A 1,153,433-nucleotide genomic window follows, 5' to 3' on the forward strand; every position below is an offset into this window, starting at 1 on the left:
TGAGTTTCTCAGTTTCTCAGTTTCTCAGTTTCTCAGTTTCTTAGTTTCTTAGTTTCTTAGTTTCTTAGTTTCTTAGTTTCTCATTTTCTTATTTTCTTAGTTTCCTAGTTTCTTAGTTTGTCAGTTTCTTAGTTTCTTAGATTCTTAGATTCTTAGTTTCTTAGTTTCTTAGTTTCTTAGATTCTTAGTTTCTTAGTTTCTTAGTTTCTTAGTTTCTTAGTGTCTTAGATTCTTAGTTTCTTAGTTTCTTAGTTTCTTAGTTTCTTAGTTTCTTAGTTTCTTAGTTTCTTAGTTTCTTAGTTTCTGAGTTTCTCAGTTTCTCAGTTTCTCAGTTTCTCAGTTTCTTAGTTTCTTAGTTTCTTAGTTTCTTAGTTTCTTATTTTCTTAGTTTCTTAGTTTCTTAGTTTCTTAGTTTCTTAGTTTCTTAGTTTCTTAGTTTCTTAGTTTCTTAGTTTCTTAGATTCTTAGTTTCTTAGTTTCTTAGTTTCTTAGTTTCTTAGTTTCTTAGTTTCTTAGTTTCTCATTTTCTTATTTTCTTAGTTTCCTAGTTTCTTAGTTTCTTAGTTTCTTAGTTTCTTAGTTTCTTAGTTTCTTAGTTTCTTAGTTTCTTAGTTTCCTAGTTTCTTAGTTTCTTAGTTTCTTAGTTTCTTAGTTTCTTAGTTTCTTAGTTTCTTAGTTTCTTAGTTTCTTAGTTTCTTAGTTTCTTAGTTTCTCATTTTCTTATTTTCTTAGTTTCCTAGTTTCTTAGTTTGTCAGTTTCTTAGTTTCTTAGATTCTTAGATTCTTAGTTTCTTAGTTTCTTAGTTTCTTAGATTCTTAGTTTCTTAGTTTGTCAGTTTCTTAGTTTGTTTAGTTTCTTAGTTTGTCAGTTTGTCAGTTTCTTAGTTTCTTAGTTTCTTAGTTTCTTGGTTTCTTGGTTTCTTGGTTCCTTGGTTCCTTGGTTTCTTGGTTTCTTGGTTTCTTGGTTTCTTGGTTTCATGGTTTCTTAGTTTCTTGGTTTCTTGGTTTCTTGGTTTCTTGGTTTCTTGGTTCCTTGGTTTCTTGGTTTCTTGGTTACTTGGTTTCTTGGTTTCTTGGTTTCCTGGATTCTTAGTTTCTTAGTTTCTTGATTTCTTGGTTTCTTAGTTTGTCAGTTTCTTAGTTTCTTAGTTTCTCAGTTTCTTAGTTTCTTAGTTTCTTAGTTTCTTAGTTTCTTAGTTTCTTAGTTTCTTAGTTTCTTAGTTTCTTAGTGTCTTAGATTCTTAGTTTCTTAGTTTCTTAGTTTCTTAGTTTCTTAGTTTCTTAGTTTCTTAGTTTCTTAGTTTCTTAGTTTCTTAGTTTCTCAGTTTCTCAGTTTCTCAGTTTCTCAGTTTCTCAGTTTCTCAGTTTCTCAGTTTCTCAGTTTCTCAGTTTCTTAGTTTCTTAGTTTCTTAGTTTCTTAGTTTCTTAGTTTCTTAGTTTCTTAGTTTCTTAGTTTCTTAGTTTCTTAGTTTCTTAGTTTCTTATTTTCTTATTTTCTTATTTTCTTATTTTCTTATTTTCTTAGTTTCTTAGTTTCTTAGATTCTTAGATTCTTAGTTTCTTAGTTTCTTAGTTTCTTAGTTTCTTAGTTTCTTAGTTTCTTAGTTTCTTAGTTTCTTAGTTTCTTAGTTTCTTAGTTTCTTAGTTTCTTAGTTTCTTAGTTTCTTAGTTTCTTAGTTTCTTAGTTTCTTAGTTTCTTAGATTCTTAGTTTCTTAGTTTCTTAGATTCTTAGTTTCTTAGATTCTTATTTTCTTAGTTTCTTAGTTTCTTAGTTTCTTAGTTTCTTAGGTTCTTAGTTTCTTAGTTTCATAGTTTCTTAGATTCTTAGTTTCTTAGTTTCTTAGTTTCCTAGTTTCCTAGTTTCATAGTTTCCTAGTTTCCTAGTTTCCTAGTTAACTAGTTTCATAGTTTCTTAGTTTCTTAGTTTCTTAGTTTCTTAATTTCTTAGTTTCTTAGTTTCTTAGTTTCCTAGTTTACTAGTTTCCTAGTTTCCTAGTTTCCTAGTTTCCTAGTTTCATAGTTTCCTAGTTTCCTAGTTTCTTAGTTAACTAGTTTCCTAGTTTCTTAGTTTCTTAGTTTCTTAGTTTCTTAGTTTCTCAGTTTCTTAGTTTCTTAGTTTCTTAGTTTCTTAGTTTCTTAGTTTCTTAGTTTCTTAGTTTCTTAGTTTCTTAGTTTCTTAGTTTCTTAGTTTCTTAGTTTCTTAGTTTCTTAGTTTCTTAGTTTCTTAGTTTCTTACCTTCTTAGTTTCTTAGTTTCTTAGTTTCTTAGTTTCCTAGTTTCTTAGTTTCTTAGTTTCTTAGTTTCTTAGTTTCTTAGTTTCTTAGTTTCTTACTTTCTTAGTTTCTTAGTTTCTTAGTTTCTTAGTTTCCTAGTTTCCTAGTTTCCTAGTTTCTTACTTTCTTACTTTCTTAGTTTCTTACTTTCTTGGTTTCTTACTTTCTTAGTTTCTTAGTTTCTTACTTTCTTATTTTCTTAGTTTCTTAGTTTCTTAGTTTCTTAGTGTCTTAGTTTCTTAGTTTCTTCGTTTCTTAGTTTCTTAGTTTCTTAGTTTCTTAGTTTCTTAGTTTCTTAGTTTCTTAGTTTCTTAGTTTCTTAGTTTCTTGGATTCTTGGTTTCTTAGTTTGTCAGTTTCTTATTTTCTTAGTTGCTTAGTTTCTTCATTTCTTAGTTTGTTAGTTTCTTAGTTTCTTAGTTTCTTAGTTTCTTAGTTTCTTAGTTTCTTAGTTTCTTAGTTTCTTAGTTTCTTAGTTTCTTAGTTTCTTAGTTTCTTAGTTTCTTAGTTTCTTAGTTTCTTAGTTTCTTAGTTTCTTAGTTTCTTAGTTTCTTAGTTTCTTAGTTTCTTAGATTCTTATTGTCTTATTGTCTTAGTTTATTAGTTTCTTAGTTTCTTATTGTCTTATTTGTCTTAGTTTCTTAGTTTCTTAGTTTCTTAGTTTCTTAGTTTCTTAGTTTCTTAGTTTCTTAGTTTCTTAGTTTCTTAGTTCTTACTTTCTTAATTTCTTAGTTTCTTAGTTTCTTAGTTTCCTAGTTTCCTAGTTTCTTACTTTCTTAGTTTCTTACTTTCTTGGTTTCTTACTTTCTTAGTTTCTTAGTTTCTTACTTTCTTACTTTCTTAGTTTCTTAGTTTCTTAGTTTCTTAGTGTCTTAGTTTCTTAGTTTCTTCGTTTCTTAGTTTCTTAGTTTCTTAGTTTCTTAGTTTGTCAGTTTCATAGTTTCTTAGTTTCTTAGTTTCTTAGTTTCTTAGTTTCTTAGTTTCTTAGTTTCTTAGTTTCTTGGATTCGTGGTTTCTTAGTTTGTCAGTTTCTTATTTTCTTAGTTTCTTAGTTTCTTCATTTCTTAGTGTCTTAGTTTCTTAGTTTCTTAGTTTCTTAGTTTCTTAGTTTCTTAGTTTCTTAGTTTCTTAGTTTCTTGGTTTCTTGGTTTCTTGGTTTCTTAGTTTCTTAGTTTCTTAGTTTCTTAGTTTCTTAGTTTCTTAGTGTCTTAGTTTCTTAGTTTCTTAGTTTCTTAGTTTCTTAGTTTCTTAGTTTCTTAGTTTCTTAGTTTCTTAGTTTCTTAGTTTCTTAGTTTCTTAGTTTCTTAGTTTCTTAGTTTCTTAGTTTCTTAGTTTCTTAGTTTCTTAGTTTCTTAGTTTCTTAGTTTCTTAGTTTCTTAGTTTCTTAGTTTCTTAGTTTCTTAGTTTCTTATTTTTTTAGTTTCTTGGTTTCTTAGTTTCTTAGTTTCTTAGTTTCTTAGTTTCTTAGTTTCTTAGTTTCTTAGTTTCTTAGTTTCTTAGTTTCTTGGTTTCTTGGTTTCTTAGTTTCTTAGTTTCTTCGTTTCTTAGTTTCTTAGTTTCTTAGTTTCTTAGTTTCTTAGTTTCTTAGTTTCTTAGGTTCTTAGTTTCTTAGTTTCATAGTTTCTTAGATTCTTAGTTTCTTAGTTTCTTAATTTCTTAGTTTCTTAGTTTCTTAGTTTCCTAGTTTCCTAGTTTCCTAGTTTCCTAGTTTCCTAGTTTCCTAGTTTCATAGTATCCTAGTTTCCTAGTTTCCTAGTTAACTAGTTTCCTAGTTTCTTAGTTTCCTAGTTTCTTAGTTTCTTAGTTTCTTGGTTTCTTAGTTTCTTAGTTTCTTAGTTTCTTAGTTTCTTAGTTTCTTAGTTTCTTAGGTTCTTAGTTTCTTAGTTTCATAGTTTCTTAGATTCTTAGTTTCTTAGTTTCTTAATTTCTTAGCTTCCTAGTTTCCTAGTTTCCTAGTTTCCTAGTTTCATAGTATCCTAGTTTCCTAGTTTCCTAGTTAACTAGTTTCCTAGTTTCTTAGTTTCCTAGTTTCTTAGTTTCTTAGTTTCTTAGTTTCTCAGTTTCTTAGTTTCTTAGTTTCTTAGTTTCTTAGTTTCTTAGTTTCTTACATTCTTAGTTTCTTACTTTCTTAGTTTCTTAGTTTCTTAGTTTCTTAGTTTCTTAGTTTCTTAGTTTCGTAGTTTCTTAGTTTCTTAGTTTCTTAGTTTCTTAGTTACTTAGTTTCCTAGTTTCTTAGTTTCTTAGTTTCTTAGTTTCTTAGTTTCTTAGTTTGTCAGTTTCATAGTTTCTTAGTTTCTTCGTTTCTTAGTTTCTTAGTTTCTTAGTTTCTTAGTTTCTTAGTTTCTTAGTTTCTTAGTTTCTTAGGTTCTTAGTTTCTTAGTTTCGTAGTTTCTTAGATTCGTAGTTTCTTAGTTTCTTAATTTCTTAGATTCTTAGTTTCTTAGTTTCCTAGTTTCCTAGTTTCCTAGTTTCCTAGTTTCCTAGTTTCCTAGTTTCATAGTATCCTAGTTTCCTAGTTTCCTAGTTAACTAGTTTCCTAGTTTCTTAGTTTCCTAGTTTCTTAGTTTCTTAGTTTCTCAGTTTCTCAGTTTCTCAGTTTCTTAGTTTCTTAGTTTCTTACTTTCTTAGTTTCTTAGTTTCTTAGTTTCTAAGTTTCTTAGTTTCTTAGTTTCTTAGTTTCTTAGTTTCTTAGTTTCTTAGTTTCTTAGTTTCTAAGTTTCTTAGTTTCTTAGTTTCTTAGTTTCTTAGTTTCTTAGTTTCTTATTTTCTTAGTTTCTTAGTTTCTTAGTTTCTTAGTTTCTTAGTTTCTTAGTTTCTTAGTTTCTTAGTTTCTTAGATTCTTAGTTTCTTAGTTTCTTAGTTTCTCATTTTCTTATTTTCTTAGTTTCCTAGTTTCTTAGTTTCTTAGTTTCTTAGTTTCTTAGTTTCTTAGTTTCTTAGTTTCTTAGTTCTTAGTTTCTTAGTTTCTTAGTTTCTTAGTTTCTTAGTTTCATAGTTTCTTAGTTTCTTAGTTTCCTAGTTTCTTAGTTTCTTAGTTCCTTAGTTTCTTAGTTTCTTAGTTTCTTAGTTTCTTAGTTTCTTAGTTTCTTAGTTTCTTAGTTTCTTAGTTTCTTAGTTTCTTAGTTTCTTAGTTTCTCATTTTCTTATTTTCTTAGTTTCCTAGTTTCTTAGTTTGTCAGTTTCTTAGTTTCTTAGATTCTTAGATTCTTAGTTTCTTAGTTTCTTAGTTTCTTAGATTCTTAGTTTCTTAGTTTGTCAGTTTCTTAGTTTGTTTAGTTTCGTAGTTTGTCAGTTTGTCAGTTTCTTAGTTTCTTAGTTTCTTGGTTTCTTGGTTTCTTGGTTCCTTGGTTCCTTGGTTTCTTGGTTTCTTGGTTTCTTGGTTTCTTGGTTTCTTGGTTTCATGGTTTCTTAGTTTCTTGGTTTCTTGGTTTCTTGGTTTCTTGGTTTCTTGGTTCCTTGGTTTCTTGGTTTCTTGGTTACTTGGTTTCTTGGTTTCTTGGTTTCCTGGATTCTTAGTTTCTTAGTTTCTTGATTTCTTGGTTTCTTAGTTTGTCAGTTTCTTAGTTTCTTAGTTTCTCAGTTTCTTAGTTTCTTAGTTTCTTAGTTTCTTAGTTTCTTAGTTTCTTAGTTTCTTAGTTTCTTAGTGTCTTAGATTCTTAGTTTCTTAGTTTCTGAGTTTCTCAGTTTCTCAGTTTCTCAGTTTCTCAGTTTCTCAGTTTCTCAGTTTCTCAGTTTCTCAGTTTCTCAGTTTCTCAGTTTCTCAGTTTCTTAGTTTCTTAGTTTCTTAGTTTCTTAGTTTCTTAGTTTCTTGGATTCTTGGTTTCTTAGTTTGTCAGTTTCTTATTTTCTTAGTTTCTTAGTTTCTTCATTTCTTAGTTTGTTAGTTTGTTAGTTTCTTAGTTTCTTAGTTTCTTAGTTTCTTAGTTTCTTAGTTTCTTAGTTTCTTAGTTTCTTAGTTTCTTAGTTTCTTAGTTTCTTAGTTTCTTAGTTTCTTAGTTTCTTAGTTTCTTAGTTTCTTAGTTTCTTAGTTTCTTAGTTTCTTAGTTTCTTAGTTTCTTAGTTTCTTAGTTTCTTAGTTTCTTAGTTTCTTAGTTTCTTAGTTTCTTAGTATCTTAGTTTCTTAGTTTCTTAGTTTCTTAGTTTCTTAGTTTCTTAGTTTCTTAGTTTCTTAGTTTCTTAGTTTCTTATTGTCTTAGTTTCTTAGTTTCTTATTGTCTTAGTTTCTTAGTTTCTTAGTTTCTTAGTTTCTTAGTTTCTTAGTTTCTTAGTTTCTTAGTTTCCTAGTTTCTTAGTTTCTTAGTTTCTTAGTTTCTTAGTTTCTTAGTTTCTTAGTTTCTTAGTTTCTTAGTTTCTTACTTTCTTAGTTTCTTAGTTTCCTAGTTTCCCAGTTTCTTACTTTCTTAGTTTCTTACTTTCTTGGTTTCTTACTTTCTTAGTTTCTTCGTTTCTTACTTTCTTACTTTCTTAGTTTCTTAGTTTCTTAGTTTCTTAGTTTCTTAGTTTCTTAGTTTCTTAGTTTCTTAGTTTCTTAGTTTCTTAGTTTCTTAGTTTCTTAGTTTCTTAGTTTCTTAGTTTCTTAGTTTCTTAGTTTCTTAGTTTCTTAGTTTCTTAGTTTCTTAGTTTCTTAGTTTCTTAGTTTCTTAGTTTCTTAGTTTCTTAGTTTCTTAGTTACTTAGTTTCTTAGTTTCTTAGTTTCTTAGTTTCTTAGTTTCTTAGTTTCTTAGTTTCTTAGTTTCTTAGTTTCTTAGTTTCTTAGTTTGTTGGTTACTTGGTATCTTGGTTTCTTAGTTTCTAAGTTTCTTGGTTTCTTGATTTCTTGGTTTCTTGGTTTCTTGGTTTCTTGGTTTATTGGTTTCTTAGTTTGTTGGTTTCTTAGTTTCTTGGTTTCTTGGCTTCTTGGTTTCTTGGTTTCTTGGTTTCTTGGTTTCTTGGTATCTTAGTTTCTTGGTTTCTTAGTTTGTCAGTTTGTCAGTTTGTCAGTTTGTCAGGTTGTCAGTTTGTCAGTTTGTCAGTTCGTTAGTTCCTTAGTTCGTTAGTTCGTTAGTTCGTTAGATCTTTAGTTCGTTAGTTCGTTAGTTCGTTAGTTCGTTAGTTCGTTAGTTAGTTTGGTTGTTTGGTTGTTTGGTTGTTTGGTTTGTTTGGTTGTTTGGTTGTTTGGTTGTTTGGTTGTTTGGTTGTTTGGTTGTTTGGTTGTTTGGTTGTTTGGTTGTTTGGTTGTTTGGTTGGTTGGTTGTTTGATTGATTTGTTTGGTTGTTTGATTGGATTGCTTGTTTCTTTCGTTGTTTGGTTGTTTGGTTGTTTCGTTGTTTGTTTGTTTATTTGTCTTTTTGGTTGGTTGTTTGATTGATTTGTTTGGTTGTTTGATTGGATTGTTTGTTTCTTTGTTTGTTTGGTTGATTGGTTGTTTGATTGGTTTGTTTGTTTGTTTCTTTGGTTGGTTGGTTGGTTTGTCGGTTTCTCGGTTTGTCGGTTTGTCGGTTTGTCGGTTTGTCGGTTTGTCGGTTTGTCAGTTCCTTAATTTCTTAATTTCTCAGTTTTTTAGTTTTTCAGTTTCTTAGTTTCTTAGTTTCTTAGTTTCTTAGTTTCTTAGTTTCTTAGTTTCTTAGTTTCTTAGTTTCTTAGTTTCTTAGTTTCTTAGTTTCTTAGTTTCTTAGTTTCTTAGTTTCTTAGTTTCTTAGTTTCTTAGTTTCTTAGCTTCTTAGCTTCTTAGCTTCTTAGCTTCTTAGTTTCTTAGTTTCTTAGTTTCTTAGTTTCTTAGTTTCTTAGTTTCTTAGTTTCTTAGTTTCTTAGTTTCTTAGTTTCCTAGTTTCTTAGTTTCTTAGTTTCTTAGTTTCTTAGTTTCTTAGTTTCTTAGTTTCTTAGTTTCTTAGTTTCTTAGTTTCTTAGTTTCCTAGTTTCCTAGTTTCTTAGTTTCTTAGTTTCTTAGTTTCTTAGTTTCTTAGTTTCTTAGTTTCTTAGTTTCTTAGTTTCTTAGTTTCTTAGTTTCTTAGTTTCTTAGTTTCTTAGTTTCTTAGTTTCTTAGTTTCTTAGTTTCTTAGTTTCTTAGTTTCTTAGTTTCTTAGTTTCTTAGTTTGTTGGTTACTTGGTTTCTTGGTTTCTTAGTTTCTAAGTTTCTTGGTTTCTTGATTTCTTGGTTTCTTGGTTTCTTAGTTTCTTAGCTTCTTAGCTTCTTAGCTTCTTAGCTTCTTAGTTTCTTAGTTTCTTAGTTTCTTAGTTTCTTAGTTTCTTAGTTTCTTAGTTTCTTAGTTTCTTAGTTTCTTAGTTTCTTAGTTTCCTAGTTTCTTAGTTTCTTAGTTTCTTAGTTTCTTAGTTTCTTAGTTTCTTAGTTTCTTAGTTTCTTAGTTTCTTAGTTTCTTAGTTTCTTAGTTTCTTAGTTTCTTAGTTTCTTACTTTCTTAGTTTCTTAGTTTCTTAGTTTCTTAGTTTCTTAGTTTCTTAGTTTCTTAGTTTCTTAGTTTCTTAGTTTCTTAGTTTCTTAGTTTCTTAGTTTCTTAGTTTCTTAGTTTCTTAGTTTCTTAGTTTCTTAGTTTCTTAGTTTCTTAGTTTCGTAGTTTCTTAGTTTGTTGGTTACTTGGTTTCTTGGTTTCTTAGTTTCTAAGTTTCTTGGTTTCTTGATTTCTTGGTTTCTTGGTTTCTTGGTTCCTTCGTTTATTGGTTTCTTAGTTTGTTTGTTTCTTAGTTTCTTGGTTTCTTGGTTTCTTGGTTTCTTGGTTTCTTGGTTTCTTGGTTTCTTGGTTTCTTAGTTTCTTAGTTTCTTAGTTTCTTAGTTTCTTAGCTTCTTAGCTTCTTAGCTTCTTAGTTTCTTAGTTTCTTAGTTTCTTAGTTTCTTAGTTTCTTAGTTTCTTAGTTTCTTAGTTTCTTAGTTTCTTAGTTTCTTAGTTTCCTAGTTTCTTAGTTTCTTAGTTTCTTAGTTTCTTAGTTTCTTAGTTTCTTAGTTTCTTAGTTTCTTAGTTTCTTAGTTTCTTAGTTTCTTTGTTTCTTAGTTTCTTAGTTTCTTAGTTTCTTAGTTTCTTAGTTTCTTAGTTTCTTAGTTTCTTAGTTTCTTAGTTTCTTAGTTTCTTAGTTTCTTAGTTTCTTAGTTTCTTAGTTTCTTAGCTTCTTAGCTTCTTAGCTTCTTAGCTTCTTAGCTTCTTAGCTTCTTAGTTTCTTAGTTTCTTAGTTTCTTAGTTTCTTAGTTTCTTAGTTTCTTAGTTTCTCTTAGTTTCTTAGTTTCTTAGTTTCTTAGTTTCTTAGTTTCTTAGTTTCTTAGTTTCTTAGTTTCTTAGTTTCTTAGTTTCTTAGTTTCTTAGTTTCTTAGTTTCTTAGTTTCTTAGTTTCTTAGTTTCTTAGTTTCTTAGTTTCTTAGTTTCTTAGTTTCTTAGTTTCTTAGTTTCTTAGTTTCTTAGTTTCTTAGTTTCTTAGTTTCTTAGTTTCTTAGTTTCTTAGTTTCTTAGTTTCTTAGTTTCTTAGTTTCTTAGTTTCTTAGTTTCTTAGTTTCTCGGTTTCTTAGTTTCTTGGTTTCTTGGTTTCTTGGTTTCTTGGTTTCTTAGTTTCTTAGTTTCTTAGTTTCTTAGTTTCTTAGTTTCTTAGTTTCTTAGTTTCTTAGTTTCTTAGTTTCTTAGTTTCTTAGTTTCTTAGTTTCTTAGTTTCTTAGTTTCTTAGTTTCTTAGTTTCTTAGTTTCTTAGTTTCTTAGTTTCTTAGTTTCTTAGTTTCTTAGTTTCTTAGTTTCTTAGTTTCTTAGTTTCTTAGTTTCTTAGTTTCTTAGTTTCTTAGTTTCTTAGTTTCTTAGTTTCTTAGTTTCTCAGTTTCTTAGTTTGTTGGTTTCTTAGTTTCTCGGTTTCTCGGTTTCTTGGTTTCTTGGTTTCTTAGTTTCTTAGTTTCTTAGTTTCTTAGTTTCTTAGTTTCTTAGTTTCTTAGTTTCTTAGTTTCTTAGTTTCTTAGTTTCTTAGTTTCTTAGTTTCTTAGTTTCTTAGTTTCTTAGTTTCTTAGTTTCTTAGTTTCTTAGTTTCTTAGTTTCTTAGTTTCTTAGTTTCTTAGTTTCTTAGTTTCTTAGTTTCTTAGTTTCTTAGTTTCTTAGTTTCTTAGTTTCTTAGTTTCTTAGTTTCTTAGTTTCTCAGTTTCTTAGTTTCTTAGTTTCTTAGTTTCTTAGTTTCTTAGTTTCTTAGTTTGTTGGTTTCTTAGTTTCTTGGTTTCTTGGCTTCTTGGTTTCTTGGTTTCTTGGTTTCTTGGTTTCTTGGTATCTTAGTTTCTTGGTTTCTTAGTTTGTCAGTTTGTCAGTTTGTCAGTTTGTCAGGTTGTCAGTTTGTCAGTTTGTCAGTTCGTTAGTTCCTTAGTTCGTTAGTTCGTTAGTTCGTTAGATCTCTAGTTCGTTAGTTCGTTAGTTCGTTAGTTCGTTAATTCGTTAGTTAGTTTGGTTGTTTGGTTGTTTGGTTGTTTGGTTTGTTTGGTTGTTTGGTTGTTTGGTTGTTTGGTTGTTTGGTTGTTTGGTTGTTTGGTTGTTTGGTTGTTTGGTTGTTTGGTTGTTTGGTTGTTTGGTTGTTTGGTTGTTTGGTTGTTTGGTTGTTATTGATTTGTTTGGTTGTTTGATTGGATTGCTTGTTTCTTTCGTTGTTTGGTTGTTTGGTTGTTTCGTTGTTTGTTTGTTTATTTGTCTTTTTGGTTGGTTGTTTGATTGATTTGTTTGGTTGTTTGATTGGATTGTTTGTTTCTTTGTTTGTTTGGTTGTTTGGTTGTTTGATTGGTTTGTTTGTTTGTTTCTTTGGTTGGTTGGTTGGTTTGTCGGTTTCTCGGTTTGTCGGTTTGTCGGTTTGTCGGTTTGTCGGTTTGTCGGTTTGTCAGTTCCTTAATTTCTTAATTTCTCAGTTTTTTAGTTTTTCAGTTTCTTAGTTTCTCAGTTTCTTAGTTTCTCAGTTTCTTAGTTTGTTGGTTTCTTAGTTTCTCGGTTTCTTGGTTTCTTGGTTTCTTGGTTTCTTAGTTTCTTAGTTTCTTAGTTTCTTAGTTTCTTAGCTTCTTAGTTTCTTAGTTTCTTAGTTTCTTAGTTTCTTAGTTTCTTAGTTTCTTAGTTTCTTAGTTTCTTAGTTTCTTAGTTTCTCAGTTTCTTAGTTTGTTGGTTTCTTAGTTTCTCGGTTTCTCGGTTTCTCGGTTTCTTAGTTTCTTAGTTTCTTAGTTTCTTAGTTTCTTAGTTTCTTAGTTTCTTAGTTTCTTAGTTTCTTAGTTTCTTAGTTTCTTAGTTTCTTAGTTTCTTAGTTTCTTAGTTTCTTAGCTTCTTAGCTTCTTAGCTTCTTAGCTTCTTAGCTTCTTAGCTTCTTAGCTTCTTAGTTTCTTAGTTTCTTAGTTTCTTAGTTTCTTAGTTTCTTAGTTTCTTAGTTTCTTAGTTTCTTAGTTTCCTAGTTTCTTAGTTTCTTAGTTTCTTAGTTTCTTAGTTTCTTAGTTTCTTAGTTTCTTAGTTTCTTAGTTTCCTAGTTTCTTAGTTTCTTAGTTTCTTAGTTTCTTAGTTTCTTAGTTTCTTAGTTTCTTAGTTTCTTAGTTTCTTAGTTTCTTAGTTTCTTAGTTTCTTAGTTTCTTAGTTTCTTAGTTTCTTAGTTTCTTAGTTTCTTAGTTTCTTAGTTTCTTAGTTTCTTAGTTTCTTAGTTTCTTAGTTTCTTAGTTTCTTAGTTTCTTAGTTTCTTAGTTTCTTAGTTTCTTAGTTTCTTAGTTTCTTAGTTTCTTAGTTTCTTAGTTTCTTAGTTTCTTAGTTTCTTAGATTCTTAGTTTCTTAGTTTGTCAGTTTCTTAGTTTGTTTAGTTTCTTAGTTTGTCAGTTTGTCAGTTTCTTAGTTTCTTAGTTTCTTAGTTTCTTGGTTTCTTGGTTTCTTGGTTTCTTGGTTTCTTGGTTTCTTAGTTTCTTGGTTTCTTAGTTTGTCAGTTTGTCAGTTTGTCAGTTTGTCAGGTTGTCAGTTTGTCAGTTTGTCAGTTCGTTAGTTCCTTAGTTCGTTAGTTCGTTAGTTCGTTAGATCTTTAGTTCGTTAGTTCGTTAGTTCGTTAGTTAGTTTGGTTGTTTGGTTGTTTGGTTGTTTGGTTGTTTGGTTGTTTGGTTGTTTGGTTGTTTGGTTGTTTGGTTGTTTGGTTGTTTGGTTGTTTGGTTGTTTGGTTGTTTGGTTGTTTGGTTGTTTGGTTGGTTGGTTGTTTGATTGATTTGTTTGGTTGTTTGATTGGATTGCTTGTTTCTTTCGTTGTTTGGTTGTTTGGTTGTTTCGTTGTTTGTTTGTTTATTTGTCTTTTTGGTTGGTTGTTTGATTGATTTGTTTGGTTGTTTGATTGGATTGTTTGTTTCTTTGTTTGTTTGGTTGATTGGTTGTTTGATTGGTTTGTTTGTTTGTTTCTTTGGTTGGTTGGTTGGTTTGTCGGTTTCTCGGTTTGTCGGTTTGTCGGTTTGTCGGTTTGTCGGTTTGTCGGTTTGTCAGTTCCTTAATTTCTTAATTTCTCAGTTTTTTAGTTTTTCAGTTTCTTAGTTTCTCAGTTTCTTAGTTTCTCAGTTTCTTAGTTTGTTGGTTTCTTAGTTTCTCGGTTTCTTGGATTCTTGGTTTCTTGGTTTCTTAGTTTCTTAGTTTCTTAGTTTCTTAGTTTCTTAGTTTCTTAGTTTCTTAGTTTCTTAGTTTCTTAGTTTCTTAGTTTCTTAGTTTCTTAGTTTCTTAGTTTCTTAGTTTCTTAGTTTCTTAGTTTCTTAGTTTCTTAGTTTCTTAGTTTCTTAGTTTCTTAGTTTCTTAGTTTCTTAGTTTCTTAGTTTCTTAGTTTCTTAGTTTCTTAGTTTCTTAGTTTCTTAGTTTCTTAGTTTCTTAGTTTCTTAGTTTCTTAGTTTCTTAGTTTCTTAGTTTCTTAGTTTCTTAGTTTCTTAGTTTCTTAGTTTCTTAGTTTCTTAGTTTCTTAGTTTCTTAGTTTCTTAGTTTCTTAGTTTCTTAGTTTCTTAGTTTCTTAGTTTCTTAGTTTCTTAGTTTCTTAGTTTCTTAGTTTCTTAGTTTCTTAGTTTCTTAGTTTCTTAGTTTCTTAGTTTCTTAGTTTCTTAGTTTCTTAGTTTCTTAGTTTCTTAGTTTCTTAGTTTCTTAGTTTCTTAGTTTCTTAGTTTCTTAGTTTCTTAGTTTCTTAGTTTCTTAGTTTCTTAGTTTCTTAGTTTCTTAGTTTCTTAGTTTCTTAGTTTCTTAGTTTCTTAGTTTCTTAGTTTCTTAGTTTCTTAGTTTCTTAGTTTCTTAGTTTCTTAGTTTCTTAGTTTCTTAGTTTCTTAGTTTCTTAGTTTCTTAGTTTCTTAGTTTCTTAGTTTCTTAGTTTCTTAGTTTCTTAGTTTCTTAGTTTCTTAGTTTCTTAGTTTCTTAGTTTCTTAGTTTCTTAGTTTCTTAGTTTCTTAGTTTCTTAGTTTCTTAGTTTCTTAGTTTCTTAGTTTCTTAGTTTCTTAGTTTCTTAGTTTCTTAGTTTCTTAGTTTCTTAGTTTCTTAGTTTCTTAGTTTCTTAGTTTCTTAGTTTCTTAGTTTCTTAGTTTCTTAGTTTCTTAGTTTCTTAGTTTCTTAGTTTCTTAGTTTCTTAGTTTCTTAGTTTCTTAGTTTCTTAGTTTCTTAGTTTCTTTGTTTCTTTGTTTCTTAGTTTCTTAGTTTCTTAGTTTCTTAGTTTCTTAGTTTCTTAGTTTCTTAGTTTCTTAGTTTCTTAGTTTCTTAGTTTCTTAGTTTCTTAGTTTCTTAGTTTCTTAGTTTCTTAGTTTCTTAGTTTCTTAGTTTCTTAGTTTCTTAGTTTCTTAGTTTCTTAGTTTCTTAGTTTCTTAGTTTCTTAGTTTCTTAGTTTCTTAGTTTCTTAGTTTCTTAGTTTCTTAGTTTCTTAGTTTCTTAGTTTCTTAGTTTCTTAGTTTCTTAGTTTCTTAGTTTCTTAGTTTCTTAGTTTCTTAGTTTCTTAGTTTCTTAGTTTCTTAGTTTCTTAGTTTCTTAGTTTCTTAGTTTCTTAGTTTCTCAGTTTCTTAGTTTGTTGGTTTCTTAGTTTCTCGGTTTCTCGGTTTCTTGGTTTCTTGGTTTCTTAGTTTCTTAGTTTCTTAGTTTCTTAGTTTCTTAGTTTCTTAGTTTCTTAGCTTCTTAGCTTCTTAGTTTCTTAGTTTCTTAGTTTCTTAGTTTCTTAGTTTCTTAGTTTCTTAGTTTCTTAGTTTCTTAGTTTCCTAGTTTCTTAGTTTCTTAGTTTCTTAGTTTCTTAGTTTCTTAGTTTCTTAGTTTCTTAGTTTCTTAGTTTCTTAGTTTCTTAGTTTCTTAGTTTCTTAGTTTCTTAGTTTCTTAGTTTCTTAGTTTCTTAGTTTCTTAGTTTCTTAGTTTCTTAGTTTCTTAGTTTCTTAGTTTCTTAGTTTCTTAGTTTCTTAGTTTCTTAGTTTCTTAGTTTCTTAGTTTCTTAGTTTCTTAGTTTCTTAGTTTCTTAGTTTCTTAGTTTCTTAGTTTCTTAGTTTCTTAGTTTCTTAGTTTCTTAGTTTCTTAGTTTCTTAGTTTCTTAGTTTCTTAGTTTCTTAGTTTCTTAGTTTCTTAGTTTCTTAGTTTCTTAGTTTCTTAGTTTCGTAGTTTCTTAGTTTGTTGGTTACTTGGTTTCTTGGTTTCTTAGTTTCTAAGTTTCTTGGTTTCTTGATTTCTTGGTTTCTTGGTTTCTTGGTTCCTTCGTTTATTGGTTTCTTAGTTTGTTGGTTTCTTAGTTTCTTGGTTTCTTGGTTTCTTGGTTTCTTGGTTTCTTGGTTTCTTGGTTTCTTAGTTTCTTGGTTTCTTGGTTTCTTAGTTTGTCAGTTTGTCAGTTTGTCAGTTTGTCAGGTTGTCAGTTTGTCAGTTTGTCAGTTTGTCAGTTCGTTAGTTCCTTAGTTCGTTAGTTCGTTAGTTCGTTAGATCTTTAGTTCGTTAGTTCGTTAGATCGTTAGTTCGTTAGTTAGTTAGTTAGTTTGGTTGTTTGGTTGTTTGGTTGTTTGGTTGTTTGGTTGTTTGGTTGTTTGGTTGTTTGGTTGTTTGGTTGTTTGGTTGTTTGGTTGTTTGGTTGTTTGGTTGTTTGGTTGTTTGGTTGATTTGTTTGGTTGTTTGATTGGATTGCTTGTTTCTTTCGTTGTTTGGTTGTTTCGTTGTTTGTTTAATTGTTTGTTTGCTTATTTGTCTTTTTGATTGGTTGTTTGATTGATTTGTTTGGTTGTTTGATTGGATTGCTTGTTTCTTTCGTTGTTTGGTTGTTTGGTTGTTTCGTTGTTTGTTTGTTTATTTGTCTTTTTGGTTGGTTGTTTGATTGATTTGTTTGGTTGTTTGATTGGATTGTTTGTTTCTTTGTTTGTTTGGTTGATTGGTTGTTTGATTGGTTTGTTTGTTTGTTTCTTTGGTTGGTTTGTTGGTTTGTCGGTTTCTCGGTTTGTCGGTTTGTCGGTTTGTCGGTTTGTCAGTTCCTTAATTTCTTAATTTCTTAGCTTCTTAGTTTCTCAGTTTCTTAGTTTTTCAGTTTCTTAGTTTCTCAGTTTCTTAGTTTGTTGGTTTCTTATTTTCTCGGTTTCTTGGTTTCTTGGTTTCTTGGTTTCTTGGTTTCTTAGTTTCTTAGTTTCTTCGTTTCTTAGTTTCTTAACTTCTTAGTTTCTTTGATTCTTAGTTTGTCAGTTTCTTAGTTTCTTAGTTTCTTAGTTTCTTAGTTTCTTAGTTTCTTACTTTCTTAATTTCTTACTTTCTTACTTTCTTAGTTTCTTAGTTTCTTACTTTCTTACTTTCTTACTTTCTTACTTTCTTACTTTCTTACTTTCTTAGTTTCTTAGTTTCTTAGTTTCTTAGTTACTTAGTTTCTTAGTTTCTTAGTTTCTTAGTTTCTTAGTTTCTTAATTTCTTGGTTTCTTGGTTTCTTGGTTTCTTGGTTTCTGAGTTTGTCGGTTTGGTTGGTTTGGTTGGTTTGGTTGGTTTGGTTGGTTTGGTTGGTTTGGTTGGTTTGGTTGGTTTGGTTGGTTTGGTTGGTTTGGTTGGTTTGGTTGGTTTGGTTGGTTTGGTTGGTTTGGTTGGTTTGGTTGGTTTGGTTGGTTTGGTTGGTTTGGTTGGTTTGGTTGGTTTGGTTGGTTTGGTTGGTTTGTTTGGTTTGTTTGGTTTGTTTGGTTTGGTTGTTTTGGTTGGTTTGGTTGGTTTGGTTGGTTTGGTTGGTTTGGTTGGTTTGGTTGGTTTGGTTGGTTTGGTTGGTTTGGTTGGTTTGGTTGGTTTGGTTGGTTTGGTTGGTTTGGTTGGTTTGGTTGGTTTGGTTGGTTTGGTTGGTTTGGTTGGTTTGGTTGGTTTGGTTGGTTTGGTTGGTTTGGTTGGTTTGGTTGGTTTGGTTGGTTTGGTTGGTTTGGTTGGTTTGGTTGGTTTGGTTGGTTTGGTTGGTTTGGTTGGTTTGGTTGGTTTGGTTGGTTTGGTTGGTTTGGTTGGTTTGGTTGGTTTGGTTGGTTTGGTTGGTTTGGTTGGTTTGGTTGGTTTGGTTGGTTTGGTTGTTTGGTTGTTTGTTTATTTGTTTGTTTGTTTGTTTGTTTGTTTATTTGTCTGTTTGGTTGGTTGGTTGTTTGTTTCTTTGTTTGTTTGGTTGATTGGTTGTTTGATTGGTTTGTTTGTTTGTTTCTTTGGTTGGTTGGTTGGTTTGTTGTTTGATTGGTATGTTTGTTTGTTAGTTTGTTTGTTTGTTATTTTGTTTGTTAGTTTGTTAGTTTGTTAGTTTGTTAGTTTGTTAGTTTGTTGGTTTGTTGGTTTGTTGGTTTGTTGGTTTGTTGATTTGTTGGTTTGTTGGTTTGTTGGTTTGTTGGTTTGTTGGTTTGTTGGTTTGTTGGTTTGTTGGTTTGTTGGTTTGTTGGTTTGTTGGTTTGTTGGTTTGTTGGTTTGTTGGTTTGTTGGTTTGTTGGTTTGTTGGTTTGTTGGTTTGTTGGTTTGTTGGTTTGTTGGTTTGTTGGTTTGTTGGTTTGTTGGTTTGTTGGTTTGTTGGTTTGTTGGTTTGTTGGTTTGTTGGTTTGTTGGTTTGTTGGTTTGTTGGTTTGTTGGTTTGTTGGTTTGTTGGTTTGTTGGTTTGTTGGTTTGTTGGTTTGTTGGTTTGTTGGTTTGTTGGTTTGTTGGTTTGTTGGTTTGTTGGTTTGTTGGTTTGTTGGTTTGTTGGTTTGTTGGTTTGTTGGTTTGTTGGTTTGTTGGTTTGTTGGTTTGTTGGTTTGTTGGTTTGTTGGTTTGTTGGTTTGTTGGTTTGTTGGTTTGTTGGTTTGTTGGTTTGTTGGTTTTTTGGTTTGTTGGTTTGTTGGTTTTTTGGTTTGTTGGTTTGTTGGTTTGTTGGTTTGTTGGTTTGTTGGTTTGTTGGTTTTTTGGTTTGTTGGTTTGTTGGTTTTTTGGTTTGTTGGTTTGTTGGTTTGTTGGTTTGTTGGTTTGTTGGTTTGTTGGTTTGTTGGTTTGATAGTTTGTTTGTTTGTTGTTTGTTTGTTTGGTTTGTTGGTTGGTTGGTTGGTTGGTTGGTTGGTTGGTTGGTTGTTTGATTGGTTTGTTTGTTTGGTAGTTTGTTTGTTAAATGGTATTATCTAGGGGTGTGTAACTGTTCTATAAATACGAGATAGAGCCACCGGCGTTTTCTATAACGAATGAAAATGAAATTCAATTCAAATACAAATACATTCATACTGTGTAAGCAGATGGGGAATTACACACGAATTAATATTTAAACAACTACTATTACTACGGCAGCGAGTACAGTGACCAATTAACAATACGTATATATTATACTTTACATAATCATATAAATGATAATATACACAAGAATTTACTACCTCTGCTGTGTATTAACCTGAGAATAAAGAACTTGGAAATGAAGAATCTGAAAATCCTAATTAAAAAGGGTTAGTGTTTTCAGATTATTCTTCAAAATGAATGGACACAGGTCGAGATTTGTACTATAAACTCATGTTTTCATCCCATTTTGCCGGTAACTGTATCCTCTACCTTTATCACCTTGCTATGGGGTCAAGCCCTTTAATATTTGTTGCTATCCCTGCATTTTGCGTATGCAGGCGACAATGTCTTATCTTACAAAAAAAACAAAATCCCAATTCGAGATTCGTACTATTAACCGTATCCGGTTACTATACTATAAACTGTATCCGTCTCAAATTGTCGGTAACTGTGTCTTCTACTTTTATCACTTCGCTAGGCAGTCTAGACTCATAAGCAGTTTTCCACTATGTTGATTGGCGTTGTACGTACCTTGCTTACAGGATCAAGATTTCGCTATAAGGGACGCCACTGTTGCTGAACTAGTTGCACATGTTGATAATTAATGTTTTAGGTACAATTTTATAATATAAGTCTTTAACCGCAAGATAAAAATTGATGACGATCAGAATATCGATCATTTTTGTCGATGAAAGTCAGACGACATTGTACCCATCTACCTGTAACGAATAATGCTGGAAAAGATGCTGATTAAAGTAAACTTACTCGATAATTATAAATTGTCGATAAAATAGGAAACATTAATTATCAACATGTGCAACTAGTCCAGCAACAGTGGCGTCCCTTGTAGAGAAATCTTGATGCTGTAAGCAAGGTACGTCCAACGCCAATCAACATAGCGGAAAAATACTTATGGGTCTAGACTCCCTAGCGAGATGATAAAAGTAGAAGACACAGTTACCGACAATTCGAGACGGATACATGGTTTTGTAGTACGAATCTTGAATTGGGATTTTATTTTTCTTTGTAAGAGAAGCCACGGTTGACGGGTAACGGGTAACGGGCAACGGGGTAACGGATGACCGGTAACGGGTAACGGTGGAACGGAGGGACGGATAACGGATGACGGGTAACGGGTAACGGTGGAACGGAGGAACGGATAACGGATGACAGGTAACGGCAAACGGGTCACATAAAAAATAGGAATCTAATAGAACTTATTTTTAGCATCAGTCTATGTAAAGTTATATTGAAGTTTTTGAACGAAACAGAATTATTGCGTTCTACAGTTGTAAATACTGAAGTATAATTATATTTAAATAACCGACAATTATTTCAGAGACATTTGTACCTCGACTTAAGTAACATATACATATCTATCCTTTTTAAAAACCTGCTCTAGAGAGAGGTGTTGCAAAGTATTTTTTTCTATTTTTCCTCATAAGAGTTCGACTGCAACAGACACAAAAAATATACATTAACTAATTATTTACAGGCAATAAGAAAAGAACACGTACCCAGAAGTAAGAGGAGTATTAAAGAAGCAGCGAGAAGTACTACGTTTGAGTAAAAATTCTTTAGGTGGTGTATATCTTAGCTCGGCTGTCTTATGAGTAACAAGATTACTTAAATTTTCAGGATTGACAAAATTTGCCCAATAATCTGAAGGGATTTTCAACAGATTTTCAACTACCCGTAAAAATTTCAATATTTGTTAATTTCCACTTAAAGCATTTTGTCTTATTAGGGATCTTACCGTAACTTGATTTCTGGTTTCTGTGAACAAAGAAGAAGCTGGCGATAGGTTTTGGCAACTATAACCCACTAGTATGGGTCCAAAAACTTTGGCCAGATTTCTTATAGGCATTTTACATTCAGGACTGCCTGATACTCTTTGTAAGTGTAACGTTAAGAAAGCGAGAGTATCTCTGTTAAGCTGTGGTAATTCTGAAATCGCCTGATATAAAGCCGCATCGGCATCCTGTTTATCGCTAATAGTAGTGGCGCGAACAAAGTCCGCCCATAATCTTACAGTAATTAATGGTTCCCGTAAACACCTGGTGATAAGAGATAGTAATAAATGCTTTGCCTTATATTTGTTAGCTTCAAATTTGTATACCTGAGAAAATCTTTAAGGGTAGAGCATATGGTAGTTATATCAACCTCAGAAAGTTTGGGAGCACCTTTTCTCTTCAGGAACTTTTCTTTCAGACATTTTACTTCTGTTGCACCACCATTTACCCTATACAACCCTGGTTCACTCATTCCTCTTAATTCCACTTCATTGATGCAATGAACAACCAATGATGGTACCATTGGTAGAATCATAGGTGTATAATCTGCTATAGTTCCCCGATAAATATAGTAATGCTCACAGTATTATTTGTTATTATACAGGGTGTCTCAAAAATGTCTCGCATTACGGAAATGTGGGGTAGCTGAGATCGTGCCAATCTGCGGCAGTTCGTACGCAGTACGTGTTGTTAACGATACGAACTTTGAACGCGTCGCATTAAAAAATCGGCTATTTTCGGGGCCATACATATTAATCCAGGAAAGTTCGTCCGCAGATATTATTGATATGCGATCAATGTTTAGTGATAATGCAGTGAAAGTGATCGTTGGAATAGCCTGCCTGGAAACATCCTTCTGTTCGTCACCGTCGGATACAGATCAGCTATGCAGTTCATCATACATTGTACGAGGTCGATTTACAACTAAATGGGTGAGTTTCTCATTGATATTCTTCATATTTCTCTAACGAACATATCCCTTACGACCTTCAACGCGATTATTATTTATTAAATTAGCTTTGCGAATCGTTCGTTAAATTGTGTTCGGACTCGGAATTATTTAAATTAAAATTTAATAAATTAACATTTACGAACTTTGTTAATCTTCACTTGCATAAAAATTACATATGGCACACATGAGGTGTCATGCACACCGGAAAATTAAAACGACTGTCATACTTATTATTTCAGGTCCGAAAAATTAGTAAATATTCTTCAGACATTCTGAAATAAGGATGAACAGCGTTTTCCATAAAATTATCACTGCCACGTGGTAAAAAAAAATATCGAAAGTTCATGCTCCGAGACTTGTTCATTGATTTGAACGCGGCTCAGAGTCCCCCTTCAGCTGTCAAACTCAGTGGTAGAAGCACATGGCACTCGATCGACCGACCACGTTGTGTTTCGCGCCATTACGTCTCATTGGTCGGTGTTTTTCATTAATAACTCGTAAACAAAGCCGCAGATTGGATTTTCGCAAAGGAAAAAGTTACTTAGAATGATCTCAGCTAACCCACATTTCCGTAATGCGAGACATTTTTGGAACACCCTGTATATATATATATATTTTTGTCTTACTCTTTTCTAATCATAAATGATGTTATTATGGTGCGCTCATTGATAATTAATTGATAGGAATTTAATTGTTTCCCTTATACTTCTATATTAATTTACGACATCGTTGCTTCATCGTTGCAAACGTAAAGCAATGATGGGAGACGTGGAAATCTATTGATACAAGCGCGCGCGCGGACGCTCCGATGCGCCACGAATACAGTTACTACGATACGGCACTCGAGCTCCGCGGAGCGGAAGGAAATCGAACCGTTGCGCCGCGTCGCGATTAGTATCGAAAGTCGCGTCAGTATAGAAAGATGTTATTACAAAATGAAAGATACATAAAAATAAGTATTAAATTTAAGATGTTGTGAACCGGCATTTTCCAACGCCTAAAAAGAATGCTATCACTGTAAAGCTTATGAATTGATTAACCTTATAAATATACCCATCTGCAAGAAAAAATGTATAAAATTATTGCTATATATGACCCGTCACTAATTATACAATTAGTAGAAATGACTGCTTATCTGTCCATAAAAATAATTACACTATTTCGTGTTTTTGTAGCACATGTTTCGGAAATACTATTTCCACCATTTAAATATTCGTGCCAAGTAATATTCAGCACTCGTAGTAGAAATGAAATATACAGGCTAGTCGCTTCTTGCTAACGTGCCTATTTTTCATGAACTATCGATAATGCTGATCGCGACATGAAATTGCAAGGGAGCTCTAGAGCCCTGCAAAGCTGAGACGGGAAAGACCATAAGATGCTCCTAAGTCTGTGTTTACGGTTAGAAAAATTTACCGATAAAATACCCTCTGGAAATTATTATGCCGACTGTAACTTACCGTCGCAGTCACATCTATCAGTTTATGTGTCTTACTACTGATGGCACCACCAATTTAAAAAGCACAGCGGAAGTGATACATTTCCTAATACGATCAAGGCCTAAAAAGAATGCTATCACTGTAAAACTTATGAATTGATTAACCTTATAAATATACCCATCTGCAAGAAAAAATGTATAAAATTATTGCTATATATGACCCGTCACTAATTATACAATTAGTAGAAATGACTGCTTATCTGTCCATAAAAATAATTACACTATTTCGTGTTTTTGTAGCACATGTTTCGGAAATACTATTTCCACCATTTAAATATTCGTGCCAAGTAATATTCAGCACTCGTAGTAGAAATGAAATATACAGGCTAGTCGCTTCTTGCTAACGTGCCTATTTTTCATGAACTATCGATAATGCTGATCGCGACATGAAATTGCAAGGGAGCTCTAGAGCCCTGCAAAGCTGAGACGGGAAAGACCATAAGATGCTCCTAAGTCTGTGTTTACGGTTAGAAAAATTTACCGATAAAATACCCTCTGGAAATTATTATGCCGACTGTAACTTACCGTCGCAGTCACATCTATCAGTTTATGTGTCTTACTACTGATGGCACCACCAATTTAAAAAGCACAGCGGAAGTGATACATTTCCTAATACGATCAAGGCCTAAAAAGAATGCTATCACTGTAAAACTTATGAATTGATTAACCTTATAAATATACCCATCTGCAAGAAAAAATGTATAAAATTATTACTATATATGAACCGTCACAAATTATACAATTAGTAGAAACGACTGCTTATCTGTCCATAAAAATAATTACACTATTTCGTGTTTTTGTAGCCCATGTTTCGTAAATACTATTTCCACCATTTAAATATTCACGCCAAATAATATTCAGCACTCGTAGTAGAAATGAAATATACAGGCTAGTCGCTTCTTGCTAACGTGCCTATTTTTCATGAACTATCGGTAATGCTGATCGCGACATGAAATTGCAAGGGGGCTCTAGAGCCCTGCAAAGCTGAGACAGGAAAGACCATAAGATGCAATGTCTGTACGGATCCTAAATCTGTGTCCTAAGTCTATGTCTACGGTTAGAAAAATTTACCGATAAAATACCCTCTGGAAATTATTATACCAGCTGTAAATTACCGTCGCAGTCGCATCTATCAGTTTATGTGTCTTACTACTGATGGCACCACCAATGCAAAAAGCACAGCGGAAGTGATACATTTCCTAATTACATATTTTATTCTTCCGATGTTTTCCAGTTTCCGAATCTTGAAATTTTTCTCCTAATACTTGTTTAAATTTCGGTAAGTAACATTAGAATTAATTAATTATTTATAATTCAGTTTGTAGTTGAAAATTTATATAATTGTAATTGTGTGATATCTTGCGATGATTGTAAAATCGGATTGGCGTATTGTTAAGACGATCACATTGGAATTGTATATTTCCAGTGTTGATTGCGAATATCTAATTAATTGTTAATGATAAGTTCTAAAATTTTTTATTTTTTTTAATGTTGTTTATTTTCATCAGCGTTAAAATATTTATTCACATCTTATTGAATCGTAGCTTCTGGTAGTGGTTTATCGTCGGAATATGCAAATTATACATATATAGGTTAGTCTACTACACCATTACTAGTTAAATACCTATGGAATAAATCATTCTTATTGCCACAGTAGCAATTCATGATAAACTTAACGGCACGTATCTTTTTAAATGCGACGACAACAATAAACGTGACACTTAACTTTTACGACAGTATGTATTCGCTCGTATTTCGACAGATTCTCTATATTTTTCAATCGTAAGTGATAACGTTACAATTGTAATCTAAATACTTCATTGTGCTGTTAATATTGATGATATGGGTATACTTTAATCTTCAAAACTTTTAGAAATAATAAGAAAGATCAATATAATCCGTAAGCTGTATAAATGAAACAAATGACTTTTCTTTTATTTAACAGGGGTTCACATGAATAACTTCAATTTTGAGATAGAAATAATTGTAATGGAAGAAGAGTATTTTCTTAAAATGTCGATTGTGACTTTTTCTATTGCTTGGCCTCGTTGAATTAATGATGAATTAAATTCTTCAAGAATATTGTAAAGAAAAGTTATACAATGTTTAAGCATCTTAAGTATACTAGTTCTATCAGATCCTAATGATTCGGAGACAGGTCTCCGTCAGGACAGAATTCAGTCCGTTCGACACGCGCAGGTATCAGCAACGCAATCAGGAATCCGAGGGTGCATCGTCCACTCTGACCGGTTTTCAAGAGGGCTCTCATACCATTGCATTAACGGTAGAAACCAGACGCGCTTTAATGGCAAAACGCTAAATATACGAACATGCTGAGTGGCGCTTGCTCATGCAAGGTTATGTGGTGTGTAATTACATGCTGGTCGATAATGCGTTCTGTAAACAGAACGGATAGGATTAGTCACCAAAACAAAAGAATTTAACGAAAGCGGCAAACATTACCTTTCACGCAACATGGTCAGAATTGTCATGGAATTCTTTCATCTAGCACCGAAAAACATCATTACCATCTGCACTCATTTTTCTACGAGACACTGTAATGTTACCAAATACGACGTCGAAGAATCGATTTCTATCCCTTGAAAGAATTAACTTGTTTTTATCATCCCCTTAAATTATACTGCTTATTGGTATTTCTCGACTCGATTAAAGGTATTTATTAACACTAAACCTACCGAACTTTAAAAGTGAGTAACATGCGTAACCTCGTATAAACAACAATACTGCATTTATTTAGACTTTTCCCTATTGTTATTACAACGTATGACGGAATTAAGGAATTTATTTAATCGTTTCTTACAAAAGAGTGCACAATGTCAGCAATTTTAAAACAGAAAATATGAAACCGGTCATTTTGTCCGACACGGTAAGTTTGGCATTGAATGAAATAAAACACTGGTATGGATGGTACTGGTTAAAGATCCTCTTTGCACAAATCATTCACTTTATTCGTAATTACAGAATTCCGTAAGGTTTCCGTTGAATGACTAAATCATTCGTGAATACTCGTCTCCACTTTATTATTTATAACACATTCTTTCTGTTATCACAGTCGATGCTACGAAATAGAAATACAGATTGCTTATCACGTGTCCGACAATAAATACACAGAAATCCCGTAAGAAAGATCGTCTTTAGATGCTAAAAACGAGCACCCACGATGGCATCCGTAGTCGCTTGTCTGTGAAATACATCTGAACTGTCAAATACACGTTCTAGCGGGAAAGGGAGCGGGGGGTACGAGGGACAAGACGGTGGTCGCAAAGTTTGAGCACGCGTTTCGAACTGTGGTATACATATTAAAAGCCGATACTCTCGATGTCTCGGTGTAACGAAGACCCATAGCGATCACGCGTGCTACTTCAGTCGGAACAGGGTCAAACGGCGTGCAAATAGGCTTCCGTTTATAGGCTTGTTTCACGGGAGTCCGGATCGCGACGAATTTTCGCAACGCAATCTTGTCTACCATTACGTCGATCGGAGATTTCTTTTGATATCTGTTGAGAATCTGTGTTCATTCTAAACACAATAATTAACACACTCGGTGACATAAATTTCTATTCTGTCGGAAGAGACGCAAACATAACCTTGACATAAGCTTGTCGGTCGGTAAATCGATCTATTAGAAACGATGGCTTGTCAAAACATGTTCACACATTGAAACGTCCGTTTACAAAAGCAGATACAGCGCAACGTTTCGGGTTACAGAAATCTCGTAAACTAGAAAACGATTCTAACCAAGCAAAGGAAAGTCGTGGAAGTCTTACAATTAGTTTCGAAAAGCATTCGTCAACGGATCGACCGCCGCGCGTCACTCGCGCACGAATGAGACAAGCGTGACGGTCAAACGTGTCAAATAACAATTGCAATATGCAAAGGAAACTATGCGGATGCTTATTCGTGACGGGAATCATCTTTGTCGGAGTACTCGATGATTGTGGGCGCCAATGCGTTAATGTAGCCGGTGGTATACGATCGTCGCTTCGCACATTGTTCGACTCTTCTGCTCGCAACTTGTCTATGTATACGTATATCATATTGGACCATTAACAGATATGACGACGAACTTGTCAGAGAAGGCACGCTGGCGTGCACGAATTGTCGATGACTCTTTGACAGGACTTGTCGAAATCGCGCGAATAATTCGCTTCGTTTTCATTTCAGCTGGAAGAGCTCCGACACGAGTCATTTTCGTCGAATAGTAGATTAGCTCTTTCAGAGAGAAATGAAGTACGTAGCTTCTTCGCGGAGGAATAAAGTAGCTCTTTTCTGGAGTAAGTTAAGTACCCATTTAGCGAGAAATAGAATGGAGTAGCTTTCGTTTGGAGGGTGAAAATGGTACTTTCGTGGAGGAATCAAGAGGAACAGTGTAATAGTAGCCTTAGTAAAATACGTAATCATAAATTGAAGCTTCTTTTGCGGACTCGTTGTCGGTTAGGGACTTAGGATCTGAGAGGGAATATAATTTAGAGGAAATTATCTACTGTCACGATTCTTTTTCGCTGAATTTAATTTTCTAGTAGGCACACTCGACTTATTGTTACAGAATTAATGTTACTTTATACAGAGTTCTTACACACGCCGCTATAGTGTGAACAGTAAATAATCCAGAAACATGTTTGGAATAGTCTTCGCTGGCCGACGGTCTCGCAAAGCATCACGAATAATACGTATTTGCAAATGTTAATTTTGAACACCGCATATATAGGTATATGTACATACAATAAAGTTTATATATGGACGTTGTAATAATATTAAATGATACTTGTTCTTCGTTGAATGGCTTCTATGTTACTTCGAAGAGGTCAGCCGATAATGGACGGATCTTCTCGGTTTCGATTGACGTTGCACAATGCGCATCTTTAAAATGTTCTTTTATAAAAATTTTAAGTATCCTGCTAACGTTCATGTTACACGGTACACGATTCAGCGCAGTATCTTCTCCATTGTCCATCCTTTCTTGTATCATTGCAAACACAAAATTCTGTATCGTTTCGAGTATCGTGCTCACGGATCGGGATAGCTATTATCATGTGACGAGAGAATTTTATATTTTTTTTTCTTTTTAAACTCATGTTGTTTCATATCGTTACTTATATTTCCCTCGAGGTTATAAAAGAAGCGCATAAAATATTGTTGGCTGCAATATTTTAGCAGTGTTTCAACGGAATTGTCGTCGCTAAGTTTGAAATTTCGAACTTCGATTGCATTAAATGTTCTCAACAATTGAAACATTCTCCGAACGGATTGTCAAGTAATTATTCTCGAATCGTCATTATAAAATACTTTCTTGTCACGGAAGCTTATCTAGTACCACGAAGCTATTGTATTACGCAATTATGAATCGCGGTTCTTTGTACAAATTTAAAATTCACTCTGCTATAGTAACTGTAACGGATCTGTGAAATATTATATTAATTATATAATATTATATAACATAATATAATATTCTACTGAATATTTTTCCCAGTTACAAATGAAGCAAAATAATTATTAACTTTGACGAATCCGAAAATTTCTAATATTAACTTATTGAGTATAGACGTTATCCTGTCCTTTAAAATTAGAACAGAATTCTAATCTCTTGTCATCAATATTTAAGCATTAAAGTAAATTTAGCCACACACGATAAACATCAATTTTCTTTCCCTTCTAAGAAATCATTGCAATCGAAAAATTTCTAATCGCAGCAACTGCGATGAAAATGGTACGTCAAAGGGTTAAACGCTTGCTGCACACAATTTAGAAATAGAAGGGAACATTACAGAAACATCTGCGTGAACAATGCACACCGACGAGTCAAACGTGACTTACACTTGGTGACGAGAACAACATCAACAAATACAGTGAATCCTCGGTTACACAGACATTGTCCGATGTCTTATTTATTATCCGAACACGTTCCACATACGCGAACAGGTTCAATCAGAGCGATTCGCAACAAATGAATTGTACAAATCGGTAAAAATTTAGGGTGGCATCGAAACTAACTAACTATCCTATCATCCGAAAATTCGCTATCCTTCGTTTTACTCGAATAATCAAGGTTCTACCGTAGATTGAACTTCCTGAATATTTCAAGGCTCGCAGCACTGCACTGGTTGCAAATTAACCCTTTGAGGACGAAAGCTGACATATTGACGACAGCAGGATCGTGTATCTTATTTCAGACGTTGTTCGATCCTGTACATAACAAAAACTGTTATGTTAACACTTACGTTAACAATAACGATACGTTGTTAATTTTTCCCACTATTTAAGTCATCGATGCATAATCCAGTTCTCCGAGGGAAATAATCGTAGCACTTTGAAAGATCCTCGTCCGCAAAGGGTTAAACAAACATAGAGTTAGATAAGGAGCCGCAGCCGCGCGGTCACGGTAGTTCAGGCCGAATCCGTGAAACCAGTTTCAAGAAACGATGGAGAGTGGCCGCGAACGAGGAGAGGCCGCTGCAGGTAATATGTATGTATACTATGTAGTTGTATAGGCACGTTCTCGGTCCGATCTGTAAAGAAGCAGTCCAGGATGGTGTCCGACAGGGTCCCCGGCTAGGAATCTAGTCTCTACGATTACGTTGAAGCGAAGTAATCCTCTGGTCTGAACTATGGTTAATTGCACTTTGTACTCGAAGCGACGCGGAATGCTCGCGTGTCGGCGAACGGTCGTCCAGGGTTTGGGTTTCGGGGCAAGAGCCGGTTCTCGCCTCGTTTGTTTACGATCTATTGCACACGGTAGGACGATCGATCGATCGATCGACGGGGTAGACACTGGGGGAGGGAAGGAGGCGCAGCCATCAAGAGCGACGAGGAGCGGCCACGAGCGGCGGTCGCTTCCTTCCGGTCGCGTTTCGACTGGCATCGACTGATTCCGAGTTCCTGTTCCTGGTGGCCGGCACAGGGCGCCGATCCTGAACGGGTCGGACGGCCGCTTTGGAACCGGGAGACGGCACTCAGAAGCTGCCACACTCGCGTAACACGCGATTCCCCAGCGGCAACGGCGGACGGAAGTTGTTGATTACCTGGAACCAAGAGTACAGTTGCCGGAATTAGGAAACCGGGCCGTGATTCCGCCGATTTGAAATTCACTCGAGACCGTCACGCCACCGCTAAAAATAACGAAGACGAAACAACGACCGGACACGGGCGGGCCGACGGGCCGGCGACCCGCGACAGCATCGTGTCCCCGATCGCGAATCATGCGACCTGTCCCGCGACCACGATGGAGATTAATCGAACCGAGGTGTCCGATAAGTGGCCGGCTCCGGCTTAATCGATTTTCGAGAGTCATATTTCGTTCACAGCTACGGATAGCGGTTGTAAATTCTGCGTTGCTCCGGAAAAATATCGTCGAGATTGTGCATTGAACTTGGATAACTTTTTCGATTGCCATCTCATTGGAGTCGAATTTATCGACTTTGCTTGTTTTTTTCTTTTGGATAGTTTAAAATAGCGCACGTTTTTGCACGTTGTTTCTTTGTAAAATTAATTGCGTAAACGTGAAATAGAAATTGTTACGTTTATATGACATTCGGATCGTTATGGCCCGTAACGCAAAAGCGTCAGCAAAATTTCTAAAAGTAAATCAATGAATATCGATTACCAAGGACTTAGTAATCTGTACCTTATGTAGGTCATATTTTACAAGTAGGTAATATTCTGCAGGCTTGCGATTTTATTTCAACCCTTTCAATGTTTAGTTCGTGCGTGGTACGAACGAGAGCGGCAACACTTAAGTAATAAGGTCCGAATGGCATTTATATAATACGAGTGTAATATAAAGTCATAAAAATAATATATGAGGTAGATATTTCTTCTGTTATACCGTTCCAGTTTAGCCAGCACCGAGAGGGTAAAGGAAAAGCGATCCAAGAAGCTGCCGTAAATGGAATGTTAGAAATAAATACGTTGCATAATTTTTATAATTTAAAATTACTAATTAGTGAAATTACTAATATAATGAACGTATTACAGGTAGTTTTTTGCACGATAGCGTATTTAAATCTCCACAGTGTGAGACTGACGGTTTTAAAACGAAGAGATTCAAGAATTTCATTAACGAAACCTTGCCGCAGTGATCGAAGCAAGAAAGAAGGCGGTACAACGAAGATCATAACGCGTGTGCGGTAGTCTCAGTGACCTTGATCAGCCTACTATAGATTCCAGTATAGCATGGAAGAGATGACGAATTCACTTACCACTCCATGATTCTCGTGGCAGGGACACTCCTCCCCGCGAGGGAACTTCCGGAGGTTGCGGAAAATATTGAGCTGGTGATGGGACACCTCGATGCACTTCTTAAAGAGGATCCAGGTGACGCTCTCGTTGCAGGGTGGCGTGGTTAACGAGCCCAGATACGTCCAGTAGCCGTTGTCATCTGTACGCGTGCGAACAAAGCGGCTGATAATTTTTGCAACAAATCTCGCCGGTCAATTTGACCGAGAGGCAAGATACTCGTGACAATAAATTATGGAAGGCGAACGACGGAAAGCGAAATCGCGTGACGGGCTAACGAGCTTCTTGCCTTGGGCACGTGCAAGCCGGCCGCTAATTTATTAACGAGGGAGAGCGAGGAGAAAAATTATATAACTTCATCAATCTAATGCACTGGAATATGGTTATTTCTTCTCCATCGAAAATCTAAGCAATCCTCCAGTTGAAAACCGAATGTTACGTCCACTTGGAAGATATCGCGTGGCTTTCATCGTTCCGATATTTTCGAACCGTTAAACAACGATGCAACAACGTACAGACTCTCGCTAAAATATTTTTGAAAACGTCTTTCAAAGCGGAATAATTTTTAAAAAATCCAGCAAACCAATTGCTATTTTTGCGAAAATTTGGTTAAACATTGCCTAGTAAATTACTAGTTTCTCTAACGTATGAAAATTCGAAGTCATTGAATATCTTAACAAGCGACCGTATTTGTGACTGGAGAAAAACGACGTGTCACAATTTTAAAAAAGTCAAAGTTTTCATATGTGCCCATAATTATGAAAGTGGTCTAAGTCATATATTTCTTGTTTCGAGATATTTAATGAATCGCATTTGAATAAATTAAAAAATATTTTTACATTATGCGACATTTTAATTTATAATTTTATTTATTATAGATATGAAATTTTGTGTGAATTTCATAGGAAAATGTTGTTTTTAAAGCTTGAATTGACTTAGACCATTTTCAAAATTAACTGAATGTCCTATAATTGACTTAAAGTAATAAAAAATTGTGATTTTTATTTGAGCCGTTTATTTTGAAAGTGGTGTAAGTCCAACGTCATCGAAAGAAATTGTAAGTGGCGTTGCGTGGGGTATTTAGACAATACAAGCTCAGATTCGGCATTTTGAATTTCTTTAAAAAAAAAAACTTATACCACTTTCAAAATAAATAAAATAAATAATCATTTTTAAAAAGTAATCCATTTTTATCATAATTTCGAGTTTTTAAGATTTTTAAAATGTTCCTGAAAAACTGGAGGGATGTATGGTAGTAAACACATAAGATCTTTATGTTTTTCTTCCGTTACTGGTCTAGTGGTGTTGTATAATGGAAGTAATTGAATATTTTCGTATATTTTTGGTCTTCCTCTTTTAGGTGAAAGATCCAAAACTTGGAATTCAGAATCATCTAAAGAAGTCTTATAAAACATTTGATAAGGTTCATTTTTCAAGAATCTCATCCATTGAATTTTTAGCTAAAAGACAGATTCGCCCGCGGTATTTTTTACTCTCCTTGTTATTGATTTCTCAAGTGATTTCGTTGAAATAAAATCCGGCTGCGGTATTTTCAAGTTATGTTTATATAATTTCTTTAAATTGTTGACTTAGACCACTTTCATAATTAACACTAAATGAATTCCGTATAACGTTGTAATTACAACTACTGTCTAAAGTTTCATTTTTGACGATATCGTAAAAATTACATTGAATAAATTTAGTTTAAAATCATGTCGTGTGAAATAAGTGATAAATTCATTTTTTTTTAAATTTTGACTTAGATCACTTTCATAATTATGGGCACATATTAATTCAGCTATCGAGTATGGGATTCGCGACTTCATCGAAACAGAAATTATGAAAACAAATTCGATTGGCTCGAACAAATAATGTAATTTAAGACGCTACTAATACGAGGAATTAGTAACCAATACTTTAATGCAACAATATCTAGGAAGTGAAATCGTGCGACACACCGGCGTTTCTCATTGCAATCACAGATATTTCAGCCAAAATGATTTTTGCATAAATTCTTCCTAATTGACGCTCAGCTTGAGAACAAAAATGGAAGAGGAAGTACGATTATTCTATATACATATACGATGATATACTTTACTTCATTAAATTCGAAATTATATTTCAGTTTCAGTGCATGCACGAGAGCCTGTATCACAAAGAAAACGAACAATTTTCTTTCAACAATCGAGTGGTAAACGAGATTAAAGATTGATTTATAGTTCTGGAACGACATTTCGTGTGTTAAGGGGTTAAATTCGATTAGTATGCCTAACGTGTGCACAGGATGATAAGAGGTCGATGCAAAGTGGAGTTAAAAATAATCGTATAAGTGGGAATAAATGTTTCAACTACTGAAACGTTACTGTCTCCGTGAGAATCTTTCCTCCCTGATTTCTGATTCGTTCGTGTGCCAACAATCGTAAACAAGGTGGTACCGGCGCATAAAAAATTCAAGGATCGCGATCGGATATGTCGATGCAAATTTAAACATGTTTTTGACAAATGGATCGTTCGAATCAGAGAAATGAAAATAGCTCGATAGTTTCTCTGCACGATTATGTACTGCTCAATGGTGATGCACAAAGGGACTGTTCAATCAGCAGGGAATATATGTATCTAATCGAAGCGGTGATGGACAAGAAAATACCCGAATGACATTTCGATGGCACTTACCTGGAAGGAGTTTACCAGGATCGATGTACTCAGCAATTTCTACGACTTCGTCCTTGTGGGACACGTACGGTAGCAGACGCGCTATCTTATCCATTTCCTGATGCGTCTTGCCAACCTGCAACCGAAAGTGTGCAACGAAATTATTAAAGATATAATAATACGGTTAATACAAAATATTACGTTTACTAATAATACGATTTTTGTTATTAAATATATCCAATTTTGTGCCGAAGTTTCGATCCTTCTATTCAAATTTATACGTCGAGGGCCGAACACCAACCCCAAAAATTCCCACAATATCAAAGTCATTTAATCAATAAAACCGAAACTAGAAAGCTAAAATTTATCATGCAAGATATATTAGTTTAATTATCTTGAATTCTACAAATCCTAGTGACATTCGGTTTGTTCCATACATTACAATAAAAATGAATTTCAAAATCTAGTTAAAAATTAGTATCACCCACATATATGGTGTCCCAAAATTATGGCAAATGAGAGGGAAATGAGAGATTCCTAGGATCATTTGAAGTAACTTTTTCCTTAGCGAAAATGCGATCTGACGTTTCGTTTACGAGTTATTAACGAAAAACAGTGACCAATGAGAGGCGAGCTCGGCTGGCGCAAAGCGGCCGAGCCAATCGGCGGAACTGGGCTTCGATCGCTCGTTCGCTCAGCCGCTCATTGGCTCGGCCGCCTAGCGCCAGCTAATCTCGCCTCTCAATGGTCACTGTTTTTCGTTAATAACTCGTAAACGAAGCCACGGATTGCATTTTCGCAAAGGAAAAAGTTTCTTCAAATGACCTCGGCAATCCCACATTTCCCGGAAATACCATAATTTTGGGATAGCCTGTATAACCGAAGCGGCACTCAACGCGTCAACGAAGTCAATTTTTTACTATTTTATTTGACTCAAAAGATTGTTGTTCTAATTGACGTTTGAAAGTGACAACTAGACTGCAGTCTTGCGATTTTTATGCAAATTCATATTTTCATTAATCATTTTCTGAGTATCTAAAGAAGAGCAAAATTTGTATCATCTACTAGAAAATTTCTTATTGCGTACATTGAGAATAACTATGTAAATAATTTTCATCAATATGTACGTTTTCTGCGTAAGAACTTCAGTCCAGTGATAACTTTTGTATTTGCTTCCTAAATAAAAAAAAAAAAAAAATCCTTTTGCGAGGATTAGAAATGAATCTTTACGTACTAAATAATTTATAATGCCACGTTTAACTGAAAACGCAGCAAACCGAAACATAATTTTGCACTTTCTACATTCGTTGAATCGGTAAATGAGAGAAAATGTTGCACGGACAAGGCGAAATGTTAGAAATAACCATAAGGCTGTCGCCTCTCTGTACTGCTTTTTAAGACGATGCTGTCATGCAGACCGTATCGTAAACAGTGGAACGACTTTCGCGGAGGGAATCGAGTAAGGTAGGTCCGTGCGAATAGTCGGCATCGGCTGGAATTAATGACCCCTCTGCTATCAAATGATCGTCCAATGCACATCATTCATCGGGAAATGCGTATGGAATATAATTTGTCAGGGCTGTTGACATTGTTGATGCATACGTTCCCCGCAGGTGTTCAACTCTCGAAAGTACTTTATACAATTTTGAAATACCTCATAAATTGCCGGCTTCCTCATAGCGTTGTCTTTCGACACACACAAGACAAAGAATTTTTTTACTCATTTCAAGAATCATTACATTCTTTTCATATTGTAGAATTTCCTTCAGATATTATGTAACTATTGCACAAGCAATACAAAGCGAGATTTAATTAGCAAAACCTAACCAATTTTGCTTGGCAAGGATTTTAAGGGGCTGCGATTGAAATTTACTTTATTCAATAATTAATCGCACGACTCGTATAACGACACGGAAACTGTAAAGAAGGAATATCAAATTTTTGAACATTATAGTCCAGCAACAATTAATTATCAGGGACATGTAACTTTTATACAGAAAATTGACCAGCAGCAGGACATTATACCTTGTTTTATACTTTATCTTTTTCATTAGATTTTATATCGATTTTATCACCGAGATTTCCCTTGCATTCGATCGCATCGTTCGATCTTTCATCATAAATTAAAATTGGTTTTTCCATTTTGTGTCGTTTGCCGCGGAAACTTCTCGATTAAAAGAAGAATCATCCGGTACGTTCCATCCACATTTAATGAACTATCGATGCAATGCAATAGCATCATCGCGTTATCAACGACTGGACGATTACGTCTCAGGAAAATGACAATGCGACAAGGAATAACGCAATCGTTCGATTCGATCACTCCAAATTCGGCGGAGACCGCTTGTGCCCCTATCGACGTTATGGACACGCTCGATTGTGCAACGTTGTTTTCCGAATTGCATCGCATTATTGCATTATGCACTACAATGCCGTCGCCGGCTGCATTTACTTCCGACTCGAGTGGGCTAGACTTTTAAGTCCAGCGTTGCGAAGCTTGAGAACCGATTGCGCAATCTCACACTGTTGACTTCGTAATGACTGGACATTAAAAAGCTGAATTCTGCAGAGGGTCGTGCGAAACGGAAACAATCAACACGAAATCATTCAATACAGTTCTTTTTTTCCCGGCGTTGTCCACGCGATCCGACAATCCTTATGTTCAGCGGTACTTCATTTTGATCAGGATTGCGTGTGCATCGTTAATTATATCTGATGTTTCCTATGTGTGAAACACTCTTACAACAGTTGCATTCATCACTTCGATGGAATATTTTCCGTTGGGAATAGCTATCCGAAAATTTTCCGTCGCATAGTGTAGCATGTACATTCAGCCCGCAAAAGTGTTCGTACATGATGACTTGAATTTTTTTTAGATGATACGGAGACCAGTTTGCTAAACGATGGCTACAAAGCTTTTTTTAAATTTTGTTATTGCTTGGAATGAAAAGAAAAAATTGAAAACCCCCGTTTTTTAACCTTTTTATCTGAGCCTATAACGAAAATTGAAAAAATGCCTTTTGTAGACCTCGGTAACTTATATGCGTGCTGAAAACTTGATCGCTTAACTCAGAGTCGAGCTATAGGCGTCGAATAATTTCAAAAACTGCAGATTTCTTACAGTTTTTGGTCGAAATCGTGATAAAACTGTGATTTTTGTGATCTTTAATTTGTTGTAACTCATAACAACGTGAACCGATTTCGATAAAATTTTTAACATACATACAGGGTGTCCCAGGTTTTAATGTTCAAACTTTGTCAGTGTATTTTATGGCACAAAGTAAGAAAAAAATGTTATGTAAACATAGATCATATAGAGCTTTATTAAGAAGTTATAACAAAAATTCAGAATAGGAATAGTAATCAACTAAAAAAAAAAAATAAAAAAATAAAAAAAATCTTCGATCGATGTCAATCATGTATTATCAACAACGGTAGGCATTTCGAAATGTGTTAATAAACACACGGCATGTGCTGATCTATTCAAGCCAATGCTCGCAGTAACAGCAAGTTTATTACTATTCGTATACTGAATTTTTGTTACAACTTCTTAATAAAGCTCTGTATGACCTATGTTTACATAACATTTTTTACTTACTTTGTGCCATAGAATACACTGACAAAGTTTGAACATTAAAACCTGGGACACCCTGTATAAGTTACCGAGATCTACGAAAGACATTTTTTAAATTTTCGTTATAGGCTCAGATATAAAAGTTAAAAAACGGGAGATTTTTATTTTTTTGTTATTCCAAGTAATAGCAAAATTAAAAAAAAAATCATTTCAGTCATCGTCTAGTAGACTAGGCCCTCTATCATCTAAAAACAATTCGAGTCATATAGTTCAGTTTTAAAATAGTTATCATATTTTGAAAGATATACGAACACTTTTGTGAGCCACTGTATTTAGTTGTAAATAGGGAATGATATAGTGCCACTATTTACTACAATTTCACAAAAAATAATGCATAGGATAAAAAATTTACGAATAAATTTTTCAATGTATATAAATATTGTGCGCGCGTCTACACCATTTGATTTTAATACATATTTTCTTTTGTAATTATTTATCGAAATGATTTGGTTTGGTGCTTCTATTTTTCTCACGTTTCTCTAAATTTAGTTTAACCACTTGCCGTACCATTTTCTTCATAGTTACAATAATTAGAAGTTTTTCGATTGCAATAATTTTTAAGAAGAGAAAAGCTTATTTATATACATTGTGTGTCCACATTTACTTAAGTATTTAAATACTGATGACAAGAAATCAGAATTTTATCCAGACTGAAGAGAACGGAGTAGCAATCGTATACATTATTATATGTATATTACATATATATATTGCATATACGTTATTATATTGGGTTGGCAACTAAGTAATTGCTGATTTGTTCAATGAAATAAAAAATTTCTTTTTTACTTGGAATGAAGTTTAATCTGTAATGTATTTTCCATTTTGTTCGATGACCTTTTGTCATATCCCTGACAACTTGAAAATTCCACGCTCGTAGAAAGTCTGATCCTTTTCGGCCAAAAACTGAGTTAAGTGAGATTTTACAGCGTCATCATCATTAAAAGTTTTACCACGAAGGGAGTTGTCCAGGGATCGAAATAAGTGATAATCCGATGGCGCGAGATCAGGGCTATATGGTGGGTGTAACATCAATTCCCAACCAATATCCATCAATTTTTGCCGAGTGGACAAAGACGTGTGCGGTCTAGCATTGTCCTGGTGGAAAATGACACCTTTACGATTGACCAATTCTGGTCGCTTTTCCTTGACCGCTGCATTTAATTTGTCCAGTTGCTAACATTCACGGATAATAAAAAATAACATAATAATAATAATAATAATAATAATAATTTTATAATATAACATTTACGGATATCATAAAAATGGGAGTGAGAGACATCTATAACTGAAATCGACAATTACTTAGTTGCCAACCCAATATATTATATATATAATAACAGGTTATTATTAGAAATCTCCGTCACGTCTCAGACTCGTCAAAGTATGGCAATGAGTTAATTAAGCACGGTTAGAAATTCTTGTAGGCACGCGAATCGGCAGCTAATTCCTTTTGCATTATAAACAAAAAACTTTGTTGGTTTTGATGGCATCGAAGCAATCATTGGGATTCTCTGAGAAATATAATAAATATCTATATGTATTGTTTGAAATATAACGTACTTCAACGAGGTATTTGTAATTCTTTACACACCTTTATTTTTTAAAGTTTGACATAAGAGGGAAATGGTGTCGTAGAAACTCTTTACTATTGACCAGTTAACTGTGTTTGACGAGTGTACTCACGGAGAAGTGGCAGTATTTTGTGTCACGACGTGTGTACTCGTCGTGTGTAAAAAGTAGCGACCATTGGCTATTTAAATTGTAATTTTAATGAGATCAAAGACATATTCTCAAATTTCAAGATGTTCAGAATATTTTGAGGCCAATCCTACAGGAAGGTGTTTACATTGTCATAAAAATAAGGTTAGGGAAGAACCACGATATTGGTGTTCGATGTGCAATGTGCCATTATGTATTATTCCTCGCTTTGCCGAATACCACTCCATAGCAGCAATTTGAATTTTTAACTTTTATAAGTATTTGATTTTTCCTCCGTTTTTCGTTTATTATGTATGCAGTGTATATGTATAACTCTTTGCACTCGAGTGGTGATTCTGAGACACCACTAAAATTTGATATATCACGTTCTAAGATAAATTTCATATCAAAGAAGCTTAGATTTAAAAAATTGTTAAAAGTGTAACTGTTGTGCGAGTCACAATACAGAATTTCATGTGCATAAAATGCACTTTGTCATATAAAATGAATATGATATAAGTCAGAAAAATTATTTTAGATTTACGATTAAAATAGCTTCGAGTGCAAAGTGTGGAGGTTAACACTGTTCGACAAAATCAAACTTTTTTTCTGGGTTCCTATAGCCACTATGAAATTCTTGTAGAGCTTCACTCCCTGACCAAGAATCCGAAAACCGAATTGCTCCATCACCCTCAGTTTTTTAAATAAACGAACTTTTGTAAAAATCCAAAATTTTTTACAAAAATGAGGTATTGCATGAAAAGTAAAAACGTTAGAAAGTTCTAATTGGTGTTAAAAGATAGAGGAGAGTTTCCCGAATATAGTGGCATGCAATTTATTAATTATTTTTGGTCCTAAATAGTAATAAATTGATGTCAAAGTTTAAAAAAGTGTCAACGTGCGCAGTTTCTCCGTAATATTTTTGTATTTTTACGAAAAGTTTTTTGTTCGGCACGAAAACTCTACCTAAGATCGGATTCTGTAGACATTTTTGAAGAAGAAACGGCCCAGTAAAAGTGTCGGAACGATGTACATTTCGAATAGATCGAGAAAATGTTCGACGGCAACATGTACACGACATTTTGCCGCCATGAGCTTCGCTGCTCGCTTCTCTCTGTCCGACAGGGCCGAAGCTACGCGTAATCAACACCGATGGAGGGATCCAATGGGGCACCCACTTTTCGTAAATAATATTTGAATTTTTTTTAGTACTTCAATGTTTTGTTTTTTTTAAATATATTTCTGTGGATAATAATCACCAAACTGTGATATATTTCACACAAAAAAATCACACCAGAGTATTTAGAGTTGACAACGAAAGTATTCTAACACTAGTATAATTTTGACTTCTACGACATATAACTAAATAAATATTTAAATATATATTTAACGATATGTTTCAAGAAGTTTAACGTTTTGAAAATGATTATTTATTCATGATCGTATTATCGTTGTAATTGAAATGATAACTGTATACATGATATACTTGTAATTCGAACAAATTCAGAATAAAATGAATATTTTTGTTCATTATTTTTCTTTTATTATTTCTTCATTTGAAAATTAATAATCTTACTTCTATATTCCTAAAACCATGTTTTTCGTACTTTTTAATTTATGATTCACAGTTTGGTGATTATTATCCATAAAAATATGTAAAAGAAGACAGCACATTGAAGTACTAAAAAAAATGGCACGTCCCACACGCCAAGTGGATGCCCCATTGGATCCCTCCATGGGTGTTGATTACCCATAGCTTCGGCCCTGTCGGACAGGGAGAAGCGAGCAGCGAAGCACATGGCGGTAAAACATCGTGTACATGTTGCCGACGAACATTTTCTCGACCTACTCAAAATGTACATTGTTCTGACACTTCTATCAGGCCGTTCCTTCTTCAGAAATGTCTACAGAATCCGATCCTGGGTAGAGTTTTCGTGCCGAACAAAGAACTTTTCGTAAAAATACAAAAATATAGCGGAGAAACTGCGCACGTCGACACTTTTTTAAACTTTGACATCAATTTATTGCTATTTAGGACCAAAAACAATTAATAAATTGCATGCCACTATATTCGGGAAACTCTCCTCTATCTTTTAACACCAATTAGAACTTTCTAACGTTTTTACTTTTCATGCAATACCTCATTTTTGTCGAAAATTTTGGGTTTTTACAAAAGTTAGTTTATTTAAAAAACTGAGGATGATGGAGCAATTCGGTTTTCGGATTCTTGTTCAGGGAGTGAAACTCTACAAAAATTTCATAGTGGCTATAGGAACTCAAAAATCGTGTCGGACAGTGTAAGTGAATAAGTAAATATATTAGTAATAAAACAAAACCGTCTTTTTGATCCAATGTTTTAACATTTTAACAGCGACGCTTACTCTGTGTTCGACGAGTATACTCGTCGTCGCTTGATTCTCGCGACACATAGGTGGCGTTCTAAAAAAGAGGCGCCACATATAAATTGGTTAAGAAATTATAACCCTTCACGAGTGACCCGAACAAAAGAAAAGACGTTGGGGTATTATTCAGTATTTTCCAGAGTATTTTCCATACATTCAACTCTCTCGTAAAGCTAAAATCGTACGTATTCCACAACAAGATTTCTTAAATCGATTTTTTTTCCAGTTCTCTAGATCAAACACTAGATCAAATCTCTAGATCAAATACCGTGCAAAAATGATTCTCGCGAGAGGGAATTCATTGAAGCGTCTGCGTAGGCCGACGACAAGAAGAGACCGGAAGAGCATGATTCGATCTCGCGTGAGCATGATTTCCTCCGTTCGTCCTCGGCGTTCTCGATATCAAAAGCGGCAACAGTGAATTTCACCTCGTCTTTACAAGACCTCGGATAATGATTCGTGTTCTCGGCGGGGCTTATGTAACCATGCTATCAACCGATGATGGAACGAGCGAACGGCGTCACACACTGTTACGGATTCTGCTTACGGAGCTTACACCAGCTTATGTAAAAGCTTTGTGCGTCTATAAATATGCGGGCATTGGTATGCTGCACCCGTAGAAAGGGCATAAACAGCATGTAAATGAATTAGACTATCGGGAAGCCCGCCACAAGCCTACCTATTGTCACGAGCGGAGAAACTGTCAATGCCAACGGTCAAGTTGATTGTTTCGTAATCTTGATAGATTGACCGCGAGACACTTGTATAATGCCAATGTCAATGCCGCAGCCAGAGTTTGATGATCGAATTCAAAGTTCATTGTCTAAGCTACAATTCGAATTCAGAGTTCAATGGGTTAAGTCGAATGTGAATTCAGTTTATTCGACGCATTCGAAGTCGGATCCAACGCAGAATCGTTCCATTCAAAATTCAATGGCAGAATACGAATTTCGATTCGATGTTCTCTTATTTAAATTTATAGGTATCTCTCAACATTTGATTTACAGAGCATTAGAAACCAGGTATTTTATATTACTTTATCAAAGGAACAATAATATACTCGGATTTTCGACTATATCTATTGCAATATTTATCCCGAGTAACAAATTTATTGGATAAATTTGAATCGAATTGAATAAATAAAAATAAATTGAATAAATCAAATAGAATAAATGCAGTGGTCTAGGTGCATTTACTTGCATCATTTCTCTCGCTAATTTTTGAATATCATATCAGACAGATCATCGGAATGTAAGCATTAAATTGTCATTTGTAACGATACCAGTGCTATTTTTGCTTACGGAAGGTTATTCTTATTTCTTTCTGAGCGTGAGCTCAAGTTTCCCAGCAAAAGGGCTTAAGGAAACTAAAGAAAAAGAAAAGTTACAATGAAGACGTTGATAAAGAGAGTGTAGCACAGTGGATGCCAAAATGTGAAAAAACTGAGATCAATTTGACGCGTGAGCGCTGTATAATTAGAGTTCTAAGAGTGATTAATAAAATAAACATAAGCATTAAAACGGGCATAATAACTTAGAAGAGTGAGAAAGCAGTTTAGCAGACCTATCACGGAGTAATCCGAGTGCCCTTGAAAAATGCAACTGTGTCCTTTCTTATGCAATATTTCTCTTTTTTTACTTTTCTATGTCCGTCATTTATGTGATTAATTTGTCTGACCTGACATTATTACATCCATTACTTAGTCTCACAGCAGTTCAGTATCGTGATTTAGCAAACAAGAGATATAAAATCATCACGGAGCTAGCCGAGTTTACTTTATTTATGATCACGAATTCAATGATCTTGAATTCAAAATACAACGATTAAAATTGAGTGCAGAGATTAATGTTCAACTTCGAATTGAATTTCACGAGCGGAACGAAATGCTCGAATCTGAAATCATATTACGCAGAGAGCGAACCGAGAAAATAATCTCAACGAGTTACAATTAACTGTAACAGTACTTCGTCGGCGCGCTTATAGGTTAATTATAGCACGGCTTGATTCTAAGTATTAGCTGCCAGTGATTCAACTACCTCTTACGATGTAATTCGCTTTCCGAGTCTCTCTGGAAAGATGGTTATCGATGGAAAGATAATGCGGCGGCGAGCAATCTGCCGCTTGAAATTCGACCTGTTCGAGCAGCGTGGAAAAACGCGTGACTAACGTGCCATTGAAACCGAACTAGGCGAACCGGGAGAAAAAAATCTGTGATCCAGGAAACGGCAGCAGGTAATGGAATGATTACTGACCTTCAGAAAGACGCCCAGAACCGCGAGGCCATCTGGCGCTTTCGCTGCTTTGGCGAACGTGTTGTACTTGCTGGTGTTCCAATGCACTAGATGCAACTGCAACATAGAATACGAAAAGATGTTTTATAATTGGATTACCATTTTCATGGAAATTATCGCGTCATCGATCATTATACTCGAGTTTTCAGATCTATAGAATACAGTTGTATAAGATGAATAATGTTTACTCGCTTAAGCAATTTCCACCGTTGATCAGGAAAATATTTCCTTTCATTGTTTAGATTAATAAATAATTACTACACCACAGGTTCGTACACACTTATGAGTCATAGGTAAACTGCGAATTTGTATGCAAATTAAAATTGATCTACGCAGCAGGCGGATTTCGAACAGAAATTGGTTTTCTTAATCATTTCGATACGTTGACAACAATGCGACAGTGCTTTTCAATTCTTGTAATTTTTTCACTATTTTGTGGTTTTATAAATTACGACATTTCCAGGTTTTATTAAAATACGTTAACAATTAATGATGCCTCGTCTTTATTTGCGAATGCATCTAAATTACAAAAATGCGATTTTAATTTGCGAGAATCATAGAAAATTTAACCGTCAGATAGGGTCGGTTAAATTGTTAAATAAACTTCTTGTTTATTTTAACAATATCCTAAAACTCGCGATCGCAATTTTGGTTTGATTACGGATTATTGAAACTATTGATGATCGAGAAGATGTTTTGTCGAGAAGATCATCAGAAAGACCACAAAGGATAATGTTGACGGAGAATCTGTCCAAACTTTAGAATCAAAGAACGCATTTACATTACGCAATATTTTTCTGTACATATTCATGCAAAACTTCAAATATCTCGAAACAAAGAATACATAACCTACGCCACTCCCATAATTACCAGCACGCTGAATGAGCTTTTTAGTATTTGAAATAAATTTTCCTTTGATTCTGGTTATGGCAGCATGATGAAAAAAATGAGTGCAGTAATTACTCCCTAATTCGCGCTTAGATTGCGCACAAAAATGGACAATTTGGGAAGAGGAGATACGATTATACGTGCCTTGCGTCACGTTTTTATAATTATTGACAATCGGTAATTATAAAAACGAGCCGCGAGGCACGAATAATCCTCTTCCAAAATTGTCCATTTCGGTTTCCAAGCTGAGGGACAATTGGAGAGAATTCACTGTATTTACAATACATACATATTTATCGTAACCTTTTCCTCTACTAAAAAGTCTCTGCTATAATAGAGATAATACTCAACGCTAACATTAAGAAATCTCATCGGTATTTCTCTTTAATACTTTGTCACTCCTCTCAAACCTCCTCTCTTGCATCAGACAAGACAATAGCCGTTGGTAACAAACGTAATGAACGCTGATGATTGGTAACTACATTGCAGCGATCTATTCATCGAAGGCGTGATGCGATCGAAAAGAAAGCTTATTGTTCTACGGATAGCGAAGTCGGTCGTCTAACAGGTTGCTCAAACAGTCCCGCGTGAGAGATGTTTCGCAAGCTACACTCGCGATTAGCGAGCGTCACAGGTAAAACAAACTAAATAAACCGACGACGCGCGACGATCGACCGCGCTGAAAGCGCGACAAGCTCGCGTGAAACGTACACCAGCGGACAAAATTATTCTTGGACGAAATGTATCCAACGTTATCCATACACAAACCTTACCCTCTAAATGAAATCTGAATAACAAAATGTTTATAGTTAAAAAATGTCTTTTAATATGCTTATCGTGTTTGCACAGCAACCGTGGCGCGTGTTGAAGTATGAAGTTCTCTTAAGTTATTCTACCAGCATAATTCTGACTGTGTTTTTTAATGAATTGTAAGGAGTCGATAGTTCTCGTGCTTAATCGCTGACAAACGTTGCTTCATATCATATGGAACCTTTTGACTTAAAATTTTCTCTTTCATTGTCCCACTTTCATTGTTCCAAGTTTCTCTTTCATTGAATCCACTGTTTTCTCGCGAATAAATTGGCATCGGACAGGTTAGAGACTTACAGTATAGTAAAAGTTTGCAAATTAAATTATTTGATGGTCGTACGAGATGTATTATTAGTAATTGATAGAGTTTCGACATTTGTGTAATATAAAACAAACAGCTACGTAACGGGAATTAACAAATACGCCTTTGTTTCACATTTTGTAGACGGAAGTATAATGGATGTTAATTATTCTCTTTTACAACACTGCTAAATACTATCGTACATTGTCTTTGTTACCAAAATATATATCCTTGTCAAGAATATAATGCTCTTTAATGTTAAATAAATTCGATCTTACGATCGAATTATGTGATTCCTCAGGTCATCTGAAGTAATTTTTTCCTTAGCGGAAATGCAATCCGCGGCATTGTTTACGAGTTATTAATGAAAAAGGTTGACCAATGAGAGATCAGCACGGCTGGCGCAAGGCGGCCAAGCCAACGAGTGGACGACGCCCAGTTCCGTTGACTGGCTCGGCCGCCTCGCGCCAGCTGATCTCGCCTCTCATTGGTCACGGTTCTTCGTTAATAACTCGTAAACAAAACGGCAGATTACATTTGCACATTCTCTCTCTCTCTTTCTCTCTCCCTCTCTCCCTCTCTCTCTCTCTCTCTCTCTCTCTCTCTCTATATATATATATATATATATATATATATATATATATATATATATATATATATAAGTACACCCTATATATACAGGGTGTCTCATTAACTTTGTTACAAAGCGATATTTCCATTATCGTTAATGATACGCGGAAATGCTTGAGGAACAAATTGTTTGGTTCGAAAGGACGCATGTTGTGGTGGAAATCATTTTTTTGTGAAGGTCATATTTTTTGAGATTTCAAGGTCGTCGATGTTTTTTCAAATAGGATTACATATTTCTATCATTATATCATGATAGCTAAGATCAAGACGAATCTAATAACCTATAATACCATGACCTTCATGTGACCTTGGGTACGAAAATTAAAGAAACGCATAATGAAATAACTACAACAGGGAAATCAAGAATGAAAAATTTATTGTAATAAATGTTCAAAATTATTTCCATTGACTTCAAGACATTTATTAATTCGATTATGAAAACTTTGACAGAGCTCCATACTCCATACCAAAACGTTATACCAAAAAGCGTGACGTCTACCGAAAGGAACATAACATAAACATGCTGGCATTTGGTATCAATAAACGTGTTGGTGATACTAAATTGTGAAAGTCATGGGGCAATAAAGATCACATGAAGGTCATGTTATTATAGGTTATTAGATTCCTCTTAATCTTAGGTATCATAATATAATAATAGAAATAATATATATACATACATAAACACACACACACACACACACACACACACACACACACACACACACACACACACATATATATATATATATATATATATATATATATATATAGAGAGAGAGAGAGAGAGAGAGAGAAAGAAAGAGAGAGTTTATTATTAATAATAGAGTTTATCATTACTAATTAGAAGAAGTAGGAAGATCGCGTAACTACATTCGTTGCCAAGCTTCGTCCCGTTAACAGTCTCCACGGTTATCTTTTTATAATTTATGATTTGTTCGATGTAAAATGATGCTATCCGAGAAAAGTCATAAATTCGATTAACGTAACTTAAACAACGGTGGCTGGTAGCGAACGCGATAACGTGGCACTCTATGGTCGTCTAACTACATTCGAAACGTGATAGTAATTGAGCAAGTTGAAGCAGTTCTGAAGGTACCGTTCATCATATCTTCTAATGGTAGTCGGCTAACGTTAATGTAGGATATTACAATGTGTTTACCGTACTTGAGCCACGAGTATTACTTGAGCAGTCGCTTCGAAAAGGTATGTTCATCACGCGACGCGAAAGAGTTTTCTCAAGTTTTCTCTGATTTATGCACGAATTCGGAGTGCATTCCAAGCGCAGCGAGCAGCGAGAGATAAACGTGCGTGGAAATTGTATGTGAACTGTGGACAGTCGACGGATTCCAACGCAATTATTCCATGTATCGTTTCGTCCATATTTATAATCGGTTGAAGAGAAGAAAACGTGGAAGCAGCAACGCCGAGTGACTTCTTTCTACGTCGCGATTTCCTTCGAAAATCGAAGAACCGAAAAGTTGGCAGATTTTGTTGCGAAATCTCGATTTGAATATGCTTCTTGTAGTTAGAGTGCAGATACTTATGCGTTCACATAGCATCTGCAGATTTTTGAAATGTAAGAGAACGTAGAAATTGCCAAGGTCAAGATTATCATCTTTCAAACTTTTCCAGTTTTTGGAGAACGACGTACGAGAATGAGATTTTGCTGAAAGATCGACGATCTATTTATATTTAATCGATAGCAAGAACACGTTTAGTTCGTTGTTTCGGTATTCCGATTTCCCTGAATGTTCGGGGTTCGGAATAGTTTGGTTATTTTGGGTTGCTATTTGAAAAATGTTCCCATATTGTAAGTTCCAATATGAACGGGTATAAGAGAAATGTTGAGATAAACATTTTTATTTGGCTAGATTTAGTGAAATTGAAAAATAAAAGTTATTCTACAACAGGAACAGATATTTAAAATTGAAATACACATGAAAAAAGTTCTGAAACATTATTCCAAGTGCTATGTATTCTGTTTCGTAAATGTTCTACGGGAACAAATATTTTATTGAACGAAACGTACAAGTTCGAGCAGAATTTAGTTTACAACAGAAGGTTTATGTTTATTATACTGTTTATTTCGAACCCTATCTAAAAGTCAACAAAAGAATTCTTTTCTCACGACACAGTGAATTCCGCTTATTTCAGCCACCGTGTAATCAAGGTTACTGTTTATTCGGTACAAGGCTCAAAGAACAGAATCTAATTGAGTAGACCTGGTGCTTTTTGCTTAATTGAGATATTGATTTACTCACACCAAAGGAAACTAATTCCAAATAATCGAAATCTGGCGTTCTTAATGGAAGAAAAGTTTAATGGAAGAAAATCTGCAGCACAGGTTTATGTAAATATCTCGCTTCTCGGACAAGTGCGGAGGTAATAAACCGTTTCTCTTGCCGTGACTTTTAGCATTTCTATATTTTTATGGCCGGTTGGGCAGAAGGAAAACTTTAGTTGACTAATTTCCATATCTCAGAATGGTCTTAGAAGTGTTTCTGAAGCGAACGTTCGTCAAGAATTCTCGAACTGGCCAGCCTTGTTTGAAAACGGTGAGAATGCCTAAGCGTATTGTTACATAATTCAATTACAATTTCCATGCATGTGTACACCTCAATAGGAACGCCAATTATCATAATTGCTTCCCTCCGTTTGCCTAATGTTTTGCCTTCTGAATAGTTTCGCATACAGTCACTCCTTGTTTCTTGTTATTGTTTGTTCTCTTTACTTCTGCGTCCTCCGCATTCTTCGTACAAATAACAAGTCTTTCGGATATCGTTCTATTTTCCTTTTTCTTTTTTTCTTTTCTTTTTTGAAACTAAACACCGAGGAAATGATCAAATTACTTTACACATAGAATTCGTGAATTATCTCGAGAGAAAATCGGTCAAAAATTACTTCGTGCTAAGTTAGAAACTACGTTTCATTTTTGAAATACGAACGAACTAATTTTGCAAGATGCATGACGTTGACAGTGGTACTCAACGCTGAGACGATGTAACACGAGCCAACGTCAACGTGCCAATGTCAACGTGTTCGGGAATTGTATCTTTCTATTATTTTCCGCCATCGAACTACGCGAACCATGTGTCGAAAATTCGCTCGAATTCGCGAAGTCGTCAGATTAATTCCTAGATGTTTGATTTGTGAAGTAAAGTAAAAGATAACCGCGAAATAGTGTATATAAACTACATCGCTTATTGTACAAGACAGTTCACAAAATATTAATATAATAATTCCTCCCTAATTCGCGCTGAGATTGCGCACAAAAATGGACAATTCGGAAAGGGGAGATACGATTATTCGAGCCTTTCGGCACGTTTTTATAGTTACCGATTGTCAACAACTATAAAAACGAGGCGCGAGGCTCGAATGCCCATTTTTGTGCGCAATTTGAGCGCGAATTAGGGAAAAATTACTGTACTACTACTCCAATTAAAATCATATTACAATCGCTATTAACCAGTTAGCTGTTACGAGTTCTTTGGAAAGTGGTAGTACACGATGACGAGTTTACTATAGTCCTCACGCGACAAGATGTCACCTTTGGGTTTACAATTCTCCTCTTACAAGCTGTCCCACTGCCGCAATTAGTAAGAGTGCGAATGTAAAGACATAGGTGCCTTCTTGTCGCGTAAGGACTATACTTAACCTAGACGCTATATACAGTTTTTTCATAATAATTATTTATATTTTTTTATTTGTTCGTTTTATTTTGTCTCGGTCTCGAAATGTTCGAAACATCTTAAAGTCTACGAATATATTTTAGTTTTCTCTAAAATTACAATTTAAACAGCAAATTCTTTTACATAACGAGTATACATACTCGTAAAAAACAGGTAACTGGTTAAAGCACGAAGCGTCTTTGGAAACTGGCGGTGCTTCGAAATTCATTTTCTTGAAAGTTACACTCGGAAATTAAACAAATTGTATACATTCGTATTCGGCGCGCGTGAATCGATCAGAAAACGTTGTTTCCAAAGTTGCAACTCCAAAAAGGAAAGTTGAAATCTGCTGCGAAGTATAATTCGTGCCGTCTATGAGCGGAAGATAAACGACCGAAGCGGTACGAATCACAGATGCGTTCCGGTAGAGGTGATTCAGCTTCTAAAGCGACGGAGAACGAAGAACGCTCGCTCGGACAAGGCCGAAGGCAGCGCGAGTTCGCGAGGACTATGGTAGATCGTGACGCGAATCATGCTCCGCAAGAGTGAATTATTAACGATCTTCGGCGAACCCGCAGCCGGCCACGAATGTCAGAGAACCCGGTTAATCGCTTATCCCGCGTTCGTCCTTTTAAAGTCGTTTAAGAGCACGCTCCTCACATTTAAACGGTGCTCGGGACCTTAAGCGTTATTGTTCCACGGCGAACCAGTGGGATCGAAACATTATATATAACATATAGTATATATATATATATACTAATATACTATATATTTTATATATATATACTAATATACTATATATTTTATATATATATATATATATATATATATATATATATATTATATTGTATATATTTATATTATATATTATTTATTTTATTATTATATGTATACAGGGTGTTCCACAATTATTTTAACAGCCGAAAATGAGGGGTAGCTGAGGTCATTTGAAGTAACTTTTTCCTTTGCGAAAATGCAATCTGCGGCTTTGTTTACGAGTTATTAACGAAAAACACTGGCCAATGAGAGATGACGGTGCGAGAGAGAGAGAGAGAGAGAGAGAGAGAGAGAGTCCGCGAGAGAGTCCGCAGCACGAGGCTGTGACAGATGGTCGGGACGGACTCGAGCCGCGTTCGAAGTATTGAACAAATCACGAAGCGAGAACTTTCCGGATTTTTTTTACTACGTAACGGTAATATTTTTAAGAAAAACGCTGTTCACCTTTATTTTAGAACGTCTGAAGAATATTTACTAATTTTTCGGACCCGAAATAATAAGTAATTTAACCGTGACGGCCGTTTTAATTTTCTAGTGTGCATAACACCTCGTGTGTAACATATGAAATTTTTAAGCAAGGTGTACAGTGAAGATTAACGAAGTACGTAAATAATATTTTACGTAAATGATATTTTACGTAAATGATATTTTACGTAAATGATATTTTATTTAAATAATTCCGTGTCCGGCTGTAAAGGTGAACAGCGTTTTTCTTAAAAATATCACTGTTACGTAGTAAAAAAAAAATCCGGAAAGTTCTCGCTTCGTAATTTGTTCAATACTTCGAACGCGGCTCGAATCCGTCCCGACCATCTGTCAAAGCCTCGTGCTGCGGGCTCTCGAACTTCGCGCCGTCACCTCTCATTGGTCTGTGTTTTTCGTTAATAACTCGTAAACAAAGCCGCAGATTGCATTTTCGCAAAGGAAAAAGTTACTTCAAATGACCTCAGCTACCCCTCATTTTCGGCTGTTAAAGTAATTGTGGAACACCCTGTATATAGGCTTTAGTGGAAGGAAGAGAATGAGGACGGTTAGCCAGCGACCGTTACATGTTGTCAATTTTTAATTTTATTTAAAAATTCAAACGTGTCGAATTTTATCAATGTTCCTCCTATACAATTGCTTTCAAGTTTCTATAGTAATTTTTACTGTATTTCAGATGTAATAGAATTTTTAACAATTTTAAACGACATTTACTGAATTGATTTCTATAGGTGATGTATTATTGAATTGTTATCGCATATTATTTGGTTGAATAATTGTTACTTAAAACTGTACAAACCTCTCCCGCGAACGCTTGTCCATCGACAGTGTGTTCCGAACCTCTGGAATCGCTGCACCCCCAATGACAATGGTACTGCTCGAGCTTGTATACATCATCTATTAAGGGACCACCGCTCAAGACTGTAAACAAAAATAATAAAAATGTTGATAAAAGAGCAACAAAAATTTCAAACGATAATAATTTTATGATAATTAGTATTATCCAAAATTGTTGTTCTTTTCTTTTTTAGTTCCATTCTGAATAACAGTTGTTAATTTATAGTTTCAATAATCGTATTATCTATAAAATTATTTCAATATAGATGTCTTCTTAATGAACTTTTGCAAACATGATCCCATCTGAACAAAAGCGATAATGCTATAAACATTCTTATAGTTTCCGTTATATATACATATATATATAAATTATTATAAATTGTATATATAATTTCCGTTATATGATATATATATATATATACGTGTGAACAGTAGTTCTATTCCGTAGCGCAATTGAATAAATTATTTTAAGATGATTTTTTTATTGTATTATTGTATAGTCGAGTAAAATAGCAAATAATTTACTATTATTATATAACAGAAATTATATAGGTATAATATCCGTTATATAATAATAGTAAATTATTTGCTATTTTACTCGAATAAAAAAATCATCTTAAAATAATTTATTCGATTGCGCTACGGAAGAAAGCTACTGTTCACACGTTACTCGTAAAATAAGAGAAATAAAATATGTGAAATAAGATATTTTCATGGCGTGTTGATATTTTGACCAGCGTGTTTGACACGCAGAGACAAATTAAGTTGGGACAATGAGAAACTGACGAGGGTTGACGATAGCCGGTCGTTAATTTCGGATACGCACGAGTCAGGTGAAATAGGTGTGGTTAATTTCGAAATAAGAACGATATCATGTTTCTACGAGGGTCGCAGGACGAACGCGGATCGTTTGATTGCGTTGAATTACAGGATACGGTTGATTAGCCGAATTGCGTGAACGATACTCGGGACATAACGAGATCATAGCTGGCAGAGGCTGATTCACTTGTCGGCACAAAGGGAAAAAAGAGCATGCGACCAGGGGGGACAAGAGAGAGGAAGGGCAATGAAGATTTATTGGAGTTTAGCCGGAGTCAATGAACACCCCAGACAAAATCCACTGAAATTAGAGAGTCTGATGTTGTTGCGTTAGTCTGAAGATTGGTCTTAACTCGTTAAGTGGGTCGCTCCTCCATCGGACAATTCCGTTGGTTACGACAGACGGTTTTCGGTAAAACTATCGCGTGACAAATATCAAATACAGATTGGAATCTAATAATTTTAAAAAATCGAAACTATTACAATTAGTTCTAACCGGTGATAAATTAATGCAACTACTCGCAATCATTTAAACTTGTTAACAAGGATATCCTCGTTTCCATCAAGGCACACAAAGATTTCATACTTTCTTAAGTTTCTTTAAATCTTAAATAGCATAACTGTTTCCATTCAGAAAACATGTTGTGTGCTGCGCCGGTCAGATATAAATGACACTAATTCTTGACTAATTTTCAAAATTCATTTTTAATCAAATATACAATTCGAAGAAACTAAAATTGCAGGAGAGTTATGATACCGTTCACTATGATAAATTTTAACTGCTAATTTTAGTTTCACTAATTAAATTACTTTGATTTTGTATGAATTTTTGGGATTGTTTTTCGGAGCTTAACGCGATGATAAATCGCATTAATAATTGCACTTCTCGAACTTCTTTTTCGCAAAAGTAAGACAATATATTTTTTAAATCAATCACTGAAACTAATTTAGCGTGTACATTAATGTTTTACTATTTCGATAAGCGCCGCAGTTAGGGAAATTTGTGTTCACTGATCTGGAACTCTTTATTTTCGCGAATTTCATTTAGGAGCATCAATGGTATGTTATTCATTAATTAAGAAGATCAATGGCGTCTCCGAGAGAGTCAGTGTCTACGATCGCAGAAAAACGAAATTAATTGGTATTTGCTAAGTTGTGTAACAAACTTTATTTACTGCACTTATAATTTTCTGATATGCATATAAACTTGACAGCAGTGTTGCAAAGAACAGCCCCAACATAAATAAAGTTTTTGGCAACAACACTGAGGAATCTTCTTCCTTGGTATAAATCTTGCTATATGGACGAATTAAAACATATTATTATTAAAAATATTATGTTATTAAAATTATATATTATAATAATATATTGTTAAAAGTATTACAAACCAAAATAATATAGTAATCTCGATTGTAAACAAATCGACAACATCTTGGATTGAAGTTATCAATTCTTTAAATGTTTTGTCGTCTTTGGTATGTCAAGAAAAATATAGAAAGAAAACGAGGAAGATATGAGCTGAAGATGCTCCATACATAAATTTCCAGTCAATTGATCAACTAGAACTTGAGATATCGAGTTTCAAAAAATGTGGTTTCGAGAAATACGTGTCGAAAGTTTCTTTTACTAGTTATATGGAAGTGTGTATACAGGATGTCCCATAATTATGTTAATACCCAGAAAGAGTCGATTCCTGAGGTCATTTGAAGTAACTTTTTCCTTAGCGCAAATACAATCCGCGGCTTTGTTTTCGAGTTATTAACGAAAAACACTGACCAATGAGGGTTGAGAGGCGCGAGGCGGCCGAGCTCGCCTCTCGTTGGTCACTGTTTTCCGTTAATAACTCGTAAACAAAGCCACGGATACATTTTCGCTAAGGAAAAAGTTCTAACTACATATTTTCTAATATATTATAAATATAAATATTTATATTATGTTCATATTATTATAAAGATCATGGTTCATCCATTTTTCACGAATACTACAAATTAGACAATGTTGCTGTCGTTCCTGCAACGTAAGGACTGAACATTGAAAGGGTCTCTAAATCCAAAACAGTTCTTTTGATTTGCAGTATTTTGTATGATTTAGGACATTTTATGCATCTGAAATTGAATCTTCTGACTCATACAGCAGTTATATTCTTAATACTTTTTAAAATATAATTAAATTTGGAAATGTAAAAATTTAGTTTTTGTCTCAGAGTCACCTCTCGACCGCAAAAGATCGACGCCTAATAAACAATTGCCTTCCTTAGTTAAATTGACCTAACTAACATTTCTCATCAGAAAATGAAGCTTCGAATTAATGAAATCATTTTTAAATAAGCAAAAACCGATAGATGGAATTACATTTGGAAATTGTATGCTAAATTGTATGCTTAAAAGTCACAAGGCACGTGACGTTTCAAATATATGAAAAAATATCCTGAGAAGTGGTAAATTAGTGTATGAGGCATTTTAATTAAGAGCGATTGAATACGTTCAGGGGGTTGGCGAACCTTCCTGCGAGTAAAAAATTTCGTATGTCAGCGCTATTCGAACGAAGTCGATCTCCCCGATGTCCACCGAAGGGAAACGAACAGCGCACGGCTGTACAGGTGTTTGTCAGAAACGATTTGTCATCGTTAATAAAAAGAAAAAAGGGAGAGTGACGGATGGAAAAGGAGAGGGAGAATAAAACGGGCCACGGTATATCGCGAGGCTCTGGTATCGTTCCATCGATTCCCTGAAATTCTGCTCTATTTCTGTCATGTAAACGCTTCGTTCCCGCCACATATGAGCACGCATAATGCGTCACGGCACGGTCGCCCCCGTTTCGAGAGCACACCGCGAAGGTAATAGCCTCCTTCGAGGCACGAAACCGCTGCGCTGTCGAAGCGTCCGGCGAAAAACGCGCGCGCGCGCCAGTCTGAGCTCGTCTCAGCTCGTCTCGGCTCGTCTGAGCTCGGCTCCGATCCGCTCTGCTTTGCTCTGGACGACCGCCACCACTGATTACGCGCATTACCACCGATCATCGGCTCTCATTGGGGTTTCCGGTACTTACAACGACCCTAATGGAAGGGTCATGTTCAACGAAATTGATCAAATATTGAATCTCCACGCAACGAAGGAGTGCTGACACCCCGGAACTTAGAATTCGTTCCCTTTGGAATGCTTTTATTTCTACCCTTTGGGAACGATTTTTTTCGAGAACAGATTACAAAATCCAATACAAATCCAAAATCTAAATTACAAAACTTTCTTAACCCTTCGCATTCCGATTGTCTGATGTTCTGTGACTCGGTGCATTTTACGCACACGAAATTGAGTCTTGTGACTCGTACAATAGCTTTTCCGATATAAACAAACCGGAACGTAACGTAACAGTTAAAAGACACCATCCGAGTACAAAAGATTAACACTTGTCTAGAAGTAAATCGATTTTTTTTCACGTGAAAACGATTTTTGTAATTGACTGGATTAGCTTAGCGACGGAGATCTGTAATCGATGTTTGTAAAAGTTCGCTTGAAACAAAGGTGACGATGGGTTGTTTAGTCGGTAACACATCCAGTGCCGCGTCGGTGATGTATAGGTGACACAGATTTTGATGTAGTTTCCAAAATTCATAAAGAATTCGACAGTTTGCCGAAGATCATAAATTCAATGTAATCTACAGATTTTATGAATTTATGGCAAACATAAGTAGGTCAGGCACGCAACTTATATATTAGAAAAATTTAAGGATATTGTTACATTATTTTCAGCTGATTACGATTATCAAAAGACATTTTCACCTATCTTGTGTTTCTTACAATAAACTTGGACAATTCTTATCTTAACAAACTGCCGTTTTTATGCATTTATGATAAAATAGACTAGTTGAAATATCAAACAATGAAGATCTTAGAATTCAAGACTGTTCCTACATTTTTCTTGATTTATTGAAAATCTTAAAACGAGGAATACATTTTTGTATAACTCGTGTTTCTTACGATTCATTTCGAAAATTTGTATTTTGCATGAAGATCTGCAGTACAGTAAACAATCGACTGAATTTTATGCATTTATGATAGTATTGACTAGTTGAAATACCAAACAATGAAGACATCGCAAGAATTTAAGAATATTCTTTCGTTATTTATTAATTTATTAAAAATCTTCAAAAAAGGGATACATGTTTGTGTCACTCCTGTTTCTGATAATCGGTTTTTGAAAAGTTTGGAAAGGTCATAAAGATCCAAGAATCCACAATCGACGATGTACAACCTACAACGATGAAGATTCGCAAACATCTGAAACATTAAATCTGAAACGTAACGAATATTTTTGACCAGGATCCGGAACGATTTTTGAAAATTTCCTGTGGCGGTATTCCGTTCTGTATGGGAAAAATGAAATGGTCTTTGTTTTGTTCTTGAAACGAGCGGTTCAATTGCATTCCGGCGCGCCGCCGGGAACAAAGACCTCGCTCGACGCGGATATTATTTCGCGGATCGTTGCGGAGAGGGTGGAGAGAGTGGTTTCGGGGTTAAGAAACGCGTCGTGTCGTGCGGCTCGTTCGTGCATTTAAATGCAAGACTAAGAACTCGTTCTTTACCTCAAAGTCCGAGGCGAATACCCGGGGAAGAACGATTGCGATCGGCAGCATTGAATTGCAGATCGACCGCGAATGCAAATATGTCTCCCCGGGTCGCTTGATTTCGTGGGAAGAGAGGCCTTTCGACGAGGAATCACTCGAGATTGTCGATTCTTTTTCGTAGATCGAATCGCTCGGATGTGGACACGGCCCGAGAACTCGATGTTTTTTTTACGCGAGAACGAGATCATCGTTTTGCCATTGAAACATGCTTACGTCGCGCACGCGACAAACTGACATACTAAAATGGCACTTTGATCGATCAGTTCAATTATAATAGAATTGATTTTATTGTCTAGGTCTACAATGCAGTCTCTGCATAGAATTTCATTAAACTTGGTATGCTACTGTTTTTTTTATGATTTGTTGTATTCTATATAAGTGTATAAGATTTCACAGTTCAATCGCAAGTTTATCCGTCTTCCGAAATTCCGTATTTTCATTCTCGAATTTATTAATAGTGCTTGTTTCTAACACTAAAAGGTACCGTGTCGATCAAAATCAACGGTTCGAAATTTTTGACTCGAGAATTGTTGAAACTACGAAGATCAATCATGGGACACGTTAAAAAATCATTGGAGATGATAAGTAAATGTTATAATAAAAATGGCGGAAATTCGAAATACAGTAAATCCTCCCCAATTGACGCTCAGCTTGGAAACAAAAATGAACAATTTGGGAAGGTGAGATACGATTATTCGGATAGTTGTTGACAATCGATAACTATAAAAACGAGCCGCAAGGCACGAATAATCGTATCTCCCCTTCCCAAATTGTGTATTTTTGTGTACAAGCTGAGCATCAATTAGGGAGAATTTGCTGTACATTTCAGCTTTGTCATTCTTATAAAGTAACACGCGTCATGTCACTTTTAACACTTTAATGGCCGCACGTCAAACGTAGCCAGAGACCAGCAATATTTATGTCAAGGTTAACATAACAATAACGACAAATTTAATATTTTTCCTTTGTGCGATAATTATTAAAGCAATCACCTACATAATTATTAAAATGTTAATGCTCGGTAGGTCTATTTTGATGCGTCAATTCTAGAAAAGCTTTTGGGACAACGGTATCGCTATTGCACGGACACAGATTAAACTATGCTGTCTCTTCTGAGGTTCCGAAACTTGGAAACATGATTTCATAGTTCGAGGTTATTTTATATTTTATCAGAATATAAATTTTGTATTTATTTTATATTTATATTTAATATCAGAATATTTTTTCAGGCTCACGCAAGGATTTTAAGATTATCACTTAATTCTTCGTGATAATATTGGAAAGAATGGAGGTCGATATGTGTTAGCAAAGAATGTCTTTACATTTTTCTAAAATACGAAACCATCTTATTGCAGAAGTTGCAAGCATACAATTTTATCAAATACATAAAAAAAGATCAGGAGATATCGTTCACACTGACCATTATTACACAAAGTAGTTTTTGAGGAAAATATTCTTAGCACTTTGAAAAATCCGCGTCCGCAAATTAAGGACTCGACTAGGTCAAGAAGCATGATGTAATAAGGTTAGGAACATAAAAATGTGAACTGGTCAGGGAAGGCCCCGAGAACTTATCAGAGTGAAAAAATCTTTTCTCCGTTTTAAAATGTATATTTCTTCGATTGTATTAATTGTTAGAAGAGAAAAAGAGAGAAAGAGCGAGTGAGCGAGAGAGAGAGAGAGAAGGATGAGAGAGTGAGGGAGAGAAAGAGAGGGAGGGTGGAGAGAAAGAGAGGGAGGGTGGAGAGAAAGAGAGAGAGGGAGGGAGAGAAAGAGAGAGAGAGAGGATACTGTTTGCTTTCTGGTTCGTCATCGAAACGATCGCGGCCCAAATACTTGCGACGAAAATTGCGAAGCTTGATCTGAAACTGTGCAAAGTGGATTTTAGTATTAACCGCGAGCCGAAGCTAATTGGTTGCACGAGTTGATCACGAAACGCTGTTCTAATCGTCCGTTTCCGACACCGTTAGAGGTGGTTCGCCTAAACCAAAAAGCTGAAAATCTGGCAAGCTCGAATTTCGTCTTGCGAGATAGAACATTGCCTTCTCGTGCACAGTAAAATTTTATCTCCTCCGCCATGACGGTTATTATAGCGAGTTAGAGTAGTTCAGAACGAACTAAACAAGAAAAAATATTCTTCGATAAATCTTGTTTTTTTCATTTAACCTCGGACGGACTTAGATTGGGATTAGTCTTGAAACAACTTATCTGTTTTCTTTGCGTTGCAAACGTTCAGGGCCAATGCTTTTCGTAAAATGTCTTCGCTGAACTAACAACGATTCCTCGATAACGATTCTGGAGATGCTAGCGACGATAACTAATTAAAAAAAAAATAGTTTAGATAGCAGAAATAGCTTGCTTGTAATGCAGATCTTACGATTAAAATCGTCTCCCCGATTTTCGACAGTTTTAGCAAACGTGTAAATCATTTTTGTGAATTTAGACAATAACAATTGTTCCACAGGTTGAAGCACGAATGAATGTATTAAACATACTTTAATACTATTCGTTACAAACACATGAATAATACTATTGAGTAAGAATCAGAAATGTACTTTGTCATGGTGACATTATTTTCATGGGGAAAATATGGGTAACCGAGATGTTCAAGCTTAGATCAGTCGATTACGATTCATAACTGCAAGCATATGTACATAAAAATGAGTAAAAATTGAGGGCGACCAGACCTGTGTATAGTCTTTGCCACTTGGAGAGTATATCTGGAAGATTAAACTGGAATAAATTGGAGCTGAACCGGACTGGAATGAACTGGACCAAAGAAGCGAAACAATTAATGTTCTGATCGTTCACAGTTTCGAAGAAATCGCTCATGGCTCAACGATTTCGGTAAAGAACGATTAAGAAAAGCACATTCAAAATAGTTATCGTTCAAGTAACACTGAAAAGTATCAAAAAGAAAGCAGTGGTGGCATCGTAAAATAGATCTATCTGACTTTGTTGCACGACATGGTTTGATCTGCGTTTAACTCTTTGACACTAAATCTACCGGGTGTATTGTTATAAAATAATCAAAATTATGATTATTTATATTCTATAAATATTAATCTATATTAATGAATCTCTAATATTTAAAGAAATTATATAATATATAATATTTATATTTTAATATTGATTTAAATATTAAATTAAATTATTAAATTAAAAATTAATTTTAATTTAAATACTCATCTATTAATCTGTAATATATTATGTTATATCTCATTCGAAACGATAAAATAAAGAAGAATATCTCAATCTCATAGTAAAAATGGTGAAGAGGTCTCAATAAATTTAGTCTCTTCATTCTTATAAAACAACATACGTCAGTTGTTGTTGTTTGTCGACAGGTTTAGTGTTAAGAAGAAATATTATTATTTTGATGTTGTAAGGTTCAAGTGTCTAATTCAAACAATTTAATTATTTCAATAAGGAAAGATCAGTAGAGAAAGGAGAAAATATTTTCAAATGAAGTCAGATGATACTCGTTAACACAATCGAACAGATTACAGTTAGTGAATTAGTCAGCATATTTCGATCCTCCTGCTTTTCTTCGAAACGGCCAAAGCATTCCTCTCAAAGACGATCTCGAGATTCTCTGAATAACCCTTAGGTACTTATTGATGACGCAGACGACATGCGGTAAATTAAAAGTTCCGTTCCACGGCAACAACTTCTTAGAACCGTTGCCTTCGAATTTTACGGTATTACAAAACACTTTGCCCATCTGTGGACTGTTTCGATTTATGGCAGATCTGACCGCGGTCTTCCTAGGTCACTAGTCACACATAGCTGCTTACTTTCATCTACCTGCGCGTCATTGGGATTTTCCTTCTTCCAATCGTCATGCAAACAGAGATCGTAAAGGTTACATTCATTATGATGAAAATTAATTATGTTATCGGCGTAAAAAGATTCTGTCCAATATCGAGATCGCTTCCAATTAATGTACTTTTTTTTCAAGCTTGAAATTTCAGGTGAAATTTATTCGCTATACAGTAAAGTGAATGTACTTAATCATAAACCTTAAATAATAATTCATAGTTTATTTATACATTCATATTACATGTTGTTTTTAAGAATAATACGATACGACTTTGTTTACGAATTATTAACGAAAAACACTGACCAATGAGAGGCCAGCTCGGCTGGCGCAAGGCGGTCAAAGTCCATTTCTGCTGATTGGCTCGGCCGTCTCGCGCCATTTGATCTCGCCTCTCATTGGTTACTGTTTATCGCTAATAACTCGTAAACAAAGCCGCGGATTGCATTTCCGCTAAGGAAAATGTTACTTCAAATGACCTCAGGAATCTCCCATTTCCGGATTGCGAGACATTTATAGGACACCCTGTATATCAGCAACTTAGTAGCTTAAAACTGTTTCTACTAACCACCATGTCTGTTTTAATACCATAATTTTGGGACATCCTGTATATTAGTTCAGATAAGCTAGGTGCCTAGCTATTGCAATTATTCATATATTTAGCGTGCAAACGTTGTTATCAATGATAAAGGCAAAAGAAATGACAAGACTCGTCATACATTTAAAAAAATGGTGAAATATAAAAATATCGTAAATTATAAAGACACGAATATGTATGTTTCTTTTTATAAGTCACAGAAAATATAATACTGATTTGAGGAAATGTTCCATCATGGCAGAAAAGTTGTGCAACATTTTTGGCAACATCTGTTGTCATCGTTCGAAGTATTACAAACTCCGCGATCATATATAATCGAAATTCTCGAGAATATTTGGGATTCTGGAAAATGTCATTCTCAAAAGCTGGGCTTGAATGAAACTGTTAAGATTTTCAATTATTTCTCATATAACAGTTATTTTTCAAGAAAACAGTTGTAAATCTGCTGACATTCTACTTTAAAAAAGTTAAGAGTGTTACATAGGTTTTGTTTGAGGTTGAAACTCGTGATCCACTAGTGATGCACATATATATCATTTTCACGTACACACGTGTAATTAATGTTCACGTGTTTTGATCCGTGTCATTTTTAACACACGTGTACACGTGCATTCCAGTATGCGTGTACACGTGTATCGAAATCCGTCCGGTATTAATGCTAAAACTACACATGTATGTAAATAATGGCTCTTTGTTTTGTCCAATCTTCCTATTAATGTAAACGAACAAAAAAATAATTGCACAAAATTCACGATTTGCTTACTCATCTACATTTATCCTATATAAAATTTCTTAAGTAGTGCTAAGTGTAACTGAAGAGTAGTATAAACTTTTATAGTTTACTTTAAAATATCTGTTAAAAAATAAATATTCTTTCAGAACTTTTATTAATTACATATAAAATAACTGTTAAAATTGAACTTTTATAACAGATTTAAAGTATTAATGCAAAAGTTAACTTAAACCAGAAAAAGAAATAATTCCCAGAAGTTAGAAGTTTGCTCTAAATAACCTGTATTTATAAATGTTTTCAGCTGAAAGTATCAGTGCTTCCGTAAACAATGAGGACGAACGCAACAAATTGCTATGAAATCATGAAATTTGGAAAGTGGAGTGAAAATGACGTATTGATTATACATATGCATCTCTGTAGTAACTATAAAATATTTAAGTTATTTTCTTTAACTTTCGAAGCTCTCGAGAAACCCGACACTTTTGAGATCCCCGATGTTATAAAATCCTGAAATGTTCAGGAAACCGACCGGATCGCGATAAAAAATATTCTGACTCGTTCGATATTTTTAAGTTCTTGCACACCTCTATCGATCATTATTTGTTACCGAGTCGACGGAAATTAGCTGGGCTGCAATTAGGTTATGTGTCCGGATCGCATTTGCTCGCCCGGACTCTGCGTGCGACGGAAAATTGTAAAGGTCATCGAAGTCCGAGGCTGGAAAATGTACGTGAACTTACAAGTGCCCTCGCCAGCGGTATCCACACGCCAGCAATAGCCCGGATTAACGAGCTTCCGGGAAGCGGTGGCCGGATACTTCCATCGCAAGGGTTTGTTGCTCAGTGCCTCGTGATCGGACTCGACCCGATGGGTTTCGATGTTCACCGGACTCTGCCGCGAGCCGGCGGCCATTGGGAATTTCGTCACCCACGTGCTGGGTCCTGTAACAAACACGGACAACAGCAATTAGAGGAGCGGTCATGAAAAAACGATGAATTTCCATCTTAAGTTGGTTTGTAATTTTATTTATATCGTTCGTTTCGTTCAGAGTTGGGAAAAGTTTCATTCGGATGTCGGATAAGAGATAAGGGATTAACGAATAAGATTTTATCCGACATTATCGAATAAATATCCAATCGAATAAAAATTTAGCTAAGTCATAAAAGTTCACTTAAGCCATGATATCGATTCGATTCTAGACGAATTAAAAAAAAGTCCTTGGCTAAAATGCGTGTTATGTTTAGACATGTCTATTCGATTGATCAAATGGTTGCTAAGAAAATGGAACATGAATTTGCAATTAGACCGCGGATCTTTATGCAAGTTCGCATTTTCATACGTCCTTTTACAAAAATTGGAATTAAAGAACCGTTTCCTTTAATTAACTAAAAAAATTACTCATTGTAAAATGAAAATGATTGATGATTTATGTTTCCTTGCACTTCAAAATTCTGCACATGTCATAAATGTGTAAAGATTCACAGTTTCATATCTATGTACTTATAATTATAACATCCTCTGAAGTCTAAGGAGAAGCTGTCATATCTCGTGTTCTTGCGAAGTTGCTGTAAAAATAATAATTTCTTTCATTTCGTTATCATTAATGATAACACGTTGTTGAACAATTCTTGATTGAAGAGTACATTTTGCAACAGTATTATCAGTAGAGTGCAGATTTTGTTGCAAACTAAAAATTGCCAGTATCAGTTGCCATACATAGAAGTTAAATATAACGTTCTTGCTTACATAATTGTATTAAATTAACAATAATTCATGGGAACTTCAAAATTCTTTTAATATTTTTGCTATTTCAAATTGCAACTACTTAATTTTGTCATAAACGTATAAAATCCGCAGCCTAATTATCATAATTTAATAGGATAAGCCCGGAAGAGTTCGGCCAGCGAGAGAAACCGTTCAGTGTAAATATCTCGAAACGACGATGGCATATGCTAAAAGTCGGAAAACACTTGAATAAATTGATTGTTGATCATGTGTTGCAATTGTCGCGAAACTGTAAATCGATTTTGCAAATTACGTTTAAAGCTTTAGGCGGATCTGAAAGTTTTTTTATAGTACCAAAAATTATGATACTTCTGGGAAATGAGGGGTCCCTGAGATTATTTGAAGCAACTTTTCCCTTTACAAAAATTTTCTCCGAGGCATCGTTAACGAATTATTAATAAAAAAAACACTGACCAATGAGAGGCCAGCTCGGTTGGCGCAAGGCGGACGAGCCAACGAGCGGTCGAAGTCCAGTTCTGCTGATTGGCTAGACCGCCTTGCGCCAGCCGAGCTCGCTTCTGATTGGTCAGCGTGTTTCATTAATATCTCGTAAACAAAGCCGCGAATTGCATTCTCTCTCTCTAAGGGAGAAGTTACTTCAAATGACCTCAGGAACCCCTCATTTCTCGGAAATAACATAATTTTGAGACAAAGTAACTTAGCAGTAATTGACAGATAGGTAAATTTATTTAAACTATTTTAAATTTAAGGGATATGTTATGCATGAAACTACGGTACAACCTCACAATAGCACGCATGTATTCATTTCTACTTTATATTAAAAATGAGAGAGAGTTTCAGCACATTAATTGTTCCGTCCTTCAACGAAATTTTGATTCTTTTTCTATCCGGTTTTCTGCAAAGCGAATTTACTTTCTTTTCAAATTGCAAGTAGCTTAATATCCAAAGAATTCCATTTGGCTTAGCGAGACAATGTCATGGTCGTAAAACGCGATAGGCAACTTGCAAACATTATAAATAGTTCAGAGAACATTAAGATAATGAAAAACAAGGGAACTATAAAGAAAGATAGGAATGTTTCAATTAAAAGAAGGAAGAATGTAAAGAAACGTAGAAAACAATTAGAACAATCATACAACTCGAGCAGAAATAATCCAGTTTTATAAGAAAGTGACACGTCATTAGAAGAATGGAACCAAAATGAATGCGTGAGATGCAGAGAGGACTACATACTTCGAAACTACAAAAAGTGTCGACTGACTTAAATGTGTAAGGTGTAGACGTTGTTAACACGAGGGATGCTCCAAATATGAGAATTTTTGCGATTTATGTGAGAAGCTGAAGAAAATTTAATATATGAATTACTTTTTTTATTTATAATACTTTTTATGAGCTACAGTCAAGGCTATTTTTCGAGGTCGCTCTCATCTGTAGTAAGTGGACGCTCTATCCCGGTGATGCGGGTAAGATTGTCCACTTATAGTATTTTTATTTTTTGCTTGAAAATTGTAGCATATATTTTGTGTCAATTATATATATATATAAATTGTACCATATATTTTGTACAAATACAATTATATTATATATATATAATTGACGCAAAATATATGCTGCAATTTTCAAGCAAAAAACAAAAATACTGTAAGTGGACAATCTTACCCGCATCACCAAGTAATTTAACATATTAATTTTATATATAATATAATTAATATTATTATTATCATTATTATTATTAATATTATTATTATATAATTATTATATATATATATATATATATATATATATATATATATATATATACATCGCTGTAATTTGGTCAATACAATAAAATTCTGAAAAATCACAGGAATACGGTATTTTTTTCAAAAAGTGATCTGACTCTTCCGGACTTACCCTACAGATGTTGGTGTTAGGGCAAATAAGTTTCTATGACATCGAATGAAGTCGTTATAACACTTCTTGCATCTTAATTCGACATTTAATTTTCTCCAGAAATTACGTGATCCACATGAAGAATTGTGTAAGAATAGGCGCTAAATAATTCTACAATATCTAATAAATTTTATAAAGGTGTATGATATCGCAATCGCGATGTCTCGATTGCTTTCTTAATCTTTTTACTACACGTAGCTATGCGGATGAAAACTTTATCAGCGAGGACTTATCGGCTCTTTCGAACAGACACGCGGAACGAACTATTTCGGTGGTCTCTGCGTGAACAAACTAAACTTCGAGATTTCAGTGTCCGATTTGCCAACGGATTCGTTAGTGGAATTCAATCTGCGACAGAGGGAACACGTTCACGTTTCCAGTGAAAATAAACGGCAACTCACGGCATTCACGCTTCTGTTTGTAACGCGAGTTTATCGTGAACAATATCTGAATCGCGTGGGCACACTGAAGAAAACTTTGTATGCATGTATGTATGTATGTATGTACAACCGCACGTGACTCGTGCACGTGATAACGAATGCTTTAACTTAAAGCCTGTGTCGACCGATTAATTGTTCCGATTGCAGGGACCAGTACTACTTCTACATAGTGATAGGTGAAATATTATTTTAAACAGTAAATAGTCGGCGATCAATTTTACTTATATGCTTAGAAAGCGCTCTAAAGATAAAACACTTTATTTTGTGTAAACAGTTCTGCAAACGGTATCGTTACCGATAGATTCGCTGAATTCATATGAAACCGTGTGTTCTGAGTTGCACTTAACACTTTCCTATTACAATTATGATTTCTTGCGATACGATTCTACTTCCTTTCTATTTTTGTCTTAATTATCGAGAAATACCTATGATACATATTGCAAATAAAACATTTTATTTTCTGTATCAGATTGTCACCGTGGACGTGATTTATTTCCCGAACTTGTCCATGAATTCTTCAAATAAATTTTTACACAATTCTTACACTTAAAAAGCGCACTAAAGATAAAACACTTTATTTTGTGTAAACAGTTCTATAAACGGCATCGTTACCGATAGATTCGCTGAATTCATACGAAAGCGTGAATTCAGAGTTGCACTTAAAACTTCACTTTTACAATTATGATTTCTTGCGATACGATTCTACTTCCTTTCTATTTTTGTCTTAATTATCGAGAAATACCTATGATACATATTGCAAATAAAACATTTTATTTTCTGTATCAGATTGTCACCGTGGACGTGATTTATTTCCCGAACTTGTCCACTGAATTCTTTAAATAAATTTTTACACAATTCTTGTCGATCCTAGAGTCATATAAGAAATGGAGGTATGAAAAATGAAATGTTTAAAATATAATAATTTGCGTGAAAATTGTCAGAATTTTTTTCAAGACATCGTCAACAAGTTGTTAACGAAAAACACTGACCAATGAGAAGCGTGCTTGGCTGGCGCGAGGCTCCCGAACCAACGAGTGGCCGAGCCAATGGGCGGCCGAACCAACGAGGGGCCGAAGCTCAATTCTGTTGATTGGCTCCACCGCCTAGCGCCAGCCGAGTGCTCGCCCCACATTGGTTAGTGTTTTTCGTTAATAACTCGTAAACAAAGCAGCGGATTGCATTCTCGCTAAGAAAAAAGTTACTTTAAATAACCTTAGGAACTCCCCATTTTCCGGAAATACCATAATTTTGGAACACCCTGTATAGTGTACATCTTATTTGAGATTTCGGACCGCTTGGGGTACCGATCTGGCAAATAAACACATCTGGCATTTTTCGACTATAATCATGTCACAACTGCATTACCATTTGTTTGTAACGACTTTATAGTTTCAGAATTGAGTCTTTGAGAGAATTCTATCACAAAAAGATATAAATCGTTCAACCGGTCAAATGACCGGTCGTTGTAGGAATAGTGCTAAAATAAGTGTAGACACACAGCCATTTCTATTTCTACATTTGTATTTTGCTTAAAATTCCGATACCTTTTCGCTGACCCTGATTTCTCTATTTGCTCGTATCCCGTGTCACTGTGTTTAATTATTAAATGGAAAGGTGTTCAGTCGCGGACGATCCATTTTCGGCGTACACGCGACGATCTGGCGATGATAAGGACTTACGTTTACACATTTCACGAGCAATGCCAATGAATCAGTCGGGCGAACGCTTCCGAAACATTGTCAATGTCTCCGGATCATTATCTCCGCCGGTGAATGATAAAACCGCGCCTCGTCGGACGCGATTAAACATTCATTTATCGTAGCACGGTATCATTTGGGAGTTCGACGCGTGGATCATGGCCTCTCAAGAGTCGCCAGCAGAATAGTGCAATTAGCGTCGGACGACACGAGACCGATGGAATTATCGTAAAATCGTCGTATTTCCATTAGTTCGAATGGCCTAACCCCATTTTCTAATGATGTTCCAGGAAATCGACGGTAATTGACGTCGGGCATTACAAACTAATCGTAAGATGTTTTGTGTACGTCGACATTAGATAAAACAGCGTGTATCGTGCGCGAATAGATGCCAGTGTACATTACGCGTTATTACAAATTAATTATGTCGGATCGTTTTAATGTCGTCACGTATCGTAGCGTTCTGCGTTGCTCGAACGTTACGAAATGAATCACGAGAGAATTGCACGCTCGTCGCAGTGTTCTACGAGGATATAAAAATTGTGGGAAACAGATGTGCCAGATATGGACAGAAGCAAACGATTTTACGGCCGTTTTTTCGTTTTCTCCGTTGTCGCTTCGGTCTCGTAGCCAGAAGATCATTGAAATTTATCATTATGTACGTGGTTTATGCTAGTGTTTACTGCTCTGCAAATTGTGCCGGATTATTTGAAATAATACTACGGTATCTAGAGCTCGTTATCAGACGGTTTCGAAATTATTCTAACGATATGTGCAAACGTATTCCGAATTCAAATGATATTATCAGCACGAGTCCGACGCGATATTAAAATTGAAGATGTTGAATTAAGAAGATTGGTGAACACATAAGATACAGGCTGATTATAGCTTCGCATCGTTTTAGGGGAAACGTTGCTGTATTTCGTTTCGCTGACGGTAATTGAAATCATTTTGAAAAAGAACATGGAAGCGGTTGGTATTCGACTTACAAGCATGTTAAGAGAAGTGTTTAATGATATTTCGCCTGCAAAAAAATTGCTCATATAAATTTGCTTCATATAAATGGAGTTCATATAGAGTTCATGTAAATGGAGTTCATGCACAAATAAAGTTCATATAAATGAAGTTCATGTAAATGGACTTCATATAAATGGAGTTCATATAGAGTTCATGCAAATAGACTTCATATAAATGTAGTTCATATAAATAGAGTTCATATAAATGGGGTTCATATAAATAGAGTTCATATAAATTATGTTCATATAAATGGGGTTCATATAAATAGAGTTCATATAAATTATGTTCATATAAATGGGGTTCATATAAATAGAGTTCATATAAATTATGTTCATATAAATGGGGTTCATATAAATAGAGTTCATATAAATTATGTTCATATAAATGGGGTTCATATAAATAGAGTTCATATAAATTATGTTCATATAAATGGGGTTCATATAAATAGAGTTCATAGAAATGGAGGTCATATAAATAGTGTTCATATAAATAGAGTTCATAGAAATTAAATTCATATAAATGGAGTTCATGCAAATAGAGTTCATATAAATGGAGTTCATATAAATAGAGTTCATACAAATAGAGTTCATATAGACTTCATATAAATGAAGTCCATATAAATGGAGTTCATATAAACGGAGTTCGTACAAATAGAGTTCATAGATATGGAGTTCATATAAATGAAGTTAATGCAAATAGAGTTCATGCAAACGGAGAAAATCATGAAAATGGATAACGTTCAAGTGTTCGCTTTTCGAGATCGAAGAAACCAGATACGAGTATTTATGCAGATATTATGTAGCAGAAATTATGGACCTCGTTTTTTCCCTCCAGCCTCCTTCTTTCCTCATTGAAAACAAGATCGCCGGATAACTCGTGATCCGTGGAAACTATCAAAGCTGGTGTTTGCTAAGCGAAAACATCCTTGCGCTATCTGTACGCGCCGCTGACAAGAGAAATACAGCTGTCCCGTGCAGACGACGACAACGACGACGACGACGACGACGGCGACGAAGACAACGACGACGTTCCTTTATCGGAGCAACGCGCAATGGGCCGTTTCGAAGAGAGCCGCGCGGCGTGGCTCACAGCTGCGAGCCACCAGCACGTGATACGATGACATAATCGTGCGACGCAACCGCGATTATGCTTGCCGCGCGCTCGTGCGACTTACGATCGTCGCACGCCATTAATTTACGAAGTGTCTCACGGGTCTATTCGATCGACCCTGACGCGTTCGAGTGCACCGGAATCGTATTTGCCTCGATCAGCGTACCTTCAGGGACTCCGCGATCCTATTTTCCTCCGGGAAGTTGTGTCGCCAATGACGCAGGATCTCGCGTGATGATCCTGTTCCACCGAATAAGGATGTTGAATTGACGGCAGAAAAATTCCACAGGTCGATTTATAGCGGCTACAAGGTGGATCAAAAGCGCGAGCATATAATTTGCTATAGTTGGATCTAGAACGCCGCGTGTCACGTGTTGTCACTTTCAAGATGTTTCAAGATGTTCTACCAGTTATTGTATCAGTAAATATTCCAGATTTGAATGTGCAAGTAGATTTACGTTGAAACATTGCAAACTTGATGACTTAATGGAGGATTAGGTACATTAATTTTTAGATAATTATATCGGTGTTTAACAATGATGACTTGTTTAATGTTGCGTTGAGCCGCCGCGACCACCATAATCCAGTTAAGGATTAAAATTCTGATCACTATGTCCTCGTATGAATCATGTTTCCTTGTCCTTTTTTAATTTTTTTTTTTAGTATATTTTTATGATTTTTTTCTGATAAATACATAGAGATCCTAAATGCATTTTAAACTTCTGTAGCAACATTTTGTATGCGTGAACATTGTTCGCAAATGTTTTCTTCGTTGAGAGATTAGTGAATTGTTATGTAAGATTAATCGATTTTGCATTAAATTGTCGTATGTATCAACGTGTTTTAATCCTTCGTACTCGAAAAAGTTCCTCGGATCATCTACCGACAACTCGAAGGGATTTATTCGCGAAATAGTAATACTTCGCATAAAATGTAAAATTATACATATAACGTTGGAAATAATTACCCTGTTTAAATAGGAATTGGCATGGAATTCTATTGATAAAGATTTCATGAAACAAAAATGTTTAATCTTAAATAGGTCAATGTCTAAAATTACTCGTAGATAGTTAACCTCCAATTTTCTAACCAATTCACGCGTCCCAAAGTTTTCACGACTCGGTGATTTCACCTTTGAATGTTATTCATCCACAGATTCTGTCCTTGCTACGTCATACTTGAACCTTATCTTGGCTATATTCTTAGCCTTGAGCATCACGGAAGTATTCGGACACTTTCTAAAACGGAATAACTTTTCCAAAGTCGTGCCCACCAACTTGAATCTTTTAGAGACGTTGAAAAGACAAGTTTACGGGAAAATGTGCGAAATTTTTTCAAAAATTGCAATTGGTTGGAGTGACGAAATGAACAGAAAAATTCTCTGTTAGCTTTCTTATCCCATCCCTTTAATGAAAATTTAAACAGTACAATTTGTACATCTTTGTACTTTATATGCATGCTAAAAATGTAATTAACGTAAAAAATTTAACAAATCACGGTTATTTTAAGAACAGAAAGACTAACAGATCTATAATAAGAAGTACAGTAATTTCTCCCTAATTCGTGCTCAGATTGCGCACGAAAATGGACAATTTAGGAAGAGGAGATACGATTATTCGAGTCTTGCACCTCGTTTTTATAATTGTTGACAATTGGCAACTACAAAAACGAACCACAAAAATTTTCCACTTGTGTTTACAAGCTGAAGGAAAATTGGGGAGAATTTACTGTATTTTTTTCATTTCCAGATACTACAGAAATAATAATAAAATATATTTTTACCCCCCCCCCTCTCTCTCTCTCTTGAACTACAACAACTCAAATCGCGTAATCTACTAAATGTGAATCTTATCAAAATCTAGAAATTGAAGCAGACGAAGATAAACAGGAAACGAACGTTGTCTATCAGGAAAATGATTAAAGAGGAAAAAGTGCTAATCAATGTACTTGTGAAAGAAACCGAAGTGCGAGGGATTAATTGAACGATGTTTTAATATGAAAAAATCGGAAGGTAAACAATAAAGTTCAAAATCGGATAAGATTTGAAACAAAAAGGAAAGAGCAAAGTAACAAAATACAGAAAAGAAAAGAACAACAAACGACAGAGGAATAATCGATGATTAGATACAGTATCTTCAATGCCTCAACTGGTGTGGCATGAATGTCTCATTCACAGGTCAGGTTTATGTACTAGCGTGTCTCCCAATCTGTTGATATAAACAAAGTTATGTCAAGTTTATGTCAAGGTTATTTATATAACAACGAGCCGCGAGACTCGCAATCGCAAATAATCGCAATCTGAGCGCGAATTGGGGAGAAATTACTGTACTTCTTATCATAGACCTGTTAGTCTTTCCGTTGTTCTTAAAGTAACCGCGATTTATTACATTTTTTACGTTAATTACATTCTTAGCATGCAAATAACGGATAAAGATGTACAAATTGTACTGTTTAAATTTTCGTCGAACGGATCGGATAAGAAAGTTAACAAAGAATTTTTCTATTTATTTCGTCACTATTTTTGTTTACTGTATCTTCAACAATATGTTTTGGAAAATTTGTAACTAAAAAATCAAATTAAGAATAGTTATAAGAATCACGTATAATTGTAAAAATGGTCCGTCGTCTGAGGGTTAACACACGTTCAGCATCGACAATCAACCACTAAAATTCCCACAAAGTCAGAGCAATTTAATTAATTGAACCGAAACTAGAATGTTAAAATTTATTTTAACATTTCAGTTTCAGAAATTCAGATCGTTTGAATATATTAGCATGAAAGTGAAAGAATTGGTTAAAAATTAGTGTCACCCATCTGTGACCGACGCGGCGCTCAACGTGTTAACCCTTAAATGCATATTGTTGCCAATTGTCTACATTCCAGTTCCACTTAATTTTATTCAAAAACCTGAGTATGTGCGTTTCCGAATACACGTTGATAACAATAGACAATAGACCATGTGTGAAATAAAAGACTTGACATTACTTTTGGCGAGTAAGTTATATGTTTTTTGACATTTGAATGTGGTGGGTGATAACCTTCAATGTGTTACTTGGAGAGATATTTTCTTTTTTCGAGTTTCCTATAAAGGAGTGATTTATCTAATTGAAAAAAAAAAATTACTTCTCATCTGTTGTCAAGTAAGCTATGAATGTTTGATGTTGCATTTGAAAATTTTATTGGATCTATGCCAGATTTTAATATATAAATAAATACTCAATAATAATAATATTATAATAAATAAATACTCAATATTATTACCTAGATTTTTTTATTTATTTTTTACGTAACCTATGACTACATTCCTATAAAAAACGAGTTTTTAAAATTCAAAACAAAAAATCATGCATTTAAGGGTTAAAGGAACGAAAGTATGTATGTATACAGCATAAGTAGACGCTGCGGGAAGAAAAGAGCGCGGGATTCATACCGCTTGCTCCTATTGACCGCGATCACAGAGCTCGGCCGCGTTCTAAGGAGAAAAATACGTCTCGAGGCCGACGAGATCTGTTTGAAGGTTCGTTCAACCTTGCCCAACGAGCCACGAGAAAACTTGTGTCACAATAAGTGATGCGATCAGCGATCGCGGCCAATTTCTCCGTAGACCTTCAGCTTATTTTTCGCCTGGCCTTACTCGGGACTATAACAATTTATCCTTCCGTTGTGGATCGTACCCGCGGCTTCCGAATTTATTACTATGTCCTTTTAAGACCAAATCTGTTGACCCGTTTAATAGTGACTGACATGTGTCGCTTCGTACAATTGAAAAGACTGGATTTAATGAGACTTTTATCGCCTTTATTATAATGTATGTTCCTATTAAAAAATTCATTCGGTCATTTCCTATGGAAGAGTCTTTATAATTTTATGGAAATAGTCATAAAGTAATAAGTGGTGTAACAAGTTTAATTTTAATGAAAATCTGTAAACTTTAGGAAAAATGTTAATTAAATCTGATAAACTCCAGGAAATTGTTAATGAAATCTTATAAACTCGTGGAAATTGTTAACGAAATCTTACAAACTCCAGGAAATTGTTAATGAAATCTAATAAACTCGAGAAAATTGTTAATGAAATATTATAAACTTTAGGAAAGTGTCGATGAAATCGTATAATCTCGAGGAAAGTGTGTTTATATTAACCCTTTGCACTCGAAGAATTTTCTCAGATCACCTATCAGCGGCTTGATTAAAATATAAAATGATATTACAAATTAATATTTCGTTTTATTAAATGAAAATATGTAATCAGAAGGTGGAGGAGAAGTCAATGTCAGCAGAGAAACACGAGGAGGAACAAGTCGAAGGAAAAATTACGAAAGAACATCAAGGAAAATGCAGATGAGGAAAATGGTGCTGAGGAATATTTATTCCATTTAGAAGAAGTCAAACAGAAAGAGATAATTACCTCAAGAAGTTCCAGGTGGTTCAGTAAAATCAATTCAGCGAATCGCAAGTTGTGGAAAAAGTTCAGAGAAAACAATCGGAATATTCAAGACCCGTGATGCGATAAGTGGACCGCGGATTGTACACATTAATGAAAAAAAAATTAGCATATAAATTGCAATGAAATAAAAACATTTATTGAATTGCATTATTTCCAAGTTCATAAAACGACTATGGCAAGAACTAAATGTGTATGTACTTCCTGCATCTTGCAATTATATTTGATTAATTGCAATGAAATAAAAACATTTACGAAATTATAAAAAATACTGTTGCATTATTTCCAATTCATAAAATGACCAAGGGAAGAATTAAATGTGTATGTACCTCCTGTACTTTGCATTTAGTGCAGATGATTCTATATGTATTTTTAGGTGTCGTAAAAGACAATTCTGTATTTTTGGATTCCATAAAATTCTTAACGGATTGGAACACACGTCACGCACAATGTGGCTCAAACGCGTCCGATCATTAATCACTGCGAAATCGCAGCTTGCTGTCTGTGCCGATTGGTCGTAAAAATAACGCTTTCGGTTCCAAGAAGCGCGGCGTGAAACCAACGGAATGTTTAATTGCATTAGCAGCTTTGGCTGGATTCTCGCGTCACGTTCCACCGAGGCTATTATTCTGTGCGCAATCGTCGAGTCGGATGTAACGTCCCGAAGAGTAAGCAATGGTCACGCCTTTTGGAAACCGGACGAGGCTGCCTATACATATAATGTCGCGCCTTTGTTCCGTATTCGGCTATGAATCATGAGAATCTTACAAACAAACCACCCTTGCCATTCGAAACGTTAAATTCGACGCGTGTCTCGATTCTTAACCGTTTCGTTTCGTTTCGACTGACGAGGGGATCTTAACTCATTAACTGACAAATTTTAATTTTTTTTTTTAAATTTTTGACGGAAAAAGTTATGTATATCCTCAAAAATTTGTGTAACAATATCATTATATTTAAATTGTTTTTTTTTTGTTAAAATATGTTATATTTTTTAAAAAGTAAAAATTTAAAAAGTAAAATTGTAATTTCAGTTATACGAAAAATGATAAATAAAATCTATATCTGAACCTGAAACAACAAATCCCAACAAAAACTTGTACAGTATAAAAAGTAGACAAATTTTCTTCTAAAGAGCATATATGGGTTATATGGCATATATGGGGGAGGGGGGGGGGAGGTAGATGACTCGCTTGCAAATGATTTTTATTGATCAGTTTTTGGCAATGATCAGCTCACGAAGATAACATGTCATTGTCGTAGAGGCTCGTTACACGGCTGGTTTTGCATTATTAGACGTATCAATTTCTTCCCTCTCCCCCCCGTAGTCGAGTTATTTTGATGGAAGGTTATAGACTCTCGTTGAGCAAGCCTGGAACTAACTATTATATCGAGATCGTGCACAGCACGGAAACCACTCAAAATCGATATAGAACCACGACAAACTATGCCCGTATCTATAACGCGTGAACCTCCTTCTGTCAATAGTAACCATCAATCTTTTAACGTTCCGATTCCGTTCAGCTAAGGGGTGGTTCTGTACAGTCCTACGGTCTTCCTTCTTTTTTTTAATGCTAGCCTAATATTAATTACACGATGTCCCATCCACTTTGATGGAAGCTGCTGCTAAGTAGATCGGACATACAGTCACCCGCTAAAATATTCGGGAAATGGATTCTTTCGAAACGGATAACTTTTTAGAAATTGGACCAAATAGGTCGAATCTTTTCCAGATGTCACAGTGATTAGTGTACTAGACAATGAGTAAACAAATCTTTGCGAAAATTACAATTGGTTGTAATTTTTTGTTTTTTTTTTTATCCGAGCCTCGAACGAATGTTTAGAGTTATGTGTTTGCTGAATTATTTTTTTTGACATTTCAATCAATTTTCATTTCGGTGAAAATTTATTTATACAGTGTCTTGTTCCTCCAATATTTCAAAATAACTGTAGTAATTTGGTCCAATTTTTACAATGTTATTCCGTTTTAAAAAGTGTCTGAACGTTTCGGTGAGTGGCTCTCTGTGTGTATTTATTTCAAACCTAATTCAACCCTCATAAGAATTTCACACGGTTTCTCTTTTCCCTTGCAAAACAGTACGTTCAGATCTGCTGTTAAATTCTGCTTTTATTGCAGCGTATTCGATCTAGAAAAAATATGAATTTAAAAAGATAATTATGATGTCATAATAGGAAGACGAAATTTTCTTAATAAGGAATTAAAGAGTTAATCTTGAGGGAAGCCACGTATACACTAATTTAATTATTAATTCCTCAAATGTATTAATTTTTACAATTACGTGAAATGACACCAAGAAATAAATCATGTTGGGAAAATAGGGTACAGATGATGGTTTAAATTATTTTCTTAAAAATTTATCCATCTCTGTTGCTGTTTCCAGAAATAAGGATGTTCTAATATTTGGTTAAAAACAACTTGATTATTTGTACAATCAATGTTTATTTTATAACTGCGTAAAATTCAATACAGCTCGATTCTCGGTGTTCCTTAAACGTCGCTAACCAAGATCTTACTGTAGCCAATGGTATTAGATACTGCAAGCAAGTCAACATAACTTAGCATCGTGACTACTTTCGAGAGGAAAAAAAGTAAACGGGTATAAATATGCAAATGATTTACGTAATTGCCGAGGTTCAGCATCAACGATGTTTTGTAACAGATGGCTCGTACATGTCACGATGGAAAAGACGAACTCATTGACCGTATGAATGGCTGCAGGCGATGCTATAAAACATGATACAGATCTACCTTGAAAAAAGGTATTTCACGGTATTCGTTCAAATACAGACTTCCCGTTCTTCCTATTTACACACTTTTCTGTGAAATTGTTCTTGCAAGTAGTAGGTTTGGTATAAAATGCACGGAGAAGGTTGAACATAAAAAAAGGCATGAAATAAAGAAAAACTTTTAAAGGAACAATTATGTAGCTATGAAGATTGTTATCAATTTGAGCTTCATGTTTAAATATATTTCTATTAGTAATTATTAAGTGCCAAATATCAATTCCAAAAAGCCACTGAATTAATGAAACTTAAACTGTAGAAAGTTCAAATAGGAAAATATTAGTTTAGGAAATATTACACCATAGGAAATATTAGTTTAATTATTTTTTTATTCTAAAAATCTTAATAACATTCAGTTTGTTAAGCAGGAATGTTATTCCGTTTTCTTAAATCGAACTAAAATTGTAGGCACACAATAAATCCTAAGAGATTATTATAATCGAAAAAATTCTGTGACGGAAATGGTACAGCAGAGGATTAATCTGATACAAATGCAAAAAGAGTAACAGTCCGGTGATTAATGAGCTCTATGTATAAACAACTTCCCGTCTAAAATAGGGTAGATTGGAAATGAACCACAAGCCTGTACCGCCTTCTGAATTTTAATTACATTTCCATATACGCATCTACGATTGCTGCTCCTTCGAATAAATGTATTAAAAAATGTCTCTGTCTGAAGTACGAGTAGCAAGATTCCGGAAGTGGTAAAAGATGAAAGTGGGAAAACGACCGCTCAGAAATTTCTACTCTCCGCAAGATTCCTTGGAAATTGCTCACCTCGCTTCCCACGAAATCAACCGCTTACATTGTTCCACCATTTTTGCCGAGCAACCTGTTCGGAATGCCGAGACATGGCGAAGGATGTGTCAAGGCAAACTGCGAGTTTCAGTCACGAATTTCAGACGAAATCGACCACGAGTCGCAAACATTGGCCTGGTTTTGGAAAAGTGTAAGTTGCAAATGCGTGCGAATTTACGTCGCCTATATGAGTCGGCCGAGAGCTAAGTTTACAGAGGTTGGGTCAAGTATGTTTCTCGATACAGTAATTTCTCCCTAATTCTCGCGCTCAGATTGCGCACAAAAATGGACGATTTGGAAAGAAGATATACGATTATAGTTTTTATAGTTGACAATCGGCGGCTATAAAAACAAGCCGCAAGGTTCGAATAATCGTATCTCTTCTTCTAAAATTGTCCACTTTTGTGCGTAATCTGAGCGCAAATTAGGGAGAAATTACTGTAAATAAAAATGGGTAATTTGAGAAAACGAGATAACGATTATTCGAGTCCTGCGGCTCGCTTTTATAGTTATCGATTGTTGTTCCGTCCTTCAACGGAATTTTCGTGCTGCGTCCGCCTAACTTTCTCCGGGACGAATTACCTTTTTCTTTTATCCCTAAAAAGCATTTATTAACGGGGAATCTTCGGCTCAGCGAGACAAATTAACAGTCCTTCAACGAACGACGTGCAATCGACAAAAGGTCACGTTCGTTAGGCTTTCAATATCGTAGAGCCATAGCCTTCTTCATTGCAGTTTCTAAGTTTATGATTTTTTCGAGCCGTCTTCTTTCCGGCAATAAAGTCGTTTCTGCTGCCCGTCCTGCGTTTCTTGCTACCTGCGGCACTGCGTGCTACGTCACTTTTAAAAACTCGAAAAAAAATAAATAATAATAATAAAACTCGGTATAAAAACTCGAAACCGATTCTTCTCTTAGTCATTTTGGTCATTAGTCTTTCGTCGATCGTCGGTCATTTATTCATTAGTCATTCGTCAGTCAGTGTCAGTTAAACTCAGTCATTCTCGCTCGATCTCTGGTCCGCAACTCTGTTTCATCAGACACGCGCTGTCCATTTCAACTAAGTTCTGAATCGCAGTCAATCTGCTTCAGTCAACTTCTGCAGACTCCAGCTCACGCTAGTCTACTACACTCAATACTTCAACTTCAGTAGACTCCAACTCATGCTAGTCTACTATTCAGTTAGTCAGTCAACTCAGCTTCAGTCAACTACAGTAGACTCCAACTCACGCTAATCTACTACTCAGACAATCTTTCCATCTTCGACCATCGAATTGAGTGCTTTATAGTGCTTCAATTCATTCTTCAAAATTAAAACAGCTGTCCATCTTTAATTAGACGAACAGCGATACTAATCAATCCCGTCGCTTAGCGTAATCGGCCTTAAAACCCGACAGATTTTGTAATCACGGAGTTTTAGTATCGGGTGTACTCGCTGTGCACCCTACAATTGTCAACAACTATAAAAACGAGACGCAAGAGTCGAATAATCGTATCTCCTTTTCTTAAATTGTCCATTTTTGTGCGCAATCTGAGCGCAAATTAGGTAAATAAAAATGGATAAATTGAGAAGGCGAGATAACGATTATTCGAGCCCTGCAGCTCGCTTTTATAGTTATCGATTGTCAAGAACTATAAAAACGAGACACAAGACTCGAATAATCGTATCTCCTCTTCTTAAATTGTCCATTTTTGTGCGCAATCTGAGTGCGAGTTAGAGAGAAATTATTGTATAAGGAAACCTTAAGTCAGAAAGTTTCGATTAAGTTCGAGTCATGTTAACACTAGATTTACGGAGCACAAAAAACAGCTGTTTTATATTAGTTTATAAAAGCAACAATAAGACGTTTATTCTGACTTTTAACAAGTGTCATTGTAACATTTGCCGTAAGTAACATATAAATTGTAACATATATAACACATAATAACTCATAAATGTATCTTTACGATATGAATAATCATAAATTAAAAAATCTAGTGTTAATGGCGAGGTTTGCTCTCAATTTGATGGCAAATTTGTGCCGCGAATCTGGGTAAATTTTTTGGTCGCAAACTTGTCACACGATTCCCGGTATAACACAAGCTGGATCGGCTTTTTTGTTTAGCAGGTGAGTTGTGTAATCGAACGAGGACGTTGACCTCGATCATTCTGCACCGAGCGAAATTCCAGTCTGACCCGAATCTCGGTTACACGTGACGAGGAAAACAAAGAGACGAATACAAGCGCGCGTAGATTCGACCGGTTCGCCACACGACCGCTAAAAAATGATACGATCGAACATCTCCTCCTCTTCCCAGCCAAGCCTATAAAGCAACACGTGTCCGCAATCAAACCGAGGAAGGGAGAGACTATTTTTCTGCGGAACCGGCCAAGTAGCGCTACCGCAATCAATTGTTATCCGTGACTCAATTATTTCAGTTCCTCCGACGTTTCCTTTCTTGGTCGACAGTTAAACCAACAAAACCAGCGAATGGCCTTGTCCAAAGCACAATATTTCTGAACACATTAAAATAACCAAAATAGGAAAGTATCGATTTGTAGGTTTCTCTTGAAAATTGGATTTGTGAAATTTTGAATTTACATTATCTGTGTTTATAAATTCTTTTTAAATTATGAAATGGAAATTTATTCCATTTTTTCCATGTATTTTCCATTTCCATTCATTCCATTATTTTATTTAAAAATGCATTATTACAGACGAGTAGATCAAATATAAAATAGCAAAGACATTTAAACCAAATATTATTGTATTACTGTGAACTCCTTAAAATGATTATGAAAATAAATAAATGTTTATGTAGCTCCTGCATTTAGAAAATAACGAAGACAATTTTTATTTTGCATAATAATCTGCAGTCTAATCATTGTTGGTACAATTTTTCCACGGCCAAGACAATTGCGACGGTAATTTTTGTAATTTCATAATGTTAAGCGCAATATTAAAGGAATTTATTTCAAATATAAAAGGTTAACGCTTCGATTGCTACGCGCCAACGGATTAGAAAATTTCATAAACTTAAAGTACTTGATGATAAATGTTAATAAGATGTCATAAATTCGCGTAAAAATTAATGTTCAAGCATGGGCAAATAATTAATATCATAATAATTATTATAATAATGAATGTTATTATTATATTATATAATAATGGATTAGCTAACTGGATTAGCTTTTAATATTAATTATTATTATTATTACATACACACACAATACTTAAAAACTTAAAAGATTGAAGTTAATCGATTCTCTGAACGTGTAAAGTTCAATCCACAGTTGAAGTTACATTTAATTCACGTAAATCTTTGGCCAAGCACGCAGCGAGCTAAATATTGCACCTACGCCAAGCGTTCGGTGTGTCGAGCAGAGTTGTCTATCATCGAAAATACTGTCTGCAATATTTTTTCCCCGAATGTTTATCGAGCTATGCCCGCGACCACGAGCACCTGCAGCAATGGCGGCGCTTCGGAGCGCGGTGGCCCGTGAAAACTTGCGAATAAATTCGGGCATTCGGTGTTTCGGCCGGTGAGCGGTCAGAACCCGAACGACTTAATCGTCGATCTGCACGCCGTCGGCCAGGAATTTATGCAAATCACGGTATCCGCCAGACTTCGCAATTGCACTCGCGCCGGTTCAAAGATAGCGCTGACAAATTGGCCCCAGATTAAGGGCATTTCGGAGAGGCATGCACGGTAACCGGGTAAGGCGATGCGAAACTGGGTCTGCGACCCCTAAACACACCACGCTGCCGACGCCGACGCCGCCGCCGCCGCGCCGTTGCTGCTTGCCGCTTTCGTGTACGCCTCGCTTTGTTCCCTCTGTTTGCGCTAATATCAGCGTTCACGGGCGCACGTCGATACCGTTCCTGGCTCCTTAAGTACTGGTATTCGGACACGCGTTCACCGAGTTGGACGTACACTACCACTCAAAAGTCGTCGACACGTCATACTATTCCATTGATGCGGTTGCACTTGCACAGATATGATGCAACGGCTTTCCGGGCCATTTCTCTGCAGCCTTGTGTGTTACCAGCGTTTCTGCCATAATTAATCCTTCGCGATCGAGGATGCTTTATTCCATCTGTTTCCGAATTTGTTATAAGATTATGTAATCCAACTGTGTTTTCGTATGCACTTTTACTACCTATTTAGAACAGTCGAGAAATACTATACTACCAAAAAGTGTATAATACCTTTAATATACATATATATAATACCTTTAGTATACAGGTTGTTCCATATATATGTTAACACCCAGAAAGGGGTTATTCCTGAGGTCATTTGAAGTAACTTTTTCCTTGGCGAAAATGCAATCTGCGGCTTTGTTTACGAGTTATTAACGAAAAAGGCTGACCAATGAGAGGCGAGATCAACTGGCGCGAGGCGGCCGAACCAACGAGCGGACAACAGCCCAGTTCCGCTGTTTGGTTCGGCCGCGTAGCGTTAGGCGAGCGCGCCTCTCATTGGTCACTGTTTTTCGTTAATAAGTCAAAAATAAAACTGCGGATCGCATTTTCGCTAAGGAAAAAGTTGCTCCAAATGACCTCAGGAACCCCTCATTTCTCGGAAATACGATAATTTTGGGACACCCTGTATAATACCATCATAATAGCTAAAAGTAGTAATATCTTTTTTTAAAGTGGACCAGGATGACTTGAAATTTTTTTTAAGTGATTTTAAGCGAGATTAGTTTACTAGACAATGGCTAAAATACTTCTTTTCAATTGTTCCATTCTTCTAAATAGAGAAAAAATGTTAAAGAACTCTCGTTTTTTAACTATTTTATCAGAATCTCGAACGAAAATTTGAAAAATGTGTGTTGTAGATATCAGTAATTTATATGCATATTGAAAATTTCACTGAAAACTTCCCGAAACGTTCAAGTAATTTCGTCTAATTTTAGAAAAGTTGTTCTATTTTCGAAGCTGTCCGAATGTTAATTTCAGTCACTCTATTTCAAACTTTAACGGGCTCGCTATCTGCATTACACGCAGGTGAAAACCATAACTTCGTATTTCACAAAACATTAAAAATTTTAACGCACAATATTCGAAAATTTCATAACTTTCTTATAGTAATTTTTTCGTATATCATAAGAGAATGCGTTGTATTTGATAGAATTAAATGGAATTGCAAAAGTTGTTGCCGGAACGAAGTCGGGCTGCGAACGAGTTCATTTGTGGGCACGAACGATATACATACGTATACATTTGTGCAGTTGAAATAAATCTCATCCGACGTTTCAAACGCTTAATAGGAAAAATTCGGGGATCTATTATACTTTAAAATAAATTGTATGGTCGTGACGTTACACGTGCGTCAGTGAAAATGTTCTCTTTGTGGAAGAAGAGATATTTTAAGATGATTGACTTCTGTTAAGGAAACGGTTTGTTTTTCTTGGAATGGAATGAATCGATTGAGATTTTCTTTGGCGAAACTTCCCGCGGGAAATCCATGAAGGTACTGTTGGAACAAATGGAAAGTTCAGGACTGTTAGGAAAAAATATGTCTGGAAAATGAATTCGAGGAAACTTGTGAAACGATTCCCGAGCATCGACAATAATAGTACAGTAAATTCTTCCTAATTTTCCTTCAGCTTTTAGACAAAAATGGACAATTTGAGGGAATACGATTATTCGAGCCTCGCAATATAATTGTTGTTTTTATAATTGTTGACAAGCGGCAACTATAAAAATGAGCTGCGAGGCTCGAATAATCGTATCTCCGCTTCCCAAATTGTCCATTTTTATTTACGAGCTGAAGGAAAATTAGGGAAAATTTACTGTACTTTTCTAACTTTCAGATACTACAGAAATAATAATAAATTATATTTTGAACCCCTCTCTTTTGAACAATAACAAGTCAGACCCGCGATGAAGATTTCGCGCATAATCTACTAAATGCGAATATTATCAAAATCTAGGAATGAAAGTAGACAAAGACGGACAGAAAACGAACATTGTTTATCAGGAAAATGATTAAAGACGAAAAAGTGTTAATCAATGTACTTGTGAAAGAAACCGAAGTGCGAGGGATTAATTGAACGATGTTTCAATATGAAAAAATCGGAAGGTAAACAATAAAGTTAAAAAGCGGATAAGATTTGCAACAAAAAGGAAAGAGCAAAGGAACAAAAACAGAAAAGAAAAGAACAACAAAAGTCAAAGAAATAATCGATGATTAGATACAGTATCTTCAATGCCTCAACTGGTGGCATGTGAATGTCTCACTCGCAGGTCAGATTTATGTACTAGCGTGTCTCCCAATCTGTTGATATAAACAAAGTCCTACCGTATAGTAATAACCAAGTACACCGCAGATTTTGTGTATATAAGACAAAAAATGAGCAGCCCCAATTTGAAACAGCAGAAAGATTAAAAAATGTTAACAATATCGATATATTATTTTCAACATGCTAATGTAATTTATGAAACAATAAATTTTTTGTTTAGCTCCTGTATCTTATTACACTAGTATGGGAAGAGTATTGTGGGGAAAAAAGATGCAATATCAAAGAATGTTATTTCCAACACAGCGTTTTGCAAACGTATGAAATGGTCTTTACGTATTTATTAAGTTTAACAAGAATACAAGATTAATAAATTATCGTAGCGTAAATTTTTTTTAAATGACAGAAAGGTGTAAAAAAAATTACAAACAATTCATATCGATATTTATTATACTGTCAAATGATGTTTCAATGTGATTCAAATCAGTACGATTTTCTAAATGATTCGCGTTTAAAAGAATTATTAAACGTCCGTAATTAAATTAAATTTAGAGTTATATGAGAAAGCTAGAGACACGGCGAACGACCCAGAAATAGAAGAGTACGATGAAGAACGAGATCAATTCATTTAAATTCATAATTACAAAACGAAAATGACAGTAAACTGATATATATATATATCAGTTTATATATATAAACACATAATATTTATAAAGATTGAGAAATCTATATGTAATCAATAAAGGAACTGTTTTATTCAAAGTATATACTTCTGTTCTCACAAAAGCAAATAAAATGATTTTGACCAGCTTTAGGAGTGAAATACAGTAAATTCTCCGCTGAGATCATGCACAAAGGTGGACAATTTGAGAGGATTGGAAGTAGTCAATACAATTGAATTTTCAATACAATTTTTATAGTAACCGATTGTCAAAAACTATAAAAACGTTTCTTTTTCTCCTCTTCCCAAATCGTCCATTTTTTTGCACAATTTGAGCGTCAATTACGGAGAATTTACTGTACACCACTGTGCGACGACCGCGACGATTATCCCTCATAGGAACGCAACAAGCGGAATTGTCAGTCGTAACGTCCTTCTAGGGGAACGACGTCTCCGCGCGTCCCAGCAGATTTTAATGGAACAATTTTTATAATCCCACGACACGAAGGCTGCTTCGGCCGTTCCTCGACGCGACGCGACCGTTTCCGCGGCTCTCGAATCGAGCGCGCGTGCTCCCGCCTCGTTATCCGGGGTACAACGTGCTCTCCATTCTCGCATTATATTCACGTATCCGCGGTCAGTACTTTGTGTGTATACAACTTATCCACGTGGTCTATACACGGCCACGAGATTACAACTGGGCTGTGCGCGAGAATGCGGCCTCGGAGTGGGCGGGCATTGTACCGCAATCAGTCTTGCCGCGGCCACTACGCCGGCTTATGACACTCGCGGCAAGAATCTACGGGCCGCTATCTTTATTATCGTCGGTCAATTTGTGCCGCTGGTAGGGCCCGCTTGCGGACCCTACCGCAAGAATTATTCGACCACCGAATTTATTGCGGACTAATCATTTTTAGAGCTCTCGTAACCGGGTTTCCCGTGGCCCCTGCGGTTTATGTCGTCGAAACAGACTGATCCGTTTTGATGATTCTTTATGCTATTTCTTAAGAACTTCGATGAGAAACTAATTCACAAGAATATAATAAATAATTTGTTACACGATACAACCTCGAGATTATCCGGATTCTCGATATTTATATTCTTTGTTATTTTACGTATAATATTATACACATAATATTTATAAAGATTGAAAAATCTATATAAGTAAATTGTTACTAAGATTTACTCTACTTTACGTTTACTTTATATTAAGTAAATTATTTATAATAAATTCTCCCCAATTGACGCTCAGCTTGGAAACAAAAATGGACAATTTCAGATTGTCAAGAACTGTAAAAACGAGCCGCAAGGCTGGAATAATTGTATCTCCTCTTCCGAAATTGTCTATCTTTTTTGCAAGCTGAGCGTCTATTGGGGAGAATTTACTGTACTTCTGTTGTCACAAAAACGAATAAAATGATTTTGACCAGCTGTCGGAGTGAAATACAGTAAATTCTCTCTAATTGAGACGGTCAGATTGTATACAAAAATGGACAATTTGGGAAGGGGGGATAGGGGATTTTCGACAATAAGGAAGAACTTCCATGAGAAACTAATTCAAGAAAATATAATAAATAATTTGTTGCACGATACAACCTCGATTATCCGGATTCTCGATATTTAGATTCTTTGTTACACAAACACGTGCATGTTAAATAGTTCGATCAGGGGCGATCTACGTATAACATTCTTTATTGCACGAATCTGAGAATAAATAAATGAAATATCTTATTCGATTCGGTAAAGATTTAATTACGAGATTTAATTAACAGGTCCTCTAAACAATAATATATTTTCATCTTTCGTGAACGCGCGCGAACATTTTTTAAGGACCTGAGAATATTGCCATTATGTATCGTAACGAGAAGAATGAACAATGTGTCCCGATCTTTTGTTACGTACAGAAGTAAATTACATGCTTGCAACTTCTGGAATAAGTGGTACAGTCCTATTGTCGACGACATGTCGGCATTCGTCCTCAAAGTTTTAAAAGTAGTTTGGTCTGCGAAAATCGTTTCCTATTAATCCTTTGCACTCGAGTGGCGACACTGAGACGCCACTAAAAATTGCTATGCTATTTTTCAAAATAACTGTAATATTGGGTTGGCAACTAAGTAATTGCCGATTTCAGTTATAGATGTCTCTCACTCCCATTTTTATGATATCCGTAAATGTTATATTATAAAATTATTATTATTATTATTATGTTATTTTTTATTATCCGTAAATGTTAGCAACTGGACAAATTGAATGCAGCGGTCAAGGAAAAGCGACCAGGATTGGTCAATCGTAAAGGTGTCATTTTCCAGCAGGACAATGCTAGGCCGCACACGTCTTTGCCCACTCGGCAAAAATTGATGGATATTGGTTGGGAATCGATGTTACATCCACCATATAGCCCTAATCTCGTGCCATCGGATTACCACTTATTTCGATCCCTGGACAACTCCCTTCGTGGTAAAACTTTTAATGATGATGACGCTGTAAAATCTCACTTAACTCAGTTTTTGGCCGAAAAGGACCAGACTTTCTACGAGCGTGGAATTCTCAAGTTGTCAGAGAGATGGCAAAAGGTCATCGAACAAAATGGAAAATACATAACAGATGAAACTTCATTCCAAGTAAAAAATAATTTTTTATTTCATTGAACAAATCGGCAATTACTTAGTTGCCAACCCAATAGTATCAGACTCGTTCATATCTAAAAGACCGTTAAAAATGAAATAAAATCGCAATAAATCATATAAAATAGAAACACTGTAGATCAGAAAATATGTTAAAAATATAATTAAAATAGCTTCGAGTGTGCAAAGAGTTAACAGTATCCATTTATTCAAATCATTCAGCCTTCAATTATTTCAACAATATTGCTTTCTTGAATGTTATCTAGGACTGTGTCCGAGAGCACAATGGAAAAGCTCGAATAATTCTTGCACATCGCGATTTATATCCTTCATGGCAAGAGGCATTAGACCAGACGCTGTTTATCGAGTTCGAATAAATCTCGGAGAGTGGGTCGCAGGGAAACCCGCCGCGAGTGGTAAGAATTTTTCTTTAGAATAGTGTGTTTATTGTGCCGGAATAATTCTTGCCGTCCGTGGACGGGTCGTTTATGGAGAACGCGGCAGGAATCATTAGCGAGAAAACCTCTACATGCAAAGACTGTTCTAATGATCCTTTCCGGTCATTGTCAGGCAGTTAACCCGACAGCTACGCGCAAGAATCACAATCGCGCTATAGCGCAAGAGGCACGGGCTCGCCTATACCTGGGAGAACAGGTGCATCGGCCTGAAGCACAACGAGGAAAATTATTGATTTTCGTTTACCCGGGGAACAGGTAGTGTCCCGCGGTAGCATGGCGAAGGCAACGCCGTCCCTTGGCACGAGTGGGACGCCCTGCATTCGAAGACAATGGCCTTAGGTCAGTGAGCCTGGTGCCATCGTGACACCGTGGAAATCGAACGGTGGAGCACGAAATCCTCTTATCACTGCCAGAATTGCCGTTTTTTTGTCCGGCAATTCGCCACGCAATTCACCCTTCGCTGGATCGCGCTTTGAACTTCGTTTTCGGATCGATACCATGAACGAACGAGCTGGCAATGTTATGGGAGGATTTTCATTGTGATGCTAAATGACACGAGTGCCATTCAAATCTCTGAGTCACAATAATTATATACAGCGTTTATTATTTGTAGTTACAGTAATTTCTCCCTAATTCGCGCTCAGATTGCGCAGAAAAATGAACAATTTGAGAGGAGAAAATAGTTGAAATAGTTTCAGAGGTGATAGTTTTTGTAGTTGTTGACAATCGGTAACTATAAAAACGAGTCTTTTCCCAAATTGACCATTTTAGACCGCAATCTAAGTGGCTAATTGGTTCATTGAGTATTTCCATTTTATTTTGTCTTCTCTTTGTGTATAAAAAATGTAAATATTCAAACGTGATATTCTAAACACACTCGGAGAAAATGTAACTAATCGAAATTCGGGCATCACAATTCGTTTATTTTCGAATTGTTTCAATTATAAGGAGGCTTTCAAAGGAAATGACTAAATAAATTTCTCAACTGCAGTACACATTGTAATAGAAATAGCAAATTGTTTAAATATATTCAGTCGTAAAGCAACACATGTCAGACATCTCTAGTACTCTATAGGTTTAGAGTTAACTCTTCGCACCCGTAGAATTTCCTCAGATCGCCTATCAACAATTCGAACATATTTATTCGCGAAGTGGTAACTAACGCTTTGAATAAAATATAAAATGATATAACATCGGAAATGATTGTTCTACTTAAATAAAATTCGACGTACGATTGTATTTGTACAGATCTCAAGAAACAAAAGTTCTAGACTTCTAAATGCCATAATTACATATTATGTTAAACATACTAGGTGTCTACAATGTTAATAATTCCTTGGACAAATTGTAGCTCAACGTGAAGTTTCAATGATAGATGCAAACGTAAATGATTTTAAACAGTGATAATTTTGGAAGTGGGACAAGGTGGAAAATTACTCTTGTACGGTTATCTATTTAGAGGAAGTTGAGCCGGCAATATTCTTCTTTGGAATTTGAAAGTTATCTCCTGTCAGTTGTTTCTGACGAGATTTTTAATACTCTTTTAATGTATTAGGTTGGCGCATATGAAATGTCGGATTTTCTTTACACGTAAACCTTTGTCTCCCTGTTTTCGTTATGCTTTTGTTTTTGGCATAACCTCGTTTATAGTCGTACTGTTCATTGCCAGAGTCACATTTCAACAAAGAATATTTTCTCAAAAGTGTTCCATTTTGTTATTTATTTTGAATTTCGTAAGAATACGAATTCAACTGATATTCGTGTAATTTTTTTATACGAGTATAAACTTGGTAATAATGCTGCAAAAGCTGTTCGCAATATAAACCAGGCCTTTTGGAAGAATATTGTTAACGATCGAAAAGTGCAGCGTTGGTTTGAAAATTTTCGGTCTGGTGATTTTTCCGTACAAAATGAACCGCGTGGAAGACCTAAAACGTCTGTGAAAAACGATGCTGTGAAAGCATTGGTGGAAACGAATGTGATTGGAGTAATTCACTACTGATTCCTTCGAATTGGGAAGACAATTACAACTGAAAAGTACTGCCAGTACAACGCTCGGCTTCATACGTCGTACAAAACAATTGCAAAATCAAACGAATTAAAATATGAAATTTTGCAGCACTCAGCTTATTCGCCGGATTTTCGGCCAACAGACTTTCATTTTTTTAAACATTTGGATCAGTCTTTACGGGCTAAACAGTACGAAAATGAAGACAGACTGAAAAATTCCATGTCAGAGTTTATTGATCCTAAAGATCAGAATTTCTTTAAGACAGGCATCTATGCATTAAAATCTCGTTGGGAAAGTGTATTGAAGCAAATGGAGCATATTTTGATGAAATAAACAGCTTTTGAAAAAAGATATGCAGTTTTATATATTCGCTTAAAAATCCGACATTGCATACACATCAACCTAATATTATTAGCATGAGTTCCTATTGAGAATACGTATAAAAGCATGGAACAAAATGATCGAATCATTCGCGAAAAAGATCAGCTAAAATATTTTCAGCTTAAAATATCTTTCAATGGTTTTGAGACGTTTCAATTCGTAACATTTTCGAGTGACTTGAATTTTTCTTTTAAGTGTTGAAGCTCAAATATTCATTTCTTCATCTTTCATATAGACTCTTAGAATGTAATGCAAATTGAATAGCTATCTATTTTGGTAGAAATTGTCTTTCCCCGACAACGATATCATGAAGCGACCCGGACTGCTGCGCGACGCGGTGACAGGCGTCGAAAGCACCTTTTACACAGCAAGTTCCTTGTCTTCCGGTTAAGCAATCGAAACAATAACATTTACTGATACCGTCGCTATCTAATCTGCTCAGTACACGAATATGCAACGCGTTTCGTAGATTCGCGCGATGCGTGTAACGTCGGTCATTGTGTCTGTTCTCTCCGCGAAGAACATACATATTTTGCAAACGTGCTGTCTCATAACCGAAGAATCCGGTGACTAGTTACATCTTTTGTATGATAAGGAAGATTAGAACAAAGAATCACGTACGTCGGAAATCCGAGCGGTGACGTAAAGAGATGACTTTCCTAGTATAGTTTTCACAGGATCAAACAATTATAACAGAAAATAATGCAGCCGAGAAATCTGATTGCGAGTGTCGTTGAGTGGACTCGATTGTTCTCCGCGCGATCAATCATTTTTAGCGATTGTCCATATTGTGGCCGGACTAAAAATAAAAGATAACGCGATGTATATCGTCGAGCGCTGTGTTCCGAAGTTTTACGATTTCCTCGCGATCTTGAAAATCCTTGGAGGTCGTCTAATTATGATCGACACCGTGACCGTTCCTTTTATCGTGTTTACTTAGTCAGCGTCTGTCAAAAATGTTTCGCCTGTTAAACTATTTTTACTAGCAGGCTGGCGGTCGTTTCTTTTCGGACGATTGAAACGAGGGATGATGCTCCTTTCGGCGCGATGATGCACGGCCGAAGATAAATATCGAATTACATTCGAGAAAACGAGAGAAACAATTCGTTTGCTGTGGTACGGAATATACAGCGTTAGGTACGCGATGATCGCCATTAACATAAATGTGTGACTTTATAATGGAGTGTGACGCATTATACGAGGCAAATAACTTTCGTCGTTCTTGTAACGCGACCCCGAATATTCCCAATTGTGGAACAGTGATATAGAGGACAACGTGATCATATATGTAACATACAAAATTCAATAGAAGCTTGTATTAAGTTGCTTTTCTTTTTGATCTCTGTTTAATAAAGTTATTTACAAGTATATCGCGGAGTTTATGCAGTTACACTAAACTAGTAGACACTCTATAATTTTTAACTTTTAGAGCAGAATAATTTTCTTAAAAGTTGGTTCGTTTTGAGATGTTACAAGGATTATATATATATATATATATATATATATATATATATATATATGATAGCTGATGTACAAATAATTTTGCGACAAAATTGCACTTGGCTGGATTTTCACTATTTCTAATTGATTATAATTCGTAGCAACGTTATTGGACAACATTTTCAGCATATACATAGCTGACATCGTTTTACAAAATGTGCATACGGATTTATATTATCATCACAGACATAGATAACAATTTCGTAAAACGCAAAGTTTGCAATTTTCCTTAAAATCCCTGCAAATTACGAAGAGAATATTTTGTTTGGATATGACAAACCAATTTTTTCAAATTGTTGCAATAATACAAGCAATTTTATGCACTTTTAGAAAAGTTAGCCTTTTTTGAAGGCTTCAAGTAACGAGACACGTTACTTGAAGAATCTAGATAAAATGCTGAAGAAAAGATTACAGATTCTGAAAATCAGAACGTCCAACAAAATAACTGCAAAGTTCGTCATCCGGTTCTGCGTATTTAAAGATTTATGGATCTGTTATGAAGTTGATCATAATTACATCAACAGTCCTAATAGATTCAGAAGCAAATAAAAGTCACGAGACGCGGGTGTCAGTCTTCGAAAGTCGCGTTCAAACCAGTTACCACAGAAGAGTTAAACAAAGTATGCATGTAAGTAGTAACCGATTTCTGGAAGTCGTGTTTAGCGTAAAAGGGAATACGAATTAAAAATAAGCACTCCGAGACTTCAGCGGCCGAGATGTGTCTCGAACTTTTGTTTTGCTGCTGTATAAATTTTCTGCGATGTCTCAAAGTGTCCTCAAGATTCAAATTCACTGTAGTCAGGATAACCCGCAGTATCGTTATTTCCTCCGTTTCGTCGCTGAACCGGATGAGACAGTGAGTTGAATATTTCATCAACTATACTGCATAAAACATGTTACGAGCTAATATAGATTTAACCGTGAAAGCATTATCTGTGCGAGTCCTACTGCGCTGGACAAAAGTATTCGTACTAAACGTAAAATGTGCACAGTATTATTGTATATGTTGTATGCACACCGGCAATGCAACCGATTGCTGGGTGTAATTTATACTGTGTATTTATTGTAGTCTTAACAAATGTTGATTTTATGTTTAGAGCTCCTCTACGATTTCATTGTTTCGCGTAATTTTGTAAAAATCATTTAAAACAACTTAAGTTCAATCCCATACACGTATGTATGGGAATATATTTGCAACACGAATTTGCATAAATGAACATATAAAAAGATTGTAGCCAAACTCAACGCATTAATATTCGACTGCGGTGCTCGGGTCCATTTGGACTCAAAATGTAAATATTGATATCTGACTATTTAGATTCTGACAATTTAAATTTCCACGTGTTTCATTAAGGTCTATAGAAAAACTAACGCGTCTAGAAGTAGTGTTAATTCGTAAATATTAATGAAATTCCATTTAGAATTGCAAATCTTTTCTGCCAATAGAAGCGTTAATAGGTCAACAAATTGTGAATTAAGCCGTTCATTTTGAAAGTGGCCGAAATCCATTTATTTTGAAATCCAAATATTTAAGGATTTTGCGTGTTAATGAATTAAAAAATATTGGTAACTGATATCATGGTAGTATGTTTTTGTATTTCCAAGGGTTATTGCGTTTTTTGCTGAAATGAAATTATATGTAACGTAGAAATGTGAATATTAAAGTAGCTAGCTCGATGCTTTTGGAAAATGGACTTAGGCCATTTTCAAAATAAGCTGTCGAATTAATCTATAGAAATGTTTCATCCCGTTAACACGTGAAAACTGTTGATTAAATAAACTTAGAGAACACAAATATTTCCAGTTTTTCATATTCTCATGAAACTAATAGATTCGGCGATAAAAAAGAACAAGCCAGAATGAGAGGACAAAATCATGAAATTTACCGTTCGTAAGAGAGTAATCCCATTGGTCCTCCATCGCGATGGACGAGAATCGGGTTATCGAAAATTCAGGTCCGGAAAATTCAGATCCGAGTAGAGTTTGCACCCTGTCGTCTTGTCTGCTTCCGGTCCTCGGGTTAATCGAACTGTCTCACCTCAGTCTGATCGGCAGAACTGTCACCGCGAATTTCCCGACCGAGCGCACCCGCGAGCGATTTCAAATCGGAACGAAAGTCAAATCAGCAGTTTGCGCTGCGAACAACTTCAGCGCGCGTATCGTTCTTTTTCTGTTGGTTCGTATACAAATCGGGTGTACACGAACAATTCGATCGCAACGGCGTCGCAGCGTTTACTTTGAAGCAACTTCAAAAACGATTTGTTGCTTCCTGCTTTCGTAGAGAAACAAAAAGGTCACTAACCCTCGAACAATCGTCCGCGTATGGCGTATGCGACGCCGGCCGGCCGATCACTGGATTATATACACGCGTCGGTCACGTGACCGCTACTACACCGACTGACTGGAATGCCCGCGCATGCGCCGAGAATTGTTTACACGTGCACCGCGATCCCGCCCCACCATGTGCACATTAGCACGTGCTCAGACGCGATCGGCCAGCACAATTTCGGACAATCGGGGGTGTTGCTTGCCAATTCGATCGAAGAAACTTTCTACCGGGATTAGTTTGGAAAACAGTTGTAGAATAACAATTATTTATTCGATTAAAATGATTTGCGTTACAAATAAAGATTATGAACGACGGAAAAATCATTTTCATTGCCGATAACGATCATCGACGATGGAAACGCTACTTCGGTTGTTCTAGCTGCTTTGGCGAAATAATATAAATGACCGAAATAGAATTCACCTCATTAATAATGGTTAACTAATCAGGAGGAATTTCTTCGGTTGCTTATAACCAATTTAACCGTGTAACTAAAACGGTTGAAACTCGAAAATTTTGTAATCATATGGTTGATTGACAAAATTTCAGCTTGCGGTTAATGCCCTCAACTTAAATAATAAACAAGTTTCGGCTATTAATTTTGTCTATAAAAAGGTATCAAATAACTCTTATTTTTGATTGCTGTTTTCCAGGGCTGAATAAAATAGTATCTCAAATAAAAGATCTAAATATTTTCGAGAATTATTTCCTAAATTACATTAGCATTTTGAATTTTAAATAAATATTTACTTTTTTGTTAATATTTGCAGAGTGGCACGACAAAATATCTTATTTAATCGTGGTAAAGAAAAAAATATTTCATTGATTTCTATGGTATAGTATTAAGTGTGTAACCAGTATCGCGCAGGGGTTATTTTTTGAAATGTTGCTTTTTCTCGTGGTTTTCAAGGCCTTCGATATTGTTTTTCAAATGACTATATATATTTTAAAATTATTATTAATTTTATAATTATGTTATTAAAAATAGTATTTATAAAAATATTTTATCATTTCTTTTATCAACCCTCGAAATACGGTCGCACGCTGTACGATAACGGGGTCTTTCGCGAACACATGGCCACGTGAGGTACACAATATGGAACAGTATTAAGTTACTAACACACGCAGCTTCGTCACCGTCGATAAAATAGGAAGACGTCTAGAGATCCCGTTACCGGAGAACGCGGAGTTTAAAAAATACTTTCAAATGTGAGTCGTTTATTTTGAAAGTGGCATAAGAGAGAGTCACTTTACCGTAATGAAAAGTGGTGATTTTTTAATGTTTATACGAAATTATTTATACTGAGAAAGATATCAGTATCCTGAGATAACAAATACAAGTAAATCTTCTCGAAAGTTAGCATCCATATTTTGAAACGTGTTAAAACGCAAACCCTTAAATATATCGACTTAAAAACAAAGTGACTTATGCCACTTTCAAAATAAACGGCTTATATGTAGTGTGATGTGACCTTGTACCGAATCCTGAACTTTCGGATATGGAAGTCAATTTTTTTGAGAAGACTGGAGCAACGAATGAACACTGGGAGAAAACCCAACATCTGCGGGATTCAAATTGGACATAAAATATTTTTTACTTAGTTACAATTGAAGGGAATATTTTATGGGTTACATTTATAAGAGTTCTATTCGCGTATAAAATTGATCGAACAACCTTTTAAGACAAAATTACATTTTTATCATTGTGCAACATGTCTCGAACTTTTTCGTGAAGTTAGGTTTGTTAGTTGTGTGGTAAATATTTCTTGTAGCATGACTCGTGTCCAATGATCAGTAAAAATTGTTATCTACGATAAACTCTCAGTACTAAAATAATATCAACTAGGAGAATTACCTTTTTCTAAAAATATATCCTCGATATGTTATCGATAACCTATTGACATCTGTCCGTTTTTCAGCAACGAATGACGGAATAATACCAACTATCGAATGACGTCAGCGAAACAGAGCATCGTCATTCGCCCTAGCCCCACTAATTGTGCGAATTACGAAGTAATTGCAGCTTTTTTCTTTTATCGTTGCCGCGAAACTTTGGCGTTTGTCGTGAAACGGTAACTTAACTCCCGTTGTAAATGCCGACCGATGTAATCCCCATGGAACGATAAGGTAATGTAATACTTGTCGATTCCTCCATCGCGACAAGAAATCAGACCCGCGTGTCTGGAAATTCACGTGAGCACGGCTGTCTTCATCGGGCAAATTTAAAATCGTTTCGCTGTTGAACATCTCGAATTATGTCGAATCGAATCTTTCGCGAAAAGCCTAATTGCATTATCGGCGATTACGATCCCTGGTCAACGACGCTTGATGATTAATTGCCGACGAAAGGAAAGATTAAATTAATTGAACTTGGATTCTCCATTATTTCATCCACTCTTTATCGGTCTTGCAAGTACGTACATGTATTACGCATTAATTTGTGTGCGTCATCGATTGTATCTTTGAATTATTTCTTCCTCAAGTATCCTCATTGATATTTCGGATATTTAGATGCATATTTTTCAATAAATATTTATTTACAGAACCAGTAATTTCCTCGATTACAGTAAATTCTCTCTAATTGACATTCAGCTTGTGCACAAAAATGAATAAATTTGGAAAGATGAGATACGATTATTCGAGCCTTGCGCCTCGTTTTCATAGTTACCGATTTTCAACAGCTATAAAAACGAGCCGCAAGGCTCGAATAATCGTATTTCCACTTCTCAAACTGCCCACTTTTGTGTACAAGCTGGGCGTCAATTAGGGAGAATTTACTGTACTTCGTCAAAAATTGAATCCTCCACGAGAATTTTTTCTTAATTATTAACCGAAAAGATTAGATATTTTAGGTCAAATATAGTACTCCTGTGCGCTTATATTTACTATGATTGTGCCAGGAGTTATTGAAATTATTAAATTATGGGTAGAACAATTTTAATAAAATTTCTAATTTTTATTACTCTTTATTACCAAGAAAGGTATATCAACGAGATTTCAAGGCATAACTAATAAAAAGCACGAACCTATGATTGCACAAATTACAAATCATGAGAGGAAGTATATTTTGTAACACAATACAATACGCAGACTGATTTTTGCATCTAGGCCATATTTTAAGAAATTCAACTAGAGACACGCTGTAGGATGTGTTTCGAAGATATATTACTATATTAACTAGTTAAATTGATACTAAAGTGTTAAGTAAGTGTACACGTCTCCGTTAATTATGACGCGGTCGGATTGTAAATCTATAATCTGATAACGGGGGCAATTAGTCAACGCGTGAATCAGACCCTCATGATTCGAGGATTGGGCCATTCCCACCATGCTTTCATCATGCGACAAGAAATCCCTGTCTAGACAGGTTTTTAATCAATTTAAATGATAAATCAACACCGGGACAATGTCCAGAAATTCACTTGATTCATAATACAGTAAATTCTTCCTAATTTACGCTCAGCTTGGAAACAAAAATGGACAATTTGGGAAGAGGAGGTACGATTATTCTAGCATTGCGGCACGTTTTTATAGTTGTTGACAATCGGTAACTATAAAAACAAGCCACAAGGCTCGAACAATCGTATCTCCTCTTCCCAAATTATCCATTTTTGTGTACAAGCTGAGCGTCAATCAGGGAGAATTTACTGTAATTGGATTTCATTAAAAACTACCCTTTATAAGAAAGTGTACAGTATGCAAGAATAAGTGTGCCGACGTGTGAATTGATAGCAATAAGGTAAATGTGTATGTATACAGGGTGCCCCAAAATTGATATTTGCGTGAAATGAGAGGTTCCTGAGGTGATTCGAAGCAACTTTTTCCTTTATAAAAATGTTCTTCGAGACATCGTTAACGAATTATTAACGAAAAACGCTGACGAAGCGTTAGACGGTCGAGCCAATAAGTGAAAGTGGGCTTTGCGCGCTCGTTGGCTTGGTCGCTCTGTGGCTGCCGTGCTCGCCTCTCATTGGCCAGTGTTTTTCGTTAATGACTCGTTAACGATGCCTCGGGGAAAATTTTTGTAAAGGAGAAAATTGCTTCGAATGACCTCAGGAATCTCTAATTTCCCGGGAGTACCATAATTTTGGGACATCCTGTATACATGGTTGTGTGTGTGAAACAAATGAGTGACGACGCCATATAGAGACGGAAGTTATTTTGTTTTATAGAAATTACATATTTTACAGAAATCCCTTACGCCTTGGCAAAAAATACACAAAGCCCAGATTAAAGTTTTCCGTTCGCTAGACACACTCCCTAATTATGAAACTGATTTTAAATATAGCCTAATATATCCTAATATAATGTCGTCAAATAAAGATTCGGTCCATCAAGTCTGATAAAACAGTAAATTTCCACTCTTTCCTTTACGAATACTAAAACATCGTCGATAATTTTAATTATATATAAAATTTTATAATAATAAAATAATATAATAATATAATCCTCTCAATGAAAATGAAAATTTTGGATTCAACTAAAATTGGATCAAGAACATTTTCCTATACCCTCACTATGTTACGACTTATTCTATTTGTAATGAAAGTGACAGACAATTTGTATACTAAGTGAAACTAGTTTTAATATTAATTGTTCTTAAAATTTACTTTTAAATCTTCTCATATATTAATTATGAATAATAATATATAATATAATAATTATAAATTTAATTTAACCTAGAATATCTTAAATATACTACATTTTGATCGGAACTTAAAAAAAATTAAATTTTCATAATATTTGAAAACGACAATACATAAATTTAATTTAACTTGATTAAGTAAATTAAGTTATGTTCTCAGAATGTCGCGTTATATCGAAATCGTCTTAGAAGAAATCTAGGAACAATATAAATGAAGGAAAACGTTATGAGAAATTATATCGTGAGAAATTTCAAAACAATAGAAGTCCAAAAAAGTTCATTTAAAATTATTTTTAATGATTTCATACAACAGAAACGACCATAGAACATTTTTGTAAAACTATAAAGTACAAATTATACCTCATTTAATGTTGTGTGTAATGTCGAACTGCGAATGAAATTAACCAAAAATTCTTTTACTTAGTGATTATAATAATATACGTCTCTGAATGGATGCCCAAAGTTAACGAGCAACCGTCTATTCAATTAGTTTTCAGTAAGCTACGCATTATTATAGGGTGTCCTAAAAATTACTCAAAATCGGGAAATGAGGGCTTCCTGAGATCATTTGATGTAATTATTTCCTTAGCGCAAATGCAATCTGCGACTTTGTTTACGAGTTATTAAGGAAAAAAACACTGACCAATGAGGGACACCTCGGTTGGCGCAAGGGAGCCGAGCTAACGAGCGAAGCCCAGTTCCGATCTCGCCTCTCATTGATCACTGTTTCTCGTTAATAACTCGTAAACAAACCGGCGGATTGCATTTGCGTCGAGGAAAAAGTTACTTCAAATGACGTCAGTAACCTCCCATTTTTCGATTTTGAGTAACTTTTGGGACACCCTGTATATGTACAAGGCAAACGTCCTGCTTATGTCAACAAAAATCGTGACGCGATAGAAACATTTCTACTATTCCATCAATATGAGCTGAGTCAGAAAGAGAATCGTGTTATAAGAATACATACTGTGTTGTAGGAGGACTGTTACAATTTTCGCACCGTGTTGTATCGAAATTATGTTCACAAAATACCGTGTCATAGAAGGGTCGACTGACAGAACCCGTTTACGATTGATAGTGTTCGAAATGAACGCGTTCCGAAACTCGCGGAACAAAACTGTCACGATGCTGGATTCACAAATATGCACATGCAAGACAAGACCATTAAAGTCATTGTAACTGCAAACTGACGGCGAGACTGGGAAGAATAGGCTATAATTAACGGGTCACTCGTGTTCTAGTATTTACATCATACTGAAACGCATCCGGGAAACGGAAGAAAAGTGCAATGCTCGATTTCATCGCTGTGTGCATACGAACAACGGGGGAAGAGAAACAGGGAAAGATAGAGAGAGAAAGCGAGACAGAGAAGCCATCGTAGAACTGGCTCCATAAGCTCGTGCCACTTTAATTTCATCAAGCTCGGATAACATTGTCACGTCAGTGTTATGTCATGGAACGTGCCTGATGTCCGCATCGTCGTTTCGCCTTCATTATACCAATAAACGAACCGTTCGTACGCCGATGCACCCAATAAAAATTAATGAATTTCTAGCAAATTCCATAGCGATGCGTCTGTCGCACACATACTAGCGTCTTCTGGAATCATGCGCTCGCTTTCCCATGATCCTTTTCTCTTTTTTCCTAGATCGTAAACGAATTACCATCGTTTCAGGAACGTCAATTTAGGTGTTCATACTTGCTCCGGAACGACCGGAGTAGAAAAAGGAACGAGGCAGGTATATTAATTTTATGTTCAGTTGGTCACGAAAATATTCGGACACATTTTAGAACGGCATAACTTTTTTAACACTTTGACAGCTGGAGTCACGTACACGTGACTTCGCGAAATTTTGAATTATAAAAGTTAATCCGACGTAGCTTTTTGAAGAATGTGTCATAATTAAATTATTAACCAAATTTATCCTGTTCATATTATTAATTGTTATCATTATTGCACTATTAAGAAAGCGTATTATAATTACACTATTAATACTTTGGCCGCTGCGACGCCCATATGTGGGTGACAGAGGTATTTCAAATTTAATTTTCGAAAATTAATTTCGTCGCTTGTCCATTATAATTTCTTAATTTTATTAAAATTCGCAAGGCGTAAGAGTGTTGGAAAAGTAATGTACGTCACATACATTTGCTGTGCAATCTTTATTTCACCGAATAAAGTACTTTAATTTTATGAAATTTTCGAGGTGTTTGCCGCGGCCGTGAAAGCGTTAAAATCAGACGAAGCAACTCGAATTTTTGTTTGCACCGACTACAAACTTTTTGGACCGGCGACAAATTTTTGTATATCGATGAGAATTCATTGTTCTATCGCGATGATCATTCTTAGGGACCCAGAAGCACATCATGAATTTTTAAGGGAGTAGACATTTTTTTGGGTAGAAGGAAATCAATTCTTTTTTTATTCTGATAATAAATAGTATTTGAGGTCGGAATTTGTGATTAAAATAAGGTTTCGAATATTAGAAGTGGGCGAGAAATTCTTACAAAGTTGGTCTGAGTCACGTTGGTCTGAATCACGTTTTGAGATAGTCATGTTCTATTTGGTAATCATTCGATCGACCAAGGTGAAATTTCGTGTGCTTTTATTACTAAGAATGACACGCACCTCAACCAAAGACTTTTTCTAAATCCGGCCTAGAACCGGATTGACAACATCATCATCTAGCTTGAAGGTTACGGTTCAAGGAAGTTCACACATTGATCAAGTTGTATAAGGTTTTCTATTTGATATTTGAGGAATCTCTTTTACTAAAATACACATCTAGTATGGTGCTAGATGCTCTAAACATTTGAAAGTGACGGCTCCAGTGAATTCTGAGGAAATGGAGCACTAAGTTGGCTAATTTCAAATGGCCGCTCCCCTTAATTTCTAGGAACATTTTTATCGATCCTATAACTAATAAAAAATTCCACCATCCTTTTAGCGGTGCCTGAAATGTATTGCTTTATGAAAAATAGAAGACCGAATTCACTTAGGCTTTTTGCAATTTTGATAATAACAATATGGTCGGATAATGAAATTTCTTCAATAATATCTAGCATCTCTAGGAAGCATCTCTACAATATCGGTAGTTTAATAAAACATGTGAAACCGGTTATTTGAGCGACATTGGAATGATTAGCGTTAATACGATACATCGTTTGCACGTATGTACATGTATGGAGTATCATTAAAGTATTACTTATGCAGAGCATAGACTTGACTGATGCTTGCTAATTTGACAGTTGATTGCTGTTATTAGCGAACTTTGATAGCATCGATAACGAATCTTTATATATTGGGTTGGCAACTAAGTAATTGCCGTTTTGTTCAATGAAATAAAAAACTTTTTTTACTTGGAATGAAGTTCAATCTGTAATGTATTTTCCATTTTGTTCGATGACCTTTTGTCAACTCTCTGACAACTTGAAAATTCCACGCTCGTAGAAAGTCTGATCCTTTTCGGCCAAAAACTGAGTTAAGTGAGATTTTACAGCATCATCATCATTAAAAGTTTTACCACGAAAGGAGTTGTCCAGGGATCGAAATAAATGGTAATCCGATGGCGCGAGATCAGGGCTATATGGTGGGTGTGACATCAATTCCCAACCAATATCCATCAATTTTTGCCGAGTGGACAAAGACGTGTGCGGCCTAGCATTGTCCTGCTGGAAAATGACACCTTTACGATTGACCAATTCTGGTCGTTTTTCCTTGACCGCTGCATTCCATTTGTCCAGTTGCTAACATTCACGGATAATAAAAAATAACATAATAATAATAATAATAATTTTATAATATAACATTTACGGATATCATAAAAATGGGAGTGAGAGACATCTATAACTGAAATCGGCAATTACTTAGTTGCCAACCCAATATTACAGTTATTTTGAAAAATAGCATAGCAATTTTTAGTGGCGTCTCAGTGTCGCCACTCGAGTGCAAAGGATTAATAGGAAACGATTTTCGCAGACCAAACTACTTTTAAAACTATTTAACCCAATAGTAAACCCTTCCTAATTAACGCTCAGCTTGGAAACAAAAATAGACAATTTGGCAATAGGAGGTACGATTATACTTACGGCATGTTTTTATACTTGTTGACAGTCGATAACTATAAAAACAAGCCACAATGCTCGAATAATCGTGTCCCCCTTTTCCCAAATTGTACATTTTTCTGCACAATCTGAGCGTCAATTAGGGAGAATTTACAGCATATCAATAGGAAGTCGCCGTTCTGCTAAATGCTCTTATCCAAACAGGACTGCAAAAAAATGTTGTTTTTACACTTTGCGTTGTTTCTGTAGGAACACGTCAATATTCGTGTTTACATACCGTTAGATGACTCAAAATCGTCGGCGCTTATTAACAAAATTCAATTTGAATTGAAACTCGAAAAAATGAACATTTTTAATAACAACGCAAATCGATGTATGGTGAATAACCGACTTGTTCGAAGTACTCGAAGATTCGGATATTTACTATCGAGTACTATATGAGACGCCAAATTGTCCATTTTTGTGTACAATCTGAGCGTCAATTAGGAAGAATTTACTATATATTTCGAATAATTATAGTTAGTACTATCGCATCCCGTTAGAGTTAATTATATAATATATGAAGAGATAATAATTATTTGATTGTGTCGAACAATTATAAAAATCTTGTAAAAGTAACGCGACATACAAATAAAGTTAATTATGGACATTTTTTGGTAATTGCTTTCATTGTGGCGTAATCGTTTTGGCAACGTCCTATCTTCAAATAAAATCAAGAAATTCGGAAGTTATTGAATTTAGAATTTAGATAAACATCCATTAATGAAAAGCATTGTACGTTGACAACATATTAAGAAATTCTCAATATCCGAGGGTAACATCTCTACGTACGTAATTACTAGATTGCGGATCTCTATGCAAAATAAGATTTTTATGTAAAATCCGTAGTTTAATAATTTTTATATATAGTATATATTAAATATAATAATATAAATTGTTTTACTTTAAAGTTAACGGAAATTGCTTTTGAAAAAGAGATGCCTCATTTGCGATACCACGTTTTTGACTGATTATAATTTTCTTAGAACATGACAATAGAGTGTTATTTATTGTCGCGTATTGTTCACTTTGTATCAATATTTGAAAACTAGTTTCCTTTCCGTCGTTGTGGAGGAAAATGTCCTATGTTTTCGCTATGTCACAAGAACGTAGTAAATCAATTATATGCGTATATTGAAAAGACTGATCAAGATAAGGTCATACATTAGATCTATGAATAATTCTTGACGCTTTTTCTCCGATTATCTGACCGCCAAGAATCTCTTGTATAATTCACATTGCATTTTCATTCTAAGCACTGCGGTCGAGAAATCCGTCGTTCGAATTCCGCCGTTGGTTTAACGCGATCGTAATTTGTCAACGTTGTTCGCGGCAATTAGACGGCGAAAATTTCGTCGAGTTCGCATCGGTAACGTCATTCGCGCGAAAAACGCACACAGACATCCGATTTCGTTGAAAATGATTTATGCTAATTGTGTCTCGCGCTACGGTCACGGTTGACCCTTACAGACCGGTGTTACGAATGCCGGTCGTCAGAGCGGCTGACACCACGTGTTAAAAATGCTAATCGCACACGTAACAGTCGCGTTCTTTGGACTATTTTCAGCGGCTACTTCGTTTAATTTCCTGACTTCTATCAATATTTGATGTTTACTTACGATGTTTAAGCAACGAAGTGTTGTGGAACGTTTATCTAGCTGTAACGAAACGAAAGGTCAGGGTGGTAGTCTATTTGATGCAATGCTGCATCGGCGCTTCATTTTTGCTATTTAGATCACAATAATATTATCGCGTCTTTGATTCTTTAGCACTTCCCGTGCTTATCCTAAAGGACGTAAAAAATATATTGCTATAATTAGAATATGTCGATTTCGCCAACTCAACAAATCTGGGGTTAAAAGGAACGTTCTGTCTCTGAGCTTTCGTTTCTTTAAACTAAAGGTCAAGCAAAACACAATTTGATAGTTATTGCTATTAAACTTTAGTAAGATATAAATAAATGTATAAAATAAATAAATAAATATATATATATATTATTTTTATGTTTTAAGGTAAATCGCAGCAACAAATTTTTCTAATAACTTGCATTTTGATAGATTACATTACCATAATTTCATTTTTACTGTGATAGTTACATAATAATTTTACCACAACATAAACTGAATGCATGCGCTCCTTGAGAAACTGTCTCTAATAATTACTTTATCCCAAAGATCTTCATGTACAACATATAAGTGCGATTTCCGTGTTTTTTGTATTTATTATTATATTATTAGTTATTTATACATAATCAATAATAAATAATAATATTATATTAATTATATTTTATATTAATCTATATTAATCAGAATCAATTGATTGATAATTTTAAAAGGAAAAGCGCCACCAAGCATCGTTTATTCGTTTATTGTCACGCGTGACGCAACCGCGCGCTCCATTTTATTGCGTACTAATGAACCGTCCGGTAATGTTCGTAAGGAGCCACGTAAACAGCTTATTCGCCGAATTTTTGTCGATCGCTCGTCTCACGAGTAAACAAGAGACGCGACAGATCAGCGCATGTTCAAGAAATAATTGTTTAAAGAAACACATGGAAAAACTGCGCGACAGTGTTTGAACGAAGGCCGCGTCGCGATCTGTCACAAGAACTCTTTACCAGGTCCGATCTAATTAATCCTCGTTAAGTCGTTGTCAATTGTTTACGTAAAGGAACGACTGAGCGGGATGCCAGACGCAAACTTTCGGTCACGAAATGTACACGTGTGTGCCTTTGTCAGAACCGCGACACGAACGTGGAACTGTCTGCTGCCATTCAAGATGTAGAACAAAAGAAACGATGCCTGTCTTCAATTACGCCACATCAGTCTATTCAAGGATATTCAGGAATTTAGGCGTATGGCGATAGTACCGCGCGAAACAACCATATGCGGCACATCTGATCAAAGACACATTTAAATATCTTGACCTTGCAGGAATAAATAGAAGGTATTTTAAAATTTAGTGTTTGTACTTACGCGCGCGCAAAGGCTTCGAGAAGGGTGTCTTGAAGCTCCTTCTAAATCTGGAGGAAGTTTCAGAGCTGCGCCTATAGTAAACTTGTCCAGCAAGTACAGTAATTTCTTCCTGATTCGCGCTCGGATTGCGCACAAAAATGGACAATTTGGGAAGAAAACGATTATTCGAGCCTTGTGTCTCGCTTTCATAGTTGTTGACAATCGGTAATTAGGTAATAATTATATATTAATATAATTATATTAATGAAATATAGTAATATATTATAAAATATAATAAATATAATTATATATTAATAGTTATGTCAAGGTTATGTCAAGGGTCGAATCATCGTAACTCCTCTTCCCAAATTGTTCATTTTGTGCGCAATCTGAACGCGAATTCGGGAGAAATTACTGTAGTGCCGATGGAAGATGTGCGACGACAATAGAGATGAGACTTTCTTGGGTCTAGATCTGAATATTCTTATACTAATTATTCGCGTGAAGTTGACGATGACATTGCTAACGGGAATTTGATTTCCATCACGTTGGTCTCGATCACCTAATAGCTAAATTTTAGGTGTAACTCGCAGTAGTATGAATAAACAGCTTAGGACAGGGGCGACAGGTTGGACCGACTTGCACCATTCAAGCGAACTAATATCTTGAATCGAAAGATTACTTCTATCAGAATATCTACAAAAATATTTTACCTTGTACATTTAAATAAAATGAAACTCGACTAATTAAAGTTACTTAATATTCGTTAAGAACACATGAAACAAAGGAGCTTTCAATGCGTTTCTCTTGGATTACAGTACTTTTAAATGGCCAAAATTTCAAAAGATCTCTTTTGGAAGACCAAACAGACCAATAGGAAGATTCTCTCTGAATTTACAATTTCGCATGCAAATTTACCTGTTCCCGAGCATTATTTAAGTATTACGAGCATTATTAAACATCGCCGGGAAACTGCACGGACGACACAAAACTGAGAAATATGTTTAACCGTAAGCTGTATACCGTTTTTCTAAAAAGAAAACAAAGAAGATACATAAAAATCGGTTTATTGTTACCGCGAAGAGAATCCGCGAAGGTCAGAAAAATCGGCAGAAGATTACTCTCAAGGTCCCGAAGGCGAGCGTTGCAGGCGAGCTTTTAGCGACCCGTTAAAAACATTTTGATTTCGTTAGCTGTCCTTCGCCGCCGAACGCAATTGCTCCTAGTAATCATAAACTTATTAATCACCGTCGATTTCACTTAATTCCCGATAACAGAGCACGCGTTCGATCGTGATCGATATAGCGTGCTCGAGACGAAACCGCAAGGTCCGTTCTCAAGTGGACGGAGTAAAAGTCTCAAGGCCGATCCCTTGGAAATCCCGGCACGCCGGAGGCAAGGATTCTCCGATCGTTCGTCGAAATCGAAAGACAACAGACTTCCGGGGGGGGGGGGAGGGGATGCGCTCGGAAAACAAATCGGTTTTTATCCTAAAATGGCTTTATTATTAACTCCTTAACTTTACACGTGTTTAATATGTAGTACTTGTCGAGAGATATCTGTATACGTGTGTTATTAATTCAATGTTCGTTCCGTTGGTCGTCGACGCCGGCGACGAGACGCTCGACGACGTCGACGAGCCGGACGCTTGGTTTTGCGACGAGGTCCCGCGATATCCGGTACCATCGAGCTGCGCTACAGCGGACAAAAATAATTTGAAAATCCCAGTCAGTATGTGGTTCTTATTGTATACAAGAAATTCCTATACACGACACCGTATTAGTGAATCCTCCCCGTTCGTTTCCCTCAGGAGCGAGTCGATCTCTCGATTTTCAGATCGTTTTCCCCCAATCCTCCCTCTCCCTCTTTCACACACACTCTCTCTCTCTCGTAGTTCGTTTTTCCCCTCGTTCTCCTTTGTACAAAATACTTTCGAATCGCTCCGAAGATAAGAAAGACGACTTTCCCCGTCCCCGGCAACCTTTGTCAAAGAAATTCCCTTCCCTTTCCGTCGCTCCTCGAGTCTCTCCCGCTGTCACCACGCTCGCGCGTCCCTATCCTTATTAATTATCGTACACGTTATATCATACACAATCGTCGTTTCCTTGCATTTCCTTTCTTTTCGACGTTCCGTCACAGTTAACACAATTGCAGCGCTTGAGAGCAACGCGAAGTTTAACGAGCGATGATATGGATTAAAAGCATGATATGAGGTGTCCTTGCTTATCGCAGCCGCGCGTTTACCGGCGCTGGGATCGGGAATCGGCCCTAATTCGTTTTCCGCCACGTAAATCGGAGATCGGTCGCCTGCGATTCGAGCTTCTCGTGTAAAAAAAGGTGCGCTCAGTGGTGGCCCGAGGGCGGTCGATCTCTCTTCGTTCCGTGGCCAGTACACCTTTTACAATTTCCTTGCAGAAGAGACACGCTAAAAATGGCATACAAAAATAGAAAATATTCCGAGGTTCCGCTACTCGCTGAATCTGCGGAGTGAACGTGTGTACGGCGAGCGTCGCGATCGTTGAGCAACGATCCGAGGAGACGTAAGTACACAAGGAGCTTTCCGATTGTAAAATAAATACTGCGAGATAAGTACTTTAATCTGTCTTTCGAAAGAATTGAACGAAGACAACAATTTGTAATAACTCGTAATAAAAAGTACGCGGAGTATAGGATGAAGTGAAGTGCACTATGAGCTTGTTACTTGTAAAATCAACTGACTATTCAGATTATACTTTCGCCGTAACTTAAAGAGAAATGATCGTTTGTAACGTACTGCGAATGTTCTCATACAATTTTCAACAATTATAATGTTACATATATTGTATATAATATATTAAAACTCGATGGACGAAAAATAAGTTTTTATTTCGTACTAAATCCCGAATTGCTTTTAGAATATTTAATAATTACACGGTTTAAATTTGCAATCTATTGTCAACTTAGATTTTATTGTCTACAAAGTCTCCGATGGTTGAATCAACAATGTTTTAGGAGACATCGACGATTTTCCAAAGAAAAGGTTTTCTCTTGAAAATGTGCGAGGACAAGATATTGTCGAAACATGATTACAGCATCTCCACGGCTGAGCCTTGTATCACACGCTCCACCCTGCATTTCTCTCAGATCAACGTAACGCTTTCATTTCATATGATCAAAGTTCTCTTCCGTCTGGCTCCCTCTGCGATAAACAAGTCGCGATGAAAAAGGATTCCAGTAGTCGCGTAAATATACTTCTACATTACAAAGACGTGAATTAATAGTAATATATATTATATTGTAATTTAGCTTGCATACGAAACATCCGTTTATCATTCTACATACACAATTAATCATCATCATTATCAGCAGCATCATCATATCATCATTCACACGAGTTTATATAGGAGTGACCCCAAATTTGCGGATTCGTCAACTACCTGTTCTTCGCGAAGCGGATGCAAACGGAGCCTTCAAATTCGAGGTGCAAGATATTTCCATTTGCTCTTATTTCTCTGCACCACCAAAATCCCCCTCCCCACAGGTTTCTTTCGTCTCGCCATTTCTCGTATTTCCCTTCCTTTCAAAAAAATATCAGGAAATTATCGAGGTGTTGAAGAAACGGCGCGCATAACCCGTATCGAGCCCAGAAAACACGCTTCCACGTTCGAATTACATAAGAAGGACCTTGCGAACAGAGCGGTTCGGAGAGATTATACAAAATCATTTTATAAAACCATGTATATGTATGCGCCCCGCGCAGAAAGGATTATAGCTCATACATCATGTACACCTTATCAATTAAACGGGTCTTCGTTAAACCTTTATCCGCCTCCTCGCCCCTCTGTTTTTTTTTTATATTTCTCGCTTTCTCCATTTTCTTCCATCTTTCTCCTCCCCCTCTTTTGTTGCTTTTTCCATTTTTAAATAAGTATCTTTTGGCTTGGTAACTATATGACGATTAAATTAATTAAATAACTCTCTTCTGCGAACAGGTTCGAACACTGTGTTCGAAGTCTTTAAGATTCGTTCGAAGGCTCTTACAAAAACTGTAGCCGAATAGAAAATCTTTGTTGGCAATAGCCAGGAGTTGTTGAAAAGAGAAGCGTAGCGTCGTAAACGAAACGTAAGATATTGTGCGTAAAACAAAAAATCCAAAAAGAAACGAAAATGAACAGAAAGCTTTCCTGCCTCCCCGTTTTTCACTCTGTACAAGTGTGCAGTAAAAAGAAACAGAACAATGATGACAACAAATTAAATGCTGTGACATGGGTCCGGCAGCGTATAAACAACATTGACCTAAGTGACTGCAGACTGTCTATCGAACGACGATTAGGTAATATACATATTTATATATATATTTGTTATCGTTAGTTTTCATTTTTCATTCTGCATGGCCTACAGTGCCAATGGAAGCATTTTTCTTGCTGTCACTCTGCAATGGCATCGCGCGAACAGATAATATAGTCGATTAAGTTTTCTTCTTTTTTTTTCTCGTTTTCTTTCTTCCTCTTTTTTTTTTGTTTTCTTAAAACCCTCAGTTCTCTCTAACACATTTATCGTTTCTTCTTTTTAAAATGAAAAACCGATCGTCGGATGCTTCAGTTTCGATCGAACTCGTTTTCTCGGCTTCAATTCTGTCGTCTAGGCGGTAAAAAAGAAAAGAGAATGGCGCGCAATTGGCGAAAAACTGCGTCACCCGACAACCAATCGATTTTCTTTCTTTCTTTTTTTCTTCTTCTTCTTCTTTTTCTTCTTCTTTAATCATCTGGCAGTGTTACACGTTGTAGGTACGTTGTACGATGAGAAGATTCGTTAAATTGATAGTCTTTGATACTTGGAGACCGTATAACAGTTAAGTAACCGCGTGAATGTCGTCGGACCATCACGATAGTCTTCCGCATCACAGCAAGATACCCTTATTGCTTACAAAAATGGCACTGATTACTGAAATATTTAACGAGTATCGTTGCTGCCCCCTCCCCTCCCCTTTGCCCCCTCTCCTCTCCCGAAAGTAGTGAACAACCTCGCCGTATCGATGTGTTCTATCCAGTAAAACCTAAAATCTAAATTCGCTTAATCCCGGAGTCGGAGCAGTGAATCCTTCGTCTCGTCTACGGTTTGAATTCGTTACGAAAGGCAACGCGTGATTTGTATCCCATACTCCCTAGAAAAATTTCCCGTGAAATATCGACGGTTCGGTAAAGTACATCAGTTTCGAAAAAGAACGGAAATAGTATATATGTATATATATATATTAAAAAAAAAAAAGAAGAAAAACATGTATCGGGGACCCAGTCGAGAGTCTCCGTTTAAATACAATTACCGCGTACGAACAGCGACGATCGAGCATGTCTCTGTATGTATATGTGTATGCATGTGTGTATACATTATACGATAAATGTAAGTAAAAAGTGCACGCGCGATTCTTTTTCTCGCCAGCGAATGTCTCTATATTACCGGATTCGTGTGCCGGACGAACGAAAAAGCTTTACAAATTGCTGTATACGTTCAGAGATCCACAACCGTCGACGTCACCGGCAGTCTGAGGTTTCTTCTGATAATTGTTTTGGTTTTGCGTGTGTATTGGGGAGTCTCCGAGCATCGCTAGCATATACTTGCGCGTGGGGGAGTGGACCGTATTTTGTTAGGGGGGTACGTATGGGGGCGGTTTTCTGTACGTGGGGGTCGGCTTCGGCCGATTCTGACGATTAGTATCGCGGTTCGTGGCGAATGGCGGCGGCGGTTGATAAGGCTCCTCCGAATTCTCTTTTGGTAACATAGGCACGTCCGCTCCGTCCTCAGTTTTCTGGTACTCTGGTGGCGGCAGAGGTGGCTTCTCTTCTTTAAGAATCACCGGTGATTTGTTACCTACAAGCCATATAGAATCGGAATTAATAGCAATCGAGTTGAACATTGTATTAAAAATTAACCCATTTGTAGCAGCAGTGGAAGCTTTTATTCTTTCAAATGAAATGCAACTATAACTGGCGATGATAGCACTTCTAATGAAGATAATGATAATATGAAAAGAATGTTTTTCTATATTTTAGTTGTATTTTGCAATATTCTATTAGTAGTTTAGTTTACGATTCAGGATTATCATATGATTTCCTTCTTAATCATTTTACTTAGTGATCAGAAAAACTGACTAGGTATAACAGCAAAATCCAGGAGCGTGAAAAAAGTAGTTCGATTGTTAGAACTTTTGGTAAATATAACTAAAACCTTGGTATAAATATATATCTAGATAAAAATCGTTTACATTAGTACTACGAAACTTAGGTGAAAGAATATTATATGCATGAAGAACAACACTTTAGATACAAATGGGTTAACAAAAAGTAATCAAAGTCAACATACTGTATTTACCTGGATCAGGTTTCTCGTCCAGCTCGTCCTGAAAGATCACAGGAATCCCTTTGCTTCGGAAGCTCTGTCTTTCGTCGTCTTGCTCGCTGACGCTCATTTTTCCACTCCTCCTTCGCCTGTACAGCACACAGGCAATAATACCCGCGAGGATGAGCATTGCAGCGATGATTATAGCAGGCAGAACAAACGTGATGAGGTAGTCATCGTGGAATGTTCCAACCGAAGTGGAGTCATCCACAGGTGGAACATTGTTACCCGGCGAGTGAAAATCGGTCAGTTCACCGAGACAGATCCCCATAGGGATTACTGTTATCTGCTTCACGGGGAACTTCGAGCCCATAGCATCTAAGACTTCATCGGTCACGGATCGTCGATCGTTGTCGCTCTTGACAAGCACCGATCGCAATCTGCTCACCTCGTCGTCGGCACAGTACGTGGTGGGCAAAGTCCTGTTGTGCCACGTGATTACCGTACTGCCATTAGATATACTGTGCAAGGATATGGAACTGGTGTCCTTGTCTTGGTACAGATCACGCAGCTTCTCAATGAAGTTACGTTTCTGAAGGGCGGAGTGCGCGAACGAATCGTAAGGGATATCCAAAGTCATCGAAAATTCTACTGTATGATGCATCATTGGCGCTGGATAGACGACTACCACAAGACCATCAGTGGTGCTAGCGTCTTCCTTGTCAGTGACGACTAGTTGATATTCTTTACGTCCCACATCACTGCGCATGGGAACACCGTAAAACTCTTGATTCTTGCTATCGAATTGTAACCATTCGTGGGCTGGTATAGGCGTGCGCTCAATGGTCAAGAGAGACATTCGCAAATTTCGGGCAGAACCGTCTTCAAGATCGTAGAAGGTATCCTGAAAGAATTATCATGATAATTTATCAAGGTTTTTCAAATAAAGCTATGCATATGTTATGTAATAAATATTTATATTTGTAACCGCAGTGTTAAAAAGACGTGGCAAACTTACTTCTGGCACCTTGAATACCAGCAGTTGACCAACAGTAGCATTGACGAGGTCCACTTGGTTTCTAGACATGGGCGGGAAGTTGGATTTAGGCTCCTGGGTGGAAACTTTCGGCGGTTCTGGTCTGTTCATGTCCTCGCACTGGCCGATTCCTTGATGCACCACTCGTTTCACTCTGATTTCCGGGGCAAGCACTTCTTTCAGCGCACTACTGGGTTCGCCGCTTCGGTCGACGAGCATCTAAGTAGATAACATATGATCGGTATAAGCTCACCAGTATTTTTATTATAATACTTGCAACAGAATACTTACACGTAACAGATCAGTGATGTATTCTTTTGGACAGTCGGGGCTTCTCGGCAGGCTGTCGTTGGTCCAGGTGAAGATAGCTTGCTCGTTAAGGATGTCGACCGATCGAACAGTGATATGTTTCGTGTCGCTGTCGCCGTACAATTCAGCTATGCTTCGAATCACCTGAAACGCAACCGATATTACATCACTAATAATAGTGATCGTCGCAAACAACATGTAAACACAACGCTGCGTACCTTCAACTCCCAATCCACGTCTGTGGGGAATTCAGAACGTTTATCGATCCTAAGGTAAATACTAAATTCGTGATTGACGCTACGACTGAGTTTGTGTTGTTGCACGTGGATGTCGAGTCGATCAGTCACGTTTAGTCCCTCCCTATCTGCAGCTATCAAGTCGTAGGTCCAGGTGGAGATGTCGTTCTCCAGTGGTCTAAAAACAGTGCAGTTTAAGAAACCTGAAAGCTCTCTGGAAAGGATTCTTCAAAGAAGAAGAGTGCTTACAATCCATAGACCTCCTGGGTGTTTGGATTGAACTGCAACCAGTGTGAGCTCTTCAATGGCGCGCCTTGGAGATACAAGCTTAGTCTTAGGTTTCTGGTATCGCCATCTTCTAAGTCGCTAAACGTGTTGGGCGGTATGATGTAGCTCAGGGGTTTGCCGGCGGTCACCGGTATTTTCTTCAACCTCTTATCCTGTCTGGGTGGGAAGTTGTGGAGACCGTACTCTATGGTTTCCGTGATAACTCTGGGTAGTTCAGTGGTGGTAGCTCTGGTCGTTGTTGGTGCGGTTGTCGTGGTAGTGGTTGTGATAGCAATACTGCTAGTAGTAGGCTGAACCGTGGTAGTAGTTGTGGTGGAAGTTGTGGTGGTCGGTATTCGCATTTCTGTTGTTGATGTTGTAGGTGTTGTGCTAGTGTTCGTGACCAATATTGGTAACGTGGTACTGGCTGGAGTTGTAGTGGTTGTGGCGTGGCTTACGGGTACTGTAATGGGTGATACGAATACGGTCTGTCTCGTTGTCGATTCTGACGGCTGTTCCGTTGGCTGGAGGCAGAAAGAAGATATTTTAGAACTAGGAAAACATGATTAGTGTCTCGGTGGACCACCGATATAGGGGAACGAACTATGATCGATACGGCAGGAAGAAATACTAGATGATCGCAAGGATGCACCAAGAATCGTGAGTCTTGTCGCTTCTCCTTCTTATGTTGCAATATTTGGTTCCTCTCATCGAATTATACATGTTTCTCTACTTCAGAAAGTAACTCGTATGTTACGCTATTTATGAGCAAACTCCAGATGTTTTTTGTAATTATAAACATCAGCTGAAGTAACGATGACAAAAATCTATTCGCCATGAATATGATTACAGTAAATTCTCCCTAATTGACGCTCAGCTTGTAAACAAAAATAGACAATTTGGGAAGAGAGCCTTTTTAGGAGAGAGATTATTCGAGCCTTGCACCTCGTTTTTATTATTGTTGAAAATCGGCAACTATAAACATAAGCCGCAAGGCTCGATTAATCGCATCTCCTCATCCAAAATTGTCCATTTTTCTTCCCAAGCTGAGCGCCAATTAGGAAGAATTTATTGCAGTCCTTACAACATAACATAAAATCCACAGGCTACTTATGCAAGAAACTGTAATTTGTTCGCTTCAATGTTTCTCATACATCCGCCGTTGGCGAGGTAAACACTGCGAGAATGTTTAACAAATCGAGGACGCACCGATGAATAACAAATGAAGCACACGCGTACAAAAGAAGCAGAAGCTCGGCACATGATTCTTTGCTACGTTTACGTGGGTGGTTTCGGGATTCGTTTGGCAACCGACTGGCGAAGCGAGAGACTCGTCGTAATCGCGGCTATAATGACAGCAGCATGGACTATAATACAAATGAGAAGCTCGAAGCATTGAAGCATTACCTCCTCCGTGGTGACATTAACAGTACCACCGTTGACGTCTGTGTCCGTTCTCTCTATGGTGGTCGCAACGGTTCCACTGGTGCTAGAATGTGGGATTACCGAGGGTAGGGTCGTGATTTCTGGAATAATGACGGACGAGATGTTCACGGATTCGTTCTCCGATCGCTTGGCGTTCTCCGTCGTTGTCTCGCCGGTGGTTGTGTCCGGTCTCGGAGATTCGGTGGCCGTCGGAACGGTGGTCGGTACCAAGATGCTAGTAGCTGTTGTTGTATCGGCTGTTGTTGTAGTCGTAGTTGTGCTAGTTGTAGTACTAGTGGTCGTCGACGGGGCTTGTTGGGTGGTTGTAGTTGGAGTTGTTGTTGAGGTAGTCGTCGTGGGGGTTGATGTTGTTGTTGTGGTGATACTTGTTGTCGGAGTTGTTGATGATGGTGGTGATGTAAGTTCAGTGGTTGTTGTCTGCGAAATCGTTAGTAGATGCGTTGTACGGCACGAAAAACTTGGTTAGTTACAATAATGATAGGTAAGAGAGCAAAGTAGAAGAGACGATAAACGGTAGTAGTGGTGGTAGTAGTGGTGGTAAGTGGTAGTAGGAGTATAGAGAAATAGTATATATCTCGGTCTCTCGGACTTTCGTCTCTTTCCATAGGGTATGCGGGACCGACTCTCTTCTATACATCGATCGATAATGTGCCGTCTAAAACGGCGCGGAAATCGCAACAACAGGCCGACATTAAAACACGCAGTACCCACAGCTAGGACACTAAGTATCCGAAGCGCAACGATCCCCTCAAAGCGATTGGCAATGGCGAGAATGGAAGGACAGAAATAAGAACTTTCAATGAAAGCCGGTTATCGCTAGACGATCTTGTGTACATGGTTTCCTGTCTTCTCGGACACGATGGTGCCGCTGCGACGACACAACGATGGATTCTTGCTGCGGCACTTACCGTGCTGGTCTCCGCGGCGCTTCTGTTCAACGCGTTCTCCAATGTGTTCGCCTGGTTCACCGATGTTATCACGTCGTCGATTTCTTCGGTCTAAAACAACAAATGTACCACGTCATTCTACAGTATTAATCACTATTCAGATGCTACTCTCTGTAATCCAAAGAATCAAATTCCTTGCATTGCATCTTTTTGAAGTAATACGTTTCTAATAACATGCACACCAAAAGGATTGATTCCAATTAGAAATGTCTAAAATATGTTACGCATACTCCCGCACAACTTCCGCATAACTTTAAACAGGATTTTTTGCAAACCTTATTTTCTAATATTTTTCGTCTTATCAAGATGTACTTGCAGTAATTTTCGATAGACTTGCCACTGTAGTCCATATCAACATTTTTAGTAATCCTCTGAGAAATTTTGTACAAGCAAAATTGATAAAAAGAGCTGAATAGAATCAAATTCGAACTTTAAAGTTCTGTCATGTTGTTAAATAACGTGATATTTTATTCATATCGGTACGTGCGAAAATGCCATTTCATTTTTTCTTTTTGCGTAGCAAAATGGATAGAATCCATGCTAAGGCCAGGAGGATATTATCTTTATAAAATGTCGTTCAAAAAAGATGCAGCACTAAGAATTTTGAACAATTTGGCTTGATGAAAATATATCTTATACATCAAGTACTTCTAAAAGTACATATGTACTTATGTCATATGTATAATATGTGTGTATTTGGATTCCAACTATTTTTTAACTGGTTTTCCAAAAATAGGATCTCCGTAGTCTTTACCATTGACAAAATGCTAAATATCTTTGCTCGATTGATTCAACAATAAAAACTGCAGGGAAGCTTGAACGTTGGATTCCGTTAAATAAATAATTTAGCGATATCTGCTAAAATCAAACGCGAACATTTGCAATGATCCAACGTTAATCGACTCGCCACGTTTTCGAAATTCATTTCAAAAGTTCATTTAAGAGTTACAACATCCGTGTCGCGGACTAGCCGGAGTCTCCTCCAAAATCCAGCTCGTACAATTTTCAACGTTTGTTCTTCGGAAAGGTGCTTACATTCCAGTCGATAGCCTCCTCCCCGTGGTGGTGTCTGTGAGGATGTTCCGGAGCGAGGTTCCCTCTTGGGCCACTCGTATCCGGCACGAAAGTCGGCTGCACTTGTGAGTCATCACCGTCCTCGCCGTCGTCCTCGTCGTATTCCTCGTCGTATTCCTCGTCGTAGTTAGCATCGTCATAGCCGTCGGTACCGTAGTCTCCGGAGCCGGCTTCCCTCCGGTTCCTCAATAAGGAACTCGATTCTGTTTTCACGCGCCACACCAGCACCGGAAGCTGCATCACCTCCGCCAATGTGCCGTCCCTCGCTTGCTCGCGCAATCGTTTCACCAAATCCGTCTGATGCCTCCATAAGTGGCCGTCGCAGCCGACCTGATGAGAAATCCAATCGTTACTTTCCATGGAATTGTTATACAACCGAATTTAAAATTCCCTGTGTGTATGCCAAACGGATACAAGGTCGCTTTCTTTCTTTCTTTCTTTTCGATCACGAAATACATAATTGGAATGGCCTGGAGCAATCAAATGAAGTGCAATGATCTTCAAGGATACATTTTCTGGGAAATATAAATTCTCAGATTTGAAAATTCATACGCTAATCCATTACATTTTTCTAGTTTTATTATGAGAATATAAAATGTTTTATGTGTGAGAATGTTGAGACAGTAATTGATCTCAAACTACTTGACTTTTTAATTTTAATTTGCTGAAATAAAATACTTCAATTTTATGAAACTCTTCAGGTTGCTGACGTGGCAGTCAAATCGTTCAAGGGGATCATTTCTCTTTGAAAGAGAATTATTTCTCTAACAAATGTTGCCAAAATGATTTATAATTATATTTTCTTCTATATTTTATATTTTTGTATATAATTATATTTTCAACGGAGAAAAACTAGCTACGATCGGAAATTTTCTTTAATATGTGAGTGCAAGGAACTAATTCTCTCAAAACTAAAATTCATTTATATAATGTATATAATATTTTAAAGAATTACCAGAAGTAGGGCACTCACCTGCCATTGTATCGCGGTCAGGTGTTTCTCTTTACGATGCTTCACGTTCCCAGACCCACTGAATATCACCGTGGAGTCCACGTTCGAGTTCTCCTTGAAATTTTGCGGGTGCATCGAAAACGCGCTCTGAAATAATCAGCGCAAATGGATTAGCTTTGTAATTACCGATCGGGCCGCGTTCTACAACTCATAAGGGTACGCGGGAATGCAAAGCCCGTCAGCCAATTTCGATTAGGTCGATTACTTTAATAACGCGGAAAATGAACTTTTCGATCGAGGCGCTCGGAGAGTCGAACAAATTTTCGATCGATGTAATCCGATCGATTCGTCGGTAGAAATGAAATTCACTTAACCAGCCGAATTATTCGGACGAAATGGGACCATGGATGCGATTTTCAAAAGCTTTGACTGAAATACACGATTGACTCTTGCACTCGACTGTACTAAATCGGCATGAATGGTAAAGATCAAAATGGCGAACCGAAAGACGCCATACGTAAAAGAACGTCGATCTCTGAATCTGAATCACAGTGAAGTAAACGTGATACTGCTTATTAATTTTGCAATATGCGGAAAATTAAATAAATGCCTTTCGAAAGTACAAAAAAAAAATAATCATAAGACTAAAAAATGTAAAATATTTTAGACAGAAATGAAGGAACGCTTTTTCGTCTGAAGAACCAAGATGGCGGCGGCCAATGGACCTCGAGGGCATATTCAATTTTCTTCTCAAACATAAAATCCATATTTAACCAAGGTAGAATGTATTTTAATTCAACAAAATGCAGATTATAAAAGAGAAGTAGATAGGTAAATATACATATATATTATTATTATTTATATATATTAGTTATGCACATATTTATATATATATATATGTATGTATATAATATAAATATAAATAAAAATATATATAATATATAAATGTAAATATGTGCATAAGTAATATATATAAATAATATATGTATATAAATATAAATATGTATATGAGTAACATATATAAATATAAATTATAATTTAAATTATAATTATTAATATATATATAAATATAAAAAAATAGTAAAAGTGTTATACAGAATAGGGGAAAAATTATAATGAAGTGAAAAATATACTGTTAATTCGATTGATTTTGTTACACAGCGTCGCCCCTTTTTCGATCGTGTCTACGATTATGAGAATATCCCGTTTACTATACGTAGAATCGGTTAGGAACAATATCTTCCTCGTCGATCGCGGCAAGATTTTCCTCGCTAATTAACGATGCGCCGCGGTGGGCTTTAATTAAGGGGAGGGGGGACACGAAGGAATTGTTGAAGCATCCTAATTTCGTGCGCGCACAAAGTGACGCTGCCTCCGCGAGAAAGAATATTTGATAAAGTTGTTCCCCAGGCGAATGCGAGTTTCTTTACGAGACGGAACTTTTACGATGCTGCGAGATGCAGCGGGGGATGGCGCGGAAGATGCATCGCGGGCTCGACATAATGCGGGAAATTTTCAACTTGAAACGTACACTGGCCGGGCCGACTCTGGGCCGGGCCGGGCCGTGCGCGCGAAACTTCTTTTCGTTTCAGCGGGCATAAATTGGACGCCTTTGAGACCGGCATTTTTCACTCCGCTGGGGGAATTCTTAATTAATTTAATCGCGACGCCGGGCAAGAAGGAAACGCGCTGCTCCCGACATCCCATGCTGTGTCTCATTGACATGCGCGGCTCTCTGCTTCCGCGCGAACCTTTATACGCCTTTACGCCGTAAACAAAGGGCGGAAAAGCTTTTTCTATTATTACGTTATTCCTCGTGGATCCTGATGGACTATTTCCTCGTCCGTGGCAAGATGAAATTCTCGATTTTTATTGTTCCTTTCGCGGAGGAAGAGATTGCGGGGATCAAGAGTAATGAAAGGTTCCGGTACGGAAGAGGATCAGCCTGGAGGATTAATGATCTCTAAATGGATGAACGTAGAATCCTTCTTTTCTCCAGGATTTTTTGTAGGTCAAGTATCCGGGAGATCTATTAAATTTTGATGCAGAAAGAGGCGAATGCGGTTGGGAGAAGAGCTCGAATGGTTCTTCGACCAGAGTCGTAGGCAGTCCCGTACTATTATTTATAAAGCGCTCGAGTCCTGCGAGACCTTTCGGACGTAGACTTTCAATCTGCGCAACTTCCGTCGAAGTTTCGAGTCCTCTGAATTCGTTAAAAGTACCGTAACTCTTGCCGCGACGCTTTTCCCAGGCTTTCCCCGAGAGTTTGAAATTCGGAAAATATTTCTGCCGTCGCAAAGTCTCCGAGGATTAAACACCCAGAGGGCCGTAAAGCTTTGCACATGTGCAGACATACATCCTATTTTATTTTTCCTTTCCTTTCTGTTTTCTTTCGGTTGCACTTTATTGCATTTGTCTCTGTCCGAAGTTTAGTTTATTTATATATCACAGGCAGCCACCATATTACACGACAATTACATTCCGACATTTGTGTAACATAAAGCAAGCGAGAATTAACAAATATTCTTTCGTTTCACATTTTTTGTAGACGGAAGTATAATGAATTTTAATTATCTCCTTTTACTTATCTCTTTTTACTGCTAAGTACTATCGGACATTGTTTTTGTCACGAAAATATTTATAAATTCGAAATAATTCTAAATTCTTGTTGGTTAATGTAATTTAATGTTAAATAAATTCGATCTTGTGATCTTCATACGGTAATACATACAAGTCAGGTTAACAGCTCGGTATACAGGGTGTCCCATAATTATGTTAACATTTGTAAAGGGACGATTTCTGAGCTCATTCGAAGCAACTTTTTCCTTAGCGAAAATGCAATCCGCGGCTTCGTTTACGAGTTATTAATGAAAAACAGTGACCAATCAGAGAGCGAGTGCGGTCGACGGTCCGCCCTTGCTACGCGTCGCGCCGGCCGTCTGACGCAGCGGCAGTGGTCGCGAAGGCGGAGCGTTAGCCGTACGCGATCTCTCATTGGTCACTGTTTTTCGCTAATAACTCGTAAACGAAGCCGCGGGTTGCATTTTCGCTAAGGAAAAAGTTACTTCAAATGTAACCTTTCGGATGTTAACATAATTATGGGACACGCTGTATTTAGTGTTAGAGCTTCTTCTATCGAAATTTGTTATATTCTGTATACTAGATACATAGAAAATGCAATATTTGCACTTCAACTACGCGTCAATGTAGATTTTATAATATCAGGAGTCACGATTAAAAAAACAATACTGTACCAGGTGAAGTCCAAGGAATCCAGAGAGATTATCGATGGCGTTGACTCGCGTGGACGGCGAGAGGTTGTCGAACCTGGCATCGAGCAGAATCGAGAGGAGCGTTTGGTCCTCTCCCTCGTTGCAGTGTGTCTGAAATCAGAGACATCGCGTACCCGTTTCAGCTGGTTGTTTCCATTCGAGCGAATCGTGTCAGTGTGCGGGAGACCCGCGGAATTAAGGCCGTCACCAGCGGCCAGTGTGCTTGCGGATGACGCAGATGCCACGGGCTCTATCAATTGGTATCAATCAGCGAACGTCTACGAAACTAATTCCTCCGCGAGATTTAAATGCGGCATACCGATGCAATCGCAGCCGCGCGCGGCCACGCTTTGTTAACGCTCTCTGTCCCACGATACGCGTGCACGCGAGGCGAATAAACAACCGCGGCTCTTCTCGCATTCCTCCCTTCTTCCCCGTCTTCGTCTCCATATTTTCCCCCATTTTCCTCCATTCTTCCCCGTTCGCGCGCGTCTCTCTTTTCGCCTGCTCTCGTACGCCTTCTCCTCTTTTTCATACCGTCGAAACAGGAAAGTGTCCACGACTTTAACGCGTCCGCTGCCAGTATCTCAATTTTCTGCTTATCTTCGTTCTTAAAATATCAGGGTCTTTTCGAATTTTTTAATTACGAACTTGCAGATTTTTACGAAAGCGGATTCGAGAAACGGATCGCTATTTGGGAAACGGTTCTGGAAGAAAAGGGAAATTATTTTTTTATTTAACCCTTTGCACTCGAATGGCGACTTTGAGGCGCCACTAAAAATTGCTACATTATTTTTCAAAATAATTGTAATAGTATCAGACTCATTAATATCTAAAAGACTCTTAAAATTGCAAGTTTTGTACTTGCCAATAGGGTTTCATATGCATAAATCGCAATAGATCATATAAGATAGAAACACTATAGATCAGAAAATATGTTTAAAATATAATTAAAATAGCTTCGAGTGCAAAGGGTTAATATTTAATAATTTGTCGGTAATAATAAAGCTTTCTGTTGAGACCAACAATTGCGAACTTCTTTCCGGTTTCTCTAGTATTTTAATAAACGTACACTGAAAATAATTGACGAAATCACTGATGAATTTTACTCAATCTTATGCACTTAAACACTTTAAGGATTTCGACAGTAATTGAATTTAAATATTTTACGAACAATAACAGAAAGTTATAAGTTCAACTATGTATCATTTTCGAATTCATATTATAACATATTGCTAGACTGCGGAAATGCAAAATAAAAACTGTCATCATCTCTCATATCGAGCAGAAATTAGATAAAAATGTGTTTCTTCTTTTAATGATGTTAGTACAGTGAAAGTAATGCTGCAGTATTTTGAAATTATTCTTTTGTCAAGCTTCTGTGTATCGTTTACCCAGTTTTGTTATAAATACATAAAATCCGCGGTTTACTTATGCATGGTGCTTAATTAATCAAAAACTGGTTTAAAATTATTATAACTCTTTTTTGTTTGTTACTCATTCTAGTTCGTGTATTTTACATAACAAGGCATATAGTGCAGAGATTGTAAAAGTTTAATTACTGAAAACATGATCCCGCAGATGGCTCCTATTTTTACCATGATCTTTCCACGGATTGAAATTATTCTTTTGTCAAGCTTCTGTGTTTCGTTTATCCATTTTTGCTACAAATGCATAAAATCCGTAGTCTACGTATTATATCTTGATATCCAATTGTCGGCAACGATATGTCAAATAAATAAGAAAACCTTAGGAACCACCCTCACGTATCAGAACAATAGTTTTTTGTCACTTTGGTATAATAATTTCCAAAGCTTAGACAAATGTTCCTTCCTCGCCGTGCATCGAGAACTGTTTTTCACCATTTCAATATGAATACTGTTCAATCAAAACGGACTGTACACTATTTCAGCGAACTACGTTTTACCAAAGTTTGTGCATTTAGTTGGTAGAACTCGATTAGAATTTCATCGAACGCCAGCAATCCATTGCAATCAGCTGTCAATTCAGTCAGTTCCATCGGCTGACGCTAGAACGCGATTCAATTATTGAGTCGACTGTCGGAAACATTCGTAAAGGATTGTTCCGATAAAGAGATTATTTCTCCCGTCGAGCGAAACGAGCGAACCATCGGGACCAATTAATTAATTGGTCATCCGAAAATCGCCTCGGACCCAATTAAAACGATTAACGGCCGCGTGAAAGTCAAACGAGACGAGTTTGTTTCCCGGCGGCGATGCGAACGGGGCCGATTAACAGGCTAATTGATTTATCGCTTCGTTAACGGCCGCGGCTGCTAACCGAATTTAGAGACAGACCCAACGGCAGAGGCCTCTTTAACCAGCGCTGAATCAGTCTATTAAGAAAGAATTGAATTCTTTAGCGGTTACTTCATGAATTTTCAGATGCGCGAACGTTTTCGATCGAGTTTTAACGAGACACCGAACGTCACCGACGATTGGAAACGGTACAGGGCGGTTCAAAAGAAACAGAAGCTTTTGCAAACCGAGATGTTACGAAGACATTTCCCCGAAATTATTTATTCTAAGGAATTAAATATCAATCGTTTACCCTGGGAGATTATGAAAAATTCATCTTTTTAGTGGGAGACTTTACGTGCACTTTAATTACGAAACTTTAACGGATCTTTATGCAAAATAAAAATTGTTTTCATTTATTGTTCGATGCAGGAGTTAAATAAGCATATGTTTCTTTTCTTAATAATCGTAATAAGTCGATGGTAATACGATAACATTCTCAAATTGTTTAACTGTTTTCACTGTTTCCAATTTGATTCACACTCATTTTTGTTACAAATTCATAAAATCCGCAGTTTATTAATTACATAGGATGTTTGTTTCATGATTTTAAGCTCTCTACATTTCTCAAACTACAGATTTTAGCATTGTTGCAAACTTGTGATAATTTTCTTTATATTTCTTTTTTCGTTTAATTAACAAGTGTATCAAAAAAAATAGACAATTTTCCATTACACTTGGAAGAAAAAATACTCGACAGTCTGTTGGTTGCGAGGCTGCGAAACGAAGTTTGCTAGAACTATTTATCTGTTACACTGGCCTCGAAACAATAATGCAATAATGAATTTTTACACAAATGTTGAAGAGCGCTTCGTAACTGGCATATGTATGTAATACGATCTTTATATCACTATATTCTTTTAAAGCCTATAACTTCGATATTAACAACTGTTTACTTGCTTTTATCAGTGCATAAACTGATCCAGTTAGCTTTCAAACAAGGTTCACCATTTCAGGCAACAGCTCAATAGATTCTTCTAAACCAATAATCTCTCAACAAGACTTGTACATATCGTTATTAATACTAGATTTACGGCACACAAAAAATAACTATTCTATATTAGTTTAGAAAAGTAATGATAAGATATTTATTCTGATTTTTAACAAGTGTTATTGTAATATTTGCCGTAAGTAATACATAAAGTGAATAAATAACTCATAAATGTATCTTTCCCGTCATTTTGACGGGTTCCGGGTAAATCTAGTGTTAAGAATAGAACTACCGAACCAGTCGAAACGATTAGTCCCTGATTTTTTCTTTTACAAATGATAATAATAATATTGCAAATAATATAAAATATAAAAATAAGATTAATTATTATTTATTATATAATTATATAATTATTATTATTTATTATATAATTATATAATTATTATTATTTATTATATAATTATATAATTATTATTATTTATTATATAATTATATAATTATTATTATTTATTATATAATTATATAATTATTATTAATATTATATATATATATAATATATAATATATTGTATAATTATTGTTAATAAAATATAAAATATAAAAATATAAAAATAATATCGCAAAAATGTTTCTACGAGAGAAATCTGTCGATGATCTTTCTACTAAAACAATTATAACAGAAATTATAGAAAATTTAAGTAAATCAAAGATTTTCATTATCACGAAACAATATACAGTAAATTCTCCCTAATTGACGCTCAGAACCTGTACACGAAAATGGACAATATTGAAAGAAAAGACACGATTATTCGAGCCTTTTTATGGTTACCGATTGTCGGCGACTATAAAAACGAGCCGCGAAGCTCGAATAATCGTACCTCCTCTTCCTAAATTGTCCATTTTTGTTTCCAAGCTGAGCGTCAACTAGGGAAAATTTACATTAGTCGGGTCTAACGGTCGGTAATCCAAGATTTCATCAACAGAACCAGACAAGCACGCCGCAACGATTCGAGTAAAATCGTTCCTTTTGAATCACCCTATACAATCGTATCTTGCTCACGGACACCGTGAAACGTTTGCGCAATCTGTTTCACGAAGCAGCATTCGCCGAGCTCCGCGCGATCCACCGTGATCAAGACATCCAGCGGCGAGTTCCACGAAACTCTCGAGAAACGTAAAAATTGCAAAGAAATTTAATACGAGCCACGACGGGCGAAATAATGATCGAGTTCAACAACAGGTTACCAATTCCCTCCGATTAATCCTCGGAGAGGCTAGGCGGCGGTGGATACCTGTTGTTCGCTCGGAAACATTTGAACCGTTGCCAACGGAACGTTTTCACCGCTAACGACGAGCCGTCTCGCCCCCGAGCCGGACCTCGGAGATAAGGACCTCACCTTTCCGTCCCTGTGCTTCAGCTCCTCGTGCTTCTCGGGGACGACCTGCACGATGAACAGGTCCTTCGCGGTGTCGCCATGCTTCCCGATGGCCTTCACGCTCAGATGATGACTGCCCAGGTCCTTTTTCGACGGCACGCCCACCAGCGTCGACGCCGCGTCGTCCCAGAACATCCATTTCGGCAACTGACTACCGTTCGCGTCGAATACCTGTTTCAAAAGATAGATCTCAGTTCGTGCTGCGAACACAGGATTTTCTTGTTCGGTGTTTGAAATTTGTGTAAATCTCGCTCCTGAAAACGAGAAACGTTCTATCCCGACCTCTTTGCTTATATCAGGTTCGTGCATATGAAATGTCGGATTTTATTTACATGTGAACGTTTGTTTCCCTTGTTTTCGTTATGCTTTTGTTTCTGGCATAACATCGTTTATATTCGTACTGTCCTTTGCCAGAGTCACATTTCAACAAAGAAGATTTTCTCGAAAGTGTTCCATTTTGTTATTTGTTTGGAATTTCGTAAGGATACGAATTCAACCGATATTCGTGTGTAATTTTCTTATACGAGTATAAACTTGGTAATAATGCTGCAATGTTTGAGGAGGATACTGTTAACGATCGAAAAGTGTAGCGTTGGTTTGAAAATGTTCAGTCTGGTGATTTTTCCGTACAAAATGAACCGCGTGGAAGACCCAAAACGTCTGTGAAAAACGATGCTCTGAAAGCATTGGTGGAAATGAATGTGACCGGAGTAATTCACTACTCATTCCTTCGAATCGGGGAGACAATTACAGCCAAGAAGTACTGCGAGTACATTGATGAAATGCATGAAAAATTGAAAATTAGATACCCATCACTTGTTAATCGGCATGGCCCTATACTTCTCCAGAACAACGCTCGGCCGTATATGTCGTACAAAACAATTGCGAAATTAAACGAATTAAAATACGAAATTTTGCAGCACCCAACTTATTCGTCGGATCTTCCGCCAACCGACTTTCACTTTTTTAAACATTTGGAACAGTTTTTACGGGCTAAACAGTATGAAAATGAGGACAGTCTGAAAAATTCCATATTAGAGTTTATTGATTCTAAAGATCAGAATTTTTTTAAAACAGGCATCTATGCATTCAAATCTCGTTGGGAAAAGTGTATTGAAGCAAATGGTGAAATAAACAGCTTTTGAAAAAACATATGCAGTTTTATATATTCGCTTAAAAATCCGACATTTCATACGCATCAACCTAATGTTATTATTAGTATGAGCTCCTATCGAGAATACGCATAAAAGCGTGGAACAAAATGGTCGGACCATTCGCGGAAAAGATCAACTGAAATATTATCGGTTTAATATATTTTTCAATGGTTCTGAAACGTTTCAATTCGTAACATTTTCGAGTAAATGACTTGAATGTTTTTTTAAGTGTTGAAGAGACTGGCTTATTGTACAATGATTGAAATACTTTTATTTAATTTTGCTAGTAAAAATTGAAGAAAGTTGTGTGAGATGTCTAAAGATTTTGAGATCTTTGAACATTTGTTACATACATGCATATGTTACATACATATAAGTTACAGAGGTATACAAAATGAATTTTCGAAATTTTTGTTATCAGGTGAAAAAGTTGGACGATCTCGCGCTATATAGTCTTTTTGTAATTCGAAATAATAGCAAAATTAAAAAAGTATTTTAATCACTGTATAGTGAACTGGTCCCTCTAACATTTAGTCCAGTTTAAAAAAAAAAGGTAATAGTGTTTCAAAGGGTGTCCCAATACTTTTTTTACCCACAAGTCTTTCGTCGTTTGTCTTTAGAGTTTCGTCACCCAAAAAATTGATGTTTCGCATAAAGATTCGCGGTCTAGCGATGAACGTTGCTGTAAGAATCATTCGATTGCCGAAACCTGCATCGGAAAGGGGAACCGAACAACAAGTAGTTCGATGCACCCCAATTTGTCGGACTGCAAGGTGGAGAAGGGGGGGGGCGGTAAGGGGCGCGTCAATTCCTGGGTTCCGTCTCAGGCGAATTCTGGCCTGCCGCCAAATTTCATAGGTTGATCCTTGCCGCGCGGGACGTACGTATTCCCCTGTCTTTCATTTGCCTCCTTTTGTCGGCGGTGCCAACATTGTCGGGAATCTATATTCGTGATTCAATTTGCCTTGGCCGCCTCCGCGGTATAACAGGAAATCCGCTTCGCTTTTACACGTCCCGCTCCGCGTTTTATCAGGGAACTTGCTGCCGTGCTTCGGGGAGCAATTGGAGAACCTAGCTCCCCTATATTTCAGGCAGGCTTTTGCATACGGCGAAAGGGATCTCTCACGAATGGCGGAACTGTTCGCAGCTCGCTATTGACTTTATTTATCCCATTTATTCTCTGTTTAAGATTTCTCCTGCATGTAACAACAAGCTTTCGACAGTTCTTAGTCCGCGAACCTTTTCCGAGGTTGTACGACATATTTTTTCAGCGATATTAAAATTAATGTTACTTGCATTTACGTAGATTTTATATGGAGCAACAATTTTTAAATCTTGGAAGTACCATAATTGCCAGTTTTGTCGTGTCAGTTGAGACGAGACGAGTGTATAAACTAATAGTTTATGGTGTTAATTATCTTATGTTTTATTGGTAATCTGCGCGGATGTTTACGCAAATGCATATTTTTGAGAAAATAGGTAAACCAATGGGAGACGAAAAATATGTTTTTTATTTTCTACATTTTGCATGTTGCATGTTTTGCATATTTATGCTTAAAAACATATGCATTTTGCATGTTCATGTTTAAAAACACATGCATTTTGCATATTTATGCTTAAAAGCATATGCAATTTGTATATTTATCGTGCAGAAACATTCGCAATTTATTAGTATTTTATGTTCTCCTATCCTAATCGCAATCGATTGCAGTCAATTCGTTGATCATTGAAGTTCACACAGACCAGAATAATTTGAGTTATTTTAAAGTATTTTAGAAATATTTTAAACGCAATTCCATTCATTGCTCACTTTTTCTCACATTTGCATTATAAATTCTTTAGAATTTGTAATCTCCGCAGAAAGGAAAGCACATCGTACCGAAGCAATGCTTTCCGAAAGAAATATTTTATCGTCGATCATACACGACTCTCAAACTTCAACGGCAAGGCAGAATTTCAAATAGTTCTTCTGCAACTTTTACATGCACATTGCGCAGAACTGCAAGTGTCTAAACGTAGTACAAAGTAAATATATAGCAACAGCGTGAGCTGCACAGATTCCCTTTCCAGATAAGATAGTTGCGGGAGTTTTCGAGATAAGAAGAATAATTCTTGGACTTGCTATTACTTATTTACGTTTCGTAACAGAAATGAACCGTGCTAAGCATCGAAACTTTTAAGAAAGTAGCAAATTTTCTCTCGGTTTAACGTTAGCTGCACCACGTTCTGTAAATACAAACTATTATTACCGACAATCTAACATCATTCTTATTACTTAATAAAAAAAACATTAAAACAGGCAATTTGCGAAAATGAGTGGTATATCAATTCTACTTATAGATGAAACTGGGGCTGGTTGAATAATTCTTATAGAATAGATGGTGTTTGTACACGCGACAAATAAATTGTACATACATATATGAATGATTATCGTCATAATAGAAACTCGCGTGTTGCAGGAATCAAAAATTTAAAACATCGGCCTTGTGCAAATAAGTGCTTCGGTTTCGATTATTTTTGCATTTTTGATATTTTATATTGTGCTTTATATTGTTTTCTTATTTTATATTATATTATTATTATATTATTATATTATATTATTATATTATATTATTATATTATATTTTACATTATATGTTAATATATTATTTTTGAGGAAATTAGGATACACAGATTATAGCTTTGTTATTGTTTTATTTGATATGTAGACGTTTTGTACGTGCAGTCTTTAACGTGCCAAAAATTACTGACACGATTAATTGATCGACCATGTAAAAGTGTAAATCAACTCAAAAATGAAGCTTTCGAAATTAACGAAAAGGCAAAATTATTGAGGCATGAGCAAATGAGACGATTTCCAAAGAAGTGTACGTTTCTGCGTCATGGTGCATGAAAAATGACGCAACAATGACATTTAAAATTGACTTTTATTTGCGACAGTTATCTAGACTCGAGACTGGCAATTCTCAGATGGTGATTTCATCGTTGAAGTTAAGACGTACATGATTCTAAAAATTCGTTCCTTTTCGTCTAATTGTCATGCAGCCTATAAAGTTACATCAAAATCAGATACGACACGAGAAGACTGTGAATCCAGTTCTAAGAACTAGCTGAAATAGCGTGCGCCCATGAACCAATAAGCAAGGAATGTACACGCCCAGCATGCATCTACCATGTGAAAATACGTAATTTGAACTTTCGATGAAAAGGATACAGCCACGGAGTCGACATTGCTGCTACTCAACTCACGGATTCTAAAGGGTGTTCCATAATTATGTTAACATCTGAAAGAAGGTGATTCCTGAGGTAATTTGAAGCAACTTTTTCCTTAACAAAAATGCAATCGGCGGCTTTGTTCACGAGTTATTAACGAAAAACACTGACCAATCGGAAAGCGAGTGCAGCCGACGCACCGCCCTTGCTGCCAATGCCGTGTCGCGCCGGCCGTCTGACGCAGCGGCAGTGGTCGCGAAGGCGGAGCGTCAGCTGTACGCGATCTCTCATTGGCCAGTGTTTTCCGTTAATAACTCGAAAACAAAGCCGCGGATTGCATTTTCACTAAGGAAAAAGTTGCTTCAAATAACCTCAGGAATCGCCCCTTTCTGACTGTTAGCATAATTACGCAACACCCTGTAGAACTTCTAGTGGCCAGTTTGAATTACCATTTTCTATTCGGTTCAATAAGAGAACCGTCGTCGATCTGGAGCAAAATAATCTAGGCTGCCTCGAATTCGTCGAAGGCATGCGTGTTTCAATAATCAACGCTGTCGTCTGCGAACACATGGCATCGATCAAGTTTCGGCAAACGTTCATCAGTATAAAACACGGTCCGCGGAACCTCGTCGGCGGTTATTAATTCGCGAGCCGCGTTTTTTGCAGCCTCGACGGTAACCAAAACCGGCGAGAGTCTGCATGCGAGTACATCAGACAGAGTTGTCTGATCGTCTGAACCATAAATATCTAAGAAGACCTGCTGACAGCGACAACGTCTAGGACGAAAATTTGTGCGCGTCGCGGAGAGGTTTAAAAACAAAGGAACAAAGACCGGGCAACGATGGCCGGGGCGTAGGCGGGAAAATAAATCCGCAAGAGTGTACAGGATCGGTACACGGTTGTTGGCCAGCGTCCAGCAGCCGAGTGGAAGGGAAACAAGTACAAGGAGATAGAAGGAGATGGAGTAAGATGGAAGAAGATGGAGGAAGATGGAATGAGATGGAGTGAGATACACACCGCGACAAAACTGTAAGACAGCCTCCGGTAAAACGGCAAACTAAACGCTACCAAAAGAGATTTTTGTTTTCAATTGTTGCTGTTAGGCGTGCAGTATTTAAAGTGACGTCGAGTGTGCTATATTTCTTGATTATACAAATATGTCGCAACTACATGCAACGGAGATCAACATAGTTAACAATTTAAAGAAGGAAAACTATTCGGTGCGAAAAAATGCCCACATATTAACCCTTTCGCTCCGAACGACGGATATATCCGTCATCCATATGAAAACTCGCGGAGCCGAACGCCGGATATATCCGACATCCACATGATCGCCCTCTGGGGACGAACGCCGGATATATCCGACATGCTGGTAAAATCGCCTCTTGTTACTATTGCGTGAATCTTTTGACGAAACAAACAAACGACAGTCCGAAATAAACGACACACCATTCAAGTTATATTTGTTCTACCTGCATTTCCCATTATTATTGTGTTACATGTCATAAAGGGATAGAAAATCGAAAGTACTAACTTTAGGACTAATTATTATGTATTATGTTTTGTATTATGAATATTATGTTTTATTTTATTACTGTATATTATATATTATTTCTTCACTTTTTCCATTGTTAATGAAACTTTTTTTACCTATTAAATAACTTTATACCTTATGCAGAAATTATAACTATATTGTTTTAAAGAAAAATCCCTTTTCTTCCCAAATACACTATCCACGCGCAATGTGCACAATTTCGGCGGGTGGTTCCGTTCAGGAGGGGCGCTACGGCGGACTGAACCGCCGTAGCAAAAGGGTTAAGGAGAAGTCGTTCTGTAGTTCACAACTATTTAAATAATAAAAGAAAAGTATGTTGAAAAGAACCTCGGTAGTCGAGGTTGAAGAACTGAGCGAGAAGGGTGACAAATTTTAAGCCATGCCTTGAATTCTACAGAGAGAGAATAAGAAAGGGTTGTAAGCATTTGAAAAGGCTTAAAATGAGTAAGCGACCGCCGCTAAGTGATAAACATAAACAAGCCAGATTGAAATATGCAGAGCATCGGATACAAGATGGAAAAAAGTTAGTGGAAAAAAGATCATCTTTCCTGACAAAAAGCGTTTTAACTTAAATGGACCTGATGGCCTAAATTATTATTTTCCTGATCTGAGGAAAGAAGAAATCATGTAGCAAAGGCGGCAAATGGGTGGCGGTGGTATTATGATGTGTGCAGTAATAGGATACTATGGAAAGACGGATATTAAATTTGTCTCTACAAAAATGAATAGTTTTTTTGGTCTTTATAGCGGGAGAAAATCTTCAACCAGATCCCCGGAAACGGCCAGACTCTCGAGGTATGTGGGGATTTTACCCACTAAAAACCCCGCTTACGACGGCATTGTTTCACCCCGGAACTGTTTAACACATTACTTCAGGGTGGTGCAACAACAATGAACGTGTTAGTTGTTTCGTAACTATTAAAATCAACAGGATAGAACGCTTTATTATACAAAGGTTCAACGCAAAATACAATAAAATGAAATTATAACGATAATTCAGTAATGCGTGAATACAGTAAATTCTCCCCAATTGTTCTTTAGCTTGTAGACAAAAATGGACAATACAAAAACAACACAACTATAAAAACGAGACGCAAGGCTAGAATAATAGTATCTCCTCTTCCCAAATTGGCCATGTTTTTTTACAAACTGAGGACAATTGGGAAAATTTTACTGTACTCCTCTGTTTTCAGTGAGTACAAATATTCGATTTTATATATACAGGGTTCCCCGGAAAAAATCATCCGATTTCAAAAATTTATATTTTAAAAAATTACACACAGAAAATTATAATTCAAACACGAATATAACGGGAAAATGTGTGAGTTTTTGTTTACAAGTGTTCAATATGACTCCCTTTCGTTACACGTATGATATCGTTGCGATATGAAAGTTCTTGCCAAACGCGGTGTAATGTATCGCTGGTAATTGTTCGTACAGCATCACAAATGCGTTTTTTCAGTTCATTTACACTTGTAGGTAAAGGTGGTACAAAGACAAGATCCTTCACAAATCCCCAAAGGAAGAAGTCGCATGGGGTTAGGTCGGGTGATCTCGGAGGCCAACTGTGTAGAACCATATTATCGGATGAACTGCGACCAATCTAACGGTTTGGTAGTTCCGTGTTAAGAAAATTCTGAACCTCCAAGTGCCAATGGGGCAAAAAGTAAAACTCGCACATTTTCCCGTTATATTCGTGTTTGAATTATAATTTTCTGTGTGTAATTTTTTAAAATATAAATTTTTGAAATCGGATGATTCTTTCCGGGGAACCCTGTATATATACGTAGTTCCAATCAGGCTTTGTCATATCGTTTCTTGTATAGTCCTCGCGCATCGAAAAGGCACCTTCGTGTTTACATTCGGCCTGCCCTGCGGCAGTGGGGCAGCTAGTAAGAGAGGGATTGTAAACACGAAGGTGCTTGGTTCTATGTATAGTTACGAAACACTAACAAATCAGTACATATTTTGCTGCTGTTTCTTTTTTGTTTCAGAGTGAACATAATCTGTCTTTCTAAAAAGATATATTTTTTCTCAACGCAATTTCGAAGATGGCATACATCATCCGTTGTTGTATTAACTCGTACATATTAACCCTTTTAGTGCCGAACGACGATATATCGTTGTTCGCAACACTTGCGAAAAGTGCCAATATATGAGCCGTTTATTTTGAAAGTGGCCTAACTCCGTTTTCCAATTTTTTGCCGGTTACCATGGTTAAATGTACAGCTTCATGTTATGTATCAGTGAAGCACTTCAGGTTGCTTATATTCAGAGCAAATACGATAAATTTTTCACACATAAGTTTTCAGAATTAATTAAATAACCGAGCCGTGTCGTTTGAAAGTGGCCCAACTCCATTTATACTTACATCAAGATATTTACTATTGATAATGTCGAAAAGCAGTGATGAAGGTAATTTCAACTAATTAGTATTTACAAGTTAACCTAATTTTTGGGACAATTGCGTTAGTTGAATAACCTGTACGTTTAATTAAGATACAACTTAAAATTTAATATTAAATTTTAGAAATTATTTCACCCATGAGGAAAAACAGAACAAGACCATTAATTAGTTCAGATAGTGAAGAAGAAATAGTAACTGATAATTTAAATAAAAATCGAAAATAAACAGAATTATAGAACAATATTCGTCTTCAGAGGATGAAGATCCGAATAACAATGGAGAAAAAATTGATGCATCATACATCCAAAAAGTGCGAAAGATTAAACGGAATTCAAGAAAAAGATATTGCACTGAAACCGGAAATATTGTTCCTGAAAAAGTTTTCGAAAACAAAGATTGTGGTTGTCGGAATGCTTGCACAAAGAATTACAATGAGGAAGAAAGAAAGAATATTTTTAAGAAGTTTTGGGGTTTGGCAGATTTTAACAAACAAAATGTATTACTTCACGAAGCTGTCGAGCGCAAAATTGTGGAACGAAGACGTCCAACAAACGGAAAAGGTTCACCATGAAATTTTAGTTTTAGATATTTGTTACGTTCTAAAAACGGAAAAATTCCCGTCTGTAAAAAATTCTTTTTGGATACTTTTAAAGTAAGCGAAGGACGCTTAAAACGAGTACTAAACTCTGCAAATGTGGGCAATGATATGCGTGGGAGGATGGTTGGATCATCAATGTAGACGAATAGTAAATTGTTTTGTAATAAATTTATGTTTGTAATTTTCTATGTTCTGTAATTAAAAAATGTTTTAAATCGCATAAATTATGTTTCCGAAGTGTTTTCAAGATATGTAAAACAAATTCAGTATTGTTTTTTTCAATTTGAAACATCTTAAATTATGTTGAATGGACTTGGGCACCTTCAAATTTTATAATGAATCTGGCTGTTAATTTTGAAAGTGGCCCAACTCCATTCTTGATAAGAAAACGCACGTTATTTACTTAATAATTGCCACTATTTTAACAGGAACTTTAAATTTAACATCCTTAGATACGCTTAAGCAGTATGACTCATTAGTATCCTATACGTATATTTTTAAATTCATTGAAACACAAAACTTTAAATATCTCGATTTGAAGATAAATGGAGTTAGGCCACTTTCAAAATAAGCGGCTCATATAGCGCCCAACTATTCAGGATGCATTAGTGTATGTATTAATAAGCATCAATGCTAAATAAATTATTTGTGCGAGAAATAATAAGTAAATATTACACATTTTCAATAACCAGATAACTAAATATAAATATTTATAATAATACTAACATTTTTTTCAGTAATGTTATACTAGCTATACCAATTCACTTGTTTTGTTACAAATGATTGAAAGTGCAATACCTATACTTCATACCAGTATATAATACTATAAATACTGTCTCTAACAAAGAGAATTGATTTTCCTCTTTTTCATAATGTTCTATATTTATGTTATTCGTATGATTTTCAACAAACAATTAAATACAATTGACCTTATTTTATTCTCCCATTATTTTGTAATATGCTTCTTCTTGAACTTTGTAAATATCATTCTTATACTTTGGTTTTTATGAGCTTTCTTCCCAAACCTTAGCAAATTCGACAAATCGGTCCGGTATTTTTCGCATAGGTGCGATATTTTCGTTCTGCGCTAAAAGAGTTAAAACTGATAAGGCTGAGATTTTATAGTTACGAGTCGCAGCGTAGAAGAAGATGAAGGGAGATAGAGAGATAGAGAGGATAGCAATCCGCGGATTCTCACCTCGTAATAATCTACGGGCCCGGTGAACGCCTGCCGCGGGATCCTCAGCTTGAGCACGTGGCCGACGGGCACGACGACATCGGGAACGCCCCAGAGCCTCTCGACCTGGTGCCTCTTGATGTCTCGCGGCCGGTTCTGCTCGTGCCAGCTCGTTCTCGGATCGTCGAAGCGCCGGCTGTTGATCACCGTGGCTGCTGTGCTGGTGCTCTCATCGCCGACGTCATCGAACACCAGGTCGTCCTCCTGCGGGGTCAAGCCGAGCGACAGGGGCACCAGCAGTAGGAAGCACGCGAGCACGTGAGGATTCTTCATCTTTCAGGGGAGATTGCTTCGGGCCCTGCTATCATATCATGCTGACAAGCCTGCAACCAAAAAACACGCTCGTTCATTGGCTTGTTACCAATGTAATCTCGTTTTTTTTCTTTTCGCCGATCAACTTCGCCAGTCTTTTAATCGATCAATGTCATTCGAAACCGTGTTGCCATTATTAGAACGCGGACCTATATGCAAAATAAAAATTTCTACATCAATTGCAAGGACACAGAGATTAAATAAAAATTAATTGTCTGGTAAGTTTGTTAACTTGAAGGTAACGTGTGACAATATCGTTAAATTATTCTTGTGCCTTCGCAATTTTATATTTCATCCGCTCATTTTTGCCATAAATATGTCAAATCCACTGTCTAAGTCATTATTATATTTTGGTAGGTGACATTTCAAGGCTTATTTGTGAACAAATTTTGTTCGATTCTGTGCAGTTGTCTTTTTTAGGTGTCTCATTAAATATGGAAACAAAAACAGTCTTTTTGCGCATATTTCGTTTTTTATTACCGTAATATCGTTCTCTCAACGAAAAATACAAGCCGATAATATTTAGTTGTCTATACATTTTACTGAATTATGTATTGGCCACTTTGTCATCTTTCTGGTAAATGTGAAATCCCATGCTCGTAGAAGTTCAGCTCTTTGTTGATAAAATATTTAATCAAATTGTTTTTCAAGAAACGAATTTTCGAACAGCTTAATATAAGAAACCGAAATACGACTCAATTTCGTAGTAGAAAAGACTTTGAGATTTTTCCTGCACTGGAATAATAATGATTAGACTGCAAATTTTATAAATTTATCACAGAAATGAATCGATCAAATACAAAACGGGGAAACAGTTAAGGAATTTAAAAATATTGTTGCATAATTTTCAACTTATTAACACATTATTTATTGGCGACAATTTCATAATTATTGAGAAGAATTTGTAGAATTTGCAGCTAAGGACTTCGTAATCAATTGTTCGATGGGTATAACAATTTCAGTTGCATACCACTAAATAATCTCCATTCGTTACGGATTATCATACAGAAATAAGAATTTTTAAATTCTTCTTACTATAGCACAATAATTGAAAATTATTGCCTCGCAGCAATTTTTGCGAAAATTGTGATTCTGTTATACGAAGCTGAATTGAAAGAGAAATCATTATACTGCTATGAAATTTTATAGGAATTAACACATAAAAGATTTTGTGTTATTATTTATATATTTGACATGATAACCTTAAAACATAATAATTTAGTGTCGCTAAATTATTATATCGGCGATATCGGAGTGAAGGGTTGATAGACTTTCAGTGGATAAAGCGTTAAAATTATTACGAATTTTAATTAGTTAACAAAAATTACACGCGGCAACGAGTTCAAACGGAAGACAGAATTGAGGCAACAATTTATTGACCCGAGCCCATAATATTCTGTAAACAGTATTGTTAACGAACAATTGCCCAAACAACGCGAAATATTGTTACGTTTCCAATCATCAAACGTCTCCCCATTTCTGGGGTCAACGATCCGATTCCAAGTTTGAGAAGACAGCCCTTAAAGTTTCGAGGCCTCATCTGTAACAACCAAACCCAGGTTCTAATAACCTGAGTTCCAATACCTAGCTGAAATTTGGTAGTCTAACCCAGTTTTGCCTACGCACACTTCGAACTTATTGAACGCTATAGAAATTTCGTTCGTGGACATAGGAACGTTCTAAGGTCCGTTGATATACTGCCCAGCAAAAGTATTTGGACACTTGCACGTTATTGTCAAAATTTGAGTTATATTAGTACGACCATCTATTATAAATCTGATTCAAGATTTCTTTTTAGACCGTCACATAATACTTGTAAACATCAAACAATTCTTAACATTGTACTTAGATGTGTTGAAAGGAAAAAAAACATTAATTAAAATCAGTGTAAAATTGATATTTGGACACTTGCACGTTATTTTTAAGGTATGAGTTACTATTATTAGTATAACCCTCTATTATAAATCTGATTCAAGATGTCATCTTAGACCGTTATATAATGCCTGTAAACATTAATAAATTCTTAATATTGTATGCAGGTGTGTTGGAAGGAAAGAAACATTAGTTAAAATCGGTGTAAAATCGATATTTGGACATTTGCACGTTATTTTCAAAATGTGAGTTATATTAATACAACCTTCTATTATAAATCTGATTCAAGATTTCTTCTTAGACCGTCATATGATACCTATAAACGCCAAACAATTCTTAACATTGCATGTAGATTTGTTGGAAAGAAAAAACATTAATTAAAATCGGTGTAAAATTGATTTTGCAGTGACGCTTAAAGTTCGATCATTATAAAAGTGATCCATGTGTGGTCAAAAAGTGGTCCACTGTTTTTTATTAATGTTTCGACCTCTGCGTTACTCGGACCTGCATACAGTAAATTCTCTCTAATTGACGTTCAGGCTGTACAGAAGATACGATTATTCGAACCTTGCGACTCGTGTATATAGTTACTGATTATCAACAACCATAAAAACGAGTCGCAAGGCTCTGCTCTTTCCAAACTGTCCATTTTTATGCCCAATCCGAGAATTAGGGAGATTAGGGAGAATTTCCTGTATAAATGAAATGAAGATTACAAAACTTCTAATAGCATCTTAGCCAGCGTCGAAATACTTGTGCAGGGCAGTGAATATTCTCTCTGGCAAGTCGGCAACCCTAGCAAGAACCAGCCCTCTCTACGCCAAATTGCACTCGTCCAGAGGACATAGGAAGTAATAGAGGCAGACTAGGGGAATCAACGATGATAGAATAGGGGAAGGTTCATAAGCCGTGGAGCTAACGTCTCGCAGCAGACTATCGCAGACTATCGCAGACTATCGCAGACTATCGCAGACTGTAGCCTAATAAAAGGCGGAATCAATGAACGCGCGCGCGTGTACACGGTGCGCCCCACGTCCGGACTAAACCTTGCGGCTAAAGAATAATCCAGGGTTCAATACCGTTCAGCGAGCAGCCTCGGTCGGCTAAAAATAATAATGATAACGCTCGTCTGGTATGATACATAGGATCACGTAGACGGTGGTGTCGGTGCTCGCCGATGCGCGCCGCGTTCGACTACTCGTTAAACACTGTCACGTGTCGTCGGATCAGATATGAACGCGGCGGTGTCCAACGGGAGGAAATACGATGTCGAAGATAATCAAGTTGTAGGATCACGGACGCGAGGAATCATCGCCGCGGGATCTCGTGTCCTGTCGCTTCTAATGAGCCGAACAAACCAGAGAGGCCCGTCGGCGTGGCGATTCTAATATTGACTCGGATTTGTTGTCGAACGATGGATCACGCGTTCCGACAGGTACATAAACGGGCTCCGACTGATCGATTATCACTTGTCGCGCCATTCAGCGAGCGTTAACCGGTTGAAATTAACCGAGCCAGCCAGCTCGCAGACGGCTACCAGTCTGGATCGCAAGTCGGCTCCGTTCCTCATCGAAGTTTTCGAGCGATCGCTCTCCGCCGTGGAACAATGGGAGCCGTTTTCGCGAGCAGAAAAGGGAACGGGAACGGGAACGGGAACGCGACGGGCATCCAGCAGCCGGCCAATGATAGCCAATAAAACGCTTTCATTGCGTTTTTATTTCCTCTTATTGCCCGGAGCTCGTCGAGGACCTACGGCCATTAATTGCCGGAGCTGGACAATCGGGAGCTCGCTGGTAAGTCGAGGCAGTCGACGCTTTCATGGGGGGAAATAAACTGGCGCGGATCACCATCGTCGCTTTCATTAAAGGAAATTCTGCAGCCGCGCGAGAACGCTCGATAGCGTGGCCCACTAAAACCGCCGCGCCGGGATCCCGACAGGCGGTGCCTACCGCTCCAAGGATCGGGGGTCGATCGAAATTTACTTTCCCCCATTTGCTTCCTGCGCTGACCGATTTCTTTTTCACCGGCTGTCGCACACTGGCCCGGATCCGCGGAACCACCGATCTGAAAGGTCTGTAAGAGATCTATGAAAGACCTGTCGATCTCAATGGAGATTCATGATAGTGCAACCGTGAACTCTTAGATATTTGATCTAGAGGTGCTAGTTACCGTGGGGCGATCAGTTGCTGCACCTTTGGTACGTTTATGGACATAATTAATTTTGTATTTATCGTATAAGACGATGAAGATTCATGACACCGTAACCGTGGACTCTCAGATATTTGATCCAGAGGTGCTAGTTACCGTGCGGCGATCAGTTGCTGCACCTTTGGTTCGTTTACAGATATAATTAATTTTGTATTCATCGTATAAGACGAAGATTCATGACAATGTAACCATGGATTCTTAGATATTTGATATCTAGAGGAGCTAATTACTGTGGGGCGATCAGTTGCATCGGTTCGTTTATGGGCATAATTAATTTTGTATTTATCGTATAAAACGTACTAAGTACTTTTTTTTATTGAAAAATAAACAATATAGAAGGATATAAAAATTTAATATGTCTTATTCGATGAATATAAAGTTGATTGTGCTCGTAAATAAACCGAAGGCACAGCAATTGGTCACTCGACGATAACCGACTCCATCACCTTAAGCTACGGTAAGTTTGTTATCGATTGTTAAAACTCGTTTTCGAGACCCTTGGTAATTGGAAAGAAAGTGTTGCGACCTCAATAGATGGGACGGATGATCAGTTAGTGTGGTTAATCAAACTGTTTCATTACTTTAGTTTGATCACGCAGATAGCTATAGGTCGCAACGACATCGACCGCTCGAACCGTATCAAACGTGGTCAAACGACCTAAATAGCTGCACTTTATGTGCACCTCACGCAACATAGGGGAAGACATTTCTTCAAGCTAGTCGTCTCTTCATAGCACCGCCATCCCTACACTTTATCATCGACACCAACGTACATCAACCTATAGATACGTACACAAGCACGCTCGTTACACTCGAACATTTCATACAGAGTGTCCCAGAAATATCTCGCAATCCGGAAATGGGGAATTCCTGAGGTCATTTGAAGTAACTTTTTCCTTAGCGAAAATGCAATTCGTGGCTTTGTTTACGAGTTATTAACGAAAAACAGTGACCAATGAGAGGTGAGCTCGCCTAGCGCCTAGCGAGCCAATCGGCGGAACTGGGCATCGACCGCTCATTCGCTTGGCTGCTCATTGGTTCGGCCACTCGTTGGCTCGGCCGCCTCTCATTGGTCACTGTTTTTCGTTAATAACTCATAAACAAAGCCGCGGATTGCATTTTCGCTAAGGAAAAAGTTACTTCAAATGACTTCAGGAATCACTCCTTTTCGGGTGTTAACATAATTATGAAACACGCTGTATAATCGATTATTCCGTTTACGAATGCAAATAGGTTAAAGCTATAAAAAGAATTCCTACGTGACTTCTGTCTTTCACAATCGACGCAGACAATTTTAATTTCGCGTATGGATCCGCAGTCTAGTAATAAAGTGTAGCATTATATAGTGACTGGTATAATATAGATCACGAGTAACAATGAAGCAAATTGTTCTTTCACAACGTAACTTCGCGATACCATGATAATTCTGTTCGTCTTATTGCTCTTTGTCGCCGCATAATCGTGTGCATTCAGGTTATTATACGTATATTGCGCTACCAATCTTTCCCGAGACGATATTGAAATTCCAGAATGGTTGACAATGCATCGTGAAAATCACGTACATCGTGCCTCGGGTCGTTTCGCCAGCGACAGCATTCAACGATAACAATTTCACGAACCAGTCTGCGCTTCCTGCGAAACTTAGCCACCGACCGAGTGTTGCAACGGCGCGGTTTATTAATACAGCCTACATACTTGCGATCCGTCATTGACAGTTATTGTCAAGCGATAAATGCAATTTTATAGCTCGCGAGTCCCCGCAACAGTGCAGCACTGCGACCTAACCGTGACCTAGGATGCCACCCTGATAACAACGGTAATAGCGCACTCGACTCGTCGATTATGCTACATGTTCGGTCGTTTCTTGATAGTATTATGAAATTTCTCGTGCTGGTCGTCTTATCGGATTGACGGTATCGTAATTCTGAAAATTGTCTACGAACTCGATTATTCCATAATACAACTTCATCGATGGAGACACCACATCATACATTTCTTTCGATATCTGCAGTAATTTTCTGCTTAAAGCATGTCGCAAATCATTTGCTGAATCTGATAAGAAAACGTGAAAAATCACTGTAAGTTTCGAAACGAATAGATATTTCAATTCTGCTGCAAGAAAATCTCGCGTGTGTTCCTCTCACTGTAGTTTGATAAAACTTGCTTGTGCTATTTTTTACATTGCAATTACAATAATAGTAATTGCAGTTTCATTGTAATTACAATAATAATAATTGCAGTTTCATTGTAATTACAATAATAATTACATCATCATATAGTGTGCCTACATTTATTTGAATGCTTAAATATTAAACAAAACTAAAAGAATATATTATTCGGTACCAAAATATTTTCGGCACTAAATATGTATACCGACCCGGTCAAAATGATCGTGTTCGCATTCTTTTTATTTAAAGTTGCTGTGAAATGATATAAAATCTCTTTTTATACAAAATTATTCTATCGATAACTTGTATTCTTTTGTATTACAAATAGATAGATGTATAATATATTTATTGTGTTCTATACAATTTCTTTATAAAATATTTCCATTTATAATTCCTCTCATTATGTATCGATACGAATATATCGATAAGTTTGAAGATTATAAACCTATTAATAATATTCAATATAAATTGTTCCACAACGTAATGTTAATGTAAAAATGGCGAAAGAATGGGGATCTGAAACGAGTCTAAAATATTTTTGCAAGTACCTAACAACTTCAACCAGAACAATACAGTATAGGTACCTAGTTGCGTGTCCAAGAGTTAATCCAAGCACAGATTATAATAAAAATGGCGTGAGGTCTAAATAAATACAGTCTTTCAATCGTTACAAAGCGACACGCGCTTGTTACTTTCAGTGTTATAACTTACAATTAGTGTTAAAAGAACAGAATAAGCTAAATGCAAAGGGTTAATAGTAATGGTGACATAGTTCAATGAACTTCGTGATACGAAAATACAAGAAAAATGCCATACGATCACTTTCGTCGAAGCAATTTGAAAATACAGTAAATTCTCTCCAATTGTTATCCAGCTTGTAAACAAAAATGGACGATTTGCGAAGAGGAGATGCGACTATTCGAGTCTTGCGCCCCGTTTTTATAGTTGTTCACAATCGGCGAATAATGAATATCACATCTGAGAGACGTGATCAAAGAATCGGGCAAGAAATGATTATCACGTCTGAGAGACGTGATCAAAAAATCTGGCCAAGAATGAATATCATATCTGAGAAACGTGATCAAAGAATCGGGCCAGAAATGATTATCACGTCTGAGAGACGTGATTAAAAAATCGGGCCAAAAATGAATATCATATCTGAGAGACGTTATCAAAGAATCAGGCCAGAAATAAGTATCACGTCTGAGAGACGTGATTAAAAAATCGGGCCAAAAATGAATATCATATCTGAGAGATGTTATCAAAGAATCAGGCCAAAAATGAATATCATATCTGAGAGACGTGATCAAAGAATCAGGCCAAAAATGAATATCACATCTGAGAGACGTGATCAAAGAATCGGGCAAGAAATGATTATCGCGTCTGAGAGACGTGATCAAGAAATCGGGCCAAAAATGAATATCATATCTGATAGACGTGATCAAAGAATCGGGCCAGAAATGATTATCACGTCTGAGAGACGTAATAAAAAAATCGGACCAAAAATGAATATCATATCTGAGAGACGTGATCAAAGAATCAGGCCAAAAATGAATATCACATCTGAGAGACGTGATCAAAGAATCAGGCCAGAAATAAGTATCACGTCTGAGAGACGTGATAAAAAAATCGGGCCAAAAATGAATATCACATCTGAGAGACGTGATCAAAGAATCAGGCCAGAAATAAGTATCACGTCTGAGAGACGTGATAAAAAGATCGGGCCAAAAATGAATATCACATCTGAGAGACGTGATCAAAGAATCGGGCAAGAAATGATTATCACGTCTGAGAGACGTGGTAAAAAAATCGTATCTCCTCTTCCCAAATTATGCATTTTTGTTTACAAGCCGAACTGTTACCCAGTTGCCGAAGGACAACTGGGTAGATTTTACTGTATTGAGATATCAGATGCGAGAGGAAAATGAAGTTGTGTATCGAGGAAGGGAGGGTCTCGACTCCGCTTATCAGGGACGCGTTAACGACGCGTCGAACGGACAACCCTAACGCAAACATAAATTATAGATCTTTACGGCCGCGCTAGAATCTCGTCCAGGGAATAGAGGCTCGGGTTAAGCGGCGTATAAATCGAGTTACAGGCTAATCGAAAGGAGGGCGACGCAATTTACTGGCCACTTCTAGGAAACACTGAAGACGGCCAACGGTACAAGAAGGCTGGCCCCGTAGGTGGAGACAATTGAGTTTACGTCCGCGTTTACATACGTCTCCGGAACTTTTACAATGGTCTCTTTAATCCTACCCACCGCGCGCCACGTAACCCACGAGCCAACGCGACGTAAACGCGTCGCAATTCGATTTAACACGGGAAATCGCGCGACTCGTTTTGTCCACCATTGTTCTTCAAGCTTATTAATATTCTTCTTCGATTTAGTTCTATTCGTTGACGCATGATCGTTTTTCTATTATACGCTATGGAATCTGGGTTACTCATATAATAAATATCGAGGCGATTTTTTCCTGTACACTCTTCTCGGATAAATCGATGAAACAATTGTCTCGAGACTCGTTGTAAAATGAAACTTCACTTCGAACTAAGACTTCTGTCGATAGTTTGATAAAACTGTAACAAAATATCTGCCCGAATGGCACGTAAACGCGAACACAATGAATTATTTATGAAACAATGAGAGACGAAGATTCAGAATAAATTCTTTTGTTGATTCCAGCTTCGAAATCGAACGAAAATCGAATATTCACTCCTGACCAGATCTATCTAAGCTTTCGTAATGGACAATCCTCTTGCGCAATGAATAAACGAGAAAAGATAATAAAACGATGTTATTCTACTAGCATTGCACTCGAGTGATGACTCCGAGGCGCCATTAAAAACTGTTATATTACGTCTCAAAATAATTTTATTAATCGTATTTGTTTATATTTAAAGAGCTGTTGAAATGGTAACTGTTGCTCGGGTCACAATGCACTAGCTCATATAAAATGGAAAAACCGTGGGTCAGGGAAACTATTTTAAATTTTGCATTAATTCGGCTTCGAGTTCAAAGAGTTAATCCTGTGTAACCCTCTGCGGTGTTACAACGAGTCTAATTCAGCTTAGGCTTTTGTGCCAGTGGTTACTTATTTTACCAATCTATAGAACATTCGTGGATAATTACACAACTGCATGGTATGTAAGAACAATTGCAGTATTTCGCAACTGCACTAAATAGGTTGCAAGGTCACATATGCCAATGCAATTAAATTACAATGTACAACATTATTGCAAATGTTGAAAGAAAAAGGCGGAAGCACTTTGGGCCATAAAGCACATGATATTCAACACAATAGCCAAAAATAATGACACGTTAGATATATCCAACGATGTAACAGAGCAGTAAAAAAATTGTTTCAGAACTGAAACTGCAGCAACAAAGTATGTTCTTCTTGTTAAACTTTTCACGTATATCAACGAGTGAAACTCGCCACGATTTCCTACATGATCTTCTAAACACGAATGTTATTCATTTCTTCTAAATCGAAACAGATTTACATACGAGGAATGTCTTTTTTGGCAGTCCTACGCTTGAGATTAACAAAGCGGGACTCGCATTCGTAGATTTCGAAACGGAGCGAACTAAACAACTAGGCAGCAATTATCTAATATGCGTGCAACTGAAATGAACCTTTTTGCCCTACGATTTAGGTTTCAAGAACGTGCACCACAAACAACAAGATCGATCACGCGCCGAGCCCTTTCGCAGTTGCGCGAAACGTCTCTGAAGGTGTGCCAATCGCGAACTTCTTACAGAATGTAAATATAGTTAATATTCGGACACCTTTCAAAACCTTTCATAGCGTTTTCAGAACCGCACTAAACGACTTGAATTTCTTTTTTAGATGATAGAGCGACCAGTCTACTAGATCGTAATTAAAATGCTTTTTTTAAAGGTTGCTTTTGTGTTTGGAATGATCGAAGAAAATAAAAAGCTCTTGTTTTTAACTTTTTTATCTGAGCCTACAATGAAAATTTAAAAAATTTGTTTTGCAGATCTCGATAAGTTATACGCATGTTAAAAGTTTCATCGAAATCAATTGATCTTCGTATGAGCTGTAAACAATTAAAGATCACAAAAATCGCAACACTCCTTTAGCTACTAATAAAACAATTAAATGACGAACAAATAACTACAGTACACATATTCCCTAATCTAACACGAGCTTAATTAGTTATCTTTATATTTGTCCCGACTGACCCACCACGGCTCTCATTTCCGGCCCGATTCTTTTACCACGTCTCTCAGATGTGATAATTATTTCTGGCCCGATATTTTGACCACATCTCTGAGACGTTATAATCATTTCTGGTCCGAAATTTTAACCACGTCTCTCAGACGTGATAATTATTTCAGGCCCGATTTTTTGACTGCGTCTCGAAGACGTGATCATAGAGCAAAGGAACAGAATTCATCGCTTTCACTATACAACCACTATCGTAGCTCCGAACGAAATAAAACGCGGAGTCTTGTAGCAGCGATCCGATAAAACGCAGGCCTCAACAAAGAACGGAGCAAGATGAAGAACGCAACTCGGAATCTAAACACTCACGGGCTCGAGTAAAACACACTTTACAGCAGAAAATATCCGTCTTGAAGTCTCGGAGCGGGCCGGCTTTCTCCGATAATTCATTGAACCAGTGACATTCGACCGGGGCCGTGGAGTACGATAGAGCATGACGCGGTGTTCTCCACGAAGGGTTAACAACGTCCTCGAGTGGCAGTCTGAGAGTCAGCCGCGTTCCCTACGCGCTCGAGAGCCGGCCCGGCCCGACCCGGCCCGCACCCTCCCCAGTTAGGGGTGAAAAATCAAGACTGCCGCGAGAGAATCTGCCTATTCTATCGGCGATCGGGCTCGCATAGCTCGCGTGTCAACTACCTCGCGCTCGTTTCTTTCGCAAAAAAAAAACAACAACGCGGTAGAAAAAAGGACGACGAGGCCCACCGACGAGTTTTATCGCAGTTATGCGCAAATGCACGACAGGTGCAGCCAGCGCGTGCTGCATCGAGGAACAGTCGGATTTCTGTCAGACTCGAGGGCACCCAACGGAAGCGCACACAGGGAACATGTTTTCGAATGCAACCGACGAATCTCGATGCACCGCGAAACCGGCGGTGCTCGTCGGCAAACGCGCGCCGAGTCGATGATCGAAGCAACACGTGTTCCCAGAGATCGATCGTGCGATCGATCGACGGTTTCCTGGACGCGGACCGATGTGCTCGAGCTTTTCGATGGCACTCTGATTCGACGGTCCGACCGGTTTGATTGATTAACGCGCGGACGGCCGGACCAGGGTCCATTTCGACCCCAGAGTACAGGTATTGTTATTTGACTATCTTGTTTCCGACAATCTCTATTCATCTGCTGTCGTGTACAGTCGGCAGTGTCAACGCCTCCTAAAACGGAACGACTAAAATTGAACAAAACGATTTGATCGTTTTTGAGATGATATAGAAGGAATCGTTTGGTAGAATGTGTACGTCAATTTTTACAACGACTGAAGTCAGGTGAAATGATTGGAAAGATTAAATGATCACGTTTTTCAATTTCTTTTTATCTGAAACGTATTACGAAAATCTGAGGAATGAATATTTTTAGGTTTCGGTCATTTATATGCATGCTGAATATTTCGTCGAAATTGGTTTACGTTGCTAAGAGCTAAAAACAATGAACGATTGCGAAAATCGCATTTTTTCACGAGTGTCGCTTGTCCGTGCGTCAACCGAGATTTCCATGAAATTTTCAACGTTTATGTAAGTTACCTATAAATAGCATTGTTGGAATTTTCGTTATACGTTTAGATAAAAAAATTGAATAACGTGTTTTTCCATCCAATTGTAACCTGAGTACAAAATTTTGTGTATATCTTTGTTTGGACCGATTTAAACATTCTAAATCTACAGATATTTATCCATGTACACAAATATTTATCCACGGCTGTACATGCATACGTAACATGTATGTGCATGTAACACACACGGAAGAATCTTGCCTTTGCTCATTTTCAAAACATTTGTTTGTAATACAAGAACCGCGAAAAACATCAAAGTATGCTGTTGAAGTAACTGAACGTCGCACTAGAATGTTTGCATAAGAAACAACGGATATTATTCGCAGAGAAATAATTTAATGGTATCTGTCAAAAACAGAACGTATCTTTTGCACTGTCGTAATATTATATATGTATAATATTGCGACAGTGCAAAAGATATATAATAGATATATATATATATATATATATATATATATATATATATATATATATATATATATATAATTATATTATAATTATATTATATTATTTGATAACCACAGTAGAGAGTTGGAAATGTGTAATCAGACTACATCAGTTGCACGAATAGAAAAGAAGATTGTAATTCCGAACTCACCTAAATGATTTCAACACTACACTGCGTAACTTGATTTCAAGAACAACAATACTGAATACAGATTCGCGTGACTGGTATAATCGTGGCGGTTGTAGAGCGACTGGGGATTTTCTAACCGATCCGAGCGTCCAGCAATTGGTTAAATACCTGCGACCTGGGCAAATTTGAGTCACCTCGTTTTCGGCCTTTGCCATGGAATTACTCAAGCGTGACTAACATCGGATCGAGCCTGGACGTGCGAAGTTGTTGTTTATTCTGCTCAGTCTTTTGTCTAAATAAGAACGACCGCTGTGGCGGTACGCTACCCACGATAAGACAGCGAAATATTCTTCAACAGCGGATAGCAGATACATACATACATATATCTAACTCATACCTAGTATTATACAATGATTTTTAGAAAGACACCAGGGCCATAATATAACGCAAATAATAGTTGTCGAAAAAGATATGTTAACCTAATACTAGATAAACGATCCATTATATTTTATATTCTTAGCTAGTGTATAAAATAATTATTATATTATAAATATAATTTAAATTATAAATAAAATAATTATTATATTATGAATAGACATAATATTTAAATATATATTATAAAATAATTATTATATATAGAAAACTAAACTTTTGTTACAAAATAAAATAGAAATACAATGTTGCGATCGCGAATGACCCCAGCTTACCAGTTGTTTGTTAATAAGACCTATTTCAATGCATACAACTTTTTCAACGAAATTACAACGTCGGCGTCAAGATGGATACAATAAGTTTAAATTGCATGGATTAAACTTTTCAAACGAGATTGGGGCGACGTCAAGACAACAACAAAATTTAAATAACGCGAGGAGCGTGGATAATTTTGCGTAATTAACAAAGTTCATATTGAAATTAAAAAAAAATCTTCCTACAAGATTACGGATGTTATTTTAATTCGACCAAGACTGAATTCAAATTACGCGTTTTTACTTCGCAAATCAGAAAATTAAAAATTAAAATTAAAATTAAAAATTGTAAGTACGTTGTTAATTCATAGCTATAAATCGATGTAAGTCACATAAATCGATGTAAATTCGTATAACAAATTTGGGCTATAGAGTGTTAAAATCCAAAAGACACGAATAAAGAAAGTACATTCTATATCAATTTTCCCGAGTAATCCATGGTTTCATTTAGGAATCAGTGTCCAGAGAGCTTCATTTCCTTTTCGAAGCACGAAATGTCCGGTGAAATTATTTTGCTAAGATCAGAGAACGCGGCGTGCCACGCCGAGGAATCTGAACACCCGGAAGCAGCTCGTTTGAGTCGAGCCAACAGAGGAAACGGAAAAATCAACGAGCGACGCCGAATGACGGGAGGGTCATTTTTAAATTTAGCTCCACGGATCAGCGCCGCTTTTAAAATTTCATCTCGACGGCACCACGCTACCCTTCAAATTTTCAAAACCACCGGAGCCAGATTGAATCTTGCCTGCAATTCCTTCCCGACGAATTTATTATCATCGTATATTCTCATACTTCTTCAAAATTTCTCGCTTCACCATCCACCGGTTGCGCGAGACGTTTTCATTCTTGCTTCCAACGTCCTACATCCGTTAACTCATTTTTTTTTTTCGCCAGCGTACTGTTACCTGTCTAAAAATATCCGTAGCGCCCCCAAATATTGCAATTCGTTCGTTCGCATTTCGCGAGCTCGTAAATTTTGCCACTCCCGCTCGCGATATTTCAAGACGCTGTTTAATACATCGCAACTGGAGCTGTTGAGATGGATTGGATTGGCTCGTGATATCACGTACACGAGATCAGAACAGCTTGTTTAATAATGTAAGAATAGAAACACAAGATCAGAACAGCTTTGTTGAGTAATATAAGAATAGAGAAGGCAAGATTTATTGTCGCAATTGTTTTCACAACCCCCTTATATCTTGTAGATCTTAACAAAGTTTGACTGCACTATAATAAACATTTATTTTAAGATATAACTTTAAACGTTTGATCTCTCTCTCTCTCTCTCTCTCTCTCTCTCTCTCTCTCTCTGCGCGTGTGTGTGTTCTAAATGTTAACAGCCGAAGAGAGGTGATTCCTGAGGTTATTTGAAGTAACTTTTTCCTTAGCGAAAATGCAATCCGCTGCTTTGTTTACGAGTTATTAACGAAACACACTGACCAATAAGAGTCGAGCTCGTCTAGCGCTAGGCGGCCGGGCCAATCGGCGAAACTAGGCTTCGAACGCTCATTGACTCGGCCGCTCGTTGGCTCGGCCGCCTCGCGCCAGCTAATCTCGCCTCTCATTGGTCACTATTTTTCGTTAATAACTCATAACCAAAGCCGCGGATTGCATTTTCGCTAAGGAAAAAATTACTTCAAATGACTTCAGGAATCACCCCTTTCCCAGTGTTAACATAATTATGGGGCATCCTGTATAGCTTTTGAAATGAATAGCTTGTATACTATGTAAAACTGATATTTACCTAATTTTAAATTGAACTACGTCGATTTATTTCTCTCTAAAAGAGAAATATTCTATTACAAAGTACATATTCCAAGCATAGACTATTGCAGTGCAAATAATGTATGATACTGATAACATATGCTGCCGAAGAAAAGAGAATAGCTGAAAAGAACGGCGAGCACTATAACGGTAGTAAATGAACCGACACTTCAAATTACATTTCATATTTGAAGTATTAAATTTCACAACGGGCCAATACTTTTTACGATTGCTTTACACAGAATGCTCGTCGTTCGCGTGGGTATAATTCGAATCTATAAAAGATTTATATTCGCAGATTTCCTGCCGCCTGTAAAAGGTGGGCGAAGAACGTGAAAATTTTATTTCCAAATCTCTTGTAACAGTTCGCTCGAAGGGTAAAATTTTCATACATTTTACGCCTTTTTTTTACAATCGCGGAAGAATGGGACGGGAATAAATGTTTTCATGGATTCGCAGGGTGCGCTGCGGCGCAATGGGTCCGGGACTCATTGTCAATGACGCGTTTCTCCAAAGAAGCGAACGCCGCGCCAGCGTTACTTTTCTCGCTCACGTCGGCCAGCCGGTCACAAAGCGAAGAATTACCTCACGTATATAAATCAAGCTGAGTCAAGTTCGATCGAGGCGAGCGCCTGCGACTCGAAAATCGACCCGTGGTATTTACCGGTTCGTTACGTTTCATTCACGCAGCACCTGCGGAACACGCAGGTTTCCATAGCCGGAGGACGTGGTTCATCGGCATGTCTCGGCTGCGATCGAATCGAACGCAACGAGTCTTATCGGCGACCGCTGCACCTGGCGATTGCAAGGCGAGAGTCGAACAAATAAGTAATTGAATCCGCTGTGACCGGCGTAGTTAATCGAGAGGCTGCGTTCGAATGACGCACCGTGCAATTTTCGAAGTGCTTTTTCTAGCTACTAATGTTCCCAATCGATAATACAATTAATTGTGTTTGCATTATTTCTTGTTATAATAACAAGAATAACAAGAATCTTGTTAATAATAACAAGAATAACAAGAATCTTGTTAATAATAACAAGAATAACAAAAATCTAGTAATAATAACAAGACTAACAAGAATCTTGTTATAATAATAATAACAAGAATCTTGTAATAATAACAAGACTAACAAGAATCTTGTTATAATAATAATAACAAGAATTTTGTTATAATAATAATAACAAGAATCTTGTTATAATAACAAGAATAACAAGAATCTTGTTATAATAAAAACAATAACAAGAATCTTGATATAATAACAAGAATAACAAGAATCTTGATATAATAACAAGACTAACAAGAATCTTGTTATAATAACAAGAATAACAAGAATCTTGATATAATAACAAGAATAACAAGAATCTTGATATAACAACAAGACTAACAAGAATTTTGTTATAATAATAATAACAAGAATTTTGTTATAATAATAATAACAAGAATCTTGATATAATAACAAGAATAACAAGAATCTTGTTATAATAAAAAGATTGCCGATTTCAATACGTTTACCGATAATCGTTTGCATTGGAGATCTAGCGACTAAACCATATTTAAAAAGTTATTGCAAAAATTGAAGTTATTGGGAGCGACGAAAGGCGTCGACGTTTTTCTAACTTGTTCAAAGAATGCATTTTATACGTTTCTGTGATCTATATATATATATGTATGCTGAATATTTCATCAAAATCAGTTGACGTTATTATTAGTGAAACACAGTTGATAATAATGTAGGAAAGCAATTTATATATTTTATACAATTCTCAGTTATTTCAGTGTTTCTTTTTATTTTATTTTATTCGGTATGCTATACTATACTGCAGTGCACTGTATCATATACTAAACAAATTGGAAAATTGTTGAACAGAATTTGAATACACTGGACGACGAAAAAAATTAATTTTAAAAATCGACTGTATTGTATTTTACTCTGATATTGAAAAAAGACTCTGATAATATATGATTATAATGTAAGAATCACAGAATCGATTATGCATGTCGGAATGATCATTATGTACAATCACGTCGAGGACTTGTAGTTTGAAAAAGTTAAATAAAATGTGTTTTTCGCGAACGATAGGACAAAGGCGATGGTAAAGTGTAGCTAAAACGTGTTCTTGTCGATGGATCGATAAGTGCGGCAACAAATTTAAAAACCATTAAAATAGGTTGAATTAAAAAAAATTTCCCAAAATTGCAACACTTTTCCACCGATAGCGTGCACGACGGTGAGCTTATCGGCACGCCATTTTGACCGATCACGTGATCGACCCGCGATCGTGGCCAAGGCTCGCTGAAAACAAAACAAAACAAAAAAATTGGAGCGCGAGACTTTATCGTTGCCGCTTTCGGGACAATAATTACACCGTGTAGTTAAATCTCTGTTGGTTGGATTAGCTGACCAGCTGCGGAACGAGCAAACTTCGGCGAGTAATTTTGTAACGCGAGCCACCCGATACGCTGCATAGACCGTCGAACAGACAAAGTTATTGCTTTGAGGAACAATCGATGCCCTGTTCGCCGGCTGGGCTCTTACATCGTTTCTACACGCCTTCCCTTTACGTTTTCCTCGGTGACGTGATTTCGATCTCCTACTTGTATCTCAATCGACGTCCGCGCGACTTATTTATTAACGCTGGACGTGCTCTTTACGCTTTGAAGCTCGAGAAGCGGCTTTATTCGCGCTCTAACTCTCCTCTGTCACGCTGGATCAAACCGTCGCACATTTTGTTTTCGAAATGGTGATTTTGCGACGAGAAGAATGAAACGAAGAATTTATAGATACTTGGACGCGACATTTAGAGTTCTAATAAAGGAAACGATGTTCTAGAATGTTCAAATTATATTCTCAAATTTTTTGGCCTCGATAGTATCGCTGGTTTTTGAGTGACAGTTGTTCGAACACTGAACTAGGTCTGAGTGACTCAGTATGACATACAGTGGGCCCACACAAAACGTTTTGAAACGCAATAGCTATTTTAAAACTGAACTAAATGACTTGAATTTATCTACTAGACGATGATCGTAATGCTTTTTTTTTTTAATTTTTGCTATTACTTGGAATAACAAGTAAACAAGCCTATAACGAATATTTAAGAAATGTTTTTCGTAGATCTTATATATGTATGTATATATATACGAAATAGGTCTACGATCGGTAATAAAATAAATTTTCAACATGCATATATAAGTATCTAAGAAATATATATATTTCTTGCATGTTGAAAATTTATTTTATTACCAATTGTCAATAACTATAAAAACGAGACGCAAGGCTCGAATAACCGCATCTCCTCTTCCCAAATGGCTCATTAGGGAGAAATTACTATATACGTTCACCGGAAACTGGCACAAAATGTAAACAGAACATACACGTGATCGGTGCCGCGGTTGTAGCCGAATGATTATAGTTAGACGATGATGCCATGTGATTAGGCCCTGGCCCGATCGAGCGTCACTCGCGTGCAGCTGTTTACATTTTGTGCGAGTTGAACGAAGAATGATACAATATTAACATCGTCGATTTTAAATAATTTATATCGACTCTTCAATTAAGTGATTTTTTTTTTAAATCTACTGGTTTATGTAACCTTCTTAAAGCGTTAGAAATGTTATCAAATTATTATGTTTTTCACTTCTACTCGGCGAAGATAGAAATTCTCAATAAACAAGAGATATTTAACGCGCACAGAAAAAACATACATCGGTTTTGAAATTGTAAGACCAGTGAACAATAATAACGAAAGTCATGATATTGTAATTTAAAAACAATACCATGAGGTTGCGTTTCATTCTATAAAGGACATCTAATTAATTAATTTTCCCGATTAATATCGAAAATCACTAATATTATACTATACAAATTTTCACGATACGCTGTCACTATTACCCACAACAGATGAAATCTGAGATAATTATCTAATCTACTCTATCGTTAATGAAAAAGAAATGATAGCACGTTCGAACGATACGATAAGGCTCGTGGAATCTGTAAACATGAATACATAATTTGTGTCACCGTTCAAACACGAGTTTCATTGAGTTCTCGCAGTAATTACGAAATACGTTTTCTTAGAACACATCATCATCGATGACACCGTAACCGCGAGGCTCGTAAAGATAAGGGAATCTGCTCCAGTTCAAAATAACTGGCCGATGAGTAACGCATTGAAACCTATTGTGATCGTAACAAGCACCGCCGTGGTTACAGAAGCCAATCGGATTCCAACGAGATAATTCTGTTTGAGCGGTGCTCGTGGCAAACGTTGCCGGTCGATTTGAACACGATGCCTGTCGCATGAAACCGTGATTATCTTGTTCGCTAGGCGTCAGGGATTTTTCTTAGAGCTTCGCTGACGCGCTTGCCACAAAACACCGCAAGTGTTACAAACTCGCGTATCACTGACTAGATGAAAATAAAATGCAAATATCCGTTCACACCGTCCAAGCTTCACATTTTTAAGTTGGTATTTTTGTGAACGATCCGGAAATTTTATCTAGCTTAACATAAATCTGAACGCGTTTAGTCTTCTGTATTAATACTTTATTCACTGGAAGCCTGTCAGAAAATTTATTTTAAATAGAAATTTCTGATAAAGTTTTCAGACTTAGTTTCTGCAAATAATTTGTTTGACTGCAGATGAAAATTCTGTCACTTTCGAGCAGTTTGATAGACTTGATACTGATTGATGATGATTCTGATCCACGATTCGAAGAGAATTATTAGAAAATTGTCCGTAGATAGGGAATATTAACCTGCGAGTCTGAGGCGCTATCAAACATTGTTATATCACGTTTTAAAATAATATTAACATCATCGAATTTGTTTACATTTAAAAAGCTGTGCGAAGTGTAACTGTAGCATGAATCACGAAATCCAAATGTCCTCCGTATAAAATGCAGTAAGTTACACGAAACGAAAATACTATAAATCCGCGAGAAACTACTTTAAATTTCGAGTTAAAAAATGGTTTCGAGTGCGAAGCGTTTAACACTCGAACGGCGGGTGTCGATTCGCTTGGACCCAGAGTTTAAAAATCGTTGTTTCAATATAGAATTTCTAACAACTAATTTAAATTTCCACATGCCTCATTAAGATCTAAAGACGAACTCAAGCATCCAGGAGGAGTAGCTTGGAAAAAGATGTTATGAAAATTTGACAAATAGAATTACGAATCATCCTAAGCATATTTGGTTATATTTCTGTCAGATATGTCCGCCGCTCGAGTGTAACAGATGAAGACTATAACGAAATCTAAATCGGCAGACAATTTAGGAAAATCTCGCAAAGATCAATCAATTGAGAACTCGTTATTTAATTTTTTAATTTTAATTTAATTTTTAAAATTCTACTGATAACGATTTTCAACGTATAGACTACAGAGAACGGCGCATAGGTCTACTTTCCTCATAAAATTCTTTCACTCGAGGTCTGCCAATAATCTTAGAAAATCGTAATTGAAACGTGTTCGGAATCTAAGATAGGTGGGCGGATTGGTGGACGCGGACGAATGGTCCTCCGGATTCCAAACGAGATTATATTAAGCGGTCTATTCTTGATCCATGGTCTGGCCGTGTGCTGGAGCCGGCAATGTGTGTTAAACGGCACCTAGCCACGCCATTAAATCTTCGAAAACGACGAAACTGGTTTAACTCGTTCCCCGCGAACGTTACACATTTAACGACAACAATTTCAGCGGAGTGATCGTATTTATTTATATTCGGGCACCTTTGAAAATCGAACAGCTGTTTTTAAAGACCAAACTATTTGAGCTCTTTAGGAAAGGGGAAAGGATGTGTTTACTCGATGATGTATCAATTAAATTTCTTAAAAATTGGAACTCGTCCAGATCGTGGAGAAAATATTAAAGATTGCATCGAAGATATGGAAAATGCACATTTCGTGGATTAACGGAGAACTTTGGCAGGTTATAAAAGAAGATTTCAGCTGAGAAGCGTCTAAAAATGTTCTCGAAGATTTCGTTTGATATATCGAGAGTCATTTGACATGTCTAAAAATGTATGCCAACAGAATAAATACACCTGTTTTTTGTAGGCGATATTCTATAAATACGAATGATTCTTATTTATATAGATAAAATGGATTCTCGGGTAAAATAACAGTATTGTTGAAAATTTGATGCTTCGCAACCGCAATTATTTTTTAATAACTTCATTCTGTAAAATAATTCATAGGCATGTCTTAAATATATCTGCCGAGTTATCCGATTAGATATTGCTCAGGTATTGTTTTAAAGTGTGCAACAAGCACTTCCAATATTTATTCAAATTTTTAGCGAATTTTACCACAATATATAGCCTAAGAAATAAAATCGAATAAATTCTCTATTATCTATAATCTCAATCATCGGAAATTAATTTTGAACGTAACAAGTGAGTTTCTCAACTCCATTTTCTGTCATTTTTACGAACGATCGAATGTCTTAAAAATATTACGCTACATCTCATACAATAGCTTCTAGTTAAAGTAGAAAAAAAATTATGCATTTCAAACGCACCGCGATTATTCATTTCAAAATAATTCACAGCAATGTATCAAAAAGAAACCGCATTAAAAACTAACGACACGCTTACATATTTTATTACTTTGCTTACGAAACAAAAATGAAAATAAAACTACAAGCTAGATTAGCAGCGCCGTCGAAAATCGAAATTTTTCACTTGTTAATTATATTAACACATTGCGGACGGGGCTCTGCGCGTTCAACACGCCCTCAAAGACCGCACATTTTCGAACGCTCCAAAAACATGCTTGGCAAGTAACAGGAAGCGGATACGCACATTTCTAATTTGCATTTAGTATTCTTAAATAATACTATATATACATAGTTTATATATCTGTTTATTATATAAGATTTTTTACATTTTAACTATTATTTATTATACAAATTTGAATATTGATTTAGAGTGGCTATAATGACTGATCATTTCTACATGCTCGGAATGATTCATTTGTTTCGCTAAAATTACTTAGGAATGCGGGAGGCTTCGTTACCATGGTTACGTAACAGAAATATTTGCGGCTGGTTGCTTGTTGCCGATTAAATAAAAAAAACATGAAAACAAGATATCTCGTGACCCGTCCGCAACGTTCAATTTGCTAAAAACGAGATATCTCGTGAGCCGTCCGCAATGTGTTAATTATTAATTATAAAAGAAAAATTTTCAAAATTTGTTTTAAATTTCAAATTTATTTTAAAATATTGAAGATACCTTTTCAACGGTTGAATAATATAAAATAAAGGATCACTGGGAAATCGAGGATTTTATGATGACGGTAACAGAATCGGGAAATGCCTGAATTTCGATCAGAGCGGCGTATGGGGTTAATAACACCGTTCCCGGCCGTGGATGGAAATCACCGGCCGTTAATTTCCAGTTAAACCCGTGAACGAGGAGCGGCCGGCGCGTCGCGACGCCTCGCGTCCTACCACGGTCGCTTTTTACCTGTTTTAATCGGGTCGGCGCGGTGCGTCGACAGCCGTGCCTCGTCGAATCGATCGAATCGATTGCGAAGCGGACGCGCGCGCGGAGAGGAACGCGAAATCGTGAATGACGTTCTGCCGGATTTCGTGTTCTGTTTGCGTTTCGAAGACTCGTCGTCCGGCGCGGCGCGACGCGGGGCGGCTGGCGCAACGCGGCCAATGCGTCACCCGACTCAGCATGATCAATTTTACAGCAAATATTTGCCGGCGCCGATGATCAACCGGCTCTCCCGGAGGAAGCACGGAGTTGCGACGGGCGTGTAGCTGTTTTTGCGCGCGACCGACGTGTCGCGGAGGCCCGTGATTGCTAGTGTGACTCTGTCCATTTTATTATTGACAGGTTTGCGGCATTGTGACTCCGTTTTACGAACGTCCCGCGTTCCATCGTTGTTCCTATTCTACGTGTATATGTATATATATATATATATATATATATATATATATATATATATATATATATGTGTGTAAAAGTGTTTATAATTTCAAAAAGTTCAAAATAAAAAATCTGATTCAGGATTAAATAGATAAATCGATATAATGATCGGTTCCCCGTTATATATATTTAATCCTGAATCAGATTTTTTATTTTGAACTTTTTGAAATTATAAACACTTTTTCATAGCAAATGGATGAATCAATATTTTAATCCAAGCATACGTTACGAAGAAAAATGGCGAAAAGTCTAAATATATTCAGTTTTGTCACCGTTACGAATCGTTATTAATGTTAAATGGATTGCAAATACGAAGATGCATTAAATTGCAAAAAAAATTGCAAATGCCACCGGTATACTAGATCCAACAGGACAATGATCCAAAGCATTCATCGTTATCATGTCAAGGAATGACTATTTTACAACTATAATTGAGCACCTGTGGCAAGAATTAAAATCGAAATTGAATGATTGTAGATTTAGCAGTAAAAATCAGGCACAAAAGTTAAGATTAAGGAAATATGGAATAATATTCCAAGTTTAACAACAACAAAGAATAATCTAGTCGATGCCTAAGCGTTTTAAAACAGTTATTGGTGGCAAAAGTTACGCAACGAATTATTAAAATAATAATATAATATCTCTACGCTCAATTTTGTGGCGATGAAATAACAGTATTTTTACGTTTATTGTTAAATATAGATAAATAGTTTATTTTATTAAATTTTCTTTTAAAGGATTACCTATTGAAATATCCAAATAAAGTATATACTGTGTTTTTACTTTTGAAAATGTCCGTTCTTGTTTATTTTCCCGTTAATCGTCACTGCCGACATAGGTGTACAATCAATTTTGCGAGTACAGATACCCGATTTACGATTCTGGAATGCCAGAAACAGATGAAAATGTTTGTGCGTGTAGGGATTATATCGATCGCTTTATTGTGCATAATGCAATTCATAAGAATAGAAGAAAACAAAATTTCTAAAAAGAAGCTCGATTTACAAAAGGGTGAATTAGATTTGAGAAAAAGCGAAAAGAAGCAAGAGAGAAAATTGAAAGTGCGCGAAACCTGTGAATTGTCCATCGTACCAAAAAGAGAAGTCATCTTTCTATCTTTTCGATTCGATCGCCGCGAATTTAACCCCTTGCACTCGAATCCATTATAACTATAAATCTAAAATAATTTTTCTGACTTATACAGTATTTCCATTTTACATGACGAAGTGCATTTTATGCGTATGAAATTGAGTCTTGTGACTCATACAACGGGTTACATTGTTAACAATTTTTGAAATCTAAGCTCTGATAATATAAAAATGATTTTAGAACCGTGATGTAACAATTTCAGTGGTGCCTCAAAGTCGCCACTCGAGTGCAAAGGGTTAACGAAGTCGCGTAACATGCATCGAGAAAAAATCCTCGATTCCTCTTTCCGATTACCATTCGACATATCGGAGAGTCGTTCCTTCTGACAGGGGATACAGCGATGCAGCGAGAAATGAGTTACCGAAGCAGTCCCGGTGCATTATTAATATTTCTCGCAGTAGACTGGGACGGGTTTAAAAATTCACGAAGGAACACCGCGACGCGATTTATCGCCTCCGGTGGTGGAACATACCGGGAGCTGTAGATTCTCGTTAATTATTCCGCCGCACGGGGGAATCTCTTTTATCAGCCGAGTTTTCTAGCTTTTGTAAAATTCAGCCGCCCTCTTCGCCCCCCCCCCTTCCCTCTTACCAGAGAGAGAGAGGGAGAGAGAGACGAATCCATTTATTAAGGACAATAAAATCTTATAGGACAGGAAACTCGTTCGCGGGCTCGAAGAAATTACGCGCTTGAAAGTGTCTAGACTTGCGAGCTTTCTCTTTCCCTCGCGTGCTCCCGGGTTCCTTCAGGCACGAAACAAGTGTTTTACAGGAGATCCGATGGATTTGGGGATTTTTCAAAGTACCGGGCTTCAACTTTACGGGGTCTTTAGGTGCTCGTGATTCGCATGCTCGCGTCAAATTCGATTTTAACTCAGTATTTACCTCAGAGCTGTATTGCGTGAAACCTGCATACTTTTCGTTTATCTTCGTTTCACTCGATATTGTTGGTATTTTATTCCATTCGGATTTTATCTGAGTTATACTTTCGTTTCCTTATTACGATTTCTTTATAATATCACTCCGATTACTTCAATTTATTTTCTCTTAATTTCCTCTCAATTATTCATATTATTTTACATCTCTGCAATTATTTGTATTTTCTATGCTATTCTGTGCGTCTCCTTGCCACGTCGTGTTTATTTTACTCTTTTTATTTAACTGCACACTTTTCGTTTACTTTCGTTTCACTCGATATTGTTTGAATTTTAATCCTATTTCTTTCTTCGTCGAGTGTTCGACGACACTCTTGATTTCTTATCGTTTCAATTCACTCGAGTTTTATCTTAACTATAATATTATTTCTTTATAATATTATTCTGATTGCTTCGATTTATTTTATCTCAATTTCCTCTCGATTGCTCATGTTATTTTACATTTCCGCAATTATTTGTATTTTCTATGCGATTTTGGGCGCCTCCTTGCCATGTTGTGTTCATTTTACTCTTTTTACTTCCTTGTAATTTTGATGCAGCTAATAGGTTTCGTAAGAGGAAAATCAAATTATCGTTACCATTTCTACGAGTTCGATCTTTTTGGCGTTCATTGTCACGTATTTGAGTATTCGATCATATTATTGTTATCACGTTTCACTTCATACTACGTACGATATTCTTTATTAGTCTTTTATTTACATTTCACGCCATTTTTATTATAATATATGCTTGAACTATGAAATATATTCAATCATTTCTAATGAAAGTCTCTTTATAATTTCAACAATCTCAGCCTTACCTTATCGGACGTATGTCACCTCCTATGCGACATTATACTTTAATGTTCGAATATCTCACGTCTGTGATAAGGGTTAGAACAAAAAAATACGAAACCGATTATTATGACTGGCACGACAGCTTTCACGTTAAATTTCTAATTTTGCTTCGCGTATTATTAAATAATTCTCAACGTCTTAATTTAAACAACCAATGGAATTATGCGCAAACAAATAAAAAGTTGAAAAATGATGTTCTTCCAGTTCTTATATCTGAGTTTATAAATGTTAACGATTAATACAAACGTCAACAAATTCCAGTGAAATTTTCAGCAACTATTTATATAAGAGATCTATAAAACGCGTTTCTCACATTTTAATTATAAGTTCAGACAAAAAGAAAGTTGATAAACACCATTTTTTAATTCTCGCATTGCATCTACCATTCGCAATTTAAAAAAATGTTTATACACCCACTCTCCAGAAAAGTAGTCCGTCTAACATTTCAACAAAATTCAAGTAATTCGGAGCAATTTTTAAAAAGGTTAATCCGTTTGGAAAAGTCGTTAACACACTTTCCCGCGCGAGTGTATGCGCAAATCGCTGGACCCTTTAATCGGGTTATAAAATAAAGTTTCACGAGACTGGGTAATTTCAAGCGGCAAAAAATTGCGTTAACGTGATGAAGGCGCGGTGAAATTGGCGGTAAAATCTACGCAAATTTATTTACGCCGACAACGTTCTATCAATCCCAGCAAAAACATCTCGGAGAGCTTGCGGGTACAAAGCTGAAAGCTGGCGGTGGCGACTTAAGAATTCGCGTTCCCGTGAACGAAGGAGAGCCGGTGGCAACACTTTTTAATTCTCGGCAAACCAGAATTCCAGCACCGCGGGCCAGTAACTTCCAACTCGCGGCTGGAATTAACGAACGCGGTTCCAGAGAGAGCGTTCGGGATCGCGGGAGCGTTAACGAGCGCGCTCCGCGTCGGAAAAGAGCTGCGTTCGAAGGAAAATCCAAGCCGCGATACGCTTGTTTCGGGCAACCTGACGCCCTTTGGGCTATTGATCGTCGCACCGCGTCGTCTGAGGCTCGCGGTGAGCCCTCCGAGCCACGCACGGCTCGCACAAATTGGTTAACACAAAGCAGTACCGTGGCAACGGATCCTCCGCGAGCGGATTTTCATCGTCAGTGCGCCGAAACATCGGTTTACCTCGTGGTGGCGGATCGTTCCGCCGTTGCTGTGTGCCCTCGCGATGCGATGCGATGCGATGCGATGCGACGCGACGCCGACGGTCTCTCGCTCGTCTACCTATCCCAATAGCTGGCTCGTTTCGATCGATTGCCTACCAATCGTCAATTTTTTTCCATTATTTCACGGACAATCCACTCGGCCGGCAAATACCAGTGAAAAATACAAAGGCAACCGAGCGAAAGCCGATACGAACGCATTCGGGGACACAACGCCGAACAAATTCTGTCGATTCGATTTCGAGCCGGTATAGTTTCACTTGTTACAGACGAGAATCGCTGGGAAATTGAGGGAAATGAATTTTCAACGATATTAAACGATTCATGTGATAATGGATGTTGGCTGTGGTGGATGATGCTTCGGTGGATGTTCTTGCGGTGGGTTTATAAGCCAAATTAGAGAAACATTAAGAGTAACGAAATTAAAGGAATTAGTTATAATACAATATTAAACGATTTGTGTAATAATGCATGCAACTATGTCATTATTCTCATAGATATTCTTGCGATAGGTTTGCTAGCCAGATTAGAGAAACATTGAAAGTAACGAAATTAGAGACTTTGGTTATAAGTTATTAACACGTTATTTCACTATTGTTATCACACACATAATTCGCTATTTGTGAATCTTTCCAATAAATGGAAATTTAGAACAATCTATCTTCAATGATATTAAACGATTCGTGCAATAATTTTGTGAGCTGCGACGATCGCAATAGTAGATAGTTTTGCAAACTGAATTCAAGAAAAATCAAGAGTAACGAAATTGGAAGCATTGGTTTTATATTATTAACACGTTGGTTCGTCACTTATTACTCCCGAGTTTTCTTCTCGATCAAGTTTACTATTTTTCACCCGTCACTCTTATGGGTTCCTCAGTAAAAGATTTTTGTACAATATTGTGTCGCATTTACGATTTCATAATTGGAAAAAATATGTCTTGCAATATACGCTACGCAAAGGATCCGAACAACTAACAAATGCCGATGAATAGTTTACAATAGCTGTGTCAGTGTAACAATTTCTTAAATAGAATTAATATTAGATAGCATGTATAACTATATTAGACACAGCACGATTGCTTGTATAACAATCTTTATGAATGTATATGTTTTAAATTGTCGATATTGAGAGGCTCAAACTCATTGAAGCGGACACATGTATATACAGTAAATTTTCTTTCAGATTGTAAACAAAAACAGAAAATATTTGGAAAGACGAGATACGATTATCCGAGCCTCGCGGCTCGTTTTTATAGTTACCGATTCTCAACGACTATAAAAACGAAGTGCAAGGTTCAAATAATCGTATCTCCTCTTTCGAAATTGTCCACTTTTATTTACAAGCTGATGGAAAATTATGGAGAATTTACTGTAATGAGAATAAGAAATAACAATATCAAATACATTGTAATCAAGAGAAACAATAATATGATAGATCAAATCGTGTTGATGATAGATCAAATTGTTTCGTAATACACTTATGTACACAGTTTCGTTGCAACAATTTCGTCAATATCATATATAAACGAATATTGCTTCTGTTATTCCATATTGACATTATATTGGAAAAACGGCGTAATAAATTACGTATAAACAAAAATTGTTTGTACGACATTAACGAATACAGAATTCAAATATTTTACAATATCTAAAAGAGGAAAGTGATATTATCCACTTAAAGAGCGAATGGCGATTAAACCACACTTTAATCACTTTTTAAAAATATGCCATGATCAAATTCGCTGTGATTACTCTCGAAAATCCATTCAACTTTATTGGTCGTAACAAAATTTCGATTACGACCAGACGGTTTCACGAATAGCCCCCTGGGAAATACAGGAACTCTCACCGCAAATACCCGGCCAATAAATCAATAATAACCATAGCTTTTTACACCATTCGGTAGATTGTTTCCGCGGCTACGAGACGACTAATTAGTCCTAATAGGCATGGCATGCGGATGAGTTGTCAGGAAATGTTGCGATAACAAGAGAAAACCACAAAAACCAGAGGAAAACCGCCGAGTTCGATTTTCATGTTTTCGAATGGATCCATTACGTAATTTAATAGTACGTTATATCTACGTGCTATCAAATCGTGAACATGGAACGTCGGATTTGTGTTCATTCAACATTTACCGTTGGTTCGTTCGGTTGCGATTCCTCGATTAGAGATCGTTTGATATTTCTGGGAAGTTTATTACTGGATTTCTAAGCAAAACAAAAATTGTCTGTATCGACTGCAAGGCGTAGAAACCGAACAACAAGATCTTTTTTTATTTAATAATTCTAACAAATCGCAAATATCATAATGGTATCCAAAAATTCATTTTACCTCGCTATTATTTCAAATTTCACCTACACAGTTTTGACATAGATCCATAAAATCCATAGTCTATTATACTCTGCATACGGAAAAAGTGTTTTTTAATGACTTTGGAAGCGAGAATTTTTCTCAATATTGTTCACCATCCTGCACGTTTCGAAGATTTAGTTCCACAAATCCATGAAATCCTGCTGATTTCGAAAATTGAATTACACAAATCTATGAAATGTCGGATTATTTGATGAGAAGGATAAATTGTTCTTTTAAGTTAAATAAATGTCATTACTAAATTACGCGCTATTATGCACTTTCGTCAACGTGTTTCCGACAAATAAATAAAATATAACTTTTCGACATTTGAACCAATCACTTGAACAATCAATTTTCAAGACATAATATAGTGGAAGCATTACAATAGAGGGAATAATTTGGCTCCGTGTGGACAAAAGAATAATTTTAGGCGAAGTACCGTTCGAACACGATCCACTGAGTTTGCTCGGCTTTCTATTTATTCTTCGTTGTCCTGTTTCTATAATAGTTATTTACTCGCTCTGAACGGGGATGGTTCTTAAGCAGCGTTCGCGGGGCAGCAGCTGCCTCTGTATTGGTCTTCGATGACTATAAACCTCGATTTTTTTTAGCTGTATAAGACCCTCGACTCTGTGACACCGAGTCAGTGGCAGAGAATTATAAGTACTCTAGACCTATATTTTCTTCTTTTTCGTGTCGCTGACAGTATTGGACGAATTTAGAACGTTAAGCGAGATTGGAAAGCGTGCCGATTTAGGAGAGCTCGATATTCCAATATAATCATTCGGAATTAGGACCGCGTTCACAATTATGTCACAATCCACTTCCTATTTAATTAAAAAGATCTCCCCGACCAGCGATCACTTCGACTAATTATCAAATTCTTCCAAAATTGGATTGCTTCCATTAAAATCATTAGATAATCATATTTTCTCAAAATACTGACACTTTTGCCCCATTTAATATTAAGCTCATCCATTCGATTCGTAACTAATTCATTCGACTAGCAATTTATTTATTCGTTTAAAAGGCTTCTAAATCTGGCTTTAAAAACACAGTTCAATTCACAATATTTCCAGCCTGCCGACACATGTACGAAAACAATATACAATGGTGTGCATAATTATAGCACACATAACAAAATACCATATTTGTATATTTCTGTATTCCATTATTTCTAATAGAGAAATATAAAAATATGGTGTTTTGCTAACACTAGATTTACGTAGCACAAAAAGCAGCTTATATTAGCATATAAAAGTAATAATAAGAAATTTATTCTGATTTTTAACAAGTGTTATTGTAACATTTGCCGTAAGTGATATATAAACTGAATAAATAACTCATAAATGTATCTTTACGATATGAATAATCGTAAATTAAAAAATTAGTGACCCGTCAGAATGACGGGTTTTGTAAATCTAGTGTTAAGGCTTTGTTTTCAAATATACTGGCTGTCTCGGTTATATTTTTACTGATATTTGAACAGAAACCAAAAAAAAATAAGATTATATTTGTATATTTCCATTTTTTATTATTTCTAATAAGGAAATATACAAATACGATCTTTTGTTAACTTTTCGCTTAAATATCAGTAAAAACGTAAAAGTTACATCGAGTCTATAATTATTCACACTACTGTATTTCGGAAGTGACTACAAAACAAGCATTACTCCAACATACATACGATTCCTTCGCAAGTACTTTTAGATCCAAAACAACAATTACCTTAATTCACAGCTAAAGAACAATCGCTTCGACGATGTACGCACATAAAATCTGAATTCCCAAGGATCGAACTTCACGTAAACCACTCGATTTCACGAACTTCTTTGTCCACCATTCGAGCACAAACGAACGATCACTCCGGAACACAATGGAATCCCGATTCGGCGAATTTCTCACTAGACCAGCCGGGGAACGATCGATCGATCTTCGAGCGACGAGAACCGAGATCACAATGAATCGCTCCGAGAATCGCGGGAAGCGCCGCGAGGCGAGCAAGATCGAGAAAGCAGCGGGGATCGGCGCAATTAAACCGACTTCGGTGTATCTAACGAGATAAGAGGCGGTCGTCGCTAATATTAGACGCCGCGTTTATCAGCGCGCGTCACGACCAATCCAGACCCTCGACTCGATCGATTCCATGGAAAGAAAAAAAGGAAAAGGAGGAAGAACAGTTTCGTCCGGATGTGTATCGGCCGTGAATTTTTCATCGTGAACGAGCCTCGCGTTTTCAGGGAACAGAGCCGGCACACGTGACGCCGCTGCATCCATAATCCATGCTCTGTATACACGAAAGACGGGTTTACTCAGCTTTTATTCCTCCAGATGCCGTGTCGCGACTCGACTCGGAAAACAGAGGGACGTTCTTTTTTTCAGCCGTGGCTCCCGACCAACATGCTACTTCTGCCAGCCTCCTTGAAACGTGGTCGCATGCCGGATCAATGGGCAACGAAGAGCATCTGCTCGCTATTCGCGATTTCCTCGATCGCGATCCGATCGGAATAACGCGCGACACGGAGTCAAGAATCATCTGCACTTGCTGCAGAATTTATACAGATACATTCCGCTACATTTACAGAGAACAATTGGTAAAACAAATATGGAACAGCAGGGAACCATTAAATAAATTTAAGAATGTTGATTTTATCATGATTTATTATGATTTTCAAATGAGGAAACAAACTTCTAATCGTTTACTGCTTCTTACAATTGATGCGGACAAATTATATTTTGCATAGAGATCCGCAGTCTAATTAGAATATTAGGTCACCTCGTAAATCGTGTCGTTTGACACCGCACCGCACGTAGCTACACATACTGTGAGTAACGAAAGTATTCGAACTAGTATAACTAGTATAACTTCGACTTCTACGCCATATATTTAAATAAATATGTATTGAAATGTACAATGAAAAAATACTGTATATTAAAGTATATAATAAGGTATATTAAAGTGGATAATAAGGTATATTAGCAACTTCCGATTTAGTATAAAACGTTATCTACATAATTAAAAATATATAAAGGAACATCGAATTTTCGCCCAACATAAGTATTCGAATAAATTTTTTTATTAATTTTTATTACTAATTTTATACCTCTATTGTTTAACAATATGTTTCAAGAAGTTTGACATTTTAGAGATAAGTATTTATTTAAGATCGATGTCGTTTTTTTATCTCTATTTTATACGATTTTATGATTTGTTTATAGTATGTACGTTTTTTGTTGCAACTCGAATGACCGAATTCACTTTATACTCGTATTCACGCATAAATATAAATTGTTATCTTAATTTGTTAATGCATCTGAAGAAATTTGTAAAATTAGAATGCACTTTTGGTCGATTTTTCCATGTTACATCAATATTAGCTGGTGAATAGGCCAAAACTGCACTCTAATTTTACAAATTCCTTCAAATGCATTAACAAATTAATATAACAAATTATATTTACACGTGCGTTAGTCACGACTGTCTATCCGTATGAAGTGAATTCGGTCATACGAGTTGCAACAAAAAACATACATACTATAAACAAATCATAAAATCGTGTAAAATAGAGATAAAAAAACGACATCGATCTTAAATAAATACTTATTTCTAAAATGTCAAGGTTATGTGAAACATGTTGTTAAACAATGGAGGTACAAAATTAGTAATAAAAATTAATAAAAAAATATATTTTTATAACTTTTCGACTAAATTTTATAAGGCGATCGAATAATTATGTTGCACAAAAATTCGGTGTTCCTTAATATTTTTTTAATTACGTAGATAACGTTTTACACTAAATCGAAAGTTTGTTGTATTTTGACATTTGTATACTCTACTTTAATATACCGTAAAGTATTTTTTCTCTTCAATGTATATTTATTTAAATGTATGGCGTAGAAAATAAAAGTCATACCAGTGTTCGAATATCTTCGTTACCCATTGTACGTACAAATGTTAAGATTCCCTTCGAACGCTTTCACTGCCGAATCACAGCACTGAGAAATTCTCAGAAAATCAAATTTATCCGTAGTTTCATTTCTTGGAACATACATATTAAATTCCAATTTTTCTAGACACTGTGTTTCATATTTTCTCCTTGATTTAACGTCAATCCAGAAAGACTTTGCAAATATTAAACGATTAAATATCTTGTTGCTCGCTTGTTACGCATTTAATATGCAACTACGAAGATGTATGACCAATTAGTTGCTGCAACAGTATGTTACGATATGTTATTCCGTCTATTCCGACGCAGTACTCTGTCGATGGATCGCACCCGCGTCGTCGTAAAGCGAACTTGCGTTTATCTCTGCTGGATTAGCGAATTTTTTGTTACGGTTTCTCGATCCGTCCGCGCGACTGCACCAATCACATGAGCGATTCGCATGTAGTTGGAGCTCGATGCGACGCACGATCGCTTCCAGCAATCCAGTAGATGTTAACGCGCGCGAGCGAGCGAGAGAGAGAGAGAGAGAGAGAGAGAGAGAGAGAGAGAGAGAGAGAGAGACAGAGACAGAGAGAAAAATTAAAGGTAATTTTGCCTCGATCGCTTCGAATCGAGGTAACTTCATCATTGAAATAATTGGCTCGACTGCGTTCGGGATCTAATTACGGGAAACGCGATTGTATAGACGATTTACGACGAATTAATTGGTAAACTCGATAAAGAAATTAAATTTAATTGTAACCGGCGGAATGCAACGCTGCGAGCTTCGTTTTTCACGATCGCGTAGGGTTTCTACTTCAGATCGATACTTTATCACCTGTGAAAAGAAAGGAAGAAGGGACTTCGTCCGAGCGAACAATTCAATTGATTCTCCCTTTGAACTGACGATACCTTTCATTTTTTTTTGAAATACTTGTATTTACTCGATGACGTCCACGCCACAAGCGAATACAGTTGGAAATAAATTTCGTAGCACCACATTGCAAACCAACGCGTTTCAGATTGACAAAATGAATTTCACCAAATGAATTGACCAAATTAATTTCGTATACGAACATATCACGTTTGAACATCATAAACGGCAAATGTGTATCATACAAAAAATAAGTATGTATTGTTCTACGATATCGATACAGAATCGTCGCTTTTGTTTTCGGGCTTTCAGCCCAACGAACGTGATAGACATCGATTGAAATAGGGCAAAATGTAATCCGATTACACACACACACATCACTACATATTGATGTCGATGATTTGGAGCATGATTGGCAACTGTCGATTCGATTCCGCTGCGAACTGAAATTAGTCCTCTTTATGGAATTGTCGATTACAATTTATTGAACTGTCCTGAATAATAGCCGCAGGACGTGATTACGAAGATACGTACCGTAACTGAATCAACCTATGAAGCTTAACCGTTGCGAACGTAATCGGATTACGCTTTGCCTAATGCTGATACTGATGAACAAAAAGTCACAAAAATAAACGACACAAAAGAATAAACATATTTAACACTTTGTCCTACACTTTGTCCTATAACTCAAAAAAACGGGTTAGAAATGATTGTCACGTCTGAGAGTCGTGGTCAAAAATCGGGCCAGAAATGAGAGCCGTGGTGCATCAAACGGGCCAAATATAAAAATAACTAGTTAGGCTCGTGTTAGACTGGGGCATGTGTTTTGTGGTTTTTTGTTTTTCGTCATTTAATTGTTTTATTAGTAATTAAAGGAAGTGGCGCGATTTTTACGATCTTTAATTGTTTACAGCTCATACATGAGCCAATACAATTATCGCTACTGCTCAGTAGATTAGTAGATTAGTAACCGAATCAACCTATGGAGTTTAACCGTTGCAAAAGTAATCGGATTACGCTTTGCCTAATGCTGATACTAATGAACAAAAAGTCATAAAAATAAACGACACAAAAGAATAAACATATTTAACACTTTGTCCTACAACCACGTCTGAGAGACGTGGTCAAAAAATCGGGCCAGAAATTATTATCACGTCTGAGAAACGTGGTCAAAAATCGGGCCAGAAATGAGAGCCGTGATGCATCAGACGGGCCAAATATAAAAATAACTAGTTAGGCTCGTGTTAGACTGGGGCATGTGTTTTGTGGTTTTTTGTTTTTCGTCATTTAATTGTTTTATTAGTAATTAAAGGAAGTGGCGCGATTTTTACGATCTTTAATTGTTTACAGCTCATACATGAGCCAATACAATTATCGCTACTGCTCGGTAGATTTCTTGTTAAATACGTCTCATTCGTTAAATATAAAGTTAATTGTGTCCGAAGAGAAGCCAAAGGTGCAGCAATCGGTCACGCCGCAGTAACCGGCTCCAAACACCGTGCGGAAACTCCTTTTCTAATCTGTCGAAATAATTTCGTCTGCTACTTCTGAAAGACGCGGTGCTCAAAGCGTCGTACAACCGTCTTCGGCAATTCGTGAAAGCGAAAGAAAATACACGGAATCTTAGCTAAGAGTGAACTGGTAAGACAGCTCTTACCGAGGCATATTCAACAGACTCCGGGCGACGTTGACGTTACCGACACAGTTCGAATGTCAACGACAGATAGATCCCGAGAGTCCGTTTCCCAGCGACATCGTTCGCTCTTGCGACATCTCCGGCAAAGCTACACGGGGGTCGACTTCGTTCGTTCCCGTTGTTATCCCCTTTTTATCGCCGGAAAGAGAAGGACGCGGCCGTTAACCGGGTCAGGTATTTGCATGACTGTGAACCTTTGACTCCGGGACCTAGCTTTGCCGCGGAGCATTCCCGGAGTGCTTTTCTTTGCCCGCCGAGGAAGAAACCGAACGGCTCCTTTTTCTTTGGCATTTTCGTCGATGTAAAGAGACGATCGCGTTCGGGACTTTTTCCCCGAGCGTCTCCGGACTCCGAACTTTTCCCGATGCTGTTTCCCTTTGTCGACGGCCTCGGGGATACTCCGTTTAGCTTAAGTTTCCTTGTCCCCGGGGACCTTAACCGCCACTCTCTTCTCCTCTTTGAAGAAAACCCTCGCCTCGCCTCGCCTCGTCGCGCCTCGCCACGCCGCGGGCAACGACACTGGACGGGCTTGTAATCGACTAGATACCAACGATGCTGAAATTCGTTCTCCTTACTACTAAGTAATTCAGGACGTCCTCTGACCCTATTCGATAGCCTTTTTGTTACGGGAAGAGGGCGTTATATAGCGGGATCTAAAACTTTTCGGTCGAACTTTGACTCGTGAGAGGGTAAATGGGGGACAGCGTTCTCTAATTCTTGCGTCTCTCGCCATTTTATTACCTGCTTTATTGAGCAACTTTCGGCTTAACCTTTGCGCCCATCAATTTGTTCTAGCCGCAATTCTGGAGCCACCGAGACTAGAGCAACAGACGACGAGGTGAAAGGAACGTTGCGAATAATTTTTGGTCTATCGTGGGTGTTTGTTAGTGTAAATTTTGAATATGCAGAGACGTAACGAACTACGTGCATCGGTGTTGTGAGCAGCAAGTTTTATGTAAAATGTAAATAAAAAATAACTATTTGAAATAATTTGTTTCAGATCGTTATTTGAAGATGAAGATAATATCGATTCATTTGAGATAAAGCGATCTCAAATAATTAATTATTTCGTTATTTCCTTATTTCGAATAGGACAAAAGAAATAATGCTGAAAATAATAATAAATAAAAAGACTTTATTCTATGATATCTTCGCAATGATTTGTTTAAAGCAAACAGACGTAAACCAGTCCCAAACATCAAATTTAACTTCATAATTATTTTAAATAATTATAAAATAAAATTATATGTTATTTGAAATAATATTTCTAATAATTATAATTAGAAATATTTATTATATTATTCGAAATAATATCTCAAATAACGTAATTTCACAAGGGATAATAGGCATGTTATAGCATGTTATCTGAAATGATATTTCTGTTATTCTGTTCTAAAAGACACTTATATTTGTCACCGACTGTAAGTAGTACAATTTGGCTGATGTAATGATAAATATATTACACTACGATTTACGTTGATTAACACTTCCTTATTCTTAATAATATTTCCAGCAGAATCAGATAAATTTTAGTGCTTGTAAATCATGCGCGAAATTTTCATCAATCTGGCACCTTATATAAATGAGTACAGTTCACCGTCGACAAACACACTGCCATTTCATAGAAGAATAATAAGAATTTAGAGTAACTAGATTCCCACCTAAGAATTCATCGACTTCGTGTGAAATCACACATTTTTCTCAAGCGCCCTCTCTAACCCCTTGACTACGGCAGACTTTGAGACGCACCAGCCGCGTACCATATGGCAGGAATTGAGTTACGATGTATGTCGAGAACGGCGAATATTTTGGGTTGGGATGCATTTTTGTGATATAATAATATAATATATTATATATAATAATATATATACATATATATTATATTAATTTTAATAATATATATACATATATATTAAGTATAATATAATAATGTAATGTAATATAATATAATAATATAATATTTGTGATAGAATATAATAATCAAAAAACTGAATTCCACTACATTAAAACAATATTATTTATTTCTCCGAACCGAATTACAATAAAGAAAGAATCTTTTAAATCAATTGATCTGGGATAAGAAATCCTATTTTTCTCGTCTAACTGAGATAAGATCTATCAGGATAAATATCGATAAAATCTTCAGGGAGCCTATGGGCGTCCTCCGTGTCAGAAAATCAAACTGCGTCGAGAGCGCCTATGGGCGCTCTGTGTCGCAAACGCAAAATTTCTAAGCGCCTGTAGGCGCCCATAGTAGCCTAGGGGCTAATAAATTTAACTATAATTCAGTTTACAGAATAGATATCGCGTGCACTAATCGCATGAAAATTACGCGGCAGTGGAGGTCATGGCACCGTGACATTTGCCAGTCGGAAAAACACGGCGCCATCGCAATGTCAATTTCCACGCGAGCGAGGAAATAACCTTGACGCTCCATTTTGGAGCGCGACTCCCTCGTGTAGAACGAAACCACTTTACCCGTTCGCAGCGCACCGGTCGCCCAACACCGCGCAGATACACCCCTGTGACAAGGTTGAAGCATTGGAAACCCGGTCGCTCATTAATCCCCCGGAAAAAGGGTTTTCCAACGAAATTTGCGTAGCTTTCAACGGCGAGACCGCCCTTGGCCAGGCTCTGCCCGTGACGATCGGCCGCCGTGGAATACGTTCGGCGGCCGGTTTAAAGTGCAATTAGGGCCGCTTTAAAAGTGTCGTAATCGAATAATTATCCGCGTCCACGTATTATCCGGAACAGCCAGGCGGCCGAGAGGAAAATGAAAAGAAAACGGGCGCCGGAACATGGTGGTTTTCATTAGGTCCATCGCGGAGCCTCTTCACCGGAGGCCGGTGAGAAAATTAAATCACAACTGGATTTAATAAAGCTCGGCCCGTGTTTAGCCTGTACACTCGGGAGTTACCGTGTCGCCTCTCGGGATGATGAAGCCCCTCGCTTAGCATAAAGCTCCCGGTGCTATGCCGCGCCGCGCCGCGCCGCGGCTACGGATCTCGAGTTATCGGACGATGAGACGCGGTGAAAAAAAATACCGGTGGAAAAGACGACCAGACGTAATCTAATTTTCCTTAGCAACCCCCGGACCGTCACCCTTGCGCTTCCCTCCTCCGTACCGTCGAGCTCGTTCCGCCTGTTTTCTGCTTTCTTGCCTCGCCGAGAAGTCCCGCGACTCTTTTGTCCAAAGGCCGACCGCGTTTCCCAAGTTCCGAGGAAAACACGGAAGAATAGTCGGCCGACACCCGGTTATTAAAACTTGTAATTAAGGGAATTGCGAACGGCCAACTCCTCCGGCCGGTTCCGACGGAAGCAACAGCTAAATGGAATTTTTGATTACTACGTGTTGCTCGACTCGCTGTCGAAATATTGCTCCTCCGGATGGGCGTCGAGTGCTCCGACGCAAGCTCTCGCGTTTGAATGGCTCAATGGCGAAGAGAAGCTTTTCATTCGCGGACGGTTTTGGTGCAGCCATATTCGTTATTGTTCATTTCCATTGCGTTTAGAAACGATACTTTCGGGGGAATAAATAGTTTCTTTTCAGAGCGTTGTTGTGTTTGGAATTGGCGACGCAGGTGTGTTTTATGGATCAACGATTCGGTTTTACTTCGCTCTTTACCACAGTCTTGTTGCTTTTCGCGATCAGTTGTAACCTACTTCAATTTCGATTTCCTTGCTATTTATTTGCCATTTCTGTCATCCTTTCTGAACCGATCAATTTTTATGTACAGTGGCCCACGAAAGTGTTCGTATACTTTTTAAAACGTAATAACACTTTCAAAACTGAGCTAAACAACTTGATTTTTTTTTAGGTGATGGATGAACTAGTTTACTAGACGATGGCTAAAAATGGCTTTTTTTAATTATACTATTATTTGGAATGAAAAGAAAAAACTTTTTAATTTTTTTATCTGAGCCTGTAACGAAAATGTAAAAAATGCCTTCTGTAGATCTCGGTAACTTACATGCGATTCAGAGTCGAGCTACAGGCATTGAAGGATTTTAAAAACTGCAGATTTCTTACAGTTTTTGCTCAAAATCGCGATAAAACTTTAATTTTAATTTGTTGTAACTCGTAACAACGTGAACCGATTTCGACAAAATTTTCAACATGCATCTAAGTTACCGAGATCTACGAAGACATTTTTTCAATTTTCGTTATAGGCTCAGATAAAAACGTTAAAAAACGAGAGATTTTTATTTTTTTGTTATTCCAAGTAACAGTAAAATTAGAAGAAAAAACATATCAGTCATCGTGTAGTAGACTAGTCCCTCTATCATTAAAAAAAATTCAAGTTATTTAGTTCAGCTTTAAAATAGTTATTGCGTTTTAAAAGGTGTACGAACACTTTTGTGGGCCATTGTAGGTGTCCCAGAGTCTTTCCATTGATCGGGTCGGGTGGGGTCGGGACCCGAAACTTTCGGGTACTCGAAGTCATATCGGGTCCCGAAAATGTGATCGGAGAGTATATTTAAACATTTCATTAGCATTTTGTTTACATAGTGCGTCGCAAAAAACAGCCGACCTTTCAATTCAGAGAAAAACTGAAGAAACTTTGTGTACTTGCTCTTCCAAGAAAATTAAGAAATGACAACAAATACCTACGTTGGAGAAAAAGAATACGATATACGTAGTCTCGAGTATTTCAAAGGTCGTTGAACACTGAATATATACGTGAAGTCCTACAAGTGCTAATTCGGGAGAATCAATAAAGCGTTGTTACATTATTAAAATGTCAGAAATATCCATCGTAGAATATTGCTGCCAATTTGTTACGTCCAACGCGCAGCAAAAGTCTCGTATAAAATCGTATAACACGATAGTTTTTTAAAAAAATTTGGATTTATAAACACTTCCCAATTCGCGTTTAGGTTTGGGGAGTGTTTTAGAATTTTCAAACTCGGGTACCCACAAGTTTCGGGTCCCGACCCGAACCCGAAGAAAATATCCGACCCGATTTTAACCCGAAATCTCAGTTACCTGCACTAGCTCCCTAAGCAACATAAAACATCCCGACACAATTATTATAATCTGTACGCAGTCAAACAATACTGGTATACAATCCTTTTCTGACACATTCAAATAATTTAAAAATTCTGTTAACCTTCTGCACTGGAGTGGCGAGTCTGAGGCACCACTAATGTTTCTTATATCACCTTTTAGGATAATTTTGATATTAACAAAGTTTACATTTGAAAAATTGTTAAGAGTGTAACTGTTACGCGAGTCCCAAGAGTCAATTTTCATATATGCATAAAATGCATTTTCTCATATAAAATAGAAATACTGTAAGTTAGAAAAATGATTTTATATTTTCAGTTGAAGTAGCTTCGAGAGCAAAGGGTTAACAGACCCTTAACATATGCGAACTCTTAGCAATTTGCCGCACAATTTACTTTTGTTTATTTACTTCAGCTCTAGCTTTAGTCCTAATCGTAATATATTAGTAAGTAGAGTATATGATTTAGTTCTATGCTTCAGTTTTAGGTTGGTTTTAATTTTGGTTTTAATTTTTAGTCATTGAATATCATTCCGACATTTTGAATCTTATTATGTATAAATGGACTCGCATTTAACCAATAGAGTATACAGGGTGTCCCAAAATTATGGTACTTCTAGGAAATGAGGGGTTCCTGAGGTCATTTGAAGTAACTTTTTCCTTAGTGAAAATGCAATTCGCTGCTTTGTTTGCGAGTTATTAACGAGGAACACTGACCAATGAGAGGCCAAGCCAACAAGCGGCCGAAGCCAGTTCTGCTCGGAGCTCGCCCCTCATTGGTCAGTGTTTTTTATTAATAACTCGTAAACAAAACAACGGATTGCATTTATGCTAAGGAAAAACATACTTCAAATAACCTCGGGAATCCCTCATTTCCCGGAGGTACCAGCATTTTAGGATACCCTGTATATTGTAATACAAAAAATTTATATCTAGCATTTACACACGAAAGTCTCATTACTTATTCTTGAAGAAAAAATTTGCACAACTAAATATTTAACATTCCGGTATATCGATGCTTTATCATTGCATCGGTTCGAGTTCGCGATACATACTGAGTACTGAAAATCGAGGTTAGATATCTGTTGATAAAACAAATGGTTCGTAAAAAATATGGTTCTGTTCTATCATCGAAATGGTTCTTATTCTTAATGGTTCTCAATTTTTATATAAACGTTACATAATGTGTTACATGATTTGTTTACAATAATGTCTGAAGTTCCCTTAATTTTGTTTTTTCGATTATCGGTTTTCGTGGTCCTCTTTTATCAGTGGCATTAAAATAGCGCAGTGCACAATTTTGAAATATTGTCGAGAGAGAGCTTCGATAAACCGCAGATGCCCGATATCAGAGAAATGAAACTTCAACCACGTCGATCCAATAAAATCCTGGATCTTTTACGACACAGGTGCTTCGTGACACGTGACACATACTCCGGTATGATATTATACAAAAGTATCTATGTACAGAAGGTACATGCCGTGACGCGTTTCTCTCTTGGGCATGTTATTGGTGTGAAATAAGATTCACCGTAATACATATTACTTAAATTCATCGTATCAGTTCTGGTTATGCACAACCATCCGAAAGTTTGCAATAGTCAATATGGTATCTACCACGAAACATTCGATGAAACAAATATTTATATTTATCTTTTATCAACTTTTATCTTTTATCATATTTCATCTTTTATCATATTTCATCTTTTATCATATTTCATCTTTTATCATATTTCATCTTTTATCATATTTCATCTTTTATCATATTTCATCTTTTATCATATTTCATCTTTTATCATATTTCATCTTTTATCATATTTCATCTTTTATCATATTTCATCTTTTACATTTATATTTACATTTACACCTATATTTATTAATATTTATTTCCTCTAAATCGAACTAAAACTAAATTTTTCTGTCATAAAAGTTTAAGCTTTAGATATCAATGGTGTTTTATGATAAATATAAACTTTTTTTTTATAGCATAGCTGCTGATCTATGTAGAATGAATAATGTATATCGACATACCTATACAGAGAAGAAACAAACGCGCGCTGTTTTTGATTGCGGAAACGCGTTGTTCGTGAAAATGACCGTCACAATTCCACATATCGAAAACCTAGTTTCCCCAAATCTCATTTCACTGTTGTCAAACTTCGGTACATCGGTGTGCAATTTATTATGACATTGTGCAACAACGTATTTGGTAAACGTTTCGGATATATCTTTGTTAACCGGATACGAATCTGTGAAATTTTGTTAACTTTCGTACGTAATCTCCCAGGAAACCACTTTTAACGAAACACACGCTTTCCAACTGTGAATATATCTTGTACTTTATCCTAAATTGTAAACAATATTCACCCTTCGATATTAGGACAGTTTGTTAACCGACCCTGTCAATTTAATTAAAGAAACAATCAATAGATCCTTTTATTAGCACTGACGAACGTGAATAATCAATGTTGAAAATTGTCTCGCCTTACTTTACGTTTTCGTTCTCAACGAAGGTGCATTTTATTCCAAGCAGTCATTAATTTTTTACCGTTGTGTCGATTCGATATCAGAGAATAAGAAATGAACGACGGTTACAAGACGGCAGTTCAAAATCAAACTAATTTTACTTTTAAAGTGATTATATTAGTTACTAATTCTAAATTAACTTATAAATTCGCTTATTATATTCGTTATTAATTATAAGTTAGTTATAAATTAACAAGGTCATTAAAAATCTATTCAATAATTGAGAAAATTAAGTACAGCTGTGTAACTCTTACTTAGCAATAGGTGTACGGAGTATTAAAAGCAACCATTTTTTATTACTTTATAAATAATAATAATAATAATAATGTATTTATTCGGATGTTTAACGATTTATGTCGTAATATTTGTCCCAAGTAACAAATTTGTTTCACAAATAACACGTGAACGTTCATCAGTAAAATCTCGCTATCGTTAACTTAAAAAGCTTTGGGTAAATAAATAAAAAAGCAGCGTCGTTCTCACATTCAGTGTAACCACAGCGAATCGTGTGCGCCGTGCGAACGTTACTACGCCACGTGCGATTCTAACGTTCATAAAAAATTAGCGGACAACAATGGTGGCTGGTGTGCCGGTAGATATTAAACATTCCGTGCACGTTCGCGATGCCATTAAACGGGCGCCATGGTTTCGACACACAGGGTAACACGAGATGAAAAATCGATCGAGCCCGGCGCATCGATGAATTTCTTGGTGGCCTCGGTACGCGTCGAATGCATATGAAGTCGAGAAGGATCCAGCGAGAGGGTCGAGTCACTCGTCGCCGAACTCGAATATTGACGGACTACATTTCCATATATCCGAGGGCTGGGAAAAGGGTCCAGGCTTCTCGCGGAGGCTTGGGAAACTCAAAATGCGGGATGAAATGGAAACGGTCTTGCCTTTTAGCTGGCACAGGGAAATTGGAGAGCGCACTGCGGACCCTCCAGCGTCTTATGCCGACGGAAACGCGGTCGAAAGGAGCTCGATTCGATTGATTGTTCTTGCCAGCCCTCGATCTTCACCTTCCATTCAATTTTCTCTTTCGTTTGATAGAGCGTTCGTCTGATCAATATAATTACATCGCGATTTCACGAATTTTTCTTAACGGGGCAATCCCGATGATCGATGCACGTTCAACTGTCAGGAAAAGTAGAACTTTTGATAGAAATGAGATAAAGCGATGACGTCTTTTACGTTAAAGCTGCTACGTTGCAGAATAAGGGAAGGGATTTTTTCACCAGGAAAATTTATGTCAAGCTTGAAATGTTCCCAATAAAATTGTGATTTATCTAGTACCATGCAAGTTAAATCTTTTTATGACAATTTTTGTTCTACATCAATTTTTGTAAATTCTCCCTAATTAACACCCAGATTGTGTACAAAATGGACAATTTGGAAAGAGGAGATACGATTGTTCGAACCTTGCGACTCGATTTTATAATTACAGATTGTTAACAACTATAAACACGATAAAAACGAGCCGCAAGGCTTGAACGATCGTATCTCCTCCTCCTAAATTGTCCATATTTAGGTACAATCTGTGCGTCAATTAGGGAGAATTTAGAGTACATCAATTTCCGTAGGTTTTGATTACAGAATTTTGAAAAACAAATCAATTTAAGCGAAGGAACTAACGAAATCGTGACTTTTTCGTTGAAATGCGTTGATAGTCTGCTAATTTTTTTTTCTCAAAATTTGCAATAAATTTTCTAACTGGATTTGAAATCATCATCGTTCATAGATTTCATAACATCATCAGTTCCAATCACAACGTCGTGAAAATATGTTTCGGTTGTTTCTTCTTCGTAATCGAGAAGATCATGATTTTCTTTGAATTTATTAATTCGTTATTGATTCGTATGCAAAAATTTTGTTTTGAGTTACTTAGTTTTGAATTACATAAACTGTTTTATACTCACATACAAATTTTAAGGGGTTAATATTGGATTTGTTGAGAAATTGGCACTGTATTCGTGCGATCTATATTATTGACAGTACATCAATCTGACTTGCGAATGTTCAATAATAGTGACAATATACATGTACATTGATCGCTAAGATAATATTGAGGACCTTGAAATATTGACAAGATGTTATTGATCGTCCATCAGTGGGCATTCTAGTTTACAATATGAAATTTCAAGTCTGAGATCGATTCATTCTTCCCTACTTCAATTATGACATCGGTTGATTTTTATACATAGAATATATATTTTTCAGATTAACTTACTATTGATTAATACTATTGTAGATTTACGGAGCACAAAAAACAGCTGTTTTATATTAGCTTATAAAAGTAACAATGAGACATTTATTCTAACTTTTAACAAGTATTACTTTAACATTTGCCGTAAGTAATATATAAATTCAATAAATAACTCATAAACGTATCTTTACGATATGAGTTACGATAAATCGTAAATTAAAAAAATAGTGACCCGTCATTTTGATCAGTTCCGTAAATCTAATGTTAAATACGGTTGGAAGATTTTATTAGCGGCGAATATAAAAAAACAACAAAAAACCAAAAGTAAATATCGTAATAAAGTGATTGAGTAAGTTTCAATTAGGACTTTTTTGTAAGCGTTTGGTTATTCTCTCACCAAATTTCTAAATTTTAACTACGCGAATATTTAACTTACTCCATGATCTATTTTTTTTTTTTTACCTCTTCTGTAGTCGCTGTGTGTGTGTGAACATAATTTTTATCATTATCTTATGAAAATTCTCTTCATTCGACAAAAATAATCGTACGTCTGAATAAAGAATGCTTAGTATAAAGCAACTACACTCTACGATGGGCAAAGAAGTCACTTTATGTACCTTAGTTTCCCTTTACTTGGTCGGCAACTGCGAAGTTATGATTTCACAGCACTCGCATACCTGCAACAAAGAACGAAACGAACACATTCAGCAAAAGTTTCGGATAAACTTAATTTACTTGTACACGTTGATTAAGCCTCGACTTTCGTAAACTGATTTGTACGAAATCTGTATTTGGTAACAAGGTCACGGTCTAGTTATCAGATAAATATTTGCATCGATTAAAATGTTCTCGTTAAGTATGGAACAATTAAATATCTTATCATGACCTGGCCTTTTTCTTTATCGTCAAGGTTTTTTGGTACGAGACTATGGAAATATTCGGATGAACTGTTATCTATATACATATATAACGACAGAATGGTAAATTGAACGACCCAAACCCACAGGAAAGTAAATAAACGTCTGGTTAATAACAACTTCTACAAATAGCGTAGCGAAGCTCCATCTTCGCAAAATTGCCCATAAAAACTGGGTACACCCTTCTAAAATCATTCTCAAGCATCTCTGATGTCTAAGATACGCGTAATGAGCGCAACATAAAGATAACCTTAACCGTCTTCAGCAATTTATGCGTTCTCGCTAAACGCTTCTTCATTGAGTTAAATCTCGTGAGAATATCTTTCGTTAATGCTATTTTAATTATGATTTGCAGCGATTACAAAGGAATGCGGTGAAACGGACGCAACAATGTATAATTTGCATATTAAGTGAAGACTAGCTTTCAGTAAAGTCTGTATAAAAATATTAGGTTGGCAATCAAGTTCTCGCCGTTTCTAACAATTTTAACATTCCGCATGTCATTAAATGTTTTTGTCATAATGTTTCAAATCATTCGAAAGAGAATGTTTTGTCCTACCGGAATCTATGTTTTGCTTTTATTGTTCGAGTTAATTTCTGTTAACTTTATGATCATTAAAATGGAATGTTAAGTTGAGAAAAATGAGTATTTTCGACACCTCCTCCTTTTTGTTTTTAATCAAGGTTCTAAGGTCGCGAAAGCTGCTCGCGACATTTGTGCTGTGTATGGAGAGGGTGTCATAGCTGAAAGAATCGCTTGTGATTGGTATGCTAAGTTCAAAAATGAAAATTTTGACCTCAAAGACGCAAAGACGTTCTGGCCGTCCAGTCCAGTTCGATGAAGAGCGATTAACACGTTGACTGCCACGCGTATTTACAACAAAATCTCCTACAGGCCACCCGTGCCGCTATAGGAAGCGTGCGCTGTTAATTCATATCTGTTTCTGTTCCTGCATGAACAGTTGGAATCTTTGCCGAGTACCGAATGGTATAACTTAAAATCTCTGCCCTTATTTTTTTCAATAATGAAAAGAGATCGGATTGCCAGGAAGGAGAAGCATAAATAAAATTACATCGTAAGATTCTGATTTGGATACTGATAAATATAATCTCTTAGTGATAATGAATGTTATGAAGATACTATTGACGAGATTTTACGAGAATTGGTCATGGAAGAAGAAAGAAATGTTGATGATACCGAGGAAGCTAGAGTTCAAATAAAAGATACGAAATGGACCGATCAGAGGCACGAGCATATCTGAAAAAACAAACAACTTTGTGTCCAAGCTGTCCTGATCAACCTCAACTTTGCAGAGAATGTTTGAATGTTATACACTGCGAATAATTTTTTTAATAAACCATTTTTATAAGAATTCAATAGTCTCATTACCTCCTGTAGAATATTTGTCGAAATATTTTCGGAAATCCTTTGTAAGTAGTCAAATCAGCGTCACCCGAATTACGGGTGACGTGGCCTGATGAGAACTTTTGCTGCCACCCGAATACGGGTGATGCGGCAGTCAACGTGTTAAACCAACTTTTGCACGAAAATTCGCGTCATACGACAAGGGAACTGGCAGAAAAAATGAAATGTTTCCACACTGCTATAGAGAAGCACCTTCACTCGATAGGAAAGGTTCAAAAGTGTGGAGCATGGGTCCGCATGCTTTAAGTGACAACAACAAAAATCATCGAGCTTGGATGAATTTGTCGAGTCGAGACCGGGTGATTTCTACCAACGAGGTATTGAAAATTTTGTTGAACGTTGGGAAGAAGTTGTAACAGCAAGGGAGAAAATTTAAAAAATTGATTAAAGCAAACTGATCGATTAAAAGCAAAAGGAAGAAGGCGTCGAAAATGCTCATTTTTCTCAACTTGACATTTCATTTTAATGATCTGAAAATTAATATAAATTGACTCGAACAAAAAAAACAAACATATATTCCAGTAGAACAAAACATCCTCTTTCGAATGATTTAAAACATTGTGTCAAAAATATTTAATGACATGCGGAATGTTAAAATTTTTAAAAACGGCGGGAACTTAGTTGCCAACCTAATAAATAATATTTACAATCTCACAGTTACGGAGAACGTATACGCGTCTACAAGAAGTGTTCTCGCGCTAAATTTCGCAAAAAAGTGTTGTATAGCAATAAACAAAAACTCATCCAACCAGCCTGCAACCTCCGCAATCGATCTTTTTCTATTTCATCGTATCAAATGAAACCAAAATAATTATTACAGCGAATATGCCGGCTCGGACAACGCGTAACGAAATTAATGAACTTATTTTTCACGTAACTAATTCATTTGAATAGATTATTTCACTTGTCCGTAAACGACGAGATTATTGACGTCGCGCACGTGAGTCAATGGCCGTGAAGTGTTCTAATAATTATTGAAACAATTCATGCGTGAATTTGCAAAGAGCAAATTCCATTAGCAAAGTCTAATAGCAAGTAAAACAAAAAAGTTTCATCGAAACGCTTCGACGTTTCGAATCGCGATGAAGGTCGCGATACATATTTTACCGGATATTGCGAGCTTTTATCGAGCGCATACATAAGCGAGAGAACAAAACGGTTGGCGATATTTTCCCCGTTTTTTCGGACAGCTATAGTCGCGCATAAAACTCTCGACGCATTTGCGCCGGAAACGAAGGGAATAAAAAACGTGAAACGATCGACCGATGTAATGCACGCTCTTTGCCGCGAACGGCGATAGAACATTATGCGAGTTTCGAGGCTCGTTGGAGCGGCTAAAGGATCTGCAGCTGCTAACAAGTCTCTCGAGGGAAGATCGCAACGATCGGGATTACACGCGTCCCGAATTGCTAGAAAAGTCGTCGAGATGACGGTCCGCGAAACGAAGTAACCCGCGCCCCGATATATCGATTTGCTCGTTTCTGGGTCGGCTCTCCCTTTCCCCGAGCCGACCGCGAAAATTTTTAATCAACACGAACGCGTTTATTGTTTCCGATCCGGAACCGGCGAAACGATCGTTCGGAGAATTTTAAGTCGGATTGTTGCCGCGGTTCGACCGGCTTCGGCGGATTCAGCGTTTCGTGTTTTGATTGCGATGCTATGAGCTGTGCGCGATGCTGAAAAAAGGTACGAGATATTACTAGATACTCTGGTTTATTTGGATTCCAGGGGAACGCTTTGCACATAGTTTCGAAAACCACCTTCAATTGAAACAACGTTTGTTATTGGATCGCGTATCAAACTCATTCGCGTTTCATTCTCTGGAAAATCGCTATCGGATTCTATCTACAACTAGCTTAACTATTTGCACTCGAGAGTAATTTCACCCCGGCAAGCAAGAATTTCAACGAACTAGAAATTTCATTCGATCCGAAACATTTTGGATGTAATCGAAAGAGAAATCTCGTAATGTCAGATAATGCTGTTTCTATGTGCGTATACATGTACAGTAATTTTTCCTTAATTCGCGCCGAGATTGCGCACAAAAATGGACGATTTGGGAAGAGGAGATACGATTATTCGAGTCACGCGGTTGGTTTTTATAGTTGTTGGTGTAACTATAAAAACACTTTATTCCATTTCATACTTTATTTTCCATGTTACACGATGAGTTCGTCGCTTGGAAATACAGTAATTTTTCCTTAATTCGCGCTGAGATTGCGCACAAAAATGGACGATTTGGGAAGAAGAGATACGATTATTCTTGTCTCGCGGTTGGTTTTTATAGTTGTTGGTGTAACTATAAAAACACTTTATTCCATTTCATACTTTATTTACCATGTTACACGATGAGTTCGTCGCTTGGAAATACAGTAATTTTTCCTTAATTCGCGCCGAGATTGCGCACAAAAATGGACGATTTGGGAAGAGGAGATACGATTATTCGAGTCTCGCGGTTGGTTTTTATAGTTGTTGGTGTAACTATAAAAACACTTTATTCCATTTCATACTTTATTTTCCATGTTACACGATGAGTTCGTCGCTTGGAAATACAGTAATTTTTCCTTAATTAGGGCTGAGATTGCGCACAAAAATGGACGATTTGGAAAGAGGAGATACGATTATTCGAGTCTCGCGGTTGGTTTTTATAGTTGTTGGTGTAACTATAAAAACACTTTATTCCATTTCATACTTTATTTTCCATGTTACACGATGAGTTCGTCGCTTGGAAATACAGTAATTTTTCCTTAATTCGCGCCGAGATTGCGCACAAAAATGGACGATTTGGGAAGAGGAGATACGATTATTCGAGTCACGCGGTTGGTTTTTATAGTTGTTGGTGTAACTATAAAAACACTTTATTCCATTTCATACTTTATTTTCCATGTTACACGATGAGTTCGTCGCTTGGAAATACAGTAATTTTTCCTTAATTCGCGCCGAGATTGCGCACAAAAATGGACGATTTGGGAAGAGGAGATACGATTATTCGAGTCACGCGGTTGGTTTTTATAGTTGTGTGTTAATGCATTAAATCCAATTGTAACGCCGACACCGATGAAATTTACAAATTAACACATTGTGTGCGAGAGAGCTATTAATGATACCTTTTCCACAGAATTGCTATTTCCACATTATTGTATACGTTACCCGAAAAAATGAAAAACTCAATTAAAAATTTACTTGTTTAAAATTTTGTTATGTATTCGAAAGAACTCCGCTCTGAAATCCTAAAAATCCTTGTTACATACTTGTCGTAATACACCTGTCGATGCGACGTGAAAAAAGGAAAATGAAAGCAGAAGAAGTAGAATACGACAATAATCATTCTAATAAAAAAAATAGACCAAACCGCCAACACTCTATATCCGTTATTCAAATTTTTCTTGACAAAGCGGATCGACGGAATTTGCGGAGAAATTCGCGGAACACGCAGCGCGTTAACTTCCATCGCTGCTACCCGCGCGATGGGGCTAAATTCACGGATTGTTTCGCGAAAAGTTCTTTCTCTGCGCCGACAGTTCTATCCAGCCTCGGGCTATAAATAATAGTGGAATTCGGCATTTAGAGGCGCCGATGAATCACGAGCCTTCAGGGTTGCTCCTCCCCCGTGCACGCCTCTGCGCTCGCGAGCGCACAGGGAACACGCATGCGAACGAGTTTCGTCGTTCGAAGGTTAAAACAATGCCCTTTGAAGCGGCTCGCTGCGATCCTGCCGAAGGGCGCGCGCCTCTCGTCGCCACTTCGTTATTTTCACACCGTGTTAATTGACTTTCCGAGCTGTTCGAAACGGTTTCAACGACGCGCCGCCTCCGTGCGAGCACACGTCTTTCGAGAGGACTTGTTTCGACAAACGTTCGATTAATTGGATTCTTCGAGGGTTCCGGGGAACGTTGATTTAGGGTCGATCCCTCACCCCAGCCTGCGCTCGCGATTAAATCAGTCACTCGTCTAGTTTGTCATTTGCCGATTACCGATGATCGTTTGATCACCGTTTCTCTGTGATTATGCCGTTCGCTACGGAGACATCGTGGTCGGCGAGCGCACTGTGTAAATACTGTGGCGATTCAACGGTAATGATCAGACTACGGATCTTTATGCGAAATACAGATTTCCTTTGGAAATTGCAATAGACAGTAGGCAAGTAGAAATTTCCTTCTTTATTTGACAAATTTAGTAAGTTGAAAATAATATGGAGATATTACTAATTTCTTTTCAATCTGTTTACTGTTCTAAATTTTAGCAATTTTTGTCGTACACGAATAAAATCCACAGTCTAGTAACGACAGATAAAATAAATAAAAAACGAAACATACGGTGACGGAAATGATGAGAATCGTTCTTTGAATAGCTTTTATTTGGAATGAAAACTGTCATATATTGATAAATTAATTAATTTGTACAAAATATTTAGTTTAGATTGGATTGTGCATTTATTATATTATGTTTTTAAACATTTATATCACTTTTTTCATGTAAGATGAATTTACATGTTAGCGTGGAAAACCGATTCATTTATTCTAAGGATATCAATGTGTGACTAACGAAATCGTAGATGAGAAATTCGAAAACGAAATTACATCATTATAATATCAAATAATTCGAATGAAATATGTAACTGTGACGTATTGAATTTGACTTCCCTTATTAAGGACGTGATGAAGAAAACAAAAAAAAACAAGAAATAAAATCTTCATTTAATATCAATGCATTTCTGTTTGAAACATTCTTTTATTAAGCTATTAAAAACAGCCCAAGGTATACCACTCTGTATAATACGACAATTGCAATGAAAACTGTCACAAAAGGAATTTGTGTTAATAGCGGACTGTAACTTTTTCTAATCTGTTGATAGCGCCAAGATATTGATGACAATTCCACAAACGCGTTTAACCGCTCGTTCCACTTTTAAATATTTATAGAAACGGTATTATCTGGTTTCCGTTGTTGTTACTATCTTCGAACTAGTATTGATAATCCGGTTACTGCTGAGACAAATATTCATGACGCTGTTACCTTCATTCATAATTTTTCTCACACAGATAAGAAGGGAAAATGGGGGAGGGGGAGATTCTTAATTCGATTTTTGTAGCAGGCAAAATCACTTGATTCACGATTGTGAGCATTACAGTACGTGAACTGAATTTTAGAAAATTGCATTTAATTTCCGATTCGATGAGACATTCGCGAAGGAAATCAAATTTCCTGGAATTTAAGTGTAACATTGCAGATAAACGGTAATTCCAAGTGAAAATACTAATAACGCTTGAGTTGAAATTATAGATTTTCAATTTTGCAGACGATAGAATTTGTTCACTCGATATAAAACAAGGAAACTGGTAATCCCCGAATATCAACTCCCACGCTTACAAATATTAGATGTACGACTTATTTGGAAATTTATTAAAATTAATTTACTGTTTATTTGCAGAAGAGTCATTCACCTTTCATCCACTGTAAATCATTTCTGTATTCAAGAGCAATTTTCCACGAATAAAATCAAAAGTCTTACATTAAAGTATTAAAATTCGAACACTAAACTCTAAATTCCCAAAATGATGAAAAAAATGCTCAGAGACTAATTAATTAATCTCCGCACCTAATGTATTCAATTAAATTTCAATTAAAATTCAATTCAATTAATCGCGCCAACAAAGCACCTGCCATAGCTTCGCTTGTTGTAGATTCTATTGAAATTTGAATTCGAAGTAAATTCTCTTCAATTGTCCCTAAGCTTGTAAACAAAAATGGGCAATTTAGGAAGAGGATTGTCAACATTCATAAAAACGAGCAGCGAGCCTCGAATGATCGTATCTCCTCTTCTCAAAATCTCCATTTTGTTTGCAAGCCGGTTGACAATTGGAGAGAATTTGCTCTACGTATTATCCGTTGTTCATACAAAATGGCGTGCGACGATGAAGTCAAACAGTGAATATTGTTAAGCAAATACGCCCGTGCAAATTATTTCGAGACAAACAGAAGATTTTCCTAAATAACGGAGAGCGTATTGGTCGGTTCAATATTTGCATTACGTGTCGACACCCGTGTGTCACCTAATTCCACGTATTATAATAGTAAATTCTACGCCAGCTGTCTCCGGCGAGTTCCACGGCCGTGGCACAAACTCTCCGTCACAGTTTCGGCCGCCGCGTATCGTTCCGTAACGACACATAATTACGTAGTCGACGTTCGATTGAATCCTATTAATTTCAGCGGGCACATCAACACTCTCGTCATTATCAGCCCTCGCTCGTACGGACGCGCAGGACTCGAGCGACTTGTCGGTCCCGCGTCGCGTAAACATCGCACGAGCTCCGCGCAATTAGCGTAATTACCGGCGGGCTTCTGATTATGGCTCGATCGAGCGGGAGAGCCGGTTTCGAAACTTCATTTTCCACTGGACGGCCACGCCGATGCCGATGCGATGCGATGCGATGTCACGCGTTCCATCCGGTTTCCAAAATCACAGTCGCCCCATTCGATAATTGCACGGCCACGGATTCGCGCAGCAAATAGGCCGATCCGATCTTTATTTCTTCTTACTGTCGGGAAGCTTTTTGAAACGACAAATCCACACGGATCTACGAAACTTGGTTTAGTTATCTCATCGACTTTCTTCATCGACTTTATTGCGGTAACGTAATGGCAATTTTATGTTACGCGATAGACCTATAAAATCTGAGAGGTATTTTTACACTCGTGGCGAAAAGTAGTTCGGAAATCGAACGTAAATGCATCATCGTTAGACTGTGATGCATTTACAGCAAAAATGAATAGCTGAGATATTACGAAATTCTGGAGATATTGGAGAATTGAATAATGTTGCATTGTTTCAACTTACTGAAGTTATTGAAAGAAGCGATTCATTTTTTCGTAATTTCTATTTCTTGCAATTGGACAATTTTTATTTTTCATTACTTAACGGTTAAATTGAACGCAATCATAAAACTCATCGTTACATTACTGATTTTAAAGATGGTTCGATCATCGTCGAATGACGATGAACAATATTTTGGCAATTTTTATTCTCAGCTTCGTCGTTATGAGGTACTACAAATTATTCTGTTTTCTCACGCTTTATTTAATTGTATACAAGTACATTAGTTTGCATTTGAAAAAAGCATAACTGTTTGTCATTTTATTAATATCTTTGTTCAACATTTTTTAATATTTTATAGTATTAACAACAGTATTTTCACAATACTGTTTTTAATTAGCAATAAGCGCTCAAATAATACTACCAGCGATCACATTCATAGTTTTGATCGAATATTTTCAACCAGAGGTAGTATTACACAGTTTGAACTATTGTAATTTAATTAATTTTTTAATCATAATAATAAGCGAACGTAATAAGCAACTTATCTGAATATTTATATCCAACACGTATTTTTAACAATAATACATGTAACTAAGTTTTTATATTCGTCTATAAATGTTTACGTAAACTTTAAATTTATACTTAAATCAATGGCATTTTTATTTTCCGTCGAAATCATTTCAATGAAATAAAGATTTATTACACATTAAATCCGACTATGTAAGCATACAGAGATTCATGTGATATCGGTTATCGCATCATCTATTCAACCATAGTAAAAACGAGAGTGTATTATCGATCGGTGCACGCGAGACAGAGGAAAACTAACTGAAACCGTGTTCCGGAGCAGACAGACAGTGCAGAAAGCACGAATTAGCGTCGACGAATAGTCATTAGCGTGAACTGTTAACGAGGCTTCGAGCAGATGCAAGCATTCAGGATCCAAGTAGCAACAAAGAGGCTGCAGGGCGCGGCTGCACGCTTCTGCCTCGACATCTGCAACCTTTTGCCCTCGCTTGCGACGAGACCTTGCTGATCTTGCTCCTTTACGGCCGAGTCCCGTTCAAGGGTTCGGATAATCCATTTAGCCGAGGAATGTCTGAGAGAAAAATTCCTTGCCGAGAGAGGAGTCAAGTTTTATATCTTTTAAAACCATGATTTTACGCTAGCTGATTGCGACGGTGAACCAAAAAGACCGGTCGCAAACGTTTATTTACCACGAAAGGAACTAGGAAGAATTTCCTTCGTACGAGGACCGTTTCTGTTTCTGAGTTGTATCTAAAGAAACTTGAAAATTTTCTGTTGAATAATCGTTTAAGAAGGAGGCGCTACATCATATTTATACGAATAATTGATTGGTTTGTGGGTGAATTTATTGTCGCCTTTGAACAATGTTTTAAGACTTTAAAAGGTCTTTGAGAAAGCTTGCAGTAAATAGAGCGTTCACCTTCAACTGAAGGTGTACGTCAATTCGAAGTCTTTATCATTCTGAGAAACAAGCTACAAAAAATTTGATCACCACAAAAATGTTAATAATAAAATAAAAACGAAGATTGCATAGATACACAGACGATAAAATGAGTTTCTAGCACAGTAATTTCTCCCCAATTGTTCCTCAGAGCTTGTAAACAGAAAAATGGACAATTTGGGAAGAGGAGATACAATTATTCGAGCCTCGCGGCTTGGTTTTATAGATGTTGACAATTGGCAACTATAAAAACGAGCCGCGAGACTTCCCTTCCCAAATCACCCATTTTTGTTTACAAGTTGAAGGACAATTGAAGAGAATTTACTATAGTACAAGAAAATTCACAGCGACCCGAAATTTGAACAAAATTGGACACTAAGTAATTATATATAGAATTAGGTTGTAGATCTTATCATTTTCATTAATCATTTTCCCAGTGACTAAAGAAAGGAAAAATTTCCTACATCGACCAGATAGTAGCTTATAAATATAATATAAATATAATATAAATATAATAATAATAATAAATATAAATATAAATATAATATAAATATAATAATAATAATAAATATAAATATTATTTAATGATATAAAACATAATTATGTTGAATATAGAATTATATAGAACAACTATATTATATACTTTATTGTTCCATACACGACAATAGTGATAACAATAATTCTTTATTTACCATTTTAATAGATCCACTTGAAAAGCTTTCATCAACGTCTGGAAACGCAACGTCTCAAAATCTGCTCATACCGGCAGCTAATCGATTTCAGCACGAATGTATAGAAAATCTACCAATACAAGGTTAGTTACGAAACAAAACTTCATCGTTAAAATATTCGGGAATTCTGTAACAGAGATAAGCTGGTTCTCGTATTAGGTAACTTTACTGTTTCGGTACTAGAACAAACAATTTCACACACGGTGTACGAATCAGTACTATTCCGCCCGCCACACGTTTGCAAGCAGATTTCTAAAGCCGAAACAAATTTCAACCGGCATAAAACAATAAAACTCCGGCGAAACCCACCGTTGCTGCCCGCATTCTGCAAACAACGCGACGCGACTGCTTGTTATCTTTACCTGATGACCCTGAACATCCACCACGAGTGACGTTAGCTGAGACCAGATCATTTGTGATTATACGATTTTGTAGAAATACACGCAACAACGTTCATACCCAATCGATACGGTTATACATTCAATCACTAATAAAGTTACGGTTCATCGAAAAGCCACTAACTTTATGCACTGAGACGCTTATGTAACTATTAACGCTTGATCCTCGTGAATAAGTAATCTATGGCAATTGTGTTAGCGGACTTGTTGCAACATTTACTCCATATTAAAAAGTATCAAATTTGTTATAACAGTTCTTGGAACTAGTGGATCAACAAACTTTCTTTGCTGAAGTGTATCGCTGTGTTAGCGACAACGCCTTTCTAGAGAGAGAACTTTAGAGGATGAACGAACGGTGCTCGATCTTTGATAGATTTATGATAGAATGCTTTTCACAAAATGGGAGAGCAATCGTAAATTATTAGATTTATTGTCCGAAAATTATCGTACGAGCGGGAAATGAGAGGTTCCTGAGGTCATTTGAAGAAACTTTTTCCTTAGCGAAAATGCAATCCGCGGCTTTGTTTACGAGTTATTAACGAAAAACAGTGACCAATGAGAGGCCAGTTCGGCTGGTGCGAAGCGATCGAGCCAAGGAGCGGTCGAAGTACAGTTCCGCTCATTCGCTCGGCTGCCTCGCGCCAGTTAATCTCGTCTGTCATTGGTTACTGTTTTTCGCTAACTCTTAAACGAAGCCGCGGATTGCATTTCCTCTAAGGAAAAAGTTACTTCAAATGATCTCAGGAATCCCTCATTTCTCGCATATGTACAATAATTTTGGACTCCCTGTATACAACATGACTATCTTTACCAGAAGGATATTGTTCATTTCCTATCGTTATTCTTTAGTATAGTATGGTGTTAATCGTCATCATCTAATTGTCATCATAAATGACATTCCACAGTCCTAGGCTCGACTGTCCTTTTTCTTCTCAATACATATTGTAGGCTCCTCGACCCACCATCCTACGTTTCCACACCCACACAATTTTTCTTGATCGCCTTTCTCCCTGTGATCCAAAGATTCACTTCCTAACCACTAAGCAGAAAGCATATTGACCCTTTTAGGGCCGAAACGACGATATATCAGAAATGGGTTTGGAAATGGGAGGGTTAACCCCTCGCACTATAGCAACAAGCCAAACTCGTGATGAAGATTTCGTACGTGATCTACCTAAATATAAATGTTACTCTTTTTTTTTTTCGAAAATCGAAATAACATTTGATTCTTCTGTTATTGAAAAGTAAGGAATAGAATTAAATGAAGACGTATAAGAAACAAAAATTGTTTAATTCTTTACGGAAATTATTTAGGTCGATGAATGCAGCTGTGAAAGAAACCGTGGTGCAAGGGTTTAGTTTAAACTAATACAAATTCTGAACAATTTCGATGATGCTATTAAAACAGTTTTTCTATAATAAAACAAAGCTACTACATTGTAAGGGTGGCTAGAAAACTCTAGTTATTTGGATAATCAAAAATGGGTAATAGACAAATTAATTTCAAAGTGGTACAACCTTGAATTTTGTACCTCTGAATTTATGTAAAAACACGTTTTGCAAATTAGTTAACCACGACGGAACTGCAAAGTTAAAATCAACCGCAGTCGTTGCTCCTCCCTTTCTTTTAAATCCTGTAATTCATAAAATGTAAAACGTGATTCGATTTATGCATGACACCAAAAATAAACTTTTAGAGACAGACAAAATGAATTGGATCATCCACGTATCAGCGATGTGATAGCGAACGCGTCAGAAGCGCGTGAAAATGTTGATAAAATTGTGTAAAAGTTATTCGTATAAAAACCTGCGCAGTTTAACCCAATCAAACCTAGAGAGAGTTTCGCCATTTCTCAAATTTACCGAAATTTCCGTGCAACCGTATCAGCAGTAAAAAACGGGAGGACAAAACAACCCCGGATCGGGCAGTATTTCGGTTTATTGGCGAGACTTTAACGCGCGGCAAACCGTTTAGGCAATATTCGTTTAAAGTCGACGCAGCCGGAGGCGAGTCGCGCAGAAGCGGTAAAAAAAAAAGAAAACCGGCGCAGAGATAAAGGACTGGCAATAAGTATTGGACAGAACGACGATAAAGTGGGAACGTGTAAGGGGGTGGTTCAATAAAACGGGAGAAAAACGGATCGGAGGGACTAAATGCTGACGGCGCGGGCCGTCCGACGCGGCCAGACGCCGTTCCCATAAACATAACCCGCGTAGTCGACGTAAAACATAAAACGGCTGAAAGAATGATGGTGGACCGGGCTCCATCGGCACAATGGGTCCATTCACGGGGTGCGCGCGGAGCCGTTTAAGCGTTGTTATCACAATACACGGGAACCTTCGGAATCCGCTTTGCCAGACGCTTCGATCGGCAACCTTGGAAATAAGTAAATTAGGTTCCACGGAGGCACCGATCGATTCTACTATGGATCTATGTACCGTGACCGGCGTTAACCCTTGGATGGCGGAACTTTGGTAACCCGATGTTGTAAACGTTCCAGCTGAATTCTGTTTTAGTACAATCACTGACAAAAAATTTTCGATCGATTCAACTGGTAGGACGACAAGAGTTGTGCAGAATTACGATTGAATTACTCAAGGAATCGTGTTTAGAAAAAGCAATTCATTATATTATATTATTTGTTATGTTACAATTAAATCATGTTGCAATGCATAATTCAGGTATCCATTCAATTCAATTACAATGTAACTCGTATTTACAATGGGAGTACAGTTACAAAATACTAAGTAATTAAATTACATTAACCATACGAGTAACGATGTAATTGAATTAAGATCACGAATTTAAATAACGATCATAAATTAATAAATGATTTACATTTTTGGCTTCCAAAATAAAAATTAATATTTTTTATTTTCTTTTATTAGTATTTTTATTTTTTATTTTATTAGTATCATTGTTATTATTGTTAATTATTTTCATCAGATTGATTTTTTCAAAATGAATGAATAGTCTCCTTTTTCATTTAGTTTTAGTTTTCACTTTTTTTATCTATAACTTTGTAATGGCGGTGGCGCCCACATGATGGAAACTATTTTTACCGTTTCCTAATCATTAAACTGCGGCTGTTTATGCATGTTACGAGGTTCATAATCGAGCATCGAGAACTCGGAAGTGAAATAGACCTTTTTGTCTCATAATTAATACTTTCTATAGATTAAAAGTACCGTAAATGTATGTGGATGACAAATGTGTACTGTAGAACGGACAACAAATTTTGCTGACGAGAATAATTTTGTAAGCTCACTTAATTGTTTAATATGGTATCTTTAGACAATTCAACTTGAAAGTGTTTCCGGAGATGTGATCGATGTAATATGTATGCGAGTTCATGAATATTGTAAACAGCGTATGTTGTCTTTCGTCTTCGTAACGTGTATTCGTATTTAATGCCCCACTTAATTAGTTTAATGAATATGTGCTTGTCCATCGTATTGAATTAAATGTACTATACACGTTTGAACTGTTGAATGGTACTGCATTGAGATCACGATATTTTAAATAAAATAAACTAAGTTATTTTAAGAACTTTCCTCTTTTAAGACGGTCCTGTAAGACTATCAATGGCAAAGCAGTCACAATTTCGAGGGGAGACAATTCATTGAAGAATGAGTTTCGCGACCGTGTCGGATACAAACGAAGACGTTAACGCGAGTCGCGAACGAATTACATATCGCAACCTTTGAGATGAATATTCAGGTTCGGAAGGCTCGTTTCTCCAGCCGTTTTCCACTTTGTCGGCTTTCTTTCGGTGCTTTTCTTGCGACGTGGCTCGCGAGGCCTCCCTGAAACTGGCTGACGAACGACCGCCGTTAATTAACTCGCAATGCCACCCGACTAATTGGACTCGTTCCATAATTAAACGTGGCCAAGTTTAATCGGCTTGTGTTCGCGTCGCGTCGCGTCTCGTCGCACTTCCAATATCTTCAGACGAAAATTCGTCGGGACCGTCCGTGTCGAAAGTTCGTCGTCCTTTATCGAGAACTCGCCAGGACGACGCAAAAACTATGCATATGACATCGTTTCGAATCTGCATTAAAGAAACACGTGCAATCTGTGTTTTAATTAAAGTTCCTTATCTCGAGTTTCACAGCTAAATATTCAGCGTGCGCATGAGATTATCTTTTTCCCATTTCTCTTTATTTGTACATGATACTTGCTCAATTTTTAAACTCTGTCCTGTAAATACGATACCTGTTTTGAAATAAAATCACCAAGCTGTTGCCGCGCAACATTTTCAAAATGATATCCTTCCAAACAATTTAATGACTTGCTTAAGCAGCATTTTTTCCACGTTCATACTCATAGATACCAAATGCTACGTCGATCGTTCGACTTCGTATCCTTCATCGTGTTTAACACTAGATTTATGGAGCACAAAAAAAACAGCTGTTTTATATTAGTTTATAAAAGTAACAATTTATTCTGACCTGTCATTTTGATGGGTTCCGTAAATCTAGTGTTAACCCTTTGCACTCGAGTGGTGACTCTGACGTATCACTAAAATTGTTACACCACGTTCCAAGATAATTTTTACATTGGCTCAGATATAAAAGATTCTTAAAAATCTAACTGTTATATGAGTCACAAGACTCAATTTCATACGCATGATCATATAAAATGGAAATACTATAAGTCAGAAAAGTTAATTTAGAATTACAATTAAAATGGCTTCGAGTGCAAAGAGTTAATACTTTGCCTGTCGCTGGTACAACAGTTGTGACATGGCACAAACTAACGTTAACCGTCGCTGGTACAACGATATCATGCGCAGTGTATTCGGGAAACATCGCTACGCAAGGAGTGGGGACAGGCGGCGCATGCGCGGGAGTCCCGCACAGCGGTGCGGCGCTTGCATCGCCACCCCACTCCTTGCGCGCGTAGCGACTTTTCCTGAATACACTGATCATGCGGCTTTCGGTGCCTATATCGGTGGTACAAACAATTAGTTACTTTCAATTCGACTGGGAACGCGTGCGAAATCGCGATTTTCCTTGATTTCGTTAATCTTCCGTCAAATACATGCATTTTTATTTAATATTACGGAATACTATCAGCATTTAAATTTAAATATTTGTGAAGTTTACCTGACAATTGATTGCTAATTTAGAAACTATTATATAATTTAATTGCAATTTTGTTTATTTTTCTAGAATAGCAGTACAAGTATACATACCAAGGAAAACGCCGGTATCCAGTGAAAGTTTTTCATAAAACCGTACGGCATGTAAAACGTTTAATATTGTTTTTCGAAATTATTGTCAGTAGTTAACAGACGTGTAGTCAACAAACAAATAACTTGACAAGAAGGCGGGAGATTATGATCGTTATAAATCATTCTACATACACGAGTGACTTAGAAAGGAAATCTAAAACTGTTGCATACGCCCAATAACTAAGGAAAGGGTAATCGTCTGAATACAACAGTGATTTATTATATTTATTATATTTTATATAAAATATATATATTATTTAAAATATATTATATTATTATTTTTTATTATATTTTAGAAAATTGTCTTTCCTTCACAATTTGGTTGTGTCGAAGTAGATGATAAACATTGAAAAATAGAGACAATGAAAAATTAAACTCGATACTTGGATTAACATTCACGAGCATATGTTAAATAGAGATCGCTGTACCCGTCTAATAAACATTGCAAGCAGCGTAATATGGTAGTACGGGTAACGATATCCTCTGGTAAGAACATCATCGGATTGTGAGAGCCAACAAAGACGATAATCAAAGCCGACGCTTCTTCGTAGTTTCCGAACCAGTCGAGCGACTCGTCGTCATCGGTTTCCGGTTAACGAACGATAATGTGGGTCGCGAAATCTGTGTTAATTAGCTGTATCTCGCGCGACTGCAATTCCGATGATATTGCTTTTGATCGCTTTCTTGTCCAATTATATGCAAAAAAAGAAACGAGACTAAGTAGGCTTCGATCGGTTTGCTCGCGTTTATGTTCCCGATATCGGAATAATATCTGTGTCCCGCAGAAATAGACCGGACTTCGCTTGCGCCGACTTCCTAATCTGTTGATTTTTCTGTCGGCGGCGATCAAGTCGGTGCAATTATGCATCAATAAAGATTAGCTGACACAATTTGCTGCACATGGTCTAAGTGGCCCAGGTGTGAGATGCACTCACAAACACCTGGTTCTCCCAAACACCTATGTATGCATGTACCCCATCGTCGAATACACACGAACAGCTTTTATTCGGAAAGTTCGAACAACCAAGCGAGTATAAACGTTACTTTCCAATCTCTTCGATCGTTTATTTTCCTCCGGTAAAACCTTCGCAAACTTCCTACAAAATCTATAAGCTTGTACATACACCGCCGCTTAAAAATATTTGATCAGTTACAGCGTCCACAGATTGCTACGCAAATGAAAATAAACGACTTTGCAGTTTATCTTTCGGCCATAATTGGGGGCACTCTTAGAAATCGTTTTCTGCAAGTTCAAGACATGTTTATTGTTGACGCAGCACGGCTTAGTAATTATAGAAACATCAAAAGTGTAAGCCGAAAAGCAGTAACATTTCGTGCAAAGATAAGTTGAAAGTATAGGATGAATAACCCTTTGCACTCGTGTGGCGACTCCGAGGCGCCATTAAAAATTGTCGCGTCACGTCACAAAATAATTTTATCAATCAAATTTCTTTATATTCAGGGAGCCGTTGAAAGCGCAAGCTGTTGCAGGGGTCACAATATTCCATTGACAAAAATGGAGAAACCGTGGGTCGGAAGAAACGTTTTAAATTTTGCGTTAATTCGGCTTCGAGCGCAAAGAGTAAATAATTTCTTAAAGAAAATAGGAGAATATTTTCCAATATCATTTGGTCAATATAGTTGTTTATCACCATTCGTGTACAAGATATAATTAACTATAGTCAGGGCTCCAGAATGGCCCACGAGAGTTTAATTTTGCCATTACTTGGAATGGCAAAAAGAAAACATCTCTCATCTTTTAACTTTTTGATCTGAGCCTGCAACGCAAAATTTAATAATAATAGATTAATTCCTGTATCATCTAAAAAAAAAAATTTAGTCTAGTTTTAGTAATAATGTATCTTATTTTAATAATAACTATATATTTTAGCAATAACAATATCCTTAAATTCTTCTGTCTTTTCAGTTTTGTATTTGACCTATTCTTTCTTATCATAGATGCGTAAAATCCGCACTCTATTGATTACTATTCCAATTCTCTTACACAGATCGTAATCTTTGATATCCTTAATCGATTAGCGTAAAAGTGAACTTTTATGTTCGAACGAAAACAATCCAGCCAAACATACGTAACATGGCAGTCAGCCTGTAAAAAATTACTATCTTATTCGAGTTGTTATCTGATTTAATGAAAAAACACTGAAAAAAAATAAACTCACACTTTATTTTACGGAATGTTTTTATAATTACCAATTGTCAACAACTATAAAAACTAAACGCAAGGCTCGAATAACTGAACCTAATCTTCCCAAATTGTCCATTTTTGTATACAATCTGAGCGTAAATTAAGGAGAAATTACTGTATCACCAATTATTAGTTACTAAATCAGTGAACTATAATCACGTAGGTACTGCGCTACTCGGTCTGTATCGTAACGAGACCTGGCCAATTTGATTTAAAATGAAAATGAGAAATAGTTATAGTTACTTTGTTACTTTATTATTACAAATACGAGAATGAAAATAATCCTCAAAGATAACAAAGGAAATAACCCTTAAATATGACAAAGAAAATCTGAGAAAGTAAATGATCATCAAATATGACGTGGGAAATAAACGTAATATGCTACAATCAATTTAATTTCAAGAAATATTGACATGAATTTGTTTTGAGCAAACTTCTGTTCCCACAAAATATTCAAAAAATTTATAAGCGTTGGTTTGACGATATTAACATGACAAGATATTAGGACAGTTTTTAATGCTACCGAAAAATGATAAGAATTGCCTAAAAATGTTTTCCGACGTTTGGGGATGATTGAACCCTTACTGAAATTTCTCCGTAATTAGGGAGAAATTACTGCATTTTACTTTACTCGTGGAAGTGGTACTGACGTCTTCGACGGTTATGCTTAGTTGTGGTCTGTATCGCGAGAAGATTGCCCGTCGTCTCGTTTACCCGCCAATATAACGTGCCGATAAACGTGCGCCGGTGCCGCGATGATTCAACAGGAAATCCGTGGTTCATAATCCGCGACTGGATCGTACGTGACACTTTTATAGAGAGAGGCGCGGTTCTACGCGCTTCGATCTTGATTTACAAGTGGAACGGCGCGAGATTAATCCGTGGAGTAGAAACTCGGCTCTCGGTCGTCCATGGTGAAACCGTGAATCCCGATCCGCGATACCATCGCGATGTCGTTCCTTTGAAGGATCGCCGAAACTATGATACTACTTAATCGTAGATATACGAGCGTTATCACGATGGGGGAACGATCGATTAATCTATCGCGAAGAGAAATGTGAGTTCGTTCGATAACTTTGTACCCTCGAAACCTATGTAAATATTTACATTAATTTATATTGCATCTATTGGGTTGTTAGGAATGTAATTTCATGCTTCGAAACACACCCGATTGATTCGATATTTCACCTAGAGAAACGAGAATGCTTATTAAAACGCCTATAAAATTAACTACAGCAGTTAGGTACAAAAAAGAACTATAAAATTCTGAATAACAAGTAATACATCCTAGTATGTAAAAATCTCAGGGTAGTTTCTGTCGTTTTTGATATATGTTAGTTTGAAGCATTTCATGCAATTAATGAATAAAACCACCGCTGTGGATATTGATACCAGAAAAAGAATCAACTCTTTCAATAAATATAAAAATAGTACATATACTTTAGAGAGTATCTTCTATTCTATAGAATGTTAATAAATTCAAGATAAATATAAATATCGAATAACAAAATAAGAATGATCGAGATTAGTCCACGCTTATATTCTTCCAAACAATATTACTATTAATAAAAGTAATTAATTTTTATCTTTTTTTATTTTTTTATTTAATTAAAATTTATTATTACTTTTCCAATAGATATAACATAAATGTTAAAAATAAATTAAGGATACAACAAAACATTAAAGGTGTCCTATTATTGTATAATTACTTTATGCATACAAATGATTGGTATATGATATCAAATCATAGCAATTGTCATCCTAATAAGAATGTTTTGCAAACAAATATATCTCATATCGTGATAGATGCGACTATTGAATTTTGCCCATTTATTCCGCATCGTGTGACGCGCTGCGGCCGTCAATGGACAAAATTCAAAAAGGTTACTGTTTCATATCTATTCAAAACTATGTGTATGATGTGTTAAAATACCTAAATAACTATAGTTAGGAAAAGAATGATAAAAAAATTGAGCGAGTTCTCCGAGCGAATATAAGAAAGATCAAATAGTACGTTAGTTCACATCGCAGCTTGATGAACAAAAGGCCACTTTACGAAGTAATCTTTATAGAAATTGATTGCCAGGAGTTATATGATTGTAATTAATCTATAGAAATTGTATAATAATCATATGCACTATAATAATCGCTACGAACTTTCACAGACACTAAGACAAAATTAATGAAAAAATCTTTCGGATAAAAGTTACTCAGTACTCGACTAATAATAAATTTCCTTAATGAAAATCTGTATAAAAGTTTTTATTCAATAAAAAAATGAAAGTGACAACTATTTTTTTAACCCCTTAACGCGCAGAAACGTATTAACACGGGCGTGCAAAACCGGCCAAAATGTGCAGACCCGTATATATACGGTCGGCGTCGCAACTTATGTTATGTTACCTATATTAATTGAAAAACAGTACGATGGGTACAAAATTCGATCTGCAATGCGATTCAATATTCACTATAATTATTTATCCACTATTTTTATTGAATTTTTAGTAATTTTTGCATTTTTTTTACATATTTATTGAAATTAAGGTCCAAATATGTATTTTCTTAGATAAAAAAAATTGATTTTTTTTGGTCGGTTTTTTTTTTTTAAATTGTGCATTAAGGGGTTAATGAAAACATAATTTTTATGCAAATCGATGCATTTTTATATTTTCTTTCAAATTATTAAGACATTTTGATCGAAAATCGATTAGCTTCGAAGTCACGATTTTTCTCCCAATTGATTGATTTATGTCCCACTTGAAAGAAAATGATCTCTAACCCTTCTCAAATATACGTGAAAATTGTTCGACCGGCCTGTGAGAAACGTCTGTAGACAATCGTATGGCAAGTTAAGAAGAAAAGAGAAACAGCCGTTACGAAGAAAAACGAAACAGCCGGAACCGAGGGAAAAAAGGAACAGCCGGTACGAAGAAAAAAGAAATGGCAAGTAGAAAGAATGCACGTTAAAAGAGGCGCGAGCAACGACTATGGCAGCGCCGTTAGAGCTGCAGCTACCGCGGAAGCGATCGAACGTGCGAGCGGAGCCAGACCGATAGTTTCGTGTGTATCGGAGTGTGAGAACGACAAGGAGTCTCCGATAATGTTTATCCAGTCGTTCGTGTCAGTAACCCCGTCGTCGTTGCATAATCAGCCCCCGAGAAACTAGTTTCACGAACTCGGGAACACGGACCATTTAGACCGTGCGAGGAAGTTCCGCGGCGCTGACCGCGTGAATCATCGTTCCCTGGCAAAAGTATCTCGTCCCCGAGTTTCCCCTTGATTCCGGCCGAGCCATTTTGCCATTTACACGGTCGCAAAGCGACGCGCGTAATAGAACCGACGTTATTGACGAGCATCACCAAATTACCGGGCCTGCCTGTAATTCAATGCATTTCCGAGGTTGCAGCGCGCTCGCTGGAATTCTGGGATCCAATGCGGGTCCGCAAAGCCCGCGAATTTCTCTACCGCCGGGCTGCCCTCGTGGAAATAGTTAATAATTGAATCTATGTCATAAATCCGGACCGGTGAAATTTACCACCCTTTTGTGATGTCGCTTCTAACTGGCGTTTGATTCGAAGTGATTCAGAGTATATAATTCATACTACAGTTTGCACTCGGAGAATTTTTTCTGATCGCCTAGCATAAAAAAAATCTCGAACCTATTTATTGGCGAATTAGTGATTAACGCTTTACAGGCATTATATAAAATATGATAGAACGTTGGAAATAATTAAAAATTGTTATAAGAGATTCTAAGAGTCATAAGTGTAGACTGCGGATTTTAGGCATTTACGAGAACAACGAGTATTTTAAATGCAAAACAGTAAAGACATTTAAAGAAGTTAAAAACATTGCTATGGTCAGTCTCACGTTATGGTAACTCATAAAAGTTATTAATAAGTTAAACTACCATTTTTATTCTAGAACATAACAGACTTCCGAATGGCACGATTAAATGTTGCACGTTATACTTAAAAAAAAACCTCAAGGTGACCCTCATATTTTTATCAAAAAAGTAAAATAGCGAAAAATTAATTGTTGCCGTGTATGCTCCTCTTTGTAACAAACAACTTACGTTCGAAACATTCTTTTTTCCATATATAGTTTGCAAGAAAAATTAAGATGAACAAGTTAAATGACTCAGCCAGTATATTGAATGAAACTTCACTGAATAAATTCCTCATAAATATATATATTTACAATAACAATGAAGATAAATTAAAAAATTTTGAATGGGTCAAAATGAAGCGTTCCGTAAACCTAGTGTCGAAGAACAACGGAATCGACACGTTGCGAGCCGTTGCCCGTGGGAAGAGCGTCCAGCCGTGAAGATCACCGACGCGGATCATCATTCGAGTGTCAGACTCTCGGTAAACTAAGGACGGATAGTAGTCACTGTCGAGGTATAAAGGGACGACAAATGAGGAGGGACATCGTCCAGGATAATCCTCTGAGCCGGGAGGAGGGCGGTTCGGCGTTGTGTCGCCGAAGAAGGGTAGCCTGTCTCCTTTGGAAGCTCGTCTGCTCTCTCGCGGAGGCCTTTAAACACCGTGTAAAGAGAGAATTTTCAGTGGCCAGGCCCGGCTAGCCGGGAAGGTCGCTCACACTTTACATTCCTGATGCCCCGTTGAATTTTAATGATCCACATTCGAAACGCTTCCTAGAAGCCTGCCACCAGAACCGGCCCGCTCGTTCATGAATGCACGGGCCTCCATGTTGCCGGCCGATATTTCTCTGGCTACAAGAAAGAACGCCGCGAGTCGCAAGTTCGAAAAGTTTCAGTTAACTCTTTCTTGGGGCACGGTGGGATTAAAAATGTCCCATCTTTTCGATGCACGGTAATGGCATGGCGGGACATTTTTAGACCCACCTCGAAATATTGCAATAACTGCATGCGCGTTCATGAACCTATGTAGCACGGTGGGACTATTTCAGTCCCACCCTATAACAACAAATTGAATTGAATTATTATTATTATTTTATGATTTTATATTATGTGATTATATTATATGTATATATATATATATCTATGTATATTTTTACTAACGAACGAATCACATAATATAAAATCATAAAATAATAATAATAATAATATATATATATTTAACCTATGTATATTTTTACTAACATGGGACTTATTTGAGTCCCATCCTATAGCAACAAATTGAATTGAATTATTATTATTATTTTATGATTTTATATTATGTGATTCGTTCGTTAGTAAAAATATACATAGATATATACATATAATATAATCACATAATATAAAATCATAAAATAATAATAATTTAATTATATATATATATATATGCAACATCTATTTTATTATCTAAAATCCTGTGCCCCAAAGAGTTAATGCATTAAATTGTGGCATATAGGATTCACGTATTAATCAGGAAAAAACATCGTGAAGACAAAAAATTATGCAATTTCAAACGCTACTAATGCGAAGCAACGGTGATCAGAGCTTCGAGCGACAATATTTCCGAAGTGCAAAACATCGTGATTTGCGGCCACTTCGTTCTTGCAGCCACAGATTTAAGCCCCGAGGAGCCGGCTCGCGGCGGCAACCAATGTATGTATGTATTCCGGAATATTTCACGACCAGGAGTTGTTACGTCATTATTTATGCATTTCCGGGGACTCGAGAAATTGGGCTAATGCTCTTAAGGTCTCCACACATGCCGAGTTGGGACTTACGCCGTCATTTTATATGGATAAATTTAATCAAACTTCGTGTTTCGATAAACCAGGACGACGCCAGTGGAAATATTATTTGCGTCGTCGTGGGACTGTTGTGTATTTTGTGTAGTTTGTTATTAGCCCTTTGCACTCCGTGCCATCCCGGACGTTACCTACCAGCTACTCGGCACGACTTTGTCGCAAAAACGTGCACTTACGAACCTCTATATTATATGTATAGTATACCTTTGAAACCAAATAATATATATTGTAATGATATTCGATTTATATGGATTTGTAGATATCGAGAAACATATATTTGCAAAAAAATCAACATTTTATTTCTTATAATTTTGTGCAGTATGATAAATTTTAAAGCATTCCCTAATATGCATTGCAGGCTGATTACTGCACCGGCGTAAAGCCGGCTGATAGTTTTCTTTTTATATATTGTTACGGCGACTTGTCCAAATCAAGTCGCTGTATTGTGAATCTGCCCTGTTGTGAGCAACTCCTTAAAAAATAATGGAAGGTAGGGATTGCCACAGAAGAGTGGACAACCGAAGGATCGAGATCGGACCGTCGAACGAGCAACATTTCAAATTGAAAGATCTGAAATATAATTGTATTGAGTTGTATTATCGTTTATATTCTTTATTGTAAATATAAAATGCCGCGACGCGAGAGAGACGGAGTAATTCGCAACAATATCATAGTAATTGTACCATATTTTGATTTGATTTCTTGTGCCATTTCAACAGAAAACTTTAGGAAAACATTCGTTTCTCAAAAAGTTGCGTTGGAATAAGTTGATTCACTAAAAAACCGTAATCACTAAAAAACTTTAATGTCCCCTCAGGGGGGACATTCGAGTGATATGCTAGAATTACGATGTCCCCTGAGAGTGGATAACGGAGTGCAAAGGGTTAGAACACGACTGTTTTACACGGTATGCGACTGTCGAGTGGTTTAGCACTTTTTCTACCGGCAGTTTTGTCGTAGTATTCTTGAAAACGCAGTAAACCAATTGAAAATTTCTTAGAGAATCGTTCGAAAGTTGCGTTGATACCGTGAAACAGCTTCTTTTGGAATTGTTATTTAAAAGAGAACTATCGTGTGTTTCGTTCACGAACAGCTCAATCATTGAATTCTTACGAGATAATGTAAGACGAAAATCGTGGATGACGATCTTGCTGTAACAGCCTCGTTCCGAAGCTATTAGTCATTTAAAATCTTGCTGATCCACCAATAGTGGCTTGTGTAATTCAGGTCAGGAAGAGTACACACAATAACAGAGATCTGACTCATCCACCGCTATTGGTCGACTATAATCGTCAATAACTTAGGAACAAGGCCGTTATAACAAAATTATTGTCCTGGATTTTCGATTTAGATCGGCTTACGGAATCATCTCCAGAAATATTTGACACAGATAGTATGTTTGGATGTGCTAAATTTAATTGACGTGTTAACACACCCGTTTGTAGGGGTTAATTAATATAAAATCCTGTGCCCCAAAAAGTTAATGCATTAAATTGTGGTATATAGGATTTACGTATTAATCAGGAAAAAACATTGTGAAAACAAAAAATTAGGCAATTTCAAACGCTACTAATGTGAAGCAACGGTGATCAGACCTTCGAGCGACAATATTTCCGAAGTGCAAAACATGTGCAAAACACACAAGATAGTATGTTTGGATGTGCTAAATTAAATTGACGTGTTAACACACCCGTTTGTAACAGGCTTACAGAATGTTTGATAGCGTACATTATTTTGTTGAGAAGAATAGAGACTTAAAACATTCAACTTCCCGCAGTTTTCATCCACAGCAGTTGGGCCAATTGTGTTTTATTTTCGTAAAGTGGACGAATTTTCACCTGAGAAGAATATAAAAACTAAACAATATAACGAAGAAGTTTAATTAACACGTTCAGCGCCGCGACGATCAAATATTGGTGACACTAATTTTTCATCAATTTCGAAAATTCATTTTCATTATAATATATTCGAACGAATTGAATTTGACTAGGATGCTTCGGATACGGAAGAGTTTAATTAATTAAATTGCTTTGACTTTGTGAGAATTTTTTAGCGATCGATTGTGGCCGCTGAACGTGTTAGGATTTAAAATGTAACGATATGTACTGCAGTTTTAAACACGGGCGAAGATAAAGCCGCAAGATTTTTTGCACAAAAACTGCGAAATCATGGTCTTGATGAATACAGGTAGGGAACGTATAAATGAAGTTTGATTGTCCTAGCTTAGCCTCCGAGACAGTGATGAATCGCCTATTGATTTTCAGGCGAAAGATGCATTTCAGACAAAAGCGAGTGCATAGAACGTAAAACGGTAACTTCAATTTTAGTAGAATTTGGAGAAAAGAACTTTAAAAATAATACCTGACTTTTTAAATAACTACGAATACGCTAGCTTGATATGTATTTCTAAGCTTATAATGGACAACTATACTACATACTATACAGGGTGGGCCCGAATTCGGAGTACAACCCAGCGGTGGGTGAACCTGAAGGTAATTTCGGCAAACGAGAAAATGAGACACCATGCATAAAATAAATGACGCAAGCAGCAAGGGGAATCGGTCGCCCGTTCCACCCAGCCTCCTCCATTTTTCAGACCTTTAATTATTATTGGCTAAGTTACACGATGAGCAAGAGACGTGATTGGGTGGGGCGGGCGACCGTTCCCCGTTGCTCCTCGCGTCGAATAGCTTGTGGGTCTTCTTGTTTACCAATAGAAGTGAGTTTCGGGAGATCATAGAAAAGTGGGGACTACGAGCGTGCGAGTCAGGCGGAGCGAGCGGAATACAGTAATTTCTCCCTAATTCGCGCTTAAATTACGCAAAAAAATGGACAATTTGGGAAGAGGAGATACGCTTGTTCGAGTCTTGCGTCTCGTTTTTTATACTTGTTGACAATCGGTAACTATAAAAACGAGCCGCAAGGCTCGAATAATCGTATCTCTTCTTCCCAAATTGTCCATTTTTGTGCGCAAATTAGGGGGAAAATTACCGTACCCCGCTTACCCCTCTGTCGAAACGACGTACTTCTTCCGAGCAAGAGACAGTAGTAAACGGAATGTTTCCGTCATTGTAAATATTTGTAAACACTAGTTTGAACGGAGGAAAGTGCGGTAGAAGAATAGACGACAACTAAATCCTTTACAAAGATGAACAAATTTTAACACATTGACGATCGCGCCGGAAACATCTCAAAATATTTCATAGAATTAAAGTATTTTAATCAATCAAATTAAACTTGCAAAGCAAAGTTATATAACAACGATTAGTAATTCAACATTCTTATCTCTTGCGAATCTTAATAAAATTAAGAAATTTCTATGGATTAACATAGAAATTAAATTTTAAATAATTTCGTGGCAGAGTCATAGTGTTTAAGTCGATTTTCTCGAAAACAGAGCTCGGGATAAAAAAATGTGATACCAAATTTGTTTTTTATTTGTTTACGTAGAATCGCCCTCTGCTCGATTGTACTAGGAATTCCAGCATACCTAAATAAATCAAATAAAATTTTATACAGTATACTACATACTTTATTCGCTAATTTGGCTTCGTTGATTTTTAATATTTTCTGAATGCGGTTATTAACCTAAACTTTCAACGAGGTATGTACTGAATGCAATTTGAAATTAAATGATCGACACTAATGATACCTAATGATGATAGGCACGGACTTTTACAACATGCTTTTACAAGAAATGCATTTACAAAACATTAAACGTTATATTCTAGGAAAATTCCTTTCAGCGCCAATCAGCGACTTTACACGGAACATTCTACGTACTTCTCCGGGAAAGTTGATTTTCAAATAACGCAGCGAAGAAATCATGAGCAATGCGAGCGAGCACGCATAATTGCGAAGAGGCACGAAGCTCTGTCACGCGAGCTGGCCGAATGATATTCGCGTTGGAAAAATGCTGGCCGGCGTAAACTGCGACGTGCCTCAATTATGGCATTTATAAAACGCGACGATATAGCGGGCGCGTGTGCGTCGACTGCGTGGAGTGCGTTATCGCATAATGCCGTTGGCCTGGTAATAGACTTAATCAAGAGTAATAGACCGCGTGTCCAACTATTAATAGAGCAACCGTTATGGCGTGTGCTCCGACGCAGGATAATTCGATGATGTAAACCTCGTTTCCGACTCCCTGTTTCGCGCGTTCGCGACCACTTTGGGACCCTCCACTTCTTTTCGGTCCCACCGAATTTATTTTGGACCCACCGATTTTATTTCGAGCCCACTGATTTTATTTCGGACCCACTGATCTTATTTTGAGCCCACCGATTTTATATGGGACCCAGCTACAACTTCGTTTTATTTTATTTTATTTATTTCGTCATTTATTTATTTTAAGGGACGGAGTCCTTTTGCATTAGGTCAATAAGAAGTTTTATGTAAAAATATAAAAACGTGATCGACGCAAAAATTAATTATAAGATATATAAATTAGTGATTTATAGAAGAAATTAATGTTTTTTCAGAAAGCATCTGAGGTTGAGCGCAATCTATGCAGTTTCTTTTACCTATCTGTGAGTGTAAAAGAGATCCGGGATGGTGTAAAAGTGATTTTTTTTAATATGTATAATTTGAGGATCTTAAAGATCGCAGGATATGCAATACGATTATTGATAACTTTAAATACAAAAATAAGATTTTTGGTGTCATCGATTTTATTTCGGACCCACCGACATCTTTTCGGTCCCAGCCGATCCCGAGGATTATTCACGAGCAACGAAGTGGCCGACCAAAAATGGTCAGGCAGGTCTCCATGGCTGTTTTATCGATTTAACAGCCGCCTGGAATGCATTTGCGTTGCGTCACGGACACTATGCGTCCTCCCGCCTCTCTCTTTCTCTCTCTCTCTTTCTCTTTCTCTTTTTTCTTCTCCCCTCCCCCTATTGCGAGCTGTCAGCGAAACCTGCATGGAAGGCTTCGCGGGATTTTTTTAGCGATTTAACCCTTTCAACACCGACGGCCGACAGTGCGTGCTTAAGAGGGGATTCTCGTCTAACAAGTTGAGAGTATCAATTTTTCACATAAATCAAAAGTACATCCACTCCGGAAAGTATTCGCGCACTAGATTCACAATTTTCAAAACTGAAAATTGAAACTGAAAATAAGTATAGTTTATCGAAAATTGTTTGTCTCTAGAAGCAAGCAATTTTATTGGTCAATTTGGATAATCGGAGTTCCATTGTACAGAACTCTCTTCCAAATGCGAAACAAACGAATAAAAGCACATAGTTGTGTCTCCTTACACGATACTTATCTCTAATATTATGATAAAAGATACGTATGACTTTTGGTACGTGATAAACTTCGAGAAGATCTGTCAGCAAGCGACTATCTTGTGTCGTCACGCCTGCTTTGGAAGCTCTGTGACAGGCAGCATGCTGCCGAATGATATGGATTTCTCCGCGATGACGTAAATGTAGTGGTTTCGAAGACAAAAGAATCCTGGATTGAGATTTTGATGGCCATGGCAATCGATTTGTATAATTCAAAGTTTCGCGAAGTCACGTGTACGTGACTCCGGCCGTCGAAGTGTTACGAAACACAATTGACCATTCCCGATCTGTTCATTGCGAAATTAAGGCATAAATATTACATTTTCGGAAGCCTTGCAAGTTTCGTGTACGTAGACTTGTTTCTGATAGTATATGCATTGTACACAGTATATGCATGCCCGCGCCCTTAACACTTTGACTATCGTGTCACCCACACGGAATTATTTGTTCACAGATATGAAAATTAATTTCCAGGTTACTCTAATATATCTTTCTATTGAAAATTTAACTATTAAATAAAAAGCTGTGAAAGACTTTCCAATATAATTATGACTTTATTTTAAAAAACGAATGAGGCATGTCTTTACTGTACGACTGGAAGACCCAAAGTGACGAGTATAAAGTTAAATGTTTTCTTATATTTCTTTAATTGATGTACATAAACAATGGAATTATTAACAGTAATTTAAGCGAATCTTTTCATGCATCCACAGACCATATAGGCTCCAATATAAACAATCTAGATAAAGACTCCATCGAGAGCTACAAAGAATACAAAGAAGTAAAATAAAAGATAATTTTTGCAGATTTATCATAATAAATCTCGTCTAGGATTTTATCTAGGCTGTTTATAATACTTTCTAATTCCATTAGGATCCGCAAAACCTAAAAGTATTGAAAATGTAATCGATGTCGTACAACTTAACTTTCCAATTCTAATTTGTTCAAAATAAATACTTTTTGAGAAGAATGCGAATTATATTGGAATAGAGTACTGTAATTCTTTCCATAACAAAATTGTAGGCGACACAGAACCATAATGAGGGGCGTTAATTAGCCATAATGACGACCGGGGGTTAAGTGGTCGGCGTGTAACTCATCCGAGATAAGCTACCCGGAAGAATATTCGCGGTCGCAGTGGCGCGTGTTTTTATTTTCCGAGGATTGCTAGCAACAGGACCGGGTGACGGGTACGTGCCACGGCAGCCAGATTTCAGCCCGTAATTCCATTTGGGTCTGGCAAGCGATCAACGGAAGCGCGTTCGCCCGTAGCTCGACGCCTCGGCATGCTTGCCTTTTAGTTGGCCGCGTTATTTTGGGGGGTTGATGTAAACTGGCTGCGCGCCTTCCACGATGATGGAACATCGTTTCCCTTTCTCCTTTTTTCTTTGGTTCCGTTTTGCAAACCGTAACAACATGGCCGTGCACCGTTCACCGCCGACTGTTGTCGACCACCGACAACCGTGAGGTCATCGCCTGTGCAGATCGGAAGAAACGGATGTTTAACTAAGGTAGAATGACTGTGGATCTCATGGAGAAATCGATGACTCACGGATGACACCGTTCATCCTCTGACTAGTCGGCCATGCTTCCTCAGTTCGAATTCCTCGAACTTCTTTTTGTTATTAAATTTTTCGAATCTTTTTTTATTTATAAAATACCTTTTCTATACCGAAAAACATGAACAATTTCGTTAACGTTAACCTACCGGACACTAAAAGTGACCGATAAGTGCTGCATCTGAAAAATTGATTTAAAACCTTGATGTATGATTTGTTTCACCGTGATTATAACTTCTTTATCCGTACATTATTTCCTATAAGGAAAAGAAAATTTATATTTATTCTATGTTTGTAGGTTTCGCTAATGATATGAAACCTCGATAACAGTAGAACAGAATGTCATTCCGGATTAAGAAAGATTGATGAACGAATAAAATAATTAAAATGCAAGCGGTTAAACTGTTCTCCATCTTCATTATAATATATACTAGTATTAAGAAGCCTATTCAATTGTTTCTCGTAAAATAGTCTTTATAATTTCGACAATTTTAAAATGAAAGATGCGATATCAAAAACGTGGTTTCATTATACCTATTCCCAGATTTGCGTTATAAAATGTTAAACTTCTTTGAAAAGTGATATCACAATGTGAAGCAGAGAAATGATTACTATCCTAGAATCTTTCATGCGTTTACCTTCGCATTACAACTAGGTTCTCTGCACGAATCTGTGAAATATAAATTCGCTAAGGGTGCGGGGGATTGGTGGACGAGAGCGGAGCTGTTGAGAACCGAAATCAATTTTTGGGTCAGCGGTTCGAGCATCGGCGAAGAATAGCATGATTTTGGGAGGCGGCCCGATATCAGAGAGGCTCGCCGTTGTTGCGAGAAAAGCTCGCCGTCTCGGCGTGTTTTTTAAGAAAACATCTGCGTGTAGGTTGACTTCAGACACATCGCTGTTGCTAGGCACAGCCATAAGGTCAGATATTTCTAGCGGCGAGTGGGATACGCGCGCGATGGGCGATGCGCGAAGCCACTTACTACGTATTTGCTTGAACAGCAAACATTTTGGTATCCCCGGCTACTTATTCAGCCGTTGGATATCCGAAGTTCTGCCGGATGATTCATAAACCCGCGGCCATAATTCAGAAAGTAAATTGGGACACACGGGTATACGTCGTTGCGCAAATACAACCCGTGCCCCCGTGCGCCCGTGCCGCCAGTTTGTGTGCTAATGAAAATTAATAGAAACGCTCGAAGTGTTAATATTGATGTTCACGCTGGTCTCGATATTAGAACGGGCTGGCAGCCTGTCCCGTAGCATTAGTCGAACAGCTCGAACAGTTTCCCGAAGAACTGTCGCGCAACGTCTTCCATCGTTGAAGGATGAATTACTCTGTTTAGGGTGATCTGCATTGCTGATGAATCGAAAAAAAGAAACCGCGGAATTATGGACGAAAGGACGAAGGTGAACTCCAAGGCTGGCACAAAAGGAAACCGTGGGATACGATACAATTTGTGACAGCAGTGGGCAGACAAATATTGTCTGCGACAGGTTTTATACGCTTTTTATTCATTCGTCCGGAAAGTTCTGCGGTTTCTCGTCTCTGCGAGGAGCCATCTCGACAACTTTATCGCACGTAAACGAAGAAGCGTTTACGAAAGAGGAATTTTCCTGTCACACGAGAGATGGCGAAATATCATTGAGCGAGACGGAGATCTCGCTTAATAAAGCTGTGTATTGTTCGAGTATTATGTCCTTGAACGTGAGCCAGAGAAACCCGATTTGGTTCAGGATAATTCGAATTATATTGTATTTGAATGCAACGAACGAAAAATTGTCTTACTTCTTATAGGATAATAAACGAACACTTCCCAGTGGATAAACACATTTTCTGTATTATGTGAAAACATCATTTTTATCCTACCTTTTCGCATGAAAATTTGTACAGTAATTCTATTGTAGTTTTACCTAACAATATGGTGATTTTATTAAGTGTTCATTGATTGGTCGTTTGACGTATTTTTCACTGAATCCTATATTAAGCTTTTTAAAAAAAAGTTATAATTCGACTGCGGATTTTGTGCATTTATGAGAAAAAAAAACGAATAAATCAAATTACAAAACTGTCAAGATAATAAAAGATTTTGAGGATATTGTTACGGTATTTTCAACTTGTAACTATTAGCAGAAAAAAATACTTTGTCACCTATATGTTTCGTACAATTAACTTGTAGACAAATGAATAAAAAAAAACTTATAGACAATGTTCATTTTCCTAAAAGATCATTTTTCTAAAATAAAAGATTGTAACTATTAAAAACTGCTAGAATTCTGGTCAATGATGTAGAAATTTGATAGTAGAACAGCTCGATTAATATTGTCTCATTCAATGGATTAAGTAACGATCATCTTTATTAAGACTGCATCAACATGCAGCTTAAGTCCTGCAGCTTAACCACCCTAGTGTCCATTCAAAGAACAATTCAACCCACATGTGTAATCTTTGATTAGCATTACGGGAGCAGCACACGTTGAGTACTATTGTATTATCTTTTCACGGGGGGGCGTGTATGTTTGCAATAAACGCGACGGTAAATAAATGGGTATCCAATCTTGGAGCAATCGACGACGACGACGATGCTCTATGAAGACATCAAGTATTCCCCCCCTTTAGCCCTAACTCTAGCCGTAGACCTTCGTGTCTGGCTTCAATCTTCGCAGCGTTGCTGGTAAACAGACCGCAGGTGTTGGGAAAATTGAACGAGAAGCGGATCCCGTTAGCCCCGATCGAGAATCCGCGAACCAAGAAGAGGACGAACCGTTTTCCCGCAGTCACGCCAAGAATTCGGCAACAAAGGGAGCTGGGTCTTGCTCGGGTCAAGCGGGTTCGAGCGGGTCGCGCTCGTGCGACGAGCTCACCCACGCGGCTAGACCTACGCGAAAGACAAAAGGCTCTCGAGCCAGTGATTACGAGCGAGCGAAGCCTAATCCACCGGCAACACTTCAGAGATCTTTCGATGTGCTGTGAAACGAGCCGCGAAGGAACCGGCTTAATTCGCGGCACGTTTATAAGCGTACGGGAACGGAAGGTAATTGAATTACCTTTAACGCGATTAGTCCATCCGCCACGTTTCCGTGTTCCCGCTGGAAACGTCCGAGCGGCCGGCCAATTTGCGACTACTGAAATCCAATTCGGGTATAAATGCGGCGCGATCCGAACTTGGACGTGTATTTCCTGCACGGGAAACCGAAGCAAAAGAATTATCGCGATTACAGGGTTATTTTACATTATGTAAAGAAAGTATGTACCCGGAATTTTTCTTCCTAAAGTCCCGCGACGCGTGTATCGGAACAAGTTTTCTGTATGAAAGTAGGCATCACTGTACACAGTTGTGACGCCTAAGGTGCTGAATATGATTGCATGATTGCGTTTACCAGTAGCTGTTTGTGTCAATCGACTTCAAGTGTGATCTGCGATTTTTATAATAGGAAAAGCAGTCGAACGAAGAATTTGTCTTAAATAATAGATTTTTTAACAGAGGATTTTGAGCCCGCGGTAAACTGATTTTACAATTGTCATTTCAGTATTAACATACTGTAAATGGTAATCTAACATACTGGTAATTACAAGCTTTTTTTGCTGCTCCATTGGCAGCTTTATTGCCAGTGAGTTCAACATATCCAGGAATCCATTCCAAATTAACTTGGTAGCATACAGCTACTTGATTCCGCTTTGAATTTCTGTAATAATTTTTTGTTTATATTAGACGTGTACTGTTGTATCAATTTGCTAATGGTTTCTTGTTTTATTTACAAACTCCGGGTACGTAATGTATCAGGACGTGTCATATGCGCGTAGATGCATACAATCGAAAGACCGATAGTTTTAGAGTTGAACCTTTGACGAGACTAGAGAGAGACAAGTTGTAATAAAATCATCTTTGTGAGACGATTGCAAATATTAACGAGAAATACTATTGCACTCGCATTCTACTTTTACCGACGGCGTAGACTTTGCGAACTTTTACCGCAGGTTCTTCGCAATCGAAAGTTTTAATGAAGGTTCAAAGGCTGATCATTTAGATGACTTGCGGCTTGCAACGAAGTTTTTGCATCAGCAGACAGAAACTGCTTAAACTCATGGTGGAAGCTCGTGGCATTGATATAATTTATACCTTGGAGATTCGTCTTTTAACTTTGCGACTGAAACTAGCGAACTTAAAAATTGAAACCGGGAATGCAATTTTAGGAAAATGACAGCGGCTTCCACTTTTGACCTTTCCTTGCTGTGACTTACTTATTATCGATTATTCTAAAAAATGTAAATTGAGCAAAATTGATAGCGGCACCTGTTTCTGATTATTTAACAGTATAAATTGCCGAAACGAGTCAATTTGACTCATTTACGATTTTATTGCTATGTATGTATATAAAAAAAATTAAATAATTTCTCTCTCTCTCTCTCTCTCTCTCTCTTTATATACTCATATATAGATGTAGATGAGTTAAATTGACTCGCTCCGGCAATCTAGTCTTAACTTATACGCAAAAATATGATCACGACTAGTATAAAAATTAGTCGAAGATATTTGTGACTAAAAAGTCAAAAATCATTTAAACTGGAATAAATGAGAAATTACGAAAACCGAAAATATAATAGAAAGATAAAATTAAACAAAATAAATAAAATAAAATATAAAACAGAAAAATAAAATTTCGATCAATTACTCGATTGAAAAATCAAACAATATCAAATTCGATTGAGACATTTACTGAAAATGTATCAGCTAACTTGGAATCAACTCAAACGATTTGTTCTTATCATAGCACCTAAATCGTAGGACATCGTGTTTGAATATTAATTTCAGACACTGTGATGAATTTTGCTATACCAAAAATTAGGATAAGTTTATTCACTTATATATAATTCTTATAAAAACTAGAATAATTACTTCGTTTCAGCATCTGTCTCGCTGCCAATATTTCACAAGCGTGCATACAGCTACCAGGAAATACAAATCCATTTAAGCAACATTGCACGGTATAATAAAAGACGACAGCCTCCTTGGGAATTGTACGACATAAATTCGAGCAGAAACGTTCGCCAGTCAGAGTCGATTCACGTGACCATTGATGCCAACGGATGTCGACTAATATTCCGATGTCAGCGTGTTTCCAACATTGCTTGAAAACGTCTGGCGAAATCCGTGAGGCAACCGTGACACTGTCGTGTTCACACACCGGCGGATTTAACTCGAAATCCTCCTATGTAACACGATGTAGCGTCGTCGAAGGAAGGGTCAGGTTAACGAGCTCCAGGTGTCAGGTTGCCCCGCGTCAGTGATCGTCAAACCAGCGCCGGTCTGTTCTCGATTTCCAGGGCGAAAAAATGACAGCCAATCAGCGGGGTCTGGGTTATCGTATCAACCCGTGAAGGCACTTATCGGCCGCTCGTCGACAGGGACTTCCGTTTCGATTCTTCATTCGTCCCGGTGAAACGGAATCGCCGGTAATCTACCCTCATCTGTTTTGCCGCGCGCGAATCTTGTTACCTTCCATTCTCACGTGACGAATCGCTTTCAATTGCGCGACGGATTGCCTACGAGGGCCGGTAACGATTCGAAACACGCGGTGATAAAGGATTCGGAAACGCGTTCAACGCGCCGGCCCGCGGATTTAATTTATAGGCTGTATTATTCAACACCCACGCGCGATGCTCGGGCATAACATACGGCTGAGCCTCGCCCCTTACATCATCTCATTTACTTTTATCTTGATTTTTTTGCCTCTACCTGGACAGATATTTATTTCCGCTTCCTTCTTTCGGCTCCGCGGCTTAATAAAGACGTTTCTTCTTGTTCTTCTTGTTAGCCCACCGTGGACGTTTCGGCGAGTATATGTTCAAAATTGATTCGCGATCATTTGAATTCGATGGAAATTCAGTTGTTTGGCTAAATAATCGTTTATTCTTTTACAGTGGCGACTCCTTTATCCTAACATTTAATTTGACAATATTCTGGTATCCAAATGTTCCGTTATCTAAGTATTGTATTATTTAAATGTAATCTAAGACGTTTGTCTACATGTTATCTAAGCATTGTATTATTATCATTCAGTAGAGAACTTGAATGAAATTATTAGATAATAGAAAGTCTTGGTATCAGGATATTAGAAAAGTAAACGTTCAGATAAGAGAGGCTCTTCTGTACTTAATGGTAACTTGATTGTGTATAATTATGTAGTCAACGAATTATTTGTCCTTTTATTTATTGTCAGCTTGAAATAATTACGTGGTAGCTTGTTCGGAGCAGCAAATGGTTTTTGAATGATTGCATCTGATGTCGAATTGAATCATTCTGTATTTTAATAAATACTTGCAGAAATCATTGACAAAGTAATTTCTGAGAAAATATTTTTACAATATTTACAAAATTTCAAATGTAACTGTTAAAGAGAACGCATCACCTTAATTACTCTTTATTTCTTATGAATGAGTTAACCGTCGCATAGAAATGTTGGCAAACGATTTACACAATTTGTATAACATTGATATTAATCAATAAAATTCTGATCGTAACATTTTCTCGTCATCTGCTGCGCGATTTATTTTAAACGAAAGGTTATTTTATATAGGTTAAAAACTACAGAAAACATTACTGAAAAAAGCAATTAAAAAAAGAACAAAATTCTTTTCAGTAAAACATTTTATAAACTCTCTTTAGTAACTAGTTTCATGTAATATATTGTGTAATGTGGTTAATTCACTCGGTACTTTCTAACACACCTTCGAAAAATCTCTTTTTTTCATTAATTAAGAAACTCACTCTTTTCACCTTCTCAGCACAGCGAATCTGAGAGCTCCGTGTGTACTACTTACCAGTTCAAACGTATTATTGATCAAAACATGCTCCTTAGATTACAGTCAAGCGAGACGAGAAAAACTATTTCATCATGTCATTAAGATATTAACGGAAGCTGTATTAATCAGTGAGAAGGCTTGGCGACCGCGGAGCTCGCGATCAAATCATCCGCCGCGGGATAGAGAGAGCCGAAGAGAGAGAGAGAGAGAGAGAGAGAGAGAGAGAGAGAGAAACTGCAATTTCCAGCGCGTGCATTTTCATCTCCGGTTTATCTTACCGCGGCGTGTACCGCTCGGGATGTGCACGCGAGTCAAGAGAATAGAATGCGCTTATTGCACCGCGGGACTGGAAATATTCAGCGTGAGTGCAGTAAATGTAAAGCGGTAGGCGACACGTGTGCGACACGCACGGATGATGACTGCTGACCATTGTTTGACAAATTCTGGAAAATCAGTAACATGGGGTGGACGCGACATGTTATTTCGAAAATAACCTCTCGAAATTATCGGTTCAAAAGAATGGGTTTACACAAATATTTCCAATTAAGGATTATGTTAGTTTACTTCAGAATGTGGTGTTCCTTTCATCCTATTCAAAAGAGTTCGTTTATTATTAATTATTATTATTATTATAATTACCGCTACACTGTATGTGGTCGAAAAGAAACGAGAAATCATTCATCACAATGGAAATTCGTTTTTGAGAATTTTAGTTCAATGCATAATTATGTACCCGTGGATACCGGGTCATTTAATTGAGCTTTATATTTATTTATTAATCTTCGCGCATTTCACAAGTCTTAACAAAATTCGATTTATTCGGTATATCAGCGTAGCAATTCGTTAAAAATAGTTTGGAGAACTGTCGTAGGACCAACGTGAAGATTAAATTGTCGATTGAACTGTTAAATAGCAGTCGATCGCATATTACGAAATAAATAGAAGGTTTTGCAAAATAGGAACGCTATAACCAAATTTTTAACGAATGAATCTATCATAATGAACGTCAAAAAAACATATATATGCAATATACATTTAAATGCAATGAATTAAATTTATCGCAGGAACGAGAGTGTTCTTATTTTATATTTCATATTAAATATGTACAAGTGTATTATTCTTAAACGTATGCACACGTATTGTATGTAATAGCGTCGTGTAATGAACGAATTTAAATTTTAATTTAAATTTTAATTTCAGAAAATACTAGTTTAATTTCATTGTAATTGAAATCTCGCGTTCTACGTTTTCCGAAACAACGTTGACATGATACAATAACGCTTGATGTAACAATGACAGATAAAAACAGTAAATGAAATTACGTATTGGGGTCGGCAATTTCGAAATTCACGATTCGAGTATTCGTAAGTCATCGACAAGGAATTCAGCGAAAGCAAGCTAGAAAACAAAGACTTAAATTTCGTTAATCGCGGAGACGAGCTTCGGAGTCTAGAGTCTATTAACTATCGCTGAATCCTCGCATCTACCTATAATCATGATTCATCTCGCAGGATGGAACTCTCCGTGATTTTTTTCCGAGATACGGCTACCATTCGCTCCGACCGACGGACAGACGTTATGTACGAAGATAACAGTATCTTCAGCTAAACGAACCCTTCCCGGCCGTAATTCTTTAGCGGCGGAGTATCATTACAGAGGGTATAAAAACAGTCCAGAGAGTTGGACTACCCAAGCAGGAAATGTAACGATTTAGTCGTTACTTCGGGGATCCGTCGGAGATAACGTTCCCCTGGACAAAGACCTCGCTATTCCAAACATGGATGATAGATAACCTGCCTAATCTCGATGGTATTGTGCAGTCGTTAACCCTTTAACAGAAACTTTACCTAGGACGGCAGTATTTATTTTAGTAAGAGAATGACGGAGGTGGACGTGGACCGGTTCTCCGAACGTTCTTAATTAAACTGCGGGTGTTTAAGCAAATTCACAGATTATATTGTGACAGATACCTAGGACAAAGGGAAAAGAGCTCTTTTGTTTATATAATAAGAAAAACTTTAAAGTAAAAACACGTTCCTCTACATTTTTCGTATATGTAATATAAAAATGTCCGATATTTGTTCAAAATTTGAGAACTACCCTAATCTTCGCGTGATTTATAATATGAACGTAATTTTAGTGCAAATAATATGTCCTGAATGACATTCATATAACACGAACACAATATAAAGTCATAAAAATAGTATGGAAATGTAAATATTTGTTTACTATATTACTTTTTATTTTAGCCAGCAGCAATTTAATTCTTCAATCAATTTATAAATAAATAACATGCTTAAAAAGTACGTCAAAAACGGTCAACAATTATTCCCATTATTATTCAAATAATTGATTCGAATAAAACATGATGAATTATTCGAATAAACAGATAGAATAAAATATTCGACTAAAAGGAATTCATTATTATTTAGGTAAATATTTATTCGAAAGAATTCGAATAATGCCTAACTCTGGCCGGCAGCAAGCTAGAAAAGGCTAGTGCGAGAAGAGAAGCTCGGAAGAATTCGCCTTGCGAATTTCTCCGCCGCTTTCGTGTACGCGTTGCATAATCACGCGTCTTGAACAGTTAACGGGTCACTTTGACTCGGCTCGCTGCCGAGTCGAGAAGAAACAACTTGGGAACTGTTGGGAACGTCGATAACGGAGCTACCTGCTGGTATGTCTTGCCGGCGCTCGAGCCGGGTCGGGCCGGGTCGGGCCGGGTCGGGCTGAACCGGGCCCGGTAGTGCACGCGCGATCCTTGTCGAGCGTGAAACACGATGTTCGAGGAGAATGCACAGGAGACTTGTCGTGGACAAGCCTGATAGACCCCGGAGGCAAACCGAGCAGAAGTGGGACGATCGTTTCAAGAACAGAGCCATATATGATGTGACGCTCTCGTGGTCGCGCGAACGAGGAAACCGGCGAAACTCTTACGAAAGCTGCCCTGGGAGCCACTAACCGCTTCTGCTGGCTGATCGGACTTTCAGACTGATCGTACGTTTACACGCCACTTCGGGCAGACGCGAGACTTTCTTGAATAAACGTTTGTTCCACAAAAATTGTCTTCGAGGCGTTTAAATAAATATGAACAAATTTCTCTTGACATTTAAATAAGCATAATGGAAACCATACCGGCATTTAAATGAATGCACACAAAATCTTCTTGGCATTCAAATAAATACAAAGAAAATCTTCTTGGCATATAAATAAATATAAATAAAATCTTATTATTTAGATAAATATAAATGAACTGTCCTTGTCATTGAAATAAGTATAAACAAAATCTCCTAGTTATTTAACATGGTAGCGCACAAATTTTGGAAAATATATTGTTACGTCACATATTTTTATGCACACACTATGAAAGCAGAGATTTGTGGTATTTTTAATCAAAATGATCGGTTCAGAAATGTGCATGTTTGAAATAATGCTGTCATGATAATGACACTGATTAGCATGAAAATAAGGTATTAATCGAGAATTTCGTGTGAGACTAATACATGTTTTTATTTGAAACGAAACATCGATATATTTATAACGAAATATTAAATGATTTCAATTACCTTAATCTTTTGGCTGCCGCAATCTCAGTCAGACGACTGATTACTTTTAATAAACGTCAACGTTAATAAATATATATAACTGTTCAAGCGATTTGCTAGCCTTCTTTGGAAGTGGCGCAACTGTTTTCGGAGGATGTCGAATTTTTCTTCTCGAATCATCGATGGTAAAGAATGAAAGAAAAGATCGTTAAAGGTATGGAGGCGAGAAGGTTGACGCGGCGAGAAACCAGTGGGCGACCCGTTTCTGCGTTCTCTGCCGTGAAATTGAGAACCACGACGGTGGGCTAGACGATAGGTTACGCGGTGGAGGCATCGCGTTACAGAAACCGTCGACCTAGCTGGGAGCTTTAAAAGAGAACCTGTTCCCGGAGGATGCGTTCGACGCGCGCATTTTCGATTCGCGCTGGCAAGGCGAGATTCTCGATTAATTCTGACATTCGATGCTATTTAGACGTTTTTATGTCGATCTTTCGATTATCGAGTACCTTTAATAAATCGATTGCCATCATGTCGCTCGCATATGGATGACACTATTCGTTCACCAGTAGATTGGCAGATTTTACGCATTTATTAGAAGATATGATAAGTGAAATTTCAAATAGTGGAGATATTAAAAGAATTTATCAATATGTTACTTTCAATCTGTAAAACTGATTAAACAGACAAAAACAACTTGCTGTTCGATTTTGATCTTTTGCAATCGAGACGGACAAGTTTTATTTCGCACAAATACACGCAGTCTATTCATTAGTTTCAAAAGTTCACTCCCGTTGTATTTATGGTATTAACAGTTTTTATTTAATGAAATTAAAATTCAAAGTTAAATTGTACGACATGAATTACATTTTCAACAGATTCTTACAACATTTTGCAAATAAAATTGGGATCGTTAATGACAAAGCATGACATACATTAAGAATATGCTAATATAAACACAAAATGTTCATTTTTATTATAAGATATGAGACGACATAATTGGAAAGTGGATTTTAACAAGGTTTCAATCATCGCCAAACGTCAGAGAACATTTTTGGACAATTCTTATCATTTTTCGGTAGTACTAAAAACTGCCCTAATTACCTTGACATGTTACAAATATGACAATAATATCATCAAACTAATACTGTACATTTTTTAAATAATTTATGGGACAGAATTTTGTTCAAAGCAAATTCGTATAACGATTTCTTGAAATAAAATTGATTGTAGCATATTATGGTTATTTCCCTTGTCATATTTGATGATCATTTCCTTTGCTAGAGAGAGAGAGATTATGAGGATTATTTCCTTTGTCATATTTAAGGATTATTTCCTTTGTCATGTTTGAGGATTATTTCCTTTCCCGTACTTGTAATAATAAGGTAATAAAGTAATTCATTATTTGAAGTCGCTATTATTTCAAATGGGTCGATATCATTTTTATTTTCAAATGAACATAGTAAACAACAGTTCGGAATGAATTATTTCAAACAGTTATTTCTCATTTCCATTTTAAATAAAATTGGCCAGGGTTGGTTGCGATACAAGCCGAATAGCCCAGGACACTGATCTAATAACTACTAATTAGTGTGATACAGTAATTCTTGCAGTCTTGCGTCTCGTTTTCATAGCTGTTGACAATCGATAACTATAAAAACGAACCGCGAAGCTCGAATAATCTTTTTTCCCCAAATTGCCCATTTTTGTGCGCAATCTGAGCGCGAATTAGGGAGAAATTACTGTAGTTGACGATCATCGTGAGTGGATTATTCCGCATACTCATTTAACACGTTGACTGCCGCGTCATCCGTATTCGGGTGACAGCAAAAGTTCTCATCAGGCCACGTCACCCGTAATTCGGGTGACGCTGATTTGACTACTTACAAAGGATTTCCGAAAATATTTCGACAAATATTCTACAGGAGGTAATGAAACTATTGAATTCTTATAAAAATGGTTTATTAAAAAAATTATTCGCAGTGTATAACATTAAAACATTCTCTGCAAAGTCGAGGTTGATCAGGACAGCTTGGACAAAAAGTCGTTTGTTTTTTCAGATATGCTCGTGCCTCTGATCGGTCCATTTCGTATCTTTTATTTGAACTGTAGCTTCCTCGGTATCATCAACATTTCTTTCTTCTTCCATGACCAATTCTCGTAAAATCTCGTCAATAGTATCTTCATAACATTCATTATCACTAAGATTATATTTATCAGTATCCGAATCAGAATCTGACGATGTAATTTTATTTATGCTTCTCCTTCCGGGCAATCCGATCTCTTTTCATTATTGAAAAAAATGAGGGCACAGATTTTAAGTTATACCATTCGGTACTCGGCAGAGATTCCAACTGTTCATGCAGGAACAGAAACAGACATGAATTAACAGCGCACGCTTCCTATAGCGGCACGGGTGGCCTGTAGGAGATTTTGTTGTAAATACGCGTGGCAGTCAACGTGTTAAAGAGAACATACGAATCGTAGTGAAGAAACGAGTTCGAGTGATACCAAATTTTGGGTAGAAACACCTGAAACGGAACGAAACAAACGATAGCGGTCGGCGCGGCTGGAAATCGACGAATGAGTTTTTCCTGTAACTCGTCGAGGCGTTTATTCGACGTCGGTGAACCAAAAACGTGGGCACGCCGTCTGACAAATAACCAGGCCAACCGAACAGGCTCCTTTTCCCTCCACCTCATTTCACCTGTTTGCTCGCGGCCGACTATCTGTCTTCTGCCGCCGCATCCGCGTCGCTCCTCCCTTTATCGCGTCGCGATGAGCAACGCGAGAGGACTGATGGAAAATCGGGAGCCGTTCCAACAGTGGAAGTGATCAATTATCCCGTGGACCACCGTGGAAACCCCTATCGATTCTACTTCAGGAAAGGCTGATTGTTAACACGCTAGCTACCCGCCATTTTGATTGGAAACATATCGTTGCGGATCGGTAGACTGCACGGGCTTCTAATGATCTCCAATGAACAGTTAAATGCGACGTACGACTCTAACGAATGCAATGTTACGTCGTACTTTATGTACAAAATGCGTTGGTGCAGAAAACAAGCATTTTTCTTAATCTCCGCTTTTATGGCCTATGACAGTAAAAATTTGAAAAAAATAAGGATAGCAATATTAAACGGAAAGTAAAGAATAAATACAGTGCTGAAGTAGAAAGGTAAAAGACGAAAATGTGAATTTTAAATGAAAAGTAAAAGATAAAAACAGAAATATTAAATTGAAAGTTACAAATAAACTTAAAAATATTAAAGGAAAAGTACCTAATGGAGAAAAAAAGATTGTTTTAAATTCGTAAGATTTTAACGATAAAAAATATGTTATGTCGTCACAGACAATTAAACTATGGTAAACTAAAAACAAAAATGAAACTACTGCGACACTAGAAAATTGTTTTAAACACGTTACGATAATGTAAATACTATTTTGATGACGAGAAAATGCACATATATTGTGAAAAAGTCGATAATGATTATTAATTTATTTATCTCAACGTAAATACAAAATTTTAATACAAAGTATAAGATGTAACGGAGAGATCATCTGCAACAATTGACAATAAAATTGTCACTTTATGGAAATATAAAAAAGAAAATACCGTGTTACTACTCCGGTAGATACAGAGTGTCCGAAAAATGTCTCGTAATCTGGCAATGGGGGGAGGATTTGGGATCTTTTGCACAACTTTTTCCTTGGCCAAAATGCAATCCGCGGCTTTGTTTAAGAGTTATTAATGAAAACCAATAAAAAACGAGATCAGCTAGCGCGAGACGGCCGAGCCAATAAGCGGCCGCAATTTAAGCCTTGCGCCATCTGATCTCGCCTCGCATTGGTTGCTTGGCTCGATTGGCGCGAGGCGGTCCAGCCAACAAGCGCACGAAGCACAGTTCCGCTCATTGGCTCAGCCTTCTCGATGGCTGGCTGATCTCGCCCCTCATTGGTCGCTGTTTTTCCTTAATAACTCGAAAACGAATCTGCGGATTGCATTTTCGCTAAGGGAAAAGTTACTTCGAATGACCTCAGGAACCTCCCATTTCGAATTGCAAGACCTTTTTTTAGACGCCTTGTATAGTATAGTTTCTGCTATTCCACATTGTCTTAACAACTTAACAATTACTTCAATATAAAACGAAATCGCTGACTAAGTAAATTACTGAAGAATCTGAATAGCAACTCGAACAATTGCCTAATATGATCGAATAATTTTGCAGCAGATGTAATAGTTTCTTTGCGATCATCAGAAGTGAAGCAGTCAGTTCGCGCGCGAACCACAGTTTTCGTTACAAATTAACTAAAATTACCTAGAACGACTTCGGCGTCGATTTTAAAGCGGCCGGAGGCGCTCGGAGGAGAGTGGATGAAAAGTGCTCGAGCTCGCAGAAAATAGAGAACGATAGAGGCGCGAATACCAGAGCGATAACGAGGCCACATATTTTCACAAGTAATCAAGCGAGCCTTGGTTAAGGTTACCGTCGGGGACCGACACTAACTGTCACGGACTGAATGACAGCGGCTCAGGAATTTCTTCATCAACGTGGCAGTGGGTGTACGTCGAAAACGCCGATAACGCCGTGGATCAATAATTTCTGGCGAAGACAAATCCGCCGCTGCCGACCGGGCTCGACTAATGAACCTAGCACCCGTGAACCACGGTACACAACCTGCTCGAAGACAACAAAGTAGGGAAGCGAGTTACGCGGTAACGCAATTAAAAATTCGCGCGAGCACGCCGACTCGTGAAACGCCTCGTAAATTGAATCAAACTCCGTGGGTTACGGGAACCGCAGAGCCGTCGAACTTCCGGCCGAACAGAATTTCTTATCCCGAGTCACGTTCACGCGGTTTCGAACTAGGTTAAGAAAACCTGAGCGTCGGGGGATCAAGAGGGATTTATTTCCCGTTGTCGGCCGAATTTTTTCTCGAGTCGCTTATCGGTCACGATAAACGCTATCAGCAATCGCACGCACGATGCCGCCGACTCATGAGCTTCTTTATCTACGGTAAGCTTGGTTCGGTGAACCCTAAAATAGCGAGCCAAGTCTACCTGGCCCCGTAATTGTAACGTATACAGGGTGGGGTCCGCCAAGATCTGCCACCGAGATTATTCAAAAATCGTTTCTTTTATAGAAAAATGTTACAAACATAGATATATAATGAGGCATAATTAATTAATAATGGTATAATTAATCTTTTCTTGCATTGCTTTTTCATCGAGATTCGGAGGTCACTTTTTTTATCATAATTGTACAAAATTTGACTCTGCTTTACTATACTATTTGACTTCTACTCTCTCTGTATATATATATATATATATATATATATATATATATATATATATATATCTTGGTAGAGTCAAATTTTGTACAATTATGATAAAAAAAGTATATATATATATATATTAGCTCTATTATATTATAATTATTAATATTAACTCTATCGAGATATCGATTAATTTGATGTTTATTTATATATTTATATATATTTATATAAATCTGTTAAAATTTTAGCCTCGAACAAAAATTAATCTATAGTTTACTTAGTACTAAGATACTAAGATATCGGTTTACATTTTCGTCGGTTCCGTCAGCGGGCAACGACGGTGATGTAAACTGTATATAATAGATACCGCGATACATCATCACCGGTACCATTAGATACACATCGTGCCCTGACTGTTTGGGGATCCCAGCGTCACGTATACAATGTGAAACGCGACAAATAAACGTCTCTGATTGGTGGATAAGACGAACCCAAGAAGGGTATAAAAGAAGCGTTTTTTCTTACCGGACTCTCAGTAGAGTTTGATCGCTCGATCGTTTTCGCCCATATACCTTCTCTCAATAAAGGAATAAAATAAAGTCCTTTTAAGCAAAGAATTAGAATCATATTCATTTTTTCATTCCATAATCCCAACAAAATCTATAATAATAAATATATATAAATAAATATAAATATATAATAATTTATATTATATATATTTATTTATCGATTAACTGAACATAAAAAATCGGATTTTAGGCTCATATTGTCCTATAATCTTTAGCTTAGTATACTCTCTCCAATAGTAGATATTTTATAGTAGATATAGTAAATAATTTTATACATCGTGATTAAAAAAGTGATCTTCGAGTCTCGATAAAAAAGCAATGTAGAAAAGAATTAATTGCATCAGCGTGTGCCGTACAACTCTTGTTTGAGTCATTTTTCTATAGAAGAAATAGTTTTCGAGTAATTTCGGACCACACTCTGTTTAAAATACAAAAGAACGTCTTTGCGTGGGAGTTTTAATTAGACCTTTGAAAGAATCTATAAAGATTGAAAAATCGATAATCTAATCGCGATTACTTGTGCAACAAGATTAGATTGAAGACAATGTAGACATATACGTAGGTGTGGCGTGCATTTTGTACTGGCAATGCGAATATTCTGTGTTTCATTTCTTCATTGCGTTAATGAAACGGTACACTGTTTATACGATATTATATGATAAAAGTAATAATAATCGAACGCACACACAATATAGTTTTTCTTAAACCGTAAATAAAGTTTTAATAAAAGGAAACATGTATAGATATACATACATAGAGTACCATGGATTTATGAACTTCGCGTGTGCTGTTTTTCTACTCTTTTATTGGAATGATTACGCAAAGTGTACACGCATTCGCCTATAACAAACGTGAACAAAAAAGAGAAGATTTCTGGTCCTATACGCTATACATAATACTCCAAATAAACTTTCGACCTTCTCGCAAACGAAAATAATAACAATAGAGTGAATTTACAACCAACCGAAAATTGTATTCTAAAAGAACCTGGTAAACTAGTTAAATCCTAATATCACTTATGGCACGAGTACTCCGTAAATCGAACATTACACTACACTTTCTGCGTTAACCACTATCTTACTCCTGTTTACAATATTATCGCGCATCTGTTGACGTAAACGCTTTATGTGAATTATATCAGTCGAGTCGACGCCATGCTTAATCTATTAATTAAATCCATGGACACCAAAGTAGCAATTAGTTGAACGATGCTCGAGGGTTAACGCAGATACCCTCGATGTTATATATTTCTACAATATCGACAAAAACGCGACACACGATCCCCTGTCCTATCGTATTCTACTCCGAAAGAAGAGAAACCAGCAGGGAGAGGGAAAGAGACGAAGAGAGGAAGAGAAAAAGAAAACGCAGAGCATAAAAAACATCTGTTTTAGGGGAAGCTGCGGAGACCACCGCGGAGAGCACGACATTTAAAGGGATTGTATTTCAAAACGGTCGGCTATTGGCTCGGAGGATATAATCGAGCGAGTGTTGGCCTCGGCCAGGCGAGCATGCACGTGAATGCACCAGCACACGTGCACCGGTGCTCGGGACGCGGTGCACATACGCGCACGCACTCGTCTCCTAAGCTCATTCATAGCTTCTCGAACGCGGCTTCCATTCACTGTGTTCGACGCGTAGAATGCGGCCCTCCTTTGTCTCCCCGTGAATCAACGTTTGCATATTAGTTTTCATCCCCTCGCGTGACGGGCACAGCCACCCACTTTATCCGGGACCGGCTGCGCCCCGAGCACCTCGAATCAACGGAAGAACCTCGCACAATGCTCCGGGATCGACGAATTTACTGACATTTTTACGGGATTTTTTTAACTTTAAAGTACTTTGGAATTGAAATTTCCACGTAGGAATATTTAAAAATAGTTCATTTCTCTATCTGCAACCAATATAATAGAGTTTGCATCCGTCCGATAGCTTTAATAATTTTTCAAATTCAATGCTGAAGACACTGCTTATTCCATATAAAAAACAGAAAATTATTTTGCATCAAAGTATATTAAATGATTATATAATAAATGAAACGGAAAAGTATTTTGCGTCATAATATAAATGATGCAGAAAATTTTTTTATGTCACAACATAAACAAAATAGAAGAAGTACTTTGTGTAAAAAGTATATTTAATATAAAATTACGGGATACGTAATTAGTAAGTTATTCTTCATTAATATGGACATTGTGGGTAATGTGAGTGGATTATATTTTGCTAGTTGGTGAAAGTATATCAGCGGAAATAGTGCTTGTTGGATTTGAAAATGAAAAGAATCGATAAATATTATTTTTATGTTGATCCGTAGATAGAGCCAAGTTTCGTGCCAATATCTACAAGATTTGGATAGAGCGTAATTTGAAAAATTCAAATCCATATATTTTCGATTGCACAGAAACGGATTCGCTTGTAAAACCTTAATCTCTAATTCTAAATCATATGGAAATAGTCCATACATTGGTATGCACGATCTTGTGCTCCGTCGTTAATATTGCATTCCTGTTTTAAATTCTTCAGAATCTCTACTCGACGTTATAAAGAACACATTCTATGATAGGCATCTCCATGTGGATAATAGTATAGTGACGAGAAATATGTGTCTCTGTCATGCATCTAATCCTTTTCTTGCACAGTAAACAGAATGGTTGGCCCCCATTGTCTATGCAACAAATATAATCAATTTCTCAACTTTTTGGAAACAATGGTTTTCTATTCTCCATGGCGAAGTAAATTGCACCGGTGACAGTAAGATATAAGAATGTAAAAAAATGGAGCGGATATAATAAAAATTGAAGCAATAGAAATTATTCCACTTGGGGATACTGTTGATTTTCACTGGTCTTTTGGCAACTATTTTTCTAAGAAACTATTTAACGCGGAAGAATGGTCTCTATACTAAAAAAAAAACACAAAACATTGAATCTATAAATTTATGGTATCTATACGAAACAATGACATTTACAAAATATCCACCTTTCTATGTTTATTCTAATTACAGTTCTTATCAAATTTCAAAATGTCACTAAATGTCACTCTTCGATCCGGATCACTGCATGCATCGACGAGAGACGGGTTCGATAAACTTTGCAACATTAATGTTCACAGCGCCACATGTTCCCTATTTCTCTTCTTCTAAAAATTTAATTATTATCTAGAAAAGAACAAAATAAAATATTGATTTCGTCATTCGGGAGATTTTCATCATGAAGATAAGATAGAAATATATAATATAAATATTGTAACGAAGTATAATATTATAATATATATATAAATATTATAAGACTGAAATATTCTGTACCTAATCAGATTAAAATTGTAAAGTCAAGTTCCACGACATCAATTACTCTTTCAACTTTCTTACACTTCGCGGATCTTAACTGATTCAGCAAGATTTAACGCATCATCGTAAAAAGAAACTTAAATCTAGGGAAATAATTCTGTCACCCATATACAGTGTCTCCCGTTAATATTCGAACACATTTTTTAGACGTGGACTAAACGACTTGAATATTTTTATATGATAGAGGCTATTGCTTAGAATGACAAAGGAAAGTAAAATAACTCTCGTGTTTTTTTACCTTTTTCATATGAACCTGTAACGAAAATTTAAAAAATGCGATTTGTAGATCACTGTAAGTTATATGTTTGTCGATAAGTTCATCGAAATCGGTTGATCTTAGTATGAGCTGTAAACAATTAAAAATATTTTTGTCCCGATTTTTGACACTTTCGACCAATAAGTATAAGCAATCTGCAGTTTATACATATTACGTTTGTAACGCTACTTTGCGTTAACAATTTCAATGAAATTTTCAGCATGCGTATAGCTTACAGAGATCTATGACACGCATTTCTCAAAGTTTTGTTACAGGCTCAGGTAAAAAAATTAAAAAAACGAGTTTTTAATTTCTTGTTATCATTCTAAGCAATAGAAAAATAAAAAAAGAAAGCATTTTAGTCATGGTCTAGTCAGATTGGTCCCTCTATCATCTAAACAAAATTCAAGTCGTTCAATCCAGTTCTAAAAAACGTTATTTCGTTTTGGAAAGTGTCCGAATATTAACGGGAGTCACTGCACGCGTATCGCTGCAGTCAAGACGTTAATCTGTTAATACAAACACATTCCTGAATACCCTAAATTCTCGCTTGCCCTAAATGCGTCAGGATCCGCAGTTAACATTCTATTTTCAGCCCTTTAGCACCTCGCGGTCCCCGACAACATTTAATGCACTCCAGTTCGGCATCAAAACTCATTGTGGAATTCGAGGTAAAGAAAAAAAAATTGTGTCACCCGCACTGCAATAATCCAACATATCCTCAACCCAGATACGAGTGACGCAACAGTGACCGTGTCAAATCGAACAATCGTTACCTGAAGATCTCTGGGAGCACAATGTCCGCGTCCTCGACGCCTCGAGTATTTGAGAGCCTTACCTGCAACAGAGTGAACAAGTTTTAGGAAACGTTAGGTTTCAGAACCGGAGAAGCAGAAGCTCTCGAACGCGGAGCGGAATACGTGGAATCGCTGCGAAAAAAGCATTCGGCGACGACGGTTCATCTGGTGGCATCGCGACCATTGTCGAAAGAACTTTCTTCGAACACGTCGAGTGCCGCTCTCGAAGCGATTCAACTTTCGCGCTCCACTTGCCAGCAACTCGCCGCAAAATAGCCCCGAAAACGAATCTCTCGGCGAACACCGGGAAGAATTCTTTTCGCAAGAATCGGTCTCGAGTTTTGCGAAAAATGTTAACTTGTTACCGTTATTTAATCCTTAATCGATACAATACTCCTCACAAAAATGGCTGATATACGATAGTGATCGTGATATGTAGATACATTAATTACTCCCGGAAATGCTAAATTTTGGATTACTGTGAATTTCCCTATGCTAGTCTTATGCCTATGTAATTTATTGCTACGTCGATGCTAAGGGTCGACGGAGTCGGTCAAGAGTATGATGCGACAGGCGACGCGAATTCCCGGAAAACAACACGAAATGGTCTGTTTGGATGTGAGTCAGGTAAGAAAAACAGCGGAGCCACAAGGCACATGGTTGGTATTAGATACGTGACCGTCGAATCGTGGCATGTGGCCTCCGAATTGCCTTCGAATCGCGTCATGTGGCCTACGAATTGCCTTCGAATCGTGTCATATAGCCTCCGAATTGCCTTCAAATCGTGGCATCTGGCCTTCGAATTGCCTTCGAATCGTGTCATGTGGCCTCCGAATTGCCTTCGAATCGCGTCATGTGGCCTACGAATTGCCTTCGAATCGTGTCATGTGGCCTCCGAATTGCTTTCAAATTGTCGTAAAAAATTAGAAATGAAAAAGTTGAGTCATCGTTTTTATTCTAGCATTACTACGTTACTATGTTACTAATGTAACTTATGTTACTAAATTACTATATTCATATTAATGTAACATACACCAGCATGCCTGGCCGCTGCCTTTTTTGCCGACTATCTCAAGTTTCTATAAAAACGAGCCGCGAGGCTCGAAGAATCGCGACTTAGTATTCTCGGATCTGCTCGTTTCAATTCCGATCTCCGAACATTTCTGAGGGAAATTACTGTATTTCGAATATAAAGTGCAAGAAATGTATTAATTTGTGTTCGATTTAATAACAAATTATTTCTAACCCTCCGCCGTCTGAAAATATTTCTTCTCTATTACTTCAGAGTTTGTTATAACACTGTAGGCATTCGTATTTGGATTCCCCTGTATAATAAGTATAATAATAAATTATAATAAAAAAAAGAGAATATATAATAAAAATTAATATACGAATATAATACTAAAATCGTCAGTTGCCAACGTGAAGAAGGATTGTACACAGATCTGAATATATTACATTTGAAACGAAAATGAGAAGAAATTATTTGAAATAATTCATAATTATAAATTCATAATTATTTGAAATAACTGTAAAATAATATAACATATTCCTTGAAATGATATTTCAAATATTGTTATTTCAAAAGTGAAAGTAATCATGGAATAAAATACTACGTTACTTGAAATAATATTTCAAATAATGTCATTTAAAATGTGCTCAGGCCTGTTTGTACCTATACATATACGCATAGAGAAATGAAGATTAGAATGATTGAGCGGATCCATTTTCCCGCGTTCGCACTCGAACTAAATCGATTTCCCCTGTATCCGCATCCTCTTTCTGCATAGCCACGATGACGATCGTCGTTGCAGAGGGCACTCTGCCGGCAGATTTGCTCGATGGAACAGCAGTGAACCAATAAACAGGAGGAAGTGAACCAACATACTAGTACACAAGAAGAAACCGCGGACCGGCTGCCAGAGCGTACAGATTAAGCGAAAGAACGCGGCGGACGTCTCCCGCGAGACGTTTCGCAAAACTGTCCAATAAATTTGAAATATAGACCGCCGCCTCGTAATAAATGGCCACCGGTGCTCGCGATCGAACCTTCCTCGAAACTCCTTCCGTTAAGTTGCTCTCTTTTCGTCCGCCCCTTTTTGCTCCAATCGAGACGAAATTAAACGTTCGCGGCCGATCAAGTATTTACCTACACTGTTACAAGGCAACGCGGCAAGAGCTCGGACGCAGCGTATCAAAGTCAGAAAAAATGAAACTGTCTTCGGCTGAAAAATTATTATCGTTGGCATGCTCCTTTTTCTTCTCGCTTTCTGACTTTTATCGGCGGAAGCTGTCGTTCAACAGTTTGGACGCGGTTATACAGCTACTTCAAGTGAAGCGATAATTACACCTCGGGTTTTTATGTAAATGGTGGGTTTTACATGTTGCTGTAGAAAAGATCAAATTTGGACTGATGTTTAATTGACTTTTTATAGGCAAAATAACACAGAAAATAGCATGCTTTTGTTACAGCTCGGTTATTTTTTCGTACTTTGAACAAAAGAAAATAGAGAAAGATGTTATAAAGAATTTAAAGCAACAAGAATTATTTTATTGTTCTCTGTGAGATTAAAGGAACATAACCAGCTTTCTGAAAGCGTCTCGAAGTGAATATTTCAGACCTCCGACAATTAATATATTCTATGTATAATGTGTAATAAATAGACTGTAAATTTGATGCAGGTATGACAAAAATGAATATATGAAATACAGAGAGCACTAAAAACATTTATAGAATTTAAGAACGCTGTTGCATAATTTCCAACTAAATAAATAATTAGAGAAAGATAGAAATATTTATGTACTTTCTGCATCTTGCCAGGGACGCAGACAGTTTCCATTTCGTGTTAAAAATTTGCATTCTAGTAATTTATTCATCGATTTGCATTCTAGTAAGTTATTTTAATGACAAAAAAATAATTGATTGGGCTGGAACATTTAATTTATTTAAGTCAATTAAACGAGAAGATAGTGGGGCTACGGAGGACTTTACGACGCAACATTGTCAAGCTCACGTCGTAATTTCCCTTGCAGCAAAAAAAGAAAAGGGAAAGGGGGGGGGCGACAGAAGGAGGAGAAATGAGTGGGTAGGTATTTAATGGAGGCGTCAGCTGTTGCGACGCGGCGGCATTAAAAAGTTTCCCGGCGCATCGCCTCAGGTAAATCGGTCTGGTTCGGCCCGCGCCGCTAACTTTCGATGGCCGCTCGCGTTAATGGCATTTTCGTGGCATTTAACGGAACACTGTTCTGCTAACATTACCAAACCCGGTGTTTTATCAGCTCATGGGTACGCGGGGAGTCAACGGCCCCGTCAATACGTTTCCCATCGGATTCTCGTTAAGCCGCGAGCCAAAGATTTAATATTTCACGTTTGCTCCCCTAATAGCAGTGCGACTGCAAATTGCACGATGTACGGTCTTTGATCTCTGCGAATGCCAGTACGTGATCTGAAAGTACATTAAGGGACGGGAGCTGTCTACTAGAAATTTCGAATTCAGTTGCAAATCTGTGGAAATTAAATTGGCCGGTGGAAAGCGTCCGCAGAAAATTTCAGATTCCAATAAACTGCGAATCTGTAGAAACATTGAGAACTCGGTTGCTGATCTGTGAAAATGAAGTGGAGCGATGGAAAACATCAGCCGAAATGACAAATGCGATAATAAATTGCAAATGTAGTAGAAATTTAGAATTCATATGCAAATTTGTGGAAACTAAATTGAATGACAGGAAAGATCATTCATTACATTTTTAGCCACAATGTGTGGTATGTTGTTCTGTTGTTTTTTTTTCTCTTATATAATCAACGAGGTTATGCACATCGTAATTTATAATCTTGTTACAAGGATTATTACGGATTTTACGCATTTACGACAAAAATAAATAGATTCAACACCACAAAATTAAATTAAATTATCTTCAATTTATTACCAGTATTAAAACTTAAAGAACGTTTATTTTGCATAAAAATCCGCAGTGTAAATTATTACACAAATCGAAGCAAAATAAAATTATTATAAATTCGTTTTTATCTATTCGTTGTTAATTTGTATGAAAAGTTATGTCTGGCATTCTAGTATTTTAGATTATAAGAAAGATTTTATCGATTTTAATAAAAGTCGATAGAATATAAAAAATTATCCGGATAGGTAGAATAATTTATGACGAATAAATAACGAATAAAATATTCGACTAAAAAGAATTCGCTCGGATAATTATCCTAGATAAACATTTATTCGAAATAGTTCGAATAATGTAGCATAATAATGTAACATCGAGTAATGCAATGAACTACGTTATTGGATCAATATTTATGACAAAAACTTTATGAAATCGAAATGAATTCGATCTTCTCACTTTTACGAGGCAGTAACACTATCACTGAATAGGTTCACTGTTCATATTTTCCCGTGACAATACATACTAGGATATTCATAGAAAAAGCACTGCAGTATACTTTCGCAGGGTCACCTTCGTTAACGAAAGATGTAATTACTAGCTTTTCGAGCTATTAAACGCCGCAATCCGGCTACAATCTGTCCCACATTTTTCCCGACCGTTGAAAGCCGGGAACAACTGGAGCAAGCGGCACAAAGCCCGATCCGCGTCTTATCGTGCAATCGCAAGCGCGATAGCATATCAAGGAAATCAATTGTTTCACAGCTTCCTGTGGTAGCCGGCGTTTCCACTGGAATTGGAGTGACGATGATTTCCGTGATACGGAAACTCGGGGTTCGACCGCGAACTTTGCCCATTACTTCGACTGCCGTAAGTACTCCGACCCAAGTTTGCTCCGCGAAAGCTCGCGTATTTTGACGCCGGATTCCCGTCGACACCGACACGCTTATTGCCAATATCTCTGGATTCGGCTCGTTTTTCTCCGGGAAGCTCTCGGCGCGACTCTTTCCGTCTCTCCATCCCTTCCCGTCTGGAGGAAACTGCTCTCTCGACGCACAGTGGTTCTGGAAATCCGCAGCTTGCGTCCAAGAGTCAAGTTTTCTAGTTCAATGCAGGATTATGTCCCAAAAGGTATTCAAAATCGGGAAATGAGGGATTCCTGGAATCATTTGAAGCAACTTCTTCCTTAGCGCAAATGCAATCCGCGGTTTTGCTTACGAGTTATTAACGAAAAACACTGACCAATGAGGGTCGAGGTCAGCTGGCGCAAGGCGGTCATTGGTCGCCTCTCGCAAGCTCGCCTGGTCGCGACTCGTCTCTCATTGGTCAGCGTCTTTTTGTTAATAATTCGTAAACAAAGCTGCGAATTGCATTTGCGCTAAGGGAAAACTTATTTCAAATAACCTCAGGAACCCCTCATTTTCCGACTTTGAGTAACTTTTGGGACGCCCCGTATACTGCAAACATTGTTTTTGCTATTAAGTAATAACCCTTTATCGTTTACAAATCCAAAATATGTATTATGCGTTTTAGGTGATTCCGCGATGAAGTACATCGTTTTAGAAAAAAGATCATGAAATTCAAAGTAAAATTAAACGTTTCACTGAAACGTTTCTATCTCGATTCCAGGAAACGGAAAAAGAATAATATAACAGTGCTTCGAAATTCTTCAATTGTTCCATATGTCGCCTGTGAATTTTTCTTATAAATGCATAAAATCCTCTGTGCAGTCATGAGCTTCGGACTTTCTTTACATGGAAGCTTAAACAATTGCCAAGGTGAGCATTTATATTTTAAGTACATCCTCCAGCGACCTTCGCGTGTCCAATAATCTTAAGAACTAGATCTTATTCACTGCAACATGGTATTACTGCTCATAAACACTATGTAGATATCGGTTGTATTCCAATAGACCCTTTTTGATCACTTTAATCTTTACTTTATTATTCGAGAAGGTTTTTGTGTACTTCGTATACGATAAGGTGTAAATTATGTATACTTGACTTAGTTGTGTAATTATTTCTTTTCCTTGTTACGTTATTATTAAATGTTCTTATTAAGTAATACAAGTAATAAAAGTAATACATACATAGATACATTTATATTATATTATACAGGATGTTCCATAATTATGTTAACACCCGGAAAATAGTGATTCGTGAGGTTATGTCAAGCAATTTTTTCCTTAGCGAAAATGCAATCCGCGGCTTTGTTTACGAGTTATTAACGAAAGGCCAATGAGAGGCGAGTTCGCCTAGCGCTAGGCGGCCAAGCCAATCGGCGGAACTGGGCTTTGGCCGCTCGTTGGCTCGGCTGGCGTAAGGCGGCCATTGGTCCCCTCTCGCGAGCTCGCCTAGACGCGGCTAGCCTCTCATTGGTCAGCGTTTTTTTGTTAATAACTCGTAAACAAAGCCGCGGATTGCATTTTCGCTAAGGAAAAAGTTACTTGAAATAATCTCACGAAGCATCCCTTCTCGAGTGTTAACATAATTATGGTATACCCTGCATATTCTATACGTGTGTTATACGACATATTAACCCCTTGTCCTTAACTGCAATAACTTAACACTAACAACGTGTCCCACTCGCGATAAAGCTTTCATGGATAATCAATTAAATACGAATGTTATCCATTTCCTCTAAAAATTTGATTCTTCTGTTATAAAAATCTGGGAATATATTAAATGTTGACATGAAAGAGACAAATATTGCCTTGCTCTATTAGTGAAATTGATATCGACGTAAAAGTGTTAATTCGAAAGAAATCGTAGTGCAAGAGGTTAATAGTATTAATTAATTACATTGTGTTGAAATTTTAGCCTCGAACAAAAATTAATCTATAGTTTACTTAGTACTAAGATACTAAGATATCGGTTTACATTTTCGCCGGTTCCGTCAGCGGGCAACGACGGTGATGTAAACTGTATATAGTAGATTCCGCGATACAACATCACCGGTACCATTAGATATACATCGTACCCTGACTGTTTGGGGGTTCCAGCGTCACGTATACAATGTGAAACGCGACAAAGAAAACGTCTCTGATTGGTGGACAAGACGAACCCAAAAAGGGTATAAAAGAAGCGTTTTTTCTTGCCGGACTCTCAGTAGAGTTTGGTCGCTCGATCGTTTTCGCCCATATACCTTCTCTCAATAAAGGAATAAAATAAAGTCTTTTTAAGAAAAGAATTATATAGAATCATATTCATTTCCATTCTATAATCCCAACACATTGTATCGCAAAATGCCGACGTATACGTCTTTTTAATTTCGACCACGAAAAAACGATCTCCAGATTACTGGGCAACGGAAGATGGGGGAGGGGAACAGAGGAGAGGCAAACATTATTTTTCGCACGGCACGCCTCCCACATATCCCAGTCACGATTAATTAACCGGCAGCCGAGCGTGTCCTATTTACGGAGTTAAATGGAAAATAGAACGGCCGTGGATCGAACGCTCTGCGCCCGGCGGAAATTCGACGCTGCTTCCGGCTAGTCGGCGCGGAAAAAGTGTCGACGACGCCGGCCGAAGTCGATGACAAGGCACGACACCTTTTCGCGAACGTCGCGCCACGTCGTGGTCGCTGACTTTCCGCCGTCGATTCCCGAGCCTCGAGTTATTCGTGCCTCGTGGAGATTTGTCAGTGTCACGATCCAGATAATGTAACCTTCTCCCCAGCAATCGATAGTTAATTCCAATGGTCTGGCCGCAGTCGTGTGTTGGAATCAACCTCGGATCTTTCGCGGTGGAATTGATTAACCTTTAACTGGTTGGTTTTGCGATGGCCATGATTCTTTTTATAATTTGATATGTTTCACGAAATAAGTGAAGTTGATAACGTTGTTTTCATGAGATGGAAGATTGTGACTTTGTTTCATGCAAAATAGAAATTGCATCGATTCAAAGAAACGCAGGTACGATAAAATCGATTCCCTTAATGTTTTTAATGAGTTGCGAATTTCAGTGTTCCTGCTGTTGCGTATTTTATTTAATGATTTTTATCATAAGTGCATAAAATCTACGATCCGGTAATCATTCAGATACACGCGAATAATAAAGTAATAACGTAATATTATATATTAATAAGGTAATATATCATATAAATATATTGTGTAATAATATATTTATAATAATTTGTAATATTTATATTATATAATATACTTATAATAATTTGTAATATTTATATTATATAATATACTTATAATAATTTGTTATATTTATATTATATAATATATTTATAATAATTTGTTATATTTATATTATATAATATATTATATAAATATTACTATTAAAATAAAATAATATGTTTAAAGTAATATTATATTTTCAATCCAGCAATGAATGTGACGATACTATCATTGATTTACGGAGATCAATTAAAAAATTCATGAAAAATGATTACAAGGAGTTGGAAACACAAAATTACTAGACTGCGGATCTCAATACATTTATGGCATATGCAAATTTTGAAAATCCAAGATAGTATAAGAACCCGCGGTCAATTATTACCATTCAGACGAAAGTAAAGAACATTTATCGATTCAGTAGCTATAATTATTGTTAATCATAATTAAATCATATTCATCATAATTCAAAAACTAAGCTTCGATTATATAAATACGACGACCGTTGATTTAAAACTGCTTTGAGAATTTTTCGAGCCGAGAGCTCTTCTGAACGCATTTGTGTACATACATACTCCGCTCCGTGCGGCGCAAACGAAACACAACGATCTTTATTTTCCTCTTCGAACACAATTGACTCATTTACGCTTTAAAGGAGGGAAACGTTTCCCGAGAATGGAAGGTAAATAGAGTTGCGCGAGATCGCAACGATTCGTTGAATCGGACAGGTAATTGAAAGTAAAGGTAGCGTGGAAGAAAATGGAAGGCGGCCACGGTTATACACAGAGTCGAATAATCGCTCGCGAATAATAATCCCGTGGAGCAGGGGCCTCGATATTCGCTCTGGTGTGCAGCGAGCCTGCTATCGTGAGGATCGACGGTGCCTCGAAAGGAAGCGGCTTCCACCCTCCTTCCAGCTTCCGGTCACACAAAGCGAACCTTGTCCCTCTCGAACGAACATCTCTCCCGACCCCACCGGCAGGCACATTAAAAAAAAAATCTCACTCATATAATCACGCGGAATGCTCGCGAGTCGCGCCCGTTTTCAAAGGCGACATTGTCGAAAATTAAAGCGGTCGCGTTTCCATCGCGTTTTCGTCGTGGAATTTGAGCCGTTGCTCCTTTGATCCTCGCGGAACAATTTTCGTTTCGTAAACTCGACGAGCGACGCTTGCTAAATATTTTAAAGCTGGAAGAGACGGCAGCTTTACAAAGTACATTGATGTTTTAAGCGTTTCAAGTGCTCGCGAGTGTCGTATTCGCTTAAGCGGAAAATAATTTCGTTCCTCATCACGGAAGATTGATTACGTGCGGGATTTTCAAAGTAACAGGCTACGGAACGAAGACAATAGAACCCGCTGAACTATTGTTCAAGTAAAAATTAACATCAGACGATGTTTAACTCTTACAGGACCATAAGGTTGCTAAGAGAAAAATATTAGTATGTAATTTTATTTTAGCTTGTTTAGACGTAAAATAAATAAAAATCATAAGAAAAATATATGACAATGTGTAGTTTTTTTTTGGAATTTTATGGAAAATATTTCTCCCAATGGTCTATAAAGGTAACACAAATTATGGTTAGGCTTATTGTGCAATGTCTTTTATTTATTGGTTTATTATAACAGAATGTTAACCAAAATAATACAAAACTACGAAATAAAATTACTATACAAAACGATGTGCTAATTATGATATTGTGCGAAGCAATTTCTTTTGGTTGTGAAGCAAAGATGAACATTGCACATAGTACATAACATTATGTGTCCTATTTTCTATGCAGCGTTTAGCACAATTTTTTATCTTTTCATTTCTTCCGTTTTTTGCATGTTGTGTGCTGGCAAATTGTGTTTTGTACCAAAACTAACCAATAATTAAACACGACGATTTTAAAATCGGGAAAAATGTTTTCTTTAGTCGTGAAGGGGTCAATGGTAAATCTACCGTTTAAAAACTGTTGACGTGATAAAGACTCTTGAACATAACACAACATTGTAATAAAAATATCGAAAAATTTATATAAATTCTTCTCATTCTTACGATACAACACACGACAGCCTCGCTTAGTCGTCGCCAGGTTTGGTATCAAAGATTGTTAATAATTCTCTAGTGTTAGTGTCACAATGGTAGCTCTTTGTATTCCGAACGCCTCGGAATGCTTCCAAGGAACCTTGAAGATGGATTGACCGACCCTGAACCGGTTCGATGTCCTAACAATTCACCGGTCACGCCGAAGATGTGATATAGATGTAATACAATTCAGAATTGAGAAAAATCCGCGGTTCCCATGCTAGTTAATTCCACGACGTATGCTGCATGACTTAAATTACCAGGTGACTAACCACAGCGCAAGATACTCATGGACTGGCATGAATATTATAGGGTAAGTTTCGTTCTGCTCGGAATAATTTCTTAGGAACATTCCTGAATCCTTAAACAATTCACGGTCCAACGACATTCGAAACAACTTTTAGCACGATCTGCATTTTCTTGACTCTGGATAATCAACTCCTCATCGTACCATTTTCTTCACAGTTACGATGATTGACGTACAACGATACAATGATTATTTTTTCGATCGTAATCATTTTATAGAAGAAAAAGAAAATACGTATTTATTGTGTGCCTACATTGATTAGAATGCTTATAAATATTATTGACAACAAAACAAAATTGTATTCATTATTATTATTGCCGTACCATTTTCTTCATGATTAAAATGATAAGCACATTTCCGATTGTAATAATTTCTTCGAAAAAAAAAGAAAATTTATATTTATCGTGAGTCTACATTTACTGGGATGATTAAAATATTGATCACAAGAGGACAGAATTTTTTATTCCGGCTTAAAAAAACGGAATAACATTGGTATTTAATAGGATATCACTCGAAAAATCTGCGTCACGAGACAGACTCGTTACAAGTACTGCAAAGGATTAAGAAACGAATCGACGAAAGATTTGGTCACGAAACGCATTCTAAAGCTAGTTCGCAAATTTTCTGCGTCCTATCAAAGCTGCGCCGGAAACGAACGAAGGGATATCGAATAGTTCGGGCTCTGGTGTCACAAGAGCGTCGAACAGTGGTGTATTTATTCTTCTTATGCGAGCACAATATACGTGCTTATACCACGTCCAGACACAAGAAAAGTCTCGATGCAGGCGCACGCCATTAATATTCTATCGAGAATCATCCTCCGTTTCTCGAAAACCATCGAGCAGACTCGCTTCGGCTGAAACAGAGAGAAGAAACAATCGGAGCCCGCGCGTGCTCGCGCGCTGAATCCCAAGCAGACAGGGAATATAGCAACGGTGTCTCCGGGTTCGACAGAAAAATCATCAATATTAACGAGAAAATAGGAGGACGTCCGTACTGTCCTCCGGACGTCTTGTTCCTCGTAAAGATAACAGAACTCGCGTGACTAGCGTTTCTTGGTTCGCTCGTTTTCATTCCGGCGTCACGTCGCGACGCGGTACATCTTCCAAAAAAGTTAGTCAAAATGCAATTTGCTGAGTACATAACAGCAAGAAACTGCTGCAGTACGTGTCTCGTGTATGTATTTTGCGTTTTATTAAAGTTAAATATATATTATTATATTATATGAATATAATATATAATATATATATATATAATAGATTCTAGTTGCGTTCTATTAAAACAAAAAATTTTAATAATCCTAATTCTTTTATTAAATAGAGTTTTCTATCAATCTTATTATATCGTCATATAATTATTAAGAAACATTTATTTCAACAATTTCTTTGTCAGTTTATCGCTAACGCGTCAAAAATCGAGACGAACATACGAAAAAATGGAAACAAAATAAGCGAAGTAAAATTTTTGTGAAAAAATGTTTCTACAAAAAAGATTGTCGAAACAAAAGTTACTCGCTGATTACATAACAACAAATTGCAGTAAAAAGATCGATAAAAATCTTTTATTTAATAAAAACGATAACGATTATTTAAAAACTATTCTTAATGAAATTGTATTTTTCTCTTCATCGCGATTGACAGATATTCGCGTATTCTTTAAAAAGGTATTAGTTTGGTAAGTCGGTCACGTCGAACGTCGGCCTGTCCCATCTTTTCCAGGTGCCAGCAAATCGCGCGAGCGTGTTTCTCGGGACGTTATCGCGCGAACTCGCTCCAGGGTATCCGGAACAGATCTACGTCGGCGACGCGGCTCGTAAACTTGCGATCGCGCGTGAAAAAGTAATCCGTTCCGTCGAAGATTTCGCGAAGGAGGCGCCATATATCTTCCCGCGGCGTGCCCAATTGAACCAGGCGTTCGATTCCTCACGGAACCCGCAAAGTTCCAGCGGGTCCCCGAGCTCGAATAACGGCAGACGCGGGGTAATGAGCTGATAAGATAAGGATTCAATTTCCAACAAGTGCTACACGCTTCCCAGCTACCTTTCCCGTCGTTTTCTCGCTACCGCCGTTTCCTTCTACACCGAAATACTTTCAGCGAGCCAACCGACCGACAAAACCGAGTGTTGGGTCCCTGGACGCCCAGCGTCGTACAGGCAGAAGAAGTCCGAAGTCGCTGATCGAAAGTCCGATTCTCGGAATTTTGAAAGAATAAAATTATTTAAAACGATTGCAGAATTGTTTGTTCTAGAAGCTTTTATATTCAAGTATTTTAACTTAAGAATCATTCCAAGTAGATCGTGGATCTTTGCGTAAAATATTAGGTTGGCAACTAAGTTCCCGCCGTTCTTTTTTTTAAATTTTAACATTCCGCATGACATTAAATGTTTTTGGCATAATGTTTTAAATCATTTGATTTTTTGTTCGAGTTAATTTTTGCTAATTTTCAGATCATTAAAACGGAATGCGAAGTTGAGAAAACTGAGCATTTTCGACACCTCCTTCTTTTTGCTTTTAATCAAGGTTCTGAGGCCGCGAAAGCTGCCCGCAACATTTGTGCTGCTCGCGATTGGTATGCCAAGTTCAAAAATGGAAATTTTGACCTCGAAGACGCACCTCTTCTTGGCTGCCCAGTTGAGCTCGATGAAGAGCGATTAAACCAACTTTTGCCGGAAAATTCGCGTCAAACGTCAAGGGAACTGGCAGAGAAAATACAATGCTCCCACACACACTGCTATCGAGAAACATCTTCATTCAATGGGAAAGGTTATTTAAAAAATACTTTTAAAAAATTTTGAAGAAAGGCGGGAACTTAGTTGCCAAACAATATAAATTATCTAAGTTAATTGTAAGAGACGGGAGCCAAGTGTCTTTCTTTTTTTATTGCTTTATTAGGTTGAAAACAATGTATTAATTTCCATAAATTTGTTTAAATCTTTGCACTGTTTTAAACATCATCTATCCAATTTTAACGTAAATAAATAAAATCCACAGTTTAACATCTCGGAGTTGAATGTACGGCAACGTAAACCGATTAAATAACATTGAACAACTAACCTTCTCCTTCTTTATTGTTCATCGATAATTAATATTTAGGTCGCAAAAATATAAAAGTCTACTATAAACAAATATATCGATAGTTCAAAAAGTAAACGGCGTAAGTGAACTTTAACGTCGCACAGTCTTTATTACAATAATTAAATCGCTTTGATTGTGTGGGGGCCATTGTTTGGCGGTCGATATGTTAAAATAATAATCTCGTCGATCTACAAATTGTTTCAGAATTTTCAAGTTATCTGTGATGCGCGAACGAGCACAGAACAGCGTACTACGCGTATGTTTCAATCGAAATCTCGGCCCCGTTGGCCGTCGTCTGTTTGCGGATTGTATTTCCGTCGCGAAGCCATTTCTTTTAGGGCATAAATCAGGGTATTTAAAGGGCGGGCAGATCTCAGTTTCCTCGGAGGCGTACGCATATGCGTGGAGAATGTTTGCGGACACAGGCTGCAAGCAGTAAATTACATTGACACACGTGGCGCGACTGGGACAAAGCTTGGACCCCTATGTCCACTTACCGGGAACAGTGGACGTCTACAGGATGAAAACACACGCCTCGCCCTCTGGAGACAATTAATGTCTTCGGAGGAAACCCTCGTGAATCGGACATCTGAAATTCGTGGGTCTGTGAAAACCGGGCGAGGTAAAATCGGCAGGACCATGACTGCGGCTCGAATACAAAATAGACGATGGAAAGAAGCCAAGAGAGCTGAAAATGCGCCATCATTTAAACTCGCAATTTCATCGTTATTGTAATTTACATATATTTAATTACTGTAAACATTGCAGAGCAATCGTCTGCATATGAAATTACTATGATAAATAAACAAGCGTTTCGTGTAAATTGCTAGCAGCTGAACATCGATTCGTCAATCTCTTCATTTATCCGGTTGCATAATTATTCGAGAATATAGTTACGGTACATCAAATGAAATTATACTATAATGCAAGAATATTAATAAATTCATTAAACAATATCCTTTCGAATTATTGTAACATCAATAGCGTCGATAATCGGCATGCAGGTTTCTATTTGCAATGTTAATCCTTTAGTTGTGTATAACAACTACGTCATGGAGAAATAGCAATTTTATGTGTCGCAATGAGTACGCGCTGGTCATGCTATTTCGATTAGAATTTTTGTGGAACGCATCCGTCAATATTTTCGAATAATTTTAGACTAGACTTACTGGACGAACCTGCACACAACATAATCGATAAAATATTTTGGTCTTAAAAATTCATCTACTTCTCTCGAAAATAAAAACATTCTGTTGTACACAAAATCTGTGCCAATGCAATATCATATTAAATTTTATTTCGAACAATTATTTTCAACGTTGAATCATTTCATATTCCATTGGAAGATTTGTACATAATTCTTGGAGTGCAAAGGCTTAAATATATATGTATAATACGTTGCACACGTTGCTTCGTTACAATTTCTCTGAAGTTCCTGTAGAAATGCGAAGTATCGTAACGTGGTGCGAGTATAGGTAAATATGCACACCAACGAGCCTGCCATGTGATCGTCATTCACAGAACATGTTAATCGAGAGTTACATCATACCTCCGCGAACCGATACCGATTAACGAGCACACGTGTCCTATCGAGGAAGTGTACTTTTCTAAACTCGGCGCTCCGACAGGAATTCAAGTCCCGTCGCTGACTCTTGACGAATTCCATTGTCGTCGCCATTACGTGACCATAATGTCCCGATGGCCGTACGTGCTAGCACATAAGCTCCGGCGTTCCCTAGCTAATTGCGCGGCGTGTACGAGGCGTACAGAGCCAGGTATGTACTGCAAGGTGCAGTATACAAAGGACCGTGTTGGCTACAAACATGACCGAAAGCTTTAGCGACTCTCTCTCTCTCTCTCTCTCTCGTATACGGTTTCTTATTCTATCTTTCTCTTCTTTGCTAGCGGTCTCCCACTTTCTTTTTTTCCTTTGTTTTTTTCCTGTGCGCCCAACCTCTCATTTTCTCTCTCGTCTTCTCTCTCTCTCTCTCTCCCCCTCTCTCTTCCTTCCTTGTACACGGTCTCTGATTGTCTCTTCTTCTCTCTTTTCCCATCCCTCGCCCACGGTCATTCAATTCTCTCTCTTTCTCTCTCTCAGTTTCTCTCCCTCGCGCTCTCTCTCTCCCCCCCTCTCTGTCCCATTCTATGTCTCTCTTCGTTTACGTTACTCGCAGTCTCCGTCCCCAAAGCTAGATAATATTTATAGAGAAAATATTTGAAATATTATTTTAAATAATAGAGATTCTTTACAATTCAAATAAAATAGTATTTCAAATAGGATATAAAAAAAAAATTTCAGTCAAAGAAATACTTTATTTTGATAATATTAAACGTAAAATAAAGTAGTTTCTTTTGGTAATCTAAAGCTAAAGAATGAAAGCCCATACTTTATTTTGATAATCTAAAACATAAAATAAAATATTTCAATAGAACATTTCTCACACTTCTTAAGCTGGAAATAAATTGTGAAAATGATTAACGTAACGTAAAACAAGTCTTTTTTTACATACAGCTATTCCCATGTAACAAAGTGCATTTTTCATGTACGTGTATATGATGCAGAGAAAAAGTGCTCTGCTCGTTCTATATCACCAAAATAATTATGTTTTACACTATGATTTAGTGAAATAAAAATATTTGATTAGGTGATAGTAAATGAAATAAATAAAGTATTTCAAACTATGAGAGAGAAATATTTTCAGTGTATTTCAGATAAAATACTTTAGGAAATGTAATCTTAAAACTTTTGCAAAATATTTTATTTTCAAAAATACATGCATGATCTAAAATAAAATATGTACTTACTACAATATTTACCATTTAAAATACTATTTTAAATACAAAAATACTATTTTGCTCCGTCCGTCTCCCTTACTCAGTCTCTCATGGTCCGGTATACGCAAGGATGCATCGTGCCGAGCGTTTCTGTACTCGTGCACACGGTAAAAGCACCGGTAGGCAGGGGAGAAGCTTTTACGACACCACGGTGCAAGTTGAAATTGAAGTGGATGGCGTCTAAACGGTCGACATACTGTCTCGAAAAAACGAGCAACCCCTAATACGCCTTGATAGGTCCTAGCCTCGCGCTCGAGGACCGAACTCCTCTGTCGTTATCTCCATTTCTGCACTCGCGATCGGAACTCCCACGCATCGCTTTAATCCGCGCTACGTCTGGCTTTCACCGCGAGAGCCTAACATGATTGGAAACGGTAATCGAGCGGCACTAGTAGCGGCATGTCCCAACTGCTTCGGTAGCTTGATCTTTTCGGCGAACTCAAGAAACGTTAAGTTCAATTTATTCTGTTGCCTCAAAAGTTCTTTCCGTAATAGTGTTTAACGCTGTTGCACAATAAGAATATACACTTATGGGCAAAAGTTAAGAATCGTGTTACACGGATACATATTTTTCGTTGTAGTGAACCTTTTTAACACAGCATAAAGATTTGTATTGTGTCAACAAAAATATTAATTTTATTCTTTTTAAAATTTTTTAATTTTCAATTTTATTTATCTATTTTTTACTTTTTTTTATTCTAAATTGTTTCGTTTGTTAATCCCTTAAGTAGAAATGACGAGGCGCGAACCATTTTCTGTGCCACCGCGTATTTAAAAAGAAGAAAGTAAAAAAGAATTATTATGACATTTTCACATTCTCTTGCCTTCTTCTTTACCTCATTGTAGATAAAGGTGCTGGGTGTTTTGTGAGAGAAGACACACACAAAGTTGTCTGTCTATTAAATTATTCTGCGAGTTTACAACAGTTTTTTGGCAATAAATCACTCGTTGGAAGTTGCGAGGAGGAGTTAACGTTTTTTTCTTAAGTTCACTGAAACAAAAATAATCCTAAGAATGTCTTAAACAATCTAAAACTATAGAAACTCATTTACATAAATATACTAAATAAACACTGAATTATTTTAGTTTTATTTTGTGATAACTTCTCGCACAGACCAGGGTTAAATTGAATTTTCTACGCACTTCTTTGAAAATAAATCGCAAGGCAAAGGGTTCAAAAGAGCATGAAAATGCTCGTAAAACAACTGTGAAGAATCGAAACCGTGTTGTTAAAAACTGCATTGTTCGAGGGAGAACTGTAATCGGTCAAACATTCTACACGCTTTGTGGTCAAAGCAACTACGACAACTTATCGAATCCGCTGTGTTCGTGGTTGAAGGGCCGAAAAGACCTTGAAATTCAACGTGGCTTTTTAAAACGACATTAATTCGAGAAAAGCAACGGGGTGTTTGGTTCCGTTCGCGGCTAATTGTCTCGCAGGGGTGTTTCGTGCTCGAGCTAGAATTTCGGCACGTGCACGTGAGATCCGCGAACGGGCTTCCGCGCGTGTGCACACAAAGGGACAAGTGACCGCGATCATGATTAGAGGAGGCGTCCTCTAATAGGGGATACGCGAGGATCGAGGCCCTGCAATCCGAAATGATATATGTATATCGGCAGGCGTGTCAGTTCGACGCATCTGCGGCTCAAGCGGCGATGTATGCGCGCCGCGCCGTGTAATCGGAGGATCTGCGGAGGTCACCGCGCTGCTAATGAGTCTTAATGAACGGGCGTGAGAGCATACGACGCGACGATGACTCCTCGCCGATGTTGATTCTGAGATAGATAAAGGGATCGGGTTCATGGAACCGGAGTATTCCACGGAATGGAAGAAACGAGGCTCGACCGGCGGCTCCAATTTTCGCGCGAGGGATACTCGAGGCACGATGCCGGCGCACAATGTGGCAATGCTGCCGTGACGATCGAATCGACAGTGTTCGAGACGAATATTGTTTAGTATTCGGTGCAGGAGTCGGTGCATTTTTCACATTGATCGTACGTTTGTTTGCAGCTGCCAACGGTGCAAGGATTCTGTTTAATATTTCACGCAAATCGTGGATCATCTTTCGAAAAAGGATGCTTCTGATGTAGCGTTATCGTTGGACTGTAAATTTTATGGATTTATCGCATGACACGAATACACCGAAGGAAAACTAGCAGATAGATTTAGTGAATTTAAAATTAAACGTAAAACAGCGCGAACATTTAAAGAATTTCAAGATACCGTTGAATCACTTCCAATTTATAACTGCATAATGCAATGAAAAATTAATCAAAATATTAATTAGTAATTAGTAATTACAAATAATCATGTATTCATCGGAAGAATCTAAAGTTAACACTAGATTTACGGGCCCCAAAAGCAGCTGTTTTATATTAGTTTATAAAAGTAACGATAAGACATCTATTCTGATTTTCAACAAGTGTTATTGTAACATTTGCCGCAAGTAATTTATAAATTAAATAAATAACTCATAAATGTATCTTTACGATGCGAATAATCGTAAATTAAAAAATTAACGACCCGTTATTTTGACGCGTTCCGTAAATCTCGTGTTAATGCTTTAGGGATAAGTCAACGCTCTTGAATCTTGTAATTGTTGCGTCTCTGTTTCACTTTGTCTCGATTGTTCCACGCCTCCTGACTCCCGTCGCGCGCCTCGCTCGCCCGTGGCCGTGTAAATAATACAACACACACCTACGGAAAGCACGGAACACGCGTCTATATAATGTGTTCCTAGCCGAAAATGGCGACCACGGAAGAGCGAGTTGTTTGTTTTTAATCGGCCGGACTCGAGTCTCTCGTTTCGTGGAAATTCAGTGTTGCGGCTAACTTGAGGCTAATAGGAAGGGATCATTTGCGCCAATAAGCGAAACGCGTTTACCCTACTTTTGCGAGAGCGTTAGAATGGATGGGTTGATAGAGATCGGTCCTACACTTTTCTCAGCGGACTTCTTCTGATCAATGGATAGTATAGATCTAGGCTTGAGTTACAAAGTAACGTTCTCGTCAGAATACAAAGAAGAAATATGGAAGATCATTTTCGTACAGCTATCAGATAAATTCAACAACTATCTATCAAATGTGTAAATCATAAACGCTTTTGTATAGTTACATAAGGTTTCATTAAAGCTTTACATTTTATTAGTAGATTACTATTATCACATTTTTATAGGTTATTTAACAGAAATTGGAATTAAAGGAAAGTTTCTTTCGTCAACTAAAATATTACTCGTTCGATAAATAAAATAAAATAAAATTACTATTAGACCTTGTTAACTTATACTTGCATTTTAAAAATCTGTCCATGTCACGAATGCATAAAAATCTACTTATTAGGTGTGATACGCTTTCAGACTTTATTGCCAGTTTCTGGAATATCGTAAAATTATCGCGAAAGTAATCAAGAACATCAAGGAGTTGTCCCTGAAAGTTTAATAAAAGAACAAAGAGAGGACAAGGATGCACGGTTAGGCACATTCCTTTGTTAGCTCGGGCATAGATCGTGAAATAAGATTGAGAATGCGATTGGATTCGGATCAAGATTAACCAAACTCGAGTTGGAACGAAAGCGAGCACGAAATTCGCCAGCAACAATTTGCTCGTTACTCGCTTTGCTTTTAGCGTGATACGAGGCCGCTCGATCACGCGGAAGGCTTAATTTTCGGCGCATTTGAAGAGTAATCGCCGTGCAGTCGGAAAGCCCCCGGTTTTTATCAAGATCTAACGGCGAGCTATCGACTTCCTTCATCGTCGACGGCTACGAACGAAGGGGCTATCGTCGGCGAATCAGCTGACGAATTTCAGCCGGAGCAATTGACTTTTTATGCGGGCTCCTCAGTTAATCGAATTGGCCGACAATCGCGCGACGACCTACACAGCTGCACCCCCCCCCCCCCCCACGGATTCGATCGTCGGAACTCGAGTCGCTAATGAAGTCAAGTCCCCGGAATGAAAGGTATAACCCCTTAAAATTCTATGTACTGGCGGCCCGTAGCTCGTTAAACGGGTATCCATGATCACGGCCCCGGAGAGACGCAGCTGAAACTTCGCTATTTTACGCTGCCTGTTTTTGCAGGTTCATGTATATGTATGTATGCTAGGGACCTGGAATTAATTAAGCAGACTTCCATGGAGTTATGGGAAATTTTCAACCGAGCCGAAACCCGTCTACTTTGAACTCTCTATGTGTTCGTTTTAGGAGCTTGTGAGCAATGAAAATGCTCCGATGGCACTCGAAATTGTTCGGGGCCAGTCGGAAAAAGACAAATTTTAAGAAATAAAATTTTTTATCAATATCGCGATGCATTCTCAGGTAATGTCAATATTGTATTTAACAAGAAGTAGTGAAAGAATTTTTTAAATTATGGATACCACTTTACGCACGATATTTACCAACTGTTCTACTTGCTGATACAAAACTGATTGTAACAAAGAACAACGTAATCAGTATTAAATAACGAGACAGATGATAACAAACGATAGCCTGATAAAATAATCAAGAGAGGTTATAAGCCAATTAAGCGGGAAAACAGCAGTTTCCATTACTTCTCTTTAATAAAAACGAAAGAGAGCAGCTCGTTAGAGCCAATTCGACCGATCAATTAATAACTACAGTTTCCCCTAATCCAATCTAATTCCAATAGCAAGCAGCCGCACGGCATCCGAGAAACCGGCCCCTACGAAGCCGTGTTTTCAACCTTTAACTCGGACAAGCGCGGAATAACAATTAAACAACAAGCCGGCCGAGGGAAACGTGGTGATTGGTAACTACCCTGTAACTACCCTATTACCCAGGGGACAAGGCCGGGTCCGGCCTTAGCAATCGAACCCGACCCTCCAGTCGATATCCACCCTTAAGGAAAAAGAACTCGAACAGAAAGAGAGAGAGAGAGAAGACGAGGAATGAAAAGTAACATATTTATCCCGGCGGCGGAAAGAAAAAGATAAAGAAAAGCAAAAAGCAGTTTCCCCTGCTTCCGGCATTTTCTCGTTAACACGGTTCGAGGGATCTCATTGACACGCGAAATTCGCCATGGCAACACGCGTCCATCGGGCGTCGACAGACCGGGTCGAGGTGAACAGACACCAGGTTTCAGGAGAAGTTTCACAAGCGGCCAAACAGCGAGGGAGATTTTTCTCCTCGGTCAAACAAAGAGTTCGATTTCACTCGATCCGGCTAACTCGAGAAGAGAAAGAGGAACAGGGGTTGGATCGAAGGCGAGGACGCAAGAAGCAGAAGACGAGAAAGAAGAAAAAGAAAATTACATCAGCTGCTTGGCACCGGTACCCCTCGGTCGCATCCACCCCCGCCCGCCCTCGCCCTTCCACGAAATTCAACCTTCCCCCGGCCCTGCCGACCCTCTCTGTCGCCCGTCGCTTTCTGCTCCTTCTAGGAACTTCGCCTCTGCCACGTTTCGCTGGCAACCTACGAGCGCCGGGATTGCATGCTTACCAGACGCGCAAGCCGGATGGCGAAACGAAACGAGACGAGACGAGAAAGCGTAGACACATGGAATGAAGTCCCGCGGCATCGGGTGTCGTCGCGAAAATATGAAATTCGCGACGGGCACGCGCATGTCGAATTATTACAGATGGCATTGAGCTATGATGGCTACACGTTTGATCGAATGCTATCTGAAATGGAATAAGAATTTTCATGCTGACTTAATAGGATAATGTTCAGCGTTGATTCTGAAACGTGACAATACTAAATGTTTGTGAATTTATTAACATTGGCACTCTTGGTTTTAACGTAAATAAAAATAGTTTGCCACGCAAGATTATTTGCTACGGTAAAACGTGCGAGGTCATTTTGTTCGAAGCAAGCTAACTGGTACGCTGGGATCACGAATGGCCCAATAATATCTGTAAATGAAAGTTTAATTGTCACGTTTTTACTATTTTCCTTATTATATATTTTATTATTTAAATATATATTTTATAAATATTTATATATATATTTTTTTTATTATATATTCCTTATTATATTATAATAAAATACGATAGATGGATTATCTAGAATTAGAGATTAACCCATCTCCCTGTGTGCATTTTTTATTTGTACTCGACCCTGATCCCCGTGCACCAGTTATTTGCGTCATAGTTGCGGTTTCAATAACAGTTTCAATAAAAATATTTGCGATGTATCTATCAATAAAAACCACTCTGTATTTCTGTTCACCGGCCGAACAGAAATAACTGCTTCATAAATTTAACTCTCAATAAAACAAGGTATTAAATTGTCAATAAACTAGAAAACGCTCGATAAAGATATTAAATCGTCCGATGGTACAGACAGAATAGAAACTACTCGATAAAACGGAGTATTAAATTGTCAAATATTTTCTAGAGCTGTCCGGAGGTCGGCAGAGGAGATTCCCGAGCGAATTCGGCCGAAGCGGAAGTTCAAAGAGCCTATCCACTCTTCGGCGAATAGAAATTGATCGGCGGCCGCGTTCCGGCAATTGGTCGTTTCGAGGTTTCATTTTCGCGAGAGGCGATTCGTCTCCGCGGTCGGACGGTCGGTCGGTCGCGCGCGCGCGCGCACTGTGCCGCCACTTATGGTAATATTTCCGTACATCGCGCGGCATGCATAATGCAAAATGCAACCAGCCACTCGGAATTTACGTTTCGAGCATGAAGAGCCGCCGGGTCGTCGTGCGACGACTCCTAGCGGAGAGGACCGTGTCTTCTCTGTCTTCTGCCTTCTGTCCCGCAAGAAACATCTGCCGCCGACGTGGTAGGTATGCTGCCTTGGCCGCGAAGAATAGAATGGGCCCGGCTTTCATAAATACCGGACGCGCCACGCTCATTTTCGAAGCCGATTAACACTTTACGGCCCGTGTACCGATCGATTCACAGCCACTGGACCGACGCTTTTCCAGGGACCGGATTTCACAAATATTGGATACGTGTCGGAAAAATGCGACACTATTTCCGTTTAGCGAGTAATGGCGGTACAACGAAGACGGCGTGTCGCACGCTGGAATTCATTATTCGAAACGACTGTTTTCTATTTTGAGACAGTTTCAATTTGGACATCTTCGGACTATGCATGTATGTATTTCGAAACTGATTTATGTGAGGATTTTCGAGGATGGCGGGTTTTTAATTTGAGAAATGATTTAGCAGCGCAGAGAAATTGTTTATCTTCGTTGTTCAATTGTAAAGGTTCATGCATTTATAAAATATTGCATAAACGTACCATTCCAATAGAGGAAACTGTTTATAAAGAGAATTAGTAAAGATTCGTAAAAAGAAAGCCATATTCTTTTAATATACTGTTTGCAAAACCACGTTTCTACTATCATAAGATGACTGAAACGAGACAAGTAGAGAAATCTAAAACGTCTCAGAATATCTTTTTTTCGATAGCGTTTTCGACTTTCTCAAATAAATTATGGTTTTGTTAATTTTAATAAACGATTTAAAAACGACCCAGGTCATTACTTCAAAAAAAAAGAAGGAAGAAAAAAGATAGAACAGTTGCAGTGTCAAGTCAAAAAGTTAAGCACACTCTAGTGTTCGAATATTGTTGGTAGCCATTATATTGCCAAGGTCATCACCTTGAATAGTATTACGTAGCTTTTAGTCAGAGGTTGTCGTAAGTGGTGTAACACTTAATTTTTTACCAACTTTTTAAAATATTCTGTTTAAAATTTTCCATTTTGGTGTTCGGAAATTTCCTTCTGGATAATGAAATGCAGTCACATAAATAATACACGAATCAATAAACTATATTGAATTTAAAGTATGTAAAATACAACACGTAGAAGTAATAGCAAAAGTTAGCAATGAACGATGGCCAAACAAATACAGAAGGACGAAGCTTAATTAAAATGTTAATGCTTTGTAAATATCGAGATAAAAGAATAACTTCTATAAATAGTGAAAATGAATTTTCCATCGTTTAAAATGCAGAATCTGTACTTTCTAATAGTTGAAATCATTAGCTTCAGACCGAACTGAATCGGGTGATCCTACGTTGAATAAAATACAAACTTAATCACCCGAGTTTCGGATGGTACTGGTAAACAGCGTCTACCAAAGGGCGGCGGGTTTCATTTTCGGCGGCAACGAGATCAAAGAAGGGGATAGAACGAAAAAAGACTGTGCGCGAAGTAAAACAGGAAGTTCTGTTTCAACGGGACGCAACGAGAAAGGATGAGGGGACGTGCCGAAAAGCGAATGGGAAATTGAGAAGCGACTTGTTTCCAATAAAAAGCGTTACTAGCATTCACGAGTGAAAACTGCACATGCTGGAAAGTTGACAAAGGAAACTGATGAATTCTACACGGAACAAAAATATGCAGGAGAAATGATTTATCGTTTGCTGAGACTTAAATCTGTTTTACCATACGAATGACACGTGTATTATTTCAATTCCTTGTTTTCAACGACATTAACGCTGATGGAACAATGTTTTCTTTCCATCAATTATGTCTCCGTAATACTAATAAGATTCTGCAAACTACCATAATTTCATTTAAATTGTTATCTGCGAAACTCAATTAACGAAAACGAATCCAAGAAAACAAATTGTTCTCGCTATCAATTAAAATGTGTTACAAGTAGTATCATTATAGAGACGATAAAGTTTTCAATAATTACAACATTAAAATAAAAGAAGCCTCCGAGAATTTCCAGAATACCCACTGCAGTTAATTACAAACTATAATTAATTATAAAAATATCAATATAAAACTATCAAATTAAATATAAATTAAAGCTGTCTCGAAATTCTCTATTCACGATGGAGTTAACCTCGCGAAACAAAATTATCGAACCTAATGAAAAATCAAAATTACCTACCGTCATTATTAAAATCAGATTTCCAACAGCTTTCTTCACTAATTTCATAAATGCGACAACGAAGTTTCGGAAGCGTTCAGAATAAAATTTGTCTGTTGCAGTCAGTTCATATTTTTGTACTCGTCTCGAAAAAAATGTACTTCGCCTAAAATATTTAACAACAGCGTCGCTGCCTTGTTATGCGAACGGCACCTGCGTTCGAAACATTTTTATTGAACCGTGGGATTTGCAGCGGAACCGTTTCGAAGGGGGACTGCGTTACGCAGCCGTGTAGAACGAATGAAGGAGCATAAGTCAAGATAAAGCGCGCGCGTTTGCCAGGCGCATGAAATATAGAGACGACAAACTGCAATCTGTCCAATGATCGGTATTGGCCCATCGGTGGGCGTGAATCAATCCACCGTTAACAGGCTCCCGGCATCCGTTGCTGCGTTTTATTGTCGACGACCGGCAAGCAGAGCAGAAGCGCGGCACCCGGGAGCGCGACGCGTCATAAAGCTCTGATACGATTGTTAAGAATTTACGGTGTTTGTTCGATCCGGGGCAACGCTTGTTCCCGTTCGAATTGCACCGGGTCGAGGAAATTTCTTAACCTCGGAATCTTAGCCATTCGTGCAGACTAATTGACCGAGCCCCGAGACACGCTAGCTCGCGCGCTCCTTTCTCAGCCACGCTCGATCACGAAACCATATTTTTCTTCCCTCTTTTTGCAAAGTTACAAGGTGGGGAAATTGGAAGAATTGAGGACGCTGGTGTTCGTTCTGTCGACGAGACTCGGCAGAGACTGTTGCAAATTGAAAACAGAAAATAACTACAATGATAGATCGCTTACACCTGCTTCCGGTGGAACGTCAGTTTCCGAGAATGTCTAATCGAATGCTATCGCTGTATCGGTTAGACCGTGTTGGACTGGTTCTGATTTTTGGACCAACTATATTTTCTTGACTTATTACGCCCCGGAATTATGACGCTTGGTGAGAAAATAATTTGTTTAGAATTTGGAAACAATCGGACAACGGAAACCTGGATCGGGTTTGCGTTGAAGTTCAAAAATGTTAATCAATTCATTTAATGTTTAAACATAATTGTATTTTGCTATTTTAGAAATACTGTTTCTGACTAAAAAACCTTGAAACTAATTTACCATATTTAATTTACCATTAAATATAATACAGAAACATCCGTTGAGTGTATGTATGTACTTGTATTCGTAGTTTTAAGGGCTGTTAAAAGCTTTTCAACATGCATGATGGCCGATGAAAAAATGTGTCAAATATTTTCTCAAACAATGATACTGCATCGCACGCTATATTTAATGGAAATCAAATTTAAGATTTTGTGTATATTTTTTAGAAGTAAACATTTAACAGTATTTCTGAAATCATCATTAAAATTTAAAATTTCAAGCATATTTCCTATTAAGTTCAAAATTTAGGCGAAAATTGCAAAATATATGTTCCTAATGTTTATGCATCTTTGATTTGCAAAGGTCGTTAAGGAAAGTACAATAAAACAGAAAATTTCTATTTTCGCAAGATTATTATGAATTTATCGAACAGTTATGGCAGGAATTAACACTCGAGATTCCAACGGTGATGGCATTTCACATTCCCGCAACAACTCGGAATGCTGGCTGTGCTGGCATTGTGCATATTAATTATCGTTTTGTGGGAAGGAAATATGAAAATGCTTCGCAAGTGCAAAGGGCTAAGATTGTATGTTACCTCAATTACGTGATGCATGCGACGTGACTAAAATTGTAACAGCATCACTCACTTCAGTGCGGTTAGTAATTTAGTTGGTTGTAGCAAAAAAAAAAAACTTCAAGCAAACCCTCCCGGCTCGTGAAAATGTCCTCGCGGACTGTGTATGTTTGTGTAAATTTAAGGAACGAGCGTTGTCGAGAATGTTTTTGTTCGAGATTTCATTAAACTAGGTAGAACTTGAGGAAATTGTGAAATTTAATTGGAGTTGTATTTTCCTTTTCATGTTCGCTTGTAATTGCGCAGAATTCTTTTTTCAATTTGTCTGCTGCTTTTTTTAAACGGATTAAACTGTCCAGAAATAATAAAAAGAATTCATGTTTTGCGCAGATGGTAACAGCTTCCTCTACAAGAACCTTTTTCCACATCATTTGCTCCGCCCTAACACTGCCAGCGACAGTAACGCGATTCTGTGGAGTTTATATAGCTGTTTTGAAATGAACTTTGAAATAAATAGGAAATTAAATTTTTAATGAAAAATTACTAAATACATAAATATCAAAAGTTGAATTACATTAATAACAATATCTTCACACTATTATACTTGCATAATAATAAAGATCTACACAATTAATTTGATCAAAGAATATGAAATAAACTAAACCGAATCATCAAGTATCATTCACTATCAGAAAATATGTTCTCTTTCATGCGTGAATGTCTTTGCAAACGGGAATCAGGGTGCAATCCATTCAAAACTGACAATACATTTAAAGTCAACTTTTACTACAACTGCCGAGATATTTGATCTTGACAGCGACTGTGTACCTTCAGTCCCGTCCTTCCAGTTTCATTTCCTTTTCCGTCAACACCGAGATCTCTTAGAGTACATCTGCGATGGTAGAATAACATAAGTCGCACAAAACCACCTTTACGATTCCGACAATAGTAGTCAAAATTTTTGAAATCTATCATATCAAATGGTTTCGTTCTTTTAGCGTTAATATATGAATAAACAAATTATATTTAAAAATTTCTCACTACTTCACTTTTCAATATAGAAGTAAGAACTAAAAATTATATATATTCATTAATTTTATAATTAATAGTGAATCTATTGAGAGCACTATACACTTGTTGTAAACAATGGAATAAAAATATAACTTATATTATGGAGGGTAGATGTCACCGATTTAAACTATGCGTGTCACTATGTAACCACGTCATGGCGGACTTCTGTAGTTCGGCGAGTTTGCGGAACCAATGGTGGACGCAATATCAAATTTATTTCTGCCCGCAGTATATAAACATTGTGTGAATTATTTCCAATTAAATGAAGCCACCAGATTATCATGTACATTACAGGTGCATAAGAAAAATTACTAGTAAATGTATAAATATGTCGGTATATAGTGGTATGATTATCATACCTGTATTTCGAAGATTGTGAAATATGATACCGTAAAATATTATACCTGTATTACGAAGGTTGTAAAATATGATACCGGTGGTCATTTGTATTTCGGTATATATAAGTGCCTGGTATAAATCTCTCACCATAATCTTTAAACTTTCCAGTAACTAAATTATCATATATAACACTCATTACTACCAGAAATAATACCGTTCCAGTAAAAAAAAGTGAGAAACTCGTCCCAATATTTCGTGAACAGTCTCCGGGACCGTAACGACACTAAAACGAAAGCCCCAAGAAGGGTCGCCCGGTTACCCGACCATTTCTCTGATGTTACCACTCGCTCTTCACATTGCCAAGCAACGCGAACGCAACGGTAGGCGCATCGGTAACCTTCGGTGTCGGTCGAAACTCGGTTCCGCGGGCAGCGAGCAGCTGTTCCGAAAGTGTGGACGGGTTTCGAGGCCGACTCGGCCTCGGTTGAAAGTAAGAGCAGGCCGCGTAACCGTAACCGGTATCGACGGGGCACGGGCGGTCGTTATAATCGAGTCTCGTTACGCCTTTCGGTCCGAAAACACCAGCAGTACCCCGACTAAAACGGTCCTGCGGTACGCGTTGAAAATGAGAAAAGAAAAGAAGAAAATCCAGCGATATAGATCCTAGCAGGATGTCCAAACCTGAGAGAGCGATGAATTCTGATAGGACGGAGAATTTTGATATATTCGAGAGTCCTAACTGGGTGGAGTATCCAAATAGGGGCTCACGTCTCACGTAAAATCCTGATGCAGCGTAGCGACAAGAGGATCCTGTCCTATGGAGAATCCGAGCGGCCTAACCTAACGTTACCGGCGCATTGCCTCGCGTTCCGGTGGAGGTCTCACCTGGCTGAACGTGTAGAGCCGGTCAGCTCCGGAAGTCGGACGCCGAGTGGTGAGCCAGAGTCCACTTGGTGCCGCGTAAAATCCCGTGGTTTCTTCCTCCGGCCACTGTACGCACCTTTCGCAGCAAGAAACACGGGGCCTGGCTAGAGCCGGTCGGGAGAAGAACGGCGACAGCAGCGGCGGCGGCGGCGGCTGCTGCTGGTGAACAGAAATGGTGTCTGTTCTCTGGCTAGTCCCGTCTTCGTTCCTCCCGTTGCGATGTATCAGTATGGCAGGCGGACGATAGCAGTCGACGATGAACACGCACGGTAGTTACCCCGAGTTAATTCGAACGACGCGATATCTATGCGAGCAAAAAAATGACTGAACTGTACACCACCACGACGAACCAGCACGACAAGCACCAGCGACGATCCGCGTAGGCGCTGGGCGCGTACTGTGCCGAACGAATGAAAGCAGTATGGCGCCCGGCGGACAGCTTTCCTGCGGCGCGATCGCTCCTCTTTGTCCCCTTCCAGCACCGCACTGTCCCACTCCGGTCAGACGCGATTCCCCTCTACCGCTATGCTGTCTCCGTCCTATCGACGCGCACGGTTCCCTCGGCCTCTGTCTACCTCGTTTCTCCAAGCGTTGTGTCTCGCTTCCTCTGATCGATGTTGGGTTTTCTGCTTCTCTCTCTGCTGGGTTCCCACCGATGTTACCTGCAGCGATGGCTACCGGCGCTCGAAGGGTTTGAACAATGATACGATGAATGGGGATCTATTTTTTTTTTCCAAGGATTAGTCGCGAGACTTCGTCTTCTGCAGTTTTCGATCGATTTAGAACGTTGATGGCCGTGATGTCTAATTTCAGTCCTTGGATTGGTATGATCTGTTTTGGGATTTTGTTTGAAATACTTTGGGACTGGGCGGAGATGCTGTCGATACTAAGTTTAAATGGGGTTTAGAATTTATGGCGTATGTGCGTTTAGAAATGATGTTTTGGGTCGTAGTGTTTTAAAGACCACTGATAATTGTTAACACGTTACTTACCGGAAGATCGTTAATGGACATTTCAATCGCTGAGCTGCGCGCGAAAGAAGCTCCACAATTTTCTTTTAAATAACAATTTCAGAAGTAGTTATTACATTATATTGGGTTGACCGGAAAGTTCGGGCCGATTTTCGGTAGGTAGCGTGAGAGACCTGACTGAATAATATCACAATTATTGAAAACAAATGACATGTGTACATATTCTGAAAGAGATAACTTCAGCCATATTTGGAAAAAAGCTTGGTTACGATTCGTTAATTTTTATCAGTTTTGTACGCCTTAGAATATGGTGGCAAATAAAGTGCATTATAGGCGTTTAATGCTTTTCTTTTTCCGAAAGGGCAAAAATGCCACACAAGCGGCAAATAAGATACGCGCTGTTTATGGCGAGGATGCTGTAGCCGAAAGAACTGTGCGGAAGTGGTTTGCTCGGTTTAAAGCTGGAAATTTCGACCTCGAAGATAAAGAACGCCCAGGTAGGCCGTCCACCACAGACGAAGATATAATTAGAACAGAAATCGAGAATAACCCACGCTCAACATTACGTCAATTAGCAGGAATGCTAAATAAATCAAAATCAACCATCCACGATCATACTGTGAAGCTTGGCTCCGATATTTAAATGAGCTGCGTTTTAATTTTCCTAAAAAATCGGCACGAACTTTCCGGACAACCCAATATGTCACTTTTGTACAATTTTTTAAGGAATTCTCAATTGTTTAATTAGAGGGACTTTTTAAAAGGTCTGTGTGTTAGAAAACTGCCGGTACATAAGGTGTTAAGAAGGCTCGAAGAACGTTACGGTTTTTAGTTACTCTTCAATAGAAGTTTCTGCGATCCGGAAATTACGTGTGCACTTGCAGTTGGGAGTTTCGGCAATGGAAGCAATTCTGTGGAAAGCGGTGTTGAACAAGAAAACAGGAAAGCATAAATAAAATGGTCCAGATTCAATTTTAGAAACTCTATGAATAAGCATATTTGAATTGCAGCAGCAGCAGTTTGTGTTTATAATCAATATCTAATTGTTATTTTATTCATACTCGTTTCAAACTTCAACTTAGAATAAGATCTCGTTGATTATAAATTCATTTTAAATGAATTTATGAATCATTCTATCCTCAAAGTCATTGTAGAAATATAATATTTATCAAGGTTACGTCTCCGATAGCTGCAAGAAATCGATTGACTATCAGTTTAATATAACGGATCCTTGACGACCCCTTTTTTCTTCCGTTTCTCAGGGTTGTTCATTACATTAATGCAGAGCATTTGAACATTGCGACGATATTTTATGTTATATCTCCATATCCCGGATGAGTTATGAATGAAGTTATTAGGGAACGTTACACGATGGCTAACAATTCTTCAATTAATACTATTGAATTTTAATTGTTTAATTAATACGATTCCATCTTGTTATCAACTTATGAAATGAATATAAAAATGAATATAAAAATCCATTGTATGTTATGTTACGATGCTGCCAATTTTACGACGCATTCAATTCAGACATCACATTCCTATCATCCATTTGAACACGCTCGCAGTCGACCGAAACCCATCACTAAGGCCATTCCCTTTCTCCCGTCAGTCGATCGTTTCTCTCAGTCCCTCCGCGAGCGTCTAGCAGCCCGTCTCTTTCCTCCAGAGCGAAGTCTACCTCCCTTTATCCAACCGAGTACACAGTTTCCATCACTCTCCGATAAATACAGCTCTTCCCCTACAGAGTCGCCGTAGCTCGTCTCCTCCCACCAGCGCCCGTCTGCTCGTGCGGCGTGGAGGTGGACGAGGATGCTTTCCGTTGGCGCCGCTGGTCCGGAGCCAATAGCATCGCGGCAGGAGCAGTGTCCCCTGCGAGGTCGCGCCATCGGACGCCTCGCTTTCCCCCGGAGAACCGCGGGCGGCGGCGTGGGCGAGAGATGAGATTAAAATTAGATCGATTGTCGTTAATAACTTGCGCGTCGGCCGGCGGGCGCTCCTTCTTCGCGAAATGCAACAGTTAGGGCTGCTGCGCCGGATGCCGCCGCCTCTGCGCACCGACGAGCACACGCGTACAAACGTGTGCACACATGCTCGCGTGTGCCCACGGCCTCCCGATCGACCATTAACGGGCAGCCCACCTTTGTCTCCAGGATGCGACAAAGCGGACGCGTTTTTCATCCTGTACTCCCTGACGTCCCGCTCCTCCGCCGTGCCGTCGGAAAAAAAGGTCGAAGGTGTCGATAAAATTGACGCATCGGTTGCCCACCGGGAAGCTACGACGCGGCACGCCACGTCGGAAGGTACTCCGGTTCATTGATGACGAGTCTTTCGTGTTCATTGGGGATGACTACCACCGTTGACGCGAATGGAGAATCCTATTACGTCATTGGTATCGCCTACGCGCCGATCGCTCTCGGGATCCAGAGGCATGTAATACAGTATTCTTCTCTGCGGCTGGCCCAATTTCGTGGTGAAAGAGGGACTGAAGGTCGAGACGTTTGGCTACAATTAATACTTTGCAGGGAATCACTTTGCATTCGAACGATGCCTGTGCGACACCATTGAAAGTAAATCGCATCATTTTTCAAAATACTTCTAAGGTAACGTCCTCAGCTCATTGTGTAGTTAGCAATTACAGTGACCTTATTCGATAAATATAAAGTTAATTATTCCCGAAAACGAATCAAAAACATAGCAATTGCTCACTCCACAATACAGTAATTTCTCCCTAATTCGCACACAGATTGCGCAAAAAAATGGACACTTGGAAAGGTGAGATACGATTACAGCTCGTTTTTATAGTTAGCGATTGTCAACAACTAGTAAAAACGAATAATCGATCTCCTGAAATAGGGAGAAATTACTGTCACCAGCATCACTACCCTGCGATATAAAATTCCGTTATATTTAGAACGTAAGTGTTAATTTTACGTAATTAATAATTTTTACGCGTCTGATTACGTGTTAAGCGTAAGTGTTATGTTCATTATGCTTAAAATGTAAGTGTAGTATAAGCCAATGAATACAATATCGTACCCATAAAATGCAATGAATTATGTCAAATTGAGATACTGTAGGTCTTGGTTCTGAAGGTAAGGGGGAGTCTGTAACGGGTCTTGGTTCTGAAGGTAAGGGGGAGTCTGTAACCTCAATTGCGTGGTGGTCAGCAGTGATAATTATTATTCTGTAAAACCAATTATTAATCTGTAAAATTAATGACTACAGTGGAACCCCGTTTATCCGGATCTCATTAATTCGAATTTGCGGTCCGTTTGGATTTCTTAGCTTGAATCAGGTCAAATGTGGCTTTAATGTAAATCTGTACAGGCAAAACTCCTTTTATGAAAAAGATACGGTTAGAGAAAAAAAGAAAGAAGAAACTGGATGATTTTAAAGAGGATATATGATTTTGCAAGAAATGCATACTTTCACATAAAGCGAAACAGTTCATTTTGGAAGTCTCATACTTGTGTTGGTTCATTTTTGCTGGCACACGTGTTGTGACACGATTAATTGCTATTTATAGTGTATGGGGTTTGGAATATAAAAATAATGAATTGCAATAAATGCTAATTAGATTTTGCCTCTGCCTTCATCTCAAACGTTCTTCTATAAAAATGGGAACGAAGAAAATTAATCGAACTTTGCAACATGGTGTAAGTATAGAAAGAAAAAGAAATGAACCTTAGAAGTGTTTAGTCAGAACATGATACGCTTACCATGTTATGATTCATAATGTGTAGTTAGCATAGCATATAAAAATGTGTATAAATATATTTGCACTATACATGTGTATGCATTACACGAATGTATATAATTGTGCACATAATATGTATAACTGAAAATAATACATATAATCTAAATTTATCCAATAGAAATATAATGAAAAGCCATAAAAATAATATAAAACGTAGATGCTTTTTCTATCATATTTTCTCATTTCAGTGAACACTTAAATAGCGAGTTTCCATGCTCGTGGTCCGCGTTGTTCTCGTGTCGCAGCGATAAAAGCACAGCGTGAAAGTAGAAGTGTCACTTTAGTCAGTGTTTTACGGTGATTCGTTTGTTAAGGATATTAGCTTCGGCAGAGAATCTCGTGAATGGATTGTTTGAGAGAACACGGAGTAGGCGCTGGGGGGCACGTGGGCATCCGTGTGACGCAGAAAATGCGAGGGAAACGGAGACAAGGAGGAACGTCGCGGGCTAGATGATTCATTATGCCGCGCGAGGAATATTAACGAAAGGAAAGGGAAAAGACACCGAGCCACGAGGCTCGTTTGCGCGAAGTTAAGCGCGGCCAAACACCAAAGAGCACTGCTCTTCGCTGAAACGAGGATCGCGAAGTCTAACCGTTTCTTGCAAGTTTCTCTTGGAAAACTCAACACGTTCGCCACCCGCGGCACACGCGGATAACGATCTCGCATTTTGCTTATTTAACACTAGAAACAACGTTTAATACAACCCCGAGATTGTTCATTTCGCAGTTATCGGAATTCTAAAGATACTTTCGTGGGACGTTACCATAAATAAATCTATTTATTATTTACATTAAAATAAAAATCGTGCACGTTTGTTGATAAATGATTGCTTATTTGCGAATAATCGATCATTTATTAGCGTTTGTTTAGCTTCAAGGTAATAAATAGACTTATATATCTTCATTTTATTATAAGGGATCTCTTGTTTTTGTTGAATCTATTTAATAATGCATGCACAGATATTTTCATTCAATATCGACCTTTGCCGCGTTCTTTACTAACACATATGTAAATGCTTGAGTTATTCAACTCATACGGTTCTATATTTGACTGTTCATTTTCTCTACACTTTAGTTGTTCTGTACACTTAAACGGTGAGCGCTTCAACACTATCAGATACAAATTTAAACATGTCACGCACACGTACACCTACGTATGCTAAAAAAGTAGTTCGATGATATTGCTGCGTCAATCAAGAACCGTTAAAGTCTTTAAATAGTAAATTTTATTATTTACAAAGACATATTTTATTACATATTTTATTACAAATAATATTTTACAAATTTCCGTATATTGGAAATTAGGCTATTAAATGAAAACACAGTGGAATACTATATCGATATTAATTATGACTTTATTCTGAAGAACGAATATGGCACGTTTTTACTGTACGACTGGAAAATCCAACGTGACGAGTCAAAGTGGAACCGTGTTATGAATCTACAGACACTCTGTCCCAATAAAAACAGACGAAGTGACGAGTTACAAAAGCTAGAGTTACAAAATAACGTTCTCTTCAGAATACAAAGAAGCAACATATGCCATAATCATTTTTGTATATTTATCCAGATAAATCCAACGTTGTACGATTCTACTACGATACTAATTAAGTACGATACTAATTAAGTAATGAAATCCATGATATAGACGCAAATAAAATTGCACGCGATTAGATGCGTCGCCCCTGTCCTACCAGTTTTCCAAAGGTTAAGGAGGTTTGCAGTTAATCGATCTTAAACCGTGCCGGTCTAAGATCTAGTCTCGCCCTCGTCCTCGCAGTTTAGCGTTTTATTACACACTCGGCCGGGGTAATTGCTTCGTTAGGATTAAAGTGATTCCCGATTCTCGCTCGATAACGAGTACCGATCCGGATCCGGGGAGCCGTAACCGCCGGGCTTCTCGATATTCCTTGGAAAATAATATCTCCTTAATAAAGTGGGATCGTAAAGTTAAGCGTGTAAGGTTAGCCCCGATTTCCTCGGCGGAACGGTTGCACGGAAGTTGCGCCGGAATATTGATTCCGTTCGAGTGGCCATCTCCGCGGAGAGATATTTGCTCGATACGTTAATTCTGTTCGCGACTCGTGATTACAACTCTCGCATCGTTCGGCCGAACCAGCGCGGCGTTCCGTTCGCTGGAAAATTCGCGCTCGATTGTATAAGGTGATAAGATACTACGTTCGCGAAGAATGGTACAAGTTTCGACGGACCGGCAGAATGCGATTTTCAATAGCAGACGATGTCGAAGCGAGTGAACTTCTTGTGATAGATGACGCGAAGTGTCGATGAAGAAATTTACTTCTACTCGTAAACAGTGGGATATTTGGGGGAACAAGGAAAAAATGTTGGAGCTGGTCAAGGCATTGTCAAAGGTGGATTAAAAAAAAAAGGTGGATATACTGCAGTGGGTGAAAAAATTATTCTGACTCCTTTTCACACTAAATCTATTACGATCGGTCTCGCGTTTTTTATCTTCAAACTGCTGAAGATTCTTTTTTTAAAATTAATCGAACTTCTTTTAACCAAACCTATCGTAACGGTTAAAATGACCGGTCTCACGTTTTTTTATCTTCAAACTGCTGAAGATTCTTTTTTTAGAAACGATTTTATAAATTTCTTTATAAAAGGTTACATTACAAGATATATTACGATAAGTCTAAATAAGTGTAGTTTTTTGTCATGTTTATAAAAAACTTCGTTTATAAACTCTATAGCCAGTTTCAGAGCTCGGCAGATATAGCGTCAAAGTGGTATACCTTTTTTAAAACTGGGCTAAATGACTCGAACTTTTTGGAAGTGTTAGAGAGTACTAGTTTACCGTACAATGACTAAAATAATTTTGTTAATTTTGCTGTTACTTGGACGACCGGATTCTGATATTGGAAGACCGGATAATCGAGGTCTTAAATCGCCCTTTCTAGGTTAAAAAATTGCTTCTTTTAATGTAATAACGTTTAAAATTACTTAATCTACATTTACGGTAAACCCTACAAGTAGTAACTTCCTTCCTCACAGCAAAAACGGTTTTCTTTTTTTTTTTTGACGATGTCGCAGTTCTACAAAAAATCTGAGGAAAATTGAGTGCACTGCTTGTGATAGTACCTTATCAGGGTGGCATAGTATTTTTTTCGAGTTATCTTCAATATTCCGATTTTTTTTCGGTTTTCCATTTTTCATGCTTGCAACCGAAAAATCTAAAACAATTCTATAATATGCGGCTTGATGTCAGAAATAAGCCACATTGTTTTCAAAATTTTAAAAAGTTATGGAAGAGGGGAAATGGGCGGGAAAGCGCCCAAATCTAATTTTCCCTGTAACTACCCTCACGGACAGGTTACAGGATTGAAATTTTGCACAGATGAGTTTTTCTTGGTCAGCTATCGAACGGTATAATACTCAATAAAAAACCTCTAAGATCAATTTTGACCATTTTAATCGGCTAGACCCTTTTTATAGTCTTCTGCTTCCTATAAATTGGAGAACGCGACTATTGCAAGCCATAACTACAATGAGTACAAATGAACAATATTGTATAAAAATCAAGAATTTCCGTTGCCATTGATAAGCAAAAATCACATGGTGCGTAAGAACAACTGTATTATTATTCAACTAACCGAAATGTGTTGATAAAGTTACACATGGAAATGTGATCAAATTATGTGACAAAGCAAGTTCTGAAATGAAAGGGTGTAAACCTTGGTGCCACAAAGAGTTAAAAAGGGTTACTTTGAACAGCTAATTGGGAAAGTTCAGATTCTAGTGGAGCTAACTCGACTTAAAGTTAGCTTTATCAAACACTAGCTGTCATCCGGCTCCGTTGTAAAGTTATTGAACTTCGTCCCGAGAATATGGCTCAAACTTTGGATGCTTGATAGTCTATATGCTAATCCGTTCCATTGTCTGCCACATAGAGTATTTCGAACCGATCCAACAACTGATATGCGCATGATCGAGTTATAAAAAAAGATCGTAGGCTACATTTCATTTTTATAAAGTACGTATGAACAATTCACTATGTGTGTCTCATGCGCCTACAAATACTGAAAACGACTCACTCACACCATTTATCTACATTTATTACACATTTATTATGTACATGACGTGTGAATTGAAGCATGTTAATCGCCAGTTGTCGATATGTTATTGTCGAGTAATAAAGAATCATGTTAATGTAGCGTCGTATAAAATTACGTGAAATCCTAGGGAAAATGATACGTGAAATCCGTCCACGCGTGATAATACATACATATGTATATGTTTGAACAGCGCGACGTAATTCAGATTTCTTTCTAACAGATTTGAAACAATATAAATACGCAGGCTCGCACTCTTCGAATGTCAAATGCTTTCACATTATTTCACGTAACATTAGTATGTCTCTACTTGTAAAGATGTCCGTCATTTCGCGTATTGATTTTCTGTGCGCATATTGTACCGTTTGCATCATTATATTGCTCTGAATTAATTTCTACAAAACTTTGCCGTTTGCTGCCGAAACAAAGTAGAATAAAGTAAAAGTTAGTATTTAAACAAATTATCTTCGTAAGGTTATTATTAAGGTGTTAAATTATCTTTAAACTAATTAAACTACATACTTACGTTAATACCATCCTCGCCGTACAATAACGAAAATTTCAAATGGCTTGAAAGGAAAGTTCAGACAGGGATGTTATGTAGTATAATACGGCGGCGTATACTACCCACGCGGCATGGAACGTGTTAATAGCATACTGTTAGTAATAAAGCAGATTATCCGGAATTTTGAGCAATCAACCAGACACTATTCGAACTTCTAAATAAACACCCAAACTGGATATATCCTGTCTCTCCATTCAAAGGGTTAACATATTATTTAAACTTTTAGAAAATCCTTTTAAGGGAACAGCTTATTGGCTTTTATTAATTAATAATGTAATAATTTAAATTATTATAATAACTTATTATAATATTTAAATTATTTAAGTAATTTTATTAATTAATAAAATTAATAATTTAAATAGTAAAAAGTAAATATTGGTTACACAAAGAAAATTGCGGCCGATCATTTGCCAAATGTAAATAAATCTGTCGAAAACGAAGGCGTATATGACTAACTAAGCTACGATGTAAAAACGATGGAAATTGTATAAGTTTTATATCACACGTGATGTTCGAATTAGAACTTGTCATCTGTCAGCAATGAAAAATGTTCGCAGACGTGCGCGACGCGCAGTGACTTTACAAGCAGGAGCTGCGGTCTCGGTAACACGACAAAGACAAGAATTGCTCATAAAAAGCGGAGCCCAGTTCTTTGGAATTAAGAAATTGTTTATAATATTTTCGCTACAGGCTCAGATAAACGGCATCATTTCTTAATCTTATTATTCGAACCAATTGCAATTTTTGCAGAAATTGTTTAACTCACTGTCTAGTAAAATAGATAGTTTTCAACATTTAACAAAAATTGACACCACTTGGTCCGACGTTATTCTATTTGAAAATGTGGCAACATACTTTCTGTGACAACCGTAAGCGAATCTGAGAATGCCGGAACAGAAAATACCGAATCAGAAGATAGCGGTTAATTTATAAAAAGGTGTAAAATTTTAATTATCAATATTATATTCCGTAAGTGCGAATCAAGATTCGGACATTTATGAGAGTATTTTGATTTTCAAAAATTCTTTGGCGGCACGGCACCGCAGCGTCGCGATGCGCAGATCAATCGCGAAGGCAAGAATTTCATCGCCCAATTTCATCGCCGTAATCACGGGCGAGGAGAAAGACGACAGGCGGCGAAGAAACGAGTGTCCAGGGAGTAGTCCGCGTTGAATCTTTTATTTAGCAACTTAAGCCGTCACCCCTCGGAAGTTCGCGCGGAAATGCCTTGCCGGAGACGAGCTGAGGAGACGCTCCTGTCCGTCGTCGCGTCAAAGGAAGGAGCAATATTGCTGAAGGGAATTTCAAATCGGAGCTAATAGAAAGGAACTGGCGAATGGACGAAATAAGAGGCGTTCCATAGGGATGCCACCGCCACCGCCACTGCCACCGCTGATGCTGGTGAGCTCTGTCGCCCCTCTTTCGTCTCCATAGCCGAGCAGCGGCTCATAGTGGTTCACAACCTCCGTGTAATTCTATGGAAATTCTGTACGCGAAGTGTACTGGGTGTGCGAGTACATATTAGGTCCACCGGAAAGTTCTGTCCGTTTTTGAATTGAAATATAACACAATTTTCATACATTTAATAATAGTTATTGTAGAATATACTTTCCATCGTTACTTATGACTTCTTGCTAGCGTGATGGCAACTTGTAAATGCCATTTTTAAAAAATGACTTATTTTTAGAGGCGAAGAACTCAACTAGTGCTTGGTTGACATCAGCTTCAGTTTTGTATTTTTTTCCTGTAAAAAGTTTTGCAAAGCGAGAAACAAGTGATAATCGGAGGGTGCTAGGTCTGGGGATTATGGTGGATGTGACAGAATTTCCCAGCCTAGCTCTGCGATTTTCTGACGAGCCGCCAAAGCAGCATGTGGTCTGGCATTATCATCGGTAGCCATGTTTTCACATCTTTGTTGAGACATCTTTGTTTCAGTTTATTTAGGAGAGTACATGTGTGTAAATGCAATGATAAAGAGAGATAGTCATATACGTCTCAAATCAACATGTGCATATGGATTGAAACTTGAAGTGACACTATCGGACAGAACTTCCCGGTAGACCTAATATATACAGTGCCTTCCGTTAATATTCGAACACTTTCCAAAACGCAACAACTTTTTTAGAACTGGACTAAACGACTTGAATTGTTTTAGATGATAGAGCGACCAATTTACTAGAACAGTGGTCGGCGAACTCATTAGTTTACAGAGCCGAACATCAACGGTACAATGATTGAAATTTCTTTTCAGAGCCAAAGGTTTTAGGTATTTTTTCTATATAGGTAGCTATATTGTTATTAACTTAATTAGGATACTCCTAAGCTGGACTTTGCTAAAGACGTCCTCAATCTGACCGAGGTAGGAAAAGCCACGCTCAAGGAGCCAAAGAACCGCATGTGGCTCGCGAGCCGCGGTTTGCCGACCACTATACCAGACCACAATGAGAATGCTTTTATTAAATTTTTGGTATTGCTTAGAATGACAAAAGTAAATAAAAAATTCTCGTTATTTTTTTAACTTGTTTATTTGATCTTATAACGAAAATTTTAAAAATGTGTTTTGTAGATCCCGGTAAGTTACATGCATATTAAAATTTTCACCGAAATCGGTTGACCTTAGTACGAGTTGTAAACAATTAAAGGTTGCAAATAACGCAGTTTCGTCCCGATTTTTGACACTTTCGACCAATAAGTGTGAGAAATTTGCAGTTTTGACAATATTTTAAAGCTTGTAACTTGACTTTGCACTTACACTCTTGTTTCTTAACATTTTTGTCGGAACTTGAAACGAAAATTTAAAAGATGCGTTTTGTAGATCTCGGTAAGTTAATAGTCAAGTTAACTTGACTTTGCACTTAACTTAACTATTAATTTACCGAGATCTACAAAACGCATCTTTTAAATTTTCGTTTCAAGTTCCGACAAAAATGTTAAGAAACAAGAGTCTTTCATTTTATTTTGTCATTTCAAGTAATAGCAAAATTGTAACAAAATAACAAGTCATTCTCTAGTATACTGGTCTTTCCAGCATCCAGAAAAAATTCAAATCTAGTTTATACCAGCTTCAAAAAAATTATTGCGTTTTAAAAAGTGTCCGAATATTAATGAGAGTCACTGTATGTAGTACATATCTGGATTTCACGAGCCGAGCCAAATTCAGTTTCAAATCGAACGTTCGAATTTTTCAAGTTACTCAAGATTTATTTATTTATTTGGTGATTTCAAACGGAAACCCTTTGTTACATGAGAAAAAAAGTGACATTTTAGAAGAATTGGTAAACTTAGACTAGTACTAAAGATTAGGACAAGACGGGCAAGAAGTCTGGTATGTGTGGCAAAAAGAATTAACGACCAATCGGCAATGATTCTTTGCGGCAAAGAATACGACCAATTTGGATCTCCAATCCAAAAAAGAACAAAAAACAAAATATGGTTGAAATTATGATTGAAATACCGTTAAAATGCCACATGAGTTGAAAACACTTGCATCTTGGAATCGTTGCAAAACATATTGTTCCGTTAACCATTCAGCTGTTTTTATCGAATATTCTCGTCGTAACACAAAATGTTGGCATTCCTTCATGACGAGTTTATTCGTCAAAAACAGCTAACTGGTTAAGAAGTATTGTGTATACTTTGATGTTCTTTATTAAATTATATATATATTTTATGAAAGTGTTGTATTTGAACAAAATATGAAGAAAATCAAACATATACATATATGTTAGCGGCAACGCCTTTTTAAAGAGAGTACTTGAAAGGATGGCCAAACGATGCTCGATCTTTGATAGAGTTATGATGGAGATTTACTATAGTCTGTGTGCGGCTCTGATTGCGTGACGGCCGGCGGTTGCGTTGGGTCTTCCGGCTACGGAGTGTGAAAGAAACAATGTACGGTAATTTTTCTCTAATTCGCACTCAGATTGCGCACAAAAATGGACAATTGCGACTCGTTTTTATAGTTGTTGATAATTGATAACTATAAAAACGAGCCGCAAGGCTCGAATAATCGTATCTTCTCTATCCAAAATTGTCAATTTTTTATTATTATTATATTATTATTATCTTTTTATTAATTAGGGAGAAATTACTGTATTTACGTTTGAAGAAGGCAGGCGGCCGGACGTCGCACTGCCAAAGTATTGAAGTGACTTTGTTTTTGGTGGATCTTGCCACGGAGTGGAAAAGGCGTCGTTAAACCATACTTCTAACATACAGTAATTAATACACTTTTCAAAGAGATTGCAATAACTAACTGGTTTATATTGTACCTACGTAAACGAGAATGTAGCGCGCCAAAATGTCGAATACTCGAACATTCGCAAGATTTCGTGGTACTCGAAGACGAATTTTCAGCTCGAAAATGTTCAAGTCACTCGAATATAATTGAATAGATCTATAATTTTCAAGTTATTCGAGTAACTCGAATATTTACATATGTATCGTATGCTATCTAGTACTATACAGCGTGTTTCATAATCATGTTAACACCTAGAAAGGGGTGATTCCTGAGGTTATTTGAAGTAACTGTTTCCTTAGCGAAAATGCAATCCGCGGCTTTGTTTACAAGTTATTAACGAAAAGCTCTGGCCAATGAGAAGTGAGCTCGCCTAGCGCTACGCGGCCGAGCCAATCAGAGGAACTGTCGACCGCTCGTTGGCTCGGCAGCCTCGCGCCTGCGGATGCCGACTCTCATTAGTCACCGTCGAAGCCCAGTTCCGTTGATTGGCTCGGCCGTCCAGCGCGAGGCAAGCTCGCTTCTTATTGGCCAGTGTTTTTCGTTAATAACTCCTAAACGAAGCCACGGATTGCGTTTTCGTTAAGGAAAAAGTTACTTCAAATGACCTCAGGAATCACTCCTTTCCGGATATTAACATAATTATGGGACACCCTGTATGACTCTCCAATTTAATTAACAAGCTTTATTAAATGGAGCAAGAGTAGTCGAAGCGTCCGCATTTTTGCACAATTCGTCGATTTCAAGTAACTCGAGTCATTCGAACGCTCGATTCGGCTCGAAAGATGGACCATTAGACGGCTCGAAATTTGCGCGTGCATACTCAAATAAATTGAGTATTCGCACACCTGTTGGGAGAAAACGGAGGAGAACAATGATGACTGGCCTTCGGCTCGATCAGAATCACGCCTACCCGGTAAATACGGTTCGGCCGAGCCTCGGATGGTTAAGTAACGAGAACGTACTATTCTTAAACTCGTGATAAAACGTAATTGGCGGTACGCAACGCGATTACGCGAATCCGCGGTTTATCGATCGCACGCGATCGCTCACCGATGGACTACGGAAAAACGATGATTGCTACCGCGGCCGTCGACTGAAGCCATTAAAATTGATTATCGACTGATTCGATTATTGGCGAAACGTTAAATTAAAGCCACGCAACGCACGGCTACCGATGCCGCAGCATCCGGTTGAATACGATCGAGCGAGTTCTTCGCGTTGCATTGTGGGGTAAGCGGAATCGAGGTATGTACATGCGTTTCGTGCTCGACTGCCGGCTTCTGGTGCTTTCAATTATTTCACGCGGAACGTTTCCAGGCGAGGGTTCATTGTATCGAACTCTCGAATTTCTCCACTATTTTGAACGACGCGAAACGTGGTTAACTGTCGTTGCACGACGTACTTGCAGTTGGCTATTTTGCACCCAAAAGTGAACAGTCTCTCTCCCATAGTTAACAGAACATATTAACTGTAATTCGTTAAAAAATGGTGAAAAATTAAAATCATCGCTTACAGTTTTCTGCCTTTTTGGTATTAAATAATATATGATGGAATTAAGTATTTTGGAGTATGTTCTTGAACTATGCCAAACTACATTTTTATATTTTTGATTCTTTTCGAGACTCACCGAATTGAAAATATTCTATTTTCGTTCCATTTTTTATATATGAATCCAGCAATATCCAGTATTCATTTTTGGTCTCATTGTAAAGAATGAAGTTTCATCTTTATTATAAAACAATAATTGGCTTCTAGTAGCTATTAAGGGAGTTACATAGCGAAAATGTATTTTTAATTTTTGCCTTTCTTCAAGATACTGACTCTCTTGTCATCGCAACGCGAAAGATTAACGTATTTTTTCGTGAAAAGGACAAAATAACGTTTAAGAACGTTTCACTGACAGTACATAAAATATTAATTCATGAGGAATTGGTCATCAAAAACGCCATTATCCTTATGAGATAACTGAGCGAAGAAGCAGCCGAAGCACAAAATAATAAATCAATCAAATATTCACAATTTTGTCATAAATGAATAAAATCGGCAAAATTATATATATATATATATATATATATATATAAAATTATTGTGAATCTGATGAATACTTCAAACGTAGTTTATATATATATATATATATATATATATATATATATATATATATATATATATATATACACAATAATTTTTGACTAATTTCCAAAATCCATTTGTGCCGTAATATATTCGAACAAACAAAATTTTACTAGAACGCGTTTATGATAGTAAAGAATAAAAATACCATCCACTAAGATAAATTCTAGCTTTTCAGTTTCACTTTTATTAATTAAATAACATTGATTTTGTAGGAATATGTTGGCTCGAGTTTCGGCATTTATCGTGTTAAAAAAAGGGATTGCTTTTTGGTTCTGAGATCTTGTACAATTTCCATGGTTGGTCTTGTAAATTAAAATGGCGAGCGGGGTTTTTATACGTTCGGAGCATATGCAAATCCGCAGACCGCAGCGGAAAAGTTAGCGAAGATTAATACGGTTTGTGGCCGTAACTCGGTAAACCCTTTAAGCGGTCAACCGGATAATTTTTGTTGGTAAATCCAAGCGAATGAAGGTACTACGCGATCCTTCCTTTGCGGTCTATGAAACTACTTAAAATTAATTGCAGATAAAAATAATAAAAGTAATCTAACTCTCTGTTATTGGCTTTTACAATATGCAAACATTTAGTTGATTTAGGAAACGCCTTTAAAATAGACTCAGTTCCTATTTTTTACGATTTCACATGGAAAGACCTGCTGACGGATGACGGGGCCATTTTCTCTTGAACATGCTTTAGTAAAATGAATTACCTAAATCCGTCAGGAAGATTTACCCATTACAAAGAAGAGCCTTGCCTGGGCATTCGTTTCAATTGGTTCAGCGAAGTTGCGGCGGAAGTGGAGCAAGATGAGGTCATAGGATGAGAAAATGTAACGGTTCTAAATTATCAATTTGTATTTTCTATTTGGAACTTAGGAAATTGATGTATTATTTAGGCTCGTATCGTTGATAAATATAGTGTTGCGGTTACACGCAATGTTTTCAATCGACACGTAGTCTTTTTCCAATGTATCATTTTAACATTAGATTTACGGAAGCCGACAAAATGACGCGGATCGGTAATTTTTTAATTTACGATTACTCGTATCGTAAAGATACATTTACGAGTTATTTATTCAATTTATATGTTACTCACGGCAAATGTTACAATAACACTTGTTAAAAATCAGAATAAATGTCTTATTGTTACTTTTATAAACTAATATAAAACAGCTGCTTTTTTCTGCTCCGTAAATCTAGTGTTACGGAACGTGAAAATGAATCATCCTTCTTCAGAATCACTTACGTTCCGTCCTTCAATGAAATTCTTATCCTTTTTTCATCTGGTTTCCTTCGGGGTGTGGGGGCGGAGATGTCAGAGAAGTGCTCACTAGTGGTGGAGTGGGGGTGAAGAAGCTATGAAAAGACTCACTCACTCCTGTGCCTAACGCTCCTTCTCTACTATTCCCCCACCACTCGCGAGCACTTCTCCGACATGACAGATCGTGACGTGACGCGATGCGGCGCGGCGGCTTTATCTTTCTGACTTTGTTATTAACAGCTTTAGCATTCACGATATTTCAAAAATAATAGGCCGTGCAAAATCTTGTCAAAAAGTGAGTCACGCCTGGGGATCTTTCCTTGTTAGTCTTTCAACCGTAGTCCATCGAGATTAGTCTATTTCATATTACATACTTCAAACCCACTCTTGAAGGTTAAGACTCGCAATAACAACGTTCATCAACACTATCGATCATCAATTGTAATATCAATTATAATTTCATTCATCAATTATAATATCCCTGTAGTTCAATCTTACACAATTCAATTGTATATGTGTAGGGTATTCACGCCATAAATCTAGCCAGCGTTTTCCTTCCTCCTTTCCTTCCTCCGCAAATAGTAAACGTTAGAAAAAATTGAAAGGGAAGAAATTATACTGTTTTTCGCAAACAATGTAATGGTCTCTGTGATTCTTTTTCAATTCGCATTATTTTTTTAGAAATGAAGGTGGCCTTCAATTTTTTAAATGAAATGCAATTCAATTTTTATATCATATGAAATCGTGTGCCAAAACGAATTCATGCGTCTACGATATAATGCCCTTCAAGGTCATACAAAGTTTAATGAAGGCATTCATGCACAAAGAAATCATGTTGAATATGTGCTTGAGTTGACGTTATTTAATGATTTCTTCGTGCATGAATGCCTACATTTGATCTTGCGAGACCTTGAAGGTCATTATGACGTATAAGAATGAATTCCTTCTGGAACATGTTTTCATACGACATAAAAAAATACGTAGCGTTCCATTTAAGAATTTGTAGGTCACCTTCGTTTCTTGAAAAGTAATACAGACAAGAAAATGTACAGATATCATTGCATTGCTTGCAGAAAACAGTATAACTTTCTCTACTGTCATTTTTCCAAATGTTTACCATTATCAAGAAAAACGCTGGCTAGATTTAGCGTGAACACCCTGTATATTTGTACATAGAGATTCTACGGTAATTCTATGTGAAAAAGTAAGAAACAAATTTGGTATAACAATTATTTATCCGGGGCTTTGTTTTTGAGAAAATCGACTTAAAATTTCTTCATCTTTGTAAAGGATTTAGTTTTCGTCTATTCAAGTTAGTGTTTACAAACAATATTGACAATGATGGAAACATTCCGTTTTCTTCATAGTTCGCAACAATTAATGTTTGCAAATATTATCTCGGACGGAGGCAATTGCAGTAGAAGAGTAAACGACAATTAAATCCTTTACGAAGATGAACCAGCTTTAAAGTCGATTTTCTCGAAAATGGAGCTACGGATAAAAAAATGTTCTACCAAATTTATTTCTTACTTTTTCATTCCAATTGCCGTGGAATCTCTATTTACAAATATGCAGGGTGTTCACGCTAAATCTAGCCAGCGTTTTTCTTGAAAATGCTAAACATTGGATAAACATAAAAAGTGTTATAGCAAATTTTTTTCTTATTTTTTCACATAGGGTCACCATCTGCTCGGTTGTGCTACGAATTCCGGCCCACCCTGTATACTTTGTATTTAACAAAACAGCTGTTACTCTTTAATTAAACGATCAGCGCTACCAATCAATTCCGTCGCTTGGCGTAATCGGCTTTGCAACACCCGAGATATTTTTAGAATCGCTGCATTTCGGTATCGATTGCTAACGCGAGTCACCTACAACTTATGATTCATTAAGATCTCCTTCTCTATCCAGCTCAAATGGATAATTCGTAACACGTCCTTCAGCACGAAATTCCACAACGTGGGTGCAAGGATTAGAAATAATTGTCAGAATTGGACACAACCAATTAGAATTTGGAACACCTTTAGACTCGGATCTGTACCAAGTCACTTTAAACTCTGAATTATGGGACATCCAGAACTTTTTCCTTCTTAGAACTGGTCTCGTAGTTTAATCGTCGCGCGAAACTAATTTGGACTTAGGAGTCGTAAGTATTATATTTTATCCTCTACGCGCTAATTGCATCGATGGTTTTAATAAGATTTGAAACTTAAGATATTAAAAAGATCTTTATTCAATTTATATGTTACTTACGGCAAATGTCACAATAACACTTGTTAAAAATCAGAATAAATATCTTATTGTTACTTTTATAAACTAATATGAAACAACTGTTTCTTATGCTCCATAAATCTAATGTTAATCATACTAATACGTTGTATAATATAAAATATAAATATAAGTATAATATAAAAAGATTTTCAAGTTCTCCTGAAAGAGTTTTTGCAGTTTCGTATTTAACATATTTAGGGGACTTCGTTTCAGATAATGCACAATGAAGTCTGATTGTAAAAAATAAAAAAATTGCTTATAAATATGTGATTTCGATCAGAAAATATTTCGCACCGCTTTTTGGTGCTATCTGCCACGTAATGCGGGCGGGTTGCGGGGCGTAGGGCCAATCCGTGGTTCTCGAAAAAAGCAACAGAGCAGCTCAGCATTTACGGGACCCGCATGGAAATCATGGAGCGCAGCGGCCGGTTGCCACAGCCGCGACATTAATCGACCGGTGTGCGCCATATGTGCGTACACCGGCCGCAGGTAACCGCAGCTGATTGCTTCCTCGGTTATCTCGTCGCAAAACGCGGCGGAACGGCTGGTTCCCGGGATTTTTTCGCGTCCTTTTCCGGCACATCCAGGCTCGTCCAACACCGGAGAAATTGGAGCTGAATCTTCCAATGGCTGCGTCGCGACGCGCTCCACGCGGGACCGGATAATGCTTCGGAACGATGGAACGCGTGTACGATCGCCGCGGCGACCGGCTAAAAAGCTAACAGCCGGAAAAACGATGGAAAAAGGTAGGGCTGAAAGGCAGCAGGTTCTATCGATCGATAAGTCGTTATGGTTATCGTGCATCGACGCCCATTTTTGCACGGCCTTCGCAAAGTGTGAGCGCAGATATCCGGCCGGGAATGCCAAAAAATTCGAGACTGGTTTGTTTCGTGCTTCCTTCGATCCTGCACAGGACTAACATATATCTAGCAGCGACAGGTGAATGGGATCGATCCATCGTGGACTGGCCGGCTTCGACTCTGCGGCTGCCCGACTGAACGGTATGCGTTTCGATCACGTGTCGCGATAAGTTTCGAGCAAGGAGAGATTTGAGCGCTGCCTGGGAAATGGGAAATCGCCGCTATTAATCTGTGCAATAGGTGGCAACAAATAGGAGAACGGTTTATGGCATACTTTATAGCGGATTTTATGGGGTGTCGGTCCGTAACAATGGTCGATCGAGTCCAAAATTCATTTTAGAATTAGAGACTCCTAGGATTTCAGCTTTTATGTTTTAGCTTGTATGTTTTATAGCCACAGACGGCTAGGCCACAGTAGGCAACAGTAGACAAATTTGCAGACAGAATTTGAAAGAAAATGCAGAAGTTCAGTTTAACTTGTACGAGATACGATGGCCAAGAAGATCCACCGTGATCATAGCTTAACATTAAAGCGTGCTATTATATTTTGGCCTTCCTCAACAGTTACAATTTAGGAATATGAGAGGAGTATACTGTTTCCTTTTTATATCTATTCTGTTATATGTCTATCTATTATATGTCTATATCCTATTTATGTCTATCTATTATATGTCTATGTTCTATTTATGTCTATCTATTATATGTCTATGTTCTATTTATGTCTATCTATTATGTGTCTATATTCTATTTATGTCTATTCTATTTATGTATATTCTTTTTCCTGTCTATCCTTTTATGTGTACATGTAATTGTTCCAATTTCTTTTTCGTGCAACATTATGTAATTTTTTGTAAGTTTATAATATGTACTCTATGAACACTCGAACGGCGGATCTTTCCGACAAAAATATAAATATAGTTTCGAATATGTGAATAGCAGCATTTATAATTTTATTTATCATCTTTTTCAATACATTTTTTAAGGTTATTCCTTTTAGACATGTTAGTTTATCCGTGGATCTGAAGAATCTTAGAAAATCCAAGTATATTCTACTTAACTGAATTAAAATTGAAAAGATCCTTTTCATCTGAGGAAATAATTCCGTCACCCAAATACGGCCGATACGGCAGTCAAAGTGTTAAATTAGTTGTTAAAAACTTGATATTCAAATAATAAGTTTTAAGCCCTGTGTCGAGAAACGGGCTCAAGCTGTGTTAATAAATCTCATACGAGATTCAATATTAAAACAAAGTTCGAGAGGCTAGAATTGAGAGACTGTTTTTAATCATACTTCTCTCGCGGAAGTGGTATTACGACAGCGAGTGCCATCCTCATGACTGAATCTGTCGCAGATCTCGCTTTGGTTTCATTTCCATTCGTTTCTGATATGTACGGTCACCTTGATCGAGGCTATGCCGCTCCCATGATCATTTAATATATTCACTGCCGCGCGACAACCTCAGAAATCTCATAAAATTAAAGCAATCAATTTAATGAAAGTGAAATTAAGAAGTTAAGTTGTACGCCATCAATTACTCTTTTAATATTCATACGTTTTACGGATCCTAATAAAATTAGAAAGCTATAATATTAGGTTGGTGTATATGAAATATCGGAATTTCTTTACATTTGAACGTTTGTCTCTCTGTTTTCGTTATGCTTTTGTTTTTGGCACAACCTCGTTTATAGTTGTGTACTGTCCATTGCCAGAGTCACATTTCAATAAAAAAGATTTTCTCAAAAGTGTTCCATTTTGTTATTTGCCTCGAATTTTTTGATACGAGTATAAACTTGGCAATGATGCTGCAAAAGCTGCACGCAATATAAATCAGACGTTTGGGGAGAATACTGTTCACGATCGAAAAGTGCACAGCGTTGGTTTGAAAATGTTCAGTCTGGTGATTTTTACCTACAAAATGAACCGCGTGGAAGACCCTAAACGTCTGTGAAAAATGATGCTCTGAAAGCATTGGTGGAAACGGATGTGATTGGAGTAATTCACTACTCATTCCTTCGAATTGTGGAGACAATTACAGTCGAAAAGTAGTGCCACCGCATTGATGGAATGCACGAAAAATTGAAAATTATACACTCTTCTCTTGTTAATCGACAAGGCCCAATACTTCTCCAAAACAATTGCAAAATCGTACAAAACAATTGCGAAATTAAATGAATTAAAATATGAAATTTTGCAGCACCCAGCTTATTCGCCGGATCTTTCGCCAACTGACTTTAATTTCTTTAGACATTTGGAACAGTTTTTACGGGCTAAACAATATAAAAATGAGGACAGTCTGAAAAATTCCATGTCAGAGTTTATTGATTCTAAAGATCAGAATTTCTTTAAGACAGGCATCTATGCATTAAAATCTCGTTGGGAAAAGTGTATTGAAGCAAACGGAGCATATTTTGATGAAATAAACAGCTTTTGAAAAAAGATATGCAATTTTATATATTCGCTTAAAAATCCAACATAGGCACCAACCTAATAGATTAACGTGAAATGCGACAACGAATGTGTTAAAAATGCTGCGATACCATCATCCACGTAAGCCATGTGCCCGCGATAAAGTTGTCTCCATGAATTCGCCTTAAGTTTTCATAAGTTCGTGTCGCATTTTTATCAAAATTCAATGCAAAATTGCATTTCTCTTTACTATTACCATAACGCGTCGCTATCGCACGCCCGTACAATTCGTCGACAAGCCGAACTTCGTATACACTTGAACCGAAACTTAAACTGAATATCAAGTGACAAACTAGTTCAGTTTCTCGGTTTCAATGTTGCTCTTTCTTACGGTATGCGTTCGGTCTCGTTGCTTTCCAGACGCACTTTGTAATCTATGAAAATGCACAAAATTAATTACGGTTCGCAGTCGACGGGTTACATTATTGTATCATTTGATACCGTCGACTTCTGCAGGCGTCGCGAGGATCCACACCGCGACGCGATCCACATCCGAACAATCGCAAATAGATATGAATGCACGAAGAGAGCTTGGTAAGGCAATGTTAATTAGGTGATGCCTTTTGCGGCCGACAAAACAACGGAACCCGATTCCGTAGTCAGCCACGTTGTTTCTTGCTATCGTAATTAAATTCTGTAGTCTGAGAAATCTACACGGTACATATATACAGGATGTCCTAAAACTGTTGTACGCCCGAAGAGCTGATTCCTCGGATCGTTCGAAGTAACTTCTTCCTTAGCGATAATGTTCTTCGCGGCTCTATTAACGAGTTATTAACGATAAACACGGGCCAATCACAGAACGAGTGCGGTTTATCAACCAATTAGCCGCGAGGGCGGAGCGTCAGCTGTACTCGTTCACCGATTGATCCGTGTTTTTCGTCGATAACTCGTTAACGAAGCCGTGGAGAACGTTGTCGCTAAGGAAAAAGTTACTTCAAATCATCTCTAAAATCACGCTACGGGTTTCAGATATTTTTCGGACACCCTGTAGAAGCTTTCGCATCTACGGGTAAACAGAATCCGAGTAAGTGCGGGAATATCGTAAGAGAAACGGAGATAGAGAGAGCTCGAGAGAACAATATTAATCAAACGATTGTTTTTGCAGGTGACAAAACAACGCCGGTTCAAAGAGGGGACGAGATAACAGTGGTTCTTTTAATTAGTTGCTCCCGGTTGATACGCTCGGCTCGTAAAAAAGCCGCAGCAGGAGCAAGCTTTTATAGTGGTCCGGGAAGAGATGGATGAAGACAAGCAATTGCACGCGGAGGGTGGTCTTTTTACTCGCGCGGGCAGTTTTCGGTAGAAAGTGCGCCTCGTAAATTTCTTCCGATGCGGGCATATCGAAAAATCTCGATCAACCGTGAAGGAAATAGCGGTCGTACGGTTGTCCGAGAGTTCGGCCGGCGTTACCGACTTTGCATTATTTCATTCGTATACGTTTTACTTCACGCTACGATCACTCGATTAATGTAGGGTGATTTGTTCAGCGAAGGAACACCCAAGCTGTATGTTTTCTGAAATGATCGTTATTTAATTCCTTGCATGATGTTAGCCTAAGTGAGTCGCTTTACTATTAAGTTTGTATATCCTTGAACGCAAATTTTTTTACAGCTTTCTTCTGAGTGTAATATAAGATTTACTGAAAAATATGTTAAACAACCGATGAATATATATTTAATCAAATCCATAAATACATGTATGTGTCTAATAATATATATGTACGTGTATGTATATTTATCGATTTGATTATATCGATTTTTCAGTATAATATAATAAATAAAATATAACAAAATAAATTTCAGCATATATAGCATAATAGAACCATTAAATAAATTTTAATGTGAAAAGAGTACGATAAATATTATTTTTCCATATTATACTGGACATATTTCAAAATTTAGTTCACTGAGAGATGTTTATTCATTGGACAAAACATTAAATTTCGATTTTCGAAAAATTGATTCGCAGGTAGACCTGGAATCATTTTAAAGCTTTAAAACCGCTTCGAAATCCACAATTCATGTTCTTAAAGCATGATTTCAAAACTTTTCTCTAAGCATTGTCAAATTTTGTAATCGACTCAATCGTAGATTATGTTCTCGACTCCATCAAAAAACTGTAGTTTGATACCACAAATTCGGAAGTATTATTAAAGCAACAATTAAAATGAAAAGGACACCTAAGGTGTGCCATTTTTCGGATATTTTTTAACTTATTTCATAAACTAAATTGATTAAAAATTGTATCTTGCAATTAAAGCGATATAAAGATTCCAAACAAATTAACCTGCTAAACGAAGAACCTATTTAAGCGAACAAGTATTCGTTAAAATCCCGCAAAATCGAGGCAATAATACGTTACGTACCATTTTCTCAAAACCATAAACCGATGAGAGTTTCAGCGGTTCGGTCGCGGTGTCACGTTCGATGTGCTAATTAATCGAGTCACCATGTCGTGCAAATAACGGTGCCTTGAGGGAGGACTTCATCTGCGACTAAATCAGAAACTGCGGAATACAACGTGCCTCGCGAGAGAATTAATTGAATTCGAAATAGGAATTGTGGAGCTATGCCAAAGTTGCGATTGAAATAGCAATCAATAATTTACGTCTTATTAGAAAATATCATGGACGAAACAATTTCGATATACACATTAAAGGGCAAACGTATGTGTGAAAATACTGATAAATAAAGCTCTTAACTTTCGAAGTTTTACTAAGTTTAACCGAGTAAAAATGAGCGAAGTATGACTGACACTAAGTTTTGAGTAATTTCCAAAATTCATTCTCATTGTAATATATAAGGTGGGCCGGAATTCGTAGTACAATCGAGCAGAGGGCGATTCTGCGTACAAATTTGATATAACATTTTTTTATACGGGACTTCGTTTTCGAGAAAATCGACTTAAAATTTATTCATCTTTGTAAAGGATGAATAATCTTGAACACAAATTCTTCTACCGCACTTGCCTCCGTCCAAATTAGTGATTACAAATGTTGTCAATGATGGACACATTTCGTTTACTACTGTGGCTTGCTCGGAAGAAGTCCGTCGTTTCGACAGAGGGGCAAGAGGGGTACAGAAATTTCTCCCTAATTCGCGCTCAGATTGCGCACAAAAATGGACAATTTGGGAAGAGGAGATACGATTATTCGAGCTTTGCGCCTCGATTTTATAATCATCAATTGTCAACAACCAGAAAAAAAAGAAACATGGCTCGAATAATCGGATCTCCTCTTCCCAAATTGTCCATTTTTGTGCACAATCTGAGCGCGAATTACGGAGAAATTACTGTATTCCGCTCGCTCCGCCTGACCGTAGTCCTCATTTTTCTATGATCTCCCGGAACCCACTTCTATTGGTAAACAAGAAGACCCACAAGCTATTCGACGCGAGGAGGAATCACGGGGATCGGTCGCCCGATCACCCACCCAATCACGTCTCTTGGTCATCTCGTAACTTAGCCAATAATAATTAAAGGTCTGAAAATTGGAATAGGCTAGGTGGAGCGGGCGACCGATTCCCCTTTGCCTCTGACGTCATTTAGTTTATGCGTAGTGTTTCATTTTCTCGTTTCCCGATATTACCTACAGATTGTTAACGTTATAACGTTAACGTAGGCGTAAGATATCATATGATACAACATAAATATGAAAAATATGTGTATAGTACAGTAGGTTTGCTGTATAATGCAATGAAGAGTTAATGGAGATGCTGATTAGTAATTAATAATAACAAATAATAATGTGTTCAGCGGAAGAATCTGAAGTTAATGTTTTAGGGATAAGTTAACGCTCTTGCATCTTGTAATTGTTGCGTATGTTTCACTTTGTCTCGATTATTTTACGCCTACTAACTCGGTCGCGCGCCACGATCGCCCGTGATCGCGTGAATAATATACCCCCCCCCCCCCTCCTTACACACACATACAGCTGAGAGAGAACGTAAGAGAGAGAGAGAGAGAGAGCGAGAGAGAGCGAGAGAGAGCAAGAGAGAGCAAGAGAGAGCGAGTGAGAGAGCGAGAGAGGGCGAGAGAGAGCGAGAGAGAGCAAGAGAGAGCGAGTGAGAGAGCGAGAGAGAGCGAGAGAGAGCGAGAAAGAGCGAGTGAGAGAGCGAGAGAGAGCGAGTGAGAGAGCGAGAGAGAGCAAGAGAGAGCGAGTGAGAGAGCGAGAGAGAGCGAGAGAGAGCGAGTGAGAGAGCGAGAGAGGGCGAGAGAGAGCGAGAGAGGGCGAGAGAGAGAGAGCGAGAGAGAGCGAGAAAGAGCGAGTGAGAGAGCGAGAGAGAGCGAGTGAGAGAGCGAGAGAGAGCAAGAGAGAGCGAGAGAGAGTGAGAGAGCGAGAGAGAGAGAGAGCAAGAGAGAGCGAGAGAGAGTGAGAGAGCGAGAGAGAGCGAGTGAGAGAGCGAGAGAGAGCAAGAGAGAGCGAGAGAGAGTGAGAGAGCGAGAGAGAGAGAGAGCAAGAGAGAGCGAGAGAGAGTGAGAGCGAGTGAGAGAGCGAGAGAGAGAGAGCAGGCAGACGCGTCTGATGTCTTCCTAGTCGAAAATGGCTAGGTGAAGCCACTGGGGAGCGACACGTGACGAGAGTCAGGAGGCGTTTTTTGTTTTTATTCGTTCGGATCGCGTCTCTTGTTTCGCGGAAATTCAGTATGACTTGTAATTTGGGATTAATAGAAGGGATCATTTCTGCCAATAAGGGAAACACGTTTACCCTACTTCTGCGAGGGCTTTAGAATGGGTGGGTTGGTGGGGATTAGTCCTACACTTTTCTCAGCAGACTTCTTCTGAACAACGGACAGTAAATCCTTTACAAATCCTTTACTTTATAGTCGATTTTCTCGAAAACAGAGTTTCGGATGATCTATGAATTCCGACCCACCCTGTATTCGAACAAGCATAATTTAATTAGGATGTTTAGGATGTAAAAGAGTTAAAATACCATTCACCATAACTATCTAGTCGCAGTGACATTAAACAAATTACTTAGATCTTCTGGCAATTTTTTGAGTTTATTGTCCCTACTTGACGTGTTAATAAGGATTTTTTTTTAAATTTATTTATTTAGTGCCGCATCTGCTTAACAACAATCAGCGACCACTTGTGGGATAACATTTTTAGGTTACATGTAGTGTTATATACAATAGTTTTGCATTTTACATTAGTTTCTTAATCTAGGCTTCTTAATTACTATATAATTTCGCTAAACAATTTGGTTTCTTCTAAGTATCGCATAACTTTTGCTGTTTGTTTGTAGTTGTACAAACATTCTTTGATGGTATTGAGCATTTTTACTTTTTTCTGATATTATTATACACTGAACATTCAATTAGGATGTGCTTAACTGCAAGCTCAATGTGTCACAGTTGTTACAAATTGGTTTGTCTGTTTTAGAGAGTATGTTACTTTAGTATGCCCAATTCTTAGTCGAGATAATACAATTTGCTTCCTTCTTGTTAAATATACTGCGGGGTTGGTAGAGGATATACTTTCTCTGAGTTCATGTAGGAGAGAGGGGCTTGAATGTATTCATTCTTGGCCCTACTTATGCCAAATATTTTTTGTTAAAAATTTGTGAGCGTCCTCAAATGGAATTTCAATATGCCTTAGGTCTATATTTATCTCGTTATTATTTCCTGGAATTTCAATATTGTCGTGTTTACTTTTGCAGAGGGTTATATTTTGGTGTCTGTATAACTCGATTTGCAAATCACTGATTAAATTGAAGGATTTTATTTCTTCGAAATATAATTTGTTTCGGAATCCAAATTCTTCGAATTAAGCTATGAAAATCTATACATATTTGCCTAAGGATCTACACATCCTTGATTACATTAATAAATGAAAGCAAAATAGAATAATATTTCGATTGAATTAACGTCACATTTTCGACGTTATCTTTGGAGAACTGTACGGAGAGGAATTAAAATACAACGCGTACACCTCACGAAAATCATCCGACTGAAATACCATGATTCAGAATTATTCAAGATTTCCCCTCGTGTTCCCGTATTTTTCCTCGCGAAACGGAAATGCTACTATCCCATCCTTAAGGATGTTTGCCCTGAATAAATTTCAACTGTAGTCGGAACCGTCGACCGGCGACGGTTGTTTCGCTATTTTCGCGTCCTACTTCCCGCACCGAACTATCCATTTCCAAATCGGAAAGCAATCACGGTTCGCCGCTGAAAATCGAAAATCAATCGTTCGAATTATTTACAAAGGCATTGCGTTCACATCCGCTGGAAGCAGGCTTCTTAACGGCAGACTTCCGAAGTTGGGAGGACTCGATAAAATTTTCTCCAAATTTCGCAAATCGAGCGAAGTTCGAATCGCATATTTGCTTCATACACATTGGTATCAAGAATGTAACAAGTTTCGAATACTGTAATACAATGAATAAAATGTTACTACGTTGTTTCATTATTGAACCATTGTAGAATTATACAAATTTAATATACTGGGTGGGAAATGAAGGATTCCTGAGGTCATTTGAAGTAACTTTTTCCTTAGCGAAAATACAATCCGCGGCTTCGTTTACGAGTTATTAAGGAAAAACACTGGCCAATGAGAGGCGAGCTCGCCTAGCGCTACGCGGCCGAGCCAATCAATCCAGTTCCGCTGATTGGCTCCGCCGCCCAGCGCGAGACAAGCACGCTTCTCATTGGCCAATGTTTTTTGTTAATAACTCGTAAACAAAGCCGCGGATTGTATTTTCGCTAAGGAAAAAGTTACTTCAAATGACCTCAGGAACCCCTCATTTTCCGAAAATAACATAATTTTGGGACACCCTGTATAATACAATGTATTGTTCTTAATTTGTTTAGAATACAAAATCTGAAACTGGAAGAATTTGTTATAACATTTATTCGAGATAATATACAAAGTTGACATTAGCACTAAATCTTCCGAGCTCTATAAAGTTGACTGGCGTGTGATGCTTTCCAAGAATAAGAGAACTGAATTCGTTTGATTTATTCGCCATTTTTATTATAATGTACGCTTGATACAGGAATTTTGTTCAATTATTTTTTGTAACAGTGTTTCCATATAATTCCAACAGTTTTCAAATAAAACATGTGGAAGTGGTCATTTTGACCGCTATGCTAGGGTTGGTATTAACATCCTTTCTATAAAACTAGCTAATTAGTATTATCAAATTTGATGATTACATTCGCGATTACGTCACATGGTTCATTTGATCTTCAATCTTGATTGATGAATTATTTTTTATAAAGTGTTTCAATATCTGTTTGTATACTGTTCCGAGCAGCTTCGGAACTTTCCAGTCATCCGTGGAGTTCTCAGGACACCTTCGTGCTCGTTAGAGACTTTTATGGTTTTTGAAACCTTTTTAGGTTTCTCAGAAACCGTTCGGACCTTCTAAAAATCAATGGCGTTTCTATCGTCACATTTGAGACTTCCTAAGATGTTGGAAGCTGCTGGAATCTTTTTTGCTTTTCTTGGAACCTTCGAAGATCCTTGAAGTTTTCGTTAGATTCTTGCCGCCTTACGAAGATTTTTGTGGATTTCTTAGGAACTTTACTAGTTCGAAAGATTCTTTACTACTAATTCGGCAAGAATAAACAATACTGTAACAGAAAGCGGCATTCGACGCGATGCTAGGTAGTATCTTTTTTGGGCCTTCTATAAATACGCTTGTTATTCTTTGGGTATCGTCAATATCTTGCGAGATCCTTTGAGGTTCTATAAAACCCTTCGAGGACGAAAGAATTCTCAAAATTCTTCTAGGTCTTTTAAGATGCTCTCGATGCCTGAAGCTTTTTAAGGTCATAGAGGGTTTTCTTGGCACATTCTCACTGTTTTTGCATGGTCTTTTGAGGATCCTCAGAGCTGTTTGTGAATTCATAATGTCAAATCACTGCGTTTCCGTTGTAAAATTTTCGAGTAGAATTTAAGCCAGCAGAACTTTGCAAAGATATCTATTTAATTAGCGGCATATTGGCCATTATCGCCAACAATTTCTCTGCATCTAGTTTCAGAAGTTTCGCTTGAATTAGTTTAGCGACAGTTGCAAAATGTTCAGAATAATAAGAAAAGATGCGACAGAAATTATGCAACGATATTTCTATGGAAAATAATCGTCCATTTTTCTGAAGATCTACGCAATCATTTTTGGACCATCCAGAATATATTTTTGGAGTATGCAATGAACTCTTGTCATCTTAAAGTATCTCTTCGTAAAATACCTCCAACATTTTGTTATTCTCTCAAAATATTTTTGAAGAATTTTATGAAAAATACTGTATTTAGTGGAAACAATACATAATTAGTGGACTGTGAATCGTTATGCAAAATAAAAGTGATTACAATAAATCGTATGGAATAGAAGTTAAATGAAAATATATGCCTTGTTTTAATCATTCGAACAAGTCAGATACATATTTAACAATATTCTTAAATTTATGTACACAATATCTTCACAGTTTCGCATTTCATTTATTCGGGTTTCGTCGTAAATGCGTAAAATCCGCGGTCTAATGGCTCGTGTAATAAAAGTCGTCGAATATAAATGTTGAATAAAAATGTTCGCTCACCGGAATCTCTCGCGAGTATTTGACTATTTTTCTATATATTTTGTCTATACGTTTCCATTCCGTTTGTGTTCAGCGGCTCGTATCGAAACGGAGATATTGACCTGCTGGAAAGTACTTGTCGACTTCGATACGGAATTGCGATGGCTTGGACCATTTTCCGGCGGACGTAACAATTCCCTCTGCTCGTTCCATTCCGGTGATCCGGGGTTGTTAACGTTCCGCCGGAAAAGCTGGAATTTTAGAAAACAACCGGACCGCGGAATAAAGGATCCGAGAGAAAGGAACGACCTGTGAACGGTCTGGCGAGATCGTTTAAACTTGACCGGCGCGTCCGTGAGAAGCGTCCAAATAGGAAGCCACTGGATCCTCGTACACTAGATACGGGGATTCATTTGCGGCGTTAATGTATCCTAGGAAAGAAAAAGCGACGCCGATCTTTTCCAAGTCCGACAGTCTACGAACTCGAAGGAAACTGTCGAAACTTTCGTCCGGTGCTGATGAGCCGATCAATTCGACGCGTTCGACGTTTGCAGAACAGAGCAAACACGCTAAATTGACCTTGAAATGACCTTTCGCCCCGAACGTGAAAACGAAATCGTGGAAGTATTGTTTATCGATATCCCAACATTTAGCGACGAATGCAATAACATGCGATGCTACACGGTGCAATAAAATATATATGCACTTATATTGGAAATCAACATCGACGACCTTGACAGCTTCACGAAAATATGACCATGAAGAAACTACTTTCTGTGTCGTATTCGTCTCTTAATACCAGTCAAATTCCATATAATAAAATTGTTTGTTACATCGTCATTGGAGGAGATACAATTTCACGTTTTGATTTCATGTTCGGAGTGAAAGGTAATTTCAAGGTTAAGTCATTACACATCTCTGAATGTATATAGGGTATTCCAAAAATGTCTCGTATAATGCGGAAATAGGGGATTCCTGGGGTCATTTGAAGTAACTTTTTCCTTAGCGAAAATGCAATCCGTGGTTTTGTTTATGAGCTATTAGCGAAAAACAGTGACCAATAAGAGGCGAGATCAGCTGGCGCGAGACGGCCGAGCCAATGGGCTGAACTGGGCTTCGTGCGCTCGTTGGCTCAGCCGCCTCGCGCCAGTCGAGCTCGCCTCTCATTGGTCAGTGTTTTTCGTTAATAACTCGTTAACGATGCCTCGGGGAAAATTTTTGTAAAGGAAAATGTAACTTCAAATTATGTCAGGAATCCTATCTTATTCCCGGATTGCGAGACATTTTTGGGACACCCTGTACATCGAACTTTGCACTAGAATGTATATTTCTATCTTTAAAATATTAAATTAGGTGATTCTTTAATCGAGATATTTGTACGCAAGACTCGCGATAGGAAGACTCGATCACTCGAGTGATCGACCACGTTGTAGTTCGCGCTCGTCTCTCATTGGCCAGTGTTTTTCGTTAATAACTCGTGAACAAAGCCGCTGATTGAATTTTCGCTAAGGAAAAAGTTACTTCAAATGACCTCAGCTATCCCCTATTTCTGTATTCTGTGACATTTTGGGGACAGCCTGTATTTTAACGCAAGCGACACGATGCAATAAATAAAAAATGTGCAGTTATATGTAATATAACATAATACTAATATTATGTTATAAATAAATTATATATTAGATTATTCGGAAAGTTCGTTTCGCATTTCACGGATAGTTCGTTTCATTGAATTCGTATATATATATATAAAAGATTTGGAACGTAAACCCGAACACTCTAATATTAAAGTCATTTGTAGGAACCCCACATTTATCCCAAAAGCTTGGTTAGAAAGAGACAGTGCCCATATCTTGTACGTCTACATTCAGTTTCATTCTCAGATTTCGATGACAGAACAATCGGTTTCGGTTCGGAAGAGGTAGCATTCGTATTTAGTAGACTTACATAGGAAGCCATCGTGGCGGGTGGCTCGCCCGCAGCGATTCATCCCGTATAAAATTTCGAGAAGATACGTTCCTTCCGTACGAAAATAGACGCTGCGGTCGGGGCAGAAGATGTTGCAAGTCGATCGCGAGTACTTATCCGGTCGGCAATTTTTCCAACCGGATCGCTGTCGATCGGAGCCAGCCATCGGAAAATCATAATGGGGATACAAAAATTACCGAGATTTCGAAATGGTTGGTTGCGCCGGTGGTGGGTGCACGATTATTACTTGCCCGCTCGCCGATTTTCACAGGTATGCATTCAATCAAGCGTGTCGGGGGGTGGAGGGTGGGGGGCACTAACGGCCGCGTCGCGAATAAATCCAATTGGAACGAGCACGCGAGAACGCGCGGCCACGCTCGATGAGACAATTCTGATTTACATTCGATGCCCGGCGAATCCGATTTAATCCGCGGGAACTCGATCGCCAGGAATTACCGTGTTTCGATTTCTAGGTATCGGCGGCCCGACATTATCCGCGGCCGGCCCCGAGGAACAAGCAGATATTACAAGGCGCGAGTATCAATAATGTCGGCGCGTTTAATCCCCGCGTAACGACCGGCTAGCGTGCAGATTATCATTATGCTAAATACAACCGTACTGTCAGCTCTCCGTCACACACACACACACACCGTGGCCGAGCACCTCGGAATTTCGCGTGCTGTATAAATAAGCGAACGAGTACGTGTCCCTCATTACAGCGACACCGTGTTTGATTTCGATTATGTGACGAGTAGTCGGTGTCCGAGATGATTCTGCGAGCCTCGATTAAGCCAGGAAGGATTAATCCTCCTCGATTCTGTATCGAGGCAGATTCAAAATTGAATTTTAATCGTGTACCAACGTATTTTACACGTTTCTGATCATTTCGTTGCTAATTTCATGTTTGGGTGCAGTAGTTTCGAATGATTAGAAACAGTTGAACGAAATTTATGTTGTTTTTATCAACCATTTCAATACAACAGCTAAATTTTCGAAATATTAGAAATAGTTAAATGAACTTCGTGTTATTCTTATTAGTAATTTAAGTACAGTGGTTACATTTTCTAATTAGTAGAAACAGTTAATTGATGCTACAGTTTCCTGGGTCTGTTTCTTGAGACCAACATTTGTCAAATAAAAAAGTAAGTCGTTTCTTCAATTAGAGCGTTTTGTTAAACTTATGTTATCCTTGTTCGTACCGTGTTAACCTTAGTTAACGTCTTAACGTATATTCAAGAATCGGAATAGTTCAGGATTATTAATTTTGCAATATAACGAGTCAGATTTCTGATGAAAATTTCGTACATAATCTGCTTAATATGAATATTTTTAAATCTAGAAATGGAAGTAAATGAAAACGTGCGATAAAACGAAACAAAAGTTGTGTTCGCTCCGTTAGAAAACTAAGTCCCAATTATAGCGAAGATCAACAAGAATTTTTAAAAAATCGTTCAAAAACTACAATAATCTCATCCGTAATGCATCAAATTATTTAGATTAATATAATGCAACTAGTTCTTGCGAGATTATTGTTTAAAACAATATTATCCTATTTCTCTTAGAAACAGTTCGGTCATTGAAAAGCCTATGAAAAATGTCATTAGGCTTCCATTAAATAAAATGTTCAGATGGCTCAGCCTTTTATTTTTACTAAACTCCTTTTCTCCGACGGATTAGAACAGATTTGTTTTCTGATCCACAATTCGAACAATTTCCTGATCGCGAAAGACAGTGATTATGATACATTACGCAGCGTAACACTGGAACAGCGAACGCGTAATCGTTATTATCATCGCCGGAATATTTAAAGCTAAAGTTTGTAATCGATGGACCGACCCTTCGTCGACGGTGCAGATCTCGGACCACCGTAATCAATTTCACTGGCAAAAAGGTCGGTTAATTAACGCAAGGTTATGCTGTGCGGGCATTCCAAGAGGTACCAGAGCAAGCAACAGCGCCCCCGATAAATTTTTCCGCCGAGTTTTACGATATCACGTTGCGCAGCAGGAAAATGAATTCATTATTAGGTTCGCCTTGCGTTCCTCGCATTCCGCGTTGATAGCGGCGTGCCGCGGCTCGGCGGTCCGTTCAAGTTCACGCATTTCTGCTTTCTACGCAGCCGTGGCCGCGGAGAAAAATCCGAACGATAAGGAGGAAAGCAACGGTGATAAAATCGAGTTTCCGTAATTACTCTCCGGAAAAATTCCGGGAACAATCGCCGGAGACCGCGAGTCGGCCTCGGGCGGGCGACCAGAAGGAAAATAGGATTGTTCTCTTTTCACGCAAACCCGGAAACTTTTAATTGAGTGGAATGCTGGCCGACTGAAAACACACTGCGAGCTGACCCGCGTCTTTCGGACACTCTCTCTTTCCCGCTTGCGACGCGACGGATAATGCAATCTTTTTTAGCGAATTGCCAGCGATGAAATTCATTTTCTCGCTAAAAGGTAATTTTCTGTTTTATGCCGCGAGATTGTGTACCAGAATGGTCTGACCGGTGAATGAACACTCGAGCCGCAAGTTTCTTTACCGTTCGCAGTCGAACGGTGACTCGGAGACACCGCTAAAAATTGTTGCATCGCGTTCCAAAATAATTTTTACTTTATGAAACTTATTTACGTTCGAAATAATGTTACATTAAAATATCTTCGAATCTGTCGTCGATTTATTCGAAAAAAAGCAATTTTCCAATGGTCTTCGAGACGTTTTTGTGATGTTTTCGAGTAACTCCGTGTCTTCAGTTTTCCGTTTGCTATGAGTTGTAAAAAGATAAAAGCAACTAGCTCCAAAATATGTCCAGATTCACTATGATATGACTATTATTTAAGAAATTATAGCAGTTCAAATGTCAACGATACGTCAAAAATCTGAAATTCGGTGTAGGAATACTTTTTACACCGATTGTGTGTGTGTGTGTGTGTTGCAATAGAAATATCAATGCACGTAAATATAAGTATACAAGTATACTAATGTAAGTATATAAATAAACAAGTATACTAAATATAGAACTCTTAAACGACCAAATCTCAGGATGCAAGAAATAATATTCCCTGTCACGATATTTCGATCATCGCACAGTGATTTTAGAAACTTGGTTCTCGCTCTCCCGCGGCCGACTGTGATTTCCCAGTAAAACCGTTTGTCGCCGAAACGATATTTACCTGTAACTTTATCAGCTTCGTTATTTCGGAGGAGGCGTGCTATTCAATTTCGACCGGTTTCCTGGCGAACCGTGATCGAATCCCGCCCACGGTCAGTGGAATTTCGATTTCGTTTCCGGCCGAGTACGTAGCCGCCGTGAAAATGGGCGAAAATTAAGGAAAACGCGTAGACAGAGTTATAATTAACAGGGGCGAGACGATTCGTTACCGGTTCTGTCATATTCCTCGCAAAATCGTCTGGTCACTTCTGTCCTTGAAAAAACAAATATTGGACATTATTCACCTTTAAGATTAGGTATTGAAACACTCTTTTCGTAGAATTTAAGTCTTCGCACTGTTTAATTTTACATTCCATCGAATGCCGGATGTTTATTTCATAGAGTGTGCAGTTTCTGTGGTTTATTCATTGTAGACGATTTGTAAATATCCTGTTTAACAAATATTTAACACTTTCACAGTGGTGCTAGAAATATCGAAAATTTCATAAAATTAAAGTATTTCATTCAATTCAATTAAAATTGCAAAGCCCTTCAAAATTCGTAGCTCTTGCAAATCTTAATGAAATTAAGAAACTATGTTGATTAGCGTAGAAATTAATTTTCAAAGATTAAATTTTAATGTTCACGATTATCTTCGCAATTGCAACGATTACAACTTTTTCGATCGTAATCGTTTCATCGAAGAAAACGAAAATTTATATTTAACGTGTGCCTGCATTTGCTTGAATTTAGATATCGTCGGAAAGAGGACAGAATCGTCTTCTGACTTGAAAGAACCAGATAACGTTACTACCTAACAGGTTATCGCTAGAAATGTCCATCACCACGAGTCAGGCACGCTGGAGCACGAGAAATAAAAAGAGGCAATGTTTCATTTAACACTAGATTTACGGAGCACGAAAAACAGCTGTTTTATATTAGTGTATAAAAGTAACAATAAGACATCCATTTCGATTTTTAACAAGCGTTATTGTAACATTTGCCGTAATTAACACATAGATTGAATAAATAACTCGTAAATGTATCTTTACGATATGAATAATCGTAAATTAAGAAATTAGTGACCCGACATTTTGACAGGTTCCGTAAATCTAGTGTTAAATAATACGTGGATACAACAAAACGTTACTGCATAAGAAAAATGCGTGTACATATGGGATTGTTTCATTGCAAACTGGGTTTGAATGTCGATCAATGAATTTGAAAAAATAAAGAGACTCTGGCTCTGGATTATTGATTTGTTGGATTGCTATTTGTGGGCTTAGCGAGTGACGGTATAATTAGTTCAATAAATATTTGTTATCGTTACAGGAGGTATGTTATAAATGTACCCTATCATAAATGTAGCGCGTGAAGTGCGCGCGCGTTAAAAATGTGTGTGAGAGCACGGTATGTGTCTGTGTGTGTTGCGAGTGTGTGTGCCGTGTGCTGAGCGAAGCGGGACAGTGGCCCGAAAGTGTTTAGATATCGATTAAGAAAAAACAAATGAGTGCAGCGTCTCGAGCGAGAGAATAAAGAAGGAAGAAGGGTGAAAGTAGACAGCCTCCAGCCTCGAAGCATTGCACGGAGTGTCCCAAAAATGTCTTGCAATCCGGAAATGGGGGATACCTGAGGTCATTTCAAGAAACTTCTTCCTTAGCGAAAATGCAATCCGCGACTCCGTTTAGAAGTTATTAACGAAAAACACTGACCAATAAGAGGCGACCGCGACTGACACGAGGCGGCCCAGCCAAGCGCACGAAGCCCGGTTCCGCTCATTGGCTCGGCCGTCTCGAACCAGCTGGTCTCGTCTCTCATTGGTCAACGTTTTCCGTTAATAACTCGTGAACGATGCCTCGGAGAGAATCTTTGTAAAGGAAAAAGTTACTTCAAATGACCTCAGGAACCTCCCCTTTCCGGATTTCGAGACATTTTTGGGACTTTGTACCAGAATATATATATATATATATATATATATATATATATATATATATTTCTTTCTTTAAAATATTAAATTGGGTGATTCTGTAATCGAGATATCCGTTCGGAAGACTCGCGAATAATTGTAACATAATGGGCGCGAATGACTCCTACATAAATCAGTGTATGTAAATAATGTATGTGTATGTAATAATGTATGTAATTAAACAGTGTGTGTATGTACGTGTATATACGTGTTTATCGCGAGCCCTCCGTAGTAGCGAATACCACATAGCCAAGCGCGTGCCTCCAACTTTAACTAGACGTTTCTTCCGTGTGCCGTGTTTTTCTTGAAAGGAAACGGTTCCGTGAACCACGTGTTTGACGGTGTATAGAAAAATGGGAAACAGTGAGTCACGTGGCAGCGAGCACGACGCAGGAAAGGAAACGCAACGTAACAAGACCGTCTCGTTACTCGTCGTCCGTTACGAGAGAAGAAGCACTCGTCTACGTTTGAGTGGCTCGTTTCCCGGCTGGGATGGGGTGTTTCCCGACCGGTGTTACGACGAACGTAAAGAACAAACCCGCCGCGGAAGTACCTTCCGCGAAATAACGCGGAAGATTTTAACGAAACCCCGGGCCGGCCGCGATACAATGAAGCCGTCACGCTTGTTTCGATCGGAAAGGAGTTGGGAGGATACCCCACCGTCACTCGATCCGAGAGCAATGTCGAATATTGTCTTCAATTTCGTACGTATGATGGTGAGTCAACATTTATTTCCGCTACAGCTGTAGAATTTATTTTAATCAAATTTTCGGAGACATGAATATGCACACGCTATCATAAATAGGTAATGATATCCATATAAATAGGTAACGTATAAGTTACAGAAATAGAGAATATCTGATTCAGTACTGAATAAAAAAGAGACAGTGATGAGATTAAAATAGAATTTTGTGCCTGCAATAATGTAAAAATTAGACTGCGGATAGCGCGTGGATAATTTTCAAACTGTAGGAAATCGTGTATTTATAACAGCGTTCATTAATAATATTTTTATTTTATTTTCGTCATAAGGAATCTGTTAGCGAATGAAATAAATTTTTAAATCGTTTATAGCAATAAGAGTTAATAATATTTTAGTGTTTATGATAATATTTATTATAAGAAGCGTACAAGAACGAATACAATAGTTATTAATGGCAAAGAAGGTTAATAGTATGAGAGCAAAGTTATTATGAAAAAGAGGAACACATCTGAAGATTATAAATCAATACATATACATGAAATAAACAAATAGTCGAGGTTAGAACCATTATCAACCACTTGACGTTTCAAGTGGTATTGATATTGGTTTTTAATAGCCAATTATTAAGAAAAAAATTTTATTCTTCGTTCATTATAACGTTGAGTGCCGAAAATCACGACTCGAATAATTATCAGAAAATCAAAATCATTTAATTAATGAAATTGAAACCAGAGACTTAAAATTTACCACAGGAAATATTAGTTTAACTCTTTTGCATTCTACACATTCTAATAAAATTCAATTTATTCGAATAAATGTTAATGAAAATGAATCTTGAAATGTAGTAAAAAATTAGTACCACTATCACCCAGACGGACGCGGCATTCAACACGTTAAAATAGACTGCTCCGATTGGGAATATCCGCTGAACCAGTTAGCTGTGTTTGACGAGTATACTAGTCATGGAGAAACTGCAGTATTTAGTGTCACGACGAGTATACTCGTTGCACGTACAAAGTAGCGATCATTGACTATTTAAATTGTAATTTTAGCGAAAACAAAAACATATTCTCAAATTTTAAGACGTTCAGAATATTTGTAGGCCAATCCTACACAAAGGTGTTTACATTGTTATAAAAATAAGATTACAACAAAATCACGATATTGGTGTTCGACGTGCAAAGCGCCATTATGTATCGTTCCTTGCTTTGCCGGATACCACTCTACAGCAGCAATTGGAATTTTTAACTTTTATAAGTATTTGATTTTTCCTGCGCTTTTCGTTTGGTATGTATGTAGTATATGTTGGTGTTAAGTGAATAAGTAAATATCAGTAATAAAATTGTTAATTTTATAAAATAAGACCGTCTTTTTGATCAAATATTTTAACAGCGACACTTACTCTGTGTTTCACGAGTACACTCGTCATCGCTTGATACTCGCGGTACATATAGAGTGTCCTAAAAGGTCTCGTAATCCTGAAATGGAGGGTTCAAGAGATCATTTGAAGTAACTTTTTCCTCAGCGAAAATGCAATCCGCGACTCTGTTTACGAGTTATTAACGAAAAACACTGACCAATAAGAGGCGAGCACGGTTGGTGGGAGACGGCCCAGCCAACGAGCGCAGGAAGCCCAGTTCAGCTCATTGGCTCGGCCGTCTCGCGCCAGCTGGTCTAGCCTCTCATTGGTCACTGTTTTTCGTTAATAACTCGTAAACAAAGCCGCGAATTGCATTTTCGCTAAGGGAAATGTTACTTCAAATGACCTCAGGATCCCCCTATTTTTGGATTGCGAGACATTTTTGATACACCCAGTATAGGTGCGCGTTCTGAAAAGGAGGCGTCACAGCTAAATGGTTCAAGATCCAGAAATAATAACCTAAATACTGTGTCCTATCTATTCTTCGCTGATCATACAAAATCAAGTATATTTGAGCATCGTGCCAAGATAAACCAACCCGAAAACAAGGTAGTAGATTCGTAGTCGTCGAAGACTAGCGATTACTAGCATACCAGAGAATAAGGACGCGAGAGGAAGTGTTTTCAAACTTGTCGCGATTCGCAGAAATGGAAGGATTCGCTCGGTTCGGATATAAATCAGCCTGGAAATTGATAAATCCGCACAGAAAGGCGCTATAGCGTCGCGAGGCGCAATCGTCGGAGAAAAGTTTGGCGATCGGGGAACTAATATCCGATAGAAACACGTCGAACTCGGAAGCTGGCCGGCTCCGCGGCAACTATTATCTGAAATTTTCAGCATCGGCGCGGCCTCCTCTCTCCCCTCGTTCGCAACAATCGCGTCCGTATTCCCCGCTCCCCGAGGAATTGCCACGGAGAAAGCGGACGGGAGTATCGAGGCACACCTGAAATTCGAAATCTAAACAGGCCGGGCCAGCGAGTTCCTTGCCGAGTGCGCACACGTACGGGAGGACGCGAGAGATCCTCGTCTCCGATGACTAATCCTGGCCCGGCGCCAATGTATACGCGAGGGCCAGGACGGGCCGGGAACGGGCCGTGTTCGTACGAGCACCAGGAACCGTGCGCGCAGTGCATGCCACCTCTCCTCTGCCTCATTCCTACAATTGCATACGTGTCGGTCTCTTGTGGATGGTTACTCGCCGCCTCACCCCTTCCGAGCTTTTCCGCCGGTTTGATCGAGCGGCGTGTTGCGGAAATTGGGGATGCTCCCTGTTATTGTTGTTGTACCGGCTGATTGTACGGGTGTTACGGGGTTTGAAGGTATAATCGACGTTGGAAAACTGTTATCGAGAGCCAATGGATAAGCTACAGTTGTTCGCGGATCTTCGTATTCTCGATTACGATATTGAAAATTTAAGAGTACGAGCTTTCCTTATTCTCATATTATATTTGGGAACCTTATGTTTTTATGAACATTAACCCTTTGCACACGAAGCAATTTTAACTGCAGTGTTTCCATTTTGTAGGACTTACGAGAGAACACCGGTAACTGTTACACGCCGACTTTGACGAAACTTTTCATACAGTCGCCTCGGAAAGTACGTCAACGTCTTTTCAAACGGAATAACTTTTTTAAAATTGATTCGAAGGATTTGAATATTTTTGAGATATATTGGTCTGACCAGTTTTTTGTAAAATGAGTATGCAAAATGTTTTTTTAGATTGAAATTCATTGGAATGATACAAAAATTAAAAAATGATGTCTTTTCAACTTTTTTATCTGAGTCCATAACGAAAATTTAAAGAAATGCATTTTATAGATTTCGGTAATTTATATGCATGCCGAAAATTTCATCGAAATCAGTCGATGCATGGTCAAGCTACAACCACTGAAAGATGTAAAAATTACCTGTTTTTGCTTGAAATTCGTGAAAAACTGCCATTTCCGCGATCTTTAATTGCTGTCTGCTCATGTCAAGGTCAACCGATTTCGATAAAATTTTCAACATGTATATGTGCCCATAATTATGAAAGTGGTCTAAGTCAAAATTTAAAAAAAAATGAATTTATCACTTATTTCACACGACATGATTTTAAACTAAATTTATTCAATGTAATTTTTACGATATCGTCAAAAATGAACCTTTAGATAGTAGTTGTAATTACAACGTTATACGGAATTCATTTAGTGTTAATTATGAAAGTGGTCTAAGTCAACAATTTAAAGAAATTATATAAACATAACTTGAAAATACCGCGTGGCCCTCTTTGTCGCGTTTCTGAACTACATAATAAATCGATGAAATAAATGACAATCAAATAACAGAAATGCTAATTCTCATTCCGGTTTATCTAACAATATAACTCAGTTGGGCTCTTCGGAACTTATATTATTGGCGGCAAATAGTTTATATATTTTGCCACTATGTCAACAGATAGCGGTTCAGGTAAGTTAATGACAACATTTTAAAAATCTTAAAAACTCGAAATTATGATAAAAATGGATTACTTTTTAAAAATGATTAATAAATGTTTATGAATTATTTCGTTAAAGTTGTTGTTTCAAATGGACCGTTTATTTTGAAAGTGGTATAAGTTCTTTTTTTTAAAGAAATTCAAAATGCCGAATCCGAGCTTGTATTGTCTAAATACCCCACGCAACGCCACTTACAATTTCTTTCGATGACATTGGACTTACACCACTTTCAAAATAAACGGCTCAAATAAAAATCACAAATTTTTATTACTTTAAGTCAATTATAGGACATTCAGTTAATTTTGAAAATGGTCTAAGTCAATTCAAGCTTTAAAAACATTTTCCTATGAAATTCACACAAAATTTCATATCTATAATAAATTTTCATTATAATCAAGACTAATAAAATTATAAATTAAAATGTCGCATAATGTAAAAATATTTTTTAATTTATTCAAATGCGATTCATTAAATATCTCGAAACACACACGCAAGAAATATATGACCTAGACCACTTTCATAATTATGGGCACATATAAGTTACCGAGATCTACAAAATGCGTTTTTTAAATTTTCATTATGGGCTCAAATAAAAAAGTTGGAGGAACATAATTTTTTAATTTTTGTATCATTCCAATGAATTTCAATCTAAAAAACTTCTTGGTATACTCATTTCGAAGAAAAATAGATGGTCTAACATCTCAAAAAAAAAATTCAAGTCCTTCGAACCAATTTTATTATTATCAGCACCTTCATACTAACTGGCTCTTCTACGAAAGGGTTTATTTTGAGATTTTATTCATTCCAATAAATTGCAATCTAGAAAAATACTCATTTCATGGAAAACTGGTCAGACCAACATCTCAAAAATATTCAAATCCTTCAAATCAATTTTAAAAAAAGTTATTCCGTTTGAAAAGTTAACGTATTTTTCGAGACGACTGTATGTGTTTAATAGGCCCACCCAATAAGTTGGCCGTATTTCGATCGTGCTCGTTTTTTATTTTAAGGGAGAAATCAGCTCTTCCATACTAACTGACTCTTTTCTATAAAAGTTTATCTTGATATTTGATTTTGAACTAGCTTAAATATTTTAATCTTTGCTGTTCGCGTAACAAAGTGTGCGACATTAATTACGAGAAATCAAATAACGCGAATGCCTTTCGTTTTCGTCTTTCACGCACTCGGCCCCTTTCTATAGCATGTTGTTACAACAGAATATGAAGTGATTTAATCTTTACGTTTTCTGGTCCCGACCTCTTCTTACTGGGTGACCTTTAAGAGATGATATCCGTTACCAAACCGCAAAGGTATAAGATCAATATTCTGCATTATTGAACTGTGCAGTTATTCCTTTGAAACTGCAAGCATTGAGTTAACATAAACGAAGAATAATTCGGATGAAAATAATCTTCGAAGTGGCTTTCTCCTTAATACGTTAAGTGCTGGATCAATCAAAATTCGCATAATACTAAAGTCATTTTAAGTAATGAAACCGAAATTAGAAAGTGAAAATTTATCATAGGAAATACAGGGTGTCCCAAAAATGTCTCAGAATACGGAAATGGGGGATAGCTGAGGTCACTTGAAGTAACTTTTTCCTTAGCGAAAATTCAATCAGCGGCTTTGTTGACGAGTTATTAACGGGAAACACGGACCAATGAGAGACGAGCGCGCGAACTACAACGTTAAAGAAAGAAATATACATATTCTAGTACAAAAAGTTCGATGTACAGACTGTCTCAAACATATCTCGAATGGGGAGTTCCTGAGGTCATTTGAAGTAACTTTTTCCTTTACAAAGATTCTCTCCGAGGCATCGTTCACGAGTTATTAACGGAAAACGTTGACCAATGAGAGACGAGACCAGCTGGTGCGAGACGGCCGAGCCAATGAGCGGAACCGGGCTTCGTGCGCTTGGCTGGGCCGCCTCGTGTCAGTCGCGGTCGCCTCTTATTGGTCAGTGTTTTTCGTTAATAACTTCTAAACGGAGTCGCGGATTGCATTTTCGCTAAGGAAGAAGTTTCTTGAAATGACCTCAGGTATCCCCCATTTCCGGATTGCAAGACATTTTTGGGACACTCCGTGCAATGCTTCGAGGCTGGAGGCTGTCTACTTTCACCCTTCTTCCTTCTTTATTCTCTCGCTCGAGACGCTGCACTCATTTGTTTCTTTTTAATCGATATCTATACACTTTCGGGCCGCTGCCCCGCTTCGCTCAGCACACGGCGCACTCACTCGCAACACACACAAACACATACCTCGCTCTCCATACACATTCTTAACGCGCACACACTTTATTTATTACATACAGGTTCAGTTATTTTGTATTCTACAAAACCTAGTAACATTCAATTTGTTCAATATATTACAATAAAATGAATTTCAAAAGCCTAGTTAAAAATTAGCGTCACCCATACGTGACGCACGCGGCACTGAACGTGTTAAAGCGAAATTCCAAGAAACTGAAGTTTTGTCTGCCACAGCAATAGCTTTAATAGATTACAAAAATGGAATCTATATTTTGATGTTTCCTAAACATTATTATGAAAAATAAATACTTAAGTGCTCTCTGTCATTATTGCGAAATGAGACGAATGTTCGTTGCTTCGTCGAAAATATTAATTTCCTCTTTAATCGTCTTTTTATAATATTTTTAGGAGCGTTGATATCCCAAATACGCCGATCGATTTCTCGGTTCGGCGACTTTCACGCGCAGCTGACAGCACGATCCACTTATGCCGAAAATGAGTGATCCGCAATCATGCTGCAGCCTGCAATTATTAATAATTGCTGACATCGAACGAAATCATTCGGGGCAACGCACACGAAAATCACGAAGAAAATCATCGTGCAACGAGCCTGAGCGCCGGAAGCGAAGCCGATTTACAATTCAGGACCAGCTTCCTGCTTTTTTTTCGGCTGCGTCGAGCTTTCATTCATCATTCCCGGGCGCGTAGTTGATACTCAATGATAATCATCGGATCGTTTTACGTGCGACGCAAGTACTTGTGTACAGGATGAATGAAAGCGTAATTTCACGCGATCCCCGTGTCTATTGTGTGCGATCTTCCAATTTAAATTTTTCAACGAAATTCTATGTTGCGAATACAATGGTAGCGGAAATGAGAGCTGTTTCAGAGACGCCCACGCGTAAGCTTGTTCTAAGAAAACTGTGCTATTTGTTAATTGAGGCGAGCACTCAGATGCAAATTTTTCTTCGAGGACCATCAAATAGAAAATGATAAAATAGACTGATAATATGATCTCTGTGATTACGTTTTAGGAATGATAACAGAAGTCAGAATAATATTGTATATATATATATATATTAATTATTATTAACAGTAATTAATTAATATATATATTATAAATAATTCAATATCTATTATAATCACTATCACAAATCGTGGATGTACGTTACAACGGAAATGAATAATTCGTGTTTTACGCAATAAACATACAATGGTATGGTGTTTTATTTATCGTTGAATAACACTTTCTTGCAACGACATAGACTGCAACAACAATCTCAAACATTTCACACAATTGAAGCATTTTATTCGATCAAATTAAAATTGAAAAATTAAGTTTTATAACATGAATTATTATTTCAACATTCTTACGCTTTGCTGATTCTAATCAAATCAGAAAGATGATCGATTAGCGTAAAAATTAATTACCGAATGTAAGCAAATAATTCCACGAAGAAAACGTCGTTTCCTTCGGAGCAGAAAATATTTTGATTTTTATTTCTACCCATCAAGATCATTTTCCTCGAGTTGTTTAGGTCATCGACGATTTGTTTAGCAATAACTTGAACATTACGTTTTATTACTCGGAACTGTTGTGACTCAATATTGTTTTTAATCTCATTAAATAATTAAATTAAACTTTTCGGTCGATGAATGTAACCGTCAGTCGTTGATTAGTCGTCGGAAAATCGATTGAATTAATCAATGGATGAAATAAATCGTCAAACGTTGATTGAAAGAGAAAAAAATTAATAACTCTGTATTTTTTAATGGAATTGAAAGGATATTTTGACGAAACTCTGCAAGTGTAGTATTGACAATGTTTATAACAATTCTGAGCTCCATTCAACAATTTTTCAAAACATATTTTTTAAAGACATATTTCTTTCATTTAATTGCCAAAAATTTAATAATTAAATGTACGATTTAAATACTCTGGGTCAAAATTGACACAGTCACCGCTTTCCGAGGGTTAAGAATCGTCTTCATTATATATATTAACAAATGAAAGAAATTTAATCGTTGATTTCGATTAACAGTAATATTTCGATCGTTAATTGCAATTAACGATTGAAACGAATGTAATCGTTAATTATGATTAACGATTGTAACGAATGTAATCGTTAATTGCGACTAACGATTGCCAATAGTAATTCTATCGTTATTCGCCGATTAATCTTTTGCCCAACTCTTGCAGCTTTTCGTTGCAAACATAATGATCGTTCTGCAATCGTAGCGGAAAGTCGAATTGTTCGTTTCGGCCCCAGTTCTGCTAATTTCGTAGAAAACTAATATTAGTCGTCTGTTTGCCGTGAATCACGTAAGAGAGAGAGAAAAGAAAGAGAAAGTAATCGCGGAGCAAAAGCAGTTTCTCCGGAAAAGGGGGTTAATCCGCATTAAAATACACGAAGCACGGTGCTTGCAGGCCCGTCGAAGCTTTCGTTCGGTCTAACCCAGGCTAGGGTTCAGACAGATTCTGGTATAAATAACTTGAACAGAGTTCACGCACGTATTCACACGGGAATACGTGTACGCTCGTGTTTCTCGAATGTTTCATCAGAAACCACTAAACTATTTCGGACTTGAAAGCACAATTATTTATTTCTCATAAAACGCGTACCGCATTTCTTTTCGCATAAATTAGTCGTAACCAAGTTTAACACTAGGTTCGCGGAACGTCTAATTTTTACACGTTGCAAATTCTTTCATTTACGATCATTGAAATTATGATAAACAAATTTGTTTCATTAGATACATACGAGTGGGTTAGAATTATAGTGGCGTAAATTAAGTTTTCCTTATTTTTAGGAACAAAGGGTGTTATTATCTATTGTTGTTTATTGACAAAATTTATTGTTAACTTGATTTGGAGTTAAGATAATTCGTAGTAACTTTGTAATTTACTGTACTTGTCTTTGTAACATTTTGGCATGTAGGTAAACATAGATTACATTTTAAGCATAAGTAAACATTTTAGATGATGTGACTTACATCACTATGCTTCTGGGTTACAATAATAAACTCATATTACATATATCGATATTACAAAAAAATTCGCTATAAATGTGAGCAAATCTATGCTTGTTATTTTTATAAAGCAACATAAAATAGTTTCATTCACCATATAGTTGGATAAATTGAACACCTTATAATATATACAAAACATAGCAAAATGTACAAAATCATTTTACTATACTATAATATCGAAACTTTCCGATACAGTGTTCACGGTACTAAAAATTTTCGTTCAACTTTATTTAGCTGAAATATTTAGTTGATACAATTCTGAGCTGATGCGAGGCTTTTTTCGTATAAAAAAAAGAGCTTTCGAAGCTCAGCAATTACAGTTTAATTCGTTTCGTTCAACGAACGATTATTCTTGCAGAACTCCAATCGACCGTCCCTGGAAAGACAGAGAAAAAAGGAACGGAATATACGGTAGGAATAAATCGGTTAAACGAAGCGCGATAATTTACTCGGATCGATACAGCGTGGCAGCGAGAATCGCTCAATGAAAGCTATTTAAATAATTCGATTTCACCGATCGACGAACGCGACGGTTTCATTTCAAGAATGCGCGCCGTCCTATCGTACCATCGGTCCGACGATCTGGAAACGCGCGCGATGTTTGAAATTATTCCATCAGAATGTATTATCCAATTATGGGAAATATCTGGACTATCCGTACGGCGGGTTGAATAATGCCGGGGCATCTCTTAATATAGAGATCCACGGTACAAGTTGTTTCCGTGGCAATAGCGAATACTAGACCCGCGACGATGCCAGAGACATTCCAAATAGCTTTCCGGTTGTTTACCCCTTTGATCAATTTTTCTTCACTGACAAGAACCGCTTTAGTTCCGAATCGGACGCCATTGTGACGGCGTTCCGAATTTAGAAGCCTCACTTGGTTAGTCCGTTCTCGGAAAAACAGCTCTGCTGCCAAGTATTATCATTTATTTTGATCTGCTCATAGATTATTTAAGATTATAGATCTTTAGAATAATTGAGTTGACGTCTGTCTCGCCACAAATAGTCGGCATTTCACTGTCTCCGTTGAATTTCGCTGACTCGATCGGATTTAGATGGTCACGATTGGTAAAAATAGGAATGGTAATTCTTTTATTTTTCATTAGGGGGGAGGGAGAGAAACAGTAATTCAGAGTGAAACGATCTTACGTGGTTTGTAAATGAAAATATGTAGACTGAAAAATAATTTCATTGACATCTTTGGTTTCAAATAAAAGCATTGTTCGTTCACTATTTTATCATTATCGTGTGATATGAAACTTCTTCGTATCTTTCGTTTAGGGTTTATTTTGCATCTGAATGAAACATTAGCACAAGATTTCTTGTACGTCGTTGAAAGCATCTTGTGACCAACTTTTAAACGTAAAATGACAAGTGCAGAGACGTCGAATTTCTTTTAAATCACTGTGTGATATTTTTTCTCTTGGTGCGAATGAAAATTATTAATTGTTTATGAGAAACTGATTTATATCATATTCTTATAAGTATAATATAAATGATTAATAATATATATAATAATAATAATATAATATATATATATTATATATATAATATATAATATAATATAATAATATATATAATATATAATATAATATAATAATATATATAATATATAATATAATATAATAATATATATAATATATAATATCTTATAAGAATATCTTTTTAAATTTTCGTTATAGGCTCAGACAAAAAAGTTAAAAACGAGAGATCTTTACTTTTTTGTTATTCCAAGTAATAGCAAAATTACAAAGAAAATCATTTCAATCTAGTAGACTAGTCCCTATATTATCTAAAAAAAAATCGGGTCATTTGGTTCAGTTTCAAAATAGTTATTGCGTTGTAAAAGGTGTTCGAACGCTTTTGTGTGCCACTGTATTTAAAAATAATTTTACGAAAACCTCATTTTTTTAATGATCAGAAATATATCAGTTAAGACAGTGCAACTAAGGAGGACGACGGTATTCCTATCAAAAGAATTCTAAGAGCGAAATTATTCTAGAGAAAAGTGAGTAATTTCCGCCCCGAATCGTGATATTGTAACCACAATGAATTAACTGGTACACCAGACGAGTCACGAAGCCGAGACACGTGTAGGTAAGCAAGCCCAGCTGAAGAACCTGTCTCCGATTCAAGACTCCGTTCCACCACGTTTCCCCTCCTTCCTGTTTCCCCAGCTTTCCGGATGTTTTCCTTTCCACCCCGGTTTTTCTCTGTGAAGATAGCAGGGCCCGCGATTCCATTCTACTCTGATAACCCGAGACAAAGTACTCACTCTCGTCGCTTTCATTATTCAAAAGAGACCTACCCTGGTCTAGGGTTACGAAGACACCGGGCAGCGCTATGTTCCGCTTTCGAAATGAATTTACAACCGGGGACGGGGATGATATGAGTCCTGAACACGGAACGCCAACGGACTTACTACTTTACGGGCGGCGAACGGATGGATCGATGACGTTCTGTCAACTAAGACATCACAAATAATTTATTTAGACAGCGTCGCGACAGATAGCGTATCTACTATTCAATTTTTATCTGAATATTCGGGGCGCGTCCTTATCATAATATGTATATTCCGATAAGCAAAAACATTTAAAGTCAAGAATACATTTTCACCGATTTTGTAATTACAAATGACTGTAGAAAGTGTCGCGGTAATAAATCGAAAATAATGTTTATAAACGTTAAATAAATAAATAATAAATGAAAAAAATATAATAAAGGAATATTATTTATTCGCAAAGATGGTATTTCATTGGAATAGTTTTACGTAGGTAGTTTAGAAACGAAAATGTGCGTATGAGAAAAATAATTGCATTGTTATCTTTGATTTAAAACCACAAACTAATTTGTGATTAAAGTGAATACTTCGATTAGGTTAGATGGTTTTAGTTATTGCATAAAATTCGAGCGTCGAATGAGTTTCGATACTCGTTTAGTCTAAAGATGTTTGGCGTTGTATTTCTTCGCATTTCTTTTTATTGCATTTCAATGAAACATTATTGCGAGCTTGACGTTTTCGTGCATCGTGTGACGCAGCTAACGAAATAACTTGTAACCGGACGTAACGTTTCTCCTCTGTCCTTTTATGTTGCCAACGTAAATTGTGCAGATAGAGAACATAAATTATTTAGAAATTGAAAAATCGATTTTATCACAATCTTTTTATTAAAGCCAGTTATGTTGGGATCTGTAAGGTGTAGGAAAGTTAGCGAAGCGACTGCTACAGTAAATATTGCATTTTTTATTTTTACATAGTGAAATAAGTTGCTTTGGTTTTCTGTGACTTTTGTAGGCACTGACAGTTTCGTCGAGATCTATAGAAAAACTGCCGCGTCTAGAAGAAGTACTATAAAAATATATTTAAAAAAAATGGATAAAAAAGATTTTAAATAATCCTAAATATACTCAGTTATATTGTATTTTGTTGTTGTTAAACCCTATCCTCACGAGTAGTGATTCTGCGGCACCACTAAAAATTGTCATATGTCGTTCCAAAATATTCTTTACACTTTGAAATTTGTTTATATTCAAAGAACTGTTAAAAGTATAATTGATAACCAACGAAGCACCAGACTCAATTTCATATACATAAAATGCACCAACAAGGAAAATTCGATAACCCGAAATTTTCGATTTTTTTGAAACTTTGTAAGTTCCTTGGGGACCTTAAAAGAAATTTTGAGCTATTTTTTCCTATTTATCTATTTATCTTTAAAACTGCAGTAGGTACAAAAAATGGTTGCAATAAAAATATGAAAGCATTTTATGCTTTTTAAAGAGATATTACTAAAACGACCAAAATTTTTTGTTTAAATAAAAATATCCGCGTCTACCGTGACATTTAAAATAATTTGAATTTTTTCTCTCATCCGAAACATAATTATTAGACCGCGAATTTTATGCATTTATGCCGGAAATGGGTGGGTAAAACTGAAAACAGTGAAATGGTTCGAAAAAATTAAGAATGTTGGTGTACTAACTTATTAAAACGATTAAAAAAAAAAGAGAATGAAAATTATGCTTGGCTCGTTCGTCTTGCAGTCAACGCAAACAATTTTTATTTTGCCCAAAGATCCGCAGTCTATTGATCATAAGGGAATATGCATATTAGAGTTGAAGTGACCTCGAGTGCAGAGGGTTAACGTTAGTAGACTACAGTGGAACGGTACTTGATTTTTCGTTGATTTACTGAAATTGCCCGAAATTGGAGGTTATTGCAGCAACCCCGTCAATTGTCGCGGATCAGCCGACGAAGTAAGTCGAAAGACTTCGGACCGGACGGAGCGGATCTTCGCTCATTGAAGAAGATGGCCGATCGCGGGATGGAAACGGGAAGATATGGCGAGGCGCAGATCAGAAGCGCCGCGGAATGGGAATTAACGAGCCCGCGATTAATCGGGTTAATGGGCGAAGGCACGCGATACCCGCGCCGCTTCCAAGGAGGCGGGTTGTTGACCGGCTGACTGACACTCTCGGTTCCTCATCTAGGACACCAGCCTCCCTCGACTCGTCGAGAGGATCATTCTTCTCCGTAATCTAACGCCGCTGCACGTCACGCGAATTACTCGTCGCGTCGCGTCGCGTCGTCGACGTCGACGTCGACGTCGACGCGAAGAAACTAAAGTGCTAATTGACAAGTATCGAGCGAGCTATTGATTCTCCAAGGGCGTTACAAATTAGATTTATTCCGCTCGATCTGCGACGACAGTGTCGCACCGTGGGTTCAAAGGTAACATTTATTTAAAAAATACTATATAGACAGTCGATAGGAACATTTCAGTTACAATGTGATAGAATTCGTTTTCATTTTCATTCATTATTAACACGGCTACACGATTTCGATGCAGCTCGCCTCAAAATGACTGAAATATACAATGATTATTTATACCGATTATTTGTAATTTCTGATGGGAACAGGTGTACCAGACCTGTATTTTTAGTATTTTATTATTATTTATTATTTATTATTATTAGTAGTAGTAGTATTATGTATTTATTATTATTATTATTAATTAAAATACGAATTTTTAAAATAAATATAAAATTTTTATTAAAATGATCTTGACGTAACTTTGACATAACTTTGACATAACCAAAAAAAGTCTTTATTATTATTATTTATACATATTTTCGGTTTTTGATGACTTCCGGTTACAATTCTTCTTTAATAATTAATAATACTTAAACTGAATCTAACATAAACATCTAACACTGTATTTTTAGTATTAATATTTGTATTTTCTTGTATTTAGTATTAATCTAGGTTGACTATGTATATAATATTTCGATTTTCATTCTTGATTTGTCATACATTCGACAGCAAAATTCAAGCATCAGAAATTTTTAGCCGAGGAATCGTCGATCTTCGAACAGCTGCAACTCCGTGAAAAGCTATCATAAGATCATGATTTTATAAAAACCAAAGCCGTCAAGTCTCTACTTTACACTTTTTAACAGTGAAGTTTCTCGAAAGGTTTTTTATATTTTTAGTGTATTAGATCTTTTTGGTCGTCGATTCTATTCGACTAAAGGTCCACATGCCTCTCCGTTCGAAATAGTGCTGATTTACTGACTCGTCAGGATCGCTGACTCCACCCAAGATCTACATAAGATTCTCTTCACGCCAACGCTTTCCATGGCGCTCGATACATCAGTTTCCCGTAGCGGCCAATGGGACAAATGAGGTCAGAAGCAGAAGACAGCATGAAGGAGAACGATACACTTTATCTGGATCCAGCTGGTGGATTCATCAGTAGCAGTCAGCTCGTGTCCCAGACAAGGGTGTCTGGTTTATCGCGAAGAGCAAAAAATCATAGTCCTCGCTATCTCCTCACACAAGTATCCTCCCGAGGGAACGATTCACTCCAATGGATTGATGACTAGCTGTGGATCTTGTTGGGTACAGGAATTTCATAGAAATGGAGATCCTACGATGTCTTCCCTCAATTTTAGGAACTATCATTCTTCCATACTGGGTATTCACACACACACACACAAATTTCTCGAAGATTTATCTTATGCTATCTGTGATATAATCCGTTATATCTATATAATAATATTCAGGAATAAAATGATAATAAATTCTCCTTGATTGATACACAGACTTTTTTTCCATTTTTGTGTCTAATCTCAGCATCAATTAGGGAGAATTTACTCTACCCAGGAGAAGAGACGAAAAGTTTATGAATATATCTGTGAAAAGATTGATGAAAAAATAGTAGATTATTTAAAAACCAGACGAAGCTCAAATAATGTTATTCAGAATGTTAAGGACATTAAGTAATCGTTGTACTTGTTAGTTATGTAACAGCTTTCGCAGTGACGATTTTGTCATTTGATTAAAATTATGTTTAATGATATTATTGAAATTATTTACTGTGACAAGTATAAACGGTACAATTATGCAATCAATTTGGAAGAATGCCAGAGAAAAAAGAAAGTCCAAAAAACAATGTTTCAAAAATATGGATAGAATTTTTACAACCACTGTCACATGCTTCATCTAGTTTTTATTGTATTATTGTAGTATTGCTTCATAATTTAGCTATCTTGCCTTATCATTTCACCGTTTGTTTCAATCATCCAAATACCAATTACCATAATCAACGTCCCACGGTGCCACTTGAAATCGCTGAAACTAAATATAGCCAATATATAAAATTGACGCCCAAATTGTACACAAAAATGGACAATTTGGGAAGAGGAGATACGATTATTCAAGCCTTGCGGCTCGTTTTTATAGTCACCGATTGTCAACGACTATAAAAACTAACTGCGACTATAAAAACTAACTGCTAATCGTCAATTAGAGAGAATTTACGTACTCCCATAATGATAATAGCCATCTACTCCACTTCAATTATTCCAGTAGAACAGCTAGCTACAATCTACAGCTATTGTGACTAACTATGTCTCTCAAAACTAGTCTTTTGGAAAACGAGCAAGAATTGAATATTTTCTCAAGTCAGCTACCAACAACTAGCGCTTCAAATAAAATATAAGATAACATAACGTTGAAAATATTCACTTTATTTCTATACAATTTGGTATAATATTGATAGTGATTTCATAGAACAAAAAGTTAAATCTTGCTTTTAAGGAGGTATCCTAGAGTGAAGTACGTATTTGCTTTCAACTTTTTTTGCAAAGGAACTATTGCACCTTTCGCAGTCCAATTGACAAGGTTTATTCGTACGTATTTCAACGACGTTTCAAAATTTTCGGAACAAAAATATTTAAAATTGTCAAGAACTATATAAAAGCGAGCCGCGCAAGGCTCGATCAATCGTATCTCCTCTTCCCAGATTGTCCATTATTCCGCACAATCTGAGCGTCAATTAGGGAGAATTTACTGTACATACATCCGACTATGAAAATTGCCTCGAATTAGCGAGTACACGGCACGCTTGATCCCATCCCTACAACCGGCCGTTAATCAATGAACCCATGACACACGGTCAGGATTAACGCCGCGACGATAAAGGTGCAAAGCGTTAAAATATAAATCGTAATTGCGTTCCCGAAATTTATCGGTGACGGTCGTTATCGGCGCAAGTTGGATCACCGGGAGGTTTATCGACGCAGTCGGCAGCGACATCGAGGGCAGTTTGCGAGCCGGAAATCTCGTTTTGTTTCCCGACTTTTCGCCGCTGGGTACCGTAAGCCATAAGCGGGTTTCTGGGCGGCGCTCTCGGCTGGCACAGGGCAGAGCCGGCGGAGAAGCCATCGAGCTGGAAAGGTGCAAAGGCGCGGCGTGGCGCCTATGATACGCGCGGAAGGTGAAAATCGTTTGAATGCCGTGTTACGCGATGCATATTCAAGCGTGCCGCGATGTCCGTCGTCGGGTTCGCGCTCGGGATCGGAATCGGACTCGAGATCGGGCTCGTGTTCGTGACCGGAGATCAAAAATGTAACTCGTGTCAGACTCGGTTCTCAATACTTCCTGTAACCCAGGTAGTTTTGGTAAACAATTGCTACATCGTCGACAGTAACCCAGATAACTCGGCAAGAGCGGGTTGTTTTCGAAAAACTGTAGTTTTACAGTTTACAGTTTTACAGTCATAATCGCAATCGGTTTCGGTTTTCTGACGCTAAACTTGTCGAGCCAGTCAAAATGATCGATTTCCTAATTTCTTGTTTGAATGGTCGCTGAAATCATCAATTTCTTTCATAGAAAATGATCGAACAAGTTTATTAATCCAAGCATACGTTATAATAATATTGGCAGAAAGTATAAATTAATATAAATTAAAACCCTTGTTTAGGGTTCGGTAGGTTTAATGTTAATAACCGCGTTTGTAAACCGCGAAATGAAACTATGTAATTCACGCTATGGGCGGGTTTTATACAATAATGTAGAAATTAATTGTAGTTAAATTTATTAATTTTACTCCTACAACCATATTTTGCTATTATTGCATACTTATAATTAAATTAAATTAAACAACAAGTAACAAGAATCCAATCTATTACAAAAACTATGAGAAGAAATCATTTTTTGACATTGTTTATACTTTCGCTATTGGGTATACGTCATTTCATGTAACAAGTCATAAAATATTATAATTTAGATTGTACAATCATTTTGGAAACATACATATTGTGTATACAGGATGTCCCATAATTATGTTAACAAATGGAAAAAGGTGATTCCTGGGATCATTTGAAACAACTTTTTCCTTAGCGAAAATGCAATCCACGGCTATGTTTACGAATTATTAAGGAAAAACACTGACCAATGAGAGGCGAACTCGCCTAGCGCTAGACGGCCGAGCCAATCAGCGGAACTAGGCTTCGACCGTTCATTGGCTCGGCCGCTTTGCGCCAGCCAAGCTCGTCACTCATTGGCCACTGTCTTTCGTCAATAACTCGTAAACAAAGCCGCGGATTACATTTTCGCTAAGGAAAAAGTTACTTCAAATAACCTCAGAAATCATCCCTTTCCGGGTGTTAACATAATTATGGGACACCCTGTAGATCCGCGCTTATTTAAACTAGTTTTCACTGAGAAAAATAACTCGTTGGGATCGAAAGATTTTAACTTCAAATAAAAGAAATTAATAATTAGCATTAATAAATTAATAATACCCGGACAAAAGTACTAGCTATATTATAACAAATAAATGAAATATGTAGCAGCAACTTGTTTAAATTCATTTCATATTAATTTATCCTATTTAACAATTTGGCCCGGCTTTTGCCTTGGAGACAAAATGATAATTTGCCTGTGTCGGGGGGGGGGGGGGGGGGGGGGGTTACGGTAACCTTCCTTGGTTAACCGGGTTTAGGTTAGGGTTAGGTATCGGATTATAATCTCTGTTCGCGATTCCCGAGACGCAGACGTCTCTCTGGAACGCGGACGCGTTCCCCTGGACCCACTGGGTCAAGTGTCGACGCGGAGAAAGGCTGCGTCTTGTGCACAACGCGCACCCGATTAAAAAGAGAGCTGGCATTATTCTCTGCGAGACGCGTCATTCTCGCGCGGAAATCCCTCCGCTCGGCTCCCGACGGGAATGCCAAGGGGAAGAGGCTGCGTGGCCAGAGCAATCGATAGTCCGCCACCCCTGCGAGAAAGTAGTTAATCGAAGCCAGCGACGTGTTTAACGCTCTGCGAGCTTTTCGAAAATGTTGATTCCAGAGGAAGTGGGTTGTTTCGCGATTGGAAATGTCGAGGATTACGTAATGGAGTAAATGGTTTGTTATTGTGTGTGTTTGTTATTATGTTTGCGTAAATTGTTGCATTTAGAAAGATCGAAATTGATTAAAATCTAGACTTAAGTTTTCTAATTCTCTGCAAACATTGGTATGTTAATAACATCGAAATTTGTATTCAGATTTTCTTCAAAGATTCGAATCTGCGCATTTCAATGTATTATGAGTTGTATTCGCGATTTTGTACTTGTAAAGCTAAATAATGCTATAAAAGTTTGAGGTATTTAATAAATAAAAGAAAATATTAGTTGTTTGTTATTGCAGTTGTGACTGTTGATATTAGTAATGCTGGACGATAGTTCGTTTGTTAATGTTTGAATGGTGTGTGTTTTTCAAATCTTTGACATGTTTCAGAGATTCTGAATGAACAGTATGCTTCGCATTTGTTAGTTGTAAAAGAAACGGATGATTCGAACGTTATTTTATATTCAGATTTTTTCTCATTGTTCCTTGATCCTTGCGATTTGTTTAGTTGATTATTAGTTTAAAATGTGAAGAAAATTACGAACACGTTTCTTGTTTGATCTAAATTGCACTTTAAATAGCAAACCCGAATTTTACATTGGTGAAGTTTATATTCGACATCCAATCACAGTCACCTGAGCACACACTGAAAGCTAAAATAACTGATTCTGTTCATTTTAAAGCTGATAATTGGAGAATCGTATAATCTTCGAGAAGAATTTCACAATTATCTCGAATAATTATTACAAATAATCATTTCACATAATTCTAAAATGAAACAATGTGTTACTTAAAATATAATATTACAAATATTGTTGTTTCAAGAATAATCACGGGCATGGAAATGATTATAAAGTAAAATAACACGTTATTTGGAGCAATATCTCGAATACATAATGCACAGATCTGGCTCTTGTCACGATAAAACACAAACATATAACATTGACGAGATTACAAAATCGATGATATTACGAGCTTGATTTTTACTGCATCGAAGGCCGTGTGTATTTGTCAAAGGTGTACCAATCTAACGGCAACACGGAGAGATCAAAAGACATTTTCGAGAGATATTCAGTATTTCGAGAATGAAAGACTTCCTCCCGGTAATCGGATAGTCCGTCGTCACTAATAGAAAATGGGAGCTTCAAAGAGGAGCGCACACCGAGTTTGAAAATAAACGAAACCGGAAGATCTTGAGAAGACTCCGGGTGGATTCGAAAGGTTTCCGACAATCCAGAGAGAAAAATACGATTCAGGAAATCGATGTGCACCGAGAGAGCTCGGAGCAGGAAGCATCTCGGTGGTACGTGGACGCGTGCTCCGGATGCGTCGGGTCAAGTACCAGGTCGAAAAAGGGCACGGCATCGTACAATTAAAAGATGGCTGCGCCTAGTACCGATTGTTCGCCGGTCCGAAAAAAAGGAGACACAGAAACACGTTAATGAACGATCCACGGTACAGGGCATTGTTCTCTTAATGGCGGGGCAGAGGCGGGGTATCCAGGATGTCAACGTCATTACGGATGCGCGCGAATCCGACACACGGCATTAACCCACTTTTGTTTAATCACAAAGGCAATCTGCGATCCGGACGGGTTCAACGTCTCGTTGCACCTTTAGCGCCATGGGACGTTAATTGCTTTCCGATCGAAACCCGCAAACGGCTAACCCTCTTTTTTCGCATTCTAACGTCACTGACCATGGACACTGTATTACTCGATACTCTTTATTCGTTTGGCATCTGAAATCGAGCCCATAACCGGTTAGCTGTGACGCCTCCTTTTCAGAACGCGCACCTATACAGGGTGCCCAAAAATGTCTCGCGATCCGGAAATGGGGGGATTCTGAAGTCATTTGAAGTAACATTTTCCTTAGCGAAAATGCAGTCCGCAGCTTTGTTTACGAGTTATTAACGAAAAACAGTGACCAATGACAGGCGAGATCAGCTGGCGCGAGACGGCCGAGCCAATGAGTTGAACTGGGTTTCGTGCGCTCGTTGGCTGGGCCGTCTCGCGCCAACCGTACTCGCCTCTTATTGGTCAGTGTTTTTCGTTAATAACTCGTAAACAGAGTCGCGGATTGCAATTTCGCCGAGGAAAAAGTTACTTCAATTGATCTCCTGAACCCTCCATTTCAGGATTACGAGACTTTTTTGTGACACTCTATATGTACCGCGAGTATCAAGCGATGACGAGTGTACTCGTGAAACACAGAGTAAGTGTCGCTGTTAAAATATTTGATCAAAAAGACGGCATTATTTTATAAAATTAACAATTTTATTATTAATATTCACTTATTCACTTAACATCAACATATACTACATACATACCAAACGAAAAGCGCAGGAAAAATCAAATACTTATAAAAGTTAAAAATTCAAATTGCTGCTGTAGAGTGATATCCGGCAAAGCAAGGCCGGATACATAATGGCGCTTTGCACGTCGAACACCAGTATCGTGATTTTGTTCTAATCTTATTTTTATATCAATGTAAACACCTTTGTGTAGGATTGGCCTACAAATATTCTGAACGTCTTAAAATTTGAGAATATGTTGTTGTTTTCGCTAAAATTACAATTTAAATAGCCAATGATCGTTACTTTGTACGCGTGACGAATATACTCGTCGTGACACTAAATACTGCCGCTTCTCCATGACTAGTATACTCATCAAACACAGCTAACTGGTTCAGCGGATATTCCCAATCGGAGCAGTCTATTTTAACGTGTTGAATGCCGCGTCCGTCTGGGTGATGAGTGGTACTAATTTTTTACTACATTTCAAGATTCATTTTCATTATCATTTATTCGAATAAATTGAATTTTATTATAATGTTCAGAATGCAAAAGAGTTAAACTAATATTTCCTGTGGTAAATTTTAACTCGCTGGATTCAATTTCATTAATTAAATGATTTTGATTTGCTGGTAATTATTGAGGTTGATTTTCTACACTCAATGTGTTAAGCAATTTTTTAGAGTAAGATTTATAGGTCAAATGATTCAAACTTTTACATATATGTTTGGCTATATTTCAAAATCAAATTTTTCAAGTTCTATGCAATTGTCTCCATTGTTATCAATATCATTCGAGAATTTCCGCAGAATGTAATTGTTTATAGTTATGATGATTCAAGTCGTAAGCATAAATCATAAGACTTAAAGCATAATCTTAATACTTTCATTGTTTAGTCTGATGCAGGTGAGAGCTACATAATTTTTGACATTTAAGAAAAATATGATCTACCATTACTTTCATATGGTTTATAATATAAATATACAGTAAGTACAAACTGATATAATCGAAATGACATTCACATAACACAAATACGATGCAAAGTCATGAAAATAATATAGAAAGCATTTCTCTCTTCTTTGATCTACGTGTGTCAAATTTTCACCTTGCGGATCACGATTGTGCAAAAATAAAATGACGGACGCGCGAAGTAAAAAATTCAGCAAAATTGTTACGTCTCCTCCAGGATAAATCCACGAGTGCAAACCGTGTCACGCTTTCCAAATCATCCACTCCGCAAAATGGGGATTCGACACTTTAAAATCTCGATCGTCGTTACTCAAGCAGAATTTCCCAAAGCACATTTCTGTTTTCGAATCACGGCTCGATTCTTGGTATCGTAAAATCATGCCACGAATAGAGCTGACCGATCGATAGCGAAAAATCTTGTGCGACAGAGTACCTTCGGAGATCCAGGTAAGGATCGAATAGGCTCACATAACTTCACGGGCTGTCGAGCTAACCGAGCGCACGCAACAATTTGCATGCTAACTCGTCGACGGCCGGGTTTGTCGCAGCAACAACCTATTTCTATGCCGATTGTTTCCTTATACCCTGTTCAATCCCTTCCGGCGACTCCGCCGCAACCCCCTCGTCCCGGAATCACGAGGCAACGCGCGCTCTCGCGCCGGCAAAATCTCTCCAGCCTTCGGAAATTCGGTGAATTATACTTTGAGCATGCGACCGTAGATTCCCTCTCGAAGTTCAAGGATGATTTCCGACAGTGAGGACGGTCGGGTCGGTTTCAAGGAAACCGAGAGAAATCGATGTTCACCGTTCGGACTCGTTTCATTTACTTCACTTGTTCGTTCTTTATCGCGCGATGTCGATTTAGATATCGACTTGGATTTTCATTCAATCAACGTTCCTTCTTATATCAAGAGACCACGGGAAAAAGGGGAATGTCAGTTTCGTGCTTCTCTGTGTGCTCTCGCTATCGCCGACTCTATTGTACCGCGAATGAAAGTCGTCTACGGTGTACAGACATTTTATGGTGTACGTTGCCTTTGAAATCAAAGAGAGTTATTAGTTTTCAAAGCGTTCAAAGTTCAGATCGACTTTAAGTGATGTTTCCGTAGGACGTATTTTGGACGTTTTTTATTAAACCCGAAGGTGTCTATTTTATGATGGGGTAGATTAGGTTCTGAAAAATCGTGACATCGTTTTGGAAAATTAAAAAAGCCGGCCTCTGCTAATAGGGATAATCACCAGAATTTACTTTTTTAATTTGTGATTATTTAATATAATTATAGTAAACAATAAATATAGGGATGTAATATGTAATATGAATTAGATAACAATGTAAAGAAATAATTCGAGCACTATTTACCAGGTGTTTTGGCCGTGTTGCCAAGGGAACCAATTCTGGCATGAAACAGTGCTGATAAATAATTTCTATGTCGGAATACGATCATGATTTATGACTGATAGATCGTTAATAAATAGTAAAAATTGTAATTTAATTAGATATTTTGCTTCTCACTAGATTCACGGAACCCGTCAAAATGACGGGTCACTAATTTTTTCATTTACGATCATTCATATCGTAAAGATACATTTATGAGTTGAATTTATATGTTACTTACGGCAAATGTTACAATAACACAAAAATGTTTAAAAATCAGAATAAATGTCTTCTAACTAATTATAACTATTTAAATGTCTTATAACTAATTAACTAATATAAAACAGCTGTTTTTCGTGCTCCGTAAATCTAGTGTTAACTAAGGTAACAATTGTGTCAGTCGAAGATAGAAACTTTAATGATTTCGACACGTGCGAGAAGGTCCCGCGTGATTCACAAAGCCATATTCCGGTTTCCTCGCCTATTTTCAAGTGCGTTTACGAAATCAATTGCGTGTGTCGGTACATCCGGCCTTTGAGTATGACTGTATAGGCCTTAAATACCTATGCCTCGCCTTCTCGTCACTCTCAATCGGTATTCACTCACGTATAATAATTCGACCGTGCAAATTATGACACCATCGTTCGCTTTGGTTCATCAATGGTAGCCCGACAACGTGATTCGTTTTTGTAGATACTAATTAGATGGCCAATCATTCTAATAACGAGGCGAAAATCGTGAGAAATACGTGTCGATTTAGTTCAATGCAATTAATCCGTTGACTATTTTGTCTATCATAGAAACAATGCTGCTTCTTTCGTAGAGCAAAAATATTTCGACTTTTTATTATAATAATTGTCCAGAAAAATAATATAATTCAGTCATAGAAATCTGAATAGCAAAACACAATATAATTCTAAACTATAAAAATGAGTCTATTATTAATATATATTATATCTATTATTACGCGGTATTGTACACACCAATAAATTCTGCAACAATAATTACTGGAACAGCTCAATATCGCAAACGGTTGCAATCGATTTTTCCATTTCTTCTTCCTCATTGCGCTTCACCAGGCTAGCATGCAAATAATTGCAGAAAAAAATCCGACTATCGTTGAACGCACATTTTTCCAGTTTTTATTTGTTATTTATTGTAACAACGCATATTCATTAATACGCGAGTAATTGCCGAAGCAGCGGAATATCGCGAAACGTTTCGATGTTGCTTTCGCAATTATCATCTATTTCCATTTATAACAACGAGCGTGCACCTGATACGCGAGTAATTGCTGAAGCAGCTAAATATCACGAGGCGTACCGACTTCCCTGTTTTTTTTTTTAATTTTTTAGTTATTCTTTATTGAAACAACGCATCGTCAGCCGGCATATGAATATTGCAAGCAGATGGTTCTCTGTTCTAGCGGGGCCGCAGCTAAGGGATTAAAGCCGCGGCGATATTCTGCCATTCCGCGAGCGAAGTACCATTTTTGAAATTGAAGATCAAAATTAGTGGAGCGAAAATCGTAATGCGCCGCGGGATGAAGCTCGGAAGAACTGGGTCGAGTTCGTAAACAGTTCGGTCTATGAATTAGACTAGATTCATGGGATCGCCACCGAGTTTTATGGAAATTAAGCCCGCGGGAAGGCCGGGGTATCTCGTTCGTTCAGGAACGGCCGCGATAACCTGCGTTTTATCATATCAAACGACCCCTCGCGCCGGTATTTATGCGCGCATCAAAGGGATCTAATCAAAGGCGAAAGAAAAAACGAGATCAAAGACCATCGATCGCGCGACTTTCATGCGTTGGCGAATCTATTTTTGTCCGTAACGTGATTTCAAAAGAGAGGGAAAACCAACGCGGAAAATAAGAGAGATGGAGAAAAAGGCCGCGTCAACGGGCTCCGAGTATTTTATTTCCGTTTTGTTCCACCTCTTCTGGAATGTCCGTCCATTATCTGGCCGTCGGGTTAAAATAAACTTACAGCACAAGCGGCCGGGCTATAAAGATTTTTCGAACGTACGCAGCGGCGCCAGCATTTATCTCGACGCTGAATTCCCGTTTTCGGCCAAAATTTTCGATATTGAAACTGTTATGTGATACCATATCGTTCAACCTCTGCACTCACTTGAAAACTTCAAGCTTCTATTTCCGAAGTCCATTATTCATTTCCTAAAAAAAAAAACGGTTTCGCTTGATATACCGAACGGGAACGGATAGCACGGTTTCATCTAAAAAAGAATTGTACAATTCGGACCGTCTATGAAAATACCGAAGTTTTATGAGAACCCCGTGGTGCGCTTTAATTTGCCGTGAAACACATTTTTAATTCAATGTTCAATAAAGTGAGCCGTGCATAAAGTTTCAGCGAATTGTTGTAAATGGAAATCTTTAAACATTAAGTCTATGAAACGTATAAACGTGATGCAAATTTTGTAATGTTTCTAGAGGATTTTCAATTTGTTGCACTTTTCCAGAATGACGCGCGCCTTCGATTCTTCGTTCATTAGAGCCTGCAAATCCGAAACATCTTTCTCCTAATTATCTAACTTTTCGCGTTCATTAAATGTGATTTTGTCCGAAGAAGAATGTAATAATTATTCTAACTAATTCACGAAATACGTAATCTGTGTACTGTAACAATATACATGATAAATATAATTTAAGTACATAATTCTTGGAAAAACTATGTTTTCTACTTATTTCCACTTAATTTTGTCCTAGACTGTATACCAGGTATCCTTTCCTAGTTAAGCCTTCTACCGTACAATTTCTGTCGTTGTCTGTAGGTTATCTAACTTGGCCAAGCAATTTACTAATGCTACCGGTCTCCTTGTGACATCATCACTTTCTTCGAATGTGCTCGCATACTTTGTAACCAAACGGATTGCATTGTTCAACGCTGATTTTGTTACCATTATTAAACACTAAATAATTACAGTAAATTCTTCCTAAATGATGCTCAGATTGTCCATTTTTGTCCACAATCTGAGCATCCATTAGGGAGAATTTACTGTACACGAGGACTTTTTGAACGTATTCGGCAGTCTATGGAACATAGGCTGCCAGGGAAGTCATTTTCAGTAATTTTTTTAAGCAGGTTACAATTTCTTAAAATCTAATCTCGCAAACGAAAAGTATTTATCTCGAAAACGATGAGTTTCTGGACCTATGTTTATAATGACCTCTTTTCATCACACGATACCAAAGTTTGATCACCTATTTTAGGGACACACGGTACATTACCGATTATTATTCCCAAAAATACTGTGCAGTTGTTACCGAATACAATGGTTTCACACAAAATAGGATAAATTTAATATGAAATGAAAAAATATAATTATATACATATAAATTACAATTATATATATATATATATATATATATATATATATATATATAAATAAATATATATATATTTATATATATTTATATAATATATATATATAATATATTATATATATATAAATATATATATATATATATATATATATATATATATAAAATACAATTATATACATATATATACTATTATATACATAATAGAAATGGAATTCATTATATTTAAATTGTACACATTGGACATATAGTAATGTCTCCTTAATTGACGCTCAGATTGTCCATAAAAATGGACAATTTTGGAAGAGGGCCCTTGCGAATTCGAACCTTACGACTCGTTTTTATAGTTACCGATTTTCAACAATTATAAAAACGAGCTGCAAGGCTCGAATAATCGTATCTCCCCTTTCCAAATTGTCCACTTTTGTGTGCAATCTGAACGTCAATTAAGGAGAATTTACTGTATAAACAGTATTAATATAAATCAGTGTTAGGATCTTACAACGACTGATTACGTAAAAAAAAATGCCTCGGAAAAAAAAGGAATGTTTGTAGAATTAACGCTGATAAAATTAGTCCCCTGCCATACTATTATCTTCACAATCACGATGATTGGAACCTTTCCGATTATAATAATTTCTTCGAAGAAAGAAGACAATTTGTATTTTTTGCACGCCTAAATTTACTTGAATGCTTAAATATCGCTGGCAAAGGAGTTCAATTCTATTCTGACTTCAATAAAATGGAATAACAATCATACCTAATAGATTATTACTAAAACCCGACATCACGAGTTGGACTCGTCGAAAGTACGGTAATGGGTTAATGAAATATAAACCGGCGTTAACAATTATTTTGAAACAACAAATTAACTTGAACGTAGGCGTTACGGATCTAAACGAGGCTATTGCTGTTCTTTTATTCGAGACAGGCTTATTGTGCTCATAAAATAGTAATAATAATAATAATAATAATAATCGTGAAAAGGAGAACGTGGTATTCATCGACGTGGAACCGATTCTCTCGCTGCGAGAGCGTTTAAACGGACAATAAACGCTGCGACTTTCACAACTCTGGAAATCATATTCTAATGCGACTTTTCTGGGAGATGACGTGGGACGATATTCGTCGCCGCGGCACAAATAACGTGACACGTTGATTGCAAAACTGGCAATTAATGTCTGATCCCGACGCTCGCTCGGTTCTTACTCCCCCGCACCAGCGCGAAAAATCGATTCCACGGGCACCGGAACAGTCCGTTCCGATGCAAATTCGATGCTTAATACTGTCTCGATGGAACTTCGGAAAGAATAAATTTCATATTAGCGCGCGCACTGGTCTCCCGAAACCGGAGATCTTTTCATTTCTTCGCTTGGAGCGAATGTACAATATATAATATATAATAAGCTTTTCTCTTCTTAGAAATTATTACAATCGAAAAACTTCTAATCGTTGTAACTATGAAGAAAATGGTACAACAAGGGGTTAAACTAAATTTAGAGAAACGTGAGAAAAATAGAAGCACGGCGGGCGACTCAACAATAGACGAGTTCGGGAAATGACGAGACTAAATCATTTCGATAAATAATTACAAAAGAAAATGTGTATTAAAGTCAAATAGTATAGATGCGCGTACAATATTTATAAACATTGAGAAATTTATTCGTAAATCTTTTATTCTGTGCATTCTTTTTTGTGAAATTGTAGTAAATAGTGGCATTATATCATTCCCTATTTACAGCTAAATCAGTGGCCCACAAAAGTGTTTGTATATCTTTTAAAACGTAATAACTCTGTTTTAAAACTGGACTAAATGGCTTGAACTTTTTTAGATGATAGTGGGACTCGTCTACTAGACGATGATTAAAATGCTATTTTTTTAAATATTTTGCTATTATGTATTTGGAATGACAAAGAAATAAAAATCTCCGGTTTTTAACTTTTTTATCTGAGCCTATAACGAAAATTAAAAAAATGTTTTCTGTAAACCTGGATAACTTATATGAATGTTGAAAATTGTATCGAAGTCGGTTCACGTTATTACGAGTTACAATAAATAAAATATCGCAAAAATCGCAGTTTTATCACGATTTTGACCAAAAATTGTAAGAAATCTGCAGTTTTTAAAATCCTTCAACGCCTGTAGCTCGAAGTTACCGAGATCTACACAAAAGGCATTTTTAAAAATTTTATTATAGGCTCAGATATAAAATAGTTAAAAAACGAGGGCTCTTAATTTTTTCTTTGCCTTCTAGGTAATAACAAAATTTAAAAAAAAGCTTTTTAGTCATCGTCTAGTAGGCTAGTCCCTCTATCATCTAAAAAACAATTCAAGTCATTTAGTTCAGTTTTGAGAAAGCTATTGCGTTTTAAAAGATGTACGAACGCTTTTGTGGGCCACTGTACGTACAGCATGGTTCGAATGTAAGGCTGACACTTCGCTTTCTTTCGATCGAAAATAAAAATGACTCGATGGAGTGCGATGAAAGTTTCGATGTTACTAATTCGAACGCGACTGAAACTCTTATAAAGTTTAATTCTGAAAGTATGCGAATCAAGGGATTTGAAACTTGCGCGAATGAAAAACTCGCGACGTTTCCTTTGAGATAGAAACGTTGAAAATTACAGTTCGAAGTTACGGTTGCAACTTTTGAATACCTCGGACGAGCAGCTATTAAACTCTTTTCAAGATTTTAATTCAAGGTTTTAATTGAGAAGTTGCCCGCGACGCTGAAGAATACCGTAAAAATCTTGCGAAAAGTAGTTACCGATTTAAAAAATTTCGATTTGGGAACAAAGACGTCTGAACGAAAATAGTCAAGAACTATATTTACTTTTTTTATTGTAATTTGCAGAATGAATTTTCAAGCAAAATTTTCAGTGATGCAGTGACGCGTAACTGTGTCATGAGGTGTATTTTACGTGGAAATACGTTCAGGCAAAAACATGAGATGTTAGTCGATTCTGTTGTTTAAGTCTATTGTATAGCGTTTTTCAAAGGGGTATTCCAGTGTAAATTACATTTTTGTGTAACTTTCTTTGGGACCTTTTTGCGAAGAAATTGTAACAGCTTTTGGGGAAAAAGATCTTTTCAATGTCTTTTTAAAGACTTACTTGAGATCTTTTTAATGTCTTTTTAAAGACTTATTCGAGGTCTTTTTAATGTCATTTGAAAGATTTATTTGGAGCCTGAGTAACCAGTGGATCGGCATGTTGTGTCAAACGCTGGATAAAATATTTGCCATTTGGCGGCGAAAGAAATGGCGCAGCTTTTTGTTCACGCGTTCCTACAAAGCAGCAGAAAATTGAAGTCGCGAGCACATTTTCACAGAATTTTGAGAGACGCCGTGCAATAACCGATACACAGACACCACGATTCAGAAAAGCGTACCCAGTTCCACGCATGCAGTTAATGCGTATCTCGTGACCCATTGTTCACGGACTCGCGGTTAGATAGCATCAACTAGGTCGGCCTTTCAACTTTGTTGTCAGGTGTTTATGCCTAGGAATGCCGATGCACGACTGCATAAGCGCAATGAACCAATGCACGTGAAGCGTCGAGAACTGTATTCACCAACAAATCAAACGGAACAATATCCAATCGATTTTCTTGCTCCAACTGAGAATTCCAGGCCACGTGATACCCCTTCGCATAATCAATCGGAGCTAATATCCGCAAACATTTCATCGATTTCAGATTCCTGGTATGTATTCGTGACAATAAGTATCCGATTGAACGAACGGGAACGTCTGCCACGATAATTATTGACATATTGGACGTGGGAAGTAGTTTGCAGGAAATATTTTTGCAATCTCTATCGTCGTTATTAGACCATGGATTTCATGCGGAATTTATCAAAGAAGAAATGAAATTTCTCTTCGTCTATTGTTTCGTAAAACTGATGCAGACAATGTTTATTTTGCTTAAAGACCCATAGTTTTAGACACTGTAAAAGTGTAATAATTTGTGATGCTATTTTACAGACTGATAGTTTTCTTGATTTATATCATTTTTACGCGTTGGCAATTTTTGGACATGATCGATGAAAAAAAAGCTGAAAACGTTATATATTCGATACATTATAAACTAATGAGAAGAATTATACAAATTAGAAAGGGATTATTATATTTGCTGCAGTAAAAAGAAATAACATTTTTCCATTAATTATACTTTAATATTTGAGCATTAACAGAGTCATTTTTTAATTAAGTTGAAATTCGACTTTTTTTTTTGTTTGCAAATCGTGCAGCAATGTTAGCAAAATATAATAATAATAATGCAAAGTTTCATTGCAATCGCATTAATACGCGTTGAGATAACGTTTACTCCATTCTGAAAAATATCGTTTTGACATAAGTGCATTTTTATGCCTCCCAGCGCATGGGAGTACGTAGCTTATGTTCTATACGAGCTTATGTTCAGCTTTGTAACTCCGAAACTAAGCGGCTTTTACTTTTCAAACTTCCTGCATTTTATTCCAGTGTCTTCAAACCATCGTTTAAGCCGAAAACATTGGAATAATTGCTAAATCTGCAGTAATCTAATCCCCCAAAAAATTTATAAATATTGTACAGATGTTTACCTACAGTTCAATAATTATTTTCCCTAAAAACGCAAATTTTGTAGAAAATAGTGCAAATGGGTGAAATGTAGTATAATGTTCAAACGTAACTGTAAAACAATACTGTATCGCAAAATATACTGACTTTATGTTAAAAACAAGTATATTTATTTTATGACTGTTTATTATATAATTATGTTTTTGCAGTTCACATACATATTTTTTAAAATCAACCATTATAAATTTGTATCACTAATAAACCATTACTACTGCGTAAAAATGTTGTTGTTCATTGTTACCATATATACGATACAATTAAAAATTAATGGAATAATCAGTTTAAATTGAATTTTATTTTCATTCTAATACTTTCTTGACAATAAAGTAGAAACATTGCATTTACGAAAAGGTGAATTTAATTTACAAAAGGGTCAATTTGATTTACAAGAGGGTCAATTTGATTTACCAAAAGTTGAATTTGATTTACGAAAAGTTCGAATTCGATTTAACCCGAGAAAGATAACCTACGTCGCAGAGGCGCCTGCGAAAGACTGTTGATTTTTGTTAATTTTTCATAGAGGTCTAGTGATTTAAGTTTAAAATTACTTAAAATATAAAAAAATATAATATAAATGCATTTTATTTTTACAATAATGCCAAACCTTTAAAATGACTAGATTAACTTAAATAAATATCCATTGTTAGTATAAAATTGACGCCTTAGAAAAGCATGCGCCTCTGAAGCGTATGGTTATCTTTTACGTACGTTGTCATATGGTTATCTTTCTAGGGTTAAAGAAGAATAAACATGATCCGCAAAAGAACAAAGGAGTGACGACTTGTATGCTTGATCGGTCACTGTCTATCAGGGATAACGTCATAACTATCATTATACATATTATACGTGTCCGTGAAGGTAATCGTACAAACAACAAGGAATGATTCCGTAGACCGCAGCCGGCGGAAGTTAGTCACGTTGCAGGAACATCGAATAAATCAGCCGAACTTCCCTCGTTATCTCTGATTACTCACGTAAGTGTGGAACCTCGGCACAGATTATCAACAGATTCGTGAGTTATTTCGGTTGCTATGCTAACATGTTCTGGAGTCTGGTTCTCGGTAATTCGTGATTAATAAGGAAAATCACTATTGCTTCCTGTTGAATGGAAGTGGCACTGCGAAGGAAGAGACGACGTTCGTTATCGACAGACCGCTGACATTTGTACAAACTCCCACGTAGACACCATTTTTACAAAAGCGTAACAATAATTACCTTATATATTAATTAGAGGTGGACGGATACCTGAGATTCCAGGTTAAAATCGGGTCGAGCATTTTCTCAGGTTCGGATCCGGACCCGAAACTTTTGGGAACCCGAATTTGAAATCGAGCCCCGAATATTTTCGGGTACCCGAAATCCTAAAAGCGGTTTGGGTATGTTTATAAATATAATATATATATATAAATAATTATTATATAAATAATTTTAAATAATTATATATATAAATAATTATATAAATAATTTTAAATAATTATATATATAAATAATTATATTTATAAACATTCCCAAACCGCTTTTAGGATTTCGGGTACCCGAAAATATTCGGGGCTCGATTTCAAATTCGGGTTCCCAAAAGTTTCGGGTCCGGATCCGAACCTGAGAAAATGCCCGACCCGACTTTAACTTGGAATCTCAGGTATCCGTCCACCTCTAATTATCAATATATATATATATAGCATTTCCCGGAAATGAGGGGTTCCTGGGATCATTTGTAGCAACTTTTTCCTTAGCGAAAATGTTCTACGAGGTTTTGTTTACGAGTTATTAACGAAAAACACTGACCAATCAAAGACGAGCTCGGTTGGCGAAATGCAGCCGAGCAAATCAGCGGATCTAGGCTTCGACCGCTCGTTGGCTTGACCACCTCGCGCCAATCGAGCTCGCCTCTCATTGGTCACTGCTTTTCGTTAATAACTCGTGAACGATGCCTCGTATAATATTTTCGCTAAGGAAAAAGTTGCTTCAAATGATCTCAGGAACCCCTCATTTCCCGGAAATACCATAATTTTGGGACACCCTGTATATATGTTATATATATATATATACTGTATATATACTAATATAATAATACTAATGTTTATAAATACAGAAATTATTTTAGAAAATATCCTGTTACATACGTTCCCACAAGAACATATGCTGCGTGTTGAAAATAATAAAATGGCAGAAATATCAGAATACCAGAATTCAATGTTTAAACATCCAAATGCATGATAGCGCACAATAAGCATAAATGTGCTCTTTTTCTAAGAAATAATTATGATCGAAAAACTTACAGTCAAGATTAGCGAAAGAAAGGAAGAAATCTGGGTTACCGTAAAATAATCACGAAGAATGTTCAACGATAATTTCAAGGAACAGTTAGTTTCAATTCCTCCTGCATTACCGCATTTTAGGCTCGCTCCTCTGTAATCATCGTTAGCAAGCCGAACGTCGAAAACGAGTTAACGACATCGATTTGTTAACCACCGATTACTGTTCTCCGGGTCTTATCAAACATCAACGAACCGTTTCCGCGTAATCGTTGCGTTCCATCGTCCGCATTATACTTTTACCGCAGTCACCGTTCACCGAAGGGTACCAGACGAGCCTGAACACCGACGAACGACGTGTCGTGACGCGACATTAATTAGCGGTTAAACCGAGTCTCTGAATGGACTGAAATATTCCTGAATGAGACAGAACCGCGAGCATTATCGACCGGACGTCTGCTCGTACACGAATCGCGGCTTTTACGACGAGACGATGAATGTTATTTCCTTTGGTCTCGTTCAGAAATCGAAAACAGATTTGTCCAGATTCAACGGAGCTTTAAGCTACTTATCGGTCAGTGGATTAGGATCTGTGGATTGCTCAGATCGTTGAAATATTCATACGACGCGTCGCAGTCCGACGTATCAAATTGTGTAGAATTATTTGACGTTTACACTTCCATAGCTTCGTATTATCGCGTCGAAGCTTAAACAAGATCGATTATATTTAACGTTCTTTTTTATTTATTTATAGAATTACCTTCAATCGGTTCTGTAACTTGTGACATTGCAATATTTATACTTGCGATTCGTATTATTTATGTTGCAAGCTAACACATTGCGACGATTAAGACTCTGTTGTTATGAAACGTTTTATTATTATGTCGAAACAGAGAGGATTTCAGAGTATTCGGATGTTATTACTGTACTATAGTATATTCTCTCTTCGCGCGCGATTGTATGAACCTCTTCTATATAAAAAATGGAAAATATATAAATCACACTGTTTATTGTACAAATCGGACAACATCGAGAAATTGCACTCTTGTCCGAACGTTCATATTTTCCAGATTAATAATCGAGACTTAACTTTGCAGATCCAATCGATAATTGCAATTAAAACGAAACATCACGAACGCAATGTTATTATATCGAGAGATTGATAAGAGATGATAAACGATTATGAGAATATTAATTAATAATTATGTATAATATATAATTTTAAATATTATGTTATATTAAATAATATATAATAAAGAACATTAATGATAATTTCGATAATTCAACAACCATAGAAAAACCTGATCGTCGTACAAAGTATTAGAGCACATACGAAGAATTTAACAATCCACAGAATTCACCTTAAAAATGATTGGAACATACTAAAAAGATGAAACGCCCCTAGAGACTAAATCCTGAGTGATTAAAATTGTTGAAATCTCACTTTGGACTCGCGCGACACCGAATTCTTCGATTCGATGACAATCAAAAAACGTCAGAGTCTCCGGCCGAAGAAGTTGGAAGAATTCTCTCGCTCGAAAATCCCAGATTAAACTGCAGCCTCTCCCCGATCCAAAGAGAGACCCGCTCGAAATTCCGCCCCCGGAAACCGTTAAACAACATTTCGGTAGTTTCCTAGAGCCGCGGAGGAGCCTCGAACCATAATCATTTCAACTTTCTGGCGGTCTATAGGCGGTCCGAAATCAAGCGAAAGTTCCGCGATAATTTCGTTCGACGCGGCGTTTCCGCGATGTGATTGTGGGTACCTTTTACAATTAGAGTTTCTTGCGACGAAGTGCGGGCGCGAGAAGCCGATTAGTTCGGCGGAAAGTGTCGTGCCGCGTTGACGAGGGTTTTGCCGGAAGCTCGGCGGCGGCTCCTCCGAGGACGCGCGCGGCAAGTTCGAACTACCTCTCGGCCGGCGTACGCGAGCAGGTAGTTCGCCTAATTAGAAATATATCTATCACAGCGGGCCACTCGCGCGTCCGGGCAAAGCATGCGCGTGACGTTTCATTAGAACTTGCCTTCAGTCTCCCGCGGCTGTTCTGTTCCAGTTAACCAGGGATGATGGCAAATAAACGCCAGACTCGCGTTACACACCGTTTGATTGACACCAATCTCCGCTTTGAAACCCTTTCGCTTTGCTATCAGCCCACGACTCGGACGGCTGCGATTCGCTGCACTTGGAATAACAGCGGCGCCGTGTCTTGCTTCTCCAAATAGTTTGCTGAAACGCATGTTACGTAACCTGCGGAGGATTTCGAGTGGTGTAGCGTAACGGCCGAGCCACTAAGGCAGAATTACTTGGGAACTCGGGTCTAACGTTACCAAACGCTTCGAAACGCTGAACTCCCGCGCGTTAACCCTTAAATGCATAGAGTCCCAAAAATGAATCAATAACTTTTTGCGCGGATACCCGACAACAGTTTTGATATCGATACATTTGGCTGAATGGCAGTGATTCCTTTGTCCATTGACTTATCAAAAAGTAACTAAAATAATGACATTTGACTTCAATATTTGTATCTTTCTGACGTTATACCAATTGGCGCGCATTTTTGATAGCGGGTTCATTTACGTACTTTTGGAAGTGGATTATTTAGAAATATTATGGTGTATTCGTTAAACAAACAATATTTTGTAAAGGTAAGGCTCTTATTTATTAACCCTTAAATGCATATTGTTGTCAATTGTCTACATTCCAGTTCCACTTAATTTTATTCAAAAACGTGAGTAGGTGCGTTTACGAACGTTGATAACAATAGACAATAGACCATGTGTGAAATAAAAGACTTGACATTACTTTTGGCGAGTAAGTTATATGTTTTTTGACATTTGAATGTGGTGGGTGATAACCTACGATGTGTTACTTGGAGAGATATTTTCTTTTTTCGAGTTTCACGGACTGAGTGCATCAAATGCAGGGTTGCTTTGTGTCACAACAAAAATCGCAATTGCTTTGCTGCATTTCGTTTATAAATAACGTGAAAATTCCTATACTAATAGATAATATAAATACATGACCATTTGTTTACCTCTACAATAATTTTAGTAATAAACGCATATTGTTGCCAAAAGTCTACATACAACTTTTTTTCAAAATAAATACTCAATATTATTACCTAGATTTTTTTATTTATTTTTTACGTAACCTATGACTACATTCCTACAAAAAACGATTTTTTAAAATTTAAAACAAAAAATCATGCATTTAAGGGTTAAATGTTAATGGTAGTAATATCGCGTTATTTTCGTTATCGAGGTTTTCAAGTGGAACGGTTTCGTGATATCGTACAAGTTTCCGCAAATTAAATGGCAAAATTTCGGCAACCGGCGTGGGATTATTTGAGCCAACAAGCAGAGGCCTGTAGACATCTCTGCTCCGTTTTGGAGACAATCGCGATGAAAAGAAACTCTGCATTCGAATGGCAACTCTGTATACATTACTTGTATTAGTCTTATAATTGTTAGTAGATGAATATCATTGTTATTTTAGTTATTCTTTCATTATTAACACTTGTATGTACATTATAATTAACCCCTAACTGGTATGTTGGTGTCACGAGTGGCCCTAATATTTTATTTCTATATTTTATTTTGTAAAAATACAATGGATTGTTTATCTAGAATCAGATTAATATCTTTTATTTACGGACTCGCATAACACCGGCATAGTAGTCATTTCTGTGAAAATTTCCAGATTAATTAAGAGTTGCTAATTAACACGCGCGTTCCGTGCCGAGCTTTTTTTACTCGAATCTTCACACTTTGATATTTGACTAAAACTTGATGTATTACGTGCAATTATTAATTCTCGTACACATAACAACGTAACAAAAACTTATCAACGCCCATTCTTGCGGTGGAAATTGATTCTTCGGTTCTAAATTTCTTGTAAACAATTTGTTCAGTTCACTAAGTAAACATGCAAGCGTGTACCATCGATGGTACACGTGGCACGGAACGTGTTAAGGACTGTTACACTGCTAATACAAATATTATATTATAAACAGATTCGAGATAATCTAAGAATAATAATTAAATACAAGCGCTTACTAAAAGTCTGTCCAAATGTGTCGACAAAATCGTAAATTTGTATAACATGCATCATACAATTATAAATAATTAATCTCGTGTTGATCACTTATTAATTAAGCAACTTGAAATGAAATTTGTATGCTTATTAATGATACTTCAGAATCGAGTACTTGTTATACTTAGCACAATAAAGTCAATTGATCAATTGTTTCATCGATGAGATTGACACGAACACAGCGTGGTCGGTCAAAATTTGCAAATGAAGTTACTATATTTTCGCAGCAAAGTAAACTTAAATTTGGCAAATGGGACAAATAATTATTTGCGAGCCGGTGACATAAATAAACGCGCGGGACCGCGATCGCACAGTCTGTTTATGTTGCGTGACAGCACAGAAATATTTAGCAAATAGTTCGGCCACAATAATTCCGTAGACGTCGCATGCAGAAGTGTTGCGCACGGTTCGATAACCGCGGCCGACGTCACTTAAATAATATGCAAATTTGATTTTCGCCAAACGCTGCCGGTGGAACGTCTATTTCCTACGATCGACTGTGGATGCAGGAAACGGGAAATAATTTATCGTGGAAAACGGAAATCGGATGAATCCAATAATCCGACTGCGGTGTAATTTTGGCCGAGTTATTATCGCAATGGACCACGCTTCCCGGGCAATCGACTAATTAATTTGGATCGACAAGATCCAATCTACGAAATTAGATGTGTGGAAAATAAATCTTCGGACAGTGACGATTCAATTTATGATCCTCTTAATAATAGAAACACGACAAGCGTTCTTTTATAATGCGCGAATAAATTGCACAATATCTCGGAAAACAATCATTGAACTAAAACCTGAAAAAATCAAAAGAATTTCATTGTTTAATTTAGTTAAAAAGTGAAATCTGGAAGATAAAATTTATCATATATAGGAACCCGTTTCAATACTCTTGCATTGTAAATATCCTGGTACAATTTAAGCTGGTCAACAAAATATGTATATTATAATACAGTGAAAAATAAAAATATGTAATAGTAAGTTAAATATAATAATAAAAAGTAAAAATACAGAAAATAATCGTCACCCTGTGTGCCTGAACTTACCTTAGATAATCAGAGTAGGCTGACCGCTCCAATACATTGATCACTGTTCCCGAATAACACAAATCGACAACTTCCCCGAAGCGAGCACATACTATAGCAAGTAATTTGTAAAAATACATGCGATTTCAATTTGGATCGCCGTTCCCACACCAAAAGGTACGGGGTCAATCGATGCCCCATAAAATTCGTCGTCGCGCAAGCTACTTGACCACTGCAACTCAGAATCCAGCAAACCGGTTAGAGTCGAATTTCACGGAGATAGCGTATATCGAGATAGAGGGAGGATCGGATGGTCAAACAATCCGTTGTGTTATTGCGATGATCGGGACGGCTTGGTCAAAGACCGAGCAGCGGTCTACGATATTTGATTTAAGCTTTCGCGAGCACGCGGAGAGAAGCTGCAACGCCGCCGAGAACCTGGCCATTCACCCCGGCAGTCTCAGAATAACTGCATACCTATTTGCCCCGAGTAAGCAGACAGTGGTGCACACGCAAAATTATCCCTCGAGGAAGCGACGCGATATTGCAAGCACAAAGGCCGATCGAAGTCCTCCCCCGCAAACGTTTCCAGGGTTGCTCGCCTCTCAGAGCTGAGAACCGCTGAGAACCGCTGCACAGCCGCTCAGGCGACTAAGGAAAGGGTGTGCAGGTGATTATTTTTACTGTTGTTTTTCTTGTTAACTATCGGCGAGACGAGATTCACCCTTCGCGTCGCGAGACACCGCTGCCTTTTGCTATTCAAAGTGTTATATATATATATATATATGCACAAGCTTTGCACTCCGAATTCATCCTTTCGCGGATCGTATAGTTTTTACGATAAATTAATCCTTTTGTTGATTATGCTCACCTTTTCGCAATCAAAGTTAAACGTTTCATAGGTTTTAATGATACTTTTGTATATCACATTCATTCTTAGGCTAATAAAATTAATCCTTTCACAAATCAAGATTGATCACCCTTTATTCAATTTTTAAAGTTAATAGCAATTTTACTACAAATAATCACAAACGAGTGAATTTAATTTGCAAAAAGTCCATGACGCCTGCGAAAGGGATAATTTTACTTGCAAAGAGGTGAATATGATTTACAAAAGAATTAATTTTTAGTGCAAAAGCATTATCCACTTTTTTTTTTAAATCGAAGACACTCTTTGGCAAATCAAGTTCATTTTGCGACCGTCTCGAGAATAAAACAATATTTTCAAATATTCTTTGCAAATTGTTGTAGGGATTACTGTAGAAACTGAATAAAGAAGATCGAATGAAGTATCGTTGGTTTGGAACAATGCATGCCTCTACAAGATCCAGAAACTACAAAACAACGTTGGTCAATCGTACCATCTGCGTTGATAACTGGATTGCGGATCTTTATGGAAAATGAAAGTTTCCTATATCTATTGTGAGAAACAAGATACAGTAATTTCTTCCAGAAATGTTCAGAGGTCGGAATTGAAAGCAGCAGATCTGAGAATACTAAGTCGCGATTCTTCGAGCCTCGCGGCTCATTTTTATAGAAATTCCTGGCAGTCGGCAAAAAATGGCAGCGGCCTACATGCCGGTGTACATTAATATGAATACATAGTAATGCTAGAATAAAAATGATGATTTAACCTTTTTATTTCAATTTTTTCCCACGATTTGAAGGCAATTCCGAGGCCATATGCCACGATTCGAAGGCAATTCGGAGACCATATGACATAGTTCGTTGGCAATTCGGAGGCCACATGCCACGATCCGAAGGCAATTCGGAGGCCACATGACACGATTCGAAGGCAATTCGAAGGCCACATGACACGATTCGAAGACAATTCCGAGGCCACATGTCACGATTCGAAAGCAATTCGGAGGCTATATGACACGATTCGAAGGTAATTCGGAGGCCACGTGCTACGATTCGAAGGCAATTCGAAGGCCACATGACACGATTCGAAGACAATTCCGTGGCCACATGCCACGATTCGAAAACAATTCGAAGGCCAGATGCCACGATTTGGAGGCAATTCGGAGGCTATATGACACGATTCGAAGACAATTCCGAGGCCACATGTCACGATTCGAAAGCAATTCGAAGGCCAGATGCCACGATTTCAAGGCAATTCGGAGGCTATATGACACGATTCGAAGGTAATTCGGAGGCCACATGCTACGATTCGAAGGCAATTCGAAGGCCACTTGACACGATTCGACGGTCACGTACCTAGTACATACCATGTACCTTCTAGCTTCGCGGTTTTTCTTACTTGACTCAAGCCCAAACAGACCATTTTGGGTTGTCTTCCGAGAAATCGCGTCGCGTGCCGCATCACGCTTGACCGACTCCGTCGACCCTTAGCATCGAGGTAGCAATAAATTACATAGACGTACGATTAGCACAGGGAAATTCATAACAACCCGAAATTTGGCATTTCCGGGAGAAATTACTGTATTACTTTTAGTAAGTCAAAAGTGAGATGTATGGGCAGTCTTCAGTTTCTCTAGTGTTCCTACTGTTTTAAATTGCAGCTATGAACTTTTTCTGATGACTGTACAAAATCCACAGTCTAATGATAACCTAACTGAAGTTTTTAAAAAAATTCAATAATGTGAAAAACTTATAATTTTCGTGGATGTTATTGGATAATCATTCTGCTGCTACTACTACCTGCACAGTTGAAGGTACGTTCAGTATTAAATAAGTATTTTAAGTTCGTTGTTACATGTAATAAAATAAAAAATTGGAAACAACAGATTTATATTGGATTCGATTTTGATCGCAATAGTATAGGAAAACGAAGAAGAATTTTATTTGCAACAGGATCAATTTAATGTGTAAAAAGGTGAGTTCGATGTGCAAAGGGGCCAATTCGTTTTTCAAAACGGTGAATATAGTTTGCATAAGAGTGAATTTGAAATGGAAAAGGGTGAATTAGATATGTAATATGGTGAATATAATTTGCAGAAGGATGAATATGGATTGCAAAACCTGTATATGAGACAACCACAGTGACAACTCAAATACAATCGCGACTCCAAATCTACGCTTACGAATGCGTTCGAGCTTCTTCGGTTATAATTGGAGAAAATTGCGGCGCAGTTTTTCCGGTTTCCTCGGTTCTGACAATTACCTCTAGCCGGTTAAGTATAACTGGAAACACCGCTGACCCGAAGAAACTGCATTTAGCTAGAAAAGAATCGCAACGGAGATTCCCAACCCCTAATTAGGAGGATGGAGACTGTACAGTAAAAATATCACAATGATGAACGTTCTCATAATAGTTTATTTTATCTCGTATCCGAGTAAAAGTACGACAAAATTAATCTGTACAAATTCTCATTATTTTTAGAACAAGCCTATTTATTTGCAGATTTTACGGTAACATTTTATCATTTCTTACATCGAACTAAAACATACAGCCAATTTTACTTTTTATTATTTCTTAAATGAACTAAAAAATGTAACCACTCAATCAATGTATACAAATATTCATTTTTACCGAATCTGTAAATTAGAATTATTTTAAATTTCCAAATGATTACATTAATAAACGATAAATACTTATTAATATGTGTTATTTTGAATAGGTATGCGACGACCTCAATAAATTATTTTATTTTCAAAACCGTCAGCTCTCTGGTGCCTCTGTGAACCAATTTAAATTGTCTCGTGTTCCATGAAGAATGCTTCACGAAATATGCTCAGTCATATTTTCGTCGCGAAGGTCTACCATTTCGTAGTTAATGTTCGTTAACTATGTTGCTATACAAATAATAATTATCCCGTCTACCTATAACAAGCTGAGTTATGAGCTACTAGCATAAGCTGAGGTAAACGGGTGAGCGTGCAACGATGAACGGAAGTGGAAGAAAATTGAATTTTCGCTGTCACTGTTCAAAGCGGCATTGTCATTTTAAGATCAGTATTATGCGCTTGCGATGATATCCCGGCGAGCACGCAGCTCCTTCACGGAGGAAGTTGTTTAGCCCGGTATGAAAACGTCTGTACGGTCGCCGAGGTAGCGAATATATGTTACCGAAATAGAATCGCGGAATCAAGGAACTTCCAGTCGGGAGAACGATACCGAGAGCGCCGAAGGTAATGAAACGCGGTTTCCGGTGACGCGGCGAGAGAAAAGTTTCGGGTAATTCACCGAGCAAACGGGTCACATGTTTGCGGAGGAAAATTTCGCAGAACGGAACGCGACGTGCTCCATTTCAGATATATCGCCTTCGGCGTATTTTCTGTAATGAATAGCGAATTTCGTTCGGGCTAACGCATCCAACTGCGCTCGCATCTTTGTCAGCGGGTCAATGGTGTTTCCAGTTATACTTACCCGGCTAGAGATAATTGTCAGGACCGAGGAAACCGGAAAAACTGTGCCGCAATTTTCTCTAATTATAACCGAAGAAGCTCGAACGTATTCGTAAGCGTGGATTCGGAGTCGCGATTGTATTTGAGTTGTGACTGTGGTTGTCTCATATACAGGTTTTGCAATCCGAATTCATCCTTCTGCAAATTATGTTCACCTCTTTGCAAATCCAATTCACCCTTATCAAATTCAGCCTTTTTCAAACTATATTCACCGTTTTGAAAAACGAATTGGCCCCTTCGCAAATCATCTCAAGCTTCGATAGAACCGGCGTGCTTCTTCGGCGGACAATTAGTTGGTTTTTTGATGAATGTTCGAAATTGCATTACGTTGATGGATGTAAAATGTCGCACTTTCTCTAAAAATAACAAAACAGTGTCAACATTTTCATTTTCTTAGATTTGAACATTTGTTTTCCACACTAATTTTTTGGTTATATTATATTTATCATACGAGACGTATTAGAGCGAACATTGGTTATTTAGTAGACGATACGAGAATGAAATTATTATGAAGAAAAGGAGAACGTCAGAATATTATAAATCACCGTACACGAATTAAGCAAATAATTCATTAATCAATAGTTCATTATTCTTTTCATCGCGTCAACTTTTTGTTTGTTCTTAAACTTCTTCATAACTTCGCAGAAAATTTCGCGAATTCAGTAACAATGGGTCGAAATAGTTTTTCTGGTATTTTAAGAACTTCCGTATTTAACTGGATCCGTGTTTAACTTCCATAGTTGTCAGAGGCACCCAGAGCTGTCGGTTCTGAAAATAAAATAATTTATTAGGGCCGTCGGAAACCTATTCAAAATTATACATATTGGTAAGAGAGAGAGAGAGAGAGAGAGAGAGAGAGAGAGAGAGAGAGAGAGAGAGAGAGAGAGAGAGAGAGAGTACTTAACGTATATTAATTTTTAATCATATGGAAATTTAAAATAATTCCAATTTACATATCCAGTAGCGTATTTAACTTTAACAAATAAATAACCGATTAAATTCAAATAAATATATCTGACATGTCTTATTCGATAGATATAAATGTTAATTGTGCTTGAAAATAAACTATGGCATAGTAATTGGGTACCCAACAGTAACTGGCACCGCTACGCTACGAATAAGCAAAGCTCGACGTTTCATGTGCACCAACCTAATATTTCTTTCGCCATGTTGGATGCCGCGTCAGATGTTCGATGTCTCGTCTTTCACGATATCGAGGCGTGTCAACTTAGTCCTAGAAGAAGGAAGGACCATCAACGCATTGTATTTCGAGCACATTTTCAGACGATACCGATGACACGGCTGATACAACCGTTTCGCCGGTGTTAGCGGTTCTCAGCGCGGCCAGTCCGCCACCCGCACGCCCTTATTTTCCCATCTATAGTCTGTCACAGGGCCGATAATTCTGATATCGTTACGACCGATCTCCCAAATGTATCTGACACGCTCGTTTCGGATTCTACAGCTCTACCGCTTCTCCGCTCTGTTCCCCTTATCTCCGAAAACGGCTCCGCACGTATGCGAGACGGATCGTTAGCCACTATCCTCACGATTTCTTTCGCAAGCTACTTTGCTAGATGAATGTTAACGCGCATCCGTGGACCGGATATCTTATTGATAACCATGGACAGTAGCCGGCTACGTTTAGCGTCGAATATTTTTGAATTGCTTATGGTTTGGTGGCAGGCTTTTTTCACTTTTTGCTGGTAGAACCACCGAACGATTGCGAACGGTTCCGTCTTAGATTTTAGATTTTGTCGCTGTTGAAATTTTCGGTGAAACCCGCAATTATTATTTTCAATTGTTTTCGATGTTGTCGAGTTACTCGACATTGATGACGAGTGAGTGATCGATTCTTTGTAAACTGTACTTCATCATTTAATTTTATTTTATTAGTAAGCATCATTTTGTTTTGTCAGTTTATACATCATGTTATAAAATAGATATATAAAATACATACATACATACATTACATCACATTGCATCACTTTGCATCACATTCAATCACATTGTATCAAATTGCATCAAATTGCATCACATTCCATCACATTCCATCACATTCCATCACATTGCATCACATTGCATCACATTGCATCACACTGCATCACGTTTCATCACATTCCATCACGTTTCATCACATTCCATCAAATTGCATCAAATTGCATCACATTCCATCACATTCCATCACATTCCATCAAATTGCATCAAATTGCATCACATTGCATCACATTACATCACATTCTATCACATTCTATCACATTCTATCACATTCCATCACATTCCATCACATTCCATCACATTCCATCACATTCCATCACATTCCATCAAATTGCATCAGATTCCATCGCATTCCATCACATTCCATCACATTCCATCACATTCCATCAAATTGCATCAAATTGCATCAAATTGCATCAAATTGCATCAAATTGCATCAAATTGCATCAAATTGCATCACATTCTATCACATTCCATCACATTCCATCACATTCCATCACATTCCATCAAATTGCATCAAATTGCATCAAATTGCATCAAATTGCATCAAATTGCATCAAATTGCATCACATTGCATCACATTGCATCACATTCTATCACATTCTATCACATTCCATCACATTCCATCACATTCCATCACATTCCATCACATTCCATCACATTCCATCAAATTGCATCAAATTGCATCACATTCCATCAAATTGCATCAAATTGCATCAGATTCCATCACATTCCATCACATTCCATCACATTCCATCAAATTGTATCACATTCCATCACATTCCATCAAATTGCATCAAATTGCATCACATTCCATCACATTCCATCACATTCCATCACATTGCATCAAATTGCATCAAATTGCATCAAATTGCATCAAATTGCATCAAATTGCATCACATTGCATCACATTGCATCACATTGCATCACATTCCATCACATTCCATCACATTCCATCACATTCCATCAAATTGCATCACATTCCATCACATTCCATCACATTCCATCACATTCCATCACATTCCATCACATTCCATCAAATTGCATCAGATTCCATCGCATTCCATCACATTGCATCACATTGCATCACATTCCATCACATTCCATCACATTGCATTACATTGCTTTACATTGCATTACATTACATTACATCTATCATATACATTACATACATAAAAATAAATAATATTTTTTGTGTAATTCGTCTTTAAAGTTTTTGATACTCTTTGTAAAAGGTTTATCTGAACCTACGATGCACATTTTCATCTTATTGATTAACGCTTGCAATTGCGAAATATGTGCGCACAGATATTAGAAGAAGATACTATGTTGTCAAAAGGTTTAGTAAGAAAAATGTTCAATGTATACTTAATTAATTTGATTTCACGTTGCTCTTTAAAGTAATAAATTGTTTTAATGTAATAATAAATAATTGAAGCAACCGAGATAAACAAACGAATCCAAAATGTAGTCGCGAACGTGTTAAATTTCCTCTATATTTTACAGTTGCATGTTATTCTACTCGTTTCATATATAAATTAATATTCGTTTATTTCTTGATTAACTCGCACAAGAATTAACTATCGATGATTCGAAAAACTGCGGAACGCTTCTAAAGAATTCTGTGCATCCAGAACACAAATCATTTAAAAAAATGAAGTACACGTATTTTCCGATTAATTAACGTAACATCTAATAAGTATCGTTTTAAAATCATCGCTGCAGAATCGTGTTTCGTCTGCAGCAGACCGATGGCTAGAAAATGACCCGGCTTCCAAGAAATTTCTCGTGAAAGGCTTTCGCCGGTTCGCGCCGGTGGACAGTCAGAAATTTCGCAAGTAACTGTCCAGAGGAACTGAAATTAGATTTCCTGGATTTCCTAGCACGAAACGTCCAATTTATTAACAAGAACGAATGAAAATCTGCCGTCCAGACCAGGCCGGGCATCGCTATAGCTGTACTTCCTTCATTCATCAAGGGGTAAGACCTTTAACGCGTGCTTTTCCATTTGTTTTAAGCGCACGCGGCGCCAGGCTTCTTCCTCGTCCCGGCGTAACTCGAGCCGCCGAGCGCCGAGCTACGAGCGAGGCAGCTCGAATCTGAATTTTTGTCGTTCAACGGAGAACCGTTAATGCATATTACACGGAATGTCGAAAGTTACAGTTCCCCGAGCATGAAAAATATGCTCGCGGGGCTCGCGACATCGAAATTACATTTTTCTCGCGCCCGGTCTCTTTAAACATACGGGCCGAGCGGAAATTTATTATGCGAAAGCGCTCTAACATGGCTGCTTCGCAACGAATTCTCGGTTCCCCGACGGCAGAAAAGATGGAATGAGTGCTGCAGCAATTCTAACGCTGTGCCGATGCAATATATGTATTCTCTATACATGCAGTGCTCCATAAATCTGCGAAATATTTAATTCCTTGCATTATAATTTCTTTCACAATTGCGTACTTCTTCCTCAATAATTTTCCTGATAAAACGAGACAATTTTTACTCCTCGCATGTCTTCGCTTACTTTTGTTTCTGGACTTTGATAACGGGAAAATCGAATTTTATTTCGATTTAGAGAGAATGAGTAAAATTCGTATTTAGTTGATTACGTATGAAATCCTCGTCACGAGCTGACTCGTTGTCACTCACATAATAGGATGATCGAATTATTTGTTCCAATTTAAAAGTTATGATATATCGAGTATATTGTATAAACATTGCCAGAGTATTTTTTTATTACTAAATTAATTACTGTCTTTGACAAAAACAACGAATATAAGCCAGCCACAAAATTCTTGTTTATAATGTGCAAAAATAGTGTACAAAGATCCACAAAATTCTTTTTCCTTGAATCTGTCCTTAAATCTCTCTGCTGTTTTAAGTTGCATCTACTCATTTTAGCCATAAATGCAGAAAATTCGCAGTCTGGCGATATCGCCGCGTTAAAATGTGGTTCTAATTAATAACGGAGACAGTTTTTACCTCAAGAAATATTTTAAATGTAGCGTTAATATTAAATTCAGAATTTACCGGAGCAGAGAACCTCTTCATCGTTTTATTTCCTCTTCCATAATATAACAGTAACGAAGTTTGTTTCGGATAAAAGCCCGCAGAGTTATGATGAAGTCGCAGCCATTTTCTTTTATTTCTAGGTATGCGGACGGTTAAATTTTTCAAAATTCATTAAGAACGTAACAAAATGTCGTGTAACAAAATATGTAGGTTAAAAGCGTAACAAGCAATTTTACATTCCCTCTTACTTAATAGCTCGGAGATGTATAACCCCTTAATCGTGGTCAGAGAACGCGGCAGGCGAAGCGGGGCGATAATGAGAACCGCTGCGGAACAGCGAAAATGAAATTACAGGGAGAACATTATGCGCAACGTGTTTAAAAGCATTACGAGGCAGGGCGACGACGGTCTAAAATAAGCCGCTTTGCCCGTGGCCGAGATCATAAAGCTCCGAGTTGAAGACCGCTGGTGCTTCCGCGCTGCTCGTCTCCCGGCAATATCGCTCGAGGTGTATTTCAATCCGGCCGAGCGGAGGGTACGCGCGCCGGTTACGTTCGAATTTCCATCCCCGCAATCGGTAACGGTCTCGCATGCGGTCCGAAGCTCCCGTTTGAGAACCGCTGGCGAGCTTGCCGTAGTGTCGCGTCGTTGCATCGAACCTATACGACGCGCCAAAGCAACACGACGCACGGTACAGTAAATTCTCTCTAATTGACGCTCAGATTGTACACAAAAGTAGACAATTTGGAAAGAGGAGATACTGTTGACAATCTTGAATGTTCTTGTTCCAAAAATGTTAAAATGTCGTTGGAACACGTACAAATAAATCATGTAAATTTGACTGCAAAAGGTACAATAGTTTTTTTACAAAAAAAGTTAAAAACAAATACGCACTTCACACTAGAATACCCCCTTAAAAGCAAAATTGAAAGATGTTAAAATTTTAGCCTCGAACAAAAATTAATCTATAGTTTACTTAGTACTAAGATACTAAGATATCGGTTTACATTTTCGCCGGTTCCGTCAGCGGGCAACAACGGTGATGTAAACTGTATATAGTAGATGCCGCGATACATCATCACCGGTACCATTAGATATACATCGTACCCTGACTGTTTGGGGGTCCCAGCGTCACGTATACAATGTGAAACGCGACAAATAAAACGTCTCTGATTGGTGGATAAGACGAACCCAAGAAGGGTATAAAAGAAGCGTTTTTTCTTACCGGACTCTCAGTAGAGTTTGGTCGCTCGATCGTTTTCGCCCATATACCTTCTCTCAATAAAGGAATAAAATAAAGTCCTTTTAAGCAAAGAATTAGAATCATATTCATTTTCATTCCATAATCCCAACAAAAGATATACTGTTACGTGGCATCTCATGAAATGGCTATCAATGTTGTACCAAATTGTATAGAAATAAAGTGAATATTTCCAACGTTATGTTATCTTATATTTTATTTGAAACATTAGTTGTTGGTGGCTGACTTCGGAAAATACTTAATTCTTGCTCGTTTCCCAACAGATTAGCTTTGAGAGACATAGTAACAATGTGGCTGTAGATTGTAGGTAGTTGTTCTACTGGAATAATTGGAGTGGAGTAGACGGCTATTATTATCATCGGAGTACAGTAAATTCTCCCCTTCCGTGAACAATGTTAAGGATATCGTCCACCTTGATACATTGACGGCTGCGCCGAAGCATCTCAAAGTTTCATAGAATTGAAGTATTTAAAGTATTTTTAATGAAACATGCAAAGCAAAGTTGTATGACATCGATTAATAAAATTAATTTGCATGGATTAGCATATAAATTAAATTTTACATAATTTCGTCACCCGACATAACCGTGACGCGGCTGTCAAAGTGTTAACCCCAGTACTGTACAATTTTCAATAAATGTCTAATCAGCTAATATTGAAAACTGGAACAGCGAATTTCATTCGTGACTCAACAAATAGCAAAAAGAATAAAATGGTATATATTACTGGCGCATGACTGAAAACATAATTTTATACTATGAATATTAAAATTATTTTGATCGTAAATATAGTTAACTCTATCCATAAAAGGTTATTCTTCGTTTCACTCACTATTTACAATTGATTATGCTGTTCATTATTACATCATTTACGATCGTGATGTTTACATCTTCTTATATTCTTTATTACTATTTATTACTATTTTTACTACATGACCTGTTACACATCGCCGAAAAAATCGCGCAAATAAATATCTTCACCATAATTAATGATAATTATGTCAGATGTGTCCGATCTTTCGTCTGGAATTTTGCATTTCCGATACCATATTCAAATAACCATATTCAAATTCGGAAACTTTAAAAACATAAGAACACCGATTCTCGTAAAAATCGTAAGAAATTATGAATTGTGGCCAACTTATTGCGAAAGGGTGCCACTGCGCGTCGCGACGAAGCTATAGGACGCGCCGAAGTGGCGCGACGCGCCGCGGCACGCTACGGCACTGCACCGTGGCCGTCTGGGACATTATTCGGGGACAAGTTCGTAAGCCGTCTCGACGTATCGGCCGAGAGCGTATAATACAAGCAGCATGTATCGACGGGTCGAACGGTGGGGGTGGAGAAAGACCGGGGGAGAAAACAACCCCGTGAGAGCTCGCCGATACTCGCACGGGCGGATGAGAACCAGCGCGAGATGGGCCGAGCCCAGGGAATGTCGGTGATATTATTCGCGACGGGCACCGAGCCGTCAGGACGAATCGGCGATCTGCGGATCGGCGAGAGATCAGGAATCGAAGCACGTGCTATTTTCACCCCCTGTATCTCGCAGCGAAGTGACGCACGCGTGCAGAGCGGCCAGGGAACGCGGGTCCGAAGATGGAAAATGGACTCTGGAATGTTTTGCTACTTTCGGCAAATTAACGCCAGTTGTATAACAGCCGTCGACGTGACGGATATCGAATTACGAAATGGAATAACGAAAAATCATTAGTTCCAACCAATTTATACGTTTTATTCATTCGAAAAATATACAGAGTGAGTCGCCTAACGTTTGCACTATAAATATCTTTGTTGTTTTTGGAGATACGTCAAATGTCTTCGGAACAAAGTTGAATGGTTTAGTGGGGATTGCACGATGTCATAAAAATATTTGCTTTTATGTTATACTTGTTTTTAGAGAAATCGAGGTCACCTACGTTTTTTAAACGAAAAAAACGAAAAAAAAGCAAAATCCTTAAATATCTAGATTTTAATATAAACGGACTTAGGCCACTTTCAAAATAAACGGTTCATTTATTTATTATATTATACATATTATTATATTTATATATTATAATATATTTAAAAATATTTCTATTTTGAGTCAAAGATTTAATCTTTACAGGACTATAAAATTGCTAAGAGTAAATATTAGTATGTAACTGTGTTTAATTCAGTTTGTTTAAATGTAAAATAAATACAAATCATAAGAAAAATACTATACTTATAAAAATAAATAATTCCAAAAATTTTTTTGGGAATTTTATGGAAAATATTTTTCCCAATGGTCTATAAAGGTAACACAAATTATGGTTAGGCTTATTATGCAATGTTTTTTATTTATTGGTTTATTATAACAAAATGTTTACTAAAATAATACAAAATTATGAAATAAAATTACTATACAAAATAATGTGCTAATTATGTTATACTGCGGAGCAATTTCTTTTGGTTGTGAACCAAAGATGAACATAGCACGTAGTAGACGTAGTACATATATTATGCGTCCTATTTTCTTTGCCGCGTTTAGCACAATTTGCACATCCTTTCATTTCTTCCCTTAAGGGGTTAAACGCCTACGATGATAGTCTCTTCCATTAGGAATTCGGTAACTATAATTGTGCAAGGTAAATATATTCATGGTTAGCCGCAATAAATCGACTTTATTCATGAAGTTATTTCTCCGATAACAAATATAAAAGTAATTAGAAAATAAATAGCAAATGAAAATCATATATGATTAACGGGCCAAGAATAAAGAACGAGTTTGTACAATGTAATTAAGTCTCTTAATATTGAATAAGTAAACTATATTTGACAATATTAAATAACTCAATTATTTCCAAATAAAATTAAACGTTTTTTGAAAGAAAATATATATAATATTTTACTCTAATCGTCAGTTTGACGGATATTACATACAAATACAAGGTGTCCCAAAAATGTCTCGCAATCCTGAAATGAGGATTCCTGAGGTCATTTCAAGTAACTTTTTCCTTAGCAAAAATGCAATCCGCTGCTTTGTTTACGAGTTATTAACGAAAAACAGTGACCAATGAGATGCGAGATTAGCTGCCGCGAGGCGGCCGAGCCAATGAGCGGAATTGGGCTTCGTGCGCTCGTTGGCTGAGCCGTCTCGCGCCAGCCGAGCCCGCCTCTCATTGGTCAGTAGTTTTCTTTAATAACTCGTGAACGATGCCTCGGATTACATTTTCGCTAAGGAAAAAGTTGCTTCAAATGGCCGCAGGAATCACCCATTTTCCGGATTGCGAGACATTTTTGGAACACCCTGTACACATGTTAACGCATTTCTATTTTTTCTATCCGATGTACGAAACCTACGTAAGATTTTATTAGTTATTGCGCAGATAAAAGAATTGTATTATGAATCAAATCTGAAAAAGGAAAAATATATCATCTTAATGTTTCGAGGGCAGAGAGACCTACAAACCGAATTATCTCGAAATGTGGTGAATGTGCTTTAGACCCTTATTCCCGGTTGGTATTCGATTAATCGATTAGGGGAGTAAGACAGTATGAGACAGCTAAAATGTGGATAGATGTTACAGTAGACTCTCGTGTAACGTCAATTCCCATAATTTCCCAAAGATATTGTGGCTATGCTAAAACGAGAGAATAGTATTTACTGCGCGAATTCGAACAAACTGTCCGAATGTCATATTACGCAGATTGGCATGATCTATTCGAGAGTTACACATTGCACCGCACATCTGCACCGTGCCTTAAAATGCAATTTCAAACTAAACGTTTTTAAAGTTCGCTATGGCGGATCCTATAACCTGTGACTTATTTGTGTTCAGCTTCAAATATGAAATATTTTGTTAATATAAATAATATTAATTAATATAAAAAATATTAGTTATAGTTATAGTTAAATATATAATGTAACTAATATAAATAAAATAATATTAATCAATATGCAGGATGAATGTCAAAGTGAAAGCATATTGTATATGCACATGTACGTGTTTCGTTTTTTGTAATAAGTCAGGTACGAATGCTAATCATAAAATATTGATTGTTGTAGTCAGCGAGTGACCGATTTCAGCGGCAGAAAAGAAAGTATAATGTCCATTTCTTCCACTCGAAAAGAAACCCTAAATGATGCTTATTTTGAATACGTCAAACCAAGACCGTAAAAATATATTTTTTCGTTCTTCAAATACGTTTTCACTTTTCATTTTAGACAACTTAGTTCGTATACAACGAGAATACTTGAAGGTATTGCATACAATACCATGGAAATTGTCAATTTTAGTCGAGAGGATGAGTTTTGTCGGGGATGATCGAATCGCTTGGAGGCAGTCCCCTAAGCTTGCAAAGTATTGACTCTGAGTTTGATGCATTTACTACGTATAATAACCATATCAGATCCAACAGAGTATCAGCATTAATGAATATTATATTAGTCTTATTCACCTAAATAAACGTAGTAGTCGGAGAAAATTTGGAAAGTTTAATTGCCTTAACTGAAAGTTCAGCAATCTAGCGTTGAACGATTTGCAAACCACAAACTAATACATTTGTTTGCACTTAAAAAATTGCTAAAATTTGATATGTCAAATGAGTACCTAAATGCTCTCAATTTTGCGTTTATTTATAAAATGTTCTGGGTTGGATACAATTTCTCGTTTTAGAGATAAAAGTTTCGAGTATAATAGCTTAAATGTTTCAATACTGATGGTTCAGTCATTCTCGTACATTATTACTTTTCAACTTTGATACACTGAAAAATCTGCTGCCACGTACATACATATACATAGCGGTCGATAACTGAGAAACGAAAATATGGAGTAAATTCTTTTTCGCGTTATGAAGTTTCAAAAGATGAATGGGAGCGCTATCGAATAGAAATTGGCTACACATTCTACTTCTAATTCTGCTTCTACTTCTTCGTGATCTGTAAGTAAGTACATACTAGATCACATGAATCTGATGAATTAACAAATTATATTTGCTCGAAAACCAAATGTCAAATGATAAAATTGATTTTACATTTTAGACTTATTTTTGCTAATTACGATTTTTTGTTCGTGACCATAGCTGTTAATGCGATTTTTCATTTACATTTTAGACTTATTTTTAGTAATTACGATTGTTTGTTCGTGACCACAGCTATTAATACGATTTTTCAAAGTAACAGAAAAGGCTGTCACAATGATAACAGTAAATTCGAACAGAACAACAACTACCTCAAATAATACTGCTTCAAGAAAGAAGGAAGAAAAGCGCGGTCCAGGCTGGAACCCCTTACACTATAATTTCTTTCAAAACTGCGCTGATTAGTATTTTTTCATTGCTAATAATTCCCTCGATAGAACGAAACAATTTTTGTTTCGTACATGTACTTTCATCGCCATATTTCGATAACAGAAATATTAAACATTTTTCGATTTAGAGAAAACGAATAAAATTCATATTCAGTAGATCTTAAATTATGTATAAAATCTTCGTCATGAAATAGGACACGTCAAAATGACGTCTCAATTTTTCAAATGTATGACTGTCGAGATTGTAAAGATATATTTATACAGAATTTTGTTACTTGAAACAAATTCGCAACCTGGGACAATTATTACAAAAAAAACCGCTAAATACTCGAGTAAATGTATTATCTTTATCTTTATACAGCAATATTAAATAGCAGTTTTTTTTATTACTCCATGAAGCCCGGTGTTAATTACAAATTACCAGTGTTAATGTCAATCGATAAGGAACGAAGACCGCTTTCACTTCACCGACATTTTTTACGTAGAATCACCCTCGTTCCTATTGCTCCGCCAGTTGCCGACCACCCTGCGCCGTACATTCCGAGCTAATTCCGCAATTTCTGGAATTTAATTAAAATGAGATGCATGTTGATATCGTTCGGGTCAGGATTCAGCTAGTCCGTAACGAATGAAGTGAATATCCCGAGGACGCTGCGTAACAGTGCAAATATCTCGCACGCCTAGACGCGATCACAATGGCTGCCGGCAGCGTGCGACGGAAAGAGAAGGAACGGCAATTTCAGCAACTGCAGCTCGCTGCCAATGACATCAGCGGCGAGGAAATAGGCATGCCTTCTGGCGTAGTCGCGAATAACTCATCCCTAATTACGTCATTAAGCGTGGGATACGGTAGCTGCGCGCGGACCGTCTTTGAGTCCGGGATTATTTCGATCGATTCCGCCGACAGATGCACACCCGAGGCGTCCACAATTTTACTGCTTTCGCGTCCCGTTGATTGCGGCTGGCTTTTTATTGCCGTAGTTTGTTTGCACTTACTTGACCGACGACGCGCCGCGCCGAACCGCGCTGCTACGCTACGCTTTTCATTTTGCGAACACGTCGAGTCAGTGCCGTCTCGCGCCACGATCTTTGACGGTATTCAAAACGTTTTACATAATAGTCTCGTATTTTTGTGGAATGCTGAATAGCTCGTGGCAGAGTATGCGTTGGAAGCTAGTATGTAATTCGTTTTCGAAGTATTATAAATCGTTGATCTCAATGTTCATTGTTTTATCGTGCTTATTTATAATTGACTATATTTCTTTTTGTCAACAACTGCCATATTATTTTGATTATAGTTAGACCGATTTTATGTATTTACGAGAGAAACGAGTCGGTGAAGTACGAAACCGTAAAAGCTCCAGAGAATAATTTAGAAGTATTTAATTTTAATTTAAATAAATGTTTATTTAACTCATAATATATCTGTGTATTTATGCTGCGTAATGTTCGTGAAAGTTCCTCGATTACTATGAATTTGGCTATAGCAGAACAAAAGAAAAAAAGTCAGTAGTTAAAGAAGTGGCGACACTTTGACATTCGATTATCGATTTTTCAATGTTTCGTTAAACTTCGGAGGCCTAAAAAATACAAGAGAATAAACACTTTTTGGTTGATTCTACTTAAAATTTTGAGTCGATTGGTCAAGTTATCCATGGACACCGTTGTGAACAACATAGTTTCCAGAAAAATGCCTGTAAAGTTCATGTATATCGATAATGATATAAGGTCGTCGCGTCCTTCAAACAATTTCAACTCCAGAGACGTACTTTTGAAACTGTACCATTTAACCCCTTAATGCACAATTTAAAAAAAAAAAACCGACCAAAAAAAATCAATTTTTTTTATCTAAGAAAATACATATTTGAACCTTAATTTCAATAAATATGTAAAAAAAATGCAAAAATTACTAAAAATTCAATAAAAATAGTGGATAAATAATTATAGTGAATATTGAATCGCATTGCAGATCGAATTTTGTACCCATCGTACTGTTTTTCAATTACCAGTTACTATTTTGAAGGGGAAGGAGGAGACGAAAAAAAAACTGAAAAATATTTAATTTTACCTAAATTTGTAATAATATAATAATAATATTTATTAGCTGAAAAATATATAATAAACTAAAACTATTCAAAATTTTCTTTTGTATGGTAAATTTCAAAACAAGGTGCAGCACATAGCCCAACATTCCTTATTTCAACATTAGAAAACATACCTTTTATACACTAAAAATCCAATTTACTCTCTATAAAAATACACCATAAAACAAAAACGTTTTTATATGTTGACACTAATAATATTTGTAAAAAATAAAAAACAATTGTCTTTGAAGAAATTCACTTTGATAACGTCTACTTTACTTCACGACTTGCTCACGAATAATACACTAAATGTTCATAAGTGCCATCCTAAAAGTGCATATTTTATTCCTGAATAAGCAAAAAATAGAAAGAGATCGGAGATAACTGGAGAGTAATAAATAAATTAGTCATAACAAAACTCACAAAAGTGCCAACGCTAATTAGATACGCAATAATGGATATAGATAGATAGAAACAATTACCAGGTCAGAGATGCTTATAAGCGTCACCCTAAAAGGCCATATTTTATAATCCCAAATAAACAAACTTTACAGCTTACAATACAGAATTACACGATGAATATCAATAAATTGAATGTTTTCCTTGGTTTTTGTTAAGTTATTTTTACTGCCCGGATATATTCGAATCTGAACATTTTAGCGACATAAGTTGCGACGCCGACCGTATATATACGGGTCTGCACATTTTGGCCGGTTTTGCACGCCCGTGTTAATACGTTTCTGCGCGTTAAGGGGTTAATAATATGCAAGCAAAAAGATTGATCTTTTCAAGAGTGTTCACATTAGGACACCCCCTTAATCGTATTGCTCTGTATCTCCGACCAAATTGATGTATTATTTGTGTATTTAATTTACGTGCTTTTACGTATTGTATCGCACGCACATAATAATTGATCTATATTATTCCTTCTTTGTATGTTTCTTTTTCCTGTTTTCATGCATTTTCTTTCTCTTGTTATGTATTGGATGGAAAATACGATGTGAACGAGAGCGAGTGCTCCAAACGCTTTGTTCGATATTTTCGTTAAAATTTCTTGACATAAAGATTATCGATTTCCTCTGTCTATATTTTTCGAATTACATTATATTAAAATATTAATTATATTACATTAGCAATATTTATTTTTATTTTTTCATGTATTTATTCACTTTCTTCTTTTCTTCATTATCTTCGTTCAATTTAATTTGCGCCTTTGACGAGACTGACTAGTTCAACCAGCCGTGCACGATAAATAATAATAACAATTATATTACAAGAACAATTCGCGATGCCGGCGAAATCTCGTTCTTTCTTCTCGGTCGCAAGGGGTCCATAGGAAACCTCGGTAAGAAACGCCGGTGAATATTTTCCGCGAGAACGATAAAACGTGGTTGGCTCCGATGAAAAGTTGCCTGGTGTTCCGAGCTCCTCTCCGGTCTGCGGCGGGGATTTTTAAACGTTTGCGTCGGCCGCGGTGAATACTAAGGATTGCCGCATCCGGCGCACTTCCCTTTAAATTCTCGCGTATTCATTTGGGGAGCTTTGTTTAGCGTGTCTGCGCGCAGCGTCGTCCACGCAGACCACGGCATCCCGCGTCGTCGTCGTCGCGCGAGCCTCCTGGACCGTGAATGCGCGCGGAAGAGACCTTTCAGCTTGAACCCGCGTAAACCGTGAAACCTTCGCGGGTCTCTATAGAAGTCGAAACGATTCCTACCCCCTGGCAGAGGCCGGCCACCAGCTCCTATGCGCGTTAACTCCGCGATCGGAGAACGTGTACACGCCACGCCGGCGAAACTATGTCTAGACCCTATCATCCATTTCTAGAGTTCCTAGAAGCAGTCTGTCTCTGACAGGGACCAGTTATGAGAGCCCGCCAAGTTTGCCGCTTCGGATTCCTCTTCGACGACGTCCCGCGGACATGGACAAATTCCGCGGAGTTCTCTTACCTCGGGAATCTAGACGAAAACAATCGCAGAAGGATTTACTAGATTGCCGGCTGCTCGCGGATGCATGCACAAGAACAGGATATCGGTGCGATCGTTTTGCGTATAGTACGACATGTGCTTTTCTATTGTGGGCTAACGAGGTCCACTAAGTAGACGAGGAAGGTCATTGTCCTCTTCATTACACCAGCATGATCGTTTTGGCCCGGCTTTCCATCAATGTCTCCCATACGGAGGGTGCAAACGACTTATGGGTTACCTGAGTCAGCATACATACGAGTTACCGAGATCGATAAAACGCGTCATCTACTACTGTGATCAAAAAGTAAGGTGAATTTGTTTATAAAATGTAAATTCTTTATTTATTCTTCCAAATCAATTTCATCCCCTTCAAAGTAATCCCCGTCCGATAAAACGCACTGTTTCCGACGCTTTTTCCAGTCCTCGAAACAGTCGGAATAGTCTTTTTCCGGTATAGCCTTCAAGACCTTCTTCGATTCGGCTTTTATCTCCTCAATCGTGTCAAAACGGCGTCCCCGCATTGGCTTTTTGAGTTTGCTGAATAACCAGAAGTCGCACGGAGCCAAATCAGGCGAATACGGTGATTGCGGAACGATATGAGTCGAGTTTTTGGAAAAAAAGTCGCGAAGAACCAATGCAGTATGACATGGCACCAATCGAGACTTGACGCGTTTGAGACACAAAACATCCTTCAAAATGGTTTGGACTGAGCCAAATGATATTCCAACACTATCAGCGAGGTCTCTCATTGTCAGTCGACGATTTTCAAGCACCAAATCTTCGATTTTTTTGGACGTGGCCCTCGTCGGTAGACGTTGATGGTCGTCCAGAGCGCGGTTCGTCTTCAACGCGTTCTCGGCCCGCTTTGAACTCGTTGTACCACTTATAAATGTTTTTTTGTGCCATAGTTTGATCACCAAAGGCCTTCCGCAACATTTTCAACGTGTCCGCACAAGAATATTCGTTCCGCAAACAAAATTTGATGCAAGTTCTTTGCTCAACAAAATCACCCATTGTAAAAATCGAAAAATTCACTTTTGGTCGTTTACTAAAACACGTGTAACTCGGAGATAATTAAACCTTTTAACAAACAGACGCTTGGCAATTGTTATAGACAGTCCTACCAACCTAGGAAAAAAACAATTGCCTGCCTTCCTAATGTCCGGGAGTTTTAAATGACAATTTCACCTTACTTTTTGATCACAGTAGTACATTTTCGTTATAAGCTTGGATAAAAAGAAGACGAGAGAATATAATTTGACATTCTCTTATCGTCCCAACCCTTTGCAGCCTAAACGATTTTTTTTTTACTTATTCTCTAGCGAACTGGTCCGGCTAGCATCTCGAAAAGATTCAAGTCATATGGACCAAAAATTGAAAAATTGTAAATATATTTCCCGAGGCGAGTGTACATGTACTCGTTTTACCGAGAGTCTCGCGTAAGAGTGTAATATTGGGTTGGCAAGAAAGTAATATCGGTGTTTCAATGTAAAATAAACTCCAATTTTACCTACAGGGTGTCCCAAAATTATGGTACTTCCGGGAAATTAGAGATTACTGAAGTCATTCGAAGCAACTTTTTCCTTTACAAAAATCTTCTCCGAGACATCGCTTACGAGTTATTGACGAAAAACAGTGACCAATGAGAGGCGAGCTCAGCTGGCGTGAAGCGGCTCAGCCAACGAGTGCACGAAGCCCAATTCTGCTCATTGGCTCAACTGCCTAGTGCCAGGCCAGCTCGCACCTCATTGGTCATTGTTTTTCGTCAATAACTCGTAAACTATGCCTCGGAAAAAATTTTTGCAAAGGAAAAAGTTACTTCAAATCACCTCAGGAACTCCTCATTTTCCGGAAATACCATAATTTTGGAAGACCCTGTATATAAAAATGAACTTTAATCAGTCAAATATTTTCCATTCTGTTCAATGACCTTTTGCCATCTTTCTGGTAACTTCATGATTCCGCGCTCATAGAATCACTGGTCCTTATCAGCAAAAAAACTCAACAAAGTGCGATTCGAGGCCATCGTTATTATCGAAATTTTTACCCATTTAAAAAGTTTTGTAAGCTTCGAAATAAATGATAATCCGATGGTGCAAGGTCAAGTCTATATGGAGCATGCGACATCAAGTCCCAACCAAGCTCCAATAATTTCGTACACGTTGCTAAAGATGTATGAGACCTTTCATTGTCGCGGTGGAACACGATTCATTTGCAATTTGCCAATTCTGGCCTTTTCTCTTTGTTTCCTTCAATTTCATAAGTTGTTGGCTGTAAACATCTGAGTTGATCGTTTGAATGCTTTGAAGCAGCTAAAATACACAACACTTTTATAGTCCCACCAAATTGACAGCATGATCTTTTCCTGATTCAATTCAACTTTCGATATGGTTTGGCTGGTTTATCACGCTTGGACCAGATCTTTTTCGATTAACCTTTTAGGCACGACGCGCCACTATAGTGGCTTCCGCGGATGTCATCTTTCAGAACGACACGCCACTATAGTGGCTTTCGCGGATGTCATCTCTCTGGACGACGCGCCACTATAGTGGCTTGCTCTAGTAGCTCACTCGCTCATCGTTTGAATCAAATAATCAAATGCATTGTTTCACACTTCTTCTGTCTTCACATCGATTTACAACAGTCTACAGGGTGTCCCAAAAATGTCCCGCAATCCGGAAATGACGGGTTCCTCGGATCATTTGAAGCAGCTTCTTCCTTTACAAAAATGTTCTCTGAGGCACCGTTAACGAGTTATTAACGAAAAACAGTGACCAATAAGAATCGAGTACGGCTGACGCGAGGCGGCCCAGCCAACCAGCGCACGAAGCCCAGTTCCGCTCATTGGCTCGGCCGTCTCGCGCCAGCTGAGCTCGCCTCTCATTGGTCACCGTTTTTCGTTAATAACTCGTTGACGGTGCCTCGGAGAACATTTTTGTAAAGGAAAAAGTTGCTTCAAATGGCCTGAGGAACCCGCCGCTTTCGGATTGCAAGACATTTTTGGGACACCCTGTATATACAGTATCAAACTCTGTACAGTACACATCAGACTCTGCCGTCCAGAGAAATAGCCTCGTGCAGAATTCAGCCGTACCTAAAAGGTTAATATTATTGCAAACGATCCATTTTCCATCGTCAGCGGTAATTCGTTTAATCTAATCGCTAATACTGATTCGTTCGAGCTTCTTAGCAAGTCTAAGAGATCTTACGTGATATTCAATTGCTATGTGCGATACATTTAATCTTTTTGCACGCTCTCGCACAGTATGAGCACCTTAGCAAGAGCACCGTATGAGACATTGTTCAACGTTACAAGAACGAAGATAGAATTGAATCTATCCCTCAAAACGGACGCAAACCGAACTTAACTGTTTGCGATAAACGCTCTATAATTAGGAAAATCAAATGTGATCCTCGAATAAGTGCTCCAAAATTAGCAGCTGAATTAAATGAATGCCGTAGAATATCAGTGCATCCAGAAGACATAAGGAGAGTGTTACGATCGGAGGGCTATAATGGAAGAATCGCTCGAAAGAAGCCGTATATCAACGCAGCGAACAGAATGAAAACATTGAGATTTGCACAAAACTACATTGCAAAGGACAGTGAATGGTGGGAGGACGTAATTTTCGCGGACGAGTCCAAATTTAATGTTTATGGAAGTGATGGAAGAATTAGAGTCTGGCGAAAGTCGAAGGAAGAATTAAATCCGAAACATTTGCAGCCGACTGTGAAACACGGTGGTGGATCTGTGATGATATGGGGCTGTATTTCGGCCCATGGCGTAGGAGAACTTGTTTTTATCGACGATATCCTCGATAAAAATAGATATTTGCACATTTTGCAAAAAAATTTTAAAAAAAGTGCGGAAAATATGGGTCTTAAAAATGAGATAAAGTTTTATCAGGATAACGACCCAAAGCACAAATCGCGAATTGTGCAAGAATTCCTTTTATATACTTGTAAAAATGTCCTCCACCCACCACCGCAATCACCAGATTTGAATCCCATTGAAAATTTATGGGATGAATTGGATCGTAGAATTCGGACAACACCCATAAACACAAAAGAAGAACTCAAACGACGTCTGCAAGAAGAATGGCTACGTATTGGGCAAGTTTATTTAAAAAAAATAATTTGTAATATGCCAACACGATTGCGACACGTCATAAAGCAGATGGGATATGCAACGAAATATTAATTTATAAAAGTAAGATTTATGTACAATAAAATAAATTTAATTTTCATGGTGTCCGAATATTTTCGTGACATTAAAATAGGCCTTCTTTCTATATTTCATTAATTATTTATATAACCACGTATCGTAAATAAATATTTTTTATGTTTTTGTTAACTATATACTGCATAGTAACATACGTGAAGCCTCTTTTTGTTCTTTTTAAATATTTGTCTAAAGTACGGATTATAATAGTTAAAATTATAGTGGTGTCCGAATATTTTCGTGACCGACTGTATCTCATTGCGAGCCTCGGCCGTTTTCTTGTCTTTGCGATAATAAAAAAGTAAAATGTGTCGAAAATGTTTATTTTTCAACTCCATGTTAAAATTGACAGTAAACTAACAGTTGTAAACGAAACTGCACGGAATTTGTTTCTATGAACTAACCTAAAAGCGTCAACTACCAAATCTGAAAAGAAAAGAAATTATAACCTCAACAGAAGAATGACGATACACAAACATAACACCATCTAGTGGCGATTGTTGCAAATGTGCGCGGCGCCACGTTAAACACATTCCGCCGGGTATCTCTCGCGAGGACACCTTAATTATTTGGCGTACGTGCGCTTGTACGCACTACGTGACTCAAGAAGCCGGGTGCCGGCCCGTTATATGCAGTTCGCTTGATGCGCGGGATGATTCACAACGAGCCGACCGTGATACTTTTAGATTCCATAGCGCGCGGTTATATTTGAAGCGGGCCGCACAACGAAATCAACGGGCGTGTAACACACGGAACGTGGACGCGGGGAACGGTTGAAAAGGCCTCGACTTTCAGCTAGAAGGAACGACGCCACGCTACACGCGGTTACCTTTTGTTTCTCCTGGAAATCGCCAGCCTCTGGATCCACTTCTCTGTGTCAAGAGCTGAATCATCCCCGCGACGGAACGATTTAGGGGATACCGCTTTTGTTTCGAGAGGGAAACTCTTCCGATGACTCAATCTTCCTTTTTCAAGACGGCGGTATTAGTCTGTCCAGGGGGAACCCCGGTGATACGATTTCATAAAAATTCGCACAAGTGTTTAAACAGATTTTACCCAAGAATTTTTAGCCGTATTTCGTTCGTGTCCGTTTTTCGATTTAGAGGAGAAATCAAATCAATATATAAATACAATTTTGTGCGAAGAGAAACAAACACGTGTAAACATTATAGTGTTGTTAGACCAGAAATAAGAGCTAATTTGATAAATTTTTATAGGAGAAATCAGTAGCCGATACATGTTTATTAACTAAGTCGATTGTATTAACCACAAACTTTCCATAAAGCATACGATTAAAAAATTAAAGGAATTTTATATTATTCAGTATTAATTTGAATAAAAATATAACAGATCCCCCTATAATATCCGCGAACATTCGAGTTGCAATTCGTGAAGTAATTCCGGCAACATGCCGGGAAGTCATCGTTGCAATAGTAGTGCATTTTTTAAATAATATTCTACTCCACGTATGCAATTATGACATTATTAATTATGACATATTTTCTATAAAAGTGATTAGCTTGAAAAATTTCCAAATAGTTCGTGTTCTATTAAGAAGAAACATGTAGCCACGTTTTTGAACGATCCTTTGCAAGAACAGACCTTTGAGGTATTTCATGACCGAAAGTTTCTCGAGGAGTTTTGTAAGTCTTAGACTTTTGTGGACGTTTAAAGAAGTTTTTAGTGGTCCATATAACCCTGTTTCTCTTCCTCCTCATTTTTTTCCAATTCTTTCGCTTTCCCTTTTCCTACTTTCTTTTTCACTTCCGTTTTTCCTCTTCTTATTTCCTTCCCTTCTGCTATTCCTTTTAACCTCACTTGTTCCCGTCCTTTATTGTACCCATTCCTTTTCCTGGTCCAACCTACGTATTTCCTTGTTAGATAGAGTTAGATAAAGTGTCTTGATGTTTTCAGAAAGCTAATAAAAAAGTTAAAAACTCAATCTAACATTAGAACTTTCCGATTTTTTCGCTTAGAGTTACTAAAATTATAAAAATCTTTCTACGAGAAAGTTATCAGTAAGAGCACATATTGTAATGCAAATCATATAAAGTTTGAATAAGTCCAATCTTGTCATTGTTACGAAACAAAATACAAGGTGTCCCAAAAATGTTTCGCAATCCAAAAATGGGGGTTTCCTGAGATCATGTGAAATAACTCTTTCCTTAGCGAAAATACAATCCGCGTTTTTGTTTACCAGATATTAACGAAAAACATTGACCAATAAGAGGCGAGCTCGGCTGGCGCGAGGCGGCTCAGTCAACGAGCCCACGAAACCCAGTTCCGCTCATTGGCTTGGCCGTCTCGCGCGAGCTGATCTGGTCCCTCATTGGTCGCTGTTTTTCAGTAATAACTCGTAAGCAAAGCAGCGGATTGCATTTTCGCTAAGGAAAAAGTTACTTCAAATGACCTCAGGAACCCCCCATTTCCGGATTACGAAACATTTTTGGGACACACTTATATTAGTCATTATATTGGCCAAAGCGTCGACCGCGTAACTATTCCTAATCTCCTGCTTGTCTAATATTATCTATGTTTATTTTAAATGTAATCTTATTTTTAGCTTTGAATTATTACTTTTCTTATGTTCACTTAACACATGTTGGTAAACCGCGGCCTCTATAATTAAAAAAAAATCAGGTCGCCCGTAGTGATCGAAAGTTTGGTCACTCCTATCCTAGTGTTAATAAACTGCCGGTGATATCACAGCAGTAATAGAATACTTGTGCCACCGTAAAACGTGCTACGGGAAAACGAACGTAGCAGCAATAAAACTGCAAATGACTTTTATATAGCACAATACGATTTACATATCTGACAATAACTTTACTAGACGATAAACTTCACATATTTTAGAATGCGTTATACAATGATTCGAATGCACAGCATCAGTTAATCCAATTCAGTCGATCTGACATGTAAAGAATTGCACAGAAGTGTGCCAAGGTCCGCATCATTTCACGAATAAAGCAGCGCGAACAATCCTACTTCGGATCTCTCTGAAAAGTAACTCGTTCGACGAGTCAATCAATTTCTCAGGGTGCACGGGAAGTTCGAAGCTGGCGGCATTAATAGCAATGCCACCTCTGGGACACTGGGCCAGCAAACAAGTGCGCAAGCATCCTTCGCCCCAACGTCGTAACTCAAAGTTCACCGGTGAATCGTGAATAATTGGTAGACGAAGATCACCGGGGTGTTATCTATAGGACACTTTGCCCGATGATGTGGACGAGCAGCGTCTAGCCCGCGTTCGGAAATCACGATATTACCTATGCAGAAACGGTAACGAAATCTCGAAGGAGGAAGCGAAAATTGCAGTCTACTTCTCGATTAATCGGAAACACTTTAGGAAATCGGCGAAGCTTTTTCTCGGTGCGAACTTGCCGGAGACGCGTCTGACCGGGCCCGCATTATTTATGGTCCGCTATAAACGTTGGCTGATTCATTAGGCGGTTCAGAGTTCACGGGAACGATCGCGTCACTGGGTGAGAATTGGTTCAACTCGACGAACTCATCTCGAGCGTTAAGTGCCACTGCACCTCTCTTATCCGGCCTCTCTCGTTTTCCTACCGAGTCCACCCTTTCCCCCCCGGCCGCGCTGTCTAGCCTCTCGCTTTCCTTTTTTCCGGGGGCTTTTTTCCCTTCTATCCGTTCCGCACTTTACTCCCCTCGTTTTCACAGCGATCCCATAGCACCTCGGACACCTACTCGTTACTTACTCCCCTTGATTCCGCGGTGCGTTCCCTGCTCCTTAGCCCGCGTCGCGACCCACGCTCTCGGTTTCAGCGATTTCACGCGCCGAGCGCGTTCACGACGATGCCAGATGTCCCGGCCTGGCATTGACGCATCGTCGTTTTTATGATAGACGATTCGGTTACCAGACACCACGAAAAAATCGACTCCGTGCTGCTCCCGCGACCCGGAGGATGAACGCGGACGAAACAAGACCGAGCAAGGAGCTCTTTCTGAACGCCACGGGAAAAGGGAGGAGAGAAACGACGAACGATGACGGATGAAAAGGATAATGCGTGTTGTCAGACTTGTCCAGGCTTCGATGTAGCTCTTTTTTGGAACCGCGGGCAAATTAGTGTAACCGATTGCTCGACACTTCGGTCTATTTTTAGAGCTTCTCCGCGGCCGGCATTTCAATCAAGAGATATTATCAACGGACAAATTATTCTAGGCTAGTAATATTTCATTTATTGTAATACTTTGCAATCGGACAACTTTCTAATTTTGGTAGTAGATCGCGAATTTTACGCACATGTTGCAGGAACATATACGAAACAACGAAAACATTTGAAGATTTTCAAACGAGTTTTCAATGAATTTTAACTCTTGTTCTTCGTTATTAATGTAAACAATTTCTGTCATGCATAAAAATTGTCTATCGCGATTGCAACAAGCTAAAGCAAAACAGAAATCTATTTTTTTTCTGAATATCCTGAACCAGTTAGCTGTTTTTGACCAGTATACTCGTCGGAACACAAACTGTTGCCATTTCTTCATTGCCATACTCGTTAAAAACAGTTATCTGGTCAAAGAGATGTATACTTTTATATTTTTTACTAAATTAGATATTTGATAAAAGAGTTGTATTTGAACAAAATATGAAGAAAATCAAATGTGTACAGTATACGTGTAGTAACTAACACACTTTACGAAAAGATTGCAACTACAAACTGGTTAATAGGTTGAAAAAAAAATGTAACAATAGAATCTTCAGAATCTTCTAATGTTTCTATTATTTCATGTTCCTTCTACTTATTTTTGTTATAAATGCAAACAAAAATAGAGGCCAATAATCACTGTAAATTTATTCCATATTTACTCATTGGGACAGGCTATACTATAAACATACATAAAAATTTACCATGCGGAAAAATACACATGAAAAAGTTCATTGGTTAAAAACAAAATAGATTTAGCACAAAATGAGTGAGTTAGAATAGTAGTAGTTTAAGTTACATTGTAATACATATAAATACATACAATGTAATGCATACATTCTGAAATGTTGAAACAAGTGAAATGAATTATAAAGTTTCCATAAATTATCTTAACAGAAAATTTGATCGGTAAAGAATGCAAATGTTACGGTTATGTCAAGTAAACAATAACGCTCCTTATTTCTCGCACTGAGGAAAATGTGACTCACGCCTAACCCACTCGAACATTGAAGAAACCTTTGAAGTCAGCTTTCATTAACGGCAACACAAACAACGCAATTGAATAATGTATATTCATCGCAAAAAGTTGGGTTAGTGAAACGCTGAATTAGCGCAGCGTTGGGCCTTAATGGGTTTAATGAACGCAAGTTTGTGTCCGAACGGAGACTGTTATTGTGAGCGGTAGGTGCTTGGTGCAGCGCGGACTGTCGTTTCCTTTCCTAAATGAATTGAAGACGAGAATAGAAAACATTGAGCGTGAATGAAATCGAGAATGAGGTCTGCCGCGTTGTGGCGGCAATTCCGGGAATCGGCGGGGACAATTCCACGTCAATTAACCGGGAAAACGGTTGTGTTCGATGGGAATTACTGTGCACAGAAATTACTGGAAGATGTATCACGCTAATTGGTAACGTGCAATTGGTCTATCGGTTTGTCGTAGGGGTCCCAACGGCATCGGAACACCGTTTAAGTATCTTAATCTTCTCAATCGAGTCGAGATAACGGATCAAGGTTAAGTGGACACTGGTTTAATTACAAAGGCCATCTCCAGGACTTTATGAGTGAAACGGCGAAGCATTAAATCGCGCGATCCTTTCATAGATACGGCACGGCCGGTGTGCCAAAGGGATCTCTTCTGCGAGGATAATGAACGTCGTTTATGAACTTTTTCAGCTAGCCGTGCAACTAATGAAACGAGCCGGGCTCAAACGAATGAAGTGACGATTGCTGCAACCGGAGGCTCGCGGTAAAAAAATTTACGAGCGTTTTGCGGGCTTGGCGACCGCTTTTTACGACCGCGATATCGCGTTTAATTATAATAACGTGGAGCTTAATAACATTCTCCATTGTCTGTTTAATATCCGCGAGCGATCAGGTGAAGAATATATACCGCGAAATATCTCGCAGCATTTTTGTTATCAACCGTGTTTACTTGGATTTTATTATGGCGTAATAACAAATACATTTATTTATCTAAAACGCGTGGTTTGTCTACTAAACAATGAGACCGAAGCTATGTGTATGCGTGATCGCAACAGCTAGTCATCGAACTACGAATCCAGGGTTATTACGCTTGTTAGGCACATCTCGTATCGTGTAGGATGAAGTTGACGACACGGAAAATAGGTACAGCAATTTCTCCCTAATTGTGTGACGTCCAGCTTATTAGCAAAAATGGACAATTTGGGAAGAGGAGATACTATTATTCGAGCCTTGCGGCACGTTTTCATAGTTACCGATTGTCAACAACTGTAAAAACGAGACGCAAGACTCGAATAATCGTATCTCCTCCTCCTTGTTTTGTCCGTACGTTCGGTTAGTCGCCTAACGTACTACTGTGATCAAAAAGTAAGGTGAATTTGTTTATAAAATGTAAATTCTTTATTTATTCTTCCAAATCAATTTCATCCCCTTCAAAGTAATCCCCGTCCGATAAAACGCACTGTTTCCGACGCTTTTTCCAGTCCTCGAAACAGTCGGAATAGTCTTTTTCCGGTATAGCCTTCAAGACCTTCTTCGATTCGGTTTTTATCTCCTCAATCGTGTCAAAACGGCGTCCCCGCATTGGCTTTTTGAGTTTGCTGAATAACCAGAAGTCGCACGGAGCCAAATCAGGCGAATACGGTGGTTGCGGAACGATATGAGTCGAGTTTTTGGCAAAAAAGTCGCGAAGAACCAATGCAGTATGACATGGCACCAATCGAGACTTGACGCGTTTGAGACACAAAACATCTTTCAAAATGGTTTGGACTGAGCCAAATGATATTCCAACACTATCAGCGAGGTCTCTCATTGTCAGTCGACGATTTTCAAGCACCAAATATTCGATTTTTTTGGACGTGGCCCTCGTCGGTAGACGTTGATGGTCGTCCAGAGCGCGGTTCGTCTTCAACGCGTTCTCGGCCCGCTTTGAACTCGTTGTACCACTTATAAATGTTATTTGTGCCATAGTTTGATCACCAAAGGCCTTCCGCAACATTTTCAACGTGTCCGCACAAGAATATTCGTTCCGCAAACAAAATTTGATGCAAGTTCTTTGTTCAACAAAATCACCCATTGTAAAAATCGAAAAATTCACTTTTGGTCGTTTACTAAAACACGTGTAACTCGGAGATAATTAAACCTTTTAACAAACAGACGCTTGGCAATTGTTATAGACAGTCCTACCAACCTAGGAAAAAAACAATTGCCTGCCTTCCTAATGTCCGGGAGTATTAAATGACAATTTCACCTTACTTTTTGCGCGACCGAACTATTGTACGCTCGATTTGCGCTTCCTACGGCAAATTAATGACGTGGAAGGGTCTCTAGTAGTCTTAGAGAACTTTATTTTTTGTGTTGTACTCTCTGCGAGCGCTGGTGGAAGAATGCTCTTCCAACACTGGAAAGTCGTGGAAGAGCACCCGTGGATGGAGGTAGATTGTTTATTATTGGTCAAGGCACGAATCACCCCTTGGAGGGGGGTGTCTGCCTTGACCCTTGTTGGGGCCTGAGAGGGTTTCCCCAATGGTGGGACCTTTTTATGGCCCTTGTCTCTGGACGCAACACTCCTAAATGCCCATTTTTTGTGCACAATCTGAGCGCGAATTAGGGAGAAATTACGATATGTGCTCGCTTGCTTTGAGACACTAAGCATAAATATTATCTTCAAATAACAGTAAAATAAAATAGTATTATTCATATTTTAACAACCACGTGCCACGTCACTTAGGGTCATATTTTATCGACTCATCACTGCGGAAATCCGTATTTGTGACAACCGCTCGCTAAAATATATTGTTCATAAAATGACTATGATATTAATTTTTTCATAGAAATGAAATGTAACGTGTGCAGCACACGTTAGGGGTGACAAAAGGAGAGGGGAACGTACCCGAAGTAATAACTTCTAGATCCACTTATGGTAAAAGCAATGAACAATAATATTTACAGTAGAGTCTGTCAGACCCCGTGTCAGCAATTAAAGGTTAAATTAATGTGTCATGTACCTACAAATGTGCCGCGCCGGCCAACGTACGTATCAAGCGATCATTACAAGCGTAATAGCTCTGCGAGTCGATTCACGAAGTAAGACCTTATGAGACGTCAGAATTCGTTGTTGAAAAATGCACTTCCATTTGGAATTATTCGTCTATAGTTCCAGAGATATTTGTATTATAAAAAAGACGTTCCAACCCTAACTGTAACTACGTTCTCTTGGACGTAGATATCAGCCGATGAAAAAAAAACAAGTGTCAAATATTTCTGCGACATTACATATCGCACTAAAAGAGCTGAGAAAAATCGGCGTGCTTTGCTTGGACAATACCCTTCCTGGAATACAAGCAGCAGCATCGATACATACCGTTGGAATGATGGAAAATGCGATTGGCGTGTGCGCAAGGACGACGATTACGCGCGGACAGTAGACAGCAGTATAGCACACATACGCGAACAGGTTCCGATGAGCTTGTCGGTAATGCGACCAGATGTCCGAAGGGAAAGGCCGACTGGCGTCTACGCTCCATTATGTCTGGAATTTGATTCGAGCTTGCACACCGGCCCTTACAATAACATTCCGGCGGGCCGATATGAGCAGCCTCGACGGATTTAGCCGGTCTCCCGCGATTCGAAAACAATATAAAAGCCCGCGGAACGAGGCGAACGAACACTCAACCTTTTTAGCGACTTCGGGAACTCGATAAAGCTACCACTCGACCTAACGAGATCACCGCCGGAACGAACCCGAGCGATACAATTCGGGTGCCGCGCCCGCGCGACGGAAAGATACGAGCCCGCGCGCAAACAACAGAGAGCTTCGGGAACCTCGGCTCGTCAGCTCGGAGCCGGATCAACGGAGAAATAAAAATCCGTGCTGGTCCATACATTCCGCTACCTAATTCCACAGAAATGTCGTGGTACACGGGACCGCGCCGGGGCTCTACCGCATAAATCATCGCGCTTTGCTTGCCGAAGAAGTTACGTAGAACTGAACATTGTTCGCTAAGGCAGTGCAAGCTCCAGATTCAATTATATTGTTGAACTTCGCGAGCAGAGGGATCCTTATCCGTTCAAGACTTTCGGAAGATCTTGAAGAATTATGAGATAGATGCTCGGGTTAAAGTTTATTATTATTTATTAATGTTTCGTTACTGAAGTTCGGACGGTGTAAAATAAACTGTACGTTACCTGTGTCTCGCGGGTTGAGCCAGAAAGATAATGTCGCAACTTTCAACAAAAACAGGCGTAATACACTTTTTATCTACCAGCAGATTTCGTAATAGGTCCTTAAGGTCGGAGATCAACGGTAGGGCGTTCCTTAAAAATGTCCCAAGAGCTGCAACAATTTCTTCTATGAGGCAACAAATTTTCTGAGATTATCGTTATGTAACAACTTCTTCTGGAACTGTTATTTAGGAACAAATTATCGAGTATCTTTAATATGTCATTTTATTTGAGTGAAGCACATTCGAAATTAGAAATTGATTTGAATGGAATGCAATATAAAACTACTTTCCACGTACTATTCTTGAAATAGAAATAATAAAATATTTCCGATAATCGATTACTGAGCGATGAATCATGCTAACTCCGCATTCTATAATGGAACATGCCTTTTCCCCTACGTATTACCTTTCTTTTGTACCAAAGGGGGTTTCCCATGGATAAATGAATAAATAAATAATTAAATAAACAATTCTAAGCAACCGCAATATATGTATGTACAATATAGCACAAAAATAGAGATATTATTCTACAAATTACAAAATAATAGGTTAAATAGCATCATGTTGTTCATCCAAATAGAATCATATAGAACTGTTTTTCTAATATCTCTCTACCAGATATGTTGAGATATCTCCCATAATACTCTAATCACATTTCTTGTTCAGCGCGTAACTAAGCCAATAATAAACAAAGTCTGGAATCAAAAAAATATTGAGAGAGGCTACGTGGGCGGGCGACCAAATCCCCTTGCCCCTTGAATCATTTAGTGTATTCGTAGTGTTTTAATTTTTCGTTAAAGTAGGCGTATGAAAGATACCATACGATACAACATAAATATAAAAAATATGTGTATAGTACAGCACATTTACCGAATAATGCAATGAAAAGTTAATCAAGATGCTAATTAGTAATTAGTAATTACTAACAATCGTCTGTTCATCAGAAGAATCTAAAGCTAATGCTTTAGGAATAGGTCAACGCACTTGCATCTTGTAATTGTTGCGTCTGTTTCATTTTGTCTCGATTGTTCTACGCCTCCTGACTCCCGTCGCGCGCCTCGCTCGCCCGTGGATTCGTAAATAATACACACACAAGCGCAGGAACACGCGTCTGATGTGCTCCTATAGCGACTACGGCGACCATGGGGGAACGAGACGTGACGGGAGTCAGGAGGCGTCGTTTGTTTTTAATCGGCCGGACTCGAGTCCCTCGTTTCGTGGAAATTCCGTGTTGCGTGCCCTTAGGGCTAATAGAAAGGCCAATAATCTGTTAATAAGGAAAACGCATTTACCCTATTTCTGCGAGGGCGTTAACATGGTTGGGTTGGTGGGAATCGGTCCTAGACATTTCTCAGCAGACTTCTTCTGAGCAACGGATAAGATAACAGTAAGCGGATTGTTTCATCATTGTTAATATTTATAAACACTATCTCGGACGGAGATACCTGCGGTAGAAAAATAGACGACAACTAAATCCTTTGCAAAGTGAACAAACCATAAAGTCGATTTTCTCGAAAACGGAGCCCTCGATAAAAAAATATTATACCAAATTTATTTCTTACTTTTTCACGTAAAATCATTCTCTGCTGTGTTTATACTACGAATTTCGGCCCGCTCTGTATATTTTGATTTCGTTATCAACACTAGATTTACCGAGCACAAAAAACAGCTGTTTTATATTAGCTTATAAAAGTAAGAATAAGGCATTTATTCTGATTTTTAAAAAGTGTTATTGTAACATTTGCCGAAAGTAATATATAAATTGAATAAATAACTCATAAATGTATCTTCCTTAAATCTAGTGTTAAATTATACATATATTCTGTAAAAGTGTTGAATGTAAATATGAAGAAAATCAAACATATACAGTATAATTACAGTAACATACACACTTTCCAAAGAGATTGCAACAGCTAACTGTATAATATATTTCGTTCAGATTCTAATTTCTAAGGCAAAGATTGCCATCGCTGACTCGATCGATGATTGCATGCAACTGTCCTCGCACCAACCTGCTGCAACACTTCGAGAAACCAGTGAAAAAAAGAAAGAGCGCGCCGCGTTGTATGGATGCAAGGACTCGTCGAGGATGGGAGAAGTTGAATTGCCGAGCGTTTCGAGAAACCGAAGTGCTCTTCGGTGATGGAGATGAGAAAGGCGGCTGCGTGGATCGCATGCAAACTCAGCTTGCCGTGTCCCGGCCCGACCCGGCCCGACCCGGTCCGACCCGAGCTTGCGAATGCGATTTACTTCCGCGGACGAAAGTAGGCGACTGTTGGAAAATGAATTAAGTTTTTCCAGCGTGTTAGGCGCCTCGTCTTCCGTAGCATGTCGACGCTTAGATAAAAGTCAGCCAAACCGAAGCCAGCGAGACCGTGATAATTGCCGCGAGCGATAAGTTGTCAGAGGAGAATCGGCTCGCGCAAAAATATTGAAACGAAAAGCGGACTGAACCGGGTCAACTATCCGGGACGTTCGATATTCGATTGCTGGCCCCGGCGAATGCAAATGCGCCGCTGCACGGTGGATTGGTAACCCGTTTTTTTTTCTGGTCAAAATGATTTTAACCTTATTTCAAGGTTTAAAGTTATGGTGTAATAGGTCGTTGAATTTGGCTCGGTATCATTTGCAGTATTGTGAAGTCAAATTTTACGTCAAATACGTACAAATTTTGTTTTGAAACTTTTCAAATTGAAATTTGTAAGAAAGCATACATTGGTGCACTTTTGTTGGAAACAGAAATTATTCGATTTTATTCTATCTGTTATATTCTATTCTAAAAAATTGTCATAAATTATTCTATTTATTTAAAATTATTCGATTAATAATGCGAATAATTGTTGACTGCTTTTGTTTTTACGTATTTTGTAAGAACATATTCGTAGGAATAAATGATAAAATTGTTGACGCCTTCTTCTGCACCTGTAGAAAGATTATTTAGTTACGCAACAATGTTCGAACTATCAAAAAATAACAAAGAATAATTTTTGAAAGATATAAATTGAGAAACTATCAAAAACAACACTATATATTCTACCATTTTTAGTAAAATCGATTATTTTAAGTACGAATTCCTGTACAAATAAATTCTTATTCGAGTAAAATCATGTTCGGATAAATTTTTATCTAGTTACATTCTATTGCACATTTATTGGATAGTATCGAATAAAATCTTATTCGTTAGTCTCTATTTCTTATTCGTCATTCGAGTATTTTGCCAAACTCTGCTTCTAGCCTCGAAGCATCGAACTAAAGTAATTAAACGACAGACTACGGTCACCAGAAAAAGAACCATAAATCACGAGACAAATATTCGTTGTTGTCTACAGAAGAACTTTCGCGTTTGCAAGAAAGTTGACGAGATAGGGCACAGAGCTTGGGAGTGGATCGCTGGGGACCTAGATCACACTTCCTGGTACAGAATTCAACGGAGAAGATTGTGAACCACAGATATGAACCCGCCTCATGGATCGTTCTCTCTCTCTCTCTCTCTCTCTTCCCCCTCCTGCTCTGTCTTTCTTTCGCTGTATACCAGTTTTTTCTGAATGAGAATATCGTCCAGAGACTACAGAGCTGGCATTCATTTGCTGCACTAGTCGGATTTACCTTCATTACCAGGACACGTCACTCGACTGACGCGCTCTGCGGCTGGAAAGATTTAATTACTGAAGTGGCCCGCGAATTTCGTGTCCCTTGCTACTATGTACTGCTCGACGGTTCCGCGAGTTTATTTATTTATTTCATTCAGTCTCGTTTTGATCTCGCACGTGAATTTGACTGGAGAGCGTTCGCGCCTTTTCGCGCGACACCGAATTTTTCGAGTTGCCCTGGGAATAGAGGAATATGTATACAGTAGTAAAAGTGTGCTCATCTCGAGTCTAATCCTAAAAATTGTAACAATTTCTTATATTTTCTTCGAGAAAAATGTAGTCGATCTAAATAAAAACTATTAGATTTTTCGATAATAGAAATTTCTGTTACAGATAGATTCAGAAAGTAGATGGCAAGCGATAGCGACATTTCTGTCCAAATTAGAAGTTGTATTTTTGAAACTCTCTCTCTCTCTCTCTCTCTCTACTCTACTCTCTCTCTCTCTCTCTCTCTACTCTACTCTCTCTCTACTCTACTCTCTCTCTCTCTCTCTCTCTCTCTCTCTCTCTCTCTACTCTACTCTCTCTCTCTCTCTCTACTCTACTCTCTCTCTACTCTACTCTCTCTCTCTCTCTCTCTCTCTCTACTCTACTCTCTCTCTCTCTCTCTCTCTACTCTACTCTCTCTCTACTCTACTCTCTCTCTCTCTCTCTACTCTTTCTCTCTCTCTCTCTCTCTCTATCGTCCTAAATAATTTCAACTTTCTTAACTAAACCGAAGTTTATTCTAAATATAATCGGTAGTCCACGGATCTTTATGTATTTAAGCCATATGTACATTTTTCTCCCTTCTTTCGTATTCAATTAAAGGATTAAATTATCATAGACATCTCTAGGCCATTAGCGATATGTTCTATTGGCTGTTCGTCGAAAGGGATTGTACAGGTGTTCAGTTTTTAATGAAATTGAAGCGATTCTCAACATTCTTGATATTATAGAAGGATTCCTTTAATAAGTGGAGTGATTTCTTGATTAAAATGTAAGAAGACGTATAAAATCACAAGGTCTAAAGGTCTAATAGCATATTCATTTTCTTTTTACGGTAAGGAATTTTTTTAGTTGGCCAAAACATTTAACTTTAATTTCACTTTTCGTAGAATGACATATGAAGATGTTTGTGTAAAAATCCGCATCATATTTAAAATATAATTTCGATTTAGTTCAGAAAATTGAAACTTATTGTTAAACTTTTGTGGACGAAGATTTTGCTGAGTAATAAAAACATCTTTCACCGATAATTAGATTATGTATCAATAATGGAAAAAATAAGTAATATATCTTGACCTACTGTCATTTACAACGTTGCAATCTTTAGAATAAAATGTACAATCCTGATATCGTGAGTATGTCGACATTCGTCCCCAAAGGGTTAATAAGTAACACTTAATGAAATGCTTTGACAATAAAACTGGAAAAAGTACGGGAAAAAATGGAGTCAATCGATTTAATCTGACGACTGGACTGCAGATCTTCATGGAAAATAAAAAGTCGCCTACATCGACTGTACGAAATAACAATTAAACAAAGACATATATCTCTGTTCAATATTTTCAACGCATTAGAAATATTGTGTCGCGATTTTTAAATTCTTGCAATATCTCCACCGTTCTGTATTTCACTCACCCATTCTTACCATAAAAGCATAAAACCCGCAGTCTACTAATGACTCATGTGTAACACGAATATTATTATATCGTACGACGAATCGCACCGCATTACGACAAAAATGTGCGAGGAATGCACGCGAACAAGAGGAAAGAGGGCGTGGAAGCAACGAAAACGGGGCCGGTTTGTCCATTTTTCCAGGCGCAGTTTGTTTTCGTAGCAGCAAGTAGGTCGTATTAAGCACCGAAATAAATCGTACATGCCCGCCTCTGTGCAACGTTAAACAGACCAATAGCCTGAGCCACTCTCAGCCGGCGCAAAGCGGCTTTCTCGGTGTTACTCAAAGTAGATAAGAGCATTTCAGCGCGGTGCTGGAATTCAACTTTCTGCGATGCATCGGGAAGCACGGTCGTGCCATTGGCGGAATTTGCTACTTCGCAGACTTTACGCTAAATGACGTAATCTCCTTACCGTAATTAATTAGACAATTATATTAAGTTAGAGCACAAGGAGTCCGATGGGCCACCGGGCAGGAAAAGCTTCGTCCATTTCAATGATATTCTTGCGACAAAGTACTTCCGCGAGATTCCTCCGATGCACTCTTTCAAGTTAAAACGAGTCCACGCCTTTTATTCGTCGACCTTGTACCTTCCGTGTAAATGCTAAATGTTTATGCAAATTTACGTATTTACCGCTCGCAGTGTAGGAAAAGTAAAAATTACAAAGCGAAATACTGTACTTTGTGCTAATAATTTAACCGTTTCACTCGCAGAGTTGGGCATTATTCGAATAACATTTCGACAGGAAATTTATTCGAGACATGTTCCGAATAAATTCTTCGAATACAATTTTATTCGAGGTACATTCCGAATAAGTTCTTCGAATATAATTTTATTCAAGAAATAATTCGAATAAATTCTTCGAATGCAGTTTTATTGATATATGAATGTTACTTGAAACCGAAATAAAAATTGCCTCATTCTACTAGAGAAATTATTAAAGATAATTAAGTTTAAGCAGTGCAGATATGAAGGAAACAAAACGAAGAGAAAAGAAAACAAAATGATATACAAAAGAATGAGTCTTTATAGGAATTTAGATTATATTTTATATTTTAAGATTTATGGAAACACATGATTATTTTTTATGTAAAACAAATGATTCATTGAGACAGATATTTTGCAAAAAATATAGCTCAAAATACAGAAATAACAAAAACGAAATAAACAGGTTAAAATCGAATTAGTTACGTTACATCGATGCGTGCTCAAAATATTATCCTTCAAATTCGATACGCTTGTTTTGTATATATATAAATCGTTTTATTCAAACGATTGGACGGAAACGTATAATTAGGTATTTTAAAAATGATCTAATAAGTGCTATAAATATGTGGACGGAGTGCCTTCGTAATATTATATCCGGTACTATGTTTTTTTCTGTCACGGACAAAATTATAATGGAACAAAGTAAAAATGTAATCGTGTCCGAATATTAAAGTTACTCGCCGTAAAAAGATTTTGCAGTTCTGACGAACAACTAATCGCAATGACTAACAATATATGTCTTGTAAAAAGCTAGTATTTGCAAGATATTGTGGCTGGTATAGCGGGATTCGAATGAACGAGAATCTTCCATGCACATGCTACCTGCGGAATATTCATCCGGACAGGTCAAGTAAAGAAACAATCAAGGAGAATCGTTTACTATTCGTAACGAGGAGCCGAGGAAGGAAGCAGAAATTACACGATGCGCTGGCCACGACAAAGCACGAACTATTTCGTGCAACCGTGGATGGAACTCGTGTACCTCCCCGAGACGAAATTTAAGCCGCTCCCTGCCACCGTCGAATATCGACAGAATATTTAACGATCCGGCTTAACTCGCGCCTGTGTGCCGGCCCGCTTCTGCATTTAAGTCACGCGCCTCCGGGCATCCGGTCATAGTTTCCTGCCGGTGTACATCTTAGCCGCGATTCCCGCCTATTTTTGGTATTTCGCTCGATAGTTGCCATGGTCGACGGGTTTTACAAGCTGTCCCGATCGATCGAACTAAGCTCGATCAGCATTGAATCATTACAAAAATCCTGCTCGATTCCAACACATCACACTAAATTATTTATCTAGCTTTGACGTTTGAGCAAAGTTTCATTTCTGCACGTGGTTTTACAAAATGTAGAATTACAGAAAAGCTTGCTTCGTCAAGTAAAAGTCGGTGAAATGGAAATGAGAAAGTTACTTCGTTAATTTGTACATTTTCTTGCATTTGGAAAATGTACACGTGTTTTAAATGCATAAAGATCTGCAGTCTAATTATAACTGCATATGGTTTAAAAATATAGTTGATCTGTCGAGATCTGCCGGAATCTCGAATATCTTTTTTTTTGTTGGCATACATTCCACATGTAAATAATTTTGTCTATAACTAAAGAAAAGTGCAAATAATAACAATGATTTATTTAAGACAAAGTCATTCATTCTAAGCAGAAAGGCAGGGATTACGATAATAATAATTTAGTTTACAATGATCCATATGCGACGCAGTACATTGTAAAACTCAGTGCGAATTTATTGTAGCACTACAACTCGGTAATTGTTCCATTATTCAAACACCAATGTCTGCCTAATTAGTTCGATCACCAAATTACTGCCTAATTACTTCACGGTAATTGTATGAGGAATTGTATTATACTCCAAATACAGCTAAACATATTACTAACCTGTTACTATCTACTAATAAGAACGAGTTACACATTCAAAGAGGTCGAAATCTAAATCATTCGATTACCATGATCACGACCCCTGACATATGTGACGTTAACGATTTCTTAGTTTACATAAAAATACATAAATTGGTTTGATCACGCGTTGTTTTTCAAAGGCCTAATATATACAGGGTTGGCCATCTGTTGGTATTTGTTTTTACATTACTATTAAAAAAGCCGTTCAATATTTTCCAAAGTTTCTTGCTTTGTTAAAAAACCTACCGATTAATTATAAGAAATAATTTCATTGAAACGTGGTTGCCACGACTGGTTCGGCAGTAGCCTATTGTGCCGATCCAATTTTTCAACACATTTTCGACTGTTTGTGTCTTTATTTCGTGAATAGCCTATGGATATTTTTTTTCGGATTGTCAGAGTAAATCCAAAAGAATTGTTTGACGGTTAGTGTGACAGCTCTTGCACCGTTAAAATTACTTTTCAATAAATTAAAATTAAATTAAATTACTCTCTTTTCGCTCTTTTCGATAAAGTATTAAACTTTGAAAAATATTACACAGTTTTTTCTTCATTGAAGTTTTAAAAAGAAATCAACAGATGGTGGAACGTATATCTAGAGAGGCCGCGACTTCGTTTTGCTAAATTGTATTAATATCTCGTAAAAGTGGTACGTTGCGTTTAATAAATTATTTTAGCAACGAAGACGGCTAACGGAAGAAACGATGATCGCGAACGCGATGAAGTGCAATGCCCTGCACGCATGCTGGCGTACTCGAAGACTTAAGATTTCTGTACGCCCCAAAAGGTCGCGCGGATCGCCCTCGTTTCGAAGCTAATTGTTCCCGGCAGAAATTCACGGACTGCCGACTTCTCCTAATCTGGAGATTCGGGTCGCAGGCGAAGGGCCGAGCGTGCTTCTCCCGGTTCCGGTGAAATCCTGGGAGAAAGACACAGAGAGAAAGAGAGAGAGAGAGGGAGGGAGAGAGAGAGAGCGGGAAAGAGAGCGAGGTGAGAGAGAGAGAGAGGGAAAGAGAGAGAGAGAGAGAGAGAGAGAGAGAGAGAGGCAAACAGAAAGAAACAGAGAGAAGTAGGAAGAGAGAAACAGATAGAAAAACAGGGAGAGGGAGAGAGAAACAAAGAGAGGCAGAGAGCGGACCGCAGGAAAAAAAGAATTGGCGAACGTTGCTCGCGCGCGATATGGGTCGATGGTATCCATCTTCGGGTAGATTCGGTGAAATGCCTTCCGTGTTCCATACCATAGAAACCAACGTGATAGGAATTTATGGAACTGCGGGAAGAATTAATGAGCATCGCCATTCGGAGACGACGCGATCGAGGGAAGAGCATAAATGAGTAGCAAACACATTGGTTTCCGGGTAATCGAATATAAGCTGGACAACTAACATCCACGTTTGAAAATCCTGGGAATTCGAATCGCCTTTTAAGTCTGAGTCAAGCAGCGTCATTTATAGACGCTTGGATATATGTATGCAAACATAAATCTTCTATCGAGGCTCATTATATCGTACCAAGTGCTGCTGTCCTTAGATGAAATGTTTTATTTATTAATTTGCCACATTTCGAGATATTTGAAAATATTTGGAACATCGTGCGCCTTTTATCTTTTGAGCGAAGCTAGAATATTCTGTATAGGCTGGGCCGGAATTCGTGGTGCAAACGAGCAGGCGGTGATCACACGTGAAAAAATAAGAAAAAAAATTTGGCACAGCTTTTTTTATCCACAGGACTCTGTTTTCGAGAAAATCGACTTTAAATTTTGATTATCTTTGTATAGGTTTTAATTGTCGTTTTTTATTCTCATGCAGTTGCCTCCGTCCCATACAATAAAACTAATTAATGATTAATTAAACAGTTATTAATAAATAATTAAACAATTATTAATAATCAATTAAACAATTAATAATGATTAATTAAATTATTAATGACGCTGAAACTAGAGCCCTAGTAATATTTAGTTTGTGCGAATACAATATGCATGTACATTACAATAAATATTAAGAAAAGATGTACATTTCTATTCAGCTCGTGTTTAATGCAACTTACCGAGAAAATGTGTATTTTGCATAAAGATCTGCCGTCCAGTTATGAATGTTCGGCCAACCGTTTAGATAATGTCTGTTTGAAAAACGTGTTCCATCAAGCTCCCGAGTAAGACTCATCATTGTTTCGATTATATGAGAATGAAAGCGGCAGAGAAACGCTGAAACGCGAGAGAATACTGGATGCATTCGTCCCGCTCGACTTTCGCGGAATCGCGCGGAAGATGACCGAAAAAAGTGCCGCGATTAAGGTCGATTCCGGTCGCGCGGTTTCAATAAACGAGACCTTGTGACGGTTGAGTTTTTTAACGCACCCTAGAAACCAGGCCGCTTAATCGGAATGACCCGTATTCCCATGTGCTTTTCTTCTCCGTTTCTGCCAGCGTTTTCCTTCGCCTCACCGTCCCGTTCGTTCCTGTCCCACGAAGCAAAAGTTTTTATTGAAGTCCCTTGCCAGCGCGCGGCTTGTACCTTTGCCGCGCGCAAATAGCGCCGATATGAGTCGGCGCTTGGGACGAGAACGCAAAGTAACTCTTTGCGTCTTCAAAGCGACGTGTCTCGGCTCCGGATGCGGAGGCTGGATGCCATTGGTTGATCAACGAACGCTCTGATTGATCGCGACTTCCGAACCATTTCCGTTTGCGATGCAGTGGACCTCCGTTCATGTGAACTTCGCTTACAGTCGCGGATAAATACGTACAGTGGGGGACAAATGTGTACGTGGACACCGTTTAAAACGGTATAACTCTTTTCAAACTGGACTAAATGATTTGAATTGTATGGTTACAGAGACTAGTATGCTGTGCGGCGACTAGAATTCATGTTTTTTAATTTCGTTATTACTTGGTACGACAAAATAAGATATAAAAGAAATAACGTTTTCCTACTTTTTTTTATCTGGGCATATAACAAAAATTTAAATAATACGTTTTGAACATCTCGGCAACTTATGCGGCATACTGAAAATTTGATTGAAATCGAGGTAATATTTTAAAAATTGTAACAAACGAGTTGAATTTTTGTTAGATAACAAAATAACAATTGGGTGGAATGGCAAAATTAAATTTGTTAAATCACGAAATTATTATGTAACTAAATAGTATAGATATTAACACTTTATCTAGATGAAGCCTGTTAATAGAATTTTCAATTATTGTACTATACTAAAAGGAATTTAAACAATGTTTTTTTCACATGATCATCCCAAATGATATTATTAGATAATATAACTAAGGGGGCGAGTCGTGTTGTGTGATGCACGATTGAAATAGTTGCTGCCAATTAACAATTTATTAAGCAGTTTTGAATTATAAATTATGGACTTTCGAAAATTATAAAGCCGTTGCCTGATTAAACTTCCTTTCTGTATTATTTCGTTCTACACAACTTATATTCTATTTGCATTAAAGCAGTCTTAATTTTTAAAGTAGAAAAAGATATTAAAATTGAAAGTTCCTTAACACAAGATAAGAGTAAAATTATAATAAATAATTATAATTATAATAATATGATAATTATAATAAAGAGTTAAAATTATAACGAAAGTTTGAAAGGACATTTACGAAAGGGATGTCCTATTTATAACGATTCGTTATGCGTCCCTTCTATAAATTCAACAAGTAAATTAAGAACTCGATCAATAGTTAGAATAATATTATCAAAACGATAATGAATTTTCAATTTTATTGCATGCTATTAAATACAAATCGGCTGATACGTGTGATCATGATCAACCAATTCTACTTCCTATAAACGCTAGAACATTGAAGTATAGAAAATAGCAGTCACATAAAAATGATAAAATTCATTAAAATCACTATTTTCAATATAATGTGCATTTTAAATTTACACCGCTTTCGCGCGCTTTCGATGTATATGTATACCGCTCTATATTGTCTTTCTTTACTTACGTTCGCTTGAGCCTTTAATAATAAAATAATCGGTACTAGCGACAAAACGATAATTCAAAACCCATGATATCCATTGTGGCTGCTGCAATTTATTTCAAACTGTTTATACAACTGATTCATACGTTTATACACGTATGGTGCAAATTAATACTGCAATAATTCTCGTTGCTGGCAGATATAATGTGCGTTTGGCTAGCGATAAAGAATATTAATGCTCCCTGTGGAATCTAGATACATATACGTTGAGTTTATTCAATTCGCCTACATGTTTAATTAGAATCACATACAGCTAATAAGATATTCAGTTTAGCACCCGCCGCCTACAAACACAGCAGTAGCCTTTTGGTCCTTCGAACGCGGAGCTACTTGTAATATTCATTTCGCTATGCATTATAATTTTACCGACCTATTAAATGCATGCGAACCGCAGAGGAATTGCATACGACGGCATATCCTTGTATTGATGTCACGTATTTTGAAATAAACTGCACGGAGAGCATAGATGCCCAAACATGGTCACGAATCGCCGACCAATTGGTTGCGCTGATTTTCCCAGCATGCAAATGGCAAAAAATACAAATTGATCTTACCTTTTTGACAAAATACCAACATATAAAAATGGATAGCCCAATCTCGTCTACGGTACTAGAAATTCGGTGGCAGAAAAGAGTACTCGACACCTGGAAAATCGCATTTCTCGTCACATTAACACGTTGACTGCCGCGTCACCCGTATTCGGGTGACAGCAAAAGTTCTCATCAGGCCACGTCACCCGTAATTCGGGTGACGCTGATTTGACTACTTACAAAGGATTTCCGAAAATATTTGGACAAATATTTTACAGAAGGTAATGAAACTATTGAATTCTTATAAAAATGGTTTATTAAAAAAATGATTCGCAGTGTATAACATTAAAACATTCTCTGCAAAGTTGAGGTTGATCAGGACAGCTTGGACAAAAAGTTGTTTGTTTCTTCAGATATGCTCGTGCCTCTGATCGGTCCATTTCGTATCTTTTATTTGAACTGTAGCTTCCTCAGTATCATCAACATTTCTTTCTTCTTCCATGACCAATTCTCTCGTAAAATCTCATCAATAGTATCTTCATAACATTCATTATCACTAAGATTGTATTTATCAGTATCCGAATCAGAATCCGACGATGTAATTCTATTTATGCTTCTCCTTCCGGGCAATCTGATCTCTTTTCATTATTGAAAAAAATGAGGGCAGAGATTTTAAGTTATACCATTCGGTACTCGGCAAAGATTCCAACTGTTCATGCAGGAACAGAAACAGACATGAATTAACAGCGCACGCTTCCTATAGCGGCACGGGTGGCCTGTAGGAGATTTTGTTGTAAATACGCGTGGCAGTCAACGTGTTAAACACTGTCGCACGATTAAAAATATAAACAAACTTTCGAGTATATCACAATATTCCGAGATTTCGAACGAACCCTGTCGCCATCTGTCAAGGAAAATCGGATCGAGTGGAATTTCCCAACGTGGATTACGTTTTCCAGCTGTCACTGGAAACTTTTCCTCGCTCGCTATACGAGTGCAGATGTCGCCACTTTTCGAGTCACTGCTGCCACCTATTGAAAATCGGCAGAGTTCTGCAACAACGCCGGGAATCAATTCAAGTTACGCGCGTTTTCGCGTTTGACAAGTGTTGTGCCGTGTTGCTTCTGTGCGTTCCGGTGTGTCGGAAAACCTCTCATTAAAAATGGGTGTCACCGTGTAAGTAATGTTACAAACGATAATACTTTTTATATTCATCGATATTTAATATTTGCCGACGAGTTAACGATCATTTTTATGTACTACACGCGGCCCACGTATTTCTCGATAGTTAGAGGTTATGTTGCGAGATTGCCACATGTTACAATGGAAAGAACATTCTAGAACGTTTTTATACTTTCGTTTCGACGCTTAGTGTACAATCCGATTGTTTTCCGTGACCGTATCCTCTTAAATTCAACGAGAACGAACTTCGGTTTCCGACCGGCATTTTGTGCATCCCTAGGTTGCAACAGTACCCGATGATCGAGAACAGAACCGGCCCGCAGACGATAGAATTCCTGACGAAAAGAGTGGTCGCCCTGGGAGCCGTGCAAACCGGTCAATTTCTGGTGGATTGCGAGACGTACGTGTCCGTGCCGCAGCTCGGTGAGTGATTTTTAAATTTTCAAATTGAATATTCAGAATGCTGCGTTCTGTGTGCCGCGTAGTACGCCCTCTCGAGCACAGATGGCCGCCATTGTACGTCCAGGAAGGAAACTCGACGGAAACGGGGAAAATTCTTCCGTCGTTCGTACGACGACGATATTCATATTATTTTAGGATCGATATACTTCTCTCTCTTCTTTTTTTCGTTTTTAAATCATTGAAATTTATTGAATATTTAAATCCGCCCAAGTCGCTCGTGTCGATTGGAATACTATACGCGAAGAGGTGTCAGGTGATGGCGAATAAGAAAACCGTGTGTTGTTTGACGATTATATCTGCTTTCTTTTGGCATTTACGTAGGTGTATATAGATCACTATACAAACACGCAATAGTTTGGTTCCGCCGAAGGTCGTTTAGCGATCGTGTGTTCGGTATGTTCGTTCATTACTTCTAGAGAGGTACAAACGCAGACGCTAATCAAGTTTACGACTTAAGTACATACTTTTAAACGCGTAACACAAATACACGGCGCGTCCGTTGGACCGGAAGTACACGCCCCGCTTCAAAATACGAATCTCGCGCCACCGTTTAGGCAGGATTGTTTTGTTTGTGCTATTCGTATATCTGCTCGATCGACTTTCATTCGACGGTTTTGACAAAACATCTCATCGGCCTCGTCTACTTTCCATAGTGATAAACAGCTAAGCAACTCGAGTTCTCTTTCGATGATCGATAGTACGTATGGTAGATCGGCGTAGCTAGATTGAATGCGATCGAAGGGAATCTTTAACGTCCGTATACAGGTGACAAGGAGAAGCGTAATTTCAATTCGAGAATCACGTATATTCTCGTAAAAGTCATTCTTCGGTGTTATGCCTTTACTATCGCAGAGAATTCACGTACGATCGGAGATAACGGTACATTTCGAACGATGGTCATTCGGAAGAACGCTCGACTGCCAATTACCGCTGGCAGACCATGTTCGTTTCGTACGAATTATGGTCGAAGCGTTTCTCTAATAATCGTTTAAATGAATACATTCGGTATCTTACATAATTTACTTTATCAACGAAATTTTGAAAAGACATTTACAATGATATCAACAGTTTATACAACACTCGCTTTCGTATACATCGCCAATTCGAACAATTTGATTCCCCGTCGATCCAATTGGTTCATCTAATTCCTGCCAGCGGCGAGTCAACCACCGCGTTCTCGTTTGAATTTTCGCGCGTCATCGATCGGGTTTATCGACGGCGCACAAAAATTTCGACCGGTTTTACTTTGTAAAGGTATAAACAAACTACATCTAAGCGTCATTACAAAAATATTAAATCTAGCAAGCGAAGCTAGGCGCACCCGTTCAGGCTAGGTCATATATATGTATATATGTATATATATATATATATTTTAATATAGTAGTACTATTGTAACCTTAACGTACGCAGCTTTTGGAAAATACGATCTCGGAATTATTCTCTTCTCATTTAGCGTAACTACAATTTGAACATCCCTCTTCGGTGACGGCCAGCGCTTCCTTCGAGTGTCCCATTATTGTCGATAACTTGTAAATAGCTCGCGTTAATTTATTGTCGACAAATAGAAGACATATTTATATATTTATATGTATATGTATATATATATTTATATATACGTATATAGCCTACTCGACAGGCCGTGGCGATTGAAATGCCCGGATACGTTAGCATTTTCTCAGTACAATTATCAAACCAGTTTGTTGTACCAAATTTTTTCTTTAAATAATTCTTCTCATTTTTAATATCGAGTTTCTATACCGTTCCGTACGGATTCGGTGTCGGATATTTCGGCGACGTCTATTTCCCTCGGGAAGATAAATCCGAATACACACACTTAAAAGCGACTTTCCATCACCCTTATCTCGGTACATATATACAGACGTTCGTTCATACATGGTATACAGGATAATACAAACACAGAGTGATGATGCGGGCCACGGAATACTTTTTTCAACTATCTCGGAAAGAAAATTCTGACACTCGGTGAACTTTCGGTAAACATTTGGAACATTCAATTTATAATTGATAACAAACTATCGATTGTTAAATATCTGAAAAAAAATTCGTTCGTTGCACACGTTTTTCCATTACCTTCAATACAATAAATTCTATCGATAATAAATATTCGACTTTAGTTCTACGACTTCCTTAATTAATCTTCCAACTATTGTCTCTATTCGATACTGAACCAACCGAGATCTAAAAGTGAGTAATGTGTACGTTACTTTGTAGGAATAACAACAAGATTGAATTTATTGTAGACTTTTCGTACACTTTGATCGCAATGTATGCTTGAATTTATTCAATTATTTCCTGTGAAATTGTTTTTATAATTAGAACAATTTTAAAAGAAAAAAGATATGAAAAGGTTCATTTTGACACGGCGAGTTTAATGTTAACAATCTCTACCGAAAATACGAACGAATCTTTATGGAAGATAATCGCGACAAATGTTGTAGCTTTGAAATTAATTTAAATAATCTCCAACAAACTTGCTTGTTAAAGAACATAAAGTAATAATAATTTACAGACCTTACTTTGTTACAATCAATAAGGACTTTCCTCGACTATTTTCACTCGTCCAAATATATGGACCGCTTGGTTTAGTGTACAACGAACTGAAAATATCCTCGATACCGAGCAAAACAAGAAACTCACCACGGCCTGCATCAAACGACTCCTCGATCAGTCGCGCAACTACGCGTGCAGCAATTAGAATCATCGTGTCTGACTTTCGACTCGTCTAACCTGCTACGTCTATGATTACAATAAAATCTTCAATTCACGAGAGTGCACAGTGCAGATTTTTTTCTTGTTACTTCACTGCTTGTCTTAAGCTACTTAGTTGAGAAAGAAGGATGCCGTCCGATATTAGTTAGGGGGTTTAGTGGGGGTAAGTTTGTTCCGCTAAGTAGAATAGAAGAGGCGCTAGAAATTTCTCGGGAAGAATACTATGTACGTACGCTTTCGTTTCGGCACGGCTAAAGAGAAACGAGAGATAGTTGTGTTACGATGGTCGAAGAATGTTTTTCTTTTCTGTACAATTGTATATACATACGTATATACATGTATATATAGAGAACCGAGGAGTACATTTTTTCTTTTAGTTTTCCCTTTTCGTATCGCTTTCTTATTCTACGTGCACTCGTTTCACGAGCATTGCACCTGCGCTAATTTAATATAATCGTAAAATTTAATCTTCCTTCTCCCACATTCTTTCCCCTCTAATTCTCCCTATCTCTTCCCCCTTCTCGCGTTCAATACTGCGTCCAAGCCCTTGAGCATTATAAGATTCATTTAGGTAGATATGAGATTCGAAGGTGCCGCTCTTTTTTGCGTTTCGTAAGACAGCGAGGAAGCTTAACGACTATCGGGAGATATGTTTTACGGGGAATTTCTCGCAGTCGGAGTGTATCTTTTTGTTCGCTTTTGTTTTTCGTTCGCTGTCGGTATTTAGAGGCTATCGGAAAGATGAAGAGAGTCGGATTCATTGATCACTGCCCACTAATTCTTGCCCCTCGGGGTTTAAGTACACGCTGCTGTAAACGTCGAAGAGCCGGCACTCTTCGTTAGAATATCGGATATGGCAGGGATATGACTCACGGGTGTAAACGATTACAGGTATCAGAAGAAGTCTTGCCGGTAGACTGCACGGAACAAAATATTATCGATCGCAGATCTGGGGTAGATCGCGGCGCGGGAGATCTAATGTGTTTTACTGATATGCTCAGATCAACGTCCCTGATCTTGGGCGGTGATTTCATTAGAGTCCGTAATATGGGCGAACGTGCCGCGATGAGAAAACAGAGTGGAGCTGTTTCTTCGTTTGCCACTCCATCGCGTCGCTACGAGAGAAACAAGCATAATCGGTGAAAAATATTTTCGTCCGTGAAGACTGGGCGCTCGATCACAGGTGCAGATCGCCGTCTCTGCAAACTCGACGCTTCTACAAACTATATAAAAATACAAAATACAAATGCCATTGTTTTTGTTGTTGTTGTTGTTGCTTGTTTTCGCACGGTCTCTGTACTCCCATAAGAGACCCGAGGTCCTCTCTCAAACTCGAGATTGGATGGTATCATTGCACGAATCGGTTTTACTCTAGACGAACGCATGTTTCGACGAAACTTGTAAAAAATCGCGCGATCGTCGCCGACAGCCTCTCCGAAATTCGCGAAGTGACGAAGTTGTACAGGATGTCTCTTTATGCAAACTGAATAGTTTCTGCATTTGTTACAAGTAATGGAAGCCACGTTGGAATTTATTGCTCTCTTGAACGATTTTAGCGGAATTAAAGTAATATATTTTCTATTCTTTGAATCTTTCTGCTTAGAAATTATTGTTCTGCAAAGCGCGTTAAGTTTAGTTGAATTTTCGTTTCTCTTTGACGTTAATTCGAAGATGACTTTACATTATTCAGAAATAATTTGTTCATTTTCGGCTTATCAAAGTCGATACAAAAATAAAAATATTCGAGTTCTTAAATAATCGATCTCTTTAGTATGTTATTTATAGAATGAATCAAAGCCGATTGAAGATAAAATGTCGTCAGTTACTCGTCTGAATGCAACTACTCGTTCCGTCGGAGAAAGAATGTTAAAATCAGGGAGAAAACGAGATCACAATTTTCTTCTTTCCAAGAACACTATCGCTGTACCTTTTACCTCTCGGTAAAGCATATCTCTTGAAACAACCTGTACATTTTTAAGTCCACGCAGAGAGATAATGCTTCGATCCGAGGCTGCCGTCGACTTTACAGAATTTCGATCTCCACGGTAAGCCGTTGTTTCCGAATTTCGGTCTCTACGAGTTTGGCAAATGGTTAATAAATTCTATTGTCGCACAGTTTATTTCACGCGCGCGGTGTGGTCGCGCGCTCATACACACATTCGTACAGTGAGCAACGAAAATATTCGAACGGCGGCGTACTCGACGGTTCATTGCACGCGTACAAATTTTTTATCCGGTTTACAATAATCTTAGAAGAACAACGGATCATACAACGGAACGCAAATTAGTGGAAGAACTTTAAATCACTCGTTACCTATTTTCCGTTTTCATTCCTAAAGATATGTCGGTCGAAATTGCACATTCTATTACCAATTATAATTATAATTATAATTACATAGGATCAACTAGACCGTAGATTTTATGCACTTATAGCAAAAATTGTTCGTTCGAATACAAAGTGAATTTAAAGAATTCACAAATATTTATTTAATTATTTAATCGATATATATATATATTAAATGTATATTATATATCCGTTAATTAATTATTTAATTATTGCATTTTCTTCTACAAATACACCGAATCATAAAATTATTCAGAACAAAAATGAGTATGCACATAGCCCTGTGTCTTGCAATTAATGTAAAAAAATTACAGAGATTTTATATTTCGCATAAAAATCCGCAGTCTATTGGTCATAATAACTTTCACCCATTCTTAGTACGTTCATCTTACTTATCCATTATTTAATATAGCTCCACGTTTCTGCAACCATCAGTCTAATACTTTCGCAGCTCACCACACGCACACAACGTACATTAGCAATCGATTTACGTAATAGTTACTTAGTATGAAAGATAGTACGCGTATGTATGTATATATATAATATATATATAATCGTATAGTATATCCGTAACGTCTACAGTTAATATTGTCATCATTAAGTCAATGGCCCCCCCGTCCCCCCGCGCTAAATCCTTAGAACGAGGTCCGAGTGTATAAACCTCAGCCCGCGTCGCAAAATATTCCATTCGAATTCTTCCGTTCTACGCTTTTGTGTCAGCCATAGAGTACCGCATAATTGTCCCGACGATCCTACATTGCACAGAACTGCGCCGCGGGATCGATGGAAAACTAACGCACCCGTCCCATTAACCGGTCGTTCTACACGGTCCGCGTTTCAATAGAAAATAGACGTATTCTCCGCTGGTAGCTGCTACTCGTTCCTACGCTAGAAAGTGCCATTATCATTCCATCGATTCACCGCGATCGCGCTAAATACGAGCTCCGGCCCGCGGCTGCGAGATAATCGACTGTTCGCCAGCCGATGTTCCCGTCCTCGACGGTCAGAGAAACTGAACTGTTAGAGAGGCGGTTCGACGGATCAGCCGTTACGCTTGAAAGAACGAGAGTACGAGGTTCTCATGGAAGAAGCAACGTTTTCCTCGAACACTGCAGCCCTCTCTACGAGTCTTCCCTCTCTCTCTCTCTCTCTCTCTCTCTCTCTCTCTCTCTCTCTCTTCTTCTCTTTCTCTCTATTCGCGTATTGTCCCGTGTCGAGATCCGAGCACGCGTTGTTCCGCGAACCTGCTGCATCGCAAAGCTGCACCGCAAAATTGCGCCGCAAAGCTGCATCGTCAGGTCGCATCGCGGACACTCCGAGAGAAACGTCGACGATCAACGACGGATCAGTCTATCGAGCCTATTTCTAAGTGTTTTACGACTAGCTACACGCTGTCCTCCCCTCGTTTTCGTGTATGTACAATGACGTGCCGGCGACACCGGCACGCCTAGAAGTTGTTTCGTGCTCTCTGAGAAGGCACGTTGCACGGAAGAGCGTTCGTTTTAGTCCCGACGAGAAGGGCCCTTTCGAGCGCGGATGTACACGGTGTACCCCTAACTGGTGACGCGAATAGATGATCATTTCAAGTCTTGTTTCTGGGAAAGTCTGGTTCGGAAACTTGTTTTATGGCGCTTCGAGAGATAGAGTGGCATGGTCGAACGTGAGAAATAAATGACTGGGATAACGAAGAATCTACCGCTTCACCGATTCATGATATTCGTTATTCACGTTATTTTGTCGTTCCGCGTGGGAAGTTAAGTATGCTAGTTTAAAATACGAAGATCGGAAAATTGCCATTGCAAGAAAACGAACGTAACTAGCTTGGGACAATAATCTCGTAGCAGCATCCGATAAGATAGAAAAGAATTTAGAAAACGAACAAGGTTTCGTATTTTCTTTGAAAAAAAAAGGAAAACAAACGTAATCTTGTAGTTCAATAGAATATAATGATCAGAACGATTAGAATAATTTTAGAACGATATATCCTCTTTGCCGATGTCACCCTATTCTGTCTAATAATCGGCGCGTCGAACAAGTTTTCGATTTCGATTTCCCAGAAAGAGAAAATGATATTCCGCGTTTCCGACGGTTCGCCGTTCACGGTTCTCATCGGTGTCATCACTTTCGGGACACCCTGCGTGTGTATACAGTCCGCAGGTGTTCGTTCCGACGGCCGACTCCCGGAAAATAACATGGCTGTACGCTAAATTCAATGTAATAACGCGTCTTGGTCAAAATACGCTGGCTCGACGTTCTCAAGGCAAATACGAAGACGATCGCTAATACAAAATCGCGTGGTTCAGTCGAGTATATGTACCTTTCTAAAAGGAGAGATCGTGGCCCGTCGACGGCTCGCGCGACGAGCACGTTATGAGCAGAGAAACTGGTCAGACAGAAAACGAACGTCGATCTTGTCGCTGCACGCTTACCAAGTTACCCTCTACCTAGACGCTAAATGGATATCAGAAATTGTACACTTTTGATTACGAGCCTTTAGAATGTCGCTTGGAATAATAATCCTGAAACTATACCAACCGATCAATTACCCGATCTTCGATCAACGATATATATATATATATATATATATATATCGATAACGGGTTGCCGTCGTCGAGTGCGGACTCGCCGATCGAACCGGTCCCCGGATCGATCTTCAAGGAACTTAGCAACCTAAAGTCACCGCTAATGAGATCTTCTCTCGGCAGAAATCAAGACTTCGTCCCCTCTTTCCCCGTTTCCTCTCTCGACGCAGCAAAGAAACGACAGCAGAATCGAGTGAATTCTAAAGGAGAGACATCTCGAGGAAACCCGTAACTACGCTATACTGGTCACGAGACACGACACACCGATTCGACAGAACCGAATATCGATCGCACGCATCGGAACACCGAGGTTACGGAGGACCGAGTCACCGATCAGGATCAACGTCCTCGTTAGCCGTGGCGGCATCGCGACGATCCGATCCCGGCCATCGATCCTGTCACCCGTCCTCGTGCATCACAAGTAACAAGTTTTATAATAAATGAACGCGACGGTGTCCTTGCCGAATGTCCGGCACTCTCTCTCGTAGTGCACCTGTCCCGGCTCGTACCTCCCACCCGGGGAATATTTGTCCAGCCTCGAGAGGCTCCTGTACAGTCTCAGATAGTCGTCTTCCAGTTGCTCCTCGCGATGAAGCTTTCGTCGCCGATTACCCTCTATCCTCTCCTCTTCCGTTCTGTCGTCCCGCCACGTTCTGTCGGCCGACAGGAAAGAGGGCGTGCCCCGATGATCCCGGATACCGTCGTCCAGCTCCAGGTCGGAGAGATCTTGGAGGCTCTTCGGATAGCCGCGCCGGGATTCCAGGGAGCCCGGCTGATCCCTGAAATTGATAGTCCTGCTCCGCCTGGGCAGGGTGGAGCTGTAGAACCTTTCGGCCCTGCCGTGACTAATGCCGTTCCTGGCGATCGGCTTCGAGCCGCTTAAGTCGCTTGGTCCGGCCGGCCAGGTGTCCAGATCCTGGTAGGCGTCCATTAACTCGCGCCGCCTCGGTCGCCTCGGTTGCGTCTCCGCGCTACGATCCACGTAATTCGCGTCGGCGCTTCTCGCTTGGGGGTACACGCTCTTCGGGTAGACGGATCTGTCGCGGTGATTCCTCTCCGGCAGAGCGTAGCGGTTGCGGCTCGCATCGCGCCCGTTTCCTCTGTCTTCCAGCTGATCCGGCAGCCGATAGTCGGTTCGGATCGCGTTGCCGTTGCTTCTGTGCGCCGCCGCCGCCACCGCCGCCTCCGGATTGCTACCCTCGTCGGTGGACCAGCGGCCCGTGAAGAAGCCGCGAGAGTGGATGAAGTTGCCCACGTTCCTGCCGATCCTGTTCGTCTTCTCGGCGAAGATGCTGCAGTAATCGGACAGCTTGCGACCGCTTCGGCCGGTCGTTTGATAGGAGCTCGCTGGCTGCGAGTCCCTGGCGGCCCTCCCATTGTACAGATCCCGCGGATCGTGTTGGTTGGGATAGGCTCCGCCCGGTAAGGGCTTGTTCGCCTTCTCCAAATTTGACAGGCCACCTGTCAACGAGGCCTTATACTACCGAGCCTGCGCGTAGTCCGGGTTCATCTCGTCCAGTTGTTTGCCTTTCGTTTCCGGGACGCAGCAGACGACGAAGCACAGCCCGCACACCGCCACCGCCGCGTAGAACCAGAAGGCGCCGTGCAGTCCCAGCGTCTGTAACGTGTTAGGACGTTTAGCTGGATTATTGTTAGCGGGACTGTAAAATCGAACGATGCTAGAATGGAATCTATGATAGTCGATCGGTCAACCGGGACACAGATACCTAAATAGATGTCACAGTCGGCTGACTTGTGCTCGCGGTATCTGCCATACGAACGTGGTTTTATGAGATGACTAGGTAAACGACCTGGTGCTTAATTGGGAATTACGAGGGGAACGTCCCAGCTGGTTATTTAGATAGTGTCCAGGAAGCTAGGAGGTTTCTGATGGAGATTATCGCGTTCGCTCGCTCGCTACCGACTCGTAGTTTCGTAAATTTCAGGCTGTTAGGATTTCGTTTGTAATCTGCTTGTTGTTTGAAAGTCAATATCGTACCCCCCATGCTACCGTGCTAAAATTCCACTAATTTGAGAGCGGCATTGTCCTTTGTTTACCTTTTGCGCGAACGGAAAAGATTACGCTGAAATAGTTTGATATGAATACTCCCGTGATATAGTACACGACGGAAATATAATCTGCGGAATTTTCAATTTACGAGGAAGCGTATCTCGAAGGTATCATGTAATTTCTTACTGATATTTGCCGTTCCGTTCGCACAAGTGATACGGTGAAACGAAATTATGTGTGGTATCATGTTTTTAATTTCTTACGAAAATTCAACATGCAGAAGAAAATATAATTACTCCATGCGATATACATAGTGCTAACGTTAAGTACCATCGTCGGTGTGACGCGTTTTGCAAAGCTAATTAGTAATGTTAGAAGTGATGTAATTATATTTTGCTGCATGTTTAATTTTTAAAATCAACTGAAATATTCGCAAATTTGTACATCTGCAATATCTTTACCACACAGTAACGATTCTTTAAACATACTGAATATGCATTACTATACTTGTTAACTCTCTATAATCTGAGTTTTTGATATGTCTGTTAAAAGATATATATATTCTATTCTATATAATTTTTCTCCAAAATTGTATATCGGTTCTACAAATCATGATTTTCAATTCTTACTTCGTACATTAGAGTAAATTCAATTTGTTTTTAAAATTATGAATTCGTTGTGAATTTATTATTAATTTATTATCAATTTATATATTAATTTATTATATATTGTGAATATATATATATATATATATATATATATATATATATATATTATATATATATAATAAATTCACAACGAATTCATAATTTTAAAAACAAATTGAATTTACTCTAATGTAGAACCGATATACAATTTTGGAGAAATTTAGAATTTATGTATATCAGAGTTGCGTATATTTTATTCGATTAACGAATACAATTTTACTCGTAGAATTTACAGGGTGATTCACGGAACTGTAACAAGCTATATCTTCGTTTTGGTTCGAGTTAGAAGAACATGTTAGAGGAGAAAGTATGGTCTTGAAGGGGTCATAATGTGAAATAAATAGTTTTCTCGTAGGTGAATGCGTAAAACTCGTGTAAAGATCATCGACGTTTTTCTAAATGGATACTCTCTTATATTTTTTTTGCATATATCGAATCCTTTTTCTTATCCTGCGTAAAAAGTGTTAGGGTTCCGGTTCTTGAAACAGTTATGAAGAACCGAAATGTTCTCATAACTGTCGTAAGGTATATCGGTTTCGGCTATTGCATCGGTTCTATAACTGTTATTTTTCGGTTCTGAGTTTTAGTTATGGATTTCGGTTGTAATTCTATTTCACGTAACGAATACATTGTACTTTTGGGGGGATTGAAAGTAGAGATTCTGAAATTCTTTGCGTTATTGACAAGCTGCGACTCTAAACATGTGTCAACTAATGCACCCCATAAAGTATCCGCATAACTTCGAGATGCCCGACACCATCTGGGGTTTGTCCGTCGACAGAAACTATATAACCTTAAGAGGCTACGCGAACCCATGACGCTGCCATAAATTGACCGAAAGCAAAATAGCGTCAGACTATCTGTCTTTGGTTTCTTTCAAAAATAAGCATCAATTGCAGGACGTAGGAGCCAAGTGCAATTCTGTTTCTTTCTTAAATCATTTTAATAAGTTGCAATTATCATATCTCCACATTTTTAGATTTTTTCAATTTTATCACTATTCTACGTTTCACCTACACATTTTCCCATAAATGAAAAATCCGCAATCTAATTGTAAGTTACTACACATGTGACATACATACATTTATAAGTAATTTAAAAATTATGAATAAATGTTTGCGAGTTGTAGAAGCAAAATGTATATTACATGTATATATGTATATTGTGTAAACGTGAAGCCTTAAATTCGAAATACAGTAAATTCAACTAAATTGACGTTCAGATTGTGCACAAAAATGGACAATTTGGGAACAGGAGATATGATTATTCGAGCCTAGCAGCTCGTTCTTATAGTTGTTAATTGTCCATTTTTGTGCACAATCTGAGCGTCAATTAAGGAGAATTTACTGTGTAACCGAATTGCACAGTCGAAGTGCATAACCGAAATCCAGAACCGAAAAATAACAGTTATAAAATCGATATAACACCGGTTCTCAAGAATTAAAACCGATATAAGTCAGAACCGATATACCATACCTCATAACTATTACGAAACTTTTTCAGTTCTCCATAACTGTTTCGGTCAGAACCTACATGTAACAGTTTGAAACAGTTATTTCCGGAACTTTTTCAATCCCTGGTATATATCATTTCATAAAATCAACATCCAAGTTTATAAAATTTATTATATCTTCTCGATTACGAAGTCCGAACCGTCCGATCATCGAAGTTTCGGTCGGAAGACAAATTTCCGAAGGTTCCCTTAACCCATCGAAACCTCCGCATCGCTTACGAAACGATGAACAATGAACAATATAAATTAGACGAGCGCGGCATTTGCTACGTCATTCGAGTTAACTCGACGCATCGAGTATCGAGATGCAAGATTGGCCAATCATCCAGTAGTCGAGCTCCACAGAATCGTGTCCGACGATCTGGCAGCGATTAAAGCATCTCACCTGCTGAAAATCCATGAAGAGTTTAATCCCGACGAACGCGCAGAAGTAGCTGAAACTCGTGCTGATACTCGAGCCGAGGCCGCGATACTCCAGGGGAAAGAGCTCGCCAATCAATAACCACGAAATTGGCGATATGCCCAGAGCCAGAGCAGTCGTGAAGACGAGCACGCAGAGCAACGGTATCCAGTCGTGTTGACCGACCACCGCGGTGTCTGGATACCCTAGATTCTGCGTCTGGGACATGTAGTACGCGTAACTGCCGAAACCAGCCAACGCCAACGACATGAACACGGTGCTGGCTATCAGTAACGGTAGCCTGCCCACGATGTCGATCAGAAATCCTATTCAACGAAACAATTATTATTCCACCGTCACGAAGTTACGAACCAGGGACCAGGTTCATCGAAATCAAGCCCTTAACGCTAGGTTTACGAAGCACTAAAGAGCAGCTGTTTTTATGTTGCTTCATAAAAATAACAAGCATATCTTTCTTTAGATTTTTAGCGATTTTTATCATAATATACGTCCAATGAATCAAATTTATTGAATAAATTCCCGATAAGTTTACATGGGGTGTCCTGCAACGAACTAATTTATTCTATAACCTCGTTTGTTATAGCATCAATTCGTTATATTGATTGATATTGATACATAGGGTGTCCCCGAAATAGATGATCAAACTTTGGTATCGTATTCCGCATCTTCTAACGATGAGAAAAAGTCGTATAAACATAGATCCGGAACCTCTTCGTTTTATAGATAATAGCAAATTATAGTAAGGTAATCAATAATGTCAGCAATTAATATTATCGTTAATTTGGCAACGCTGAAAATTTTGACTGCCAAGGCATGTGACAAAATTCGAAGTACAGTGAATTATACAGTCAATTTGGGAAGAGGGGATACGATTATTCGAACCTTGCGGCTCGTTTTTCATAGTTACCGATTGTCAACAACTATAAAAACGAGCCGCAAGGCTCGAATAAACGTATCTCCTCTTCCAAAATTGTCCATTTTTGTCCACAATCTGAGCATCCATTAATTTACTGTACACGAGGACTTTGAACGCGTATTCGGCAGTCTATGGAACATAGGCTGCCAGGGAAGTCATTTTCAGTAATTTTTTTAAGCAAGTTACAATTCCTTAAAATCTAATCTCGCAAACGAAAAGTATTTATCTCGAAAACGATGAGTTTCTGGACCTATGTTTATAATGACCTCTTTTCAACACACGATACCAAAGTTTGATCACCTATTTTAGGGACACACGGTACATTACCGATTATTATTACCAAAAATACTGTGCAGTTATTACCGAATACAATGGTTTCACACAAAATAGGATAAATTTAATATGAAATGAAAAAATATAAAAACATGCAAATATACATAATAGAAATGGAATTCATTATATTTAAATTGTACACATTGGACATACAGTAATGTCTCCTTAATTGATGCTCAGATTGTCCATAAAAATGGACAATTTGGGAAGAGGACCCTTGCGAATTCGAACCTTACGACTCGTTTTTATAGTTACCGATTTTCAACAATTATAAAAACGAGCTGCAAGGCTCGAATAATCGTATCTCCCCTTTCCAAATTGTCCATTTTTGTGGACAATCTGAGCGTCAATTAGGGAGACATTACTATATTGCGACTGTTGCGATTTGGATGAAAATTGAAAGGACTAAAATCCATGTTAACGAGCAACATTACGAACTCATGAAGCAAAGCTTGACGTTGAAGTTGACTCGGATGCGTGGGCAAATATCGAACCTGGTCCCGCCGCAAGCGGTCTAATCAGCATTCAGTTACCTGACAACAAAGAGGCCAGCAGTTGCACGAAACCAATGGCGATGGTCGCTCCGTGGGGGTTCATCCCGCCCAGCGTCTGCCGGAAGATGATCACCGCGTAATAATTGAACGCGTTCGCGCCGGAAAACCGCTGGAAGAACATCAGTCCGCACGTGATCGCGATCGGCTTATACAGTCTGGGCGTGAACATGCTGTTTCTGAACGTGAGCTCGTACTGCTTCGCTCTGGATGCCAATATGTTCGTCTTGATCACCTGCGTGGGCAAACAAAGTTTTACACAGCTCCGTTATTGACGATCTTACTATCTTCGTGAGATTCATACGAAATTCATACACAGTGTGCGATATTTCGATCATCTGGGCGGGCTTAATTCTATGCACGTATTATGTATTTTTGATTATAATTACTTGGAACGTTGATTTATAATTATTTTTAATTTTTATTTTCTTTTTGTCGGACGAACTGAACGCACATTGTTGCCGTCGGATGGAACTACGTTTAAGAAAAGATAGTAGAACTATTTTAATAAAAAATGACGAAATTTTCAAATTTACAGCAAACTATCTTCCAATTTTCTAGTAACCAAGATTTCAGTTTGGATGCTCGGTAAAGAACGAAGCCCATGTTTGCCCATACAGGGTGTCCCAAAAATGTCTCGTAATCTGGAAATGGAGGGTTCCTGAGGTCATTTGAAGTAACTTTTTCCTTAGCGAAAATGCAAATCGCGGCTTTGTTCACGAATTATTAACGTAAAACCGTGACCAATGAGAGGCGAGATCAGCTGGCGCGAGACGACTGACCAATGAGCAGAACTGAGCTTCGCATGCACTCGTTGGCTGGGCAGCCTCGCGCCAGCCGAACTCGCCTCTTATTGGTCAGCGTTCTTCTTTAATAACTCGTAAACAAAGCCGCGGTTTGCAGTTTCGCTAAGGAAAAAGTTACTTTAAATGACCCGAGGAATCCCCCATTTCCGTATTGTGAGACATTTTTGGGACGTTCTGTATAGTTTTCGTCTTCAGAATATTGGTATATAATCAGAAGCTCTTCGATTTTATGCGATTATATTTTGCGAAACATCATCTATTCCATGTAGACAATTTTTAAATACAAAATATTAAAAACGGTCGTGAAAGAGTGGATTAATACAATAATAAGAGTGGAATAGTATAATAAGTAGTATAATAAATAGTATAATAAGAATGGAATAAATACAATAACAATGTAAGTTCAGTCAACCAATCAATTTCTGAGAGATCACTTCAGTCATATTTATCTTAACTGAACGCAATTTAACACTTAGCACTCCGAACCATTCTGGACGTTGGCTACCAGCTACTCAGCGCCACTTTTCGGCAGAAACGGGCATTTACAGACCCTCGTATTATTTAGTATGGTTTTGGAACTAACTAACATATTATAATGATATTGGGCTTATATGAATTTGACTGAAATCGAGAAATTTGCAAAAAAATCAATATTTTATTTTTTATAATTTTGTTATTGTTTGTTTTATAATTTTGTTTTGTTGTTGTAATCGCTATCTATGCGAACTCTTTCTCTCGTCGCCTTGTTGCTTGGACGATATCACTATCACTGCTATCAAAACGATAGACTAACTGTAGAAGAAAACCTTCTACAGTTAGAGTCTTTCTAACATATCTGTATAAACGTCTATCTGGAGCTCATCTTCGCTACTACTTGTGTCATGAGACTCATTCGTGTTTGAACGTTTTGTCATTGTTCTAATAAAAAATATGAATAAATACATAGGTTGAAAATTTCTAATTGTTATTACTAACACACAAGATAATATTTACCAAAAAAACTTTTACCAAACAATTTATTTACCAAGAGAAGAATCACTTTTCCGATTTTCTCACTCCTTAGATCTATCTATACCGCTCGACGCTTCAAACCAGACTGAGTTCAGCTTTGAAAATCTTTTCCTCCAGATTTTATGATTATAAATCTCACTATACAGTGCGTGCTATGTTCGCATACCGATCTTTCTTCTACAAACTTGCCTTATCGCTCTTTTCAAGTGGCGCCTTTAAAGTGCTCGGACCGTCGTGAGCACGCCTTTCACGTTCTCGCCAAAACCCGCTGACATTTCTTGTCTATAGCTTAGTAATTGTACTATATTTTGATTTGATTTCTTGTGCCATTTCAAGAGAAAACTTCAGGGAAACATGCATGTCTGAAAAAGTTGCGCTGAAATAACTCAATTGCCCGTAATCACTAATAAACTTTAATGTCCCACGAGAGGGGACAGCGGAGTGCAAAGGGTTAATATTAAGAATAATACTTATTCTGGGTGACCGAGATATACTGCTTTCAAATTGAGGGTAACGGAAATTTTCTAAGAGTATTCAATTCCGGAATTAAATCCACCGAGGTTGTCGAAATATCGCACTGTGCGGCGGACGCCTCGAGTGTAAACGTTACCTGGAGCTCGTGTCTTATGTCGACGTGATCGCCGCGCAGCCACTGCAGGCTGTTCGCAGCCTCGTCGTCTTTCCCGTTGAGGACGAGGTACGACGGTGTCTCCGGTATAAAGAACGTCCCCAGAAAGAGCATCGACGGCGCTACTGCCACCAAAAGCGCGCTTTGACGCCAGTTTAGGTACGTGCCAGCTATGTACGACAATAACACGCCGACGTGACCGAGAACCTTCAGCATCGCCGATAGGCAGCCCCTGATACCCGGCATGGAGATCTCCGATATGTACACCTAGTTGGAACAAGACATTCGGGCTTGAACGCTTTCGTGGTTGCGACGGGGAGACGCGGACGTTTCTCCGAACGATCCGAATCTAGTTCAATCTTATTTATTTGATTTCACGAGGTCAGATTTAGAATACCTTTCCCGAATTGTTGGAAATATTCAACGGCTCTTATTCATATAATACTGTTTTAGGGGCAAGTTTAATTGGACTTTTTCAAAAGCAATTCTAAATGAGAGTAATTGATTTTAAAATTATCTTTATTTAGTTACGATTACTAGGCTACGGATTTTATATGTTTATAAAGTGAATATAGTCGGTTATTTATTTTTGGTTAGATAGTTAAGGGTACAATATCAAATGCATAAAAGCAGAGACATCTAAAGAATTAGGAAACATTCTTGTATTATTTTCAACTCACTGAAATGATCGAGAATTAAAGTCAGTGTCTGCGTAGATCCTATATTGTGCAATTAATGGAAATTTTTTTATTCTACATAAAAATTCTCAATCTAATGATTTTCATTTAAAATTATAGATAAAAAAAAATGAAATTCTTTCATAGCCGAAATTCAATATAATTTAAGTTTAACATTAACAATTAACAACATAAATATCATTAAATGATGTTCTATTCCAATCATTTTTCCTAATTTTTCTACGCTATGTTTTTTTGAGCAATATACAGAGCGGACCGGTATTCCGAGCAGGGGGTGATTCTACATAAAAAAAATAAGAAACAAATATGATATAACATTCTTTTATGCGAGGCTCCGTTTTTGAAAAAATCGACCTTAAAGTATGTTCATCTTTCTAAAGGGTTTAATTGTCGTCTATTCTTCTACCGCAATTATTTCCACCCGAGATAGTGTTTACAAATACATATACCGTTTTCTTCATAGTTCGCAACAGTTAACGTTTGTAAACACTATCTCGGACAGAGGCAATTGCGGTAGAAGAAGTAGGCGACAACTATATATAAATCCTATACAAAGATAAACAAACTTTAAAGTCGATTTTCTCGCGCGCGAAAACGGAGCCCCGGGTAAAACAATTTTGTTTCTTATTCTTTTCATGTAGAATCACCTTCTGCTCGGATGTACAGTAAGTTCTCCCTAATTGATGATCAGCTTGGAAACAAAAATGGACAATTTGGGTAGAGCATATACGATTATTCGAGCCTTGCGATTCGTTTTTATAGTTACCGATTGTCAACAACTATAAAAACGAGCCGTCGATTAATCGTACCTCTTTTTCCCAAATTGTCCATTTTTGTTTCCAAATTGAGTATCAATTAGGGAGAATTTACTGTACTATGAAATCTGGCCCACTCTGTATAATAGAGTCGCTCTCCAAAAAATTCAAGCTACTTAGTCCAGTTTAAAAAAAAAGTGATTGCATTTTACAAGGTGTTCGAATACTTTTTGCCAGGGGGATGGTAGAAGCGTAGAACGATTTCTACATTGCGAAGAACAAGCGACCCGCATACCTGAGCGACCATGGTGATGACCGAACAACAAAGTCCTCCGATGAAGCTGGTGACGTAGACCAGTTCGACGCAAGGCGCGATGCCCGTGAAGATCCAAACCGCCGCCAAAGGCATCGATGTGGAACGCAGCGCCAGCCGACGTCCTCTTCTCATTATCCAATCGCCGATCATAGCGCCGAACCATGCACCGAGCATCGATAAAGATGCGACCCAGGAGGCTTCTTGTTGCGTCACGGAGAAAGCCGACCTATGACAAATCGCAATACGATTACCGACGGTTACGGGGGTGCCGTCTAACGTAACGCTGCCACCTAATCGTTCCCCTAATGTGTACCGAGAGCCACCTTAGTCGCGACGTTCCCTGTCGCTGGCCACGATTAAGCCAGCGCGCGAGCACAATCGATCGGCCTGCGTACAATCGATCTTCGTAACCGGTTCAAGGATAGATTACAACGTTCGTTGTACTCTCTCGCGAATATGGGCTGCTGCTCTTGTCCGCAGGGGATTCGGGGCTTAATCGTCTCCCTTGCTGCAGATTTGCTTGTTGATTGGGTTATCGAGGGAATGGATGGGACTACAAATTAATAATTTCGGGGCAATTAATTGTTGGACCGCAGGCGGAATTAGGGCTGAAGAACCAAATGGTTCACGAATTTCGATCGCCGAAAGCTTTCTTAGCACTTGTAAAAAGTTGATGCAGGTCCCTTGAAAATTTAGTAATTCATTTGTTTATTTTTTTATTTATTTATTTATTTATTACTGCTTTAAACCGGATGACTAATTTATCAAACACAGGATTGTTACATGTGCCTAAAATTTGATGATAGATTATTTAAAGTGAAGAATATATTTATTTTTAAGAATATATTGTTGCAAAAAGTGTTTCTAATTAAGTGTTCTTAGTATTAAAGAAGAAAAATTTAAACGAGTTCCATATTGTTCCGCTTTTTATGTATTTGGATAAAGATTTTGCTGTTACACGACTGGAACATTAACTGCTATATATAAAACAAATTATGAAAGTTAGAAATTATGCGCAAAGCTATTTTTCAATATAATTTTTTGTCTAACGGATATGGAATATAAGACGAACGCAGTTTTAAAATAAGAAAAATAGGAGCGATATATTGCATAACAACGAAAAAACAATGATAGAATTGCTGTAGAATTTTGGTTATGTCTCGGATAATCACAGACAATCGAATGTACCAGATAATTAGGCTACATTGCCATTTTCTTTCAAAGTAATTTAAAAAATGACCGTGGATATGTATTAATACTGAATTATTAATTGATAATTCGATATAATATGAAATACATTTGATAAAGTTGGATCGACTAGCAGAAGAATAGAATCGCAGTAAGATTAGTATACTTATTTTGCTAGACTGCCGATTTAATGCAATTACGATAACAATATGTAGATCAATCTCAAGATTGATCTACAGACATTTAGGGAATTTAGAAACACTATTCTACTGTTTGCATCTCATTAACATTATTAAAAAAATAAATCAATGTAGCTCTCGCTCCTTGCAATTAATATTAGATCATTTTTACTTTGCATAAAGATTCGCAGTCCATTTATCATATTAACCCCTTAATGCACAATTTAAAAAAAAAAAAGCCGACCAAAAAAAATCAATTTTTTTAATCTAAGAAAATACATATTTGGACCTTAATTTCAATAAATATGTGAAAGAAATGCAAAAATTACTAAAAATTCAATAAAAATAGTGGATAAATAATTATAGTGAATATTGAATCGCATTGCAGATCGAATTTTGTACCCATCGTACTGTTTTTCAATTACCAGTTACTATTTTGAAGGGGAAGGAGACGAAAAAAAAAACTGAAAAATATTTAATTTTACCTAAATTTGTAATAATATAATAATAATATTTATTAGCTAAAAAATATATAATAAACTAAAACTATTCAAAATTTTCTTTTGTATGGTAAATTTCAAAACAAGGTGCAGCACATAGCCCAACATTCCTTATTTCAACATTAGAAAACATACCTTTTATACACTAAAAATCCAATTTACTCTCTATAAAAATACACCATAAAACAAAAACGTTTTTATATGTTGACACTAATAATATTTGTAAAAAATAAAAAACAATTGTCTTTGAAGAAATTCACTTTGATAACGTCTACTTTACTTCCATCCTAAAAGTGCATATTTTATTCCTGAATAAGCAAAAAATAGAAAGAGATCGGAGATAACTGGAGAGTAATAAATAAATTAGTCATAACAAAACTCACAAAAGTGCCAACGCTAATTAGATACGCAATAATGGATATAGATAGATAGAAACAATTACCAGGTCAGAGATGCTTATAAGCGTCACCCTAAAAGGCCATATTTTATAATCCCAAATAAACAAACTTTACAGCTTACAATACAGAATTACACGATGAATATCAATAAATTGAATGTTTTCCTTGGTTTCTATTAAGTTATTTTTACTGCCCGGATATATTCGAATCTGAACATTTTAGCGACATAAGTTGCGACGCCGACCGTATATATACGGGTCTGCACATTTTGGCCGGTTTTGCACGCCCGTGTTAATACGTTTCTGCGCGTTAAGGGGTTAAACTATCGTACTGAACCAGAACTGGTTTATCGTTGATGTCAACTAAAAATGAATGTTTATATAAAATATTTTCTCCACTTACAAATTATTATTCAGACCATTTCTAGCAAGCCGATCTTCCTAGGAGACTTTAAATCGTCTATTTTAGGTCGAATGTTAATTCGATCGATTAACGACGAACCGTAACTCGCAAATCTCGCCGTTACGTAACGATCTAAGTGGCGAATATTACACGCAGGGTGTAACTAATGATCGCGCGGTTCAACTCCCGCTACTTTATGCTGCTTCCTTTATAGTGGACGGCTGATAAACCGAACCGCTATCGCGGAGAAAGTGTGTGCGACGACATTTGAAAAGGAACGGAGTGTGACGTTAACGCATTTGTTAAGTGAATTATCTAAGATATTCGCTCGCGCGGTTTATAGTCGGTCCGGGTCGGCCCGGCGACGGACAGAAATATCTTGTGGTATTTATTTAATTTGCTTATCTATACGGCGACGCTAATCGTTACCGGACACGACGCGTATAGCGCACAATTACTTACGAAGTTTCACTTTTCCTGACAGAGATACGACCATTGCGCTACTGGTTTGTTTCGTGGCGATTCCAAAGTTGCCAAATGCTGATTAATCCGGATGCAGCGATGCTAGACTATTTCATTCTCGTTTCGCTTTTCTAGACGTTTCTTGTTTAACCCTTTGACCTCTGACTCTCGGATAGAATTGTCGATACAAACGAATCCGCCGCCATGATAATCATAAAGGCGTTTACGACAAAAATGAGTAGATGATGCATAAAACGCTGTCACTGTGTTGCAACAATTTTATTGTTCGATCATGTTATTTATAACTCACAAATATTATTCGAAACGGAAATAAATATTTACGCAGTTCCTGATTCTTGCAACGGATGCACACAAATTTTATTTGACATAACTCGCGGCGGGTTAACTTCGTAAAATTTTCACCGCACAGTAGAGAAATCGGTTATCCGAAGCGACCGGAGAAACGGACATTCGGATAATGGATCGGTTGCTTAGTTACGTTATTAATATTTAGATAATCATAATTATATTACAATATAAACAATTATTATTATTTTATATATTAAAATGCGCCGATTAAATAGGGAATAAAGAATCAAGTTATCAGAAAATCGGATAATCGATATTTGCATAAACGGTAAGCATTTGTATACTTACAATACATTTTGGATACTGTTGAAAATTTAATAGAAGATAATCTTCTAAATAATGTTGATTGAAACGCTATGTTAATACTACTGCATCTCTAATGTTCTCTTTTCGAGCTATTTTCGTTTCTTTAGTAATATTAGGGCTTTAATAGCGACGGGAAATATATATGTTAGCAGAAATGAAATTCTAACATTTGCTAGTTAATGTTTAAAAACTTACCAGGTATCGTTCGCTGACTGATACAAATGAGGGGGCTGGTTGTCCAGGATAGAATCTAAGGCCGGCGAGGTGTAACCCTTCGCTAGGCCCGACGACAGTGTCCCCATCGACAGAGCCAGGGTGGCTAACACCTAAACAAAAATTGAAACCTTTTATCCAAATTGTAGGGTTACTAAATTATCATATAAAAAGATCATCAAATTTTTTTACATTTAAAGATCGTGTTATCAAAAAAGGTACAATTTCTTCTAAAGTTAATAAGAAATGCACCGATGAGAGAGCTGTATTTATATTATAATAATAAATATAATAAATATATAATAATATAAAAAATATAATAAACTATAACAATACAATATATTATTTATATTATATTCTTATATATAATTTATTATATATATAAATAATAAGAGAGAGAGAGAATGAAATATTTATTCCGTACACGATACAGATGGCATCCACTACGTTAATTTTTGGTATTCATGAAAAATGTTGATCTTTAGATGATTTATAACATGAATATAATTATATTCACGCAGACTTGAAATAAAGCATTAATTTTTTCTGCGATTCTCAAATCTTCCGACACAATTTACATCGCGTACTCTCTAAATTTTTAGTTCGTATTGCATTCTGCAATCTAAAAGATTCTTCGACCAATTTAATTAACAAAATAAAATAATGTGAATGGCATTCGTGTAACAGGGATATAAAATCGCGAAACCAATGTAAAAAGTACACCAGAAGGGTCCATTTGAATCCGCGGACATAAAAGCTGCAACGAAGATCGCGGGTGCGCAACATACCGATCCGCAGGCACCGTTTCGAATTAATCCCGCCGCGAATCAAATATTAAAGGTTGCCCGGTCGCCGCGGGAAACCTCGAATTCGTTCATCGGCGTATATATAGGAACGCCGTAAGCCGTGCATGCATGTATGCATGTATATCAGCCGTGCTCGCATATTGCGGTCCGCAACCGGCGGACAAATTGTCGGCTGCAAATTGAAAGCGGTGCTCCCTCGACCCTTCCCTAGGAATACTAAACATTTCGCGTGCGCGTCTCCGCAACGATCGTTCCGATGCGCCACGTGCATCGAGCGCACACATTCCGCCGCGTGACAATGGTCGAGTGCTCCAGTTCTCCTCCGGTCCGCGGAGGCCACCGATTTTATGGTGCGCCAACCCGAAATTACGGGACCATGGAATCTCCGACGGTGGAACGCAGGGGACGGTTGTGTATTCTGTTGCATCCAGTCCTCTTCCGGCGCGGCGTCGAGCGTCGTCGAGCCTTTTCAATCAGCGACGAGTGCTTCCGATACCAGCCAGCCAAGATACTCCATTTTCCTAGCCCGCGAGACGCGCTTCATACAGTCTAACCCAGCCAGAAGATCGACAGAAATCAAAAGTAGTAACGTACCGTGCGCAAGAGCTTTTATCTTTCGCCGAGACGGTCGAATGCGCGGCTCGGTGCGTTCGAACATTCAATTCTACGAAATATTTTCCAAGTATTCGCATGGTTTTGTTGTCGATAGGAGACTGTTCTCAAATCGGGGGTAAAGTGAAAGAGACTGAACGGGAATATGTGAAATGGCCGAAGCAGAAACGGAGTATCTTAAAAGAAATAATAGCGCATGGATTGAAAAGCAGGGAACTGATGCGAAAAGTATCACTGCAGATTCTAAATTGTGATAGTAAGACACGAAATATAAATTAATGTATATAGGCAGAAGGAATAGACATGTAGAATAGAAGAAACGATTCACATAATTCTGAATTTTCGTTTAAACACAATGTTGCAAATTGTAGATTGTCTTTTTGAAAGAAATTACTGCTATGAAATAATTGAAGTGGAGTGCGCAGCTATCACGATGATGTATTCTTAATAAGAATTTCTTATCGATGCATTTTGGATTTATTTTACTGCATTTTCAAGAACCGGAGACAATTAATTGGCCCGCTGCAATTTCTTTAGAAGCATTAATCTACAGTTTCACAAATCGTGCTTCTACGAAACTTCATAATTGTGTGAATCATTTTATAATTTCTTACGTTCGCGAGATAAGGTTAAAGACAATCTATGAGTCCAAGCTAGAGAATCCATATACAAAAGTTTCTTAACCCTTTAACTGCCACGATCCCCATTTTGGAATTTAACGTGCACACCACTTGGCGCGAAGAATATATGAGGTGCATTTGACAATTTAATGTCATTTTATACATATCAGCCAATATTGTTTACAGCAGACAGTGTGTATTTTGTATTTCGTTTCTCTTCAACAAGTGAAGAAATTTGGAAATCATCTGTAAGTTGAACACAAATTATCATATTTGAAGCATAATATTTTTGGTTTGGTTTTTATATTATTATTAAATACCATACATAAAAATGAGTAATTTAGAGGTTATAGTAACTCGGTCAGTTACTTACTCAGTCTTTTGTTTTTCATACAATAAAAAAATTTCTTTTTTATTCATGCAACCTGCCACAATCCCCATTTGGGACTTTTTAAAAAGTATAAAATATTTTAACGACAAAACATAATTTGAATATAATTATATTGTTACACAAGTTTTCGTGCAACATACATAACTTTTCCTGTCAAAAATTCAAAAAAACATTTGGCAGTTAAAGGCTTAAAAACCACAGATAACTAATTAGTTTTCCGTAATTTCTTTAATTGTGCTTGATGGAAACTTCGAAATCGTGTGAATCATTTAGTAGTCTTCTACGTTTGCGAGAAAAGGTTAAAACAAGTTATGAGCGCAAGCTAGGAATTTAATATACAAAGGCATTTTTGAGGATCACAGATAATTAATTGACCCTCTGGTCCATTGATGGGTACTTGACCCTTGCTACTAAATTCCGTAAGTCCCAAGTCGTCGGTCTCAGGTTCCAAAACACGAGTATCAGGTGTCGCATGCCGTCTAGCGAGCCGGTCTCTTAGGGACCTCTAGGCCCCTACATTGGGCCTAATAGGTTGTTGGTCATCCGTGTCGCATTTCAGTGGCTCGGAATCGCAAGTATATCGAATGTCAGTGTCTACAGTTATTTACATTGGGTTTCGTAGGTCAAATCCTATCATATTTCACGGTCCCCGAGTTATCTCTATTGAGCTGCATAGGCCCCGATTCAGAGGACTTACAGTTACTCGGTACCCTATTGCGGCGAACAAAATATTTTCTGCCCATTACCGCACAATGTACCGACTCTGATCCGCTATGTTCATAATTTACGACTCGGATGACGCAAGGAAATTTGCCGTACGCGTAAATCAAGCGTCCATTTGAACTTCTTGCTCGAGAAATCCATGTTGCTCTGTTATCTCCATTGGACGCACAGTGCAGCCTATTGTAGACGAAAATTGAAAAATTGTTGTTCAATTTTTAACTACACATATATATATATATATATATATATATATATATATATATATATATATATATATATTTGGTGCTATTAGCAATCTATATGTATACCGAACAAATCGCTAGAGTCTAATTACTAGAATCTAATATTACTAGAGCCTAATAACCTAATTACTAGAAAATTAGCTCATTTGTTTAATGTATATAAATAGTGTTTACAATTAAAATATTGATAGAAAATATCCTGTAATTTTCATTGTTTCGCATCAAGGTATTGTATGGCTGTATAATTTTTTTGTGACAAACTGCTGGATGTCATTGGATGCCATTTATCTCTTGTTAGAGAATTTGAGATATCGAGGAACGATTTTTGGGAAATTTTTTGGGGACATAACCTTACAAATAAAGAAGGAAGTTCAATGTGAATCGAGAATATTTAATCATTTGTGAATCCGAGAAGACCAAAACAGAAAATACCGAATCAGAAGATAGCGATTAATTTTTAAAAACTTGTAAAATTCTGAGACATTTTATTAGACATTTATAAGAGTACATTCGATTTTTGCGCGCATCTGTTGCTACTGTGCACCTTCTCAAAGACCGAGATCCGTGTTCGTTTCCCAAGAAATAAAGATGACATCAACAATTGTAATATCCATGTCGAGGTTTAGTTTTCCCGGTCAGTCCGTGAGGAACGTTCCCGAAACGCTCAGCTCGCGCCGCGGGAAGAATTATTTACGAGCCGTAATAAGCGGATAATGCAGGGTGTGTCTGAAATTATTGTGCAATTGGCGCGAACCGGCCGTGGCCGGGGTCGTGTCGCATGAAATAAATTATCGCGCGGGATAAGTGTATTAATTCGACGCGAAAGAGAGCAAAATTGGTCGGTCATTGAATTATGGCTTGGTGGAAATTCAATTTTCGTTCGGTACATTATTGGCCACGGTCTCTTAATGCGATTGTGATACGCTGGACAGAGCCATCGTAGAATATGTTTCCAGCTGTGGGTCTAACACGAGCTCTTTCTTCGGGCGCGCAAATTGCCATAACAATAACTTTCTCCACTCGGACTATTGCCGTTATTCCCAATAATATCAGTTCATTATTTGTACATACAAAACTTGCGTTGTTGTACGTGTATCGAGAGGAAGACATCGATAATTTTATAATTCCATAAATAATTCAAATTTAATTGATCCCGTATACTGTACGTATTCGTATAAATATGTTCTTATAAAATTACGTGAAAACAAACACACAGACAAGAATTATTCATTATTATTCAAACAATTTTACAATCTCTGTTCGAATAAAGAATTATGCGAATAATTTATTCGAATAAAGAATTATACGAATAATTTATTCGAATAAAGAATTATGCGAATAAATAGATAGCATAATTTATGACGAATAAAGAATTATTCGAATAAATAGATAGAATAATTTATGACGAATAAAGAATTATTCGAATAAATAGATGGAATAATTTATGACGAATAATGAATAATCGCAATTCGAATATTCGACTAAAAATAATTCATTCAGATAATCAGCTTAGATAAATATTCGAGTAATGCCCAACCTTGCTAAAATTAAGGTTTCCAATACTTAAAAAAAAATGATTTATGGAATAAGATCTATAAACTTTAATATCAACCTTCGTTCTCGAAGGGTTAAAGAAACTGAGAGACCTCGCGCCGCATCCTGTTCCGTATATCGCGCAAGTTTCGTATCCACAGTTTTCGAACCAACGAAGGTATGTGTATTCAAGGTGAACGAAGCCGAATCCCGGGCGAGTATTGTTAATCAATTTCTCGGACACGGAACACGACGCAGCAATAAATCTTGCGCGGCGAGCCCGGCCGAAAAGACCTCAGAAAAATTGCAAATGCGACGGGGGACGCGTCGCGTGTACACGGCGCAGCTTCCCCGCGGAATCCGTAAAGCCGTGTCGCTTGCACCTGCTGGAAAATTCTGTCGATATTTCATATTAAACTCCGGCCATCGCACACACGGTCCGCGCGCGCCCTTATCGAGGCAGGCTTGCATACAGGCTCTCCGCGCCGGGAAAGGGGTACGGAGAGTACGTGTCGCGTCTGTTACAGTTTCCTACGTTAGGTTAAAGGAATTTGAAAAGACACTCTCGGCGCCGATCCCACGTGAATTTGCATAGACTTTCAATATCTCGGGCTCTCCCCACCCGAGGGCGGCCGGTGGACGAGCGTATTATGCGCGATTAAACGCGTCTCGCGTTGCCAGCCTTTCCATCGTTGCGCGACACGGTCGCCGCGCCACGGTCGAACAACCGTTTGCAAACAATAATGCGTGGGTCGCGTGCCGCTTTCCAATCGGCCGCGTTTTTACCTGTTCGCTCTGATCGCGCGAAAACTGTAACGCGCTACCTAGGCAGCCGTCTCCCGCCAGCTGATTGGCGAACAATGACGCGTGGTCGTCCCGTCGCTTCCCGATCCGATTACATATCAATTCGTTATCGAGAAGCTGCGACACACGGAGTTCGAGTATACAGTTCCTGGTCAGAGAGAGAGAGAGAGAGAGAGAGAGAGAGAGAGAGAGAGAGAGAGAGAGAGAGAGAGAGAGAGAGAGAGAGAGACGCTGACAGGAACTCGGTTCTTTACTCCGACGATTATTTCCGTGGTTGCTAGCAGGCCTGGGCAATTGTCATTTGAGATGAAAGCGAGATACAGCTATTTGAGATCATTTATTTCGATTCGTTAATTTCAATCTTGTTAATCGAGAATGAAAATAATATCGATACATCTTAAATGAAACCAAGAAATAGCTGTTTGAAATAATTCAACTGGGTTATCTTCAATGCAGTTATGTGTAATCATAAAAATAGTACCCGATCGAATTGGGATGATAACAATTTCAAATAATTAATTATTTCGTTATGACAAACCTTTTTGTTTCAAATATGACAAAGGAAATAATGAGCAATAAAAAGACTCCATTTTAAGATTGCAATTTGCCCTAAGTAACAAGTAACCGTTCTACTGGCGCAGAAGATGCAAGAGGGGTATTATTCGTCAAAAAAATGTTTCGTATTATCGGATAATCGTATGCAAATGTGTCATACAAATTGTAGAACGGACGATCCTGAGTGGAGAACGATGAGTTAAGAACCAGCTCACAGCGGTTTACATACAATACTTTGTAGGTCCTTGCGCGCAAGGACAAATCCCGGGGCGAAGACGCCAACGCGTTAATCATGCGTCTAGGGAAACAATCGTTTGTAAGTTTATCTCGCGCTATAACTTGAATACAAAGCCCAGGATCGGCAGTGCGCCAAAGATGAAGCAGTGGCATGAGTCAGCGGCGGTTTACGTTCTCTGACAGCGCTGTGATGTTGTAAATTGTAAGCCATTGTACGTGCACGTATCGTGATGAATCGCCGTTCTGATTTGATTTAGTAAGTTGACATGTTTCAAGATATCTATAACACTAGAACATGATTTGTCACTTTTAATCGCTTCTTTGTGGTTTCCGCTGGTTTCATACAACAAGTTCCTTTCACGATGGTACTTTTTCACAGGAAATAATGATACGTTCGATTTTGAGTTTGATTCTGATGTTGCAAATGGTGTAGAATAGTTGAACATCTTTTTAAGCATGAAGGAATGGGTGAAATTTCCATGTCGAATTCTTAATCATGCGAGTACAACTTGAAGCTTCCTGTCGAAAAATAGTGCTCGATTTATTTCTCAATTAACTTTTTCAATGTCATGGAAATTCGAGTTCCGGAAATTTGTCCAGGTTCCAAATTCCTTTAAGAATTTTATTCAAGGATCTTGGGACTCTCTTCCTTGTAGTGTACTGGAGTGTTTGAAACATTCGATGAGTTCGCTGTCTCTTTTGTTATTTTTATCTGCTCTCCCATCCCCGCGAATTACAATATGCGTTTATGGGACTCAAACTAGCAAGATTTCCGATGCTTGTTCATTTACTATTATATTGTTGTATCTCTCGATGATTTGCTTAACCCCTTAACGCCAAAATGTGCAGACGTCGGCGTCGCAACTTATGTCGCTAAAATGTTCAGATTCGAATATATCCGGGCAGTAAAAATAACTTAATAAAAACCAAGGAAAACATTCAATTTATTGATATTCATCGTGTAATTCTGTATTGTATGCTGTAAAGTTTGTTTATTTGGGATTATAAAATATGGCCTTTTAGGGTGACGCTTATAAGCATCTCTGACCTGGTAATTGTTTCTATCTATCTATATCCATTATTGCGTATCTAATTAGCGTTGGCACTTTTGTGAGTTTTGTTATGACTAATTTATTTATTACTCTCCAGTTATCTCCGATCTCTTTCTATTTTTTGCTTATTTAGGAATAAAATATGCACTTTTAGGATGGCACTTATGAACATTTAGTGTATTATTCGTGAGCAAGTCGTGAAGTAAAGTAGACGTTATCAAAGTGAATTTCTTCAAAGACAATTGTTTTTTATTTTCTACAAATATTATTAGTGTCAACATATAAAAACGTTTTTGTTTTATGGTGTATTTTTATAGAGAGTAAATTGGATTTTTAGTGTATAAAAGGTATGTTTTCTAATGTTGAAATAAGGAATGTTAGGCTATGTGCTGCACCTTGTTTTGAAATTTACCATACAAAAGAAAATTTTGAATAGTTTTAGTTTATTATATATTTTTCAGCTAATAAATTATTATTATATTATTACAAATTTAGGTAAAATTAAATATTTTTCAGTTTTTTTTTTCGTCTCCTCCTTCCCCTTCAAAATAGTAACTGGTAATTGAAAAACAGTACGATCTGCAATGCGATTCAATATTCACTATAATTATTTATCCACTATTTTTATTGAATTTTTAGTAATTTTTGCATTTCTTTCACATATTTATTGAAATTAAGGTCCAAATATGTATTTTCTTAGATAAAAAAAATTGATTTTTTTTGGTCGGTTTTTTTTTTTAAATTGTGCATTAAGGGGTTAATAAATGCCTTCATAGTGTCCGCAAACAAGCATACTATTACAAATGGTAAACAGAATAAAGAAATTCAGTCTTGCGATTCTTACAAAGTAGCAAACGTCAGCCGTTGTACGCGGTCGATACGTTTAGCGTTGAAGTCGTTGATTTCGAATTTTGTGCAGCCGGATGGGCAATCCATGACCCAAGGTCGCCGGTGGCAATGCGCGTCGCCGGTGAACAGGCGTTGACAGGGTTGCGTCCACGCGGTGACCCGTCGACCCGGGTCAAACGCGTTAACCCTTTCGATGGCGGCACTCAGCGCGACATGCACGATGTCTGCGGAGTGTTTACAGTCGCGGCACGTCGCGCGTGTCCGTCAAACGTTTGCGCACGCCACGAAGCTAAACGAAACCCTATTGCGACGAGTTCCACCGTTACCGTTTGCGCGGGAAACCCGCATTATTTGGAAGTAACAAGGGGGTAAACAACTCGGTAGTTGGCAGCGAGAACGATAAACGAACCAAGTCGCGTGTTCGGGGCTGTTGTAACAAGGCTATTCAGTTCGTAGACGGCGGCGCAACACGGACACAGTGTTGCCGAACGGCGAATACGATTATCCTGGCCGTCTAATCGGTGTATAATGGACAATGTCAAAGTTAGGAGCAGCGCGAACAGATCCCGGTAATTTCACTGCCGAGAACCGGCGAACCCGATTCCCCGCTTTGACGCATGAACCGCGTTCGATAATACACACTGAAATGTAATTCCCACCTTCGGGATCGGGTTAAATGGATTTGTATCGCGCCGTGTGTGCTCGGTTTGTTCCAGCGTGCAAACAACGCCGTTAAAGCCACAAGGAACAATAAAACGGCGCACGCTGCTAGCTTTTCCCAGAAAGTTTGCCAAAATTCGTCGCTTCGTACAATTTTTGTGGAGATCGGTCCTCATATGTTTTCGATGCTGCTGAATTTGAATATGTTGTCGGAAATGCAAAATTCAAAGTGGATGTTCAGTATAACATCTATATATGTATATACAGCGTGGGTCATTTAATTGTTAGTTTTTATCTTAGTTTTTATCGTAAACTACGTGCAACAAAAATGTTCCGAATAAAAGTTGTTTGGTATAAAGAGAAGCTTGCACGGCACACAACAATTAATTTTTAATCACGCTATTTGAAAATGTAGACGATAAAAATTATCTATTAATTAATAATAAAATAGAATAAATTATTAGTTATTAAAAATCAACGAAAAAATATCTAAATAATCATTAATTTCTCAATCCTTGAACCTTCATAATTTTTTATTCTTAATAGACTTTCAAATGGCGTGATTGAATGTTGTACGTCATGGTTAAAGAAAATAGCACAAAATTAATTCTTATTTAATTAGTTAAAGCAATAAACTTTGGTACAAAACATCCTTTTATATAACATGTAGTTTCCAAAAAAGTTAAAGTGAAAGAGTTGAGCCTCCGATACACGCTCTGTGTAATTAGAATATCAAATTTATTATGACGATCTGAATTTCAACATTTTTAACATTGTTCACTTGATACTTTAAGACCAAGTTTGTGGAGTATTGAAAGCAGCTATTTTATGTTGCTTTAGAAAAATAACATACGTACATTTAGTCAGATATTTAACGATTTTTATTACAACATATATCCAATGGAACAAATACAACATCCTTTTGCAGATCAAATTCACGTATTCTCTCAGATCATTATATTTATATTATATTTACATTATTTAACTCTCGGAACTGTTATAGGACGAATTTGTCTCGCGAAACATTGAATTTGATTTACAAACGAGAGGATTTCATTTCAGAAAGGTGATCTTCCCCACCTCAAATTTACAAAACAAAAGCGCGCATCTATTTGTCATCTACATTTATTTGAACGCTTAAGCAACAAAGGAGCAGGATTCTGTTACGGCTTGAAAGAAAGGAATAACTTTCGTCGAGGGGTTCGCTTCCATAGAATCTCCGTACCGTACGATGCACGCGATTTTCGAGCAAAAATCATGCAAACGAGCAACAAGGCTGACACGCCGCGTTCTATCTCTTCCAATTATCACAGCATGGATTCATCGAGCACGGATACCGTCCCGTAAAGCGTCTTAAATATCACGGCCGGCAAAGAGAGGAATAGAGCAAAATGGCCCGTGCAAACAGCGCCCGCCGGCGAAACACTGAAAATTCAAGCAAACGATCCCGCCGCGCCGGGGCCGGTGCCGGGGCCGGGAGTATGAATTTCTCGGACGGGTCCGGTCTCGCGAGCGTGCTGGTATCCCGCGCGTTTCTTCTGGCGGGATCGCAACGTTAAAAGCTCGTTTGCGCCAAGCCACGCCGAGAAAGGATGTGCCTGAGTTAGGTCGAAGTTAACTGAGAGAGCCATTAGCTTAAAACTGTTAGCCGGCCTTAAGCGAAAGGAGAACGACGCCGGGAAGGAAGGAAGGAAGGAAGGAAGGAAGGACGGACGGACGGACGGAAAATGGCGGAGAAAAGAAACGCTCGTGGAAAAGGGAGCTTTGAAAGTGTTCGCGGCGTATTATGAAAATGGTTGGTCAGTCTCGGCTGGTTAAGTGCGCGTCTCTATGAAAAATACAGGCGGAAATAGTGGGTGGCCACGGGCAGGGATGAAAAGAGAGAGCTTAAGTCGAGAGGCCGCCCGGACGCTCGATATGCATTTTAAGCCGGACCACTCAATTAAGCTCGCAGCTATCTTCGGTATTTGCATATCAATATGGACCTGTGCCAAGAAGGAAAGACTCGCTCAGCTTGCTGGATTTGGATTATTCGGGAATCGGCAGGTACACGGGTACATCGGGAATGCAAATCGCCCCGCTGCAGTCGGGAAAATACACGGCTAATAATTACCATCGAACGGAATTGCATTTCTGCGCACTGCTTTAAAGCAAACGCTCTTTGGGTTTGTCAAGTCGACAATCGTCGAATAACTAACTACCTGAGACAATGTCACGTGCTACTGGTGGTGTATCAGATTCTTCTGCGGGAACACTAGTCCTTTAACCTTAACCTTTTGTCGCGGTTGTTTTCTCTTCGCAGTTACAATGATCAGAACTTTCTCGATTGGAATAATTGCGCAGCTGGTATTTATGCAAAATTTATGCACGATATATGCAAAAACATATGCACGACATATGCGGAAACATATGCGAAATATAGGCAAAATAATGAATATTATTTACTGTAATTTGCATTACAATATGTGGCTATAGTCTGTTCTAAAATTTTTTACGATAAGTTGATGTCTTTTCTCATTGAAGATTAATTTGAAACTTGAAGATAATGAAAAAATTAGATCTACTCATTTTAACGATCAATTTACGCCGCCACTTCATTTGACACGACGTAATATTGCAAATCGAACTGAGAACAAAAATACCTGCGACATGTGCTGCGGCCTCGTCGCCGTCGACGTCATGTGCACCACCGAAGCCCTTGGCATCTTGAAACTGTGGTCACCCTCGTCCGGCACGGTAGTTACCTGCAACGAAAAGCACGCCTGCTAATACAAAATGCAAAACGTTGTCCGCTATGGCGTTTTCATTGTATAATAGGAGACAGCGAATTTTATTATACGAGAACGAGAAATTAATTCTAACGTGAATTGAAACCGAATGTCACAGAGGATGATCTATAGACGACAAATTTTGCACTAAAAAATTTGTTTTTTGTCATTTTTTTTGCAGGTTTCATTAGCCGTTTTTCATATCAATTTTATGTTTTTGCAAATTAAGTTAACCCTTTAGTATTCAATTCTACAATGTAACTTAAATTTATATTATATATTATTTATTTATATAAATATATTATATTATTTATATTATATATATATATTATATATATATATATATATATATATATATATATATATATATATGTAAAATAATACAATTTCATAATAAATAATTGCGTAAATTAATGTTCGTTAGTTTTTATAAAATGTCATTCGATTCTTGAACATGCGAAATTTGTTACAAATAATTAGAACGGAGAGAATTTAATTCGTAGAAGGCTGAATTTCATTTGCAAAAAGAGAATAAGTCCTGCGAAAGGGTTAATTACGTTCGCAAGAAGATGATTAGAGATTACGAAAGAATAATTTGAAGGGCAAAAGCCTGTAAAGAAAGTACAAAACCTGTATGATAATGCAGCGATCACGGTGCAGTTTCACACGACAATAATTCGTAATTTTTACCGGGGCAAAATTTTTACGCTATGTAAACCAGAAATCGCGTTGTCATGACATTGAGACCGTGACATTTGTCGTTGTGAAAGCTAGAAGACGCTTTGTCACGACACAGCAAAAGTCAAGTCATGCGCAATGGTATGCATCCACGTCGCGCAAAGATCTTCTGAAGCTGGGACGGGGGCGGGGGACCGAAAATTCTCTTCCAGCCTGCCAGGTCGCTTGTCCCTCAAGCATTCTCTCTAACAGCGAAGCTTGATTTTTCACATCGGACTGGTAATAGACTCCCCCTTGGCAGGATTAGTCACGGCCGTCCGCCGAGCCATTAGGCCTCGTTCGATTATCTTTCCCCATGAAAGAACACGGGCGGCACTATCACCTAGCGGCATTGTTTTCGTTGTTTGTACACAGATATCGGCGCGATACGGCTCATTGTCGCGGCTGATCTATATCGGTGGCCAGTCGTAAATCAGTAGTTCGGGCCGGGACCGCGATTCTAATTGAAAGCCGGGCAAAAACACGCCCGGGCCCGAAACTTTACGATCCTCGTCGGAAATTACAAAAGAAAGAGAAACGGTGAGAAGGCGGCAAGTAACCACGGACCACGATAAGACACCCGGCGGAACCAATGTCTATGGCAGGGCTAGGAATTATCGGCGGGCAATATGAGGATCGCGAGGGCTGCGTTTCCCGCCTCCCGTCGCGCGTCTCGCTCCACCGCGGTCGCCTAAATGCTACGCACACATAAAGCTACAAGCGCGCGCGTCTGATATGGTTCGAGCATTTTGGTGACCAGGGGGGAGCGAGACGCACGACGGCAGTCAGGAACAGCGTATACGCGACAATAAGTTACGCAAGGAGTGGGGGCAGACGATGCATGCGCGGAAAATCCGCGCAGCGGCATCGCGCGTCTACCGCTCAAACGCTATAATTAGACTGCGGATTTTATGCATTTATGGTAAAAATGAGTAAGGGCAATTTAAAAGAGTGTTAAAGAAATTAAGAATATTGATTCATTGGCTCGGACTTATTAAAATTATTAACGGAAGAAAGAAGCTAGTGCTTGGTTCCTGCTTCCTGTAATTGATGCAGATAATTTCGATTTTGCATAAAGATAGATCCGCAGTCTAATTATAATTCTGAACTACGATCAGACAGAGGCCTTACGTCCCGTCGCGATCGTAGTTCAGAATTATAATGTTCACCCGCCGAAGCGCCACGCTGCAGCGCGGGATTCCCGGTGCATGCGTCATCTATCCCACTCCTTGACTACGCTGGTCAGGAGGCGTAGCCCTCGTGATCCTCGTGTTGCGTGTCCATAATTCCGAACCCTGGTCTAGGGAGAGAGAATAGTCTCTGGCTTCACGAGCAATTGTGACGCCTACGCGTCTCCTTTGTCGCACGGAACGACGCGGAACACGGTCCTTTTTGCGACCGACACAATGAGTCTTCAGGTCTTTCGCTTGACTTTCGCTACCTCTAAATCGTCGAGCCCGATCTCATCTTCCTTGCTCGACCAGAGAGCATGGCGTAATTAACTTAATTAATATAATATAATTTACTTAATTTTCTCAGACATAATTAACTTTATGTTTACCGAATAAGACATATTACATTTTTGTATTATTTCCTTTTTAATTGAAACACGAGTTTAATCAAAATCGGCAGCCTTGTGTTTTTAAGGTTGCTGAATTGAAATATGTTATCAAAAGTGCTAAATTTAAGATTGATAATTAGATGCTACTGATATGAGCATTGTTTTTAACTTAGTCTTTCGAATATTAATCGTTTTCCGATATATCTGGCTATAATCATATAATTAAAACATAAAGTTTGGTTAAAAATTATTTGAAACAATTTCTTTTTTAAAGGATCACTTATAAAAGGCGCACAATTAATTATAAATATTGTTTGGAACAAAATGCTATCCTATGAACAGAACTGTATTTACAGCCAGAATAATTTTAATATTTATAGAATAAAGCTTAATAAGTTAGTTAAGCTAATTTATTAGTTAAACTAATCAAATTTAGAATAAATATAGAATACAGTTACGTACACTAACAGTCAAGAAAAATTTACAAGTGCATGGTTAATTACTTAAAAAACGCACAAATTAAAGCTACAATATCCCTTTTTTTATGGTTCCATCTCTTCATGCACGCACTTTATTCTGTTTGCTACTTGTTGAGTCGCAAATATGTTCTTTATCTCCTGAGAGATAATTACAAACGAAAAACCTTCGAATCGTTGCAACCGCGAAGAAAATGGTTATACAGCAAGGGGGGTTAACCAGTCGATCGAGTCACTAATTTCACGAGAGAGGCATTGTCCACTCGTATCCACCTGACGAGATCGAGTTTCGATCGCGGCTCGAAAGCCGGACCCGCTCCGGTCGAAAACTGTCACTGTCAGGGGAGAGGACGAGAGACGTGCATTTAGCTCCCAGACGGTATTGGACACGGTGCGAGCCGGAGCCGCATTCTGGTGCCCCTTAGATATCGAATGAACGATGGTAACGGTTGTTCGACCTGTCCCGTGTTCCACGTTCACGCCTTTCGCGATTTACGGCGGGCCCGACTGGTTTCACGTGACAAAATTTCAAGCTCGACAGACCGGCCGTCGCTCTACCGGCGCATTTGTCGAGATTACCCGCGAAAAAGTTCCGCGCGGAATTCCAGGGATGATTTACGACGCGTGCCGGTATCTAGCCCGCGGCGGGTCTCGCTCGGGACCCGATAAGGAAATTTAGGAGGCGTGCCGCCCGATGCTACGTTCCCCTTGCTCACAAGCCGCGGCGAGCCGCGCCGCGGAACGTGGAACGCCGCTTTTTCTCCAGATTGTTTATTGCATTCGTAGTATCTCTAGCCGGCGGATAATTATAGCCCGGCCGAGAAACGGAAGATACTTCTCGCAATTAAGATGTCGATAGTACTTGCGTTCACTCCTACACGATGCACGGAGTAATTCGTTGACCCGCAAACCACGAGCATTAGAACACCTGCTGGTTCTCGAAGGAAAGTGATTTTTAATTGATACTCGTGTCGATACGTTTTGGTTTCAATGTTCCACAATGTTAAGTTAATATCGAGCATTAGAATGTAATATTAATTATTTAACATAAAATTGAGCGTGTTATTTCTTCTCTGTAAATTAAGTACCGTCGATGTAGATAAATCAAGCATACAAATTGTCAGATTTTGAAGAATAATTCAATGTCTTCCAATCAAATAATAACTTGCTTGTGCTTATCATAAATAATACAAAAAGGTGGCGAAATTTCGAACAACAATTTCGAAGAAAACTTTTGCTGGCACGTAGATATCTAGCTATCATAAAATTGTTTCTTTATTTAATTTCTTCTTAAAACATGATATTATTATCAGCGTGTCTCAATCGTTATAAAAGATAAAAATATTCTCTAAATTGATTATATAATTTTTAACGATTACCTCACCAGTAAACCACGTTTGATAACACTTTGCTAACCTTAGAACGATTTCTATTTTTCGGCATAAGTGACATTCTGGGTTTGCTTTGTGACATGTATATCCGTATATTATATTATATAAATATTATTGGTTATATATTATATAACCTTATTTATTTACACGTTTGCAGACAAATTAAAAATTTTGTCGAGTCGGCGACAACCCCAGAGGGTCGTTCGAGGATTAAATATCAGTTTTTGTTTTATTAACCCTTTCGCTCCGAACGACGGATATATCCGTCATCCATATGAACACTCGCGGAGCCGAACGCCGGATATATCCGACATCCACATGATCGCCCTCTGGGGACGAACGCCGGATATATCCGACATGCTGGTAAAATCGCCTCTTGTTACTATTGCGTGAATCTTTTGACGAAACAAACAAACGACAGTCCGAAATAAACGACACACCATTCAAGTTATATTTGTTCTACCTGCATTTCCCATTATTATTGTGTTACATGTCATAAAGGGATAGAAAATCGAAAGTACTAACTTTAGGACTAATTATTATGTATTATGTTTTGTATTATGAATATTATGTTTTATTTTATTACTGTATATTATATATTATTTCTTCACTTTTTCCATTGTTAATGAAACTTTTTTTACCTATTAAATAACTTTATACCTTATGCAGAAATTATAACTATATTGTTTTAAAGAAAAATCCCTTTTCTTCCCAAATACATTATCCACGCGCAATGTGCACAATTTCGGCGGGTGGTTCCGTTCAGGAGTGGCGCTACGGCGGACTGAACCGCCGTAGCGAAAGGGTTAAACATAAAATACCTATAAGAATTTTTCATTTCTTGTGACTGATTTGTAAGAACGATATATATTCGAGATAATAAAATACTTACATTCATGTAGAAATTAAAGCTTTCTTTAATCGTTCCACAGAGAATATAAACATTTTACCGTATGAAGAAGAATTTCCATGTCAGAATCCACCATAATGAAAGGTTAACAGTGCGAATAGTTTAAAGTTCAGGATAAACCTGCGGTATGCAAACATTTCTCAACGTTCCAACAACATCCTACACATTCGTCGCATCTAATTTATTTACCATAAGTGTCCCGGTTACGTTATACATTCGCCATCTGCTCCTCGACATTTTCTCTCGTCCTACTCCAGCAACCTCCATTGAACACTTTCCGATGGCTAAACGATCCTCTCTGCCAGCGATTGCCGAACGCATCAGCGAGAATCGATGAACACGCGAGCTTGATCGATTCAACGTGACCTCACGATCATTCCTGCCTGTCTGTTATTCACCCACCCCGTTCGCAACCCCCTTTCTCAGCTCCTATTCGACGACACTTACAGGGACCAGGAGAACAACCGATTTTCAATAACCGACAAGATAGCCGATAAGCTCGGTAGGTCCCCTCAGATGTGATTTCTCACGTTTTCACCCCTCCCTCTCTCGCCCTTCCGCCCCTTGCCGCCTTCTTCGAAGTACCGCCACCCGACTAGGGATTTAACCACCAGAGACTGTCGGGGTCTCTGGAGCGCTGCATCCTGGCGAATCGCGGGCTGAAATCAATATCTTGGGGGTGGCGGGAAGTTTTGGCTCCTGAACGATCGTATCGAGACCGATTTGGGAGACTAATCGGGAGAGGGAAATCCTTGGGGTCGACGCGGTGGGCTTTTGCTGCTGTTCTCGTCGTGGCTCGCGAAGAATTTCAATCGGAAAGCGTCACTTTTCTACCTGCATACGTTGTCTCGCGATCGTTCCGTTCCATAAGTGCCCTCAAAATTTCAGAACAATTGTACAAACAGAACAATTGAACAGTGAAAAAATGTATAGACTCTATAGAAGGATTTAAGGATATTCTTATATTATTTTTAATTTATTATTGGTTCGGCATGAAAGTAATTTTGGTATTTCAGTGTAAAACAAATCTCAATTTTTTGTATATAAAAATGAATTTTAATCAGTCAAATATCTTCGATTCTGTTCGATGACCTTTTGCCATCTTTCTGGTAACTTCATGATTCCGAGCTCGTGACGTATCGTCTGACACGTTACACATACATGGATGACGGAATTATTTCCTCCTGAAAATTAATTTTTATGTGAATCCATTATATCTTCCTAATTTGATTAGGAACCACGAAACGCAACAATATTGAAGAAACAATTGCTGTCATACAAATCGACCTGTGGTATATTTAAGATTTTTTGATTTTCTAATCATTCTTGATCTCCCCCAACATGTTAGCAAAGTTCGTCGGTTTCGATCAGCGATACCCTGTAGATATTTTTATGTACATTTTGGGATATTATCTACGTGTGTTTATGTGCTTATGTACTGCTTTATTTGTATCATGTTATTAACATATTTAAGCGTTTGGTTAGTGTACTGGATTTTATTGTCATTGATTGTGCGTGTTTACTTTTGTATGGTTCTGCGACATTAAATTCAATAAGCGGTTAAGTTTATATTTTCTCTTCTCCCTTTTTGGTATTTCTTGCATTTCGATTGTAGATGATAAAATTGCGTCGTCGGCAAAGTTCGAAATGAAAGAGAAGTAATATGCATTTGATGCAGAGGCGACAAACGCAGAGAGACCCTTGGCGATCACGAACGTTCGCGGTTTTAATTAAAGACAAAGACAGCTCGCGAACTAATCCTTATCGATGGTTCGCCGGGGACTAGTTCGCATCCTGCTGGTTCTTTCTAGCCCGTTTGGAGGAGCGGCTTCGTTTATCGCGGCTATCAGTAATTAAGTTACGTTTCCCTCGGAACGATCCGAGAACAACGTCCAACCCCCATCGGCTAGCGGCAGCCATTCCCGGTGTCGGGCGGCATCTCTTATTAAATCTCGGCCAGAAATTATGATTAACCGTGCACTATCGTGGCGTCGGCGAGCCTTCGAGCCGCATACTTTGGGTTTATCCGAGAGTAACGTCTACGGAAAATATTATCCGTCTCAGCCCTCGTGTATGCACGCTGCCCGTGCTCCGGAATATTCTCTCGAATTCAGATTCATCTATTCAGATTAATCCCCCGCTCCTCCTCCCGCTCCGTCCCGGCTGTGGCATAAATCTCTAGCTCCCTTTTAATTTTCCGCAACCTTCAGCAGGACGACCGGCAAGAAAGCTCCTCCTCGATGCACTTTACCGCGATGCTGCACTCGAGATTCGCCCCGCTGCCCACCCCTCGTTACAGAAATTACAATTCCACGGAACCGTTCTCCGACGGTATGAGAATTTTCGCGACATTACATCGAGTCGGACTCTCGTAGAACCGCAGATTCGATTTTCAAACAATTTATTGGGGTTAGAAATACACAAGTATTCGCGGTGAAATACTATATAGTCTGTGGATGAAACCACCGGCAAACACACATGATAATAACGTTTTCGTCGTTACAGTAATCGTGTGTTGATTTCAACCTTTAGTGGCTGAACGAAATGTTTGCGATTTTTACGCAATCGAGGTACCCCAAGCATCTTGTTTTGATAGATCGGATGTAGGGCAAAAATATTACTTTCCTAAATTTCTTGGAACATTCAATTTGTTCATCTGATAGTGTACAAAATACTATAAATAATTTGAATATAAAAATTATAATTATAATTCAAGCTAGTATAGTTATCACAGATATTATATATTATTATATATTTTTTTTAATCGCATTTCATTTTTAGCTACATTGTGGTAACAGTCCTCAATTTGTCTTTACAATCAAAGAAACAATGGATCCTCATTTTCAAATCGTACGTCACACCTAAGATTAAATTTATATTTTTCGAAAATTGTAAATTCATTGCTAATTTATATCTAGAACTCTATAATCACTAGTTTCAAGTTATATATTTGATTGTGAAGAAGAATAATTAATTAATTACTGTTATCACATTGTGACTAAAAATGAAATGAGATAAAAATGCATTGATAAATTCGAATGTGATTTTGAAATTACATGAAGCTATAAAGGGATAATTACAACTGTTATCAGAAGACGACGAAACATGAGCGTCTATAAGCGATTTTAATATGCAGACTATTAAAAACAATTTGATATAACATTTCTTTATTCGGGGCTCCGTCTCCAAGAAAATAGACTTTTACAAACATTAATTGTTGCGAACTATGTAGTATTGTTCGTTGCTCAGAAGAAGTCCACCGTTTCAGCAAAGGAGCAAGGGGGTATTCCACTCGCTCTGTCTGGCCTGCACGGCCTTCTACGATCTCCCGAAATTCGCCTCTATTGGTAAACGAGAACACTCGCAAGCTAATCGACGAGAGAAGCAAGGGAGATCAGTCGCCCCCTCCACCTAATCACGTCTCTTGTTCAGCGCGTAACTTAGCCAATAATAAACAAAAGTCTGGAATCAAAAAAGAAATTGGAAGAGGCTAGGTGGAGCGGGCGACCGATTCCCCTTGCCCCTTGAATCATTTAGTGTATTCGTCGTGTTTTAATTTTTCGTTAACGTAGGCGTAAAATGTCATACGATACAATAGAAATATAAAAAATATATGTATAGTACAGCACATTTGCTGAATAATGCAATGAAAAGTTAATCAAGATGCTAATTAGTAATTAGTAATTACAAACAATCGTGTGTTCATCAGAAGAATCTAAAGTTAATGTTTTAGGGCTAGGTCAACGCACTTGCATCTTGTAATTGTTGCGTCTGTTTCATTTTGTCTCGATTGTTCTACGCCTCCTGACTCCCGTCGCGCGCCTCGCTCGCCCGTGGATTCGTAAATAATACACACACAAACACAGGCACACGCGTCTTATGTGCTCCTATAGCGACTACGGCGACCATGGGGGAACGAGACGTGACGGGAGTCAGGAGGCGTCGTTTGTTTTTAATCGGCCGGACTCGAGTCCCTCGTTTCGTGGAAATTCCGTGTTGCGTGCCCTTAGGGCTAATAGAAAGGCCAATAATCTATCAATAAGGGAAACGCGGTTACCTTACTTCCGCGAGTGCGTTAACATGGGTGGGTTGGTGGGAATCGGTCCTACACTTTTCTCAGCGGACTTCTTCTGAGCAACGGATAGTAGTGAGAACGGGGAATGTTTCCATCATTGTCTGTGTTTGTAAACGCTCTTTCGGACGAAGGCAACTGCGTGAGAATAGACGACAACTAAATCCTTTACAAATATGAACAAACTTTAAAGTCAATTTTCTCGAAAACGTAGCCCCGAATAAAATAATGTTATTCCAAATTTGTTTCTTATTTTTTATGTAGAGTCACCTCCTGCTCGATTGTACCACAAATTCCGACCCACCCGGTATACTGTAATACGGACATCGCTAATTGTATATTAGTTCCCGTCTGTCTATAGTTATTTATTTGTTCTTCTTACGTTATAAGGCTTCTTGCTTCTCAGTTCGAGAGGAGCAATACATATAAACGGTACGCACTTAGTTGCCTCGTTTCGTTCCGAGTACGAATATTTAGATACACTTTCTTCTTACGATGACTTTTATCTTCTACCCCATTAGTTTCAAGATGAGTTTACCGTCGACATCTGGAGAGATTTGCAATTCAAAACGGACGAGAAACAATTTAGTCAGATTTTTCCTCACGATTTAATGTACCATGGATACGTACACAATATGTACTTAGTCGCTGATTAGCTTTTTTTCGTGCTTAATAAGTTACTTAGTAATATAATTCACTCAAATTTTGTAAAAATTATGATTTCGCTGTACAAAGTCGAATTGAAATAAAAATGATTATACTGCTGTTAAATTTGATATGACTACAAGATTTTGTATTATTATTTATGTATTTCACATGATTTCCTTACGGTATGAGACAAAAATAAGAATTATAAAGAAATGTCACTTCGACGTGAATACATGTGTAGTGTCGCCGTGTCGGCGACATCCGAGTGTAAGGGGACCGTGATGCTATTAGTAATAGTAACAGTAATAGCAATATGATTTTAGTAATACTAATATTATTACTAATACTAATATTATTACCAATACTAATATTATTACCAATACTAATATTATTACTAATACTAATATTATTACTAATAATAGTAGTAATATTAGTAATAATATAACTAATAATATACTAGTAATAATATTGCTAATAAATATTAGTAATAATATTTTATTAATTTTATTACTTTTATTACTTTATTACTAATTATACTTTATTAGTAATAAAGTATTATTACTAATATTTATTAGGAATATTATTACTAGCATATTATTAGTTATATTATTACTAACATTACTGCTATTATTTAGTAATAATAGTATACAATTATTCATATATTCTTTCATAAGTAAGAATACATTCTTTTTTATATAATAAAGTTTCTAACTTTTACAACATATATACAGGGTGTTCCACAATTATTTTAACAATCGAAAATGAGGGATAGCTGAGGCCATTTGAAGTAACTTTTTCCTTTGCGATAATGCAATCTGCGGCATTGTTTACGAGTTATTAACGGAAAACATTGACCAATGAGAGGTGACGGCGCGAAGTTCGAGAGCCCGCAGCACAAGGCTTTGACAGATGGTCGGGACGGACTCGAGCCGCGTTCGAAGTATTGAACAAATCACGAAGCGAGAACTTCCCGGATTTTTTTTACTACGTTATGTCAAGGTCATGTCAAGGTCATGTCAAGATTATGTCAAGGTCATGTCAAGGTCATGTCAAGATTATGTCAAGGTCATGTCAAGGTTATGTCAAGGTCGTCATATGAAATTTTTAAGCAAAGCTAATTTAATAAATAATAATCGTGTTAAAGGACGTAAGGGATATGTTTGTTAGAGAAATATGAAGAATATTATCAATAAGAAACTCAACCATTTAATTGTAAATTCACTTCATGCACGGAAATGTGTACAGGATAGTGCATTGACGTGATTTGTTCAATACTTCGAACGCGGCTCGAGTCCGTCCCGACCATCTGTCAAAGCCTCGTGCTGCGGGCTCTCAAGCTTCGCGCCGTCACCTCTTATTGGACAGTGTTTTCCGTTAATAACTCGTAAACAAAGCCGCAGATTGCATTTTCGCAAAGGAAAAAGTTACTTCAAATAACCTCAGCTACACCTCATTTTCGGCTGTTAAAATAATTGTGGAACACCCTGTATACTGGTTTTGGCTAGATGTGCCGATTCCCTACACCTACAGCGACAGTCGTTCTACACGAGCTCGTTCTCGACGAGTTCTCTACACGATAGAATAATCAAGAAGCTACATGTTTTTCCTAGGTAACAGGTTCACGAAATTTTAATTCGAGGAAATAGGCCAGGTAATAAAGTCGAACGATACACCGTGTACGTGTAATCGTTCATACGACCGGTTGCACTTACAAAGTACGAAGTGTTCGTTAGCATAATTGACCGAATGCTCGCCGACGCGAGACGGAAATTGCTCGGACGCGATTCCTCCGATCTAAACGCGAGCATCCGATTAATTCGCACGGATGGATCACGATGACAGTGCGGAGTATTCAAGGAGGATCCAGCCCGGCGTGAAAACGGCAACGGGTTGCCGGGGTTCGTCCGAGAGCAGGTTTTCTTATCCTTTGATCGAACGACATGACTCGCTGCGCTACACTGATTCATCCTGACAAACCAATTTGCGCCCGACAATTACCAGCGAATTACGACGCTGGCCTGTGTACCTAACGCTCGTGTCCCCGCCTACGAGCCGCAACGAATCGTTTCGTTCGTCCCCGTCCCCGTCTAGAAATCAATGATCCCTCGATTCCGCGTCGATCACCGGATCCCATTAGGCTACGCTCGGCATTGTGTAATCCGCGCTATGATCGCGTCGCGATAATTGCACTGGATTTCCTTGGAGACTGTTTTTCCACGTCGGGAGTCGAAGAATTTCTCTCTTGCGTAATACGATCGAGTTCTACAATTTTACAATTTTTATTTCGTACTTTCTTCCTTGTTTACATTGCTCCGCTTGGAAACGGTTTGTAAACTTTCTGTAGCTGCCGCTTTCGCGATCGTAAAACTGCAAAGCAGTGTTGAGCAAAATTGTATTCGGATCACGAATAAGAGGTACGAGTACAATTTTATTCGCCATTATCGAATAAATATGCAATCGGTTAAAGATTTGTCCAGATAAAAATGTATTAGAATAAGATTTTATTCGTACAGGAATTCGTGCGGTAAATAATCGATTTGAATAACAATGATAGAATGTATAGTGTTTCTTTTCATAGTTTATCGATTTACTTCTTCTTTTCTTCAAATCATTGACGTTTCATTTTCAAGCCATTATCTAGTGAATCAATCCCTCTAACATATTAACAAAATTTAGATCGCTTGGCCCGATTATCAAATTTCATTTAAACACATCGACCGTCGTACTAACAACCTCCAGAATTGTATAAAATTGAAGTATTCCATTTAATTAAATAATAATTAGAAAGTTAAATTATATGACATCAATTAATTTGCCAATATTCTTACGTTTTACGGATCCTAATAAAATTCGGAAGAATACAATATATTAGCATAAAAATGAATTTTCGAATCTTTGCAAATCGTTCCGCCATATGAGTAATATCGACATGGTAGTAAAAGTGTTAAAAAGCGTTCAATGTACAATATATGTGTAACAATAATATATAATATATATTATTATTATATATAATATCGAATAAAAAAGACGGTCAATTTCGATTTGCGATAGAGTTCGTACGATTTGTAAAAAGATGAATATAACGAACGCGGAAAGTCAGCGAAAAGAAATTAGTGTTCACCCAAATGTGATCGATTTGACACTGAACCCGTTACTCGAGGAACGTAGGACGATCGCGACCAACAACTAGAGCACATTAGCTACTCTAACGATCAAGGTTTCCGAGAACCGCGCGAAAGATCGCGGATCGGAGTGTCTGGTATTTAACGCCTGGCAGGCCTGGGAAATCGATTAAGAGGCGCGGGCGTCGCTATGGACAGCTTTTAATTTCCCTTCGGCGCTCGTTACTGCCGAGGCCTTTACGAGGCGAGCTTCTGAGAACGGATTTCATTAGCGAGAGCGAGCGAGCTGGTCCGTCTTTAACGAAAACGCGGCACCGTCGAACGTGTGAGCGCCGAGCGCGCGACGCGCCGCATCGCGGCGTGTGGATCGCTTTATGAAATTACAAGCTGCGAAAGAGAGCCTCGCGGCCAAGGACGCTCGTTTAATCTCGTTCGGGAACCTTTCGACTTTTTCTCGGTCGCGTTGCGTCGCACGGGCTGCGGCTGCTCGCACGATGCAGGGCCACGGGAAAGAAAAAGAAATATTCTAATTAATAGTCACGGTTGAACCGGCACGAAATGTATCGCCGGACCAGTTTGCTCGCTACCGTTTGCTTTACTCCTTATCTGCGCAGCTCGCCCACGATGTTAATTAAATATTGTGAATATTATCGGCTACGCACCGCCGTCATTCCTCCGGACAAGATAATATCACGTTTACTTAGTCCCGAGTCGCCTTTCAACCAGCGCCAATTAATTAACGACACGGGGCCGTGTACCTGCGTTCGATTAACCTTCTAACGGGCTAAATTATTTTAATTGGGCCACGTCAAGCTGATATCCTTTTGCATGTTCGAGCAAATTATGCTCGGGCCATTCACTCAAATCGGACGCAGTAATTCTGCGTTCTTCGACGCCTTTGTGAGACCCGAATCTTGTTTGGATATTGATTTATGGGACGTCGACACGATACGACAATTTCGTTGAAGGTTCGCAATTTGTTCATGAACGACTCGCATTTGTAAATGTGAAATTATATTTCAAAAATGGAGGACGGTTCCCTCAAATTTAATAGCGGAAAGCGATAAGTGGCGAAATTCGAAAGATCGTTGCACACAGCGATTGGGAAATTGACGTCTAATACAGATGAGCTTCTTGAACACGTGCTGCAATGTGGCAAATGTATACAAAATATTTCCATATTGAGAATGTCTGTCTGCAAGTTGGTAGGGTAAGTGTAGGTATTACTGCGGTTTCTCCATGAAGGCGAACTTTGACAGAGAAAATAAGACCTTTTACGCCAATTAATTGACAACTTGAGCTACACCTGTTATTTTTTAACTTGAATATTTACTTCTCTCTCAAAATATCGGATCTCTGAAAGCACAAGTTTCATTAAAAAGCGTAATGTAAAGGAACTATACGTGTGCACATATTACTGCGATTATGTATCTATTACTGCTAGCCAAATACTGCGGACGTTCCGATTACCGCGTGTCAAGGTTGACATAACCCATTTTCTTTTAAATGTACACGCACAGCTACAATTTCTAGAATCAAGATATTTTCACTGGTCGCACCAGCTCATCGAGAACTGCACCGTATAGGTTAAGGTACGCAGTTCGGTAAAGCGCCGCAGTAATGTACACACATAATAAAAAACTACGCGCAAAATACTGTGTTAGTAAATAATATCTGAAGATAGATGATACAAGACAGTGTACGCCGATTTTTGATCAAAGTAACGATTACTTTATCTAAAGATAACGCTAAAATGAATAGTTTATTATTAATTACCAAAATATAAATGCCTTTCGAATCAGCGTTCACAGCTGTCATTACGAGTATTTTATAAAAATCAACGTTTTTATAAGCTTCCGAATATCAAAAGTCAATAAATGAATTAAAACCGCGATTGCTGTTACTTGCCTGTCATAAATGATCAATATTAAACATATAACAAATTATGAGATTCATTTTTAGAAGATAGCACGCTATAAAATTTTACAAAATATCGTAGTATTTGGGGCGTCCGTAGTAATACCTACCACTTATCCTAGTGTAGACATAACGCCCATAATTTGACAAAATTATTTATTTATTTGAAGAATTAAAGAAGCGTTCTATGATATTCTTCTACGAGGATCTCACGCGATGTATGAAATTATTATTATTATAAGATTTTGTCTTTCTATTACCAGTGGACAAATTGTTCGAATTTCGTGTTTATTTCGTGAACACTGGTGTGCCAATCGAAGCGTTAATGATAATGTAAATTATACGTATTACGTCCAACAGAAGATCAGGTTTGCAAATCTGGATTTATCGGGAACTTTCGTGGAACTTCCGCCAGCTAACGTTCCTTCGCGCCTCGAGCAAACAGTGTCAGCCGTTTTCCTGGAGTCAGTTGCACTTCTGAATCGCTCGGTCGATTTATAACCAGCTAGGATCGATAAGAAGTTCGCCACCACACCTACACACGTACACACCTACGATCATCCTTCAAGTTTTTCCGAGTGCGATCCCTCTCGGAGCCGATCGTCCGTGCGGCCGGTGTTTTGCGCCTTCAAGGATGATTGCTAACCTCCTCCCTGAATTTTCGCCCAGGAAACTGCAGTTCCAAAACTATTCCGGACTCAGAGCAAAACTCTGCTCGTTAATATTGTCTGTTATTTGTAGCGTTTTCCATGATTTGTGTCGTGTAGCAAGTTCGTTCACTGGTGCCACTGAAGGAGAAACTTTTTCTCGAGGTCGAACTGGGTGTACAGTAAATTCTCCCTAATTGACGCTCAGATTGTACACAAAAATGGACAATTTGGGAAGAGGAGATTCGATTATTCGAGCCCTGAGGTTCGTTTTTATAGTTATCGATTGTCAGCAACTATAAAAACGAGCCGCAAGGCTCGAATGAATCGTCCCAAATTGTCCATTTTTGTGCACAATATGAGCGTCAATTAGGGAGAATTTGCTGTAGTTCTAGTTCCTATCCAGGTGAAACGCAATGTTTAGGGCTTTTGTTAATCTGAGATGTCGCGCGATGAACGTTAAGCATTTATAGACTGCGGATTTTATTCGTGGATTTGTCAGAAGAAAGAACGAGTGACATACAAAACTGTGAAGACGTTGGAAGAAATTTAGGAACATTGTTACACCGTTTTTGAGCTGTTAACTCTTTGCACCCTGATGTCGCCGACAAGGTGACACTGTATTATTATCTTCTGAGGTAATCATGTAAAATATATAGATAAAAACACAAAATTGTTTATTTATTAATTTCTATAAATTTCACAGCGGTATGATGATCTTTATTTCAATTCAATTTTGTATAACAGAATCATAATTTTGACATATTAGAACAATCTTCCGAGTGCTGAGGATTAAAATTGTTAAAAGAGGAAAATATATTTTTGTGTCATTTTATTTTATATTTTATATATTATTTTATCATATATTTTTATAAATATATATTTTATTTGTTTCTGGCAATCGACTTGCGAAATTTGTATTTTGCATAAAGATTTGCTAAAGTAATCTTTGTTATAACAGACTGCTTATATAAATAACTAGACTGCGGATTTTATGCATTTATGACGAAAGTGGACAGATGCAATTTGAAGTAAGGGAAAAATTTGAGTGCCTGAAAAATATCGATATATCACATTTAACACTAAACCTACCGAGTCCTGAAAGTAACTAACGTATGCTGTTTTATAATGATATAAATACTGTATTTATTTAAGCCTTCCGCCATTTTTATTGTAATGCATACTTGAATAAAGAAATTGATTCAATCGTTTCTTAAGAAAAAAATGTCCATAATTTGAACATTTTGAAAATAAAAAATATGAGAGGTGGTCATTTGACCGTCAATGGTAGGTTTAGTGTTAACTTGTTAAAATGATTAAAAAAGGTACCAAACGTGTGTCTGGTTCTTACGTCTTGCAATTTGAATAGACAATCTTTGTTTCGCATAAAGATCTGCAATTTGTAAATAACATATTTCCGTAAAGAAATGATGGTAGTTTCGATATTTTGTGAAAATTTATTAAAAACTTAAGCTTTTCTCAATTTTAGTTTTAGTTCAGATTTTTCATTAGCAGCTTTGATGTTATTAAACGTTCACTCTCAGCACTTTCTTCGGCAACAATCTTTAGATTTAATGCATTTTATTAAATTCATTGTAAAATAGCATTTTATTAAATACATTGTAAAATAGCATTCTATTAAATGCATTGTAAAATAGTATTCTATTAAATGCATTGTGTAAAATAGCACTCTATTAAATGTATTTTAAAATAGTAGCATTCCATAAACGCATTGTAAAGTAGCGGTCTCTTGATTTCATTGTAAAGTAACATTTTATTAAATACATCATATAATAGTATCCTATAAATGTATTCTAAAGTATCATTCTATTAAATGTATCATAAAAATATGAAAAAGGTATTCTCACACGAAAGTTATAAATTTTCCGAATATCGTGCTATGCATCACAATTTTGAATAACGGCGTGTACCATAAATTAATTTCAATCTTTTTACGTGATACGCAAAATCCTGCTCGTCATTACAATGCTGGTAGCATACGCGTCGAATAACTTTCTTCGATTTTCTGTTGACGTAACAATCAACGAATTAAATATTGAATTTCATAACTGTTGTGTCGCGGGCCAAAGCGTACCCTCGATGTAGCCCATAAGGTCCCCGAGCCTAAGAGGACCGAGTACGTAGCAGGCCCATTGTTTGTCGTATCGCATCTGGAGGTTTACGACGAGTCAATCGGTATCGAACCGAATGCCAGGTCGTTGGAAGTGTTCACTGAAAAACGTGGAGCAACGAATCAACACTTAGGGTGTCGTATATGCGCGTCTTATGATAAATAACAACGAATTAATTCGTGCGATTCGATCTATTTGAACGGTACCCGTTTGCTAACTTTCTCTGTTGGAATTTCAACGATGACCCACCTAACAGTTTTATGGCCCCTTGCGAGGGTGAGCCGTTGCCTACAGAGGCCCAGGTGGGCCCAGACGTTCAGTTCAAGAGTAGACACCGAACCGTGAGGTTGCTACCTCGGGATTTTCACCAACACCAGATTTCTGTATCTCTGTAGTCTTGCAATATACCACCATCACTTATTTCACTGGATACGCGAATGTTCTGGAGTAGAATTTGTAACTCTAAATAAAGTGCCTTTGAGTAACCTTTCATTCTACAACATTCTCAATTACGAACAGGACGCTATAAGAGTTTATTAAAGGGTCTACAAGGTGCGCTATTTCCGGTGCTAAAATTACGACGATTTGCGTCACGATTCGGCGCAGAAATGGAAAAACCGAGTGAAAAGAGTTTCGAGGGCAACTGCGAGGAAGACGTATCAATCGAAAAAGAGGAAATGCACGGCGCGCGCTACCGGGTGGAGTAATGAAATGCAGCTTACACCCCGTAGTTTACGTTTTATTAGGCTGCCGCTCCGTCCTCCCTGCTTTTCCCTCGCATTCGGGTCAAGTGGCTATGAATATCTGTATCCAACTGTGGCCGTCTAAAGCAACCGACCAATTTGTCCGCCATATTTCACCGCCTCCCCGACGCCGTTCCTTTTTTTCTCTCCAGCCTCTCTCAAACTCTCCTCGTTTTTCCAAATGTTGTCCGTTTATCGTGTTCGTTCGCGACACCGTCGTCGCCGAGCAGGCGACCGAAACAATCGCTGGATAAGCAATCGACCGCGCACGACTTCTTGCGATACATCAAAGAAAAAAGGTTTATTTTCTGAATAACTTGCGACGCGCACAGTTGAGCTTGAAGATTTTCCAGATATCCTGGTGATCTCTCTGACCACGAGCGACGTGTATTTTTACTCTCGGAAATACATTCACCGACTGAACAAAATTCTAGATTCATGTTGCACCGAATCCAACATTTCTATGTTGCTTTTTAACAATAACATTTACAGTAGAACCTCGATTATTTCATTAATCCTTCTATGAATTAACACATCTTAGCATTAATGAATACTTTTATCGTGTAATATAAATCTTGACAAAAAAGGAAATATTGTAAATAAGAAATATCATTTTGTTGAAACTTAAATCATAGTTTTCTTTTAAATCTATTGATATTGCCGATAATATATCATAATGGGGGGAAGAAATATTATGTATAAAATAATATTTAATGTTGCGCTTCTAATCGATTAATTAAGATTAAACGTGGATTATTCGTGTCTATCCCCTATACATTTTCTAAATACCACTTTATTGAAATAAAATTTATTGAATTCTGCAAATGGATTTCTCTTATCTTTTGTATTTTTATATTAATTTTCATATCCTTCCGTGTGATAAGTTTGAAAACATTGTATTATAGCACAGTTTTCAATGATATCAACATTGATTAAACGATTACTTTTCGTATATTCGTATATTAAATTATTCGTGTACATCACCTTAGGATAAGTGAGTTTGCACTGTATGTATTTAGATTTTTAGTGATCCGTATCGTAATATTCGGTGGTTCAAGGTTATTGAACAAATTCCCCACAACTGCATCTCTAGAATATCGATAATAGCGCGCCAAAAAATACAATAATCCTAAACCTAGTGTTAACCTTTTGCACTAAAAGCTATAGTATTTCCATTTTATATAATCTATCGCAACTTATATAATTAAAATTAAATATAAATTTGATATTACCAAAAGTATTTTGAAACGAGCTATTGCAATTTTTGGCGGTGTCTCGGAGTAGTCGCAGGAGTGCAAAAGGCTAAATCAGTATCCAGTCACAATCAAGCAAAACCTAGAGTATTAAGCACCTTCAAATTTTTGATAAGGAACAGGCATTCCGAGCGGATAATTTATCGACGCGAAGGAAATCTTGAAAGCATTTTCATTGTGCATTGTGCAGTCTGAGAACGATTTGCATCTGGAGTGCCGTCGCGGAGGACAATATTTCCATCGCGTGAATGAACAATCTTCGCGGGCTCTTGACGCTTCGGACACTCGCGGAATACTTTCATTCGCGGCTCTCGAAACGTGACCTCCTCTGCAAGCAATTAAATCGGCTCTCTTATATTCACTCGAAACTCGTCGAGGACTCGCCTCGCCTCGCCTTGACTCGGCTCCCCTCGGCTCGGTTCGGCTCGGCTCGACGGCGTAGCGACGACTACGAGTGCCGACGAAAAACGAAGCACGCAGTCGGAAGCAGAGACATCCCCGGCTATAAATCCTCGTGGAATTATGAATCGACAGCGACAGAATGATTCGATGCCGTGGGCACGCTTATCCCTGGATCCCCGAGTCACGCGATGCATTTCGGCTCTGACTCGCCGGGTAATGACCAGAACTCGATTTAAGTCACGATCCAGGGTTACGAGCCCCCCCTCTTCATTCAGCTTCTCGTACCTCGAGGAACCCTTTACATGGCTAATTTCGTTTTCTTTTTGGTGTAATAAGTATCGGAGATTGTGTTCGATACTTTTTTTTCTACGACACCACGACGTGCATTACGAAAAGTAACAGGTTTCATTTTTCTCAACACTTTGACGGCCGCAGTCACGTACGCATGACTTCACAAAAACTTGAATTATAAAAGTCGACGCGGCGCAGTTCTTTCAAAAATGTATCACAATTATATCATTCACCAAATCTGTCCTATTTGTATTATTCATATAGTATATCATAATTTCACTGTTAGAAAAGTGTATCATAATTGGACTATCAACCCTTTTTAATAACCAACAACTGGACTGCGAATTACATGCATATGATAAAATTGGATGGTTGCAATTTATAACAATTATATAATTATATAAAAATAAATAAATATATATTAATAAAAATTATGTAATTAAAAATTATTATATAATAGAAAAAATTATTAATTTATATATATTAATTATTAATTTAATTAATTATATTATTAATTTATATATATATACGTATAAATTAAAAGCATTTTGAAGCTCCAACATATTATTTTTAATCGATCAAGATGATTGACGGAAAAGTGAAGTTGCTACTTGGTTTCTATTCCCATTTTCATTTCCCATAAAAATCCGCAGTCTACCAATAACTGTATTTCATCGAGGCTGTAATGGCCAGTTACCGAACTACAAGCTAGTTTGATTAAAAATTGACCAAATACCACGAGAAAGGGTAGACGACATCGTCCATGTTGCAACATGCTACAAAACCGAGTAAACGTACCCCATCGTTCAGCAATTTGTTCAGACTTCGCAGGCCATTTTCTGACAATCGATCTCGCGCAGTAGTGAGAAACATTTGTTATTTCCCGGCGAACTCCCACACCATCCGTCGGTTATTCTCGACACACCTCTGGCCCGCGTCGCGACGCGACGTCTTCTCCTGCATAATCGTAATCGCGGCGCGTATCATTAATTCGAGGCCTTGAATCGGGCCGGGCCGGGCCGGGCTGCTCGGTCGACTATGAATAATACAAAGTGTCCTTCCACGGCGCGTCCAGCGTCGATGCAACCATAAATCATCGCCCGTAACCCTACCCCTTTTCGTCGGATCTATTTCGAGGCGTCGACGCTGTTGAGCCGAGCATCGCCGGGATTCCAGGACCATTCAACATTCCCGCGCGGGCCCGCCCGCGGAAAAATAAATCAACCGGTCCTCCCGGTGTCCTTTGGATCCGCGATGGATCCGCGGGGCCACCGCGCGCGAGCCATCCGAACTGGATCTTTTGTTCCCCCGCGGCCAAAAAGAAGCCTCCGCAGAAATCCAAGCCAAGAATAGCTTGCGTGGCGGTGCCACGTGCCGTGTTACTTCTACCGGACCGACTCTAGACAGCTGAAAACCTCTGCTTCTCTCCGCTTTTCTCTCTCACCTCGCCTCGCCTCTTCTCTCCTCTCCTCTCCCCTCCGCTCCATCGTCGCGTTCCTCTTTCTCTTGGATCGACTCGCTCGCGCGCTACCCCCTCGATTTCCCGCTCTATTATTACGAGTTTCACGAGACACGGGCTGCGACCGTTTAGATAACACCCCGCGCTCCTTCCAAGGGAACTAAAGCGAACTTCCTCCGCACGCGAAGATCCTAGGGAAGCTTATACGCTGACTCCGAGAGCTAGCCGTCCTCGGGTTTAGCAGGATTTTCGGAGCAGTTGGTTATTGTCGTTACAAACAGTTGTGTACTCGTTCTCTACCGGAGAACCGTATGGTCTTTTCGACTCGTTCCAATCGGCGGTACTCTCTTTTTATTTTATGTTCTAAGCTGCGTGGACACATTATTTTTCGGATTCTTGCGTTGTATTGTCGTTGCGTATTAACGACGACGTACAAGTTCATCGTTGCTATTGGGTTGGTAACTAAATTCTCGCTGTTTTTTCTTAAATTTTAACATTCCGCACGTCATTAAATGTTTTTAAATCATTCGAAAGAGGATGTTTTGTTTTACCGCAATCTATGCTTTGCTTTTTTGTTCGAGTTAATTTATGTTAATTTTCAGATAATTAAAATAGAGTGTCGAATTGAAACAAATGAGCATTTTCGACACCTCCTTCTGTCTGCTTTTAATCAATTATTTTGCTTTAATCAATTTTTTGAAAGTCTATTGTTTACAACTTCTTCCCAACGTTCAACAAGCTTTTAAATATCTGGTTGGCAGAAATCACCTGGTTTCGACTCGAAAAATTCATCCAACCAAGCTCGTTGATTTTTGCTGTTGTTACTTAAAGCATGCGGAACTCCACACTTCTGAATCTTTTCTATTGTGGGAAGATGCTTCTGTACAATAGTGTGGGATCATTTCATTTTCTCTGCCAGTTCCTTTGTCGTTTAACGCGAATTTTCGTGCAAAAGTTGGTATAATCGCTCTTCATAGAACTCAACTGGACGGCCAGAGGCGCGTCTTCGAGGTCAAAATTTCCAGTTTTGAACTTGGCATATCAAATACGAGTGGTTCTTTTAGCTATAACACCCTCTCCATACACAGCACAAATGTCGCGAGCAGCTTTTGCGGCTTTAGAGTCTCGATTAAAAGCTAAAAGAAGGAGGTGTCGTAAATGCTCAATTTTTCTCAACTTGACATTCCATTTTAATGATCTGATAATCAACAGAAATTAACTGGAACAAGAAAAACAGAAGAAAGATTCCGGCAGAATAAAACATTCTCCTTCGAATGATTTGAAACATTATGCGAAAAACATTTAATGACATTTAGAATTAAAAAGAAAACGGCGGGAACTTAGTTGTCAACCCAATATATTCGTGGTTGTAAGGAATAATGCCGCACGTCACATTGCCTAACAGTTGCGTCTCATACGTCATTCGATAGCTTTCGTTTCCTCCTGATGTACGATAAAGTGATTAATAGACTGCGAATTTCATGCATATATGGTAAACCTGGGTGCTACAATTTATAATAAAAATTGAAAGCATTTTAAAATGTCAATGTTTTATTGTTAGTCTATTCAGACGATTCAATGGAAAAAGAAGTTCCTACATGGTTTCTATTTCTTGTAATCGGATGCAGACAATTTTTGTTTCCCATAAAAATCCGCAGTCATCTCTTGGAAACTATGGAGTGTCGAGTTAACAATAATGAACATTTACGATTTCATCGTACAGAAAAACATGTCGGAAACATGTCGGAAACGTCCCATTCAAAGGAGTTATCCCCATAGTTTCTGGCTTCAAGTCTTATAAGGGACGTTCACCCTCGAAGCCTGCAACTTCATCATTCCCTCCGTACACGCTGCCTGTAACTGCAGGAAGCCTGTCGATACATCTTCCTGATAATACTAGCAAGAACAACCAACTCGACTTAGCTATCCTGTACCCGTACAGCCAATAATATTCGGTGTCAACGTACACGAAGAAAGAAAGAAAGAAAGAAAGAAAGAAAGAAAGAAAGAAAGAAAGAAAGGAAGAATGAAAGAAAGATGTCACGGAATTCATGAATCTTGAACTAACCGAGACCAGACACGCCCACGGAAACAAGTATTAATGTGAATTGAAAATTAGCCTTGGAAGGAACCCGATACCCTTGAGAGAGCTCCGTCTCTCGCCTGCATCCCAGCTGAACTAAAACGACCGAACGCTGGAAAGAGATAACGGGCCGCCAATAAAACCGAGCGTCCCCGTGGCCGTAATTAATTAACCAATCGGCTCTCCTATCGGCACGCGGTCTGCCTCGTCTCTCAGCTCGGCTTCGTTCTCATGGGAGCCGGCGACGATCCCTTCAGCTTGCTCCTCGCTAGGGAGGAATCATGCTTATCATGCGGCCCAAAGGGAGACCTTCTCGGCGGTCGATCAGGCCTGCGCGTTTATTCGCGGTTCCAGAGCCACGTGGACGCGAACTGTAACCCTTCTCTGCTATTCCTTTTCTTGAAGAGTTGACTGCAATTATTCGTAATCAGATCGCGGTTCTTCGTGCAAAATCAAAATTTTACAAGACGATGGTAAAAAATAGGAGACAAAAAGAAAATAAATTGTTCCTTTTAATAATTTTGGTACGGCGAAGAGATAGTGTTTCTTGCAATCGACTTTGCAAAGATTTTATCTTACATAAAAAAAACCGCAGTCTAGTAATAATAAACGGTATATAATCTATTATGAATATTGTTTGGAATAAAGAATGCCATTTTGTGGATAGAACTGAATTCACAGTCGAAGCGGTTTCAATACTTATACTATAGAGTTATATTTGTAGCTTTACCTAATATAATTACACGCTTTAAGAGTACTTTAAGATCGACATTTATAGTTATATTTCATACAATTATGTACTTTAAGAGCGTCAGTTACAGTTACACTTAATACAATTATGTACTTTAAAAGCGACATTTAGCTGCACTCAATACAATTCCGTATATGAAAAGTTACATTTAAAGTTTACCAGGAAACGCACTAACTACTGCAATATGTTTATTCCGTTTAATGAGTGTCGAGTCACAAATGAAGTATGTCAAGTTTAACCCCTTAATGCACAATTTAAAAAAAAAGAACCGACCAAAAAAAATCAATTTTTTTTATCTAAGAAAATACATATTTGGACCTTAATTTCAATAAATATGTAAAAAAAATGCAAAAATTACTAAAAATTCAATAAAAATAGTGGATAAATAATTATAGTGAATATTGAATCGCATTGCAGATCGAATTTTGTACCCATCGTACTGTTTTTCAATTAATATAGGTAACATAACATAAGTTGCGACGCCGACCGTATATATACGGGTCTGCACATTTTGGCCGGTTTTGCACGCCCGTGTTAATACGTTTCTGCGCGTTAAGGGGTTAATACAATTGTTCCTCCAGTTTTTAATATTAGCAAATTAAGCGATCATTGAAAATTGCATTTTGGCCAACTTTTTGAGAAAAGGTACCACGGTGTAGCGTGGCCCGTCGCTACACGCGTGCAACTTCTTCTTCGTCTTCGTCTTTTCCTCTGCATCTCGCCTTGAAACCAGTCTCGGTCTCGTGTGTGCACGCGACGGCTGTGCGCGCTTGAGTTAAATATTGCGCGGACCGAGCTGTCTTCTCGGTCTCCGGGAAACGCGGAACGTTCGCGCGCTTTTATCCGACGATGCTTGGCCGGTGTTGCATAAACCCGGTTTATAACCCAGACGCGTGTCTTACACTTTCGATGTGTGTATATTGCTCCGCGCCGGTTTATGCTTCGGCGCGGCTCTGCTCGCCACTTCTCTAGTCGGTGTGCACGTACAATACCGTGCAAAAGTGTTTCGACACTTACGACTTCTCCATGAAATATGGAATACATAATTATTTCATTCTAAATGCACCGGGGAAACTGTGTTGGCGCCGTTTTTGGCACGTGGGAACGTTAAACAGCTCATATTAGACAATGGAGAAATTGTATTTTAACTTGAACTACAAATAAAAGCGTTACGCAATATTTTAAATACTCGAGAATCATTTCGCTTATTTTTTGCTATCTATTTATTTAATATAATTACTCTTATACACTCTTTCGATAAAGTGATTTGCAATTGAAAATTTAGCTGATAAATACTTTCTTTTAATTAGATTAATTACAATAATATCCAGTGTTTATAACATTTGATTATGTAAATATTATTAATACTGATTATGATTATAATATTGAGTACTTGGAATATCGCATAGTATGGAACAAGCACTTCAATTACGACGCGAGGCTACGATAACAAAATAGTTTTTGATTAAATAGCAGTAATCAAGATAGAATTATTGAAGATTTGAGATTGTCACGATTATTAGAAAAATTAAATTTAAAAATGCGCATTTCATGAATTAGTTTATCTAGTCATGATGCAAGTCAGAGTTTTTCTGTGATAATTATAATGATGAAAATTTTGATTCAATTTTACAAGTATCCAAAAACACTTCTAGACGGTACTGTACCTATCCGAATCCAAAAGTCTTTGATCTTTTACTGTGCTTACTGGTTTCAAGGGCGAAGGCAATAAACAGTACTTTTATGCTTGTTGGTTTATCAAAGTTTTGTCCTTTTGGACAGTGTAGTGGCTGTTGAAATCGAAAGTACTAAACGGGTCAAGATTAGTGGTTTATTGCTTTATTAAGTACCTTCAATAAAGTTCTTTAATTGTGCAAGTGTTCAAATCAAAATCTCGATAAGTGCTTCATCGTAGTTTCTCTAATAGTATCTCTTGACGCTTAAAAATTTATTGTCATTGGCTTTTGTTTTAATAAAATCGCTGTTATTGGTGTATAACTGCGGCGATCGAATAGTAGGATTAGTTCGCACAGTTTTCCTCTCAACGATTTTTAATCCTTCTGAACCGCTTGATTAGAGTAGTTTAGAGGTGAACGAGGACTCTTTTACACGTGCAGCTATAAACGCAGTGGAGTTGCCGCGCTTGTTTGCGAAGGTATAAATCATGATCATTAACCAGGAATGCTTTTGCGAATGTAGATCTCCATGAGCGTAATTTCCGCATATTAGAATCCGTGGGAACGCTGTGTGCTGTGTTAAAGGTTCTATTACGCTCCAAGTAAAATAAAAGACCCGTTGAAATGTATCAAATTGTTAACTACATTGAAGTTTAAAATTAGCAAAATATTAAATTCCGTAGAAATTGTCTCGGTTTTTTTTTAGTAATTATCGTCGGATTTATCATCTGCAGCATTTGTTTCGTTCACCTAAGTTGAACAAGCATCGGCACCTTTCCCACAAATTCCAAGTTAGAAAAAACAACAAATCACTCGTGTTCGAGTATTATAATTATAGTATAGCTGCAACTACGCATGCATGGATGCATATAATAAAACTCAAATTATTCTCTCATCATTCTCATAAAACGGCACAGAACTTAAACATACAACATACAATTACAAAATTTGTTTTTCCAAATTTACATTATATATAATATAATATATAAGATAATAATAATATAAACGATATACATATATCGTTGTTTTTGTAAGGAAAATATTTTTTATAAACGAGATCCTCAAAATTCGATTGAATTTATTGAACTGTACTGCACATGCTGCTAATTATGATCTTCCCGCAGTTTTATTCTTGTTTAAAGTTGAGGATAGTTTTTCTCGCAAGAAAGTGCTTCCGAACATATAATAATTATTCATAAAAGTGTAGAATATCCCAATATACTATATATATACAATATAGAAGTGCATACTTGCATGAACAGTCGCTGATTCTATGCTCATTGTTCTACACGTTTCATAGCGAACTTCTGCAGAAATATCACAAACACTGATTTCTAATAATTTTTTCATATTAAAATTAAAAGTGCATACTTGCATTAGAGAGTTATAAACACATTTCAATATACTGTATATATGTATATACTTGTATATATACAAGATGGATTTCTAATCATTTTTTGATATTAAAATTAAAAGTGCATACTTGCATTAGAGAGCCATAAACACATTTCAATATACTGTATATATATACAAGATGGATTTCTAATAATTTTTTGATATTAAAATTAAAAATGCATACTTGTATTAGAGAGTTATAAACACATTTCAATATACTGTATATATGTATATACTTGTATATATACAAGATGAATTTCTAATAATTTTTTGATATTAAAATTAAAAGTGCGTACTTGCATTAGAGAGCCATAAACACATTTCAAAAGATTCACAAGTATATAATCTTTTGAAATGTGTTTATGGTACATATATATATATATATATATATATATATATATATATATATATATATATATATATATATATATATATATGCACTTTTGCAATATGCACTTTTAATTTAAATATCAAAAAATTATTAGAAATCCAGTGTTTGTGACATTTCTGCAGAAGTTCGCTATGAAACGCGTAGAACAATGAGCATAGAATCAGCGACTCCATTCGACGAGTAGAAAGAATCAATGTAATCGCGAAGCAATCTCTAATACGAAGGTTCTAGTTCGCGGAATACAAAATGGAACACGATTTCCGCCTTACAGTCCGAAAGAATTCCATTTGTGTGGAATAGAGCGTCTCTCGGATCTCTCGAAGGGCCGTCACCGGTCGCGGGAGACACGATCGGTCGTCACTTCCGGTCCCGACCTCCGACTACGTGCTCCCGGGACCTATGGGGATCGTCCAATTCACGGATGTTTCGCGTTTCACGGACACCGTTAGATCGTCGCTGGCCAGACAGCGTCGTGCTCGTTTCGCATTCTGACGGCGTGGCCGGGGTATCGTTTACAGCGCACGTAACACGATGTAATTTCTCTGTCAGCAGGGAGGACGCTGCAGCTCCGCGCCCTTCGCTTCTTCCTCCGACTGCATTTCTAGGGTTCTACCGGTGACCCGCGGCGATCGCTATACACGCGAGTACGGATTCGGTACGGTGCCCACCGTATCAATCAATTGCAAGTCCTTTGCACCTTCCAACGTCTCCCTTGGTGTTCCATTTCGATGTATCGGTTCTGGCGACAAACCATTTAGTTAGGGGCTCGTGTTCGTCTCCTACCATCGTAACGCTGCTCGACGTTTATGCGTAGGCCAACGAACATTGTCAAAATTTCATTTTTAAAGAACATTGTCAAATTTCCATTTTTAAAGAGAATTGTCAAATATGCATTTCTAAAGGAAATTTTTAAATATTCATTTGCAAAGAAAATGGCGAAATTCTCATTTTTAAAAAGAATTGCCAAATTTTCATTTGTAAAGAGAGTTGTAAAATTTTCATTTTTAATCGGAATTGTCAAATATGCATTTCTAAAGAAAATTTTAAAATATTCATTTGCAAAGGAAATGGTGAAATTCTCGTTTTTAAAAAGAACTGTCAAATTATCGTCTGTATAGAAAATTGTCAAAATTTCATTTTTGTCAAATTTCCATTTTTAAAGAGAATTGTCAAATATGCATTTCTAAAGAAAATTTTTAAATATTCATTTGCAAAGAAAATGGTGAAATTCTCATTTTTAAAAAGAATTGCCAAATTTTCATTTGTAAAGAGAGTTGTAAAATTTTCATTTTTAATCGGAATTGTCAAATATGCATTTCTAAAGAAAATTTTAAAATATTCATTTGCAAAGGAAATGGTGAAATTCTCATTTTTAAAAAGAACTGTCAAATTATCGTCTGTGTAGAAAATTGTCAAAATTTCATTTTTGTCAAATTTCCATTTTTAAAGAGAATTGTCAAATATGCATTTCTAAAGAAAATTTTTAAATATTCATTTGCAAAGAAAATGGTGAAATATTCATTTTTAAACAGAATTGTGAAATTCTCATTTTTAAAAAGAACTGTCAAATTATCGCCGTATAGAAAATTGTCAAAATTTCATTTTTAAAGGGAATTTTCTAATACTTATTTTCAATGAAAATGATCAAATACTAATTTTTAAAGAAAATGACAAAATATTCATTCTTAAAGAAAATTGTCAAATACTTATTTCCAAGAATTCGTCAAACATTTATTTTCGAAACGAGTCGTCAAATTATCGTCTTGAAAGAAAAATGGTCAAATATTGATTAAAAAAAAATTGTCTAACATTCTTTTCTTCAGATATTTTTAACAAGTTTTTATATTAACATTTTCGAAGAAAATTGTCAAATTTTCATGTTCAAAGAGAATAGCCTCATTTTCACTTTCAAAGAAAAATTGTTTTCATAGAACCACCAAACGTTTCTTCCGCAGTTATTGAAATTATGGAAACGTTTCTATGAAAATTTGTTCGATAAACTTCTTCATTGAAGTATACATCATAACGAAAATCGAATGTAATTTGGATAAATCAGTAAACAATATACATTGGTCGCATTTGGATTGGTAATTCTACTTTTAATTATTTCAGTAAAATGGATGCAATACATTAATAAATTCTTTTAGGTTTATAAGTTTATTTATTTTAGCGTGGTCGCATTATAATTGTGGTTTTCGTCTATTTCCCGCTGTTCGAAATTCTACCAACAGTTTTCCCACGTTCCGGTACATGCGTAAGAGCTACATAACATTTCTCCTTCGACGATGTATGCAAATGACTCTTCCCGCGACAATTGAACAATTTCAATATTACATTCTGCGTTTCGATGAAATACTACTCGTGACGCCGGTCGTCCAAACGAACCGACCGTCGTTGCCACCGTCACCGTTTCCAGTTCGAATTACGACGCCTAGCGCCTGTCCGCGAAATTGGACTGATGTTTCGTGGTCGAACACTCGGAGAAAACATTTCTCTCGATCGGTATTTCGGATCGTGTTTCGTTTCACGATGTGGAAACTGGGATGTCGAGACGTTCGAATGAGACCCCGAACTCCGAAATAACGGGTGTAGAAAACTTTATCTCACGATTTTACCGGAGAATTCGGTTTGCTAAAGAGCTGTGCAGATCGTACTAACGAAAAAACGTAGGAAACAATTTTTCTTGTCTCGTTTTTCTTTCTGTATTACTTAGTGTAGAGCCTACATGGAAATTCGACGTGTGTGGAACCTTTATTAAGAAGGTTACGAAAAATTCTATTTTCTAACGCGAGTTGGAACCCGGTTTATACAAAATGCAAATGTAAATGCGAAAGATGAAGTCACAGCGACAATTACGCGTTCGACTAATGAAAAACAATGAGGGTGCATGTTGTCTTATAATTTCTGGCTCACGTTGCGTTACAAAGTCAACGACGATCGAAGTTCTGCTTGCAGAGCTACTCTAAATTCCAGTTACAGGACCAAAATAGTGCATCTGCACTTGTGGCAAATAATTTACGTTAGAGTAAGATTTATATCTACTTCTAGAGATTGTTGTGCAAATCTCCGCAGAGATTTTCGAATTATCGAATTTCAACTACAGCTTATTCCATGCAGCGATTTCTCTACCAAATTGCAAGTTCTCTTAAAATGTGCAATTTATAATACTGGAACCACCGAGTATTGAAAGTGACTGTTTTGCACGATTAGTATTTACTATTTACCTATTTACCGAGACATTGCACGATTGTTACTTGAAAATACCCTTATATGAACACGTATATCCAGTCATTGCGCACAAATCTTTACAATCTAAATAATTGTAAAATAAAGAATCTAGATTCCGAAATTTTGGCTAGTTGTTTCAGTATTAATTAATGTGCACGCGATAATAAATGTGCTGAATACTCAATTTGTTACGCTCGGTGTTGTAAACAAAGCCAGTTCACGTCGAAATCATGAAAAAGATTTCGGTTCAGTCACGTCGTCCATGGGTCGGGACGTTTAAAAATAAATTCAAGCATCTGTGCAGCCCATCGGAGATACGGAACCGATGACCGGCCGCATCTAAATTGAATTGTGACTTATCTAGAAGCACGGTTTAACCCCTTTACCGTTAATTTGTATCTGTGTTACTGACCGCTGAACGAAGAGATCTCCGCGATCCAGTTATAAGGGATTGAAAACTTTACTGTCCGATGTTTCACCGAACGCAACTGTATAATAGATCGCCGGATCGTGTTTCCCCGGGTGTCACTTTGTCAGCGAGATTCCTCGAGCGCCTACGGAAGACCCATTTAACTCCCACTCAAATCGTCTCCCTAGACATATACGTCCATTCTTCGGGAATGTCGAAGCCGACATATTTTCGTCCCATTTTATGCCCACTTGCCGAACTAATTAGTCGACTCCGCGCATTGTATATAATTCGATCTTCAATTTTTCTTTTGCTTCTTTTAAAAATCTTCAGAAAATCATTTTTCAACGTGCGCAGCTTCGGGTTTTGATTATTCGTCTTTCTTTTTTTTAATTTTAAACCGCTCCATCGCGCAATGAATAATTTTCATAAAATGTTTCTTTAATTTTACGAATTCTGTGATTTAGTTTATATTCTCTAATCTGCTACGAATTAATTTAAATTTATCCAATGTAAAGCTAATATAAAATAACACGATGTCGATTAAAACAAGATTATTGTACTGTAATTCAACGTTCCTTTATCAGAGAAACTCGATGTTATCGTAAACTATACAAACTTATCTTCTTCTGCAAAATGAAAGTTTTGTGACACAATTGCAAGAAACAAAGAGTAAATAAAACTGTATGACCTCTTTTAATAATTTCAATAAATTAAGGTGGCTGGCAGCAGATTTTTTTAATTCTTGTAACGCTTGTTATTTCGCCCGGTCAATTTTATCCTCCGTCTAGTTATTATCGTCTTAGAATCGATTGGAGGGTTCTAAGGAATATTTTCGGCAATATCGTATTTTCAAATGTTCAGTTCCAAAGCAATTAATTTGTCCTGTTTTGCCTCCAATTTTATTGCGATGGCAATTGATTGTTATACACGGTGAAGTGTGTAGATCCTAAAAATACAATAAAATGAAAAAGAATTCCAATTAACGAACGACGAAAGACAACGCGCACGTCTCTTCCACCAATGTGATAGAAAACATCGACGTGCGTCACACGCCATTCCAACGCAAGTGGTTACAAAAAGCTAGTCTTCGACAAGAAAAGAAAAACGTAGCCTTCGGCAAGAAGAAAAACGTAGCCTTCGACAAAAAGGTTCCAAGTCCGATTTCATCCGCGACGTCCCAGATACGCGGGGAGCCAGCAGGTTATCGTCTCCGATAATCGATTCCGAGGGGTGTGTTCCGGGGCCCGAGCACCGAAAAATCGTGTAGATGGATGTTCGCCCTTATTCCATGTCGCGGGCAAATATTTGGCGGGCAAGCTACTTTGGTTCGCGAGCCACGGAGGAACACGGAAATCCCGGCCGCAAACACGTAGACCCGATCAGGATCCCAGTCTCGCGGTTTTTTGGCGAACCGACACAGGAACAGACGTTGGAATGCATTCGAAGACGCCCACCGGGAATCATCTGGCTTCTCCTCGGTCTCTTCCGTATCTGCCTTCTCCACCGACCCTTCGGTCTCGCGAGCCCTCGATATTTACACACGAAATTAGAGCCACTCGCGAGCAAGACCTTGTTCCCGCTCGGCTTCGTTAAATTTTCATTAGGCTAACAATACACAATTTGAACGGTATAAATATGGAACGCGGCTCTCTGTAAAACGGAGCCGTTTTTAGCCTGGACAGGGGGTTACGATGAATTCGTAATGCGGCTCTTGAACCCGGTACGAGACAATGGTGGTTTCAAGTATGCGTTCATTTTTTGGGAGCTCGTTGCTAGAGGAACGTTCCGTCGAGAGACCGATTCTGTGGGAGGTTATTTTTCTTTCATTTTGTTTTTGTGGTTTTCGGCGGTGCTGAGATCGCGGGGAACGAGAGAACGAGGATGAATGATCGAATTTATTATCAATTTTATCCGCAAGTTATTCGAAGCAAATTATTTCATTTAAAATTAGTGCATTAGAAAGCACAAGTTTGTTTCAGAAATGCATAATGCGTTGTTGTTATTACTTTATTTTATATTAGAAGCAAAGAGAGGAAGAATACTGGTTGTGCGATTTTTTGATATTTATTTTGGTAGAATGCTCTTACTGACGCCGACATTTTTCTCCTATTTATAAAATTAATTTCGCGTACATATTCTAAAGACACTTTATATTTTTAACATTTTTAATATTATTTTAGCGATTAGATTATTGCGCGAAGGTTTAAGGATTAAACCCTTTTTCCTCCAATAGTTAAACAACACAGTGGTTTGCCACATAGTTTCAATATTATTATCCTAATTTTACAATAATTGTGGTAATTAACTAGAGAAAAAGACAAAATCAGAACAATTTATTTAATAATATAATAGTAGAAACGACAAAATTATTCGTGTAACACTGGCACACTTCGCAGATGCCAATAAGTTTTAGCTTACTTAATAAACTGCGATAAAAATTAATTTATAATCTTGAGAAAAAATTGACACCTCGTGCAAAGTGTGAAATGTAGGGAAACTGTGCCAATGTACTTCAGAACTGTTAAAAATTTCGATTAGCTTATCCCTTCCATTTTCAAGCAATGATACGTTATCGGTTTGAGATGAAAGGGTTTGGATAGCTGGCAATCGAACAGCTTCGAAGTTTGGTTCGAAATAGCCGTGGAGTTAATTTACAAGTACATTTGATGGGCGAACACGGAGCCTCTTCATAGATTCCCGTTGAATGTTTTAGTCACAGTGACGGAGTGGCAAAGGGTTCTCCTTGATTTTCGAAAGCAAAACCGATGTGCCGACATCGGGTGTCACGGAGATTAAAGTGAAATGCCGTTCACGCACCAACGGAAGTCATTCACTAGCACCGCAGACGGGATACTCTAAATGTGGAACGTCGAGTGTTCGTCGACTTGAATAAATAATCGGCTTTTATGAGAGTAGAATCGGCTGCAGCCGTTCCCCATCGACAGTCACCGATCGATATTTCCTTGTCCAAGCAATAGCCACCGTTACACGCTCGTTAATTGTATCAATCCGACCATTTTCTCGCCATCTGTCGTGAAATCGAGTGTCTTTCGACCAGAAACGAATTATGTATCCCACTTGAAAGTCTGACGACTCGTTGACATCGATCGACACACACCTTTTTTCAATAATAATTGCTGCATAAATCTGATGAAAAGAACCCACGCTAGTCATAGAAGAAAGGAAATATTATCTTTTGCGAAAGATTCGATGTCTTGTTAGCATCGATCGATCTTTCATTATTCTACCAATTACCATACTGAAATAGAAGGATATCGACGCACAATGAGGGACTTTTGAACTCTTCGTTTCCCCGACAGTTTATACAAATAATGTTTTTCATTGTTGAATAAAAATGCGATGACGTCATTGGAACATTTCTTCGTCAAAGTAGCCAATTACCATACGATCGCCAATTATTTTCATTTACAACTCAACTCAGTCGCCTGTCGTCTACAAAGATTTTTCACATTATAAAATAGACAAAAAGGTATTTCCCACTTTCTTCTTCTTCTTCTTCTTCTATTTCTGACGATCGCGACAAATATTTCATCGTTGAACTAACAAGTGCCAAACGTATTGTATTTTCACTGATCAAACGACCAACCACACACATGTATAACCGCACTTCCCAACGACCGCAACAGAATCGACAGATATTTCCTCATCAAAGTGACGATTAACAGAAACCGCGAATATTTCCTCATCAAAGCAATGATTAACAGGATCCACGAATATTTCCTCGTCAACGTAATGAATATTGGCGATTAATGCTGGTACTACCAAGCTTTAAACGTGACTATAATGCACGTCGCGTTATGACAATGATATGATTGGAATTGTTCTAAGTTCGTGCCACGTTTATTACAACGTATGCCTGAAGATTTTCTGACAGAAATATTTTATAGTCTATATAATTTTTAGTCTGTAGATTTTATGCATTTGTGCTAAAATTGACTAGGTTCAATATAGCAAACAACGAAGAAATGAGAAGAATTTAAGAATGTTTTTTCACGTGTTACTTGATTTACTGAAATTATTAAAAGAAGAAATATATTTCTAACTTCTATTCTTCACAATTCATTAAGAAACTTTGTACTTTGCATAAAGATTCGCGGTCTAATCATTGCTAATGATTTTAGTGACACAGATGACGTTCAGATGACACAGTCGCGCGCGGTGAAATTATAAAAATACTTCCGCGAGACATTTTCTTATGAGAGAGAGAGAGAGAGAGAGAGAGAGAGAGAGAGAGAGCTTCTCTGTTTAAGAATATATTGTAATAGAAGTCGTACGATCTTTGAATAACGCCAATACATTAATCGCTACTTATGTATTCATCTAATTACAGTAACTTCTTCCTAATTCTTCCTAATTTGAGAGGAGGAGATACAATTATTCGAGCCTTGCGGCTAGTTACCGATTGTCAACAACTTTAAAAACGAGACGCAAGGCTCGAATAATCGTATCTCCTCTTCCCGAATTGTCCATTTTTGTGCGCAATCTGAGCGCGAATTAGGGAGAAATTACTGTACCAGGGACATAGAAAAGAAGTTCGAGAGCATTGAATTTTTAACTCGAGTAGCATTTGTAATTGATATTACATGTCATGTTAACCGATTAAATTGCAATTTACAGAAAGAAACTATCTCTGATTTTGTTGCCTATATTAATGGGTTTCAAAATTTTCTTAAATTCCATATTGTTGGCCTGCATGTAACGAAATTGCTGAATAATGTTCAAATACAGTGTTTCAGATATTTTATACGCCGTTATTGGAGAATCGACAACAGTTTTGTGGCCATTTCAAAGATCCGAAATTATTGACAAAGGACCTGGAAATTTTTAATAATGCAAGAGGTCGGGTGCACCATATGCACGGACGATTTCCATATGATTTAGAATCATAGATTAAGATTTTACAAGCGAATCCGTTTCTGTGCAATGAAAAAGATATGGATTTGAATTGTTCAAATTCCTATCAAGGGAAAGATATCCAAATCTTGTAGATCTTGGCTCGAAACTTGACTCTATCCATGGATCGACATAAAAATAATACTTATTGTTGTAATTTCAACGATGACCCATCGAACTGTTTTATGGCCCTTTTGTGAGGGTGAGCCGTTGGCGACAGAGACCCAGGTCGGCTCAGACGATAGTCAGTTCAAAAGTAGAAACCGAACCGTGAAGTTGCCACCTTGGGATTTCACCAACACCATATTTTCTGTATCTCTGTAGTTTTGTAATATATCACCATCATTTATTTTACTGGATACGCGAATGTTCTGGAGTAGAATTTGTAATTCTGAAGAAAGTGCTTTTAACCCTAGAAAGATAACCATATGACAACGTACGTAAAAGATAACCATACGCTTCAGAGGCGCATGCTTTTCTAAGGCGTCAATTTTATACTAACAATGGATATTTATTTAAGTTAATCTAGTCATTTTAAAGGTTTGGCATTATTGTAAAAATAAAATGCATTTATATTATATTTTTTTATATTTTAAGTAATTTTAAACTTAAATCACTAGACCTCTATGAAAAATTAACAAAAATCAACAGTCTTCGCAGGCGCCTCTGCAACGTAGGTTATCTTTCTCGGGTTAAGTATCTTTTCAATTCAACAACACTTATCGATTCTTTTCATTTTCGAATCCATCGAGCACTATTTCCGCTGGAACGTATCGATAAGTATTTTTAAAGTTCCCTGCATCCGCGACAGGATCGATCGATGGATCACAGTCAGCGAAGGTCACAGCGTTCGCGTTTTCCCATCGCCGACACCGATAGATAACGGGCGAGAACAACGTTCCCCGTGTCGGCGTTACAATGGCAATCGCGCTTTTGGTTTCTTCCATTGAGCATTGTGCAGCCGAGACGTTATCGCGGCCACGGGAGACCGGGTATACATGCACCCGTTCGCACAATCGGAACTCGCGAATGCTAGTGGCACTTTTCCCGTGGACCTGGACACGTCTGGCCCCCTATTGTCTCTGCAGCGCAATTTTAAACCTGCGGGAATCGCGACAGATCTGACAGATACACGCGAGATCTTGTTGCGAATATTTGTAAACCGGCATATCGCATCGTACAGTTCGCCGGCAATAGCTCGTACAGAGTTTCGCGATAAAATGTACGCTGAATAAAATTCCCATAAAGCCAACCAGTTTTCTGCTGGTTTCTCTAATTGGACCGCGGATCTTCAGGCAGGATGAAAATTTACTTGATTTATACCTAGCTCTTTGGGGCACGGGATTTCAGAAAATCAAGTAGACCAATGTTGCATAGAAATTTTATTGCGTTCTTCATTAACAAAGGAATCACATAATATAAAGATAATAATAATTCAATTCAATTTCTTATTATAGGATGGGACTCAAATAATCCCACCGTGTCGCATGGGTTCATGAATGCGCATGCAGCTATTGCAATATTTCGAGGTGGGTCTAAAAATGTCTCACCATGTATTTCCGTGCATCTAAAAGATGGGACATTTTTTATCCCACCGTGTGCCCCAAAGAGTTAATCCGTTTGTATCCGCAAGTGGAATAATCTGCGTGTAAAAATTGCCAACTATCACTAATTGCGGAATAGTCCGCATGACGTGCGAACTATTGTTCATGACTTTGTTGGTGTTACAGACTGGGTAACGTAGCACATCTGCGATGATGACAGTTAATTAATCTAGAAACTAATCTTTAAAACAGTGAACTAATTGAAATTCTTCTCGCGTCTTCGCTAATCCGTGTTTCGTTTATCCATTCTTCCTGTAAATGCGTAAAGATTACACAGCGTGCTTGTAATTACTTCACGCCAATGGAAAATTTGATGAGAATATATGTACAGTGGGCCACAAAAGTATCCGCTCACCTTTTAAAACGCAATAACTTTTTGAGAACTGAACTAAATGATTTGCATTTGTTATTATTTATATTTTATTATTGCGTTTTAAAAGATGAGCGAACACTTTTGTGGTCCACTGTATGCATCTATTCTCAGACTATGATGCAGCACAATGGATGAATATGCAACCAGATATCGATGCACGTACATTAATGTAAGAAAACTTCATATAGTAAAAATGTAGACTTTCACGGAAATACACTTATAAAAATATAAAAGAAGAACAAACTTGTTAATGTTTCGCATCATTTTGCGATTAAATAAACAAAGTGCATAGATTGGTTCATAAAATAAATATAGCGTTTAGTTGAAGTCGAACGTAGAAATATAATATGACTGAAAAGAAAATACATACTACAAAGCTTTTGCTAATATTGTTAGATAAAGTTAAACTGAACAATTATTTTTCCACTAAATTCATTTGAACAGTCAGCGTAATCCGAACATTCGAAAAGACTTCTTTTAACTTCCAAGTTTATCAACCTTGTTAATTTATTCGTTTAAGTTGGATATACGATGCATTGGATGTATAAATTTTGTTGTTACGATTGCTATTATTATTGTTGTAATTGTCACTTCGATTCTTGTTTTTTCTTCTGCAAGAATCAGATCTGCAATAGGAACTTGATGATTATGAATTCGATCATTTTCTATTTTTACACAGCAAGGAACTCGGCGGAGGGACAGCGACCTTCGCAGGGTTAAAATACACGTTGGAACTGTGACATTGGGAGTCCCGATAGTGTCTCGGTCTCTGGTAGAGAGTACACGCGCATAAACGACGGGGGGATGCTCGTCTCGCTTGTCCATGCGATCCCCTTCGCGTGCAATTACTTGAGAAACAATTACGGTGCTTCCTTTCGCGTTATTGGCGTTCCAGCGACTGTGGGTCGTCGGTCAACAATCGACGATTCCGGAGTATTGCTGAACGCCCTTCTAGATATCTCGCTTAACAGACAACCGTGATTGAAGCATGATACAGTATTGATAGTCTATTGTCGAGCAGCTATTCGATCTTAACTTTGGGAACTTCGGAGAGGGTTAATTGATTGCACGAGCCGTGGAATTTCCAATTTACTAGATCAGTAATTAATTGTTAATCCTTAGCGATCCTTGACAAATTGTAAGACATTAATACTCGCAGCAGATTAAATCTTAGCCAAAAGAAACAAATAAACAAACCTGAACATGAATTCATAAAATGATTTCAAAACAAGAATATTCGAAGATTAAACTATATTTAAAAAGATCTTAATTTTTTACTTTTTAACATTTTCTAAGGAGTGTACATTATATTTAACCCTTCGGCGGCATAATGTTCATATTTTTGTTATGTTAGGGTATTTAGCAATAATTAAAGTGATAAACTTGGAAACTATATTGCTATGCTAAATGGTATAAAGCTGCAGCATACGTGGTACATCGTATGCATTATCATAAAAATTATGTAATATAAACATTCATTTGATGTGTTCTGTAACTTTTATTATTCAGAATTTTGTCTACGCGTTTTGCTTTCAAGCAACGACAATTATCTCAAATCTTGTTTTGTATGCGGCTAACAAAAATTATACTTTTTCAAAAGCTTGCAGACATCTTCTAACCACAGGGTTGGGCATTAGTCGAATAAAATTACATTCGGAAAATTGATTCGAAATATTATCCTCCAACGAGGATAAAATTTGATTCGAAGAGTTTGCCTGAAATATTAAACGAACAAAATTTTATTCGAATAAATGCCTAACAAACAAAACCATGTAATAATTTGTTTTAATATATCTATTGCGAAGAACGAATTCCCATTTCTCTCGTAACCGGATTCTTAGTTTTAGCGTATACAGGTTTAAACTAGTTTAAACATTGTTCAAATGAATTAAAAAGATCCATGTCGTGGACGCGAAAGATCTATTACGCCAACCGTAATTCGTCTCTTTTCAGGGCGAAGGATCGGCAATAACATTACATTGCGAAGCAAATTTCATTTTCAGTTTGAGGGACGCTCGACACGATGGAAACAATTTCGCTTCAATTTTTCTGTTTTCGCCAAGCAGGACGTGCAAACAAGTATCCGTGCAAATAGCCGCAGTCTGGACATCAATGTTCAACGATCAAAGCCAATATCAGCTAGTCGAGTGCGATGGATCGGGGAAGGGAGTTAGTTGACGCGCGAGAACAGGAGGAAAGAAAGCGTTCAGGAAGGGTGGTGCCCTCTAAACAAGCTCCGGCCAATCAATGTCAATTGCATAACGCGCTCGAATTTGCATAACAGTGGAAAGCCAGAGCGAAATTCGTTTGTAGAACAACGGCCCTGAATAGGGTCACGGGTGTCCGGTGAAGTTGTGCAACCTAGGTAATCCCCTGAAGAATGCTGGCGCATTGTTGCCAAATATTTTCGTCGTTGTTCCCCCCCGCCGCGATCTCTCCTTTCTCTAATCGTCACGAGAATGTTTGCAAACTGGCCAAAATAGAGAGAAACGGAGAGAAGAATCGGCTCGGCATAATTTACCCTTCGCAAAATAGGAGCACGTGGCCCTCTCGCAATCTGCTTCTTTGCTTCCTACGCAACGCTGTCGCGCTCCTTCCCTCTCTCTCTCTCTCTCGCTCCCTTTCACTCTCTCTTTCTTCTTTTCTTTTCTTTTATTTTTTCGGCACTACACAACAACGAGGACAAAGCTAGGAAATTTCTGCGCGTTCGCTCGATGACGGTCACGCCACCACCCTCTTCACGCACCCTTTATTCGGCGAATGGGGACGATACTTTTGAACCGGTCAAGCCCTTCGACCTTCGCAACTGCGATCGCTAGGTGCTAGCTACGCAATTAGATACGCTGCACCGTTTGTTTTGCGATTAACCCTCGGAGACTGCAGTTATCGGATCTTTTTGACTCTCGCAAGGGATGATTATAACCCGGAAATGAAAAAATTCTAAAGCTTTGAGGATATGTAGAGCATACGTAGATGTGTGTGACGCTATTTTCTTCTCTTGCGTAAATTCACTTCAGGGGGTAGAAATTAGCCGCCTAATATTCGGCTATTTTTTTATTTCATTGCTATTATTCGGAAATGCCGAATTTTGTCTAGATCTTATAGATGCCTAGATCTCTAGTTTATAACTGTTTTTAATTGTTCAAACAATAAACAAATCATATACCACATGATAGACCTTGACGAAAGAAGTAACTTTTGTTTGAAGACGGTATACCGGTTATCTTTTGTGATAATCATTATACCAGTCATGGATTAATCTATTTGATCTATTCGATAATAAACACTTGCGCAAGAGGGCGAGAGATTGTAATCAGTAACTACAAGTCATTCGAAAAGAGATTAAATTATTATGCACGTACCTAACTGTATTAGGCCTTTCGTGTTAGTTGATTTACATACGTTACTTTGTTACTTCACAATTACGATTATTACTTACTTAGTATTACTTAGTATTAATCTCGAATGTGACGCGTTTAAAACGGATGTCGCAAACGTCAAGAAAACCGATGGTCTTGAAAAAGTGGGAACACCGATAAATCTTGATTTATGAAGTTACCATTTCGACAAAAAGGGACATTTGACCTGCAGTCATTTGTATATGCAGATATTCGTCTGACAGTTTGTCAGTTAATCGTTTCAATCCTCGTGGACATTATCACGTACATTTCACTAGTTTCGAATTCGAACGCAATGGAAATGCGTGATAAAACAATCATAAATAAAGTTCGGCGTACATCAGAAGCATTGTATAAAATTGAGCGTGGCTGCGATACCTCGACAACCCAATTATATACAAACTCGCCAAAGTTTAGCTCATTCGTGCGAAACAACGAGTTCGACTCGTGTTGCATTGTTGAAACCAAAATGCGTAGAAACTTTGCAGTACTTTGGATGCAGAATTAGCCGGTTTCACTAATTTGCATTATAATTATTTAATTTGAACACGTTACGTGTTACTACTGCAGAAAGTTAATAACGCATTTTGTCAATAAAAATAATTTAACGCCAAACGTACCGAGACGATCAAAATGGCCGGTTCCACATACTTTCATTTAAAATTGTTGAAATTATAAAGTCACTTTCATATAAAATTATTGGATACGTTTTTTTAACCCTAGCATGCTTAAGGGAGGGTGAAAAAATGTCGACGGAATTTTAAACACGTATTTTTGTTCTTTTATACATTTTTTTTATATTTTATTTTTATACCTAAGTGTATTATTTAACAGTACCGTATAAATAAATACACCTCGAACAGAAACAAATAATATTTATAGCTCTTTTTCTTACGTGGATAGAAAATAACCCTCCCTTAAGCAGACCTTAAACTTTCTAGTACCATGAATGATCTACGATCAATCAAGCACAAATTGTGATAAAAAAAGGCGAAAAATAAAAATAAATTCAGTCTTGTCATTTGTATTAAGCAAGACACGTTAATAATTTATTAAACTTGGTAGGTTTAGAATCAAGTAAAATTCCAGTTCAGCACTTGAAATTAATTTTGCGGATAGAATTGTTTAAAATTGTAACACATATAATAATATTTAGATTATATATATATATATATAAAAATATATAAAAGTCCTCTATTATATATATATATATATAATAGAGATGTTAGATTATATTTTATTAGAGGACACAATGTATTTAATACGACAAATACAATAAATACAATTATACACGCTAGTGACGCTGGTAGCGAACGTGTTAAAAAATGTCAATTGGAATAAGAAAATTCTCGCGATCGGCGTTTATTAAAAAATACGACGTTCCCAAGGTCTTTTGTCTGTTCGAGAGATTCGCGGCATCGACAGCTGTCAAACACTGACGCACCGTCGCCGTAACGGAGTCGTTCATTCAATTTATGTTCGACAAATTGCATCGTTGCGCGATCGCCTCCGTTTTTATTCAATCGAAAGACATTTAATTCGCGATACGCGTGGCATTGTTCTCGGCTGGGACGCACGGTTCGGTGGGGATCGAGAAGTTGGAGTGTCCGGGAGAGGCCAAGGGCGTGTTGTCGTTGTCGGTGTCGTTTCTCGATCTTCTTAACCGCGCCGCGCCGGAAGGAGGATCTTAACGAAGGTGACAGCTGTCATCGCGAGTCGCTCGAGGAAAACCACCGCCCTCCCGCGCCTCGACCCTCCGCCGAGAGGATCTCTCGCGCAATTTGCCAATTTTATGCACACTTCGCGAATAATGATCGAAAGTGGAACACGTGACCGCGGCCCGGGCATTGTTCGCCGCGCGACAATGGAATCGGATGTTTTGTTGGGGATAATAGAGCGCGTGGCCCACACGCTAATGAAAGGGTTGCACCTTTGAATACATCGAACGCGTATACGCGAGCCTATCTAGGAGGGGTCAGCGGTGCTCAGACGGTCCTAATCGTGTCCGAGGACGCGGAGGATCGAAGGGCCATTCGAATCGAATGGAGCCTTTGTTAATTCTTCTATGGTAACCTTATCAAAGTAAAACTCACGATGAAAGAACATCCAGTAAATGGAGAACCGGTGTAACGGTTGACAAATGTTAGAGAACTACCTTGAACTGTTCATTTTTTTTTAAATTCGTCTTCAAAGCTGTTACACACAAAAGTGAATATCTTTTTAATAGGATATGCGTCGTTTTATAGAGCGATAAGTAGACTGCGGATTGTATGCATTTATGGCAGAAATAAGTATGTGAAATACAAAGCAATAAGGGTTTAGAAAAAAAAGTCCTAAGGATACCGTTATGTTACTTTTGATGCGTTCGCTTTGTTAGATGAAGAAATACATTTTTATCCAGTTTCTGTTTTTTATAATTGGCATAGAAAGATTTTATTTTGCATAAAAGTGATGGGCGTAATACCGAGATCTTTGTCATAACATCGGTTTTTAACATCGTGGTTTTTATCATCGAACAAAATGCTTTCCGCTGAACAAATTACAAAATTGTCGAAAAATATTCGAACGACGAGAGTATATTATAAAAGTACCAATTTCTTTAAATAAATAAATATGTAAATATGCAAGAATTCGACAAACTTTAACCAATGTCTTTCAGAAATTCCAAGCATATTATACTAAGGATTCTTCAAAATAAACACGCATGAAGTGGAATATGGCTTTAACGAATGCCGCCCAAAATGTTAAAAACAATGCCAAGTACCATAATTTCTTTAAAATAAAAATAATGAATTACGAAAGCATACAACAAGAACAGTAAAATCAATGAAGTATTTGAGGACTTTTACAAATAATGTGGTTCTTTCGAAATGCTGGACAGAAAGATGACGAGAAACAGTTTTTTTAAGCCTTTGACTTATCTCCAGAGACGGTCTCTTCGTATCTCTACATATTATAAACTTATGGAAAGATTGAATGTGCTCTACCTTGTACTCAACACGAGGAATACGAAAGAAATTGAAACAAGAAAAAAAAAGGAAGCGATTTATGAATATTCATGGAAAGACAGCAATAGCGTAGAATACTAATTTACATGATAGAATATTAATAGACAACTAGGTAGGTTAATGTAGACACGTTGAAGCAATAGACCGCGTCAGCTTATGCAAATGCACATTTTACTTTCCTTGATGAACGCTTCTAGTACGTTGAAAGCAAAATAATGTTATGTATGCAATTTTATCGCGATTAGCATTTCATTTTTATGAGATTCTTTCGCTAATGTCATCTTCTTCGCAGACACTACAAATGCGGCTTACAGCATTTATAGCTGTACTTGTAAGTTTAAATTCGTGAAAGCTAACTTAATTCGTAAAGCTCGAGCTTGCAACGTTTCGGTGTCCATATTTACGAAACGATAAAGCTGCGGAAAAATTGAAAAACGCCGAGCAATTACACCAAATAGGATATAATGCATTATATGAAAAAGTATCGTTTATTATACCTTGATACCATGAACATTTACATAATAACATATCGATTTAATTAAGTGTTCGTTCAGTGGTCATTTGATGCATCTTTCAAAAAAATCTCATATTACAAACATAAACAGAGTTATAATTGTTGTTCAAAATAAATATTGTTGTTGATTTTTATGCAAAATAAAAATTGTATTGAGATAAGATAATGGAGCTACTCCACAAATATTCTCTGTCTCAATTATTTTAACGAGCTAAAAAGAATACAACAGTAATTTAAAAATCTTTAAATAGTTTCACCGTTTTGCATCTGACGTGCCCAATTATGTCACAATTGCATAAAAAGAACCGCAATCTAGTTGTAACTATCAAAAAATGTTTGAACCACGTTTAAGAATGTATGAATTACTTAATAAAACAGCACGCTTACGATAATATTATCCGTAGGATTAAACCACAATCATTTCAACAAAAATGCATCTCAAGTGTACACCGGACAGTTTGCCCCACACAAAGATCAATCTTTCGAATGGAACAAACGTTATGTCCCTTTTTTCAATATCAAAACGAAAATCAATTTGTTAGTTATGTTAACGAGAAACGGACTTGTTCCTCCACTTAATACATTTTGGACAATGTACAGCAATGTCTCCCTAATTGACGCTCAGATTGTCCACAAAAATGGACAATTTTGGAAGAGGAGACACGATTATTTGAGCCTTACAGCTTGTTTTTTATACTTGTCAACAATTCGAAACCATAAAAACGAATTGCGAGAATCGAATAATCGTGTCTCCTCTTCCCAAATTGTCCACAAAAATGGGCAATTTTGGAAGAGGAGACACGATTATTTGAGCCTTGCAGCTCGTTTTTTATACTTGTTAACAATTCGAAACCATAAAAACGAATTGCGAGAATCGAATAATAGTGTCTCCTCTTCCCAAATTGTCCACAAAAATGGGCAATTTTGGAAGAGGAGACACGATTATTTGAGCCTTACAGCTTGTTTTTTATACTTGTCAACAATTCGAAACCATAAAAACGAATTGCGAGAATCGAATAATCGTGTCTCCTCTTCCAAAATTGCCCATTTTTGTGGACAATTTGGGAAGAGGAGACACGATTATTCGAGCCTCGCAGCTCGTTTTTTTATAGTTGTTAACAACTCGAAACTATAAAAACGAATTGCGAGAATCGAATAATCGTGTCTCCTCTTCCCAAATTGTCCACAAAAATGGACAATTTTGGAAGAGGAGACACGATTATTCGAGCCTCGCAGCTCGTTTTTTATACTTGTTAACAACTCGAAACTATAAAAACGAATTGCGAGAATCGAATAATCGTGTTTCCTCTTCCCAAATTGTCCACAAAAATGGGCAATTTTGGAAGTGGAGACACGATTATTCGAGTCTCGCAGCTCGTTTTTTATAGTTGTTAACAACTCGAAACTATAAAAACGAACCGCGAGAATCAAATAATCGTATCTTCTCTTCCTAAATCGTCCATTTGTCTGGAAAATCTGTGCGTCAATTAAAGAGACATTACTGTATTTTCGAACCGGTCCCCTAAAGAATCCGAAAAATAAGCGAACTGCTCCATCGATTGCTTGTCGGGTTTCAATCATCGGCGATGCTTTCGCAACAGTGAAGGGTCGCTCCGACGATGTCCAAGTGGTAATGCTCGTCGCGTTATCGTTTTTCGTGGTCGCGTCTGTCAACGTCGACCACCGTTTCGCGGCTTGGACGCGGCACGAGGATCACGAGATACGGATCCACGGTACCGCTTTTATCACAATAGGAAGCTGGGCGTCGAGTGATACTTCCGACAAGGCAATCCACTGAAATAGATGAAGATACTAAGCGCGGCGCGCGCGTCATTCTCCGCTCGCGTTTGCCTGCGCTTGCTCGCGCTCGCTCGCGCTTGCGTTCGCTCGTGCTCCGGATCCAGCATCTTCTTCGACCGCTCACGGCCCCGGCGATCGTAACAGCGATCAATCGGCCGGGAATGAGCGATCGACGATCCCTCTTCATCGGCCGTGATACCCCGTTCGCTGCGGAGCCATTGATCAACGACGACAGTCGTTCGCACGAGCGCGCACGCGCCCGCGAATTTTTCATCCAGTCATCCTACTTGCTCCCACTGTCCCGGCGAGTACGCGACCGGCTTCTTTAACGAGGAAATCGAAGAATTCCCGGAACCCGCCGTCAGAAATAGTAAATTCGCTTCATTCAGCCGCTCCATTCAGTTTCCGACTGTTCGGGAGATTGCTGTCAATTGAAAATGTCTCGAATCGATTTGTTTAAATCTGGAGCTGGTGTGTCGGAATCCACTGGAATTGCTCGAATCTGATTGTTCCTATTCGTTTCGTGCTACTTCCGAGGAGTATTTTATACAAAGCGTCTAAATATAGTAATTATTAGACGACGAATTTTCGTGCGTGAGTCGACCATAACGTGCAAAACCTCGAAGTCGTATGAAAATATATTTGCTCTGTTAACGCTAAACTTATCGAGCGCTAGAAGAGACCTCTGACATGCATTTGTTTTATAAGAATTAAAAGATTGAATTTATTGAAAAATTTTCACATTTTTATTATTATGCGTGCTTGAATTATGAAATTTATTCGATCATTTTTTACAAAAGCTATCGAGCGCTAGAGACCTCTGACATGCGTTGTTTTATAAGAATTAAAAGACTGAATTTATTTAAAAATTTTCACATTTTGGTTACAATGTGTACTTGAATTAAGGAATTTATTCAAACATCTCTTACAAAAGTGGCTCTACAACGCCAAAAATGTTTAAATAAAAAATATAGAATCGGTCATTCTGATCACCATGGTGGGTTTAGTGTTACTTTAGTAAATTAAGAACAATATAACAGCATTCTATGAGAAAAGCTTTTGCAATATGACTCTGTTTACAATTATTTTATTCAAGTTTAAAGTTTCTCTAATCCCTTGTCGCATAATATAAATGTACAAAAAAAGTGCACAAAATGATTTTTATAGACCATCATCGAACCAGGGAGACTTGGGTGCTACAAAAAGTATAATTAAAAATTATCTCACTTTCAGAGAGCGATTTTTTGTTCAGTCAGGATATGATCAGATAATATTTATTTTTCATAAATGAAAGTGTCATTTAAACGTAGAAAAGATTATTCAATTACCCGTTCGAACGTTCGTTGCCAGCGTATCGCAAGAGTCCCGACAATCACGGTGTCTGAACTAGGAAAGAAAGTCATTCGAAGTTTTCTTTTAAATGCTGTATATTGCGCAGGCAATCGAGGCTATAAACGCCTAACACAGTTTGATATCGCTGTGTCGAATGTGTCTGCACCTCGTTAACTCCATTTTATTATATCCGTACAGTCGAGCGTCGCTTACGGAATTAATCAGTAATTTCTTATCGCAGAGAACACATGGGATTGCTCTGTTTAATGTATTTCAGTCAGATAGCCAAGATTCATGACATCGATCTGTACGGCGCGCATTGTCGACGTTTATTTTACGGCAATATCGCGTTAATATTAATTTTCATCAACGAGTTATCGCTTAGAAACGCGTGCTATTCATTAATTTCCGTTTAAATGAAAATTTTGTTATTCCTTTGTCAACGTTCCTTATTGATAATACAATTAATTACATTTTTGGTTCGAGTTTTTTTTGGAGACATTTTAGTACATTCTAACTTAGAGTGAGATGGTTTTTTTATTAATTGTTATACGTGGACATTTATTTGCGTTAATGTTGATCTTATTTGATTTTTTGTCCAGGTTTCTATTTTATGTGTTAACTGAAAATACATAGATACATTAATGACAGATGCTCCGATAACTATAATTACACATAACTGTACATCTAAAAATAAACTATAAGTAAAACAACCTTGTGTCATGTGCGAATAGTTTCTCTGTCTCTAATCGCCTAAAGATATCTTCTAGAAGAAGCTTCGCGCGATGCAATTTTTGTCTTTAATGTTACTATAAAATAATACAAACATGAGAGTAATCGCACTCGGCTACGAAATGTTTGTTAATGGACAGCAGCGCGTTATTTCGCAAGAATCGTCAAACAGCACACCTTTTTACGAAACAGATGTTACCATAATCTTCCCGGAATCGAAACGAGTAAACTATTCCGGGAAATCATGCTGCTTCGGTTGATAACAGGCGACATGCTTTTTTTATAGCTCGTTCGAAAACACTTCTGAGAATTGGTACTGCTTTTCATTCCTGTTGCGTTTTACTTTCATATTCCATGGTGGATAGAGACTTTTGATTTAAATGTTCGACGAATTAACTCGTTGCTGTACCATTTTCCTCGCTGAGGAAAAATGATTTGAAGCTATCGACAGTGATCATTTCTTGGAAGAAAAAGAAAATACGTATTTATCGCGTGCCAATATTTACTTGAATACTTAAATATACATGAGACGGGAACAGAATTTTACTCCGACCCGAAATAACCAAATAACATTCGTACTTAACAGATTGTCACTAGAAATCTCTATCGCGAGACAGATAATTTATAACATTGTTTGTCAATGATTACTGCATAGATAGATAGAAATGAAAGAAACTTTAAAATTATGTAAAACAATTTTACATGTCACCATATTACAACTTTTCACATAGAATCGCATATAATTACTATTTATAGACCTATGTATAAAATATACCTCGGTAAAACAATGCGTGCAGGAAATAAAATAAGGAAATCTTTTTTCTCTGTACAGACTGTGCGCGTTTTCACTGCATAATTATTAGACTACGGGTCTTTATGCAAAATAAAAATTGTGTGCATTAGTCACAAGAAACAGGAACTGGATAAACATTTTTATTTCCATTTCGAATAATCTTAATGAGTTTATAGATAATATAATCAAATTATTATATTCGTCCGGTAGTGACACAGCTTTGCGTTTCATCTGCTCATTTTTGTCATAAATTCATAAAATCCGCAGTCTAATAATTATAATGATCAAATAGGAACGATTCACGGTAATATAATCTACAACCACGATAATGCAATTCCTCGAAAACTAAGAGTATGCGGAGATTCCCAACCTCGAAGATAATCCGGTAGATTCGAAGAACTGGGATTTCAACGCTTACACCACAACGATCGAAATATTTCCCGAGCAGTGTATCGAGAAATCGGGCCAAACATATCGTTTCCAGTGAAAACAATCTGAAATTTAGCGATATAGAGAGATTTATGGGGTTCGTAGATGGATCCGGCTGAGTCATCCGCCAATAAACCTCGGCTAGGTGAAAATCCACCACAATAACTTGAGTATTTACGGAAGATCACCGCGAGAGGACGGATCAAATGTTTCCTTGTATTTTGCTGACTAAATCTCTCGAGGTTCTCATGGTTTACAGGCTAGAAACAAATTTGTCAGTTCGGAGATAAAGCTCGGTTCGCATCATACCGACGCTTTCAAGAAATGAAGATACAGTCATTTCTCCCTAATTCGCGCTCAGATTGTGCACAAAAATGGACAATTTGAAGAGAGGATGGAGATACGATTGTTCGAACCTTGCGACTCGTTTTTATAGTTACCGATTGTCAACAACTATAAAAACGAGACGCAAGGCTCGAATAATCGTATCTCCTCTTCCCAAATTGTTCATTTTTGTGCGCAATCTGAGCGCGAATTAGAGGGAAATTTTGCGATTTCGTGCAAAAATCGAACATTCAGAGATCGCTCCAATCACTGGACACAGTTCATTGGATTACAATAATTTTCGTGGATTGAACTACTCGGTACTGTTACCGTCAAACACTAATATTAACGATCGAGAATCTATTAACCCCTTAATGCACAATTTAAAAAAAAAAATCCGACCAAAAAAAATCAATTTTTTTTATCTAAGAAAATACATATTTGGACCTTAATTTCAATAAATATGTAAAAAAAATGCAAAAATTACTAAAAATTCAATAAAAATAGTGGATAAATAATTATAGTGAATATTGAATCGCATTGCAGATCGAATTTTGTACCCATCGTACTGTTTTTCAATTAATATAGGTAACATAACATAAGTTGCGACGCCGACCGTATATATACGGGTCTGCACATTTTGGCCGGTTTTGCACGCCCGTGTTAATACGTTTCTGCGCGTTAAGGGGTTAATCAATCTTTGAATCGAATCGAAAAATTATCATTCTGATGCAATGAAGCTATCAGAGTGACGTAATTTATCAATTTCTTATTAAATCCTTTTACGTGCGTTTCATTGTTGACCGAATAATAGGAGACCACTATTTGCATGGAAACCTATATATTTGTTCTGAAACATTGCGTAGAAATTTTGTTTTAACAAGCGAGTCATTCGAACTCTATCGAACTATTTGTTATCTATCGTACGTATGGGCTGTACGTTTCGTTGAAGTTCTCATTGCAATTGATGACAGTCATACTGGGAAGAGTGGAAATGTTTTTAAACCCGAAATAACAGGCTTTTGCATAATGAAGTATTACAAAAATATATTTAGTATCACAGCGGATTTTTATGCGAAATACAAATTGCCTGCATCTATTGCAAGATACGGAAGCTACAAAAATATCTATTTCTTTTTTTTAACAATTTTAATAAGTTGAAAGGAAGGCGATATTATTTTTTAGTTCTTCAAATGTGTTTCCCGTTTTGTATTTGATCTACTCGTCTTTTGTCATAAATGCGTAAAATCCGCAGTCCAATGATCAGTAAAAAAAAAGCGTAGAGAGAATTTTTAATTACGTTTAAAGCGGTTTTAAGAGCTATATTAAATTAGTTCCGAGAAAAGGAACGAATACCCTTCGTTCACTATCGATTTTCGAAATTTTTCATTGTTTACTTTAACCAACATTTCTGTCATTTTACGTAAATGCGATGTCAACGATAAAATATTTATTACGTAAATTTTGTTTACTTATCTTTTAACATTACGCGACTGCTAGTAATAATTACTAGTATTAATTACTAGTAATTAATATTAATATTGATACTAATATAATATTAATATTGATACTAATATAATATTAATATTAATACTTACTAATACTTAATATTAATATTAATTACTACAGGGCGTAAGTTGAAAATATTGAAAGAAAAAAGCAACAGAGATACGTACTTAAATTGTCATTAATTGTCATTCCAAAAGGAATACATGCTTTCATATGACTTTCTTGTTAGTACAACAGAACCTCGATTATCCGAACTCTTGATATCCCGATTCCCTAAACGCGTTTCACGCGAAAACAGCTCAATCGAAAGCGATCCACATGGAACACTATTGCGAAAATCGATAAAGATTTGATTTAACACCGAACCTCCCCCCCAAAAAACAGCTCTATTATCTGAATATTTGCGTTCTGCTTCGAATAACCGAGAATCTACTATAACTGCGAGCAGTTAATTTCGAGCATCAAATATAACCTAGTATTCCTCCTCTATCTAAATACTCGAGCAACTCGATGCCGTCGATTTCTCGATGATCCGAGCGTGTTCGAAAAATTTTCCCATAGTTCCCATAGTTTATCGATGGCGGAGCTCCGCCTTGCGCTTTCGGCTCGCTGTTCAGGCGAAAGTAATCATCGGCAAAACAGTTTCGGAAGCGATTCGCCGGGGTCTGGCGCACCGCAATTTCCGCGGCCGGACACACAATACTGGCTGGGACAATTAAAACCGAAACGACGCTATATAAACAGCCGCGGAAACGATATAATCACGTGACGTAAGTGGGAGTGCGTTGAATTACGCACGGCCCAGAAATTATACGAGCGAGTAGTCAGCAAACGAGTGCAGTCCCTGCGACAGGCCGTTCACACCGATCCACCGCACGACTCTGCTGTTGGCAGAAATCGAGAAATTGTTTGGCCGATTTTGAACGAATTGTTTCGTGGTATTATCAATCGATAAGTGAACTACATAAACGTAAATATTAATTTCCGAAGAAATCGATAGAGCATTAGGTTCCATTGAATATATAATACCTCGCATTCTAATTGCTAGAAATCAGCTCATTTGTTCAATGTACATTATCATTTGTTAACGAGTGTTAACATTGCGTAGGAATTTTGTTTTAACTATCGAACCATGTCGAACTCTATCGAACTATCTTTTATCTACTGCACGTATTGGCTGTACGTTCCGTTGAAGTTCTCATTGCGAATGGTGACAGCCATACTGAGAAGAATGAAAACGTTTTTGAATCCATAATAACAAGCTTCAGCATAATGAAGTATTACAAAAATATATTTAATATGATCACTAGACTGCGGATTTTTATGCGAAATAAAAATTGCCTGCATTTATTGCAAGATACAGAAGCTACAGAAATATTTCTTTCTCTTTCTTCAACAATTTTAATAAGTTGAAAGGTATATATGAAAAAGGCATTATTTAATAAGTTGAAAGGAATAACCTTAGATATGCAGGATTTGAACAGAATCATTGATCATTTTGGTTTACAATTTAGAAGTTAATTATCTTTTAAAAGATTGATTCAAAAGAAAACGACTCAAAATATAATGCAGCTTTGATTGTTTTGTATGAAGAGGTTGTTGTATCACGTTGCTATATACCTTTTTCCTAGGACAACTGAAACGATTTCAAATAAGGTGTGTAAACATTTTACTGAAATTGAACAGAATATACAGGGTGGGTCTCCTAACATGACGATCTCAAATAACTGATAAAATATTTGTTGTACGAAAAAATTGTTCAGGTAGAAGTTGCATGGTTTTCAGGGGGGCATAATATTGTCATCAGTTTTATGTTATTTTGCTTTTCTATCAAGATATGAAGGTCGCCTTCAATTTTTTTTAATAGAACAGTTAATGTTTCTTCCCGAATTCGGATCAAGCGTTGAATTCTACAAGAATTTCTAATAATTTGCAAATTAACATAAGCGAATCTTAGAATACTAAAATAAACAATATTGTATCAGAAGACAGCGGCTAACATTAAAAAATTCGTAAAATTGTAATTACTTATTTTATAGTGAGCAAATGCATGGCAACATTTCGTCATTTATGAGACTAGATCGATTTTTGTACAAAATTCTGCAATTTGTCCGCGCTATACGATCCTGCGTTGCTTCGTAGATCGTCGGTTCTCGAAGCCTCGAACGAAGCTTTTACCGACGAACCGTTTTCGAGAGTCGATCCCGATGACACGATACCGGAGACAAGTCTGTGCCTACTCTAGCCAGTTCTCCGGCTTTCGACCTGCTAACTCGGTGGCATCACGATCGCAGTCGGCCGACCGAAGATTATTCATGCACTTACGACAGGAGACCGGACATTGTTATGCAAATTTGAATTTCTTTTTCTTCGAGCAGATGGCATGTAATGTGAAATTGAATTTGATAGATTCGATGAATCTGAAGGCATGGCAAATATTTGAAATTCTACTCCCTGGTTTATTCGTTTTTGAAGGGCTTTCAATATCATGAATACGCGAGGCATTTAGTTAACGGTTCTCCTCAGTTTATGGTTGACTGTAACATAATTTTTAACTGGGATTTATTGAATATTAGAATTTTGAACTTGAATTTTAAACGAATTTATTCAATTTGTTTTATTGTTAGTAAGAGTATTTTAGGGAAAGTTTACTGCTAGCAAACACGATTCCAAAAATTGCAGTAATTTGACACAAAATTGCACGCTTATGCTTAATCTGTATAAGTGGAAAGAGAATAGTTTTAGTAGAAAATAGTTCATTTCGAAAGTAAGTTTTTACTTCGTGACAAACAATTTATGAGTTCTTTACAAAATCCGCACTTTTCCGAATAATGGCTGAATGAAAGATACTTTCGAATCCTAGAAGAGGATTATAAAATTAGTTAGAATTCGAATTATAAAATTTATTTGAATAAAATTTCATTGTGTTAAAATATTTGAACATTTATCCGAATAATTTACTATATTCGAAATATATATTCGAATATTCGGATACAATTTTATCGGGAAAATTTACTGAAAAACTTTAATCGAAATATTCTTTTATCAAATAAAATTTCATCCAAATAATGCCCAACTCCGCCCGGAAACACAGTGCATAGAAATGTGACTTTGTTAACGAATCATAGTAATAATCAAACTAAAAAAGACGACTTATTAAAATAAATTATTAATAAATAAATTATTTAATTAAAATAAAATAAAAATGCTGTTAGACCTCGTTAATCTGTATGTTTCTCTTGCATTTCAGAAATCTGCGCATGCGATAAATGCACAAAGATCCGCGGTCTACTAACGAGATTAGGTCGTGTCCGATTTTGGCTATCGTAGGATAAACCCGTGTCGATCGAGCGATCCCCGAATGGAAGGTTTCAAGCGATTGATGCTGACAGAAGAGGAAAAAGTTCGGTGTCAACCGAGGAAGACTTATTTTCGTCGGTTATCGCGAGCAGACACGGCTTTCTGGTCGTTTTCACGATAACTTCGTATCTTAATACGGTTCGAGTGCGCAATTATTTATGCCTCTCTTAAATAAGATTGCGTATCGAAACGTCAGTCCTCGGGAGAGACGCAGCACATTGTTTCCAACCGGCTGTATATCCGGTATCGATGTGTGCACGCGCGTACTTGCTACTTACACACGGCGAGGGATGTTCCGCGAAGAGGATTTGCGTATTAGAGGACGCTCGCCAAGGATCATCGAGGGTTCCTTTCGTTGCGACCCCCGTTTCCGAGAACAGTTGCCACGACGTGGCGCGATTCAACGCTCGAGCACTCGTCTAGGTCGCACATCTATCGGACTCGCTTTTCCTTGAATCTTTCGTCTATTTACATACGAAGTGCGCGCGAGATGCTAAAGGTTACGCGAATATCAGATACCGATCGGCCGTCTGCCTGGTCTACGCGTTGCTCAGAACCGAAGAATACGATAAACTGTAAGCGAAAATGGACAATTTGAGAAGAGGAGGTACGATTTTTCGGAGCACGCGGCTCGTTTCTGTAGTTGCCGATTATTATCGATAACTAGAAAAAACGAGCTTCTCTTCCTAAATTGTCCATTTTTGCTTACAGGACGATCTTACAGGACAAGCTAAGGGACAATTTTGGAAAGAATTTACTGTATCGGACAAAAATCGATATACATAATCTCAGAAATGTTCAAATATCGATACGCATTTACAAAATATAAATTCAGATTCATTTATATGTTGATTTGCAAATCATCAAAAGCTCTTCAGTCGATTGAATTTCCTTCTTCATTTGTATAAGAACTATGCACTGTTCATTTCCAGAAAAATCTTTACCTCTTTCGAAATCGTTTCTCGATTTATGGATTTCTTTAAGGGAAGATGAATAACATAGCAGTTTGTCACAGAAAAGAATTATGCTACCATGTAATACAACACCATCCTTGGTAGAAAACAAGCAAAAACAAGCAGGCTATTTTGAGCCGTTTTCTTTTAAATCTGTTTCATCAGAAATACGAGCTTCTTAAATTGGAAACTAAAATTAGACATGCTTAAAATTCTTCGTATCTCAAGGTGTATCAAACACTATTTAACGCTCGTCAACAGATAACGATCTACACTTACGGAGAAAAGATGAACGACACCTTTCAACACGTAACATAACTTTTTTAAAACTAATCTAAATGATTTGAATTTTCTTCGAGTGTTAGGGAGTCTAGTTTATTCTACAATGACTAAAATACTTATTTTTTAATTTTTCTATTATTTGGAATGACAAAAAAGATAGAAAGAACTGTCCTATACTATTAAATTAAAGAACGTTATTTCTGCAATAACTAAATTAAAGAATATCATTTCTGTAATAATTAAATTGATCAATGTTATTTTTTTAATTTACATCAGCATTGCAGTTCACTTAATGACAGCGTTTGCTGTGTACGCATATAATTTTCGAAATTGCTATAATACGATTCTATTACTATTCTTTTAAATGACGACTAGTTTGAGTTACTCTGAAGAGCATCGCTGCACCTGCGATTAAAAAAAAAAAGGAATTCTGCTGGTTGTAACAAAGCTGCTACTTCGATGCATACCACATCTTGAGGATGCAGTAAAAGAAGTTGCGTGTTCGTACTCTCTGAAGCGAAGACAAGCACTTCGTAGACACTGGTCCTTTAAGCATTTATATCAGACACGAATGTGAGCAACATACGAAAATGTGACGTATGATTACGACGTTCATAACCAGCGTCACGTACTTTGACCGATCGCTATCTCGGTTTTCCCGAGAAAGAAATCAAATGTTACGTGCACTATTACTTAACACTGATCTACCATCGTCGATCGTATGACCGGTTTTTCCTCGCATTAGGAATACGCTTCCATGGGAAACCATTGAATATATTCTTTTATTCACGCTCGCACGCGATAGGAAAAAATTACGTGAAATTAATTCAATTTCGTCGTTTTTATAAAGCGTACCAGTCACTTTTACTGCTTGATGGATTGTGAGTTGCTAATGTCAGCATCATATTCAGGGAATTAAAATCATTTTCATGCATTTATACATCTGAACGAAGCTCGACGATCGTCTGTTCAAATGATAATTTCAGGAGAAGTTGTTATTTTATATTAATGGAAATTTTGTTTGTCGGATTGTGGATGAAATTGTCATCACTTTTGAGCAACTTTTGCAGAAACACCGTCGTTCTCAGACTTTAAAAGATGACTTATAGACGACTGTCGGTCTACAGAGTGTGAAAATTTCACGCGATGAATACATTCAGCATAACAGCGTAACTTCACCGATATCATCTTGTCGAGGCAAACACACGAGCTCTAATTTCCCCACTCCTATTATTTTATCGTGAACGCAAATTAATTTGCGGAAGAAATGAACTGCGCTTCAATGTTCCCAAGGTACACCGAGAAAATTTCGCAACTCGCGCGTAGCTCTTAATTAAACAATGCTCGCGAGCACCAGGAAGACCTCCCAATTTTCAAATTCGACCATCTCCATCTGAAGGCGACGCAAGAACGAGACCGCAAACTTACGAGAAAGGGTGCTGCTGGCTGTCAGAGGCCACGTGGTTCCCTGCGCGGTGGAATACGGGCCAAGCACGTGGCGTTCCCTCCAGTTCCGTGAAAGAACACTTCACAAGCTCCTAGCTCCTCCGAAATCCTCGATCATCTTGAACGATGGATCTCCTCGGTTCACTCTAGCCAATCACAAACTATCCGGGCACCCGGGGAATCGACTCGCCGGTAACCGAACGAGTCGCCGTTAGCCGGGAAAGGAGAACGATCCGCGTTCCCGGCCGGTACGTGGCGAACTGCAAACTGATTTCCCGGGCTAATCAGACCGGCAGCCGACGAAAATAAATTCGTGTATGAGAACCGTGACACAATTAGCCGGCATCCCTGTCCGGAGGGAAGCGGGATGATTTACGAGGCGAGCGGACACCGCAGACGGTCAATGACAGTGCATGCGCGCTGCCACAGCGGACGAGAGAATCGTCTTAATTAGGCGCGATTAAGCGAGACACGCGCTCTCCTCCCGCTCTCTCTCTCTCTCTCTCTCTCTCTTTCTCTCTCTTGTTCCTCGTCCCACCGATCGACCGATTCGATGGACCAGGGACCGGACTCGGTTCAGCCTAGCGGAGCTCCGGTTCCACCGCTGCGACTTGTCCGCCTGCTGACCATCGTGGCACTGAGCTCTCTTTCGAGCGACGAGCCATAGGGCTTCGTTCGAGTGCCAGCCGAGCCTCTTCGTCTCGCTCCGACTCGCTACCCTTCCACCCTCTCTCTTCCTCCAGATCAGGCCGAGACTGCGGGCCTCTCTTTCCCTCTATACCGGTATTTCTGCTCCACGTGTGTACGCACGTGGCCGCGCGCACACGACCAGCCGAGCACCACTCTTCCTGCTGAACGCTACTCGGGATTGGGACTCGGCACTCGGTACTGGGTACTCGGGATTCTTCCGGCATTGGACCGACTAGCTTAGTGTCGTTTTTGGAGCAGCCCGGCACTGACAGTCGCCCGCTCCTCCTAGAAACTTGTGCTTCGCGACCCAGTGCCTATAGCGCATCTCGAGTGTCTCTGGCGCGAGGAAAACGGATTTTTGGGCAAATTTATACGGTGGCCGATAAATGGGTTCCGGCACCGTTTAAAACGCGATAACTGTTTTACAACTGGATTAAATGGCTTGGTTTTTTCTTTTTTTATGACAGAGGGACTTGGGTCTACCAGACGATGACTGAAATGCTTTTTTGTTGAATTTTGCTATTACTTGGAATGACAAAGTAATACAATTCTCTCGTTTTTTAACTTTTTTATCTGGGAGTGTAACGAAAGTTTGAAAAATGGCTTTCGTAGATCTCGGTAACTTATATGCATGGTTGAAAATTTCATCGAAATCGGTTCACGTTGTTGCGAGTTACAACAAATCAAAGATCGCAGTTTTATCACGATTTCGACCACGAACCTGTAGCTCGACTCTGGGTTAACCGATCAAATTTTCAGCGCGCATATAAGTTACCGAGATCTAAAGACAGGCATTTTTTTAATTTTCGTTATAGGCTCAGGTAAAATAGTTAAGGAACGAGGGGTTTTAATTTTTTCTTTTCATTCCAAGTAATGGCAAAATTAAAAAAAAAAGCTTCTTAACCACTGTATAGTAGACTAGTTTCTCTATCGTATAAAAAAAATTCTAGTTATTTAGTCCAATTTTGATATAGTTATTGCGTTTTGAAAGGTGTACGAACACTTTTGTGGGCCACTATATATATATTTTGGCGATTTCTCGGTCCTCTCCGACTTTGATGATTTTTAAATATGTTACAAATAGACTGCGGATTTTATGCATTCATAGCAAATGTGGATCAATGAAACACAGATTAGTGATGGCACATGAATAATTTAAGAAGTACTGTTGCATTGTTTCCGCTGTATTAACATCATTACAAGAAGAAATACTTTTTCAATCTAACTCTGGTTTTATATAATGGACGAGGACAATTTTTATTTTGTATAATGATCTACAGTCTGGCTATAAGCCTGATCTCAACTTTTTCTTTTATAAAAACTGTCTCTGTGCATTAGTTTTCGAGATATTCGCGAAAAACTACAGACCCAACTCAGACCTAACCCAGATGTCCAATAACAATAATGAATTGTCTATTATCATTAATACGATTTAATAATAATAATAAATTAAAAATACACTTTTTATTTTTAGATGTACAAATTTTCTAGAAATCTATATTATTTAATGAACGTTTCCTCGGGTCAGCTCTAAGTTACGTAGCAACAGGTATCATAAAAGAGAAAGTTATTCGAAATATCAAGTTATCCGATATAATCAAATATCATGAAAATTGCGGACGAGAAATAATGCATTAATTTTTGTAAGTAATTGCATTCGTTTTGTTTAATTATTTCGTAGATGTTTGAATAAAGGAAAAATTTCTTGCGTCGTTTATAAAATTTCATGTGATGGATACAAAGTAGTAATGCAATCAGTTGTTACTAATTTGCATGGTTTCCTTTGATTTCTCGAACTGACGCAAGCCATAAACGTATAAAACCTGAAGTCTACTTGTCAGACATCGTGCTCAATTGTGTTTTATGTTCCTATATTGCCAGCATCATCCAGTTACATGGGGTCCTATCATTTTAAGAGTTGGCACTTTTATCATCTAATAAAGTAATTGGTACAATTAACAGTTTCCTAGATAATTAAGAATATATACTTGAGAAGAGCATGAATATTTACATAGTTTCGATAACTGTCCACATATCTCAACGTTACGGAATGCTTTTAATTTTTCTTTCGCCACTTTGTAGCGCATCATTCGCGAAACAGCAATGAGTCAGTAGCAAATCAAGAATAATCAACTAGAAGACAAAACAACGGGTATAGTTCTCGCGCGACAACAAGGCGCCTTTGTGTTTACATTTCCCCTCTTACTAGCTGCCCCACTACCGCAGTTATCGGTCGCTATTGGCCGACGGTGATCTTCGTCAACGTTTTCGGCCAGTAGTTTGCAAACATATCGTTGCCTATTCCAAATTGGATGACGTTGCGAAGAGAAAGTAAACACAATAAAAGATGATTCAACAAACACACTTTAGAAGCTAAACTATATTAACACAGAAAATCGCATCTTCTTGTTGATTTGAAATTTAGAGTGTGTGCTGAAGCGCAATGCACCGATTGTGTCATTCATTTATGAATTGTGTACTGGAACGATCGATATTATCTAACAGGTCTAGCAATTCTTGACATTCTTCGTTAACGATTATGGAAGCGACAACGTAGCGCATGTCACGAAGTAATCGGATTATCACTTTCTCAAAAGTTCATCCGATCGCAAACCTACTTTCATTGGCCAGTGTTTATTTTCAATCAAATCGAGGTCAATTTTTCTTTCAAAAAAATAAAATATAATTAATATTAATATTATATTATAAGTATTATTAATATTATAATTATATTATTATAATTAATTATAATAATATTATATAATTATAATATTATTATATTAATTTGACACACACGTTTTTATTAAAATTAATATTAATATTAGTATTAATATTATATTATTAGTATTATTAATATTATAATTATAATATTAATATTAATTTATATGTGTATATATATGCATATAAATTAATATAATAATATTGTAATTATATAATATTATTATAATATATAATATTATAGTATAATATATATATATATATATCCCCATCCGTTTGACATGTTATTCGGCCGTTCACTGTGCAGAAAATGTTCCGTAATTGTCGCTGATCGTCAATTCGGACGTCGCGAAAGTATCGGATTCCTGTAAGTTAGGCACGGGCGAGGCGCGGGGGTGGGGCCAGACAGAAGGAATCGAGTTCGGACGCGGCGTAATTTCCCGTGCAAGCTATCATTACACGAGAACTCGCCATTTCGTCGGAACTTTTAAGCGGCAGCCGCTCCGGAGTCGTCCCTTTTTCGAAACTTCGTCGACGGTTTCGGCGAATTGATGGCCGAGCCCTTTCGAACTATTTCTCTATGTTCTCTACTCTCTTTATGCGCTCGACAGGGACAAATCTATCTTTTATTGGAGCTTTTTACACTTGAATTTTCAATTGCTGTAACGATAACGAATGCTGGCCAGAACGTTTTATCAGATCGCTGCAAAAATAATTGCGTATTTAACGCAATACTAGAGTTGGGATAGAAATGAATCGACGAGTGACGATAGAATTGCCAGTGTCAATCGTTAATCGCAATCAACGGTTCAGTTTCTTTTAATTGATAGTCGCGATTAACGGCTACAGTATGAATTTAATCGTCAATTCCGATTAACACTACAACTACCTAATTAATGGGACTGATGTATATTGTTTTATAATGATGGCACGAGATTGGATTTATTTAAACCTCGTACGATTTCCATTATAATATAAGTTTGAATAAACAAGTTTACCTAAAAATTTCTCGTAAAAACATTTTTATAAAATTAGCGGCTGTAAAATAAAAAATCAGGAGGCAGTCATTTCGACTGGGTTTGATAATTCTAGTGTTAATGATTAGTAATTAAATCGTTAATTGTATGCATAAAAAATATATATATAATAATAATGATAAAAACAATTCTTAACGGAATCACGTCAAAGTATCCTTTCAATTTCATTAAAAAATCAACGATTTAGTAATTGTGTCTTTCAATCGGCAATTGACGATTGATTTTATTAATCAATTAATTCAATCATCGACTTTTCGACGATTAATGCCTTTAATCGTTTCCATCAATCATAATCAAATTAAAAATTGTAATCGATCGATATACTCAATGTTGACGCAAGATAGCCAATGAATTTTGGAGATATCAAGCGATCTTTAAATGTAACAAATGAAAACTTTGAAAATATGATGATTTAACACATGGGCATATTCAGATAATAATTCATCTCGAATTTTATATCGCATGTAATAGAAACTGTAATAAGATATGGACCGTTTATTTTGAAAGTGGTGTAAGTCCTTTTTTTAAAAAAAATGAGATATGACGTAATTTATGCTTTATTTAGTGTAAACTTTTTGTTTATAACTAGTTAGTAGTTAATATCTTAAAAAATGCCAATGCTTTGTTCAATTTAAAATTGACCGGTAAAAAAAATTGCGTAACCATTGATTATGAAAGTGGTGTAAGTCCAATTTCCATAGACAGGTGGCGGGGTTAGTGGCCACCGGTGGCTTCACAATTGCTTTATTTGCTATTTATATTGTTTTATTTTCGTGCCAAAAGTTACTATTTTAGGTTACTTATTTTATTTTTTCCTCCAACAATGGATAATTCCATATTCACATCAGATAGTGATATAGGTAAGAAGAAATAGTAAATCAATGTTATTTTATGACAATTGAAAATAGTTATTTTATTTTATTTTAAATAAATTTACACGGAAATAAGACCCATGAATATGAACAAAAGAATAATCTTAGAATCGGAGGATGAAGATAATTCTACTATGAAAAATAAATTAATGAAGCGTAAAAAGAGAAGAAGAATTATAGAGATAGAATTTTCATCAGATGAGGATATTGTTACTGAGAACTTGGATTCTGTAAAAGAAAATAAAGGAAAATATACGCAACGAATAAACAAAATTAAGCGAAATGCCGGACAAGAGTACTTTACAAAAAAGGGAAAATTCATTCCAGCAAAAAAAGAAAGTGATATTTGTTATTTCAAAATTGAAATTAAATGATATTTACAATTGACTAATTATGAAAGTGGTGTAAGTCCATTTGCAGCCTGGAAATTGTATATTATTTTAGTTAAATTCGTCTAAAAGAAATTTATATAATCAAATTACATATTGATAAATTAGTACAAACATTCCCAGACTTTACATAATTAACCTATATTTTTTAATTGTCAGATCTGCTAACATTCAATTTTCTCGAAACGAAAGAAAGTGGACTTGCACCACTTTCAAAATAAACGGTCCACATATATTAATACTCAAAATGGTAGTCTGTTCTAGAGTAATAAAAATGTGTCCAGCTAGCGTGTTATTTCTGTACTGTTTTTCATGGAAACATTCGTTTTGATAAAGAAATATGTGTAGAATGGCTCTATTATATTTTCTGTGACTGAAAATAAACTAAAACTGTATGAATTATTACTTAAGAGTGTCTTGTATAAATAGACCGTTGATCTCAAAAAAAAACTATAAGAAACACAAGTTAAATTACTACCTTGTATTACTACCTAGAATAATTTCAGAAAAAGAATATTCATCATACAATGGCCACAAATGTATAAAAACCTGCCATTTATTAACTCTCGATAAATTTTCTGTTATTTCTGTAACTGTCGTTCAAAACAGAGTTCGCGGAGCAGGGGCTAGTGTGCGAGAACGCGCTAAAATGAAACTGTAAAACGAAAGTGCACAAGCAGTAATAAATTTGTTAACGAAAGCAATGGACAATCGGCGGTGTTGTTAGAGGCTCGGCGTCGCCTCGAGCGGGCTAATATTTTTCAATTTCATCGCTAATGACTCTTTCCCGGCCACGTTCAGCCGCAGCAGCCGGCCCACGCGAATGAATTGTTTCTACCTGGCAAATACAAATAGTCATTAGCTATGTTTACATACTTTCTCCCATAGATCATAGACGGAGAACGTATCGAAAACCGTAAAAATCCAACGGCTTCATTTTCGTAAATCAATCATCGTACAGTCCTCCGTTTACGACGACTGTTCAGCGTTCGTGAATGGCGTGGAGAAAACACGGTGCGCGACCAGACCTCCCCAATCGTTTAATTGGCCACGCGGCGAAAAGGCGCGCGTGGGTCGGCACGTTCATTATCATAAATCATAGGACAATCTATTACAATTCGGTTACAGTTTACGACGAGGGCACGGGCATGCTCAAGTAGCCGCGTTTAATGGCTATTTATACCCGCGCGCGGACGAAGGCCAGGCGTGCATCGTTTCTAGCATCGTTTTATCGTTCGACCCAATAAACTGTGAGGGATGCGAGACAACAACGATCCGTCTCGATCGATTCGAATTGACTCGGTAATTAAGAAACATCGCGGAGGCGCGCGATGCGGTTCCGTCGATAAATCAGAGTTAAATTCGCGTCAACGCTTAGATATCTATTCAAATTAGATTTCATAAACCAGCATTAGGTTGGAACAAAATTCGGACAAATTATATTCGGATGACGGATTAGAGATAAAGACTAACGAATACAATTTTATTCGACGCTGTCGAATAGCAATTTATCTAGATGAAAATTTATCCGAATAAGATTTTATTCGTACGGAATTCGTACGGAAAAAAGTCGATTTAGATGAAAATGATAGGATATAAAGTGGTTTTTCCATAGTTTATCGATTTATATTTTTTCCATATTCCTTTTTCAAATGTTGCATCGGGAAGTTTGTTATTTTTGGGTAAGTCGACTATTTATACATAACTAAATAATCTTTTTACGGATGCAGAGGTATAGGCCTCGATAATTTGAAATTGAAATTGAACTAATCCTCTGAAGGTATTCGTATAAATATGTTCTTATCGAAATTACATTGGAAACAAGGAAACAGTCAATAATTATTTGCATTATTAAATAATTGTTTGTACTATCGAATAATTTTATAATCTACTCGAGTAACTTATTCGATTAAATAGATAGAACAATTTATAACGAATAATCTTTATTTCATTAAAATACTCTTAACAAAATTTCTTTAATTTCACCTTGACGAGTGTTGTCATTGTTGACAATATTAGAAGTTGCCAATCACGTTGAGTGAAAAGATTAGTGAACGAAAGAGGAATAAAAAGTATTTATGGACTGTCGATTGTTTCTTTACGGTCGATTAGAATAGTTAACTGTCAGCTAAAGCGTATTTATGTGAAACTCTTCGTTAATGGTACAACTGTCAATGAAGGTGCAGCGTCGTATAAATAATTTTCGACTGAATGCTGTATTGAAAAAAGCTGCACATTGGCAACTGAAAGCAGTAGTTAGCGATGCATAAATGCATGTTTAAGTACTATTTCCTGCCACTGTATGCGCATGCATTGTATCTTAAACAATAATCCATTTCCTGTCCATAAAATTTATTTTTCAAAGATTTCATACATTTTTTTCCTGTGTCACGATGGTCTGCCGAGTTTCGATTCGCCTAATTTCTCTTTATCAGTTCGATTAAATGGAGGTTCTACCCTTATCGACAATTTGTACGCTGTAAGCAAATAAAATTCTGGCTTATTTTATGAAAAACAAGTCAGATTAATTATATTTATTTTATTTTATTATTTAACGAATTATACAATTAATTAAATTTATTTACTTCAATTATTTAATTAATTTTACTTGAAATGACAATCAATGACGTAACATTACATGAGTAACACCTATTCGTGAATTTGTCTATTATTTCTTGTCAGATTTTGATCATAACATTTCATTAAATACGACAACTATGAAAAATGGTCAACATAAAATACGATAGCTGGCAACATCTCCAAACTGCTGGTGTCACGTAACCGTGATATCTCTCAGTCCACGTTTCGCAGCCGGTGCCGCGTGAACGTGATTTTCTTGCTAGCAGCTCCGCCAACACCAAATTAAAATGCTATCTCCAACTGAAAATATTTCTTAACAATAAAACGAGATGAGCGACGCATCTCTTCTTTAACACTAGATTTACGGAGCACAAAATAACAGCTGTTTTATATTAGTTTATAAAAGTAACAATAAGACATTTATTCTGATTTTTAACAAGTGTTGTTGTAACATTTGCCGTAAGTAACACGTAAATTGAATAAATCAATCATAGATGTATCTTAACGATACGAATAATGGTAAATTACGTCATTTCGACGGGTTCCGTAAAACTAGTGTTAAATATACAGTGGTATTTATAACTTGGACATAATATGTTAATTCGAGCGTTGTTCGATGCCAAACATCAATCATACTAAAGCGTGGTTCTACGAAGTTGTCAATCTTGATGTCTGTTTTAGACAATCCATAAAACTGTCTTACGTTTGATTTACGATACGGAAAACTGATAACACGCGTCCTTTAACAACAACAAATGTTTAATGAACTACATAATTGCATACAGCATCAATCGTTGAACACAAATAGCAATATATCAAATCCATCAATCACATTCAACTATGCTCAAGCCATGCCTTTTCAATTCATCCGCCAGGGTCTTTCGCGTCTCTTGTCACATTCTCTCGACGCATTCTTTGACATTCGCTCATTAACATAAAAACCATGTTTACAATGAAACAATAGACACGCGTGTCCATAAAAATCTATTGCAATTCAAATTTGCAATAACAATTCCTTGTGATGAAATTTTAGATAAAAAGAAATTTAGAATCGATTAAAACAGAGATGAAGATCGAGAATTTCTAGATAACGCCAACAACTAATTTTAGAACTGAAGTATCTTCCAGTGCAAAGGATCAACGATGCCGGAATACAATTTATGAAACAATCTCCGAAGATATGTATTTGCATTTCTCCTTTCAAATACCATTTTACTGATTGCTGTGGGCGAGGCATTAATTTTTCCATCGGTCCCGAGTCAAGTGGAGTCGGACGAGTGAATCACGCGCGAAAATATGCGACAAAGAGGCGAGGAGGAAAGTCTCGTCTCGGGCCGAGGATTCCTCCGGGCGAACGGTTCGGTCGGATTTTTCACGGGAACTTTGATCCGTCTGGTATCTCGCCCCGCTTCGCGTGTCTCTTCACCTCGATCGGGAACCTCGGGGCACTTTAAAAATATTCCTGAAAAACGGCACGCGCCGATCCGCGCCGATTTAAAAGCCCATCGTCCCGGCTGATTATGCGCGCGGAGACCGCGCACAATGGGCCGACGCACCGGGACGACTCAAATATAAATGCAAATCGATAAATACTCGCATAATCTCAAAAGGTGGCGCGCGGTTATGGATGCGACCGAAGAGTTGCCGCGATCGAACCACCGAAGGGGAACGCTCGTCGAGCGACGCGCCGACGAGTTTGTTTAACAGTTTCGCCCGGTGAATAGGGCTCGACGATTTTCGAGACGGCTGGGTGCGGCTTCTTCTGGAAAGATTTCGTGCCGACGCGAGAGAAACAAGAAGAAAATCCTGATCCCTCGGTTTTCTTGAGAATGGACGATTTCAATTGGAATGCACATTTTACGCTGAATATAGCGTTAATTTTTATTATTTGTTCGTTTATTAACAATATAATTTTATTAATCCTTGAACATTTGGCGTTTGAATCGTGTGCTGGAAATAATGTGGAAATAGTTTAATATCGGTAATGGTTTAATATGAATTAGAAAATAAAGTGGTTTAATATTAATTATTATTATTATTATCATAAAAGAGCTTATCATAGAAGCTTTTACCGTGAATATAGAATTCATATATCTTTCTTACTATTATAGCTATTATAATTTCATTAATGTTAATTCATTTATGATAATGGTTTAATTAATATTAAATTATTTCTGCTTTATATTCTTCACTCGATTCGAACGCCAGAGATTCAATGATTTACAATAATTAAATTATACTGTTATAATAACTATTGTGATAGCTATTGTAGTAAGAAAGATACGATTTCTGTATGCAGCGTAAAAGTTTGCAAGTACCACGTTTGGGACAGAAATTACTCAAGAAATTGATTAAGATCGACCTTTAACCCATTGCACTGTTTTGCACTGCAAGTTTTCGGACCGCGAGAAAAAGAAACGACGGCGCGTGGGCCAGAGGGAGAACGAACGCTCTTTCCGGCAAGAAATATCCTTCCCGACGGAATCCATTTTTACAGCATCCTTGGAAAAACATCGATCGGAAATCGCGTGTCCGTTCCGTCGGGAGGCGCTTAGGCGCGAGACGCTCGACGCTCGACGCGCATATGTAAAAAGGACACGCGTGCATGCATACATATCGGTCCGCGACGGCGATCGTCAGTCGGCCAACGTGCCGCGAGTTAGCGTCGTTAATGGAATTTCATTTGGCAGTTCCTTCACGGACCGTGTCAGATCGGTCTCGAGGCGATCGTTGTTTTCGTCTGATGAGTCCTGCATACACGGACCAATGTGTCCTTCCGACTCGTCGCGCGACTACCAAACACGGCCGACCTCAATGCTGTGTGTGTGTGGGTGTGAACATTGTCGATTGTTCTTTCGGTTATAACTATGAAGAATTAATTCATATATTTCTTTGTGTACACCTTTCGACTCCTTAACTGGCGATTTTCATAAAAATAAAGGGTGCATTGGGGTCACGGTCAAAGTTCGGCGATCAATTCTTATTCGAATGAATTCATATTCGAATGAACTCTTATTCGAAAAAAATCTTATCCGAATAAAATGATATACAGGGTGTTTCGTCTAAACCAGGCCACCTAAATATCTCCTTCAATAGCGATGTTACAAAAACATTTTATATGGAACTTGACTGGTATCAAGAAACGAATATGATGGACAAAGTAGTTTTTTCCAAGGTTACGTTCTTCCGGAGTTTCGAAGGTCATCGGTGTCAATGTGCATATAAGTGCATATCTTTTTTTATTGCACCGTGTAGTTAACGTTAAAATACGTTCGGACATGTATAATGATTTGACGTTAAAATGACCTTTGGCTCCAAAAACGTGCAAAAAGATGTGTTAATTTAGATTAATAAGTTCTACGTAAATCATCCGTTATATTTTATTCTTAGCTAGTATATAAAATAATACATTTTATTATATAAAATACAATAGAAGTACCGGTTCAGAATTAAAAGGGAATTTCTTTAATTTAGTATAAAATATCAACTTCTTTTAGCACTTATTCATAAAAATAAAATATAAAATTAATGAATCTGAAATCTTGCATATATTTTTATTATACTTCTATTATGTTACACAACCTTTTTAGTTCCATTCAGTTAAAAATAGGGCGTCTCACAAAATATTGAAAATTATAAAAATTTAATTTATTATTTCGATTTTGGACAAGCGAGTAACATCCATGTTTAGTAAATTATTTTCGAAATCTTCGTAACTAGTCTAATACGGCATTACCGTGCAAGGTGTTAACATTTTTATATTATACGTATTTTAGTTATCTCAGGAAAGTATTCTTGTTTACATCAAAACATCCTGCACATTTATTGCCGTTTTTTTTTATTCAATTATTTATTCTCTTTTACCAAATTAGAGCAGTTAATTAACGTCGGTAATTTAAGATTCGAGTTCTATCGCGGGCGACTGAAAATTTAGTTTCCAGGGGGTGCTTTTCAAGCGAGTCGTCTGTTTCTTTTTCCGTTTTAAACCCGCCCTCGGAAGGGTTTCGGAGTTCGGACGACCCGAGCCCGAACGTGGCGCAGAAAATATTGAAAACAGAAGCCCCGTGCCTGTGAATGGAACAAACGTGCCAGGGTTTCCTCGGAATATTCCAATTATTCCGCTGGAAGAGCCGCGCCGTAAACAATTTCACCGAGGGGTCGTCTTTCTCAAACGCGCCAAACCTCGACGCAGTTCCCGTGCAAGCTCGTTAACGGATAAATAAACAATGTTTGTTTCACTTCTTGTCTGTTCGGAACACGGATCCAGGAATATTTATCATTTGCCGAGTTTCTTCGTTCGTGCAGTTTTTTCATTTACTGCGCCGCTTTCTGCGAACTTTCTTTTCGTCGAATCACTATAGACGGTGATGGAAGAGTAATGAGAATAACCAACATCTCGTCCTTATTATTATCGTCCGAAATTAAGATTAGGAGTTTGTGAAACTCATTCATACAATATACGAAGAATGTGTTATATTTCTTACCTAGGATATTTTTGGAAAATATTTTCGTTATATCTCCGAACTTTTGGAGACAAAGGATAGTATAAAATATTACTCTTCGATGCTACTTAACTCGATAATTTGTTGGTTTGTTTTTAAAATTGCTATAGAAAGATACGTTTAACATTTTTCAAAGTTTTTTACTTATTGAGAAGAGTGAACCTACCGATTGATTGTGACAAATATTTTTGAAAATAATTGGACTTATTTTTCCCAATTAATCGGTAGGTTTTGTTGTGTTTCTTTTTTGTGACAAATTTAATAATGTAAAAATTCGTTTTAAGAATACAGCAATGTTGTGTTAACATTCTCGAGTCGCCATTCGAGTGCATAGGGTTGCAATTGACATCAATTGACATCAATCATTGACCTACAAAATTTGTAAAAATGTGTCCAAAGCGTAGACGTCGATACTATTTTCAATTTGCAAAAATACTGAGAAAAGACTAAAACTTAAATTGACGAAATATATATCAATCATTTCTATAAATGTTTGAAAACATTATAGTTGTTATTACAGAAAGTAAGAACGCGTTTCATCCACGTTTCTCTATCATCAATTACAAGAATCGAACGCACAGAAAAGAATTCCCCGCAGCCGTGGGAGCTGGAAATCGCATTGTCATCGCACATAGCAAAAATCGCGAGCTGTAACGTCTTATGGGAATGTACCTTCGCAGCAACAAGTTCGGAGAAACATGGTGGGCAACGAGCCTGAGAAGTTTCTTGACGCGATGAAGAATGGTGATAATTAGTATTGAGAAGTGTATAGGAAACCCTCTTAATGAATCCTGTTTTTACGGGGCTTCGCAGGAATCGATCGAATCGAAGAAAAAGAGAGTTGAAATTGATGGGAACACGGATTGCCCGAACGTGGATTAATTGATAGAACCGATAGATACAAAGGAAAGCGTAATGAAGCCACGTTACCAGCTCGGGTCTAGCAACAGCATGATTCATTGCGAAGCGTTGTAAATAATCTTCGCTTCGATCTTTCAATCGATCTTCGCGGGTTCTAATTAAATGAAGACATTCGTCATTAATAGGAACTGTCGAAACGTATCTTACAAACATGCTACTTCTAAACTCAATCAGACTAGAAAATCTAACGAGAAATAAGAGGAGGATGACGACGGAAATCAAGTCGAACAAAACTATTAAAAAAAATGTTGACTAGTATCCTGGCAGGTAATAATTAATTGACTATGAATTGGAATACTTTTTCACACTTGAGGCGACAAAGACGACGATCGAAATTGCTTAGAGATGATTCAACGCTTCCACAAAATGGTATAAAATCTATTCGACGTGCTTCTTATAAAAAAATAGACGTACTAATTTTTATATTAATTAAGAGTTACAGTGAACCAGTAATCCAAAATTTTCTGTAACTTTTTACTTATTACTGTAGGCAATATAGAATACAGAAAATGTATATCACAATAACATTTTATAGAGTTTAATCTGATCTAAACAATTTTAAAAACTTTGTAATCTTTTCTTATTCACTGGTAACAAAAAAAAAACATTTGATTAGTCGATTTCGTCTGTTCTTCGCTGTATGCGACGAATTTTATCATCGCACTTGTGTTACTCTCCGCATCGAACTCCGAAAAAATATTATCCAATTAGTTCTCTGCATATTGTAATCTGTTACAAACGCCAGAAGCTGTATGTAATCATATGGAGAATATTTTTGTGTCTTTTAGTATTGAATGCTCTTATACATTTTTAACAAACTCATTTGTCCAACGCATCGATTGCCTATCACGTACGAATAACACATGTATGCTGTCCAGGTTTAAAAATACATTAAATTAATCAATTATATCGCATGAATATATGAATTCTAAATACAGATATTTTTCATATGGTACGGCGAACAATGCGTTCGAAAGAGCATTATATAAAATAACGGTTTTCATCGAATATTAACTCACGTGAGAAAGCATTTCATAATCTTCTAACTGTCGCATTTACAATGGTCGTCTTTGATATACGGGGTCGTGCGTGTGTTGGTAGATTTAGCAGGTTTTACAGGCGTTATTATAATTATTTATCAACGGATTCGTTGATAAATCGGTGTTCATCGGCGCTGCAACACAGCGTATCCGCGTTCGAATCGCACGGCGAGCGACGTTTCCCCGGTGATTGTGGACCGCGCACATTGGAGATAGAACGTGATTATGTGTAACCTTTACAAAACCGCCGTCGATTAATCTTCGGCCGGTGGTTTGTTATTTAATGGCGTGCACCGTGCCGCTTTTCTATTTGTATCCCATCCGCGGGTACGCGTGTACCCCGACCCATAGATAAGGATTAGAGCCGCGTAGCACGCGCGGATTAAAGGTAATTGATCAAGATGATCGATGCGACGGTAAGCATGACCGCGGCGTTCCCGAAGCTTTCGAAAAATCTGTCGAGCCGCGAATCGACGATTGATTTAAAGGCTCCGAAGATGTTAAACACGCCCCGGGTTAAATATATCGTTTCGAGAAAGAAAAGAGTCGGCGCGCGAGAATCCGCGACTCGGATTACGTTTCTCATCACGTCCGGTCGTTTGTTTGCGCTTCGATCCAGATTATGTTCTACCGAACACGTGCGTGCGGTCGCCGGGTGCAACAACTTTTAATCCTCTTTTCTTATCCCCGTTGCCATCGAAATCTTTAATTTTAACCGGCAATGGTGTTTCGATAACGAAAATAAATACCTCCTTTTCTTATTGATAACAGAAAGACACGCCAGGTTTCTTTTGCAACGTAATTTCCAAGGCAGTTTATGCTTGTTTAACCCTTTGCGCTCAGATATTTTTTCCTCGGATTACCTGCCAGGAAGTCGAACGTATATTTATTCGTGAAGTAATAAGTAACGTTTTAAAAGAAATACATAGTGTAAAAGGATTGAGCACTGGATATAATTAGACTATTTAAATAATATTTGATTGAAGGTAGTAGTCATGCAAAACATGAAAGATGTACTAAATTGATACGAAGGATAAGAATGAATAATTAGATTGTTTAAATAATATTTGATAAAATAGTAGTAGTCGTGCAAAACATAAGATACGTATTAAATTGATACGAAGGATAAGAACGAATAATTAGACTATTTAAATAATATTTGATAAACGATAGTTTAATCATGTGAAACGTGAGAAATGTATTAAATTGATACGAAGGATAAGAGAATGAATATTCACATTGATTTCTATTCGGCAGTTGACCATTTTTTTCTAATATCGTGAATGACCTAAAGCATCGTCAAACAGTATACTAAAAAATAAAAGTCAGAAAAGAATCGAGGTTTGTTCACAGTTGCTGTCAAATAAAATCCTCATCCTTGTACAGTCTTTAACACTAAATTTACGGAGCACAAAAAACAGCCATTTTGTATTAGTTTATAAAAGTAACAATAAGACATTTATTCTGATTTTTAACAAATGTTATTGTAACATTTGCCGTAAGTAACATATAAATTGAATGAATCAGTCATAAATGTATCTTTACGATATGAATAATTGTAAATTAAGGAATTGGTGACCCGCCATTTTGACGGGTTCCGTAAATCTAGTGCCTAAAAACCACTCTTTCTGCGAGAAATAACTTGGTAACGCGAATTCTTATTAAGATCTGTCGAAACCGACACGAATATCTTAGACAAACACCTTCAATCGCCAGAAAAATCCGAGATACCTCGAGATTTCGGTCAAAATTGAGCGAAATGGCACACGAGCTCGACGCACTTCTTATTGCTGGAATCGAACTGCGGACAAAAATAAATCTTAAATCGACAATTGTGCCCATAATTATGAAAGTGGTCTACGTCAAAATTTAAAAAAAAAATGAATTTATCACTTATTTCACACGACATGATTTTAAACTAAATTTATTCAATGTAATTTTTACGATATCGTCAAAAATGAACCTTTAGATAGTAGTTGTATAATAATTACAACGTTATACGGAATTCATTTAGTGTTAATTATGAAAGTGGTCTAAGTCAACAATTTAAAGAAATTATATAAACATAACTTGAAAATACCGCAGCCGGATTTTATTTCAACGAAATCACTTGAAAAATCAATAACAAGGAGAGTAAAAAATACCGCGGGCGAATCTGTCTTTTAGCTAAAAATTCAATGGATGAGATTCTTGAAAAATGAACCTTATCAAATGTTTTATAAGACTTCTTTAGATGATTCTGAATTCCAAGTTTTGGATCTTTCACCTAAAAGAGGAAGACCAAAAATATACGAAAATATTCAATTACTTCCATTATACAACACCACTAGACCAGTAACGGAAGAAAAACATAAAGATCTTATGTGTTTACTACCATACATCCCTCCAGTTTTTCAGGAACATTTTAAAAATCTTAAAAACTCGAAATTATGATAAAAATGGATTACTTCTTAAAAATGATTAATAAATGTTTATGAATTATTTCGTTAAAGTTGTTGTTTCAAATGGGCCGTTTATTTTGAAAGTGGTATAAGTTCTTTTTTTTAAAGAAATTCAAAATGCCGAATCCGAGCTTGTATTGTCTAAATACCCCACGCAACGCCACTTACAATTTCTTTCGATGACATTGGACTTACACCACTTTCAAAATAAACGGCTCAAATAAAAATCACAATTTTTTATTACTTTAAGTCAATTATAGGACATTCAGTTAATTTTGAAAATGGTCTAAGTCAATTCAAGCTTTAAAAACAACATTTTCCTATGAAATTCACACAAAATTTCATATCTATAATAAATTTCCATTAATCAAGACTAATAAAATTATAAATTAAAATGTCGCATAATGTAAAAATATTTTTTAATTTATTCAAATGCGATTCTCATTAAATATCTCGAAACACACGCACAAGAAATATATGACTTATACCACTTTCATAATTATGGGCACAATTGTCCATTTTCATCCAAGATAATGGCCTGCAATGCCGTCCACAATGCCGGAAAATAAAAATCAATGAGACGCTGAAAAAGAATTTGTCGAGCACAGTGATCCGAAACGAGATCCCCCAGCCATCGGTGAATAACACTTCGTCATCCCACATTCTTCCGTGTTGAGATGAATGTCGTCGTTTCGAGGCATCTGAAAATAAGGGTCGAGGCAGAACGAGAAAAGCCCTTCACCGCGGGGAAAGTGTGGAAACCTGGTTGCTGCGGCCGCGAGCACCGCCGCGGTCGTCGTGGACGTGTCCTAAACATAATATTTGTTGTAATAACATCTCGACGGTGTCCTTATACGCGTTCGAAAGCGCTCGAGAGGCTGCCGCGTGGAAACGCTTTCAGCGGCTCGAGATGATGTTTGATTTGATTTTCTGACTCGGAAGAAGCGTGACAAGGGTCTTATCGCGCGCGGCAGCTGGATTACGCGTGTACCAGCCCCCTCCCCCCCCGCCGCTTCCTCGCTCCACTTATCGCCAGGATGAAACGGAAGTCTCGAGAAATCCGGGGGACTTCATTTGCTCAGATTTGAAAATTCATTTGTACGCTAATTTATTACACCCTCCTAATTCGATTGGGATCTTTGAAACGCGAGGACGTTGACGAAGTCGTCCGCGTCATATAACTCAACTTTTCAGTTTGAATTCGATTAAATAACATACTTTAATTTTCGGAAAGTTTCGAGCTTGTGACGTGGCAGTCAGTCGAAATGTTCAACCGCGTTCCTCTGCTCGTCTCGGAATCCATTTTAACCCTTTGCACTCGAAGTTTTTTTTGAGTCATATTACCAGCAACTCGAAGCCATTTTAGTGAAAAGATCATATTCACATGTAAGTTCATGATATAAGCATTAAAAGAAAAGTCATCGTTGTATGTTATTATTTTTTTAATTGTTTATGGATACAAACGTCATTTGTCACCAACAGCGAAACATCCTATAACTAATTTTTACGATTTGTTTTTGTTCTTATGTTAAAAACTGAAAATTATTTGCATTGTCTCCGTAGCGGAGCCCTCGAGTTTGAAGACAAATTTTAAATGGCTCCGCTCCGGAGCCCTCGAGTGCAAAGGGTTAATATCTCGCCAATTAGGTGATTTTTCGTTGGTACAAGTTATTCAGCATAATTATTCGTACAAAGTTGTTCGACGTATTTACCTTGACGAAATTCGTTTGAGATCTTCAAAATCGAGATAGCGACAATTTCGAATAATTACTCAAACAATTAGAATAAAGAATGATTCTTCCAATTATATCGTATCGAAGGATGTTATCAGTTTAATGCCGAATTAATGAAAAATCGATGCCCACCGTAAGAACGTTAAAAATAGTAGCCATCCTCGTTACAAAAAACAAATACATCGTGAGATATATGAATTTCGACACCTGTTACACGAGAAACCGTCTTTATGTGGTCGGTTATTTTTGACGATTATACTCGTCATGACACAAAATGTTGTCATTTCTTCTTCGTGACGAGTGTACTCATAAAAAAACAGCCAACCGATTAAGGATATAATACTTTGATATTTTTTATTAAATTATATATTTCATAAAAGTTTTTCATTTAAACAAAATATAAAGAAAATCAAACCTATACAGTATAATTGCAGACACTTACACACTTTTCTAAGAGATTGCAACAGCTAACTGGTTAAAACTGGTCTTCACGATCTGTTATAGTAAAAACAGGTATATGTGGAGCAGAAGATTTAAATTAGATATTTGAATTAATCCGTGAAATCACTGTTAAAAAATACACTGGTAGAAACTACTCCGTCCAGGTCGACGAGCCATTCAAAGGAAAACATGTGACGCACCGAGAGCTTGCAACGTTTCTTTAGGCCCGTCTCTCTCTCTCTCTCTCTCTCTCTCTCTCTCTCTCTTTCTTTCTTTCTCTTTTTTTCACGTCTGAACAGGGACTAAATTTACAATTGAAGGCGGCTCGTGCGGCTACCGTCACCTCCTTCGATTCCTCGAACGAGCCAAAGCGTTGTGAAAGCAACGTAGAGACCGTAGAAAGTGGTTCCATATTAGAGGATTAATGTGAAACGTGGGGAAGCAGACACAGTCTGTCGAGTTCGTCGACGAAGTGGCTTTGATGGACGGCTTTTGAGCAATCGGTTGACCTCTTGACAATTGCGATACCTGAAAGAGCGCCGAGTTTAACGCGATGACTAGAAAACTCAACGTAAATATTAATTTTATTAATCGATTACAACGTGATGACAAGCGAAGATATTGGAAAACTTGAACGAACGTCTTCTTGTCCGTTAATCTTGTTTAACCAGTTTTATACAAAATTTAAATTACTTATTCAATATCAGACAGTTTGTATCTCGTAAAATTAATTAAATTAATTAAATTAATCAATTAATTGACAAGTGACTATACTACCTATGTACAGTTAAAAAATACTGCAACTACGTAAAATTCATTCAGCAGGGGTGACTTGTATTTTAAACAAAAAGGCGCGTTTTTTTGTAAACAGCTGAATATAATTAATTTACCAAATTTCTTTATATTGTTTTTATATTATTATATAAATTGCATTTTTCTAGAATTTGTAACCTTTTTAAGCACTCGAAATTATGCTGCTAAAAATGATAGAAAAGTTATAAAAAATGTACTTGTAAAAGCGAACTTGAAACTTGCTGACTTCAAACGAACATAATTTCGATATGAGTGCGCGAAATGTAAAAATTCGAACGGGGCACTGTCAAAAGCAAAAACAATATTTCTATAAGATGTGGAAATACAATACTCGGATGGTTATGAATTAACAATGAATTAATGACAAATTAAGAGATGATATTTCGACAGAAATATTCTCCAAGAAGATATGTTATTGTTCTACAGTATGATTCAATTCCTTCGAGTTCACCTCTTTTAAACAAATGGTTTGTTCGCATAAACTGTCTTGGTTCGATTACAACGCGTTTAGTACACGTTTATTTAATCGACACTCGCCGAGAAAGGCTCCGAAACATCCGACATTCCATTAAGAAACGTTTAACTTGTCGTCGGTCATGACAGACAAAAATGCCACACAGCACGCTATCCCAATGACTATAACGCCTAGATGATGATGGTTATCGGAACGAATTGATGCAGCATAGACCGAGACTCTTGGTATCATTCAAATATCTATTCACGAAGCGTACAGGGTTTTCCGTGCGTTCACGGATAAGAAAACTGAACAAGAACTGCTTCGAGCATCATTGGACACATTTTTTATCGTTTCGGAGCGCAGCGATCTATCGAAAAATTATACAACTTGCTTTTCTAGGTTCTACAATTTTTTCTTAAATTCTCCATGGACGCGGTAATTCTCCGACTAGGTATGTTTTTCTGTTAAAGTATTTGTTCCGTCTTAGTTAGCTCTAAATAATTTGTTCAGTTGTCCTTAACATTTTTTTTATCTAAAAACGTCCTTTCTCTAATCGATTTGCCTGTTTATATTTTTATGTACTAACTTCGCATTCGTCCTAAAAATCTTCTCACTAGATTGTTCATTTTTATGCAATTTAAAAATTGATTGCATTAACTGCAAGATACATGAGCTACATAAATACTTCTTTTTTACTTCAACTATTTTATTGAGCTGAAAATAATACAATAGCATATTTAACCAGTTAGCTGTGTTTGACGAGTATACTCGTCATCGCTTGATTCTCGCGACACATGAAGAAAGTATTTATTGCATGTCAACGTTTACTTCAACGTTTAAATATTGATGATAGAAGGGTAGAATTTTATTTGAACTTAAACGGCGCAAATAACATCTATATTTAGTAAATCATATTCCAAATCTCCATAACGAGTCTGACAAAACATTACAAGGGGAGGGATTAAATACAGGATGTCCCAAAAATGTCTCGTAAACTGGAAATGGGGGGTTCCTGAGATCAGTTGAAGCAACTTTTTCCTTAGCAAAAATGCAATCCGCGGCTTCGTTTACAAGTTATTAACGAAAAACGCTGACCAATAAGAGGCGAGCTCGGCTGGCGCGAGACAGCCCAGCCAACGAGCGCACGAAACCCAGTTCCATTCATTGGCTCGGCCGTCTCGCGCTAGCTGAGCTCGCTTCTCATTGGTCACTGTTTTTCCTCGATAACTCGTAAACGAAGCCGCGGACTGCGTTTTCGCTAACGAAAAAGTTACTTCAAATAACCTCGGGAACTCCCTATTTCTGGATTGCGAGACATTTTTTGGGGATCCTGTATAAGTGCGCGCTCTGAAAAGGAGGCGCCATAGCCAACTGTTTCAATTCTGTAAATATTTCTACTGTTTCGTATTAAATGTACTCGCCTTTCTTACAAATGCATAAAGTCCGCTGTCTACTTATCATTTTTGTTACCAACCTTCGTGTCCACAACTTTCGCCTGCATCCTCATAATTTTTCTCAGCAGTCCGGAATTTTTTCGTAGAACCGCTACGTTGCACGAAGTGTCTGAAACGTCTATCGGATGAGACAGCCCAGCCCGGTCCCTTGCTTTTAACATCCCTTTCGCGTGTAACCGTTTTCCATGTACGTGACGGCACCGAGCGATGTCCATGCACCGCGTGCCCCATGAATATTAATTACTTTCACGCCCCGAGCCCGGTCTAGCCGAAGCGAACCGATTCTTTTGGAATTCGAACGCTTCTTCTCCGGCCTTGTCCGGCGGAACACCGGCAATTTGCGTGACGATTAGAGGTCGTGGGACCGACGGTCGCCGGACGTCGTCGCGCGTCGTAAACGCTCCAGGAAAGGTAGCAGCCGCTCGTCGCGCTTCCATAAATACCGTACGCGACGGTTCCTTTTCTCTCCGCGGACGAATTTATTCCGTCTGTGAATCAAAGTTATGCCTGACATTTACCGTCCGTGACGGTAATTCACCGGCCCCGAAGTTGCAACTAGCGGCGAAAACTTTCGAACGTTTCGATGGCTCCAGTTTCCCGCGGAAATCAACTCGAACGACGCGTCGTCCCATCCCCGACAGACACAGCCTTGTTCACGACTACAGTGACCCACAAAAGTGTCCGTACACCTTTTAAAACGCAATAACTTTTTCCAAACTGAACCAAATGGCTTGAATTATTTTAGATGATAGAGGGATTAGTCTGCCAAACGGCGGTTAAAAAGCTTTCTTCTTTTAATTTTGCTATTACTTGGAATGAAAAGAAAGAATTAGAAACTCCCGTCTTTTAACTTTTTTATCTGAGCCTATAACGAAAATTTAAAAAATGCCTTTTGTTTGTAGATCTCGGTAACTTACATGCGTGCTGAAAGTTTGATCGAAATCGGTTAGCTCAGAGTCGAGCTACAGGCGTTAAAGGATTTTAAAAACTGCAGATTTCTTACAGTTTTTGCTCAAAATCATGATAAAACTGCGAGTTTTGCTGTCTTAAATTTGTTGTGACTCCTACCAATGTCAATCGATTTCGAGAACATTTTCAGCATGCATATAAGTTACCGAGATCTACAAAAGACATTTTTTTAATTTTCGTTATAGGTTCAGATAAAACAGTTAAAAAATGAGTTTTATTTTTTTGTTATTCCAACTAATAGTAAAATTTAAAAAAAAAGAAGCATTTCAGTCATCGTCTAGTAAACTAGCCCCTCTATCATCTAAAGAAGATTCGAGTCGTTTAGTTTAGTTTTAAAATAATTATTGCGTTTATAAAAGGTGTACGAACACTGGGAAATAATAGGTCGATTCTCGAGTTCGTGTGTTTTTAACATTTCCATTTAAATTAACCCTTTGCACTCGAATAGCGAGTCTAAGACGCCGCTCAAAATTGCTATATAATATTTATATATAATAATTAGTTATAGTGTAGTTATTGTACGAGCGAGTAAACTCGCTTTCATATGCAAACAATACAAAAATAATACAACATTGGAAGAAATATCTTAGTCTCAAAGTTAAAACAAGCTTCGAACGCAAAGGATTAATCGCATAACAATTTCCTAACAGTTATGTCTCCTACGTCATTCGATAGCTCTGGTTTTCTCCTGTTGCGCCATTGTTCACTTATTCGTTCCGTGTGAATAATAATTTTTTGTAGACTATGGAAAGTTAAGTTAACAAGAATGAACATCTCCGACATGTTTTGCTGCGTACGATTAAATCGTAAACGTTCATTCTTGTTAATTGGACGCTTAATAGTTTTCGAAAAATTAATAACTTTATTACGAATTATGACAAAGGATGGATTGTAAATGGGCATTTCAACTCGCCGTGTTCGAGTGAAATTTTTACGTCTAGCCAGCGAAAAGAAATCATAGAAAATAAACGATAAGATTTTTATCGATGAAATTAATACTTTATCCTTTATCTTAATAAATTTTTGCATGAAATAAACTACTCGTCTAATAGTTCCGCGCGGTGTTTCAACCACAGGACGCTATTCAAATTCCAATATAGCAATTCTAATAAAGCAAGCCCGGTCTGCATAAAATATCGTCAGACTTATGTATATCATTATCTATGCACATATGTATATCATTGTTTGAAACAGTAAGTCGCAGCATAAATACAGGTAATTTGATAAGAATTTTATTACGTTTGCCGATTGTAAATTCAACTGAATAAGATACTCGTGGTGAAAAAGGGTTGAGCGGAGAGTCGTAAAATGACTTGAATTTACGTCGTTCAGAAATGGTCAGTGCTAAGTAAATTACACGTATTCTAAGTATTCTAGTACATGCGATCGGGAGTGTACGCGGCTCGAAACGATGCCATGTTTAAGTCATGGTTCCACTATTACGCAAGATCGCCATCGATTTTGCTGTACGAAATACAAGATGTCGTTCCACGAACCAAGAAGAACGGTAGACTTGGACAGTTAGGCGCGACAGTGGAAACACTTATAAGGAAAATATATTGGTGTTAATTGGACGCCGAGAACTGGCTACTTGTTCTCTGTGCGTGGGATTCGGAGTTCGCGTCGGTTTGGACACCACGAGCAACGATCCATTGTTTCGCAATTTTCCGACCGAGAAGCGATTGTCAACCGATGGCGAATTTAGTGACAAATTTATAGAGACTTCGTGTTACGGAGACCCGAAAATTCTAACAAGTAATCATTTCAACGTACATATTTGTCACGTGGAATAACATTGAAACAAAATCAGTTTATATTTTTCAAGCATTTGAAACGTATTTTTGTCAGATTCAGGAGAAATAACGATCCTTCTTTGAAGGTCCTTTTAGTCGAGATATTATGTTGAAAGACTGAAGGATTGTGACTGGAAACTGAAATCGGTTTCATTGGCGCCTAAATAATAATTTTTGTTTATGAAATTTAGAAGAAAATTGACTGATCGCCTATCCCCATATTTTCAATCTAAAAATGATCTGAAGAAAGAATCGTTTTTTATAATCAACGATAACAATCAAGACGAAACTATGAAGTATTCAAGCGATGAATCAGTAGAACCAATATTAACAAGACGGCGTTGTTAGAACTTATTTGTTGCTACTTCCGATAGTGAATAAATTTTAAATAGCGAAGCGCATATTTTTATATTTTTATTGAAAGTTGAATAAAATTATTTTTCTCTTACATCTTTAAAAATGTGTATGTATTGCTATCTTTTTATAAACCGCTACTTCGCCAGCTTCAAAAATCAGAAACTATGTGAAAATGTTAAATTTATCTTACGCGTTATTTATCTACCGCGCTGTACGAGTATTAGTCGAAATTTTTTTCGTCGCGTTATACGAATTCGCGTTTTACAGGAGTCCACTTTAATATTTTTTATCAATACTTCAATACTTTATTAATACTAGGCATGCAAATAAATAACTTTGTGAAATCTTATCGAAGATAGCATTGACTTAATAAAACTGCAAACCATACATACATGTTCATTTAATTCTCTTAAAAAATGTCCGGAAACCGAGAAAGACTAAGAAAAAACGATCAGTCTTTTAAACATTACGATAACACTGTCCGACAAAATCAAACTTTTTTTCTGGGTTCCTATAGCCACTATGAAATTCAATGTGCTGTCTTCTTTTACATATTTTTATGGATAATAATCACCAAACTGTGAATCATACATTAAAAATGGAGAAATAATAAAAAAAAAATAATGAACAAAAACTATTCATTTTATTCTGAATTTGTTCGAATTACAAGTATATCATGTATACAGTTATCATTTAAATTATAACGATAATTCGATCATGAATAAATAATCATTTTCAAAACGTTAAACTTCTTGAAACATATTGTTAAATATATATTTAAATATTTATTTAATTATATGGCGTAGAAGTCAAAATTATACTAGTGTTAGAATACTTTCGTTACCAACTCCAAATTCTCTGCTGTGATTTTTTTTGTGAAATATATCACAGTTTGGTGATTATTATCCACAGAAATATGTAAAAAAGAAAACAGAACTAAACAGTACTAAAAAATATTCAAATATTATTTACGAAAAGTGGGTGCCCCATTGGATCCCTCCATCGGTGTTGATTACGCGTAGCTTCGGCCCTGTCGGACAGAGAGAAGCGAGTAGCGAAGCTCATGGCGGCAAAACGTCGTGTACATGTTGTCGTCGAACAATTTCTCGATTTACTCGAAATGTATATCGTTCCGACACTTTTGCCGGGCCGTTTCATCTTCAGAAATGTCTACAGAATCCGATCCTGGGTAGAGTTTTCGTGCCGAACAAAGAACTCTTCGTAAAAATACAAAAATATTGCGGAGAAACTGCGCACGTCGACACTTTTTTAAACTTTGACATCAATTTATTGCTATTTAGGACCAAAAACAATTAATCAATTGCATGCCACTATATTCGGGAAACTCTCCTCTATCTTTTGAGACTGATTAGAACTTTCTAGCGTTTGTACTTTTCATGCAATACCTCATTTTTGTCGAAAATTTTGGGTTTTTACAAAAGTTCGTTTATTTAAAAAACTGAGGGTGATGGAGCAGTTCGGTTTTCGGATTCTTGTTCAGGGAGTGAAGCTCTATAAGAATTTCATAGTGGCTATAGGAACCCAAAAATCGTGTCGGACAGTGTAATCATTGGATGTTTCGGAACGAAGCAAAGTCCTCTGAAAACATTTGAACACCGAACCACTGTTCCCCCTTTCTGTTCCCCGTCGTGAACAGCACGAATTGGCTCGTATTGTCATGTTCGACGTCAGCGGACAATGGTGGCGGGTGTCGGAGTTAGGAGACCCGAGCCGCGGTCTAAAACCGAGCCTGTCAACGAAACGAATGATCGCGCCGCGGCGGCGGAGAAGTCGCCGGGGCCCAGCTTCAAAGGCCCGCCGGCTCCAGCGGAACGCGTGTTCGCGTGCTCGCGGGCATAAGTTACACGCGTTTAGAAGCGTGGCCGGTGCGTGGCCGCGCGATAACTCGCGCTGTTTATTGCGGGAGGAGTGCAGCCGGCGGAACGACCGGGCCGGATAATCGTAGGGTCCACCGTACTCCTAAATTTCGTCGCGTTAGCGGAACACGACTCGAGTGACAGGATGCTAGATTTTCCCTTTCTAAAACCGGCCGTGTTTCCGGATGAACAAGGTCTATTTCAGTGTGCGACGTTCTAGGCCGCAGGCAGACGGAGGATCGCGTCTCCTAACTCTACTCCGAGATTCAGGATTAATCGGCAGCGTCGCCGATGATTCGTCTCCCCGTTTCATGGGACACCGTTTCGTTCGGCCTAATGGGGACAAAACCAGCGAACATTTTGGAGGCTTTCTTTGGGTACTGGCGGTGCAGGTTTTAGGCTATTTTCGACCGACCTGGTTCGTTCGGAGCAGAGGGGTTCAAAATTAAATCGTTCAAGAAATAAATAAAAAATAAATAAAACCGTTTTGGATAGACTGCTGATTTTATGGGTTTAGAAGATAAATTATGTAGGCGCAAAATGAAAATATTGAATGAATTTAACCCTAGAAAGATAACCATATGGCAACGTACGTAAAAGATAACCATACGCTTCAGAGGCGCATGCTTTTCTAAGGCGTCAATTTTATACTAACAATGGATATTTATTTAAGTTAATCTAGTCATTTTAAAGGTTTGGCATTATTGTAAAAATAAAATGCATTTATATTATATTTTTTTATATTTTAAGTAATTTTAAACTTAAATCACTAGACCTCTATGAAAAATTAACAAAAATCAACAGTCTTCGCAGGCGCCTCTGCGACGTAGGTTATCTTTCTCGGGTTAAGGACATCTATGCATTGTTTTCAACTCGACGCAGTTATCAAGCAGAGAAAGACATTTTATTTGACCCGTGTTTGCTGCAGTTGCAGTAAATTTTCAAATTGTATACGAAAATGGACAATTTTGGAAGAGGAGGTACGATTGTTCGAACCTTGCGACTCGTTTCTATAGTTACCGATCGTCAATAACTATAAAAACGAGCCGCAAGGCTCGAACAATCGTATCTCCTCTTCCAAAATTGTTCATTTTTGTGCACAGTCTGAGCGTCGATTACGGAGAATTTACTGTACTTGCAATCGATGAAGACCATTTTTATTTTGCATAAAGATCGGCAGTCTGGCTAAACAGAAGCGAAAAATTCTCGTATCTAGACTGCGAACTTTTATGCAACAGAACAATTTAACGCATCGATGGCAAGAAATAGAAGCCAGACACGTAGGACGGTCAGACTTGTGTCTCATATTGTACGTGTTTCATGTATGTTTGAATCAAATTAGGATATGGTATCGTAAAGTAGAGACTTCGAGCTTTATTTAAAAAATAATAATCATGGTATGTTTTAACAGAGTTGCAGCTGTTCGTAGATTCACGATTTTTCAACCAAAGATTACCGATGCTTCAAGTTTGCTGTCGGGTGCATATCCCCGATGTTACGCATCATGCACTATCGATGCTGCGACAATAAAGAGTGCATACACATCCAAAACACATTTCAAGAGTACGTACACATTTCAACGCATCAACAATATCAGTTTTTGAAGAGTGACAGTAAAATGTAAACCGAATGCTTCGCGTACAGCTATTTGAAATTGTAATAAAAGTGCCTTCAATCAAAGGCAATGTTTATAGCACAGGATTACAGTAGTTGGAACATTTTTCCGAGTGGCCTTAATTCGACGGTACGGGACAGTATATGAATCGTTTGATTATGCAAACGCACTGGTCTTCCCGCAAATGAGTTCCGCTGTAATCGGTGCGCGCGTGTCACGCAGAAAGCTTCTCCCTGCTATCGGGAATCGCGTTATCCCGATTCTCGGTGTATCGGCCCAGTGGCAATCAAATTTCGAAGCTCATTCTCGTTCCCGTGCTTAGACTTCTGGCTCCGTTCGCGATAAATTGAATTCGAGCCGTCCCCGCTTTGCATCATATCCCCGACTCATCTTCTCCCGCTTCGGCAACCCAGTTGGTCCCATCCATCTTGAACTCCGAAACTTCGTAACCATCCCCCCGGTGACTTCGTTAGATGTCCTCTTAGCGTTTCGCGCGCCCCATGCCGTGCAGGAAGCTCTGAATGCGCCGCTTAGAGGGTGCTAAAGACTCGGAAGAGACCTCGGGAAGCGGCTCGGCCGACAATACTCTCTTAGGGGTCCTTAGATCGACGGCGTCGAGGGGCGGCCGAGCGCTGTGTGTAACAAAGGAACACGCGTCGAATGGCCTTGAACAGCTAATTCATTTGTTGGCGACGTCTGAGGAGATCATAACTCCCCCGGCAGTGTCCCGGGTGGAGCTGTGTTGCTGTTTGCGCGACACGTCGCCACTCGCCGCGGCCGGTTCCCTCGTAAAGCCACCGTAAAAAGATGGCTCGCCACGCAGTCTGGACGCCGGACCAATTTTTATTTCGCCCGGAGACGTCGCGAGGCGTTAACGGCTCGCCGAGGAATACATAAAACCGGCGATCGTATCGGTTGTCAATATACTCGCCGCGCAGTAACAAAGATATGGCCCTTTGTTCGAGGGAATCATCGATCAACCGGCGAAGGACGCGCACGAACATCACCGCTACTTTACTGCCTGTTTAAGAGCTGCGGAACGATCGCGCGCCGGTCCGTTGTCCCACGCGAAACTATAATTTCGAGACACCACCGCCGCGGTTCGACGAACCCCCAGCGACCGATGACGCGAACCTCGCCGATCCTCCACTTACGCTTACGCCATTGCACGGCTACGATCGAGAACTTTCCGGCTGATACTCGATTTGATACCGATTTTCGTCTGCAGCGGTTCGAGAAAGTATCAACCCTTCGCACTCGAATGGCGATTCTGAAGCGACACTAAAAATTGCTACACTGTTTTCAAAAGAATCTTCACATTATTAAATCTATTTGATTATTAAATTATTCGATAAATTGATTAACACGTTCCGTGCCGAGCTTTTTTTACTCGAATCTTCACACTTTGATATTTGACTAAAACTTGATGTATTACGTGCAATTATTAATTCTCGTACACGTAACAACGTAACAAAAACTTATCAACGCCCATTCTTGCGGTGGAAATTGATTCTTCGGTTCTAAATTTCTTGTAAACAATTTGTTCAGTTCACTAAGTAAACATGCAAGCGTGTACCATCGATGGTACACGTGGCACGGAACGTGTTAGTAATAAAAGTGTTCTATAATCGTACACGTTCAATTTCACATGTATCAAACAAAAACAAGTGGAAATATTGTAGGTTGAAACAAATGTCTTCATTTTGGAGTTAAAATGGTCTCCGGTGCAAAGGGTTAACCCTTTGCATTCGAGTGGCGACACTGAGGCGCCACTGAAAATTGTTATACCATTTTTCAAATTAATTGTAACAGTATTAGATTCGTTCATATTTTAAAAAAAAAACTGTTAAAATTGCAACTATTGTACTTAGGCTGAATTTCATATGCATAAATCGTGATAAATCGTGTAAAATGGAAATACTGTAAATCAGAAGACATCTTTTAGATTTCGAATTAAAATAGAGCTTCGATTGCAAAGGGTTAAACTGCTTGCGGAGGGCGAACAAATGGTTATACTCATGCAAGACGAGTCAGTAGACTGTGGATTTTATACATTTATGCTAAAAAACGAGTAAGACAAATTCAACAACATTGAAAACGTTTGAAGAATTTAATTAATTAATTACATTTGTAATTAAGTTTAACTCGATAAAACGATTCGAAAGAGGCGTGAATATCTGTTAAGCTCCCGCATCCTGCGAACAGTGCAGACAATTTTTATTTTGTACAGAGGTCCGCAGCTTAGCGATCAGCTAATGTGTTGCCTTATCGAAACTATAAGATTGAATTTGGTTAGATATCTTGCGATTTTTATATTAATATGTCTCCGAATTAATATTTGATGATTTCCCGCGAAAGCAAAATGCGAAAAATGCAATAATCTTTATCGCAATAATGGTAAAATAGGAATTGTTAGCACGATCGAATATTGACCGAGTGTATTCTTACTAGAGTATATTATTTTTTAGTATATTAGTCTATTTATATTATCCTTGTCATTAGTCAATTTTTTATCAAACAAAAGAAAGATTACAGTTATAGTTGCTATAATGCAAAACAGTAGAAACAATGAAAGAATTTAAAAATGCTGTTGGATTAATTCTAACTCGTTAAAATGATTAAGAAGAGAAATTAATGTCTATGTACCTCTTGTATCTTGTAATAAGCGCAGATAATTTATAATAATAATAATAATATAATAACCTTACACAATCTCGCAAAAAAACATCCAAGATGCTATAATGTCCATGTATCATTTTCGTTCCTATTTTTACTGTCACAATATCCTCGCAAAGTTTAACAGAATGAAACTGAGACATCCTGTATGTTAAATTGGATCTACTACCTTCGGATCGCCGAATATCGTCGTAACGTTCTCCCTTCTTTTCTTCTCTTTCTTTCTTTGCCTTCTTCCGATTAACGTTGTCGCCGTTGAACGATTGCAGCCATTTCAAAGGGATTTATACTGCTTCAATCTTCGATGAATTTGGTAACATGAGCAATAGGTCTTACCAATGCTTGGCACCCTATGGCGTTTGTCCGAGGACACGGCCGTTAATGTGTTTTTTTCAAATTTATACAGGCTATTCCGTCGCGCGTGGAAAGCACAGCAGGGCCAATTCGACACACTAAAATAAGAAAAAAAGTTTTGTGGACGTAATATCCCGCGTTTTATATATTCTACAGAATTTTGTGACAGTGGTGGCCATGTTGATCCAGACGTTCACATATTTATGGGAAACTATTGCTGAAAATAGTGCCTAGAATCAACACAGTTGATTCAACAAGTGCCATTTTCAACATTACTGTTTAATTATGTCAATTAAACAGCAGTGTTGAAAATGTTCAATACAATGAATTAACCGATAATAACAATCAGTGGAGTCTTTATTTTGTGTAGTCCCCTCTTACTCATTTCCCCTCTTACTAGCACCCCTCGTTGTTGGCCGAAAACGGTGACGAAGATCGACGGGGCGGCGCAGTCGATAGCGACCGATAACTGCAGCAGTGGAGCAGTTAGTAAAGCGGGGAATGCAATTTGCCGTTTGTATTGCAATTTCAGTGAAAGCTATAATATATTCGTAAATTTGAAAATATTTTGAATATTTACTGTACAAGACTAAAATAATTTCATTTCATTTTGCTATTACTTGTAATGACAAAAAATATTTTTAAAAGCCTAATAAAAACTAAGTTTATAACGAAAATTGAAAAAATATGTTTTTAGATGCACACTGAAAATTTCATTGAAATCGGTTCGCGTTGTTACGAGCCGTTAACATTTTAAGTTCACGAAAATAGAAGTTTTTCAGGAATTTCAACGAAAAACAGATCATTTTCACATCTTGCAGTGGCTATAGCTTGATTATGCGACAATCGATCTCAATGAAATTTTCAAGATGCACGTAACTTACCCAGATGTACACAAAACGTATGCTTTAAATTTTCGTTCTTGTGAGTTTTTCTTTCGTCACTCCGAGTAATAGCGAAATTAAAACAATTATTTTAATCATTGTACAGTAAACAGATCCCTTTAACGTCTTCAAAAAAAAAAAATCAAGTCATTTCCTTCGCTTTGAAGGAAACGTTATACCGCTTTAAAAGTTGTCCGAAAACTTTTCGCCTCGCTGTAACTGTTTAAAGCTCGCGTGTCACAATAGAAATTCGCCCGACGCGTTTAAATAGGTATGAAGAATGGTAGTTTACCGAGAATTCGAGGAAAGATTTGTATCGAGTTGCAGGGAGGTTATAGAAGCTGCGATAGATCGCGTTCTCCTATATTTTACGCCGGGCTCCGCGAGAAGAAATACGAGTCCCGGAGCGAACTTCCCTAATTAGAGTACAAAGTCGAGGAGTTATGGTCGTGGAGAACGTTGGCCGATCGAACGTAATTTGACTGCAGGCTATTGTGTCTGTCTGCCGCATAAGAATCATGCTGCTAGGACACGAAAGGACTCCGAGAACGCTGAATGAGACGGCAAAGAATGCCGGTGGCATCGCGGAACGGAAACTTTTCAGCGGTTCCACGGGTCCGGAAATGACCGATATCGTTCCCTTCCGTTCCCCGACGACGGTACGTTCCTCATTATCGCTTACTTTCTTCCACTCCCTACTCCAGTTTCCGCGAGTCCCGTTCGGCTCTCGTTAGTAGCGCGCCGCTGACACACTTTTTCTCTTGATTACCGCGATGTCGATTGATTAGTCGCCGCCAAGGTCTTCCTTTCTGGAGACGACTGGATCCCCCGGTCTCTTCCAACCGGCCCGCGGTCCATTGTTGTAAAAGTTTTAATTAAATCCGACCCGACGAAGCCGTATCCTTGCAGATTCTCCAAGATCGAAAATAAACTTTCCTTTCTCGCTCGGGGTAAACGACACCCACGTTCCCTGGGAATTCGTGGTTTCGGCGGAAGACTTACAACTCGACCGCGGTTTTCTATGCAAATTCTCGTTTTTATACGTTATTTTATAAAAGTCGGAATTAAAGGGAACATTCGTTCGCGAACTAAAAGATTACTCATTCCAAAAAGAAGATGCTATTAGATCTCGTTGATTTATAAATTTTCTTGCGTTTGAAACATTCACGCGTGCCATATTGTACTGAGTAAAAAAGCCTTAGTAAAGCTAGCTCGAAAGATCGATCGTTTCTGAGATGCGAACATTTTTGTTCGCTAGCGGAATGATCGATAATCACTGTGTAATATCGACGTAATCGTGTAATATTAATAGGATCCACGATCGCCGATTTACAACTGACTGATCCGCGACATAACACGATTTAAAAACATTGAATTAAACATCGTGTGCAGTGGAAGTAAGTCAATCAACAAACAGAAATGTTTATATCGTAGAAATGGATAACCTTTCAATATACAATGACTCTCGTTAATATCCGGACACTTTTCAAAACGCAATAACTTTTTTAGAACTGATCTAAACGACTTGAATGTTTTTAGATAATAGAGGCTATTCCTTAGAATGACAAAAGAAAAGAAAAAGCTCTCAATTTTTAAGCTTTTTTATCTGAGCCTATAACGAAAATTTAAAAAATATGTTTTGTAGATCTCGGCGAGTTATATGCGTGTTAAAAATGTCACCGAAATCGGTTGACATTCGTAGGAGCTGTAAACAATTAAAGATCCCAAAACTCGCAGTTTTTTATAAATATGAGAAATTTGCAGTTTTTATAATCTTTTAACGCTTGTAACTTGACTTTGCGTAAACCGATGTCGATGAAATTTTCAGTATGCATATAACTTAAATTATAAGTTAAAAAAATGAGAGTCTTTTATTTTGTTCTGTCATTGCAAGTGATAGCAAAATTATAACAAAGTAGAGTAATCATTGTCTGGTATACTGGTCCCTGTATCATTTAAAAATATTCAAATCGTTAATTCTTGTTTTAAAAAGTGTCCGAATATTAATGGGAGTCACTGTATGCTTACTAAGGATTTTTTACTCAGTACATACATATGTCCTATATGTATAGGGTAAGTGTAGGTATTACTGCGGACGTCTCAAATACTGCGGTATTTTATAAAAGTAATAAAATCTAACATTTTATAGTGTGTAATCTTCTAAAAATGAATCTCATAATTTTTTATACCTTCAATATTGATAATTTATGACATGCAAGTAACAGCAATCGCAGTTTTAATTCATTTATTGACTTTTGATATTCGGGATGGCTAGTACTCGTAATGGCAGCTGTGAACGCTCATTCGAAAGAGATTTATATTTTAATAGTTAATAATAAACTATTCATTTTAGCGTTATCTTTGGATAAAGTAATCATTACTTTGATATAAAAAAATCTACGTACACTGTCACTGTCATCTACCCCAGATATCATTCACCAACACAGTATTTGGCGCATAGTTTTTTACTATGCGTGTACATTAACCTACACGGTGCAGTTCTCGATGAGCCGGCGCGAACACGCTCGATCGTAGAGTAACTATACCTAATTTATAAAGTGTTACAGTGAAAATATCTTGATCCCAGAAATTGTAGCTGTGTGTGTACATTTAAAAGAAAATGGGTCGTTTCAACCTTGACACGCAGTAATCGGAACGTCCGCAGTATTTGGCTCTTAGTAATAGATATATAACCGCGGTAATATATGCTCACGTTGGTTTCTTAACATTACGCTTTTTAATGAAATTCGTGCTTTCAGAGATCCAATATTCTGAGAAAAGTAAATGTTCAAGTTAAAGAATAATAGGTATAGTTCGAGTTGTCAAGTTGTTGGCGTAGAAGGTCTTATTCTTTCTGTCCAAAGTTCGCCTTCATCGAGAAACCGCAGTAATACCTACACTCACCCTTTCACATAAAAATCGCGTTAATCGTATTCCGACGAAGAAACAGCCCAGGACAAAGTGTTACACGAGGAAGGGGACCACCAACGACGGTGAGAAACAAAACGGCGGCCTTGGTGTCGATAGCCGCGCGCGATTTAACGCGAAGGAATAGCCTAGGTTCGTTATTTCCGCGCGATAGCCCATTGTTGGCCAGCAATAATTGGTTACAACGGTAACACGGTAAAGAAGGCTCATTCAACGGGCACCGGTGGACCGGCCATTATGCTAAATGCCAGCAATTAAGTCACCGTTTTCTCTCCGGGGTCGCTTTTGTTCCGCGCGTAGGAAACTCGACGCGAAGGAAGCGGAGAGACGAGCGTGAGCGCGAGCGGACTATGTGTACTCGCCGTTCCCGTCCGTAACGCGTGTCGTTCGCCGGCACGCGGTGCTATTGGCAGGTGCCGATGGGTTCCATTGCGGGGCTCGCAGAGAGGAAAGTGGAGAGACGACAATGAAGAGACGCGAATGCCGCGATGCGATCCGATAGCGAGGACAACGAGCGCGGCCGAAATACACTACGCGCGCCTCGGCGGTCCTCCGTTTGAACAACGCCACACGCTAATTTGCATCTCGTCTATCTATCCGTACGAACGCCGCGCAGTTGACGGTTCTTCTTAACCCTTTCACTGCGATCGACTCATTTATCCGTATTGCGAAGCCCATCGGTGCGGAGTGCGGACGCATTTATGCGACCGATCAGGATTTTCATCTTATATGTGTGCAGTGAACAACGAAAGTATTCGAACATCTACTAATGAAATTAATTTTATAAAATTGGACGACTTTTTTAGATGTCCGCGGGACTAATTTACTACGCGATGTTTGCAGAATTGTCATCGAAAATTTCAATTTGTTGGAGTATGGAGAAAACTTAGGTTGTTTTAACCTTTTAGGTACGGCTGAATTCTGCGCGAGGCTATTTCTCTGGACGGCAGAGTCTGATATGTACTGTACAGAGCCTGATACTGTATATTCTGTCTGTATATACAGGGTGTCCCAAAAATGTCTCGCAATCCGAAAGTGGCGGGTTCCTCAGGCCATTTGAAGCAACTTTTTCCTTTACAAAAATGTTCTCCGAGGCACCGTTAACGAGTTATTAACGAAAAACGGTGACCAATGAGAGGCGAGCTCGGCTGGCGCGAGGCGATCGAGCCAATGAGCGGAACTGGGCTTCGTGCGCTGGTTGGATGAGCCACCTTGCGTCAGCCGTACTCGATTCTTATTGGTCGTTGTTTTTCCTTAATAACTCGTTAACGGTGCCTCGGGGAACATTTTTGTAAAGGAAGAAGTTGCTTCAAATGATCCGAGGAACCCGCCATTTCCGGATTACGAGACATTTTTGGGACACCCTGTAGACTGTTGTAAATCGATGTGAAGACAAAAGAAGTATGAAACAATGCATATGAAGACGATTATTTGGTTCAAACGATGAGCGAGTGAGCTACTAGAGCAAAGCCACTATAGTGGCGCGTCGTCCAGAGAGATGACATCCGCGAAAGCCACTATAGTGACATGTCGTTCTGAAAAATGACATCCGCGAAAGCCACTATAGTGGCGCGTCGTGCCTAAAAGGTTAACTAGTTAGCTGTTTTCGACGAGTATACTCGTCACGAAGAAATGACAATATTTTGTTAGATGTGACAACATCGTTAAAAACAGCTGATTGGTTAAGTTAAGTAAACATACAAATGTTAACGATAAAGGTAATAATTAAAACAGTCATTTCGTTACAACTTAATTCTATATCGTAACAGCCACACGTACACTTTTCAAAAAGATTGCGACAACTGACTGGTTAATATGGAACATAACTCTGTTTGATAACTATGTTTCATTCATTTGTTTGTGACATGTTTTTTGCGTATTGCAGCAGGCGCGAAACTGGAAAGATACTTTTACTTGAAAATATTATGGATTGAGAAGTTTGGACAATTTTCGTAATTTTGAAAGTATCAAGGACTTTACACGTAGTTTATGATACTTTGGGGTTAATTTTGTCTAGGGGTCGAAATTATAACGTTCTAAAATTCTCTCCGAAAATATGCTGCAAAATCGAATATGTATATTAGAGATAGTTAACTCTTTGAACTCGAAGCCATTTTAACTGAAAAAATAATATAACTTCTCTGGCTCATAGTATTTTCATTTTATATGACAAAGTGCATTTTATGCACATAAAATTGAATCCTGTGATTCATGCAACGGTTACACTATTAACAATTTTTTAAATTTAAGCTTTGATGATATTAAAATTATTTTGGAAGGTGATATAAGATCGAGTGCAAAGGGTTAATACTGTCGGACCTCGAATATCCCATGCTAAGTTTGTAGAGCAGGGGTGGCCAAACTTTCGATCACTACAAGCGACCTGTTTTTTTTTAATTATAGGCGGCGATCTGTCAACATCGTATTGTGTTAAATGATCATAAGAAAAATAGTAATATAAAGCCAAAAATAAGTTTAAATTTAAAATAAACATAGATAATATCAGACAGGCGGACGACTAGGAATAGTCACGCGGTCGACGTTTTAGCCACCCCTGATGTAGAATCATATGAATATGTCCATAACGCTACAGTTACTAGTTACAATGCCAAATTTAATCTTTATTGATTTGTAGAGCACATCCTTTTGCACGCTGGTTGCTTAATTGACATAATTAACAGTTTGATTGCCATACCAACAACGTCAAAAATTGAATAAAATGAAAGCATATTGTTCAATCAAATTAAAACTGAAAAGTGTACTTGTATGGCATCGATTGCTTTTCTCAACATTTTTACATTTTGCGAATTCTAATCAAGTTAGTAAGGCATAATAGATTAGCGTAAAAATTGATTTTCAGGTTTGAAGTAATAATTCTGTCACCCACACATAGGGGTGACACGGCAGTCAAAGTATTAAACAGCAGCGCGTTGAAAGTGTTCGATACAATGAATTAACTGATAATAACAATAAGTGGGTCTTTATTTTGTGTAATCCTCACGCGTCGAGAAGCCATACTTGTGTGTATACATTTCCCCTCTTACTAGCTGCCTCCACTGCCGCAGCAATCGGTCGCTGTTGGCTGCAAACGGTAACGAAGATCGCCGGCGCGGCGCATCAATTAGGGAGAATTTACACCTAGTTCTCGTCTTAACGCAACGATAGCAACGAAAACTATTCCTCTTTCGAGAACTGTCGCGAAACAATCGCCGTACCAAAAACTAGCTCGAGAACAGGCGTGCCCGGAGCACGAGCGAAACGAAACGAAAATCGAGCGATCTCATCTTCCGTTTCTCTGCGCACGGAAATCCGCGGAGATTAATACGCCTGTCGGATGCAACGTATACACGATATCGCTTACACACCATTATTGCCAGCTACATTTGACTGCGCCGGGTGAAATAATCATCGAACTCGGCGACGAACGACAGGAGTTGGCTGGCGTTGAAGTCCGCTAGAGTCAACAGACAGGTCCCGAGGAAGGCGGCGATCGCGCCGCGGTGCCGCACACTTATCAAAGTCACGGATTCTTCGTGATGGAATATTCCGCGGCTAAATTGGATACAAGTGGATAGGCGTGAAATTGAATGGAAGCGCCGTAGAACGTTTGAATAAGCTGCGCATGGTTACCTGACGATCTGTCAGCTGTTATCGGTGGAGGAGGCGAACGGCAGAGCGAACGCCGGAGAAAGGTGGAAACGAAGAGAAAGATGGTGAACGAGGGAGAAAGAGAGAAAGAGAGAGAGAGAGAGAAAGAGAGAGAGAGAGAGAGAGAGAGAGAGAGAGAAAGAGACGGAGAGGGAACATATCAAGTGGCGACGGTTCCGCCGACAGACAGAATCGTGAATGCTGGATAGCCGGGAGGGAGGGAGGACGATTACAACCGACCTCCCAAGCGTTCCCGTACAACGTGCCACGAGAAAAAGACGGGAAAAAAGAAGATCGAGAGCAGTCCCCCTATCTTCGTCAAAGTCACGCACGGGGCTTAAACCGGGGTTAATGGAAACGTTAACGTCGATGCGCGAAACCCTTTCTCTCATCCCAACGAAACATTCTTCGTTGCTCGGCCTGCGTCAACTTTTTTTCATTCTGTCGCCTCTAACGAAGACGAAGCTTCCGTAAGCGACGTCAATAATGTTCGAAATATTGTCGGTAGACTGCGGATCTCTGTCCTGAAATTTCTAAACAATGTTTCCATGATATCGGGAAAGTAAAAGCGGGCTTATCGATTAACTGATACTGATAATTTATGTAGTTTACCGTGCGACGCTGCTGCTCCCCCTTCGGCCAGCTTTCGTTATCGATTTTAACAGTTGAACTACGGAGTCTCTTTTTTTTTTAAATTATAATGGGTTTTTAACCCCTTGACATACAACGACAAGTTCGAGTCATCGTTCATTTCATGTGCCACTGCAGACTTTGACGAGTCTAAGCCGTTAAGGGCTGTTTTCGGCGGACGCCGTATAGTATACATATTATTCGATTACTCGTATCAATTACTCGTATTTCACTCGTACGTCGATTCTGGTTTGTTTACAATGTTCAAGATGCCCCACTCTTTACCACTCCCTGGACAGTATTAATAACAAAGTGCATCCACAAATCAGTGTGAGCCAAATTTCAAAATACAGTAAATTCTCTCTAACTGGAAAGCTCAGCTTGGAAACAAAAATGGACAATTTGGGAAGAGAAGATACGATCATTCGAGTCTTGCGACTCGTTTTTGTAATCGTCGACAATCGGTAAATATAAAAACGAGCCGCGAGGCTCGAATAATCGCATCTCCTCTTCCCAAATTGTCCATTTTTGTTTCCAAACTGAGCTGCGATTAGGGAGAATTTACAGTAATGTCTCCATAATTGACGCTCAGATTGTCCAAAAAAATGGACAATTTGGGAAGAGGAGATACGATTAATTTGAGTCTTGCGCCTCGTTTTTATAATTGCCGATTCTCAACAACTACTCAACAACAACCCTTTCTCAGTAACTGTTCAATCGAGCCAAATTAAATAGTATTTTTCGGACGCGTCAAATTCCGTTTTAATTGTATGTCAAGGGGTTAATAGAAATTTAAACGACTCGAACGCACCTCACTGGACTTTAAAAGTGACCAACGCGTGATGCTTTCTAAGTAGACTGCGAATTTTTATGCAAATTAAAAATTCTCTACGTTAATTACAAAATGCCGGAGATACCTAAACCTTTATTTCTTTTCTTAATCAGTTCAGTGAGTTGACGGTGATACGATAGCAGTTTTAAATTGTTTAAATGATCTTGCTGTTTTGCATTCGATCTATTAATTTTTGATACGAATGTATTTTGATTAGAATCCGCGCGTATTTGGATTGAGAGATTTATTGAGTCGTGTCCTATCAGTCTTCGGAATTTTGAATAAGTTCAAAATATTGGGTTGGCAACTAAGTAATTGCGGATTTCACTCATAGATGGCTTCAGTTGAATTTTTAGGTTTGCAGACGTAATACAAATGTAAAACACATTTTGTTATTTGATAGTTGGCAATTCAGCTGTCAATCAGTAAAAAAAGTTTTTTGATCGGTTGCGTAGTTTTCGTTTGGCGTTCGTTGAAAAATGGAAAATGAAAAGGAACATTTTCGTCATATTTTGCTTTTTTATTTCCGCAAAGGAAAAACCGCATCGCAAGCTCATAAAAAGTTATGTGCTGTTTATGGTGACGAAGCCTTAAAAGAACGGCAGTGTCAAAATTGGTTTGCCAAATTTCGTTCTGGTGATTTTTCACTCAAAGATGAAAAGCGCTCTGGTCGTCCAGTTGAAGTTGATGACGCCCTAATCAAAGCAATAATCGATTCGGATCGTCACAGTACAACACGTGAGATTGCAGAGAAGCTTCATGTATCACATACATGCATTGAAAATCACTTAAAACAACTTGGCTATGTTCAAAAACTCGATACATGGGTTCCTCACGAACTGAAAGAAACGCATTTAACGCAACGCATTAACAGCTGCGATTTGCTAAAGAAACGTAATGAAAATGATCCATTTTTAAAACGACTGATAACTGACGATGAAAAATGGGTTGTTTACAACAATATCAAGCGGAAAAGATCGTGGAGTAGGCCAGGTGAACCAACTCAAACAACATCAAAAGCTGATATTCATCAAAAGAAGGTTTTGTTATCAGTTTGGTGGGATTACAAAGGAATTGTCTACTTTGAACTCTTACCACCCAACCGAACGATCAATTCTGATGTCTACATTGAACAACTAACGAAATTAAACAATGCAGTTGAAGAAAAGCGGCCCGAATTGACAAATCGAAAAAGTATTGTATTCCATCATGACAATGCAAGGCCACACACATCTTTGGCCACTCGGCAAAAATTATTGGAGCTTGGTTGGGATGTTTTGCCACATCCACCATATAGTCTTGACCTTGCACCATCTGATTACTTTTTGTTTCGATCTTTACAAAACTCCTTGAATGATAAAAATTTCAATAATGATGATGATGTCAAATCGTACCTGATTCAGTTTTTTGCTAATAAAAACCACAAGTTTTATGAACGTGGGATTATGATGCTGCCTGAAAGATGGCAAAAGGTCATTGATCAAAATGGGCAATACATTACAGAATAAAGTTATTTAGTTCCATGAAAAAATTGTCTTTGATTTTCTAAAAAAAATCCGCAATTACTTAGTTGCCAACCCAATAAAAACGCGATTTTACTGGCTCGGGTAGGTTTAGCATTGAAAAGGATCTGTGATGAAATATCCAATTAAAGAGAAAAAATTGAGAAATGTCGCAAAGGTGCATAATTTCCCTGGTCATAGATAATCCATTGAATCTACGCAGTGTGCACTTCTATAACAAAATTTCTATTCGAAATGTGCTTGAAACCTAATTTTTTAGAGTCTTAGAACCCCTCTCGTGCTCTAAATCTGACTGATGTATACAGGATGTCCCAAAATTATGGTATTTCCGGGAAATGAGGGATTCCTCAGTTTATTTGAAATAACTTTTTCCTTGGCGAAAATGCAATCCGCAACTTTGTTTACGAGTTATTAATGAAAAACGCTGACCAATGAGGGGCCAGCTCGGCTGGCGCAAGGTGACTGAGCCAATGAGCGGAGCCGAGCTTCGTCCGCTCATTGGCTCGGCCGCTTCGCGCCAGCTGAGCTCTCGTCTCTCACTGGTCAGTATTTTTCATTAATAACTCGTTAACGACGCCTCGGAGAACATTTTTGTAAAGAAAACAGTTGCTCCGAATGACCTCAGGAATCTCTCATTTCCCGGAAATACCACAACTTTGAGACATCCTGTATATTGTTTTATAACAACGTCAAGATTGGATTTACCTGAACGTCATATACAATTTCTATTACAATGCTTGGATAAAAATATCCGATAGAATCAAACAAAGGTACCAACAGTTAAAACCATTTGGACAATATGTAATACAACGAATTTATCACATTGTTGACTGGGAATTTTGGTACGTCCGAGCCAAAAAAACACGAGTTAACTCGTGACCGGTCAATGACGTGTCAAATCTCTCTTCAGCCTTTACTAATTGCTTACAGCGAGGCCAGCGAAAACTGTACGACACAACATAGTTAATTGTGCGAGTCATTGCTCGACGCAGAAGCAAACGAAAGAATTTCGCGTTGGCATTTCAGTCGGCCCATGGAAAAATAGTTTCCACGGTCCCGAATAAATGAGCATGCACGCAGAACCGCTAGTCGTCTCTTTCTTATAGGTCATTTCACGCTTGAGATTATGTGAACATGCTGATACAAAAAGCAGGCCCTAACCGGCTGGATATTCTCAACTGTACGACGTGTAATAACGCAATCGAGCCGGTAGTTAATTCGCGCCGCGCGTCTTCGTTATAAAAATCCAGCCTCCTTTTTGCCACGAATCTTTCGCCGGTCTCTCCCCCCCCCCCCGCCCATTTTTTTTTAAATCCTCCACTTCACTCGAAAGCGTGTGGCGTCCTTCATGGGAAGAGCCGGATTAATTTTTGTGGATCGTCTGCGTATGCACTCCATACCGACCATAAGCATTTCGGCGTTTAATGAACTGCGATTAAGAGCTTATTATTATTCGAGTGGAAACGCGTTGCAGAACCGTGCATAATATAATATTACGGCCTTTAGAAATCGTTATTTTTAATCCCCTATTTAATTCTTTCTTTACTTTTTCTGCGTCTCGAGGTATCGTGACGGTTCCGTAATTCTTCAGTCGAATATTCGTGTTATGCTATTGATTAAAATGCCGAAACGAACTGTTGGCATTAATTAAATTAAATTTGATACTAAAGAAATTTGAATTGCAAATTAAACGAATTAATTTTAATTTTAATATTTGATTGTAGTTAGTTTTATTTATTTTGTATGAAAAAAATTCGTCTCAGCGATCTTTTTCAGGACTTTCGTTATTACTGCGACAATACCGCAAAGAAAATTACCATTCTTACGCGAAAAGGTTGGATTACATTCTGCGAAAGTTAGTTAATAGGCATACCAAGTTTGAAATTTATAACGAATTATTTTCCGAATCATTTTCCTCTAGAAAATATTGCTTTCTAAAAATTGCTCTCACTCGTAGTTAGAGAGACCGCTTAACAACACTAAAAGCGTGCAATGATTTTCAAATCCGAGAAGAGACGCGGAATGGAGGTCTCGATCAATACGTTATTGGACGCAGCAGCCGAAATCCTGTTTTCCCTTCGATGTTTGCTCCGATACGGCACCTTCGTGCCTGGACCGGAGATCCATGTGTCCCTCGCGAGTTATTGGAGAACTACGCGGGATTATTAGCAGATTAGCGAAGCTACGAACGTTTTCCATTTCGCGATTCCCGCTCTGGGATTAGCCGCGGACAAGTTCGTGATGGATGGAGCCCGGTCTCTGGGATATGGACACGTTAGACGTTTTAATACTGTTAATCCCAGCAACAGAATTTCATCATCGTCCTCGTCGGCTATAAAAATCTTCACGGATATAACCGACTTGTGAACGTTGAACGTGAAAAGCACGTTATTTGTTATTTTATGCTAAAATAGCTAGCCTAATATTATACCAAATTTTATATCGAGCTGTAAAATAGCGTTATATATGGTGCGATTAAAAATGTTACTTACAGTGATGATTTAAAAAATAATAATAATTAATTATAATATTTATAATAACTATAATAGTATAATAATAATTTGTATTAATTATATATTATTAATTATACATTATATAAATATCAATTTTAATTTATAATAATTTTTGGACTTTTTAAGTACTTGTTCGAGGTAATAACGAGCCATGAGTTCGGACAGAGGAATTTTCAAATAATACAGCAAAAGTGTTTTCTATTCTATGTCTAACTTATTGAAACAAAAGAAAATACTAATATATATAAAGTCATTATTATTTAATTTATTATACGTAAGCTAATAAAAGGCAATATTTACCTTAACACTTTGAAAATCAATACTTTAAATAATTTCGTAATCGAAGCAATGGCCATAATAAATCTTGTCATTTCCACTCTTCTATTATTAAAAAAGTTGATCTGACTTTGTGTGTTATATTTCTCTTTATCTGAGGCGCCGCTAAAAATTGCTATACTATCTTTCAAAAGAATTTTCACGCGATTAAATTTGCTTGCATTGAATAAATTGTTAAAAAATCGAAGTCTTCTATAAGCAAACAGGTACGACTTCATATGCATCGAGTAAGGACAATCATACCAAATGGAAATACATACTGTATGTTGAAACGAAAGTCTTCATTTTGGAGATGAAATAGCCTAAAGTTCAAAAGGTTGACATATTTACGTTCGATAATAAACTGTTTTTAAACAAGCATGCCATAGGATAGTGAAGCCGGTTACACCGGACACTGACATGGTTAACTTTATGTTTATCGAATAAGATGTATTTTTTTTAAATTTAAGTTATTTTACTTTTTAATTAAAAAATTAATTAATATTCAGGCAATTACTCGTTTCCCATTCGTGAGAGAAAGTTCTTTCACCGACATAATTTGCTGCCCACATTCTCGTCGGGCGTCTACTTCTCACGTTCGACCATTATCGCGTCTGGTTTGCGGTCTGCTTCCAGCAAAAGGACACGCCTACGATAGTTCGTCTTCCCATAATTTCACAAGAGTCTGGAAATCGCGCTTGTTCAGATAAGGGTCAAAAGTCTGTCCAGCGTCAGTTCCCGGAGTAGAAATATCGATAGCCTCGTAAATATCAGTTAAAAAAAATTTGAGGAGAGACGGCTTGAGGGAGGGAGGGGGAGGCAGCGTTTAGATCTTACTCCTAATTTTAACAGTACAGCAGAGATTCCCTCGCGGGCCTCACGGGCCGCAAAAGGGCCCCAAGGACGGGGAGGGGGGCCGGCTTTGTCTTCGTTCGAAACGCGGCGCCTGTAATAATGCTCGCCACGGACCACCCTGAACCTAAACCCTGAGGTCTCCCCACTCATGTGTTCACAAAAAACCGACCCACCCGGAAGTCTCGATTTTCTTGCGCAATTATCGTTCTCGATCGACTGGTTAACTTGTTTGCTCCAGTTTTTGTCTCCCGTGTCTCTGCTCCCAGCGGTTTCCATAATTACGTGAAACTGGTCATTTCTGTGATAACAAGGTCGCGGATTTTCGTGCAAAATAATTATTGCGTGCACGAGTCGTAAGAAACAGGAGCTGCGAAGACATTTGTTTCGTGTCTCAATAATCTTAATTAGTTGAAAATAATGCGATATAACACTTTTGAATTCTTCGAACAATTTCGCTGCTTTGGGTTTGATGTAGTACTTGTTTTTCGCATAAATGCATGCTTATATAAAATCTATTGTCTTTTTTAATTAAGATTATCTATCTAGTTAATTAATTTGAAAAATATGAATTACAGGAATTCTTACAAAACTAAAGTCTCTTTTTTATTAAGACTATTTACCTAGTTAATTAATTTAAAAATATGAATTACAGGAATTGTTTCTAGAATTACGTGATAAATGTGATTTGTTTTGGAATATTTTTCGTACCTTATTTGAAGGCACATGTATTGAACAACTCGTAGAAATGTTTACGTGGCAGAATCTTTAAAAATACCTCAGAGCAACAGACTCTCTTTTAAAAGTCGTTTTCGAGGATCATCTAAAATGAAACATACGATTTTATTGGGTTGACGAACGAAGGATTTTTTAAATGGAAATTCTTTCTTCAACTTATATGAGAAACGAAAAATTTAAACATTGAGAAATAGTATTTTTGTGAGATACGGCTGCCATTTTGATGGATTTGAAATAGGAAATGTTCAACTTTTTCATGAAGATTGAACCTTTCTATACTACTGTTTACTTTATGAATGCTCGTGACCACGAGTACTTCAATTTCCGTGAAAATTTATAATCTAATTATCAATAGCGTAAGTTATGCTTTATACTATGTACATATTCTGTAGTAATTGCTTGGGCGGTATTTTGTTTCAACGATAGCAGGATGTTCAATTGGTTTGATAGTTTAGTCAGTGATTATTTAAGTCCCGGTGTGGAGTTTTGTATAGATTTTTTGCTTCGGTAGCAGAGTGTTTATCCGTTCTGATGAGTAATGTGTCGCCGATTCGAAGAACCAGAGTTCGTTCACCGAAGAAATATTTCGATTATTTCTTTCAGGAATATTGGTACCCCGAAATTCAGCTTTTTTTACGCGGAGGCGAAACGCCGAGATTCGCTTAAAATAGAAACAATATTGCAGTTACGCGATTATAAATATTAACGGAGTTTAAGTTTCCAGAACTTGAAAGATTCTAAAAGAAATAAGAGCGAATGTTTCGTTGCATAGATATTATTCGAAGTACAATACTTTCATAAATAAAATCCCGAGTTCGTTTCTGATAATAAAATTCCGTACTCGGCACTGATAGCTTTCGTACGTTAACGAAAAATAACACGGTCGTTCAATATTCACCCCAACTTCGATCGAGCTATTATTCCCGAGCTCTTAAAAACGTGAAAGCAGTCGAGGTTATTTTAGCTAAATGCTGTCGTATTCGTTCCGGATTTACTGAATAATAGAATAAGCCCGAGTTCAATCCCCGATAATAGTTTCTGTCCACGAGCCTCTCGAAATACTGCAACAGCTTTATATTCGGCAATCTATTTTTACGAAACTCTTTGGAACAACGAATGTTGCTTTAATGGAACACGTTTCATTTCACTGATCCCTGCATGCATCCATCAGCAAAATCACTCACAATGTATCTTCCGATATTATTTTTAAACATTGAATCTCCCAGCGTGGCTATTTTATATCCGTCAAACCATTTTTATTGAAAATGTTCAAACAGCGATTATTATTTGATTCAAAATTCACTCGCAGTTATTCGCAATTTATATTCGCCGGTTAAATAACTCCTGTCTCAATTATTCAGAAATAGCTGCGATTAGCTTAAATCGATATTAATAAATAATTTGAATAAAAAGAAAAGCTCACAATTCTTCTAATAATATTATGCAATATCAATTTTGCGTTTCAATAATGAGTAGAGAATTTTTTTAAATTTTTATGCGCTAAATAGGAATAAGATGACCGAGATTTTGTTACTGTAATCCATATGGGGCATCATTTATTGCAAGAATCAGTCAAGATTTAATCTAGCATCGTATCTGAATAAATCTTCTATTACCCAAGCGTGCATTCATGATTAATTCGGATAACCGGGGAAGATCAACTGTACTGTGACCGAAAACATCGAAATAGCGTCGATTATTTTTCTAGCCAACCTAAAGATTTGACCCTAGCGTATACTTGCGAGCGTGTCACAGTTTACCCTAGAGTCTTAGAGAGTAAGCAGTGGGGTTCGAAACGAAAGCAATTACAGCCGTCATTTCTAGCAGGGTTGCGGTATAAAGCGCTCATCGCCAGTCCCAGTCTCCAACGCGAGAGCCTGGTTTCCTCCGAAAAATTCGAACTGCGGTTCAGCGGCGAGTCGGCGTCGGCACGGCTCATGAAGAGTGACTAGGGATTTATAAGATGCTTAAGAAGATTTCGAGGAGTCCCATTCATGACCTTCTGGCGTCATCTTACCGTTGAGGTAAAATGAGGACGTATATCAGCATGAAAGAGTGTGCTGAGGTCCTCTGTTTCTTTTTCTCCTCTCTTTCTCTATTTTTCTCTCTGTTCTGCTCCTCTTTCTCTCCTATCTCTCCCTATTTTTCTCTCTTTTCTGCTCCTCTTTCTCTTCTCTCTCTCTCTCTCTTTCTTCTCTCTTTCTATATTTTTCTCTGTTCTGCTTCTCTTTCTCTCCTCTCCTCTCTTTCTTTATTTTTCTCTGTGCTGCTACTCTCCTCTCTTTCTTTATTTTTCTCTGTTCTGCTCCTCTCCTCTCTTTCTATATTTTTCTCTGTTCTGCTTCTCTTTCTCTCCTCTCCTCTCTTTCTTTATTTTTCTCTGTTCTGCTACTCTCCTCTCTTTCTTTATTTTTCTCTGTTCTGCTCCTCTCCTCTCTTTCTATATTTTTCTCTGTTCTGCTTCTCTTTCTCTCCTCTCCTCTCTTTCTTTATTTTTCTCTGTTCTGCTCCTCTCCTCTCTTTATTTTTCTCTGTTCTGCTCCTCTTTCTCTTCTCTCTCCCTCTCTCTTTCTTCTCTCTTTCTATATTTTTCTCTGTTCTGCTTCTCTTTCTCTCCTCTCCTCTCTTTCTTTATTTTTCTCTGTTCTGCTACTCTCCTCTCTTTCTTTATTTTTCTCTGTTCTGCTCCTCTCCTCTCTTTCTATATTTTTCTCTGTTCTGCTTCTCTTTCTCTCCTCTCCTCTCTTTCTTTATTTTTCTCTGTTCTGCTCCTCTCCTCTCTTTCTTTATTTTTCTCTGTTCTGCTCCTCTTTCTCTTCTCTCTTTTTTCTCCCTCTCTTCTCTCTCTCTCTCTCTCTCTCTCTCTCTCTCTATTTTTCTCTCTTCAACTTCTCTTTTCCTCCTCTTCTCTCCTCTCTACATCTCTGCTTATCCCTCCCACCCCTTTCCCTCTCTTCCTCCCCTATCTCTCCCTTCCCTCACGCACGCAGCTTCTTTCCCTCTTAAATTATGCACCCTTATCTGGAGGGTCGAAATAAGCCGGTGACCGTCTACTCGCCGAATTTATTAGCTCCCCGTTCCCGGCTAAATAAATATCAAAGATATCTCGTGACCTACCGGCCTCTAAATCTGTCGTTCCCTGCGCTTCGGAGGAGTTTAGGAAAACAGCGGCGAACGAAAGAAACATTGGGAAACCGTCTCCTCCCGGTTTACCCGATCCACGGAGATTCTTCAGATTTTTCCTTCTAATCGCGTCATTTCGAATCACTGATTACACTATTCAGTAAGTACAATGACAGACGACAGTATCCGTACAGTAGGGACACTATAAAACACCCTGTAAATGTTAAATGAACAATTTCATTTTAGTATGTTACATCTTTATATTTATTTGTATTAGTCATTTTTATTACGATAAACTTTATCTTCGTATATTACTTTATATTTTATGTCAACGATATTTATTTTAAAACCTTCATGTTTATATGTTTCTTTATACTCTACGTTAGCAATAATTATTAAAATAAACTTCATTTGTATATATTTCTTTATAGATTATGTTAGTGATATTTATATGGAAATAAACTTCATCGTTACAAATTGCTTCATACTTTATGTTAACAATATTTATTAAAATCAACTTTATCTTTTTTTATTTATCTCTAAAATAAGATTATTCATTCACTAATTGTAACGAATATTCTTATTATTTTCCACTTTTATTCGTCGCTATCGTTAACTTTAAATAACTTGTTTCTTTCTGCTCTTTCATACGTAATTCTTGAGAAGTTATTTAAAAATATCTAAACTCAAGTTTGTGGCTTGTGGAATATCTTGCGTTCTAACGATACTAGTTTTGCCGTTACTGGAACATTATCATATGAATTTTTGGTACATGATGTACCAAATCGGTTTGCTTATACATATACAATGATTTGAACGTAGTAACAATATACCCAAAACATTATTCTTTTAAAAACCGCGTTCACCCTTCATCTATCCTCAAATGTTTAAAAAGATTCCAACCTACAAACTAGACTGTTTGACACAACTGTAAAATGTCACTGTTCGATTAACTGACACTAAAAAAAAAACAGAGAAAATACATTAAATCTCTGTCGTTTAAAATTCTTCTACAGCGATACAAATCTGTATAAAATTCAGCGGTGCAGTTATAAAAATAAATGCTGGTAAAAGGCTCGTCCGTTCCAGATTTCTCAACCATCGACAAGCAGCTGCGAATTATCAATGCCGTCGGTAAACAAGTGAAATATTTCTCATTACGGAAAGTGCACTCGCATCTCGAGCGTAACGCGAGCTTATGGATCGACGTTGCCCAACCTTTTTCCGGTGCGGTGGCAAAATTTCCGTCGCGGAGAACATCGTCGCCGCGCGACTTCTCCCGTCTTTCTCGGCTTCCACCGGAAGGAGAAGAAATTCTCGTCGCCGGGAGGGAGGTTCTTGGCTAATGAACAAAAACCGTCCTTGCGACTTTTTGAATTTTTCCGCGAGCCACTCTCCCGTGTTTAACGGTGCTCGCCGCCCGTGAACGCACTCCATGAACGATAATGGACCGCGGAGTTTCCGTCGCGAGAAAACTATTTGCCTGCTTCCGTCGCCGGTGGCGCGCGATGAAAAACTATACAACCCATTTTTCTGCCCGAAGAATTCCTTCTCCTACGCCAGAAGAAAATTCGAAATTTATTCGCGCGCTTGCGGCGCTGCTGCAGTCCATTTTTACCCGTTTTTTTCTTTTACTTATTTTTACTCTCACCTTGGCGACCAAATAATCAAGTCACATCTCAGTCGCGGCATTTCGGATTATTTGCGTGAATGGTGAAGCTATTTTCAGGTTTTACGATCCTTTGATTGAAAACAAAGTTTTTATAGAAAATGTGTAGACAGGCTGTAATGTTCAGTTTCGCAATTAACATTTTTATGCTTGACACTAGAACAAAGAGATTCCGAGTTTTTCTTTAGGCTGGGGTTATAAAAGTCTTTGAATAATTAGAGCAGAGTTTACATCGCGATAATATATAATTAATTACTTTCGTAGGAACATTTACATTTAGGTTCGTTTATGGAATTGTTACGTATAAGTATTGCACCAAATGATGAAGAAAAACAACACGTTTTAAAATCGATTTAAAATTTAGAATTCAAAATTTAAAATTTATTTAACGAGAATGTTGAACTCAGTGAGCGTAATCAGATAATCAGAATATCAGAATATAATCTCCTTCCTTATTTGGTAATTGGTATAGTAAAGGCATTTAAAAATTAAGAGATAGATAGGAGAAACTCTTTTTTTCAAAATAACCGAAAATAATATACATACATTTGTGTATAAAATTGTATATAATATACATATAATATTATGTCTATATGTATATAATATATGTATATGTGTTTCGGGAGTGACGTATAAGTGACTGGAGAAGGGACGATGATGCAGCGCTAGGATGATTTAGGATCTAAGATCCTAAAGAGATCAAGAAGTAATGTGATAAGTGTAATTAACATCAAAGCGTCAATCTAGACTCTAGGCTATCATCGAGCATCTGCAACAATGCTAACAATTCGATTTGCAGAGTTTTACGAACGCTTTCTCACGCAGGCCCGTTGCCAGATTCCCCTAAACGCCGCCTCGACGATAGATCCGGTCAGCGCCGTTGGCGGTGCGGTCTTCCCCGAAAAAGAGCCCGACAATTCTAATTGCGGCTGTTTCGATGCTTCTCGTGGCGAGCTCCGGCTCGACGAGCAAAATGCCCGAAAGACCGATGGGTGCCCTATTCGAACAAATTGGCCAATCGCGGATGCGCCTTACAGCACCCTTTATCCGGCAACGCGTTGCAATTATCGAATTTGCTCGATATTTATGAGGCAATCGAATATGCGCTCTGTATCGGAGCTTTTGGCAGCTTAATCACTTCCGACGCACCGTTGCGCGACTCTTATGTGTCAAACGTTGACGATTGAATTTCTCCCGTTGCGCGTGACGATGGCACAACCGTTCTTAATCGAAGATCACCTGTAATTAACGCGCTAAATGCCGAATATCAACTCGAAAAATTCACACAATATCAAAATCATTTAACACGTTGACTGCTGCGTCACCCGTATTCGGGTGACAGCAAAAGTTCTCATCAGGCCACGTCACCCGTAATTCGGGTGACGCTGATTTGACTACTTACAAAGGATTTCCGAAAATATTTCGACAAATATTCTACAGGAGGTAAGGTAATGAAACTATTGAATTCTTATAAAAATGGTTTATTAAAAAAATTATTCGCAGTGTATAACATTAAAACATTCTCTGCAAAGTTGAGGTTGATCAGGACAGCTTGGACAAAAAGTTGTTTGTTTCTTCAGATATGCTCGTGCCTCTGATCGGTCCATTTCGTATCTTTTATTTGAACTGTAGCTTCCTCAGTATCATCAACATTTCTTTCTTCTTCCATGACCAATTCTCGTAAAATCTCGTCAATAGTATCTTCATAACATTCATTACCACTAAGATTATATTTATCAGTATCCAAATCAGAATCTGACGATGTAATTTTATTTATGCTTCTCCTTCCGGGCAATCCGATCTCTTTTCATTATTGAAAAAAAATAAGGGCAGAGATTTTAAGTTATACCATTCGGTACTCGGCAAAGATTCCAACTGTTCATGCAGGAACAGAAACAGATATGAATTAACAGCGCACGCTTCCTATAGCGGCACGGGTGGCCTGTAGGAGATTTTGTTGTAAATACGCGTGGCAGTCAACGTGTTAATTAACGAAACCGAAACTAGAAAGTGAAAATTTTCCATAGGAAATATTAGTTCAGGTATTTTGTATTCTACAAATCCTAGTAACATTCAATTTGTTCAATATATTACAATAAAAATGTATTTCAGAAACCTAGTTAAAAATTAGTATCACTCATACGTGACTCACGCGGCACTGAACGTATTAAATGATTTGACGGATATAGATTTTGGCGAATAATGTGAAGATACAAGGGCGCAAATGATTTTATTGAACACGTTCCAAATAGGATACAACGTAACATACACATAACATTTCCATGGTAAATAATTTCAATTTTTAGCCTTGCTAAAACCAGAGCATTTATTATCAGTTAGTAATGAAAAGGTAAGAATTGATTCATTGCTTTTACACGAACCCACCGCACACGGTTAAGGTTTATGAAATTCTTTTTTGTAATTTGACGAATTTCCAAATGCCATAAAATGGCATTATAATGCAGTGAAGTAAATCATAGTAGAGTTCTTTTAACAAAATATATGGTTCTTTTAACAAGTATATATAATGAAGTAGTAATTTAGTTGTAAAAAAAGACACCTTTACCTTCAGTTTCACCCTTTTGAGCACAAAAAGTATTCAATTCTCCGCAGACCCAATAGCGAGAAGGAAGGGAAAGAGATTAGATGCTGGGAACGACGCATCGTTCTTTGGTTCCCCAAACAGTGTTATCTCATTCATTAACGAAGAATTTAATTAGCCAAGAATAATGGTGCCGGTTGGGCTCGTTATGCCCTCGGAAAGCCACTCGTTGCCCGAGTGCACAGGAATTCAGCGTGTCCTGTTCCTAGGGCTGAACAAAACGTAATCCGATGACTACAATGCGGATAATTGTTCAAACCCACGATGACAGTGTCACTTTTCGAGACACTGCGTTAATCTAAAATTCTTTTCCCAGATCAATAATAATGATATTATAGAAATATTGCAAAAAGCATCGCAATTCTATAAGAACCTAAACATTTTATATTCTTAAATATTTGTTGGACGAAATTACTGAAAATATAAACACTTCATTTTATAATATGGTTGAATAATTCTTAAATTAAAACTTATATCATACTAATTGTCATTATTAAATCTTTATGTATTTATGGTATTTACATATTTTTATACTGACAGAAGATGTGCGTGTTAACAAATATCAATGATATTTTTATTTAGATGCTAGAGCGACTAGTCTATTAAGCATTGTCTACAAGATTTTTTAAAAATTGCATTTGATTGGAAATTTTGAACAATGCATTGTGTAATGCTTGCTAGTTGCACGCTGGAAAATCCATCATAAAAAGCATCATATTTCAATTTATTTATCATCCCGACCAATTGCAATTTTCAGAAACCAATTTTTTAGCCAATTTCTACTAGACCAGTATTGTGATCTAAACAAAATTGAAGTAATATCGTTAAATTTGAAAAAAGTTATTCCGCTTTAAATGGTGTTTGAATATTGATGCGAGTCACTGCGCAGTCCGACTAAATAAAATCCGTTCAACAATATATATTTGTTTGTAATCGATAACAATGGCATGCATAGATTAAAATGTTACACGCACGAAGACCGCTGCTAAAATAAACGCCATTAGCGAGCCTGTTAATTGCTAGCTGTAATTGGTTCAATTGCGATTGCAAATCAGTGGTGAATTACGATCGCAGAAAGTGGCTCGCAATCGGACCAACGATTACATTTTAATCGTTATCGGTAATGCGCAAATCGGATTACACTTCGCCGAAATCTGCCCGGTCCGAAACACACGGCAGAATCTTTGATGGAAACGCGGCTGCAGCCAGCGAGCCGCGAAACCGCCGATCCGTTCGATCTCACGGAATTTCCGCAGGTGCGCGCCCCGATTCCCAATTCCTGGTATCCGCAAACTTTCATACTAAATCAAAGCGCCGATTCTACTCAGCGCGCGCGTTTCCAAACTTCTCCCCCGGATTTTCCGTCCCGGGTGTGTGTCTGTTTTCCTTTCCTCGCGTTATCCTCCCCCGAGATCTACGGAGATACAGTCGAACGTCCGAGTCGGTCGGCGGTCCAATCGACGCGGTGATTGATTCCAATTAGTCGGCATCGGAGCGCCGAGGTAGATTTTTCCGGTCGTTCGAATCACTTTCGCCGTATCGCAGCGCCTGATTAAATTCCTAATTTACTGCTCCCGGGGACAGATTAGATTTGGATCTTCGAGCTCTCTTCCGATGCCAGTGGTTCTCGCTGATACTTTTCATACAGGTTACGATAACGTAGAAACGGTATAACTAATTTTATTCGATGTTCGAAATGCTACAAAGCTGACAATTTCAATTTATTTTTCCATCTCCGAGCCGGTTTCTAGGTTTTACAGATCTTTCAACCTGTCTCGATGCCGACGACAACTTCGAATCGTAGGAAACAGAAAAATGTACGTAAACATGCCGATAATCTTGCAACGATCGGGGCATTTGATGATCATAATCATGATTACTAAGCTGGGAATTTTATGCAGTTACAACAAAAACGAGTCGATTGAATAGAAAACAGCGAAAGTATTTAAGAAATTTAAAAATACTGTGTTGCACTGTTCTCAATTTATTAAAATGATCGAGACACGAAATAAATATCTACAGAGCTCCTGTGTCTTGTGCAGACAATTTTTATGTTGCATAAAACTCCTAACAGGCTAATGATTACTTTATGTCTTCAAGTTTAACCCTTTGCAATCGGAGACATTTGAACTCGAAATTCAAAGTAGTTTCTTCGGCCTATAGTATTTCCATTTTATATAACTTAATGCACTTTATACATATGAAATTGCATTTTGCGACTCGTGCAACAGTTACACTTTTAGCAGATTTTATATGTAAACCGATTTGATAACGTTGAAATTATTTTGAAACGCGATACAGCAGTTTTTAACGGTGCCGTAGAGTCGCCACTCGAGTGCAAAGGATTAAACTTCGTCTTTTTCGAACCCCTTACCAGATCTCTCATGCGAGTTTAAAGTCGACAGTGGTTCGTTCCTAACGCGTCCTTATCTGAATATAATTTTATATTCACCTGGAAAAAGATGAGACACGAATTTCTATATGCTTCGAATAACAGCATCCAACACGTGTTTTTTATACTCGTACGTTCCCCTGCTGGGAGTGGTTATTAAGGTGTTGGTACTTAAATTTTTTGAACATAAATTCGGGGTATAAAGTATATTTGTCTATGGATCGCGATGATCATAAAATCGAGGATTCAAGTTCTCCCGGAGAGCGCAAGGAGACCCGACATGAACAACACGAAACAACACGAATAAATCTCTAATTTACTACTGTATGTAGTAAAGTATAGTAGTAGTGTTTATATCTTTATTATCTTTATGTTCATCTAATAGAAGTGGTTCTCAGGAATGTTATATCCATATTTCCTGGAGAGAAAGTTCAAAACAGAATTTATACATATATTTTACCGTATACTTGTTCTTTAGTTGAAATCTGTAGCTGTACTCTACCGTGGCAAATAACTATAAAGTCCAAGATTGAGGTTCGTCCGGCGTGTAAAACAGCCTCTAATGTTTGCAAACGATTTGAAAGTTGTATTGCAAATGTTTATTACAACTGATCGGACGCCAGGTGACCACACTTTATTCACATCAAAGTCACGATTTTGAATGCCTTGATTTTATCGAGAATTTTTCATCGCGATTTAGAATGTCTGAAGTTCCGAATCCACTCGTTTCAAGAAAGTCGTATCCCCAGATATATTGTAGATATTAACACTGGATAAACGACATTTTATACGCGAAACTTTGAGGTCTAATTAAAAATGCACTGCTTCAAGTTGGCTTCGTGTGCTAGCTAATTTTGATCGATTATAAATTCATTTCAAAGAAATTAGTTTATTTGACGTATAACTTATAATAAAATAACTTAATAGTTTCATTAAAAATATATTTTCATTTCATTTTCATTTACTTCGCATTCACTTTCCATTCGAAAATCTACATTTCCATACAAGGTTCGTGTAACACAGCAAGATTTCGCGAGTAATCGCGTTGTTCACACATTCTACACATAATCTACATAGTTCCCAACAACCGTAAATTAAATAGATTTAACACTAGATTTACAGAACCTGTCAAAACGACGGGTCACCAATTCTTTAATTTACGATTATTCATATCGTAAAGATACATTTATAAGTTATTTGTTCAATTTATGTATCACTTACAATAACACTTGCAAATGTTACAATAATACTTGTTAAAAATCAGAACAATCGTTTTATTGTTATTTTTATAAACGAATATAAACAGCTGTTTTTTTTTGTACTCTGTAAATCTAATGTTGATGACAGTTTATTTCCATACGTTTAATCCTCGAATCTTTTTCAAGCACAATGGCAAACATAATACATTATTATGCGATATTCTCTTATATAAAATTAGTTACATAGAATTATTCGCGCACCATTTATTATCCTTCATCATAATTTTGATATATGACACTCATATTTGCGTGACATTACAACGCTTATTTGCTTACGACATCTAACAGTAGACTCCCATAAACGATCACGGCTTATTGTTAGATCGAAAGGACCCCGCAACGGTATTCAAAGAGTTAATGCAACATTGTGTTCGTGTTTCTCAGATAAAAACTTGGAAATGCAATGCGCACGGGGGCGCGGCGACAATGAAAATCGAACTTTGCTCCTGGGTCGTTAAGATTCCGTATCTGAGCGCGCTTTTGAAATTCCTCGAGGATCGTGAGCCCTCTGTGGGACGGCTGACCCCGTGAAAAGCCTTTGCAGTCTAAAAAATTTGATTCCCGAGCCCGCAATCCAACGTTTCATTCTTCACGAGAAATTTCGACCTCTTTTCGTCTTCCGGTTACGATAGCCCCGGCCCGCGTACAATGAGAAAACGCGACAGAGGCATAAGAAAGTTTTCGCTGCTCAAAGCACCGCTCCATTTCCGGTTGCCACAAAGCTCACTGCCGTGTCACTGTTCAATGGCGTCCCGTGCATTCGCACTGTTACGTAGCCACTGGCTGTTTCGTTACCAAGTTCGTTACCGCGTCAAAGCTCGTCTTCTGCGAGTGAAAAAGATCTTTGAAGCTGGCGGTTAGATATTGGTGGTGTCGTGTTTCCCCGATTACATTCTTTATCCTAATTGTATACAAATTCATTTTTCATTATGCAAGGAAATGTTGTTAGCTCGAATCTCTAAAACTGAAATCATCGTATTTGTAATGCAATAGATTTGTCGTTTTTATCTGTTCATTGAAATTTAAATGCCGGGGATAAGAACGTACATATAGAGCGAATTTCAAAATTGTGGCATTTCCGGGAAATGAGGGGTTCCTGAGGTCATTCGAAGTAACTTTTTCCTTAGCGAAAACTCAATTCGCTGCTTTGTTTACGAGTTATTAACGAAAAATACTGACCAATTAGAGGCGAGCTCGGCTGGCGCGTGGCGGCCGAACCAACGAGCGGTCGAAGTCCAGTTCCGCTGATTGGCTCGGCCGCCAAACGCTACGCGAGCTCGCCTCTAATTGGTCAGTATTTTTCGTTAATAACTCGTAAACGAAGCCGCGGATTGCATTTTCGCCAAGGAAAAAGTTTCTTCAAATGATCCTAGGAATCGCCCCTTTCCGGCTGTTGACATAATTATGGGGCACCCTGTATATTATACGTACAATATGCGAGTGCAAGTTTGCACACTGAACGTAGGTTAAGCTTTTATCCAAATCGTGAGACCATGTTTCATGATGTTCTTTTTAAGCATAAAAACAACAATGACATTTGATAGAAACATATTAGAAAGATTAAGAGAAGTATTTCACCCCAAATTTTAATTAATGTTAGTATTAGTTAAAGGTTTTGTTAACAGTGTTATTTTTGTTCTTACAACGTGGCAGTAATGACAGTGATGACAAGTGAATCTTTCCAAATTTCCTTTTATTTGAATCGCTGCAATTATACCTGTTATACGAGCAGTCACGGAAACGAACATAAAATGTGATTTTTAAGTCGTGTCAATAAAAATGTGCGAAAATAAGCGATGTACACCGCTTATATGTACAAAGGTTACCTCTACCTTTAGTACTTACAAATTACACACGTGTGACACGGAGATCCGCAGTCTTAGGAAGTCAGATATGTACTCTTAACATGAAGAAAAAGTCACAAATATCACGAAAGGAGTTCAAATTCTATCAACATTACGGCTCGCTATAACAAAAGGCCACTAATCTATTGCGTCACGAGTAATTTATACACGGTCGACGGTCAGAGGATTAAACGAATTCATCCTCTGGCAAATGAGAAACGAGATAAAAAGGACTATTATAAAATCCGAGGCACATCCACAAAGCATAATTCGTTCAAGCCCGCGCCATAATTAATGTAACAACGTTAACGTTAATATCCCGGAGTGACTTCGCCGGTTAGCAGACAGAAGAGCAGAAAAATTCTCTTTTCCAGCATGGAGTAAAAGCGAAACGAAGTCGGAAGCGAAATTACGCCGGCAAAAAGGCCTCTTCCAGCAAAGTTGCTAAAACAGCCCGGCGCTGGATGATATGTAGTAGGCAATGTAATACATTCGTCCGCCAGCGCCCAGACACGAGCGTGTCCAAGTGCACACGCGAAACCGTTTATATGAACACATCGCGCGCGATTATAGCCGCGAGCTACGTCGTATTAGAAGACGCATAGCCCGCTTTGATCTGGCCGCGTTCGCCAACGTTGTAGCGTGTATCGATCCCGCGAACGACTGCCTTAAACGTTGCCTCCCCGGTGCTCGGAATTGAGACGGTCCTAAGGGTGCGGGCCGCGTCTACGACGTGTTAATAAATCCTTCACGCCTTCTATTAATTTCAAACGATATCCTATGCCGCGGAGAGTGGGAAGTGGAGAAGGTGGAGCACGGTTTAACGATAGCGATTCGTTGTCTAGATGCGCGGCCGGTTTATTAATGTGCTATTATACCACCTCCAGCGAGATACCGCGGTCGGCAATATTTATCGAACGTTCGCCGATCTATCTGCGGGCTCGAGTTCTTGAGGATCGCTTTTGCAACATCGTATCGCGTTTTTTCGAAGAATCAGATTATTATGTACAGCGGACTTCCAGTATAACGCGCTCCTGTAAAACGCGAGTTCGTACAACGCGGCGAAAAAATTGCGACTAGTGCTCGTACAGTCCCGTATAACGTGTAACATGAATTTAATAATCGGAGAGAATTTACTGTAATTATTTATTCGTCGAAATTGTGATTTTTCCGCGTGCAAAATAGATGAATTCAAAATATTTTGCAGATGCTGAAATCCTGATACGAGTGACACATCTGTGAACGTGTTAATACTCGAACGGTAGACATTTCATAAATGATCATAACAATAACCAGTAATATTTTTGTTAAAAAGGCCCGCCGATTATAATGTACAGTAACATACACACTTCTCGAAGAGATTGCAACAGCTAACTGGTTAAAAAACTCGTTCTAGGTATGTTACCTTTTTACAGATTTAATACAGAACCTATTATGCCGGTCGAAATAAGCGGTTTCATATTTTGTTTTAAAATTGTTGCAATATATTATAGAGACACTTTCGAAGAAACTAATTGAGTAGATTTCTTAAGTCGAATGTATATTACAGTAAAAACGGCGAAAAGTTTAAATAAATTCAGTTTCGTCGTTCTAAATAATAAAAATAATCTTTAGTGTATTGCGTTTAGTATAAACATGCGAACGTTTTAATTAATTGTCAGAAACTATATAATATCCAAATAACAATATTTATAATCTGAGTCTAAGTGGAGCGAATAATAAAATAACCGTTTGAAAGCTGTCAGTAGTATTATTAGAGTGTCAATAATTAACACTCGGACAGCTGATCGCTTTCATAACTGTACCATTTGACGATGTTTCGAACAAAATTCTGAGCTTTATTCGGCAATTTTTGAAAACACACTATTGGTAGTATTTCTTGCGGCCTGGCAATTTATTTGATTTAGTTGCCGAAAATTTGGACGACGATTCAGCGAATGACTTCGATGCTGCGAGTCAAAATTGACCCGGCCACCGTCTTGCGACAGTTAACAAGGGCTAATTGAAAAAGAAGTGTGTCGCAAAGTGCCGTTTCCGGTTCCCGATGGAATCGCGAGCGAGCGAAACAACGGTATCGGTCGGAAGGGTATATTCTTCGGTGGGCCACCCCTCTCGATCGGTACCAATGGGGGAACGTGTCGGAATTTCAGGGTGTATTGTTCGTGACTTGGTAGCTTGCCAGTCGCGGAGTTCTCGGCACAGAAGCCGGTGCCACGGCCTCACCCCGCGATCTCCTTATTAATGAGCTACCCATTTCCACCGGTGATTTACCGTTTCCTTTTGTAACGCAACCCTCTTTTGGTAGCCGGCATCCTGCGCCATGAGTCTCCGCTTGACCCGCTACTGTCGTCGTGCTACGTCGGCCGAAATTTGATTTTCTTCGGTCACCCGTCTTACCGTAAGAAATCATTCTCCCCGAATCATGTGTTCAATCCGTTGACCCCGAATTCGAGCGACACCGTTTCGGGAATCTTCGAAAATAATTTACGTAACATCGCCGGTCGAAACATCAACTGGTAGGAATCTAGGTCCTAGATAACCCGATTGGATGGGTTCCAGAAAAGATCGAATTCGAAATTCTAGACCACGTGGAAGGTTATCGAAACCTTGGGTGCCCTGGCTCTTGGTATTGTCTTTTATAGAGATTGAAAATATTTGGGATGGGTTCGTGTATACTCTGCGACAATGTTTGGCTATTTTTGTGGTCATCGTTATTAATTATTGTTGAATGTTCAAGGGATTGATTCTTTGACACGTTGATCTGTTAGCGATCGTAACAACTGGGTAAAATCAAAGCGATTTATTGGATAAAACAAAGATGAGATTTTTGATGATGATTATCTTTTTGTAGTATTGTTTCTTTAATTCTTTTATAGTATCGGTGATTACAAAATTACAAATGGTATTATTGCAATGACAAGGGCCTAACTTAACAAGAGCAGCTTCCGCTAAAATTGATTTAATAGTGACGTTTAATATAAGATTATTATTTAATAATTTAATTATTCGATATATTGATAACTATATAAAGTCAATCGATTGAATAATATCAAAATATAATTCTAAATGTAATATCTCAAATTGACAGTGACTGCAATGCCACGTGAATTAATCACCAATATTGTAATATTCATATATCGTAATTATTTACGAAAAAAAACAAATTTGAGAAAGTTTCGCATTGTCCAGAAGATTTGTTCCGTTATGCAATTAAATTAGAGATTAAAGTACTTAAATTCGAAAACTTGCATTCATACTTAAAACATAACAGATAATAAATGTAACACAAATCAGTAGAATAATTACCAGAATGCACTTACGTTTCATCGATTTTCATCGATCATATTTATGCTTAATCAGTGTATTATTTTATAACTGAATATTACTAGTTAATTAATAACAATTGAATTTCCACAACAGAAAATTCGATAGAAATGTAACATTCATTTTTTCACAATAATTCGCTCGCTATTTTTTCAAATATTGCATAATCCCAACTACTTTATTTTCACAGTACAGACGCTCTTCCTTTTCAATCAGTCCTTGTTAACCGCCGCAAGACGGTGACCGAGTCAATTTTGACCCGCAGTATTTAAATCATTCATTCAACTGTTTCATTCCTTATCCGAATATTTATTTTTGCGATATTCAGCTATCCAAACGATCCATTATTTAATCATTGTATTATTTAAATAGATTGATGAAATTTTTCGATAACAGAATGTTTTGATATCGGGATATTACAAAAATAAACCTTTGGAAAAGAGAGCCTCTGCCGTATTCGATATCCATAAGCATAGAAACTTCCATCAACAAAATCCGATGTTCCCTCTACGGGCCGCAATTTCATCCCCTAAATAATTAATTCTTCAGCCAGTGTCTCCCAGGAGCGAGAGAAGCTCGCCAACGTTTTAATAATGGATCCTCCGGATTAACGTATAATTTCAGCTCGCGCATATTAAAACACAGGAAACGTTCTTTGCTGCGTAATCGAAAATCAGACCGGAATAAATTAACGGGAGAGGGCTGCAAACGATGCGTAATAATCACGGAGTTTGCACTTATTGATGAATCTGGAAGAGGGTGGGGATCTAGCCACGACTGAAGTATAGTAAAATATACCAACAATGTAGAATGTTATATTGGCCTCGTTTTTTTTTTCTAGAAATTCGCCTGGAGATCCATCAAGCAAAAGATAACGAAAGTCGGTTGAACGGATAACTTTCTACTTGGATACCTTGTTCCTGTTTGTAAACAATATTGTGGTTCGTCTCTTGACCCGTGTTGCACGTTTTGTCACACGAAAATGTTCCTCTTGTTACACGAAACACATACAGTGACTCGCATTAATATTCGGACACGATATTGTTAGAAGAATTATTGCTCCTCTTTATTGTTTATGATAGTATTATTGAATCAATTGTTTTGTCATATAATAAAGTACTACTTAAAGTAAGTAGAAACATAAATTTTGTTTATTTATTGCACATGTTTTTTTGTATAATAAGCGATAAACAAGATTGTGACAAAATTTAACGTCGCAAAAATATTCGGACAGTGAATGAATTACATTAATTTTATATAAAAATAATATTAATATTTTGTTGGTTGATCCTTTTGTTTTATTACTTCATGTAATCGCTTGGGCATGTTATAGATGATTTTTTTTAAATACTCCGTCGAAATCCGTTCCCATTCGTCTAACAAACGTTGTTTTATCTCTGTTGTTGTCCTTGTAGGTGTTGTACGAATTTTGCGGTCCAATTGATCCCATAAATTTTCAATCGGATTTAAATCAGTTGAGGAGGAGAATGTAGTACTTTTGGACAACTGTATAATAAATATTCCTGTACAATCCTGGCCTTGTGTTTAGGATCATTGTCCTGATAAAACTTAAAACTGTGCGTATACCCATTAGCACTTGTAATTAAATTAAAAAAAAAAAATGTCCAAATACTTCATTTTGTCCATAATACCATCGATAAAAACTAGCTCACCTACACCTACAGACGAGGCCCCACTATAACTATAACCCCACACTATTACAGTCCTATCACCGTGTTTCACTGTCGGTCTTAAATTTGCAAAAGAATATTTTTACAAAGACAACTGGTGGTGGAATGATGTAATATTTTCGGATGAAAGCAAATTTAATCTTTACGGATCCGTCAGTAAAATGGTGTAGCGTAAAATAAATACAGAATTAAACATTTCAAATTTAAGAAGTGCTTTATTATGTGAGAAAACACAATTGATTCAATAATACTATCATAAACAATAAAGAGGAGCAATAATTCTTCTAACAATATCGTGTCCGAATATTAATGCGAGTCACTGTATTATAAATATATTGATTCTACGTTTCTGGATTTATGTTTGCATAAAGAATCGCCTCTGTCCGTAACACGATTTTCGATACACCTTGTGTATCGCGGGATTCTGCAGCGAATACATTTTTATTCATTTTCAGGCAGTTCCGGGCGTGTCCCATCGAGCCACTAGGGGTCCGCACGGAATTACTAAAAACCGGGTCACGGGATTGCGTGTGCTTTTATTTATTTCGTGGCGCAGCCAAAAAGAGAACAATTGATAAATGCGGAAATATCGTGATCTACTCTTTCGGATACCGGTTTAACTCTTTCGGGTCGGTGCGACAGTATTTTTAAATCCTTTAAATATTCTTGCTGTTCTGTATTCGATCGACTCAATTTTGTCACGAACGCGTAAAGCCCGCAGTCTAGTCATCGATCAGCACTAAACGTACTATAGCAATCAAAATGATGGTGTCACATTTTCTGATTTCCGAATTGTGGAAATTATAATTCCTACAAAAAATCTATTCTAATTTTAATTACTATTAAATCCCATCGTAATTTATGTTTCTATTAAAAAATCTGTTATAATTTAAATCTCTATCAAAATTCTACTGCTACGGAAATTTATATGAAAAATCGATTACAATTTAAATTTATACGAAAAAATATATTACAATTAAATGAATGATTGAATAAATTCCTTTGTAAACAATTACATTATAATAAACATGGCGGAAAGTCTACATAAATTCAATCTTGACATTTTTATAAAACAATGCTCGTTAGGCACTTTTAGAGCTCGGTAGATCTCGTATTAACCAATAAAACACTGTAAGAAAAAACATTAACAGTTACTAATTGTATTCGTTTTTTGCATTAAGTCTACGTAAAGCTGTAATGATCGACGCGATTTGTAAATTTTTCCTCTAAATGCGAATCATCGACAATCATTTACATTGTAAAATAATTGAATGTTATCTATTACAACGGAAAGTACAAACTCTGTATCACAGTTATCAAGCTTCGTAAAATTAATTTCTGGCTGCATATTCAGTTCATTGGGTCTCCGGTATCTTTTTTAGCGATTTGCACTACAAATTAATAGATTTCCTAATAATCGTCTGAACGATATACGGGATATGTATTTCGCTAAACATTTTGTTTTAGAGCTTCGGGGGAACGTGTCGGGAAATAAATGAAAGGATAATTGCTTTCGTTTCGAAAGTTTTACGTGCGCGTCCCGTGAATCCTCTCGTCGCTTTTCGGTTCATTAAATTCGCAGAGTCGCAACGGGAGTGGGAACGACATCCAAAGTATCCGCGCGGAAATAATTAGAAGCGAAGCGGAAAGTGTTTCGATAATTATCCTACAGCCCGAAAGGAGGGCTGAAGAAATTCATTTTTCTCCAGGGATATCTGAATTTCGGTAGAATTTTCGCTATTTTCAATGGAATAAGCAATCTGCGACCCCATCATATTTTTAGAGCCGCGCTGTCCGGAAATCCGGTTGAATGTCTTTACAGACATTGCAATCATTTGTGCCCACTATTCGTTGCTAGACCATCAGTGTAATCATACGTTTTCCTATAATTGCATATTATATCATTAAAAGTTTATTCGTTGTGCAAATCGTAATTTACTCCATTGCTTTTTTAATACCGTCCTATAACTTTTCTATACCGTTGTTTACTGCTAAATTGTACAATGATAATTATGAAATGATTATCCGATGATTTTAATTAACCAACGATAGGTTAAAAGGTTTCATAGTTTCGCAGTGAAAATAGTTGATTTTCTGAAACAGTAAACCATGTGTAAATGGTCTCCTGTCAAACCGTTCATTGTTTGACAACAATACATTCTATCGATTTTGCATACCGTTGTTTATTGCTAAATAGTGTATTTTCTAAAACAGTAAACCATGTGTAGCAAATCGTTCGTTGTTTGACGATCATTGTAAGCATATACATCGCTCTATAATTATATCTTAGATTATTAAAAATGCATTCCCTGTATGTATTGTAATTTACTTCGTTGCTTTCTAACATCATTCTATAATTCTCTTGCGCCGTTGTTTATTTGTTAAACTGTTACATGATAATTTTTCATGGCGTCTAAAGATCGCCGTTCGAGCGGAAATGATTAAAAGATTTCGTGCGTGTTTGCAGCGACATTCCAGTGGTTACGTTCATCGTAACAATCGTAAAATGGTTTATTTTCTGAAACAGTAAGCCACGTGTAACTAGCCTACTTTCAAACAATACACGAAATAATACAAGCTCTCCGTCTAGCAGAGTTATTCCGGTCCCCGTTAGCTGGTAACGCGGTCAACGGGTTCATCTCCGGCGTTAAACATCTGTGTATCTGGTAACCGCGACATCGCTCTCGCGAAGCAGGAATATCATGAAATTACTGTTGCGACGGTCTCTTTTTCGATCCGTTTCTCAAGTGGTATGATGATGGATGCCATGTGGTCCGTGCGAGGAGACGCGGAGGCGAGCCATCGATCAATCCGGAGCCGTATCGAGCTCTCAGAAACAACGATATCCGATCCGACGACGAACAATAGCGAGACGAGCGCGTGTCTATGGAATTGTCTCGTGGCTTTAACACGAGCTGAACCGCGTCCCGGTTCCCGGATAATTAATTCCGTCCCGTCGTGTTTCCCGACGCGTTCGTTCTTCTTCTATGCCTCCTCGATCCAGCCCCTTCCACTCCGCTACCCGTTACTAATTAATTGACTACTCGTTACGCCGCGCCTATGAAATCTAACACGGTTCTTGTCTTAGCGATACAAATCGCGAGCAAAGGTGATTCCGTTTCTTTCGATTTTCCTTCGTTCGAATCAGACCGAGGCAAGATCTAATTTCGAATCGTTATTCGCGATGCTGTTGCTCGAAAATAAAAAATTGATATCGATCCATTTGAAGTCACAGCAATCTCAGACAATGTATCGTATTTCATTTCAAATATGACAAAAAGCATTTTATTTTGAGAAATTTACCGAAAACAATTATATGCGAAAGAGAATATTATTCAAATGTGCACTACGATTGCATCTGCAGGCATCGATTCGATGCCACGTTTTTTTTTAAATACTGACTTAAGTGGTGAAACGTGATCTATACAGATGCCAAAATGTTAGAAAAAAACAAAGTGAAATAAGGTATAAGTTACCTATACATTGACTTAATTATAAATTGATTTCCCTGTAGATTAACTTAATTATAATTGACCCGACTGTAAATTGACATAATTATAACTTGATGTAGTTATAAATTCACTTGACTGCAAATTAACTTAATTATAAATTGTGACATAATTACAAATTCACTTCACTGTTCAATTGACTTGACTGTAAATGGACATAATTATAAATTGATTCAATTCTATGCTCACTTGTCTGTAAGTTGGCCTAATTACACATTGACTTACTATAAATTGACTCTGCTATAAATTAATTTAACACTAAACATACCACACCGGTCAAAATAGCAGTTCCACATTTTTTACCTTAATATTGTTGGAACTTGCATAGAAAACGATCGAATAAAGTTCTGAATTTATTCGCTACTAGAACAAAAATTATGAAGAACCTAAATCTATCTAACGTTAGAATTGATTAAAGGTAACGTTACGCAACACTGACATAAGCTCGACTATAAACTTGTTTAGTAAACAATACGCTCAGTAACCAATAACATTCAACGTATAAACGTTCGAAAAGACCGACGTAACCCAAATCGTGCGATGCCGCACATTCCAGCGTTGAATCGCCCGAAGTAATTCCATCTACAGGCAATGACGATTATTTCACCGCGCGTCGATTCCGCGACAGCGAAGAGGGTGAACGCGCGAGGGGACGAAAATGGTCGAAGAGAAACAAGAAGTGGGGGTGGGGAGGGTAGGATTTATTCCGCGAGCTTGGGAGAAGGAACAAAACTAGCGGCGCGAACAAAAGAAACCGAGCCAGAGGCCGGGCGCGGGTGGAGGCGGCTCTCGCATTCGAGGCACCGTCCCTCGTGTATCTGACACGTGTTTTAACGCGTATCGTTCGACGGGGGTGCATCTGGGTCACGCTATCCGACCGTTTTCCAAAGTCCTTCGCGCTCTGCAGTGCGGCGTTTTTACGGCCACTGCGGTAGAGTCCTCCCAGGATCGCGACGCTAAGCGGTAATTTTCATTCCTCGCGAGCCGAGGGGACCAGGAAACTGAGGCAACTGCGGAAACGGGGCCGAGAGGTGTTGCCGGGAGGCCGGGGAGTTGGTAAATTGTAAAACAAACCGTCGTTGAACGGCCGGAATGATTTCTCCCCGCTGACTTCACGGTGAGAAGCTGCAAATTTTCAGCCGGCGCTCGTTGGGACAAAGGGTTGCGGGGTTGCCGAGGGTGGCGAGACAATTTATTGCGTTTTCTAAAGGAAGCTCGGCTTTGTCCGCTGCTCCGCTCTCATTTCTTATTCTATCCGATACCCCCGAGAACTCTGTAACCCCTCCATTTTTAATTATTTCGAGTTACCCTGCTCTCTGTTTAGGGGCACATCGTTCCACCGTGTTACGAATCTACAGGGTGTCCCAAAAATGCCTCGTAATCCGAAAATGGGACGTTCCTGAAGTCTTTCGAAGTAACTTTTTCCTTAGCGAAAATGCAATCCGCGGCTTTGTTTACGAGTTATTAACGAAAAACAGCGACCAATGAGAGGCCAGACCAGCTGGCGCGAGACTGCCGAGCCAATGAGCGGAACTGGGCTTCGTGCGCTCATTGGTCAGTATTTTTCGTTAATAACTCGTAAACAAAGCCGCAGATTGCATTCTCGCTAAGGAAAAAGTTGCTTCAAATGATCTCAAGAAACATTTTTAGGACACCCTGTAGATGGACAGGGTTGGATGAAAGTGGTCCAAGTCACATTTTCGAAGATTTTAAGTGTAATCTACGCCAAGAGCAACGCAAGAGAAATACATTATAAAGTCACTTTAATTTGACTTGACTCTAAATTGTCTTAACAATAAATTTCGTCAGTAAACAATACACACGTTAATAAACAATAACACGAAAATGTGACCCACGTTCTAATCCATTCAAATTTTCCTTGATCGTTGCCGAAATTTTTTTATTTGCCGATAGTTGAGCAGAAAGTCTGGATGAGCAGCGATTGAAAAAAAAAAAAAATTTTTAAACTATTGAAGGTCGGTTCTGACGGTAATCGACAGAAGTTACGGAAAAACGAGGAATCTATGTGGTTGTAACAAGAACATTAAAAGCATCGGGAACATCGATTCTATGCAAAAAAATTTGATTTTGCACGAAAATCCTTGTCTGATAGCAATTTTAACAACTGTCCGAAGTTGAGGAAATAACGTAGTTCTAATTTGTGCAACATGAAAGAACTCTGTATTCTAAAACTTAGTGGCAGGATATTCTTATATTTTGTATATTTTTACGTAAATGTACTAACTACAATCAAATTTTCCCTAATTGACGCTCAGCTTGTAAACAAAAATGAACAATTTGGGCTGAGGAGATACGATTATTACGGAAGAAATCTTGATTACAAAAGTGCCGATGAAAAATTTCATTATTTATTTTTGAATATATTTTTCAATAATACTCATTATATATTTTTCAATAATATTCATCCATCCACATAAAACAAAAACTATGCGTAATTTCACTTTGTTTGAAACTGAAAAAATATGGATTTATTATTTACAAATAATGTAAATATCACGGACTTTTTAATAAAAGTTTATAAAACATTTCGTTAAAGCCAAGAAGCTTCCTCTGTGCTGTTAACGTCCAACATGATTCGTATGGAATCACTGATAAAGAAATATGAAAAACTGCGAAAACACATTCTTTTATTACTTTTTCCTTGCTATCCGACATATTCTGTGCCAGGAGTATTATTTTCAAAAATGAAAAATCACGCATCGTAGAATTAAATGACGTCAAGCCATTTTTGGTTGCAGTGAATGCACACGATGGATACAAATAAATAGTTAAATAAAACTCGTCTTTTAAAATAGTTGAACGCCTCTGTGGTTTCTAGTTCTCGCGCGTCGAATGATTGATCGTTGCGACAAAATGGCCAGCAGCCCAACGTGGAAGAGTTAAAACGTTGAAGGATTCGCGTCAGTTTCGAGAGAGCTTCAAAAATATCGTATTATCGGTGGATGCGTGCAGGATCGATTTTTCGGTTACCCAGTCCAAATCTGTGCCCCTCGATCCGCTTTGATCCGACCGTTCAATTCCGCCCCCGACCATCATTTTTATTCATCGTTCCTCTTTAGAATGAAAATCACCCCCGCTCCGTTTCCCTCGTCTTCCGACGAAACACTCGCGTGGATTATCGGGGATGCGGCATGCATATACATGCATTCCGGCATTAAGAAAAGTTGTTTAATCGTGCATGCACCAATTTATAAATATCGATGTGTTCGATTATTTCTGGTTAAAACTTGGTAAACTGTTAGCTTCTGAATTACTTCATGTCCTGTTTTAAGTGAATTTTTTACATTAACGTTTCCATTCTAATTAGAAAAGTTCAATTTAAACAGTTATGCTGCGTTCGATCGATAAATATTCTGAAGGAACATATTCTCAAATAAAATATAAAAGTCCATGCTTGCTTAAATTAGAAAAGTTACTTTAATTTAACTTGATTCTAAATTGTCTTAACAATCAATTTCGTCAGTAAACAATACACACGTTAAGAAACAATAACACTCTTTGTTTTTCACAATAAGGGAAATGTGATCCACATTCTAACCCTCTCACTTGATCAATGCCGAAATCTTTTTATTTGTCGATAGTCGCGCAGAAAGTCTTGATGAGCAGTGATAGAAAAAGTTATGGAAATAACCGTACCAAATTGTTAAATGTCGGTGCTGATGGTAATCGACAGAAGTTATGGAAAAACGAAAAATCTATGTGGTCATAACAACAACACTAAAAATTTTGATTTTGCACGAAGATCCGCAGTCTGCTACTAATTTTGCAACTGTCCGAAATTGAGGCGGTTATTTTCTTATTTTATTAACAGATATTTTCAAATAAAATATAGAAGTTCATGCTTTCTCTTTAAATCAGAGATGAAATAAATCACCTAATCCCGTGCAAATCGAGGAATTAAAAAATCGAAAGCTGTCTAATTTACGCGCAGCGATTTAACTTTTGACTGGTACAAAGATTTAGTTGGTTAAGTATATAATAATAAACATAAATTGCTGCGCGTAGATTAGACGGCTTTCGATTTTTTAATTCCCTGATTTGCACGGAATTAGGCACTAATTGCACTAATTGTTGATTTATTTAACTATATAATAATAAACATAAATAAATCAACAATTAGTGGATTCGTGGCATGATATATAAATAATAAATAATAAATATATATAATATATAAATTATTATTATTATAAACAAATATATAATACTAAAAATACTAAAAAATCGTGTTAATCTATTTCGAGATAAACACTCTACGTTAATCCTAGCTCCTGCATAAAATGGTAAAAACATAAAAAGTTATGTTTACGCCAAAATGAAGAATAAATATAATGCTCGCGCGGGCGCGAGTCAGCCGTGACCCCAGCACACCGGTTAAGGGTTAATAAATCGTTCTCGCGGTTGAAGTATCGGCAGAGGAGACGATCGCAGCGTCTGGGAAAAGGAACTACTGGGTTAAGGGGTTAAATCGGCGCTCGCAACCACGAAAGTGGCCCGACCTGGAACCAGTGGTCCGACGACCCACCCACACGCCGGCCGTCGAGTTCGGGCGAGACATTGGCGGCGAAATAACGTGTTCGGCGCGATCCCGATAGCGATTTTTGCTCGGCCATCGAGAAAGCCAGGATATTAGACGCGTCCTACGGCGGACGTACGACCTCGGGTCGAAGTGGACGCGCGATTCCGGGGGACTTCCGGTTGTAAAACGGGCCGGGATCGATCGGCGGAGGTCGAGTGACCCGAATAACACGCGGCCGATTGAATCTGAGCAGCGATTATTTATTTAGGCGACCGAGCAATCTCTTCGGCGTGGTGCGCTGGATCTCGGCGGGATGGAAGATGAAGACAGAGGGCGGCGGACCAGACGAGGAACGCCGGAGAAACGATCCGGGGGGAGATACGGCCGGGCAATGATCGATTTTAATTTCCGTCCTACCCGGCAAATAAATTGAAATTGTTTGTGCCCGTGCGACCCTACACACAGGGAAATTATTGTGCGTTCCTTGATAAACGGAGCTCGTGCCATGTCGTTTTAACCGTCCACTGTATAATAATTGGACTGCGTATTTGATGCATTTACGACAAAAATGGATCGATGAAATTCAATATATATATATAGTGAGAACTCTTAAACATTTCAAACAATTTAAAGATACTATTGTATCACGTTCGGCGCATTAAACTTATTAACACTAAAACTATCCAGCCCTAAATGCAACTAATCTATATTGGTTTATAACAACGACAAGATCGTATTTATTCGAAGTTTTTACGGTTCCTGTTATAATGCATGGTCAATTAAAGAAGTTTTCATCGCAAAACTTTTGATAGAAAGGTTTTTATAATATCAGCAGTAGTGAAAGAGAAAGTAAGGAACTGGTCATCTTGTGATCGGTTTCGTAGTTCTAGTGTTAAGAATGAAATGAACGTTTCTTAATCTCCTGCATTTTGCACGAAAATCCGCGGTTCAATAGTACCGGCGATAGTATATAATCGGCGACTTCTTTCACACTTTTTCCTACAGTACTTGAGATTAAACTGATCCTGAATATATTAACCCTAGAAAGATAACCATGTGACAACGTACGTAAAAGATAACCATACGCTTCAGAGGCGCATGCTTTTCTAAGGCGTCAATTTTATACTAACAATGGATATTTATTTAAGTTAATCTAGTCATTTTAAAGGTTTGGCATTATTGTAAAAATAAAATGCATTTATATTATATTTTTTTATATTTTAAGTAATTTTAAACTTAAATCACTAGACCTCTATAAAAAATTAACAAAAATCAACAGTCTTCGCAGGCGCCTCTGCGACGTAGGTTATCTTTCTCGGGTTAAAAAGAAACGCAGTCAACAATTATTCGCATTATTATTCGAATAATTTTACAATCTCTATTCGAATAAAAAATTATATGATTAATATAGATGGAACAATTTATGCCGAGTAATAAATAATCGACTAACAAAAATCCATTCGGATAATTATCCTAGACAAATATTTATTCGAAACAATTCGAATGATGATCATCTAAATGAGTGAAGAATCAATTATGATTGAGATCATCGTATTACACAAAATTCGAGTACCCGAGCCTCGGGTCGGGTTTGCCATTGATCGGGTCGGGTCGGATCGGGACCCGAACTTTCGGGTACCCGAAATCGTATCGGGTCCCGAAAACTTTTGGATAACCGAAATTCTGAAATGTCATCGGGGAAGCGTATTTAACATTAGATTTACGGAGCAGGAAAAAACAACTGCTTTATGTTAGTTTATAAAAGTAACAATAAGACGCTTACTCTGATTTTAACATGTGTTATTGTAACATTTGCAAGTGTTATTGTAAGCAACATATAAATTGAATAAATAACTCATAAATGTATCTTCACGATATGAACAATCGTAAATTAAAAAATTAGTGACCCGCCATTTTGACGGCTCCGTAAATCTAGTGTTAAACATTTCATTAGCATCGCGTTCACATAACGTGTCGCAAGAAAACAGCCTTCCTTTCAATTCAGAGGAAGACTGAAGAAACTTTGTATACTCACTTTCAAGAAAATTGAGACAAATGACAAGAAACATCTACGTTGGAGAAGTAGAATACGATATCTGCAGTCTCTCTCTCTTCAATATTTCGAAGTATTATACATTGTCGTTGTACAGTGCATATTTTATATACGTGAAGTACAAGTGTGAATACGGGAGAATCAATAAAGGGGTTACCTTGAAATTACGAACAATTATTTCACCGACAATGTTTTCATCGACACGATTTCAGCGATGCCGCATTTCACCGATATTGTTTATATACCGACACCTTGAAATCACCGACAAATATTTACATCGACTCCCGTTTCATCGACAAATGTTATTATCGACACTACTTGCATAATAAATGTAGAAACAGAGACAATTATGATACGTTTACATTAGTACTTCATTAACCAACATTTCTATTAATTGTTATACATTAAACGTCGATTTTATCAAAGGTAAAGCAACTTAAACTGACACTTATGCATAGAAAATATAAGTATCTTAACGTTGATTAGTTGATAATTATAAATTGTACTTGCGAGAAAGAACTTGTACATATTAACTATTTCATTAGTTATAAATGGAATTATAAACATACATTACTTATTAATGCTTTAAGGAAATTCACTTCCGTATAAGTTTCACGATTTTGTAGTATTTTTTTAATTCTTCCTTCCTTTCTTTCTTTCACCTTTTCTTCTTCGTCTCTTTCTTCTTCTTTGAGGTGTTTCACCGTTTAATCAATGTTCTAATATATTGTGTCTCGGCACGGCTATATTCCTTATACACAACGTGTCAATAATAACACGAGAGCGATGTAAACATTTGTCGATAATTTCAACGTGTCGGCATATAAACAATGCCGCTGAAGTGCGGTATCGCTAAATCGTGTCGATGAAAACATTGTCGGTAAAATAATTGTTCGTGATTTCAAGGGAACCCTCGATAAAGCGTTGCTAAGTTACTAAAATGTCACAAATGTCATCGTAGAATATTACTGCGAATTTATTTCGTCCAATACTGAGCAAAAGTCTCGTGTGGGAACATATATCTAACGTGATAGTTTCTAAACAAATTTCTAGTTTTGCAAACACTCCCCAATCCGCTTTTAGGATTTCGGGAATCCGAAAATTCTCGGCACTCGATCTCAAATTCGTGCATCCGAACTATCGGGTGACCAAAAGTTTCGGGTCCCGACCCGATTTTAATCCGAAATCTCTGGTACCCGATCACCTGTGATGTACAGGATGTCCCAAAAATGACTCGCAATCTGGAAACGGGGTGTTTCTGAGGTCATTCGAAGTAACTTCTTCCTCAGCGAAAATGTAATCCGCGGCTTCGTTTACGAGTTATTGAGGAAAAACTGCGACCACTGAGAGGTGAGCTCGGCTGACCCGTGGCGGCCTAGCCAACGAGCGCACGAAACCCAGTTCCGCTCATTGGCTCGGCCGTCTCGCGCCAGCTGATCTGGCCTCTCATTGGTCGCTGTTTTTCGTTAATAACTCGTAAACAAAGCCGCGGATTGCATTTTCGCTAAGGAAAAAGTTACTTCAAATGATCTCAGGAACCTCCTGTTCCCGAATTGCGAGACATTTATGGGACACCCTGTATACCATCATCGGTTCTTTGTCCTCCTATTTTCTCTCTCTCTCTCTCTCTCTCTCTCTCCCTTTTCTTTGTCACTATCTTCTCTCTCCCTTTCTCCAGTTCGCCGAAGACCCAGCGTTGAGAGCCCCTGTTCGTTCTCATAGCGGATAAGTTTCGAGCTAGACAGAGTCGAGCCTCTCGGGATACGGGAAATTGTTTCATAAATCACGTCTTACCTCCGCGCATCCTAGCCCCCCGTGCTCTGTATAGACCTCGTTACTTCGTCGATGCATCCTGGCGCATCCTGGCGCATCGCAGCCCCATCATCATCCCCGCCTTTTCTCCGGAACCTTTCAAAGGATCCTTCTTCGTTGCCCGGCCGACGGACGATGATAACGACCAACCCGGCGAAGTGTTGGACAATAGGCTCGCATAATACGCGAACGTCCTTCCGGCATGCCGGCGAGTGCACTATCCGTTCCACCTATGTGCAGTGGGAGGACGCGGCCAGATTGGAAAAATTTCCTGTATCGCTCTTTGATCGGATTTTTGCTACAGAGACGTTGCGGTGTACCGCGAGGATCTCTCTGTGCTCAGTGTTCTATTATACTTGTCAGGCTCTTAGCTCGTCGCTGAACCAGAGTATGCACTCGGATGCAGCGCTGGATCCAGAGAGCTCGGATTCAAAATCTCTTCTGTGGTGTCCTTTGATCAGAGTTCGCAGACTTTGTCATTGGATTCTCTGGGCTTTGTCGTATCTTTTCCTGGATTTTAATTCTCATCAAATCACGTTGAAATTGTACGTACACTTACATTTACGGGCGCAAGCTGTGCATCGTGATTGCATGCATGCGCATGCAATGAAATTCTCCCGCAGAAAACTGTTTGAATTTTTTTAGTACTATTTTCGCATCCGAATGGATGCATAAGCAATGTCTGGAAAGCGCTTAGATAAAACCTGTTTCTATTGAATACGGAAAAATCGAAGTTCCTCGAATTGAAATTAAAACATTAACACAAATCTCAAACACGATATATCGACGCACATGAATAACGATCTCCATCGTCGCTCGCTGCTCATTCATCATTCGATCATAGAATACATCGACTTTGACTTCTCTCGCATTTTTCTATTATTCAATTATACCAAGTTTAATGAAACTAACCTCACGGTTAGAATAAGATTAGTATAGAATAATTTATTTTAAAAACCTTCGCACACACGACTAGAGGAAATTCATCGGAGCATAAAGGTACATTGTTGGAACAACATCATTTTGCGATATTGAAATAGGCCGCAAACTGTTTCACTGACCCAATACCAATATTCTGCGTTGATGTAGCTTATTGTTAGCGTACATTCGAATATAACAGCGGACCAACGTCGATGTTGTTTACCTTTTGTTAATCTCGAGTCAAACAAAGGGTCGCAGAGTTTATTCTAGTTTTTGTTCGAGCGGTTATTGCGGTTATTTCCAATGGACTGGGCGGACACATTCGAGCCGTTGAATGCAATCGATTCTAAAGGAAATTATCAGGACTCGCCGGCAACGATAATAATGTTAGAGCGCCCCGAGTTTTACGAACACCGTCGCAACAGGAACGGGAGTAGATGTACAAGAGTTTCTCTTCCAATAACTGTTTCTATTTCCAGCGGACCGAAGGCCGCAACTTTTTCGCGGCTCCATTTATTTCTAAATCGCTCAGTGTCAAGTTATTTCCTGCGCGGAACGAAATTTACGCCAGGGAAAATGGAGTTCGCGGGGCGACGTTGAAAATTTGCCGACCCCTGCCGAGTCATCCGACGACCGAGAAAGTCATTTCTCGATAAGGCCGCAACGCTCGTTCGAATTTCCCGCCCTCTGGCGCAGACCAACGTCCCTTACAAACGTAGAACAATTATGACATTTTTCTTGCTATACCTTCTTCGTGCAGTTAACGATTCTCATAAATAATATGAACTCGATTTCGAAAAATCTTTTAGAGAATTTTATATTAAATTTAAAGCTAGAGCGAAGTACTAAATGTGACTATTTTACATTACTTTATCAAAGTGATAAGAATGTATCAAATTTATATATATATAACAAAATTATATATACATATAACAAATACATTCCTATCACTTTGATAAATATAATAATGTTATTATACAGGGTGTCCCAAAAATATCTCGCAATGCGGAAATGTGGGGTAGCTGAGGTCATTCTAAGTAACTTTTTCCTTTGCGAAAATGCAATCTGCGGCTTTGTTTTCGAGTTATTAACGAAAAACACAGACCAATGAGAGGTGACGGCGCGAAGTTCGAGAGTCCGCAGCACGAGGCTTTGACAGATGGTCGGGACGGACTCGAGCCGCGTTCGAAGTATTGAACAAATCACGAAGCGAGAACTTTCCGGATTTTTTTTACTATGTAACAGTGATATTTTTAAGAAAAACGCTGTTCACCTTTACTTTAGAACGTTTGAAGAATATTTACTAATTTTTCGGACCCGAAATAATATGTAGTTTAACCGTGACAACCGTTGTAATTTTCTGGTGTGCATGACACCTCATGTGTACCATATGAAATTTTTATGCAAGGTGTACAGTGAAGATTAACCCTTTCGCTCCGATGGGCGTATATTATACGCCCTCGATGAATGACGATTCATATACGAAGAGCGTATATGTACGCTCTGGGAAAGTGGGTGCACGGGTACGAAGAGCGTATATATACGTTCATACCATATATATACTTTAATTTCATACTTTACATGAGATACTTTTATTAATCGAGTATCTAGCAACGCTGCATGCCTTAAACAATTGACTATCATGAAATATAACACTGTTGACAAGACAATATTGTGTTTTATTCTAACGATACACAGTTTCAGTCTTCTTTAGAACATTGCCAGCGACGGATATATACCAACAATTTATAATAGTAGTGATTAAAAGGTTTACACGAATTTATAATTCTAAAATAATTTTGTTGGCTTAATTTTAATCATTCACGGGTAAATACTCAATTCCTGCCTTTGTGATAATATGTTGAGTTTTAAAGTATTTAATCTTTTTAGACCCATTATCAAATCATGGGGAAAAGAAAATTTAGGAGAATATTTTTCACGAGTGATAGCGAAAATACTGAAAGTGAAAATACCGATACTGAAAGCGTTTGCCATGCAAGACAAACAGTAACGTGCTCAAGATCACAAAAAACTGAATATATTTGGACTACGGAAAACTTGGAACCAGAAATACATTCCGTACTTCAGTGCCAACTACTCAATAATACGCTCCGTTCACAGCGATCACGTTTTGACGCAAGCGCTCCGTAGCGAAAGGGTTAACAAAGTTTGTAAATGATATTTTAATTTAAATAATTCCGTGTTCGAACAGAATTCAACGAATGATCCGCAAAGCTGATTTAATAATAAATAATAATTTAATAAATGTATATATATTATATGTATATATCTTCAACATACAGATCAGAGCTTGAACAATTTTGTGCAAAAAATAAATATATTTGATAATTTCTCTCTCCGTCCGTTTAGAGATATTATTATTATCATTTATTATTATCGTTCTTCTCCTTTCTTTATTATTATTACTTTTATTATTATTATCAACTATTGTTTTCTCTTATATTGCCATTTAATTTATATTTATTCGTTATTATTTTTATTTTTCCATTTCTTTTTTCTCTCTCTCTTTTCTTTCTGTCGTACAAAGAGTTAAATACCACCGTGAAGATTGGTGAGAGCTGTCTGTTTCAATGAAAATATGAACGCAGCCGTACGAATTCGCTTCGGATATACGCGCAAACGTGCCAGCGCAGTTCCAACAAAGCGAATATATTAAACAAGAACGGAAGCGGTCTGTTTGCAAAAGAAAAGCTGTGGGAGCTGGCAGTTTGCGAGCAGTCCACAAATTCGCAGCGGCGATGGCTGTTTGTCGAGTTCCCTTTCGGTCTGCGTTGGGATCGATCTGCACGACAAAGAAGTTCGACCAGTTGGTTTGGTCGAATCTCTCCGAGGATTTTCCGCGAGCTTTAAACAAGGAAATCGTCTTTCGCAACTGCGTACACACGCCCCGCTCATAGGCCGCAGAAAGTTCTCGGCGATGTAGTACATAGCAGGTTGTTGACACACCGGGGAACTACTACATACATCGACCGTGAACATGTTCAAAGCCGCCGTATGAAATCCGAGATTCCTCGTAAACGATGAAATATTTATTCGGCAGTCGCATCGCGCGATCTTGTCCACCCACGCTTCCCTCTTCGGGCGAACGCTCGGAGAGATCTGTTTGAAATATTTATTACCGAAAGAATCGCGCGCGCGCTTGCCGTTGCCAAAACGAAAACACACATCTATAGCCGGCTTTTTGAAAATACAGTACACCGATTCGAAAAGCTAATTTTACTGCTCCGGTGCCACGCTTGTTAGTATTATAGCTCATTGATAGCTCGTTGAATCTGGTGCTATACAACGTTCTACAATATACGGTGCTAAAGCAATTTTTTATGTGAAGGTGTCAGTCTGCATTAATCGCAAGATGCAGGAACTACGGTAGACATTTGTTTCTTTTAAAATTTCGAAATTTTCGAATTGTTTAAATCTTTTTGCTGTTTTACATTTGATATATTTTCTATAAAACGTTAAAAATACAAGCATATGCAACAATGCGCGATAATGATTCCTCTAGTCAAGCCATAACTTCAATTCTGTTCAAATAGTTGAAATATTGAAATATGTAATAGTCAATACAGTCAATATAATCAATACAATATAATAGTCAATACAGCCAATATAATCAATGTATTTTAATAGTCAATACAGCCAATATAATCAATATAATATAATAGTCAATACAGTCAACATAATCAATATAATATAATAGTCAGTACAGTCAATATAATATAATAATCAATATAGTCAATATAGTTAATGTAATATAATAGTCAATACAGTCGATACAATATAATAGTCAATACAGGCAATACAATATAATAGTCAATATGATATAATAGTAAATATAGTCAATATAATATAATAGTCAATACAGTCAATATAATCTAATAGTCAATACAGACAATACAATATAATAGTCAATATAGTCAATATATGATAGAATAGTAGATACATAGTCAATAGAGTCAATATAATCTAATAATCAATGCAGTCAGTATAATATCATAGTCAATATAGTCAAGGTTATATAATAGTAAATATAGTCAATATAATATAAGAGTCAAAATAATTAAAATTTCATATCGAAAAATAAACTACAGAAGGACACAGTGACAAAGGGAAGTAAACAAATATTTCTAATCACATTTATAGGTTCATTTGTTACATTTGTTTGTTATGGAAAGTATGCGATCAAAGCTGGAATCGGCTGCAACTCGGACAAAATATTTCAGCCGATGTTCCGTTCCCTTCACTTGTCACAACTATGATGTATTATGTATTACCAGGATTATTTATTACTACGCTCGTTATTCCACTTCGTTGACAGGCGAAGACGAGACCAATCCTGTTCACAGCGGCGAGGCGACTATTCCGCGATGAACTACCGTTCCGTTTTTGCTCTTGTCCGAAGAGCATTAACAGGAAAACACGGGCGCGCCGCTATTTTTCTGAAACATTCTCTCTGTTCCAGCCAGTATGCCGCGTGTTTTTGGAACGCGAGGCAAACATTCGGCGAAACTCAACACGAACGAAATAATAGAACGTAAAATCGAGGTTCGAGCGATTCGACGCTTGCGAGCAAAAAAAAAAAGAGGAGAAAGAACGCGAAAACCGGGAAATTCTCTGTTCACTGGTCGCGGTTCCCCGAATTCTTCCACAGTAGTCTCGAACCAGCAGATAGTTCCGAATGGAATTAACTTCCTTTCAATTTCGATGAACGAAGTCTACTCGCTGGGAGAACTTCCTTTCGTAAATTAGTTGCCAGATTTTTCTGTGGACCAACGGAACACGAATTCTGCGAGTTTGTTTCGAACTGCAATCTACAGTTTCGCGATGGGTTATTGTTTTGTCTCGACTAATTACAATTCCTCTTTCACATGGAAATTTTCGAGCGTCGCATTGCGAACTAAATCGTTTCTGGATTTATTTGTCCAAGAATTTGTTTGTATTCATCTTGAACGATGTATTTGAAATCGTCTAAGGATACTATGAAAAATAAAAGTATGGCTTCGATGGTAAAATTGTCGCAGGGTGTCCCAAAATTATGGTACTTCCGGGAAATGAGGGGTTCCTGAAATCATTTGAAATAATTTTCTCCTCGGCGAAATTGCAATCGGCTGCTTTGTTTACGAGTTACTAACGAAAAACACTGACCAATGAGGGGCAAGATCGCGTAACGCAAGGCGGCCGAGTTAATAAGCGGAACTGAATTTCGCGCGCTCGTTGGCTGGCCCGCCTCGCGCCAGCCGAGCTCGCCTCTCATTGGTCAGTGTTTTTCGTTAATAACTCGTTAACGAAGCCACGGATTGGATTTTCGCTAAGGAAGAAGTTACTTCAAATGACCTCAGGAACTTCGCATTTCCCGAAAATACCATAATTTTGGCACACCTTGTATAATACGACGATCCTGTTCAGCAAGATTGAAAACTGCAATAAATAGAGGAGATAGTTATAACTGGACTGTGGATTTTATGCATGTATAACAAAAATAAGTTGATCCAATACAGAACAGTTGAAACATTTAAGGGATTTGAAAACACTGTTCAACTAATTCCAACTTATTAAAATGAGTATCAAACGAAATAAATAACCATGTAGCTGCTGTATCTCGTAAATAGTGAAGACAATTTTTATTTTGCAGAAAATTCCACAGTCTAGTTAGAACACGACAAACCAAGAAGTTCGGGAAACTAATTTAATATAATTTCTCTATAAAAATATGTAGCACACAAATCATCCGTATATGTAAAAAGAATATTTTGCATAAATTTGTGGAATCTAAAAATAAAATTGTTGTCGTTTTAGCAAGACAGAAGCCATGTATTCTGAAAATGATCGTTACTTCTATTGCCTTTTCGATGATAGATTAATATACGATTTCCCGTTTCGAAATCATGGAATACAACGAACAAAAGATATGTTATTTTGGACCGATTACACTTCTTGCAGAAAACGTTTCATAATTGTTTACAGATTGGAGTTCCGTAACTACCTTCGTAAACTGAAAAATAAAGTAAATTCTCTCTAATTGATGCTCAGATTGTGCACAAAAATAGACAATTTGGAAAGAGAAGGTACGATTACTCGAGCTTCGCGGCTCATTTTTATAGTTACCAATTGTCAACAATCATAAAAACGGGGTGCAAGGCTCGAACGATCGTATATCCTCTTCCCAAATTGTCCAGCTTTATTTGGCTGTACTTGCATCTAAGAAATCTCAGCGTTTCTCATTAACAACTAATTAACAAAACCCGCCGAGGAAACATTGTCCAAATTCTCACCACAAGAAATACCCATTTCATTTGATTCGGAGATTTTTGTCCCACCCTGTACGTATCGTGTAACACGAGGAATTAGCTGAGCATCATAAATTCCAGCAGCGATACGCAACAGTCGCGCATTCTGAATCGGTTCTCGTCGCCGCGGTCGAATCGAACGACACGGTGTAGCGTCGCTAGAAATTAATTAGAACGCAAAGTCGTATAGATAGCGCGGAGTACATACTAAAGATTGTCGTGAAAGCGAACGATCAGTCTCGGGGACTGTTTCAAGACGGGGATCCGCCCTGGCTACTAATCAACCCAGTTATGTCAGAGACAATCTCCGTTCGTAAATCAAATCGCGGTGACTGCCGGCAATTAACGCGAAAAATCGCACTTTCCCCGCTGTGTGTTCCCGATAAAAAAAAAAGGATTCTACGGCTGCCCGATGCCAGTTGTCTCCTTATCGTCGTCGCAAAAAACTTGCCGCTTTCACCGTGTAAACGATACCTCGAATTTCTGGTACGATCCATTGAATCGTCCGAACGGGAATCGACCAAATAGAATAGCGTGACTGTATGCACGGGCTGCGCGTGTATGTAGTTAGCACAGAGGACATCGGGAATAGTCACTTATTCAATCGTTGAACCAGAGAATCGCGGGCAACCCGGCCGCCAATACTTTCTCCGCTTATCAGAAATCGTGGTAGAAGGTTGCTTATCTTAATTAGAAACGATACTCTGTATCACGTCGCTCTTTTTAATTACAAAACACGCCGATAAAAGTGACGCACGCGGCGACTGGATTTCAGCACTGGTAAACAAAACCGCTCTTTCGAAGTTTCGCGCTCTATTCCGGGATTATTCGATAAGCACTGGACACGATTACACTCAAATGTTGCACCGACTTGGCGATGTTATTTTAGAAAACATGCGAATAATAGGTCAGTCTGTTGATCACATGCAACGAGGCAGGCTCGTGATCAAGATTTCCTACATAATCCGAATCATAGTGACGTAAGTCACATTTTCGTTATTGTAAGAAACAAGGATTGTTATCGTTTACTAACGTGTGTATCTCGCGTACTGACCGAATTCATTGTTAAGATAATTTCGAGTTAAGTTAATTTATAGTAACTATGTCGTTTCTTTCACTTGTGTCTTTTTAACATTTTCAAAGTCAAAATTTTCGAAAATTTTACCCATGCCGCTGTGATTTTAACTCGCTCGGATATGACTGTTTTTCGCCTTTTTTTATGTGGAAACAAAACTTGATGCTTGTGTTGTCCAAGTTTATGAATGAAGGTGCTTAGATGAACGCATTCGGACATACAGACAAAGAAGTGCAAATCAACGCAGTTGTGAAAGAATTCGTAGTGCAAGTACCTAACAACGATCAGACAATTTAAGGGATCGAAGAATCTATCAAATTACACTTCTTTCTAATAAAACCGTTTTGGAAAGTGCGAAGTGAATACAGGGTGTCTCAAAATTATGGTACGTCCAGGAAATGAGGGGTTCTTGAGGTCATTCGAAGTAACTTTTTCCTTTACAAAAGTTTTCTCCGAGGCATCGTGCACAAGTTATTAACAAAAAAACATTGACCAATGAGAGGCGAGCTCGGCGCGAGGCGGCCGAGCCAACGAGCAGCCGATGTTCCGCTCGGTCGCCTCGCGCCGGCAGATCTCGCCTCTCATTGGTCACTGTTTTTGATTAATAACTCGTAAACAAAACCGCGGATTGCAATTTCGCTGAGAAGAAAATTACTTCGAATGACCTCAAGAACTCCTCATTTCCCAGACATACGATAATTTTAGGACACCCTGTACATAGGTATTTCTATAAATTGGGCTTTTAAGTTACTGTTTACTTAAGCTGAAGACATTAGAACACGGCAGTAATATTCCATCGACGAATTAGCATTCCTACACATTGAAGTAGGTAAAATTTATATTTATGCGAGTGAGAAATGGGCCTTGAATTCTGGATCATAACGACAAATCTGTCACATCACGTGATTAATGCTTTGAACTTTATTACCGCATTCGCATTTTAAGTCGTTAATGATTCTAAAATGAACAAACGATGCAACAGTAACGATCTGCTCTGCATCTGTAAATTAGAGAAAGAATTTTCTTTGTTTTTTTACAATGAGATTTAGAGTGTCATTTAAAACTGTTTACTGCGGGTAAATGTATGCGGCAACTCTGTAAATGATGCTTCTTTTAACTGGAATGTTCAATTCGGGACAAACATGCGCTGAACTTACTCATTACCGAGTTTATTAATACCGTCCGCATAACTTGCAATAATTTTACACAGTATTTCCCTCGGTTTAGAATAACGATTCTACGGTTTACTGAAACTTTTGCTCAGCTTATTATCCATTTGGAGCGAAGTTATTATTACTTTGAAGTTGAGACGAAAGATACTGAGATGAATTTGCGCATCAACAAGCATTGAGTCATACATTTCTTTAAGACATTGTTTGTTGCAATAACAATGGGATTGAACTAAATTATTACCGATACAAACGTTCCCTGTCATTTTTTAAATTTACGCTTACCGTAGAAGAATATGTATGATGTACTGATTAACACGTTGTTGAACAAACGAAAAATTCCATGGAAATAAAATAATTTTGTCATCATGTAGAGTCGAAGTTTATCATAGCGATTATGTAGTTCTCAAACTTTCTGAGAGGGTACAACTTTTTTATGATACCTTCCTCATTAATACTTTCTATATTCTATATAACTACAATTGTAATTGCACTATAATTACAACTGTGTAAACCAATATAATTACAATTATAACTGCACTACAATTACAATTATAATTACACTACAATTACCATGTAATTGTTACATGGTAATTTGGTTACATGGTTTACATTGTTACATTGCATTACAATGTAAACCAATATAATTACAATTATAACTGCACTATAATTACAATTGTAAACTAATATAATCACCATTATAATTAAAGTGCAATTACAACAGTAAACCAATATAATTACAATTATAACTGCACTATAATTACAATTGTAAACTAATATAATAACAATTATAATTGAAGTACAATTACAACCGTAAACCAATATAATTACAATTATAACTGCACTATAATTACAATTGTAAACCAATATAATTACAATTATAACTGCACTATAATTACAATTGTAAACCAATATAATTACAATTATAACTGCACTATAATTACAATTGTAAACCAATATAATTACAATTATAACTGCACTATAATTACAATTGTAAACTAATATAATAACAATTATAATTGAAGTACAATTACAACAGTAAACCAATATAATTACAATTATAACTGCATTATAATTACAATTGTAAATTAATATAATAACAATTATAATTGAAGTACAATTACAACAGTAAACCAATATAATTACAATTATAACTGCACTATAATTACAATTGTAAACCAATATAATTACAATTATAACTGCACTATAATTACAATTGTAAACCAATATAATTACAATTATAACTGCACTATAATTACAATTGTAAACCAATATAATTACAATTATAACTGCACTATAATTACAATTGTAAACTAATATAATCACCATTATAATTAAAGTGCAATTACAACTGTAAACCAATATAATTACAATTATAAATTGCGCTATAATTACAATTGTAAACCAATATAATTACATTTATAATTGTAGCATAATTTCGACTGTAAACCAATATAATTACAATTATAATTATAGTATAATTTCAACTGTAAACCAATATAATTACAATTATAACTGCAATATAATCACAATTGTAATTGAGATATAATTACAATTATGATTGCGATACACAATTGGAATTACAGTATAATCACAAAGAAATGAAAATCGTCTGATGTACCTGTTTCTAAAGATTCCGTCTCCGAGGAGGTTAAAATCGTGGTATAAACGGTGAATCGTTCCGCAGAGCTATTACGAAGTTACCATTTAGAAGGTGTATGCTTTCCAGCCGGTTGCTGAAGTGTTAACATTATTCCGGAGAGGTGGTCCGGTGTCGTCGACATAAATTCGCCGGCGTTTCAGCGAGCATAAGATTTTTGTTTTGCTGGAAAGTCTGCGGCGAGCCAGTTTAGCGGGCAACGCCGGCCACCAGCCGTGAAAATAATCGTAAATTCGCCGTTTGCACGGGAGAACTGGACAGAGTCCAGCAAGCGAGGCTGTCCCCTCTGGCCGCGGTTAATCAGCCGTCATGGTAAACTTAACCCTTACAAGTTTGTGGGACAATCCGTTTATGCATATTACTGCTCTAAATGTGGCGGTGGGTTATAGGACTTCGTATCTCGTCAAATTTAATGCGGTTACGGGGAAGTTCAAGATTCCCGCGGATCTCGCGCGACACGCGTCGCTCTCGATCCTCCACCGTAGACGAGTCTCTTCCATCGATTCTCCCGGATTTTCCTCAATTTTTCTCGATTCTCTCCGCGATTTTCTTTCTCCCTTTCTTCCTCCCTTTCTTCCGGCTCCCGTTTTCTCTTCGGTACGTTGTAATTTCTCGAACATCGGGATCGGACCGAGTCTCGTTCCGACCGAAAGTTCGGCGAACTTCGTTGCGCCGTATAAAATCGTGTATTTTGTCGAGCACCGTGGCGACCCTCTTAATCCGGATGGTAAAGTTTCTGCGACCGAGGAAATTGGAAATTCGACTCGAACGCACCCCGTAGCAATCGATTCCCATACACCGGGACCCGGTCGGGGTCCGTTACAAGAATAAACGAACCCAATTCACGACGGCGCTTAACTCATCGCGAACCAGTAGCTTAATCCGTTGACATACAAATAAAACGGAACTTGTAGAAAGACTATTTAATTTGGTGAAAAATACTATTTAATTTGGCTGGACTGAGCAGTTATGTGCAAGCTGAGAAAGAGAATGTTTTATTTTGGAATTTGGATTGCTGATTTGTGGGTGCAACTTTGTTATTGGTACTGTCGAGGGGGCGGAAGGGTGGGGCATCTTGCAAACAAACATTGCAAACAAACCAGAATCGACGCACGAATAAAGCAACTGAGTGATCTAATGATATACTGCATGGCGTCCGCAGAAAACAGCTTTTGACGAGTCAAACTCGTCAAAGTCTAGAATGACGCATGAAATGAATTACGACTCTAACTCGTCATTGTGTGTCAAGAGGTCAATTGCTATCATATTCAAGAATGAATCACGTTACCTTGATTACTAGTGACAACTGAATCTCGATTTCTTTTGTTATTTCACGATATACAAACGAGGGAAACGTTTGCGCGTGTAATTCCGGCGGTACACCTCTTATTTAAACCGCAAATGAAACGGTCGCAAATGATCGTACGTTACATCTGAATGAGTCGTTGGAAAGAGAAAGCTTTAACCTTCAAAACGATGCAATCATTTCGCGAAAGAAATTTTTCGTAACAATATGCGATACGCCACGATTTAACAAGGAGAGGTCGCAGTCGTTTCCGATCAAACTCGCTATTATCGTGATTTGCTACAAGAGGAATCGGAAAATGTTTTTTTTCTTAAGTGCAGAAATATCTTTCAATTCAATAGATATGAATAATACACATATTTAGTAGATCACGTTCCAAATCTTGGAGTCTGGCACGATATTACAGTGCAAAGGGGTTAAATACGATTTTCGTCTATTTAACATTCCAGAGAAATTGTTAAGTAATATTATTAAATAATATATAATAAAATATACACGTTAACACGTTCCGTGGCGGTACACGGACCACCGACAGTACATGCTTACACGTTTATTTAACGCGCTGAAAAAATAGTTCATAACAAATTTAGAACTGAAGACTTAATTTCCGCCACACGAATGGGTCATAATAAGTTTGTTTCGTTGTTATATATACGATAATTAATAATTGCATATATTAGGTCATCAAGTATGCAATGTCCGATTTGAGACTGAAGGTTTGGTTTATTATATCTCGGGCAAGAAGTAATATAATTAATCAAAATATGCGCCTAAGCTATCAATCCCTTCTCAATGCAAAAAAAAAAACAGAAGCCGGTCGAAGTGAAATATCGGAAACATCGGATATCAAACTTGATGCTTTAGGTAATCGGACATTTCATATTTAATGACCTAATAATATATCAAGTTTTAGTAAAATGTCAAATGGCCAATGTGAAGAGTCGAGTAAAAATAGCTCGGCACGAAACGTGTTAAATACTTAATAAATAATAATTCTGCTCTCGAAAATATTTGTTGCTCTCTTATCGGATAGCTCAAAGGTATGTAACCCCTCTCAAAAACTTGAAAGAACTTCCCGATAAATCACTTCTCTGGCGGACCAATTCTCGCGAATGAAATTAGAGGTTGAAAGCTCGCCGGCACCGCGCGGTCATCGACAGCGTTCGATTACGTCGGACCCGTTGAAATAAATTCATGAAATTCATTAACCCCGGCCGCGTGAAGTCGCGCTACGTCCGATGCCAGACACTGTTTCTGGCACGTCGGTTCGCCTCCAGAAGATTCTGTCTCGCGTCGTGCAAACTCGCGGAAATTATGAACAAACTCGAGGCACGTAGAAAACGCGATGCGAGTGTCCCCCGCTCCCCCGCGCCCTTCCCGCCGATCTCCAGCGCGTTTCGTCTCTTTATACCATCATCGAAACGTTAACGGGAGCAACCCTCTCGACGTCCTGACCCAGCTGCGCTGGATCTTGGCACCCTGGCCAATCCTCGATTTCCTTTTTCCCCGCTCGATGACACTCCAGGCCTATTATCGACAGATTGTTAAGGCGGAATAACGCCGGGAACTTCCCTACCGAGTTCCGTTTAAAGCGTCACGTATCCGCGCCGATGTCGTGCATAAGAACCTAAATTTCCAAGGCGCGCCCTAAATTCTAGCTCTCGTCGCCGAATTCTCGAAAACAACCCCGAGACTAAATATCTCGGTGGCCGAGACCGAGTCCGATCAGTTTCCTGTAATGGCAAGACCGGGGTATAGTGAGCCTTGGGGCAAAGAGAACTTTGCTGAATATTTATTTATATCATTAAAATTGATGTGATATAAAGTTATACAGGGTTATTTTAATTTATTTAAATTATGGTACTTCCAGGAAATATGGGATTCCTGAGGTCATTTGAAGTAACTTTTTCCTTTATAAAAATTTTCTCCGAGGCATTGTTAACGAGTTATTAATGAAAAACGTTGACCAATGAGAGGCGAGCTTGACTGGCGCAATCTGGCCGAGCCAACGAGCGGACGGAACCCAGTTCCGCTCATTGGCTCGGCCGCGTAGCGCTAGGCGAGCTCGCCTCTCATTGGTCACTGTTTTTCGTTAATAACTCGTAAATAAAAGTTCGGATTGCATTTTCGCTAAAGAAAAAGTTATTTCAAATGACTTCAGGAACCTCACATTTCCCGGAAGTACCGTAACTTTGGGACACCCTGTATACTAAATTGACTTATCAGTACAATGATAATCATATCCGTTAAATTATAATAATACTTTTATTTAATGAATAAATAAAGTAATAAAGTGTCAGCATCTCCGATCGATAATTATCTAGAAATTGGAAATTGAATAAGTTATTTATTTGAAAGTTAATTACAAATCTTTATTTGTGTGTCCATGATTTCTATAAATATTAATATTTTGATTAATGGTGATGTAAAATAACTCAAAAAAAATTAAATTAGTATTGGAGAGCAGACGAAAATTGTGTGAACATAATATGCAATGACTTAAAATCATTTTAACTGTGAATACAATTTCGTCCACTTTATCTTATTATTACATTGTTCATGGCCATGTTGCTTATAATTGATCATTGGATCGGGGATTTTTATGCAAAATGAAAATTGTTTGCATTAACCGCAAGATGCAGGAGATACAGAAACATTTATTTCTATTCTTAATAATTTTAACGAATTGCAAATAATACAATAATTTTTCGAAATTCTTTACTGTTTTTCGATGGATCTACTCATTTTTTTGATAAACGCACAAAATCCGCAGTCTATTGATCATATTCTTCATTCCCATTTTCGCCAACATATTTGTATCGCGTGACCTGCTATCGATATTCGCAAAAAATAAGTCAAGATAATGCCTTCGTGTTTGATAACTAGACTGCGGATTTGACGTATTTCTGACAAAAGCGAGGAGATGCAATTTAAAACCGTGAAAGAGCTGAGATGAGCGAGAAATATCGCTACGCCAGTTTCAGCCAATTAAAATTATGAAAGAAAGAAGTGAATCTGTTAAAATTGATGCAAGAAATTTTTATTTTGCACAAAGACCCGGTGTTTATTGCTAGCATATTCAATTCCGCAATGTCGAAAACACGGGTGCACCGATTTTCGTAAAAATCGTTCGAGGTTACGATTTGCGGCCGACATTTTGGGAAAAGTTGCCACTGTGCGCCGTCTCGCTGTCGCATTATGAACACGATGCAACTTCATTCGGCGTGTTCGCGTCGCGACATAAACGCATTGATGAGTCAGTGTTGCGATCGGCGTGCATGTACGCGCGTAGTACTCGCAGCGTAGCCGCGATTCTATTCCGAGCGGAATGCGCGCACCGTCCGAAGCTTCTACGCTGAGCTTCCGCGTTTACCGCGAGAGGAGGCAGCCGCTGATGCAGCGAGGCTTTAAGTGCACTCTGTGCACCGAGTGCCACGCATCAAGGCGGAACGATGCACAGGAACACGCGACCCTGTGCCTTGGACCGGAGACAGCCCGAGACCCGGCGAGTAGTATTCGCGGGCGCGCAATGTCGATTCGATGAGGTTCGACTTGCGACCGTAGAGAGAAACTTTGACTTCGCTGAAATTAGAGCAAGCATTGGCGGAGACAGACGTGCGGAGAGGAAGAAGAATCAATTTCACAGAAAATTGCAGTCGTGGAACTTAAACGCTATCGTGTGCCGGTCGAAATGATTCTTATTCACGTTCGCGGTGCTACTTTCAAATTTGTTGACATTGTAAAACAGACTGTTTCGTGACAAATGAATGAAGAAGTAGTTCGTTAATTCAAGCATACATTATAATGCAAACGCGTCGAGAAGTCTAAACAAATTCGGTCTTACGATTCTTATACTGCGGATTTTATGCATTTATGGCAAAAATGGATGATTTAAATGCATAACAGCGAAGACGTTCGAAGAATGTAAGAATTATACTATTAACTTTTGTTTTGTGCGATTTACGCATGCAATTTTTATTTTGCACAAAGATCGACAATCATAAAGTAGTAAATAAAAGTGTGTACCTCTTGATCGTTGCAATGATAAAGTTTCGAATTACTAGAAAGCCGATCGTCGATCTAATATTAATGGAACGGCGTTAATTAAAATTGAACGCACTGTTATAACATAGTTTTCGGCAAATATTCGAATCCCGCTGGATGCCTCAAATTTTTGATACGACGCTACAGAGCACAGATTCGCTCGTGCGAAGCCAAGATGCTTCGCGAACATTCGCGCCATCGTTAGAATGTCGCGAATTTATATTTCATTAAAAGATTATTGCACAGTGTTTCTTATATCGGAGACGAATTCCAACGACAGAAACTTCCCGCGGATTCCGCCAATAACGACTACAAAGAGAGCAAGAGGAACCATCGTCTAATTGACGCAAAAGTAGGTATCTTCAGAAGAAAAAAAAGCCTTGGTAACAAGGAAGAGAAAAACTTGGAACGAACAGAGGATACAAGAAGCTACCCCATCCCGGTAGACAACAAAGAAAGGAGGTATTCCAATCAGAAGTTGGCGAAAAGTTGCAGAAAAGAAACAATGATGGCGAGGTAACGATGTAAAGCTTGAAACGGGAGGCCGAGAAATGAGAGAACGGGACGAATCTAAATATTAGGTGTGTCAATAAGTAGTCCAGCGTTTCTTCGGGAAACAAGTATTCTTATCTCCGGAAATGGAAGACCGGTTTCGTTAACATTAATAATGAAATATTCCGACATCCCGCACAGTTTTCAAACAGCACGATGTCGGATACGTGTTTGTGATTTGAAACACGTTCTCATATGGTTTGAGAAAGTAACATTATTATTGCAACAGTGATTAGATGAAGGCTGGTGAAACTCTATCAAAGGGGTTGCGAAATTTCGGAGACAATATTTATAATTTATACATGATCTAATTATTAGACAGCGAATCTTTATGGAAAATAAAAATTGTCCGTCTAAGTTGCAAGCAATAACCGCCAAGCACAAGTTTTTTCCCTTATTTAATAATCTTTAATAAGTTCAAACTGATATAACAATATTTTTAATTCCTTTTAATATATTCGCTGTTTTCAATTATACTTACTAATTTGATTACAAATTGTATAAATACAATTATCATATACAAATTGCATATAGGAATATTTAGAATTAACCCCTTGTCATCATTAAGTATGAATATTATTCCATTGTTTTAAGTGGCAATATAATTTTAATTAATTTTATTAATATTATTTAATTTAATTATAATTAATTAAAACCATTCAACTAAATGCGTGCATACAATAGATAAAAGTCGCCTTCTTTTTTCTTAGAAATTATTACAATCGAAAATATCTCGAAATAACTCGTTGCAACTATGAAGGAAATGGTACGGCAAGGGGTTAAAATTGCAATTAATATCTCTTACACGCATTACAACGCGGAACATATTCCCGTGATTTATAATATTTCCACGTTTTGTTTAACACTTAACCGGACTGTCAGTTACTGTTTCATATTCCATGTTTCCATAGTGTTCATGTAGTATCACCAATATTTGGACATTCTTGCACACTGTACGCCGCGAACACTATAATCCGGTTAAGGGTTAAGACAGTTTCGATGCAACACTGAACAAATTAACCGTGTTGGATAAGGGTTGGTTGTATTTATAATTGAAGACGTTCTCAGAGAATTCAAGGAAACTGTATATTCTTTGTTATTACAGCGAATACATGAAAAGGGGTAATGGGGGGGATGAAACTCCATGAAAGGAGTGGTAAGATCGAGAGAGAGGGAAGGACAAAGACACGCGATAACGCAGCGTACCCTAGCAGGGGGGTGAGTTCTCGAGCCGTCTCTCTCTCTCTTCCTCTCTCCCTCTCTCTCCCTCTCTTCCTTTCTCTCTATTTCTCCTTCTCGCTCTATCGTTCTCTCTTACTCTCAATCTCTTCCTCCCTCTCTCTTCCTTTCATCTCTCTTCCTCTATCTTCCTCTCTCTTCCCCTCTCTCTCTCTCTCTCTCTCTCTCTCTCTCTCTCTCTCCCACTCTCTCGTCCGCCCCTCCCGAGCATTCTGGTCCGCACCCTCCCCCATAATGTGTGTCGGTGGGTCGATCGGTATCTGGGTCGCGGGTTTTGGCAGTGCGAGCCCAACCCCCTCCCTCCCTCGCGATCATCCCTCCACTTGAGGACGCGACGCTGTGCTATATCCGCTGCGGATTTACGCAGAGAGTTTCATTTCGCTTCTTTTCTGCGGTGCCGCGCGCCCGGCCATCGATTAATCTCGGTAAACAATCGAAACTCGCCCGGGAATCGTCGCCGGGTCCAGATTATCGGGTCCACCCGCCGAATGGCACGGTTTTATTTCCATTTTTCTTCACGCGTGGCAAACTCCACCCCGACCTTTTCCGGTAACGCTTTATGCTTGCTTAGCTACGTTTACTAAGAAGCCAGCGATGCGTTGCCACTGCGGTTTAATCCCACGTGTCGGATGCCGGAACGTGGCGCACGCGGTTCTCCTATATTGCAGAAATACGCTGTCAGAGAAATCACTGTTCCGTTTGAAAACGAATTTACGATGGTCAGATGGCATTTTTCCTAAGAACGGAGACAGTGTTTCGTCGATTTGTAGTTTTGTTTAGACGCGTATGGGAGAATTCGTTTAGCGAGATCGAAGAGTCTTAGCACGTAGAGACTTGTGTCGTTAGAGACTTCTGGTGGACAGTAGCCAACTTATACTGGGTGGGCCGGAATTCATAGCACAACCGAGGAGGCTGATTCTACGCGAACAAATAAGTAACAAAGTTAGTGTAATGTTTTTTATCCCGAGATCCGTTTCCGAGAAAATCGACTTTAGAGTCTGTTTATTTTTTCAAAGGATTTAGATGCCGTCTATTCTTCTGCCGCAGGTGTCTCCGTACGAGATAACATTTATAAACATTAACAACTATGGAAACATTCCGTTTATTACGTATTCGCAACAAAGATAAATAAACTTTAAAGTCGATTTTCTCGAAAACAGAACCCCCTAAAAAGAATGTTATACCAAATATTTTTCTTATTTTTCCATTCTCTTCTCGGTTATACTTCGAATGCCGGCCCACCCGGTACAATCTACATTTTGTAGTGATTATTTATACGTAGAAATAGTTTTTAGAAATAATTCGGAAAGAATCAACACTCTACATGAGCATGTTCGCTAACAGCATTTCTTTCGCTACCTACCTTCACTGTTAAATCACTTTATAAAATTCGACACGGTATTTTTACGAAATAATGCAATAATTTAACAAAGAAGTGTTATAATCTTCTTGAATATGAAATGCGTGCTACAACTTTAAAAGACGTCGTTATCAAATTAATTTGACTATCTCTATGTTCACAACCGTGACTATCCGTTGTAAAAGCAACTGAGAATTGCACCTTCATCGCGAAATAATTAATGAGCGTTCATTAATAGGCATTGACTTTAATAATGCATGAATAATTTTAGTCGTAATGATAGATTGTTGTAGCCAAGAATGAGTATGCACTCATGAAGGATTAAAAATAATGTGTTTTTTAACACTAAGACTACTAAACCAGTCAAAATGACTGGTCTCTGATTTTTTCTTTTACAATTCCTAATATTATAAAAATGTTTCTACAATAAATTTTGAAATAAAATTCTTTAATCAGCTAATCTAACTCAACCTTGTCATTGTTATAAATCAATATGGATTAGTTGCATTTACGGCTCGGTAGTTCCAGCGTTAATCCACTGCAACAAAATTTCGCGAGAAATAAAAATGCGTCGAATTTATGATATTGTACAATCTTGTCGAATTTCAGTTCGTCCCAAAGGAGGATCCGTCGATCCCCATAGCGGTATTGCTTCGCAAACATGTGTCGAAGTTCGAAAGGAGCGGCTTCTTAACAAGATTAATGATCCGCTGCGTGAATCCAGGGTGTTAAACGTTGCCGCGCGTATATGTTTCTTTTCTTTTTTATCTATTTACCGGCGCTGATTAATTTATCCCGATGGGGTCCTCGACAACGTCGCTCACCTCATCGAATCAGAATTATTCATCGGTCTCAAAGCCTTCATTATTCTCATACACACCGGCACCGATGAAAGAAGCACAAGCGTAGACGAGCCTATACACACACACACACGCGCGCGCGCGCGCGCACGCACATACACACAAACAGCACTTTCTCTATCGAGCAATAAATTACCCTTTCAACGAGTGGAATACGAACGTCGAGCATTTCAATGCCGCGAATAAATTTTCCGGCGAGAATTATCGACAGAAATGATTGCTTTCAATCTGCACTAGAAAACTGCGAAGTTTCCAAGCCGAGGATGAAGAAAGCGGAAGTCCCATCGCGGGAGACTGTTACTCGGATCTTCGAAGAGATTCTCATCGTCACGACCGCGTCATGGTGTTCGTGTACAGACATTGCTATTAGATCGAAAAATTTATTTCCGAGTTGAATCTCATTCAAATGAGTCGAGCAATGTTTTCGTCGCATTTAGAATTTTATTCGCAAAACATTAAATTGTTTCAGTGAGTCGCAAATTTTTCTGTAAGCTCCGGAAACGTTTTTGCAGACTTTTCGTGGAGCCTGAAGTATTTTTGTAAATTTTAAGTTCTGTAATATTTGTTATAAATTTCTCCATTGTTTTTCTTTTCTTACGATCGTGGAATATTTTGATCACGGTACAATGATCGCAATATTTTAATGGGATCTGTGGTTTCTTTGTGTTCGCGATAACTTTGTCATAGGTTTCGTACCGCAGATGAGCATTAGATGGCCCTATTTCTGGTATCGAAAATCAGCGAGATCGAAAAGGGAAGTCCCGAATCTCGGTCGAATCTCGTCGCCTGTGACCGAGTTCTACGAATCATCTACGTGGTCACGTCGCGAAATTGATAATGCAGCCTATCGCGAGACGGCTTCACTCTGCTAGAACCTAACTGCTCAACCATGATGCCTTTCGAGGTTAACGTATGCATGATGATGACGATCCAGCGCTCGATTCGTCTTCAAATGCGAGTAGGGCCGCGTAACCTAAGAGGAAACTCGAACAGATCGCTCCGAGGTGCTCATTTCAAGATACTGCAATCATTCGTTCAATTTCGAAGCTCATTTTTTGCGAACTATGTTGGATACGCTGCTTTGCAGTTGTAATCTTGTGCCTTGGCAATATGTGCCCAAAAAGTTTGAAGACATTGTTTATAACTATTTTTAACTGTGACACTGTACCAATATTTTTATGTGACAGGAACATACAGAGTTAATATTGGGTAATGATAATGATATTTAATGTTAACACATGTAAACGGTAGCTCCTGTAAAATTACAGATAGATGAAATCAAATGTTTTCAACACGAAAGAATTACTTCAATTATTTTCCTGATTTATTTAGTTAATATATTGCACTTTGAGTATTAAATTACTTGAAATAAACTCTTTAACAGTAATAAATTGATACAATAATGCATTAAATTAAAATTATAAATTATAAATTGGAAATTGGAAGTTGAATGTTGAATGTTGAAAATTGAAAGCTGAAAGTTGAAAGTTGAAAGTTGAAAGTTGAAAATTGAAAGTTGGAAGTTGGAAGTTGGAAGTTGGAAGTTGGAAGTTGGAAATTAAATTAAAATTTTAATAAATTAACAATGATTAAGATAAGACAATTGAGGATGTAAAATTTTTAACATCGTTAAGTAAAACTGTAAACAGTGCGTCTTGTAGACTAGTTCATTTAATTGTATTATTTTCTTTTTATTAAATTTTTAGAATATTACAACCAAAATACTCGAGTAGAATTTTCAGTAATTATGACTCATAGTTCTTTTATAATACATTCGCATAAAGATCGTAACAATAATACAGTCTTTCACTAAATTCGAAGTGTCCGAACACATTTTGAACGATAGCAAATGTTTCTAATAGGTAGTCTGAAAAAATTCCTCGGGTGCAGAGGGTTAACAAATATTTGTCCGAGAATCGCATTCAGACTGCGGACTTCTATAGAAAATAAAAATTGTATGTAACAGTTGCAAGAGATACATAGGTAACAGATTTAAATCTGTCTTAATCATTTGAGCAAATCGAACATAGTGCATATCGATACTTTTCAATGTATTTATTCTTTTTTGATTTCAAGCAATTTTAATGTCTCTCGACATTATTTTGCATTAAATCGCATGTACAAAAAGTTATCAAGAAATGGCAATATTTCAAACAGATGATTTCTAGTTTTTCAGGAACGAGTGGACTGCATTACAAATTTCTATTTTAATTTACCCCATGTTTTAAACCGTTCCAACTAATTTTTCTCACAGATTCGCAGATTCCACATTCCAGCCATAACAAACTTATAAGCAGAATAACAGAAACGACTGTGTTCTAATTGTCCCGTTTGAAAATCGAATTTCAGAATCGTTATTACGGGGAAAGGTTTTCGGATGTTGACGGACATCAAAGCTGTTTGCAGTCGGGGCTCAAACGGGGAGAACGGTTCCGGTGCGGCGTCTTAGCACTCGTCGCGAAAGAATCAGCGAGGGAGCTGAAAAATCTCGTTAAAGGGTATATCCCTGACGCCGGCTGAACGATCTCTCCCTCTTTCTCCCGCCCCGAAGGTTTTACTACGAGAAGCTGGAAAGTTCGCTTCGCGCGTTTCCTTCGAAATCGCAATAAAATGGCCCGGCGGAGATCGTAAATTACTCGCTCGCACTTTTTACCGTCGCGTCGGCCAACTAAGCCGCGAAAAAATAAAAGGGAAAGAAAGAGATAGGCGATTCTATCCAATTTCTGAACAACTTTCTCCGATAAAAACCATGGTTCGGCCGATCGAAATAAAGATAAAGGATAATTCGATTTCGTGCTGGTAGCCGTGGGATTTTATTTATTAGGTTGTCCTATAAGCCCGGGTCCCTTTATTGTTCCCATTTTCTTGAACCCCTTGCACTATGATTTGTTTCAACAGTACATTGATTTGCACTTTATTGCAGTTATCCCTCTCTGCACAACGATTTTTAACAAATCTTAATTCTAAAACCATTTTAATTCTGAAGCCAAAATAGCTTTCCCAACCAACGATATGTGTTTTCATTTTATATGACTCATTGTCGGTGTATTTCATACACATGACATTGAGTCTTGTAACACATACAACAGTTACATTTTCAACAGTTTAAAAAGAAATATAAACAGATTCGAATTATCAAATCTAAATTATTAGATGTAAAAATGTTAAAATTATCCAAATTATTAAATCTGAATTATCGAATGTAAAAACTATTTTTAGATTCCCTTCGTATATTCGAATAGATTAGATTTTATTGTTTTATTTAGATTTTATTATTTTATTTAGATTTTTTTCTTTTATTTAGATTTTATTATTTTATTATTTTTTATTTATTTTTTATTTTATTTCCCTTTATCAGAAGGGAAAATTGGAAGCTCGATGCTCGTAGATTGAGAAGACACTGTCCACGGTGACCATAGAGACTCCGAGATGAGAAACTTCGCCATATTCCCGTGGAAGTCCGCGGTCGAACAGAGAAGTCTCGTTAAGAGTACACTTTCCCGATGGCGCTTGAACGATTGCAACCGTCCTCTCGTTCGTCTTCCCCAGAAACCTTCGCGAAAGTTCGCTCGCTTTCGGGAATTCCACTCTATCAAAGTCGAAAAAGTTCGCAATAAGTCGGGCCTGCTCCGCGGCGATTGTAAATTATTCGACGACTTGATGGACGGCCACGTGGCATGAGTTTCATTGATGGACACGAAATTCGTTCGTCGGCGGTCGACGCGGTTTTCCGAAAATACGAAAGGTAGCATTTATAAAGACATTGAGGTTAATGCATTTAAGATTATATAAGAAATATACATAACGTCAATATTTATTTTTTACGATGCTTTTATGATACAGTTGGCGTCAAGACGAGTTCGAAGGCCAATAAAACAATGATCTCGACGTGATGTCGAAGATGACAAGATAAATTAATATTAGAAGAATGTCACATTTTAAACATGCAACAAATTATTACAAAAACATTTATTCATTCTCCCGATTCCAATTAATCTTCTCTTACTGGGTATCCAAGTGTGGATGAATGTATTTTTGAGTTATAAATCAATGTAAGTTAACATTCGCTATAGCTTAACATTTATTTAAAGTAAGTTAATCTGGCGACTTCCATACAGTTGGCAAAATAGTGCCACCGCCGTGTTGGTCAAACGACCGGATTTATTTTTATTTCATAATTATTGAAGTCACGAAGCTGCTTACATTAGAAATTGTTGAATATATTTCTTTATTCGGGCACTGTTATAAAAATTGTGAAAATTCTAAATAAATTCCTCGATAGGATTACCGTTAATATATTTTATTGTATCGTTCGCATTAAGCGCTCTAATGTGTTCACCTAATTGCCACGTGTATATCCTTTTCATAAAACTGTATCCAAGGTAAACAAACGATTCAATCATTCATTTGTTATTATATGAAAAGCATACATCAGAGGATCATATTAACCTGAACGCAATAAGAGCATAAAATATTAAGTATCATTTTCTTATACGAAATTGCTCTGCACAATTGTAGCCCGCGTGTTCCCATGAACATCTTACTCGAATTCTAATCCACAAACAGTACAGGCGACGTTTAACGGAACAATGATTAATCAGACATCACAAGGGCTACTCAGAAGACAAGGGTTAATCAGACACCGGCGTTGCGGCGTCGATTTGTCGTCGGATCGACGGACCATCGGGTATCATGTTTCGCGTCGGCCGACAATGGAGAACATAACTCAGAAGACGCGAGTCGATTAGCGTGCCTTGTAAAACGAGCAAAACGGGGGAAAAAGTGCATCCGGCTGCGTCGGTTGCAACAAAAATCCGCCGATCCGCCGTACAGACAGGGGAACAGCCCGCGTGGGCGCGTCACGAGGTGCCTCTCTCTCTCCGCGAATAGAGGTGGTGATTCAGTGCGGTCGGTGGTGCGATGGTTCCGCAAGGAGCAAAAGGATAACACGATCGGCGGAGCGCGTGAACCCGTGATTGCACGCATCTGCGATTCGCGTGTCTGTATTGCACGTGCCGAGGGTCTATGAATAAACGCGGCCGTTGCATCCGTCGCAGCGATCTGTGAAGAGTCACTCCCTCCCGCCGAAGTTAAAAATCCTTTCGTACCGATTTTTTTCGTCGGCTGAAACACACCGTCCGAAATGTTCATAAAGCCACCCACCCTGCTATTTGCTGATTTCTTATCATTCTTTTGAACCAATGAGGTGTTGGTCGTTCAAAGAAATGAAATAATTAAATAATTAACCTTTACAGGACCATAAGGTTGCTAAGAGTAAATATTACTATGTAACTGTTTATTTTAGTTCGTTTTTAGACGTAAAATAAATAAAAATCATAAGAAAAATACATAAAAATATGTAGTCTTTTTGGAATTCTATGGAATATATTTTTCCCAATGGACTATAAAGGTAACACAAATTATGGTTAGGCTTATTATGCAATGTCTTTTATTTATTGGTTTATTATAACAAAATGTTAACTAAAATAATTTTATGGAATAAAATTACTATACAAAATGATGTGCTGATCACGAGATATTCTGCGAAGCAATTTCTTTTGGTTGTGAAGCCAAGATGAACATTGCACATAGTGCATATATTATGAGTCCTTCCATGCAACGTTTAGCACAATTTGCACATCTTTTAAATGTTTCCGCTTTTTGCACGTTTGTGCTGGCAAATTGCATTTTGTACCAAAAATAACCAATAATTAAATACGACAATTACCAATTTTAATATGAGGAAAAATGTTTCCCTTAGTCGTGAAGGGGTTAAACGTTTATTAATGGAAAAATATAGTTCAGCAGAGAAGAAAATAGTTTGCCGATTTCCTATCATTCATTTGTACGGAAATTAAATAATTATGTGTTTATTGAAGGAAAAATATAGTTTGAAAAATTTTCCCGGCATTTTTACTCGGATAAAGTTAAAATTGACAATAATTTTCCCGCTATATCTGTATTAATAGTTAATTTAATCTTCATCAGTTCGTAATAGTATTACAAATGCGGTTTTACATTTTTAGGAGGAGATTATTTGCAACATGAAATCGCTTTTTTGAAACAATTTCATTAATGCTGAATTGTCCCATATTTTAAAAATGAATTATTGTCTTAGTAGAATTTATAACGACAACGTTTTTCATTAAACAATCACAAACTTAGTTATTATATTATTTCTATTTGATTTGGCTCTTATGAGGAGGATCCTTGAACTCTAAGTAGACTGTGGATTTTATGCATTTTTGGAAAAAATGAGTAGGGATCAGAAAATATAAAAAGGGATCAGAAAAATTTAAGGATATTGTTACATTGTGTTCAACTTATAACGATTGTTAAGAGAGAAAATATATTTTGCCTAATTTACAGTTTTTATATATACATGAAGATTCGCAGTCCAATTACAAGTCACTCGTCCGCAATTTTTCAAAAATAGTTAATAAAAACACGTATTTCATAACGAGACTTTGACTTTGTCCTTTCAAAGAAAATTTAATACGTGACAGTGGTTCCTTGCAGACACAACGTCTTCAAAGAAAAATCCTCTCGATCTCCTTTAACGTTTTAAATTCGGCTACGAGCCCGGCCATAACGGAAAGAGACTCGCATATATCAATAATTTATTCCCCACGAAACGGTAGTGATTTTTCCAACACGTCAGCAATAGTTTTGCCGCCACACTAGGCACATATTTCATGTTACGCCACATTTCCCCGTCGTTTTACCATCGATCGATTCCGAATTTCAATGTTGGGAGGATTAAATCGTTCGCGGGCCGTCATCCTATTCCCTTCACACAAGATAAACCTCAAAATGTCTTACTATGCGGCTTTAATAAAAATATCGTGAAAGAAAATCTCGATCTCTCGGGGAAAAATTGCATTTTCAAAATCCCGAGACAATGAAATACGTGAAATTGATCGCTTTGATTACGATGCATTAGACTTACGCTGTCTCGAAAAATTATTGCTGTACGATCAGTAGGCAGCGAATTTTTTCCATTTATAATAAAAATGAATAGATCGATGCAAAACAATAAATACATTTAAAGAGTTTAATAAGAATGCTGCTACATGAATTTTAACTCGTTGAAATGATTAAGAAGAAAACTCTTAGATCTTGCAATAAATGCCGGAAATTATTTATTTTGCATAAAAATCTGCTGACCAATCGTCAGTTTAATCGAATTCGTTGTTAACATATGTAAATAATTTAATTTGGTGTAGTCCATTTGCAACACTACTAACAGTAGAACTACCAAACCAGTCAGAATGACTGGTTTCTGATTTTTCACATTTCACAGTTCTTGATATTATATAAGGTGCCACAAAATCATGTCATTTCCGGGGAATGAGGGGTTCCTGAGGTTATTCGAAGTAACTTTTTCCTTTACAAAAATTTTCTCCGAGGCATCGTTCACGAGTTATCAACAAGAAACATTGACCAATAAGAAGCGAGCTCGGCCGGCGCGAAGCGGCCGAGCCAATGAGCGGAACTGGGCTTCGGCCGCCCGTTGGCTCGGCTGCCTCGCGCCTGCTGATCTTGCCTCTCACTGGTCACTGTTTTTCGTTAATAACTCGTAAACAAAGCCGCAGATTGCATTTGCGTCAAGGAAAAAGTTACTTCGAATGACCTCAGGAACCCCTCATTTCCCGATTGCAAGTGACTTTTGGGACACCCTGTAGAAACGTTTCTACAATTTCTAAATATTTAGTTTAACCCGTTACTTGAACAGAGACGACGACTTCAATCGAAAGCTTACTCTTTTAAATATTATGAAAACATTCCTATGAGAACTTTTTGATAAACATTTTTATTCAAGCGTATATGATAATCAGGCTGCGGATTTTATACATTTATAATAAAAATGTGTAGATACAATTTTGAACAATGAAGATATTAAAAGCGTGCAAGGACATCAACTCACTGTGATTATTAAAGGAAGAAACTTTTATTTGACTCATCTTCATTACGAAAATAAGTTTTATTTTGCGTAAAGATGCGCAGTCTAATTATAATAGAAATCGAACGAAATTTAAATAAATCCAAAAATGTTCGATATTGTCATGAAACGATACACATTAGTCACGTTTAGGGTTTAGCAGTTCTAGTGTTAATCGTAAAAATCGACAAACAATTTAATCTAACGCTGTACCTAATCAACTGCTCCATTATTATTTTAGTTCGCATAATGGATGTTCCACTGTGCTCGATTCTGTTATCAAGTACGAGGGGTCTTGCATTATTCGTTTAAATAAAAATGAGATCGTGTTGCTCGAAGAAGTTCTTGAGACGGCATGGTGTGCACGAGATAAAGATACGTTTTTGTTTCCGCGTGGGTTTCTCGGACGATCGAAACAAGAAAGTATGACAAAACGATGCAAACGAGGAAGCAACGTAGCCGGAAACCGTGACGCGTTCTGCTTTAAACTCCTTCGTGCCAGGATCCGATCTTCCGACAAGATGTGTGGGGAGCTGGAATCCTTGGGGCACATAATTTATTGCCCCTTACGTGATACCGAGTGTCCCGAAGCATCACCGACACTCAAGCTACTGTGCTTTGAACACTAATGCCGAGACATTAATGTTCCGGAAAACGTGTCGCGCGGAACTTACAAGGAATTTTGCTACAGCGAGGTCGCTAATGTGCGCTGCGTCAATTTGCTAGTAATTTCCTCGCAGGAATTTGCTCTGGACACAGAAATCAATGTAATTAGTGTAATGTGACCGGAGAAGAATTCTTACATTGCAAAGATTCGTATTGGTTATTTACAACTTCTAATGCATTGATTGCCGCGTTAGTCGTACGTGAATGTATCGAAGAATATTACATAGAACGATTGATCCCTTTAACTGAATTACCTCGATTTTACTTGATCTAGCGGTTGCAATTTAACAATCTACGCTTTAACTGTTCGCACTCGGATGTCTCCTTTCAGAGAACAGAACAAAACTGTTGCCAATTATAACACTTTCAGAATGAACAATTTTCATTTCATAAAATCTATACCAAATACGATCTTTCATCAAATTTCATTTACACAATCTAATCATTTCCAATGTTTTCATATTTTATATTTTCTTTAAAGCGTTTCTTACTACTTGCAGAACAGATACGAGTTTTGGTATATGATCAGTGAAAATTCATCGAATGCAAATGGTTAAGAGGTGAAATAACACAATTTTCCATCGATTAACTATCTTGGTTACGTAACAATTGTAATAATAGTAACGATTGTTCCAACATATCGTCGTTAGAGCCTAGTCTAGAAAAATTAGATTGCGTGCATTTTATGCATTTATGACAAGAGCGAACAGATGAACTACAAAACGATGGAGATACACAATTACGCAATTATGATACACTTTATGAAAAATATATATATTTATAATTATGTTATTGACCTTTACACTATTTATATTATATATATAATATATTTATATATTATAAATATATATTATATATATATATATTTATTTATTTATTATATATATTATATATAATATATTTATATATTATAAATATATATTATATATATATATATTTATTTATTTATTATATATATTATATATAATATTATATTATATTATATATATATATATATTTATTTATTTATTATATATATTATATATTATATTATATAGTATATATATACTATATTATATATTATTGTTATTATTATTATTAACTTAACTTTTACTATGTGCGAAAATAAGTCGAGAAAAAGGAATAACATTTTTCTGTTTGAAGCTTCGTTTACAAGAAAATCGAGTCTGATAATGTGTAGATAATAGTTTTATTATTAGTTACATTACATTAAGTGAACTGTTGAAAGTGTCGACCTTACTGACGTGTACATAATCTCGCTCTTCTTATCAGTGAATCATGGACTGATGCGACATCATTTCGTCGCTTTACTTGGTCGAAAGCATTTATTATTCTTTCCCTTAGCTGTGAAAAATTCCGGCCTGTACTTAACTGCTGCTGTTGCACTCCCATTACAAGCTCCTAATGCTTTCACCATGTCGACGTATTCACGATTGCTGTAGCGAGACATTGTTACAATTCGACTGATACAACAGACTAACAATAAGAGTAGCCGGTAGCCGTACTGCTGAAGACGGAATGTAAACATTACAGAGAACAACAAATACGAAAGTGTAAACGAACATGATCATGCTACATTGCTAAACAATCATCAAACTCAATTTTCTCGTAAACGAAGCTTCAAACAGAAAAATGTTATTCTTTTCTTTCGACTTATTTTAGCACGTAGAATCACCCCCTGCCCGATGGTACTACCCGTCCGGTAACACCCTGTATATAATATAAATAGTGTAAATAGTGTATATAATATTGTAAAGGTTAATAATGGATAATAATATTGTAAAGGCTAATAATATGCAGGTTCGATGAACTCACAACCCACGAATCGAGAGCTAAACGAAATTCAGTGTTACCCCGAGTGTGTTCCGAGAGGAAGAAAGAAGACAGACACCATATCCCCTTCGAATAGAAGCAGGTCGATATCCAGCAGCGACAGCAACCCCCGTGGCCGTTCGTGCACGCTTATCTATTAGCTTCTGGCCAGCAGTGCGGCCATCGGCCAGTCGTAGCCTGAAATTTGTTCCGTGAAACGCCACAGTTCCATCACAAGCAGCGACCATAATCTCGCGGGACGGTTCTCAAGCCGTGGAAGCATTATTCGCGGAACACGACAAGAAACCCGTAGCGGTCCCCAGTCATTTATTGCGCGCGGACCATCCTCGACGGATTTACGTGGAACGAACGGTATTCAGAGAGATAAGATTTCCTTATCCGGCGGACCTGTCCAGCTCTGTGTTACGGTAGGACTGTGTCCAGATGCTGATTATCTCCGGGGATAGGATCGCCGAGGGGTGGTCTCAAGGTTTCTCGAGTAATCACGACATATTATTCAATGAACGTGCCAGCTTTGCTGCGTGTCAGCTTTTATTCGATCCAGTGATAGAGAGTCCTCTGGTATCGATCGCTATCGAAATTCCTGTTCGGTGGATCGTCGATTCTACTGTTTCGGTGATCCGCCGTTATAAGATCCCATGGAATATATATACATCATAATTTTGGGATACCCTGTATATATATACAGGGTATCCCAAAATTATGATTCCTGAGGTGATTTGAAGCAATTTTTTCCATTACAAGAATTTTCTCCGAGACGTCGTTAACGAATTATTAACGAAAAACAAAGACCAATGAGGGTCAAGCTCGTTTGGCGCTAGGCGGCCGAGCCAATGAGCTGAACCGGGCTTCGTGCGCTCGTTGGCTCAGCCGTCGCGCGTCAGCCGAGATCGCCTCTCATTGGTCAGTAGCAAAAAATCACATAGGCGTGGGACTAGCGCAGGGAAATTCATAGAAACCCGAGATTTGGCATTCTAGGGAGAATTTACTGTAGTTACTGTAGGGGAGATCTCGTCTATTGATAGATGATGTACCATTGCTTTCGGGCCCAATTAACTTTATATTTATCAATTAAGAAATATTAAATTTTTCTTATTGAAAAATAAATAAAATAAAGAAAGAGTTGTTTATAGTTTAATTGCACCAATTTATATCTATAATATACATATAACAACGGTGTCAGTAAACTGAAAGCCAATATTTGTCCGACTAAAACAAAGATAAAACTAAAAACAGTGTAAATAATGAATACGTGCCGTCAGTAACAGAAACCCGACCTTTCAACACGAGGAGAGTTCCATGTAAACATTTTAAGCTATTCGGAGTTTGTTGTTGCGTCGCGGCTTGTCGAAACGTATAACTCCGGCACCGTTTATTCCTCGATTTTTTGTCAATATCCACATAGACCAAAATATATCATTGTATCCAGGCAGAATGGGTGGCTGGGACGTTTGTCTTTCGGTCGTCGGGATGATTTCAACCCAGTAACCGACTTTCGCGTCGTCCGAGGCGTTCCCGTTCGCGGCGAAACTCCTTCGGGGCTCTTAAGACCGAAAAAGTTTCCGCCTGGAGGGAAAGAAGGGGAATAACAGCGGTCCTATCAGTCCGCGGCTCGCTGGAAACACCTTAAGCACGGCTCCTCTTTGAAAAGAAATATTATCGGAAGCGGAATAACGTTTATCGGGCCACGGTTCCGCTATTCTCGCGCGAGATCCGCCGAGAAATCGGACCGTGACAATTTCGCACGCGTCGGCCGGTCGCTTCCACATTTCCGGTGCGCCGTTTCCGCAAATGAACAATGCGGAAGACCGGCTGCAACCTGCAAAAGTGTATTGGTAAGCCCTAACTGGAACCCACTTCTTCGCTTCGTTCTGTTTCGTAGTTTTCTTCCATTAGCCTTTGTATATACTGTGGCCCACAAACGTGATCATACACCTTTTAAATCGCAATAACTTTTTTAACACTGGACTAAGTGACTTGAATTTTTTCAGGTGATAGCGGGGCTGATCTATTATACTAGACGATGACTAAAATGCTCTTCTTTTAATTTTAGTATTGCTTAGAATGACAAAAGAAAATTTAAAAACTCTCGTTTCTTAACTTTTTTTTATCTGAGCCTATAACGGAAATTTAAAAAATGCCTCTCATAGACCTCGGTAACTAATACGCATATTGAAAGTTTTATCGAAATCAGTTTACATTGTTGCGAGTCATAACAAATTAAAGACGAGAAAAATCGCCGATTTTAATTTTAAATCGGTTAACCGATTTCAATCAAATTCTACGAAAGGCCTTTTTTTAAATTTTTGTGTTTTATCATTCTAAGTAATACCGAAATTTAAAAAAAGGCATTTTAGTCATCGTCTAGTAGACTAGTCCTGCTATCACCTAAAAAAAATTCAAGTCGTTTGGTTGAGTTTTAAGAAAGTTATTACGTTATTATTTAAAAGATGTACGAACACTTTTGTGGGCCACTGTAAATTGGATCTATCTGACACGTAATATTAAAACAAGCAAATCAACCAAAACTACTGATCCAAGAAGAAACTATCGGGTCGTTCTGAAAGATGTTTCGTTTTTCAAAAGAATTTCGTTTCGTAAGGATGTTAGAAGAAGACTTGAGATTCAGTATTTTACCATTAAAGACAGGACTTCTACGAGCATAAGATTTCAAAGTTACTGGGAAAATATCATAAAGTTCTGTTTTTACCCTGAACATTAAAAAATCATGAAATAACGAAACAGCTTTCCGAACGATTCAGTAGAAATTCGCATTTTCGTATTATCGACATTGGAATTACTAGTTCAGTCAAAGGATGAAAAATAAGTTGAAATCTATTTTTTAATAAAAAAAAATGCTCTACTCATGTATGAGCCTTATAAAAATATTAAGGCAGAGGAAACTCGGTTTCTCTACCGAGAAGATCTTGTAGCAATGACTTTCAAGTAGTAAAAAGTGAATATCTCCGTCACGTAGCGAAAAGAATGGCAAGTCATTTTGTATAATACAATAAGCCTGCCAAACTTGAAAGCATAACTTGGCTATTACATTTTTAATCATCGACGTGTTTACCGATGGTTCAAATTTTATACCAATCGGGATATTGAAACTATACGGTGTCATTTATTATCAAGCAAAACATTAACATCTTCTTCCTGGTGCTGCCATTTCTTGAATTTTTAAGTTCTTCTTTTCGAAATAAGCTCATGCAGTGGCCATACTGACAAAGGAAGAAAAATATTTTCGGATTTTGATACATAAGCCACTATGGCAAAATGATTCGTTGTGCTGTTTTTGACTAAAAGGAGGATTACTTCAACAGTATAGTAAAATATTTTCACAACTTCTGAAAGACTGGTACAATCAATTATTTAGAATGAATTTGCAATATCCAGGACAATACAATATCACCTAAACAATAGAAGCCTGTAAACAAACATTGCATACATCACATATTAAAATGCAGTCGGGTACTAACTACTCTCCAGCTGGAACACAGTTTAACAAAAAAAAATGACAAAAATCGACGGAACAAAAGAATCGACATTATATTTCACCCGGTTGAAAAGGAAAAATCAAGAATGATTTGTACGGAGTATCAAGGAAACGTTTATTATCCAGCTCAAGAGAAATCTGAAAATTTAATCTTCTCCTGAGCCTCTCTAAATCCTTCAAAAGGGTGGCATGATACTCACGTAGTATCTGTGATTCAGTGACATCTCTCCTTTTCTATGGGTCCGGCCGCGGTGGCGTCCTTTTTCGATTGAAAACTCTGCGCAGGGTCTCCTGAGCGTCTTTCCTCTCTCAGACGCGGTCGAACATTTTTTCCCAGGCTCCCTTACGAATCTGTCGTTTCTCGTGACCCATCACAATCTACTTTACATCCGTTCGATAGGGGCCGATGACTCCCGTCTCACAAAAAAAAGCCGTGAAAACGCTCGACGAAAATATATTTTGTACGATCCTCTTCATCGACGCTCTTCGCTACTCCTCTAGTTTCTCTCTCTTTGTTGCTCGTTTTGTTTCAGCAGACCTCCTTTTCCAGCACTTTTGCCGGTTTCCTTCTCTATCTCCGACGACTAATCGATTCCCGTCAGTCTTACGTGTTTATTGTCGTGCCTGCAGTTAATCTCTCCTAATTATTGTCGTTTCCTACTTCTTTCTTGCGTCGCGCATCTAGGTCGTTGCTGGCTCGCCTCCCCGTCGTCGCGGTTCCACTTTAGATTTTCTTCTCGGCCTCGGGTCTCCTCCTGCGAAAAACGGAGAGGATGCCCGTTGACAAAGGTTCGGACATGATCGGCTGACCGATCCTGTGGAATCGCGGACCGACCGGCCCACTCTCTGTTTCCCCCCATTGATCGCGATTCTACTTGGCTTGATTGGAATTTTAAACGAGTTTCTATGCCCGCCGGCCAGCGCCCGAGTAACTGAATACTTAATCCCCCGGGCTATGGAATAAAATTCATTTACCTAGGACTAACGTGAGAGTAAGCACGAATTAATTGCAGCGAGTTGAACGGTGTATAGAATTTTGTTTCGGCGGATCTGGTTCGCGAGCATTTCTGCGAGTTTAACGTTCATTCTTTCACCGAGGAAGAGACGGTTTACTTTATCGTGAACAGTTTCAAACGCGCATAAAGCGTACATTGGTCACTTGTAAATTCTAAACAAGAATGACGTCAATATAGTCTTATCGAAATTGTTAGTTCGCGCGCAATAAAATGCGCATAAAGTTTGCGGTGCAGTCATGAATTCTGAACGAGGATGAAATCGATACAGTCTTATCGAAATTGCAGTTTGTACAGCGTGAATTATATTTGTATATTTTCTACGATATGGCTAACAAGCTGAGTTTATGATCAGTGAAATAAAAGATAATTTATTACTATTTAAGTATTGTATAGAGAGAGAGAGAGAGAGAGAGAGAGAGAGAACTGTTCCATTTGGAGGTAAGCCTTTTAGCATTGATTATTTATTTATGTAATGTAAGATGTTAAAAATGTACTCGTTGCATTTGATAGAAATGTTTCCCAGCATAATAAATTTATTATAATAATAAATAAATTAAATTAATAATAAATCAATTTGATGAATAGACCGCATGCATGATGTTCCATCCATCTCGATAAATAAAAGTATTTCTACTGCGCATAATTTTACCGAAAAAGTTATCTTTTTATCAAACTTGTATTTTTGAGATTTAAAATTGCTATCGTTTCTTTTTATGTAGAATGTTGAAGCGAATATCAAAATAACTTCCCATGCTGTCTTTGCCTTCTGATTTTTCGTCGTTACCCTACTCTTCTCTATCACGATTTACGGCGCACCCTGTATACTTCGAAGTCAACACACAGCCTATGGATGTTGCAAACTATGCATATTCAGCGCAGATTCTGCACCTCCTCGCAAGAAAGAACGACCTCGTCCAAGGAGAAAAGATTCGATCAATAGCTATCAACCGGTTCGCACAAAGTTCAAGAAAACATAAGGATCAGTTTTTCTAACGGAGAAGTGCGTCTCGAGTGTCCTTCCGAAAGAAACTCCTGGCATTCAAATTCTCGAGCCGCGTCGTAACACTTTCGCGGCTCGCGTGCCTAGAATCCCGGTCCTTTCATATGCAAACTCGGCGTTCCTCTTAACGAGTATTGGTTCTGTATAAATATTCGCAAGACAATCGACGCGGTTTCTGTCGCGTTCCGGTGTTCAATCCTATAGGAGATTTTAGGAGAAACTTAATAACCCCTGAACAAATTCATCGTCGATCTAACATACTTTTTTTATAATATATACGAAGATATATTAATCGATGATTTTTGGATGATAACAATTTTATTTAAAAGAGTTTAAAGAATCTTAATCTCTTCATTAAATAAAGAAATCTTTGTCAATATATTTCTAGTGTTATTTGTTGTTTTTGTATAATCGTGTTTACAAAAATATTTTACTTCAGAGAGATGTAATTTATTTTCATTCTGCTATTTGATCGACTTTGCAAGCATTAGCAATAATTGTTCGAACAAAAGTTGCACAGTGACTATAATAACAACAGATTTCAAGAATAAAATTGATAAGATGGGGTTAATTAGTGCAATCAAGGTTCTTCTGTTACAATTTGTAACGCCGAATAGGTGGATAAAATTCAGCGCGGATGATCGCAATTCTAAACCTGAATATTTATGCGCACATAATTTTAGTCTCTAGCGCTAATGACATCTTCAGCCCTTAACGCTGAACCTAACAAACTAGTCAAAATTACCAGTTCCTGATTTTTTCATTCACACATCCCAATATTATAAAAATGTCTCCACGATTTTTAGATAAACTCTTTTATTCAAGCATGTATTATATTTATAAAAAAGATCGTACAGAGTTTATATAAATCCAATCTTGTCATTATATAATATATAATATATATATAAATTATGGTTACATTGTTTTATATTATATATATATAATATATATATATATTATATATTATATAATGACAAGATTGGATTTATATAAACTCTGTACGATCTTTTTTATAAATATAATACATGCTTGAATAAAAGAGTTTATCTAAAAATTACTCGTGGAGACATTTTTATAATATTGGGATGTGTGAATGAAAAAATCAGGAACTAGCAATTTTGACTAGTTCTATTATATATATACTATTATATATATATATTATATATATAATATAAAACAATGTAACCATAATTTAAACTAAAACAACTTCAACTGATACTTTGTATTTCCAATTACTTAAATTATAGAAACCGTTCCATGAGAAGTTTATTTATAAAAATTATTTCATTCGAACGTATGTTATAATAGAAATCGTACGAAGTTTAAATAAATCCATCAATCCATCTCACACCCGGACACGAGGGGAAAGCGGAGAGTTCGACACTGTTCTCCATATTTGACGCGACTGCTTCGAGATATGTACGTGCCGGATCCGCTTTCGAGAGAACTTGTTCGCCGTCTGGCATCGGCGACCGTATTCATAATTTCAAAAATACCGGCGAATATGCATTCCGGGCCGCGGTCAGGTTCCCGGATGAGAAACGCCGCTTTTAAAAGCCCTCTTTTTCGCGTGGTAACGCCGCCAGGCTACTACAAACGGACAGTCGTGTACCGAGCGGAATGCAGATCAAGGTTTGCGCGGTAAGGCGGCTGCAAAATGGCGGACAGAGGTGGAGATCCTGCTACGGCGAAGAACAGGGAAGCAGTTTCACGTTTGCGAGACACACGGGAGAGCTGACAGACTTTTTGCTCCGGCCTGGAATTCAGCAATTTGCTCTGATTTCAACGCAGGGGCGATAAATTCTGCGCCTACCAAAAACGGAAGTACCGTTTCGATGGGACGAGCCGACGCGCGCGTTGTTATTTGCCTGGGTAAACGGGACTTCTAATTCCCATTGGGTTTGGAATTCGGTTTGATGTTTATTTCCGTTCGTTTGCTACGAATCGCGCGCGCGCGCGCGTCGCACGCCTTTCGATCTTTCAAGCATCAGTATCAATGACTTTTTTCTATCATTTGAGCAATGAAATTTTAATCAGCTGTTGCGACCATCTTGAAAAAATGTGCACCCAAAACGTGTCGCAAAGGAGAAAGAACGAACAAGATTTCTTTGTTTTAAATAAATATAAATATTTATATTTTTCATCTGTTTTCCTTTGTTTCGCTCCGGTCTCCAAATATTCAGAACATCTTAACATTTACGAACAAATTTTAGTTTTCGTCAAAGTTGCAATGAGAATAACAATCGTTTAACGTTGTTATCAGTTACAAACAGTTAAAGCTCGTGAAAATCGCAATTTTTTACGGATTCCGACCAAAAACGGATCATTTTCACGTCTTGCAGTGGTTGTAGCTTGACTATGCGTCCACTGTTTTCAATGATACTCTCAATATATGCATATATGTTTACGATATTTATAAAACGCACTTTTCAAATGTTTCGTTCCAGGTCCAGACAAAAAGATTGAGAAAGAAGAGTTTTCTATTCTTTTATTTTTATTTCAAGTAATAGAAAAATCAAACAGAAATATTTTAGTCGTTGTATAATAAACTAGTCCCTTTAACGTTTAAATGAGATCAAGAAATCATAAAAGTAAAAAAGTAAAAGAGTAAAAATGTTAGTGCGTTTCAAAAGGTGTTCAAATACATTTTGCCAAAGGTTGTAGATCGTGAATGAACGCGCGCGGGTCGCTGCCTTTTTCGAGCAACGACAGCGAGAATATCAAGCATGAAAATTAAGTGTGTACGTATACGTACGTACACGTCCGTACGTACGAATGACAATTAGAGCGTCGAGAGCAAAGGACTAGCATGTCCCAGTCCCTAACATCTTTATCATCTCACAATTTCCTAGATAACAAGTCGCTCCGATAGAGAAAGAAAAAGACTCGCGAACGCGGAGACATTTGTTATCGCTTCGTTAGAGGTACGAATCCCGGGTTTTATCTGCTCTGAAAGACACGCTCGCGACTCGCGACTCGCCCGAACCGGAAACCGCGTCCCTGAACCGCGACTCCGCCGCACGCGCTTATCACCCCGCGAAGAGTAACAGCCGTCCGCCGACAGGCCGAGCGCGAATAAATAGCTTGCACGCGAAACGTCACTTTTATGGCCCGGAGCTTTTAGTCCCGCCTGTAAAAACGTCGCGGTCCATTAGCACCGGCGGCGATACGAGCGTCACGCCGCGCAAAAATTCCCGCAGACTGCTTAACAACGTTTTTCTTCGGGTGGACGTTTCGACGAGGCACGACAACGCGACGCTTGTGCCATGCCCGGCCGCTGGATCGGCTGAAAAAGGGACCTTCGTAGAGATGCTCGCCGCCGGAATGCGATAAGGGAGTAGGACGGTTTAGGGTGGTTCCTCCGAGAGGGACCAAGCTCCCAAAGGGTATTGTGTTTCGGGGCGCGGCGATAAAATTAATCCGAGAGCCGCGGTGACGGCATAATCAAGGGCTGCGCCTCGGGAGCATCGGAACGGCTTCCGGAGATGGTGAAAACTGATCCATGGTGGTGTAACAACGCCGATGTATTTAACTTTCCGTCATTTCATAATTAACTTAATGCTTTATTTACCAGAGACCTATTTAATAGGCTTTTCAGTGATTTTACTGTGTCCGAGAGGAACTCGATAATTTTGTTTCAACACTATTTCTACCGATATTTTGTATTATACAATTTACCGAATTAATTTTGCGATGACTACGGCGAAAGTCGAGAAGCGATTATATAGGGAACGTGTGGAACATAGGATATAATTTTCATTTGAAATTATTAAAAAGTATCTTTCGACTACCTTCGTAGAAATATTGTTAGATAATAATTAAAAAGAACCTATTACATTGTATGTGTTAATCTAAATAATTTGATGGATTATTGTTGTTGTTTATATATTGTATTATATATTGTATACAATTTTTTTTTAAATTCCTAACTGTTGATCTTCGATTTTAAAAGAACTTTTAGAAAATTGCCGATAGATGAAGCTGTTTGCTAGTTACATCGCATTTTTTCGAAATCTTTCAGCCAATTCTAGCCAAGTTTACTTGTAGATGTAGTTGTAGTTAAAAATTGAAACTATGCTGTTTCTTAATTTTTATTTATTTATTAGCGAAAATTGTCCCGTTGGGTACCTTTGAAATAAAATGCTTAATTCTACCTTCTGCTTTATACATAATTTGTTTTCCTCGTTGAATTGTTAAAATTGACGAAGTTTCAATGTACAGTTCTTACTGCTGGGACTTTAGGGTGTCCTTTTGGAAGAATTATCCCCATTTTTTAACGAGATTAAGTCAAAAACACATCACACCGTTATTAGAGATCTAAAAAATTAATTTCCGCATTTTATTGGTTTTAAGAAGTTAAAATTTTGATTCAGCTATGAAAATTACAGACCAAATTTTATTGAAAAAATTCAATATCTTTAATTTAATCATGTCGTTTTCAAACATAAATCAAATTATTTTAAGGACGCGGTAACCAGAAAGGCGGGTCGCAGTAATTGACACAATTACCTTAAATATGCTACACAAATTCATCTCCTTCAAAAATTGTGAATTCGTTATTAGTTTATATCTATGAATTGCGTTCCCACACAATCGTTGGTTCCAAGTTGCATACATTGTTTCAAGCCCGTATAAAAACATTCCTTCACAGAGAATAAACAGTTATGTATAAAAGAAATTTCTAAATAACATCGCAAATGATCCTAAGCCTACTCGGTTACATTTTCGTCGAAAAGGCCCTCTCTATTCGAGTATTACGTAAAATCGCGAAAAGATGTGTACGCAGAATATTCTAAAAAAAATTGATCTCGCTCTCGTTTGATCCGTGGCAGTGCACTGGAAAGGCTTTCTACGACACGCGAACAGCGAGTGCCATCCATCATGGCGGCGGCGAGCTGCAAAGAGGAGCGGCTCGATTCGCGTCGCCTATTTTCGCGCGGGGATGCGATGCGATCGTTTCACGGGGCGAAGGTCACAGTGTTCTCCTAGTATCTCGAAACGCGGGCGAGAACGTTCGCAGCGTTGCCTCAGGACGATCCGCGGAGGGGGAGCCCGACGGAAAGTCGAGGCGAAAGCAAAAGGGGACCGTCTGGTTCGAGATAGCGGGTGGAGCACACACGCCGCTCTGCTCCTATTGTTCTTCGTTCCTGGGAGGCCGGGGCGCTGCCAATATCGGAACGTTCCGGCACAATATCGGGTCACGAAGTCCGGCCCTGTTTCTGGCAGTCGGGTGATAACTCAACCGACGCACCCACCGCCATCAATTCGATCGAATTCGCCGTAATTACCGGCCGGATTAAATACCCCGCCGGAACGCAACCCTTGTTACGTACCCGGCTCGCGAATCGATCCCATAAAGAAGTCGTTACGGGGCTGGTATAAAATTTAACTGGCGAAAGGGATTCGCCGCTTCCAAGCTAAATTGTTATGCCCGGCGTCGTTACCGAGACCAGCGGCGGGGGTGGTTTGGGGGTGGACGTTGAACCCGGATGAATTAATGCGGACGGAACTGGGGCCTGAATGTATCGTATCGTTTAGATTTGAAATTGAAAGACGGGAATGACGGTAGATCTGAGCGAATTTAAAATCACATTATTCGAAATGTTATCTCAGATAACATGTTAATTTATTTCATAATTATTTCCATGCCTGCGACGATTTTTGAAGTAATATCTGAAATATTATTTTAAATAACGTGGTATTTCATTTTATACTCGTTTGAAATAATATTTTAAATGACACGGTATTTTGTTTTATAATTATCTGAGACATTGATTTAAATAATATGGTATATTTCATTTTATAATTACTTGAAATATTATTTTAAATGGCGTGGTATTTTATGGTATGAGTTATTTGAAATAATTGTGAAATTCTTCTTGAATATTACATGGTGATTTAAATATCAGCTCTGTGTCTGGTTTGTACTGACATAAAAGGACCGATCTGGCTGTGTTAAAAGATTATCCGATAAAGAAACATTTTTCTGAGGGATAACAATTCTCCTTGGCACCGGCGGTTTAAGTTTTTGGGCAAAGAGTTTTACTGAAAATAAATTTCTGGAAAGATTTCTTAAAATAATTGTTGAATATTATATCAAGGATCTTTACGAAGAGAGAGTTCGGCTTAAGGCAAATTGATGCGAAGGTTCCTTAAAAGGAAATCTTTTCTTGCATAATAATTCGAGGATTATTTCTTTCGTCGTATATGAAATAAAAATCATAACGAAATAATTCGTTGTTTGAGATTGCTATTATTTCAAATGGATCTGAAAACGGATTATAAAACCTAAATTTCGAGAGCTAGCAAAAATTAGTGTCACACCTATATCATGAATTGATATCGAACAAATGCACCAATTATACATATTCATATATAATATAGTATGGTACAAAATATCTGACAGTATGTATTGGGACGATGCGAATATATCTGCGCTTTGCTCATTATGACGCTTAGGGGATCAATATCTCTCTGTTAGTTCCGCTAATTAATGGACCGAGATGCTAAAATCAGTTGAATTTCAAAATCGCCGTGTTTATTTCCGTGACCAGTATAATATTCAGAAGCATATTTTGATTGATATATAAACATGTAAATGTTAATGTCTCGTGGAAAAACTCTTTGTTAATTTAATACAACGAAAGTTCAATTTCTTCGTGTTTAAGTTTTCATTCGTTGCACAAACTCCGCTAACTACAACAAATTCTCCTAAATGGACGCTCATATTGTGCACAAAAATGGACAATTCGGGAAGAGGAGATACGATTGTTCGAGCCTCGCGGCTTGTTTTTAAAGTCACCGATTGTCAACAACTGTAAAAACGAGCCGCAAGGCTCGAATAATCGTATCTCCTCTTTCCAAATTGTCCATTTTTGTACGCAATCTGAGTTTCAATTAGGGAGAACTTACCGTAATTACTATGATGGCATGCCCCAGCATATACTATTCGCAACATTTCGATCAAATTCCGAGATAATTACGGGCTCGAATGTGGCGGTTAGAAAAACTATTAATTATAATTAGGACAGACAGTACTATACTACGAAGACGTATTAAATAATCATTTCAAAATAAAATTTTACTCTTAGAGGATGATTTGAACAAAGACGAAATTAATAAGAAGAAACAAATTAATGCAGAACAGTACGACGCACGCGTGTCGTGTCGTGTCGTGTGTGTGTGTGTGTGTGTGTGTGTGTGTGCGTGTGACTAACAATACGTAAATAAACTAGAAAGAATGAAGCAGAAATAAATGCAGATACAGTAGTGACTGAATGCCAATAATCATTTTCAAATAATTACGAGTTTAGCAATTATTATGTGTCACCGATCGACACCGATACTCACATTCCCGCAGAAATGCAGAGGAATTTGCGTAATAAAAGACTGAATGTCATCGAGGATAACACGGTTGTCTTCGTAACTGCAATTGCATCGATCAGCCATCAATTACACGAGGCACGTGACCCTGTCAGAAGCAACGCGTGTTTTCCGCATCGTCGACGCGGAAATTCTGCCAAGTTCCCGTTGTTAATTTCTAAAAAAAACGTTTAAAAATTGAGCAATACCGGTTTATTTGTTCAATTACTCGTTTGTATAACCTTGACATATAACCATTGAAACCCGGATTTATCTACGGTTATAAAAGGCAAAAATTGATGACTGTTCATGGAAAAATGAATAATCCTACTAACGCGTCGAAAAGCAATAATATACACACCATTGATCCGATACGTTTTAAAGATACGTCAGTGAAATTTTTTAAAGATAAGATTATAACGTTTGCGTTTCACACATAATTGTTTAACACGTGTGCTCGTAAGACACGCGAAGTCGAACCAAATTATTGAATAATATTATAACAATTATATTATACAATATATATTATATTATAACATATATTAAAATATATATTATATTATAACAATTGTTTTTGTAACCCTCTTAGACCTTCTCAAACCTAGCAACATTTGGCCTACTTCATAAATTGTAACAAAAAATTCATTTTTAAGTAATGCGTGATACTAAAAGCAGTAAAGTGGCATTGGAAGTGTTAAAAGTGAAACGAAACAATAAAATCGGGGGGTAAAATAACAATTGCCGACACAGTACAGTATAAATTATCGAGCAAGTGAGTTGAATTAAGAAAACCAGCAAAAAAACGGATAGAGGTCGCAATTGGCCTAACAATAAACTATAAGTTTAAAACTGAGTTGACACATTTAGGCGCTACGTTGGTCACATAAATTAAACGTGATTAAATAAATCTATTTAATTACAGAAAATTCTTATAAAGCTTTATAATAATAGTATAAATAATCACCCCTAGGTTCCAAGATTTATTTTTATTCTAATATCTGTTATCACTATTATTCTAATATACGAGTGTCTATTTTATTCTAATATTATCGCCTAAATTTCTGACCACTAATTCTTCATAATAGTAGTGTTTTCTCGGATAATTATTACAGCCACAGAATCGACTAAGCTTAACTAGAATTTTTAAACTGTGAAGGAGTTATATTAACCCTAGAAAGATAACCATATGACAACGTACGTAAAAGATAACCATACGCTTCAGAGGCGCATGCTTTTCTAAGGCGTCAATTTTATACTAACAATGGATATTTATTTAAGTTAATCTAGTCATTTTAAAGGTTTGGCATTATTGTAAAAATAAAATGCATTTATATTATATTTTTTTATATTTTAAGTAATTTTAAACTTAAATCACTAGACCTCTATGAAAAATTAACAAAAATCAACAGTCTTCGCAGGCGCCTCTGCGACGTAAGTTATCTTTCTCGGGTTAAAGAAGTTATTACATAAAACTGAGTCATGCGAAAGAAATGTTACTGTTACAGTAACATCCACCATGTTAAACTTTCACTTTCTAATTTTAGTTTGATCGAATAATTATTACAGCCACAGAATCAGCTGACCTTAACCAGAATTTTTAGAATGTGAAAGAGTTATGTTGAAGAAGTTATTATGCAAAACTGAGTTATGTCATGTTACGATAACATCCACCATGTTAAACTTTCACTTTCTAATTTTGATTTGATTGATACTGCTTTGATTTTGTGACGTTTATTGAGATTGAGATTGATCATTTAACGCGATAAATGCCCGTTGAAGCGCGTCGGAAACTGTCCGAAGGACGAAACGCGAAGAAGAAAGAAGAACGCTAGCGTCTCGTTACCGAGAGGAATCGTGCGTCGCCGCGGGAAGAGCGTTTCCTTCCGATGGGTAATAAGGAGAGGAAACAGTCGCGGGAAAGAGACTGGCACTGGTAAAAAGGGGCGAACATAATTTGTCCCGGCTCGTTTGTGGGATTTGTGGGCCGACTCGACCGCTAAGGAACGCGAATAAAAAAGGCACGCGGTCCCCTCGCATGTCTTTATGCGTGCTCTGGCAGCCTCCGCGAAGTGTTGCCGTCACTCGAACAGGAATAAGTTATGAAACGCGTCGCGACCGCCATCGAAAAAGTTTTGATCCCTCTTTCCCGCGACAAGAACCCTAAGCCGCACCCACGCTCGGCCACGCTCGCTCGGATCAAGCGGAGACCCACCGCGAGATCGACGGGCTAAGAGGACAAGGGAACCCCCGTTGAATTAGCATCTCGGATACCTGCTTGATTATAAACTCGTATCAACGGGAACGGACATCGAGATCGGCCACATTTAATGCGATCGCTGTCACGTTCCGTCCGCCTCGTTCCTAGCAGAAAATCCCTTTTTCTACAGTCCAGGTGCGACCACAGCTGGGTAAGATACTATTTCAAATCGCGGATACTAAAGAACCATTTTATTTCACATGTAATTTTCAAGATAACATGTTCTGCTTGTCAGAGAAATTATGCTTTCCAGAATAAAATGTTTTACTTGTTCGAGAAATTATACTTTCCACAAAAAAATGTTTTACTTGTTCGAGAAATTATACTTTCCACAATAAAATGTTTTACTTGTTCGAGAAATATTTTAGGGAATAAAATATTTTACAAGTTATACTTTTGAGAATAATATGCATATTTCACTTTTTCGAAAAACTATACTTCGGAAGATAAAATATTTTATTTATAGCAAATATTGTTTAAAATAGTATTTAAAATGGTGCATTATTTGAAATTTAGTAAAGATATTTGTGTTAAAATTTTGGATATTTAGCGAGGTACTTTTCTTGTGCATTACAAATATACATACAATGCAGTTCTTCGTAAAATGAATTATGGAGGGAGATAAAGTTCAAACATAAGAGATATTAATATTTGCAAGACATAGGGATAGGTAGCTTGTATGTATTCTACGAGAGGCATTTGCAGAATAACGTGAACTCATCATCAAAGATCATGACCAACGTAACATGTTTTATTCTGTTTTAATTTATCAATATAAAATATTTTCTTTTCTTTTAGATTGCCGATATAAAATTGTTTATTTTGTTTTAGATTACCGATATAAATTATTTTATTTTGTTTTAGATTGCCGATATAAAATATTTTATTTTGTTTTAGATTGCCGACATAAAATATTTTATTTCTTTTTTAGATTACCGATATAAAATATTTTATTTTGTTTTATAAATGTTTTAGATTATTAAGATAAAATATTTTAGTTTATGTTTTCATTATCAAAATAAAATATTTCATTGACTGAAATTTCATTACTCTTATTTGAAATACTTCGAGTATACTTTATTTCACTTGTAAAGAATGATCTAAAATAGTATATCCGAAATGTTTTCTCCGTGACCCCAAATATGAAATTAGACGGCCAGGTCACAATGACCCAGCATGCGTCGTACGAGGGTTACTTCTGTTTAATTTTTGTTAGACTGAGCTCAGGGTGCTACTGTGTCGAACAATAGTGTGCATTATCATGCCGCCACGTACAGCTTCGTCCTACATACCGCCAAACTATCCTACTCCCGTAACATCGAGCTATCATATTACTGTTCTGTCGTACTGCCATACTATGCACTCTCGTCTCGAAGTTAAAGCTAATTGCTACAGCAGTGAAGCGCCAGAACGAGTCTCCGAAATAGCGTCTGTAAACTGCAACCTAGATAAACCAGCTCGGAGAAAGCCCGAAGGAACTTTTTAGCGTAATTTCGTCGTAGGCTTGCCAAATAGCGGTAGCCCGTTAAAACATACAGCACAACTATCAACGTAGGATTAACTGAACCCGCGTAGGAACAACAAGATCGATCGCCGGGATAAAGAGATAAGAGGAGCCTCAAGAAAATCGTTAAAATAAGGATGATGTTCGGCAATATTTTCATAACGTGAAACATTGATAAAACTTTTCGTCACTTTCCGCGTACGTACTCTTCAATATTTCAAGTATATACATTTTTTTACATTTTATCGATGTTTTCTGAAATAATAATATGTACTTATTCCCCATGAACCTCGAAGGTGTTGATCGACATACAGCGGAATATTTTTTCCCTTCGATCTAGAACAAAAAATAAAACGGTGTTTTTTTTCATTACGAGTCGTATGACCTAGATCCTATTTTAAAAAATGCAAAAAGGATGATATAATATATAATTGCGAAAAATTCTTATTTTGATAAAAATCACTTCTTTTTCTTTTCAGATCACTACGTAATATCGTTCTTTTTGCATTTTATAAAATAGGATTTAAGTCCATACAACGCGTAGTTATATTCATTTTTTGTTCTAGATCGAAAGGAAAAATGGGCGTCACCGTCGATGATCGTGTAAAACAAGATTTATTATTTCTGTAAACATTTTAAATGTCAAAGAACATGTAATCCCTTGAGAATATTCCCTTAAGGGAAGAACAAAAAGCGATCGAACGTAGACGAGTTATCGTAATACAGGATCGGTAATTGTGAATCAACTGAAAACGGTGGAACCGATCGAAGTTGATTATGGGACGCGGATGTTTGCGGGAACCCGTGGAGCTGTCTTTGACTCTTTGGCCCCGTTGAAATTCCACAGACAACGAGAAATTTGTAATTAAAGGCCATTCACGGGAAAAGCGAGCGCTTCGACGTTCAGGAAACGGGCTTAATGAACCTATAACGCGGCGGTTTATTCAACGCCGCGGCGTTTGCACGCGTGAAAAATCTGCCAGACGCGTCAGAAATTGCTTCCTGATCGATGCTAATACGCTGCCCCGCTCTAATGTTAGGCTTTTTTTTTGTTCCTAAATGACGCGAACCGCGTTCGGGTTGCGCACGGCTATCGACTTCCGTGATGCTTATTATGGAATCGGCTCTTTTTGTAATCGATTTCGATTTCCATTCGCTTTAGAATTTGGTACGCAATTGTCGTACAATTTGCTTCGTTACTCGGGCTTTACGCAGAATTTTTTATGGTAATATTTTGAAAATTTTCTAAGAAATGTTCGTCACATAAAGCCGCCTTAATTCAATCGACCATCAAACTGTAGCAAGTTACTTTTGACTCGCTTTGTGACCTTCGGTGCAGCAACAATAAATAAACATCAAAGCAAGCTAATGCAGTAAAAGGATATTCATATAGCAATCGATATTTTATAGTTTACTTATTTATTTTATAGTTTAGTTATTTTATAGTTTTTGCACTTCAAATTTCATAAAAACTAAAGAAACAATTTTTTTAACTGTCATCATTATATAGCAAATGTCCAATTTTTAACGACAAGTTTGAGCAAACATAACATCTGTGAATACAGATGAAGGCCATTTTCATTGTAATGTATTAGAATAAATATTAGAATTAAAAATATTAGAGTAGATATCAAAAATTGGAAATATTAGAAATATTAGATTAAACATCAGAATTAGAAAAATATTAGAGTAAATATAAAAAATGGGAATATTAGAGTAAATATTAAAATTAGAAATATTAGAGTAGATATAAAAAATTGGAAATATTAGAGTAAATATTACAATTATAAAGATTGGAGTACATATTAAAATTATAAGTTTCAGAATGAATATTAAAATTAGAAATATTAAAGTAAATATTAAAATTAGAAATATTGGAGTAGATATAATAAATTGGAAATATTAGAGTAAATATTACAATTATAAAGATTGGAGTACATATTAAAATTATAAGTTTCAGAATGAATATTAAAATTAGAAATATTAAAGTAAATATTAAAATTAGAAATATTGGAGTAGATATAAAAAATTGGAAATATTAGAGTAAATATTACAATTATAAAGATTGGAGTACATATTAAAATTATAAGTTTCAGAATGAATATTAAAATTAGAAATATTAAAGTAAATATTAAAATTAGAAATATTGGAGTAGATATAAAAAATTGGAAATATTAGAGTAAATATTACAATTATAAAGATTGGAGTACATATTAAAATTATAAGTTTCAGAATGAATATTAAAATTAGAAATATTAAAGTAAATATTAAAATTAGAAATATTGGACTGAGAAATATTACTAAATTACATAAAATTTCGTAATTCATTAGAGATCTGTATTTCCCATTTCAATAACACTTGTAATTAGTGCTTCGAATACGACTTTTAAATACAGCAAAATCGTGCCGCCTAATGGAGTACAAAAAATGTTCAGCGCGGGTCATAATTGATCCGATATCGACGCGGCGTCATTGGCAGAGAGTCGATGGTTGACACAGCCTGCGCCTGACGAAAACTGTGTCACAGGGGTTGCGCCGAAAAATTTTCTGACCGCGACACGATGATCTTGACCCGCCCTAAACCGACGCAGAACGAACGACGCGCGGTTTCGGTCTCGGCCCGCGACGCGGCGGCCTTCTTATCGTTCCCACATTTCTTCCGGTACGTTGGAACTCGGATACTCCCCCGCATCGTGAATCGCAGGGATCGACACGGTGGTTGCAATCGGGAATTTATTTTCGCTCGCGCACGAATACGTCCTCCGTTTGATGCGCTCGAATCTGCTGAGACACGTCCTGCATATGATTATAAACGGACTGCGGATCTTCGTGCAAAATAAGAATTGTCTCCGTCAATTTCATGGAATGATAGTTGAACAAGAATGTATTTCTGCTCTTAATAGTTTCAATTACTTAACACGTTGGATGCCACGCCGGTTTTACAGAAATTGTCCGTGGCGCCACGATGAATTTTCTTTTATGTGATACATATAATGTTGAGATATTATCTGCGATAGATAAGTTACAGTGTTTAACCATGTTTGACATGTTAATTGCGACAGGGGTCACTGTTTGAATTGACGATGGTAATAATACAAAATTTTAGATATTGACGTTTGTTTTAAATTAGATATATTTCTATCAATTTGGGCGCGCCGGTCACCGGTGGCCCCCATGGCGTCACCGCCAAGTTAAGTGCCGGTCACCGGTGACCCTCGTGGCATTCAACGTGTTGAAAATAGTAAAATAAAAATTGTTTCCACTAATGTCAAGGAATGATAGTTGCACAAGAATGTATTGGGTCATTAAATACGAAATGCATATTTTACTCTATAATTTTACTACAAGACTTATGCATTTCATACTTAATAACCTAACATATTTAACACTAGATTTACGGAGCACAAAAAACAGCTATTTTATATTAGTTTATAAAAGTAACATTAAGACATTTATTCTGACTTTTAACAAGTGTTATTGTAACATTTGCCGTAAGTAACATATAAATTGAATAAGTAACTCATTAATGTGTCTTTACGATATGAATAATCGTAAATTAAAAAATTAGTGACCCGTCATTTTCATAAATATAGTGTTAACGAATCTGACACGTAATAACAACCTTGGCCCAAGCATAAAGATCACGAGTTATACTCGCGAGATGAAGATTTGGCCAAACGTAAGCATCACGAGTATGACCCATGGAGTACAAGTCGTGGTTTAGTTCTTACAATTACGCCGCAAGATTCGGTCACGATTCGTTTAAATTATTGTTTATGTATAAAAACAGTTTTGAAACTGTTATTTCTCATTTTTATTTTATGTAGAATTTATAGTATTATAATTTATATTTTGAATTATTGATTGTTTATGTGTTGTTTTCTTTAGTACATGGTATAAGATATATATAAAATATAAAAAATAAAAGTAAAAGGAACAAGAATTAAAGTAGTGTTGCATCGCGCGAAACAAATATGCGCATAGCTACGAGGTTATATTTCACATTGCAACTATTTTCGCGCATCGGGTTTCCGGTAAAGGTTTAATAATTTCAATTCAAACTAACCTTTCACACAATTTTCTGATATTTTCACTATTTTGTGTTATTATAATATTATATTATATAATATATTATATTTTATATGATATTACATATTATATTATTTTTCGTTAATTTTGTTATAAATACATCAAATTTCCAATCTTGTGTGACGATTTTTGAAATGAAAGAGAACGTATCAATCGACGAGATCTAATAGCATTTTTATTTTCTTTTTTAATTAAGCGATCTTGTGATTGACGAAGGAAACTTTTCTTTAATTCTGTTTTCCGTAAAATCAGAATTTGCATAAAAATCTGCAGTCTTTTAGCGATGAATAAAAATATAATGATGAGACTGCGGATGTTACTATACAACATGCGGATGTTTACATAATACAAATTGTCTACGCGAATTGTTATGTAATAATATAGTTTTTGAATAAATGAATAACATCCAAATTTAGTATGGAATCGTCATCGTTGAATCTAATTCGTTGTATTATCGCTAATCTAACTCGTTATTATACACGAAAGGATGAAACAGCTTCTTTTACTTTCCCGCGCTGACAAACCAATTTTACACAGCAAGGTACCTCGGGCACAACACGTTGTAACAATAGACTGCCCACAGCGTCTTAACAACAATGAGCAGAAATTTGCGTTGACTCTTTGCACGCGCATTATCATGCGTTATTGCCTCTTCGCTCTCGCATCTGCTTGCACGAGCCCACGACCCTTTTAAAGGGAATGGATCCGAAACGCGCGCGAATTTCCGTATCCACCGGGTGTCCAGCTGGAGACCGTTCGAAACGTGTTGACTCAAGAGGAGAAGGATGGCCTCGGACGTATCTATAAATCTCGAAGCGAGGACTGAAGCGTGTTCATCGATTGGGCGAAATCGAGAACGATGCTCGATATATTTTCTAGTTCGACGATTTATAAGGGACACTCTCGATGCCGTTCAACCGGCGTGCTCACCCCGTGTACCACTAATCCGTAAATGTCTCCGTTGTAAATGGATCCTGTCTTGCGCGTGAATTGCCGTAACTCATCGCGAGACGCACGCTGAACGTGTCAGCGCCTAGATTAAGCCGCGCATTAAATCAGTTGTATCTACGCGAGTGATTAATTTCAATTATTGTTGTTCGCCGCTAGCGGAATTTCGTGGCCAGCCTCCGGAACGCCGAAAAGATCTTGCATGAGAAAAAAAGAGTGCGTAGTACTATCACGATGTTAACCCTTTTAATGCCGACCAAAAGAGTCGTGTGTGCCTAAGCGAAAACGTAGCAAATGTGTTTGATGCAGTTTGCTGAAGTTTCGAAAAGAAATTACAAAACTGTGTGTTGCAAAACCTAATAATTAGAAAATTGAAAGAGAACACAAATTGAGAAATGCAATTGTTATTTATTAGAAATATTATGAAAGCCATATTTTCTCATGTGTGACCAGCAACGATATATCGTTGTTCGGCAACTAAAAGGGTTAAGAGGTCAATCGAATATTCGTGCTCACGATTCTTCGATCGCTGACGTCCCTGCTATTTTATTTTTTTTTTTAGATGCTGACATAATTTTGCTTAATACCTTTCGATGTTGTTATTGAATTTGTTTATCGTTTATCGTGGTCTACTGAATTCTGCGAATTCTTTACACGTCGAGATGAACACAAGGCAAAAGTGGATTTTTTTGGATTAAGTTATTTTTAATATTTTTGTTTCGAACGAATTTAACTAAATAAATATGTAATGTCTGATTTATAAGGCTTACTTGAAACAATAATAACTTTTATTCAAATAAAATTTATTAAGCAAAGCAAACACCAATGTAATCAACACATTTGTCAATGTCATGACAGTAGAAATTGCAATTCATAAAATTGTTATCTCGATTCCTCAATTTCTCCTGTCACCATTCTTGAATTAATTTACTACAAGTCGACGAAACAAAATGATTCCAATTCGCGCGATAACAGTGTATATTTTAAGTACTGAATTAAATGTTAGTTAAAAATCACATTCGGCATGTAAATAAAGGAAAGATCGGATTTGCAGATGTAATAATATTTCTTGATCAAAGTACTTTATATCGGAAGCGATCAGATGAAATGCAGAGCAAGAACAACATCAGAAGAATTTGACATTATTAGTACATTATTTACAATCTATTAAAACTATTAAGAGAAAAACTTCATTTCTATTTAACTTCTTTTGCCTTGCAATTATTCAGAAATATAGTTAATCTGTTATTCACAGTTTAGTCAGCTATATTTTATTTGAGCTAGAAAAATAATTGGGTCAGGAGCATAAACCACCGTTCGTAGCTGTTAAGACCGCAGTCAGCATTCTAGATATGGGAAGAAGAATATGTTGATAGATGTAAATTAAACCGTCAATTAACTTGCCGCTACGATGAAGAAGTGGTTCTAGCTACAGTTCGTTCCAAAACAACAGTGACCCGATAAAAACAGTTAAAGGGGACCGTATCGGTCGGAGAAGATTTTTCAATGTTCCCTTACAAGATTTCGCCGCGAGATCAATCACTGTTTCGACAGGGGACGATCGCCGCAGCGCAACGATCGCCGAACCCTCGGACCGGGTTACAATCGATCGACGATCTGATTAACAGTTCGGACAGATGATAGTCATTTGCTACCGCACGTAATTGTTAAACAATTTAACTGTCAGCCGCAGACCGGCGCGCCGTGTTAGCACTCGAGCCGGGGAGGCGTGGTGAAGACGTAACCGGAGGGGTGGAGAGGTCGTGAACTCTCTCTTTAGTCGATTATACATGATCAACTAAAATTAGTTCGTAGTCTGTCTCGCGTAAATCGACTTTGGACGAAAAGTTGTTGGAACTTTAAGGAATCGTCGGGGGACTTGACAACTCGCGGGTCTGCCAACCACCTAAGAAGACCCGAAGTAATCTGAATAATCGAGGCACGCCTGGAGCCGTGATAGTCTTCGCGCGCGAGCGAGTTCCATGGCTCAACTTTAAAGACGAGCAACAATAATACTGAAACTGTTCTTCCGGATACAAGTATAATATGGAAATACAAGGAGAAAATGTACACCACCCCGGCGAGAAGAACAGACGACGGCCACTTGGAAATAGAAACAGAAACCGTGGTGTATTCCGCGCGTACAACCGCGTTTTATTATTCTTCATTTTCATTCCACGGAAGGTTGCCATTTTATTTGCTTCCCGTTTGAAATTGCACTTTGAAATAACTCAACCATTTTTACAGAAAGTAGACTTTTCGACAATAAATTTAACAGCAACAAGTCTGGCACAGTTTTCGAATAAAATTTAAATTCAGAGTTTTTCAACAGAAGGTTATTATTTATTTGTCGCGTTGAATATGTGGTTTAATATAGAGCACGTGATTATTTTATCGATAATAGACTTCTTCGACGATTCCAAAAGGCAACAAATTTGACAAAGTTTCCCAAGAGAAATTTACTTCGAAGTTTTCTTTAGGCGAAAGATTAACGGTAAATTCTCCCTAATTGATGCTTAAATTGCTTTTATTAAAATAATGTTACTTAAAATTGTCAATTTTTGTGCACAATCTGAGCGTCAATTAGGGAGAATTTACTATACTACTCTATTTATTTTATTTATATATTATTTATTTATTTTTTGTTTGTCAAACATAGCATTGGATGAACCATTCAAACATTTCGCGAACAATAAACTTCCTTCGCAATTCCGAAATCGAACATCATCAATCCGAATAAAAATTGGCTTCAGAATTCTCCATTCAACGAAAGGTTACTATTCCATTTATTTTTCGCTCGTAACGCATAGATTCGAATGAACTTCTATCACGATTCCAAAATCGAATACCAACAAATCTGACAGTTCCCGAAAGATTGAATTCGAATGATTTCCCTGACAATCAGCAAAAGGAATCAGAACGATCAGCTACCGAAGCGGATCTAGAAGGCAGGGGGGGGGGGCAAAGCTGGAGGTAGCGCGGGTAAAAATTGCGCCGCAAGATTAGGATCCAAGCGATCATTCCCATTCAGGCAGACGGAAGAAGAAAAACAAAGGTCCGTGGCCGATGTTGATAACGCCGAACTGTGCACTGTTTGCGCAGATTAAATCCGCCGATCGATCGTGCAGCGCGAAACGAGAGGATGTCTCCGTGCTCCGCATGGAAGATGACTACGAGTTCCCGTAGTCTCGTCGATATAGTTCGGGTTCACGCGAATCAATAACCTTCTCGTAGACCATTAAATCGCGTGATAAACTCGGCCCGATCATGCCGGACAGTGCGCGAAACCGGTATTCGAAGGAAAATTACATACCCAGAGCAGATGTGTCGGTTACCGTGGGCCTCTTGACCACACAGCGCACACTCGGATTAGTTTTAAGTCAAACGAAATTCAGGTTCAAGACATTGAAAGTATGCATTTTTTCTTGACAAAGTACAACTTTTATCGTACGTATCATGGATATTATAATCAAAAATATAATTTATTTACTCTCCTGACATGTGAAAGACAATATTTGAGATTTGTGGCATATAATATGGAGTGATTTTACTGTAATGCTTGTTGAAAATTAAGAAATACTGGATAAATGAACATTTTGTTTACATGTTAACAAAATCGTGATAAATTTTGAAGAAAATGCATATATTTGATGAATAAATATGTAATTGAAATTTAGAAATGAATTTAATAAAGAGGTTTAATACCCAAAGAAAGTGAAAGAAACTGCTTTATTTAACAAAAATTGCGAAAATTGCAAAAAACGAATAGTTGAATGGCACAGTAACTTGCACATCTACCCTACTGCGGCTTCGATCGTATCGATCTCTATGGATTTATTCATAATTCCAAAATTTCGACAGCTATCACACTCTTTGAAATTAGAAAAGACCGACTGCGTTTTCGTTTAAATCATCTTTTTCAAAATTAAAAACCCTTTCGTGCGGTTGCTTGGTAAGCTAGGCCGCGTATGGCGAGCTTCGACGTGTGCGTTTCGATCGGTACAAACTCGTCCACGATTCCACAGGGTTCTTTTCTTGCCCACGAACCTCATCGGCCGTGTGCGAGCTCTTCGTCTGCAGCGAAGGAAGGTCTAAGCAGATGAGAATCACGCGGACGATTCCGGTCGCGTCGACTCGCCGACGTATCCGCAGTGCCGATTAATCACCTCGCCCCGGTTTCGACAAGACGCACCACCCACCCTCCTATCCGCGTCAGAGTTCACTCGGAAGGTGACGCCGCAACGATTCCATTGCACTTTGAACCTTCACCGAGAACCTGCGAATTAATTCAGCAGCGGTTTTTCAGCGCTTCCCCTCCCGAAGCACTTGCCCGTTCATTTCCTTATCTCGACGCGTTCTCGAGATATTTTCAATTACGCTTGGAACATACGAACCGATTTATCACCGATTTTTCAAGGTATAATACAACGTTTTCCGATATTTATTTTTCCATTTTGGCTTCCATCGGTGCTAGAGAAAGCGGGTCACCAATGTTTCGTTTCACTTCAAATCTTCACTTGGAACTTATTGTCCGATTTATCACCGATTTATCACCGATCTATCACTGATCTATCACCGATTTATCATCGATTTATCACCGATCTATCGCCGATTTCTTAAGATACGATTTCAGAATATTTATTTGCAAAATATGATATTCTCGAGATTATTTTATATATATTTTTGTCCGACTAAATTCTCAGTCCACTTCGAACCTTCACTGGGAACATAGATATAAACCGATTTATGGTGCAATCTTTACAAGATTCAGTTGCAAACTCATAATTTTAGACTCAGAGTTAACAGAATTATAACAGTCTTTTCAAGGTACGATTTTGTTAATATTTCCTGATTTATTAGCGGAAAAGAATCTTTCCCAGAAGCTTGCTATGTGATTAATCCAATCACGCTCGAAATCGCGCAACTCGACTTTTCATCGCTGTGTTTCGGAGTTCAGGATTTTATTGTCACAACGAATGCTTGATTCCACTCCGAACTTTCACCAGAATGCGCGCGAACTGATTTATCGCCGCTTCATCATTCGCTCTCTCAGGAGATTTATTTTTCCATTCAGTCGCGAAAGAAACTACGTTACCCGTCCATTATACTCTGTTCATACAGACAATCTCGCATTGCATTTGCAGAGAAATATGCAAACTACAGTATTGTCGGTTCGCCGTCATCTCTTCGGTCATGGAACATGTTACTTCGCGAGGTGGCGAAAAGAAAGCAGCGTCGTTTTATTGTCTGGATCCTGAAATCCACTTATGCGACCTCCATGAAATCCGTCAGTCCTCCGACATCTCGGTATTATTCATCCGTCTTTATTAACGGAATCCCCTTCGACGTTATCAATTCACAATATCTCTGATGGCGCGAGCAAATTGATCGCCGATTTCCCAACGCTCATGCTCTCTTAACATTTATTCTCGAGTCGAGGCGATGGGAAAAATTGTCTTCTATAAATCCCGGCGCGATCGCGTCGTCGATATTCCAACATCGTCACAATACTTATTGTCCGGGTCGTTCAAAGGCGTCCTCTTTAAATCGGTCCTCCCTGGAAACTTCATCCATCCGAGCGAATATCTCCCGCCGACGTTTCCCCGCTGCTCCGATGGGAACGAATGAATTTCCAAAATGTTGTTTACGCTTTCCGTCCGGCGCACTCGCTGATGCAGAGCTTCCTCAAGTTCCGGAGTTATGAACTTTCTTCTCCCCCCGAGGTGACCTACTAAAACCATGCATGTTCGACACACGTTCCGACCCCGGACGGCTCTGTGGCGACGATCGTCTGGCTCCCCGTATTGTCAGATCGTGTTAACCATTCTTCCCTTCCGCGAGGAGAACACCTGCCCCTTGTTTATATGTTTCTAACATAGGTAACGCTGGACGAAGAAATTTCGTTTAACGGGTACGACAGAGTTTCGTCGGCGCGCGTAACAAAGTAGATCCGAGAGTAGCTGTCACCGTGGAACGTATAAAAATCCGTTTGCAGGGATCGCGTCAATTTCCAGAGACGATTAAATCAGATTTCCTATTCTCCGAGGAATCGGGACAAGCTCTCGCCATAGACCATAACAACTATTTACAACTTCTTCGATCCTAGGACCAGGCATTCTGCTCTCTTCGAGCTACCTTCCGCCGACACTGATGAACGACCGCGTCACTGGACACCATGGCTCGCCCGTAAAAAAGACTGGTGAACGGCCGGTTCCTGTTTCGCGAACGAGCTTCCGGGAACAGAGATCGCGCGAGCCGACGTCGGGACACCGATCATTCCTCGCGGAATGTCAGCGTCTAGCAAGTATTAATTAGCCGGGCAGCTGGAACATCGACCTGGTTTGCTCAGGAGTCACGCGTGCCTTTCATGCTCGAGACAATCAGCCGGGATCTTGGAGCACGCAGCGACCGTTTCACGGTGCATTACCAAGGAGCGAGCAGCAGTTTAGACGCCGAGGAGGAGGCTGCCGCATCGGCTTTGCCAATTATTGTCGAAGCTGCGATCGATTGTTCGCTGCGGACGCATGCTGAAGTCTCGGCCGCCTTGCTTGCTCCAGGTTACAGCGATCCCTGGGTTCAACGCGTTAAAAGGATTCTGTTATTCGGCGAACCGTGTCCGAGGCATCGGATGACTCCCGGAGAGCGAGAGAGGCGATTTTCGTGACAAGCGACTGGGTCCCGCAGCTGACGAAGAGAAAGGGAACTGGTTCCCATCGATTTTTTCCCGACCGCAGGGTCACCGGAAGAGAAAGCTCCTCGGGGCACCCGTTATCTGCTGATCCGGCCCTCAGGACTCGCAGAGATCCTGCGGAATTCCATCCCGGGGACACCGGGAGATAATTGTTACTCCCTCGACCGGCACACAACGGTGTCGCGCAGAGAATTGATTCGCGGGCTGGAAACGCAGCCCGATCGGCTGCGGGAACGAGGAGGATCGTGCACCAGTTCCACTTTAACGCAATCAATCTTCCTCGCGGCGTCACCCGGAAACAGCCTGCGTTCTCCCAACCTTGATGTAATTTTTGTCCACTCGACTGCCGCTTAATTAATCGATGACGACCGCGTCTCTCGCGGCCGAAGTCTGCCGGAGTCCCTCGGTTATCTCGTGCATCGGTGGCCCGTCGTCCTCGAGTTCGAGCATCTTTTCTTAGGGAATAATCCTGTCATCACGAGTCACTTATCGCGCGATAGGCAACGCGTCCCACGAAAGATCGTCCGCTTCGGATCGGTCGAATTATAGAAAAGGAGGCTCGGCTCGGATCTTTCACGCCACTGAATCGATTTGTTACCCGGTCCGAGGGCCTCGAAACTGCCGTGCAGTACCGAATCCGGTTTCCACGGGAGGGCTGAACACGCGTGAACCCTATAGCACGCCGATAACCCCGCGGTGGGCTGGTTCGAGCGAGGTGAACGCGCCGAATCTCGCTGGCTGTTCCCGTTGTTTCGCGCGTCGGTCGGTCTAAGCCCGCGACGAGCGGGACATACACCCGGCGCTGAATCGCGGCCAACTGAGAGGGAGAAAACAGCCCCCTAGATAGCTACCAGTCGGTTGGCTGTGGCATCGCGCACGGAAACCCCCTGCGCAACGTTCTGCTCTCTCTCGCCCCATCCTGCGATCGCGTCTGTCGGCGCGGAACGCCGACGTCGAGACGTCGAAACGACGACGAATTCAACCCGTCTTCGATCAGAACCTTCAACCCACCACCGAACCCAGCTGCTCGAATCTGTAAATGAGTTTCGAGCTTTAACCCTTTGCTCGCGGATCGTGGTTCCTGGTTCCTGGCTCGCGGTTGTCAGGCATCGCGTGTACGTTGCACAACGCTTCGAAGCAGGAGAAAAGTCTTTTTTGTATGTTAAGAAAGCAAATTTCTTATTGCTGTACCGTGATAAGGGAGATTACTTATCGAAATCAATAAATATTTCATCGAAATATCTTTAACTTTTGTTCGGAAGATGTGATATGTGAGTTGGAAAGCAAAATACCTGTGATTTTTAGCGAAAACCGCGTAATCATTGAAGCCGGATTGATAGTAGCTGTAAAATTAAAAATGGAAGAATTTTATGATAATTGTAAAGCTTATTGAGATAATTAATTAATAAAGTAGTATTAGGTTGTTCGGAAAATTTGTTTCAAATCTTTTATGTGAATTCGATGGAACGAAATCTATGAAATGTGAAACGAACTTTCTGAACAACCGAGTACAGTAAATTCTCCCTAATTGACGCTGAGATTGTCAACAACTATAAAAACGAGCCGCAAGGCTCGAACAATCGTATCTCCTCTTCCCAACAGTTAAAACAAAACAATTTATTAGGTTATTCGGAAAGTTCGTTTCACACTTCATAGAGTTCGTTTCAATGAATTCGCATAAAAGATTTGAAATTGTTATTCATAAAACAAGATTTTAGTCGCTAGAATTTGTTATTGTTAGTGGCTTTTTAGTGGATTAATAATTGTTGAAAAAAAACTGGTTTTCCAGTTAACACAGTACAACAAGGGATACAATAGTAAGATTGTTTATATATTTTATATATTGCTTAGATTGTATAAAATTAAAATAAGAACACATGTTTAAAGTACAGACATATAACATTCATTGATTTTTCGAGCAGTTGCTACATAATGTTTCGTTTTTTATTGCTGCACGATTGTTACGTACTAATAATGTCTGATAACTGAGTTAATTGTAAGGAACGTAAGTCAAATAAAAATGTACTGCCTCTCTTAATAATTTCGCTAAGTTGTACATAATATATAAATACTCTCAAATTCTTCTAATTTATTAACAGCCTCGTTTTCGAACGATTTAATCTACAACTGGTATTTTTCATTCGGAATCGAAGAACCGGTTTTCGAATTTTACGGAACCAGAATGAACCGGTTTCCAATTCCGGTTCTTAAGCATCGTCAAAACTACCCTTATAGAGAATATTTTACCATAAATGAAACAGTATCAGTTGATTCTAGGATGTGTGTACGTACAGTTCCGAGTTAATATTTTCTCTCGTGTTTTATATAAAATTGAGTTTGATTGCTTTTTACAATTTAATCAACATTCCATATGTTGCATTGAATAGAAAGTTATAATTAGAAAAAAATTCCACCGTAACAGTCGCTGATAGCGAACGCACCAAACTGTTCAAAATACAACGAAACCAAAGCTAAAATGATCTACAGCTGGTATTACGAAATTAATTTCTGCAAAAGTGAGATTCAAACGAGAACAATTTTCTGCGAATTCTTCGGCGACTACGGAAAATTCTGTTCCGAATCGATGAAAAATTGTCCAATGTTTCAATGGTTCTTCGAAAGGGGAGTTATCGACAATGAAACAAAGAATCCTCGAAACGCGTTACCCCGGGAAACCGGTGTGCAGTCCTTCCGCCAACGTCTGGTGCAAAGTTTCCCGGGTGCAGCGATAAAATTACCGTGGACCCGGTACAATGGACTTAACGCAGTAATTAGCGAACGGAAGCTCCTCAGCTGCGAGTTGCGCTAATAAACCCGATTGAATTTCAACGTTCGAAGCAGCCGAGCAGCTTGAAAATTCCGTCGATATTCTCCTTTTCGATGAACTCGCATTCCCATTGGACCATCGTATCACCTACGGTTACTGGAAAAGCAGAATCTAGATCGAGCCGCTTCATTCACAGCTGCTATCTGGATCATTCGCTCGACTCTGTTACGATATATTGTCAGGCGCAAGTAACGAGAAATAATTTCATAAATTGTTATTCATGGATCGATCGGATTGACCTCTTCAGGTACGTCTCAGAGAGCTTGCGATTTTTAAGCCAATTGCTTGGAACATAATCTTCAAAGGATGCGGAGCTTAACTAACTGCGAGACCTGAAGAATATTCGATTAGCTGGATCTCTTGCATTCAACTCTGCAGTTTCCATTACGCGGAGATCTTTGGTTTTGCCGCAGTACCAAGCATACGATTGAGTTAGTGACAGGTAAACTTCTAATGTGTATGCAGTTTCATAGTATTTTGTACAAGTTCTAAGAAGATGAGTTAATACATCATAAGTGCAAATGTATTATTATTTATTATTTTCACTTATTTTACGTATATCGCGCATTTATTATTTGATTTACGTACATTAATAAATTATTATACTTCCAATTTATTATATTAAATTATTATACTTCTAATTTATTATTATTATACTTCCAATATCTAATTATTTATTATCCAAGCACGTTTTACGTGCAAATAGACCAACGTAAATAAATCCAGCTCCAACCAATCTTTATTGATTTGTACAATAAAGATTGATTTTAGCCTTTATGTGATCTATTATCCAAACACTTACGTTCCCTCGACCAATTCGGATAGTCTCAAAACATTTAATTCCGATTGCGCCAGAATTGTGCAACCGCGGTGCTAAAAATCTGAATAGATGCATTCTTGTTACATCGATAAAGAAGATCTATCGTTAGAGATGAATGAAACGAAAATTGCATCGGAAGAAAAGCGAGCATATGTCGGTGACCGTAGCACCGAATCACCCTCAACGCATTCGATGGAGCGGAATTACGAGGCCACAGTACCAAACGACGAAACCATAGCGAATTAAACACCGTAATAAAAAGCCATTCCAGAACGCGAGACTGAACACGCCCCAGGAAAGGATTCTACGTATCGGTCGCAACCTGAATGCAGGATAAATTGCTTGACAATGAGCACATCCAGGCATCCTTCGACCCCCCCGCAGGGGTTTTTTGTTTGTGACCCCGTGCCACGGAGGGATACAAAATACAATGGAATCACGGTTCGGACTGTTTGCGTCACGAACTAGGGGAGAATAAAAATGAGAGAGAAGGAGAGAGGTAGAAAGGGAGAATAAGAGAAAAGAGAAAGAGAGACGAAGAAAGTATGAGAGAGAAAAAGCACAGGGGAACAGAAAAAGAGGGGGAGAGAGGAACTGAAAAAGAGAGAGAGAGCGAGAGAAAAAGAAAAAAAGAGGGTGAATATGAGAGAGAGAGAGAGAGAGAGAGAGAGAGAGGATGAGTAGAAAATGAGGGCCACAGAGAAAGGGAGAGAAAGAGAGGGGGGGAGAAAATATGAGAAAGACGAAAAGAGAAAAAAGAGAAAAGGTGGCGCGTACAGGACGACTCTCGGATCTGTTATTGTCGACGAAGCAGGATGATCTTCGGCGGAACGAATTTGGTGCACTGAAACGAATGAGGAGCATCGGACATAGTACTTTTCCCGATTAATCTTCAACCCTGGCTCCAATTTGTCACGAGTTTTCGAGGAGCACGCGCTCCACCGTCTCGGACCGTTCGAGGAGCAGATCGGAACGATTGCTGTTGATTGCTATAATCATCATTTTAGCGGGACCATCGATCTTCATACACACTGATGCGAAAAAATATTTGCGTCGTCTTCCGAGTCGAAGAACTACCCTATTAGAAGCATAGTTGTTACGTAGTTTCCTCTTGACTTGAACTTTTAGTTGAAGAATGCAAATGATGGACGAATATAAGCAGGACCAAATAAAGTGTTGTTAAATACTTTTTCTATGCTTGTCTAATTGAATTAGATATGGAAAGTCGACAGGTTTGGTATGCTACAAATCTGAATTTCAAGAAAACATTAATACGATTTTTCGTTTAAAAAGGACTTACGATCATGTTTATCTCCTAACTTCGAAGGTGAACATTCGGTGTGTTACAAATTGTTGGAACGTCACAGAATTATAGTACATGTAAATCGTATAATGTAAATCATTTATATGAATCGTTCAACTGAACAAAAGGCGGCTGAATTTTAAAAAGACATTAATACGATTTTTCGTCTAAGAGAGTATTAGGGGATTGCGTATTTGTCCCCTAAGTTATCGGAACAGAAAAAGCTGACTGATCAGCTCCCCTATGGTATTTAATTTAGAAAATAAAATTAAGTCGATTTGTATTGTGTTCGTATTCGGTGTTTGGCCCATATGTGTTCGTCTTTCACACGTGATAACTTCATTGAAAACATTTACATGTGTATAGTTGCATAGCATTTGATATAAAATGTATTTACACTCGACAAAGATATTATTTAAACGGTGTAGAAACACGCAAAATGAAAATAGTACTAAAATTAATATCGCGTTTGAAGTGGTAGAATGTTCATATTAAAACTGTGGGATCGCAGAATTGAATGGTTCAATTAAATATTTGAACGATTCCAGAAAATACAATATTGATATCGAAAATACTGTGGAAAGTAAAACAGTGGGGTGAGCATGTTCGTTAAAACGAACGTTACTTATTCTTCTGAATGATACAATCCTAAGCGAGTCATTTTGCTAGCAAATTCATACATCTTTGAACATAATTCTGGCATTTTTATTCGAGTTAATGAAAATCGAGAAATTTTTCAAAATTCTATCTGCAATACATCTGCAGATACGTAATAGAACTACTGTATAAATTTTAATATGTCAAAGATATTATGAACATTACTTTTTCAGATAATGCGTAAAATTCATTGGACAGATCATTTTCGAGTTTTTATACACATCGCACTCTAAAACTTAAAAACCAACAAAAAGTGAAAAAATCGCAAGAGGTTGCCCTTTTCATTCAAACAGTTCATCCTTGCTTGATGGAATGAGTTAGTATTAATCTTCATTAATCTTCACAGTTACAATAATTAGAACCGTTTCGTTTGGAATCATTTCTTAGAAGGAAAAGAAAAATATTTATAGAGTATACTTACATTTACTTGAATACTTAACTCGTTAAGTGTCGAATATCAGCTCCAAAATGTTCATAATATCATAGTCCCTTAATTAATGAAACAAAAATCGATGAGAATTAGCAAGAAATATAAATCTAATATATCAGTACTATTTTATTATTAATATTATTAGTATTATTTTATTATTAATATTATTAATATTATTATAAAAGTACAAATTAAGATACGTACATTTCTACATTTACTTTATCTACTTGTTACATATAAACATAAATTTTATTCTGATCCTGCGTTTGAACTATCAGAATTTATCCTAATCATAAACGATTCAGTTAATGTATCCATATTGTGCCCCAACTGCCGAAATTTATGTTCGATAACTTGAACAACATGTTCGACATATTTTGTCCAGTTTTCAACCGTAACACGTTCTAAAGACACAATACTGATAACAACAGAATTTCATTCCGACTTAAAACAACAAAATAACATTCCTACTTAACAGTTTATTGGTAGAAATTTCCATCGCGAGTCAGACTTGTCAAACTATGGCAAGCGATCCGTCCAACTCACCATCATGCAACTCTTCCGCATCATCGTGTAACTGTTCAGTGGTACATGGGGTTAAGGGAAGAAATTGGTGGGGCACGAGGGCCATTGAAGAGGGTCGCGGAGACACCGTAAAATTAAAATTCGCAAAGGGGCATGGTGGTGGGAGGGTACGAGCAGCTCTTTATCGATCAGCGACTCGTTCAACTTCGCCGACATCGTTCGAACTTCCTCCTTAAGCCCTAACATTATTATCAAAGTCAATAGTTCGGCGAACTATTCGAACAAATACCCCTACGGGGCGTATAATCGAAGGAAACGCGGTCGGAGGTTGAAGGGTGGCTCGATTGAAAGAGAAAGTTACGTCGAAGGGGTCAGTTCTGTCTTCGAGCCCGCCTCATCTCCGTACGAGAGAGATTTGCGATCGCTTTATTAAAAGTTCCAGCTGCCACCAGCCGATCGCCGATTCCCCTAGTGAAAGTTTCTAAACTCGATATCTATGAATTTCTTGGCAAAAGCAGCAGGAAGAAGAAGAAGAAGAAGACGATCCTTCCGCATCGTATCCGCGGAAGGTTTGCATTCGCGTCACGAGCTCGTCGATACAAATGCCCGCCTTGTGTTGCTTGTTGAACGATACGCCAGGGAAATCTTTGCCAAAACGGACAGCTGCTGCTCACGAATTCGATCAGCATAACGACCTCGAAGAATTATACAGGGTGTTCCAAAATTATAGTACTTCCGGGAAATGAGAGATTCCTGAGGTTATTTGAAGTAACTTTTTCCTTAGCGGAAATGCAATCCGCTAACTGTTTACGAGTTATTAACGAAAACCAGTGACCAATGGGAGACGAGCACTCGGCTGGCGCTAAGCGGCCGAGCTAATGAGCGGAACTGACTCGTTGGCTGGGTCGTCTCGCGCCAGCCGAGCTGGCCTCTCATTGGTCACTGTTTTTCGTTAATAACTCGTTAACGATGCCTCGGAGAACATTTTCGTAAAGGAAAAAGTTACTTCGAATGACCTTCGGAACCCCTTATTTCCAGGAAGTATCATAATTTTGGGACACCCTGTATAATACCGTTACAAAATAGCCTAGAAATATAGCAGAATTAACCCTTTGCATGCCAACGACGAGTGTCACTCGTTCCCTTAATTTACATGATCAATTTACATTAATTCCAACCTCGGTTCTTATTTGCTGTTCTATTATTTTTATTAATAGCGATCTACGCTTCATTACATTATTACAAGTGTGATCGGTACACGTGAATACATCAATCTATTTAGAGAATTTTTGAATTAATAAGAAAAGATGAAAACTGTCTGCATTCATTTTAAGATGCAGGAGTTGCGCAGACATTAATTTTTCTTCTTAATAATTCTGATGAGTCGAAGGGAGTATAATATTATTTGTTAACTCTTTGAATTTCTTCGCTATTTTTCATTTGAACTTTCCCACACAAACATCACGAGTATGACCCAGGGAGTACAGGTCGTGGTTTAGTTCTTACAATTACGCCGCGAGACTCGGTCACGATTCGTTTAAAATATTGTTTATGTATACAAATATTTGTTATTTAGTACGTAGAATTTACAGTAATATAATTTATATTTTAAAATACTGATTGCTCAAGCGTTGTTTTCTTTAGTACATGGTATCAAATATATATGTATATAAAAGAAACAAGAATTAAATTATAGTGTTGACGTTCATAAGAGCTGTATCGCGCGAAACAAATATGCGTATGGCTATTAGGTATCCGCATTTCGGTTCATATTGCAACAGTTTTCGCGCATTACGCTATCCCGATTAGCGCGCGTCGTCTTCGTCCGCTTTCGAGCATCGTCAACCGATTTAAAAGATTTGTCAGATAATATAGCAGTGACCTAAACAATTGGTAATTAATAGGCGACGGATCTTTATGCGTTTATGGCTTGTGCAGATTTCTAAAATAAAATAATTGCATTTTTATCGATTGTAAACAATGTGTCATCTTTTAGTTGACGAGAGAAATCTTTCTTTGATTCTAATTTTTGTAACGTATAGAAATGAGAATTTATCTAGTATTCAGATAGTGCTACATTAAGCAAATAAACACAGCTTCCGTAACACAGACAGCATACGCTATTTGATTAGTTCAAAACATTGTTTTATAAAAATTAAATATAAAAATCATGCAGTGCCGAATATGCAGTTATTTCGTGTCATCATATGTATTATCGATTTGTAAGGATATGTAGGACAATTTCAAAATTACTGTAGCGACGCTCATAACGCCCATAGAAGACACCCAATCAAAACGCCTTGTTCAATGATACAACAATAGGAAACACTAGACGTACTATAGCAATTGTAGATCTCTCTCTCTCTCTCTCTCTCTCTCTCTCTCTCTCTCTCTCCCCTCTCCATCTCCCTCTCCCTCTCTTTTCAATTCTTCTCTTTAAAAAATAACCCAATGGATTCCAATCAGAACGAATTTCCAAGTTTACCAAAGCGTTAAGACGCTGGCGTTGCGAAATATTTTTCCAGCGGAAATTCGGCGGCGAAATTCGTTCGAAAATCCGGCTACGATGCGCGGGAACGGGTGGTCGATATTTTATCATGGACGTCTCAAACTGCAGCGGCGGGATTCGCGCGCTTGCGAGCTATCACGGGACGATAAATTCAATCGTGGGTCCGCGATGCGTGTTAATTCGTTGCAGTGGCGAGCAACGGGCTCCGGGCACCGAAAACGCGGCTGATTTATCGGCCAAATAATTCGCCCGGTCCCCTGTTCTCGTACGGTAACGCTTCATTAATAATTTCTCACGGCTGTGATACACGTTGCGAGGTGGGTCCGGGCCCGCCGAAATTGGATCAACGGCGGCAGATAGCCCGGAACAAAGACAGGTGCAGTACCGACGCCGCGATCGCTCAATGAGAGCAATAATTAATGGCCGCGCCGCGGACCTGCATCGTAATGATAAGAGAAAGGAACTGAACGAAAGAGAAAGGATCGGGATGAAACGAGAATGGCGTGGGTGGCGAACGAAAGTAACAGTTGGGGAGACCGGGGGGCCGGTTCGCTAATTTTTATGCATCGACCATTTGGATTTGCATATTTGTTTAGGTTTAATTTTGGAAGTCGCTTTTGGTAAGTCTGGATGGTAGTTTTCATCGTATCAGATTAATAAGAGCGATAAAGACTTGTCGAAGCCGCGAAAACATAGAAACTCTTTAGAATTTAAACTGTTATTAGCAGTATATTATCATCTGTCAAAGAAATAAGGTCTGCAGGAGCTATTCAAACCTTAAAGATAATCGATCCAGCAGAAAACTCTATCAAGACAAGAATTTAATGATATAGGTACGAGTCCTGAATATATTCCAGAATTAATACTGAAAGGAAGAAATTAATTTGGTGGAGTCCGTGTCTGAAATCGACCCAATTAATTCATAGTCGAGGCTTGAATTTTTATTCTAAAATGCACTCTCTGAGACAAACTGGACTGTACACACCAATTTCTACTGCTTGCATGCGAATCCTTTCGCTGAAGGAAATGTACAATTCAAGTAAAAACTTCAAATGTGCTTAGTAATACTGATACAGTAATACTGGCTACGAAGAAACAAGTAACAAATTGCTGCGTTCTAATACTGCGGAGTCTTTGTTTATCAAATAACTGAACGAACTTTAAACTGAATTATTTATTTACCATTAAATGTAAGTCTAATCGAGGATTGTTTTATACCTTTTATATTGAATGAAAAGTAAAGAAATAAATCAAATAAAATGGCGGACAAACTATTTGATCTGTACGCCATTTTATTTAACCTATTAAAGGGTTGCAAAACGTAGCCCTAACTTTTGTACCAGTCCCTCGTTTCAAGTAGCACGAATTCTTTGATACACGAATTTCAGAATTCGACATCCAATTGTTACATTAACAAAGTATCGAAAATACCCGTTTCCATCTTGAAACCGATGTAAACTGTCACATTGGTTCGGAATGTCACGGACATGATTTATCGACAACATTTCTTTACTAAAAGCAACATGGGCACAGATGGAATAAGCATGACAAGACTTCGCAATGGGATAAACTCGCGGATAAAAATTGAAAGGCTGTCGGCGATCTCGCGACCGGGCTTTATCTCGTAATTCGTCGCTAACTGCTGTTTTTTATGAAGCCTGTTCCACGGCTGTCGAACGTGTGCAGTTCGATAACGAGCTGCAATTGCGAGCTGCACTGGCTGCGAACGCGAGCACCGATCGAATACCCGATACCCTCGATTACGGTCGCCTTCTAATGGTCGATGGTCACTCGTAGCTCCCCTTTGACCTTCGTTACGGCGATCCTTACCCCCTAACATAAATTATAAAGCGTGGACATAAATCTCGGGGCAGAATACAGTATAAGTTTCCAATTGTAGTTTGCAGTTTTCTGAAAAATTATTCCAATACAGAAATTGTCACAAATATCCACTGTACGTGTAATGATTTTCATCAATTGTACAAGCCAGTAAATAAAAGCTCTTCTGTTAATAGTTTTAATAACTTGAAAATAATGTAACAACATCCTTCAATTCTTCCGATGTCTTTTCTGTTCTGTATTGCACTTGCCCATTTTTGTTAATTCTCATTTTGATACGTCAAAAATACAAAATATACAAAAAAATAGAAAAATTAGAATTAAAGGAATGTTCCCTCCTCGTTGATTAAAAGAATGCTCGTTGCAAAAAAAGGAAGAATAAAAACGCTTTCGGAACTTGTCAATTTATACGTATTCTTGCATTTTTAAAATCTACACTTGCTGCGAATGCATAAAAATCCGCAGTCCAGTGTTCACGTTTCTTGCGACGTCGCAACCGCCACATTCGACCCACGCTGACCATTCTAATATGTGGTACATATTTCTATCGATGAAAAAATTCAATGATAAGTAACATTACAATTGGCCAATCATCTAATGCTATTCGTTCGTGCACAGTATTTGAGATTTGTTGAAGAACAAACTGAAAGATTACTTAACAAATGATCCATAAGACAAATAAAGTCGATACGTGGGTGATCATAAGGACGCAGAAGTTTTAATAACTTTCGCTGGGAGTTAGCGTCGAACAGTTTCATTACTTGTAGATTGACACAGTGCTCGTAAAACGCCAAGTATTCCCGCTTGCGACAGTTAATCACCCAGAACGAAAGTAGCATCAAGAACGCCGCATTAATCTCATAATTATCACAACATTATTTATTAAATGCTACCGCCCGAACCGTAAAGTACACGATTGCATAAATTATAGAACTCGGACTATAAAACGTGTAGCTTATGGAAAAACATAACATATGTCGAGATATGCTAGATAATATTCTTTCATTAGGTTAGCAATTGAGGTCCTTTCGCAATGTGAGCATTTGATGCTGTTGCACAATATTACTGACACGATTACCTTTCTGTTAATATTTTATTAATTCCTGAGCTTATTTAGCCTCAGCATTTGTTTGCTTAAAAGATTATTCTAAATTCATACACCGTGCGCTTTGGTCGGAAAAGAGACGACTTCCTATAACAACGTGATACTTTAATCACCGCAGTAAACGGAAATGGAAACGATTTACAATATTTAACGCAAGTAAAGATTAATGAGAAAGATACTACCACAATAGTACAAAATTCATTCTTTAATCTTGTTTTAATAACATTATTTAACAAAATCGAATTTATTCAAACATCGTACAATTTTTATCATAATATATGTCTGCATAAAGAATTTTATAAAAACGATTTACATTGAAACAGTTTTATGATATCAATAACAGTAAAAGAAGAAATAAGACAAATTTTTTCTCGTTTACTAGGCTCAGACGCAACACTTAACCGCCAAGGACATTCGGAAAAATATATAAAATATATAATTATAATCAGGTAAACAAATGAAATATATAATTATAATCGGATACATAATACATATTGTATTATATTTCGAATTTATTTACATTTATTATATTTAAATAATGAATACAATTTTCTTTATTTGTTTGTCATTCCAGTCGATTGAAGTTCCCAGACATTATCTATTAAAATAGATAGTACCTCTAACATCTCAAAAAACTCCAAGCGATTCAGTGCAATCTTAACAAAGTTGTTTCGTTTTAGAAGGTGTCCGAATATCTTTCGGTGCCGCTGAGATTCTGTTCCGCGAATGAAAGCGCATCCACGAAGGACGCGGTTTGCAATTCGCGTGGCGCGCGAACCAAGGATTATTAATCCAATTGATATTTATTTCGGAGTCGTTACACCGATAAGACGTTATCGGCGGGTGATCCTTGCGCGAGTGCAACGGGGTGGCGGAGCACATTTGCGGCTCCTGCGGCGCCTGTGCATCCGTGTAGCAGCGGTGCATACGTGCGATGCAGACGATGCGGAATGCGGCATGCGGCGCGTCACAGGGCCGTATACGATCGCTGGTGCGAATTACCCCAGAAAGCGGGCACGCGCGCCAACTGGGGTGGGGAACACGTTTCTAATCAGCCTGTTCGTTAATCCGAAACGCGGACCCGTGCCGTTCGCATTGTTTTCCACGAATTACAAGGGGAAATAGGTCACTGTCGAAACCGCACGCAGCCGTGGATAGACACGCGTCCTATCGACGAACGCATCGAGTTTTTCGCGGCGCGGCGACCTTCAACAACGTTCTCGACTCTCAACCAGCGGATTTCACGTTTTCGGCAGAATATCGGAAACCGGAAATTGTGAATGTAATTTTAACGATTCCACGAATTAGGAAGCTATTGGGTTGTATCAAGCTTTCTTACAAAATTATTTACAAAATCAAAATTTCAACGATCTAGATTGGATTTACTTATTTCAGCATGTAATGCCAGGAAGTGGACTCGGGTTTACATTTAATTGTGTCTTATGTCTCTAATTCATCCACCCTTTCCGTTAATAGAAGTTGTATATAATATAATACAATACAATATAATATAATATAATACAATATAATATAATATAATACAATACAATATAATATAATATAATACAATATAATATAATATAATACAATACAATATAATATAATATAATACAATACAATATAATATAATATAATTATATTATATTTATATAATATATAATTAATTATATTATATTATAATATAATTATCTCATTTATAATAACATATGATCTTATCTTATAACATAACACATAGACATCTTATTCATATCTTACATTAGTAACGTGAAACGTAGCAACATGAATTTAACTCTTCGCAGACGCTAATTTTTGTAAAGATCTGAAAATATTTTTGTTGAGAATAAAGAAATATTTATTGAGAGTACTAGATCATATATTAAACATGTAAGTAATGAAAATCCCGAACAATGAGTCATGATCTTTTACTTACATAAGTAAACTACACGCTTGCAACATCTGGAATAAGATGTATTATCATTGTCATCAATATGTCGACAATTCGTTCTGAAAGAGTTACAGTTTTACAAGGACAACATACGATTTCATCACGTTCGTGTCTTGTGTACTCTGCAATTTTTCCTTTATCATCTCTCGTGATACATCCGATGACCGCTGCGGGGAATGAAGGACTCAAGATCGATTTATTCGCTTGGATAATTGAGTAAAGTATGTTCGAACGCCGTTCGTCACCCCGACGCTAAATGCCCGGCACGATAATAAATAATAGCGTAATCGGTGTACAATTAACGGGCATAAAACTGTCCGCGGCTTCCGTGATCTGCAATTAAGAATTTTGTCATTTGACGGCGGGCAGAGTGCCGCGTTATAATTCGCCCCATAAATAATTCATACGGCGGAGGTTGCACGCAGCAATACCCCAGTATTATGTGGACGAACCAGGTGAGGGGTAGACCGATGAATTATGAATATTCAAGCGTAGTTCGCACATCGTATGTTTCGGAACTGTCCGGCATTAATCCCTCCGATGCACTCGGGGAGACCGAAAGCGGTTTGTGGAATCCCATCGGAACTGAACCACCTTCTTCCGGGATGGATAATGGGGCTAACGTAATCAGAAACAGACTGCATGATCACAGGAAGTTGAATATCGATCCGGGATAGTTACGCTGTTCAACGTTCGCGCGAATAGTCGCGTTTTTCTTTCAGATCAAGTTTCAGGTATTCAACTTATACCTGTTTGATTCGCGTGAAATATCGGATTTCGTTTATTCGTGGAAGCTATTTCTACTGGCTCCGTTATTCTTTTGTTTGTTATTATAGCTAATAATCTAAAATGACAGTAATTTTATATGAAACTATACGTTGATAATTTCAAACGAAATTATTTATATTGCTGGGCTGAGACTTATTGGTGCTCGAATGAAGTTGCTACTGCCATTGAACATTTTTTTAAGAACGTGTAAACTGTAGATTCCCAAAAATTATGAAATCATAATCAATGTTACGAAATTGTGCATTTTGCCGCTTTTTAAGTAATTTTTGGTGAATATTCACGTGAACACTACACACTAGAATCTATTTTATGCAAGCTAATAGGGGAGATATGTATGTATAATAGAAAATTAATTAATTTATACATAGATTGTACTGTATATGGATCGCATCAGATTTAATTATTTATATTTGAAATTTATTTGGAAAATACAAAATTCTGCCACCAAAGATTCGAATAATCGAGATTCCACCGCATTAGTATTTTCATACTTCTATAAAACTTGGTTTCCGAGACAATCAAAATGTTTTGTGTTTACTGGAACGAATCTTCATATAACTTTGAACTTGTTAAAGCATCATTTCTTCAGTTCTATTTGTACGGATATAATTTGGATTACAGAAACAACAGCATTGCTGCACTAAATACGATGGATTGTTATATTCGGTGAAAGCTGCTGTTCGTCTACCGTCAAAGTCCGCTTTCAAAATCCATGCCCAGAAAAAAAACTGCGACTCGGAGATATAAATCGTCAGCCAGTAATCTGCTTCAGTTTGCATTTTCGTTTTAATGCATCGGCCGCGCTGTATTGCGAACGACGCGATTTCTGTTTGAACTGAACCGACGAACGGGCTTGCGTAATTAATGGCACCGGCCGGAATCGAGCGGGTCTCTCGGACGCGTAACAATTTCGCCGGAAAAATGCTATCGAAGAGATCGATTATTAAACAACCATATTTGTCGCTGGACCTGTGTTTCACCGGAGAAACAGATCATTTCACGTCACAGTATATTATTACAGAAATATAAGATAAAACTATTTTCAATGATTACTTGCGAAAACGTGCTGGCATTAATTACAGCAATTTCTCCCTGATTGCACACAAAAATAGACAATCTGGGAAGAGGAGATACGATTGTTCGAGTCTCGCGGCTCGCTTTTATAATTACCGATTGTCATCGATTATAAAAACGAGGTTTAATTGCTGTACTTCGAAATAATCATTTACTTTCGTGCTAATGGAAATATTTCGGCTGGAAAATAAATAAATCAATTGCGAAACAGCAACGACATTTAAAATTATTAGGACAAGAAACAAATTGCCACTAATAGCTCCTGGTATTTTACAATCAATACAGACAATGTTTATTTCTCTCTCTCTCTCTCTCTCTCTCTCTCTCTCTCTCTCTCTCTCTCTCTCTCTATCTCGCATAAAAATCCGCAGACTATTAATAACTACGCGACGAGCTGAGGTTTACGAAAGATAATTGGTGTTTATGACAATCTAATCTGGCGCTGAAATACTTCAATTTTAACTCAGATTCAATTTTATGAGTACAGAATTTAGGAGAAAAGGTGAAACGATGTAATGGTGAACATTATCTGCCAGAAACTAGTTGTCCAAGGAAATCGGAGTTTATTGATACAACGAGATCGGACTGAAGACGTGACCACGCGATACGGATATAGTTCTGTCCGGAGGATTCAACGCGCAGCTTGACAACGTTACGACCCGGCTGAAAGTTGGACGCGGCCGAACTTCAAGTTGCGTCGAAGTTTCGCTGGGTCGCCGCGCGTTATATGCACGTGCACGTCGGGGGTGTAAACAGACAACAACTTCGAGCATACTAAGCGCGCGATTCCGTGCTCCCATTGCGGCTCTCTATGCATGAGGTCCCATTTTTTACGAATCTATGAGTAATTTCGCAAATAGGATGCCCTTGTCTTTAGAACTGAGATTGAAACCAAGGTACTTGTCGCGATCTTGACTTGTTCGTTCGCTAGATGTAGGATGTTCAGCCTTTTTGCACCCAGTGTTCTGGCTAAAAACTGGAAAAATATAATAGAAGAATATTTATTTTTTGCATTATTTATATAACTTTATAATATACTTGTATTATATGGATGCCATTCGGATCATATTACGTACTTGTATTTTCATTACATATTCGTATTATGAGTCACACAATTACATAAGTAGATGAAAGCCATAAATACTACAAATTGTACTGTGTTTAAATTAAACATCGAAAAAGTTATAACCGTTATAACTGTAACTGATAGAAAAAAACGCCACATGTCACAACTTCAAAATACTGCATTAATTGAGCTGTAGAATTGATAGGAATTAACGTGGTCGTACCTTAGAAACATACTACACTTTATTTAATGAAACGAATATACAAATCTACATAATTGTATTGAATATCTAAAGATAATAATCCACAGTCAAATTAGCGACAATTAACGGAAAAATTAATAAGTAGTAGATCGGCATAAAAATGTGTCGTGTAATTACGATTGAGAACACAGCGACAAGAATATACATAGAATTTGCACATTTATCAGAAAAAAAAGCCATGGAAACAGATTCGATCTCGAAAGTGAGAAGTTTGCGTGCGATGTTCTCTCCTGCAACCACCGATGTAAAGTTACATAGTTAAACAGTAATATTAATCTTACGTTTACGATTGTTTGTTGCAGGTGTCCAGAGAACTCTTCACGTTCTGCACAACTCCGAGCAACCGGCCTCGGTGTTCGCCATTCTTGAATCCGGAAATAAAGTAGTTCCGTTGATAGCGGATGGCTTGTTCGACCTCCTCATGTACAAGATGACCAGCATCTACACGAACAAGATGCAGAAGATGGAGTCGAAGGGGCCGAGGTTCGAGATCGGCGATTTCTGCGTGAAACTCGGCAGCGTTACCATCAATCAGAACTTCAAAGGCGTCCTTGTCGAGGCGAGTTCAATTAATTTTCATGTTATGTTATTCGATAAGGTTATTTTCAGCTTTCCACTACATCGACGAGTTCACGAGATCCATAAAATAATTAAGTGAAATATAATTTCAATGTCAATATAATTTCATGTCTGAAGTGACGTTTAACCAATCCTTGATCTTCGCAGTTTATGTTTCAAGATATCGATGATTAGCGAAGATAATTCGTACATCAAAACAGCTTCTTAAACGTTCGCCTCCATATGAGTAGTCATCACAAAATAAAACTAAGATATTTCTGTTTTTATTTAGTATATTTATATAAATGTGGACACTATTTTATTTGTAATAGAACAGATCAATAAAGTAATGCAAATATTAAATATAAATAGAGAAATATCCTTTTAAAGTTACAATGAAATTAAGAGAACGATTCTTAACATAATGTAAATTAAACTATTTAAAAACTATTTAAATTCCTTTTTAGTATTGTTCATTTTCTAATAATACATTATAACTATAATGACACGATTTCAAATAGACAGAAAGGCAAGAGGATGTGTAAATATCATAATGATATTTTTTTAACAGTTAAAAAAACGTTTATACGGTTTTTAAACATTTAAATGTGCGACGAAGGTCACACATCGTCAAATTCGTGTTTGACACAGAAAATGTTTGCGAGCAAGGCTCGTCATTTCCATTTGAGGGGTTAAACTCTGATGATCGTCTTTTAATTGTAGCATCGTTGAAAAAGTTACGTTTAAAAGAAACTAAGAAATTAACAAGTTATTATTAACGTTTATTAGCTGCCATAGACAGAAGTACTTTTTCTCATTTTGTCGACAATTTCGGACAAATCGACTTTCGTGTGCTCGCAATCAATGGTTCCGTCGCGCGCCGTGTTGTCAATCGATAACGCAAAGAGTCGTCACGCGACTGGCAAAAACATCCGTAAACGACGCCGGTGTTTTGCCAAGTTTCGATCGCGGGTTAATTAGATAGCGGTCGTTCCTCACGGTTCGCGCACCGAGGGAACGAGCTGCCTCGTAACGAGTTTCGCGAAAATCACCCGGGCCAGACATCTGCCGCAATTATTCATTCAACCGATTATCTCCGGCCTTTACCCGCCCACCCCTATCCCCCAGGGAAGAGAAAAGTTTTCCAGGCGTTTGAAAACTTCCGAATACCCAGCTCGAAACTGCGATTTAAAACGGAACAGATGCCGCTTCCTCTCCCACCCCTCACTCTCCCGAATCTTGCGTCGGTGTTGACCTTAATTGGTCTTCCGAGATTCGTCCCTCGGGAGAGTATCGGGGGTTAATCATTTGGGTCACTTTAACACGTGTATTTGAACGTTTTGAATATTACGATGGACTGGCGACTTGTACGTGGACCGACATCAGGAAAGAATGCGTGGTGTACAGTTTGAAGTTTGCAAATGCAACATCAGCTTTACACGGCAGATACATTCCTCGAGAAAACGTGTGAAATGAAATAAGGAACTGTATTTAATTCGAAAAGCTGGGTAAAATGAATGAGCAAAACTTATCAGTCCCAAAAATGTCTGGCAATCCGGAAATATGGGGTTCCTGAGGTCATTTGAAACAATCTTTTCCTTAGCAAAAATGCAATCCGCGGATTTGTTTGCGAGTTATTAACGAAAAATACTGACCAATGAGAGGTCAGCTCGCCTAGTGCTAGGCGGCCGAACTAATGAGTAGAACCGGGCCTCGTGCACTCGTTGGCTGGGCCGCCTCGCGCCAACCAAGCTCGCCTCTTATCGGTCAGTATTTTTCGTTAATAATTCGTAAATGAAGCCCCGGATTGCATTTTCGCCAAGGAAAAAGTTACTTCAAATGATCTCAGGAACCCTTGTATACAGGGCACCCTGTATACATACGTATTTACATAAATACATTTATAAAATTAATTTATAAAATTAAGTTTCCATCCATTTATAAAATTAATAATGGATATATGTATACGTATATTGCAGAAAGAAAAAAGAAAAAAACTCTAAATTAAAAGTACTTAATAGTAGTAATAGTAGTAATTATTAGTAGACTGCGAATTTTATATATTTATAACAACAAATGAATAAGTGCAATTTCAAGCAGCAGACGTATCAGAAGGATTCGACAGTATCGATATATTAGTCTCAGCTTATTAAATGCATTAAAAGAAGACAGGAATTTAACTCCTGCTCCTTATAATTAACGCGAACAATTTTTATTGTGCATAAAAATTCGCAGTCCAATTATTAGTTCTATCAATAAAACTACAGTAAAACATTGCCGATCTTCGGCTGTTTTATATCATTTTTACTATCCCAATTCTTTTCTTCTTCACAAGATAACCCTACATTCTTTAAATGGCAGGATATTTAAGATGCTGTTCGCAATCAATACACTTGACACTTATTGGTTTTTGAAATTTCATAGAGTCTTCAAGATTCCACTTTGACAGAAAGTTGTTAATATACGAGAACCGCTGAACGCGACTGTAGCCATCTTCGGTAACGAGAAGAATAAGAACACATTGTCTCGGAATAGTTGTGCGAAAACAAAGGACAATAAATTACGTAAATAAAGTAATTTCTCCACAATTCTCGCTCAAATTGCGCACAAAAATGGACAATTTGGGAAGAGGAGATACGGTTATTCGAGCCTTGCGGCTCATTTTTTATAGTTGTTGATGTTGTAGAATGAAAGGTTACTCAAAAGCACTTTATTTAGAGTTACAAATTCTACTCCAGAACATTCGCGTATCCAGTGAAATAAGTGATGGTGGTGTATTGCAAAACTACAGAGGTACAGAAATCTGGTGTTGGTGAAAATCTCGAGGTGGCAACCTCACGGTTCGGTGTCTACTCTTGAACTGAACGTCTGGGCCCACCTGGGCCTCTGTAGGCAACGGCTCACCCTCGCAAGGGGCCATAAAGCTGTTAGGTGGGTCATCGTTGAAATTCCAACAGTTGACAATCGGTAAAAACGAGCCGCAAGGCTCGAATAATCGTATCTCTTCCCAAAAATTGTCCATTTTTGTGCGCACTCTGAGCGCGAATTAGGGAGAAATTACTGTACTCCTGTCCGCACCGTTGCGCTGTCCTCAATCTTGTCCTCTAAAAGTAACTATTCCACCCACGAAATCTTTACGATCTTCTTGGATCATGCCGGTAAAATTCCTCGTGCCACTTCCTAGTTACCATAGGCAATTTAATCGAGATTAAAAAACGGCTGGATTACCGAATTTCTCCGGATTACATCGGGTCATCTATTTCTTGCTGCTGGTCCCGGTTCGGGTGTCACGATATGAGCGAGAGCGTCGTAACACGAAATGTAGCCGGAGAGCAGCGGCTATTATAGCGACAATGGCGGGACTTCCGTTCTACAAGGCTCGAAGCTGTTCGTGCGGAGGAATGTGTCGGACTACGTGGCCTCTAAGCGATCCGCCGACCATTCGTATCGGTAACGGCGCTGTTTGTACCCTCCCACGACGTCGAATACGTTACGATAAACCCCCCGGTTCCACCATTAATTTCTCCGGAGAAATACTACGGCGTCGGGGTCCGCCGACTGCCACTAACTCACGGTCTACGCTCGGCGTCCGGTTTTTTCTTCGGGGAAGAAAAATGTCGCAGGGGACACAAAGTACACATGAAAAAGATACAGCGAACCGGTCGAATCTTTTGCGATGACCGCGAGGATCATTCTTTCATATCTGGACGCACCACTTCGTACGCGGTCACCCGGTAGGATTAGACTGGGGATGAAAATCCCGTTTCTCTTATAAAGACGTGAATTCTTTTAAAATCTTAGAAGAAGCGTCTTACTAGACAATGTTTAAAGAAATTTTTGTGAAAATTGCTTAACACAATAAAGAAAAATTACGTTTTTCAAGTTTTTGATCTTAGCCTTGAATAATACGGATTTTTATGCAACATAAAAATTGTCATAATTAATTGTGAGGAACACAAATTAGGTGACTGTATCTCTTTTCTTTTAATAATAGCAGTCAGTTGAAAATAATGTAACAATATCCTTAAATCCTTGTAATGTTTTTAAGCTTTTGTTTTTGACTTGTTCATTGTTGTTACAAATCCGCAGGTTTGTTATGTGATACAAACAATTAAGGACATCTTTCGATATCTGTAATTGATAAGATTAAACGTAAATCTTTGTAGAACCATAGTCAGAAGTTTCCTAGGCAAAACATCAAAGAATTGTGTAAAAACATCCATTGCAATTTTCTATAAATCTAAACATATTTCTAATTGGTTATCTCTGTAACTTTATTATTTTTCTGACCTCTACTACAAAGTTTAGAAGCGGATCTTTTTAAATGCGCTTTGACGATAATTTATTGAACTTGTTCCGCAAGAATGCCGTCAAAATAAGCGGTGCAAAGTCATCAAAGAGGTAATTGATGAATAGCTAGCTAATATTTATTCGAGATCCTACTTTTATAGATCACTTTGTAAAAGTTAGGATAAGAGAAAGATTTCTCAAGGATTTCTCTGGCTTTTCTTCAACGGTTACCGTTGAAAAGCCGGCTATCTTGATCGAGGCGATAGCTGATCCTTTGGCACAGAGTGTCGGAGATCTTGATCAGCGGTGAAAGAGGGACGAGCGACTAAGAGAGCAGCATATCGTTTCGTTGGATGTACAGATGTAGATGTAGATGTAGATTTGTTATCGTCGGAATGTAGAACGCATTCGTTATACTATAGTCTCAAATATTTGTAGATCGTCGTATTGTTAAATAAAGAACTACCTATGTCTCTCAGGCATTAACATAAATGACAGTATAACAAATTACGAATGTTCCATACCAAGAATTCAAATATATGTACCTCTCATTTGAACGGCAAGTAATAAGTTTAGTAATAAAACACATCTGCTGAGTGTATACAGGAAATCTGTTAACAGAATATGCATTTACAAAGCATAATAATTTACTCGTGTAATAATCGAGCCTCCATAGGCTATTTTATGAAAATTGAGATTGAACAAACACTCCACATCTCTGTTGACAATAAGAATTTTATTTAATGTTAATCGAAAATCTTCAGTAAATTCGTCTCTTTATTATTCATTCACGCAGGAACCTTATATTTATATAGATTTAGAAGATTAAATTGTTTTTTCGAAGGAGATATTTTTGGGTAACCAACAAACGGATCAAAATTGTTATTTTCTTATGTATGTACGTAGGAAAAGTAGCTTTTAAAAGTTTACGGGTATGTAATGGTAGAAGTGTCTCATTATTTGTCCGTATACAGTTTATATCCGGCGAAACCCTCTACTAAAGGAAGAATAAAGTGCAACGCTCGAGGGAACATACCGATACACCTATTCTCATTTTTTTCTGCCGTTTCATTCTGGTCAACCAATGACCCGGCAAAAGTGCCAATTCGGTGCCTAGCACTGTACCAAGTGTTCACGTTCTGCGCCCGCTATTATTCGTATGTCCTAAGTCGAAATAAAAGGGAGGAAACGTTTTACCGCTATCATATTCATTTTTTAATTAGAGTCCTATTAACGCTTACTCAAAATAATACATTATCGTCGTTAATGTCTTCCGCAGGTTGAATACAGACCCTGTGTGATCCCCGGAAGCGCTTGGGAGTTGATGCGAGAGTTTTTGCAAGGTTTTCTTGGGCCAACAGTGTCGAATCAAGCTCCACAATATTTACAGGTGGGAATTTCAGAATCTGAATTAAATAATAGTTTTATAACATTTCTACAATTATTATTTGCTTTTTCTTTGTAGAACCGAATGAATGATATCTACCAGCCCTTGGATACCATACAACAGTATTTGGAACACTTCGGCCAGTACCGAAAAGCCACGGGTGTGATTTAAGCTGGAAGTAATTTAATTTGCACACAATTGTGTTGGAAATATTTTGTTATGATTAAGAGATTGTAACAGTACATTTCATTAAATTATTTACTTTCAGTACACGTGATTTGAATTGATTGCGACATCTATACCTGTTCGATGTAGACTTTACAGTAGGTTTTCTGGAAAGATTTGATTTTATCGATTGAACTCATGGATAAGAAAGTGATCTGCTATTCCGACGTTAACGTTTTCGGTGATTTTTTCTTACGTACTCACATCTTTCTGTTTCATTCGAAAAAGATATTATCCAAATTACAATCTTATATAGGATGAATGCGTTTTTTACATAATTGAAAACAGAAAGTACAGTTCATGAATAATAATATTTGTGATAAATGTAGCTATACTTTGCAGCCATTGCAGTCGCGCACTCCTACATTATAAACAGAATATTTTCCATTTTATTTTTCAAAACTGCATTGTTCGTATCGTTTGTTTACGAACGTTATACGAAATCAAAACGAAAATCAGTTTACCTTATTGAACTCACCTTTGAATCTTTCTTGTTTCGAAATGTTTCGAATGTATTTACATCGTAATTATGAATATTTATGCAAGAATGACACGCCAGTTTTTTAATTATGTCATTGTCGATACTCTGCCGATGCCTCTAAGTTTATAAAACGTTACATACAGCCGTTAAATAACGGCTCTATGACCCTGAGTTATGATTTAATTATGAAATACGAATATATCAGAAAAAAGATATTATTACGTTACCACATATCCTTAAACAGAAATTTCCTTAAATATAAGTCGTCGAATAAAACAAGTTATTGAACACATATTGAGTAAATTATATTTACAGAAACTTAGAATAAAATAAATAGTGTACTCAAAAGTAGTTTTGTACGCCTTTCCCCCTTCTAGAGCTATGAAACAAGAACAAAATATATAAATTACTGTTTACTTGTATCCGGCTACAGAGATGTAAATTTTCAGAAACATCCGATGTCTAATAATGACGTCCAAAGTCTACCTTTTAGATTTCATGTAGCAGTTTAATTAAACGACACTTCGTGATCGAAGTTGAATGTTGAACCTAAAACATCAAAAGAATTCCATTGGTCATTCAAAGCTATTTGTATAATCGTACGATCGAACGATGACAGCGCCGCGTACTGACCTGTTCTGCCACAACCACTGTCTCAGCGCTCAGCAACTCAGCGTTCTAGTCTACTGGAAGCGTGAGTGAGCATCGTGAAAAGATTTGGTTTCGCTAAACTGCAAGATATCAGAAAAATTACAAGTGATAATGGAGGTATTTATCAGTGAAATAAATATAATTAATTTTAACGAATTATATCCCATAAAAAATGATCCTTAGAATAATGTACTTCTTTCGCATTTTAGATAAAAGTATATACCGCAAAATCGTCATTCGTTGCTAATGTGTCCGTAAGTAGTAAACATACAATGTCAAAGTCCAACAGAAAAGGGTAAAGGTGTATGAAATGCAACTTTTATTATAATTCATTCATAATGACAATTTAATCGGAAAATCCTTGGAAAGTTTAACTCAAATAATTTCGTGATGTATATGCGTAATGCGTATTGAAATAATTATGATAATAATGCTTTTAGAAATTGTACTTCTATTTCTAAAATCACTTTGAATTTATCATGAGACAAGTTTATGACATTAATTTCCATATTTACTGATTTTTGCTCACTTTTTTGATGTTTATATACAGGTAAAGCCAACTTCCACTATAAAAGATGTCAAGGAGGAGTTACATAAGTTAAAAAAGGCACCAAATATTAATAGGCAAAGCTTGAGACTAGATCCTAAAGGAAAAGCTTTGTCAGATTCAAATACACTGAAAGATTTGTCTATCATTGATGGAAAATTGTATTTGAAAGATCTTGGACCACAAATTAGTTGGAAAGGTGTATTCCTTGTGGAATATGCTGGTCCATTATTTCTATACTTATGGATATATCAGCGTCCTTGGATCTTTTATGGTGATACTTCTACATCTGGAATGGATACAACAGTTCAGTAAGTTTATCTTATGCTTATATGATCAAAAATAATTGAAATGGATCTCTAATCAATCTTAATTTCAGTGTTGCAGCTATTTGTTGGTCGATACATTATGCAAAGCGGCTTTTAGAAACTCTATTTGTTCACCGGTTCAGTCATGCAACAATGCCACTGCGTAATCTTTTCAAAAATTGTTCCTATTATTGGTTATTTACTGCATATGTAGCATATCATGTAAATCACCCACTATTTACAAGTCCGTGTTCATTGAGATTATTAGTGGGTTTAGCAATATTTGGGCTTTGTGAGCTCGGTAATTTAAGCATTCATTTAGCTCTGAAAAACCTCAGACCAGCAGGTTCCACAGTGCGGAAGATACCTGTACCTACTTCAAATCCATTCACACAACTTTTTAATTTGGTTTCATGTCCAAACTATACTTATGAAATAGGTAGTTGGATTGGTTTCACCATTATGACTTCTTGCCTTCCAGGTACGAATATAAGTTCTTATTTTATTAAGAAAAATATAATATTCAAATTCATACTCACTTGTTTATTTCAGCTGCTCTGTTCACCTTAGCCGGCGCATACCAAATGGCCATGTGGGCATTAGGAAAACAGAAGGCATATAAGAAAGAATTTTCAAACTATCCTAAAGGCCGTAAAGCTATCTTTCCATTTGTACTTTAAAGGCATAACAATAATTCTTAATTTAGGAACATGGTAACGGTAATTATTACTTTCATGTTTCTAGTTTTCTGGAATTTGTTACCAATATTTTTATTCCTCAAATAAACAATTTACGCGGTAATACCATACTTAATAAATTAAGTAATTTATTTTTTAAAATACATATGCCTAGTACCTAAAAATTCGATTTAATTATCTTCTCCTCGCATGGTAATTTGTCTATTAAATGGATCATATCGTCCTTCAACGCGCTTATGATACCTTGACACTCTAGCATCTGTACTTTACATTTGCTCTGCAGCTCTTCATAACCATAACATGCATTCTCCAACTTCTTTTTCGCCTCAGACGGTGTAACATTTTTTCCAGTTAAACCAAGAAGGCCTTCCATATGTAATATATGTTTTCTGACATCTTTCAACTCTTCCCTCAGTGTGTTCAATTCTGTGATCAACACAATATTCTCTTCTATTGTTTTATTCACATCTTTTCCAACACCTGGCTTATCCTGCAGTACTTGTTTCCTAAGAGAACCTATCGTTCTTTCCAGATGATCCCTCTGCTTCATGAATTCACATTGAGCATCAAAGTCTGCCTTACGACTACGCAAGAAATCATCACCAGCACTGTACTTGTGGTATAGTTTTGTTACGGCATTCTTCAAGGCCTGTGGCTCTTGCACAAGTCCGGACGTATCCAGCAAGTCTACGCGAATTTTCTTCAGAAGTTGTTGACACTTTTTACCTCGATGATCTTCGTGCTGCAGTTCGCGTCTCGCCGATTTCAACTTTTCCCTCAACTCGTGTAGCTGTAATTCTAAGCTAACGTTGGTCTTATGGAGGTTTACCAACTCTGTTTCCATGTCCTGTATCTTCTCTTTTAACTCCCTAATCTCTTGGTCTCGTGGTTCTATCTGATTCTTCAATTCAGTTATCTTATAATTTAACACAAATTTAAACTTCTCCAGCTCCTGGTTCGAACGTTTCATTTCGTATATCTGGCTTTCCCTGTCCTGGATTGTGACGTCTCTCTCTTTTATCTCTTTCTTCAAATCCATCTTACTTTTCTCCAACTCTTGGATGGATGATTGAAAGTAAGTGTATTCATTTTGAACACGTTCCACTTGTCTCTTTAGTTCCTCGACAGCTTTCTGACTAATCAAGTATCTGTTTCTTATCATTCCAGCTTCCCCTTTAAGCTTCAAATTCAACTCTTTCTCCTCGTGTAACAAATTTTCATAATTCGTTCTTAATTCTAGAATTTCTTGGTCAGCATCGTCCTCTATTTGTATCGCCATTTTTTCGTGAACCCGAGCTTGATGTGCCATTTCATCTTGAGTCTCCTCTAGTTGTAATTTATTCTGATGCAATATTGCTTCATATTTGTCTGTCGTGTTTTGCAACTCTTCAGCTGCTTGTTTTTCTAATTCTTGCAAACGCTGCTCATAGTCATTTCGCATGGAGGTCATATGTTCCTCCAATTTCATGTACTTATCATATTCTGTGATAAGTTTGGCATCGTAGTTCATTTCCACTCGTTTCATCGTTTCATTGTGATCCTCTTTCATTTTATCTATTTCTATATTTATTATATTTAGTTCACTCTTGTGATCCTCCTTTAACTTGCTTATCTTGTCCCTCAGTTCTTCGATAGCTTCGCAGTATCCTTTATGAAGATCTCGAACCTTATCGTTGTGTAGCACCTCTATTTGACGCATTTTATATGCGAGCTCGTTTTCTCTTTCTCTCATTCGGACATTCAAGTCTTCTATAGTCTGTATTTTCTCTACCAGGTCACCTTTACTAATTAACACCTCATTTGTGTATTTTATTTCTTTTCCTGTTTTTCCCTTTCCTTCGGTATAGTGCAACTTCCAAATACATATACTACCGTCGATTCCTGTAGATACTAAGTATTGTTGATTGAAGGAAAGTGCAATCTATGAAACCACCATTTAATGTTAGTATATCATTCGCAGAAATACTTCCATTACAAATATTGTTAATACTATTCAATAAATTCCTGCATTTCTAGTTATCAGTAAGCGCATCTTATAGAATATTGGTAAGTTGTCAAATTTTATTTGTATTTGCATTATTTTTACGTCCTCACCTTTGTAATATCAACAGCGTGAATGTTGAATTCCGAATATAACACTGGCTCTTGAAGTGGATAGTTTACTGACAAAATATTGCCGCCGGGACAGACAATAAATAGCACTTGATCCAGTTTCCCTAATAGCATATTATTCATAGTTACTCCTGGAAGATTATATTCTCGCGTCACCTAATAGAAACAGTGCCCTTGATATCTTCGAGAAGAAAATTGGGGGAACCATACATGTATATGTATACATATATACATATGAATGAATTACCATATTTTCCTTGGTCTCACGTATCAAACTATCATTTCCGATGCAATACGCAATCTGTTCATCAATAGATATTGCAATATCGTGTAGATCTATGTTTTTTATAATTAATTCTGCGAAACGGGTACCAGTATTCATGTCCCAATGATATATGGCACCCTCACTGCCTAATGTTAACAATTTTGTGTCTGTTTGTGACCAAAGCAAAGCTTTTACTCTACTAGTGTGTCCTTTTAAAATAAAGTAGCTAGCGAAATCAACAGTTGTGTAGATTTGTACGATATTTTCATTCACAGCAGCAAATAAATGGCCACCATGGCTGAAAGTTACAGTCTTACAGCACCTTATAGGAAATTCTTCCATAGTTAATAGATCATCTATTAATATACACATGAAGCGTAACTTATCACTGAAACCAATTAAGCAAAACAGTCCGGTGGGATGCAAAGAAATTGCACAAATGTGCTCTGCATATTGTTTAAATAAAATTAACGTTCCCGTCTCAAAATCCCATAGTTTTATACTATGGTCGAGTTCTCCACAAGTCATAAAGATTGATTTCCAAGCACACATTGAGAGATTACTTATAGGTCCATAATGCAATGCTTGACTTAAGAGCCGCAGTTCCTGCGGCTCTGGATCTACGTTCAAATCTGGCCCCCACAATCTTATATGAAATAATTGGGGCCAGCCTGTCGTAATTACTAAATGATCCAAACTTATATTAATGCCTATAGTATTTATTCTGTATAAATCGCGATTCTCGTCTTTAGATGGCTGTGTTGGAATTATATAAACGTTTCTCTTCACATATTTATGGTGACCTTCTCTCTCAAACAGTACAATTGTTCTAAAACCATGTGCGTATGCGAAGCCTTTTGGAAAAGCAACTAAACAGCGAATATTATTTTCCCAATCATTTTTTTCTTTAACATCAATTAGTGAACCACCTGCTTGTATGACATACTCTTCCCGTATTCTAAGATTCATAGAAGTTGTATCACTCATTTTATAAATATTTTTTAAGTCACCATTCTCTAAGTAAAGAATTCTTCCATCTTCAGTTCCAAGTAATAATCTATCTGAATTCAACCAAGCCATAGAACATGCAAGTATATTGTCTGCTTTCGAGAATCCATATGGACGCCAGACAGTCTCAGAAAGACTTAAGAATTTGAAATTGTGTGAACCACCAACAGCAATTACTCCTACATCGGATGGATTACAAGCTATTAATTCAACAATAGCTGGTGGTGTTTGCTGAGTGCCTACTTTAATTTTTGACTCCAATTTTCCCTTTTCCCAATTGTAGAAAAGCATTTTTTGATCAGGTTCCCCTGTAACTGCTGCTAAATACTGATTATCAAAGCTAAAATCAATGCAGGTAAATTTAGTAACTTCAGGTGCATCATAAGGTATTCCAAGCAACTTTTTTCTCTTCAAAGTTTGAACATCGTATATAGATATAGTGGGTTTCTCTCCAATTTCGCAGATTGCGACATATTTCCTTGAATGGAAAAGAAACATAGGTGCATTATAACTGATAAATTTTGTATGGTGTATACATTTTGGGAATATAGGGAAACATACTTATTATGGGTAACAGCAATAATATTTATCTCTTGTTTATCAGATAAACGTAAAAATCGTTGGCGACGTTGCGGAATAAGATGAAGTGATATTACATTACCAACAGGATACAAGACTTCTACGTCCGAAAGATAATGTATGTTCGAAATTATGTCAGTCTTTAAACCGTAAAATACTTTGGCTTGCAGCAAAGCAGACATTTTAAATAGTTTTCACAGCTATTCTAATTAAATACACAATTATGATATTCTGGTTTACACAGATTAAATGTAGATATACAAATATTGCAATATGTTACTACATTTTGTTTACATTTCCATAGCAGCAAACTTGATCAATAACAGAATAATTATTTTTGAAAATTTGATCCAATTTTGTTTAAAAATTGTTTACCATTTATTAGAATTCTTTGAAGAAATAAAATGTGATAACAATTCTAAATTAATACATCATAATTAAAATCATTATGAATGTATAAATGGCGTTAATAGAAGTGTATTTTATTGATTTGAAATTATTTTTCATAATATTTTATTATAATATTGTATGATAACGATAACAATGGTAGGCGCCAACGTATGTATTTAATATTTAATTAATTATACGCAAGCTATAAAATACAAAGATGAAGTTATTGAAAATATTACACATTTCAAATAAGAAAAACATTCAGTGTTCTTTATTGAGCTTTTCTAGAACGTTATTTAACAATAAAATCAGACATATACAGGATGCTTCTCTCTCATATTAATTTTAATATGTAAACCGCCACAGGAATGTGGCAAAGTTAAATTCCTGTAACACTGACAATGTATATATTAGTTTTCTATTTTATCGATTATGTGAATTTGCACAAACTGCACAGAGGTACCACCATAAACGTATTACAGTACTCCTTCAATTCAAGAACCAAATCCGGGGGCAACGAGGCTCTTGAATTGAGAAAATGCAGCGAATTGCTGTGCTCTGATTGGCAAATAGTACAATTCAACGCAAAGTTAGACGTTGAAAAATTTTGCTCATATGATTCTTTATTGACTTTTACTAGATATTAGTTTTCAAAAATTTTGGCCATTTGACTTCTTGTTGATTATACTAATTGTTTTCTATAGAATATACAAAATTCGTGAGATTTGTATTTGATTTGACTTCATAGACTGCACTCAAGAAACTTTTTCTGTGCGGTTGGTACCTTGAATTATAGTTGACCCAACGTCGCCAGCCGCCATTCTGGTCAATTTTGACGATTTCGTATCAATTTTCATTAATTACCGTGAAACGTATCGTGCGGTGTTCGTGAATTTTACGCCAAAATTGTTGCTGTTCTCTGGAGATCTAGTCGTGAGTAGCATTGATAAATTCCAGTTATTTACTACAATATTTCCCAGTTTTATTCACTTCTATAAGAATGCGGGATATCGCATTTAATAATTAACGATGTCGTGACTTCTTAAATTGTTTAATTCGTATAAAATTGCTTCTATCGATAGAAGAAACTGACGAAGACGTTATTTTGATTATTATATCTTGTAACAGCGGCAATTATATTTGCACAAAATTAATAAGTTATTTCTCGCTAACAATCATGGCGATAGCGTTGAGAGGCTCGTCGCCGCATATTCATAGGATTGTATTGCTTTATTGTAATTAGTCGACGAGTTTTCATAATTTTGATAGTACATGCTTCGGATATATGTGCAATTCTTGATTTTGTTGTCCTTGAAATGTTGCATATTGACAAATAAATTTACTTGACCCAATTTTATTCTTAATGCAGTGATGCTATAGGAAATTCCTTTCTCCAAATAAATTAAAAATTTGTGCGTACCATGCAACAACCCTTTCTACTATGCTTACATTGTGATGCAATAAAATTAAATGAAAAGATGTAATGTAAAGCGTTCATAATTATATGTTAAATATTTTAATTAAGAAAATTAAGATGAGTTATCGTCTACGTTAATGTTTATCATTGGAAAAAAGTGTCTGATCTTTTATCAGTGAAACACTTTTTCAGTTAAACATAGGATAAATTTTCAATATGGCACAAAATCTATATTGTGTATATTAATATAAACTAATTAAACTTCTTTATAAGTTTTGTCTATCATTACAAAGTTTAATGGTAGTACACATATACCAATTATACATATTTATACTTCTAGAGAAGTTATTTAAAATGGTTTTTGTCTATGCTGTTTTATTACGTCTTTATGCAAATTTTTACAAGCTACATGCAAATAATTATTTTATCACAAAGGTTTTTATTTTATTCTCCAGCAAATTAACATCTTGATCTATTAGAACAACATAATATGTTAATAATATATTAAACATAATGTTTGTCTAATAGATAATTTTTGCTATAACTGGCTAGATCAATTTGCTGGATAATGATATAGTTACTTTCACAAATATTTTAACAACTCAATCATTACAGTTTTTTTATCTTTAATTTTTATACTTATATCTTTACTCGTTTTAAGTAAAGATAGAAAGAAAATTTAATGAATATTAAAAGCTTGCAATGTTGTGAAAAAGATTTATATGTATTTATTTCTAATGCATATTTAAATCTTTCTTTCAAGAATATGTATTGCACATTCATTATTTTGTTCTTTCTATGAGAATAAGTAAAAGATACATTAATGGTTCCTTTTTCTGTAGTAATCAACTACAAACACATTTATGTCAATACCTACAGTTTATAAATTGATGTGTTATATTCGATACTGATGCATAGTGGTGACCCAAACTTACAAGATTTTATGTTAATTGTATATCTAAATGTAATTCTACAATAGCTGTTTTAATAATGATTTGTTTAATGATATGTATTTAATTTTCTAGAAACTATTATACATAGAATAAGAATATAATACCTTTTAATAATATTTTTTATTATATTAATACAATAGTTGGTTGTCTGCCAATTATTATAAATTCAAGAGGAATTTTCTTGAAATTACCTAAATTATTTAATGTATAATATATAAAATATTTCAGGTAAATACTTTTTCAATCTTTTCTTTAAAGAGTGGCCTCCATACTTATAAATTTTGCAGATACTTTTACATTAATTATATTCAAATGTATGTATGATTGGTGGCTGTACCATGAAAGTAAAATATATAAACTGATAGGGTTATTTACTATAAATTATGTGCATGTATTGCATTAAATGTATAACAATTTTCTTTAAACACAAACTAGCGTCCAAACGGACTGCAGCCCTTAAAACAGTTTGGAATGTACTAGCAAATCATTTGCTGAAGAGAGGGTTAAAACATGCAAAATTGGAACCAATGGCAATTGTCAGCTGGTGCTGTTGCCACTCCAATGCCACAACCACCAGTTGGTTATGCTGCACCAGGAGCAGATCCCATGGCTATGATGCAAGCATACATGCAGTATTATAGTCAACCAGTAAGTATTACATTAAAATTTTTATTTATAATGTATTTGTAATTTTAAATCTAATACTCTGCCAATTAAGTAAGATCATTCAGTTTTTAATTAATCACATTGTGATAAATTCTGTAATATATAATTTATTAAATTAAAACTATAATTGTGACTACGTTAATTCATCCTTTATTAAATGATACAACAATAGCATAGTAGATTGTAAATATACTTCATTTTATTATCAGGCACCTAGTGGATATACAGCAGAACAATGGGCAGCAGCTCAACAACAAAATTGGACTCAGTGGCAGCAGTGGCAACAACAGTACCAACAATGGCAAGCTCAGTATGGAGAAAAAGTATGTCAAAGCTTCTTCTATAGTCATATACTATAAGTTGGAGCATACTTGAGTAATTATTTTCTAATTAAAACTGTGATTTGTGTTTGATGAAAAATGAAGGAATAATAACCATTAATATTAAAACTTAAAAATTAATTCTTTTTGTATGTAAAAGACTATGTAATTGTATTAAGTTGATTTGTAGATTTATTCATTCAATTTTGTTTCAGTATCAGGAAACTATGAAGCATATGTCAGCCCAGAATATGGGTTTAACTACACAGGTGACCCAGTTACCAATTGTACAGCCTCCACCGCCTCTTCCAAAAGAAGATACAAAACCACCATTACCCCCAACCACAATGAATACATATCAGTTTACAAGCATGCCTCCACCACATCAAAACAATCTTCCATTATTTCCTGTTAAGCAAAATGCGAACACCACAGTGCAAACTAGTGTACAAAACTGTCCCCAGAATCCCCCCTTGCCCCCTAATCAACCACCATTGCCTCCCGAAAGTAGTAATAGTAGTAAGGAAAGTACATTAACCGGTAAACGCGGTAGTAGTAGCGTTAGTGAATCAAATAGTGCTAAAAAGTTGAAAGTTGAAGACGACGAGTTAACCGAAGCTGAAAAAACGTTCGACGCTCAGTTTAAACAGTGGGAAGAACAATTTAATAAGTGGAAAGAGCAAAATGCAAATCATCCTGACAAGGTAAGTGATATTACGATTATCTATTATTCGCTAGAGCTTGAAGTATTCATTACGAATTCTAAAAGTACCATAGCGCTGGTTCTATTTTTTCCAAAAGAAGTATTATTTTATTGTAGACTCAATACAAACAGTACGAAGCGAAATGGACATCTTGGCGGGAGAAGCTTATTGAACGACGAGAACAGATGCGTAAGAAACGCGAACAGCAAAAGCAAGTTGTTGCGAAGGCAGAAGTAGAGAAGGCTAAAAGCTTACCTGGTGATGATAAAATAATGAACATTCTATCAAGCACAGAAAATCAAGGCTTGATTAACAATTTGTTAGGCATTGGTAAAACCCTTGGTTTAACTACGAAACAAAATGCTAACGTTCCTCCTCCACCACCGCCGCCACCAGCTACAGAGACCGTAACATCCACGGTTCAAACATCTACCATGGCATCCACTCAAGAAACCTCACAGTTGTCGACATCTCAGTTACCAGCTGCCATGAATATAATGTCTTCCAGTGCGATGACTTCGTCGCCTTGGAATTCACAGCAATGGGCACAACAGTATAATGCAGGAATGAACGTATCAGGCATTTCCAATTTCCAATCCATAAGCGGTGTGCCTCCACCACCTTTCGGCGCACCACCCACACAAATGCCTCGTCCGAATTTCACACAGCCACCACCAAATTTTCCCAATGCACCAAATTTCTCTCAGCCGCCGCCTGGGTTTGCTAACGATAGACAGAATTCTAATGTACGTCCACCGGTTCCATCCAACATGCAAGGAAGACCTCCGTCGTATGGTCCAAGTAGTGTGAGTGGTCCTGATGGAAATCATGCTGCCAATGAGCGTCTAACACAAGGTGGTCCTATGAATAATTTCGACTCAATGAATCCAAATAACTTCAACACTAGTGAATCCAATCGGCAAAAGGATGGTATAGCACCAGATCGTTTTGGTTGTGATGGAATTATTGAGCAACAAGGTAATCAATTTCGATCGAACGATGTATATGGTCAACGGAACGAAAATTATAAATTTAACGACGAACGACCGCCTGAAAATGATCAGTTTAGAAGAGAGGATAGAAATTATCAAGAGCATGGAAACAATCAATTCAATCAGCAGAAAATGAATTTCAACAATGATAGATTCACTTCCGCAAGTGATCGTTTTGGACCGGGTAGTAATCGGTTTAATTCAAATGATAGATTCGGGCCTGGAAATGATCGATTCAATTTAGGAAGTGATCGACCTGGACTTGGAAATGATAGATTCGGACCTGGTGATAATAGGTTCGCAAGTGAGCGATTTGGACTATCGACTGAAAGAACTGGGCAAGGAAATGAATCTGTGAACGACCGTTTTGGAGGGAATGATAGATTTGGTGCCAATAATAATGAATCGTTCGGTCCAACAGGAGATAGATTCAGTAGGAACAGTATGGATCGTTTTGATCAAAAAGATATAGGCGATAGACGCGATAGCTTTCCAAATGTTCCTCGTGTTTTCGGTAGGAATAATCAATTTGAACCATCTGATAAATTAGCACCAGAATTAAAAAAACTTATGGAAAAGCGGCGAGCTGCGTTGGATGTATTTAGACCTAGTTATCTTGACTCTGATAAGGGTAGCAACGTTGGTTCATTGAGCGAGAGCTTTAAGAAAATAACTGGGGATTCTCTGTTTCTGAAAAATTCTGGGATTAATAATTTCGGTCCTCGTGGTCCTGGTCCTGGTAATTTTAGAATGCCTATAGACTTCAAACCGCAAGGTCCAAATCCTGATTTTGGTCCACGATGCCCCACAAGTCTTGGTCGTAATAATTCATTTGATTCTAGAGATGGTATACAATTTAGGGGAACTAGTTCGCAGCAAGTACAAGACATAATCATAGAACCAAGATCAGACATAGGAAATCTAGGGACTGACACAAATATAGCTAAAGATAGTAAAGAACTTCTTAGTGGAGAAGATCAATCTTCTCTAGTACATCCCCAACTTAATGAACATAATGTTGATAGTACACGCAAAGATGATCCTGATAATTACTCAATACAAACCGAGATTCCATTATTGGAAAAAGCACCATGGTCTGATAATCAGTTTCCTGAAGGTAATTCACAAAAAGACGCTATTACCGTTATAGATGGTGACAATTCATCTATTAATTATGTTGCTCCAGAACAAAGTACTCAAAAAGTAATACCTGAAATAATAAAATCTAATCAAGATTTATCAAATAATGAAAACGATATCAGGAAAACGGATGTTTTGCCTTTTATGGGAGAAAATGATCCAAAACCAGAAGATTTAAATATGGAACCTCCTCCTGAATTTCCAAATTTGGGACCTGTTACCACAGAGACTATCGAAAATAATGATCCTCTACGGCGAATTAATGAGATGCATGATGAAAAAGAGTCTTCCTCGCAACCATTCTTAAATAATCCAGATTGCCCTGCTCCCAGAGATAATTTTGATCCTACATTTGGTCCGAGAGGAATGCAATTCAGACCAAATACACCTTTTCTTACTCCAAGAGGTCTTGGTGATAACAGATTTCCTATGTTTGAACCTCGAGGTCCAATACCGTTCAATCCTGTTGGTCCAAATTCATTTTCATTGGGGCCTCGCGGTCCCAGTGATGGTCAATTTGGTCCAAGAGGACCTAACAATGGACAATTTGATCCACGGGGTTCCAACGATGGACAGTTCGATCCAAGAGGATCCAATGACTCACAATTCCGTCCTAGAGGACCAAATGATGGTCAGTTTGGTCCAAGAGGGTCTATCGACGGATCCTTTGGACCAAGAGGACCGAATGACGGAATATTTGGTCCAAGAGGGCCGGCTGATGGACACTTTGGCCAAAGAGGTCCTAGTGATGGATCATTTGGACCAAGAGCTCCTATTGATGGATCATTTGGACCAAGAGGTCCCAATAGTGGACAATTCGGACCTAGAGGTTCTAATATTGGACAATTTGGCCCCAGATATGATGGACAATTTGGACAAAGAAGACCTCCTAATGATGGTCAGTTTGGTCTCAGAGGACCAACTGATGGACAATTTGGACCTCAAGGATCTAGTAGACCGTTTGTACCTGGTAGATCGAATGACGTACCTTTTGATAATCGAGGTCCTAATAATATGCAGTTTGCTTCAAGGGGACCGAATGATGGACAGTTTAAATTCTCGAGTCCTAGTGACACACTGTTTGGTTCACGTCGCAATGAAGGACCTTATCAACGAAGTCCGAGCGGATCAAAGGGAATGAATGAAGGACAATTTCCAAGTAGATTTAGTGAAAAGTTATGTGACGCTTCTACTGACGGAACTTCAATACCACAGGGTGGAAGTGATGCATACTTTGTCTCACGAGGTCCAACTAGTGGTCCAAATGATTTATTCACAACTCGAGAGAGACAGTTTGATGTTAGAGGTCTTAACAATATGGGTCCCAAAAATAGAGAAAATTCAGAAAGCATTTCTGATATTCGTGGCAGTGGCGGAGTTTTTGAGTGTAAGGATCAAATTCAAATGGATCAAAGTATGCAACAGGGAAAGTTTGATGCTAATAGTGTCCAAGGTTCAGGATGGAAGCAATCATATACTAAAGGTAATTTAGGTGATATTGACCAAAGATCTGTGCAAGAATTTGGCTACAATGAAAAACCAATTCAAAGTGAATCATTTAATCAAAGTTTAATAAATAATATAGAAAGAAGATCTCCTTTGGATGCAGCCAAACTCAATATATCAGACATGAGAACAGACAAAACAATGAGTGAATTGACAATTGGAGAATCGTCAGGATCTGAGTACTCGAAATTTAACAGCTCTAACATGTATGCGAAACGATCAATGGATAATCGCCAGTCTCATGTTAGATGTACACCTGTTAAAGAGTTTTGCATAGAAAAGCAATTTAATTATAATCACGGTGGAACTGCTGCTGATAAGAAATTCGTTGATCATGTACCTGCTAAAGTAATTGACTATGCTCATACTTCTCGGTCATCAATCCAAGATCACTTAACTCCTGTACAATGCTTCGATTATGGACATGGTAACTTAAAGCCACTGATACCAGAAGGCGAGGTACATCCAACGAAAGATTTTAGGAACTGGGAAGAAAGTGAACAAAACTTAAAAGAATATACAGAGAAAATAAGAAGATATGAACATTATTCAGGAAAATCAGATAATAGGAGAACGGGTGACTATGGTCACAGAAGGAATAGTGAAGACTATATAGATGATAAAAAACTGGAAAGAGATTACAGAGAGAAAGAAAATTATAAAGCAAAAGAAGACAGGATATTTGACCATTTATCCAACAAAGATCAGGATAGTCGTTATAATAAAAAAGCTAATAAAGGTAATGTGTAGTCTCAACATTTTCTAACTTGAATATTACGTTATTTTCGTAGTAGAGTTTATTATAAATAAAAATTGCCCAAATTTAATGAGAATTGTGAGATCAGAAATATCTACATTTATGTTAACTTTCTTTTTTCTGAAATATAGAAAGAACACGGGAAAGAAATGAGCAAACTCAAAAGGAAACAAACAAAGAAAATAAAGATGAAGACAGGTACAGTACCAACGAATAAGTATATCTTTTGTGCATATTCATATATGTGTGTAAATATAAGATATTATGTGAATATATGAATTATATTCGTTTGAAAAAGTATACAACTTTCTTTAGATCGAAAGGAAATATAAACTGGCAGGAGAACACAAACAAGAACATCGTTGAGACAAAGCCACCAGACACCAGGTATGTGACACCAATTATTAAACTCCGCCTTAACGGTTTTGGTCCTTTCGAAACATTGTAAAATAAATGCTTTTATGACTTTTGTGTTCTTACACGGACTCGAGTTATAACATTGGTATCCATTTACAAATTATTTAAGACAAACGTTGCATTTTGCATAAAGTATGAAGACTTGTTTATGCAAATTTTGCTTTGTCTTCAGACTGTTAAAATACATAAGCACTGTGTTTGTGTCTACAGCGTCAGTGTTGACACACAATAAAGAATTTTGAAAACCACTGGTTTTCATTATATATTCAATCTACATGTCTATGTATATGGTTATATAATTAATGATACTAGTTAAAGTACTCGAAGGGCTTGTTTCCATATGTGTGCAAGTTTATTTTTTTAACAAATCGATGATATTTTTGTCATCATTGAACAATTCGGAATTTCAAAGTTAAACACATGAAACATGCAGTAATAAATATAATACAAACATGTTTTATTTTTATATATTTGTATTATGTGTGAATGTGTTTCTTGTAGTTTAAGCTTTCTCTATCTAATTATGGGTACCCTGAAAAAATATACACCATTTTCAGGAGTTTCATATTATTACATATTTCATATATCATCAACAATTGCTTCAAATGCATTTACCTTTTCTCTACTATGGTTTAAATACGTTCAACGTCTTAATACCTTGTGCAAAGTATTCATTTATGACTGAACTAGAAGGTATACTTCAAATATCAAAAGTACATTTAATGTATAAATTATTATATACCCGCAATCATTTACATTTTATTACCGATTTTGTTTTTTTATGTTATATAAGAGATTTACTATATTTTGTTGAATAATACATTTGCAATTACAGACTAGTTTGTTGAGAACTTACGATAAATTAAAGTTATGTGTTACAGTGTTACAGATGTTCAACACAATGTGGTGGAACCTGCACCAAAGACTTTGGAGTTGGCGAAAACACCGAACTGCACAATGGTGGATGACTTACTGTGTGCTCCTGGTCGCCAGAACAGACCACCAAAAATAGCTATTATCTTAAGGGGTCCTCCAGGCAGTGGAAAATCATTTGTTGCAAAACTTATCAAGGTGAATTCATATTATAGTTTTCTGAATAAAATTTATTTTAATATCCATTGTACTTATTCAAGTGTACATTCTTTTTTATTTTTACAGGACAAGGAAGTAGAGCAAGGAGGCTCTGCACCAAGGATCTTGAGCCTTGATGACTACTTTTTAGTGGAAAAAGAAATAGAATCTACTGACGATAATGGCAAGAAAGTGACTGTCAAGGTATAGTTTCTTATTATACAACTATTGAATGCCAATTGTTGTGACTAATGTAACCAACGAAATAATGTTTTAGGAAATGGTCTATGAATACGAAGAAGCAATGGAGCAAAGTTATGTGGCATCATTAGTAAAGGCGTTTAAGAAAAATATCACCGATGGTTTCTTCAATTTTATAATATTAGACTGCATTAACGAAAAGATCTCCGACTATGAAGAAATGTGGAGCTTTGCTAAAACCAAAGGTTTTAAAGTAAGTTTTATTGGTGGAACTGGCGGTTCTATTGTGGTGGAAGTGGTTTGTTTTGTAATGCTGTACGTTTGTAAATACTTTTTTTCTAGGTATATGTATGTGAAATGGAAATGGATTTACAAATCTGTTTGAAAAGAAACATTCACAATCGCACAGAAGACGAAATAAATAGGATTATAGACTATTTTGAGCCAACGCCGAGTTATCATCAAAAACTGGATGTTAATTCAATGTTGCAAGAACAGGCAATTGAAGAAGTAAGTTTCATAAGTAGGTTTACTAATGAATTATATAGAGAAATCGTATTTTATATTTACATCTTATAGGTTCACATGGAAGATAGTGAAGATACACAAGAGAAAGTATCTCAACAAAATGAAGATAGTCAAGATAGTCAAGAGGATATTCAGGATAGTGTGGTAAGTTTTCGTTTATATTAAACAAATATAACAAAAAGATATAATGAATATAATTAGAATTATAACTTTAAGGGAGTAAGTAAATGGGAACGCATGGAAGCTGAAGATAAGTTAGGTAAGCTTAAATAAATGTATTGTATAATATGGAAGAAAAGAAAATACTTCATTCTATATTAATATATTACATAGACCGTTTGGATGGTCTTGCAAAAAAGAAAAATGAGGGAAAAGTTCAAACAATGAAAGATTTCCTTCAAGTTCCTGATTATTATAACATGGAGGACACTTCTGGCAAAAAACGCGTAAGTAGATCAAATTTTTAATAATAATATGGTGTGACAAACCCAATATTATATAAATTCTAGGTAAGGTGGGCAGATTTAGAAGAACGAAAGGAGCAAGAAAAAATGCGTGCTGTGGGATTCGTGGTTGGTCACACCAATTGGGATCGAATGATGGATCCAACAAAAGGAGGGAGCGCTTTAACACGCACAAAGTATATATGATTTAATTTTACTTCTAGGATATTTAGAAAAAATTAGAAGTGAAATTACCATTATTTACTAGTAAGTTCTAGTCTAAAAATTTATATGATCACTTAAACAAAAATTTAGATATTTATAAAAATAACAATCTTTTTGTATTTTTACAAATTAAGGAAGAATGAATGACTTTTAACGTTGTGAAGTGTAATTTTATAATTGTATAAAAAATGAACGTTACATATTTGTATTTGAAAAGCTGAATTTGTTGATATCTGTAAGAAAACAATTTTGTTGATATCAATAAGAAAAGAGTTCTCATATTATTGTTCATAATACGAAAGGACTGTTTTCTCATAATTAGTATAAAAGACTGCAATTTACTGTTACAGTTTTACAGTATCTGTTTTACAGTACGAATCTACAGGATGTACCAAAATTATCATATTTCCGGGAAATGGGGGTTTCCTGAGGCCATTTGAAGTAACTTTTTCCCTAGCGAAAATGCAATCCGCAATTTTGTTTATGAAATATTAACGAAAAACAGTGATCAATGTGAGACGAGCTCAGCAGCTGCGAGGTGGTCGAACGAGCGAGCAGCACCGGCTCCGACCGCGGAGAGCGATGGCTTTGGGTCGTGTTCGAACTTTTCGAATATTTTTTATCACGTGACAGTGATATTTAAAAAAAAAATACACTGTTCACCCTTATTTTAAAATTTCTGAAGAATATTTACTAATTTTTCGGAGTCAAAATAGTAAGTAGTTTAACTGTGACAGTCGTTTTAGTTATTAATTGAGCAGTTTACAGTGAAGATTAACAATAAGAAATCTCGTCAAACTTACGCAAAAAATATCTTTATTTCAATAATTCCGTATCCAAATAGAATTCAACGAACGATTCGTAAAGATAATTTAATAGCAAATCGCGTTACAGAATATGAAAGATATGTTTGTTTAAGAATTGTGAAGAATATCGTTAGTAGTAAACTCACCCATTTAGTTAAGGATGCATTTCTTCAGCTGATCCCAGTTCGATGGCCATACCGAGAATGGAATACGGTCGGAGGGACCTTAAGTATGGAGTTCATTTTCACAACACTGTCGCCAAACACTGACCACTTAATGAATCCTCAGCAGTCGGAAAAGGTGTGCACATGACCTTTGGATGATTTTGTTGATTTCTGCATTAACTCTCGTCGTTTACATATTCGGAAATTCCTCCCGCATCCTTTACATTGTTTCATTCACGTTCCTATTCACAATGTGGAAGTTGCGGGAGGAATTTCCGAATATGTAAACGGCGAGAGTTAATGCAGAAATCAACGAAAGGAATCCAAAGGTCATCTGCACATCTTTCCTGACTACCGAGGATTTATTAAGTAGCCAGAGTTTGGTGATAGTTACGTGAAAGTGAACTCGGTGAATTCCTTCGAGCAAAATGAATCAACGAGAGGAATCCGACGGACCTTTCGTTATAGTCGAGGATTCATTAAGTGGTCAGTGTTTGGCGACAGTGTTGTGAAAATGAGAACTCCGTGTTTTCCATACCGTCCCTACCCGAGGTACCTCCGACCGTATCCCTTCCTCAGAATGCCCATCGAACTGGGATCAACTGAAGAAATGCATCCTCAACTAAATGGGTGAGAGAGTTGAGTACTAATGATATTCTTCACAATTCTTGAACAAACATATCTTTCATGTTCTGTAACGCGATTTATTATTAAATTAGCTTTACGAATCATTCGTTGAATTCTATTTGAATGCGGAATTATTGAAACAAAGATATTTTTTTCGTAAGATTAACGAGATTTTTTTTGTTAATCTTCACTGTAAACTGCTCAATTAATAACTAAAACGGTTGTCACGGTTAAACTACGTACTATTTTGACTCCGAAAAATTAGTAAATATTCTTCAGACATTCTAAAATAAGGGTGAAACGCGTTTTTTTTTATATCATTGTCAAGTAGTAAAAAAAATTCGAAAACTTAGAACAAGACCCGAAGCCATCGATTCCCGCAGTCGGAGCCGGTGTTGTTCGCTTGTTCGACCACTTTACAGCTGATCACAGTTTTTCGTTAATATTTCTTAAACAAAGTCGTGGATTGCATTTTCACTAGTGAAAAAGTTACTTCAAATGGTCTCAGGAAACCCCCATTTCCCGGACATACGATAATTTTGAAACTATTAATTTTTCTACTGTAAAATGTAACGACATATGCATTGTGTATCCTTCTTAGATGGATATAGTGCAAAAATGTTACATTTCTTTTATTTTAATTATAGGAATATTTTGATAATCTAAGACTGCAAACTACAGTATAAGTGTGAATGACCAAAACAATGTTAATGTTATTTTAAAATTTACTGTAAATGTATATTTTGATAGACACTTGTAAAATACGCTTTTTGTATAAAAATTTTTTATGCTAATTTCTTATATTCCTCCTCATTTAACTGTTACTATAATTTTTATTTGCTTTAAATATAATTAGCTTTGTAAAACATTAGTATCGCTTTTAAATTTTTTAAATGCAACGTTTTCTATATTTTCATAGAAAGTTGGAAATAAGGCATTTTGATGACTTACGTAATTATTATATATTGCAGGTTTTTCTCGCTATCATAACGATAGTTCCCCTTTTCATTCTACTGACTTCAGTAATACAAAGACACAAGAAAACAAGATGTCTACACTTTCAAGTCTTCTGAATGCCGATGTACTATTTAATAGAGTCAACATTAAGTAATTTCAATTCACTTAAAACACGCTGTAATTATTGTATATACTATTACTTCTATTGAAACTGTTTTCGTTATACATTTTTATACCTATTTCCTGCATTCTGTATAAAGTAAAACTGCAGTCTAAGTGTACAGATTCATTAAGCACTGCCTTTCAAGAGTTCTACTACGAAAAAATTAATATATAAGTTGTTCAAAGTACGATAATCATTGTATGAATAAAAGAATAAATTATAGAGTATTATTCAGTAATTTATTATCGTAGACGTAAAAGATTCGTATTTTCAAATTATAAAAGTGATACATACTCTTAAAAATCATATTTAAAAATAAAATCATGATACATAGAAGTCAATTAAAACTTCACATGAATAAATTTGAGTTCTAAATATGGCACAATGTAATAGTAACAATAAAATTAGACTTTAAATTTAAATAATTTTCATATTGCAAATAAACTCTAAACATCAAAAGATATTTAATTCTAAGAATTCTTAACCAATTGAGTTTAAATAAACTCTTTATAAAAATAATGTAAGAAAATTTTACTGTTCTTTCCTCTTCGTGTAATGTTTGCGTTCCAGAATTGCTTTTATTAGTTGCAATCAGTATGTATTTAATTAAGTTATTAGAAAAAAATGAGAATTTTTAAATGAACGTAGTTTTAATATGTTGCACCTATAGTTATTTTAAGTGTAATTAACGTTAATAAGGTTATTAGTGTTATTTATCCTTCCATTTATTCCTTCTGTACTCAGTCTCTACAATCATTCTGCACACTGAGTAGGATAGAAAAACTTTGACAATGAATTTTGTAAATAAAATTAATAATATCTATTGCTTGCATTATAACGAGATGAAATTGATTTTGTGATTAGAAATAAAAAATGATTACATACATATATTTCTTTACATTATAAAATATTTAGCGATGAACATTTTGTTAAAAAATTGTTTTGAACTGCGATATATGTAAGGGATAAAATAATTTTAAATCTATGCAAGTCTAATTTTGCCAAAACTGTTTATATTATTAAAATAGATAGAATATATAATTACTAACTATAATCTATTTTCAAATATTTATGAACAGGTTTCTCATCATGTGCCAGTCAATTCAATCATGACTTCCATAGAGCAATTGAATGTCGTAAATATTAGAAAAGTAACTACCAGAATATGTTTACAAATCAAGCGACACAACTGTAAGTAATATTTGTGTTCTATACGCAACAAAGTATATGAACTTTATGATTCTTGTGGTACAGTAATATCTTATTGCGTCGCAGGTACATTTATTCATTGGGATCTCACGATAGTGAAAAAATGAACAGTTTAAAAATATAAGAATGTCGTATTTTCATCGTTTAAATAATATAAACACTACTCACATATAACAAAAAATATGCGCATAAAGTAGAAGCCTACTTTGAGTTTGTCGCTGTGTAACATCTATCTTTTAAAATCTATACAGATATCTCTGTGTACGTCCACATAACAAAAATAAGATTAATATACATAGCTAAGAGTGTGGAATTTGTTTGGCTTGTTATTAATTATATTCTTTCATTTACTCGACAGCTGCTTTTTTAGTGGGAACTCCGTCGTTGGTATCGCTATTACGCCTCTTCCTTAGACCCCTTTGTGCATTACGACCTAAGATACATATTTCGTAAATTGAATACTTCTACTTTGACGACTAACGATAAATATACGATCGTCAATTATTCAGTAAATGTTAGAGTTCAACTCAACGAGATCCAGATGATCCCTCAGTATTAGCATGGCAGATCATCATTACATAATTAATAGAAACTGTATCTATTATTACTGTTTTTATTGGATATTTCAATAATTTACCCTTCTTGCCTGCCCGTTTTCCTTTATTATAAGACTTTTGTTGCCTTAGCATCGTCATTTTTTCTTTTGCTTTTGCTAAGTATTCCTCTTCTTCTTCACCTTCAAGAATCCGGCACACAACTTCTTTTTTGTTGATCAATACCTTTTCAAATATATTCAATGAATATTTACATATTATGAATTAATAATTTATATATCGATATTGTTTTAGTTGCTTACTCTATTATTTTTCATTTTATCAACTAAAGTCTTTGCAGAATTCTCTCCTTGTAGGCGAACCCAACCCTGTTTATCACCCATTCTAAAATCGACAAACGCAACGCTGGCTTGAAGTTCGCCTAAACGTTCCTTGATATCTTCTCTTTTGCATTTTTCAGGTACATCGGAAAAGTGAATTACACAACCCTTAGGTAAAGTTGTTTCTTTCTCATTTTCCTCTCCACTATCTTCATCCATCTTTTCTTTCCCCTGGAAGAAATTAACTTTTTCAATAAACTTATGTATTACAACATCACTATCGGTGCAATCTAATTATTTATTATTTTAGGTATATCAAATAATTGTTTTTGTACTAACAGTGTCATTTTTCTTTGCTTTATGTTCAGATCTTTTCTGTCTTTTGTCTTCCTTTTCTTTTGCCTTTCCTATGGCATAATCAACTCTAAACATTAAAATTACATATATTTGATTATATGGAATTAATCAAATGTAATACATGGTAATTTAAAAATACTTATACTTACGACCATTTTTTAATTAATTCAGTATTTCCATACTTAATCAATTCTCTAGCCATAAAAGCTTTTGCATCTTCCAGTGTCCTGAACTGTACAAAGATAGATCCTTTAAACCGTAACTTTTTATCTGCACTGCAATATTTCCTCATCTATTAAATAAAAAAATCATCTGAAAATCTAAACACTAATTTGCCGGTTTCCTCTAAGTTTAGATACGGAATATTTAAAATGAGAACACTTACAATAATATTTTCAAATGGTTCAAAATCACTAAAGAAGTTTTTAAGTTTCTCAATATTTGTGTCATTTAATGGAAATCCTTTTAAATAAACTGTTCGGGCTTCCTGTGCTTTCCTATATTCTTCATTATAAACAGGTAAAGGATGTTTTGGTGAGCGACGAATTTTTTTTCTGTCCTCTGATATTTCTATAAGTTCACTAGACTCCAATGCCTTCAGTATCGTATCAGAATCCTTGCTCATAGAGGTTAACATTTTAAAATTTAACATGATAGACATTGGTATCCAACCGTTATCCAATTTTGTTTGGTCAATGAGAAACTTATCTTTCTGCATGTTAACATCTCCAAAGTAGAACTACAAATGAATACAATTGTTGTAGTTAAAATAAGTATGATTAGTGAACAAGCAAGAGCATATTCAAAATATTTAATCCTCCACTGGTAAACTATTATTTACTAATGCGATTGGCGATCTGAATCCCTTAAGCCTGGGCTTGATTTTTGTATTGTTCTAGTTTCTACTTTAATGTACAATTGATGATTAAATTTTTTTAGATGGAGGAAAAAGATAGCCCAACCCTTCCAGTTCGAAGATATTTAAGGATAGAAATAGCCTTGCCTTAATAATTGTTGCAAGTATCAAAAAATGTCTCTTTAAGAATCTAGGACAAACTAGAGTTCTTGACACTTTTCAAAGATTTTGGAAAATAAAATCACGAACACTATGAGAGGATAAGATAAAAAATCAACAAAAAATAAGTTTTAGAGGATGGAGTCAACCTGTAGGAAATCAGTCAATCCTAATTGAGGTTGAGGATAAAATACAACATACTTAACCTCTTGCCGTAATTTGACGAGTCTGACTTGTGATAACAATTTTGGTCTAAACATGAATACTATGAGTCAGACTCGTGAAAAGAAATGCAGGCCAAACGTAAACATCACGAGTGAGACTCGTGGAGAGTTTCAGGATTGCAGGATTTATAGTACTAATATTTATGTTTTGAAGTATTGACTAAGATATTGTACTAAAAATATGTATAGAAAAAAGGAACAAGGATTAAATTAGAGTTGACGTCCACAAGAACAGTATCGTTTGGAAATAAGTAAGTCTATAGCTATATAACAGATATCCGCATGTCGACTTCTACTATGATTGTCTCGCGCATTACGCTGCCCATTTAGTGTGCGTCATCCCAACTGCTTGGGCACGAATTTCGTTGAGCTAAATGGTATGGCAAGGGGTTATATGTTGACTAAAAAAATGATAGTTATCAAGACATCACTTTATACAATACTAATAAAATTGGTGAGTGAGGTTGGAAAAAATTTCTTAAGTAAGCTTACTGTTTAGCTCAAGTAAACAAAATAAAATAAAGTCAATAAATAAAATAGGAAGAGATTGAAAAAACAAGATTAACTGTGAAAACAGGCAGTTAAAAACTATAATTAAAGTATAATAAAAGTAGAAGTGCTTTGTATTATACTTTATACTTAATTTATAGAATTTAAATATTAACCAAGGACCTATATGTTAATCAAATCCATTTCTCAGTCTATTGATAAAAATTAATAAACTAACTAATTAAATATTATCACATATTTAGCTTGAAAGTATAATACATAATAAAGCTGAATACCCTATACATAGAATATGATTATGAACCTACTATGCACAAATTTAATTAACTGTTGTATACGCAGTAGAACTCCACTTATCTGAACTTCATTTATTGGAACAAAGTTTTGAGCAATATCCAATGTGTACTTAACTTCTGCTGAACTCTTATTATCTGAACTAATGTCAAACGTTAGACCACTTATGCGAACACCTATTGTTATCATCTGAGAAATGAATTAAGTGTTTGATTAAATCCATTTATCTGAACGTGAACTCCTATAATCAGTGGACTTCTATTATATGAATATACCCTGTTATATGACCTAGTTGTTTCTCAGTGTTCATATAAATGGGAATCTACTACTATACTAATAAATAATACCTCAACTTGACTCTTTATTTTAGTTAAGAGTTCACTGGAAGGCTCTTCAGTTTTTTCATCCGTTATAGAATTTTCTTCAACGTTAGGAACAGGCTCCTCGCATTTAACCTCGTCTTCATTCTTTATGTTAGTTAAGAGTTCACTGGTAGGTTCTTCAGTTTTTTCAACCTTTATAGAATTTTCTTCAACGTTAGGAACAGGCTCCTCGCATTTAATCTCGTCTTCATTCTTTATATTAGTTAAGAGTTCACTGGTAGGTTCTTCAGTTTTTTCATCCTTTATAGAATTTTCTTCAACGTTAGAAACCGGCTTCTCACATTTAACCTCATCGCATGAGGCATTCACGGTTTCAGAGTTAACTTCTTTCTTTCCGTTTTCCATTTTTCCGTCTTTTTATCGAGCACACGTTTAAAGCAATTTTATTGCATCTATTGTTTATGAAATGAAAAGCCAAACTTATTTATCTGTAACAATTAAACGCAAAACAGCATGAGTCACACGTGCCTGTACGTTCACGAGAACCGGAAGTAGAGGTTACAAATGATTCAAATGAATATCCTACAGCATCAGAACTGTACATACATATATACATAGCACTAAATAAAATTAAAATATGTATATAATTATAATGCACACTGGAAACGTAATATTGATTTTAATCATATAATTTTCTTGTGATTACTTACAATATATAATTTTTCCTTTATTGTATTCAGCTTTGATTTATTTTAGCAGTTGTCGCATACAACATGCAGTTGAATTGATTCGTGCCGCTTATTTACAGACACGGTACGATTCGGACGGCAAGGAATTAGTGAAATATTGTACATTGGAATTTGTAACCAGGAACCGGAAGTGAATTCAACTCTTACCTGATTTTAATTTTAAAAATTGAAAAGTTTAACTACAAAATTGTACACTTTATTAATACAGAATCTGTTATTAATACAGAATTTAGTAAAATCATGTTTTAGTATTTTATTATAATATATTGGTTATACTTGTGATTATACACTAACTATGGATTATATAAAGCATTTATTGTGCAAAAAAATGTGAGAAAATACAAAAAAATGTTAACAAAATTAATTAGTATTTTTCGATTATGTACATTTAATCTACTGAAATATAAAATAGGGAGATAAAATTGGTGTCACTCCTTTCTAGGTATACGTATGTATACATGTATATACATATGTACATGTCACATATCGTATGTATGTATATATTTGGAATTTATTAATTATTTTAACAAAAATAGGTAAAATTATTTAATCTATATTTTATAAATAAAGCATGATATAATGTATGAATAAATGTAAAGAAATTACGAAAATGAGAGAATTGTCAAGTTAGTGTATATATCCTTACGTACAAGTTTAAATCTTAGACATTGGTATGAGTGTGTAGTGAAGCTGGTTGCTTCTCCAAGTAGCTTCGCTCCCTTCCGGTTCGCTCTGTCGGGGTGACTGTATCTTATTTAGTTTAGCTGTAATTAAATCTTTCTCCATCTTCCACCATGAGGATCTACAAGGATATTATCACCGGTAAGTTCATTCAAAATATCCTAAAGTAACATATGTAATTAATATTTTTTAAATTATTTATTACGTTAAACTATAAGTTAGTTGAATTTCATTTAAGTGGTATTCGTAATGACGTCTCTGTTACAAATGCCGACGTTTTGACAATGATATTCTAGAAATATATTTTTACAAGTATATAAATGATTAAAATGAAATTGTATACTATCGCTATTTAACGTAACCAAGGATGTGAAACCTCATTATTTAAATATTCAACATTCTCATTTATAACCTCTCCATATGTCTGAAATAACTCGTTTTGAGCACGAGTTCATTGAGAACAATGACTCACAACAATCAAAAAGAGAAGAAATAAATATTTAAATCGATTTCAATGTTACTGATGTATGAATTTATAATTATATTTTGGATTGCAATACTCAGTCTGACTGATTTAATTAAATGTTTGTATCACAGGTGATGAGATGTTCTCAGACACCTACAAGATGAAACTAATTGATGATGTTATGTACGAAGTCTATGGCAAGGTATAATGTTAAATATTGTATTGTATTGAACAATTAAGGCAGACGATTGTTAATTAATTATATTTATTTCTTTTTGGAACTAGACTGTCACTCGTAAAGCTGGAGAAATAGAAATTGCTGGATTCAATCCATCAGCAGAAGAAGCTGATGAGGGCACAGACGAAGCAGTGGAAAGTGGTGTTGATGTGGTTTTAAACCACCGACTCCAAGAAACATTTGCATTTAACGATAAAAAATCTTATACTCTTTATTTGAAAGATTACATGAAAAAGTAATTGTCACTATTATTATAGGTTTTTTTGTTTTTATGTAATGTATTTAATAATTATTGTTTTATCAGATTAGTTGCAAAGTTGGAAGAGAAAGCACCTGATCAGGTGGATGTATTTAAAACAAATACCAACAAAGTTATGAAAGATGTTTTGAGTCGTTTCAAGGACCTACAATTCTTCACCGGCGAATCTATGGATATTGATGGTCTAGTGGCGTTAATGGAATATCGTGACATTGATGGTGAATCTGTGCCTGTACTCATGTTTTTCAAACATGGTCTTGAAGAGGAAAAGTTCTAAATAATTCTAGATATGCAATAAATTATGGAAAAAGATATTGTAAGTTTAAAACCTATTACTAGCATTCTTTTGGTATGGTATACAAACTTAAATACACACATGTTAATTCATGCCTTATATTTGGATTAATGGTATTTGGCATTGCACAAACATGTAAGAGGAAATTGGTGAACAGATTCACGCTGTGGTGAATTATTTGAACACAGCGTCTATTTTAGCCAGACATTTTAGTACAAAATTTAAATGATTAAATATAATAAATGCTGAACAAAAAAGATACTGATTGTTTGTTTATTTTCAGATAAACTTAAACCAAGACTGTACACATGCTGGAAAGCTGTGAAATTTAGTTAAAGAGAAACAATTTTACTTCCAATCTCACATATACAATGCAGTTAACTTATTTTTTTCGAAAAAAAGGATCTATTAACAACAATATCAAAGAAAGTAATATTTGTACATATGGCGTGACTGAAAGGAAAAATAATATATGGTGATCACTCAATGTAACTGTATTTGATTCACTGTGGTGTTTGTAATATTATTTTCTATCTACTTTTTTATTCAATATTATTGGAACTTTTTATTTATGAGACAAAAAATGGAAGATGGGGAAAGAACTTTGCAGCTGTGGAAACATTAAAGTATGTCTGTAATTACTGTTAACATCAAGAATTGTCAGTGAATAATAAATATATGAGAAACATACTCTGTATCATGTCCATCAGAAATAAAACAGCGTTTTCATAAATACTGCCCATTACCTACATTTTATTATTGTAATAAGAAAGAATGAATCTTAAATAGATTTATATCTTTAAAAAAGAAAGGAATTCTGTACAAATTTATAGGTGAATATAGGACAACAGAAAATAACATTTCATTCGCTTCATAAAAATATTATATTCAGATAAGTCAGAATAGACTATTTATCTCTTGGCGCAAGACCGTACATCATATTTCTTTAACCAAAGATTGTTTCTAATCATACTGTTTTACATGTACATTCATATGACTTATAGCACTTTTTCCACTGACATCCATTCTTTCTCTCTTACTATCGCTCCTGCACTCTTTCATTTTTACGTTTATATAATTTATATATTCTTCGTTCTTTACGCATCCTTTTGTGAATATATTACTCTTAATTCTTTATAAAACAGTTTCCACCTCAATGCTGAATCCTTGGTATTCCAATATTATTTTTCATCATACCGTTACCTGAAACAGTATCGCGTATACACATATAAAAGCGCAGCTTAATCATTCTAGTAACAATTTATATGTAGCAAAAATGAACTACAACAAACACGCGAGCTATATTCCTTTAACAAATCATGAACTGACAGTTGCAGCTTAGAGACAGTAATATGTAGATGGACTGAACATGTGTATGTCCATGCATTTTGAATTTTGTAAGTACATATGTAGAATGTACACTTTAGTACACAAGTACATATATACAGCTGTACACTCATTGCTTTACCTACTTAACACAACCATACAAAGTGTTATTGATAACTAAGGCAGTTTGAAATAATATCGACATGGATTATCAAATGAATGAACAATGACAATTTAAAACAACAAGTATAAATGGTGGAACATTTTTATCAATATAATAATTATTTCTAGAATGTAATATTTGTTTCCAAACATCAATGTTTAATTTCTTTTTCTAATAACATTCTTATAAATTACAAGTCCTGTGTACAGATAATTTATCAATGTACAATCAAATTATAAAAAATTTACTTAATGAAATGTGTATAGAATTTTGTCCTTTTGATGCAAATGAAGAAAATGTTTAAACATGGATTATTGGGCCATACCATTATCAAAAAAACAGTTACTTGTAACGGCAGTTGTGTGAGTCAATTTGACGTTAAATATAGCATTTATCAATACATAAAGTTTATGACATTTATATACACAGTATTACACAGAAGGATTTAGTACTCTGGCTTGTAGCTTAATTCATTGAAGGTACAATGTTTTAGTAGGACACCAGCTACTGTTTAAGTGGGATGTACCTTACGTGTTTAGTAAGATCAAACAATTATTTTATTATTATTTATATTAAACTTATTTGTACTGATCTATGTAGAAGGGGTGCGTGAAACTTTTTCTGGAACTTTAATCAAAAGAAAACCACTCATAGAATTTTAATGTAACAATGATATTCTTTTTCAATCATTGAAAGAATATGCAGATACAAAATACAGAAAATGTTAGTCATACAAGCTGTGTTCGATAGTTACAGATACATCAAGGGTAAAGGATTTTCTAAGTACCAAATAACAAATGCAATAAATATAAAGTAAACTATTTTCCACGTTTACTTTACTACTGCGTCACTGTACAGAAAGTTTACAACGCACCACATTCTTCCACTCTAGGACACTGTTACTAAGTAAAACATCACTACATACAATTTGAGCATCGTACCATCTCTATGATAGTTCAAAGAAGTATGGCAAAAGCATCGAGTTTACAATCGCTTCGTATACAGAAGCGTGCCGTTATTTAACATATTTTCAATGCACATTCCAAATTTTATTCTCTTGAATCCTGTTACATTAATCAAATGATGTGATTGTAGGACACATATTTTAATTATCTCTGCCATTATCTTTGTTATTCTACTGACTACTACTGAGGTTTTCATTATTGTTTGTGAAAGAGTTTTGTTTATATATCCATATATTATATGTATGTATGTATAGATATCATCGTTTTAACATTTATATATTTTTATATGAAACTTCATTCACAGGTAGCAAGCATTCACGCCCTCCAATCCAAATGTTATTTGACATCTTATTTGTTTTGTTTTATTATTACATTGAGGAATTAGATGAGGTGTCCGCAAAATGCGCTTCGTTCAGAGGTAATTTTGGTCAAGATGTAATTTCAGACTGAGTATAAAGAAAAGAAAATATTATCTTTGAAATATTATCTAGGGGATAAATTACAAAATTGTTATACACTTTCCCTGTGATGCAATATCGGTTTATGAAATCTATAAACTGTATTACTTTGCTAGAAATTATTTAAAATTGTAAAAATGAAGTCGTATAACTTCCAAGGTTGATCTTGTAATTTAGTAGAGAATAGTAATAAATAACACAACAAGCATCTAAAATGAACAGCACAACTGTAGTAATGTTACAGAAGGAAAGTCGGAAATTTAATATTGTGTTCTTTTCATGGTATGCATAACATTAAAAACTCTCATCAAATAGATAACAATAACCAACAACTAACAATCGTAAGCATTCACGCAAAAATAGAAATACGTTTAATAATATTTAATATTATCATAATTTATATTATCCAAGTAAGTATGATGGTTCCTTACATTTCCTAGGATACTATATTAATTTATGTAAGTGATTAAAACTGAAGGATGCAAAGAAAAACTTTTTTTCCCGTTATAAAATTTCTAGCCCAATTATAATAAAGCTAATTTCATTAAAAATATTTTTTACAAAAGAAGGTATAAATAAATTTCGCTCAATTTTGAGGATAATGAATAAGTCAGTACAACAAGATTATAAAATATATATATATATATATATATATATATATATATTCCACTACCTCAATTTTGCGACCTTAAACTAATTGATAAAGCACAAGGGCTAAGTATTCAATTTGGAATTTATTGCAACCAATTTTGGTCTCCACCCAATTAAAACTATCAATGTAAATTTTGTTTACTTAGTTAAAGATATAAGTAATAAAATGGATATATTTTAGATATAAAATTACCATTACTTTCTTACGTCCTTCAGTTCAAATCATAAAAGAGTTTTGTAAATTGCTAACAACGACAAAGTAAGGTTCCCTCATAGTTATGTCTTGATTGGTTGAATTCTACATATCTAAATTTAGAGCATAAACATATACATTTTGTAACTGTTTCTCGTTGAAAACCCGAGAACACTTACAGTTATCAGAGGAAAGTGAAATCTCTTCACTGGACAGAAGACCATTGAGAAATATAAATTGATCACTATCACACATGGCTGCGTATAATCAGACATAAGGGCAGAAACATGGTACCAAGGGTTACTATTATCGTTGAATAAAAGAATTCTTAGTGCAATTCACTGTATCAAAAGTGACTATTACTCTTTGATAAAAAAAAAGAGAAAAGTAATTGTCCATGATTCTCGATATCTTAAGAACAAGATACCGTTCTTCTGTTCGTTACGCTTTTCATACATTATTACAGACACAAGCTGTATTCACACATATATATATGTATATACATATATATATGTTTGTGTAAAAAAAGAATGATTACAATATATTTAATTAATAATGAATTAGTAAGTTGATCTCTTTCTATACTCTAAAAATACAAAACAATAAATTATCCGTGGTGCACACGTGTAAAACTGTTCTCTCTCCCTTTCTTTCTTTCTCTTGCACGCGCGCATTCTCTCTCTCTCTCTCTCTCTCTCTCTCTTTCTCATTTTATGCAAGTATGTATATTATCTATATGCAAACGTATCTCTTTCATGAGACGATTCGGATCGAGGCAGAGTTGGAATGTACAAATACCCGAAAACTTGATCGCGTTGATTGCAGCCACGTTGGGGACCTTGCAGAGGATTCAATGAGTTTGTAAACCTATTTTGAAAGACTTGCGCAAGAAGAGAAACAACAACTTACTGATTAGAGGCGGTACAAAGCAGTGTGTACTGCCTCTCAGTGAGTTGTATAGATCACTGGTGATCATATGAAGTTCATCCTTTTGTAATGTGTACAAGTGATATTCCATTACAATTAATTGTTTATATATACTTGCATATTACAAGGGTATACTTACAAATTAATTTACACGTGACAAACTAGCGCTATAGTTTTAATATGATTCTGTTTACGAACAACTCAAAATCATCGAGAAGCATTGTACAGACAATCGGAAACGAAGCGAGTGTGTTAGGAACTTCCATGGTTGCAGAGGGTACCGGAGGGTTCAACGTGAGCGCAACCGAGCCAGTGAATGAAGATAATCCAGTAACGAGGTCACGTAATTACACAGGGAACCTTGCTGACACGATGACATTAACACGTTGACTGTCAAACGAGTATATATAAAATTTTTCGACATATCCTTCCCTTTCCTGAAACCTGATCGCTTTTGCGACACCAGAAATTTTTCAAATATAAAATTAATCTCTAAAATGACATTATATATAGTGTTTATATAGTAACGATAGACAGTACTTAAAAAGATAGATAGATCTAAAAATGTGTCACCCACACATGAATCACGCGGCAGTCAACGAGTTAAGCAAACAGAGATCGGTTCGGTAACTTCCACGGAACCAGCCGCTTCAACTGGAGGACTCGGAGCTACCGTACACGCAATCCGTACACATCGTTGCAACTTCCGTCGTGCTCTCGATACGAATCGACTGAAAGATTGGCCATCGCGAGGTCGAGCATGATGCGTTAACAAAGTCATAAATAAAAGGGTGAGAAGGAAAAGTGTGTAAGTAAATTCCAGCTCGCTGCTCGACGTTCATATACCTTACGCGGCAGCGTAGGTACCATCGAGAATCGTTAACGCGATTTATCTTGAATGCTGTTGCATATTTTTGTTTTTTACATTTTTCATTTTTTTTTGTTTGCTTGTTAGGTAGGTCTGTATATATATATTTATATATATTTTTGTATGTATATATATATATATATATATATATATATATATATATATGTATATACATGTAAATATATACATGTATATATATATATATATATATATATATATATATGTATATATTTATAGTTTCTTGTTCTCTCAAAGGTCGGTGTGCCCCAACACGCGGCACACCTTCTGCTCCTAAGGGTCTGTCGGTGACTCCAGCATCTCCACGAGGAACTCGTCGATCGGCACGTGGATCTTGAAGAAGAACAAGTGCTCCAGGCACTTCAGACCGATCGATCGGATCGCTGGCAAGCGTAGCAACAATTTTGCGAATCGGCCTGGGTCTTCGGGCCAGGCCATGCGACAGTAACCCTCCAGGGTCGCGTAGATTTTCTCTCGCAGCTTTGACACTTCTTGTATCGACTTCAGCCCTCGTACCTCGGGGTTGAAGAGAATAATAGCCCTGCAGAAGACCAATCGACGATCAATTAATGTACTATGGAAGATCGATGTATGATATCAAGAAATGAAAAATCATAAGTGATATAAGTTATAATTTCACAAGTGAAATTATGATTGCACATTTTGAAATCAGAACTCAGAATTTCATCCTACGCTGATCACTTTGTATGTGTTTACTTTATACGTTCAGCTAATAACTTTGGTAAATGCACAAAATGATGTCCATTAACTTTGATATTTTTGGTATAAACGATAGGCAAACGATGTTAAAATACATTTCATTTATCGAGTTTTCTATCGGCGACATTTCTTGATTGTGTTTCATTTCATTTGGTTTGCGCTTGAATGGTCGTACGAAGGTATTATAGGTCGTTGGATTCTTCTCGATTTTAGCAATGAAGTGACAGTAATAAAGCGCGAAACAATAATATAGGTATAGAGGATGGAAGATGTAAATACAGTGACCCGCAAAAGTGTCCGTACACCTTTTGAAACGCAATAACTGTATGACTTGAATCTTTTTTAGATGATAGAGGTACGAGTCTACTAAACAATGGCTAAAAAGCTTTTTTTAAATTTTGCTATTACTTGGAATGAAAAGAAAAAATTAAAAACCCCCGTTTTATAATTTTTTTATCCGAGCTTGTAACGAAAATTTAAAAAATGCCATTTGTAGATCTCTCGGTAACTTATATGCGAGTTGAAAATTTGATCGAAATCGGTTAACCCAGAGTCGAGCTACAGGCGTTGAAGGATTTTAAAAACTGCAGAGTTCTTACAGTTTTTGGTCAAAATCGTGAGAAAACTGCGATTTTTGCGATCTTTAATTTGTTGTAACTCGTAACAACGTGAACCGATTTCGATAAAATTTTCAACATGCATATAACATCTACAAAAGACGTTTTTTAAATTTTCGTCATAGGCTCAGATAAAAAAATTAAAAAAACGAGAGATTTTTAGTTTTTTGTCATTCTAAGTAATAGCAAAATTAAAAAGCATTTCAGTCATCGTCCAGTAGACTAATCTCTCTATCATCTAAAAAAAAAAGTTCAAGTCATTTAGTTCAGTTTTAAAATAGCTATCGCGTTTTAAAAGATGTACAAACACTTTTGTGGGCTACTCTGTATATGTATAAAATGTAAGGCATGCTGTTGCAGGGAGGTGAGACGAGTCGAAATGTGCTTTTACTCGGAGTCACAGATTCGATTACAGATTTTCGGTGTTACTATCGTCTGTGAGAAAGCGGAGGAACCAACCTGAGACAGCCAAGTTCAGTCCTGTCCATCTTCATGTCGCGCATTTTCGACACAAGCTCGGATAGGACTCGGTCGAATATCGTGCCCACGCCAGCCTGGTGCGCCGAGTCTCGGTAGACGGTGATTCCCGTGGCCAACACGATACCGTCATCCTTCACTTCGATAGACCGATGGGAGAAAGAGGCGATCAACAGCTCGTTCCACCCGGCCCTCAGCAGCAACACCTGATCCTCCAGTGGCAACGACGTAAAATTCGGGATGTGTTTCGCCCACGCTACCAGCTGGAACAGCTGATTGTCGCAGATGCGCGACACTGCATTCTGTGCATTACAAGAGATGCTGAATTAATTGAAGGGGCGTTTCGTAGAACAGCTACGCACACCATTCCACGAAATACAACCGGCACGACGCGCGACGCTAGCAGTGGTCGGGACAAGCGATCAAGGGTGAGAGTAGCGCGATGCTCTGTCGTGCGGTTGATACGCGCCCCGGATTGTCGAACAGCCTCGTCGGAGCAGACCGTCTAACTGTTCAGACCGTCGGCTCCGTACGGGGTGGTTTCTGCGGGTGGCAGGTTTTATTTTATCATGGAAGCTCTAACACGAAGTCGATGCTCTCGATGGGACTACGGTTTCGTACGGCACTGTCGATGTTCCTTGACACGAGTGCTCAGGAGGTTTGTGTTTATGTTCTTCGACGCGCGGAACTACCAGTAATTTCTCCCTAATTCGTGCTCAGATTGCGCACAAAAATGGATAATTTGGGAAGAGGAGAGATACGATTATTCGAGCCTTGCGGCTCGTTTTTATACAGTCCCAAAAATGTCTCGCAATCCGGAAATGGGAGGTTCCTGAGATCGTTTGAAGTAACTTTTTCCTTAGCGAAAGTGCAATCCGCGGCTTTGTTTACGAGTTATTAACGAAAAACGGCGACCAATCAGAGACGAGTTCAGTCGGCGCGAGGCGGCCGGGCCAATGAGCGGAGCTGAGCTTCGTGCGTTCGTTGGCTGAGTCAGCCGCGCGCCAGCCGAGCTCGCTTCTGATTGGTCACCGTTTTTCGCTAATAACTCGTAAACGAAGCCGCGGATTGCATTTTCGCTAAGGAAAAAGTTACTTCAAACGACCTCAGGAACCCCCCATTTCTGGATTGCGAGACATTTTTGGGACAGCCTGTAGTCGTTGACAATCGGTAACTATAAAAACGAGCCGCGAGGCTCGAATAATCGTGTCTCCTCTTTCGAGATTGTTCATTTTTTGTGTGAAATCTGAGCGCGAACTGTACTTTAAGTACAGTAATTAAAATTACTGTACTCGGATGCAAATGTTGGCGCAGATCTCTAATGATCTCTAGTTGTGGTTTTTGGATCTTGGTGATCTTTCTGCCCCGCAGGACGAGGCGCGATGAACTTGCAATACGTTAGAAAATCGCGCGAGCTTCCTCGAATGAACTTACAGGGATGAATATATCCAGTTACGGACGCGTTCGTAGGAACAGCTAATTTTAGAAGATGAGTCTGATTGGGAATGCAGGTGACCGTCTCAGGTCGACATGTTCGAATACAAATGTCCTTCCCACGCGAATCCATTACGGCACAGGCCAACGATAACTCCGAGGAGGAGCTTCCTTATCCAGCGAGCAGATCGATGATCGATCTCTGAATTCTGGTCGACACACAACGGATACAGGCAGCCGTTAAAGGACATCTGAAACGAGTTTTAATCCATCCGATTCGGTTGCTGTCGAATGTCGACACGAATCGATCCCGTGCCCACCGGGAGAGCCCGTTTGTTTCGTCCACGGTTTATCGTGCCGCGAGAGCAACTCGATGACGTCCGTTGCGTGGGCACACGGACCAGTTGAAATGGTAAACACGACTAACGAACGGGTCGTCGAAGACAGCGACTCACGGAATTCAATTCCAGGCCGAAATATTGCGCGTTTAATTTCACAGGACTAGCTCTAATTCGCACGAGGTATCCTCTTCGGACCAGCGACGCCCAATCCTATTCAATAATCGATCAGTAAAATTCACTGAAGATGACTTAGAGGACTAGAAAGAAAGAATGAGTGAGTAGCAGAGTTCCATTCCGTTGGGACCGGTACGTGTCACGTTTGGTTCATTCTATACAGGATGGGACCACATCCGATGCTGCGTTTCCACGCGATACTATACTTGCAGGTGGACGCATAATCGCGTGAAAAGACCAAACTGTTCGAGCAGAAGAATAAGCTCTCAGTTCTCAATACGCTCTCCCGTAGTTTTTGCTCATTTTGTTTTGCACTTTTACGTCGAGCAATTGTATTTTACTCGTATCCGTCTGTCCATTTCTGAAAAATATTAATATATTTGTGCAAAATGAGTTTGGACTTGCGAGACCAATTTTCTTCATTATTGATTATAGCTCGACAATGTTTAAATTTGTGTTTTATAATAAAGCACAGATTTTTTTGGTAGGACTTGTGTGTAGAACATGATAGTCAGTCCAACGCAATGGTACAGTTTTGTATCACAAACATGTATAACGAACATGTTCCATGTGCATTTTTTTGAACAAAATTTATTTTCCCCCAGCTTCATTGAACCAGCGTTAACAGCTTATACTTTCGATTATATTCGTCACAACCATTTTTCTGGAGATATTACCGGTCCTTTCTTGCAAGATATAGGCTGCAATCTCTTGCTTTATATTAAAAAATCCAACGTTACTGCATAATTCATTCTATTTATCTATGCAAATGGTTTTACTTTCAATATTTCGTCATCTCCTTTTCATACCGTTCAAACAATGGTATAAAAGAATGCAAGTTCGGTTGATTTTATTAAACGACAGAATCAGACCTTCCAACGTTAATCGAAGCACTTTTAAACTACGAAACATCTAAATATATACGGTTGAAAATTTTATTTCATCTATCAAAGGTGAAGAAAAGACAGACTTACTGATAAAACTGTGTGAACGATCCTCACTTGCGCGCATTAAATGTATTTTGAGCTGTAACACAAACGCTGTTCTAAACGAAGTTTTAATTGTTTTCGCAGCACAACCTAAGGCAGCGTAAAAGAAATTATAAATTTTGCACCATCTGAGGCTGTTACTGTTTACTGGAGATCACGCGATTTTGAACGTGTATTACGTTCCCGTGCATCCGTGCGTAAAAAAATAGACGGATAATAACACGGATGTATCGATTACACGCTTGCACGTTTATTTTAAATACAATAGGTATCTGATGAAATGGGCATCTGTAGTGTTTATCCGAGGAACGCGCGAGGTCCAAAGCGAAGTATGTAGCTCTCTCGTTTCAAATCGAAGGCAAATGGAATGGTCCCTATCGTGTATTGTTACCTGCAAGTATAATTACCGATCGTGGTCACGCGCCGTTGGCGTTCGACTAAATTCATGGGGGTAGGGCCGATGAGAGAAAAATTCTGGTATGCTCGCTTCGTTTAACCGGAATATTTACCTCGTAGTTTTCTTGCGATTCCATCTTGCACTCGACTCGTTTCTCAGCCTCCAGGATACGCTCGATAGGCATGTCGGATTGGGAGCTGCTCGTGCTCTCCACCTCGCTCTGATCCCGTTCCTTGGTACGCTGACGTTCCTCCTGTACCGCTTCCCTCTTCATCCCCATCGCCAAGCATTTCTGATATCTGCAGTACTGACACCGATTCCGCTGCCTCTTGTCGATGATGCAGGATTTCTCCTCCCGGCACGCGTACGACAAGTCCTTGCGCACGGTCCTCTTGAAGAACCCCTTGCAACCCTCGCAGCTGGAGCAACGAGAACGACAGCAATTATTTAAGTTCGTAACCCTAGATACTCGTGTTTTATGAGGAAGTCAAGAAGCATTCTTATTCGGTCGGTTGAAAACAATGACTTTCCTTGTTACGGTTTCTTACAGTTGTCAACATTTTATTTATAAGCAGTTTCCTAATGCAGGAAATTTTCCCTAATTCACACCCAGCTTGGACACAAAAATCGACAATTTGGCAAGAGGAGATACGATTATTCGAGCCTTGCGGCTCGTTTTCATAGTTACCGATTGTCAACAACTATAAAAACGAGTCGCAAGACTCGAATAATACAATAATAATAATAATAATAATATAATAATAATATAATAATATAATACAATAATAATATAATAATAATATAATAATAATATAATAATAATATAATAATATAATACAATAATAATATAATAATAATATAATAATTTCCAAGCTGAGGGTCAATTAGAGAGAATTTATTGTAGACCCTTCGACCTCTTCGACTTTTAGAGCCCTTAGAGTCCTTTGGACCCCTTAGAGTCCATTTTCATTTCTTCTGAATCTATATTTGGCTTCAGTCTTAGATTTTAATCACAGAAGAAGCCAATTTTGTTTCGATTTAAAGTAACAGGCATATTTAATAGATTATGCACGAAATATTCATGAAGAGTCTGACTCCTGAATGGGTTAAATATGTGAAAGGGTTAAAGAATATTTCTTTAAAAATTGTTCAAAAGTGATAGCAATATTATCCATATACATTCAACAAATTATTTGGCACGATATTATGTAATACAAACAATGTAGTACAATTTCAGAAGAAATTGTGAGGCACTTTTATGTACATGCTCGGTCAATGTCTGTAATGGATACTTGTTTTGTATTTAACAAAAATATTAAACAATGTACATTGGACAGTCTATAACAACACGTGAAAAGATTATATCGATAGAATTTATACTATCACAGATAAAAATTCTTGTTTGAGCTACTGTTTTTCATGTTTATTAAACAACAATGTTGTGTAATATAAAAGGTATTAATTTGATATATTGAAAATGTGATGACAATGGTTAAAATGTAATCTCGATCCTCCCACCGAGAATGGACAATATGTTAAAATAACAAGTCCATAATGCCGAGCGAGATGCGAAAAAGAGTTTTCGTTAATTTTCTGAAAATTGAAAGAAAAACGACGATACCGAAGCCTCGATATATAGAGTATAGAGTTACAACGCGATAAGGACGTGGTACGGAGATGAGATTCAGCGTTTCAACGCGAAAAGTGAATCATCCTGAAGCGGACGCCGACTCTCGTGTTTCGTAAAAGCGTCGAGGCTGGTCGTTCCCGCAGTTTTATTTTCCTCTTTCGTTGCTGCTTCTACTTGACTAATCCAACGGATTCGTCGAATAAAGTGGCACCGGTTTACGATTACCACCGTTGTAATCGAGAACGCTGTCGTCGAGACAATCGGAAGACGCGTATAACTCTGTCCGGCGAGACTAATGGGTCAGTTGGGAGCCATTCGGAGAGACAATTACGGTCCAATAATTTTGTCAATCAGTTCAACGTGATCACCGATAGCCGGTCGCTAAACGCGCGTTCCGAGTTACTCTGAATCTTTCGCAGTGGTCCTTTCGTTTCGAATATCTTTTGCGGAATTTCGTGAAATGAAAAGTTAAAAAAAGATATCTGTTAAATTTAGCTTCCATAGTGCGTCCGTATTATTCAGAACAGAGAGAGGGGGAGAGAGAGGGGGAGAGAGAGAGAGAGAGAGAGAGAGGGAGAGAGAGAGAGAGAGAGAGAGAGAGAGAGTGGGAGAAAGAACGAGAGAACGAGAGCGTGAGAGAAAAAGCATGCGAGAGAGATAGTGCGAGAGAAAGAGTGTGCGAGAGACATAGCGTGACAGAGAGGGAGAGAGAGAGAGAGAGAGCGAGAGAGAGTGAGAGAGCGCATGAGAGAAAAAGCGTACAAGAGAGATAGCACGCGAGAGAGAGAGAGAGAGAGAGAGAGAGCCAGAGAGAGGCGTGCGAGAGACAGCAAGAGAGAGAGAGAGCACGCGCGCGCGGGAGAAATAAAAACACAAGCAAAGATGTTTCTATTTAATTAGTTTCGATGTAATAAACGAGGTAAGATTGTGAGATTTCTATGAACGATAGCTTTTTAATAAGCGAAACAAGGAAACACGCCGCGTGCGCGCGTTTCTCGCACTAGTAAGAAAAAGTTACTGTTCCTCAGAAACGAAACAACAACTTTTTTTTTAGAGACAGACACCACTTTTATTCTTCGAATCGACGGAATGGTGGGTTAAGTGCTCGATGTTCGAAGATGAGCTCATTGTCCGTGAGTCGAAGAAGAAGACGAATAGATGCATATCGTATCTGTATACGAGACGAGCTACTAATAAAATTATTTTTTTTTTTTTTTTAAAGAAAAGTGAGAGATAGACGAGAGTAAGTTAGTCAAAGTGGAAGCAAATATTTCGCGGATTAATTTATGTACGTTAATAGAAATAGAGAAATATTGAGAAAAAGAACTAGAGCCTTGGCGTACACCTAACATTTCGATATATCGTTCTTAACACAATATGCACTACCTTTTAGGAATACATCGATAAGTTTACTATTCTAGAGCTTCTGTTTTCTTACTTTTCCCACCTCATCCCGTGTTCATATATTCTATATACACTACGAAAGTAAAATTTCCCTTCTATTTTAATCCTTATAAAATCGTCGGCTAACACTCGAACCATTTGACAAATCAGCTTGTGAGTATGTTTAAAATCATTCGTAATATCATTTATAAATTTTCCTCAACGTATTTTGTTCATCGACTAACACTCGAACCATTTGATAAATTTATAATTGTGTATGCTTAAAATCATTCACGATATCATTTACAAATTCTGTTCGATTTTGCATTTTTTAAGGTACTCCGCCCAGATATACCAGTTTTTCTATAATGTATATCCCGAATTATATATTATATAATTATAGAATTATAGAATTATATAATTATAATATATTATTATAGAATCATAACGGCATAACTCACATTTTCCTGTGAGAAACAAATAGTGTTATCGTTCACTAATACGCACGTTACCGTTTTTTTACTGAACAAACTTATTGCTAAGATAATTTAGAGTTAAGTTAATTTGCAGTAACTTTATAATTTATTTCACTTGTCCTTTCAACATTTTGGCAAGCGTGCATATGTAGATCACATTTTAAGACACCGGTCAAAATTTTCGAAAATCTGACTCACGCCGCTACAATTCTAACCCAACCATCCGATCCCACACTGCTCAACTTCCTCCAAAAGTTCCGTCCGAGAATACCCCCACCCCTCCGCCGCCCTCTCCCAGCCCCACCACCGTCGCCGCTTCCGCTCCCCGAGTTTCTCGGGTCTCGTTTTCGGACAGGTGACACACGATCGAGAGAGGACAGGATCCCACGTGCCGGTGTTGTTGTCACGCGAGCGAAGACAGGGAGAAAGGAATATGAAATCGTTGGCCGCGTCGGAACAGCCACGAAAATACACGGAGTCCGGCGCTGCAACGAAAATAAATTCCTCGCGGAATGTCGCCGCGGGATTTCTGGAGTGGTTCCAATTTTAAAAAGGAAGACCCTGGGCCCGCGTTCCGCTTTGAAAACGCGGGCCATCGACGGCTTAACGATCGTCGAAATTCGAAACAGTCGACGCGGCGCTCTCGTTTACGATGCACAGAAATTAAATCCACCGACGCAGGGTAAGTTTAGGTATTACTGCGGTTTTTTCAACGAAGGCGAACTTTGTCAGAGAAAATAAGACCTTTTACGCCAATAAATCGACAACTCGAGCTATACCTATTATTCTTTAACTTGAATATTTAGTTTTCTTACAATATTGCATCTCTGAAAGCACAAATTCCATTAAAAAGCATAATGTAAAGAAACAATAGGTGTGCATGTATTACTATGGTTATGTATCTATCACTGTGAGCCAAATACATACTGCGGACGTTTCGATTACCGCGTGTGTCAAGGTTGACATAACCTATTTTCTTGTAAATGTACATACACAACTACAATTTCTAGAATCAAGATATTTTTACTGTAACACTTTATAAATTAGGTATAGGTACTCTACCATCGAGCATGTTCGCACCGGCTCGTCGAGAACTGCACCGTATAGGTTAAGGTACGCAGTTCGGTCAAACGCCGCAGTACACGCATAGTAAAAAACTATGCGCCAAATACTGTGTTAGTAAATAATATTTGACGATAGATGATAGTGACAGTGTACGTCGATTTTTTTTATCAAAGTAATGATTATTTTATCTAAAAATAACGCTAAAATGAATAGTTTATTATTAATTATCAACATATAAGTGCCTTTCGAATCAGCGTTCACAGCTGCCATTACGAGCATTTCATAAGACTCAACGTTTTCATAAGCTTCCGAATATCAAAAGTCAATAAATGAATTAAAAAAGCGATTGCTATTACTTGTATGTCATAAATTATCAATATTAAACATATAAAAAATTGTGAGATTCATTTTTAGAAGATTACACACTATAAAATGTTAGATTTTATTACTTTTATAAAATACTACACTAATTGGTGCGTCCGCAGTAATACCAACACATACCCCAGCACTCCCCTTTAAATTGAATTCGGCTCCGTCCTACAGGAACATTAAATCCGTAGCAGCGATACAACTACAAAATTCAGTTCTATTAAAAAGCAAAAGATTATGGACGGATTACGAGAGAAGATTCCGAAAGGGACGAGGAAGCTCGGCGGTGTCGGTATAAAAAGTGCGTTAACAGCATCGGCGATGTCGATGCATAAATAAAAAGAGCTCGTCGGCCACGTGAGAGAGAAGGGCTATAACAGCGAGCTGACAAGCGGAAGAAGAAACGCGCGAAGATGGTACAAGCATTAGATCAGTGTGATGCTCGTAAAACGTTTCGAGCGCGCTATTCGCCGGCCAGTTTAGGATAAATCAAAGCCGTGTCCGCCCCTGGCATTGTCGACGGTTCCGCTTTGTTTCGTCCGTAAATTCGCATTGTATGCCGGCACAAAGAGAAACGATACGATGCGGTAATCCCGTGGATTTTGTTAAGCATCAAAATATTCGTCGGCGACAGATTTATGCGTGTTTTCAACAAACCGAATCTTTTAGCGCGGGAATCGCAACACGAGAGACGACAGATGGCCGCATCCGTCTTCGTTCTCGCGGGTCGCAAACAAGTCCGCCCGGCGAAAAAAGTCGATCTTTGGAATGTACGTTTCGATTAATCGGAGTCTATTGTGGGAGCAACGTATCATCTCGGTGGTGACATTCTTTCGAAACGTCCGAAATCTGGTAGTGCTTTCAAGCGCCATTTTATGGATTATTTATTGTTACCAGACTGCGGATTTTATGGATTTATGACAACAGCGAGTATATCTGTCAATTGAAATATTAGAAAGATTGAAAGCATTTAAGAATGTTGATTGTTAATGATTTTTTAATGTCATTTTCAATTTACTATAATTGTCTTTTAGTAAAAGGGAATCAAACTCCTACGTGATTCGTGTGTTTTGCGATGAATGCAGACGATTTTTATTTAGTACGGAGATCCGCGGTGTCTAATTATTACGATGTTATAAAATGAATATCTTCAATTCTAAAGTAAATTATTGTGGCATGTTATAGTAAAATACACTCTGAAACATGGTGGAGTAATTTTCTTCTTTAAAGATTGAATATTTATTTATTTGTTCGTTAATATTGAACGCTGTACATAAGAGATTTCATTGCAGATACCATTTGTCGAAACGAGTTCTCTTTTTTTGCTCTTAATGATAAGTTTATTAAGTATAAATAAGATCATAATATTTTCTTTAAGAATAAGGCACCAATGTAATATACAAAGTTCTGTCTCAAACTAATATAAGAAATGAATTTATATATGTATATATAGTAAAATGTAAGAAATATAATTATGTAATATAATTATTAAACATAAGTAAAACAAGATAAAGATTGTAATAGTTATTAGTGCTCGTTACAATCAATAAATATATATATATACATATATGTAGAATAGCTTAATGGAATGTGTCCGTCGATTTGCATATGCAAACATTATCCTGATTCATGAAGATTAGATTTACAATTATATGTATAATATGCTTAAGCTGATTGGGATTTCCATTGAAAATGTTAACCTGTTCAACGAAATGATCAATTCATTTCTACATATTAATTTCGGTCTTTAAAACCGGTTTTGAGAAATCGAAGGATCTGATTAGTAACGATGTAAGATGTAACGATGAAGATAAGATTAAAGCGTCGAGTTAACAAGATTAATCCGCGACTGACGCGTGTGTTGCTTTACAATTACACCGCAAATTTCACGAATTTTTGACAAAAAAGTGATTATTTTCAATCTATAAAAATTATTAAGTGAAATAAATTTCTATTTGACTGCTGTTTGTTGCAACTGAGCTAGACATTTTGTGTTAGAATGTACGCTCGAATAAAAAGAATTCTCTACTAATGAATCTTTATAATTTTAGCAATTTTTTCGAACAAAAAGACGTGGAACCAGTTATATCGACCGCGAAACGATAGATTTATGGTCACAGTGAAAACTCGTTCGATCGACAAGTGGATTATTTGCGCGAGGAGTTAAATCTTCAGACATTTCGAACGCGATGGCTGCTGATTTGCAGCACGTGACGCAATTCCTGGACCACCATGGCAGTCGTTTGATCTCAACGAGTTTACACGAAAGACAAATACGAGTGACGCGACGTACGCGCCGTGCAAGAAGACACACTTTGTTGCTAGAAGCCGAGTATATCTGTATCTGAAACGAGGAATGCACGCTTATAGTCCCACACTCGGCTATCTTCTTTTTCGTCACCTCATTTTCCAAGAATTTCCTCTTCTCCAGAATGCCATTTGTTCTTTGCCACGTAAATCCCTGTTCGCTGTGTAGAGGAAAAATTCTTATTTTATCCTATTGTTACTATTAACTCCTTGCATTACGATTTCTTTTACAGCTACGTTGATTAGCACTTTTTCGCTCCTAACACGTTCCGTGCCACGTGTACCACCGGTGGTACACGCTTACATGTTTATTTAATGCGCTGAAAAGATGTTTTATGACAAGTTTAGAAATGATGAATTAATTTCCATCGAAAAGAATGTGCCATGTAAGTTTGTTTCGTTGCTATATATACAATAATTAATAAAAGCATACAATATATCGATTTCTACAGTATCGATTGGCCAGAATAAAAAGTCTAGTAAAAACTACTTGGCACGGAACATGTTAACACTAGCTTTACAGAACCCGACGAAATGACGGGTCACTAATTTTTCAATTTATTATTTATTATGAGTTATTTATTCGATATACGCGTATTAATATGGATTAATGTGTATATATCGATTAGTATTACAATATTAGTAATACAAGTATTACAGTAACACTCGTTGAAAATCAGAATAAATGCCTTATTGTTACTTTTATAAACTAATATAAAACAGCTGCTTTTAGTGCTTAATAAATCTGCTGTTAATAATGTCCTGAATAAAATGAGATAATTTCTGTTTCTTGCATGTATTCGTTTACTTTCGTTTGTATAACAAAAGAGTCAAATATTTCGATTCGGAAGAAGTGAACAACATTCACATTTCGTAGATTGCGCATGAAATCTTCGTCACGAGAGACTGATTCGTTCGTATTGCAGTGCAAGCGGTTAATATTCGAACAACGGACCTTGTGTACGAAATGAATACTGTTCAAATATAATTACTGAAACGCTATTGCGTTTGGATAGTAATTGAAACCCATGAATGAAATCTTTGTTATTGAAAATTGACTCAGATTCGTGGGTCTACAGGATGGTCCGGAATTCGTAATACAACTGTGCATGGGATGATTCTACTTGAAAAAATAAGAAATTTGGTATAACACTTTTTTATCCGAGGCTCCATTTCAAGAAAATCGACTTTAAAGGTTGTTCATTTTTGTAAAGGATTTAATTGCTATTTATTCTCCTACCGCAGTTGCCTTCGTCCGAGATAGTGTTTACGAACATTGCAACGATCGAAACATTCTCTGCTTTTTCTTGGCAGAAGGGCAAGAGGAGTTTTCCGTTCGCACCGCCTAACCTGCGCGCCAGTAGACACTGCTTTTTTCTATGACCTCCCGAAATCCACTTCTATTGGGGAAAAAGGTCTAAAAATTGGAAGAGGCTAGATGGAACGGGCGACCGATTCCCTTTAACCTTTGTATCATTTAGAGAGAGAGAGAAAGAAAGAGAGAGAGAGAGAGAGAGAGAGAAAGAGAGCAAGAGAGAGCGAGAATGCGAGAGAGAGAGAGAGAGAGAAAGAGAGAGAGAGAATGCGCGAGAGGCCGAGAGAAAGAGCGAGGGAGAGCGAGAGAGAGCGAGAAAGTGAGCGAGAGTGAGAAAGAGAGAGAGCAAGGAAGACCCAGAGAGAAAGAGCGAGAGCAACAGAGAGCGAGAGGGAGAGAAAGAGAGCAAGAGAGAGCGAGAATGCGAGAGAGACCGAGAGAGAGAGAGACCGAGGAGACTAAGGGATAGAGAAAGAGAGCAAGAAAAAACGAGTATGCGAGAGAGAGCGAGAGAGGGAGAGGGAGAGAGAGCAGGTATACGCGCTTGATGTGCTCCTAGCCGAAAATGGCGACGTCAGGAAGCGTGGTTCCTTTTGAAACAGCCGAACTGGAGTCCCTCGTTTCGTGGAAATTCAGTATGGCGACTAATTTGGGGCTAATAGGAGGAGATCATTTCATACTCTACTTCTGCGAGGGCGTTGGGATGGGTTGATGCGAATCGGTCCTACACTTTTCTCAGCTGACTTCTTCCGAGCAACGGACAATAGTACATAATTCGCAACAATTATTGTTAGTAAACACTATCTCGGACGGTGGCCGCTACGATAAAAAAAAAATAGACGACAACTAAATCCTTTACAAAAATGTACAAACTTCAAAGTCGATTGAATTCAAACGGAGCCCTGGATAAAAAATATATTTTAACAAATTTTTTTCTTACTTTTTCTTTCGCTTATACATCTTCCGGCCCATCTTGTATATTGAACTTGGTTTCATGCCTAGCGTTAACATGAAATGTTAATCCGAGTTACGGCAGAGTACACCAGGACCGGCGAGGACCCCTAACAAAAATAACTTTCGAACTTTAGAAAGGCTTTCGTAGGACAACGTTCCGAAGCTGTATAGCTGTATAGAACGTTCATCAGTTGTACGTTCATGGCCCATTATTTGCCGCTTGTCTATAGAGTCTGTCTCCCACGTTAGCTAGTAAGTAGGACCGTCCGAGTCTCGGTGCGTGTTGCATCAGAGCTCTGGCAACCTTGGACTTGCCGTGGCTCATGAGGTTAGGACGGCTAGCCAGCCGTAGTTCCTACCGCGAGCGAGCGAGCGAGCGAGCGAGAGAGAGAGAGAGAGAGAGAGAGAGAGAGAGAGAGAGAGAGAGAGAGAGAGGGAGAGAGAGAGAGAGAGAGAGGGAGAGAGAGAGAGAGAGAGAGAGAAGGAGACAGTGAAAGAGAGGGAGCGATAGAGGAGAAGAGCGAGACAGACTCTCGAACGTCTTGGTCGTACAGGCACTTTGCTCCAGTGGCAGCTAATTAAGCAATCACGGCCATTATCAAGGCCTGGGCTCGCACGCCGTGTCAGATGCATTGCCGCAACAACCGTCAGTTCTACTCGATCGCCACGACTGGAACCAATCGTTTTTTCGTCTGCCACCATCCACGGGGCTAATTAGCATCCTCTTGTAACATATCAGACTAGAGGATCCTACATTCGCGAGTTATACAGCGAGTAAAACAGCGTGCCAGAAAATTGTTCGCCCTCCAAATTGACAATGAAACTACTACTGCGGGGTGGTTTCTCGAGTTTAACACTTTATCTACCGACAGTTTTTTCCAATAGTTCTTTTAACCCCTTAACGCGCAGAAACGTATTAACACGGGCGTGCAAAACCGGCCAAAATGTGCAGACCCGTACATATACGGTCGGCGTCGCAACTTATGTTATGTTACCTATATTAATTGAAAAACAGTACGATGGGTACAAAATTCGATCTGCAATGCGATTCAATATTCACTATAATTATTTATCCACTATTTTTATTGAATTTTTAGTAATTTTTGCATCTTTTTTACATATTTATTGAAATTAAGGTCCAAATATGTATATTTTCTTAGATAAAAAAAATTGATTTTTTTTGGTCGGTTTTTTTTTTTAAATTGTGCATTAAGGGGTTAAAGTCGAAAGTCAGAGTACCGCTGTCTTTAGTTGAAATGCTTTATCTCCTAATTTGCCGCTTCTCAAAATGTTTGTATATATTTCGAACATCGCGCGTGTCTTTTAACGTTTAAGCAAAACTAAAATATTCTGTACACTTCATAGAGTTCCAACTGTCATTCTATCTATTTGTATCCGCTTGTTTATAAAAATGATTTCGTAAGTTTAAAGCTTCACTTTTTGGATGATCAGAAATGTTGGTTAGAATAATTTAATTGAAGAAGGCAGAACAGTTACGAATTTATTAAAAAGTTGTTCAGAAACTACAATAATCTCATTCATATGATGTGACAAGTTTTCTGGAAGTTTTTATTTCATATAGAATAGAATAGAATGTATAGATAATTTCTGTGTCGAAGAGAGCAACTTTTGTAATTCGAGTCTGTTCTTTCGAAATCCAAGTCACAGCATTTATAATCTCGTGCGTTCAGTAGCTTAAGTAAAAGGTAATTGTTAATACGTTTTGATTATTATGAACGTTTTAGTGAGATCATAGCAAAACTAGTAATCATTCTTCGCTGAATGAACAAAATTCCCTGTCTAATAATTATACCCATTATAGAACGAAGGTATGTTATTCTACCTTCGAACTGTATTTTCATTTGTAGAACAATCTTATACTTATATAACTATATCCTGTAAAAGGACTGAAACATAACATGAATATTAAATATTCTTTATGCTACCAGATTAAATTTCATCACTGATACATCGCGATATTACGCGAGGATAAATCTTTATGAACCAATTAGTAGAAATTGAAAAGTAACAGATTACAAATATATAATAGTAAAAACTGAATCAAAATGTTTGCGATAATAAATTATGGATATGAATGATTCCGATATAAAGCATATTAAATTGGAAAACAAATGAAATCCATCAGACGCCTATAAATGTTGAGATCAACCATATCAGAAAATAAGGTTTTAAGAAAAACGTATTTAAAATTGTTTCTATCCGTTGTATGGAAAATATGTATGTGGGTTCATTTTAAACAGTCATAACTTCGTCGTTGTCATGTACTAAAATAAATCCTTTTGATTGCTGATGTCACCGACAATTGGATGACGGAATTATGGCATGCGCAAACTTTTTAACATGTAACGAAACGTTTAACGTTTATAAATAAAAATTATATAATAATAATATAATATATTATTATATATAATATAATATATACATATAATATATATAATATATTCTATTATATTGTTTAATATATATAATAAAAAATATAGTATATAATTATTATAAAAATTATTATATTATTTTTATAATAATATATTATATATAATTATATTGTATATAATAATATATTGTATTTTATTATTATTATAATTTTTATTTTCTGCTTACAATCAGTAATCTTTTAATCTACGAAGACAATTTCTCTATAATTCTAATTTTCGTAAAATGACGTATGAAAACGAGTATTTGCATAAAGATTCGCGGTCTAGTAATTAATATCATATTCTTAATTTAAATAAATCGCTGCTAAGAAAATGCAATAAAAGAATTATGCTTTCTAACAGAAAACTCTCTAATGTTTTCTACAGCGAAAGAGATCAAATGAAGAAGCAGTGTCACACTAATTTGGAAATTGATTTTGAAATTTGGACTAAAAATGATTCGTGTAACAGGAAACCCGACACCTGTTTCCGAATGCACACAATTTCGGTCGACTGGGTGCACGGTCGTTGCGTGTCTGTAACAATCGGCGATCGATACACCCTTTTCGAATGCTTCGATGAGATTTAATTGGCCACAGCTGCTCCGGTTCAATGACAAAGGGAAGATGGATTCCGTGGTTCGTGACGAAATGGCGAACAGCCACTGAATTCATGATTGTAGCACCGAGTCACGCTGATTCCTCAGCCTCGACCGTTGGTTCGTCGACATTTTTATTATCGCGCGCAAGTTCGTCGCTCAGCGATTATGCAAACGCAGCATCGTTGCACTTCCAGTGATCTGGTTATTAAAATAAACGATTCTACGACAGCTAAGTCTTCGTTAGATTCGTCCTGACGATCAGATGCGAAATCGTATGGAAGATAATCAAGTAAAAATCATCGTAGAGACTACTTTGTGTTTCTTAATTAGCTTAATCAATTTTTTAATTAGCTTCATATATTTCCTTCCTTAATTAATTGCTCCATAAGTATTCGAGTCAATATGATCCTGCAAAGGATGCCGAGGACCTTTCGAAAGACGCAAGATTTTAACATTTTTATTTTTTAATATTACTATTTCAATAAATTTATTTTTATTGTATATCTAACACTAGATTTACGGAGCACAAAAAATAGCTGTTTTATATCAATTTATAAAAGTAACAATAAGACTTATCCTAAGACAATAAGATTTATCCTGATTTTTATCAAGTGTTATTGTAACATTTGTCGTAAGTAACATATAAATTGAATAAATAACTCCTAAATGTATCTTTACGATATGAATAATCGTTAATTAAAAAATTAGTGATCCGTCATCTCGACGGGTTCCGTAAATCTAGCGTTAATGACGATGATCATTCTATACATTTTAATGCATTGAGAATTATTCCAATTACTTTCTCGTTCCAGATCCGCTTTTTCGAAAATAACAAAAATTTAGCAATCGGATAAACACAATAGAAGAGTCACTGAAGTTATTAATGCAGGAAGGATGTTCTCATTTAACGCTTTGCACTCGGAATTTTGTTTTGGATGATTTATCAGCAAGTGGAACATATTTATTTGTAATATATCAAGTAACATATTATTCTGTATTTATTTTCAGCAATATCAACGGTGATTAATATTGAAACGTTCCTGGGATTAAAATGTACAAATTCGAATAAAATGAAATATCACTCGAACTAATTATTAATTACTGTTTAAATGATATTTGAAACGGACCAATTGATAATCCGTTAATTGAAGAAGATATTTGTTGCTCGTATTCACCCGCGTGAATTTCGATAATTTTTCCTGTTTGCTTTCTTCAATAACTGCTTTCCTTTCCTTATGCTCTTCGATAATTTTGGCAACTCTATTTCCTTTTCCTGGAGAGATAGAAACAATTTGCAGCCGCAACGTTTTCAATCACGATACGAAATGCACGACGGGGTCGAAAGTCTCGATAATGGGAAAAGAAAAAACAGGCTTTTATCGTTGCAATGCGGGTTCTTATCGTTCTAGGTAGTACATATGTATATTAAGACAGGAATCAGACTGGTCGGTGTCGGTGGCTGGGATTATCGTGCTAATCCGGGAACCTTGAACCGATCGATTCTATAATATACAAGTTTTATGCGAGCTCAGACCAGTGAAAATTACTTTCATGATCCGGAGTTCAATAACTTGTGCAACTATTTTCTTCCTTTTAAAACATCAAATTATGTACACAACGTTACCGTAGCAGTTTGCACACTTGTAAATGAGGATTACAATATCGGAAGTCGCCGTGATCGTTGCTTTTTTTTCGAGATAGATATCATTCCATTCGAAAATCGACTCCAACTTTTTAAAAAGTGTAAAGATTTTATCGTCCAACATTTCGACTACAATAACTTGAATACCATAAACTGCATTTCATTCAATTTCTGCATAATAATATTAATTTACAATTTTTATATTTCGCAAATGGTACATCTAAATCTTGTTATCACAAATTTCATTGGAGTGGTGAAAAAACCAGTTATGCATAATTGGATTGCGGATTTTATGCATTTATGGGAAAAATGAGTAGCTGACATACAAAATCGTTAAAACATGAGATCAGATTCACAACATTATTACACTGTTTTCAACGTGACTATATTATCGAAAGAAACTATTTTTATCTAATTTCTGTTATTTACAATCGTCTCGAAAAATTTTTATTTCGCATTTATTGATTATTATTGATGCTTATTGATTCGAACGTAAGATTATAAGTTTTGCGCTTCCAAATTCATTCTTTTGCAGATCACGCCTACCTTGTTTCAAATTGTATCCATTCTTTTGCAGATTATATTCACCTTTTTTTTCGAATTAAATACATACTTTTGCAAATCAAATTCATTTCATGGATGTCTCGATCAGACAATCGAAGACAACGGAAACAAGTACAATAATTTCTCCCTAATTCGCGCTGAGACTGTGCACAAAAATGGACAATTTGGGAAGAGGAGATACGATTATTATTTATTTATTTTATTATTCGATTTTTATTAGTTGGTTGTTAACTAATTAACAACCAACTATAATTAGTTAACAACTATAAAAATGAGCCGCAAGGTTCGAGTAATCGTATCTCCTGTTCCCAAATTGCCCATTCTTGTGCGCAATCTGAGCACGAATTAGGGAGAAATTACTGTATACATACTGTGTTTTCATCAATCTAAGCCTCCTAAGATCCAAGAGCTGCGTGAACTTGTTGATCAGAGGCTCGATTAAATTCTATGAAAACAATATTTTTTTCGATGTTATTAATCATTCTGCTGCAACTACTGCCTGCACCGAAGAATGCGCGTTCATGATTAAATAACTGTTTTAAGCTCGTTGTGTTTACATGCATACAATAAAATTAAAAGTTTTAGATTTTATTTTTATTACAACAGTTTAACACTATTGTCACGTGCATATGACTTCATGAAAATTTCAATTATGAAAATCGATATGCGCAGCTTTCTAAAAAATATGTAACAATTATATTATTGACAAAATAAAGCCTATTTATATTATTAACAATTATTAACAATTGTATCATAATTACATCATTAGCACTTTAGCTACCGTGTTACCCATATGTTGGTGACAGAATTATTTTATATTTAGTTTTTAATCATTCCTTTCTATGCTGTGATCCACTACTGCTTCATAATTTTATTCAGATTCGCAAGTGCTAAGAATATTCAAAAGGTAATTATGTTATATAAAATTTTGTGCTTTGTAATTTTAATTAAATTGAATGATATTCTTTGATTTTATGAAATATTTGAGATTCTTGGCGCGGCTATAAAGGGTTAAATAACCAAAGTGGAAGAACTTGATTCGCAAAAGGGGTGATTTTGATTTGCAAAAAGGTGAATTTAGTTTGCAAAAGGGTTAATTTGTCTTATACAATATTATTCTGGTTCATTTCCTGTATATACTTTTGTATGTTCATGATTTTGTACATATAAAGGACAATGCCCGTTAAGTACTAAATAAATAAATAAATAAATTTGATCTGCAAAAGGGTAGATAATAAATGTAATTTGCAAAAGGTCGAATTTCGAGCACAGAACCTGTAGAATCAGACTATGTGTCGCCATCGGTTTCCCTTGGAAAATAAACTATCGCTAACGTGTCAATAAAAATAAGAAAGAAAATTTCGATAGTGAATGGGACTCACCTGTAGACGCCATAGTGCTTCCCGCTGGCGCGATCACCGCAAATCGAGCACAGGTGCTTGCTGCCGGAGAGAGGGTGGTTCGGCGGATAGGGTGCGACTGCCTTGTTCTGACCACTCGGCGACGTGCTCAGAAGGTTGCTGTGACAACCAGCGTTGAAGGATCTTACATGCAAAGAAGAGAATAACAACAACTCGACCTACGACGCTACTGCCCCCGGGGTTGAGCAAAATACGCTGCGCGCACTGGATATATCTCGTGTACGTTCCCCGGAATTATGAGGGTCGCAACATCAGAAACTGATAAGTAACTATACTAACATTTTTCTCTTTTTAACCCCTTATAGCTCACTGGTACACGTCAAGAATACGAGAAGCGTAATACAGTTGTTAGTAAACTGTTGAGATTTATATAAAAGAAAAGCAATGCTAAAAAACTGCTATTGGATGCATAAACCAGAGCTGGGCAAAATTTTATTCGGATTTCGAATTAGAGATAAGGATGAACGACTAAAATCTTATTCGATATTATCAAATAATTATCCAATGGAATACAAATTTCTCCAGATAACAATTTATCCGAACAAGATTTTATTCGAATAAAAATTCGTTTGAATAATATGTTATTTTTTATTCGAATAAGAATTTATTTATTCGTTTGGAAAATAATCGATTTGGATACAAATTATAGGATATAGTGTTTTTTTAATAGTTTATTGATTCACTTCTTCCGTGTTAATTTTTACAATTACCTTTTTTTCCAACTGCTGCATCATGAAAGTTTATTACTTTCAGGTAGTACATAGGTATGTAAATAATTTTTCTTCGGTTGCAAAGGATTCAATTCATATTTACAACATGTATATGTATGTATGCTTAAAACATCATGTAAAATCAACCTGTCGACAATTACTGGCATTATTCGAATAAATTTACAATCTCTATTCGAATAATTAATTCGAATAAAAAATGAAGTTCTATTCGAATAAATAGATACAATAATGTGTTACGAATAATAACGAATAATTGTTATTCGAAGGAAATATTTGATTAAAAAGAATTCATTCAAATAATTATTTTGGATAAATACTTATACGAAACAATTCTAATAATGCCTAACTCTGGTATAATCATCTGCAGTCCAGTTATTGTAGCATTGTAAAAGTGACATCTTAACAAAGGAATTACCAGACGGGCAACAATGACAGTTTTTGAATTTTTGGTTACTGGAATTATAAAAATGTTTTCTGCAAAAAGTTTCCCGATAAACTTCTTTGTTCATATTGTGGTAGAAATCGTACGAAGTTTACGGAAATCCAATCTTGTTATTATTATAAAATAATGTACAGGGTGTCCCAAAATTATTGTAACTTTTTCCTTAGCGAAAATGCAACCCGCGGCTTCGTTTACGAGTTATTAACGAAAAACAGTGACCAATGAGAGATAAGCTTGACTGGCGTTAGGCGACCGAGCCAACGAGTGCACGAAGCCCAGTTCCGTTCATTGGCTCGGCTGCCTTGCGCCGGTTGGTCTTGCCTCTCATTGGTCAACGGTCACGCGCCCCATGGTAGGAGCCGATGCTGCTCACTTGTCCATCGTCTTGCGTCGGCTGAACTCGCCTCTGATTGGTTAGTGTTTTTCGTTAATAACTCGTAAACAAAGCCGCCGATTGCATTTTCGCTAAGGAAAAAGTTACTTCAAATGACCGTAGGAACTCCTCATTTCCCGCTTGTACAATAATTTTGGGACACCCTGTGTATGAGTTACGTTTGGGAACCTGATAGAACTAGTGTTATTTTTACTACTGGTTCTTCTAAAAGTGTGTATCACTTCTGATACAGTATGTATGAAAATTAGAGTACTTATGTAGCAGTAAAATAACCCCAGAAAGTTTTTGAAATATTTTGAATTTAAAGCAAACAATAATTGTGTCATCGTTAAAAAAATCAATAATTTCGTAAGGTCCCTTGTTCAATTCTAATTAAACCGTAAAAGCTAACATCAAATATGAATAAAACTTTATCACGTCCTAATATCGTGATATTATTATCAATTGCATGTGGTAAATACTCTGACGATGATAACGTAATCGATAATCGATATAAATGTGGAGAAAGTGAAGCAGTTATCACTTTTCAAATATTTAAATAAAATCTGCGATAACCTTCGAAGGGATAGTCTCATTCGGAGTCGTCGATATTTTCAAGATAACACAATGGAATTTCGTCAGCAATTATTCTTATTATTATACAAATCATTGTATGTACGTTATCTACAGTATATCACTTTTAATGGCTGCCACGATTTAGGTTGTCGTATACATCTGGAAAAGAAAATCGAAGGTGATTTTAATCTGTATGAATGTGGTTGCCTTGTGAACTAGAATGAAACGAAAGAAAAAGTGTTCATAACGAACTGACGAAGTTTGCTAAAATAACTTCTATCGGTAATAAACAAAGTTTTGTCGATATTGACATAATTCTAGTTCACAAGCTAAAGGAACGTCCACTTCGTATGTGCGTAAAATTTGAAGAAGATTCATCGATTCGTTATTAAGAAATCGTGGCAGCCAATTTGAAAAGCTCTATCTTCAGAAAAATCCGCTCAAAGTTGGATCGTCGTAACTTCGTCACTTCAATTCGAATTCAAGCATAACATTTTTAAGAAAAACATTTTTAAGATTATTATAGTTTTAGCATTACAAACTATCAAACCAGTCAAAATGCCTGGTTTCTGAATTTTTTAATCGCTGGTGTTATAAGAATGTTTCTGTGATCAATTTTTAAATAAATTTTTGTATTCAAGCATACACTTACCGACGAAAGTTAAGAAACATATTACAAAAATAACATAGAATCAGACAACGTAGAATAACAATTTGTATCGGATCAACGAAAATATTATTCTTATCTTATATTCTTATCTTCTTACAGTTTCATAATTTCTTATTTTTATCTTATTTTTTGATTTCGTTTTATTACTGTTTTTATTTGTCTTATGCACTGAATAAAGCAGTATTCCAATATAAACAATGTGTGACATGCTTCACTTTTAATTCAGTAAGACATATATTTATTAGAATAACAAAATTTACTCAAATATTAACGATATGTAAAATTTCTTAACTGCAGTCGGTAAGCATAGAAAATTATAATAGAAGTCGTTCTGAACGTAGTTTAAATAAATCGAATCTTGTCATTGTTATAAAACAATGTACATTAGCCGCGTTTGGTGGTTCCAGCGTTAAAGAATACAATGGAAAAGCAATTTCTCGACCCCTCCGAATGAGAAAACCGAGTCTCGAGGGCTGTAGAAACGGTTCCCTATAAAGGGTCGAACAAAAGCGAAAAATTCGAAAGGAACAAAAAGAGAGAGTATTTTGCTCGTTTCCTGCTAAGGCGACTACACGCTCGTGGCATACCCGTGATTCACGGCGTCTGTCGTCAGGATACCATTTCTCGATATCTGTCGGACTGATTTAATCGTGCGTGTCAGTAGATCAATGGTACAATTAATGCAGATTCAATTCTACAGCTAGCGTATCGTTTAATCGATCGACCGTCTGTCACGAAATATTTCGGTCACGTTAATGCTACTTACCCTGGGCTATTGGGCCCGGAAGGACTGAAATTGCCTGCGTTGGTCAGGCTAGCTGTGTCCGGCTTCATGTCGAGAGGACTCTGCGGGCCCACCGACGACATGGACATGTTGCTGTTGTCCAGACTCAACCCTGAAACAAGAAATCGTTGTTCCGTTAGAAATGTTCGATCGCGTTGTCCAGAAAAAAAGTATTCAAAATTAATATAAACTTAACGAGATTAACGACATAGTTGACAGCCACGTGGATAAAAAATTGGGAAATACATGTACAATCGGTCACGGGAATATTCGGCTTTTAACACGGAATAAATGTGACCTCTTGTATTCTTCTTTTTTAGAGCCACGGCACATGTACGTTTGACAATCTCATTTAATAATAATAATATTATTTTCCTGCACAATACAATTTACTATATCTATTATGTATTTATTACATATCCTATTGCACTATTTTTCACTTTTTCTTTTTTACTTTTTTTTTTATTTTATTTTATTGCATACATATGTATGTATATATACTTTCCTTATTTTTATTTTACCTATTCGTGCGTCGGTTACATATAAAACCTCATTTATTTTTTATATTTTCTTCTGCAACAGTTTTTTTTTATTCGCGTACATGAACAAATTATCATTATTATTACTATTATTGATACCAATACAAGACCACAGAAGTAGTATAAAAAGCAGATATTTCGTCTACCTCGCATATTTTCATTTCAACCAATAAAAACGCAATTTCGCAAATGAGGAAGTATCGAATCTATTGAAATTCAACGGATAAAAATGGCCGAGGTTCTCCATTCAGGATTCTAATGCTGCAAGATATTTCAAAAGCGAAAGCAAGAGAGGAAGGAAACCGCTACTTTCGCAAGCCGCGGACGAGCTTTGCTTTCGAACGGCTACAGCAATCACGCTTTTACCCCATTAATATTAACAGCGCGTCGCCCTTTTACTTTCAACCCGCGTTGGCCGCGATTCCTGTCGCGGCCGGATCGAGGACGATCAGCCTCGTCTGTGGCAAAGTGCAGCCACGTTAATTACCCGGAGTCCAAGGAAACAGTCTCCGCGATTTACAGTTAGAGGGAACACGTGGCGGTGCGGCACGCGGGACAAGAATCAACAAATATCGCAAACAGTCTGCAGAATCATGATTAGAGAGGCCGACCCACTTTGCCTTACTCTCGATCCTTTTCCAAGGATCTACGACGCGAAAACGACCGCCGTTCGTCGGAACTACCCGAGCAAGAATTGTTAAATAAATATTTGAAAAGTAGAGATTTTTATTTGCTCTTCTATGTAGGTTCGTTGTTTCTGGAGCTGGAACAGCGAAACCAGATGGAAACAGGGCTTTGCTTTTTTCGAGTTACCGCATGGTGACACTCTCTGTGGAATTCACAACGATGTGTTTTTTAATGTTTGTTCGGTTAAAATTTGACTATTTTCGCGTTGGAGGCGATCCCGTCTATTTGCGAAATCGTATCGCTCGGTTTTGAGAGAACAAGTAGCTGCGGACTGTAACTTGGACTTCTTTTTATAACAGAATATGACGAATTAAATGTAAATAATCTTATGGTTTCTCGTCGTTATTTCCATTTAATTTTTTAAAAAGTAATTTAATTATTCAAATTATTCAATAATTATTAAATTATTATTTTATTATTATCATTTCATTATCATTATTTTATTATTATTTCTTTATCATTATTATCTTATTATTATTATTATTATTAATTTAAAATTACTATTTAATAATTAATCGATTATTTGATCATTTCTATGGCATTCGTCTTCGATATTTGTTTTCACATTCGAATAATAATCCAACCAATATGTACACTGCTTGATACAGAACACTGAAAATATGCTGAACTCATTGCTTTACAAAGATTACGAATTGTACAAATGTAGAAATATTCTACCTTCGGGAATATCGAACGTTTGTGGTAAACGTACAACAAATTCGAACTGTCGAGTTTTTATTATCGACATAAAAATGATCAAATAAGTATTACAAGATCAATACCGGTCTTTACGTTTCCGCGTGAATTCATATTAGATTCATGGGTGACACCCTATGGATCCAGGAGTGGATGATGCTACATCACCTTCCTTCGATCCATATTTCCACGTTCCAGTTCGGGACAGACACGCTGCCGCGAAACGTCCCCGGACAGCCGCTGACACCTTTTTATCTGTCATGACACGAGGGGGGCAGGGGAGCGTGTACTGACGAGAAGATAAACGACATTTTAATAGAGTTCGGTCGGTGTGGTCAGCCCGTGTGTTCGCGCGGGGACAAACGGGCGAAGGAGGGCGAGAAAGGACGAAAGAGGACGAAAGTGGATGAAGCAGGAGAGACGAGGAGAACCGGATGATCCCGGAGCCGCCTAAGGACACCGCCAAGTATACCGATAATTGTACGCTTGACGTCACGCTCGCTCCGTCTCGGTCTTTCGACCGATTTTAATGTTTCTGTTTCGCGCGACTATAACCGGTCGACGCGCCACAATGGTCTGGAGAGCGGCTCTTTTCGACCAAAATTAACTCTTTCGCGGTCGAAGGCACCACTGCGACTCCGAGGCACCACTAAAAACTATTATATCACGTTCAAATCATTTTTACATAATCAAACTTTGTTTATATTGTTACGGCGACTTGTCCAAATCAAGTCGCTGTAATGTGAAACTGCCCTGTTGTGAGCAACTCCATAAAGAAAAATAGAAGAGAGGGGTTGCCACGGAGGTGTTTGATCAACGGACAATCGAGGAGTCGGGATCGGACCGTCGAGCGATCAACACCATCTAATTCAAAGATCTCTAACATATTCTAATTCAGTTGTATTATAGTTCGTGTTCTCTATTGTAAATAAAATGCCGCGACGCGGGAGAAGTGTTGTAATTCGTAACAATATTTAACCCTTATCTCGCCCTCATTCTGCCAACTTAATGTGTTCTTCGTGTCTCATGTTATAATAATATCACACAAAATCAATGTAATTAAATGCGAACGATTTCTTTTACTAAATGTTTATTGGGGATTCAGAGAAACGCGTTTACATAATAGTCTCTTCACATTTTTCACATAGTATGAAACGATGTGTTGGACAAACTGCTATCTCACATTTATCGCAGCGTACACTATGTATCAGAGTAGGGCAACGTTTTATTCCAATGCCGGATACGAGATAAAAAGACTAAGGAATAAAATTTTATTCGACATTTTGTCGAATAAATATTTAATCGAATGAAAATTTATTTGGATACAACCAAATTTTAATTCGAATGAAGAATTATTCAAATAAATAGATAGAATAATTTATGGCAAATAATGAATTATTCGAATAAAATATTCGACTAAAAGGAATTCATTCGGCTAATTATCTTAGATAAATATTTATATTCGAGAAACAGTCCTAACTCTGCTATGCACATTTGCGTTAAAAACGTACGACAAAGTGTGACTACTGCATTCATTCCATCTTAGATTAGTAAACCTAATGGTGCAAATAAAGAAATGAACTACTTCAGATTTTATTCACAAGAATGAAATTAAGCCATGGTATACTGGACTCGGACTTTCTAAGTAGAGTAATTTCTCTCACATTGTCTCTCAGCTCAGGAACGAAGTGCTTCTTCTTTCTTTGGTAAGTGGAGATACGATTATTCAAGCTTTGCGGCTCGTTTTTATAGTCGCCGATTGACAACAACTATAAAAACGAGGCGCAAAGCCATCTCTTCTCCCTAGATTGTCCATTTTTGTTTACAAGTTGAAGAACAATTGGGAAGAATTTACTGTATTTTGTCGTTTTTATTAATAGATGTTGTTACGATCATTATAATTGAAATGTTTTATTAGCAAGAGTCAATTTGATAGCCAACAGTGGTTCCCAGAATTCGAAGACCTGAGACACGTGGAGTTAGAATCATGATGGCGTAAGTCACATTTTCGAAAATGTTCACTTATGTCTTAAAATGTAATCTATACATGCCGAAATGTTAAAAAGACAAGTAAACTAAATTATAAAGTTTACTATAAATTAACTTAACTCTAAATTATGTTAACGATTAATTTGACCAATAAACAATGTACGTGTTAGTAAGCAATAACAGTCTTTATTCCTCACGATTAAGAAAATGTGTACTTACGCCAATGGGAATAAACGTATTACATTAGAAATAAAGCATCTGTAAGGCAAGCACTGCTTTTTTCTTTGCATTAGTTCCTTGTTATGTAATCCTGATATAGACGGACTAAGAATAATTTATAATTTTCTTGTAACACGTTCGCGGATAGTAAAAATTTGAATGAGCTGCGTTAACAGACAGGTAATTTATTCTGAAACTAACTGTGATATCGCACTTTGTCCGAGTGCTCAGAATATCACATTTTAATAGTTATATGCAATGAATGCTGCAGCATCCACGACGACACAGATCAAATTAAAGTGCATAATAATTTCAAAAAATTAACGCTACACAGAATTGAATGTATGATAATGTGGCTTATAAATTTGGATGTTATAGCATTCGAGTCATTTTGCATCACAATGAAAATTAATGCTGATAGTAACAATAATAATAATGATAATAATAATAATGATAATAATAATAATGATAATAATAATAATGATAATAATAATAACGATAATAATAATAACGATAATAATAATAACGATAATGATAATAACGATAATGATAATAACGATAATGATAATAACGATAATAATAATAACGATAATAATAATAACGATAATAATAATAACGATAATAATAATAACGATAATAATAATAATAACGATAATAATAATAACGATAATAATAATAACGATAATAATAATAACGATAACGATAACGATAACAATAACAACAACAATAATAATAAATAATGTTCCGCAAGAATTTAGAAGCTAACAATAAATAATATCGAACGTATGTACATGTAACAATGCTGTATTTTCTAAATAAACAATCTGGGTTAAAGCGTTAATAAATAAATGAATAATGATGTAAGTCGTAGACGAAGCTCTTCTGCTGGTGAGCGCGCCGGTTGCACTCGCGTGCACTCACAGTTTCGAGCGTTGCACCGGCGTGTTTGCGTCTGGTCAAGGTGCCCGACACTGCCGGTATAATACATATACCGTCACCGGACTTGGCCTTGCGGCCACTCTCGTGCCCTCGTCACAGCGTCTCCCGCCCCCTTTGATACGATTAAAGTCTCGTTCACAACTCGTGCGAACTTCGCGGATATAATTCAGTCGCTGTCTCTAGTCTACGGGCTATAGACTTCCGTTTTCGGGTGTCTGCGAGCTCGAAACGTTCCATCGACAGCTGCACGTGAAATATAATTTACAGGCTGCTCCATTTTCGAAACGAGGTCCATCGAGTACTTCGTCATCGGAACGGATTTTGCGGACAACACAGCGAACGCGTAAACTATTGGCACTTTCTTCAGCGTTAAACAGCTTATTGATACGGTCTGGACATTTTAGTATTTTATCGTAATCGAAAACGGTTATTCGCGATGGTTAAACGGTGGTTCAAGAACACTGATAATTTTTATTTTTAATTTTGCTTTTTATTTGAAAATCGCTGGACCAAAAATGAAAATTTTATGCCGAGAATGATATTGGCGCAATTACGAGACGATGTCGCATTGTGATTGAAAACGATGCGAATCAAGACTATTGATCGTTTTTAATTTATTTTGAAAGCATCGCATTAAATATGAAAATTTCGTAGTGAGAAAAATATTGACACATTACCGTCGCATCATAATCGAAGAAGAATGTTGAATGTTCAACACAGAATAATAATGAATTACTTTTAATACTTTCTCTGTAGCTACGTATATTGATTTTTATAAATTCTATTTTATCAAAATGTTTCACTGTTTTTCTCTAACTTTGTCGTTTTGTCTAATTTTGTTGGTTGGTCGTACAAATTAGAGCAATATTTTTGTTTCAATAGTTGGAGCTCTGAAATATATTGGATAAAATATATTAGATCAAATTCTAAATATAATGGAATAAAAAATGAATAAAATTCTAAATATATTGGATACAATTTTAACACTTATAAATGGTCTTTTCGTTACGTTTTTCGGAAGTGATGTTTCTACATATACAATTACTACGAAAATCAGCAATATTACAATATGTACTTCATTAACTACAAGATTTCCGTTTCCTATACAGTAAATAATCCAAATTTCAAAATCCGTATATTATTTTTCAGCAGAATGAAGTACTTAAAAATCGATGCCACTCTATGAATAAACATTACAAGAGAAGCACCAATTGTGTCAATACATTTTTAACACGCTTTATATAAAAAAAAGATCCATCGAACGTTTCTTACAGAAAATAAATCTTGTCGACGGTTCTATCTCAAAAACAATTAAATCGATTATTTTATATTGAAAATAGAATCTGTAGACTACTTTGTATCCGATAGAACATTCAATAATAGCTCTATGTCGGAAAGAAGTTCGTTGAATTCGTTATATGTGACGTGTGAAAGATGTCATCAATGATTCTATAGTTAGTAGAAAAAGTATATTGACTGCGCTATTTTAGATAGAGCATCCATTAAACATAGGCTATTGATTGCCTTACATCGAGTAGAGTTCGTCATTGATTCTATAATATTATTCATATACAAAAACTAATATAAATAGTCGATTTCACAAAAATAATGAATATATTTCTCAATAGCGTATGCTGTACATTTTGTGAGCCAAATGAGGAAAAACTCATGTTATACACGTTTAAAATATAATACTTGATTATATGAATATTGCAAATGTGCATTCTCATTGTGTTTCAATAGTTAATAATTTTGATTTATAGACTTTTGCCCACTCGCCGCAGATACATCGAATAAAAATTCCATTCGCATCCATAGAAAAAATTCGTTGACTGCTATAATTTTAATAAGAAGATTCGTCGACTGTTCTATTATACGAAAAATAAGGTCTGCCAATTTGTCCACATGATCCGGCGAAAAATTTGCCATTCGTATCCAAGAAAAAAATTCATTGATCGTTATAATTGTAATCAAAAGATTTATCGACTGTTCTATTATATGAAAAATAAGGTCCGCCAATCTTTCCACATGATTCGGCGAAAATTTTGCCATTCGTATCCAAGAAAAAAATTCATTGATTGTTATAATTGCAATTAGAAGATTCATCGACTGTTCTATTATATGAAAAATAAGATCCACCAATTTGTTCGCATGATTCGAAGCAAAAATTCCATTGGTATGCAACACAGAAAAAATTCTTCCATAATTCTAATAAGAAGATTCATCCAACTGTTATATTTCATGAAAAATACGGTCCAGCGATTTTTTCCAGATGATTCGAGGTAAAATTCCATCCATCGTTCATCATGAAAAATAAGATCCAACGAGTGCTCTACATCGTATAGAAGATCCATTGATCGTCGTACACGGAGAAGAAGATCCGCCAACCGGTTGTACAGTGAATAGGAGGATGTCGCGTCGGGCTTCGGTGTCGATCGGTGCAGATGCAAAAGTCGTTTGCCGTCTGTCGACGACCTTCGGTCCGCTTAGCGAGCTGGTTGCGTAATTAAAGCAGCGGCGCAACGCTTAAGGGCGCGGGTCGCCGCACACTATGACGAGCCACACATACAAGAAAACCATATACGTATATTAGTTTTAGGGGTTTCTATCGACCAAAACTGACGCTTTAATATCGAAGTATGCAGTTCACAAGTGGAAAATTTAGATTCCGGAAAGACTAAACGACTGGGCTTCGGTTGTAGAAATATCCGTTTTGCAGTTATTGCGGAGATATTTGCAATATTCGGCCAGAGTGGTGTCAATCTCACGAGCATGACGTCACAAGATGGCCGCCGCTAACAGTTTTTCGTAAATATCGAGAGATATAGAGCTCGAATCGAAAATTCACAACCGAAGCCCAGTAGATAAGACACGTACAAAGACGGTTATGTCAAGATTATGTCAAGGTTATGTTATATACCTGACGGTTGAGCTCGCTGTGGTGCAGCTTGTTGGTTGGAAGAGAACTGTGACGCTAGTAGTGAAAAATGTCGGAAGCTCGGGGTTGGTGCTTCGGTCTATCAACTACTCCTGTGTCTTAATTAACTAAGAAATCAACTGAAAATACACTCCATTGCCTTTGTACGTGCCTTATCTACTGGGCTTCGGTTGTGAATTTTCGATTCGAGCTCTATATCTCTCGATATTTACGAAAAACTGTTAGCGGCGGCCATCTTGTGACGTCATGCTCGTGAGATTGACACCACTCTGGCCGAATATTGCAAATATCTCCGCAATAACTGCAAAACGGATATTTCTACAACCGAAGCCCAGTCGTTTAGTCTTTCCGGAATCTAAATTTTCCACTTGTGAACTGCATACTTCGATATTAAAGCGTCAGTTTTGGTCGATAGAAACCCCTAAAACTAATATACGTATATGGTTTTCTTGTATGTGTGGCTCGTCATAGTGTGCGGCGACCCGCTCCCTTAATAAACGTCGGTGACGAGAGGCACGCAATCGGCGACCCTAACACTCGAAATAGAAGTCGCTAGAGTTACGACCTCGGCGTAATTATACGTTCCGCGGGGAAAAAACTAAATGAAAAAGAACTGAAGTTGGATGAACGGTCGATGATGCGTCGCTCATCGTGTCGTTTAACCTTTTCTGGAGTGACTGGACTTACAGTCTATTCCTCTTTGCCGCGCCGGTTGTTGAACCTTCCGCGAAAATCTCACGATAATCACGACGACAAAAACTCGATCGTTATTTACGTTTTTTATTCTGAAATATTCCATTGCTGTGAAACTTCGAAATGCGTGGCATATAAGTCGTCTCATTATTAATTTCTTGCAGTGTGAAACAACGAGTCAGACTCGTGACGAAGATTTTATACGTAATACAGAGTGTCCCAAAATTATTGTACAAGCAAACAATTAGAGGTTCCTGAGGTCATTTTGAGCAACTTTTTCCTTAGCGAAAATGCAATCCGCGGCTTCGTTTACGAGTTATTAACGACAAACACTGACCAATCAGAGGCGAGCTTGATTGGCGCGAGGCGCTCGTGCTAACGAGCGCACGAAGCCCAGTTTCGCTGATTGGCTCGGTCGCCTCGCGCCAACTAATCTCGCCCCCGATTGGTCACTGTTTTTCGTTAATAACTCGTAAACAAGGCCGCGGATTGCATTTTCACTAAGGTAAAAGTTGCCCTGAATGACCTCGGGAACCCCCTCCCCATTCTCCGCTTGTACAATAATTTTGGAACACCCTGTATAGGAAATATTAAGATATTTTAAATCGAAACAAAATATGATTATTTATTGATTATTATTTATTTATATGATCTTTTTATTGATTATTATTTATTGATTATTGTTTATTTATATGATTATTCTACTGGGAAGTAAAGTAAAGCTGTCTCGTTCTGTTAGGAACATTATAAGGACGAAACATTGCCAAATCAACGGAAAGAATTAATCTTCGAACGTTTTCGAAGATGAACATTTTTCCATTCTTTAGACACAGCAAAACGATTCATCTTTTACCGCGTGTATTGCAAGATGAGATTCTTTAAAACGTGACATTATATAAATGGCACATGATTCATCGACATAAACCGTAAAGCAGAAATGATTTGCGGATACGAGGCTTTGCATAATGATACATATACGAACGCGTAACGCTTCTCTCGACAAATGTGCAATAACGATTGATACTCTGAATGATTTAATCGAGATTTGTTTACTATAATTACAAGCTGAATGACACTGACGCTAACGATGCACAGAGTACAGTAATTTTTACAGTAATATAATTTTATATCTAATTTTTATAGTTGTCGGCAAACGGCAACTATAACAAATATAAAAAAAATAATCTTATCTCCTCTTTCCAAATTATCCACTCTTGTGCGCATCTGAGAATTAGGGAGCGCGAATTAGCGAGAAATTACTGTATTGAAGAAAATAATATCTTCTATTTTTTTTTATTTAATTTATTTAATGTCGCATCTGCTTAATAGCGATTAGCGACCACTTGTGGGCTAACTAGCACTTGTGGGATAACATTTGTAGGTTATTTAGTCTAATGTAGTGTAATGTACAATAGTTTTGCATTACATTTTTACATTATTTTCTTAATCTAGGCTTTTCTTACGTTATTATATAATTTCGCTAAACAATTTGATTTCTTCCAAGTACGTCATAACTTTTGCTGTTTGTTTGTAGTTGTCCAAACATTCTTTGATGGTATCGGGCATTTTTACTTTTCTTCTGAATTTCTTCTAATCTTTTCTAATGTTATGTATATTAGTGTTCTGGGAATTTTTCCCGGAGTCATTCCAAATTCCTTCAAGAATTTTATTTTGCTATGCTGGAATATATTTGTATTTAACTTCTGTTCCTTAGAATCGATTCGACAAATTTTGATTTTCCACAAAGTTCCGCGGTCTAGTTATGATGCGTAGAAAACAAATGCAACAGTGCATCAGCAGGCCGATGGAACTGCAATAGACCGAATCGCTGGGCGAGGGTTTGACCGTGTCGCAACACGCGATCGATACTCGTTGCGATACATGACCATGCCCAATTCCACGCTGGCTTCTGCCCTTGAAAATCAGGTTTGGGTGGTTCGCCTTACACGCTGCTACGCGGCTCGATTCACTCTCGAAGGCGAATATGTTTCAAATATTCAAAAGGCGGCGCGTGTGCTCGACCCATTGTTGCCGTAGGTCCGTTTTCCTCGCCCCTTCACGCCCGCCTCCATCTTCTTTACGAGGTCTTTTCATCCACGCACTTTACTTCACTTCACCCCATTTATTTTCTCCTTTAAATTTCATCACGACTGGATACTGCGGATTTTGTACATTTCTGACGAAAATCGTTAAATCAAAAAATAAACCAGTAAAAACATTTAAAGAATTTAATCCTTTTAGCGTCGAACACCGATGTATCGTTGTTGGTTACACTCGAGAAGCTATTGTTTTCTTAATAATTCTGTCTCAAATAACAGTTTTATTTCTTAACACGTTCCGTGCCGAGCTTTTTTTACTCGAATCTTCACACTTTGATATTTTACTAAAACTTGATGTATTACGTGCAATATTATTAATTCTCGTACACATAACAACGTAACAAAAACTTATCAACGCCCATTCTTGCGGTGGAAATTGATTCTTCGGTTCTAAATTTCTTGTAAACAATTTGTTCAGTTCACTAAGTAAACATGCAAGCGTGTACCATCGATGGTACACGTGGCACGGAACGTGTTAATTTGTGTTCTTCTGTAAATTTTCTAATTTATCAGGTTTTACAAAATCTTTAGAATTTCTTTCCGAAACTACCAAACTATTTACATCGAATAGGTTTGCTATTTTATGTTCAGCTACACACACGACTCTCTTGATCGGTGTTAAAAAGTTAAAAATACAGTTGCATTATTTTCAACTCGTACATTGGATGTCAATTCAAGCAATCTCAAAAATTCGATAAAATCAAAGCTAAATTATTCAACGAACTGAGAAAATTTAGAGGTTTGTTCCACAGTACATAAAATATGTTGCAGACCCAAAGCATATCTGAACAAATCCCGCGTATGCAATTTGTTGGCGTTATCCACGTATGAGCGATATGTTAGTCAACGCGTTAATCATGACATAATTATGTTCTCTTGTAACGTTGACGGACACATGCCTCGAAGATTCTCGTGTTACTATCTTAACGAATATAACGACTCTTTGTGAACATGGAATTGCAAAGGTCAAAGAATGACTTCTTTCATACGTCCATCCAATTAATTGAGACAACTACTAATTGGAAGACAGAAAATACAGATGCAACATTGCCGGAGCCAGAAGTTGTTATTCCATCCTTTCGAATTAATTTCTGTTCGGCTTCAAAGAGAGATAAATCATATTTCAGACCGAAATAATTTTATGTTTCTGACTAAAATTTGTTGCAATTGGTTATCAAGTTTACATTTGTTAACCTCTTGCACTGTAATAACGTGTCAGACCCGTTACGTATTCTCTGTGGAATCTGTGGATACGTACTTAATTTAAATCGAAATAAAATTCGAATCTTCAATTATCGATATTTAGACATACGAATAAAGCTTGACATAACCTGGTTTTTTTCCTACTGATATTTTAGTTACCTTTAAAGTACAGGGTGTCCCAAAAATGTCTCGCAATCGGAAATGGGGGGTTCCTGGGGTCATTTGAAGTAACTTTTTCCTTAGCGAAAATGCAATCCGCGGCTTTGTTCACGAGTTATTAACGAAAAACGGTGACCAATGAGAGACGAGCTCGGTTAGCGCGAGCCGGTGAAGCCAATGAGAGGAAATGCGCTCATTGGCTAGGCTGTCTCGTGTCAGCCGCCTCGCGCTAGCCGAGGTCGCCTCTTATTGGTAAATGTTTTTCGTTAATAACTCGTAAACAAAGCCGCGGATTGCATTTTCGCTAAGGAAAAAGTTACTTCAAATGACCCCAGGAACTCCTCATTTCCGGAATGCGAGACATTTTTGGGACATCCTGTAGAAATAGATAATGCCAAGCTAGAAATAGCTAAATGTTGATTCTGGAAGCTGTGCAACGATTTCGAAAACTGGGACACACGTGCCTCATCAGCTTTTTTCAGTGGAACATATGTATACTTTCGATCGAAACAAACATTTTCGCGCGACTTTATCACCAACAGAATGGTGCTCCTTGTTTCACGAATATTTGGAGAGTAGGATGATCAGTTTTCGGGGAATTTTTCGCGCGCGAAACTCGAGACCGCGGAAGATAGGGAGCGGGATCGGGTAGGAGGCGTATGATATTGCAGAAAAAGGTTGACAAGGGGATAATAGCGCAGGCGGAGTCTCTTGCCACGACAAAAGGAAAACTGTGTCGTTATTGAAAAGAAGCGCGGCGGACGGGCTATCGCGTTTCGTAACTGCTCCACAGAAGCTTTAATAAATATTGCGTGAACTCTTGCATCCCCGACCGAAGATACGGCGTCGTCCGTAAAATGAACGTCTATCTGGACGGGTCTTGGCCATCGTCCCCACTGAGATACGTCTAAATATAATGCAACGGGAATGATAATTGTTACAACATTGACATTGAACGAACTTGCCACGCGATGCTTTCTCGGTTCATCAGCCACTAGGCTTGCAATTATTTTCCTCGAACTTGTTTATCTCGCGATTCGCTCGAAGCTGTCCCCGGTATCTCTTCGTCAGTCTATCGGAAGTAGGCGAGACCGGCTTGTTGATCGATTTCTTTCAACTATTAACACTCGAACGGCGAATCATCTTCATAAATATATAACTGACATCATTTAGACTTATTTATTATTATTTATTTATTACTTATAAATACTTACTGTATTTACTTACTTATTTATTTATTTATTTTGAACATATTTTTTAAGGCACTCCTCATGAACATGCTAGTTTTATATGTATAATATATAATATATATTATAACCTTAACAAAACACGCGAGAGTTTAAATTAATTTCCAGCAATTAAAATTTTCAATTAACAATATTTATAATCTAACAAACTGCGGAGTCACGACTGTCGTCGTCACAGAAACAGTCTTTTATGTCGGTAAAAATAAAAAAAGTACAAATATTTTTGTTCCAACAACTTGCGAATATTTTTCGATCATATTTTGCTTAGTATTTTTGCATAAATATTTTATGGGAATGTGATATATTGACTACAATTTAGGAACTCGATCGTGTCTGTTCATGGTTTACTGATTCTACTTATTACAGTCCATTTTACCGAGTTCTCCAACCCGATTTTTTCTTTTCGAAAAGGCGACCATACTCAAATTTGATTCTGCTCTTTCGACTAATCGTTCCTTCCAGAATATTTTCTATTTTCGACGAGGCTGAACTATTTCCGCTATTGAAGTGGAACAAGAAGCGCTAGCGCTGTTTCTCTTGTTTCCTTGTGTTATATTTTCTTACCATTTTGAACGAACGCGAACACACGTTATAATGGAACAATAATACGACGACGCTAATAGTCATAGCAATTGAAGCGACCATAAACCAGACAAAGAAAAAAGACACTTACCGAGTTACTGCTTATTGAACGAGAACCGGCTAACATGTCAGTTCATGATTTATCGATTCTACTTGTACTCGTAAATGTTAATGCACGCGAACCAGACGAATTTCCAATAGCAACTACTTTAGAAACAAAGATCATGCTTTATCTAGCAAATCTAAAATCGTATTATCGCTAGTTTTTAACGATCACCGAGTTTCGATTAGTCGAACCTGCTACACGATCGCGGAACAACAATCGTTGAACATTTCAACGTCATGCGGCATTGCGAAACTATACTCGAACCATGAAAGAAGATGAATATTCATGCTCCGAGAAGCGTCGGGAGCCTTGAAAACAGCAATAAACCGTTTCATTGCACCGTTTCGTTGCATTCCACGTTCACGAGATGGAAGCTTCGTGAAAAACCACGCACGAACCATTATAAAATGTTACAACAATACATCACGTTGCACTCCCCGTGTACCTAGCATAGCGATTTTACTGAAACAATCATGATATAATATTTGTCGGTAGAATAGCTTCACACATTTGCATGATACTTTGTGAAATGGAATATATTAATTGCATCGAAGAATTTATTAGATTCTTAAGTATCATTTAGCGAAGCTCGTTTTTAAAAACATAACAAGCACTTAACATCGGTCGCCTATCGAAATGGATAGATATTTATTGTTTTTTATTTCTACGTATTAGTTTTTGTTTTACTTCAATTTAATCTAAAGCCATCGAAACTTTCCGATTTATTTATTCTGGCTGCTTTATTTTATTGCATCCAGACTGCAAATTTTCGAATTGTATTCGACTGCAATTTTATAAAAATCGGTTGGAAAATAAATTCTACCGTTTCTTTCATAATTGTTTCACGAAATTCTGTTTCCTCGAGATCCAATTTATCGTATTAACAATGTATCGTATTATAATATTATTTCGACCTTGCTAAACTTCGAAAACGATTTACCTTCATACACACTTATAGGGTAAGTGTAGGTATTACTGCGGTTTCTCAATGAAGGCGAAGTTTGACAGAGAAAATAAGATCTTTCACGCCAATAAATTGACAACTCGAGCTATATCTATTATTATTTAACTTGAATATTTAGTTTTCCCAAAATATTGCATCTCTGAGAGCACAAATTTCATTAAAAAGCGTACTGTAAAGAAACCATATGTGTGCATATATTACCGCGGTTACGTATCTGTTACTGCGAGCCAAATACTGCGGGCATTCCGATTACTACGTGTCAAGGTTGACATAACCCATTTTCTTGTAAATGTACATACACAACTACAATTTCTAGAATCAAGATATTCTCACTGTTGAACTTTACAAATTAGGTATAGGTACTCTACGATCAAGCGTGCTTGCACCGGCTCATCGAGAACTGCGCCGTATAGGTTAAGGTACGCAGTTCGGTAAAGCACCGCAGTAATGTACACACATAATAAAAAACTACGCGCAAAATACTGTGCTAGTAAATAATATCTGAAGATAGATGATACAAGACAGTGTACGCCGATTTTTGATCAAAGTAACGATTACTTTATCTAAAGATAACGCTAAAATGAATAGTTTATTATTAATTACCAAAATATAAATGCCTTTTGAATCAGCGTTCACAGCTGCCATTACGAGTATTTCCTAAGATTCATCGTTTTCATAATCTTCCGAATATCAAAAGTCAATAAATGTATTAAAACCGCGATTGCTGTTACTTGCATGCCATAAATTATCGATATTTAATAAATCGATATTAAATAAATTATCGATAATAATAAAAAATTATGAGATTCATTTTTAGAAGATTACACACTATAAAATGTTAGATACATTACTTTTATAAAATACCGCAGTATTTGGTGCGTCCGCAATAATACCACCACTTACTCTATCATCGTACTAAACAATTGTCTCAGGGTTCTATGTTAAAACGGCGTTGTTAAAATTGACTGAATCTCGTAAACGTTATCCTCCATTGTCTTATGAATTAGTACGAGTCAAACGCCACCATTATTCTCGTTATCTTATAAATCCAAGCGCTTGTAGTTTCCGGACACACGTATCGTCTTTTGTATTGTTACGTTTTTCAATGACCAGACTACGACAAGGACAACGATAAAGACAACATATTTGAAACAATGGGTAAGTGAAATACGGAACACGAAAGACATCGGAAGGGTGCAAGAACCTCGTTACGCTATTTCCAATTTATTGGGCCTACTGAAGCAAGGAAGTACATTTTTATTGAACTTTTGTTCCGCACGATCGATACAGGCAATTTTTATTTTGCATAAAGATTGCGGATATTTATGCAAAGTGAAATTAATTGCATTAAATAAAATTAACCGCATTAATTTTGCAAGTTACAACGGCTACGTACACGCTTGTTCAATAATAAACGAAATAAAAGAATGCGAATATTGAATGTATTTTATTCGATATAAATGTAAAGTTGACTGTGCCCGAAAATAATACGAAGGCACAGTAATTGGTCGTCCCGCAGTAACCGGCTCCAGAAATCCTATAAGGACTAAACGACAAGCGACCGACGTTCGTCGTTTCAGCGGATTCTCGCAAACCTGTCCTCGCGGTGGTGTGATTTAGAAGCTGGCCCACTGGGGCCGGAGTGTTTCTAGGGAATTCGTGTTGATGGTAGCCGATGTGCAGCGTGTCCGCGATGCGCCCGAGGCGATTGCAGAGCGGAGGTCCGCCGCAGAGCGCGGGAAACTGGTTTTCAGTTTCGGAAGAGCGTACAAATCGTCAGACGGTGACGTCACCGTCATAAACGCCCGGACCTCTGCCACGGAATAATGACTGAAAAACCATTCGACCGTCGGACGAAGCTGGTTCGCTCGCGAGCCCGATCATTATCGCCCGTTCCCGTGTTATCCTTTAGCGTTGTTTTCTATTTTTTTATTTCTTTTTTTGGTCCTTTGCCTCTTCCTAACTATGATGTGTGCCTTCGAGACCCTCGGCTCAGGCACCGCTATCAGAGTATCTTTTTTCCAGTTTTCTATGTATACCGGTACACGATACTAAACGCGGCCGACGAGTTATTTGCTTAATTCGCCGCTTATAGGTATGTCCTACGGGGAGCTAAAGTTAGCTACCAGAAACGCAACGCAGCGTCTTTGCGTTTTCCAGCGTGCGCGCGCGCGCGCGCTGACACTCGGACGGATTAGTTTCGACCGCTTCGGGATTAAAAGAATTGTTTAGTCTACCGTGGCAGAGCTCCTATTCCAGTTCTTTTGTGGACACCTCGGTTAACCCTTTCTGTGCTGACTACAATGGAAAAGTATAGTGGAAGAAACATCTTGTACACATTGTACGTTATTTTTACCAGTTCGTATTGCGTTAACATTGTACGAATGCCGGACAGATTATATTCCTTGCACTTATATTATGGTCGTAGCGCAGAAATCATGTAAAAATCGTGGCAGATCAAATATTTAGAAATACGCCCGTACCGTGTACTGGCTAAGCATTGAAAGGGTTAGAGTACTTAACACTAGATTTACGGAACCCGCCAAAATGTCGGGTCATTAAATTTTTAATTTACGATTATCCAGATCGTAGAGATACATTTATGAGTTATTTAATTTATATGTTACTTACGGCAAATGTTACAATCAGACTTGTTAAAAACTTGTTAAAAATCAAAATAAATGTCTTATTGTTGCTTTTATAAATATAAAACAGTTGCTTTTGTGCTCCGTGAATCTAGTGTTAAGCACCTATGACCGACTCTTAACTTTCAAAAATAAACAAATATGAGAACTGTTTTATTAATAACTGTTTTACGCGTAAAATCCATTGTTCGATAATAAATTTTGCCAACGTTCGGCTCGACACAACCGGAGTAATAGACAATTTATTTTTATACGTGTATATCGCATTACTTATATTTACACCGTGTATGTTACACAATTTATTTTTACACGCGTATATTATACAACTTATCGCGTATATTACACTATCTATATTTACACGTGTATATTACACAATTTATTATCACACATGTATTAGTCTCCAGATTTTACGCATTCATGGCGAAAGCGCGTAAATGAAATAAAAGGCAATGGAAGCATCGGAAGATTTTAAAAATATAATCGGACGATCTTCGAGTCATTAAAACCATCAGAGATGGAAATATATTTTTATTTACCTTCTGTTTCGTACATTCGACGCAAGTCCTTTTCATTTTCCAAAAAAATCCGCAGTCTATTTACATATCGTTAGATTAAAGTAACGTTCGCAATAGCATACCCTGCAACGTGTATTTCCTTTCACATTGTAAATGGAGGTTTAGAAAGCAATGTACGCTATTCTCTATCACTTTCCTCCACTTCTCCTTTCGCGAGGTTCATCGACTTGACAAACGAACGGCTCACACATGACTGACATAACCGCCAACGTGTCAAGCAAGCTGTCTCAATTTCGTGTGTCCCTTATAGACATCGGAGCAGCCATTAAGGCGCTGAATAATTACGATAGCCGGCGGGTAAAAATGGTGATAGCGAACGCGTTAATTACGCCCGCGCGAGCGGTCGGGAAAGTTGTACGGTAAACGATACCGCGGGGCCGGGAACGGGTCACCGAAAAATACGAAGCCGTGGAAAACGAGAAAAAAGTACGGAGAGGAAGAAAAAAGTGGATGTTTTCGATGCGGCGCACAGGAGAAACAGAGTTTTTAACAGTTTCCTGCGGGCAGCTGGGACCGGATGCCGCTCCCACACCAGGATAGCGTTCTGACGTTGCACATGCAGCCCACGCGAGCCTGCATGTGCACGAACGTACGAAAATAGTGCTGCTGCCCGTGGCGTTCAGGCCTTGAACCCGCGAAAAAACCTCGCCGGATTAATGACTCTGACCGGGGCTGATTTATTTCGCGGAGGAGATCGGCGACGGGCTGCGAATTTTCAGTTATTTATCGAGCTGTGCGCGGCCCGTATCGCTATTTATGGCCGTGATTAAAACTCGAAATACCTTGCGAGATAACCGCGCGAAGGAAATCCCTCGAGGGCTCTCCGCTGCGAGTTCGTCCGGCGAAATTATTTTCTCGGTAATAAACGCTCGCTCGTTGTTCGACTATTTCCCATTCGACGAATTCGAACGGACAACACCGCGATGAATGATTAATGCTCCGGTGAGAGAGAGAGACCGAATCCTTCGGGTATTCGATGACTGGAGTCTCCATTAACCGAACTATGTATGTAATTGGGAGAAAGTGAACGTTCGGATAATAGAACGGATAGGTAGATAGAGTCGTGTTTGGTACAGTATGCGTGAGACTATTATTTCAATTATATCAGTTAGTTTTAACAAGCTGTTAGTTTAAACAAGCAAGTTAGTTAAACAGCTGACAATTTAAATTATTTATCAGAAATTGAGATAATTACGTAACGATATTTATATATCTTTTTTTTTTTAAAGAGTGTTAAAGCGTAACTAATTTTTAAAGTAAACTGTGTTACTTTTATAGATCCTATAGTGAACTATTTACACGTCTAAAATGTTTGCAAATGAGTTTATCTAAGGTAGAGCCTAACGGTAGAATGGAGAAAAAACAACAAATAAATGTACGTCGAATAAATAGTGAACAAGTGATGTATAATAATAATTAAATATAAATAATGAGTAATTGACGTTACAGTTAACTACGAATAGGGAACAAATAATAAGCAAACAATGTAACAGTCACGTACAGATAATAAACAAACAATACAACAGTCATGTAAATTAATACACAAACAATGTAACAGTCATGTACAATTAATAAACAATTTATCTAACAGTTAAGTAAAAATATGGTATTAGCATAAAGTATTAGATTGCAGCATAGGGAACGAAGATATCGTAAAATTAGTTTTCATTCAAACTAGAATTCGGTAATTGAAAGGAATAAGTCTCACTAAAAGCATACGCCGCGTTTATAGATTCTGTATCTGTCGGAATAAAGTCGTTTGAAAGGATTAAGCAGTTTATGGTGCAGTTGGATTTGTGGTCGAGCGTGCCAAACAAATCTGAAAAGATACGTATCATCCTGGCTCTCGAAATAATTTCTATCAACGATTCACAGGAAGTTTGCGCGGCGCATCAGTACGATTTATAGACTGCGGAAGTTTGTGCTAATTTCTGTGATCGAATTTATGGTGAATGAAACTGAAGAAAACTGTGTATCTCGTGATATAAAATCGTTAGTCACCGCATGCAGCTGCAGCAGAAATCTTCGAAAGTTATAGTAATTTAAAGAATAGACGCAATTGTGCATTATGACTATAATACATATTTTGCATTGGTATTCCAGTCGCAAAATTTTAAAACTAATTAATTCATCGAACTGACCGATCTTGTATTTTATATTTTCAAACTGTACGAATTATAAAGACTATTTTAAGAAACGATCGAATCTCGAAACCTTGAATCAACCGTGCATTATAATTAAAATGATGAAAAAGTCTAAAAAAAATAAATTCAGTTTCGTTAGTTTTAGAAAACAAGACTCGTCCGTTTCAAGAAAGATTTCAATCGCGCGCAACTCGATACGCATGAAATCATTACGATGAAAATATTGTTGTACTTCGTATCGTCTTCGCATTAAAAATCTCGAGTGTCGTACGAGAGAAACAATCGTTTCCGGTACATTGTTCCATAAGATTCGCTTGTATAAAAAGTGTTGCAACACGTGAGACCAATTCCGTTGCTCGGTTAAGTGCCTAATGCGTCGCGTTTATTATTAACCGGAGGTTTGTTAAATACGACGACTAGTGGAAACAATCTTTGGATGATCAGCGATCGATTGAAATTTCGGTTTATTTTCTGTTAGCGATGCGAACGATTTATCGCGAACATGACGCCAGGAATAATCTACCTGAACAAACTTCGCGCGAAAACCACAGAAATTCCATTGTTGCGAACAATGCTTGCATTGTGCTAGCTCGCGGAGTGGCCATCGCCTCGCAACGCTTGAATATCGCGCGTTTGCACGCTGCAGATAAGTGATTTCCTCCTATCTTTCCCAGGTCTGGGTATTAATGGGGCCAAGATGCACGCGGAGAGCGCACGTTTATGCTAAATCAGGACTACGAAACGAGGATTCAATATTTTAACACTGGTACAGGCATCATGATGCAATAAAATGTGTGACTAAAACATAGTTGACGCCAGAGTTGGGCACTATTCGAATTGCTTTGAATAAATATTTATCTAAAATAATTATCCGAATGGATTTCTTTTCGTCGGATATTTTATTAAAATAATTCATTATTCGTCATATGTTATTCTATCTGTTGATTCTGTATTTGAATAATTCGAAAAATTCTATATTCGAAAAATTCGAAAAAATAATATGGATGAAATAAGAGCGACAAACTATGAAAAAACAGTTTATATTATATCATTTTTATTCAAATCAATTATTTTCGTATGAATTCCTGCAGAAATAAATTCTTCGAAATGCACAAAATCTTATTCGAATAAAGTTATATTCGGATAAATCTTATCTATAGTGTCGATGAAAATATTATTCGTTAAATCTTCATCTTTTATCCATCATTCGAATAAAATTTTGCCCAATTCTGGTTGACACTACAACAACCAGAAACTAGTAATAATAATAATAATTGTAATAATAATAACTAGTAATAATAATATTATATATTAATATATAGTAATAATAATAACTAGTAATAATAATATTATATAATAATATTATATAAAATTATATAATAATATTATATAAAATTATATAATAATATTATATAAAATTATATAAAATTTTGAAGAATAATTACAGTTTTAGGTGCTCGGGAAAATTTGCCGTAGATTATTTTTTTTACACGATAACAAATATGTGTAGTCAAAGGATTTCTGCTCGAAAAATGACGCAGTTAACTAGATCAACGATTAACTGAAATAGTGTTTCTTCTTATTTTGAGCCATTCATAGATGGGAGCCCTCATAACTGCGAGAAAACAAGGAAGTCCGCCGTATTCGCCGCAGCCGATTAATTATCGATTAATTCCGCTCGAAATATGTTTTAAGGGCAACGCGACGGACAAGTGCGACTAAGCTTGAAAAGATCACGCTGCACAGTGAACGAGACACCTCTTAAAAATAGGACGAAAATAGAAAGAGAAACGTATTTAAAAATATACATCATTTTAATAATTTAACTTGTAGACGTCTTTTACTCTTATTTAATCGAAAGTTTTATTTGCATACAGTTTGAAACTTTTAATTCTTAAGATCAAACTTTTATTAATTAGGCTCTGAATCTTCATGAAGATTGTCATTTTCATAGGTTAATTTTCTGAAATTAGAATCAAAGAAAAGTTTCCTGCGACTACTATGACATTACTGTAAAATTTATTACACCGTAACATTTATTGATAATTGTGAATTTGTATCCAGAATTGCATGATTATATTGTAAAAATAGAATAAAAATGCTGTTAGACCTTGTCTAATTTTTATACGTTTTCTATACGTATTCTTCCAACAGTTTTCAAATAATCTTTGAAAAATGTGGTGCGATTATGAAAAAGGAGCAAAATAGAAAAATATACTTTTAACCTTTTATATACAGTCGAATGGTGATTATGTCACTGAAAATTGTCATATCACGTTTCAAAATAATTTTAACATTAACAGATTTGTTTATATTTATAACACTGTTCAAAGTATAATTGTTGCACGAGTCACAAAATTCAATTTCATATGCATAAAATGCACTAGGTCATAATAAACTGGAAATACTATAAGTCTGAAAAACTATTTCGGATTTCGAGTTAAAATTGCTGCGACTCCAAAGAATTAATACCTTGTAGCAAAAATGAGATAAAATTAATCTAGATCAAGTCAAATTTACGCAATCTCATAAGAAATATTTATTATCCATTGTTTAAGTGGAAAATGAATAATTCTAAAATATAAATTAAATTTACTATTATTTTATTACGTCGCTTAATAGTTCACCAGATTGAAAAGAATACATATAATATAATAACATTTTATATTTTGAAAATCATTCATTTTCTATTTAAATAATAGGTTACAATCTCATTTCTTATAAGATTGGCAAAACTTGACATAAAATGTCTGAAGTACCCCCACTCTGGCTGGGTTAATTTAACTGGAAAATCAATGATTTTAAAATACAAAACTGTTATTTTATATCAACTTTATATATAAAATTTTAAATAAACATGAAATTCACTTCATAGTCGAAGTAACAATTTCCCATCTCATTTACACCGACTTAAAAAACACTAACAATTCGGTACGTCCATTTCAAAGTTTAACCCAGCTACACGTAATTAACATGATAATCCGATAAGCAATGAAATTTGTTTGCAAATGTCGCGAGCAACATTGATTTTCGTCCGCAAAACGATGAAAATCGAGCACCGCGTGTCTCCCGTTTTCCTTTATGGAAATAGATCCGGTGTTTTCGATCGGGATCGACGGGGGTCCGGAGCAGCGAGTCTGCACCGTGTTTGGCCAGCGATGAAAGTCAATGCGACGGCCTGCATCTGGAGCGGCTGAATACGGCGCTGACTGCACACACGTGCACACCGTGGCCCGCTCGCATAAATGTTTCTTACGTCCGAGCGTCCCGGAGACCGACGTCGAATGTCGGTCACACCGACGAATTATTCATCCTCGTAACCTCTTATTAGCTGCTGTATATCATTTGGTCGCGCCGCTTCTCGACACGTGCACGGATTTTGTTTTTTGGCGTTGCTGCCTTACGAAACGCGGTGCTAGGCGTTTGACTGCCAATTTACATTTTGATTAGGTTGTTTGGGGGTTAATACTAGGACGTTTAAGTTATTAGAAGGTTTTCAGGCCTGCTTAAGGGAGAGTCATTTTGTATCCACGTAAGAAAAAATGCTATAGAAATTATTTTTTAGAATGTTAAATAATACATCTACCTGCAGAAATAAAGTATAAAAAAATTTATAAATAAACAAACATACGTGTTTAAAATTCTTTCATTTTTTAGCATCCTACAGCTAGACTATGTTTCTCGTTGATCAGAGTGTGCGTGGCGATGAAAATAAATGGGAGATGTTATTAAGTTACATTAATCTGCTTAGATTTAAGTGATTTATTAATTTTATAATTTCTCATTTTATATAGTTATAATTATAAGTAGGCTACGAACTCTAAGAAACAGCAGCTAAATAAAAATGTGTTCTTCGTTTAATTATTTTAATAAGTCGAAAATAATGCGACAATATTACGAAATTCGTGTAACGTTTTCACAGTTTTGTATTTCATTTATCCACACTTTTTTAAATGCATAAATTCCACAGTCTAATTATAATCAGTTTATAATTAAAAGCCACGCGTTTGAAGATACAGGTACCGTTTTAGAGTGTTGAATAATTAATTACGGTTAATCGGTTAATTGAAACTAATGAATGATAATATATGTATACTGTGAATAATGCGCTTAGAGAAACGTACATCGATTTATAAGACAGTTCTGAGATTTACAGGAAGATATCTTCCTAGCCCAGACGGCAGTTGCCACCGTCCGAAATAGCGTTTAACGCCAGATTTAAGGAGCACAAAAAGCAGCTGTTTTATATTAGTTTATAAAAATGAGACATTTGTTCTGATTTTTAACAAGTGATACTGTAACATTTGCCTTAAGTAACATAAATTGAATAAATAACTCATAAATGTGTCTTTACGATATGAATAATCGTAAATTAAAAGATTAGCGAAAAGTTGACAGATTCCGTAAATCCAGGGTTAAAAACATTAACATTTTAACTGCCGCGTTACTCATATATGGTTGACGGAATTATTTACTGAGATTTGAAAATTGTTTTAAACTAATCTGTTATATCTTCTTAATTTTACTAGGATCTGCGAAACGTAAGATAAACATACTTCCATTTTATTAAATTTTTGAAGTTACTGGCGCGGCAGTCAAAGTATTAATTATTGCGAATTACGTACTGTCCGTTGCTCAGAAAAAAATCCGTTCTGAAAAATGTAGGACCGATTCCCACCACCCACACATGTTAACGCCCTCGCAGAAATAGGATAAACGCGTTTCCCTTATTGGCAGTTTATTGGCCTTCCTATTAGCTCCAAGGGCACGCGACACGGAATTTCCACGAAACGGGGGACTCGAGGCCGGCCGATTAAAAACAAACAACGCCTCCTGACTCCCGTCACGTCTCGCTCCCCCGTGGTCGCCGTAGTCGCTAGGAGCACATAAGACGCGTGTGCCTGTGCTTGGGTGCGTATTATTTACGCGATCACAGACGAGCGAGGAGACGCGCGACGGGAGTCAGGAGGCGTCGAACAAGCGAGTTAAAGTGAAACAGACGCAACAATTACAAGATGCAAGAACGTTGACTTATCCGTAAAGCATTAATTTCAGATTCTTCTGATGAACACATTATTTGTAATTACTAATTACTAATTAGCATTTTGATCAACTCCTCATTGCATTATACAGCTAACGTGTTGTACTATACAGGGTGTCCAAAAAATTATGGTACTTTCGAGAAATGAGGAGTTCTTGAGGGGTTATTTGAAGTAACTTTTTCCTTAGCGAAAATGCGATCCGCGGCTTTGTTTACGAATTATTAACGAAAAACGGTGACCAATGAGAGGCGAGATCTGCTAGCGCGCGGCGGCCGAGTCAATGAGCGGAACTGATAATAACCAGACTCATACTCATATTCATCATAACCAGAGCTGGGGAAAAATAGATTTTTGGAATATTAAATAGACTATAAATATTTTTATCTTCTAACGCAATACAGAATTTGGCGTATAAACTTTTTTTGAAATATTCAATTACAAATGCACTACGTAACTACGTAATATCAATATGCAATTACTATTTCAAAGGAAGTTTATTTGACAAATTCTGTAACACATGAGAAAACAAAAATATTTACAGTCTATTTACTGTTTCGAAAATCTATTTTTTCCCAGCCCTGGCCATTACACAAGATATTATAATTTCTTCATGACGAGTATACTCGTCAAAAACGACTAACTGATTAACGATCGAAAAAATCTTCATCTCGGCCATAATGTTTTGTCGTCTCTATAACAAGGAATTGTAGAATAATAGAAAAATACAAAAATCTTGATCCGAGTCCACGGAAGACAAAAGTATCATTTTCCAATTGTGCAGGGGAATGCGGTTCGCGTGAAAAGCAGACGGCGAGATGAAAATGATCGGAGCCACGAGATGAACAAACGCGCGGAGACGACAAAGAGAATGAAAAGATAGAGGAAAAGCCGTAGGTTTATAGGATCGATGAAGCACGGGAGTGTCCCGCCGCGAAGTACGCTACTGCGAGTGCAGAGAGCGGACCGATCTATATGCAGCCCATACTTTATATAGCACGGCACGCCACGTGCAGGGCAACTTGGTACCTGGGTCACCGGGAGAAGGTCACGGGGTCGGGATTTCAACCTAGGTGCGCGCGGATTTCACGAGGCTTCCGTGGGCGTGCATCCACCGCGCCGCGCCGCGCCGCGTTGCAGGTGCAACCAGACGTGATCCGAAACTGCAACCGAGCCACTCGATACCGTTTGCATTTTCTGTTGCAGTAGAACTGGCTCATGGCGATAATCGATTGCTTTCTGATTACTTTCGCTGTTCGATTTGCAACGGTAATTCTCTGTTGTCACACTGCATCAAAATGTCCCAAATTTTTTTTTTTTTAAGTGATATTTATATTTTAGGATAATGTTGTAGAATATTCGAATTATATTCTCAAATTTTTCGGTCTCAATAGTATTGTTATTTCAGTGAACCAATAAATTGTGATCATCGAGTAGTAATTTGTAATCGTTAATTAGTAGTTTGCAATCGCTATGCAGTAATTTTCAATCATGAAGCAGAGTCGGGGAAAAGCAATCTGATTAATGATTAAGGATTACAACTCGTTAGTTATTATACATTATTATAAATTAGTTTATGTATAATTAATTGTAATAATTTATTATATTTAATAAATTCAACAAATTATAGATTAATGATTGGAAATAATGATAACTTAGAATAACTAATGAGTTATAATCGTTAATCATCAATCAATTTTTATGCTACGACAAATATACTCGTCTTACTGTAACAATAAAAATGTTTGTGAAACGTGTTGCCAAATGTCAGATATTTTTGAACAATTATATAAATAATAATTTAATAAATAAATCGGCGAAATGTGTAAATATACGTACTCTTAGAAGTTGTTTTACACAGTTAAGATATTAAGAAATATCCTTAATTAAAGTAATACAAATATTAAAAAACATCCTTAAATAATAATTTCAAGAAAAATGAGTAAACTGGCTAAAACCAGAAAAAGACTTGTCGGTGCATAATTAAAATTACTATTGCTGCAGTAACATTGATTAAGAAATCCATTAGCTGCGACATTGATAATTTAACAAATAAGAATTAAAATAACCGCCGACGGCGAGTCAAATTTGTTTAAATATCGATCAAGCGGAAAAAGAAATCGTTGTTGCTTTATTTGTAAAAGATCGCGTTTCTCTCGAACAATTCAGAGCATCGTTCTGCATATCTGCCAGTGTAATCGAGCTCGGGCGTATATCTGAGCGGGAATAAGAGTACGCCGAGCTTAAATTGACCTTGTACGTGAATACCATAGCGAAGGTCAGGGGTTCGCGTTTTCAAGCAGGTGAGCCGGCACGGCGCACACTCACGCGCTCCTGGAACCCGCGTGTACACGCCTCGTTGTCACAGGTGCAACGAGCCGTGTCCCACTCTACCTGCGCCGCTCTTCCACTTGCACCGGCGTGTGCGCTGTATCTACGAGAAATATATTTACAACCTCGCGGCCGCAATCAGCCGAACTGCAGAAACGATCTAACGAGCGAGATATAAACGGCCATCAACTGATTAATCATCTGAGATCGCGATCTATGAAAATTCTTGTGAGAATTGTTGCTTAACTTAACGGGACGTCATTTTTCCCAGCACTTTGTCACGAAAACGATGTTCCTTTTCAATCAGTACACTAAGGATATCGTGACAAATATTATTAGGCGACGTTTAATGCAGTTCGATTATTGAAAAAGGAAATTTCTAGTTGACTTTTGTTTGTTGCTGCTGGCATGGAGCACTTTTATTTTGCGTTAACATCGATAGTTTATTGTTGGCTCTAGATAGACATTTTGATGAATTCTTAATAACTAGATCGTGAATTTTTATACATTTATGGTGAAAATGGACAGCTAAAATCTAAAATTAAGAAGACATAAGAAAAATTAAATGATATTCTTACACTATTTTCAACTTATACAAATGATTGAAAGCAACAATTTATTTTTATTTATTTATGGTTTCTTATCTCTATGGTACATTTTTTTAACGTTGATTTTCTTCTTTTACTTAACATGAATAGTTAAAATTAGTTATAATAAACTCTTAATAGAAAAATTAGATCTAAGCTGGCTAATAAGTGTTGAAAATTAGAATTTAAACGGTATGTTTGTACATGTAATTATTTTATATTATTATTTATATTAATATAATAATAAATTATTTTATATTAATATGCGAATGTATACTTATTTATTTATTCGAAACACTTTTTTCGGTGTTTTAGTTATTAGTAGAGGACTCTTGTGAAGAAATACCTAGTAATTGAATTGCACCTTAGTAATAGTAATTGAATCACTTCGAGCGCTGAACAGGTTTTATAAAGAATAAATAGTAAATAATAAAGAATTATTTGAATAAATAGATAGAATACTTTATGACGAATAATAAATGGTCCGTATAATTAGATAGAATAATTCATCAGAATACTAAATGATTCGCGAACAAATAGATAGAATAATTCATTGCGAACAATGAATATTCGTTATTCGATTAAAACGAGTCTGTTCGGATAATTATGTTAGGCAAATATTTATTCGAAACAATTCGAATTATGCCCAGCTCTGCTACAAACTCACAAACGTTCCAACTGAATCGACAGACTCGTGCACTAGTTTCTTTTCTGGTTTCCAAGGTAAAAACGAAACCATTGACGGCTGCGTAGGCTGTTGCTGTCAATATCGTCGACGTACTCCTCCTCGATTCGGTTTCACTTCGTTACAACGAACACTCTCCGATGGGAAGATCGATGCCGGCGACGCAGAAAGGAAGTTTCCCGTTTCGTTCGCCGGCGATGTAAGAGTGACGAGAGATCAAGATTCCGTCCGGAGGAACAGCGGACCGAATGTATATTTAAATTCGATTCCAATGAGACGATGTTAACAATGTTTTATCTTTCGCGAGAGCCCGAGGCGAGCTAACATTACTTTAACGAGCGATTTATTTTCAAGGAAGACTCGAGTTGCGGGTGAAATATTGCGTCGATTTATCCTCGCCAGGGAGGGGCGCGATGGTGAAGATCAGGATTTATACCGGGCCTCGTGCTTCGGTCGTTCAGTTTCTCGTGAAACGAGGATTACACTTTCGTGGAACCCATCGAGATTTGCAATTTGCTGATTTAATTAATGGAGACTCGGGAACGTGGAATTGGAGAAGACTGCGATCACAAAATACTCAAAATCGAAGGGTTCCCATTTATAGGGATGACTATAGTTGACCCTTCGAGGACGAATATCGACGTCAGAACTGTCGATGTACATAAATCGAAAACGAATTTAACGATGTACATAACAATAGTAAATAGGCAATATAAATTTTCGTAGGTACAATGAATTTTAGTTTTCTAATTTTTTAGTTCGATATTTTGTCGAAGTAGTATGATATTTATCATTTTTAACTAGGACTCTTTTATGTGTCGAGGTAAGACTTAACCAATGCGAAATATCGAACTAGAAAATTATAAAACTAAAATTTCTATTGCCTATTTAACCAGTTAGCTGTCGCAATCTCATTGAAAAGTGTGTAAGTGACTATAATTACATATGTTCGATTTTTTCACATTTTGTTCAAGTGTCAATCGTCAAAATCAGTTGACTGGTTAATGGTAAATTATTATTGTTTCTTTATGTGTAGAATATTATTACGTAAAAATTTGTTCACGTTCGAAGAAATGGCGACGGTGAAACATTAAAAAGGACTGCACATCGTGCGAGATACACGTCTGATTGAAACGTCAGTCATGTTTCTGTTAAAAACGACATATCAAAAAGTGTCCAGAATGCAGCATAGTTAAATACTGCACACTTGTTAAACACTGTTGTACAACATTTCGCAATTTAGAATGATAGAAACTACGAAAATACAGTTGATACATTGTTTAACATTGCGAAGCAATTTCTTTTGGTTGTGAAGCAAAGACGAACATTGCCCTATTTTCTATGCGGCGTTTAAATATGCACATCTTTTCATTTTTTCCGCTTTTTGCATGTTGTGTGCTGGCAAATTGCGTTTTGTATAAAAAATAACCAATAATTAAATACGACTATCGTGTCAATTTTAAAATGGGGAAAATGTTTCCTTTAGTCGTGAAGGGGTTAACACACGCGATGTTTGTAGACCGCCACCTATAATTTAAAAATCTGGTCGCTCGTGGTGGTAAAAAATTTGTCCACCTCTGCCCTATAGCGATCGAAACGGTAGCTATCGAAACCTTCAAAACGTTAGAGGATCCCGACACACCTCGAGTCCGCCGGGGATCTCCTCTCCAGGTTAAGTGTTTCCGAATGCAAATCCTTGGGGCACCCTCTAATCCTCGCGCAGGAAATCCTGGGAGGCTGCGAACCGTAAATCCACACGAAGCTGCCGGACACTTCGTTGCGTGGAATTTATTCGGCTCCTTCTCATAAACGGTCGTCATCGCCTCCTTCTCCTCTAACCGCGGCTATTTTTACCACGACCGTGGAAAGTCGACGCCGCACTCTCTCGGCCCCTCCATTTGTCTCTTCACTTATCCCCGGTCGATTTATCAACGTACCTGGCCAGACATCCGGCCGTCTCTTATCAGACACGTCGAATCCTCTGAAACGTCGCGAGCGACCTTTCCCCACCGAGCGCGAGCGGCTAATCCTGTCCGCGATCTACGCGATCGATCTCCGATCGAGCTGTAGTCACTCTCACGATCAAGTGGCTTCTCGCATCTTGTTTTACTTCCTCGCCCCCTTTTATCCAATTTGAACGTGTCGCTGAAGAGCGTGACAACGCGACTGTGCATTTTTATGTATTTACAGATAAATACAGAATTTCGTTCTTCTTTAAAGTTAGCTCGAATATATTAAAATTATATCGCAGGTCGATAAATTTTATTGTAGGTACACGAGCTTGGCTATTCTTGATTCTAAACGTTGAATATTGCATAAACATCTTCCGGTAGTCAGACCTGGGCAAATTTTGTTTGAAACGAAGATAAGAAATTACTATTTGAAACAGTCCATTTCGAACGGTTATTTTCGATGCTGTTATTTGAAGATAGAAGTAATATCGTTATTGTTTCTTCGGAAATACGACAAAAGAGATAATCCGCAAAATAATACGCAACAAAAAGATTTCATTTTAACACGTTCCGTGCCGAGCTTTTTTTACTCGAATCTTCACACTTTGATATTTTACTAAAACTTGATGTATTACGTGCAATTATTAATTCTCGTACACATAACAACGTAACAAAAACTTATCAACGCCCATTCTTGCGGTGGAAATTGATTCTTCGGTTCTAAATTTCTTGTAAACAATTTGTTCAGTTCACTAAGTAAACATGCAAGCGTGTACCATCGATGGTACACGTGGCACGGAACGTGTTAAGAAACCTACAGGTGAATTTGTTTTAAGCAAGACTCTCTCTCTCTCTCTCTCTCTCTGTCTCTCTTCGTTAAAGATATTATTCTTGAAATAATATCCGAGAGAAATTTTATTTAAAAAGTAGAAACACATGTTGTTTTGAAAAAGAAGCTTCTTCTTATATTTCTCTTCGTCAATGTATATAAGTGGAACATTTAACATCTGTTCGCTTTTAATAATGTATTAAAAGTAAATAACATATATCTAAAATATAAATACGAACGCGAAGACGTATTTGCAGTTGTTTGGTCGATGAACATTCCATGGAAATGATATTTAAGTGTTTCATTTCACGCGCAATAAAGAAAGTATTTATTTCAATTAAGTATTTTTTCAGGTTCATATTGTAAAATCTATATTTTAATTCTTATATATTTTATAATAATATTATATTATATATATAATAAAATATAATAATAATAATATAATAATATGTTATAATATATATGCTATATATGACTATAATAAACTGTACACATATACAAGGTGTACCAAAAATATCTCGTATTACGGAAATGGGGGATAGCTGAGGTCATTCTACGTAATTTTTCCCTTTGCAAAAATGCAATCCGCGGCTTTGTTTACGAGTTAAAAAAAAAAACACTGACCAATGAGAGGCGAGGGCGCGAATTGCAACGTGGTCGATCGGTCGAGTGCAACGTGCTTCGACCGTGGAGCGTAATAGAAGAAGGGGGGGGGGGGCTCCGTGCTACGTTCGAATCAATGAACAAGTCACGGAGCGTGAACTTATCCGAATTCTTTTTTTACTACGTAACAGTGATAATTTTAACAAAAAAGCTATTCATCCTTATTTCAGGATGTCTGAAGAATATTTACTAATTTTTCGAACCTGAAATAATAAGTAATTTGATCGTGAGGGCCGTTTTAATTTTCTGATGTGCATGGCATCTTGTGTGTACCATATGAAATTTTTAAGCAAGGTGTACAGTGAAGATTAACAAAGTACGTAAATGATACTTTAATTTAAATAATTCCGAGTCCGAACACAATTTAACGAACGATTCGCAAAGCTAATTTAATAAAAAATAATCGCGTTAAAGATCGTAAGGGATTTGTTTGTTAGACAAATACGAAGAATATTATCAATAAGAAATTCACCCTACAACTAACCTTAGGTAACCCCGGACCCTAAAACCAACATCGTGGTCCAAATCACGTTTAAATTACTTACCGTCACGGTTAAATTACTTATTATTTCGGATTCGAAAAATTAGTAAATATTCTTCAGACACTTTGAAGTAAGGATAAATAGCGTTTTGCTTAAAATTATTACTGTCACGTAGTGAAAAAAATTCGGAAGTTCACTCTCCATGACTCTCCATGACATTGATTCGAACGCTGAACGGAGTCCTCCTACATCTGCCACGCTCCACGGTCGAAGCAAACGCCCGATCGATCAAATCACGTTGTAATTCGCGTCCTCGCCGCTCATTGGTCAGTATTTTTCGTCAATAACTCGTAAACAAAGCCGCAGATTGCATTTTCGCAAAGGAAAAAGTTACTCAGAATGACCTCAGATACCTCCATTCCCGTAATACGAGACATTTTTGGGACACCCTGTATATATACTATATATATGTATACTATTCATTATAGCAAGTATTATATATTTGTAAAATCAATTTAAGTATTTCATTTAACACATTGACTGCCACGCGTATTTACAACAAAATCTCCTACAGGCCACCCGTGCCGCTATAGGAAGCGTGCGCTGTTAATTCATATCTGTTTTTGTTCCTGCATGAACAGTTGGAATCTTTGCCGAGTACCGAATGGTATAACTTAAAATCTCTGCCCTTATTTTTTTTCGATAATGAAAAGAGATCGGATTGCCCGGAAGGAGAAGCATAAATAAAATTACATCGTCAGATTCTGATTTGGATACTGATAAATATAATCTTAGTGATAATGAATGTTATGAAGATACTATTGACGAGATTTTACGAGAATTGGTCATGGAAGAAGAAAGAAATGTTGATGATACTGAGGAAGCTACAGTTCAAATAAAAGATACGAAATGGACCGATCAGAGGCACGAGCATATCTGAAAAAACAAACAACTTTTTGTCCAAGCTGTCCTGATCAACCTCAACTTTGCAGAGAATGTTTTAATGTTATACACTGCGAATAATTTTTTTAATAAACCATTTTTATAAGAATTCAATAGTTTCATTACCTTCTGTAAAATATTTGTCGAAATATTTTCGGAAATCCTTTGTAAGTAGTCAAATCAGCGTCACCCGAATTACGGGTGACGGGGCCTGATGAGAACTTTTGCTGTCACCCGAATACGGGTGACGCGGCAGTCAACGTGTTAATAAAGAAACAAATTATTACTTCGAACGAAGCATACGTGACACAATTGAGAGAAATAGTATTCGCAAATATTTGTATTTCTTAGTTGGAATATTTTTACCCAGGCCTGATATAGACCATCTCCTCTGCAAACCGCTTCATGAAAGATTCACATAATGCATACATCGTTCACCAATACTCGTTCACTTGATTATACAGGCCACAGGTATTTGCGATAACTATCGATAATTATCGCTCGGTCGCCGGATAAATTGCAATGCGTACCAGTTTATGGATTCGCGATGAAATCAAAGCGGAAAGTAAGAAGCAGAACGAGCGTCGGTCTCGAGGCATAGTTTCTCTCATCTTCTCGCGTTTCCCCTTCTTCGTTCGCCAACAGACGACGCTAACAAACTTAGTCAACGAACGTCAACGAGCTTGCGTAACAACGATGAACGTCCGCTCGTTCGAAGGTAAGAAGGTCGTTAATCACGAGCCACGGCCGACCTTTCGCCGGTGGAACGGTTAAGGACAAAAGTTTCGATTGTCTCGGGACCGGAGATCATTGTTCTCCGCTATGTCGCGGATTTCCCTTTCGGGGATCGATCGTTGGATCGCCGATAGATCGTGGATCCTTAAGCAAAATCCACATTTTCTGCTCCAACTGTCGCAAGAATTTTTTCATTGATTGCAGCAACTGTACATTATATATTATTAATATTATTTACTAACATTTGAGCAACTCAAGCTGATTTGCTTTATAACATTACTACGTTTACAATTTTAGTGAATTATAAATAAATGTAGACAAATGAAATATAAATATAGTATATGCAAATATTGTATAAATAAATTAAATAAATCTGGTTTAACTAGCAAAGGCTGCGGTTATATATAATATCATTAAATATATAAAAATATATAACATATTATGTCTCAGTCAGATTCAAATTTGATATAAATACACAAAAATGTCTAATTGTTTGAAATCATAGTGTTGAATTAAACGTAATCAAATCTATTGGAAAGTAAGACTTCTCAAGCACAAATGAAGCGACTGTCAAGAGAATATTCATCAAAGACATTTGTGCATGTGTTAAGTAGAATGGTCTTGCCAGGAGCAGACATTTTAGTCTTGCAGAGGATCTCGTGAACGTCAAACGCAATCTACATGAATAAATGCAAGATGTACTTTGTAAACGAATACAGGAGACTAATCCATCATTGGAAGATGAAGTCAAAGTTGAATGAAGAGTTGGCATGTCTTCAAGGATAAATTCTTTGAGAGACTTAGAGACGTGGATTATTTTAATTTCTCGTTATCTATATTCTACTCGGTTAAAATGGATGGAAGTTGAGCAAAATAAAGAAGCACATAGTTTTATATAATTAACATATCATATTAACATCTTAACACTAAGCCTATCGCGGTCAAAATGACGACCGTTTCCTTATTTTGCAATTCTGCAAAGTTTAAAGACTCTATCACGGAAAATGCTTGAATAAATAATAATACCTGGTCCAATAGTGTAATTTTTGCAGAATTGTAAAATAGGGAAACGGCCGTCATTTTGACCGCGGTAGATTTAATGTTAATAAAAGATTATTCATCTAGATAAGAAAACTGAAAATCGAACTTTCCCATACTTCAGCTTTTTAATGCTCCTTAAATATCACAATTAGCTATCGATCGTTACTTATTTTTCTTTTTCTTTGCTATAGTTTCGAAATCCTCGAACTTTCTTACACTTAACATACGGATACAATTATGCTTTTTTAGTTCCTTCGTTTCCTTAGAGAAAGTTTCATTGGACAAATAAATGACGACAGGAACTTTTGAATCTTGCAATATTGTATTGCAAATGTACAGGCGAATGTTGCACTCAATGCGAAATACATATCTCCTCAACTTGATTTATCCTAGTTCTTTCTACGACAAAATATTTTCATCGTTACATAAAAAGTGCAATGCAATTTAATATAGTCCACGTGATGTTTAATTTATGTTGTATCGAAAAATCAAATATTTATTCTGCACTACGTTTTCGATATTTATCTATAAAAGTATGAAGTTGGACACAGTTCATTTGCAATAAATTTACAGTGTTTCATAATATTATCACTAGACTGCGGATTTTATGCATTTAAGACGAAAGTGTATAAATATCAAATACAATATTATGGAAACCATACTTAGTGGCCTATAAAAGTGTTCGTACATTTTTTAAAACGCAATAACTTTTTCAAAACTGAACTCAATAACTTGAACTTTTTTTTAGATAATAGAGGGACTAGTCTACTAGACGATGACTAAAAAGCTTTCTTTTTTCATTGCTATTACTAGATTGCTATTACTTAGAATGAAAAGAAAAAATTAAAAACGTTGTAAACTTTTTTATTTGAGCCTATAACGAAAATTTAAAAAATGCTTTTCGTAGATATCGGTAACTAATATGCGTGTTGAAAGTTTTACCGAAATCAGTTAACCCAGATTCGAGCTGCAGGTATTGAACGATTTAAAAAAACTGCACATTTCTTACAGTTTTTGGATAAAATCGTGATAAAATTGCAATTTTTGCATTCTTTAATTTGTTGTAACTACTAACAACGTGAACTGATTCCGATAAAATTTTTATAATATAAGTTACCGAGATCTACGAAAGACATTTTTTAAATTTCCGTTATAGGCTCAAATAAAAAAATTAAAAACAAGAGATTTTTATTTTTTTGTCATTTCAAGTAATAGTAAAATTGAAAAAAAAAGATCATTTCAATCATCGTCTAATAGACTAGTCCTCGATCATCTCGATCATCTAAAAAAAATTCGAGTTATTTAATTCAGTTTTAAAATAGTTATTGCGTTTTAAAAGGTATACGAACACATTTGTGGGTCACTGTGTGTATAAAAGAATTTAATATCATCACACTACTTCAAAAACATAGCACCATATATTTATTTATTTCGAGACTTTGAATACAATCTATAACATGTGTTTGTTGTTAACTTATTTTAAATAGAAATAAAATTCTATTTTCCTATTATCGATATTTAGCTACTATAGAATAGACAAATCTAATCGTTGTAGCCACGAAACAAATCATAGGGCAGAGGGTCAATTTAGAAAATTCAATTTAGCGATCCATGGTTGAAGAGTTAAAATTTCTCGAAGTTCGGGAAGCTCCTGACGTTTCATGTCGTTATCATTAATCATACACGCGCGACGTTCTCGAGAGGGTGAATGATATCGTAATGTTCCGCGGAAGAAAGCATGGAAGCCGAAGAAAGACTCGATTTTAAGAAAAAAGACGTGTCCCTGGGCGCGTCGCATGCCGGACCTTGAAACTCGCAACAGCACTCGTGCAACTTCAGTCTGGCGAAGAGGGAACACAATACCGTCATCAATTGTTCGGTGACGTAACCGTTTACGAAGTGTTTAGACTGGCGGCGCGTGGGGATTTCTGGCGTGGATTGTTGCGCCGCCAAGACAATGCAAAGGCCGCGTGTACTTTCACGGTGAAACTCACCGGGCCGGGACCCGGCCCGTTTCGAACACGGCTACGTGATCGAAACGTGCTTATTAGAGAGGGGCGATCATCGTACCGCTACGATTCCGTCTCCCGATGCATGCGTCCACGTAATAGACACATCTAATCGGTCAGTAGCCACGTCGCCGATGCCTGGCAACGTGACTGCCATCCACGATCGCTTCCTGTAACGCCGGCTTCGATGCCATTGTCGATGGAAGACGCCAGTCTATTGCATCGGGTGTACCAATCGCTTTGTTTTCGATCGAGAGGCATCTCGTGAGATTGTCGTTCGACGATAATTAGACTGCGGAACTTTGTGCGAAATGCTGATCACTGTAAGGACGGTAGATTCAATAAACATTCAGTTTTTCTGTTGGAAATTTTAACACGTTAACCCTTGCCCGATAATATCATGTTAGACACGTTACGGAGATTTGGAACATGATCCACTAAATATAGATTTTTATTTATTTATTTATCTACTTATTTATTTATCTACCTATTTATTTATCTACCTATTTATTTATCTATCTATTTATTTATCTATCTATTTATTTATCTATCTATTTATTTATCTATCTATTTATTTATCTATTTATTTATCTATTTAAATATCTATCTATCTATCTATCGATTAATCTATTTATTTATCTATCTACTTATTTATTTATAAACAGGTTAAACCCTTTGGTATAATGGAATATAGATAAAAGAATTTATATGGGACCACTGTAGATCCGCCGAATATACATATTTATATTAAGAAATATTCTCTTGTGGCTATTGAAATGACCATGGAATACTATTCGAAGCATCAAATAACGTCTCATTGATATTCAAGATGTAATTAAATGGAACCTTGGTTAAATATCAGGATAACAGTTGAAACCATTTAAAACATTGCATTCTTTTATTTCATTTATCTATGAATTTAAAAAATGTAATTTTTCTTATTCGATAAATATGAACTGAACTATGCCCGAAAACAAACGAAAGGCACAGTAATTAATCAGCTCACAGTAACCGGCATCATTACCCTAAATCCTCCTTTTAGAAAACCATACGTACCGGGAGAACGAAGGGCGTGGCAAAGAGGATAGAAATGGGCGTGGCATCTGGAGCGCGATGGTAGGGATAACCCAGTAACCTTGAGCCGAATATTTCCCAACGATTCAATGGAAATGCACGATTCACAGTCGTTAATCCACTTTTTCTCCAGAACGGCAATAAAACACGTGCTACATTTCGAGGAGTTTGTTAAATGGTCGCGTCGCCTCGCGTCGCGTGGCATGTGATCGCGCGCATTAATCAACCGCCACGGAGGACTCATTAAACGCGTTAGCTCGCGCGCGTGTACCAGTTCGATTATCTAAGCTCGCTTTCATCGCGTTCCACCGTCGGATTCAATGCGAATGTATGAGCGGAGGAAATCGGCGCGGTGCCGCCGCTCTCAGATCAGTTTCGGAGATAAGTTCTCGCGCTCGGACGATTTCGAAACGATGGAATCCGATTCACAGGCCTTTTGTATTAGAAATCTGCCGGCAACGTTTCATTCATAGACTGTCGAGTTGGCTAGCCTCGAAACCGAGTCAGGCTTCGGCATTATCCAAATGAATTATTTAAAATATGATCATTGAAACAATATATTATCCAATATTTAATGTACCCACTTTAATACACGATTTCAATATATAATTTTAATTTTAATACATAATTCCAATAAAATTATAATTTTAATACATAATCCCAATAAAATTATAATTTTAATACATAATTCCAATAAAATTATAATTTTAATACATAATTCCAATAAAATTATAATTTTAATACATAATATAATTATAATTTTAATACATCATTTTATACTAAGTTTGTTATTTGCCTCTTCAATTTTATTCAATCGATCTGGAGGATAGCCTTCATCAAATTTAACACTAGCCTATTTATTTTTAAATATCCTGCATTCACTCCAGACGTGCGTTGCATCAGCTTCGTGTTTGACGCATCCGAAGGATTTTCTAAAATTGTCAATTTTACGTTTCTCAATATGCTTCTTCATTATGGCTGAATAAAATTGCATATGTTACCAGAAAGAAAATATTTTGTTCGTATCTACTTATCTAATCTGAAAACTTATTAATTATAGAATCTATTTTGATGTTTATCTTAAAATAAATTATACCAATTTGAATAAATATTGAGAAAGAATTTAAAGATATCTATAAGGTATAAATAACAAAATTAATTTTGTTTACCTTTTGCGTCAAGGTTTATTAAGAGTATACAATTTTATTAATCTCGACAATAAAAAGAGTTAATTGCCATATCATTTTCGATTCTCTATTAAAGTGAACGACGTCAATTCCATGTAATTGTATTCCAATAAAAAGCTGCAATTTCATCTGCATTCAAATAAATAATGAAAATCCGGCAATTTTGGTCAGCGCGGCGCTAGGCTCGCCGGGAACGAATTAACGGAAAATCGCGTTTATTTTTAACATCGTCGTTAATCTTGTTCGATCGGCGGACAGTTTTCCCGGAAAACACGGCAGCCGGGCTCGCTAATTAAACTCGCGTCTGGCCGGCGGAGAACGCGTGGTTGCGCAAAAGCGTGGCCGAGCGACGCCCACGCGGCTCGGCTGGAAGGTGCGCGAGCCTAATCTAATGCGGGACAGAGGTGTGCAGAGCGCGACAACGGTGAGGCTGGCTGCGCTTCACGGCTGGTTCGCATCGGTGCCAAGGTTGCGTTCGTGCTGGTATACGGATTAACTGAGCCAACGTTGAGTGTTCTGGAGTCTGCCGCGATCCTCGTAGCCAACATGCACGAGCACATGGCCGAGTACACATGGAAACTCGATTCGGCCGTTCTGGTTTCCTGCCGGCGGACTATGCTACTCGATCAAACAAGAATCAGCTGTTACATGGGAAATGACAATCTCGCTTCCTATTTGCCCTGCGATCCTATCCGGTGAATATTGAAATCCTTTGATGTACGCGACGTCGCAACCGGTATATAACCACGTTGGTGGTCGCACTGCGCGTTTAACACTTTGAGCGCGGCGTCTTCTGGTAATAGAAAACCAAATTATTGGGTTGTTCGGAAAGAAACATCGTTCTTCAACAAAATTTCGTTTTCCAAGGGTGTTAGAAGAACAGCTGATTCAATATTTTGCCAATAAAATACAGGATTTCTGGAAACATAAGATTACAAAATCGCCAGAAAAATGTCAAGAAATTAAAGAATAATATATCTTTAAATAATATTTACTCTTAACATTTTGTTCGGAAAGTAGTTTCGTTCTTTCACGAGGTAATGAGAAATAATTTTTTTAATGTTCAGAGTAAACATTATTTAATGATGTATATTGTTTTACAACTTTGTCATATTTTTCTGGTGGTTTTGAAATCTCGTGCTCTTAGAAGTTCTGTCTTTTATTTAAAAAAATATCAAATCAAGTGCTTTTCGAACAACACAATACTTGTCTAGATTTGGGAATATATTGTTTGTAGCTAATATGACGACGTTAAACGATTTCCATGAAATTTTCAGCACACAAGTTACCGAGAGCTATTTAAAGAAAGATAAAACGCATCATTTCTTGATTCCGAACAATTGCTATTTTTGCAAAAACTTGTTTAGACTCTGCCTGGTAAACTAGCCCCTCGAACATCTTGAAAAGATTCATCTCATTTTATGCAATTTTTAAACAGTTATTCCATTTTTAAAACTGTTCAAATAGATTAGCGAGTAACCGTAAACGTTATTCAAGAAATCTCTGAAAATCTGAATAAATACCATCTTGATATGTTTATAAAATGACGTAAGACAGACCGTTTTAAAGCTCTCTAGAAGTACCATTATCGATGGTGCAATAAAAATACTTTAATAAGTAACTGTAAATAATACAGAAAAAATCTTCTGAAAATCTGAATATGTACCATCGCGTTATGTTTCCAAAAAAAACTGTTAAAACAGTCGCTTTTAAAACTCTGAACATTTAATATGAAATATCTATAGAAATACAATACATATAATATCTCTGAAAATCTGAACATTGCTATATTTCCAAAATAATGTAAAACAGTCAGTTTTGAAGCTCCCTGCATCAAATATTAAATACCTTTATCTACGCCGTTATCGATTTCAGCAGTCTAAATGTTTCAAACGTTTGGGATTCCATTCTATTTGCACAGTAGTCGATCCTATCCGATGCCAGTGCTGAAAATCGTGTAGATAAGAATAATCGTTAGCCGGGGCTATAATAAGACGCCAATCCGCGAAAACAGTCTGGAAAGATCTGTTGAGGGTAAGTCGAAGATCCGCGAATCGGAAACCACGAAAAGGAAACGAGATTGCTGGCGGATAATCGGGAAATTTCCAGCACGGAGCCAGCTAGTCGGTGTAATTACCTACACCGGTGAAAAAGAAGAGAAGGTGGAAACAGAACGATGCAAACGCGTTTGCGTGAGGGCCGCGTGTTGCTCGGCAATAGGGGCACGCGATAACGCTTCGAAAAAACGCTCGTAAATTGCGGCTAGCGGGCGCAGATAACAAAGCGCATTGGCGTGACCTTCTACCAGCTAGTCGCTTTTGAAGCTGCGACTGATAACGTGTACAAGCGCGCATGCGTCCCGCTCGCAAATTACACCATTCAGGTTTCAATAGCCGACCTTCACCCTACGAGCATCGGAACAACGCCGCGAGACAGCTTTCCTACGTCACCGCTCAAACAATCCCGTACGAAGTGTCGAACTAACGAGGAACACTGGTCGATTTGCAATTAAGTCGCACAGAGTTTGGCAAAATTTTATTCGGACGACGGACAAGAGGTAAGGATTTACGAATAAAATTGTATTCGGTATTATCGCGAAGAAACATCGAATCGAATAAAAATTGATCTAGAGAAAACAATTTATTCGAATAAGATTTTATTCGAATAAAAATTCATTTCAATAAAAAGTTGCTTGTTACTCTCTAATTAGAATTTATTTGTGTTAATTTAAAAAATAATCGATTTAAATAAAAATTATGGAGTATAACGATTTTCTATAGATTATTGATTAATTTCTTCCATATTGATTTTTTTTCAACTGCTGTATCGGAAAGTTTGTTACTTGTAGGTAGATCGATCATTGATACATATAAATAATCTCTCTTCGGATGCAAAAGGTTGAATTCGTATTTACAATACATATATATGTATGCTCAAAAAATTACGTTAGAAAAATCGGTCGTTAATTATTGATATTATTAAACTAATAATTTTACAATCTGTATCCAAATAATTTATTCGAATAAGAAATGGAGCATTATTCAAATAACTAAATGAATAATTGTACTATGAATAATTGTACGAATAAAATATTCCAATAAAAAGAATTCATTCAAATAATTGTTATTAATTTCCCGTATCTCTGTAATACTATACAATTTTCCTAATGTATACTTTTGTGACGTACGCAAATATTTCTGTACGATTTTATCATCAATTATAGTGTTTATTTGTACGGGAGGGAAACATCTCAAGACGTAAGCACTGTACTGTATCACCTGTGCCAAGGGCGCTAAATCTAGCCTAGATACTTCTTGTAAAAATCTGAAGATTAAAAGATTTATATAATTCAAAGCGATTAAATGATATAATAATATTATAAAAGCTTCGATAAGAATATTGTTTTATTGTTTCATGCTGTATGTAATAAATCCATAAAATCGGCAATTGCTTCGCAGAATAATTGCCTTTGGAACTGTTAAAAATTGCTGAATCGCTTTGTTATCGCATAAAAGCTAGACTCAAGACACCCTCTAGACTCAAATGGCGATTCTGCGTGGCAACTAAGAATTATCACAGTTGTGTACATCGTGCACAACGATGAAGGTTTTAATTTAGATACAGTGACTCGAGCATTAATATTCAAACATCTATTAAAACAGAGTAACGTTTCTTCAAATTGAACGAAATCGCTTGAATTTGTTGGACATGCTAGAGGAACTTGTTATTTGAAATGACAAAACAAATATAAAAAAAACTCTCGTTTTTTAACTTTTTTATCTGATTCTATGTATAACGAAAATTTAAAAAATGCGTAGAAAACTCATATGTAAGCTGTAAATTTCATCGAAATCAGTTAACGTATAGAGTGAATCTGCAGGCGTTGAAAATTGCAAAAATCTGCAAATTTTTTAGTCGTCTTTAATTGTTTTAACTTTAACTGTTCGTGACTCTGGCCCATTCTGGGTCAGAAAACCTAGAAGAGGCAGTGACTGTCGCGACAATCATCCATCCAGGTAAATCGTCCAGAAACTCGATCCTCTAATTACCTGGTGGTGAGCGAAGAGACTGTGGCGGTGTTGTGTTTCGAATTAGCACACCCACACGTTACGGTAGAATTACAGCGAAGATAGTTCTGAGGACTGTGAATAGATAAGACGGGACCTTGGGATGCCCGCTAATTGACTGTCTAGCACCGCTATGCTAATTGTTCACGCGTTTCGGTCTCGTTCATGTATTCTGCGGTGAGTTGAAATACGTTATACGCAACGTAATTCCTAGCCGGTATCGATTTTAATCAGCAAGGACGCTCATATAAGCCGTAATTATGGATACGCTCGCCGAGCGACACGATTATCGTCGCGCACAATTTACTTAGCGCTCTTGTGACAGACGTGCAAACACCGCCAAGACGTTCTTGAATTTCATTTTTCACCTTCCTGTTTGCGTAGCATCTCCTTAAGACTTTGCACTAACGATCACCCGGTGCATCGATTAATCCTACACTCAATTTACCTTTCGTTTATTCTTTTCTGTTTTCTGTGGCATTATTTGCTAAATAACTGTATAGAAAAGTGTTTTGCATTCCCTGAATACCTCGTAAATTTATTATTATTGTACCACGTTACTTCAACAAGCGTGAAATTGTTTTATAAGTGGACCTTTAAGTGGACTTTTATGCAAAATAAAAATTACGTACACTAATTAAGAGCTACACGGATATTCACTTGCTTTGTTACGAATTTTAATCGATTGAAAATAGTGGCAACGTTATTTTTAAATTGTTTAAATGTTTTCACTGTTTTGTATTAGGATAAGTCATTTTTGGCATAAATGTATAAAATCCGCAGTCTATTTAGAAGATTAACAAGAGATTTATTTAAACTTCTCGCCATATATTTCTTTTTTATAATCTGAGCTTCAAAAAAGGAATTGATTAAATCGTTTCTTTGGATAGAATTTTCATAATTTCAACAATTTGAAAACAAATAATGCGAGACCGGTGATATTGGCCGACATGGCAGGTTTGTTGTCAAAAACTGCGAGAGAAACCGGTGAATACAAGAAAGGGAAGATTTTGATATCGAAAGTAACGCAATTGGAAAATGTGCACTTGGCTTATTATTAGACAGCGATTCATTATGCAAACTCTCGTTTCCATACGTCACTTTACAGGAATTAGAATTAATGTGACGTTTCCTATGTCAATTAAAAGATAACATTCTAAGAATAAAATAAAATTGCTATTAGACCTTATACGTTCTCTTGGATTTGAATATGCCATATGCACATATGCCATAAATGCATGAAGAGTGTACACAGTCTATTTACCACACTTGCAAACATTATGCGATCCATTTAAACTCATCTTTTGCGACTCATCTTTTTCCACGAACGGCGTTTTCGAATTATTAATAAAAGAAAGATATGACTCGTCGCATATCATCAACGATAAAGTGACTCTTATGAATCTGATTATGAATGTAAATTGTAGTGCAACAGATCGGCAAAATAAATGAAACTGGATAGTCGAGGAACAATATTTATAATCTTGTTCCAAATGAACCCGGTAAATTTCGCTGGAAGTAAAATGGCTACGAATGTTGACAGGAAACGTCGAATCGAAGTATTGTAAGCGAAAATGAAATACATACAAGTGTTGCCTCGCGACCAGTGCTGGGCCTGAGTCCCCTGGATGATGGCGGTAACCGACATCATCGGCTTCTCCTTCTTCATCATCCTGGCAGTCTTGATATTTCTCTGTTCGCTCGTCACTTTTACTCCTCTGGCAGCGCGAACCGTTCACAAACGGGTAGCACACGCACGTTCAAGCGGACCGCGAGCGACACTCTCGTCGCGTCATTTCGAAAATGGAAAACGAACGACCGGTCGGCTTTCCGGGTCTCTTCTACGCACCTTTTGGTATCGATTTGGTATCGTTCACTGCGCCTCTCTTTGGTCGTTTCGTTGATTCCTGATTTCTCTATGATTGCCAACAAGCCTCTAATTTAGATCAATTTTTGCACAAAGTGAATCGGAAATTGTAACGCGATGAAAACGAAGATGACTTTACATGGCGATACAGCGGAACCTCGAGTTAAACGCTGGTGTTCGGATAACAGAACTGTTATTTAACCCTTTCAACTTTATTTGTGTTACGTACAGGGTGTCCCAAAATTATGGTTCTTCCGGGAAATGAGGGATTCCTGAGGCCATTTGAAGTAACTTCTTCCTTAGAGAAAATGCAATTGGCGGCTTTGTTTACGAATAATTAACGAAAAACACTGATCAATGAGAGATCGCGTACGGCTTATGTCGCACTCTCGCGACCACTGCCGCTGTGTCAGACGGCCAGTGCGACACGACATTGGCCGCACGGACGAAGCGCCGGCCGCACTCGCTCTCCGATTGGTCAGGATTTTTCGTTAATAACTCGTAAAAAAAGCCGCGGATTGCATTTTCGCTAAGGAGAAAGTTATTTCAAATTACCTCAGAAATCTCTCATTTCCCAGAAATACCATAATTTTGGGACATCCTGTATAAACTTTGTATCTACTTACAGTACAATTGTAAAATTTTTATTAATACAAGATATATTACTTTTTTATATTCATATTAATTTTTAATATCAATATAAAAATAATATATCTTATATTAATATTCTATTATTTATATTAATTTTGAATGCGAATATAAAAATAATATACGCAATAGACATTTCTTCTACCACATCTTCTCATTCCATTATCACTTTAACTGACGCGCTAATCCTATATGGGCGACAGAATAATATGATCAGATATGAAAAGTTATTTTTGCACTAATCAAAAGAGCATATCTACGTAATTTTACTGTAATCTGCAGATTGTAAACCTTTAGAATTCAAAATGAATTGATGAGTTGACTTTTTCAATTTTTATTTTATTAAGTACTATACAAATGATGAATTAAATGTTGAATGATTTGTTCCAAAAATAGTATTGTATTTAAATCGCATTAGATCGATCTATTTACATATCAAACGAATAACAATTTGGATAACATTAAATTCGGATATCAAAGGTTCGAAAATCGCGGTTCTACTGTATTAATTTGTCCGACATGAAATGTCGAATTTCTTATCACTCGCGAAATTAGTCATATTTTATTGATTTGTCTGAGACACGTAAATGTAAGTGCATATTTAATCAATATAATGTTCACTTAAATAACAATGACACGATTAGCAGAAAGAAAAATGTGGAATGGAATTTCATTAGCCAAGAATTTGTTTTCGAAACGACCGAAATTGAAAATTCGTCGAATACGTACTCTAGATGTATAAGTTATTTCATAAATATACTGTATTGATAAAAAAATAACATATTTTATTCGAATAAAGAATAATTGATATATTCTCCAGATTTATTCGCAAATAAGGAACAACGATTTTATTCGAAAATAAATTATTCGTTATTTACGAATAACTTCGTTTAATACTCGAATAATTTATTCGAAACGTGATTCGAATAATTTATTCGAAAAAATTATTCGAATAAAATTTTAATTGCATAATGCCCAACTCTGGCTGATAACAAGTTTACTACTCGGATGTTACGAATTCAATTTTAGCGGTGCTGTTTGTTTCGCGTAAAATACGAAATTAGCTGGAAACGTTCCCTCTCGGCGAGATTTAAAGAGGAAAGATTGCATCGTAAATCAGCCAACCAGTTAAGGGTTAATTGAAGGTTCCCGATATTTTTTCTGGGACACTTCGGCGCATAAAAAGTTGTTACCGAGAGTATCGTATTCGAGGCGAAGGTTCTAAAGGCACGATAAAGTAAACGTTAACGATTCCCGGTTCTCGAGGGAGTTGGATCGAAATGCGTCCAGAAACCGAGGATGCAGAGTCGAAAGAAAGGGATGCGGAGCCGGTTATATCGGAGATCAAACGAATTTCGCGACGAACGGTGACTGGCCGCAATATTTTATCGGTTTTTACGCGTCGCGGGGCTGCCGAAGAAAAGCCCAAGTTATCTGCGGGGAGTTCGCCCCAAAATTCGTGGGAGGAACAGCGCGTGTCCCCGGAGGATCGCGAAGTTATCGAGACCAGACCTCGAAGATGAATGCGCTAGGATCGCCGGATGACAGACCCAAGAATGTTTCCTAAAACGAGGCCGCCGGAATCGGCAAAAAACTGACACAAGATGTTACGAGATTGTTTGTGGATGCAAATTCGTAGACGGGCATTATTTGAATAAAATATTTGAAAAACGAATAATTCAGGCATGTACCGTTTCATCATCGATGACGTCTTGAAACAAGGTACGGCATATTTTATTTAAAACAGGGTAACAAATAATCGTGGGAAATAATGGATTATTTTATATACTTTATTATTTCGATTTTACGAGTAAGAGTTGAAAAATAATATGATTTTGTACTTCGTTCGAATATATTTCCAATTTTAAATACTTTACTTGGATGATAGAAATAATTTGATACGAGATATTTATATTTAAATAAATCTAGCAGTGCAGTAAATGAAGAAATTAACGGTGTTAACGTAATGGAAATACAGTGTTTGAGATTCTATTTGAAAACAGTATATAATAAATAATAAATAAAATGAAAAGTTATTCCAACTGAATATGACAAGATAATGTATTATTTTAACGAATATTTTACAAACAATTTATTTGAATAACGCACAAGCCTGTCTTTTAAAAATTCGTTCGTTTATTTGAACAATATTTCATTTCGTAGCAGAATATAATAATTTATTCCACAAATAACTTATTGAACAAACTCTGATAGAAATGAACGAATCGAGAAAATTACAAAGTAGTAGCAACAACGCATTATTTCGAATGATTATTTTTATCCTTAGTTTAAATAACATTTTGCCATACCGTAAATTCACCACTCGCGTTAATTGACATTTCGAATTGTAAATATCCCGATTTTTAATTTCACTTCAGCTGCGCTCAGCATCGAACGACGACCAACAATTTCGTGCAAAGTCAACCAACATCGGAAATGTCAAAATAACAGCAGTACTTTTCATTAAGGTATCACGAATTTTTAATAACAGTTAAAGATATTTTTAATAGCAGTTAGAAATATTTTTAATAGCATTTCCATTCAACAACTTTTAATAATTTTTAATAACAGTTTAATCTCTGCCAGCTTCTAAACAACGCGACTTTCAACGAATTTCAATAAATACTGTGCGACAAACTGCACTCGATTTCCGAGAAAATTTCAGTTCGATGTTCGACTGCACACGACTAACCGATTCAACTTATTACGTGCGCGAGTACCCGAGCAATCTTCCCGGCACTAATTTATTCAGAAACGAAGCATCGTACGGAGAAATGTCCCTGCATGCTTTCGACTCATTTCTTCATGTAGATTCCGACCTTCCTCGGATCGTGCCGGCAGCCTTGCGGTGTTCCGTGCATTTATTCCGAGCCGTATTGACGCAATCGTGTAACTCGCGTGCTCGATATACCTCTCCGTAAAAATGACAGAAAAACCCGGCGATGAAAGAATCGCAATAGGTTCGCCGGCAATTTCCTCCTGAGAGAAGAAACTGCAAGTTAACTGGAATGTCTGCATTGGTAGTTACGGGGAGCAGCGACCTTGACCACAGGCGTGTAGGCAGAAAATGCGATTGCCTTGCCTGAGCGACGACGGAATGGAACGGGACGGGACGGGACGGCAGAGAAACAATGCTTACGTAACGCGAGCAATTATGCAAAATGCAACTATGTCCACGTGCGTGTACCAGCCTCGGTGCATCTCCTATTCTCCGACCGTCGGCGTCGCGTGTATCCGTCTGACGATTGCTCGGAACGCCACCGACCACGACAATGACAGTGTGTCACCCGTCCACGCCGCGAAACCCGAGAAATCGTTACGTAAAACCTGCTTTCTAATCGGCTAGCAGGGAACGTCGTCGGGAGCACCACAAAGAGGACGATTTTTCGAAAAAAAAAATAGGGCGAGAATCAGTCGGATAGCTTGATCCCGATGCATCTAACCCTATCTTCCTTGATCCGTAAAATAAAACTGCAATAATATTGTAAATATTGAAACATATACAGGGTGCTCCAAAAATGTCACGTAATCTGGAAATGGGGGTTCCCAAGGTCATTCGAAGTAACTTTTCCTTTACACAAATTTTCTCCGAAGCATCGTTAACGAGTAACGAAAAACGCTGATCAATAAGAAGCGAGCTCAGCTGGCGCGAGGTGGCCTGGCCAACGAGAGCACGAAGCCTAGTTTCGCTCATTGGCTCGCGCCAGCCGAGCTCGTCTCTCATTGGTCACCGTTTTTCGTTAATAACTCGTGAACAAAGCCGCGGATTGCATTTTCGCCAAGAAAAAAATTGCTTCTAATGACCTCAGGATGGCCTCATTTCCAGATTGCAAGACTTTTTTAGGACACCCTGTATAATGAGTTATGCTAAATAATTTAATACGGGATGTTTTATGTTTTTACGTTTATGTTGTCGAATTATTTATCTAGAACTGATCACAATAATTGAAACACGGTACAATTAGATCAGTGTGCAGAAATTGGCACACAGTAACTAGAACAGGCTCGGCAACTGATACGCGCAGTAATTAACTTTCCATCTTTTCAAGGGTCCAGTAACTCGTTCGAAAACTGTTCCGTAGATTTTGCCAAATATCTTGCGTTTTTTTTTATATGTTTAAATTTTGAAAAAATTCATACTCACATCAAAGACATCGATATATAATTAAATCGTTGCAAAGAAGTGCAAGATAGATAAAAATAACTATATTTAATTTTTCGAAAACTTTAGATGCGCGCTGCTACCTAACCATTCATTTCAATTTTCTAAGCAATATTGAACATGGTTATTTCGTTGAAGAGAAAAATTACTTTCCGAATGATTTCCAATAGTTAGATTGTTTCGTTTAAAATTAGAACGAACAGATCGACACTTAATTACACGTATTCGACAGCCATAAATCAAATTACACAATTATTTTCAATTTATAAAGTCCTCTTTTTTTAAAAAAAAAAATGTTACCCCATACTTAATGGTTATCAACCACTCTACGACGTCGGGAGCGTCGCGACGCTCTCGCGCAATTTCATTTCGTCTCCTTCCACCTGATCGATCCTGAGCCAGGGTCATCGATCATCCGGCCGGATTGATGCGATGGAAACACCATTTATTACGGCGATCCATCTTTGCAGATACGCTTGCAAAGTGGCAGAGCGCGGCTTCGCCTGCGTTGCCGGTCGGTTCACAGACGCGTTATTGGAATTTGGAGAAGAGAAGAACTTACAAGGAGACTTAATTGGTCGGCATCGATTGCGGTGTGCCTTTGCACGATGGTAGCGTACAAGGTCTCGATGATACATCGTTCACCGTTACAACGGCGTCGCTTGGATAGCGAGCCTTTTGGAAAACGATTCTGAATCAGTACACTGAATCGTTTTAATTTTGTGAGAACGTTCGATGTATTGACGCGACGAATAGAGCATGAATAGAGTGCTATTAACGCTTCAGCCGCGGCCAACGTGGAATTCGCGTAAATTTTACTGCAAAAGGTGTTACAGTTTCTTTTCAAAAAGATCCTAAAGAGAGTTGAACAGGGACGCGCAACTTAGGCTAGAATATCCCTTTAAAAACATAAACAATTTAACACAGCAATTAATATGTCGATCGTGATATTTCATATTGCACGATCACTGGATCTATATGTAGAGAATCCATGCTGCGGGCGCGTAAAGAGTTGGCGAACAATAGGACATCAAAAATGTTTAATTGCAAAAGAGATGTAAAGGATGCTGTAACAAAAGTGACGGAAGAAAGAAGGTGGCGATCCCCTGACAAACTCGGACGCGTCCCTTTTGAGGCCTACTGTATTTCCACCTGATCGGTTCTACAAGGTCATCGATCATCCAGTCGCCGAATCGACGCGCCGCGAGGGGAAAACACACCATTTCTAATGGCGATCAACGGTCCCGAGGTTGAAGTTCAAGGTTTATTCCCGAAGAGCTTGCAGTCAGACCTTGTCCATCGAGAAACACGAATCGATATATACCGGGCGGCCCCGCGAGTACGGCCGAGCGTGTTTATCCTTGAAAGTTCGACGGAACGATTTTCAGCAAACAGCCCGATGAAAATATGGCAACTTTAAACTGGTCAGAAGCTCTTTCCAAAGCAGAATCTTAGAAAAATAATGGATTTGAACGGAGATTAAGTATTGCTAACGAATTTGTTTTTCTTCTGTGTACTCTTCAACTACACACATTATTAGTTTGTAATCTAAAGGATAATTAGCTCGTATAATAATATTTACAGATTTTAAACGTATCGAATAGCATCGAATTATTCTTGGCATTAATATGCATCTCAGAAATAATTGCACGAGATGTGCATTTCATTCATAATCTCATATTTCAACGCTAAACCTACCGAGCCGGTCAAAATAATTGGTTTCACATTTGTTTATTTTGAAGTTGTTGAACGTGCAACAGTGTTTAACGAGTTCCGTGCCGCGTATGCCACTAATGGTACATGCTTACATGTTTACTTAATGCGCTAAAAAAATAGTTTATAACAAATTTAGAACTGAAGAATTAATCTGCACCACAAGAATGGGTCATAATAAGTTTGTTTCGTTGTTATATATATACGATAATTAATAATTGCATATAGTACATCAAGTTTTAGTAAAAACTTGGCACAGAACGTGTTAAAAGAATTAACCCTTTGCACTCGAACGTAATAGCAAATTGCTACATTATTTCTAAAAGAATTTTCACGTTATTAAAATTTTGATACATTGTCAAATAATAGAAGTAATAACTTACAGTATAAGTAAATTATACAACTTATAGTATAACTTATATTATTTTTATTTAAATTCTATTTCATATGTATCAAATAAAAACAATTGTACCAAATGAAAATACTGTAGGTTGGAACAAACGTCTTCTCGTGTTAAAATAGTCTCGAGTGCGAAGGGTTAATACTTTAAGGTACTTTTTCGTTGTCTACGAAAATACGAGTTTGCATTAACTTCCTTAATCCGTTTATGATAGCAGCTGCAGTTCTTATAAGTCACCGTCAGGTCAAGCTTAATACGTCCCCCGTCTGGTGAACAGATTAAGAAAGAACAGCGCCTGTATGTATATTTCTAGCAAAAATTGTCAAGAGAACGAATGTTGAGCGTTGGATCGCAAGGACGCGCAGAGACAAAGGAAAGTCTGCCGCTCATGATTTATTTATTCTAGAGCGACTGAACTCGATATGTTATTGTCATCCGCGGCACGAAAGTTAATCGATAACGCGCGCCTCACCCGTTATTCACCTCACGTGTTGTCCCGATGTGTACGCTGTTTCTCCGCTACTGGCCTCCGAGTTAGTACTGCGCAGTCAGACTCTGAATTTGACGTCCCATTAGTGAGACCCTACCGCCATTTTCTTATCGAACCGTTACGTTCGTTTAATTTCGAGTTTAATGTAAAAGCCGTTAAAAATTTTTAATATTAACTTTAAATGCCACGATACCTTTTTACGACTTGAAAATAATCCTTTGTACTCGGATGCCCCCCTTGAGGAGACATAATAAAATTGTTAGTAGTTATTAGTAATTTGTTTATTCAATAAGCGATGCCACGGAATTTTATGCAAACTCGCATTTTTGTAATTTTAAAACAGTTTGACCGTCACGACCATTGTTTTTTGTTATCGAACTTCAAAATGAATTTTTATTAAGATTTGTTAACCCCTCGGACGGCGGCCACATTTTTACAACTGTACCATTGACAATTGTTACAACAAGTCTGAGCTTTATTCAACAGTTCGTTAAAACATATTTTAGAAGATACTTCTCGCAGAGTTGCTAACCTTTCTGTTGTTCTTAATACAACAATGATTCGTTTTATCGAATTGTCGAAAAATGGAGTAATTAAGTGAACGATTTAAATACCCTCGGTCAAAATAACCCGGTAACCGTACTGCGAGGGTTAAGTAAATCAATCATTTGGTAGGTTACGAAAATCTGTTAGCAAATTACAAAAATAACTACTGTGATAAATATTGTAACGAGAATTTTTCTATTCGCGTATTTATACAAAAATTGTTCTAATTTTATGGACAGTCTTTTATGAATACTGGTAACTTCAAAATATACTATCGAATCGATTACTTGACCACTCGACACGTACAGTCAAATATAAACAAAGTCCCGTATTTGACATAGTTGCTCTATTTGCTCAGAATCAGCCAGGGGCGGCTCTTCGAACCCGTTCAGGGCCAAAAGTTCGACCATTTTTTGTGATCCTCCTTCGCTGCCGATGCACTATAGAGGATCTACGGAGCAGCAAAGGGTGAAACGAAACTCGTTTACCGGACGAGCACGAAACAGGAGCTCTGTATGCACGCGCGATCCAGAAGCTAACGAAAAAGTTGTCCGCTGCAATGGTGCAGCCGCAGCTCGGAGGTCGCACGGGACCTTAAATGCTGCGTAGAAGATTCAGAAGAGAGAAAGAGAGAAGAAAGGGTGGACGACACGAACTGCGCACTTTCGCAGTTAGGGGACGATGATTCATGAGCACACGCGAGCCAACCTGTCCGGCCGATAAATATGCGAGGCATTCGTTGCGGCGTTATAGAAAAATCCGACGGGAACCGAAACACTGGTTCGGTAATACTTATATCATCATCCCCGGGTGATACACGTGTCGATAATACATTATGTAAAAATATGTGCCCGAAATGTTTTATTTTTAAAGTTTCGCGGTTCGTCGAAACTAGTTTTTGTATGCACGGTGGTGTGTTATAGACTCGAAGTAACTGTTGCATTGTTACCGATATCTAAACAAAAACTTCAACAAAATATATTTTATATTTCTATAAAATATATTTGAAAAATATCTTAATATCAATATATCTTAATATCTTAATATAATATCTTTAAAGATATATAAAACATCTTCGAAATACATATTTCATATTTTGTCTATATTAGAAATAATATAAAATAGAAATATACGAGTATGATATTTTGTTAAGTTCTTTTTCAAATATACAGATAAACCGCTGTTCATGTTTTCGCTAGAACCAGCTAAAATATGGAATCTACTCTCGGAATGATATACAAGTAGAAACCCCGTTTATGCGAACATGTCGAGCAAGTTCGTGCAATAGGAACACATTAATTCCCCTCTTTAGCTGTACTTGTCAGTTTCGAGTTCATATGCTTGGAACCAAGCATGACCTTGCGTAGGGAAATGCAGTTCTGCTGTAACTCGGATACGAGGAAATAATAGACTCCATAAAATGTGACTAGAAACGGTTGAAATCGGTTGAATCGTAAGGATTGATCGGATAATAAATTGTTAAGCAGAAATATATAACAAACTATGAATGCATAAAGCAAAAATATTCTCGAAAGTGAAAGTCTGCTACGGCAAAACAAATTAGTTGATTACGAAAGTGGTAAAACTAGCTGGAAGTTATTTTTGCGTACGAATTCGTTTTTTGCGACGCGATAAGAAAAACGACTGTTACTTTTACAGAATAGATACATATATTTATCGCTTTATCTATTAGAAGTCTATTAATAGCATTTTCAACTGTTCTACTATATTGAGAGAAGACTAAACAATTTTTTTTCTACATTATAAGCCTAAACAAAGTTATTAGATAATGTTACTGGAGACGACACGTTGGTACACGATCGAAACAATTTAGTTAAGAAGTTTTTAACCGTGTAATCGTAGATTTTCGGAAATTATAAAATCATCGCCGGTAGATAATGTATAAAACATTATTTGTTCGAGGAATTGTATATAATAATCGAGCCTTCGTTTTAAAACTAATTTGTCATTGTAATGAGTGGAGAAAGAAACGTTCGTCAAAAACAACTCAAATAAATATGGATTCGTTTTTGTATACAATAGAACGTATTCCTGTATTTTATAAACTGTATTCAATTCGAAACTCCAATTGCTATGGAGCATTTGGAGGTCAAGAATTTCTAACAGAGCGACGTCGAATATCGAGCGAACAGTTCACCCGACACGTGAACACCAATGCCCGTAATAAGTGTAACGTGCCGCAACACGAGTCACTATCGCACAAGTCACGTTCGATTACGACACTGCCAATACACTTGGCGCGATCAATAATCTTTTAGCATCCACCGACACAAGAGTTACGCACACTTCTAAGTCCACGAGTGGAATTTTGTTTACATAGTTCTTGGCATTCGTGTCTCCTCCGTGAAAATCCATGATCTATCGATCGAAAAAGAAACTTGAGAACGCTACTGAAGTTTTCGACAATTAAAGCGAAGTGATTCTGATTCCGTCGGCCTCGGATCTAGGAAAGTTGACAACGCGAATGTATAATAAATGATAATGTTTGATAATAGATCATTTTTCTTTTTGCAACGATTTCAGAAGAATTTTTTAATCCTTCAGCTCTATGTGTGACGAGTATATTCTTCGTGATACGTGCCGTTTTGATTAACACTAACAAACTTACTGAGCATTTAAAGATGCCTGACATGTGATACTTTATATAAATTGTATAGTGAATTCAATTAGACATCCTATTATTCTTATTGTAATATGTGCTTGGTCTAAAAAGTTAATTTAACCATTTCCTACGAAAGTCGCCTTGTAATTTCAACAATTTTAAAACAAATAGTGTGGAACCGGGCATTTTAACCGACAAAATAGGTTTAGTGTAAAAGTTTTTCTCGAACGTACTATTTTGATCATAATTTTTGTGAAACGTACTATTTCGATTATAATTTTTGTGAAACGTACTATTCTGATTATAATTTTTATGAAACGTTTTCGTAAGTTCGAGACATTTTTAAGAACACACTGATGAGTAAATTTTTTGCGAACCTACTATTTTGGTTAAAGTATTCCCGAAATGTAGTGTTCTGATTACAAATTTTGTAAAACGTATTCGCAGGAATCAGACAATTCGGAACAACTTGCCGAAATTATTACACGCGTTGTGATCGATAAAATATGTCAGAAAAATTAGTCCGCATAGCTAACAGATTCACTCGAATATTATGATATATTAAACGTAACTTTTTGTCAGAATAAAGTCGAACTTCCCGTCCGAAAAAAACGAAGTCGTCGGCAGCCCCGCACTCGGAATTCGAAAATACGATCGTTTCGCGTGTGTGCGCGCGTGAACCGAATACCATTCGAACCCGATCACCGTGTAGACTCGCTCGGAAGCGACGAAGGCGAGCGTGTTTCGCGAACGACGCTCCCGGCTGTCCTTCTCGCAGGGAGACGCACCAGTTTGCACCTTGCTATGAAATACTGACGCGCGGAAATTTCCAACACGGTTCTCCCTAGATATTGTGCTCGGGCACGTGTCTCGGTACAGTCGATGCTAGAGAAATAGTAGAGCGAGCGAGAAGCCTCGACAACGGAAGTACCGTCGCGTCGGTCGAACGGATCTAGCGATTTTCCAACTTGGGAACTGTTCGTGCGGAAAACTCGGCGAGACCGCTTGCGGAAAAAATAAATTGTCACTTGTGCTGACGTATACGGTCGACGAGACCGCTATAACATAGCAGAAGTAAACACAGTTCCCTGCTAGGTTGGGACCTCGATGACCGAGAAACGGTTGTCGCCACGATTCACAACATTTCCACTTTTAGCTATTGTTTACGACTGATTTCGTCTCTGTAACGCACTGATACCTCCGAATGCACCAACGTCTCTGCAACTGTGGGCGCTGCAGCAGTTCCCGGAATTAATAGAATCAGCGGAGTCGCGTCGCCGTGGTGTTCATCACTGCACTTCGAACAAATTTTGAGGGCCGCGATTCGAGTCACTCGAGACCAGCTTCACTTTCAGTCTCATCGACTTCTCTATGCCGTGCTCGAACCTCGATGGAACGAACGCAGCGACTTTCTACGGAGCCTAGGGGGCTCGAACACTGTCTGCGCGAGTGCACTACGTTTTCAAAGATAGTCGTCGGTGGTAACACACAGCGGCACAAGTGCGTATCTGCACGGCGGAGGAAGCGGAGCGAAATTGTGATCGGATCGTAGACGAAATCAGCCGAAGTTCATGTCCGAACTTGCGTCACTTGTGGATCTTGACACCGGGGAAGAGCCACTGCATTGGTCTCCTTGACGCTGCACTATTTCTCTATCGCCGACTGCGCGCACCAAGTTTCGCCGATCCGGATTCGAGATCCACGGCGATCGGAACTGCGAACGGGACGTGGGGTCGATCACGTTTTTCTCGGTGAACATAGCACACGTGCACGACGATGGCGAAACACGCGGCCAGCACACTCGGACACGATCGAATGATCCGCGACGCGAATAAATCTCGGCGGACGAACGCGAAGACACCCGGGAGCGAGGGAAAACGAATCAACTAAACGGAATAGGAACGAGTGAGAAAGAGAAATGAAACAGAGAGTGTGAGAGTGTGTGTGTGTGAGAGAGAGAGAGAGAGAGAGTAACGCAGGCTGCGATATACCTCGCGCGCGTGTACCGTCGGTCCGACTCACTGACTCAATGACTGACTGACTGACTGACTCAATGACTGACTGACTGACTTGGAGATGCACGGCGCTAAAGGCAACTGAATGCCAGCCGGCCGGTCCGGCTCGTTGCATGTGAGCGTGCAGCCGGCTGGGAACTCGGGCGAGTGGGGCGGCAAGGGGTACAATGGACTCCGGGAGGGGATACAGTGGGGAAGGGACGACAGGAGGAGGGCGGCGGAGGATCAAGAGGTGGTGAAGGACGAGGAGGAGGCGATGGAGGACGAAAAGCTGGCGGCGGACTAGAACCGGGGTGGGGGGAAACTCGGGAAGGAGCGCGTCTCCGAGCTGGCCGGCCAGGAACGTCCGTCTCTACTTGCACTTTTCTTCGCAGGAAAATAAGCGAGCACAACCCTTTCGCTGTTTACCCCGTTGTTTACGTCCCAAGGACAAGAGGAATACAGTCGAAGTGTTTTCTGCTGTTTCTTCTGCCAGTGGATCCTCTCTAACTGCCAAACAAATAGGGTACTTCACGGTCGGGGACTTAACCCTTTTAGTGCCGGGCTACGATGTACGGGTTTTCAACTAAGATATCATCCAATTTGCAGGTTATATTCAACTTTTTCGAATCGAATTGATCCTTCGACAGGTCAGATTTAAGTTTTTTAAATTAAATTATTCTTTTATAGATCATCTCTTCAAATTGAGTTCATCCTTTGGCAGCTCGTAATCAAAGTTTTCAAATCAAATTCATCTTTTGCAGATCGTTTTCAATCGAATTCATCTTTTTGCTAGACCTATTCTCCATTTTTTTTAAAATAGAATTCATGCACAAATTGTTATAATTATTATATATGCATGTACATAAAATTATCATGATAGGAGAATCATTATAGACGCAGATATGATCACTACGAATAAATTACATACCTTTGAACTAAGAGGAAAAAATTTTTTTTAATTTTCTAAATGGTGAATTATTGTTTATTAAAAATGTAACATATATACATATTGTTATATGTTATTTGCTTAGTAATTTCGGATAATTTGAATTATTTATCCGTCAGTAGAAGAAAATGGCTACTATTTAGTCATAACTCGTTTCTGGAATTCGGTAACGGGTATATCCCTGTGGACTTTTATCTGAAACAGGTTTTATAAATTTTACCTTACACTAGATAAAAGAAATTAGTACTTATCAAAGCGAAATTTTGATTTCTGCTTTTCTCTTTATCTTATTAACAAAACAAGTGAAAACATTTATGTCGGCAATTACAGGTTTCCTTCAAAAAACCGTCATTTTGTAAATAATTAATATTTTCGAAATCGGCTTCAACAAGTATTAGTTTCCTGTGTCTATTTTAATGTAAAAATTAAAAAACTCTCTCTTGTTCGGTTTCAATTAAACTGAAGTCATTTTAATTTTTGCACTGTACAATGAGTGAAGCAAGGTAACTTAAACAAAGATACAACCACTAAATATCGATATTTTACATTTTGCTACAAAATTCCTGTGGGAAAGTATTGCATCATTAAATTATATATCCCATGATAATTTTAAACATTGAAAACTTCTGGTTAACACGGTATTATTTTCAAGATCAAGTTACTAGAGTATCGCATCGATAAAACGTCGAATTAATTTTGATGAGTGTGCATATTTCTCCAACAGATCAATCGAAGCAAAATACTACATTGCGCTCATGAATATTGAACGTGTACAGTAAACGAACATTTGCAATCGATATCTATTTTAATTTTCTGTTACAAGTTGCAAGATAAGGGCACGGGAGCATATTCGCAATTATATTAATATGAAAATATCATAGTTCGCATCTAACAGGCTCGACCAACTGCGATTTTTCGAAATCTGATTTTAGAAATGTTATTCGGTTTTAAAAAGGCATTGAAATAGTTTCGCGATCGACTGTACGCCTTTCGATTATAAATAACGCAGCTTTCTCGGATATTCCGTAGTCGAGAAATTGAATTGGTGGTAAAATGATCTTTCAGCTGTATACTAAACTACTCGTTGCGACTTTCGTGGTATATCTGAGTCACGAATGCACTGCGATCGTTTTTAGACTTTGATTTATGAATCGGTCAGATCTCATGTTTTACACATTCCTTTTACTACTGCTATTATTATGTTACCGGCTATTGCAGTGGTTCGCGATGCATAACGTTTATGATGTTTAAATAATCTTAAAAGTACTTATTCATTAATTTCAAAGCCAACGTTAAAGTGCATAATGCAAGAATAAAAGAAATTTTTCAATAATATATATATATAATATATTATAATATAATTATTATTTTCTTTTTATACTGTAAAATAATCATGCAATGCACATAAATAAAAATACAAAATCTTTTATTTTTTAATTCCTATAAAATTTCACAGCAATATAATGATCTTTTTTTCAATTCAACATTGTATAGCAAAATCACAATCTTTAAAACTATTTCTTCGAATTGCTGGTAAATATATGTATATCAGAAAAATCTTCCAAGTGTAAAGGGTTAACTAAATCACATTTTTTTAAAGATTGCTATATGGATAATTCTTGTAATTTTTGCCTCATCTGTTCAACGAAGTCATTGTTCTGATAATGTGACTTTTATGGACACTAGCGTGGCAATCCCAACGTGTTAATTTACACAATTCGTTAGAACAATATTATTAACACAGTCGTTACTTCTAATTCGATTTGTGCAGACACGACGTCGTATCGAATCGAAGTATCGGAAATCCAACTTGATTTCCGTCGGACAGTCTCCGAAACAAACGACTGCCGGCGAATGCGTTATCCCATGAGCACGTTTGCGAAATATAGGTCACCGATCGGTAGTCGTGAAAGCCGAAGCTGTATTCGAAAGGGATCGAAGCTTTTCGTTCGTGTGCACTACGAGTTATACATATACATCAAGTTGCGTCCTTGCAAACGTTTGTAAACTGTTCCCAAACGTTCGCAAACTGCTCGGAAACAGTATCGAAATGAACAAGTTGAGCGCTGCGTTGATCGCACATTACGTGCACATTACGTAGACAAAAGCTATTTTTACAAAATCTATATTATTCTATATTCTATATTATTATTATTCTATTATTGTATATTCTACATTAATATTATTCTATTATTCTATATTTTACATTATTATTATTATTCTATTATTCTATATTCTATATTATTATTATTCTATATTTTACATTATTATTATTATCATCCTATTATTCTATATTATAGTATTCTGCCCTACAGTAGAGATTCGTAATGCAGTCTACTCGTTTCTAAAAAGCTGCAAACTATAATCTGTCTAAATCATTATAGATTCTCGATAAATTTGTCTACATACAATGTAATGCAAAATAATCTCAATAAAAGATTAAAATTGCTTGAAATAAAAAAAATATATTATTCTATCACCGTCACTCCTACACTTTATCACCAACATACATCAACTAATAGAAACATGCAAATTCTTTACATAGTATAGTAGTATATGTATTCAAGCATCTCATACATTCAGAACAGGGAAGAACACATACTTCTGAAATTCAAACGGTCAACATCACACATACGAACCACTTGTAACGCACAGAACACGTTATTTTATTATATTAAAACAGTTTGCTACCAAAACTGTGTCAAACTTAAATTGCACCTCAACTATCTCTGCGGTATTAACTTACCAACGGAAATTTATCATCCGCGAGTAAGAGACAAAACACAGAGCACATACAACATTCCGACCACAAGGTTGAATTCAAAATACAATAATAACAGCGCTATATTCGAAGAAACTGAATTCTACTAGGATTTTCGAAATGCCGAAATTACTATTCGATTGTATTGTAATTTGTCGACTAAAGTCAACTAACCAGTCCAATGAGGGAAACGCGAGTGTTCGGATAGCAGAACAAATGCTTAATTAAAGTGCTCGATTAGGCCGTTATTGATATGTACAATAAACAGTGCTACAGTTAGATTGCATTCGATCGATTTGTTTACACGTACTACTTGAATAATATAGAATTCGGATATCGGAGGTTCGGATAATCGAAGTTCTATTGTATTTTGATTATGTGGAAATTTTGGGATCGATATTCGGTATTTAACGTGTTAAATTTTCTAGAAATCGCCTGCTCGCGTACTTATTTGCATACTGTTCGCGAACTGTACGTAATGCATAGTAATGATAAAAAGTTTGAAATTGTTCGCCAATATGTAATATACGCGCACTGTTCGTAGGTTATCCTAATGTGAGGTCCACACTGCTGTCTAAGAGCAGTTCGCGAACTGTTATCTCCAGTGTGACTCGACGGTGAAACTTATTCGCAATCGATAAAACCGTGTGGGGCAGTTATCCGTATCGCATTGTGATATGTAATCGATATTATGCAATCTCTGCTAGATTTTTAATACTGCACTCTTATGTAATTATCGGAATAAGAATTTGTATGCTTTTACTGAACCGCGCTGCATTTATATTTGTTTATAGAAATTAAAACTTGTGACTAGACATTTTCTACCTCCACGCGCAATTATCACGGAACATTTGAGTAAAATTTATTGTTGTTTACATTAAAAATTGTTGTTTACATTGTACCGATGTATAAACTACGCGACTGAAGTTGAAATCCAATAGCAACTCTTTTGAAGGATATACTGCGCCTCTTTCTACGATCTGGATATCTATTAGAAATTATAATATCGAATTTCTATTTAAACTTCTATTGAAAATCTAGCAAAACTTAAGTTTTCATTAAAAATCTATTGTAATCTAAATTTATAATAAAAATTCATTATCGTTAACGCCATTCCTATTTAAAATCAATTAATTTAAATTTCCATTAAAAATCTATTATAATCCAAATTTATAATAAAAATTCATTATCGTTAACGTCACTCCTATTTAAATTCCATTAATTTAAATTTCCATTAAAAATCTATTATAATCCAAATTCATAATAAAAATTCATTATCATTACCGTCAGCTCTATTTAAAATCAATCAATTTCTATTTTTATGTAAGTTTCTGTTAGAAATCTATTAAAATTTAAAATACTATTAGAAATTTATTGCAATTCAAATTTATAGTAGAAACTCATAATTGACATCACTCCGATTTAAAATCAAATTGTACCATCGACGATCATCATTTTATTAATTGACTATAACGTAAACATTTCTCAATCTTATATTCTCTGACTATGAATGTGCAAAAAAGAGGAATTAATCAAAAGTTTTCATTGTATTAGCTGTATAAATTAATTCATGATTCTATCATTTGGTACACTGAAATTTGGTACACAGACGATAATTCCATCACCTGTTTCCGGAAAACGTGGCTCCCAAAGTGTTAATTAACTCGTAATCCGAGAATGAAAAAACGCAGTGAACTGGAAATAATCGTATCCATCTAGATTGGCCACATATAATGAGCTGAATCACATTCCATGATCCAAGAGTACGCCATTTAGAAATTATTAAGTGACAGATTCACAAACATAAAAACTTCCTGCTTTATACATAACCGTGGAGAAGCTATTACACCTATGAATTATGCCACTATTACATACGAAGGTGCCTAATAGTAGATGATAGTTCGGGGATACTACAGAACCGATAAAGTTGGAGATTTAACCCTTAAATGCACCGTGTTGCCATTTGGCAACATACAGAAGAATATTTTGTTTTGTAGCCGATTGGCTATATACGATAATTTTGTAATAAAAAACTATTTTCCTAAAGATATAATTTTTTTCTTCGCTTTTTTCCCTTAATACACACTCATTTTTTAAATGAAGTTTGATAAGTAAAAATTGAAAACAAAAAGTCATGCATTTAAGGGTTAAATCAAATAAATACAATACTGCAAAAACAACCATATTAGGGGAGAAAATTATTGACTCAAGTGCTTTCGCGGGGAAAATTTCTACCCCGCGCGTAATATTTCTATTCACAACTCCGATACTACTGGCTGCTCTGTCAATCGAATAAATAAATTAAACATATAATCGGGTGTGTATATAATAAATATTATATTATATTTTATCGTGTTTTTTTCGAAAATGTATCAGACTTTTATTTTCTTTAAAACCATTATTTCTAAATATAACGTGTGTATAGGTACTTACAGTTTTCGAATCGACTAGAAATCGATGATAAAAATAGATGAAGAAATGTAAAATGTGATAATAAAAGATTGCTTTGTCAACGAAAACAAATGACTTTTCCGTTTAGTAATAATTTTATTAATGTTTGTTTAATTCCTCCTTCGTTAGTTTCAAAAATTAGGAGCTTTCGGTGTCACAGATTATGATATCAGTTTCTTGTTAAGATGAGAAACTATTCTTAAAAAATGCTCTTCTAAGAGATGTTTCTTGTTATGGAAACATGACTTATATTGCTTTAGAAATCTTAACGTTAGCCATGATTTTCGCTGATTTTGATATATCGGATAATTCTAAACGAATTTTAATTGGATGACTGGTTTCTTAAAATTGCAAACCTTATTTTCTTCTCAGGAAAATTATTTAATTTTTCGTTGCTCAAAAATTCGAGAGGAAACCCGCAGAATACTAATCGTTAAGTGATGCTTCCCTCGTTGCACTCTCGTTCCGCCATTTTGTAAAAAAACGTTAAATAAAAAATTGCATCTACTCTTCGAAACTTGTACAATAAAAATCTTTAACCAGATTTAATACTGCATTTACTATATTGTCGTTAAGAAGATTGCCAACATTACTCTATATTTTGGATCGCTAGATCCAAGTGTAAATCGTAAAATATTTACAAAATTGATCCGAGTTTTAATAATTACAGAACTCCGTGAGTCTGCAGTGTCTATTAGATTCCGGTTTATTTCGTCTTCCGCGTGTGCCCGGGTAATTTCGAGCGTTGTATCCGACTCTCCCCTAATACCCATACGATAGAAATGTAACCACATCGCTCGAGGTCTCGTAGCGAGTTTGGTGTGACGCGTACCAGGGGCGGAGAGGCGGATGAGCGGCTAGAACAAGAGGGAAAGGAAAAGGGGGGGAAGAGAATAAGAGCAGAAAGGTGTACGAGAGACCAATAGCGGGCGCGAGAGAAAGGAACCGAGGCGGAAAGAGACGGAAAGTGACCGAAAGAGAAGGAAACACTTGGCTAGAGCTTGCGCCGTCACTGTCGAGCTTAGGAGTCAAGTTCTAGTGCACGGCCGAAACGGGAGAATCGACCTCCCCTCCTCGACATCTCCACCACCCGGTCTCGCTGGCTCGTCCAATAACGAAATGGTGAGGGAAAATGACGGCGGTGGGGGAAGCGGGAAGGTGGGAGGGGAATGTAGGAGATGGGAGAACGGTGTGCAATGTCGGGCGTGTGCGGGGAGGCTTGTGCACGAGGATTCTACCAGGTGACCGAAATATACACCGCCTCCGGTACCGAGCGTGCAACATCGAATCTGATAAGGGAAATAAGCCGGCCTCCGTGGACCCCGAGAATTACGTCTTGTTACCCGGCTCAGAAGATGCTAAATCGGATGCAGCCGTCTCATAAAGATACTGAACGCACTTGTCCCTCGAGGAAGAGTTCGAACGTACTCCAATCGAAATTTCTTCGACGGAATATGAATTATGGGTATTGTGTATGGGTGTACAGTAAACATTCGTAAGAAATCAGAGTACGGTAGAGTTATGTTGATTAGGGTAGTGGAGCCGGTTGTTACTGCGAGGTGACCAATTGTTGCGCCTTTAGTTTGTTTTCGAGCATTATTAACCCTTTGCACTCGCCTGATGACTCCGACTCACCATTTAAAATTGTTATATAACGTTTCAAAATCATTTCAACGCTATCAAATCTGTTTACACTCGAATAACTGTTAAAAATGTAACATAAATAATAATAATACTAGTATTTATGTTTAAAAATTATTCAAAATTTTCTTTTGTGTGATATATTTCGAAGCAAGGTGCAGCACATAGCCCAACATTGCAAGTATTACACATGTAACGACTCTCTTTTCTTTTCCTTTTCCCTTTGCTATCCCTTTTAGCATAACACACAGCGCAATATCTTGTAGCAGCTTCTTCTTTTGGTGTTGGTGGAACATTGATGTGGTGGAATTTTGATATACTGCGCTTTTGTTCCATGGAAAAAGGCTATATTTTATTCTTGAATAAATAAATGTTATAGCTTACAATCCCATGTAAACGATAAATATCGATAAAACGATTTTTTTTCTTTGCTTTCACATTTATATTTTCAATTCTCGATTATATTCGAGTGTAAAAAATTATAGCAGCATAAAATACAACGCCGCTCGAATTATCTCGAGTGTGCACAGTTTGGCCTGTTTAGCGGGCTCGAATTAACTCGAGCGTACAAGTTAAGGGGTTAAGGCATGATTTAAATATCCATGCAGTTCCTATATCTTGCAACTCAAGCACGCAATTTTTATTTTGCATAAAAATTTGCAATCTGATAGTAGCTTGCCATCTCATTCCTGTAACGCGTGCGCTACGAGTCTGGAATAATTGAAGTGAACAACTATGTATTATGCCGATAGATATATCCCATATCTTATCTTCGGAAAACAGACTAGAGGAGCCGGCGATAAGTTTGTTAATAAAAATTGTCCGCATTGAAAAATCCGACGATAGTTGATTATAATTAACGCTTTAATCGGCCGTTAGCGTAGGCTTCTGACGCCGCGTATAAATTAACAAAGCGGATAGATCGTTCGAGGAGATAACAAGGGTCGCGAACGATCGTTTCCCTTTTGTGTGTCACGAGTCGATAAGGCGTGTTCCCGGCATACTCGTACATCAGCACCGGTCACGACTGCCGGTGTGAGCAATCTAATGTCGATGCAGCTGCGCGAAGATCATTCGATCCTTGCGACAATATACTTATCGGCACAACGACTGCTTGAACCGCGTGGATTACTAGAATTATTCGCTTTCGATTCCACAGATATTTCGAAATGCAAGCTGGTCTTCATAATAACCGTTCTCCGTCTGCCATTTTGAATCGGCGACCAATGAGCGATCGGAAAATCGTGCCCAGTCCTGTATAATCGTCCGAGATTAATCATAGCGGGGAGATATTGCATATATGCATAATAGGCGTAGAAACTGTCGATACACGGATTTCAAGCTAAGTTGCATCTAATTGGTTAAACTTTTGTTACGTTAATTTTATTTGTCTGACATTTTGTCCCCGAAAAGTCGTCGAATTAAAAAATTCAAGTTTCAATGAGAGAAAATGATTCAAACTAAGTTCGCTACAATAAATAAATTTCGCAGGATTTCTGTATGATTCCGTAATGCAATAAATTCTCTCCAAATGTTACTCAACATGTAAACAGAAATGAACGAATTTGGGAAGAGGAGACACGATTATTCGAGCCTCACGGATCGTTTTTATAGTCGCCGATTGTCAACAACTATAAAAACGAGCCGCGAGGCTCGAATAATCGTGTCTACTTTTCCTAAATTGTCCACTTCGGCTTAAATGTTGAATGACAATTGGAGAGAATTTACTGTAGTTGCAATTGTTCTGAGCACTGAAATTCGTACTTGTGATCATGTATAAGAAAAAAATCTGACCACATTCTTCAGAGAGAGCATTTTTCGATTAATCATTTTTTAAAGAAAATTGGCTTTTTTCAAATTTTTACATTCCAGGCAATTTTCAAAGTTGTAGAGGAGCCTTTAAGTGTGCAACAGCAAAAGCTAAGATCCACATTCTCGTAATGAATGCGGTACGCCTTGATCATTATCGTGCATGAAAATAAAATAGCCTTTAATTCCCATTTCCTCGGCACTAGAGAGAAGATTGCGTTCATTATTTCGTCAATAAACTGTAATGCACCAACCCCGTGCATATGCGCGTGCAACTCCGTGCAATTACCGAACCATTAGCATATTTTACCGTTGACAGTAACTTACCATACAGTATGTACAATTTCAATCGAATTTAAAAGTATTGAAATCATCTGTGAAAAGAATTCCAATGCTCATGCGATGTATTCATATTGTTATTTGAGAATTCCAATTTTTTGTTTTTTGTTCCGCTCTTTGTTCTGCTATCGGATAGTTTTGACTTCTTGGAGAACTACGCAAGTGGTAGCAGTGGTAGATTATTAATCTGTACATGTGATTTCTGTCGCGTATAATGAATCATTTAAAATCAGCGGTATTTCTGGCAAACCTGATTAATTCACACTGATTAATTCAAATTAACAATCATTTCTCTTTCTTCTATGAAGGAAGAGATTATTAAATCGTGTGACATAAAATGTCGGATCATTTAACACGTTCACTGCCACGCGTATTTACAACAAAATCTCCTACAGGCCACCCGTGCCGCTATAGGAAGCGTGCGCTGTTAATTCATGTCTGTTTCTGTTCCTGCATGAACAGTTGGAATCTCTGCCGAGTACCGAATGGTATAACTTAAAATCTCTGACCTTATTTTTTTTCAATAATGAAAAGAGATCGGATTGCCCGGAAGGAGAAGCATAAATAAAATTACATCGTCAGATTCTGATTTGGATACTGATAAATATAATCTTAGTGATAATGAATGTTATGAAGATACTATTGACGAGATCTCACGAGAATTGGTCATGGAAGAAGAAAGAAATGTTGATGATACTGAGGAAGCTACAGTTCAAATAAAAGCTCAAATAAAAGATACGAAATGGACCGATCAGAGGCACGAGCAAATCTGAAAAAACCAACAACATTTGTCCAAGCTGTCCTGATCAACCTCAACTTTACAGAGAATGTTTTAATGTTATACACTGCGAATAGTTTTTTTAATAAACCATTTTTATAAGAATTCAATAGTTTCATTACCTCTTGTAGAATATTTGTCCAAATATTTTCGGAAATCCTTTGTAAGTAGTCAAATCAGCGTCACCTGAATTACGGGTGACGTGGCCTGATGAGAAATGTTGCTGTCGTCCGAATAAGGGTGACGATTTGTATATTTATCTATTTATATGCACTTTTGCCAACGCGTTTCCGACGAATAAGTAAAATACAGCTAATCACGAATAATTTAAAACTGATACGTAGACTGCGGATCTTTATACAGAATGAAAATTATCTTTGACAATTGCGACAAAAAGAAGTCAGATAGTTCTTTATTTAATAATTTAAGTGAGTTGCAATTCGAATCTCAAAGATCCAAACTATATCAGCAACTTAGTAGCTTAAAGCTGTTTCTACCAACCACCATGTCTGTTTTGCTTGTTGAACCTAATATCGAAGCGTGTGCATGTATCTTATTATTCTTAAAAATATGTAATATAAATGTATAAATAACCCATGAATTACTATTTAAGGTTTATGATTAAATACATTCACTTTACTGTATAGCGAATAAATCTCATCTGAGATTTGAGAGCTTATAATAAAAAAAAAGAGTGAGTTGAAAATAATACATGGATGACCAATAAGTTCTTTTAACATTTACATCGTTTTAAATCTCAATTATCGATTTTTATCATAAATGCATAAATGCATAAAATTCGCAGTCTACTGATAAGAAATCCCACCATTTCACGTGAGAAGACTGTACTCGTGGCAAAACAGATAAAACAGATGAAACAAAGCGATGAAAACATAAGAGAAGCTTAAGACCACTGTTATGCTATGTCGACTGTACAGAAATGATCGAACGAGTATCTATCTATTTAACTTCTACTCGTTGTAATCGATCCAGACAATTTTTTTATTGTGCGCGAAGATTCACGGTTTGTTAATCAATGCGCCAATACTTTCTACGCCGTCTAGAACGTCTACAACGCTCTGAAGATGCGATCGACGAAATTATTCCTCGAAATTCGATTCTAATAAAAAGTAATTCCAATAACGCCCAACACCGGCGCACTATCTGCCGTCTGTCGTTTATGCGAGTGTGCAGAGCCGCGAGTCACGACCGTGTGGATCCGTGCGAGTGGTCGTCAAGGTTAGCCACCTACTCGCTATCGCGGGCTCGTGCACTCTCCGATGCAACCGAGTCCTCTCGCCCGAGCCTCGAAACTTTATTGTGTGCTCGCCGGAGAATCGAGGAAATGAATCTTTGAACGTTGGGCCGCGACAGTCCTCGGGCGTGGCGTTCCCGTGGCCAAGTTTCCATCGAACTACGAACGATCTCCGGAACCTGTGACAACCGCGGGATCGATCGGTCGAACACTCGTCAATTTCTATGAGTCATAATGCAGTCCACGTTGAACAGGTTCACGCATAATGCGACGAATTAATTGAACGCGTGACGAATGCGTTCGATCGTGCACTGGGCTCATGCGTGCTGAGAACTCGACCAGTTTACCCTCTGCATAACTCAGAGTAGAAGTTGCATAGCCATTTAGCTTCTAATTTAACTTCATCTTTAGCCGCTTGTATATCATTTGTTAAATTGTATAACTGTTTTCGTTAGTATTATGTAAATAATGTCTACATATAAATAATGGATAATTAAAAACAGAATCTTTAGTCATAATGTGGTGAAAGTATCTTGTTGTTTCTGCTTCATTATCAAGCTGGTTATGCATAGCATTTTTCAAGTCTTCGTGAATCAGAGTAAATTCATTTTTTTTAGCACCTTGCACTCACTAGATAAAACTTTATTCTCGAGAAATATAAAATGATCATTCTTACTATGTTTAAATCTTCATTATGGGTCTGAATAGTGCAGAAAGTTAAAACAAAATCGTCGTTAACTAAATATTTTGCAAAATTTAGCAAAAAACGTGAATTTGAAAAATTTTTAATTTTTGTTTCTTTTTATATCCTTTATTATCTAATTTTCAGGACGCATCTGCATAACATATAAAACTAGCCCGTGATTTCATACCGAAAAATTAGAGGGTCAAGAAAAGTTAGAAAGCCAATTTCGATCTACATATAGAGACTACAGTGGAGTATAAACTGCAGATTTTATGGATTTTTGACAAAATCGACCACATCAGAAACGAAACCGTAAAGACAGTGGAAGAGTTTCTTACAATTTTTATTTCTCATAAAAATCCGCAATCTAGCTGTGAACATCAAATTGTTCCATGATATCAGCTGTTGCAAAATCGGCTGTGAGAATGGTAAATCTGTCAGAAGAATATCTTTCGAATGAAGATATTAGCAGGAAATTGTCTCATTATTGTAAACAAGGTATCGTACGAGTAATTGGAGTGAGCGATCGTGTTTGATTAAGCGAAGAGGTCTGAATTCGCGGATGGCAGAATGAAACGTATCGGCGGAGCGGAGAGCAACAGTATCCTTGTCGGTTTTTGCGAACAGGTGAGTAGGACGAGAAAAGGTTAACAGGACTCGGCGATATTCCGTTTACATTCTTCGTCGGAACTGGTTTCTCCCTCGATCCGTCGTCGTCAGGGATGCTGTATAGTCTCGCGGGCTCTAGGAAGATCGCCGAATGCGAGAGAAAAATCATCGACATTCTAAGTTCAGTGCTATCTCCCAAACATTGGTAATCTTATCAATTTTTCGTATCGTCGAATGTCGACAGTTTTTTCTATTAACACGTTAGGCGGAGCATATCAGCTTCAAAAATTCTCACGATATCAAAATCATTTGATTAATGAAACCAAAACTACAAGTTTCAGTTTGTACAATATATATATATATAACAATAAATTGAAATTCACTTTTATTGTAATATACTCGTAACATAACGACATCAAATAACTCATCAAATAATTGTTGTACGAAAAAATGTATGGGATAGAAGTTGCATGGCTTCCAGTTTTATGTTACTTTGCTGTTTTTATCAAGATACGAAGGTCATCTTCAATTTTATAAATGTTATAGTTAATATTTCTTCTCGAATTCGGATAAAGCGTTGAATTCTATATAAAAAAGTATATTACACCAAATGGAGTCTAAAATACATAGTAAAGTAAATTTTATTTTAAGTGATGTTCGAATTACTGCCCGTTACAATAAATACAATTACGTAATCTTATTATTACAGAGCGAGAAACACTCTTTCAAGAGTTTCTGCTGTTATTCCAGATCATGCATGACTAATACCTTGTTGCACACGTTGTTACTTATACATATAGCATCCAGGACTGTGTTTACTAATACTGATCGACCGCCTGTAAACAAAGTTGTCTGACCACCTTGTGTTAACAGTCACGTTGATTACCGGTCTTCTCTAATACAACGTAATTTACTTTTGCCAATATCTCAGCTAATATTTTAGACCCTAAATGATCTAATGCCTTTTTAGGCAGAATTCAACGTTTTATCCGAATTCAGGAAGAAATATCAACTATCCCATTTAAAAAATTCGAGGTGACCTTTTTATCTTGATAAAAGAACAAAGTAGCATAAAAGTGAAACATTTTTTCGGACAACAAATATTTGACGAGTTATTTGATATCGTTATGTTATAAGACTCGTGTAGAATATTACAATAAAAATGAATTTCAGTTTATTGTAATATATATTGTACAAACTGAATGTTACTAGGACTTTTACAATACAAAAGAGTGAAACTTGTAGTGTTGGTTTCATTAATTAAGTGACTTTGATATTGTGAGAATTTTTGGAGCTGATATCCTTCGCTTAGCGTGTTAATGGAAAACTGACGATGCTCGACGATACGAAAAGGAGACAAGATCAGTATCATCCGTGTGTGACCGACGCAACGTGTTAAACTAATTATTAGACCGCAGATTTTACGCACCGATGTAAAAAATGAACAGATGAAATTTAGAGCAGCGAAAACATTTAAGCAATTTAAAACTACTATTGTATTACGTTCAACTTATCAAGCTCGTTAAAAAAAAATAAATCGATGTCTGTTGAACTCCTGCATCTTGCAGCCAATGCAAACAACTTCATTTTACATAAAGATCCGCAGTCTACTAATTGTGTTTCAAGAGTTACCGTCGCGAGCAACGATAGTCGATCGATTTTATTTTCCTTGCGTCGTTCTTTGAGAAAGTTTCCATAGCTACTCGCAAATAAGACATCCATAAATGGTAAGAAGCTATAAACAAAGGAGAGGCGAGCGAGAGGATAAGTCGTTTCCAGCTGAAGTGTTAAAAGTATCGTAAAGCATCTCCGATCTGAACATCGATCACCGTGGCGTCAGACCGAAGACATAAATTCTGCATTGTGACACGATTCCGTGTGCAGTTGAACGGAAACGTAATTCATTTTGCGATAATCGTGATTTACGGCGGAACGGGCTGCCCTGCAATCATTTTAGCTGCCAGAAGTCCTCAATTAGCAAGAGTAGAGAGAGGCAATGAAATTCTCCATTACGGTTGCCTGGTAGTAAATACAACGTCAATCCAAATATAATCTCGAAAATATAATGGCGATAATAGAGTGGAAGGAAATTGCGGAAACGACTTCTAACTTTGCTAGAATTCGGAAGGCTCATTCGGAATATACTTTTCACCGTCGATATTTTTACTGCAATGGTGTTCGTGTTGCATAGACTTGATGTAAGCCTTTAGAAATTGCTACAGTACGATATTTTTGAGCTTGTGTTATATAAAAGGATATGATTAATACGAAAATACGAAGGAAAGTAAAAAATGTACTAATTAAGAATAAGAAGAATAAATAAATTCGATTGCAATAAGATGATGATTAAAACTGGACTAAATGACTTAAACCTTTTTTCAAATGATAGAAGGACCAGTCTATTAGACAATAGCTAAAACGATGTTTTCAAAAATTGCAATTGGTCAGGATGATAAAAAAAACGAAAACATAAAAAAACAATGTTTTTTCATTTTTTATATATACCTACAATAAGAATTTAAAAAATACGTTTTATAGATCTTGGTAACTCATATGCATACATCTCTATTAATTTATGTATCTTTTATATATTTTCCTGATTTTGTCTTTGACTATATTTGTACTAGTTTGTTTGTACAGCTGATATGATGAATGGATTGTATCACCAATATATAATAAATAGCAACAATAATAATAATTTTAACTAGCTCGTGTAAAAACATTAAATTATTCACGTGGGTTGATTATACTAGTATAATAATATAAATATACTTTTTGTCACTAACTTCAAAGGTTATTCCCATCTTTTTAACATAGATGATGGCCGATAAAAGGAACAACATGCGTCAAATAGTTTTTCAAAAATTACCTCTCCCAGAAATGCACCGTGTTCCATATTCAATAATTAATAATTCAATATTCATAAATATTTAATATTGAATAATTAAATCAATTCAAATATTTTGTGTGTACGTTTAGAAGTAACATATAAAGCTCATTACTATTCATCTAAGACATTGCAAAAAGCAATATTTCTGGTTTATTTATCGAAATCAATAACTCTAGTTTAACTATATTTGCAGTTAAGCAATAATTCTAAACTAACGAAATACAATGTTCCTAAAATAACGAAATACAATATTTCTAAAATAACGAAACGCAGTATTTCTAAAATAACGAAATACAATATTTCTAAAATAACGAAATACAATATTTCTAAAATAACGAAACGCAGTATTTCTAAAATAACGAAACGCAGTATTTCTAAAATAACGAAATACAATATTTCTAAACTAACAAAATACAATATTTCTAGAATAATGAAATACAATTATGTGTGAAAATGCAATGGGATAATTAAAATGTTTAGACATGAGCCCAAAGGCGTCGCAAAACAAAGATATGTTTAACAAAAAGTTGTGTCTGAATTTAGAAGGACAAGACCAAAAAATCTCAAGAAAAGCTCTCGACTTCTACGACTAAGGACCATTATGTCATAGGTGCAACGTTCCATGAGAATCTTGGCAAAGAAATGAGGAGAATGGAGCAAACGTTCGCTGTGAATCGTCATCGGGGAAAGATAGCAATGGCGTCCGCGTTCGATTAAGACACGACGCGACGGAAACGCAGCGGTTGAATGCAAAGGAAGTCGAGGCGAGAGAAGGGGAGAAAAGAGAGAAGCCAGAACAGAAGAAAGCCGCGGTGCAGCTGTTTCGGCTGGTCCGGTTGCACAATGCAGAATTCGGGTACTAATTCTAAAGCGAGCACCAATCAGGCCCAGTATTGTTCACCCATGAAAGCTCGAAATTTTTCAGGGTTAATCGTTCCTTGAAACCTAATAAGCGTCCGTCTAATGCACCGTTGGATGTCTCGTACAGAACACAGTCTGGACCCTCGAACACCAACGAAATAACGGAATAGCAGAAACGACTGGACATTGTTTTCAAGGACCGTGTACTCAGCTTTCTAATGTTTGATCAATAACGATTGATTTCTTCGTGTGAGAATGCTACTAGATCTTCTCTCCTAGCATTCTTCAACCCCATGCAACGTAGCAACAAGTTAGACTCGTAATGAAGATCATCATATATAAACTAATGATTACATTTTATACATAATTTAATAATTCATTTTCATATATAATCGAATGATTACAGTTCGTATATAATCTAATAATTCATTTTTATACATAATGTGATGATTAAATTTTATACAGAATAATATATAATATAATGATAATAATAAATATATATAATAATAGTGATTCATACAGAATGATTAATTTCATACATATTGTAATGATTAAATCGAAATAAGACGTAAATATTACTCATTTCTATCAAATAGAAATCGAATTTGATTTTTTTGTTACCAAAATGTAGGAATGAAAGTAAACGAAAACATACAAAAAAAAAAGAAAAAAGAAAAATTGCCTCGTTCTATTAGAAGAATTATTCATGACGAAGAAGCGTTAATCGACATAACTGTCAAGAATGCATTAAATTTTACAGATTAAGATTCAATTCAAGCACCAGACAGCTAGAAAAACTGATTCGCTGTTATTTTTATCGCAGATGCAGTTGAGAAGAATTCAGGCCCTCTCGAGTGTATCTCCAAAACGAAGACAGCAGTGGGCGTCGAAGATGACGGATCAGAAGAGTGGCGGGTGCATGATCAGTCGTGGTGCGGCCAGCTCGCATGCACTTGTCCCGCTATAAATAATGCCCGTTCGCGAGGCACGAGAGGAAGGATGATCAATCAGGTGTAGGCGGGCAGGGACACTATGTGACGAGAGGTGGGAGAGCGAGAGAACAGTCAAGGACAACGTACGTGACCGCCGCATTGCGACGGAAGATTCTGCTACGGTCCTGAAATTCTTTGCTCGAGAAATAAACTAATCGTCGCGCCGGTCGATGCGCGAACCGTTCGTTCACCCTGCGCTTCTCTCTCGCTGATTTAGAATCTCTTTCGATTATACCCTTTCAAGGTTCTTCGTTCGTCGCTGAAAAGTTTCGCTTGGTCTAGAGCTCGGCTTAGGATACTATACAGATGTATCGTCCGGGCAACGAAGACGATCAAATTCGCGATTCAATTAATAAACTCTGAGACGCCAATCAGATTTACCGTATTGTAATTTCAACAATGTTTACATTGGGAAATATGTTTCTATTTAATAAACCGCTGAACATTGAAGTGTCACCCGAGTGTTCAACTTTGCGTGCAAAAAAGCAATAAAAATCGAGGAAGGCAAGAAATCTTCGCGGTTGGAAGAAAAGTCTAGGGTTTTGGAGTTAAAATATTTTCGAGTGGAAATCTTTTTTTTTAATGTTTAGTTCGCACATGGTACGGACGGGAGCCACGTTGTTTAATTGTGGTATTTATGAAAATTTTGATCTATATGATTGTTATATGATTTATATAATATCATATATAATATTAATACAATATTATATACATAATAAGTTGTACACTAATATGTGTACAATATAATATGAATATAATGCGAGTACAAGTGATACGATCTAAATGGCATTCTTATAGTTAGAATAAGATATAAAGTCGTACAACTATAACAGAAAAAGTAGACGATTCTTTTACTAAACTCAAATTTTTTATTTTTAAATTCTTGAGATTACGAAAACTGTATTTTTAAGAAACGATTGTGAATCAATTTCTTTGTTCAAGCCTCTATTGTAATAAAAATAGCAAACGGCCGAAATAAATCCAGTCTTGTCAATCTAATATAGCAACACACGTTAGCCACTTTTAGAGCTCGGTAGGTTTAGACAATGACCAATTTAATACCCTACCAGCGATCGCTTGAGCAATAGTGTTCATAGGTTATAACATTTACGTATATACAACGTATCGTCTAATGAAATATAAACAGAAATATTGTTACTGGAAAGTTGAATGTTCTAGGAGTCAGTATTAAGAATTAATACTAATAACACAGAATTAATTTGATTTTTTCGTAAGAGAATTGCAGTCGCCACAAACGCGCAACATCGGTAGCGATTGTGTCGAGTATTCTATCGCTGTTAGAAGATTCGGAAACGGTGCAATTTGCGTAGATTATTAACGATACGACAAAGGTACATGCGACCGTGTCGAAACGGAGACAGCAAAGAGCTCGGCTCCTTCGTTTCTTTTTTATCTTATATCCCCCGCAACAACGCTTGCCTCCCTTTAAACCACGAGAAAAACCTTGACCAAGTTAAGGATAACCGTATTAAGCTCTCTCCGCTCTCTCGTAAGCCAATCAACCGAAGAAAGTGCTTAACGGAAAGCAAATTACTGTTTGTTCTTAACGTTGAGCAAGTGTGGCAATGGGACGCTATAAAAATATAGGAGAACGCGTTGTCGCCTCGCGCTTTCGAGACCAGAGCTATTTTTTCATTCTATTCGTGAACTCTTCCCCCACCCGTGTCACAATCTCGCGCGATTCGCGGGGTATTTAATTCTCGAGCAACCGAAGCCATTCCGATCGAGATTTTCGAAAATAAACAGTCCGTGATTCGTACTTATCTAAGGTCTCACATTTTTTTGTCCGAGGCTCTGTTTTCGAGAAAATCGACTTTTTAGTTTGTTTATTTTTGCAAAGGATTTAGATGTCTATTCTTCTACCGCAGTTACTTCTCTCTCTCTCCGCGCGCGCGCGTCCGAGGTTATTATTAAAAGATTATTAAAAGACGAAAGACAGTTTCATGTAATTTATGTTTCTTGCAATTAATATTGGCAATATTTATTTTGCATACCGATTCGCAGTTTACTCATAATTATATTTCCATATATTTTCTTTTCAAATTCGAGTAAACAAATAAAAAGTTCATTGCCTCCGCGCGTCCGGGGTTATTATTAAAAGATTATTAAAACACGGAAGACAGTTTCGTGTAATTTATGTTTCTTGCAATTAACATTGGCAATATTTATTTTGCATACCGATTCTCAGTTTATTCATAATCATATTTCCATACATTTTCAAATTCGAATAAGCAGATGAAAAAATTTATTATATCGCATCCATATTAATTTGTCTATTTTTATGAATTTTTCATTTTTTCTTCTTTCTTTCTCTGTTATTTTTTATCCTAGTTCGTGTGTACCTCTGGTATTACTAATATCGCCCGTATATAAACAATAACAACAACAATATTCTACGTAATAAATGGATCGTTTATGAAGTCATCATAAATGTTCCTTTACCAAGAGTTAAACACGCTACTGCGATATACGTCAGATTGAAATGCAGCATGGTGGCATCATTAGAATGAATAACAGCATTGCTCAACCTCGCCCTTTCCATGCGTGCGCTGTAAATATAGTTGCTGGTTCGCTTATTCGTCTCCGTCGTCCTGGCACAGGATGTGTAAAAATACACGAACAATGTAGAATAATTTTTCTCGCGGGTCGCTCGATGCTTTCAAGATATTACACGAAACAAACGTTATTTCGTAGGACTGTGCAAACATGTATTCATTGTTTACAGCCCTTTACTTCGTACAAAGATTTAACGAATATCGATTTGGTTCGAAGCAAAATTCGGTTTGAACTTATTTTTCATGTATATAATAGTTAGACTGCGATTTTGTATGCACATATTTCAGTGACAATTCAGTGGAATTTCGACTAATGGCTTCACTGAAACCGAAACGAAATTAAAAATTGATTACGAATTATCAGACTTCTAGAAATAGAAAATTTTAGAATATCGTACATCGATATTATAAATGCATAAAATGCGCAGTCTAATAACAGCATAATTTGTTAGTTTCAATTAAATATCCGTATACTCTAAGATCAAATAACTTACTGTATGGAGCTGCGTAGTTTTCGTAGCATAAATTATGGAATAAGTAAACTTCGGGCGAAACTAACCGAGTAACTCACCTGTAACAGAGAGAAATAAATTTCAGTTAGTATCATATTCAAGTGTTAGATAAATAGATTAGACTGTGGATCTTTATGCGAAATGAAAATTGTCTGCATTTATTCATGCAGATCCTTTTGTTATTATGTAAATAACCTTGTTATTACAAGGGATTTCAGATAAATATAAATATGTTTCTTCTTTTAATAAATGTGATAAGTTGAAAATAATGTCACAGATGTGTGAAAGTTCTTGCATGTATTTGTTGTTTCGTATTCGATCTACTAACTTTTGCTATTTTTCTATAAACGCATAAAATCCGCAGTCTAGTAATAATAATTAATTATAACGCTGAAATGTCAGTTTCAACGTTATTTCATATTAATTGTTCATAATGCTGATCTACTTCGAAATCGCATATTTATTACTTGCTTCTTCGGATCTTATTTCATCTTTTTTGCTAGAATTTCGTATGTTTTGTTATTCCACTGTCTCTACCTCGTTGAAAAATTGTTTGCTGCAATTTTCCAGTTTTCTCGACTGTTTCACGTTAGAATATCTTTCTAGTGCTTTTCGCGTTCCATACCTTTTGCGCAGACTTTAAAAAGATCGAGTTACAAAATGTTAAAAACCATTATAGCAGAACAATGTACGAAGAAGTGAAATTCTATCTCAATTTTTCAAAATAAGTTTTCGAAGCTGTAAATTCGCAGAGATCTGCAATCTATCGATAACTGTTCCAGCGACGCGATATTGCCGAGAAATTGGTCGAAAAAGGGTGTGTTCTCCAACGCGAAATTTTTAGAGTAACCTCGCAACCAAGCAACCATAATTCTCCGCGAGACTTGTAATTAGAATGATGGATTGCCGCGTGGTCGATAAAAGGTAATCACCTCAACTATTCCTTGAATCAGCTAACCGTTCCAAGGAGCGATAAAACAAAAATAACCATAACTAATTTGAATGTTCTTTAACGGTAGAGTCATCATTTACTCCTACATGCATAGCTGATTCTATTATATAATAATTTTTCATCTTTCATGAAATTGTATTCTGCGTCAAAATTTATCCACATTCTTCTCCTTCATACTGTACTTTTCATTCTTCCGTGATTGTACAATTTTTTGTACAACTGCTTTTGTCATATCTTTCTTTCAACGATCATGTTGACTATGAGAAAGCATAGTAGAAAAAATATCTACTTCTTGTATCGGTTTTATGGCGTTATATTATACTCATATTATACGAATGTCACTCAGATTATGGTATTTGTACTTAATATATTCATATTAAAAATCATACAAAAATCATGGTACCCCAAAAACAGCTTTTCACGCCACATTTTCTGATACTTTCTTTAAAGTTCCCAACATTATGAAAATGTTTCTCTGACAAACTTTTAGATAAATTTCTTTACTGAAATTATAATAGAAATCGTTCGAAATATAAATAAATCTTGTCATTCTTAGAAAACAATTTACATTAAATCGTTGCAATACATTGTTAAATGCATAACAATACATTCGGCAATAAAAAGAAGATATCATTTTATGTCTATCTTCAATTCTCAATCGAATAGATGGTAATTTCTAAAAGTGTTCATATTAATTCGATCATTCACTGCATTCCGATAAAATAATTGTTAGCTCAAGTGTGTGATAATATTATTGTATAATCAATGTACGCTATTATGTAATATAATAATAATCGTATCATCGTTTTTAAGTTATCTGTGCGTCGCGTCATCCATTTTTAAATTATTATCCGTACGTTCATCGTCGTTCATAATTGTCGTTTTCATAATGTTACATTAGATACATTTAATTATTAGACTGCGAATATTACGCATTTATGAGAGAAATGAAAAGATTGAATTAAAAACAGTGAGAAGATTGAAACAATTTAATGATATTATTGTATTAAGTTCAGCTCATTAAACTTGTTCAGAATATCTGTCGAGCTCCCAAATCTTGTAGACAATGCAATCAATTTTTATTTTGCATAAAGATCCGCAATTTAGCAATTACAGTAATTTCTCCCTAATTCGCGCTCAGATTGCGCACAAAAATGAACAATTTGGGAAGAGGAAGTACGATTATTCGAGCCTTGCGGCTAGATTTTATAATTACTGAATGACAATAACTATAAAAACAAGACGCAAGGCTCGAATAATCGCATCTCCTCTTCCCAAATTGTCCATTTTTATGTCCAATTGTCCATTTTATTCAGCGCGAATTAGGGAGAAATTAGTGTATATCGCGCGAAATCCATCAATTGTCAAAAAGCTGCTATTAATGCTTGATGAGGCCGTCGTTAAAAACTTTGAATTCCGAAAAATTGGAATCTTGTTTGGTCTCTGTATTTGGAAAAGATCCACGTATTCCCCGGCAAAACCGCACTTGACCCAATTTCGTGCAACGTCTAGTACCCAATGGTCCCGGGAAGCTTTTCCCCCGGCTGGAAAAGCGTCGCGGCACGAATCGCGTTCGAGTTTGAAATTGCACCGACAACCTTGACATTCCCACGAGATCGGTAAATGGAAGCCCGTCACGTAAAGTGAACTTCCGAGGGCCTTGTAACAGGAAATCACGCCGGGGCTCTCCCGTATAACGCAATATACATACTTCGCGCGGCAACCTAACCACACGTTCGGCACCTGCGTGCCACCCCAATTTGCCACCTGAACGCTACGCCAAATAGTATGTAAATAGTCATTTTTTTTCGGTGGCGAATCGATCCAGCCGATAGCTGCACGTACCAACGAAGGATATCCATATATTACGCGGCTTTAAATACACTGCACAGAAATAAATCAATATGGCGTTCTTCCATTAAAATATACCTTTGATTTTGTTCTACGGAATATTTCACAACCACGATCGATACGGCGATTTTTTGTTTTATTATTAAAAGGGTCAACCGTTTAAATATTATGTTGCAGCAAATAATGTCTTACACGTTTTCCAGTCAAAATTGATTCTTTCGTAGAACATATTCACCTTTCTACACTACAAATTAATTCCTATCTTATGGATCATATTCACCTTTTTGGCAAATCAAATTCACTTATTTGTAATTATTTTTAATAAATTTTATATTAAATTTGAAAATTGTATAAAATGATACAACATTTATTTATAATAAATGTTATATTTTCAAAAGAATTGAGGGTTAATTCGATTATCAAAGAAGTGAATATGATGTAAAAAAAGGATTAATTTGAAGGGCGAAATGGTGAATATAATTTACGAGAGGATTAATGAGTGCAAGACCTGTATAGTGTTAACAACACTCTTCGATTTTTCTATTTTTATTTGAGCAAGAATTTTATTAGAGCGCCACGCTTGGAATCATGTTACATAAATTCTACGACGAAACTCCAACCACAGATGAACTAATTAATAAAAAATATTTTACCCCGTTGTACGTATGCGCTGCCTACGCAGTTCGCCCACATGCGCGAAACAAAGGCGCACGTTTCCATTGGACAAGTACATAGTCAGCTTCCATGAAATAATGGTGAAAAAGTTTCAAAAGCAAAACATCGACATAAGAACTAAGAAATTCGATGCGTTGGCATTTCGAATACCGCGAATGTGTACTATTGTACATGAGTGACATAATTTTCTTATCAAATTTGAACATTAATTTGTGTTACAATCTATAAAACTACGAATCTTACGCAGTTATGACAAAAGTGAATGGGTGAAACAGAAAACAGTAAGAATATGAAAAGAATTTAAAGATTCCATTACATTATTTATGAATTATTAAAATTACTAAAAGAAGAAATAAATTCCCATTTCTTCCTTCCCAATTATTATGTCATGTAAACGATGCATATAATTTTTGATTTTGCATAAAGATCAATAGGCTAATAATTTATTAAATGAACCAAACTGTGTTAAGATCTACGAGGTACGAAAGTAATACAAAAACAATTACTATAATTAGACTACGGATTATTAGATAAATTCCCGTTTTCGTCGATTATTTTGTCTGCCAACATGCTTATGTTTCTGTGATTTACAATTTAGCAAACGTGTTAAATACATAAACATTCGCAGTTTAGCTATAATAAATTGTTTTCGCCAGTACTATTAACCCTTTATCAAAAAATATTTAATTAAAATATTTAATGACTCCATATAGCGTCATGCCGGCAGCCTAAAGGTTAAACAATTTAATCCAGCTTACTAGGTCTTTTATTATCAAGCCTTTGAAATTTTGTATTTCTATATTAATAACGTCAATATTAATGTTACAAAGGAAATGTTATCATGTACCACGTTATTAACGATATAACGTTATTTTCATATTAATGTTATTAACATCATGTTATTAACGTTACTTTCACATCAATGTATGAAAAATATGTATTTCCGTGTTTTGTACGTATGCTGGTGCGCCGATGGGACGGGAAAAAGAGTAATCTGCATCGGCAGATTATAATTTAATACATGATCGAGGTTAACGTATAAAATGGAACAACAATGACGATGGAAACAGGACAACGATAAAAGCGGAGCTGGCCGACTGAAAGCGAATATAGGTCAGCCAAATGAGCCTGGATTATGAAGGATGCGCCGCACGCGTCACATGTAACAAATACTCTAAATTACTTCTTTTTCCTTCTTCTACCTTCGTTTCATTTCGAAAGCAGCCGGCAAATGCTGTCGTCGCTTGTTCGCCGATCGCGCCATTAAGATCTACATTTAAAAGCGATCATCCTGTGTAATTGACACCGTTTACAGTCGTGCTTCGCACGATTCCAGAGCGTGTCGGTCGGTATTCAAATTAAGATCGAAGGACCCAGAGGAGGAAAAAACCTGCACGGATACCTGGAATCCATTAATCAAAGAAACCGACGAAGGTGAGACGTAATTACTCTCACTTGTGCACCTTTACCCGCGTTTCCTGGCGTACGTACGCCTCGACTATCGGTGTAATAATCTTCGTGAACTGATTTGCTTAAGATCGTTCATTGTACATTCGTTCGAAGAAAAGAAGGAACGTTGATCGTCTCAAGAGGAAATCCGTAGCTACTGCACTCAAAAACTAACTTCTTAACTGCAAACTTTGTTTTTAAATATTTCACTGTTGAAAGCAACAATATTAACTAGCCGATAACCCAATTCCACGAACAGATTTGTGAACCAATTTTAAAATTAGCCAATGCTTCTCGTAGTTAAAAGAAAATTTGACGATGCTGTACGATTCATTTCGACTGAATAAAAATGTTAAGAATGAAAATTAATTTTTATGTAACTGAAAGAATCACGACAATAATTATTTTCATTTATAAAGGTCTTATCCAAGCAATGGAATTAACCGAGTAAAATACTATGATGTTCCTCTTGTAAAACGGGGTGACTTCTTAAACAAAACTTAGATAATATATCAGTGGAAAATAACAGTGTTGAAAGTAACAACGTTGAAAATAACGGTTCGAAATAAATTATTTACCAATAGTTATATCTTATTTTCATCTCAAATACAAGAAGAAGCAATACTGAAAACATTCATTAATATCATTCATAAATAGATTAAAAAGAAGAAGTCCAAGGTCAGAAACTTGAGCGACGCTCGAAATAGTATTGACGGCGGAGGCGAAAGAATTATCAAATTTGATGTCTTGATAACTGTTAGCCAGGGTTGATACGCTTAGATAGTGGACGTGTAGAACATCCTTGGAAACCTGTTGGCCAGCACGTAAAACGGCCAAAATAGGTCGAACGGGGAGGATTGCGAAAACGAAGAAAACGTAAAGAAAAAGTGATTATGAACCCTTTGCACTCGAAGCCGAATTAACGCAAAATTTAAACTAGTTTTTTCGACCCACGGCTTTCCCTTTCTATATGACCTAATGCATTTTATGCCTATGAGATTGAATATTATGACCCATGCAACAGCTACACTTTCAACAGCTCTTTAAATATATACAAATTTGATTGATAAAATTATTTGGAGACGTGACATAACAATTTTTAATGGCATCTCGGAGTCGCCAATCGAGTGCAAACGGTTAAACTGCGGATTTTTATGCAAAATAAAAAAAAATTACCTGCAGCGATTGCAAGAAATTGCAATTGTCAGTGATAATTTTAATAAATTGAAAACAATACATAGAGAGACGTTTTTAAATTCCTTCAGCCTTTCTACTATTTGAAATTGCAACTACTCACTTTTACCGTAAATACATAAAATCCGCAGTCTATAGCGATTATGCACCCCGTGGGGGCGGCTGCCGTTTCTGTTGAGGAAAACGAGATGACATACAAGGATACACCTGGTCCCGGTGTCTGGAACCGCGGCTGGTAGGCTAGGAGAGCTGGTCAGAGTACGTAAAAGGAGGAGGTAACTGGGTCACTAGGTGAGTCGTGCTAAACAGTGCACGGGAGTGTCCCGACATTGACCTATATGTCTACTTTGTGTGTGCACTTGCCTCCCCCTACCGTGACCCCTCTCCTCGCTATCTCTCTCTTTCTCTGTCTCTCGATCTCTATCTCTCTCCGTGTCCCGTTCGCTCGGTTTCTCTCTTTCTCTGTCACTCCTCCCTCGAGCATCCCCTCCAGCCGTGCACTTTCCAGCCAATTGCATATAGGGTCTCTCTGCTTGCACTCCGAGTGCACTTTCCTCACCATCGGGACGCCACCCCGGCGCCGACCCGTCCCGCCACCCTCGGTCAGACGCGATCGATGCTTCAACGAGACCACCGCTATCAATTGAAAAGTTGAAATCGTAAACGATAAAAGTGGCCGAATCGAAAATGAACGGCATACGCCGAAAATTAGTAGGATAAAAATGCCTAATACGAGACCAAATTTTTTATTTAAATCGTAATTTTCTATTAAGAACTAAATATCGAAACCCTTCGAAACTCAAAAAGTTTCTAGTTCCAAGGAGTTTAGTGACTTTCTGTGATCAACATTCAATATTGCGTTGGATCTTTAACACTGACTGATTTCTGATATTCATTTTTACTCTTCCTAACATTTAAAAAATCCTTCTATGACAAATTGTTTAGATAATCTTCTACATTCAAGCATATATTACGATAGAAATGATACGAAGTATAAGTAAACTTAATTTGTCATTACTATAGAGCAATATACCTTAATCGTGTTTAAGGCTCGGTAGTTCTAGTGTTAACAATCGGATTTTTAAAGAAAATTTAATATTCAACGATCTTTCGGGTCCTTAATCACGAATTTCATGCTAAAAATAGAATATTCAAAATGACCAATTCAATAGACTATTAAAATCAGCTCGCAAAAATATACGGAAGTGTATAAAGGTATTAAAAAAATATGTAAAATATTTGGTATATCATTTTTTAATCCGGGGCTTCGTTTTCGAGGAAATCAACTTTAACACGTTCAGCGTCGACAATCGCCCGCTAAAAAAAATTCCCACGAAGTCAGAGTAATTTAATTAATTAAACCGAACCTAGAAGGTTGAAATTTATCATAGTGGATGAGATTAGAACTCTTTCGCATCCGAAACATTCTGGTCAAATTCAGTTTGTACGAATATATTACAATGAAAATGAATTTTCAAAATTGGTCAAAAATTAGTGTCACCCACAAGTGACCGACGCGGTGGTCAACGTGTTAAAGTTTGTTCATCTTTGTAAAGGATTTAGTCGTCGTCCATTCTTCCACCGCAGTTGCCTCCGTCCGAGATAGTGTTTACAAATATTGACAACGATGGAAACATGTTAACATCCTCGCAGAAGTAAGGTAAACGTGTTTCCCTTATTAGCAGAAATAATACCTTTCTATTAGCCCTAAATTAACCGCCACGTCTCGCTCCTCCGTGGTCACCGCTTTCGGCTAGGAGCATATCACACGCGCATGCCTGTGCTTTGTGTAGGTGTATGTGTGTGTGTGTGTATCATTTACGCGACCGAGGGCTAGCGAGACGCGCGACGGGAGTCAGGAGGCGTAGCAAAATCGAGATAAAGTGAAACAGACGCAACAATTACAAGATGCAAGAGCGTTAACTTGTCCCTAAAGCATTAACTTCAGCTTCTTATGATGAACACGTGATTATTTGTAATTATTAATTATTAGTTAGCATCTTGATTAACTTTTCATTGTATTATGCAGCAAACGTGCTGTACTATACACGTATTGTCTATATTTATGTTGTACCGTACGATTTTTTTAAACGGTTCTCATACACGTCTTAAATATGTGTACGATATTTATGAAGTGTAAGTATAAATAATAATTTTTTGCTCGTTCAGAATTATTATCATGTTCGCAGGCTTGCAATGTATTATTCGAGTATAGGAATTTACGGATATCTTACGCCTACGTTAAATGTACACTATTAAGAACCTAAAGGTAATACAGTAATGTCTCTCTAATCGACGCTCAGGTTGTCCACAAAAATGGAAAATTTGGTTAGAGCAGATATGATTATTCGAGCCTTGCGATTCGTTTTTATAGTTACGAACTTCAACAACTATAAAATCGAGCTACAAGACTCGAATAATCGTTTCTCCTCTTCCCAAATTGTCCATTTTTGTGGATAATCTTAGCATCAGTTAGGAAGACATTACTGTACCGGAAATTCGAGAAAATGAAGCACTACACATAAACTAAATGACGCAATGAGCAAGGCGCAAGGGGAATCGCTCGCTCGATCCACCTAGCCTCTTCCAATTCGTTTTATTTATTATTAGCTAAGTTACACGTGTTGAACAAGAGATGTGATTAGGTGGAGCGGGCAACCGATCCCCCTTGTTCCTCGCGTCGATTAGCTTGTGGGTCTTCTCGTTTACCAATAGAAGTGTGTTTCGAGAGGTCATAGAAAAGTTAGGCGTGCAGCTACGGGCATGCAGGTGAGGCGGAGCGAGCGGAATACCCTCCTTGCCCCGGTTCCTTCTTCTGAACATTGGACAGTACTACCTTCTCCCAAAAATTTGACCAAAATCCAATTTTCGATAATTGCCCTAATTGCTAATATTAAAAACTAGAAAAACGGCGTATCAAGCCTAATAAATTTCATTTATGACTCAATAGTTAGCAAAGATAATAAATTGTATGCAAAGATGGAACAATAGAAAAAGACATACTACCCAAAGCATTAGTTAGTGCGTTTTTTTTAGTTAAATGCAATCGTGTAACTGTAAATACATATAACTCTTAATGTACATGATTTTCTTAAATACAATTATAAGTATAACTCTACATATCGATTACTGAACATTTTTTAAATATTGAGAACTGAAGGATTTTTACTATGAACACAGTTCTACCCATAAAATGGCATTCTTTATTTCAAAAAATATTCGTAATTCATTATATCGCTTATTATTATAATTTTTATGATCATGTTGCTTATGAATGATCATATTCTTTACTACTATTCTGAACAACATATTTGTACTACGTGGGTCTAGGAACTTTTTGAAACAAATCATCGCACATGATTCTCAATTTTTATATTCCAATTATATGATTATAGCCAAACATTGGGAAATTATTGATATTCACAAAAAATAAATTGAAAACAATGCTTACGACAGCAGTGTCTGATTTTCAATTTTGAATTTTCCATTTTTGATAACTAGGCTGCAAAGTTTATGCATTTATGACAAAAATGAGTAGATGAAACACAAAACAGTGACACTATTAGAGAAGTTTAACGATTCGATTGTATCATTTAGGTTTTATCAAATCGTTTAAGATAAAGATAATTTTGTATGCAGTTCTTGTTCCTCGCAATCGATGCACAATATTAATAAGATATTCAAATTCAGCAATCTCAAATACCTAAGAGAAAATCGTATAAACTGATAAACTGTGACTAACTTTTGGGGGAAAGATATCACTGTGCGACATTTATTCTGATAATTATCAGGGTGTCTTATAATGTTTAGGGTTGTCTTATAATTTTCGAGGGGGTTTAATTTTTTTAGGGTTGTCTTATAATTTTCAAGACGTCTTACAATTATAAAGACGGCACATAATTTCGTCCAACAGCTACTTCGGTGTTCCAGGTACCAGTCGATCAGAACGAAGTGTCGTCGCTCGATAAGAGGTACGACAGCTTCCCACAATGCGTGGGTTTACGCAACAACGCCTGGCTAGACCAGGGTCGCGGTGATGTTGTCGCTTAGAGGCTCGCTCGTGCGCCACGAGCCAGCGTGAGAAAACCACGTGGAGTGTGACGAGACTCGTTCGAGTTTCCCTCCTTCTCTGTCGCGATCCACTATTTATATTTCTGCAAGGTTGCTACTGCTCGACACACACACACACGTAGGCATGCGCTCGTGCTCGCGCGTACGCAGATCTCGTTGCGAAACGATTTATTATCGTTGTCCCCCGCGAGGCCGCCGATGAGTTGTGTTCGGCGATACATTTCTCGCGAACGAACAGGTGATACATCCGGTATGGGGACGTACACTAGACCCCCGTTCACGTGAACTCGTTGGGAGACCAACAGTTCATCCAACCGGGACATTCGCATAATAAGAGTTCACCGATTATCGCCATTAGTTACGACTAAACTGCGGATCTTTATGCAAAGTAAAAATTGTTTGCATTTATTGCGAAACACAGGTGCCGCTCAGAAGATTCGTTTCTTTTTAACAATTTTAATAGGACGCGAGAAAAATGCGACATTATTGAATGCTGTGAATTTTGCTACAGTTTGAAACTGGAGACACTCATTTTTGGTATAAATACATAAAATCCGCGATATATTGAATTTATAAACTTATTATACATTTATGTATATCATTAAAATTTATAAATAACATTATGTATAAATTAAAAATTTGTAAATACAATTATACAAATTTATAATAAAATTCAACATATTTTAGTTTATAGTAAAAATTGTACATTTATATAAGTTAAGCTTGTTGTAATATAATTGAAAACTTTTTCAAGCATGTATACTTTGCTCATCTTCATCGATTAACAACTCAAAAAATGAGCTTCCGCGGAGGTGGAGGGTGCCTATATCGGCAGACATTAGACAGACAGGATTCATAGTGGCGCACATAGTGTTACCATTACGTCTCGTTCGAACCGTGTAATCTCGAAAGCCATGAAACGTTGAAAGTTTTGCAGTAGTTTGAACAAAATATTGAAACAGAGATGTACGGGGCCAGAATACAAAGGTCTGAATGTGCAAAGGTTAGCGGTGTTGGCGGTTATAATTATCCTTAATGAGGGCATTAATTGGAGGCAAATAAAGGCGTCGATTGATCACTGGGTAAATAGAGCCTTGTAGCTCGTAATCGATCGTTGCTCGGTTATCTCTGTGCCGGGGACACCCGTCTATTATGCCGCGATCCTTCGAAATCATTAGCCGGTGAGCGTCGCGTGAATTACGCAGACAATTTTTTGCGAATTACATATTGCCGAGCACCGACACCGGCCAGCCATCGATCGCTTATGTCGTTTCATTCACGTGAACTCGTATCAGCGATTATTTTATAAACGTGGTGCCCACGTCGCCGTTACAACACCAATTCGACATGCTGGTAGCGATTAAGATAGGCCGCCGGTTGCGCGAGCCCGCCATTTCAGCTACCCGCTCAAGGTCATCACGGTGATTCTAGGGGAAATCGTCGAGAGAATTCCCCGGAGAGCCGTGGACCATTTCGGAAATGGAATCGTTGAGAAGCAGAGCTGGATAAACTATTATTTCGAATGGCAAGTAGTAAATAAACAATATAAATATTTGTTCGAAAGAATGTGCTTTCGAAAAGTAGATATTTGATTCGTTGCAAACAATTTTCTGAGATAATATTTCAAATAGTATTTCAGTTGAAAAACGCTGAAAATATTTGTGTCATAGATCGGATTATTTTTTTCAATTAATTTATTATCATCAAATAAAATATTTGATGTACTCTTTGATCAATTTTGTCTTCTGCATAAATTTCTTCATATTTTGGTTTAGTCCATTTCTTATTTGATATCCTTTCTCATTTACTTCTCTCGGATATTATTAGCACTTATAAAATCGCACGATTACAATTACCGATTACAAACTACACTACCCGTATCCACAACCGAAGCTGCACGATAATGCTCAATTAAGATCATGAATACGATTCGATCCACACAATTCTTTCCGCTCGTCGTCGATTTATTACGGACAATAAACGAAGCTCGTCAATTCCACAACGACCCGTCAGCTATTCTTTTATCGATTCTCGAAATATAAATAACCGATGATGACACCGCTCGGAATGCATTTAACGAAACAATTTAATCATCGTCGTATGAAAACAGCAGGAAAAAATGTATAAAGACTCATTCCTGGACGTTGACCCGCGACAAATTTCCATCGGCGATCGTGCATGACCTGCGCAACGGTTTTATACGTGAGCAACGTCGAAGAAAAAGGGGAACATACTCATTTTTAAAGTACACTCGAGCCGCGTGATAAACCGATTACGCGTCGCTACACGATAACACGCTCGCAGTGTCAATACTCGCGGATTCGTCTGACGACGCGATTGTTCTCGATGCCAACTTTTTATCCTCATCGCGTTTTTTCCCGTATATCGCGAGTTCAGCTCGATTGGAATTACAATACAGCAGAGGCGCCAGAATGAAATCAAGTCATCTGAACCAATTTTAAAAAAGTTATTCCGTTTAAAAGGGTATTAACAAACTTTTTGATGTGATCCTAAATGATGACATACAAGAAACAAAAATTGTCTCGCCCTATCTACACGGAAATATTGAACTCAATAGTGTTGTCTACTTTAAAGTAAAATTTTAAAAAGTTGTTTTAGGCAGAAGCCCATAGATATACAGGGTGCTCCACAATTATTTTAACAGCCGAAAATGAGGGGTAGCTGAGATCATTTGAAGTAACTTTTTCCTTTGCTAAAATGCAATCTGCGGCTTTGTTTACGAGTTATTAACGGAAAACACTGACCAATGAGAGGTGACGGCGCGAAGTTCGAGAGCCCGCAGCACGAGGCTTTGACAGATGGTCGGGACGGACTCGAGCCGCGTTCGAAGTATTGAACAAATCACGAAGCGAGAACTTTTCGGATTTTCTTTTACTACGTAACAGTGACATTTTTAAGAAAAACGCTGTTCATCTTTACTTTAGAACGTCTGAAGAATATTTACTAATTTTACGAACCCGAAATAGTAAGTCATTTCACCGTGACGGCCGTTTTAATTTTCTAGTGTGCACGACACCTTGTGTGTAACATGTGAAATTTTTAAGCAAGGTGTACAGTGAAGATTAACAAAATACGTAAATGATATTTTAATTTAAATAATTCCGTGTCCGAACACAGTACAACGAATGATTCGCAAAGCTAATTTAATAAATAATAATCGTGTTAAAGAACGTGAGGGATACGTTTGTTAGAGAAATATGAAGAATATTATCAATAAGAAACTCACCCATTTAGTTGTAAAATCCACTTCATGTATCCAACAGCGACGTACAGTAATTTTGTCCCTAATTCGCGCTCAGATTGCCCACAAAAATGAACAATTTGGGAACAGGAGATACGATTATTCGAGCCTTTTAGCTCATTTTTATAATTACCGATCATCAACAACTATAATAACGAGACGCAAGCCTCGAATAATCGTATCTCCTCTTCCCAAATTGTCCATTTTTGTGCGCTAACTGAGCGCGAATTAGGGAGAAATTACTGTATATGTCAATTTTTTATGACTAATAATTTTGCATCCAGAACAAAATTTTTAATAGTCCCTCATATTTAACCCTTTGAAGACACATGTCAACATAAGATGATATTTGCATCTTATTCCAGAAGTTGCGGGCATACAGTTTGATTATGTACATAAGAAAAGCTGATGATATATTATACATTCTTCCAATCTACTTTTCTTGGGATAATATTCTTAATGCTCCAACCTTTTGCGGCGCCATTTTCTCTACAGTTAGAATTGTGATAATGTCTTTTTCTTACAAACTACACGTTGTATGAAAAAAATGTTTCGAACGAAAGTTGTTTGCTATAAAGACGAGCATACACGGCAAACAATTCAATTTTCGCTATTTTCGTTTTTTGTTTCGAAAATATGAGGGTGAAGCGTTTTACATTTTCTCAAACGATCTTCATATTTTGATAAAAAAAAAAAAGGGAGAAAGCAAAAATTAATTATTGCCGCGTGTGCTCCTCTTTATAGCGAACAACTTCCGTTCGAAACATTTTTTTTATACAACATATGGTTTACAAGAAAAATTAAAGTGAAAGAGTTGATTGACTCACTCTGCATATTTATTGCGCGTGCCAACGTTCACTTGAGTGCTTAAATATTAATGAGATGAGAACAGAATTTTATTCCAACTTATACAAACGCAATAACATTTATACTTAACAGGTTAATACTATAACTCATCAACAAAGGATTGATAGTTCAAAGAAATTTAACTCCTTAACGATTACTAGGTGTCTTCGGAGGTAACTGTATTTTTCAACGGAATCGCGGAAACTTCTGAAACTGATCGGCGGGAAACGTGCGCCGTGGTATCCTTGACGAACGCGACAGGATTTCAGGACATCCTGACCGATACGAGCCGGGAATATCTAAATGGCGAGCGTGCGTGCCGCACGCCCACGCGCTCGAATTCTATCTCGTTAATTGGCTTGCCGGAACGGATTCGTGTCGTTGGTTCGAAACGGAATGAACTGGGCACAAATGTCGCCGTAAATTGCCGAAGTTCGCGTGGACGACGCTAGCACGTTGACTGCAATTAATTCTGCCCGTTTCTGCAGCTCGGAGTAATTGAATGAGTCGCGCTCCCAGGAAACTTCGGATAACGGAGAAAATATCAGAGAACCGTTTATCGAAGAGACGAGACTGAGACTGTTCCTGCATGGCGAATCGTCGTCCTGTTCGCAGTTCAGAGTTCTTGGGTGAAGTTGTTGGTTCGAGAGCACCCTGTATATTGGCGCGCATACGGGCGGATAGCTCGGGAGAAAGAAAACGATGCTGGCAGATGTTACGGCAGCTTGCTAATTGACTCGTTCGTCGAAGTTCAAATATAAGAGTCGACTAGACGACAGCGCAAAAACGCAGCATGCGGAAACAAGGCCAGTCGGGACGAAACAAAGCGATTCCTCAATTAGGGAATGGAGGACGCTGCGAATATGTTCTTCGTGGAATTGATCGCGCAATAAACACGGGTTTCGCGTGCGTTTTGGAATCGTGAATACTGTGCCAGCAACGTTCCTTTGAAATTTGGTAATACAGAGCGTGGAGAAAATTCAGACACTGTATGAAAAACGCTCCCCTTTTGTCTACAAATGTTCAGTGTCCAAATCTATTTTGTTCTTCGAATTCATTACGTTTTTTTTTTTACATCTATTAGTACTGTTCAAGTACGTTTCTATCTTCTCTCAGCTTAAAAATGATAAACGATAAAGAGCGGGTTATAATTGCAGAAGGATGGAATGAAAAACGCCGACATTGTTTTGACTATCGGATACGAAAAAGAGAAGGTAGAGAGGGCGGTGAAAGAAAAAAAGAATTAAAATTATTATTATCGAAGGCAGAAAATCTCTCTCGACAAACATTCAAAACGAGGAATGAGTTGAAACTAGCTTTACAAAATACGTGGAACGAAATTACGATAACCGAGTGTGCGACAATCATTAACAATTTTCAAGAAAAGCTTCGAAAATGTATTGAAGCAGAAGGAGCAAATTTTGAACATTTCGTATAAATTATTGTTCAGTTTTGAGATTAATATGTTTGTCAAAAAAAAATATTTAATATACAATATTGAATATACAATATTGAATTGGAGTGTCCTCATTTCTCCAAAGCAGCTAAATATAGATGTACAGATGTAGGGACAGAATTTTCTCCGCACCGTGTAGCGCCACGGGAGGGGGGGGGGCTGGTTCGTTTGCAATTGCAATCGAATTTCATCTGCTAATGCGATACCACGAGAATTTTGGAATTGCAGTTGCAATTACGATTGCCACCGAATTCGGAGTTGCGGTTGAAAAGTAGAACATACTTCGGTGTTGCAGTAACGGTCGTGGCTCGAATTGCAAGTGCAATAATAATTGCAAGTGAACTCGTAGTTGTTTGGAAGTCCAGCTGAAACTGAGTTAAGAACTAAAATTGGAAGTGCGATCACGATTGGATTCGCGAATGAACATGTTCCAGTGGCGAATACTTATCCTATGAAACGCAATCACACCTCACGACATTACAAAATGTAAATTTACAATGTCGAACATTGTAAAATGTTCTGAATGGTGTTATATCGATACAGAATATGCCGGTATAAACAGAAACATATGTATAATTGTGGGATTTGTACGAAATAAATTGTTTTGTGTCTTCGATGGTCACAAATTATTATGATTTCTTTTATATGTTTTTAATTTTATTATATAATATTAACGCTAAATATACAAAGAGATTCTTAAAATATTATTCAGTTATTATTTAGATTTATTCGTATAATATAACGTTTTATAGTTTCATCGTGGAATGTATGGCACTACTAGTACGATTTGTAGCAAATCAATACATCGATGTTACACTCGCAAACGCATTAATAATTACATCCCGCTATTTTCGTTCCCACTAAACGTCACGTTTAATTTGCCGTATAATACCCAGGTTTAACATGCGAATTCGTGCAATTTCACCGTCGGCACGGAACAATAGGATAGCCTGGTCTGGTAAAATCCCACGCAAGGCCAACGATTATCCATCTTTCCAATTTGCGTGAATAGCACTCCTGTCACTGTCGATAAATCAATACCCTCTAATTGCCGCGAGTACGCTAACAATACATACTTCCATCGTAATGAAACGCAATCCTTCGAAATGATTCTCTGATTTGCAAGAAGAATTAATTATAAGATATTTCAAACACTTCCTCAACTTCTACAAAATTAATTACTAATTATATACATTATCTCTTCCTAAGCAATATTGACGGATACGAAATAATGGCGGCAGTAACATGTATAAGGAAATGTTACTCAAAATAGTGTCCTCGACACTAAATGTTTAAAGGCCACCGAAATCAATGAGGAATTGCTAACACATAAATAATTACAGATCCTTTCGCGATTTCCACTTCAAATCCACTTAGCAGTGTGTTATTCATAATCTCGTCTTACACGGCTGTAACAAATTACAATGTAGTCACAGAAAAAATGAAAACTTTTGCAGGATTTAAACCACGAAGTTTTTTTTTTTACCCGTCCAGGAATTAAGAAATGTGATCTGCACAGTTTTAATATATTACGGCTGAGAACCTCTATTCATTACATAGAGTGCCGCAATAATTCTTGCCGCCTGGTCCATAAGCTGCACGGTTGCTGACGACAAGAATCATTGGCGCAGGATAAAAACAGTTTCAATAAATCGTTGCCGTTTTGTAACATAAGGTAGCAGGCGAAACTTGGCGAGAATCATTCGAGCAAGCATTGTATATGCTCTTGTCGAGCATTGCATGCAATAAGAAGAAAGAGGAACCGGGAGATATAACCGGTGTGCGGAACAACATGGCAGAGCCGGCCAATATAATATAGCAACAGTGAGGCAAAGAATAGAGAAGAATGTAGATAATGGTGGGGAGATTGAAAGAGAGAGGAAGAACGCAATAAGACGGAAGTATAAAAAGAAGAAAAGAGAGATGATCATAACAGAGCACAGGTTAGAAGAAGAAGGGGAAAAAGTAGTGTAACCACTGAGGGAGAGACGTATGCGAATGTGTGTTTGTGCAGCCGTGCAGCTCGTCCTTGGACTTATATAACAAGGAAGAGTCTACCAGGGGAAAAAAGTATCCCAGAACGGAACAAAAGATAAAAAGGGTAGATTAAAAATGAGAGATAGAAAACTACAGCACGAGGGCGCCCTCTAAGGACAAAGAAATTCGAAGAATTTGGTAATGCCTGCTGCGAAACAATATTATCAAGTAGTGCCAATAAAAGAAACTGTTCTCTCCTCTCAGCTGTAAGACGTATGAATAAAGTATCTTCAGTAATTATGCGCATTACGGTCTACTCAGTTTCTTTAATAATTAACATTTCAAACCAACATATTTATAAACCGAACTCTTTACTTATCCACATATAAGACAATAGAAAACATCTCTTTCGCTCGATAAATTTCGTAGATAAAAAAATATTATAAAAAGAAAATTCCATCAACACTTTGCAACATCAAAACACACGCATAAACAACTATGGGTACAATACAGTTAAAAAGTTCATCCCCCACCGGTATGATATAACAGTTGCAAATTATTTGGTTGATTCGACATTAACAGAAAATAGAAACAATATAGCGGCATGGTACGACTCCATAGAGGTCCATGCGCAGATCGTAAGGGTTGAACACAGTGACGTAGAGGGAGAGGGGTTAATTCCCGGTGACTTGAGGTAGGACGTGCACGAATAGTCGACAGGTGTCGCCACGTTGCAACACATGCTCGACTCGGTCAAGCAATAATAATTCTCACGTGTCTCTGTCAAGCGGTACCGTGGCTTCAATTCACTGTACGCGAGACATTATCTAGGTTAAAGACACGCCGTTACACTATTGCGTAACGCCGAACGTAGTCCTCCGAGCAAGCAAATTTCTTAAACGTCAAAGAAAAAATCAAAAACACATGTACATCCGCTTTTGGCAAACCTACCTACTACTGACACACACAACCACTCCAAAAAGAACTTCATGAGCCTATTAAAAGACCACGAATTACACGTTCTTCTATGCTCTGTCAAGTATATATAGATATATTATACACATATATTATATGTATATATATATATGTATGTATTATGTATGTATTATGTATGTATTATGTATGTATTATGTATGTATATAAGAGGCACGCGTAGGGATTGAGCCAAGAGTAGAGAGTACAGTCAAGATCAAAAGTAAGATGCGTGACATAGATTCGGTCGAGAGTTAATTTTCACAGGAAGCCGTTTCCAATAGAGAATATTATACTCGCAGAGGATAAAGGATGAATGAAAATGAGATGTAACGTGAAAATCACGAATAATATCGTGGTCGAATATCACGAATGCGGTCACTGAACTAGTTCCGTTTCGACCCTGACACTGCCATTGCCCCCAGGTCGTGATTTGTGTCAGAGACTCAATATTGCCGCGATTTTATTTCACATGCAGATTCACTCACCCCTCTCGCTGGACTCCATCGCTCGAAGGCTTCCGACACTGTGCTGGACGTCAGGTACAGGGGATGAAGATTGAGCAAGTACACGTGGATAAATTCGTCTCGGGTCTCAGGCCGCTACCTCGAAATTCACTACGATATAAACATGGCCGGTCGCTCCTCTTGTCACAATTATACCGCGGGGTCGTTGAACTTTTTCGAGATCGAAAGACCGTCGCCGCGGTGACCGTCGACTATATAGCTTTTTTCGGTGTACGCGAAAAATGGTGATGCACTGTAGCTTAATGGGTGCCACCTAAAAATAGACCGTGAATTCGGCGATTGTTTTGACTAACAATGTGGTTCGCAACCTAGTCGGAGGTGGCGCTATGAATTAGAAGTCTTCCCTACGGCGCGTTTCACGATTCGCCACTAGAGGGCTATGAGTTCTAAGTGACATTTTTACTTTAATACCTAGTTATTTATTGATTATAATTGTAACTAGGATTCGTATCCCTAGCAACATATAATGTTTTATGTATTGTTTATTGTTGCGTCACTGTGTGTCGGAATTAGTCAAGTTAGGGCTAATTCGAGCTTTTAGCTCTTGGTTCGTTGAATCAGGCTATTGATGGAGCATTGAATTTTGGACAAAATATGTGAAAGAATGTCTTGTCTTAGAAGATGTCCATTCCAGGCTTGCAAACCAGATTTGCTTAATTGAGGAGCGTCATTCCCCTGGCGTTTAATGTCTTTTTTTTTTTAAGTCCATTTTTAAAGATTTCATGTTCATACTTATATTATTCCATTCAGTTACGCCATACTTTGTCAAAAGATTCTATGAGACTTATTTTCTCTTCGTCTTCCTAATTCAACTTGAATTTCTTAATATTATACAAACGTAAACAACATAATTTTCCAATGTATATACGTACATATTACATTTCACAAGTTTCAAATTTCGCTCCTAATTTGATGGCAATTCTGGAAGAATCATATGTATAGCGCTATCATATCAAAGTCGCATAGTAGTGCAACAGCTTATTGGTTATTTAATAATAGAAATCCGCATTAACTAAAATGGACCAATCAAGATACGTGTTTTCTTAACTTTTAAGAATTTATACTGATCATGAAAATCAGGAATGCTAGCTTTATAAAAACAGCTATGTAGTCTTCAGTCACTAATTAGATGACATGCCATCGTATTATTTATTTTGAATGTACAAACATATTATATGTCAGTCGCATATATAGGCATTAATGGCTGGGAATGATATAAAACAAAACTTACGAAAATTAGATTTTCCATATTGCGCTAGAGAAGCTTTATGCAGAATCGGTAAGATGAATTGAAAGGGTTAACTATTTTATATATAAACATTATATGTATACTTGTGTGCAAACATATGTCAATTTTTTAAAGAAATACTATGCGGACGACCAGGAAAGCAAATGGACCTGCAACTGGATTTAATATCAGAGTTCGTATTTGGGGAAATAGAGAGACGAAAGAAACGCAATAGCACTATCGCCATACAGGAGTTACAATTAATAGAAGTACTTAGCGATTTCTTTCAAAGTCCAGGGGGAAGCGCTGCTGTACGAAACGCAGTTTTTTTATCCCTTTTCCCTGCAGATAGTCCCAGAAACAAAATATTGGGCAATTTAGTATCGTTGGCTATAGCTACCCAAAATAAAGCGGTACTGAATGCAACAGGAATTTGGATGCAACAGCTAGGTTCTACCTCCACGCAGAGTGTAGGATTAGCAAGGCATGTACTTAATGACTACTTTGTCCTTACTCCAAAATCTATTGATAAATTGAAGCAGCTTCCTGTGCTTGCACCACATTTCACTGCCAACTTACTAACGGCGATAGGTGAGGTTTATGAAGAGAAAGATCCACCTACTGAACTGCTTAGATTGGTAGGAGAATGGATTGATGAAAACCCAAGTCTTTTGTTAACTCCGTTAATGGATAATCCTGCCTTGCCTACCGGTGGTATTCCAATGACACCAATTACACCTATAGCAGGCTTGTTCAGGTAAATTTGTAGAATTTTACATTCTTAACACTTGGATGGCAGGCATTCACACGTCTATGTATACTTGTATGAAATTGTGTTTTTTCAATTTCGAGTAGTAGTATTTGTTTTGTACACAATCATATATAAACTTTAAATATCCAATAATAATCATTAATCTTTTTTATTAGGTGGTGTATTTTATGTCCTCTTCGATTAAAAAATACAGAAAATTGTCAGGAGCAAAAGAAACTGTATTCTAAAATTCAACAACTACTTATGGATTCAGTATTAAAATTAAAAAATAGTGGAAACAATAAACATGCAATTTCAGCACAGCACTTTGCAGCCACCACTCGTGCTTTAGGTAGCAACTTAGGATCTCATTCAACTGCTAGTCTAACTTCACGTGATTTAGCTATGGAACGACTTGCGCAAGCTATAAGCGCAGCGATGTCTGCTAATTGTATTTATGGTAACAAACGTATGTCTTACTATAATTTGTTAATTGTTATATGAATTACTTCAATTAATTAATTGTTCTACTTTACAGAAGAATTGTTGGCTCTGTTACAGCCATTGGCATATCAACACTTTCTAATTGAATGGACCCTACAGACATATGCAAGTAAAGCTTCTTGATTTACTGAAGTCATTACTTTAACTTATGCTTCTCATGTTGTGTATATAAATTGGAATACATATGACAAGGCAACATATGACTTTTCGATAAATATAAATGTAAACAAAATTTGTATGGTATAATAAATATTATTTCACATTTAAAATTAAAAAAATAGTTTCTTCTTTATATAGCCTATTTATTTAAAATGGTTTGAACGTTCTTTTTGACTTCAAATCTTGTAGCCTTTTCTTGTCCAATTCAAATTTCTTTCTCAGCTCTGCCAGATCTATGAAAAAAGCATATAATAAAATAATTGAAGTATCAAAATTTCATATAAATTATATTGTGCAACAAAGAACTTACTTTGTTTTTTGCTTTCACGAATCTGGAAAGTATAAAAGTTGAGCAACTGCTTTTTCTTATTTTTCTGTTCTTCTTTCTGTTGCACTTTGTTAATAACTGAGTCCTTTCTAGCAAGAGCATACTGTCCTCTCTTCTTTTGTCCAGTCACAGTTACCCAACCATCATTACTCTTGTCTTCTTCTGCCATAGCTTTTTCGCTAATAATCTTCTCATTTATTCTTCGATCGTAATTGTTCATATAATCTTCAATTTCTTTTTTCATCCTTTCTTCATCGCAAATTGAGTCATTGTAATCTTTACACCATTCTATTTGAATAATTCAAATAAATTTATAGACTATAAATTACAAATAACTTAAATAAAAACAAAAATACATAATAACTCACTGGCCAATCCTGTTAAGCATACATTCTGCTCATCATTTAATATTACAACACTATTGTTAGGAAGTTCTAATGCTCTTTCTAAGACAGATTCCTTTTCAAACACTACATATGCTGTTTTAAACCCTTTTGCAGTAGTAAAAAATACATCGGCAACAATTCCACAATGTTTTCTAAAAACTCTTCCCAGAACTTCAGTAGTTACGTAGGGTGGTATATTTAATACAAATAACGTTTTGCCTCTTGGATGTTCAGGTAACTGATTTCTTATGGAATGTTGTTTAAAAAATAGTTGATGTTTATCTACATTTTCCTCATCAAATTGAATCCATAATGCTAAAAATAAAAAATGTAAATAAAAACCTGATCCAGTAAATAAAAATGACAAATTATGACAATGGATAAAAGCAATATATATTTACTTTTGAAATTCTTGTGGCTTTGTTTATTGATTTTCATGATTATTTTGCTTTTTGTAACCTCTATGTAAATTAATAATGCTGAATAATACTTCCTTATAATTCTCAGATTGAGCACACTTATTTTTATAAAATGATGAAACACAAATCACTAAAAAGTTGCATTAAAAGAACATCGAAAATTTTACTGTACTCATTAATATGAAAAATTTAGTATGCGAGTTTTCTTCGTTTTCCCACACGTGTATTTATGTATGGCAGTATTTCTCTAATTTCACCGCTAGATGGCTTCAAACCTTAATTATTTTGATAACTTTTAGGAAACTGAACTCTTTACATAGGAGAAATATGAATTCTTCCTTCATTTAAATTCCTTCCCATTATAAATATTAACTCGAATTAACTATATATTTTCAGATATTATTTAACATATAATTACAAAATAATAATTTTAAATTACTACTTTTTATAGATTTTGAACACTCAATAAAAAAAAAATACTAAACGAACCACAATATGAAATATGACTAAGAAATTTATTAACACTGACGGAAATATTTAAAGATCATTACATACTTTATTTTTTACTTTTACAAGTAAGATAGTGAATAATATATTTCATTACACGTAATTTCAAAGCGCTCTAATTCCTTTCTATGCTTAGAAAAAAACGTATATGTAATAAATATACTATTTTATCATATATCAATATTACTCTATACAACGGGAAGAAAATGTCATGGTCACTTAGAACACTTGTCAACACTGTACAAAAAGTTCTGGCGGTTTCGAATTAAAATTCAAAAATGTAAAACCAGGGTACTGAATGCTCCCTTTACTACCTTTTTAATACACGATTCATTGTTCAACTAGTTTACTCGAAATATAATTCGCATTAAGTTCAGATCAATATGATAATTGAAATGTATAGTCGCAGGCGGCAGGCAAATATTGATTATGAGAAAAGCAGCAGGTAACAGGTAACGTGTTTCAGATATGTAGATATCATTCACAGTCAAGGGAAATTGTGTGGTTGAGTATCAACAATGTTTAAATCGCCATTGTTTTCTTGTGTAATATTTTTGCTTTTATTCACACAATTAGAAACTAAAATTCTTCGAGGACGCTTGATTACACGTGAAGTACTACAAATTTTCAATTAATCATCACCCTTACTGAATTTTCAATTAGCATATATCTTTTTTACAAATCTTCCAATATTCTATGATATTTCCAGCATTAAACATTTTATTAATAAAGAAAAATTGTTTTTTTTTTTTTAGAATTGGGCATTTTTAGCGAGATTCTGTTTTTTAACAGAACATGGTACATTTCGGTATGATTTCGAACTAAGTGGCGAAGAAAAAAATTTGGAACTATTATTGTACTATGATGCGCCCGATCAATGGCCTAGCGTTTATCTTTCAAATAAAACATGTATGGAAAGGGAAGAAATACTTCAGGATGGAATTGGTCAAATAGTACCATTATCAACACTTATACCGGTACAATCTGGATGTAGAGAAGAAGATTCAGTAGTGCGATGCACCAGCTACCGAAGATTTCGATCATCTCGCCCGAGATGGTGGTTCATCGCGTTAGCTGATTGTGCTTCAGAGAATGGACTGAATATTTCGTATTGGATATCGTTAACAAATGCACAACCTAGCAGTTTTTGGAGAGAACACTTCTCAGCAGATGAATTCTGCAAGTAACTTCGTCATTGTCCAAAGCAGTTTAATATGTTGTTTAACTAAATCCATTTTTGTTTTAGATATATTACCAGAGTTAATAGCAATTGGCAGTATATACGTTATACTTGTAATACTAAGTTTCTACATAGCAGTACAATTGAGGGCAAGACGGCTGTTACACGTGTCTTATAAAATTTTTATGGCTTCTTTACTTTCCCAATTAATAGGAATACTGTGTGAAATTTATAGTTACATGAACCTTGGCTTAAAAGGAGTGGCATCTGATCATGCTTCCTTGATTGGTCAACTTTTAGAAGCCTGTTCAGATATTCTATTTACTGTACTTATGTTACTACTCGCGATTGGTTTTACGGTGACAAAAAGTGTTCTTACAGGGAGACAAGTTCGATGGATTATATGCTTTGTGTGTTTTACTTCTTTCTTTCAGTTTTCGTTATACATTTATCAGTCTGATGTATTTGATCCTGGATTGGTATTGTACATTTATGAATCACCACCAGGATATATGTTAATAGCTTTAAAGCTAATTGCATGGATTGTCTTTTCTCTTCGTTGCATGAAGACAATCAAAAAAATGCAAACAAAACTTCATTTTTATGGTTCATTATTTTCCTTGGGATCAGCGTGGTTTTTATGTCATCCGCTAACGGTATATATTCAACACAGTTTACACAAAGTCGTTGTAAATAGTTTTTTAATTCCTCTGCAATGTAATTATTATTTCATAGGTACTCTGCATTACTTTATTGGTAGATGATTGGATAAGAGAAAGTGTAGCAAAAGGATGTTCACTATGGATTGTCTTTGTGGGACATGTAGTATTTTTGTTCATCACTCGGCCATCTATGGCTAACAAACGGTTTCCATTTCATATTAGAACATGTCAAGTAATGCCAATTGGTGGTGATGGACAAGACCACAGTTATGAACCTCGTCTTAGAACAACGAATGCCGCATTTACTATTTCACATTTACCACCACCTATTCCCTATCAGTGACTACACTCTAAAATAGGTGACGATTAATGTAGCTATGATTACATAATAATTCTATTTTTATTAATATTTTTGTTATACTTTGAAAACATAAATATGAATTTTTACTTGTATATAGAATTACTTCTCTTATCAGAGGAGTAGATGTAACAATTAACTTACGTAATATTTTATATCACATATAGGTCACTTTTAAACATTTAAAATCATGAGAGATCATAAATCATTATCAGTCACAAGACCCATCAAGCCAACCATCTCTCCATCTTTGATTAACAAGAGTACAATCGAATTTTGGTTTTCCAATTTTCTTGTTTACCTCATTATGTATGTCACAAAGCCAACTACTCAATGTTTTTTGTGAGTCAGTTTGTGGTGGAGACTGTTTTAACTGTTCTCGTAAATCTTCTGCACATACATAACAAGGATAAAACTGAGAAAATGAATAAAAGAACTGCTTCATATATGACTTTTGTGCATCACTTGGATGATCAGGATAATATGCTGCCATGGTATGTAACATTGCCCATGTTTTAGAGCCTAATTCATCCTTATCTAAAGGACAATCATCACGTTTAATTTTATTATTTACAGATTGATTTTTCTCTTGCTTTTTCTCAGATTCCTGTTAAAAAAACAAACACATATAAATAAAAAATGGAAATATGAATATTAACTTGTATACATTTTGTATAATTATGTAATGTATTTTTTACTATTTACACACTATTGTGGAAGAATAAATTTTCTAAACATCTGTAACCTATCTATGTTATACAAATGCTATCAATTTCGAATATGATATCCAATTATTAAATAAGAAGAAAATTCATGTCATCATTTATGCTCAACCAGTTTGTATGCTTTTGAATTTCTTGTATTCAACCAATTAGGACATCATATTCAACTACTTTTGACTTTAACTTCATTAAAAAGTTATATAAAACATTATCTCTTCATCTATCATTTTCAAAACTATTCAATATTTAGGAAACATTTGTATTCACGAAATACTATGTACAGTAAATTCCCTCCAATTCTCCATCAACTCATGATTATTTGAGTCTCGTTGCTCGTTTTTGTAGTTTTTGACAATCAGTGACTATAAAAATGAACAGCGAGGCTTGAATAATTGGAGAGAATTTACTGTAATCTTTGGAATCAAGTACATAAATTTAATTTAAAACATTGTTCCGAATGACAAATAGTTTGATATCAAATTAAATAAAAACATAAACAACATATGTACATCTTATTATAGAGTAAACTATAATTTATATAAAACTTTTAATTCAGAAAACGTCAGTTTCATACCTTCTCAGATTCAAACGTCTTCTTTTGAATCTTTGCCCACGTTTTGAAGTCTGTGCACACGCGACAGGGTTTTTCATGCGACATCGTGTTAAAGGCACCTTACACATCCGTAAAAACGTGTATAAAATGATGCGGTGATTAATATCCTCACGTAGTTAATAACCTGTTCAATGGAATTGTAATGTAAGTATCTGTTACAAACAGAAATCACCATGTAAACGTCCAGTATTTCACCTGATCTCTATGCGGTAACGAGTATTGTCTGAATAAATCACAATTAGTAAAATTTACTATAAGTATTCCACATCGATATAATATATACCTGTATACATAACACCTTACGCCTCTGTTTCAGATAAGAATCTACGTGCAATAAATACTTGAAGTTACGAAAGAGAAGCGGAGTCAGAGGGATTTAAAGCGTGCATTTCTCTCACGTTTGTATAGAGTGAGTAAAACGGTGAGCAAAAAGAAGACGAAAGAAAAAGGTAGTGCGACTAACCTGATCCGAGCGCAGTCAGCGGGTGACAAATGTCAAGTGCAGTTTTGACTGCACCGCAAATGATACGATTGTCGGTAAAGTTGATCCTTCGTGTAGATGATGGCGAATCATGAAAAAAAGAATGAATGTCCTCGGTCAACGTCGAAAAAAGTAAGATGGTACCTCAGAGACATGAAATTCTCGTCGTCGTCGTCTTCCGAAGAGGAGGTGGCTACGGGATGTGACCCACAACAAGGTTAGATTTCGTTACATTTGTCAAGGTACTTACCTAACAACGAGTGTTATCCTATTCTTCCTTTTTTGTAGGGCAAGAAGTGTCGCGACGCGAAGTGAATCCATTCAGTTTCAAACATTTTCTTAAAAACTCACAAACAAATTACTGTGCTGGTGGAGCTCGTCCAAGGATTTATACTTCTCCACCACCAAGTCCCAATAAATTGGAAAAGGATTCTACAGTTTACTCCCGTAATCCAACGGAACTACCAGACTTCGTGCAAGATCACCTGGTTTTAGAACAGTGTTATTTGAACCATGAAGCTACTCAACAAAATACTTCCGACGTAGATAATTTGCCAGACTTTACACTAAACAGTGTAGAACAAAGACAAAACAGACGCAGAAATGAATCTGAAGAAAGTGAACCTATTTTACATGATTATCCCTTCGATCTGACTGGAAGTATAGCTAAGACATTACCATCTAATAATCAATCTCCACCAAATGCAAGTTGTTCTGCCCATTTAAATTTCTGGGCAGAACGCCCAGAATCATCAGGTAAGTGTGAAATATTAGATTTTTTAAATAATTACGAATAAGTAAACTTTATACATACATGTAACTTCTCATCATTCAGGGTTTCCATTAGATTTACCAATACTTGGGACTGAGCCTGATTCAAGTCCAAACATAGCGGCTCAGGTAGCTCAGCTAGCTAACTTAGCTAGCTCAGGACCTAGTGAAGCAAGTGTCCCAAAATCTTTACCAGATTTTTTGAACGATGATCCTATTCATAATAAAACAACAATCTCTACAGGCTCTGGCCCTATTTCAAATAGTATAGACTCTACAGAAAGAAGGGTACGATTTATATAGAATTTTCTTAATTAAAGAATACTTTTAATTGATGCAAATTAAAATTGCTTACAGTTATTATTAGAAAATGAAAAATTACGACACGAGCTAGAACAAGCAAGAAAAGAAATCAATGAAAAATCTAAAAGGTAAGTCTAATCATATTAATATCAACTCAATTTAATTGCATGATTTACATCTGTTATGTGCATTACAGAATACTAATATTAAAAGCAGAACTGACTTCTAGAAGAGATGTAGAACAAGAAGAAGCAGCACATCTAGAGAAAGCTATGGAACAGGTTGAAGATAATTTAAAACGTAGTACAGTGAGTATAAGATTATATTTTTACATTTTATTCTTGCGTGTTTGAATCTTTTTCTTTGCAGAGAAGAGTAGTGAATGCAGAAGGCACCATCACGTCATTAAAAAGACAAATTAAAGAATTAAGGTTGGAGAATTGGGAACTTAAAAATAGAACAGAAATGGGACATAGAGTGCAATGTGATTCCCCAAACGTAAATCAAACAGTAAGAAGGCTAGCCAATGATTTAAGAAATGCTGCTTCATCGGCGGAAATATCATTAAGGTAAAAATATATTTCACTAAGACATTATATATACCTCCATATATAAAAAGAATTTTAGTTGTATATTGTATCTTAATATATTTGCAGACAGCTAATGTCCGGTGTGGACAATTTAAGAGTACTAGCTTCTACGCTTGAAAATGTAGATAAGATAGAAGATTCGACCAAAGATTTTCTATCAGATTTTGATAAAGATAACTCATGAAGCTACTGGTCCTACACCTTAATACAGTTTTATGTACTCCTCTGTCTATACACTACCCCTTGTGTCACTTTCTCTCTTATATACATCCCAGCCGATGCTATTAAGTTCCTGGAGCTCACGCGACTGCGTTGAGTATTCTTCTGGAGTCGATTAGTGATTTGATTCAATTGCCAGGCACGATGTCCACATTATGTTTGTTGTATCTACATGTGTTAATGATAGCTGTCGTATTTCGAGTCACGGTATAATCACAAATACGAAACGACTATAAACTATTATCCTTGCTTCATTTTTCCATTATAAATTATTTTCGTTTTAAATCTTATTTACAATGTCTAAGTTTCACCGCTATTTTGTTATTAATTACGTTTATATAAATGCTTTTTTATAGATCGATAACATTATTAAAAATGAAAGTCATCTATTATTTATAATTATTAATGCGTTAAATGTTATTTTAATTTTTAACAACAAACATGCGTAAAAATGTGGTTTACGTTGATCCATCACGATATGACTCTCAGAAAACCATTAAAGATTTTAACTTTTATACATACGCTTTGTCAGAGATTTGTAAATGAAAAGCACTGGTTGGGATTCACAGTACTATTCCAATGTAATTGTTAAGAAAAATGTTACTCTAATGGTCATTGTAACAATGTTACGTGTACAGTTTCAGATAACATGATCCATTTCTTTGTACATGTCAGCTAGGTAATTAGATTTGAAACAGACAAGATTCTTCATGTATTTTTCTATTTAAGGGGGTACATGACTCTTGAGTCTCGGAAAATGTGAATCTCTTAAATAAGGCTGTAATTATAATAAATCAACGATTAAATATGTTTTTTTAAGTGCTGTATGATATACGGAGTGTATCCTTTTAGAATAACCATTATTTTTCAGATATTTTCAAAAATCTACCAAAGATGTGTTTTGTATAAAAATTAGGTACTCTTCTGTGATCGTGACTCTTTAAAATTGACTTTACAAAGTTGTAGCTGAAATGAATTCTACAATTTACTATACCTTTACCTTCAGATGACTTTAAATTCAGAAATTTAGGTTTAATCAACAGAGAAACTATTATTGTTATCGTTATATTAGCCTACTAGTTTTATTACTTTTTTGTGAATATGTAACTTGATTAAGAAATAATCAAATAATTTTCCATACCATTGTTTTTGTTAATCAAACTTACATTTCTGAAGTGAAGTCTAAAATTTTTTTTAAAAGTCAGGCTTGGCTTGATATTTTTATGAAAAACATAACTTGATTTTTGTTCAAATCATTTCCTTCACAGATTATTCGAAATGCCTAAAAAATGGTGGTTGTAGAATCAGATTTTTAAAAGATACGGCAGAGGTTTTTAAAAAAATGACATACAAACAGTTCCATAAACTTAAACTTAAATATTCTTTGTTTTACAAACGTATAACAAATTATTAAACAAAAATTCCAAAGGTACATTCTACTATTCTAATAAAATGTTTTATACCTATAACATACATGGAAACACAAATGAAGAATGTTTTTTTAACGTGCAGTACTTTTCTACTCTTACAATTTTTGATTATCAAAATTTGAAATTACCATTAATGCCTTTGTATAGTTAATAGTTGCTACATTGCTTAAATTTTTTAAGTTTGAAAATAATGTGAAGGAATGTATCTATATTTAAAAAGCTTCAAGGCTTATCTGCCCCCTTAAAGTTTAAAATGAGAATTAATGACATTACTCGTAAAGCAGTTTTCAAATTAACAAATTTATTGATAAGTTACATATAACAGAATTACATTGCCTGCAATGTGTATTTTTTTATTCTGGCAACATATGTGTATAAATTATATTTAAAAATTGTGGCAGTGTGAACACTGTAATACAGTAAATTTAAAAACTTATTTTCTTTAAGAAAATATAATATTTTCATCTATGCATATATTTCATGAACAGATTGCACATACACAGGAACTCAAATAATTAATTTATAACAAAATATACAAAATACCAAAGTATGAAACAATAATATAAAAACCTAATTTTAGTCTATAATATAAAATGCATACAATATTTTTCATAAATATTATTTATTATACTGTTGTTCAGTATAATAAAAAAATGAAATTAATACCTCATTATTGAAGACCTTCAAAAATACTAAGTAAGTCAGTTTGTGTTTCAGTATGACTAGTTTGTGTACTTAACCAGGAGCGACATGCGCCCATTGAAATGTTGCATCCAGTTTCACATATCAATGATTTTGTTTGCGTTTCAGTAGAAACAGTAGTATCCTCAAGTTGAGTCCACGCTGTTTGCGTCTGAATATTAGACAATCCTAAATCAGATGGTAGTATTTCATTACATGTCTGTGTGCATGTATTACTATACAACAATTGTTCCATATTGTCTAAATTGTTTGTTGTTTGTGTTTCAATGTTAGAACTTAATGCAAACGATCTAGTTAAGGTATCTGAATCAAAAAACGATTGTGAGTAATCTTGTTCAGTCTGAGTCTCTATACTGCTGAACTTATCGTCAAAAGTTTTATCTATAAGCATTGGATCTGATCTTGATATACTATTCGAAGATACAAATGAATAGCCTTCAACAGTCGTGGATGTGTCTTCTGCATAAGGTAATGTCATTAGAGCGACTGTACTCTTTGGAACACACTGTATTAGTGGATTTGTACTATGCTCGTAGAATGTCTCAAATTCTGTTTGAGTTACATTGTCATTTAAAACTTCAAACATGTCTTTTTCAGGTATCGTTTGAGTACCTGAGGTACTCTTTTCTTCCCAAAAATCTTGCAAACCAACATCATGACGAAGTGGCAATGGACTACTAGGGAACAAGTTTGGAGATGTAAAATTTTCCAGATTCAGATCTTCCTTCAACAGTGTATAATCAGAATTCTGTGATACAGAGGTCTTTTTACGCTTCTGAATCTTCAGTGAACTCTTAAACACTCTTGAAGCTTCTGTGGTCTGTGTCTCCATGGACATAACATTTTGTCGAATTTTTGGAGAAATACTTGTCTGCGTCTGTTTAGATACACCACGTTTTCCATTCTGATGATAGCTACTGTTGATATGTTTTAATGGACTCAATAGTCTTTTATTTCTCTTATACTCATCTGTTTGTACACCAATATCCATAGTACTTTTCTGCTTGGATTCATTATTATTGTTGGATACTTTATTCTCATTTTGATTTGTTGGTAGGATTGTAATTAGCTTATTTATACCAGTTGGATTAATTTGTAGGATCGAACGAACTGCTTTCGAATTTGTACGTCTGTAAAAGTATTAAGTTTACAATATAAATTGATATCATAGTTATAAATAGACTCTTGGCCTTTCTTTGTAACCAGCTTACCTAGATGAATTTTTATATTTGTCATTTATGGTGTGCAAGGATCGTTTTGCATGTGTGAGTAAAGCTTCATAAGAAGTGTAAATTTTAGAGCAAGAACATGTGAATTCGATTCCACATACTCTCATGTGACCCTCTTTAGCTGCTTCAGTGGAAAAGCTTTTTTCGCAACGAGTACAAGCATACATTTTTTTTGCATGTACTTTAAGGTAATGCTAAATATACATTGTAAATTATAATTCTTGTCGTAATATTTTTATAACGATACTTACCTGTTTAAGATACTTCATGCTAGTAAAATATCTTTCGGCATTCGGCGCATAAATGCAGGACTCAACAGGACAACGATATTGTACACTTTCTTTGATTATTTTATCTAAATTTTTACGCTGATGCACCTTAAGGTCATGTAATCGATATCGTGGCTCGTTTTGAAATACAAGTCCACATTTTACACACTTGATGTTGTTTGTGATTACGCTGAGCTCTTCAGCCGACGGGCAAATAGTTTTAATAGACCTCGAAACATTTTCTGCCGGTTTTATGCTATCCATCGGAGGTTATCTTAACACGGCACTCTTGAACGGTAGGCAAATTACCGCCGTTCAGGATGACTGATCCAATCGATTCCCATATACACAAGTGTGTATGTATATGTTACGCACACATGTTACAAACGTTCAGTGACTCTTGTTTTGCGTACAGTGCTACATACAAGTAGGTTTTAGTATAGTGAGTTACATTGCAATATGTATGTAAATATGTGTGCACAATGGAGTTTCTTTAAATTTCCCTCCGAGATGTCGAATTTTCCGATCTCTTTGACATCGTGTTTCCTATCCCCACCATTCCATTGCGCATTCAAAATTACGCATGCTGTCAAGAAAAAGAAGAAACTACACTACGTACTACAGTAATGGGATCTACTCCGCACGCTTTTCTTACTCCCTAAGCTGACGCGCGCATCCTCACCATTTTACTGCACACCCAATCCGCAGTAGATTCTGTCTCAGCAGTGAATCATCAGCCAATCAGAGCAAAGAAGATTTCTATATTGACACTTGCTACGGATTAAGTTGCGACCCGGAGGTGTGCAGATCCCATTACTGTATGTATATACATACATATGTATGTATTATACTACATATAAAAAAGAGAAACAGGAGACAGGACACAGCAAGCGAAATTTTATGTGACGTACATATATGCACATATATACTTACACACATATGCATGTGTATCCTCTTCTCAATTTCTAACAGACTCTATTCTTCTTTGATTGCAAAATAAGCACAGTCGCAATGGCGTCAACCAATCGGAGCAAAGAGAAACTTTTTCCACCCTTTCTAACATCGTGTTGTGTCATTTGAATAGCGTGGCGCCACGAAAGAGAAAATTTTGTACCTTGTAAACAATAGTACCCCCTCAGTAAACATACTTTTTGTTTTAATGTCCATATCATCTCATTGTGAGCAATCACCTCATTGTCAGCATTTTGAATGTAACTCACTTCCAATTGAATCAAAGTTTTAAACAAAGTGCCATTTTTCTAAATGCAGTAACACATATACATATGTATGTAACTAGAACTTCCTTTGGAAAAACTATTGAATCCAATACTATCACAATTTATGTTAATAGACTTGTCGAGGAACTTCATGTAAGATACAAAAGAATTGTTTCAAAGGATAAATTTAATTTAATGATGGTTATTTTGAAAACATTTACATATGAATTGTTTGTAGTTATTCCTTACAAATATAACAAGAAATTAAACAGAATTGTCTTTTAAAAGAACACTAGCTCTCAATGCAGGCTCATTCCCTCCAGAAATGTACTCTTCAATTTGGAAAGGAAACATTTCGTGAAGCTATGTGTACAGAGTATAGAGCAATGTCAACGAACCGTAATATCGTTCGATTAAACACGTTTATATCAACTCACTAAGCGGGAAAATTGTGAATAACCAACGACTTTATTCTATTACTCATATACGGCTACGCTGTTCTGCTACCAAAACATACCCACCCAGTTATCGTAACATGAAACATTTATAGCCTATTTATTCAATAAATTTATAATTTTATGTATTTATTTCGAGTAAATCAATAATCTGTCATGTGCATTCATTTTTGCAATACATTGTTTCCGTAGATTCTAATATTTTCATTTCTAACGCAGTTTGAATATTTTACACCATTCAAGGCCATAGAATCTCTCAAGCCAAAGTGTGTTACAACTACGCTAAAAAGTAGAATAACATTCTTGCGCGCACAGGAATATTGATTTTTCGATATCTTCTGCATTATTTACTATCGTAAATAAACCACAGATCCATTGCCACGGATTAATAATTAATTAGATCAATTATCAAAAATATCGGTTTATCATGTTGTCGAATCAATAACCATGAATTTCAACAATGTTGACTAAGCGAATGCCGTGAGTAAATTTGGAAGTACAGTAGGTTTAAAATGTTGTGCTGCATCGCCGTGTTTGCTTGACACGTCCTGGTAATTGAAAAGACATCAACTATAATGAAATAATACGAACTTGATTTGAAAATATCTTGAATATGGATGACCATCTACAATTACGTCTCTAAGTATAACTTAAAATTTAGATGATCACTATAATTCCACAAAGTTTCATCAAAATCGGTGCGAAATGTACATGTGGCCCCCTTGTAAGGTCGTCGTACGCTGGATCGACACAGTCTGCTCCACTTCTAATACATTGACTCGAAACGAGTTTGTATACACATACGTGTAGACACACGCGCATCAAGCGACATCCATAGCTGCTTTCCCAGATCAGTACCAGCTCGGTACGAACGGCGCTGCCCGCTACACTCGCTGTCATTCGGCACTCGGCTCGGCAGTTACACGTCAACCGATCGTCGCGTGTTTCCAGTCCCCTTTTTGTATGAGTGCATAACTGCGTACAGAATTCCACGGCGAAGACGAGACTACTCGATCATTCTCCAAGATACGATTCTCGGTTTCGCGCAGGAAAATTTGTACTTGTGAATCGTTTCTCAATCGTTTCGCCTGGCCACGCATCGGGGCTCAATTCTCCGACGTGCCTCGGATATTAAAAGGGTTATCCTAAGGGTAGGATATTTTTATTGAGAATTCTCAAAACACCACTCGTGCTCCTCTTTGTGTTTGAAATGGTGCAAAGATTTCTTTTATGTTTGCATATGATCGTTGTGAACACGTCACTATTGATTTGTAATAACGTATACTACCCCTGACTGAAAGTATTTCACTGAACTGGGTAGATGCCCGTTAAAACAATTATTTAGGCACTATATTCGAGTTTGTTCAATTTATCTCATTAGATTTTAAATTGAATGTATCATCAAAATTCGGAGAATAATGTTCTACATTGTTACAGAGTTCTTGACATCCACCAATGTCAAAATAATAGTACAAGTAAATAACATGGTTGCATATCTATTCATTACTGTATGATTGCATTATTGGTATTCATCCTTGTAGACTTTGATCATGGTACATTATTCTTCATAAGTCAATATGAAATTATAGTTAATAATATCATTCGAAAATAGGTAATACTGCACAATTATTAAGATTCATTAAATAGAATAACATTAACTACTTGAATTTAGGGAGCATGCGTATTAACCGAATTCTGGAATTCCATTTTTTCATAATCGATGACATTTCGATTACTTCACAAAATACTTTTATTGCATGCTTTTCGCTTTTTTTTATACTAAATATTATTTCGTTTTTTATTGTATCAGAAATTATGGCGTGTCCTGTATGTACATATGCAACTTCATTACGTGCGTGCTAACTATGTACATCATCGCTTGTCATGAATAAAACGATCATTTTATAATTTGTTGGTGACAAATCGGCAAAGGCAGATAAAAATACTTACACATTTTCATTATCATTTGATAACATTCTTGTCACTATAAGATTATTTCATTGCCACCTATATCCTATTTTGATTAGACAACATTTTTTTTATTCGATAGTACATACTTCTCTTGCCTGAAATGATAGTGTAGGGAATCATTATCAAATCCGTCAACTATTTGAACTGTTTGGATTGATGTGTAAATTAAATAAATTATTATTTCCTGTATATATATATATAGACTGATTGTTTTACAATACTTTCATAGCTATCATCATTAACTATCCTCGGTTATTTAAGGAAGTCTCTACCGATCTTTGATACTCAATACTTGAATTAAAGTACCGTTTTCTCGGCTATGACACATTCGAAAATTCTAGAGAAGCGTTAGATGTTCTTTTTTTCATTTGACCTTCGCGTGACTAGAAATCGGCAGAACACTTAACCTCCCCGAACGCACGGCACACGCTCAATGCTCGTTCGTTGCCGTTTTGACAGGAATTCAGTCGGACCATGAACTATGTCTTTCCGTTTTTCGAAACGGTGAAACCGGATTGACAAATAACAGTCGACTTGAAAATTGTTAGGCGAAGTTTCCGCAGGATCACAAGCACGATTCGAAAAAAGGAAAGGAGCACAGTACTGTGAAACTGGTTGCCGACCAGCAGGGATAGGAGAGAGAAAGGGAGACAGATCTTGCTAGAAGAAATGAAAGACACGGCGGGTAAGAAGTATCAACAGCTTTTCGACGACATCAACACGATACTGCATAAGTTGGATGTTAACACGGATAAGGGAAGCGACGAGGATGCAGTATTGAAGGAGGTAGGAATTTTTGTTTTTTTAGTACATTAAGTACATTAAGGTAATGTTATAATCTTTTTATTTGCATCATTAAATCGGAATGTAATATTAATTCTCTATGCTTTTCCCGAAGCTTTGCCTTCCCGCTAACAATAAGATCAATGACCGATTTGGCATACAATATTACCCCTTTAACAATGAAAGAAACGTTAATATTATTAGATTATATCTTTTGTTTAGTGAAATTATAAGTTTATCAACGTACAAATATTACTCCAAATATTACTCCATGTATGTTGAAAAGTTATTAATTTTTTTATTTATAAAAATATGATTTATTGTTTTTAACAATAAGTTATTGATTTCGACTAATCTTAGTGACGATTGCATTGCGATAATATGTTATTTCCTTAGAGTGTGTAACAGTTAAATTATTAAATCACTCTTTTACTAACGCTATTTCCTCAAACATTGTGAAGCAATAAATCGTTCAAGGAAATCAGTCAGCTGCGTATTTTTCGCTAATAACGTTTCACGGTCACGGACTATTACGTCACGTTGTCAACTAATATTATTTGATGATATTCTTAATTAATAAATAAGATTATGATTCTAAAAATGGACCATAATATAGAACAGTTGGATTATGAATTCTTCACCTGTTCGTTGATGTAAACAGTACGGTATTCAAGGTCGCAGGGACTCTGATGTAGTTATTCTACGCAAATCATGCAGCTGGTTACTAATCTAGTAAAGTTAAAATTATCCTTTGGAAAAATGTAATCATATAAAATATTTTTTTGTCTGTTATTGATACTCAAACAATGGACAATTCTTCAAAATGAAAACAAAATTTCTGGAAAGTTGAATTAGCATTAGTAAAATATTAAAATTAAAATATCATCGGAATTTAATGTAATAAAAGATATACTTTATATAATAAAGTAATAGAAGTCTTTAACTTTATTATAACCGTAACCTATTCGAGTGTTTCGGTATCGATCCGAAACTTACCCTGCCAACAAAACCAACTAGAATCGCTATTCTTGCCTGCAAATCTACATGTAGCTAATACTTTTTCATTTTTTCTTAATAAAATATCCTGAACATTGTCAATTGAACAGCTCGTGTAATTATCTACGCGAACGGTAATTTTCTACTATTATAGTAGCTTAGGACACTATAGTACTAGTTTAAATTGCGAATGTTTACGTAATGTCCAGTATTTCAAGAAAACAAATATCCAAATTTGATCTTCCTCATACAGAATTTCAATATGTGCAAAATAATTAAAAATATACACAAAATGCTACTTCAAAAAATATTTTACTACATTTTATAATCGAATACGATGGTTCGCAAATATCTTTTCAATATTCTATACCAGTAACGAACTATGCGAAATAAATTTACTTACGCTTAGAATAATAATGTGGCCTTGCACGTTCGAAGGTAAATGGATCGATAATCGCTGAAACGGAAAATTGAATGGCAACAATCTATGAAACAGTTGAAAAATTATAATTTTTTTAAACAGACCGAAATCCTATAAATTTTAGATCGGATTATTATAAGTGAAGAATATAATAACAATATGGACGAAATATTTATAAAATACCCTTTAAGTAATGCAATTTGTAACTAGTTGCTGATATTAATAAAAGTTTTAATCGCCTTTTCGTGCATTCCTGCACATAAAGATTATAATGCTTCCACGATATCGTTTTATGTGAGAGTATACAATGCATACAAGTATTATCTGCAGGTGTTCATGCATTTATAGTATGTGAAATTGTACAAAATTCAGTATACATTCTATTTGAAATACATATGATGGAATTCTGAACGGGATAAATAAGTTCTGATTTGCTTGTAGGTTGAATAAATTAATTCATAAATTCATATCAATATTTACATATGCAGTTTGCTAAGTGCATTGATTTCATGAATTACTAATCCCTGGTGTCACTCACCTTGTTTACCTTCTTAATTTATACATACGTCTTTGAATATGGCGTTTTATTATATCGCTAAACTGTATACACGTGCATCTTAAATTTTACTCACTGCGCAAATTCGTCATAGGTTAGAGTCTCCGCTGATAAGCGTCTTGAAGAATATGACATAAACTTATTTTTAAGGAAATAGTACTTACAGAATTCCGTGAAAGCTTTCATGCATTAAGGAAAATATTTCTCGACCGCTCTATACATTGCTATAATGTATATTTGGCTTACCATATACTCGTACATGCTCGTAAGTTGCGAGTCGCAACGCACGTGTCATTAATTCAAGTGTCAGTTTGACATTATTTGTGGCTCTTTTTTTCGAACTTGTTAAGTGTAGCAAAATATTTATACAACTTATCGCCTTTGAGAGATTAATTATAAAAAACACTCACATTAGTTATAAAATCACACTTAGCCATTGTGTATGATAAAGTGTATTCTACTGTAAAAATGTCAAATGAAAAATCTTACGATATATGTTATGAAAATAATTAATTTTTTTACATTATTGTATCGGTGATATTAATATAAATCCCAAAATATTAAATACTTAAAATGTATTTAGACTAAAAAGTTTAAAATATTTCTATAAAGAAATGTATTTTACATTATTTAAAAGTGGTTGAAATACTTAACTGAAGGTATAAAATTATTTGTAAATATATATATATATATATATACATATACTAGATTATTGATAGCAAAGAAATAAGAAACGTCTTGTTTTTTTAAGGGCCCCAAAGAACAAAGCTCAGAAATGTGGTTAACAACTGCAGAAGCTGCCAGTCTTGGCACAGAGGAAATAGCAGCTAGGTTACACGTTGATATAAGAGCAGGATTATGGTCAGAGGAAGCTGACCACCGAAGACAGTTAGTTGGATTTAATGAATTTAGTGTTAAAGAAGAAGAGCCAACATGGAAAAAATATGTTGAACAGGTGTTTAATTCATTTAATTCAAAATTTAAAGTTTCACATTGTCACAGGCAACATTTACAAGAAAAATTAATTTTTCTAGTTCAAGAATCCTTTAATTCTGTTACTACTTGGTTCTGCTTTTGTTAGTGTATGTATGAGGCAGTTTGATGATGCTGTCAGTATTACAGTGGTGAGTATACATAATGATATGTACTGTATGTGAGCAATTTAAATAATTTGATCGTTAATTTTATATAATCCTTTTTTCTAGGCTATCATAATTGTAGTGACAGTTGCATTTGTACAAGAATATCGATCTGAAAAATCCTTAGAAGAATTAAATAAATTGGTGCCACCAACATGTCACTGGTAAAGATCTATTTACTACATTTTCCTAACGAGACTTTTGTGTAGTTCCAAACACTAAACTAAAATTGTTTTCGTAGTCTTTATTTAAATTAACATTTCCTTTAGAAATGTGGTTCTTGGAAGATATAGTAACCCTTTATATGGAACATTCCTTTGCCTTGTTAGGAAAGAAGATATGGTATCCAATTTGAAACATAGATCGATAATGGTGAAATTTACTTCTGTGTAATCTCCACTTAAAAAACCTCAATGTACTTTCACTATCCCAATTTAGGTTCAGGATTAAAGTGATTATTTCTTGCTACACTAATAATGTTAAAATATCAAATAATTCTATTACAGCAATCATGTCATTATATTTTTCAGCTTACGAGAAGGCCGTTTAGAAACATTTCTTGCTCGCAATTTAGTTCCTGGTGATATAGTTTATTTAAATATTGGAGACAGAGTACCTGCAGATATCAGGATATTCGAAGCAATAGATTTAGCAATTGATGAAAGCAGTTTCACTGGAGAAACTGAACCAGCACAAAAGTCAACTGCTCCATTACTTAAAACTAATGGGTTGACAACAAAGAAAAATATTGCATTTATGGGTACATTGGTGCGCTGTGGAAATGGCAAAGTCAGTTAGATAATATAGAATAAATATCATAATTTGTAAACAGCATAAGTGTACTTAAAAAATTATTTGTAGGGTATAGTAGTCAACACTGGTGAAAAGAGTGAATTTGGAGAAGTTTTTTCAATGATGCAAGCTGAAGAAGCTCCAAAGACTCCTCTACAAAGGAGCATGGATATTTTGGGCACTCAGTTATCCTTTTATTCATTCTGTATTATTGGTATTATTATGCTTCTTGGCTGGATCCAGAGCAAAGCTATTCTTGAAATGTTTACCATCAGTGTGAGTTTGGCAGTAGCAGCTATACCTGAAGGTTTACCTATTGTTGTAACTGTAACTCTAGCTCTGGGCGTTATGAGGATGGCTAAAAGAAAGGCTATTGTTAAAAAGTTACCGACAGTTGAGACCCTTGGTACGTACGTGTGCTACATCATTATATAATATTTATCTCACTTTCTCATAACATTATAATGTCATGCCGTTAATGCGTAGGTTGCGTGAATGTGATATGTTCCGATAAAACTGGTACTATTACGAAAAACGAGATGACTGCAACGATCTTAGTAACTTCGGATGGATATGTGGCTGACGTTACTGGGGCTGGCTACAACGATAAGGGAGAAGTTCGAATTCGAAAGTGCGATAATTATGATGTTGCCCATGCTTCTATTAACCATATGCTAGAAGTAGGATGTGTCTGTAACAATGCCATTATACAGAACGACACTCTGCTTGGTCAACCAACAGAAGGTGCATTGCTAGTATTAGCGATGAAGTATGGAATGTATGGAGTCGCAGATAAATATTTACGCCTACAAGAATATCCTTTCTCTTCGGAACAAAAAATGATGGTTGTGAAATGTACACCAAAGTATGGAGAGGTAAATTAATTTTCTATTATGTGACTTTATATTGTAACGAAGATATCTGACGGATAATATTGTGACTGGTTTTGATGTTACGTGTATTATATATGTTATAGAATAGGCAAGAAATATTTTTTGTAAAAGGTGCTTTAGAGAAGATCTTGCCTCAATGTACCAAATATTATGCTAATGGTCAAGTATATTCTCTTAATCAGAAGAAAGATGAGGAGTTCCTAACAGAAGCCTATGAGATTGGGCAACAAGGATTAAGAGGTATTTTTTGATTCTATTTGTAACAAATTACTTGCATTGACTTTCGTTATGTACAATATGTCATTGTTTACAGTACTTGGCTTGGCACGTGGCACATCATTACAAGATCTCATATATGTTGGTTTGGTGGGAATATGTGATCCACCTAGGCCACATGTTCGTGAATCTATAACGACTCTCATTAACAGTGGCGTTAAAGTTAAGTTGGTCACAGGAGATGCCAAAGAGACTGCGTCTGCAATAGGTACGAAATATATTCTATAGCTACACTTCATACTTTTAGTTTACTCGTAACGAGTGTTGTTGACACAATGTATTACAATTGGTAATTTCTATTTCAGCAAGTACGATCGGGTTAGATATACTTCACTCGCGATTAATGTCTGGAGATGAGATTGATTCAATGACTGAACACCAATTGGAGCAATGTATCAATAATGTTAGCGTGTTTTACCGTGTCACGCCTAAGCACAAATTATGCATTGTTAAAGCTTTGCAAAGAGAGGGTAATATAGTGGGCATGACAGGTGATGGAGTGAATGATGGAGTCGCTTTAAAGAAGGCAGACATAGGAATAGCCATGGGTAAAAATGGTACCGACGTCTGCAAGGAAGCTGCGGACATGATTCTAGTAGATGATGATTTCGCAACTATTATGTACATATTTTTGTTTAATTTATTAATAACTTTTTTTTTATTTTAATATGTTTATTTATAATTGTGTATTTATTTCAGTGCTGCAATTGAAGAAGGAAAAGGAATTTTTCACAATATACGAAATTTTGTAAGATTTCAGTTAAGTACTAGTATAGCAGCTCTTTCCTTAATTGCTCTTGCCACTCTGATGGGTATACCGAATCCTTTAAATGCAATGCAAATTCTTTGGATTAATATTATTATGGATGGCCCACCAGCTCAAAGGTAATCTTCACAAAAGATAGTTTTTATCACTACTACTTTATTATATGTTGAATTGTTCATTACAGTCTTGGAGTCGAACCGGTTGACAAGGATGTATTGAAACAGAAACCACGTAACACAAAAGAGCCAATGATTACTCGACATCTCATTATCAATGTATTATTGTCAGCTATTATAATTATACTTGGTACCCTGTGGGTTTATAATAGAGAGGTATGAAGTTGTTTTATTAAAAAATTATTGATATTACTTCTAGAATGCTTAACAATTTTTTTTCGTTAGATGGTAAATGGAAATACTGCAAGAGATACAACCATGACATTCACTTGTTTCGTATTCTTTGATATGTTCAATGCTCTAAGCTGCAGATCACAGGTAAGATATTCCAAAATCATTGCGTATTAGTTGATGCTAAACTGAGTTCTAATTTCAGACAAAATCAATATTCACCATTGGATTGTGGAGTAATAAAATGTTTCTGGTAGCTGTGACATTATCAGTAATAGGACAGATGTTAGTGATCTACTTTCCACCATTGCAACGAGTTTTCCAAACTGAAGCTCTCACAGCAAAAGGTATAAATTAAGTATTACACATCTTATATAGTTTTTCTTTCCAACTTTGCGCAACTTGGGAGCACCACTATTGGTTGATTTTAATTATTAATAATTATATAAATTCGAATTTGTAATTTTCAAAATTTTTGGTCATCACTATATATTTTCACTAGGAAACATTTCTTAAATATTCTAAAATATTTTTCCAGACCCCCTATATAATTCTTTATGTTTCCTCTCAATTTACTGACGAAATGTTTCATTCATTTTTTGCAGATATTTTGTTCCTCGTCGTATTAACATCAAGCGTGTTTGTTATCAGCGAGATAAAGAAGTTTATAGAAAGACAGCTGTATAGACGACGAGCAGGTACACAATATTATAATAAATCTGAGATGGATTTCGTATGACAGTTACAGTCTGCCGAAGACAAGGCGGACAAGGATCATATGGAATAAACACCCGGAGAACATCGTACGGGTAGTAGTCGTTCGTTAAATCAACATAATCTCGCTATAATTTGACTATGCTTGCACATTTGTAACTTTATATGTGCACTTGTCACGACGAAAACGAACATAAATCGCGCCCCTTCCCGCGCGCGTCTAATTTAAGATTCAATCACGATTGACTGGCAGTTTTTTAAACGTTTACAAATATTTCTGACTCTTTGATGTACGATAGTCGGTTATTTAAACGTTCTTAGAATTAGCCGTTCTCACTCTCTCACCTTTTACAGTGGTTATTCGACACCTCATAGACACTACTAGCGATGCTACTGCACATTCCACACAGATTCGTTGTAGAAAAATTCGTGAATTTTAACGCTGTAAGCTACTGGTAAATGTACTCTTAGGAATTCAGCATCGAAGAAACATCGTGATCATTCTATTTCACTTTTCTAACTCGCTCGACTAACGAGACCGATTTATCACACCTAGAACACATCCGTTCGTTAATGTTCGGTTTATATCTTTCTTTCGTCGAGATAGAATGTTGTATCAAACGTATTATTTCGAGTAATAAAACGTAATCCAAGACAATGAAACATAAGTTTACAAAATAATCTAGTATACACGAGGCGATTGCATTTGAAAATTGATTATAATTCGATGAATAAACGATCTTGTAATGTTCCTTAAATCTATAACAAGACCCGATGTGTTTCCGGTTACAAGAAGTAACAAGTACTAGGAAAGAATCAAGAATTACATTATATAACAGATAAATCATTATATTATATTATACATATATATATATACAAATATAACTACGCTAAATGTTGTACATTCTGAATGCTTGTGACAATGTTTTCTTGTGATCGGAATCAGAATCGCGTGTGTACTATGTATCACTTTACGAGAAGTTGCATTATCATTTATAAATTTTAGTGCAAAAGATACCCCCTATATTAATGGATTCCGTCAAGAGCACTATAAGTTTTGTATTGGTAAAGTTCTGGCCCTCCATAGCCGTAGAGCAATTTGCCTCTGCCATTTTCATCATAATATGGATAGCGATATTTGGGCCTATAAATAAATGATTAGATAACGATTAGTGTGGAGCTTTCGATTGCATTTAAATTTAAATTGAAGAATCAAAGCTTATAAGAAATGAACTATATAAACTTTTCCTGTATCATAATTTTTTTATCTTAACGAATGAATTACTACATAACATCATAGCATAAGAAACGTAAATATCAATGGAGGAATAATGTGGAAATAAAGAGCTATAGTTTCTTTATATTACACAGGGAATTCCGGAATTCCACAAAAACTTAAATCAAAAATATACAATAAGATATTATATCAGTAGATACAGTAAGTCATGAACAGACAATGTCTACCCAATACATGCGCGCTTCACGATTTGCCACACTTTTTTTATTAAACAGTTTACTTTTTTTTTGTTAAAAAATTTCAAGTCAATGTTTGCGATTAATTTTTTTTAAGAAAAAAATATTCATATTCAATTGTACTAGATAACATTTGAATAACAAAAATTCAAATCTATATTCTCGACTTATGCCACAAATACTAGAATATTCTACAAACATAGACCAGTAGCAATAAATATACATAAATAAAAATTGATATTATTATATAATATTTGTTCGAATATAGTTGATAGAACAGGCATTATTTGTATCCACATGCTAAGCGAATAAATGCTTGTATTCCTCAATATATAATATTTTCTATTATCACCTATCTGATATAATTTGTGTCTGTATTTCTCACCGCTCAAAGTATTGAAAATTGGGTGCTTTCGGCTGAGCTATCGTTGCTTCGTTCTCAGCAATTAATCCCATCAGAAACGCGATAATCACTGTCGCAAAAACCACGGTTGTCCACTGAAAAGTAGGTTAACTAACATTAATGTTGAAACTGCAGCTTGCAAAAAATGTGTCTCGTTTAACCGAACTCAATTTGCATGTAACAGAAGAAGAAGCTGCACAGACTTCAGCAAAATAATGTATGAAAGGACGTGAAACAGAAATGCTCCGTGGCATACCCACTGGAAATGGGTCAACTAGACAGACACTTCAACAAAATCATTCTTCTTCGTACTTTCTTACCTTTGCATGTTAATTATTTGATATCATATTTTATATTTTCTATATTTTATTTATAGTTTCTTTAAATTCATATATTATTTTACTCACAGAAGCTTCTCTTGCCATAACGGTGACTGCCAAGAACGAAAGTTTCGAAAGTTCGTCGCTGCGTGGTACCGTACGTGCGAATTCTTCACCCAAAACAGTTCCTTGGCCGAATCCGCGAAACGGAACAGTTCTACGACGAGAACTTTGAGAAGGCGATCACTGCGACTCGTACAATCGGTCTGTTTCCGTTTTTCTGAATCCGTCTTCGGCCAGCCTTATCCTGCAAACCGTTACCTTTCTTCTCCGCGACGCACCCCTCCACTTCGTTCGCGTCTTCGAGGTGATCAAGTGAAAGTCGGACGAGGGACATCGCACGTACGTACTTTGGACAGGTGTTGCACGTAGGCACTGGGATGCTATGACAATCAGAGGAACCTTGAACACATCGCAACCCTCTGGTTCCCCGAAATTCGTCGAAAGTCAATTACGCGATCAGTGACGACATTTCTCAAGGTCGAGGAAAGAACGAGTACCCTCAATCCGTTATTCGGTTCAAACTATTTCATAGATTCTCGTCCGATCGTAGTCACAAACGAAGGAATTGTAGGAACTAACATTGTCATTGATGATTTTTGTTTATAATTTATTTTCACTTAATGAAAATAAATTGGGGTTTATCGTGAAAAGTAGATAGTATTATTTATTATTATTTATTATTGATTATAATATATAATATATAATATACAATATATAATATATATTATATATATTTATTATTATTTAGTATTATAGTATTATAATATTATTATAATACTATATATATACTATATATACTATACTTATGATATAGTATTATTATATATTATTATATATTATTTTTATAGTATTATTATACATTATTATAGTAGTAGTAGTATTTATAAAGGAATAAAATCTTCGAATGGCTTCGGAAAGACATTGATCCGGAAATGAATTTTAGGTTTCAGAGGCTTATTATTTGCAAAGTCATTGCATAAGATTTGCGTGTTACACAATTGTCTATTGTTCATGATACGCTTTCTATAAGCATAACGGTAAAGATGCAACTTGTTATTTATACAAATTAGTACTCGCGTTGTGCTGGAGCATAGACAAAAAGCATGGTAGGAGAGTTGCTTATATGGGTGACTCCCTATCAATATGTTTCTCTTATGAAGAAGAAGGTATCTTGAAGGATTAATTATATTTACCACATACATAGGAGTATGTACATGTATTCTAAAATCTCGGGTCTATGAATGGAGGCTACGGCGAAGAAACAAGAAACGTCACAAAATAGCTTCACTGAAAAAATTAAGTATTCTTTATTACTATACATAGGCATGCCACGTGTTTGATCAGTACATCAAAATTCTTACGTCTTGCATTATCTTATAGAAATATTCTGAACAATATAATCATTGTAATCTAATAGTTCTGTAGTCTTAATTGTCACAAATAAAATGTTCGACAAAATAGAAAATTACAAGAAGTGGACATTGCTCATTTTACTTCTTCCCTTCAAATATAATCTTCAGTAAACCTCACGATATTTATGTTCAACTAGCATTTATTTATAAATCATTGATTTTTGACAAATTTATTTTCATACAGGCGTGCCCCAAGATCCTTTGTAACCGACGCCCATGCCGTTCTTCGCTATGGCAATCTCACCGTAGCGTCCATTTTCCTGCTCGTATCTGATCCTCCTCTGTTTTCCAACCTCCGGATCGAAATCCCACTCGGTTTTCTGCGCATAGAAACATCACAGATATACTTTACATATTTTCTTCTTATTACTTTATTTCACAGAAGAGAATACTTGCTTCGTGAATCACCGGTGTTCCAACTAGGTTTTGTTGGATGAAATCAGTAAGGAATGTCAAAACGCCGGGATTAGCGACCGACAAGCATGTTTCAGTGTGAAATACCAATAGGACCGATACCACGATCATCTGAAATCAAATTCAAGTTAACTAAATATGTGAAAAATAATAAGAAAGTGTTTTGAAGATCACCTCCTGCAAGCTCGGTCATTTAAATGACTTGTGACATTTAAGTGTCCTTGCCGATTATCATGTTATAATTTTGTTAATTCTATCAAAATCCGTGTAGAAAATTTTCGACAACAGTTCAAATTTAATTGATCCAATCATTGACTTTTACATCATTCGAACCATGGCGATATAATCCACTGATACGACCTCGCTCGAATCTTCTACAGCTTCCGTGACGGACCGAAAGCAAAACACTGTGTCCCGTTAATTCTTCAACAACAATTTCCGTATCAACGAATATAATAATAACTACACAATGGTGTATCTACCAAATAGCGAGGGAAATCCATGTCGTAGTTTCTGCTGCTGCTAATCACGTAGCGGTTCGCGCGATCCAACGTCGCCGCGACAAACGTAGAATACCAACTACGTCCGTTTGGCTTGGCTACCAATGTCCGTGTACGCAAGGATAGAATTTACCTGAACTCTGGCGCAACATGTGCCAGTGAAAGTAAAAAAAGGATACGGACGGCCGGGATAACAAGACTCGAGCCGTTTGAAAAACTATGTCGCGATTTCGTCCGTTGAATGACAATTTCGTATCGATCGGCGATATTCTTTGCACGCCACCTTGCCCCCCTGGAAGGGAGACATAAAGGCGACACGACGAAATGAAAGAACGAATACTTCATTCCGTGTCTCCTTGCCCGTAGGGTCCAGCAGAAAAACTGTTAAACGGATTCAAACGAGAACGTAACATGCGAGCCATCGGTGTTTTTTTAATATTCGTTGTCGCGGTAAGTGATCTGTCTCAGTGATAGGGAAAAAGAGTATAGTTCTTGACACGGTTTCACATGTTCTTATTCGAGTGTGCAGATGTGCGTAGCCGTGGAGCCGACGGTGCAAACGCGAGTGACCAGGACACTGCCTTTCGATTTTTCTCCGTCGCGATTGACGGGGATGTTCCGGACACTTCTGTCGGGAGGCAGACCTTGGGAATGGCCACGGAACAGCCTCGAGGGTCTCATAAGATTGGTGGCTACTCCGGACACCAGGAAGAAGATAACCTTCGTTTTCCGGCCCGAGGATGGACCAAGAGCCTCGTTCGATTATCAGAGACGTTACGGATATCGTGGACAGTGGTTGATAGACTTATTGGGTGCTGGATTTCATCCTGATGCGATCTTCCAGCAGCCACTGCCGGCCGCTATTTTGGTACCGCCGCCGCCGCCGCCTCTGTGATCCATCGGTTTCGTGTATTTTAGCGAAATGTGGATAAATAGAGTGCTGCACGATGGACTGATTAAGACGTTTAATTTCTCAGGAACAATATTGTAGATTAACCAAAATACCATATTGAGATTAGTGGAATGATGTTGTGTAAGTTTACAGAAGAAGTGTTAACGAGCTTAGTGTATCCGAGAATTCTGGATCAGAATACTTCGATGCAATCTTCTGAGAGGACTTTGTCTCTTTGCGAAGTTTATACCGTTGGTATAAATCTCTGCAATCGATGCAATAAAAACTCTGCATCGTAATGATGGTTTTAAGTATCTTCACTTCTCTTTTTCCCCTCGGTTTTACCTAACTGTTTCATCTGTAGTTGCTAGGAGAAGGAGGACTGTGACTTCTAATTCGGAAGTCAGTCTTGACGTGAATCAATGTATATGACAAATAAATTATTGATCTTTTACATAAAGTATCTGGTATCTTTGAATCACTTGGATTATTGTGGTATTAGTGTTATTACACACATTTAATAAAATGTGGCGAATATAGCCAACTAACAAATTTTGAACGATATAGACGACTACTAAATAACGACGTTCGTTAGTTCACGCAAACTAGTTCATAAAATTTTTCAAGCACAGCCTGCCAGATTCATAAAAGAGTCACTTTAATGGGTTATTGGGTTTTTATATTTTTTTACAGATGTTCTGGTAAATATTATTTTACAAGCTCTACTAATTTGTTGACTCTACTAATTTACAGAGTTCTGTATGCAGATCGTTCCAGATCTGAAGGTTTCGTTTTTAATATACAAATTGTGTGTGAAATGTTTCACGAGATGTGTCACGCAAAAGTGGTATTCAATTAATCCATGATTAAACAATAAAATAAAGTATAATATAAAAAGATAAAGAAACAGGTGTGACCATCTATGTTAAGGGTTACATATACGTAGGGGTTATTAGCTTTGCTATTTCATAACTAGATGGCAGCAAGATTTTATTTGATGAAAGCATAAATGAGGTATCAGATTACTTAGTTGGAATTAAGTATCTGTATACTTCATTTTAATTACCGATTAAGATAATTTGTTCGTATCAAATACTGGAGGAATTTTTGAACTTTTGAGGGCTTAAATCAAAGCTGGAGGATCAAAAATGCTAAATCATATAAAAAAAATCGATATTTAAACTTGGAAATAAATAATTCGATCAAAAAAAGAAGCAAAACTAGAAATGAAGCATACAAAATATACTCGATTTTTAAGAACATCTTTCGACATTGAGTACACAGTATACTCGATTTTTATTAACAAGTCAGTCACGAATTTAAGCTGAAATATTGAAAAATAAAACTGTAAATATTTGACAAACAAACGCCACAGTTCTAATGGTCTAAAGACTGGCTACAAATCAGTGAAATTTTCAGACAATTATGCGATATTTTCTCATGTTTCATATCAGTTTGCAATGCTTGTGCACATACTAGCATTGAAATCACCAAAATGGGATTATAAAATTCTTTTTATGTATGTTCCTAGTTATGTAAATCGATGGAAGGATTACAGGAAGCGATTAAAGATATTGGCAAGTACATGGATGAAACAAAAGTTGAGACCGATAATTGTTTAAATCCTATGTTTGTTTCATCACAATTATTTACATCCGGAAGATATTCAAACATTTCCCTTCTTTGGTAATTCTACTATTATTACTGTTGTGAATTGATAAATTCTCTGAAGTAGTAAGCTTGTCGAACTGGCAATGCTCCGCGAGCTACCCAGCCCAAAACATCAAATAGTCCGTTCCTCTACTACGTCATCCGTATTTTATTGCATGCTTTAATGTTGTAGTATAGTAAATTTTACTATTCAAATTTGATTCAAAATCGTTCCTCGTCTTTCAACTGCCCATAAGTTGGAAGCAGTCATGATAGCCAGTTGTTTCGCCGACATTAATTGCATCTAGTCCATAACAACTAGATTTCAATGAAATTATCAGCACGCATATAAGTTCCAGAGAACTATAACATCCATTGTTTGAATTTTCGTTGTAGACACAAATTGAAAAGTTAAATGGAAAGACATTTTTATTTTGTTATCACTTACACCAATTGCAAATTTCACAAAAATTGCTTTACATATTGTCCAGTAAACTGATCCTTTTAATATTTCAAAATAAATCAAGTCGTTCGATCTAATTTTAGAAGAGGTACACCGTTCTAAAATGAACGCCTCCCTTTTCTCAATGACTGCACATTCGATTTCGATATTGCAAGGATCTAAACGGCGAACTGCTATGTAAAGTCGAATCCAAAAGAATTAGACGTGCCAAAAGTTCCAGAAATTCCAGAAGGTCCAGAAGTTCCGAATGTTCCGAATATTTCGAATGTCCCGAATGGTCTGAATTCTCTGATTATTCTGATTGTTCTGATTGTTCTCATTGTTCTTATTATTCTGATTGTTCTGTTTGTTCTGATTGTTCTGATTGTTCTGACTGTTCTGATTGTTCTGATTGTTCTGATCGTTCTGATTGCTCTTATTATTCTTCTTATTGCTCGTATTGTTCTTATTATTCTTCTTATTGCTCGTATTGTTCTTATTATCTTTCTTATTGCTCTTATTGTTCTTATTGTTGACATTCTCTTCATACTGCATTACTACATCCAACAGTATTCAACAGATGTCACGAATATCGTACAATTTTAATTTGGATTCTAATCTTCATTTCCATCTTAATCTTAATTTCGCATTTGCTTTGTTAATAAAGTTTTTTCGTTTTGGTACTAATACATGGCTATTGCTAATTTATTAAGGGTTATTTTTTTAAAACGCGCTCCTGCATGTAAATTCTATTTCTATAATTTGCTACAAATGGTGTGTAAATGGTCTGTTTTTGTACAGTCTGAGAATAATCTACTAACGAACTGCGGACGGCCTACTTTTAGACGTTTTAAAGACGCCCATAAGACGTCTTGATTTGTAACACAGGACGTTTCTAGGCCGTTTGTAAGCCATTCGTCGGCCATTCATAAGATGTTCAGAACGTCTTAAAGACGTCTTTGTGCTATCTGGGTAGGACTTGGGTCACTGTCTAGGGTGGCATAGTGTAGTCCTCTTCTGTCTTTTTGTGGCCAAGGATCGACTCCGCGAAGCTAGCAGCCTTCACCTACTCGTCCTTGCTCTTCTGCATCAGGTTCTCGATCTTATCGAGACTGATTTATCCGATGTACTTCTCCAATCTTCTTCTGTCTGTCTTTCACCGTCCACATACAAAGAACGTATCGAGGATATCGCCTATGGAAGCTTCACGGCAGATACAGCCTAGTTCAGTTACTTTCTGTATTTTGTGCAAATAGGCATGAAAAAACTTGCTCCTCGTCATTAACTGAGTGTCGTTATCTATCGCTTCCATCTGATCTGCCAGGTAGCAGTTTCGCGATGACATATAGATTATAATGTATGAATATTTATTGAGAACAATTTTAAATATTAACAGACATAACGTTTGTATTCAAAAAGGAGAACACGTGCATATATAATTTCATTATTGAAATAAAACATGATTTCTTACATGTATTCATTAATTTGACTGATAGAATAATTTAAAATTTGTATGTATTTCTAGACATTTCTCAGCTATAAGAAACGATAAATCAGGACAACAGTTCAATGAACGCGATTTTATTTATTATTAAATATTCATAACATCGCTTGTTTTCCTCACATGTAATCTCTACAAAATATTATATTGAAAAGATTACACTGATTATATTGGAAGAAGTAGAGGCAAGGTGTGCGCAAGGTTACCTAAACATGAACGTCAGAGGTCCTGACAGAAGTTTCACCTCTGGTATAATACTCTGTGCATGCGTGTGTACTATGTACACATCAATGACGTAATTCCGGTCGCATGTGTATTTAGCATTTCGAGTTTCTGTAGCTTTTCATGGAACATTACCACCGTACGCATGCGTACTAAAAGTTGATTTTCAAAAAAGACCCTAGTTCCGCCACTGTAAGAAATCTTTTACATTTGCATATAAATTGTTCATATTATAAATTTCTTTTCCAAAATTAATATTATTTTATTGTTCTATAACACACTGTAGACAAAATTAATTATTACTAAATATAATTAATTATCATTATTATTCTATTATTATCTATTATTCTTCTATAATACACACATAGATACTACATGGATCAGTAATAATCTAATTTCTCTAATGACAAAGATAACGATGAAAATTCTTCCATTTTTACTAAAAATTAATTTCCTTCGACTCTTTATGATAAAAATCGGTGTTAGCCTGAACGAGGTATAGATTATTTAGTAATCGGCGAGGAATCTGCCGCGGAGCCATTGTGATCTGGAACATCGAAATGACAAAAACAACTTTCTCTCATCGTCAGGGAACGTCGATTTTCGTTTTGGCCTCGTTCCAACGTGGAGGTCGTGTTACCATCACACGAGAAAGACTAGTCACCGACCTTTCTCAATAAGAATTCAGTAATGTCTGAAAATGGAACAGTGATTCTCTCTAATTTTGTATTCATTGTCGAAGCTCTTGACCTATATCTGACATCGCGTTCATCATTTCGCACGCCCTATTCAGACTTAAAATTAATCGACGACATCAGGTCCTACGAATATAATATCATATCTCAACGTTCGATCAATTCGAACGTTTGTTATTCCAATCGACAATGACTCGCTCATTTCTTATACAAATAAATGTGCGCACCTTCCTTCGACTGTTGCGAATCATCCAGTAATCCTCGCGCAATGTTAAATGATCACAATCTCTCTGCACATCTTCATAACTGGAAAAGAAACATTAATTCATCGCACTCGAAGCTACCGAATCTCCGCGACGCAGACATTTCTTCTGACCTAAAATCTTCGCTTCACGTCACCGCTTCCATTCCGCTTATACGAAATTAAGTGCATTTGCTCGTACCGCATTCAAGTTTCCAGCAATTTATTAAATACGAACAGATTTAGGAATGTAAACATTGTCGTGAATTACGGTGTGGCAATTTTGAACAACGTCTCAGAGTCGCCACTCCAGTGCAAAGGGTTATTACTGCTTAGTACATAAAATCCAGGACATGCAATGTCGCATGCAATGTTAGATTAATCGTCGCAGTCGCTTCGATCAGCTTCATAAATCATCGGACTAGCTAATTCCGTTTCTTATCTCGTATGTCCATTCCGGTTCAGAAGATTCTTAATCGTTAATTAATAGCGACCGTCCGCGATCCCCGTCGTCGTTCTCCGGGCATGGCGAACGTTTAAAAGAGCGTTGGTGCTTCTCGCGTAATTGGACGCTGCGTAGCTCATCCTTTCGCCGGCTCCCAACGGAGAATCGTTACGATTTACGACAACCTCTCTCGCGGTTGCTTTCACGCAGAAAACGGTACCGTTCCCGTGGAGCGACACGATCGTCCGGAATGCACAGGGAAATGTTTATTGATGATCGTTGCGTCACCCAACGATGCGCTCGTTTTCAATCGTTCTGCATGAAAGTAAAAGTTCGACCGCCTGGACACCGAGCCTCGGCCGGTCTAATAGGGCTGCCAATAAAGTCGTTCAACTCCGAGTCGATCCTCCGCGATCCTTTCCGAGCCGATCGGACCGGGACTGAGAACCTTGGAAAGGAATTCGAAGAAAACAAATAAAATGCTCGGAGCAGAAATAAGATGCAAGGTGTCCGAGACGCAGGAATCTTCATTTTGCTTCGAGCTTTTGCTCTTCGTCTCGTGGGCGGAGGATTCTTTGGCGCGGACTCTTGCAGCCTCGAAATTACAGACCCGACGAACGGCGGCTCTTTGCAATTCAACGAATTAATCGTTACGAAAACGTAGCCGCGACGAATTGCAGTGTTACGGTGTTACAGTGCGAACAAAGGCTTCAAATCTTTCGTGAATTTAGAGGAAAAGCGGCGGAAAAACGCGTTTCTTGCGGAGAAGTTACCGCGATTTTCGAGGTTAACGAATCGCGACTGTGTCAAGAATCGAACAGCTAGACGCATCGACCGGGAACACCGGTAAATTGTGTAGAGCACTGATTATGATGCAGTTACTCGCTAATTAGGCCGATAAGAGTACCTTTGCTCGGCTTAATTACAGTTTCAGTTTTGACGACATTTGCGGCGAACCCGATTGCGCAAGGAACGTTTACCGAGGGGACGTTCCCGCTCTCTCCTTTTTCCTAATGACACAGATGATCATCGAATTATCCTCCGCGGGCTCGACCCCGCGTTTCATGCTCGACAGATGCTTCAAACGGAATGTATGCCGATTTGTAACTTGCTAATTAAGCATTTCCGAGACCTGTCCAATTCGGTGAACGTTTCCTTACAGGCAAATAGAGCATGCATGGCTGCTCGGTTATTTAAATTCGTAACGAGTTAGCCACTGGCAAATTGGCTGACTCTGTTTTATCGTGTTTCAGATCGGATCGATGTTATGCTAAATCGTAGATGTTTCGTGGAGGAGACAAGAATCGTGCAATAGATAATTTTGTCACGAATAAATCATTTTAATAATCGGTAGGATATTTTTTTCTTTTTTAATTTGCTTCATTTAATGTCGTATGTGCTTAATAACAATTGTAGTGTAATATACAATAGTTTTGCATTACATTTTTACACTATTTTCTTAATATACGCTTCTTAAGTTACTATATAATTTCGTTAAACAATTTGGTTTCTTCTAAGTACGACATAACTTTCGTTGTTTGTTTGTAGTTGTCAAAACATGCTTTTACCTTCTTTTCTGATATTGTTATAGACTAGACATTCTACTAGGATGTGCTTAACTTTAAACTCCAGTGTTACAGTGTTGCAAATTGGTTTGTCTGTTTCAGAGAGTATGTACTAATGTGTTATTTTAGTATACCTAATTTATAGTCGAGATTGTACAATTTGCTTCCTTCTTGTTAAATATACTGCGGGGTTGGTAGAAAATATACTTTCTCTGAGTTCACGTAGGAGAGAGGGGTTTGAATGTATCCATTTTTGGTTCCACTTACGCCAAATATTTTTTGTTACAAATTTCTGAGCATCCTCAAATGGGATTTCAATGTGTCTTAGGTCTACATTTATCTCGTTATTATTTCCTGGAATTTCAATATTGTCGCGTTTATTTTCGCAGAGATTATATTTTGATGTCTGTATAACTCGTTTTGCAAATTACTGATTAGATTGTTAGAATTGAAGGGATTTTTTACTCCCTTGATTATAAGTTGGTATTGTCAACAAAAATTATATAGAAGTTAGTAGGAAATGTGATCGTGAAATAAATCATCCAATGAAGAAAATTTTAGGGATTCCCATTGATATTCGTGACAGTAGAACTGCGTTCAGGATGAAACTTTCAGGAAAGATTCTTTTTCAGGAAAGAAAATTCTATTTTATCTCTTTCTCGTGATTTGCTACTATAAGAATATAAATTTGCATGGAAATCTACTCTCGAAATATTATAAATGAACAATCCTCGCAGCGTACAAACTATATTTCTCCGATGCAACGGTTCATACGGTAAAATAGAAAGTATCGTTACTTTTACATTAGTGCGCAGAAGGAAGGAAAGTTAAACAAATCGGATTCTTCGCGTATCGCGATTATTCAGTTACACATACGATAATTGCATTCGACACAAATAGATAGTATTACGTTTGCAACGATCTGAATCGTTAAAGATCCAGTTCACAACAAAGTCATTAAATGCAGTGCCTAATAAATTGTTGTCGAACTATGAATTTATATTTACATTCAGCTTTACTTATAATGCTTATTTTTCAAATAAACGTTGGAATAAAAAGATTGAATTGGTAAATGAAAAAATGTTGCAATTAATATATTTCGGTTTATAAATATATTTGGATTCACTACTTAAAATTGTTCGTTTTTATATAACATGGTAATAAGTGGATTATACTTCCCAGAAATATTAAGTTATATTCATAATGCTCTTTTTTCAATAAACGAAACCGTAAAAAAGTGTCATTTATTACTGAATAAATGTATAACAATTACGCCGTAGTTAATGAATTTACAAACGATTGTAAAAGAACTTAATTGACTAGTCCAAATAGATAGTGTACGCAAGCCAATTTGAAACTCCTACATGCGAGCAACCAATTGGTTCGTGGCTGGAGGCCACAGATGGTTGCATACTTTTAGGAATTATATACTAGTTAGCCGGCAGGTCTGTCCAACTGATAGAGCGCCGCAAGCCATACGGTCCGCACCATCAACCAGCCTGTTCTTCCATTATCTAAGTCGTATTTCTATGCACCTTTTTACGTTACAGTATGGTAAACCTCAGAATTTTATTAGTATTTGATTGAAAATTTACGACTTGCTATTTCGCTGTCTGTAATTCTTTCTAGTTCGTAAAAACGTCAACCGATTTCGACGAAATTTTCAGCATGCACACGAAATACCGAGAATTACAAAATGCATCGCTTAAATTTTCATTCTATATTCAGGTAAAAAAAGTAACAAAAAAATGTATTCTCATCTTTTTTGTCAGTCCAATCAATTGCAACTTTCGTGCAACTTTGCTTACGTGTTGTCCAATAAACTGGTCCATGGAACATCTTAAAATAAATCAAATCGTTCGGCCTAATTTTAGAAAAGTTTTTTTACTTCGTTCCAACAATGTGTGCTATCTTTTTTCGGGGGTGTTACGTTCTGTACCTACTCAGAGTTTTCATAATTACTAAGAATGCTCTTAACGCGACCATTGAAGGCTAGTTACAGAATTTATATCAATTTCATTTCTAATTCATGTATCTTCACCCAGAAATAATGTTGCTCCATTCAAATGCGACGTTTGTGTATCATGAATGAATGATATAAAAAATAAACTTCGTATAATATAGCGGCTACCTCCAGACCCGCCAGCAGATGGATCCTCCTTCCCCGCAAGTAACCGATCCGCCTCAGTTTGTCTATACAGGGTGTCCAAAAAATGTCTCGCAATCCGAAAGTGGCGGGTTCCTCAGGTCATTTGAAGCAACTTCTTCCTTTACAAAAATTTTCTCCGAGGCACCGTTAACGAGTTATTAACGAAAAACAGTGACCAATGAAAGGCGAGCTCAGTTGGCGCGAGACGACCGAGCCAATGAGCGGAACTGGGCTTCGTGCGCTGGGTGGCTGGATCGCTTCGCGTCAGCCGTACTCGATTCTTATTGGTCACTGTTTTTCGTTAATAACTCGTTAACCGTGCCTCGGAGAAAATTTTTGTAATGGAAAAAGTTGCTTCAAATGATCTGAGGAATCAGAATCTGCCATTTCCGGATTGCGAGATATTTTTGGGCACCCTATATACAAACTTCGTCCGTTCTTCCGACGTTCCAACGTCTAAGGCAAGGATCCGCTAGAATAGCCTTACTGATGAGTCCTCTAGCGGGTCCCGGACGAAACGCTCTTCTCTCCTTTTTCCTCCACAACTCCGTCATTTTCAGCAGCCGCCAAACATAACAATAGAAATAATAGTGCGAATTATTTTGTTTCGGTGTTTCCATAAAATAATTAGTGAACTCTTTTCATCGCGGCGAGAGGGAAAGCATACGCAACGAAAGGAACAGTCGAAGATGCAAAAAGTCGGCGCCAGGTGAAACACGAATGAAACGTGAGAGAAGTGTAAACAGGGTAAGAGGAATGGAAGAAGGTCGAAAAGAAAAGAGAAGAAGAAGAAGAGAGAGTAAGGCACGTGTGCACAACGGAGGCAATGTCATCGAACTTACATAATGTGTCCTCTTTCTTCAATTACACGTACCGATGTATCAATGCAGCATACATTTAGGTCGGGCATACCGGTATTCCGAGAGACCTTTGCTCCTCGGACGGATATGGAAGATGGAAATGATGCTGGAGGACTCCGGTTCTGGGATGGCCCTCCTGCGGGGTAAGGATGTAGGATTTCTGCTTTCGATGCAATCTCCTTGATAAAGTTATTTTCATTCTCATTGTCTCGCATCACGCAGAACAGAAGCGAATAAGTATTTGTTCTTCGCTTGCGATCTCTGAGCATTGAACAATTTATTAACTTGAAAATATATCCGTGCCGATTTTGGATACCCGCAGAACAGAAGCAAATAAGTATTTGTTCTTGGCTATAAAAAATAACCTCTGAGCATTTAATAATTTATTCTAATTTTTCAGACAGTGCTACTGGATCCAGTTCACGATTTCTCGGCGTTTTATATGATTTCAACTTTTTGGAGTTCTCAGTGGTCCAACTCTGTCGAAATGTCTAATGCTTCAAGCGCGTTCCAAGCTCCACGGAATACTAAATCTCACAAGTACTCCACTTTCGAATCATTCTTAAGTTTGCGATTCTCAATTTTACGGAGCAACAAGCTCTTAGAGTTTCTCAACTGCTTGTTAGACTTCCCAATTGTTCAATTTGCCCACTACTTCGAGTGTTCAGGGTTTCAAACGATTATCTTCCATTCTCAAGATTTTGCATTTCTAATTCCTTTTCGTCCTTAACACTAAAACTATCGAGCGAAACAAAACGACAGATTTCAGATTTCTTGTTTTATTGTTGCTGAAATGATAAAGCTGTTTTCACGGAAAGTCATTGAGTGAATTTCTCTATTCAGATACATATCATAAACAAAATTGCACAAAGTATGCGTCAATTATTTAGAGTGTTGATATTGAACAAAAGTCGCAGTAGTTTTATTAATTCTGTTGCGATCCTCGGTTATATTGTAGATTTCAATTAGTGTCGACAAAGCAGGTACAGTTATATCACCGACAATTTCTTCACATTTTTCTAAAATGTAAAATGAGCTTCGACAAAGTGACAACTCAACTAGGTTAACAAATATTGCACAATCATTGCAGAAATGAAAATATTAATAAGATCAAAAAAGCGTGACGAAAGCAGCACAGCTCATTTTTCAACTGTCACTTCGCAGTAACTTCTTAAATTATTTTTCGTATCGCTATCGCGAATCTTCGAACTTCAGTTTTACTGTATTTTGATGGACGCGTCCCGTTTATCAACTTCAAAAAGATGATTTTATTTCACTTCAACCTGTAGGTTTTCAGGGACGGAATACTTTTTTGGTAAAAGTATACAGGGTGTTCTATAATTATGTAAACACCTGGAAAGGGGTGATTCCTGAGCTCATTTGAAAGAATTTTTTCCTTAGCCAAAATGCAATTCGCGGCTTTGTTTACGAGTTATTAACGAAAAACACTGGCCAATGAGAGACGAGCACGGCTGACGATAATTGGTCGAGCCAACGAGCGGTCGAAGTCCAGTTCCGCTCGTTGGTGGATGTTCCTATATTCGAAAAAAATAGTTTACCTATTATATTATTGCACATTTTGAAAGTGTTCAAAAAGCACAATTTTGTACTTTGTCATAGTTGCCTCTAAGATAATCAAATGTCCTATACTAGACGTCTTTAAGACATCTTACAGACATTTTTGTGCCATCTGGGTTGTTACATTATTTTCAACATATTGCAATTATAAAAACAGAAAAATCTTTTTCTTCTAATTTCTTACAATTAATTCAATTTTTATTTTGCATACTACTAATTACTTTAAATATACTGCTTTGCCAATAAATATTTTTTAGCTCTTGGTTGATGGTCCAAGAAAATTCTACAGTGTTAAATATTCCACGATCGACTAAAAATATTTAAAAAAAAAGAAAAGAAGAATCGATTTTTAGACCTGTCAAGGTGTACGTTGTCCCTTAATTAATAGAAGAGAAGAAATTATTTTCTGATCGTCTCGAGAGGAAGGATCGAGTACCCACGCTGCGCTGTCGACGTCGCAGAAATGTCAGCACGCGATCGTAACGATCGTGGGACGCGTTGGAGCGTTGTGTTACGCCCGTTTCGGCCGGGTAGATCTTTCTTTTGCAACAGCAGCGGCGCGATTACAGATCGCGGATCGTTGGATCGCGGGTCGCGGTTCGCTCCAACGATACCGTAACGCAGGGAACACGTGGACGCGAGAGGATGTGAAGGAGATTGAAAGGAAATCGATGTCGACGCACGCAATAGTGCTCCATTAACCGTACCGAGCATACACGTTGCTACGAGCGGTCCGCGACGATTCGCGTTTTATCTCAGGCCCGTTCTACTTTCCATTTTAATTGCGAGCATCGGCGGACTTTCCGATGGAATTTGATACCTGGTGGTCACCGAGACAGACCCGACACCGACTATAAATGGAAAGACACTGTCCCACGAACTTTTCGACACCTTGTTCTCCGTTAATGCGTTCACTACCGCGCGAATTTTTTGCGTGCCCCACATAAATACCACTTGTTACGCTCGCACCAGATGTCAATGTTTACGAACGACGGTTATTTATTATTTATTGATGCCGTCTTTTTGCGCCGTTATCTACTAGGCATACTAGAATGTATATTTTTTTTCATTTACGTACTTGAAAGAGTTTCATTACACGAGCGTAATCTTTTTAACGTTATATTTTCATAATCGAAGTGGGCATTATTAGAATTAGAATTCGTAAGTTTTTGTCAATTAGTTAGAAGCTTGTTAATTTAATTTCTATGAAAATACAGGCCTGGTATTAGCGAATAATTTTGTGAAGGCGCTTTTAAAAGTTTTCTCGCTATGGAAGGGTTTTGGATGTTTGAAAAATATAGTATTTAGTTAGCGAAGGATCAGAGAAACTTGCCTAAGAATCCAGATAAACACGAATGTCATATGCAATTTATTTAAAAAAGGGCAGATTAATGCTGAACACATGAAATACGCGAAATATATATCAAATAAAATCTGTGTGTAGTTATCGTTTGAAGACCAATTTTCTATAAAAATATGTATTTTAACATGTTGATAGAGTAATTTACTGATTGATTGAGCGATCGACTTCGGGAGTTTTGTAATTTCATTGTTTCAGCATATATTTAATATGTTTATAAAATATACATTATAAATATATTATAATATTTTATACATTATATATTACATATTATTATGCATTATAAAAATTGTGGAAAATTTAAGTGAACTTAATCCTGTCATTATTATGAATTATTATACATCGGACACTTTCAGCGTGCTTTTTATCGATGCAGCTGTAACCTACAGGAAAAGGTTATTTTGCACAGTCTTTATTAGTACTTGATTGATGGTGGTCGTGATAGTGACATTATAGATAGTGTAATTCGCAATCTTACAGAAAGAAATATGGGATCCTACATAGTGCAATCATGTACTGTACAATCATGTGTATGCGAGCAATTTCGTAACAATTCATCACACTCGTCACGCAGCCATTCGTTAACATCGTTGTTAATATATTTAATTAGTACACTATTCAAGAAATGTTATTCTGTGGCATTTGCTCCGTTGTAATCGTATCGAAGGAATTTCTTCGCGCCGTTGACCTCCGCAGTAAACGTGTTCACGTTCGCGTGTATCCGTGAAAGATTACATACTGCATGAATATGCGAACGCAATGTTTGTTGTACTTCCATTGACCAAGGGAGGAACCGACGGACAGAGAGTCCTCTGTCAAACGGAAGAGAAGAAAATTTACGACTTCGCCGACGATTTTTATTAATTTCTCAGCACGGAATCATAGGAAGTGTATAATAACCGACGACAGCGAGTATTTTGTTTTACTTTCTACTTAGCGATGCGTGTATGTAAATTCAATATTTACCTTCCCTCCATTCATTGCGTAAGTACGCGAGAGATAGACCCTGTCTTTCTTGTGTACCTAAGTGCTCCACGTTTTGTAGCTCTATTATGTATATTTATGCGAGTATTTTAGCGAGAGATGGTAACACTATACGTTACAGTAATTATCTACTTTTGTTTCCAGTTTTAATGTTTTTTTAGTTGATAATGAATAAGACAGTGGTAAATACGTCCGCGAATAAATATGGACATCTATATTAACATTTCACAGTGAAGCTGTGTGCTAAAAGATTCCGCAAGAAGATGACCATGAATGCTGAGATGGGTACTTGAACGGTGCAACTTTTTTTCAGACTTTCGTGCTAATGGATTGTATCATATAAAGAACTTCTTTGACACGTTGATCGCCGAATCAGCAACTGAAAGGTTTAATTTCAAGTAATTTATTTAATAGGATAAACAGCGAAAATGAAAGTCGAAGGAAGTGTAGCAATTATTCCTTAGCAACGTGCGATAGATTGCATGAAAATAAACATGAAAGTGTCTTATTTTCAATAACTTAAACTGCTCTATTTTTTGTCAAAGTTTGACAACAAATAATCGTTTCACTGGACTGGCGAGAACGATGGAAGGGGGATGTTACTCTTCAGAAAAATGTTTCTTATCATCGACTAATTATCAAACATAGTCAGATCGGACTTCGCATCTTGCATAAATGTCAAGGAGAATGTCGATATGAATCGGACTCAGAGCCGATAATTTAATCACCATATCATTTCCAGCAAGCATTTCACGATTATCTCAACTAATTATAAAATAACATGCTGTCTAAAATGATCTTTCGAATCATGTTATTTCAAATGTGATCGCAAGGACGGAAATAATTGTTTAAAATATCATTCGAAATAACGTTCCCTCGAAAGTGATCGCATAGAAATAATTACGAAATGGAATAAAATGTCATTTGACATATCATTTCGATTAATGTCACTGCAAAAGTGGTCGCAGTCATTGAGACAATTATTGTCTAAAATACCATGTTACTTGCAACAACATTTCAAGCAATGTCATTCCAAAAATGATCACAGGTGTGAAGATAATTATGAAAGAAAATAACATGTTATTTTTGTAATGTAATTTTGAAACAGTAATTAAATATAATTAAAATTAAATATTAAAAATTGACCGCGATGTAATAATATAAATAATCATGTGATAAGATAATATTTCAAATAATGTCACATTTGACACGTAGAGTAGTCGTAGGGCGCGAATCCGGCCAGAAAGAGCGTCGTGTCGCAGAGGAGAGGACACCGAATTTTCGCGGAGGCGCGGCCTCCGAAGAGATCATGAAATTCCTGTGTCCTGTGCAGGGATGACTCGGCGGGCAGGTGAGAGGTGGAAAGCGAAAAGAAAGGTAAGAGGGAGTCGGTGATCCCTTCCACGGGTCGGCGGGACCCGAGAAGAAGACTTCACGGAGGAGATCGTGGTGCTCGCAGTGCATCGGCTGCTCCATCGGCCTGACGTTCGGCGTCGAGCGACCTCCACCTCCGTGTTGTATACTCATGCGACGTGCAACAAAATGCCAATCAGCCTCCGTACACTGTGTAAGTGCGAGATTTTCTCGAGAATCGAATTTCGGCCGCGATACCGCGCCTCGAGGCCGTCGCCGCTGCCGTCGCCGTTGCTGTCGTCTTTCATGAATCGGATTACCGGACAATCGTGGCAGCAGCGTGGCTACTCGCCCATAAGAACCTTTGTTTTCTGCGCTGGTCATTGAGCAATTCAATAAGAAAGTGTCACGAGTGATTGAAACGAGAGAAATCTTGATATTAAGGGAATTAAGAGCGCGACATTAATTACGCGGCAGTGTGCTTTTACTTAAAAAAAGAAAAAGAACGTTTATGTTGTCCACGATGTTTAAGCTGCATTCGATTGTTTAGTAAAGTATCTATCGCGTGAAAGTGCATTGGTACTGGTATTTACGCATGTACGATAAATTTTAGGGAACGTCATTCTTTTATGGAGAATTTGTTTTCAATTTTTTGAACCTTTTTCGAGCCGGTCGAAATGATCATTTCAAAATTGTTGGAGTTATGAACATTGATTTAATTAAAATTAACTTCTTAATTAAACCGTATTTGTAAACCGTATATTTTAATGAAAATGGCGAGGAGTCTAAGTAAATTCAGTCTTGTTATTTTTATAGAGCAATACAAGTCAGCTATTTCTAATGCTTGGCAGGTCAAGTGTTAAATAGCATCATGTGCTTTCTTTATTGTATTCTTGAACTATAGAGAAAGGCAATCTTGATGGTGCACTGACACGCTTCATCGTGGCTGTCTGATACTAGAATCATGAAATTTGTTCCTTAACATTAGATTTACGGTGTACAAAAAACAGCTGTTTTATATTAGTTTATAAAAGTAACAATAAGACATTTACTTTGATTTTTAACATTTATTGTAACATTTGCCGTAAGTAACATATAAATTGAATAAATGTCTCATAAATGTCTCATAAATGTATCTTTACAATATGTATAATCATAAATTAAAAAATTAGTGACCCGCCATATGACGTGTTCCGTAAATCTATTGTTAAATTCTTGGCTATGTGTTGGCAAATTCTTGGTGTTCGTTCCTGTGTATAGTTTGAATCAAAGAGTAATTTTGTTAATTTCGTTCGTTCGTTAAAACGATTTATTCGTGTGATTTGTTAAATTTATTTGCATCATGCATAGATAACGAAGTCGCAAATAAGAATTCAAGGAAATAAGCAAATAAGAATACATGGCGCTGTTTAAAATTCTTGATTTAATACGAACGCACTTTTGTTCGAAAGATATTTTGTTAAGTTGCTAAAAATAACTCGAACATCGTGACAACCAATTTGTGATTCACCATGCGCACGTTTTCGAAGGTTTGTACACATTGACGCATGTAAATCTGAAAATCTGGAACTGGACAATCTTCTTTATACAAGTACGGGTTTTATGCATCGTGTTTTCATAGTTGTTAGTTTTTTATAAAAGCAGTTAAATCACTTTCCGATTTGATGGGTTTGTTTGTGCTGCGTTGACTTATCGAGGTTTGAAGTTTTATGACGGGTTCTTCTTGTATTTCGTAGAGAGAGAGAGAGAGATGATTTTCTGACGATTTCGAAATTTATTGTTCATGCCTCGTCTTATTTTCTTCTGCCGGTATTTTTTGAGAACCGTGCACTATCGAATAAATTCTTCTCGTTCTATTTTGACGAAGCTGTTTCGTAGGAATCGCATGCTATCAGATGAATTCTTTTTCATCCTGCTCTTCCGTACACACGTGATCACTGAAGATCACGAGCCGATCGCACACGATCAGACGAAACATTTTATTTTCGGAGAAACAGATCTCAGAAGATCAATCGTTTCGAATCCGTCGTTTTAAGATCTTCCAGATATCACTGCTTCCTGAGCGATTGCTTTCTCCCCTTTTCACGCAAAATAAAATTCGTCGTTGAAACTACTTTTTAAGGATTAAGGACTTTAAAAATACATTCTTTTTTATCGAGCGCTCAGTGCTTCGAATCCCGCCTGGCTCTTATGGCGATAATTTTTACGATATTCTGGACTCGGGGAACATTTCATGGATGTTCTTTTTTTTATTATCGATCGACTCGCAGAAATTGAATTCTGCAAGAGAAATTCGAATTAATACGTTCCACGTTACTTAGCGTATCATTTTTATGCACGCGAGATTCTCCTGTGCAATATACATTCGAATATAATAATGATGTGCATAGGGGAAACGATCACAAAATTCGATCTGTGTTCATCTACGAAGAGTTTGAATTATCATTGCCTGCTATGGGTAACACGAGACCGGAACCAAGGTAATGAGTAATGAATATTGAAAATCGATGTCGATAGTCGGTGTGTAGGCATATCAACTGGCACGTGAACAGAAGCCATAATTACGCGTGTTACGCTATCGAATGTACAGGTATTACACTCTCGCCGAACAAATTTTCGTTTATACCGATTTATATTGTCGTTAATTTGTCATTACTGTTTGATTTTCTCAGTTGAATTTCGAACTCTCAAAACGACACATTTTTACAAAAAAGGTTGTATTTTAGAAGCAGCAAATTGTAGATACAGTAATTTCTCCCTAATTCGCGCTCAGATTGCGCACAAAATTGGAAAATTTGGGAAGAGGAGATACGATTATTCGATTATATTGCGTTTCTTTTTTATAGCTGTTGACAATTGGTAACTATAAAAAAGAGCCGCAAGGCTCGAATTCCCAGATTGTCCAGTTTTTTGCGCAATCTGAGCGCTAATTAGGAAGAAATTACTATACTACATTCATCGTTATCTCATTTTCTCAGTTCAATTTCGAGTACCAAATATAATACATTTTTATAAAAAAGAGGTTGTATTTTAGAAGCAGCAGATTGTAGATACAGTAATTTCTCCTTAATTTTCGCTCAGATTATGCACACAAATGGACAATTTGGGAAGAGGAGATACGATTATTCGTTTATATTGCATTTACTTTTTATAGTTATTGACAATCGGTAACTATAAAAACGAGCCGCAAACCTCGAATTTCAAAATAGTCCATTTATGTGCGTAATCTGAGCGCTAGTTAGGGAAAAATTACTGTACTATATTCATCGCTATCTCATTTTCTCAGTTCAATTTCGAGTACCAAAAACAATACATTTTTATAAAAAAAAAAACTCTATTGAAGGTGCAACAGATTATAGATACTATATATTAATCGCTAGTCGTTAACCAACACACAATAAATAACAACGAATTAAAGTAACGGGTTACGATATAGGTGATCAGTATACATTGGCAACTTTCCCCTATGCACTGCCATCCATGAATTACTTATATCAGTAAAGCCCGGGCTGAATTGTCCATACGAGATTCAATAAGCAATGAAATTCGAAGATATTTATGAGTGCTCCACATTGTGGAGAGTGTAACCGTTCTTGAATTGAATTTATGTGACTTCATTGTAGGGGACATTGCTCAATTAAGTGCTTACTGCAATTCTCACTTTTCTTAATCAGGGTTTTGTTCAATATATATATATATATATATATATATATATATATATATATATATATATATATATATTCGGTATTATTTGTCTTACAGAAAAATAATCAATCAAAGTAGCTGTAGCGCAATTTATACTTCTTTTTAGAATGGCCAAGTGCCCGGAGATTTATGGACATGAGTCTGTATCATATATAGTCTGTTAATGTTCTTGGAAGACATAGAGTGATACACTGACAGAAGAACAATTTCATTCGGTTCTAGTGATTGGTTAATCGGCATCCAGTAAAAAGGTACAAGCCCGAAGATTCCGCGGCGGATTTCGCTGTATGGAATCAATTGAGAAACAATCGATTCATATAGGTGATAGAGCGTAGCAGTGATTCATTTCGTTTGTTCGGTGCCGAATAAAAAAGTGAACGGATCGAGGCTCCGAGGAATTTCTTGTGTAAATAGGATCGTTAAAGAATCGATGAATCTTCGGCACGGTGAACGTCGATGACGTTGATTTTTGTTGTGTGTTGCGCGAAATGCATTGTCGAGAGGGAAATGTGTAGGACCAGGGCTCGTGATTAATGAAATTGGACGGCGTTAATTTACAACGACGTAATGAACATTGCGAAATCAACTGGTATACAAATTATTGACGTTCTATTTTGGTACACGCGTGTCATTGAACCTCCGCGGAATGTTTTCCTTGTTCGATCATAGCGAAACGTGACTACATGCTTTTAAGTGGCGCTACATTTCTTGGTTTAAACCGAACGGAAACGTCTTTGGTGTAGAGTGGAATCGAACGATCTGCTGTAGATGCGAGAAATATTGATTCAATACGATTTATCATCGATACGGAAACATGTAAATTCCGTAAGATATTTTATGACCACGAGGAAAGAGATGGTATCGATATGAGATTTTACTTTTTAATGTGGGGAGTCTCAGAATAGCCATAAATGGAAAAGTCAAATGTACGAGTTTCAGGTATCTTGTATGGAATGTGCTTGATAAATGGACTCCGGATTTGATGCATTTATGAGAAAAATAACTAGGAGCAGTTTAAAGCTGTGAGCAAAAGAAAATAATTGGAGAGCTCTATTTTCAACTTGTTCAGATTATTCAAGTAAAACGTGTGCCCGGCTCTTATCTCTTGCAATTGATGCATACAACTTTTATTTTGCATAAATGTTCGCAGTCTATTGATAAATATAAATGCATTTTGTAAGCCACGGTAACTTATAGACATGACGAAAATATCATCCAAATCTTGTTTACGAATTAGAAATAATTAGTAATAACTTATCGAGTATAGATATTATTCCGTCCTTTAAAATTGGAATAAACTTCTAATCTCTTGACATCAATATTTAAGCATTCGAGTAAATTTAAGTAAATTTTTGTTCTCTTCTAAGAAATTATTGCAATCGAAAAATTTCTAATCGCAATAACTGCGAAGAAAATGGTATGCCAAGGTGTTAAAGACAGTTTTTATATGATTGTTTGCATCTTATCGGCAGCCGAAAGGTGCGTAGCAATTTTCGATCGTAAATTTTTAATCAAGTTTTAATAGTTGAGTTGACTATACTGCAACGTAAAATATACTGCAATGCAAAATAAAAGGTGCACGGAGATATATGGCTTAGGTAGTGGGGGAGCAGGAATATATGTTTTTCAAGGATATGAAAACTATTAATTGGACGATATTTGTCTTACACGTGAAAGATCGTTCTGTACGTTGCAGTGACACAAATAGGGCAATTTAATTACTAATGACGCGTAACTGTAGCTACCGAGCACAAAACGCTGTTTTCTATTATCGATCGTTCATGATTGCATTATGCAGCCGCTGCAACGATCCACGATTCATAAATACAGGTGACGGGGCAGGAACATGCAAATATATTCTCACGACTGTGTTCGGAGCACAATGCACCTCCACCACGAAGTTACAAATGAACGAGCGATTCAATTGATCGGAAGTAACGCGAAGAGATACGTGCACCGGCGCACAATGAGTAACACAGGAACTGAAAAGTCGCTGCACTTCGATCTTCTCACGCGTATCCGTGAAATTGGAGACTTCGAGGATAGTTGCGAAGTTCGACAACTCGGGAACTGAGAAACTCGGGATGTCGGAAGTTTAGAGGTTTGCTACGTCAACAACAACTTCTACGTTGATTACGTCAACAATCAAATTCTGATGCGGTGGAAACGTTGAGAATCGACTTCGCAAAGATTTCGAACGTGAAAATTTCAAATATATAAATTCGGAAAATGGAGAGTGTTTTTTAGGCTTATGAACCTTGAATTTTATAAATTTAGTAATAATTTAGTAATTTAATAGAATTTTGATGTGCGAAAAACAAAACGATTGAAAACTTGAAAAAAATTCAAATTTTTAGTACCTTTTATGACAAGTACTTACAAAATTATAGGTTTAATCCTTTGCACTCGAGTGGATTCGCTATTTTCAAAAGAATCTCCACATTATTCATATATTCTATAAGCAAACATCTTCGTTTTGGAATTAAAAAAGAGTTAAAGGTTTATAAGGAAACGTAAAATTAAATGTAATGATCTGGACGCTTTTCAAGAATTTTCAGTTATCAGAAACAAGTTCCAAGATAAGCGGAATGGGTCTTCTGAATTCGTGAAGTTTCAGTGTATTACGAGCTTTGAAATTTCGGAATTAATAATTTAGTCACCCAGAAAGTTACGAATTTCAAGATACGAGGATCGGAAAGATCGAAAATTTGTATCTTTGCACTTTTAGTATTTTTTCTCCAAATACCTTTAAGTTCTTGAATTTTTGGTGCTTCTTACCCTAATTATTTTGAGAATTTGTCAGGTTTAGAAATTTATAAAGAGACGTAAAATTAAATCTAATGGTCGGACGTTTGTCGAGAGTTTTCAACCACAGAAACAGGTTTTGCGACGCGTATTTCTTATCTCGCGCAATTACAAGTCTAAATCTGGATGATTACTCGACTTGTTAATTTCTAAGTACGACGTTCCGGTGTCTTAATTTTAATTTTTGTTTTTTACGTAACCCACGAGTTTGTTCGCAGAATCCTCGCCTAGATTTCGACATCCGCCATTAAAACTAATTTGTATTTGCAAGCCGCGGGTTGCGCTAACTAGAAACGCTGAATTTCTATCGTGACGCGTTTTCTTCTGACGCATTCCGAGATTACTGCAAGAATTGTCTGACTTCGTAGGAGAAAGAATTGTTCGATGTCGTAATTTGCTGGTTACGAATTAGCCCGTCAGCCGGATCTCAATGTTTTTCTGCTGTTCCACTACAGCCTTGCACTTAACAATTGTTAATAAAAACCGTGTAGATAAAGCAGGAGTAATAGACGAACGTAACATTTCCATTATCGTGATCTGTGAACTGGAATTAGAAGGTTCGGTGCAGAGATCTTAGATTTGAAGAATGTAGTTGAAGAAATAGCTTAATTTACGCGGTAGCTTTATATTATGTGATCTTCCAGTCCAATCTAAAATTTCTCTACGTACGAAGGAGTACATTTTTTGAATAAAAGTACTTCCTATAGTAATCAAGTAGTATAATACTCCTCTTAGTATTCAAGCATGAACTATCTAAGAAACTAATTAAGAAGATCGATATTTCGCGAACTTTTATATTTTCATTTTGTTTATAGTAGATCGAATTTTCTGACAGAAGAATAAATTATACTAATATACTAATAAATAATGAAAACAGACCACTAAATTTTCCATTTTATGAAGCATCTACACTCCGATACGATATTTTAACACAATCTCATCCATCAAACTTTTATATTAATTTTAATTACAATTTATTACGTACCTATTTCAATCGGGCGTTCGTTATTCTTATTTTTCACGCTCGATTATTATTTTCTTATCCATTCGTATCGCACGACAGGACCGCATAAGCCGTCCAATAAACAATGAACGATAAATGGCAAAACATGAACGCTGTTAGTTGAGCGATCACGTCGATCTCGATCGATCCATCTCGCGCAGAAAACGCAGGATCGCACGGGATCGTTTGAATCGGTTGTGTCGCGCGACGCACGCTCCACGGGATCGCTTTCTCACGTGTGACCCAATTAAAAAACTATAGCACGCATGATGTCATTGAGAAACGCGAGATAACGGGATCACGTGCGTGGGAGGGGCGATTTATCAATCCGGCGATCCGAGTTCCACGGATTCCACGGAGCTGTCCGTTCGCTTGTACGCTCGGCCGGAATTCATCTCGTGCATTGTCTTCGCCCGCGCTTGCTATCGTTACTGGCATTAAAAAGATGTACCGGGAAAGGTCACTAAGTTGCTTGGTAAACGAACGAATACCGATCCTCGCGAAATATCGAACTGCGGTCGTTTTGTTTCGCTGTTAAAAGTCACTGGTACAGATTCTCTTAGCTTTTCCTTTCGCACGAGGATAAAAAAGACGATGGAAAAGGGTTTGGCACAGTTGGATTTATATGAGGGTGGAAATATTAATGCAATCCGGGCTTCTTAACGCTAGCGACTGCAACGCCAGAATTTCATAAATTGCATAAAATTAAAGTATTTTACCGAATTAGATTAAAATTGCAAACAAAACTTGTATAACATCAATAATTTTGGTTTGCAAATTTGAATAAAATTAAGAAATTAATATCTCCTTTATACATGTGTGTGTGAAAATGATATACCGATTTAGAAACATTAATTCATTGATTTGGATAGTAATTGTATGTTCAATGTATTTAATTTATATTTACAGTCATTAATTTACACACGAGTATTTACTCGTGTGTATTATTAATTTCCTCAAATTACATTCGCACAGTTTTATTTTCTCATTAAATTTAAATTACTTTATCGTACAATTGTTAATGTTTCTAAAGCAATATCTTACTTTTATATATGACAAAGTTCTGAAAGATACAATAATTTCTAAGCTTACGTCATAACAAAAATCCATTTGAACACAGCTATTCGTTTTGCTTTGTTAATAATTATTCAACATTCATTAATAACCGCACAACTATAGTACCTTGATCGAACAAATTTGCAATCGGTGGAGTTAACAAAATTTTTGTTTAGAGTTCTGCATTGTTGCACGCTCTTAGCAATTCAGGAATAAGAAACACAATACCAGGAAGTGGTTACAGAACAGCACCGGCTAGACAGATGTCAGATTACTAGTACAACGATAATCTCGCAGTCGAATTATTACGAGCATATGAAATATCAGCTAGAGATTTTGGAAAAATGGAAACACTATTTGATGCTCAATTGCATCAGAATTACATAAACAATTTTTCCTAGTCGAGTGAAATACGATGCAATCACGGTTTATCGATCAATGCAGATTGCTTTTTGTAATTGATTTCTGGTAGCAACACCATGTTGTAACGTTTTGGTCAGACGTGTACCGAAATGAAAATCGCATTTATGTTGTTCAAATAATTCCAAATGGTGTTATATTAATTACGAGACGAACCGTTTCTAAATGGTTACTAATCGAGAAACCTGCTAGGTAAGAAGCTAATTTCTTGCGGTTCCTGTTCTCATCCTGTAATCCAGTAATAATTAACGCGCAACCGAGTGTACGTGGTTTTACATAATCCCATGAAAAGTGAAAACTATCGCCATGCAAATCAACGATCTTTTTTGCAGTAAATTAAAACATTTTTGAAGCTGCAGGTGCAGTTACTCGTAAAGATAATTTATCGCTCTGCTTCCCTAATTATCGCGCTGAATCTTTCATCAGTTAACTTAGCTTCCATCCTCTTCCACTTTCCAGTCTCGGATTCCCACGAACACTGAATCAAGTATAGTAAATTCACTCTAATTGACGCTCAGTGTGCACACAAAAATGGACAATTTAGGAAAAGGAGTTTATTTATAGTTACCGACTGTCAATAAGGATAAAAACGAGCCGCAAGGCTCGAATAATCGTATCTCCGCATCTCAAATTATCCATTTTTGTGCGCAATCTGAGCGCGAATTAGGGAGAAATTACTGTACGGTAAATTTTCCCTAATTGACGCTCAGTTTGTACACAAAAATGGACGATTCGGGAAAAGGAGATACGATTATTTGATCCTCGCGATCCTTTTTTATAGTTACTAATTGTCAATAATTATAAAAATGAGCCGCAAGGCTCGATTAATCGTACCTCCTTTTCCCATATCGTCCATTTTTGTATTCAAGCTGAGCGTCAATTAGGAGGAATGTACTGTAACAGTTAAACACAGTCGACAAATTCGTATGATCAAGACTTAACGCTTCCGGGCTTCAACGTCACTGTATTTCATCATCGTTCATGCGACAGCCCCAATCATGTAAAACAAGCAGAAACGTGTGAAACAATGCTCTCACGATCCAGTTACATAGGCATCGATCAAGTTCGAAAGCAGATTGCTCCGTGACTCCTCTGAAACCATGGAACCGAGACAGTTGTATTTATCCTTGGAGAGAGACCGGGCTTATTACTATCTTCGGCAGACGGCATCTATAAAAATAATTGATGGAGCCGTTAAACTGCGATCGCTCGATGAGATTCACGTTTCTTCTATACCTTCGACTATCTCAGATAAAGTAAATGGAATGTATGTAAAATTGCCTAATCGTCGTGATATTTCATTTATTCCTAATAGAAAATGAAAAATCCTTTACACGAAAATGCATTAGCATTTGCAACGAATTTGCAGGTGTAAAATAAATTTTCCAAAAAGATCAGATCTTTTGTTACAAGGAGATGATAGAAAACGATTTTCTACAAATATATTATTCGTCAGAAAAACTAAATTTATAATTTTTCTTATCCTATTCTTCAAATACACGAAAAGATCAATTCAATGTTGCGGTAATATGTTTTATTTCGATTGTTTGGTAGTTATTTAGATTATTTGGTAGTTAGTTTATTAAATGCTTTATAAATTTGATATAATTTGATATGCTTTATAAATTTTTATGTTTCTTATTAATGTTTCCAGAGCTAATTAATCTATTTCCCATTGACACTGTCACTATTGCATGACAGATGACACTATTGCATAGTCATGTCATTATTCGTCAAACCAAAATTACGTTAGCTATTGACATTTTTATCTAAACGAAAGATTTTTATCTAAAAACAAACTTTTTTACAAATTTCCTACCTTCTTCAATTCATTACATCGAATTGTATACATTTCTGTCTTTTATTACTCATTCTTTCTCAATTAATTCATTCTCAAATCGGTTCTTATATTATATTAACAGTTTCATTTGCAATGGAAAAATATTCTAAATCTTTTTTCACACCTAAGCCTAAAATTAGATGAAAACCGTACAAAAATTATACCGAAGATAGGATCGTGCACATCACTGAGAAAGCGTACACCTTCACTAGGGGTATAAAAATAGTAGCTTCAAGCAGTGAGCATTTCGCAATGGATAGCATTGCGCGTTTAATATCCATCGTGCAATAAAGAGGCAACCCGTGGCAGTATCTCACATTGTATCATTGAAACGTTATTGCCACCGAATAAAATATTCGTTAGAATAATGACCATGAGATACGAAATACCTCTGTTTACCTCTGAAATACCTCGCCTTTTTTCTTTGTCATTACCTCTCCAAAACTTTCAAACTTTCATCTTCGCTATAAACTTTCATTAGCGCGAACGTTAGGCGATCATAAATTAATTCGTTCGAAACGGTATCCGCTGTTTCATTACTTTCCGCTCGTCTACATAAATTACCTAAAAGTGCAGCTACGCGATGAAGATATAGACCGAAAACATTCTAAAGTTGCCTCACCGACGGAAAAATACATCGCTGAAAGAAGATTCGTCACTGTCATACGCAGGAGGCGAGGCCGCGAAAGGGAACGAATTGAATTTTTCCCAAGACAAGAAGGGAACGCGTGCCTTTTTCTCTCGGCGAAACGTGCATCGTAGATGCAACGGGCAACGCGATTATGATTTTAAATACTCACCGAGGCACTCCTTTTTGTTCAGGTCTCGTGACGCTGGTCTTGTGCAACATTCACGGCAGTCTTGAACATGAAATTCCAAGGAGGAGCTCCCTGTCGCGGCGAGCGATCGACGGCACCAGAGGGAGGTATTGAATAATCGAAAACTCAGTGGCGAAATTCTTTCGCTCGAGCCGCGACTATGCTAACGGAACACTAACACGCGACGATGTTCGATTACAGGAAGTACTTCGATCCGGACGAAGAAGGGGTATTGGACAGTTATGGTTCTGCCGGCGGCCAGTACGATTCTTCCGAGGACCCAATGGGTAAGCAAATTTCATTCGCACGTTATTTTTCGCGTCTACTCGGATTGACAATGTACAGTAATTTCCCCGAGTAATGTTCGGAGGTCGGAATAGAAACCTTCTTCGTATAATTACCTAGAATCATCGCAGAAACATCGTATTGATTATAAATTTTACGAGATACAATCTTATTATATCTCCTCGAAGGAGACGTCTGAGTACAAAAGGTTTTCATGCATTAAATTAATAGCAAGTAGAGGAATTTATAAGTGGATTTTTCTAGTTCCTCAAAATCAGTAATTTATAGAATATTTTCACTCTGAACAGATTCAATTATTGAAATCCATGTTGATGGATATAGAAAAACATATTCAACCTGGAGTGACGCGCATCAACTGGGATTCTCTGAATATAGCGGACTTCGGCGAGAGTTGCGAAAAACTGTTAAAGAACTTGAGCTCCACTATCGATCAAGTAAACCACATGAAGAACGATCTTAACAACAGGATATTCTCCGAGATGCAACGATATAACTTGTTTTCTCTGTCTTCCGAATTACCTGAAGGCGACTTCTTACCATGCAAGGTTCGATTCGTTTCGCAAAATTTTTCCAACAAATTTTTCCAATCTATCACAACCAATTTTCGATCATAGTTTCTCGTTTCGTCTTCGTATGATCACCTAGAAATGATCCGTTAGAATTTGATATCCTCTATTCGTGAACACGTTGACTGACGCGGTGGCCATAGTCGGCGCTATAACTTCAGCAGCGTTACGACGTTCATAGTTCACCGATGCAACCAAACTCGATAAAAATGTGTAGAGTATGCGAACAGACAACGTTTTACAGTAATCTCTACCAGAAATTTTCGGAGGTTGTAATTGAAACTGACAGATCTGAAAATACTATGTCGCGATTCTTCGGGTCTCGCGTCTCGTTTTTATAGAAACTCGGGGCAGTCGGCAAAAAAAGGCAGCGGCTGCATGTCGATGTACGTTAATACGAATACATAGTAATGCTAGAATAAAAACGATAACATAACTTTCTTGTTTCTAATCTTTTGCCACGATTCGAAGGCAATTCGGAGGCCACAATTCGAAGGCAATTCAATACTAAAATGAATTGTGATTGTAGGTGGAATTTAGTAATTAATAATTTAAGATCGGAGTCACGATACGAATCGTCTTAAGCCTACCGAACTCTAAAGGTGACTGACTTGTGATGCTTTACAAAAATAACAAGACCGAAGTCATTTGAACCTTTCGCCGTTTTTATTAAAACGTACGTTTGATTTAAAAAATCCACTCGTTTACTTCCTACGAAATCATCTCTATATTTCTATCATTTTTACGTATATTTTTATTATTGTATATTACATTTCATCGAGTAAACGTGATCTTTCTTTTGCTGTAAAGAGCAGTTAGCTCCAAGGCTTTAGATGGTTTTAAATGGATCGCAATTGCGTGTTTATTATTTCTCAATACATATTGTTAGAATATTATTGCTCCTGAATGCCTTATTTCTTATAGTAATCATCACAGTGAGATACACTCTCTTTTTAAATAATTTTAATGGTTACTTACCACACTTTGTGCAACAAACAGGCAACTCCAATGTATTAAATTATTTTTATTGAATGAAGCAAGAAGGTCGCGTTCGTCGTGTAACAGAAATATTTGTTAAGAACACTGTGATCGTTAACTCTAATTGTTTTTCGGTGACTTATTCAAACAACTCGATGGCGAAGCTGTCTCCTCATTGCGGCGGTCGTCGATTTGCAGTCTTATATTTGCAGTCATATATTGCAGCGAGCGCTTAATTTATGCCCACCTTAACGTCACTCAATCATACTTCACGACTATCTATAGCTTGATTAACGACAATTTGTCGCCGGGAAATTACATTTTGCTAGACATTTCTATTTTTGTCCCGAAGAACCTCGTCAACCGTTAGAAATGGTGTCAATACGTATAACTAATTACTGAACTGTTCGGTGACTATCGTTATTACTTTGATACTGCTTTTCCCCGGGCTTCTGGGGAGTGAAAGAAGTATGTATCGACGATCACCGACGTCAACGAATAAAAACGGGGTCAAGCATAACAGCCTCCGCCGAATGAAAGATTTAATTTCCTACATGATCGTCGCTGTTTACAACATTATCAATTAGGAAGAACAAAAGAACAAAAGCGAATTTTAATTCGTGAACATCCTCCTCGTGAATGAAAATGTTCTTCCCTGACCTTTGTTTCCCGTTTCCCTCGTTCATTCTATGTTCTATTATTCGCGTAGAGCCACATTTCTGATTACTATCGTCGTTTCCTGCCGCGTATCTATCTTCGATATCATTTACCATTATTTTCTCGTTCTCGTAACTGTAGTCAGGATCGATGCTATTGTTCAGGGAATCGTGTAAAAAGTATTTGTTCGGTATCAGTTTTAAGTTCTGCGATTTTTAACCTTTTAGGCACGTCGCGCCACTATAGTGGCTTCCGCGGATGTCATCTCTCTGAACGACGCGCCATTATAGTGGCTTTCGCGGATGTCATCTCTCTGAACGACGCGCCACTATAGTGGCTTACTCTAGTAGCTCACTCGGTCATCGTTTGAATCAAATAATCGTCTTTATTGGGATTATGGAATGGAAATGAATATGATTCTAAAATTCTTTGCTTAAAAGGACTTTATTTTATTCCTTTATTGAGAGAAGGTATATGAGCGAAACCGATCGAGCGACCAAACTCTACTGAGAGTCCGGTAAGAAGAAACGCTTCTTTTATACCCTTTTTGGGTTCGTCGTGTCCACCAATCAGAGACGTTTTATTTGTCGCGTTTTACATTGTATACGTGACGCTGGGACCCTCAAACAGTCAGGGCACGATGTACATCAAAAGGTACCGGCGATGATGTATCGCGGCATCTAATATATATACAGATTACATCACCGTCGCTGCCCGCTGACGGAGCCGGCGAAATGTAAACCGATATCTTAACTGAAGATATCTTACTAAGTAAACTATAGATTAATTTTTGTTCGAGGCTAAAATTTCAACAGTCTTCATATGCATTGTTTCACACTTCTTTTGTCTTCACATCGATTTAAAATATACAGACTTATCTTAACAATATAACTGTTAACAATATAACTGTATCTTAACAATATACAGACAGAAAATACAGACACTCTGTACAGTACATATCAAACTCTGCCGCGCAGAATTCAGCAGTACCTAAAAGGTTAAGATGCTCGCTTCCAGGCTTTCCGAGTGTCTCAGTTTAAATATTTTTCATTTTCGAAGCATTAATGTTTCCAAGATCCTGAATGCTTGGATTACTATATTCGAAAATTTTCGATTTCTAAGACAAACAGATTCCGGAGATTCTGAGCTCTTAATCCCTTGACATTCCATTTTCTTCGCAGTTACTGCGATTATAAATTTTTCGATTGCAATAATTTCTTAGAAGGGAAAGAAAATTTATGCTTATCGTGTGCCTAAATTTACTTGAATGCTCAAATATTGATGCCAAGAGATTAGAATTTTATTCCAATGTTAAAGGACAGAATAAAATCTATACTCGATAAGTTATTGCTAATTGTTTCTGGTTCGTAAACAAAGTAAACCGATTTGGATGAAATTTTCGTCATGTGTATAAGTTACCGTGGCTTACAAAATACATTTATATTTATCAATAGACTGCGAAATTTTATGCAAAATAAAAATTGTATGCATCAATTGCAAGAGAGATAGGAGCCGAGCACACGTTTTACTTGAATAATCTGAACAAGTTGAAAATAGAGCTCTCCAATTATTTTCTTTTGCTCACAGCTTTAAACTGGTCCTAGTTATTTTTCTCATAAATGCATCAAATCCGGAGTCCATTTATCAAGCACATTCCATACAAGATACCTGAAACTCGTACATTTGACTTTTCCATTTATGGCTATTCTGAGACTCTCCACATTAAGAAGTAAAATCTCATACCAATACCTTCTCTTTCCTCGAGTTCATAAAATATCTTACTGAATTTACACATTTCCGTATCGATGATAAATCGTATTGAATCCATATTTCTCGCATCTACAGAAGATCGTTTGATTCCGCTCTACACCAAAGACGTTTCCGTTTGGTCGAAATCAAGAAATGTAGCGCCACTTAAAAGCATGTAGTCACATTTGTTACTAGAAATTTTCATGACGAGTCGGACTTGTCAAAGTACGGCAAGGGGTTAAAATTTTCATTCACGAATTTCCCAGTTACTCTACACCCTCAGCAATTCAAGATCTTCGACTTCCTTGGAATTTAATACATTCAAATTCTGAGATGCTCGAGTCTCTAACACTCGAGTGACCCAATTCTAATATTCGCAGTTTCTCACAGTCGTTTATCAAATTGTCTACAGTGTCGATAGATGACGTTATCGCACGTTGCTAGATCAGTGTAAAAAAATGTAGGCGATAATTTATTTTTCTGTGTCTCTCACCTTGAAGGAAACGATTGTGCGGAGGCCGTTAATTTTCCTCGCTTATTTTTCTTTTCGTCGGGTGATCATAAGTGCGGAGGCACATATTACAGGTAAAATAAGAGATGCGCGTACCAATGAAGATGAGATCGTTAGGAGGCGAACACTACCAAGTCGCGTGAAAGGTAATCGATTATGATACAACGTGTAGAAAAATTCTGCGGCATAGGTCGCGTGAAGCCTTTTGCAAATTGCTAGCGGCTGAACCGTGGAATCACGTGCGGCACGCCGGGAGCTGTAAACACAAGGCATCCATTTTAAATGTCAGACACACGAGTGTTCTTTTTGCGACCTTGAGCCATTGCGAATCGCTAAGCTAGAGAATTCCAAAGGCGCTCACGTTTTTCGTTGACCGTTTAATTGCCACTATCCATGCTTCGCCTTTTCAACGTATTCAGCTCCTTTTCACCGTCCTTCGAAGCTTTTAAGCGTATTACATGTATTTCTGAAGGGTTTCTCGTTCAGTTTCTAGGTTTCAAAATTTTTTAATGGTTTACCTTATTCAAATTTCAAACTCCAAAGTTATCTCGAAATACTTAAGCTTCTCAGTTCTCAATTTCTCAATGCTTCAATAGTTTCCAACCTTTAAGTAGTGATTTCAAGTATTTATATTTTCAAATTTTTATATTGGCATATTTTCAAACTTTTAAGCGACCCAATTTCGAAATTTCTGGTTTTCGAGTTCGATACAGAGCGTTTTAAGCTTCGTTTTTTAATTCCTTCAAGTATTTTTGAACATTGAATTCTTAAAGACTAGCAATTTGCCTTCTAAAACTGTCCTAATGCTTTCAATAATTCCTTAAATATAAAATTTGTTTATATTTAAATTGTACAATTTTTATTTTAATTTTAAAAAACTTGTTTGTATTTGTTTATATTTAAAGACAAAAATAAAAGAAATATAAAGAAATTTTTTAAAATTAAAATTAAAATTTTATAATTTAAATGTAAACAAATTAAAGAATTATTGAAAGTGTTAGAACAGTATTAGAAGCCAAATTGCTAATCTTAAAGAATTCAACGATCAAAAATACTTGAAGGAATTTAAAACGAAGCTTAAAACGCTCTGTATCGAACTAAAGGGCAAGAAATTTCGAGATTGGAGCGTTTAAAAATTTGAAAACATCCAAATATAAAAAAAATGTATAATTATATATCGATATAAAGAAATCAATATAAAAAAATATATATCAACATAAAAAAATCAATATAAAATTCGAAAATATACAGACTCGAGATTACAATTTTGTAAAAACTCTTTTGGCAGGTGATACAACAGATTTTAGTGGCGCCTCAAAGTTCACTGCTCGAGTGAGAAGGGCGTCACGCGTTAATTGATATACAAGTCGCTCCGACGTCAACAATTTACTTGGCCGGGAAATACATTCACTATAACCGTAACCTTAAACGGCGTTTAATAGAGCTGCTCGATTAAAACGCTTCGTAACAGTCGCATCATAAAATCGGACGTTCGGAGCGCAACAAGCTAATAGCCGGCGTTACAGCTATGATTACTATGAGTAAACTGATTTCGGTTGCAGACTTCGCGGACATCAGGATGAACGTGCCAGGGGAGCCAGGCATCGATTATCCTGCGTACACGACGCTGCCCCAGACGGGATTCACGTGCGAAGGACGTTCACGAGGTGAATGAGAGTCGCATGATTCATCGTCCCCATTACCCACGATCTCGGAGCGTCGGTATCGTATCACTTTGTCAACGAAATCCTGCCAATCGCCGAAGGTGACGGCGCGTCGACGGAAAAGTCACGACTTTGGGGTTGCGTAACCGGGCGCCTGTGGTTTTCGCACGATCACGGTGACCGGTTCGTAAGTTAAAGGCGTGCTGTACGATGACGCCGGGAAAAAGCCGCCCGTGCATGCTAATAATTCATCGGTCTTTCGTTTTATGAAGATTACAAAACGGTATTTCACCCTGGGGAAAAGTTGCTTCCTCGGTTCCTTTCCACTTCATAAACAACCTCGAATGCTTTGGTGCTTCGCAGTTCAGTAATTTCTTCCTAATTCGCATTCAGATTGCGCGCAAAAATGAACAATTTGAGGAGAGGAGATACGATTATTGGAGTCTCGCGATTCGTTTTTATAGTTGTTGACAATCGGCAACTATAAAAATAAGTATGATCCGAGCGTCAATTAGGGAGAACTTACTGTACAATTAATTCAAGTATGCATTAGAATAACGATGGAGAAACGAGAATACAGTAATTTCTCCCTAATTCGCGCTCAGATTACGCAAGTGAGAGGAGATACGATTATTCGAGTCTCGCGTCTTGTTTTTATAGTTACCGATTGCCAACAACTATAAAAACGAGACGCGAGGTTCGATTAATCGTTCTCCTCTTCCGAAATTGTCCATTTTTACGCGCAATCTGAGCGCGAATTAGGGAGAAATTCCTGTACAGTGTCTCACGAAAGTATTCGAATATTTTTCGAAATCTTTCTAAAAATTGGACCAAATTACACGAATTTTTTTGGTGATAACAAAATGACTAGTTTACTAGGCAATGTGGAAACTTTTACAAAATTTACAAATTGCTTGAAACGATGAAAAATCAGAAAGTCACGTTTTTTTAACCTTTTCATTCGAGCCTAGGAGAATTGTTTAACGTTAACCCTATCGAGCACTAAAATGGCAAAACTTGTGCTGCTTTATGAGAATGACGAAACTGAATTTGTTCAGACACCTCCTCATTTCTGTTGGAACGTATGCTTGGATTAAGAAATTTATTCAACCATTTCTTACTAATGCATCCTTACAATTTCAGCAATATTAAAATAAGAAAGGGGAAAACGGTCATTTTGATCGGCCTGGTGTAGATTTAGAGTTAAATGTTGATGCTTTCGTCGAAATCGGTCGTTGTAGTGTCGAACTGCGGGTATTGAAAGATTAAAAAATCCCCTGATTTCTGAATAAACTGCATAAAATAAATAAAGAAGAGAGATTAGTGGAATAAGCGATAAGAAACGCACAATATCTACGCGCAGCAATAACATAATAATTCGTATTATAATACAGAGTAAAGCGTCAATTATCCGAACCTTGGTTATGCGAACCAGTGTTTCGTAATCATTATTTATGTTAGATAGTAATTTATGATCTAGAGAAAAATTAAAGATCACTTCGAAAAGTTAGTGTCGAACGCGTCGCGGATACTTGTGCACGAGTTCGCTTAAAACGAGACCGGTTCGCTAATTATTCTAATAAGCGTTGGGTAAGGACTGTTTCCAACATTGTATACAGTTTCACGATCTTGCCGAGAAAGATTGCCTAATTGTAGCCGTCGAGTTATGCTAACGTTAAATTAGAATTTTTAATGATGCTCGCACCACGTGGAACAAGCGCGAATCCTAACCTCCGCGTACGTTTGGTAATGTTCGCGGGGTGTTAGGCGCGTTAACCGGGGATGGCGAGATGATAACTGTTGCACGCTCTCATCCGCGTGTTCTGATACCTTTTGATTATCTCGCTTATTTATCTGAAAGCTCTTGCATCGAATTGTATTATAATGCCTGTAATGGTGTATGTTTCTATTGTTCTCACGTTTGGTGAAGGATGGCTCGCCTCGGACGATTGTTATTAATTCTTGCCGCTAAAACGTTCGAGGATACGCAAAACCCTTGACTAACAATGGCGAACGCGAAATTTCTTCGCGCAGATGCAGGCACCGAACGATTAGAAGATCCTTAGAACCTTTCGCACCATTCGTTTGGCCTTTATCTCGTCGCTGGGCCGCTTTCGCCGACATTCTGCCACTTCTCAGGCAACGTCATAGCGAACAACATTATCGAGCTGTTGCTCAATGAAGGAACCATAATAAACTTTCTTCGACGAGAATTCATTCTCCGGCTGACACACCGATTCCAGTTCCCGCGCAGCCGTGTAACACCGTCGCGAGAACCGCCATTAACATCGTCCAAATCGTTCTAATTGCGCAAAAAGAGAGATTGTGTACGCTTTCACAATTAGGAACAGTAATAATAGAGCCATTATCATTACATTTTTCTCCACTCGATCTTCCCCATGCCGTGTCATTAAATGAAACCCCATTTAACGACTCGACTTACAAGAGTCTCGTTATTTGCTATTTCCTGGGATCTATCTCTGGAGGAGACAACAAGATTGAAACGGTATCTTTTCGATTACGGACGCAGTTTCTTTTGTTCGACACTATCGAATTGCCGGAGGGGTAGTTTCGTTGCAAGCTGTTGTACAGGATTCATCTACGATATAGCGAGGTACGCTTTATTAATTTTTGTGCGCAATCTGAGCGCGAATTAGGGAGAAATTATACTGCATCACTTTGACCGTTCATGTGTGCGTAACGGAATTATTAGCTCAATTTTTCTTAGATATTGTCTACTAAACTAGTCCTTCTAAAAACTCCAAATAAATCAAATCGTTTGGTCTGATTTTAGAAAAGTTACTCCGTTCGAAATACAGTGCAAAAAACGTAAAAGGTAAATTGATTGTGTAAAATCGTTCACCTATAAATACAGTTGTTGTAAAATACATTCGTACATCTTTTAAAACGGTTTAATTTATAGCATTAAACGAAACTCTTTTAAATTATTCAAGATGAAAAGCGTCGTCACATGTATACGCCATATGAATCAAATAACGTGTTGTATAGTATTCAATTGTTCTAATCGGTAAACAATTTTGTGATATCTATATCTACGAAAGATATTTAACCCTTTGACATGCAAATAAAACAGAATTTGACGCGTTCGAAAAATACTATTTAATTTGGCTCAACTGAACAGATATGTGCAAGCTGAGAAAGGGAACGTTTCATTTTGAAATTTGGATTATTGATTTGTGGATGCAATTTTGTTATTGGTACTGTCGAGAAGGTGGGAGGGTGGGGCATCTTGAACATTGTAAGAAAACCAGAGTCGACGCAAGAATGAAGCAACAGAGTAATTTAATAATATACTGCACGGCGTCCGCCGAAAACAGTCTTTGACGAGTTAGATTCGTCAAAGTGTACAGTGACATATGAAATGAATGACGACCCCAACTCGTCATTGTATGTCAAGGGATTAATCCTCGTAACAGGTCGCTCTATGAACGCGATGAAAGAGTGAACAATAAGATTCGGGAATGTTGCGAATCATCGTACCACATAGGCAATTTTGGTTCATTGAGAAATAGTATGATTTTTAAGGGAATATACGCAGGTCAAATTTTAGAGCAATGTTTTAATATTCAAACGATGCAAATATTATCTACAGTGACTTATTAATTACATATTTCCAATTCAAATACGATCTTGGGAGAAAATAAAATTGCCAAACTATTTTTCGAAGAATCGAAGTTTTTTTGTGGATACAATAAAAAGGCGTCATCTAAATGTACGTTCAGGTATAATCCTCCTTAAAATCGTATACCTTGTTACGTAACGCTTTAATTGCTTCTCATTTACTCTCTTCATTCCATCAATCGTAAATTCTTTCCAACATATCCTGGTAAAAAAAATCGTCTTAGGAAACCGTATAGTAGTAGGTACCATAGAAAACATTTCGACACCTCACAAATCGCTTGATTTAGCCTCGAAATGAATATGAATACACTCTGCAGCGAATCCTCGTACAATACAAAATATGGGAGATTCAAGCGAATATACAAGAACACGTTTTTGAGAATGATATTGCTGATTACATAATCGATAAAAGTTCTAATTAGTCTCTGTGGATGAACAGTATTTTTCATTCTACCAATTTCTAAATATAACCTTTTTCATTCTATCAATTTCTAAATACAGTATTTTTTATTCTACTAATTTCTAAATACAGTATTTTTCATTCCACCAATTTCTAAACACAGCATTTATCAATATAATATTTCTAAATACAGTATTTATCAATACAATATTTAAAAATTGACTTTATTAAAAGGCAATTATTCTGCACAACATTGAATACAAACATACATAGAATACGTTCACATAACATAGAAGTATAATTATTCATTATTGTTAACGAAATCAATAGTGTATCTAATTCGAGGTCCAATCGCCTTAGTCATTTTTGTCAAAAATGCTTGTCTAGTTATTTGAACACTCCGTTAAAAAAGGACAAGTTTATTCTATGTACAGACAGAAAGCCGTGGATCTACTATATTTATATCGCAAAATAAATTCTTTTATTTCCTTTATTTCCTTTAATTCCATTATATGTTTCGCGTATCGTTCGCCTTACATCTTGAATCGCGCCAATTGTTCGGATAAGGAGAAAAAAAAACGTACTAATCTCACGTTACGCAAAGTAACGTGAAATCGAAAAGTAGTACGCGGAAAACAACGCGTTCTTGATCTGTCACCAACAGATTTGAAACAATAAACACACGCAGGCTCGCAGTCTTCGAATGCCACGTGATTTCACGTGATGCAAGATTAGTGTGTTCCTACCTCAATACGCCGCTATTCACGTTATCGATAAACCGCAATAATCCGCGTATCGCTATGCCACATCAAAAGGGGATGTGTTCGAAAACGTGTGATCATACATTATCACGGGGAAGATTTTCGCGAGAAACTTTGCGGCGCCGCGAAGTCTCGATAATGGCTGGGACGGTGACCTATTGCGAAACCTATTCCGAAGAAAATGCTACAAGTAGAGTTCGCAGGCGGCACGTGGGTATCGTGTGCCATCTGTGTGCGTGAGAATCATCCTTGACACCGATACTAAAGGTGAAAAAGCACGCGATTAAATCGATGATCTATATGAGCCTCCGTCGACGGCCGGAATTTGATTTTCGACTTTTGCTCGGCTCCTTTGGAGACCTTTTACCCGCACGATTTTTTTCGTGTAAACTAGCCGCGCGAGCAACCCGTTGCATATATCGCGGTAAACAAGTTGAAACTGGTCGACTATTATTGCGACACACGGCGGCTCGATGAAAATTAAGAGGAGGAAACGAAACGATAATGTATTTTCGAGCGGCAAGACGCGCGCGTCAGCGTCGAAATCGGGAGAAGAAGATCGTGAAGATAATGTCAGATATCGTGGACTTCTTTTTAGAACCGAAGAAAAATCTCAGCCGAGAACCAGTCCTTACAAATGAGATTCAATTAATCTGGACTTTGCGCCGAAGCCTGCAAGAAGTTCCAGACATTCGTCTTTTTACCGTTGCGATCCTATTTATAACGGGGAAAGCTATCGCGAATCTTGTTTGTTGTTGTCATTCGTTGCTTGGAAAATTTGTTAGATAACAATATAATTAAACGATTACCGTTGATAATTCGATTAGAAAATTCTCAGTCGGAACGAATGGTTAATGGAGCTTATTAGGGAGCTAACTGTTTTCAAATAGTTATATATGATGTATGAACGGTCGAAGTAATTGGCTTCCATTTCCTTACAGAAATTACACGAACGATTTTTATGCAAAATAAAAATTCTCTACGTCGATTGCAGCAAGCAGGAATTGAATCAAAATTGATTTTCACTCTAAACATGTTTATAATCGGTTGAACATAATCTAACAGCAATATTAAATTTATCCTCTGCGTTTACTGTTTAGATTCGATTTGGTCAGTTTGTTCATAAATGCATAAAGATTTGCAGTCTATTAATCACTTCCATTGCAGCATGCGCGTGGGCGAATCAAATTTTCTCATTCTATACGAAAGCATCTTCATTTGTTAAGTATTCTTCTGAATGATTTAATTAATAATTAATAAATACTTAATATATTATATATTATTATTATTAATATTATAATATAAATATATTTTATTATATATATAAAATTAATATACTAATATATTAATAATTAATAATTAATATTTTCCATTTACGTTGCAAGAATATTTGAGATTTATTTTCTGATGAATTCGTATACACTTTAACGATACTTCACACTGACCTGTTTTTACGGGAGGCAGTTTTCCATTGTAAATAGCGTTCGCGGCTAACAGAAACTGGTAAATGGTGCAACATCGTATTCGTCGATGTAACGGAATCGTGTCAGGTATTCGTGTAACGTCGTTTCGTACGCGAAGAAAGCGGTTTCAATTAAAATTTCCAAGTATCCACGGATCGATCGGGTCGCGAAACCTCGATGGACACCGATCGCTCCATTGTGTCCCGTGGATCTCGCGGAAGAAACCGCCAGCTATTAGATAACCCGAGGAGAGAAAGAGATACCGTACGAATATAGAGGCAGAGTCGCATAATCATTACATAACACCTGTCGAACGTAAACATTGCCCGCTGCCACGATTATTTCAACTCGAAGGGAAAAGAACCAGCTCGATCATTAGGATCGTTAATCGTAACAGAGGAATGCTGAGTTGCCGTTTGCCACTGCATTTAAAAATGCTTTTCTTATTCCTGACGTATGGTGTGCTTCGTGGAATCTTATCTAAACATTTCACTTGCTCCTTTTATTTATTCAGAAAATTTACAAATTTACGAATTTATAAATAAAATATTTGCGATTCTATCAATTTATTATTACAGGATCGATCGATATTGTATTTAAAAACTACAGTGAACCCACTAGATACAGTATTTCTTATTCTACTAATTTCTAAATACAGTATTTTTTATTCTAGCAACTTCTAAATACAGTATTTTTTATTCTACCAATTTCTAAATACAGTATTTATCAATATAGTATTTCTGAATACAGTATTGATCAATATGGTATTTCTAACTACAACATTTACCAATATGATATTTATGAATGCAGCATTTATCAATACAATATTTAAAAACCACTTTCGTTAAAAGGCAATTATTCTGCACTTTTAAGTTCGATAATGTTTCTCGTTTTCATTACAAAGCCACAGAATAGAATAATAATTAATTATTCGTTATTCTTATTAACGAAATCAATAGTGTATCAAATTCGAGGTTCATTATGTACTTTGTTCATTAATACAACTTACATACATTTATATTTTATGCAACTGTTTACCTGTTTCAGTTTCATTAAATAAAACAGCAGATTAATATTCAAACGGTGAGAAAGTTCGTCACCTTCGCAGTAGAGTAGAGGGTGGTAATGAGACTTACGTCAGTTTTATTACTACCTAACTGATTCTTAAACGTTCGAATGTCGTGATGCTGTCCGCGTACTGACGTAACATTCAGTGACATAGGATCGCCTACGGGCATCCAGGTTATTTACTTTATTCAGTAATCTGAGCAACTTTTTCATTCATCTTTTTCATATCGACATGTCACATTTTACTACAGTCTACATGTATCGCAATATGTGCAAGAAGTACAGTATCCATAATTATATTAATATTCAAATTATGTTATTTAATTATTACATTTAATATTCATAATTTCTTTCGCAGATCAGTGATTTGGGTATACAGTGTGTGTTTATTGTTTAAAACTTTAAAGTTTGTTTATCTTTATAAATGATTTAGTTGTTGTATATTCGTCTATCGTGATTGCCTACAAACATTGACAATGACGGAAATATTCTGTTTACTACATAGTTCGCAATAATTATTGTTTCTAAACACTATTTCGGACGGAGGTAACTGCGGTAGAAGAATAAACAACTGAAACCTTTATAAAAATAAACAAAATTTAAAGTTGATTTTCTTGAAAACGTAGCGTAGTAAAAAACGTTACACCAAATTTATTTCTTATTTTTTTTTTTCGTAGAATCACCCCCTTGTCGGTTGTATTACGAATTCCGGCCCACCTACAATTAAATCGAATGAATGTTAATGAAAAATTATGCTTTATGTTTAATGACTTCTTTTTATTCAATCTTCATGCTTAATAATGTTCGCGTAAACTTCCAATGTTATTTTCAATGATCATAATATGAGGATAATAAACGTTGTACAAAGTTTGAAATTTGTATATTCGAAAGATCCATTCGAAGCACTGTAAAAATTCTTTCGGGTAAATAAAGTTGTGCATACAGATCGCTACGATTTACGACGACAAAGTCACATTTTTTCATCTCTTTTTCATCGAGTTCGCCGAATACATATAATGTATGTATGTATGTCACTAGCAAAAATCTTTTGATCACAGTGCTACTCTATGATTGGAGAGACATTTGCCAAAATTGCTCAGCTTCTCATCGAAACGATTAAAATTTCACTTCGATCTCCTCCATTAGGCTACTACGCGGATGAAATGACCGACTGCCAGGTGTTCCACGTATGCCACGACGAGCTGGTTTCCTCGTTTCTCTGCCCGATCGGCTCCCTCTTCAGCCAGAAGCTGCTGACCTGCGACTGGTGGACGAAAGTGGACTGTTCCTCCAGCGGCGAGTACATCGGAGCGAACAGGGACAGCTACCAGCTGGACGACGACGAGATGATCAGGAATGCGTACGCGATGGTGAGCCTGCAGTCGGGAACAGACGTCACTAAGGACGGCTTGGTGGACCCTGACCGAACAGGGGCCATAGTAGACTATGACTGGTTCGCGGGGAGACTCTTCGACTATTACCCTTCTGGAGGGACCGGGAACGATTTGAGAAATACCTACGATTATTCTGGCACCGTGGACTACAACTCTCTTCCGGCTTACCGAACTTCCAGCAAAAATCAGGAAACGAGTCGGAACTACCAGGAGAGGTTCTCTGGTCGCGAGAAGGTCAGGAAACCTGTGAAGGATTCACCGATCATCCGAGTGCAGAACACCAAGGCTCACGAGGAGCAAAGAACGAGGGGCTACCAAGATAGCCATCGCAAGTCTGAGTTTGCCAATCAGTTCCAGCCCTCTTACGCACCTACCGTGCCCACTGTCACCACCACTACTAGAAGATTCTACTCTCCGACAGTGCCCACAACTGTCAAGCACTCTACGGTTGCCTACAACAAACTCGACCAGGCCATAGACAGCTCGGAGTACTACTTCTCGCACAGTGGAACCAAAAGTCTCGTCACACCTTCCATCAGAAGCTTTGCTCAAGACAGCGGGAGGAGCCCGCAGCTGGCAAGGGCCAAAGTTTACGAAGATTCGGTTCGGTCGATACCTCAAAGCGACGACAATCACGGGGAGAAGTACGAGGACGATTACGGCGAGGAGATCGTTGAGGACGAAGGAGGCGGAAGTTCTGCTGGGAGGTTCCAGGTCAAGGTAACCGATGATTATAGAGGGAACGACGAAGAAGGGGTCGACGATATAGAAACTAGAGGAAGCATTGGTCTAGGCCACGCGTTGCGCCAGCCGATCAGAGGAGTCACGGTGAAACAACACAATCTTGTGACAGACCAAGTGAAATCTGGGAAGGCCGCTAAAGAGCAATTGAAGGAAGGCTATCAGGACACTTTGGCTAGACCGAAGTCAACCGTTGCCGATGATGACGAACAAACCACTGAACCGTACCAAAGAGACGATCGAAGAGACGACCTGGAACCATCGACCATTCCTCCTTTCGTTGAGAGTACTATAAAAGCGACCACTGTGAACGACACTTCCCGAGATAAGGAGAAAGGTGTCACGGACAGAATTGATAGATCCGGAGAATTCTTAAGCAGCAAGGAACCCAGGAACCCAACGGAGCCCACCAGCAAGTTCCAGATAAAGGTGACCGATCAGGCTGAGGTGTCTAGTACTCTGCTGATCAGGGACGCGACCATCGATGATCCTTCTCATCCCGGAGCAAGAGACTACGTCAGATCACTGTCACTTCCCAGCGAAAAGTTGGATTACGAGGATGTAGAATCGTTCACGGACTCTAGGATTCAGGGTCATTCTTCGACTCCAGCTAGACCCTTGATTTCTTCTTCTGGCCGGTGGTTTTCATCGTCCGATCGCCTGCCAACCAGGAGTCCTCAATTTGGAAGCTCCTCAGCCTTTGGAGGAGATGCTCGCGTGAATGATACCCAAGATAAAGGCGTCGGCGATGTCGAAAAGCTTGAGGATAACAGAAGTTCCCCCGCGACGCAGAGAAGCTTGGAAGATGTGGAGAAGAGACTGGGAGAAATTGAGAACGAGCAGAAAGCGATCGAATCGTCGACAGTGAACCTTCTCTTCAGGTCGATCACGCCAGCGACGTTGAAACAGATCGAGGAAAACATAGACAAGACCAGTTCTCCTTATCAAGTGACGCTGACGGTGAACAAGGACAAGGACCTGGTGTCGAACGATGACTTGATCGGCAAGCTGGTCGCTCAACAGGGTAAAGAGGTCACTACTTTGATCGACAAAGCGGACGAACTCGAGGTCATGAAGTTCACAGAAACTGAGCCACCGACGACTATTCAACCAGAAGATATCGCTGCGAAGAATCTGGATCAATCTGTAGACTACTACCAGATCGCCGACGGCAACTTAACGGGCGAGTACATGGACTCGCTGAAAAATCTCAGCACCGTCAATCTATTTCAGCTGATGTACGAGCTGCTGAAGGTAAACCGTTATCCACGACCCTTCTCCTTGGGGAACATGATGTTCAGTGATCAGTCTTCGGGAGCCGAAGGGATCGCCAAAGATGTAAATTCTGGTGTGCAGAATGAGGATTATGGGAAGCTCGAGGAGACTTCCGCAACGGAGAATCCTGTTCCTTTCAAAGAGAAGACCTTTGAGACTCTCGGAACGGAAAATCCTGTTCTTTCGAAAGAGATCTTTGAGTCTCTCAGAACGGAAAATCCTGTTCCTTCGAAAGAGATCTTTGAGATTCACAGAACGGAGAATCGTGATCCTTCAAAAGGGAAGATCTTCGAGACTCTCAGAACGGAAAATCCTGTTCCTTCGAAAGAAATCTTTGAGACTCTCAGAACAGAGAATCGTGATCCTTTGAATGAGAAGATCTTTGAGACTCCCATAAAGGAATACGCTAACCCCTCCAAAGAGAAGATCTTCGAGACATTTGGAACGGAAAATCCTGTTCCTTCGAAAGAAATCTTTGAGACTCTCAGAACAGAGAATCGTGATCCTTCGAAAGAGAAGTTCTTTGAGGCTCCCATAAAGGAATACGCTGTCCTTCCCAAAGAGAAGATCTTCGAGTCTCCCATAACGGAAAGAGCTATTCCTTCAGAAGAGAAGATCTTCGAGACTCCCGCGTCGGAAACTACTGTTTCTTTGGAAAGAAAGATTTTTGAGACTCCCACAACGGAAAGCAGCGTTCCCTTGAAAGAGAGGATTTTGGGGAAACTGTCGCAGAGCTTTGGCAGCCCCCGTTACAGAAACGAATGGTACGTTGACGTGCCTTTGCCAGAGAGGGCTCTCGACTTCCAAACTGGTCTACCCTTGAAGAGGTCCGAGGTAGACGGAGAGACAAATAACGAACGTTCAAACACGACTGACAAATCACCGCCTAAAGCCTCGGTCACGACTACTACGCCAAAACCCACTCTGACAACGGAGTTTCCTAAGGAAATAGTTCACACGCTGTTTGTACCGTCAATTGGGTTCTCCTTTGATACTAACAAAGGACGTAGCGAGTACGTGGATGCTGTTTTGGGCGGTCTAATCGATCCACAATTTGTCGAGAGTCGGCGAAAGGAGACTTTAGTGGGACTAGATGGTGAAACATTATTCTCCGAGAATGGGACCTCCGATGGGGACGCAGAGAAAATTAAGAGAGGGACGGTGAGCTCGGAGAAAGAGGTTACACGCTTGGAATAGTTATAGGGTATCGGTGATGATAAATAGATTGCGAATGTTCATGCGTTTGTGGAATTTTGGAAGTATTTCGTCGTAGTATTTCGTCGGGTTTATCATGGAAAATGAGTTTGGTTATTTTCTTAAGAGTTCTATCAGATTCCTAATTAAGTAGACTTCCATAAAGAGAGTTATTATGCACTGACAAGAGAATATTCTCGAGTTACACAAGTTGATTTTGATAATGCCATGTAAGAGAGATAGTTCCTGGAAAAGTATTCAACGCGTATCTTTCTTCCAGCCCTAAACATTAAGGACTACGATTATGTATTTTAGATGTTTCTGAAACTTAAGGAATGTAGGATAGCAAGTTTTGTTCAAATTGTGTGTTTTTCTGTTAAGAATTTAGCAATTGTAAAGTGAATAAAATGAAACTGTTAACGTGAATCCGAAAGTGGACAATTTAAAAAGTTATAATATGACTTTATATTTAATGATAATACAACTATTGTTCACACACACAAATTGTTCTCCATCGTAATTATTGTTATCCAAATGTTTGTCTTATTGACGTGACGTTAAAATAATCTTAATAAACGTGACATATACAAGTATATTTTACAAAAAATGTGTGCAAAGATCGACGCAAAAATATGTATTAAATATTTTTCTGAAAACTGTTTTGTGTTCGAAATCGACTCGCGTAACTCGAATATGTTTACTCGTCAGTTTCGGACACTCTCGCGTGTAACAAACGTTTGTAATTCGCAATCTACTCACGCGGATCTGAATTTAGTTTTAGAACGAAGTCTGTGATGTGCTTAGACACACGGGATCGTCCATTCTTGGTCCCGTTTCCTTTTTGTTAAGTATGCAAGGTGAATTGTGGGGAAAGGGGGGATGACGATGTTTGAAAAAAATGTCGACGATTGTATTTCATCTCAATTGAACGAACATAATTCTCGGCTTAGCAAATCTAGTAATAATCGTTCGTTTATCTTCTGCGTCGTGTCTATTGAAAACGAAACGACGATTAACGAGAAATGATGATGAATACAAATTTTTGTGATAGGGTGCATTGAAATACAGTTGTCAGGATTTACGATTCGATGCGTTTTTAAAGGCATTACGAAAACGATGGATTTGCATAGATGTGTGCGTGTGGTTCTTGTTTATACATAATGTGTGCGAGAGGGAATGGAAATTATAGGTGTAATTATGAAATTGTACCTTATGTAACCCCATACACTATGAGTTTTTTTAAATATATCTATTCGTTGTAAAAAATATGTTTCCTTTCCGTTCCTTCTTTTGGTATACTTTAATCGTAATTAATATGGTTAACTATAGATACAAAAATACAAGAGAATACTTTTCGTCGCTGTTTATAACAATTATCATTGGGTAGATCACAAAATCCTTCGATCTAGAGATGACAAATATAATTTATCAATTAACGCGAAACTTATTTTCTAACAGACAAACAGTAAATATATTTCTGCTCCAGTTGATTATCTGTTTATTGCCATGGCAACGTCGATACTTGGAGACTCGCGATACTTGTTTAATCGATTCGGAGTGCAAACCTCGAGGTTAAAGTATTCGGAGTTATCCGAAAAGCATCCGTGTAAATTCTGCGACAACCGAACAAGCTGGATAAATAAATCAAACAGCTATAGTTTCTAGTTGATGGTTTTTGTAAAATGATTCTCGTTGTAGAACAGCGAATAGCAATTCTATCTAAAGAGTAAAAGAGTGTTAAAAAGATTATTATTTGGAGGGTTGTAGGATTGTGTTCATAGGAAACATTAAATATATTTGTCTTCGTTAATTGATTTGGTGAAACATGAGTGAGTCCGAAGCGGATATTGCGTCACTCGATATCGGGACGTTCGATGAGGATGAGGAGAAGGATGACGAACTGGATGATATGACTGCAATGAGCAGGCATTCTATCGCCCACATGGACTACCGGTATAGAATAGCAACAATAACAAATAATTTCCAACCGATTGTATTTATTTTTAGCGTTTGCATGTGTGTGTTTACGAAACAGAATACAGTAATTTTAATTTATTTTAAGTCTGTTGACATTATAAAGACTCTTTTAAAGGAAATTATTGAATAGATTCCTTCATTCAAGTATGCATTAGGCTAACGATGGAGAGAAGCCTAAATAAATTCGGTTTTGTCATTCTTAGAGAATACAGTAATTTCTCTCTAATTGTTGCTCAAATTGGAAAATTTGGGAAGGAGAGATACGATTATTCGAACTTTACGGCTCGTTTTTAAAATTGTTGACAATCGGTAACTATAAAAACGAGCCGCAAGGCTCGAATAATCGCATCTCCTCTTCCTAAATTGTCCATTTTTTGTACAAGCTGAGCGTCAATTAGGGAAAATTTACTGTACGGTAATATTTCCTTAATTCGCACTCAGATTGCGTACAAAAATGGACAATTTGAGAAGAGGAGGTACGATTTTTTATATTTGTTGACAATTGGTAACTGTAAAAACGAGCCGCAAGGCTCGAACAATCGCATCTCTTCTTCTCAAATTGTTTATTTTTGTGCGCTGTCTGAGCGCGAATTAGGGAGAAATTACTGTAACGCGAACAGATTTACAGAAATATCATTTTTAATCACTATCGTGGTAATGAGATCTATAATAAAAAGCATAAATATCCATGCAACCTCTGTTTTCGTTGACTAGATCGTACAAATCTGTATTTGTATAAAAGTCTGCAGCCTAGCGATAATTTATGATAAGGAAATTGATTTTTGTAGATTACAGTGGATCAGAGACAGGGTGATGAAGTTTCTGGGGATTACCGGCCACGAGCTTCAATTCTACAAGCTAATCAACGTAAATTAAAATTTGCTGTCCTTTAATTGTAAAAAGAATTGCGATATGGAGATACGTAAAACATGTTGAAAAATTCATATACAAATTTAGCAATGACATATTGCTTTAATGAAACGAGCATTGCGGTATAAATGAATTTTTTATTTTGAAGATTCGTTAACGATACTTTTTTTCACGAATCCTGCATCAGGTTTTAAATATTATTTTCGTGAAGCATCGTGATCGTTGGTTTTTTTATTAACTATAGTTTCGGAAGACTTCAATTTAGTAGCCTTCACGTGAAATTTTAATAACAACAGGCGAACAATCGGTATTACGAAGACAAGATTCTGAATTTCTTGATTCTCGATCTTTACGGCGTGACGGATCTCGAGCGGAAGATAATATTCTTCTACGCGACTTATTACACGGAAGTTTACCAAGTGGAAGTGCCTATCTGGGAAAGTGAGTACCCGCGATTAATTTATAACACGGAATATTCAATGATTCATTAGATGGAAGGTGTGAATTATTTAAATGTTGACTGATAACAGGCGCACAGGCTAATAAATTGGCTGCCCTGACAGCGCTGGCTATGAAAGGGAAATCGCGTAGGTTCATTAACGTAATGTTCCATAAAAACGGTACCCGTGCATGCCTTTTCACAGAGTTCCAACAAATTAGAGATTTCTTGATGTTGTCTGCAAACGAAACTGTATGCGTGTTTTTAATGGTTTCATTTCGTATCGCTTAATTTCCTATCTAAATTCATTGCACTGTTTCTGCCATATTAAAACTTATTTCAGATAGGATTTATTTCATAGGAAATTCATTATAAGAACGTTCTACCGGAGGATAATTATGATATCGTTGATTAAGTTTGGATTGATAATTTTTGATTGATATTTAATAGATTGATTAAGTTTAAATATAATTGTTCGTTTTATAGTTAAACTTTATAAAATAATAAAAATTAATAAACTTATTTTATTGGATGAGATTAATTAATAAATCGATGAATTAATATTTTAGCAATAATACGTATCTGGATAGCCTGAGTAACGTCGTAATTTTATAAATATTATAATGAATAATAAATTTATAAATATTATAATGAATTGAAAATTTAATAATTTTTACTAAATCGAATTGTTAACAACCTCGTCCTCTAACAAAACTTGAACCTTTTCTTATCGATGGGCTGCGGATTTTTTAGCAAAATAAAAGTTTTTCAAACCAAAAATTAAATTGGAAATAAAACGTTTCTTTTAGTAATATTAATAAGTTAAAAGTAGAGTAGCAGTGGTATTAAATATCTCTTAAATCTCCACAATTTTGTATTTCAACTACTCATTTTCGCCATATAAGAAACAAGAATTGACTTGTTCTATCAGGGAAATGATTAGGAACGAAGAAATTCTAATTGAAACAGTTGTGAAAGAAATCATAGTGCAAGAGGTTGATGCTAAATCTACCGAGCCAGTCAAAGTGATCGGTTTCACATTTTTTATTCTAAAGCTGTTGAAAATATAAGGTCCCTTTCGTAGGAAATAATCGAATAAATTTCATAATGCAAGCAGACGTTATGATAAAAATTGTGAAAGGTTTATATACATTCAACCTTGACATCACCACAAAGTAACACACATTATTCATGTTTAGGAGTCGGTAGGTTTAGCGCTTTAATTAATATTATTTATATTATTATATTAATTAATATTATTAATATTATTTGCTAAACGTAAGCACTGTAAATGTCTAGAACCGCATGAGAAATTAGAAAAGATCTTTGATTGAAAAATGGTTCTTCTTCTGCTGAAAAATTGAAATACTGTAATTTCTACGAAGAATAAAAACCGGGGGAGAACAGAATTCTCTCCTCCAAAATCATTGTGTCTTTGACACCGGTGAGAAGAAGCACCAATTTTCGTCGGTACACAAAATATTAGATGAACCGTTTGATCGCAATGTCTGGATGCGTCTGTTTTGATCTCGATTTAATTGAGACAGGGATAGTGCGAAAAGGGGATAAAAAGGGTAAAATGAAGGTGGCGAAGAAAAAATCAAAGAAGAGCAAAATGAAAGTTCCGAAAGTGGATCCCAGCGTGATTTCCTCTCTACTGCAGCCGTCTGCTACGACTGTGCAGACTCAAGCACCTTCTACGTTGAGCGTGTTCAGTGAATACGAATCGGAAGACGAGGAGGAAGAGGGTGATGAAGATGAGGAAGAGGAAGGCGAAGAGGACTTGGTAACAAGGAGCAGCGGAGATACTTTGTTTTCAGTCCGGAAGAAGGATACGACTGATGTTACGCCCGCTACACCCGGTAGATAATAATATGGACTTTTTTATAATAATAATATGGATAATATATATTTATATTTATTATTACATTTATTATAATATATATTATAATAAATATAATAAATATAATAAATATGTTACTATATTTATATATATTGTAATATATAAATATATTATTATAACAATTGCTTTTGTGTAATACAAACGAATTTTCAAATTTGATAAAAGCACGTGTCTGTTATACATGACTGTGGATTTTTGTGCAAAATACAAATTGTCTGCATTACTTTCTTTAACGATTTTAATGCGTTGAACATAATGCAACAGTATTTTCAAATTCTTTAAATATTCCCACTGTTTCGTGTCTTATCTATAATATATTCGTTTTTACCACAAGTGCATGAAATCCGTAATCCAAGCATTACTAACGATGTTCAAACTGTTAAATAAATTGAAAATCTCTGTTTTCCAGACCCATCGACCTTCATACAGCCGCCTGCGGGAGAGCTGCACAAATACGTGATGAAAAAAGTAACAGCATCGCTTGAACTACAGGATGTCCAAAAATTATTGTATGAGTGGGAAATGAGGGGTTCCAGAGGTCATTTGAAGTAACTTTTTCCTCAGCGAAAATGCAATCCGCGACTTTGTTTACGAGTTATTAGCGAAAAACCCTGACCAATCGGAGAGCGAGTGCGGCCGGAGCTCCTCCCTTGCGGCCAATGCCGCGTCGCGCCGGCCGTCTGACACAGCGGTAGTTGTCACGAGGGTGGGACGTCAGCCGCGTTCTCTTATTGGTCAGTGTATTTGTTTAATAACTCGTAAACGATGCCGCGGATTGCATTTTTGCTAAGGAAAAAGTTACTTCAAATGATTTTAGGAATCCCTCATTTCCCGCTTGTACAATAATTTTGGGACACCTTGTATATTTTTTCTAAAGCGTCGAGTAATTGGTTTCGCCGTGTGTACGGATGGGAGAAATGATTGCAGAGAATGGTGGACAAAGTGAAGAAGATTCCTGTCCTCCACTTGATTTGTGGCGAAGTGGACGGTAGCAAGGCTGAGCTACAGGAAACCACATTGTTCTATTTTCTGAGGGTCACCGACGAGGGTGTGCCATCGTTCGACTCATTGCAAGAATGTTACGCCGAGATCACTCAGTACTTGGTTGTTGGATCTCTGCAGGGAAAATTTCTAGTCACCCTGAGTAGAATGCTTAGTCAGGTCTATATGATATTCTACTCTTGTAGCGAAAGCGAAGCAGTGCGATTCTCGACCAATTGCGAAGATCTCATTCATTTCTGTTCATAATTGCTTCACGATAGAGAACAATTACGGTTAAACCGCGGATTTTATGCATATATAATAAAGCCGAGTAGATGAAATTTAAAACAATAACAATATTGCAAGAATTTACCAACATTGTATCTAGTATTTTCATCTCACTGAAAATTATTAAGGAATGACAGAAATTTTTATTTAACTCACATTCTGCTGGAATTAATGAAAATCATTTTTATTTTCTTAAAGAAGTCCGCTGTCTAGTTATGGTACTGCAAATGGGAAATGAGAGGTTCCTGAGGTCATTTGGAGTAACTTTTTCCTTAGCGAAAATGCAACCCGCGGTTTCGTTTACGAGTTATTAACGAAAAACGCTGACTAATGAGGGGCGAGCTCGCCTGGCGCCAGACGGCCGAGCCAATGAGCGGAACCAGGCTTCGTCCGCCCGTTGGCTCGCCCGCCACGCGCCAGCCGAGTTCGCCTCTCATTGTTCAATGTTTTTCGTTAATAACTCGTTAACGATGCCTCGGAGAAAATTTTTGTAAAGGAAAAAGTTACTTCGCATGACCTCAGGAACCCCTCATTTCCCGGAACTACCATAATTTTGTGATACCCTGTATATTTGTTTAAATTGTAACATTTTCGTCGCATGTGTTCGATGTTATTTGTGTTATTCGTATATCTAAAATAATTATTATAATATTGATTAATTCGTGTAATTAATCGTCTTCTTATACGGTATGCAATCGAACTACCCAGTAGTACTCGCTTTCTTTGTATGAAATTACGTCGTACTGTAAAATTTTCCTTTCTCCATTGACGATTCATGAAAATCTTTAGGTGTTCAGGCCTCTGGTAGAAAGTCAGTTCCGTGGGCCAAAATTCTTAGAGATGTTACAAATAGAAGATACCGATTCTGACGAGGAGCAATCGAATCTGGCGCAGATCATGCATTCTCGAGTATGTTAAATTATAGATCGTTTAGAAATTACGTTCATCTTTGCAACGTTTATGTTGCGAATTCTGAAAGGAATTAATCTTTACTGTACGCTCGGAGTTGTGCGACACTCCAACGAAATTTTGTAGTAAAACGAATCAGTCTTCGCGCGTCCACTTTCCATGTATTTTTACTACGTGTGAGCTGTAATTTTAAGAAAAGCTTCGTTGATACGTTTTTTAGAATGTCTAAGGGATATTCGGTCATTTCTGAGACCCGAAATAATAAATAGTTTTAACGCGACAGTCGTTTGAAATTGTTAGTGTCACAAGCCTTTTCCGTATTCTATGAAATTTGTACGCGATGCAAACAGCAAAGTTTAAGAGATTACAGTTTAGTAAATCTTAATCTTTCTAATAATCAAAGGATCGATTTGTTTTTCACACAAGATTCGCAGCTATTTTTCGACATCAAAACTTGACGTGTTCTTTCTTAACTTTTATTAACACCTGGTTTTCAATACGAAACGAGCAGAGTTCGGTGTTCAGAAGACCCTCGGAATTCCGCAGAGTGTCGATTATGGTACAAAAGAAGCAGAAAGATAAAGACAACAATGCGGATGGCGAAGAATCGCAGCTTCCGAGTAATGTATCAGTCAAAGTATCGGCGAAGGAAACAAAACCGAGGAAAAAAACATCGAGAGTGTCCGGCAAAAGTAATTCTGCTGTAACTATCAATTTGAGACCAAGGTTGTCGTCGAGTAAGGACGAGTGGGACCAAAGCAAAAAGGATATCCTGTCTTATTTAGACACACTGATAGCCAGCGTACAGTGGTGCGTGAATTTTGAAGTATTATCGTATATATTCACAGAAATTTCTTTTCACTTGCAAAAATCATTCCTAGCTTTCTAGATTCTCATTTTATATTTTATGCTTTTTGTTTACATAATTCTGCTACTTATTTATATATTTTATTTATGCAATCGATAATACGTGATCACTAAGCTATTGATCCTTACACAGATTCACATTTCCATACTTTAATAATATTTTTCTTTCTCTTTTCATTTTTTATTACTTCCTTCGTTAAAACAAATTAAAATCGTTTGTGATTCTATGGATATGAAAGTAAAGGAAAAGTTATTTTCATTCACTAAAAAATTCCTGATACGTGTTTTTTCATGTATTTTGAAAATTTTTATATAACATAAATCCGTAACGATCCGCAATCTGATTGCAATAATCTTCTGCATCGGTTGCAAGAAACAGGAGTTCAATAAACATTCGTTTTTTGTTAATACCTCTAGCAAATTGAAAACAATATTATATATTTAAATTATAAATATATAAATAAGTATTATATACTTAAATTCTTCTGAAGCTTTTATTGTTACGTATCTCATTTGCTCGTGTTTGTTATAGTTGCATAAAATCTTTGGTTACGATTATGTTTCTATTTTGTTTTATTATTTTACTTTAGTTAGCCTAGTTATGATTTACGATCCTCGATTATAAAGAAATCCGTAGCATAATTTACGGAATTAATATATTGAACACGACAATTCTGTTCCATTGCGTTTCTGATCAGGACGTTGGAGCACATCGAGGGTGATATTCTGCTAACAATGCCGACCATCCCCGAGTTGGACGATCCACTGGTCACCGACGAGATGCTGGAGACTAACACGAACGTGATCAAGCAGCTCGAAGACGCGATTATGTCCTGGGGAGTGCACATTGAAAAAGTACCGTTGATCTAGTAATCGATTTCTCCCAAAGAGCCCCAAGTTAGATTGCTAGGACAAAGGAATAGACTGACAGAAATACGATTGTTTCAGGTTTTGGAATCGTTTCAAACGAAAGTGGTGCAGGGGAATGGACCTTTGGCGGAGTGCAGTTACTGGAAGGACCGGGAGACAGGTTTATTGATGTTGGTCGAGCAACTGAAGACCCCTATGGCACGAAGGATCTTAGGACTGTTGAATAAAGTGTTGTCACCGATCGCCACGAACTTTGAGTTCTTCTACACGGATCTATGGAAGTATTATTCGGAGGCCAGAGACAACGACCGGTTTCTCCAGACTATCAGTAGACACTTCAAAGTGAGTAGATGCACACCGTTCATCGAGATACTCGAATTATTTGCCTATTTTTTTGTCAAGTACGGTAGCGAACAAAAGATTATGACGCGAAGAAAAGAAATTGACAAAATGTACACTGCTTGCAAATATTCCTTCGAACGACGTGTCACAATCATGACTTGTCCAATGTTTATGTGCCTTAGCAGATGCAAGTCTCATTTTTCAATTTTAATTTCTTACGTGGCTTTCGTGCTCTCTTAGCTGCATTTTGAGTTTGTACATCGTTATTCGCCACTTTCGTTTTCCATTTATGAAATGAAGAACTAATTGTCCACAGATAATCTCAGAATCGGGCGATTTCAAATTGGCAATGCAGTCCATTGCATCGTTGACAGAAGGATTGAGAATGATTTGGATTTTATCGAGCTATTACTCGGTCGAGGAGAAGATGATGGGTCTAATGGAAAGAATATCTTGGCAACTTTGTCAAACTGTAATAAACAACCTAGGCATCAGGGATCTGTTCAAGTTAGTAGACTCGATGTATAGAAATTGCGTGTTTTCAATATTGCCGCAATGCTTCCAGCAGACGTGAGCAGAATTTAAATAACGTTATATAAGATATACAGTGACCCACAAAAGTGTTTGTACACCTTTTAAAACGCAATAACTATCTTAAAACTGAACTAAATAACTTGAATATTTTTTAGATGATAGAATGACTAGTCTACTAGACGATGACTGTAATGCTTTTTGTTTTTTTAATTTTGTTATTACTTGGAATGACAGAAAAATGAAAATGTCTCGGTTTTTAACTTTTTTATCTGAGCCTATAACAAAAGCTTAAAAAATGTCTTTCGTAGATCTCGGCAACTTACATGCGTGTTGAAAATTTTATTGAAATCGGTTCACGTTGTTACGAGCTACAATAAATTAAAGATCGCAAAAATCGCACTTTTATCACGATTTTGACCAGAAACTGTAAGAAATCTGCCATTTTCTTTTTTATACAAAAGGCATTTTTTAAATTTTCGTTATAGGCTCAGATAAAGAAGTTAAAAAACGAGGGTTTTCAATTTTTTCTTTTTATTTCAAGTAATGGCAAAATTGAAAAAAAAGCTTTTTAGCCACCATCTATCATCTAAAAAGAATTCAAGTCGTTTAGTTCAGTTTTGAAAAAGTTATTGCGTTTTAAAAGGTGTACGAATACTTGTTTTGAGTTACTGTATATATGTATATAAGATAACTAAGATAATTGTGTAATTCAGGTTGGGAATTGTACGGTGATCTGATCATCGGCTCTGGGTCTGAATTTTAGGTTAGAGAATTTTTCTCACAGCAAATTGAAGTAAAGGTTTCTCGAAATAAAATCTTTTGGTTGTATCTTATTTCGAGAATTATTTCTTATATCTTCTTATATCTTATATCTATTATTCTATGTATATCTGAAAACAATAACGAAATAATTCATTATTTGAAATTCCTATTATTGCAATAATATCGATAATACTTTTTAATTTCAAATAACAGCATTGAAAATTAACGGTCTGAAGTGAATTATATCAAACAATCATCTTCTATTTCCATTTCAAATAAATGTTGCCCGGATCTAGTTTCGAGAGAAGTTGTAACGCATTTAAATGTTATTGTACCGTCTCTGAATGGCACAGAACGATTTACGTCAGCCTGGTAAAATTTGTAACTGTGTTGAAACAATGCACGGTGCTTTAGCAGACTAGAAACCGTTCTCTCCATCATTGCACAACTCTCCAGTGCCGGAAAGTGTCCTAGACTAATTTAGCAATCTATGCGATGTTGTTCTACTAATTTGCAGCCTAGATTGCTGCAAAAGGACACCCAGATGATGGTAACTATATTGCTCCACATCATGGTGCCATACGTTATCCCTTTGCACTCGGAGAATTTTCTCAGGCCTACAAGCAGCTAGAACTTATCCGTGAAATAGCATGTAACGCCTCAAATAAAATACGAAATGTAACCTGGTAAATCATTACTGTCTTTAAATAAGACTTGGTATAAGATTATATTGATACAGAAACAACATTTTGAACAACTTTTATTTTGAAACTACCATAATTATCTGTATTCCAGTTATGACTTCTGCGAGGGAAAATTCGAGTGCGAAGAATGATAATTATACTGAAATAAATTGTAAAATGAAATTGACAATCGAAAAAATGAAATCGTAAAATGAAATTAATCGCTTCGATAAAGCTAATAATTAGATTACCGTTCTCCATGCAAGAATATATATTTACATAGTTGGTTCGTTATCTATACTTAGAATCTTTTTACGAACGAATACACAATATAATTAATATTTTTCGATAAGTATGCATTTTTTATTCCTAAAACCATGTATTTGGAAACTTTTAATTTGCGATTCATCTTTCCATTCTAATATACCGGCATTATACCAGAATTATACTATTATACCAAAATACGTCTATATCAGTATGACGTCAATGCGGCGACTTCACACCGAAATTCGCAATATTTGGTTTCTATAAAAGTTGTAGAAGAACTACTGAAAATACCGGTATTTGAAATACCGTTCCAGTCTCTGGATCAATGTTCAATGTCCAATCTTCAAAGTTCAAAGTTCAAGACTCAAAAAGCTCAAAAGCTCGAAAGCTCGAAAGCTTAAAAAGCTCAAAGCTCAAAAACTCGAAAACTCAAAAGCTCAAAATTCAATATTCAATATTTAATGTTCAATCTCCAATGTTCAATGTTCAGTGTTCAATGTCCAATGTACAATATTCAATGTGCAAGGGTCTATAGTCAACGGTCAATGGTCAATGGTTATTGTTGGTCAATAATCACTGATCAGTGATCAGTGGTCCGTGATCACTGGTCAATGGTCGGTTAGTCTCTGGTTCAATGTACAATGGTCAATGTTCAATGTTCAATGCCCAATGTTCAATATTCAATGTGCAAGAGTTAATAGTCAACGGTTAATGGTCAATGGTTATTGTTGGTCAATAATCACTGATCAGTGATCAGTGATCCGTTAGTCTCTGGTTCAATGTATATTCAATGTTCAATTTTCGATGTTCAAAGTTCAAAGCTCAAAACTCAGAGCTTAAAAAGCCCAGATCTCAAAAGGTCAAAGAGCTTAAAGCTTAAAAGGCTCAAAAGCTAAATAAGCTCAAAAGTTCAAAACTCAAAGCTCAAAGCTCAAAGCTCAAAATTCAAAATTCAATATTTAATGTCCAGTGTTTAATGTTCAATGTCCAATGTTCAATATTTAATGTGCGAGGGTCGATAGTCAACGGTTAATGGTCAGTGGTTGTTGTTGGTCAAGTGATGATCAGTGATAAGTGGCCAGTGGTCAGTGGTTGGTCAGTGTCCAGTGTGGTGACTTTATGCCGATATTCGCAGCACTCGGTTTCTTTAAAGATAGTAGAATAACTACAGAAAACTACCTGTATTTTACTGGTATTTGTCTTTACTAGTCTAGCTTTAATCTTTGTTTCCAATATTTTTAAGTTCGACGGATCGTAATAGAATCAGGAAGATATACTAGATTAGCGTACAAATTAATTTTCAAATCTGTGCGAATCGTTTCGTTGCTCACATATCGGTGACATGGCAGTTAAAGTGTTAGCGAATCTCAACAAATTTGCCTAATCTCCTTCGGATTGTAGTTAACAATAGCTAACGATTACAAAATCTTTGGTAGAAGACCCTTGGAAGAGGTTCTGCAGAAAACGGAGAGTGCTTGCATAATGCTGAAGACCTGGAAGACTGCGTATCTGAAGGTCCGACTGGAAATCGAGGAGTCCGGCAAGGGTACTCGCTGGGAATTCGATCAGAAGCAGCTGTTCAAGAATACCGAGTACATCGCCATGGTTTGTGACTGTCTTAACCAAGTGGCAAGCGTTCTACAGGACTTCTACAACATCTTCGGCCCGTACTTGAAGTCGATCATCAGCGACCCGGCGCAAATCGACACGGTAATAAAAAGGGTTGGCCGGCTGATTTTGCCGATCCAAGAAGCGGACTTCAACATCTACGACGAGTTCAACAAAGAGAATTGGGAGGCCCTGATGGCGTCGTTTTACGAAGCAGTCCGTTTCCTCGAGAACGAGGCCAGGTTCTTTATCGACGAGTGCTTCATGGTGCTGATCAGTGCGGAACAAGCGCTCGAGGTGCTGCTTATGTTCAAGAACATGAAGACCAGAGATAGCATACAGCAACAATTGTTGAGAAAGTTCGGCGTGATCGTGCAACAGTTCAGCAAGGAAGTCAGCATTGTCGAGGGCATATACAATAGAGGTAAGATCATTCCAGCAAGTGACGTGTTCTTTACAGAGCTTTCTTTGTAGAATAAATTTCTAGAACTATTAAAGCTATATACACACTTACAGGGAATAGAATTTATCTAAAAATACTGAAGTTACATAAGAGACTTATGGGAAACACAAAGGAATATCGGCAGAGTACGAAATAGTTTTATTTCATTACTTTTATTTACCAGTTTCGGTCTGTTGTCAAGCATTTAATTAATCATGAAGTTTCTTTATTAAACGTATTTAATTGTAAATAGCTTGAGATATGTAGTTTAATTAACAAGAGAAGATTAATTTTGACGGAGGTGACATTATTTATATTTAATGCTAATAACAAATGATAATTTCTATTTTGTTTAACTCTCTCTCTCTCTCTAGATCGATGTATAATTATCGGTCGATTCGATGTATAAATTATCAATATGCAAGATAGATGTTCCTTTCCTTTTTGAATTATTTTATTGAATTGAAAATAATTGCAACAGCATTTTTTAATTATTCAAAAATATTTAGCGTTTTGTATTAGATCTATTCAATTTTGTCATAAATGTATAACATCCGCAGTCTAATCGTGAAATAATTTTTCAAGGTTGCCTAACTTTCAGGAAAACGATTTCCTCCACTGTTAACTCACCATCCACCAATGGCCGGAGCTATATTCTGGATTAGGCAGCTATTTCATCGTCTAAGGAGACCTGTTCTGTTTCTGCAAGATGTTCAAGAGTTGAAGCACAACGATTTTAAGCTTGTCGCCTTCAGCCAGTATCACGAGGTGGCAAAAGAGTTCAAAGCTTTCGAGGAGGCCAAATTTACTGCATGGGTAACCAAGGCTCGGACGATCGCATCAAATACTATGAAGAGAAATATACTGAGGATGGTGCAGTCCGAAACGGATAAAGGTCCATTACATTGTATTTTGCTGGAAATTCTTTACATCGAGGAAAAGGTGATTAGAACATGAAATCTGACGTAGGTGTGCTAACCTTCCCTGATCACAAGCAAGGAAGGAATGTGCAGACGATTCATGTGTCGAAGAAAGCGAAATCCAAGGAGCTTGGATCGCTTGGTTCTACACCTTCCACCGTTCACAAGGGAGACACTATACTGTCCAAACCTAGCATCGGTAAGTCGAATTTTTCAAAAATTTTGATGCGTCGGTCAGGATCCAGTTTGAATTTTAATTTACATTTCAGCTTGAACTTCTATTCATTATGCTTAAAAATATGTATTCCATTTAAATTGTGAATCTGTATCTCACATTGAATTTCAAATTTCAAATTTCAAATTTCAAATTTCAAATTTCAAATTTCAAATTCAATTTCAATCTCAATTTCAATTTCAATTTCAATTTCAATTTCAAATTCAAATTCAATTTCAATCTCAATTTCAATTTCAATTTCAATTTCAATTCATTTATATCTGATTTTGAAATTCAATTTCAATTTGTATTGAAATTTAAATTTAATTTGAATGAAAACATTAATTTTAAATTGACGATGTAATTCCCATATTTTCAATGAATCGTTTAATTTAATTCAACATCTTATGTTAAATTATGTATTATTTTATCTAGGACAAACAATTGAAATTAAAATTTATTTTAATAAAGTACAGAATAATTACTTTGCACGTGTTATTCATAAAATAAAGCTAATGAAGTATCTGAAATAATTCATAACTTAAAATGATTATTTGTTATCCCTTTTCGAAAGAAATACGTTCAACCCTGACATGGTATTAGGAAATTTGTATTTTTCTACAAGGTTATTGTTTAAGTCTTTGTATTTTCCTTAAAAATTGTCACAAACTTTCCGAGTAATCCAATGTAGAGTTTCGGATTTGTGTTCGAATATTTCAGCAGAGCTTTATTTTTTAATGGATTTGATAGTTTCCAGAGGCGATATAGGAAGTTTAGGAATCGCTGGCTCGAGGCCACAGCTTCGTGAAATCAGACACGAACGCAAATCGTTGTTGCCGACGCACAGGGAGAAAAGTTCGGCGGTATCCTCGTCCGCGGAGAAAGCCGGAGTCCACGCGAAGCAAACGTGGACCGAATTCTTGAGTGGTTCAGTTCTAATCGAGTGTCAACTCCATTTCGAAGTGAACTTCGATTGGCAAGTTTGGGAGATCATTCAAGAGGTGTCGATTCAAAGAATAATCATCGAATTCATCGATTCTTAAGTATTACACTCGCTCGTATCGGTTCGCAGGCGGAATTGATGGAGCAGTTGGGTTTCGAATTGTCCACCTCGGTGAAGGAAATCAGCATTCAAAAGGATCGGTTGAGAAAAGATATAGACATCTTGCAGAGAGTCGTCAACCAGTATAATACAATGCTGGATAAGCTGAGTAAAGCCGACGTATGCTTTTCTAATTTATCAATTATTTATTATTAAATTTAATTAAAATTAAACGTTAACCCTTTGCACCCGGAGAATATAGTTATGCTCTATATAATATATAGAATCTGTTGGTAATAATTACTCAAAAATAATTAATTAAACATCGTATTGACTACGGATTTTACGAGATACAATCTTATTATGACTTCTCGAACGAGACGTCTGAGTATAAAAGGTTTTTATGCATTAAATTAATAACAAGTAGGGGAATTTGTAAGTGGATCTTTTTAGTTCCTCAAAATCAGTAATTTATAGAATATTTTCACTCTGAACAGATTCAATTATTGAAATCCATGTTGATGGATATAGAAAAACATATTCAACCTGGAGTGACGCGCATCAACTGGGATTCTCTGAATATAGCGGACTTCGGCGAGAGTTGCGAAAAACTGTTAAAGAACTTGAGCTCCACTATCGATCAAGTAAACCACATGAAGAACGATCTTAACAACAGGATATTCTCCGAGATGCAACGATATAACTTGTTTTCTCTGTCTTCCGAATTACCTGAAGGCGACTTCTTACCATGCAAGGTTCGATTCGTTTCGCAAAATTTTTCCAACAAATTTTTCCAATCTATCACAACCAATTTTCGATCATAGTTTCTCGTTTCGTCTTCGTATGATCATCTAGAAATGGTCCGTTGGAATTTGATATCCTCTATTCGTGAACACGTTGACTGACGCGGTGGCCATAGTCGACGCTATAACTTCAGCAGCGTTACGACGTTCATAGTTCACCGATGCAACCAAACTCGATAAAAATGTGTAGAGTATGCGAACAGACAACGTTTTACAGTAATCTCTACCAGAAATGTTCGGAGGTTGTAATTGAAACTGGCAGATCTGAGAATACTATGTCGCGATTCTTCGGGCCTCGCGGCTCGTTTTTATAGAAACTCGGGGCAGTCGGCAAAAAAAGGCAGCGGTTTGCATGTCGGTGTACGTTAATACGAATACATAGTAATGCTAGAATAAAAACGATAACATAACTTTTTTGTTTCTAATCTTTTGCCACGATTCGAAGGCAATTCAATACTAAACTGAATTGTGATTGTACGTGGAATTTAGTAATTAATAATTTAAGATCGGAGTCACGATACGAATCGTCTTAAGTCTACCGAACTCTAAGGGTGACTGACGTGTGATGCTTTATGAGAATAACAAGACCGAAGTCAATTCGAACACACATGCCACTATTCGAAGGCAATTCGATGGCCACATGTTACTATTCGAAGGCAATTCAGATACCACGTGCCACAATTCGAAGGCAATTCGGAGACCACATGCCACGATTCGAATGCAAATCAGAGGCCACATGGCACAATTCGACGGTCATGTACCTAGTACCAACCACGTACCTTATAGCTCCGCAGTCTTTCTTACCCGACTCACACTCAAATAGAGCACTTTGTGTTGTCTTCCGGGAACTCCGTCGACTCTTAGCATCGACGTAGCAATACATTACATAGGCGTAATACTAGCACAGGGAAATTCACAGCAACCCGAAATTTGGAATTTCCGAGAGAAATTACTGTATATCGTGTAAATATATATATATACATATGGTTGTGAAAACAATAAGTGAACGTTCGAACGTGTCAAAATTTTTATGTTCGCAATATACAATCGTGTTCTATAATATTTTTCCATGATATGTAAATAAAAGCAAGCAAATACGCTCGTCAGTTAATGTGTTAAGAATGCAATTAGATTTCTCGTCAATTATCATTTTTGCATCAGCGAATTTATCTTGTTTACATTGAACTTATTATCGATTATTCTTCCAAGACTTACTTTCACGAGATACATATTAAAAGAACGGAGCTGGTATCTTCGATGAGAAAACTCTACGAGTCATTGGGCCCGTTGCTTAAAAAGCTGGAAAGTTTGGTATTGGGGACCACTACCGGGAGGAGCCCGTCCATGCAGCTTTTCTATGAAAAATATGAGAAGGAAATATTTGACGCTTTCATAACGTACGTCAGTTTCTTCATACAATTATCTAAATGAACGAGTAATCGAATGATCCATCAAATAAGAAATTATAAGAGTCGACCGTCGTTTAGGTGCATCGTGCAAAATTTGGATGTGTTCAACCAGACACTGATAAATTCCAAGCCAATTTTCCAAGTGGACGCTGTGTTGATCGCTTCGGAAGCGGTTCTCAGGCCCTCACCGGGTGAAATTTATACTATCATACTTCAGAATGTGAAAAGTTGTCTGGAAGAGTTCAAACGTTTTCCAAGATGGATGAACGGCACCTGTCTGGCCTGTGCGCCACAGAGAAGAGGCAGCTTCGACGATTACATGATGTTCAGTTTCTTCGAGGATGTGATGAACATTCAGGTTAATTTTGGTAACTTGTCGAAATCTCGATTATGAACAAATTTCTTTGTGCTGTTTATGCAATTTGCTCTGCAAATTCTGTGGTTTGGTTTCGTTGAAATTTTAATTTCACTATTCGTAAATTCAACGGAGGGAAGACGATTGGCTTCCCAACGTTTTGAATTCACGTTTTAACCTTGAATTCCTTTTACATTTTACTCGATTGAAATCATTTCGTCAAATCGTTGCCTAATTTCGAATAATTCAAGCAGAATTTTTAGAACCGGATGGAGACAAATTGTTTATATAAAAATCTGTAAAAATTTGAGTAATGAAACAAATGCCTCTGCAACGTTCTGATAGTCGATATGATTCGATTATTCAGGTAGCAGGAGTGTAACTGAATATACAGAGCAAAATATTTTTTTTTATCTATTCCAGGCGGTGAACGACAGTATCTTATTTGTGCACTCGTCGGTGCACAAGCTAGTCAATGAGTGCTGGCAATATCTGCACAAATGGAAAAAGTACAGCAATCTGTGGACGTTCGACAAGAATCTGGCTGCCGAAAAGTTCGCTGCAACGAAGCCCACACTCTTCCAGTACGACGACAAGTTCACTTTCTATGAGAATATTCTCGAAGAGCTGATCGACATTGATGATCACCATGATTTGTACTGCATACGGTAACTCCGATTATGTTTAAAAATAAATTTTAGACATTACATTCTGATCTCGATAATTAAATTATTATTTTCTTCTTACATTAACGGAGGAATTTATATAATACATGGAATTGTAATATTTCACTGTTATTATATACAGGGTGCCCATAATTATGTCAATACCCGGAAAGGGGTGATTCCTGAGGTCATTTGAAATAACTTTTTCCTTAGCGAAAATGCAATCCGCGGCTTTGTTTACGAGTTATTAACGAAAAATACTGACCAATGAAAGACGAGCTCGGTTGCCGCGAGGCAGCTGATCCCACCTCTCATTAGTCAGAAGCCAGTCGAAACCCAATTTATTGGCTCAGCCGTCTAGTTCTAGGCGAGCTCGTCTCTCATTGGTCAGTGTTTTTCGTTAATAACTCCTAAACAAAGCCGTGAATTGCATTTTAGCTAAGGAAAAAGTTATTTGGAATTACCTCAGGAATCACTTCTTTTTGGATGTTAATATGATTACACCCTGTATATGCGTACGTTTCATACTCCGGATGTTCAGTTAAGAATCTCAAAATTTAACTATTTTGAAAAGTACGTATTTTTTAGGAAAAACAACGAAGTTTCACAACATCTATGGGAAAATACACCTATCTCGTTATTTTGTACATTTTTATGATTATTTCAATTCGAGATGATCGATATTTTAAATCCTCAATTTCATAGAAAAGGAATGCAGAACAATGGCAAAAGGAAGTGTAACACGTCGATTGACACTAATTCCTAACTATTTCCTTAAAATTTCATTTTTATTTATAAATAAAATATATAAATATATAAATATATAAATAAATTATAAATATATTTTAAATTAAAATAAATATATAAAATATTTAATATAATAAAATAATAAATATATAAAATAAATATATAAATAAAATTATAAATTATAAATATATTTATAATATATTCGCACAAACCGAATTTTACTAGGATCAGATACCATCCAGTATGATCAATTTTAATTTTCCAGTTTAAGTTTCATTGACCGAACGAACCACTTAGATTCTATATGAATTTTGGAAGTTGATTTCCGGTACTTAACACGTTAAGAAAACTAAGAATAACTTTTAAACAAATTTCTACTTTCTCGCAGTATCAATCTCCATCTCCTGCTGACCGGTATCGAGACGCACGCGAAAGAATGGAAACAGATCTTGGGAAATTATTTACTCGCACAAACTATCGAGGGGATGAACGATCTAAAGTCGATCATTGATGCCTTTCGAACGGAGGTCGAGCTGGTGATCACTGGATTGGATCGTTTCACATCCGTTATGCAGGCAATATCGGACATTAAGAAGACTGCTATAAAAGCCGAGGTCCGATTCAAGACTTATCAGGTACTGTCATGCGTTGCGTTTGAACACGTTGCTCAATTTTTATTCCTTTTCCTATTAGGTCGGTGCATATGAAATGTCAGATCATCATTTAAATAACAAGATACCCGTTATATATTTTTTAAATAACAAGACACCCGTAAATAAATATGGTACCAATTGTCTATCTTTTTGATCATGCCATCGTAGAAAGATGATGCGCTACTGTCGAATGATTATTACAACCGTTTGCGGTAAATCACGATTACCAAAGAAAAATCACCGGAGCGTAATTTTGCAAAGCAACTTTCGTTTCGTTCATAGTGTCGTCGTCGAAAGTTTTATTTAAGTTGTTGATGATGTTTGTAGCGTATCTGCTAAGTTCTTATGAGAAAATTATGCGAGTATATTGGCTGAATCTATGTATATCTACCAGAAGTTACTTAGAAAACAGCAAAATTTTACTTCGTCAAGAAAATGTCACTTTTTTAATACCTTGAGTTGGGTGTTGGTCACATATGGGTGACGCTAATTTCAACAGTATTTTGTAATTCATTTTTATTGCAATATATTGAACAAACTGAATGTTACTAGAATTATTAGAATACAAAAGATTCTAAGTTCTAGTTTCGGTTTAATTAATTAAATGTCTTTGATATTGTAATAAATTTTTGAAGTTGACACGCGGCAATTAACGTGTTAATGGATTGGGACATGGGTCAGTTCGACGCAGTGTCGTAAACGTTCCATTGAAATTCTAATGCTTTAGTAGGCAGTTAAAATCATTAGCTTTTTGTATTAGGTCCGAGAAGCAGATCAACGTTGACCTCTAAGAAGTAATTTAAACAATATGTAGAAAAATTAACACGGAAAGATTATAATAGTTCTGTTGAGTGACATTGCAAGAGCTAATGCAAGCTAATGCAAGAAACAAAATAATGTAAATTCTCCCTAATTAACGCACAGCTTAGAAACAAAAATGGACAATTTGCGAAGAGGAGGTACGATTATTTCAGTCTTTCGGCTCGTTTTTATAGTTTTTGACAATCGGTAATTATAAAGTTATTCGATTTTATCGAGTCGCAAGGCTCGAATAATCGTGTCTCTTCTTCCCAAATTGTCCATTTTTGTTTCCAAACTGAACGGCAATTAAGGTGAATTTATTGTAGTAGCAAAACCGATAGAAGAACCTAGCGATTAAACAAAAGTTCGGTGTTTCTTCTGCACCGATCGAACGTAAAGTAAAACAATCGCGGGAATGTAATGGAGATGTTTTAAAGCCGAATAACAAAATTGACTTCAGGAAACCTTCAAAACGTTTCGCAGCCATGATATATCGTTCCCAGAGGAACACGAACGCGTGGCGTACGAGCTGCAACGTGATTGGGAATCGCTGTACCTTGGCGCTCTCTACAGAGCTTCGACTCTCGAGAGCACTTCCGATAGGTTCTCAGACATGACCGTGGAACAAATAGGCAACTTTTTGGCGGAGCTCCAGGAATTCGCCGATGACTTCCGGGAGAATGGTCCCGGCAGTGTCGGCGAAAATTTGGAACATGGTCTCAAGAAAATGGAGGTGCGTTTGCAAATTAGTTGCCAAGATAACGCATTTTATTTTACATATTTTATTTGGCATTCTCCAGCATCTCGTGTTCAATCTTCGAAGTAGCATCTTCCCGAGCCTCGTATAATATTCCTGAGCCACATACGATTTGTTTGGCCATCAAAAGTGGGTTTAAAAGTCGGTATTAAAATCCAGGATTAATATGTGACAATTAATTTAATGATTTGATTAAAAAGTGGCGGACTTATGAGATAGTCTTATAGACTATCATGGGCAAAATACATAATTTACATTTTATGTAGATTTTGTTCACTTTATTGTTTCTTATTTTATATATATAAGATATATTTTACTTGATATTTGATATTTGATAAATTGAAAAATTCAATAGTTTTAGTAGTTCTAATTCAAAAGTCTAATTCTAAATTCAAAAGTTCAGTAGTTCTAGTTTTTTTCATTCATTTTTGGTGCTTTAATCGCTTTCCATTTTTTAAAAATCCAAACAACGTCGTCTTGGGAATAATACTTTTGATATAAGAAGATTTAAAATTTAAAAAGTTTTAAAAAACCGATTTATGTAACCGAATATTTTCGAAATTTTTGACAGGAGTACGGAAAGAAGATTGCGAAGTTGGAGGAAAGAAGACAGGCGATGACCAAATCTGAGCTGCTGTTCGACCTACCAGCGACCAATTACTCGGTTTTCCTGGATGTGAAAAAGGACTTCGAGGGCATGGAACAGTTGTACACCTTGTACAAGGAGCAGAGGAAAGCTAGGGACCAGTGGGCCGAGATGCTTTGGGTGAACCTGAATCCTCAGCTTTTGATAGACGGCATGGATCATTTTATCAGAGAGTTCCGGAAGTTTCCCGAGTTCATCAGGAAGTTCGAGATTGGTCAAACTTTGGACGCAAATATGAAGAATTTCAAGAACTCGGTGCCTTTGTTCATCGAGCTGAAGAACGAAGCTATGCGCGAGAGACACTGGAAGGACTTGATGAAGAAGACCGGACAGTATTTCGATATGGACCCCGACAGGTGCGATGACCACTAAACGATAAACGAAATTGCCTTGAACGTTAATTGAGATCACCTCGGAGCGACTGATCGTTAATTCAATTTCGATAAAAATAAGTGACAGGTTATTTAATGTCGTTGATTCGAGTGGCAGTTTAATTTGGCTATGAACGAACGACAATTTAATTTCCGTGGAATATGAGTGACAGTTTCTGCTTTGAAACAAGATCGAGTAAGTGTAACTTCAGGGCAATTAGTGCGACAATCTGCAGGACCTGTGATCAGTGCCAGTGATTTGATTTTCTTTAGACAGGTTTACTAAATCTTTATTGTGAAACGCAGGAAAACTTTCTTGCTAATAACTAGATACCTTCTCTTCTAGATGAAGAGAATCTTCTAGTTTTTAGTACATCATTTACGATTTTTTCTTATCATGTGCATATTATTTATTTGTTTCATTTAAATTCCTATTTAATTTTTCCGACAACATGTACCGGTATTTTAAATTCTACAATGTTGAGCGAAGAATGAAATAATCGAAATTTTTTTTATTGATATTTCTCACAAGTTAACAATTTATTTGTGGTGTACATTTTCTAGATAGTTAGCAACGCGAATTTATAGACTATCATCGACACAGATTTATAAATCATATTTAGAAAACAAAAGTTAGAAAGTATTTAGATCATGGAAGTGAACGAGATAAAGCTATTGAAGGGGTGAGTTACTTGCACGAGCATTTGACAGAGACTAATCGAGATTAATTGTCCCATTTTGGAATTCCGTTTGAAAGGTTCACTCTGGAGAACATGTTCGCGATGGAGCTGGGAAAGTATCAAGACATCGCCAAAGAGATTGTAAGGAACGCCGTGAAAGAACTCTCCATAGAGAAAGGTTTAAAAGACCTGGCCGAGGTCTGGAAGAATATGCAATTCACTGTCGTGAAACACTATAAAGGTAGACTAGTCACTGGACCGCAGTCAGTTGCATAATTTCATGTATCCGTAATCGACTTTCCAAAAAAGGACAGAAACCGCAGACAAAATGAATAGCAATTTTCCTGAAAAAAATGAAAACCATGTTCGATTGAATGAAGAAATTTCGTTTCAACCAGGTCCAACTGCATCGAGATTATTAACACTGAATTAACTCTCGAACGGCGGATCTTTCTAACAAAAATATAACCGAGTATGCTTCGGATCATTTATAATTTTATTCATTTAATATCGGATCATTTAAAAATCTTAACGAAACATGTAAAAATCTAATATTTATAATTTTGTTGTATTCATTTTTTTAATAAATTGGTTGCTCCTTCTAGGCACGTTAGATTTTCTATAATCCTTAATGAAACATGTGAAAATCTAATATTTACGATTTTTTATTTGCATTCATTTTTTCAAAAAATATTTGAGGTATGTACTTCTAGACACTTTAGATTTTTTAACATATGAAAATTTGAAATTGTCAAAGACGATTTAGTCAAATAACAATACTTATATTCTGGGTCCAAATGGACCCGAGTGCAGTTTTAACGAATGATTTGTCTATTAAAACGGCACAATTCAAATTACAGTTTCGCTTTTCAGAAAAATTGACGCGAACAAATTAATTTTCTGCAGGAACCGAGGACCGTGGATTCATCTTGGGGCCCATCGATGAGCTGAATCAGGTTCTCGAAGACAACATGATGAACGTGAACGGCATGGCGGCCTCCCAGTTCATCGGTCCTTTTCTCACCACCGTGCAGAAATGGGAGAACATCATGCACACGATATCCGAGGTGCTTGAGTTATGGACACAGCTGCAGAAGAAATGGTTGTACCTCGAAGGGATTTTCGTGGGCGGCGATATTCGATTGCAACTGCCGGACGAGGCGAAGAAGTTCGACGAGATCGACAAATTATTTCGAAAAACCATGAACGACACCTCGAAGAGGCTGAACGTTCTTGAATGTTGCACAATTGAAGGTAAAACAGATTTTTACCAACTTGAAGAATAACTCGAACGTTTCGAACTTGAGCAATAAGTTTTGCAAAAATAATTTAATCACTATTTCTTTATTTGCGTTCATTATTCGAAGTCAGTTAATGGTATTCTCAATACAGTAAATTCTCTCCAATTGACTCTCATCATGTAAACAAAAATGGGCAATTTGGGAGGAGGAGATACGATCATTCGAGCTTCACGGCTTGTTTTTATAGTTACCGATTGTCAACAACTATAAAAACGAGCAACGAGGCTCGAATGATCGTATCTCCACTTTCCAAATTGTTCATTTTTGTGCTCAATCTGAGTGCGAATTAGGGAGAAATTATTGTACTATACATTTCCTCTAATTGGCGCTTAGATTGTATACAAAAATGGACAATTTAGGAAAAGGAGACATTATCATAAGCCGCAAGGCTCGAATAATCGTATCTCCACTTCCCGAATTGTCCATTTTTGTGTGCAATCTAAGCGCGAATTAGGGAGAAATTACTGTAGTTACTAACGAACTATTATTTGATTTGATTATATCACGAGCTATAATTCATTTTACATATTTTTGCATGAAATAGGAAACTGAAATAGCACAAATATAAGCTCATAAGCAGCGCAACATAGCACAAATAAATGAAAAGATTTTGATTTTGATCGCATCCATCAGAAAATATAGAGATCACTTAGGAGTTTTCTACTTTCTTTAATCATTTTCGAAGTTTGAAAGTGATACTTCGGTATTCCTCAGTCCCTTTAATCGTTCTACTATTTCAAATTGCAGCTACTCATTACGTCATAAATCCATAAAATCTACGATCTACAGTAATTTTTCCCTAATTCGCGTTCAGTTGTGCACAAAAAAATGGACAATTTGGGAAGAGGAGAGCTTCGAGTCTTGAATCTCGTTTTTATAGTTGTTGACAATCGGTAACTGTAAATAAACTCCTCTTTCCAAATTGTCCACTTTTGTTTAGGATCTAAAAGAAAATTAGGGAGAATTTACTGTACGTGTGACAGAGTAGTTTCGAACCTCTAAAGAAACTTAACACACCGAAGTAGTTAGTAAACTGGTTCGTTTCTCTTCAAGGTCGGAGAGAAGAATTCGAGGCAATGATTTACGGTCTGGACAAGTGTCAGAAGTCTCTCACGGACTATTTGAACTCGAAGCGGGCCGTGTTTCCGCGATTCATATTCCTCAGTGACGACGAGCTGCTGAGCATCCTCGGCAGCGGCGTTCCGACTGCGATTCAAGAGCACGTCGGCAAGATGTTCGATAATCTGGACAAGTTTCGGTTCGAGACGAACAATATGGAGCGGGTATTAGTCACTGCGTTGATCTCCTGCGAGAAAGAGGTGATGGACTTCCGGTATCCTCCGCTAGCCGAGGGGAAGATCGAGGAATGGATGGTGGTTGCGACCGAGGAAATGAAGAAATCGAATCGGTATTTGACGAAGAAAGCAGTCTACAATTACGGGAAGGTAATATCTAGATTGTGGTTCTTCACAAATTTTTAGCACGTGCAGGTTTTTTAAAGTGCAAGCAAGCATACGAATTATCAAGGTTTGATAGCCTTTTAATAATATTTTAGTCGACGATGGAAATTTCTATTTAATTCCAAGTTTTGAAAAATGACGTATGAGGATGAGAATTTGCCGACAATTTTCCGTTTTGCAATCTATTGAAAACATTAAAACGTTCAAATTAATCGAGGATGATTTACTTAATTTCTGATTTGGTCATGCTCTTTTATTGTACAATGAATCAATAAAAAAAGTAAAGCAGAGGATTAAAACTCTGTGTGGAAACCAAATTATGGAATTCTTTTTTACATACATTATATCCTGTAGAAGATATTATTTTCAATAAGAATTTAAATCATTTTTCGTATATTATTTGTCGAGGTATAAAATATCAATTATGATTTATGTTTCGAAAGAAAATACAAAGAAATCAATTATTTCAGACTTATAACATAGGAATAGAATAGGCAGCTATAACGATTTCTGCTCATTAAAAAAGTAAAAATACGGATTATAATTTCATTTGTTTAAAAGAGAACAGAACGTGTAAAGATGCGAACCAAAGAAAAAGTCTAGAGATTTATGTGTTGAAAATAGAAAGTCTAGTAAATCTAGAAAATAAAAAAAAATTGTATTTATTATTATATAAATAATTAAATTAATTAATTAATAATTAAAGAAATGATTTATTTGATCTAAGGACTTGTTTAGTCTTGTTTGTAATTGTGAGCAGTAATATTAAGACGAAAGAGCGTTTTTTAGGTGAGACGACCTAGGACGGAGTGGATGTTTGATTTTCAAGGGATGATGATCCTTGCGGCAGATCAAATATGGTGGACCGCTGAAGTGGAAAACGTGTTTGTGAAAATTTCCCAGGGAGACAAACACGCCATGAAACAGGTACATACCTTGAAACTAATTATTTAACAGATTAGAACTATCAGATAGATGCTATCAGATAGAACAGTTTAATGTTTTAAGTTGAATTAATATTTTAGATTGAATTAATATTTTAAATTGAATTACTCTTTCAAATTGAATTAATATCTTAAATTGAATTACTCTTTCAAATTAAATTAATATTTTAAATTGTATTACTCTTTCAAATTGAATTAATATTTTAAACTGAATTACTCTTTCAAATTGAACTAATATTTTTCATTGAATTAATGAAGACAAAAAATAGCTTAACTCTTTGGAGCAGAGGATTTCAGAAAATAAAATATACCCATGCACCCATTGCACCGAAAGTTACCTTTTAAATTAAACAAAATTCGTATATTTTTATTAACAAAGGGATCGCATAATATAAAAACATAAAAAAATAATAACAAATAAATTCAATTTGTTGTTATAAGGTGGGACTCAAATAGTCCCACCGTGCCACATGGGTTCACGAATGCGCATGCAGCTATTGCAATATTTCGAGGTGGGGTCTAAAAAGACCCAACCGTCATGCAGCATTACCGTGCATCAAAAAGATTAAATATTTTTAATCCCACCGTGCTCCAAAGAGTTAATGAACAGCAAACATTTCGAGACAATTTTTAACCATAAAATGTCCAATTATCAGGTTAACATTGGTTCTTCCAGTATTTGAAACAACTTAACAATCAGCTGAACGAAGTTGTAATGCTCATGGGTGGCGATACATTGACGAACAATGACAGAAAGAAATTCGACACGATACTGACGATCGATGTTCACTTAAAAGACATCATCGAAGGCTTTGTTAGGGATAGTGTCATGGATCCTATGGACTTCGAGTGGGAAAGGCAATTGAGGTTTTATTGGGTCCATGATCTGGATAATATCTGGATGAATCAGTGCACGGGAACGTTCGAGTATGGATACGAATACATGGGTTTGAATGGCAGGCTGGTAGTCACACCTTTGACCGACAGGATCTACTTGACGATCACTCAGGCACTTTCTATGCACTTGGGTGGAGCACCAGCAGGTGAATAAGAATAGACACGATTTAACGATAAGGTGTTGACCTAGAGCGCGTATACATAGAATATACCGGATGAGTCATCTGAAATAACTCTATTGTTTTAAATGACACGATAGCTTACCTTGATTACTCTTATTTCACAATTTCATTTTATTTCAACTATGCATAATATGTCGACCTACGATCTGACTGTGACGACATCAACGACAAAAATTTCATAAAATTAAAGTATTTTATTTAGTTGAATAAATATTTAAAATATTTAACAATTACATTTAACACTAGATTTACGGAGCACAAAAAACAGCTGTTTTATATCAGTTTATAAAGGTAACAATAAGACATTTATTCTGATTTTTAACAAGTTTTATTGTAACATTTGCCGAAAGTAACATGTAAATTGAATAAATAACTCATGAATGTATCTTTACGATATGAATTTGCTTTGTCAAATTAGGAAGATATAATAGATTGTTGTACAAAATTCATTATCGGGCAGCTAATTCTGTTGCTTGCGTATGGATGCCGTAGTAATCAAAGCGTTAAAGTAAACGACGACGACCCTAAAGTATCAGAAAGTATGATCTTGATAAGAAAAATCTGTCACAATAATTGCACCACTGAAGCAACGTCTTTCTTCTTACACATTTTCTCGTGTTATTAAAAATAATGGATTTCGGGTGATATCATTCTGTACATTAATTGTACATAGTAGAAGTAAGATTATACTCGATTAGCAGCAAATTCCGATAGTAAAGTTCGTGACGCTGAAACAACGATAGTTGTATCATTCAAAAGCTGAAATTTCGCATAAATAATTGAATGCTATTAGGTCCCGCTGGAACTGGAAAGACAGAGACTACCAAGGACTTGGCGAAAGCTCTAGGGCTCCTCTGTATCGTCACGAATTGCGGCGAAGGAATGGATTACGTGGCGATAGGGAAGACTTTGAGTGGGCTGGCACAATGCGGCGCGTGGGGATGCTTCGACGAATTCAACCGTATCGATATATCTGTACTTTCTGTAATTTCCACTCAGCTGCAAACAATACGTTCTGCTCTGCAAGTGAAGGCGACCAGATTCAGGGTAGGCGATTTCCTTTTCTAAACGTGGTCGTTAATATCATTCATCCGTAACGTCGCGCAACTATCGAGGCGTTTCATCTTTGCATACATTGTCAACTTGTTGGTGCGACACAAGACAGTGAGGGAATTATTATCATTTCACGCGTGCATATATATCGTGAGAACTCGATCCCTTCGGTTATATCACTCCCGTTCATCGCACGTGCCAGAAACGTTATAAATTCACCCTAATAAATAAAACGCTCAACTTGGAAACAAAAATGGACAATTTGGGAAGAGGAGGTACGATTATTCCAGTCTTTCGGCTCGTTTTTATAGTTGTTGACAATCGGTAACTAGAAGAACCAGCCGCAAGGCTCGAATAATCGTATCTCCTCTTTCGAAAATGTTCATTTTTGTGTACTAGCTGAGCGTCAATTAGGGAATCATTTACTGTACTATGCTAAGAAGTCTGCCAAAATCAGATGATATGGAGGAGATACAGTATATCATAAAATGAACTCTAAAACGATTGAAGATTTCTTTTGTTTCGAATTCTGTAAAATTATTTATTCATTTATTTCTATAAAATTATTTACTTATTTATTTCCATACAATTATTTATCTTACTGTTTCACTTGACTATTTTAAACATCGACAACGAGATATTCATAAATAGTGATCGGTAAAACGCTATACAGGGTATATCTTAAAATTATGATATTTCCGGGAAATGAAGGATTCCTGAGATCATTCGAAGTAACTTTCTCCTTAGCGAAAATTCAATCCGCGGCTTCGATTACGAGTTATTCACGAAAAACAGTGACCAATGAGTGGCGAACTTGGCTGACGCGAGGCGGCCGAGCGGACAAAGCCCAGTTCCGCCGATTGGCTCGGCCGCGTAGCGCTAGATGAGCTCGCCTTTCATTGGTCACTGTTTTTCGTTAATAACTCGTAAACAAAGCCGCGGATCGCATTTTCGCTAAGGAAAAAGTTACTTCGAATGACTTCAGGAATCACCCGTTTCCAGATGTTAACATAACTATGGGACACCCTGTAGTATAATCTGTCGCAATGCCGAATAAAGGAGGCCACATCGAATTTATTTTGGTCACTTCTTCCAAATACATTTAAACTATTTGTATCGAAAAGGCGTTTTACCAAAACCATGAAAACCAAAATTATACATATTGTTCATTTTTATCGTCCCTAATCTTCAACAAACTACCAGACAATCAGTAAAAATGAAAAATACCGGCAAAAGACTTCATCTTTTTACGGTTAATTACGATTAATCTTCTATATGTTAACGTTCGCCTGAAGAAAAGTACTTACATTATTATTAGTATTTAAATTAATTAAACTATGATCGGTTATGTTTTCTGTTAGTTCGAAGGCCAAGATATAGTTCTCGACTCGAAAGTGGGCATATTTATCACGATGAATCCCGGTTACGCCGGCCGTACGGAACTACCGGAGTCAGTGAAAGCGCTGTTCAGGCCTGTGGTGTGTATAGTTCCGGACAACGAGCTGATTTGCCAGATAAAGCTCTTCAGCTCCGGCTTTTTGACCGCTAAAGTTCTGGCTAAGAAGATGACCGTGCTGTATAATTTGGCGCGGGAACAGCTGAGTAAGCAGAATCATTATGATTTCGGTCTGAGAGCCCTCAAGTCGGTACTGAACATGGCGGGTCAGTTGAAGAGGACTTCCGGTGACCTTGAGGAGAACGTAGTGCTCATGAGAGCGCTGAGGGACATGAACCTGCCGAAATTCATTTATGACGACGTTCCACTGTTCCTTGGGCTAATCGCGGATCTATTTCCTGATCTCTCCTGTCCAAGAGTCCACTATGCTGATCTGAATGAAGCTGTTAACACGGTTCTCGAGGAGCATGGTTATTCTGTATTGGATGATCAGGTAGGTGACTTATACAGGATGTTCCAAAATTATGGTACTTCCGAGGCATGACCTCAAGAACCCCTCCATTTTCGGATTACGAGACATTTTTGGAACACTCTGTATACATGGACATCTTTTAAAACGAAATAACTTTTATAAAATTAGACCGTGCGATTTGAATGTTTTTGAGATATTAAAATAACTAGCTTGCCGAACAGTGCATAAACAAAATTTTGCAAAAAATAAGCAATTTGGGAGAATGACAAAAAAGAATTAAAAAAATCCCGTTTCTAAACTGTTTCATCTATGTCTTTTTATATTCTGGTTATCACTCCACTCAATTGCTATTATCGTAGAAATTGTTTATACATTATCTAGTAAACTAGTAAACTATTCTAGTAAACTTGTCTAGCAAACTAGTCCTCATCAAATTTTTAAAAAGTTATATCCTCTTAAAAACTGTTCACATATAATTTATTCTCGACTATACAGGATGTACCAAAATTATGGTACTTCCGGGAAATGAAGGGTTCCTAATATCATTCGAAATAACATTTTTTTTACAAAAACTTTCTCCGTGGCATCGTTCACGACTTACTCACAAAAAACACTGACCAATGAGAGACGAGCTCGGAGAGATGTTATATTAAAAATCCAGATAGTCTTCGATCATATCAAAAATCCAGCTGGTCTTCGATCGAATTAAAGATCCAGGTGGTCTTCGATCATATCAAACATCCAGATAATTTCTAAAAAACTAACAAAAGCCTAAAAAAGACTTTCACGTTCCAAATGTTAGCGTAAGTCGTGAAAGTTCAACGAGGAATCGGGATAAGCTCGGAAGGGTCCGCATTGAATCAAACGTATTTATCAATCTTGTTCACCAGATCGATAAAGTAATTCAATTGTACGAAGTCATGATGACCAGACACTCGACGATGGTGGTGGGGCCCACCGGAGGTGGCAAGACGGTTGTGATCAACACTCTTTGCAGAGCTCAGACTCATCTGGGCAGACCAACGAAACTCTACACCTTGAATCCAAAAGTATAATCGTTGAGCTATATATTCTATGTATACGTATATGTTCTGTATACTCTATATACTTTATCTATACAGGGTGTCCCACAATTATTTTAACAGCCGAAAATGAGGGGTAGCTGAGGTCATTTGAAGTAACTTTTTCCTTTGCGAAAATGCAATCCGCGGCTTTGTTTACGAGTTATTAACGAAAAACACTGGCCAATGAGAGGTGACGGTGCGAGAGAGAGGGTCCGCGAGAGAGTCCGCAGCACGAGGCTTTGACAGAAGGTCGGGACGGGCTCGAGCCGCGTTCGAAGTATTGAACAAGTCACGAAGCGAGAACTTTCCGGATTTTTTTAACTACATAACAGTGATATTTTTAAGAAAAACGCTGTTCACCTTTACTTTAGAACGTCTGAAGAATATTCACTAATTTTTCGGACTCGAAATAATATGTAGTTTAACCGTGACAGTCGTTTTAATTTTCTGGTGTGCATGACACCTTATGTGTACCATATGAAATTTTTATGCAAGGTGTACAGTGAAGATTAACAAAGTTCGTAAATGATATTTTAATTTAAATAATTCCGTGTACGAACAGAATTCAACGAATGATTCGCAAAGCTGATTTAATAATAAATAATCGCGTTAAGGTACGTAAAGGATTTGTTTTTTAGAGAAATATGAAAAATATTATCGATAAGAAACTCACCCATTTAGTTGAGGATGCATTTGCTGACTCGTACGTACTGACCTCGTACAACGAACAGCTGATCCCAGGTCGATGACCGCAACATTCGAGGGATACTGTCGGTGGAACCTCTGCTATGGTTATTTGCGAAGTTCACTTACACTGCACTGTCACTAAACACTGATCAGTTATTTAATCACTGATAATCCGAATCACTTGTGGATATTTAAGAAAGATCACTGAGACTCGTTCGCGGATAATCGTTTATTCGACGCGTTCGTTCGGAAGTCGACGTTTCACTGCCGAAAAATTCAGGCCTTGACTGTGGGTCCTTGTTGTTCTTCGTTCGGCCGTCCGAGGAAATGACACTCGATACCATTTTCTTCGCACGGCCATTAATTACGTTCTAAGAGCGCAGGGTGACAGCGGGTCGGACACAGTTTACGTCTCGGCATATCTTGTTTATTTCATTTGGCGGTACCCTGCGCTTCGAAGAAAATAGTATCGGCTGTTATTTCCTCGGACGGCCGAAAGACGAACGACAAGGGCCCACGGTCGAGGCCTCGATTTTTTGGCAGTGAAACGTCGACTTCCGAACGAACGCGTCGAATAAACGATTATCCGCGAACGAGTCTCAGTGATCTTTCTTAAATATCCACAAGTGATTCGGATTATCAGTGATTAATTAAGTGATCAGTGTTTAGTGACAGTTGTAACGGAACGCACAGAGGGGCTTTGTCCGATTCGGGTTCAAAGAACCCAGGATGTTTAGGTTGGGAGATAAGGACTGGCCATGCGGTGGAGGCTGGCCCTGCAGGGACGAGCCGGGCCGAGACACAGAGAAAATTAGACCGTTGACCAAGAAGGATCGCTTGGGCAGCGGAACGGGAAAAATCCAAACATATATTAATAAAAGTTTACAGTTCAGAAGTGGGATACACTCGCGTGTTGGGTGTCGACCTGATTATTCGAAAGTCGTCTTCGAGTGAATAATAAGTGAATTTGACGAAGTGGTGGAGATGTCGAAGAAAGTCTGTAAGAGACGATCAGAGTCGCCGGACAGCTGCGAACGAGAGCGAGTCCGAAAATCGAGTCGACATCATAGGCAGCGGTCTCGGAGTTCACGGAGAATGGAAAAACGTAGGGACTCGGTTACGAGGCCACAGCCATCCACCCACAGGAACCGATCCAGAGAAGGACGATCGGACGGAGGAAGAAGCTCGAGTATGGGTGACGGTACCTCGGGGATTGGTGAGTCCGATTTTGCGAGATTGACGGCAGCTCTGACAGACGCTATTCGAGCAGGCTCTAAACGTGCTAAGCAGGTCGCGAATGATAAGATCATTCCGGGTTTTGATCCCGAGGTTAGAGACGCGTCGGTGTTGGAATGGCTGCGAAAAATTAATGAATTAGCAGTAGTTTGCAATTGGGAGGGGACAGATAAGGTTTTTTACGCGGTAGGTAAATTGCAAGGGATTGCCAAACAGTGGTACGATAGCCTTACGAGTCCTCCGTTGGTGTGGGACGTGTTTTCGGAACTGATTAGCAGCCAATTTGCTGGGGAGGAGAATTTTGGCAAACTATTAGAAGTTGCAGCCGGGTACAAAAGTGTGCCGGGGCAAAGTTTGCAGGCATATTGTTTCGAGAAATTAAAAAAAATTAACAAACTAAATCTGGTCGTACCAGAAGAGAAATTAGTTGAGTGCGTGGTGTATGGCATTCATGACGACCATATTAGGATGAATCTAACGGTAGCGAAGAAAAAAACAATTCCGGAACTAACGAACTGTTTAGATTCGCTTACGATTGAACTATCCAATAGATCGAATGTTACCAAAGGGAAAAGAGATTTCTCTGACCGGGAAGGTATATGGAATAAAGCGAGACGAGTCGAATCGGGTGTATGCTTTCACTGTGGGAAAAAGGGGCATATAAAGTATAATTGTCCACTAGATATAAAAAGAACGACAGATATTGGCAAGGACGCGGGGGTAAGAAATTCCGTGGGAACAGGTGGAAATGGTGCTTTAGCAAAAGGTAGAACTGATGTGAAATGTGGGTATTGTGGTATTTCGGGCCATACAGACAGTAAATGCTATAGGAAGCTACGTATGGAAAACGCAGGAAAAGGAAAGAGTGAGAGAGCATGACTAGACAAGGAAGGGGCATCGGTGTCGGGCGAAAACATCGGGAACCATCGGGCTCAAGCATTAGAGGTGAAGGTCGATCCTTTGGCTAAATCTTTGAAGAAATGTGTGGTAGAGTCTATGGAGAAAACATGCACGATTGATTTAGGGAGCGAATGTTCGATAATTCGGGAAAGCTTAGCACGCCAGTTAAATTTGACGTTGAAAGACACCAATAAGGTGTTGTCCGGTTTCAATAATTCGGAAGTGGTCCCCATTGGACGCTCTAAAATCAATATATTTGTTGACAATATACCGTTTAAAGTTAGGGTGTTGGTCGTAGCGGACGATCAATTGTCAAAAGAAATTATTATCGGCAGAGATGTATTAAACAAAGCGGGGACCCGAGCGATAACCGATTCTTCGGGTGTTACGTTCACATGTGGTGATTATCGCAGAGAAGTGTTGGAGGTAAACATGACTAGTTATGAGGAAAGAAGACCGATAGTGGAGACAGATATCTGCTGCGATAGTAGTGTTGGAGATAAAAGTCGATTATTGGAGTTATTAAACGAATATCGAAATTGTGTAGCGTTAAATTATAACGAATTAGGTCGGACCTCGGTAACGGAACTAAAAATTGAATTATTAGATGATGAACCGGTCTTTCATAAACCTTATCGTCTCTCGCAGGCCGATAAGGAAATAGTTCGTAACATAGTAGAGGAATTGGAAATGAACGGTATCATTCGGCCGAGTACGTCGCCCTACGCTAGTCCGGTAGTACTCGTAAAAAAGAAAACTGGAGACACGCGTATGGCAATAGACTATCGGGCTTTGAACCGAAAGACCAAACTTATGAAGTTTCCGTTGCCAATTATTGAGGATCAGATTGATCAACTATTCGGGAAGAAAGTATTTACGTCTCTCGATTTGAAATCAGGATTTTATCAATTGCCTATACATCCCGATTCGATAGAGAAGACGGCGTTCGTTACCCCAGATGGACAGTGGGAGTTTTTGCGTATGCCGTTTGGCTTGGTTAATGCTCCTTCAGTTTTTCAGGCGATGATAAAAAGGGTAGTGAAAGAACTAGCTCTGGTATACATCGATGATGTATTAATAGCATCCGAGGGTTTGGAGGAGGCATATGAACAACTAAAAGCAGTCTTGCAGGCTTTGGGCACGAACAATTTAACATTAAATTTGGCTAAGTGCAAGTTTTTCCAATGTAAGATTGATTATCTGGGTCGCGAGATTTCGGAGGAGGGAGTGCGACCGGGGTTGTATAAGATAGAGGCGGTTTCAAGAGCTGCCGAACCACGGAATGTGAAGGAGGTTCGACAATTTTTGGGCCTCGCTGGTTACTTCCGTAGATTCATTCGGAATTTTGCCTGCAAGGTTGCTCCGTTAACAAAGTTGTTGCGCAAGAACGTGCCCTGGGAATGGGGAACGAAAGAATCTGAAGTTGTTAAAGAGGTAAAACGGATTTTGGTCGATAGGCCAGTGTTGGCAATCTACAGTCCATCTTTGACTACAGAGGTTCACACTGATGCGAGCGCGATTGGTCTGGGTGCAATATTATTTCAGAAACATGGCGGGGAAAATCGTGTAGTAGCATATTTCAGCCGAAAAACTACGGTCGAGGAGCAGAGATATCATTCGTACGACTTAGAGACCTTAGCAGTAGTGGTAGCTTTGAAAACGTTCAGGGTTTATCTTCTAGGCATTAAATTCACGATAGTAACAGATTGTAGTGCTGTGAGGGCCACTGCAGCTAAGAAAGACATTCAGCCCCGGGTAGCTCGCTGGTGGATATACATGCAGGACTTCACGTTCGATATTGTCTATCGCCCGGGCACTAAGTTGGCTCATGTAGACTATTTGAGTCGGAATCCTGTAGAATGTTGCGCAATTGATATCACTGAGGCAGAGTGGATCAAGGTCGCTCAGTTGCAGGATCCCAGTCTCGAAGTGGTCCGGAAAATTCTCGAGTCGAAGGATATACAGCCGGAGACTAAGCAGTACTTCGACAAGTATATACTTAAAAAAGGAGTCCTGTTTCGAAAAACTGAAAGGGGTAATAAATGGGTTGTACCTAGTATGTCTCGATTTCAGGTAGTAAGATATTGTCACGATGAACAAGGGCATTTCGCGGTCGATGGAACGTTAGAAAAAGTGCGGGAACATTATTGGTTCAAGGGGATGAGAAGGTTCGTCACAAAGTATGTTAAAGCGTGCCTAAATTGTTTATATTATAAGAATCCCGGTGGGAAAAAGCCAGGATTATTACATCCAATAGAAAAAATAGCTGTGCCATTCCACACCGTGCATCTTGACCACGTTGGGCCTTTTGTTCGTAGTCAAAAAAGGAATACCCAGGTTTTAACGGTCATTGATGGATTCACTAAATTCTGTATACTTGAGCCTGTTCGTGACACTTCATCCAAGAATGTCTTACGCGTGCTGAGCCAAGTAATCGCAATTTTTGGGGTACCGTCTCGAGTCATTACCGACAGGGGGTCGGCTTTCACCGCAAAATCATTCGAAGCTTTTTGCGTTGAACATGGCATGAAACATGTATTGAATGCGGTGGCTACACCACGGGCAAATGGACAGTGCGAGAGGCTGAACCGTACTCTGCTGAGTTCTCTTGCAGCTACTTGTGCTGGGGAAGCAGAGGATAAGTGGGACGATAAGGTGAAGCAGGTACAAAGCGCTATTAATTGTACCACCAACAGGACTACCCGCAAGTCTCCGACGCAGCTGCTGTTTGGATTTAAGCCACGTAGTTTGGCAGGGGCCAAACTATTAGCGGAAATCCAGGATACGCTGGATCAGTTGGATCTGCAGGAAATGCGTGGAGCCGCAAAAGCTGCCACGGATGCGGATCAAGAGAGGCAGAAAAAACGTTTTGACGCAAAACGCTATGCACCTCCGAAGTATGCAGTAGGAGATGTTGTGATGGTCGCTGCCAAACATGGAGCGACAGGGGAAAGCCGAAAGCTACTGCCTGTAGCGAAAGGGCCGTTCAAGGTGACTGCAGTCCTACCTAACGACCGATATGAGGTTCTCGATCTTCGGGACATGAGGAAGTCGCGTAACAGTCGTACTGTGGTCGCTGTTGACAGTATGAAACCTTGGGTTACGTTTGATGCCACCCAATAGACGACGGTGAGTTGGCAATGGGCGGCTCCTAGTGCAGGATTCTGTGCAGTAGCACTTGGTCGGAGTATGTTACCCTGAGCAGTAATTTCGGGTCAGAATTACTTGTGAGTGACGGGTGCATGCGAGGCCGGGACCCAGGTCGAGTTCGGATTATCCTAGGATAGGGAGTCGTCGACCCTATCTGGTAAAGATATTCGAGCGGAGGCTATGACATGAGGCCGAGTTCGGATTGTCTTAGGGTAGGGAGTCGTCGACCCTATCTGGTAAAGACATTCGAGCGGAGGCGTTGACATGAGGTCGAGTTCGGATCATCCTAGAGTAGGGAGTTGTCGACTCTACTCGGTAAAGATATCCGAGCGGAGGCCGGGACAGGTAGTCGGAGTCAGGACTGATGGGGTTGAAGTGACCAGTCGCTCACTTAGCTTTGTCTCAGTCTCTGGCAAGGCTAGCGACCGTAGTTTTGTTTAGTCACTATTTTGCTTATGCATGTCAAATGAGTTGTGGTTGTGCTGTTTGACTGGGTATTTGTATCAATGGGAGTCTGACTGTCGGACGGGCCTGATCACCCTGCGTCGCTGTCTGTAGTCTCAATCGATCAAGTACCGTATGGTTAACGAATTGTGGTCTGTACTAATTTTTTGTATTTATTGATGGGTTACAGGATAGATTCATGGGTTACCTAGGTGAGATACCTATATTATCATGTGTATCGTCGAGGACGACGAAGTGGTCAGTCTGGCCGAGTGTAACGGAACGCACAGAGGGGCTTTGTCCGATTCGGGTTCAAAGAACCCAGGATGTTTAGGTTGGGAGATAAGGACTGGCCATGCGGTGGAGGCTGGCCCTGCAGGGACGAGCCGGGCCGAGACACAGAGAAAATTAGACCGTTGACCAAGAAGGATCGCTTGGGCAGCGGAACGGGAAAAATCCAAACATATATTAATAAAAGTTTACACAGTGCAGTGAAAGATCAACTGTACGTTGTACAAGGTCAGTGCCCTTCGACATCATGAATTTCAGTCAGCAAATGCATCCTCAACTAAATGGGTGAGTTTCTTACTGATAATATTTTTCATATCTCTCTAATAAACAAATCCTTTACGTCCCATATTTATTATTAAATCAGCTTTGCAAATCATTCGTTAATCTTCACTGTACACCTTGCATAAAAATTTCATATGGTACACACGAGGTGTCATGCACACCAGAAAATTAAAACAGCTGTCACGGTTAAACTTCATATTATTTCTGGTCCGAAAAATTAGTAAATATTCTTCAGACGTTCTAAAGTAAAGGTGAACAGCGTTTTTCTTAAAAATATCACTGTTATGTAGTTAAAAAAATCCGGAAAGTTCTCGCTTCGTGACTTGTTCAATACTTCGAACGCGGCTCGAGTCCGTCCCGACCTTCTGTCAAAGCCTCGTGCTGCGGACTCTCTCGCGGACCCTCTCTCTCGCACCGTCACCTCTCATTGGCCAGTGTTTTTCGTTAATAACTCGTAAACAAAGCCGCGGATTGCATTTTCGCAAAGGAAAAAGTTACTTCAAATGACCTCAGCTACCCCTCATTTTCGGCTGTTAAAATAATTGTGGGACACCCTGTATACTCTTGAGCTATACAGAGTGTCCCAAAATTATGATACTTCCAGGAAATGTGGGGTTCCTGAAGTTATTTGATCCTTAGCGAAAATGCAATCCACGGCTTTGTTTACGAGTTATTAACGAAATAGAGTGACCAATGAGAGGCGAGCTCGCCTGGCACTAGGAGGCCGAGCTAATCAGCGGAACTGGGTTTCGACCGCTTGTTGGTTCGGCCACCTCGCGCCAACTGATCTCGCCTCTTATTGGTCAGTGTTTTTGGTTAATAACTTGTAAACAATACTGCCGATTGCATTTGCGCTAAGGAAAATATTACTTCAAATGACCTCAGGGATCTCTCTTTTCCCGGAAGTACCATAATATTGGGACTCCCTGCATACCACGTATATATAAAGAACAATTCGGGAATAATAATCGAAATTACAATTCCAGGCATGCACAGTGGTCGAGTTGTACGGCGTGCTTGACCCAGAAACTCGAGACTGGACGGACGGTTTGTTGAGCTGCATCTTCCGCGAAGTGAACAAACCTCTGGAAACAGATTCAAACGAGTTGAGATACATTCTGTTCGACGGCGACGTGGACGCGCTGTGGATCGAGAACATGAACTCTGTGATGGACGACAACAAATTGCTGACACTGGCTAACCAGGAGAGGATCAGGATGCTGAACCATTGCAGTCTATTGTTCGAGGTAACTCGAGCGAGTATTTCCGTCGATCTCGTTAACACGGGTCGGTTGATCGTAGCTTGCGATCCATGGATTCCTAAGTAGAAAAAGAGCACCGGTTACTTTCACTGAACATGTCTGAACAAGTATACCTATTGCACATCGGAAGGAAACTGCTTGTACCTCCTCTCCAATTAGCTGAGTGAATCCTGATTTTCACTAATCCTCGTCGCAAAAGGTAGGCGATCTGCAGTACGCGTCGCCAGCGACGGTCTCACGAGCTGGCATGGTCTACGTGGATCCGAAGAACCTCGGCTACGAGCCTTACATGGACAAATGGGTCCGGGGCAAGAACCAATCCGATCAGGAGCAGCTGGGCGGAATGCGCGAGAAATACGTAGACGGCGCAATCCAGCTCATTATACACGGCATGCTGGGCATGCAATCGGTCAAACCGCTCAGGATGATCATACCGCAGACGGGTTTGAACATGGTAACAATTAGATCTTTATGGCCTAATTAACTCGGCTCTCTATGGCGATCGGGCCTCGGGGAGAAACGAAATTCTGATATGTTCTGAGTTACTGTCATCGGAACCGTGGGACTTGGTACAGTTGAGCCAAATTATATGGTATTTTTCGGACGCATCAAATTCTGTTTTATTTGTATATCAAAGGGTTAATTCAAGTTACATTAGTATAAGGATGGAGAAAAGCCTAAATAAATTCAGTCTTGTCGTTCTTAAAAAATGCAGTCACTTCTCCCTAATTCGCGCTCAGATTGCGCACAAAAATGGACAATTCGGGAAGACGAGATACGAGATTATTCGAACCTTGCGGCTCATTTCTATAGTTGTTAACAATCGGTAACTATAAAAACGAGCCGCAAGGGCTGAGCGATAATGTCTCCTTTTCCCAAATTGTCTATTTTTGTATACAATCTGAGCGTCAATTAGGGAAAATTTACAGTACAGTAATTTCTCCCTAATTCGCGCTTAGATTGCGCACAAAAATGGACAATTTTTGGATGCGGAGATATGATTATAGTTGTTGGCAATCGGTAACTATAAAAATCGTATCTCCTCTTCCCAAATTGTCCATTTTTGTGAGCAATCTGTGCGCGAATTAGGGAGAAATGACTGAATTATGTCGTGAAAGAGGTAGACTGCGGATCTTCATACAAATTATTTATAAACAATAAGTACATATTATTGATTGATTATTCATGAAAATCTACCGAGTTACAAAATTTCTTACGCCAACTAAAAAATTCCTTGCAGCGAACGTAGATAATATCAGGTTTACTTGGATTTTACAAACTTGCATTTACCATAAATGCATTCCCAGATAGCGCAAGACGTCTTTTAAGACATCTTAAAGTAGTCTGTTGTAAGACATTCGGCACGTGTAAAAGACGTCCAGTTTAGGTCGTGAGATGTTCAGACCTAAAATGGACGTCTTTAAGACGTTGCGTGCTATCTGGGTATAGATCCGCAAGCTACTTACGTGTTTGAAATTTATATTTGAATTACTTGTTGGAATGCGTTGGCAAAAGTGCATACGAGTAAATGGTACATGCTTAATCAATACAATGTTTATTTGAATCGAAAGACAATATTTTCTTCATTATATGAAACTATACAATCGCATTGTCTTAAATTTGTTAAGCAGAGTTATTCAAGTTGAAAACAACATGGACACTTGTTTATAATTTTCTATACTACGGAATTAATCTTTCAACCGAAAAGAAAATGCTAACAAAGAATCATACTTTTCTAATCGAAATTAAAGAAGTCACCACTAATTTGCAAATAGTTCCTGGAAAATTGGTAGAAATCATAAAAATATGCATTTTACAATAATATAACCAACTAGATAACAATTAATTCCCCTAACTTCAAGTATTTTACGTCAGCATTACTAAATCATTGCAGACTCTTGAAGGAGATTGGACGATGAATTATCAGACTGGAGATTTGACAGATTTTTTAGGTTTTTAAGCAAATATTTGCTTAAAATTTAGGTTTTTAAGCAAAATGTCTTGCAATTCGTCTTGCATCGTTCTAATATCTTGCACAATTTTTACGTCGAGCTATTAGACGCTACTAATTAAATTCCTATTATTTGATAGTATATTTTCAATTCTAGGTAACTCAACTCTGTTATGTGTTCGACGGTCTCCTCTCGGTTTTAAACAACGTATCGACTAAAATTGAAGAAGAAGAAGACGCGACGGTGGAGCCGCAGACCACCAGGTCAGAGGTTCTTGAAGCGATGTACATACAAGCCTGTTATTGGTCATTAGGTGCTACTCTGATTGCGGAAGACAAGCGCGAGTTCGACGAGTACATGAAGAAAAATGCCGGTTTTATGCTCGTTCAGGATACACCCGAGAAACCGGCTACTGTGCGTAAGTTCTACTTGCAATCGAATAGATGCATGCGAAAGTTTTAGTCCCATGAGGTGCAATCTTTATAATTTTCCACTGTTTTACAATTGTTTATTTACGATCGATGCGTTTGAAGCAGTGAATTTATTATCACCTAAGAAAGAAATATGCCATTTTTCCGAGACAGAATTTAAAAATTCAGAGGAATAAGAAATGGTTATTCAAAGCGGGAGAAAATATTTCGAAGCTTCTTGCAAAAATTCTCATCTTTTCTTTAAATGTCTCCTTATTCGCTATTCAATATATAAATATCTCAATATTATTATTTTTTTTAATTATAAATAAGGAGTTATTTATATATCGAATAGCGAATAAATTTAACTATAAATTTAAAGAAGGGATTTAAAGAAAAAACGAGAATTTTTGCATTATTATATGGATCTTTATGTAAGTCGAATATAATAAAATACTCAAGTGGGTTCAATAAACTTACCGTATTTTACAAAAATTACTGTATCGCATTTCATCATTAGCGGGAATTTAAAAATTAGTGCATCAAATGCGACACAGTAGAAGCATTTAAAGAATTGAAAAATACTGTTGCACTATTTTTAATTCGCTAAAATTATTAAGGAAAAAAATTAATGTCTACGTTAAATTGTTAAAATTCAGTATTTACTGGTTTATGATCAGGATACTTGCCAGTCACGTACAAACTGCTGTACGAGTACCATCTGGACATCGAAAAAGGCATCTGGGTACCATGGAAGTTTTTGGTTCCCAAATATATCCACGACAGAGAGAAAAATTTCTCGGAGATCCTGGTTCCGACCATCGACACACTGCGGACGACTTGGTTCATTCAAACGATGAACGATCTGAATCGACCCGCGCTTCTCGTTGGTGAGACCGGCACGTCGAAAACTGCCATAATTCAAGAATTCCTTCGGAATTTGGGCACCGAAAAATACGTAAGTTGTTGCGATTCCATCGCTAGATTGCAACAAACTCGAACCAAGTAGAAGCTTTTTTTCTTTTTTCTTTACTTTATAATGTGTTAAATAAAAGTTTGATGTTCCGACGACCGACAGAATCAACTTTTGATCAATTTCTCGTCGAGAACGACCTCGATGGACGTCCAGAAGAATATCGAAGCTGTAGTGGAGAAGAGAACCAGGGAGACATTTGGACCACCGCCGGGGAAAAAGTTATTAGTTTTCATCGACGACATGAACATGCCGTTGGTAGACACTTATGGCACCCAACAACCTATCGCTTTGCTCAAGTTTCTCTTCGAGAAGGGAGGATTCTACGATCGAGGAAAAGATCTTAACATGATGTACATGAAAGATTTATGTAAGTGCCATGATCAAAGGAGAAATGCGAGGGAAGTTGGGAATACAGTAATTTCTCCCTAATTTGCGCTCAGATTGCACGAGTGAGAGGAGATATGATTATTCGAGGCTTGCTACTTGTTTTTATAGTTACCGATTGCAACAACTATAAAAACGAGGCGCGAGGCTCGATTAATCGTTCTGCTCTTCACAAATTGTTCATTTTTACGCGTAATCTGAGCGTGAATTAGGGAGAAATTCCTGTACAGTGTTTCACGAAAGTATTCGAATATTTTTCGAAACGGAATATCATACTAAAAATTGTACCAAATTACTGGAATATTTTTGTGATAACAGAATTACTAGTAGTTTACTAGACAATTACTAGAAACTTTTACAAAATTTACAAATTGGTTGAAACGATAAAAATCAGAAAGTCGCGTTTTTTTTTAACTTTTTCATCTGAGACTAGAAGAATTGTTGTTGAAGAATTGTTCCATTTTTATGCACAATCTGAGCGCCAATTAAGGAGAATTTACTGTACTGATACTAAAAATAGGAGTGCTTTCACTATCATTTTCTTAAAAGAATGGATTATTAATTTGTGGGTCTGAAGAAATAATTTATTCTAGGCTACTTAGCAGCCATGGGTGAGCCCGGAGGCGGTAGAAACGAAGTGGATCCCAGATTCATCTCCATGTTCTCAGTTTATAACGTCACTATTCCATCAGAGGAAACTTTGAACTATATCTACCGAAGTATATTAGACGGACATCTGGTAATATTCGAGGAAGATGTGCGGGCTATCTCCGAAATCCTGGTGCACATAACGCTGGCTCTCTACCAGGTTCTTCTCAGTCTGTTATATCCTTAATTGATATTATAATCATCGATTTCGGTTACCTGTTCTTTCTATGTAATTAGAAAGTCACTACAGAACTGTTGCCAACGCCGAGCAAGTTCCACTACATCTTCAACATGAGAGATCTATCGAGAATCGTCGCTGGTTTGCTCCAAAGTGATCCAGATTACCTGCCCACGACCAAACAGATTGTAAGGCTTTGGAGGAACGAGTTCAACAGAGTGATCTGCGATCGACTGATCAACGAAGACGTAATGAGATGATTTGTGTTTGAACAGAATTGAGAACTTTAAACAGGTCTACTCTATTTTTAACCTTTTGCACTAGGATGTCCCCTTTCTGGGGAAAATTGTTGTTTCATGAAATTTGTATCGTTACAATCTTATGCCAAGTGCTATTTTAATTAGAACGATTATTTTCTACGTTACATCACTTAATAGTGCATTGGAATCGTTAATATTATTTCGCGGATAAATTACATTCTTCGAGTGCAAAGGATTAATATATAGCATCACGATCCTTTTATTTCATCTAGATTTTCTAAGTTAAAAAATTGCTTGTTTCAATGTAATAACGTTCAAAATGACTTAACCTACACTTGCAGTGAACCCAACTTTCTTCCTCACAGTAAAACCGACGACAAATTCTGTTTTCATTTTTTTTTTTTACAATGATGCAGCCGGACGAAAAGTCTGAGAGAAATTGAGCGCACTGCTTGTGATAGTACCTTATCAGGGAATTAACATAAAAAGAAACCCATATTTTTGTTTTCGAGAAATCTTCAATTTTCCGATTTTTTTTAGTTTTTCATTTTGTATAACTTTTTCATTTTTTTCAAAATTTTAAAAAACCATCGACGGGGGGAAACAGGCGGAAAAGCGCGCAATCTATTTTACCCTGTAACTACCCTCACGGACATGTTACAGGGTTGAAATTATTCACAGATGAGTTTTTCTCGGTCAGCTATCGAATGGTATTATACTCATCGAAAAACCTTTAAGGGCAATTTTGATCATCTTAATCGGCTAGGCCCTTTGTGCGACATGGGTGTTTTGCGGTGCAATTAATTATGAGTTTGAGGAAACGAAGCTGCGATAGGACTGGTAAATTGTAGGACGCCACTCTGGTTGCCACGCACATCAAGGAACAAATCGAAGAAAACTGGGACGAAGAACGCGCCGTGATCGAGTACGCTATGAGGGATCCGTTGCTTTTCGGAGACTTCCGGAACGCCATCAACGAGGATGATCCACGGTTTTACGAAGACTTGCTGGACTATGAGGCCGTCTATAATTTATTTTTGGAGGTGACGTTCCGCCAGATACGTAGTATCAAAATGCAATTGTTTCTTGGACGATGACTAAACTGCGGACTTTATGCATTTATGACAAAATTAAGAAGACGAGACACAAAACAACGTTGCGATATTCAAAATAGTGCTTAGACCTATAGTATTTCCATGTTATAAGACTCGGTGCATTTTATGAAATCGAGTCTTGCGACTGATACACCAGTTATGCCTTCAGCAGATTTTTAAATATAACTTTGATAATATTTTGATAAAATTATTTTAATAAAATTATTTTTGAACGCGATATAAAATTTTTTAGAGGTGTTTCAAAGCCGTCACTTGGGTGCAAAGGATTAAAATTACTGAAGGAAGAAATCAATGTTTATACAGAAATTATTTTCCATAAAAAACCGCAGTCTGGTGATAACTCATATTCGAAATTTTGCTAAATTTAGTTGAATTGTATTCACAAAAACTTGTAAACGTGAACGATAGATATACGAGGATTATAACGAGAGGACCATGAACAAGCTGCACATGGTTCTCTTCAATGACGCGCTAGAGCATTTGACCAGAGTGCACCGCACCCTGAGAATGCACCGAGGTCATGCTTTGGTGATCGGGATCGGTGGCAGCGGCAAGAAATCGGTGATCAAGCTGGCCGCTTGCGCGGCTCGCTTCACCGTCTTCGAGATCAGTTTGAGCCGCGGCTACAACGAGACTGCCTTCCGGGACGACATGAAGAGTCTCTATAACAAGGTCGGGGTGGACACCAACAGGATCGTATTTCTGTTCACGTCTTCTCACATCGTCCATGAAAGTTTCTTGGAACTGGTGAACAATATGCTGATGACTGGCGTGGTTCCGTCTCTCTTCACCGACGAGGAGAAGGACGAAATCGTTAATCAATGCAGAGACAAGGCTAAAGATGCTGGTTTCGGTATCACGAGGTGAATTGTTTAGTGTGGTTAGACTGCGGAGTTTCTGCATTTATGACGGAAATGTGTAGGACTTTAAAACATTAGAAAGATTCAAAGAATTTCAGGATGTTCATATTCAATGTTCAAGGTAGAAAAATGATTATAATAATAATTTTAACCCTGAATTGGTATACTAAGATCACAAATGAACCTAATATTTCATTTTTGTTTCTTTTATTTCATTTCGTAGAAATAATTTTTTCATGTTTTTATTATTTTAGACTGTATAATAAAATATGCAAGCATTTTTTTGTTCTTCGTTCTATTTTTTACTATGTTTAAAGGTTTCTTTTGTTCCAAGGTGAGTATTATGTGTTATCAATTGAAAACACAGATTGATAATTTCGACATGTTCTTTTGTTGGCGTTCGATATTGTTGATTAAAATAATTTTACACTATCCACGTTGCTTTGATTCCGCTATTATATGTATAGAAAGAAGAGAAATGGTTTTTTCTAACTAGACACTTTACATCTTCGACTTAAAACGGAAGAATCCTTTAACTGAATTAGCAAATTTGAAATACGTATGAAAAATGCAGAATGGAATTTTAAAGTTACGCTATCTTTTCGTCATAAATACATAAAATCAGTATTATACATTAATCAGTATTATATACACAATATGATGATTTGGTTGAAATAAATGGCTAAAAAGAAATTGTGGCAGAATATAATATAATATAATACGATACGATACGATACGATATGATATTATATAATATAATATTTTATAACTCCTTTCCTTCTGATTTAGAGAACGTGTATGGTCATACTTCGTGAAGACTAGCATCTCGAATTTACGAATCGCTTTGTCGATGAGCCCGTCTGGAGATCAACTGAGAACAAGATGTAGGAGTTATCCTGGCCTAGTGAACAGCACCACCATAGACTGGATGTTCCCCTGGCCCGAGGAAGCTCTAGTGGCCGTGGCTAACGTTACTCTCAGAGACGTACGCCTACGAATTATTTCGTACATTAATGCATTGTAGTCGCGCAGTTGACAAACTTTTGATATCAATAATTCGTACGTCTAGAATCCGAACGTACCGCAGGACTACCGAGAAAGATTGGTCGAGCACATGGTGTACGTGCACAAAACGGTTTGCGATTCCACGATCGATTTTCAACTGAAGCTACGAAGACGAAACTATGTAACGCCGAAACACTATCTGGATTTCATAAACACCTATTTGAAACTTTTGCTAGAGACGAAGGATTTCATCAACGTGCAATGTGAACGATTATCTGGAGGTACGATGATCGTAACCACTATACCGCGGATCTTTAGGCAAAATGAGAATTAATTGCATCAATTGCAACAATTGCAAGAGATTGTAATCAGATAGATATTTTATTGTCTCTTTCGTAATTTTTATTGGTTGAGACTAGTGTATCCATATTTTATAAAATGTAATAAATCCGCAGTCTTACTAAACACCGTCACACTGACAATGATTATAAAAATTAACACTAAACCTATAGAGCACTGAAAGTGACTGACGTGTACATTGGAACAATTTGGAACAATTGGAACAACTATAAAAACGAGCCGCAAGGCACGAATAATCGTATCTCCTCTTCCCAAATTGTCCATTTTCGTGCGCAATCGGAGCGTGAATTAGGGAGAAATTACTTACACTTATTCTCTAAGAATAACAAGACTGAATTTATTTAAGCTTTTCTCCATCGTTATTCTAATCTACACTTAAATTAAGGAATCTATTCAATTATTTGCTCTAAAAGAGTCTTTATAATGTTAACAGTCTTAAAATAAAAAGTGCGAAACTTGTCAGATCTATTCTAATTTCATGTTACACCACCACCAATCGAATGTAAATTGCTTTCATTCAATATCAGTCTCTGTTAGGTTGATAGGTACGAAATATTCGATTTTAACAATGTTATTTAAATTGTTTAAATCACAAGAAATACTATTATATTTTCAAGTATGCTGTTGTTAACGAAACGAATCCGTGACATTTTATCTGTTCTTTTCATGGTTCAATGACATCTTTAATACGATCATAGTAATTTTTTATCGATTCGATTATTTCCAGATTTTTCAAGATCACTTTCAGTTTTTTAAACCTACAATTTTGTTGTAATAACTCTTTGGGGCACAGAATTTCAAAGAATAAAATAGACCCATGTCGCACAGAAATTTCATTGCGTTTTAAATGAAACAAAATTGGTATATTTTTATTAACAAAGGGATCGCATAATATAAAATCATAAAAAAAAATAATAATTCAATTCAATTTGTTGTCATAGAGTGGAACTCAAGTAGTCCCACTCCCCATTTCGAGGTGGGTTTAAAAATGTTCCACCATGCATTACGGTGCATCAAAAAGATGGGACATTTTTATCCCACCGTGCCCTAAAGAGTTATGCAAGTTTAAGTAAGTTTGCCGTTAATGTCATTGTGAAAATCGGACATTTCAGATGTGAAAAAATTCTATATGTAACATCATAATAAGAGGAAAACGTCTAACAATATCTTGAAGGTTTGACGAAGATTGCCGAGGCATCGGTGACTCTAGCCGAGCTAAATGAGATCCTGGCGGTGCAGAGAGTGAAGGTGGCGGACCAGACGAGGAATTGCGAACAACTGCTCTCCTCTATCGGCGAAAGTACGGATATTGCGATGGAGAAGAAGCAGCTGAGCGAGGAGAAGCGTCGGGAGATCGAAGACCAGAGGAAAATTATTAATAAAGAACAGACAGAAGCGCGGCAGGTGTTAGCCGAGGCGCAACCTGCCCTTGAAGCGGCAAGGGCTGTGCTCGGTGAACTCGAGAAAGCGGATATTACGGAGATAAGGTATTGTTTCCCCGTCGAAATTCCTAGGAGAGTATTTGCTGCTTATTGTGAACGATGAGCTTCTTAAGTAATTAAATTAATGTTTTCAAGATCATTCGCAACGCCTCCGGAACCTGTGCAAATAGTCTCCGAATGCGTGGCCATGCTGCGAGGCATCAAAGATATCTCGTGGAAGGGCGCCAAAGGGATGATGAGCGATCCAGTTTTCTTGAGGACCTTACAAGAGATGAACTGCGACAAGATCGGACTGAAAACGCAGCAGGCGGTCAGGGCTCATTTGAGAAAAAGCACGAAGCTGGATCAAATGCAAACAATCAGCAAAGCTGGCTTTGGTCTGTACAAATTCGTGATCGCTGTGCTGGATTACTGCACCGTTTTCAAAGAGGTACGGTTTCACTGTTTCGTACACACACACACACAGTCGAAAAGAATTTCGAAATGAATCTATTTCTTTCCATTAGAAACGGATTTTTTTCTTATTTTTAAGCCGTTATTGCAACGGCAAAAAGTTTTTAGTCTCTTTTTAGTTGTCTATTTACAGTATCTGAAGCTCTTTTATGCGATTATGTGTTCGTCATGTATGAAACAATTTTCTAGAATTTTATATATTATCCTTCCTCATTTAAAAATCTGACAGTCTTTAAATATTCATTGGCCACGCTTTATATGCTAAATACAAATATGAAAGTCGTTCTTCATCACTCTGTTTCTAGAAATTGAATTTCTAAAACAATTAAACTGGTGAAATTTTTATGTTTTAATCGTGACGTCTATTCGAACTCGTATTAGCTCCAAATAAACGAGAAAAAGATATTTTTCTCTGATCGATGCTCTCGTAGCTATTATACAATCCACATCACGTTCCTATCAACCTAATACCATTTCGTACTGCCGGGAAACAGTAAGTACAATAGACGTGTAAATGAATTGTCCAGGTGAAACCGAAGATGGATCGAGTTGCAGAACTCGAAGCCGAATCGGAACGAGCTCGGAAAGCTCTGGAACGGGAGGAACGTGAATTGAGGAGGCTCGAGAAAGCCATAGGTGACTTGAATGTAAAATACGAGGCCGCTATGTCGGAGAGACAGAAACTGCAAGAGGAGACAGACGTTCTTCAAAGGCGGCTGATAGCTGCGGACAAGTTGATCAACGGTCTGTCCTCGGAGAACGAGCGCTGGAAGAAGGAGTTGCAAAGTTTGCACGAGCAGGTCGAGTTGATTGTCGGCAATTGTCTTCTATCCGCTGGGTTTCTCGCCTATTGCGGCCCATTTTCCTATGAATACAGGAACAAAATGGTGTACCAAGACTGGAAGAGCAGTATAGAGGCAAAAGAGATCCCACTGACAGCCAATTTTAAGATAGAGACACAGTTGAGCAACGACGTCGAGATCAGCACGTGAGTTATTGCAACGGCACGGAAAAGTGTAATTATGACCGAAAGTTTTAGTCTCTTTTAGGGGACTATTTACAATATCTTAAGCTTTTTTGTGCAATTGCGTGTTTGCCATGGATGCGTGTAAATCGATAGTTTTATTAGCAATTAGTGACAATCGCGTCGCAAAACAATACTAAACATAATGAGATATATGTATATTCGATACTGTAATTTTTTTAACTTCAGCAAGAAAGGAATGTGGCTCAATGATATCAATTAATTTGTTCTGTTCTTGGTGTATGTATTGTACACAATAACGACGTATATTAATATACACGCAGCAATATTTAACTCTTTTTCTATCAGAAGCTTTTTAAGGGAATGTTTAATGTCTTAGCGGCGGCTTAAAGATAGCTTGACAATTTTATTTAAAATATTAATATCTAAAGAAATTATTAAATTATATTAATGTAAATAATATTTATTTATTTTATTATTTAAAAAATTTTTAATCTTTAATATCGCTTTCGAAACATCGCAGAAATACGAGTGTCAAAACCAGTATCATTTTTCCGAAACTTCGGAAGTTTGAAAGTACGATGGGAAAGAATAATTAAAAACGAAAGAAAATATTTCGAAGGTTAATTTGCGATGTATTACTTTTCGTTCCCTTTTGTCCCTAATTTTCCTTCAGCTTGTAAACAAAAACGGACAATTTGGGAAGAGAAGATACGATTATTATTTTTTATATTTATAGTTGCATATATAGTTGTATTATTATTTTTATAATTGCTTATTATCAACAATTATAAAAACGAGGCACAAGGCTCGAACAATCGTATCTCCTTCTTCTCAAATTGTCCATTTTTGTTCACAAGCTGATGGAAAATTAGGGAGAATTTACTGCACATATCATATATAAATAAAGAAAACACGAGAAGCAGACGGAAAATTCCGCGTACATCTAACAAGTTCTTGCAGATTAATTCACCGAATTAAAATTTTCTTCTAGGTGGACCTCGGAAGGACTGCCGCCTGACGAACTATCAGTTCAGAACGGTATCCTGACAATGAGAGCTTCGAGATTTCCGGTCTGCATCGATCCCCAGCAGCAAGCCCTGAACTGGATAAAAAAGAAGGAGCAGAAGAAGAATCTGAAAATCCTTTCGTTCACGGATCCTGATTTCATCAAACAAGTCGAACTCGCGATTAAGTATGGTCTGCCAGTTCTCTTTCCAGACGTCGACGAAGTTGATCCGGTCTTGGACAACGTTCTGTCGAAGACTATCCAAAGTAATGATTCATGACAGAAACACAAGGCCCTGAATAGAAATGATGAATTTGTCTTATAGACGACAGTGGCCGGACGTTCGTTCTCCTTGGCGACAAAGAAGTGGATTATGATCCAAAATTCCGGATGTACCTGACCACCAAGATATCGAATCCCATGTTCGATCCTGCTCTTTATGCCAAAGCAACCGTGATCAATTATATGGTGACATTAGGGGTTAATATCTCGCATTTTACTCATCTCTGATTATTCCATAGTTACGGGGATATTCTAATGTAAATATTTTAGTGTATTTCTGTGTTATCTCTAGAAGATCTTTTTATAAAAATACTGTAGCATATTTCGCTTTCTGCTTTTCGTTTTTCACTTTTTTAATTGAAATGAGTGTTACTATAGCAGGAATTTTTTGTGTAACCCTTTGAGGGTTATAGAACGAAGAAAACAATTTTTGAATTAATTTTACTTGTTGCTAGCGCTATAACAACTTGTGATATCAAAGTGCACATTATTGAAACAATTGGTTATTGGCTTCGTTTTTAATTCTTGTAAATTATTGTTACCGCGAAAGCTTGTCATCGGTAACAATATCTAGCAGCTATTTTCTTCAAACATTCACAACGTTGTTAATTATAATAATCATAAATGTTTCTACATATTTTCCAAACCTATATTTTTTAAGAAGATTCAAAAATATTGATTGTTCCAAAGGTTCGCACTAAAGTTAAACTCTAGTTTAACCCTAGTAAACCCCTCTAGAAAACTAAACTTTAATAGCCCCCCCCCCCCTTAAACAAATAATAACTTAAAGTGGACACAATTACTTCCGCAATGAAGTGAATCGCTGCTTATTGTATTAAATGTCTACATAATATTACAGCATGTTGGAAAAGTTTAGACAATTAAACCAGGAAAACAAAATAATTGCAGATATTAATAAAAAATAGGAAAGCTAGCTACTTAATAAACGACCTCGTTGCAGGGTCTGGAAGACCAGCTCCTGTCGGTAGTCGTAAGAACGGAGAGGCCGGACGTCGAGGAGCAACGGGAGAAGCTGATCATCGAGACCAGCGAGAACAAGAACCTCCTAAAACAACTGGAGGACAGTCTGCTGCTGGAGATTGCCAGCAATCAAGGCAACATGTTGGACAACCTGGACCTGGTGGAGACTCTGGAGAACACTAAGTCGAGCGCGGAGGAGGTGATGAGGAAGCTGTATCTCGGCGAAGTAACCGGCGCTGACGTAAACAAGCTACGCGATGGATATCGGACAGTGGCAAAAAGAGGGGCGATCCTGTTTTTCGTGTTGGCTGACATGGCGATGGTGAACTCGATGTACCAGTATTCTTTGATCAGCTACGTAGAAGTATTCGGTTTCTCGTTGAAGAAAGCGATACCAGACCCGATGCTCCAGAAGCGTTTAGGCAACATCATTACGACGCTGACGAAGAATGTGTACGATTACGGTTGCACGGGAATTTTCGAAAGGCACAAGCTACTTTTCTCTTTCCAAATCTGCACCAGGCTGCAGCTGAGCATTGATAATATTGCTCAGAGACAGCTCGACTTCTTCATCAAAGGTAGCATTGCTTTGGAGAAAGCAGCCAAGATGAATCCCACCGATTGGCTGCCTGCCAACGGCTGGATGGATGTACTGAAGCTGAGCAAGGATTTCCCGGAAACATTCGGCATACTTCCGGAACAGCTGCAGCAGTATGAGGAAGAGTGGCAAGAAGTGAGTCGAAACCAGGAACTTTCTCCGAAATGTAAAATACCGTTGTTATATCGGTATTTTTTGGTGGTACCCTCGAAACCATTGTAGAAACGGAGATACGAAAAGACCGGTATGATGTCATACCGCTATACAAAATACAGTAATGTTTCTCTAATTGATGCTCAGATTATCCATAAAAATGGACAATTTGGGAAGAGAAGATACGATTATTCGAGTCTTGTGGTTCGTTTTTATAGTTACGAATTGTCAACAACTATAAAAAAAGAGCTGCAAGGCTCGAATAATCGTATCTCCTCTTCCCAAATTGTCCATTTTTGTACACAATCTAAGCGTCAGTTAGGGAGACATTACTATACCAGTAAATATAACGGTATAGATCGGTTACTTTTTCGGTCTCCCGATTTCGTTATAATTTCCAAAGTGTTTTTAAGCACAAATTTAGAACCAGTGTTATTTTATTACCGATATTACGTTAACAAATACCGAAACTGATACGCGGATTAGTGTTGGATAAATAGTTGATAGTAATAGTTGTGGATAAATACAGCGTTTCCCAAAAATGCCTCGTAATCCGGAAATGAGGGGTTCCTGAGGTCATTTCAAGTAACATTTCCCTTAGCGAAAATGAAATCCATGGCTTCGTTTACGAGTTATTAACGAAAAACAGTGACCAATGAGAGGCGAGATCAGCTGCCGCGAGACGGCCAAGCCAATGCGCGGAACTAGGCTTCGTGCGCTCGGTGGCTGCGCCGTCTCGTACTAACCGAGCTTGCCTCTCATTGGTCGCTGTTTTTCGTTAATAACTCGCAAACGAAGCCACGGATCCCATTTTCGCTAAGGAAATCATTTCTCATTTCTCAGAACTACAATAATTTTGGGACACCCTGTATGCCAGCCTTATTACACAATACCTGTATCAAAATCATATCGGTTTTAAGTATCTGGATGGAACCGAGTGACTCTATCGATTAATGTAGTGTTGTATAATGAAATTATGATGCATTTTGACAGTGGTACGATCTCGAAGCTCCAGAGTCGGTGGATTTCCCTCAGGATTACTCGAGAAAATTGAAGCCCTTTGAAAAACTGATGTTGATACGGTGTTTCCGCGTCGATAGAGTCTATCGCGGCATCGTCAATTACATCAGCGAAATCATGGGCGAGCAGTATATCACTCCACCTCACGTTAGTTTCGAGATGATATTCGAGCAGAGTACACCGACCATGCCTGTGGTTTTCATTCTTAGCCCTGGATCCGACCCAACGTCGGAATTGATGAAACTGGCAGATGGATATGGATGTGGTGGTGGAAAATTCAAGTACCTGTCCCTGGGTCAAGGACAAGAAAGTGTAAGCATAATGAATTCTTTCAGACGAATATTGTACAATTTTGTGAAAAAATTTTGTAATCTGACTGAAACCAAAATTTTGTTCGGCTAATTTAGATTTAGCACGTTGTAGTAATTTTATTGTTTCAAATTATAGCGTACAACATATTATTCAAAAAGTCCACGACTATCCTTTGTTAAATTGTTTGAATGATTCATAAATGAGGGTACAGTTCTCCCGCGACAGGAAGGCTCTTTTGTGTTTACATCCCCCCCCCCTTCCTAACTAATAAGAGGGGCAGCTAATAAGAGGGGGAATGTAAACACAAAGGTGCTTTCTTGTCGCTTGAGGACTGTTCATTGCGTTTAATCCCTTCGCGTGTTTTGGCAACTCTGACTCGTGGTGGAGATTTCTAGTAATAACTTGTTAATAAATGCTATTCTGTTCTCCTAAGTCAAAATAAAATTCTGCCTTCTTATCATCAATATTTATGCATTTCGAACAAAAATGTGTGTGTAAAATATGTAACAATAGTATAATTTAAGAATGTCGATACATTTTTTTCAGTTTATTGAAATTACTAAGGAAAAATGTAAATTTCAATTTGACTCGTGTTTGTTAAAATTGATGCAGAAAATTTATATTTTGTGTAAAGGTGCGCAGTCTAGTAATCAATATTTAAACATTTAGGTGAATGGCACACAGTGGACATAAAGTTTCTTTTCCTTCTAAGAGATTATTACAATGGAAAAAAAATCTTTAATCATTGTAACAGAAAATGGTACAGTAAGGGGATTACTGAACCTATAAAAATATAGTTTTAGGTTTTGTGAACTATCATTGGCTAATAGGAAAATTATTTACAGCGACAATTTCAAATGCAAATTATTGTACCATTCTATAGACCGCGATAGAACTGTTAGAGGTAGCACTGACCAGAGGACAATGGCTGATGCTACAAAACTGCCACTTGCTTCTGAATTTCACCAGAGAGTTGGAAAAGCTTCTGGAGAATTTCGGGAAGCCTCATCCCGACTTCCGTTTATGGCTCACAACCGATCCAACCCCTAATTTCCCGATTGGAATTTTGCAACAGTGTCTGAAAGGTTCGAATCGCTTGAAAGCTGCACCTCGACGAAAGAATATTTCAGTTTGGAATATTATTGCTTTACAAAGCTAAAAACGCTAACTACAATCTTCTAATGTATAATAAAAATGTAACTTCCATTTATAGTCGTAACCGAACCACCAAGCGGCTTGAAGCTGAACCTTGAGAACACATTCTTCAAAATGAGACCTCAAACCTTGGAGTATTGCGAGCATCCTGTGTACAAGCACCTAATTTATGTACTGGCTTTTTATCATGCAGTCGTACAGGTATGATAGACGAGTCGATGGTTATCCAAGGTTTCAATTGGTTCTGTCCTAAATGGAAATGGTATGATAGGAGAGAAGAAGGTACGACAAAGTTGGCTGGAACATAAATTATGACTTCAATGAATCGGATTTTAATGTCTGCACGACTATCCTGAACACTTATTTGACTAAAGCGCTTCACGCTGGCGACACCAGGATACCGTGGAACAGTTTGAAGTACCTCATAGGCGAAGTAAAATTTTACAGCATTTTCTTAATGATTCTTTATTAATGGGGAAACTTCCGTAACTAGAAAATTACAATTCCTTTACCTGAATTACAAATTTCAACAATATCATTATGCCATTTTGAAATCAGTAAAAGCTTGAAACTTTCGTGAACGAATTTTGATCATAGTTGTTACTATTTCTGCAAAATGTACGAAAGAGGAAGATATATAACAATCTTTAAGTCTTTGTCATACTTTTATTATAACAATCTGTTAAAATTATAAAAAATATATAAATTATTAAATACTGTTCTCTTGTCATCGATAAGCCGCGGATTTTACACATTTATGACAAAAATAAGTAATTTGAAGAATTGAAAAATTTCGATATACTTGTTTCATCTTATTGAAATTATTAAAGAAGAATACCATTTATAATCTTACTATTAATGCGAAAAATTTTTATTTTGCGCAAAGAATCGCGGTATAGTTAGCAATGTTTTAGCATTCGAGTAAATGTAGAAAAATTTTCATTTTCTACAAAGAAGTTATTACAATCGAAAAACTTCTAATGATTGTAGCTCTGAAGAAAGTGGTACGACAATGGGTTAAGGATTACATTGTTTAATGTTTCGATTGGTAAATCATCGATAAAATTAATAAATCTGTTTTTGTGGAAGTTCAAAAAATCAAAAACTCGTTATGGAAGTTTCCGAGAGAATGAGCTTTCGTAGTTTGAAAATTTGATTTTTACCAATGATCAAGGTGATGTACGGGGGACGAGTGATCGATAGCTACGATCGCAGAGTTTCCCAGACTTACATGGACGAGTATTTCGGGGACTTCCTGTTCGACGTGTTCCAACCTTTCCATTTTTATCGCGACGAGCACGTTGATTACGTGATACCGACTGAAGGGGGACGTGATGATTACTTGAAGTTCATCGAAGAATTGCCGCTAGTGAACACACCGGAAGTCTTTGGACTCCATCCAAATGCCGAGATTGGGTACTTCACTCAGGCGGTGAAAGAAATGTGGAGCAATCTTATAGAATTGCAGCCGCAGGCCGGTAAAACTTTAACAAGTCTTGTTTGCCACTGTAGCTTTAACACCGCAACTAACGAGCAGTCGGAGACTGACTGCTTTAAAGCCTCTCACGTGATACGTAATTTGGCAAGTAGGATGAATATTCATTGCAACGATATAATCAAATTGATATGTTCAGTAGCTTCAAAAAATATCCGCACACTTTCTCAATAATCAACAAATTTTCGTGTGTAATTCGTTGAGCGCTGTGTGAGTCACATTTTTATAACACTAATTTTTATCTAAGGATACAAAATCTAGGATACTATCTCTTTGTATCTAGGATACAAAAGAGTTAAAACATATATATTATACATTATACATATTTTATATATATATAATATAAATAAATAATATATAAATACATATACAATAAATAAATAAATAAATAAATATATTTATTATATATGTATTTATATATTATTTATTTATATTATATATATATAATTTATAATTTATATATAATTTTCAGTTTCATTAAGCAAATTACTCACATTTTGTGGGAATTCTTGGGATCGATTTTCGACACTTAACGTGTTCAAACTCTTATAATTTAGATAAAAAAGACAGTCCCGTAGGATTAAACCTTGATTCATTTCAATTTAAAGATTCGATAAAACGTGAAATATTTTATTTTCAATATTTGTTCGACTCGTGTCTGAACAGTTTCTAATGCACATAAACGTTTTAGTAAGCACGAGGATAACGAGTAAGTGACTTTCGCGAACTAAAATCACGTGAAACTTAACAATACGCAAGCTAATCGTACAAAAATTCGGTTGGAACAATAGAAGCGAGCAGTACGGGGGCGAGCAAAGACGAATTCATCGACAACATCGCGAAAGAGGTGCTGGACAAAGTCCCGGGAGAATACGATCTGATAAAAGTGAAAAGAACTTTCGGGGTAGCCATAACGCCGATCGCGATTGTTCTCTTCCAAGAATTGGAGAGGTTCAACAAACTAATTCGGACGATGAAGAGGACCCTTTTGCAATTGAGAAAGGTTTCCATCTTTCTTAATCGCTTTTGTGAAAGGAAATCCTTGCTAAAGAAATCGAATAATGTTAGGCCATCGCCGGTGAGATTGGAATGGACACTATGCTCGAGAGTATTTCCACGGCTTTGTACAATGGTGTATTGCCAATGGAGTGGGCTAGATTTGCACCGGCTACCAGAAAAAATCTTGCTGGGTGGATGGAACATTTCGAGAAGAGAATACAACAGTACACTGATTGGGTAAGAAAACATCGCTTCTTCTAGGTTGTAACACATTTTTATTTAACCATTATCCGTTTTTTTTGTCATAAATATATAAAATCCATTGTCCAGCTGTTATGCCGTAACTGAATTCATTCGACTCTGGGTAAACAACTAAACACGAACAAATACTGTTGAAACTACAGTAACGAGATTTATGTCACAATGCTTCACAGAATGTTGAAAAATATTGAAATTTAATTCATACAAATGCTGGTATAGAACTTTGACTAAAACAGTTTTTTAAATTGTAGTTTATTAAAATAATGTCTCCAAAAGCTTTAAATAGGAATGTAGATACCTATCATCATAAATCTTGATTTCTCCGAATTTTTTACTATGCTAAATACTGAAAGAGAGCCTAAAGAATAAAAACTCCAACATATTTGTAGCCGTTTTTTTTTTAAATGAGATATTTTATTTACTTCTGCTTACTTCACTTTATTTTTCTGTTTCTGGTTGTGAAAACGACTGAAATTGATGACAAAAAAAAACAAATGAATTCGAAATACCTTATACCGAAGCACCTTTTAATCTCTAAATATGGTGCCTCTATCATCTATAAGCTTTGCAGGAACTTTTACTTCTTATATATGAAAGAAATATAGTCATAGAAGTAGAGTGACTAAATCGACACGATAATTACAAGTAGCAGGTTTGGAAATTTTTTAGTCCGGCGGAAGTGAGCCGATAGTACTTTGGCTGGCTGGTCTGCACATACCGGAAACTTATTTAGCAGCCCTCGTGCAGATGGCCTGTCGCAGGAACAGTTGGTCTCTCGATCGTTCTCTTACCTATACAGCTGTATCCAGGCATATCAGGGTGGAACAGGTAGAAGAGAGACCGGAACAGGTAAAATATCAAATATATTTATTGTTTACATTTATTTATATACCTATATCTTATATATTTATTTATATATTCAATATTGTACATTTTAATAGCGTCTCCACTAATATTAAATAAATTGAAAAGTTAAAAAACTAGTATAAACATTATTTTACGGTTTTAATTATATTTGTTGAGATTGTTAAGATTAATTTCTGAATAAACATCAGTTCTAACTTCCACTGTTTTTTAATAAAAACGCTTTGATACGTTTTGAAAAGTTATAGCGGACCCTACAAAATCACTAAATCTACAAAATCACTTTTAATATCCGCGAGGAGAAATATTGGATTTAGTGGAGAAAAGTGGATTATTCTTTTATTTCTTTGACTCCATCCCATTTTTTTTTAATTAAACCGCGGGTCAAAGGATAGCAATTAAATGAGGTATTACTTCCTCGCTTCTCTTCTGATTTAAATCGTTGCTGATGGCTTTGACAACAAAAAATCATTTCTACCAGAGTTTGACGATAATTCGGTTTCCCCTTTTCCAAACGAAACTGTAAATGGAAAGCTGAAATGAAAATTGCAGAGAGTAATCAGTAGACTAGACAAATTTAAGAATAAAAAAGATAATAACAATATATTATATTACTCTATATATTACAACATATTATTTCTTACTTGGAACGGATGGAGAAAATTTTTATTTTGCATATAAAGACTCTGTCTTATTATAAATAGTCTGGTCTTATAAAGATATGATAAATAATTTGTCATTTTCAAACTTATTTAGGGTTGCTACGTGAGCGGATTGTACCTAGAAGGTGCGAGGTGGGACATCGTGAATCAGTGTTTGGAAAGATCACGGCCGAAGATCCTGGTCGAGGAACTACCAATTTTAATTGTCATACCTATCGAAGCTCATAGACTCCGGCTTCAGGTATGAAAAAGAATTGTATCAAAATCTTGCAGATATCCCGAAATAATCATAATTCGAAATTTCAGAATACCATCAAAACGCCTGTATACATGACGTCCGACCGACGAAACGCTATGGGGGTCGGTTTAATATTCGAAGCGAACCTTACCACGAGCGAGGACATTTCCCATTGGGTGTTACAAGGAGTTTGTTTAATATTGAACACCGATTAATTTGATGAGATTCAACGCAATAAGACTGCGATATCTTGTACAGTGACAATGTTATCATTAAACTACGTTAAACATATAGAATAAAATTGTATTATTTATAGAAACATTTTTTTTATTTTTGGAGATGTGTACAAGAAAAGAAGCGATATTTTATTTCTATGTAAAATAATGGTGTGCGCAATGTGGAGAGTTTTCTTATGCATGCCTCCATAACTTACGAAATTACAGCGATTTATTTATTTTTAATTTATTATAAATCTATTGCAGTGCCTCAATATATCCGTGACGAAACAGTCACGCTATTGATATCTGTACTGTCAGCGATAACACTGATAAGATATAAATCATTGGAAAAGGTCAAAGAATCTACAAGTGACTTATCGTAACAATTTATTATAATAGTATCTATCATTTTGTAGAAGCTTTGATCTGAGGTAAACACAAATTGTAAAAAGAACTATCGACGAAATCGTTAAGGCTCTGCCATTTCACCCAATGTTGAGACACTAATTGCTCCTTGCTCCTTGCCTGTCCGACGAAATGAGGGTCTACGATCAGCATGTAAGTATTTTCCACTCCCTCGTGGATCCCAACTATGCATTTACTCGAGCAGTCCCTGTCTCCGCCCATCATTATTGGACTACCAAACTCTTCGAAGTGCGTTTTAATAACTGCTATCTGGTCCGGCAATTGTTTGCCGCTTGATACGTGAATAATCTTGCTGAGAACCTCGTACAAATGATTCAGCACAAGGCATACCTACGGGTCATCGACGGATGAGTCACCATTATCTTTCTACACCGTTATACGTCGAAGTTAATCGAGAACTTAATTGATAATGGTGAACGTGTTACAGAGCTCAATTACAATCTGTGCCGACATTATTTAAATATGCTACATTCTTTTTATCGTCTTCATCATTGCGTTTATCCTGTGCAAAGTGTCACTCATCGGTAAACTGCAGATTTTATGCATGCATAACAGAAATAAGCAAGCTCAATTTAAAACAGTAAACAGATTAGAGGAATTTGAGAGCACCAATATATTTCAGCTTATTAAAGTCGTTAAAAGAAAATAGAGATTTTGACTGAGGATTTTATACATTTATGGCAAAATTGGATTTTTCTAATTTGAAATATTGTTGATTTATTAGAATTATTAAAGAAAGAATGAACGTTCTAATCAATGCAAACGATATTTATTTTACACAAGGATCCGAAGTATATTAATCAGAAAGTAAAATATTTATTTTTAACAAATAAGAATTTACGCTTCTTCAGACAAAGAGAGACAGTGCTTTGCAAAATACACTAAATGCTTACTTCGAAACTGCCTATCCATTCTCTCGACCCAATAAACGATCTCTCCTTGTCTTCCAGAGTCACAAGTATTTCCTGCACCCTTCTGTGATTCGGAACAGAGTGCTCTAATTTCCGGTTTTTTATGATCCACGAGCAAATCGTCTGCAGAGTTCTGTATCCGCAACCCCAACCCTAAATGTTCAACAAGTAAATGTTTAGTAAGGGGGAATGCCCTCGTTCGAATGTATTCTAGAAATAATTGTATAGGGCAACGACCGAATTATTCTTAGAAGCAGAATTAATACTCGAGCACTTTCGGCTTAAATAGATTTGGCCCGGAATAAGATGGAGAAACTCGACGGTTCGAACGATTCAAATTGGTATGATCTAATCTCGAACTAACTAACACGAAATTCGTGTCGTCGATACTTTTAGTACCACGCATAGTTACAGATGAGTTTAATCTAGCAAGCCAAATTAATTCCTAGTGCTTTGTAAATTATCATTATGAATGTACCATCTTTTCGACATGTAATGCAGATGTGAGCAGCTCTGAAAAAGCAGTTCAAAGCGTCGCTGCTTTTAATCCTGCCTCATTGTTTACAGGTAATAACGTAAGCAGCTCTATGTTCGCAGTTCGATGACTCAGAGTTAAGTCACCGTCAATCACTCGAACAGAAACAAGCTCGAGTTTTTCCGCATTGCTTCGATTAGAGTCAGCTCAAACATCAAATAGGTGGAGCGACTAAAAAGAACTCGAGCATTTCAAGCCAATCATAGGTTCGACTCGACTGGAACGGTTTGATTACTCATCACAAGACATCGCCGTTACCACGATTTCTATTTAGTCGATTAAATTGAACAATATTTGTTCATCAACTAAAAGATTAGTTACACCTCGAAAAGTGACATTCATGGAAGCATCGTCGGAAAGTTGCCGATAGCTATAGTTGCGTAAAAATATCCTACAGCAATAAACATGGATAAATTTTAAAGCTTGAAGACTTTACTTTCGTGATCCATCATTTTCTAAGGAACAAATTATTTAAGAAACAATTTTCATTTTTAACAAAGTTAGTAAAACGAAAATAATATAATAGTATGGTTGAATTCTTCTAATATTTTTATAGTTTTGTGTTTTACCTATTTTAACCATAAATATATAACATGTGCGATCCACTCAACATGTACGAGCTATGGAAGAATAGTGTAGTAGATAATAATAGTATATAATAGTATATAATAATAATAATAGTACATGATAATAATAATAATAATAATAATAATAGTATAGTAGAAGAAATAGTAAGATGTCTGCTTATTTGCATATTATGATTGAAATGTCACAATTCAAATAGAAAATAGCTTATAATATATTGAGTATTTAAAATATTTGTCCTACTAAAACCTTTTTCTTCTATTTAACTAGTACCGTCTACCCTTGAAACGTATCACTCCTTCTTAACACCACGTAGGGTGTTAAGGTGCAACAATAAGATAAATTTAAGTAACCTACTGAATGGAAAATAACGATCGTGTCTATTCTCCAGACTTTCGAGCAACAATTACCTTATCGTTAAATCCGTCACAGCCATAATGCCAGTACTCGTAATCTCCGCGAATCAGGAAGCTTCGGCCCGGTTCGGGCAGGAGAATGTCCCGATGAACGTTTTCCAACAAGCTGCTCGTGTAATCAACGATCATTATATAATAGCGCAAGGAGTATCGTCAAAACCTGCGAGAGAAATAATTCTTTCGAAAGAGTCACGGCAAATGATTGCAAGCTAATTATTTTTTAATTTTTCGTGATCACAGAGCAGCCTAATGCCAGCAATATCGCAGAGTTGCTCTGGATCAGTTCACAAAATGGCAACTGCACCATGCGGGACGGACCAAATGGTAAATAGAGCGAGTTGCTTCGTAGTTTCCAGGTTTACGAGCGATTCGCCACCATTCCCGTAGTTTTCGAAAGGGCCAAACGGTCAGTTAACGCTCGGCCGTGGTCGTAATGATTCAGTGAAACCTCGTTCGCTTTCCATTCGGTATCGCAGCGTAATCAGTTTCTAGTTACAAGAATTATTTCGGGAGAGTAAATCAGAATGCGGATTACATGGATCTTCCTAAACGTCTGTCATTAAACAATCTGGTCTTCCTACACATGGTTAACGCTAGGATTACGGAGCACCACAGGTGACTATTTTAAGTTGCTTTCGAAAAAATATTTCTTGCGACTAAAATTATTTTTCGTTACATACTTTTATATTTTTATTGTGTTCGTCCAAAAGGCTCATATTCATCGATTTGGTAGTTCGATAGTTATTATTTAAATGAAAAATTTATAGTTATTATATATAGTTATTATTAGTTATTATTATAGTTATTATAGATATTATTATAGATAGTTATTATTTAAATGAAAAGAAGGTTGACACTTTACAGATCTGTAAAATGAACAACTTTGCAAATTTTAAGAAATCCTTCGACATACGTTTATATAACACAGTAAAAATTATAATGTATATCCAAAAATACTAAAAAAAGTATTGCAAAAAATGAACGTATTTATACAGATTTTTAGTGATTTTTAGCACAATTTTAGTACACGAAAGGATTTGAAACCCGTCATTTAAATGATCCAGTAAACATAATGTCAGTAGTTACACTGTCTAACACGTTTGCTATTAGTGTTACCTATATGTATATGGAGAATTTATAACATTTTTGCGACAATTTCTGTTCTCATATTTTATGAAAGGATTACTCCGGTGAAGAGACATTATTACGCGTTAAAAAATATTATAGTCTTATTCGATTATCTATTGAATAGTTTATAAATAAAAAATGCAATAGAAGAGTGCAATATGAAATAGTCGCGTACATTTTACGATTTTACAATGCTCAGCATTATTACGCCATCACTGTCGGCATGACCGCTTTCTGAAATAACTTCACTTGTATTTTGAAAGCGAAACGCGCGTGGTTACCAACTTTTACCAACGCTACCCGTTGGTTTAATTTCTACATGTTCAGTTTTTTAAGTACTAAATCTCAAAACTTAGCACCATATAAGTGACCCATTTCGTTGTAGTATTGTGTGCTTAAACAACATTTCCATACTCTTGTAATATTATACTATATATATTATTATGTTCCACAAAGTGTGTAGAATACTTTCGCACAAGCTAATTATAAGGTCGTAAATCTGTTACTGTCAAAACATTAGATATTTTCAAAGTCGAAACTTTATTTTTCATCGAAATCGGTGGATAGCTACACATGAGAATTAAAAAATAGTGTACAGATATTTTTGTACTATTTTTGTACAAAAATAGTGTATAATCTATCGGAACCACCTACTCAATATTAAAACCCCGAGAAAAAGTATTATCTATAATGGCGATACTAGTGCATGCGTGAAACGTATAATCAACGCGTCAAAAATATTCGGGATGTTAAAAAAAATCGTCAATGGAAAGTGTTAATTCGAATTATTTTATACCAGAACACTTGGTTCACGGATTTGAATATGTAACAACGTTTATAGCACCCGCCATGCGTAGCTTGGATGCGCAATTGACCAAGGAATATGTACATAGATAACTACATATCTTGTGGTAGCTGCATCACAGGTGCCGTTCCGTATCGAAACTTTCGTATGCTCATTGTTCTGCGCTGATATACAGAATCACGGTCTATATGATACGCATTAAAACGTTGCATCACCTGGAAACACCTCGGAACAGTACACTGTTTTCAACGATAGGTACCAAATTTGCAACGTTCGCGAAATTCGGTACGCAGTCACGCGCACTTCGCTACGTGTTTCTGTTCCTCGTAATCAAGTACGCGACCCTCGGCTACTCTATCCGTCGTTACTGGAACAGAAAGCGAATCAGCGAGGCTGATCCCACGGAATGGACACTGGGCATCTCGTCGCAAAATGTCAGTTGGTCCGCAGGAACCCACACGGATAAGACAAAGAGACAAACAGTGTTAGACAGCGGTGGAAAAACTGCGGAATACGCAACTGAACGGAGTAAGCGAGACCCAAGTGACGGATAAACGATTCTCGAGATGGTGGGATCTCAGATTTCATCCACGGTATGTTGATACGATCGCATGACGGTGTTATTAGATTAGCGATAAACAAAACGAACGGCAAACAACTTATCATTACGATTTGACGGCTGGATGCAAGATAATCCAGGGCGTTTATCGATTTTCTAACAGTTTGTCAGGGAGATTTCAATACATTCGGTGAAATCGGGACTGTTTAGTTTCTGGTGAGTGATAGGCTGATCATGACCGTCGCTTATCACTTTCTACTGAAATCGAAGGTCGGGACTTGGGAATACTGCCAAGTATTTTAGGTTATGTTTATTATGTCACTGAGCCGAGCATTGTGTATGTTTGTGCGCGTTTAAATTCGAGATTGACAACTAGGTTGTGCACGACCTTTATTTGCTGTTCGACATTGTTAGAATAATGAAGAAATAGAAAGTTTGGTCAACTTCGTTAGATTCTTTTTGTTTTGCAATAAATGCTATAGTTGTAGAAAGTCTGTAGATAAGTAATCAGCTCAAATATAAGTTTACAATGGCCTGTGAAATGCAATGGATGTTGAATTCGTGTAATAGAATCTGAAGATATATTGTTTATTTATTTGACAGTGAAAGCTGAAGAAATGTTTGAGAGCAATTGAAGCATAGTAGAAATTATGTATTACGGTGCGGTGCGCGAGCAAGTCTCCGAAAGCTGGTTGCATACATATGACTTAAGCAGTACAATGATCCCTAATGTCAGTTCGCCAATGAATGATGAGGAGCATTTTTGCAAGTTAATCTTATACAAAGAAATCAAGGATTCAAGGTATGTAATTGTGTTAGAAATATTTGATTTCGCTATTTTATTATATTATTTTGTATAGTATCAAATTTAATTGGTAAGAATTGTTGGGTTATTTTGTTTCTAGATAGATTATTTGTTTCTAGGGTACGAATATGGGATGTTGTCATATTGATACCAAATTTGTTGTTCCTCTTATTCATCGGAGTGAGATTTAACAGAGCACGGCTTAAATTGAGAGCAACGAGTAGTCCAATATTTTTAGCATTTTACGGACTTGTCATTTGTAACATAGTAATTTCAGTGATACGATGTGCTGTTTCAATGACTGTAAATGTAGCTGCTACGGTTGGTGGTAGAGCTGACAAAGTGCTGTGGGTTACAGTTAGATTTTTCTTGTTGTCCACAGAAATGAGTGTACTGATTTTTGGTTTAGCTTTTGGTAAGTAAAATTGAATTTCATGAAAACAGTTTACAGAAGTTTTAATTACATTCTGATTTCATTTTACAGGACATTTGGATAGTCGCTCAAGCATTCGTAGAGTGCTACTTGCCACGTCGTTTATAGCACTCGCTTTTACTATAACTCAAGGGGCATTGGAATTAGTTTTACCTGATGATACATTCCATATTCCCAGTAAAGATTTCTATGTGTTTGGTCATGGGGGTATGACGTTCTGGTTCTGTAGCAGTCTTGTTTTCACAGTAGTAAGTTCCTAAATTAATACACCTATGTTACACTAATCTAGTTGTAAGAATTCTAATTAAACTTTTATTGCAGATATATCTTTTTATATTAATACTGCCATGGACGCGGTTAAGAGACCGTTTAACTTTACCAAGTATGTAAATATAGATGTAAAATGAGTTGCTACTTTCTACTAATTTGTATCTTACAAGCTCTTCTCTATTACAGCAAGAAAAAGTTTTTACATCTATGCTGGTACATTAGCCACGCTAGACTTAGTACAGTCTGTTGGCGCAGGTTTTTTAAATTATACACAAAATCCAGTAGGATTGTGTATCGTGGACTTCACAGCAGCTGTCTATCTGACTCTGTTCACGCCATTGGTTTATCATACATTCCTATCAGAATTTTTCGGGTAAGTTAATCTGCTTAAGTGTCCCCAAACATACACACACATATGGTGTCTATTTAATGAGTTTCATTTCAGGGTTTCGCAGCCTTCAATCATGTTCTCCTATAAGGCTCAAGTAGATGATGCAATGGATGAAGACACGGTGTCTCTACCGCATCAGCAGAGTTTCTCGTCGCTAAAAACAGACAGCGATTACATATACCAGGTCCATACTCCGTCTATTCACATGCCCTTATACGATTCTCAAATATTAAAATCATCCTCCTCGAAGCACAAGACATCCTTCCACTCCCTAGCATCTCCCGGAGATTCTAAAACTGCTAGCGGAAACGCCTATGATTCCTCAACCGCTTTGTACCGTTCTACATCCGGGATTAAGAACTTCCCGAGAAGGCTCAGCACGGACAAGACTGGCGCGGACTTGAAAAACTTACCCCTCACGAGATCAGACAATTTTATCGATTCGAAGAAGAGCACGCCCGATCTGAGATTTCCTAGCACTGCTTGGAAAAGTAGTTCCATATCGCAAATCAAATACGGTGGGCCTAGTAGTGTCTCCAACTTACTATTTCCGCAGAGTACCGCTAGTAACTTTCTGTATAAACCTAAGGCTAACGATAGCAATACGAATTTGTATTCCTTTACGAGAAAAGGTAGTTTAGAAAGCGGGAAAAAAGGCTCCGAAGGTAATGTCGCCCAGTTGTTTGAGATACCTCCTCTAGAGAACACTTTGCAGTCCATTCTGGACAGCGGTCATTACGATCCCAAAATAACTGATACCCTTACTCAAGAGTCTGTAGACCTTGCTCAAACTTCGGAGGCTAGCGTGGGTGAAAACAAATCGAGTGCTGCGGGACAATTGACTGATACCGAGGCTTCCAAAATCGATACGGAAGAGACGTTAGACTCTTCTGAGGAGACGATCGACTCCGCTGAGGAGACATTCGACTCCGCTGAGGAGACATTCGACTCCGCTGACGTTTCGAGTGCTTCTCAATTGTTACTTTCAAAGCATATGCTCTCTAGTGAAGATGCGTTTGGGACACGTAAGAGAGATTCTAAGAAAAAAGAGTCAGGCGGTCTGAACGATTACTTATTGTCGTTAACAATGTCGAATAGTCACAAGTCTTCGAGGGACAGTGAAACGAATCCCAATCCTTCCCCTTCTGATCAGAAGACCTACATACAGACTGAGTTGTTGTAAATATTCGTTTGAGAATCTCATCGATGTAAAGTCTAAGTGATTAGTAAATGTCCAGGTTGTTTCAGTCTGCTTTATCATCTTAAACATACTTTGTTTATCTTTAATATTTGTATATAATTTTGGTTTTTATCGAGGTTTAGAACCTCGTAGAAGTTGAAAACATTTTAGTTTTTATGTAACAAAGAAACTGTCGAAGATACTGAAAATATTTCTGACAATAATGTCGACTGGAACAACCTGTATGTAAAGGAATTTTTAATTACTTGAAGTCGTTTTTAACAATTGGAGCATAGTCACGTGCGCTGACAACTAGATGTATCATAGTGTAATATATAGAGATGTGCACAAATGCTTTATTATATCTGTATATACGGCATGTTTAGATTTAATTAAACTTCTCGATGTAGCCAACGTATATGGTTTTATTTATTTATAACACTAACTTGGCAGTGGATTATGCTAATCTTTTAATTTTCTGTTGCGACGGTACGGTACACAAGTGCTTTTTTTCATTTGCAACGAGTTTCTTGCACTGCGCATTATTGTAAACAATCGTTTTGCACTCAGCTTGAAAGTATACATTATGTTTTGTATTTGCAATTGCCTTCATTGATGCATTGGTTACCGTGTCACACGTGTATAAACACGCTTCAAGTATCTACACATGGAACATTCTTCGGGATCTTAATTACACTCATTATGGAATGGAATAAAATTCGTATAGGTACCGATACGGTAATCATTGTGTTAGTATTGGAGCTATAAATAAAGTTACACTGTATGAATTTTATCATATATTTTTAAACTTTCCACTTGATGATATTCGTTTAAATTCTTTACGATTTTACTACTTAGAAGGTGATACTATTATGTACTACTAAAAATTTTCATAAAGATCTTTTCTTTTCGTCACTAATATTAACAAACTCTCGTTAATAACGGACTATAAAATTCAAACGAATATTTCATACGGATAAGTAGAAAATTTTGATATAATTCGAGGTTTAATTAATTAGAGCATTAAATAATAGCAGTGTGAAAATAAAAAAAGTATATGCTACCATCAATCGTGTTCAAGCACAAAGAATGTTGCTTCTTCTATTTCAATATTTTCCTGATACACTTTTGCCCATTAAACGCCGCTTTATTCGTCTCTTCAGAAACAACACCTAAAATTGCCCCAGCCCTCAATGCTCTTTCACTGTCGACTGAGTTCGAAAGCACAAGTGCCGCCGAGTTGGACCGCGAATCCGAGACCAATAAAAAAGATCTTTGTAAAGGAGACGCAACAACGTGCTATTCTTCTGTTCACAGAATCACAGCGTTTACGATTCCACGCAGTTCGACACGAACTCGACGCCAGTGAATCCTCTGTACGCAGCGTCTCTGCAAAGCCCGGATAGCATAACCGGTTACAGTATAGACAGCCAAGAGGGCCAGACCCAGGCGAACGGTTACCAACAATGAGCAGCTCGATCCGACCGGGAAACATTTCTGAAGAAGCAATGGATTCGCTGATTGTCCAACACGATCAATTCTCATTCCCTGAGAAGAACAAGTGGAGCGATTTCCACTACGAGAATCAGCGAATAAGGAATAAGGTTACGAGTCAGCGTGGAACGGGAACCAAGCATCCATCGGTACGATTCCACGGGAAGAATCTAGTCGCTCTCGAGACAATTCTAGGGCAATAACATCGAAGAAGTACTTTTTGTTTCCCTGTGATAGATGGCATCGAGGTGGAAGCTATTCAAACAGTCTGCGACAGAGATCCGAGAAATGTTCAATCATAGCTTAAGTCGCTGTCCGTGCGTGTCCTGGTATTAGACCGACGGATTTTATCCGTGTACACGTGTAATCCGAGATTTCACTTAGCGTTCATGCTACATGCTGTTCCGTTCGATTGAATCGAGCACAGGTTGCGAGCTGTAATTTATAATAGCGAACAGCTTCGACCTTCGAATCTCTATGCAGACAAACATGGTCTACAAGAAATTATGAGATACTCAAGCGTGGCAGATTAATTAAAGAGATTTTTATTTTTCGTTATGATTCTGGAAATCGATATTATTTTCTATGATGATATAATTCTGTTATAATTAGATACGCTAAGGGACGAGATTATGAAATCTTTATTTAAGAACTTTTTCCGACGTTATTTGACTCACATTTACTTCGATAAGATTACGTTAAGCTGTATTCAGAGGAGTGATTTAAAAGATTTGTGTACGATCGGAAACGTGCGATGATTTTGATTGTTCATCAATGGTTGATAATTACAATCAGTAGAAAAAATCTGCGCGCACGTTTTAAAATAGAATAATCTTCTTTTCAAACTGGAACAAATTACTTGAATTTTTGAAATGTTAGAACCAGGTAAGACAGTGAGTAAACAAATTTTTGCAAAAATTAAAATTGGAGTGACAAAAACATAATGTTTTCTCAACATTCCGAACTTCTCATATCCGAGCCTGTATCAGAAATTTAACACTAAACGTACCGAGCGCCAAAAGTCTCATCTTTAAAAATTATAAGATTGCGCGATTATTTAGACTTAAAAATTTAGTCAATCATTTTCTAAAATAACAAACTGAAAACCGGTCGTTTGACCCGCAATGGTACGTTCAGCCTTGAGCAATGCGTTTTGAAAATTTTAAAAATTGAAAAAACATCATCTAGAAATTGTTTTGTCGTTTGAACCAACTGCAATTTTTTCAGAAATGTCGTTACTTATTGTTTAGTAAACTAATTCTTCTAACGTCTGAACAAAAATTCAAGTCATTTGATCAGATTTTTAAAAAAGTTATTCCATTTTAAATGGTGCACACAACTTTTTTAACTACAAGTATGTGAGAATTTCTATTCAGTTTTTATAGACAACATACAGATACGTAAACATTGAAATTGCGAATTTAATTATAAGATACGGGTGGCGACCGGAGTTCTATTCGGTACTTAAGAGATTCATCAGGATGAATGTTTTGTAACGTGATCTGGATCGGATTTGCGGAAGGACACCGTCGATCGATGGCCGTGTTGCGTTGGTTAGCCGGCAGCTAAGGTTATTCTATATTTCCATCGAGTATCATCGGTTGAATTCACTTCGGGACACTTGCTTATCGTTTTCTCCGTCCTCTTCACCAAAGAGACCCGCCTGGAACTGTGGGTCGATCCAGAAGCGAACGATCGAGCACGATCCGCGCCGAATAAATCCCCTCGCTATTTTCCTACTTTTGCATTGACGGATCGCTAGAACGACGTTCCGACGAATCGGAGTTGTTGGAGATCAGGAAATATGTTCGACATCAAGGAGAGAAAAAGCTCTTCAATGCTCCGCTGACTATTATGAAGACTCCATCCATCGTATACAACGTGCCCGGCTTAAATACACGCGCTATTTGTCTCTTTGATTTGTGGTAAACGCGATGGAAAGTTTCGCAGGCACATTATTTCATTCCCAAGGGAACTGCTGATGGAATATATCAAAATTTCTCCGATTGTTGTTCATAAAAATATTGTCATCAACGTATTTTTTTTTTAAGAAAACGAAACTACAGGGGAGCCTCTGTCGGTCGAATCGGGGAGACGTCGAAATCACCGAAGAATTTCAAGCGTTATGTTTTCGCGAATCAGAGAAATTAGAACGTGCGCATGGTTAAGCCGGCCACATTGTATGTATATACACCCTGTACTCTAGTGTAAAGGATATCGTGTTATTTATATATTAATATATACATTATATTTATCGATATTGTATGTCCGTACTTGTACCGTGCTAGCTCGGCCGGACGGGAGTCCGGCATTTTCAATTTGATACGTAACGAATTAGGAGAAAGCGGCGCTAACGGAAGCAGTTGCGTTGGTTCGTGGATACTGTGAGGTGTTTTCAACGAAAGTAACAATGTGCCACGGATTAGCGAGACCGTTCACGAGGATGCAATAATCCGTGGGGGAGGGGGGAAGCGAGGTATTTGCGAAGAGAAACGAGCCAAAGGCCTTGGGGGTTTTGAAGACAATGAAAACAACACAATAACTTTTTGAACATTTATTAAAGCGATCGAGGTTGCGTCGAGGAGGCTATCGCTCACGAATGGTAGAAAGCGTTCGCTAATCCGTAGATCATTGTCTCCTAAAAAGAAAGACAATTAATTGAGTCAATCGACACCCTTAAGTGTCCCATATCGAATTACACGGTGCTCCAGGGATTAATGAATCGGCGACTATCAACTAAACTGCGAAGTTCCAGAAAATTGGCTGTCAACGTTTACGAATATCGGTTACGAATCCGTGAAGCACCGCGCCGTACATTGAGGTATTCCGATTCGTTTAATCCTTCGTTCACCACATAATTTTTTTACGGTTTGTAACATTTTCCCGTGAGAAGCCGTGAATTTCTCGGAGAAATCTCGCCGAAGTTCTCGTTGGGACTCGACCGTGCTCCGAAGAAAAACGGAAGGGTGTTCAGGCTCGAATATCCAGAGGATGGGAGGAGGATCGTTATTAACGGGATCTCAGATATTTTTTAACGTCCGAGACAGTCGGACTTGTAAATACGATAACGAGGAGAAGCAAAATGGTCTTGGTCGTCGTGGCGCAATGAGCCCCACTGTCAATTTTTTGCGATCGGTTGAATCACTTCGAATCACTCGTAATTGTACTCTACAGGCTGATTATCTTGTAACTCTCTGACAATGTGATCCTCTTTTGTAATTGTCAGCTGGGATAAGTAAAAGGCAATACGCGTAACACGATTATATATTTAATGAGAATAAAATTACATTTCAATCGGACTTTCTGTTATCGCCGTTTGACCTAACATTTGGAATCATGGTTTCACGTAACAACGAGCGAACGATCGCATTGATTTACAATATGCAAGAACTAAAGTTCCGATGACTTTATAAAGACTCGGCGAGCAACTTTTATCGAGGCTCGGGAAGTTGCTTGCAAACATTTCATCGGCAACATATATCAACCGAATCTTCCATGATTCCAACTCTCAAATTTTTGTATTGATTTTTTTATGGTTTTTACCTTGATTAGATAGTAGAAGCATCAATGGTGCATTGACCACGGGAACGAGATGGAAGAGCACAGAGCAGATCGATATAGATATTACCATGCTTGGGTAGCTAAAGCCTGCGGCTACCATTTTGTCGCTATCTTTAGTTTACAGTGTATTAATGTCGACGTGCAGAAATTCTGTACTCGCCCTCGCGGTATCGGTATCGTCTAAGAAACATTGAGGGGGAATTAAATCGAAGTGAAGGGTTGCGTCAGTAGAGCGGCTATAAAATTAGAGACCTTAATGAGAGTAAATTCCAATAATATATATAATGCCTGAAAGCTCAATGAAATATAGATTCGTCTACACTACGGGAATTGCAAAGCTCAAGATAAATAAGTTAAGGATCAAATCGATAAAACAAACGAACAAACGAAGAAAAGAACAAACGAACAAATAAACAAACAAACATACAGACGGGCAAACTAACAAACGAGCAAACGGACAAAATAGCAAACGAGCAATCGAGCAAACTAACAAACTAGAAAACTAGCAAACGAGCAAACAAGCAAACGAGCAAACGAGCAGACTAACAAACTAATAAACTAACAAACTAACAAACTAACAAACTAACAAACTAACGAACTAACGAACTAACGAACTAACGAACTAACGAACTGACGAACTGACGAACTGACAAACTGACAAACTGACAAACTGACAAACTGAAAAACTAACAAACTAACCAACTAAAAAACTCTAAAACTAAAAAACTCTAAAACTAAAAAACTCTAAAACTAAAAAACTAAAAAACTAACAATCGAGCAAACTAACAAACGAGCAAACAGGTAAACGAGCCAACGTGCAAACAAGCAAACGAACAATCGAGCAAACTAACAAACGAGCAAACAGGTAAACGAGCCAACGTGCAAACAAGCAAACGAACAAATGTGCAAATGTGCAAACGAGCAAACAAGGAAACGAGAAAACTAACAAATGAGCAAACGAGCAAACTGGCAAACGGGGAAACTAGCAAACTAGCAAAATAGCAAACTAGCAAACGAGCAAACAAGCAAACGAGCAAACGAGCAAAGGAACAAACGAACAAACGAGCAAACGAGCAAATTACCAAACGAGCAAACGCGCAAAAGATCAAATGAGCAAACGTGCAAACTAACAAACTAACAAACTAACAAACGAGAAAACGAGCAAACTAACTAACGCGAAAAATAACAAATGAGCAAACAAGCAAACGAGCAAACGTGAAAACGAGCAAACGAGCAAACTAACAAACGGGCAAACAAGCAAGCGGGCAAACTAGCAGACGAGCAAACTAGCAAACGAGCAAAAGAGCAAACAAGGAAACGAGAAAATTAACAAACGAGCAAACGAGCAAACGAGGAAACGTTTGTTTGAACAAACGTTGTTTGTTTGTTTGTTAGTTAGTTAGTTAAGTTGTTTGTTTATTATTTTCTTTGTATGTTTGCTTGATTGTTTATTTGTTTATTTGCTTGTTTTTTGTTTGTTTGTTTGCATGTTTGGTTGGTTGTTTGATTGCTTGTTAGTTAGTTAGTTTGTTTGTTTCATTGCTTTCTTTGTTTGTTCGTTTGTTTGTTTGTATGTTAGTTTGTTTGATTGTTTCATGGGTTTCCTTATTTGTTTGTTTGGTTGTTTGTTTGATTGATTGTTTGTTTCTGTATTTGTTTGTTAGTTTGTTTGTTTGTTTGCTTGTTTGATTGATTGATTGGTTTGTTTGTTTGTTAGTTAGTTAGTTAGTTAGTATGTTTGTTTGTTTGTCTGTTAGTTAGTTAGTTAGTTTGTTTCATTGGTTTCTTTGTTTGTTTGTTATTTAGTTAGTTATTTAGTTTGTTTGTTTGGTGGTGTGTTTGTTTGTTTGTTAGTTTGTTTCATTGGTTTCTTTGTTTGTTTGTTATTTAGTTAGTTAGTTAGTTTCTTTGTTTGGTGGTGTGTTTGTTTCATTGGTTTCCTTGTTTGTTTATTTGTTTGTTTGATTGTTAGGTAGTTAGTTAGTTTGTTTGTTTCATTGCTTTCTTTGTTTGTTCGTTTGTTTGATTGGTTGTTTGTTTGATTGGTTTGCTTCTTTGTTTGATTGATTTGTTTGTTTGTTTGTTTGATTGGTTTGTTTGTTAGTTAGTTTGTTTGTTTGTTTTTATTGGTTTGTTTGTTAGTTATTTAGTTAGTTAGTTTGGTTTTTTGTTAGTTTGTTTGTTTGTATGATTGATTGATTGATTGGTTTGTTTGTTTGTTAGTTAGTTAGTTAGTTAGTTAGTTTGTTTGTTTGTTTGTTTGATTGATTGGTTTATTTGTTAGTTAGTTAGTTTGTTTGTTTGATTGGATTGTTTGTTTGTTTGATTGGTTTGTTTGTTTGTTAGTTAGTTATTTAGTTAGTTAGTTTGTTTGTTTGATTGTTCGTTTGTTTGTTTGATTGGATTGTCTGTTTGCTTGTTTGTTAGTTTTGTTAGTTTGTTTTTTTGTTTGTTTGATTGGTTTCTTTGCTTGTTTGTTTGTTGGTATATTTGTTTGTTTGTTTGTTTGTTTGTTTGATTGTTTGATTGTTTGATTGTTTGATTGTTTGATTGTTTGATTGTTTGATTGTTTGATTGTTTGATTGTTTGATTGTTTGATTGTTTGATTGTTTGATTGTTTGATTGTTTGATTGTTTGATTGTTTGATTGTTTGATTGTTTGATTGTTTGATTGTTTGATTGTTTGATTGTTTGATTGTTTGATTGTTTGATTGTTTGATTGTTTGATTGTTTGATTGTTTGATTGTTTGATTGTTTGATTGTTTGATTGTTTGATTGTTTGATTGTTTGATTGTTTGATTGTTTGATTGTTTGATTGTTTGATTGTTTGATTGTTTGATTGTTTGATTGTTTGATTGTTTGATTGTTTGATTGTTTGATTGTTTGATTGTTTGATTGTTTGATTGTTTGATTGTTTGATTGTTTGATTGTTTGATTGTTTGATTGTTTGATTGTTTGATTGTTTGATTGTTTGATTGTTTGATTGTTTGATTGTTTGATTGTTTGATTGTTTGATTGTTTGATTGTTTGATTGTTTGATTGTTTGATTGTTTGATTGTTTGATTGTTTGATTGTTTGATTGTTTGATTGTTTGATTGTTTGATTGTTTGATTGTTTGATTGTTTGATTGTTTGATTGTTTGATTGTTTGATTGTTTGATTGTTTGATTGTTTGATTGTTTGATTGTTTGATTGTTTGATTGTTTGATTGTTTGATTGTTTGATTGTTTGATTGTTTGATTGTTTGATTGTTTGATTGTTTGATTGTTTGATTGTTTGATTGTTTGATTGTTTGATTGTTTGATTGTTTGATTGTTTGATTGTTTGATTGTTTGATTGTTTGATTGTTTGATTGTTTGATTGTTTGATTGTTTGATTGTTTGATTGTTTGATTGTTTGATTGTTTGATTGTTTGATTGTTTGATTGTTTGATTGTTTGATTGTTTGATTGTTTGATTGTTTGATTGTGTGTTTGTTTGTTTATTAGTCAGTTAGTTAGTTTGTTTGTTTGATTGGTTTGTTTGTTTGTTTGTTTGATTGGTTTGTTTGTTTGTTTGTTTGTTTGCTTGTTAGTACTGTAGACTGTACATCGTTGTGCGGAATCAAGTCATTCTATTGCAAGAAACAGGAGTCATTTATGTACAGTAAATTCTCCCTAACTGACTCTCAAATTGTGCACAAAAAAGAAAAAATTTGGGAAGAGGATATACGATTATTCGAGCCTTGTGGCTCGTTTTTATAGTTGTTAACAGTCGGTAACTATAAAAACGATCCGCAAGGTTCGAATAATCGTATCTCTGCTTTTCAAATTGTCCATTTTTGTGTACAATCTGAGCATCGATTAGGGAGAATTTACTGTATTCTCTTCGAGTTTTTAGCAGCTACGGTAGAACTCCATTATCCGAATTCGATTTACTGGTACGAAATCTTGGGCATTACCCGATGTGATCTTCTGTTGAACTCTATTATCTGACCCATTATATCGTCGAGCGTTGCTCCAATTACGTGACCACCTAGGGTTTAAATATTGTTATCATCTGAGAAACGAGTTAAGTGTTTGTTTAAATCCTTTTCCCAGAACGCGAAATCCGGTTATTTCAATGAAAAGTAACAAATAGCAGGAATAATCCGCGGACTTGTAATGAACCTATCCGGTTCATGACAGTCTCCCGTCGAGTTCGCACAAATGAAGTTCTACTCTACTCGTTTTTGTCACGAATGCATCAAATCCGCAGTTTGATGTACGACTGAATTCTGTTGGTGTAAGGAAAACGTGTCGAGATTAAGGAACGACGCTAGGGCCTGCCTAAAATATCACTCGCGAGGGAAGTATCAACGAAGATGGCTCGCGCGCGCCAGTAGAGGCGAAACGAGAGAATGAATATGTAGAACGGCGGGAAGATAGCACTCTGTTCGTCGAATTAATTTCCGTATTTATGGGCGTTTTATTCCGGAACGCTATTATCTCTATTCCTTCAATTAAGATCGGGAAGCAATGTGTACAGCGGAATCCCATTAGGCGATGTAACAAAATCGATCGACCGCGTACCGCTCGCAACATTCGCGTAACCGATCCTCCGTTTATATCGGATTCGCGTCGCGATCGTCGATTAGAGTCAAACGAGGAACGTAACACGATTATGGAACTCGACACGATCTCCCGGCGGAGTTCTAATTTGTCTGGTTTTCTGCCTCGGACGCTATCCGCTGGCATCTCGACGCGAGAGATTCTCGAGTGCTTTGTTTGTCTTATTTGCGTCGGTTGAATATTCAACGGATTTCGGTCGATCGGGCGAGATTGACAGCGGTTCTTCCGGCACGTTACAGAACTTGTAACGAAACTTGACAGCCGAGGGCAACGCAATCAAATTATCTTGGTTTCTGACAATTTTCTTTCGTCCCGTTCGAAGTTCAATCATGTGTAAATATGACTTCGAAATTTCACTCTTATATATAATGCAATATGTGTTTACTGTACGGCTGCCGAAGCAGGAAGCAGGATATTCGCACAGAACAAAGTTTCACGAGAGACTCGATATCGTCTCGCTTATCGTTTCGCCTATCGTTACACGATAGATGACGCGATTAATACCAACTGCAAATATGTCATCAGAACTTGATGAAGAATCTTCTTATTTTCGAAAGAGATAGGTAGCCTAGTAATAATCCCGTTGTCTACACAATACCTATCTAAAGTATACATATACTTTTTAAAATTTGGTCTAGCAAAGAGTTGACTGAATGGAGTTTCCATTCAATTCCATTGAAGAACACAGACTGAACTCCGCAAATGTGTAGAACAACATAACGACCCAACAGAATTTGCGTTCAGAAATTTCGCAAGACTCTAGTCCTCTGCTTCCCGCGGCTTTCGGTATAATCCGTAAAGACGCGTTCCCTTTTTTTTACCGAGTAATAAATTCTTTGAAGAAAGGAAACAGCAAAATGCTAGAAACCAACGGAGGCGGTAAGACGAGCGGAGCTGTACGGTTCAGGGGCTGAAGCGGTAGGCCGTCCTCGGTTCCTTTGCTTTTACTTCTTGGCGTTTCGGTGGCCGGCCTGCGAAACCAGAAGAGCCACGGAGAGTTGAGGACCGAAAGGCGAGAGGAAGGAGAGAGAGAGGAGCAACGAGATTGGACGAGGCTTTCGTGCAGCCTGCGGTATAATTAAAATACAGCCCAGCACCAACAGTCTTCTCTTCTCCTCTTCCATCATCCAGCTTCCCTTCCCTTCCGCCGCCTTTCCATCGGCTTCATTTTCCTCTTCTCTTCTGCTCTCGTTCGTTTTCGCGCGTTTCTTCTTCATCTGCGAATCAATTATTAGATTTTCGCAGGATAACGGGGCCGAAATGCTTCAGCCTCGCACTGCCTCTCTCTCTCTCTCTCTCTCTCTCTCTCTCTCTCTCTCTCTCTCTCTCTCTCTCTCTCTCTCTTAGTTCGAGTTTGCGAATTTGTTTCGGCTTCGGTTAATTTCTTCTTCGCGTTTCATTTAAATCATGATCGCAGATTCTCGGATTGGAAATGTTTAATTTGGAATACGGATAAAGCGTTCTTTTTTCCCTCATACGTTCCTTTTTTTTATATTATCTGATATTTGTTTGCACTTATTATTTACATAACATCAAAAAATAGTTATATTAGATTGTCCAAGAAATTCGTGCGATTCTTTGACGGATGAAAGAAAAGACGTGCATTGTCAATAGCCACACGAACTACTATGATAAATAAATAATTTAGTTCAAAGTTGTTAAATTAGTGAATAAGGAAATTTGTTTGAACAAAATTGTGATTCGATCAAAGAATAAAACTTGCCTTGTATATTTCTCTAGTAAAACATCTAATAAAAAACGTATTGATCCGACCGATGCACAAGTATTATAGAATTTCTGCAATATCACTGACATGCGATGCAAACGTCTAGCAATAACCTATTAAACATGAATGTTGTTCCGTTTTTTAAGCTAGAATAAAAACTTGTTCTTTTGTGAATATTTAAGCATTTGCTTTCGAAGTGAATGGTACCGCGAAGGGTTAATGGAAAAAATTATACAGTAAATCAGTGGTAAAAAGCAATAATACAGCCAGGTGAATTCTGTTCGCACGGAAATCATTCTCCTTTGATGTCTGACATGGCGTTTTTAGCACGTTGCGTGTTTTTTTTTTAAATCGGGAATGGAAGGCGAGCAACGGAATGGCGTGCAGAGCTCCTCGATTCGACAAAAATTTGTCATCGTCACGTAACGTGTCTTCGCACGTCGGTTTATTACACGTTAACGAAGCGACGGCAGGCCTCAATGCAGAGAGCACGCAACGGACCGCGTGGATACGCGGCTTCACGCCGTCAGATTACAAATTACGGTACCGGTCGCGTACCCGGCACCCCCCTTGTCGTCGTGCCGCTCGCCTCCGTTGTCAAATAATTAATATTTATTACGTATTAACGAAGCTATCGCATAAATCGCTGTACCAGCGGCAAAAATGGTGCCGCGGATAGCCGGTGAGCGACGCGATTGCGATGGCGAACGGAACATAGTTCCATTGAGTGCCGGGAGATGTAGCGAGCGGTATCGCTTCGAGTATCGTTTAGCTCTTAATTAGATTAATAACGTTATAAATTGCCTGAAAATCGTGGTAAAACCCCCGTCATATTAGCCGATTTGAAAGTGCATTTTGTAATTGCATTAGTGCAACCCATCTGCAGAGGCAATTCTGCAACAATTTAAGAATAGATTGAATGTTAATGAGATATTGAGTGACTCCTTGTCGGCGGTTCGATGCTGATTGCAATTTCATTTTGTATTGAGTTCGTGTTGAATATGAGACGATTCGATGCAGCACCGGGCGATATAAATATTTCCCAGGGTTATTGATTATCTTTCTTATTTAATTGCCGGTTGCAACGATTGATTAAATATTCATAGGAAGTCAATCTGCACTGTTCTGGAATTGAGACTCCGATATTTCTTTGTGCCACCTGCAAACGAACTCTATGTAATTTTATTTTGGCGTACGGAGGTCGGACCGAAGTCTAAAAGTGAACCGATGTATGTGTGTATTACCTTATAAGAATCACAAGATTAAATTGATTAATATTTATCAGAATTTTGACAACAGTGTGTGGCTGAATAAAGAAATATATTCAACGACTTTCAATGGAAGCAGCTTCACGATTTGAATAATTGTAAAATGGAAAATGTGAAACCGGTGGTTGTAATAATTCTGAAACAGTATTACTCGAAGTATAAAATAGTCTGTCTTCGGGACAACTGTTACAGTAGTACAGACATCGAGACGAGTTCGTAATTGAGTGAATCGTTCCTCCAAAATAAATCATTACCAAGCGATCCTCGCCCGACGAGGACAGTCACCCGAATAACGGCCGAGAGTCCCAGGATTTTAGCGTGTTCCGTTCGATTCCCCCGCAAACTAACGCGCATCGAACTGGCTCATTTTTGGCGTCATAAAGGGACGTTTTATCGGGCCGTTTAAGGGTTATTGTACAATAAAAGTGGCATTACTATCAGTTAGCCGGCGTAAGGTCGAGGACCAGGGAGGAAAGAGCAGAAGAGGGTCGAGTTCTGCTCTTCGGAAGCGGCTCGTGAGAAGCACGAGTGGCTTTATGACTCGTAAAAAGCTCCGCCGGTGTTCTTTCTTCGTCCATCGGCGACACGCGCCTTTCGTTTACGCGGCACCGTGAAATTCGAGCGTAATTTTGTTCCGCTCGGAACTGGTTCGACCGATACAACGCCGATCCGGCTCGCGAAATGGCTCGGCGCGGCGCGGCGAGAAAGGGAGGCGACGAGAAAGAGAGAAAGAGAGAGGACATCGACCAGATTGTTATTCTTCTTTACTGTCGACCGGGGTCTGCCGCGTCGCTAATCCCGTGGTTTCGTCTCGAGGCTTATTTCGAAATTTCGAGATTAGCTACGCGCGACCGAGAGATTGCTGGATACGTCTCTCCGTGTGGCAGGCTTTAATTAACTCTTCCGCGATTTCGAGCGCGGCCCTCGAATCAGCGCGAGCCGGTGGATCGTATTTCTGCGGACTCTATTGCGGAATAAATTCAACGGCCGGGATCGTGAAGTTCGTGAAGAATGTCGCGCGACGAGGGAAATGGAAATGAAGAAGCTGCGGGCCGGGGATCGCGATCTCGTTACCGGAGCGAGGACGAAGGGCCAGTTTATTACACGCGAAATATTACGCGCCGTGCTTGTTTGACAACCGAACGGCTCATCTGCGCCCTGACCCGTATGTTTTATTATTTGTGGACTATCGGAACAATATTTATAAGACGCGGCGCTATGGCGGTTTATCTCGTTTGCCGCGCTCGAATCGCAAGTATGTATTAACTTTATTATTATGGGTGTTCATGCAGAGAATTCTCCAGCGAGAAGGGAACCGACACTATTATTTTGCGATACCGTGCTTTCGACGATGAATCTTGTCATTCGAAATTTATCTGTTGTAACAGCTAATTCAGACAGTGATATATTCGGCGCAGTCGCGAATGATCCTCGGTTCTTGCTCGATTTATTTTTTCGGTGAACATACACTGTGTAAAAAAAGGTACCCGGAATTTATAAATGAAACGCAAACTACTTATTTAGTCATGAAAATTTATTTCGTCGTTTTCAAAATACGTTAACGCCTCCGCCAATTTTCATAACATTTTCCAAACGCTGAAGAAGAATGTTCTTCAATCCCTTCTGCGAATTCTCCTGTATGGCTTCAATCGATTCAAAATGTCTTCTCCAAGTGGGAATTTCAGTTTACAAAATATAAGAAAGTCGCACAGGATCATATCTTGTGAATGCTCGATTTTGGTTAAAAATTTGCGTTCCAAAATCAACGAGTGCGATTTGTAGCAAGAATCGTCTTTGCATAAATCTCATCGTTTCCGACCAATATTTCTGATTTACATATAACAGAGACACGATAATAAAAAAAAAAACTAATGAACGCGACCACAAATTTTTAGCGTTTTTGACGCTGCTTTTTGGTTTGCGTTCGCTTCCGAAACGATATTCTGAAGATTCGTTGACTTGTTTATTATGACGCTTTTCATGAATGTAGAGTCACCCGAAATCGGAAATTTCGTTTGAAATGTACAAATTGGGACGAATATTTTGTTCTACTTTTTCTATTCTAAATCGTAGATTGATGTAAATACGATGGTCGATGGAACGCGATCTAATTGCGCGTCATAACTGATTACGATAAATTGTCCCTAATTTTCCTTCAGCTTGTGAACAAAAATGGACAAATTGGGAAGAGGAGATACGAATATTCGAGCCGTGCACCTTGTTTTTATAATTGTTGCCATTAGGCAACTATAGAAATGAGCCGCAAGGCTCGAATAATCGTATCACCTCTTTCCAAATTGTCCATTTTTGTTTACAAGCAGAAGAAAAATTAGGGAGAATTTACTGTATAGTGGTGCATACTTGCATAGAAGTAATTGGTCCGATACATGGCACCGTGGGCTTTAGAATGTGTAATCCCGGTCTCTTCTTTTACATAATGTACATAATTTTGAAAACTTTCTTACTACTTGCAGAATCATTTCTATACTTTGACACCATAATTGGGACACGGTTCCCACAGGGCATATTTCAAAGATTAATAGCAGTATAAGAGAATAAGTTGCGAAAATAAGGAGGGCGGGATTAGACGAAATCAGAGTGGAAACGCGTGTTAACAGACACGGTTTGAGCATTGATCCTGAGGGATCTGACAGTGATCGATCGATAGATTTCCTGGGCGGTTGCCTTATTTCCAGAATTCATAATTCACTTACCCGGCCCGAGACGTCAACGCTCGCTTTCACTGGAACGATAAATAAAACGGGCAAGGATATCGGACCGCGGAACATAAGTGCTATGTCAATGACAAACGTTGACTAGCCAGTGGACAGCCGGCGGAGATTTATTTCTTCGGCGTGATCATTGTCCCCGTGTCGTAATAAATTTATACTTCTAAACACGACGGGTTTCTGTTTTCTGAATTTGACTTCTTGTTGGAAGCCCTGCCCTTTTTGCTTCTCGGCTTGGTTTTTGTTCGAATGCTACGATACGCCTACTTATATAAAATGGAATATTGGAATATATAAATGGAATATGTCGCCCTGGAATAAATGAGCATTTAAGTCTATTTTTTTTTTAACGTGGGGGAAATCAGCTGGCCAGACACCCCCGCCCGACCCGGGGGAGCGGAGCGAGGGTAGTGCGAGGTTTGACCCGCTAAAACCCCCACGGCGACCTAGGGACGCTGTGCCTGTCGCTGGCGGATTACGGGGGAGCCACGGGAACTCTTGTAGAACACTACCGTGGCTCCCCCTCGCCAGGCCGGCCACCAGGATGGAAAAGCGGTGGCCGGCCGCGTCTCGGGGGAGATGAATCCTCTCCCCTTGAATCTTCTTGATTCGGCGGTGCGGGGTACGGCCCCTCGCACCGCCGAATCAAGAAGATTGATGCGTCGCGGCGGCCGCACAAAGAAGTTCCCAGGGCCCCCGCCCTGGGCATGGCAGCCGCCGCGGCTGGGGGGGGGGGGGTGACGAGTCACCTCAAAGAAGAGGCGAGTCGTCACCCCCCACTCCCAACAGGGGAGGACCTCTTCTATTGGCGGGCGGCGAGCACTAAGTCCAGCAAGAGCTGGGGGCGGCAGCCTCCTTCTGCAACATTACCTGTTCGCAGAAGGAGATTGCTGCCGCCCATTTTCTAGGGCTCTCCAGCATAGCCCCAACTAAGCTGGAGAGAGCGAGGTCGTGACCGACTTCCCGTTTTAGGACTCGGCGCAGCGCTGAAAAGGTGGGGCATTCCTCCAGCGTATGCTGCGCCGAGTCCTCCTCCGCGCCACAGTGGTGGCACACCGTCGTCGCTTCCCTAACGATGCGATACAGATAAACACCGAAGCTGCCATGTCCGGTGAATACCTGCGTCGCCCGGTAGGTGAGCCTTCCATGCCGCCTCTCCCGCCACGTGGTAAAGTGTGGCAGGAGGGTCCCGGCGACCCGCTCGCCGGCGTGGGAACAGAGTTCCGCATGCCATTTGGCGAGCGCTAGTCGCCGGGCCCGGAACTCGTACCCCTCGACCGCCTCTCGCTCTGGCGGTTCCCCCCGAGCCTGGGCAGCGACGTGTATGCGCCTATAAATATAGGCGCGCATCGCCGTCTGTAGCTCGAAGGGAATTTCTCCCGATAGAGCAAGCGCCGCCACGGTGGACGTGGTGCGGTAGCCTCTGATAATGCGGATGGCCATCCGCCTTTGCAGCCGGCGCAGTAATATGACCCTGCGCCGGCTGGCCATCACGGCTGGCGCCCAAATCGGAGCGGCATACAAGGCCATGGTGCGCACCACGCCCAAGTACAGGCGGCGCACCCAATCCCCTGGTCCCCCGAGGTTGGGCAATAGGCGGCCTAACGAGACCGCCATCCCATCCACTCGGGGGACGAGGCGGTCAAGGCGCGCATCGAAGCTCCAGTGGCAGCATTTAAGTCTGGACCGTATCTTTATACCTTTCGTGAATTTTTCTGGCGTGGGAGGAATTGTCGCACGATCGTTGGTTATCAGTGATAACCAGACCAATAACTTTACGTATTTATGACGAGGATGAATGGATCAAACAGAAAACAGTAAAAACATTTAAGGAATTTAAAAATACTATTGCATTATTTTCAACCGAATAAGATAATTAAAGAAAGCAATAAATGCCTATGCAGTTTCTGTGATTTGTGAATATTGCAGACAATTATTGTTTTGCATAAAAATTCTCTACCTCGATTGCATCGAACAGGAGATAAATAAAAATTAATTCTTATTCGTAATATTTTTAACGAGCTGAAAATAATCTAACAGCATTTTTTGTATCCTCTGCATTTACTGTTTTGCATTCTAATCTACTCGCTTTTGTCATAATTGCATAAAATCCGCAGTCTACGAATCACAGTTATCATCGATCATATTCATTTAGTTTATTCAAACTATCACTTGCACAAACGATTCCAAAATGATGACATAATTAGATTGGCTAGTAGTCAGCAGTGTGCACTAATCGTCTCGTGTTCAATGTAACTATGATGCATGAATAGCGTATTTTGCTCGCCACCGCAGAAACTGCACCGTCATTAAAAGTCGCGCAACTCAATCGAAGTTTCATCTGCACCTAATTATCTACCCGATCGGTCGTCGCATCAGATGAGCGAAGACTCAGCGAAGGAATTGACTATCGCAATATTGTTGTACAGCTACAACCTTTCCGTGCATCGGAGGTGCAACCATTCGATGCTACATTCTTAATGACCCCCACATTTAACCTACTACCATCTGACATTTCGCGCAAACTCTGCCGACGTTTATTGGAACCGTAAGTAGCATTTGATGCAGCTGAAGCGAAGGTTGCGTACGTCGCGATGAAGCGTGTGAAAGCATGCGGCGACACCTAGACACTTTCCCTTAGGCTTTTCACGCAATTTCTATCTAGCAGTCGATCATTTGACACCTAAATGGATGTTTTCGAAAGATGTTTAGACTACAGGAACCCGGAGGAAAGTAACGTTGTGCAGTAACAACGTGCATCTTGCAGGACAACTTGCTAGAAATGTTGAACAGCATTGGTACACCGTGTCGCACACTTTGCTGAATCTTCGACTGTAATTTATAAACAATTCTCGCTGCTATTTCACGAAATGAAAAATGCTGCCATAATCAATTAAGTTGGCATTTTACTGTCCGACGCGAGAGGATAACGAAACGCTACACGGTGGTATCTTTTGCAAACAAGTTGGCCAGATTTCACAACAACGTACGATGTTTATGAAAATCGGCACTCTTATGTTTCCGAGGTTGCCGAATTCGAATGTGTTATCCAAGATGCAAAATACAAAATGGGAAATCAATCACTGATGACACAAGCATGATTTTTAATTTAATCTTTCGTAAATATCAATAAATCTCTGATATTTAGCTATGATCATATAATTAGAATAAAAAATTAATATGATGATCTTAATTTAAACATATTTGACATTGTTCATGGGGAACTTGAATACCTTAAAAATGATAAAAAACGGGCAAATTCTATCGAATGGATATCATAATTGATATTTTACTGTAAGCCAAAATTTTTGTTAGAGCAGGTCTTTCGGTGATTATCACTGATTTTCCTCTACCGTTACATTATACAGGGTGTCACAAAATTATGGTACCTCCGGGAAATTAGAGATTCCTGAGGTCATTCGTAGCAACTTTTTCCTTAACAAAAATTTTCCCCGAATCATCGTTAACGAATTATTAACGAAAAACGCTCACCAATGAGAGGCGAGCTCGTCCTTCATTAGTCATTGTTTTTCGTTAATAAGTCGTAAACGAAGCCACAGATTGTATTTTCGTCAAGGAAATACTTGCTTCGAACGACCGCACAGGAATCTCTAATTTCCCGGAGGTATCATAATTTTAGGACACCCTGTAAAATGACAACGATTAAAAATATTCTACAATCGATTCGTTACAGATTAAAATTATCTTGACGTATTAACATCTCATTATCACCTGCGAGCTATTACAAAGCACGGCAACAATGACGGTCTACATCTCAGTAACCAGGCACGATATTTGAAAATTTCAAACGGCGTTTTTTACTCTAAAATCTATGCAGCATATGTATCATAGGGGCTTCTTGCTGCTATATATCTCAAATATTGCGTTTTTGGCCAGTCTTTTGAGAAAAGGTACCACTGTGAGAAACGCTAGAAGAAGAAGTAAGAGTGTGGGCGCGCGGAATGGCTCGTTCGCCGTCAGGGGTCGAAGTAAAAGATCGAGTCGGTCCGTTCGAGCGGAACAATATATTTTTGCGGTCGGGGACGGTGTGCAGCCCTCGAGAGCTCCGCGTCTCTTTGCGTGCTGCCGCGACGAAGGCGTCTCCGCATTGGCGGAAGGACTGTTTGAGATCCGAATGCGCGATACGTCGGCGATAACGTTTATGTAGCGAGGTTGGTACGAGCGGTCTGGCGCGAGCAAACTTCCTTCCAGTTTGTACCGGAAACTCATTGTAAATCTCGGTAGTCAGCGAGGAGGAGTCTAGGCGAGCAAGGACGGAACGGTTGCACCGGGCGCGCGCGGGGACTCGGTGCGAATCGGAGCGGTGCGGAGAGGATCCCGCGATTTCCGTGTGCCTTGTAACCCCGAACACGATAACGTGCGCCCGGGATTCCAGGCTTTCTCAAATATTGAAGTTGGCCCCGATCTTCTCGTGGCGACGAGCCACCGCGCCAAAGGTGGCGTCAACGCGATCAGGAAACACAGCTGGCGTGCTTGAATTAATCGTTGTAAATCTCACGCGACACCGGCCTCTGTGCTCCCGTCGGCCCTCTTTGCGCGAGGCCGGCCCGATGGCTGGATATTTCACCGGTGATAGATAGAGATGCCGTCCGACTCGATACTAAACCACGAATCCAGATCGATTTCGGCACAGGACTTCCGTTCCGCGGACCTCCAGTCGAGTCATGCTGCGGAACTTCGATTATTCGGATACTCGACCGTTCGATACATTATTCTACGTTCGAAGCCACGAGTCGCGGCTGTAGAAAAAAGAAATGTCAAAAGTAAGTCGTTAGTAGTGGAAAATATCGTACGGACTTGGTACCTTAATTACTGAGACTATCTGGTCTGTAGTTTCTCTTCAACATTTTCTTGTAGTCCCTGATCTCGTATTTGTTGGCATTTTTCGACTAGAATACGCAAAGCTGTGGGTCACTGTGGGGTGACCAATTGCTGTGCTTTTGGTTTGTTTTCGGGCATAACTGTTTTATATTTTATATTTATCCAATAAAATACATTAAATTTGTTATTCAGAAATAAACAAAATAAAAGTATATTAAATATTTGTATTCAAACATAAACAAAATAAATGAATATTGAATTTGATGTTCAGAAATAAACAAAATAAATGCATATTAAATAGTTGTATACAAAAATAAATAAAATAAATGAATATTAAATTTGTTATTCAGAAATAAACAAAATAAAAGAATATTCAATATTTTATTCAAAACTAAACGGAACAGAAGAATAACAAGGTTCGATTAATTATTCGATAATTATAACGTTAGATACGATCCACTGAAGAAGCCCAAGAAACGGACGAAAAAAACAGCTGCTAAGATAGACATATTCGCGTTCAGGTGCATACATATACATATATCACACTAGGATGCGCGAATCACCACTGTAACAACGTTTCTTGAATAAACATCTTGTATTTATCAAACAATGCTATTCCAATGAAATTGCCAGACTCGTCAAAGCCACACAGCTGCTCAACTTCCGCACGGCACTGATTATCTTGTTGAACTCAACAGAACAGTCTCAAATTGAAATTGAACGGTGGGAGCGGTGTAACTGAATGACACGATTGAAACACTGCACGTTTGGAGCACGTTCGAGACACGAAGAATAAATTTAGACTGCGGATTCTACCCATTCCTAAGAAAAATGAGCGCGCGAAGAACAAACCAGAAGAACAAACAAATTACGAATGCTGCGCCGGACCAACTAAATACAATAGCAGAAACGGGTATCAGCTGCTGTTTCATGTAACCGCCTCGAACGAATTTTTGTTTGCGCAAAGATCCGCGATTTGACACGACAAAGCGGCATGCGCAAATCTGATCGTCAAACGACGTCCGTGGAAGTGCGGTCGCGATAATTAACCGTCTTATTCCGGAGGTGATCGCGCCCGGCACAAGGAGAAAAGAAGACATTGAAGAATGAAAAGCTCGGACGGCAGTCGTATAAAGAAGGATTTTCGATTCAGCGGAGGGAGAAATCCTTATAAGTTGACGCGCCTTGGATCGGTAATCCTGGTTATCTTGGCAGAAGGACGACGGACCGCGCTGACTCCCGATGCACCTCTACGCGGCCATTTGCATACTGCAACGTCGCGGTGACACACACGGCCGTATGCAAAGTTCTGACGAGAAACAAATACCAACTAGTCCGTAGACGTTCGAGAGGTGCGTGCACCTCATTATGAAGCAGCAGCCGGATCCGCGATAAGATGATGCGAATTTACGGTAGCGAGCACCGTGGGGAGAATCGGTGTCTGCTTCGTTTTACCACGCTTGGCATTCGCGGCGACCTTTCCGAGCGGATTTCTTCCAGACTAACGCTCTTGTAAAGAGATCAATGGAAGAAACAACTACGAGCCTCGCGATACAATCGGCGACCAAGAATGTCGTGTCGTCGTCGCTTTCGACTTCAATTTCTTTTTCTTAACCCTTTCAATGCCGAACCACGATTCATCGTTGTTTCTCGGTTTATATAGCTTTCTAAATTTTCTAATTATCAGGCTTTACAACATTCTTAAGATTTCTTTCCGATACTTTTTCAAACCACATCAAACAGGTTTGGTACTTTTCGCTCAAGTATACACGACTCTTTGGTCGCCATTAAAAGACTTAACGATCTAACGACGTTTTCATTCTTCCGGTTAGAAAGACTATCGATCCTAGTGTTAGAAAATTGTTCCAGTAATTTTCCAATGTCCTGTCGATTTTGGCATCGCCGATTTTTAGTTAAAGAAATTAATAGGTTATAAATCACAAAACCGTCTTCCAACTTATATAGTGTGCACATTAACATTTTAATAATTACAAGACCTACGTTTCTTTCGCTTCTTTATTTAATTGAATATTCCACTTTTAGCTACAATTAAAAATAGGAATGTTCAACTGAAACAAATAAGCAACCGATGCTCCAGAAACTCATCGAGGCTGGCGTACGTGGGTAGATCAACGGCGGCGCAGATTTCATGTATCCACGCCTCTCTCGACTTCGGGTCGTGTTTTTCCACCGTTAGGTGGACCAGCAAGTCGTCCCAGTGGTTCACCGGCCGCCTCAAATTTCGCAGCTGGACCAACGTCTGGTTAGTGCGACGACGCAGCAAAGCGAGACCGTTGCCGTCGCGATCGCGTTTGAGCGGCGCAAGGGCCAGGAAGCTCGACAGGAGCGCACTGACCATCAGACGCTTCCTGTCATACCTTCTGACTAAGGCCGCCCACGCGATGTTCGCCGCTGTTACGGAGTAGTGAGCAATCTCGGACGCTGTTTCTCCTTCTAAAGCACCCTTGAAGTACTGCAGTCGCTGGACATCGTGATGAGTCCGGTTCTTCACGACCAGAGACTCAAACTGGTCCGAGAAGCTCGGCCACTCGGTGTAGCAGCCGGCGAAGCACGGATTTGAAGCTAAATCATTTATTCCGCATGAATTTGAAGCCAAATCACTTGTTTCGCATGGATTTGAAGCTAAATTATGTGTTTCGCATGAATTCGAAACTAAATCACGTCTCTCGCATGAATTTTAAGCTAAATCGTTTGTTTCGCATGAATTTGAAACTAAATCACGTGCTTAGCACGAATTCGAAGGTAAATCATGTGTTCCGAATGAATTCGAAGCTGACTCGCTTGTTTCGTATGCATTTGAAGCTAAATCATGTATTTCGCATACATTTGAAACTAAATTATGTGTTTCGCCTGAGATAGAAGCTGAATCACTTGTTCCGCACGAATTTAGAGCTAAATCGTTTGTTTGGTATGCATTTGAAGCTAAATCATGTATTTCGCATAGATTTGAATCTAAATAATGTGTTTCGCATGAATTCGAAGCTGAATCATGTGTTTCGCATGAATTTTAAGCTAAATCGTTTGTTTCGCATGAATATGAAGCTATATCATATGTCTCGCATGAATTTGAAGCTAATTCATGTGTTTCGAATGAATTTTAAGCTAAATCGTTTGTTTCGCATGAGTATGAAGCTATATCATATGTCTCGCATGAATTTGAAGCTAATTCATGTGTTTCGAGTGAATTTGAAGCTAAAGCGTTTTTTTTCCTATGCATTTGCAGCTAAATCACGTATATCGCATAGATTTGAAGCTAAACAATGTGTTTTGCATGAATTCGATGCTAAATCATGTGTTTCGCATGAATTCGAAGCAAAATCATGTGTTTCGCATGAATATGGAGCTAAATCGTTTGTTTCGTATGCATTTGAAGGTAAATCATGTATTTCGCATAGATTTGAAGCTAAATAATGTGTTTCGCATGAATCCGATGCTAAATCATGTGTTTCGCACGAATTCGAAACTAAATCATGTGTTTCGCATAAATTTTAAGTTAAATCATTTGTTCTTCATGAATTTGAAATTAAATCATGTGTCTCGCATGAATTTGAAGCTAATTCATATGTTTGGCATGAATTTGAAGCTAAATCGTTTGTTTCGTATTCATTTGAAGCTAAATCATGCATTTCGCATAGATTTGAAGCTAAATAACGTGTTTCGCATGATTTCGGATCCAAATCATGAGTTTCGCGGGTACTCGCACAATATTTTGTTTTCGAGAAATCTTTAATTTTCCGATCTTTTGGGTTTTTTATTTTTGATAATCAAAGCTTGCAACCTAAAAATCTGAAAAATTCAATAAGGTGCGGCTCGATATACAAAATAAGCGACATTTTTTTCAAAATTTCAACAAGCCACCGACGGAGGGAAATAGGCGGAAAAGTGCACAATCTATTTTACCCTGTAAGTACCCTCGCGGACAAATCACAGGGTTGAAATTTTGCACAGATGGGTTCCTTGTAATCAGCTATCGAACCATCTAATTTGACCATCTTAACCGGCTAGGCCCTTTGAAAAAACGGAAATGTAGCAACAAGTGTTCACTTTATGATTCATATTGTTATGGCGATGGTTGTTAAAAACGCCGATAGGCAATTTATTCTTGAATTTATCGAAGTTTATCGTTCACTCCCGACTGTATGGGACATCAAGTGCAAAGAGTAGACGAACTACACTTTTCTCTGCGGGGAAAAAATGAACAGTACGAAGCGTTAATTGAAAAATACCGTGAAATTTTTCCTTACGCCGACAAACAGGAAGTTGTAAAAAAAATTAATTCTTTACGGACAAACTTGTGCTGCAGAAAAAAGTGGTGCTGGTGCAGAGGACGTAGAACCTTCACTGTGATGCTTCGCAGAAATTAAGTTTCTACAAAATCAGAAAATTCCAACCGCTTCAATCAGTACGATGAACGAATCTGGATCCCCTCATTGTGGCAAAAAAAAAATGCAGGAAACGAGAACAGTACTAATACAAATGATAAACGAGCTACTTCAGAGGGAACTGTAAGTTCTTTATTTCTAATCTGCATCAATTTTTACTTTTCTCATTTGTAGTTACTTGATATTGTGAATACAAAGCATCAATTAGAATACAAATCATCAGATAAATGTAGCTGCTACAGGTACAGTTCAGTTTACTTCATGAAACAGCTTTTAATTGCCGAGATACCTGGCCTTCATTGTTGACGAGATGATAATAGATATCTCACAGTCTTTGCACTTGATGGCGCATCGGAGTGCCTCGTAGAATTGGCAGCGAGGTGGGGAGGCCACGATCTCGAAGAACAATGGCCACTGAAGATATCGTCTGCGCAGCATTTCAAGAGGACGGCACAGAAAGTGTACGCAGCGTGAGTCGTCGCACGGGGTAAGTCTACCGTGTTTTTTAATAACATAAAAAGAAATGTATTTTTACATCCTTTTCCAGGGTTAGTCGTTCGTCGGTACACCGTATTCTACATGAAAATTTGATGCACCCATTCAAGTTCGTACGGGTGCATCTGTTGTATCCAGTGGACCTGGAAAACGGGTTCAGTATTCAAGGTGGCTGTTGGGGAAGTGGCGCGGAATCCGTCGTTCTGCAAGTACATTTTGTGGACAGATGAGGCACTCTTCTGAGAAGGGTGTTTCAATCGTCACAATTTGCACGTGTGGTGCGATGAGAATCCGCGTGCGCTTCGTATACGCTAGGCGCAGGTTCGATTTTCGGTGAACCTATGGACCGGAATTTGCGGCAAAGTTATCGTTCGGACATATATCCTGCTCGACAGGCTGAATGATCCAGCATTTACATCTTTTTTGCGAAATATTCTGCCGAAACTTTTGGATGATGTTCCTTTGGAGATCCGGCAGAAAATATGGTTTCTAATGGATGGTGCTTCGGCACACTATGCCGCAAATGTACGCGCTTCCGAGACAGAATATGAACCCGATGGATTTTTATTTCTAGGGATACTATTTTTCATCAATAATGCTGAATTTTTTTTTACTCAAATTATGTATTTGTTTTGTAGACATTGTTCCAGAATGAAGTGTACCACGAACTGGTGGACAGCATGGAAATATTGTTGGCGTGAATCCATGGTGCCATTGGAAATGTTTCAGTAGACACGCTGCGGCGTGTCCAGGAACAAATTCCGGTTCGTACTGACTTGTGTCTCCGGGTTAATGGCAGTAATTTTGAGCAGTTCTTGACGGCATAATGCTCTTGATTTTATCGGCCCTTTCAGCACCACTCCATTTTAACGCAGATTCAAACAGTTCGACACCCTCCTCTCCTTCCACAGGATACTTCTACGATTTTGGATTATCAGTGTTTCGGAGTATCAGTAACTGATTAAGTGATCAGTGTTTAGTGACTGTACAGTGGAAATGAACTATGTGTTGGCCATACCTGAGGTCCTTCCGACAGTCCTCCGAGGTCCTTCCCTTAAACGCTGCGGTCTTCAACCTGGGATTAGCTGTGCATTGTACGAGGTCAGTGCACCAACATCATGACCCACGATTTTGAATGACAAATGCATCTTCAACTAAATGGATAAGTTTACTATTATCTATATTCTTCATAAATCTTGAACAAACATATCCGGCATGTTCTTTAATATGATTATTTATTATTAAATTAGTTTTGCAAATCGTTCGTTGAATTCTGTTCGGACACGGAATTATTGAAACAAAAATATTTCTTATTGCTAATCTTCACTGTAATCGGCTCAATTAATAATTAAAACGGCTGTTACGGTTACACTACTCACTATTTCGGCCCCGAAAAATTAGATAATAGTAAATAAATATAGTAAACAAAATTCGGAAAGTTCACGATCCATGACTTGTTCATTACTTCGAACGCGGCCTGAATACGTCGCGCCTTTCTACCAAAAGTGGTGAACTCGTAACCAAAGCCGCAGATTGCATTTTCGCTAAGGTAAAAATTGCTTCAAATGACGTCAGGAGCCTTTCATTTCTCGGAAATATAATAATTTTGGGACACTCTGTATAGATAGAGTGTTTCACAATTACTTTAACAGCCGAAAATAGGGGTTACATGAGGTCGTTTGAACTAACTTTTTCCTGAGCGAAAATTCAATCCGCGGCTTTGTTTACAAGTTATTAACGAAGAACAGTGACGAATGCGAGACAAGCGCGCGAATTATGAAGTGGTCGATTGATCGATTACAACGTGCTTCGACCGTTGAGTGTTACAGAAGGAAGGGAGCTCCGTGCTGCGCTCGAATCAATGAACATGTCAAGAAGCGTGAGCTTCCGAATTTTTTTACTACGTGACAGTGATAATTTTAAGAAAAACGTTATTCATTCTTATTTCAGAATGTCTGAACAATATTTACGAATTTTTCAAACCCGAAATAAGAATGTGGCGGCTACCTCCAGACCCGCCAGCAGATTACCAGTAGTCGTTTGCACGAAAGAAAAGTTACTCTTGTGCGTGCGGCCGGACGCTACATCACCTCCTTACCAGTGCAAACGTTACCTAATTCTACTTATTCTATTTAAATTAACTCACTTCTAGCTAAAACTACTGTAGTATCGTAATTTAGTGGGTACGTTTAGGATGAGGAGGAGTGTTAGGCTTAGGAGACCGTAGTTTTAAGACTTTGTATTTATGCTAGGCAATGAAAGAGAAACGTTGGCGAAGGCCGGGTCAGATTGGAAAACCCTTGGCGACGGAGAGCCGGCGGATGCGATTGCCGCGTTTTTAGAAAAAGCCAGGCAGTGTGTCGAAGGAGTGTGTTTGGAGTGGACAGAGAGTGTTCGAGAGTCGTCGAGTGAGGAGCGTTGCAAGTTGTAGAATTAAGTGAAGTAGTTGTAATCCTAGTTGTAGGTACGGTACGCGATATTTCCTGTCTTCATCACGTTTAGTCCTTTCCTAATCGATACAGATTCAATATTGTTTAAATATTGGACAATTTCTACACTACTATATATAGAAATCTTATCCTAACTGTTTACAATGTATTTGCACGACTATTATTTAACTTGTAAGCGGCCAGGGAACCGTACTCGCCTACCCGAATGAGTACGAATGGATTCTTGCGTACAAGTTGCTGGGGTGTGTGAGCTATGCACGTTGTTCGGAGCTCTCTTCTCATGCTCCCCTGTCTCGTCTTCTAGTATGTAGACGGCTTTGAGCCTGTCGATTAAGACGATAGTCTCCTTGCCTTTAACCCGCACTACGATTGTTTTTGAATTTCGAAATACGACTGGGAATGGACCATTGTAAGGATTTTGGAGAGCAGTACGCATCGCTTCTGCTATAACGAAGATGTGCGATGTTGATTGTAAATCCTTAAAAACAAATATTCTCCTTTGTCCCTGACGTAAACCATTCACCCGTCGTATCTCCCTAAAGTGTTCGCGGAGTAATTCCACCGGATCGGATTCCTGACTCGGCTCGTCGCGAAATATCTCTGCCGGTAAGTGTATACTTTCGCCGTATACCAATTCGATATCAGATGAGATAAGGTCATCGTGGTACGCGGCGCGGATACCTAGGAGAACGGCAGGTAACGGAGCGATCCACCGTCGACGCATCACTTTATCGCCTTACTTTTAGCCTTAAACTGTCGATGGAAGTGTTCCACAAGACCGTTCGCTGCGGAGTGGTAGGCCGTTGTCTTCAGGTGTGAGCATCCGAGCAGTGAATTTAACTGTTCAACGTGATAGGACTCAAATTGCCGGCTTTGATCCGTGATAATTCTTGCCAGTGTCCAAAAACACGCGATTTACCCCGAAACAAAGGTAAGCGCGACAGTTTCGACCTCGATATTTTCGAGCGAAAAAGTTTCTGGCCATCGCGTAATCCTATCGACGGAGGTAGGGCAGTGTTTATTGCCTCTCGATGCAGGTACTGGTCCTACCAGGTCGAGTTGCAAATGCATACCTACTCGACGATGACGCGAAGGTGCCCGAAAAATACCGACTCCACCCTCAGCAATCTCTCTCCATTGACGGCCAAACGAAACACTGTTTTATCAGACGAGTTGTCGCCTTTGTATCTGGGTGCGACGATCCGTGTACAGCGTCAAAAACTTGGCGTCGGAAGGGAGATGTCACATACAGACGCACGCTTCTAGTTAAAACATCGCAGTAAATGGGTGCGACATCGTCGTTGTTTATATGAATACGTTTTAATTCCAATGAGGTATCAGACGCGTCCAAGAAACTTTGTAATTCCGTATCTCGCTCTTGCGAGTTCGCTGATTCCGCGTAATTCATTGTCTTCTCCGTTAACGTGCTGGATGTCCATCGTGACTTGACCGATAAGGTCGGGGTATCGGAACTGCCTCGAAGTACATTTATCCGGTTTTTGTTTAAACGCGAACACTATTGGCTTATGGTCTGTACAGATTGTGAATTTGCGACCCTCTACCGCGTGGCGGAAATGTTTAATCGCGGTATAAACGGCGAGCAATTCGCAATCGTATGCGCTATACTTTCGCTGTGCAGGCGACAAGCTTGTCGCAGGGCTTGCAAAATGCTAACGGTGCCACGAACTGTTCCGTCGCTGTTACAAGGTAACGCCTAACGCGAAATTCGACGCGTCCACCATAATTGCGAGTCTCGAATCTTTCGACAGATGGGTGCTGAGTTCGCCAATGCAGTCGCAAGCCCTTCTAGAGCAGACTCCGCTTCGCTGATCCACTGCATGGGAAGGAGCATTGCTCTTCAGCTTGCGTTCGTAACGGCTGATTGTGCGGAGCCTGCTATACCTAAGAAACCGCGCAGCTGTTTAACTGTCGCGGGTTTTGGGTATTTCCGAATAATATTGGCCTTCTCGATCAGTGGTCGGGTACTCTAGACCTCATATCCTAGAAAATTTACCTGCGATTTCACGAACACGCACTTGTTCAGATTGGGCCCCTCTCACTACTCGAAGTCACTAAAATGTCGTCGAGATATGCGTAGCAGAATCAAGTCTCCTTATCACGGTACCTAGAAAACGCTGGAACATCTGATGATCGCCTTAACTGACGGCATCTCCACTGCGGCGATTCTCCCGGATGTCGTCAGCGTTGTCGTCCTGTTTAATAATAGGCTGCCTTTCAGGTTCAGCAAAATGTGTTAGGAAGTCGGCTTCGATGATGGACATCGACACGTCTGCGATAGCGAACCTCCATGTGAATGCTCATCGAAGTCCCAGGTCAAGGTTTGCCGGCTTCAATCCATACGTTGATATTATAGATCTATTGCCAGTGAACAGTTCGATAAAAGGTACTCCTCGTTGCGTGTTCGCTTTAGTACGAACAGGCGACAGGTACACGAGCCGTCACTAACTGCAAGATTCAGTGGGGTGCCGTCGCGTTTCTCGAACCGAAGGTATGCAGTACTCGACACTTAGTTGAACTAGTACCGTATACCTGGTGGTACTAACAATGCTCTTTGTTTCTGGACGAAAGGCTTCGGCTTCGACCCCTCTCTTTCCACCGACCACGATGACTCCACTTCTGTCTTTGTGGAAAACGCGAACGGCTGAACTTGGCTATTCGTAGCTCCAGCTCTTTTAGTCGGTCGACCAGCATCTCAGCTGCGTCCTTCCGCGCCGCCGAAACTCTGGCTACCTGCCGTCTGCACGGTTCTCTCGTAAATTTGACCCGCGATTTCTCTGTCAATTTTGCCAGTTTCAGTTCAGCTTACGCGTTGACGATGGCCCTGGTCATCGCTGACAACCTGCTGGCCCACAACGTCTTGAGGAACTCGTCTGACACCGTTTTCCTTGTCAGGTTTAATATATGGCGCAGGAAGTGCGATGGTGTCCATTCGCCGATTTCTTCCTTCTCTAATAGTAGCAGGGTTCTATTGCTTTGTGAGACAGAAGAGTTCCCGATTTAGAGTCTCATACTTGTCTGATTCCGGGGGCGTCGAAAAAAATGTCTTGGACTTCTAGCGCGTATTTCGGTTCCAGCTGCGATATCATGTAATAATATTTTGTCGTATCCATCATAATGTTGTTCAGTTCGAACTGCGCCTCGATTTGATGGAATCAGATCGCTGGCTGTTCCGACCAAAATCGGCAGATTTCCGGCATCGCGGCACCAATGTGGGTAGGTCGGTTCATTGAATGACACTTGTTGTGTGGAGTGACTAGTACTTTACTAATTTCTATGTACAGTAGCGCACGAAAGTATTCGAACACCTTTTAAAAACAATAATGTCTTTAAAACTGAACTAAATGGCTCAATTTTGTTTTTTGCTTTTCCTTAATTTTGCTCTTATTAAAAGTAAAAAAAACTCACGTTTTTTAACTTTTTTATCCGAGCCTGTAACAAAAATTTTAAAAAATGCCTTTCGTATATCTCGGTAAATTATACGCATGCTGAAAATTGTATCGAAATTGGTTGATGTTATGAGTCACAAATAATTAAAGATCGTTAAAATCGCAATTTTGTCCCGATTTTTGTCCTTTTTGACCAAAAGCTATAAGAAATCTGCAGTTTTTGAAATCTTTCAACGCCTGTAGCTTGACTCTGGGTTAACCGATTTCGATTAAATTTTCAGCATGCACATGAGTTACCGATATCTTGGAAAAGCAGTTTGTAAATGTTTGTTATAAGCTCAAATGAAATAGTTAAAGAACGAGATTTTTTACTTTTTTGTCATTCCAAGTAAGAGAGAAATTAAGAAAATGAATTTCAGTTACTGTCTCGTGGATTAGTCCGTCTATCTTCCAAAAAAAGTTCAAGTCATTTAGTACAATTTGAAAAAAGTTATTGCGTTTTAAAAGGTGTTCGAATACTTTCGTGAGCTACTGTATGTACAATATGTATATGGCGTTCGACTCACTTAAGTGAAGTACTTACGTGAAATTCGTCCAATTTTCGTCTGCGCGTTTCCCTTCACCACCTTATTCCTTACGCTCTCTACGTGTTTGTTTTAAGACCGGCGAGGATAGGTTCGGAGGTGATACCGTGGAACTTTTCTTCGGGCCACTCGCACCGGATCCATTTGGCGAAAGACCGATAAGTCCGTCCCAAGTAACCGTCAAATAGTCCCTTTATTTTTGATGGTCTTTATTTGCTATTGAGGACTCGGAAAGAAAAACTTTACTAAAACATGCGACGCTAAAGTCTGGGAAATATCAACTCAAAAATAGCTTCGTCGAACGAAAGTCGCAAATTGCGTCAGCCGTTTGCATGAAAGAAAACTCTCTCTTGTGCGTGCGTCCGGACGCTACAATTTTTTTCTTTTTCTTTTCTTATTTGGTCTCTGATAGGTGATAATGTTGATTCTATTGTTTTCTCTACCTTCTGACCCTGACCGTCTTGTTTTTTCTGAAAGAAATTTGCACTCCATCCATTCACTCATCGCATTTATTCCCCTATGCCGATCGCTTCACAATCTAATTATTATTCTTTTTTCTTGTTTTCATTGTGACGATTGGGAAATCCCTTTCTTCCAAGTAATATTATTTTTCTTCTCTTTTTCTTCTTTGTAATTCTTGTAGAGGTTACTTTGTTTTGAGCTTTCTTGTATCTTGGTCTCAGTTTTTAATCATTCTTCCTGTTCTTCTAGGTTTTTCTTGTTTTGTTGTGTAATTTTTTCAGTTTCTTTATATTCAATTGTTTCAAAGATTGGTTGGATTTCTTTACTCTTCCTTTTATCTCTCTATTCTTTCTTTTCCTTCTCTTATTCTTCTCCTGTTTTGTTATTCCATTCTCCTTTCTATTTCGTCTATAATTTCATCGAATATTTTATTAATTGAGCGCGTGGATTTTAAGCCTTCTACTCCTATTTGGTTTTTAAACAAATTGGACCAGTCCGATGACCATGAAACCAGGGAGATGGTTCGTGAATAGTTACATCCTGTTTTATTTTTCTTTGGATTTGGGCTGGATATTTTCGTCTGCCCTATTTTTTTCTTGCTTTCTTGCTGGAAATATTTGAGTGTCTCGTTATTATTGGATTTTGGACTTTTTTTCTTGATGTAAGCTATGTGTTCCTTTTTCTTCTTGAAAAGAATAAGAATACGTGGCCTTTGTATGGCTAAAACGGAACTAACACTAACAGAAAGCAAAACACGGAGCCACGTGATACATTGTTGTGGTCCCCCAGATGAAACGAAGATCGTCTCGTCGCCTCAACGCGCAACATGCACACACACACTCGCTGCACGCATCCCACTCACACACCTCATCCCATATCGTTATTCTCTAACAGTGGATACTACATAATTCACTAGTGTATCTACAAAGTACCCCCTCCGTGCAGAAATCCCGAAAGGGGACACCGCGGAGGGGACAAAATGAGCTTGATGGCGGATGCCCGAGGAGGGATTCAGTGGGTACACCTGGACTTGCACTTCCCATTCAGGGAATCCCACACTCCCGCCCACCAACATCTTAGGACGGCGTGCGTAATGCATTCCCCTCCTCCTGAAAAAAAAGTATCTACAAAGTACCCTACAATCTCCAGATATCAACCCAATAGAACACCTGTGGGATTACTTGGAACGTCAGATTAGAAAACATAAAATTTTCTCGGAAGAAAGTTTAAAAAATGCTCTCCAGCAGGTATGGAGCAAGATCTTGCCTCGCATAACATCAAATTTAGTTAATTCAATGCCTAAAAGAATTGCAGCTATAAGTAAATCAAAAGGAAACCCTACAAAGTATTAATTACCTGTTTACGTTAATTTTTTAAATGTCAAATTCATCTACATTATTGCTTCTGTATTTCTGTCGATTTTTTGTTTTTTCTTATTGATTTCGCAAATTATGCAAGTTACAAATTTCCTTTGCATAGTACCTATTTTAAAGATTTGCGAATATATGTTGTTTATAAAAAATTGTTAATAAGCTACTATTTCACGAATTTTTTTTTCAACACCTACTGTATTTTGTTTCCCGGTTTAATGGCAGAAGTTCCATTGTCGTTCGCTTTTCTTTTCCTTTCGCTTGCTTCTACTTCTTCTGTTGGATTTTATCATCCTGGCTCATTTTTGGTTGGACCTTCCCTGATTACTTTTGTTTCTTGACACTACATTGGTCTGTATATTCTCCGTTTCTATTGGGTTTTCTATCATATTTTCCATTGCTGTGTTGCGTGGGGTTCTAATGAATTTTTGTACAGACAAAATCGAAACTTGAATCATAATAAAAGTATATTTAATAATTTAGAACGTCTGTCCAGAAAGAGGTTCGACCCTTGAACGCTATTGGTCCCATAATAAAACAAGTTGGGTTTCCTCGAATTAATCGTTAGAAGGATTAATTGCAACAGTTGCAGGACATATCTTACTTAAAGTTTCTTCCAACAGCAATAGTAAATAGAATGCTGTTCCTTTTATCTTTGATACCATTTGTTTATACAGTATCTTTTTCTTTGCAATTATACACATTGTAAAGCTTTTGTCCTCTTCTATTAATATTATCTCATAATCATTCAATGTTAAAAACAGTGGACGTAGGTTATCCATGAAAAGGTTATTTAGAATACAAAGTGGTGATAACGAATTTTTTCGGAAATATGTTACACAGTAATGACAAACGTATTCAACTGGTGTATCTTTGTTTCGTAAACGTGTCACTAAATTTTCCCAATCTTTACCCTCTATAGGTTTCTTTACATTGATAATGTCAGTGATGTCTTTCCAACAGTGTAATCTTTCGCAAGCATACATATCAATTTAGGTGGATTTATGCATCATTTTGTCAAAGATTTGAATGCCATAGAAAATTTTGAAAGTATTCTGTCCTCGTTTAAATCAATATCGTCCTCATCACACGTCAAAGAAAATGCCCGTTCACATGCAACTTTAGTAATTTCTTTTAATCTTTCTACATTAGAAGTTTTGAATACATTGTCCAACGTGTTGTATTATCTTCCTTAATATATTAGTGTGTGATAACCGAATGTCGACAACGTGAGGCGCTGGAGTACTTACCAGGCCGACTGATTTGCTTGCCGTCTATAACTCGACTAATTTTCAGTGAGACTATTGCATGCAGCTCATCTTTCGCCGTTTTCGGCGCTGGCGCAACACTCCTCCGGCTCTACGGAGCCTACCACGCACTCGAAATATCAGGAACAAGTGTTGAATCGGTACCAGGTTGCGAACACATACACGGCAGCTACCAACCGCTGTTTTTGACTTATTCGCGGTCTTGTGCGACTCGCGCAATAATTTTGTCTCAGGTTCCACCACTGGCGAGCTGCGTGCTTCTGGTCTGTGGTGATTTCCTTCTTTTTTCAGACCAAAGATGTTCTTGAGTAAACAAGAAAGAAGAAAAGAGTGAGTATTTGTTGCCAGCGGCGAAGGTCTCACTTCGGGGAGCAGCTAGCGAAAGAATTGGTAGTTAATCGAAGCGTGGAACTAGCAAAAGCGGTAGCGAACACTGAAAAGAAGATAGCTATGCTAACTTAGACGGATTAAAGAATGTCTGCGAAGGGCAAACAATATTTTAATCTCGAAGAAAATTCACTCGCGGCACAAGGCCGAACGACGCAAGCCGTTCACGCAGTGGAGACTATCATCGCCGGTGAGGCCATAGCTATGTCGGTCGGCACTTACTGGAATTTGGTTTTCTAAAAGAAAACCTTATACCCCCGCCCTTCCTCCCTGGATTCGACACCCCATAGTGGGGTTCGATGAATTTCGTTTGATGAATTGCCACGTATTGAGCAGGCCATGGCGGTCAAAAATTAGGTGGATCGGTCTTCACTCGTCACTCGCCGGAGTCGCCCATGCCGGATTGCGGCCCAGGGTACGTGAAGCATGTAGCCCGGCATCGCGATGGTAACACACTCCGGCGAGAGCGGTGGTTCTGGAGTTTGTGCCTCGGTTACTGACCTGATCGTCTGCACTTTAGAGACCTGCATTTACTGTACATTTTCTTTCTTTGTATATATTTAATTTTTAGGACATATTTGATTTGATTAAACTAGTGTCTTTTACCATACAATTCACTATCCTTCAATACGTAGCTAGAGTTCCCAACATCAATGCCAAATATTCGAATAACTTGATCGAGATAATAACGGAAATTTTTTGTACATCCTCTAGTGCGACCAGTATTTGCTGATAAGCCTTTTGGAGGTCGAGGCATGTGAAAACGATTTTGCCGAGAAATCATTGATGTGCGGCAAAAGGTGTCTGTCTGGAATGGTGACATCATTGAAAGCGTTGTAGTTGCCGCAAACTCTCTGTTGAGAATTCTCAACAGAGGAGGCGGAAAGGAATGGTCGTGGTACAAAAACCGCGGAGCTTGACTTCGATCGCGACTTCGGATCGAAGTCAAGGATCGCGACTTCGCGTCGTTCGGTGCGCGACTTGTCTCGCTCCCCTCGCGAGACTTTGGATGAACTGAATAGTCTAATATTGTCTTACCGCATAACGTGTTGTTCTTCGCTTAAACCGATTGTTTTGTCAGTGCTCAATTTTTCGAGATTCTTCTCTCGCTCTACAAGCTATCGGAAACCTTAAGTTCTCCAATATTACCTTTCAATTTATTTATCCGTATTCGAAATACGCAAACTTCGCAAATCTTTGTCGTTCGACGAAAGGTATTGCGATTTAAATTTGGTAGATGAAGCTAAATGTTTTCTAAGTGACAAGTAAAAATCCCATATGTTGCCGTTATTGTTGTTGTCGTCGTCGCTCAATGATAATTAATATTTACAATTAAAAATTTTCTTCACGGTCTTCAATGGAAAAAGAAAATCACCTTCAGTCACATGCTAAGGGAAGTTTGACATCATTAAGCACCTCTTCGAATACCATTGCGGTTTAAAATGAACAAGCACTTTTAAACGTTTAATGTCCTCATTAAATAATGTCCTTAAATATTTCACATTCTCTCAGTATGCACTGACGGTACTCTGCGCTCTTAGAACGTAATTAACGGCCGTTCGAAGAAAATGGTATCGGCTGTCATTTCCTCGGACGGCCGAACGACGAACCACAAGGGCCCACAGTCAAGACCTGGATTTTTCGGCAGTGAAACGTCGACTCCCGAACGAACGCGTCGAATAAACGATTAACCGCGAAGTAGTCTCAGTGATCTATCGTAATATCCACAAGTGTTTCAGATTATCAGTGCCCAAGATCAGCTGTACGTTGTACGAGGTCAATGTCCTTCGACATCATGAGCCACAATTCCAGCCAGCAAATGCATCCTCAACTAAATGGGTGAGTTTCTTATTGATAATATTTTTCATATTTCTCTAATAAACAAGTACTTTACTTCGCTTAACGTGATTATTTATTATTAAATCAGCTTTGCGAATCAATCGTTGAATTCTGTTCGGACACGGAATTATTTAAATTAAAATATCATTTGCGAACTTTGTTAATCTTCACTGTGTACACCTTGCATAAAAATTCCATATGGTACACATGAGATGTCATGCACACCAGAAAATTAAAATGGCTGTCACGGTTAAACTACATATTATTTCGGGTCCGAAAAATTAGTAAATATGCATCAGACGTTCTAAAATAAAGGTGGACAGCGTTTTTCTTAAAAATATCACTGTTACGTAGTAAAAAGAAATCCGGAAAGTTCTCGCTTCGTGACTTGTTCAATACTTCGAACGCGGCTCGAGTCCGTCCCGACCTTCTGTCAAAGCCTCGTGCTGCGGGCTCTCGAACTTCGCGTCGTTACCTCTCATTGGTCAGTGTTTTTCGTTAATAACTCGTAAACAAAGTCGCAGATTGCATTTTCGCAAAGGAAAAAGTTACTTCAAATGACCTCAGCAGTGGAACACCCTTATATGGACATGCAGGCAAGCTCGCGACTAGTAATAACATAAAATATTCGTTCCAGCTTGTTTTTAACCCTTTGACCACTCTAAGGATTTCATCAGGATACATTTTGCTGATTTATACCGAAACGGTCGAAACATTGAATCGTATCTATTACAAACGTTCTTTTGAATAATTATTGATTAGAATCTAATAAAATATAGCGATCGGCAATAAGTGTTGACATCATGGCAGAACTAAATCTTTCAAACATCAATATTGGATAAAATGTATTTTGTACACTTTTTAAAACGGAAAACTTTCTTTTAACTAGGCTCAGCGATCAAAATTTTGTTGGAATGATGGTGGAACAAGTTTACTAGTCAATGGCTAAAAAATTGTTTTAAAAATTTGCAATTCGATAAGATGATTACAAAATTAAAAAATGACAACGTTTTTATCTGGAACAATAATGAAAATATAAGAAATGTGTCTCAAAGATTTCGGTAATTAATCGAAAATTTCATCGAAAAACATTGCAAAATCTCGAGATTTCTTTCAGTTACCGGTCGAAAGTTATAAAAAAACTACGATTTTTTGGAATTTTTAATTTTCCGTAGTTCATATCAACGTGAACCGATTTCGATGAATTTTTCAGTATGTATACAAGTTATCGAGATCATAAAAATGCATTAAGTTAAAAAAATTAAATGTGTATGTATCACAGTAGATTTAGGTAGAGATCCACTGTTCACCGAGATAGGGTAGGCGTTCTTAATAAATCACTGAGCGAGAATAAATTGAGAGACAAGAATCAGTGTCTATAGAGATTATTTCATGTCAGAATTATAACATATTCGCAATCATACAATTATAGAAGTAGTAATTTCTTTTAAGGCAATAACAATTTAAGTATTTGATCTGTTTTTATACAAAAAATAAAAGTATATGGAATCACCTGTGAAAACTGTTATTCCTCCTAAAGCTCCAAACTTTTAAAAAGAAATTAAGAGTATTTTTCAGATACCGTCCATAAGAAGGGTCAAGAAGTAAGCCTGCCTAATGTTCTCGTACTTTCAAAGATATGTTAATTTTCTCTCCAGCTTTCCAGTAATAAATTCGAAAACATGTTATTCCAGTTTTTGTTGCATCAAATGAAAAACGTTAACGTAACTATTGTATCCGTTACGCACAATTCCGTCATTGCCTTTTTTGACGGTTGCAGTTAAAAGTTGTGGGCGTATATACAAAACACATAGTCACTACGCTTTATATATAATTGTTATATATCTAGGTAAAGAGAGGTATTCGATACATAACGGATATGAATTATATAAAGGATCAAAAAATATTTGATTATATGTGTAAGAACAAGGGTCTAGAAACGTAATGAGGAATCGATAATAGTAAAATAAAGACGCATACTTCAAACAAAACAAGCAAGAGACACAAGCAATTTAAAATGAGAATCGTTGATAATGAATTGCTATATTGCTATTAGGCTATAGGTTATAATTATGCTTTCGCGCTTCAATATTCGGATATTATACAGGGTGTTCTAAAATTATGTTATTTGCAGGAAAAGGATTCCTGAGAGAGAGAGATCATTTGAAGTAATTTTTTCCTTAGCGGAAATGTGGTCTGTGTCTTTGTTTACGAGTTATTAACAAAAAATAGTGATCGATGAGAGGTGAACTCGGTTGGAGCAAGATGACTGAGCCAACAAGCGCTCAAAACCCAGTTCCGCACATTGGCTCTGCTGCCTCGCGCCAGCTGGATCTCGTCTCTCATTGGTTACTTTCGTTAAGGGTCGATTCTCATGTACGTGCCAGGCTCGGATCGTGCTAGCAGCGTGCTCGACTGATAATGTTCACATTAGACGTGCAAGCATAGTGCCAGGCAGGACCGAGAAATATTTTCGACCGCCAGGTGGCACACGTATATGTTTCTGTGACCACAGATATCGAACACGATGTATCGGTAAAAAAGAATGTATGAAATACCGACTCAGGGAGGTAAGAAAATTGAACAGTAGCGGAAGAGAGAGAAAAACCTGATACATAACAGAAATATTAAATTAACTCTTTTACTTTCGAGATAATTAAAAACACTAACTTTATTTTAATTAACCCTGATACAAAAAGTACGAAAAAATCACTTTTACTTATACTAATATTACTTTCTTCTTCTACAACACACGCACACACATTTTAAAATCATTAAATTTATTCGTAAATAAATACTATAACTTATAATCATGTAATTCCTTTTTTCAAATATATTAAATTAAGAAATCAATAATATTTATAATTTGTGCAAATAATAAAATTTTCCTCATTCAGAATCCTTTCAATGTAAATGAAACACTTATTGTTAAACTAAAATTTTAATGAAAACATTGTCCCATACTTTTACAACGTTACGACTTATTCCATTCACAATGAAAGTGACGGGCAATTTGTACGGTTCGCATAAATTTATTCAACCCAGATAATTATTAAAATTTACCATCGAGATAACTGCAGCCCCTAAAAATTCTTAAAATTAACGAACAACAGCAGTTCAACCGTTGGTGCTGGCGCACTGAATTTTTTTTTACCATTATTTAATTTAAATTTCTTATTCAAACTTTCATGCAATATTAAAAATTAATCTCTACTTTTCACTCGTATAAAAACTATTTAAATTTTTAGATGAATTCATAAATTGTATGTATGAAAAATATTTTGTAGCCAATTTTTTAGCCGCAATTAAAATAATATATATATTCTCACTCCAACAAAGCAAATTAATTCATAATTAACAGTTCAATATAATTCAATTGCTACGCAACAAATCGTTGCTACTTGTATTGTCATCGTTATCATTTGCAAGTGTTCAATTAAAATGGAAAGATTGAACGGCTTACTCCAGGTTATGATTCGAAATGGTTGCAACGGCACAGTGACTGGCTCACATTATTTAATTAATAATATCAATTTATTTAGATCGAACGGTATAGTACTCATTTGAAAAACCTATAAGGACAATTTTGACCATCTTGAATCGGCTACGCTCTTTGCAGAAGATTGAAGAGACAACGTTTGTTGCAAACAAATGCAGAATACGTATTGAAATAATATCTGCAGTGGGCCCTCACCGTGGGAGGGAATGAATTGTAGGACGCGGAAATTGTAACCTTCCCATCTGCGTGCCGTACGCGGCCGGGTCTCAAGGACTGCTCGTAAAAGCAACGAGTTCCAGATCCTCGGCCTTCTAATTTCTTTCTTTAGGGACACACGAAGGCAATCAGCTTTCTTTACGACAATAATCCTAAAATTTCCTTTCGACCCCATCTGTTCGTCAAACAATACGAACATCCGTCCATACAACCGGGAAAGCATTTGTACGTGACGAAGATCCCAAAAAAAGGAAGGGATATCTCGATGTCAGTGTTTTCGATGATACAGAAATTTACGTGAAATATAAATGACGTATAAATGACACTAATCAGCTACTTCGACCCGTTGATTTTGTTTTGCAACTTCATTCTAATGATTGAATATGGACTACAGCATATGTCAATATCATAAAAATCCGAGAAATGGAAGTACAAAAGCGAGAAAGCGAAAAAATGTATTTCCAGCAGTAATGAGAACTTTTGCTCTTACCATATCGAAACATATTACCGAAATCATAGTAACGAAACAAAATGCTCACTTACCTCTCCTTCATAATTTTTCTTTTGCTGTATCTTGGTGTGGTCAAGGTCAGTTTTTTCGATGCACCCCCCTTCATACGTCTAAGGAATTGGGAAGAAACCACATCCTCCCAATTCATTGAATTTACAACCTTTGGCATCGTTTCGCTACACTTTTGAAATTGTTAAATTTATCTGTTTCTATTGTTTACAATGAAATGCAGTAGAATAATGCCGAATAGAGTAGAATATAAAAGTAGAATCAAAAAGAATAGAATTGAATAAAATAAAATAGAATGAAGTAGAATGAAATAGAATGAAATAGAAAAAATCTAAAACTATAAGAAATAATAATCGCGCGCTTTGCACTCCTAGACCGTATCACTTGGAGAACAAATCACGACTGAACGCGACGTAAAAACGCAGATAACAGCTGAATGCGAGTCACGTTACGATACTACTAATACATGTAGCCTCATCGTCTACGAAAGTGTAAACAAATCATTTTCGAACTGCAAACAGCGGTAGCGGGAAATTCGAAATAGGGAAAGGAACCGTTGTGTGGGATCATGATTTGGACCAGGGTATGCTTGCGATGCTACCATTGGACATTGTCATTGGCAGACAACCAATGATATTATTTGAACCATTGGCAGACAACCAATGACATTATTTGAACCATTGGCCTATCATGTAGTCCCATTTTGATAATCCCCCCACCACAAACACGGCTCCGAGACCGACACTGGGCCTAACTTCGAGCTGCGAACGGTCGCAGCTTCATTCAACGCTGAACTCTTGGAGGAGTAATAAACGAAGAAATTGCAAGTAAGTACATACTAATATATAAACTATGTATGTGGCATTAGAATTTCAAAGTTTTGAAACGTTTGCGTACCACGAGCCACTTTCGCGCTCTTCAGATTTTGGGTTGAGAAAAGACAGGGCATATACATGTAGTATATTTTTCGTTAAATATAAGTTAAAATATTAGTTATGTAATCGAAGGAGCGCGATCGCGCTCTTTGGCGTTTTTCGATCCTGTTTTTTTAGAACCATCTGGTATGCAAACGATTCAATTGATTTTATTTCGAATTTATAACGCGATAAAATTTAGTATTGTGGAAATTTGTTCTAGTAATCGTGTAGCAATTTATTTTAATAATATTATTTTTTTTGCAGAGATATGGAGAGGTTGAAGAGAAAATGGAGGGAATGCAGTTGGAAGAAGCGACGCATCCGCCGCAGCATCAACGGCGCCTGCAGCAGCGGCGAACACCGCCGCAGCATCGACAGCGCCTGCAGCAGCGGCGGACACCTCCGCTACAAACGAGTCGCTGGACTCGATAATAGCGCGGTAGAGTGAGATCGCTGCCGCATACGAGTCCGGGAGGGCTGTAAGTATATGCAATACAACAGAATGTATATTTATAATATATATACTTCTAATTCTGCTGTTATGTTACAGTTCCAGTGGAGGAACATATTGGGCCAATTGGCCAGAGGGGTAGCCAGGCCTAACCTGGCAAACCTGGTGGCGGCCAATGTAAGTAAATGAAAAATACTTTTATATATAATATAATATAGTAATATGTATAGTAACAAACTATAATAATAATATATACTTATACGTTGCAGAGAGAGCTAAAAAAACTCTACAAAACGACCATTTATGGCCCCCAAAAGAGGGGCAAAGAACGAAAAGGGAAAGGAGGAAGAGGAGGAAGAGGAGGGGGGGGGGGAGGGGCGAAATGTAAATACATATTGAATTTTTATTAAAATGATCGTTTACGTTTTTATTATTCTTAGTTTATTATAATACAATGAATCATTCCATAAAAATTATAAGTACATGTCATTAAATTATTATTATTATAAAAAAATCCATTATTATTTTAATATATATTATTATATATATTAAAATTTTTTCCTACTTCACCTACCCGATTACTCGACGAGCGTTCTTGCTGCAACTGCCACGCCGCTCACGACTGCCCCGCACGCCACCTTCCCCTGGTATAGTAACCTAGCGCGCGGCAGAACGGGCTCATGAAGCAGGAATCAGTTTCATGAAACTCAGTTTGTGAAACGGTTTTGACGACATGGCAACATTGCGGCGAGGAATGAAATGTGGCAACCATGTTTAGTCGCTATCCTTCTCTTTTAGCTTGCTTTCTCTCTTCCGTTACATTTTTACCGATACCCGTGATCACAGAAACATATGCGTGTGCCACCTGCCGGTCGAAAATATTTCTAATTTGGTTTGTCTAATGTCCGTTCGCACAACTGCAGCGCGACGATCCGCGTGATTTACTTGAATATACGTATATGGCTTTTCTTCTATGTGTGGGTCGTCATAGTGTGCGAAATCCGTGTGCACCAGACCGTAACGGATTGTGGCGCTGCAGTTGTGCGAACGGACATTAGACAAACCAAATTAGAAATATTTTCGACCGGCAGGTGGCACACGCATATGTTTCTGTGATCACGGGTATCGGTAAAAATGTAACGGAAGAGAGAAAGCAAGCTAAAAGAGAAGGATAGCGACTAAACATGGTTGCCACATTTCATTCCGCGCCGCAATGTTGCCATGTCGTCAAAACTGTTTCACAAACTGAGTTTCATGAAACTGATTCCTGCTTCATGAGCCCGTTCTGTCACGCTCTAGGTTTCTAGACCAGGGAAAAGTGGCATGCAGGCAGTCGCCATACTAGAGCGGCACGGCAGTTACAGCAGCTACGCTCATCTAATATTGTAAATATCTCAAGCATAATTAAAAAAATGGTCATTTCTACAACCGTAGCAACTCAGCTTAGACTTTTCGGAATCGAAATATCCAACTCCCGAACTACTCACTTGAATATTGGCACGTCCATCTCAGTTGATATGAACAGTTGTCACGAAGATATTCTGACACGCGCTAGGTTTTTTGACCAGGGGAAGATGGCATGCGGGGCAGACTCGGACTTGTGAGCGTCATTTGAAGTAACTTTTTCCTTTGCGAAAATGCAGTCACCTCCGAACTTGTCAGATTCAAGATAATATTCGTCACACCAAAAAGGGTATATAAGCAAGCGATATTCAGTTGCCGCTCTCTTAGTTGAATTTAGTCTCTCAGTCATTTTGTACGTATACCTTCTCTTAAATAACAGTAATAATAAAACTTTTAAGAAAAAGAATTAATATCATATTCATCTAAGAAATAATCCAAGACATAATCCCAATAGATGTTATAAAATATAAAATATATAAAATTCTGGTTCGTCTGGTACTGCTACTGAGAGACTCACCTTCATTCTGATTCGCGAGTTTACATTCAACGGAAGTGTAAAAGGAGTGTGCAAAGAGAACAGTATTATCTTAACGTGTGACGTTCTAGTGTCATAAACAGAAACTGTAAATACTTATATAACAATGGAAAGTGCGGGTACAAAACGAAACATTAAAGTGTTCGATGGTGAACGAGACAGTGTTTCGAAATTCCGTGTACGTGCTGTGCTGACAGAACTAAACATTATGCACGTAATCGACGAAGTACTACCACTGAATAAAACGGAGAAGTGGGATAAAGCGAAAGGCATAATTACAGAGAATTTGGCAGACTCGTTACTATGTTTCGTGAAATCAGAAAACAGTGCGAGAGAAATCTTCAGAAATTTGGACAATTTGTATGAGCGAAAAAGTCTCGCCACTCAACTGGCTCTACGAAAGAAATTACTGAGTACAAAATTGCGAAGTGATACCCCATTGATGAGACACTTCACGACATTTGGTGGCCTAATCACTGAATTGAAAGCAGCTGGAGGAAAATTAGAAGAGATAGATGTAATTTCTCATTTATTATTAACACTTCCATCATCTTATGATGGGAGCATGAAAATAAAGCATGAACAAGTAAACTCAGTCCAAATATACAGTACTATCAAAGGTAATTTTGAACTATAGCATGAATGCTTGGGACATATTGGAAAAGGTAAATTCTTAGAGTTAAAAAATAAAGGTATGATTAGCGATGTTGAATTGGTAAATAAAATAATACCAAATAATAACTTATGCGAAGCTTGCATTAAAGGAAAACAAGCACGATTGCCATTTAAAAAGGATAAAGATAAAGATAATGTAAAAGGATCTTTGTTTATAGTACATTCGGACGTGTGCGGTCCAATCAATCCTTCCACAATAAGTAACAAAAATTATTTTGTAACATTCATAAATGAGTACACTCATTGTTGTGTTACATATTTAATGGAACACAAATCAGAACTTTTTAATGTTTTCAAAGATTATGTTGCAAAAAGTGCCGCTCATGAGTCCGAGTCTGCCCCGCATGCCACCTTCCCCCTCATATCAACTAAGATGGATGTGCCAATATTCAAGTGAGCAGTTCGGGAGTTGGATATTTCGATTCCGAAATGTCTAAGCTGAGTTGCTTCGGTTGTAGAAATGACAATTTTTTTATTTTACTTGAGATATTTACAATATTCGACGAGCGTAGCTGCTGTAACTGTCGTGCCGCTCGAGTATGGGGATCGCCCCGCATGCCACCTTCCCCTGGTCCGAAATATTTTGAATGGAAGTATGAAACTATGTAACCTGTCGATCTGTATTATCGACTGTAACTAACTATCAGAAAAATGTCGGAACCTCGAGGTGGTGTTTCAGATCCACTAGCCGTATGTCTTAATTAAGTAAGTAATGAACTGAAAATACACTCCACTGCCTTTGTATACGCCTTATCTCAGTTGCTTTGGTTGTGAATTTTCGATTCGACCTCTAAATCTCTCGGTATTTACGAAAAACTGTTAGCGGCGGCCATCTTGTGACGTCATGCTCGTGAGATTGACACTACTGTGGCCGAATATTGCAAATATCTCCACAATAACTGCAAAACGGATATTTCTACAACCGAAGCCTCCGAGTTTAGCCTTTTGGGAATTTAAATTTTCCACTTGCTAACTGCACACTACGATATTAAAGCGTCAGTTTTAGTGGATGTAAACCTCTGCAAACTAATAGACGTATATGGTTTTCTTCTCTGTGTGGGTCGTCATAGTGTGCGGCGATCCGGAGCCTTTGATATTTTAATTTAAATAACTCCGCGTTCGAACACAGTTCAACGAACGATTCGCAAAGCTAATTTAATAATAAATAATTGTGTTCAAAGACGTATAGGATTTGTTGTTTAAAGAAATATGAAGAATAATATCAATAAGAAACTTTCCCATTTAGTTAGTCTCCTGATTATCTTCAACGGAGAAAGGCCTACAAAGCCGCTATTAAAGCTGTAAGGTTACATAGTTCGAATGCGTTCGTAACAGAGCGGGGGAATCAAGAACCATGGGGCCTTATATATATAAGATCATAATGCAGAAGATGACCGTTGACGTGATCGTTTCTAACATTTGAACTGTCCAGGGTCACACGACAGACTGTGGCCCCACCGCTTCCGCGCTGCTGGATGTGTTAATTCCGGACGATGCTTCCGAGAACGACTTTCCGGATTACGTGCGTATCTGGAGGAAAATTGCCGCCGAGCCGGTGAGCGAACACGCAAGTCCCTTTACTCACTCGGAGCTCAGCGTGGCGGTCAACCAACTCAAGAGCGGAAAGTGTCCGTGTCTTGACTGAATTGAGCCGGAGGTTTTAAAATACTCGAGTCAAACGATTCACAATGAGTTCCTCCGACTCTGCAGCGGATGCCTGGAACACGGAGTCTTCCCTGCTGGATGGAAAGTTGGGTCCATTATTACGATACTGAAAGGACCTGGTGCGGAGATTAAATCCTACAGACCAATCTGCTTACTCTCGGCAGTAGGCAACCTCTTCGAGGTTCCCGCTATGAGTACACCCTTCCCTGGGGTAGAAACTAATGCTGCCTCTGCGAAGGACTGGGACAGCCGTGCTTCGGATGTCTTAGGGTTGGCGACCTCACCTCCCAGAGCCGGTTGAGGAAGGGCCTAGGCCAGGCGATATCAAAATGGGCTATACGTGGCGCCTGAGCAGAACGAAAGAAATATGGGCTGAATATGGAGCCCGAGCCGAACAAGACAAAACCCGGAGGGGGAGAGCCAAGGCTCGAACCCAATGAAGGAAAAAGCAAAAAGCAAAAAGCAAAAAGAAAGGTAAATAAAATGGAGCGACAGAAACCAGAATGAACACAAGGATAGAAAGAAAAATCGCCAGCCAAAAGCTTACCTCTACCTCGAGGACCTATGACAACTGCTATGATTGGGCATGAACGGAAGAAGAAGCAGAGCTAGTTTTTGAAGTCACATAATAGTAATAACACGATCGAAAAGTAGGGCCTCGGACACAGGGTCCTCCGGCCCTGGGGTCCCTGTGGTAGACTTGTTCGCTGTAGACCAGAAGGTCATTATGTCGACCTAGGCAATGAAATAGGACTTGACTTGGAAAAACGAATGATAGGGATCGGCCTTCGCACCATCCGTGTCCACCTCGAAAGGTGCGACGCCGCGATGTTAGATAAAAATAGAAACACCAACCTCCGCGCCCACCATTCCCCAACGTAAAATCACGTATCCGCGCCCGCGATCGCGACCATGGGAATTAGGATACTACAGCTGAATATGCAATGTTCAGCTGTAGTTACGGGTGAAGTCGGAGAACTCGTGTCTTAGAAGCGGCTCGACGTCCTGCTCTTGCAGGAAACACACGTCAGCAAGCAGGGCACGAATTATAGAGTTAGCAGCTTCGGGACCGGAGTGAGGATGGCGGCAGTAGGAACATATTCCCCGTGGGCTGCTGTCGCCATCTGCAACCCTCACTTCGATTCTATTTTCATCTCGCAGCTCAGCAACCCCCCACTGCGTTTGTGCGGAAGTGCTGGCTCCCGGCTTCTCCTTCTACGCGGTGTCATGTTACTTTCGACACCGCGAAGAGATACAGAAACACCTCAGGCATTTTGAAGCGGTACTCCTTGCAATGAGGGGGAATAGAATTTTAATCTCAATAGACGCGAAAGCGCAATCTTCGTTCTGGAGCCAGCAAAACACAGACGAAAAAGGCGCGCAATTAGAAAACTTAATTTCCGCGTTTAGATTAAATGTTATGAATGTGTGTGACGTTACCCAGCTACTCACCTTCTGGACGCCAACAGGATCGTCATACATCGACGTTACCCTGGCATCCCCATCGATGTCCCTATTTATCAGGGACTGAAGTGTGAGAAGCGAGTGGACCACTAGCGACCACAACGCCGTCGACATCAGACTGCGGGCACCTAGGGCCGCGACAGGAAATCGCAGCAGCGCGAACTCTCGGTTCGACACACGTCGAGCTGATTGGGAGCGGTTCTCCGAAATCCTGTCCAATCTTTCACGATCGAGGCTCGAAGTCCTGAGCCTGGAGTCGGCGGAGGGAACCGGTAGCATGGCAAAGACGCGTACAGACATCATCACTAATGCCTGCACCGCGTCAATGCCCAGAAAACGTAGATTTCGGAAGTCTAACCCGCGTTGGACAAAAGAGATGACCAAGCTAAAAAAGGCCGTTTATCGTCAGAGACGTGCCTTCCAGAAAGAGAGAGAAGAACCCTCCCGCCTTCAAAAACTGCGACAGTACCGCACTTCGTTACGGGACTATAGCAGGAAGGTGAAGAGGGCGAAACTCGGGAGCTGGCAAAACTTTGTCACGTCGAACGGGAACACGGAGCCCTGGGACATCGTCTACAAGCTACCGTAGGAACAGAAAGGATCTCCAAACACGCGACGAGGGGGTGGCCACAAGGCTCCGTCCTTGGACCGGCGTGCTGGAACTTGATGTTCGACGGTCTCCTGAAGTCGCTCGAGACCTCAGTTGAGAATGGATTCGTTGCTTACGCGGACGACCTCATTGTCCTCGTAAGTGGTAAGAGCCGAAGAAACGTAGAGATCGTGGGTCAACGAATTGTTGACCAGCTCCTAGATTGGTGCAAACTAGCAAAGTTAGAAGTGTCCGACCGCAAATCCGAGACGATGGCCCATCGCAGCGGATATACAGATACAGCATATCAAATTCAAACCCACCGTTAGGTACCTAGACGTCCACCTGGATAGGGGCATGGTTGTCCGATACCACTTCCAGTTCATAAGCGACAAGGTCTGGTCGCTATTCGCGAAACTTGGCAGGCTCACGAAGCGCGGATGGGTGCTCCGCTTCGGAGCGCTCTCCGCCGTGTACCGTGGGATCTTGATCCCGGTCATATCTTAACACTACGGCACGCACGTATACGAATCAGCTACAGGTTTCTTATTTATAAAAGCAATCTTTTTAAAAGGCTGGAATATTTTGTAATTTATTTTTAACATTTCAAACTCCTACGTTAGACAAAAAAATTCAATTTTTTTAAATTTCAAAGTGATCAGATCCCTTAATATATCTAACATTTAGTTTTGAAGATGATGTGGCAAGGCAAAAATTCAAATATGATGCAGCAAGGACAGAGATCGAGGATGAGTCAAGAGTGGAATCAGTAATTTCAATGACAATAATAAAAAAAGACTAACTAAGGTAATAGGGTATAATTAGGCAAAATTCGCCTGCACGTTTATTCATTATTAGAGGTCGTTTGCAGATCATTTGTAGGAAACGTAAAAATAGGGATAACAGGTAGGATAGGATGTTAAGAAGCTAATTCTTATTAAATTAGCAATAGTATATATAAAACTTGATTGGTTAATCAAATGTTTGTAAGAAATGTGCCGACACCTACAAAGACATATTTCAAGTGTCTTAAAGATGTTTTTCGATGCAGACACCTTTAAATAGTCTTGTTTCGGACGTCGTTTCAACGTCTGAAATAAGATGTCTTAAAGAAGTCTATTTGAGCTCGTAAGACGTTCAGACCTAAAATGGAGGAAAAATCGATGTCTATAAGAGTCCTATGCATATTGGGATACAGATTACACGTGTCGAGCGTAGGTAACCGAACCGATTCTAGATGCGCGTATTAGGCGCTAAGGAACCAGACAAATCGAAAATACACGTATACTGTGCAAGGTAGTCGGTCCGAGAGGAAATGCGCTTATAGAGAACTGGACTGGCAAAGAGACCTGATCGCTTCCTGCCGAATTTCATATCTACAATTTTACGAATTACTTGCTTGTTGTGTCTTTCCTCTGCAGTTTAGAAAAAGATAACACTAGGATTCGCATCGGCGAAGGCAGAAAAATAAATAGCCCGGAGAATAATAAAATGGTCAGTTACTCAACCGTCGCGAGTACAGTAAGTTTTATTCAACGGAGATACGTATATGTCGTTGAGGTATGGGAATCGCTGATGAAACGGTATGTCGGCGATTATTACGAGTAACGAAATGATAGACTCAGAGCTTGACCAAAACAGAACTGAACATGTTTTATTTGATTCGAAGGGTCTTATACTGATGAATTGGTTGGGTCGTGTGCAGATTTTATGGAAGGGCAGGATGTAGATAATGGCGTTCTAGGATGATAGAGTTGGTCCTCACACAAGCGTCTGCAGGAGAAGGTGCAAGAAACTAATGACTCGCCCCCCGTGACGGAGAGCCTGGATCCGATGGTACTCGGAAGGGACGTGGACACGTTATTCCCTGCGAGCGGGGAAGTGTCTCGATCCCACCCCGAGACCGAGGACCATGATTGGTCCCCGGATCTGGAGGTCGCGCCGGAGGAGTTAGTCGGGGTCGTCAGATGGCTCCGGGGCAAAAATACTGTCCCGGAGCCGGACGGTATACCCGGCCGGGTCTGGGTGCTCGTCATGAGCGTCCTAGGGGAGAGGCTTCGCAGCCTCTTTTCCGCTCTCCTGAGGTCGGCGATTTTCCCCGACGGATGTGGTCGGAATGGTCGGATGATCCTCCTAAGGAAGGCTGGGAGGACCGCGGATTCTCCCTCTGCGATCGACCTATCTGCCTGCTGGATAAGGCGAGCAGATCATTGCGGTCCGCCTCGCCAAGCACCTGTACTGCGACGGCCCCGATCTGGCGGTCTGTCAGTTCGATTTCCGAGAGGGACGATCCACGATCAACGCGATCGGTAGCGTCATGTCCCTCTCTGAGAATGCCGTGACAAGGGACGGGGTGTGCTTGGTGGTGTCGCTTGACATCGTCAATGCATTCAACACCCTGCCCTGGTCCGCCACTAAGTAGGCCCTTACTCATCATGAAGTCCCTCCCTATCTCCGGGCTGTGATCGGGGACTACCTACGGAAGAGGTGGATAGAATATCCAGGCCGGGACGGGATGATCGGGATGATGCGGAGAGAGGTAGACCGAAGGGTCCCACAGGGATCCGCTTTGGGACCATTGCTGTGGGACCTCGGTTATAACGCGGTCCTAAGGGTCTTCCTGCCCAACGGTGCTACCCTCGTCTGCTATGCGAACGACACGTTGCTGGTTGCCGTCGGCAGCACCTTCGGAAGGACCGTCCGAATTGCGCAGGTTGCGGTGGCAGCCGTCGTCGCGAGGATCCACGACATGGCGCCGAAGACAGCCCCGGTGAAGACCGAGGACATATGGTTTGGGCGGCCTCGGTCAAGGCCACCGGCTGGGTTGTGGGTCCGGGTGGGAGGAGCTTGAGTCGAGGTGAGATCCGAGATGAAATATCTCGGTCTCATCCTCGACAGCCACTGGAGATTCGGGGCGCATTTCGGCCGCCTCGTTCCCCGGGTGGAGAGGGCGGTGGCCTCTCTTGGCCGCCTACTGACCAATCTTTGGGGGGCCTAGTGGTCCGGTGCGCCGCCTGTACCTAGGCGTGGTGCGGTTTATGGGCGCGGCCTCCCCGCACTGCTTATATACTGCTTATAGGGAGGAGGAATTGAACTCCTCCCTGGGACGCGGCTAGCCATCACTGGATGGCCGGTCGGGCGGGAGGAGCCGCGGTAGTGTACTTAAGTGTTCCCGTGATTCCCCCGAATCACCAGTTGTGGCAACGCGTGCTAAAGTCGCCGTGGAGGTTCTAGTGGGTCAAAACCCAAACTACCCCTGCCTTGCACCCCCAGGCGCTAGGGGTGTCTGTAAAGCAGAGTTCCTCCACGTTAAAAAAAAGAAGAAACTGGCGATTCTGCTAAACATTGAATTTCGAAGAATGGAGAAGAAAGCAAGAGGAGGATAAAGAAGTCTGCTTCATCTTATCGAAAAAGGAGGACAGGAGGCTGGATTGGCAGAAGATTTCTGACAGGGATTCGAAAATGAAATATCTCATATGGGATTTCTTGGAGATATACGAGGATCTATTGTTTCATAAATGGGAATTTCTTGATGGAAAAGGAAGTTAATGGTTACTGGTGGTTCCAAAAGAAATGGTGAGCTTAGTGACGGCAGATTGTCATGATACACCGGCGGACAGCCATTTCGGAGTAAATGAAACTTCGGACAGTTTACGTCGGAAGTTTTATTGGCCTCATAATCGCAAGGATATTGGGACAGGTGTCATCGATGATATACTTGTGTCGCAAGGAAAAAATTCGAAGGAGGGGAGACATAGGCCTCTCTTGCGACCGTTTCCGAATTTTTTGGCTCGTAACAAGTATGTGCTGGTCGTTGTAGATTATTTTACGAAGTGTACAATAATCCGGCAAAATCCGTTTCCATTCGTCTAAGAAACGTTGTTTTATCTCTATTTTGTCCTTGTAGGTGTTGTACGAATTTTGCGGTCCAATTAATACCATAAATTTTCAACCGGATTTGAATCAGGCGATTGAGGAGGAGGATGCAGTACTTTTGGACACTTGTATAATAAATATTCCTATACAATTCTGGCCTTGTGTTTAGGATCATTGTCCTGATAAAACTTAAAACTGTAACAATATCATGTCCGAATATTAATGCGAGTCACTGTAAATTGGAGGCGGTTTCACAGCATGAAGAGTGTTTTCTTCAGTTGTGTTCATGTCGACTTCTTCTGTGAGTGAACTAAATGAATTGTTTAATGGGATGTCCTGCAGCCATTGTTGCGTTTCGTTTATGCTTGCCATTGGAATTAATTCTCGCTTTTTATTTGAAGTGACTTAGTTCCAGGTGTTATTTTTATCATTATCTGTTATTTGATTAACATTTTCTTCGCTATTTGTTGAGCTACTCCACTCGCTAATGCTCATTTTACTTTGATTTTGAATTCTTTGCTGTTGGTTTGACACATTTGGGTTTTTTTATCTATGGAATAATTATTGCCATTGGCGAATATTCTAATTGTTCAACGGTTTGATCCATGTTGGTATTATTGACAGTGAGTAACCGTCGCTAAGCTCACATATCACACACAGACACTTGTGTGTTTACTTCAGGAACAGTCCACAACATGTCTTTCACGTTCTACTGTTCGAGTGGAACTGAAAAGAAAAAAAATGCGGGATATCACACGTACCAATAAAAAAATGAAAGAAGCTACAAAGTAGTAATGCGTGGGCTACATCCTAAAACAAACACAACTAAAATAATTGATGCATCAAATAAACTAAACCACAAGTAAGTAAGTTCATTAAACAACATATTTAAATGCGACACCAAACAACCGTTATCATTATTCTTTATTAAACTTAAACCAAAAGAAAACAATTATATCTACAAAATCAACAATTACTTAATAATTATTATGTTAATAAAAGTAGAATCACCTAGACCAAAAAGAGATATACCACAATACTTGCGTTAAATGTATACGAAGACATTTAACAGTACATTGCTCCCACCAAGGCAAAATAGATAATGTGAAATGCGTAAACTACAAGAGAGACCATCCGGCAAGCTATAAAGGATGCTATATACAAAAACAGTTAGAACAAAAAATATACCCAAACTTTAAGGGAAAAAACGTTAGATGAAGCCATTCCCGATTCAAATGGCAAACCGTATAAACGGAAGTCAACACAATACTACATAATAACCCATGCCAAAACAAAAACTTATATTGAAGCTGTTAAAGGAACACATACAATTTCGGAAGAATACAAGCTAGTAGAAGCATCAGATATCAAACAACTATTTAAACAATCGATTAGAAACGCAGAAGACTTAATAAAAATGATAATGGAACAAAATGCGATACTTAAACAACAAACAAACCCAACAGATCACTAACATGTTACAACTTTTAACGAACAGCTTTAAACAATAAATAATGGATATGCAACTTAATATAGCAGTCTGGAACAGCAACGGGTTACAACACAGAATACAAGAAACGAAAGCATTTCTATATACGTCCAATATAGATATTCTAATGGTCCCAGAAACACATTTTACTCACAAAAGCTACATAAAAATACCTCACTACGCTATTTACGATACAAAACATTTGTCTGAGAAATCACATGGAGCAACTGCTATAATTATCAAGAATAATATTAAACATTACTTACATAGTAATACAAATCACAAATATCTGCAAGCTACCACAATAACCATATTAATCCATAACAGTTCTGTTCAAATCAGCCATCCATGCACCACCAAAATTTAAAATAACGACAAACAAATAGGACAAACTTTTCCAATCATTAGGGAACATATTCATTGCTGCCGAAGACTATAACGCTAAGCTTTCAAACTAGGGATCGAAAACAACGTCACCAAGAAGTAGGATACCAAATGCATATCTCTACAGTGTTACGTCTCCCCGACATATTGAATTAGTTATATAAGTATACTTCTTATATTAGGTTAAACACACTATATTAACATTATGGAACACAGACTATATCGATAACTTATCTTATGTACTTGGCACTTCTAACTATCGATACATCACCGACTACAGATTACCGATACTTTACGAACTACAGATATACTTACCGACCATAGATACAATTGCCAACATATATCTACATTACCGACCGATTATAGATACATTACCAACCACAGAAATACTTATCGATAATACAGGTAATTACTTACGGACCATTAATATAGTTACCAATATAGACCTATTACCGATCACCGATGACTTACCCATACGAATAAACACATTTAACAACATCATCCTATTTTATATTAACTATTATATCCGTCCGTGAATTGTAAATCGTCGAGCGACGCCCACCTAGTATCCTCGAGGATGCTCCGCGGCATCCATACTTCTGCGGAGTCTCTACTACACCAGTCGGCCCACTCCAACGACCCCTGAACAACAGCGCTACGGATCGAAACAGATCCATGCAGCCACAAGATCCAGTAGTCTCGCGCCAAGCTCTAACGAGTAACGATCTCTTCAATTCAAACTCTGTTCCAAGTTCTAATTCTCGCGGTAGTTTTTATACGTTGTAATTGTGTAACTCATTTAATCTTTAAAATATATTAGATTTTAGTATTATACAAGCATTGGTCTACTACATCCTAACACCTCGACTTCAGTGAAATTCAGCTATTCAAGAATTAGATACGCGATATTGCGAGTTTGTACGTCCTGAGTTCACCTAGAATGCGCGGTACGAAATTGCAACATTCTTAACCATCACGCTTCCTCTGACGTGTGTGACAAACTCTCCCAGAATGTCCTGCTCGTCTCAGAGGTTGTAAAGGAAAGACTCGTTTCAAATTCACGCATGTACTAGCGGCATTCAATGCCCAAACACGCGGGTCGTAAATTCCAACTTAAGAAACTGACGCGGTCGTCTGTTACCAGTCCATATAAACCGCGACACAGATTTTACGCGCAAAATATCGAAGTAATCATACATACGGACGCACTAAAACTGGAAACCGGTAACATCGTATATCGTGAACAAACGACTATCGTACGCGAGTACCGATTTCTTCAACATTGACAATCTCCACGCTCCAAGAAGCTCATTCGCCTCACCCTTGCAGTGTGCTAACGTTGCGATTTTGCGTCTAGAACCGTGGTAGTGCGCGATATTATATATTTTTCGCGATTAAGATGCAATTTAGATTCGCGATTTAGAAGCAATTGCCACTGGAGAACCAACATATTTGCCGACAGCTTATGACAAAACGCCAGACACATTAGATTTCGTCATTATAAAGGGCCTAAGTTTAAAACACCTGAAAATAGAATCATGTCTGGAACTTAGCTCAGTCCATTCACCTATAATAATTACATATCAAGCAAAACCAATTTTTCATAAAAAACCACAAACTTTATACAACAAGACCATATCTTCAAAGAAATAATTGAAAATAAACTTAACTGTAACATTCCTCTAAAGACCCCTATTCAAATTGAAGGATCAGTCAGTAAAATAACGGACATCATACAAGAAGCTGCCTGGACCTCAACTGCACAAAATACTTCCACCAGCACATGGGCAAGAAGTTCGCACGTACAAGCAGAAACTTTTGCTAATCATATAGAAAATACTTTTACATCTCATGACTTTGGAACTCAAATACCTACGAACATTAATGAACATATCACACTAGATAATACAAGACATGGCGAAGAAATCATAAAAAATACAACATAACAAAAATAAAAGAACTAATACATCGCATTAAAATAAACAAATCTCCAGGCTATGATCTAATATGTGGCAGAATAATGAAAGAATTACCACACCCAAGATGTGGTATGCGTGCTCACAATTATATTTAATGCAATCTTACGACTTCGGTACATTCCAAGCAGCTAGAAACTAACACAAATTATAGTGCTTCCCAAACCAAGCAAAGATCAGCATGACATAAACTCTTATAGGCCAATATCACGTTTGCCGAACTATCTAAATTACTTGGAAAGATAATATACAACAGAATGAAGAATATCATAATTGAAAACAAATTGATTCCTGACCACCAGTTTGCATTTCAAAGTAAACACTCTACTGTTGAATAAATACATAGACTAACTAATACAATAATATCAGCATTAGAAAACAAAGAATATTGTAGAGCCGTGTTTATAAACGTTGAAAAAGCCTTTGATAAAGTTTGGCATTATGGACTGCTTCAAACGATTAAAAACCAATTTCCACAATCATAATATATTACAATCTTCTAGAATCTTACCCAAGTGATCGAACATTCTATGTAGATATTAAAGACACCTACTCTGACATTAAACAAATCAAAGTTGGAGTACCACAGGGCAGCGTACTCGGTCCAATACTGTACACTCTACACATCGGATACGCCCACAAACATAAACAGCACACTCTAACATTTGCGAATGATACGGCAATGCTCACTGCAAAAAAAATCCACAGCAAGCAACAAATGCTCTAGAAGAACAGATCGATGACTTTGAAAAATGGCTTTCCAAGAAAAGAATTAAAGTAAACACAGCTAAATGCAAGCACATCACATTTACATCAAGGAAAAATCTAAATGCCAAATGTCAAACTAAACAACATAGAAATACCTCGAACAAAAACAGTCGAATACTTGTGATTACATATGAAACATTTAATATGGATATTACAAACCGGGAACATGGATACAATATTACTGCAGAAATTGCACAAATTCGGCTAAAAAGACGACAGATGTCTTGGCTTATAAGTAAAAAATCAAAAAAATTGGGGTAAATAACGAACTAAAAATTTATAAATCAATAATTAAAGCCATATTGACGTACGGTACTCTACTATGGGATATAGCGGCAATGAGCCACATAACAAAAACTGAAACTCAACAATCAATAACCCTACGCACAATATTAAATGTACCATGGGTCATCAAGGATGAAGATATGAGGATTATCGCTACAGTATTAGAAGAAATAATGAAAGCATCCAAAAAATATAACAGCAAATTTGAAACCCACAGCAACCCACTAGCGAACACCAGCTATACCAGCACATCAAAAGAAGACTACGAAGAATTCACCCAGCAGACCTGATAGACTGTTAGAGCCCAGAGTAGACACTTTCTTGGTGGTAAAATTTGTCTACGCGACATAGAATCCAACACTAATATAAGAATTTACCAAATGCCCAAATTGTAAAGTATTTAGCGATTTTCTTTTTCTCTTTTTTTTGCTTTAGCTGAGTCTACCGTAGGCTAGTCCTTTTATTCAGCATTCAGAGGGCTGTATCACACAAAACAAAGAAATAGCGAGCTTTCGCGACAGCGTTCCAACAATGCATTGCTACCGTCACCACCACGTCCCAGACGTCGACACCAGAGGACGAGATGGAGGTGCGAATTCGTCAGCGGATCCGACTACTATCTTTGGCTAGCGCCACGCTGTGATGCAGGTCTCTAAAGTGCAGACGATCAGGTCAGTAACCGAGGCACAAACTCCAGAACCACCGCTCTCGCCGGAGTGTGTTACCATCGCGATGCCGGGCTACATGCTTCACGTACCCTGGGCCGCAATCCGGCATGGGCGACTCCGGCGAGTGACGAGTGAAGACCGATCCACCTAATTTTTGACCGCCATGGCCTGCTCAATACGTGGCAATTCATCAAACGAAATTCATCGAACCCCACTATGGGGTGTCGAATCCAGGGAGGAAGGGCGGGGGTATAAGGTTTTCTTTTAGAAAACCAAATTCCAGTAAGTGCCGACCGACATAGCTATGGCCTCACCGGCGATGATAGTCTCCACTGCGTGAACGGCTTGCGTCGTTCGGCCTTGTGCCGCGAGTGAATTTTCTTCGAGATTAAAATATTGTTTGCCCTTCGCAGACATTCTTTAATCCGTCTAAGTTAGCATAGCTATCTTCTTTTCAGTGTTCGCTACCGCTTTTGCTAGTTCCACGCTTCGATTAACTACCAATTCTTTCGCTAGCTGCTCCCCGAAGTGAGACCTTCGCCGCTGGCAACAAATACTCACTCTTTTCTTCTTTCTTGTTTACTCAAGAACATCTTTGGTCTGAAAAAAGAAGGAAATCACCACAGACCAGAAGCACGCAGCTCGCCAGTGGTGGAACCTGAGACAAAATTATTGCGCGAGTCGCACAAGACCGCAAATAAGTCAAAAACAGCGGTTGGTAGCTGCCGTGTATGTGTTCGCAACCTGGTACCGATTCAACACTTGTTCCTGATATTTCGAGTGCGTGGTAGGCTCCGTAGAGCCGGAGGAGTGTTGCGCCAGCGCCGGAAACGGCGAAAGATGAGCTGCATGCAATAGTCTCACTGAAAATTAGTCGAGTTATAGACGGCAAGCAAATCAGTCGGCCTGGTAAGTACTCCAGCGCCTCACGTTGTCGACATTCGGTTATCACACACTAATATATTAAGGAAGATAATACAACACGTTGGACAATGTATTCAAAACTTCTAATGTAGAAAGATTAAAAGAAATTACTAAAGTTGCATGTGAACGGGCATTTTCTTTGACGTGTGATGAGGACGATATTGATTTAAACGAGGACAGAATACTTTCAAAATTTTCTATGGCATTCAAATCTTTGACAAAATGATGCATAAATCCACCTAAATTGATATGTATGCTTGCGAAAGATTACACTGTTGGAAAGACATCACTGACATTATCAATGTAAAGAAACCTATAGAGGGTAAAGATTGGGAAAATTTAGTGACACGTTTACGAAACAAAGATACACCAGTTGAATACGTTTGTCATTACTGTGTAACATATTTCCGAAAAAATTCGTTATCACCACTTTGTATTCTAAATAACCTTTTCATGGATAACCTACGTCCACTGTTTTTAACATTGAATGATTATGAGATAATATTAATAGAAGAGGACAAAAGCTTTACAATGTGTATAATTGCAAAGAAAAAGATACTGTATAAACAAATGGTATCAAAGATAAAAGGAACAGCATTCTATTTACTATTGCTGTTGGAAGAAACTTTAAGTAAGATATGTCCTGCAACTGTTGCAATTAATCCTTCTAACGATTAATTCGAGGAAACCCAACTTGTTTTATTATGGGACCAATAGCGTTCAAGGGTCGAACCTCTTTCTGGACAGACGTTCTAAATTATTAAATATACTTTTATTATGATTCAAGTTTCGATTTTGTCTGTACAAAAATTCATTAGAACCCCACGCAACACAGCAATGGAAAATATGATAGAAAACCCAATAGAAACGGAGAATATACAGACCAATGTAGTGTCAAGAAACAAAAGTAATCAGGGAAGGTCCAACCAAAAATGAGCCAGGATGATAAAATCCAACAGAAGAAGTAGAAGCAAGCGAAAGGAAAAGAAAAGCGAACGACAATGGAACTTCTGCCATTAAACCGGGAAACAAAATACGGTAGGTGTTGAAAAAAAAATTCGTGAAATAGTAGCTTATTAACAATTTTTTATAAACAACATATATTCGCAAATCTTTAGAATAGGTACTATGCAAAGGAAATTTGTAACTTGCATAATTTGCGAAATCAATAAGAAAAAACAAAAAATCGACAGAAATACAGAAGCAATAATGTAGATGAATTTGACATTTAAAAAATTAACGTAAACAGGTAATTAATACTTTGTAGGGTTCCCTTTTGATTTACTTATAGCTGCAATTCTTTTAGGCATTGAATTAACTAAATTTGATGTTATGCGAGGCAAGATCTTGCTCCATACCTGCTGGAGAGCATTTTTTAAACTTTCTTCCGAGAAAATTTTATGTTTTCTAATCTGACGTTCCAAGTAATCCCACAGGTGTTCTATTGGGTTGATATCTGGAGATTGTAGGGTACTTTGTAGATACTTTTTTTTCAGGAGGAGGGGAATGCATTACGCACGCCGTCCTAAGATGTTGGTGGGCGGGAGTGTGGGATTCCCTGAATGGGAAGTGCAAGTCCAGGTGTACCCACTGAACCCCTCCTCGGGCATCCGCCATCAAGCTCATTTTGTCCCCTCCGCGGTGTCCCCTTTCGGGATTTCTGCACGGAGGGGGTACTTTGTAGATACACTAGTGAATTATGTAGTATCCACTGTTAGAGAATAACGATATGGGATGAGGTGTGTGAGTGGGATGCGTGCAGCGAGTGTGTGTGTATGTTGCGCGTTGAGGCGACGAGACGATCTTCGTTTCATCTGGGGGACCACAACAATGTATCACGTGGCTCCGTGTTTTGCTTTCTGTTAGTGTTAGTTCCGTTTTAGCCATACAAAGGCCACGTATTCTTATTCTTTTCAAGAAGAAAAAGGAACACATAGGTTACATCAAGAAAAAAAGTCCAAAATCCAATAATAACGAGACACTCAAATATTTCCAGCAAGAAAACAAGAAAAAAATAGGGCAGACGAAAATATCCAGCCCAAATCCAAAGAAAAATAAAACAGGATGTAACTATTCACGAACCATCTCCCTGGTTTCATGGTCATCGGACTGGTCCAATTTGTTTAAAAACCAAATAGGAGTAGAAGGCTTAAAATCCACGCGCTCAATTAATAAAATATTCGATGAAATTATAGACGAAATAGAAAGGAGAATGGAATAACAAAACAGGAGAAGAATAAGAGAAGGAAAAGAAAGAATAGAGAGATAAAAGGAAGAGTAAAGAAATCCAACCAATCTTTGAAACAATTGAATATAAAGAAACTGAAAAAATAACACAACAAATAAGAAAAACCTAGAAGAACAGGAAGAATCATTAAAAACTGAGACCAAGATACAAGAAAGCTCAAAACAAAGTAACCTCTACAAGAATTACAAAGAAGAAAAAGAGAAGAAAAATAATATTACTTGGAAGAAAGGGATTTCCCAATCGTCACAATGAAAACAAGAAAAAAGAATAATAATTAGATTGTGAAGCGATCGGCATAGGGGAATAAATGCGATGAGTGAATGGATGGAGTGCAAATTTCTTTCAGAAAAAACAAGACGGTCAGGGTCAGAAGGTAGAGAAAACAATAGAATCAACATTATCACCTATCAGAGACCAAATAAGAAAAGAAAAAGAAAAAAATTGTAGCGTCCGGACGCACGCACAAGAGAGAGTTTTCTTTCATGCAAACGGCTGACGCAATTTGCGACTTTCGTTCGACGAAGCTATTTTTGAGTTGATATTTTCCAGACTTTAGCGTCGCATGTTTTAGTAAAGTTTTTCTTTCCGAGTCCTCAATAGCAAATAAAGACCATCAAAAATAAAGGGACTATTTGACGGTTACTTGGGACGGACTTATCGGTCTTTCGCCAAATGGATCCGGTGCGAGTGGCCCGAAGAAAAGTTCCACGGTATCACCTCCGAACCTATCCTCGCCGGTCTTAAAACAAACACGTAGAGAGCGTAAGGAATAAGGTGGTGAAGGGAAACGCGCAGACGAAAATTGGACGAATTTCACGTAAGTACTTCACTTAAGTGAGTCGAACGCCATATACATATTGTACATACAGTAGCTCACGAAAGTATTCGAACACCTTTTAAAACGCAATAACTTTTTTCAAATTGTACTAAATGACTTGAACTTTTTTTGAAAGATAGACGGACTAATCCACGAGACAATAACTGAAATTCATTTTCTTAATTTTTCTCTTACTTGGAATGACAAAAAAGTAAAAAATCTCGTTCCTTAACTATTTTATTTGAGCTTATAACAAACATTTACAAACTGCCTTTCCAAGATATCGGTAACTCATGTGCATGCTGAAAATTTTATCGAAATCGGTTAACCCAGAGTCAAGCTACAGGCGTTGAAAGATTTCAAAAACTGCAGATTTCTTATAGCTTTTGGTCAAAAAGGACAAAAATCGGGACAAAATTGCGATTTTAACGATCTTTAATTATTTGTGACTCATAACAACATCAACCAATTTCGATACAATTTTCAGCATGCGTATAATTTACCGAGATATACGAAAGGCATTTTTTAAAATTTTTGTTACAGGCTCGGATAAAAAAGTTAAAAAACGTGAGTTGTTTTACTTTTAATAAGAGCAAAATTAAGGAAAAGCAAAAAACAAAATTGAGCCATTTAGTTCAGTTTTAAAGACATTATTGTTTTTAAAAGGTGTTCGAATACTGTCGTGCGCTACTGTACATAGAAATTAGTAAAGTACTAGTCACTCCACACAACAAGTGTAATTCAATGAACCGACCTACCCACATTGGTGCCGCGATGCCGGAAATCTGCCGCGTCGATTTTGGTCGGAACAGCCAGCGATCTGATTTCATCAAATTCGAGGCGCAGTTCGAACTGAACAACATTACGATGGATACGACAAAATATTATTACATGATATCGCAGCTGGAACAGAAATACGCGCTAGAAGTCCAAGACATTTTTTTCGACGCCCCCGGAATCAGACAAGTATGAGACTCTAAAACATGTGTTTCGCATCAATTTGCAGCTCAGTCACGTGTTTCGCATGGATTTGAAGCTAAATCATGTATTTCGCATTGATTTGTAGCTAAATATTGGGTCTCGCATGAATTTGAAGCTGAATCATGTGTTTCGCCTGAAATCGAAGCTCAGTCACGTGTTTCGCATGAATTCGAAACTAAATCATGTGTTTCGCATGAATTTTAAGATAAATCGTTTGTTTCGCATGAATTTGAAGCTATATCATGTGTCTAGCATGAATATGAAGCTAATTCATGTGTTTCGAATGAATTTGAAGCTAAATCGTTTGTTTCGTATGCAGTTGAAGGTAAATCGTGTATTTCGCATAGATTTGAATCTAAATAATGTGTTTCGCATGAAATCGAAGTTCAGTCACGTGTTTCGCATGAATTCGAAACTAAATCATGTGTTTCGCCTGAGATAGAAGCTGAATCATTTGTTCCGCATGAATTTAGAGCTAAATCGTTTGTTTCGTATGCATTTGAAGCTAAATCATGTATTTCCCATACATTTGAAGCTAAATAATGTGTTTCGCATGAATTCGAAGCTAAATCATGTGTTTCGCATGGATTTGAAGCTAAATATTGTGTTGCGCATGAATTCGTAGCTGAATCATGTGTTTCGCATGAATTTTAAGCTAAATCGTTTGTTTCGCATGAATTTGGACCTATATCATGTGTCTCGCATGAATATGAAGCTAATTCATGTGTTTCGAATGAATTTGAAGCTAAATCATGTGTCTCGCTTGAATTTGAAGCTAATTCATGTGTTTCGAATGAATTCGGAGCTACTTCGTTTGTTTCGTATGCATTCGAAGCTGAATCGTGTATTTCACATACATTTGAAGCGAAATTATGTGTTTCGCATGAAATCGAAGCTGAATCATTTGTTTCGCACGAATTTAGAGCTAAATCGTTTGTTTCGTATGCATTTGAAGCTAAATCATGTATTTCGCATAGATTTGAGGCTAAATATTGTGTTTCGCACGAATTGAAAGCTGAATCATGTGTTTCGCATGAATTTGAAGCTAAATCTCGTGTTTCGCATGAATTCGAAGTTAAATCATGTAATTCGCATAGATTTGAAGCTCAGTATTGTGTCTCGCATGAACTTGAAGCTAATTCATGTGTTTCGAATGAATTTAAAGCTAACTCGTTTGTTTCGTATGCATTTGAAGCTAAATCATGTGTGTCGCACGAATTTGAAGCTCAGTCACGAGTTAAGCATGAATTTGAAGCTAAATCGTTTGTTTCGAATGCATTTGAATCTAAATCGTGTATTCCGCACGAATTTGCATGCAAATTAATTGTTTCTCATGGATTGGAAGCTAAATCGTGTATTTCGCATGTATTTGAACCCAAATCGTTTGTTTCGCATAGATTTGAAGCTGCATCGTGTATACGCATGATTTTGAAACCCAACCCATTGTTTCGTTTGGTTTTGAAACTAGATCGTTTATTTTGCATGAATTTGAATCCAAATCGTTTGTTTCTTATGGATTTGAATCCAAATCGTGTATATCACATGAATTTGATGTCAAATCGTCTGTTTCGCATGCATTTATAGCTAAAGCGTGTATTTCGGTTGGATCTAAAGCTAAATCGTGTATTTCGCTGGAATTTGAAGCCAAATCGTTTGTTTCGGATGGATTTGAAGCTAAATCGTTTGTTTCACGTGGACATGAAGCTAAATCGATTATTTCGCATGAATTTGGAAATCGTGTATTTCGCACGTATTTCAAGCGAAATTGTTTGTTTCGCGGGGATTTGAAGCAAAATCGTTGTATTTCGCATGAATTTGAAGCGAAATCGTTTGTTTCTCTGGGTTTTAAAGCTAAATCGTGTATTTCGCACGGATTTGGACCTGAATCGTGTATTGCGCATGAATTTCAAGCGAAATCGTTTGTTTCGCGTACATTTGAAGCTAAATCGTATATTTCGCATGTATTTGAAGCCAAATCAATTGTTTCGCATGGATTTGAAGATAAATCGTGTATTTCGCATGAATTTGAAGCTAAATCGTTTGTTTCCCGTGCATTTGAAGCTAAGTCGTGTATTTCGGATGAATTTGAATCCAAATCTTCTGTTTCGCATGGATTTGAATCTAAATCGTGCATTTCGCATGAATTTGAATCCAAATCGTTTGTTTCGCATGGGTGTGAAGATAAATCGTGTATTTGGCATGATTTTGCAGCCAAATCATCTGTTTCGCATGCATTTATAGATAAAGCCTGTAATTCGGATGGATCTAAATCTTAATCGCGTATTTCGCACGAATTTGGAACCAAATCGTTTGTTTCGCATGGATTGGAAGCTAAATAGTGTATTTCGCTTGGAGTTGAGGCTAAATCGTGTATTCCGCATGAATTTGAAGCCAAATCGATTGTTTCGCATGAATTTGAAAATCGATTGTTTCGCATGAATTTGAAAATCGTGTATTTCGCACGAATTTCAAGCGTAATCGTTTGTTTCGCGTTGATTTGAAGCTAAATCGTGTATTTCGCATGAATTTGAATCTAAATCGTTTGTTTCGCTTCGATTTGAAGCTAAATCGTGTATTTCGCATGAATTTGAAGCTAACTCGTTTGCTTCGCCTGGATTTGAAGCTGAATCGTGTATTTCGCATGAACTTGAAAACCGTGTATTTCGCACGTATTTCAAGCGAAATCGTTTGTTTCCCGTAGTTTTGAAGCTAAATCGTGTATTTGGCATGAATTTGAATCTAAATCGTTTGTTTCGCTTGGATTTGAAGCTAAATCGTGTATTGCGCATGAATTTGAAGCAGAATCGTGCATTTCGTATGAATGTGGAAATCTTGTATTTCGCATGACAATATCTAATTATTTACATGGAACATTTGTAAAATAGAGACTAGAATGCGAAATCGTTCCAATCATCACTGACAATACTACAAAAATGAAAAATGAAAATGATTATACTAGTTTAATATTATTGCTATTATTATTTTAATAACTTTCAATCTCAAATAGGTATCAATACTTTTGTAAGGTATCAAATGGGTATCGATACTTTTGTCAGATTTCCTATTGAGTACTTTGGTACCGAATTGATTAAATATCGTCAATGGTATCGGCATCGATCCGATCACTAGGCACAGTAAGCAGCGAATAGGCACTCCTTAATTTCTGTTCCTTGTAGTAATCTAGTGGCGTTCCTGTAATTAGTTTGCCTTTTTTGGTTCGCCATAACTAAAGACCCCTTCTATTGCGAACTGAGACACAGTGGATAATTTCTGAGATAGATTCCGTTCAAATTTCTTTTTCCTTTTTTAGTAAAACGGTCAGCGGTTTGAAAATTTGCGAAATATTTTCTATGAAACAGCGATAGTAATCCGCGAGTCATAAAAATTTGCGGATACTTTTTATGTTTTTGGGTCGCGAAAAACTTTTACAGGGCATACTTTATCTTGTCTTCTTCTATTACATGTCCCAAATATGCTACTTCGCATTGTTGGAAATCACGTTTTCAAGTTTGTAACTTTTGCTTTCCAGAGACGTTCTGTTAATTTCTTCAATTTTTCTAAATGTTCTGAGGGACGGGGCGCGAATAACTAAGTACATTGTATGAGTAGTACTTTTCCTCGAAAACCGGATTGTTCCGTCCTTCAACGGAATTTTCGGGCTGCATCCGCCTAACTTTCTCCGGGAAGAACTACCTTTCCCTTTTATCCTTAAAAAACATTTATTGACGGGGAATCTTCGGCTCAACGATACAAATTAACAGTCTTTCAACGAACGACGTGCAATCGACAAAAGGTCACGTTCGTTAGGTTTTCAATTTGTAGAGCCATAGCCTTCTTTCTTGCAATTTCTAAGTTTATGATTTTCCGAACCATCTTCTTTCTGGCAATAAAGCCACTTCCGCACTTTTGAATAATGCACACCTTCATCGGCAGCATTTTTTATGATAGGGTCGCTAGCACGCACCGCTTCGGTCGCCCGTCCAGGGTTTCTTGCTACCTGCGGCACTGCGTGCTACGTCACTTTACATTCCCTTCCATCGCATCACTGGCCAACCAATTTCGAGTCTTCTAGCCACAAAACAGTAAAAAAACTCGAAACCTATTCTTCTTAGGGTAGTAATCACTCGCCAATTCATCGTCATTTAATCCCCAGGCATCGATCAGTTGTCAGTTGCTCAGTTCACATTTATTCAGCCACAATCTTATTCATTCTTGTTGAGTGGCATATTCTAAATCAACCAAACAGTTATCCTTTTTAATTAAACGGACAACGATATCGATCCACTCCGTCGCGCAGCGTAATCGGCTTTACGACCCGAGAGATAGTTTATATCGCGGAGTGACGATATCGGGTGCGAACACGACGCATCCAAATCACGGATAGCAATGAGTCCATTAACCTTTGAAATGTGGCTATGGCGTTCCTTTGTCCGAAGGGCATTCTATTAAATTAATAATGATCACACGGTGTGGAAAATGCTGTCATGGCATTATCGCACAGTGGTGGTCTGAAGTGAGGTAACTTTTGGCAAAAAACAATTTTTCAAATTTAATTTACGAAAAAAATGAGTCTTCCTATGAACTTTCGATGAACTATAATTAAATATGAGGTTGTAAAATTAATATTTTTAAATTGAAGTTTAAAATCTTTAATTTAATTATACGGTTAGGAACATTAAGACATACTAGTTTGTTCTACATCTTGACGTTTAATAGTACTCATCTTGTAGTTATTTAATTGCGGTTTAAGCAGGCTTTAATTAACATGCAAGGAATACAAAAATGATTTCAATTTAGACTTCAAGAAGGATTTAAAAAAAGAACGATAGAACTGCAGAAACTATTCGAAATTCGTAGCCACATTGTAAATATCGATACTCTCATTCCGCGGCGGTGATTACCACTCCGCCACGCTGGTATCTTCAATACGGATGGTTTCTGATACAAGAGATCGCCTCAAATATTTTCGAAGACTTAAGCTTTCCATAAGTTTCATCAAAATCGGCTTGTGTAACTTGAATGATATTCTACAGATTTCGATGAAATTTTCAGTATGCTAATCTGTTATTGACAAAATAAGATAAAATTTAAAAATTGAATTTTACAATTATTTTCTGTAGTTTTAACCAGCTGTAATTCCTACAAAATTTCTTTTTGGTACTTAGGTCAATTTTTAAAAAAATAATTTCTCCTTAAATGGATTTTATCGAACAATTCTATAAAAAGCATATACTATTTCTCTCGTCCTTTCCTAATTCGATGTGATCTCGATGTTGCGAGCCATCTTTGTCCTGCTCGCCTCTAGTGTGCACATTCTTATCTATTGCCTCGAGTCGTCTGTTAGTCATTCCTCTGACGGCTTGATTCTTCTCGTCGGAGACCCTAAACGAGAAAGCCACTTGAGGATGTCATAAAATAGTATTCTCTGGAATTGCTGTCGAGGACGAGAGGTCTGTCCCAAAACTATGTTGCAGCACGCAGTTTCTTTTTACCATTGTTATCGTAAACGAGAATTTCGAAGCATTGCACAGCATATGGTGTATCTCGACATATTTTGTTCCTTTTTCATGAAACCATTTTTAAATAAATCCTAGACCCTTTCTGATATATTACAGAATGTTGTCTACTCCTTCTTTGTTGAAAATTATGGTCCAAAGTAATGAGGAAGCAAAATAATTGATGTTTCTTTTTCACAGGAATAGAGAAAAGACTATTCCTCAATAACATAATCTATTACAATCAATGTTCCAAATTTTTCAAATTTTCTGGTAGGGTTTGCTCGTATATTTGCTAGTCTATTTGGAATAAATAATATTAACGAAACTAAGGGAATCGTGAAAATAATATAAAATTTCGAGTTATTGCAGTAGCTGCAATGTAATTTAAGTTATAATTTTTTCTATAATTTAAATATTTAATCTTTTTAATTTACTTCTAATCAACGAATTTTATTATGTATGACGATGCATTATTGTTTTATACCATATTAATCGATCTCGTAGTAATATGACTGAAACTTTTGGATCGATTAAATATATGTACTACTCGATTAAGAACATCTACCATTTTACATTTTCGACTATGTCATCATGAATACGGTACGATATTTTTACAGGATAATTTATGCTGATATTCATTTGCATCTTCCGAATAGTATGCTGTATAATTTGCTGTATCAAAAAAGATATTAAAAATTGCAGATTATTGTAATTGCGAAACAAATGACAACCCAACAAAGTTGTACATTATTTAGACAATAAATTATAAAAACGTTTCGAACAAAAGGTACTTTATCTTTATTGGACATTGGAGGGTCCGAATAAAATAAGTATCTTTATTCGACGAGTACGAAATAAATAATTTTATTCGTCGAGAATTTGCCCGACTAATAAAAATACTATTTAATTATCAACACGTACGTTATATTGTTCGAGAACAAAAACAAATCAATATTCATAAAATCGTTTTTCAAATAAAGATAGGAAGGTGTGGATGATTGGTCTCAAGACTCCGATTAGGCGTTCTAAGCATCCTGGTTTTCGTTCCGAGGTAATATAGTGTGGGAGTCGAGAGCCATTCGTGATTTACCGTTTATTCGTGATCGCTCAAGAATCAACGTTAACGAAACTAACTAACTTTTTACACCCGGGCCGCGTTTCAGTTCGACTGTTCGAACAAATGACGGACAAAAGATCGTTGGCGACATCGGGTCGGCCGCCGTTCGCATCCCCGCGGCTCCCGCTCGCCAAGCGCGGTGCGATGCCCGTCGCCGTGGCCGCCACATACCGTATCCGACAAAAAGATGACATACTTTAAAACTAATGTAATTTTTATTTACGTAACATTACAAACAAAATCCTGTTTCTATATAAATTTGCAACATACTACTATAAACATACACAAATGAAATAAAATGGCATTTCGCAAGTGTAAACAATTTTATTTGAAAAAGAGAATTTTTATAGAAATACAATGGGACAAAATATTGGCACACATAACTAAAAATTATGTATGTCAATAAATCAAGGAATTATATCGAATGCCTAATGTTTTGTGACTCCATCTTTCCATTTATTAACAGTCATTATTATCTACGTAGTTTTTTTATTAGTTTTTGCTCTTCTTGCTCCTTCTCATCTTAAATACATTTTTGTCATTCGGAAATGTTTCGAAATTGTCTGCCATTTGCATAATGCCAGGTTATGATTTTCGCAACAATTTTCAGCGATATGACCTTGCTGATCAATCCTCGAGAAAAAAATTCGCGGCATCATCCTGTTGAAAAATACAGGGTATTCCTGAATCTATATACAAGCGGGCACCGGGTTATTCTTCATAAAAAAGAAATGAAAATGATATGGAATAACTTCTTTTTTTTAGGATTTTGTTTTCGAGAAAACCAGATTTGAATCCTTGCTTCATACATACGTTTTTCCAGCTATAAGCGATGTACATCGCTTAACAAAAAATATTCTTCTACACTTTCTTCATGTTTTTTTATTTGGAATTACATGGCGCCGCAACATAATTCTTAGTTAAATATGCTATCGCTTTTCCCACTATATTTCCATAAAAATTCTTTTTTTCTAAGTAAAATTGTTTAAACTGCCAGAATTTAGAAGATTCAAACGTTTACATACTTGAATATACCTTCATAAAGTAGGGATTGAAAACAATTATGATATCGGTTTCAGTTCATGAAAGAATTATGGAGAACTCAAAAATTCTCATCAAACAGTTTCCATTGTTTAAAACCGATATTATATGGTTTCCATGACTGTTAATTTCCAGTTCAGTGTGATAGCCAGATAGGTTAAGTGTGTTAATTACTGTGCCCATTAAAGTGGCGTCCGAAGTTTTCGACAAATTATATGGATTTCTTTATCTATGGTGCACTTCGTAAAAAACATTTACAATATATGTAGATGTCTTTTACATAAATACAAATACAAAATATTTAACAAAATATAAATAGTAGTTTTCGATCGAGTTACTGTGCCTTGTCAGAATAAAAAGTTAACTACTGCGTGCTTGTTATTGAGCCTTTTCTAGTTATCATCTGTATCTAAATTTCTGTATACACTAAAATATTGAACATCAAAATAATCTTTATAATATTTTTAATATGTGTTTTGTATAAACTTTAATTTCTGTATATTTAATTCTCAATAGTATTTGATATGTATTCCTTATCTATTTTGATGTTTTTTATTTTATTTTCTATTTTACCACATTCATGCTTTTATTAGATATTTCATACTTGCACACTTATGTGTATGTATAGTTGGTATTCGTACATCTACTGTATACATATATATATATATAAGTGTGTAGTGGATACATATACATATATACCAATGTCATATTTACGAGACAAGGAATTAATTGTCTAATTAATTTTTTCTCAAGCGTCTATTAATTACAAATTTTTCATCAATACAAAGCACTTACTTTTTCTTTTTCGTTTGATTTATGAGAAGTCATACTGAAAAAATAGTTTTTGGATGAATAAAACAGATACGAGTAACTTAATTAAATCGTTACTTATCTCACATTCTTCGCAGGAAGACTATGCTAGAATTTTTAAGTAAGAAGCAAAAACAGTGCGTCGTATAATCGGTATGTCGCGTAGACTAGAGTTGGGTAAGAGGGGCATCGTTCCTGACATCTATTTGTCGGTAAACATGTTACTATGTCGGATAAACAGAGACCAAATAAACGGAGGTCTACTGTAATAACAAAATTGTATCAAAGTAATTTAGTTATTGTCTAGTATATTAGTCTTTCTATCATCTAGAAAAAATTCATATCGTTTGATCCAGTTTTAAAGAAGTTGTAGTAGTTTCTCTCATCCTCGCATAATTTTAGTGTGTCATCACTGACGCCGTGATATTGCTATGGCCTTGTATTTTATCAATTTTCTCGCTACGCGAATACTAAGGTTCGACGGAGTCTGCGAATACGTGTGTTGCGGCACGCGCCGCGCCTCCTTTGACTCGAATTCCCGGAAGACAACTCATAATACAATGACATAACTTTTTTTTAATTTTAACATTTTAATACTTATTTTTTTAATATATTCCTGATACTTATCTGATTAAAATGACACCAGACATGATATAGTTTGGACAAATATTTCTGTTTACAATAAAATCAAAGACGACATAATTTCGATTACATTTATTTATCAAATACTTAATGTGTAATTCATTTTATTTTATTATCGTTGTAGTTATCTAAGTAAAATACATTGTTATTTTTAAAAACTGTACTTGAAAAGCTGCATTGATATCATGCATAATTAGAAGAGTACAAAATTATATTCTACGTTAAATTGTTTTGTTGCATATCGTCCTTGGAATTGTCAAGTGTTGTGGCGAAAGGTGATGGTTTTCCTCTATTCTTTAATAACACATAATGTAACAGAAAATTAATTTGTAAATAATTCATATTCAAATTGGCTGCGAATTTTTACCATTGTATGATTACGTATGTACTTACTTATCTGATCCTCCCTTGCTGAAGAGATATGATTTTAATATGCCTGCACGAGATATTTTATGTAAGATGGTGTAGCTGCTGTTTCAAATGTTAGTCTCTCGATTAGAATACGTAATTTCTGTTCACAATTTCCTTACTGTGAAAAATCATTTCTTACGGTTCTTCTTGAAGTTCTTTCGTTTCTTCATTTACGTTTCTTCTTTCTTCCTCCTGAGAGCCTAATAAAAATTGTGTGACATGTGTTGGGGTGCATCGTTCTCCTGTAATCGTACTTATAATGTCGAGTTAATCATGTTCACGCTTTCTCGTGTCTGATTGAATGGGATGAGCATTTTTATATAAAGATCCTCCCATTCCGAAAAGCGATGAAACGTATAAAAGAGCCTTAGAAATAGTAAGGAATTTTAAATTAGTTAATGACCATGTAGAACGAGGCTTGAAGTTTATCATCGAATGTACTAACTTATTAAAGAAAAATGAATATAATAAACAATTCATTTTACAAGTATTGGAAGATTATCGGTGACGTCATCCAAATGCCAGCAAATCAATCTGATTAAAAGCCGTATATTGACCAGTATGTAACATTTTATAAGATATTTCAATTAATTTTATTATAACGTATAATTTTAAATTAAATCTCGATAATATTATATACACGTAAGATTATATTTTCATTAAAAAATATTTAGTATTGCCTCTAAAACAGTGGAACACATTTATATTAAAATTAACGTAAATAATAGAAATTTCAAATCTTTGATCCCGATGCGACACCGGTTACCGTTGTCCAGTCGCTTTGAAATTTTGCGCACATTATTTCTTCACCCTCAAAAATCATTTTTTACACATGTAACTAAGGAACACCCTTGTGGTTACTTTTTCTTGTACCTCTGTCCTGTTAGGCGGGGAAAATGGTCATTGTCTTACCATATTTTTCTAATGCTAACTTGGGGATTTTACGAGGTCACGCTGACCGTGCGGCCACTCAGCCCCGTGGCGGTACGCGGTCAGCGATGTTTTTATCAGCGAAATCCGCCGTGTACGTGAAAGTAGTAAAAGAGCAAAATCATTTCCGGACATGCGAACACTAACCCCTTCCCGTGCCATTTAGCTCGACGAAACTCGACTACCCAAGCGGTAGCCGTCAAAGCGCGCTAAACAGACCAGACCAGACTGATGCTCGAGGACAGTCGCAATACGAGCCGAAATGTAAATACTAGTAGTAGTATTGATGTAAATACTAGAAGTAAACGCTAATCCTTTTACTTTTATAGATATCATAATTTTATTATTGTTGCGTACGGCACAAAATAATTGCCGGAGGTCGTAAGGAGACAAAATGATGTAGTCCGACGACGTGTCGCTCGCTGAGGTATTTCGGACTCCACAGTCCACGTAAACTTGTATAAAATGTGTTGCGCACGGCGCAAAAGAATTGTTAATAATTACGATTGTTAGAGCACGGCTCTGTTCAGCGTAGAAAAGTGAAGTGTAACGGTTATCGAAATGTGCAGCAGTATATATAGACACCTGGCCGATGTTCAAGGGGAAGCATCGTCAGGTGTCGATGGCCGGGTCATTGCCTTCTAAGACAAAAACGCCGCGTATACATACGGCCGAGGCCAGCGTTTGACGGTCGGGCCAACGCACGCTGATTGTATTATTGTCTTGCCGCCTCGCCGTTTATTCGACAAAAAAGGTGCCAAACCAGCGTGGCACACGCGCGGCGCTTAAGAGCGGTAACACGGCGACGAGTTCGCGCCACGTTTGGTTGAGCTCGTCCGGGAGCGGAGCATCCCAATCCGCACCCCCCAACCATAGCTCCTGCAGCAATATTTTTGCTTTGATTACTGCCGGTGCCGCCCAGCCCAGCGGGTTGTACAAGCGCGCGATCACCGATATCACCGCTCTCTTCGTGATCCGGACTCCAATCCACCCCCAACACGGGATGGTGCTGTTGGGCAGCCCCCGTGAGGTCCACCGCCGCCGACTTCTGGCTATTCGCCAACACCAGACTGGCGTCTACCCCGTTAGCGTCGAAGAGAGCGTCATCAACGTAGAAATTCGAGCGCATTATCGCTCGCGCACGAGGGAAGTGCGCTCCCTCGTCTTCGGCGAGCCGCAGTAGAGCGCGCTGAGCTAGGTATGGGGCGCAGGCCGTCCCGTATGTGACGGTGGTGAGCCGGAATTCGCGAGGCTCTTGGTCGGGCCCACGCCGTCATAAAATCCGCTGCAGATCCGCGTCCTCCTCGTGCACGCGGATCTGCCGAAACATCTTCTCGATGTCGGCCTTGAGGGCGAATCGCGGGACTCGCCAGCGCAACAGTACCGAGAAGATGTCTCGCTGCAACTTCGGCCCCGTCAGTAAGTAATCATTCAGCGACAGTCCGTTGGAAGTGGGGCTAGAGGCGTTGAAAACAACGCGGAATCGCGGTGTTCCGTCCACGTTCCGCTTGACCACTGGGTGGTGCGGAAGGAAAACCACGTCATTCTGCGGTCCCTGAGGGGCCTCCTCCATATGCTCGAGGGCCTCATATTCGGCCAGAAAGCCCCGGTACGCGGTCTCCAACACTGTCGCCTCTGAGTCGCCGCTCGACTCCACGGAGCATGACTAGGGCACGGCCCTTTGACGAGCCGAGAGCGAGGGGTGGTTCGGTACGCAGGGGTAACCGAACCACGTATCGTCCGTCCGCCCGCCGTGAGACGGTTTTGACGAAATGTTCCTCGCACCTCGACTTGTCAGGGGAGAAAACAGATTTGGGACTCGCCTCCTCGAGCTCCCAGAACAATCGCAATTGCTGCACCAACTTCTCCTCCGCGCGACAGTGCAGGGACGTCACGGAGGGATCGGGATCGTTCGCGGGTGTCGACGCGGCGCCCGAGACGACCCAACCGAATACCGTTTCCTGCGCGATGGGCTGGCCGGTTGTTCCGCGGCGCAGGCCGGGACCGATCACATCACCGTAACGATCGGCCCCGATTAAGAGATCTACTGGGAGATCTAAAGTCGGATCAGGGTCCGCTAAAAGGAGGTCCTGCAGATGCGAGTAAACGCGAATATCGACGGTCGTCTTGGGCGCGTACCCGGTTAGTCTCCGGAGGACGAATGCGGAAAGCGGCACAGGAGCGTTCCCGCGCCCGGTCAACCGTAAGACCAGGTCGACCCGCGAAGTCACGCGACCCACCGACGCGTCCCCCGCACCCGTCACGGTGATAGCCGCGGGCCGCTAAGGAATGCGGAGGGCCGGGACGAGGGATTCGGAGACGAAGGTCGCCACCGATCCCTGGATAGCCCCATACTAGAGCGGTCGCGAGCAGTACGGCCCTGCTCCCGCTCCAGCATGCGATGCAGTTGTGGACTGCGGAAGATGCGGAGATGTTCGTCGCTGCCTCCCGCCCGGGTTCTACCACGGTTGACTTTGGCCCGCCACCAACCCCGGAATCCTGGTGAATCAGGGTGTGGTGCGAGCCGTTACAAACGGAGCAGCGCGACGCGGAGGGACACGATGTCGCGGGGTGTCCCGAACGGAGGTAGTTGAAGCAGCAACCGCGCGCCCTAACGAAATCCCGGCGCAGGTTGAGCGCCATGCCCCTGAATGCAGGGCACCGGAACAGCAGGTGGTTGTCGCCGTACTTCCGGCAACGGCTCGCCGTCGTCGTCGCCATCGCGTGGGAGCGTACCGGTGGTGGAGGTCGGGCCGGCTTACGCTCCGCGGAGGTAGCCGAGGGCTCCGGGGTCATCCTGAGCTCCGCGAAGGACCCGGCCCAATGCTCCAGGAACTCGTCGAGACTGACGTACGTGGGTGGATCAACGGCGGCGCGGATTTCGTGGATCCACGCCTCTCTCGACTTTGGATCGAGTTTTTCCACCGTTAGGTGGACCAGCAGGTCGTCCCAGTGGTCCACCGGCCGCCCCAAATTTCGCAGCTGGGCCAACGCCTCGTTAGTGCGACGACGCAGCAAGGAGAGACCGCTGCCGTCGCGATCGCGGGTGAGCGGCGCAAGGGCCAGGAAGCTCGACAGGAGCGCACTGACGACCAGCCGCTTCTGATCATACCTCCTGACCAAGGGCGTTCGCTGCTGTCACGGAGTAGTGAGCAATCTCGGACACTGCTTCCCCCTCTAAAGCACCCTTGAGGTACTGTAGTCGCTGGACGTCGTGAAGAGTCCGGTTCTTCACGATCAGCGTCTCAAACTGATCCGAGAAGCTCGGCCACTCCGTGTAGCAGCCGGCGAACCTTGGCAATGGCAGTCGCAGTAGCTGCGTCACGGGCGCGTTACAGGACTCTGACACCCTAATCTGGCTCGCGTCAGTCAGCGGACAAATATCGGATAAATTGCTTCGCTTTCGTCATCCGCCGTCCCTCTTTTATCATCCACGTTCTTCCTTTTCCATCGGTAAAATTGATGGGAAAACGTTGTTGTTTTCTTAACCCTTTAAAATAATTGTTCCGTCTTACAGTGTTCCCATTCTACATGACAGGGTGCAAATCTAGACTTTCTTGATATAAGAATTATTTCGATGATACAAAAATTCTAGCGGTGCCTCGGAGTGCACCACTCGAGGGTTAACTCGCAAAGGGTTAATACATACTTCCAATAACAGTTTTATCTCCGCATCTATGTTCCTCTTTGAATGTTGTTCCACTCGTTTACAAAAAGGTTTGTAAAGTTTATACGATTTTACTCGCCCAGTCTTTGCCCGAACTGGGTCTCGAACGTGCTCGATAATTTTTCGCTCGCGTGCACACGATTTTCATGGTCGATACCAGAAGGGTTGAATTCGCTGGCGCGACGAGCGTTGCCAGTACACTCGCCTGATACTCCGAATAGCGGCCTAACGCATAAAGGATCCAGGACACGCTGGTGGCCGTGGTATCGTGACCGGCGAATATGAACGTGTTCACCTCGTTCCGAATGTCCTCGTCGGTGAGGGCGTCGCCGTTTTGCGACAGATCTAACAGCAAGTCCAGCAAAGTCTGGTACTTGGTAACCCGTTCCTCCGCGTTTCTCTTCTCCTTCGCTTGCCACTGGCCCTTCCTCCCCGCGATGATCTGCGAACAAGATCATTGTACGTGACACACGTGGCCCTCGACGCCATTCGCCCTTTATGCACCTCGTTCGGGTTAGACGGTGGGATGAGAATATTTACTTTGTCGACGAAGCCGTGAACGACGCGCAATGCGCGCTCGTGATTTTTGCCCCATCTCGTTAATTTGAAGATCGGATCGAAAGACATCCAGACGTTTAGGAATCTTCTTTGGGAGATTTGCATATTTTTCGACTGAATGTATTTTATTCAAGTTTTTTAATTAGCATCCCCTTGGCCAGGCTCGCGCAGAGTTACGATCGAATTGGTCGAGGAATTTTAATGAATAAAGGTTACATCGCAATTCAATCGCGTTGTAATTCTGTCACATCGTGATTCAATTACATTGTAATTCGATCGCATTGCAATTCAATTACATTATCATTCGATCACATTGTAATCTGTGATTCGGATCTCTATTCAATTCGATTCAATTACAATGCAATTCGTAATTGCAATCACAGCACAATTGCAAAATACTGGACAATTAAATTGCATGAATCGCAAATGACGATGCAACCGAATTGAAAATCGCGAATTAAAAAATAATAAATTAATAATTCGAAAACATTGGGACATTAAAGTCGCGTTCGGTCCAGTATCGAAGTTAATTGCGTTTTGAAAGATGTTCAAATCTTTTTGCCAGCGCTTGAGAAAAATGTATTAAGAAATAATATACAGTTTTAATAATAATAATATTAGGTGAAATTATAATATATTCTTTGGAAGACGAGAAAATTTACTTACGTATTGACAGCCTGTACGTATTCGTTTTTTAAATCCGTTTGCGCGTTGATGTGGCATCCCATGAAGCTATCTGTAAAAATAGTGTACGTGATCGTTAATTGCAATTACGCAATAATATATCTGTGAATAAATATGTAATTTTACATATAACGCTGTCGCACGTGAACGTACGTAATTTTATATTTCCTATCTTCTAAATCATTTAATCCTTCGCGTTCGACCGGTGACTCGCCACTCAAAATTATATTAATATATTAATTGTTATTATCATAATCATAGTAATTATAATAACAATATTATAATACTATGATCATATAATAATATAATACGTTCCAACATAATTTTAACGTTATAATAATCGCAATAATGATATAATAATATCTGAATAACGGTCCGAAAAAATAATTGCACAACGAAATATTTGATTTCGCGCGGAACGACGCAACAACAGGGTGAGGTAACGGGGGTTAGTTTTTTATTGCGCGAATTGCGCAGCGTTTCGGTTTCGACTTGTTTCAAAGGAGAATAGTAACAGTTGTATTTTTTGTGCCGACTCGCGGTCGCCTGTATACCCTAATAAATCGGGGCGCAGCTTTAAATACGTCGCGAGGATTTCGAAAACGTAATACGGTAACACGAAGGGGAGAGATTAATTACGAGCCACCGTGTCGAACGGGTGGGGCGACGCGACCGCTAGTCCGACATTCGCGAATCATTTGCTCGGCGATTTCGAATCGAAAGGGATTGGTCCGCTATATTCTCGGCCACCTTATCCTCCGGCATTCTCGTCGTTCGCCAAATTCTATTCTCCGGTTATTTCGTGATATTTATTATATATTATTTTTGAATATCATCCGCTGAAATATTTAATTGGCACATCGGCTCGCCGGGATAATTGGCGCTTGATCGCGCTTCATCTCGCCCGAGGTCACGCTTAATTTCGCTTGAAATTGCGTTCGATCATCCGGCTTGAGATCGCGCCTGATCTCTCCGTTCAGATCGCGCTTGATCGCGCTCGCGGCCGCGATTTTCACGTCGCAGATTCGTCGTTCTATTTATGTATTCGACCGTGGGCCTCGGTTACACCGTATTCGGGTGGGTTTTCGGCTGACCGTTGCATCATTTTCCATCAGAATTCCATCAGATATTTCAGAGTCTCCAGACTCGTTCTTCCCAGAAAGTAAAGTAAAGTAAAGTAAAGTAAAGTAAAGTAAAGTCAAGTCAAGTCTTTTGGATTTCTGTTCGTTGCATTAGGGTCGCATCCACGTAATCGCGTTGCCAGTAGCTTCGTTCGACCTTCCAGGCGCCCATGCCGGAGCTGCAACAATGGACCGATGTCCCAGCGAACAGCTCAGTTGGGCCCATCGCAATTTTTCCATCCTAGCGTTGCGAAACCAATTGTCGCGGTGTTTGTCTCTTTGAACCGATTTCAAAGGATTAGCGTTGCGTCCGCATAATCGCGTTGCCAAGTGTATAGCTTCGTTCGTCTTTCAGAGCCCAGGCTGCAGCTGCAACCCTCCGCAGCGCCGGCATTCGCGATGCTTTTAGTGTCACGAGATGAGATTGAAGACGGTTTTGAGTTAGCATTGCGATTGCAAACACGCGTGTTTCATTTTTAAACGAGATAGTCGGAGGCGCCGGGCCTCGCAGCATAAGACCGCGAAACACCATCTCTGTGCAAAAAACACAGCGTTACTAGACCTCGGTCTATATCCGGGACGGCCGGCTTGCGGAATCTTCATTCCGTTTGCTAGAACAACCGTCCCGGACGAAGAGGCGCATCCGTCCTGGCTTTACGACGTCCAGGCGGGTGGGTGGTGCGTAGCGTAGGAATCCGGGGTGGATTCCAAGGATCTGGGAACAGACCCTGTCGGTAGGCTATCTCGAAATAATAGCGTTGCGATGATACCTCCACACGTTGTCTTAGCGTCGCGATCATATTTGCCAACGCGTTGCTTTTTAGCGTTGCGAAACAAATGCCGCGCTGCGAGTAGCCGTTCCAAGGATCGCAGCTTCATCATCATTATTATCATCATCATCGTCGTCATCTCGCAATCGTTGATCCCCCTTTTAGAGTTGCGTGAATATAAATGAAAGTGCACGGGAGAGTTTTCAATTTCCGAATCGAGCTAATTAATATCGAAATCAAGAATGCACTGCTCGCGTTGCTGTTGACAGATAATATTTAACTTACTATTTAACTAAGATACTATTTAACGAAATTTTATAGACTAGCGTTCCGAAAATTGCGCTTTTCTTTCCACCCCTTTCGCTTCGATTTCCTCTCTGCACGCGAGATATAATCGTAATACGCCTGTTCGGGTTGATCTCGCGAGTTGACACCGGAAGATCGGCACAGGGAGCACGAATGTTTTATTTCTTCCCTTTTCGTTTTTGTGGGGGGAGGGGTGCGAAGACGTGGTGCATACGCCCACCGGACCAATTCGTAGAACAGAAACTCGTTGTTGCGTTCCGAGATCAACAAGTTGCAGCAATTGGCGCGACATCGCGACGCGCGTCGCTCCGTCCAAGTTTTCGCGGAGCGATACAACGCGCAACCCTTTGTGTGCGTGTCCTCGATCGTACGAAAGTGTCGACGTAAAAAAAAGACGCATTGAGTTGGGTCACCTATGTCGGCACGCGCGACGATACCGTTGCTACCGTTGTATTAGCATCTAATGCAGAGGGTGCCGTGGTATTGAAGCGCCTTGCGATTCGAGGAGTAAATCGTGTGTAGATTTCTTTTGGACGTAGCGATGCGTGTCTTTGCCAATCGATGGTGCGTGAGCGTCAAATGCTGGGAACGTAACAACGCGTTTCACTGCATGTCATACTTTTCGAAAAAAACGCGGTGGTTCGATCGCATTGTAGCAGTAAATTTTGCGAGAATTTTTTTTTCATGCAACCTGTTTCGTGTCTTATCGTTTTCGAAAGAAGGGACAAGGAATCGAAACAGGTGTAGATCGATGGAGGGAATGAGGGGTTCGTTGCGACTTGCAAAATCGACTTTCCGGTGTGAAATTGATTATTCGGATGATAGAGTTGCGATGAATTTGTGAGATGTGAAGTTAGAATGGAATTACGATTGTATTGAGTATGCAGGGAGGATGATACATTGCAAATGAATTAAATAGTTCGCGTCGCGTAGCGTCGCGTTTGCATTTAGAGTCTCGAGGAAGAATGCACTGAAATCGCGTTTGCTTTCGGACAGCAATATCTATAACCTGAAAATGGCGTTGCGCGAATATGGTCACGCGTTTGTTTGAAATATGCGTGTCCAGAATTATGGTACTTGCGGGAAATGAGACGGGTTACCGAGGTCATTTGAAGTAGTCTTTTTCCTTGGCGAAAATGCAGTCCGCGGCTTCGTTTGCGAGTTATTAGCGAAAAACCGTGACCAATGAGAGGCGAGAGATCGTCTGGCGCGAGGCGGCCGTGACATATAGTGGACAGGGGCCAGTTCTGCTGATTGGCTCGGTCTCCTAGCGCTAGGCGAGCTTCTCGTTTCTCATTGGTCAGTGTTCCTCGTTAGTAACTCGTGGACAAAGTTTGCTCAAAGATTTACAAAGTAGATCGATATAGTAATTAATTGATTTTAGTTTAAAGTAATTCATTGATTTCGAAGTAATTCATTTACGAATTAATTACTCGGAGGCCGCGAATTGCATTTTCGCTAACGAAAAAAGTTGCTTTGAATAATCGAGAGAAACTCTCGTTTCTCGGAAGTATCATCATGTCGGGACACCCTGCATATCGAGTGGACTACCATTATTAAATATATTTCTTATTTTATATAATATTGTTACGGCGACTTGTCCAAATCAAGTCGCTGTAATGTGAAACTGCCCTGTTGTGAGCAACTCCTTAAAGAAAAATAGAAGAGAGGGGTTGCCACGGAGGTGTTTTATCAACGGACAATCGGAGAGTCGGGATCGGACCGTCGAGCGATCAACACCATCTAATTCGAAGATCTCTAACATATTCTAATTCAGTTGTATTATAGTTCGTGTTCTCTATTGTAAATAAAATGCCGCGACGCGGGAGAAGTGTTGTAATTCGTAACATTGGGGGCTCGTCCGGGATCGAAGAATCGATCGAAAATGTCACGCCGGCATTGGAGATCCTGTTTTCAAACCTCCGACAAGAATTATGCGAGCAACTGCAGGAGCAGCAGAGGCAGTTCGAGGCGCGACTGGAAGCGGACAGGCTTCAGCGCGAGGAACGGGAACAGGCTGCTGCGTCCGAACGAGAGGCTCGCATGGAAGAGAGGATAGCAAGGATCGAGAACCAATGCCAGGTGCTATCGGATTCATTGCGATATTCTCTCTTAAATTCTGCGGCATTCTCGTCTGTGGAACACTCGGAGGCGCGTGTAAATAGTGCGGGCACTGCTGTAAATAATGTTAATAGTGTATATAACGCGAGTGTACCTTTTGCTCCGAGTGTTCCTGTATTTGCTTCACAGTCGGTGCCATCCTTGCCTGCGTGTCGTGAATCTACACGCTTCGAAACTGGATTAGGATATTCCGTGAAGCCGACACGTTATGACGGTTCCACGTCATGGGATGAGTACCGAATTCAATTTGAAATGGTCGCGAATGTAAATGGCTGGGACGAAGCAAAGAAAGCTGCGGCTTTAATTGCTTCGTTGGATGGTCCGGCTCGAGGAGTACTGACTTCTCTTCCCGCCGATAAGTATTTCGACTTCAAAGAAATAGTTTCGGCAATCGAGTTTCGGTTTGGTCAAAAAAACTTTTCGAAGCTAAATTACGTTCTTTTTCAAAATTATAAACGGCGGCAAGGGGAGTCAATTTCTGCATTGGCCACGGAGATTGAGAGGCTGGCGCAATGTGCTTTCTCTGAATGTCCAATGGATGTTCGGGATCGTTTGGCCGCATCTCAGTTTGTGACGGCGTTGGCCAATGAAGAGATGAAGAGAATGTTGAGATATGAAAGTCTTACATCTCTTAGAGCTACGGTGACCAGAGCTCTAGAGATGGAAGCTCTCAATAAATTAAGCTCTCAAAAAACACAAACGATTGAACGGAATTTAAAACGTCCCTTTACTTCCGAGGGAATGCTGGAACGTGCGGCTGAACGGCATTCTGAACGAGTGGTTGGACATCAACGGGAGTTGCCGCATTGCTGGAGCTGTGGAAAAAAGGGCCACCTCCAGCGGGATTGTTTAAAGAAAATAAGGAAGGAGACTTCGCAGGGAAACTTCAAGAAGTCGGTATAATGGGGGATAGTCCGACTTCATCTTCCGCTTTTCCCCCTGTCGTGCTGCGTTTGGAACCTATTCAGCGAGGGATTTTCTTCGTCGAAGGCATCGTTGGAGCGAAGAAAAGGAAAATCATCTTGGACACGGGCTCATCGGTTAACCTTCTACGGGAAACTTATGCTACAAGGCAGAATAGTTCGGCGAGCATGACAGGAGTGAAGATTTTTTCAGTCTCCGGTCAGAGATTACCGATTTTTGGTAAAAAGCATCTACCTGTTTCTATTGGAGAAGTCGAGACCGAAGAAGAGTTCTTCTTCGTCAGTATGATGGAAGAATGCATTTTAGGAATCGAATTTCTTAAAAAGCATGCCTGTCAACTAGACTTTACAAACGAGGTTCTTCATTTGAAAGGAATGCAAGTGCCGTTGCTGAAGTATGGAGAAGATTCGGCTACGAAGGAGATAAAGAAAAACAGGAATACATTAGTACCGAATCATCTTCAGGATCTTCATCAGAGATGTTCTATAAACCTGTCCGCAGAGCAAAAGAAAACTTTTGCCGAGTTATTGACGGAATTTGCAGATGTTTTTGCGAAAGATTCCGAAGAGGTGGGAAAATGTGACGTAGTATGTCACAAGATAGATACCGGTGACAGTCTTCCCATAAAACAGGCACCCCGACGATTACCTCTTCATCGACGTTCAGAAGTAGATGAATTATTGTCGAAAATGGAACGACAAGGAGTCATAGAAAAGTCTCAAAGCCCCTGGTCTTCACCCGTGGTATTGGTCAAGAAGAAGGACGGGTCCATCAGATTTTGCGTGGATTACAGGCGTCTGAACAATATCACCAAGAAAGATTCGTACCCCCTTCCAAGGATAGAAGATACGCTGGACGCTTTGGATGGCTCCTGTTGGTTCTCGACTATCGACTTACAAAGTGGATATTGGCAGATATCCATGGATCCTGTACATAAGGAAAAGACTGCCTTTTGTGTGGGTACTGGATTATGGCAGTTCAAAGTCATGCCATTTGGTCTTTGTAACGCACCAGCTACCTTTGAACGTCTAATGGACAACATCTTAAGAGGCTTAAACTGGAAGATTTGTTTGGTATACCTCGACGACATCATAATTTTCGGTAGAAGTTTTGAACAGGAAGTACAACGTCTGCGGAAGGTACTTGCTCGCCTAAGGAAAGCTTGCTTGCTGATGAGCCCGAAGAAGTGTAATTTCTTCTGCAAAGAAGTGAAATATCTTGGACACGTAGTATCCGAGATGGGTGTACAAACTGATCCTGAAAAATTGGATGCAGTAAAGAATTGGCCGGTGCCGAAGAATAAGACCGAGTTGAAGAGTTTCCTGGGTCTTTGCACTTATTATCGGAAGTTTGTTAAAAATTTCGCCGATATTGCGAAGCCCTTACATCGTTTGACCGAGAACGAGAAAATCTTCGTGTGGACGGAAGAAGCGGAACATTCGTTCGAGGATTTAAAAAGGAAATTGATGGAGTCACCCATTCTTTCTTATCCGTCGGTTAATACAGAATTCATTTTGGACACGGATGCCTCAAATTTTGCAATTGGAGCAGTTCTTTCTCAAATTCAGCAAGGTCGGGAGAGAGTAATCGCCTACTTCTCCAAGACGCTAGGAAAAGCTGAGAAGAATTATTGCGTTACTCGGAAGGAACTATTAGCGATAGTGAAATCTATTGAACATTTTCATCATTACCTTTATGGGCGTAGATTCCTTCTGAGGACCGATCACGCTGCTTTACGTTGGTTGCTGTCTTTCAAGAATCCGGAAGGACAGGTAGCACGTTGGATCGAGCGGATTCAGGGATATGACTTTGAGGTGAAACACCGGGAAGGAAGACTCCATCAGAACGCGGACGGTCTTTCTCGCAGGCCTTGCGAATCGCAGGATTGTGCGCGATGCAAGCGCCTGGAGGAGAAGACGGAAGAAAATGGAGACGTAGTTCTGCGGACACTCTGCGAAACATTTGATTTTGAAGAGTGGAGGAGAAAACAGGAGGAGGATGAAGAAATTGGTTTCATCCTGTCAAGAAAAAAAGAGGGTAGCAGGCCCGATTGACAGGAGATTTCGGACAGGAATACGAGAATTAAATATCTCGTATCAATCTGGGATTCCTTGGAAGTGTACGAGGATCTACTGTTTCGTAAGTGGGAATCCCCTGATGGAAAAAGTAACAAGTGGTTACTGATGGTTCCAAGAGAAATGGTAAGCTCGGTGATGACAGATTGTCATGATACACCGGCGGGTGGCCATTTCGGAGTGAACAAAACTCTGGACAGGGTACGTCGAAAGTTTTACTGGCCTGATAATCGCAAGGATGTGGAAGACTGGTGTCGTCGATGTAATACTTGTGTCGCAAGGAAAGGTCCGAGGGAGAGGGGACATGGACCTCTCAAGATTTATAATGTCGGGGCACCGTTTGAAAGGGTAGCGCTCGACATTGTGGGACCGTTTCCGAAGTCTGCGGCTGGTAACAAGTATGCGCTGGTCGTTGTGGATTATTTTACGAAATGGCCGGAGGTAGTTCCGTTGCCGGACCAGCGCGCGACGACTGTTGCGAAGGCCCTTCTTACAGAAGTTGTAAGTCGTCATGGCGTACCGTTGGAACTTCATTCGGATCAGGGGAGAAATTTTGAGTCGGCGGTCTTCAAGCGGTTGATGGTGCTGCTTGGTATTAAGAAGACTCGCACTACTCCTTTGCATCCACAATCTGATGGGCTCGTGGAGAGGTTGATTCGGACTCTGCTGCAGTATTTGTCAATGTTTGTAGCGGATCATCAACGGGATTGGGACGATTGGATACCGTTATTTTTACTATCCTATCGCTCAAGCAGACACGAGACAATGAAGAACACTCCATCGATGATTCTCACTGGTAGAGAGCTTCGACTTCCAATGGATCTTCAGAGAAGACTCCCGCCTGAATCAAGATATGAGGAGGACGAGTTTGTTCAGCAAACGCGTATCAGACTGGCTAAAATTCATGAATTTATTCGCCAGAGACTGAGAATTAGCGGAGACAAAATGAAATCTTGGTATGATGTTTACGCTAATTCAATTACGTTTGCTACAGGCGAGAAAGTATGGCTGTTCCAACCACGAAGGACGAAAGGAAAATGTCCCAAGTTGCAGTCCGCGTGGGAAGGTCCTTATGTGGTACAGGACCGCCTGAACGACATTATTTATCGTGTAACTCGTTCTCCGAAGTCGAAACCGAAGATCGTACACGTTAACCGCTTGGCTCGCTACGACGCTGTACACAGAAGCCTTTGACTGTCTCTCACCCAAGAAGAGGACGTTTCTTCGCAGAAGACGAGGGAGTGATCTGTGTACTGACACGCTGAGCTCTTTCCATTTGTGGAAGTAACGGTTCGATGGGGGAAGGAAGTTGTATCCTCTGGAAGATTACGTCCTCCCATTGGGGAGTGGGGACGTGTTCTCAGGAGGGTACACCCTTTCCTGACTGGTCCACAAAATGAGATGCACCGGATCCCATATTACTGCAGGTAGTATCCTGTGGTGATTGGAGGTGCATCCGGGAAAGAGTTTTGGTGATTGATCAGAGCAGGGAACTCCCGGGAAGTCTGCAAGTGAGAAGTTCTCAAAACTTCTTCAAGAAAGAAACGCTCAAGCCTCAAAACGAAGAATTAAGAGGAAGGGTGAGCGACAGAGATTAGAGCTGTACGCGTCGTAGAAGTACTGACGTTCTGCTCAAGGTTTTTTTGGTGGTTTTCCCTTGAGACGGAGGACAAATGTCAGGACGTAAACTGTCTGGAAAAGGCCACCTGGGTAACTAATTACATTCTTTCCTTGTTTACCTACTTTTCAGACAGAAGTACTTGCGGTGGAGGTTACCTGTCAGTTGTCCGATGGAACGATAGTTCGAGGTTATAGGACTGAAGCTGGCAGGATTAACGGTTCGATTGTCGTTGGTCAACACAAGTGAAATTTGCCGCGGCCGGGACGGCCGCTCATTCGGCGAGGAGGGCAATGTTACGGCGACTTGTCCAAATCAAGTCGCTGTAATGTGAAACTGCCCTGTTGTGAGCAACTCCTTAAAGAAAAATAGAAGAGAGGGGTTGCCACGGAGGTGTTTTATCAACGGACAATCGGAGAGTCGGGATCGGACCGTCGAGCGATCAACACCATCTAATTCGAAGATCTCTAACATATTCTAATTCAGTTGTATTATAGTTCGTGTTCTCTATTGTAAATAAAATGCCGCGACGCGGGAGAAGTGTTGTAATTCGTAACAATATTATATTTATTAAATATATTCCTTATTTTTTTTAGATTTTTTCCTCATAATGATGATAAATTCTTGATGATAAATAGATAAATACCGTAGGGAAATCAATCACCGAATAGTGAGTAACTGATTAACAGGGAGTAGCGTCCCTGAGGTACCCGAATCGCTTGGGGTTTTGGGGGGTTAGAGGGTTGGATGGTTGGGCGGTTGGGGGGGTGGTTTCAGGTTTTCGTCGCTGGACATCACTAGACTGCGGATTTTTTCCATTTCGGCAAAAGTCGGTGATCTATATTATAATTTCAACTTTTCTACAAAATTATTCGTGAAATAACAAAAATTTCCATTTGGCAACAACAACTCTTACAATCGATGTATTTTTCTTGATTTTGCATTGAAAAAATCCGCAGTCTAGACATCATCATACGAAGACATCTCGTCCGCCGACGGATGCGTAATTTCGATAAGTTATTAACCCCGTTCATGGGCACAATACGAATTTTCAAGATGACAGCACATTTGAACGGTAGGAATATTCGAGCCTGGTAGTCTATGCGCGCGGTAAAAGTGGATGGGAAGCGTAGTTCTCGGTGCCTGTGAAAGGAGTAAGACTTAAGACAGTAGAGACTCCTTTATCGGAACATTTATTTTTATAATACTTTATTAGATAATTTAAGATAGAGAGATAGATATTGCAAAAATAAACCGTCGGATTAAAGAGTCTCTCGAATTATTGCGGCTAGATTCGCTTCTTTCGCAATAATTCGTTGACTATGTGTTTAGTTATTAAGGATTTAATTATTAAGGCGTTAGTTATTAAGGCGTTAGATATTAAGGTGTTAATTAATAAGGGGCCACTTATTAAGGGGGTAGGTTATTTGTAATACCGCTTCGCTCTCATGGACGTGTTATGTCGCTTGCATCGACACTGCACGTGTAAGGTGCTTGCAGAACGACTAAACATGCGCTTCTGGTTTTGCTCCATCTATGGTCATTTAGCTTGCCTTTCTATGTTTGGTCAAAGGAACCAAACTTTTTCGAATTAAAGTTCTCTCGAATCGAAGCATGTTTACTCGTCTGCAGTACCGCACGAACGGTAGAGTGCATCGCGAGATAACACGTACGTGGCACCGAAACGGTAAAACAAAACTTCTGTAAGAAAGAAAGCCATAACGAGAGCCATAACTAGAGCCATAACTAGAGCCATAACTAGCGTGAGAAATTCTGGCTTCGTTCTGACTTTCTTTCGGATCTCCACTCGCAGCAACCTCCACGTGGTGAGATCCGAGCAATCGATGTAACTTTCAATTCTCAGTTTTCAATTTTTAATCTTCAATTTTCAATTCTCAATTTTCAATAATTTGTAATTCAAAGGAACCTCGATCAGACCGTAACAGATTGAAAATTGAAAATTGAAAATTACATCGAGCTAATGGCTGCGAGATACATTTTTCAAATACGTCGATAACTATATAAATAAGTATATATAGATATAAATATAATAGTAAATATAAATAATAAATAATTAAATTGCTGTTCAATTTATATTTTCCAGTTTCGTGAGTTTCGTGGTTCGAATATATGTATATATATGCGCCCAATCAATTTATTGTTACAAAATCGTGAAACGTCGCGTCTTAAAGCAAACGTGGTATACAGAATGCATACTCGGTTCTCGCTAAGAAGCTTAAATATCTCTGAAACATCGGTAACAACGAGTTCGCGAGTCGCATAGTTTTTATTAATCGATGTTCGAGTCGATATATCGTGGGAGAGCTGTTGTCAAAAAGATCGAAACACAGTATCGAATTAGCGACAGTTTTTTTCGTGAACTGTCAAACGAGAAAAAATACTTCCCAAAATTGTCAAGTAGAGTTAGTATCAATATAATATTAAGTAGTCGATGATAATTTTCGAAGCATTTGTTTCTCAGCGAAGCCGATCGATTGAATATGATTTCGAAGACAACAGATTTAACGATCACCAAACGTCGCGATGATATATTTCTGGAACCCAGCCACGTATAAAATAACATATACACATTAATTAATAATCAGCTTTCCCGGTATTTTACGTTGGTCCATAGGAAACCGGATGAATATTTTTGATTTTTTAGCTACGGTTACTTTTAATTTCGGTTCTTTTTTTAACTGTTATATATTACATTAATTAATTTTTGTTTATTATAGAATTAGAATATATTAGATTACTATATATATTAGAATGAACGAACGATAATGCAGAATTTTCTTTTATTTTAATAGATTAATTTCTTATTCAATATTCTATACAGCGTGTCCATAATTATGTTAACCCCCGGAAAGGGATGATTCCCGAACTACCAAAAATTGATCGACACATTCCTGAATCTCTTTCGTGTATTATCGAAACTCTTCTTTTTTTGTTTTTATTATTATTATTATTATTATTAATTATCGGAATCTGATTTGCAATTTCGTCGACTAGGTGAAAATATCGGCACTCCTGTACGAAATAACCTATCGTACCAAACAATTCGCTGAACCGCGTGCTCGGTTGGATAGCGACAAGAAATTTCAAAGTCGTGCGACCGCGGCGAGCATTCCGAAAGCTTTGGCACGCATAATCGAGCTTTCGAAACCACGGCAGCCGTATCAACACCCTTCCAAGCTATCGGTTACGTTTCACGCGGTGCTCTACACGCGGTCGGTTCGTACTTCTCGCTTTTTACACGTTCAAGAAAAATACGGACTGTCCGAAAAATCCGAAAGAATACGCTTTAACTCTTTCATGGGCACGATCATTTTTAAGAAGATGGCAGCGCGTTTTAACGGTGGCGATAGTTGAGCCTGGGATCCATATGCGCACTAAAAGTGGGCGCTAAGCTTAGTTCACAGTGCCTACGAAAGGGTTAAATGATTCGAAGTAACATCTTCCCTTGGCGAAAATGCCTTTTATTTTTGCCGTTCGCTGAAAAGGTAGAGAGACCCTTCTGTCAATTATGATAGGAGTATTTTTGCAATTATGATAGGAGTATTTTTGCAATTATGGTAGAAACATTTTTGCCAATTATGGTAGAAACATTTTTGCCAATTGCGAAGAGAATACTGTAATTGAAATTCGAAGGGTGCGTATTAGTTCTCGCTCCACGGTGGCATGGGTTTCAGTAATTTCAAAAATTCGCGTCCGTAGTCAGATGATTTTTAGGAAAAAACATTTTCTTTTGTAGCCACGCAACGTATAATTGAGTTGTCGAGACCGAAAAGGAAGCGAAGGGCAAAGGGCAAGAGAACGAAAAAGGTGTATGGTAGCAAGTCATGGTAATTATTACGTCGATATTGGTATAAATTCTCCGAAATAACTGTTGCAATTTTAGTAGCAACTTGCGGTACAAAATATCAGATGCGACGGTAACCTTGTGAGATGAGTTTGTTTTATTTAGTGTTAATGCAAATTATTCAAGAAAATATTCCTCATAGAATTCGTAAACACGCGAGCGAGCTAATAATAAATTTGTTCGGACAACTTGTTTTCCAACTTATTAAATTACTAATCTTCTTTTTCAAAAACAATGCCGCGTCTCTTGCAGCTATTTTGCAAAACACTCGAAGAAGAAGCAAGCTCACGAACATAGAAAATACGAGCGGAGAATGAAAAGAAAAAAGCTGAGGAGAGCAGGGAAACAATGTCCACCGAGGACGTCGGATTCCGATAGAACTATCATCGTGGTAGATTTAAAGTCCAAAAATGAGTGAACAAAAATTATTGTAGTATCACTTCGTAAGATTAGCATAATCCTCTCGATATCTATTCACGAAGAAGAATGCAATACTCTTTTTTAAAATTAATTTAAAAATTAATCTAAATGTCTCGGCACTACTCTCGTGATCGGAACAATGACCTTTGTCGTATTAAAAAAATCACCAAATCGATAGCAAATAGAATTGGACTAATTGTAATTTCAGATTTTCTTGCTCTTTTGTCTAGTTTCGTGTTCGCTTACCGCATATTATGTCCAACGTAGCTCGTTTCACGTACGGAGAAATGTCGAAAGAAGATTTGCCGACTTCTTTCCTTAGACAGGATATCACACAATATTCCAGCTTCTCTGATCGCTGTCTAGAAGTACACCTCTAAAAGACCACTGTGAAACGTTGGTGTTAACAACTTCCTCCATGAATGCCATTTTTCACCTGGAACAGAATCGTTATACTCTTTTTTATTCTTCTTTTATTTCTTGATATGATAGGACTTGTTCATTCTGGAAACTGATTTTTAATTTGATCGAATTAGTAGACATTTTTCGACAGAAATGCGACTGGATGATAGGATATGAAGAAATTTATTTAATTGATTTACGGAATGAATCGCGAATGCCTGTTAAATTCGGTCTTTCTTCTAATTTAGTTCGATTGGAGAGTGATGAATTTTTTTAGAGAAAAAGAGAATTTTAGAGTTTTGAGAGAAAGAATTTTAGACTTTCGAGAACTGTAGACTTGCGGTAAAGATAAAGAAATTGTACGTTCCATAGATTCATACCGATTTAATCTAATAAGAATTAGCATAGCAGTAATTTTCTTTCGAAATGAAAACTTTCGAAATTATAATTAATATTGCTTGGTCATCTCTCGGCTCGCTAATGTGCTTCAATAATCAAACACAGGTATAATTTCCAAGAGTTCCATGCCATAATTATCACGTTCGAATATTCAATTATTGTATTATATAATATGAGAAACAATTCTATTTAGTATTTCACGAAACCGAAATATGGATATATATAAATTCCATAATTGATATACAAGAAAATTCATTTATTTAATAACGAGAAAGCTACGTATTTAGTGTATCACGAATGAAAACAATAATTGAAATAATTTTTAATTAGTTATATAACATTTTCGGGGTTATTTTTATTAAAATTTTATAATTAATATAACTGCGGAATCGAATGGTGCGAGAGAAGTGAAAATCAATGTATTCAATGATCGGCTGATGATTGAGAAGTGAGAGACGATTGAGATTGTTATTTACATATGTCGAGAATATAGTGCGTGAAATTATTGTAAATATTCGAGTGTATATTTTAATTTTTTGTATAATCAATTGACAATATAAATTGATGAAATTTGATTATCAACAGTCTACAACAATTCTGAAAATTCTTCGACATTTTGCTTTTATTGAAAATTCCTTAGTAACATATTATATAATATCATCGAAATTCAAATTGCTGTAAATTTTCGCATCAGCATTGCTGAAATTAAAATTCGTATTATTCTAACATTAACTGGTGACGTTCAAATTGTAATTGCTATAAAATTAACATATGCTATGTGGTCTGGCTAGAATTTACTATTGTTATAATTTATATTATTTACTATTATAAATAGATAAAATATGATTATCAACAATATTGAACAACATAATTAACAACTCTAAAAATGCTTATGATATTTCAATTCTTATTTTAAATATCACGAATTTCACTGGAAAATCGATATATGTATCTATCTAAACACTGTGATTTTAATGGTTGTTGCACATTAGAAAACATACAGGATATTCAAAAGTTCGTGAAGAATTGAAATTTCGTTCGAAGAATCGCTGTTCCTGTCAACAACCAAACTTCGTCTGAGGAATAATTACCCTTCCACAAAATTTAACTATTTCGTTCCCTTCATTACAAAGTTTTTAATATTCGTATAGCCTCGGGCTATTTATAAATTTCTCGGAGAAAAAATTTTACAGATTCTCCGACGTAATTAACCCCTTGCAATACGATTTCTTTCTTTGTCATGTTGATTAGCATACTCTGTCGTTAATAAATTCCTACACGAGACAGAAAATTTATATTTGTTACATTATATGACTGCATTATTTTAAATGACAACATATTCAATTTTTATTGTAACATATTTTTGAACATTTAGTACATATCGAATATATATCACTCGAGCAAGGAGGGGGATAGCTTCACCCTTAAAAATATAAACGAAGGAAAGAAATTTAATTTTTTAACATCTTTAAATTTTTATCTTAAATTTTTTTAATATCTGGTGCAATTTTAGAAATATGGAAGTTCTATCTCAAAGAAAATAAAAAGGGGTGCAAAATCTAATTTTCGCTGGAAGTAATTTCTTAATATCCAATAAAATTGTAGAAATATTTATGCAGAGAGGGAAACACCTACAAGATACCTTATTCATTCAGGGGGTAGTTTCGTACTACGAAAAATAAAAACATTTAATTTTCACGGCAAATATTTTGTTAATATACGGTTAAATTTCAGAAATAAACATGGAGATAAGGTAACGTCTAGACATCGTTATTAAGGGGGTAGTTTCACCCTGAAAAAGGTAAGAATGGCATGAAAAATTTAATTTTTGTTATAAACATTTTTTTAATGTCAAGACAATTTTGAAAACATATAAAGAAATAGAGTAAAATATACATACCGCAATTTAAAAAGGGCTGTTCCGCTCTAAAAAAAATAGGAAAAGGGGATAAAAAGTACAAGTTTTATTATACACATTATTTTAATATCTCTGATAAATTTGCTGAATATACAAGAAAATGGAATAACATCAGGATGTCGTTGTTAAAGGGGCAGTTTCACTGTGCAGAAAATAAAAAGGGGATGAAGATTTTGTTCAGGAGCAATTAAAATTATGAAATAAAATTGTCCAACATTCGTACCGGCGATTCTCGTGAACCACCGCTAAAAATCATCGAAAAATCGTAAATTATCCGTCGCGACGCGTGCTCTTATTATCCGTCTTATTATCCGTCGACGACGAGCCAGAACTAGCGTAATCGTCTAACTCCCACGAAATTTGCCCTAATCGCGATCATCTGAAGCTCTAGTGACTCCGTGTCGTTGTCACAAGTGCGCCAACGATATTTCACCAAGTTCTGATTTGCTGGATCAACCGAAACTTGCTGGACCAACTGAATTTCGGCGGCCGGGGGTGGCCAGCCGCCTTCGTAAAGGTCGCGCGAACATGATAATCACATTTCCGACTCGGCGCGAATATTTTTGGCTCTGTGCACGGCCGGCACTACACCATAAATCGCACGAAACGAAAAATGGTTCGATGGAACTCGAGCGATAAGCGAAAATGGAACTTTGTTGGTCATTTTTCAAATTCGCGTGCTTCTGATAAGTTCGAAACGTTTCTCCGGTGTATGAAATCGCCGTGATTCTGTGGAACGAACCCTTTCCAACGAATCCAAGAACGTTGATCTGCGATACTTTGTTGCCAATTTAAGGCAGTTTTGTAAAAAAGTATACAAGATTAATGTGATTTCTAAGGTCGTGGAATTCTAGGCGAACATTTTTCGAAATTCAGAATACCGTAACTTCGTTAAAAAAAAAATCGTAGGGTGGTGTTCTTCGACTCATTTTAAAAGTCCAAGTTCCCAGTTTCGTAGCATCTTAATTCTTCTGTTTTATAAATTTTATTTCGTTAATACCCTGCACTTTAAATAAAAATGGTTCCGTCCTGTCGATTTCTCATATTCGCATAGGTCTGAGTGGTTCAAAAAATTGTTTGGCAAACGCAGTCACAATTATTTTAACGAGCGAAGTCTCCCCTTTCGAATGAACCCGAAAATATTGATCTATGATTTTTGTTTGCCATTTTATAGCACCTTGAATTCACTTCCGAATGGAATTCTGAAATTCAAAATACCGTAACTTTGTTAACAAAAAAACTGTAAAATGGTGTTCTTAGATACATTTCAAAGGGTGAAATCTTCGCTTTCGCGCTGTTTGGATTATTTAGTATTAGTGCCTGATCGCGAGTGCCTGATCTCCGTTCCTTCATGAGTGTAAGTATAAATTTCATTATTATTATAATGAAAGTATAAATTTCATTGTTTTATTTCTACACTTTTCATTGATAACTGTTACATCGACGAGATTGCAATAACAATGCATAGCGAACATATTTTGGCCAATTGGTGTTATTTCAATCATTTCGATGATAATTTTAATGACAATAATTTCAAGGATAATAATTTCAAAGATAATAATTTCGAGAATTATATTTCCAAAGATAACAATTTCGGAGACAACACTTTCTAGAATAACAATTTCAAAGATAGTAATTTCTAGGATAACAATTTCAAAAATAATAATTTCTAGGATAATTTCTGGGATAATTTCGAAGATAATAATTTCGATGATAATAATTTCGAAGGTAATAATTTCGAAGGTAATAATTTCGAAGGTAATAATTTCGAAGATAATGATTTCGAAGATATCAATGTCGAAGATAACAATTTCGAAAATGATAATATCAAAATTAATAATTTCAAAGATGATAATTTCGAGAATAATAATTGACAATTTCGATCGAAATTATAGTAATCGTGTTAAATACAAGCAAATACTAAATAAAATAATTTTCTTGACATTGCGATATCTTCTGATCCGTCGATTAGTTCTTTATTTTCTTGGCTACTACAGTGAAGTCACGATGCTCCTTCCCTATTCTCTTGCGGAACGATACGTCACCATAACGAAAGCCTCTGTAACTAATCCTTTCCAAGACCTTTAAGCGACACCTCCTCGCGATGATCTGCGCGTAATTGGAAGTCATGATTGCAGTCACTAACTTCGGTATGCTCAGGAAATTATGGATCGTACTATTAATTCCAGTGTAAGATAACGGTACTTTCACTTGCAGTCCATTATTCAGCGCATTGGCAACCTCCACGGACACGCTCACTAAGCCCTCGCCAATTTTTTGCTGCTGCATCTCCGGCAGCGTAGCCAGGAACATACACTCCATAATACAATCAATATTATAATATTTGAATAAATTTATCTTGCTGTGTATAGCAATCAGGAAATCTACGTAGCCCCTAGCCGCGTGATGTATGCAATTATCATTGAATCTTTCAAGCCAACTCTTTTGCCCACACGGGTTAGTTAAAGGATCTCTCTGTACCGGATGATCTCTCAATATCTTAATTTTATTGAGAACGACACCAACAACTTCCCCAGTCTTGGCATCGATTGCGACAATGCTGACACCGTCTCTAGCAATTTCCACACAGAGCTCCAGGAGCGCTCTGACGCTACAAGGCGCCGATATCAGATTTACGACTTTGCAGATGCTCTCGTTGGTGAAAAAGCTTTTCCATATTACTTCTAATGCTCCCTCCAAAGTATTTTCCGTCAGAGACTCGAACTCGATTTCTCCACCATTTATGGAGCCCCACTGAATGCAGATTTGAGTTTTAGTACTGGAACTGAACGAAAAGTAACAATTAATTAGTATGCATGTATTTTGCAGCTTCTGATGGCGCGTGGTATAGTAATATTAAACGGTATATTAAACGACGGAAGCTTTAATCGAATCAAGTCGGATTACGCACAGAAATGGACAATCTGGGAAGAGGAGTCACGATTATTCGAGTCCCGCGGCTCCTTTTTATAATTATCGGTGAATTGATAACTTTGTAGACGACTCGTTTTTATAAGCGAATAAATTGGAAATATTTATACGCCAGGATTAAACACATTTTTCCGTTCCGAGAAACTTGCAATTTCTCGATCCACCCGTTTCGAATGGCACGATGTTTCAATACGCATACTTCTAAATTCACAATTTCGAAATTATCTGGTTTTTGTAGTTTCTGATTTTTAAGATTCCAATTTCTGAATCGTCCGATTTTCAAATTGACGGTTTTTAAGTTCTCTGATTTATAAATTTACAATTTCGAAGTCAGCTGATTTCTATATGATCTAAGTTTTAAGATTTCAATTTCTAAATTCTTTGATTTATAAATTCACGATTTTTCAGTTTTCTGAAATTTAAATTGATATCATCTGGTTCCTAAATGTTCTAATTCTTACCGTTTTAATTTCTGCATTTACGCTTTTTAAGATTTCCGACTTTTAAATTTACAAATTTTTAAATCATCTGCTTCCAAAATTTTCTAAATCTTATCATTTTAATTTCTAAATTCTTTGATTTACAAACTTACGATTTTTAAGTTCTCCGATTTCTAAATGTACATTTTTTAAATTATCTAGTATTTAAATTTTCTAATTTTCAAGATTTCAATTTACAAATTTGAATAATCGTATCTCCTCTTTACGTCTTGTCCATCTTCGTGCACTATCCAAGCGTCAATTAGGGAGAATTCTCTGTATCCGGCCGAAATAGAGATTGATTCGTGTCTCGATGAAAAATATATTTTATTTATAAATATTTAAATTCGTAAAAATAAATTGTTCTTTCTTATACCCGACACACGGAAAACATTAGTCAAAACAAGTGACTGAAGAATGTTCGCGGAAAAATATAGCAAAAATGTACGTACCATTCCATTTTAGAGTTCACTAAGAAATTCTCACTATACTTCACTGGGAAATTTAACTGAGAAAATTCGCCGAAGTCTTCGCACTGATCACTGCTGATTGCTGATTGCTGCTGCACTGATCACAGAATGAGTGTTTCTGTTTACTTCGGCAGGCTATTTATACCGTTCTTGCTAAAGGACAGAACGTCCTAATCAGCAAGGACGAACAATGACAAAAGGATACTACCGGAAAAGATGCGCCAGGTATGAAAACGTCTGCCGTGGAAAACCATTAGCCGCCGCGGCCGGCTATCAGGTAAGCACATGTACCTGCGATGATCGGTCGTGACATACGGATTTTACAAGGATCGGCTCGTTCGGTTAAATTAAAAGAAAAAGAGCAGCGGCGGATTAGGCCGAGCTAGTGGAAATGAGTCAATTGAAGGAACCATCGTAAACAGGCTCGCACCGAGCCTTGATGAAAATTATAATTTGCAAGGGAAAGCAGAACCTACCGGGACTAAATAGGGTTTGGTTATTTACGGCACCATTGTTATTGGATCTATCTACAGGGTGAAGTTATCGAAAACATGCTCCTACAAAAGTTGTTAAGCATGAAAGGGGGCATTCGATGGTATGGAGAATTTTCCTGCAGGTATAGTGATGCAGGAGATATCCAAGTGGAATTAATATTTTTAAATGCCATCTTTGTATAGCGATGCCGAGATCTGTTACATACGAAAAATATAAGGATATGAAACAGTTATTACATTATGTAACGCATGTGCATCATGACTATTTCAAAACACCGCCTCATAAAGAGCGAAAATAAATAATAAAAATATCTTATTTTAAGTTTAACAATATATAAATATATTTAACGTTCAAAATAAGAAACGAGACTCCTATTTTATTTATTGTTATTATTAATAAACAAGATTATATGGATTAATAGAAAATATATTTCAAATGATATTTAAAATTTCATAATTGTGAAATTAAATGATTATTACAATTGACTAATTATGAAAATGATGTAAGTCCATTTAAAGCCAGCAAACACGTATTATTTTGGTTAAATTACATATTGATAAATTAGAAGTATTTTATTTTTTTATACATAATATAACAGCTGTCTGTTGAAACGAACGACGTGATATTATTTCATGTAGTAAAATGATATAAATGCAATGCATATGCGACAAATGAACGCAAGTCGCTAGCTGAAATCTACATGCATTCGACTGTGCACTAGCAAAAGTCCCGAAAAGCTGTAATTGAAATTAATTTCTCAATGCCATAAATAAAGTTTTTATTTTCAAATAAAACTTTTTTTAATAATCGCTCTATTTGTCATAGCGTGTCATAGCGTATTAGGGATCTCAATTTTGTATCGCGTCTCGGGCACCAGTACGCATTAATCCGCCAATGCTTGGGAGGGCTCTTTATTTCGCCCTTGCTGAAGAACAGAGAACTCGTATTCGTCAAGGACGAACAATGCCGGCGAAAAAGATGCCGGGCGTGAAAATGCCTCGCGGATACAACCCTTGGTCGCCGAGACCGGCCATCAGTTATATGTATACAGTGAGTCCCACTGACATTCGAACACTTCTCAAGGCGCAATTTTAATTTTTTTAGAATTAGAGTAGACGATTTGAATATTTTTTTAGATCATAGAGGGACCTGTATAATAGACAATGTTACAATTTTGCTACTACATACTTGGAATGACAAAACAAAGTAAAAGTCTCTCGTTGTTTAACTTTCTTATTTGAGGAAGCTATTTTTGATCACTTTTAGGCTAATTTTGCCGATTTTTCGAACTTCGAGATATTTAACTAATGAATGTTTAATAAAATATTTATAAATAATTTCAATATATATCATTAGTTAATTATATTTATTAATAATGACAAAATCTATAAATTTCGAATACTTCTTTTGAAATATGAAGGTTAATTATTTAAAAATAAAAAAGGATGTTTACATTATGAAATCTAACGAAAATGTAAAAAATGCGTCTTGTTGATCTCGGTAAGTTATACGCATGCTGAAAATTTCATTGAAATCGTTTAACGCAATGGTAAGTTACAAGCGTTAAAAGATCGTAAAAATTGCAAATTTCTCACACTTATTGATAAAAAGTGCGATTTTTGCGATCATTAATTATTTACAGCTCGTACGAAGGTCAACCGATTTCAGTGAAATTTTTAGCATGTACATAACTTATCGTTATCTAAATAATAAATGTATAATTATAATTATTAATATTATATAAATAATAAATTAAATTTTTTAAAATAAAAAAAACACCATTTTCAAAATAAACCATTGAGAAACGATTAAGATTTCCGAATGATTCAATTTGTATTGCGCTTGTCCTCCCGATGATGAATTGTAGACAATATCGATCTATCCGTGCGAAGCAGTATTTTCGTGAAAACGTTACTCTCCCTTATACATTTTAGTATTTTACAGTATTATTGTCCGCATCTGTTCACCAAAAGTCGAGTCGCAGGCGAGTTTTCGTCAAGTCCCTCATTTCAAGAAATATATTTCGCTACCAATATTTTAGGGCATCGTTGGTCAGAATTAAAATTTTTCGTTGAAGATTGTCTCAATTTTTGTTTCATTATCAATTAATTAATAATTGATGATTATTTCATTGGAAATTCCATAGAAATCTTTAGAATACAAATTTTATTTTACATATAAATAAATATAAATTTGAAATGATTATGTCTAAAAATATAGCAGCAATTTTCTTTCAAAAAGAATGCTTTCGTGGCCTTGCGGCTCGTTTTTATAGTTGGTGGCAATCGTTAACTATAAAAACGAACCGCAAAGCTCGAATAATTGTATCACCTCTTCCCAAATTGTTCATTTTTGTTTCTAAGCTGAGCATCAATTAGGGAGAATTTACTGTACACATAACAATTCCATACTTGATATATAAGGAAATTCATTTATTTAATAATAAGAAAGCTATGTATTTAATGTATCAAGAATGAAAAAAATAATTGAAATAATTTTTAATTATTTATTTAATATTTTCGGGGTTATTTTTATTAAAATTGTATAATTGATATAACTGCGGAATCGAATGATGCGTGAGCAGTGAAAATCAATGTGTTCAATGATCGGATGATGAATGAGAAGTGAGAGGCGATTGAAATTGTTATTTACATATATAGAATTTTGAGCGTGAAATTAGCGTAAATATTCGCGTGTATATTTTAATCTTTTGTATAATCAATTGACAATATAAATTTATGAAATTTGATTATCAACAGTATACAACAATTCTGAAATTTCTTCGACATTTTGTTTCTATTGAAAATTCCTTAATAACATATTATTTAATATCATCGAAATTGAAATTGCTGTCAATTTTCGCATTAGCATTGCTGAAATTAACATTCGTATTAATTACTATAAAATTAACACATAAGCTATGTAGTCCGGCTAGAATTTACTATTGTTATAATTTATAGTATTTACTATTATAAATCGATAAAATATGATTATCAACAATATTGAACAATTATAATTAACAACACCGAAAATTTTTCGACGGCTCGATTTTTATTTCGAACATCATGAATTTCACTGGTAAATCGATATATGTATAGCTGTCTAAACAGAATTCGTGCACAATCTGAGCGTCAATTAGGGTGGATTTACTGCACCGTACGGTAAATTGCACGGGAGACCGAGCGGCCGGGCACGGTCATTAGCCAAGAAAACGTAGATTGTTGCGTACATTGTTTTCTTGTTCACTTACAAGAATGCGTACAGTCCGCGGACCTTCCAGCGGATTGGGCAGAGGAAACGTTCGCCCCTTAAGGTACCGTTACGGCCATTCACGATCGAAGAGAATACAAATAAGAATTTCTTGGTTAATCTCCCCCACCGTTATTCACCCGTAATCAATAGACTAGAATGCCGTGCTGATGATGGGCAGAACATTGTCCGATGGGGGGGGGGGGGCAAGCAGAAATTAAAATCAGAAATTCTAGCATACCCAAATACGTGACATGAACGGTCGGGTCTTAGGACCGGTTGTAAAATTATAAGGACTTTCAAGGGGCCAGACCCAGGATCTCGACTTTGATACTTTTACGACCGGTCCTCGAGTTTATGGCACGCATTATATTATTATATATATATTTAATGATAAAAGTTCTTTCTTTTTCACTTAAAAATCGACGTAAATATCGACATTAAGATGCGATCCTTTGCGATCATCGAGAACGAATCTTTAACCCAGGCACGGTTGTTCTAGTCGACGACTTTTCGAGTTGTATTGTAAAAGTGTTTACATACCTCATTGATTAATATCTATACGATGGAACTTGAAAAATCGATGATTATATCGAGAAATAACAAATAGTATAGACAAATAGTTTTGTTGAATAGCGTGTACAAAGCATCGAATCTGATCATCGATATATTATAATATTCGTTTTAAAACATTGTTCGTATCACCCATATTTTTTAGATATTTCCACGTTTCCATATACATTCATAGTACATTGTATATTAAATTCTTCCCAATTTTCTTTCGGCTTCTAAAGAAAAATGGGCAATTTGGAAAGAGGAGATACGGTTATTCGAGCCTTGCAGCTCCTTTTTATAGATACCGATTGTCAGCAACTATAAAAACCAGTTGCAAGGCTCGATTAACCGTATCTCCTCTTCCCAAATTATCCATTTTTGTTTCTAAGCTGAGCATCAATTAGGGAGAATTTACTGTACACATACCTGATATATAAGGAAATTCATTTATTTAATAATAAGAAAGCTATGTATTTAGTGTGTTAAGAATGAAAAAAATAATTGAAATAATTTTTAATTGTTTGTTTAATATTTTCGGGGTTATTTTTATTAAAATTGTATAATTAGTATAAATGCGGAAACGAATGATGCGTGATCAATGTATTCAATGATCGGATGATGAATGAGAAGTGAGAGGCGATTGAGATTGTTATTTACATATGTCGAGAATTTTGTGCGTAAAATTAGCGTAAATATTCGCTTGTATATTTCAAGTTTTTGTATAATCAATTGACAAAATAAATTGATGAAATTTGATTATCAACAGTATTGAACAACTCTGAAAATTCTTCGACATTTTGCTTTTATTGAAAAAATTCCTTAATAACATATAATTTAATATCATTTTTTGTAAACATATAAAAAAATAAGGTAACATCTACATATCGCAATTAAAAAGGGGCTGTTCCGCTCTAAAAGAAAATAGGAAAAGGGGATAAAGAGTTCACGATTTATTATACACATTATTTTAATATCTGATAAATTTGATGAATATACAGGAAAATAGAATAACATCAGGATGTCGTTGTTAAAGGGGCAGTTTCACAGTGCAGAAAATAAAAAGGAGAATATTTTGTTCAGGAGCAATTAAAATTATGAAATAAAATTGTCCGACATTCGTACCGGCGATTCTCGTCAACCAGCGCTAAAAATCATCGAAAAATCGTAAATTATCCGTCGCGACGCGTGCTCTTATTATCCGTTTTATTATCCGTCGACGACGAGCCAGAACTAGCGTAATCGTCTAACTCCTGCGAAATTTGCCCTAATCGCGATCATCTGAAGCTCTAGTGACTCCGTGTCATTGTTACAAGTGCGCCAACGATATTTCACCAAGTTCTGATTTGCTGGATCAATCGAAACTTGCTGGACCAATTGAATTTCGGCGGCTGGGGGTCGCGCGAACATGATAATCACATTTCCGATTCGGCGCGAATATTTTTGGCTCTGTGCACTGCCGGCACTACACCATAAATCGCACGAAACGAAAAATGGTTCGATGGAACTCGAGCGATAAGCGAAAATGGAACATTGTTGGTCGTTTTTCAAATTCGCGTGCTTCTAATAAGTTCGAAACGTTTCTCCGGCGTACGAAATCACCGTGATTCTGTGGAACGAAGTATTCCCTTTCCAACGAAACTAAGAACATTGATCTGCGATATTTTGTTGCCAATTCATGGCAGTTTTGAAAAAAAGTGTCCAAGGTTAGTGTGATTTCTGAGGTCGTGGAATTCTAGGCGAACATTTTTTAGGGTGGTGTTCTTCGACTCATTTTAAAAGTCCAATTTTCCAGTTTCGTAGCATCTTAATTCTTCTGTTTTATAAATTTTATTTCGTTAATACCCTGCACTGTAAATACAAATGTTTCGGTCTTGTCGATTTCTCATATTCGCATACGTCTGAGTGGTTCAAAAAATTGTTTGGTTCACAGTTATTTTAACGAACGAAGTCTCCCCTTTCGAATGAGCCCGAAAATGTTGATCTATGATTTTGGTTTGCCATCGTATAGCACCTTGGATTCTCTTCCGAATGGAATCCTGAAATTCAAAATATCGGAACTTTGTTAACAAAAAAACTATAAAATGGTGTTCTTAGATACATTTCAAAGGGTGAAATCTTCGCTTTCGCGCCGTTTGGATTATTCAGTATTAGTGCCTTTGTATCTTTAAGGCCCCCCCATTCTAAGTAGAGATGGTAATTTTTTGGTTATTTTCAAATTCACATTTCCCTCATAATTTAAACTTTTCATAGCGATTGAAATGACTATGATCTGATAGAATGAAGTCTCCTCTTTCCATTGGGACCAAAAACAGTGATCTACTAGCTTTTCTTGCCATTTTCTGCCGTTTTACACCATTTTATGCTACTTTATGCCATTTTATGCAATTTTAGGCAATTTTATGCTATTCTATATCATTTTATGCCATTTTCTGTCTACGGAAATTATTCAAAATTCAAGCAATGGATTTTCAAAAACATGTAATTCGCTATCCTCTCTACAATGATTGCAACTCTGTTACATAACGAATGTATTAGAGGCTGAGCAAAGCCGCTAATAGGATTCACGTCTGCATGCAATTCTGTTAAAGGGGTTTAATTGATTATTTTAGTTGCAGTCTGTTAATATCCGTTTTAACACGAGACCGCAAGCTTCTGTTAATCCATTAGATCGCGACGCGGATCGGAAATTACAGTGAGAACGCAGCAGTCAATCGGATGTGTGCACCACTTTGATTATTCCTCTATTGTAACTACATATCCGTATTTACAAACTTCCCTTTTCATTTATCATCGTATTATATTCATAAAATTCTGAACATTTCTTTATCGTTGCGACAATATTTATTTTCAAAGAAATTGAAAACATACTGCAATCATCTTTTAGAACCTCGAACGTCATATTTCGTTACATAAAATCAGTTACGATCTTCGGATTATGGCGGAACATTTTATTTAAAAAATCAACGTGATTGAAACAGCGCAGTTGCAAAATTTGTTATCAATGAAGCAGACTGAGAAATTATTAATTGCTCAAGAATTTGTATACATTTGTCTACGACAAATGATATAAATTATTAACATTATATTTACAATGAATTATGAACAATTTTATTAGAGCAACAATTGTTGACAATATATTTACAATGAATACGAACAATTTTATCACAACAACAATCGTTAACAAGCCACAATTATTAATAGCGAGAACTTTGTATAATTATGATATTTGCATATTTTGAAAGCGTACGTTGCTAAACAGTAATTGTCGATTTTGGGATAGCTTTCGTCATAGAGCATTTATTAGGCGATAAAGTCGTTCCAAATCCTGTTCTTTTAATAATAATCTACGAAAAGTAAGATCAATTGTTAATAATGACAATAGAATTTTATAAATTTATGACGAAACATCATTATTCAAATGCAAAATGGTGGAATCATCGGAAGCCAAATTCGGTGATATTATAGAGTATTGTATTTGTATGTCGCGATCGACGTAGACAATTTGTATTTAACACAACCAAGCTGTGGATAATAACACAAGATAATAACAATAGCTAATAACGAAAAGAAAAGTGCTAATCGTGCGAACCGTTCGGTTTCCCGTTGGAGCGGCTTCGCGGATTGAATCCATTGAATCTAAATCGTCTAAACAAACTGCAGTCAACCGAATTGTTACTGCTAATCAAATCGGACGCACCAAAACCGCCGTCGCGCCGGTGTAAATGAAATTCAACGTGGCAGGCGAATTGGATTGGAATTATACGTTTCTAATTCCGCGTGTACGCGGGACATTACCAAGGTTCGATTAACCGCTGGCTAGTTCGAACGAGAAAACGACAAACCTCCGGACAGTGTTAATAACGGCGTCGTTTAAACCACTCTACAATAATCCATAGATCGCCGATTGGAATACAAACTGTTCCGAAATAACAATCAAGATACCGCATTTCAAAAATCGAAACATTTAGGTACCATAACCTGAAAAATTAAAAATTACAAATTCGAAAATCGAAGAATTTAGAAATCGGAATCTCAAAAATTAAAACATTTAGGAATCAGATGACAACAAAATTCTAAATTTAAAAATCAAATGACATAAAAATCGTGAATTTAAAAATCAAAGAATTTATAAATTGCAATCTTAAAAATCAAATAACATAAAAATCGAAGAATTTATAAATTGAAATCTTAAAAATCAGGAAATTTAGAAACCAAATGATTTCAAAGTTGTTAATTTAGATATCAGAAGACTTAAAAATCGTGAATTTATAAATCGGACAATTCAGAAATTGAAATCTTAAAAATCGGAAAATACAGAAACCAGATAATTTCGAAATTGTGAATTTAGAAGTATGCGTATTGAAACATCGTGCCATTCGAAACGGGTGGATCGAGAAATTGCAAGTTTCTCGGAACGGAAAAATGTGTTTAATCCTGGCGTATAAATATTTCCAATTTGTTTCTACGGCGGCATCGTTCCGCTGATATTTCACAGAAAAAGATGTTGGTCCCGAAGGAACGGACGCGACTTATTCATCACGACCATGAATAATAATCAGAAAAGAATAACTGCGATTCCGTGCGAACTTTATGAATTCCGGAATTCTCGGCGATTTGCTTTATTTATTTTACGTCGGCGTTGCGCCGCAACAATGCAAATGTTGATGCAAATGCGCGAGTGCCTGATCTGTGTTCCTTCATGAAGTGGCTTAAACGACGAGTAACTAGGCAGAAAAGTATAAATTTCATTGTTTTATTTCTACACTTTTCATTGATAAGTCGATTGATAAATCGACGAGATTCCAATAGCAATGCATAGCGAATATATTTTGGTCAATTGGTGTTATTTTAATCATTTCGATGATAATTCTAAAGATAATAATTTGAAGGATAATAATTTCAAGGACAATAATTTCAAGCATAATAATTTCAAGAATAATAATTTCGAGAACTATATTTCCAAAGATAACAATTTCGGAGATAACACTTTCTAGAATACCAATTTCAAAGATAATAATTTCTAGGATAACAATTTCAAAGATAATAATTTCTAGGATAACAATTTCAAAGATAATAATTTCTAGGATAACAATTTCAAAGATAATTATTTCTAGGATCACTTAGAAGATAATAATTTCGAAGATAACAATTTCAAAGATAATTATTTCTAGGATCACTTCGAAGATAATAATTTCGAAGATGATCACAATGTCGAAGATAACAATTTCGAAGATGATAATTTCAAAATTAATAATTTCAAAGATAATTTCGAGGATAATAATTGACAACTTCGGTCAAAATTATATTATCGTAACCGTGCTAAACACACGTAAATACTAAATAAAATATAATTTTCTTGATATCGCGATATCTTCTTTAAGAATCGTACAAGTTCTTTATTTTCTTGACCACTACAGTGAAGTCACGATGCTCATCCCCGATTCTCTCGCGGAACGGTACGTTATCCCAGCCAAAGTTCCTGTAATTGATCCTTTTAAAGACCTTAAAGCGGCACCTCCTCGCGATGATCTGCGCGTAATTGCAAGTCATGACGGCAGTCACTAACTTCGGTACGCCCAGGTAATGACGTATTATACTATCACCTCCAGTATCGGCTAATGGTACTTTCACATCTTCTCCACTACCCAGCGCATTGGCAACATCCACGGACAAGCACACTAAGCTCTCGCAAATATTTTGCTGCTGCATCTCCGGCAGCGTAGCCAGGAACATACACTCCATAATACAATCAACATCATAATATTCGAATAAATTTATCTGGTCGTTTATAGCAATCATCAAATCTAGGTAGGCATTGGCCGTGTGATGTTCACAATCTTCTCTGAATCTCTCAAGCCAAGTCATTTCAGGAGGATGCCTGATGATCGGGGGAAGTCGATCGTACGGTGGTTGCCCCCACAACCACCGCGGGTCAATTTCATCTCTTTTTATTTTCTTAATTTTATTGAGAACGACACCAACAACTTTCTGAGTCTTGACTTCGATTGCGACAAGGCTGACACCGTCTCTAGTAACTGCCAAACACACCTCCTCGAGCGCTTTGACGCTACAAGGATCCGATAACAGATCTATGCCTTTGCAGATGCTCTCGTTGGGGAAAAAGCTTTTCCTTATTACTTCCAATGCTCCCTCCAAAGTATTCTCCGTCAGAGACTCGAACTCGATTTCTCCACCATTTATGGAGCCCCACTGAATGCAGGATTCAGTTGTAGTTCTGGAACTGAACGAAAAGAAACAATTAATTAGTATGCACGTATTTTGCAGCTTCTGATGGCGTGTGGTATAGTAATATTAAACGGTATATTAAACGACGGAAGCTTTAATCGAATCAAGTTTGCAGAAACGTTTGGAGATACAGTAATGTCTCCCTAACTGACGCTCGGATTACGCACAGAAATGGACAATCTGGGAAGAGGAGACACTATTACTCGAGCCTCGCGGCTCGTTTTTATAGTTATCGGTGAATCGACAACTTTGTAGACGACTCGTTTTTATAAGCGAATAAATTGGAAATATTTATACGCCAGGATTAAACACATTTTTCCGTTCCGAGAAACTTGCAATTTCTCGATCCAACCGTTTCGAATGGCACGATGTTTCAATGCGCATACTTCTAAATTCATAATTTCAAAATTATCTGGTTTCTGTAGTTTCTGATTTTTAAGATTCCAATTTCTGAATCGTCCGATTTTTAAATTGACGGTTTTTAAATTCTCTGATTTATAAATTTACAATTTCGAAGTCAGCTGATTTCTATATGATCTAATTTTTAAGATTTTAATTTCTAAATTCTTTGATTTACAAATTCACGATTTTTATGTTCTCCGATTTCTAAATGTACATTTTTTAATAATAGACAATGTTACAATTTTGCTATTACATACTTGGAATGACAAAATGAAGTAAAAGACTCACGTTGTTTAAGTTTCTTATCTGAGGAAGCTACTTTTGTTCACTTTTGGGCTAATTTTGCCGATTTTTCGAACTCCGAGATATTTAACTAATAAATGTTCAATAAAATATATATAAATGATTTAAATATACAGGGTGTTCCACAAATTATTCTAACAGCCGAAAATGAGGGGTAGCTGAGGTCATTTGAAGTAACTTTTTCCTTTGCGAAAATGCAATCTGCGTCTTTGTTTACGAGTTATTAACGGAAATCACTGACCAATGGGAGGTGACGGCGCGAAGTTCGAGAGCCCGCAGAAAGAGGCTTTGACAGATGGTCGGGTCGGACTCGAGCCGCGTTCGAAGTATTGAACAAATCACGAAGCGAGAACTTTCCGGATTTTTTTTTACAGTGATATTTTTAAGAAAAACGCTGTTCACCTTTACTTTAGAACGTCTGAAGAATATTTACTAATTTTTCGGACCCGAAATAGTAAGTAATTTAACTGTGACGGCCGTTTTAATTTTCTAGTGTGCATGACACCTTGTGTGTAACGTATGAAATTTTTAAGCATGTGGTGTACAGTGAAGATTAACAAAGTACGTAAATGTGGTCAATGCACTATCCCCCACACATTTCCGTGCATAAAGTGGATTTTACAACTAAATGGGTGAGTATCTTATTGATAATATTCTTCATACTTCTCTAACAAACATATCCCTCACGTCCTTTAACACGATTATTATTTATTAAATTAGCTTTGAGAATCATTCGAGCCATTGCTGCATCAAATAACCGTACTAAAAACCATACAACATAAAAACAACGTTAAATACATAAATAACAATCGACGAATAAAACCTGGGAAATAGAAAAGAACGGACTAAAAATTCTACGAAAACGTTAAAATTTTCCAAAAGAAAGATACGTGGCGATCATATTTCACGGCATATTCTGGCCGCATGACGTACCGCCAAATTTCCAGAAGAATTCATGTTCGTCCCGGTGCGCGCATCAACCAAAAAACTAATCTCGTTTCGAATGGAATCGAGCGAATTGTTTCACGTCGGGGAGAATGATTCTCGGCTGGCAGGGCGCGATGAATTTAAAGTTGATTTCGCATAAAACGCGTACAGGGTATCGCAAGAGCCGCCCGTATCTCGGCTACTGTCCCATTATTTCGCGGCAGCCATATTGGTTTCATGGGGGTCCACGGGGGTCCACGGGAGCTAGCGGGAAATCGAAAAATCGGTGACGATCGGCCGGCCGCGGCCGGTTCGGTATCGGTGTTTCTATTACGCTCCTGTCCCGGTGCCGTTCGCGGAATCACGTTATTTTAATAGCGACAGTGGAACAAAAGACTGTATCGAACGGTCCTCTCGATTTGTACACGCGTGCGTGCTGCGCATCGTGGGAAATCTGGTCGTTAAGCGGATAGGTTCGCGTCGATGACAGAAATATAGTCACGATCCGCGTCGTAACCTACCGTTATCTCGATGGACCCTTAAATTATTCGGTTGATTGCTGTTGCCGCACCGCGGACGCGCTGGAACCCCGTTCGAATTTCCCGCCAATCGGCCGTGATCGCCGCGATGGGCGCGCAGAGCTCCAAAAGGTGAGCGAAACCACCCGCTCGAGGACACTTATTAGGCCGCGGTCACGCTTCCGGCCGTGATGATAACCGACGATGAATTTTATCTCGTAGATTCCGATCTCATTTACACGTCGCGAGACGATCTTTTCTCGATCTCGTTGTCGGTTCTTCGATGATTTCAGTTTGAAACTCGAATTGCTGGGAGATGAGTTTCTTTTTCAGCAGACAAATTATCGCGTTTGAGAATTTTTCCCGGTGTAACTTGTGACGCTAGAGGCACGAATTTTTCGTAGAACGATTCTGTAGACTCTCGCGATCGTAACCGTATATTTTTTTACTATATCATGGAGCAATAAACATTTTTAAATGACGCTCGAAGAATGCCAGACACCGCTGACGTACGATTGATTTTAAAAACTAACCCTTTGCACTCGAATGGCGACTCCGAGGCGCCAACAAAATTTACCGTACCGTTACCAATATTTTAGGGCATCGTTGGTCAGAATTAAAATTTTTCGTTGAAGATGGTCTCAATTTTTATTTCATTTTCAATTCATTAATAATTGATGATTATTTCATTGAAAATTCCATAGAAATCTTTAGAATACAAATTTATTTTTACATATAAATAAATATAAATTTGAAATGATTATGTCTAAAAATACAGCAGCAATTTTCTTCCAAAAAGAATACTTTCGTGGCCTTGCGGCTCGCTTTTATAGTTGGTAACGATCGTTAACTATAAAAACGAGCCGCAAAGCTCGAATAATTGTATCTCTTCTTCCCAAATTGTCCATTTTTTTGTTTCTAAGCTGAGCATCAATTAGGGAGAATTTACTGTACCTATTACGGAACGCTTTTCAGAGGGTATAATATTATCATCGATTTTACGACGATTAAAAATGTTATTGTTGAATATTTATACTACTGTTCGATGAATTGATGTTTCTAGATAACATTATACATTTTGGAATATTTATTTAATACTAGATTTTTAGACAAAAAACAGCTGTTTTAAATGAGTTTATAAAAGTAACAATAAGACGTTTATTCTGATTCTCAACAAGTGTTATTGTAACATTTGCCGTAATCGTAAATTAAAAAATTGGTGACACGCCATTTTAACGGGTTCCGTAAATCTAATGTTAATATGAATAAAAAATAGTCGGAATAATGCGGTATAAAAAGTTTCAGAAATAAGTGTTTTATTCCAAAAAATTAAGGTCACCTTCATTTTCTTAAATTGCATCTTATATTTTTTACTTCATATCATTGTAGCTTGTGCCAAGACGAATCCAACGATATGTTACACCATGTCCTACGGACAACCTTGACGCACAAAAAATGCGATCAACGAAGTGATATGTTGTCATTGAAAACTGTGTTACGTCAAGGTCATCCGAAGGTCGTGGTATAACAGGTCATCGAATTCGTCTTGTGCAACTTAAAAAAAAAATGAAGATGACCTTGATTTCTTTACGTAAAATATTTCTTTCCGAAGCTTTTTATATCGCAATCCGTAGCCGGCTAAAAACCGAGTAACATTTGTTCGAAACGTTTATTTGTTAGACCGCCGGAGATGCTGGAAAAAATCGTGGAACACCCTGTACACGCTGAAAATTTCATTGAAATCGGTCGATTGAAATTGGCTATAAAACGGTTCCAAGTGGGAAGACAGCCTAAGTCCTCCCCCAGCATCGCCGCGAATCCCGTGGACGTCGCGTCATAAAATAATTAACGGGCGCGCCCGGTTCGGATGGCTCGTCAACTTGCAAAAAGTCCTCTATTAGTGCCCGGTACGCGGCTGAATTTTTCAAAGCGGCGCGCCGCTCGGAAACGGTTCCTCACAGGAGAATCCATCCGATAAAGCCGCGCCGGTGTGCATAAGCGATCAATGATTCAGCGACGCTTTAACCCTGATAGATTTTTCATACGGCCCCCGTAAAAAGCTAAGCTGACCGACCATCAGGAGATTAGAACCTCGAGAATCCTCTTCCTATAACCCCCGGGATTCTTCTCGTCTCTTATGGAGAGGGGCGGGGAGGAACGGCTGCCGAGTCAAACGGGGGGTTGAACGTAGCCAGATACTAATTCTAGGTGGAAAAACCGATATCGCGCTCGCGCGTGGATGGGCCATCGATCGCAAATGGCCGGCCGCCATTCGAAACTCTTTAACAATCGTTCCCGGGAGAGGATCGCGGATGATAGATCGCCGGGTGCTCGGTCTTTGCCGGCTGACAGCGGTCCTACGGTGCTATCTGCTCGATTCCGAAGAGCCTCTCCGTCGCTTTCCGAGGCCAGACAGCCGTGACGCGTTATGAGCCAGACTGGTGACACCGCGGTTTTATGGATTGAGATCGAACGTCTCGATCTAGGGACCGCGCTCTTATTGAGAGATTGTGTCGCGTGGGCGTTACGTCCTTAGACCGTATATACATGTATAGTAGTGTCTCTCTTCCTGACGCGACTTAAGTATGCCACTTCTGACACCGAGATATTGCGCGACCCTGTAATTTATCGATTTTCTCGCTATGCGAGTCGGTGAACACGTGTGCTGCGGCACGCGCCTCGGCTCCTTTGACTCGAATTCCCGGAAGACAGCTCATAATACAATGACATAGATTTGTTTTAATTTTAACATTTTAATATTGATTTTTTTTTAACATATTGCTGATGGATTTCTGATTCAAATGAGACCAAACGTGATATAGTTTGGACAGATATTTGTGTTGCCAATAGAATCAAAGACGATAGACGTTGCGCGTAATGCGCTGCCAAGATGCACGTGATGTGCGATGGTGAAAAGTTTAGGCAATGATGTTTATTTGATTCTCCCAAAAAATTCAAATTTGTAGCCTTAAATGCTATTTTCCGATGGTTTGGTACAATCGATCAGATGCAAATTGGTGCGCTGCTGTCACAGTTTTCGCAGGTACGAAGGGTGGTCAGAGAGTTCGCGATCGCTGGTACCACCCTGGCTATGGCAATCGGGATGCGTCGCGTAGTCACCGGGTACACCTAAAATACTAAAACTTTCACCTTTTCACAATAAAATAATTTCGTTCTTTCGGATCTTCTTCCTGAATACGGAAAGAAACCGAAACAGATTTCCAGCCTTGCAATGAGACTGAACAACATTTATTTACTTGATACTTAATCTGTAATTCATTTTATTTTAGTAAATTAAGTAATAAATAAAATATGTCGTTATAACATGGTGATGTTTTTCCTCTATTTTCTAATAACAAATAATGTAAAAAAAGACATTAATTTGTAAATAATTCATATTCAAATTGGCTGCAAATTTTTACCATTGTATGAATAGGTATGTACTTACTTATTTAATTTATCCTTGTTGAAAAAATATAATTTTAATGCCTCCGTAAGGTGTTGTATGTAAGGTGGTTCTCTTTTACTGTAAGATGTCAATAACTCAAGGGCCGCATGTAATTTATTGTGGTTGTTTGGTTCATTTTGTAGTTCTGTTTCTTCGTTTTCGTTCCTTCTTTCTTCCTCCTCACAGTCTAATAAAAATTGTGTGGCATGTATCAGGGTGCATTGCTCTCCTGTAATTGCACTCATTATCTCTGGCCAATCAGGTTCATACTCTCCCATGTGTGATTGAATTGAAGGGCCAGCAGGATTATTATTATGTAGCAGTTTATTCCATGCATTTTTTATGTTCTTTGTTGTAACTTTGAACCACGAATCCGATAAAATGTCAATACAGGTTTTTAATGTGTAATCGTCATAAAATTCATTTATTCCTTGATCATATGTTAAAACAAGTTGCAAAAGCTTGTGCCGGAAAATTCTTTTTGTTTTTCCTATGATCCCTTGATCCATTGGTTCCAGGACAAATGCTGTATTAGATGGTAAATATATAATTTTAAAATCTTCCTCTTCTTGTAGCGAAATTTTGTACGCTTCGTAATCATTTAACATCATTTTACTTTCCCCGATATTTGTTTTTCCTCCTGATATTGTTTTACGGATGGTTTGAAATGGTTTTCAAATCAATCTGAAAATAACGTTCTACTCATCCGTGCATTTGACTGCGATTTAAAAATTACAGGTAATGAAAGTACATGTTTCAAGCTCTTAGGTTTTTATATTTATAAATTACAATAGGCATAATCCTATGTGTGCCTAACGCATTTGCACATAAGCCAATTGTAATTCTACCTTTTCTCACCTCATGTCCACTAAGACTTTTTGTTCAATGACACAATGACACAAGAAATGAAGAAATGAAGAATAGAAATTGATTGACCAGTGACGCGATGAAAGGGGATGTAAAAGTGACGTAGCACGCAGTGCCGCAGGTAACAAGAAACCCTGGACGGGCGACCGAAGCGGTGCGTGCTAATGACCCTATTATAAAAAATGCTGCCGATGAGGTGTGCATTACTCGAAAATGCAGAAATGACTTTATTGCCGGAAAGAAGACGGCTCGAAAAAATCATCAACTTAGAAACTGCAATTGTTCCGCGTTAAAAGTATATAGAAGCTATCTATAGTAATAAAGCATACGCGGCTCGAACGCTCGACCCAACACCGTCCCTACCATACAATAGATTCCGAAAATTACCAAACGACTCCATCTGTACTGCAAGCGTCTTTCCACAAACAAATAAGCGACCGTAATAATAGTATCTAATTATACCGAAAAGCCGTTATTTCCTGCCTGTAATATTTCCTTCAACGCTGCCTACATCTGGTCGCCAAAATTCTCTCACCGTCACGTATTCCCCTTATCTTCTGCACAACACCAATTACCCAATTACCCACTTTTTCCCCAATCTTATTACCTGCGCCACGGTCAACCTTCGAGACGCGCGGATTCTTCGTGAGATTCACTAGTAGGTACGATTCATACCTGCAAGTGACTGTTAGTTCGGGGCGGTCACCTTTTTGTTTTTCCTATGATCCCTTGATCCATTGGTTCCAGATCAGATACTGTATTAGGTGATAAATATATAAATATATAATATAAATATATCAAAACGACTGCCTCTCTTTCTAGATCCGGAAAACTTGAAAAAACATTGAATCCGAGTGTCTCATTGAAAACTTCACGCCCCTAACGAATCTTCTTAAAAAACAAAACAGACAACGAACGGATAGATACTAACCAGACATCAACGCGTAAAAAATTCGGTCAAGACTCCGTCGATAGTCTCACCATCAACTCAATTCATTCTAAGCCAAGTACAGTTAGTCACCCTAGCGTTAAAAATTGTTATGTTATGTTAAAATATAGTGTTATTGATATCAGCCAATGTTAAAACCATTCTTTATCAACTTACCATCCGTATCACTCGAAAGAGTCATAGGGAATCGCGCAGACTCGGTGTCATACACGATTGAATCGGAGACTTACGACCTCCGTAGATCTAACAGTTCACTGTTCGATCTCGCCGGGAACGTTCTTCTCTAGCCAGTATTCTTGTTGGAAGTGCTTTCCATACAAGTCCACCTTCGTCCATATTGTAAACATTTTCCAAACTTATATTTTCTTCCTCTACCATCTTTTCAAAATCGATTATAAAAGCATTTGCTGCATCCTGATCAACACTAGCTTTCTCCCTGTCTATGTTTGATAAGCGTATGCCATGTTGTCTCTTAATCTTGTTAACCACCCATGACTCGCTTCAAATCCCGAATATGACGGAAAATTTTCTCTTAATTTCGCCACCTTGTCTAATATAAGAGCATCGGTTATACGGTCGCCAAGTATCCCTCTTTGTACGAACCATGATAATAATTCTTTATTTAGTATCTCGTAATAATGTAGATTTACTATTTTTCGTCGCTGAAGTTCGCGTTTATTTTTGTTTCCAATCGCATTCATTTTTGTAGCATCATGTGAATGCGTTGAATTGTTCTAATGCCAACGCCATAATTTTTTCCAATATTTTTAATTGACAGTCCTGTTTCTCGAAGATCTTTCAAAACGTTCAAGTGTTGCTGCACGTTTAATGACGTATATTTTTTTGTCGATACCATAATATTAATAGTAAAGCTATGTGTATGTAATTTAGAGCGTAAAACGATTTTAAAAAACGATATTAATTGTCACAATTTATATATCACTAATTACACTGTCCGACACGATTTTTGATTTCCTATAACCACTATGAAATTCTTGTAGAGCTTCACTTCCCGATCAAGAATCCGAAAACCGAATTGCTCCATCACCCTCAGTTTTCGAAGAAAACGAGCTTTTGTAAAAACCCACAATTTGCGACAAAAATGAGGTATTGCATGAAAAGTGAAAAAATGTTAGGAAGTTCTAATCGGTGCTAAAAGATAGAGGAGAGTTTCCGGAATATAGTGGCATGAAATTTATTAATTGTTTTGGGTTCTAAATAGCAATAAATTAATGTCAAAGTTTAAAAAAGTGTCGACGTGCGCAGTTTCTTCGTACTATTTTTGTATTTTTAAACTTTGACATTAATTTATAGTTATTTAGAGCCAAAAATAATTAATAAATTGCATTCCACTATATTTGGAAAACTTTCCTCTATCTTTTGAGATCAATTAGAACTTTCTAACGTTTGTACTATTCATGCAATAGCTCATTTTTCTCAAAGATTTTGGGTTTTTACAAAAGCTCGTTTTTTTCGAAAATGAAGCAATTTCGTTTCCGGATCATTGATCGTGGAGTGAAGCTCTACAAGAATTTCATAATGGTTATAGGATATCAGAAGAACAGATTGATTTTGTGGAACAGTGTAATTATCAACAACTTGTGAGAGAGGAGAGAGAGAAAGAAAATGAAATTCGGGTCGAACGAAAATACCTGATAATTTATGATAGGCAGTGGTCAAGGTTATGATGACCAAACACGACATTTTTAGACCATATTTATTCATTATACGTAGCAAGTAAGTTATTTTATTTACGAAAAAAAGTATTAGAAAAACCGATTCTTAACTATACATATGTGAAGTATTAAAGGCAACGTCAAAGAAGGTATGTGTTGCTCAGATTGTCCACAAAAATAGATATTTTTTGAAGAGGATATACGATTATTCGAGCCTTGCGGTTTGTTTTTACAGTTATTTCTGAGTTTTCGATCGCAATCGAGACAATTCTTGTGCGCGACCTCAGCGCTAATTAGGGTGAAATTATTGCATATGCCTCTAAATAGTATTTCTATATTATTATATTAATAAATGTAACTATATTACAGATAATGATATATAATAATATAATAATATAATATAATATTATTACAATATTTTAGAGTTACGAATTGTCAACAATAAATAAAAACGAGGTGCACGGCTTGAATAATTGTATATCCTCTTCAAAAATTGCCCATTTCTGTGGACAATCTGTGCGTAAGTTATGGAGACATTACTGTATGTCGTTCGAAAGAAAATATGCTATAGGGAGAACAGTGAAGTTATGCTATAAGGAGGACAGATGTCTTTATCCGACGAATATTCGACGCACCTACGCGTTCGACGGAGACTGTGAAGAAACAGTTTATCCTATTTTTCGATTAACCCTAGAATTTTAAGAGATCTTGAAGTAAGAATAATCGAACGGCAAGCAAGAACGATACCGTTTAGATACGAGATTCTCGAAATTCAACGTCGATAGCGCAACGGATGGGTTGCAGATGTGACGACGAAGAACAAGGGCTGGATCCGAGGCATTGTTTTCCTGTGAAAACAAGAATCGACAAGTCGCTATTGTCGGAAATGTTATTGCGGCGTATTAACGGTAATGTTCATGAAGCAATGAAACCAATACCGAAGTAAATGTTAATTTGTATCGATGGCTCTGTTCTGAAAAATTTCACGAAAACAAGGGACAATAGCCTAAAGAAAGCAGGTATAAGATCGGGTGAAGAGCGGACTTGGTTGTCATGGGACGCGACACTCGGAACTATACTTGTAACGTACGTGTACGTTAAGGGATAGGTTCGAAGAGCGAAGTTAAGGCGCGTAAGTTTCTGGTTAAAATGACTCTGTTTATTGCGTGTTTTGAGGTCTTATATACTTGGAGACAAATCAGGGTGGGGGATGTAAGAAGCTTGAGGTTTAAAGCCCATTTTTTATGGGTGGTGAGTTAGAGAGCTGATTTGCAAGTTCGAGGTTGAACCCTACAGGCAACTCAGGTAATTCAGGTAATTTATTACTATAGGTAATTCAGGAGGTGACGTAAGGGTCTAGGAATTATCTTCAGGTAGAAGCCCCCGCTTCACACTCCTCTTTGTAGATTTGATTTACTCCGTAAATCAGAAGCTGACTTTGAAATGTTTCTTCCTGTTGTTTGGAAGGCTGAGAGCGGCTGGGAAGTCGTCAGGCCATCTTATGGTGTTGCTCGTAATTTCAGGAACCGTCGATATTTCTTGGATCCCTGTTGGTGGGATCCTGGGGTTTGTTGCGTATCTAACGGTTTCGTATTGCGTGGCTGCGATTGTTTGTATGTTTTCTTGACAACAAATCTTGATGCATAGGGTGTGTGGTACGAGTTTTGATAGATAATAGAAAATTCTAAGTTTGTACAATAGGTAAGTTATTAAAAGACTCAACGCGGCGTATCCAAGATACGTTACAACTGATACGGCTATTTCTTGGGTGGTTTTAATTTGGTGTCGTTGTGAAACACTTACGAGGGTTCTTTCCATGTCGTTCAAACTGGTTATGTATCGATTGAAATTTGGAGTAACTCGCGGCACTAATGGTTAAGATTCTCTAAGTCCAGTTTTAATACTGCATCTGGAATACTATAATTGTAAATCGCTATATCGGTTTCATACGTCATTCCTCCAATTTTCATAATATAGAGTAGGTATAGAGAAAAGTACAATCGGAATTACTACTGATTTTAACTGGTTGGTCGATTATGATTCTACTGTTCTCCTTATAAAAAATGTTCACAGTGATGGATTTTTCCGGTATAATGATGTAGATATTAGGCGCGTACATTGGTATAAACGTTAAATCGTGGATTTTAAATACGGAAAAGGGGCAATCTTGGTCTTTACAGTCCATATAGTTTGTGTGCTGTGTCGGTTGTGTACGTTTACAAATTTTTGCGAGTGAGGTGCTTCTACAATAATGATTTAAGCATGTCAGATCTATAGCAATAAATTGACCTTCGAGTTGTAATATATGTTCATGTTTCAGTATAGGTGCGATGAAAGTTGAACCCTTCCTGTAGGGAATGGAATACAATTTTATATGAGTCCATTCATCGTCTTCTAATAGTGGAATAACAATAGTTTATATGATCTTATCATTTACTAACGTAAGCTTAAGTGTGCTGATGTCTAGTAGTGTTTGGAAGTTGCTTAATTGGGGGGATATGTGTGAGACGAGAGAACCTATAAGCATAAGCAATTCGATGTGTGTGAGCTTGTCATTAATTCTTTGCCTAAACAGTTTCTGTTGATCTAGGAATTGAGGCAAAGTTTTGCTATTCAAAATTGATCTAAACATAATGGTTTGGTTCTGAACTATTTTCGAAAGTTTGGTGTCCTCGTCGTACAGTTTGTCGATATTTTGGTTTATGAGCTTTAGATCGTATTCGTCTAAGGTACCAAATAATGCCTTGGAAGCTGAACCTATGATGCTCAATATTCCTCGTTTGGTTCGTGATATAGGCTGGAGCTAAGCCTGTTATATTTGTGGTTAAGTCGTCTAAATTTTCCTGACAAAAGAGCTAGATTCTGATGGTTACATTCTTTGCAAATCTCTTCGATATTGTCTATTAGTTTCATAACTTTGATTGGGTCGTCGCGGATGTCGCTAGGATTAATGAAAATGTTAATTTTCGCCTCATTGTGGTATATTAGTGCCTTTTAGATGATTTCGCTTATTATTTGGGAATGGTTGAGAGGAGTCAGTTTGAATCCTTCAGATGCCTGGTAGGTAAATGGTATGGTTTTAGTCTATTTCCGTGCACTAAAAGGGTTTTGGAATCGTTAATTTCTATTAAATAGTTAGGCATGCGATTTTCGAGGATAGTATATGGGCCGTGCCATTCAGGTGAGAGTTTGTTTTTTCTGTGATCGTCGTGTAAAACTACCAAGTCTCCCTCATTATAAAGGCTTTGGATTCTAATTTTCTTGTCTTGTTCTGCTTTATAATGGGTTTTGTTAGCCTGAATGGTTATTCGTGCGTATTTGAGATAGTCGCCATGTTTTTGTTTCCAGAGTTTGAATAATTTTTGTTGGCTTAAGGCGGTAAATTTGCTTGTCGTCCGAATGTTAATTCGAAGAGCGAGTAACCGGTGGAGGAATGAACTGACGTGTTATAGGCCGTCGAAATAAGTTTTAAGTGATCGTCTCAATCGTCGGTATTTTCTCCAATGCTAGTGCGTAACAAATCCTTTACTGTACCATATGTTCTCTCGAGAGATCCGTTACTCTGCGGGTGAAAAATAGTTGTTTTGATGTGTCGAATTTTAAAAAGTTTCTCAAATTGTTCCATTAGCTTGCTTACGAAATTTTGTCCTTGATCTGTTAGGATGTGTTTTGGCGAGAAGAATATATATATAGTGGTTTATCAAACCGTCGATAATGGTTTCGGCCCTTTCGTTGGAGAGTGGGATGAGGATAAGATATTACGTGAGGTAATCTTGGATCGAGAGAATAAACTGATTTCCTTTGTTGGTCAGGGATAGAGGACCAACTATGTCCATGGCAATTTTGTCTAAAACAGCAGTCTTAAAATGGCTTCTTCGCGAGGTCGTATACGCGTGAGTTTGTTGCGTTGGCAGATATCGCAAGTTTTAATGTACTTTTGTACGTCGTCGCTAAGTTTGGCCCATAGATGGTTTTGTCTAATTGTTTCTATTGTTTTGTTTTCTCCTAAATGTTTAAGGTTCTCGTGTGTTTCTCGAACGACGTTAAATTTTTCTTCTTCCAAGTATTCTCGAATGGGCGTGGTAGCGAACGAGGCTTGTTTGTTTAAGTAATGCTCTGCTCTGCTCTGCACTGCTCTCTGCTCTGCTCTCAGCTCTGCTCTCTACTCTCTACTCTGCTCTCTGCTCTCTGCTCTGCTCTGCTCTCTGCTCTGCTCTCTGCTCTGCTCACTGCTCTGCTCTCTGATCTCTGCTCTGCTCTCTGCTCCCTGCTCTGCTCTCTGATCTGCTCTCTGCACTGCTCTCTGCTCTGCTCTCTGCTCTCTGCTCTCTGCTCTGCTCTCTGCTCTCTGCGCTGCTCTCTGATCAGCTCTCTGCTCTGCTCTCTGCTCTGCTCTCTGCTCTCTGCTCTGCTCTCTGCTCTGCTCTGCTCTCTGCTCTGCTCTGCTCTCTGCTCTGCTCTCTCCTCTCTGCTCTGCTCTCAGCTCTGCTCTCTACTCTCAGCTCCGCTCTGCTCTCTGCTCTCTGCTCTGCTCTGCTCTCTGCTCTGCTCACTGCTCTCAGCTCTGCTCTTTACTCTCTGCTCTGCTCTCTGCTCTGCTCTCTGCTCTGCTCTCTGCTCTGCTCTCTGTTCTCTGCTCTGCTCTCTGCTCTGCTCTCTGCTCTGCTCTCTGCTCTGCTCTGCTCTCTGCTCTGCTCTCTGCTCTCTGCTCTCTGCTCTCTGCTCTGCTCTCTGCTCTGCTCTCTGCTCTGGTCTCTGGTCTCTGCTCTCTGCTCTGCTCTCTGCTCTCTGCTCTGCTCTCTGATCTCTGCTCTGCTCTCTGCTCTGCTCTGCTCTCTGCTCTGCTCTCTGCTCTCTGCACTGCTCTCTGCTCTCTGCTCTGCTCTCTGCTCTGCTCTCTGCTCTGCTCTGCTCTCTGCTCTCTGCTCTGCTCTCTGCTCTCTGCTCTGCTCTCTACTCTCTGCAATGTTCTCTGCTCTCTGCTCTCTGCTCTGCTCTCTGCTCTCTGCTCTCTGCTCTGCTCTGCTCTCTGCTCTGCTCTCTGCTCTGCTCTCTGCTCTGCTCTCTGCTCTCTGCACTGTTCTCTGCTCTCTGCTCTGCTCTCTGCTCTCTGCTCTGCTCTCTGCTCTCTGCTCTCTGCTCTCTGCTCTGCTCTCTGCTCTGCTCTCTGCTCTGGTCTCTGGTCTCTGCTCTCTGCTCTGCTCTCTGCTCTCTGCTCTGCTCTCTGATCTCTGCTCTGCTCTCTGCTCTGCTCTGCTCTCTGCTCTGCTCTCTGCTCTCTGCACTGCTCTCTGCTCTCTGCTCTGCTCTCTGCTCTGCTCTCTGCTCTGCTCTGCTCTCTGCTCTCTGCTCTGCTCTCTGCTCTCTGCTCTGCTCTCTACTCTCTGCAATGTTCTCTGCTCTCTGCTCTCTGCTCTGCTCTCTGCTCTCTGCTCTCTGCTCTGCTCTGCTCTCTGCTCTGCTCTCTGCTCTGCCCTCTGCTCTGCTCTCTGCTCTCTGTACTGCTCTCTGCTCTCTTCTCTGCTCTGCTCTCTGCTCTGCTCTCTGCTCTCTGCTCTGCTCTCTGCTCTGCTCTGCTCTCTGCTCTGCTCTCTGCTCTGCTCTCTGGTCTCTGCACTGCTCTCTGCTCTCTGCTCTGCTCTCTGCTCTGCTCTCTGCTCTGCTCTCTGCTCTCTGCTCTGCTCTGCTCTCTGCTCTCTGCTCTCTGCTCTGCTCTCTGCTCTCTGCTCTCTGCTCTGCTCTCTGCTCTCTGCACTGTTCTCTGCTCTCTGCTCTGCTCTCTGCTCTGCTCTCTGCTCTGCTCTTCTCTCTGCTCTGCTCTCTGCTCTGCTCTCTGGTCTCTGCTCTCTACTCTGCTCTCTGCTCTCTGCACTGCTCTCTGCTCTCTGCTCTGCTCTCTGCTCTGCTCTCTGCTCTGCTCTCTGCTCTCTGCTCTGCTCTGCTCTCTGCTCTCTGCTCTGCTCTCTGCTCTCTGCTCTGCTCTCTGCTCTCTGCACTGTTCTCTGCTCTCTGCTCTGCTCTCTGCTCTCTGCTCTGCTCTCTGCTCTGCTCTCTGCTCTGCTCTCTGTTCTCTGCTCTGCTCTCTGCTCTGCTCTCTGCTCTGCTCTCTGCTCTGCTCTGCTCTCTGCTCTGCTCTCTGCTCTCTGCTCTCTGCTCTGCTCTCTGCTCTGCTCTCTGCTCTGGTCTCTGGTCTGGTCTCTGGTCTCTGCTCTCTGCTCTGCTCTCTGCTCTCTGCTCTGCTCTCTGATCTCTGCTCTGCTCTCTGCTCTGCTCTGCTCTCTGCTCTGCTCTCTGCTCTGCTCTCTGCTCTGCTCTCTGCTCTGCTCTCTGCTCTCTGCTCTCTGCTCTCTGCTCTCTGCTCTGCTCTCTGCTCTTTGCTCACTGCTCTCTGCTCTCTGCTCTCTGCTCTCTGCTCTGCTCTTTGCTCTCTGCTCTGCTCTCTGCTCTGCTTTCTGATCTCTGCTCTGCTCTCTGCTCTGCTCTCTGCTCTGCTCTCTGCTCTGCTCTCTGCTCTGCTCTCTGCTCTGCTCTCTGCTCTGCTCTCTGCTCTCTGCTCTGCTCTGCTCTCTGCTCTGCTCTGTTCTCTGATCTCTGCTCTGCCCTCTGCTCTGCTCTCTGCTCTGCTCTTTGCTCTCTGCTCTGCTCTCTGCTCTGCTCTCTGGTCTCTGCTCTCTACTCTGCTCTCTGCTCTCTGCTCTGCTCTCTGCTCTGCTCTCTGCTCTGCTCTCTGATCTCTGCTCTGCTCTCTGCTCTGCTCTGCTCTCTGCTCTGCTCTCTGCTCTCTGCACTGCTCTCTGCTCTCTGCTCTGCTCTCTGCTCTGCTCTCTGCTCTGCTCTGCTCTCTGCTCTCTGCTCTGCTCTCTGCTCTCTGCTCTGCTCTCTACTCTCTGCAATGTTCTCTGCTCTCTGCTCTCTGCTCTGCTCTCTGCTCTCTGCTCTCTGCTCTGCTCTGCTCTCTGCTCTGCTCTCTGCTCTGCTCTCTGCTCTGCTCTCTGCTCTCTGCACTGTTCTCTGCTCTCTGCTCTGCTCTCTGCTCTCTGCTCTGCTCTCTGCTCTCTGCTCTCTGCTCTGCTCTCTGCTCTGCTCTGCTCTCTGCTCTGCTCTCTGCTCTGCTCTCTGGTCTCTGCTCTCTACTCTGATCTCTGCTCTCTGCTCTGCTCTCTGATCTCTGTTCTGCTCTCTGCTCTGCTCTCTGCTCTCTGCTCTTTGCTCATTGCTCTGCTCTCTGCTCTCTGCTCTCTGCTCTCAGCTCTGCTCTTTGCTCTCTGCTCTGCTCTCTGCTCTGCTCTCTGCTCTGCTCTCTGCTCTGCTCTCTGTTCTCTGCTCTGCTCTCTGCTCTGCTCTGCTCTCTGCTCTGCTCTCTGCTCTCTGCTCTCTGCTCTCTGCTCTGCTCTCTGCTCTGCTCTCTGCTCTGCTCTCTGCTCTGCTCTCTGCTCTGGTCTCTGGTCTCTGCTCTCTGCTCTGCTCTGCTCTCTGCTCTGCTCTGTTCTCTGATCTCTGCTCTGCCCTCTGCTCTGCTCTCTGCTCTCTGTACTGCTCTCTGCTCTCTTCTCTGCTCTGCTCTCTGCTCTGCTCTCTGCTCTCTGCTCTCTGCTCTGCTCTCTGCTCTGCTCTGCTCTCTGCTCTGCTCTCTGCTCTGCTCTCTGGTCTCTGTACTGCTCTCTGCTCTCTGCTCTGCTCTCTGCTCTGCTCTCTGCTCTCTGCTCTGCTCTCTGCTCTCTGCACTGCTCTCTGCTCTCTGCTCTGCTCTCTGCTCTCTGCTCTGCTCTGCTCTCTGCTCTGCTCTGTTCTCTGATCTCTGCTCTGCCCTCTGCTCTGCTCTCTGCTCTCTGTACTGCTCTCTGCTCTCTGCTCTGCTCTCTGCTCTGCTCTCTGCTCTGCTCTCTGCTCTGGTCTCTGGTCTCTGCTCTCTGCTCTGCTCTCTGCTCTCTGCTCTGCTCTCTGATCTCTGCTCTGCTCTCTGCACTGCTCTCTGCTCTCTGCTCTGCTCTCTGCTCTGCTCTCTGCTCTGCTCTCTGCTCTCTGCTCTGCTCTGCTCTCTGCTCTCTGCTCTCTGCTCTGCTCTCTGCTCTCTGCTCTCTGCTCTGCTCTCTGCTCTCTGCACTGTTCTCTGCTCTCTGCTCTGCTCTCTGCTCTGCTCTCTGTTCTGCTCTTCTCTCTGCTCTGCTCTCTGCTCTGCTCTCTGGTCTCTGCTCTCTACTCTGCTCTCTGCTCTCTGCACTGCTCTCTGCTCTCTGCTCTGCTCTTTGCTCTGCTCTCTGCTCTGCTCTCTGCTCTCTGCTCTGCTCTGCTCTCTGCTCTCTGCTCTGCTCTCTGCTCTCTGCTCTGCTCTCTGCTCTCTGCACTGTTCTCTGCTCTCTGCTCTGCTCTCTGCTCTCTGCTCTGCTCTCTGCTCTGCTCTCTGCTCTGCTCTCTGTTCTCTGCTCTGCTCTCTGCTCTGCTCTCTGCTCTGCTCTCTGCTCTGCTCTGCTCTCTGCTCTGCTCTCTGCTCTCTGCTCTCTGCTCTGCTCTCTGCTCTGCTCTCTGCTCTGGTCTCTGGTCTGGTCTCTGGTCTCTGCTCTCTGCTCTGCTCTCTGCTCTCTGCTCTGCTCTCTGATCTCTGCTCTGCTCTCTGCTCTGCTCTGCTCTCTGCTCTGCTCTCTGCTCTGCTCTCTGCTCTGCTCTCTGCTCTGCTCTCTGCTCTCTGCTCTCTGCTCTCTGCTCTCTGCTCTCTGCTCTGCTCTCTGCTCTTTGCTCACTGCTCTCTGCTCTCTGCTCTCTGCTCTCTGCTCTGCTCTTTGCTCTCTGCTCTGCTCTCTGCTCTGCTTTCTGATCTCTGCTCTGCTCTCTGCTCTGCTCTCTGCTCTGCTCTCTGCTCTGCTCTCTGCTCTGCTCTCTGCTCTGCTCTTTGCTCTCTGCTCTGCTCTCTGCTCTGCTCTCTGGTCTCTGCTCTCTACTCTGATCTCTGCTCTCTGCTCTGCTCTCTGATCTCTGTTCTGCTCTCTGCTCTGCTCTCTGCTCTCTGCTCTGCTCTGCTCTCTGCTCTCTGCACTGTTCTCTGCTCTCTGTTCTCTGCTCTCTGCTCTGCTCTCCGCTCTCTGCTCTCTGCTCTGCTCTCTGCTCTTTGCTCATTGCTCTGCTCTCTGCTCTCTGCTCTCTGCTCTCAGCTCTGCTCTTTGCTCTCTGCTCTGCTCTCTGCTCTGCTCTCTGCTCTGCTCTCTGCTCTGCTCTCTGTTCTCTGCTCTGCTCTCTGCTCTGCTCTGCTCTCTGCTCTGCTCTCTGCTCTCTGCTCTCTGCTCTCTGCTCTGCTCTCTGCTCTGCTCTCTGCTCTCTGCTCTGCTCTCTGCTCTCTGCTCTGCTCTCTGATCTCTGCTCTGCTCTCTGCACTGCTCTCTGCTCTCTGCTCTGCTCTCTGCTCTGCTCTCTGCTCTGCTCTCTGGTCTCTGCTCTCTGCTCTCTGCTCTCTGCTCTGCTCTCTGCTCTCTGCACTGTTCTCTGCTCTCTGCTCTGCTCTCTGCTCTGCTCTCTGCTCTGCTCTTCTCTCTGCTCTGCTCTCTGCTCTGCTCTCTGGTCTCTGCTCTCTACTCTGCTCTCTGCTCTCTGCACTGCTCTCTGCTCTCTGCTCTGCTCTCTGCTCTGCTCTCTGCTCTGCTCTCTGCTCTGCTCTGCTCTCTGCTCTCTGCTCTGCTCTCTGCTCTCTGCTCTCTGCTCTGCTCTCTGCTCTCTGCTCTCTGCTCTGCTCTCTGCTCTCTGCACTGTTCTCTGCTCTCTGCTCTGCTCTCTGCTCTCTGTTCTCTGCTCTGCTCTCTGATCTCTGCTCTGCTCTCTGCTCTGCTCTCTGCTCTGCTCTCTGCTCTGCTCTCTGCTCTGCTCTCTGCTCTCTGCTCTCTGCTCTGCTCTGCTCTCTGCTCTGCTCTGTTCTCTGATCTCTGCGCTGCCCTCTGCTCTGCTCTCTGCTCTCTGTACTGCTCTCTGCTCTCTGCTCTCTGCTCTGCTCTGCTCTCTGCTCTCTGCTTTGCTCTCTGCTCTCTGCACTGCTCTCTGCTCTCTGCTCTGCTCTCTGCTCTGCTCTCTGCTCTGCTCTCTGCTCTGCTCTCTGCTCTCTGCTCTCTGCTCTCTGCTCTCTGCTCTCTGCTCTGCTCTCTGCTCTTTGCTCACTGCTCTCTGCTCTCTGCTCTCTGCTCTCTGCTCTGCTCTTTGCTCCCTGCTCTGCTCTCTGCTCTGCTTTCTGATCTCTGCTCTGCTCTCTGCTCTGCTCTCTGCTCTGCTCTCTGCTCTGCTCTCTGCTCTGCTCTCTGCTCTGCTCTCTGCTCTCTGCTCTGCTCTGCTCTCTGCTCTGCTCTGTTCTCTGATCTCTGCTCTGCCCTCTGCTCTGCTCTCTGCTCTGCTCTTTGCTCTCTGCTCTGCTCTCTGCTCTGCTCTCTGCTCTGCTCTCTGCTCTCTGCTCTCTGCTCTGCTCTCTGCTCTGCTCTCTGCTCTGCTCTCTGTTCTCTGCTCTGCTCTCTGCTCTGCTCTGCTCTCTGCTCTGCTCTCTGCTCTGCTCTCTGCTCTGCTCTCTGCTCTGCTCTCTGCTCTCTGCTCTGCTCTCTGATCTCTGCTCTGCTCTCTGCTCTGCTCTGCTCTCTGCTCTGCTCTCTGTTCTCTGCTCTGCTCTCTGCACTGCTCTCTGCTCTCTGCTCTGCTCTCTGCTCTGCTCTCTGCTCTCTGCTCTCTGCTCTGCTCTCTGCTCTGCTCTCTGCTCTGCTCTCTGCTGTGCTCTCTGCTCTCTGCTCTGCTCTGCTCTCTGCTCTGCTCTGTTCTCTGATCTCTGCTCTGCCCTCTGCTCTGCTCTCTGCTCTGCTCTTTGCTCTCTGCTCTGCTCTCTGCTCTGCCCTCTGCTCTGCTCTCTGCTCTGCTCTCTGCTCTCTGCTCTCTGCTCTGCTCTTTGCTCTCTGCTCTGCTCTCTGCTCTGCTCTCTGATCTCTGCTCTGCTCTCTGCTCTGCTCTCTGCTCTCTGCTCTGCTCTGCTCTCTGCTCTGCTCTGTTCTCTGATCTCTGCTCTGCCCTCTGCTCTGCTCTCTGCTCTGCTCTTTGCTCTCTGCTCTGCTCTGCCCTCTGCTCTCTGCTCTGCTCTCTGCTCTCTGCTCTCTGCTCTGCTCTCTGCTCTGCTCTCTGCTCTGCTCTCTGCTCTGCTCTCTGCTCTGCTCTCTGCTCTGCTCTCTGGTCTCTGCTCTCTGCTCTGCTCTCTGCTCTCTGCTCTGCTCTCTGATCTCTGCTCTGCTCTCTGCTCTGCTCTGCTCTCTGCTCTGCTCTCTGATCTCTGCTCTGCTCTCTGCTCTCTGCTCTCTGCTCTCTGCTCTGCTCTCTGCTCTGCTTTCTGTTCTCTGCTCTGCTCTCTGCTCTCTGCTCTGCTCTCTGCTCTGCTCTCTGCTCTGCTCTGCTCTCTGCTCTGCTCTCTGCTCTCTGCTCTCTGCTCTGCTGTCTGCTCTGCTCTCTGCTCTGCTCTCTGGTCTCTGCTCTCTGCTCTGCTCTCTGCTCTCTGCTCTGCTCTCTGATCTCTGCTCTGCTCTCTGCTCTGCTCTCTGGTCTCTGCTCTCTACTCTGCTCTCTGCTCTCTGCTCTGCTCTCTGATCTCTGCTCTGCTCTCTGATCTCTGCTCTGCTCTCTGCTCTGCTCTCTCCTCTCTGCTCTGCTCTCTACTCTCTGCTCTGCTCTCTGCTCTCTGCTCTGCTCTCTGCTCCGCTCTGCTCTCTGCTCTGCTCTCTGCTCTCTGCTCTGCTCTGCTCTCTGCTCTGCTCTCTGCTCTGCTCTCTGGTCTCTGCTCTCTACTCTGATCTCTGCTCTCTGCTCTGCTCTCTGATCTCTGTTCTGCTCTCTGCTCTGCTCTCTGCTCTCTGCTCTGCTCTGCTCTCTGCTCTCTGCACTGTTCTCTGCTCTCTGCTCTGCTCTCTGTTCTCTGCTCTCTGCTCTGCTCTCTGCTCTCTGCTCTGCTCTCTGCTCTGCTCTGCTCTCTGCTCTGCTCTCTGCTCTGCTCTCTGGTCTCTGCTCTCTACTCTGCTCTCTGCTCTCTGGTCTCTGCTCTCTACTCTGCTCTCTGTCCTCTGCTCTGCTCTCTGATCTCTGCTCTGCTCTCTGCTCTGCTCTCTGCTCTCTGCTCTCTGCTCTGCTCTCTGCTCTTTGCTCATTGCTCTGCTCTCTGCTCTCTGCTCTCTGCTCTCAGCTCTGCTCTTTGCTCTCTGCTCTGCTCTCTGCTCTGCTCTCTGCTCTGCTCTCTGCTCTGCTCTCTGTTCTCTGCTCTGCTCTCTCCTCTGCTCTGCTCTCTGCTCTGCTCTCTGCTCTCTGCTCTCTGCTCTCTGCTCTGCTCTCTGCTCTGCTCTCTGCTCTGCTCTCTGCTCTGCTCTCTGCTCTGCTCTCTGCTCTGGTCTCTGGTCTCTGGTCTCTGCTCTGCTCTCTGCTCTCTGCTCTGCTCTCTGATCTCTGCTCTGCTCTCTGCTCTGCTCTGCTCTCTGCTCTGCTCTCTGCTCTCTGCACTGGTCTCTGCTCTCTGCTCTGCTCTGCTCTCTGCTCTGCTCTCTGCTCTCTGCTCTGCTCTGCTCTCTGCTCTCTGCTCTCTGCTCTCTGCTCTGCTCTCTGCTCTCTGCTCTCTGCTCTGCTCTCTGCTCTCTGCACTGTTCTCTGCTCTCTGCTCTGCTCTCTGCTCTCTGCTCTCTGCTCTGCTCTCTGCTCTGCTCTGCTCTGCTCTCTGCTCTGCTCTCTGCTCTGCTCTCTGGTCTCTTCTCTCTACTCTGCTCTCTGCTCTCTGCTCTGCTCTCTGCTTTGCTCTCTGCTCTCTGCTCTCTGTACTGCTCTCTGCTCTCTTCTCTGCTCTGCTCTCTGCTCTGCTCTCTGCTCTCTGCTCTGCTCTCTGCTCTGCTCTGCTCTCTGCTCTGCTCTCTGCTCTGCTCTCTGGTCTCTGTACTGCTCTCTGCTCTCTGCTCTGCTCTCTGCTCTGCTCTCTGCTCTCTGCTCTGCTCTCTGCTCTCTGCACTGCTCTCTGCTCTCTGCTCTGCTCTCTGCTCTCTGCTCTGCTCTGCTCTCTGCTCTGCTCTGTTCTCTGATCTCTGCTCTGCCCTCTGCTCTGCTCTCTGCTCTCTGTACTGCTCTCTGCTCTCTGCTCTGCTCTCTGCTCTGCTCTCTGCTCTGCTCTCTGCTCTGGTCTCTGGTCTCTGCTCTCTGCTCTGCTCTCTGCTCTCTGCTCTGCTCTCTGATCTCTGCTCTGCTCTCTGCACTGCTCTCTGCTCTCTGCTCTGCTCTCTGCTCTGCTCTCTGCTCTGCTCTCTGCTCTCTGCTCTGCTCTGCTCTCTGCTCTCTGCTCTCTGCTCTGCTCTCTGCCCTCTGCTCTCTGCTCTGCTCTCTGCTCTCTGCACTGTTCTCTGCTCTCTGCTCTGCTCTCTGCTCTGCTCTTCTCTCTGCTCTGCTCTCTGCTCTGCTCTCTGGTCTCTGCTCTCTACTCTGCTCTCTGCTCTCTGCACTGCTCTCTGCTCTCTGCTCTGCTCTCTGCTCTGCTCTCTGGTCTCTGCTCTCTACTCTGCTCTCTGCTCTCTGCACTGCTCTCTGCTCTCTGCTCTGCTCTCTGCTCTGCTCTCTGCTCTGCTCTCTGCTCTCTGCTCTGCTCTGCTCTCTGCTCTCTGCTCTGCTCTCTGCTCTCTGCTCTGCTCTCTGCTCTCTGCACTGTTCTCTGCTCTCTGCTCTGCTCTCTGCTCTCTGCTCTCTGCTCTCTGCTCTGCTCTCTGATCTCTGCTCTGCTCTCTGCTCTGCTCTCTGCTCTGCTCTCTGCTCTGCTCTCTGCTCTCTGCTCTCTGCTCTGCTCTGCTCTCTGCTCTGCTCTGTTCTCTGATCTCTGCGCTGCCCTCTGCTCTGCTCTCTGCTCTCTGTACTGCTCTCTGCTCTCTGCTCTCTGCTCTGCTCTGCTCTCTGCTCTGCTCTCTGCTCTGCTCTCTGCTCTGCTCTCTGCTCTGCTCTCTGCTCTGCTCTCTGCTCTCTGCTCTCTGCTCTGCTCTCTGCTCTCTGCTCTGCTCTCTGATCTCTGCTCTGCTCTCTGCTCTGCTCTGCTCTCTGCTCTGCTCTCTGTTCTCTGCTCTGCTCTCTGCACTGCTCTCTGCTCTCTGCTCTGCTCTCTGCTCTGCTCTCTGCTCTCTGCTCTGCTCTGCTCTCTGCTCTCTGCTCTCTGCTCTCTGCTCTCTGCTCTGCTCTCTGCTCTCTGCTCTGCTCTCTGCTCTGCTCTCTGCTCTCTGCTCTGCTCTCTGCTCTCTGCACTGCTCTCTGCCCTCTGCTCTCTGCTCTGCTCTGCTCTCTGCTCTGCTCTCTGCTCTCTGCTCTCTGCTCTGCTCTCTGCTCTGCTCTCTGCTCTGCTCTCTGCTGTGCTCTCTGCTCTCTGCTCTGCTCTGCTCTCTGCTCTGCTCTGTTCTCTGATCTCTGCTCTGCCCTCTGCTCTGCTCTCTGCTCTGCTCTTTGCTCTCTGCTCTGCTCTCTGCTCTGCCCTCTGCTCTGCTCTCTGCTCTGCTCTCTGCTCTCTGCTCTCTGCTCTGCTCTTTGCTCTCTGCTCTGCTCTCTGCTCTGCTCTCTGCTCTCTGCTCTGCTCTCTGCTCTGCTCTCTGCTCTGCTCTCTGCTCTGCTCTCTGCTCTGCTCTCTGCTCTCTGCTCTGCTCTGCTCTCTGCTCTGCTCTGTTCTCTGATCTCTGCTCTGCCCTCTGCTCTGCTCTCTGCTCTGCTCTTTGCTCTCTGCTCTGCTCTGCTCTCTGCTCTCTGCTCTGCTCTCTGCTCTCTGCTCTCTGCTCTGCACTCTGCTCTGCTCTCTGCTCTGCTCTCTGCTCTGCTCTCTGCTCTGCTCTCTGCTCTGCTCTCTGGTCTCTGCTCTCTGCTCTGCTCTCTGCTCTCTGCTCTGCTCTCTGATCTCTGCTCTGCTCTCTGCTCTGCTCTGCTCTCTGCTCTGCTCTCTGATCTCTGCTCTGCTCTCTGCTCTCTGCTCTCTGCTCTCTGCTCTCTGCTCTGCTCTCTGCTCTGCTCTCTGCTCTGCTTTCTGTTCTCTGCTCTGCTCTCTGCTCTCTGCTCTGCTCTCTGCTCTGCTCTCTGCTCTGCTCTGCTCTCTGCTCTGCTCTCTGCTCTCTGCTCTCTGCTCTGCTCTCTACTCTCTGCTCTGCTCTCTGCTCTCTGCTCTCTGCTCTCTGCTCTGCTCTCTGCTCCGCTCTGCTCTCTGCTCTGCTCTCTGCTCTCTGCTCTCTGCTCTGCTCTGCTCTCTGCTCTGCTCTCTGCTCTGCTCTCTGCTGTGCTCTCTGCTCTCTGCTCTGCTCTGCTCTCTGCTCTGCTCTGTTCTCTGATCTCTGCTCTGCCCTCTGCTCTGCTCTCTGCTCTGCTCTTTGCTCTCTGCTCTGCTCTCTGCTCTGCCCTCTGCTCTGCTCTCTGCTCTGCTCTCTGCTCTCTGCTCTCTGCTCTGCTCTTTGCTCTCTGCTCTGCTCTCTGCTCTGCTCTCTGCTCTCTGCTCTGCTCTCTGCTCTGCTCTCTGCTCTGCTCTCTGCTCTGCTCTCTGCTCTGCTCTCTGCTCTCTGCTCTGCTCTGTTCTCTGATCTCTGCTCTGCCCTCTGCTCTGCTCTCTGCTCTGCTCTTTGCTCTCTGCTCTGCTCTGCTCTCTGCTCTCTGCTCTGCTCTCTGCTCTCTGCTCTCTGCTCTGCTCTCTGCTCTGCTCTATTCTCTGATCTCTGCGCTGCCCTCTGCTCTGCTCTCTGCTCTCTGTACTGCTCTCTGCTCTCTGCTCTCTGCTCTGCTCTGCTCTCTGCTCTCTGCTTTGCTCTCTGCTCTCTGCACTGCTCTCTGCTCTCTGCTCTGCTCTCTGCTCTGCTCTCTGCTCTGCTCTCTGCTCTGCTCTCTGCTCTCTGCTCTCTGCTCTCTGCTCTGCGCTCTGCTCTTTGCTCACTGCTCTGCTCTCTGCTCTCTGCTCTCTGCTCTCTGCTCTCTGCTCTGCTCTTTGCTCTCTGCTCTGCTCTCTGCTCTGCTCTCTGCTCTGCTCTCTGCTCTGCTCTCTGTTCTCTGCTTTGCTCTCTGCTCTCTGCTCTGCTCTCTGCTCTGCTCTCTGCTCTGCTCTGCTCTCTGCTCTGCTCTCTGCACTGCTCTCTGCTCTCTGCTCTGCTCTCTGCTCTGCTCTCTGCTCTCTGCTCTGCTCTGCTCTCTGCTCTCTGCTCTCTGCTCTCTGCTCTCTGCTCTGCTCTCTGCTCTCTGCTCTGCTCTCTGCTCTGCTCTCTGCTCTCTGCTTTGCTCTCTGCTCTCTGCACTGCTCTCTGCTCTCTGCTCTGCTCTCTGCTCTGCTCTCTGCTCTGCTCTCTGCTCTGCTCTCTGCTTTCTGCTCTCTGCTCTCTGCTCTCTGCTCTGCTCTCTGCTCTTTGCTCACTGCTCTGCTCTCTGCTCTCTGCTCGCTGCTCTCTGCACTGCTCTTTGCTCTCTGCTCTGCTCTCTGCTCTGCTCTCTGCTCTGCTCTCTGTTCTCTGCTCTGTTCTCTGCTCTGCTCTCTGCTCTCTGCTCTGCTCTCTGCTCTGCTCTCTGCTCTGCTCTGCTCTCTGCTCTGCTCTCTGCTCTCTGCTCTCTGCTCTCTGCTCTCTGCTCTCTGCTCTCTGCTCTCTGCTCTGCTCTCTGCTCTGCTCTCTGCTTTCTGCTCTGCACTGCTCTCTGCTCTGCTCTCTGCTCTCTGCTCTGCTCTCTGCTCTCTGCTCTGCTCTCTGCTCTGCTCTCTGCTCTGTTCTCTGCTGTTTGTTCTCTGCTCTGCTCTCTGCTCTCTGCTCTGCTCTCTGCTTTCTGCTCTGCACTGCTCTCTGCTTTGCTCTCTGCTCTCTGCTCTGCTCTCTGCTCTCTGCTCTCTGCTCTCTGCTCTTTGCTTTCTGCTCTGCTCTCTGCTCTCTGCTCTCTGCTCTGCTCTCTGCTCTCTGCTCTGCTCTCTGCTCTGCTTTCTGCTCTGCTCTCTGCTCTACTCTCTGTTCTCTGCTCCGCTCTCTGCTCTGCTGTCTGCTCTCTGCTCTGCTCTCTGCTCTGCTCTCTGATCTCTGCTCTGCTCTCTGCTCTGCTCTCTGCTCTCTGCTCTGCTCTCTGCTGTCTGCTCTCTGCTCTCTGCTCTGCTCTCTGCTCTCTGCTCTCTGTTCTGCTCTGCTCTCTGCTCTGCACTCTGCTCTGCTCTCTGCTCTGCTCTCTGCTCTCTGCTCTGCTCTCTGCTCTGCTCACTGCTCTTTGCTCTCTGCTCTCTGCTCTGTTCTCTGATCTCTGCTCTGCTCTCTGCACTGCTCTCTGCTCTGCTCTCTGCTCTCTGCTCTCTGCTCTGCTCTCTGCTCTCTGCTCTTTGCTGTCTGCTCTGCTCTGCTGTCTGCTCTCTGCTCTGTTCTCTGCTCTTTGCTCTCTGCTCTGCTCTCTGCTCTCTGCTCTGCTCTCTGCTTTCTGCTCTGCTCTGCTCTCTGCTCTGCTCTCTGCTCTCTGCTCTCTGCTCTGCTCTGCTCTCTGCTCTCTGCTCTGCTCTCTGCTCTGCTCTCTGCTCTGCTCTGCTCTCTGCTCTGCTCTGCTCTGCTCTGCTCTCTGCTCCGCTCTGCTCTCTGCTCTGCTCACTGCTCTGCTCTCTGATCTCTGCTCTGCTCTCTGCTCCCTGCTCTGCTCTCTGCTCTCTGCTCTGCTCTCTGCTCTTTGCTCTGCTCTGTGCTCTCTGCTCTGCTCTCTGCTCTCTGCTCTGCTCTTTGCTCTCTGCTCTGCTCTGCTCTCTGCTCTGCTCTCTGCTCTCTGCTCTCTGCTCTCTGCTCTCTGCTCTCTGCTCTCTGCTCTCTGCTCTCTGCTCTGCTCTCTGCTCTGCTCTCTGCTTTCTGCTCTGCACTGCCCTCTGCTCTGCACTCTGCTCTGCTCTCTGCTCTTTGCTCTCTGCTCTCTGCTCTGTTCTCTGATCTCTGCTCTGCTCTCTGCTCTGCTCTCTGCTCTGCTCTCTGCTCTGCTCTCTGCTCTGCTCTCTGCTCTCTGCTCTGCTCTGCTCTCTGCTCTGCTCTTCTCTCTGCTCTGCTCTCTGCTCTGCTCTCTGCTCTCTGCTCTGCTCACTGCGCTGCTCTCTTCTCTGCTCTGCTCTCTGCTCTGCTCTCTGCTCTCTGCTCTCTGCTCTGCTCTTTGCTCTCTGCTCTGCTCCCTGCTCTGCTCTCTGCTCTCTGCTCTGCTCTGCTATCTGCTCTCTGCTCTGCTCTCTGCTCTCTGCTCTGCTCACTGCTCTGCTCACTGCTCTGCTCTCTGATCTCTGCTCTGCTCTCTGCTCCCTGCTCTGCTCTCTGCTCTCTGCTCTCTGCTCTGCTCTCTGCTCTTTGCTCTGCTCTGTGCTCTCTGCTCTGCTCTCTGCTCTCTGCTCTGCTCTTTGCTCTCTGCTCTGCTCTGCTCTCTGCTCTGCTCTCTGCTCTCTGCTCTCTGCTCTCTGCTCTCTGCTCTCTGCTCTCTGCTCTGCTCTCTGCTCTGCTCTCTGCTTTCTGCTCTGCACTGCCCTCTGCTCTGCACTCTGCTCTGCTCTCTGCTCTTTGCTCTCTGCTCTCTGCTCTGTTCTCTGATCTCTGCTCTGCTCTCTGCTCTGCTCTCTGCTCTGCTCTCTGCTCTGCTCTCTGCTCTGCTCTCTGCTCTCTGCTCTGCTCTGCTCTCTGCTCTGCTCTTCTCTCTGCTCTGCTCTCTGCTCTGCTCTCTGCTCTCTGCTCTGCTCACTGCGCTGCTCTCTTCTCTGCTCTGCTCTCTGCTCTGCTCTCTGCTCTCTGCTCTCTGCTCTGCTCTTTGCTCTCTGCTCTGCTCCCTGCTCTGCTCTCTGCTCTCTGCTCTGCTCTGCTCTCTGCTCTCTGCACTCTGCTCTGCTCTCTGCTCTCTGCTCTGCTCTCTGCTCTCTGCACTGTTCTCTGCTCTCTGCTCTTCTCTCTGCTCTCTGCTCTCTGCTCTGCTCTCTGATCTCTGCTCTGCTCTCTGCTCTGCTCTCTGCTCTGCTCTCTGCTCTGCTCTCTGCTCTGCTCTCTGCTCTCTGCGCTCTGCTCTGCTCTGCTCTCTGCTCTGCTCTGTTCTCTGATCTCTGCTCTGCCCTCTGCTCTGCTCTCTGCTCTCTGTACTGCTCTCTGCTCTCTGCTCTGCTCTGCTCTCTGCTCTCTGCTTTGCTCTCTGCTCTCTGCACTGCTCTCTGCTCTCTGCTCTGCTCTCTGCTCTGCTCTCTGCTTTGCTCTCTGCTCTCTGCTCTCTGCTCTCTGCTCTCTGCTCTCTGCTCTCTGCTCTGCTCTCTGCTCTTTGCTCACTGCTCTGCTCTCTGCTCTGCTCTTTGCTCTCTGCTCTGCACTCTGCTCTGCTCTCTGCTCTGCTCTCTGCTCTCTGCGCTCTGCTCTGCTCTGCTCTCTGCTCTGCTCTGTTCTCTGATCTCTGCTCTGCCCTCTGCTCTGCTCTCTGCTCTCTGTACTGCTCTCTGCTCTCTGCTCTGCTCTGCTCTCTGCTCTCTGCTTTGCGCTCTGCTCTCTGCACTGCTCTCTGCTCTCTGCTCTGCTCTCTGCTCTGCTCTCTGCTCTGCTCTCTGCTCTCTGCTCTCTGCTCTCTGCTCTGCTCTCTGCTCTTTGCTCACTGCTCTGCTCTCTGCTCTCTGCTCTGCTCTTTGCTCTCTGCTCTGCACTCTGCTCTGCTCTCTGCTCTGCTCTCTGCTCTGCTTTCTGTTCCCTGCTCTGCTCTCTGCTCTCTGCTCTGCTCTCTGCTCTGCTCTCTGCTCTCTGCTCTCTGCTCTCTGCTCTGCTCTCTGCTCTGCTCTCTGCTCTCTGCTCTCTGCTCTGCTCTCTGCTCTCGGCACTGTTCTCTGCTCTCTGCTCTGCTCTCTGCTCTCTGCTCTCTGCTCTGCTCTCTGCTCTCTGCTCTCTGCTCTGCTCTTTGCTCTCTGCTCTGCACTCTGCTCTGCTCTCTGCTCTGCTCTCTGCTCTGCTTTCTGTTCCCTGCTCTGCTCTCTGCTCTCTGCTCTGCTCTCTGCTCTGCTCTCTGCTCTCTGCTCTCTGCTCTCTGCTCTGCTCTCTGCTCTGCTCTCTGCTCTCTGCTCTGCTCTCTGCTCTGCTCTGCTCTGCTCTCTGCTCTGCTCTGCTCTCTGCTCTGCTCTGCTCTCTGCTCTGCTCTCTGCTCTGCTCTCTGCTCTCTGCTCTGCTCTCTGCTCTCTGCACTGCTCTCTGCTCTGCTCTCTGCTCTGCTCTCTGCTCTCTGCTCTCTGCTCTGCTCACTGCTCTGCTCTCTGATCTCTGCTCTGCTCTCTGCTCTCTGCTCTGCTCTCTGATCTGCTCTCTGCGCTGGTCTCTGCTCTGCTCTGCTCTCTGCTCTGCTCTGCTCTCTGCTCTGCTCTCTGCTCTGCTCTCTGCTCTCTGCTCTGCTCTGCTCTCTGCTCTCTGCTCTGCTCTCTGCTCTCTGCTCTCTGCTCTGCTCTCTGCTCTCTGCTCTCTGCTCTGCTCTCTGCTCTCTGCACTGTTCTCTGCTCTCTGCTCTGCTCTCTGCTCTCTGCTCTCTGCTCTCTGCTCTGCTCTCTGCTCTCTGCACTGTTCTCTGCTTTCTGCTCTGCTCTCTGCTCTCTGCTCTCTGCTCTGCTCTGCTCTCTGCTCTGCTCTCTGCTATGCTCTCTGCTCTGCTCTGCTCTCTGCTCTGCTCTCTGCTATGCTCTCTGCTCTGCACTCTGCAATCTGCACTGTTCTCTGCTCTCTGCTCTGCTCTCTGCTCTCTGCTCTCTGCTCTGCTCTCTGCTCTCTGCTCTTTGCTCTCTGCTCTGCTCTCTGCTCTCTGCTCTGCTCTCTGCTCACTGCTCTGCTCTCTGATCTCTGCTCTGCTCTCTGCTCCCTGCTCTGCTCTCTGATCTGCTCTCTGCTCTGCTCTCTGCTCTGCTCTCTGCTCACTGCTCTGCTCTCTGATCTCTGCTCTGCTCTCTGCTCCCTGCTCTGCTCTCTGATCTGCTCTCTGCTCTGCTCTCTGCTCTGCTCTCTGCTCTGCTCTCTGCTCTGCTCTGCTCTCTGCTCTGCACTCTGCTCTCTGCTCTGCTTTCTGCTCTGCTCACTGCTCTGCTCTCTGATCTCTGCTCTGCTCTCTGCTCTGCACTGCTCTCTGCTCTCTGCTCTCTGCTCTCTGCTCTCTGCTCTCTGCTCTCTGCTGTCTACTCTCTGCACTCTGCTCCGCTCTGCTCTCTGCTCCGCTCTGCTCTCTGCTCCGCTCTGCTCTCTGCTCTGCACTCTGCTCTGCACTCTGCTCTGCACTCTGCTCTGCTCTGCTCTATGCTCTGCTCTGCTCTATGCTCTGCTCTGCTCTCTGCTCTGCTCTCTGCTCTACTCTGCTCTGCTCTCTGCTCTGCTCTGCTCTGCTCTCTGCTCTGCTCTGCTCTGCTCTCTGCTCTGATCTGCTCTCTGCTCTGCTCTGCTCTCTGCTCTGCTCTGCTCTGCTCTCTGCTCTCTGCTCTGCTCTGCTCGCTGCACTGCTCTGCTCTCTGCTCTCTGCTCTGCTCTCTGCTCTGCTCTCTGCTCTGCTCTCTGATCTCTGCTCTGCTCTCTGCTCTGCTCTCTGCTCTGCTCTGCTCTCTGCCCTGCTCTCTGCTCTCTGCTCTCTGCTCTGCTCTCTGCTCTGCTCTCTGATCTCTGCTCTGCTCTCTGCTCTGCTCTCTGCTCTCTGCTCTGCTCTCTGCTCTGCTCTGCTCTCTGCTCTGCTCTCTGCCCTGCTCTCTGCTCTCTGCTCTCTGCTCTCTGCTCTGCTCTCTGCTCTGTTCTCTGATCTCTGCTCTGCTCTCTGCTCTGCTCTCTGCTCTCTGCTCTGCTCTCTGCTCTCTGCACTGCTCTCTGCTCTGCTCTGCTCTCTGCTCTGCTCTCTGCTCTGCCCTGCTCTCTGCTCTGCTCTCTGCTCTCTGCTCTCTGCTCTCTGCTCTCTGCTCTGCTCTCTGCTCTGCTCTCTGCTCTCTGCTCTTTGCTCTCTGCTCTGCTCTCTGCTCTCTGCTCTCTGCTCTCTGCTCTGCTCTTTGCTCTCTGCTCTGCTCTCTGCTCTGCTCTCTGCTCTGCTCTCTGTTCTCTGCTCTGCTCTCTGCTCTCTGTTCTCTGCTCTGCTCTCTGCTCTCTGCTCTGCTCTCTGCTCTCTGCTCTGCTCTCTGCTCTGCTCTCTGCTCTCTGCTCTGCTCTCTGCTCTGCTCTGCTCTGCTCTCTGCTCTGCTCTGCTCTCTGCTCTGCTCTGCTCTCTGCTCTGCTCTCTGCTCTGCTCTCTGCTCTCTGCTCTCTGCTCTGCTCTCTGCTCTGCTCTCTGATCTGCTCTGCTCTCTGCTCTGTGCTCTGCTCTGCTCTGCTCGCTGCTCTGTGCTCTGCTCTGCTCGCTGCTCTCTTTTCTCTGCTCTCTGCTCTCTGCTCTCTGCTCTGATCTGCTCTCTGCTCTGCTCTGCTCTACTTTCTGCTCCGCTCTGCTCTCTGCTCTGCTCTCTGCTCTCTGCTCTCTGCTGTGCTCTCTGCACTCTGCTCTCTGCTCTGCTCTCTGCACTCTGCTCTCTGCACTCTGCTCTCTGCACTCTGCTCTCTGCTCTCTGCTCTCTGCTCTGCTCTCTGCTCTCTGCTCTGCTCTCTGCTCTCTGCTCTCTGCTCTGCTCTCTGCTCTCTGCTCTGCTCTCTGCTCTCTGCTCTCTGCTCTGCTCTGCTCTGCTCTCTGCTCTGCTGTGCTCTGCTCTGCTGTGCTCTGCTCTGCTCTGCTCTGCACTGCTCTGCTTTGCTCTGCTTGCCAACTCGCGGAAGAAGGAGGAGTTTGATGTCAGACACGTGGAACACGTGTGTCTCGAGAGAGACAACGGCAACACGCGAGAGTCAACGGCAACACGCGAGAGGCAGACGATTCTACACGCACGGAGAGAGAGAGAGAGAGTGAGAGAGAGAAAGAGAGAGTGACAGATCTTGGTGCACACGCTCCGAATCCGCGACGCTCGTCGCGACGGCGGCTTGACAGCGGTAACCGGCCGATTGTCTCTTGACACTATGACAGTTTCGACGGTCCCGGCACTCTCGACGCTGACGAACGCGCGATCATTGTTTCAACACGCCAATAACACGTAGTATTCTAGCGCGAGTCGTTGCAAAATATCCATTTCTTCAGCATTCTCCCGAGGAACGTAGGTTCAAAAATACGTCCACAAGAATCTTACGTTTGAATTCTGAACATTTATAAAGTAACACAACGAGAGATCGGTTCGATCGTTCGTGATTACTGCGACTTCGATATCAATTATGACAAAAATGACTAAAACAAAAAAAGAACAGTGAAACTATTTGTAAAAAAATTTTTATATACTACCCAATTGTTTTCAGCTTGACGAAATAATTGAAGAACGAACGAGACCGTCGACGCACACTACTACGAAGTCTTGCAATTAGCGCAGGCTATTTTTATTTTGCATAAAAATGCCGCAGTCCAACAATAGCAATTTTAAATTACCTATCTAAACGAAATCGTTTCACTGTTGCACCTTGATTTTGACTTTGACGATGGAACACGACTACTATTCATTAACTTGATCGCAATCTTCTTTGAGGTAGCCTTATCGCTCGCTTGACAAAGTTCGACGAACCAACGAGCCTTCTTCTATTCCTTATCAGCATAATAGGATATTGGTTACAATGCGGTTACAATGCGGTTACAATGCGGTTACAATGCGGTTACAATGCGGTTCTAATGCGGTTGCAATGCCTTTACATTTGCGACAATGGAGCACGGTCGAAACTGCATAAGTAGCTCTTCCAACAAATGGACGCAGCTTCTTCGATGACTCTATGATTATTACTTATTATTTCCTGTTATTTATTATTTATTATTTGCTGCTATTTATTATTTATTATTTGCTGCTACTTATTATTTATTATGTATCACGTATTATTTACTATTTACTATACGTTATTATATATATAATATATAATGTAATAATATAATCTATAATATATATATATTATTTACTATCTATTGTTTATTATGTATTATCTACTATCCAGTGAAAATCTGCCACGCTGATGGAAACTTGAAGAATGTCGCACGCAACCGTAGATGATTCTCGACATATAGATAAATAATAATATACTGGAACAACGAAACGTAGTCGCAGAGCAGCAATCTTTCAGCGGGATTTGTGAATCGTTCTCGAGATTTATCGCATCGGATCGCCTTGTGCTGTTTCCCAGGCTTATCGGGCTCGCTATTCTTCACTCGTTGCACTTAATCACGTAAATACAAGTCTCTCGGTTCGTTCCATTTCTGAACACGTGTCGTCGGTCGCCTCCCTTCTTTCTTTCTTTTTCACAACGAAACCGGACGACACACACACAGATGCCAGAACAGTATTAATGCTCTGACGTAATTGTTTTAACATGGTTAATGATCGAACTCCTTGTTTTTCGATGAATGGAACGCTGCGAGCAGCATCGAGGAATCGGTTCGCAACAAAAAAAGAAAAAAGACCGAATCATCAACCGAGTCGAAAGTGAACGCTTTCAAAAACTACATCTCGCGACGAACATGTGTGACTCGGATGGAAGCTCGCCAAACCACACGTGTTCGCCAATCCAGAATTAACGGAATCGTCGATTATCGGCACACCACGACGTTTCGCGATAATACAATGAATTCTTTCTAATTCGTGATCAAATCATGCAGAAAAATGGTTAATTTGGGAAGAGGAGACGCGATTGTTCGAGCCTCGCGGCTCGTTTTTATAGTTACCGATTGTCAACAACTTTGATAATAATTTTATAATTATATTATATATTATTATATAATATTATTTTATAATTATATTATATATTATTATATAATATTATTTTATAATTATATTATATATTGTTATATATTATATTATTATATAATATTATTTTATAATTATATTATATATTGTTATATATTATATTATTATATAATATTATTTTGTAATTATATATTATTATATATTATATTATTATAATAAACGGTTATCCGTTTATTGTAATAATAATAGAATAATCGCATCTCCTCTTCCCGAATTGTTCATTTCTGTTTCCAAGCCGTGGGTCAATCAGGGAGAATTTACTGCATTCGGATTTCTCCAGATGCAATCGCATTCTCGAAGAATTATTCGACCGGCGCGCCTCCGACAATAGTTTCGTCGCAGCTGCAAATTTACCGAAAGACACTTTACGTCCGAAAATCTGTCGATCGTCGAACCGACGTAACTCGATGCAATTCGAATACATAGAACTGAAGCAACATTTTATGTTTTACATCCTAACAATTGCCTGAATAAAAATGCTTCCAGTTTCTGGACAACAAAACATACCGCGAGGCTTCTTTCCCCAAATTGTTCATTTTTGTGCGCGATCTGAGCGCGAATTAGGGAGAATTTACTGCAGTACCTACTTTGTGACGACGATTGGAGGATCCTTTGGAAAAGGCTTCGAAACGGTGCGGTCAAAAGGGAGAAATAGAAAGTTTCTGCCCGTGAAAGTAAACGGTCGCCGAACGCATCAGGTAAGCCGTGTGATATAATCTCGAAACCGAAAAGTGCAGCCCGGTGCTACGCGCGCGCGCGCGCTTCCAGAATACATTACGTGAAAGTTACATCAGTGCTGATAAAACGAGAGTATGAGCATCATCATCATCATCACCATCGCGTCGCGCAGATGAAATATATCTTCGCATAAACTTTATCCTTCTTTGGACTTTGGATCAACGCGCGTGCGCGGTTTTCTCCTTTTCATATTAATCTTCTCCTGGCGCGTTACCGTTTTTGCTCGACGACGAGGATTTTTACGGTGGGTGAATTGTGATCATTTTTTATTAACCCTTTGCAGTCGAGTGGTGACTCCGAGACACCACGATTTTAATATTTTTTCTTTATATTTAAACAAATTGTTAATAGCGCAATTGTACTCATCTACGGCAGGTTACTTGAATTTTTCGATTGGTTTTCGTTCAGTTTCTATTAATCCTTTAGAATGTTCAACATTAAACCTAGATAATAATACTGATATCCCCTCCTCGTAAAATATATCTATAAAAAAGCCGTAAAAAATATAATAAATCTTTAAATTCGTAATGGGCATTCGCCTGTGATTAAATAAATATAAAATAAATATAAAATAAAGTAAAAATGAAATGAAGTGGTATACAAATAAAATAAAGTGGTATAAAAATAAAATAAAGTAGTATAAAGATAAAATAAAGTAATATAAAGATAAAATAATGTAATACAAATAAAATGAAGAAGTACAAAGATAAAGTAATAAAAATAAAGTAAAGTAAAGTAGCATGAAGATAAAATAACAAGTAACAAGAATAAAATAATACAAAATATTTGGCGTATCCACTTTGAACGCAATCGCGCAAAGATTCGAGGTCCATATAAAAAGAATAAAATAAAATAAGATAAAATAAAATGGAACAAAATAAAATGAAATAACAAAAGCTACTCGACACATCCATTTTTACCCGAATGCATAAGATCCGCGGTCTATTAATAAGATTGGTCGACGTACGCGATGTACGCGTTTGCTCCGACACGTACCGGCACAATAACAGACAACAGGAATAAGGAAACCGTGTGGATGCAGTTCTGTGATTTCCGATGCACGGAGCAATTTCAACGTTGACAGCGCATATAACACGCGCGCGAGCTCGCATCGCGGCGTTGCAAATGCAAATGTTGTTGTGTTTCGCGGGATAAACGGCCAATATACCTTCGTTGCCAGGAACCACCAAGAGTGTTCCGATACCTCTACACATGTTGCTGCTGTGTTGTACACACGTCCCACGTGTTTGTTTCTATTGGTGGGAGAGTTAACCACTGGCCGTTGATGTAGTGCACAGAGTATTCAGTAGTATATAAGAGAGACTGTTTGGTACGGGCAACGTATAACCGAGGGAGTTATTCGATAATACGCGTTGCACACAACGCCCGAGGTCTTCGTCTTCCTCCAATTGTTCTCGACGATTTCAAGGAGTTTCCACGTTCCGACGTATTTGTCCGTTCCGACCAGTCTCGAAGAGTTTGTCCGTTTTCACCAGTTTCGAAGGGATTATCCGTTTCGACCGTTTTAAAAAGATTGTCCATTTGAACGAGTTTCGACGAGTTTGTACCATTTTGGAGGAGTTTGTACCATTTTGAAGCAGTTTGTGCCATTTTGGAGTAGTTTGTACCATTTTGAAGCAGTTTGTGCCATTTTGAAGCAATTTGTGCCATTTTTAAGGAGTTTGTACCATTTTGAAGGAGTTTGTGCCATTTTGAAGGAGTTTGTACCATTTTGAAGAAGTTTGTACCCTTTTGGAAGAATTTGTACCATTCTGCAAGAGTTTGTACCATTTTCCGACCACCTCCAAGCAACAAGTGTCGCGACCGTCGCCGCCGCCGCCGCCGCCGTAGCGGCTCCTAATTAGTAGATTGAATCACCAGGGGTTGACTCACCCTCTCCACGGGGGATCCGAGCAGCGCGCGGTTCCTCCTAGAAGAACGGAGCAGTCTGAAGCGATCCGCTTACAGCGCGAGCGAGCTAGCTGACCGGCGAAGCGTCGCGAAGGCCATTGGAATTTCAGAAATATGCGAACAACCGGACGTTCGATCTTTCTATGAGAGGAAACGCATTCGAGATGCCGCCAGCGAGTTTCACCATGAGAGCCTCTTGGGTTACGTTGACCCTGTCGATGTTCCTGTTCACCATCATACTTTTCCTAGCTGTGCGACGTGGCAAGTTTCTCTACGCCCTTAGGAAAGTGCCGTAACCTCCGGCCGCGTTTCCAATCATCGGGAATGCTTACGAGCTGTGCTGCAGTCCGGAACGTGAGTAGACAGTTGCTATTACTCCATTACCCTATTCCCACGGTGTTTATAGTACGACATTATGCTCGGCGAACGTGTAAATCGACACACTTTGAATAATTAAGTGTTTTTTTTTTAATTTTGCTGTTACTTGGGAAAAAAATGGCGTTTCTTAATTTTGCTGTTACTTGCAAAAAAAGAAAATGATCTTTTTTAACTTTGATATTGCTTGGAAGAAGAGTCTTTTTTTAATTTACCGTTATTAAGAGAACGACCGCGGATTTTTATGCAAAATGAAAATGTTCTGCACCCAAAGCAAGGAATAATATAGAAACTAACTACGCTTGATTTTTCCTTTGATCATCTTTTAATAGATTAACACACAAAATGAACATTTTAAAGTACTTTTAGTTTATGTACTATATTAAATTTGTTTCAAATTTTGCCATAAACATCCGAGAAAGGATCTCTATTACACATACCGATTATCGATTCGAAGGATCGGTAAATTCCAAATTAAATCATCGATCTTAACTAGTCTGCGGATCTTTGTGCAAAATAATTTATAAATTCTACGAGGTGTAGGTTAAATAGAAATGTAATTCCTTTTTACGAATAATTCGAATGATTTGAAGAAAATATATTTGTAATTTTTCCGAAAATCTCTTTTAGAGAGTTCGATATTTTCCCTGCCGCAATAACAGAAAATTATGGCAACGCGAAGCTGGAATCATCTAATTCGAAAAGAAGAATTCTCACCGAATTGTATTATACGAATGTTAGTGGCCGACAACGGTGAACACAGTAATGCGAGAGAGATCGCAAAGTACAATTTATGTAATGTTTCGCACAGTATTTGTTGCACGTATAAAAAGAAAGAATAACGCACCGAGGACGTATAGAAAAAGTGCAGAAAAATGTGTCACGGACGCGTGAAATATCTGGTACACGATGTATGTATCATCTGGAGTGAGTGAAATATATCGTCGGTTACTCGTTCGTGTAGTTTTATTTTCAATTTGACACGATTCGATTGATAGCCCCGGGGAGATCGGAAAGCGGAGAAACGCGCTAATCGAGCGAGGAGGTGTACCGACATTGACAATGAACAAGTGTGAGCAGCTTCGATTAATTAACGAGCAACGCTGAGAGAAAGTTGCGATAGCAATATGTCGGGAAATTGGCGAGTTAGTTTTCTCGAGAGAGTTTAAATATCTTGAGTATTTGAGGAAAAACTTGTGCATTGAAAAAGACGCGATAGCGAGACGTGCTTTATCTTGTTAAAAATTAAATAGCCTCATTTTTGTGGTTTATTGCAACACAAGCCGGGGAATAATGGAAGAATCTCTCTCTCTCTCTCTCTCTCTCGTTTGCTAAATCGAAGCTAATAATAGAAACGAAAAGTCGAGTAAAACACGATGGAACGGCGCATACATTTTGAAAACTCTTTGGAATGCAGAACCGAATAGTTATATGACGAACTGTCTTAATTAATTTTGGGAAGCATCGTTATTTTTATTTGAAGTTTCTAGAATATTTATTCGAATTGTTAGAATCTTTTGGAATCTTTAATAGAATTTTTTGGGATCTTTATTAGAATTTTTTGGGATCTTTATTAGAATTGTTTGGAATCTTTATTAGAATTATTTGGAATATTTATTAGAATTGTTTGGGATCTTTATTAGAATTGTTTGGGATCTTTATTAGAATTGTTTGGGATCTTTATTAGAATTATTTGGAATCTTTACTAGAATTTTTTAGAACATCCATTAAAATTCTTTAGAATCTTCGTTAGAATATTTCAGAACTTCCACTCGATTTTTTAACAATATTTTGCGATCTCCGTTCGAATAAAAGAAATTCGCCTCGGTAATAAAATCGGCAATAAAATCGACGGTAAAACGTCCGAGGCAATTGAATCGGTTGCACCGATCGGACTATAATTCGAGATGAAGCAAAACGACTAAAAAAAGAGAAACTGTATCGGATCTAAGGCGACTCGTTCGCATGGAAGAAGAGACGATGTTTTGGTGAATTGCATTTTACGAAGAAGATCATAAGGGATCACAGCTTATTAATGATCTCGTCGAGTGAGAGAAGTCAAAGTCCTTTTGGAAACGAAACGAAACGAAACGAAACGCACTGGTTTATCGCGAGACCGTTAATAAGGTCGGCGAACAAATCGGACGTTAATCAGAAAAGATAAAGCGCGCGTATGTAGTTCGGAAATAAGTAGCCTGCTCTAAATATGAGAGAAGCGAGGGAATATCGCGCGGCACGAGTGCACGCGCGAAAGGAATCGGCGAGAGCCTCTCACGAGACGAAACGGGACGAAAGAAGAAGCAGGTCGATGTCGCCTGCGTCCTGAATAACGCTACTGTACCGTATAATTGCATGGAATTCTATGCGATTTTTCGTACGAACACAACCCCTGGATAAAAGTTGTTCGTTGAAACAACGTCGTTTAAAAAGCGATCGCTATTTTTTTTCAATCTAGACGCGAATTTTTCTTTCTTCACATTTTAAAAAGGATCGTGCCAATGTGACTAAAATATACCGGTTTCGATTTAACAATCTAAATTTCGATTATAATTTCTATAATAATTTAGAATTTCCAATTAAATTTTTCCTAATAAAAACGAAGTCGAAGAAAAAGTTAAATTTCTATGAGAAATCTACTATATTGTAAATCAAATTTATAATATTGTAGCGGCACACGGTCGGCGACCGTAATAACCATAAAACTGTCCGCTTGCAGATGTCAAGGGTTCGACAGAGAGAAAACGTCCTTGACGTTTGCAAGAACCGGAAATTCCTTTGTCTCTTTATTTTTTATCACTGCTACATGTACTGCAGGCCTAGTCGCGGAGAAAGTCGCCGGCCGCGTACCGCTACCCGGCCGAACGGTCAGCGCGCCCCTACTACAGCGAGGGTTCGACGATGGCTGCCTCCCCCGCTAAACTAAACGGGGGAAAAGAAGACAGCGAGGATGTCGGGGACATAATATAAATAACAGAGACAAGAAACTGCGTTCTTCTTCTCGTCTAAACATTTCGCCGAGCTTCTTCACGTTTAAATATTCCGCCGTGCCTCATCTTGTAACCATCCGCACGCGCGTCATTTATAATATATACATCTCCGAATAAAGTCCAGTGCAATTTCAAACTGTGTCCTTCCGTTGTATCCCGAACACAACACACGTTACAATATAATATATTGGAGATATGGTATAATTATAAATGACCTTGAATAGAACTGGCAAAGATCTATTTCTGCACGCTGGCTCGGGTCAACGATCGTTATTGGTCGAATAGCATAGGATGATATCGAAGAGATTCTTTCGAACAGCGCGAAATTCCGTTCTCAACAGTGAAATTTTCACTGCGCGACACAGATTAATGAAACTCGCGGCAACGAACCAGCTATTAATAGAACGAAGATAACAAATACAATACGAATCTGCATCTTTTTCTAATTTAAAAATAAAAAGATAACGCTAAACGATAAAACAAAACTCAACGAAAACAATACAGAAGAAAAACAGTACAATATAATTGACGTAAAATCTTGTTAAAAGTGTTTATGTAAATATTACTACTCTAGTAGTCGCTTAGTCGCTTTCACATGGAGAGATCTGTTTAATTGATTTTTCTCGCTGACAATGCAAAGAACAAACAACACAAGTCAGCATTACTGATCTTCCTAACGCTAACTGATCTGTTACAGAAGCCTTCAAGAAGATGATCAACTGGGGAAAAGAGTTGGGAGATATGTACTTAATTTGGATAGGCACACACACACACACGCATGAGGCCCTTTATACTTCTCTATAAAGCTGAAGCGGTTCAGACATTATTGAGCAGCAGCGTTCACAGTGACAAAAATCTGGAATACGAATATCTGCAGCCATAGCTTGGCTCCGGCTTGTTAACTAGCACTGGTAAGCATTTTGCATTTTGTTCATTTACTCATAGTTTTATTTTATTCATTTTCTCATTATTTTATTTTGATCATTTTCTCATTATTTTATTTTGATCATTTTCTCATTATTTTATTTTGTTTATTTTTGAATGAAAATATTTAATACAAAAATTGAATACATAAATTGAATATAAGAATTGAATATAAGAATTGAATAGAAAAATTGATACCTTAAAATGCATATCAGTTGTGTAGATGATCTACTTCGATCAGTAGAATTTAGAAACATGTTTCCAGGTATATCGAGCACGATATAATGAATGTACAGATATCGGATCGGTGTTGTTCACTTTTCGAACACTCGAATATTTTCGTCGCAGACACGAGGCTAGTAAATAGTCGTTGCAACGATTACCATCAGTTGAATCATTGAAATATTCCGCTAATGTTTCGACATTCCTTGACATCCCGTGCGACGTGTATTCATTTCAAATTGTGTACATTATCTACGATAATCTACATAATGGATGTCTATGCAGGTTTCCGCATATAGACAGTCGAATTAATTTTAGCCACGTTAGTCAATAAAAACGAACGATGTTAAACACCAGTCGTGCTCATCTATTGGTCGCTGCATTCGCAGAACAAACGTATTAAATTAGCTTCCTGAATACCAATTAATTGGAACGATAATTACGTTGTCGTTATCACTACCTTTTGCGTTCAATGTAACTGATTCGCATCGCGTTTGATCCCCAATTCTTCTCACAATTTTTTGTTGTGAATTCAGTTGTTTTTTTTTCTTTAAATAATTCGAAAGTTTAGAAATGCTAATTCTTATTAGATTAAATCGGTATGAATCTATGAAACGTACAATTTCTTTGTCTTTATCGCAAGTCTACAGTTCTCGAAAGTCTAAAATTCTTTTTCTCTCAAAACTCTAAAATTCTCTTTTTCTCTAAAAAAATTCATCACTCTCCAATCGAACTAAATTAGAAGAAAGACCGAATTTAACAGGCATTCGCGATTCATTCCGTAAATCAATTAAATAAATTTCTTCATATCCTATCATCCAGTCGCATTTCTGTCGAAAAATGTCTACTAATTCGATCAAATTAAAAATCAGTTTCCAGAATGAACAAGTCCTATCATATCAAGAAATAAAAGAAGAATAAAAAAGAGTATAACGATTCTGTGCCAGGTGAAAAATGGCATTCATGGAGGAAGTTGTTAACACCAACGTTTCACAGTGGTCTTTTAGAGGTGTACTTCTAGACAGCGATCAGAGAAGCTGGAATATTGTGTGATATCCTGTCTAAGGAAAGAAGTCGGCAAATCTTCTTTCGACATTTCTCCGTACGTGAAACGAGCTACGTTGGACATAATATGCGGTAAGCGAACACGAAACTAGACAAAAGAGCAAGAAAATCTGAAATTACAATTAGTCCAATTCTATTTGCTATCGATTTGGTGATTTTTTTAATACGACAAAGGTCATTGTTCCGATCACGAGAGTAGTGCCGAGACATTTAGATTAATTTTTAAATTAATTTTAAAAAAGAGTATTGCATTCTTCTTCGTGAATAGATATCGAGAGGATTATGCTAATCTTACGAAGTGATACTACAATAATTTTTGTTCACTCATTTTTGGACTTTAAATCTACCACGATGATAGTTCTATCGGAATCCGACGTCCTCGGTGGACATTGTTTCCCTGCTCTCCTCAGCTTTTTTCTTTTCATTCTCCGCTCGTATTTTCTATGTTCGTGAGCTTGCTTCTTCTTCGAGTGTTTTGCAAAATAGCTGCAAGAGACGCGGCATTGTTTTTGAAAAAGAAGATTAGTAATTTAATAAGTTGGAAAACAAGTTGTCCGAACAAATTTATTATTAGCTCGCTCGCGTGTTTACGAATTCTATGAGGAATATTTTCTTGAATAATTTGCATTAACACTAAATAAAACAAACTAATCTCACAAGGTTACCGTCGCATCTGATATTTTGTACCGCAAGTTGCTACTAAAATTGCAACAGTTATTTCGGAGAATTTATACCAATATCGACGTAATAATTACCATGACTTGCTACCATACACCTTTTTCGTTCTCTTGCCCTTTGCCCTTCGCTTCCTTTTCGGTCTCGACAACTCAATTATACGTTGCGTGGCTACAAAAGAAAATGTTTTTTCCTAAAAATCATCTGACTACGGACGCGAATTTTTGAAATTACTGAAACCCATGCCACCGTGGAGCGAGAACTAATACGCACCCTTCGAATTTCAATTACAGTATTCTCTTCGCAATTGGCAAAAATGTTTCTACCATAATTGGCAAAAATGTTTCTACCATAATTGCAAAAATACTCCTATCATAATTGACAGAAGGGTCTCTCTACCTTTTCAGCGAACGGCAAAAATAAAAGGCATTTTCGCCAAGGGAAGATGTTACTTCGAATCATTTAACCCTTTCGTAGGCACTGTGAACTAAGCTTAGCGCCCACTTTTAGTGCGCATATGGATCCCAGGCTCAACTATCGCCACCGTTAAAACGCGCTGCCATCTTCTTAAAAATGATCGTGCCCATGAAAGAGTTAAAGCGTATTCTTTCGGATTTTTCGGACAGTCCGTATTTTTCTTGAACGTGTAAAAAGCGAGAAGTACGAACCGACCGGGTGTAGAGCACCGCGTGAAACGTAACCGATAGCTTGGAAGGGTGTTGATACGGCTGCCGTGGTTTCGAAAGCTCGATTATGCGTGCCAAAGCTTTCGGAATGCTCGCCGCGGTCGCACGACTTTGAAATTTCTTGTCGCTATCCAACCGAGCACGCGGTTCAGCCAATTGTTTGGTACGATCGGTTATTTCGTACAGGAGTGCCGATATTTTCACCTAGTCGACGAAATTGCAAATCAGATTCCGATAATTAATAATAATAATAATAATAAAAACAAAAAAAGAAGAGTTTCGATAATACACGAAAGAGATTCAGGAATGTGTCGATCAATTTTTGGTAGTTCGGGAATCATCCCTTTCCGGGGGTTAACATAATTATGGACACGCTGTATAGAATATTGAATAAGAAATTAATCTATTAAAATAAAAGAAAATTCTGCATTATCGTTCGTTCATTCTAATATATATAGTAATCTAATATATTCTAATTCTATAATAAACAAAAATTAATTAATGTAATATATAACAGTTAAAAAAAGAACCGAAATTAAAAGTAACCGTAGCTAAAAAATCAAAAATATTCATCCGGTTTCCTATGGACCAACGTAAAATACCGGGAAAGCTGATTATTAATTAATGTGTATATGTTATTTTATACGTGGCTGGGTTCCAGAAATATATCATCGCGACGTTTGGTGATCGTTAAATCTGTTGTCTTCGAAATCATATTCAATCGATCGGCTTCGCTGAGAAACAAATGCTTCGAAAATTATCATCGACTACTTAATATTATATTGATACTAAAAAATATTTTCACATCTACTTGACGATTTTGGGAAGTATTTTTTCTCGTTTGGCAGTTCACGAAAAAAACTGTCGCTAATTCAATACTGTGTTTCGATCTTTTTGACAACAGCTCTCCCACGATATATCGATTCGAACATCGATTAATAAAAACTATGCGACTCGCGAACTCGTTGTTACCGATGTTTCAGAGATATTTAAGCTTCTTAGCAAGAACCGAGTATGCATTCTGTATACCACGTTTGCTTTAAGACGCGACGTTTCACGATTTTGTAACAATAAATTGATTGGGCGCATATATATACATATATTCGAACCACGAAACTCACGAAACTGGAAAATATAAATTGAACAGCAATTTAATTATTTATTATTTATATTTACTATTATATTTATATCTATATATACTTATTTATATAGTTATCGACGTATTTGAAAAATGTATCTCGCAGCCATTAGCTCGATGTAATTTTCAATTTTCAATTTTCAATCTGTTACGGTCTGATCGAGGTTCCTTTGAATTACAAATTATTGAAAATTGAGAATTGAAAATTGAAGATTAAAAATTGAAAACTGAGAATTGAAAGTTACATCGATTGCTCGGATCTCACCACGTGGAGGTTGCTGCGAGTGGAGATCCGAAAGAAAGTCAGAACGAAGTCGGAATTTCTCTCTCTAGTTGTGGCTCTAGTTATGGCTCTCGTTATGGCTTTCTTTCTTACAGAAGTTTTGTTTTACCGTTTCGGTGCCACGTACGTGTTATCTCGGGATGCACTACCGTTCGTGCGGTACTGCAGACGAGTAAACATGCTTCGATTCAAGAGAACTTTAATTCGAAAAAGTTTGGTTCCTTTGACCAAACATAGAAAGGCAAGCTAAATGACCATAGATGGAGCAAAACCAGAAGCGCATGTTTAGTCGTTCTGCAAGCACCTTACACGTGCAGTGTCGATGCAAGCGACATAACACGTCCATGAGAGCGAAGCGGTATTACAAATAACCTACCCCCTTAATAAGTGGCCCCTTATTAATTAACACCTTAATATCTAACGCCTTAATAACTAACGCCTTAATAATTAAATCCTTAATAACTAAACACATAGTCAACGAATTATTGCGAAAGAAGCGAATCTAGCCGCAATAATTCGAGAGACTCTTTAATCCGACGGTTTATTTTTGCAATATCTATTTCTCTATCTTAAATTATCTAATAAAGTATTATAAAAATAAATGTTCCGATAAAGGAGTCTCTACTGTCTTAAGTCTTACTCCTTTCACAGGCACCGAGAACTACGCTTCCCATCCACTTTTACCGCGCGCATAGACTACCAGGCTCGAATATTCCTACCGTTCAAATGTGCTGTCATCTTGAAAATTCGTATTGTGCCCATGAACGGGGTTAATAACTTATCGAAATTACGCATCCGTCGGCGGACGAGATGTCTTCGTATGATGATGTCTAGACTGCGGATTTTTTCAATGCAAAATCAAGAAAAATACATCGATTGTAAGAGTTGTTGTTGCCAAATGGAAATTTTTGTTATTTCACGAATAATTTTGTAGAAAAGTTGAAATTATAATATAGATCACCGACTTTTGCCGAAATGGAAAAAATCCGCAGTCTAGTGATGTCCAGCGACGAAAACCTGACCCCCCCCCCCAACCGCCCAACCATCCAACCCTCTAACCCCCCAAAACCCCAAGCGATTCGGGTACCTCAGAGACGCTACTCCCTGTTAATCAATCACTGTTCGGTGATTGATTTCCCTACGGTATTTATCTATTTATCATCAAGAATTTATCATCATTATGAGGAAAAAATCTAAAAAAAATAAGAAATATATTTAATAAATATAATATTATATAAAATAAGAAATATATTTAATAATGGTAGTCCACTCGATATGCAGGATGTCCCGACATGATGATACTTCCGAGAAACGAGAGTTTCTCTCGATTATTCAAAGCAACTTTTTTCGTTAGCGAAAATGCAATTCGCGGCCTCCGAGTAATTAATTCGTAAATGAATTACTTCGAAATCAATGAATTACTTTAAACTAAAATCAATTAATTACTATATCGATCTACTTTGTAAATCTTTGAGCAAACTTTGTCCACGTGTTACTAACGAGGAACACTGACCAATGAGAGACGAGAAGCTCGCCTAGCGCTAGGAGACCGAGCCAATCAACAGAAATGGGCCCTGTCCACTAATTGTCACGGCCGCCTCGCGCCAGACGATCTCTCGCCTCTCATTGGTCACTGTTTTTCGCTAATAACTCGCAAACGAAGCCGCGGACTGCATTTTCGCCAAGGAAAAAGACTACTTCAAATGACCTCGGTAACCCGTCTCATTTCCCGCAAGTACCATAATTCTGGACACGCATATTTCAAACAAACGCGTGACCATATTCGCGCAACGCCATTTTCAGGTTATAGACATTGCTGTCCGAAAGCAAACGCGATTTCAGTGCATTCTTCCTCGAGACTCTAAATGCAAACGCGACGCTACGCGACGCTACGCGACGCGAACTATTTAATTCATTTGCAATGTATCATCCTCCCTGCATACTCAATACAATCGTAATTCCATTCTAACTTCACATCTCACAAATTCATCGCAACTCTATCATCCGAATAATCAATTTCACACCGAAAAATCGATTTTGCAAGTCGCAACGAACCCCTCATTCCCTCCATCGATCTACACCTGTTTCGATTCCTTGTCCCTTCTTTCGAAAACGATAAGACACGAAACAGGTTGCATGAAAAAAAAATTCTCGCAAAATTTACTGCTACAATGCGATCGAACCACTGCGTTTTTTTCGAAAAGTATGACATGCAGTGAAACGCGTTGTTACGTTCCCAGCATTTGACGCTCACGCACCATCGATTGGCAAAGACACGCATCGCTACGTCCAAAAGAAATCTACACACGATTTACTCCTCGAATCGCAAGGCGCTTCGATACCACGGCACCCTCTGCATTAGATGCTAATACAACGGTAGCAACGGTATCGTCGCGCGTGCCGACATAGGTGACCCAACTCAATGCGTCTTTTTTTTACGTCGACACTTTCGTACGATCGAGGACACGCACACAAAGGGTTGCGCGTTGTATCGCCCCGCGAAAACTTGGACGGAGCGACGCGCGTCGCGATGTCGCGCCAATTGTTGCAACTTGTTGATCTCGGAACGCAACAACGAGTTTCTGTTCTACGCATTGGTCCGGTGGGCGTATGCACCACGTGTTCGCACCCCTCCCCCCACAAAAACGAAAAGGGAAGAAATAAAACATTCGTGCTCCCTGTGCCGATTTTCCGGTGTCAACTCGCGAGATCAACCCGAACAGGCGTATTACGATTATATCTCGCGTGCAGAGAGGAAATCGAAGCGAAAGGGGTGGAAAGAAAAGCGCAATTTTCGCAACGCTAGTCTATAAAATTTCGTTAAATAGTATCTTAGTTAAATAGTAAGTTAAATATTATCTGTCAACAGCAACGCGAGCAGTGCATTCTTGATTTCGATGTTAATTAGCTCGATTCGGAAATTGAAAACTCTCCCGTGCACTTTCATTTATATTCACGCAACTCTAAAAGGGGGATCAACGATTGCGAGATGACGACGATGATGATGATGATAATGATGATGAAGCTGCGATCCTTGGAACGGCTACTCGCAGCGCGGCATTTGCTTCGCAACGCTAAAAAGCAACGCGTTGGCAAATATGATCGCGACGCTAAGACAACGTGTGGAGGTATCATCGCGACGCTATTATTTCGAGATAGCCTACCGACAGGGTCTGTCCCCAGATCCTTGGAATCCACCCCGGATTCCTACGCTACGCACCACCCACCCGCCTGGACGTCGTAAAGCCAGCACGGATGCGCCTCTTCGTCCGGGACGGTTGTTCCAGCAAACGGAATGAAGATTCCGCAAGCCGGCCGTCCCGGATATAGACCGAGGTCTAGTAACGCTGTGTTTTTTGCACAGAGATGGTGTTTCGCGGTCTTATGCTGCGAGGCCCGGCGCCTCCGACTATCTCGTTTAAAAATGAAACACGCGTGTTTGCAATCGCAATGCTAACTCAAAACCGTCTTCAATCTCATCTCGTGACACTAAAAGCATCGCGAATGCCGGCGCTGCGGAGGGTTGCAGCTGCAGCCTGGGCTCTGAAAGACGAACGAAGCTATACACTTGGCAACGCGATTATGCGGACGCAACGCTAATCCTTTGAAATCGGTTCAAAGAGACAAACACCGCGACAATTGGTTTCGCAACGCTAGGATGGAAAAATTGCGATGGGCCCAACTGAGCTGTTCGCTGGGACATCGGTCCATTGTTGCAGCTACGGCATGGGCGCCTGGAAGGTCGAACGAAGCTACTGGCAACGCGATTACGTGGATGCGACCCTAATGCAACGAACAGAAATCCAAAAGACTTGACTTGACTTTACTTTACTTTACTTTACTTTACTTTCTGGGAAGAACGAGTCTGGAGACTCTGAAATATCTGATGGAATTGCAAAGTTACAAGGCGGTCAGTTCGCAACGCTATGTTCAAAGCTATTGTACTTGATAATTCAAAGGAAAATCGCGTCTATTTTATATTCGCAACGCTACGATTTCTGTTCAAAATTAATTATAGCAACGCGTGAATAATTCGCAACGCTACGGCAAAAGTCGCGGATGTGCCCATCCGAGGCTGTTGTTGGGGTGGCGAGGCCTGCCTTTTGTGGCAGCCGCAGCATGGGCGCCTGCAAGGTCGAAGGGTAAACTAATTGCAACGCGATTACGTGGACGCGACGCTAATGCAACGAACAGAGAGATCCAAGAAAGAGACTGCGCTCTCTCAGAATGAGAGCGGAATTGCAAAAATCTTGAAAACAGATCAAATCACAACGCGAGATCGTATTCGCAACGCTATCTTTAAAGCTACGATGCACAAGAAATACAAAGACATCGCGATCGTTTCGTTCGCAACGCTATCTTTAAAGCTACGATGCACACAAGAAATAAAAGGAAATTGCGGTCGTTTCGTTTCGTTCGCAACGCTATATTGGAACTCGCGATTATTTGATTCGCAACGGTAATTTACGTGTCTCTGTTCAAAATGAATTCAAACAACGCGTGATCGTTTCGCAACACTATTCGCAAGTCGCGGACGTGCCCATCTGCGCTGATCGTTGGGGCGGCGAGGCCTGCCCATGTTCAAACTACTATACTACTACTACTACTACACTATTGTTACAACTAATATTTCTACGTACGAGTACAGTGGCAACGTGGTAACGACAATTGGCCCCTCGACAGTTTGTCGGAGGGGCCTCTTCAGCCTCTTTAGGCCTCTTCTTTTCTTCGGCAATTCACCTGATGACCCTAGAACCTTACACGTGCTCCGCAGCTATGTGCAATGCTGTTGGTGCAATAGAGCCGGTATCGTTTCGTTTCGAAAGCCCTAATTCCCGCGCGTACGCATCCGCGACCACGGAAGCTAAGAGAAACCTTGAAGGATCGATCTCGAGGCCTCTAATCGAACGTCGTGCAACGTTCGAATCGGCGTCGAGTCGAACACTTCGAGCCCTACCGGTGGCCGACTACCGTTCGAATCGTGGCCTACCCGTAACGAGGCGATAGCCGGCCCCGGCCCTACCTAACCATTTAAACACACACACACCGATAAGGCAAGTTACCTATCCTGCCTAACGCTATATTTAAAAATATGGCAAAGCAATCGTACCAACACATTCACTCCACGGTTCTCACACATACGCTGAGGTGCTAGCCTGCGGAGCATGTCCCGGGACACACTCTGACACCCCAACATGACCCATTTATTCGATTCTAAGGTACATGTTAGTTACTGAAATCGACTGACAATGGTAGCGATCATTGCGATATCATCGAATTTCAATTGGGAAGTTTGTATCATGGACGAGACTCTAACAGACTAATAATAATAGTCGTGTATCGTTTCGTTGAATTTCTTTAAGGGCTCTTGCGAGAGCTTCGATTATATTTTCATATATATTATATTTATTATATTTGTATATTATATTATTATATATTTCAACCGGTGAGAATGGAAAATAAGCATTCTGTGCACACATATTTCATAGATCCGCGTTGCACGGCGCGGATCGTATGGAATATGCTCAAGGTTAAAGCTAGCTCTGATCTCAAAGAGAACCGACAAAAAATCCACTAAAGCCTAACACACCATACAAGTGGAGATTATGTCGTGCACGATGCGCTAGTCATTGTCAGTCGCGGTTTATAATTGTTATTAATACCGTCCCATGCGCCGTTGCTCGCACCCAACCGAGCACGCTTGGGCACTCGAGAAGGATTCGAGCAACGAGCATGGAACCTCGGATCTCTGAAAATCCTAACTAAAAAGGGTTATTAGTTTCTCGGGCTAAGATGTTAAATCAAGTTATTGAAAAATGAATTGAAGCATGCAAGAGAATAGATATGTAATATATATATGAAGTGACAGAATGAAACATTTTTAATAAATTCACAAAATTTACAAACAATTTAATTTAAGATACTCCATTATTTGGAAACTTTAAACAAATATTGATTTACCTATCGCGAAACGTCTTTTCGCACGTGACCACTAATGTAATTAGGCGGAACAACATTATTATTTGATACATTGGTGCAGCAATTACACCAACGTAATTCTTCAAACATTCGTATTATGACAATCGTGTATGCAAAAGTTCAATTTTTCGGCAGCTTCGAGATAATAATATTTACAATATGAAACAATCCAAGGAAATCGCGACGTGCGAAAAGACCCTACCTACCTAGAAAACTGATTACCACTCAAAGGATTGCAGGGCAATCCTTTGGCCATTGTACTCGTCAAAATTGTCTACGTTATCTACGTAATAAAAAAAAAGGAAAACTGAACATTCACTCACTACTTGTTGGGCGGAGAGTGCTACGTTAGAGTCCTGGAACAAAAAGAAAAGCAGAGACATATTAAAATACCGTCCGTCATCGTTCACGAAATAATTATTCAATTTTAATTGAATAATTGAAATAATTGAAAATTATACTAACAACCCTGCCTCCTCGACGAAGCCCGACACGTTGCCTCTCGATCTCAGCAGTCATTTGCAGTAGCCATTTGCAGCAGTCGTTTGCAGTAGCCATTTGCAGCAGTCATTTGCAGCAGCGATCGTCTTCAGATCTGCAACAGCAATACAAAATTCGGTTAATTTCGATCGCAATGCGAAAACAGATTAGAATGAATAAGCAAAGAGCTGCGACGTACCACGTAGCAATCTTTGTTATCGCGATTGATTTTGTCCTCCTTGGATTTCGAGGAAAATGATGCAACGGTCAGCCGAAAACCCACCCGAATACGGTGTAACCGAGGCCCACGGTCGAATACATAAATAGAACGACGAATCTGCGACGTGAAAATCGCGGCCGCGAGCGCGATCAAGCGCGATCTGAACGGAGAGATCAGGCGCGATCTCAAGCCGGATGATCGAACGCAATTTCAAGCGAAATTAAGCGTGACCTCGGGCGAGATGAAGCGCGATCAAGCGCCAATTATCCCGGCGAGCCGATGTGCCAATTAAATATTTCAGCGGATGATATTCAAAAATAATATATAATAAATATCACGAAATAACCGGAGAATAGAATTTAGCGAACGACGAGAATGCCGGCGGATAAGGTGGCCGAGAATATAGCGGACCAATCCCTTTCGATTCGAAATCGCCGAGCAAATGATTCGAGGAAAGACGGAGCACGCGATCGCGGTCCGCGGACCCACCCTTCGCGAACCGAGGCTGCCGAGCAAATGACTTCGCGAATGTCGGACTAGCGGTCGCGTCGCCCCACCCGTTCGACATGGTGGCTCGTAATTAATCTCTCCCCGTCGCGTTACCGTATTACGTTTTCGAAATCCTCGCGACGTATTTACAGCTGCGCCCCGATTTATTAGGGTATACAGGCGACCGCGAGTCGGCACAAAAAATACAACTGTTACTATTCTCCTTTGAAACAAGTAGAAACCGAAACGCTGCGCAATTCGCGCAATAAAAAACTAACCCCCGTTACCTCACCCTGTTGTTGCGTCGTTCCGCGCGAAATCAAATATTTCGTTGTGCAATCATTTTTTCGGACCGTTATTCAGATATTATTATATCATTATTGCGATTATTATAACGATAAAATTATGTTGGAACGTATTATATTATTATATGATCATAGTATTATAATATTGTTATTATAATTACTATGATTATGTTAATAACAATTAATATATTAATATAATTTTGAGTGGCGAGTCACCGGTCGAACGCGAAGGATTAAATGATTTAGAAGATAGGAAATATAAAATTACGTACGTTCACGTGCGACAGCGTTATATGTAAAATTACATATTTATTCACAGATATATTATTGCGTAATTGCAATTAACGATCACGTACACTATTTTTACAGATAGCTTCATGGGATGCCACATCAACGCGCAAACGGATTTAAAAAACGAATACGTACAGGCTGTCAATACGTAAGTAAATTTTCTCGTCTCCCAAAGAATATATTATAATTTCACCTAATATTATTATTATTAAAACTGTATATTATTTCTTAATACATTTTTCTCAAGCGCTGGCAAAAAGGATTTGAACATCTTTCAAAACGCAATTAACTTCGATACTGGACCGAACGCGACTTTAATGTCCCAATGTTTTCGAATTATTAATTTATTATTTTTTAATTCGCGATTTTCAATTCGGTTGCATCGTCATTTGCGATTCATGCAATTTAATTGTCCAGTATTTTGCAATTGTGCTGTGATTGCAATTACGAATTGCATTGTAATTGAATCGAATTGAATAGAGATCCGAATCACAGATTACAATGTGATCGAATGATAATGTAATTGAATTGCAATGCGATCGAATTACAATGTAATTGAATCACGATGTGACAGAATTACAACGCGATTGAATTGCGATGTAACCTTTATTCATTAAAATTCCTCGACCAATTCGATCGTAACTCTGCGCGAGCCTGGCCAAGGGGATGCTAATTAAAAAACTTGAATAAAATACATTCAATCGAAAAATATGCAAGTTATACTTCGACATAAATATTCCGTCGTCTTCTCAGATTGGCCTCGATCTCCCAAAGAAGATTCCTAAACGTCTGGATGTCTTTCGATCCGATCTTCAAATTAACGAGATGGGGCAAAAATCACGAGCGCACATTGCGCGTCGTTCACGGCTTCGTCGACAAAGTAAATATTCTCATCCCACCGTCTAACCCGAACGAGGTGCATAAAGGGCGAATGGCGTCGAGGGCCACGTGTGTCACGTACAATGATCTTGTTCGCAGATCATCGCGGGGAGGAAGGGCCAGTGGCAAGCGAAGGAGAAGAGAAACGCGGAGGAACGGGTTACCAAGTACCAGACTTTGCTGGACTTGCTGTTAGATCTGTCGCAGAACGGCGACGCCCTCACCGACGAGGACATTCGGAACGAGGTGAACACGTTCATATTCGCCGGTCACGATATCACGGCCACCAGCGTGTCCTGGATCCTTTATGCGTCAGGCCGCTATTCGGAGTATCAGGCGAGTGTACTGGCAACGCTCGTCGCGCCAGCGAATTCAACCTTTCTGGTATCGACCATGAAAATCGTGTGCACGCGAGCGAAAAATTATCGAGCACGTTCGAGACCCAGTTCGGGCAAAGACTGGGCGAGTAAAATCGTATAAACTTTACAAACCTTTTTGTAAACGAGTGGAACAACATTCAAAGAGGAACATAGATGCGGAGATAAAACTGTTATTGGAAGTATGTATTAACCCTTTGCGAGTTAACCCTCGAGTGGTGCACTCCGAGGCACCGCTAGAATTTTTGTATCATCGAAATAATTCTTATATCAAGAAAGTCTAGATTTGCACCCTGTCATGTAAAATGGGAACACTGTAAGACGGAACAATTATTTTAGGTTTACAGTTGAAACGGCTTCGAGCGTAAAGGGTTAAGAAAACAACAACGTTTTCCCATCAATTTTACCGATGGAAAAGGAAGAACGTGGATGATAAAAGAGGGACGGCGGATGACGAAAGCGAAGCAATTTATCCGATATTTGTCCGCTGACTGACGCGAGCCAGATTAGGGTGTCAGAGTCCTGTAACGCGCCCGTGGCGCAGCTACCGCGACTCCCATTGCCAAGGTTCGCCGGCTGCTACACGGAGTGGCTGAGCTTCTCGGATCAGTTTGAGTCGCTGATCGTGAAGAACCGGACTCTTCACGACGTCCAGCGACTACAGTACCTCAAGGGTGCTTTAGAGGGGGAAGCAGTGTCCGAGATTGCTCACTACTCCGTAACAGCAGCGAACGCCCTTGGTCAGGAGGTATGACCAGAAGCGGCTGGTCGTCAGTGCGCTCCTGTCGAGCTTCCTGGCCCTTGCGCCGCTCACCCGCGATCGCGACGGCAGCGGTCTCGCCTTGCTGCGTCGTCGCACTAACGAGGCGTTGGCCCAGTTGCGAAATTTGTGGCGGCCGGTGGACCACTGGGACGACCTGCTGGTCCACCTAACGGTGGAAAAACTCGATCCAAAGTCGAGAGAGGCGTGGATCCACGAAATCCGCGCCGCCATTGATCCACCCACGTACGTCAGTCTCGACGAGTTCCTGGAGCATTGGGCCGGGTCCTTCGCGGAGCTCAGGATGACCCCGGAGCCCTCGGCTACCTCCGCGGAGCGTAAGCCGGCCCGACCTCCACCACCGGTACGCTCCCACGCGATGGCGACGACGACGGCGAGCCGTTGCCGGAAGTACGGCGACAACCACCTGCTGTTCCGGTGCCCTGCGTTCAGGGGCATGGCGCTCAACCTGCGCCGGGATTTCGTTAGGGCGCACGGTTGCTGCATCAACTGCCTCCGTTCGGGACACCCCGCGACATAGTGTCCCTCCGCGTCGCGCTGCTCCGTTTGTAACGGCTCGCACCACACCCTGATTCACCAGGATTCCGGGGTTGGTGGCGGGCCAAAGTTAACTGTGGTAGAACCCGGGCGGGAGGCAGCGACGAACATCTCCGCATCGTCCGCAGTCCACAACTGCATCGCATGCTGGAGCGGCAGCAGGGCCGTACTGCTCGCGACCGCTCTAGTATGGGTAGTGACACGCGACGATTGGGGGGGGGGTAAGGCCGGTGAGGGCCTTGTTGGACCAGGGATCGGTGGCGACCTTCGTCTCCGAATCCCTCGTCCCGGCCCTCCGCATTCCTTAGCGGCCCGTGGCTATCACCGTGACGGGTGCGGGGGACGCGTTGGTGGGTCGCGTGACTTCGCGGGTCGACCTGGTCTTACGGTTGACCGGGCGCGGGAACGCTCCTGTGCCGCTTTCCGCATTCGTCCTCCGGAGACTAACCGGGTACGCGCCCAAGACGACCGTCGATATTCGCGTTTACTCGCATCTGCAGGACCTCCTTTTAGCGGACCCTGATCCGACTTTAGATTTCCCAGTAGATCTCTTAATCGGGGCCGATCGTTACGGTGATGTGATCGGTCCCGGCCTGCGCCGCGGAACAACCGGCCAGCCCATCGCGCAGGAAACGGTATTCGGTTGGGTCGTCTCGGGCGCCGCGTCGACACCCGCGAACGATCCCGATCCCTCCGTGACGTCCCTGCACTGTCGCGCGGAGGAGAAGTTGGTGCAGCAATTGCGATTGTTCTGGGAGCTCGAGGAGGCGAGTCCCAAATCTGTTTTCTCCCCTGACGAGTCGAGGTGCGAGGAACATTTCGTCAAAACCGTCTCACGGCGGGCGGACGGACGATACGTGGTTCGGTTACCCCTGCGTACCGAACCACCCCTCGCACTCGGCTCGTCAAAGGGCCGTGCCCTAGTCATGCTCCGTGGAGTCGAGCGGCGACTCAGAGGCGACAGTGTTGGAGACCGCGTACCGGGGCTTTCTGGCCGAATATGAGGCCCTCGAGCATATGGAGGAGGCCCCTCAGGGACCGCAGGATGGCGCGGTTTTCCTTCCGCACCACCCAGTGGTCAAGCGGAACATGGACGGAACACCGCGATTCCGCGTTGTTTTCAACGCCTCTAGCCCCACTTCCAACGGACTGTCGCTGAATGATTACTTACTGACGGGGCCGAAGTTGCAGCGAGACATCTTCTCGGTACTGTTGCGCTGGCGAGTCCCGCGATTCGCCCTCAAGGCCGACATCGAGAAGATGTTTCGGCAGATCCGCGTGCACGAGGAGGACGCGGATCTGCAGCGGATTTTTTGGCGGCGTGGTCCCGACTAAGAGCCTCGCGAATTCCGGCTCACCACCGTCACATACGGGACGGCCTGCGCCCCATACCTAGCTCAGCGCGCTCTACTGCGGCTCGCCGAAGACGAGGGAGCGCACTTCCCTCGTGCGCGAGCGATAATGCGCTCGAATTTCTACGTTGATGACGCTCTCTTCGACGCTGACGGGGTAGAGGAAACTATAGCCTGCCGTGACGAGCTCACACGCTTCCTAGGGCGTGGGGGCTTCCAGCTAGGAAAATGGGCAGCCAACACCCCTCTGGTGTTGGCGAATAGCCAGAAGTCGGCGGCGGTGGACCTCACGGGGGCTGCCCAACAGCACCATCCCGTGTTGGGGGTGGATTGGAGTCCGGATCACGAAGAGAGCGGTGATATCGGTGATCGCGCGCTTGTACAACCCGCTGGGCTGGGCGGCACCGGCAGTAATCAAAGCAAAAATATTGCTGCTGGAGCTATGGTTGGGGGGTGCGGATTGGGATGCTCCGCTCCCGGACGAGCTCAACCAAACGTGGCGCGAACTCGTCGCCGTGTTACCGCTCTTAAGCGCCGCGCGTGTGCCACGCTGGTTTGGCACCTTTTTTGTCGAATAAACGGCGAGGCGGCAAGACAATAATACAATCAGCGTGCGTTGGCCCGACCGTCAAACGCTGGCCTCGGCCGTATGTATACGCGGCGTTTTTGTCTTAGAAGGCAATGACCCGGCCATCGACACCTGACGATGCTTCCCCTTGAACATCGGCCAGGTGTCTATATATACTGCTGCACATTTCGATAACCGTTACACTTCACTTTTCTACGCTGAACAGAGCCGTGCTCTAACAATCGTAATTATTAACAATTCTTTTGCGCCGTGCGCAACACATTTTATACAAGTTTACGTGGACTGTGGAGTCCGAAATACCTCAGCGAGCGACACGTCGTCGGACTACATCATTTTGTCTCCTTACGACCTCCGGCAATTATTTTGTGCCGTACGCAACAATAATAAAATTATGATATCTATAAAAGTAAAAGGATTAGCGTTTACTTCTAGTATTTACATCAATACTACTACTAGTATTTACATTTCGGCTCGTATTGCGACTGTCCTCGAGCATCAGTCTGGTCTGGTCTGTTTAGCGCGCTTTGACGGCTACCGCTTGGGTAGTCGAGTTTCGTCGAGCTAAATGGCACGGGAAGGGGTTAGTGTTCGCATGTCCGGAAATGATTTTGCTCTTTTACTACTTTCACGTACACGGCGGATTTCGCTGATAAAAACATCGCCGACCGCGTACCGCCACGGGGCTGAGCGGCCGCACGGTCAGCGTGACCTCGTAAAATCCCCAAGTTAGCATTAGAAAAATATGGTAAGACGATGACCATTTTCCCCGCCTAACAGGACAGAGGTACAAGAAAAAGTAACCACAAGGGTGTTCCTTAGTTACATGTGTAAAAAATGATTTTTGAGGGTGAAGAAATAATGTGCGCAAAATTTCAAAGCGACTGGACAACGGTAACCGGTGTCGCATCGGGATCAAAGATTTGAAATTTCTATTATTTACGTTAATTTTAATATAAATGTGTTCCACTGTTTTAGAGGCAATACTAAATATTTTTTAATGAAAATATAATCTTACGTGTATATAATATTATCGAGATTTAATTTAAAATTATACGTTGTAATAAAATTAATTGAAATATCTTATAAAATGTTACATACTGGTCAATATACGACTTTTAATCAGATTGATTTGCTGGCATTTGGATGACGTCACCGATAATCTTCCAATACTTGTAAAATGAATTGTTTATTATATTCATTTTTCTTTAATAAGTTAGTACATTCGATGATAAACTTCAAGCCTCGTTCTACATGGTCATTAACTAATTTAAAATTCCTTACTATTTCTAAGGCTCTTTTATACGTTTCATCGCTTTTCGGAATGGAAGGATCTTTATATAAAAATGCTCATCCCATTCAATCAGACACGAGAAAGCGTGAACATGATTAACTCGACATTATAAGTACGATTACAGGAGAACGATGCACCCCAACACATGTCACACAATTTTTATTAGGCTCTCAGGAGGAAGAAAGAAGAAACGTAAATGAAGAAACGAAAGAACTTCAAGAAGAACCGTAAGAAATGATTTTTCACAGTAAGGAAATTGTGAACAGAAATTACGTATTCTAATCGAGAGACTAACATTTGAAACAGCAGCTACACCATCTTACATAAAATATCTCGTGCAGGCATATTAAAATCATATCTCTTCAGCAAGGGAGGATCAGATAAGTAAGTACATACGTAATCATACAATGGTAAAAATTCGCAGCCAATTTGAATATGAATTATTTACAAATTAATTTTCTGTTACATTATGTGTTATTAAAGAATAGAGGAAAACCATCACCTTTCGCCACGACACTTGACAATTCCAAGGACGATATGCAACAAAACAATTTAACGTAGAATATAATTTTGTACTCTTCTAATTATGCATGATATCAATGCAGCTTTTCAAGTACAGTTTTTAAAAATAACAATGTATTTTACTTAGATAACTACAACGATAATAAAATAAAATGAATTACACATTAAGTATTTGATAAATAAATGTAATCGAAATTATGTCGTCTTTGATTTTATTGTAAACAGAAATATTTGTCCAAACTATATCATGTCTGGTGTCATTTTAATCAGATAAGTATCAGGAATATATTAAAAAAATAAGTATTAAAATGTTAAAATTAAAAAAAAGTTATGTCATTGTATTATGAGTTGTCTTCCGGGAATTCGAGTCAAAGGAGGCGCGGCGCGTGCCGCAACACACGTATTCGCAGACTCCGTCGAACCTTAGTATTCGCGTAGCGAGAAAATTGATAAAATACAAGGCCATAGCAATATCACGGCGTCAGTGATGACATACTAAAATTATGCGAGGATGAGAGAAACTACTACAACTTCTTTAAAACTGGATCAAACGATATGAATTTTTTCTAGATGATAGAAAGACTAATATACTAGACAATAACTAAATTACTTTGATACAATTTTGTTATTACAGTAGACCTCCGTTTATTTGGTCTCTGTTTATCCGACATAGTAACATGTTTACCGACAAGTAGATGTCAGGAACGATGCCCCTCTTACCCAACTCTAGTCTACGCGACATACCGATTATACGACGCACTGTTTTTGCTTCTTACTTAAAAATTCTAGCATAGTCTTCCTGCGAAGAATGTGAGATAAGTAACGATTTAATTAAGTTACTCGTATCTGTTTTATTCATCCAAAAACTATTTTTTCAGTATGACTTCTCATAAATCAAACAAAAAAGAAAAAGTAAGTGCTTTGTATTGATGAAAAATTTGTAATTAATAGACGCTTGAGAAAAAATTAATTAGACAATTAATTCCTTGTCTCGTAAATATGACATTGGTATATATGTATATGTATCCACTACACACTTATATATATATATATATATATATATATATATATATGTATACAGTAGATGTACGAATACCAACTATACATACACATAAGTGTGCAAGTATGAAATATCTAATAAAAGCATGAATGTGGTAAAATAGAAAATAAAATAAAAAACATCAAAATAGATAAGGAATACATATCAAATACTATTGAGAATTAAATATACAGAAATTAAAGTTTATACAAAACACATATTAAAAATATTATAAAGATTATTTTGATGTTCAATATTTTAGTGTATACAGAAATTTAGATACAGATGATAACTAGAAAAGGCTCAATAACAAGCACGCAGTAGTTAACTTTTTATTCTGACAAGGCACAGTAACTCGATCGAAAACTACTATTTATATTTTGTTAAATATTTTGTATTTGTATTTATGTAAAAGACATCTACATATATTTTAAATGTTTTTTACGAAGTGCACCATAGATAAAGAAATCCATATAATTTGTCGAAAACTTCGGACGCCACTTTAATGGGCACAGTAATTAACACACTTAACCTATCTGGCTATCACACTGAACTGGAAATTAACAGTCATGGAAACCATATAATATCGGTTTTAAACAATGGAAACTGTTTGATGAGAATTTTTGAGTTCTCCATAATTCTTTCATGAACTGAAACCGATATCATAATTGTTTTCAATCCCTACTTTATGAAGGTATATTCAAGTATGTAAACGTTTGAATCTTCTAAATTCTGGCAGTTTAAACAATTTTACTTAGAAAAAAAGAATTTTTATGGAAATATAGTGGGAAAAGCGATAGCATATTTAACTAAGAATTATGTTGCGGCGCCATGTAATTCCAAATAAAAAAACATGAAGAAAGTGTAGAAGAATATTTTTTGTTAAGCGATGTACATCGCTTATAGCTGGAAAAACGTATGTATGAAGCAAGGATTCAAATCTGGTTTTCTCGAAAACAAAATCCTAAAAAAAAGAAGTTATTCCATATCATTTTCATTTCTTTTTTATGAAGAATAACCCGGTGCCCGCTTGTATATAGATTCAGGAATACCCTGTATTTTTCAACAGGATGATGCCGCGAATTTTTTTCTCGAGGATTGATCAGCAAGGTCATATCGCTGAAAATTGTTGCGAAAATCATAACCTGGCATTATGCAAATGGCAGACAATTTCGAAACATTTCCGAATGACAAAAATGTATTTAAGATGAGAAGGAGCAAGAAGAGCAAAAACTAATAAAAAAACTACGTAGATAATAATGACTGTTAATAAATGGAAAGATGGAGTCACAAAACATTAGGCATTCGATATAATTCCTTGATTTATTGACATACATAATTTTTAGTTATGTGTGCCAATATTTTGTCCCATTGTATTTCTATAAAAATTCTCTTTTTCAAATAAAATTGTTTACACTTGCGAAATGCCATTTTATTTCATTTGTGTATGTTTATAGTGGTATGTTGCAAATTTATATAGAAACAGGATTTTGTTTGTAATGTTACGTAAATAAAAATTACATTAGTTTTAAAGTATGCCATCTTTTTGTCGGATACGGTATGTGGCGGCCACGGCGACGGGCATCGCACCGCGCTTGGCGAGCGGGAGCCGCGGGGATGCGAACGGCGGCCGACCCGATGTCGCCAACGATCTTTTGTCCGTCATTTGTTCGAACAGTCGAACTGAAACGCGGCCCGGGTGTAAAAAGTTAGTTAGTTTCGTTAACGTTGATTCTTGTGCGATCACGAATAAACGGTAAATCACGAATGGCTCTCGACTCCCACACTATATTACCTCGGAACGAAAACCAGGATGCTTAGAACGCCTAATCGGAGTCTTGAGACCAATCATCCACACCTTCCTATCGTTATTTGAAAAACGATTTTATGAATATTGATTTGTTTTCGTTCTCGAACAATATAACGTACGTGTTGATAATTAAATAGTATTTTTATTAGTCGGGCAAATTCTTGACGAATAAAATTATTTATTTCGTACTCGTCGAATAAAGATACTTATTTTATTCGGACTCTCCAATGTCCAATAAAGATAAAATACCTTTTGTTCGAAACGTTTTTATAATTTATTGTCTAAATAATGTACAACTTTGTTGGGTTGTCATTTGTTTCGCAATTACAATAATCTGCAATTTTTAATATCTTTTTTTATACAGCAAATTATACAGCATATGAAACAAACGATTTAGCTCCATATTCATGCGAAACACATGATTTAGCTTAGAATTCGTGCGAAACACAAGATTCAGCCTCGAATTCATGCGAAAAACATGATTTAGCTTCGAATTCATGCGAAATACATGATTTAGCATCGCATTCATGCGAAACAGGTGAATTAGCTTTAAATTCTTACGATACACATTATTTATCTTCAAATCTATGCGAAATACATGATTTCGCTTCCAATGCATACGAAACAAACGATTTAGCTCTAAATTCATGCGAAACATATTATGCAGCTTCGATTTCATGCGAAACACATAATTAGCTTCAAATGTATGCGAAATACACGGTTTAGTTTCTAATGCATACGAAACAAACGAGTTGGCTCCAAATTCCTTCGAAACACATGAATTAGCTTCAAATTCAAGCGAGATACATGCTATAGCTTCATATTCATACGAAACATATGATTCCGCTTCGAATTCATGCGAGACGCATGATTTGGCTTCGAATTTATGCGTGACACGTGATTTAGTTTCAAATTCATGCGAAACAAACGATTTAGCTTCAAATTCATTCGAAACACGTGAATGAGCATCATATTCATGCTAGACACATGATATAGCTTCAAATTCATGCGAAACAAACGATTTATCTTAAAATTCATGCGAAACACATGATTTAGTTTCGAATTCATGCGAAACACGTGACTGAGCTTCGATTTCATGCGAAGCACATGAATTAGCTTCAAATTCATGCGAAACACATTACTTAGCTTCAAATCTATGCGAAATACATGATTTAGCTTCAAATGCATACGAAACAAACGATTTAGCTTCAAATTGATTCGAAACACATGAATTAGCATCACATTCATGCGAGACACATGTTATAGCTTCACATTCTTTCGAAACAAACGATTTAGCTTAAAGTTCATGCGAAACACATGATGCAACTTCGAATTCATGCGAAACACCATATTTAGCTTCAAATCTATGCGAAATACATGATTTAGCTTCAAATTCATACGGAACATACGATTTAGCTTAAAATTCATTCGAAACACATGAATTAGCTTCATATTCATGCTAGGCACATGATATAGCTTCAAATTCATGAGAAACAAACGATTTATCTTAAAATTCATGCGAAACACATGATTCAGTTTCGATTCATGCGAAACACGTGACTGAGCTTCGATTTCATGCGAAACACATGAATTAGCTTCAAATTCATGCGAAACACATTACTTAGCTTCAAATCTATGCGAAGTACATGATTTAGCTTCAAATGCATACGAAACAAACGCTTTAGCTTTAAATTCATTCGAAACACATGAATCAGCTTCAAATGCATGCGAAACACATAATTCAGCTTCAAATCTATGCGTAATACATAATTTATCTTCAAATTCATGAGAGACACAGAATAAAAGCACGTAAATCATAAATGCGAGTCAATGGATGACAAAGTAAGACAATGTAAAACATCGTAAATCATCAACGCGAAACAAAGTAAAACACCGTAACACAACGTTAAGCAATGTAAAACAATGTAAAATAATATAAAAACAATGTTTGACAAGGTAAAACAACGTGATACTGTTTTAGACAACAACGTGAAACAAAGTATATCAAAAAAAATCATCGTAAAGCAGTGCAAACCATCAATGCGAAACAAAATGAAACAACTTAACACAACGAAAAGCAATGTAAAACAATATAAAACAGCGAAACAGCAATGTATAACCACCTACAACAACGTAATAAGGTTTTAAACAACTACGTGAGACAACGTAAAACAACGTAAAGCAACGTAAAACAATACAGAACAACGTGAAAACATAATAAAACAACGTAAATCATCAATGCGAAAAAAAGTAAAACAACGTAACACAACGTAAATCAATGTAAAACAATATAAAACACCGTAAAAACAATGTATAACAACGTAAATCAACGTAATACTATTTTAAAAAACCCACGTGAATCATGGTACATCAACGTAAAACAACGTTAGTCATCAATGCGACACGAAGAAAAACAACATAACACAACGTAAATCAATGTAACTCAGTATAAAACAACGTAAAAAGAATGTATATCATCGTAATATTATTTTAAACAACAACGCGGAACAACGCAAAGAACGTAAATCAACGTAAAGCAACGTAAATCTTCAATGTGAAACAAAGAAGAGCAACGATAAACAACGTCAATCTTCATCGATAAAACAAAGTAAAGCAACGTAAAGCAATGTAAAACAATATAAGACAACGTAAAAACAACGTATAACAACGTAAAACAACGTAATACTATTTTAAAGAACCACGTGAAACAATGTACATCCACGTAAAACAACGTTAATCATCAATGCGACACAAAGAAAAACGACGTAACACAACCTAAATCAATGTAAAACAATATAAAACAACGTAAAAACAATGTATAACAACGTAAATCAACGTATTACTGTTTTAAACAACAACGTGGAACAAAGCAAAGAACGTAACCATCGTAAAACAACGTACATCATCAATGCGAACAAAGTAAAACAAAACGTAACACAACGTAAAGCAATGTAAAACAATATAATACAACGTAAAAGCAATGTACAACAACGTAAAACAAGGTAAAGCAGTGTAAAGCAATACAATACAACGTAAAAACAATGTATTGCAACGTAAAACAACGTAATATTATTTTAAAAAACCACGTGATACAAAGTACATCGACGTAAAATAACGTTAATCATGAGTGCGACACAAAGAAAAACAACGTTACACAACGTAAAGCAATGTAAAACAATATAAAAGAACGTAAAAAAAAGGAAAAAAACCATAATACAACGTAATACTATTTTAAACAACAAAGCGGAACAAAGCAAAGAACGCCAAGCATTGTAAACCATCGTAAATCATCAATGCGAAACAACGTAAACAACGTAACACAACGTAAAGCAATGTAAAACGATGTAAAACAACGTAAAAACAATGTATAACAACGTAAAACAACGTAATACTATTTCAATAAACAACGTGAAACAAAGTACATCAACGTAACACAACGTTAGTCATCAATGCGACCCAAAGAAGAACAACGTAACACAACGTGAATCAATGTAAAATAATATAAAACAACGTAAGAACAATGTATAACAAAGTAAAACAATGTCATACTGTTTTAAACAACAACACGGAACAATGCAAAGAACGTAAAGCATCGTAAAACAACGTAGATCATTAATTTGAAACGAAGTAAAACATCGTAACGCAACGTAAAGCAATGTAAAACAATATGGGCCGACGTAAGAAGAATGTATAACAACGTAAAACAACGCAATACTGTTTTAAACAACAACGCGCAACAATGCAAAGAACGTAAATCATTGTAAAACAACGTAAATCATCAATGCGAAACAAAGTAAACTAAACCATGTGTTTCGCCTGGTTTTGAAACTAACTCGTTTGTTTCGCATGCAGTTAAAGGAAAATCATGTGTTTCGCATAGATTCGAAGATAAATAATGTGTTTCGCATGACTTCGAAGCTAAATCATGTGATTTGCATGAATTCGAAGCTGAATCATGTGTTCCGAATGAATTTTAAGCTAAAGCGTTTGTTTCGCATGAATTCGAAGCTAAATCATGTATTTCTCATGGATTTGATGCTAAATAATGTGTTACGCATGAATTTGAAGCTAAATCATGTGATTCGCATGAATTCGAAGCTGAATCATGTGTTTCGCATGAATCTTAATCGAAACCGTTTGTTTCGCATGAATCTTAAGCTAAACCGTTTGTTTCGCATGAATTTCAAGCTAAATCTTGTGTCTCGCATGAATTTGAAGCAAAATCGTTTGTTTCGTATGCATTTGAAGCAAAATCATGTATTTCGCATAGATTTGATGCTAAATAATGTGTAGCGCATGAATTTGATGCTAATTCATGTGTTTCGCATGCAAACTTATTCATATGTTTCGAATGAATTTGAATCTATATCATTTGTTTCGCATGAATTTGAAGCTAAATCGTTTGTTTCGTATGCATTTGAAGCTACATCATGTATTTCGATTGTCATAATACGAATGTTTGAAGAATTTCGTTGGTGTAATTGCTGCACCAATGTATCAAATAATAACGTTGTTCCGCCTAATTACATTAGTGGCCACGTGCGAAAAGACGTTTCGCGATAGGTAAATCAATATTTGACTAAAGTTTCCAAATAATGGAGTTTCTTAAATTAAATTGTTTGTAAATTTTGTGAATTTATTAAAAATGTTTCATTCTGTCACTTCATATATATATTACATATCTATTCTCTTGCATGCTTCAATTAAATCTGGCTTCAATAAATTCAAACATCCTCTCAAGCTAGTAGAGTCATTTTTCAATAACTTGATTTAGCATCTTAGCCCGAGAAACTAATAACCCTTTTTAGTTAGGATTTTCAGAGATCCGATGTTCCATGCTCGTTGCTCGAATCCTTCTCGGGTGTCCAAGCGTGCTCGGTTGGGTGCGAGCAACGGCGCATGGGATTGTATTAATAACAATTATAAACCGCGACTGATAATGACTAGCGCATCGTGCACGACATAATTTCCACTTGTATGGTGTGTTAGGCTTTAGTGGATTTTTTGTCGGTTCTCTTTGAGGTCAGAGCTAGCTTTAACCTTGAGCATATTCCATACGATCCGCGCCGTGCAACGCGGATCTATGAAATATGTGTGCACAGAATGCTTATTTTCCATTCTCACTGGTTGAAATATATAATAATATAATATACAAATATAATAAATATAATATATATGAAAATATAATCGAAGCTCTCGCAAGAGCCCTTGAAGAAATTCAACGAAACGATACACGACTATTATTATTAGACTGTTAGAGTCTCGTCCGTGATACAAACTTCCCAATTGAGATTCGATGATATCGCAATGATCGCTACCATTGTCAGTCGATTTCAGTAACTAACATGTACCTTAGAATCGAATAAATGGGTCGCGTCCACGTAATCACGTTGCCAGTAGCTTCGTTCGACCTTCCAGGCGCCCATGTCGGTGCTGCAACAATGGACCGAGGACCCAGCGAACAGCTCAGTTGGGCCCATCGCGATTTTTCCATCCTAGCGTTGCGAAACCAATTGTCGCGGTGTTTGTCTCTTTGAACCGATTTCAAAGGATTAGCGTTGCGTCCGCATAATCGCGTTGCCAAGTGTATAGCTTCGTTCGTCTTTCAGAGCCCAGGCTGCAGCTGCAACCCTCCGCAGCGCCGGCATTCGCGATGCTTTTAGTGTCACGAGATGAAATTGAAGACGGTTTTGAGTTAGCGTTGCGATTGCAAACACGCGTGTTTCGTTTTTAAACGAGATAGTCGGAGGCCCGGGCCTCGCAGCATAAGACCGCGAAACACCATCTCTGTGCAAAAAACGCAGCGTTACTAGACCTCCGTCTATATCCGGGACGGCCGGCTTGCGGAATCTTCATTCCGCTTGCTGGAACAACCGTCCCGGACGAAGGGGCGCATTCGTCCTGGCGTTACGACGTCCAGGCGGGTGGGTGGTGCGTAGCGTAGGAATCCGGTGTGGATTCCAAAGATCTGGGGACAGACCCTGTCGCTAGGCTGTCTCGAAATAATAGCGTCGCGATGATACCTCCACGCGTTGTCTTAGCGTCGCGATCATATTTGATAACGCGTTGCTTTTTAGCGTTGCGAAACAAATGCCGCGCTGCGAGTAGCCGTTCCAAGGATCGCAACTTCATCATCATTATCATCATCATTATCATCATCATCGTCGTCGTCTCGCAATCGTTGATCCCCCTTTTAGAGTTGCGTCAATATAAATGAAAGTGCACGGGACAGTTTTCAATTTCCGAATCGAGCTAATTAACATCGAAATCAAGAATGCACTGCTCGCGTTGCTGTTGACAGATAATATTTAACTTACTATTTAACTAAGATACTATTTAACGAAATTTTATAGACTAGCGTTGCGAAAATTGCGCGTTTCTTTCCACCCCTTTCGCTTCGATTTCCTCTCTGCACGCGAGATATAATCGTAATTCGCCTGTTCGGGTTGTTCTCGCGAGACACCGGAAGATCGGTACAGGGAGCACGAATGTTTTATTCCTTCCCTTTTCATTTTTGTGGGGGGAGGGGTGCGAAGACGTGGTGCATACGCCCACCGGACCATTGCGTAAAACAGTTGCAGCAATTGGCGCGACATCGCGATGCGCGTCGCTCCGTCCAAGTTTTCGCGGCGCGATACAACGCGCTACCGTTTGTGTGCGTATCCTCGATCGTACGAAAGTGTTGACGTAAAAAAAAGACGCATTGAGTTGTGTCACCTATGTCGGCACGCGCGACGATACCGTTGCAACCGTTGCATTAGCATCTAATGCAGAGGGTGCTGTGGTATTGAAGCGCCTTGCGATTCGAGGAGTAAATCGTGTGTAGATTTCTTTTGGACGTAGCGACGCGTGTCTTTGCCAATCGATGGTGCGTGAGCGTCAAATGCTGGGAACGTAACAACGCGTTTCACCGCATGTCATACTTTTCGAAAAAAAACGCAGTGGTTCGATCGCGTTGTAGCAGTAAATTTTGCGAGAGTTTTTTTTTCATGCAACCTGTTTCGTGTCTTGTCGTTTTCGAAAGAAGGGACAAGGTATCGAAACAGGTGTAGATCAATGGAGGGAATGAGGGGTTCGTTGCGACTTGCAAAATCGATTTTCCGGTATGAAATTGATTATTCGGATGATAGAGTTGCGACGAATTTGTGAGATGTGAAGTTAGAGTGGAATTACGATTGTATTGAGTGTGCAGGGAGGATGATACATTGCAAACGTATTAAATAGTTCGCGTCGCGTTTGCATTTAGAGTTTCGTCGCGTTGCGTTTTCGGACAGCAATGTCTATAACCTGAAAATAGCGTTGCGCGAATATGGTCACGCGTTTGTTTGAAATAAGCATGTCCAGAATTATGGTACTTGCGGGAAATGAGACGGGTTACCGAGGTCATTTGAAGTAGTCTTTTTGCTTGGCGAAAATGCTGTCCGCGGCTTCGTTTGCGAGTTATTAGCGAAAAACAGTGACCAATGAGAGGCAAGAGATCGTCTGGCGCGAGGCGGCCGTGACAATTAGTGGACAGGGCCCATTTCTGCTGATTGGCTCGGTCTCCTAGCGCTAGGCGAGCTTCTCGTCTCTCATTGGTCAGTGTTCCTCGTTAGTAACACGTGGACAAAGTTTGCTCAAAGATTTACAAAGTAGATCGATATAGTAATTAATTGATTTTAGTTTAAAGTAATTCATTGATTTCGAAGTAATTCATTTACGAATTAATTACTCGGAGGCCGCGAATTGCATTTTCGCTAACGAAAAAAGTTGCTTCGAATAATCGAGAGAAACTCTCGTTTCTCGGAAGTATCATCATGTCGGGACACCCTGCATATCGAGTGGACTACCATTATTAAATATATTTCTTATTTTATATAATATTGTTACGGCGACTTGTCCAAATCAAGTCGCTGTAATGTGAAACTGCCCTGTTGTGAGCAACTCCTTAAAGAAAAATAGAAGAGAGGGGTTGCCACGGAGGTGTTTTATCAACGGACAATCGGAGAGTCGGGATCGGACCGTCGAGCGATCAACACCATCTAATTCGAAGATCTCTAACATATTCTAATTCAGTTGTATTATAGTTCGTGTTCTCTATTGTAAATAAAATGCCGCGACGCGGGAGAAGTGTTGTAATTCGTAACAATATTATATTTATTAAATATATTCCTTATTTTTTTTAGATTTTTTCCTCATAATGATGATAAATTCTTGATGATAAATAGATAAATATCGTAGGGAAATCAATCACCGAACAGTGATTGATTAACAGGGAGTAGCGTCCCTAAGGTACCCGAATCGCTTGGGGTTTTGGGGAGTTGGAGGGTTGGGTGGTTGGGTGGTTGGGTGGTTGGGGGGTTGGAGGGTTTCAGGTTTTCGTCGCTGGACATCACTAGACTGTGGATTTTTCCATTTCGGCAAAAGTCGGTGATCTATATTATAATTTCAACTTTTCTACAAAATTATTCGTCAAATAACAAAAATTTCCATTTGGCAACAGCAACTCTTACAATCGATGTATTTTTCCTGATTTTGCATTGAAAAAATCCGCAGTCTAGACATCATCATACGAAGACATCTCGTCCGCCGAGGGATGCGTAATTTCGATAAGTTATTAACCCTTTCATGGGCACAATACGAATTTTCAAGATGACAGCACATTTGAACGGTAGGAATATTCGAGCCTGGTAGTCTATGCGCGCGCTAAAAGTGGGTGGGAAGCGTAGTTCTCGGTGCCTGTGAAAGGGTTAAGACTTAAGACAGTAGAGACTTCTTTATCGGAACATTTATTTTTATAATACTTTATTAGATAATTGAAGATAGAGAGATAGATATTGCAAAAATAAACCGTCGGATTAAAGTGTCTCTACTGCGTAGGTGTCACGCGTGTCTCGAATTATTGCGGCTAGATTCGCTTCTTTCGCAATAATTCGTTGACTATGTGATTAGTTTTTAAGACGTTAATTTTTAAGGCGTTAGTTATTAAGGCGTTATTTGTAATACCGCTTTGCTCTCATGGACGTGTTATGTCGCTTGCATCAACACTGCACGTGTAAGGTGCTTGCAGAACGACTAAACATGCGCTTCTGGTTTTGCTCCATCTATGGTCATTTAGCTTGCCTTTCTATGTTTGGTCAAAGGAACCAAACTTTTTCGAATTAAAGTTCTCTTGAATCGAAGCATGTTTACTCGTCTGCAGTACCGCACGAACGGTAGTGCATCCCGAGATAACACGTACGTGGCACCGAAACGGTAAAACAAAACTTCTGTAAGAAAGAAAGCCATAACGAGAGCCATAACTAGAGCCACAACTAGAGAGAGAAATTCCGACTTCGTTCTGACTTTCTTTCGGATCTCCACTCGCAGCAACCTCGTGGTGAGATCCGGGCAATCGATGTAATTTTCAATTCTCAGTTTTCAATTTTTAATCTTCAATTTTCAATTTTTAATCTTCAATTTACAATTTTTAATCTTCAATTTTCAATAATTTGTAATTCGAAAGGAACCGCGATCAGACCGTAACAGATTGAGAATTGAAAATTACATCGAGCTAATGGCTGCGAGATACATTTTTCAAATACGTCGATAACTATATAAATAAGTATATATAGATATAAATATAATAGTAAATATAAATAATAAATAATTAAATTGCTATTCAATTTATATTTTCCAGTTTCGTGGTTCGAATATATGTATATATATGCGCCCAATCAATTTATTGTTACAAAATCGTGAAACGTCGCGTCTTAATGCAAACGTGGTATACAGAATGCATACTCGGTTCTCGCTAAGAAGCTTAAATATCTCTGAAACATCGGTAACAACGAGTTCGCGAGTCGCATAATTTTTATTAATCGATGTTCGAGTCGATATATCGTGGGAGAGCTGCTGTCAAAAAGATCGAAATACAGTATCGAATTAGCGACAGTTTTTTTCGTGAACTGTCAAACGAGAAAAAATACTTCCCAAAATTGTCAAGTAGATGTGAAAATATTTTTTAGTATCAATATAATATTAAATAGTCCATGATAATTTTCGAAGCATTTGTTTCTCAACGAAGCCGATCGATTGAATATGATTTCGAAGACAACAGATTTAGCGATCACCAAACGTCGCGATGATATATTTCTGGAACTCAGCCACGTATAAAATAACATATACACATTAATTAATAATCAGCTTTTCCGGTATTTTACGTTGATCCATAGGAAACCGGATGAATATTTTTGATTTTTTAGCTACGGTTACTTTTAATTTCAGTTCTTTTTTTAACTGTTATATATTACATTAATTAATTTTTGTTTATTATAGAATTAGAATATATTAGATTACTATATATATTAGAATGAACGAACGATAATGCAGAATTTTCTTTTATTTTAATAGATTAATTTCTTATTCAATATTCTATACAGCGTGTCCATAATTATGTAACCCCCGGAAAGGGATGATTCCCGAACTACCAAAAATTGATCGACACATTCCTGAATCTCTTTCGTGTATTATCGAAACTCTTCTCTTTTTGTTTTTATTATTATTATTATTATTAATTACCGGAATCTGATTTGCAATTTCGTCGACTAGGTGAAAATATCGGCACTCCTGTACGAAATAACCGATCGTACCAAACAATTGGCTGAACCGCGTGCTCGGTTGGATAGCGACAAGAAATTTCAAAGTCGTGCGACCGCGGCGAGCATTCCGAAAGCTTTGGCACGCATAATCGAGCTTTCGAAACCACGGCAGCCGTATCAACACCCTTCCAAGCTATCGGTTACGTTTCACGCGGTGCTCTATACGCGGTCGGTTCGTACTTCTCGCTTTTTACACGTTCAAGAAAAATACGGACTGTCCGAAAAATCCGAAAGAATACGCTTTAACTCTTTCATGGGCACGATCATTTTTAAGAAGATGGCAGCGCGTTTCAACGGTGGCGATAGTTGAGCCTGGGATCCATATGCACACTAAAAGAGTGGGCGCTAAGCTTAGTTCACAGTGCCTACGAAAGGGTTAAATGATTCGAAGTAACATCTTCCCTTGGCGAAAATGCCTCTTATTTTTGCCGTTCGCTGAAAAGGTAGAGAGACCTTTCTGTCAATTATGATAGGAGTATTTTTGCTAATTATGGTGGAAACATTTTTGCCAATTATGGTAGAAACATTTTTGCCAATTGCGAAGTGAATACTGTAATTGAAATTCGAAGGATGCGTATTAGTTCTCGCTCCACGGTGACATGTGTTTCAGTAATTTCAAAAATTCGCGTCCGTAGTCAGATGATTTTTAGAAAAAAACATTTTCTTTTGTAGCCACGCAACGTATAATTGAGTTGTCGAGACCGAAAAGGAAGCGAAGGGCAAAGGGGCAAGAGAACGAAAAAGGTGTATGGTAGCAAATCATGGTAATTATTACGTCGATATTGGTATAAATTCTCCGAAATAACTGTTGCAATTTTAGTAGCAACTTGCGGTACAATATATCAGATGCAACGGTAACCTTGTGAGATTATTTTTTTTTATTTAATGTTAATGCAAATTATTCGAGAAAATATTCCTCATAGAATTCGTATACGCGCGAGCGAGCTAATAATAAATTTGTTCGGACAACTTGTTTTCCAATTTATTAAATTACTAATCTTCTTTTTCAAAAACAATGCCGCGTCTCTTGCAGCTATTTTGCAAAACACTCGAAGAAGAAGCAAGCTCACGAACATAGAAAATACGAGCGGAGAATGAAAAGAAAAAAGCTGAGGAGAGGAGGGAAACAATGACCACCGAGGACGTCGGATTCCGATAGAACTATCATCGTGGTAGATTTAAAGTCCAAAAATAAGTGAACAAAAATTATTGTAATGTAATGGTCACGGTACGTTTCGAACAATATCATAGGCTTCTAAGTAGAAACTGTGTATCACTTCGTAAGATTAGCATAATCTTCTCGATATCTATTCACGAAGAAGAATGCAATACTCTTTTTAAAAATTAATTTAAAAATTAATTTAAAAATGTCTCGGCACTACTCCCGTGACCGGAGCAATGACCTTTGTCGTATTAAAAAAATCACCAAATCGATAGCAAATAGAATTGGACTAATTGTAATTTCAGATTTTCTTGCTCTTTTGTCTAGTTTCGTGTTCGCTTACCGCATATTATGTCCAACGTAGCTCGTTTCACGTACGGAGAAATATCGATAGAAGATTTACCGACTTCTTTCCTTAGACAGGATATCAATATTCCAGCTTCTCTGATCGCTGTCTAGAAGAACACCTCTAAAAGACCACTGTGAAACGTTGGTGTTAACAACTTCCTCCGTGAATGCCATTTTTCATCTGGAACAGAATCGTTATACTCTTTTTTATTCTTCTTTTATTTTTTGATATAATAGGTCTTGTTCATTCTGGAAACTGTTTTTTCAATTTTAACGCATTTTTCAAGATTTTTAATTCGAATTAGTAGACATTTTTCGACAAAAATGCGATTGGATGATAGGATATGAAGAAATTGATTTAATTGATTTACGGAATGAATCGCGAATGCCTGTTAAATTCGGTCTTTCTTCTAATTTAGTTCGATTGGAGAGTGATGAATTTTTTTTTAGAGAAAAAGAGAATTTTAGAGTTTTGAGAGAAAAAGAATTTTAGACTTTCGAGAACTGTAGACTTGCGATGAAGATAAAGAAATTGTACGTTCCATAGATTCATACCGATTTAATCTAATAAGAATTAGCATTTCTAAACTTTCGAATTATTTAAAGAAAAAAAAACAACTGAATTCACAACAAAAAATTATGAGAAGAATTGTGGGATCAAACGCGTAGCGAATCGGTTACATTGAACGCAAAAGGCAGTGATAACGACAACGTAATTATCGTTCCAATTAATTGGTATTCAGGAAGCTAATTTAATACGTTTGTTCTGCGAATGCAGCGACCAATAGATGAGCACGACTGGTGTTTAACATCGTTCGTTTTTATTGACTAACGTGGCAGAGCAGAGCAGAGCAGAGCAAGAGCAGAGCAGAGCAGAGCAGAGCAAGAGTAGAGCAGAGCAGAGCAGAGCAGAGCAAGAGCAGAGCAGAGCAAGAGCAGAGCGGAGCAGAGCGGAGCAACGGACTCGTCCGCGAGAAAAGATCGTCTTCATTATAAAAATAGAATTATACTCTGACGATATTAACTCTGCAGAAGCTCCTCGCAATTTCCAGAACGATAAATAACCCTCCTTACTCCGTGAGATACACTCGACGACGCCTTCATTGCGCGTCACTTAAAATTAGTGAGAGTCTGCTTGACAAATCTCGCCTCTCCGCCACCCTTGCACCCTTCGATTCCCGCGAGATCAGACCCGCGATCATGTGAATTCGTATCGCCAGTCCCTTGAATCAAACTTTCTTAACAAGTCCTACACGTGTTTCGTACAGTTTCTTCTGTAAAGACGATTGTGTTTACTAAAAGAAGTCTATAGTGTTTGTCTATTTTATATATCAATATTGTCTTAAGAAAAAAACAATACACATATCACTAAAACATCCAAAAGAATGTATTCAAATCAAATCTGGTTTTATATCGAACGTAACGTAATATCCTAATTTATATTTAAATAAAGTAAAAAGAATAAAGTTTAAGAATCTTTAAATTGCAACTAAAATAACCCGAACACAAACAGAAACAGAACTTAACTAATTAAAAATATACAACACTATACAAAAACAAATCCAGTGAAAAACTTATAGCCCATTTTTCTCTTTGGATTCGAATGATTTTCTGAGACAGTGAAAGATGTAGATGGTGACACAATTGCCAATGTTGATGAAGGTGATAATGTCGATGAAACTGAAGGGTTAGCAAGTGTCTGAGTTCTTATTACGGGAGAAGTGTGGGTGTGAAAGTATTTTGCAGCACCACGTGCACAGTGGGCGCAAGGATACACACGTCATGACAATATCATTTCATGTTACTTTATAACTGTATAGGAAGCAGAATATGGAACGATTCAGAGTTTCAACAACTAGGAATCTCTGAATTCAAAGTTGCGATTCAAAAAGCACAATGCAAGGAGTAAAAGGTCTCTCTTACCGACAAAACTCTTGTATCATCGGATCACAGGGTTCCCCATCGAGTAATCTGCTCTTGCACTAAACTCAATGACAAATTTCATCAAAATCGTGTCAAAATCTTCTCAAACTCGCAAATCCAAAAAACGCGAGCCGATGATATCGAGCGCTAATCATTTCAATTTTTCCTACGACCGAACCGAACCGCAGCTGATCCGGGCATTTATTAATTCCCATCGAAACCCAAATTACGTCGAGCAACATAATAATTCCTCCCACGGCAATACTCGGAACGGCGAGTCCGTAAAGACACTGGAGTACCCTAATTTATCGGATGATCACGCGAAACGCTTCTGCGTTCCTTGGCGTGGCCAAATTCCGCGGATTCGCGTGTAAACCAGGACCACTGTCTGCCCTGAGGCATCCCGTGATTCATTTTCGTTTGGTTGGCAATAATAATCCATGAGGATGGCCGCGGACCTACGCGACGACGCGAAGCGCCGCGGGAGACGACGCTTGTAATTTTCGTGGCGCAGCGCGCAGCCGAAGATTGCTGGAATCGGAGGGTCCAAGAGGGAAGAAACGAAGTCCGCGGAGCTTATTTACGTTTCAAATTGCTCAAGGATCGTGCTGATTTTTTACGCGACGCCGGCCACGAACCGACCATAATTCTGCACGATGAAGTGTCGCGGTGCGCGCGCTTTAGACAAATTTCACCCGCGGAACGGAACGATCGCCGCGATCGTTTAACACGTTCGCGACGGGGCCTGAATTCACTGGCCGCACCGTGGGGCGGGCTTGTTTTCGTGCTCGATCCCATCGGGCGGGCTGAGCCCCCGGTAGTACACGAACCATTGCCGCGTTATAGCAATTGACACGTTTGCATTGGGCCTGTATTTAGTGGCTCCGCCGTGGGATGGCGCTGTTTTTCGCACTTTCTCCCATCTGACGACGCTGATTTGAAATAAATCATATGCTACGTGTTTCAACATTGTGTATCTTTTGAGAACATAAAACGATCGAAATAGAAAAACATATTTTTGTTTCTGTCGAATTCTATAATAACTTATATAATATTTTTGCTCTGAGGTAATGTTCTATATATATCTCAATATTTAGTTGGAATACTTTTGAAGTAATCCAACGTCAGTACATGTATTCTAACCTAATTCCAAATCGAATTTCTGTCAAAAATATTTGTGTATACAATGTTTCGAAGAAATTCACAAAAAGGAATAGTTCTCTTATGTTTATAAATATGTAAATAAATTTGTTAATTACAATAATCACCTTTTTATTAGATTGACACCGGCGTGTACCACCGGTGGCTCATAACGCCCGATGGGACAATTCTGTATGTACCTGGCTCATCCCGTCCCATAGGACAGACAAGAATGTACCACCGGTGGTACACCCCGTCGCGAACGTGTCAAACGGGGACGGTCTACTTCTTGCTCTTTTCCCTTTTTGTCCCACAACGGACCCCGGGATTCTGATTAATAAACGTCGATTACGGTTTATACGGCGGCCGAGATTGTCAGCATACATCCCGGCCCGCGCTGATTATGTCGGCCGGTTAATAAACGCCGCGGTTTGTGCTCCCGCCGGTATCTTTTCTTCCGGCGCAACACTATCGCACCTTTTTGTAAATAATATTAGTTGTATGTTGAAGTAATGGCCGACAAATTGTGAGCAATGGCTCGACCCCGGTCTCGGATCGGGGAATTCGGCTCGGAGTTGCGCAGATTTGTTATCCGGACGAGAAGTTTAGCGACCTCTTAGAAAGAGGCTCTTACGATGGGACTGTTGCATGTCTCAGTTTTGATCCGTTGAAAAAGTTATCGACTCGGCACGGTTTGTACTCGTATTTAATTCCGTTCGAAATAAATTCAATCATGTTTCTAAAGGATTGCGTCGTATACGGTGTAACGAGATAATATGGCGCTCGTTATTAACTTTTACAAGCCTCCGTAAAACAGCGTCTATCGAGTTCATTAACTGCGGATACGATTTCACGTCCTCGGCCAACAGCGCGTGCTTCCTGCTTCTTGCTCGCCGGCGCGGCGTCTTCTTCTCCATCGGTTTTAGATCAACGTTAAACCGTTTCCTGTGTTTCCATAGCTCTTAGGACTCAATCACGACAAGGTGATTTGGTAGCCGAGCCAGGCGCAGGAATTGGCTCATTCGCGAGTAAGATCAGCCCTAACAAGGCCCGGTCCCGTTTCAATTTCAAACCAGCTCGCGAGCGCTCGCCTCGGCTGCGCCCGCTTTCCATAATTTACGCATTAACGTTTCCGTGCGGTTGAACGAGAACGAAGAAAATGGCGGACGTATCCGCGGGCCGATATTCATGTTGCGCGGCCGGTTATCGTTCCGTCCGACCGGGGATTCCGTATGAACGTGCGGGCAAATATTTGAAGCTTGGTAATATTCCGCGTTGCTTGCACACGGGTTCGCGCGGGGAATAATAAAATGGACGGCGCGCTGAATGTTTCCCAGCACAGTCCCATCTGCACACATGCCGGGCTTGTTAGCGGTGTTTGCAAACTTTTCTATAGGGTGTTCGAACGCGCGAAGGTGGTGATAGGAGTCGTCAGAGAAGGGCATATTCTTAATTCGAATTATAATTGGAGAATCGTGCAATTGTTGTGCGTAAAATGTGTTATTTGCTTCACGGTCTTTGCTACAATACGATCTATGCTACAACAGCAGCTACGATGAGACAACAGATTAGACATCCTTTATTTTTTGTGTTCATTTTGATCATCCGTAAGTAAGCATGAACGTTGATATATTATATTTGCATCAACATACGCAATTATAACGGACAAAAATAGAAAATTTAAATTCTAACAGATTTTTAATGGAAATTTAAATTGTAATAGATTTTTAATAGAAATTTAAATTGTAATTGATTTAGAATAGAATAGAACTAATTTTTATAGATTTTTACTATAATATATAATTATAATGGAGTTTTTTCTTCGAAACTGTGGTAAAATGAAGCCAACATCATAATTATTTGCATCGTGCACAAATAGTAAAGCAACGTGAATGAAGAATAAACAGGAATGAAGAATATGATCGACGTCATTGAAGTTGATTGCGCTTAGAACTTTTTGTGTTCCTGCTATGAATAACCCAATTAAAACACGAAGTTACAAAAGAGAAATTCAAAATGTACTTTTCTGCCATGGTTGTTTGCAATTTCTCTGCTGCATTCATTCACCGAAATTAAATTTAAAATCAAAAACTTCCTATCTGTGTCTCGCCGTTGTTTATCATAATTCCGTGCGTTCAATTGTATACGTATAGGCAATAATGCAGCGCTTGTCCGTTGATATTTGTAAGCCAAAGCGATACGGCACAAAGATGCGAAAACAAATGGCCTACAGACACAACGTAAGATTTCACGCAAAAACCAAGAAACACACAGCACAAAAGTGCGGATCAGAAGGTACCCTAGACAACCGATTCGAATTTGTCAATGTATCGGAAGAAACGCGAGAGCCACGAATTGGAAGCCCGGTTGCTCCCAGAAAACAAAATGTCGACGAGAGCCCCGGCCCCGACCGAATCGTGCGCGACGCCCCGTTTCACCTGATACTTTCTCGAGCGTATTCGCATCGCGCGATATCGTTTACACAGGCTCCGGGCTGATACGCGCGCAGGTGATCGAGCACGAAGCGCGCGTCAGTTGATTTAGTGTCATATTGGTCACGGTTTGTCGCCTCACCCTATGATCCTCCGGTGCACCTCTCTCCCTCCTCTCTCTCCTTCCACCGGCAGCCCCGACACCCGCAATATTTTCTCGATTTTTCTCCGTCCTTTTTCCCTCACGTTCTCTCTTTTTCGTCCCGGCTCTGCCTCCCACCCGGAGCTCTTACGAGCACAAGCCCGGGGTCTTTGATCACCCCGCCGACCATCGAGGGCGAGCTGATCATCCGCGGTCTCGCGTCGAAAAGAAACCGATCCTCCGACGCGCCCTCCTCTTTTTTTCTCTTTCGGATCCTCTCGTCCTCTTCTGCTTCTCTCGCTACTCGCCTGCACAGCCCGGAGAGCCGGCTCCGTATCATTAAGCGGGCTTTCTGCTTTGTCAGAAGGTCCGGCGACTTTGCGGATTTGTCCGGCGAGTTTGTTTACATCGGCAATGAGCCGCGTCGCGCTAAAACGTGGACTGTGTCGCGCGTAATCGCTTTAGGAAAATTGCGGGATCATCCCCGAGCTCAGTTTTCGCCTCTTCGTGCTCGTTTTTGGCAATCTTTTGCGAGCCACGATTCAGCTCGAGGCCCGTCTCGTCCAGCTTTGTGGGAAACTTAGCAGTTATCTTATCGCCTGTTCTCGTGCTTCGAGCATGATTTTCAGTAAATCTCTAACACTTCGGGTGTCTATAAACGCGACAATTTCGACGTTTATTAAGTGCCTCATGACAATAGATTTTTTTTCCCCGTCAACAGGAGCAGTAAACGTCCGCGAATGTTTACATAAATTTTCAGAGCGGTGCCCGGGCGAGCGAAACCGCCGATTCGTAAATCAAGGATTTTATTATAACTCGGTACCAGCATAAAAGTTCTATTTGTTCTCGCTAGGGGTTTTATTTCATTACGTTTCACGCACTCGGACGTAAGGTGAATTTATCCCGCGTTATGAATTTATAACGTCCGTTGTCTAGCGATAAATATCGCGGCGTGTGACGTTAATTGTACGGCGCGGCTGAATGCAAATAGACGATATTTCTTAGATGTCTATGGATATCCGATAAATAAAACTACACGAGGTGCGTCCGTTCGGTGGAGTGTGCAAAGGGGGGCGCGAACGGTAGCATAGGAGCGGACGATACCCCTGTAACAACTCGCCTAATCATAGCCGAGCGACAGTGACGGGCCGAAGATCGGCGAGCAACTTTTATCCGGCGTGCGAAGCATCGTAATCTTTGCAGCCGGAAAATTTGTTCCGTCGCGTGGGCTACCATTACCGCGATTAAACGATCGAAACGATTCCCGGGCCGGTTTTGTAAGCTGCAATTTCGTGGCGCGCAGCTGTGATCCGTTCACGGACACGGACAGTCCGCTCGTAGCTCGCGCGGCCGCTTCGCCTCCCTTTCGGCTCTTCGCTCCGCTCGGCTCGGCTCGGCTCGTTTCTCCTAATGCCTAGGTGTGGAAATGACTTGTGGGATCGGCTGGTAGCGGAATGGCATAAAAGTGGTACTTTCGAGGCGATCCCCTAAATCATGAAATCGAGAGGCACCAGACGGCTTATCCTGGAACGAAAATCGCCTGCTTCTCTCTTTCTCAGCTTTGCACCCCGGGCTTTGCTGGTCTTTCCTGATCCTTGGAACACTTCGATACTGCTCCTCCAACGATCCTTTGATCGTTTTATTAGGAAATCATAGCACGACTCTTCTACAGAGCATTCGTCGGTCGGAGAACATCGTGCTTCCTTGGTTCTACGCTAGAACCTCGTTCATGTGAACAGTTCGGGGGACAAGGCAGTTCAGATAATCGAGCGGTTCAGATAATAGAGGTCCTTATGTTCAGTTAATCGAGGTACGATGCTATTCCCATCATTCATATAGTTTGGGTAATAGATATGTCCGTAAACAATGGTCGGTTTGTTCGTATCTTGTATTCGGTGCAACTTACTTATTCGCGTTACTTATTTCGGTTAAACGTTTTACAGTAACTATACCGAGTCAACTCCTACTGACAATGTCGCACTGGCAGCGTCAACGACAGCTAATAAATGGTTTGAAGCACAATCAAAATCTGATACAGTTGATACAGCACAATATTTGAATAATTCAAAGCGACTTGCAAGCTCAAAGCTTTCGGATGAAATTTAATTATTTAATTATTAAACTCTCCCGTTCTTCTGTTCTAGAGCTTATGATCAATCACGAGAATTCTCGAATGTTCATTGTTGTCATTTAGAGTGTAAAATATATCTGGCTATCGGTTAACTATTACGAGAGGAAGTATGATAGAAGGTAATTTTTTATTTAATTCTATGAAGATGGAGAGTAAAATTTTCATCACAATGTTTATTATTATGTTTTATTATACTGAATATGTATCTTGCATTATGGAAATGAGTATACACATGGTATATTGTTCTGGCATAAATTTTGCTCATGCACATATACATACATAAGAGCAAAATATTATATATCAGTGACCCACATAGAACACGCCATCATATAATCAAGAGTATTCAGTAAGCACGGATAATAGAGGTTAGGTTTACTTGAGGGTTTAAATAAAGACCTCAAGGTCCGGCCTCAAGGTCCGGCCTCAAGTCGTTCATGTCATTGTGGTTCTACAGTAGTTTCGTTGGCCGTTCGAAGCATCTTCTTGCTTGCCCTCTCTTCATTCTTTTACAACATATTTGCTATGAAACTTCGAGTTATCTTAATTTGCACGGACATCCGCAATCCGATAAACTGTTTTGTGTTGGCGTGTATGCAGGATATCCATCATTTTAAGATTATAAACTGCTGCGACTGTATAATTAGTGAAGATACGTGCATTGATAATCGAGTTAATTATAAGTGTTTCATGCTAAAGCGTCAAGCACCATGGAACCTTACAGAGGAAAGCCTGAAATGATGCATTACAAAAGGAGCAAAGTGGAGTCGATTAAATTCTTGCACAGATTCTAGTAACGGCCACATTAGTATGCTAAATGCAAATTCCTCGGTGTATGCGAATACTGATATAATTGTCAACTAGAGCGTGATAATGCACAAGTTCTTTTTACTTGGATACTACGAAACGCCGTCGTCAGAGGAAATTAGAAATGTTAATAGACTGACTCGAACGTCGAGATTCAATCTGTCAAGCGCGGAATTCGAGGATCAATTCCATCTAGCAAATTAATAACAGAAGATGACGGGGAATGAAAAGATACGTTTCACGCGGTTGTTTCGTCTATTGTAATTATGTCCAGGTAGGTGGCTGGGTGGGGACGGAACGAAAATCGTTGAGGTCACGCTGGGAAATAAAATGAGACAGTAGGGGGGGGGGGGATGACGCGGTGACGGACAGGAGGCGTCTCAGGGCGAGGAACTCGTTTCCTCTGGTATTCACTCGTTCACCGGCTGTTCTTGTGCCCCCCCTTTTTTCTTAGTCTATCGGGAACACTTCTGACCGTAGTTTCCGCGAAAACAGGACAATTAATGGGAGCCCTAGAGGAATAGATGAATAGGTAATCCAGCAAAATTAAGAAGGTGCTAGAAAATCGAATAAAAAAGGTGTATCCAATATGTAGTAAATTACAAATTAAACAAAACCGCATCGAATATTACTAAATATTTTTTTACTCATATATTGTTTTCCTATAGAGAATAGGTCGGAATTTGTAGTACAACCGAGCAGAGGATGAATCTGCGGGACAAAATTAGATACAAATTTGGTATAACATTTTTTTATACAGGGCTTCGTTTTCGAGAAAATCGACTTTAAATTTTGTACAACTTTGTAAAGGATTTAAGTGTCTATTCTACTGCAGTTGCCTCCGTCCGAGATAGTGTTTACAAACATTAATTGTTGCGAACTACGTAAGTAGTAAACAGAATGTTTCCATCGTTGTCAATGTTTGTAAACTTGAATGGAAACACTTGGGGTAGAAGAATGGACCACAATTGAATCCTTTACCAAGATGAAGAAACTAAATAAAGTCGATTTTCTCGAAAACGGCGCTCCGAATAAAAAAATGTTATACCAAATTTCTTTCTTATTTTTTCACGTAGGATCACCCTCTGCTCGGTTTTACTATGAATTCCAGTCCACCCTTTATATCTTTTTCCTGGTTTAGCGTCGCATCTATTGCTAGCTTATTAGCAATGTTGCTATTTTTAGATTTTACTGTACAGTAGGTGTTTAATCGGGATTTTTAAAATTATTATTATTATTATTTATTTAATATATACGGATTAAATCCGATTGTTACAAGGATAACAACATCATATGTTTATAATTGATGATTAAACAACAACATAAGAGTGAGATAAAAGCGGATGCTACGAGGTTAAAGAAAATTTTGATTTGTCGTATCACATTCGTGACAGAGCTTTTAAAGAGTCAATATAAGCGTTAGCATTTATACATATACGATTTAAACAACTATATTTGCCGAATGTAGTCCAATGAGTCAGAGGAACAAAATGGAAACGGTGTTTTAGGCAACGTGAGGGAATGCGGAAAGCAATCGTAGAATTTCAGATGACGTGATCAGGTGATTAATGATGCTATGTATAAAGAAGAGATTTGCTGTTGTTTGACGTTGCTCGAGGGTCATTAATCTGAGATCTGACAATATATGGGTATAGTCGTGGCAGTAAATTGATATTGGTGTATTTATATAATAAAAAGCCATCCTGACAAATCTATGTTGTACGCTCTCGATTAATGTAATGTGATTTTTAAAGCAGGGTGACTATAACACAGATCCATATTCTAAAATCGAGCGTATCAAAGATCTATACAGGGTGAGAAAAATGTGAATAGAAAAATGTTTAGTGTAGTGGCGGCTTCTGTCTCTTTTAATTAATACAGTGGCCCACAAAAGTGTTCGTACACCTTTTAAAACGCAATAACTTTTTTAAAACTGGACCGAGTGACTTGAATATTTTTTTGGATGATAATGAGACCAGTCTACTAAACGATGACTAAAATGCTTCTTTTGAATTTTGCTATTGTTTCGAATGACAGAAAAAAAAATTTTTAAAAACTCGTTTTTTAATTTTTTTATCTGAGCCTATAACTTATATGCATGCTGAAAATTTTATCGAAAATGGTTGACGTTGTTATGAATTACAACAAATTAAATATGGCAGAAATCGTAGTTTAATCACGTTTTTTACTAAAACCTGGAAGAAATCGACTCTGGGTTAACCGATTCCGATGAAATTTTCAGCACGCGTATAAGTTATCGAGATCTACGAGAAAGGCATTTTTTAAATTTCCGTTATAGACTCCGATGGAAACGTTAAAAAAACGAGAGATTTTTATTCTTTTGCCATTCCAAGGAATAGCAAAATTCAAAAAAAAGATCATTTCAGTCATCATCTAGTAGACTAGTCCTTCCATCATATAAAAAAGAATCGAGTGATTTAGTTCGATTTTAAAATAGTTATTGCGTTTTAAAAGGTGTACGAACACTTTTGTGGGCCACTGTACATATAATCGTGACACTTTAGCGTGTCCTGTCCGAATTCGTAACATTTTATGATTTTATCCTTGCTGATCATATTGATGTTCGGTATCATTTACTAAATATTGCACTTATTGCTTTCCACCAATTATTTTGATCACCATAAACGCAGAAAGTTCCGTCATGTGACACTAGCGCGAAAGAGAAAGTTCGAAATGTCGAGGCTCTGATTCGCCGATCGTTTCTCCATTAACGTTAAAAGATTCCCGCGATGACACGATAATCATAATAGGTCACCGAAAAGTAAACGCCGCTCAGCGATCTGGCAGAAGTTATCGCAGAATAACGGTTCGTCCATGGTCGAGGCGGATGAAGGATGGATGGCTTGCAGTCGGAGGTTCTGTGACAAATTATCAATAACTTCAGCGAGAGTCTAGCAAGACACTCCAGCGAGAAGAGACGGAGGAAAAGGAAGACTAATGACGAGATTGATGTCGACCGCGTTGTAGAAGCGTTGTAAAGAGAGCGCGACGACAACCGACGACGACAAGCTTGAAAGGGATCCCACGTATCACCTTGCCAAACCACTGTATATCATTTTCAGTCGGCGGATTCATCTTCGCCGGGAAAAAAGTCCCTGTTCTTTCACCGGCTCGTATGAATCTTTCTTAAAGACTTAATGAACGCATTAGCGCTAATGCGTTCGCTGCGGTCACCGTCGAAATTTGCTCGTGTCGCGAAAGATATTCGCTGCAGTTAACTGAACAAAGTGAAAAATTCATACATCAACGTTTAGTAAGAGCGAACACAAGCGAATTTAAAGAAGCGATTGTTAAAATGCTTTTAAAATTATACTTTATTGTTTTAAACTGCACCATTCTCATTTTTGTCGGGAACGCACAAAACCTGCAGTAATCATTGTCTCACACAGAGTTGATTATTATTCGAATTGTTTCGAATAAATATTTATCTAAGATAATTATCCGAATGAATTATTTTTAGTCAAATATTTTATTCGAATAACGACAAGAAACATATCGATAAACTATGAAAAGAACGCCTTCCATTCGATCATTCTTATTCAAATCGATTATTTTCCATACGAATTCCTGTACGAATAAATTCCTATTCGAATAAATTCTTATCCGAATACACTTTTGTCTAGATAAATTTTCATTCAAGTCTGGTCTCAGAAACAAAAATGAGGAGTTCTTTCAACCTCGGTTTATCAGAACAACATAAAACGACTGCTAATCAACGATTAACAGCAGAGTTGCGATAGATAAAAGTATCAAAAAAACTCTTAAAACTTAGAAAAGTAATTTTTTCGATTACAAAGAATACCATTGATCGTACCTATACCATTGTCTACCTGGGGTAGACAGCGCTCGAAATCCGAGAACAATCGCTCAGTCTTCGATCGGTTAATCCCAAAGCCTGGTAGAATGATCAATAGAAATCTCGGATCCGTAGTTGAATAGCGGTGGATCGTTGGTGGGCAGTATCCAGAGAAAGCCGCGGACGAGACTGTCTGCTTGCCGAGGCGAACAGATGGCAGAAGACGAGGCAACTCACCACCAAATTGGCCAGTAAACGTAACAGGCCGCCATCTAAAGCGCGTATAATGAGTATGCACGGACCGTGAAATAATAAGCCCCGCCACACACGCGCGGCGCTACGCGGTGCGGCTCGGCTCGACTTGGCTCGGCTTGGCTCAGCGCGGCGTTCCCGCTCTCGAGCTGTCGCTGGCTTTTACGCCGCGGGTACGTCGCCGTCTATGTATACCGTAATTCAACGAAGATTTATACCCGACGCTCGTGAATGCCCGCTCCCGACTCATGCAAGAATATCTCGGTCCAGATATTTCGATCGGAAACCCGCGTCGTATCAAACGCGGCGCGGTTCGCTCATGAAAAAACGATAAATCACGCACCGGACGGACTTGTAAACTTGCACGGAAGCGAGGCACAGCGTCAGTGGTCTCCGAATCAAGCGTCGGCTCGGTTTGTCAACCATTCGACCAGCGTTGCTGCAATTTCCGCGGGAAACACGAAGATGTTCCAACAGCTGTACGAGGACAGCGATCTGCACACTGTCCCGGATTTTTAGAGATATTTTCTCAAGGTTCCAAACAAACAGAAAATGGGAGATGGTTATTTTGTGATTCTTGAAAACTTGTGATTCCTGATTAGATTGGTGGAAAATTTAAATTTCCGCGGGAAACGCGAATATGTTTTACCTTTAGAAGATCAATGAACTGCGCGATGCTTCCAATTTCTAGAGAATTTCGCAAGCTTCGAAACAAACAGAAGATTGGAGACGCGATGGATTTTCTACTGCGGTGATAAGTATATAATTCTGGAACATTCGTAATTTGTAATGACTGTAGACTGTACATCGTTGTGCGAAATCAAGTCATTCTATTGCAAGAAACAGGAGTCATTTAGGTACAGTAAATTATCCCTAACTGACTCTCAAATTGTGCACAAAAAAGAAAAAATTTGGGAAGAGGATATACGATTATTCGAGCCTTGTGGCTCGTTTTTATAGTTGTTGACAATCGGTAACTATAAAAACGAGCCGCAAGGTTCGAATAATCGTATCTCTGCTTTTCAAATTGTCCATTTTTGTGTACACTCTGAGCATCGATTAGGGAGAATTTACTGTATTCTCTTCGAGTTTTTAGCAGCTACGGTAGAACTCCATTATTCGAATTCGATTTACTGGAACGAAATCTTGAGCATTACCCGATGTGAACTTCTGTTATTGTCTATTGTTATCATCTGAGAAACGAGTTAAGTGTTTGTTTAAATCCATTTGCCAGAACGCGAAATCCGGTTATTTCAATGAAAAGTAACAAATAGCAGGGATAATCCGCGGACTTGTAATGAACCTATCCGGTTCATGGCAGTCTCCCGTCGAGTTCGCACAAATGAAGTTCTACTCTACTCTTTTGTCACGAATGCATCAAATCCGCAGTTTGATGTACGAATGAATTCTGTTGGTGTAAGGAAAACGTGTCGAGATTAAGGAACGACGCTAGGGCCTGCCTAAAATATCACTCGAGAGGGAAGAATCAACGAAGAAGGCTCACGCCAGTAGAGGCGAAACGAGAGAATGAATATGTAGAACGGCGGGAAGAAAGCACACTGTTCGTCGAATTAATTTCCGTATTTCTGGACGTTTTACTCCGGAACGCTATTATCTCTATTCCTTCAATTAAGATCGGGAAGCAATGTGTACAGCGGAATCCCATTAGGCGGTATAAGAAAATGGAAGAGTGATGGGATTCGTCAGCGGAAAACGTTCCAAATTGGACCATCCGTTGTCCCTCGCGGAAGAGACAATCGTGACAGGTCCGGTCCGATGTGATTCGGTCTAAGCCAAGGCCGCGAATGACAGTCGGGACAAATTCAAACACGGAGGAAGCTAATAGCCGCTAATGGAGGTCGCGTCTTCCGTGGCTACAGAAATAAACGAGGATTCATTGCGGAATACCGCCGTGGGGACTGGATCATTCATCCGACCGGCCTAATTATCTGAGCTTGATTCATAATCGATCGACCGCGTACCGCTCGCAATATTCGCGCAACCGGTCCTCCGTTTATATCGGATTCGCGTCGCGATCGTCGATTAGAGTCAAACGAGGAACGTAACACGATTATGGAACTCGACACGATCTCCCGGCGGAGTTCTAATTTGTCTGGTTTTCTGCCTCGGACGCTATCCGCTGGCATCTCGACGCGAGAGATTCTCGAGTGCTTTGTTTGTCTTATTTGCGTCGGTTGAATATTCAACGGATTTCGGTCGATCGGGCGAGATTGACAGCGGTTCTTCCGGCACGTTACAGAACTTGTAACGAAACTTGACAGCCGAGGGCAACGCAATCAAATTATCTTGGTTTCTGACAACTTTCTTTCGTCCCGTTCGAAGTTCAATCATGTGTAAATATGACTTCGAAATTTCACTCTTATATATAATGCAATATGTGTTTACTGTACGGCTGCCGAAGCAGGAAGCAGGATATTCGCACAGAACAAAGTTTCACGAGAGACTCGATATCGTCTCGCTTATCGTTTCGCCTATCGTTACACGATAGATGACGCGATTAATACCAACTGCAAATATGTCATCAGAACTTGATGAAGAATCTTCTTATTTTCGAAAGAGATAGGTAGCCTAGTAATAATCCCGTTGTCTACACAATACCTATCTAAAGTATACATATACTTTTTAAAATTTGGTCTAGCAAAGAGTTGACTGAATGGAGTTTCCATTCAATTCCATTGAAGAACACAGACTGAACTCCGCAAATGTGTAGAACAACATAACGACCCAACAGAATTTGCGTTCAGAAATTCCGCAAGACTCTAGTCCTCTGCTTCCCGTGGCTTTCGGTATAATCCGTAAAGACGCGTTCCCTTTTTTTTTACCGAGTAATAAATTCTTTGAAGAAAGGAAACAGCAAAATGCTAGAAACCAACGGAGGCGGTAAGACGAGCGGAGCTGTACGGTTCAGGGGCTGAAGCGGTGGGCCGTCCTCGGTTCCTTTGCTTTTACTTCTTGGCGTTTCGGTGGCCGGCCTGCGAAACCAGAAGAGCCACGGAGAGATGAGGACCGAAAGGCGAGAGGAAGGAGAGAGAGAGGAGCAACGAGATTGGACGAGGCTTTCGTGCAGCCTGCGGTATAATTAAAATACAGCCGAGCACCAACTGCTGGCCCGTGCTGCTGCCGCCGCTGCTGATGTTGTTGCTGTCTTCTCTTCTCCTCTTCCATCATCCAGCTTCCCTTCCCTTCCGCCGCCTTTCCATCGGCTTCATTTTCCTCTTCTCTTCTGCTCTCGTTCGTTTTCGCGCGTTTCTTCTTCATCTGCGAATCAATTATTAGATTTTCGCAGGATAACGGGGCCGAAATGCTTCAGCCTCGCACTGCCTCTCTCTCTCTCTCTCTCTCTCTCTCTCTCTCTCTCTCTCTCTCTTAGTTCGAGTTTGCGAATTTGTTTCGGCTTCGGTTAATTTCTTCTTCGCGTTTCATTTAAATCATGATCGCAGATTCTCGGATTGGAAATGTTTAATTTGGAATACGGATAAAGCGTTCTTTTTTCCCTCATACGTTCCTTTTTTTATATTATCTGATATTTGTTTGCACTTATTACACTTATTATTATTGCACTTATTATTACCTTGACATAACATCAAAAAATAGTTATATTAGATTGTCCAAGAAATTCGTGCGATTCTTTGACGGATGAAAGAAAAGACGTGCATTGTCAATAGCCACACGAACTACTATGATAAATAAATAATTTAGTTCAAAGTTGTTAAATTAGTGAATAAGGAAATTTGTTTGAACAAAATTGTGATTCGATCAAAGAATAAAACTTGCCTTGTATATTTCTCTAGTAAAACATCTAATAAAAAACGTATTGATCCGACCGATGCACAAGTATTATAGAATTTCTGCAATATCACTGACATGCGATGCAAACGTCTAGCAATAACCTATTAAACATGAATGTTGTTCCGTTTTTTAAGCTAGAATAAAAACTTGTTCTTTTGTGAATATTTAAGCATTTGCTTTCGAAGTGAATGGTACCGCGAAGGGTTAATGGAAAAAATTATACAGTAAATCAGTGGTAAAAAGCAATAATACAGCCAGGTGAATTCTGTTCGCACGGAAATCGTTCTCCTTTGATGTCTGACATGGCGTTTTTAGCACGTTGTGTGTTTTTTTTTTTAAATCGGGAATGGAAGGCGAGCAACGGAATGGCGTGCAGAGCTCCTCGATTCGACAAAAATTTGTCGTCGTCACGTAACGTGTCCTCGCACGTCGGTTTATTACACGTTAACGAAGCGACGGCAGGCCTCGATGCAGAGAGCACGCAACGGACCGCGTGGATACGCGGCTTCACGCCGTCAGATTACAAATTACGGTACCGGTCGCGTACCCGGCACCCCCCCTGTCGTCGTGCCGCTCGCCTCCGTTGTCAAATAATTAATATTCATTACGTATTAACGAAGCTATCGCATAAATCGCTGTACCAGCGGCAAAAATGGTGCCGCGGATAGCCGGTGAGCGACGCGATTGCGATGGCGAACGGAACATAGTTCCATTGAGTGCCGGGAGATGTAGCGAGCGGTATCGCTTCGAGTATCGTTTAGCTCTTAATTAGATTAATAACGTTATAAATTGCCTGAAAATCGTGGTAAAACCCCCGTCATATTAGCCGATTTGAAAGTGCATTTTGTAATTGCATTAGTGCAACCCATCTGCAGAGGCAATTCTGCAACAATTTAAGAATAGATCGAATGTTAATGAGATATTGAGTGACTCCTTGTCGGCGGTTCGATGCTGATTGCAATTTCATTTTGCATTGAGTTCGTGTTGAATATGAGACGATTCGATGCAGCACCGGGCGATATAAATATTTCCCAGGGTTATTGATTATCTTTCTTATTTAATTGCCGGTTGCAACGATTGATTAAATATTCATAGGAAGTCAATCTGCACTGTTCTGGAATTGAGACTCCGATATTTCTTTGTGCCACCTGCAAACGAACTCTATGTAATTTTATTTTGGCGTACGGAGGTCGTACCGAGGTCTAAAAGTGAACCGATGTATGTGTGTATTACCTTATAAGAATCACAAGATTAAATTGATTAATATTTATCAGAATTTTGACAACAGTGTGTGGCTGAATAAAGAAATATATTCAACGACTTTCAATGGAAGCAGCTTCACGATTTGAATAATTGTAAAATGAAAAATGTGAAACCGGTGGTTGTAATAATTCTGAAACAGTATTACTCGAAGTATAAAATAGTCTGTCTTCGGGACAACTGTTACAGTAGTACAGACATCGAGACGAGTTCGTAATTGAGTGAATCGTTCCTCCAAAATAAATCATTACCAAGCGATCCTCGCCCGACGAGGACAGTCACCCGAATAACGGCCGAGAGTCCCAGGATTTTAGCGTGTTCCGTTCGATTCCCCCGCAAACTAACGCGCATCGAACTGGCTCATTTTTGGCGTCATAAAGGGACGTTTTATCGGGCCGTTTAAGGGTTATTGTACAATAAAAGTGGCATTACTATCAGTTAGCCGGCGTAAGGTCGAGGACCAGGGAGGAAAGAGCAGAAGAGGGTCGAGTTCTGCTCTTCGGAAGCGGCTCGTGAGAAGCACGAGTGGCTTTATGACTCGTAAAAAGTTCCGCCGGTGTTCTTTCTTCGTCCATCGGCGACACGCGCCTTTCGTTTACGCGGCACCGTGAAATTCGAGCGTAATTTTGTTCCGCTCGGAAATGGTTCGACCGATACAAGGCGACGAGAAAGAGAGAAAGAGAGAGGACATCGACCAGATTGTTATTCTTCTTTACTGTCGACCGGGGTCTGCCGCGTCGCTAATCCCGTGGTTTCGTCTCGAGGCTTATTTCGAAATTTCGAGATTAGCTACGCGCGACCGAGAGATTGCTGGATACGTCTCTCCGTGTGGCAGGCTTTAATTAACTCTTCCGCGATTTCGAGCGCGGCCCTCGAATCAGCGCGAGCCGGTGGATCGTATTTCTGCGGACTCTATTGCGGAATAAATTCAACGGCCGGGATCGTGAAGTTCGTGAAGAATGTCGCGCGACGAGGGAAATGGAAATGAAGAAGCTGCGGGCCGGGGATCGCGATCTCGTTACCGGAGCGAGGACGAAGGGCCAGTTTATTACACGCGAAATATTACGCGCCGTGCTTGTTTGACAACCGAACGGCTCATCTGCGCCCTGACCCGTATGCTTTATTATTTGTGGACTATCGGAACAATATTTATAAGACGCGGCGCTATGGCGGTTTATCTCGTTTGCCGCGCTCGAATCGCAAGTATGTATTAACTTTATTATTATGGGTGTTCATGCAGAGAATTCTCCAGCGAGAAGGGAACCGACACTATTATTTTGCGATACCGTGCTTTCGACGATGAATCTTGTCATTCGAAATTTATCTGTTGAAACAGCTAATTCAGACAGTGATATATTCGGCGCAGTCGCGAATGATCCTCGGTTCTTGCTCGATTTATTTTTTCGGTGAACATACACTGTGTAAAAAAAGGTACCCGGAATTTATAAATGAAACGCAAACTACTTATTTAGTCATGAAAATTTATTTCGTCGTTTTCAAAATACGTTAACGCCTCCGCCAATTTTCATAACATTTTCCAAACGCTGAAGAAGATTGTTCTTCAATCCCTTCTGCGAATTCTCCTGTATGGCTTCAATCGATTCAAAATGTCTTCTCCAAGTGGGAATTTCAGTTTACAAAATATAAGAAAGTCGCACAGGATCATATCTTGTGAATGCTCGATTTTGGTTAAAAATTTGCGTTCCAAAATCAACGAGTGCGATTTGTAGCAAGAATCGTCTTTGCATAAATCTCATCGTTTCCGACCAATATTTCTGATTTACATATAACAGAGACACGATAATAAAAAAAAAAACTAAACTAAAACGTTTTTGACGCTGCTTTTTGGTTTGCGTTCGCTTCCGAAATGATATTCTGAAGATTCGTTGACTTGTTTATTATGACGCTTTTCATGAATGTAGAGTCACCCGAAATCGGAAATTTCGTTTGAAATGTACAAATTGGGACGAATATTTTGTTCTACTTTTTCTATTCTAAATCGTAGATTGATGTAAATACGATGGTCGATGGAACGCGATCTAATTGCGCGTCATAACTGATTACGATAAATTGTCCCTAATTTTCCTTCAGCTTGTGAACAAAAATGGACAAATTGGGAAGAGGAGATACGAATATTCGAGCCGTGCACCTTGTTTTTATAATTGTTGCCATTAGGCAACTATAGAAATGAGCCGCAAGGCTCGAATAATCGTATCACCTCTTTCCAAATTGTCCATTTTTGTTTACAAGCAGAAGAAAAATTAGGGAGAATTTACTGTATAGTGGTGCATACTTGCATAGAAGTAATTGGTCCGATACATGGCACCGTGGGCTTTAGAATGTGTAATCCCGGTCTCTTCTTTTATATAATGTACATAATTTTGAAAACTTTCTTACTACTTGCAGAATCATTTCTATACTTTGACACCATAATTGGGACACGGTTCCCACAGGGCATATTTCAAAGATTAATAGCAGTATAAGAGAATAAGTTGCGAAAATAAGGAGGGCGGGATTAGACGAAATCAGAGTGGAAACGCGTGTTAACAGACACGGTTTGAGCATTGATCCTGAGGGATCCGACAGTGATCGATCGATAGATTTCCTGGGCGGTTGCCTTATTTCCAGAATTCATAATTCACTTACCCGGCCCGAGACGTCAACGCTCGCTTTCACTGGAAGGATAAATAAAACGGGCAAGGATATCGGACCGCGGAACATAAGTGCTATGTCAATGGCAAACGTTGACTAGCCAGTGGACAGCCGGCGGAGATTTATTTCTTCGGCGTGATCATTGTCCCCGTGTCGTAATAAATTTATACTTCTAAACACGACGGGTTTCTGTTTTCTGAATTTGACTTCTTGTTGGAAGCCCTGCCCTTTTTGCTTCTCGGCTTGGTTTTTGTTCGAATGCTGCGATACGCCTACTTATATAAAATTGAATATTGGAATATATAAATGGAATATGTCGCCCTGGAATAAATGAGCATTTAAGTCTATTTTTTTTTAACGTGGGGGAAATCAGCTGGCCAGACACCCCCGCCCGACCCGGGGGAGCGGAGCGGGGGTAGTGCGAGGTTTGACCCGCTAAAACCCCCACGGCGACCTAGGGACGCTGTGCCTGTCGCTGGCGGATTACGGGGGAGCCACGGGAACTCTTGTAGAACACTACCGTGGCTCCCCCTCGCCAGGCCGGCCACCAGGATGGAAAAGCGGTGGCCGGCCGCGTCTCGGGGGAGATGAATCCTCTCCCCTTGAATCTTCTTGATTCGGCGGTGCGGGGTACGGCCCCTCGCACCGCCGAATCAAGAAGATTGATGCGTCGCGGCGGCCGCACAAAGAAGTTCCCAGGGCCCCCGCCCTGGGCACGGCAGCCGCCGCGGCTGGGGGGGGGGGGGGGTTGACGAGTCACCTCAAAGAAGAGGCGAGTCGTCACCCCCCACTCCCAACAGGGGAGGACCTCTTCTATTGGCGGGCGGCGAGCACTAAGTCCAGCAAGAGCTGGGGGCGGCAGCCTCCTTCTGCAACATTACCTGTTCGCAGAAGGAGATTGCTGCCGCCCATTTTCTAGGGCTCTCCAGCATAGCCCCAACTAAGCTGGAGAGAGCGAGGTCGTGACCGACTTCCCATTTTAGGACTCGGCGCAGCGCTGAAAAGGTGGGGCATTCCTCCAGCGTATGCTGCGCCGAGTCCTCCTCCGCGCCACAGTGGTGACACACCGTCGTCGCTTCCCTAACGATGCGATACAGATAAACACCGAAGCTGCCATGCCCGGTGAATACCTGCGTCGCCCGGCAGGCGAGCCTGTCATGCCGCCTCTCCCGTCACGAGGTAAAGTGTGGCAGAAGGGCCCCGGCGACCCGCTCGCCGGCGTGGGAACAGAGTTCCGCATGCCATTTGGCGAGCGCTAGTCGCCGAGTCCGGAGCTCGTACCCCTCGACCGCCACTCGCTCTGGCGGTTCCCCCCGAGCCTGGGCAACGACGCGTATGCGCCTATAAATATAGGCCCGCATCGCCGCCTGTAGCTCGAAGGGAATTTCTCCCGATAGAGCAAGCGCCGCCACGGTGGACGTGGTGCGGTAGCCTCTGACAATGCGGATGGCCATCCGCCTTTGCAGTAATATGACCCTGCGCCGGCTGGCCATCACGGCTGGCGCCCAAATCGGAGCGCCATACAAGGCCATGGTGCGCACCACGCCCAAGTACAGGCGGCGCACCCAATCCCCTGGTCCCCCGAGGTTGGGCAATAGGCGGCCTAACGAGACCGCCATCCCATCCACTCGGGGGACGAGGCGGTCAAGGTGCGCATCGAAGCTCCAGTGGCAGCATTTAAGTCTGGACCGTATCTTTATACCTTTCGTGAATTTTTCTGGCGTGGGAGGAATTGTCGCACGATCGTTGGTTATCAGTGATAACCAGACCAATAGCTTTACGTATTTATGACGAGGATGAATGGATCAAACAGAAAACAGTAAAAACATTTAAGGAATTTAAAAATACTATTGCATTATTTTCAACCGAATAAGATAATTAAAGAAAGCAATAAATGCCTATGCAGTTTCTGTGATTTGTGAATATTGCAGACAATTATTGTTTTGCATAAAAATTCTCTACCTCGATTGCATCGAACAGGAGATAAATAAAAATTAATTCTTATTCGTAATATTTTTAACGAGCTGAAAATAATCTAACAGCATTTTTTGTATCCTCTGCATTTACTGTTTTGCATTCTAATCTACTCGCTTTTGTCATAATTGCATAAAATCCGCAGTCTACGAATCACAGTTATCATCGATCATATTCATTTAGTTTATTCAAACTATCACTTGCACAAACGATTCCAAAATGATGTCATAATTAGATTGGCTAGTAGTCAGCAGTGTGCACTAATCGTCTCGTGTTCAATGTAACTATGATGCATGAATAGCGTATTTTGCTCGCCACCGCAGAAACTGCACCGTCATTAAAAGTCGCGCAACTCAATCGAAGTTTCATCTGCACCTAATTATCTACCCGATCGGTCGTCGCATCAGATAAGCGAAGACTCAGCGAAGGAATTGACTATCGCAATATTGTTGTACAGCTACAACCTTACCGTGCATCGGAGGTGCAACCATTCGATGCAACATTCTTAATGACCCCCACATTTAACCTACTACCATCTGACATTTCGCGCAAACTCTGCCGACGTTTATTGGAACCGTAAGTAGCATTTGATGCAGCTGAAGCGAAGGTTGCGTACGTCGCGATGAAGCGTGTGAAAGCATGCGGCGACACCTAGACACTTTCCCTTAGGCTTTTCACGCAGTTTCTATCTAGCAGTCGATCATTTGACACCTAAATGGATGTTTTCGAAAGATGTTTAGACTACAGGAACCCGGGGGAAAGTAACATTGTGCAGTAACAACGTGCATCTTGCAGGACAACTTGCTAGAAATGTTGAACAGCATTGGTACACCGTGTCGCACACTTTGCTGAATCTTCGACTGTAATTTATAAACAATTCTCGCTGCTATTTCACGAAATAAAAAATGCCGCCATAATCAATTAAGTTGGCATTTTACTGTCCGACGCGAGAGGATAACGAAACGGTACACGGTGGTATCTTTTGCAAACAAGTTGGCCAGATTTCACAACAACGTACGATGTTTATGAAAATCGGCACTCTTATGTTTCCGAGGTTGCCGAATTCGAATGTGTTATCCAAGATGCAAAATACAAAATTGGAAATCAATCACTGATGACACAAGCATGATTTTTAATTTAATCTTTCGTAAATATCAATAAATCTCTGATATTTAGCTATGATCATATAATTAGAATAAAAAATTAATATGATGATCTTAATTTAAACATATTTGACATTGTTCATGGGGAACTTGAATACCTTAAAAATGATCAAAAACGGGCAAAATCTTTCGAATGGATATCATAATTGATATTTTACTGTAAGCCAAAATTTTTGTTAGAGCAGGTCTTTCGGTGATTATCACTGATTTTCCTCTACCGTTACATTATACAGGGTGTCACAAAATTATGGTACCTCCGGGATATTAGAGATTCCTGAGGTCATTCGTAGCAACTTTTTCCTTAACAAAAATTTTCCCCGAATCATCGTTAACGAATTATTAACGAAAAACGCTCACCAATGAGAGGCGAGCTCGTCCTTCATTAGTCATTGTTTTTCGTTAATAAGTCGTAAACGAAGCCACAGATTGTATTTTCGTCAAGGAAATACTTGCTTCGAACGACCGCACAGGAATCTCTAATTTCCCGGAGGTATCATAATTTTGGGACACCCTGTAAAATGACAACGATTAAAAATATTCTACAATCGATTCGTTACAGATTAAAATTATCTTGACGTATTAACATCACATTATCACCTGCGAGCTATTACAAAGCACGGCAACAGTGACGGTCTACATCTCAGTAACCAGGCACGATATTTGAAAATTTCAAACGGCGTTTTTTACTCTAAAATCTATGCAGCATATGTATCATAGGGGCTTCTTGGTGCTATATATCTCAAATATTGCGTTTTTGGCCAGTCTTTTGAGAAAAGGTACCACTGTGAGAAACGCTCGAAGAAAAAGTAAGAGTGTGGGCGCGCGGAATGGCTCGTTCGCCGTCAGGGGTCGAAGTAAAAGATCGAGTCGGTCCGTTCGAGCGGAACAATATATTTTTGCGGTCGGGGACGGCGTGCAGCCCGCGAGAGGTCCGCGTCTCTTTGCGTGCTGCCGCGACGATGGCGTCTCCGCATTGGCGGAAGGACTGTTTGAGATCCGAATGCGCGATACGTCGGCGATAACGTTTATGTAGCGAGGTTGGTACGAGCGGTCTGGCGCGAGCAAACTTCCTTCCAGTTTGTACCGGAAACTCATTGTAAATCTCGGTAGTCAGCGAGGAGGGGTCTAGGCGAGCAAGGACGGAACGGTTGCACCGGGCGCGCGCGGGGACTCGGCGCGGATCGGAGCGGTGCGGAGAGATCGCACGATTTCCGTGTGCCTTGTAACTCCGAACACGATAACGTGCGCCCGAGATTCCCGGCTTTCTCAAATATTGAAGTTGACCCCGATCTTCTC

The 1,153,433-nt window shown here is 38.0% G+C and overlaps 29 protein-coding genes, 9 long non-coding RNA genes, 1 other non-coding gene and 1 pseudogene across 72 annotated transcripts; 19 read left to right on the forward strand and 21 right to left on the reverse strand.

Annotated features, from left to right (window-relative positions):
• Nucleotides 1-17,249: 17,249 nt before the first annotated feature.
• On the reverse strand, nucleotides 17,250-17,756 carry LOC143259951 (uncharacterized; the record flags this gene model as incomplete). Its single annotated transcript, XM_076524266.1, has 1 exon — nucleotides 17,250-17,756. A coding segment is annotated over one exon (507 nt), but the record flags the coding sequence as incomplete, so codon positions are not given.
• A 1,586-nt stretch (nucleotides 17,757-19,342) lies between these two features.
• On the reverse strand, nucleotides 19,343-20,248 carry LOC117218820 (rac GTPase-activating protein 1-like). Its single transcript, XM_076524267.1, has 3 exons — nucleotides 20,034-20,248; nucleotides 19,671-19,971; nucleotides 19,343-19,366 (listed from the first exon to the last, which is right to left on the reverse strand). Exons 1-3 carry the CDS (start codon nucleotides 20,240-20,242, stop codon nucleotides 19,343-19,345), a joined length of 534 nt encoding a protein of 177 aa, XP_076380382.1. The 5' UTR covers nucleotides 20,243-20,248.
• A 4,856-nt stretch (nucleotides 20,249-25,104) lies between these two features.
• Nucleotides 25,105-94,259, reverse strand: CAH1 (carbonic anhydrase 1). Its single transcript, XM_033467439.2, has 7 exons — nucleotides 93,807-94,259; nucleotides 62,813-63,013; nucleotides 51,444-51,565; nucleotides 43,049-43,144; nucleotides 33,084-33,198; nucleotides 30,374-30,552; nucleotides 25,105-29,197 (listed from the first exon to the last, which is right to left on the reverse strand). Exons 1-7 carry the CDS (start codon nucleotides 93,838-93,840, stop codon nucleotides 29,129-29,131), a joined length of 816 nt encoding a protein of 271 aa, XP_033323330.1. The 5' UTR covers nucleotides 93,841-94,259; the 3' UTR covers nucleotides 25,105-29,128.
• Nucleotides 94,260-107,431: 13,172 nt separating this feature from the next.
• On the reverse strand, nucleotides 107,432-264,363 carry LOC117218790 (uncharacterized). 6 transcript variants are annotated; one of them, XM_033467435.2, is made up of 15 exons: nucleotides 264,224-264,360; nucleotides 183,357-183,416; nucleotides 136,613-136,974; nucleotides 126,449-126,658; nucleotides 121,786-121,914; nucleotides 118,553-118,678; nucleotides 117,541-117,909; nucleotides 116,467-116,556; nucleotides 115,520-115,975; nucleotides 114,095-114,636; nucleotides 113,828-114,023; nucleotides 113,592-113,753; nucleotides 113,283-113,519; nucleotides 112,289-113,168; nucleotides 107,432-111,796 (listed from the first exon to the last, which is right to left on the reverse strand). In XM_033467435.2, exons 3-15 carry the CDS (start codon nucleotides 136,922-136,924, stop codon nucleotides 111,573-111,575), a joined length of 3,933 nt encoding a protein of 1,310 aa, XP_033323326.1. In that variant the 5' UTR covers nucleotides 136,925-136,974; nucleotides 183,357-183,416; nucleotides 264,224-264,360; the 3' UTR covers nucleotides 107,432-111,572. The 6 variants fall into 6 exon arrangements, with proteins under 6 accessions (XP_033323326.1, XP_033323328.1, XP_033323324.1 ...); XM_033467437.2 differs by lacking the exon at nucleotides 183,357-183,416 and having other exon boundaries at nucleotides 112,298-113,168; nucleotides 264,224-264,363; XM_033467433.2 differs by lacking the exon at nucleotides 183,357-183,416 and having other exon boundaries at nucleotides 264,224-264,363.
• Nucleotides 248,365-250,701, reverse strand: LOC143259936 (uncharacterized). The gene is made up of 2 exons (XR_013033988.1): nucleotides 249,073-250,701; nucleotides 248,365-249,001 (listed from the first exon to the last, which is right to left on the reverse strand). It is a non-coding gene; the product is annotated as an uncharacterized LOC143259936 (long non-coding RNA).
• A 124,748-nt stretch (nucleotides 264,364-389,111) lies between the features above and the next one.
• On the forward strand, nucleotides 389,112-641,709 carry LOC143258734 (mediator of RNA polymerase II transcription subunit 20-like). Its single transcript, XM_076524338.1, has 5 exons — nucleotides 389,112-389,244; nucleotides 389,531-389,673; nucleotides 635,507-635,763; nucleotides 641,332-641,442; nucleotides 641,518-641,709. Exons 1-5 carry the CDS (start codon nucleotides 389,231-389,233, stop codon nucleotides 641,608-641,610), a joined length of 618 nt encoding a protein of 205 aa, XP_076380453.1. The 5' UTR covers nucleotides 389,112-389,230; the 3' UTR covers nucleotides 641,611-641,709.
• LOC117218807 (facilitated trehalose transporter Tret1) lies at nucleotides 389,992-618,852 on the reverse strand. Of its 2 annotated transcripts, XM_033467452.2 has the most exons (9): nucleotides 615,410-618,852; nucleotides 593,387-593,941; nucleotides 423,778-423,879; nucleotides 412,034-412,164; nucleotides 408,014-408,260; nucleotides 406,248-406,532; nucleotides 403,803-404,055; nucleotides 401,985-402,325; nucleotides 389,992-398,986 (listed from the first exon to the last, which is right to left on the reverse strand). In XM_033467452.2, the coding sequence occupies exons 2-9, from the start codon at nucleotides 593,408-593,410 to the stop codon at nucleotides 398,849-398,851; spliced, it is 1,521 nt and encodes a 506-aa protein (XP_033323343.1). In that variant the 5' UTR covers nucleotides 593,411-593,941; nucleotides 615,410-618,852; the 3' UTR covers nucleotides 389,992-398,848. The 2 variants fall into 2 exon arrangements, with proteins under 2 accessions (XP_033323343.1, XP_033323345.1); XM_033467454.2 differs by lacking the exons at nucleotides 593,387-593,941; nucleotides 615,410-618,852 and adding an exon at nucleotides 482,334-483,002.
• LOC117218809 (uncharacterized) lies at nucleotides 477,124-480,514 on the forward strand. 2 transcript variants are annotated; one of them, XR_004489876.2, is made up of 3 exons: nucleotides 477,124-477,280; nucleotides 479,561-480,277; nucleotides 480,382-480,514. It is a non-coding gene; the product is annotated as an uncharacterized LOC117218809 (long non-coding RNA). The 2 variants fall into 2 exon arrangements; XR_013033985.1 differs by having other exon boundaries at nucleotides 477,124-477,248.
• LOC117218811 (uncharacterized) lies at nucleotides 640,369-642,912 on the reverse strand. 2 transcript variants are annotated; one of them, XR_013034040.1, is made up of 6 exons: nucleotides 642,779-642,912; nucleotides 642,632-642,694; nucleotides 642,143-642,524; nucleotides 641,539-642,025; nucleotides 641,294-641,458; nucleotides 640,369-641,216 (listed from the first exon to the last, which is right to left on the reverse strand). It is a non-coding gene; the product is annotated as an uncharacterized LOC117218811 (long non-coding RNA). The 2 variants fall into 2 exon arrangements; XR_004489879.2 differs by having other exon boundaries at nucleotides 642,143-642,694.
• On the forward strand, nucleotides 642,760-644,468 carry LOC117218808 (trans-2,3-enoyl-CoA reductase Sc2). The gene is made up of 5 exons (XM_033467455.2): nucleotides 642,760-642,913; nucleotides 643,006-643,050; nucleotides 643,347-643,654; nucleotides 643,723-644,132; nucleotides 644,204-644,468. The coding sequence occupies exons 1-5, from the start codon at nucleotides 642,908-642,910 to the stop codon at nucleotides 644,329-644,331; spliced, it is 897 nt and encodes a 298-aa protein (XP_033323346.1). The 5' UTR covers nucleotides 642,760-642,907; the 3' UTR covers nucleotides 644,332-644,468.
• On the reverse strand, nucleotides 644,453-648,495 carry tous (testes of unusual size). Its single transcript, XM_033467451.2, has 4 exons — nucleotides 648,296-648,495; nucleotides 646,709-648,212; nucleotides 646,444-646,617; nucleotides 644,453-646,270 (listed from the first exon to the last, which is right to left on the reverse strand). Exons 1-4 carry the CDS (start codon nucleotides 648,493-648,495, stop codon nucleotides 644,507-644,509), a joined length of 3,642 nt encoding a protein of 1,213 aa, XP_033323342.1. The 3' UTR covers nucleotides 644,453-644,506.
• Nucleotides 648,496-648,607: 112 nt separating this feature from the next.
• LOC117218802 (uncharacterized) lies at nucleotides 648,608-662,987 on the forward strand. Of its 4 annotated transcripts, XM_076524330.1 has the most exons (17): nucleotides 649,254-649,636; nucleotides 651,509-651,721; nucleotides 651,949-652,062; nucleotides 652,275-652,763; nucleotides 652,880-656,378; nucleotides 656,481-657,140; nucleotides 657,290-657,356; nucleotides 657,474-657,545; nucleotides 658,457-658,646; nucleotides 658,734-658,850; nucleotides 658,924-659,100; nucleotides 659,190-659,357; nucleotides 659,427-659,519; nucleotides 659,592-659,634; nucleotides 659,709-659,821; nucleotides 659,885-660,015; nucleotides 662,612-662,987. In XM_076524330.1, the coding sequence occupies exons 2-17, from the start codon at nucleotides 651,584-651,586 to the stop codon at nucleotides 662,628-662,630; spliced, it is 6,090 nt and encodes a 2,029-aa protein (XP_076380445.1). In that variant the 5' UTR covers nucleotides 649,254-649,636; nucleotides 651,509-651,583; the 3' UTR covers nucleotides 662,631-662,987. The 4 variants fall into 4 exon arrangements, 2 of the variants coding, with proteins under 2 accessions (XP_033323339.2, XP_076380445.1); XR_004489873.2 differs by having other exon boundaries at nucleotides 649,250-649,636; nucleotides 652,880-657,140; nucleotides 659,885-660,085; XM_033467448.2 differs by having other exon boundaries at nucleotides 649,252-649,636; nucleotides 652,880-657,140.
• Nucleotides 662,988-663,753: 766 nt separating this feature from the next.
• On the reverse strand, nucleotides 663,754-668,130 carry La (La autoantigen-like). The gene is made up of 7 exons (XM_033467450.2): nucleotides 667,588-668,130; nucleotides 665,586-665,939; nucleotides 665,350-665,492; nucleotides 665,183-665,267; nucleotides 664,826-665,074; nucleotides 664,607-664,748; nucleotides 663,754-664,402 (listed from the first exon to the last, which is right to left on the reverse strand). The coding sequence occupies exons 1-7, from the start codon at nucleotides 667,966-667,968 to the stop codon at nucleotides 664,317-664,319; spliced, it is 1,440 nt and encodes a 479-aa protein (XP_033323341.2). The 5' UTR covers nucleotides 667,969-668,130; the 3' UTR covers nucleotides 663,754-664,316.
• Nucleotides 664,470-664,549, reverse strand: LOC117218821 (small nucleolar RNA U6-53/MBII-28). Its single transcript, XR_004489882.1, has one exon. It is a non-coding gene; the product is annotated as a small nucleolar RNA U6-53/MBII-28 (small nucleolar RNA).
• LOC117218805 (uncharacterized) lies at nucleotides 665,893-666,671 on the forward strand. The gene is made up of 2 exons (XR_004489874.2): nucleotides 665,893-666,025; nucleotides 666,140-666,671. It is a non-coding gene; the product is annotated as an uncharacterized LOC117218805 (long non-coding RNA).
• An 847-nt stretch (nucleotides 668,131-668,977) lies between the features above and the next one.
• Nucleotides 668,978-670,984, forward strand: Tctp (translationally controlled tumor protein). Its single transcript, XM_033467445.2, has 5 exons — nucleotides 668,978-669,134; nucleotides 669,591-669,661; nucleotides 669,745-669,932; nucleotides 670,002-670,272; nucleotides 670,535-670,984. The coding sequence occupies exons 1-4, from the start codon at nucleotides 669,107-669,109 to the stop codon at nucleotides 670,231-670,233; spliced, it is 519 nt and encodes a 172-aa protein (XP_033323336.1). The 5' UTR covers nucleotides 668,978-669,106; the 3' UTR covers nucleotides 670,234-670,272; nucleotides 670,535-670,984.
• Nucleotides 670,985-671,111: 127 nt separating this feature from the next.
• Nucleotides 671,112-799,844, reverse strand: usp (retinoid X receptor ultraspiracle). Of its 10 annotated transcripts, none has more exons than XM_076524336.1 (7): nucleotides 759,192-759,337; nucleotides 746,339-746,667; nucleotides 700,687-700,816; nucleotides 697,090-697,251; nucleotides 681,082-681,388; nucleotides 677,617-677,906; nucleotides 671,112-676,361 (listed from the first exon to the last, which is right to left on the reverse strand). In XM_076524336.1, exons 2-7 carry the CDS (start codon nucleotides 746,421-746,423, stop codon nucleotides 676,094-676,096), a joined length of 1,242 nt encoding a protein of 413 aa, XP_076380451.1. In that variant the 5' UTR covers nucleotides 746,424-746,667; nucleotides 759,192-759,337; the 3' UTR covers nucleotides 671,112-676,093. The 10 variants fall into 10 exon arrangements, with proteins under 10 accessions (XP_076380451.1, XP_033323361.1, XP_033323354.1 ...); XM_033467470.2 differs by having other exon boundaries at nucleotides 677,617-677,936; nucleotides 697,090-697,227; nucleotides 759,192-759,336; XM_033467463.2 differs by having other exon boundaries at nucleotides 677,617-677,936; nucleotides 759,192-759,336.
• A 649-nt stretch (nucleotides 799,845-800,493) lies between these two features.
• LOC117218816 (integrator complex subunit 15) lies at nucleotides 800,494-802,295 on the forward strand. Of its 2 annotated transcripts, none has more exons than XM_033467474.2 (4): nucleotides 800,494-800,813; nucleotides 800,898-801,519; nucleotides 801,690-801,973; nucleotides 802,052-802,295. In XM_033467474.2, the coding sequence occupies exons 1-4, from the start codon at nucleotides 800,735-800,737 to the stop codon at nucleotides 802,138-802,140; spliced, it is 1,074 nt and encodes a 357-aa protein (XP_033323365.1). In that variant the 5' UTR covers nucleotides 800,494-800,734; the 3' UTR covers nucleotides 802,141-802,295. The 2 variants fall into 2 exon arrangements, with proteins under 2 accessions (XP_033323365.1, XP_033323364.1); XM_033467473.2 differs by having other exon boundaries at nucleotides 800,499-800,813; nucleotides 801,690-801,982.
• On the reverse strand, nucleotides 802,250-803,693 carry LOC117218818 (ribosomal RNA-processing protein 7 homolog A). Its single transcript, XM_033467481.2, has 4 exons — nucleotides 803,292-803,693; nucleotides 802,873-803,205; nucleotides 802,487-802,792; nucleotides 802,250-802,409 (listed from the first exon to the last, which is right to left on the reverse strand). Exons 1-4 carry the CDS (start codon nucleotides 803,326-803,328, stop codon nucleotides 802,324-802,326), a joined length of 762 nt encoding a protein of 253 aa, XP_033323372.2. The 5' UTR covers nucleotides 803,329-803,693; the 3' UTR covers nucleotides 802,250-802,323.
• Nucleotides 803,694-804,288: 595 nt separating this feature from the next.
• On the forward strand, nucleotides 804,289-806,764 carry LOC117218813 (transmembrane protein 145). 4 transcript variants are annotated; one of them, XR_013034036.1, is made up of 6 exons: nucleotides 804,289-804,430; nucleotides 804,572-804,995; nucleotides 805,063-805,652; nucleotides 805,732-806,017; nucleotides 806,184-806,510; nucleotides 806,593-806,764. XR_013034036.1 is itself a non-coding variant. In XM_076524331.1 (5 exons), the coding sequence occupies exons 1-4, from the start codon at nucleotides 804,335-804,337 to the stop codon at nucleotides 805,999-806,001; spliced, it is 1,380 nt and encodes a 459-aa protein (XP_076380446.1). In that variant the 5' UTR covers nucleotides 804,289-804,334; the 3' UTR covers nucleotides 806,002-806,017; nucleotides 806,184-806,764. The 4 variants fall into 4 exon arrangements, 1 of the variants encoding a protein (XP_076380446.1); XR_013034037.1 differs by having other exon boundaries at nucleotides 806,620-806,764; XR_013034038.1 differs by having other exon boundaries at nucleotides 806,368-806,510.
• Nucleotides 805,681-807,452, reverse strand: Alr (Evr1_Alr domain-containing protein Alr). 2 transcript variants are annotated; one of them, XR_013034039.1, is made up of 3 exons: nucleotides 807,313-807,452; nucleotides 806,161-806,623; nucleotides 805,681-805,706 (listed from the first exon to the last, which is right to left on the reverse strand). XR_013034039.1 is itself a non-coding variant. In XM_033467476.2 (2 exons), the coding sequence occupies exons 1-2, from the start codon at nucleotides 807,394-807,396 to the stop codon at nucleotides 806,228-806,230; spliced, it is 480 nt and encodes a 159-aa protein (XP_033323367.2). In that variant the 5' UTR covers nucleotides 807,397-807,452; the 3' UTR covers nucleotides 806,040-806,227. The 2 variants fall into 2 exon arrangements, 1 of the variants encoding a protein (XP_033323367.2); XM_033467476.2 differs by lacking the exon at nucleotides 805,681-805,706 and having other exon boundaries at nucleotides 806,040-806,623.
• A 215-nt stretch (nucleotides 807,453-807,667) lies between these two features.
• Nucleotides 807,668-813,029, forward strand: l(3)04053 (lethal (3) 04053). Of its 2 annotated transcripts, XM_076524332.1 has the most exons (9): nucleotides 807,668-807,800; nucleotides 807,911-808,049; nucleotides 808,121-808,588; nucleotides 808,668-808,891; nucleotides 808,961-809,034; nucleotides 809,103-809,214; nucleotides 809,276-809,475; nucleotides 809,563-812,315; nucleotides 812,445-813,029. In XM_076524332.1, exons 2-8 carry the CDS (start codon nucleotides 807,911-807,913, stop codon nucleotides 809,678-809,680), a joined length of 1,335 nt encoding a protein of 444 aa, XP_076380447.1. In that variant the 5' UTR covers nucleotides 807,668-807,800; the 3' UTR covers nucleotides 809,681-812,315; nucleotides 812,445-813,029. The 2 variants fall into 2 exon arrangements, with proteins under 2 accessions (XP_076380447.1, XP_076380448.1); XM_076524333.1 differs by lacking the exon at nucleotides 807,668-807,800 and having other exon boundaries at nucleotides 808,680-808,891.
• Nucleotides 811,430-814,098, reverse strand: Asciz (ASCIZ zinc finger protein). Its single transcript, XM_033467457.2, has 3 exons — nucleotides 813,328-814,098; nucleotides 813,059-813,270; nucleotides 811,430-812,977 (listed from the first exon to the last, which is right to left on the reverse strand). The coding sequence occupies exons 1-3, from the start codon at nucleotides 813,607-813,609 to the stop codon at nucleotides 811,816-811,818; spliced, it is 1,656 nt and encodes a 551-aa protein (XP_033323348.1). The 5' UTR covers nucleotides 813,610-814,098; the 3' UTR covers nucleotides 811,430-811,815.
• Nucleotides 814,099-815,893: 1,795 nt separating this feature from the next.
• Nucleotides 815,894-825,429, forward strand: SPoCk (secretory pathway calcium atpase). The gene is made up of 16 exons (XM_033467440.2): nucleotides 815,894-816,168; nucleotides 817,448-817,774; nucleotides 820,496-820,699; nucleotides 820,779-820,868; nucleotides 820,950-821,047; nucleotides 821,414-821,672; nucleotides 821,745-822,081; nucleotides 822,162-822,550; nucleotides 822,652-822,808; nucleotides 822,882-823,052; nucleotides 823,150-823,465; nucleotides 823,544-823,729; nucleotides 823,795-823,942; nucleotides 824,012-824,104; nucleotides 824,163-824,304; nucleotides 824,563-825,429. Exons 2-16 carry the CDS (start codon nucleotides 817,658-817,660, stop codon nucleotides 824,694-824,696), a joined length of 2,841 nt encoding a protein of 946 aa, XP_033323331.1. The 5' UTR covers nucleotides 815,894-816,168; nucleotides 817,448-817,657; the 3' UTR covers nucleotides 824,697-825,429.
• Nucleotides 825,430-825,499: 70 nt separating this feature from the next.
• LOC117218795 (uncharacterized) lies at nucleotides 825,500-827,326 on the reverse strand. Its single transcript, XM_033467441.2, has 3 exons — nucleotides 826,955-827,326; nucleotides 826,530-826,642; nucleotides 825,500-825,815 (listed from the first exon to the last, which is right to left on the reverse strand). Exons 1-3 carry the CDS (start codon nucleotides 826,970-826,972, stop codon nucleotides 825,698-825,700), a joined length of 249 nt encoding a protein of 82 aa, XP_033323332.2. The 5' UTR covers nucleotides 826,973-827,326; the 3' UTR covers nucleotides 825,500-825,697.
• Nucleotides 827,327-828,213: 887 nt separating this feature from the next.
• On the reverse strand, nucleotides 828,214-829,415 carry LOC117218798 (uncharacterized). The gene is made up of 3 exons (XM_033467444.2): nucleotides 829,239-829,415; nucleotides 828,739-828,867; nucleotides 828,214-828,662 (listed from the first exon to the last, which is right to left on the reverse strand). Exons 1-3 carry the CDS (start codon nucleotides 829,257-829,259, stop codon nucleotides 828,519-828,521), a joined length of 294 nt encoding a protein of 97 aa, XP_033323335.1. The 5' UTR covers nucleotides 829,260-829,415; the 3' UTR covers nucleotides 828,214-828,518.
• A 69-nt stretch (nucleotides 829,416-829,484) lies between these two features.
• On the forward strand, nucleotides 829,485-830,608 carry LOC117218797 (uncharacterized). Its single transcript, XM_033467443.2, has 2 exons — nucleotides 829,485-829,706; nucleotides 829,786-830,608. Exons 1-2 carry the CDS (start codon nucleotides 829,668-829,670, stop codon nucleotides 830,149-830,151), a joined length of 405 nt encoding a protein of 134 aa, XP_033323334.2. The 5' UTR covers nucleotides 829,485-829,667; the 3' UTR covers nucleotides 830,152-830,608.
• A 14,665-nt stretch (nucleotides 830,609-845,273) lies between these two features.
• LOC117218800 (uncharacterized) lies at nucleotides 845,274-875,635 on the forward strand. Its single transcript, XM_033467446.2, has 5 exons — nucleotides 845,274-845,407; nucleotides 856,845-856,947; nucleotides 857,042-857,127; nucleotides 863,170-863,274; nucleotides 871,752-875,635. Exons 1-5 carry the CDS (start codon nucleotides 845,383-845,385, stop codon nucleotides 875,210-875,212), a joined length of 3,780 nt encoding a protein of 1,259 aa, XP_033323337.2. The 5' UTR covers nucleotides 845,274-845,382; the 3' UTR covers nucleotides 875,213-875,635.
• LOC117218801 (uncharacterized) lies at nucleotides 852,484-858,874 on the reverse strand. Its single transcript, XR_004489872.2, has 3 exons — nucleotides 858,691-858,874; nucleotides 856,823-857,241; nucleotides 852,484-855,352 (listed from the first exon to the last, which is right to left on the reverse strand). It is a non-coding gene; the product is annotated as an uncharacterized LOC117218801 (long non-coding RNA).
• Nucleotides 875,636-876,762: 1,127 nt separating the features above from the next.
• On the forward strand, nucleotides 876,763-937,411 carry Dhc98D (Dynein heavy chain at 89D). The gene is made up of 59 exons (XM_076524292.1): nucleotides 876,763-877,162; nucleotides 877,975-878,053; nucleotides 878,353-878,497; nucleotides 878,587-878,643; nucleotides 880,043-880,357; nucleotides 880,808-880,866; nucleotides 881,326-881,559; nucleotides 882,457-882,576; nucleotides 883,088-883,386; nucleotides 884,142-884,298; nucleotides 884,392-884,655; nucleotides 884,972-885,162; nucleotides 888,338-888,933; nucleotides 889,553-889,846; nucleotides 889,921-890,070; nucleotides 890,836-891,086; nucleotides 891,158-891,307; nucleotides 891,625-891,882; nucleotides 893,140-893,327; nucleotides 893,418-893,697; nucleotides 894,118-894,362; nucleotides 895,495-895,741; nucleotides 897,021-897,293; nucleotides 897,889-898,319; nucleotides 899,092-899,255; nucleotides 899,921-900,268; nucleotides 901,369-901,760; nucleotides 902,565-902,702; nucleotides 903,396-903,762; nucleotides 904,592-904,845; nucleotides 906,213-906,740; nucleotides 907,610-907,768; nucleotides 915,760-916,020; nucleotides 916,235-916,489; nucleotides 918,144-918,405; nucleotides 919,078-919,355; nucleotides 919,476-919,740; nucleotides 920,351-920,565; nucleotides 920,643-920,831; nucleotides 921,695-921,886; nucleotides 922,367-922,821; nucleotides 923,608-923,803; nucleotides 923,888-924,104; nucleotides 925,358-925,670; nucleotides 925,761-926,055; nucleotides 926,606-927,066; nucleotides 928,058-928,338; nucleotides 928,398-928,552; nucleotides 929,316-930,068; nucleotides 931,080-931,418; nucleotides 932,302-932,503; nucleotides 932,632-932,774; nucleotides 932,845-933,006; nucleotides 933,748-934,051; nucleotides 934,860-935,071; nucleotides 935,137-935,304; nucleotides 935,998-936,177; nucleotides 936,949-937,095; nucleotides 937,161-937,411. Exons 1-59 carry the CDS (start codon nucleotides 877,035-877,037, stop codon nucleotides 937,305-937,307), a joined length of 14,808 nt encoding a protein of 4,935 aa, XP_076380407.1. The 5' UTR covers nucleotides 876,763-877,034; the 3' UTR covers nucleotides 937,308-937,411.
• LOC117224434 (uncharacterized) lies at nucleotides 910,703-914,671 on the forward strand. Its single transcript, XM_033477385.2, has 2 exons — nucleotides 910,703-913,735; nucleotides 914,391-914,671. The coding sequence occupies exon 1, from the start codon at nucleotides 910,703-910,705 to the stop codon at nucleotides 913,727-913,729; it is 3,027 nt and encodes a 1,008-aa protein (XP_033333276.2). The 3' UTR covers nucleotides 913,730-913,735; nucleotides 914,391-914,671.
• A 273-nt stretch (nucleotides 937,412-937,684) lies between the features above and the next one.
• On the reverse strand, nucleotides 937,685-942,471 carry Ufsp1 (UFM1 specific peptidase 1). 3 transcript variants are annotated; one of them, XM_033484101.2, is made up of 5 exons: nucleotides 942,332-942,471; nucleotides 940,502-940,671; nucleotides 940,178-940,343; nucleotides 938,630-938,800; nucleotides 937,685-938,066 (listed from the first exon to the last, which is right to left on the reverse strand). In XM_033484101.2, exons 3-5 carry the CDS (start codon nucleotides 940,310-940,312, stop codon nucleotides 937,716-937,718), a joined length of 657 nt encoding a protein of 218 aa, XP_033339992.2. In that variant the 5' UTR covers nucleotides 940,313-940,343; nucleotides 940,502-940,671; nucleotides 942,332-942,471; the 3' UTR covers nucleotides 937,685-937,715. The 3 variants fall into 3 exon arrangements, with proteins under 3 accessions (XP_033339992.2, XP_033339991.2, XP_033339990.2); XM_033484100.2 differs by having other exon boundaries at nucleotides 940,488-940,671; XM_033484099.2 differs by lacking the exon at nucleotides 940,502-940,671 and having other exon boundaries at nucleotides 942,332-942,470.
• Nucleotides 942,472-942,565: 94 nt separating this feature from the next.
• On the forward strand, nucleotides 942,566-950,547 carry LOC117228377 (transmembrane protein adipocyte-associated 1 homolog). Of its 4 annotated transcripts, XM_033484098.2 has the most exons (8): nucleotides 942,566-942,709; nucleotides 943,279-943,477; nucleotides 943,600-943,895; nucleotides 943,965-944,161; nucleotides 944,235-944,295; nucleotides 944,370-944,556; nucleotides 944,629-944,758; nucleotides 947,072-950,547. In XM_033484098.2, exons 2-8 carry the CDS (start codon nucleotides 943,326-943,328, stop codon nucleotides 947,222-947,224), a joined length of 1,176 nt encoding a protein of 391 aa, XP_033339989.1. In that variant the 5' UTR covers nucleotides 942,566-942,709; nucleotides 943,279-943,325; the 3' UTR covers nucleotides 947,225-950,547. The 4 variants fall into 4 exon arrangements, with proteins under 4 accessions (XP_033339989.1, XP_033339986.2, XP_033339987.2 ...); XM_033484095.2 differs by lacking the exon at nucleotides 947,072-950,547 and having other exon boundaries at nucleotides 944,629-946,172; XM_033484096.2 differs by lacking the exons at nucleotides 942,566-942,709; nucleotides 947,072-950,547 and adding an exon at nucleotides 942,754-942,891 and having other exon boundaries at nucleotides 944,629-946,172.
• A 20,167-nt stretch (nucleotides 950,548-970,714) lies between these two features.
• On the forward strand, nucleotides 970,715-971,433 carry LOC143259909 (uncharacterized). The gene is made up of 2 exons (XR_013033962.1): nucleotides 970,715-970,850; nucleotides 970,911-971,433. It is a non-coding gene; the product is annotated as an uncharacterized LOC143259909 (long non-coding RNA).
• An 11-nt stretch (nucleotides 971,434-971,444) lies between these two features.
• On the reverse strand, nucleotides 971,445-987,017 carry LOC117218164 (uncharacterized). 2 transcript variants are annotated; one of them, XR_013033965.1, is made up of 4 exons: nucleotides 986,884-987,017; nucleotides 980,382-980,702; nucleotides 971,877-979,548; nucleotides 971,445-971,776 (listed from the first exon to the last, which is right to left on the reverse strand). It is a non-coding gene; the product is annotated as an uncharacterized LOC117218164 (long non-coding RNA). The 2 variants fall into 2 exon arrangements; XR_013033964.1 differs by having other exon boundaries at nucleotides 971,877-980,702.
• Nucleotides 987,018-987,618: 601 nt separating this feature from the next.
• Nucleotides 987,619-988,582, forward strand: LOC143259910 (uncharacterized). Its single transcript, XR_013033963.1, has 4 exons — nucleotides 987,619-987,687; nucleotides 988,042-988,256; nucleotides 988,328-988,405; nucleotides 988,498-988,582. It is a non-coding gene; the product is annotated as an uncharacterized LOC143259910 (long non-coding RNA).
• Nucleotides 988,583-1,023,082: 34,500 nt separating this feature from the next.
• Nucleotides 1,023,083-1,038,362, reverse strand: LOC143259952 (cytochrome P450 4C1-like; annotated as a pseudogene). The gene is made up of 5 exons (XR_013034003.1): nucleotides 1,038,320-1,038,362; nucleotides 1,037,801-1,037,990; nucleotides 1,024,325-1,024,386; nucleotides 1,023,633-1,023,764; nucleotides 1,023,083-1,023,534 (listed from the first exon to the last, which is right to left on the reverse strand). The product of XR_013034003.1 is annotated as a cytochrome P450 4C1-like (transcript).
• Nucleotides 1,038,363-1,041,239: 2,877 nt separating this feature from the next.
• On the reverse strand, nucleotides 1,041,240-1,044,252 carry LOC143259931 (uncharacterized). The gene is made up of 2 exons (XM_076524166.1): nucleotides 1,044,136-1,044,252; nucleotides 1,041,240-1,043,058 (listed from the first exon to the last, which is right to left on the reverse strand). The coding sequence occupies exons 1-2, from the start codon at nucleotides 1,044,141-1,044,143 to the stop codon at nucleotides 1,042,242-1,042,244; spliced, it is 825 nt and encodes a 274-aa protein (XP_076380281.1). The 5' UTR covers nucleotides 1,044,144-1,044,252; the 3' UTR covers nucleotides 1,041,240-1,042,241.
• A 47,145-nt stretch (nucleotides 1,044,253-1,091,397) lies between these two features.
• Nucleotides 1,091,398-1,112,970, forward strand: LOC117219384 (cytochrome P450 4C1). Its single transcript, XM_076524268.1, is given in 6 exon segments — nucleotides 1,091,398-1,091,499; nucleotides 1,096,634-1,096,768; nucleotides 1,096,770-1,096,857; nucleotides 1,107,410-1,107,479; nucleotides 1,108,085-1,108,211; nucleotides 1,108,310-1,112,970. Coding segments are annotated over 6 exon segments (903 nt in total). The 3' UTR covers nucleotides 1,108,691-1,112,970.
• Nucleotides 1,112,971-1,127,091: 14,121 nt separating this feature from the next.
• Nucleotides 1,127,092-1,128,393, forward strand: LOC143259976 (uncharacterized). Its single transcript, XR_013034042.1, has 3 exons — nucleotides 1,127,092-1,127,299; nucleotides 1,127,800-1,127,891; nucleotides 1,128,161-1,128,393. It is a non-coding gene; the product is annotated as an uncharacterized LOC143259976 (long non-coding RNA).
• Nucleotides 1,128,394-1,153,433: the final 25,040 nt, after the last annotated feature.

Source organism: Megalopta genalis, chromosome 8, assembly GCF_051020955.1.
Source record: "Megalopta genalis isolate 19385.01 chromosome 8, iyMegGena1_principal, whole genome shotgun sequence".
NCBI classification, from domain to species: Eukaryota; Metazoa; Arthropoda; class Insecta; order Hymenoptera; family Halictidae; genus Megalopta; species Megalopta genalis.

Bases quoted from the DNA above. Each gene is read 5' to 3' on its own strand.
- LOC117218820 (XM_076524267.1), bottom strand. From the start codon at position 20,242: ATGATTCTACCAATGGTACCATCATTGGTTGTTCATTGCATCAATGAA. The intron at 19,972-20,033 runs GTATACAAATTT...TCTTATCACCAG, and splicing joins ACCCTTAAAGATTTTCTCAG to GTGTTTACGGGAACCATTAA. The intron at 19,367-19,670 runs GTAAGATCCCTA...TGTCTGTTGCAG, and splicing joins AAACCAGAAATCAAGTTACG to TCGAACTCTTATGAGGAAAA.
- LOC117218802 (XM_033467448.2), top strand. From the start codon at position 651,584: ATGCAAAATTGGAACCAATGGCAATTGTCAGCTGGTGCTGTTGCCACT. The intron at 652,764-652,879 runs GTAAGTGATATT...ATTTTATTGTAG, and splicing joins ATGCAAATCATCCTGACAAG to ACTCAATACAAACAGTACGA. The intron at 657,357-657,473 runs GTACAGTACCAA...AACTTTCTTTAG, and splicing joins GAAAATAAAGATGAAGACAG to ATCGAAAGGAAATATAAACT.
- LOC117218816 (XM_033467473.2), top strand. From the start codon at position 800,735: ATGGCTGGGAATGATATAAAACAAAACTTACGAAAATTAGATTTTCCA. The intron at 800,814-800,897 runs GTAAGATGAATT...AATTTTTTAAAG, and splicing joins AGAAGCTTTATGCAGAATCG to AAATACTATGCGGACGACCA. The intron at 801,983-802,051 runs GTATGTCTTACT...TCTACTTTACAG, and splicing joins TTGTATTTATGGTAACAAAC to AAGAATTGTTGGCTCTGTTA.
- usp (XM_033467463.2), bottom strand. From the start codon at position 746,423: ATGATGAAGAAGGAGAAGCCGATGATGTCGGTTACCGCCATCATCCAG. The intron at 697,252-700,686 runs GTAAGTAGCATT...TTTGCATGTAAG, and splicing joins TCCGGGCCCAATAGCCCAGG to ATCCTTCAACGCTGGTTGTC. The intron at 676,362-677,616 runs GTTGGTTCCTCC...GGTCTTCTGCAG, and splicing joins ACTGAACTTGGCTGTCTCAG to GGCTATTATTCTCTTCAACC.
- Asciz (XM_033467457.2), bottom strand. From the start codon at position 813,609: ATGGATAGCATAAAACCGGCAGAAAATGTTTCGAGGTCTATTAAAACT. The intron at 813,271-813,327 runs GTAAGTATCGTT...ATGTATATTTAG, and splicing joins GCATGAAGTATCTTAAACAG to CATTACCTTAAAGTACATGC. The intron at 812,978-813,058 runs GTAAGCTGGTTA...ATACTTTTACAG, and splicing joins AAATATAAAAATTCATCTAG to ACGTACAAATTCGAAAGCAG.
- LOC117218790 (XM_033467433.2), bottom strand. From the start codon at position 136,924: ATGAAGAATCCTCACGTGCTCGCGTGCTTCCTACTGCTGGTGCCCCTG. The intron at 126,659-136,612 runs GTGAGAATCCGC...CTTTTGAAACAG, and splicing joins GGCCCGTAGATTATTACGAG to GTATTCGACGCGAACGGTAG. The intron at 114,637-115,519 runs GTAATGCTTCAA...TTCTGCCTCCAG, and splicing joins TTAATGTCACCACGGAGGAG to CCAACGGAACAGCCGTCAGA.
- LOC117218807 (XM_033467452.2), bottom strand. From the start codon at position 593,410: ATGTCACTGAATCACAGATACTAC. The intron at 423,880-593,386 runs GTGAGTATCATG...TTTTCGTTGCAG, and splicing joins CACTGAATCACAGATACTAC to GTAACTACCGTGCCGGACGA. The intron at 412,165-423,777 runs GTATTTTTGTTC...ATTTTTGTTTAG, and splicing joins GGCCGCAGCACATGTCGCAG to GTGTTAGCCACCCTGGCTCT.
- La (XM_033467450.2), bottom strand. From the start codon at position 667,968: ATGGAAAACGGAAAGAAAGAAGTTAACTCTGAAACCGTGAATGCCTCA. The intron at 665,940-667,587 runs GTATTATTTATT...ATTCATTTGTAG, and splicing joins AAATAAAGAGTCAAGTTGAG to TTCTACTTTGGAGATGTTAA. The intron at 665,493-665,585 runs GTAAGTGTTCTC...TTTATTTAATAG, and splicing joins AACCATTTGAAAATATTATT to ATGAGGAAATATTGCAGTGC.
- LOC117218800 (XM_033467446.2), top strand. From the start codon at position 845,383: ATGCCAATCAGCCTCCGTACACTGT. The intron at 857,128-863,169 runs GTAAGCAAATTT...TTTCGGTTGCAG, and splicing joins TTCTTCCGAGGACCCAATGG to ACTTCGCGGACATCAGGATG. The intron at 863,275-871,751 runs GTGAATGAGAGT...CTCCTCCATTAG, and splicing joins GTGCGAAGGACGTTCACGAG to GCTACTACGCGGATGAAATG.
- SPoCk (XM_033467440.2), top strand. From the start codon at position 817,658: ATGAAAGACACGGCGGGTAAGAAGTATCAACAGCTTTTCGACGACATC. The intron at 823,730-823,794 runs GTAATCTTCACA...TGTTCATTACAG, and splicing joins GATGGCCCACCAGCTCAAAG to TCTTGGAGTCGAACCGGTTG. The intron at 824,105-824,162 runs GTAAGATATTCC...TTCTAATTTCAG, and splicing joins CTCTAAGCTGCAGATCACAG to ACAAAATCAATATTCACCAT.
- LOC117218813 (XM_076524331.1), top strand. From the start codon at position 804,335: ATGTTTAAATCGCCATTGTTTTCTTGTGTAATATTTTTGCTTTTATTC. The intron at 804,431-804,571 runs GTACTACAAATT...TTTTTTTTTTAG, and splicing joins GACGCTTGATTACACGTGAA to AATTGGGCATTTTTAGCGAG. The intron at 804,996-805,062 runs GCAAGTAACTTC...TTTTTGTTTTAG, and splicing joins CTTCTCAGCAGATGAATTCT to ATATATTACCAGAGTTAATA.
- LOC117218808 (XM_033467455.2), top strand. The intron at 643,051-643,346 runs GTAAGTAGTAAA...GTTTATATACAG, and splicing joins CATTCGTTGCTAATGTGTCC to GTAAAGCCAACTTCCACTAT. The intron at 643,655-643,722 runs GTAAGTTTATCT...TCTTAATTTCAG, and splicing joins GGAATGGATACAACAGTTCA to TGTTGCAGCTATTTGTTGGT.
- LOC117228377 (XM_033484095.2), top strand. From the start codon at position 943,326: ATGTATTACGGTGCGGTGCGCGAGCAAGTCTCCGAAAGCTGGTTGCAT. The intron at 944,162-944,234 runs GTAAGTTCCTAA...CTTTTATTGCAG, and splicing joins GCAGTCTTGTTTTCACAGTA to ATATATCTTTTTATATTAAT. The intron at 944,296-944,369 runs GTATGTAAATAT...TCTCTATTACAG, and splicing joins AGACCGTTTAACTTTACCAA to CAAGAAAAAGTTTTTACATC.
- Tctp (XM_033467445.2), top strand. From the start codon at position 669,107: ATGAGGATCTACAAGGATATTATCACCG. The intron at 669,135-669,590 runs GTAAGTTCATTC...TTTGTATCACAG, and splicing joins CTACAAGGATATTATCACCG to GTGATGAGATGTTCTCAGAC. The intron at 669,933-670,001 runs GTAATTGTCACT...TTGTTTTATCAG, and splicing joins TTGAAAGATTACATGAAAAA to ATTAGTTGCAAAGTTGGAAG.
- LOC143258734 (XM_076524338.1), top strand. The intron at 389,674-635,506 runs GTGAGTGATTTT...TGTTTGTTGCAG, and splicing joins CGTGTCCGTGCCGCAGCTCG to GTGTCCAGAGAACTCTTCAC. The intron at 635,764-641,331 runs GCGAGTTCAATT...TGTCTTCCGCAG, and splicing joins TCAAAGGCGTCCTTGTCGAG to GTTGAATACAGACCCTGTGT.
- Alr (XM_033467476.2), bottom strand. From the start codon at position 807,396: ATGTCGCATGAAAAACCCTGTCGCGTGTGCACAGACTTCAAAACGTGG. The intron at 806,624-807,312 runs GTATGAAACTGA...TTTTTTTAACAG, and splicing joins AGACGTTTGAATCTGAGAAG to GAATCTGAGAAAAAGCAAGA.
- LOC117218795 (XM_033467441.2), bottom strand. The intron at 825,816-826,529 runs GTGAGAAATACA...ATTTATTTATAG, and splicing joins AATTTTCAATACTTTGAGCG to GCCCAAATATCGCTATCCAT.
- LOC117218798 (XM_033467444.2), bottom strand. From the start codon at position 829,259: ATGGATTTCCCTCGCTATTTG. The intron at 828,868-829,238 runs GTAGATACACCA...ATTTGATTTCAG, and splicing joins TGGATTTCCCTCGCTATTTG to ATGATCGTGGTATCGGTCCT. The intron at 828,663-828,738 runs GCAAGTATTCTC...TTCTATGCGCAG, and splicing joins GAACACCGGTGATTCACGAA to AAAACCGAGTGGGATTTCGA.
- LOC117218818 (XM_033467481.2), bottom strand. From the start codon at position 803,328: ATGAAAATCAATAAACAAAGCCACAAGAATTTCAAAA. The intron at 802,793-802,872 runs GTGAGTTATTAT...TTATTCAAATAG, and splicing joins ATGCTTAACAGGATTGGCCA to AATGGTGTAAAGATTACAAT. The intron at 802,410-802,486 runs GTAAGTTCTTTG...CTTTTTTCATAG, and splicing joins TCGTGAAAGCAAAAAACAAA to ATCTGGCAGAGCTGAGAAAG.
- CAH1 (XM_033467439.2), bottom strand. From the start codon at position 93,840: ATGGAGGACCAATGGGATTACTCTCTTACGAACG. The intron at 33,199-43,048 runs GTCAGTAATCAT...TTTCGGTTGCAG, and splicing joins TTCTGGGCGTCTTTCTGAAG to GTTGGCAAGACGCATCAGGA. The intron at 30,553-33,083 runs GTAAGTGCCATC...GCACGCGTACAG, and splicing joins TCCTGGTAAACTCCTTCCAG to ATGACAACGGCTACTGGACG.
- LOC117218797 (XM_033467443.2), top strand. From the start codon at position 829,668: ATGCGAGCCATCGGTGTTTTTTTAATATTCGTTGTCGCG. The intron at 829,707-829,785 runs GTAAGTGATCTG...TCGAGTGTGCAG, and splicing joins TTTTAATATTCGTTGTCGCG to ATGTGCGTAGCCGTGGAGCC.
- tous (XM_033467451.2), bottom strand. From the start codon at position 648,495: ATGTCTGCTTTGCTGCAAGCCAAAGTATTTTACGGTTTAAAGACTGAC. The intron at 648,213-648,295 runs GTATGTTTCCCT...TTTCCATTCAAG, and splicing joins ATTGCTGTTACCCATAATAA to GAAATATGTCGCAATCTGCG. The intron at 646,271-646,443 runs GTGAGGACGTAA...GTGGTTTCATAG, and splicing joins ACGCTGTTGATATTACAAAG to ATTGCACTTTCCTTCAATCA.
- LOC117224434 (XM_033477385.2), top strand. From the start codon at position 910,703: ATGGAGAAAACATGCACGATTGATTTAGGGAGCGAATGTTCGATAATT.
- Dhc98D (XM_076524292.1), top strand. From the start codon at position 877,035: ATGAGTGAGTCCGAAGCGGATATTGCGTCACTCGATATCGGGACGTTC. The intron at 898,320-899,091 runs GTGCGATGACCA...TCCGTTTGAAAG, and splicing joins TTCGATATGGACCCCGACAG to GTTCACTCTGGAGAACATGT. The intron at 928,339-928,397 runs GTAATGATTCAT...TTTGTCTTATAG, and splicing joins TCTGTCGAAGACTATCCAAA to ACGACAGTGGCCGGACGTTC.
- Ufsp1 (XM_033484101.2), bottom strand. From the start codon at position 940,312: ATGATCGTTGATTACACGAGCAGCTTGTTGGAAAACGTTCATCGGGAC. The intron at 938,801-940,177 runs GTAATTGTTGCT...TTGAACATTTAG, and splicing joins GTGACGGATTTAACGATAAG to GGTTGGGGTTGCGGATACAG. The intron at 938,067-938,629 runs GTAAGCATTTAG...GATGACCCGTAG, and splicing joins AATGGATAGGCAGTTTCGAA to GTATGCCTTGTGCTGAATCA.